The sequence below is a fragment of the Trichoderma breve genome, assembly GCF_028502605.1.
Source record: "Trichoderma breve strain T069 chromosome 7 map unlocalized scaffold00007, whole genome shotgun sequence".
Taxonomy (NCBI): Eukaryota; Fungi; Ascomycota; class Sordariomycetes; order Hypocreales; family Hypocreaceae; genus Trichoderma; species Trichoderma breve.
In genome coordinates, this window is record NW_026611593.1 from 1,144,407 (window position 1) to 2,209,113 (window position 1,064,707).

At 50.1% G+C, this 1,064,707-nt stretch overlaps 323 protein-coding genes across 323 annotated transcripts; 160 read left to right on the forward strand and 163 right to left on the reverse strand.

Annotated features, from left to right (window-relative positions):
* Positions 1 to 362: 362 nt before the first annotated feature.
* Positions 363 to 5,108, reverse strand: T069G_10553 (trafficking protein particle complex subunit 10, TRAPPC10 domain-containing protein; the record flags this gene model as incomplete). Its single annotated transcript, XM_056177763.1, has 6 exons — positions 363 to 465; positions 520 to 2,105; positions 2,172 to 3,553; positions 3,623 to 4,270; positions 4,319 to 4,999; positions 5,075 to 5,108. The coding sequence occupies 6 exons, from the start codon at positions 5,106 to 5,108 to the stop codon at positions 363 to 365; spliced, it is 4,434 nt and encodes a 1,477-aa protein (XP_056024053.1).
* A 563-nt stretch (positions 5,109 to 5,671) lies between these two features.
* Positions 5,672 to 6,832, forward strand: T069G_10554 (initiation factor 2 subunit family domain-containing protein; the record flags this gene model as incomplete). The annotated part of the gene is made up of 1 exon (XM_056177764.1): positions 5,672 to 6,832. One exon carries the CDS (start codon positions 5,672 to 5,674, stop codon positions 6,830 to 6,832), a length of 1,161 nt encoding a protein of 386 aa, XP_056024054.1.
* Positions 6,833 to 6,993: 161 nt separating this feature from the next.
* Positions 6,994 to 8,324, reverse strand: T069G_10555 (peptidase dimerization domain-containing protein; the record flags this gene model as incomplete). The annotated part of the gene is made up of 2 exons (XM_056177765.1): positions 6,994 to 7,181; positions 7,256 to 8,324. 2 exons carry the CDS (start codon positions 8,322 to 8,324, stop codon positions 6,994 to 6,996), a joined length of 1,257 nt encoding a protein of 418 aa, XP_056024055.1.
* A 594-nt stretch (positions 8,325 to 8,918) lies between these two features.
* Positions 8,919 to 10,659, reverse strand: T069G_10556 (uncharacterized protein; the record flags this gene model as incomplete). Its single annotated transcript, XM_056177766.1, has 3 exons — positions 8,919 to 9,711; positions 9,764 to 9,945; positions 10,015 to 10,659. 3 exons carry the CDS (start codon positions 10,657 to 10,659, stop codon positions 8,919 to 8,921), a joined length of 1,620 nt encoding a protein of 539 aa, XP_056024056.1.
* A 1,286-nt stretch (positions 10,660 to 11,945) lies between these two features.
* Positions 11,946 to 14,031, reverse strand: T069G_10557 (uncharacterized protein; the record flags this gene model as incomplete). The annotated part of the gene is made up of 6 exons (XM_056177767.1): positions 11,946 to 12,505; positions 12,578 to 13,165; positions 13,233 to 13,436; positions 13,499 to 13,554; positions 13,647 to 13,845; positions 13,935 to 14,031. The coding sequence occupies 6 exons, from the start codon at positions 14,029 to 14,031 to the stop codon at positions 11,946 to 11,948; spliced, it is 1,704 nt and encodes a 567-aa protein (XP_056024057.1).
* A 1,062-nt stretch (positions 14,032 to 15,093) lies between these two features.
* On the reverse strand, positions 15,094 to 16,195 carry T069G_10558 (NADH-ubiquinone oxidoreductase ASHI subunit (CI-ASHI or NDUFB8) domain-containing protein; the record flags this gene model as incomplete). The annotated part of the gene is made up of 5 exons (XM_056177768.1): positions 15,094 to 15,123; positions 15,190 to 15,501; positions 15,562 to 15,738; positions 15,823 to 15,899; positions 16,114 to 16,195. The coding sequence occupies 5 exons, from the start codon at positions 16,193 to 16,195 to the stop codon at positions 15,094 to 15,096; spliced, it is 678 nt and encodes a 225-aa protein (XP_056024058.1).
* Positions 16,196 to 16,414: 219 nt separating this feature from the next.
* Positions 16,415 to 21,700, forward strand: T069G_10559 (type III restriction enzyme, res subunit domain-containing protein; the record flags this gene model as incomplete). Its single annotated transcript, XM_056177769.1, has 3 exons — positions 16,415 to 20,614; positions 20,693 to 21,482; positions 21,528 to 21,700. 3 exons carry the CDS (start codon positions 16,415 to 16,417, stop codon positions 21,698 to 21,700), a joined length of 5,163 nt encoding a protein of 1,720 aa, XP_056024059.1.
* Positions 21,701 to 23,511: 1,811 nt separating this feature from the next.
* Positions 23,512 to 26,482, forward strand: T069G_10560 (protein kinase domain-containing protein; the record flags this gene model as incomplete). Its single annotated transcript, XM_056177770.1, has 7 exons — positions 23,512 to 23,559; positions 23,636 to 23,664; positions 23,743 to 23,860; positions 23,928 to 24,075; positions 24,141 to 24,787; positions 24,953 to 25,657; positions 25,739 to 26,482. The coding sequence occupies 7 exons, from the start codon at positions 23,512 to 23,514 to the stop codon at positions 26,480 to 26,482; spliced, it is 2,439 nt and encodes an 812-aa protein (XP_056024060.1).
* A 607-nt stretch (positions 26,483 to 27,089) lies between these two features.
* On the reverse strand, positions 27,090 to 27,791 carry T069G_10561 (increased loss of mitochondrial DNA protein 1 domain-containing protein; the record flags this gene model as incomplete). Its single annotated transcript, XM_056177771.1, has 4 exons — positions 27,090 to 27,276; positions 27,322 to 27,382; positions 27,458 to 27,596; positions 27,654 to 27,791. 4 exons carry the CDS (start codon positions 27,789 to 27,791, stop codon positions 27,090 to 27,092), a joined length of 525 nt encoding a protein of 174 aa, XP_056024061.1.
* A 700-nt stretch (positions 27,792 to 28,491) lies between these two features.
* T069G_10562 (prenyltransferase and squalene oxidase repeat domain-containing protein) lies at positions 28,492 to 29,970 on the forward strand (the record flags this gene model as incomplete). The annotated part of the gene is made up of 4 exons (XM_056177772.1): positions 28,492 to 29,094; positions 29,152 to 29,197; positions 29,250 to 29,566; positions 29,638 to 29,970. The coding sequence occupies 4 exons, from the start codon at positions 28,492 to 28,494 to the stop codon at positions 29,968 to 29,970; spliced, it is 1,299 nt and encodes a 432-aa protein (XP_056024062.1).
* A 623-nt stretch (positions 29,971 to 30,593) lies between these two features.
* Positions 30,594 to 31,263, reverse strand: T069G_10563 (uncharacterized protein; the record flags this gene model as incomplete). The annotated part of the gene is made up of 2 exons (XM_056177773.1): positions 30,594 to 30,963; positions 31,022 to 31,263. The coding sequence occupies 2 exons, from the start codon at positions 31,261 to 31,263 to the stop codon at positions 30,594 to 30,596; spliced, it is 612 nt and encodes a 203-aa protein (XP_056024063.1).
* An 870-nt stretch (positions 31,264 to 32,133) lies between these two features.
* Positions 32,134 to 32,975, reverse strand: T069G_10564 (uncharacterized protein; the record flags this gene model as incomplete). The annotated part of the gene is made up of 2 exons (XM_056177774.1): positions 32,134 to 32,415; positions 32,499 to 32,975. 2 exons carry the CDS (start codon positions 32,973 to 32,975, stop codon positions 32,134 to 32,136), a joined length of 759 nt encoding a protein of 252 aa, XP_056024064.1.
* Positions 32,976 to 34,761: 1,786 nt separating this feature from the next.
* On the forward strand, positions 34,762 to 36,153 carry T069G_10565 (fungal specific transcription factor domain-containing protein; the record flags this gene model as incomplete). The annotated part of the gene is made up of 2 exons (XM_056177775.1): positions 34,762 to 35,965; positions 36,026 to 36,153. The coding sequence occupies 2 exons, from the start codon at positions 34,762 to 34,764 to the stop codon at positions 36,151 to 36,153; spliced, it is 1,332 nt and encodes a 443-aa protein (XP_056024065.1).
* Positions 36,154 to 37,619: 1,466 nt separating this feature from the next.
* T069G_10566 (uncharacterized protein) lies at positions 37,620 to 38,690 on the forward strand (the record flags this gene model as incomplete). The annotated part of the gene is made up of 2 exons (XM_056177776.1): positions 37,620 to 37,686; positions 37,861 to 38,690. 2 exons carry the CDS (start codon positions 37,620 to 37,622, stop codon positions 38,688 to 38,690), a joined length of 897 nt encoding a protein of 298 aa, XP_056024066.1.
* A 2,706-nt stretch (positions 38,691 to 41,396) lies between these two features.
* T069G_10567 (uncharacterized protein) lies at positions 41,397 to 42,038 on the forward strand (the record flags this gene model as incomplete). Its single annotated transcript, XM_056177777.1, has 1 exon — positions 41,397 to 42,038. The coding sequence occupies one exon, from the start codon at positions 41,397 to 41,399 to the stop codon at positions 42,036 to 42,038; it is 642 nt and encodes a 213-aa protein (XP_056024067.1).
* A 488-nt stretch (positions 42,039 to 42,526) lies between these two features.
* T069G_10568 (NACHT domain-containing protein) lies at positions 42,527 to 44,029 on the forward strand (the record flags this gene model as incomplete). The annotated part of the gene is made up of 3 exons (XM_056177778.1): positions 42,527 to 42,713; positions 42,768 to 43,247; positions 43,293 to 44,029. The coding sequence occupies 3 exons, from the start codon at positions 42,527 to 42,529 to the stop codon at positions 44,027 to 44,029; spliced, it is 1,404 nt and encodes a 467-aa protein (XP_056024068.1).
* A 3,412-nt stretch (positions 44,030 to 47,441) lies between these two features.
* On the reverse strand, positions 47,442 to 48,746 carry T069G_10569 (indoleamine 2,3-dioxygenase domain-containing protein; the record flags this gene model as incomplete). The annotated part of the gene is made up of 1 exon (XM_056177779.1): positions 47,442 to 48,746. One exon carries the CDS (start codon positions 48,744 to 48,746, stop codon positions 47,442 to 47,444), a length of 1,305 nt encoding a protein of 434 aa, XP_056024069.1.
* A 1,779-nt stretch (positions 48,747 to 50,525) lies between these two features.
* On the forward strand, positions 50,526 to 51,663 carry T069G_10570 (inosine-uridine preferring nucleoside hydrolase domain-containing protein; the record flags this gene model as incomplete). Its single annotated transcript, XM_056177780.1, has 3 exons — positions 50,526 to 50,604; positions 50,666 to 51,496; positions 51,539 to 51,663. 3 exons carry the CDS (start codon positions 50,526 to 50,528, stop codon positions 51,661 to 51,663), a joined length of 1,035 nt encoding a protein of 344 aa, XP_056024070.1.
* Positions 51,664 to 52,009: 346 nt separating this feature from the next.
* Positions 52,010 to 54,159, reverse strand: T069G_10571 (major facilitator superfamily domain-containing protein; the record flags this gene model as incomplete). Its single annotated transcript, XM_056177781.1, has 7 exons — positions 52,010 to 52,511; positions 52,567 to 52,676; positions 52,733 to 53,241; positions 53,300 to 53,426; positions 53,504 to 53,791; positions 53,872 to 54,058; positions 54,143 to 54,159. The coding sequence occupies 7 exons, from the start codon at positions 54,157 to 54,159 to the stop codon at positions 52,010 to 52,012; spliced, it is 1,740 nt and encodes a 579-aa protein (XP_056024071.1).
* A 2,189-nt stretch (positions 54,160 to 56,348) lies between these two features.
* T069G_10572 (methyltransferase domain-containing protein) lies at positions 56,349 to 57,426 on the forward strand (the record flags this gene model as incomplete). Its single annotated transcript, XM_056177782.1, has 4 exons — positions 56,349 to 56,723; positions 56,805 to 56,908; positions 56,989 to 57,166; positions 57,244 to 57,426. 4 exons carry the CDS (start codon positions 56,349 to 56,351, stop codon positions 57,424 to 57,426), a joined length of 840 nt encoding a protein of 279 aa, XP_056024072.1.
* Positions 57,427 to 59,987: 2,561 nt separating this feature from the next.
* On the forward strand, positions 59,988 to 61,154 carry T069G_10573 (uncharacterized protein; the record flags this gene model as incomplete). The annotated part of the gene is made up of 1 exon (XM_056177783.1): positions 59,988 to 61,154. The coding sequence occupies one exon, from the start codon at positions 59,988 to 59,990 to the stop codon at positions 61,152 to 61,154; it is 1,167 nt and encodes a 388-aa protein (XP_056024073.1).
* Positions 61,155 to 61,368: 214 nt separating this feature from the next.
* Positions 61,369 to 63,105, reverse strand: T069G_10574 (tRNA synthetase class II core domain (G, h, p, S and t) domain-containing protein; the record flags this gene model as incomplete). Its single annotated transcript, XM_056177784.1, has 2 exons — positions 61,369 to 62,611; positions 62,672 to 63,105. The coding sequence occupies 2 exons, from the start codon at positions 63,103 to 63,105 to the stop codon at positions 61,369 to 61,371; spliced, it is 1,677 nt and encodes a 558-aa protein (XP_056024074.1).
* Positions 63,106 to 63,749: 644 nt separating this feature from the next.
* Positions 63,750 to 65,622, forward strand: T069G_10575 (TCP-1/cpn60 chaperonin family domain-containing protein; the record flags this gene model as incomplete). Its single annotated transcript, XM_056177785.1, has 3 exons — positions 63,750 to 63,837; positions 63,891 to 63,976; positions 64,096 to 65,622. The coding sequence occupies 3 exons, from the start codon at positions 63,750 to 63,752 to the stop codon at positions 65,620 to 65,622; spliced, it is 1,701 nt and encodes a 566-aa protein (XP_056024075.1).
* A 519-nt stretch (positions 65,623 to 66,141) lies between these two features.
* Positions 66,142 to 67,078, reverse strand: T069G_10576 (rieske [2Fe-2S] domain-containing protein; the record flags this gene model as incomplete). Its single annotated transcript, XM_056177786.1, has 3 exons — positions 66,142 to 66,474; positions 66,542 to 66,630; positions 66,799 to 67,078. The coding sequence occupies 3 exons, from the start codon at positions 67,076 to 67,078 to the stop codon at positions 66,142 to 66,144; spliced, it is 702 nt and encodes a 233-aa protein (XP_056024076.1).
* A 569-nt stretch (positions 67,079 to 67,647) lies between these two features.
* T069G_10577 (mono-functional DNA-alkylating methyl methanesulfonate n-term domain-containing protein) lies at positions 67,648 to 71,254 on the reverse strand (the record flags this gene model as incomplete). Its single annotated transcript, XM_056177787.1, has 4 exons — positions 67,648 to 67,947; positions 68,009 to 68,616; positions 68,668 to 71,096; positions 71,160 to 71,254. The coding sequence occupies 4 exons, from the start codon at positions 71,252 to 71,254 to the stop codon at positions 67,648 to 67,650; spliced, it is 3,432 nt and encodes a 1,143-aa protein (XP_056024077.1).
* Positions 71,255 to 71,964: 710 nt separating this feature from the next.
* T069G_10578 (uncharacterized protein) lies at positions 71,965 to 74,699 on the forward strand (the record flags this gene model as incomplete). The annotated part of the gene is made up of 3 exons (XM_056177788.1): positions 71,965 to 72,606; positions 72,663 to 73,245; positions 73,330 to 74,699. The coding sequence occupies 3 exons, from the start codon at positions 71,965 to 71,967 to the stop codon at positions 74,697 to 74,699; spliced, it is 2,595 nt and encodes an 864-aa protein (XP_056024078.1).
* A 261-nt stretch (positions 74,700 to 74,960) lies between these two features.
* On the reverse strand, positions 74,961 to 76,238 carry T069G_10579 (uncharacterized protein; the record flags this gene model as incomplete). The annotated part of the gene is made up of 3 exons (XM_056177789.1): positions 74,961 to 75,129; positions 75,196 to 75,772; positions 75,854 to 76,238. The coding sequence occupies 3 exons, from the start codon at positions 76,236 to 76,238 to the stop codon at positions 74,961 to 74,963; spliced, it is 1,131 nt and encodes a 376-aa protein (XP_056024079.1).
* Positions 76,239 to 77,075: 837 nt separating this feature from the next.
* T069G_10580 (uncharacterized protein) lies at positions 77,076 to 77,408 on the reverse strand (the record flags this gene model as incomplete). The annotated part of the gene is made up of 1 exon (XM_056177790.1): positions 77,076 to 77,408. One exon carries the CDS (start codon positions 77,406 to 77,408, stop codon positions 77,076 to 77,078), a length of 333 nt encoding a protein of 110 aa, XP_056024080.1.
* Positions 77,409 to 78,352: 944 nt separating this feature from the next.
* On the forward strand, positions 78,353 to 79,446 carry T069G_10581 (GINS complex protein domain-containing protein; the record flags this gene model as incomplete). The annotated part of the gene is made up of 3 exons (XM_056177791.1): positions 78,353 to 78,362; positions 78,572 to 78,738; positions 78,808 to 79,446. The coding sequence occupies 3 exons, from the start codon at positions 78,353 to 78,355 to the stop codon at positions 79,444 to 79,446; spliced, it is 816 nt and encodes a 271-aa protein (XP_056024081.1).
* Positions 79,447 to 80,032: 586 nt separating this feature from the next.
* On the reverse strand, positions 80,033 to 80,407 carry T069G_10582 (uncharacterized protein; the record flags this gene model as incomplete). Its single annotated transcript, XM_056177792.1, has 1 exon — positions 80,033 to 80,407. One exon carries the CDS (start codon positions 80,405 to 80,407, stop codon positions 80,033 to 80,035), a length of 375 nt encoding a protein of 124 aa, XP_056024082.1.
* Positions 80,408 to 81,314: 907 nt separating this feature from the next.
* T069G_10583 (peptidase family m28 domain-containing protein) lies at positions 81,315 to 82,642 on the reverse strand (the record flags this gene model as incomplete). Its single annotated transcript, XM_056177793.1, has 3 exons — positions 81,315 to 81,581; positions 81,645 to 82,391; positions 82,460 to 82,642. The coding sequence occupies 3 exons, from the start codon at positions 82,640 to 82,642 to the stop codon at positions 81,315 to 81,317; spliced, it is 1,197 nt and encodes a 398-aa protein (XP_056024083.1).
* A 664-nt stretch (positions 82,643 to 83,306) lies between these two features.
* Positions 83,307 to 84,965, reverse strand: T069G_10584 (gar1/Naf1 RNA binding region domain-containing protein; the record flags this gene model as incomplete). Its single annotated transcript, XM_056177794.1, has 3 exons — positions 83,307 to 83,392; positions 83,441 to 83,632; positions 83,684 to 84,965. 3 exons carry the CDS (start codon positions 84,963 to 84,965, stop codon positions 83,307 to 83,309), a joined length of 1,560 nt encoding a protein of 519 aa, XP_056024084.1.
* Positions 84,966 to 85,550: 585 nt separating this feature from the next.
* T069G_10585 (alg9-like mannosyltransferase family domain-containing protein) lies at positions 85,551 to 87,647 on the forward strand (the record flags this gene model as incomplete). The annotated part of the gene is made up of 5 exons (XM_056177795.1): positions 85,551 to 85,699; positions 85,759 to 86,017; positions 86,072 to 86,491; positions 86,547 to 86,705; positions 86,754 to 87,647. The coding sequence occupies 5 exons, from the start codon at positions 85,551 to 85,553 to the stop codon at positions 87,645 to 87,647; spliced, it is 1,881 nt and encodes a 626-aa protein (XP_056024085.1).
* Positions 87,648 to 88,311: 664 nt separating this feature from the next.
* T069G_10586 (yos1-like domain-containing protein) lies at positions 88,312 to 88,687 on the reverse strand (the record flags this gene model as incomplete). Its single annotated transcript, XM_056177796.1, has 2 exons — positions 88,312 to 88,367; positions 88,489 to 88,687. 2 exons carry the CDS (start codon positions 88,685 to 88,687, stop codon positions 88,312 to 88,314), a joined length of 255 nt encoding a protein of 84 aa, XP_056024086.1.
* A 1,228-nt stretch (positions 88,688 to 89,915) lies between these two features.
* T069G_10587 (uncharacterized protein) lies at positions 89,916 to 91,725 on the reverse strand (the record flags this gene model as incomplete). Its single annotated transcript, XM_056177797.1, has 2 exons — positions 89,916 to 91,003; positions 91,068 to 91,725. The coding sequence occupies 2 exons, from the start codon at positions 91,723 to 91,725 to the stop codon at positions 89,916 to 89,918; spliced, it is 1,746 nt and encodes a 581-aa protein (XP_056024087.1).
* A 1,001-nt stretch (positions 91,726 to 92,726) lies between these two features.
* T069G_10588 (uncharacterized protein) lies at positions 92,727 to 93,619 on the forward strand (the record flags this gene model as incomplete). Its single annotated transcript, XM_056177798.1, has 3 exons — positions 92,727 to 92,934; positions 92,991 to 93,451; positions 93,521 to 93,619. 3 exons carry the CDS (start codon positions 92,727 to 92,729, stop codon positions 93,617 to 93,619), a joined length of 768 nt encoding a protein of 255 aa, XP_056024088.1.
* Positions 93,620 to 93,922: 303 nt separating this feature from the next.
* On the forward strand, positions 93,923 to 94,441 carry T069G_10589 (snoaL-like domain-containing protein; the record flags this gene model as incomplete). The annotated part of the gene is made up of 2 exons (XM_056177799.1): positions 93,923 to 94,017; positions 94,069 to 94,441. 2 exons carry the CDS (start codon positions 93,923 to 93,925, stop codon positions 94,439 to 94,441), a joined length of 468 nt encoding a protein of 155 aa, XP_056024089.1.
* Positions 94,442 to 95,353: 912 nt separating this feature from the next.
* T069G_10590 (nmrA-like family domain-containing protein) lies at positions 95,354 to 96,462 on the forward strand (the record flags this gene model as incomplete). Its single annotated transcript, XM_056177800.1, has 2 exons — positions 95,354 to 95,600; positions 95,654 to 96,462. The coding sequence occupies 2 exons, from the start codon at positions 95,354 to 95,356 to the stop codon at positions 96,460 to 96,462; spliced, it is 1,056 nt and encodes a 351-aa protein (XP_056024090.1).
* Positions 96,463 to 97,728: 1,266 nt separating this feature from the next.
* On the forward strand, positions 97,729 to 99,067 carry T069G_10591 (phosphotransferase enzyme family domain-containing protein; the record flags this gene model as incomplete). The annotated part of the gene is made up of 2 exons (XM_056177801.1): positions 97,729 to 98,235; positions 98,288 to 99,067. The coding sequence occupies 2 exons, from the start codon at positions 97,729 to 97,731 to the stop codon at positions 99,065 to 99,067; spliced, it is 1,287 nt and encodes a 428-aa protein (XP_056024091.1).
* Positions 99,068 to 99,179: 112 nt separating this feature from the next.
* Positions 99,180 to 100,900, reverse strand: T069G_10592 (fungal zn(2)-Cys(6) binuclear cluster domain-containing protein; the record flags this gene model as incomplete). Its single annotated transcript, XM_056177802.1, has 5 exons — positions 99,180 to 99,492; positions 99,543 to 99,796; positions 99,865 to 99,961; positions 100,015 to 100,752; positions 100,815 to 100,900. 5 exons carry the CDS (start codon positions 100,898 to 100,900, stop codon positions 99,180 to 99,182), a joined length of 1,488 nt encoding a protein of 495 aa, XP_056024092.1.
* Positions 100,901 to 101,566: 666 nt separating this feature from the next.
* On the reverse strand, positions 101,567 to 102,323 carry T069G_10593 (carbonic anhydrase domain-containing protein; the record flags this gene model as incomplete). The annotated part of the gene is made up of 4 exons (XM_056177803.1): positions 101,567 to 101,714; positions 101,772 to 101,883; positions 101,951 to 102,210; positions 102,283 to 102,323. The coding sequence occupies 4 exons, from the start codon at positions 102,321 to 102,323 to the stop codon at positions 101,567 to 101,569; spliced, it is 561 nt and encodes a 186-aa protein (XP_056024093.1).
* A 1,885-nt stretch (positions 102,324 to 104,208) lies between these two features.
* T069G_10594 (f-box-like domain-containing protein) lies at positions 104,209 to 105,293 on the forward strand (the record flags this gene model as incomplete). Its single annotated transcript, XM_056177804.1, has 4 exons — positions 104,209 to 104,250; positions 104,319 to 104,874; positions 104,944 to 105,114; positions 105,193 to 105,293. The coding sequence occupies 4 exons, from the start codon at positions 104,209 to 104,211 to the stop codon at positions 105,291 to 105,293; spliced, it is 870 nt and encodes a 289-aa protein (XP_056024094.1).
* A 3,784-nt stretch (positions 105,294 to 109,077) lies between these two features.
* On the forward strand, positions 109,078 to 111,056 carry T069G_10595 (major facilitator superfamily domain-containing protein; the record flags this gene model as incomplete). The annotated part of the gene is made up of 3 exons (XM_056177805.1): positions 109,078 to 109,401; positions 109,469 to 109,852; positions 109,917 to 111,056. The coding sequence occupies 3 exons, from the start codon at positions 109,078 to 109,080 to the stop codon at positions 111,054 to 111,056; spliced, it is 1,848 nt and encodes a 615-aa protein (XP_056024095.1).
* Positions 111,057 to 112,078: 1,022 nt separating this feature from the next.
* On the reverse strand, positions 112,079 to 113,668 carry T069G_10596 (7 transmembrane receptor (Secretin family) domain-containing protein; the record flags this gene model as incomplete). The annotated part of the gene is made up of 4 exons (XM_056177806.1): positions 112,079 to 112,783; positions 112,843 to 113,031; positions 113,093 to 113,291; positions 113,370 to 113,668. 4 exons carry the CDS (start codon positions 113,666 to 113,668, stop codon positions 112,079 to 112,081), a joined length of 1,392 nt encoding a protein of 463 aa, XP_056024096.1.
* Positions 113,669 to 117,216: 3,548 nt separating this feature from the next.
* Positions 117,217 to 118,998, reverse strand: T069G_10597 (major facilitator superfamily domain-containing protein; the record flags this gene model as incomplete). The annotated part of the gene is made up of 4 exons (XM_056177807.1): positions 117,217 to 118,348; positions 118,423 to 118,628; positions 118,738 to 118,782; positions 118,870 to 118,998. The coding sequence occupies 4 exons, from the start codon at positions 118,996 to 118,998 to the stop codon at positions 117,217 to 117,219; spliced, it is 1,512 nt and encodes a 503-aa protein (XP_056024097.1).
* A 7,982-nt stretch (positions 118,999 to 126,980) lies between these two features.
* T069G_10598 (common central domain of tyrosinase domain-containing protein) lies at positions 126,981 to 129,138 on the reverse strand (the record flags this gene model as incomplete). Its single annotated transcript, XM_056177808.1, has 8 exons — positions 126,981 to 127,166; positions 127,223 to 127,808; positions 127,866 to 128,020; positions 128,085 to 128,450; positions 128,524 to 128,571; positions 128,635 to 128,717; positions 128,789 to 128,865; positions 128,981 to 129,138. The coding sequence occupies 8 exons, from the start codon at positions 129,136 to 129,138 to the stop codon at positions 126,981 to 126,983; spliced, it is 1,659 nt and encodes a 552-aa protein (XP_056024098.1).
* A 5,269-nt stretch (positions 129,139 to 134,407) lies between these two features.
* T069G_10599 (primase zinc finger domain-containing protein) lies at positions 134,408 to 136,876 on the reverse strand (the record flags this gene model as incomplete). Its single annotated transcript, XM_056177809.1, has 3 exons — positions 134,408 to 134,868; positions 134,923 to 136,815; positions 136,867 to 136,876. The coding sequence occupies 3 exons, from the start codon at positions 136,874 to 136,876 to the stop codon at positions 134,408 to 134,410; spliced, it is 2,364 nt and encodes a 787-aa protein (XP_056024099.1).
* Positions 136,877 to 137,707: 831 nt separating this feature from the next.
* Positions 137,708 to 138,982, forward strand: T069G_10600 (RNase h2 complex component domain-containing protein; the record flags this gene model as incomplete). Its single annotated transcript, XM_056177810.1, has 1 exon — positions 137,708 to 138,982. One exon carries the CDS (start codon positions 137,708 to 137,710, stop codon positions 138,980 to 138,982), a length of 1,275 nt encoding a protein of 424 aa, XP_056024100.1.
* Positions 138,983 to 139,082: 100 nt separating this feature from the next.
* On the reverse strand, positions 139,083 to 139,907 carry T069G_10601 (DASH complex subunit duo1 domain-containing protein; the record flags this gene model as incomplete). Its single annotated transcript, XM_056177811.1, has 2 exons — positions 139,083 to 139,568; positions 139,647 to 139,907. The coding sequence occupies 2 exons, from the start codon at positions 139,905 to 139,907 to the stop codon at positions 139,083 to 139,085; spliced, it is 747 nt and encodes a 248-aa protein (XP_056024101.1).
* A 914-nt stretch (positions 139,908 to 140,821) lies between these two features.
* Positions 140,822 to 142,153, forward strand: T069G_10602 (uncharacterized protein; the record flags this gene model as incomplete). Its single annotated transcript, XM_056177812.1, has 2 exons — positions 140,822 to 141,591; positions 141,646 to 142,153. The coding sequence occupies 2 exons, from the start codon at positions 140,822 to 140,824 to the stop codon at positions 142,151 to 142,153; spliced, it is 1,278 nt and encodes a 425-aa protein (XP_056024102.1).
* Positions 142,154 to 143,132: 979 nt separating this feature from the next.
* T069G_10603 (survival protein surE domain-containing protein) lies at positions 143,133 to 145,684 on the forward strand (the record flags this gene model as incomplete). The annotated part of the gene is made up of 4 exons (XM_056177813.1): positions 143,133 to 144,031; positions 144,107 to 144,135; positions 144,354 to 145,468; positions 145,526 to 145,684. The coding sequence occupies 4 exons, from the start codon at positions 143,133 to 143,135 to the stop codon at positions 145,682 to 145,684; spliced, it is 2,202 nt and encodes a 733-aa protein (XP_056024103.1).
* Positions 145,685 to 152,406: 6,722 nt separating this feature from the next.
* On the forward strand, positions 152,407 to 156,722 carry T069G_10604 (e1-E2 ATPase domain-containing protein; the record flags this gene model as incomplete). Its single annotated transcript, XM_056177814.1, has 4 exons — positions 152,407 to 152,474; positions 152,555 to 155,896; positions 155,951 to 156,349; positions 156,392 to 156,722. The coding sequence occupies 4 exons, from the start codon at positions 152,407 to 152,409 to the stop codon at positions 156,720 to 156,722; spliced, it is 4,140 nt and encodes a 1,379-aa protein (XP_056024104.1).
* A 3,239-nt stretch (positions 156,723 to 159,961) lies between these two features.
* On the forward strand, positions 159,962 to 161,968 carry T069G_10605 (sir2 family domain-containing protein; the record flags this gene model as incomplete). The annotated part of the gene is made up of 3 exons (XM_056177815.1): positions 159,962 to 160,205; positions 160,572 to 161,698; positions 161,786 to 161,968. The coding sequence occupies 3 exons, from the start codon at positions 159,962 to 159,964 to the stop codon at positions 161,966 to 161,968; spliced, it is 1,554 nt and encodes a 517-aa protein (XP_056024105.1).
* A 1,196-nt stretch (positions 161,969 to 163,164) lies between these two features.
* T069G_10606 (protein kinase domain-containing protein) lies at positions 163,165 to 166,214 on the reverse strand (the record flags this gene model as incomplete). The annotated part of the gene is made up of 6 exons (XM_056177816.1): positions 163,165 to 163,361; positions 163,428 to 163,483; positions 163,547 to 164,339; positions 164,400 to 164,648; positions 164,713 to 165,550; positions 165,615 to 166,214. The coding sequence occupies 6 exons, from the start codon at positions 166,212 to 166,214 to the stop codon at positions 163,165 to 163,167; spliced, it is 2,733 nt and encodes a 910-aa protein (XP_056024106.1).
* Positions 166,215 to 167,395: 1,181 nt separating this feature from the next.
* T069G_10607 (amino-transferase class IV domain-containing protein) lies at positions 167,396 to 168,688 on the forward strand (the record flags this gene model as incomplete). Its single annotated transcript, XM_056177817.1, has 2 exons — positions 167,396 to 167,618; positions 167,679 to 168,688. 2 exons carry the CDS (start codon positions 167,396 to 167,398, stop codon positions 168,686 to 168,688), a joined length of 1,233 nt encoding a protein of 410 aa, XP_056024107.1.
* Positions 168,689 to 169,030: 342 nt separating this feature from the next.
* T069G_10608 (ESSS subunit of NADH:ubiquinone oxidoreductase (complex i) domain-containing protein) lies at positions 169,031 to 169,578 on the reverse strand (the record flags this gene model as incomplete). Its single annotated transcript, XM_056177818.1, has 2 exons — positions 169,031 to 169,121; positions 169,319 to 169,578. The coding sequence occupies 2 exons, from the start codon at positions 169,576 to 169,578 to the stop codon at positions 169,031 to 169,033; spliced, it is 351 nt and encodes a 116-aa protein (XP_056024108.1).
* Positions 169,579 to 170,646: 1,068 nt separating this feature from the next.
* On the reverse strand, positions 170,647 to 172,383 carry T069G_10609 (ankyrin repeats (many copies) domain-containing protein; the record flags this gene model as incomplete). The annotated part of the gene is made up of 1 exon (XM_056177819.1): positions 170,647 to 172,383. One exon carries the CDS (start codon positions 172,381 to 172,383, stop codon positions 170,647 to 170,649), a length of 1,737 nt encoding a protein of 578 aa, XP_056024109.1.
* Positions 172,384 to 174,626: 2,243 nt separating this feature from the next.
* T069G_10610 (uncharacterized protein) lies at positions 174,627 to 176,269 on the reverse strand (the record flags this gene model as incomplete). Its single annotated transcript, XM_056177820.1, has 3 exons — positions 174,627 to 175,431; positions 175,492 to 175,853; positions 175,949 to 176,269. The coding sequence occupies 3 exons, from the start codon at positions 176,267 to 176,269 to the stop codon at positions 174,627 to 174,629; spliced, it is 1,488 nt and encodes a 495-aa protein (XP_056024110.1).
* An 896-nt stretch (positions 176,270 to 177,165) lies between these two features.
* On the reverse strand, positions 177,166 to 177,783 carry T069G_10611 (uncharacterized protein; the record flags this gene model as incomplete). Its single annotated transcript, XM_056177821.1, has 1 exon — positions 177,166 to 177,783. The coding sequence occupies one exon, from the start codon at positions 177,781 to 177,783 to the stop codon at positions 177,166 to 177,168; it is 618 nt and encodes a 205-aa protein (XP_056024111.1).
* Positions 177,784 to 178,756: 973 nt separating this feature from the next.
* Positions 178,757 to 179,319, reverse strand: T069G_10612 (snoaL-like polyketide cyclase domain-containing protein; the record flags this gene model as incomplete). Its single annotated transcript, XM_056177822.1, has 2 exons — positions 178,757 to 179,077; positions 179,137 to 179,319. The coding sequence occupies 2 exons, from the start codon at positions 179,317 to 179,319 to the stop codon at positions 178,757 to 178,759; spliced, it is 504 nt and encodes a 167-aa protein (XP_056024112.1).
* Positions 179,320 to 180,934: 1,615 nt separating this feature from the next.
* Positions 180,935 to 181,957, forward strand: T069G_10613 (snoaL-like domain-containing protein; the record flags this gene model as incomplete). Its single annotated transcript, XM_056177823.1, has 1 exon — positions 180,935 to 181,957. One exon carries the CDS (start codon positions 180,935 to 180,937, stop codon positions 181,955 to 181,957), a length of 1,023 nt encoding a protein of 340 aa, XP_056024113.1.
* Positions 181,958 to 182,309: 352 nt separating this feature from the next.
* Positions 182,310 to 182,919, forward strand: T069G_10614 (mitosis protein DIM1 domain-containing protein; the record flags this gene model as incomplete). Its single annotated transcript, XM_056177824.1, has 4 exons — positions 182,310 to 182,373; positions 182,444 to 182,490; positions 182,550 to 182,636; positions 182,680 to 182,919. 4 exons carry the CDS (start codon positions 182,310 to 182,312, stop codon positions 182,917 to 182,919), a joined length of 438 nt encoding a protein of 145 aa, XP_056024114.1.
* Positions 182,920 to 184,546: 1,627 nt separating this feature from the next.
* On the forward strand, positions 184,547 to 186,202 carry T069G_10615 (alpha galactosidase A domain-containing protein; the record flags this gene model as incomplete). The annotated part of the gene is made up of 6 exons (XM_056177825.1): positions 184,547 to 184,651; positions 184,720 to 184,852; positions 184,905 to 185,039; positions 185,108 to 185,197; positions 185,264 to 185,273; positions 185,341 to 186,202. The coding sequence occupies 6 exons, from the start codon at positions 184,547 to 184,549 to the stop codon at positions 186,200 to 186,202; spliced, it is 1,335 nt and encodes a 444-aa protein (XP_056024115.1).
* Positions 186,203 to 186,963: 761 nt separating this feature from the next.
* Positions 186,964 to 190,709, forward strand: T069G_10616 (fusaric acid resistance protein-like domain-containing protein; the record flags this gene model as incomplete). Its single annotated transcript, XM_056177826.1, has 8 exons — positions 186,964 to 187,965; positions 188,034 to 188,241; positions 188,335 to 189,356; positions 189,410 to 189,638; positions 189,697 to 189,818; positions 189,922 to 190,179; positions 190,286 to 190,503; positions 190,571 to 190,709. 8 exons carry the CDS (start codon positions 186,964 to 186,966, stop codon positions 190,707 to 190,709), a joined length of 3,198 nt encoding a protein of 1,065 aa, XP_056024116.1.
* A 185-nt stretch (positions 190,710 to 190,894) lies between these two features.
* T069G_10617 (DNA replication factor dna2 domain-containing protein) lies at positions 190,895 to 195,887 on the reverse strand (the record flags this gene model as incomplete). The annotated part of the gene is made up of 5 exons (XM_056177827.1): positions 190,895 to 193,651; positions 193,707 to 194,201; positions 194,255 to 194,350; positions 194,399 to 195,790; positions 195,843 to 195,887. 5 exons carry the CDS (start codon positions 195,885 to 195,887, stop codon positions 190,895 to 190,897), a joined length of 4,785 nt encoding a protein of 1,594 aa, XP_056024117.1.
* A 376-nt stretch (positions 195,888 to 196,263) lies between these two features.
* On the forward strand, positions 196,264 to 197,466 carry T069G_10618 (uncharacterized protein; the record flags this gene model as incomplete). Its single annotated transcript, XM_056177828.1, has 1 exon — positions 196,264 to 197,466. One exon carries the CDS (start codon positions 196,264 to 196,266, stop codon positions 197,464 to 197,466), a length of 1,203 nt encoding a protein of 400 aa, XP_056024118.1.
* A 314-nt stretch (positions 197,467 to 197,780) lies between these two features.
* Positions 197,781 to 200,685, reverse strand: T069G_10619 (altered inheritance of mitochondria protein 21 domain-containing protein; the record flags this gene model as incomplete). Its single annotated transcript, XM_056177829.1, has 2 exons — positions 197,781 to 199,717; positions 199,779 to 200,685. 2 exons carry the CDS (start codon positions 200,683 to 200,685, stop codon positions 197,781 to 197,783), a joined length of 2,844 nt encoding a protein of 947 aa, XP_056024119.1.
* A 2,606-nt stretch (positions 200,686 to 203,291) lies between these two features.
* Positions 203,292 to 203,995, reverse strand: T069G_10620 (uncharacterized protein; the record flags this gene model as incomplete). The annotated part of the gene is made up of 4 exons (XM_056177830.1): positions 203,292 to 203,592; positions 203,647 to 203,751; positions 203,873 to 203,888; positions 203,959 to 203,995. The coding sequence occupies 4 exons, from the start codon at positions 203,993 to 203,995 to the stop codon at positions 203,292 to 203,294; spliced, it is 459 nt and encodes a 152-aa protein (XP_056024120.1).
* A 1,630-nt stretch (positions 203,996 to 205,625) lies between these two features.
* T069G_10621 (ornithine cyclodeaminase/mu-crystallin family domain-containing protein) lies at positions 205,626 to 207,148 on the forward strand (the record flags this gene model as incomplete). Its single annotated transcript, XM_056177831.1, has 4 exons — positions 205,626 to 205,866; positions 205,932 to 206,281; positions 206,339 to 206,673; positions 206,752 to 207,148. The coding sequence occupies 4 exons, from the start codon at positions 205,626 to 205,628 to the stop codon at positions 207,146 to 207,148; spliced, it is 1,323 nt and encodes a 440-aa protein (XP_056024121.1).
* A 295-nt stretch (positions 207,149 to 207,443) lies between these two features.
* T069G_10622 (uncharacterized protein) lies at positions 207,444 to 208,941 on the reverse strand (the record flags this gene model as incomplete). Its single annotated transcript, XM_056177832.1, has 4 exons — positions 207,444 to 208,242; positions 208,297 to 208,658; positions 208,755 to 208,846; positions 208,935 to 208,941. 4 exons carry the CDS (start codon positions 208,939 to 208,941, stop codon positions 207,444 to 207,446), a joined length of 1,260 nt encoding a protein of 419 aa, XP_056024122.1.
* A 948-nt stretch (positions 208,942 to 209,889) lies between these two features.
* Positions 209,890 to 210,391, reverse strand: T069G_10623 (selR domain-containing protein; the record flags this gene model as incomplete). Its single annotated transcript, XM_056177833.1, has 2 exons — positions 209,890 to 210,275; positions 210,337 to 210,391. The coding sequence occupies 2 exons, from the start codon at positions 210,389 to 210,391 to the stop codon at positions 209,890 to 209,892; spliced, it is 441 nt and encodes a 146-aa protein (XP_056024123.1).
* Positions 210,392 to 211,467: 1,076 nt separating this feature from the next.
* On the forward strand, positions 211,468 to 213,211 carry T069G_10624 (putative GTPase activating protein for arf domain-containing protein; the record flags this gene model as incomplete). Its single annotated transcript, XM_056177834.1, has 2 exons — positions 211,468 to 211,585; positions 211,665 to 213,211. 2 exons carry the CDS (start codon positions 211,468 to 211,470, stop codon positions 213,209 to 213,211), a joined length of 1,665 nt encoding a protein of 554 aa, XP_056024124.1.
* Positions 213,212 to 213,686: 475 nt separating this feature from the next.
* T069G_10625 (uncharacterized protein) lies at positions 213,687 to 214,057 on the reverse strand (the record flags this gene model as incomplete). The annotated part of the gene is made up of 2 exons (XM_056177835.1): positions 213,687 to 213,845; positions 213,923 to 214,057. The coding sequence occupies 2 exons, from the start codon at positions 214,055 to 214,057 to the stop codon at positions 213,687 to 213,689; spliced, it is 294 nt and encodes a 97-aa protein (XP_056024125.1).
* Positions 214,058 to 215,255: 1,198 nt separating this feature from the next.
* T069G_10626 (las17-binding protein actin regulator domain-containing protein) lies at positions 215,256 to 216,625 on the forward strand (the record flags this gene model as incomplete). The annotated part of the gene is made up of 3 exons (XM_056177836.1): positions 215,256 to 215,292; positions 215,449 to 216,502; positions 216,562 to 216,625. The coding sequence occupies 3 exons, from the start codon at positions 215,256 to 215,258 to the stop codon at positions 216,623 to 216,625; spliced, it is 1,155 nt and encodes a 384-aa protein (XP_056024126.1).
* Positions 216,626 to 218,013: 1,388 nt separating this feature from the next.
* T069G_10627 (uncharacterized protein) lies at positions 218,014 to 218,526 on the reverse strand (the record flags this gene model as incomplete). Its single annotated transcript, XM_056177837.1, has 1 exon — positions 218,014 to 218,526. One exon carries the CDS (start codon positions 218,524 to 218,526, stop codon positions 218,014 to 218,016), a length of 513 nt encoding a protein of 170 aa, XP_056024127.1.
* Positions 218,527 to 219,209: 683 nt separating this feature from the next.
* T069G_10628 (uncharacterized protein) lies at positions 219,210 to 219,740 on the reverse strand (the record flags this gene model as incomplete). Its single annotated transcript, XM_056177838.1, has 1 exon — positions 219,210 to 219,740. The coding sequence occupies one exon, from the start codon at positions 219,738 to 219,740 to the stop codon at positions 219,210 to 219,212; it is 531 nt and encodes a 176-aa protein (XP_056024128.1).
* A 742-nt stretch (positions 219,741 to 220,482) lies between these two features.
* On the reverse strand, positions 220,483 to 220,968 carry T069G_10629 (uncharacterized protein; the record flags this gene model as incomplete). Its single annotated transcript, XM_056177839.1, has 1 exon — positions 220,483 to 220,968. The coding sequence occupies one exon, from the start codon at positions 220,966 to 220,968 to the stop codon at positions 220,483 to 220,485; it is 486 nt and encodes a 161-aa protein (XP_056024129.1).
* A 1,021-nt stretch (positions 220,969 to 221,989) lies between these two features.
* Positions 221,990 to 222,490, reverse strand: T069G_10630 (uncharacterized protein; the record flags this gene model as incomplete). Its single annotated transcript, XM_056177840.1, has 1 exon — positions 221,990 to 222,490. The coding sequence occupies one exon, from the start codon at positions 222,488 to 222,490 to the stop codon at positions 221,990 to 221,992; it is 501 nt and encodes a 166-aa protein (XP_056024130.1).
* Positions 222,491 to 223,279: 789 nt separating this feature from the next.
* Positions 223,280 to 223,756, reverse strand: T069G_10631 (uncharacterized protein; the record flags this gene model as incomplete). The annotated part of the gene is made up of 1 exon (XM_056177841.1): positions 223,280 to 223,756. One exon carries the CDS (start codon positions 223,754 to 223,756, stop codon positions 223,280 to 223,282), a length of 477 nt encoding a protein of 158 aa, XP_056024131.1.
* Positions 223,757 to 226,430: 2,674 nt separating this feature from the next.
* T069G_10632 (uncharacterized protein) lies at positions 226,431 to 226,856 on the reverse strand (the record flags this gene model as incomplete). The annotated part of the gene is made up of 1 exon (XM_056177842.1): positions 226,431 to 226,856. The coding sequence occupies one exon, from the start codon at positions 226,854 to 226,856 to the stop codon at positions 226,431 to 226,433; it is 426 nt and encodes a 141-aa protein (XP_056024132.1).
* A 2,668-nt stretch (positions 226,857 to 229,524) lies between these two features.
* T069G_10633 (ARID/BRIGHT DNA binding domain-containing protein) lies at positions 229,525 to 232,472 on the forward strand (the record flags this gene model as incomplete). Its single annotated transcript, XM_056177843.1, has 3 exons — positions 229,525 to 230,449; positions 230,514 to 232,351; positions 232,413 to 232,472. 3 exons carry the CDS (start codon positions 229,525 to 229,527, stop codon positions 232,470 to 232,472), a joined length of 2,823 nt encoding a protein of 940 aa, XP_056024133.1.
* A 6,650-nt stretch (positions 232,473 to 239,122) lies between these two features.
* On the forward strand, positions 239,123 to 240,217 carry T069G_10634 (enoyl-(Acyl carrier protein) reductase domain-containing protein; the record flags this gene model as incomplete). The annotated part of the gene is made up of 1 exon (XM_056177844.1): positions 239,123 to 240,217. The coding sequence occupies one exon, from the start codon at positions 239,123 to 239,125 to the stop codon at positions 240,215 to 240,217; it is 1,095 nt and encodes a 364-aa protein (XP_056024134.1).
* Positions 240,218 to 241,476: 1,259 nt separating this feature from the next.
* On the reverse strand, positions 241,477 to 244,354 carry T069G_10635 (protein kinase domain-containing protein; the record flags this gene model as incomplete). Its single annotated transcript, XM_056177845.1, has 5 exons — positions 241,477 to 241,578; positions 241,668 to 242,002; positions 242,103 to 243,167; positions 243,266 to 243,494; positions 243,662 to 244,354. The coding sequence occupies 5 exons, from the start codon at positions 244,352 to 244,354 to the stop codon at positions 241,477 to 241,479; spliced, it is 2,424 nt and encodes an 807-aa protein (XP_056024135.1).
* Positions 244,355 to 249,132: 4,778 nt separating this feature from the next.
* Positions 249,133 to 253,073, forward strand: T069G_10636 (KH domain-containing protein; the record flags this gene model as incomplete). The annotated part of the gene is made up of 4 exons (XM_056177846.1): positions 249,133 to 249,738; positions 249,795 to 250,049; positions 250,140 to 252,045; positions 252,112 to 253,073. 4 exons carry the CDS (start codon positions 249,133 to 249,135, stop codon positions 253,071 to 253,073), a joined length of 3,729 nt encoding a protein of 1,242 aa, XP_056024136.1.
* Positions 253,074 to 254,052: 979 nt separating this feature from the next.
* On the forward strand, positions 254,053 to 255,689 carry T069G_10637 (uncharacterized protein; the record flags this gene model as incomplete). Its single annotated transcript, XM_056177847.1, has 3 exons — positions 254,053 to 254,153; positions 254,272 to 254,797; positions 254,871 to 255,689. 3 exons carry the CDS (start codon positions 254,053 to 254,055, stop codon positions 255,687 to 255,689), a joined length of 1,446 nt encoding a protein of 481 aa, XP_056024137.1.
* Positions 255,690 to 256,168: 479 nt separating this feature from the next.
* T069G_10638 (major facilitator superfamily domain-containing protein) lies at positions 256,169 to 257,848 on the reverse strand (the record flags this gene model as incomplete). Its single annotated transcript, XM_056177848.1, has 3 exons — positions 256,169 to 256,909; positions 256,970 to 257,431; positions 257,534 to 257,848. 3 exons carry the CDS (start codon positions 257,846 to 257,848, stop codon positions 256,169 to 256,171), a joined length of 1,518 nt encoding a protein of 505 aa, XP_056024138.1.
* Positions 257,849 to 260,850: 3,002 nt separating this feature from the next.
* On the forward strand, positions 260,851 to 262,612 carry T069G_10639 (amino acid permease domain-containing protein; the record flags this gene model as incomplete). Its single annotated transcript, XM_056177849.1, has 5 exons — positions 260,851 to 261,241; positions 261,320 to 261,448; positions 261,513 to 261,840; positions 261,920 to 262,431; positions 262,506 to 262,612. 5 exons carry the CDS (start codon positions 260,851 to 260,853, stop codon positions 262,610 to 262,612), a joined length of 1,467 nt encoding a protein of 488 aa, XP_056024139.1.
* Positions 262,613 to 262,732: 120 nt separating this feature from the next.
* Positions 262,733 to 264,702, reverse strand: T069G_10640 (uncharacterized protein; the record flags this gene model as incomplete). The annotated part of the gene is made up of 3 exons (XM_056177850.1): positions 262,733 to 263,092; positions 263,155 to 264,349; positions 264,410 to 264,702. The coding sequence occupies 3 exons, from the start codon at positions 264,700 to 264,702 to the stop codon at positions 262,733 to 262,735; spliced, it is 1,848 nt and encodes a 615-aa protein (XP_056024140.1).
* Positions 264,703 to 268,087: 3,385 nt separating this feature from the next.
* Positions 268,088 to 269,203, reverse strand: T069G_10641 (alpha/beta hydrolase family domain-containing protein; the record flags this gene model as incomplete). Its single annotated transcript, XM_056177851.1, has 1 exon — positions 268,088 to 269,203. The coding sequence occupies one exon, from the start codon at positions 269,201 to 269,203 to the stop codon at positions 268,088 to 268,090; it is 1,116 nt and encodes a 371-aa protein (XP_056024141.1).
* Positions 269,204 to 269,954: 751 nt separating this feature from the next.
* On the reverse strand, positions 269,955 to 271,749 carry T069G_10642 (major facilitator superfamily domain-containing protein; the record flags this gene model as incomplete). The annotated part of the gene is made up of 6 exons (XM_056177852.1): positions 269,955 to 270,511; positions 270,574 to 270,738; positions 270,792 to 271,043; positions 271,110 to 271,352; positions 271,407 to 271,500; positions 271,567 to 271,749. 6 exons carry the CDS (start codon positions 271,747 to 271,749, stop codon positions 269,955 to 269,957), a joined length of 1,494 nt encoding a protein of 497 aa, XP_056024142.1.
* Positions 271,750 to 272,915: 1,166 nt separating this feature from the next.
* T069G_10643 (uncharacterized protein) lies at positions 272,916 to 274,280 on the reverse strand (the record flags this gene model as incomplete). Its single annotated transcript, XM_056177853.1, has 1 exon — positions 272,916 to 274,280. The coding sequence occupies one exon, from the start codon at positions 274,278 to 274,280 to the stop codon at positions 272,916 to 272,918; it is 1,365 nt and encodes a 454-aa protein (XP_056024143.1).
* A 1,243-nt stretch (positions 274,281 to 275,523) lies between these two features.
* Positions 275,524 to 276,373, forward strand: T069G_10644 (uncharacterized protein; the record flags this gene model as incomplete). The annotated part of the gene is made up of 2 exons (XM_056177854.1): positions 275,524 to 275,605; positions 275,715 to 276,373. The coding sequence occupies 2 exons, from the start codon at positions 275,524 to 275,526 to the stop codon at positions 276,371 to 276,373; spliced, it is 741 nt and encodes a 246-aa protein (XP_056024144.1).
* A 477-nt stretch (positions 276,374 to 276,850) lies between these two features.
* On the forward strand, positions 276,851 to 281,562 carry T069G_10645 (NACHT domain-containing protein; the record flags this gene model as incomplete). The annotated part of the gene is made up of 7 exons (XM_056177855.1): positions 276,851 to 277,049; positions 277,227 to 277,501; positions 277,556 to 277,772; positions 277,827 to 277,916; positions 277,968 to 279,362; positions 279,408 to 279,529; positions 279,682 to 281,562. The coding sequence occupies 7 exons, from the start codon at positions 276,851 to 276,853 to the stop codon at positions 281,560 to 281,562; spliced, it is 4,179 nt and encodes a 1,392-aa protein (XP_056024145.1).
* Positions 281,563 to 285,737: 4,175 nt separating this feature from the next.
* On the forward strand, positions 285,738 to 286,575 carry T069G_10646 (uncharacterized protein; the record flags this gene model as incomplete). The annotated part of the gene is made up of 3 exons (XM_056177856.1): positions 285,738 to 286,140; positions 286,193 to 286,246; positions 286,319 to 286,575. 3 exons carry the CDS (start codon positions 285,738 to 285,740, stop codon positions 286,573 to 286,575), a joined length of 714 nt encoding a protein of 237 aa, XP_056024146.1.
* Positions 286,576 to 288,590: 2,015 nt separating this feature from the next.
* On the reverse strand, positions 288,591 to 290,558 carry T069G_10647 (prion-inhibition and propagation domain-containing protein; the record flags this gene model as incomplete). Its single annotated transcript, XM_056177857.1, has 1 exon — positions 288,591 to 290,558. One exon carries the CDS (start codon positions 290,556 to 290,558, stop codon positions 288,591 to 288,593), a length of 1,968 nt encoding a protein of 655 aa, XP_056024147.1.
* A 630-nt stretch (positions 290,559 to 291,188) lies between these two features.
* T069G_10648 (uncharacterized protein) lies at positions 291,189 to 292,658 on the forward strand (the record flags this gene model as incomplete). Its single annotated transcript, XM_056177858.1, has 2 exons — positions 291,189 to 292,029; positions 292,099 to 292,658. The coding sequence occupies 2 exons, from the start codon at positions 291,189 to 291,191 to the stop codon at positions 292,656 to 292,658; spliced, it is 1,401 nt and encodes a 466-aa protein (XP_056024148.1).
* Positions 292,659 to 293,424: 766 nt separating this feature from the next.
* Positions 293,425 to 294,958, reverse strand: T069G_10649 (mitochondrial carrier protein domain-containing protein; the record flags this gene model as incomplete). Its single annotated transcript, XM_056177859.1, has 8 exons — positions 293,425 to 293,449; positions 293,507 to 293,639; positions 293,709 to 293,880; positions 293,943 to 294,129; positions 294,201 to 294,318; positions 294,388 to 294,514; positions 294,594 to 294,680; positions 294,743 to 294,958. The coding sequence occupies 8 exons, from the start codon at positions 294,956 to 294,958 to the stop codon at positions 293,425 to 293,427; spliced, it is 1,065 nt and encodes a 354-aa protein (XP_056024149.1).
* Positions 294,959 to 297,586: 2,628 nt separating this feature from the next.
* Positions 297,587 to 302,425, forward strand: T069G_10650 (ABC transporter domain-containing protein; the record flags this gene model as incomplete). The annotated part of the gene is made up of 4 exons (XM_056177860.1): positions 297,587 to 297,922; positions 297,972 to 301,605; positions 301,710 to 301,955; positions 302,004 to 302,425. The coding sequence occupies 4 exons, from the start codon at positions 297,587 to 297,589 to the stop codon at positions 302,423 to 302,425; spliced, it is 4,638 nt and encodes a 1,545-aa protein (XP_056024150.1).
* Positions 302,426 to 303,160: 735 nt separating this feature from the next.
* T069G_10651 (uncharacterized protein) lies at positions 303,161 to 303,680 on the reverse strand (the record flags this gene model as incomplete). The annotated part of the gene is made up of 3 exons (XM_056177861.1): positions 303,161 to 303,268; positions 303,322 to 303,357; positions 303,414 to 303,680. The coding sequence occupies 3 exons, from the start codon at positions 303,678 to 303,680 to the stop codon at positions 303,161 to 303,163; spliced, it is 411 nt and encodes a 136-aa protein (XP_056024151.1).
* A 1,962-nt stretch (positions 303,681 to 305,642) lies between these two features.
* T069G_10652 (uncharacterized protein) lies at positions 305,643 to 306,185 on the reverse strand (the record flags this gene model as incomplete). The annotated part of the gene is made up of 1 exon (XM_056177862.1): positions 305,643 to 306,185. The coding sequence occupies one exon, from the start codon at positions 306,183 to 306,185 to the stop codon at positions 305,643 to 305,645; it is 543 nt and encodes a 180-aa protein (XP_056024152.1).
* Positions 306,186 to 307,633: 1,448 nt separating this feature from the next.
* On the forward strand, positions 307,634 to 308,931 carry T069G_10653 (SET domain-containing protein; the record flags this gene model as incomplete). Its single annotated transcript, XM_056177863.1, has 2 exons — positions 307,634 to 308,329; positions 308,389 to 308,931. The coding sequence occupies 2 exons, from the start codon at positions 307,634 to 307,636 to the stop codon at positions 308,929 to 308,931; spliced, it is 1,239 nt and encodes a 412-aa protein (XP_056024153.1).
* Positions 308,932 to 309,048: 117 nt separating this feature from the next.
* Positions 309,049 to 313,602, reverse strand: T069G_10654 (ankyrin repeats (3 copies) domain-containing protein; the record flags this gene model as incomplete). Its single annotated transcript, XM_056177864.1, has 10 exons — positions 309,049 to 309,227; positions 309,317 to 309,410; positions 309,554 to 309,706; positions 309,848 to 310,699; positions 310,790 to 310,974; positions 311,017 to 311,464; positions 311,526 to 311,566; positions 311,640 to 311,805; positions 311,867 to 311,881; positions 311,956 to 313,602. 10 exons carry the CDS (start codon positions 313,600 to 313,602, stop codon positions 309,049 to 309,051), a joined length of 3,780 nt encoding a protein of 1,259 aa, XP_056024154.1.
* A 3,226-nt stretch (positions 313,603 to 316,828) lies between these two features.
* On the forward strand, positions 316,829 to 318,846 carry T069G_10655 (uncharacterized protein; the record flags this gene model as incomplete). The annotated part of the gene is made up of 4 exons (XM_056177865.1): positions 316,829 to 317,905; positions 317,979 to 318,428; positions 318,490 to 318,700; positions 318,755 to 318,846. The coding sequence occupies 4 exons, from the start codon at positions 316,829 to 316,831 to the stop codon at positions 318,844 to 318,846; spliced, it is 1,830 nt and encodes a 609-aa protein (XP_056024155.1).
* A 533-nt stretch (positions 318,847 to 319,379) lies between these two features.
* T069G_10656 (uncharacterized protein) lies at positions 319,380 to 320,111 on the reverse strand (the record flags this gene model as incomplete). Its single annotated transcript, XM_056177866.1, has 1 exon — positions 319,380 to 320,111. One exon carries the CDS (start codon positions 320,109 to 320,111, stop codon positions 319,380 to 319,382), a length of 732 nt encoding a protein of 243 aa, XP_056024156.1.
* Positions 320,112 to 321,180: 1,069 nt separating this feature from the next.
* On the reverse strand, positions 321,181 to 322,373 carry T069G_10657 (uncharacterized protein; the record flags this gene model as incomplete). The annotated part of the gene is made up of 2 exons (XM_056177867.1): positions 321,181 to 321,495; positions 321,573 to 322,373. 2 exons carry the CDS (start codon positions 322,371 to 322,373, stop codon positions 321,181 to 321,183), a joined length of 1,116 nt encoding a protein of 371 aa, XP_056024157.1.
* Positions 322,374 to 322,909: 536 nt separating this feature from the next.
* On the forward strand, positions 322,910 to 324,055 carry T069G_10658 (uncharacterized protein; the record flags this gene model as incomplete). Its single annotated transcript, XM_056177868.1, has 2 exons — positions 322,910 to 323,573; positions 323,658 to 324,055. 2 exons carry the CDS (start codon positions 322,910 to 322,912, stop codon positions 324,053 to 324,055), a joined length of 1,062 nt encoding a protein of 353 aa, XP_056024158.1.
* Positions 324,056 to 326,145: 2,090 nt separating this feature from the next.
* Positions 326,146 to 328,155, forward strand: T069G_10659 (fungal potassium channel domain-containing protein; the record flags this gene model as incomplete). The annotated part of the gene is made up of 6 exons (XM_056177869.1): positions 326,146 to 326,635; positions 326,699 to 327,312; positions 327,400 to 327,713; positions 327,777 to 327,861; positions 327,916 to 327,935; positions 327,999 to 328,155. The coding sequence occupies 6 exons, from the start codon at positions 326,146 to 326,148 to the stop codon at positions 328,153 to 328,155; spliced, it is 1,680 nt and encodes a 559-aa protein (XP_056024159.1).
* Positions 328,156 to 328,919: 764 nt separating this feature from the next.
* T069G_10660 (uncharacterized protein) lies at positions 328,920 to 330,823 on the forward strand (the record flags this gene model as incomplete). Its single annotated transcript, XM_056177870.1, has 2 exons — positions 328,920 to 329,649; positions 329,712 to 330,823. The coding sequence occupies 2 exons, from the start codon at positions 328,920 to 328,922 to the stop codon at positions 330,821 to 330,823; spliced, it is 1,842 nt and encodes a 613-aa protein (XP_056024160.1).
* A 1,856-nt stretch (positions 330,824 to 332,679) lies between these two features.
* T069G_10661 (methyltransferase domain-containing protein) lies at positions 332,680 to 333,973 on the forward strand (the record flags this gene model as incomplete). The annotated part of the gene is made up of 3 exons (XM_056177871.1): positions 332,680 to 332,927; positions 333,000 to 333,321; positions 333,386 to 333,973. 3 exons carry the CDS (start codon positions 332,680 to 332,682, stop codon positions 333,971 to 333,973), a joined length of 1,158 nt encoding a protein of 385 aa, XP_056024161.1.
* Positions 333,974 to 334,561: 588 nt separating this feature from the next.
* Positions 334,562 to 336,544, forward strand: T069G_10662 (ankyrin repeats (3 copies) domain-containing protein; the record flags this gene model as incomplete). Its single annotated transcript, XM_056177872.1, has 1 exon — positions 334,562 to 336,544. The coding sequence occupies one exon, from the start codon at positions 334,562 to 334,564 to the stop codon at positions 336,542 to 336,544; it is 1,983 nt and encodes a 660-aa protein (XP_056024162.1).
* Positions 336,545 to 336,580: 36 nt separating this feature from the next.
* T069G_10663 (fungal specific transcription factor domain-containing protein) lies at positions 336,581 to 338,335 on the reverse strand (the record flags this gene model as incomplete). Its single annotated transcript, XM_056177873.1, has 7 exons — positions 336,581 to 337,159; positions 337,218 to 337,460; positions 337,526 to 337,800; positions 337,852 to 337,944; positions 337,995 to 338,041; positions 338,174 to 338,246; positions 338,305 to 338,335. 7 exons carry the CDS (start codon positions 338,333 to 338,335, stop codon positions 336,581 to 336,583), a joined length of 1,341 nt encoding a protein of 446 aa, XP_056024163.1.
* A 2,361-nt stretch (positions 338,336 to 340,696) lies between these two features.
* T069G_10664 (glyoxalase/Bleomycin resistance protein/Dioxygenase superfamily domain-containing protein) lies at positions 340,697 to 344,109 on the forward strand (the record flags this gene model as incomplete). Its single annotated transcript, XM_056177874.1, has 7 exons — positions 340,697 to 340,743; positions 340,807 to 340,835; positions 340,916 to 341,352; positions 341,408 to 341,681; positions 341,742 to 341,904; positions 342,190 to 343,056; positions 343,128 to 344,109. 7 exons carry the CDS (start codon positions 340,697 to 340,699, stop codon positions 344,107 to 344,109), a joined length of 2,799 nt encoding a protein of 932 aa, XP_056024164.1.
* A 62-nt stretch (positions 344,110 to 344,171) lies between these two features.
* On the reverse strand, positions 344,172 to 344,837 carry T069G_10665 (uncharacterized protein; the record flags this gene model as incomplete). Its single annotated transcript, XM_056177875.1, has 1 exon — positions 344,172 to 344,837. One exon carries the CDS (start codon positions 344,835 to 344,837, stop codon positions 344,172 to 344,174), a length of 666 nt encoding a protein of 221 aa, XP_056024165.1.
* Positions 344,838 to 345,801: 964 nt separating this feature from the next.
* On the forward strand, positions 345,802 to 348,766 carry T069G_10666 (vacuolar sorting protein 9 (VPS9) domain-containing protein; the record flags this gene model as incomplete). Its single annotated transcript, XM_056177876.1, has 6 exons — positions 345,802 to 345,879; positions 345,943 to 347,590; positions 347,665 to 347,742; positions 347,793 to 347,965; positions 348,027 to 348,649; positions 348,724 to 348,766. The coding sequence occupies 6 exons, from the start codon at positions 345,802 to 345,804 to the stop codon at positions 348,764 to 348,766; spliced, it is 2,643 nt and encodes an 880-aa protein (XP_056024166.1).
* A 705-nt stretch (positions 348,767 to 349,471) lies between these two features.
* Positions 349,472 to 351,705, reverse strand: T069G_10667 (transient receptor potential (TRP) ion channel domain-containing protein; the record flags this gene model as incomplete). Its single annotated transcript, XM_056177877.1, has 2 exons — positions 349,472 to 349,860; positions 349,941 to 351,705. The coding sequence occupies 2 exons, from the start codon at positions 351,703 to 351,705 to the stop codon at positions 349,472 to 349,474; spliced, it is 2,154 nt and encodes a 717-aa protein (XP_056024167.1).
* Positions 351,706 to 354,820: 3,115 nt separating this feature from the next.
* On the reverse strand, positions 354,821 to 358,396 carry T069G_10668 (uncharacterized protein; the record flags this gene model as incomplete). The annotated part of the gene is made up of 2 exons (XM_056177878.1): positions 354,821 to 356,601; positions 356,662 to 358,396. 2 exons carry the CDS (start codon positions 358,394 to 358,396, stop codon positions 354,821 to 354,823), a joined length of 3,516 nt encoding a protein of 1,171 aa, XP_056024168.1.
* A 4,200-nt stretch (positions 358,397 to 362,596) lies between these two features.
* On the forward strand, positions 362,597 to 363,126 carry T069G_10669 (uncharacterized protein; the record flags this gene model as incomplete). The annotated part of the gene is made up of 2 exons (XM_056177879.1): positions 362,597 to 362,646; positions 362,790 to 363,126. The coding sequence occupies 2 exons, from the start codon at positions 362,597 to 362,599 to the stop codon at positions 363,124 to 363,126; spliced, it is 387 nt and encodes a 128-aa protein (XP_056024169.1).
* Positions 363,127 to 366,107: 2,981 nt separating this feature from the next.
* On the reverse strand, positions 366,108 to 367,380 carry T069G_10670 (fungal zn(2)-Cys(6) binuclear cluster domain-containing protein; the record flags this gene model as incomplete). The annotated part of the gene is made up of 3 exons (XM_056177880.1): positions 366,108 to 366,721; positions 366,800 to 367,126; positions 367,209 to 367,380. 3 exons carry the CDS (start codon positions 367,378 to 367,380, stop codon positions 366,108 to 366,110), a joined length of 1,113 nt encoding a protein of 370 aa, XP_056024170.1.
* Positions 367,381 to 376,462: 9,082 nt separating this feature from the next.
* On the forward strand, positions 376,463 to 377,799 carry T069G_10671 (alpha/beta hydrolase family domain-containing protein; the record flags this gene model as incomplete). Its single annotated transcript, XM_056177881.1, has 4 exons — positions 376,463 to 376,665; positions 376,733 to 377,454; positions 377,524 to 377,553; positions 377,633 to 377,799. The coding sequence occupies 4 exons, from the start codon at positions 376,463 to 376,465 to the stop codon at positions 377,797 to 377,799; spliced, it is 1,122 nt and encodes a 373-aa protein (XP_056024171.1).
* A 1,495-nt stretch (positions 377,800 to 379,294) lies between these two features.
* On the forward strand, positions 379,295 to 380,072 carry T069G_10672 (CFEM domain-containing protein; the record flags this gene model as incomplete). Its single annotated transcript, XM_056177882.1, has 2 exons — positions 379,295 to 379,369; positions 379,548 to 380,072. The coding sequence occupies 2 exons, from the start codon at positions 379,295 to 379,297 to the stop codon at positions 380,070 to 380,072; spliced, it is 600 nt and encodes a 199-aa protein (XP_056024172.1).
* A 1,125-nt stretch (positions 380,073 to 381,197) lies between these two features.
* T069G_10673 (aminotransferase class-V domain-containing protein) lies at positions 381,198 to 382,615 on the reverse strand (the record flags this gene model as incomplete). The annotated part of the gene is made up of 3 exons (XM_056177883.1): positions 381,198 to 381,256; positions 381,313 to 382,483; positions 382,559 to 382,615. 3 exons carry the CDS (start codon positions 382,613 to 382,615, stop codon positions 381,198 to 381,200), a joined length of 1,287 nt encoding a protein of 428 aa, XP_056024173.1.
* An 881-nt stretch (positions 382,616 to 383,496) lies between these two features.
* On the forward strand, positions 383,497 to 385,506 carry T069G_10674 (oxoglutarate and iron-dependent oxygenase degradation c-term domain-containing protein; the record flags this gene model as incomplete). The annotated part of the gene is made up of 2 exons (XM_056177884.1): positions 383,497 to 383,560; positions 383,633 to 385,506. 2 exons carry the CDS (start codon positions 383,497 to 383,499, stop codon positions 385,504 to 385,506), a joined length of 1,938 nt encoding a protein of 645 aa, XP_056024174.1.
* Positions 385,507 to 385,729: 223 nt separating this feature from the next.
* T069G_10675 (uncharacterized protein) lies at positions 385,730 to 386,938 on the reverse strand (the record flags this gene model as incomplete). Its single annotated transcript, XM_056177885.1, has 1 exon — positions 385,730 to 386,938. The coding sequence occupies one exon, from the start codon at positions 386,936 to 386,938 to the stop codon at positions 385,730 to 385,732; it is 1,209 nt and encodes a 402-aa protein (XP_056024175.1).
* Positions 386,939 to 388,752: 1,814 nt separating this feature from the next.
* On the forward strand, positions 388,753 to 391,865 carry T069G_10676 (uncharacterized protein; the record flags this gene model as incomplete). The annotated part of the gene is made up of 5 exons (XM_056177886.1): positions 388,753 to 389,056; positions 389,248 to 389,897; positions 389,973 to 390,387; positions 390,601 to 391,261; positions 391,313 to 391,865. 5 exons carry the CDS (start codon positions 388,753 to 388,755, stop codon positions 391,863 to 391,865), a joined length of 2,583 nt encoding a protein of 860 aa, XP_056024176.1.
* Positions 391,866 to 393,939: 2,074 nt separating this feature from the next.
* T069G_10677 (major facilitator superfamily domain-containing protein) lies at positions 393,940 to 396,085 on the forward strand (the record flags this gene model as incomplete). The annotated part of the gene is made up of 4 exons (XM_056177887.1): positions 393,940 to 394,242; positions 394,346 to 394,609; positions 394,673 to 394,763; positions 394,839 to 396,085. 4 exons carry the CDS (start codon positions 393,940 to 393,942, stop codon positions 396,083 to 396,085), a joined length of 1,905 nt encoding a protein of 634 aa, XP_056024177.1.
* Positions 396,086 to 396,524: 439 nt separating this feature from the next.
* On the reverse strand, positions 396,525 to 400,919 carry T069G_10678 (cation transport ATPase (P-type) domain-containing protein; the record flags this gene model as incomplete). The annotated part of the gene is made up of 5 exons (XM_056177888.1): positions 396,525 to 397,002; positions 397,074 to 398,290; positions 398,663 to 399,376; positions 399,431 to 400,474; positions 400,533 to 400,919. The coding sequence occupies 5 exons, from the start codon at positions 400,917 to 400,919 to the stop codon at positions 396,525 to 396,527; spliced, it is 3,840 nt and encodes a 1,279-aa protein (XP_056024178.1).
* A 2,018-nt stretch (positions 400,920 to 402,937) lies between these two features.
* On the reverse strand, positions 402,938 to 404,008 carry T069G_10679 (transcription factor TFIIB repeat domain-containing protein; the record flags this gene model as incomplete). Its single annotated transcript, XM_056177889.1, has 1 exon — positions 402,938 to 404,008. The coding sequence occupies one exon, from the start codon at positions 404,006 to 404,008 to the stop codon at positions 402,938 to 402,940; it is 1,071 nt and encodes a 356-aa protein (XP_056024179.1).
* Positions 404,009 to 405,151: 1,143 nt separating this feature from the next.
* On the forward strand, positions 405,152 to 406,186 carry T069G_10680 (ribulose-phosphate 3 epimerase family domain-containing protein; the record flags this gene model as incomplete). Its single annotated transcript, XM_056177890.1, has 4 exons — positions 405,152 to 405,267; positions 405,355 to 405,481; positions 405,588 to 405,833; positions 405,920 to 406,186. The coding sequence occupies 4 exons, from the start codon at positions 405,152 to 405,154 to the stop codon at positions 406,184 to 406,186; spliced, it is 756 nt and encodes a 251-aa protein (XP_056024180.1).
* A 500-nt stretch (positions 406,187 to 406,686) lies between these two features.
* On the forward strand, positions 406,687 to 408,025 carry T069G_10681 (glycosyl transferase family, a/b domain-containing protein; the record flags this gene model as incomplete). The annotated part of the gene is made up of 2 exons (XM_056177891.1): positions 406,687 to 407,013; positions 407,117 to 408,025. 2 exons carry the CDS (start codon positions 406,687 to 406,689, stop codon positions 408,023 to 408,025), a joined length of 1,236 nt encoding a protein of 411 aa, XP_056024181.1.
* A 121-nt stretch (positions 408,026 to 408,146) lies between these two features.
* T069G_10682 (uncharacterized protein) lies at positions 408,147 to 409,037 on the reverse strand (the record flags this gene model as incomplete). Its single annotated transcript, XM_056177892.1, has 1 exon — positions 408,147 to 409,037. One exon carries the CDS (start codon positions 409,035 to 409,037, stop codon positions 408,147 to 408,149), a length of 891 nt encoding a protein of 296 aa, XP_056024182.1.
* A 1,928-nt stretch (positions 409,038 to 410,965) lies between these two features.
* On the forward strand, positions 410,966 to 412,648 carry T069G_10683 (coA-transferase family III domain-containing protein; the record flags this gene model as incomplete). Its single annotated transcript, XM_056177893.1, has 5 exons — positions 410,966 to 411,151; positions 411,257 to 411,288; positions 411,369 to 411,495; positions 411,582 to 412,086; positions 412,143 to 412,648. 5 exons carry the CDS (start codon positions 410,966 to 410,968, stop codon positions 412,646 to 412,648), a joined length of 1,356 nt encoding a protein of 451 aa, XP_056024183.1.
* A 1,227-nt stretch (positions 412,649 to 413,875) lies between these two features.
* On the forward strand, positions 413,876 to 414,615 carry T069G_10684 (uncharacterized protein; the record flags this gene model as incomplete). Its single annotated transcript, XM_056177894.1, has 2 exons — positions 413,876 to 414,037; positions 414,106 to 414,615. 2 exons carry the CDS (start codon positions 413,876 to 413,878, stop codon positions 414,613 to 414,615), a joined length of 672 nt encoding a protein of 223 aa, XP_056024184.1.
* Positions 414,616 to 415,062: 447 nt separating this feature from the next.
* On the reverse strand, positions 415,063 to 415,983 carry T069G_10685 (uncharacterized protein; the record flags this gene model as incomplete). The annotated part of the gene is made up of 1 exon (XM_056177895.1): positions 415,063 to 415,983. One exon carries the CDS (start codon positions 415,981 to 415,983, stop codon positions 415,063 to 415,065), a length of 921 nt encoding a protein of 306 aa, XP_056024185.1.
* A 2,788-nt stretch (positions 415,984 to 418,771) lies between these two features.
* T069G_10686 (asparagine synthase domain-containing protein) lies at positions 418,772 to 420,619 on the reverse strand (the record flags this gene model as incomplete). The annotated part of the gene is made up of 4 exons (XM_056177896.1): positions 418,772 to 418,843; positions 418,909 to 419,448; positions 419,504 to 419,917; positions 419,999 to 420,619. The coding sequence occupies 4 exons, from the start codon at positions 420,617 to 420,619 to the stop codon at positions 418,772 to 418,774; spliced, it is 1,647 nt and encodes a 548-aa protein (XP_056024186.1).
* A 466-nt stretch (positions 420,620 to 421,085) lies between these two features.
* On the reverse strand, positions 421,086 to 422,429 carry T069G_10687 (FAD binding domain-containing protein; the record flags this gene model as incomplete). Its single annotated transcript, XM_056177897.1, has 2 exons — positions 421,086 to 421,133; positions 421,209 to 422,429. The coding sequence occupies 2 exons, from the start codon at positions 422,427 to 422,429 to the stop codon at positions 421,086 to 421,088; spliced, it is 1,269 nt and encodes a 422-aa protein (XP_056024187.1).
* A 1,363-nt stretch (positions 422,430 to 423,792) lies between these two features.
* T069G_10688 (uncharacterized protein) lies at positions 423,793 to 424,276 on the forward strand (the record flags this gene model as incomplete). Its single annotated transcript, XM_056177898.1, has 2 exons — positions 423,793 to 424,124; positions 424,195 to 424,276. The coding sequence occupies 2 exons, from the start codon at positions 423,793 to 423,795 to the stop codon at positions 424,274 to 424,276; spliced, it is 414 nt and encodes a 137-aa protein (XP_056024188.1).
* Positions 424,277 to 425,217: 941 nt separating this feature from the next.
* On the forward strand, positions 425,218 to 426,018 carry T069G_10689 (uncharacterized protein; the record flags this gene model as incomplete). The annotated part of the gene is made up of 1 exon (XM_056177899.1): positions 425,218 to 426,018. The coding sequence occupies one exon, from the start codon at positions 425,218 to 425,220 to the stop codon at positions 426,016 to 426,018; it is 801 nt and encodes a 266-aa protein (XP_056024189.1).
* Positions 426,019 to 427,139: 1,121 nt separating this feature from the next.
* On the forward strand, positions 427,140 to 428,929 carry T069G_10690 (AAA domain (dynein-related subfamily) domain-containing protein; the record flags this gene model as incomplete). The annotated part of the gene is made up of 4 exons (XM_056177900.1): positions 427,140 to 427,647; positions 427,696 to 428,202; positions 428,254 to 428,456; positions 428,525 to 428,929. 4 exons carry the CDS (start codon positions 427,140 to 427,142, stop codon positions 428,927 to 428,929), a joined length of 1,623 nt encoding a protein of 540 aa, XP_056024190.1.
* A 2,779-nt stretch (positions 428,930 to 431,708) lies between these two features.
* On the forward strand, positions 431,709 to 433,604 carry T069G_10691 (uncharacterized protein; the record flags this gene model as incomplete). The annotated part of the gene is made up of 1 exon (XM_056177901.1): positions 431,709 to 433,604. The coding sequence occupies one exon, from the start codon at positions 431,709 to 431,711 to the stop codon at positions 433,602 to 433,604; it is 1,896 nt and encodes a 631-aa protein (XP_056024191.1).
* Positions 433,605 to 433,951: 347 nt separating this feature from the next.
* On the reverse strand, positions 433,952 to 437,505 carry T069G_10692 (ATPase family associated with various cellular activities (AAA) domain-containing protein; the record flags this gene model as incomplete). The annotated part of the gene is made up of 3 exons (XM_056177902.1): positions 433,952 to 436,171; positions 436,230 to 436,384; positions 436,461 to 437,505. The coding sequence occupies 3 exons, from the start codon at positions 437,503 to 437,505 to the stop codon at positions 433,952 to 433,954; spliced, it is 3,420 nt and encodes a 1,139-aa protein (XP_056024192.1).
* Positions 437,506 to 440,447: 2,942 nt separating this feature from the next.
* T069G_10693 (uncharacterized protein) lies at positions 440,448 to 440,972 on the forward strand (the record flags this gene model as incomplete). The annotated part of the gene is made up of 3 exons (XM_056177903.1): positions 440,448 to 440,711; positions 440,770 to 440,805; positions 440,868 to 440,972. 3 exons carry the CDS (start codon positions 440,448 to 440,450, stop codon positions 440,970 to 440,972), a joined length of 405 nt encoding a protein of 134 aa, XP_056024193.1.
* Positions 440,973 to 442,721: 1,749 nt separating this feature from the next.
* Positions 442,722 to 445,043, reverse strand: T069G_10694 (uncharacterized protein; the record flags this gene model as incomplete). Its single annotated transcript, XM_056177904.1, has 3 exons — positions 442,722 to 443,949; positions 444,010 to 444,236; positions 444,300 to 445,043. 3 exons carry the CDS (start codon positions 445,041 to 445,043, stop codon positions 442,722 to 442,724), a joined length of 2,199 nt encoding a protein of 732 aa, XP_056024194.1.
* Positions 445,044 to 449,922: 4,879 nt separating this feature from the next.
* Positions 449,923 to 450,975, forward strand: T069G_10695 (uncharacterized protein; the record flags this gene model as incomplete). Its single annotated transcript, XM_056177905.1, has 1 exon — positions 449,923 to 450,975. The coding sequence occupies one exon, from the start codon at positions 449,923 to 449,925 to the stop codon at positions 450,973 to 450,975; it is 1,053 nt and encodes a 350-aa protein (XP_056024195.1).
* A 185-nt stretch (positions 450,976 to 451,160) lies between these two features.
* Positions 451,161 to 452,425, reverse strand: T069G_10696 (cryptococcal mannosyltransferase 1 domain-containing protein; the record flags this gene model as incomplete). Its single annotated transcript, XM_056177906.1, has 3 exons — positions 451,161 to 451,576; positions 451,626 to 451,854; positions 451,907 to 452,425. The coding sequence occupies 3 exons, from the start codon at positions 452,423 to 452,425 to the stop codon at positions 451,161 to 451,163; spliced, it is 1,164 nt and encodes a 387-aa protein (XP_056024196.1).
* Positions 452,426 to 453,112: 687 nt separating this feature from the next.
* T069G_10697 (dolichyl-phosphate-mannose-protein mannosyltransferase domain-containing protein) lies at positions 453,113 to 455,556 on the reverse strand (the record flags this gene model as incomplete). Its single annotated transcript, XM_056177907.1, has 3 exons — positions 453,113 to 453,525; positions 453,594 to 455,229; positions 455,290 to 455,556. The coding sequence occupies 3 exons, from the start codon at positions 455,554 to 455,556 to the stop codon at positions 453,113 to 453,115; spliced, it is 2,316 nt and encodes a 771-aa protein (XP_056024197.1).
* Positions 455,557 to 457,298: 1,742 nt separating this feature from the next.
* T069G_10698 (endoribonuclease l-PSP domain-containing protein) lies at positions 457,299 to 457,864 on the forward strand (the record flags this gene model as incomplete). Its single annotated transcript, XM_056177908.1, has 4 exons — positions 457,299 to 457,341; positions 457,405 to 457,418; positions 457,479 to 457,682; positions 457,748 to 457,864. 4 exons carry the CDS (start codon positions 457,299 to 457,301, stop codon positions 457,862 to 457,864), a joined length of 378 nt encoding a protein of 125 aa, XP_056024198.1.
* Positions 457,865 to 458,069: 205 nt separating this feature from the next.
* On the reverse strand, positions 458,070 to 459,295 carry T069G_10699 (uncharacterized protein; the record flags this gene model as incomplete). The annotated part of the gene is made up of 3 exons (XM_056177909.1): positions 458,070 to 458,110; positions 458,182 to 459,009; positions 459,073 to 459,295. The coding sequence occupies 3 exons, from the start codon at positions 459,293 to 459,295 to the stop codon at positions 458,070 to 458,072; spliced, it is 1,092 nt and encodes a 363-aa protein (XP_056024199.1).
* Positions 459,296 to 459,732: 437 nt separating this feature from the next.
* On the forward strand, positions 459,733 to 460,438 carry T069G_10700 (RNA recognition motif domain-containing protein; the record flags this gene model as incomplete). Its single annotated transcript, XM_056177910.1, has 3 exons — positions 459,733 to 459,815; positions 459,872 to 460,088; positions 460,148 to 460,438. 3 exons carry the CDS (start codon positions 459,733 to 459,735, stop codon positions 460,436 to 460,438), a joined length of 591 nt encoding a protein of 196 aa, XP_056024200.1.
* Positions 460,439 to 460,504: 66 nt separating this feature from the next.
* On the reverse strand, positions 460,505 to 461,278 carry T069G_10701 (autophagocytosis associated protein, active-site domain-containing protein; the record flags this gene model as incomplete). Its single annotated transcript, XM_056177911.1, has 3 exons — positions 460,505 to 460,669; positions 460,758 to 460,979; positions 461,054 to 461,278. 3 exons carry the CDS (start codon positions 461,276 to 461,278, stop codon positions 460,505 to 460,507), a joined length of 612 nt encoding a protein of 203 aa, XP_056024201.1.
* Positions 461,279 to 462,032: 754 nt separating this feature from the next.
* T069G_10702 (glycosyl hydrolase family 47 domain-containing protein) lies at positions 462,033 to 464,269 on the forward strand (the record flags this gene model as incomplete). The annotated part of the gene is made up of 3 exons (XM_056177912.1): positions 462,033 to 462,564; positions 462,645 to 463,984; positions 464,075 to 464,269. 3 exons carry the CDS (start codon positions 462,033 to 462,035, stop codon positions 464,267 to 464,269), a joined length of 2,067 nt encoding a protein of 688 aa, XP_056024202.1.
* Positions 464,270 to 466,300: 2,031 nt separating this feature from the next.
* Positions 466,301 to 468,338, forward strand: T069G_10703 (amino acid permease domain-containing protein; the record flags this gene model as incomplete). Its single annotated transcript, XM_056177913.1, has 4 exons — positions 466,301 to 466,649; positions 466,727 to 466,934; positions 467,000 to 467,209; positions 467,273 to 468,338. 4 exons carry the CDS (start codon positions 466,301 to 466,303, stop codon positions 468,336 to 468,338), a joined length of 1,833 nt encoding a protein of 610 aa, XP_056024203.1.
* Positions 468,339 to 469,073: 735 nt separating this feature from the next.
* Positions 469,074 to 470,918, reverse strand: T069G_10704 (uncharacterized protein; the record flags this gene model as incomplete). The annotated part of the gene is made up of 2 exons (XM_056177914.1): positions 469,074 to 470,498; positions 470,616 to 470,918. The coding sequence occupies 2 exons, from the start codon at positions 470,916 to 470,918 to the stop codon at positions 469,074 to 469,076; spliced, it is 1,728 nt and encodes a 575-aa protein (XP_056024204.1).
* Positions 470,919 to 473,978: 3,060 nt separating this feature from the next.
* Positions 473,979 to 478,567, forward strand: T069G_10705 (sortilin, neurotensin receptor 3, domain-containing protein; the record flags this gene model as incomplete). The annotated part of the gene is made up of 4 exons (XM_056177915.1): positions 473,979 to 476,165; positions 476,223 to 477,880; positions 477,934 to 478,378; positions 478,430 to 478,567. The coding sequence occupies 4 exons, from the start codon at positions 473,979 to 473,981 to the stop codon at positions 478,565 to 478,567; spliced, it is 4,428 nt and encodes a 1,475-aa protein (XP_056024205.1).
* Positions 478,568 to 480,104: 1,537 nt separating this feature from the next.
* Positions 480,105 to 483,546, reverse strand: T069G_10706 (uncharacterized protein; the record flags this gene model as incomplete). The annotated part of the gene is made up of 2 exons (XM_056177916.1): positions 480,105 to 481,502; positions 483,067 to 483,546. The coding sequence occupies 2 exons, from the start codon at positions 483,544 to 483,546 to the stop codon at positions 480,105 to 480,107; spliced, it is 1,878 nt and encodes a 625-aa protein (XP_056024206.1).
* Positions 483,547 to 486,871: 3,325 nt separating this feature from the next.
* T069G_10707 (FAD binding domain-containing protein) lies at positions 486,872 to 488,626 on the reverse strand (the record flags this gene model as incomplete). Its single annotated transcript, XM_056177917.1, has 7 exons — positions 486,872 to 486,908; positions 486,965 to 487,038; positions 487,093 to 487,122; positions 487,182 to 487,363; positions 487,426 to 487,655; positions 487,724 to 488,550; positions 488,618 to 488,626. The coding sequence occupies 7 exons, from the start codon at positions 488,624 to 488,626 to the stop codon at positions 486,872 to 486,874; spliced, it is 1,389 nt and encodes a 462-aa protein (XP_056024207.1).
* A 1,046-nt stretch (positions 488,627 to 489,672) lies between these two features.
* T069G_10708 (mediator complex subunit 16 domain-containing protein) lies at positions 489,673 to 492,766 on the forward strand (the record flags this gene model as incomplete). Its single annotated transcript, XM_056177918.1, has 5 exons — positions 489,673 to 489,824; positions 489,890 to 490,244; positions 490,300 to 490,555; positions 490,616 to 491,788; positions 491,856 to 492,766. The coding sequence occupies 5 exons, from the start codon at positions 489,673 to 489,675 to the stop codon at positions 492,764 to 492,766; spliced, it is 2,847 nt and encodes a 948-aa protein (XP_056024208.1).
* Positions 492,767 to 496,074: 3,308 nt separating this feature from the next.
* Positions 496,075 to 499,830, forward strand: T069G_10709 (uncharacterized protein; the record flags this gene model as incomplete). Its single annotated transcript, XM_056177919.1, has 4 exons — positions 496,075 to 496,772; positions 496,971 to 498,224; positions 498,288 to 498,380; positions 498,429 to 499,830. 4 exons carry the CDS (start codon positions 496,075 to 496,077, stop codon positions 499,828 to 499,830), a joined length of 3,447 nt encoding a protein of 1,148 aa, XP_056024209.1.
* Positions 499,831 to 502,341: 2,511 nt separating this feature from the next.
* On the forward strand, positions 502,342 to 504,909 carry T069G_10710 (DNA polymerase beta palm domain-containing protein; the record flags this gene model as incomplete). Its single annotated transcript, XM_056177920.1, has 2 exons — positions 502,342 to 503,563; positions 503,633 to 504,909. 2 exons carry the CDS (start codon positions 502,342 to 502,344, stop codon positions 504,907 to 504,909), a joined length of 2,499 nt encoding a protein of 832 aa, XP_056024210.1.
* Positions 504,910 to 505,705: 796 nt separating this feature from the next.
* T069G_10711 (tim17/Tim22/Tim23/Pmp24 family domain-containing protein) lies at positions 505,706 to 506,773 on the forward strand (the record flags this gene model as incomplete). Its single annotated transcript, XM_056177921.1, has 5 exons — positions 505,706 to 505,738; positions 505,849 to 505,964; positions 506,031 to 506,057; positions 506,167 to 506,297; positions 506,397 to 506,773. The coding sequence occupies 5 exons, from the start codon at positions 505,706 to 505,708 to the stop codon at positions 506,771 to 506,773; spliced, it is 684 nt and encodes a 227-aa protein (XP_056024211.1).
* A 912-nt stretch (positions 506,774 to 507,685) lies between these two features.
* On the forward strand, positions 507,686 to 509,007 carry T069G_10712 (PCI domain-containing protein; the record flags this gene model as incomplete). Its single annotated transcript, XM_056177922.1, has 2 exons — positions 507,686 to 508,912; positions 508,978 to 509,007. 2 exons carry the CDS (start codon positions 507,686 to 507,688, stop codon positions 509,005 to 509,007), a joined length of 1,257 nt encoding a protein of 418 aa, XP_056024212.1.
* Positions 509,008 to 509,582: 575 nt separating this feature from the next.
* On the reverse strand, positions 509,583 to 511,481 carry T069G_10713 (rad17 cell cycle checkpoint protein domain-containing protein; the record flags this gene model as incomplete). The annotated part of the gene is made up of 1 exon (XM_056177923.1): positions 509,583 to 511,481. One exon carries the CDS (start codon positions 511,479 to 511,481, stop codon positions 509,583 to 509,585), a length of 1,899 nt encoding a protein of 632 aa, XP_056024213.1.
* A 1,160-nt stretch (positions 511,482 to 512,641) lies between these two features.
* Positions 512,642 to 513,989, reverse strand: T069G_10714 (uncharacterized protein; the record flags this gene model as incomplete). Its single annotated transcript, XM_056177924.1, has 3 exons — positions 512,642 to 512,748; positions 512,811 to 513,446; positions 513,506 to 513,989. 3 exons carry the CDS (start codon positions 513,987 to 513,989, stop codon positions 512,642 to 512,644), a joined length of 1,227 nt encoding a protein of 408 aa, XP_056024214.1.
* Positions 513,990 to 514,353: 364 nt separating this feature from the next.
* On the forward strand, positions 514,354 to 515,532 carry T069G_10715 (HECT-like ubiquitin-conjugating enzyme (E2)-binding domain-containing protein; the record flags this gene model as incomplete). The annotated part of the gene is made up of 3 exons (XM_056177925.1): positions 514,354 to 514,956; positions 515,307 to 515,465; positions 515,524 to 515,532. The coding sequence occupies 3 exons, from the start codon at positions 514,354 to 514,356 to the stop codon at positions 515,530 to 515,532; spliced, it is 771 nt and encodes a 256-aa protein (XP_056024215.1).
* A 765-nt stretch (positions 515,533 to 516,297) lies between these two features.
* On the forward strand, positions 516,298 to 519,836 carry T069G_10716 (uncharacterized protein; the record flags this gene model as incomplete). The annotated part of the gene is made up of 5 exons (XM_056177926.1): positions 516,298 to 517,820; positions 517,872 to 518,835; positions 518,911 to 519,048; positions 519,100 to 519,191; positions 519,245 to 519,836. The coding sequence occupies 5 exons, from the start codon at positions 516,298 to 516,300 to the stop codon at positions 519,834 to 519,836; spliced, it is 3,309 nt and encodes a 1,102-aa protein (XP_056024216.1).
* Positions 519,837 to 521,708: 1,872 nt separating this feature from the next.
* On the forward strand, positions 521,709 to 524,060 carry T069G_10717 (uncharacterized protein; the record flags this gene model as incomplete). Its single annotated transcript, XM_056177927.1, has 2 exons — positions 521,709 to 522,388; positions 522,464 to 524,060. 2 exons carry the CDS (start codon positions 521,709 to 521,711, stop codon positions 524,058 to 524,060), a joined length of 2,277 nt encoding a protein of 758 aa, XP_056024217.1.
* A 910-nt stretch (positions 524,061 to 524,970) lies between these two features.
* T069G_10718 (uncharacterized protein) lies at positions 524,971 to 528,663 on the reverse strand (the record flags this gene model as incomplete). The annotated part of the gene is made up of 5 exons (XM_056177928.1): positions 524,971 to 525,523; positions 525,584 to 526,269; positions 526,315 to 526,823; positions 526,863 to 527,166; positions 527,233 to 528,663. The coding sequence occupies 5 exons, from the start codon at positions 528,661 to 528,663 to the stop codon at positions 524,971 to 524,973; spliced, it is 3,483 nt and encodes a 1,160-aa protein (XP_056024218.1).
* A 6,011-nt stretch (positions 528,664 to 534,674) lies between these two features.
* On the forward strand, positions 534,675 to 536,852 carry T069G_10719 (uncharacterized protein; the record flags this gene model as incomplete). The annotated part of the gene is made up of 6 exons (XM_056177929.1): positions 534,675 to 535,340; positions 535,410 to 535,524; positions 535,610 to 535,941; positions 536,010 to 536,352; positions 536,435 to 536,641; positions 536,695 to 536,852. 6 exons carry the CDS (start codon positions 534,675 to 534,677, stop codon positions 536,850 to 536,852), a joined length of 1,821 nt encoding a protein of 606 aa, XP_056024219.1.
* Positions 536,853 to 537,072: 220 nt separating this feature from the next.
* T069G_10720 (ppx/GppA phosphatase family domain-containing protein) lies at positions 537,073 to 538,947 on the reverse strand (the record flags this gene model as incomplete). Its single annotated transcript, XM_056177930.1, has 3 exons — positions 537,073 to 537,256; positions 537,319 to 538,788; positions 538,844 to 538,947. The coding sequence occupies 3 exons, from the start codon at positions 538,945 to 538,947 to the stop codon at positions 537,073 to 537,075; spliced, it is 1,758 nt and encodes a 585-aa protein (XP_056024220.1).
* A 5,129-nt stretch (positions 538,948 to 544,076) lies between these two features.
* T069G_10721 (uncharacterized protein) lies at positions 544,077 to 546,128 on the forward strand (the record flags this gene model as incomplete). The annotated part of the gene is made up of 1 exon (XM_056177931.1): positions 544,077 to 546,128. The coding sequence occupies one exon, from the start codon at positions 544,077 to 544,079 to the stop codon at positions 546,126 to 546,128; it is 2,052 nt and encodes a 683-aa protein (XP_056024221.1).
* A 1,625-nt stretch (positions 546,129 to 547,753) lies between these two features.
* On the reverse strand, positions 547,754 to 548,809 carry T069G_10722 (uncharacterized protein; the record flags this gene model as incomplete). Its single annotated transcript, XM_056177932.1, has 1 exon — positions 547,754 to 548,809. One exon carries the CDS (start codon positions 548,807 to 548,809, stop codon positions 547,754 to 547,756), a length of 1,056 nt encoding a protein of 351 aa, XP_056024222.1.
* A 2,656-nt stretch (positions 548,810 to 551,465) lies between these two features.
* On the reverse strand, positions 551,466 to 553,898 carry T069G_10723 (uncharacterized protein; the record flags this gene model as incomplete). The annotated part of the gene is made up of 3 exons (XM_056177933.1): positions 551,466 to 552,392; positions 552,453 to 553,100; positions 553,329 to 553,898. The coding sequence occupies 3 exons, from the start codon at positions 553,896 to 553,898 to the stop codon at positions 551,466 to 551,468; spliced, it is 2,145 nt and encodes a 714-aa protein (XP_056024223.1).
* Positions 553,899 to 555,401: 1,503 nt separating this feature from the next.
* T069G_10724 (uncharacterized protein) lies at positions 555,402 to 556,217 on the reverse strand (the record flags this gene model as incomplete). The annotated part of the gene is made up of 1 exon (XM_056177934.1): positions 555,402 to 556,217. The coding sequence occupies one exon, from the start codon at positions 556,215 to 556,217 to the stop codon at positions 555,402 to 555,404; it is 816 nt and encodes a 271-aa protein (XP_056024224.1).
* Positions 556,218 to 557,070: 853 nt separating this feature from the next.
* On the reverse strand, positions 557,071 to 558,640 carry T069G_10725 (annexin domain-containing protein; the record flags this gene model as incomplete). The annotated part of the gene is made up of 4 exons (XM_056177935.1): positions 557,071 to 557,352; positions 557,406 to 558,097; positions 558,176 to 558,460; positions 558,607 to 558,640. 4 exons carry the CDS (start codon positions 558,638 to 558,640, stop codon positions 557,071 to 557,073), a joined length of 1,293 nt encoding a protein of 430 aa, XP_056024225.1.
* Positions 558,641 to 560,401: 1,761 nt separating this feature from the next.
* T069G_10726 (uncharacterized protein) lies at positions 560,402 to 561,442 on the forward strand (the record flags this gene model as incomplete). Its single annotated transcript, XM_056177936.1, has 1 exon — positions 560,402 to 561,442. One exon carries the CDS (start codon positions 560,402 to 560,404, stop codon positions 561,440 to 561,442), a length of 1,041 nt encoding a protein of 346 aa, XP_056024226.1.
* Positions 561,443 to 563,288: 1,846 nt separating this feature from the next.
* Positions 563,289 to 564,335, forward strand: T069G_10727 (uncharacterized protein; the record flags this gene model as incomplete). Its single annotated transcript, XM_056177937.1, has 1 exon — positions 563,289 to 564,335. The coding sequence occupies one exon, from the start codon at positions 563,289 to 563,291 to the stop codon at positions 564,333 to 564,335; it is 1,047 nt and encodes a 348-aa protein (XP_056024227.1).
* Positions 564,336 to 565,058: 723 nt separating this feature from the next.
* T069G_10728 (short chain dehydrogenase domain-containing protein) lies at positions 565,059 to 566,297 on the forward strand (the record flags this gene model as incomplete). The annotated part of the gene is made up of 4 exons (XM_056177938.1): positions 565,059 to 565,385; positions 565,446 to 565,579; positions 565,645 to 565,821; positions 565,895 to 566,297. 4 exons carry the CDS (start codon positions 565,059 to 565,061, stop codon positions 566,295 to 566,297), a joined length of 1,041 nt encoding a protein of 346 aa, XP_056024228.1.
* Positions 566,298 to 568,102: 1,805 nt separating this feature from the next.
* T069G_10729 (uncharacterized protein) lies at positions 568,103 to 570,796 on the forward strand (the record flags this gene model as incomplete). Its single annotated transcript, XM_056177939.1, has 3 exons — positions 568,103 to 568,389; positions 568,793 to 569,107; positions 569,251 to 570,796. 3 exons carry the CDS (start codon positions 568,103 to 568,105, stop codon positions 570,794 to 570,796), a joined length of 2,148 nt encoding a protein of 715 aa, XP_056024229.1.
* Positions 570,797 to 571,001: 205 nt separating this feature from the next.
* On the reverse strand, positions 571,002 to 571,898 carry T069G_10730 (uncharacterized protein; the record flags this gene model as incomplete). The annotated part of the gene is made up of 1 exon (XM_056177940.1): positions 571,002 to 571,898. The coding sequence occupies one exon, from the start codon at positions 571,896 to 571,898 to the stop codon at positions 571,002 to 571,004; it is 897 nt and encodes a 298-aa protein (XP_056024230.1).
* A 767-nt stretch (positions 571,899 to 572,665) lies between these two features.
* On the reverse strand, positions 572,666 to 573,691 carry T069G_10731 (alpha/beta hydrolase fold domain-containing protein; the record flags this gene model as incomplete). Its single annotated transcript, XM_056177941.1, has 1 exon — positions 572,666 to 573,691. One exon carries the CDS (start codon positions 573,689 to 573,691, stop codon positions 572,666 to 572,668), a length of 1,026 nt encoding a protein of 341 aa, XP_056024231.1.
* A 5,959-nt stretch (positions 573,692 to 579,650) lies between these two features.
* On the forward strand, positions 579,651 to 581,011 carry T069G_10732 (uncharacterized protein; the record flags this gene model as incomplete). The annotated part of the gene is made up of 5 exons (XM_056177942.1): positions 579,651 to 579,821; positions 579,888 to 579,992; positions 580,056 to 580,429; positions 580,484 to 580,551; positions 580,617 to 581,011. 5 exons carry the CDS (start codon positions 579,651 to 579,653, stop codon positions 581,009 to 581,011), a joined length of 1,113 nt encoding a protein of 370 aa, XP_056024232.1.
* A 3,958-nt stretch (positions 581,012 to 584,969) lies between these two features.
* Positions 584,970 to 586,223, reverse strand: T069G_10733 (uncharacterized protein; the record flags this gene model as incomplete). The annotated part of the gene is made up of 1 exon (XM_056177943.1): positions 584,970 to 586,223. One exon carries the CDS (start codon positions 586,221 to 586,223, stop codon positions 584,970 to 584,972), a length of 1,254 nt encoding a protein of 417 aa, XP_056024233.1.
* Positions 586,224 to 587,083: 860 nt separating this feature from the next.
* Positions 587,084 to 588,865, forward strand: T069G_10734 (WH2 motif domain-containing protein; the record flags this gene model as incomplete). Its single annotated transcript, XM_056177944.1, has 3 exons — positions 587,084 to 587,212; positions 587,274 to 588,539; positions 588,782 to 588,865. 3 exons carry the CDS (start codon positions 587,084 to 587,086, stop codon positions 588,863 to 588,865), a joined length of 1,479 nt encoding a protein of 492 aa, XP_056024234.1.
* Positions 588,866 to 588,994: 129 nt separating this feature from the next.
* Positions 588,995 to 589,648, reverse strand: T069G_10735 (mitochondrial ribosomal protein l37 domain-containing protein; the record flags this gene model as incomplete). Its single annotated transcript, XM_056177945.1, has 2 exons — positions 588,995 to 589,251; positions 589,327 to 589,648. The coding sequence occupies 2 exons, from the start codon at positions 589,646 to 589,648 to the stop codon at positions 588,995 to 588,997; spliced, it is 579 nt and encodes a 192-aa protein (XP_056024235.1).
* A 434-nt stretch (positions 589,649 to 590,082) lies between these two features.
* T069G_10736 (uncharacterized protein) lies at positions 590,083 to 590,547 on the reverse strand (the record flags this gene model as incomplete). The annotated part of the gene is made up of 2 exons (XM_056177946.1): positions 590,083 to 590,237; positions 590,322 to 590,547. The coding sequence occupies 2 exons, from the start codon at positions 590,545 to 590,547 to the stop codon at positions 590,083 to 590,085; spliced, it is 381 nt and encodes a 126-aa protein (XP_056024236.1).
* Positions 590,548 to 591,046: 499 nt separating this feature from the next.
* T069G_10737 (RNA recognition motif domain-containing protein) lies at positions 591,047 to 592,530 on the forward strand (the record flags this gene model as incomplete). Its single annotated transcript, XM_056177947.1, has 3 exons — positions 591,047 to 591,505; positions 591,567 to 592,141; positions 592,215 to 592,530. 3 exons carry the CDS (start codon positions 591,047 to 591,049, stop codon positions 592,528 to 592,530), a joined length of 1,350 nt encoding a protein of 449 aa, XP_056024237.1.
* A 2,414-nt stretch (positions 592,531 to 594,944) lies between these two features.
* Positions 594,945 to 596,255, forward strand: T069G_10738 (uncharacterized protein; the record flags this gene model as incomplete). The annotated part of the gene is made up of 3 exons (XM_056177948.1): positions 594,945 to 595,053; positions 595,111 to 595,804; positions 595,889 to 596,255. The coding sequence occupies 3 exons, from the start codon at positions 594,945 to 594,947 to the stop codon at positions 596,253 to 596,255; spliced, it is 1,170 nt and encodes a 389-aa protein (XP_056024238.1).
* A 1,447-nt stretch (positions 596,256 to 597,702) lies between these two features.
* On the forward strand, positions 597,703 to 599,419 carry T069G_10739 (cytochrome p450 domain-containing protein; the record flags this gene model as incomplete). Its single annotated transcript, XM_056177949.1, has 3 exons — positions 597,703 to 597,951; positions 598,017 to 598,214; positions 598,286 to 599,419. 3 exons carry the CDS (start codon positions 597,703 to 597,705, stop codon positions 599,417 to 599,419), a joined length of 1,581 nt encoding a protein of 526 aa, XP_056024239.1.
* An 838-nt stretch (positions 599,420 to 600,257) lies between these two features.
* Positions 600,258 to 601,190, forward strand: T069G_10740 (uncharacterized protein; the record flags this gene model as incomplete). The annotated part of the gene is made up of 1 exon (XM_056177950.1): positions 600,258 to 601,190. The coding sequence occupies one exon, from the start codon at positions 600,258 to 600,260 to the stop codon at positions 601,188 to 601,190; it is 933 nt and encodes a 310-aa protein (XP_056024240.1).
* A 433-nt stretch (positions 601,191 to 601,623) lies between these two features.
* On the forward strand, positions 601,624 to 602,683 carry T069G_10741 (uncharacterized protein; the record flags this gene model as incomplete). The annotated part of the gene is made up of 2 exons (XM_056177951.1): positions 601,624 to 602,248; positions 602,331 to 602,683. 2 exons carry the CDS (start codon positions 601,624 to 601,626, stop codon positions 602,681 to 602,683), a joined length of 978 nt encoding a protein of 325 aa, XP_056024241.1.
* A 542-nt stretch (positions 602,684 to 603,225) lies between these two features.
* T069G_10742 (TAFII55 protein conserved region domain-containing protein) lies at positions 603,226 to 604,920 on the reverse strand (the record flags this gene model as incomplete). Its single annotated transcript, XM_056177952.1, has 2 exons — positions 603,226 to 604,338; positions 604,411 to 604,920. The coding sequence occupies 2 exons, from the start codon at positions 604,918 to 604,920 to the stop codon at positions 603,226 to 603,228; spliced, it is 1,623 nt and encodes a 540-aa protein (XP_056024242.1).
* Positions 604,921 to 605,692: 772 nt separating this feature from the next.
* T069G_10743 (uncharacterized protein) lies at positions 605,693 to 607,507 on the reverse strand (the record flags this gene model as incomplete). Its single annotated transcript, XM_056177953.1, has 1 exon — positions 605,693 to 607,507. The coding sequence occupies one exon, from the start codon at positions 607,505 to 607,507 to the stop codon at positions 605,693 to 605,695; it is 1,815 nt and encodes a 604-aa protein (XP_056024243.1).
* A 3,452-nt stretch (positions 607,508 to 610,959) lies between these two features.
* T069G_10744 (kinesin motor domain-containing protein) lies at positions 610,960 to 613,769 on the reverse strand (the record flags this gene model as incomplete). Its single annotated transcript, XM_056177954.1, has 3 exons — positions 610,960 to 611,367; positions 611,425 to 613,028; positions 613,088 to 613,769. The coding sequence occupies 3 exons, from the start codon at positions 613,767 to 613,769 to the stop codon at positions 610,960 to 610,962; spliced, it is 2,694 nt and encodes an 897-aa protein (XP_056024244.1).
* Positions 613,770 to 618,085: 4,316 nt separating this feature from the next.
* On the reverse strand, positions 618,086 to 619,210 carry T069G_10745 (serine-threonine protein kinase 19 domain-containing protein; the record flags this gene model as incomplete). The annotated part of the gene is made up of 2 exons (XM_056177955.1): positions 618,086 to 619,099; positions 619,169 to 619,210. The coding sequence occupies 2 exons, from the start codon at positions 619,208 to 619,210 to the stop codon at positions 618,086 to 618,088; spliced, it is 1,056 nt and encodes a 351-aa protein (XP_056024245.1).
* Positions 619,211 to 619,752: 542 nt separating this feature from the next.
* Positions 619,753 to 623,264, reverse strand: T069G_10746 (sulfate permease family domain-containing protein; the record flags this gene model as incomplete). Its single annotated transcript, XM_056177956.1, has 7 exons — positions 619,753 to 619,919; positions 619,962 to 621,380; positions 621,436 to 621,982; positions 622,042 to 622,184; positions 622,234 to 622,588; positions 622,652 to 622,983; positions 623,033 to 623,264. The coding sequence occupies 7 exons, from the start codon at positions 623,262 to 623,264 to the stop codon at positions 619,753 to 619,755; spliced, it is 3,195 nt and encodes a 1,064-aa protein (XP_056024246.1).
* A 1,249-nt stretch (positions 623,265 to 624,513) lies between these two features.
* Positions 624,514 to 625,270, reverse strand: T069G_10747 (GINS complex protein domain-containing protein; the record flags this gene model as incomplete). Its single annotated transcript, XM_056177957.1, has 4 exons — positions 624,514 to 624,607; positions 624,661 to 624,815; positions 624,891 to 625,190; positions 625,244 to 625,270. The coding sequence occupies 4 exons, from the start codon at positions 625,268 to 625,270 to the stop codon at positions 624,514 to 624,516; spliced, it is 576 nt and encodes a 191-aa protein (XP_056024247.1).
* Positions 625,271 to 626,638: 1,368 nt separating this feature from the next.
* Positions 626,639 to 628,160, forward strand: T069G_10748 (proteasome complex subunit rpn13 ubiquitin receptor domain-containing protein; the record flags this gene model as incomplete). Its single annotated transcript, XM_056177958.1, has 4 exons — positions 626,639 to 626,689; positions 626,758 to 626,827; positions 626,881 to 627,379; positions 627,614 to 628,160. 4 exons carry the CDS (start codon positions 626,639 to 626,641, stop codon positions 628,158 to 628,160), a joined length of 1,167 nt encoding a protein of 388 aa, XP_056024248.1.
* A 429-nt stretch (positions 628,161 to 628,589) lies between these two features.
* On the forward strand, positions 628,590 to 629,810 carry T069G_10749 (RNA recognition motif domain-containing protein; the record flags this gene model as incomplete). Its single annotated transcript, XM_056177959.1, has 2 exons — positions 628,590 to 628,850; positions 628,959 to 629,810. The coding sequence occupies 2 exons, from the start codon at positions 628,590 to 628,592 to the stop codon at positions 629,808 to 629,810; spliced, it is 1,113 nt and encodes a 370-aa protein (XP_056024249.1).
* A 323-nt stretch (positions 629,811 to 630,133) lies between these two features.
* Positions 630,134 to 631,113, reverse strand: T069G_10750 (uncharacterized protein; the record flags this gene model as incomplete). Its single annotated transcript, XM_056177960.1, has 2 exons — positions 630,134 to 630,222; positions 630,291 to 631,113. The coding sequence occupies 2 exons, from the start codon at positions 631,111 to 631,113 to the stop codon at positions 630,134 to 630,136; spliced, it is 912 nt and encodes a 303-aa protein (XP_056024250.1).
* Positions 631,114 to 633,217: 2,104 nt separating this feature from the next.
* Positions 633,218 to 635,782, forward strand: T069G_10751 (uncharacterized protein; the record flags this gene model as incomplete). The annotated part of the gene is made up of 4 exons (XM_056177961.1): positions 633,218 to 634,046; positions 634,110 to 634,170; positions 634,222 to 635,386; positions 635,429 to 635,782. The coding sequence occupies 4 exons, from the start codon at positions 633,218 to 633,220 to the stop codon at positions 635,780 to 635,782; spliced, it is 2,409 nt and encodes an 802-aa protein (XP_056024251.1).
* A 598-nt stretch (positions 635,783 to 636,380) lies between these two features.
* Positions 636,381 to 637,208, reverse strand: T069G_10752 (emp24/gp25L/p24 family/GOLD domain-containing protein; the record flags this gene model as incomplete). Its single annotated transcript, XM_056177962.1, has 3 exons — positions 636,381 to 636,586; positions 636,672 to 636,879; positions 637,008 to 637,208. The coding sequence occupies 3 exons, from the start codon at positions 637,206 to 637,208 to the stop codon at positions 636,381 to 636,383; spliced, it is 615 nt and encodes a 204-aa protein (XP_056024252.1).
* A 1,282-nt stretch (positions 637,209 to 638,490) lies between these two features.
* Positions 638,491 to 639,274, forward strand: T069G_10753 (ADP-ribosylation factor family domain-containing protein; the record flags this gene model as incomplete). Its single annotated transcript, XM_056177963.1, has 4 exons — positions 638,491 to 638,638; positions 638,713 to 638,957; positions 639,055 to 639,120; positions 639,182 to 639,274. 4 exons carry the CDS (start codon positions 638,491 to 638,493, stop codon positions 639,272 to 639,274), a joined length of 552 nt encoding a protein of 183 aa, XP_056024253.1.
* Positions 639,275 to 641,090: 1,816 nt separating this feature from the next.
* T069G_10754 (AICARFT/IMPCHase bienzyme domain-containing protein) lies at positions 641,091 to 643,120 on the reverse strand (the record flags this gene model as incomplete). The annotated part of the gene is made up of 3 exons (XM_056177964.1): positions 641,091 to 641,246; positions 641,340 to 642,822; positions 642,975 to 643,120. The coding sequence occupies 3 exons, from the start codon at positions 643,118 to 643,120 to the stop codon at positions 641,091 to 641,093; spliced, it is 1,785 nt and encodes a 594-aa protein (XP_056024254.1).
* A 1,231-nt stretch (positions 643,121 to 644,351) lies between these two features.
* On the reverse strand, positions 644,352 to 645,165 carry T069G_10755 (ribosomal l29 protein domain-containing protein; the record flags this gene model as incomplete). The annotated part of the gene is made up of 4 exons (XM_056177965.1): positions 644,352 to 644,357; positions 644,466 to 644,691; positions 644,775 to 644,914; positions 645,163 to 645,165. 4 exons carry the CDS (start codon positions 645,163 to 645,165, stop codon positions 644,352 to 644,354), a joined length of 375 nt encoding a protein of 124 aa, XP_056024255.1.
* A 397-nt stretch (positions 645,166 to 645,562) lies between these two features.
* Positions 645,563 to 646,384, forward strand: T069G_10756 (uncharacterized protein; the record flags this gene model as incomplete). The annotated part of the gene is made up of 3 exons (XM_056177966.1): positions 645,563 to 645,628; positions 645,701 to 645,814; positions 645,881 to 646,384. The coding sequence occupies 3 exons, from the start codon at positions 645,563 to 645,565 to the stop codon at positions 646,382 to 646,384; spliced, it is 684 nt and encodes a 227-aa protein (XP_056024256.1).
* A 169-nt stretch (positions 646,385 to 646,553) lies between these two features.
* T069G_10757 (ATP10 protein domain-containing protein) lies at positions 646,554 to 647,682 on the reverse strand (the record flags this gene model as incomplete). The annotated part of the gene is made up of 2 exons (XM_056177967.1): positions 646,554 to 647,235; positions 647,306 to 647,682. The coding sequence occupies 2 exons, from the start codon at positions 647,680 to 647,682 to the stop codon at positions 646,554 to 646,556; spliced, it is 1,059 nt and encodes a 352-aa protein (XP_056024257.1).
* A 491-nt stretch (positions 647,683 to 648,173) lies between these two features.
* On the forward strand, positions 648,174 to 649,720 carry T069G_10758 (2-oxoacid dehydrogenases acyltransferase (catalytic domain) domain-containing protein; the record flags this gene model as incomplete). The annotated part of the gene is made up of 2 exons (XM_056177968.1): positions 648,174 to 648,339; positions 648,399 to 649,720. 2 exons carry the CDS (start codon positions 648,174 to 648,176, stop codon positions 649,718 to 649,720), a joined length of 1,488 nt encoding a protein of 495 aa, XP_056024258.1.
* Positions 649,721 to 651,339: 1,619 nt separating this feature from the next.
* T069G_10759 (shikimate kinase domain-containing protein) lies at positions 651,340 to 652,111 on the reverse strand (the record flags this gene model as incomplete). The annotated part of the gene is made up of 2 exons (XM_056177969.1): positions 651,340 to 651,783; positions 651,863 to 652,111. The coding sequence occupies 2 exons, from the start codon at positions 652,109 to 652,111 to the stop codon at positions 651,340 to 651,342; spliced, it is 693 nt and encodes a 230-aa protein (XP_056024259.1).
* Positions 652,112 to 657,712: 5,601 nt separating this feature from the next.
* Positions 657,713 to 660,281, forward strand: T069G_10760 (peptidase family m49 domain-containing protein; the record flags this gene model as incomplete). The annotated part of the gene is made up of 8 exons (XM_056177970.1): positions 657,713 to 657,837; positions 657,929 to 658,797; positions 658,857 to 658,865; positions 658,926 to 659,063; positions 659,134 to 659,161; positions 659,222 to 659,400; positions 659,456 to 659,959; positions 660,013 to 660,281. 8 exons carry the CDS (start codon positions 657,713 to 657,715, stop codon positions 660,279 to 660,281), a joined length of 2,121 nt encoding a protein of 706 aa, XP_056024260.1.
* Positions 660,282 to 660,940: 659 nt separating this feature from the next.
* On the reverse strand, positions 660,941 to 661,996 carry T069G_10761 (ribosomal protein l6e domain-containing protein; the record flags this gene model as incomplete). Its single annotated transcript, XM_056177971.1, has 3 exons — positions 660,941 to 661,093; positions 661,181 to 661,516; positions 661,883 to 661,996. 3 exons carry the CDS (start codon positions 661,994 to 661,996, stop codon positions 660,941 to 660,943), a joined length of 603 nt encoding a protein of 200 aa, XP_056024261.1.
* A 749-nt stretch (positions 661,997 to 662,745) lies between these two features.
* T069G_10762 (AAA domain (Cdc48 subfamily) domain-containing protein) lies at positions 662,746 to 664,820 on the forward strand (the record flags this gene model as incomplete). The annotated part of the gene is made up of 2 exons (XM_056177972.1): positions 662,746 to 662,760; positions 662,832 to 664,820. The coding sequence occupies 2 exons, from the start codon at positions 662,746 to 662,748 to the stop codon at positions 664,818 to 664,820; spliced, it is 2,004 nt and encodes a 667-aa protein (XP_056024262.1).
* A 746-nt stretch (positions 664,821 to 665,566) lies between these two features.
* T069G_10763 (zinc-finger double domain-containing protein) lies at positions 665,567 to 666,340 on the reverse strand (the record flags this gene model as incomplete). Its single annotated transcript, XM_056177973.1, has 4 exons — positions 665,567 to 665,594; positions 665,714 to 665,753; positions 665,809 to 665,955; positions 666,022 to 666,340. The coding sequence occupies 4 exons, from the start codon at positions 666,338 to 666,340 to the stop codon at positions 665,567 to 665,569; spliced, it is 534 nt and encodes a 177-aa protein (XP_056024263.1).
* A 3,022-nt stretch (positions 666,341 to 669,362) lies between these two features.
* Positions 669,363 to 669,841, forward strand: T069G_10764 (uncharacterized protein; the record flags this gene model as incomplete). The annotated part of the gene is made up of 2 exons (XM_056177974.1): positions 669,363 to 669,566; positions 669,686 to 669,841. The coding sequence occupies 2 exons, from the start codon at positions 669,363 to 669,365 to the stop codon at positions 669,839 to 669,841; spliced, it is 360 nt and encodes a 119-aa protein (XP_056024264.1).
* A 564-nt stretch (positions 669,842 to 670,405) lies between these two features.
* T069G_10765 (DEAD/DEAH box helicase domain-containing protein) lies at positions 670,406 to 674,263 on the reverse strand (the record flags this gene model as incomplete). The annotated part of the gene is made up of 6 exons (XM_056177975.1): positions 670,406 to 673,140; positions 673,204 to 673,603; positions 673,655 to 673,796; positions 673,857 to 673,908; positions 673,954 to 674,017; positions 674,111 to 674,263. 6 exons carry the CDS (start codon positions 674,261 to 674,263, stop codon positions 670,406 to 670,408), a joined length of 3,546 nt encoding a protein of 1,181 aa, XP_056024265.1.
* A 541-nt stretch (positions 674,264 to 674,804) lies between these two features.
* Positions 674,805 to 675,730, forward strand: T069G_10766 (HCNGP-like protein domain-containing protein; the record flags this gene model as incomplete). The annotated part of the gene is made up of 3 exons (XM_056177976.1): positions 674,805 to 674,885; positions 674,944 to 675,004; positions 675,069 to 675,730. 3 exons carry the CDS (start codon positions 674,805 to 674,807, stop codon positions 675,728 to 675,730), a joined length of 804 nt encoding a protein of 267 aa, XP_056024266.1.
* Positions 675,731 to 676,167: 437 nt separating this feature from the next.
* T069G_10767 (uncharacterized protein) lies at positions 676,168 to 677,407 on the reverse strand (the record flags this gene model as incomplete). Its single annotated transcript, XM_056177977.1, has 3 exons — positions 676,168 to 676,500; positions 676,580 to 677,132; positions 677,235 to 677,407. 3 exons carry the CDS (start codon positions 677,405 to 677,407, stop codon positions 676,168 to 676,170), a joined length of 1,059 nt encoding a protein of 352 aa, XP_056024267.1.
* A 4,466-nt stretch (positions 677,408 to 681,873) lies between these two features.
* T069G_10768 (FMN-dependent dehydrogenase domain-containing protein) lies at positions 681,874 to 683,782 on the reverse strand (the record flags this gene model as incomplete). The annotated part of the gene is made up of 4 exons (XM_056177978.1): positions 681,874 to 681,960; positions 682,084 to 682,157; positions 682,419 to 683,693; positions 683,755 to 683,782. The coding sequence occupies 4 exons, from the start codon at positions 683,780 to 683,782 to the stop codon at positions 681,874 to 681,876; spliced, it is 1,464 nt and encodes a 487-aa protein (XP_056024268.1).
* Positions 683,783 to 684,894: 1,112 nt separating this feature from the next.
* On the forward strand, positions 684,895 to 685,746 carry T069G_10769 (dnaJ domain-containing protein; the record flags this gene model as incomplete). The annotated part of the gene is made up of 1 exon (XM_056177979.1): positions 684,895 to 685,746. One exon carries the CDS (start codon positions 684,895 to 684,897, stop codon positions 685,744 to 685,746), a length of 852 nt encoding a protein of 283 aa, XP_056024269.1.
* Positions 685,747 to 686,350: 604 nt separating this feature from the next.
* On the reverse strand, positions 686,351 to 689,183 carry T069G_10770 (uncharacterized protein; the record flags this gene model as incomplete). Its single annotated transcript, XM_056177980.1, has 4 exons — positions 686,351 to 686,399; positions 686,445 to 687,799; positions 687,851 to 688,288; positions 688,401 to 689,183. The coding sequence occupies 4 exons, from the start codon at positions 689,181 to 689,183 to the stop codon at positions 686,351 to 686,353; spliced, it is 2,625 nt and encodes an 874-aa protein (XP_056024270.1).
* A 2,349-nt stretch (positions 689,184 to 691,532) lies between these two features.
* Positions 691,533 to 693,454, reverse strand: T069G_10771 (AAA domain-containing protein; the record flags this gene model as incomplete). The annotated part of the gene is made up of 4 exons (XM_056177981.1): positions 691,533 to 692,053; positions 692,114 to 693,066; positions 693,133 to 693,310; positions 693,397 to 693,454. The coding sequence occupies 4 exons, from the start codon at positions 693,452 to 693,454 to the stop codon at positions 691,533 to 691,535; spliced, it is 1,710 nt and encodes a 569-aa protein (XP_056024271.1).
* A 1,148-nt stretch (positions 693,455 to 694,602) lies between these two features.
* T069G_10772 (tspO/MBR family domain-containing protein) lies at positions 694,603 to 695,353 on the forward strand (the record flags this gene model as incomplete). Its single annotated transcript, XM_056177982.1, has 3 exons — positions 694,603 to 694,714; positions 694,792 to 694,885; positions 694,984 to 695,353. 3 exons carry the CDS (start codon positions 694,603 to 694,605, stop codon positions 695,351 to 695,353), a joined length of 576 nt encoding a protein of 191 aa, XP_056024272.1.
* A 353-nt stretch (positions 695,354 to 695,706) lies between these two features.
* T069G_10773 (mitochondrial carrier protein domain-containing protein) lies at positions 695,707 to 696,780 on the reverse strand (the record flags this gene model as incomplete). Its single annotated transcript, XM_056177983.1, has 4 exons — positions 695,707 to 696,071; positions 696,123 to 696,374; positions 696,420 to 696,597; positions 696,664 to 696,780. 4 exons carry the CDS (start codon positions 696,778 to 696,780, stop codon positions 695,707 to 695,709), a joined length of 912 nt encoding a protein of 303 aa, XP_056024273.1.
* Positions 696,781 to 699,281: 2,501 nt separating this feature from the next.
* On the reverse strand, positions 699,282 to 700,013 carry T069G_10774 (ER membrane protein SH3 domain-containing protein; the record flags this gene model as incomplete). Its single annotated transcript, XM_056177984.1, has 2 exons — positions 699,282 to 699,826; positions 699,926 to 700,013. The coding sequence occupies 2 exons, from the start codon at positions 700,011 to 700,013 to the stop codon at positions 699,282 to 699,284; spliced, it is 633 nt and encodes a 210-aa protein (XP_056024274.1).
* A 671-nt stretch (positions 700,014 to 700,684) lies between these two features.
* Positions 700,685 to 701,249, forward strand: T069G_10775 (WSC domain-containing protein; the record flags this gene model as incomplete). Its single annotated transcript, XM_056177985.1, has 2 exons — positions 700,685 to 700,959; positions 701,042 to 701,249. The coding sequence occupies 2 exons, from the start codon at positions 700,685 to 700,687 to the stop codon at positions 701,247 to 701,249; spliced, it is 483 nt and encodes a 160-aa protein (XP_056024275.1).
* Positions 701,250 to 701,481: 232 nt separating this feature from the next.
* On the reverse strand, positions 701,482 to 704,852 carry T069G_10776 (impB/mucB/samB family domain-containing protein; the record flags this gene model as incomplete). The annotated part of the gene is made up of 4 exons (XM_056177986.1): positions 701,482 to 702,014; positions 702,090 to 704,005; positions 704,090 to 704,548; positions 704,608 to 704,852. The coding sequence occupies 4 exons, from the start codon at positions 704,850 to 704,852 to the stop codon at positions 701,482 to 701,484; spliced, it is 3,153 nt and encodes a 1,050-aa protein (XP_056024276.1).
* A 480-nt stretch (positions 704,853 to 705,332) lies between these two features.
* Positions 705,333 to 706,974, forward strand: T069G_10777 (uncharacterized protein; the record flags this gene model as incomplete). Its single annotated transcript, XM_056177987.1, has 2 exons — positions 705,333 to 705,475; positions 705,528 to 706,974. 2 exons carry the CDS (start codon positions 705,333 to 705,335, stop codon positions 706,972 to 706,974), a joined length of 1,590 nt encoding a protein of 529 aa, XP_056024277.1.
* Positions 706,975 to 707,748: 774 nt separating this feature from the next.
* T069G_10778 (inosine-uridine preferring nucleoside hydrolase domain-containing protein) lies at positions 707,749 to 709,164 on the forward strand (the record flags this gene model as incomplete). The annotated part of the gene is made up of 4 exons (XM_056177988.1): positions 707,749 to 707,799; positions 707,923 to 708,008; positions 708,110 to 708,760; positions 708,822 to 709,164. The coding sequence occupies 4 exons, from the start codon at positions 707,749 to 707,751 to the stop codon at positions 709,162 to 709,164; spliced, it is 1,131 nt and encodes a 376-aa protein (XP_056024278.1).
* A 175-nt stretch (positions 709,165 to 709,339) lies between these two features.
* On the reverse strand, positions 709,340 to 710,518 carry T069G_10779 (mitochondrial carrier protein domain-containing protein; the record flags this gene model as incomplete). Its single annotated transcript, XM_056177989.1, has 3 exons — positions 709,340 to 710,216; positions 710,350 to 710,402; positions 710,486 to 710,518. The coding sequence occupies 3 exons, from the start codon at positions 710,516 to 710,518 to the stop codon at positions 709,340 to 709,342; spliced, it is 963 nt and encodes a 320-aa protein (XP_056024279.1).
* Positions 710,519 to 712,905: 2,387 nt separating this feature from the next.
* T069G_10780 (uncharacterized protein) lies at positions 712,906 to 714,141 on the forward strand (the record flags this gene model as incomplete). Its single annotated transcript, XM_056177990.1, has 1 exon — positions 712,906 to 714,141. The coding sequence occupies one exon, from the start codon at positions 712,906 to 712,908 to the stop codon at positions 714,139 to 714,141; it is 1,236 nt and encodes a 411-aa protein (XP_056024280.1).
* Positions 714,142 to 715,087: 946 nt separating this feature from the next.
* T069G_10781 (fungal zn(2)-Cys(6) binuclear cluster domain-containing protein) lies at positions 715,088 to 716,890 on the reverse strand (the record flags this gene model as incomplete). The annotated part of the gene is made up of 2 exons (XM_056177991.1): positions 715,088 to 716,721; positions 716,824 to 716,890. The coding sequence occupies 2 exons, from the start codon at positions 716,888 to 716,890 to the stop codon at positions 715,088 to 715,090; spliced, it is 1,701 nt and encodes a 566-aa protein (XP_056024281.1).
* Positions 716,891 to 719,961: 3,071 nt separating this feature from the next.
* T069G_10782 (membrane bound o-acyl transferase family domain-containing protein) lies at positions 719,962 to 721,717 on the forward strand (the record flags this gene model as incomplete). The annotated part of the gene is made up of 2 exons (XM_056177992.1): positions 719,962 to 720,652; positions 720,720 to 721,717. The coding sequence occupies 2 exons, from the start codon at positions 719,962 to 719,964 to the stop codon at positions 721,715 to 721,717; spliced, it is 1,689 nt and encodes a 562-aa protein (XP_056024282.1).
* Positions 721,718 to 721,885: 168 nt separating this feature from the next.
* T069G_10783 (telomerase ribonucleoprotein complex - RNA binding domain-containing protein) lies at positions 721,886 to 725,842 on the reverse strand (the record flags this gene model as incomplete). Its single annotated transcript, XM_056177993.1, has 11 exons — positions 721,886 to 721,994; positions 722,045 to 722,153; positions 722,214 to 722,381; positions 722,454 to 722,522; positions 722,598 to 723,456; positions 723,541 to 723,996; positions 724,054 to 724,340; positions 724,398 to 724,793; positions 724,849 to 725,007; positions 725,066 to 725,369; positions 725,438 to 725,842. 11 exons carry the CDS (start codon positions 725,840 to 725,842, stop codon positions 721,886 to 721,888), a joined length of 3,321 nt encoding a protein of 1,106 aa, XP_056024283.1.
* A 2,214-nt stretch (positions 725,843 to 728,056) lies between these two features.
* On the forward strand, positions 728,057 to 734,023 carry T069G_10784 (rhoGEF domain-containing protein; the record flags this gene model as incomplete). Its single annotated transcript, XM_056177994.1, has 8 exons — positions 728,057 to 728,774; positions 728,934 to 729,150; positions 729,211 to 729,496; positions 729,569 to 731,133; positions 731,212 to 732,676; positions 732,741 to 733,602; positions 733,684 to 733,850; positions 733,907 to 734,023. 8 exons carry the CDS (start codon positions 728,057 to 728,059, stop codon positions 734,021 to 734,023), a joined length of 5,397 nt encoding a protein of 1,798 aa, XP_056024284.1.
* A 1,279-nt stretch (positions 734,024 to 735,302) lies between these two features.
* T069G_10785 (MFS/sugar transport protein domain-containing protein) lies at positions 735,303 to 737,369 on the forward strand (the record flags this gene model as incomplete). Its single annotated transcript, XM_056177995.1, has 6 exons — positions 735,303 to 735,394; positions 735,518 to 735,543; positions 735,648 to 735,968; positions 736,045 to 736,116; positions 736,185 to 736,884; positions 736,967 to 737,369. The coding sequence occupies 6 exons, from the start codon at positions 735,303 to 735,305 to the stop codon at positions 737,367 to 737,369; spliced, it is 1,614 nt and encodes a 537-aa protein (XP_056024285.1).
* Positions 737,370 to 737,925: 556 nt separating this feature from the next.
* Positions 737,926 to 738,417, reverse strand: T069G_10786 (ER protein pkr1 domain-containing protein; the record flags this gene model as incomplete). The annotated part of the gene is made up of 1 exon (XM_056177996.1): positions 737,926 to 738,417. One exon carries the CDS (start codon positions 738,415 to 738,417, stop codon positions 737,926 to 737,928), a length of 492 nt encoding a protein of 163 aa, XP_056024286.1.
* Positions 738,418 to 750,438: 12,021 nt separating this feature from the next.
* Positions 750,439 to 751,596, forward strand: T069G_10787 (uncharacterized protein; the record flags this gene model as incomplete). The annotated part of the gene is made up of 5 exons (XM_056177997.1): positions 750,439 to 750,443; positions 750,499 to 750,563; positions 750,626 to 751,052; positions 751,127 to 751,189; positions 751,254 to 751,596. 5 exons carry the CDS (start codon positions 750,439 to 750,441, stop codon positions 751,594 to 751,596), a joined length of 903 nt encoding a protein of 300 aa, XP_056024287.1.
* A 6,216-nt stretch (positions 751,597 to 757,812) lies between these two features.
* T069G_10788 (cullin family domain-containing protein) lies at positions 757,813 to 760,524 on the forward strand (the record flags this gene model as incomplete). The annotated part of the gene is made up of 1 exon (XM_056177998.1): positions 757,813 to 760,524. One exon carries the CDS (start codon positions 757,813 to 757,815, stop codon positions 760,522 to 760,524), a length of 2,712 nt encoding a protein of 903 aa, XP_056024288.1.
* Positions 760,525 to 763,591: 3,067 nt separating this feature from the next.
* Positions 763,592 to 763,981, reverse strand: T069G_10789 (uncharacterized protein; the record flags this gene model as incomplete). Its single annotated transcript, XM_056177999.1, has 1 exon — positions 763,592 to 763,981. One exon carries the CDS (start codon positions 763,979 to 763,981, stop codon positions 763,592 to 763,594), a length of 390 nt encoding a protein of 129 aa, XP_056024289.1.
* Positions 763,982 to 766,534: 2,553 nt separating this feature from the next.
* Positions 766,535 to 767,774, forward strand: T069G_10790 (ring finger domain-containing protein; the record flags this gene model as incomplete). Its single annotated transcript, XM_056178000.1, has 5 exons — positions 766,535 to 766,751; positions 766,808 to 767,048; positions 767,188 to 767,321; positions 767,411 to 767,504; positions 767,573 to 767,774. The coding sequence occupies 5 exons, from the start codon at positions 766,535 to 766,537 to the stop codon at positions 767,772 to 767,774; spliced, it is 888 nt and encodes a 295-aa protein (XP_056024290.1).
* Positions 767,775 to 769,483: 1,709 nt separating this feature from the next.
* On the forward strand, positions 769,484 to 771,196 carry T069G_10791 (cytochrome p450 domain-containing protein; the record flags this gene model as incomplete). The annotated part of the gene is made up of 2 exons (XM_056178001.1): positions 769,484 to 769,758; positions 769,822 to 771,196. 2 exons carry the CDS (start codon positions 769,484 to 769,486, stop codon positions 771,194 to 771,196), a joined length of 1,650 nt encoding a protein of 549 aa, XP_056024291.1.
* A 2,566-nt stretch (positions 771,197 to 773,762) lies between these two features.
* On the forward strand, positions 773,763 to 789,443 carry T069G_10792 (uncharacterized protein; the record flags this gene model as incomplete). Its single annotated transcript, XM_056178002.1, has 4 exons — positions 773,763 to 784,176; positions 784,222 to 784,924; positions 785,003 to 787,574; positions 787,998 to 789,443. 4 exons carry the CDS (start codon positions 773,763 to 773,765, stop codon positions 789,441 to 789,443), a joined length of 15,135 nt encoding a protein of 5,044 aa, XP_056024292.1.
* Positions 789,444 to 790,417: 974 nt separating this feature from the next.
* T069G_10793 (uncharacterized protein) lies at positions 790,418 to 792,457 on the reverse strand (the record flags this gene model as incomplete). Its single annotated transcript, XM_056178003.1, has 1 exon — positions 790,418 to 792,457. The coding sequence occupies one exon, from the start codon at positions 792,455 to 792,457 to the stop codon at positions 790,418 to 790,420; it is 2,040 nt and encodes a 679-aa protein (XP_056024293.1).
* A 1,298-nt stretch (positions 792,458 to 793,755) lies between these two features.
* T069G_10794 (mysoin-binding motif of peroxisomes domain-containing protein) lies at positions 793,756 to 795,947 on the forward strand (the record flags this gene model as incomplete). The annotated part of the gene is made up of 5 exons (XM_056178004.1): positions 793,756 to 793,804; positions 793,875 to 794,107; positions 794,198 to 794,676; positions 794,761 to 795,212; positions 795,289 to 795,947. 5 exons carry the CDS (start codon positions 793,756 to 793,758, stop codon positions 795,945 to 795,947), a joined length of 1,872 nt encoding a protein of 623 aa, XP_056024294.1.
* A 1,192-nt stretch (positions 795,948 to 797,139) lies between these two features.
* T069G_10795 (rad9 domain-containing protein) lies at positions 797,140 to 798,168 on the forward strand (the record flags this gene model as incomplete). The annotated part of the gene is made up of 4 exons (XM_056178005.1): positions 797,140 to 797,181; positions 797,270 to 797,699; positions 797,799 to 798,088; positions 798,151 to 798,168. 4 exons carry the CDS (start codon positions 797,140 to 797,142, stop codon positions 798,166 to 798,168), a joined length of 780 nt encoding a protein of 259 aa, XP_056024295.1.
* A 910-nt stretch (positions 798,169 to 799,078) lies between these two features.
* On the forward strand, positions 799,079 to 800,440 carry T069G_10796 (phosphomethylpyrimidine kinase domain-containing protein; the record flags this gene model as incomplete). Its single annotated transcript, XM_056178006.1, has 5 exons — positions 799,079 to 799,129; positions 799,210 to 799,220; positions 799,302 to 799,381; positions 799,459 to 799,789; positions 799,861 to 800,440. 5 exons carry the CDS (start codon positions 799,079 to 799,081, stop codon positions 800,438 to 800,440), a joined length of 1,053 nt encoding a protein of 350 aa, XP_056024296.1.
* Positions 800,441 to 800,691: 251 nt separating this feature from the next.
* On the reverse strand, positions 800,692 to 801,344 carry T069G_10797 (dUTPase domain-containing protein; the record flags this gene model as incomplete). The annotated part of the gene is made up of 2 exons (XM_056178007.1): positions 800,692 to 800,951; positions 801,026 to 801,344. 2 exons carry the CDS (start codon positions 801,342 to 801,344, stop codon positions 800,692 to 800,694), a joined length of 579 nt encoding a protein of 192 aa, XP_056024297.1.
* A 759-nt stretch (positions 801,345 to 802,103) lies between these two features.
* Positions 802,104 to 803,152, reverse strand: T069G_10798 (uncharacterized protein; the record flags this gene model as incomplete). Its single annotated transcript, XM_056178008.1, has 2 exons — positions 802,104 to 802,979; positions 803,039 to 803,152. 2 exons carry the CDS (start codon positions 803,150 to 803,152, stop codon positions 802,104 to 802,106), a joined length of 990 nt encoding a protein of 329 aa, XP_056024298.1.
* A 1,434-nt stretch (positions 803,153 to 804,586) lies between these two features.
* Positions 804,587 to 806,153, forward strand: T069G_10799 (KH domain-containing protein; the record flags this gene model as incomplete). Its single annotated transcript, XM_056178009.1, has 3 exons — positions 804,587 to 805,108; positions 805,200 to 806,073; positions 806,131 to 806,153. 3 exons carry the CDS (start codon positions 804,587 to 804,589, stop codon positions 806,151 to 806,153), a joined length of 1,419 nt encoding a protein of 472 aa, XP_056024299.1.
* Positions 806,154 to 807,473: 1,320 nt separating this feature from the next.
* T069G_10800 (uncharacterized protein) lies at positions 807,474 to 808,103 on the forward strand (the record flags this gene model as incomplete). The annotated part of the gene is made up of 1 exon (XM_056178010.1): positions 807,474 to 808,103. The coding sequence occupies one exon, from the start codon at positions 807,474 to 807,476 to the stop codon at positions 808,101 to 808,103; it is 630 nt and encodes a 209-aa protein (XP_056024300.1).
* An 813-nt stretch (positions 808,104 to 808,916) lies between these two features.
* Positions 808,917 to 809,882, reverse strand: T069G_10801 (uncharacterized protein; the record flags this gene model as incomplete). The annotated part of the gene is made up of 1 exon (XM_056178011.1): positions 808,917 to 809,882. One exon carries the CDS (start codon positions 809,880 to 809,882, stop codon positions 808,917 to 808,919), a length of 966 nt encoding a protein of 321 aa, XP_056024301.1.
* A 1,603-nt stretch (positions 809,883 to 811,485) lies between these two features.
* T069G_10802 (antibiotic biosynthesis monooxygenase domain-containing protein) lies at positions 811,486 to 812,253 on the forward strand (the record flags this gene model as incomplete). Its single annotated transcript, XM_056178012.1, has 3 exons — positions 811,486 to 812,032; positions 812,115 to 812,167; positions 812,227 to 812,253. 3 exons carry the CDS (start codon positions 811,486 to 811,488, stop codon positions 812,251 to 812,253), a joined length of 627 nt encoding a protein of 208 aa, XP_056024302.1.
* Positions 812,254 to 813,571: 1,318 nt separating this feature from the next.
* T069G_10803 (uncharacterized protein) lies at positions 813,572 to 813,848 on the forward strand (the record flags this gene model as incomplete). Its single annotated transcript, XM_056178013.1, has 2 exons — positions 813,572 to 813,652; positions 813,717 to 813,848. The coding sequence occupies 2 exons, from the start codon at positions 813,572 to 813,574 to the stop codon at positions 813,846 to 813,848; spliced, it is 213 nt and encodes a 70-aa protein (XP_056024303.1).
* Positions 813,849 to 814,794: 946 nt separating this feature from the next.
* On the forward strand, positions 814,795 to 816,477 carry T069G_10804 (endonuclease/Exonuclease/phosphatase family domain-containing protein; the record flags this gene model as incomplete). The annotated part of the gene is made up of 2 exons (XM_056178014.1): positions 814,795 to 815,244; positions 815,461 to 816,477. 2 exons carry the CDS (start codon positions 814,795 to 814,797, stop codon positions 816,475 to 816,477), a joined length of 1,467 nt encoding a protein of 488 aa, XP_056024304.1.
* Positions 816,478 to 816,875: 398 nt separating this feature from the next.
* Positions 816,876 to 819,637, reverse strand: T069G_10805 (protein kinase domain-containing protein; the record flags this gene model as incomplete). Its single annotated transcript, XM_056178015.1, has 6 exons — positions 816,876 to 817,424; positions 817,464 to 817,553; positions 817,602 to 817,636; positions 817,709 to 818,295; positions 818,374 to 819,364; positions 819,421 to 819,637. The coding sequence occupies 6 exons, from the start codon at positions 819,635 to 819,637 to the stop codon at positions 816,876 to 816,878; spliced, it is 2,469 nt and encodes an 822-aa protein (XP_056024305.1).
* Positions 819,638 to 820,516: 879 nt separating this feature from the next.
* On the reverse strand, positions 820,517 to 822,285 carry T069G_10806 (FKBP-type peptidyl-prolyl cis-trans isomerase domain-containing protein; the record flags this gene model as incomplete). The annotated part of the gene is made up of 4 exons (XM_056178016.1): positions 820,517 to 820,722; positions 820,780 to 821,446; positions 821,544 to 822,038; positions 822,199 to 822,285. The coding sequence occupies 4 exons, from the start codon at positions 822,283 to 822,285 to the stop codon at positions 820,517 to 820,519; spliced, it is 1,455 nt and encodes a 484-aa protein (XP_056024306.1).
* A 1,690-nt stretch (positions 822,286 to 823,975) lies between these two features.
* Positions 823,976 to 826,163, reverse strand: T069G_10807 (glycosyl transferase family group 2 domain-containing protein; the record flags this gene model as incomplete). The annotated part of the gene is made up of 3 exons (XM_056178017.1): positions 823,976 to 825,123; positions 825,234 to 825,459; positions 825,579 to 826,163. 3 exons carry the CDS (start codon positions 826,161 to 826,163, stop codon positions 823,976 to 823,978), a joined length of 1,959 nt encoding a protein of 652 aa, XP_056024307.1.
* Positions 826,164 to 829,980: 3,817 nt separating this feature from the next.
* On the reverse strand, positions 829,981 to 830,554 carry T069G_10808 (snoaL-like domain-containing protein; the record flags this gene model as incomplete). Its single annotated transcript, XM_056178018.1, has 2 exons — positions 829,981 to 830,016; positions 830,078 to 830,554. The coding sequence occupies 2 exons, from the start codon at positions 830,552 to 830,554 to the stop codon at positions 829,981 to 829,983; spliced, it is 513 nt and encodes a 170-aa protein (XP_056024308.1).
* A 1,601-nt stretch (positions 830,555 to 832,155) lies between these two features.
* T069G_10809 (g-patch domain-containing protein) lies at positions 832,156 to 833,378 on the forward strand (the record flags this gene model as incomplete). The annotated part of the gene is made up of 3 exons (XM_056178019.1): positions 832,156 to 832,181; positions 832,237 to 833,305; positions 833,358 to 833,378. The coding sequence occupies 3 exons, from the start codon at positions 832,156 to 832,158 to the stop codon at positions 833,376 to 833,378; spliced, it is 1,116 nt and encodes a 371-aa protein (XP_056024309.1).
* Positions 833,379 to 834,081: 703 nt separating this feature from the next.
* Positions 834,082 to 835,299, forward strand: T069G_10810 (RNA 3'-terminal phosphate cyclase (RTC), insert domain-containing protein; the record flags this gene model as incomplete). The annotated part of the gene is made up of 1 exon (XM_056178020.1): positions 834,082 to 835,299. The coding sequence occupies one exon, from the start codon at positions 834,082 to 834,084 to the stop codon at positions 835,297 to 835,299; it is 1,218 nt and encodes a 405-aa protein (XP_056024310.1).
* A 158-nt stretch (positions 835,300 to 835,457) lies between these two features.
* On the reverse strand, positions 835,458 to 836,624 carry T069G_10811 (uncharacterized protein; the record flags this gene model as incomplete). The annotated part of the gene is made up of 2 exons (XM_056178021.1): positions 835,458 to 836,241; positions 836,326 to 836,624. The coding sequence occupies 2 exons, from the start codon at positions 836,622 to 836,624 to the stop codon at positions 835,458 to 835,460; spliced, it is 1,083 nt and encodes a 360-aa protein (XP_056024311.1).
* Positions 836,625 to 839,190: 2,566 nt separating this feature from the next.
* Positions 839,191 to 841,045, forward strand: T069G_10812 (uncharacterized protein; the record flags this gene model as incomplete). The annotated part of the gene is made up of 3 exons (XM_056178022.1): positions 839,191 to 839,198; positions 839,277 to 840,921; positions 841,007 to 841,045. 3 exons carry the CDS (start codon positions 839,191 to 839,193, stop codon positions 841,043 to 841,045), a joined length of 1,692 nt encoding a protein of 563 aa, XP_056024312.1.
* A 1,718-nt stretch (positions 841,046 to 842,763) lies between these two features.
* Positions 842,764 to 843,577, reverse strand: T069G_10813 (bromodomain associated domain-containing protein; the record flags this gene model as incomplete). Its single annotated transcript, XM_056178023.1, has 2 exons — positions 842,764 to 843,053; positions 843,181 to 843,577. The coding sequence occupies 2 exons, from the start codon at positions 843,575 to 843,577 to the stop codon at positions 842,764 to 842,766; spliced, it is 687 nt and encodes a 228-aa protein (XP_056024313.1).
* Positions 843,578 to 844,849: 1,272 nt separating this feature from the next.
* T069G_10814 (prolyl oligopeptidase family domain-containing protein) lies at positions 844,850 to 847,360 on the reverse strand (the record flags this gene model as incomplete). Its single annotated transcript, XM_056178024.1, has 6 exons — positions 844,850 to 844,939; positions 845,001 to 845,117; positions 845,181 to 845,383; positions 845,445 to 846,802; positions 846,875 to 847,077; positions 847,256 to 847,360. The coding sequence occupies 6 exons, from the start codon at positions 847,358 to 847,360 to the stop codon at positions 844,850 to 844,852; spliced, it is 2,076 nt and encodes a 691-aa protein (XP_056024314.1).
* A 1,059-nt stretch (positions 847,361 to 848,419) lies between these two features.
* On the reverse strand, positions 848,420 to 849,075 carry T069G_10815 (histone acetyltransferase subunit nuA4 domain-containing protein; the record flags this gene model as incomplete). Its single annotated transcript, XM_056178025.1, has 3 exons — positions 848,420 to 848,626; positions 848,728 to 848,922; positions 849,001 to 849,075. The coding sequence occupies 3 exons, from the start codon at positions 849,073 to 849,075 to the stop codon at positions 848,420 to 848,422; spliced, it is 477 nt and encodes a 158-aa protein (XP_056024315.1).
* Positions 849,076 to 849,966: 891 nt separating this feature from the next.
* T069G_10816 (PWI domain-containing protein) lies at positions 849,967 to 851,478 on the reverse strand (the record flags this gene model as incomplete). Its single annotated transcript, XM_056178026.1, has 7 exons — positions 849,967 to 850,085; positions 850,164 to 850,543; positions 850,592 to 850,658; positions 850,746 to 850,923; positions 850,985 to 851,149; positions 851,214 to 851,304; positions 851,375 to 851,478. 7 exons carry the CDS (start codon positions 851,476 to 851,478, stop codon positions 849,967 to 849,969), a joined length of 1,104 nt encoding a protein of 367 aa, XP_056024316.1.
* A 503-nt stretch (positions 851,479 to 851,981) lies between these two features.
* On the forward strand, positions 851,982 to 852,843 carry T069G_10817 (GRASP55/65 PDZ-like domain-containing protein; the record flags this gene model as incomplete). The annotated part of the gene is made up of 4 exons (XM_056178027.1): positions 851,982 to 852,137; positions 852,200 to 852,272; positions 852,329 to 852,660; positions 852,715 to 852,843. The coding sequence occupies 4 exons, from the start codon at positions 851,982 to 851,984 to the stop codon at positions 852,841 to 852,843; spliced, it is 690 nt and encodes a 229-aa protein (XP_056024317.1).
* A 1,429-nt stretch (positions 852,844 to 854,272) lies between these two features.
* On the forward strand, positions 854,273 to 855,286 carry T069G_10818 (ras family domain-containing protein; the record flags this gene model as incomplete). The annotated part of the gene is made up of 5 exons (XM_056178028.1): positions 854,273 to 854,335; positions 854,500 to 854,592; positions 854,652 to 854,805; positions 854,879 to 855,084; positions 855,152 to 855,286. The coding sequence occupies 5 exons, from the start codon at positions 854,273 to 854,275 to the stop codon at positions 855,284 to 855,286; spliced, it is 651 nt and encodes a 216-aa protein (XP_056024318.1).
* A 4,400-nt stretch (positions 855,287 to 859,686) lies between these two features.
* On the forward strand, positions 859,687 to 861,779 carry T069G_10819 (homeobox domain-containing protein; the record flags this gene model as incomplete). The annotated part of the gene is made up of 5 exons (XM_056178029.1): positions 859,687 to 859,883; positions 860,025 to 860,136; positions 860,295 to 860,758; positions 860,822 to 861,680; positions 861,723 to 861,779. 5 exons carry the CDS (start codon positions 859,687 to 859,689, stop codon positions 861,777 to 861,779), a joined length of 1,689 nt encoding a protein of 562 aa, XP_056024319.1.
* Positions 861,780 to 863,757: 1,978 nt separating this feature from the next.
* T069G_10820 (uncharacterized protein) lies at positions 863,758 to 864,935 on the forward strand (the record flags this gene model as incomplete). The annotated part of the gene is made up of 4 exons (XM_056178030.1): positions 863,758 to 863,834; positions 863,959 to 864,151; positions 864,538 to 864,608; positions 864,677 to 864,935. The coding sequence occupies 4 exons, from the start codon at positions 863,758 to 863,760 to the stop codon at positions 864,933 to 864,935; spliced, it is 600 nt and encodes a 199-aa protein (XP_056024320.1).
* A 2,088-nt stretch (positions 864,936 to 867,023) lies between these two features.
* T069G_10821 (ATP-NAD kinase domain-containing protein) lies at positions 867,024 to 868,913 on the reverse strand (the record flags this gene model as incomplete). Its single annotated transcript, XM_056178031.1, has 1 exon — positions 867,024 to 868,913. The coding sequence occupies one exon, from the start codon at positions 868,911 to 868,913 to the stop codon at positions 867,024 to 867,026; it is 1,890 nt and encodes a 629-aa protein (XP_056024321.1).
* A 2,868-nt stretch (positions 868,914 to 871,781) lies between these two features.
* On the reverse strand, positions 871,782 to 872,671 carry T069G_10822 (3' exoribonuclease family, domain 1 domain-containing protein; the record flags this gene model as incomplete). The annotated part of the gene is made up of 3 exons (XM_056178032.1): positions 871,782 to 872,186; positions 872,268 to 872,425; positions 872,491 to 872,671. The coding sequence occupies 3 exons, from the start codon at positions 872,669 to 872,671 to the stop codon at positions 871,782 to 871,784; spliced, it is 744 nt and encodes a 247-aa protein (XP_056024322.1).
* Positions 872,672 to 873,036: 365 nt separating this feature from the next.
* T069G_10823 (phosphotyrosyl phosphate activator (PTPA) protein domain-containing protein) lies at positions 873,037 to 874,314 on the forward strand (the record flags this gene model as incomplete). The annotated part of the gene is made up of 1 exon (XM_056178033.1): positions 873,037 to 874,314. One exon carries the CDS (start codon positions 873,037 to 873,039, stop codon positions 874,312 to 874,314), a length of 1,278 nt encoding a protein of 425 aa, XP_056024323.1.
* A 5,040-nt stretch (positions 874,315 to 879,354) lies between these two features.
* T069G_10824 (uncharacterized protein) lies at positions 879,355 to 880,926 on the forward strand (the record flags this gene model as incomplete). Its single annotated transcript, XM_056178034.1, has 1 exon — positions 879,355 to 880,926. The coding sequence occupies one exon, from the start codon at positions 879,355 to 879,357 to the stop codon at positions 880,924 to 880,926; it is 1,572 nt and encodes a 523-aa protein (XP_056024324.1).
* Positions 880,927 to 882,150: 1,224 nt separating this feature from the next.
* On the reverse strand, positions 882,151 to 883,612 carry T069G_10825 (nucleotidyltransferase domain-containing protein; the record flags this gene model as incomplete). The annotated part of the gene is made up of 3 exons (XM_056178035.1): positions 882,151 to 882,784; positions 882,853 to 882,865; positions 883,435 to 883,612. 3 exons carry the CDS (start codon positions 883,610 to 883,612, stop codon positions 882,151 to 882,153), a joined length of 825 nt encoding a protein of 274 aa, XP_056024325.1.
* Positions 883,613 to 884,120: 508 nt separating this feature from the next.
* T069G_10826 (carbohydrate kinase domain-containing protein) lies at positions 884,121 to 885,468 on the reverse strand (the record flags this gene model as incomplete). The annotated part of the gene is made up of 4 exons (XM_056178036.1): positions 884,121 to 884,252; positions 884,323 to 885,024; positions 885,157 to 885,254; positions 885,366 to 885,468. 4 exons carry the CDS (start codon positions 885,466 to 885,468, stop codon positions 884,121 to 884,123), a joined length of 1,035 nt encoding a protein of 344 aa, XP_056024326.1.
* A 2,266-nt stretch (positions 885,469 to 887,734) lies between these two features.
* Positions 887,735 to 890,071, reverse strand: T069G_10827 (ATP synthase alpha/beta family, nucleotide-binding domain-containing protein; the record flags this gene model as incomplete). The annotated part of the gene is made up of 7 exons (XM_056178037.1): positions 887,735 to 887,998; positions 888,083 to 888,601; positions 888,666 to 889,133; positions 889,185 to 889,305; positions 889,361 to 889,417; positions 889,590 to 889,747; positions 890,003 to 890,071. The coding sequence occupies 7 exons, from the start codon at positions 890,069 to 890,071 to the stop codon at positions 887,735 to 887,737; spliced, it is 1,656 nt and encodes a 551-aa protein (XP_056024327.1).
* Positions 890,072 to 891,231: 1,160 nt separating this feature from the next.
* Positions 891,232 to 891,885, reverse strand: T069G_10828 (ribosomal protein l5 domain-containing protein; the record flags this gene model as incomplete). The annotated part of the gene is made up of 3 exons (XM_056178038.1): positions 891,232 to 891,525; positions 891,592 to 891,674; positions 891,741 to 891,885. The coding sequence occupies 3 exons, from the start codon at positions 891,883 to 891,885 to the stop codon at positions 891,232 to 891,234; spliced, it is 522 nt and encodes a 173-aa protein (XP_056024328.1).
* A 756-nt stretch (positions 891,886 to 892,641) lies between these two features.
* Positions 892,642 to 893,538, reverse strand: T069G_10829 (dnaJ domain-containing protein; the record flags this gene model as incomplete). Its single annotated transcript, XM_056178039.1, has 4 exons — positions 892,642 to 892,689; positions 892,737 to 893,256; positions 893,325 to 893,385; positions 893,511 to 893,538. 4 exons carry the CDS (start codon positions 893,536 to 893,538, stop codon positions 892,642 to 892,644), a joined length of 657 nt encoding a protein of 218 aa, XP_056024329.1.
* Positions 893,539 to 894,145: 607 nt separating this feature from the next.
* Positions 894,146 to 895,839, reverse strand: T069G_10830 (clr5 domain-containing protein; the record flags this gene model as incomplete). Its single annotated transcript, XM_056178040.1, has 2 exons — positions 894,146 to 895,463; positions 895,631 to 895,839. 2 exons carry the CDS (start codon positions 895,837 to 895,839, stop codon positions 894,146 to 894,148), a joined length of 1,527 nt encoding a protein of 508 aa, XP_056024330.1.
* A 1,961-nt stretch (positions 895,840 to 897,800) lies between these two features.
* T069G_10831 (FAD binding domain-containing protein) lies at positions 897,801 to 899,794 on the forward strand (the record flags this gene model as incomplete). Its single annotated transcript, XM_056178041.1, has 6 exons — positions 897,801 to 898,040; positions 898,185 to 898,290; positions 898,366 to 898,484; positions 898,549 to 898,809; positions 898,865 to 899,380; positions 899,447 to 899,794. The coding sequence occupies 6 exons, from the start codon at positions 897,801 to 897,803 to the stop codon at positions 899,792 to 899,794; spliced, it is 1,590 nt and encodes a 529-aa protein (XP_056024331.1).
* Positions 899,795 to 901,288: 1,494 nt separating this feature from the next.
* Positions 901,289 to 904,192, forward strand: T069G_10832 (uncharacterized protein; the record flags this gene model as incomplete). The annotated part of the gene is made up of 3 exons (XM_056178042.1): positions 901,289 to 901,402; positions 901,476 to 901,803; positions 901,866 to 904,192. 3 exons carry the CDS (start codon positions 901,289 to 901,291, stop codon positions 904,190 to 904,192), a joined length of 2,769 nt encoding a protein of 922 aa, XP_056024332.1.
* A 1,004-nt stretch (positions 904,193 to 905,196) lies between these two features.
* T069G_10833 (PX-associated domain-containing protein) lies at positions 905,197 to 907,563 on the forward strand (the record flags this gene model as incomplete). The annotated part of the gene is made up of 2 exons (XM_056178043.1): positions 905,197 to 906,032; positions 906,111 to 907,563. The coding sequence occupies 2 exons, from the start codon at positions 905,197 to 905,199 to the stop codon at positions 907,561 to 907,563; spliced, it is 2,289 nt and encodes a 762-aa protein (XP_056024333.1).
* A 284-nt stretch (positions 907,564 to 907,847) lies between these two features.
* T069G_10834 (uncharacterized protein) lies at positions 907,848 to 909,365 on the reverse strand (the record flags this gene model as incomplete). Its single annotated transcript, XM_056178044.1, has 1 exon — positions 907,848 to 909,365. One exon carries the CDS (start codon positions 909,363 to 909,365, stop codon positions 907,848 to 907,850), a length of 1,518 nt encoding a protein of 505 aa, XP_056024334.1.
* Positions 909,366 to 910,381: 1,016 nt separating this feature from the next.
* Positions 910,382 to 911,256, reverse strand: T069G_10835 (ribosomal protein s19e domain-containing protein; the record flags this gene model as incomplete). The annotated part of the gene is made up of 3 exons (XM_056178045.1): positions 910,382 to 910,734; positions 910,802 to 910,865; positions 911,224 to 911,256. 3 exons carry the CDS (start codon positions 911,254 to 911,256, stop codon positions 910,382 to 910,384), a joined length of 450 nt encoding a protein of 149 aa, XP_056024335.1.
* A 550-nt stretch (positions 911,257 to 911,806) lies between these two features.
* Positions 911,807 to 912,901, reverse strand: T069G_10836 (ZIP zinc transporter domain-containing protein; the record flags this gene model as incomplete). The annotated part of the gene is made up of 2 exons (XM_056178046.1): positions 911,807 to 912,466; positions 912,518 to 912,901. The coding sequence occupies 2 exons, from the start codon at positions 912,899 to 912,901 to the stop codon at positions 911,807 to 911,809; spliced, it is 1,044 nt and encodes a 347-aa protein (XP_056024336.1).
* Positions 912,902 to 915,206: 2,305 nt separating this feature from the next.
* On the forward strand, positions 915,207 to 916,202 carry T069G_10837 (short chain dehydrogenase domain-containing protein; the record flags this gene model as incomplete). Its single annotated transcript, XM_056178047.1, has 1 exon — positions 915,207 to 916,202. One exon carries the CDS (start codon positions 915,207 to 915,209, stop codon positions 916,200 to 916,202), a length of 996 nt encoding a protein of 331 aa, XP_056024337.1.
* Positions 916,203 to 916,299: 97 nt separating this feature from the next.
* Positions 916,300 to 917,667, reverse strand: T069G_10838 (uncharacterized protein; the record flags this gene model as incomplete). The annotated part of the gene is made up of 5 exons (XM_056178048.1): positions 916,300 to 916,458; positions 916,513 to 916,596; positions 916,648 to 917,170; positions 917,222 to 917,296; positions 917,396 to 917,667. The coding sequence occupies 5 exons, from the start codon at positions 917,665 to 917,667 to the stop codon at positions 916,300 to 916,302; spliced, it is 1,113 nt and encodes a 370-aa protein (XP_056024338.1).
* A 1,635-nt stretch (positions 917,668 to 919,302) lies between these two features.
* T069G_10839 (JAB1/Mov34/MPN/PAD-1 ubiquitin protease domain-containing protein) lies at positions 919,303 to 920,424 on the reverse strand (the record flags this gene model as incomplete). The annotated part of the gene is made up of 2 exons (XM_056178049.1): positions 919,303 to 920,324; positions 920,397 to 920,424. The coding sequence occupies 2 exons, from the start codon at positions 920,422 to 920,424 to the stop codon at positions 919,303 to 919,305; spliced, it is 1,050 nt and encodes a 349-aa protein (XP_056024339.1).
* A 750-nt stretch (positions 920,425 to 921,174) lies between these two features.
* Positions 921,175 to 921,483, reverse strand: T069G_10840 (CVNH domain-containing protein; the record flags this gene model as incomplete). Its single annotated transcript, XM_056178050.1, has 1 exon — positions 921,175 to 921,483. One exon carries the CDS (start codon positions 921,481 to 921,483, stop codon positions 921,175 to 921,177), a length of 309 nt encoding a protein of 102 aa, XP_056024340.1.
* Positions 921,484 to 923,109: 1,626 nt separating this feature from the next.
* Positions 923,110 to 924,200, reverse strand: T069G_10841 (uncharacterized protein; the record flags this gene model as incomplete). Its single annotated transcript, XM_056178051.1, has 3 exons — positions 923,110 to 923,420; positions 923,484 to 924,114; positions 924,189 to 924,200. 3 exons carry the CDS (start codon positions 924,198 to 924,200, stop codon positions 923,110 to 923,112), a joined length of 954 nt encoding a protein of 317 aa, XP_056024341.1.
* A 5,782-nt stretch (positions 924,201 to 929,982) lies between these two features.
* T069G_10842 (dynamin family domain-containing protein) lies at positions 929,983 to 932,271 on the forward strand (the record flags this gene model as incomplete). The annotated part of the gene is made up of 5 exons (XM_056178052.1): positions 929,983 to 930,087; positions 930,145 to 930,288; positions 930,388 to 930,408; positions 930,463 to 930,801; positions 930,847 to 932,271. 5 exons carry the CDS (start codon positions 929,983 to 929,985, stop codon positions 932,269 to 932,271), a joined length of 2,034 nt encoding a protein of 677 aa, XP_056024342.1.
* Positions 932,272 to 937,213: 4,942 nt separating this feature from the next.
* On the forward strand, positions 937,214 to 938,911 carry T069G_10843 (uncharacterized protein; the record flags this gene model as incomplete). The annotated part of the gene is made up of 1 exon (XM_056178053.1): positions 937,214 to 938,911. The coding sequence occupies one exon, from the start codon at positions 937,214 to 937,216 to the stop codon at positions 938,909 to 938,911; it is 1,698 nt and encodes a 565-aa protein (XP_056024343.1).
* Positions 938,912 to 941,055: 2,144 nt separating this feature from the next.
* On the reverse strand, positions 941,056 to 942,374 carry T069G_10844 (methyltransferase domain-containing protein; the record flags this gene model as incomplete). The annotated part of the gene is made up of 3 exons (XM_056178054.1): positions 941,056 to 941,256; positions 941,319 to 942,011; positions 942,078 to 942,374. The coding sequence occupies 3 exons, from the start codon at positions 942,372 to 942,374 to the stop codon at positions 941,056 to 941,058; spliced, it is 1,191 nt and encodes a 396-aa protein (XP_056024344.1).
* A 1,167-nt stretch (positions 942,375 to 943,541) lies between these two features.
* Positions 943,542 to 945,179, reverse strand: T069G_10845 (uncharacterized protein; the record flags this gene model as incomplete). The annotated part of the gene is made up of 5 exons (XM_056178055.1): positions 943,542 to 943,610; positions 943,692 to 944,264; positions 944,343 to 944,841; positions 944,938 to 945,007; positions 945,059 to 945,179. The coding sequence occupies 5 exons, from the start codon at positions 945,177 to 945,179 to the stop codon at positions 943,542 to 943,544; spliced, it is 1,332 nt and encodes a 443-aa protein (XP_056024345.1).
* Positions 945,180 to 946,139: 960 nt separating this feature from the next.
* T069G_10846 (cupin domain-containing protein) lies at positions 946,140 to 946,872 on the reverse strand (the record flags this gene model as incomplete). The annotated part of the gene is made up of 4 exons (XM_056178056.1): positions 946,140 to 946,295; positions 946,366 to 946,529; positions 946,593 to 946,650; positions 946,720 to 946,872. 4 exons carry the CDS (start codon positions 946,870 to 946,872, stop codon positions 946,140 to 946,142), a joined length of 531 nt encoding a protein of 176 aa, XP_056024346.1.
* Positions 946,873 to 947,979: 1,107 nt separating this feature from the next.
* T069G_10847 (uncharacterized protein) lies at positions 947,980 to 949,990 on the reverse strand (the record flags this gene model as incomplete). The annotated part of the gene is made up of 4 exons (XM_056178057.1): positions 947,980 to 948,584; positions 948,837 to 948,946; positions 948,999 to 949,659; positions 949,708 to 949,990. The coding sequence occupies 4 exons, from the start codon at positions 949,988 to 949,990 to the stop codon at positions 947,980 to 947,982; spliced, it is 1,659 nt and encodes a 552-aa protein (XP_056024347.1).
* A 422-nt stretch (positions 949,991 to 950,412) lies between these two features.
* Positions 950,413 to 951,099, forward strand: T069G_10848 (uncharacterized protein; the record flags this gene model as incomplete). Its single annotated transcript, XM_056178058.1, has 3 exons — positions 950,413 to 950,718; positions 950,781 to 950,883; positions 951,020 to 951,099. The coding sequence occupies 3 exons, from the start codon at positions 950,413 to 950,415 to the stop codon at positions 951,097 to 951,099; spliced, it is 489 nt and encodes a 162-aa protein (XP_056024348.1).
* Positions 951,100 to 953,081: 1,982 nt separating this feature from the next.
* On the forward strand, positions 953,082 to 955,399 carry T069G_10849 (dynamin family domain-containing protein; the record flags this gene model as incomplete). The annotated part of the gene is made up of 4 exons (XM_056178059.1): positions 953,082 to 954,348; positions 954,403 to 954,941; positions 955,000 to 955,240; positions 955,293 to 955,399. The coding sequence occupies 4 exons, from the start codon at positions 953,082 to 953,084 to the stop codon at positions 955,397 to 955,399; spliced, it is 2,154 nt and encodes a 717-aa protein (XP_056024349.1).
* Positions 955,400 to 956,218: 819 nt separating this feature from the next.
* Positions 956,219 to 958,922, reverse strand: T069G_10850 (d-xylulose 5-phosphate/D-fructose 6-phosphate phosphoketolase domain-containing protein; the record flags this gene model as incomplete). The annotated part of the gene is made up of 6 exons (XM_056178060.1): positions 956,219 to 956,265; positions 956,318 to 958,071; positions 958,124 to 958,276; positions 958,329 to 958,566; positions 958,620 to 958,694; positions 958,760 to 958,922. 6 exons carry the CDS (start codon positions 958,920 to 958,922, stop codon positions 956,219 to 956,221), a joined length of 2,430 nt encoding a protein of 809 aa, XP_056024350.1.
* Positions 958,923 to 959,735: 813 nt separating this feature from the next.
* T069G_10851 (uncharacterized protein) lies at positions 959,736 to 960,011 on the reverse strand (the record flags this gene model as incomplete). Its single annotated transcript, XM_056178061.1, has 1 exon — positions 959,736 to 960,011. One exon carries the CDS (start codon positions 960,009 to 960,011, stop codon positions 959,736 to 959,738), a length of 276 nt encoding a protein of 91 aa, XP_056024351.1.
* Positions 960,012 to 962,625: 2,614 nt separating this feature from the next.
* On the forward strand, positions 962,626 to 963,300 carry T069G_10852 (AAA domain-containing protein; the record flags this gene model as incomplete). Its single annotated transcript, XM_056178062.1, has 2 exons — positions 962,626 to 962,799; positions 962,860 to 963,300. 2 exons carry the CDS (start codon positions 962,626 to 962,628, stop codon positions 963,298 to 963,300), a joined length of 615 nt encoding a protein of 204 aa, XP_056024352.1.
* A 1,018-nt stretch (positions 963,301 to 964,318) lies between these two features.
* Positions 964,319 to 965,210, reverse strand: T069G_10853 (uncharacterized protein; the record flags this gene model as incomplete). The annotated part of the gene is made up of 4 exons (XM_056178063.1): positions 964,319 to 964,389; positions 964,455 to 964,892; positions 964,962 to 965,067; positions 965,124 to 965,210. The coding sequence occupies 4 exons, from the start codon at positions 965,208 to 965,210 to the stop codon at positions 964,319 to 964,321; spliced, it is 702 nt and encodes a 233-aa protein (XP_056024353.1).
* Positions 965,211 to 966,208: 998 nt separating this feature from the next.
* Positions 966,209 to 975,187, reverse strand: T069G_10854 (mitochondrial protein from FMP27 domain-containing protein; the record flags this gene model as incomplete). Its single annotated transcript, XM_056178064.1, has 8 exons — positions 966,209 to 967,395; positions 967,558 to 967,626; positions 967,681 to 968,419; positions 968,477 to 968,982; positions 969,067 to 969,201; positions 969,271 to 970,720; positions 970,799 to 974,805; positions 974,875 to 975,187. 8 exons carry the CDS (start codon positions 975,185 to 975,187, stop codon positions 966,209 to 966,211), a joined length of 8,406 nt encoding a protein of 2,801 aa, XP_056024354.1.
* Positions 975,188 to 977,437: 2,250 nt separating this feature from the next.
* Positions 977,438 to 978,256, reverse strand: T069G_10855 (uncharacterized protein; the record flags this gene model as incomplete). Its single annotated transcript, XM_056178065.1, has 4 exons — positions 977,438 to 977,724; positions 977,778 to 977,894; positions 977,957 to 978,070; positions 978,133 to 978,256. The coding sequence occupies 4 exons, from the start codon at positions 978,254 to 978,256 to the stop codon at positions 977,438 to 977,440; spliced, it is 642 nt and encodes a 213-aa protein (XP_056024355.1).
* A 772-nt stretch (positions 978,257 to 979,028) lies between these two features.
* On the forward strand, positions 979,029 to 981,270 carry T069G_10856 (RNA recognition motif domain-containing protein; the record flags this gene model as incomplete). Its single annotated transcript, XM_056178066.1, has 8 exons — positions 979,029 to 979,032; positions 979,103 to 979,159; positions 979,290 to 979,334; positions 979,394 to 979,399; positions 979,570 to 979,638; positions 979,699 to 979,980; positions 980,045 to 980,299; positions 980,351 to 981,270. The coding sequence occupies 8 exons, from the start codon at positions 979,029 to 979,031 to the stop codon at positions 981,268 to 981,270; spliced, it is 1,638 nt and encodes a 545-aa protein (XP_056024356.1).
* Positions 981,271 to 982,646: 1,376 nt separating this feature from the next.
* Positions 982,647 to 983,390, forward strand: T069G_10857 (NUDIX domain-containing protein; the record flags this gene model as incomplete). The annotated part of the gene is made up of 1 exon (XM_056178067.1): positions 982,647 to 983,390. The coding sequence occupies one exon, from the start codon at positions 982,647 to 982,649 to the stop codon at positions 983,388 to 983,390; it is 744 nt and encodes a 247-aa protein (XP_056024357.1).
* Positions 983,391 to 983,698: 308 nt separating this feature from the next.
* Positions 983,699 to 985,393, reverse strand: T069G_10858 (abscisic acid g-protein coupled receptor domain-containing protein; the record flags this gene model as incomplete). Its single annotated transcript, XM_056178068.1, has 2 exons — positions 983,699 to 984,710; positions 984,792 to 985,393. 2 exons carry the CDS (start codon positions 985,391 to 985,393, stop codon positions 983,699 to 983,701), a joined length of 1,614 nt encoding a protein of 537 aa, XP_056024358.1.
* Positions 985,394 to 986,882: 1,489 nt separating this feature from the next.
* T069G_10859 (uncharacterized protein) lies at positions 986,883 to 988,016 on the reverse strand (the record flags this gene model as incomplete). The annotated part of the gene is made up of 1 exon (XM_056178069.1): positions 986,883 to 988,016. The coding sequence occupies one exon, from the start codon at positions 988,014 to 988,016 to the stop codon at positions 986,883 to 986,885; it is 1,134 nt and encodes a 377-aa protein (XP_056024359.1).
* A 900-nt stretch (positions 988,017 to 988,916) lies between these two features.
* On the reverse strand, positions 988,917 to 990,080 carry T069G_10860 (universal stress protein family domain-containing protein; the record flags this gene model as incomplete). Its single annotated transcript, XM_056178070.1, has 2 exons — positions 988,917 to 989,609; positions 989,673 to 990,080. The coding sequence occupies 2 exons, from the start codon at positions 990,078 to 990,080 to the stop codon at positions 988,917 to 988,919; spliced, it is 1,101 nt and encodes a 366-aa protein (XP_056024360.1).
* Positions 990,081 to 995,973: 5,893 nt separating this feature from the next.
* On the reverse strand, positions 995,974 to 997,559 carry T069G_10861 (RNA polymerase i-associated factor PAF67 domain-containing protein; the record flags this gene model as incomplete). The annotated part of the gene is made up of 3 exons (XM_056178071.1): positions 995,974 to 996,057; positions 996,119 to 997,156; positions 997,251 to 997,559. The coding sequence occupies 3 exons, from the start codon at positions 997,557 to 997,559 to the stop codon at positions 995,974 to 995,976; spliced, it is 1,431 nt and encodes a 476-aa protein (XP_056024361.1).
* Positions 997,560 to 998,371: 812 nt separating this feature from the next.
* Positions 998,372 to 1,001,617, forward strand: T069G_10862 (elongation factor tu GTP binding domain-containing protein; the record flags this gene model as incomplete). The annotated part of the gene is made up of 2 exons (XM_056178072.1): positions 998,372 to 998,434; positions 998,492 to 1,001,617. The coding sequence occupies 2 exons, from the start codon at positions 998,372 to 998,374 to the stop codon at positions 1,001,615 to 1,001,617; spliced, it is 3,189 nt and encodes a 1,062-aa protein (XP_056024362.1).
* A 2,201-nt stretch (positions 1,001,618 to 1,003,818) lies between these two features.
* T069G_10863 (uncharacterized protein) lies at positions 1,003,819 to 1,005,224 on the forward strand (the record flags this gene model as incomplete). Its single annotated transcript, XM_056178073.1, has 4 exons — positions 1,003,819 to 1,003,965; positions 1,004,028 to 1,004,149; positions 1,004,201 to 1,004,648; positions 1,004,709 to 1,005,224. The coding sequence occupies 4 exons, from the start codon at positions 1,003,819 to 1,003,821 to the stop codon at positions 1,005,222 to 1,005,224; spliced, it is 1,233 nt and encodes a 410-aa protein (XP_056024363.1).
* Positions 1,005,225 to 1,005,609: 385 nt separating this feature from the next.
* Positions 1,005,610 to 1,011,665, forward strand: T069G_10864 (ankyrin repeats (3 copies) domain-containing protein; the record flags this gene model as incomplete). The annotated part of the gene is made up of 8 exons (XM_056178074.1): positions 1,005,610 to 1,006,584; positions 1,007,441 to 1,008,473; positions 1,008,531 to 1,009,356; positions 1,009,410 to 1,010,260; positions 1,010,360 to 1,010,995; positions 1,011,092 to 1,011,112; positions 1,011,305 to 1,011,511; positions 1,011,589 to 1,011,665. The coding sequence occupies 8 exons, from the start codon at positions 1,005,610 to 1,005,612 to the stop codon at positions 1,011,663 to 1,011,665; spliced, it is 4,626 nt and encodes a 1,541-aa protein (XP_056024364.1).
* Positions 1,011,666 to 1,013,057: 1,392 nt separating this feature from the next.
* Positions 1,013,058 to 1,014,707, forward strand: T069G_10865 (histone methylation protein DOT1 domain-containing protein; the record flags this gene model as incomplete). The annotated part of the gene is made up of 2 exons (XM_056178075.1): positions 1,013,058 to 1,013,656; positions 1,013,780 to 1,014,707. 2 exons carry the CDS (start codon positions 1,013,058 to 1,013,060, stop codon positions 1,014,705 to 1,014,707), a joined length of 1,527 nt encoding a protein of 508 aa, XP_056024365.1.
* Positions 1,014,708 to 1,015,066: 359 nt separating this feature from the next.
* On the reverse strand, positions 1,015,067 to 1,015,806 carry T069G_10866 (autophagy protein 16 (ATG16) domain-containing protein; the record flags this gene model as incomplete). Its single annotated transcript, XM_056178076.1, has 3 exons — positions 1,015,067 to 1,015,240; positions 1,015,310 to 1,015,662; positions 1,015,722 to 1,015,806. 3 exons carry the CDS (start codon positions 1,015,804 to 1,015,806, stop codon positions 1,015,067 to 1,015,069), a joined length of 612 nt encoding a protein of 203 aa, XP_056024366.1.
* A 402-nt stretch (positions 1,015,807 to 1,016,208) lies between these two features.
* On the forward strand, positions 1,016,209 to 1,019,058 carry T069G_10867 (uncharacterized protein; the record flags this gene model as incomplete). The annotated part of the gene is made up of 5 exons (XM_056178077.1): positions 1,016,209 to 1,016,618; positions 1,016,682 to 1,017,178; positions 1,017,229 to 1,018,471; positions 1,018,569 to 1,018,650; positions 1,018,807 to 1,019,058. The coding sequence occupies 5 exons, from the start codon at positions 1,016,209 to 1,016,211 to the stop codon at positions 1,019,056 to 1,019,058; spliced, it is 2,484 nt and encodes an 827-aa protein (XP_056024367.1).
* A 7,474-nt stretch (positions 1,019,059 to 1,026,532) lies between these two features.
* T069G_10868 (FHA domain-containing protein) lies at positions 1,026,533 to 1,028,382 on the forward strand (the record flags this gene model as incomplete). Its single annotated transcript, XM_056178078.1, has 3 exons — positions 1,026,533 to 1,027,488; positions 1,027,614 to 1,027,719; positions 1,027,774 to 1,028,382. The coding sequence occupies 3 exons, from the start codon at positions 1,026,533 to 1,026,535 to the stop codon at positions 1,028,380 to 1,028,382; spliced, it is 1,671 nt and encodes a 556-aa protein (XP_056024368.1).
* Positions 1,028,383 to 1,029,682: 1,300 nt separating this feature from the next.
* T069G_10869 (peptidase m16 inactive domain-containing protein) lies at positions 1,029,683 to 1,031,476 on the forward strand (the record flags this gene model as incomplete). Its single annotated transcript, XM_056178079.1, has 2 exons — positions 1,029,683 to 1,029,829; positions 1,029,899 to 1,031,476. The coding sequence occupies 2 exons, from the start codon at positions 1,029,683 to 1,029,685 to the stop codon at positions 1,031,474 to 1,031,476; spliced, it is 1,725 nt and encodes a 574-aa protein (XP_056024369.1).
* Positions 1,031,477 to 1,034,718: 3,242 nt separating this feature from the next.
* On the forward strand, positions 1,034,719 to 1,039,208 carry T069G_10870 (uncharacterized protein; the record flags this gene model as incomplete). Its single annotated transcript, XM_056178080.1, has 3 exons — positions 1,034,719 to 1,034,731; positions 1,034,835 to 1,035,927; positions 1,035,983 to 1,039,208. The coding sequence occupies 3 exons, from the start codon at positions 1,034,719 to 1,034,721 to the stop codon at positions 1,039,206 to 1,039,208; spliced, it is 4,332 nt and encodes a 1,443-aa protein (XP_056024370.1).
* Positions 1,039,209 to 1,040,601: 1,393 nt separating this feature from the next.
* Positions 1,040,602 to 1,045,358, forward strand: T069G_10871 (uncharacterized protein; the record flags this gene model as incomplete). The annotated part of the gene is made up of 4 exons (XM_056178081.1): positions 1,040,602 to 1,040,614; positions 1,040,669 to 1,041,144; positions 1,041,268 to 1,041,923; positions 1,041,974 to 1,045,358. The coding sequence occupies 4 exons, from the start codon at positions 1,040,602 to 1,040,604 to the stop codon at positions 1,045,356 to 1,045,358; spliced, it is 4,530 nt and encodes a 1,509-aa protein (XP_056024371.1).
* A 1,812-nt stretch (positions 1,045,359 to 1,047,170) lies between these two features.
* Positions 1,047,171 to 1,050,644, forward strand: T069G_10872 (uncharacterized protein; the record flags this gene model as incomplete). The annotated part of the gene is made up of 3 exons (XM_056178082.1): positions 1,047,171 to 1,047,192; positions 1,047,251 to 1,048,694; positions 1,048,751 to 1,050,644. The coding sequence occupies 3 exons, from the start codon at positions 1,047,171 to 1,047,173 to the stop codon at positions 1,050,642 to 1,050,644; spliced, it is 3,360 nt and encodes a 1,119-aa protein (XP_056024372.1).
* Positions 1,050,645 to 1,050,866: 222 nt separating this feature from the next.
* Positions 1,050,867 to 1,051,526, forward strand: T069G_10873 (uncharacterized protein; the record flags this gene model as incomplete). Its single annotated transcript, XM_056178083.1, has 1 exon — positions 1,050,867 to 1,051,526. One exon carries the CDS (start codon positions 1,050,867 to 1,050,869, stop codon positions 1,051,524 to 1,051,526), a length of 660 nt encoding a protein of 219 aa, XP_056024373.1.
* Positions 1,051,527 to 1,053,972: 2,446 nt separating this feature from the next.
* Positions 1,053,973 to 1,056,953, reverse strand: T069G_10874 (uncharacterized protein; the record flags this gene model as incomplete). Its single annotated transcript, XM_056178084.1, has 5 exons — positions 1,053,973 to 1,054,470; positions 1,054,527 to 1,055,410; positions 1,055,468 to 1,056,379; positions 1,056,425 to 1,056,683; positions 1,056,753 to 1,056,953. 5 exons carry the CDS (start codon positions 1,056,951 to 1,056,953, stop codon positions 1,053,973 to 1,053,975), a joined length of 2,754 nt encoding a protein of 917 aa, XP_056024374.1.
* Positions 1,056,954 to 1,057,473: 520 nt separating this feature from the next.
* On the forward strand, positions 1,057,474 to 1,062,973 carry T069G_10875 (s1 RNA binding domain-containing protein; the record flags this gene model as incomplete). Its single annotated transcript, XM_056178085.1, has 4 exons — positions 1,057,474 to 1,057,890; positions 1,057,947 to 1,061,883; positions 1,061,926 to 1,062,356; positions 1,062,416 to 1,062,973. 4 exons carry the CDS (start codon positions 1,057,474 to 1,057,476, stop codon positions 1,062,971 to 1,062,973), a joined length of 5,343 nt encoding a protein of 1,780 aa, XP_056024375.1.
* Between the last annotated feature and the right edge of the window lie 1,734 nt (positions 1,062,974 to 1,064,707).

Below are 1,064,707 nucleotides of genomic sequence, written 5' to 3' on the forward strand. Positions count from 1 at the left end.
TTGGTTTCCGTTGGCTTTAGCTTTTCTTCTCCATCTGCTAGTCGTTGGAAACTTTCTCGCTGCAGCCAGCATCCTTGTTCGTGTTGTTGCGTAAGGTTTCGAGTTGCGGTAGTGAAGAACCTTGCTGTGAAGATCATTAACGGAAACGAATACCGGACTGGGTCCCGTTGGGATGGCGATGTGCAGGACAAAATCGTAAGGTAAACAAAAAGCAATGGCACGGAAACGTGAAAATTACCGCCGTACAGTGTTTCTATGATATGCGTTACATACGTAAGTCGTGCCCATCCAGTGGCCCAAAAGACATGCCAATCCTCCTTCCCCCATGCAAGATCACCAAACACCCCCCCCCAATGATGCCATCACTCGATGATTTTGCCCTTGAACCCGGCCAACCTCTCGCTCTCAAACACCAATGGGCCTCCCCCTGGGCCGCTCGCATCAAGGCTCACCGTCATGCCGCTCCTGTCTCCCACGACGCGCACCGTCTCCCCCAGATTCCTCAAGTCAACCTCGCACCCCTGCGCCGTGGCCTGACCACCACCATCCCCATCCGCATTGACGACCTCTCTGATCTCGACCAGCGGATACGGCAGCCAGCCTTCCCGCAGGGGAATCAGGATGAGCGGAATCTCAGCCTCGGTCTCTGGCGTCGACGTCATGGTCTGCGCCGGCGACGAAGCCGACGGCCCCGGGATGACAAAGTGACCTTTTCGACGCCCGCCCAGCAGCCAGGTATCTGCAGGTGCCGTGACCTCATAGCTAAACTCTTGGTCGCTGCGAACAGAAGAATCCGTGTCCCAGATCCGCGTCCACTTGAGGTGCAGCGTCGCCGGGAGCATCTGGTTCGTGCAGACGGTTGGGAGCCCCCCGCCTGCGCTGCCCACCACGGGACTTGGGATGAGGCTCTGCAGGCGGATGTCTGCCGTGTGTAGGACTGGTAGCGCGGGTATTTCCACCGGGATGAGAATCGACGACGGGTCGATGACGCCGTCTCTTGGTATGGAGAGACGGCTGTTGGCTTTTTGCCAAGTTCGCACAAACGCCGACAGCCCTTCAGCCGCATTCTCGCCGACTCCAGGTGCTCCTCCAATTCCTCCAAAGTGCTTCTCCCATGTGATACCCTTCAAATTAGTGATTGCCAGCTCTCCCAGCAGGGTTGCTTGCTCAAGGTCTCGCGGCTGTAATTTGGTCTTTAACTCTTGCCAAACCGTTGCCACAACATGCTTGGAGTATTGTTTCAGGGGCGTCGTTTCCAAGGCTTCTATTAGAGACCGCTTAACCAGCTCCTCCATCTCAACTTCCAGTAAAGTGTAGTCAAGCTTCAGGTACAAGGTTCTGCCTCCCTTTGGCATCGGCTTTACCCCCGGTATCCTCTTCACCTTGAACAGCAAGCTCGCTGGCTGCTTTGGGAATATGAAGACGGGATTTCCCGGCGGCACGCCAAACACGGAATCGAAGAGATCTGAGCTTAGGAGCTCGCTCTTATAGAGCCGTAGTGGGCTAGATGATGCTGTTGACACATTGAACCGAGAGAATAGTGCTTGGTGCTTGAAGACGTCTTGCACATTAACGCCGAGTGCCAAAGCCACATGGACTGCCAGAGATTTGGCCAGGTGATATGTCTCATCAGCTTCTGTAACGTAGGTAGCTTCAATCTTGGCAAAGATGTCTCCCACGTCCTGCTCCACAGAGTATGGGAATCGTATCGTAACCACCGTGTCAGCGGCGATGGCATCAAAGTGAAACACACCAGCTTCCGGAGGTTTCGCAAACTCCATTGAAGAATCTACAAATGCTGCCTCCGTAGTAAGGAAACGCAGGCCTCCTGTAGCTGGTTTCACCCGGACCTCGCATTTCTTGATAGAATTCCATCCGGTGTGTATTACTAGGCCAAGAGAGTTATTCTTGTCCAAGGATGTCTGCTTTGTAGCAGACATGACAACATCGAATGTGCTAGTACGCTGGAAAAGCATGACATCGGCATGCTTGAATATGTCGGTTGTGCTGGATGTGGAGGCGCTGATATCCCGTTCAAAGTGTAGCACAAGATTCTCTGCTGAAAGAACAAGTCGATCTATTCTGTAGTGTCCTGAAGCCACAGACTGGAAAAACTCTGTTAGTCGTTTTTCGAAAGTACAAGTTATAAGTGATTTGAATGCATTACTTACTTTACAGCTCACTCGCATCTTATTCTTACCAGGCACCAAGGTGATGGGCGAACCAGCTGCAGCCTCAAACAATCGCTCTCTACTTTGTCCCTCGCCGACAGATGTAATTCGTACTTTTGCGGCATCGAACGAGATATCTTCGGGCAGCAGGCTCCTGATGCTTATATTCAGAGAACAGCCGTCTTGGTTGTCTTCGTACACCGGAAACCCATCCAGTTCCACATCTGTGAAGAAGTTTTCCATGGGTATCTTTACCTCTTTTGACAATGATTTGGCCAGCCGTGTAAGCTTTTCGACTATGCCAGTGACTGGCCATGCATCCGGATACGTCTTTCCTTGTGAGAAACTACTGAACCCTGGTTTCTTTTGCAGACGCTCCTTTTCAGCGGCACAGTATTTTGTCAACAACTTTAACGCAACCCCAACATGCTCGCCCTTTGGATTCATCTCATCCAAACATTGGCAATACATGATGAGCATTGACAGCTCGAGTAGGCTCCAGCCGCTTTCTCCGAAAAAGGGCGTGGTGAGTGAAAAGTATGATGAAGCAGCCTTGTAGTCCTTCAAATGAACCTTCAACACGGCCAAATCCGCCATGCTGGAGTGAACCGCATGATCATGGTTGGCCACCGTGTAATGGCGCATGGCCTTGTCCGTAAGAATTTCAAATAGGCGATAGAAGTCTTCCTTGTTGTCGATTGCAGTCCGTAGCACGGGATTGACGATACCCGCCATCAACGGAGCGTATGCCTCTTCCGGCGAGGAAGGAGTGTCAGACCCATTGCCTTTGTTATTATCATCGTTCAAATCCACGTCTTCCATTTCATCCATGCCAATTCCCCGCACCAAAGGGGCTTCGTCCCAGCCGTCGCTCCAGCTGCGCTTCTTACCAAGGCTTGAGAGGATGCTTCTAGAAAGCATGTAAAGTTCAGCTCGGCGAGCTGCCAAGTCTTCTAAGCCATTTTTAAGAAAGCTGTTCGTACCATCACCGATGGCTGGGAACTGTCTGCCGGGTCCAGGAAAGAAACCCGGACTGAGTGGAGGCGGAGGAATTCCTCCAGATCTTGGAAGTAGCGAGGAGTTGCGAGCTGGGTGGATCATGGTTTTGGGCTCAGGGATAGAAGACTTTGGCTCAAGCCCATCTCCATATGACAGCGAAGACGGCGGAATTGGCAGCGCCTTCGTTGAGGTTTGAGCAAGAATTTGCTGGGCCACAGAAAAGGCAAATGAGGACACCATATTGTCAACCGTCTCTTCTGCCAGGAGGCTCAGTTTGGGGGGCTTGCGGCTTGGTGTTTTACTTGCTGTTAGCCCCAAGATGACGTCTCGTCGCAAAATCTGCGAAACAGAAGGGATAAACTGCAGCGTCCGCTGACATATCTCTGCGAATGTGATGAGATTTTCCGGCTCGTCTTTGTTATTCGGCGGCGGTAATGCCATAGGAGCCTCGCCGTAGAGGATAGACTCCTGTTGACTTTTGAGCATTGCAATGAGCTCTTCCTTGGAAGAAAGCGCGTTGCCAAGCCTGAGCAGCAGGGCAATTTGGCGGGAGAAGATGTAACATCTAAAGTCGAACACCGACACCTTGTTCGCCAAGATCATGTCGCGGTATGCCTTTGTTGTCGAGCTGATGGCTATCTCGTCGAAATTTGGGCCGCTAATCTCCGCTGCTACATTCGTGTTGGTGTCGCTGCCATCATCACTGCTGTCGCCGGCAGCAATATCCAGTGCTTTCTCGGCAATGTCTCTGAGCTCTTCGGTAAATGCCAGCATTTCACCTCCGTGTCTCTCCGGTGAACCTGACTCCAGCTGCTCATGTAGGACTGTATCCAATCCGACGCTGAGCTCATCATACCCAACTAACGCATCTTCTACAAGACCGACGCTCTCAAATCCCCTCGCCAACCCCTCTTTGAGAATAAAGAAAGTGCAAAAGTTCCAGCCAGGTAGGGTTCGTTGTGCGTCCTTTTCCCGAATATCCTCTTCATACTGAGTTACTCGCATGTCAAACGAGGCTAGTATCAGGCTCTTGATTTTCGCTATCAAATCATTCCAGGCGTTTTCGGCATCTGTTTCTGTCTCTTTGTAACCTGATGGCACTGCTGGTACAACCCTAGGTAAAAGATCGTATGGTACGTCGTTGATACCGATCCTAATCTGCGAAACATGGTCCTGAGATCCCTTGGTCGTTTCGTTGAAGTCTGATCGAAGCTTCTCTAGTAAAGGGGTCGTCCCTGGACGCCATCGCGACGCCGCACTCTTCTCCGCTGAGGCCGAGTTTCCGCTGCTTCTCGGCTGAGTTGAAGCTGCGGTGTTGGGGAGTACGACGTGAACAATGAGCCATTCAAACGCATCGTGGTTCTCTTGGCCAGTGCCCTTCTTCGAGGTGCTCACGGGAGAGGTATGGTTCTTGACCCACTCGCGAACCTCGGCTCGCACCGAGTTCTTGTATGAGTCGTTGTCATCGCATCGTACCAGCAGCAGCTTGAGATAAGGGGTTCGACGAAGTCCCGGGATCTGGTGTCGCCGTAGATTCCCACTAGCTTTCGAACGAAGCGACGGCGGAGCTTTTCCCGAGTCCGTAGAGACGCTCACGCTGCGTGATCGCAAACCGTCGCCCGCCCGCGAGACACTGCCCGAACGCCGCGATGTCGGTGACAAGGTCAACTCGGGGATTTCAAGACTCCCCCGAATCAGCTCAACATGGAGCGTGTCGATTGATCGTAGCGGTCCGGAGTGAGACTGCCAGTTGAGGTTGTGCAGAGGAAGCCGGGGGACTAGCCCTGGGGCCAGGAGCTTGTAAACATCGTGGGGATCGAAATACTCGACTGCGCAGGTCGCAATGCCGTTTGAATTAGTTGGCCGGATTCAAAGCCTCAGAACAGTAATTTAGGTGCTCTTACCTGTTACCGTTGACGTCGACGTCTGCTGTTCCATGGCAACCAGGTCGTCTCGGTCTGTTGCATTGTCGACCGCCTGAGACGTGCGGGATGTCGATGCGACAGAAGAGCTGGCCGCAATAGTCGAGGTGCATCGCCGACAAGGGTGACCCCTGACTCGAGGTCTGAATGCTGCCAATAGCAGTTGGGGAGCTTCATCAGGCCGGGATTTACGTTACTCCGGGCTTTGGGCGGTGAGACACCTGTGCTGCAGCGCAATGATGCAATTCCAGCCACTATAAAGAGTGAATATCTGGTGTTTCTCTTTATTCATGTCAGATGTTGTATTGTAGAGAATGTGTAGATTATTTTTGTAAATATTAAATGCCCATATTTGTCTGTTACAATGCAGATAAAGACGTTTGATCAGAGAAAGTCAATCATGTAAGCCGCATTCCAGGTACCATCGTGGCGGCTCCAAAGCATGTTACTGGCGGAGGAGGGGTGGCAGAATTCTGAAGGAGGGGCATGACGCATCTGCACCAAGACTTTCATGTGAAAAAAAAGTTGCAAGACAAACCATTCTCCCTCACGAATCATATCATCAAACTTGATATCACAATGTCGCTCCTACAAGCTGTCAAGTACCAACGAGGCAAGCTGGAGGTTCTTGACCAGCTCCTCTTACCCCACGAATTCCACTATGACACCGTCTCAACCCGCCAAGAGGCGTTCGACAGCATCGCTACGATGCGAGTGCGAGGCGCCCCAGCCATTGCTATCGTAGCCAGCTTGGGACTCGCTGTTGAACTACACAACAATTCCGTTTCGGGCACCTCAGATGGACAAGTCATTTCTCAGATTGACGAGGCATTGGATTACCTCAAGGAGAGCAGGCCAACAGCCGTCGATCTGACCAACGCCATCACCCAGCTCAAGGCGACAATTCGAACGGCTGACGGAAAGGGCAAAGAGGCGATTGTGCAAGCATTCATCGAGGAGGCGGAAAGAATTTTCGAAAAGGACCTACAGAGCAACCTTTCGATCGGAGACTTTGGTGCGCAATGGCTTCAGGCTCAGGCTGGTGCTTCGCCTGATCAGAAGATTTCCGTGCTGACACACTGCAACACCGGCGCGCTCGCCACCTCCGGCCATGGAACCGCACTTGGCATTATCCGCACGCTCCAGTCCAAGGGATACCTCAAACACGCCTTCTGCACCGAAACTCGACCTTACAACCAAGGCAGCCGACTGACAGCATTCGAGCTGGTCCACGAGGGCATCCCCAGCACCCTCATTACCGATTCTATGGCGGCTGCTCTCTTCCGAACTAAGAAGGCGGAGAATAACATTGCAGCCGTCATTGTTGGCGCTGACCGTGTCGTTCGCAACGGTGACACTGCAAACAAGATTGGCACTTACCAATTGTCCGTTCTAGCCAAGCACCACGGCATCAAGTTTATCGTTGCTGCCCCAACCACGAGCATTGACCTGGAGACCAAGACTGGCGACGGTATCAAGATTGAAGAGCGTAAGAGGGAGGAGCTGACACAAATCTCCGGTGCCGTTGTCGGGCCAGATGGTCGTGTGGATGGTAACAACAAGGTTCGCGTCGCAACGGCTGACCAGCGGATTGATGTGTGGAATCCTGCCTTTGATGTCACTCCCGCAGAATTCATTGATGTCGTCGTGACGGAGAAGGGTGCTGTGGAGAAGGGACCCGATGGCACCTTTGACTTTAGCAAGATTTTGCCTGAACGGTGGGCAAAGGTGGTTGGTTAATATAGAACAAAAGGAGAAAGAAACAAGAGCGGGCATTCCACATGCCCTCGGAAGAGATAGCACAGGGTTAAAAAAGAAGACCAGCGTTAGTGCACAGCGTCATTAGATTATCTTTTAACATACATCATCTAATATCCAAATCAATTATTCTGATACCCTCCTCATTGGTTCAGTGCGTGGAGAATCAGCTTCTGGTAGTCTTCAACCGCCTGCTCTAGGTCGCCAACAGTGATGTATTCGTGATCACCGTGAGCAACGAGGATACTGCCTGGCCCATACAAGTATCGGACGTAGTCACCATCGAGATTAGGAATGTCCGTGCCGTAATTGACAACAATTTGGTCAAAATCTGAGTTGCAGGTTAGATCAAAGAACCGTGTTCAAAAAACCGTATCCAATAAGATGTAGCTGTTATAGACTTACCTTCCACATCACAGTTACTTTCATAAGGTCCATATCCATGAGTACACTCAAAAGTGAACGCCTCATCATCGACTTCAGTCAAGATATCCAAAATTTTTTTCTGCACTTCCTTGTGGCCCTCTTTCTCGGAGCCACTGGCAACGCGGGCAGCCAAGTCCACAAAAGCCCTGGCAGGAATCACGTTGGAAGCAACGCCGCCATCAAATCGGCCAGCATTGAACGTCGTGTTACCAAAGAGAGGGCTGGCGCCGAGATCCGTATCGTATATCTTGTTCATGGCTCGAATCATCAGCTCGTTGGCCGACTTGCCCATTTCTGGATAGCCGCTGTGAGCGTCCTTCCCCTTGGCCACGACAGTGCAGAAGAGGGCGCCCTTGTGGCCACACGCCAGCTTGTTCTCCGTAGGCTCGCCAAAAATAGCAGAGTCAAAACTTAGAGGCGGGTTCATATGCTCGAGCGAAGCGCTAAAGGTCTTCATTCCATCGCCGGTTGTTTCCTCTCCAACAACAAAGAGCAGGATGATGTCTTCCGGGTTGACATTCTTGTTTGTGGAGAGCAATTCGTTCACCGCCAAGATCTGAGTCGCAACACTGCCTTTGGCGTCCGTGGTGCCGCGGCCCTTGATGATTGTGTGCTTTGAGATTTCGCCGCCCTCAATGTCCCAGGGAATATGAGGAGGAACCGTGTCAATGTGGCTCGTCACCAATGCCTTGTAGTTGGGCTTTCTCTCTCCGCGCCAGGCCAAGACGTTGAATCTGTCGGGCACATCTGGTTTGTCCTTGGGCGGGGCGACGAATTGGATGGCCACATGGTATTGTTCTTGTTCTAGATAGTCGACGAGGAATTGGCCAACCTCATTTTCTTTGCCACTGACGGACGGGATAGAAACCAACGACTCGAGCAGCTGCAGCAGCTTGTCCCGGTAAGACGGAGCGTCTGATGCGCTGGTATGCTGCGAAGTTGCTGATGAGCCTGAGTGGCCGACCTCGGAAATCGGCTGCTGTTGCTGGCCTGCACAGAGCGCCAATAGCGCCGGAAACACGACTGCGGAAGCTGAAGCCCAATGCATCTTGTTGATGTTCGATGCTTGGATCTGCTCTCAGTTGCGCAAGGGCGGTGATGTAAACAAAGCCAAATGACTGGGTAGCTCAAGCGCCTTGCGACGGCTTATGGGCTATCAATTGACAGGCTTCAGCTCCACGTGACCGAGTGTTGGGATCTTCGTATTTGAGATGCTTGATGCTTTTAGCGATATCTTAGATGCATTAATGGCCAAACTTATTTTTTTTCTTCTCTTTATCCGGGATTATTGGCGTTGTCCTGTCGCAGCCCGTTTCGAAGAAGCTATTGAGAGCTATAGGAGCTAAAGCTAATGGCGACCTAGGTACAGAGGTAAGGTAAGCTCTGGATGAGTGAGTCCAAATGACGTACGCGGGAGATCTACGATGACACCCTACTAAGATGCATGCCGTAAGCCTCCATATGGACTTCAATTATCACGTCAGCGGCATAGATGCTGGTACTTAGTAAGTCTAGACAGCTATATTCATCAGGTTTGGGTAAAGTAGCAAGATGATAGTGAATTGTAAAGATACTGTAGGAAACAAAAGAATATGACGCACTATGGATAGGTAGGCACTTTTAAACACACCACATCGCTGGCTTATTCAACTCTCTTAAACACAACATTCACCTCTTCACCACCAACCTCCACCTGGACACTCAAGTCTCCCCCCTCCTTCACAACATCCTGTTTCACCAGCTCCTCATTGACATAAACAGCCCAAGTTCCCGCAGGCAAGTTGCTCGCCACCGGAGCTGCACCAACCCTTCGGTCATCCCACGTCTTCATAGTCAACACCAAAGCACTCTCTTCACTATCCCAAACTCCACGAAGACAATCAATGCCCTGGCCAAGATCAATGCCGTCAATCCACGGCTGTGTTGCCGCATGGCCCCGCCGTCGAGGCTTCTCCCACATCTGCTTCTGTCCATCAGGCACATTCAGTCTCGCATATCCAACCGACGCATTCCCCGAAAACGGATCCATATGTGTCCATTCTCCAGCTTCATTCGTCTTGGTGTCGTTCCTATGATAAAACAGTCCGCCATTCTCCCACGTTGGTTGTAGATGCTCGTCTGCGTACTTGAGTAGACCGTCCAACTCTTCTTTCTTGCCCAGCTCCGACAACCATTGGACAACATAACCAAATGTTGGTCTAGAGAAGAGAAACTTTGACGGTGGGAGGGCGGCAGCATTTTCTCGGGCTCGAGCAAGAATTGCAGCGTCGTTTTTGTCCGCATTTTCGGTTTCCACGAGCTTTCGGTATTCTTCCGCAATGTGATCCTCGTGAAGCTGGACCTCGCCGTCGATATTCGTGATGAACCCGTATACTTGTTGATCGTACAGTGACTTTACGGTATCAGAGTTCCACGTATTCATATAGGCATTTGCCCTGTGTAAATGTCAGTAAAGAACATTGTTTTGCGTCAGTTAGTACAACTCACCATGCAGTCCAACCAACGGATTTCGGCGGCAACGTCTTGTCCTGTCGAACAAAGTACCAGTCAACATATAGCCCGCTAGGAGAGACCATGCCTTTCTTATCCCAAGCCGCCTTGTACTTGTCCAAAACTTCGCCAGAAACGTCGGTCCCATCTCTAGCGTCGTTGTATTTCATCGCAATCAACTATTTTAAAGATGCCGATTAGTTCTCACTGACTCTCATGTAAGGCACTCTGGTGAAGAAGAGACATACGGGAAATTGATTGCAGACGACAAACACCAGATTGGGCTCACAGCAAACGCCCACCCACCCATTCCTCTCCATCTCACGAATAATAGCATCTTGCAAGCTCCGATTATCATAATGAAAAGTCTCGGACCCAAACCCAAAGAATAGAGGATCCCAAACGAACGTCAACGACTCCGACTTCTCAAACTCATCGTCGTCAAAGAGCATGCCGTATAGGCTCGTCATTAGCAAGAGATGGCCGCTGTACATGATATTCTCCCTGACGACCGGATCCGCCCAAGGCTTCCTCAACTCCGTTCGATCAGGGTCAGTTCGGTTTCCCGAGAGACTAGTGTTGAACCAGTAAGCCCACACCTCTCTCCGCAACATCTTGTGGATCAGACGACGCATGAGGGACTTGAGTGGGCTTCTCAGGGCCGGTAGACGGTGATAATGCGCTGCTCCGGTGCCGTATGCCATGGTGGCGAGCTGATAGCGGTAGGCATCGAGGAATTCTTGCATCGGCTCCTGAGTTCCCATGTGATGCCATTCACCATCCATTTGGCTGGCGAGATTATGGAAGTGACGCAAGTGTCCTGCTTGGGCGGCATTGAGCTTATCATACTTGGATAGGTCAACAGAGGAACCCGGTTTTGTGTGAGAACTCATTTCGACGATAACTGGGCTGGAAAGACTATGTTGTGTGGTTCAAGCTGAACACCCGCCGATCTCGATTTGATAACCCAGAAACGACGAGTTCTTCACTGTATATCTCTTCGAAGCTAGCAGTTGAAGTAAGATCAGATTTCTGGTGGTTCAGTAATCTTCTTAGACCCGACACCATGTCTTCTTTATATATACTTTCCATCGAAGCCCCTAAAAAGCCGTACACATACTATCTCTCAGCTCCAGACAAACCATCTCAGCTCCGCCTATCCCTTGAATCCCCCATTGCGCCACCAAACCCAGCCATCTCCGCCAACTTAGCAACACCTCGTCCACCCTCAAAACACCACAAAAAATGCCGTCCCGACATGCCGCCAGCATCAAAAATCGCACCTCGGTGTTTTACCCGCCCCGAGTTCTAGTCAAGTCCGCAAAGCCTGAGGGGGGCAGAGCATACAAATGCAACCTTTCATCCCGCTGACTAAACTTATATAAACACATTTTGACGACGGAGATCTATCCGCCACGGACTGAGCTGTCTCGGACCGCTCATCGGGTCGTGTACACGGCAAACCTGGTCTGTTTGCTAGGGTTCAGAAGGGATGCCAGCCAGATCTAGTATCTGGTGTAAATAGCCGATGGCGTCCGGATAGCCTTACTAAGGAGGGTTCACCAATCCGGACGGCTTACTTCCGCCCCGTATTCAACTAGCACCATGTACAACAACTCAAATCATGCTGGATTTTGTAAAAGCAACCTAGGGGGGATCCATTCTTAACCTCGGAAGCGGCGTTGCTACTAATCCTTAGTGATCATTGTCAATGTCCAGACGCTTGCCGACTGGGAGTACACGCGACGGCATACAGTTAGATCGTATTCTAGACTGTCTTCGTATCCATCCTGATTTGAGTAAAGGCACATAGGCTATGTGATCTAAGATGCTATATGTGGCTATGCTCTCTCATAGGATCTGCATTCATGGGCTATTCGTCTTCAGTCAATGTAATATAGCAAAATGTAGGTATTGCTAATTCAAAACTAATAAGCATCAGTGGCAAATACAACGGTCTTCATAAGATATTTGCATTCCTCTTCTGATAATCATTACGCATCTGTAGGGCACAGGGCGAAAAGAGGCATCTTTTAGCTTGTACCGTTCGACGCCTAGAAATTACTCAACTCTCTCCAACAAAACCCCTGTTGATATATATGCTTGATGTTACATTTCGGGGCTGCTCCACCGGACAGTCGTGGGAACAAGGATAAGACAGCCAAACGTCCAAAACCGCTTATTGGCCGTTGAGAGCCGGGCTATGCGAGAGCAAAGCTGTAAGGTGAGCTCTAGGATTTGGTCGCTTTTGGTCATCGTCACTCTTGACGGCACTTGCGGGAGCAGAAGCAGAATCACGAGGCCTCTTTGTTCCCTTTTCAATCGAGTGCGCTGCTGCGTTTTCCACTACCACCGAACCGCTCTCCAAAGCAGACAAATAGTCCTCGACAGAAGATATTTGCTGGCTAATATCTGGGCGAGCTGATCTATATTCTCGGGAGCGATTTGACTCGGCTTGTAAGCTGATACTGCGTGCGTTGTACGGCCGGCGAGCGCCTTTACGCACTTCGCCGCGATCTTCATGGGAGTTCGATGCTGAAGATATGCTTGAAGGGGATTGGCCTGGGGCTTGAAGGTAATCTTCTCTGTGTGGCCCCAATGCAGAATTAGAGGTGGTAGCATGAAAATTGCTTGCCAGGAGATGGGCCGGTGTTGGTTGATTAAGCAACGAGTGGGCGAATGAATTCGAGACATCAATTGAGAACACATTATCTTCTGCAAATCGAGGCAAGAATAGACCTATGTATCAATCAATGGTCAGATTCATAACTACGTGGGGGGATGAGCGGACTGCCTTATCTCGGTCCATACCTTGTGAATTCTTGTAATGGCCAGTTTCAATATCTGAATCCTCAGCGGGCGGGTTCAAATACCCAAATTGATCACGGTCAACTCCATGTCGAAAGTTCTGCAGCTCAAACGTTTGATCTAAGTAAGGTCCCATGCCGTTGCTGATTGGTATGTAAGGCTGCATATCAACATTGGCAGGCTCTCTTCCTTTTTGGCCCGTAGGTGGGAATAACTGCTCTTCGCCAAATCGATACATATCGTTCGCTCCCGTTCCCATTCCATTAAGCCACTCAAAATATGCATTTGAATCGTTGATACTTTCCAGAGTGCCGGTGCTGGTACTTCCGGAGGTAGAGCGACTACTACCACTCTGGTAGCCAGATTTCCTATGCCTGAGCCGTATAGATCGATTGGCCATGGCACTATGGAAGCTTTCAGTCGATGAAGATGGCAGAGTTGCAGTAATGCGGCTGTACTTTCTTCTGGGCGAATGGGCGTGGGAGTCAGTATCGTCAGAAGGATACGCCTGGACAGCCCTTGATGTAACAATTGGAACTCGTCGCCACATGGAAGGATTTGGCCAGGCGATGCAGGAAGCTTCAAGTATTTCTAGAAAAGGTTCAGCGTGTCAGTTTTGTAGCAACACAGAGCCATGGAGAGTGTCAAATCAATATACCTAGAGGCGCATGTTGAAAAGAGAATGCTACGACATTCTTGACCCGTTCAATGGGCATCGAAAGGGAATCCCGTGGGAAGCCTTCACTGATGACAATTTTGATGCGACCGAAGTCATCGGCAGGATTCCAGTGATTTTGTCGAAGAAGCTCCTCGCGGAAGCTTGGAAACCTCAGAGGCTCAAGATCTCCGTTCTTTGAAACCCCTATAGCGGCCGCCAATTAGCACATGCAATACGTTGGCATCTGCTACGGATGTGGTTCCTACCAAAGCTGTGTATGACAACGTGCGGCCAGTCGCCCTCTCTATCTAGAGTTGCAGACCTATAAAGAAAATAAATATCAGCCAGTCAAATCGGTATCCAATATCGAGGTGCCTGTGAAGGAATGGCATCGGAAGCGAAATCAAGACATACGCAGCCAACTGTCCGTCAATGAATACGCGAGCCTCAAAGTTGGCGTTGTCGCCATATTTGCTGTAGCATCTGGTAAACTGGCTGACAATCGGAGAAGACCAAGAATGGATCGAAACTTGGAACGGGGTTCCGGAGGGTAAACTCGGTATGAAGCAGCAAACCGTGGGCAGTCCAAAAGAGCCATGAGGGCTGGTGAACTCTACGACCATTAACCACGCAACTCAAATAATTTGGGTTCGTCGATTGACCAAGCCCAGGTGAACAAACTGCCGAAAGAAGGACCCATACCTGTATCATGAATAACATGACAAGCCACCTTGAACTCTTTGATGGGGACTTTGCAATCCCGGGGGAAGAGCAGAATATCCCAATCTTCGAACCGCATTGTGATTACGGTTTTGGAAATACACAGCCGACAGATCAAAAGAAGTATAGAAAAAAACCCCAATCGAATGCAAAGAAGATGCCCCAAAGAGCCGTCTCGAAGAGTCCAAATATGGCCTTTGCTATTCCAAGGTTAAGTTGGGTGAGAGGGGAATCAGGTTCGCAAACAAAATCATGCCTAGATAGGCGAGTATCGAGTGGCACGGCAACGCTATCGGTCCATTCGCAGGTCTTTTTTCCGCCACAGCAAAGCAAGTGACTTCAAAAATGGGCAACTGCGCACGCCAAATGATGAATTGCTAGCCTTTGGGCTCGCTTATGCTCCCGAGAACTCGCCTCTTCGCTGTTTCCTGCGGTGTTCTGGTTGCCAAGGGAGCTGGAAGAAGGCAGATATTGGCCAAAAAGATTAAAGTTTAGAGTGAAAGAAAAATGTAAGCAGCAAAAAGCAGGGGATTCGAGGGAGACCCCGTGATAAGGAGACCGCCTCCCCAATATGGCGTGTCAGTAAAAGAACCGGCAGAGCATGCACCTGTCGCCGGTGGCAACGGCATCCGCAGGAAGACGATTCAGCTCTTGGGAGATGAGCTGATGGTGCTCTCGGGAGTAAATGACCTTGCTTTGACGTAGATGTAATAAATTGTCTCATAATCAGGTTGACGAGTCTTCTATGGGTTCATCGGATGGATATCAGCCTAAACATAGGGTACCTAACGTCAAGTACTACAATGAGGCACTCGACGCATAATCTTGATCGGCATCGACTACAAGAGTAAAAACAAGGCATCATGCAGAGAATCCTTTCCGTCTCTTGGTTCATAGTTCGGTGCGACCAGAGATAACACCGGTAATGACTGGATATTCACGCCCAAGAGCCTGGTGTCATAGATCGCCCCTAGCGCAAACCCAAGAGCAATATTGCATAATTCTGAAAAGAGTCAGTTTAAGGATTCAATTATAGATTGGCGATCCAAATAATCAGGTTGTCCCAACATTTGTCCCGAGAAAGACGCATCAGGTAAGAAAAGGTTTTTATTCTTGATTATGTACAAACTAACAGTTTACCTTACGGGTCCTCATCGCCAGCCATTCGTGCCTATAATTCCATCTATCAGCATAATTCCCACTTGAAATCTAGTCGTTATATCGACAAGTTACTTACTCTTACGGCTCCCGGGCCACCCAATTCCCGCTCCAGGCCATTCTCAAATTCCCTGGGGAAGGCAACCCTATCAGGGTAGTTGAGGTAGACAACCCCTGAAACTCCGAGGAAAACGGCAATGAATGTTCCAACCATGATAAGACCAGGCCCCGTAGTAGTCCACGTATACTCCCAAGGGGAGAAGATACCCATCATGTCGTTATCCTCGTGAACCGGCTCGCCAAAGTTTCGTCGCTCCTGAGGGTCCCACCAGGTGGCATATGGGTCGCGGAACTGTCGCTTGATTCTAGGCGGGTTGATGTAGCCTCCGTTCTACAGCCAGCAGTTAGATTCTCGAGCGTTTTATCCCACCAACACTGGGTCGTTACGAACCATTCCGGGATCCTGAGCTTCGCTGAGTCGCGGGAAATCGGGGTACTTTTCGTCAATCACTTTCTTGTCGGAAAATTGAGATGGCAAAAAGCCTCGTCGCTGAATCGTGGGGAGCCTTCGGCTGGCAGCCATGGCATTGCGCAGAGCCGAAGCTCGCACAACTCGTTGTGGGAGCATCTGCAGAGAGCGAAGAGGTCAGTCGGTCGGGTGGTTCGCTTTAACTCAATCGTCTTGCGATTGTAGGATCGACTCAGCGCTCACCTTGGGCGGATTGACTGTTGCTTCAGCGCCCAATTGCTGCGTAACGGGATTGCTCTCCGTATAATGACCTCGACAGTCTACCGAATTGGTTAGATTTGAGGTTGTAACGACAATCGACCTGCGCAGCTGGTGCCTCAGGCATCGAGCCCAAGATTCTCTGCAGCTGGAGGGAATTACGACACGGGATTTGTATCGGACCGCCTAACAGAACTGCGGTACTTGAAGGTACAAGAGCTAGTGGCCCCACCATTGCAAAAACGCGCAGTCAGCGCACCAAACTAGCTGCCGCACCATGGGTACCGCGAGTATCCGGTATGTACTGCAGCCCCTCCAGTGCCCTTTGCTCCCATTTCCGCACCACCTTAGGTACCATGGCGCCGTCGAGATTCTTCCTGCTCAAAAGTTTTTGCTGAAGAGACTGGAATTGCTCGCAAAATCCGCTGCAGCGCTCCGCCCAGGCCTCTGATCATGTGCAAACTTTGTCCGAATGTTCGGTAAATCGCCACGAATCCGTAGATGTCAATTTCTCCCCGCCAAATGATAGCCTCACAGAGATTACGCCTGCGACGTCCCCTAGCTCCACGTTGCTATTATGCCCGAGACCGCGTCGCCAGACCATGTTATCCTCGACGCGGACTCTCTGGCTGCCTCATCAGCAGACGCACCCCTAAACACTCACGCCAGTGACGCGCCGCCCGTCGAGCCCGAGGATCGGGAAGCTGCCGTCGAATCTCAGGCGAATGGCCATGCCCAGCACGACGCGACGCCGGCTCAGGCAAATGGCCACGTGCTGCAGCAAGCGGAAGCCATGGACGACGCTCGTCTCGACGACAGCGAACGGCCTGCGAAGAGACAGAGGACCCGGAATGCGACGCCGCCGCCGCCGGCTATTCGCAAGCTGAAGCCCATCTCGCCACCGTGGAAGAAGATCGAGGCTGACGGCCCAACATCGTACACTGAGAACGGGCGGCGCAAATCCGGTCGTATCAATAATTCGTTGCCCATCCCGGCCGAGCCGTCCAACCTGAATCCGAAGCGCAATACTAGACATTCTATGAATGGATCGACAGGAAGCACGCCCAAGGAGAGCTCGATGACTAATGGCAAAACAAGCAAGATGGCAGGAGGCAACGCATCCAAGCAGAAGCCCTCGGGCAAGGCCACGCCAGCCAGCACCACGGCGTCCGAATCGAACTCGAGATACGCTTCCAGACGAGGCGCTGCTCCAGAGCCCAGGTCATCTTCACGACTCACACGCCGACGAACTCCCTCACCTCCGCCACAATCCCTCAGACACTCCACGCGCACACGAAGAACACGGCTCAGTGATGTGTCTGCTGCGGCTGAACAAGATGCTGGCGGCAACATCACTAAGCATAATACCTTTGAAAGCTCCGGCAAGTCACCTCGAGTTAAGCTGAGGGTCTCATCTCGGCTCGGTGTGATTCCGCTGGTTCATCCGGACCAGGTTCGCAAACGACCACGCATTGGGACTGACTTTGACGATTTCTGGACTCGAGCGGGAGATATTCCGGTAGAAGATGGCGGCCTCATGGCCTCTGAGGATGGGCCACCGTATACAGACGAAATGGCACAGAATGATGCACGCATAGTTCTCCGCATTGAGAGGGAGGTCGAGCCGGGTGGGCTTCTTTCGATGCAACGCTGCTCCCTATTCGTGCCTGAAGGAGAAGAGGAGCCACCAAGGCAATGGGCTCGACAAGACCATATGACAAAAGCTGCTGCCAACTTTCGAAAGCTCATGGTAGTAGAACAACAGCGCCATCGATCAACAGCCAAAAAGCTTGCCGAAGCCTGTCGTGAAGAATGGCTAAGGCGCCAACCCAAATCTGCCGAAGAGATAGAATCGGAAGCAAGGGCCTTGTGGCTAACACGGTATCGGGTTGTTCTCAAATCTCTCACTGGTACTTGGGATAATGTACGTGCAGAGGTTAACAGACGGCGATTGGCACAATGGGAGGCGGAAGAGCAAAAAAGAGTCAAAGCCGCGCTTAACCAGGCCGTCAGTCTATCGGAGCAGAAATTGCAGGCTCGCCGCGCCGGAGGCATGGATTCTGAATCTCTTTTCGACGAGGATGATGGCTTTGATGATCTGAGCGACAGCGCTAGCGACGATGACGGAGACGAAGACGGATCTCGTCTGTCTTCCACAGAGACTGATGGAGGCAGCGGCGACGGCGATGATAGCGATATGATGTCTTCTTCCGAAGACGAAGACGAAGAAGATCAGAAAGACGTGGCAGACGAGGGCCTCACACAGGAACAGCTACGAGCGAAATACGCCAATATACCTGACCTGAAAATACCTAAGAAAGCAGAATCAATTGCCGAGAACACGAGCCAAAGCCCTGGCAACGCAGGAGAGTCAGACGCTGAGACCAGTGATGAATCAGTGGATATGGATGACGATTTAGGATCTAGTGATTTTGATGGTAGTGGCGAGTCTGGGGATGAGGGGTCAACAGATGAGTCGGGATCTGAAGAAGAGGCCAGTGGTCTGCTGGGACTCTTTTTTGGAAAATCAGAGCTGAAAGAAATGAAGAAAATCGAGACCAAGGCTGAAAGTCCCGAAAACGGCGAGACGAGCGGTCAAACTGATGCACCCGAGCCGGAAATCGCACAGCCAGATGTTGAGATGGAGGATGAGGAGGATGAGGATGAAATGTCGCTTGTCCGCCACCCCGATTCTATCAATGGTGATGGCGCAGATGATAACGGAAATGGTGCTAATAATACGGTGGAAACCAAGCCGAATGGCGTGGAAAGCGGAACGGAACATGATGATGAAAGCAAAGAGCCTAGAATTCCTTCAGACCATGTCGACGTTGATACAGAAAACGTTGATACAGAAAACGTTGATCAGGACATAGCGATGACAGATGCTCCAGAGACTACAGCCAGCGATGTGCCAAAGTCGGAAGAGCCTACAAGCACAGCAACTTCAGAGAAATACGCCCATCCAGAAACAGGGGCTACGGATGTCCATTCTGATACCTCACCGAGTACATCACTCACAACAACCATGGACACCAAGTTAGAATCGAAGCAATCCGATAGCGAAGTATCGCCGCTGAAAGAGACTGTACCGGTAGAGTCACCCACCACCGTGGCCCGAGTCTCAACACCTCAATCCGCAGCCCAAGTTCCAACACCTCAATCCACGGCCCATAAAATAGAAGTTCCGTTCCTCCTGCGGGGGACACTACGCGAGTACCAAAGACAAGGCCTCGACTGGCTGGCTGGCCTGTATGCAAACAATACCAATGGCATCCTGGCAGACGAGATGGGTCTGGGCAAAACGATCCAGACCATTGCGCTATTAGCGCATCTTGCCTGTCGTCACGAAGTCTGGGGTCCTCACCTGGTCATTGTGCCCACCAGTGTAATGCTCAACTGGGAAATGGAATTCAAGAAATGGTGTCCTGGCTTCAAGATACTTGCCTACTACGGCTCTCAAGAGGAGCGGAAGAGGAAACGCCAAGGCTGGAACAACGACGATGTTTGGAACGTCTGCGTTACTTCATATCAGTTGGTGCTTCAAGACCAACAGGTGTTTAGGCGACGCCGATGGCACTATATGATTCTTGACGAAGCACACAATATCAAGAACTTTAAGTCACAGCGATGGCAGACGCTGCTAGGGTTTAACACACATTCACGCCTGCTCCTCACAGGAACTCCGCTTCAAAATAATTTAACCGAGCTGTGGTCGCTGTTGTTTTTCCTTATGCCTGCGGAGAACGGCGTCGGGGGATTTGCAGATTTGCAAGAGTTTCATGACTGGTTTCGCAAACCTGAATCACAGATCTTGGAGAACGGGAGAGACCAAATGGATGACGAAGCCAAGGCCATCATTGCAAAGCTGCACAAGGTTCTGCGACCGTATCTTCTCAGACGTCTCAAAGCGGACGTGGAGAAGCAAATGCCCGCCAAATACGAACATGTCGAATTCTGCCGACTTTCAAAGCGCCAACGTGAACTGTACGATGGCTTCCTAGCACGCAGCGAGACGAGAGATACGCTGGCATCCGGCAATTACCTCTCCATTATCAACTGTTTGATGCAGCTGCGCAAAGTCTGCAACCATCCTGACCTGTTTGTAGACCGTCCCATCATGACATCCTTCCGCATGCGCAAATCTATAGTCGCGGACTATCAGGATACGGTGAGAGTTGTGCAGCGGTCTTTGGTTGCAGACAGCCCCATGAGCACTGTCAACTTGGGTTTTCTCAACCTAGTGCCCACTCAGCATGAGCATCTATCTACCACGAAGGCGGATAGTGTAGCCCAACTGAGCTCCCACCGCGTCCTCATGGATCTTAGAGAGGCTCAGAAATGCCGAGCTCAAAATGCCTACACAACCCTCGACCCGGCTACGGTAGAGTCGAATATTGCCTATGTTGAGAGTGCTGCCCGGTGGGGCCGCTTCGAGGAACTGCAACACTGCGTCTACCTCAACGCCCTTCGTCGGCAACAAAGGCCGATATATGGCAGCAACGTCATAAGCTTGCTGAACATCAACGCCCATGACCGTCTACGCAAGCCCCGGCCTAGAGTTCCCCGAAAAATTATGGAGTGGTTCGATTCCGACTCGGCCTTTGTACAGGCACTAACTCCATCCCTCGAACAAAGAGCTGATAGCTTCAAGACTGCCATCGAAAAATTCTCCTGCGTCACGCCCGCGGTGGTGACTCGGGACTTTAACCAGCTTATTCTGGGTCGAAAGGGTGTGGAGGCATTTACCGATGAAGACCTCAAGCTATCAGCACCGGTGCGATGGGCGCCTTTTATGCCCAAGCAACCCCCTGCAGACCCTTGGCACGAGGCTCGAATGCGTCTCACCATCCAGTTTCCCGATAAGCGTCTTCTTCAGTACGACTGCGGCAAACTGCAGGCACTAGACAAGTTGCTGCGCAAGCTGCAGGCTGGCGGCCACCGCGCCCTCATCTTTACCCAAATGACAAAAGTCCTCGACATCCTAGAGCAATTCTTAAATATTCACGGGCACAAGTACCTCCGACTAGATGGTGCTACCAAAGTCGAGCAGCGCCAAATCTTGACAGATCGGTTCAACCATGATTCACGCATTCTCTGCTTCATCCTGTCCACTCGATCAGGAGGTCTGGGCATCAATCTTACGGGCGCAGACACAGTCATCTTTTACGACCAGGATTGGAATCCGGCCATGGACAAACAGTGTCAGGACCGATGTCATCGTATCGGCCAAACGCGTGACGTGCACATCTACCGTCTCGTAAGCGAGCACACTATCGAGGCGAATATTCTTCGTAAAGCATCACAAAAGCAGATGCTTGACGATGTAGTTATTCAGGAGGGCGAGTTTAACACGGATTCGTTCAACCGCCCCTCAGTCAGAGATGTCCTTGGCGAGAAGGTGGATTTTATGAGCGAAGGCGTTGCTGCGGCAGATGCCGCTCTTGATCTAGTCCTTGGCGGATCGGAAAGCAGCAATGATCAGCGCCGTGTTGGTCGCGTTTTTGAGCAAGCGGAAGACAAAGAAGATGTCGCCGCCGCACGCGTGGCAGAGAAGGAGATATTGGCCGACGATGCTGACTTTACGGAAAAGGCTGGTGGAGCTACCTCTGGCACCTCGACAGCACGCCAAGGGACGCCAGCAGGCAAGTCTATCTTTGAAGGGGGCATTGGAATACTAGATGGGCCAGTCGAGCCCGGTATCGACGTAATTGAGGAGTATAACGCTTGGGGCGGACGAATGGGCAACGTTGATGACTATATGCTTTCTATCATGACCGAGGAGTTGAAACACACGAAACTGGAGCTGCCAAAGGATAAGAAGAAGGGCAAGAAGAAGGGCAAAGACACGAGGAAACGATAATAGCGGACGCACCTCAGCTGTTGTCAAACGAGTATTGTGGTTGGATTCACTACCATCCAATGTAATCTCAGCATTGTGTATAAGTACGGTACCATGGTTTTGTTGTGTTGTAAGTTACAATAGTGTTCGAGGGAGACATCATTGCGCGTGTTTTAAAAAAAAAAATGGTGGGGGACATTATCATGACGAGGGAGTTTGGGGTTTTCAAAAGGCGATAGCAGGTTGATTACTAGGTTTAGATTTGGTGGGCACAGGCACTGCCATTGGAAATGCGCATAAATCGAATAATCTCCCATGACTTTGATCTCGTCCCTTCTTGTATTTGTTTGTTTGTCTGAAGCACTGCTACCCTATATTAAAGGATAGAATAATAATAGTTGGCTTTCCCTTTTCAAGATCTATATGATTATATGAGTATTACACAATGCTGTTGGTAAACTTGTCTCTTCTGGGATTGGTTCAGCTGACATGGTTGTAAATTGTCGTCCGGACTGTCTTGGTTGTTGACTCGTTAGTCGTGATCAGCAGGAGGCTGCTATCAAAATCCTGTACCTTGGTCTATTTGAAACAGCCAGTATATTAATCCCAGACAGAAATGTACCAAGGAATGGAAGTCATCAAGTTGACTCTGATTGGATCATCGGTGTCGACAATGGCAATGATAGTAGTACTGTAAATAATTCTCGTCCAAGCCACTGATCGAATGTTCGTATATGCACGATATCATCACCGAGGCTCATTCTCTATCCCTGGCGCTTTTTAGTGCAAAAGCTAGACCAGTACAATGACACGCGCACATGTTGCGGCTGCAGAAGATGTCACAGCGCATCTGGGGCCCCACTTGGGACTAACTTGGCCAGCACAATGAGCTCTGCCTTGGAGTGGACGGAGAGGCTGAAGTACCGGTACCTGGTTGAGTCGGAGCATTTACAGACTCGGAGTTACAGGCTGTTGCATAGAACACGGCAAGACGGGTTGATTGTATGCACAACATCAAGTCCATTTTTTTTTTTTTTAACGTTCGTACCTGTCCTTACCATGCTTCTTACCTAGTATTTGTGCGGGATTAGCAGTGGAATACGAGTTTGGTAGTACCAGGTACATTGGAGATGCTGAGAATGGCGGGAACTGGGGAATGCACTGCAAGGTACGAGCATGGAGCACCTCTACGTGTGCCTGGCACTCAGAGTCCAAGTACCGCTACCTCTGTGGCGTTGTGGCACCACGCGTAAGGCAGTCCGAGTGCTCGTACGGGCGGCTTACGGGGGGCCATTACGGAGTTACAGGCACTCTGGCTTAGGGCCAGCCAGACACGCTCTGCCTCTCTGCGCTGTGCTCCAGGGCTGCCAAATGCTGCAGAACGGAACGGCCATCAGTATCAGTCAGCCCCCCCCCAGCAGGTCCAGCTCAGGTCCAAAGTCACCGTCACGGACCCCCCATGTCGAAATTTCCCAATCCATCCTCGCCTTTGCAGACAATTTCGCTTCATCTTAATGCGACCGATGCCCAGCGGGGAAGCGTCTCGTCCTCCATCTCGCCATTCGACGCGCCAATTCGGCCTCTTGCCACCGCGATCTCGCCCTCGGAGCCATCGTCGAATGCATTGACGCCGCCAGAGGCTGAGCCGGAGCCTGACCCCGAGCCCGACGCCGCAGACACGGACAACGACACGCAAAGGGGGCGAGACGGAGACGTTGACGTCGTCCCCTGTGGTTGACGGACACGGACACCGACGCCGGATTCTAAGGGCCTTGTGCATCTCCATTCCTGGCGTCAAGAGAGCTCGCGCTGCTGGCGCACGACGACGAGGCATGCAGACGGCAAAGGGGAAGGCCGAGGCGCAGGGACGGAAGGCCAAGGTGGGTTTATTCAAGATCTGAGAGGCGGACGAAATGGAAAACATGGGGAGGTAGCTAACAGAAGCTGGTGTTTTAGCTTGCGACTTCCTACCAGGAGCTCTTGGAGTGAGTTTTCCCCCCATCTCCATCCAGACTTGCGTCTCTCTGGGATCTCTCCCCTGACTGACATGCCACTTTCTGCAGCGAATTCTCGAGCACCGACCTCAAGTCCGTCGGCAACTATACTCTTGGCCGCCTGATTGGCAAAGGCTCCTTTGGCAAAGTCTATTTGGCCTCCCACAAACTCACAAATGGCTCCAAGGTCAGTGCTTCTTTATCGTTGGCGGTCCTATTGAGTTGTCCTCCGACTAACGGCGCTGTTTGCTTAGGTCGTCTTGAAGTCGGCGAATCGAACCGACTCGAACCTGGCCCGCGAGATCCACCATCACAGACAATTCGTCCACCCCCATATCGCAAGATTGTATGAGGTGATTGTGACGGAGAACTTGGTGTGGATGGTCCTGGAGTACTGTGCAGGTAAAGTTTCGATGGATCGCTTGGTACTCTCTTGGATGTGAACTAACAGGCTTGCGCTTTTGTAGGGGATGAATTGTACAACTACCTCCTCGACCATGGCCCGCTTCCTATGCCAAAGGTGCAAAAGATTTTTGCCCAACTAGTCGGCGCCGTCAGCTATGTTCACATGCAGTCTTGTGTTCATCGCGATCTCAAGCTCGAAAATATCCTCTTCGATACGCACGAAAACGTCAAGCTTGTCGACTTTGGCTTTACCAGAGAATATGAAGGCCGAACAAATCATTTGCAGACCTTTTGCGGAACAATATGCTACTCTGCGCCTGAAATGTTGAAGGGGGAAAAGTATGCTGGTGAAAAGGTGGACGTCTGGAGCTTGGGTATCATTCTATACGCCTTGCTCTGTGGAGAGCTACCTTTTGACGACGACGACGACAACATAACCCGAACTAAGATTCTCACCGAAGAACCAACCTATCCCGAACACTTTCCTACAGAGGCAATTCCTCTTATCAAATCCCTCCTGTCGAAGCGGCCTCTTCTCCGACCATCACTTCCAGAAATTCTAGCTCATCCTTTTCTCGCAGAGCACGCACCGGCGCAGCAAGCTATTCTCGAAACAAAGGCCTTGCCCCCATTCTCTACTCTGCTGGAGAAAGACTGCCTACACCGCATGCGTAGTGCTGGTGTGGACACCGACTCGGTTATTGAAAGTGTACTTGCACAAAAGTGTGATGCCCTGGCTGGATGGTGGACGTTGCTGCTCGAAAAAGAGGAACGAAAGATGCGCCGGAGGGAAAGAAAGAGGAAAGAAAGAGAGAACGACAAGAGCCTGCATAGGATATCAGTGGCTTCAAGTCGTTTTGAGCGAATGCTGCAGGATGTCGATGAAGACGGCGGTCTGACGAAGCAGTTTATCAAATTAGGAGACCCAGCAATGCCCAGAGCTCGAGGAAGACCAGATCGGAGAAGCGCTCACTACTATGACCTGGCTATCGCCGACATGTCTTACTTTACTGCCGAAGGCAGTCGTTCAAATGGCCCGCAGACTCCAGACGAAAATGGCCGCCATCGTTCTATTGACAGCCACTCGATTCGCTCAGTCTCGACGACGCGCAACTACCGGCCAATTCCACCGCCCAAGGAAGGCATTTTACGCAGCGCCAGGTCTCGGGGATCGACACTGCATCTCGTCACCACGACCGAGTCGCTTGGCCTGGGTGACCACAGCGCTCCACCAAGCTCTCAACAGCAGGATGACAATAGCTTACAGAAGGCCAAGAAGAGGCCTAGCCAGGCCATCATTGCTCACTGGAAAAACTGGACTCATTGGTTTATCGAGAACACGACTAGAAGGCGGCGTGGGCATGAAAGGCGCACGAGTCGAAGTGTGCCCGACTTGCATAAGAAAGAAGGCAGCACCAAAAGCAGCAATGATGCCAGTCCCAGGCCACAAACCAGCAAATACCCAAACACGAATTCCCTAGGACCAAACGCTACCGCTCCCCTCCCCAAGGGGGTCGTGGCAAACGGACACCTGGCCAAGGCTAACGGATCATCTAGCTACGGCTCTCTTCGAGGAAGTGTAAGCGGGCCGGTAGCGACACCAACATCTCAGCAACCGTTGAGACCTCGGATCGCCACTTCACAAGCTTATAAACGCCAGTCACTATCGCCATCTCCGCTAACACCCCGAGGTACTGCTGCCCGGCGTTCGTCGGCAGGCTTGCGGGGGAGAAAATCGACATCATCTTCCGTGTCCTCTGTTCGATCAATGCACCACCATCATCACACGCACTCCAAGGCATCTTCCACCAGTTCTACCGGCTCCGTGTCAACGTCTAAAACGCCGTTAGGCCGTGGACACTCGCCTCATCACTCAGTCAAAGTTCTGCCTGCGACGCCCACGGGCACAGCATTCCCTTCCAACATTCGCCTCGTCCGCATGCCACCTGCTCCGCCGGTGAACTCGTACAATGAAGGTATGCCGACGCAAGCTCCTGGATCACCTAACCCCTTTGCCTCAGGCGTCATGTTTGCGAAGCGAAAGAAGAACCTCTTCAAAGGCCCGGCCCTCAGTTTCGGAGCCTCCCATGGAGCAGTACGGAATGCGTCCGCTGGCCCCCATTCTCACTCTCGCAGTGGCAGCGCCTCAGGATTGGGACGCCGTTCTGGAGAGATTACTATTCAGGAGGAAGATGAAGACCACATGGGTGGCCTTGATGAAGAGGAAGAGGAAATCGAGGAGGTGGATGCGTTTGGCCCCGTGATTGGTGGCCCGGGGGAGATTATTGAGGAGCAGATCCTTGAAGACGAAGCGACAACTCCGACGGCAGAGAGGCACCCGACGGCAGAGATACACAGCCCTTCTTCGACAATCTCTCCCAGAAACACTACTATACTCGCATAATGTCGCTTGTTGAACGAAAAAGAGACGAACGAGCTCAATTTTCAACTTCGAATCGAAACGGACTGCTTGAAATAAAGATGGCAGATGCGTAATACAGCATTAAACGTGGAACATATCCAAAGGCAGATGTGTTCCCGATGAGATCCAACGAGATCCCTCACCTAACCCCTATTTTATCTCTATTTTAATTTTTCTTCTTCTATTATTGTTTTAGTGAGCCCACGTTGGCGAGGAATGGACTAGGTCGCTACTGTATATTTGCAAAAAAAATCTTCTTGTCTTTGCTACTACGGGTCGATTGTTCAGTTTGTAACAAAACAACATGCTCCCTTTTTATATGTACTATACCCACCGTGGTCATGGATATCTACGTTGTATTCCCTTACGACTTAGACTTTGAGCAAAGCTAGAATTTCGAAAGTCGATAGAAACAAATTTCCTTGGTTGTTTTCTTTTACAAGATGTATTACTTTTTTTTTGTGTGTTTTCATTTAATTATATGATGATTGCTCCAAAAGAGGTCGCTCTAATAGTGATGCTTGTACTCCAAATAGTGGGCGGTAGGAAGAAAAAAAGATTATTTTGAAACTTCTTTTACTGGGTAAACTTATAAGGTTTGCCTTTCTCGTTCCTCCTGCTTTCTCATCTTTTCGACGAGGACGGAGCGCTCTTCTCGCAGGGTAATCCATGTCCAGAACCAGGCCATCATTTCGACAAACATGAATGCGAAGAGAAGTCTGTTGTGTAAATGGTCGGTACCCGATCCAGATGCTTTGTAAGAGGTGTTTGGGCGTCTTGTCGATGAAGAAGAAGAAGAGGAGGAGGAGAATAATATTGACGAGGGGCCGAAAGCGTAGGAGTAGGCGACGAGGAGCATGGAGAGGAAGAAGCGGAGTGGAGCTGTAGCGATTGATGCTGTCAGTAAAATAGTTCTTGGGATAAGGAGAGAGAGAGGGAGATGGAGAGAGGGCGAACCTTGAGTGCCCCAGTAGTAGAAGGCGCTGAATTCCTCGGGCATGGACAGTGAGACGAGGTCGCTGATGCCGGAGAAGGCGAGGATGACGGACAGGAGGGCTAGCGCTGGGCTTGGGACGTCGAAGCCGCGAACTTCGGGCTGGTACAAGTTGCAACGTTAGATGGGTGAACGGATGGGGGGATTGAGAGGATTTACCATGTTCATGCTTTCTCCTAGAACAAAGACGATTGCCTGGTCTGCTACCGTCTTGGGCTTGAAGAGGAAGAAGTAGGCTAGGGTGAGGTGGAAGAGGGAGATGGAGGTGATGATTGTGGTGGACGATATGAGAGCCATTGTGGGCGAGTTTTGCGACCTATGGGGTCTGCTGCGGAGGAGATTATTTTGGTGTTTGTTTGTTATCGGATTGTGTAGTTGAGCATGCGAGACGTCGAGATTTTGGGGGGTTGTTTCCGAGACTCCGTACTCCGTATACGTGGCACGAGTTTTGTCTTTTTCAGCAGTCGTTTTATTTTCGCGGCGTGTTTCGAGTGAATGCTAGGGAAAAAGCATATTCCTCTTCTCTATGGAGAGTAGGTAGAAGTTTCGGAGCGGGGAAGTAGAAGAGACGGGCCTTTTTTGTTGAAGTCGAAACAAAGAGACCATGTGGTTTGGATTTGGCATCACATGCTCGAGTGCCTATAAAGGGTGAAAGAAGGTATGGGAAGCTTTGTTGAGCTTATCGATTGGAGCTTGGACTTGGATGGATGTGGCGCTGCGGGTGTGGCGCATTGGATGATGATGTGGGGTTTTAGGTTGAATAGAGAGGAAGACGGAAGTGAATACGGAGCGAGCTATTATGGAAATGGATTGAGCTGTATGAGCTGAAGTATGGAGCCGTGCTGATTCTGATTCTCCTTGATTTGGGATTTCATTGATTGCTTATCTTAACTTTACCAGTGTTGAGCTGTAGACTATCAGCTGCCTGAATCACACCCGACTCTATTCCTCATCTGTCTCAACCAACTCAACAGACATCAGCCTCACCATCGCCATCATGAGCAGTCCAGACGCTGAAGAGCCCAAACTGGACAAGGCTCGCCACGTCAAATACTGGCAGCGATGCCACAACACCTTCCTCCCAAGTGCCTACACCTCCAATGACTCCACCAGACTCACCTTTGCCTTCTTCATCATCTCCGCCCTCGATCTCTTGTCCGTGCCCCTCACAGCTCAAGACCGAGCTGCGGCGCGAGCTTGGGTCCTGAGCCTCCAACATCCAGACGGTGGCTTCTGTGGTAGTCCAACCCACTCCATCACCGGTGACAACGCGTCCAAAGGATCAGCAAACATAGCGGCGACTTTCTTTGCCCTAATTATCTTGGGCTTGGTAGCGGAGTCGGAAGAAGAGCAGCGCTCGGCCTTTGCGGGGGTGGATCGCAAGGCATTGTTGCTTTGGCTGAAGAAACTGCAGAGAAACGATGGAAGTTTTGGACAGGTTCTGTGGGAGGGGGAGCCCACGGGTGGGAGAGACATGCGACATAGTTATTTGGCGAGCATCATTCGATTCATGCTGCGAGGTTCGGTTCAGGAGGGGGATGAGAACTGGGTCGAGGATATTGATACTGAGGGGATGATTGAGTACATAAGGAGTGTTCAGGTAATTTTGCTATCTCTCTTAGGGATGTGATGACGGTATTGACTGTGAGATGAACAGACTTACGACGGTGGTATCGCTGAGTCCTCAACGGAGGAATCTCACGGTGAGTGCTTCTCTCACCTGAATGACTTGACCGACTTACTAACATTGTTTAGGTGGATATGCGTACTGCGCAATTGCTGCTCTGAATTTACTTGATCGGCATTCCGAAACATTTACACCAGGTGAAACCAAGCGGGCGCTGGACCGTGGCATTGCAAATCGCCAAAGCCTGCTCAGGTTCTTCGCAAGCAGGCATTTTCCGTACTTGGCAAAAGAAGAGGAGACCAGAGACGAGACAGCAGTCAATCACCTTCAAGCTAAACTAGGAGAGCTGAGCCTTGATGGAAGACTTCCCTACGTTGGATTTAATGGCAGGTGGAACAAGAAAGCTGATACCTGCTATACGTGGTGGGCTTGCGGTGCTTTGAGGGTGAGTCTGATGGCCTTTTGACGTCCTTGTTGAGCGTTACTGACGAGAAGGGATTGATGTCCCGATTCTAGCTCCTCGATTGCGACAGCTTTTACGACGCCGAGCCATCTTGCAATTACCTACTGGACATTACCCAGCACAGAATCGGCGGGTTTGGCAAATCTGTTGGCGACCCTCCTGATATCTACCATTCTTACCTCGGATTGACCACGGTGGCTTTGTTGGGCGGATCTGAGCTGAAGGAGGCCGACGCAGGGTTTTGCTGTAGTAAAGAAGGGGCTCGCAAGATTGAGGTGGCTAGAGATGGGTTGTTAGAGACTTTGAAGAGGCAGAGTGAGCAGCGTGGGGGATGGGGGGCGGATGAGTTTTGGGGAAAGGCTGCGGAAGTGATTAAAGTGAAGTAGTAGATAGCTATGGTGATATTAACATATGGGGGCCATTTATAACGAATACAGTTGTACCAGAGCCTTTTATATTTGGTAAACCATCTGGTATCAAATGAGAGCTACCTAATTCCTTTTCCATAGAGTAGCAATGACAGAGAAAATAGAGAAACCACATACAGCCGGCGCAAGCATTACGACTCTCAACAAAGAGACATCCTATTCCCTACACTACGGCTTGATGAATATAATCTTTGTATTTTCATCAATTTGAAAGAGAGCTAAAACGGAGGAGATCTTCCATGCTCCTTTGTGATCCCTAAAATTTGATAGAATGCTCTGGCGAAAGAAAAGGAAAACTTTTGTTCACTAACTCTGAATAACAACTCTGAAAATGCTCATGTCTCCACAACACTCAATCATATGACTTGTTGAAAAGAAGATGCTATGGTAAATTCGAATACAACAGGAATCTTGAAACAGAAAATTAGCAAAAAGAACCCTCATTCTTTTGACTGCTCCATGAACCTGGACGGTATAGCTTACTTGGATGAGACCAACATCGATCCTCGCCAGACCTCTCTTCGCCCCCCTTCGCCGTTTTTCGTCAAAACATATCCTCACAAACGTTTGTTCTAGATAATTCACTCCGAATCTAGACGACGCTTACGACCTCGCGATAAAGGTGGTTCGGGATCAATGCCCACTGCGTATCCCCTCGTCTCAAGATGGTCACGCATCAATGGCTCCATTTCTCCAACGCGAAGCGCATTGACGACTTTGGCCAGTTTCTCAGCTCCTCTAGGAAGCCAACTAGATGGTACTTTGCGTAATTGCAGAAATTTGGCCAACCTCATGACGTCGGAAACGCTGCTTCCCAGCTCGTCGTCGAGGATCTCGAGGGCTGCGTCCCTATCTGGATTCGTGGGATCTACTCCCGCAAGCTTGAGTATAGAGTGATGAGGGATTGACAAGTGTATTTTCATCAGAGATTCTGAACTTGTGAAAGCATTTCTAAAAAGTTTGAGGCTTTGAAAGTCTTTTCTCTCATGGTTTATCGCCTCCCACACACGGCTGGCCACGATTCGTTCTGAAATCGGTCTGCCTAATGTCGCCGATGTTTCGAACTCCTGGTGTAGTCTTTTCCAGACTAAATGTGTCATGCGAGGCATCGATTTCATCTCCATAAGGACCATATTGAAAAGGGAAGATGCCATGGCCTCCCCCTCTGGACTCGCTCCTTTCCCGAGGCAGGTTGGCGCCAAAGCATACGTTCCGTGTGAATGTCGTCATCGAAAGCTGTGGTCTCAGCATTTTCGCCTGCAAAAATATGGGGGCTTGGTCGCTCCAATTCTTCAAGGCCGTGAGAACGCAAACCCATCCTCGTCGGCAATCCATTCTCATCTATCCACATGACCGATTCGGAACCAAGCCGTAGAGTTCCATCCTCAAGGAGCTGAACAAGGCGATGCCCCAGCTGATTTGAGAATGAAGCTTTGAAGTTGTCGAGAGGAGCCCAGATGTTTGTTTGTTTCGGGGTGTTGACAGTCGACTCAGCTCCAAATGAAGAGCCCGCAGATTGTCGTTGTGCAGGTGGTCGATGGAACGGGGGCCTCTCACACTGACCGAAAGATGGAGTCTCCGAAGAGTCTCGGGAGTCTTGTTGCGCAAAGACATTATTCGAGGCCATCATCAAGTGATGTGGTCCTCTCGAGAATGAATGCTAGAAAACAATTGCAAAGAGATATGAAGGGGTAGAAATGGAGGGTGACTGGAGTTGCAAAATTGCAAGATGAGAGAGTGAAAGATAGAGGGCAGAGAAGAGGGGAAAAAAAAACTGCTTCCTGTTTAAAGTCTGAAAGAAATGTGAATTCACTGCAGTCGTTATTTCACACGAGAGTTCATTAAGAGCTTCGCATTCTGAAAGTTACATCTAATAATATGCACATACCACCACCACTGAAGTACCTACCAAATTTCTCCCTCCTGAGGTTCTCTAGACCTCTGCGTTTGGGTACAATGCAAGAGCGCTGCCATAAACCGCCATGAGTTTAGAATAAAGGTATGTACACTGTTAAAACCTAGTGTTCCTCTAAACAAAAGTTCCATCATTAATTAGTAGCTATGGGTCTGAACTACATGGTAAATTTCTCTTTTCTAAGACTCTGCTTTAGCCTCTCTATACTAACGACTGAATTCCGCAGTGGTGATGGGAAACACCTTCAACTCGGCTTTCTCAAATAGCTCCTCCCCTTCATCATCCAGGAAGGCGTACTGAACTGCATTGCGTCCGGCTGCAAAACCATCTTCTCGGTAATCTCTGTATGACATTCCATGTTGACATAGGCCAGACTTGGTCTCGCTGAGACGTTTCCAATGATCAACGACGCTTCCTTGAACTTTTTCAGGTCCGGTGGAAGTCTTTTCATTTGCCTCGAGAAACAGACGAGTCTTTTCCACTCTTCGCTGGGCCAATATAGCCGCTGGATTTCGTTCTTTGAAAGACTTTCGATTATCGACTTTTTGAAGGTAGCGTGGACTATGACTACCGAGCTTCCATCGCTACGGCGTTTGGTAAAGGCAGCATATTCGATCGCCAAGTCCCGGTCAACAGCAAAGCAAAAAGCAGAAACCCTGCCATCGAAGTCTGTGGGCGGGCGTGACGACAATGCTCGGCCGTCATCCAAGTGGCCGTTGCTATCGTACAGTCTGGTTAAGCGACTCCTATCCATTCCTTTGTATAGCGTAATGGACCCCGGTGCATTGGTGGCACCCAAGGCGGCCTCTGACATTGCGGTATCTTGAGAGACCCATGGAGTCATTCGAATAGTTTTGGAGTCGGAACGGGCACTGGTATCTCCTCTTGAGGTACCGTGAGAGGTAGAACCCTCCGGGCTAGCTTGTTCCCCTTCTCGAGACGCTTCTTGTATTGATGATTTGAGGGCCTCATATCTTAATTCGATAGTGTTGCGGATCCAAAAGATGCACGTTTCAGTCAGGCGAGTGCGCCTAAAAACCGGATCCATGATTGCTCTCGAGTATCTTTATTAATCCCACAGCGATCCATGCACTTATGTCATTTCGCATCGTCGTCATCATGAGCGTTGAGATCGGAGTCGTAGCGATGACCGTAGGAGTAGCCGACGGTATAATCCATAAATGTCAGTTCAAACTGATGAAAGGGAATGAATTCCGGAACAGGGTCGACCCCAGGCGCTTGGGCAACCCATTTATTCCAGATTTGAGAGGCTGTCTCGTCGTCGTATCCTAGATACTTGATGGTGGCCAATGAAACCAACTGATCGGGGAGGGTAGAATTCACGGCTACTACAGTAGAGGTAATGTTGAAATTAGGCGAGTTGGGATGTCAGTGACGGTTGGCAGAAGTGAATGAGAGAGAGTGTGAAGGATATTTAAGGAGTTACTTTCCTACCTTATACTTTTACGTGACGACATTTGCACTACAATAGATTTGAGTCATAAACTCAATTCAAGCCATGCTCAAGGAGTATACGTTCCCGGACCTGGCAGTGAACTTTCTGCTACTATTGCCACTTTCTTCTAGCACCCGATACTGTCGCTATATTTCTCTAGTATCCGATACTGTCGCCATATTTCCCCAGTATCTGATACTGTCGCTATATTTTTTTAGTATTTGATACTATCGTTATATTTCTCTAGCATCTGATACTATCACCATATTCTTCTAGTATCTGATACTATCCCTCTGTTCTTCTAGTATCTTATACTATCGCTAACTTCAAATTTGAGAAGCGGAATGTTTGGTACTAGCTAACTCAGAGTGATGAACAGCCCATCTCTTTAAGCTGCTGTCTGGTATGTTCAACTACCTGCTATTAACAAAAACAGATCAAAGCTCGAACTAGAAGAAGTGAGTTTGCTATGTATATTATAGCATTTACGTACTAGTAAAATCAGATTTACCCATATGGCCTTCAAAGTATGCTAAGACGTTGCTAGTGATCTGGATCTACTTGTGTAAATTACAGTATGATCTATTGGTTCCCGTGGCAATCCTCTTCATCTATCATATACATTTGGGGAAATTAATCAAGTGAAGCCTTAAGAAGTTCGTTTATGACGGCAGCTTCTGTCAAAACTGATGTCATTGCCGTTTCTCTAAGCCTGTCTAACTTCATTCTCAAGCACTGTCCACATACAGGGCGAGCACTACCAGAGAATATAGCAAATCAATTAAATTAATTCGATTCACTACCTACAAGAATGATACTTGATCGTTTGAATGCAGTGAGATGCAGCCGATTCGTACATTGCTCATGTTGCTGTGAAAGCCACCTTAGCGAAAACTTATAAAAAGTCCAGATCCCAAGTGGTTACTACTAAGCTGGCGGACTCTACGGAGAAGGGACTCACGCACACCAAATCGCGTTGACTTCTGTGGAAATTGAACGGAATACATTTTGCTTCATGATTGAAGCGTCTAGACTTTTAGACAAACCTTTTGCTACTGCACCTCGATTGATCGAATACATGTAGTTAAATCTTTTGTTGCTTGTTAAGAGCGGGCGATCGCATGGCGCCAAAAGTTTCGGTCTAAGACCACAAACGGAGGCTATTTTGTCACCATAACAACCGATCATCACACCGACATATTCATTGCAACAGCGGACAACGAGCGCCTCGCCAGCTGCATGGATCTGGGCCATGAAGCATTTCGAAACGCCAATGTAACTCGGCGAGTCACACCTGATCTCTGCGTTTCTGCGTCGCCATCGGTCTATTAGCGATTATCCTGCGGCAAATCTAGCTACGAGACTCATTATCTAGGCCATGGCCGACACCAGATCCCATGCTGTACGCGATAACAACTTGTCGCCCCAGGCACTGTCAAGCTTCGATGGAACAGAGGCTGATCCTCGACTATTCGCGCTTCAAGAAGAGTTGCGAAACGCTCTCTTCGTTGGTGTAGCTAACCCACCAGCCAGCCTGCACCCATCATCTCCTGCGGCTGGCCTTGGAGAGTCAGCTTCGAGGCAGGGAGGATTCGACTTCACCCAGACAACAGTCCCAAAAACGCGTATCATCAAGCATCTGAAAAACTGGATATCTGAGTGTGCTCCTCCCCTTGATAAGTTTGACGAGGCCCGTCACTTCGGCATCCACATTCCAAACATCGCTCGGACCTCACCAGCCCTGTTTTATGCTATGCTGGCCTTTTCCGCTACGCAATCAGAGAAGAAAAAGCATCTAAGTGGAACCCTTGATAGCTTGGAATTCTATCAAGCGTCTATTGAGTTCTTGAAGACAGACTTACGCGAGGGAAACGCGACAAGCCTGATAACCGCTTGCATTCTAGCCTTGTTAGAACTAATGTCCGGTAATTCCAAGAATTGGAGGCGTCATGTGGAAGGTTGTGCTGCTCTGTTTGAGGCTTCCGGAGTTAATGGCTTCTCCGGTGGTCTTCTCCAGCCCGTCTTTTGGTGCTTCGCGCGTATGGATCTGTGTGGTGCCATCATTGCAGACGGCACGAAGAGCAGCGTACTCGACATGGACAAATGGATTCCCAAATCAGTGGCCAACTCGACTAATCTGATACGAGACAAGTTTTATCATGCAAGCCGGGACAATCCCGATATGCACGCAAACTGGGCCGTCTATCTGTGTGCTAAAGCTTGCGATCTGGCTTGCCGGAGAAACAGATTCTTAGAGCAGGACCAGCAAGAGGAAACCGACAGTCAGCCATTTAATGAGCAATGGAACCAGTTATGGAATGATTTGGAATACTGGGCTGAGACTCGCGGTCCTGCAATGTTGCCAGTCAAAACTAAGGCGGCTACTGGCCAAGGATTTCCTGAGATACTCTATGCTCATTACGCGGCCATATCTGCAAACCAACTACGCCATGCCGCCTCAATTATAATGCTAGATATACAGCCTCAAGAAAGATCAGGCCTCTATTCGGAACCACAGTGGTCCGCTTTATGGCATGCTCGACATATATGTGGCATCTCTTTGACAAATTCACACGCAGGAAGTCTGGTCAATGCAATCCAACCCCTCTTTCTGGCGGGAAGACTTTTTACTCATCCCAAAGAGCATTTGACCATTGGTAAACTGCTCAAGTTTACTGAAGATACAACCGGATGGGACACGCTATGGAGGCTGGCAGATTTGGAACAAGTCTGGGGCTACAGGCGCGGAGATATATTGTCGTGCATTTAAAATGAGTCTCTAGTTACTGACGCTGTAAGAACGATGAGGGAGACTGTAGTTTACTGTTGATTCTATGCCAAATCATGGTGCCTCACTTCAGTTGCTTGTGCTAGGTTTGTGGTATAGTCTGTAGGTTATAAGAGCCGCAATATCCACCAGTATCACCTAGGTTGCCACAACAAGTGGATTTTTTCTTATCTTCCCTCAGAGGCTTTGAGCATCATATTACCGCTGAACGCCAACGAAGACACACCCGTCTTTGTTAATTTGTCTCTTTTTTGTTGTCACGAAGTTTCGGAGTAATCGGAGTAACTTTGAACTTCAAACTTCGGGACCTTGCCGAAGCACCTACACGCTCCCGAATGACCGGCAACTTAACAGCTTCGCCTAGTTCTCATCTCTAAATACAGTACGGAGCTACCTCCGTAGATGAGGCTATACGCTCGCTAAGCCTAGGCAGTCGTCCTAATTCATGCGTCATCTCACTAAAATTGAGCTACATCCGCTTCGGTCAAATGCCTTGATCCCCATACAGGTAGCATAATTGCTCTAAGCTCTGACACTAGTCTATATCAGGTTGCCGTCGCCGAGAACTTGCATGACGGCTGCCACTGATCCGTGCCGTCGGCTATCGCTCATCCGCGCGGATATTTAAGTGACACCTGTTGGCAGAGTTGATGTTCCTCAAGGCAACAAGTTAGGGACCAATAATCTCTTTTTAGCAACTTTTCGCGAGAAACCAACTTGAAAAAGACTCTTAGTTGGCTATCATAAGTGGAACTAACCGCTACAGGGTTGAGGGGATGTTACGTTCCTTCGCCACAGTCGCTTAGAAACCGACAACTTGCAATTTATCATGGTATATTCTTCATTATGTTTGTTCAAATATGAAGTACGCGGATAACATGTGATCTAGTAGTTTCTCTCAACAATTACGAACGGCGAAACCAAGCGTGTCTAGTCATGGAAAAAAAGAAGAAAAAAACAGAAAAAAAAAAGAACAACAATTTGAGGTATAAGTCGTTCTTCTCATGGACAGCCAAGAGATGCGTCAGCCTATCTCTGATCCCATTCCAGGCCGACGTGATCCTATATCCGGTGGGAGCCGCCCCAAAGACGGACAAGGAAACACAACCGCCACGGAACGTCGGTGTCTAAGATGACGTGTAGTATAGGGCCCCGTTAGAGTCATACTAAATCATGAAAAAACAAGCGATAGTAGTAGTTGCTTTTACTGAGGCGGGGATAATTTGCCATTTTGGGCCGAAGCCGAGCCCCTGTCAGGTGCCTTCTTGACATCACGTTGTGAAATCCTCTGCTATGCTGCCTAATAGATCCGTAACTGGTGTCAAAAAACGCGCCCGGACTGGTTGTTTGAGTTGTCGTAGACGGAGGCGTAAGTGTAAGTCACGTTCATTTCACGTTCATTCCACAATCAGCCGCGACATATTGGGGGAGCGATGAACTCGCTGACAATGGACAACTCGACAAAGGTGATGAACAGAAACCTCGATGCAACAGTTGCGATTCCAGGGGAATTTCGTGCGAATATCCGGACGGTCTAATCTTCATACCTGCCCCGACATCTCGATACCAGGGTTTGAGAGACCCAGATATCAACCAAGTGGCACAGACTTACGATACTATCGAGGTAGACTTGAGCACCCTGCTCTTCACCCACGATCAACATTGACGATATTTGAAATTAGTTTGTAGAAAATGCAACGTTCCAGATTGCGGATGCTCATACCGCAGGTATACTGCCTGAACCAGCATCCGTCACGGCCGAGACTCCTCGACCCCCATTCGCCCCCGAAACAGTCACTCCACAGCGTATAGATATCCAAGAAGAAGATCGTGAAGCTATAGAGGACTCTGTAGCTTTGGAAGATTCAGATGAAGAGCCAAGATCCGAGTTATTTCCATCTTCTAACCTCAATAACGCGTCTACAGTGACTGTTGCAGCAGACAACAGTCTGGCCGTGATAACTGAGGCTCGTGTGAATCCAACGTCTTCACGAAAGTCATGTTTGGAGAAAGCCTCAGCCTATGACTTCCCAACAAACTTCGGCTTACCTCCTGGAGATCAAGAAATTGCGTTACTGCGGCACTTTCGTGATAATTTGTGTCCGTGGCTGGATATTGGGGGATCAAAGTCAGCGGCTGGGCTCGATATTATGGTCCTGGCCAAATCCAGCAGATCACTCATGTCCTCAATTCTCTGGCTAGCCTCCGAACATTATGCCTCAGTATCTTTGCAGTCTGAAATTGATTTTATTCCAGATGCTGTCACGTACCGTCAACATGCTACAGAGGGCCTCGAGCTTGAACCGGATGACATTACTGTCAAACATATAGGACACGGGTTGTTAACATTGAAGGAGCTACTTGGATCAAAGCCTCGGCAATGGACCGGTATCTTGGCACGGAGTACCATTTACGATACCACTATAACATTCGTACCCCCTGAGGAGACCATTGATTCCTTGTTTTGGGCCTTACTCAAGTTTGGTACGGTTGATCCTGGACATCATGTTTTAGAATGAGACTGATACTTGTTTTCATTACCATAGACCTTGCGGCATCTATAATTGGCAAACGCTCCCCGAAAATCTCGATATGTACCCTTCGAGATACCGGTAGCCGACTTGTCTTTCGTCCAGGTGCCAGATATGATTGCCAAGCATCGTTATTGCGCCTGGGGGAATGTTTACATATCGTGTATGGGACTGAATACTCGTTGAGTCCGATACCCGATAGATCTAATCGGCAAGACTCAACAACCTCCGATGAACTTGCGAAAAATTTCTGGTCTCGGTGGGCCTCTCTCTGGAGAGAATGCCAAGATTGGCATAAACATCGTTCAATGGAAGTGCAGCCTCTCTTGGTTGTGGACAGCATAGAAGTGAGCAGCATCAGCGCCCCAGACGACCCATCCTTCCCAATGCTGCTGTTCACCGAGCCTCTCGCTCTTGTCGCCAACGTAACGTATTATATAACATCCTTTCTGTTGCTCAGCCGGCGGCCCCGTTTATCAAAGCTCTGGGCTCATTCCAGCCTTGTAACCTCCATGGCCTGGCATGCTCAGTCCATTGCAGGGGCAGTAATCAGTAATCATCATCCGGAAAGCTGGGACCCAGTAGTATTCGCAGGGGTCCTGATGGCTGGCAAAGAAATGACCCATGAATCACAGCAGACATCCCTGTTGAAGCAGCTTCACAAAATGATTAATGCAGTCGGCTTGGATCTAAAAAGCGAGGTTGAAGAACTCCAATCGTCATGGATCATTTCACATCACGATAGTCATTAGGTTGTATGATGAAATTGTCCTATCGGCTCTGCCTCTCTAGACTTATTCTTGACATCGGCTAGATCGTGACATCGTTTGGTTGTTGTGCAATATGATTCAGATGGTCTTCCTTTAACTCGCTCGACTCTGTCCCGAACACCGAACACGGTTGGTTTCGGTATCTCTCCTTGCAAAATGATCACCTCACCATCCAGTTGGGAGCCGTGAATTGTTGAGATGATCTCGTTTAAATCCTCCATTCCTAAGTGATTTGCTCCTGGGACGACTGGAATGCGGTTTTAGGCTTTAGTTCCTTCCTCGAAGATAAATGTTACAGAGCCAGTCTGGCTGTTCTCCAGTTCTTTGATACACGTCGTGCTCACACCAGAGCTTTCAAGGGCCGGTTTGAGCAGATCCATAGAGTCGTGAACGTAACAATGTCGACATTCAAAGAGCCGATAACATCGATGTGTGGTATTACAAGTATCTCTTAATGCATATGACATCCAACAGTTAAAATTGTCGCTTCTTGGTTTACAAATTGAGACAGAATGAGCGACAATACATGTATTACTCTTTGATGATCGAACGTCAGCTCAAGTTCCATATTTCCAAATACGGAAATCGTAGCCTGCCCTGCCGCTTATGGTCGTTTTGGTTAGTCTATTGATCCAGGTTCAAAGCTTCAAGACAGGCCCATTGTTTTTTCTCAAATGATCCCATACGGCAATTGAGTCGGCAGAACTAATACGTTGAAACACCGACTCGAAAACCCGAAGAGTGATGCGTCCCAAGACGTGATTGGCTTGGTACAAATGAGCCTCAACGTTGCCGCTTTACCCTACTCAGTGGCCAAACTTCTTGTTACCACCCGCCCATGTACAACTTAGAAAACCTAAAAGCTTTAACTATCTACTCACTTCAACGGGGCTGCATGCGCTTCTGCAAGAACCACAGGGAATGGCGCGCTACAGTCGATGGTCTAAAGGATGCGGAACCTGCCGTCAAAGGAAGATACGGGTCGGCTGAGTCAATTCCCCTGGTCTTGTTCGCATTTACTTACTGATCGCATGTTAGTGTGATCTCGGCTTTCCCGAGTGCCAGCGCTGTTTCTGTACGGGTAGGAGATGTTTGGGCTATGAACGCAATTACAAGTTCAAATTGGTTACCAGCTATACATCTCCTAACCATAAACCTCAACACTTAGCGAATCATGACCCTTCTTCTAGATTGATCACAGACCCGTCAAATACACACGGGGGGTATCAGCTGGCGATAAGGTCTTTACCTCGACCGGAAAGCGGCATTGGGCGGACAGCTGTGGACTGTGACGCCCTCGTCGGACCATTCCTCAAATTACTCTTCCCCCCTGACGCGGACCCGTGCAGCTGGAGAACGTTCCCTGGAGGATGGATATGCTCTCTTCCAACGCTATTCCACAATCGAGGCGAACTAGTCAACCAAGGACTGTTGGCACTGTATATGGGCTTCATTGGCAGAAAAGACGGGGATGCTACACTTACACAGATCTCGGCCGAACTATACGTTAATGCACTGCACAATCTACGGAACAGTGATGTATGGTTAAAGCAAAATCCGCGTCCAGATGAAATCGATACAGTATTAGCAAGTGTCTTGGTATTTTCTTGCATTGAGCTTCTGACAAGTGAGGGCGGACCTAGCGGCTATATATCACATATCAGAGGTGGTCTACAGCTCGTGAAACGGTTTGGTGGGAAGTTATCAAACAGTGTCTTCACGTCAACCATCTTTAAGGCACTTCGATTCCTTGGTGTACGTCCAAATAACCTGAAAGTAGTACTATAATTTGGGAATTATGTGCTGACTGATCCGCAAGTTTTACGATGCTGTAACACATCAACAGCCCTACTTCATGTCCCAGCCGCCGTACAACACTCTTTATCTTGCCCGGCAAGAAGATCCAGATTATTTAATGCAGAAGATGATTGAAGCAGCTGTCGCGTTACCAAACTTGGAATACGATGCGAACAGGCTGTACGCTTCGAAGCACACTACTGAAATTCAGATCCGTCAAGCTTGGCTGGCTGCCGAACTTTTGCTCGGTGAGGCTGCCATTGTGGATCGACAGTTGAACCAGTGTCTGCAGCAGATGACTTCCGTTACACCACATCCGACACTAGTTGTGACTTTGACTGCTGAGAGCGATACATGTTACCTCCCCGGGAAGCAACTGCAGTTTACAGACTGTTCGTCTAAATGCAACTGGCTCTTCTACTGGTCTGTTATTGTGCGGTTAAACAGACTGATAAAGCATCTGTATGATATATCTTCGGAGCTATCTTCAAAGCTTCCGGACAAACCGCAACTCTCAACGGCTTTGACGAACCTTGTGAAGGATGACGATGTTTTGGATCAGTATGCGGATAATATTGGAATTTCCCTTGGCGCGGGAATGACTGCCAGTACATTTCACGCTCAAGAGGCATTAATCTTTGTGTTTAACCTCTATACTTATTGGGAGGACAGAGGGAATGTCGAGAAGACGAACTGGTGTATTCAGACCCTTCAGGCTCTTCAGAATCATGACCGCAGCCTGGATATTGAGGTCAACCCATCCCGCTAAGTGTTCAATTTCGACAGCAGCTTTTCTTGCAGAATATTAATTAATTGGAAGGCTGAGATTTGGAGTTAGTGAAGTTATGGTACTTTTTTGTATTTGGATTCATATAAAGATTGCTATTGGCTATCTTGATACATGTAACATTAGGTAGATACAATACACCCTTCTGCATTACCCTAGCTGCCTAATGATCTTGGGCTCTTTGGCGCTTAAAAATTCAGCCGCATTAATACCCAGGCAAGGCAATCTTGAATCCCAAAATGTCTTTCCTTCGACCAGAAAGCTCTCTTGGATTTTGATCCGAGTTTCTCACGTTAGGCTTATTATTATGCAATATTATTTTTATATCTAGCTAAGTGTATTAACCCCAATTGCCAGAACAGACCATGTAAGCGACATAACTTTTTGTCTAGGTATATAGCTAACATAAAAGAAAGAAAGAAAATATCGGTTCCCAAACTTCCCTTTCGCTTTACATACCTGGGCCTATTATGGCAGCTACTAGTACGACAACCCGCAAAGCATTGCGCCCGACAAGTCGCGATGACTTCGAAATTGCAATCGTTTGTGCTAAAGACCTCGAATACGATGCTGTCTGTCTCTTAGTAGACGGTTTCTGGAATGAGGATGGTGATTCCTTCGGTCGAGCTATAGGAGATCCCAATACATATACGACAGGTTATATGGGAGGGTTTAATATTGTCGTTGTGCTTCTATGCAATTCGGGCAAAGTGGCTGCCGCAAGCACAGCAGCTAGCCTTCGATCGAGCTATCCTTGCATTAAGCTTCTATTGTTAATTGGAACTTGCGACGGTGTCCCAAATGCTATGGGCAAAGAATTACTGCTTGGAGATGTGGTTATTAGCGACACTGTTGTCCAATATGACCTAGGCCGCCGTTATCCGAATGGTTTCCGTGAACGGGATACCCTTGAGGATCGCCTTGGCCGGCCGGATAAGAATGTTCGGAATCTAGTCGCTATGTTCAAAACAGAAATGGGGTTGCAGCGCCTAGAGAAGAAAGTATCATCCTATCTAAGAAAGATTCAGGATATGGAAACTAAGGAACAGCGCCGGAAGAGACGCAGGGCCACTTACCAATATCCGGGTTCCACAAACGACATTCTTTTTAGATCGACTTATTATCACAAACACTACCGCTCGCCACAATGCATATGTGACGATCATAATGAGGCCGGAGATCCTGTATGTGGTAGGTCGAGAAGGACATGCTGCGAGCAAACTGGTTGCGATAAAGATCATCTGCTCCCTCGATTGCGCCTAGAGTACAAGAAGAAATTAGAAGATGACGGCGATGAGAAGGCCGCCCAACAGCCGTCTATTTTTGTCGGAAGATTTGGATCTGGAGACACAGACTTCAATTCGGCGATCGATCGCGACCACATTGCGCAGAAGCATAATATTATAGCTTTTGAGACAGAAGGTGCCGGAGTCTGGGACGAACTCTCCTGTATTATTATTAAAGGTGTGTCTACATACGGAGATGGTCATATTATGAGCGACCTGGAGGCGTGGGAGAATTTTGCCGCCGCAACAGCTGCATCCGCTGCAAGAGGCCTAATCGACTTTTACCCTCAAACGGATAGGTACCCATCCGTGGAGTCCAAGAATCAGACGGACATAGCCTTTAAGAGTCAGGCAGATATAATTTGTCTCAGGGACTTGTATATTACAAGCCCTCCGAATGATAGGATCCGTATCGAACAGACCAAGGGCGGTTTACTGATGGATGCCTTTGTCTGGATACTGCGGAATGAGGCATACAAACAGTGGTGTGAGGATCCTCAAACGTGTTTATTATGGATAAGAGGCGATCCTGGCAAAGGCAAGACTATGCTGCTATGCGGGATTATCGATCACTTACAAGATTTGACGCCTTCCACCAATTTGTACTACTTTTTCTATCAGGCAACGGATTCTCGTCTTAATAATGCCATCAGCCATACGCGGACTATTACACATGCTTATTTCTAAGCAGCCGCATTTAATATCATACGTCAGACACGAGTATGATAAATCTGGAAAATCTATATTTGAGGACTCAAATTCATGGATCGTCCTGTCGCGCATATTTTTTGCAATACTCAAAGACCCCTCTATAAGAGATTTGACATTTATAATTGATGCTCTCGATGAGTGTCTGACAGACTTAGCCGAGTTTCTTGAGTTGATACGACAAAGCTCCTCATCTTCTGGGATTAAATGGCTTGTCTCAAGCCGCAACGTGACAAACGTTCAAGATGTCCTATTAAAAACTGAGAATAAGTCAGTCATAAGCCTTGAAACCAACTCACAATTGGTATCGGCTGCTATAAGAACATATATCTACTATCAGGTACAACTTCTATCGAAAGAAAAACGATATCAGCAGGATAAGACAGATTCGATACAGGAATACCTCATCAACAATGCACATGGTACCTTTCTCTGGGTAGCTTTGGTCTGTGAGATGCTTAAAAAAGCTCCCTCATTCGATCGTCGCCCGAAACTAGCTGCATACCCTCCCGGGCTTGATAATATATACCAACGCATGATAGAGAAAGTTCTCGGTAGTGAATTCCACTGGGGTAGTCGAATTCTGGCCATCATCACCGTTGCTCGCCGACCACTAAGCATACAAGAGCTTGAAACCTTGACCTTTTCCCCTTCAAATGGTGATGATACGATGGAGTCTTTGGAGAATCGCTGGGAAGAAGCATTAGGATATTGCGGCAATTTCCTAACTAAAAGGAGAGGGATCGTCTATTTTATTCACCAATCCGCCAAAGACTTCATTATCAACAAGGCCTCTGCTAAATTATTTTCTGACGGTGTGCAGTGCATTAACAGGCACATATTCAAAGTCTCCATCTCAACAATGATGAACACGTTGAGGAGAGATATTTACGGTCTCACCAAACCTGGATTTCTCATGTATGATCTCACTGATCAGGATGTTCCAAGTCCTGATCCACTTGCCCCAGTCGGATACTGCTGTGTATATTGGATCGATCACTTTGCGGAATCAATTTCACATTCTAACGATGACATATGCCAAGAGCTCATATACAAATTCATTAAAGAGAAGTATATATATTGGCTGGAGTCTTTGAGTCTTCTTCGTAGCATGTATCACGGGCAAATGGGAATGCAGAAGCTGAATAGGCTTTTGGTGAGCTCATATATTTACTACTGAAAGAATGCCTGTACTGATCAGATTACTAGGCTGACACACAATGGCATGGACTAAAAGACCAAGTATGGGATGCTCGTCGATTCATCCAAATGTTTGGTAAAGCTATAGAGGATGCTCCTTTACAAGTTTACATATCTGCATTGCTCTTTAGTCCAACTGGGAGCATCACTCGTAAACAATTCAACGCGGAAGCCCCACCTTGGGCTCGAATCTGGCCGAATGTCACAAATTGGACCTCTTGTGTACAGAGACTAGACGGAGGTCGTCAAGCATGTTATGAAGTCTTGAGCGTGTCTGCCTGCTGTACCTGGTTGGCAGCTCTTGAGACCAAGAACCAAATGATCTGGACATGGGATATTGAGACAGGCAGAACATTATGCGGCATCGAACATCCATACAAAAAGCTTTTCTACGGATGGTTTAACTTTTCTCTACGGAACAACAATGAGTTGATCGTCTACAACGCTTGCCGGAACTTGCTGACGATCTGGGATATTATTTCAAGTAAAATTGTACGACAAATCGGACTTCCGCGTGGGAGAATAAATGCTATCTCATTGCTACCTTCTGCGCCTGATTTTCTTGGTATGATTTTTTATGCTGATAACGGAAAGATGATTTTTGGTCTTTGGAACACTCAGAAAGATGAAGACATGAAGACTACAATTTTATCTCTTGAAGGAGGCGTTAGGGATATTGCATTCTCGCCTATTAGCAACGATATACTTGCCATGAATGTCAATACACCGAATGGGCGACAACTTATTATCTACAGCATTGATACAGATAGTATCGTTCGCACATTCAACTTTGGTTGGATCAGCCGCGTCGCATTTTCCCCTAATGGTAAACATGTGGCCAGCTTTATTTTCTATGGGGGGAGTTTGCCTACGTGCACTTTACTTGATATTATGACGGGAGAAACCATATTAAAAATCGAACTACAAGGGATCCCAAGTGGAAACCCAGCATTTTCAAATGATGGGCGGCTGCTAGCAGTCGGATCTGAGAACTCGATCCAAATTTGGGATGTAGCGTCGCGTCAATGCTTGCAGAGGACCAAAGCGGCGTCTTATTGTCCAGTCTTTTCACCAAATGGAACAAACCAACTTTTTGGCGGCTCCAAGGGATCAATTGCGGTCGTAGAAATTGTTCAGCACGAAATGGTCTCGCTAGATTCGGATCCGTCCCATTCGAAGGAGAAGCGAATTTCGATTTCCCCCGATGGGAGAATGGTTGCGACATGGGATGCTGAAGTATTAAAAATCTGGAATACCGACTCTGCAGCGCACGTATTTGATATTCCTACTGGAGATAGTCATTGGCACTATGGGGCTTTATTTTCTCCTGATTCAGCAATGATAGCTCTTACATCGATGAATTCCGCTGCTGTTTGGGATATCTCTTCGAAAGACGCGAAGCGAATCTACTATCAAAACAAGCTGTTTGGAGCAAACCGCAATCCTAGAGTAACAGCCTTTTTTTTCAAAGGTCAATCAAGCTTGAGGGCCGAGGGGAAAGATAATATTTTGCGAGCTCAAGACAAGTACAATTATGCTATATATCCTTGCGGCTCATGGATTACCCTTGATTCAGAAAGACTTGTATGGCTTCCCCCTGAATATCGACCTGTGGGGAGAAAGTGGAATTGTAGTGTGCAGCGTAGCTGTGTTGCAATATCAAACGACTCAACGCCTCTTTTTATCTTGAAATTCTGTTGCGGTATGTGTCCCCGGCGAATGACACCCGATCGTGGGGCCATAACGGAATGCACATCAACTGCTCCGGAAAGGCACAAAAGTACCTTTACGTGGAACCCAAATGATGATTTTGACGTTCAGTTTTTGGATTGGTTTATTGGATAATGATATGATGGAGGCTAGGATTTATGAAGTTTTAGATGTCATGATAGTAAAAGATCATAGAAGGGGTGGTCTTTGTCAAAGATCTTTGGCCGCAATCCCAGAAGCATGAATGTAGTAAGAGAAAAGGGTTACGTGTATATTATAAATACCCTTGGGGGAAGAGGCTTGCATATATGAGCGCAAATAATGAGTCACTATTATTCCAAGTCAGAGGCAAGATCCTCATCGATGTCTTTATAAATATACCTGCTTCCTTCAAACTCTAGTTCTAACATTACCATCTCATCTGCCGAAATATTTAAGCTCAAGGTATCTAACTTATGCCTGAGTACTATAGTCGCTGCTTCTATTGAGATACACGCTCATCCAGTTTCTTGGCGTTGAATGTCTCGTCTCTAGTCTCTTTCAGAAAAGAAATTAACCGCGTACCTCCTGTTCCAATCATCGCATCATTCGCTGCATTCTCCATCCCATAGGACACTGGGCTGGCTAAATTTCGCCTAGATTCGCCCTTCAGCGGCTTTTTGGAAGGTAAAATAATGTATCTTGTCACAATCTGAATATGTATGGATCGAAACTCACAAAGTTGATCAGCGGCAGCCAGGTACGAGGACCGTAGCCTTTGGTGCTCCGCCGATGCAACTTCACCTTCCGGCAACATTGCCAGCTCGCGGATATTGCATGCTTCGGCAATATGCAAGAGAAATCGGCGATGTGGTCCCGGCATATAATCTCTAGCCTCATGGTGAAAGCTCTTCTGGTCGGTGGCGCAGTTGGAGTTGTGTTCGATGCCGAGAACGACGTCCAAGAGCTGTATGAGGCAGCTCTGCCCATTGCTGCCGCCCTGCAATTGCCGCCATTGGCCTTTACCCTCACCCTCGTCGTAAAAAACACCTCGAGGCAAGCCAGCGGCTCCCATATTCTTGCTGCCAGCCAAGAACGGCCTGACGCGATGATAGAAGATCATCGGGTCACACTTTTCGTACATTCTTTCTAATAGCATGCCTGCGGACTTAATAAATGATTTAATATCCTGGAGCTTGTCACTGATGACATTGTAGTTTCGTGTCTTGATGGCCTCCGTAGCACCGACAATAGTCTGTATGATACCACTGGCCTTGGCTTCCATGGCTACACTGATCAGTAGAAACCACGACTCAGATTCTGTCTCAGTGAACGTGAAGAGTGTGCTGAGATCTTCTGGCTCGGAAAAGTCTTCCCCCGAGCAACTGAAGTTCCAAAGACTAGCTGCTGTGTAAGTAAGAACCGGGGGGAGTTCCACATGTGCGGACACCGCTTGAAACGGTATTGTAATTTGAGGCGGTAAAACTTCCTCTGGGTTATCGCCAGCCCATATGTATGCATGCGTCATGTACGCCAGCATTACATATGCTCGGCGCCACTCAGGTTCTGTGCTCAGGCCATCTGTTGACAAAATAGAGAGTCGATTTATGGCGTCTCGCATCTCTCTATTTTCTATCAAAGTCCGTAGTTGTGCAGCAATGGTTTCCCAAGGCTCGTAGTATTTATCCGAGAGTTGCTTGCAAGGTTTTTCTTGAGGAAGGAAAGTATTCCGAGCGAGACTAAAGTCTCTCGTTTCCGCAAGTTGATTGCACTCTGAAGAGTCAAATACGATGGTGGGAGGTGACATGCTGGAAAACACTGTTGTTCTTTTCCACGCTGCGAGCAGATATGTTGAAAGAAAGATCATAGCATCTAGTAGAGTTATGGGTAATATGCATGAACAAGTAAAGCCATCCTCGAGCGAGATTGAAATCACCTCTTCATTTACTCCACACCAATCTCGGGGTACGAGCAATACGCCGAGTGCCTATGAATACCCAAAGTGTATGAGTGATTAATTGATCTTTATTATAGAAAAGTCAAATGATTGCTTATTTTATGTAATTCTTACTTGGTCTATGGTCGCTTCACTGGCGGACGAAAAGAAGTACTAGAACCCTTCACCCCAGCCAAAGCCTGTACATGTACCCTGAAATTACTCCAATCTAGCCAAATAAACGTCTACTACACCATGTATTTGCTGCTTATGTATTATCATTTCATCAATGAAGGAAGTGGCTAGCCAGCAGTCCAGGGCCATGTGAAGTTTGAGTCTTGAAACCAGTTGTGAAGGAAGGCCATTTATTCATTCCTATAGGTATTTATTTAAATAGCAAACACCTAGCTCTTTAAATATAGGCTACTTTCTACTATGATAGCCATTATTCTTAAGTATTTAGTATTATATCTACATTTCTCTACTATTTACTATTACATCTACATCTCTCTAGTATCAGCTACCGTAGGCTACCGTAGGTATACATAAAAATATTTACCGCTATAAATATATTTTGTCTAGTATTCGGTATCATTTGCAACACAGGGGGCTGGATAGCAAAATTAATTTGATCAATAGGCCTTCCTAAATAAGCAACAGAAATTGATTGCAAGGGTTCGCCATTGAGGTACGAGCCATGCGACACACCACTAAATGACTTTAGTACTTCATACGACAAGAAAAGGAATATAATATAAGTTACATGATATCATGTCGCTGAAGCTTTCTCTCTGAGATTCTCAGGGTCCAATGGGGCAAGTCTGCCGCCGCTGCATGATCTCATGGAGGGTGCCCACACTGGAGCATAACTGGATTTATGTGGCACTAAGTAGCTGAGCTACTGTAGTCTAGTTTTCAGAATCAAGCAGATGTGGAGCTTTGAGATAGAGCACTCTTAGATTGGATAACCCTGGATAAGTGCCTGTTTTCATCTCATTGTTAGTTGGAATATGTAGACACCCGGTGTCGCCTTTGGCGCTTTGCTTGCCATATTGGTCTAAACTCCACCGATGATTTGGTACTCCACCAGATGCAAGGGCTCAACTTGAAAGGGTGTATCTCGAATTGACTCCTCTACCGGCTTATATAGTTCAGTTGCTTGTCTCTAAGAAAAGTCAATTTTCTTATCATTGAATTGCTACCTGCCTTTGTTCAAGTTGGTTGCTTATAGTGTTGATTTACCATTGCCATCAAGATATCTACAGTACTCTTTCTCATACTTTTTTCTGACTCATTGAACAAAATGACTCCGAAGACCAGACTCATAATCGACACTGACCCCGGTAAACAGTTCGAGATGAATGACACACGGTTGAGAAGCGCTTAATTAACTATTTACAGGCGTTGACGATGTTATTGCCATGCTTTTGGCTTTCAACACCAATCCCGAGCTGCTCGAGGTCATGTTGATATCTGTTATACATGGAAATGTAGCTGTACGAAGGTGCGAGTGTTCAATCCCCCTACTTCCATTACCTACATCGCTGACTACTCAATAGATGACTCCGTAACGCGCTCGCTCTCTTCCATGTAATTGAAAAGGAGATAGAATGGCGCAAGTCAACAGAACGATCTGAAGGTTTCGAAGTCATGAAATCTCATAAGCCAATCGTGGCTCTAGGAGCGGATCGCCCACTACAAGACGAGATTGTCACCGCTGAGCATATCCGTGAGTGACAACTGTCCTACTCATAGTTACCAGATCAGACGGACTAATATAGGCTCTACAGATGGTGCGGACGGGTTGCACAATGTTCACAATACATACCCTCATCTGGCGCCTTCGGATGCCTGGAATGACCTTTTCGATGGCGACGCAGATGATTCGGCCAAACATGCAACCTACTCGCCTTTCTTTACGGCATCCAAGGCGCCTGCTCACAAGGAGATGCTCCGTATTCTGAAAGATAACCCTCTCGACACTATCAGTATCCTGGCCATGGGTCGACTAACCAATGTAGCCCTTGCAGCTGCCGAAGATCCTGAGACCTTTCTCAAGGTGAAAGAAGTCGTCATTATGGGCGGTGCTGTAAATGTTCCAGGAAACGTAACACCAGTCGCAGAGTTCAACACGTACGCTGATAGAGTTGCGGCGGCTCGACTCTATGCACTTACCTTGTTATTGCCTGTTTCCACCATGCCACCAGCATCCGAGAACTTTGCCAATCTGCCAGCTTATCCAGCTAAACTTAGTCGGCGCTTGAAGTTGACGCTCCTCCCATTGGATATCACCACTAGACACACCATCTCGAAGAATGTTCTCAACCAGCGTATCAAGCCTTTTATCGACGCCGGCAGTCCGCTTGCATTGTGGATCGCTCATTGTCTTAATGGAGCCATAGGCGGTGTCGCGGATATGGTTGGCTATGGCGTGGACGCAGGTTTCTCATTACATGATGTGTGTACGTTCTGGTACGCCATGACGCCAAATGATCCAGCATGGAAAATACCTGATACACCAGAGGATATTCGCATAAAAACAACCGGTCAATGGACTAAAGGCATATATATCATCGACAGTCGAAACAGGTCTCGCCAAGGCCAAGCAGTTTTAGCTGGCAGTGGGTCTAAACTTGTAGATGAAGGCGGTTTTATCACAGTAGAAGAAGGAGCAGGAGACCCAATGGGATGGTTGAGCCATACGAGAGGCAACAGGCTTAATCGAATTACTTCTTCGCCAGTTGAAGGTGTCTTTGACATCTGGATGGAAAAGGTTTTTGAGAACTAAGCGGGTGCCTCAGGTTATTGGATACGTATAAAGACAATTATGCAAGTTGGGATGTCAGTGAAGATTGGATTTGTCGGATGGATGGAAGCGATGTAAACAGTGTGGCAACAAGAATAGACACTCTGACGCGGGAAACCGTGGCTATGGCAATACAAAACGATATATCTAGTGAGACGACTGTATAGAAGCACTAGGCGTTTGTTGAAAAAGTGTACAAGTCTTAGAAAGAAAGTAGGCACCTGGTAGGTATGGATTAAAATCCGACTCATTTACTTCCATGTCCATCCTGTTATTTCTTTGTCAGGAAGAAAACTCCTGCTCGACGAAACCTTAAGAGGGCAACAGCTCATTTACTACAGCCCTTATTAGAAGATACTTCTTTGACGTTTTCTGCTGTCTTTGCATCGGTTGCATCTGCCTTGGCTGCTGGCTTTCCTCTCTTCACTGGGCTTACCCACTCCATAAATGCGTCCGGAATGGCGTTGAGGCATGCAAATATGACCGACAGAAGAAGAACATGACGAATAGCATTGTTGTAAGCTGTCAAAACGGCAGTTAAATACTGGGGAAACTTGGCTTCGATAAATGGTCGAAGGCTCGAGGCGCCAGTCTCAATGATGTCGCGTGAGTCGATTTCGGGGACCATCTTATGTAGTTGAGAGATGAGCTGATTCTGAAAGATATTTTCAGCTACAGAGAGGAAAATTGTACCTGCAAGAGTCTGAGTGAAAATAAGAGCAGAGGTAGAGAGAGCAATATCGGGGCCTTTGAAGACGGTTTGGGCGACCATGAGAGGCTGCTGAGCGCCGATACCAATACCAACGCCCATAATGATGAGAGATGGAACCCTGTGATGAAAGTTAGGATAAAGTGAGGATCAGATGGCGGCTCGAGATGACTGACCAAAGTCCAGTACTTGTATGGGGATCAAATGAGTAGATGAGGCCAGCCCCCACGGAAGATAGTATAGTTGACATGATCATGTTGGGAACAAAATAGCCGATACGAGTTGTCTGGTTCCCTGTTGTTAGCCTGTCGCTCCTTGAAAGACAACTTCCGTCCCACTTACTAGGAACCCTGAGGCTATAACAGCCAAAGATAGACCAGCGCTCATTGTTAGAAAGTAGATGCCCGACTTGTATGCCGAAACGCCCTTGACGGACTGAAACCAGATGGGAACGTAATAGTTGATGACAAAAAAAGCTGAGAATAGACAGAACATGTATATCATCCCAGAAGCCATGGACCTCTGCTTGACAATACGCAGTGGAAGCGTGGCCTTATCACCCTGCTTATATTGAATGAAAACCCACAGGATGAAGAGAACTGCGAAGAGGATAAGAAGAAGGATAATTCTCCAAGAATTCCAAAAATATTGGTTTCCACCCCATTGCAAGGCCAAGAGAAGGCAGATGACCCAAGGGATAAGTACCAAGGTACCGATGAGGTCGAATCGATCGAGAAACCCCTTAATTGTACCTTTCGTCTTGCGGATGGGGTCAGTGGGGATCTTTACAAGGAAAAGCACCGTCAGTAGGGTCACGGCGCCCAGTGGAAGGTTGATCCAGAAGCACCACCCTAAGTCATGAGAAGTCAGCTTGAAGTCCAAAGGATACGGTTTCATGTTTTTGCTTACTCCAAGTAACTTTGTCAGTGAAGACGCCTCCGAGTGTGGGCGAAGTGATTTGAGCGATGCCCACAGAGCCACCCATGGCGCCGGTGTATTTCGGACGTTTGTGCAATGGTAGACATCTCGAGAGAATCTAGTTTTATTGTTATATATCAACAAATTATTGAATCGAAAAGCAACGACGTGTCTTGAATAATATTTGGGACTTACAATAAGAGTTCCAGAAACGATCCCTGCACCTCCTATTCCCGCCACTGCTCTTCCTACAATCAGAGCGACCGAGCTCGGCGCCGTAGCGCATACAATGGATCCAACTTCAAATATGAGCAGCGCAGTGAGAAATACCCATTTTACTGGAAACTCTGCATAAAGCTTGCCGAAGAAGAGTTGGAAGCAGCAATTGGTCAGGAGGTATGCGGAGCCGTACCAGCCCACATCGTCGAGGGAGTTGAAGTCGCTGGTTATTTTAGGAATAGCAGTAGCAACAACGGTACGATCCTGAAGACATGGTGTAAGTAAGCTATGCCATTTAGGAGAAGAACAGAGGCAATTCGGAGGATTGAAACGGGGAGACGCACGAGGCCGACGCAAAGGGCAGCAAGAAAGAGGCCCACAAAGAGAATGATCAAGTTAATACCACTGGGATAGTCAGTTGCAGGAGGTGTCGGAGTAGCATCAGATGCTTTTTCGACATCTTGGGCAGAGTTCTCTTTGGGCTTGCTGTCGGCTTGAGGGTTTGTCTGGGGAGAGCTAACGTTGGGATCTCTGTGGTTTGTGTGATTAGTCGGAATAGTGAACATTAGCATAGCTATACATGCTAATACTAGGTAATTATAGATTAGTTCTTACTCTTGAGATTTCTCCATTGTTTTTTCAGTTGATGCTCAATGCTTCGTGCCTTGTATGCAAACGAGATTGGAGGTATAAACTCTCTCTCGAAACGTTCTGCAGAGAAAACCCGTTTGAATGAAGAACGAATCTTGATCTAACCATGATGGAAATCCGAAATATTGTCATTTTATGTTGATTAAGCTATGATGCCAAGCTTTACGGCTCCGGACGTGTTGAGGGAGAGCATCCGGAGCACGGGAATTAAAATGCGGACCGGCACCGGGCAGCGCGACATGTTGTTTACTACGGACGCAGCGACACATGAATGAGTATTGATGTCAAATAACATCTTTATTTCCGTATGGTGCATTTTTTATGAGACAATTCTCTTTTATACATAAGATGAAGCTTGTATTTACATCTATTCTGCTACACTTATGGATGAAGGGATGGCATCCTTCCGCCCCACTTGGCCCATTGACCCAAGCTTCAATTACATGAGGTATGAATACAACAAGCAGAAGGGGAGGAAAAAATTTGTGTTTTACAATTGAAAATTAAATGAGCATCTTGTTCGCATATTCTGAGATTTCCAGGCGCGGACCATCAATACTCGGTGCTACTACTTCATTGTCATCTCTAGTCAACCTACCTGTAGGTACATAGCAGTACAGCCTCGACTATGGGGCAGTTTCAGATCGAGATTTACACCGCGGAAAGCATCCTTGGTCCTTTTTCGCTTTTACTCCTCCTTGTGTATTTCAATCTGAATCAATTTCCTTCCAAAATTTATCACCCATCTCCAAGAAAATATGGTATATGCATCCTGAATCTCACCAAAGGCTGGTCAACGCATCGCATTAGAGCATGGCGCATTATGTAACGCAGCCTTAAGTGCACGGCCCCTTAATTTCATCGTTGCAAACGCAAGGGATCTAACGAATCTACTCTGTATACCTCTCTGCTACCTACTTACTACCTTATACATCAATTATCTTCGGAAGTGCACGGGAAAAAAAGAAGGCCAATATGGCTGACCATTATTGCCATATCTGTTACGTGGAGTTTAATCTCTAAACCCAACTCCATTTACATTTGGAGATGAAACACAACTGGTGCACTCTCTGTGGCAAACGACAATTCAATAACCAAAACGAACTTACAATTCACCAACTTAGCCAACATCCTTTCTGTGAGATCTGTCGAAAGTACTTCTTAAGTCAGTCTAATTTTAAAAATGTATGTTAGTTCCTTATACCCTATACTCCATAGCCTAGATCTCGACCATTTCTGGCAGCTTCTCTACCAGCACAATCTCATTCATTACACTAAAGATGTTGAATGCCCTGGATGCCCTCGAAACTTCGCCACGGACTCTGCCATGGTGCTACATATGGAGGTCGGTAATTGTCCATCGGGAATTAATACCGAAAAGATGGAAATGATCGCAGGCCATTGTCATTTATGGCCAAGATTCCTCGACAGGAAAAAAGAATTCCCGTACGGATGCCCAACTTGTGGCGAACGTTTTAGATTCATGAGTGGTCTTTTGCAGCATGCTGAGAGCGCGCGGTGCGATGAGAATCTGGATGATGGCCCATTGGCAACATTTCTTCGTTTCCTTAGAGCACGCTTTAGCTAAGAGGCCATAATTCAATGAATATCTTTGCGATCTGGTGGAGGCGGCGCGGTAAATAAATACGCGGTTGGTTGCCCTTCGCGCTGTACAAGCTATATTCACGCGATTTATGAACCTTTATGTTGGCCTCCGACAGGAACTCATATTAAAGTCGTCATCGGTAGACGCATTTCTACCCTCCAGCTTCAATATTAGTGCACTCCGTGTTATCTATCCATTGTGTTGGCCAGAAGCAAAGATTCGGTGTTATTCCAATCCGTGCAGGTACCCAGTGTTGGTACTAGCGCTGCAACTCAATCCCAATGCAGGCGTCAGGTTTATTTTCATTGGTGTACGCATGCGAAGCCTAAAACGCTGCATCGCCGATTGACTCATCCGGTGAAGTGAAAATTCAGTGAGAGAGCTGCAAGTACAATGCTTCAGGTTGTAATATGAGATACTGTGCCCACGATGCAACGAAGCGACCTTCTTTTCTTTCTTTTCCTTCCCCCTTTCATCAATTCATTTAGATTTATTGTTGACTTCGAATTCTTGGAAAATTGGCAAAATTAAATAGGGAAAGAAAAAAAGAAGGTTCTGCGCACAATGTCGGCTCCCCATCTCAGTAAAGAAGCTCTCTCCACATGGGAAGTCAATGCCGAATTCTGGAACTCTGGCGTCGGCGAGCACGGCAATAAATACTGGAAACAGCTTCAAGAACCGTCTCTCCAGCGCCTCCTTGCCCCCAGCTTCAGCAAGCAGGGCTGCACGGCTTTGGAGTTGGCTACTGGCAATGGTCTTTGTGCTCGCTGGCTCGCGGACAACGGCGCTGCTAGCATCATCGCCACAGATGGCACTTTCGGCATGCTAGAGCAGGCTAAGAAGTACGAGAATGCGGATCGAGATGGCAAAATATCTTTTAGCAAGCTGGACGTGACCGATGCGAACGACTTTGAGCCCCTCGTGGAAAAAGCTGCCGAGGTGATACTCTAAAGTCATTTGTTTTGTTTCTCGTTCTGGCAATATTTATGCATTGGCTAACCGCCATAATTATGTCTAAAGATTGGCGGTTTCGATATTGTCCTCATGAACATGGCGATCATGGACGTCGCCACTCTTGATCCTCTCGCAGACGCGCTTCCGAAACTACTCAGGAAGGACGGCGTGTAAGTCACCGCCATGCCCATCTAGTTCTTCCTATTCTGAAAAGAGCAAACTCGGTCCTAACATTTACTCTACAATTCAGTTTCGTAGCCACCATCCTCCACCCAGTCTTCTTCACATCCACCTATTCCCGCAACATCGAAATCACATTCGACCCCTTGACCGGCGAGCAACACATCATCCGTAGCAAAGTTATCAAGGAATACCTCCACGTCAAGCCATCTAAAGGCGTTTTCATTGTGGGACAGCCTACAAAACAGGTGAGCTGGAGCTTGTGGCAAATAACCACCTACTGTCGACTTAAGTGAGAGTGTAAGTGGCTGACAGAAAGTAATAGTATTACTTCCACCGCCCTCTCCATGAACTATTCGCCGTCTTCTTCAAGAGAGGCCTGGCATTGGATGCACTTGAAGAGCCTAGTTTTACCGAAGAAGATGCTGTCCCGGAGAGAGTGGAGGCTTCATGCAACTTTCCACAACTGCCGGCTATCCTGTCATTCCGATTTAAAAGATCAGCTTAGGTTCATGTGGCGGGCTCAGAACCTTCACATCTTATCAAGACTGTGGGTAAGTAGAATAGATCTGAAGAAGTGAATCAAGCTGTAAGACTTAATGCACGCATGTACAGCAGAAAATGATTGATATGGAGAAATATCTATTAAAAGAAGAAGATTTTGTCTGCAAAATAGTCCGACCCAAAAATGATAAGCGCATTGTCAGTCATAATAAAATCGCCTACTTATAATAATCTCTCAATCCTTTCCGTTCTTTGATCTGGATATGCCCCAGGAACTATGTTCGGTACCCTATCCGGGTTTGTTGCTGTCCGAATAAACGCTTCCAAATAACCTGCCCTCTCAAAATTAAGATTCGGTGTATCGCTCTGCAACATCAGAAACTGGAGCGCGCAAGGTAATTCTCGTCGTAAAGTCCCTTCTCCATCCATGTCTATACTTCTAGGTCGTGATTCCAGGCGCTGAAGCTCCAACACCATCTTTTCTCCGTTCCACAAATGCGACTCTGCGGCGTCTGTATTCCCGTTCATGATTTCAAAGATGACAAAGAATAAGGAGCATAGAATGGCTGGTCGTAGGCTCTCTTGAGAAGTGCTTGTCTCTCTTATGAACTGAAGAGCACGGCCGTAATGCCACAAGGCTTTCTCATAATGATTGCATCCCACACCAACTGCTGACTGGGCATATATGAGGGTGAGGACAGCGAGATTAGCGGATTGAACGGCGACGTCGTTTTGTATTAGCATTGGGACGTTTTCTTGCCAAAACCGGGCATCGAAAACCGTGTTGCCTTGGAGATGCTGGTCTGAGTTGAGTGAGTTGAGATTTGCGTGCGGTTCTCTGTCTCTCGCTGGGCTTCTGGCATCAGAAAAGAGTAGTCCCAGCCCTTGATTCGCCGGACAATGAGGATTGTTTGTATTCATGGTCGGATGAGAAGAGGAACTGCTTTCCATCTTATCCGATATTGTCACTGTATCCAATGGCTTCCTGATACAATAGGTGCAGCGGCAGATGTCTCCAGAGGAAGAAGAAATTGAGGATTTGTCAGACAAAGGTTTGTACTGTATCTTTGCTCAATCTTTCGTCATGTTTGCTTCGGTAATCGGCGTTGGGGAGAAAAAAAATAGAAGGAGAAGGAGAAATAGACGAAGCCAGCTGAACTCAGATAGACGGTAATTGAGATGCACGTGGAATGTCTCACATACTTCGCGTTCCGGAAATTACTCCTCAAGGGAGAGTTGATGCCAAGACGTCAGGCTTAAAGGTACTACCAAGATCTGTTGAGATGCGTCAAGGGACCTGTGAGATGTAGTAATGTCCTGGGTATTACAAACTGATGGATACTCAGCATATCATCCAATTGGGCGCATGTCCTACATTACAAATTGAATCTAAAGTAAAGTATAGACAATAGTTCTATTTTGCTTTATTTATTACCTTACGAATTATGAATCGTGGACGGCGTTTGTGTCTATTACTATTGCATGTGTCAAAGCCTGCTGCTACTAATAAATATTCTGGGGTAATACCGCCGTGGTTGTACATGCATGAGGTAAGAGGTATACGTTCCAAGCAGCCTCTCATGTAATCGGCACTGTAGAATCTCAAACATGATATGGGGCCATTTGTTGAATTTGCGTATTACTACCTGTACCCCGAGTTGGAGTACTGAGCTGCTACGAACAAATCACGTAGACCGACATGGGTAACTTTTTGCGATTCTTAGTACCTGTAACTCAGAATTCTTTCTACATCTCAATGCCAGCATCTTCCGCAAGAACATAAAGGGGGAAATAAGAGGAAACAAACAGGTAAATATAATAAAAACTAACGGCAAACCAATGTCAAGTAATATGGAATACGTGAATGGGCGAGCTTGCATGTGATGATCAAATTCATCAGAGCGAAAGCCGCCGTTTGCCGCCTGAGACTTACATCACACAACTCGCCACAATTTGCGAAAAGCAAAAGAGAAAAGTCAAAGTGAAAGAAGAATAAGAAATAGAAAGAGAAAAACAGGATAAAGTCATGTATCCTGTCATATTTTCCCCCCAAGTTTCTCATAAGGCACAGAATTACAACAACTGAGTTTCCTGTACCTTGACTAACAAAGCCTCTCCCGCGCCGTTGCCGATTCTGGCTCGCCGGTTCGGACCCTGAAAAGGCGGGGTATCTGCAGCAGTTTTCATACCTAAGGTAGTTGGACGTTGGATCTCAAGTCTACGTAAATTGAGGCGCCATCAGTTGACATGAGACTCTTCTGTTTATAGAATATAGACTTTTACTACTTTTTTCATTATTTGTCATGTTTTTTTGTAGTACAAGCACTTAGTTAGTGGTGATATGAGGCATTGCCTTGCTTACATGACCCAGGTCAAGATGGGGACAAAAGAGACTAAGAGAGTTAGCATGGTCGTTCGCCGATGACTCTAAACACCTTGCTACATACGGCAACGAAACTATCCTCTGTCGATATTACCTGCGATCTTACAGCCTTGGAGTATTGCAGTATTACACAAGCAAAAAGACAAACCTTAGTAGTGTTCCAGAAACTCCAGCCGCCCATCATGTCATCCTCAGCCTCGGCCTCATCCCTCCCATCCTCTTCCTCCCCCACCATCATCCTCACCAATCCCACCCCTCAAGAACGCACCCGAACCTGGCTCTACAACCAGACCGAATGGGGCAACAGCCTCACCGTCCCGGACTATCTCGAGCGCGAAGAGTATCTTCTCTCCATCCCTCTCGCCCGCAACGGCGGCATCACCAACTGGATCCTCACAGACGACGCCGCCGCCCCGGTCAACGGTGAGCGTCCCGTCCTGGCCGCCTGCGAAACCCTGCGCAAGCGAGCCCTCGTGAGAAACCGCGATGGCAGCGTCCAAGATGTATTCGCCTACGGCATCGCCAGCGTCTTCACTCACAAGGAGTTCCGTGGCCGGGGGTATGCCGGCAAGATGATTGAGCTGCTGCGCGGATACATGGCGGCTCAGCAGCGGGAAATTGGCGAGCCGGCGTTTTCAGTCCTGTTTTCTGACATTGGGAGAGTATTCTATGCGAAGCACGGGTGGCTGCCCCTGGAAAACACCCAGATCGAGTTCCGCGTCAGACAAACTGCTGCAGAGCTTGATACGTCGTCTGTTACCCTTATTCAAGAAGAGCATCTGACTGAATTGGCTGAGCGAGACGAAGCTCTCATCCGCAAGGAAATAGCCAAGCCCAACGCCGTCGATGCCTCCAAGTTCCGTGTTGCCGTCATCCCAGACATCGATGCCCTTCAATGGCATTTTTACCGCGAGGCATTCATCTGCAACGCCGCCTTTGGCCGCAAGCCCACCGTCCACGGCGCCCTCTACACCTCTCCCTCAACCGGCTCCCGAGTATGGGGTCTTTTCGAGCGGAATCACTACGGCGGTCCAGATCAACCAGAGAAGAACCTCTTGAGCTTCCTCAGATTCGTCATTGAGGACGAGAGCATCTCAGACGAGGAGCTATCCACAGCTGTTGTAGGAATCTTCCGCGCTGCAGAGAAGGAAGCCAAGGATTGGGCCTGCTCAAAGGTTGAGATCTGGAATCCCCTCGAAAGAGTAAGGAAGGCTGCTGAGGCTGCCACCGAATTCCAGACTACGTTTGTCGTTAGACAAGACAAGAACCTAGCCAGTTTGAATTGGTTCGGCGAGGGCGCTACCGAAGACATAGACTGGGTTGTCAATGAGAGATTCGAGTGGTGCTAGTAGGATAAAACTGAACATAGATGTACAAGATACATAGAGTCACTGGAAAAAAACAAGCGAACAAGAAAATCAAGATCATTAACGTCATTTAATAAATTTATCCCTCTGTAGTCCCCTTGTGAATATCAAACCGTTTAGCAAATCACAAGTGGGAGACATAAAACCACTTTTTACACAAATAACTCCTTCTATGCACCATTTCTTTACCAAAGATTTAGTAGCTTCTACCAAACATGGTCCAGAACTGAGCCTTGCGCTGGCACTCAGGGCTAAGACAATCCGTCTCGCCGGCAACAACACCCTCAGGCTGCTCGAAAGGAATACACAAACTCTTCATGCCCATGGAGGGGAGCTTCTGGCTCTCGGGGACGTCAGGCTGGGTGTCCTCACGAGTGGTCAGCTCCTTGATGCGGTCCTCGCACTTGCCATCGCCACAGAAGGGAATCAGGACAACGTTCTTGTCATCCAGAGCGGGAAGGACATCCTCCCACTTGGTAATCTGCAGGCGGTGCTCACGGAACGACTTTTCGGCCTTGGCATACATATCCGACTGAATAGTCTCCAGGAGCTCAGGAACCTTGGTAGCGACATCGGCAATGGGGATGGTACCCTTCTCGCCGGTATCACGTCGGGCCCAGCTGACAACCTCCTTGGCAGCATCCTTGGGGCCAAACTCAATTCGCAGAGGAACACCCTTGAGCTCCCAGTCGTTGAACTTCCAGGCAGGAGTGTAACCCTCTCTCCAATCAGACTCAGCACGGACACCAGCCTTCTTCAGGGTATCCCGGATGCCATCCAGCTGCTCTTCGTGCTTCTTCCTGTCCTCGGGGGTAGTGCTCTTGTTGATACCAACGGGGATCAGGATGGTCTGAGTCTTGGCAATTCGGGGAGGAAGGACAAGACCCTTGTCGTCACCGTGCACCATGATCATGACACCAATGACACGGGTGGACAGACCCCAAGAGTTCTGCCAGACGTGGATGTGAGAGCCCTTGTTGGCAGGGTCTTCAACAGTGATGTCGAACATTTTGCTGAAGTTCTGGCCCAAGCAGTGGGACGTGGCACCCTGGATACCACGGCCATTGGAAGGAATGTAGCCCTCGACGGTGGTTGTGTAGTAACCACCGGCGAACTTCTCGTTCTCAGTCTTGCGACCTCGAACAACGGGAACAGCCAGAAGCTGCTCATAGACACCAGCGTACAGCTCCAGAATCTCCAAAACCTCCTTTCCGGCAAGCTCCTCGGTCAGGTGGGCAGTGTGGCCCTCCTGCCAGAGGAATTCTCTTGTTCGGAGGAAAGGGGTGGTCTGCTTAGCCTCCCATCGAACAACCGAGTTCCACTGGTTCAGTCGAAGGGGAAGGTCTCGGTGGCTGCGAATCCACTTGGCGTAGTAAGGGTACATGACAGCCTCAGACGTGGGACGAATCGCGACGGGAACTTCGAGATCCTTGTCACCGCTGTATAGGGGTTAGTCAATGATTGTGTCAGGAACGAATATCCAGGTAATGAATACGTACGCCTTGGTCACCCAAGCCAATTCAGGAGCAAAGCCCTCGACGTGGTCCTTCTCCTTCTCCAGGGACTTGGAGGAGAGGAACATGGGGAAGCTGGTCTCCTCGACGCCCATCAGCTCAATGCGGTCCTGGAACCACTTTCGGATGACGTTCCAGATGTGCATTGACAGAGGGCGCAGGACGAAGAAACCAGAGATTTCCTGGTAGTATTCGACCATCTCGCCCTTGAGAACGACCTCCTGGTACCATGCTGGGAAGTTCTCTGCCTTGGTGACGGTGATTCCAATGATGTCGTCGGTCTTCTTTCCGCCCACGACGGGGAGAGCAGCCTGCTTAGCGGCCTTTGCAGCCTTGTCGGCAGCCATCTTGGCCTGCTTCTCGGCCTTCTTGAGGGCGCTCTTGGAGGGCTCCTTGGGGGGTTCGGCGGCGTTCTCCATGGTGTAACTGTTGTTTCTGATAAATGTCAGAAGAGGCTCGAGATGAGAGGGATCGCTGTAACTGTAGAGTCTGTTGAATATCGATATTGAAAGTGTCAATACATACCTTTTATCGCACTACAAAGAGCTTGCCTTCAATACAACAAACGACACGTCGGAATCCTGAGTCACTGTGCAGTGCAAGATGCGCAACGAGAGGGAGTCAGTCGGCCGAAAAAAGAGAGTCACGAGAGGCTCAATTCCAGGCCTTTGCTCTGCCCCGCTATCAGTTTGTCCCTCCTCAGAAAGGAGGGGCAGCACAGGACAAATTTCACGTCCACGGTCCCCTGAGCGCCACCCAATCAGGGCTTGCAGCGCTAGGAATTTGGGGCTTGGAGGGGCTACCAGCGCTGTTGGAGCACTATTGGAGTCTGTTTGGCAGCCCCGGAGCTGGAACAATCTGTGCTTCCGACAAAAAAGTCGAGGGGCAGCGGGACAAGTGCCGCCATTACTGAGCTTCGCAGCTTTGGCTAGGTAAGCCAGGGTAGACAGTCAAGGCAGAAACTTGTCGAATCCTCGAGCCTCCACTCCTTTCCCTTATTCTCGATATCCCATTCACAGCGACTGTTAGGCGGCTTGTATCATATCACAGCACTGCTTCAGCCATGGCAGCACTCTTCGAGCAGCCCCGGAACGGGACCCTTTTCCTCGGTGGCCAGAAGATTTCAGGATCCGATATTCGAGACCAAAATGGTGCGTTGGGCTGCTGTCGATGACTTGGACGAGTCGGTTACTGACGGGCGCAGTTCTGGCAACACAAGCCATCGCCAACGTGGTGAAGAGCTCTTTTGGCCCCAGTGGTCTTGACAAGATGATGGTGGACGACATTGGCGTGAGTACATACACCGACTGCCCCTCGATTGAGACGACTGGAGCCCTTTGCCCCTATTCCCGATGCGAAGCGATTAGGACATGAACCACGACAGCTTGCTTACTATCTATTGCAAACAGGACGTTACGGTAACAAACGACGGTGCTACAATCCTTACCCTCCTCGACGTCGAAGATCCCGCCGGAAAGATCTTGGTGGACCTGGCCCAGCAGCAGGATAAGGAGGTTGGCGATGGCACAACATCAGTTGTCCTGATCGCCGCCGAGCTGCTCCGAAGGGGCAACGAGCTGATGAAGAACCGCATCCACCCCACCACCATCATCACCGGCTACAGACTGGCCCTACGAGAGGCGATCAAGTACCTGAACGAGAACGTCAGCATCAAGGTCGACAACCTCGGCCGGGAATCACTCCTCAACATTGCCAAGACCTCCATGTCCAGCAAGATCATTGGTGCTGATTCCGACTTCTTTGCCGATCTGGTTGTCGATGCCATTCAGGCGGTCAAGACAACCAACAACAAGAACGAGTCCAAATATCCCGTCAAGGCCGTCAACCTGCTCAAGGCTCACGGCAAGAGCGCTCTCGAGTCAGTCCTGGTCAAGGGCTATGCCTTGAACTGCACAGTTGCTTCTCAGGCCATGCCTACCCGTATTCAGGATGCCAAGATTGCCATCCTGGACATGAACCTGCAAAAGGAGAGAATGAAGCTCGGCGTCCAGATCACGGTCGATGACCCTCAGCAGCTGGAGGCTATCCGTGCTAGAGAATCTGGCATGATCATTGAGAGGGTAGAAATGATCCTCAAGGCTGGCGCCAACGTCATCCTTACTACCAAGGGTATCGACGACATGGTCCTGAAGATGATGGTTGAGAAGGGCGCCATGGGTGTCAGAAGATGCAAGAAGGACGACCTGAGACGAATTGCTAAGGCCACCGGCGGTACTCTCCTGAGCACACTCTCTGACCTGAACGGCGACGAGAAGTTTGACCCTTCATACCTGGGACACGCCGAGGAAGTCTTCCAGGAGCGCATCTCGGACGACGAGTGCATTCTGATCAAGGGCACCAAGGCCCATTCCTCCGCCTCCGTCATCCTGCGAGGACCCAACGAATACTCCCTCGACGAGATTGAGCGATCAGTTCACGACTCTCTCTGCGCCGTCAAGAGGACGCTAGAAAGCGGCAGCATCGTCCCCGGCGGCGGCGCCGTCGAGACCGCCCTGCACATCTACCTCGAGGAGTTCGCCGGCACCGTCGGATCCCGCGAGCAGCTGGCCATTGGCGAGTTCGCCCAGTCCCTGCTCGTCATCCCCAAGACGCTCGCCGTCAACGCCGCCAAGGACGCCGCAGAGCTCGTCGCCCAGCTGCGCTCCAGGCACGCCCTGTCACAGCGCGTCCAGGAGGGCGACGCCAACGAGGACGAGAAGTCGATTGCCAAGAAGAAGAGCTACAAGAACTACGGCCTGGACCTCACCAAGGGCAAGGTCGTGGACGAGATTAAGCTCGGCGTGCTGGAGCCCACGATTAGCAAGGTTCGGCAGCTGAAGAGTGCGGTCGAGGCTTGTATCAGCATTATGCGTATCGACACGCTGATCAAACTGGATCCGGAGCAGAGCGCGGAGGATGATGGCCATGGACACTAATCTTCGGGTGGGAGAGAAAATGGGTATGAAGAATAGACAAAAGAAATTTAAAATACTCAGTCTATAATATCTTTTTGGCTACAAGCCAAATTTTGTTCTTTTTGCTTCACTCTTTTAGTTTTGCTCCCTGTCTCATTCTGTGATGAAATCCTCGGTACGCCCCCACTAATATGTTTTGAAGAGCACTTCTTCTTTTGTAAAACGTTTTTATTTATACAATGCTGCACGTCTAAGAAACAAGGAGTTTGTGTGTCCCATTCCCAGCATCATGAGACACCATTCTTCCATTTCCTCATTCCACCTCCCATCCCGCCGATAGACTTGACCGCCCAGAGAGAATCTATGTTTTTTTGTAATTCCGAGACGAATTATGTATTTTTGTCCGGGAGCTGTCTCATCTTTCACCCATTTTAGTTCCCAAGACTCCTCCCCCCTGATACTGTTACATCGTTTGTGACAGGACAGTTTCCCCCCCTCTCTTTTGTTTCCCCCGATTCTTTATACATGGATTCGCGATTCTTAACCAATGACAAGCTTGTCATCCTCGGGGAAGTCGTACTCGGGAATCTCCAGGTTGAGAGGCGCAGGGCCCTTTCGTATCCGGCCAGAGATGTCGTAGTGGGAGCCGTGGCAGGGGCAGAACCAGCCACCAAAGTCACCGGCCTCGCCAATGGGGACACAACCCAAGTGGGTGCAGACGCCCAGCATGACCAGCCACTCGGGGCGCTTGACACGGTCCTCGTCGGACTGGGGGTCTCGGAGGGAGGCGACGTTGACTTTGTTGGCCTGGTCGATCTCGTCCTGGGTTCGGTGACGGACGAAGACGGGCTTGCCTCGCCACTTGATGATGACCTGGGGGGCAGGGGGTTAGTCAAATGCGGCTCTTTCTTTGCGAATAGAGTTCGTCGAGTATGCTCACGTTCTTGCCCTCGGGGATGGTGTTGAGGTCAACCTCGACCTTGGCCATGGCCAAAACGTCGGCAGAGGCAGACATGTTCAGGAGGAATTCTGCAGCACCCCACGTGTTAGCCTCGTGCATGAAAACGACCCAATTGCTCAATTCCAAGTCCCTCGAGCTCCAATGGCCTCGCATCAGCCAATTCCAGCTCATCCACAGCACCAATTCCCATCTTCAATCCGTTTCCCCCCCTCCCCCACACAAACAAGCAAACCCACCTTGAACAGTGCTCTTGGCTCCAGCAGCAGTAATAGCACCCATCGTGCCAACCGCAAAGTACGAGAAGAGCTTGTTGGAGGTCTCGCTGCCCTTGGACATGTATTTGCTAAAGTCGGGGATCTTGCTGCCCTTGGACTCGCCCTTGAAGGGGCTGGTGTAGGAAGCCGCTCCGGGAGCATCAGCCTGGCGCACGGCCGACGAGCTCAGCGCGCGCACGGCAGGCTTGGCCACGGCCGACGAGCGCAGGCACAGGCGGGAAGCGGTAGCGAGAGGCGCCATGGTTGAAGGTTCGAGGGCGAAGGTCGAGGTGGTGAGAGTTGAGGTCTTTTCGCCTTGCTTGGCTCTCTCGGGCTAACAGGTGTGATGGATTGCCGAAAGTTTTGGGATCCGGTTTTTCTGGTCGTGGCCTGAGTTCTGAGGCTGCCATGGTCAGCTGCGGTGGAAATTGCGGCGCGCTGATTCGCCGGGAGCTTCGGCGTCCCGGTCTGTTCCGCCTTTGGTAAGCAATCGACTGATGTCAACAGGGACTGGAGCTATTCTAGAAGAGTATTTCGTAGTCTATAAAATTGATATCAGTAGAGATTAAAAATGCAGATTAAACAAGATATCTTCTCTGAATTTTTGTTTATTTGACATTTCATCCTACATGTACCTACATCAATAACTCAAGCAACTAGAAAGCTAATATCGGAACGTGGTTCATTCGTGAACCGACTCCACCCCCGGCAGTCCACTGTCTATGAAACTCAATGCCGGGCATCAATACCTGGCAACACATTGATCATCGCCATCTTCCATCATGTATAACACGTAAATCCTTTCGATCCAGAAAATGCCATGCATCAGCTTTAGTGCATCCTTCTGAGCTCTTCTATCATGTTCCGCATGTCTTCCACGCTTGGTCCCAGGCCTTCGCACACCAGCCCTTGCTGGTTCTCGTCCAAGTCCAAGAACCTCTCTATCATCTCACCGTCCACGAATCGGAAAGGGGCTGTACCATCTCTAGCCTGGTTTCTAAACGCCCGCCAAGTGTCAAACGACAGGTTTCCAGGTGTCTGGATATACTCTTGTAGCCTTGATTGGAACGTCATCAGCAAATCCTGGTACTTGGGGGCAATATCGCCGTAGAGGTAAAGAGTTCCCTCAATCTATTTGTCCAGTTAGTCAGTTTCAGCCCGCTATCCCTTGAGAGATAGGTATAAGACTTACCGAGCCCAAAAATGCTTTTGGTACCACAATGGCATTTTCAGCAGGCGCAACCTGGATCTTCCGAATTCGGTTGATCTGTTCCCCAATGTTGAGTTCGCTTATAATCTCCAGCTGGCTACGGTCTTGCTCTGTAGGCGCTTCTAGATTTTGCCTGAGCACAATGATATTGCCCTGAGCATCCGCTTCCAGCCACCTAGAATCGTCCAGTGCGCTGATCGATGTAGTCCAAGCTTGTTGATAGTGTCTAGCCTTCTCTTCCAACGTTGCCTTCTTACCATCTTGACCCGGTGTAAATTCAACAAGAGTAAGGGATTGCATAAGATCACCAATACCGATGATGTTCCCAGAGATGTCCAGATCGACTGGGAATGATGCGGGGCGGAACGATGCGAGCTTCTTTAAACTGGCGGCCGTCGACGTCTCTTGGGTGAAAGAATAAACAACCACCGTTTTAGTCAGTCCAGCGACAATGTAGTCATCCATGATGGCTAGGCAACGGCACACTCCTTTCAAGTTATGGGAGGCGATTTGGTACAACTGCCGCGACTCGTCGACACCAAGGACCAGTATTCTGCCTCTCGTCTCTCCTGCTTCCTCTGTGCCAGGGTCTGCGACAAAACTCGTGCCGACCAAGAATCTCTCGGCCAAGACGCCATTACTGTCAGGTAATTCGGCCCGAATTATGCACTCGACCAGCTCCAATGACGAGGAGGCATTGAGCTCAAATGGCTTCCCTAGCTCCTGGAAGATGATCTCATCGACTAGTTTGATGGTGCTCGTAATGACCTCCTCGTTGTCAGCCAGCTCCTTTCTAATACAACCCAGTCCAAAAGCCTTCAAGCCCGGTGAATAAGCTACACGACGGACGGTCTCGCTCATAGGGAGTGCTTTGACGTGGGTAAGCCTTTCGTTATCAACCTGACAGATCCTGATATGATCTTCTGTTGATAACACGATAGAGTCTGGGAAGGCTTCCGAGTCGAACGGGGCCACGAATGTCGCGTCATCAGCCGTAGTCGCTGAGTAGACAACACGCCCTTCTGAACTGTAGATTAAGCTAGCATGCTCTGTAGTCGCAAACACGTTGCAGATCCCGTCCGCTCGGGGTAGAACGTGTAGCCGTGCCGGACCGCTTCCCAGTGTGACTGTCTTCCTACCAGATACTGAGAAGCCTTTAACCGAGACATTGAAGCTGATGAGATTTCCGTCTTCCAATGCCACCAACATGGTTGGGCCCGAGATGTCAGGCGGATGTAGCTGGACGAGCGCCACATCCCGTGGAACTGAAGAACTGTCGTCTGTCTGCCTCAGTGGCTCACCGTGGAGTGGTGTTAAAGTCGCCAGATCTACAACTGAAATCGTTCCCGAAGTCCACCAACCTACCACACCAAAGTCTTGAGGTTCGCGCGCCGCATGTAAGCAGGATATTTGATCGGGTTGTCCGGATACCGAATCTTGTGTAGCGTTTTGGATAACCGCCTTTAAGCCGTCAAGAAGGTTTAAGGATACCAATATTGATCCATCTATGGACAGCAAAGCCCACTTGGTATTGGCAGACGCCGCCGTGATCACTTTGCCTTCGGGTGACTGCCATGAGCCCAAAGAAGCCCCGCTGTCAGGGTCCAAGAGATTGACAACTCGAGGTGTTATTTGCAGCAGCTGGCCGTTTGGCAGGTTTGCAGCCAAGAGCGTTTCCGATTCGAGATCCATTCCCTGAAAGGAAAAGAGCTCCTCAATGTTATCGGGCTCAAATCGGAGAACTCGAGTTCCAGTTAGCGTGGATATGACAACGGTATCGGCCTTTTCCGAGTCCACTGATCGCAAGGTGAATAGCCCCCTAGTGCCCTGGATTTCATCCAAGAGACCACGGTCTTCAAGGCCAACACCGCTGCGAATGCTCCGTAGGCTTCCATCCTGGTAAGCACCACAGCCGGCCACAATCCTCGCCTGCCCTGATGAAAACGTGTTGCCAGACTGTGCGTCTCCCTCTCTGTTTCCCAGATCCATGATGGTAAAGTCCATGATGGGCGCGTTGTTGGATAAAACTTTGACAAGAGTCATTTGCTGGGTTTCAATATCGATGTGTAATAGCTGAGAGTCGCCATGATGTGAACCAATAAACAAGAGATTATTTCCCATGTAAACCAAGCTAGATGCTCTTGATGTATATCGGCTCGAATCTGGAAAAGATATCGGATGGACTTCCATGCCAGTGACCACCACACCAGTTGATTCATTAGTAGTCTTAATTTCAAGTAGATCAAGACGGCCGTAGTCGTCGGCCAAGAAGTAATGCGTCCCGTCATACTCAGCCCAAGCAACATATATCTTAGGGTCCTCAATGGTGGAGCTCACGCTCGAATATGTGAGGCTGTCGAAATATGTGAGAAGCGTCTCTCCAACCACAAGAAGGCCGCCTAGATGTGCCCTGGCTCCCTCGTTATTGCGCACATGGTATCGCTTCTCCTCAACAACTGGAACGGGTATGAGCATGGACGCATAAGGATCACGAATGACCTCGTCCAGTTCTCTGTCTTTTGGGTCGAACTTGGACGAAGCGGCGCCCTTATCGTCATCCGTCAGTCGATAAATAGCAACCCGAGCTTCTTCGCGGTCGAGCTGGTTCTTGTAGAGAAACGCGATTCTCGGATGGCCGGTGCGACTGTGTAGGAATACGCTCGACTTCATCCATAACTCAGTCAACCGGACCTGGTCCAGCACTTCAAGCTTCGTGGTCGACCCCTTGCGTATCCGCAGGCGAAAGACGTTCAGCACCCCCTCCCAAAGGTGCATGGCCATAAACTTGCCAGTGGGGTCCACAAGGCATCTATTTTGGCTTTGCGATTGCCGCATATAGGGTTCTGCTGAATCGTGTATTGTCTGCTCGACAGCATCTAGCTGGTTTGTTTCAGAGTTCCAAGCTATATTGAAGTACTGCAGCCTATCTGTGCCAATGAACAGAAGGTCTGTAGCGGAATCCTTGGGCTGCAGCCGCTCGAGCATGTCTATGGTACCATGGATAACTTTTGTGTGGAGGCACGTCATGCCCTCCTCGGTGACTCGCCATATCTCCAGTCGATTTGCTTTTCTGTGCGTTGGTACGAGTGAGCAAATGATATGTAGGCAATCGGAAGCCGTAGGAAACACTCACGCAACGACCAAATCCTCGATATCTGGAGACAGGAACCGGATGCGCAGGGCATGCCTGATGCTGGTAGGCTTGTGGACTGGCGCGACATACGCCATGGTGGAGGGACGAAGTGGAAGAACGAATCGACTGCGAAAGAGAGAAATGCTGCAGGCTTTATTGCACAGGCTACATGGAAGGGCCCTGATGCTCCGAACGGCCCAAGGATGAAGCTTGAGAGCTGTTGCGTCAAGCTGGGGATCGCAACTGGGCGGGATGTTTATCACTTATCGGAGATAGGCAGCCCGCCATATGTAAGCGGCTTCTAGCACCTTGTATTGGCGTTGATTTGGCGGGGCAGGAAGCCACTTTTAGTGGGGTGGTCCCCTGTAACCCGTCACTGGCGCTGCTTATAGCTAAAGTCCATACGGCAAGCCTCATTTGCGTTTGCTACTCTGCAGGGTATGTTGGTCGATGTCGACTGCAGGTTGATGCCTGCTGAACATCTTCCATAACAGAGCCCTGAAGGCGTAAGAGAATTCTGTAAATATCTGTGTCAAGAGCTCTCTATAAGGTAGCTTGGATTCTCTGTGATAGATTAAAGCTGGTGTCATATCATGGGTCACGGGAGGGATGTTATCGATATCTGTCGCTTTCCCTATCAATCAATCATCTCTCCTTCCAAATCTTTTGTTGTAAACTGATTGCTCACAATCAAGAATAATCATTCACCCTCATCCAATATCGTACTCATCATAGGTACTAACCGATTCTTCTTTATATGTCGCAGCCATAGGAACCCAGGAATAAACGAATATTGGTATTCGGCATGGCATCAGCCCCAGGCAAACCCATCGAGAGAACAGAAACGGCTGACGAATATGGCCGTCGCGAGAAGTGCTTCAGAAACCATAGGCGACACCCATTTACGTTCCAATCCCATGTGACAGACATACAGAGCACAAGAGAGACTACCGAAGCAGATGGGTTTGTATCCCAGCCGGGATTGAAGATGGTTCCTCTTCCAAACCCACAACTAACAGGAGAAGTATTCGACCAGCATCAACATCACCGGGAGAATCTCGAGAAGCTTCTCCACGATTCTCCATCAAAGATTTCCCTATCAGCTACCAATAATTTTACAAAAGAACTTTTTCTTCCTGTCGGCGAGCTGGACTTGGGGTCTTGTCATGAGAGTGATGTCCGAGAGTACCTACGCCAGGTTCATACCAAGAGGTACAGTGATCCTTTAAAGCAATGGATCCCATTCACTTGCACAAGGCCAGATAGAGATGAAAGCCTCAAGTTTCCACCTGGTCTTACCCTGTTATGGAAGCTTCTGCATCGTGAACTTGACACAGATAAACCTACCTTATCAAAGGACGCTGTGAATCTTGTGAGAGAACAAAGCAAATCGCTGACAGTTTCCGAACATGAGATTTTGCCCCTAGAGCAAACAAAAATCAAGCCTGTGAGTCAACTTCACTACTTGGATCGCCATTGCCCACCGCAATTGACAGCCTATAGTATCAATACAGCTGCCTGGATCCTATCTCGCCCCCCTTGTCTCCAGTTTCAGACGACACTGTACCGTTCATTCCTGATGGTGGTGCGGCGGTCGTTGATCTTGTGTCAGAACCAAGTAGCCCTGACCGCACCGCGCTCGAGGCCGTTCAGCGTGACCTGGATTCAGACCCTATTATTTCGTCCACTTTCATGACATCACCAGCCGCAAGAGAATTACCACAACTCTTCCAAACATGTCACACCCTGTTTCAAGAGGCCAAAGTCGAGGCTCCTGTCGTCTTTACTAGCTCTGATACCCCAAGTGAAGCCAACGCGTTCACTGATATCCACCTGCCTCTAATTGGTGATGACGGCGAGAATGTCTCCAAGTCACTCCATGAAACAGGGCATTTTGAAGATGCTTTCATGACACTGCTTGAGGACCGACATTATTATGCTAACCAATTGGTGAACCAAGAGGGTTTTCATCCAGCTGACTCCCTATGTCGTGCTCCCGTCCCTCTACTTGATTTCGACATCCCACCTCCTGAATGGTCCCTTAGGCACTTTACCGCGAAGACTCATTTTGCATTCTTGAGAAAAAGTATGCCTCACTGTTTTAATATCTTGCCAGTTCCGCGGGATCCATCTTCAGAATCTTCTCTCAGATGGGCAGTTTTCCCTTTAGAGAAAATGCGGCCAATCATGGTGGATGAAATCGCGGCGTCAGATGATATCATTGCAAAACATCTTTCTCTTGATTCTACCCCTCTTATAAGCAGTCTTGATTTCGTTTCGATAAAGCCAAATTTGGATGTCCTATGTATTCAACACGACGAAGAAATCGAATCGGTATTCTTATTGAACGACGAAGCGGACGAAGCACCCGTTGCTAGCACCCAGCATCACCAGGGCCCAAATTGGATAAACTCGGAGCAAGAAAACGAAACAAGCATCTCGGAAACTAGGGATTCTCATGAAGTCAATCGCCCAACTAGTAGGAAACTCGACGACGATGGCACAAGAATATTACCAAAGTCTTACGATACGAGTGCCACGAGCATCCTCCTCCACAACTTTATGGAACTTAGGGGCATGAAAAGACCGCGCCTCAATACAGAGCCCGCTGGGATGAGTCAATGTACAGGTACTTTGCCGTCTATCCCTGGCAACGAAGCATCTGCAACCAACGATCGCGAAATAGTACCTCTCCAGATGACTGAAGAGATGCCTCCCGCGCCGATTCCCAACATTGAGATACCATCCGAGAAGTCGTCTTTTATCATCTCTGTTGATCTTGCTAGGCCAATATTGAGACGATTAGAGAGTATGTGGGCTCCTGAGAAGTTAATCGACGTTGACTTTTCGCGCCACAACACTACCGCCAGATTACCAGGCGTTACTCAGCCCAAAGAGACTGTCTCGCCTTTGAGTTTTGAAGCTGATATATCCCTTTCGCCTGGAACAGGAATCATCATCACGAATCTTCTCAAGGTCAGGCAACGTTCCCTTCCAGGCTCCCAATCTCAAACTCCACTACGGGAGCGTGTGCAGAAAGTGAGCCAGAGATATGAAACTCTGATTGTTCTAGTATCAGAATCGCAGCCCAAGGGAGAGCTTATGGGAACAGTGGCTCCGTCGGATACAGCCGCTTATGCTGAGTTTTTGAACTTTGCAGTTGCACTTGATGGGGACGTCGATGTACATTTTATTCCAGGGGCAACAGAGACAATGGCCTCGTGGGTTTTGGCTTATATGTGTCAATATTCCTCAAGATCCGAAGGGCTATCAAGGTTTTTGTCTTCTGAAGAAACTCCGTGGGAATTATTCCTCAGGAGAGCGGGCATGAATGTAACCGCTGCCAAGGTGCTTTCCAAAACGCTTTTCGAACAGGGTGGAGCGTCGGGACTTGCCGTGTTTCTCAACATGTCAGTGCCAGAACGAGTTGCCAGATTTGGACCATTGCTTGGTGGAGAAAAAGGGTTGCTCCTGACAGCAAAAGCAATAGATCGAAGATGGGGAGACCAGCCTCCTCAGCATATTCCTTTCGGACGGTAAACCTTGGTGGACAACAGTGGCGATGTGAGGATATCTGGCGAAAGAATATATGGATTCTACATTGAAACCAAATGTACGTTTGTCATCTCCCAGTACCACCTCTATTCGTCTAGATGTATTAAATGAACGGAACATATATGTCTAGTAAAACAATATACTCAAGAAGATGCCTGTATATGGTGAGGGCATGAGGTCCTGTATAACCCAAGTCTCCACATTCTTTACTCTGTAAAGATTATACTCGTTCATCTTTGGCTACACTCAGCAGATCTCCCACAAAGGTCGTGGCAGATGGTCAATGAGAGGAACAGCTTTCTTCAGCTGCGGAACTTGCTTCAAACCGATGTATACTACCCTCTGGGCGTTGGCCAAGGTGACTGACCTTGATGTTAGGCCGTAATAATCCGAGATGGCATGTGTAAGCCACCGCCTGGAGATGGATGTCAAGTTAGCTTTCTAACATTCACAGTGTGTCACGAGAAAAGGGGGAACTCACTTGAAAGCAGCGCTCTCATCATCGCCAAAGGAATCAAACACCAACCCGGAGTCAACCGTCTCCTGTGACACTTGTCGGTGGGCAGTTCTGTATCTTGCAGCAGCAGCAGCCGCAGCAGCCCTCTTCTCCTGCAAGTCTCTCATTTTGCCGTTACGACCCACAAAGACGATCTCTTCATCATCAGAGTCCATCTCCTCCGCCGCGCTGTCTACGTCGTCATCATTGCCATTGTCGGCTTGATCCTCAGCCTTTGGCCTCCGACGCTCGTCAACCATGTACTGTCGCACAGGTTCCTCAAGTGCCTTGACCCAGGTGCGGATTACTGGGCTGCGCTTGGTCGCTTCTCGAAGGTCGCGCGGCACTTCACCTATACCGAGGCCTGTTGCACTGCCGGTCTTGAGCTGCTGCTTCTTGCGCGCAGCCTGGAGCTTCGCTGTTTTGTCCTGAATGCGCTGGCGCACGCCGTGGTCCCAGAACTGGGCGAGCTGATAAGGGACTCGGTGGATGGGATGTGTCGGGTGGACTTCCCAGTCGACGGGCTCGGGCGGCTGGACGTTGGGGACGTGCATGAGACGATCTGTAAAGGGGTGATTCCCTTATCATCAGCGACCTGTGTCTAAGGTCCTTGAAACTTGTCTGATAAGGCAGTATTCAATACCATTCTCCCATCGCCGACGCTGCCGGCTACCTTCCTTGCCCTTCAGGACGGCCTCTCTGCGCTTCATACTGTCCCGAGCAGATGGCGGTCTGCGAGGAGCGACAACAGTAACCTGGACTTCCTCAGTAGCGGCTGTGATCGTGACCTGCTGCCGGCTAGCAGAGCGCTTGGAGGGCGTTGGGAGCGCATCGAGAGGGATCGATAGAGGACTCCCGGTGCCGCGGGCAATGGGTGAAACGCTGAGCGATTGAAGCGCCGAGATGGTCCAGGCCTCGATGTCGATGGGAGCGCCAGATGACGGAGCAGCTGGGAAGATGATGCTTGCCGTAAGCTGGCTGGGAGGAGGGGCCTCCTCAGGAGGCGGGACAGCGCTGTACATGGCCATGGTGACGATGACTTTGTTACAGAGGACGTTATCGAGAAGTGAAATCGAAGAGGTGTCGAGCTGTTTTGATCGAATGGGCCTTTGCGACGGGATTCTAAGTCCTATATCGGATGACAGGCTTGATCAGGGGAAAGATCAGATGCGACGAGCGAGGCAGCAGCAAGGATTGCCTATCTTAGCTGACGTTGCTCCCTATATCTGCATCGCCAAGCCCACACTTCGATGTCTCCATCGCGTCCCTCCTGACACAGTGTGATTCATCAGCTATCTCCAGCCAATCACGGCTCGGGCGCAAGCCATGAGGAGAGATTTACTGGCCTGGGCGGAGGGTTTTGCGCGCACAATTCGCGCGCAAAGTGGCTGTCTTGTGATAGAGGCGTTAAGTTTTGGCACTGTGTGAGGCTCAAGCATGTTTCTTTATATATATACTAATTGCTCGTAGGATCTCACATGCTTCATTCTGCTGGACTCGTTACTTGTTTTTGCGTGTCTATTCTCATATGAAGCTGTCCATCACATGGCCTCTCACTGTTCTTTACCATGAGTCCAACATCGACATTTCTACATCTTAATCGCACTGTTTACACCTGCCCAATGGACGTATCCAACTCCACCAGCGAATTCCCGTGTCTCCATATCTAGAATAGCCTCTTGTGACTCACGTTGAAGGACTCATTTCCAAGAGGGGAGAGAAAACGAAAAGACAAATTCAAATGCAGTCAGACCGGATAATCTCGGCTATTGCAGCAGAGACTGTAACATTAAATCATTGCTTCATTTGGTGGGTGTGAGCTTGAGATGTGATACTTTTGGTTCGCTTCCCACAAGCATTTGATCTTAAGACAAGACCAAAGCCGCTGCAGTTAAAATCGCACCCGCACCCTCCCAGATCGACGCAGCCTTCCAATCCTGCGCCCAGAATACCGTAGCTGTAAGCAGCCTCATCGGAACAGTAGCCGCGAAGAACGCAGTGTTGTTTTGGTATGCGGCCAGTGTGTAGTAAATGCCCATGGCAATGGCTGCGAGAGCGTTGCCTTTTACGGCTGGTATGGCGCCTGTAGGTAGGTTGAGGGACTCAATCATAAGATTTGGTGAGATGAGGGAAGCCCATCCTGATATACACGAGGTTATGCCAAAGGCTAGGATTGTGGCGCGAGGGATGGACGGCATGGCAATGGGTCTTGATAGGGATGCGATGTTATTATTGAATTCAGGAATAAGAGATGGAGCAGTGGTTATCTGTCTTGAATCTCAAAGTCGAGATCAGCTCCGTTAAAATACCTGCTTCATACGTGGTAGCATCGAGTTCTTATTATCCAGGAATAGGTAAGCTTATTTGATCAGCTAGACAAGCTAGTGAGACTAGAGTAAGACGGAAGACGGATATGAAACTAATTATAGTAGAGCTTTTATTTCATCGGATGTGGAGGTTTCAATTAAGCCGCGAGATCTGGTTCAGAAGACACAATGCAGGGCGCGGATGCTTCCTCAAAAGATCGGCAACCATAACTCTTATCACTTCATAACAGCTCTTTTGCGGTTCCTAACTGTCAATATGCGCCTATTAATAATTTATTCAATTAAGTGTTCAACAACATTATATACTTATGGGAAGCTGAAATACAAAATGGTTTTTCATTGTTGGCAAGATCTAAGAATAAAGTCGGTTGTAGACTCCACCTCGATTAAGACAGTAACATGCTCCATGTTTCTTACCAAGGGAGCACAAAAATACTTTAACATGCTGTTGTGCTTTCAGTCTGTTGGAGCTCTAGCATATTTCCATTACCCACGTATTGTCTTCGCCATGAACAATGGCAAAAAGAGCAAAAAGAATGCCGTAGCGAGGAATCGAACCTCGGCCGTCAGTGCTTCGCTTGGTCCACAAACTGATATACTACCACTATATTACTATGGCTAGTGCTCTTGAGAGTGGCTCCGAGCTTGTTATTTCTGTTCATAAAGTGCAATCTGTCGTGGGCCGGAATCCTCATCAAAGTCTGAAGATACAACAGGGTGCTAACCGGCCCTCTAAGCGCTGACAATCATCCCTGCTTATGTCTTGCGTTCAGGTTTAAAGATGCTCTTACGTTATAAATAATTGCAAGATCACGATGGTAATTGGTAAGGTATTGATATAAATAAAACAAGCATCACACGTGGTGATGGAATAAAATAGACGCCGCGTGCAGTTATAAAAGTCGATTCGGTTAGATGGCGAGATCTGCTTCTCAGATCTAGCAATCTAGGTACCAGATGTGGCGGGTGGGTCGTACGCATTCCTCTATGGAGGGGCACGACATTTTCAACACGACTGACACGCAGCTTACTAGCACTGCACGACATCACGCCTCAAGCTGTCACCAGCATCACCACCGCCCAAACGATGGCTTTGCCTCTCCCCCTGGGCCTGGTGCCTTCAGAGGCCGCCTTTCTGTGCGAAATGGAGCTCGTCACGGTCGTTCCCCGCCAGCGCCTCGAGAGCATTGAGCTTCTCTCGGTCAGCCATTCTAATTCTACACAGCGAGAGCTTCCCTTCGTCTTCGTCTACTGACCATATGAACAATAGGGCTCGACTCCCAAGCTTCGTCCGCCACACCGCGCCGACCTGCCTCTCTGGCTAGCAATTCTCCTCAAGAAGCAACGACGCGCCAATATTGTGCCTCCGGCATGGCTCCATCCCGATTCCCTTCGCGAAATCGTCACCTACGAAACCGCCATCGATGTCAAGGATTGGGCACCTCCCCCTCCGCCGCCCGTTAGAGCCGACAGCAGAGGCAATTCGAGGAGACTCAACTCTACAGATACCGATATCATATTGTCGCCTCCGTTTCTGCCGTCCTGCACGACTGCAGCTCCAGCAGGTGCCCTACCGTACCATTGGTTCGAGTTCGCCGAGATGCTTCTCGCACACGCGAGCGATGATGTTCCGTCCGCCTCAGAAGTTCGCTCTCTTTTAAGAGATCTGCAGGAAGCTCGATCCGCCAAGATGAGATCTAAAATCACACAGCCTGAAAGTCACGGCGAAGGCGTCACGAGTCTTCGTGGCGTTGGGGCCATGGAGCTTGCTGAGAGCAGAGGGTTTGTTGCTAGTGTAGCTGAAGGCGTTCGCAAAATCGGTGCAAGTGCCGAAACCACGCGGCGTGAAGAAGAGGAGGAACATGGCCAAGATATGGACGATGATAGCGACGATGACATGGGTCTTTGAGAAGATTGACCGACTTGATAACAGCAATCACCAACCGACAATCACAAAGAAGCCATCATGGGCGAGACTACACATCTTCTCTCACGCCACAACTGCGGACAATCGGGTGCCCAGCATGACTTGAAGTCAAAAAAATGTCTGAATTTCTATCGGGCTTTCATACGCGGCTGATCCTCTATCCTAAACGCCAAAACCGAAAACCTAAACCAAACTGATAAGTCCACCGAGCCCTGGATCGACGCCAAGGTTCCATACTATGCAAGCCGTATCCCGATCAATATCTCCCATTGGGGCGTCTTCAAAAACCTCCCAGTTGCGGAGCATCAGTGGTTGACTTTTTAATGCTGTTGCATACGACATTGTTGTACTGCATGAGGCCTTCTCCCATGGGTGTGACGGCAGTGATCGTTGGCAGTGGTGGTCCAACGCACACAAAACTGAAATAAGAAGCCTCCGGCTATCCTCCGAGATGAAAAGGCAATACTGGACTCGTTTCTATTGAAAATACCGTCTCCGCCTTTCTTCTTGTGGCCGTTCAAATATTCAACTTGACGAAAATTATCATGCAGATGCAGCTCTCCTGGCCTCAAGAGTCTTGAAGAGGGTTCCTCTCTGCTCCAGGGCTATCATCATAGCTCGCACTCATGCTTTGACGCCCGTGGAACTCCTTACAGTCCCAGTTCGGCGGCTCACTTCCCTCTCGCCACCTTGTGCGACCTCGTTGCGGCTGCTCCGAAGAATCGAAGGTTTCCCGGTGCTCTGAGGCCGTGAGAGCGAGCTGAGTAGTACCAAAGCGCACGTTACTGCCACAACGTCCAGCCACACGCACGTCGTGGTGTGCGTACCGGCGCTTCTTGGAGTCGTCGTTATCGAGCACCTCATCCTCCGGCCGAAGAGCTCTCTTCTTGCCGATATTTGGCGTGACGGCCTCGGTGGTGGTGAGAATATTCTGTTGATGCATATTTGCTAAGCTGCAGGCTTTTCGATATCAAAATCAGTCTTGGAGAAATAAAACGTGCTTCGTGTTCAGAGTAAATACTCAGACGAAGAGGGGAAAAGAAATATTTATTTTAAAAAATACCTTTGGGTCTCGCTCTCTCAACCCGAGTCGGCCTTTGTCTGACGGAGACTGGCTCTTGCGTTGTGGAAATCTTAGTTTCCTCGGAAACTTCCAAGTGCGAACTTGAGATTTCTGCTTTATGCTTTTTTTGCCTTTCAAACAGGCACGTACAATGGAGGGCTTGTTTGCAGGGGCCACTGCCAAACGGGCCGCCCAGCTGCAGCGTTTGCGATGTACAATTCGCCCAAAGGCATCAATGAATCTAAACATTATTAACTGCCTTGCCTACCTATGTCATCTAATTTTATTCACGTGCTGTACCGGACGGAATGCATATTTCTTTCTTCTCACGGTTCTTTTATGCACATCATTTAGATCTCCGTCTTTGTTCCATCTCTGTGTCTTTCAGTTACATACTCATTGGAGATTTGGATGCTTTCGTACATAGCCGTTGCACAATGAGAAGAGCGTACGTGTTGTTGGTGGCTTAAAAGCTGTATTTTCCAAGAATACAACGGCTTTATACCTGGCTTGAAAGGTGGCTTAAATGACTGGGATCGCCTTTACGAGACACACAAAGCCATGCAACGTTAGATCGCAGGAAGTAGCCTAAGACAACTGGATATTTAGACGGTTTACGAGCTAGCCAAGATGACATAGAAAGAAGACTCGACGTTCAGCGTGACTCTACAGCACGGGGCGGATTATTTTCATAAGGTCTTGTATAATAATTATATTCTTATCAATGCTCAGACGGGATAATTTCCTCCATTCAAGCATGCACAAGTTGGCAGTGGTATTACATTATTTACAATTCTGATGGCTCCTCAACCTCCTTTGAAGAAAAGTCGTGGTATGCGAGCTCGTAGACCAAGCCCAAAGTCATCTTGGCGTGCTCAAGCATGTGGTCAAAAGACAAATACTTGATGAGATCGTCGGTGCCGTGGATGTGCTGGTCCGAGTTCTCGAATGCAGACTCGATAACAAAGGCCGAAGGGTAACCGGCCTTTGACGCAGAGGCGTGGTCAGAGCAAGCATAGCCGCACTTGGTCTCCACCCAGGGAATGCTGCAGTACTGTAGGAAAATGTTAACAATACAAATGTACAGATTTTCTAAGAATAGATAAAATCAACTTACCTCCTCGATGACCTTCTTGATGAAAGCAGTGAGGCCAGGGTGGACAAAGTCGGTGATAACGCCAACGCTCTCTGGCTTGCCTGCGTCCTCAGTTCCCTGGACAAAGCCAGTCATGTCCTGCTGAAGCATAGCCTTGACATCGCGGCCCTCTTTCTCGTATGACTGGAAGATGGCTTGGCTGCCCAGGAGACCACCCTCCTCAGCGCTGTACCAGTGGAATTCGACAGTGTTGGGTGCAGACCCGCCGACAACGTCTTTAGCCTTAAGCAGCGTGTGGAATACTTCCATGATGGTAACCGTGCCACTTCCATCGTCGTCGGCGCCAGGAGCACCCAGAATTGAGGGGAGCCACAGGTTGATGGAATCCTGGTGAGCACCAATGATGACAGTGGTGTTGGTCTTGCCAGGGATTCTCGCAATGACCGAGCTCTGCGGCCATGAGTGGCCGAAGTGCTCCGCAGTAACGGTGTCTTCAGCGCCAGCATCCTTGATGATACCGTTGATCCTCTCCAAGACCCATTCTGATGACTGCCGGCCGTAGTCGGACTTGTAGTATCGGGTGTGGAAGCTCGTCAGCTTCTCGAGATTCCTGCGCATGCCGTCCTTGGTCAGGTGGCCGGCCAGCTCACCAACCTCCTTCTGCTTGACGCACTTGTCGGGAAACGCGACGGAAGCTTGGCTCTGGGTCCGAGCGCGGAGAGTGCCCAACTCTTGTGTGTCGGTGATGTCCATGAAGTTTTGGCCGTTCTACACCAAATGAAGATGTTAGTCGGGGATTTTGACGCTACAGACAGGCTTTGGAGAGATGGACATACACGTCTAAGATCCCACTTGTCCTCCTCAGTAACCCATTGTGTCTCGCCAGGGCTCAGCTCGATGAGGTACTTGGCCGGCTCGTCGAGCTGAACATTGTCGCCCTCGTTCTCGATGACGAAGCGACCGCTGACGAGGGCAGCAGGCAGGGCGGCCGCGATAAGAGAGGTTTGTAGGAACTTCATTGTGGTTTGATGTGATGGAAGAGTAGGATTCTAGTGATGATGATAATGATGCTGAGTAGAAGAATCTCTCGAGGTGAAGGAAGAGGGAGAGATGGAGATAAGCAGGCCAGAGAAGGAGAGCAAGGTGATGCGACGACCAAAGGTTCCAACCTAGGCTGCCGGATAGGTCACAGATCCCCACTGTTCTACAGGGGGCTGGGCCTTCGTCTTCAGGGACGGTTGGGGTAGGGGGCCCGCCTTGCCGTAACTGGTAATGCGGCATGATGCCGCGGGACCGAGTCTCGACAAAGTACCCAATGGACAGTATAATATGCGAGCAAACAATAGCACTTATCCCATTTACCTAGTACTTGGTTCAGATGATTAACCACGGGATAATTTACATGTATGTTTACATGTGTCCGCATATTGTTAATTGCGGTACTCCTTATATATACGACTGCATGTAAAAGTCTGATCGGGCTAGCGCATCTTCAAGTACAAGTTCTGTCCGATACGACCATGACATACGTGAGTCTAAACATCAATACCATCGAAGATGACCAACAAAGTCCACACATCGTGAAGCCGTACCCAAACGCCTGAATACTACATAATAGCTAAAACCAAACTCTACCTCGACCCAAAACTCCCAATTTTGTATGCAATTTGCAGCCCACATTGTTTACTGCTGAGGTGGCGGAGGAGGCGGTGGGACCTGGCCGTTCCACCCACTCTGCCCGGTTTGTGCCTGAATCTGGCTCATCAAAGCTGCAAAGAATGCGGGATTGACGAAAGCTCCGCCATTGGGCGCCTGACCCTGCCCTTGGGCAGATCCAGGCCAGCCTGGCGGCGGGGGCGGTACTGCAGAAGGTGCTGGCTGGCCCTGTGCTGGCCACCCAGGAAGGGGGAAGCCAAACTGAGGAAGAGATGGCACGGAGTTGGTGGGTGGAACAGGGTTGAAGTTCCATGAGCTGGTCGCAGGCACTCCTGCTTGAGGGTTCTGGTTGCCTTGAGGAGGGAGAGAATACCCATCCCTGGGTTGGCCAAAGCCTCCCCTACCACCACGGCCAGAGCCTCTCCCACGACTGCCTCTACCCCGAGAGTCTCCTCTCCGACCTCCTCTTGAGAATCCTGGTCTAGGAGAAGGCTCATGAGTCTCAGTCGATGAGGGGCCTGCTCCAAAGCCAACAGGTCGAGCCAGTGGCTTATACGGGCCATCATCCTCCTCATCATAGTTCAGGCTACCATCTGCCGACAGCTCCTGGCGCAGCGGGTGAGGCTGTTTACCCTCCTTTCCACCAGAGCTCTTCCATTTGTCCTTCTTCTTCTGCTTCAATGACCGTTTGTATTCTGCTTCCTTCTCGTCATCTGAAAATTCGACTTCTTCATCGGCAATTTCCTCGTCGTGCAGGTTGCTAGCGTCGGAGCCCTTGAGATTCTTCAGAGGCTCAGTGAAGACGTACGATGCGTGATCGACAGGATAGTATATCTTCGTTCCGACTTCCAACCCAAGCTCTTTCACCTCCTCTGCAGTGTTGAACATTACCGTGTACATCGGTTGCAACACTTTGCCTATCGTCTCTGCGATGACTCCGATGACAACCTTCTCTGCGTTGCACAAGACAGATCCGCTGTCCAAGACTTGATATTCTCCGGGAGTGAATGCCTTGATGAGCATGATATTTTCGACAATATGCTCTATGGCACCGAGCTCCTCGATTGCCATCTCGGGGGTGATTGTCACGTCCGGCTTGGGGATGATTTCGTCGGGAAGCTCATTCTTTGTCCGCACATATCCAGACCCAGAAGCCTTACCTCTGTCTCCCTCATCATCAGAGCCACCCTCTGTCTCCATCAGAAGCCGTGCTGTTTCTTCGATGCCCAGAGGTTCATAGCCTTCATTGTCAGAGTCGTCATCATCGGATGATGAGTCAGAACTGCTAGAGTCTGACGATTCGTATGGAGATGAGTCGATTTCCCATTCGGGGTGTTCGCTTTGGTCGGGTTGTAAGGGAACTTGCTCTGCTTCGGGTGCGGGAGCCTGTTGGTTCGCATCAGGATTGTCTAGGCCACCAAGGGCTGCTTCTAGGGCGTGTGTCAAAGAAGGCGGGCTCTCGGGCTTGTCGATTGTCATAGCATCTGGGTCGGAGGTGCTGTCCTTGACGGGTTCGCTGGGTTGCTCTGTGGCAGACGATGCTGTTTCGAGCGTGGATGGGTTTGCGCCAGCCATCTCGCTGTCTTCTGCGGCGCTCGCAGCGGCAATTGCGAGATCAGCTGGAAGCGGCGGCAGCACCTCATTCGCCTTTGCTTGGCCCAATCCGGGGATCTGGAAGCCGGACATGGTGGCGACGAGAATGTGTGATTTAGAGAAGAAGTTTTTGCGCCGAAGAACGACAACAGCCTTGGATATCCTGGAGATCCTGAAGGACGGGAAAACGAAGGGAGAGAATCGCCGCCTACAACACGATGGATATGAGAATAGAATAACACTATTCAAAGGCTGCAATATATCGGTCAGTCCCAGAGAGTCCAGTTCCGAATTTGACGTGGGTTGATGGTTGATTGAAGGCCTGCAGCAATGCAAAGGCAAAAGAAATCAATGCTCTGGGCTGCTGTTATCAGTCGGATAAGAAAAAAAAAAAAAAGAATAGCACAGGCAGAATGGCGTCTCAGAGCGGTATGTGGGGCGGACCAACCAGTGTAGGAATGGCTCGCTGCAATTCAGCCCGCCAGCCTCCAGCGCGAACTTGCAGAATCATCCAGGTGAAGAGAAGAGAACAAGTGGGCTGGTCACCGGCTCACCGAACGCCACCGCGGCTCAACAAGCCTCACCGCCATCCTCTTTCGCCAGTGGATCTTGACCCCAACATAAACAAAACATCGTGATTGATTTCTCCAAAGCCATCAAACTGTTGCATCCGCGACTATGGCGCCCAAAACTACTACCAAGGACAAGGAGAAATCCGAGAAGGTGTCGTCGTCAAAGTCTAGCTCCAGAAGGGAGAGGGAGAGAGACAGAGACAGGGCCACTCCCGCGGCCTACGAGCATCCCGATGCCAGCCATGCAAAGAAAAAGTATGTTTCACTCAACCGCCTGTGAGCGCAGCTGCTGATTCGCGTCATTGAATCACCAGGCGGCCAAGTGCATATAGCATTAAGCCCATATCGGCCTTTTACCTCTTTTTCAGCGCCAGCATGATTGCGGCCCTGTTTGCGCCAATTCAGGATTGTGACGAGACGTTCAATTACTGGGAGCCGGCACATTATCTCTCACATGGCTATGGCCTGCAGACCTGGGAGTACTCACCAGACTATGCCATCCGAAGCTGGCTTTACATAGCACTTCATGCCGTTGTGGGCAATGTCCGCAGAATACTACCCCAGTCTACCAAGGTGAGTCTTTTTCACGTCTGTGCACAATGAGCTGCTGGCTTAACTCCTCCTCAGGTTTCCGAATTTTACTTCATTCGCTATGGTCTGGCCCTCCTTTGTGCTATTTGCCAGACCATCCTCTACCAAGGCATCAGCCTAGCTCTCAATGCTAGAATTGGCGTCGTCTTCCTTGTCGCCACCATCCTGAGTCCAGGAAACTTCCATGCGAGCGCAGCTTTCTTGCCTTCCAGCTTTGCCATGTACATGGGAATGCTAGGCGCTGCATCATTCATGAACTGGCGGGGTGGTCTAAAGACATGGCAAGGCATAACTTGGTTCGCCGTGGCTGGCGTTCTTGGCTGGCCCTTTGCTGCCGCCCTCTCTGCGCCGTATCTCCTTGAAGAGCTCATTCTGGTCCTGTTCAGCGACAGAACCTCTTTTATCGAAGCTCTTATCCGACTCATCCGTGGTGTCATCGCTGGTCTTCTGGTTTTGGTAAGTCGTCTCATATTTGTTGCCATATGTTGCACATTATACTTATTGCCATTAGTTTTCCGACTTTCTCATCAACCTGTTCTTTTACAAGAAGTCGGTGGTTGTCTCGTGGAACATTGTCAAATACAACATCTTCTCCAAAACTGGTGGCCCTGATCTTTACGGAACTGAGCCCTGGACCTTTTATTTCAAGAATCTGGCGTTGAACTTCAACGTTTGGTTCATCCTCGCCCTTTTGGCATTGCCACTCTTCATCCTGCAGAAGACCTTCTCCAGGACCTCACAGAACCTATCCAGCGGGCTACGTACTGTTGTTTTCGTCGCGCCCTTTTACATGTGGCTAGGAATCTTCACCGCGCAGCCACACAAGGAAGAGAGATTCATGTATCCGGCCTACCCCTTCCTCGCCCTCAACGCCGCGATATCGGTGCACATTATCCTGTATACTCTTGGATCTTCAAATACCACGACGTTGATTGGAAAGATCTCAGGCCGTCTCAAGCTTCTCGTTGTCGGCCTTGTTCTCCTCCTCTCCGTCAACGTCAGCGTTGCACGCATCTACGGCATATACTCTGCGTATTCGGCCCCTCTGAAGATCTATACTCCGCTTTGGGGAGATGGATCGGGGAATACGTTTGGAGCAGAAGAAGACAATATCTGCTTCGGAAAAGAATGGTATCGCTTCCCAACATCCTACTTCCTCCCGCGTAATATGCATGCCAAATTCCTGCGTTCCGAGTTCCGTGGCCTGTTGCCTGGCGAGTTTTCTGAAGCTGGTACTGGCTTCGGCTTCTGGAGCGGCACTTGGCTGCCAACAAAGGGTCTGAATGACCGTAACGAAGAAGATGCGGGCAAGTACGTCGAGCCTCGCATGTGCTCTTTCCTCGTGGATACCCAATATCCCCTCAGGGGAAAGAAATCGGTGTCCCGCAGAGAGCCAGATTACATTGCAGACAAGAACCACTGGGAGGTCGTCAAGTGTGTCGAGTTTCTCGACGCCGCCAACACGCATCTCTTGGCACGGACGCTGTGGATTCCCGAAATCGACGCCGTCCCCGAAAAGTACAGACGAAAGTGGGGAAGACACTGTCTTCTCCAGCGCAAGAAGAGGTCCGCTAGCATGTGGATGTCTCCTGGCCAGATGATGATGGGCTAATGAAATCTCATAGCCAGATGATGATGGGTTAATGAAGCTTATGTTTCCAAAAGTAACATGATTTCTTGGGCAGGTCAAGACTGGCTTAAAATTTTAATAGAAGAAACTATGATTGAAATAGATGATGCTTATCCATTTTTTCACTGCTATGTCAAGCATGCCAAGAGCAAATTTGATACACAAATCAGCACTGATTGTGGTATGAGGAGTATAATTAGAGTAACGAATACATGAGATGAGTTATACAGAAAAATTGCAAAGTGCTCAAGCCCAGTATCAAGCATCACCTCGTGAATCTCCAGACAAGAACCAGCACCGGCAGTCGCTCATTTCATATAGCAGCCACCACAGCGCTACGTGTCCACGAAGTCTTCCTTTTCATGGATACCTAGCAAGTATCTCTAAAGACATAATGCTGGACTCTCTTAGATACTGAAAGGTACCACCTTCGGCAACCAACCCACGCAAAATCTATTAAATGCAAGAGTTCGCCCGCGCAATAACCATCACATCTTATATGCATGCTGCGCCGTTGCGTTATCCCGCGCAAACGCCATAATGTGCTCTCGGGATTCGATGAATGTCGCTATTAACATGAAACCGCCCACTGAAAGCGCATGCGGTGCTCGGAATCGAAAATATCTTGAGGCTTTCAGCCTGTCGTCTAGCCCAGTACCAGTTCGTAAAGGATGATCAATGTATTAACTATAATCAATGGCGCTATTCATCGTGTCAGTCTCATGGCTCAGTTATCCTCTCAATAGCCCCCGGATTATGGATATGCGCATAATGGCGGGGGACTCCAAAGTCGAAGGGTAGGGAGAAGGGGGGCAGGACGTACGTCGCATAACCATGCGAACACTGGCGATCAGGGCGACAAGTTTGGCCTTGACGCTATTCGCATCTGCGCCAGCGCCAAAGGCAGGATCATATGTAGATGTAGAGAGGCCGATACGTGCAAGGAAGCGGTCGTCGGAGAGGATGGCGAGGGCGTTTGTGAGGAGGCAGAGGACGTAGACGAGATTGCCTAGGAAGAGCATTTTGAATGGTGTTTATTCTCTCTTCTCCCCCTTGTTGTGGTGTTATGCGACTCTTCTCCCTTTTGTTGTATTTGATCCGGAGAGGAAGAATAGGGGAGTAGATGTGGAATTGAGTGTATGGATTTGGTTGAAGCTCAACTTGTCTCGCGACTGACGGAGAGACCAATTGGCGTCATGTCCAAGCTGGCCTCTTTTCGCGGGAGCTAGCGCGATAAGGGGAGCTTATCGGAGCTGCGACAGGGGTCAGGTGACTGCACTGTGATGTAAATCACCTGTAACTCGTTCACTAAAATCCGACCTTTAAGATTGTCCTGGTCCAGTGACATCGTGTACAAAACCACAGTGAGAAAAAATGGCGACGCCGTCAGAAGGTCCCAAAGAAGGTCCCTGGACCGATGAGACGAAGCAAAAGTTCGAAAGGTAACTCGACCGCATGTTGCACGCCTCCCCATCCTTGCTCAATGCTAACCAACCATTTCATAGCAAATCGAAAAGCGAATTCTACGACCCTTGTCAGGAAGCGGCGCAGCGCAGTTATAAATGCTTGTATCGGAATAACGGTGACAAGTCGATGTGCGGAGAGTATTTCCAGTATGTTCTACACGCCTGAGCTGCGGCAATGGCAGCTTGATACGGCATTGGAGATGGGAAACTGACGGCGTGGGTTAGGGCGTATCGCGATTGCAAACAGGCTTGGGTATGTCAAATCTAATTATAGGCTTGCGCATACGATGAGCTAACGATTTGAATAGACAGAAAAGAGGAGAAAGGAAAGGGGTACGCTCTGGTGAACTGTTTTACCTAAATGTTCAACCACTATTAGACGAATTCGACCGGCTCCCCCGAGCGAGGACATCGGCCGATGGCTTGTACAAATAAATACGCAACCTGTGTCGGATAAACAGGGTTTGTAAGATAGAAAAGATAAATGTGTAAGTTGAGCGTATTCGGCCTGGAATGGTAAATAACTCTATTGAGGTGCTAATTGGCGTGGAGCAGATTATAGGTTATCCATTGATGCTGTCAACAACAGCGACTGACTCCTCTCTTTTCCTTCCTCAGTCTCAACTTGATGTATATAAGACGATAAAACAAGAGTACATAACTACATGGCATTTAGGCAAAGGGCAATAATTCTTTTGTCAACAGGCTAAACGATACGCCATTCGATCAATGCTACAGTGCTTAATCGTTCTTTGACAGAAAATATGTAACAACTATTGGTTCTTTAGTATCCGAAATCTTCCCAAACCACTTGCTCACCGGACAGCCATCCTTTCACTCTCTGCAAGAGCATTGGCCCGGTACATAGAAAGAATTTACGCTCCGCCCCCTTCAAAGTTTTGAGATCGTCTTCAATTAATCGTCGGGATACAACCTCAGACCCTAAAGTCTGGACCTCCTTCACCAGCTTACTGTCAAAATGATCACCCGTGATAAAAAGCTTCGTTCTAGCCGCCAGCCCGTCAACTCTTTTGAATGAATCCACCGCCAATTTTAGATCTTCCCCACGAAGACTCCAGAATACGTCGAAATCAGATTCTGCGCTGATGAGTGCTGGAGCTTGCGCAAGCAGTGGCGTTATACCCACGCCAGCCGCAATGAAGACGGAGGTTCGCGATTCTGCAGAGGCCTTTTGAACGGGCATACGAAATGACTCTTGTCCACCAAACCCCAATACAGACAGTTTCAGGGGTGTGTCGGCTTTATGCCTCCAAAGAAAATTTGTGGCAGGTCCGTTCTTCTTGACGGTGATTTGAAGCTCAGCCTCTTGTGGAGTATTGGAAACAGTAAAAGTTCGAATAAAGTCGTCGTTCAAGCTCTGTGGATCATGGTCTCTCATATGAGACCATCCTCGGTTCAATTGCGGCGCAAAGTCCAATGTTATATACTGCCCAGCATGCCATGTCGGGATCTGCTTCTGTGACGAGAGCTTGAATGTGAAGCGGCTGATAGTTGGTGTGAGGATCTCCCGGGACAGAAACTTTGCAGAAAGATCGGTGCTGTCCTGTGATGCTTTCGCGGTGCTTTCGGTTTGTTCGGCGACAAGATATCTTGGAGGAGGATTGTACGGTGAGTACTCTATCGGGATTCCGCGGAATGGGAGACCAGATCGAACGAATCTGGCATCTGTGACGTTGATTTTGACGGCCAGTTGTGTTCTGACGAGCAAATCGGAGGCGTCTTTGCCTACCAGGATTGTTGCAGAGCCTGTGAGGTATAGGACATCGGAAGTGACAAAGTCGGGAACAACGATGCCAATCAGTGGGTTTACTTTGAGATTTCCTAAGCTCTGATATAATCTATTGCCGGAGACTGCAATCGTTAGGCATGGTTAGTATATCTTCTAATCGAAAGCGAAGAATGGATAAACACTCACACTCTGGATATATCAGAACCACTCCGTCTTCATTATTCTGGATAATCCTCACAAAGCCAGGTGGGCCACCTCTGTTATTCGTATCCATCGATTTTCCGTTAGTGCTCGACAGGAATAACGTGTCTGCTTTGCCAATCAAGTCCACGGCTTCTTGCGGCAATGGTAGCTTCTGTGATATCAGTACAGGACGGGCATCATTCGGTACAATCTCCTTTCGATTGAGATACTTGGGACAGTTTCCAAGACTCTCTTCTATATCCATGGCAATCCTGACTCTCCCGTCTTTGCCTTCCATGGCTGCAAGCATCTTGCCCATAAGCTTGACACGATCTTGTCCTTCTAGGTCTATAGTCAATGCAGCCATCATTTTTCTCTTCTTGTCGTTTTGAAGCACTGCATGACCAGCTTTGCCTTTATCACTTCCGAGCAAGGCATTAAAGACAGGATCATGTTGTGTGTCAACTTTGCTATCGAATCTCAGCACGTCTTCTGCAACGGGCCTTGCGCAGCCGATATCACCGCCCCAGACGGTCGTCCACGGCCGGCCTTTGTTGTCAAGTGTCCCCACTGCCACGAGAGGCGATTGCATCGCGCGAACAGCATGATTCATTGGGAGGCCGGAGCTCGTGGGGTCGCCGCTGATGGGGAGTTTGAGCATTTTGTATACGGCCACCTCGCCCTCATGGCGACCATGCGGATATGACCTCTTAAAAGGCATTTTATTGAAGAAGCGTTTGATGGTGTAAGTTTTCTGGTGAGTATTGAGATACACCTGAGCGACTTTATGAACAATTTGTATTTGGGTTTTAGAGGTCAAGTAGCAGTGATGGTGAATTTCATGACGTTTTATTTCTACGAGGTCAATCATCTTTCTAGAGTAGCTGACAGCATTCTCTCTCTATTAATAGGATCGAGTAGCAGAACCAATACGTCTCTTTCTACCAGGAAGTCATCTAATCAATATTCCACAGCCTTTTGTATCTCAAAGAAATTCGCCTCTTAGTCCTTCACTTCGCACTCATCTCGGGGTTAGGGAACCAGTGACTGGCAGCAAGATTTGCTCTATTGACGTAACAAACGTAAACTTCGAATGGTTGATAATCCATCTGTCGGCCACATCCGTCCGGATGAGATCACTAATCACGATTGCTGATTCCATTTCGAGCTTACTCGGAGTCGCCAGATGTGGAACCGCACTCAACTCGGAGTTATGTGGCGCTCCTGATTGGCTAAAGGCACACTTGAAGGCATTCCTCGCAAGACTGGCTCGTGAGTGTTGCCCTGTTCCATAGCTCACCATATCATGAATCAGCGCGAAGGTTGCAAAATGGGAGTACGAGTATGCCGATAGCCTGGAATAATCGGGATAGACTTTCTGCGTTGGATGATCCCCAAAGGCAAATAGAGAATGACACCATATGTAATGGCATCGCCCGAGTTGCTGCCTCAACTTAGAAAGCTCCTAATGGGAGAAAAAGTCGTTATTTCTTATTATAGACATGGAATCATCGAAAGGACCGGTATGACATCAATTTACTTATTTAAGCGGCGCGAAACATTATGTGCTTGATCAAGTAAATTGCATCTCAGTTCTTACCTCAGTCAACTAGAATGTCAAAGTCAGTCACAAGCATCTCACGATTAGCAAAAAAGACAATCATGCAAAAAGCAATCCCAAAATACCACCCCGTCGCAACATCTACGGCAGCTGAGACGGTTAAAAGACATGAAAAGCCAGCTAATACCGTACTTTGGGCAGGATGGTTTTGTCCATTCACACAACGTTCTTGGGTTGTACTTGAAGAGCTTGGTATCACTTATCAGTATAAGGAAGTCAATCCATACCTGAAAGAGGCTTCGTTTCTAGGTACGCTATTTTGACTGCTGTTGCCGGTTTTTAAGTAGTGCTAACCACGTGGGCAGAAATCTCACCAAAGGGATTAACACCGGGACTTCAGATAATTGGCAAGCCGCTTCACGACTCTACTATCATCAATGAGTTCTTGAATGAAGAATACGGGTCCAGTATATTGATGCCGGAGGAGCCCTACCAAAGAGCTATTGCTAGGTTGTGGATTGATTACATTAATAGAGATGTTGTTCCGGCATTCTTCCGACTATTACAAGCGCAGCCAAGCGAGCCTGAGAAGCAGGCGTCTGCTCTGACGGACTTCAAAAAAATACTCACGACGATCTCCAAAGAATTTAAAGGACCGTATTTCTTTGGAGAGCAGTTCAGTCTCGTAGACGCAGCTATCGTTCCCTGGGCTGTGAGGGACTTTATCATTCGAGAGTTCCGAGGATTCGTTCGTGACGACGTTGAAGGATGGAGTGCTTGGGCGTCTGCGTTGGAGGCACGAGAAAGTGTTGTGCGAACTACGAGTGTGAGTACAGATTTTATACATCCTCTCAAGTTTCAGAAGTCAGACGCTAATATTTCTCTCACATGTCAGAGTAAGAGCGAAATAATTGAATTCAACGGCACGTTTCTCCGAAACGAACTGCATAGTCTGGCGGGTCGAGCGGCAGCGGAGGGACAGGCAATACCTTAGGTCTTTGAAGAAACACGTCACAATGAAATGGAACCATGGGGATTTCTCTCTTCCATTGGCACGTTAATTGCATGGGAATAATTGAGTTGAGAGGGCCTAAAGTAAATAGATAGCTTTAGGTCTTACTCCTCTCCGGGTAGTGGGGGCTGCAGGCGGACGTCGGGCGTATAGATGAGGGGTTATCAAAGATTCGTATATGTTTGGTGAATGTGTATATAAGATGTCATGTTCACTCTCTAGGCCGTCTTGTTCAATTGCCAGTTTTATATCACTTTTGTAATAACACGAAGCCACTAGATAACCATGTCGTCTCAAGAAGGAAGACCACCCTACCCACCGTTCACAGCTGAAACAGCGCAGAAGAAGGTCAAAGCAGCCCAAGATGCATGGAATACCAGGTAAATGAGCAATTTTTGTGAATAAGTCGTACTCCAGCTTACAAGCGCTAGAAATCCCGATGGTGTAAAAATGGCTTACACGCCGGACTCAATCTGGCGCAACCGTGACCAGTTTCTGCAGGGTAGAGACGCCATCAAGGAATTTTTGACCAAGAAGTGGGAGAGAGAAAACGGCTACCGACTACGCAAGGAACTTTTCGCTTTTACGGATAACAAGATTGCTGTGCAATTCTGGTATGAGTGGTATGATGAGGCGGGCCAGTGGTGGCGAACGTACGGTCTTGAAGACTGGACATTTGCGGAGAATGGATTGATGAGAAAGCGACAGATGAGCGGCAATGATGTTAAGATTTCTGATGATGAGCGGTGGTTTAAAGACGGCGTTGATGTAAATGAGGTGGATATCTCTGAGAAACATTGGTAGTTTGTGTTCTATATATGGACGTACAGATCTGTAAACAAATCCTTTACAATAACACATAGAAGTGTGGTTGTAAAAGACATAAAGTAAATATTATGCACTCCGCATACATGGAGCTATTTCTAAAATCTGCGCTTCAAAAGGGGGAGAAATGAATTTTCATTGAATATTCCCATTGACTCGTGAAGATAAAAGAGTTTAGTAATCGCCATTAGTTATGCCACGTTGACAATGTTCGTTGACTTGGGCTTCAAAGAAGAGATTACTTATTCATTTCTTCACAACTGCTTTATTAACGATGGCAATTTGTCTAGACTCCTCTTCAGCGTTGCGTTCAATATGTCATGTCATGTCCATCCATGTCCACTCCGTAGACGAATCATTCACTGTTTAGGAATGCTTCTCATGGGGACATGACGGTGCACATGCGGGCTAGTTCTTTGTATAGCTTCAACCCGCACACTACTCCGCACGCTAGAGCGACATCAACCCAGATCGAGCTACTTGGACACTACGCCGTAGCAAATCGAAGGTTATCTCGGGTTCCTAGACCGAAACACCTTCCCAAGGCTTGGCTGTTGATGTCAGAATCTTCTTAATAGCGATGCCCAAGACCATCTAATTGCTTCTTTCTTTGTAATTACACATCTCACGTACATATTTGTCTGTCGAGATGATTTCCAATCTGTTCAGCAATTACAAACCAAACATGTCGGTTTGCGCGTGGATGCAACATATAAATCACAGAAACTCGGCCCTCAAGTAATGCTGGATCACTCAAATCAGAACAAAGCATATTTCAAGCACACAAACACTCTACAGTTCCCTATAAAATTTCACATCTCTACAAACTCAGTCTTTTGACCATTGATTCTTACTCTCAAGTCTAAACTTTTAACTTTCTTCAAGTTCAAGATGGCTCAGAAGCGAATTCTCGTTATTGGTGGAACCGGCGCCCAGGGTTTTGCAGTCGTCAAGGCTCTTGTCGAGGCAAAGGATCCCTTCATCGTTCGCGTGCTGTCACGCAATCCAGATTCTGAGGGCGTTAGAGAGACTTTCAAGAACTACCCCCAGGTTGAGCTCGTCAAGGGTTCATTCATGGATTTTGATTCCGTCGAGAGAGCTCTTCAAGACTGCTACGGCGTCTTTGTCAACACTGATGGTGAATAAATTCCCATCTTCATCCAAACTATTTGACTTGCTAACCCAATCCAGGCTTCACTGTCAACGAGCCGGACGAGCTTTGGGCTGGCGTCCGCATCTTTGAGATTGCAAACACCATCCCAACTCTTCGCCATTTCGTTTATAGCAGCATCGACTACTACCTCCGTCTGACCAACTTTGACCACAAGTTCGCAGCGCACCACACCAATGGCAAAGGTCGTGTTCATACTTATCTGGACGGTATGACTTCGCCCGCGCACCCTGACTCCAAGCTTGTGTGGTCAGTCCTCATCACCGGTCCTTACAATGAGGATCTCATCGGCGGACCTTATGTGCCACACATTGCCGCCGACGGCACTCGTGTCTTCCGCTTCCCCTTGGGCGACGGATACATTCCCTTCATGACACTTCAAGACTGCGGTGCCTTTGCGCTTCACATGTTCCAGAACCGCGAAGAGTGGTCCGGCAAGACTCTCCTCGCGACCAGCCACTTTTCCACTGGCAAAGAAATCGCCGAGACTCTGTCCCGTGTTGCCGGCGTCAAGGCCCGCTACGAAAACATCACTGTCCAGGAATGGGTTGATACTTTGCCCTATGCCGATGCCCCCGTGTCGAGCATGTATCCCGACGGAATCACGGTGGGACAAAACTTTAGCATGTGGTGGCCCGGCTTCGCAAACAGCATTTTGAAGAACGAGGGCACGCGAGACTTGGCTGAGATGAAGCGGATCAACCCCAATCTCCAAAGTCTCGAGGATTGGATTCGTGAGTCTAAGTGGGATGGAACTGCGCGTCAAGTGTTGAAGGGCTTCAAGGATGGAGGCATCACGGCGGAAATGCAGCAGCCCAAGGCAGAGTGAAGGAGTCCATAGATGTACTATGATATTTGGTACAGCATCTGAATTTTAAATACATGACATTCTTTACCTCATCGCAGATAGACAACAGAACCTCCTTACACTCTTTTATTGTTCCTGATTGTATCATCAATAAACAGAAATCTTGACACGTATTCGCCGACTTCATGGGTTTGACTCCGTTGCACGCATTATTAACCTCATCCGAAGCTTTGAGCTGGGGGCCGGGCGGGGCCGAGCTCTCGTGGGGCCGAGCCCGTACTTTTCGCTCGTCCGGCCGTCGTCACAGCATTTTTAACCTCACTCAAAGCCTTGAGAGCGTGGGAGCCGTTGCCCCAAGTGGAGATCTTCACAGCATTTTTAGCCTCGACGAGAGGCCAGTGGATGATGTATGGGTGTAAGAAGACATCCGTGTTTAAAATTTCACCGCACCTGTAGTATGCACTGCGAAGCTGAGTCACGTCCCTTGCCTTATACAAGAATCGCGAATTAATACGCAATGCTCTGGCTAAATTTTGCTATTGGCAGAGAAAAAAAAATAACTATTTTCTAGGCTATAAAATGAAATAGGTCAAGTGACATGTATGCATACAAGAACCCTTACTGCTTTAATAATGAAAAGCTGCTGGAAATGTAGAAGACCATTGAGCGTTCTGTGCCAGATGCTGGATCCTAACAGGGCTCTTGGCATATGCACTCTGGCCAACTGCATGTAGGGAAGGCATCAATGAAAATATCACCGCAGGTCAGTGAAGGTAATACCTTTATCTCTGTCCCTGTAGAATAGACCACGCTTATAATAAAAGCGACGCTTTCAGAATGCAAGCCCAGTCAATAAGATTTGCCTCGCGCGCAGCCGCTGAACCTGGCGGTTAAAGACATGCAAATGGATGAAAGTATAATAATAGAAACTTAAAGCATGAAGAGAAGCCACTGAGTTGAGTTTTTGTCCGTAGTAAAACATATATTATGAGTCACCGGCCTTGACTATTGTAGGGGTATTAGGCACTGACCATTTTTACCATTCCAATGTCTGTGTTGGTTGAGAAGAACGGAAGTCCCGACAGAAATCCGTTCATATAATCGCTCCTCTTCCAAAAGACCTGTGAAGGGCTATATATGCGAGGCTCTTATCTCACAGTTAACAACATACAGATACTTTTTCCTTCCAATTTCTTCCTAAAATTTAAACGAGTGATATAAAGATTCCTTCTTGGCCTTTGTTCACAGAGTTTTTTAACTCACTTTCTACATGCCACCATCTCCTAAATGTCTGAGGGCCTCCTTACTAAAGACGAGGGCGTGAAAGCCCTCATGGCCTACGTCAACTCCGGTTCCGCAATCGGGCCTGTGGGAAAGGGAAAGGGGGTCGGTTACTCTCTCATGAAGTCGTCACCAACCTCTTTCTCCTGGTCGACAGCAATCGAGGACTTTGAGGGATCCGACACTCCTGTTGATCGTTATCTGATAAAGATTGATAGACGAACCAAGGAATTTAGCACCCTAGAGCCCATTGTGCTCTCCGAAAGGGAACTTGCGGATGCAGTGCTTGCGGCGACAGGCCAGCATCTGTCTTCTTGGACCAGATTCGCCGATGGCTCGATGAGTATCTCTTACAAGGTCACTGTCAAAGAAGATCCTGACGTGGCATACGTGGTGCAGATACGCCATTATGCTTCCGTTGCTTCTATGGACGCGTTCATGACGTTAATTTCGAGAACCATCAGTCCCAGCGTCTTGCCTATACCGCCAGTATACCCGATACCAGGAGAATTGGTTCATCAAAGTATCACTGGTATGGGTAGACAGATAGCTCGGTATATGCCAGGCCAAGTGGTTTTTACCGATTTACGCCGGATTGTCGCATGAAGAAAGACTCATTTTTGTACAAAATCTGGCACTCGCCTTCTCGGCTTGTTGGGAAATCCAACTACCAGAACCTCGATTGATTGGCGAGCTAATTGCATCTAATGTCGACGGTCATATCACTCTGCGAGTCAGACCTGATCGACAGAATGGACTTGGCGGTCCATTCCATTCAGTGCGTGACTATCTCCGCGCGTATATCAAATGCTGCCTTGTCCTTCTCGAAAATCAACAAGGCATTGAAGAGTACAAAGAGAAATATCTTCATCGCATAAGAGACTTCGTCAATACCCGTTTGCATGAGATACCAGCCGTCGTCGAGACAGTCCCCATTGTCGGCATGCATGCAGATATGGGTCCTCACAACATCATTGTGTCGAACCAGACACCCACAGAGATCCAAGCGATTATCGATTGGGAATTTTTAGAGAGCGCTCCATATGCTTCACTCTGCCGGGAAATGGAGATGTTTTTCCGTGAGCTTGCTCCCAATGGATTCGGTCCAGAGTATGAACGTGCCGATGAATTACGCGAGGCCTTTTGGAGCAGTATACCCAACTGGAAGCGATGGAATGAGAGCGAGGCTACGCAAACATTCTTAGAGTGGTTTAGATTCGGCCTGTTCATGAAACCGGAATACAGACCAAAAGAGCTAATCGATGAGGAGAGGGACAAATTTTGGGTGGAGAATATTCGAGTTGTTGAAAGCATGCTCGAATTGAATGAGGCAAGCAACGCCTAATGTACCATACTTAGTCTATGCTATATAGCAGTGGTGGCGAGTCTTCGTTTAACTTGAGCAAATATTTGCCTTTAAACTATTAGTATTTGCTTTGCTAGTGTATACGTGACTGTTACTCACTTGCAAGCATCCATCGTTTACCGAAATTCCTCAAGACTTGCTTCAGAAACTCAATATTGTCTTCGTATTTGGCTGTTGGATCGCGCTGGAGTAATTGCATCTGGATGACAGCAGACTGATAGAGCGCGTACGGGACAAACGGAGACAGGCAGCTGTAGTTGATGGTTTCTTCATCTCCAAATAGCTTACGACAATAACGGGTGGTTTCGAGGGCTGTATGTTGCGCTAGAGTAGCAGGACAATTCTTGATCCTTACGCCATATCTCTCCTGATCAGCTGAACAGCCATAAAGAGTAAATATAGCGCTGCCTACAGTTAGCTTATAAGTCACATATGTAGAAGACTACTACAATACCTGCTGCAAATTGCAAAGGAGATGCAATATTTTCCAAAGTCTTCTGTGTCATTCTGGAGCAATGGGATAAACGTTGACATAGTCGCCTCGAGCTGGGCTGCTTCTTTGGCCTGGAAAGCTTCGTCTGAAATAGGCTCATACACGTTTCTTAGCACTCGTCCGACCAAGTGAGAAATCTGGCATTCGCGGGCAAATGAGCCAATGCTAACATCGGCTGGTGTGTTTAGGTTGTGCGTAACTAAGCTCGGAGCGATCTTTTTGGTCATAAGTAGTCAGAAAGTCATTCGTAACTTGAGTTATAAACAAGGGATACAAAACTCACATTTTTAGCCCATAAATCCTCTTCAATAGGAAGAGGATCGGTTTCTTGGGCGAATGGCGTGGTAAAGATGCTTTCTCCCATGGAGAGATTCAAGTAGCTAGGATTTCACATGTTAGATATTATCAAACTCATGGTTTCAGTCAACTGTACCGGTCTAGATTATGCAGTGCCCATAGTGTTCGCTTCTTTTCTTCCACTACAATCTCTCTTTCTTCATCATAGGTCGAGAGAATAGAATGTCGGTGAAAACCCGCAAAGCGTGCTATCTTAGCGCAACCTCCTATAGATGCAGCCGCCGCGGGATAGATGCCGTGACCAATTTCATAGAAGGCTATGAGAATACGGCATTGTATCACTTCGAGGGAGTGAAAAGAAGTGGCCTCCAGCAGACTGATGATGCCCTTTACCGTCACGTAAAGCGACGACTGCATACTGCTATCATGCGGCTGCGGCAGTTGCAGTACGAGATGCACACATAGACAGAGGGTAGCAAAATCGGCAGCGCAACTGGGAGACTCAATCTTGGGTAGCCTTGCGTAGAATCTCTGTGCCGATATAATCGATATCCGTCTGGCAATGGTGGCAAAGTACGTGTCTGCTATCCGGTGCATATCGCTGCGGGACTTGACAATCTTGAGGAGTTGCTTCTGAACAATAACATCGACTGTAGGTCGCCTAAGATAGTCGTGGAGGAAGGGCTCAACGCCAGACGTGACATCGGTAAAGCTGGGACTGTTCCAAACATCTGTCGCTGACCGTAATGATTGTGGCGAATAAGACCTCGATGAATTGGCGTCTGTCTTTGTTGGAGCGTCCGGTACTTTGAGGCCGGCTTCACTCTCTACTGGCCGCAAGGTATCTTTATCATATACACATGGCCGACTGAGTCTGCAAATATACGTTGTCAAGACGCGTTCTTGATATTCTAGTCAGAGAACGAGCAAACTCACCGTGTGCATGTAGAGCAGCTCGGCCAACCACGGTCACAACGCCGTTTGCCCCGTCCGCATGGACCGCAAGAGTTGACGGCCTGCATATCTTCTCAACTTGAATACCATGAGAAGAGACACACGTGGCAAGATAATACGAGTAGAAAAGGTGTAAGATATAGATAACCTTTAATATAATATGTAATTAGTCATTCGTGGGCGCTCTCTTTAAGCTCATGCGTTAGCCCTCTTCAACATGCCGGGCGGGGGCAATGGATCTCCGGTTTTTAAGTAAGCTCGCCGCTCCGCATGAATCTCCAAATCTACGCAAGCGGAGGTCAGAAAAACCGAGACCTCAAAGTAAATAAGTACATATATTCAGTAATATGAGCACCTCATCAAATGATTGAGTAGTACTTTTATAGGAGGACGCCTACTACCTATATTAATCTAGCACACGGATTCTATTATATAAATATAGCAGCAGTTACTAGAGAAATATAGATATAGTAGCAGTTACTAAAGAAATATAGATATAATGGTATTTACTAGGGAAATATAGATATAGTAGCAGTTGTTAGGGATATGCAGATATAGCAGCTACTCTCCTTGTAGGCGTATGATTCAACTCGTAGGTGTTCAAATTCTTCTTGGCCTCGGTTTTTCTGTCGTCCACTTGCTACGGAATGGAACACTCGGGAAGTCGCAAAAAATGATTATCTATCTATTCTATTACCAATTCTATAAATACGATGTCATAACTTAGATCTGAGTCAGTGCTGTTCAGCAGTCTTGACTTCAGTAACCTTCTCAATGGCGCCAGTAAAAATATCCAGCTTCAGTCCCACAATCGAGGTTCCTGGAAGGATGAAGGGCGAGGAGCTTAGAAGATCCACGTCTTCTTTCAGACTATCCTCAATTCTGTAATTGTGTTGTCAGCCGCATATTCACTTTCAGAGTGAGGTTCTTTAAGCTTACGGTCCCGCGATTTCGCCGTATTTGGAAGCATTGATGGTGTCTTTCTCCTGAGGTGCGATCTCGATCAGGGCCTCCTTGATTCTTGAGTCATGGTAATGCGTCATGCCGCAGTCTACATCACATGTTAATTGCAATGTTTCATACAATATCTCTCGGATCCCTTGCGTCTATTCGCTCACCTGTGTGGTGCACGACAACAACAGTCTTTGCGTTGCCAATGGTTTGGAGGATAGAGATTGATCTAACAGCGTCCATGGCACGGCCTCCAGCATTGCGGACCATAGTGACGCCTTTGATCGTTGCATCGATGCCAAATACCGAGTAGGGGTTCAAACGCGGGTCAGAGCAGCTGAGGATGATTGTTCCTGCACCGCTTTGGCGAGTTGCCTGGACCATTGGGACCAGAGAAGGCGGCGCCTTGTAAGTTTCGACAAGTTTGCTTTAGATTGGTGAGTGACGAATCTTTACGACATATTGAAGTACCTATTGTACTTATAGATGGAATACATACGCATTGCGGTTGAGAAGCTCATCGAGGACCTTTGAAACCATGGTGCTGTAGTTTGCTGATCTCTGTTGGAAAGAAATGAGGTTGCTTGATTTTAAGCGGAGCATGTATTTGTGAGTGGTTGAATTGAATTGTTGATGTAAACGAGATTGAAACAAGACAAGTCAACAGCTCTTTAAATACAAACTGTGGCCGAGGCGTGGCGCGAATAGCGTCGCGTAGGATTTCATGATTACTGAACCTGCGGACTCGAATCTCCAAGCTTAATAATTGCGGAGAATTATCAACAGCTTGAGTCCTATGGTGATTCTAGGTTTGTGACATCACTGCCTGGAAGCGAGACTAATCCGCTGTATCTAGTTACAAATAAGGACTTGAAATGCTCTGTTTCCTGAAAGTGGTGGATGTACATGCGGACTAGCTTGAGGGCGGAACGGACCAAATCGGACTAGAAGCCACCAAGATTGAGGCCGCAGGATGCCGCAGGATGATCTAAGGATAACCTTTGCATGTTGGCTTATTTCATTAATGACTACTGGGATTGAAGAAGAGGGCGATCGCCCGGGTTGATAGGAGTGGCACATAGCCAGGCGCCTCTTGCTTTGACGTCTCGTTTGTACATGTATGGAAAGTTGCTACAGAGATCCTGGATATATCGCTTACACATCCGATTCTAGACTATATACGGAGAAACCAGCAGGAGTTTTATATCACTAATCACATTGTTTGGCCGCATTGGGGTTGATACGGAAAAGAGGGCAACAAGTCAACAAACACTAAGCAGTCGTGAACGTTTCCAGTGTTGCCCTATCACCCAGGCGTCGACGGGGTGATGGACGCTCCTAAAGCTACCGGTACTTAAGTGGTATTTACTCAAGCCTCTACATTAGCGAGCTGTGGCCTGATAATACTCAAATGGCACGCAACAGGTTCGAGGTTCAACCAACTAGGTCAAAGTTGAGTTGAGTTACATGTTATTTACAAAAGTTCCTGGAGAGAGAGAGGAAATGCCTCATGGTTCAAGTCAGCATAAACGTTGCAACATCAAACAAGATGCAAGTTAATAAGGTTATCTGAGTAACTTGACATCAAGTGCCGAATACATGTATTCGGATTGTTACGTCAGAAACCCGACAACCCGACTAACAGGGTTCGCTAGTGACTCAGCTGCATATCTGTTTAGTGATCAGGTCTTTTGTCAGATTCAATGTTGGCATATACAGCCCATTTACAAGATTTTATATTTTCCAAGCTCATCTACACTCTGCCCTATTTCAGAAGCGACTTGCCTATTGCGATTGGCATGGTTAACCCGCATAAGCATCAATACGGAGAGCTCATTTGCGGCGGGGGATGGCAGAGCCGGGATGGCTTCATGCTTCTTGACAGCTTCCCCGCACGTTAAATGGATCGTATTCAGGCTCATATATACGTTATTTGTCTCAATGTTACTTTGATTGACAACTTCAATTGATATCTCCAATCTTACTTTTCTGTTATATTTACAAGATGCTTCATGACCATCAATAGGTGACCGCCGTCTCGAGACGGCGTTGCACTTGATTGGTTAGCTGCTATCTCTGAAGCCGGCGAATGAGGTCCGCCTGGCTAAAAGCGCCATCCTGGGGAAGCGGGTCGATTACATACTATGGAGCGTCCATATCTCACTAATGATGCGATCAGATAGCTAGAGCGATATCGCCATCGATATGTCGGTCTATCCGGACCTCGAGCTGCTGATAACACCAAACTATCATTGTGCCAGCATCGTATCTTGCCTGCGACGAAATCTACGCTGGCTCGAGATTATCGGCATTTCTTGGTCCTCCGTCACCGAACAAGCATCAGTTAGAAGCCGTGATACTGGATTTAACTTGGCTCTATTACATCACCTAGCCAAGTGCTCTTATCATCGACCCAACAGCCAACATGACGACCACAGATTCCCCCATCAAGAATCTCCCCAATGAAGTAAATAAATAACGAATTGTTTTGCATCATTCTTTTTGTAATAGCTGACAATTGTATCAATTCTACAGCTTCTCTCCAACGTGCTAGCTGAACTCAGTACAAAGGAGCTCCTCCCAGTCGTCTCCGTCAGTCACCGCTTCTGCTCTCTAGCAACCCGTATCCTACATCGCCGCCTCGCTATTACGGCCACACTTCCAGGCAACGAAGTGATTCTCGAATGCTACCATCCAAGCGCCAAGATATCCACGCCATACCTGGCCTGTCGATATCTCGGCACGGCGTCATGCGACGGGCCCTCGATCAATGAGCAGAACCCGAGCTTCGTACATCTGCGCAAGATGTATTCATGCTTCCGACCAGTCATAATGGAAGAGAACAGACGCAGAAGGTTCCGTTATGGGTGGTCTGTACAAACCTTGGCCGGAAGCACTCAGCTCCAGATTGCTGCCGAGGATATCCTTGATGAGACTGCACATCAGGAAGTGTACCTCGATGAAGGGGAGCGCTTCTCTCAGCTCTGCACCGTGACGAATGTCGTTACGCATGGTTCACGACCGGGCCTTTTCACACGACATGTCAATATCAGCGAGGGTGTCATTCGTGTTTTCAGGCACTGGCTGTCCAGCATGATGTCCAGGCAATCAACTCTTCAGTCCGGAGCTTCCTCATCATCATCTTCTTCTTCTTCTACAGATGGGGCCACAATTGCGAGCTCGGGTACATTTTCATCAAACGACAGCCGCATCTTGTGGGTAGACAGAACAAAGGACATTGGCCTGCGTTTCAAGGTAACGCCCGGGCCAGAGACACGGGGGACAATCTTTGAAGACGAGCCGCCCGTGTTTTACAATCTAATTTACGAAGGTCGGTGTTGCCTTGTCAACGTCTTCTGATTCTCGGATATGGCTACAATGCACTCTGCTAACTTGTGGGGCGAAATAGAACTGATTATACGCACCAGCACACTGCTTTTGGCCGTTGAAGAAGCAGCTGTAAAATATGTGGCGCATTCAGGAAAAGACATCATTATCGCGTCCATCTGACTGTGTCTTCTGAAACTCTGAGTGTCCTTTAGGGTAGGAGTGGCTGTACTCGTACGATGCAGCGTCATTGTCGTGTTCGTTGGGGATTGTCTGGACACGTGTGGCTGGATCAGATGCTATTCACGATGGCCTTCGCGTACCTGTTTTCCAAAAGGCTGCTGACGAGACAAAACAACACGATCAGAGAGAAAAAAAGGGTGCATAGTGACCAAAGTAAACAAACCTCAAACAGCAGTACGGAGTAGTATCAGGGTGTTTCTTATTAAACGTCTCAGATGCGTACAGCTGAGTGTCTAAGGGAGATTTGCAGTCTCAGACACCAGACATTTTCGCGCTACTCTAGCCGTTATACAATCATTACAATGATGATGTGCATTTCCCATGCTACCTTGATCATTTTTAAGAGACATTCATCTTTGAGATGTTACTAGAGCCGATATCAGATTACTATCCAGCAAATCCCACATAAGTTTATGGATTCAATTACAGACTGCTTTTACAGTTAATCACAGGATGCGACCAAGATAAGCAGGGAGCACCACAAATCCTAGATTGCTGAAGAATACGCCTCTAAGCTAAGACAATAACAAAAGAAAAACTGGAAATAACATGCGATTATTTGACTAGCAGCAGGGAAGGCAGAAACCAGACATGGAGCGGGAAGGGGGATTGCTGTCTCTGCTCTCTGCAAGGCACTCTGCACAGAGTGAGACGAAATACGTATCTCGTACCCTGCAAAGATACCTAGCCAAGAAAGAAAGATAGAAAGCCACAATATAGAGAGGAAAATATTGATGATCAGCAGGTAGATAGTAGACGGACAGTTGCATACGAGAAGGATCCTGGGAACGGGAATCCGTTCTGGCGGTGACAGAGCTGAGCCTCTACTAACAAATGAGAAGCATTGAGAGCGTAATAGAGTGGAGCATATAATAATGGCTATCGTTGACTGGCTGTAAAATATATGAGAAATTTTCTTTGCTTCTTCTCGTTTTTGGAATTGCTCCGCCGTAGGGTGACACGGCATGTTGACCGAGATGTGATATTGGACATGGCCTGGTGATAGTGTAAGCCGAGGTGCATTAGCACGGGACAAGGAGGCGCAGACAAATGGCATGTACTCTTTGGCTCCTTTTGCTTCCATTTTTTATCTATTCCGTGTCTTAAAATTACATGTACGTAGGCTCGTATTTTCTCTGCAGGTTAGAGGCGTTGGGCTCTATCTGTTGGGAGTAATTCTTGAAGTAAGCTGTGATTAGAATGGTCCACGCAAGCTTGTATCTGCATTCGCGATATCATAGGCTGCAGAACTTCTTCGTGCGACATTGATAGGCGCCGGAGAATTCCAAATTCTCCATTGTGTAGTGCATACCGGAATGGTGCGCCGTGATATCACATCGTACAAGCAGGTGCATGCATCATCGTCACCGCTTGACAGGGCTGAAAGCTACTGTTAAGATAAGGCCATAGGGTAGCCTCACTAAGAGCATCACGGGTTATATCTGAAGCTATTCATGAGACAACGCATCCTGCAGGTACAGAGTGCAATGATGGATAAAGATGCATATAGCCTATGCAAACTAGTAGTATCATCTGCCGGCAGAAGAATACTATGCATGCTTGAAACTTAAGAAGAAGGTTCTCGCTATCAAATCAACCTAGACCCTGCCTCGTGGCAAAACTTATCGACTTGCAGCAATAACGTTAAAACATGATTGGTGTGTGAACAGGGTCTGTCAGCTAGACCAGGGCCATATGCAAGCCACAGCACCAGAGCAAACGCAACCATATAATCGGTGAGAGAGAAAAAAAAAAAAAGAAAGGATTTGCTAAACCGGGTCTTCGGCAGTGTTTCTTAGTTCATGTCCTCGAACGTGCCTGTATGCATCATGACGATAGTAAGAGGAACAGATGCAGGGGCAAAACACGAGGTGAGGCTCCGAAGGCCGCCGACGTTGAGGCAGGGCTTACACGGTATGTTTGCTTCTTTGTACAAAGGATTAATAATGGTTTAAAATAGATTAGTATTGCATGTTAAGGCTTACTCTAGCTTCTGATGGATATTGGCTGGTTGCTTCGTTCAGCTCTCTTGATGCTTTTGCAGTTGTAGCTGAAGGATCGGAAGCAAAAGACGCAGCTGTCCCGTCCATCAATCCTCTACCTGCATTTACCCGCAATTGTGCCTGTATCTAACATGTATCTGTAAGCACTCTGCAAGGTACGACCACATAGATTGTGGTAACACGATCCGGTGACTTGGCCGTACAACTACAACCACAACAGCATATGTTCTCTACAACTGCATCACCAATCACCGCTACTGTGCTCCCATCAATCATCTATTCAACCAACCCCTCAGGCTCTAAACGCAACAACTGTTCCCCCTACAACGACAAGAAGCCCCCTAAAGGATCCTCCCGGAAGACTTCTGCCGGCACTCGAGACTCCACTGTTCAGCCCGCGTCCGAGCCCCCAGCCAGAGCAGGTAGCTAGTACGCATTGGCCGTAGTGTCAGGCACTAGCAGCCTTGGTAGCGGTACCTGGATTGCCCTAGCCAGGGGGACACGAAGTGGACTCGACAGGGACCCAAACCCAAAGCTTGAGCTCCATTCTGGCCATCTTTCAGCCTCTCTCTCATCCCTTCAGCATGTATCCAGATCTCTCTATCCCTCCGTCTGTGGAAGAGCCTGTACGAGTACCTACGAAGTGGGAGCGTTGGCCATTTTGACAACCAACCAACTGACTGTCCCTTTTGTTATAGTCTGATGGAGACGAGAAAAACAGGCTTGTCTTGTCCTCATCTCGCCATCCCGGCACTGAGACACGAGGGGAAGACGGGCAGAAACACGGCATCTCTTGACTCAATCTTGTCCCGCCCTCCGTGATAGATTCTTCCGCTGCAGTCCAACTCCAACCGTCATATTTCTGTCAGATCGGCGTCGCGATACTTGTACACGCACGACCTGGATCATCGCCATCGCAGCCAAAGCTCGCACAATGAGATCCGCGTCTGTCTGTGCCCTCACAATGGCCAAGCCATAGGTCCACGGGCCTCTCCTGCAGCCAGCATGACCAGGGCCTTCCTTGGCCGGGCCCCGTCGCTGTGCATATTCAGCTCTTATAGATGTCGCTATACGAGTCTATGACGGTGTTGGGTTTTCTTCTGGTTGTAAGATGGCTGTGTGGCTTCTGGCTTCTCATCTCTGCTTTGCGTCCCAACATCTCAAGGGTCTGGCCCTCTCCCTTGTCTTGGCCTCTTTCCCCCCACCTTCAACCGTCTGTCTCGTCTCTCCTTGTGTATCTCCTCTTGTCTTATACCGCCCTCTCAACTCCACGCCCACGCCCACGCCCGTTTATGTGTGTAAGCCCAGATCCACAAGACCATCAAACTCTACCCATGCAAGGCAGCCTCACCGGGTGGCTTGTACCATCCTCTCTCCCCTGCCTAAGCTCCCGACTGGCCAAACCCGCGTCATGCTTGGTTCTTGGCTCAAGCGTATTATCTAGTATAACTCCGGAGCCGTACTCTCGGAGCTGTCAAAAGGCCCACCGTCGCGTCAAGCCCCTTCGTCGTACACGGCACAAATAGATATGCGCTCGCTCTTGACCCAATGGGATCAATCCCACTTACGCTCACATCAATTGGTCATTGAATGACTGAGCTGGCCTCTCGTTCAATAACCCACGCTCACTTACAAATAACGTAACCAACAACAAGCAAATATATCAACCTACAACCAAGTACAAAGCAACACTGCCAAGCAAGCAAAGGAAATCGTTCGCCATGGATCCCACGAGTATCAGAATCGTGAGCAGCTCAACACGCCCACCATCCGTCCACTCGCTCAGGTCCGCTCTCAAAACGCTCGACTTGCCATCCATGCCTCCTACTGTGCCTTTACCGCCTCTCCCGACGTCCCCTTCGTCATGCAAATCACGGACAGCAACGTTTACCATTGGATCTCCCAGACCGACCACTGGATCGACTAAAAAGAACTCATTTACCTCACTAACATTCCGTCCGCACAAGCCGATCAAATACGGAACCGGAAAATTTTCTCATGTTGAATTGGTACCACAACCAAGTGATGATCCACAAGATCCTCTGGTAAGTTACCATACATTGGTTTACCTTTACCAAGAGTCAAAGGCTAAACGTATGCGTCCATTACTAGAATTGGCCTCAATGGAAGAAGGAATTGAATTTGGCATCCCTACTCTTCATGGCCAGCCTGATAGGCGCAATGAAGACAGCCCTCGTTGCTGTCAATGATGTTGTCGCTACTCGATATCAGGTCTCCTACACCTGGGTTGCCGCTTTGACGGCTGCGCCCTTGATGGTTTCGGCCATAGCCGGCTTTGTTAGCTCAATGGCAGCGAAGCTGGTAGGAAAGCGACCAGTCTATCTCGTCTCATCAGCCTTTGTCTTTGCCGGCTGCATCTGGAATATGACAGCAGACTCTAGCTACGGCTCATGTATGGGCGCTCGAGTCATGCAAGGACTCGGCTGGGGTGCTTTTGACACTCTGCTCATGGAGACTATACAGGATACCTTTTATGTTAGCCACATCAAATCTTGCCCCTTGTGCTGTAAAGAAGCATACTGACCCTAGCGTGGGATAGGAACATGAAAGAAACATTCGCGTGTCTCTGTATACGATCCTCACCGTCACAATGACTTGGGCATCGCCACTCCTGGGCGGCGTCATCTCCTATCGCGTTGGATCTTTCGTTACCCAGTACCGCATACTCAGCGCACTTTTCGCTGTTGCTATTCCCATGCTGGCTCTGATGGCCCCCGAGACTGCCTTTAACCGCTCCAAAGCTGCTATTGCAACGACTCCAGTACTCAGCTTCACATTTCCGTGGGAACCCCAGCAAACTCATATCGAGCTCAGCAGAGACTCTGCTATCGACTACGTCAAAGAGATGAAGCCGTGGTCATTTACAGGAGAAAATATTCTGCTGAACTCGATTCAATCCCCACGAGCTCTTGCTGCTCCTACTACCTCACTCGTCTTCCTTGTCACAGCACTGCCTCATTGTATGCTATGGGGCTTCGTTGCTTCCTTGTCTCTTTTACTCTCGCCATCACCGTTTAATCTTCATCCGAGCATCATCGGAACTCTCTTGACAGGTCCCTGGCTACTCGCAATCGTAATTATTGCTGGCATCTGCTATTATCGCTCAGCAAACCAGAGCTTCACGCGATGCGTTAGCAGCCTCACAATTGCCGGCGGTGCGCTCCTGGCTCTTATTGGTCTCATTTCCTTTGGTTTAAATACCGGAAGTTTCATTTCACCATCCTCATCATCCAACGAGACGCCCACAACCTTTCTCACTCCCGAAGCAGCACATGAACTCAATCTCCCCCTCCTATCCCTACAACTCGGACTGCTTGCAGCCGGCGCTTCCACTTTAGAAGCTACCGCACGCCCCCTTCTCGCTCGATCAGCATCCTTCACCGCGTCAAGCATGGCCACAGCACAGCGAAGCGTAGGCGATATGCACTCATGGGTGATCATCCTACGAAACCTTTTAGCCGGTGCCTTCGTCCTCACCGTGCCCCATGTCATACCCAAAGCAGGCGGTCTCAAGGCTCTCGTAATAGGCCTGGGAACGGTACAAGTTGGCATCACAATCTTCGTCCTCATGCTATGGCACTTTTACGAAAAGAGTGTGTGGAGGATGGATGGCAAAGTCATGGGGCTTGTCAATTTGCGAATGCCGCATCCAGAGGAGAGCTTCTTTGATACCGATTGAAGAGATATATATCCAGCCCGCCTGCTGAACACACATGAATAAAAGGCAAAAAAATATACAAGAAAACAAGTAAGAAAAGAACATGTACAACAGACTCTGGCAGCTTCTGCCTACCAAAACGGTGAACGAGACAGAAAACGCGCAACAGACAAATACAAAAATTGAACTTGTACTTTGTCTTCAAAAGACAAAGCTCAAAAGAAAAAGAAAAAGAAAAAGAAAAAGAAAAAGAAAAAGAAAAAAGAAATTCAACAATTTTTCACTTCCATTTATATACATATCACGGGCAGAACGAAGTATACAAGCTACGATTCTTATTATTCTTGGGTCATTTTATATGATCCTCTTCTTCATTTTTCTTTTGTTTATGGGTCATTACGATATCCGAAGATGTGACATGATATACGATATGGGATACTTGGCTGGGAACGGGGAATGGGGAATGAAATGGGAATGGGGTATGAAGAAATGAATCACGGCCGACTTCACCAACGGAGTTATAAATGTCTTCATAATCTTCTTATTATATACTATAGACGGCTGTCGTCAAATACAAAATATTGTCTTAACCATCTCGATGCTTCGTGAACCATATGTTATGTAACGTAGCATCACTGCATCAGGTATTGAAGAAGTTTGAACAGTATCATGATCATTTAGTTAATCGTCAGTCAATCCGCCGACGTGGCGTTCTAGCTACATAACAATGTCCTCCGTAGATATATATACGTATAGACCTTTGCAGTTTCATGTGGCTGCTGTTCTGCACGAGACAGTCGCCGCCCTCGATTTCGAGTATATAACCCACATATCCACACCATTAAACCTGTATTTCCGGATCAGATGGCAAGCATGGGAATAAAAAGAAAAGTCAATAATAACTCGCAATTGCCGGCTTATTATCGCTCAATCATGTTCGTACATTTCCGTAAAAAGCAAAACAAGAAGAAGTTGGGACGAAAGGACAAAAGGGTCCAAGACTCTGTCAACTCCAGCGTCTTTCAGCATCCCCAAATCGCCTCTTATAAAGAGTGGGAGGTCTTGGCCCCTAAGTTGGCCACGCGTCTCAGTTCCACATCGCTTCCGATGGTCGCGGAATCTCCGTCATCTATAAAAGATTCGCATCGACCTAGCGGAGCAGTCATTCGCTCGTTCATGGCAAGGTCGTCTGTATTGCGACGCTCAACTTTCGCGGCGCCGCCTTTGAGCTTCTCGCGCGCCCACGCCTTTATGGGGTGCCAGCTAGTGACGAAGAAGATAATTCCATTCCACAATCCTTGCAGGGGCAAGACCGCCGCTGTTGCGAGGTGGAACGGGTAGGGCGATCCTCCGTCAAGCCAGCCGTGGATGCGATTCAAGCTGCTGGGGATCCAGGTGGCCAGCACGCTTAGCGCGAACAAGAAGCTCGTCCTCAAATATGCTCTCTTGACAGGATCGCTGATGTGGAACTTGCCAGTGACGGCTCTGATAGCAGTCACAGAACGATGTAGCAGGGAAGGCTTAGGAGGAGCCTCTTGAGGCGGCGAGGTCGTAACAGAGGAGTAGTACTGATTTTCGCCAGTGGGCTGGATTTCGGTTGTTGAGTTGTCGAACGAAACCTGCCGGTTGTTTTGTTGGATAAAGGCGGGCTGAGGCTCCGGGGGTAAAGTGTTGGCGGGAGTATGCGTGACTTGAACTTCGGTTGTGACGGTACCGTAACAGCCACTCTGTGCTGTGTCTGCTTGGCCCTGCGAGTCATAATCAGCGTCAGCTTGACATAATAATAGAGAAGTGATTAACAACGTACCGGCTCCACGTCTTTGTCCTTTTCCCTGTTCTTTGACGTGGAAAAGCTTCGAAGTCGGTTTCTCATGCGAAAGACGTGCCATCCAACCAAGAAGTAACAGAGGAGAGAGCCAACGATGCATATCCAGATTAGCATGTAGTACGTGTAGATTCGAATAAAGTCCCACTCCTTGTCGACCCAACACCAGATCTACGCAATGACGATGATTAGTCAAAAGGGGCATCAAACAAAAGGAAGCGAGGTTGCTCACTGTAGCTCCGCCGTAGACACGGCCACGCGGGCTTCGAAGGAGGAGGAGAGTCAGGGCAATGACGAAAGGCCCTCCATAGCAGATCAAGCAGTAAATCCACCAGCGCTTGCGAAACGAGTCGGGGTTTGTGTGGAAGTAGAAGACGAGAAAGACGTTGATGGCCATGGCTAAGGACCACCAAGGGTCAGACTGCATGAACCTGTCCAGAAAGCCCACGGTTAGTTATTCTGATCCTGCTTGCTTCCCTCTCGAACATTCTTCAACAAGAGTTACTCACATTTCGAACATGAAGCTCTGGGCTTGGCACAAGGCACTCTTTTGACCAGCATTTACGCCGGCAAAGGCAATGATGCTTGCAATACTGGCTCCAACATTCGATATGCTGGCAAAGACGATGAAGGTGTTTTGCACGTTGCGGACTCGGCGCACCAGCCAGTAGGCGAGGAAAATGAGCATAACAGAGACCAAGCTGAGGCAGCCGCCGATTCGCTCGACAATGACGAGCGTGTGGATTTGGTGGAGAGTCAACTGCTCATCATCGACCGCGATGGCATCTATGGTTAAATTGGCAGCCATGGTGGCTCGACTCGATATGCCAAGGAAGCTGTGAGAGGCGATGGCATATGCAGGAGAAGTGGGCAGAAGATGAAGAGGAAGAGAAAGATGATAGAGAAGAAGAAGAGGAGGAGGAGGAGGAAGAAGAAGATTTGCTGCACCACCAGATTCGAAATCGAGGGATGTCGCCGAGGAAGGAGAGATGAGGAGATGAGAGGAGAGAAATAAGAAGGTAGAGATAGGGAAGAGGGTGTTGGATGCAACAATGAAAGGATAAAAAGAAGAGACGAAAACAGAAGTGAAGTCCCCCAGGAAAGAGAGAAAAAAACGGCCGTGCAAAGGAAGAATCAAAGGATGCTGCCAGCTGGTGGTGGCTGCCAGACCGAACGGCCAGAGGCTATGCGGTAGGACAGACACAAAGAAGAAGAAAACGAGGCGAACGGACTCTCTGTTTTCGGGGGAGGGGATTTCGTTACATGCTGCCCTTGAAATTAATTAAAGGATTTGAGCGATGAAGAATATTGTACGAGAGTAGAGGAGTGGCCGACACCGAAGCCCTCGCCTCTTTGCAGGGCCAGAGGCTGGGCCCGAGACCGAGCCTGAGACCGAAAAGCTACAAGCAGGGATGAATTCGAGTATCAGAAAAACGAGTTCGAAGAGAGAGCAACAGACAACAGCCCCAAAAGCAACCGCACGAAAAAAAAATATTGCGTGTGTCACAGCAGCTGCATGCGGCCGCGGCGGTTGGAGAAGCCCGGCGGTTCTTCAGTCCGAGGTTGCTGGTGTCAATCGATCGGATCGTGACGGCTTCTGCCCAAGGCGATGCGAGTCGACAGCGGCATCACAACACAGCTTGGGGACTTGATTCTGATTGATTCCAAAAGGTTTACCACAACACCCGAGGTAAATGATGGAAACAGAGAAATAAAATGACACACAGTGTCTTCCAGCCGTCCGGATACAAGACAGAAACTTAAATGGCAGACGATGGTTGTCAGCCGCAGGACTAGACGGTTAGTTTCAACACCAGATAGCCGGTCAGCGCTGGATTGGATGGCGGGCGTGAGTGAGATGGGATCGCCTGCAGTCGCTCGCTGCCCCTCACCTCAATCGCCAGAAGCGGCTGCGTCATCGCACAGATGCAGGACAAAGAAAGAGAGGCAACGCAAACACACAGTGGGCCAACGCTTCTTGTCTTTTCCCATTTGCTGGCGATGGCGGTGATACAGTACTTTGTTGTCCCTCTATTGCACTTACACACAGGACAGGACAGACGCAGGTACCACCACGACACTACAGATTACAACACAACACAGCACAGACAACAAACCACATATTAATTGATGCCCAAACTCCTAGACCTCCTCGAGTAGAGAGAGAATCCAATAGTTCTGGTTCTAGGTAATTCTAGCTCTACACCAGTTCTCCCAGGCCATCCAAACAAAGTCGCCACTCAACAGCCGGGCGACATGTCCCAACCCGGAAATCGGCCCCATCTCGAGAATACTCGTAGCAGCACCGACGGGCGTTTGTGCCCAGCCTTAGCGCCACGCCAAATCTGCCTCAACCCGCCAACGTGCATCTCGTTCATTCTGGTTCTGCTTCTCCGAATTCCAGAGGGTGCCTGTGCCCGTTCTCGTCAGGGGTCAATTTTTGTTTTACTGTATTTATATTACCTATACGATGTGCAGAGCCATTCGTCTTACATGGAAGCATGATATTGCTGCAGTGATTGTCGTGCCTATGCAGATACCAGCCAACACTTATATCATCAATATTACCACCAAATGCAGCCAAAGACATACATACCGATGGAACAAAGAGCTGGAACGAACAATGACATTCATGCACCGAAAAACACAACACAACACAGCCTCAATTATAAACGCCTAATTCTACAACTCAACGGCCAGAGCGAGAGACACGGGCCAAGCATCAAAGGCAGCGTGCATCCCGAGACAAGACACTTTCCCTCATCAAAAAAACGGCTTCAGCGTCACACCTTGTCCCTCCAATCGCAAACCGCAAAGGGGCTTGATCCAAATGGAGCACTTTTTTCCATCTTCAGCGAACCCTACCTGTATTTAGCAAATGCTCTAGAAAAGCCAAGACAAAGCGATTTGATACTAAAAGCCAAGACAAAGCCACTGATACTTTGTCAGCAATACCCAAACTCCCGGATTCCAAACAATGACTTTTTACTCCAAGGATCCAATCCAAAGGATGCGGCAAGTGTGGAGAAATCCAACCGTTACAATAAAGCTGGATTAGAAAATCGAAACCCGCTCTTTTTTAAGCCACGTCCGTCAGTGGCAGTGGGGTCGAATGGAGTCTCGAATCTATGATGTTGGGTCTTTTAGTTCTAAACACTAAGATTCCAGCCTCCAACGTTGTCTCCTCGTGGCAGCCTCGTTTTTTTCTCGGAGATGTTTTAAGAACCAACCAATTGCCGGAGATGTTACTCGTATTCCACCCCTACACATTTTGTAAATCGGGGAAGAAGAAACGTGGTTTAGATGCCTAGCCCCGTTGCTAGGAATGCGCACTGCTTCTGCATTATGCGGGTATCCTTGCTCATCTTTCTCGAACCAACGGCCTTTGTTCTCCGGCCTCGAATCCGGCGTCGAATTTGTTAGCCAAACACAGCGCCATACCACTTGGCCCAAGTCACGTGACTCCCTCTCACTCCAAGGTACCTACCTATTCATGGTCCAACATTTTGTCCGTCCAGAAAAGAATAATATCCCAAAAATAACAAGATGAGATAGTAAGAAAATCTAATTGTAGGCCCTTGATTCCCCTCCCATCTTAAGTTACCCAGGTTTCACAAGTTGGTCAACGGTTACCGACTTTCCTTGATGAAATGCTGACGCTACCCTCGCACGGCAATATAACTTCTCTTGCCGGTATAACCAACAGTAAATCTTAAATAAATTAAACAACATGCATCCCCCCATTCCATCCTCATCATCTACCTACCTCGAATTCTACCCCTCTTCACAAAACCTCACGCATATCCAATAATAGCACGAGCATCTCTTGGCAACAAATCCTCCAGGCACCGACATTCCTTCCAAAAGCACGGATACCCCCAAAAGCATCCACGATTGCTCTCGTGATCAAAACATCGCGTGGGTTGGGGAGCCCTCGCATACAAAGTCAGTCACAGGGGTATTACATAGACAGCGATATCAACATGCAAGATTCACTCTCGTAGAAACGCTTGTCCCATTGCCGCCGCCAACCATGTAGAAAGCTTTTTCGACGCATGATGCCTCCATCCGTACACGTATTATGTACACATCGTATCATCGTCAAAAAAGACAAAACAGGCTCTAGGGTTCTATTCCGTACATTCAAAATCCGATAGCATGTCCAAATAATGTAGTGGTATCCAAAGACGTGATTTCCCAAGTCCCAAAACCCCCTATTCAACCAATGTTCATGTCAACTCTTCCACACGGCCTCCTCGGCGAACTGGCTGTTCACACGCGCGTTCCAAAAGACATGGTCGTGAAAAGGCCTCTCAAAAAATGGAGACTGATAAACAAAAAAAAAAAAGCACCTTCTCAGAGGGTGTACATGAAATCAGGGCGCATATCGCCCAGTGCCTCAATCTCCTTTTGCGTCTTGCCCTCGATCCAGTGGTTTCGCTCACCGTTCAATCGCCTCTTGTTCTCTCGGCTGAGCAGCGTAGCCATCAAGATGCTACCGCAAAACACGCCGATGAACATGTAGCCGACGATGGTAGCGTGGCCCTCCAGGTAGCGCGGAGCGTGGAAGTAGATGTTGCTGCTCACAACACCATTAATGTTGCCCCATCCAATGACGAAGCCCAGCACGATGCCGCGCTTGTAGACACCCTCGACGTTGTTGGCGACCCAGGCAATGGTGATGGGGATACATGGGTAGATGCCCAGTGCTCCCAGGAATGTGCCAGCATACTGCACGCCAGGGTTGGTCGACGCCATCAGCATGATGAAGCCGGCAATACCCACGAGTGAGATGCAAATATTGAAAATGGCTCTCTTCTTGATCTTATCGGACCACAGACCTGCCGCAACAGTGGCAACGGCAGCCACGGCATAGGGCGGCACGCTGAGCAGCTGGTTCTTGATGACTGCAGTCTTGGTGGTGAAGCTCATGTTCTGGATGATGGAAGGTAAAAACAGACTGAAAGAGTACAGGGGCATAAGAGGTCCCATGTAGATGAGCATGCCGGCGTACGTCTTCCAGTCCTTGATGGCAGCCCAGAAGTACTCCATCTTGAAGGATTCGTGTTCAGCAGAGCTCTGCTTGTCCTGCTTAAGACGCCACAGCACACGCATGCGATCCTCCGGAGACAAAAACTTGGCCTCATCGGGGAAGTCGTGCACGAAGAAGAAGGAGAGGACGCCGACGAGAATGGTCAATGCACCCTCGATGATGAAGATCCAGGCCCATCCAGCGATACCTCGCTTGCCGTCCAGCTTCTCAATGGCAGCCGCAAGGAGACCACCAAAGGATCCGGCCAACGCGGCGGCGGAGAAGAAGATGGCAGCGCGGACACCGAATTCGTTTCGCTTATACCAGCATGAGAGGTAGTAGTTGACACCGGGGAACAAGCCGGCCTCGGCGGCACCGAGGAACCATCGCGCGGCCATGAGGCCAGACCAGTTCTTGACAAAGCCCATTCCAAGCATGCAGGCGCCCCAAACGATGCTATTTTTTTGGTAGTTAGATTGCTGAACTTATCCGAGGAACACGGTACTTGGCGGGTGTATATGGCCACTTACATGATGACGGGAATAAAGATGGAGGGGCGAGATCTCTTGAGCAAGAAATTGGCCAGAGCCTCAAAAATGGCATAGGAGATGAAGAAGATTGTGAGAGACGCATTGTACTGAGACGTCGACATGGGAATGTCCTTGGTGAGGTTGGCCACCTTGGCGTTGCCGATGTTTGTGCGATCGAGGAAGCACATGAGATACAGAAGAGTGAGCTGGGGGAACCAATTGTTAGCAGCTTGGCCCTTGTATCAAGCGCCCGTGATTGCTAGCGACTCGGGATATCCGGTTGCGTTTCAGGGCACAGCGGGAAAAAGAACGTACCCATGGTATGAGAACCAAGTCTAGCTTTCGTAGCAATCGCCGTTCCTGTGAAGCCATACCCGTCAGTAAATGTCCATCCACACAATGCCTTCAATGAAGCCCCAACAGCGAACAAGGGAAGAAAAAACTCACATTTGCCGCCCTCGCCTCATCAGACAAGCCCGCATCCGGGTCTATGATCTGATCATGCTCGATGGCAATCTGCTCGACCTCGGAATTCGAGATGTTGTCTGCGACCGGCACCTTTTCCGTGTCGCTCATGATGGGCAGAATCGTTTTTTGAACAAAACAGAAAGCCTCCACAATAAGAAAAAAAGGAAATAAAAAAAGAAAAATAAACTATGATTTACAGGAAAAGACAAACAATGAGGAGCCGCAACCTCTCACAGGCCTTAAGCGAGAAAAAAGAAAGAAGAAGACAGGAATTGGAGAGGGGTGGTGTGGCCTTGGACGAAGGGAAAACACCTTTTGGGGTCCCTGTGCTGCTGATCCAAAAGTCTTAGACAAGACGGGCGGCAACCACCGGGTCTCTGGACTTGTTAAGCGATTTATACAAAATGGGAGGCAGACAGGAACTGGAGCGCCCTTTCGGATACCGTAAACCGATCCCGGGGAAGAAGAGAGGGAGGGACAAGGAGAATTTCGGAGGATAGGGCGGGAGTTAATGTATGTTAGCAACGGCCCATATATACTCGTGGCATTAACATGCGCGTAGAGTAGTATCAATGTTGGGTGTACAGTACACGACGAGGGGGATCCGCAATTTCAGGAGCCAAAGCCCGAATCAAGGGTCGAGAATGAATGTGGTATGCAGTATGTAAGCCAATTGAGGCAAGGCTGTATGATCAAAGAGGTGCGAGGAAAGGCTGGGGGTGGGTGTGACGACGACGACGATGGTATCCAAAAACGAAGAGCTAGGCAGGGATCATGATGCGGGGAGAGAGGCCCAGAAGTTTAGCTCAAGGATGCACGAGTAAGGAAGAATGCCAGGATGATAGGCCATGCGGAGAAGTTGGGTCCGGCATGGCCATGATAAGGGGAGCTTGGCTGGTCACGGAAGGCCGTCGCTATCATGTCTTTCCGGGGCGGCGGACCGACACAAAGTATGGATAGAGAATACAGAGCAGAGAGAGTTCTCGGTGTTTTGGCTCCCACCCAACCGGCGCGGGTTCTTGAAGATATCTCGTGCATATTTCGCACATACCCGGCGTTGTATCGACTGTGTCTGCTGCCTAGCGGTAAGCAGCGATCACCGCACAGTTACAGCATCTTGGTTGGGTGCTTCCAGACTCGATTGATATTGTAATTACACACTTCGGTTTGTCACCGAAGGTCGGTCTGGGATCTTGGTGTTGGTGCCATCCAAGTGGACAAAGCTCGAGCCGCGGTAGGATAGCGGCGGTTAAAACGCCACCAGTTGTAGCGACACTCTGTGATCCGAGTAATGACTGGAGCTGGAGTCTTTCCCAATCCGTCTCCCTCTGCGTGCCTTATGCTGCTGACAAGTTCCATGACATGACGGGGCTGGTTCTTCGACCGAATCAAACGAGGATTGGAGTACGGGCGCCCCCCTCACCACAGACAGGGCCCTCCGTCATAAGTGGCTGTTGATGCCGGCTGTTCTCCATCAGCTCCGCCTTGACCCCAAACTGATGTGCATCCTTGTTTTTGGACTAAGGCGTTAGTGACCATGGAGAAGTTTGTCTGTGGGGCTTATAACCGATGCCAACTTGAACTCTCCACTCTCTTCCCCCAGACGATTACCGATGGCGACGGACGAGAGGAAGACGAGGGGATTTGCCTGCCTCGAGTCGGGGTTGAGATTGTATTTGTACGTTACTTGTACACATGTGAAGAGACAGTGTTATTTGGTTGGCAGAGAGCTACCTCGTTCATCTCTTGTCACGTCTGGTGTGAGGCCCAAGCTCCAGGCCTTGTCGACTTGGAATGCTCATGGGCCGAAGCAGAGGCCGCGATGTAACCCGGGTGTTTTCACCGTACTCGCACTATTGCTGATATTACAGCACACCGCACACAACATATCTTCCAGCAGCACGTTTTTCCTAGCGCCAGGCAGAGCAGCAGGCCACGAGAATCAGGCAGGGGCAGTTCGCCATTTGACCCAATGCGCCATAGCTCAGAAGCCGTAGAATCTTCGTTCCATCAAGCCCTGGCCCCCAAGGAGCCTAGACCAGAGTCACTTGGATCGCTCTCGGCCCAATCAGCGCATCGAGAATGCAGAAAAGCGTTTGTTGGGCTGCTGCAAGACTCTTTGGCACGATTCATGCTGCTGCTGTCTCCAGTCCATGTCCAGTCACTGCTCATCCTTTGCTCCTTTCAGCAGGCCGTTTCCGAAGCACCCGAATGGCGATCGGGAACGGGAATCTGGCTGATGTCACAGTTGCACCAAGATGAGCAAGAGCCGCGCAAGATGCATGTCCATGTCCATGCTTGTCCTCAACTGTCTGCATGACATGAATCAAGAGACTTCGAAAAAGACAAAGCTGGAGCTGAAGCTATTGATCCATTTACCCCACGCCCGCCGCCGTCGCCACTAAGATAAGCGATGGCTTTAAGCGCAACGTGCTAATTTGCGCTTGCGAGTAAGTCGGTGCAGTTGAAGAAGAGAAGAGCCCAGATTCTGTGTACCTAGACAGACAACTCGATGCCTGTTCAAAGCTGGCGTCAAAGTTAATTGGCTATACGGGACCCGTGGTTTGTGTGCAACCCCCTTCCATGCCACGTTGTGGCCGCGCTCCCGCCTGTCTGTTGGATGGCTGCAGCCAAATCTCATGCTTTATCGGACGGAAGTCGGGAGCACAGGGACGAAATATGTCCGAGGGCCGCCTCGGGGCCTGCACATTGGAAGTGAAGTGAGCAAGTTGTCACTGTATGATGATGTGGACGAGCGAGCACGAGCATGACTGTGATCTGATCGGAGCAGAATTTTTTCTTTTTTTTTTTTTCTCCTTCTGCCAAGTTACCAATAACGTTGAGCAGCACAACAGAAATGAAACGAACAAGAAGAAAAAAAGATGGAAACGGCCCAGGCAGAACATCTGCCGATACTTGTTGCTTCCATTACTAATGTCCGAAAAGGAAGAAAGATTAACTAACGGCGATAGTTGCCTTGGTCCGACAAGATCCAACAAAACTACCTTAGCGTTCGCGTGGTGGCTGACTTCAAGCTTGTTTTCCCACTGCCTCTCTTTTTTTCGCGACTGTTTCCATGAGTTCTTCCGCTAAGCCAGCCAAGAAAGCGGGGACGAGATCTTCATCTGCCGGCGCCAAAATTCACTCGGCCATTGCTCGCCCGAGTGCTCCAATTGAAGTCTTGAGTCCGCTGCAATAATCAGCCCGCATCTCCGATTCACTTTATGCCAAGCAGCCCAGCAGCCCAGCATTACGCGGAGAAAATCTGGGATCCGTCTCTCTTTGTGGTTCTTACATCAAAAATTACAAAAGTACAAAATAGTATGAGTAAATGAAAAATGATGGTAGATTCAATTCTTCGCCACTATATCAACAGCAACGACGCGCCATCTGGATAAAACAGACGGCGTCGGTCTTAGTGCTGCAGCCACGTACGGGAGTGCACATGGACATGTAAGCAAAAAGGGCGCCCGCCAAAATAGAACCATTCAACCAACACGCAACAAAAGAGCGCCAATCTTTGTCTCCCCTGCCCATCTCGGCGATGCCGCATATCGACGGCTGTTCGTTTAAATTCGGCCAAATTCGCAAATACTGTACTTGTTGTACTAAACACGTTCACTAATACAGAATGGCGTTTTGGACAAACAACACACTATCCCTGTTCTGTTTGCCGAGATGGCGGATCTGGCAGGTTTGCTCAAAAGCTTCTTTTCTAGCATTGGAATAGAATGTCGCTTAAATCCAATACAACCACGTGGAACCGGTTGACTATCGACTCCTCTTGGTGGCTCTGTAACTCATATCACAAGAGAGATTATCGGTGCGGCGTCAACGTTGACGATCCAGACCAAATCTTTGATCTACTAGTAGACCATGGGGCTTGGAGATGCTGAAAACCGCCTCACCCAAAATCCTTTGTTCGGCTCCCAGCAAGAAGCCAGTGACCTCGTTAACAGAATCTACTTCATACTCGTTCCACAAGCTGGATACTAGCTGTGCCAAGACAACATGATATATGATACTAATTTAGTGGTGCCCAGATTACCTGTGTAGGCCGCCAGAGCCGTGGCCGTCGCACCGTCTTATTCATGGCCCGCTTCTCCGGTTACACCAATCTGTTTTGCTATCAACTGTTGAGGAATCACTTCCTCCGCGGACTCGAGATGAACAATCAAACCATCATTTCGTTCAGCCCTCATTCAGCTTTCATCCAGCTGTCTCTAGGATAGCCGAGGGGCCTGTGTTGTCGAGGCTTGAAGGAGTCTGCCTTCTGCCCCTTTTCACTATGCGTAGCACAACAGCCTGCATATTCAAGCATGACCTAGCCAATCCACCAATATTTTTAGAACCAATAGCAATATATGGCATCCCTGAAAGCTGAAAGCCACTCAATACTTTGTCGTAGCTCAATATGCAGGTCATTCTAAGTTGAGCTTCGGTCGGTCTCCTCTAGGCGCTTACGCGTGATTAAATGAAAAGGAGAACAGAGCACGAATCTAGCATCTTAATAACACTTATTTGTAACGGTGCCTCAATCTATGCATCCAGCATGTAAGCGTGTCATATCACACAGCATTAAACACGTAGTTGCTCCGTCAGCGGAGCTTTCTGTCGTGGCCAATGCTGTGATATTTCTTGGTAACGGCGAGCCACCGACAACCCAAGGCGATTTCCCATGAGAGATTCGGAGGATTTTATACATGGATTCTGCCATGTGAGCTCATCGTCATTGCATAACTGTTGTTGGATGATGCCAAGTGCGACCATTGGATTCGAGTGACAGACAAGTGTCTATCTTGAGGACGCAAGGCAAACTGAAAATTTTCAACATACTCTCGCACCAGGTACCCGCTGACGCTTAGACAACTCTGCATGATGCAAGTAACATTGCCAATCAACTAGCTGAGTGCTTTAGAGTGTATCAAGATACCTTGAAGGGCGCGCCTTGTTGGCAGTGGTCCGTGTCCAGGAGGATTGAGCATCATCACGGCAGGCCACATCCGTAGTGCATGACGAGTTATGTAACTCCCATTCAACATGTTACTAAATACAAGTACTATCTCAGAGCATCCTTGTATTGTCGGGTTTATTCAGGGCGGAAGCGTATGTCGGTACGCAAGGCAACAACTTCGGCAATTCGCAGTGATGAGGACGGGGGATATCGGAACCAGGTCATGGTTTCTTGACAGATATCCGCGAGGTAATTCATCGAGATGACAGAGTGGATGTGGCAATAATGTGGAATGACCATATTGTATGCTGATTTTCCTACTCGTCCTAGTATTTGGAAGCGGTCGGCGTATTGGGGTCCGTACTTTGGAAGGATTGCCAGTGGTATGACAATCCCTGGTTTAGATCTAGATATACTCCTTACCTAGCTACCTACTCAAAGAATCTTGTAGTTTGCTTTGGTCGTAGTGGCTTTACATCATCCTTACTGCGATTGCCATAGAATCGTGTATGGCAAGTCCAGCTTTAGCCAAGTCAAACATTTCCGCTAGTGTTCCTTCCCAATAACCAGGACTCTGGCTCATCTAGGCTGTTATGGCATAAGTCAAATTTCCTGAAGATATGTTATGAAATATCGCTCAAGCTATTCCGGTGTCACATCTTCCTAGATGGTGAAAGTATGGCCAACTGGCGAGTTGAGGCAGCCATCTGGAACCGACAGCGCGCTACATGACATTTTGTCTTTTCAGTCGCACCTATTCAATTTCATCTGGGTTGAATTCCAATTTCTTAATCTCTTCCACCGAACATAATACATCTTGAACCAGGATATATTAGAATTGCTCCCAAAAGGAGAGAGTCTGAAAGAGATCCATGGTAAATCACAGGGTCAGTCCCATTGAAATGGTTTACAAATAACTGATCCAGAAATAGAGTAGGTGTACGATTGTGTCTAGAAGCTTGCGAATATGAAAACCTCTTCATGAAATTGATTTAGGACTCTGGAACTCTCAACTCTGCACGGAAAATGACATCAAGTGTGAGCTGGCACGGAAGCAGGCTTCAGGCTAGAATTAGCTGGCAATGCAGATGGCCACCTTTTGTTGAGTTGCTTAAGCAAGCAACCTCAAGTCGAGTTAGTAGACATATGCCAAGGTCAATTTGCAATTTGGCCTGGATGGACCGACGACCACGGGAGGCATGGACTCTGGCTGCTCAGACGTGGTAGTTGACGGAAGCTGGTTGCGCGAACACTCAGTTAACGCGACATACTACACGGCTGACAGACCAAATGCTGTTATACAAAGCGTTGATGGTTTAATAAAACTCACTAAGAAAGCCAGATTTGACTTCGATATGTCGGGCACTAAGGGAGATACACCGGTGATGCCGCATTTTCAGGCGGATGCATAGTTTAAAAAAAGAGTCTCAAGCCGAACATACTGCTGGGGACTGACTTTATGCATCGATATGGCATTAACCTAATGGTAGCTGATTTGTTAGTGCGCCAACAGTTCTTATGGCCTTTGCCTCTGCGTTCTTCGCTGCCGTCTCGTCCCTTTCCCGGTTGATGAGGTGCAGTTGGTAAATGCCTGTGCGCAGTTTTGCTCTCGTGGCCGGTTCGATCTTATTATCTGTATTCAGCAACATGTTTTATCTCAAGCAGTACCGTCTTCGGTGGTCCCTCAGCTTGCCACTGCGATCGTCCGTGTTGCTCTTCAGTCTCCCTCCATTCTTCTCCCTCCTTATCCTCCGTTAAGTGGAACTATAAACTCCAATCAGGTAGCCAGAGGGTTTTTGGTTTTTAAAACCATCTTGCACCTAATATCTTTCCAAGTCCCAGGTGATAACAAGGCGAGCTGAATTGTATCATCCCGAAGGCTGTATATTTCCCCAGTCAGCGTACAGAAGCAATATCCAACTTTAGCACTCTCATTTTATGAAGCAACAATACAACACATGTTATGCATTCAAGTAATCAAACACACCAACAACCGAATTCTCAACCCCCACATCAAAAACGCATCTCATTTCCCACATCTCACCATCCCAATACCAACACCTCGAACCCAAAAACCCATGTCTCACCAACCAATATTGGCATTCATACAGCACAATCCAACAATCCAACAATAACACAAACCCAACACTCTAAGACAATAACCCCAAAAAGAAACTCCATATTCCAATTCCAAATCTAATTCCAATCTCACCCCTCAACACATCCTAAAAGCCAACTCTGCAAACTTCATCTAAATCATCTCTCCATTTTTACCAAACTCAGTGTATTAGAAGCGCCGCGTATAAGCAGTAAAAAGAACCGACAAATCAACTTGCGACCTTAGCTCAGCTGGGAGAGCGTCAGACTGAAGTCTTCCAACTCCAGTCATCTTAATTGACATCTGAAGGTCGTGTGTTCGATCCACACAGGTCGCATGTTTTTTTGTCCTTTTTTTCAAACTCCAGTCCTCATCATCATCTTCTTTTTTGTTTCCCCTCTCACAAAGAAAACTGCTTCAAATAAGTCATCCTTTATTAAAATACCAGGATATTCACACGTGCATCTATGTATCCAAGTCTATTTCCACGACGGCGAACCATTCAAGGCGCCACGCATGCTTATTAAGTTCACCTCGTGGTGGCGTCCATCACATCCCAATCTTAATCTTAACTCGACATCACTCAAACTCACCCTCCCCGTACATATACATATAAGGTAGAAGAAATTATCAATACTCAATTATCGTTATCCTAATCCTTATTCAAAGCCGCCCCTAAATCCCTCCACAGGACCAGAAGCATGCCAGACAGAACCAAGGCGCGCGCAAGCGCGAAAACTGTAATGAGAGAGACCTACACAGAGGGAATGAAGCATTATATACAGAAAGACCCCATATCGTCAAGCCAGAAAAAATTAACAACCCTCTCCGGGATAGAGCTTATAAAACCAGTGTTGCCACATCCACAAGGTGCGAAAATAATAAAAGTGAATAGTTCTCGGGGGCAAAAAAAAGTCGTATGTATATATTCAAGCTTCATTTTGTTCTTTAATTTCCTTCACACACAACACGCCAAAAAATCACTTTAAATAGCCAAAAATTATCGTTGCAGCAAATCGAGGGAGCGTAGCAACCCGTTTACTGGCCGGGGAGGCCGGTGGGAATAGGGAAGCGGCGTCCGCGCTGGGCGGCCTTCGCACGGTGCCTTGAGCGCTGGCCGTACTTGGGGAGCTGGTCGAGGGCGCTGGGCAGGGTGACGTTGGCGGTCTCGAGATCGATGGCAAGGCTGGGAACGCTCTCGAGGGGAATGCTCTGTCCGTCTTTCTACACAGTGTGTCAGTAAACTCTATACCTAAAACTGGGGTCGAATTGCAACTTACGGTGAGAATCTCAACTTCGATATCGCTGGAAAAGGCCTGGACGGCGTTGCGGCCGCCACCGTGCAGGAGGCCCTCGATGGGGTTGTCGACGGTGAAACCACCGTTGACCAAGCCCTCAGCAGGGAGCTTCATGACGATCAAGCTGCCAGCCTTCTGGCCAGCGACATAGACGTTGATTTCGCAAGGACGAGTCTCAATCTCGGTGACGTTGACGGAGATCTTGGCAAAGTAACGGGTCTTGATGAGGTCGGAGGCGCGGACCTCACGCTTGCCGGAGGAGTTGGGTCCGTACAGCTGGTTGATGATGGTGGTGACGCCGGACTTGATCTGGGCCTGGGTCTTGGACCAGTACTCGATGCCCTTGTAAGAGTAACCCATACCCTGGATGCTCTTGACGGTGTTGGAGGTGTGGAACTGGCCGTTGGCCTGGTAGAAAGGCTGCAGGGGAGAGTTGGGGGTGATGGTGGCTCCGGTCTTGCTGTTGAATCGGGACTGACCCTTGTAGGAGGCAGTGAAGATGGGCGAGTTGGGCATGATGGCCTCCCAGAAAGCCCACATGCGGTCGACGTTGGAGTGGTGCATGAAGCTGTATTCCATTGTTAGTTATTTGACGTAATCCACCTTATATGATTTCCCAACTTACAACAGAGGGTCGAATCCAGAGTAGTCGGGAGCAAGGAACTGGTTACCGCAAGCACCGTCCCAGTGGATGGCATTGTGGATCTGCTCAACATTGATACCAGGTCCGCTGGTGGAAGCGAAATCGGCAAAGTTTTGAGAGTTGGTCAGAACGTCGTACTACGCTTCGTGTTAGTAAGAGCGCGTAGAGAGAAGGAGAAAAAAAAAATCCAGCGACACGTACAATCCAGGACTTGTAAGGGCGAGCAGCCAGGTTGGCGTTGGCGGTGTTGGGGTAGTTCTGCTGAGGCGAAGGGCAGCGAATGGTGTGGTCTTGGCCTCCGCCGTTGAAGTCGCCGTAGGAACCGGACATGGCGATGTGAGGGTAGTAGAAAGTTCGAAGAGGGTTGGTGTAATCAACAGACTTGGTGCCGCTGCCGTTGGGAACGTTGATCTTGAGCGTGTTGGGGACGGTGCACGCAGGGACGGTGCTGTCGGCAGCCCAGTCCCAGTAGGGGGCTCGCAGGCTGGCCGCAGCCGCCTGGTACGTGGCGCGAACTGAGGCGGGATATCCATTGGCGATGCCCTTGGCGATGGAGACCAGAGCTTGCTATAAGGGAAGAAGAGGTCAGCCTTTTTGCCCCCCTTTGCGAGCACAGATGCAAGACACAGGGTCAACATACCTCGAAGAGCAAAACATAAGGGCGGTGCCAGCTGATGAAGATGTCCTCCTAAACAACGTGTTAGAAGAGAGCTGACGGCAATTGTTTAGTTCAATGGATAAAGAAACATACACCGTGAGGGCAGTATCCAACCCAGCCGTCTCCGGTCTTGGCTCCGGCCTTGTTGTACTCAATGTACGGTGCGCCGTGGATGCCTAACTGGTGTTACTAAAAGCTCCGAGAGTCATGTCACCTCGCGGGGAGGAAGAAAAAAAAGAAAGCTTACCAGCAATCTGGAAGAAGCTGTAAGGATCGTGGGAATCCAGCTTGGACATGTTATACATGGCCTGAACGTAGAGATCCCTATTACATGCAATGTGAGCCCCCGAACCAATTCGTCATATTTTCCCACGTCTCCATGCGGCTGGAACATCCAATGGCTCGTTTGTATTGGGCAGAGGGGCTCTCTCTCTCTTACCATTGCGGTCCCGATTTGACCAGGTCATTAATATTTTGTCTCAGCGGCACAGCAGCACCAGAAGCGACGGGAACACCAACGACGGGGATGTGTGTCGTGCCCTGTGCGAGTGAAACGGCGGCAAAAGCCAGCGCCGAGACGGAAGCTTGCAATAACATGATTGCGGTTTTGGGGGATTTTTTCTAAAACAAAAAAACGAGTGTGAGGGTTTTAGGGAGGGTTAAAAATAAAGAGTGAACGAGGAGAATCGCGAAGGGCAAGAGGGTGGATAGAATCCGAAGCGAGAGACAAGAAAAAAGAAGAGGCGCGCCCCTTGTAGGAAGTAATGGAATGAAAGCGAGTTCCCTTCCCTAAAGCAAGGTCGGTTCTTCCTGGGTACGGGAGGTGTGTGCAAACGACCGGAGGTTGGTATATATAACTACCAACAGAAGCGTATTATTATAATACCATGTACGGTACGAGTAGGTCAGGTAGCAATAGGGATAGAGCGGGAGGGATTCGCCAGGACGGTCAGGGGTGGGCAAAAGCAGCAGGCTTGACGTTTTGTATTATTTTATTTGCTTTGGGCTTCTTGGGATTAGTTGCCGGATCGTCCACCCCACTCACACGAGCACACAGGGTCGAATCCTACAGAGATACATGACTGGTACGAGTACAGCATGGCTACTCGTGCAAGGCGCCGGGAACTCGGTAGCAGGCAGGCTGATGGTGGGAAGAGAAGAGAGAGTCGATGATGGCTCGTCCTCGTGCTCCACGCCGTTCGTTGGCCTGCCTTGCCCTCCCTGTTCAGCATGGCCGGCCTCCATCATCCCAGACTGCTGTATTCTTTTTTCGTCTTCTTCTTCTCTCATCGTTTCAGCGTCCCACGCGGCAAAGAGAGCCAGTACAAGCCCAGTACTCGTGCCTTGTCAAGGGAGGGAAAGCGAAAGGGATGTGGCCTCCTTCGTGGAGACACTTTTGGAGCAGCGCCACGCCGGGCATTGGGGGCTCCATTCAATCCAATCCCATCCCATCCAATGCAAACAAAGTACTGTCCCGGTACAGTAGCATCAGGCCAGGGCTGGACATCGATACGAGGCCCATGATCCAATCCCACAGCTTCCCAGCCGGTTCCAGCCTGGATTGGGGCTTAGTGCCAGGGCCCGGAACAGGCGCCGTCGAAACGTCCCAGGCCAGAAGTGGGAATTGCCAGGCGTCCGAGGAGATTTCAGGGCAGCGGTGGTGTGCGGGGAGGCTCCATTGTTTTCTTCAGGGCCCAGAGAAACAGAAACAGAAACTTGGTCCTCTTCTCGCGCGCCAAAGATCGGACGGACGTGACGGGCTTGGGTTGGGGGCGATGATGAGCGATGCGCTGGCCTGAGACACGGTCGCCGGCGAAGCGCCGACCCAGCTTACAGCGTACTTTTGGTATGTACAAATAGACGGTCCTCGTACCCGTGCCCTCTGTAGGCGCCTGGAAAGGAACGTACGATGTTGATGCTGATCTTTCTTCAGCTCTCTCTGTTGTACGGAAATAAGGCTCATATCTCAATGCTTGAAGCGTTGAAGGGGTTTTGCTGCTCCCTTGGGCATAGTGCCGAGAGCCGACAAGTCCAATGATGGCAGGCCAGGGACACTGTAAGCCGAGAGCCATTCAGGGAGAGACAATTGCATTGTTAAGTTTTTTTTTTAGTTTATTCCCGAGCCAAAGCTTGGAGTTATGCTTGACCGTGCCAAGCCGTAAGCATTAGCAGTAGTGGTGGTAATAGCAAGAGAGCATATGCAGTCTTCAGCTCTTGTGGACTCTCTTCCATAGCTGGCAGCAACACCAAAACAACCGGATGGCATTCCTCGGATACACATGAATGGATCTCTCTGCGCATGTAACTCTGCGGTACTCGTACTCGATGCGCGCCATCCAGCTAGCAGCGCAGCCACCGCATGTCGGACAGCATGGATGGAACCTTGAACCTTGGCCACGGCAATGCAAGCGATGGCAAAGGGCGGGCATGGATGGTCACAGCGTTCAGTCTCCATCTCCGCCTCACCGTCTGTCGATCCCATTGCTGTGTTTGTTTTGTGTCGCTATGCTTTTTTGTTCGTCATGTTATGCAAGCATGTGATGGAACTTGGTAGGGCGTAGTCTGTCTGTCTAGGGAGAAGCTCAGCTCATCTCCAGCTCCAGCTCATCGACCAGATTAGACCGTAGACGGTACACTGAACATGCTCCGATAGTTGCAAATTAGCGCGATTGCGGCATGCAGTGCTACTCTGCCGCATCGCGAATGATTCGATTCCACTGCATATCGGCCGTGCGCGTGATAATTTTAGAAGCACAGAGTTCAAATTGTAAAATTACCTACTCGTATGTACCTACGCAAACGCAGCGTGGTGGCGCTATTCTGGGCTTTTTGGTGCCTGGCTGCATGTGGTCTCGGAACCGGCACCGTCGGAGGGACCGATTTTTTTGGCACAGACTATCAAGCAATAGTTTACGGAATCGAAGCTCCAGTGGAAGATGAAGACACTGGATGGCGTTTTTTTAATTTATTAAACCTCGAATGGCCAACGGCAATACGAAAGAAAAGGATTGCCATCTGCAAGCATCGTCTCTGTTCTGTCTGCTTGTTGGCCGTAAAGGGCTATCCGTATTCTGCCATTTTCATTGTTCGATTCCAATGCATCCAAGGTAGCACTACCAAACACTAGACTCGAGGGCCAACTGAATCATGCTACTACCTTGCAGTCAAGAGTTCGCACCAACTGAGATCCGTCACCGTCACGCTAGTTAAAAACCAAGATGAACCTTTTTTTTCTTTTTGCTTTTTCTCTCTTGTCTTCGTTCTTGTTATAACACCGTCGCGTGTACTCGCACTCCGCAGTTTTCCCCCTACCGCGCTTGTCTAAGACACAAACCCACGCCAACCGAACACTAACGGGCCAAAGTGGCTGAACAATCTGAACCCAGGCTGTCATCTGGGAAAAGCCCTGTCGTGTTTTTTCCCGCCAGTGCACTCGTAGCGAAGTTCATTCATTCATTTAGTCATTTACAGTCAGGTGGACGAAAGCCTCGCATCAGCGCCCCTCGAGGGATTCGCCGGCTTGCCAAGATTTGGACAAATCATGACCATTGATTGGGATACTCGTCTCTCAGTGAGCAAACACAAACATGTAAGATGCAGTAAATCTCAGGGGAAGCAGCGCGGCTATGCAGCGCCATTGGCTGCCTCTACTTACGGGGTACATAACCAAAAATCCCCGGGTTTGCCTGAACGGACTGAGCCGCTGCCAATTGGCTGCAATCTCGCCCACGGGCTTGAAACGGGAATCCGGCCATTGTCAAAACCGATCCCAGCAGGGCCACGCACATGTAAGAAACAGGTACGAGTAGATACGGAGTAGCACTCGCAATATTCCGAATTGGGGGGCCCTGTCAGCTACCCATGAAAGACCCCAGGGGCCGTCAATCGCAATCAATCATCTAGAAGCCCGCTGGAAAAAAATCTCCTGGCTTCTTCGCTTACAGTTGGCCATCACCGCTGATTAGTATTACCCCATACCATGGAGTGCCATGTTAGTAGTATATTTCAGTGATCTCGACGATGCATTCCATATTGCAGCCATCGAGAAGCAGAGCTCTCACCCTATAATTGAATACATACATCCGATCTCCTATTACTCCGTACAGTACTAAGCAATCATCCGAGCCTATCCATGTACAGCAGGTCCCATTGCATAAAGGGAAAGCCTCCTGCTCCCTCAATGCCTTTCTCCCCACCCGCTTGGACAACAAATACGAACTGACGAAATTGCGTGTAACAGAATTCAACCCCCCAAACTAGGTACCTCCAATGCATGCAAACCGAGATCCCAGCTTCGACATGAAACTTATTATTACCAATCGCACATCCTCTTTTCCAGTCATCTCGCTGCTTTATTTTTGTTCTTCTTCGTATTTGGCGGTTCCGAATATGGTATCAATCATCGCATCATCTCCTCCCTCGAGAAAGAAACCCCACAGGCTGCCCTACTTCGCATGTACAAGCTGAACTCTATCACGAACAACATGATCACTTTCAGCTGGACAACGTGCATCCAACCTATCCCGCATGTAGCTTCGTCAACTCCAATCGCATCCCGATCTTATGCACAACTACATCAACAAGACCCAGAAAAATATAATGGAAATTACAGCTGCCGCTACCCCTCACGGTGGCAAAGCCTTCCCGCACCTTTGTGTTGTTGTTTTTTTCCTATTCTCAAGCCATACTCAATCCCTTTAAGCTTACATCGTATTACCTCCATCCCCTCCGCTTCGTGGCGCCTGTAGTTCGCCCAGCTTTCTCTTTTTAACCCTCTGTTGCCTCTGCCTCACCGTTTCTTGTGGCGTTATCAAGCAGACAGTTTACCTTATTCACCGTGTACTAACGCACGCCACCTCCATAAAAGCCCATTCATTGTCCAAGCTGTGGCATCCTCCACGGGAATGATTCAAGCCACCAAACAACATGCTTTTTCCCCATCCCCAGCCTTGCTAGTTTCCAAAGTTGACGTCAAAGACTCCAGCGAAACTTGGATTCATCGGGATGTGATCGTCTTGTCATACGAAAAAAAGCTCGAGCGCTAAAAAAAAGAAAATCCCACAGCAGGGAGAGAGAAAGAGACTCAGCTATTTTCGTCTCGCCCTCGGGCGGCTTGCCGGATGGATGACTCGTATAAAGGAGCGGTAAGGGTGTGGTAGGACGGCAAAAACACTTGCACGTGGTGATGTCAAGAACACGCTTTCTAGCCATGATACACTACCTTAGCTGGGGGCCACGGCACAGCACAAAGTTGGACCAAAAGAGCCGCTGCCCAATTGCTGTCCTTCCTGTCCACTTGGCTTGTCGGAGAGAAACACGCACGTAGTGCCAGAAGGATTGCCAAGTCCATCTCCCCTCTTAACCTTAATCAACTCTTCTCATCGTCACACAGCAACACGAGCGAAGCGCCAAGTACGCCCGTGATACCATCGTGACCACTTAGACCACCTAAGAGACAAAAACACAGCGTCGAATATGCACAACATATCGTATTCTGGAAAATACATGACCATCCTAAAGCCTAAAAAAAAAAACAGTCCTATCCTTACTCCTCTTATCTCGTACAGCAAAACTGTGTGAGGTTCAGCTCACCCAGATCTTGGTCCCAAGACCCCTCTCTGCCATATTCCGCCAGTCCATTCAAAGAAACAAAGGAAAAAAATAAAATCAAAGGAAAATACCTCGGGGCAGCTGTAGTACCCGTAGAAAAAATGTGCCTAAAACTACACAATGCTATTGATGCCACAAAACCCCAAATTTCCCTGTCCATGCCTTGTATTGTATATGGTAGTCATAACGTCGTTGATGCCGCCCCAATGCGCCCAATGGTGACTGTTTCTGTGACCTGATTCGAGTTCGAATAAGCCTACCTCACAATGACCAACTCATCTTCGTCGTCGTCGTCTTGAAGAAGAACTTGTCGATCGGCCAGGTTCTTCTCGGCCAGGTTGCCAAAGCTCTCTCGACCAGCCTCCCGGATGCCCTTTTCCGTCACAAACCGCGTCTTCTTCCTGAGTGGTGGCTGCTCTGGCTTGAGTTTCTCTCCATCTTTCATGCTCGATAGCTTGTCCTTTAACGCGCCGCCCCATCCAAGGCCAGATGGCCTGCTGTAAGTCGTGCTACTGCTATTGACACTGTTACTCCGGGTAAGGGATCCGGGCTGAGAGCTGCCGGTCCGTTTCCTCTTGACTGGGCTAAGGTGAATGTCTCGGGCCCTGTCTAGGAGGCCGAGAGTGACTGCATCTGGTTTTGCAGGTTCGGCAAAGGGGTCGTCCGTGTTGAATAACTGTTGGCTCGAGCTCATGCTACTGGGCGGTGTTGGGCCGCCTGCGTCAATTCGAGATCCTGAACGTTGCATGTACTCTTTTCCGGCAGCATTACCGACTTGGCCGAGCTTCTTCATCATCTCGCGTTCCTTTTCTTTGGCTTCCATGTTTCGTCGTAGAAATTCTGCCTTGTCCTTTCGATCTGAAGGATCTCGGTCCTTGCCGTCAATAAGATCCGCGGCCGTGTGTCCTTTTGCTACATACCAATGCGTTTTTGTTTCCCAGTCGTAGTTGTTGGGCTTCTTTTTGTCCGGTATAAACATCTCTGCCGGGTTTTTACCCTTGAAACGAATGCCACCACCACCACCACCAAACCCGCTCGAGTTCACTTCCATGCGTGTTGATCGTTGTTTTCTGATGGCTTCGTTGGAGTGAAACTCGCAGTATTGGGTGCGTTTCTTGTTCACCCAAGACCTGCACATGTCTCCATCCTTCTTGATTGACTGGCAGAAGCCCAAATCGCGGGCTGATCCGATTTCAAGAATCGTATCTTCGTCAGAGTTGATGACCAGGCTGAAGCGCCCCGTGTCCTGTCTTCCGGGAGGTGGCGGCATCACATTGGGGTTGAGGATAGCGACAACGGTGCCTTCAGTAAGCTTCCAGTATCTAGTGAACCCAGAGTTGAATAGAAATAGATCGAGTTCGTACTCCAGGTCAACCAGAGTCAGCACCATGTATTTGCCACGGTCTTCCGCCTTCTGCCCGTTCTTGCCCGCGGCAGGCTTGTGTGCTCGAGGCTCTGATTTCTTGGCCACAATTGCAAAGACGACAATGTCTTCTTCGACCTCTGGCAGGGCAAAGTCCGGAGCCTTGACCTCACGCAAAAGATCCTTAACATTAAAGACCTTCTTGCCGGACACATGCCTTGCAACAACTCGATGAGGTAGTATGCGTTTCGAGAGATGCATGCTGGAGTAAGGCTCAAACGCGCCCTGCTCCTCTGTGGAAGCGTCGCTGGTGGCCACACTGTTGGCCACGCTGTTCTGCCGTTCTCGACGCAATGGTGCAATTGGAGGATTGAGGTCCCTCTCTGCGGCGGTACGCAGATCAGATACTGTGCTGGTCCGCTGTAACGCTGGGGCGACTGATTTCTGCTTGCCCAAGACCTCGTCTCTGCTAAAAGACGGGGCTTGCAAAGGCACGTCGGGAATATCAACGGCATTTTTCTTATACTCTTCCATTTCCTCCTTGCCAATTTCAAACGCACTGGTTCTCAACTTTGATATCCTCTCTTGCCTCTCGGCGCGAGACACCTCTTCCGACCTCGCCGACGCCAGTCGCTCATTGAAACTGAGCGGCCGGTACTCTTCTTCAGGCGATCTTGTTCCTGACGGGCTGGTGGCCTTGGACCTCTGAAGATAGCCTCGCTGAGCGGCTGAATCGCCGCTTGTTGTTTTCCGAAAGCTTGGGGCGCGTTTCAGTGATATGTCCTTTGCCCGCAAGCCCTTGTCGATCCCCAGCAGAACCCTACTCGGTGATTTTGGGTCCGACATTGGCTGTACTTTTCTGACGGGAGACGCAGGCACCACCTTGCTCTGTGATGAAGGCCTGGGATTGTCGGACACTGGTGTCGTTCCACGGATGGCGCGTTGAGGTTGCATGACTGCTGCAGCCGAGTTTGAGCGGGAATGCCTCACAGCGGCCCTGCCCTGAGCGGCAGACTCCTTGGCCTTTTGCAGCCTCTTCAGCTTGAGGCGAGCCTGAATCTCTTGCAGCTTCAGCTGAAGCGTCTCCTCATCGTCGTCTTCGTCATCGTCATCCATCTGTTCCTGGAGCGCCCCGGACCGCGCCATGACCGAGGCCATAGCCCTGCTGCTGCTGCGGGATGGAGAAGGCGAGGGGGAGGTCTGATTCATCATTTCTCGGTAGCGCTCGCGACCTTTAGGGGTGCTCATGAGGGCTTCGTGGGGCGATCGAGGCGGCCAAGAGGCTTCTGGCTCTTGCGGTCCTGGCAGGCGGTCAGTCGCGATTGGCAGCCGTCGAGGCGAGGGCCACTTACCGTGGGCCATGTTGAAGGTGGATTGTTTGCAGCAAAGTGCTCCGTCCACTGGCTATGCTGTGCTGTGCCTCTGCCCAACCCCCGTGGATTCTCTCAGGTACGACAAGGCAGGGCACCGGCAGCTGGCCCTGGCTATGATCCGTCAGCGCCTGGGGCCATACGGAGGCGGCGGGCTGATGCGGCCGCAGGTGAGGTTTGCTGTGTTCAGGCCTGCGACACGGCAAATGGGCGGGGAGACGAGCAGCAGGCGGACGAGGCGAGACAGGGGATTGGTTCGAACGAGAAGCCCAAGATGCGATGCTGGACAGAGAAGCGATGGAAGATACAAGTGCAAGTCAGCACGAGTCAGCACAAGTAAAGGTACTGGCCGTCGTCTCGCTGTCTCGTCACAAGTCTAACTTGAGGCTTAGAGTTATGGATCCTAGAAAATGATGCGCTGGTTGGGCAGCCGATAAGGCTTGGTTTGGCTTGGGACACGCACAAATCGGTGGAGATCCGGTAGTGGCTGCTTGGCTGGCTGAGGTGGAGCCGCTGCTACATTAGTAAAACGCGGGACTGGCGCAAAAAACGCGTGAAGGCGCGTCGCTTTTGACTTTGGCAGGGGTTTAGAGGGTGTGTGGTCTCGTGCGAAATAATGCGACAGCAGAGCGGCCGTTTTCCAGGATACAGAAGCTTGATATTGCTTTGTTTTGCTCTATTTGCCTCTTCTGGGAATCGCGCAAACTTTGGCTTCAGTTGGTATCAACAAGAGCATCAATTGGGGTCCATCAACGACATCAATTGGTCCTTTCTCTCCAGCATACCAGTATACACAACTCTAGTTCGATATCAGACTCCCGCCATGGCTCGGACACGATCAACGAAGCCCTCAGCGGCAGCGGCGGCGACAGAAGATTCCCAATCCTCAAAATCAACATCCTCAATAACCCTCGTCCCCCACACCGGCGAACCCCCCAAGGTCTTCATTCTCCCCTCCAAAGCGACCCCCGAAGCTCGCATTGTCACGCTCCCCAACCCCCGAAACTCTCAGCCCTCGCGATATCTCGTGTGTCCCGAAACCGGCATCTACGAATTCACAAAAGTAGCGGCGCCAAAGAATGTACCACGAAGCTGGCTTATCGAAGCAGCCCCAGCATCCAATGACGCCCAGGTGACCATGGGATCAGACCTCTTCGTGGCAACCGCCATTGATCCCCTCTTCTTGGTTTTGCCCGCGTTGGCCGACGCAAAAGCATCAAAAGGATCAGATGAACCGAAGCGACTATTCTTGTCTAGTGACGATCACTTGGACAAGCTGCCGCAAGAGAGCTCGCACTTATCCGAGATTCTGCGCTGGGACACAACACGGCAATTGATAGAAAATCGGATGGGCGCAGTTTGCGATACGGTCGAGGCTGGGGATGAGCGCATGTTTAGGTTGAATGAGAAGAAGCTCCTGGATGTCGTTCTGCAAAAGGCCAAGAGAATGAGTGAGAGTGGTCTGCCGCCGAGTATGGAAGAAAAGTTTGTAAAAAAGGTTCTTGAAGCGCCGCTTATGCACAGAGTGGTGCGGACTACGGACGGCCAAGTCAACAGCAGCAATGATTCTGGAACCTCTACCCCACAGCCCGATTCAGCAACATCTCAGTCTACAATATCAACTGCAGAGACTGATGCTTCGTCCGTGTCTCAAGCAAGCACCGCTGCGACATCTGTTGCTGGAGAGCAAGCAGAGGAGAGCATCGTCAGCGCTCTAGAAGCCTCGCCAGAAATCGTCAAGCAGCAAAGGTTAAAAACAGCCTTTGGGTTTATCTGCGCAAGCTATGTGATTCCAGCACTGGCGGATAATCTCCAGCGAAGCTTGACGGGGACAGACGGGCCGGTGGATTTCTCTCTCTTGAATGACCATCTCGCGAGCCTCGAAAAGCTGCGATCAGAAACCATGGCAGTGAGGGCACAGGATTATTCTCGCAAACGAAACCTGGATGAGGAAGAGGACGAGGCTCGAATGGAGAAGAAGAGGAAGCTTGAAGAGGAGAAGAAGAAAAAGGCAAGTGAGAGTCGTGCAGTCCGAGAGCTGAAAAAGGTGAACACCAGTGGGATGAAGAAACTCAGTCACTTTTTCCAGAAAAAATAGTCAACAAACAACATTAAAACTTTTGGGGTATCTATGGAGAAATATCAAGCATCGAATATCATGACACGAAGAGGAGACGTGCGGGTTCCAGCCCACGCGCCTATTTCGCTCTGTTATAGCGACTCCTAGTCGTTCCAAGTCCTCTCCCTATGCCAGAGGTGCCACGGCTACTTGAGGCTGATATGGTGCTGCTTCCCGCATAGCCTGAGCTGGTGGCTATCCTTGACGATGACCTTGACCGCATCCTTGAAGATGCTGTAGCTACCCTGGTTCGGCCGCGAGCTCCACGAAGGCCGGCAGTAGAGCCGCGTGTTCCCCGGGTAGAAGCCGAGGCAGGCAACTTTCTTCTTAATTCCTCCTCCTCCCGCCGCCGTCGAAGCTCTTCTTTGCGCTCCTCTTCCTCTGCAGCTTTGCGAGCCTCTTCCTGTTGTTTCCGCAACGCCTCGGCCTCAATCTCAGCCAGATCGTTTGTTGCGCCTTTCCATGTCGGGTCGAGAATCAGGCGTTGGTTGTGTTCTGTCTGGGACAAGATGCGAGTCCAGGTATTGAGCAGTGAGGAAGCATTCGAGACGGTTCTGGAGACGGACTGGAAGGGCACAGATGTTAGTACTGCAACCACCACAGCTGAATTGTTTGCGGATGGATAATTGAGCTGGAGACGTACATCCATATTGTTGCCTGTCCGCTGCAGAGTGCCAATAACACCCTCGATGACTCGGTTAATAGTTCGCACCCCCTCCAGCTCTTTTTTCAGCATTGCTTCTCGATCGAGCGGCTCGGACTGGCGGTCATTGTGCGGTGGTGTCTTTGGGGTCCGAGGTGTTCTGGGAGATTTTGGAGTTTTCGGACGCTCTGACGGGGGATTTTTCACTGGCGATGTCCAGAGGTCTGCATCATCATCATCGACGTCCATGTGGTCGGCCATTTTGGAGCTTGTTCTGATTCTTGAATGCAACAAGACACACGACTGTAATTAGATCAACCGAGAAACCCCAAAATACACAGAATCAAGTGCTGCGCGTGCTTCCAAGTGACGTTGTCTGTAAGGTAGATAGTGGGGGAGCATCTGCAAATCGTCAATTGTCCAATTCGTTGGATAACATAAGCTGCACACTGATGCAATGAAGTTCGAGTTGTGCACTGCACTGCTCTGCACTGCTGCCGTGGTGATGCCCCTCTGCCGGGATAGGGCCCTGCAGTGGACCTGGCCCCCTAGAGCACCAATCGCAGCCGCTAAAGCCCCCTCAAGCTCCAGCGCACTGGCGACCGCTGATTGGTGCCAGGTGTCGCGAAACCGACGCGTTGCCCGGCGAGCCAACCCTGGAGCGGAGCCCTCAACGCGTCTCTACTAGGCTGGCCCAAGGGAGGCTGGCCCACCCCGTAGAAGCATTCCAGCAGCCGCCCCAGCCTCTCATATTCCAGTCTAGCTCGCCGAATCCTGCTCTCCTCCTCTGCCATCCCATCACCAAACATCGTCAGCCGAACTGCCGTATTATTTTTGCCCAACCATCGCCGTTGCTTCGGCCTTGCTGATCCGTCGTCGCTGTCGCTGTCGCTTCACACAATTGCAGATGGCCCTCTCACCCTAGGATTTTAATTAATTCCCTCACCGCTGCTCGCCGTCGAAACTCGCTGCGTTTTTATTTACTTTTGGGGGATTTTAGTCATTGCTGGCATCTGCCGAGTTAAAATTTCCGCTGCCACGACAACGTCCGGAGAAAGACTGGGGACGCATCACCGCTGTACCGGGTCTGCTGCAACCTAGCTTTTACTGAGTCGATTGAGGTTCAAATATCTGTATCTTTGTTTTTCCGGGTTTTCGTTTTTTGGTTTTTCAAAATGGCCGTCGTCGACGCTATGCCCTCGACGCCTTCTCCTCCCTCTTCCATCCGAACACCACCCGCTCCACGCCTGGGATACCACGACAGCTGGGAACCCTATTCACCACGCAAATCAGCAAGAATATCTGCACAGCGCACATCTGCTAGAACGCCTTCGCCGCCGCCTGCTACACGTCCAGCACTCGCCTCGCCGCGCACCGCAGCCAAATCCAGCGCACAAAGCACAGCAGCCATGGCCTCACCAGTTGCCTCTCCGCGCAAGAAGCGCCAATCTGCTGCCGACTCGGTCCGTCGCGTAACGGCCTCTCTCGCAGCCGAAGCATCTGCTGCCTCTGGATCCAAGGACAAGTCCGTTGCCGGCCGATCTGCAGCTGCTTCTTCTCTCATGCTTCCTACGCCATCCAAGACGCCCCAGAAGCCCCCGAATGCAAAGGCCACCGCCCACATCCAGACCTTTGCCCGCAATCTATTTCCAGTTGCCGAGGAGACTGAGTTGTCAAGCCCGCGTAAGAGGCGATCTAAGAAGTATTCAGGTATGACGCTCGAAAGTTTCCGGGCTGAAGTTGCCGAGGAGGACATTGAGATTTTCACCGACTCGCAAGATCGCATCCCCAAGAAGGATGAAAGCAAGTCAAACCCCTTTGTGGGCAATGCCCCCGCTGCAGAACCCTCCAAACGCCGCACTAAGCGCAAGGTCCATGTTCCTGGCGAAGGCTCCCAGTCGGTTGACGAAGCATCTCGCCGCGAAGACGGCATGATTTACGTATTGTGAGTTTCTGTGAAATGTTTATAAGGTGACTGGGGTCCTAATTCATATTATAGCCGTGGCAAGAAGTTCTTCCGCAAGTTTTCAGAATTTGATGACGATGAGGAACTTGAGGAACTGGATTCAGATGTCGAGGCTCAATTCTCGAAACCGCTCACACGATCTTCCATCAAGCCCAGACTTCTTTTCCCCGCCAAGGCCCCTGCTCCAAAGACCAAGGATATGCTCGAAGAAGAGGAAGCCGCCACTGATGTCGAGGAAGCCGTCGAAGCAGAGAAGCCCGAGGCCAAGGTTGAAACAGTTGAGACGCCAGCCAAAGCCAAGGAAGAGAGGGCACAGACGCCAGATGCCCCCAAATATGCACCTGCATCTCCACCAGAAACCAGGCGGACCACTCGATCCACCAACAAGCTATCTGCAGACACAGCTCCGATCAAGCGCACCGGCAAGAAGAGCCCATTCGACTCGTGGATTCGGACCAAGGAGCACGCAAACAGATCGGGCACAAAGCGAGCTGCTGCAGAGCCGCTACCCGCAGCCCCCGCCAAGAGAACTCGATCCTAGATGTCACAAGACGACGTTTTGTGTTTCAGTCTCTTGTCCTTTTTTCCGACTATACCATAATAGCTTCTTTCTTTTTCGTTTCCTTTTGTTCTTTTTTTCCTTTGGCGGACGCAGAAGAGGAGCAAACCAGTGCGGCTTTGCGCAATCTTGGTTGTGAATTAATTTTGCACTTGGCAATGTTGAATATTCTTATCCATGATCATCGGGACATGGATATGGATGGAATCGGTCAGTCAGTTTGGCGTTTAGCAGGCAATGTGGATATGTGTCATCCGAATAGCAGATGCACGACTTGAAAAGAGATATCAGGTTCTGTCACGATGGTCTGCTCTTCAATAAATCATGGTCATGGCTGTACGGGTTCTCTTTTTTTCTGTTTTCTTTTTTCAGCTTCATGTTGTGTATTGAATGTGTAACTAGTGATTGCGGAATTGATTTGATGTAAATAAAGACGGCCATGTTTGCCTTTCTTTACCTTTCCAATTCAGTCTCAGCTGTACCTTGATTCAGGTACACTCTATGCCCAAGAGCCCCCCTCAAATTCATTTGATACCTACTAGGTGATTTAATGTCACTGTAGCTATTGTACTCTTCACTGATTGTGTATTTCGCTCATCTGATGATGTTGAGCCGAGAGATCATTCCATCCATGACGTTGAATTTTAGCACTAGCTACGGGTAGCAATCAGCGAATGGCCTTCTGTAATCTAGTGCTGCCCCACGTCTGCTGCCCCTCACCTCCAAACGTCTTTTCCACTACCAACATCGTCTTTTGATCAATATTGAAGCTATTGCGTGCTCGTCTCAATACAGACTCATCACCAGCCACAGGCTTTCAATGGTCTGAGCACATCATCGTCTGCTCTGGTCCGTCGTCTCCGGAGCTCATCAGCTGCTCTATCTCCCCCGAACTCTCCCATTGCCAATATCCCACCAGCTCCCGGGTATTCGCAAAGATTTCACGGCTCCAACAATAACAATGCATATCCTCGTGTCCAACGACGACGGGCCGCCCTCGCCTCACTCCTCTCCCTATGTCCACTCCTTTGTACGACACCTGCAGCGAGCAGGACACACCGTCTCCGTCTGCGTGCCTCACACCCAGCGCTCATGGATTGGCAAGGCCCATCTGATCGGCCAGACGCTGAAGCCCGTCTATTACCGACCCTCGGCCAACAGCCATGGCGAAGACTCTGAAGGGACAACACATACGAGGCCGTCTCCCTCGGGCGATGTGGAAGAATGGGTCCTTATTGACGGCACGCCGGCTTCTTGCGTCCAGATTGGACTGAATCATTTCTTCCAAGACAAGGGGCCCATTGATTTGGTTGTGAGCGGACCCAACTTTGGGAGGAACAGCACGGCTATATTCGCCCTGAGCTCTGGGACTCTGGGAGCAGCATTGGAGGCCGCTGCTTCTAAATATAAGGCCATTGCCCTCAGTTTTGCCTTTTTCTCACGAAATCACGACCCAGTCATCATCGACGCCGCATGCCGGCACAGCGTCAAGGTCATCGAGTACTTGTACAAGCAGTGGCCAGCGGATGGCAGCGCGGATCTGTACAGCGTCAACGTTCCTCTCGTTGAAGGCGTGGAGACGCATTCGACTGTTTGGACGGACATTCTGCAGAACTACTGGACCAAAGGGGGCTGCTTTGATGCTGTCGATGGCTCGGCTGATGATGAAGATCTCGAGGAAGAGAGAATACGGGAGGGGCCCGGTGGTGAGGTCGATGACGAGAGCAAGGCGGCTACGGCGCCAAAGGGGCATACACACAAACATTTCAAGTGGGCACCCAAATTTGCAGACGTATATAAGTCTGTAGAAGACGCTGGACCTGGATCAGATGGATGGGCTGTTAAAGAAGGGCAGACGAGGTGAGTACTACCATCCTTTGGGAAACCTCTATTGCAGAGAGAAGCGAGTTACTAACACAGTTATTCCCGTCTCAGTGTCACCCCTCTCAAGGCAAACTTTGCCAGTTGCGCGGGAGGCATGGCTACGAAGGAGATTAAGCTGTGAGTAACCCCATTGTGTTTATGGCGTTGGCGTTTTGGATTCTTTGTTTGAAAGACAAGATGGAAGATGCGATACGATTGATGATGATGATGTGAATTGTTTGTAAAATTATGCATTATGGAAAGACTACAATAGAAGATATTCTTACATACAGTTTTCTTTTCAGTCCTGATTCTACAGCATCAACTACTTCCACATCAGAAGTGGTCATACGAGAGAAACCCAAAGAGGAGGCGAAGAGCAAGATCCAGGCCATCGTATCATACGACGACCCCTATGTGCAGCCGCTTATTGTATCTGCACTCAACACCGTGCTGCCCAAGGATTCATTTAACCTCATCACCGCCATATCAGCAGAGGGCTTCAACCTATCGAGCACGCTACCTTCATCAGACAGCAGTGTCCTGCAGATCATCCCCTATGAAGCCATTGACTTCGAGTTCGCCTCGTCACACACCAAGACATCCCTGATCAACAGCTACATGATTAGAAAAGCGCTCATCAGGAAACATTACCTATCTGCAACCCTCGATCACTGGGCAGCCAAGAATCCCGATTCGATTCTCAAGAAGCATCTGAGACGCAGCGAGGCCTTTGAAGTAGACTATGCCGAGTTTCTTGACGATGCCCTCGTCGAGGCGTTTGATCTCCGTGAGAGCATGGACCGCAACGAAGAAAAGGAGTCAAGTGAACGGGAATGGTGGATTCTCAAACCCGGAATGAGTGATCGCGGCCAGGGCATCAGACTTTTCAGTACCATGGAGGAACTACAAGACATCTTCGACGGATGGGAGGAGGACCGGCCGGACAGCGATGACGAGGAAGACGGTGAAGACCACGAAGCCGGAGCGGTGGATGGAGATGCCGACGGCGACTACATCACGGCCTCTCATCTTCGTCACTTTGTGGCTCAGCCGTATATCCACCCTCCTCTGCTCCTCTCCCCCGGCGGCCACAAGTTCCACATCCGAACCTACGTGCTCTGCACGGGCAGCCTCGACGTCTACGTGTACAAGCACATGCTCGCCCTCTTCGCCGGAAAACCCTACACAGCCCCGTGGGAAGCCCCCTCCGACATCGAGGCCTTCCTAACAAACACTTGCCTGCAAGACTCGCCCAACGAGAACACTGTGCAGCGGTTCTGGAGTCTACCCCTAGAAGGGGCGGTGCTGGAGCGGGTGTTTGGGCAGATTTGCGAGACGACGGGCGAGGTGTTTGAGGCTGCGGCGAGGGCGATGCCGATACACTTCCAGACGCTGCCGAATGCGTTTGAGGTGTTTGGGCTGGATTTCTTGGTGGATGAACAGGGGGAGGCGTGGTTGTTGGAGATTAACGCGTTTCCGGACTTTAAGCAGACGGGAGGGGATTTGAGGGAGATTGTGGAGGGATTCTGGCGAGGCGTGGTGAGGGTTGCTGTTGGGCCGTTTTTCGGGGTTGAGGGGGTGGTGAAGGGGGAGAAGGAGGAGGGAGATATGGTGGCTGTGAGGAAGATTGACTTGGGGAGGAGGTGATTTGGTCAATTTGGCCAATTTGGCTCATGGGGATCAATGTGTACCGGTTTCTTTGGTCTGTATAGAAGAAAAATGAAGTCTATAGAAAAGGTTTGGCTTATAGATAGATATATATTGATGAGATGTGCTTCTCATCTTTTGCTCAATCGTTTGCCTACCCTGTAACATGGGGATGTCCAAAAATTTGGGATTGTATCTCTGTAGGTAGTATCTCTAAATAGTAGTCTTTCTATTGTTTTTAATTATAAGAGACCCGATTTCATAGAATGTCTCCATCATTTCTGATTTATTTGTCGTAGTTAGGTTTCCGTAGCAGCCACTTCAGTCGAGCAGGCTGGAGCATATTACTGCGTATTGGGATACGCTTCAAGGTTACAACACGTCCAATGAAATCCTGCCAAATACGCGTATGAACGAATAAACTCTTCCATGTTTCATAAATAGTTGCCCCAGTTTATGTAAGTTAAGTGGCTGTGCTCTCCCTGACGATCTAGTACTTCTCAAGACTCTTGGCTGGGTCCCAAGTTCACTTCGTATACCTCTACTCGTATACTTCTACTCGTATACAACACATCCTTGGAATGTATGCTCTGGCATCTTGAAGCTCAAAAGCGGTGAAAAAAGACTAAACCCTGTAGCTTATTCTGCTACCTTCCCAAAAGTGAAGCTATACATACTTTTTTGCCGCCGTACTGCAAGAATGCAGTAGAGCCCTTACCCGCACCACTGGCGAGAAGACAAGACATCGCGCATACAGTTTATCCGCTGCGTCCGACAGCGGTAGATGATACTTTATACGTGCCATTCAAAACACGGTGTATACAAGGGCACAGCCTCAATGATATGTGGGTTCGACATCTGACAAGTGGTTGACTTGCCCGCACTTACATACGACCCGGGACATGTGGCAGTGGTTATCCTGGACAAACTAGGATGACCAACGGCGGGCGTCTAGGTAGGCAGAGTCCGAGGCTTTCTATCCCGGAGTTTGGAATGTTTTTTTTCTCCCCCAACGTCGATATGTATCTTGGGAGAGTCATGTAGCGTGGAGTGGCGTTATAAAAAGTGTAAAGGTGTACGTCGTCATGGTGGCTTAGAGGATTATCTTGAGATTTGGCGTATCGCTTGCTTTGTTGTAAAGAGATGAGGCGTGATGGGGTGCGTGCTGAAGTGAGATGTGGATTTTGATCTGATGTATTGATTTTGACTGCTTTGTGATAGCATCACGTAGATATTCTTTCGTACTGATGCTCTTGAGGAGATGACAGATCTTGTTACTTATTGTAAATTAACTACTTTTGTGAAGCAATACTGCATAACAGAATCGTAGTTTAGGTAGCGGACTAATGACATGATAAACTTTCTCCGGTAAGACGGATGTCTTTATAGATCTTACGCCCTGTTCTGCAGCTGTATAGCAATAGCTGCCATTCTGCTGCAATGGCTTATGTGTCACCTCTTTCACCTGCATCTTCATTTATACATTATCTTGTCATTGGATGATTGCAAATTTATGTAAAGCCCAAGTGGTTTATGATCACAATTACAAAGGCCTATTACAAAGAGACCGTCAGTCCTCTAGGGTCACTCGCTCCGACAGTTCAACTCCAGCAGGAATTGAGTGTGACCCTCCAGTTCCCCGGGAGAACGGACAGGCCGAATTGTAAATTATGATGAATCAAAGTCTTTGGGAAACTTATTGCGTAGTTGTCTCACTCGAGGTCGGATTGTACTCCCATACTTGGTTGTGCAGAGCGGGAAGGATGCCAAACATGATCCTCAGACAAACAAGGCAGGATATAATTAGCTACGAAATAAAGACGTGAGGAATGTGAATGTACGATGCCTCCTACTACAGCGGGTTTTGTGCTTCTCCTGAACTCTACAGTGCTTCTTGCCAATTACTAGACCCCTATATCATCGTTGGGTACAAGGATCCCTTCTGGAGTCAAGGTCTATGGAGGTCACTTTTAAAGTAATACGCAGAGCGTGGCCTTCAGTCGAGTATGAGACTACCCGTGGCTGTAAAAGCTGAGATATGTAAAGGCCAGCGCAGCCTCCCTAGAAAAACACATCGACATGACAATTTTACAGCCATGGATTGAATTGAGGCACATTATCCTCTCACTGGGATGGACACCAGATATGAACATCACACTGCATTACAAGCGTCATCCTTGTTTGACCCAAAGCCGGTTTCCCTGGAATATTAGATGTCGATGCCCTTTGAACTTGACTTACAAGACTTTTACCCCAATAGGCATGCTGCACGCAACCTTTTCGCCATTCCATCGATATAGCCACAAGTGTGAAACTTCCACCCGGTGTTCCGTAGTCCTGAAACTAACGAGAAACCAAGGATTGCCCGTGCAAGGCAGCATCCAGGGCTCAGTTGTCCAAGATGCCACAGGACGTCTTTGACCGCCTGGGATGGCTTCGGCATCCCATGCATGCAGTTAGCCGCGCATATGCGTGTAACCAACTACAATTGGCTTGGCAGCCAGATGATCACAAAATGTGCCCAGGCATTCTGCTAGGTACCATTTCGATGCCTGTTTCTATGCGCTTGACGTTATTCAAGGCTTCATCGGCCGGTGAATGCCATCAGCATGAGCGTATTTCTGATCCGTCGACAGACTAGAATCATCGGCAAATCACTCAATATCACAAGTCGTGCACAGAGTTGATAACGCCATGCGCCTAGGCTCGCGTAGGCATATCATCGACGGCGACAGATGGTACTTATTCCAACAATGAGGCTGTGCAGAATATTGAACAAGGTTGATAGCCTTCTCCTCTCGCATCCATCAAGCCAAAAATCATTTTTTCCTCAACTCAAAAATTCGCCGAGGAGAAAAAAAATTGCTCAATTTACCCCATGAAGGGACTTTTTCGCCCTTGGCGGAGGTTGCCAGGAACAAGGATCACCAGAGCGCCATCAAGTTCCCAGAGGCCGCTGGCAGAGTTTGACTGCATGACACCATAGTCGAGATATCTCAGAAGCGGTAGTGACCACCTGGTCCGGGAGCATGGCACGTTTTAGTGGCCCAATAGAAGCGGGCAGGAAAATTATTCGCTCTTGGTGATATCTGGGAGCTGCTCAGCCTCACTGCTCGCGGGTTCTCAACGACTTTTGCCGAGATAGGGAACTCCATATTGACCAACCAGCAGCACACCTAACCAATCTTGTGCAACTGGATGGGCAACAGCCTGTTTTGTAATTCGCCCTAGAGTGGGTGAGTTAGGTAGATCTTGTTATTTCCCCTCCATTTGTTGCGTAGATCCCCTGTAGCTGTGGGCGGCAAATCTCTTGGAGACGAATCATTCGATGCTGGAATGATTAGATAAACGTACAGAACAGAAAAAACAAGGTTGGGCATCACGGAAACTTGTGGGAGCTAGCCATATCCATACCCACCAACAAAAATCACTCCAAGATCGTGAGAGTGCTCTGAGGTACAGTAATGGGTAAACCAACCAGGGCCCCTTGACTCCGACCCCGTACAGTGCGCAAGAGGGCCACCGGAATATGATTTTGAGCCAGACAACGTGTCTCCAGATGTGGAGGTGGTCAGGACGCTATGCCCTTTAGCATCATGGAAACACACCTTAACAGATATAAGGTGTGCCGGGGGTTGGCGACTAGCCGATTGTAGCCCACTAAGGAGCTGCGAGAGTGAAGCTTGGCGTCTTTCTCAGACAAGAGTTTGATGATGTTTTGTCATGAATCCCGGACGGCATCATCGTGTTGGTGAGCTTGGCAATGAGCTTGGCAGGACATTTTGCTCTTTTCGAAATTGGCATCCTATTGTCCCTGTAATTGCGAGTTCCCGCACCCCCCTAACGGGCTCTCCACATGGAACTACCAAAGGTCTGACTATCTGACATGGCTTGACCTGTAGTAGAAAGTCAAGTCTGAGCAGGTACATTGTAGTATTCTGCTGTAAAAGATTTCTGGCGGGAGCAATGTTGACGAGGCCAACTCATGCTCCTTGTTGGTCACAAGCAGCGTTGGTCAAGCAGCTCAACATCTAGGCTCACCCTTGGGATCAAAATATCCTCGTAGCAGCCCAAATGCGCGGATATAATGGTCGACATGTGCTGATCGTCGAGTAATGTCAGATGGGACTAGCGGGTCTATGGGGTATGGAAAAGCATCGCCATCGTCGTTGTGTATTAGCGCCAGAGTCAGAAATTAACCAGCAGAGTAGCGAGAGACAGGTGCATTGCATTTCCTGGTGTCTCAAATCCATGGCCCGTCTTGGAAAGTGCCAGCACGGCGATATCACGACTTGCGGTGACGGGGCCGGCGAAAAGATGAGCGAGATTGTCTGGGCATCATCGGCATTATTTCACACTCCTTGGTCAAGTGCAACGGCCTCCATGTCCCTCTCCCTGGGACACCTGAACGGGACGCGTATTCAGCAAGGCTGTGCTTCAATGGACAAAGAAAGACAAAGCCGAGGCTCAACCAAAGCTTGTTTGTTGATGATGATGATATGAAAGGGGAGCGCTGATGCCTTGGCGAGCGGAAGTGAGCTTCTTGGCTCTGATCTTCTGTGACGTGGCTGTCGCGCCAGCAAGCCGCAGCGTTGGCGGCCTCACGTGGCGGTTTTGGAAGATGCGGACGGAGGCAATTAGCATGGCAATGGTGAGTTCTGGGCGATGAGCTTAATTGTGACGGCGTGATGGTGATTTCATGGTGGTTTGGAATTTGCCCGTGCCGAGCATTGGGAATCTTGCCGCCCGCACTCGATCGGGTTATAGAGTGGAGGAACAGAGCGTGCAGCCAAGCAGCGCAGAAAAGCTTGCTGGCACAGCCCCTGGAACTAGGCGTTGCCACTGACGGCCGCCCATCACATGATGATCTGATAAGGCATCACGGCGTACAGAGTTGGAGAGGCACATTTGCAAGAGGCTCTGTTGTGATGCGGCAAATCGTGACTGAGGCAAGGCTGCGGCCGTCTCATGATGGTAACGATTCGTTGCCAGTGTCTGCAGCCTGCTGGTACCTGCTGGTGTGTCCTCGCACAAGTATCGGTGATTACGTGGACACCGGAGGGGTACTTCTAGGTGAGGATCTATGTCCGATGAGTACTTTATTGCTCTAGCAAATAGAGAGACGCCGCAGGTATCTGAGCTAAGAGCTCACCTTGCACAAAGGTCCCGCTCGGCGTTTCCAAAAGAGCTGTACTTTGGATCAATGGATGGATCGCAAACAGATGCCGCCACTCCGTGCTACCGTTTTGCTGCTACACCAACACTGCCAATGTCTTTTTTTTCGCCGTCGACGTCCAATCGATTGTTTCTGCCCTCGTGAGGTATGGCATGTCGGTTAACAACGAATAGCCATCGACTCGCCCAGTGAGGTCACCGGTCTGCTCGAATTTGTCCATTGATCGTTGGGCTTGCCAGTTGGCGCCTGAAGACCCCAAGCATTGTGGGCTCATACGCATACGATACGTCCGCTGGCCACAGACACGAGGTGTTCAAGCATAAAGTACTGGATACTTTGCGAGACGGCCAGACATCGCACAGAAACGAAGTTCCCAGTACCTGGCATTGGGACCGATGAAATTGCATGGCTGCAGTCGTCCGCACTCATGATCCATGCACGGCCAAGCGGTTTGCGTCCGCTTCTGAAATGCCGCTCCCATCTCCATCTCAAACAGGGAGGCCGTCTTCTGATCAACCGTCGGGATGTTCTGCAACTTCCAGAATCTCGACTCTGGAACTGCACAGTGCTTGTATGTACTTGAGTAATTGCCGCCATTACTCGCAAGCACATGTACGAGTACCTTATGCTTAAAGTTCCAAGCCGTGCCCCAAGCGTGCTCCGGAGGTTTCTTCCAGTAGTACGGAGTACCTAAGGCACAGAGCACCGCTACTTTGGATGCTTGGGCGGCTGGGGGAAGGGGGGCATTGGCCGAGCGACGGTCCAGCGGGTTTCCACCTCAAGTTTCCAGCGCCCGGGCGTTCTTGGCCACTGGCGTCTAGTGCTACAGAGAGACTGCCCGCCCCCTGTCGTGCCTTGGAAGACCATGGCGAGCCGAGGTAGCGAGTACCTCTGTGCTGGCAGAACTAGGTTAGGGGCGCCTGTACCGTATACCCGCGTAGGCCAACAAAGAAGGTCAAACAGGTACTAGCACCACCGCCTAGCACTGTAGCCTTTTAGCGACTCCACTAGAAATGGTTGCTTGCAGTGGATCTGATTGGCGTCCAGCTGCCAATCAAACACCCCTTCATTTTGCACTGCCTCACGCCATGCAGTCAGTACAGCGAAGTACTTTGGTACAAGCAGCATCGCAGGCGGCAAGCAGCATCTGAGTTTCTTTGTCTCTTTTGTTCTTCCGTCCTGTTCATTCCTTAGCATAGCCATTCCGCCGGGCACGAGACGTGTCGATACTGCTGTTCAATACTCAGCCAGAGCTTTCTTCACCTGGGCCATGTGCTGGTTTTGAGCCGTCTCAACACGCCGTAGCGGCGTCTCTCCATCAACCTCGCGCCACCCCTGTCCAAACTTCCTTATGCTAGACCAGCAAATCTTGATATTAACCCGTCTCCCTCCCTCAATCACGCCCCCTGGCCCGGCTGCTTGAGTTTGCACGAGCTCGCCATTCCCTTTGCCTCTCCGCCATAGCCTCGTCCGCTCGACACCTCTACCGCAACGGAGCCCTCTCTCAGCTTGCCTGCTGCCTCCACGAGGCGGCTGTGTGCTGACCATGGCCGACTCCAACAAGACTGGGCACTCGGGGCCTCCAACTCCTACGCCAACTGGCCGGCAGAGAGCGTAAGTGCTGCAATCAGCCCTGCGAGGCTGGTTCCATCTACATCTGTTAAAAACTGTTGGCTGACCGGCTGCATGTGCAGGCCCACGATCACACTTGACACGACTGCTGTCAATAACAACTCGAGCAGCAACATTGTAGAGATTACCCAGAGTTACGACGGTCAGCATCAACAGCAGCCTACCTATACCCTCTCCCCCGTCTCTCCTCCAGACGACGCGGTCAGCCCCTCTACCATGGTAGAGCCGCCCTACGGCTTCTCTCAAGGAGGACGTCCGGAACCGCGAACCGACGCATCATTTGATTCCATCAGAGACAGCAGCCGGCCGACTAGTCCTCACAATGTCTCGACTCCCATTGCTGCGTTGGGGGACGGATTCTTGAACGTGCCAACAAACAATCTAAGATCACGGCAAAACTCAGTAGATTCGGAGGATGCTAGCCGCTCGTTCGTCTCGGGAGGCGATACGACTGTCGTCGCCTCCAGCTCGACACAAACCGACAAGTACAAGACGACGCCAACAAACGACAGCATCATGCATGACGACGCCGCATTGGACCCAGACCCCGACACCGAAAAAGATTTCTTGGTGGAAAACAACCCCTTTGCGTTCTCGCCGGGCCAGCTGAACAAGATGTTCAACCCCAAGAGCCTTGCGGCTTTCTACAAACTTGGTGGCTTGCGCGGCTTGGAACGCGGTCTGCGGTCAGATCGCAAGGCTGGTCTGAGCACAGAGGAGAACCTGCTAGAAGGCAGCGTTACGTTCGGCGAAGTTACTTCTAAGAAGAACGATAAACCCAATGGCGACGCTCTGGCACCTCCAGCACAGGCTGTCCGCGTAACATCCCAAACGAGCCGGGAACAGCAAGGGTTTCAGGATCGATATCGAATTTTTAGAGATAACCGGATACCAGAGAAGAAGGGCAAGAGCTTGCTGCAGCTCATGTGGATCACTTTCAATGACAAAGTGCTGATCCTTTTGTCGATCGCCGCCGCCATCAGTCTCGCTGTCGGTCTCTACCAAACCTTTGGCCAGAAACACGATGCAAACGAGCCAAAGGTCGAGTGGGTCGAGGGTGTTGCCATTATCGTCGCCATTGCCATTGTCGTCATTGTCGGATCGCTGAACGATTATCAAAAGGAGCTCCAATTTGCAAAACTCAACAGGAAGAAACAAGACCGAAATATCAAGGTTGTCCGCTCTGGAGCAACGATGGAATTGTCTGTATACGACGTCATGGTTGGCGACGTGATCCACCTTGAGCCTGGAGACATGATTCCTGCCGACGGAGTTTTGATCGAGGGCTTCGACGTCAAATGTGATGAATCTCAGGCAACGGGCGAATCGGACATCATTCGTAAACGCGCCGCCGATGAAGTCTATGAGGCTATCGAGAACCACGAAAGCCTTAAAAAGATGGACCCCTTTATTCAGTCCGGTGCCCGTGTCATGGAGGGTGTCGGTACCTATATGGCTACGTCGACCGGTATCTACTCTACTTACGGCAAGACTCTCATGTCTCTCAACGAGGACCCCGACGCGACCCCCCTTCAGAACAAGCTCAACGTCATCGCCACGTACATTGCCAAGCTCGGTGGTGCTGCTGGTCTATTGTTGTTCATCGTCTTGTTCATCGAGTTCCTCGTCCGATTGCCCCATGATAACGGCACTCCGGCTCAAAAGGGACAAGATTTCCTCAACATTTTCATCGTGGTTGTCACAATCGTCGTTGTTGCCGTTCCCGAAGGCCTTCCACTCGCCGTCACGCTGGCTCTTGCTTTTGCTACCACTCGCATGTTGAAAGACGCCAACCTGGTTCGACACTTGAAAGCTTGTGAAGTCATGGGCAACGCGACAACAATCTGCTCTGACAAGACTGGAACACTAACTCAGAACAAAATGCAAGTTGTGGCCGGAACAGTGGGAGTCGACCACGAGTTTAGCAGCTCTCGCGTCCAAGACTCCGAAGATGGCAATAGTAAGACACCTGTCTCGGAATTTGTCAAGAAGCTTAGCGCTCCTGTAAAGGAACTACTTTTGGACTCTATTGCCCTGAATTCGACAGCATTTGAAGGCGAAATTGAGGGAGAAAAGACATTCATCGGCTCCAAGACCGAGACGGCCCTTCTTCTCTTTGCCAGAGACCATTTGGGCATGGGGCCTGTCAGCGAACTGCGCGAAAACTCGACCACTGTACAGATAATCCCCTTTGATTCGGAACGCAAATGCATGGGAATCGTCATTCGGCTTTCTAGCGGAACACACAGACTATTTATCAAGGGTGCCTCGGAGATCTTGCTCGCGCAGTGCTCGCAGACTCTACGAGATCCATCATTGGACGCCTCTGTAACCCCCTTGACACAGGAAGCTGGAGATTCCATTAGTCAGCTTATCGTTTCTTACGCAAAACGCTCCTTACGAACCATTGGTCTTTGCTACAGAGACTTCGAGTCTTGGCCTCCACCTGGCCTTCGTAGCGGCGAGGGCAAGGGTGAAGTCCTGTTTAACGATTTGTTCCAGCAGATGACGTTTGCCGGCATGGTGGGTATCCAGGATCCTCTCCGAGAAGGTGTCCCCGAGGCTGTTCGGCTGTGCCAGTCGGCCGGCGTTGTCGTTCGCATGGTTACCGGTGACAACAAGATTACCGCCGAGGCTATTGCCAGAGAGTGCGGAATCCTACAGGAGGATAGTCTGGTTATGGAAGGCCCCGAATTCCGCAAGTTGAGCGATCTCAAGCAGATGGAGATCATCCCCAGACTTCACGTGCTTGCGAGATCCAGCCCCCAGGACAAGCGTATCTTGGTCCAGCAACTCAAGGCCATGGGAGAAACCGTGGCCGTGACTGGTGATGGTACCAACGACGCTCCTGCTCTCAGAAAGGCCGATGTCGGATTTTCCATGGGTATCGCGGGTACTGAAGTTGCCAAGGAGGCTTCGGCAATCATCCTGATGGATGACAACTTTGCTAGTATTGTCAAGGCTCTGAAATGGGGCCGTGCTGTCAACGACGCTGTCAAGCGATTCCTGCAGTTCCAGCTCACTGTCAACATCACCGCCGTCATTCTTACCTTTGTCACCGCCGTGTCTAGCGAGTCTGAGAAGTCCGTCCTCACCGCCGTTCAGCTGCTTTGGGTGAACTTGATCATGGACACGCTGGCCGCTCTCGCTCTCGCAACGGACCCCCCACAGGACAGCGTCTTGGACAGGAAGCCCGAGCCAAAGGGTTCTTCCATCATCTCCCCAACCATGTGGAAAATGATTATTGGACAAGCTCTGTACCAGCTCGCAATCACGTTCCTGCTGTATTATGGAGGCACCCATGTGGTTCAACCCATTGTTGGAGGCGACGAGCTTGTTCACGAGGACATTGAAACCCTGGTCTTTAACACCTTCGTGTGGATGCAAATCTTTAACCAATGGAAGTAAGTATTTTCGAATAGTTTCCCCCATGTGGGTGCATGCTAACAGAGCCATAGCAACCGACGGTTGGATAACAAGTTCAACATCTTTGAAGGCTTAACACGCAACTGGTTCTTCATTGCAATTAGCACACTCATGATGGGCGGCCAGATCCTGATTGTCTTCGTGGGTGGCGCTGCTTTCTCGATTGCGAAGAAGGATCAGTCTGGCGGAATGTGGGGCATTGCCCTTGTGCTCGGATTCCTGTCCATCCCCATTGGCATGCTCATCCGCCTCATCCCCGACAGCTTTGTCGTTAAGTTGGTGCCTGAGTTTTTCAAGCGGCGCTCAAAGGAGGTGCCTGGCCTGACCATCTCCGACGAGGCAATGAACCTGTACCCAGAGCCGTTGGTTGAGGTACGTGACGAACTTGCCTTCCTGAGGCGCATGAAGGGAGGGCGCTTGAACAACCTCAAGTATACGGTACGACACCCCAGGGAGATGATTGCACGGTCTAGAAGCCAGTCTCACTCCCGGTCCAACTCCATCAATACGTCGATGGATACACAGGGCCGCGAAGACAGCTTCCCCTCGCGCGTCGCCACACCGGTATCGCGACAACGTTCCCGGTCGGCCCGGTCGCGTTCCAACTCTGCGCTTGCACCGACGACCGTCATGGCCGGAATTATGGCGGCCGGAGTGGGGATGACGTGGTCGCCAAACGGTCGAAAACCGGAAGAAGATGAAGTGTTTCCACTCTACGAACAGCAACAAGCAGGAACAGAAGGAAGCCCAGAGCAGGGACAAAAGCCCGCACCAGGGCACAGCAGCAGCGAGGCGCAGAATTAGGCGTAAAGGGAGTTGAAGGCTTTGCATAATACGATTCCCCCAGGGTATGATGATTTGTTTATATCTTTTATTTTTCCCCCTCTTGTCACTTTTTCTCTCCCACCCTTTGCTCTTTTTTCTTTTTCTTTTCTGGGTAAAACATTGCATAGAGGGTGCGCTTTCTATTGATAGACGGAAATTCACTTGGTAATGCGACGAGAATTAAAATTGAAAGTAATGGCTTTTTTTGATACAACTCTTTTATTACTACAACTATTATTATGCTGTATGAACAGAATTCTTTTTTATTCTTTTATATGTCAACTTGAGTAATGTGAAACTGTTGTATTGTGTATGCGTGTGTGTGTGTGGCGGTTCGGACTTTGTTGGCTGTGACGGAGGAGGATAACCGATTCCGATTTCATGGGGTGAAGGAAGTTGAGTGATTCGGAGTCGCCGAGCGGTTATTGGAGAATTTGGCGTGCTGGAGCTAATTTGACGAATGGCGATTTGCGGCATTATCCCGACTCATGAGTGTGTCTTGAGTGAGTGATACTCAACTCAATTAACGGCGAAATGGTAAAATAGAAACGATCAAGATTTGGGATCCGGATGCATAACATTAGGTAGCTAAGCTAATATATATACCATACATATTTTATTACACACTAGAGAGGGTTGTATATTACACCCAGTTTTGTTGAGTTTTTTCGAGAGTTGACATGTGTCAGACAGCACGGGAAGATGGACTGCAGCTAATGGCGCAAGGGAGGATTGGGATTGGGATGGAGGGGTTGGGTTGGGAGGGATTAGGCTGTGGTGGGAGGAGATAGTGTGTGTGTGATTGACTGAGTATGCGAGTGGTGATGCTGTTGTATTTGTTTTACCTGAGAGAGGATGACTTATTCCATAGATGGATGGATGACTGCTGAATGGACCGAGACGTATATCACTTTAAGGTAAGGTATATAGAGCTACGTCTTGATAGGACAAGGAATCAACTGGTTTGAATCAAGAAGGAATAAAAGTGTGAGATTATTTTGTCTTCTAAGGTCATTTTTACCCTCCTGGAGTTCTCTGGGCGGATTACGGAAGTGGTACGGGGGAGAAAGAAAGTGGAGGTCGAAATACGGGCAGTAAAGTAAGAAATGGGGCAGCTAAGCAGCAAGTTGGAATTATTGCTGGATACGGCAATGATGATAAAATAAAGGCCACTTTTTTGGGGGGCGCGAGCATGGGTCGGAACCTGGTCGGGTATTAGCAGATAGGGAGCAACATCTCTCGGGTCGAAACACGTGTGCCGTCATTTTCTGTTTTGTGTGTGTGTTCTTGTGGGTTACTGGGCTTGATTGTGAGTGCATTCCTATTGTGTTAGGTGTGGCGGCGTTTCGTGTCGGGGGGGATGATCGGTTTACTTAAGTACTCCTTGTCATGGTTGGAGGCACAAAGAAAGAGAGAGAGAGTCTAGGATTTGGAGAGAGATTCATTATTTGTTATTCACTGGTGACCTTTTTAACTCTCTTCTTCCTCTTATTGTGTTGTGCTTGTTTAATCATTGTTTGTTTGCGGTTATTTTTTTCATGGCTGGCTGGGTTTTTAGTTAGGGGGGAACAAAAGACTTGGGAATTAAAATGAGTTTATGTGGCTTGCCGGCTGAGTGAGTTTTCTGAGTAAAGGCAAAACGCAAACGCAAGCATGATGAGATGACAGATCAGGTTTGGCAAAAAAGAGACAGATGAGGGGGGCGGCCCTTGTATATCTTGACATATATTGATGCTTGGAGTTTTTTTTCCTCGTCTTGAGGCTGTTTAGATGAGATGCACATGGCTGGCATTTCCAATGAATGGACACGAGAGTTTATAGGGCATTGGCGAAAATGACGACGATGAATAAGACAGTAACAATGATCGATCTAACAAGGACTCGGATGAGCATTATTTGGACAGTGCGTGCCGTGCCATGGATGCACCTCGCCGGGTGGGCTCTTTGCGGTGCGTCTTAGTCGATATGTATGTCTCGAAATGTATCACACTAGTTGGCTCAAGGAGATTTGGTCTGATGGACGGAACGGACTAGACAAACTAGAGCCCAGCCAGGCGAGATACGTGGACGGCTGTGAGAAGCCAGAAGGCAAGGCAAGGGGAACAAAGCAACAGAAATTGATAGAATTCAGGTTGATGATGTGATACCTTGCCTGTGATTGATTCACACGTTGGCCAAGAAAAGGCAAGGCACCAAGGCAGCAAGATTGAACAAAATAGGTACATGGTGAGATAATGGAAATAAAATAGATAAAACCCACGCTGGCCACCCAATGATCACCTCAGATGGAGATTCTTGGTCGGTCCTTCTCTCGAGCTCTGATCTGTCTATTACCTTAACTTAATTCCCTGACCTACCTGACCCAGTACATCCTTATATGTACCTCCTCCCTCCACCCCCCTTGGCCTTTTCCCTTTTCCCTTTAGCACGGACAGGCCAAACCTCAGCCTTTTCTAATTCCTTTTTTTAAGACTCAATCTAGACCATTTCGCATCTTTTTGTTGCAGCCAACCGTCTTTTCCTTCTCCGTCCTTCTACCTTGTTCTTCTTCCCTTTCTTCTTCCCTTGACCTTGACCTTGACCTTAATCTTGGGCTTCTTGACCTTGTTTCCTCGTTTCAGTTGCCCTGGTCTCCCATTCAGCCCCTTGTTCTGTTTTTAGACGCGGTGCGTAAGACTGTCTGCCCGTCTGCTTGTCTGTCATTGTCTCGTCAGCTTTCCGAACTCGATACGGTCATCCCAGACCACCAGGAAATAGCAGCAACAAAGAAAATCAAAGCAAAGCATCCCTGCCCGCCCTCCGACATCAACTTCATCATCGCCGTTTCAACGCGTGGCAACTCTCTGCCTCTTGGCGAATTGTCGCGGCAACTTTTCGGATCGGTTCCACAACTCGCTCTGATTCACACCTCGCCATCTTTTTTGGACTTCTTTGTCTGCCTGCTTCACAAACACAGCCTGTCACCTTTTTTCGCAGACTATTTTTTTTTTCTTACTTTTTGTCTTTTCTTCTTTTCTTTTACATAATCGTTTCTTCTTTACTTTATTTCTCTTTGACCCAACTGGAGCTCATCTGATTCCTTTGTTTGTTTCCTTTTTTTACGTTTACTTCTACGTGTGCCGTCTTGTGGACCGAATCTCAAGAGATTCGACAGGCAATCACACCACCACGCACGCGCAAGATACCAGCCAAAACAGGATCAACTTCTCGTCTTCCAAATGAAACGAGCGCCTGCAGGCAAAAAGGGCGTGACCCTTCCGAAGCGAACTCAGGCGCAGTTGAATGCCCTTGATCGGCTTCCCGAGAACCCAACGCTCGAGGAGATCAAGGAGGCCACAGTCCACGTCTCGCTGGCCGAACTCGAGGAGAGAGTTGCAGACGTGCGCGACTCGTGGGAGACGGATTCGCTGTTTGAAGATGCGCTCGAGGATCTGACGGATGAGAGTGGAGTGTTCTCTGGTAGTAAGTTGCCACCCCATACCTTTATTTTACTCAGCATCATGTTCTGCACCTGTTACCGTATTCTGCGTTGTTTGTTGTTGTTCTCATCGGAAATGACGGTCATGATTTGACTCATAATGCCTCATTTCGGCTTTGGGGTGTTGGGGAGACTCAGTGTGCCCTTTTCATTCTATTCTATTTTTTAATTTTTTTGTTATTGTGGTGGCTTCAATCTCTACACTACGCAATACCCGAAGCCAATAATGGGCGCGACTAGTTTGGGGGATAGCCGGAAATTGCCTCCTTTGGTTGCTGCCACTGATTCGAAACTACACATGACCTGATCTGTCGTGATGGAATCCCCAGTGCTGACTTTCCAACTCGCAGGACCAGACACTTGCACTCCAGAAGAGGCATGTAGATTGCGTCGCGAACTGCGTGAACAGGGGCCTGCTGTCTTTTGTCAGCGCACTGTTGATGCTGGTCGATACAGCGCAAAGAAGCTCCTCAGCGCCTTTGGCATCCGGCCGCCTGGCTTTCTCGAGGGCGAGCCGGATGAGGCCTATTTCAGCCTTTTGTCGCTGGCCATCACGCGAGAGTTGTCCAAGCGGGCCAAGTTGCATCGCTACAACACGCTCGACGATGCTGTGCAGCTCATCGAAAAGTGCCAAAACATCATTGTCATCACGGGCGCCGGCATCTCCACCTCGCTGGGCATCCCGGACTTCCGATCCCAGGGCACTGGTCTGTATTCCAAGCTGGAGCATTTAGGCCTCAACGACCCACAAGAGGTATTTGACATTGAGGTGTTCAAGCAAGACCCGACCATCTTCTACTCTGTCGCCAAGGACATCATTCCGGCCACTGAGCGCTACACGCCCACCCACAAGTTCCTGGCCATGCTCCATGAGCGCGGCAAGCTGCTCACCAACTATTCGCAAAACATTGATAATCTCGAGGTCAAGGCGGGTTTGCCCAAGGAGAAGCTCATTCAGTGTCACGGCTCGTTTGGCACGGCAAGCTGCGTCCAGTGCCACTACCAGATCCAGGGCGAAAAGATCTTCCCAGACATTCGGGCCGGCAAGATCCCCAAGTGCACCCGATGCCTCTCGTCACTCAAGGCCTCTGGTGCTCCGAAGCGAAAGCGATCTGCAGGTGCAGAGAAGAAGAGGCGGCGATGGGCTGACAATGATAGCTCCGAGGACAATTCCGAGTACGACATCCCTAGTGCTGGTGTTATGAAGCCCGACATTACCTTCTTTGGCGAAGCTCTTCCCGATGAGTTCTCACGGCGCCTGACGGAAAACGACCGTGACAAGGTCGACCTGGTGATTGTCATTGGCACGTCGCTCAAGGTCACGCCCGTGTCCGAGATTGTCAGCTTTCTCCCGCCGCATATCCCGCAAATCTACGTTTCGCGCCAGGCCGTTTCCCACATCAACTTTGATATTGACTTGCTGGGCGATTGCGATGTCGTGGTTGCTGAGCTGTGCAAGCGGCTCAACTGGCCATTGGTTCACGAGATGGTGCCGGTCGATCAGAAAATTGATGTGCGCACAGAGGAAGGATATGCAAGCCGCCATGTCTTTACAACGAACCAGCCTGGCGTCGAAGTTGCCAAGGAGATGGAGAACGGCAAGGACGCCAAAGATGTTCATGGCAAGGCTTCTCCAAACGGCAATGTCAAGAGTCGCAAGGCCTCTCCCAATGGCGATGTTAAGAATGCTAAGCCTGTTCAAAATGGCAAAGAGGGCAAGCAAGCCAAGGGAACCAAGACCGCCTAAACGGATTCAGCTATGGAATCGGTGGATGCTTCAGTGACCAAGACGGTGGTCTTCTTGTCCTATTTCTTTCTTTCTCTCTTTCTTTTCGCCCCCCTCCCAGCCGGTTTCTTTTCCACCCGATACATTTCCAGCCTTGTCCGCTTAAAAGACATTTGGCGTTCCGGATCTCTTATGTTATTCCGTTTGCGTTTCTGCAATACGTTGAGCTCTTGTTCTTGTTTCTGTGTCTGCGTTTGTTTTCTATCAACTTCTCTTCTACCCCCTTGAGCCTACAATTGTTTAATTCGTGAGCATGTCAAGCGAGCTTTGGCATCAATTTTTCTGCCCAAAAGAATATTCTGTCGTTTTCACTAGGGATGCATATACACAAGAATGGGAGTGGGGGCTTAGATGGGTGGCCACGCTAATACGGGAGGGCATGACGAGAAAAGACCTCTCTAGAGTTGTCATGTACTTCCCACATAGAGATTTTGAGACTATGATGAGAATACAATGATGTGACTGGTTCTAATCGAATCCTTTATCTTTCCCCTCCCGTGTCAATTTTTTGCCTTTTTTGTTGAGGTATGCTAGTGGGCTCTGGCGAACTTTGTTGTTAGCAGCCTTACTGGAATAAGATGGTGCGCTGCTGGAGGGGGCGTAAGCCGGAGGTGAAAGGAATTGACTTGGCGTTTGATGATTAGTCTTTTGATTCGGAGCGATGAGTAATTTCATTCTGAATTGTTTCTTCCTTTTACCTTATTTTCGTATTGAGAGCGAGATAGGGAAACCTTGTCTGGAAACTCTATGTAGCCTGACAAGTTCAGTGTGTCGATCTGCAAATACTAATCACTCGCTGATTCATATGTAAATCACAGGTCTTTACTTCTTGAGAGCATTTTCTAGAGCAAATTTTCATTATTCGGTGGTATCTATTTGTTTTGCAACTATTTATTTTGCAACTTCCCCGGTTTTCATACATAATAGGTAGATATCAACGTCTCTGTAGATCGCAGCAGAATGCTGCACGGCCTTGTTTAACCCCCTTTTTGCGACACTTTCGACCTTGTCCGTGCAGATGGTTAATTACCTGACGAATAAGGCGACTTCATGGCCCTCTCATCCTTTTTGTACAAATTACACCCCTTCTCTTCGTTCCAAGCACGGATTCCCAATTGCGAATTATTAGGTAGTAAGAAGAAACATATGAGCACACGCTAAATCAGACTTTCATACTTGTCTAGACCGGACTTTTGCTGCTGCTGCTGCTGCTGCTGCTGAGGTTGTTGAGGTACGCTACTTGAAAACGAATTTCCGCTTCCCATGGCTCCCATTGAGCTGTTGTTCATTCCACCAAAGCCCATTGGTTTCTGCTGTTGAGACGGACTGCTCGAAGCCCATACATTTTGCGATCCTGTTGGCGGTGGCGCAAGACTGAACCCTGATAGTCCTGAAGAAGAGGGAGTTGTCATCGAATTACCAGCTGGCGGTGGTGCGAGGGAAAACGATGAGCCGCGGGAGTCGCTTAGCGCGGGCCTTTGGGCGTTGAGCGAGTTGAGAGACATGTTGGACATGGAACTGGTCATGCCTTGGCCGAACGCGGAACTGGAGCTGGAGTTTGACATTGTAGAAGAATAGTTTGATGCCAAGGGCGGCGGTGTGAAGCTCTTGGTCGTGGTTGAAGCAGTGGATGACCAACCGAAACTTGGTGCAGACTGCTGCGCCGGCGTTTGCTGGAAGCCAGATTGCGTCGGCTGCAAGGGCTGGCTGAATTGTGTCGAGCTGGGCGTCATGACTTCGAAGCGGTTGAGATCAGGCGTGACGGTGCGGAAAGAAGGCTGCTGGCTTTGGAGCGTGCTTGGCTGCTTCACTGGAGGGCTCATGGGGGGCTGAGTTGACCAGGAAAAGGACGGAGTCTGGGGAGTTGCCGTTGACGATCGACTGACGCTGGCGGCGGCCACATGCGGTGAGTCTTCCCAGCTTGGCGTCCTTGCGGCACTGGAGCTGCCTCCTGTTCTTCCCTTAACCAGCGCTTCAAAGTCGTCCTCGTTGCCGTTGGTAGCATCGAACGCGGTTCCAGTCACTCCGCCAAACGCCATAAAGTCTTCGTTGATGGCTGTAGATCCGTTGATGGAGCCGGAGAGCTCCTGCAACTTCCTCGTCTGTTCGTCCTCGACTTTACGTGACAATGTCTTGATGAGGTCCATGAAAGACTTGAATTGCTTGAGGTTGAGAAGCGGCCCTAAACTCATGCTCCATAGGATTGGTAGGATATCCATGGCCACGAAATCGGCGTCGGCTGTCTGCCCGACCACATACATCAGGTCCCGCGCGGCCATCATGACGGCGGGCTCCTTTGTCTTGATACCTTTGACTAAAGGTACAATCTTTTCTTGCATGGTGTATTTATCCAGAGCGCTGGACGATGACGTTTTCTTAGTTCCCTCCAAGCCACTGAGGCCTGCATCGTCTGCACTGGAATCGTTGGAGCCGCCGCAGAGGACGACGAAAGCCTGAAGACCGCGGACTTTGATGGCCAGACTGTTTGTTCGACTAAATACCGCGGCAACAACGGGGAACAGCTCGTTCTTGATTGTGCTAAAGTCTAGGACGGGTAGCACAACGGCAAAGCTTCTCAGAGCTACATCAACAATTGCAGGAGTGGGACACTCGATGGCTGCTATAATAACGGGCAGTACATCTAGGGTATTCGTGTCAGTCATAGGTAGGATCGAATCAAATTTGGGGTAAATGAGAACGCTTACCATCTTTAAACTCCCCGCCGTTGCTGTTGTCTGCTATTACTGATATGTTCTCTAAGAAGACCATCAGGCCAGCGTCCCGGGCAGGATCCTTCTCTTGGCTCTGTTTTGCGTTTTCCACAAAGACGGCCTTCAAAGCGGGCCGAACCCTCTCACTGAATGCTCTCCGCGCTGCCGGCAGCAGGGTGAGTATCTTGAAGACGTTCTGGAGGATCGGAGAAAGAAGATCCTTATCCTTCATCTCATCTAACAGCGCCGGCAAAAGCTTCTTTTCTAGAACCGACTTGGGGAAAGAGGGCAAGACTTTGTTGAGGCCTCGCAAGAATTGAGACTTTTCATTAGGAGTTTTAGCAGGGAACGTGTCGAGAAACCGGATTGTAGAGACAAGGACGTTGTCAAAATACTCGCTCTGCTGAAATTCTCTGGCTGTCATTCTCTGTGCAGGTCTCCTTGTGATGAGCTTTGGGAGCACATGATTTGACAAGTCCCTAGGCAGTGGTCTGGACGAGAGATAGTTGTTGGTCGTCGTGGGGACGGTGGAAGGCGAAGAAAACGTCCGTTTATATGAAGAAAGACTTCCATGGCACTCTATCGGCGACTGGTGAGGTGAATTATACAGAGCCACACACAACAGACCGAGTGAGAACATGTCGGCAGAAGGGGTCAGGTTGTTATCCATGACGAAATCTGGAGAAGTGTAGTCCAGGTTTAGCTGGACAAACTTGGGTAATCTGGGATCCAAGTTGAGGACTTCATGCAGACTAATGCCATGGATCGAGGTAGGCTTGGTCGAGTTGTCCGCGGGACTACAAAAAGACAGACCACTAATCTTCCAGTCAGACTATTACATGGTTAGTTGTCGAAGCCTGTGCACGATAACGCTCATATAGAAGAGTTGGACATGCCTTGGCATTGATGAGGACTGCATCGGGAGTCAGGTTGCCGTGAACAAGTCCTGCATTGTCATGTAGAAACTCCAATGCTTTGCTGATTTGTAATAAGCCCTTTTGGATTTCCAGTTCGTCAATTTCAATCTCCCTCCTTCTGCGTACGCCGTCGGCATCCTCTGTAACGTATCGGCTGGACCGTCCTCCGGGACCAGAGCGTTCTTGATCGTCTTTTTCTTGTAGTAAGCCTGACAGCGACGCAGTGACGGCTTCTGTGACGAATTGTAAACCACCGCCTCTTGTTTCCTCCACTGGCTCGACAAGTTCGAGGACGCTCGGGTGCCGCAGCTTGGCCAAACTGGACGCTTCCTTTTTCAAGCGCTCAACCACCTCTTCGACGCTTCGTTTATAGGATGCGGCATTGCCCTTGCCCACAGAACTGCCGTGTGCGTCTAGGGCCTTTTTGTCAAAGACGAAGGCGCTGTACGTCTTGCCAGTAGACTTCTTCTTCGCATCGTAAATCTTCCATGGCCCGGCCGTTGATGTGGGATTCGGAGATATCGTATAGTTGGAGGAGATGTTGGTGCTGCCAAAGGACTTGAGCGCAGAGGAGAACATGATGGGTCGCGTGGAAGAGAATCTTAGTAAATTAAGAGATCATTTCATTGCGAGCAAACAAACAGAATAAAGAGACACGATCTTGAATGCGCCAAAACGGCCTGATGGCACGGATTAAATGCGCCAGCGCACTTGGAGTGGTACAGCAGGATTCCGAGGCTGAGGGCTCTTGCAGCGGGAGGGTTTGCGTATGTACTGCCGCTTGGCCAAATCAGAGGGCGAGGCTGAGCGATGACACGCGTTTTGGAGATTGTCCGAATTGCATGGAGCCAGGTTTGATGCTATTCGAAGCTGTCTGCTATTGGCCACGCCACTGATAACATGATGCTATCAAGCAGCTTGGCGGCACTGCGCCACGACTTTACGCCACAGATGCTCTTAGTAGGCGTCTGACTAAGAAGATTGATGTTAGTAACTCGTGCATACAGCGAGACAAACCTGCCAAGTAACTGAACTGAGGTGCTAACTCAGTCCCTGAAGTACATAGTTTTAGGGTACTTTACCCAGAAAGAGGGAGTTGGCATCTGTGAAATATGATTCACCCAAATCCAATTAGCCAAACTCATACATCACCAACAACACATATGAGTGCAATCAAACCATTACAGTCCACACTTCTCCTATATCGGTGACTCCTCGACATTGTCATTGTCCGCCCTGACCAGACCAGCAAGTGACAATGCACCGAGTACACTAACATCAGCGGCCTGCTACGGCTTGCGCGGGTACCCTCGGGCTGTTGAACCATCTACGGGCAATTTCTAATTGCAGTAATTCATGTACTAGAAGCACCAAGAACTCGGTGTTCAGCAGCATGCCCGGCGCTAACTTAGAGGTACCGCAAGCGAGGGCGTATAAGTGCGTATGATGCTGGTACCCACGATGTACTCCGTCAGGCACGACTAAGCCCGAAGTCCGGTACCGCTCCGGGCTGTTAGTTTACTCTTCGCCTTATCCTTATCCACCCTCTCCGTCTTCGCGATCTTGCTCTTCCTTCTGACAATTTCATATATATATTTGTTCAGAAACCCAATTGGCGAGGCTGCCTGGGTAAAAAAGAGTTCAGCCGTGTTTGTTCGAGCGAGGAACTGGCAGTCTTCTACTTTTTCAATATCTGACGCTGTATATAACCGGAACCCCGCTGGGCTTCAAAAAGAAAAACCACAACAGCCTTACTCACAATGCGTTCAGCCTTCCCCAGAACGGCGCTCTTGAGCGCAACGCGGGCTTCGCGATTCCTTCCTGCGTATCGCCCTGCCGCCCGTTTCTACAGCATCAAGGCTGAGGCCGCTTCTCACTCAAAACAGCGCCCTCTGGATGCTTCAAGACTTGCCGTGGAGGAGACCAAGACGCCCAAGGAGTTGCTCAAGCCCGAGGACCTCGTCTTTGGCAAGGAGTTTACTGGTGAGTTTTCTGTGTTGTATGTGTATGGGAAAGTATAGCGTGGTTGACAACTCATTGCAGACCACATGCTTGCCATTGAATGGACAAAGGACGATGGGTGGCTTGAGCCTCGCATCACTCCCTACCAGAACCTGTCTCTGGATCCGGCCACCTGTGTTTTCCACTATGCCTTTGAGTGCTTCGAGGGCATGAAGGCTTACAAGGACAAGAATGGCGACATTCGGCTCTTCCGCCCTGACAAGAACATGGCTCGTCTTAACAAATCGGCGGCTCGAATTGCGCTGCCCACCTTTGAGCCCACCGCCCTCGTTGAGCTCATCTCCAAGCTCGCCAAGCTCGACTCTCGCTTCATCCCTGCCCAGCGAGGCTACTCCCTCTACCTGCGACCTACCTTGATTGGTACCCAGAGCACTCTCGGCGTTGGCGCCCCCGGCTCTGCCTTGCTCTACGTGATTGCCTCTCCTGTTGGCCCTTACTACCCCACCGGCTTCAAGGCCGTCTCTCTCGAGGCCACCAACTACGCCGTCCGCGCTTGGCCCGGTGGTGTTGGTGACAAGAAGCTGGGTGCCAACTATGCTCCTTGCATTGTCCCCCAGCAGGAGGCTGCCAGCCGTGGCTTCCAGCAGAATCTGTGGCTCTTCGGCGAGGAGGAGTACGTCACTGAGGTCGGCACCATGAACATGTTCGCTGCCATCAAGGACAAGGTTACCGGCCAGAAGGAGCTCGTCACTGCTCCTCTTGACGGCACCATTCTGGAGGGTGTTACTCGAGACTCTGTTCTTGCGCTGGCTCGTGAGCGCCTTGCTCCCGAGGGCTGGAAGATTAGCGAGCGCAAGTACACCATGGCAGAGTTGGCCGAGGCTTCCAAGGAGGGCCGTTTGCTGGAGGCCTTTGGTGCCGGAACTGCCGCCATTGTCAGCCCTATCAGGAAGATCTCATGGAAGGGCGAGCTCGTCGACTGTGGCCTGAAAGAGACTGAAGAATCTGGTGAGATTGCGCTCAAGATCAAGGAGTGGATGGAGGCCATCCAATACGGCGACATTGAGCACGAGTGGAGCGTCAAGGTGTAAGGGGTAGAAGAAGAAAGAAAAAAAGAGAATAGACACCGGGAAACCATTTGGTTAGCGTATTATAAGTTTGCCGTCACATATTGAGCATTGGCAGTGCAATCATGAATCATTTTGTCCAACAACCCAGTCTAATATTCGTGCCGTTTGAGGGACCATGTCTTTGTAACGATAGAAAACCAGGAAAATAAAATGCCGTAAACATGTACATGTTGGCAACTTCCAACGATGCTCCCACCCCACTCCCTTTCCCGAGTCTGATATACCATTTCCCCCCTCCTCTCCTCTATGTGAACATGAACCCGACTCGTCAACCCCCCCACGTCGTCAAACCAGCCACACTCCTTAGTTCTTCTTCTCCGAATTTGAGGGGTCTGGCAGAACACCCTCGGCTTCTAATCTCCTTCGTGCCTCCTCAAGAGCCCAGGTAGAGACGCTATGAATCGTAAAGTCAGTGCATGTTCCACAATCAAAATAGCGCAGCAACGAAGCCAACAATATCTTCCACTTCCACGTTCCCAATTTCCCATCCTAGAGGACCCCCACGGAAAGAAAGACAAAACAAGTCCAATGGAAGCAAAGATATCGTCGACTCGTCCCTGAACGCAGCGAAAACAACGGCTGCAAACTCACGAAGTATCGGGCTTGAAAGCCAGAGCAACACCCGCAACCAACAGGCTGGCGCCAAACAGGTACATGGGCCACTCCCAGCCCTCGGGCTCAGGCTTCTCGCCGGGCTTGATGCCCCAGAGCCATCCCGAGGGGGGCTCGAACTGTGACTCGTTGCCGTGGCCGCCTTGTCGTCGGGACGTCATGGAGAGGCTTCGCGTGGTGGGAACGAGCGGCTTGCGGGCGCATCGCACCGCGCGCACGGTGTGTCGGAGGAGGGCCATTTGGGGTGAAATCTGGAGAGGGAGAGGCGCCCCTTTGTGTGTTTTGCGGGTTGCTGTGATGTGGTTTGAGTCCGCAATGGCTGGGAGTTGTGTTTGGAGGATATGCCCGGTTGTTCAAAGTGCGGCGGCGATTCACTAGTTGGGACTCCGGAGAGCGGATTGCAGAAGTCACATGACGTGAAACGTGACCGGCAGATGGGCGATCCCCACATCTAGACGGCGATCCCTTCGTCCATGGACATGTCTTCCCTTCGCCCTCATAATGGCATGATAGGGGGAAAGGAACAAAAGAGAAAAAAGATGGCGATAAAATAACGGTTAATTTATCACTACTTTTATTTTATTTTTTTGGCCATTGGAGTTCAAGCCATGTTGTATGAAGGCCTTACCAGCCGCGATGTGTTTTGGGCGGTCTATGACACTTACACTGTATCTCGGCAATTCCGTTATGTCATAACACGACGATTAGATCAGTTCGAGAAAGGCTCGGCTATAATTACAAGCCTACCATCGATAGTCCAGCTGGCTTTTACAAACGGCATTGAGTGATATGATTCTGCTTGGCTCAGTCCATTTACATGCCTAAAACAGCGACATCTCAGCTCACCACATGGCTTACCGTAACGCAGGCTCTTACATACCAGCAAGGTCTTTGCATAGGTTTGGATCAAGTTTACGCTCTGAAATGCATTAGTCAAGCTCTGTCATTGCGTGCTTTTGTCCTTTTTATTTTGCTTATCGAGCCAACTTGAAGCTCATTACTTATATCCGTATGCCAGCGGATATCGACAACTGTCCCACAAAGCGAGCAACCAGTGACTTATCATCGCAATACATACCTGTGACCCTACTATATATTACCTTCTCTAAAGCATCGTTTACAGAAAGAAACACTATTTCAGTTAATTGAAATGGAGCTACACTACGTTCACATGGCCCGGGATGATTCAATGCCCACGCATTCATCTTACCTTGTTTGCTTGTCTAACTTACCTAACATGTACTTTACCTTCTCCTGTCCCACAGCCAGGCAGGATATCATACAGATAGAAACCTTACACAAATACCTTAGAATCCAGCGCCAGCAGCCAGCAATAGTCCAATAATGGTTTCAACAAGCTCGGGCTGCCGTTCCAAAAACTTTGAGTTGGCTGCCATTCTGGTGGCAGAGATACCTTGGTCGTCCATTGATGAAACATCAACGCCATGAGCCAATAGTACTTTGATGACACCGACAGCGCCACGCTGGGCTGCCCAGTACAACGGTGCCAGCGCGGGCTGTATGACCATGTTGTGAGTTGACGGATCTGTCATGACGCCCCTTATACGGTGGCCCCAGGGGAGGCCAAGACAGGGCGCGATAGTCTTGCTGTCTGGGATCAACAGACGAGCGCGAGCTTCCGGGTTGACACCGCGGGATATCAACTTCCTAGTTAAATCTGCCATCTTACCGTTGACGTCTTTATCGCGATGCAGGGAGAGGACGTGTAGCGGGGTCAGGCCCTCTTCTGTCACGGTACCAGTATCGGCGTCGTGAGAGAGTAGAAACTGAGCCGCTTTTATTGCTTCGATAGGTGACTTGTACCGATAATATCGACGGTCGATGGGAATTAGGGCGCACATCAAGGGTGTCCAGCCGTTGGAATTGATTGCGTTTACATCCAAACCTTGAGCAATCAGAACCTCCATCACCTCAATATGACATCCGGCAGCAGCGTAATGCAGCATCGTCTCCCCGTGATGATTTGTTAACTGAAGCAGAGACTCTCGGCTTTGCTCTGGACAGGATGCCAGGTATAGGCGGAAGAGACGCAAGTCTAGTCCATAAGCAGCCCGGTGCAAGGGACACTCACCTGCATTGTCTGGCTGAGATACGGAACCTTTGTGTTGCAACACGAGGCGAATCGCAGTCTCATTCATCGTTACAGGCATCGGTCGGCCAAATATACCGATCGGACCGGCTAATGCAACCGGCTCAGCAAGAACATGCAGAGCAGACTTACCAGACCCGTCGGTTTTGTTGGGGTCTGCGCCTTTCTCAAGAAGAGACTTGAGCACACCGGTGAGGTTTGCGTCAGAAGCGACATCGTATATAAGCGGCGGTGTGTTGTTTGGACACTCATTCGGATCTGCCCCGGCATCAATCAGCAACTCAACCATGAGTTGCTGGTTCAAGTAGTCAATGGCCTCGCGATGTCCTTTGTCATCGTCAGTCACCAAGGCTCTGCGATATGTAGCCAGCCGCAGTGCTTCTTGGAGAGTGGACTGCTCAAATGATGTTCTGCGTAAGAGCAAAGTAGCTACCGCAAGGCGCCATCGCACTGCAGCGCCAACAAGTGCATGATACTTCAACTCGTGTGGCCAACCATCCCACCAGTCTAGCAAATCTTCCACAATAGCAGCATGTCCCTGATTTGCCGCCATAATGAAGCACGACGTATACTGTCTGCCTCTACGCACATGAACTTCCGGTGGGCAAAACCCCCAGAGGCGCTTGACGATGTCTCGGTGACCCCGTGCAGCAGCGTATGCGATGGCTCTGAGCCTATCCTGGCCTTCGCTCACAAGTAGAGGATCTGCGCCAGCCGCTAGAAGCATTTCGACGGCCTCCAAATTGCCACACCATGAAGCAAAATGAACTGGCGGACCGAATCCATAAGAATCATATTGGATGTCCGGAGCGGGCGAAGCACCCAGTAGCTGCTGAAGTCGTTGAAGATTGCCGTCACGGATGCATGCATGCAGCGCCTCATCTTCTGTATCAAAGTGGTTACGAAGCCAGTGGAAGTTGAGTGGTGTCGACATGTTGCTCACCTTGAGGATCGGAAGAGTGGATGGAGAAGAAGTTGATCGCGAAGAGAATGAAGAGGTGAATTTAAGGACGGGAAGCTGCCTACATCACGTGCACGGTTTATGCCAAGGAACAAGGTCTTGTCAACATTGCATGGACCAACAACATTGAGTTTCTCTGCGTATCTTTGTTTGTAACATAAATTCTCTTTGAAGTCTGAAAGTGCTACCGTGTTGTAGTCGAGTGCGTTGGCACAGATTCGAACCCATTGAAGTGACAAGCAGTTTATTCCGCCGAAATGAGCCCACCCCCCCCCCCCCCCCCAACACTTTGCTGCTACATGAATTGGTGATGAATTTAACACTACATCAACAGTTAGCCATGGCCATAAAAACTCGACAATAGAGCGTATAAAATATCTTCAACTCACATGTCCGTCAGGCCCAGCGCTCCAGAGGACACACTGCGGGGGGTCCAGATCATAGTTAATCCCAGTGCAGGGGCAACCTCCAACTTCCAAGCATTCACAGTTGCATGGAAAAGGCACAGTTTGCTCATAACAAGTCTGGCAATTTGTGGTTTTCAGACAGCAGCCTTGGGGTTGGGACGGGCACTGTCTCTTGTAAAGAGGCGACTTGGGCACGGCAACGGCCAGCCCGACCATCGTTGCGAGAACCACGACGAAACGCATTGTCGGTAACTACGAAAGGATTGGAATAAGTTAAACAAATCGTTAGTTTCAATGATAATGTTTCTTGTAAGTTACTTGAAAGCTCTTATAATATGCTAAAATCGGGGGGTTGGGCCATTCATATTTAGAGAAATCATGTCCAACTGTCATGCTGGCCCGTCGGGCTCGTCGGGGGGCGCGAGATCCGACCAAACAATTGCCATTTTCATATTATCCTTCTTTATTAAACTTATGATGTGTAACGTTGCAACAGGCCGCATATGCGGAATACTGCCGACGACAATCCGTGTAAAGCCAGCGGTTGCCTATTCCGTTTGCGAGATGTAAGAATCGAATGGTAATAGGGTCGCACTGACAATGGCCCGTTGGCATCGGCATAACAAGCTACTAGGCATGGCTTGGTGGGTTCTGCAAGTTCTCGCAAATATATACTATACTAGTGCAAGATCTTTGAAACACCAGAGCTTGGCAAGCATGACAGATCGCCGAACAGGCGGCGTAGAGGAGGTTGAATGATGAATGCCGTGCCTAGTCGGCATTTACAAGAGCTACTCGGCTAGAGGTTTGTTTTCATATTAATCAAGCACTTGTTAATGCTAAAATTGGAGGTGCAGATGAATGTGTAGGGCTCTACGGTGTAGAAATGCTTGAACCAAGAATCATGTTTAAGCTCAAAACAAAGCTTGACGCGGCACTTGTTCAGCTTCTTGACCACATGATTTCGAGTGACATGTGATCGTATGCCTATTTTTCTTTTACCGATTATTTGAAGAAGTAATATCATCAATAGTTGAAGAAATTTGCTTAGCCATACACACAGCATGATCACTGGTGAGAGGAGAATGGACGCGGTTAATCGTTTTCGGAGTTTTCATTTTGCCGCTTAATTAGAATAATTGAGAACTTATGGCGTCAAATATGAAATAGAACCCAAAAAGGAGACACTTTTCACGGTTGGGCGAGACAACCAGCTGCAGAAGAGGAATCTTGCCGCGGGTTGAGCGGGCGGTGACCGCACACATGTCCGACGAGGTCGGCATTCATCCGATCGTTGTTTAGCCTGTCATCCAATGACTAGACTGCATATAATTTACGGGTATAAACCATTTTAGCATCCGATTCTAGCCAATTCGTCAGATAAGCGAATGGGGGATGAGTTGGAGCTGTGATCCATGGCCTAATATGAACTAACCTACTTTGCCGTACCATGGAGAGGATAGTGTTTAGCACCAATTTTGAATCCCAAACTGTCGATTCACAGGAGATGAAAGTTGTATTTTGTGAAAGAAATTATTGTATGGAAAGAAGGGGACAGTCACGAATACTTCATGAATGCTATGGAAGAATACTAACGGCGATTCGGTGATTCGGTGATACAGTCTTTAGCACCTGCTACAAGGGGAACAAACACCTCCTGTCAAACCATTGACTTTGCAGAGAGAAACTCAATCAAAAAAATGCCGGCTTACTCGCAGCCGACCTTTAGCTATGGTCTATACTGTACTATGCGCATGAAATGACAGGGGAAGAAAAGCAACGGCACATACTCCGGGGTATCATTCCTATCTACAAGTTCTTTACATCCGATTTTATATGCTTGAGCCCAGATCTCTTAAAAAGTGTATCATAGTCTTCCGGCTCCACACGCGGCGTGTCTGAAACCTTGTAGCCGTAGAACCAGACGTTTTTACCAACCCACGTCATTAGATAGACTCGGCCAGCGAATTCCACACAGTCATCGGTCCGGAAATCCAGGTGGCCAGCGTCAGGCTCATAAGTGACTTGGCCCTTGTCAGTTCTGTGGCCATGAGCTCGAAGGTATACACGGTGTTGTAAGAATTCAGGGACGGGCTCCGCGGCGCGTCTCATTGCCTTGGCCTGCCGTTTGGCCTCCAGTTCAGCTTCATCCCTCCGCTTGCGCTTTCTTCCGCTGACCCATTCTTGAAAACGACGCATTTCCTCTTCCAAACTAATTTCTTCCTCTTCTTCGTCACTGAAACGGGCTTCGAGGTCTTGGTCGGATTCGTAGGGATCGTCTTTGAGCAGGTCCTCAGTCATGCCGAGGATCATAGTTCCCTCTATTAAGCCAAAGTCAAAGGCCGCGACCAGAATATTTTCATCTCGGCTCCATATATCCATGGTGAAAGTTCGTCCCTTTAGAAAACTCAACCATTCGTCTGCAATCTCCGCGCAGCGGACAACGTAAGAACCCTTGCATCGATCAAGACTGAACCCTTCGGGTTGTTTGTTTGGCCCTCTGCTCGGCTCTCCGAGCTGTGCTTGAGCGATATATTCCCGGTGTCTTTCCAGCTGCTGTTCCCACAATGCCCTTAGCCGGGCTTTGTTTGCCTTTTCATCATCTTTTGTTGTTCTGTATGCCAAATCTAGAACCTTGTCCCTATCCCATCCGATATAGACATTGCGATCTGACCGACTGTGCCAGATGAACAGGCTGGGGGCTCTTTTCTTTACCATATCCTCAAATTTCCGTGCGTTCTGCACCTTGCGCAGAACCAGTGGTTTTCTAACTTTGGCCATATCCTGCTTTCCATTCGTCAAGAAGTATGTGGCAATGAATCGTTCGGGATCCAGGGCCACCCTTTCACTGGCTGACCTGGCAAGCTTAAAGGCCTCATCTTCCCTTCGCCTAGCAAGCCTAAAGGCCTCTTCGTTCCTTCGCCTCTTCTCTTTACGCCATGCTATGTAATTGGCCTCCCACTCCTCCTGCAGAGGCTCATGATCTGCTCGCATTATAGTCTCCAGTTCCAGTATCGATAGGGGAAGACGGTTACACTATATTTATCCGCGAATTAGGAATGGTGACATTATGAGAAATGAGATGTCTAGTGGTCAAATTGTGTGGTGTGTATAGAATTGGAGGATGTTACTTTGCCCTGACGAACTGCATCTTGAAGCAGAAGGTGCAGTTGCGGCTTGCTGGATGACTTCTTGAAAGGGATTTCATAGAATTGCAACTGAGCAGCGAAAAATCGCTTTTTGAACAGCTTCAGGGTGTCTGTTTCCGTATATCTTTGATCCTGCGGTTGACTGAGAGTCGAGGGATTGAATAGCTTCTGTAAACGCGGGCCATCATAACGCTCGACGCCGTCAACACTGAACACTCTGTTGCGCAACTGGAAACCATTACGCTCGAGAATTGGCGGTAGAGGTTCTTGTAGAGGTTCTTGTAGTGTAGGTGTTTCCGACATGATTGACGACAGCTGAATGGAGGAAGTATTAGACCTATGTTATTGTGGAATTAAAGCATTTTACGGATATGAAGTCTACAGGAATTAATTCGAGAACGCGACAGGAAAATATTAAAGTCGCTTCAACCCCCCTGCTAACGCGGTCAAGGTGCATTAGTGAGACCCATCAGCGGACGATGTCATCACGTTCAGGGTCCAGCTTGGCCAAGTTGGGAAATTGAACTGAATTGACCTAGGTGTTGAGCAAGATTGGTAAGTCAATCAATTCGACTATGTTTTCAATACATTTATTTACTTTCTCCGGCTGAGAATTAGCACATCAATGGACCCATTGTTTGGCCTGTTCCAAGTACCCCAGATATGTACATCGCGACTCTATTCAAGCACAAATGAACCCTAGCTCCGACTCGATAAAACTATATGTACTTGTCATTCGGTCTGTCGCCCAGCTTGTAGTGATGGGGATTTATACCGAGCAAGAGTTTAGAAGCTGCCAGGTCCGTTGAGACAGCCAGCAACTCAGCAGACGAGTTTCCCATGACACTGACCATGTCATGTAATTGGGGTTTGCTACAAACACCTTTGATGAGGTTGATGTCTAATTTACAGTTGATAGATTTTCAAATTTTGCCAATTATGGATTCCACATGCTTGCCGAAGAGGTGTGTCAATTCAGACTTCGTGAGGCGTGAGGGCATGAGCCTTATGACGCTCAATGTCCCCCAGAAACTCCCTTCTGTTATGCAATCCTCCAGACTCCGTCTTCTTTGAGTGCGTCTTCCAGGTTTTTTTTTTTTTTTTTTTAAAGCTTGCCGCTGTCCATGGATGAAATGCGCCGAAGGAGATGATTCCGGTTGGACTCCCGCTGTGATTGCCAACTAAGAGTCTGCATCGTCTTAAATGGCCTTGTCTGACCGAATACCGCCGAACGGCCATTGCATCCCACCCTGAATATTCCGAAATCCTAAGAACATTTGCTTAAACTTCTTCGTCGAGTCGTCAAATTGCGTCGAAAATCGTGCTGAAAACCATTCCGTTTCCTTGTCACCCCACTCTACCTGATACTCCGAATTTTTCCTCCCATCGAAAGCGACCTTCTCGTGCACCGTTACCGTAGGCTTGAATGCTTTTTTTGAACTGTTCTCCATCCAAGAGATACAGTAGTCCTCCACGACAAGCTGCGTAATCTCTCTGATTGAAGGCCAGGGTGGAGAGGTGATAAAATAGACACCTGCAAAGAAACCCAAATCGATCATGGGTTTGCTTTCAATAGTCTTATCGACGGGGGCGATTAGATCCTGTGGAGGATTCATTAAAAGTTCCACCAACTTCTCTATCGAAAGAAGCTCATAGTTGTGCTTCTTGAGGACCCGTTTGAACTCGGCGTCTCTCTGTTCATCGTGAAAGGACATCATGGCCTTCGTGCAGTCAATGCGAAGAGGTGAATCCTTTTTCTGCAACTCTCTCACGAATCTGCGAACCTCCAGGTCTTCGATGGAGACTGTCTCAGACATTATGGGCAACTCTGAGCAAGATGTTACGGGTAATGTATGCGATAGTATTAAGCGCAAACGAGTTATCAGTAATCTGATGTATGATTTCGGAGATTATAACATTGGAAGATCTGTGAACAAGGCAGTATCTAATGTTTTTATAATAGAACGGCATTCCGGATCTTCTGAAGGAGAATTCTCTCCGCTAAAGTATAACATGAGCGGCCTCCGCGTGGCCTAGAACGCTTTCCAATAGCTGAGAATATGCAGCACTGCAATAGACTGCCAATAGCCTCAAATTCACTTCTCCACAGCTGTATATCCTCCAGTGTCCAGCTCTTTTCAGCTGGGGACCCCTGCCTGGCTGAACGCACTTGAAAGCGGGAGGATTTTGCTAGCTCGCTCTACTTTTGTCAATTCGCAAGCTCGTTGGCTATTGATCAACTACACCAACAGCCCTATCTTCAACTTTTAGAAATCGTCGCAGAAGTCATGCTATTATACGGGGTCGGCGGCTAGACCGTTTCAGGGGTCCGTAGCGGCAGGAAGAAAAGCTACATGTAAGAAATGATAATGGTAAACATCGAGAAGGAAACGGAACGATCCGCGATCCACTACTTAGTATAGCGTCTCCATGTGTGTAATAAATACGTTATATCGTTCAATAAAACCGTGAGAGTAAAAGATGGCTGTATTTTCCAGTTGACCACAATAGCGTCTTCTTAATTGTGCAGAGCTACAAGAATAAGTCTCCAGGGCCTTTCAGTCCACGAAATTTGAACCTCTCTGAGCAGCACAACATAGAATATAGGTTAAAACAGATGCTCACTCTATACTCAGCTTTGGTGCAAGCTCTGGGCGTTTTCTCTTAGAAGGGATTCACATATCCGGGAGTATCTGTGGACGGAAGTGCTTGTAGATACATCATTTTAAATTAACGAATGAACCTGTCTATATAGTATAACCCTTCCATAGCAAGGATTGCATCAATCCATTAGTAAACCTGGTTGCCATCCTTGTCATAAACAATCTCCTTGCCAGGCTTAGGCGGGGTCACGATTCCGAGCTGCTGCAAAACAGTGATTCCGCCCTCCTCAGCAATCTCCTTAACAATCTTTCCATTCTTGAGAGTGAAGATGGTCATGCCAGAGAAGTGAATCTTCTTGCCAGTGTTGGGCGTCTTGAGCTCGCCCACGGTAAAGTCATCAAAGGCACGGCCGGTGTGAGTACCGCCGCCAACCCATTGGGCTGCTACGTAGTCGCCCTCCGCAATCAATGGGGTCTGGTAAGCTCGAAAGGTCAGGTCGGGAAAAGCCTTGTTATAACTGTTAGTATCTTCTCATTCATCGCTTGTTGAAGGTGATTATTAATTACCTCCATAAACTCCCTCAGCATTGTCTTTGCTCCCTCCTTGCCGTGACGAGGTCCATGGTTAGGGTAGCTCTGGAGAAAGTCGTCGGAGCAGACCTCGTCGACCACGTTCACATTGCCCTTGACCCAGTATTCCTCGAAATACTTGTTAACGATAGCCTTGTTGCGTTCCTCGAGAGCACCCATTTTGTAGTGTAGTGTGGAGTTGATTTTTGGGAAATGAAGAGTATCAATTGATGAGGTGTTGGTTGATTGTGTTGTTTCGGTGATTGCGTTGTATGATGATGATGTTGATGAGATTCTGATGATGATTTTTCTGAATTGAACGTCGGTGGAATGCCATCTTATATAGCTGTGGCATTGTAACTCTACGTGAACAGTTCGAGAGCAATGAAGCTGTCACAACGGAGCTATTCGGCATCTCCAATGGGGCACCGCGTCATTGGCGACATGAGCGTTGCCATAGAAGTTTAACATGCGTAACGACCTAAGAAATGTTAAAGTAAGTTTATTTCGTCCGACCTAGCGGGGGCCATGCCTTCAAAAATATCCAATCATCAGATTTATAATAGTCAACGATATCCAAAGCATTGGGCGATGCGGCGCCAGGTTCGCATACATTCAAAGCAACACCCGCATATTCGGCATAGTCGCAAAAGTTGAACGCCCGGTTGTGGCGTATCCAGCCCAGCGTTTCCCAGAAAGGGTATCTAAACCTACCGAGTTGAGGACTGTCTACTATTATTCATCGTGGCATGCTTAGTAAATGTAGCGGAAGTCAATTTGGGCGTGGTTGTGTATAGCTGAATCCAGCTTCCGAGTAGCGGGAATCTTTCTGAAAGAATAAGAGAGTTAATAATCGCCAATGATCTTGCCACATATACGCTATTCTCTTGATGGTAGTTGATAATAGCAGCAATCTGCCTGTAATTTTATCAAGATGCTGCTAGAGGTTGGCCCATGATATGGCGAAACGAACGTTGAATTCTTGGTGCAGCCATAGTTCACACATGATCAACCTTCATGGAGCCAGCAAAGGCTCGTCTGGGAAATAATATAGAAAAATTTTTAATATTTAGAGTAATTAAGCTTATTAGCTATTCATCGAGATAGCAAGACTATAAACTCAGTGATGCATACAGCCTTGAAGATGCCGCTGCCCTAGCTAGGAGTTTATCCTATTGGATGCCAAGTGAAACAGGGGGATGCAGCGGTAATCTATGAAATATTCGGGTACTAAGACGGCCAGAGTCGATGAATAAGATATTACCAATGTATTAGCATCGGCTGTTCAGCCTTATTGTCTGCAATCTCCTGTATCAGCTGTATTAGCGCGCCCCAATCCTAGCTGCAGCGGGCTGAAGCTTACACCTTGATCACCACATCAACCGCCCACATCAAACAATTCCAACCTATAGCAGCCAATCGCTGGGGATTTTCGTCGGAAATAGTTTCTCCAGACTTTGTTTCCAGATGCACGGCCTCACGAAACTCCATACCAGGAGAGGCTTGGCACGCCAGGTGGTCTTAGTGATTATTTTTGGTAGCGATGATTCCACATCAAATTATAAAAAGTGACGATCGCGTTGGAATACTCCGTCGGATCGCCTCCTTTCAAACGAATAGGGCTATTTTGCTTGAAACCATTAATGCCAAGTTGGTTGTGTTTATTCAAGGCTTGCGTGTACTTATTGCTTTTGTTTTTCCTCTTCCTAGCAACCTGATTGATAGAACCAGTGAATATACAACTGTGCATTACACATTTCTCTTACCACAAGAGGAATCCTGAATCATTATCAAAATGCGTTCCGTTCTTGCCTATGTGCTGGCCATGTTGGGCACCGGCACTACCCTCGAGAAACCAGTCGGCGTGCCAGGCCTCATCTTCACAGAAGAATACATCGACAAGGTTGCCAACCACTCCGCTTCATTCCATCCGAACTTTAGCAAGAACACCGTTGCGGGAGTACAAGCCAATGGCCGCCTGGCTACAGCCGATGTCGACCTTTATTTCAGCGGATCTACAAATCTTGGAAGAGCTGCTTTTGAGCAGGCATTGGCGTTTGATCCTACTGGAGGACTCCGAGCTCAGTTCCTTGACAGACTCATCATTGTTGAAGGCAACATCGCCGCAACCCTTAGTGCTACCAGAATCACTACAAACAGCACAGATGCTCGCTTTGAGACAACACTAGCAGAGACTATGATTTTCGACAAAGATGCACTTCTCAGCCGCATCGTCAGCATCAGTGAAGGTGGACTTCAAGCAGCGCAATTTGCTGGCGAGATAGCACCGCCGCCCCTCGAGCCGATTGTACGAAACCCTATTGCCAACACCTCGTCCGGCTTCACATTCAAAATCAAGGAGAAGGCGGCGCAATTCAACATCAATTTCAACAACAAGAACGCTTCAGCCAACGGGCTCCTTGCTACAGAGAACGTCACGGTTGTTTCCGATGGCCGAAACTCAACGGGTCGTGCCTCGCTGGTGAACTTGTTTACTCGCTACAATACTTCGGTGCCGGATTTGCTGCAGCACGACGAGTTTGTCGTTGGCCAAGGCAACTGGGTTGCCACCGAATATATATTCCAGGGGACGCGAAATGGCACTTTCACCATGGTCAATGGAACGGAGGTTGCTCCTAATGGGGCTCAGTATCGTTCCAGAGGAATGCGGTTTATGAGATTCAATAAGGATGGCTTGATTGATTTGTTCTGGCAAGCAGCTGATAACGATATTTTCGTTAATCCTCTCAGCTTGTTGAATCCGCTTGCTGTTTTGAACAGTGTGGCACCCGAGTGTATTGCTCAGATTCCGGCGTAGAGTTGCCTTGACCTGGAGGTGGTGTAATGTAATTAATTTTGTATTATTTATTTATTTATAGAGATTTTATTCAAGCCTGGATATTCTGGCTTAATATATCGTTGATGTTTCTTTGTTATTTCTTTACACAGCTTTTTGACTCTAGGTTAGGCAGCAGGACATGTATATTCCACAGCTACACTGTCTGCTGTAAATGCGCCACACAAAAGACAAGCCACACGGCACGGCAATACCTGAAACCCGATGCCGCTCAGCGCCCAAAATCTCAACAAAGCAATTCAAGGCTCAAGACTCAACCGCCGCAGACAATCATCTCCACCATAGAACTAATAAGCATCATCTCATCTTCAAAATGGGATCCGTCGTTCTCCCGCATCTGAACTCCGGCTGGCATGTCGACCAGGCCATCTTATCCGGTTCGTCATTCTCTTTAGTGTTGCTCATCATGATTTTCACATGTGATTTCAGTGCTGACCTGTTCCATAGAAGAAGATCGTCTCGTCGTCATCCGGTTTGGACGTGATCACGATCGGGTAAGAGAATCCATCTCCCGCTTTTCTTCTCTCATGAGCAAGCAGCTGACTGTCATTAGGACTGCATGCTGCAAGATGAAGTGCTCTACAAGATAGCCGACCGCGTCAAGAACTTTGCCGTCATTTACTTATGTGACATTGACGAGGTACGTTTCATCTTGCCCATGAGTGAGTGCTGCTTTTAACTAGAAACAGGTTCCTGATTTCAACGCCATGTACGAGTTGTACGATCCTTGCTCTATTCTGTTCTTCTTCCGCAACAAGCACATGATGTGCGATTTCGGTACGGGTAACAACAACAAGCTCAACTGGGTGCTGGAGGATAAGCAAGAGCTCATTGACATTATTGAAACGATATACCGGGGAGCAAAGAAGGGTAGAGGTTTGGTGGTCAGCCCCAAGGACTACAGCACGAGGCACAGATATTGAGTTGGGAGCTGTCCCGTGAGCACGAGAGAGTGCTCTATTTATACCCCAGTGATTTTACTGTTATGAGAAAGGAATACGAAGGAAAATTCGACGTCGATCTACTGATCACACCGGACCCTAGCGGCATCACGGTTGTGCTTCTGCGCTTGCGCCGTGGAAGATTATGATGCCCGTTAACGGTGACGCGCGATCAATCCCACGATAATGCTCGGATTAAGGCAGCCGAGAGGAGTTTATCTCACACCAAATGTACCGGCAGCGATGAATCCTTTACAGAGATTTGCTATAGTGAGACCGATTAGATTCTTGACGCGTTGTGCATATATCGACTAGGAAAACAACGAATAGTCGTATGCAGGATATAACGGTAGTCATAAGCATATCGAGAATCGAAGAAAATATCCCGTCGGATACATTGATGACGGAATTCGGAGCCGGCGCCTAAATTCTCCCTGCAATGCTTGATGTGATTCGGAGAATTTTCCGTTGCCCAGCCGTAGACGTCGGCAGTGGTTCTTGGGCCCCTCTCAGCTGTTTGTTGTACTCGTATATACGTGCATGCTTGACAATATGTATTTACATGTGAATAGCGCATATGTGAAAACGAGCCTTTGATGTGCTCTGAAAAACTTCACTATCGTTCGAATTGACCTCATTCTGGCATTATTTGGAAGCGACACAAGTACGTTGCAGAACGTTAGATCTAGCTGCTGGATACTTTGCATGATGATGCATTTAATTTGTCTAAGAATAATACTATCTCTCAAAATCTCCAGCTGAGTACCATCGCAATTAGAAATCCAGAATCTGGAGATCCAAGATGCTCCGAATTTTAATCCGGATCGAACGAAATACTCATTCCCATTACCCAACCCCGAGAAAGCCTTGTTCTAACCCACGAATAGGAAATCTGGGAATAACCTGATCTTCCATCACCCGGCATATGGATCGCCAGATGCCTCCCGCATTAGACATAGTCGCGGAGCCATGTGCCGTCCATCCTGGGTTCAAATTGCGGGGGTGGAGCGTCATTCTCCAATAACGAACACGACGGAACATCGCCGGGTTGCGTATGCATGCATAGTGTGTTGTGTTGAGTTGAGAAAGCAAAGCCCATGTTACGCTGCAATGGCGATGGGCAATGATGCTGCTGTGCGCGTTCCGGTTGGTGCGCTTCCTCGATAGGGAACTCTCCAGGTTCCTCCTGTTGTATTCCGAAAATAGATGGCTCTTATAAACGGTACTATGTAAAGAGGCACTTTTGTTTTGGACTATAAGTGGCCCTTGGCGTTGAAGTTGTCTCGTATCATAGTGTGCATGTACGTGCGTGCATTTGAGGGAGATTGAGTTGTAACACGGCTCCCTCTCCGCACTTCCGTAGGGTTAATTCTCCCAAAAGTCATTGAGCCGAGCATTGTGGGACAATTATAAATGCGATTCAACTCCCCTCAGTGTCTTGTCTCTTTAATCCGTGGTGATTCAAGTCAGAGGAGTAAGCTATTCATTGCTAAATCTCCGAACCGCAAGAGAAGTGGCGATACACCTCTTCCATTATAAGAGGAAGACGACCGGCTTCATCAAAATATATTGTTCTTTAAGCCAAGCCTCTTGAAGAAAGTTTTAGAAAATGGGACCTCGCTCAATCAACAGCGGCGGAAAGCCTTCCGTCTGGGCTGGCCTTGCGCTCCTTGTCTCTGGTGCACGCGCAATTGCGATGCCCGATGGACACACTGTAAGATTGTGTCCCTCCCTCACCTATAAAGGTGTCTCTGTATTCTGAGATGCTGAAAAAATATCTAGGGAAAAGTTCCAAGTTTGGGATGGAATTCGTGGAATGCGTATCACTGCGACATTGACGAAAGCAAATTCCTGTCAGCCGCCGAACTGATTGTGAGCTCTGGCCTTCTTGACGCAGGATACGAATATGTCAACAGTAAGCCAATCCCTTCGGATTACTAGTCAGCAGCTGCTGATTCAATTCCTAGTCGATGATTGTTGGTCGATGAAGGATGGGCGGGTTGACGGCCATATTGCTCCTAATACCACTCGTTTCCCTGATGGTATCGATGGATTGGCCCAAAAAGTCCACGCTCTGGGCTTGAAATTGGGTATTTACAGTAGTAAGTTGCCTTTGCTCGACCCTTGACCAATATATCGAGAAATCATCCTGACGCTAACTATGTACCAGCTGCTGGAACTGACACTTGCGCTGGCTACCCAGCAAGTCTCGGATACGAGGATGTCGATGCTGCCGACTTTGCCAACTGGGGAGTTGATTGTAAGTGCATTATACATGTATCCCACAACAGGGAGTATTGAAAGCTAACCATTCATATTCAAATAGATCTGAAATAGTGAGTCTAAAGTTCTGGTTCCTGCTTATGAGCATGAAAAGACCAACGTTGACTAACAATGTTCAAGTGATAACTGCAACGTTCCCTCAGACTGGCAAGATGAATACGTTGCCTGCATCCCAGACGCTTCCACGTCTGGTCCCAATGGCACCTGCACCACCGCCAACACGCCGAACCTCGCTCCTCCAGGATACGACTGGAGTACGTCCAAATCAGCCCAGCGCTTCGGAGCCATGCGGGACGCCCTGGCTAAGCAGAGCCACGAGATTGTGCTGAGCCTGTGTATCTGGGGCACAGCCGACGTCTTCTCCTGGGGCAACTCGACGGGCATCAACTGGCGCATGAGCGGCGACATTTCTCCCGACTGGGGCTCTGTCACGCACATCCTCAACTTGAACTCGTTCAAGATGAACTCCATCGGCTTCTGGGGCCACAACGACGCAGACATGCTCGAGGTTGGCAACGGCGACTTGACCGTCGCCGAGACACGCACGCACTTTGCCTTGTGGGCAGCCATGAAGTCACCGCTTCTCATCGGAACGGATCTCTCTCAGCTGTCGCAGGATAACATCAACTTGTTGAAGAACAAGCACTTGCTGGCGTTCAACCAGGATAAGGTCTACGGTCGCCCGGCTACTCCGTACAAATGGGGAATCAACCCTGACTGGACGTACAACTCTACGTATCCTGCCGAGTTTTGGGCTGGTCCATCGACCAAGGGGCATCTGGTGCTGATGGTGAATACTTTGGATAAGACAGTTACAAAGGAGGCCAAGTGGCATGAGATTCCGGGCTTGTCCGCCGGACACTACGAAGTGCGAGATGTGTGGAGTGACAAGAACCTTGGCTGTCTTAGTTCATACAAGGCGGCTGTTGCTGCCCACGACACTGCTGTTATATTGGTTGGGAAGAAGTGCAGGAAATGGTAGATGTAGGCTATAATTTAAAACAGCCTTGTTCAATTGAAGTATTGATGCAGGTAGTGGCCAATACAATATTAAACAATTCTCAACGTCTTTAGTATGTGCAGTAGCAATCTGTGCTCTCTACAAGGCATTATCAGCATCCAGGATGGGAATTATGATCAGTATATATATAAGAGAGACAATATTTCAATATTATATAAATAGTCACATGTATATGTTAATCCTAAAATGCTGATCATCAAAAATTGTCCCCGTGGTTGAAAAGACGCTGAATCTTGTTTTCCAACCGTTGCCCCAAAACGGAAAAGTCTTCAGCGCCTTTCATCCACCAACACTTTCAGAGCAACTCCCAGTTGCGTCAGTCATTCCGCCCTGCGACGCCCATTGAACAACTAAATCTTCTATTGTTCAATCGCCGGATTGCTGGGTGAGCAATTCTAGCACCAATTGATGGGCTCATGGCTCGTGCTCAATCGTCTGCTCTGAGTCCGGGAATCGCAGCATTTTCTCCCTCTGACGTAGATGCCGAACGCCGACGATGATATTCCAAGGCCTGCCGAACATGCGATGCCGACTTTGATGTTCTTATCTCATTTCACTTGATCGGACTTTCGATTCTTTTAATATTAATTCTACGTTACATACAAAGCAGCTCCCGCCATGAGAACACCAACTGAGTGAAATCTCAGCCATTGGATCTAAAGAACCTTGAAGTCTTGAAGATCCTCGGATCTCAAGACTCATAAATAGATCTCAACGTCAACATGGCCGCCAATAGCTCACCAGACCCCGAAAGCTTCACTCCACCGGCTCATATCCAGAGCAATAGCGATGTCGAAAATGATCCTCAGTCGCTATCCAGTCCTACATCCACCAGGCTACGCTTCCTTGCCCAAACTCCACCGCTCAAGACAACAACCACCTCAGCAGCACAGTCCGAATACGGCAGCAGACGCAGCTCTTACATCATCCCGATAGACCAGATTCTCCCCGAAGATCATATCGATCCGGACACGTTTGGCGTGGCCGAGGAGCGAGATGGCTTCTTTGACGCATTATTCCTTAAGCACACGCCGTTGATGCCGCAAGGCTTTGTAGAACGATCTAGGGCATCGTTGCCCGCTGCTTTCGACGAAGAGTCGCCATTGGCGGCTAATCGGTTTATTCCAAGACAGATTCAAGGGGTTAAATCGGTGCTCCGACGTGTCGCCACAACTCGAACCGGCATTCGTCTCCTCAGATCCTTTACCGCCTATTTCGCAGCGTACATTCTGTGCTTGATACCGGCTGTCCGAAGATGGCTTGGTCCAATTCACTATATGATTGCCGTCTCAGTCATCTTGAACCACCCAGCAAGGACTTTGGGTGCGCAGGTTGAAGGCACCATCTTTACCACTATTGGGACAGCAGCCGGGATTGGATGGGGAGTTACCGGCCTCTTACTATCGACATCGACCTCTGCCGCCAGCAATGGCTATGGGGGTATTCTGGCCTTATTCTTGGCTCTATTCATGGCAGTCATAGCATGGATACGGTCATTTTATGCGAGATTCTACCAGATGGTCGTGTGTGCAGGCGTAGCAATCATCTTCACTGTCTTATCTCAGACTCAAGGACACATTATTGTGTGGGAGAAGCTGAGAAATTATGCTGTTCCTTGGCTCTTTGGTCAGGCCATCGCACTGCTGGTAAACAGTACCATCTTCCCTGACGCTGGTGCAAGACCGCTTGCTCTTATTTTCCACAATTCCTTTTCCCTCATGCTGGTTCGTACATCCTCATCGTCTCTCATACCTTGGTCGTCGTATCTCATCTGACTCTTTCCATTGTCTAGGAGGCAATTGTGATTCCACGTCCGCGAGACACCAGATTCAGGCGCAGTCTTGTTCGCGCGTTTGTAGACCTGTCTGCTGCCAACCGTGAGATGCGGTCCAGCCTCACCATTACCCGATTCAAGCCAGACGATGTCAGAGACTTGCGAAACATCATGCAAGCCGTTATCCGCGCGCTGCTGGCCATGGAAACTGAGAGCGCCCTCTTCAGTGAGACCGACGATGGCAATGTTCCGATTGTAGTCGAGGCCACCCAGATGTCTTCTTCATCTTCCAGCAGCAATGATCTCAACAATATGACAGCGGAAAAGACTCCTGGTGTATTGAAAGAGGCAGATGTAACGCGTACAGTGATTCGGAAACTGGCAAAGCCTACCAAAGAGATTCTGGCTTGCATGAACCTAGGGCTGCAGGCAAGCCAAGCTGCGTTGATGGACCTCTCTGGCTACCGACAATATCTCGGCCCTCCAATGGCCGTTTCATCTGACATTGCCCCCGTCCAAATTCGAATGAGGACTGCCAAAGCCATCTTCGATGCCGTCGAGTCAGAACTCCTTGAATCGGGCCAGCTACCCTCATCATCAATGAACGATTCGGCCATCGTCCAACTATTCATCTTTGCCAGACATCTTCGCGAAACCGCAACCACAATCGAAAGCCTCATGGGCAAAGTATACAACATGCAACAATGCTCCAACTGGCCACGGCCTCACCTACCGTCATATCCACTCCACAAAGCCGTCCACTGCGTCAACCCTCAAGTTACCCATGACAGAGGCGGAGCCACAGCCGGATCATACCATGTCACGTTCCTTCAAATTGCTCATGCTCTAGAATCAATCAAGTGTCGAGAATACAAACCTTTGGAGAAATACGAAGACGACATCTCTGAGACAGAATTACACGCCGAACTGACGCATCTCACGGATCCTGGTGCGCCGCCCGATCTAGGGACCAAGAAAAACAGCGTGAGCTACAAAATCTGGCAGGTATTGCACCTTTTACAAGGCTATGAGAGCCGATACGCCTTCAAAACCGTCTTGGTCACGTCTCTTCTTGCAATTCCCTCTTATCTCAGCTGGGACAAGGTTTGGTGGGATGAATACGAAGCTTGGTGGGCCGTTACCATGAGCTGGCTGCTTATTCACGCCCGTGTAGGCGGCAATGTACAGGACCTGATTGCTAGAGCTGTCCTGGCTATATTAGGTGCCGTATGGGCAGGGATTTCACATGCCGCGGGAGATGGAAATCCCTACGTGGTTGCAGTATTTGCAGCTATTTTCATGATACCCATGCTCTATCGATTTACGCTGAGCTCCCATCCGGTAGGATCTCTATCCTTTATGACTGTTTGGATGAGACTAATGAATGATGATAGAGATCTGGACTCGTTGGTTGCTTGTCTTTCACAGTCATTTCACTCCAGCTCCAGGCCGGCAATCTCCCTTCCTCAGCAGCTCTAACCACCGTCTACCGAGGCGTCGTGTTCCTCGTTGGCACAACTGCACCCATCGTGGTCAACTGGTGTCTATGGCCATTTATCGCAAGACACGAGCTCAGGAAATCACTCTCTTCAATGCTCTTCTTCCTGAGCATCATTTACCGAAGTACTCCTACAATCATATATCATAACCTTCATAGGTAACCTTATTAACCACTTCACAGACGTCGTTGCAAAATACATTTACTTCGAAGAAGGCAAAGAGCCCACCCCAGAAGACATCGTCAACTCCGAAATCCTCGAAGGCCGCATCAGAGAAGGCTTTGTACGAATCAGACAGCTCCTCGTAAGCCAACCTCCCTAACTATTCCCCTGCCACTAACCACCAAACCATATATATATATATATACATATACATGAATCCATCAAAACTAACACTGGCTGAATAGGTCATGACCCGTCACGAAGTCCGCCTCCGCAGCCCCTTCAACCCCCTCCCATACTCCGGCCTAGCAGACTCCTGCGAACGCTTCTTCGACTACCTCATCGCCGTGCGCCAATCCGCCGTCTTCTACAACCCAGACTACATCCGCGACGACCCCGTCGCCGCACAGCGCCTCCTCGGCTTCAGGAGAGATGCCGTAGCCTCCATCTTAGCTAACCTGTACATTTTCGCCGGAGCTCTCAGGGCGGACCGAAAAGTCCCAGTATGCACACTCCCAATAACTCTTCCAACCTCCTGAATCATCATTCTACCATCTAAACTCCAATATCATCATTCTCTGTCTAAACTCCAATACTAACAACCTCTAGCGCTACCTCCCCAGCGCCGCCGCAGCAAGAAGAAAACTCCTCCTAGAAACCGCCGCCGTGGAAGACGAAATGGCGCAGCACAGCCACGAGAGCGACGTCCGATGGCACAAGAAGTGGAGCGACATATACAGCTACTCGTACAACGAGAGTCTCACAGGCTGCGTGGCCCAACTGGAAGAACTAGAGAGGTTCACCAAGTTCATCGTCGGCGAGCAAGGGTAATTATATCTTTCCCCCCAGCTAATTAGCTAATTCTATCTGAAGTTGTGCTCTAATGCTTGATAGGTTTGATGAGGAGTGTAAGTTAGGACAGCATTACGAGGATGACACCGAAGAGGAGGAAGTAGAAGAGGAAGAACAAGAAGACCACGAACACGACCAAGATGAAGACAATGATGATCAACACTCAAGACGGACGGAATAAGCAAACGTAATATTTCGTAAATCTGAATTCTTGCCAGAATAATACCCTGAATGCAATGCCTTGTTATCCTTTGCTTTACAAATATCCTATGACCCCATAATCACACGCGTCCAACAGCTATAAAACTCATAATCAATCCTACCACCCGGCAGAGAAATATGCAACAAAAAGCCTCCGTCTCAAATTCAATATGCGCCATTCGTCATTTCATTCAGTATATCCTTCGTAATCAGCTTGTCCTTGAGTAGCATCCCCTCGCCCATCCTTGCTCTTCTCGGTGACGGCCTCTTATTCTCCTTGTCCTTATACGAAGTAGGACTCACCCTGGTTGGCCTCTTTGGTGACCTCCGGGGCGTCCGCTGCGTTGTGAGCTGTGTGCTCAAATCTTCAAAACAGTGATTCTGAAGCGCGTTATCCGGCAAGTGATATATCCAATTACGATCGTCCATCAGCGAGATGAATTTGCTCAGCATATTCTCATCTCCGCTTCCCTTGAGGGTGCCCATGCTGCCCACAACGAGCAGCTTCGTCTTTGCACGGGTAAACGCCACGTTGATACGCCGCCAGTCTTTGAGCAGATCTCCGATGTTGCACGCCTCGTTGCTTCGTACCAGGCTCAGTACAATGACCTCCTTGTCTCGCCCCTGAAAGCGATCCGTTGTGTGCATTTCCACACCAGGAAAGTGCTTGAGCTTATCCTTTAGGAGGTGTAGCTGCGCACGGTAATGTGTCATGACACCAATCTCGGTGGCTGGCACGCCTACAGTAAGCAAGCTTTCGACAAGTTGTGAAACGACTTGTCCTTCGGCCGAGTTAATGATACGCTTGCCTTGAGCCTCTTCTCGAACTTGTGGACGAATTGTATCGGTGTCAACAAACCGAACGCGAGCTTCAGCATCCAGGAGATCGTAAAGCCAGCATCGTGAAGGGACGGGCCCGGTACAAAACGAGCCAGTTGTTCCAGAGCGATGTATCGTTGTTGAGTCGTGGTGGCGCTGTCTGAGAGACTCCATGCTGGGAATGTGAAGCTTCTTCTTGCGCAAAGCTTCCGTGCCACAGCGAAGTCTGCCATTGTAGATGAGGGTGTTGCTGAGAGTCATAATATCTTCGCACATACGGTACTGGTGCTCCAGGTTGACGACAGACTGCGGGTGCGTATCTGATAGTAGTTTGAAGAGACTCACATCCAAGCCGCCTAGCCTGGCCTCTTCATTCTTCACCACAGGGGGAAGCTGGTTGTGGTCTCCTACTAGAACAAACGTCCTTGCCAGTCGAATTGGGCCGGCGCAGATGGGCAACGTAATCTGTGATGCCTCATCTACGATGCAGTAGTCAAAGGAGCGCTCCAAGAAGACTTGGTGATTAATTCCCAGACAAGTCGTGGCGACAATTGGTGTTCCGTGCCACGCTTCCTTAATCTCCTCAAACGTCTTCTTCGGCTGACCCGCGAGATGTGCAAAATCTTGAACCTCGGGGTGAACCTTTGCAGGAGCGCCAAGTCGGAGGATGGGGATTTTATCCGACTTGAGCTTGAGGAGGATGTTGTCAACAGCAGTGTGCGTATGAGATGTCAGCAACACTGTCTTGTTTTGCGAAACGAGAGCCTTGATGATATGAGCAATGGTAGTCGTCTTGCCGGTGCCAGGCATTCCTAGTACAAGCGCATAATCCTGCGCGCTCATGACCTTTTCGATTGCTCGCTTCTGATCGACATTCAAGTTCTCCCCGTCTGTGACGGTGTATTGCGTTGCCACTGTTTTAAATCTAGGAGGAACCAAATCCACAATCAAGTTGCGAATCTGCACCGCGGCCGGCACATCATTCGCCATCATCTGGATCAAGTTGTTTCTCACAGTGGCCATGCCATTGCTGAACTCGTCCTGATCAAGGCGGTATCTGATTGGCGCCTCCTTGATTTTCCCTTGGCTCTGATCAATAGATGCGCCCTCTGGCGCAACTTCCATAATACTAGCGAAGACTTGATTGCTGACTTCGTCAAATCCAGGCTGTCGAATTCTCGCATTGTGTAATCGCCGGTCGACCGCAACGCTTATCCTTTGCTTTCGAACAGAAGTGATGTAGCCAATCGCCAGAGCATAATGCCCTTCTTCGTCTGAAACGACAACTGGCTCGCCAACCGTCAATTCTGATCCGATAAACGTAAAATTAGGCGGAGGCTCGCGTTTGATAAAGGTGTAGTGGTATCGATTAATCCGTGGGTTATCCTCATCGACCAACGCAGACCCTTCTTCAATGATGACATCGGAAAAGCACCGAGATTTTTTCTCACGCTCAGCACTCGTCATCGTCCAAAGTTCCCTCTTAGTCTTTTGCCCTTCCTTTTCTTCCTTTGTAAGCAAGTTTTCCCACTTGATGAAAAAATCTTGATGTTTTGGCGTTAAATGCTTGATGACTTCGTCAAACTTCTCATTCATGCCGCTAGATTCCCCATTACCATCATCAGCTAGCCGGTGATAGATGAAACAGGAAGTCTTTGCATAGCACTTTCCACACATGTGCTTGCTCTTTAGCATGGGAGGTAGTTGGACGCTTCGCTCTCGGATATAACATGCTAGTTGGTTTCGCTGCATAACCATGTGTCGAAGTTCATGTCTAATGGCGGGAATTCGCATCGTTTTAGATGTCTCCATGTAGTATAAAATACCATAGGCAATATCAATGTCATAACGGTCCGATAGTAGGAGAGTGTAGAGAGCCGTCTGCGCCATGTGGTTGCTGTTGGCATGTTTGCCAGTCTTGACTTCGAATGGTACTGTCAACACTTGGCTCTGCTTGCCGTCCAACATTGCGACTTCGACTGTTGCATCAATGTTTCCCTTCAGTCCATACATAGGCGACCAGACATGCTCTTCTACGTCAAGCAACTTTCTAACGGCGATAGTAGCCCTATCACCATTTCTTCCCTCGACAATGGCATCGGTCTTGACAGGTGTTAGCATCCAGTATATGCGAAATAGCAGATTACCATCATCTTACCTGCGGTTGAGACGCAACAAAACTCCGAGCCCAATAGCTGAGCTCAGTCATTTTTGATTGAAGGTGTTCTTTCGCAGCCGCAATGCCAACTTTAATTGTATACAAATCCTCAATGTGTTTCTCAATGTTCTTATCAATCAACTGAGATAGAAAAGGGAGATCAAAGTTGTTGGCGAGTAATGCTGCCTGGAAGATTTCGTGCAGCATCGTTCCGTAGACCAGTGGAGGGGAAGCCTCGCTGGTTGCCTTGACTCGATCTTGGAGAACAGCTCGCCGCATGCAGCCAAAAGAATCAGCAACAACAGTTGCGGACACCAGCTGATCGGGGTGCAGAATGAGCAGATTTTGGGCATCGTCCACAATGCACTGCCCTTTTAGTGAAAACTCTCCAATGACATGGACGTAGGAATCAGGGTGCGCCGGCGTATCGAACCAAGAACCTCGCAGCTGTACAGTCCGTGAAGACTTGGAGCCATCCGCTTGAATCAATAAGATCTAATTTGAGTCAGCTGGTGTTACAAGTCCGAGTAATCGTTGGCCCAGCTCACCTTTTCCGGACAGGTGCGGTTGTATTGATCGACGTATTCACCGTCTAAGACACTAGTTACTAAATATCGCTGAATAGTCTTGATTTTCTTCTTGTTCTGGCCTACATTTAGCATGGTTCCTTTCGGGATAGCTTCCTCACATACAGCTGTTGAGGCAGAGTTTCGCTGCTGGACCGCTTGAGTCGCAGCGTATTCAACCGCTTCAAAGTCGACATCGCCGTCAAATACATCATCAAATTCGTCATCCAGATCAACTTGCTTCTTCGGGGGTTTTTTTTGGGGGGACGTTTTCATTGCCCTTTGCGTCCTTCTCGCTGGCACTGGAGTCTGGGTCTCCAAACCTCCCAGCAAATCATCCGCGCCGTCGAATATGTCGTCATCAAAATCGTCAAATTCATCCAAAGCCGGTTTCTTCTCCAATCCCCGCCTGTCTTGTTTCTCTGCTCTCTCTGTGCTTCCATCACCCTTTGTAGTAGACTCTGCCACTTGAGACGCCCGAATTGTTTGGGATGCCTGGGATGCCAGCAAGGTTTCTTCAAGCATTAACAGCTCATCATCTAGATCATCATCGTCGCCATAGTCCGAAACGGTAGGGCTTGGTAATCGACGCCTTGCATTCCTCGACGGCGAGTTGTTCTTTTGGGGTGCAGTTTGCCTCTTCTTAAGAGACGGTGAGTCCATGGCTCCAATATCGGCGTCTTCGTCCGGGGTCTGGTCGTGAATACTACTCGTGACTGAATCCAGTAACGCTGTGACAAGAGACGACTTGGACGCAGCCTCCAGCTCTCGCTGACCAGTGCTACTCTGACTGCCAGACTTGGACTTCTCAACCCTCCTCCTCTTGGTCCAATTGAATCCACAGCTAGCAGCCCGGCGCAAGTCCCCCTGTTCCACTTGTGCAGCCTGGTTTTTAGAAGGTCGCGGAGATGACGATACCATCAACTGGGCAAGGATGGGATTCGTCACCCCAGTGATGGCAGACTGTCCCTCGGGCCCATTCAGCGAGTAACGATCCCACAGCTCCAGAGTCGGGTCGGGATGAGGCCCCTTTAACGCTTTGGCGAGTTTCTTGACATTAACCGTCGGCGTGGCAATTCGTTCGGTGGGAGGCGAAGAGATCGGCGAAGAGCTCCTGGCTCTCTTTCTGCCTTTACGGGGCATCATCGGCGAAATAGTGGCGAATGCATTGGGATCCTGTTTGTTATTCCACAGCAGCTTTTCGCTGGGAGAAGTGCTGGTATCCTCCTCGGCCTGGCTGCATGGCTCGAGGAGGTCGCTCCAGTTCAGCCGAGTCACCGGAGTGGCACTGTTTCCAATCATCTTCAGGTTGGAGGGCGTTTCCGAGTTGGAGGCTGAGGTTGTCCCGCGGCCCCTCGCTTCTACGCCTTGTTTTGCTGCGGACCCATCTTTGGAGTCTTGGTAGAGGAACTTGTTGAGCTTTTTCTTTGTCACGTCGGAGATGGGAATCAGATTCTTCGAGTTTGGGGCCTGCAAGTTATTTGGGTGGCTGTGAGACCGCTGCCACGGTGAGCGTTGCTGCAGCGCTTGTAAGTGACCAGTCACAACAAAACAACAAAAGTAAACATACTCTTGGGAGCCCAATCCGCTCAGAATACGACTTCTGGAGCGGCATGATGGGCGAGGTTGTGACGAGAGCCTTACATTGAAAGGCCTCTCTAACCGTGCATTGTCCGGTTTTCACAAAATTGGACGCTTAGGAGTGACAATCTGCTGTTCAATTAGGAAGGGCAGAATGTCTAAACGCGCCCTCGAAGCGCGTCGCGCATACAAACATGAAGCTTAATGACACGGTCACGTGGGGGTTGCTTATCGATAAAGCTGCAGGTCCCTTGCAACGTCTTGCGTCACAGTGCTTCAACCGGCTTCATATGTGGCTCGATAGCTTACATTCGCGGGGTTGCAGCTACGAGACATTGAATTCCATTTTCATTACTTATTGACTGCATTATTCATTAAATAAAAAGAAACCAAGATAGAAGGGGGGAAACATGGACGATTCAGGCGGCAGCAACAATGGCGGCGGCGGCGGCGACGGCAATCGGAATCCCGACTTCAAGAACATGAGCCGATCTGAATACATCCGAACGGCCAGAGCAGCCATGGAAGAGCGTCGCCAGCGAGCCATAACGAACCGCCAGCAATTCGAGCCGCAGATTCACGAGCAAATTCAACGCCTCTTCCAGAATTACGAAGCTCCCTTCTATGCGCGATTCCGTGGCTTCGGAAAGGCCCAGACGCTGGCCCTGGCGGAGTCAACGGTGGTCTCATTAGCCGCAGTGAACAACAGGCCCTTTGAGGACTCGGAAACCCAGGCTCTCACCGAGCATTTCCTATCAAGCGTGCACAACTTGCTGGCTTGGAAATGGGCCATGACTGGGTTTGCAGCGTACATGACCTACCGAGGCCGCAGGATATGGCGGTTCCCCTTCTTCACGCCCGAGTTCAAGCGCTTCAGCCCCATCGGCGGCAGCCCGGGCCTCAAGTTCATGTGGCACAGCGCCCGCTTCGCCGCATACTACGGAACTCTGTGGGTTCTCGGAGAACCAGTCTTCCAAGGAGCAAACTTTATGCGACAGCGTTCGGAGATGGAGCGCGATTCAAGGCTGCGGGCGCTCTTACATGACGGAAAGTCGCAAGGCGCAACTTTGCTAGGAGGTAACCCGGACCACCGCGAGCAGATCAACGATGCATGGGAATCAGCAGCGCAGCAAGAGAGCGCGAGCCAATACAGAGAGCCAGAACAACAGAGCCAGACCACTTCAACATCATCCTCTTGGGCCTCATATGGCACCCCTACGTCATCACCACAGGCCCCACAGCGATCCGATTCATGGGACTCTCAGATAACCGATGACTTTGACGACGCTTCACCCGTCGCTCCCTCGTCGAGAAATAGCTCAGATGCTTCAGGAAACAGCAGCGGATCAGCATGGGACCGCATCCGTCAGCAAGCGCAATACCAGCCATCCACCCAGCCAGACAGAAAGACGTGGGAGAAGCCCCAGTCTGGAGGCGGCTGGGGCTCGGAAGCCGACTCTAGCGCGCAAGTCTCCCGAGACGGCTATTCTTTTTCAAAGGCCGACGAGGAAAAGAACCGGGATAGGGTTCAGGCGCAGCGGGAGTTTGACCGTCTGCTGGAGAGGGAGCGTGGTGGCACTGACCAGGAGAGGAGTTCGTGGAGCAGGAAGTAGAGAGTTGTCTATTGGGCATGCTCACATTTCAACACTCGTGTATCATATATATGTTTTATTAGGAGTATAAATCTCAGATAATGTACTATTTATGCAATGATTTACACTATTGGGAGAGATAGGAATGATTGTCGCATTAAAGCCAACTGAAGGGAAACACAGCTTGACCTCAAAAATGCCAATGTGTATGATGTATACATCATAAATACCGATGAAAGAAAGTCCAAATGTACCAGGTAGATCAATGAAACAAGCCTTCAACGATACAATCGTGCACAAGACACCCAGTGTCAGCCGCACTCACAACAGCCGCTCTAAGACTTTACCTCATCGTTCACCTCGACCGGCTCTACCTTGTCGTCCTTCTGCTCAACCTTGGCCTCCAAGATACTCTCGCCAGCCATGTTCGTCGCAAGTGTTTCTTCCTTCACAGGCTCATCTGACTTCGCGATTTCCTCAGGCTTCGTCTTCTCGGGTTCTACAGTCTCAGGCTCCTTAACCTCCTCGGGCTCTTCAACCTCTTCAGGCTCTTTTGCGCTTTCGAGGACCTTGGGTTCTTCGGGTTCAGCCACAGGTTCGGGCGCCGGCACCGTCTCGGATGCTACAGGTTCTGCAGGAGCGGAGGGCTCAACTGATTCCTTGGGGGCTTCGGTTTCTACCGGCGGCACAATTGGCTCTGGCTGCTTCTCCTCTTCCGCTTTAGGCACTTCTGGTTCAGCAGGTTTCTCGCTCTCCGTTGGCGGTGCCGGTAGCTTTTCTGATTCTACCCCGGTTTCAGAAGTTTCCTTTAGAGGGGCCTCAAGAGAATCAGAGGCAACATGAACATGGCCATGTTCCGGATCAATGTTCCAAATTGTCTGTGGCTGGGAAACGGAGAGGGAGACAGGCGTGGCTTCTTTCGTCGCAGCCGGGGCGGGAGCTGGAGCCGCGCTCCGGGCTGGAGCACGGCGCTGCGGTCCTCTAGCCCGACCCTTTCTAGCATCGGATAGCGGAACTTTCTCCTTTTCCTCCTCAGGTTGGCTCTTCTCCACCTCTTCCTTCTTTGAGGGCTGAGGTCCAAGCTGCAGACGCTTATTCAGGTCGCTCATGAAACCAGCTTGAAGCGCGGCGATCTTGCCACCAGCAGGACGAGATGGAACAGGAGGCTTCGGCTTAGGGGCGGCCGCATCCTTTGAATCGCCCGAAAGCTTCTTCACAGGCCGAACAGGTATTGTCGGCTTGGCCGCGTCTTCGCTAGCAGCCTCAGCTTGTGGTTTTGACTTTGGCCGCTCAGGTACAGAAGGCTTGTGTGACAACAATTCGGCCAATTTCTTGGATGGTCGAGCGGGAACTTCAGGCTTCTTCTCGTCCTTTGGTTTTTCTTCAACTTCGGCCTCATACAGAAGACTCTCTGGAGTGTCTTCCCACACATCTTTGCTTGGGAACCGGTTCGGTTTTCCAGTCTTCAGATGGGGTTGGTGATCCACCCAGGATGGCTTGTGTTCCAGAATGGGCAAGAAGTTGTGCTTCTTCCCGTTTGCCTCTTTCTCAGCGAGCTGTTCTTGTTGCATGGCAAACATCTGTGCCGGAGTCATAGGGCGATTTTCGTTGTGCGCCGACGACTTCCTTCGATGCGGGTCTTCCTGCTCTTCCTCCTCCTCCTTCACATTGTCAGGGGTTGATACCTCGGCAGTGTAATGAACGCTGGTAGGCGCATCCTCCCAAACATCCTTGCTGGGGAAGTAATGGCGTGCTTTGGATCCGTCCTTGCTCTCACGCTTTTGCTCTTCCTCTTTCTTTGCAGCCTCATCATCGAACAGAGGCTCGTACTCGCGTACATCTTCCAGTGGAGTGGAGTCAAATTCATGGCCGGATAGAGCGTTGTAGATACTCGTCGGGCGGCTGCTTGGGCGACTGGTCGGGCGGCTTGTGCCATCATACGAGCTGCTATTGCGGTCAAGGTGCGGGCGAATAGCCGGAGCCTGTGCGGGTTGCCGAACATCCTTTTCGATCTCGTCCGCAGCCAGGATTGGTGCCTCAAATTCGTGGCCGTGAGTCTCAACGGGGCTTTCGGCACCATAGGAGTATTGCTCCGGATGCTTGGGGTCGTCTACATGGATAGGTTTGTCTTCAGACGCTTCAGGGTCCTCTAGCGGAACACTTCCATCCAACACAATGGAGACGGGGCGTGGAGTGGCCATTCGGCTGGCATACTCCTCGTGAGCTTGAAAAGCAACCTCCTCATTAGGGGTTCCTCTATATTCATCAAAATCTGCACAAATTCGTTAGCCAGGATTCATCACAGTCGCCAACCAAAGCAAGTCTAGACCAACCTATGCCAGATCTACGCTTAGCTGTCTCTCGGACCAGCTTGTTGAGGTCATTGCTGCTCATGGCAAAGTCATTCTGGCGATCGTGTAAGGGAGTGTGGTGCTCTCTCTGCAACAGTTCAGGATGCTTCTTGTAGTAGGCTTTATCAAGTTCGTCTTGCGAGTCGACACCATGGCCGTGCATTCCGTAACTTCCAGGGGGGAGACCACGGGAGCTGTGCCTGCGACTGTGATTCTTGCCATTCCCGTCTGAGCCCGGGGCAGGTGACGGCGCTTGGACGTCTCCCAGATGCGGGTTCATGGGGACTCTCTGGCCGATTTCGGGGATGCCATGCTCGTCATCAAGCTGATGATCTTGCTCGCTGGTGGTGGAGAAGCTTGTGCTAGACTTCTTCTTCAAGCCATTTCGGGAGGCCGATCGTCCCTCAAGATATCCAGGCTTTCCAATGCCAAACGAGGCAGCCTTGTCCGAATCGGTACGGGTGACGGTCTGCAGCCGTTCTTTGGCACTTGAGGCAGGCAGGGACGGCTTGGGTGCGTGCAGCTTGAGATCTTGGGCGACGGAACGAGTCTGTTCGGGGTCCTCAGTGCCCTCACCCTTGAGCTCGGCGGTAATGACGCTGTATTCCAAGCCTTCTTCGCCAACGGAAGGCATCGGCACGCTGTCGGGGTGGTCATCCTCGCCGCTACGGTCACTCGGGCTGAACTGAGCCGCAAGAGGGCTTATGAGGCCATCGGTAAAGGGAGATTGGGCGAATCGATCGGGGTTGGGAGACTTTGAGCGGTCAATGCGCTTGTTGGTCGGACGCGGCGGGACCAGAGGAGTTGAAGTGGCGGCCAAGAGGTCCTTGGCCGGGCTTTTGGACGGACGAGGAGGGATGACTGGTTGCTGCATCGTCGGTGCCGTCATAGTGTGCGAATCATTTAAAGATGTAGATGCAGATGCAGATGCGAAGCGAATTGTTCAATTGGTGTAATTTTTTTATGCGATGTCGATGTAAATAAGTAAATGCGGTTTCGATCTGGAGAAGAGAAGCCACAAAACGTCAGCTGGTGTCTTTGACTTGACCCTTTTTACATGACAAGGCAGAAGTGGGATGTCACAGGACTAAGGCTGCAACACAAAGGGGGTCTGAAACGAAACCCAACGAGCCCATTGATGGCAGTCTTTGGGCCGCGGCGACTAGCAACCTCTCACACAATGCCAATTAATTGCATGCAGGCAATTGATAGCCAACGAGAGCGTGGTCGAGCCAGTCATGCCCTACAGACTGTGTCGTCTGTATACATGCTTGACATGCAGCCACAAAGGTGTCCCGCCCTCGGAGTCACTTGTCAGGGGCCAACGTACCAATTGAGTTTGTTTCGGATGATCGCTGTAGAATGTCTTAAAAGGCTACAGCTATAGCAATGTATCGAATTCAAGCAGTAACACAAAAGACAGATGTCAATGAGATTGGGAGTGATCAGAGTCTGCGATGCTGCCCTGGGCAAGGTGCCTCGAACAGCTTATCTATGCCAGTGCTGCCATTGGGGAGGCCTGTGCGCTAATTCTGGCAACCGATAGCGTGGCTCACACATGTGCCGTATGCGCACTGTATTCCTAGCGCCTGGCCGGTGAGGAATCACAGTGCAATGTGATCGTCAGCCGCACCGTAATCCCACCAACCCCTCTACGCCACACCACGCTTTGGGGCCAAGGTTAAAAGCAAGAAAACGAGACAGGGCGCTGGTTGACGGATGTGACTCGTTCAACGCAATCGTTTTGTTTACCACCAGACGCTGCGCGATTTTATCTAGACAGTGTAGCGTCATGCAGGTACTCTATTCTATCTATTACATATTAAATGATTTGATAGGAATATCTCAATGTAAATTGCACAGTATGCGGGCTCTTTACTTCCTCAGCTTCACCCAGAACTCATTGTTGCAATCGTCTCTCACATCCCTTGATTGCGTCACTAGTAGCTCAGCAACCCCACCACCTGAGATCACTCGCTCAAAGCTGGATCCCCTGCAACTGGCAGAAATCGAATCGGCTGACCTGTAAAACTAATACGCTACGGCCGACTAAAGCTGGCTGGATCAGCTCGAGCAAGCATCAAATCACCAGCTCACCGCCAGTAAAGCCGCCAAGTGCTTCATTGACACTTCTGTTGGGCTGCTTTTCCATTGGCTGGAGCATGTGCTGTGTGTGTGTTACTCTGCATATATGCACCTCTTAGACGTTTAGAACATCAATGCTACAGATCCTACCGTCCATCTGAAAGGATTGAGCCGAGAGTCCATTAGCTGAGCCTGGAGCTGCAGGTGATTCAGCCTGCAGCACTCCGATGATGCCCTGACATCTGCGAGAGGAGCTGTAAGTGGCCGAGCAGCAGCCGTATGAAGTCACAACCCCTGTGAAGAATATGCGACGTGGCGCCGTCACACCATACCCGTACCTATATATTACATGTTTCTGTTTGTAAAAATGCCGAGTAATACAGGTACCGGCAGTATTGATTCTGCATTTCAAAACAGGTGGTTTGTTTCCTCGGTACTTGATCAGTGGGCTCGTACGAGTACCACAGTCAGACGCCACAGTCGCTACAGAGCCACAATTCGCATGGCCGATGATCTTGGGATACGTCAAACTTCAGTGGAGCATGCAAAATTCTCTGAAAAGCCATAATCGGCTGTCTAATCATAGACAGGCACCTGGTGGAATAGTAAGTTTTGCTGTCAAGATGCCATATTAACCTAAAAGCGCCGCAAACTGGTCGATTCACGCGTTGAAGTTCCTTCAAGTGGCTTGACAGTAAACTCATATTGGTGTATAGGTAGGTACTATCCCAGAAAAGAATGACATTCGTCATTAATATTTTATAAAATACTTCTGTGTGAAATAAACAGACAAGAAATCCTCTTCTCTTTAATTACGGTTATTCAACGTCAATTCAAGGCCCCGGCTCATACTACTAATTCCAAACACTTCATTCCGATCTCTGACACGGGCCAGAATAAATACATGTTAGTCGACATATGTCAACCAAGAGAAGATGTCGCTTTGAGATACAAAATCTTTCTTAAAATCCCGGCATCGTTTCCAATAGAAAGTAGTCCTCACCTACAGCACCTAGAGTCCATGAGTCGCACACTAGCCACAAACAAACATCGTAATAGCATTTAGAAACTCTATTCCACTAAGCACAACCATGTAAGAAATGCGCAATGGCAACATGTCGAAATCAAACCATAGGCCATGGTGGCTCATTCCCGACGCCGAAATTCCTTTGGTTACAAAGGTCCACTAACCCCATGCAAGCGGTCAGAAGTAATACAGGCAAAAAAAAAAAGACAATCATCTCCTTTACCCGCTTGCCAAAAAATTTTGTCCAAGTTCCAAGCCTCGTCACTCCGCCCAGTTCATTCTGAATCATGCGTCGTTTGATGAGATAAAACATGTCGTTAATGTATCCCCCTTCCTCTCACCCCTTTTTGCTTCCCCACTGCAGATATCGCGCAGCAAGGATCTTAGACAATCATTTGGGCAATACCCGCGCCGCCAAGAGTCTTGCTGCCAATAAAAGCCTGGCCCTTGAGTCCAGCAAGGCCATAGCAGATGGCCGTCAGCAGCAAGAAAACTGCCGCAGCAATTAAACTCGAGCTCACGATAATGGTACTCAGAAATTGAACAATGGCCATGGTGAGGTAGGTGCCTGCTCGAATGTAGTTGGAGCTGACCTTGCGGATGAGTTCGTCGAACTTGGCGGACGTCGGGCAGATTCTAAGGAGCAGCGGGACCTCGATAAACAAGATGATGAGGGATGAGGCCCTAAATATCGGTTAGCTGTTTGTATTGGCTCAACAAGCCTTGGAGATGACTTACAGAGCGAGAGCGCAAAAGATAATCAGGAGTGCATATTTAGAGAAGAGCGTAAAGATGTTGGACAGCCCGGTCGCGAAACAAAGAATCATGGACAGGATTCCGAGCCTATGAAATCGAATTCTGGTTAGAAAAGTATTTCCCCAACGAACTGGCATCTGGTATGCCACATCGGATATAGAAGCTCGTTCAAGCAATCGTCTCGCAGATGGCGCATTTCGAGGCTTACCATTGTCCGTAGATACCTGTCACTATGGTTAGCACTGATGCGATTCCAGCCTCGACTTGTCTAAGTGATGCGCAAAGGCAACGTACTGAAATTCCGGGTCTGGAACTCTTCCTTGAGCGTCATTTTGGCGGATTATCGACGAAGCTGACCAGCAGCCAAGAAAACGGTGTATATAGCGGCGGTTTGTTCGCGATGCGCGCAATGGCCCTGCAAGTCAGGCGGCGGTTCAGAGACGGCGATCAGAGGACGAGAGCTTGCGCGATATGGCCTGAGTCGAGATTTCGGGTGATCTGCTGATTGCGGTTGTCGATGGCAAGGAGGACAAAAGGTGGAATGTCGACGTTGTCCAAGGGACGAGGGCGACGAGACTCTTTTGGCCAGGTTGATTTAGTACCCGTTGCGGTATAGCGGCCGAAGGAATGGAGAGGAACGAGTGAGTCGGTACGGGCGGCACGAGGTAGATGGTACGAGTGGCCCTGCAGGTGAGACGCAGGGCTCGGCGGGAAAGGAGACGGCGAGGACTGTGTGTTTTGTATTCGCGACTTGGGGCAATGTACTCCGTAGCAAGGAACCTTTGAACTTTATGTACTCCGTGCCAGCGACGGGCTGCCGATTGGACCCAGACGGCTGGGGCGCAGCTGCTGGAACAATTGCGGCTACAGGGGTTTTTCGCACAAGCTTTTAGCGACCCTGAGTCTATTCCAGTCTATTTGCCCCGAGATGTCAGCGAAACATCCAGTGTCGACCCTTCATTTGAGGTCCAGTGTCTTTATATCAATCAATGCCTTGATAATGAATGCTTTATTTCAATATTAGTCATCACATCTCTGATACATAGTCCTCTCCAGGCAGCAGAATCTCCATCTTCCAATCTTTTTGTCTATGCCCTCTCTTAGGCAGCTCCAATACAATGGATGCATCACGGGCAACCTTTGTGACGTAGGCCAGTACGTGGCAAGAGGCTGCGGCGAAGCCGTTTGTCCGCTCTACTGCAATACGAAGGAAATGTCACTCGGCGCTTGACACGAAACGTCTAGCACGTTGATGGACAAAGGTTAAACCTTTTGGCTATATGCACTCTATCTGTAAAGTGAGTTGACTGGGTGCCAACGTTCATTTAACGATTGCGCCGTAACAACCACTTTCTCGTATGTGCACAATCCAATGGCCTGCGCGAACACGGCCCGTTGATCCGGTGCCTGAGCGTTCCATGCTTGTCCAGTGCAGGATCGTCAACTAGCACATTCATGTAGCTGCCCGTCGTATGTTGCACTACCCGTACCCTAGAGCATAAAACTCAATAAACGTGCCACTTCGCCTGCACATTGAAGTTACAAGTCATTCATTGCGAATGTTTGCCTCTCACAAGCAAAAAGCCGAATACGATGGGCTGCTTCTTACACGTGTGGAGAAACAGTCACTCCGTCCAGACTCCACCGAAACCTCCTCAACGCCGGACCGGTGCCAAGGGCGCTGCGGTTACATCATGTCATCAGCTCTGCCGATTGAGTGACCAGTATCAGAACTGCTGCAACTTGCTGTCATAGCAGAGGTACAAGCAGATCTGGACAGTAATCTTTTCATCCAAGTCTGGCATCCACAGCATCGTACTTTTCTGCTTTTGTCTCATCTTGAGCCATTGGCTTTTAGCGGCTCCGTGTCAATCGGTACTTTATTCCTTATCAGCGCCCTTCACTTGAACTAAACAGTTCCCCTCCAACCAACCGGCTTCAAGAATAGCCTCACTGCCAACATGACCTTGACGGTTCTCTCAGATGACCAGGTCAGGGATATCCTAGAAACCCTGAGTCTGGATGAGCTGGAGGATTTTAGAAAGACCTTGGCCGACGCACTTCATGCCTTTTCAACGGACCTGGGTACCGACGGCTTAGGCATATTCCAGCAGCCGCATCGTGTCTCGACGTTGCATCCTGATACTCAGGCCACGACTCTGTATATGCCATCATGCGGCCCCTCTGGCATGGGCTGTAAAGGTACGTGGTACACGAACTTTAAAAAGTCATTGTATCTTAATCACGAATATTGACGGTGTATAAAGTGGTGTCTCTCACTGCTGCCGAGGCAACCAAGGACCCCAATGTCCAGAAAATCAGTCCAACAGGAGTCGTCAACCTGTTCTCACCAGATGGCAAGCCCATTGGCCTTGTTCACGCCAGTACGCTCACTGCTTTCCGCACAGCATTGGCCTCGCTATGTCTCGTCTATCGCCGCAACCACGTCAAGACAATCACCGTCTTTGGCAGCGGCATGCAGGCATACTGGCATGTCCGCCTGGCCCTGATGATGAGGGGGAGCACAGTCAAGCACGTCAACATCATCAATCACCGCTTCTCGGACAGCGCTGGCCGCATTCTGAAAAAGTTTACGATTATTCCGCACGAGGTCAAGGTGCGCGAGGGCTGGGACACGGCAAAGTTCAGCATCCTGACGCCCACTTTCCATGAGTTCAACCGCCTACAGAAGGAGTATATCCGCGCTGCCGACATCATTTACTGCTGCACTCCATCTCAGGAGGATCTTTTCGAAGCCTCCATCCTCACAAACCATGAAGGCAGAAAAAAGGGCAGGCTCATTGTCGCAGTAGGAAGCTATACGCCCGAGATGAGAGAGTTGCCCGAGGGTCTTCTCCAGCTCGTCACGAAGCCCCGTGAAAAGGGCCATAGGCATTTTCACAAGCATGCCGACGAAGGCGGCGTCATCGTGGTAGACACATTAGATGGAGCGTTAACGGAAGCCGGAGAGATTATCCATGCAAAGATCCCACCCACCCAACTCGTTGAGTAAGTAACCCCTCATTTCCCTCATGATAACCCCCCCCTATCAGTTTGCGCGTGCCAAGCTAACGGCGATGATTAAAGGCTTGGCGAGCTTGTAATGCTTCACCGAATGGCCGTTGACGAGTCAGAGTCCGAAGCCTCCGATGTCATGTCACAGACTTCCTCTTTCTCAGAGCTGGACCTCTCAGACAGGACTCAATCTATGAGCACAGTTTACAGTGATCTGCCACCTAGCCCTTCAAGCACAACGTCTTCGGGGCACAAATCGCCTTTTTCGAAGCACTTCCGGAAAACCTCGAGCAATCTGTCCGACAAGGACAAGGAGAAGCAAAAGGACGATGCTCTGTCGCGCTGGCTGCGGGACGGCACTGTTGTTTACAAGAGCGTGGGAGTAGGCTTGATGGATCTGGTGGTTGGGACAAAGCTGATTGAAGTTGCCCAGCAGAAGAACATTGGCACGCAGATTGAGGGCTTTTGAATAAAATGGTACGAAGCGGTGTAGATGTGTTGGCATTTAGTAGCATTCAAGATTTCCAAACTCGAGCAATAAAAGCATGTACTGTTAGAACTCAGGTTTCTATAAGATGTAGGCTGCAAAAGTCACATTCTCTCCACACAGAATTACTTTTCTAAATTTTTTAATTAACATCAGGTATTCAATATTTCTATGCTAGATTGTTCTCCGCGTTTTACGAGAACATAAACAAGAGACTCGTTTTCTATTCGTACACATTCATCCCATATATACCCGCACCTAATAATGATCATCCACTTTACTCGGCAACCCAGACGGCGCTCATGCCCATACCAGTGCCAATGCACATGGATGTGTTGCCAACCTTCTTACCCGTCCTCTTGAGCTCATACAGCAGCGTCGAAACCTGGCGAGCACCAGTGCAGCCCAGGGGGTGGCCAAAGGCAATGGCACCGCCCTTGGGGTTAATCTTCTCGTGGGGAATGCCCAGCTGGTTGGCGCACCACAGGCACTGGCTGGCAAACGCCTCGTTGATCTCGAAGATGTCGACGTCGTCCTTGGAAATGCCGGCCTTTTGCAGGGCCTTGGGGATGGCCTTCCAGGGACCCTGACCCATGAGCAGGGGAGCAACACCGACGACAGCGCCGGCGACGTACTTGCCGAGGATGGTCTGGCCGAGCTTCTCGGCGATGGAGCGGCGCATGAGCAGCACGGCGGCGGCGCCGTCGGAGACCTGGCTGGCGTTTCCGGCGTGGATGGAGCCGTTCTTGGCAAAGGCAGGGCGGATCTTGCTCAGGGACTCGGCGGTGATGCCGTCGCGGACGCCGTCGTCGCGGTCGACGACAACCTCCTTCCACTCCTCTGTCTTGGGGTCCTGGACGCGGACCTTGAGGGGGACGATCTCCTCCTTGAAGAGACCCTCCTTCTGGGCCTTGATGGCTTTTTGGTATGAGGCGGCGGCGAAAGCATCCTGGGTCTCACGGGTGATGCCGAGATCCACGGCCATGGCCTCGGAGAGAACGCCCATGGGGACCTTGCAGTTGGCAGCCTCCTTGACCTTCTGGAAGTCTTCCGAGAGTTCAGACACGGCGTTTGGGCTGTTCAATGTCAGTCTCTGTTACCATGGCACCAGCAGTATCTTCTCTACTCACCCATAGTTCAAGGTCATGCTCTCCACACCAGCACCAATACCGATATCAATCATACCAGCCTGGATCTGGTTCGCGACATCGACGCAGGCCTGCAGGCCAGACGAGCACTGTCTGTTGACCGCACGCACGGCAGTCTCCTCTGTGAAGCCAGCGACAAAGGCGGCGGCGCGAAACTCGGTGGCACCGGCACCCGGCGCAAGCACGTTACCGACGGCGACGTCCTCAACGAGCGCGGGGTTGATCTTGGAGCGGTCGATGATGGCCTTTAGGACACCGGCGAGAAGGTCGCCAGCGGGGGTGTCCTTGAAGCCACCCTTGCCGCCCTTGGTGAAGGCGGTACGGCAAGCGGCAGTGACGACAACCTAGTTTGGAGATGCGAATGAGTATGTGTTGTTTTGTATATATCACCTCGACAGAGAAGGGAGAGAAAAGGGAGGATTGTAAAGGTTGGAGCGTACATCGTCAGGGCGCTTCTCGAGGATCTTGTCGCGACCACCGGCGGTAGGGTTGCCGGAGATCTGGCCTCCAATCTGGGAAATTCTGTCGGCGGCTGTTGCAGAAGAGAAAGAGCGTTAGGAACCAAAACTTGAGCTGGATCAAGGGTGTTGATTTGATCGTCCTGTGACAGGATCACTTACCGCCCATTTTGTGTAGATGTGTGAAAAGATGGGAGAAAAAGGATGGGTGGATGGATGAATATGATAAGAAGAAAGATGGAGGAGAGAGAGTAATAGATGATGCGAAAGATCTAAAAGAAGAAGAAGTAAAAGATAAGAAATGACAGTGACGATGTGGACGGAGGATTATTATAATCAATCCGGCTGACCTCGGATGTATTGACCCTTCCAAATCCCCAAACAGGTGGCACAAACGCTGACCAGCTCCAAGTCGGCCGAGGCATCTCCAATCGCCCAAAATTGCTAGTGCCCACCCGCATTCGCCTTAGCGCCTTTCACATGCCGATGGGGTCCTTTTGGGGTTCCCCAGCTTTTCGCTTTTACTTGCTCCAAAACTTGTTGCCGCCTCTTGTCATGGTCATGGTCATGGGGTATGTGGTGTTTGAGTAATCAATCAATCAGATGGGCATTTATTCGCCCTCGCCTTCACTGAGTCGAGTATTATGGAGCCGGAGTACATGTGCATGTACAGTAATGAAGCCGCATTTCTCTGGCTGGTTTCGGCATCTTCCATTGCACATGACGGACAAAAGCTGACAGTACATGATGTTGGCTGAGTTGGCTTGTGAAAAAGCTGAAAATGGCTTTTTCCTAGTGGCAGCTAAATTTACCATCCATCTCGTACCGTCTTACTGGGCCACTATTGTGCCGCATTGACGTTATCTGGAGGGCTCATCTCATCTGACAATCTCACAGCTTCTCACGCTACCGAGGCTAGATTCAATCTCAGATCCAAATCTCCAAACACGTTCATGCATGCATATTCTTGCCCATACGTGCAGTTGCTTTTTAAGTGATTTTCATATTTCAATTCCACAAGGGTTACTAGTATTAACTTTGCCTTACACCGCCCATAACATCTCCAAACGCCCATTATATATACAACGCCAGCCTACCCCATCACATCACTCCGCCATTATGCCTGGGTATCCTCCTTGCTCTTCTCAACCACCTTATCTTCCGGTGAAAACTTCAAGCTGATGCTGTTCACGCAATGGCGCTCATCCGTCGGCGTCGAGAATCCCTCTCCCTTGAAAACATGGCCCAAGTGACCGCCGCAGTTGGAGCAGACGATTTCCGTCCTGATAGAACCAAAGCTTCGGTCCTCGTGTCGAGTCACTGCGCCAGGCACGCTGTCGAAATAGGCTGGCCAGCCGCAGCCCGAGTTGAATTTGTGAGTGGCCTTGTAGAGCGGCGCATCGCATGCAGCGCAGGTGTAGACACCCTCCTTGGGGTAGTGCTTGTCAAACTCTCCAGTACCAGGGGCTTCAGTTCCCTTTTCTCTGAGAATTCGGAATTGTGCTGCGAGAGTGTGTTAGTGACATGAAACTTAAAATCGCAAAGCTGGGTGAAAGAAACGCACTTGGGTTGAGAATGGCGCGCCATTCGTCCTCGGTTCGCTGGTCGGGATAAGTCATGTTGGATGAGGGCTTAGATGATGAACCAAACAGGGCGCTCAAGAATGGAATGCTAGACATAGATTGCAGGCGAATAGGTTGCAGTGCGTGTCGTCGGATTTGATGCGGGGATTTAACGCGGGCGAAAGTAGACAGGGAGAAGATGAATCGTGAGAATGCAGGCACAAAGCGCATGAAGGCGATGTTGATTGTGTTGATATAAATGGGAAGAGGCGACAACTTGATTGCCTTTATATGTATTGATGAGAGATGTTGTAAGAGTATGATTGGTTAATTGGATTTGGAAGACGTGTTACAGCCGCAACGAGGTTTTTGACAAATCTGTGTATAGCCGCAATTGATTCCATTGCATCATCCAAATCGAGGCCCCAAAGGCCCCCACACACTGTATTATGCCATATTGAGCACTGGGAAAATCAGCGCTAAGGCTTCGCATTTTGCGTCTGGAAGGCTTGCAAGGCTACGTGACCCAATTAATTGGAATCGTCATTGATACCTGTTGTGGAATACAGTGCCAGCTCAAACTCTACCAGTTAGGCATATTCCATAAGTACGGAGTAGGTACCTGGTGATGGAGTTGTCTGAGAGTTGTCTCAGCTCAAATATTCCACTGCTACTCTTCAGACAACTATTGGGGACCATGACGTTGCAGCACACCAGATTCAATCAGCCTTCTAATCTGCATCATGTGAATTAATTATTCCAACTATATGACTTCATTATCCCTCTCTAGCAACAAACCTCATCATAACAAGCAGAAAGTGACGGCAACATTGTGAAATCCGCCCAGCTACCATCTTTCTGGCTACAGGGTAGGCTGCACCCAATACCACTGCTTTCCGAAGTGCTGCCGACAAATGGGGCCTGTAGCGCTATTGCTGTCTGATACAGGAGGCGGCTTTCGTGGGGTGCGGTCAACCTGCAACTTGGAAATATCCGAAGAGGCCACACACGACACTTTGCTCTAGGCTGCCGCATTTCTTTCTTCTCTGCACAGCATAAGTACAAGGCAACCGCCTTTCTAGCAATCCCGACCATACACTATTCGATTATCCTTTTGCGAAATCTGATCCGCCATGTCGAGACGAGCCCCAAATCCCGGCGCCGAGCGGGCGGCGCAGAACCAGGCGACCATCAAGAGTCTCCTGAAGCTCGAACCCAACAAAGTCTGTGCTGATTGCAAGCGGAACAAGCGTATGTCCACCTGTCATGAACTAATCTTTCACTATCAATCAATTCCGCCAAAAATACTAACGATAGTCTCGTTCGCTAGACCCCCGATGGGCCAGCTGGAACCTGGGCGTCTTTGTCTGCATTCGATGCTCCGGCATTCACCGCGGCATGGGCACCCACATCAGCAGAGTCAAGTCGGTCGACCTCGATTCATGGACGGATGAGCAGCTCCAGAGCGTGCTGAACTGGGGCAACGCGCGCGCCAACAAATACTGGGAAGCCAAGCTGGCGCCCGGCCACACGCCATCCGAATCCAAGATCGAGAACTTTATCCGCACCAAGTACGAGCTGAAGCGATGGACAATGGACGGACCGATCCCAGACCCCTCTACCCTCGATGCCGCAGCCGATGACGACGTTCCCCTAAGCCTGGTCAAGGAGAAGCAGGTCGTTGAGAGAAACGAGTCTATCAGGAAGGCCTCGATTGGACAATCCCAGGCACCGCGAAGAGCTCCTATCCCGGCCCCTGCCGTAGGAGATCTCATCGGTGGCGATGACCCTGTGCCAGCGCGGGCGACTAGCGGACCTCCTGTTGGCAGAGTCACCCCCAAGGCCGAACCCGCCCCTCCTAAGACGACTGGTACCAAGGACTCATTGCTCGGACTCGATTTCCTGGGTGAAGCCAGCGCACCGCCGCGGCCAGCGAGCACACCAGGGGTCAGCAGCTCTGGAGGCCAGTCAAGACCTGACCTGAAACAGTCCATCTTGTCACTATATGCCTCTGTCCCTAAGCCGCAACCCCCTCAACAGCAGTATCAGCAACAGCATGGATTTGGAGGCCCCGTCTCTCCAACCATGAGCCACCACTCACCCCAGGGCTCAATGGGCGGCTTCAACGATGCCTTTGGCAATTTGAACCTGGCAGCCGCCAAGCCGGCACCAGTCGATCCCTTTGCGAGCTTTGGTACGAGAGCGGGAGCGTCCCAATCAAACAACAGCAATGCATTTGGCGGCCTGAGTGGAGGCAGCTTCTTCGACTCGAAGCCTGCGCAATCTCACCAATCCAAGCCCTCCAACTCCAGCTCTGGATTTGGCGGATTCGGTGCCTTCTCATCGCCTGTGGCCGCTGCCCCGGCCGCCCCCAAGGCGTCATCTGCCATGGATGATCTCTTCGACTTCTCCGCGCCCGCCACCCAGCCGGTGTCTCCGCCAATTGCCCAACCGAGCGTCCCGGTGTCCAGCTCCGTCTTCAACCTCTCATCTCCCCAGAACAAACCCGCTGCTCCCGTGCCTGCGCCTGCGCCTGCACCAAGCTCGGCCGCAGCCGTGATTGGTGGGGCCAACCTGTCGGGAGCTGATGTCTGGGGTGGGAATGAGTGGAGCAGCTCAACGACGGCCGCTCCGGTCGCCCAGAAGAGCCCTTCGCTGCCAAAGCCGGCTTCGACCAGCCTTGGATGGGAGGGAGCTTCTTTTGCCAACACGCCGATTGTTCCCGGATCCAACGGTGGCTTCAACCCGGCCCCCAAGGTTGCCGCCGATGAAGAATTTGGCGGCTGGACGAGCAGCACTGGACCAACTACCTCTGGCACAGCGGCTAAGGGAGGCTTTGGGGGCGACGAGGATTTGTTCTCTAACGTTTGGCAGTAATATTGCTTCTCTCTATATATTTTATAATGACGAGCTGTGTGCAGGACCGGGAGGGGAAGGAAAGAGTTTTAATTAACCGGGCTGCACCATTGGGTAGGGCGGGCATGTTACTGGGCGTTTGTTATGCATGTTAGGAGTCTTGTAGATTGCAAAAAAGGAGGCATAGAGCTGCGTGGTCATGGCATTCCTCGTGCCTGTGGTGATGAATCTATCTGACCTGTTTACGTCTTGAAGTATGATGTAATTGATAATATCTGTCCCCATAATGTATTTATTGATTTAAGAGAGAAAAAAATTGAAAAGAAGCCAATGCTCATAAAAACTCCCCGTAGCACGCCAAGGGTATTGTCTTTGAAGTCCGATTGCACTTTGTATATCCTAAACGACAATTACCAAGAGGAAAAAAACACCCCTTTCCACAAGCCCGGAACCTGTCCCAACAGGTAAATCCGTTCTATGCTATGTCCCCCCATCCTTAAAAGATCCACTTGATGCCGTAGTAGAGTATTAAGAACGCCCCGATGATGATGGCTGAGAGCTTTATTATCGCAACGTTGTTTCCTGAGGCGGCCATTCGCGTTAACCTGGATGCGGAGCCTTTGACCTGGGAGGCCATGGATGTGAATGTGTCGGTCTGGAGGAGAGAATCATGTCAGCCTTGGTTCGAGGATTTTGAGTGTGAATACAGGGGGAGGATTCTTTTGCACGTACGGTGTTGTCGATGACGTCTTGGGCGCGGGCGTTATCGTAGATGTCGACTGTGACGCCGCGCAGGGCGGTGACTTTGGAGGAGAGCTCTTCCAGACGAGCGTTGTTCTGGCGCTCGCGCTCGTATGCCTCGGACATGGTGGGCGGTTGTGGAGAGGACGGAGGAGGTTCGACGAGGATGTGAGCGTCTGCTCTCTACTGGATTCGCTTCGTCTGCTTGGAGCGCTGTGATATCGCGAAAGAACGTCTCGTCGGTAAGAAGGGCAGATAGTCTCGTCAGGGAAAACCGGGAGGTGAGGCTGAATGCGCTTGTCAAAGGGAAGCTGTCCAACGGCGTGTGATGCTTGGTGTTCTCTCGAAGCCGCTATTGGCTGCTTGTCGGCGCGGGCGCGAAAACGGAAAGGATTGTAGTGAGTCGGGAAAACAAAATAAGGTCAGTTGGAAAATGGATGACGATGGTACCGAGGCTTAGATTTGATGAAGGTGATTGATGGTTGAATGATGGCGGATGGGATGGATGGACCAGAGCGCTGGGGACTAGCGCTGGTTTCAAGTGGCGTAACCCCCCTGTGATGGTCCTGCGTTTCAGCGCACCTTGGCCTTAGTGGGATTTCCTGGATTTTGTCGCACGGGTTCATTGATGTTCACGCACCGCCACGCGCCGCGCGGTCGGGGCAATATTCAAGTTGTGGGCCCCGGGGTTCCGGTCTGGAGATGCGCTGTGCAGGTTGACTGATGCTTTAATGCTTACCGATTCGGGGGTTGTGTGATTTGTGGTTGTAAGGGATTCGTAATGGTCCGGTTGGTTTACGTATAATAGGAAGAGAGTCCAGCAGATGGGTTGTTTGCTTGTTTGTGCTCCCTTTTCTCCTCTTTTGTTTTCCTTCTCTGATTCTATATCTCGAGGTGCTTGGCTGGATTGACAGCACGAGTTGAACAGCTCCAGAACTCGCTGTAACAAGCCCGTACAGGCTCAATCCTTCAGGCCTCCTAGCGCCTATACGGCATCAATCAGGCGCCGCAACTGCCTGCAAGCGCTATCGGATCTTCCAGTACCCCATACCTCCGCCTCGTGCCGAATCGACGCACCCCAACAGGTACCTCCGACTTGCGCCCCCCTCCACCCCGCCTGGCTGCCTGCTAGCAGTGCTAGGTATATTTCCAAGGTGACGGACGACTGGACCTTGCTGACGCACCACCTTCTTTCTAGGATCCGATCTTTGCCTCTGTGTGGTTGTGCTTGATTTTTTTTTAATTTCCTCTCTTTTATTCTCCGGCTTCCACCTTCAACTGCAGCCTCTGGGAGAACGGCCTCGCCTAGGCACACTCGGTCAAGATGGGCATCAACAATCCTCTCCCGGCCTCCATGGCATGTAAGTTAATTCGCGCGCAGACTCTACGTCATTAACATCTTGCTGTCTGGCTTGTGGCGGCTCGCCCTTGTCGCCACGTTCCTGGTCAACAAGATGAAGATGGAAATTCTGGCCAAGCTTGGTAACTGACTCTGCTCTTCTTCTCTCTCATAACAGCCGAATGTAAGAAATGCGGAAAGATCCTCTCGTCGTTCATCAATCCGCGGCAGGCCTTTGGCCCCGAAAAGGTGATTCCGCCCTCGATCCTGTCCAACGCAAAGGGCCTCGCCATCATCACCGTCTTCAAGGCCGGATTCCTCGGATCTGGTCGCTTCGGCAGTGGGCTCGTGGTCGCTCGACTCCCTGACGGAACCTGGAGCGCTCCCAGCGCTATTGGAACCCTTGGCGGCGGATTTGGCGGACAAATCGGCTTCGAGCTGACGGACTTTGTCTTCATCCTTAACGACACCTCGGCCGTCAAGACTTTTGCGCAGGCTGGCTCCATCACACTGGGAGGCAACGTGTCATTGGCTGCGGGCCCTGTCGGCCGCAATGCCGAGGCCGCCGGCGCAGCTTCGCTCAAGAGCGTGTCGGGCATTTTCAGCTACTCCAAGACCAAGGGTCTGTTCGCCGGTGTCTCGCTCGAGGGCTCGGCCATCATTGAGCGCCGTGATGCCAACGAGAAGCTGTATGGCACGCGCTACACAGCGCAGCAGCTGCTTACCGGGACTGTACCACCTCCGCCGCAGGCCGCGCCCCTCATGAACATTCTCAATTCGAGAGTTTTTAGTGGCATGAGGCTCGGCTCTTCCGACGACACCATGTACAACGATATGCCCGTATACGACGACAACCATGACGATGTCGTGTGGGAGGGCCGACAGGGACAGGCGTATGGTGAAGGCCAGCAGAACCCCCGCTCGAGATCAAACACCTGGCAGGACGATGTTTATGATAGGCCGAATTACAATGCTCCATCACGCTCAAACACGTTTGCGAGCAGGGGATTCGACGACGATTACAGGTTCCAAGACAGGCCTCCCGAGAAAAAGGTTGGACCTGGCCGTCCCACTGCGCCCAAGCCTGTTTTCGGAGCCAAGCAGGCTACATTGAAGTCGAACGAGGCCGTGGCATTGTTCAACTTTGACGCAGATCAGCCCGGTGATCTAGGCTTCAAGAAGGGAGACGTCATTACGATATTAAAGAAGACAGATAGCGATAACGACTGGTGGTAAGTTTCCACATGCTTCTGACTGTATATAACACACAATTCTAACGCTAGGGTACCAGGACCGGCCAAATCGGAACAAGGCACGGCATTTTCCCCAGTAACTACGTTAAGATGAAGGAGTGATGAGTTGGACCCGATACCTGTGATACCACAAAGACTGCTGCTTTTTCTTGTTCTTCTTTTCTTCTCCGTTATACTTTTTTTTTTATTTTCTTGGAAAAAGGGCTCCAATTGGAAGGATACCAACTTGTTTTAACACGTTCTATCTCCTTGGGTTGAATTGATCGTTTTCTTTCCATCTTTCTCTTCGCGCTGCTCCTTTGGGATTTATGAAGAGCTTCTTTTTCTCTTTTTGTCCTTTTCTGATGGATAGCCGTGTTTTTTTGGTGTTGATTAGCAAGGGGAAGAGTTTTATGGTGATCGACAGGCGTAGGGGTTAAGAGAAAGATTTTCTGAGAAAGAATGCTATTTACCAACTTGATAAATCTGCAACACACTATTGCCTAAAAAATAATTTATGTGCATGTCTTATGGCTGTGAGAAATTGCTTTTTCCCGTGTGATTTTACTGTTGACACAATGACCCACCAACTCACTTTACATCTGATGTGGCACTCATCGAACAACAAATATTTGTGTTTCTTCCCTTGTGTAGCTCTATAACACCACCCTGGGTCACTCAGATTGGACTTTTAATATGAGGTTGTCCACGCCATGCCGTCAGTCATGAACGATGCGAACCACCGTCAGTTCAGCCCCATTGGTCAACTTAATAGTTGGCTGTAACAACCGCAACACGCCTCGAGGTAACTTCTTAACCTCACACACCCTAGCAAGGCCTCTTTTAATTCATCAAACGTCTTGGTTGAGACGTTATTCCATATTTGTCTCCATCTATCGAGTTCCCATTCCAAACTGTAGCGATCGGGTGTCGCCGTTTTGAATTTCTCAACCTCTTCATCGCTGAAGCAGCCAGATTTGCAGCTGAAACTCCAAATCACATGTTCATTTTTAGTGTAGACTACTCTGTAGACAATGATCCTATCCTCTTCGAGAAGAGAATATTTTCCCATATAGATAGGGAGGTCCAAGGCACACTTTTCCTCGTAGTCCTCAACCTCTTTGATCAACTCGTGGAAGTACTTGTCTGGGATCCCAGAATGGCGGCGATTTATAGCATCTGGGGAAAAGAAGAAGTAAGACATTGTTATGTGCTTTAGAATGAATGAGTCTTTGTTATGAATGCAAATGGTGCTGAATAGAGGTGGTGAAAGAGAAAGATTCGGTCTGTTTAGGGGAACAGATGCGGTTTATATAGAAACCAGAGATGAAACGTTTCTTTATGAGTAGGTGAACGCCTTTGAACATTTTTGAACGCTTTTGCACTTCTTTCAACATCTTAAATTAGGTAGAGATGAAAAACAATTTGTTAATTAGCAGAACAAAGGACTCCTACAAGTGCCAAGTAATTTGAATCGGAATTCTGAAATAAGGTTACCCACGCCATGCCATTTATTCAAAAATGATATGCATCACCTTCATTACAACCCCATTAGATAACTCGGTAACTGGCATCGCTACTAGCTCGGAGGGATAGACTCTGGATCCTTCCTCATCATTAAAAGTCCTAAAACATTCATTCCATACTTCAAGAAAGTCCTTAGTTGAGATGCCCTCCCATGTTCCCCCCCATTTTCTCTTGAGTTCCGTAGTTTCGGGAGTCTTTTGTACCTCGCTGAGTGCCTTAGCCTGTGCATCGGTGACATCGGTCTTTTTGCAGAGGAAGCTCCAAATGATTTGATACTGCTTAGTGTAGGCCACTTCATAGACAACTATTTTGTTGTCTGGGGCTGGGAAATAACCTGCCATGAGCAAGTCGGGGACCGATTCGATCTTTGGAAGCTTGCCTGAGTCCGGCTCTTCCATCTTTTTGTCACAGTCGATCTGGCTAGCCCAGTCTTCGAAGATGAAGGAGTCGATCCGGCCAAATATGGGAGACGAGCCGAGAATGAGGGAGTTGGCCATGGTTGTGTGTATGAGAATAAATAAACTTTTTTGCTTGTGCTGATAGCCCCGAGTATCGGTGATGGAGGAAAGATACTGGGTTTATTTGGCAGAGCAGAGGCGGTTTATATAGATATTCAGAGAACAGGTGTCTATCTATGGGCAAACAAGTTTTTGAACGTCTTTGAACGTCTGTGATCGTCTGCGTTTTATAATTAGACATAGATAGAAAACGATTCGCGGATTAGCAGAACAAAGGATTCTTGAATGGCAACGGTGGCCAATCATTTACTTGTTTATATGCTTTACGCGCTGTAAGAAATTGTCCCTTTTCCATAGTGATTTACTGTTGACACATTTAAAAAGCAAGCCAGCTTACACTTGATGCAGCACTCATAATGGCAACAATGGTATATTTCTCTCTAGCTAATCCCCACTACATCCATATCCTGCTACGTTGGTATGGAGAAATAGCAGTCTATTTCTATCATCAAGGGGAGCTATTCAGAAAAGAGCAAAAGGAAGAAGAAAGAAAACAACAGAATACATAAAAGAAAGAAAACAGCAGAAGACATAGGAAAGAAAACAGCAGAAGACATAGTCTTCTATAGCAAACGGACGACGGGGCAGTTGCGGCTTGCAACGTGGGGGGGATCACATGGATCCGTGATTCTCAATAGCTGGAATCGAACCTCTCAAGGGAACTAACCTACCCGGCGCCAGGTCTCCCATTGGGCTCCTCGATTCGACATGGCCGCTTGATCATACCATTTGAGACGTGCCATGGTCATCTTGACCTCGCCCAAAGCCGCCAAAACGCCCTCGGATGTCACCGATGCGTTTTTCGCAGCAATCTCGACATGGACAGGAAGTCGGAGTTTGTCCAGTTCAGTGGCCCAGTCTTCTTGCTCGAATGATGCAATCATCGTCCATATCTCATTCCATTGCTTGAGAGCATCAATGTATTTGGGGGCAAATCCATTCAAGCGACCGAACATGTCGCGGGTATTCGTATTTAATTGCAACCGGTCATTATGGGACCACTTCCAGATGACCATTTCGGTTTCATCGTAATAGGCGATTTCGAGGACGCAGAACCTACCGTTGAGCGCCTCGTAGATTTGTCGAAACTTCTGTTTGGTCTTAGATTCTTGATGCTTATCGGGAGCAATGCCGGATATCGCTCCGTAGAGGAGAAAAGAGGTCTGGCCATGGTCACCGATCTTGAGACTCATTTTGCGCTGGTTGGCTGTCGTCGTTCTTGGTGTGTTTGAGTGTTTGAGTCTTTGCTGTGTGTGTCGATGGTGTTGATTGGGATTGACGGAAGAGAATTATTGAGTTTACTTAGCAGAGAAGATGCGGTCTATATAGATAATCAGAGAACAATTACTCCTCCATGAGAAGATGAACGTCTTGAGACTTCATTGACTACAGAGGATGAACGTCTTGAGACCTTATTGAGCACATAGGGATGAATGTCTTGAGACTCCATTGAGCGTATGGGGGTGAACATCTATCTGCGGATCAGGAAAACAAAGGATATCTTGAACGCTGTGCCGCCACAAAAGACTTGGAATAGAATCTTGAGTTCACCTATGCCGCATCGTCAACTGGTATACACTGGTTTAGCCGCCGCCTAAGGGGGGAGGGTGTGTGTGTGATTGATACATCTTCCTTTTATTCAATTACACTCCGTGTGTCCTGTGTCTGCCATCGTGTCTTGAACGGCAACACTCTGGAACTAGCTACAATGACTGTCCCCTCGGATGACCTTTCCGGTTCCTTGTTTGCTCCATTCACTTCGCCACCTGTGAAAGATATTTTGGGTCTCTAGATGATGGTATTTGACATTTGATACGTATATGAGAAGAAAAAGTAAGCTGGTTGACACTTGACAGAGCGCTCATATTAGCAACGACAATGTATTTCTCTCCGCAATAGCTTACAACATCCTTCACGTTCAAAGGCTACTGGCACCTAGTTGGAATAAACGTGCCCTAAAAGCCTAGGATCTGTGATATCCTCGAGATATACCACACGCAACTTGACGCCTCTCTTTTCATTCTCTTTTGTGGTTATCTCTTCGGCCCTAAGCCCCATGTGTGTAATCTTACTTATCGCAGTTCCAACTTCCCCCTCTTGAGCGTTTGCAATCTCAACCCATGTGTCCTCCCATTTCCGGTAGAGTCGTTGAGATTCCACTGTTTCGTTTACCTCTTTCAATTTCCCGAGTTCATTGTCCCGGAACCCATCCACGTCACGGGACCAGATCCAGAGAATCTGTTTCTTTAGACTGTGGAACACTTCGATAACATGGACGTCCTGCTTCTTCTTGATGCCCGGCTTCTTCTTGATACCCGGCTTATCCACTAGATTGTCGCCCCTGTAGAAGGTTCCAGCTCCCATTTCGTACTTGGTAGGGTAATCTTCGATCCCCATCTCCTTGAAAAATCTGGTAACCATGAGGGAATCGGACTCGCCAAAGCTATAAGTATTGTGTTGATGGATCGATCTATTCGACAACAACATTTTGTTTGTTTGCACGAGTACGTGAACTTTATTATATTTGCAAATGATGCTAAGAGTAATCGATGACGAGCTTCATTATCCTAGAAATCTAGGGGGTAACTGAAGTTTATATAGGTAGATAAATAGCAGGCAACTATATGCCAATGAATCAATAATCGTGTTTGAACAAAGAGTCTTTGAACAAAGCAAGATGAACAGCAGTATCTGCTTTATGAAAACAAAGGATGTCTTGAAGGCGTACAGGCGCTTAACACTTGGCCAATAATCTTAGGTTTGCCGGTGTCGCATTATTATCTCATCTACGCCGCTTTGGCCTCCCAAGGACGCGTAATCTTGATATTTCACTTTGTTAAGAAAGGAAAACCTGCTTCCGACGTCTAGAAGGACCTATCCTATAATGTATTCGAAGTATCCTTGATATCAGCCTCAATAGCCAAATTTTCTAACCCCATGCCCCATTCCACATTCCTCCACCTCTAGCCCTCCAAGTGTCCTCCATAGAGGGCACAATTTCTATGAACATCTCAGAAGATATTGTTACAGACAAAATTGTCGTATTGGGGGAAACAAAGATTACTTGGAGGCCTTGCGGGCGCTTAAGAGCTAGCTAGTGTTTATAGTCTAGCAGTTGAGACTCTTTTCATCCCAAGTCGGCTTTGCAGTAACCAAACATACATCGTGAGCAGGTACAAGTCCCTAAGGCAAAGATTTCTTCTTCTACTATACAGAAACTTCTAAAAGAAACAGAAACACGTGCTATAACCGCGTGACCTGGTGAGTGGGTAGAATGAGGAGAAAACAGAGCTTTCTTTCATACAAATAAGCAACAACAATATATTTCTCTCCATGATAGCCTATAGCATCCGCAACATCACAATTGTGCTAACTAGAATGGTAATTCCACATGTTCCCATCACTACTCAGTGTGTCTACCTGTCTGATGGGCCTAACGTTTTTATTTTGTGACAGATACGATAGCCAAATAGATGCCGGTCGCAATATCCTGCCTTGTGTCCAAGACTTCAACGTGCCCCAGCTCCGGTATCTCGTTCAGTTTGGCCTGGAATCCCTCCTTTGTCCCGAAATTTGGTTCCAAAACTTCACCTTCAGGCGTTGCCTTGGATTCCAATCCCGCGAATGCAATCTTCTTCCATCTCGCTTCCCAATGCACAAGCAATGCCGTAGATTCATCGTCTTTCGTGATCTTGTTAATGTCCACCAATTCACTCTCTTGGAATTTATCCACGTGACGAAACCAGACCCAGAGAATCTGTTTCTGTGTAGTGTCGAACACCTCGAAGACATGGACCATACTTTTCTTGAAGTTGTTGCCTCTGTAGAGGACTCCGAGTCCCTGGTCGCCTACGGGATCGTTTTCTTGAAGTTCGACGAGGAGATCGTCAATCATGAGACCGTTTGAGGCGCCAAAGTGATAAGAATCGTTTAAATCCGCCATCTTGTATGTGTCTACGGATGCTCGAATTTTCTCGTATGTGTAGATGGTGTTTAGCGTAGTTGATGATGAGCTTCATTATACTTACAAACCACAGCGTAGATGAAGTTTATATAGATGAGCAGCAAGTAGCTGCATGTTTGTGAATCTGAGAACAATTTTGAACGCATTATGAACGACAAAGGTCACCAGGTTGAGAAAAAGGTCTCGAACAGTGTGTGAACGCCGAAGAATTGATCAATGTTCATGAAAGTGGCAAGTAGGGGGTTCTTGTCATCCCAAGTCCTCCTTTTAGTAACAATAGTGTATCGAGTGAACAGGTAAAAGCACCCCGGACAAAGAAAGACTGTGTACTACATCGTTTTTGAAGAGAGAGAGACGCATGTGCTACGATTGTGCGGCCTGATGAGTGAATAGAATGAAGAGACAAAGCTTTTGTTTTATTTTTAGAGCAGTGAATAACTTCTGAATCGTAGCAACTGTGATACAGGCTGGTAACATGACAAATAAACAAAAGCCTCTTTCATATAAGTGTTGTATACAAAAAAAGATCCCAGAATAAGACAATGATTGCTTTGGTGTAAGTCTGGTTAACGCCTCGCCTGGTAGATAATATGCATTATTTCGACAGCGTCACTTGTATCACTGCGTTAGCAGAGCACATTTTTGTGTAAATAGAATTTATTGATAACCAATGTCACGACTATCTCTTAATCCTCGGGACCAATCATCCGCAGAACCTCCATAACCATAAGATAAACCTCACTGGGTCCAAGGGTCCGTCCACGAAGGCTAGAGTGAATCGGCGTCCTCTGTGAGATTCACCCGTCTCCCAACAAGATAGTCGAATCGTGGATGCATGAAGACATGCCACGCCTTCATCTGCGGGGTATCTTCCAGAAACTCGACACGAGATCCTCCGTGATAAAACTGCTCATCTGTGTGTGCCTTGTGCATTTGGACTAGCTCAGATATGTGACATCGAGTGCAGTTAAATTTGGCGTTTCCTGCAACGAATTCTCCAGAGAGAGCAACGCGGCCATTTGGCGAAATCTTGAATTCCGTCTTCGGTAGGCTGAGACTCCAGACAAGGAAGTGATAGCGCTCGCTGCCGGCAATTTCCAAGATTTTGAGGTCCGGGCTGTCCTTCTCCTCTTGAATATACCTGAAAAAGGTCGAATTGGTCATGTCAAAGTCTTTCATGTACTTTGGAGGGGGGTCAAGAGCCAAAAGGCTGTCGACTCTGGCGGAAAAACGCAAGGGGAGCATTGTTGCTGATTGCAGGTGACTGCTGTATGATGTTGTAAGAGTAAGTTAGACGTAGCGCGGATTTGTTTGTTGTGGTCGAGGGCAGAATATATAATGTTTCTGATGAGGAAAGTGCCAGATTAAATAGGAAGCCAGCACCAACCATGTTCATATACTGGGCAGCAACTTTCAGGCTGAGATGACGGACTGTTCCTTTTTTTCCTTCAGGAATTTTGCTTTCAAAGGGTATGTGTAGTTCAACCAGTTGTGGGAGCAGTTCAACGAATAATCTCAGATTTGCATCTTGAACAAACGTTGCACTTAGCCCACATCTTAAACATCGAAAATTGAACCTGAGTTTGGCAGTATCAAGACATGATTACTCGTTTAACTGTGTCGGCAAGGCAAAGTCAAATACGCAACGCATATTCATTATCATGACCCATACATGCCCCTAATCCGAGGTGCTGAGCAATCCATCCAAGCCTGTCCCACAGAGCTACCATCAGCGATCGCCTTTCATCCTCCCGATATCTTTCATCCTCCCGATACCTTTCATCTTCCCGATACCATGCCTTCCCGTTCAGGAATTTGCTCTCCAAAGCAGTGATCAGAACGCCGTTTTCTCCACGCTCATCAAACTCATACATATGTAGCTCTCTCAGAAATACGAAGAGCAGTTCAAATTTAGATGCTAAAACTTCATCGAGCTTGACTGGAATATGTAATCCAGATAAATCGACGCGGTCTTCGTCAGAAGTTGAAAAATCTGTTTTTGGTCGATCGTAACACCATATAAACTGGTCATGCTGACGGCAAGCAATTTCGACGATACTAATGATTGAGTCATCCGTTTTGACGTACATTATAAACCGGAGAAAAGTTGCATTGGGTATGTCATAGCCACGAAGAACCAAAAGGTTGTCAACTTCGGCTTCTGGATACAAGGAAGAGAGCGATGGTGTCATTTGGACATTGCAATAATATCACAAATGTGCTTTTCTTAAGGATGTGTATGAAGTTCATTGAATGAGAACAAGCCGTCAGGAGCTGCCGATGCGGTGGTCGGATTATATATACGATGAAGTAAGGCCAGCAATATTCTTGCATCAGGAGACAACTTCAGATTGGGATAACAAAGGCTGCAATGCAGACTGCACGGGCGCCTAAGAGTTGGCCAATGCTCTCAAGTACCGGTTGGTAGGCTCTCCTCGTCCCAAATTAATCTTTCATCAACCATTAAAGCGTCAGGTGAGCAGATTCAGGAATCGCCTCGTAGAACCTTATCGAAGCCCTAAGAAGCAAACAGATGAGCTGGTGGTTGGAGTGTGGATGGAATGCCAATCTCTAGTCTTCTAACGTACAGAATTACATACAATCTTAGGGAAACGTTGAGCAATTACTATGAAAAAATCGCATATATTACCCTTGAAGCATAAGAATTGTATTTTAATATCGCAGCGACTTAAGTATAAAGTTAGATTCATGTGTAGCGGTAACAACAGTGGTAAGTATTTCCCATTCCTAATAATTGAACGATGTTTTTGTCACAATCTCTTCTTGTAGCTCTTGACATATCTCCCAAAGCTGCCACGGCTCGCAATTAAACCCATTCTAAAGCACTCTGGAATAGTGTAATTCTGATGCTGACTTCTTACGCCAAAACCTAGTACCTTCCGGGGCTTTAAGCTCAGTATAACTATTGGATGTCTGATAATGTTTTTCAATGCGATTGGATATTTCTTTAGCATTAGGCGTATAAAGACAGGTACCAGTGAGGTTGAGGGGGCCGTCAGGCGATGTTTGAAGGAGAAACTTAGGCAAAGTATAGACCCAGATGAAGACGTCGTCTTCGTCTGTGCCACAAGTGGCCCGTTCCAAGAAATGGACGTCCGGGGAGTCTTTATCTGATAACATGAAAATTCGAACAAACTTGGCGTTATATAACTCGGTCGGTAAATAGTGAGTAAGGTTGTCCTCATGATTCCAGATTTGGTAATTATCGACGGATTCCCCGAAAAGATCAAAAAATGACATTTTGGATACTTTGTGATGAGTCGATGTGGCGGTGGTGGTCAATGAGTATTTGGTATATTCCAGTATACTTAGAGTTGCGAATGAAGAAAGTCTCGAGGATAATTTGAATGAAACTCCATGGCTTTTATAGATGGCCAGGAGACTTAGCAATGGCAGCCCAAATAAATCTATCATAGGATAGTTCCGGATTAAGATAACAAAGAGCTACTTCATACATCAAGAAACGGAGTCACGAGGGTCAAGCAAACATGTCATAGACTATGATGGGGGAAGATCGCTCAGAGTAACGCTCGGGTCGTTTTGCACAGACTTCTCAAGATGAACAGACAGACATTAGACAAAGAGGAGACCTTGGGCTTCACATCACCAGCCATTGCTACAAATCATGTGCTATTATTTCTTTTAATCAGTTCGTTTCAAGTGAGTGGAATAGGAGCAAAGAAAAAGTCTTATTTCTCTACTAATCCCAAAGGTGAAGGATAGTCTAACTATACCCAGAGCCACACTGGACAAAGAGTCTGAAGATCTTCTGCTGGTTTGACCCCAGCCGTCATGTTTCACTCTCAGTCTTCACCTTGGCCTCTGCCTTGATTCCAAACTACATACGATCGTCAAACTCTGTGGTGATGTCGACCTCCGTCTTGATGTTGGCCTTCGCCTAGATATTCACCCATATCATATCCGGCAACTTCTTCACGCACCATGCCAATCTGTCGTGAGTCTCCCCAAACTCTTCAAGAACGACGCAACGCTCATCCTCAAGGCCTCGACCGGCGTTTCGGTGCTCCTCCAACTCGTTAACAAGGATCCATAATACCTGATCCATTTCTGTCTCAGAGAGATAAGACGACCCATGACGAGCCCTGGGCCACCTCACTCGCTCCGTCTTCAGGACTTGCTTCTTCCACGCAAAAAAGCAGTCTGCGAAACAAGCTACTTCAGTATGGAAGTCGAATTCGCCCCAACTAGGGTAGCTGTCCATCCTGAAGAACCGCGCTTTAGATAGGTCGAAGTTCCTGAGGTAGTAGGGAACTCCATCTCTGAGTGCGACTAGAGAGTCGACCGGGACAATTAATAGAGGCATTACTGCTCTTATAGGAAGGTGAGTAATGATTTCAGTTTGTTTATATGTGGACTCGGAAGTTTTGGATGAAGAAGCGACTGCAGCACGGTTAAGCTCCTTGGAAGCCGTGGGCGAGAGGCTGTTATATAGAAATCGGAGCCGGTCATGAGTCAATATGTGTGAACAAGGTACATATGTAGAAAGCAGTGTTTAACGAATGAGCTTTCATGAAAATTGAACAAAGACGAAGGACATGGTGTGACTGTGTCCTCGTTTGAATGCACAATTTGTTCAGAAATGGATTACACGACATGGAGGCAAATTCGTCACCCAAGTAGACAAAGCGAAAAGGAGCCTTGTTAGTCCAAGTTCAACAGCATTGCGCACTCTCATATGACACCTGTAGCCATCAATCAACATTTATTCAATGCTTCGTTTGTGTGATTACATGTAACTGGCTTGCTTCAATTCACTCAACCAAAAATCTCTCCGTGCTGCATCAATCTGCTCCAAGTAAAATCGGGCGCACGCGGCGCCGTCACAACCTCGACCAATATCTGCAGTGCACTGATCCAAGAGCTTCGATGTTATTTTATTCAGCCTCTCTAGTGAACCGTTATCAGCCACGAATATAGAGGACAATTCCACTATTTCACAAGAGGAGTGACGTATTGCTGGTATCTCAGTTTGAGTATCTGTTGGGTGAGCTGGTGTCGGTTGCACATTGGTTTGTGATGCACTTGGTCCATCCATTTCTGAATCGGATTGCAAAATATCCTCTCTTAGTATATTCGAATCGCTCTTACATCGGCCCTGCTCCATGTTTGCTCGTTTCTGCGCGGACTGTGATCTAGGCGTCGTGCTTTTTCTGTCCCTGACAAAAGGCAAATTGCGAGTTCGAGGCATCAATGCGCGAAAATCTTGTGTAGATTGCAACTTGTACGAGACATCGGCTTCATCCGGAGTTTGAGAATCCTCCGCTGTGGAAGCAATAGTGTCTTGACTTGCTTGTGGGGTCTCTTGAGAACATGCTGAGTCGTAGTCATTCATGTCCAAGCATATCAGCTGCCGCCAGGCTTGCGACGATGTATTCGGATCGGATTCAGATCGATTACTCAGCAAAGAACATATATCTTGAGCATTCGAAAAGACGCTAGATTGACTACTCGGTAGGGAAGACATGGGGGATGTATCTTGGCTATTAATGTCGATGGTGTTTCGCAGCGGAGAGCTCACTCGGGGTTGATACATGTTGCTGTGGTGGCCGAGATACGATCGATAAGGATTTTGATAAGGAGCGTAAGTGTTTCCTGGCATCATCTGGTACACTGACTGCTGTGACAGGTCTTGTGGCGGAGATTGAAGAGGTTGATATTGTGCATCTGTTGACTGCAGCTGAATTAGCGGTACGTCTGAGTTTAACATTGAAAGGAATGAAAATTGCGATTGTGTTGGCGAGCTTTCATGTCTATCTAATGGAGTGATGGAGCTCAATCGCGGTGCAAAATCGCGGTGCGAAGGTGTTGGATAGGATTGACAACGAGCTAGATTTGTAGCGGCAGCGTGAGGCAGGCCAGATATGCCGTCTTTGACCTGGAACCCGAATTTCTTTAGAGCGTATATGACGACATTAAGATCTCGAGTTTCTTTAAAGGTAAATAAAACGGTTTGCTTCTTTTGATGTATTTGAATGCACATTTGGTGAGAGGGCCTGTCGATGGTGATAGTCTCTAGAATATTGTTGGGTGATGTGATTAGTTCGGTAAGCTGGATAGATAGCTAATGTTGCTGTTAGATTCGCGCCAAACCAGTGGGTAGGAAATCAGAGATCAAGTAAAATTATACCACACGTCGCAGTCCCAAATGCGATTGAAGCATCATATCGTTTGCGTCTCCGGCTATGGTCCTTCGTGCTTCCAGGGTAGCAGTCAAGCAGCTCTCTAGCTGGGCAGCATCGTAAACAGTGGAAGTGGATCCATCGTGGATCTCTAATCGCCGCAGAGGGCAGCCAGACAGCGGAGTTGGTGCGAGGGGCATAGCTGGAGATGCTCTTTATTATGAGAGATTGGGGTTTTGGAGGGGCGCTTCAAAAGAAGAAGAAGACAAAAACAGAACAGAAAGAAGAAAGAAAAGAAACAATCATCAGTCATCAATCATCACTTCAACGTGGAAAAAAGCAAATGCTCACACTCGGTGATGCAGCAAGGCCGTTAGTTGCTTGATCTAAGATGCAGGCACCGCGGGAAGGGAGCTACCATGGCAAAACTCCGATTGGCCACGGGCGGTGGGTGCATTTCACGTGCAGATAAGATTGCCCGTGCGCCAGTCGATTTTCGTCGCGCCGCGCCAAACCACGATAGTCCGAGCCTTGTTCGTTGTTTGACCACGCGAGGCGACACTTGCCGACGACGATTTCTCTCCTCCTGTCGCCAGAGCTGCGAAAGACAATCTGGAGGATCTGGAGAGACGGATCCGAGATTCGACCGAGGCACCGCCTTTGACTCAGCAGACACGATAACGGCGCATATCCGACGAAAGCCCGCCGACATTGACAAACGCGCAAGGCAAAGCTGCTACATTGCTTGGCCAGCAGCTCTGGGCCGGCATCACTCAATTCGACACACAGTTTCGGTATCGGTTTTTTTAGACTCAGAACATCTTAAGAGGGCTTTAGCCACCATCCGCCAGGATGACTTCTTCCCCTCAGGAGGTGCCGTTGCACGCCATCGAGAGGACGCCCGAATATGAAGACTTCATGACCAAGCTGCGAGACTACCATGCAAAGCGAGGCACGACGCTGGATCCAGAACCCAAGGTTGGCATGATCCACCTGGATCTGTACAAGGTCTTCAACCACATTGTCGCCAGCGGTGGATATGATAAAGTTTCGGAGGAGAAATTGGCGTGGCGGCGCATGGCAGCTGAGCTTGGCCTTCATTCAAATAACGAGGCATCGACGGCCTTTGCTCTCAAGGAAAAGTTCTACAAGAACCTCGCCGCATACGAAATCAGCACAGTCCACGGAAAGGAGCCGCCGCCCAAAGACATTTTGGAAGACGTCACAGCCAAAGGCGCAAGTCTGTTGACACGCACGAGAGAAAACTTTCGCGGCAAGCGGGAAAGCAATGTCGGAGCTACGGACAGCGCTGCGTCTGGCGATGACGGCACTCCGACCCAAGAACGGCCAGCGCCAGACCCTGCTGCAAGTGCTCGAGCTTCCCGCGGTCTTCGCGAGGCTCCTCCTCAGCGGGTCATCTTCCAGCCCGATACAGGCCCGGCCCGATCTACAAGACAGGCCTCCAACCAGCAGGCAGGCAACTCGGCTTCGCCAGCGGTAAACCATGTACATCAAAGCGCTCCTCATCATCAATCTGCCCATCCGATGCCACTAATGGCAATCCATAACAACTCACGGGGGCCTTCGATCCTACACCACCCTCCAAACTCCGAAAACACATCACATTTGGTTACATCCTACCAACCGAAGCCGATGAAGCCGCTTCAGCTGCGTCCTGTGGCAACCCCGAGCAACACGCCGAGCGAGTTTTTTAAAGCCAAGCTACCGCATCGATTTGCGCTCGATCCTGCCAACAGACAGCCCATGCAACCCGGCAGTAAGTTTCAAACAAGCCATGTTTTCTTCTGAGAGATGTTGTGCTAACGCGTTTGGATTTGAAGCTGGTTTTGATGGCCCCAACATTTATACCCGATGCTTAAATGCTCTCCGTTCTTGTGTCCCCGCGGAGCAGGCTTTTGCGCTCAATCACCTGGTGAAGATATCGTTTGAACGAGGTGATAAGTATAAATTCGACTCTTTCCCGGGATTGGCGGAAGGCCTTGTGGAGAAGGCGCTGCAGATTGGCAACCTCTTCTACCATGTCAATTGGACGGTTTCTTGGGATTCTTTCGCCGAGTCAAACGATATTGGCTGCCTGGATGGCAATTACGGCACACAAGACATACTAGAACGAATCTCAAACTTGGTCGAGCGAGACATACCAGATGTCATCCAAACTGAAAAGTTTGCCGATGAAATGGTATTGACAACCGAGGCCATTCTCACTATTCGAAACATGGTGACGCTGCCTGAAAATGCGCAAAACATGTCCGACTTCTACCCCGTAAAGGACCTGATATGCATCCTTTTACATCTACCGGCAAGAGACTCGCTTATCGAGGTCAAGCATCTTGCTCTTGACATTGCAGAGCAGCTGACACCTTTCATGGCTCTGGAATCTGACGACCCCTTGTACAAGACACTCTTGGCCCAGTTGTCATCAGAAGACAGAGGAACCATCCTGACAGCACTTCGCGCCCTTGGTCGCATTTCTGTGAATCTGGAGGCGACAAACAAATTGGGCGAAGTGCCAAGCACAACGCTTCAGCGGATCGTGAACTGGCTTCTGCTAAACGACGACGAGCTCATTGACGCCTGCCTCGACTTTCTATACCAGTACACGGCTGTTGTGCCTAATCTCGACAACTTGGTGCGATCTATCGTTCCCGACAACCTTGTTCAGCAGCTTGTTCGCCTATTAGCACACGGAGCTCGCAAATATACCAGAGAGTATACAGTTATCCCAGAGCAGAGGTTACCGGCAAAGGATGAAATTGCGCCAATGCCCAATGACTTGCTTCAGGAAATGCTGAAGCTGGAGGAGCCGGACCGTGTCCACCAATGGGTCAAGTGCTTCTTCGAGGAAGACAATCGATCCTTTATTACCCAGCTTGCCGCATGGCAGGCTTACCAGTCGGCATTTGCCACCCCTCTGAAGGCTATCAATCAGCCCATGATCACTCCGGCAGATTTCATTAGAAGCAGTACGTCTGTCTATAAGGATTCCAACGCCCAGGTGCTACGGGAACCTGGTGACCCCCAGCAAAAGTTCATCATCCATGGTATTCGCGCTCGACCACGGCCCCTCGCTTTCGACGGCACTGAATATGGCCGCTGCTTATGGGCCATGAATCCCGAAAAGAAGAACGAGAAGTGCGGCCACTTTTATCTTAAGCAGGAGGAAATGTGGAATCACATTCTCACGGCACATCTGAATGAGCAGAGGGGTGAAAATGGACAATTCTCCAATATCGAAAAGGAGTATCAATGTACCTGGGCCGAGTGCACAAAATACGAGAAGCCGACAAAGATGCACCTGCAGACTCTCGCCCAGCACATCTCGACGCACATTTCAACCATGATCCCGAGCCCCGGTTCGTTTAACAGGCGCCCGCGACACCCGTGGGTCATTCCGGCAAAGACGATGAGTATCGTGCTGGAAGAGACACCGACGTTCCGCGATGAGCGGATGCCCGAGGCGCCTCCCCAGGCTGGCGGCATCCCGCTCAGTGCCGTGTTGGTGCTCCGCAACATTGCTCGTAACGTGGTCAAGACGGAGGCCGAGGAGGAGCTTCTCAAGGAGCAGTCCAGGACTTTTGAGAAGGGAGGATGGAATGAGAAGCTCTTCCGGCCTCACTTGACTCAGTTGCATGGCATCTTAGCGGAGAATCTTGCCATGGTAGGTTACTTCATGCTCCCCCTTTTTATAGAAATTATTGTAGCTAATGAGTTTGTTGCAGAGTCCATATATCGCTTCGTTATTGGAGCTGATCATTCCGGTGCCGGATGACCGCGATTAACTGATCAATTGATCTGCGTTTTAGCTACTCAGACGGAATCATCAACAGGACGAATAGCCCAGATGGTTTGATTATGTGTACCATGCATCATCAAGACGAGCAGAGCTATGAGCGCAAGAGCAGACTACGTGGCAGCGTGTTTAGGTGTTTTTTTTTATTACTTTTTGTTTTGTTAATGAGTTGGTGATGATTCGACTTGTAAACGGTACGATATGATACGAGGTTTAGCCCGTGTGGTTTTCATACCCCGGCGTTTTAGGTAATGAAGGATGGAAGGAGGGTGAAGAAAATTTAGTATCTTTTCCTTTGGAGAGAGGGGGTTAGTTAGAGTTGGCTGTGCTTGCTTCTGGTTTGCTCCGTATGGGCCTTGGAGGATTGGTTTATAGCGAGCTCCTTTTTTCAAGCCACTTTTTTGAAGGAATCATAATAAAAGCAGTACAAGCAAGCTACATTGCAGCTCATCCAATTATGTGACTGCCGCAGCTCTTTGCAAAAGGAATTGGCAGTCCGTGTAGAAGGATCAAGTGCCGTTGGGATGAAGCTATTGGGAATCCAGAAGCGGCACGTAATCGAGTGGACTGATTACCTTGATAGCCCAACAATGCACGAGCACGGAGTACATGATGCTACTGCATTACATCTGCATACATCAGGCAAGGTGGCCCAATGCACCAGGACCTGACCAGGCGATAACATGCCGCACCAATCCAAGACACAGCAAACAGCTCTCTTGGGCGCTTAAGCATGTGAAGAGAGAGCTTCCAAGACCTGACCTGTCAAGACGCGCGCCATTTGAGTTTTTCTCTAGGCAACTCGGAGGATGCGCTCCGAACGGGGCCGCACGATCTGCATGAAGCTTTTCTCGCCCTCCCGCATCGCGACGAGGGTTGGAGGGGAAGGCCAAGCGCGAGGTTGGTTGGGTCTCGATAGGTTTCAATGCCGGAAAACCTAAATCCAGGATTATACGCGCCATGAAGCGATATCATTCAACGGGCTCAAAAGGTGACTGGTCATGCCACGCCGACGCGCTGCAGACCAAAGCAAGTGGTCGAGAATTGTCGAGGCGTTAGTCTAGACAACCTGATGATGGACTGACCGGCACATAAAGGTGGTGTAAGGGGGCCACGCCACCGTTTCCGCTTGAGTGGTGCTTCTCGCTCTCCGAAGCAGATAGCGAAAGGGCTGCTTCCTCCAAGAAGCTAATTTTGCTTCGTATCGCTCTGAAGCTTGAGCTCTTCGGAAGCGTGGGGTAGCAGAGCGGCCGCGATGCAACTGCATTACATATCGCCCGATGTGGGGGACGACCGTTACTCGCCCAAAAGCCCCCGTATCTGAGGAAACAAAAAAAATGAAAACCGACAATGCAACGCCGTCGTGGGAGCTCCCCTGAGTGGTGGTGTGCTCATGTGGATACATGCTGTCTGCAGAGGTGCCCATTCAATAGATCGCGCCTCGACTGCCGGCCGTGCAGCCATGGCCACACCATCTTGGTGTCGCTGAGGAGAAGAGGGTCTAGGCAGCTAAATAAAAATTTTCCTGTCATTCGCACCCAACCTTGCAATCTGCTTGCTGCTAGCTAGCATTTGTGTTGGTGGTCTGAGCCTCACTATTGTCCCTGCTAGACCAACTCTTAGCTGAATGCTGGACGAAAACTCTTTGGGGGAAACAAGAAGAAGACTTTTGCCGAAAGCCGGAGATGAAAGTGTCTTTAGCCAAGGTCAGGAGGACGAATTTCACCCAAAGCTGAAGGCAGCGTTGGGTAGTGGCTCAGGGGCTATGGCCAGCCACCAGCCGGCAACCTTGTTCGGTTCAGTCGCCAACCATTGGGAAACGTGGGGAGCCTGCGTTGCCGGCCGCGGTGTCGTGCCTCCGGCCCCCGGAACCTTACCCAGGTTCAATCTCGCAGTGGTCATGCGGACAGCTTGGTTTTTTTCCGCATCGGTTCGTGAAATCCGGGGGTGTCGACTGCGTAGGAGCTTTGACCAGTTGTTGGAGAGGGATGCCACGAAGCGACTCCTGTCGGATAGTTTCTTTTCTTTGCCGGCGCAAGGAATATTCAAGCCGAATTCAGCACGAGGGCCGAGCAAGACGGTCCGGTCCCGATGTACGAGAGCCGAGCGTGCGTAGGCTGTCTGTTTCTCGATCTCGAATCAACGCTGAGCTGAGACAGCAGGACAGCACTCTATCACACTGTTTGCGTCTGGGTGTACTTGCACCCGATATACGAGTACTCCGAGTACACATACGGTAACATTCTCAGCACTTAGAAAAGGGGGCAGGCCAAGGGTGTGTGCATCCGTTCCGCGCTCCTGGGAGACCCCAGAGAAACGCTAACAAGGGGGTAGCTACCCTGGTGAGTCTGGCAAGACATCCCTCGCCAGGGAGGCGGCAAACAACCTTATTGATGAGGAAGCACTCTTGCCTGAGTCCCATTGCGGGAAAACGGTAGAGACACAGGGTGCACTAAAGCCAAACTGTAGAATGGCCATTTCCATAGCGCGAGGCGTGACAATTTGACCATCCCCTAGCATCCGGAGAAGCTGGCATGCATTGTACAGTACGAGGTACCTACATGCTTGTAGAGGGCAAGCAGGGTCAGGGAATATGTCTCCTGGCCGTGCTTGCTTACGACTTCGATCTCGTGACCTCGAGGTGCGACGTTGATGCTGGTTTGATGCTGGTGCAGTTACGAGCATGTCCATTCCTGTGAATATGAGGTGGTGGGGTGACGACGCAATGGCTCAGGGGTGATCATCCTACTCATGGGGAAACCTGAAAGAGCTTCATGCGCTGAGCTGCCACCTTGGCCGAATCAAATGACTAGAGACGGAGACGCTTGGCCGAAATCGCTGTTTTGGAAGCAACTTGGGCATGCATACCAAGTCTAGGTACTTGTTGGCCGCAAGCAGGTCGAAACGTTCGGCACACCGCATTTCGCGTGTCCCCCCATCCGTCCATCCTCACAGCTCTCTTGTGTTGCTTTCTTTCTCTGCCGTGGAGTCCAAAGCATGCCGTGCCCCAGAGGGCTTACATCAAGCCTTCTCCAGAGCCCCATTTGATCTCTAGGCAGACACATTTCGAAGCTCCATACAAGCTCCACGAGGCTGGAGCCCAGAGAAGCGCAGTTTCTAAGCGCGGGTACCTTTTTTTTTTGCCCTTGAACCCTTCTTCACTGCGAAGTTACGGGCTCCGCTTCTGGCAGCGTCCGGGACCCGTCGCCTGATCGGCAACCATGTTTGTCTGTCACCTCTTCCCCCCTTCCCAGTTGTTTAGTGGACCGTTGGCCCCTCTCCAATCCCCACAGCGCATTGTTAGCCTCTGCTAGGGGCGTCTTGATGTTGGTGTGCCGTGCTTCCAGAAGCCGATGCAGAAGCTCCAGCGATACCAGTGTGGCGTGCAGAACAGGAACTGGCGCGTGGGGGGAGGCTGGATACCGACCATGACAAGGGCAGCCACTTTTGTAATTGAATTCTGTGAAGCAAAAGCGACAAGGTGTGGCTTCGAGGGATCTGATTTTCACCTCGTGGCCTGGGACACCTTCAGAAGACGCCCGGCGCCTACGGGGTCCTACAGGGTCCTCTCAGGGCCCGCTGACGCAACAGAGCCGTGCTGGCCGTGAAGAAGACGAGGGACTTTGCCTTGTAAACCTGCGTCATTGAGGCTTTTGCCTGACTCGTTGAGATGCGTCTTCACAAGGACATGGAGCTCGATACGGAGCTGTTTAGACCTCAAAAAGTGGCCGAGAGGAGCACCTGTTGCTGACAAGATGGATTCAAAGTGATTCAAAGCCATAAGCAGGTAGTCATAGCCGAGGCAAAGCTGTCTCATGGATCAGAGTAGGTATTGCGAGATACGTAAGCCATAGATCCTGAGGATTCGAAAGGAGCTGCCTGTAAAGTCTTTGGGGTTACAGCACGCTTGATGGGGAAGCTTCCGGGTGCGTGTGAGCAATCCTTTGGATCGGAGAGGCTCAGCTAGCATACAAAACCTCGATGGGAGCCTCAAACGGTCTGGTTGTCTTGGCTGTAGACTGTAGACGCGTCTGAGGTTGCTGCACTGGTGTTGAGCATCATGCACCTGCACGGTATGACAGCTCCTTGCATAGTAACGCCCTACGTTCGCATCACACAAGCACGACCACCTCCTATCCCGCATTTTCGATTCACCTCAAAATAGCCACGATGCTTCAGCGGGACCAGAAAATTGCGCCAAGACGCTTCCGGGCAGCGCCACATCTATTGTTGCACCCAGGAACGACGATGTCCTTTTTAGGTGGGAACCCCCACGGGACAGAATGTCGATGCCTGGGGAGTCCATCGAGGTCTAGACAGGTGAAGAGGACAGATTCGACGCTGAAGAGGACCGGATTCAAAAACACTGACACAGAGATTGTGCTTCTGGTATTTTGTTGGGTTAGGTCAGTTGAGATGAGGGTCGAAAGAGACAAATGCAGCCAAGCAACAGTCCCCATTGGATGTCTCAGTTCAGTTGGACAGTGTAGCATGATCCCCGCCATGGCGGCGACATCGGATAAGATGAAGCGAACTCAGCTTGTTCCTTTGTTGTCGAACCGCAGCATGCAGAATACTCGTAAAACACGTGTACTACTTTGCAAAACACTTTGAAACGCCGATCAAGTTTGAGGATATTCTCAACAACAAGATTCACTTGATGCGCCCGTGGCCATAGATTACCGAGGCCGTGGAATGATTGAAGCCGGATTATCGGGAGCTGGGTGTGCAGTGCGAGATAGCTTTCACACACCCTCTTTTTTTTGCAAGCGGCATGCTTATTTGGCTTCTCCGGATCCAAGACAACTTGATCTTGTCTCACAGTGTCTCTTCTGCGCTCAGGATGAGACAACACTGTGCCAAACATTTCTTCCTTTGGAGAGAGCTTCGACCAGCCTTGGAGGTTGGTGGTCTGCTTGCAGATTTGCAACTTCACGGCGGCAAAGTGCGACCCCAGCTTTTGCCTCTCTGCATCGCTCGGATCCGATACGGCTATGGCAGTGGTGCAGATCGACTACTACTGTAGGTGAACCCCGATCGAGGCCCGGCCAAGTGTCTGTTTTCGCCACAACACCACAACTGTGCCGCGCCACGTTGTCTGTACATGGAAAAAATCTTCCTATCCAATCGCCCGCCCAATTGGACGCTGCAGAGCGCTAGAGACGGGGTCGGCGAAAGAGGTGAGAGGCTGGAGGGCAGCCGAGAACGCAGTTTTCTGTCTGCATCCCGCGGCCTGCATTTGAAATCAGACGCAGATAATGGCCTCGACTGTGTCGCTCATCCTGGGATCGACACAATTGCGGCCTTGTGGAACATACCCGTACACGATTGACCTGTTTTCCCTACACTGCAACATTGCCACATAAAACTGAACTATCTCGGCACAGGGCCGGCTTTGCCCAATCTCAGTTGATCGGCGGCTCGGGCAAGATTATGGTCCCTTGGTCCCCTAACAGCTGTCAGCGACGAGTAGTATCTGCAAATCCCGAGATGCCGTTCTACTGTACAGTATCATGGCCTGAGCTGAGGAAGAATCGGCAGCCCTCTGCGTCACATGCCCACTGAAAGCCCACTGTAAAGTGTACATCCTTTGGGCCCGCCGCCAGGAAAATCTCGTCAAGAAGATTCGAGATACTAGTCGCCAAGTAGCTCTTGATAGCAGACAGTGAAGATCTTGGACCTGTTGCCCATAATAGATGGAGACCGTGGACGAAGATTCGCAGCTCAGGAGGACTCGCGACGCACGGACTGGCTGATCTTTTGCCAGGTTCTTGCTTAGTCACGCGGTACTGCTTGCATTTTTTGCCCCTCGGAACCCCTCCAGGTTGTCGCGGTACACGGCTTGTACCTTGGCCAGGATACTTCCCTAGCAGCTGCGAATACGGAGGGCTGAGTACAAGCCTCCAAGCGATTATACCAGCACTACCACAACCTCAGCACTACACAAAAACTCGTAAGATGCAAACTTGTACCGTCTCCGTAGTGGTGTGGCTCTTCTCACCTCGGGCAAGCCATTGGGCAGCCATCAATTGGATTAATTTTAGCAGCCAATTCAGAATTTTCCCCTCGTCTGACGCTCTGGCATCGGTACATGCGGGTGACCTCGATACATGGCCTCTCTTTTCCTCTTTTTTCGCTGCCGGACCTCCCGCCACGCTAAGCTTTTAGTTGAATGCGGCGGCCACACCCACTAAAACCCACTCGCCATCGCTGAGACCCAGATGCACACCCACTGCAGCCCCCCTGGCCGCATCCACTAAGCCCACTGCGCTACAGCCCCTCGACTTTGCCATTTCTTTTTTTTCCGCCATGCCCCATGTTCGGCGCCCCCACTCCTCCAGCTGGTACTTGGGCCAAATCCTATATCAAGACACTCCTCGACGGCTGTTCGAAAGCAGACATTCTCTCTTCTCTCTGCATACCAAACCACCTCCTCTCCCCGCAAGCAAACACAGTCTTTTCAGCTCTCTCTGGGCTTTTATATACGCATAGACTCTTCCATCGTTTTTTGTCAAATTCATCCTCCTCTTCAACCACACAAAGCCTTCGTTACACCGCTCTACGAAGCCCCTTCTTCTCTCCTCCTCCTCTCCTCCATTCTTCTACCTTTTCCACACAACAAACATACACACAGTCACAATGGCCTTCTCTACTCGAAGCGTACTGCGCGCCTCTCGCGCTGCCAACTTCTCAGCTGCCTCCCGTGTTGCTGCTCCCAGCAACGCCGTCCGCTTCTTCTCGGCCACCCGTGCCGTCCGCGTGTCTGACACCGCCAACAAGAAGAGCGTTGTTCGCGAGAAGGAGGTTCCCGTCACCGTCTACGGCGCTGGCCAAGGTGACAAGCAGACTCTGCAGGTTCCTGATGGCGCCTCCAAGGTCCCCTACGACAGCCCCGTCCCCGCTGAGCGCGAGGAGGTTGAGCCTCTTAACAAGAAGGTCTACGACCAGCTCCCTCACACCGTCAAGAGCATGACCGTTCAGGACAAGGTCATCATCATCACTGGTGGTGCTCGTGGTCTGGGCAACCACATGGCCCGAGCCTGTGCTGAGGCTGGTGCCAAGGCCATCATCATCTTCGATGCCAACCAGGAGCTGGGCGACGCTTCCGCCGCTGAGCTGCACCAGAAGTCTGGTCTCCCTGTCTCTTTCTTCAAGGTCGATGTCCGTGACGGTGCTGCTATCAACGCTGCTGTTGACTCCGTTGTCGAGCTCTACGGTGCTCCCGACGTCCTGGTCAACGCTGCCGGTATTGCCGACTCCAACATCAAGGCTGAGACCTACGACCCCGCCATGTTCCGTCGTCTGATCGACATCAACCTTACTGGTTCCTTCCTCATGGCCCAGGCTGTTGGCCGCTCCATGATGGCTGCTGGCAAGCCCGGCAGCTTGATCCTGGTTGCCTCCATGTCTGGCTCCATTGTCAACTACCCCCAGGAGCAGTCCTGCTACAACGCTTCCAAGGCTGGTGTCATCCAGTTCGCCAAGTCCATCGCTGCTGAGTGGGCCAAGTACAAGATCCGTGTCAACTGCATCTCTCCCGGTTACATGGACACTGCCCTCAACCGTGTCCCCGCCCTTGAGGCCCAGAAGAAGATCTGGAAGTCCCTGACTCCTCAGGACCGCCTGGGTGCTGTTGACGAGCTCAACGGTCTCTGCGTCTTCCTCGCTTCCGACTCCTCCAGCTTCATGACTGGTTCCAACGTCATCATTGACGGTGGTTACTCTTGCTACTAAAGGACGAGCTATCTCCTCCTGCATAGCACATCATCAGCATTTCACAACACATTAATATCTATCACGGAAGCGATACCGCTCGCAGCCTTGAAGGCTCGGGCATGGGAGTTTTGGGAGATATCGATGCATGAAATCTGCATTCGATTTTGAGGCAGCCATAAAAATTGGGGACATGATTGGCTTCGGCCACTGTCGTTTTGTTTTTCTATGCGACCATGGTGCTTTATTGCGAAAAAAATGCATTCGCCTTTTTCTGCTTTTTTTAGTTTGGAGTTCATTCGGGTTTGCTGTCTGCCGGTCGGGGTACACGGAGCCAGACATGCATAGAGGGAATAGACGTCGAGTTCAATGATGCGAAGATTAGAGAGACTTTAGATGAAAACCACATTTTAGCCAAGACAAGTTGGCAGATGAAATTAATGAAGTGGCCTTGAGGCTTTTTTAAAGTTAAACAACTTGTTCGCTTGCTCTAATTGTTTCGTCGTGACATGATATATCACTTTATAAATGCTTCACTTGTTATCTATCCATTGCAACGTGTAATTGTTAAATTCTAGATAGTAAATGCATATATATACTATCTTAATACCCACCGCTCTGCCATCCAAATATGCTAGGTATGCCTGTCTAATCCAAGTCTTGCGTGAATAATACCCTCTCCTGAGCCCTAGAAGTGTATGAAATCTCATCTGCTCTACCGAAAACCGCGTCAGAGTATTGATGGTTGCCCAGCCTGGAGAACAAAGCACTGGCCAATCAAACACTTCCCAACCCCGCAACGTAAACATGTTAGGAGGAGAAAAAAGAAGCATTTTATTATTTCACCTGGGTATTAACTTAGCTAACTCTTGTTTTTTCTTTTTTGTAAGAAAACAAAAAAACGACAAGAAGAAGAATAAGAAAAAATAAAAAAATTGGAATAGATGGCGAAAAAAAAAGCACAGCACTAGATTCATAAAAAGTGCTCCATCGAAGAAGTAAGATGCCAAAAAAAGGTAATAAACGATAGCACATGACAAGAGGAGCCGCAGCTCTAGATACACAGCCCCCCTATTTGTTAAAAGTAACCCGTAACCGAAGAAAAGAAGAAGAAAATGGATGAAGGCCAAAAGAACAATGGTATGCCTCTAATATTCAAGGTTTTCTTTTCGAAAATGGAGAAAAAAGGAGGGGGTGGCGAGCAACCTCTGCAGTTGTTTTCTTTTAGGGGAGATGGGGGGGAGAGGACGTGATATTGGTAACCTAGGGATTTGATGTGCTTAGGCACCTTTTCGAGCCTTTTCTTGTGCTCGCTGTTCTCGTGCGGCTCGGACTAGGGGGGACAACTGTGATAGATCGACACATTGTTTCATGAATTCATGCTACAGTGGCAAATAGGTTAGCAAGTGGAACGATTCCAAAGGGAAGTAGCCAGCAACAAGAACGGGGAAATATGAAAGAAGACACTCACTCTTAGTAAATCATGGGCGCTGGCTCTCTTCTCGGGGTCCACCTTCAATGCAAAATACAAGAAATCTCTAAACACCGCTGACAGGTCACCCTCGTTCTTGATCTGTGGCGTACCGTTGGTAGCAATCAGCCACAGAGCGCGAAGAGGCGATTCTGTCAGGTACGGCGGTTCGCCCTCAATCATCTCAATAGCCATGATGCCAAGAGACCAGATGTCGACTTTGCGGCCGTACTCCTTGCGCGTGACGACTTCAGGGGCCATCCAGTACGGCGTACCAACCATAGTGGTGCGCTTGTTCTGGGCCTCGTTGATGGTCGCGCAGAATCCAAAGTCAGCTATATCAGATGATTAGCATGTGTATTAGAAAGATAAAATATTTCTTTCCTGATTTTGGAATTCTTCAAAAGGAGAGAGCAAAGAATGGGAATTACTCACTGAGCTTAATGTTGCCTTCGCTGGACAAGAGAATGTTGTCAGACTTGATATCACGGTGAATGACGCCCTTAGAGTGCAAGTGTTGTAGTCCTCTCAACGTCTCTCTGCAGACTGAAGCAATCTGTCCCTCCGTCATGATGTTAAAAGTCACAACGTCTGTTAGACTGCCGCCCTCCATGTACTCCATGACGACCCAAAGCTCGCCGTCACAGAGGTAGCTGTCAATAAAGTTGACAATGTTGGGGTGAGAGCTGTCCTTCATGACGAGGATTTCGTTGATGATGAGGTCCTTCTTCGGTTGCTGCTCCAGGTTCATCTGCTTAATAGCCACCAACCGGTTAGTTCCCCTCTCATGACCCGTGTACACTCCACCAGAAGCACCCTGTCCAATCTTGGTGAAGCCTCTGTAAATGTTGCGCGGGTCGCCTTCGCTGCATATCCGCCTGAGGGAAGCCACGACGTCCATGCCATTGCTCTGGCGGACTCGTTGTCTCGGGCGCGCACTGGCGGCAGCCGCTGGTGCGCCGGGGCTGGGTTGCTGTCGCTGCGCAGCGTGATGGCCATTGGCTTCCGGAGTGCGAGCGTATCCGGTAGCGGCCGTGGGAGCTGCCATGTGCGGGGACGGCTGTCTCTTGCTGGGGGCCCGGGCAAGCTGTCCAGTCATGGCTGCTTGGGCCTGAGCCATGGCCTGCTCCTGCTGCTGCTGCATCAACTGTTGCTGGTATACATTGGCCTGGGTGGCGGGACTGAGAGAAGGGGTCTGCGGAGTGTAAGGTGACAAGCCGTTGGTGCGAGAGTTGGATCGTGATCTGTGCTCCTCTGGAAGCATTGGAGTGCTTTCTTGAGAATGGCCATAACTGCTGGAGGAGGCATCGTCCAAAGGCTGCGCCATGCCGATACCAGAGTCCTTTGCCGCATATGCGCCAGGTGGGAGTGGCCTGTTGTTCATGCTGATTGGAGGCTTCGGCGCCGGTCGGCTCGGCATGATCTCCTTGATGGGGCCGGCGCCATGAGTTCTACTACCGGCAGGGACGGGAGGTGGTGCCCGGGGATTCTCAAAGCTTCCTGTGATGACAAACCCTTGGTCAGCCTGATTGCGGCACAAACTTGACAAACGTGGACAATCTGAACAAAGGAAACCATAGGGGTAAAAAAGGCCATACCAAAGTAATTGCTGGGATATGTGTTTGGTGATGTCGGAGAGACGCCATACTGGCGAGAATCTGTGGCTGCTGCATTGTGAAACTTTTCGAGAGACTGATCTTCGGGTGGCCGCTCGGTGGTTTCTTTGTAGAATTGCAGGATATCAACCATGGTCTGAGGGTTCTCTCTCCTCTCCTTCTCGGAGATGCCACTTTCGTTAATGAGTCGCTGCCATTCTTTGGGAAGTCCCTGATCAAGTATTAGCATTGGCAGCAACATTGATTAGCATCCTCATCCTCATCCTCATCCTCGTCATCGTGGGGATCAGGACTGGCTGCATGGTCATGCGGGGTTCACGCAGTAGCTGAAGAGCATTGAAGATGAAGACGATGATGCCGCCACGGGTTTGGACTAACGGTAAACTGGCCGGTCGTGCTGTCGTAGCCCACATGCGTCACATGAACAGGGTTCTCGGGCGCAGATATTATAGGCTTCTTTTGAGAGCCGACCAGGCTGTTAACAAAGCCGGAGAAGCCCGACTTCTTGCGCGGATTTCTGCCCTCCTTGGCCTCGTCGGAGAAGCGCTTGGGGCTCATGAGGCCGTCAGGAACGCGCCCGGTCGGGGCCTTTTCCAGCGCTTGGTCCATGGCAGCGTAGCTTGGCGATGTCGTGGGCGACGGTCTGGTGAAGCGGGGGTCGGTCGCAGCCTTGACGAGCGACGGCTGCTGGACTGTGGTGAACTTGGTGGCCTCGATGTGGTTGAGGATCGAAGTGCCGTCAAATGGCGCGCCGATCAGATCCTCGTTGGCGCGGCTCTGGTTGGGGTCGCTCAGGCGGAATCGGGCGCTGAGGTCTGGCGATGCATTCGTTCGCTGCTGGAAGCTCGAGGGGTGCGGCCGCGGGGAGCCGCTGGACGCGTTTGAGGCCGTCGACCGCACAGGCGGAGCGCTGGGGGCTCGTCGAAGGTTGCGCGAGCTGGAGCTTTTGCCGTCGAGCGACTCCGTGTCGTAGCCGGAGGAGGAGCGGCCGTAGGGCTGGTGCGAGGGGGGCCGCTTGATGAGTTTGCGACGCTGAGAATTGCCGTTCAACGGCGGGCTCTGGCGCTCCATGAGGTTGGTTTGTTCCAGCGCACCCTTACCTAAGAAAGACTGTCTCAGCCCACACAAGAGGGTCCCCGTCTGTGGCCCGTCCGTTCGACCTTTTGGGGGTGTGCGAGAAAAAAGGAACCTTGACTGAAAGAGGCGGCGCGGCCAGCCGTTGCGGACAATACTATGGCCAATTGCCAGAGAGACGGCGAATGGGGAAAAAAAATGGACAATAGGATTAACCGGGGGGGGGGGGGGATGTTGTATGGAGTAGGTCGGGTCAGTCAGGCCAGGCCAGGCAAGCAAAAGTGAGGTTAGTATGGAGGCGATGGGCAGGCCGGAGCAGGATAGGTAGCCAGGCACCTCAGTTACCAGGTGCAGTTCTCAGTAATTCTTGTAACAGAGAGAAAAAAGGACAAGAGGAAAAAAGAAGAAAATCTAGACAGAACTGACGGCGTTCCAGGATTCTCTAGATCCCGTCCACCTTCAATTTTGCTGCGCTGCTATTCCCTGCCTGCACTCGTCCTGGGCCCCATAAGAGTGGCAGATTGTTCACAAGATAATAGGCCCAAGAGGGGCGCGAGCGGGTGCGAGCTCCAGGCTGAGATGCACTGTGCTGCTCTGCGGGTCGACGTTTAACATACCGTGCAATGCGCTCGTACGAGTACGTGTACACTCTAATCTATCTACAGAGAAGAAAGCAGCTGCGGTGGTTTTCAAGTCCAGCCTGGTACCGCAGCATGCGAATCAAGGGAGCTGGAAATACTGGGCCATTGGTGTGAATCTGTGTTGGAGACAATCTGTGTTGGAGACAGGTGCATACAAGTATGGAAGGTATTCATCCAACAGTCAAGGAACAATCCAATGCGGCCAAGAGCGCAAGTGTGAATAAGACGCCGCCTAAAATAGCAGAGCCAGCCACAATGCGCGAAAAGTTGACGAGTTCCGCTGTCAACTGCAAACTACAACCTGCATGATCCTTTTGCCGTCCACGCTATTATTGGTGATTGGAACTGCAGCCCCAACAGAAGCCCGTGTTTGTCTTATGCATCCGTGTTGTGGCAAAGGATCAGCTCTGCACTGCCTTTCATGCGTTATCATCGATGGAATCAAACATGGAATTCAATGCCCACTGACCTGAAGCTGCTTGGCCAGACACTGTAGACCTACAGTGCGCACCTGGCGCGGGCACATGGTGGATATGTAAGGGTCGGCCACTTTGGTGAGCGCTGTGCTTTCTATGAAGGAGGGGGAGGGGCCCCGTTGCACAAGAAGAGAGCAGCAAGTCTTGGGCTCTCACATCAACGCTGAGCCGGGATAAGCCTGTAATCTTTACTGGAGCTTGGCAGATAGACGCCCGCGATAAAAGGCCAACTCAGTTGAACAGTTTCTTGAACATTGTTGAATGCAGACACAATGGAGTACGGATAGATGATGATGATACTCTCTTTGTCTCTGTACCTCATCCGCGGCTTGTTTGCATCCCTTGTCATTCGTATCTGCTGGGATTGTCCCTCGGCCTGCCCCTGTCAGTACTGGGGAAGCTCGTGCTGCGATTCTGCTGAAATCGTCACTGGCGCAGATCGGTGCCAAGTACGGCGGGCCAGGGCCTTGCGCCTTCATTGTATTGGCTGCCTGTGTCCCATCAGGCGCTATTCCTTACGATTCTGAGCCAAAATCATGTTATTGGCCAGCCGCAGACAGTACGACTATGAAATCGATACAGAGACTGAACAAGATGGAAACAAGAAGAAAATTGGGTAGAACAAAGGAAAACGCAGCTGGGATGACAAAGAAGAAAAAGCAAAGAAAACGAAGAACAAAAAAAGTCTCATACAAGCAAAAGTACCACCTTTGGCTTGGTTCCAACTTGCTGTTTCCTGTTCAAGTACTATTTTTGCTAGCGTCCTCGTTGGTGGCTTCGAGGATTTGGATCTTGAAGATGGGGACAATGCTAAAAAAGCCAATTGATGCCGAATCTTGGTTTGAGTGGAGCAAATCACTTGACGGCGCTGTACTTCGGAGGGAAAAGAGGATATCAAGAAAAAGAAAAATGGGAATTCAAAAAATTAAAAAATAATAATAATTCATGCTGACGCCTAAGCGTGGGGTGGTTGCTGTTGAGCCTAACGCATTGATAACCTAAGATACTCGTATTTACAGTACCTGTTGTATGAAGCTGCTCCGTGCTCAAGCAAGGCTTCGGTTGGCCATCAGAAATCAGTCCACAACATAGACTATGGACCACAGTACGGGGCAGTTAGTTATTGAGATCTACCATTGGACAGCCTTGAAGTTGCATACCAGCACACGATTGAGTTGGTCTAATGCCTTTTGGGCGTGGTTCGTTGAAGACACGAGGCTGGAGACAGAGGCGTGCCGGTTCTGGGTCTTTGACGATCCCTACATTAATACCGATCGCTCAAGGTTGCAGGGAGAGATATCACTTGTCACGAAATGCAAGGAAAGGGGGACCCCGTCCATACGACAACAAACAGTTGAATCTCAGCTCAATTAATTTGCTGCAAAACGGTGGGCAGCCGTACTGTTTCATGATGCTGGGGCCGTTTTACGACACCCCGCCCTCATTCCATGCAATTTCCATTACCAGCGGCTTTGTCAGTAACAGTCAGAATATCGTATGCTTCAGTGAATGTTGAGTCCATCTTTGGTTCTTTTTACCCTAACCTTCTAAATAAAGGCTGTTTATACGAAATGCTAAATAAGCGCCCCGAAGCAGCAAACTCCAATGAGCTGCATCTACCCATCTGACCAGGGTTGGCTGGAGTCGCTCTCAGACAAGTGAGAGGGATCGTGAAGCCTAGCGCCCTCAACGGAGACTATTTTCAGCGGCAACTGGCGGGCCGTACGCACGAAGACGGCTCTCTGACAAACAACTCTTTTCCGCAACTGCTAGCTCGGGTTTTGGTCTCAGGTCGACACATGGCCAGACGTGATGGAGCGCCTGGCCTGTCTCCCGCTGAGACGCGCTCTGATTACGGTCTGGGTATTTTACCCCTCCACCAACTCTGATTCATAGAATCTCACGGGACAGGGCAATTGTCCAAGGGTGTTTACTCTGGTTTGTTTATTTCACGCTTGCTTAATTCTTCTCTGCCTCAATCGCTTCATTATACAGGCGGTCCTTCGTATAATGGTCCTGTTTTTTACGAGAAATACGATAAGTAGGACACGAGGTGGCATATCAAGTCCAATGTCTCACGGCACGTAGAATTTGAGACCGATAATTGCTACTTACAAGATGTACCACCTTGGCAATATTATACCTAGGCTGTGAGAGCTGTTTGCCTTCCTGATGTATATCCAAGTCACATCATTTGCATCAAGGAGATTCTCGCGGCAGCAGCATAACAACAGTAACCAACCACTGAGCGGGACACAGCTGAAAAGAGCAGCCTGTCACAATTCCACATTACCCAGTTCTGTGACTCGATTGAAAGAAATGGACCTTTTATCTTTTACTTCCTCTCAACTTTCAATTTCAAGAGTGTCAAAAACAAAGGTGGCATGCTAGTTGGCACTATCAACTGAAAATGTAGACGGCTCTGGTTCTCCAAGGGCATGAGAGAGCAATTCTCAGCTATAGAGGTATAAATGACATTGGGTCTTAACTACACATCAGAGCCAAATTGAATGTAAGCTTGTAAATAGAAGCTTTCATAGACCTGGAGCTGCATATTCGCCACAGATTCGCCAAGTGGCTGTCAATATGTCTGCCTTGGCTTCATTCAATCTTCCGAAGCCATGCAGGCGCTCACATCCACGTTGTGACGCTCTAGCTGCAGGGACGGGATTGTGCACGGCGCTACAGAATACATGCTCGTGCCTGGCTGGTGCTACATGTAAAAGTCGATGGGATTTTGCGGACAAGAATATGAGCACACACGTTGACTTCGTACTGCTAAGACAGCTCGTCAATGTCATTTACTTGCAGTTCGCCTCATTTGCTTCCCTGCTTCTCTCGATAAGGACGATAAGATGCAGATGAATAAGGTAGGTACATAGGTACATGTCAGTGTCTCTCCCAACAGAAGGGTCTAGAAGCGAATCACATGACCGCTCTCGTGATTTTTCTACACACAATTGGAGTACCTGTACCTGGTAGCCACGCTTTTTGGCGGGCGGGCAAGCCACCGGCGAGGTACCCCTGGAGAACCGGTACCTCAGTGCCTTGACTCCCGCACAAAGAGGTACGGTACGGAGCTCTAGGTACCGGCCGTGGCTCGGCGGTGGTGCGATTGGTGCCAATTGGCAAGCCGCCACTGCAGTGGCTCCGCCCGAGCCCTGTTGTATCGTGGCATTCCCAGAAGCTCCTCGAACTTCCCACCTCACCCTCAACAACTTCCAAAAGCTTCGTCGTGCTATACCTTTGTGCTTCGGCTCAGCTCTGCCGCCCCGTCTCCTGGTTTTCCCCTCTGGTCTCTGGTATTCGTCGTCTGCGGTTGTCTTTACCATGTTCTAGACACCACAGACTTTTAAGCATCAGCATCAAGCAAGTCGTCACGTAACTGTCTTGTGCTGCTACCCGCAAAGCCTAACGGCCTGTCTGTACTTGTTTGCCTATCCTGCAGTTGGTGAGTTTGCACAAAATACCTGTACAGCAGCCATTGAGCCGAATTCTGCCGTCAATTCCCGGCATCCCGATGTGCAATGGCTGTCTGCTTGATTCCTGTGCTCCCGTGCAATTTGCTGACGGTCTGCTGCTTCCCAAGTTAGTTTCGGTACACTCCCTGTCTATCTAGCATCCTTCCATCTGTGATCCTTCCGAGCCGAATTCTACAATGTCTACCGAAGAAGCTGTCCCTGCTGGCATTGCCAATGCTGGCGAGGAGTCTGTCGCCCAGCGTCTTCAACAGCACCATGTGACTGTTGAGGACGTGCCGGATGACGAATTGCCCGCCAAGTCGGCCGATGACGCATCTGCTTCTGGATCTGCTCCCGCCGCCAAGGCTGCGAAGCCCAAGCAGGCTGCTCTCGATACCCAGTCACACGAGCTGTTCCCCGAGCTTGGAGCTCCCAAAGGCAAGGCCCCCAACGTTGCTCCCATCTGGGGCGCTAAGAGCAATGCCAATGGCGGTTCCAACGGTGTTTCTCGCTCGTCGACTCCGGCATCTGGCGCTGAGACTCCCGTTTCCCAAGCGCCTACCCCGGCCATGGTCATTCCTGGACGCAGAGTCGAAACAATTACTCTCGCTCCTCAATTCCTCCGCCCCCGTTCCGAACTTCGACGCCCAATTCCGGATATCCTCAAGGACATCAACCGCAAGTCTCGTGCCAACATCACCATGACTCAGTCTCCCAATGGACACCTCAAGTTCATGGCTTCTGGCCCTCAGGAAGTCGCCCAACAGGCACTCAAGGATCTAGTTGCCCAGATCGGAACAAAGGTATGTGTGCAATTCTGCGTAGTTCGTTGTTGCCTTTGGCTAATGTTGCTTTCAAGGTCAATGTCAAGGTCCCCATTCCCCAGGCTACCCGCGCATTTATCATTGGCAAGGGTGGTGCCACTATTAAGGCTCTCCAGGAGAAGACGGGTGCTAGGATCCAGATGCCCAAGGCCGAAGAGAACCAGGCGGTTGATGACGATGACGAGGCTCTCATCGATGTCATCGTAGAGGGCAATGCTATTTCTGCCGCCTCTGCCCGGGACGAGATTCTCAAGATTGTGGGCGAGCGGGTTGCCAACGTTCAAACCAAGGTGCGGGGGATCCCTACCGCTTTCTACCCCTTCATTGCCGGTCCTGGAAATGCCCTGGCGCAAGCGATGGAGGAGGCCAATGGAGTTCAGGTCCGCGTCCCCACTCATCAGCTGTACTCATCCGCACCGCTTCCCGTTGCACCGGCCCCCGGTCAGCGACCCGTGTTTGCTGCGGCCGGCGCGGATGACGAGCATATTCTGCTTGCCGGTGACCGTGCCGCCGTTCAAAAGGCCCGAGCTGAAATTGAGCGTCGTGCCGCTGAGCTGCAGAAGCAGCTGGAAGCCGAGCAGCTTTCCATCCAACGTGGCCGACATCAGTTCATTATCGGACAGCGAGGTATCCCCCTGGAAGATTTCTTCAAGGAGACTGGCTGTGCCATCCTGTTCCCCTCAGAGGAAGATGATGATATGATCACCGTCGTTGGACCTCCCTCCCAGGTGCAGGCCGGTCTTGAAAGAGCCATGGATCTCGCCATGGGTATGCAAATGTCCAACATTGATATTTCAAGATCTCACCGCAACGCTCCTGGCGGAGCCTTGGCTCATGCTGCCAACATCACTCGATACCTTCGTCAACGTAAGGAGATTGAGCGCCTTGAGAAGCTTTACAGCACTCACATCAACACTCCATTCTCTCAAGACGGCGCCCTGCCCTGGGAGCTGTACTCTCGTGAGGGTAAGAATGCTATTCGTGCCCAGTCGGAGATTACTGCAATTCTCAATGGACACCCGCCGTCTCGTATGCAGACCGTCTCTATCGACCCCTTCTTCCATCAGCACTTGCGCAACAATGTTACACCAAAGATCAAGGAGGATTTTGGTGTTCACCTAGTCGTTCCGGAAGCATCAGAAGCCAATGTCCCCGTGCTTCTCGTGTTTGAGGGCCCTGACCCTGCTGAGGGTGCCTACCAACCCCCCCGCGTCAAGCCTACAGAGGCTGAAGCTCGCGCCTTTAAGCAAGCGCTAGATGCTGCCCAAAAGCACATCCTTGACCTCATCAACAACCAGGAGGAGCTTAGCGAGGTGGCTCTTGACGTCCCCGTCAAATTCCACGAGAAGCTGCGCCGATTCATCAAGAAGGAGCAGGAGAGTCGCGATGAGTCCCAGATCCCCATCCGAGTGGGAAAACTTGGCACCACTGTTACTCTGCGAGGACCCAAGTCTGCCGTTGAGTCGATTGCCAGCAAGGCAACCGCTTTTATCGAGCAAGAAAAGATTGATGAGAAGGAACGCGGACATGTCTTGACTTTTGACTTCCCCCAGAAGTTTGCCAACCACCTCATCGGCAAGGGTGGTAGCAACATCAAAGAGCTCCGTGATCGATTCGACGTCGAGATCCAAGTCCAAGACGGCAAGGTGGAGCTCAAGGGACCTCAAGCCAAGGCTGAGAAGGCCCGAACATATATTCAGAATCTCAGCCGTACGCTGGCGGATGAGACAACCCACACTCTCAAGATCGATCCCAAGTTCCACAGGGAGCTAATTGGTGCTGGAGGCAGCCAAATCAACCGCCTGCAGACCAGATACAAGGTTCTCATCTTCTTCCCTCGATCAGCCAAGGCCGGCGATGACCAACCAGGCGCCGATGCGGCAAGCGACGCTGGCAAACCCCGTCGCCAGCAGGCTCCGGACGAGGTCATTATCCGCGGTCCCAAGAAGGGTGCCGATGAAGCCCGCGATGAGATTTACTCGCTGCACAAGTACTTGGAGGAGCACTCTCACACTGCCACCATTGGAGTGCAACAGAAGCAAGTTGGCTCCCTGATAGGCCAGGGAGGTGCTGCTCTGGATGAGCTCAGGCAGCAGACTGGTGCTCGCATCGATGTCCCAGCTGACCGCGACACCCCCATTGTCGAGATTCTCATCAGGGGAACCGCAACCCAAGTTAAGAAGGCACAGCAGATCCTCGAGGAGAAGCGAGCGGCATTTGATGACACGATCGTGCAAACAATTGATGTGGACAAGAAGCATCACAAGGCTCTGATTGGAGCTAGCGGTAAGTAATCAATTTCAACGGTGATGATAAAATGGAGAAATTTTGAATCTAATACAAATGCTTTAGGTGCCAACCTCCGCGACATTGTTGTCGGAGCCGGCGGTTCAGATGATCGCCGCGCTCTTGCCCGAACCATTCAGTTCCCCAAGCAGGAGGCTGATGGCAACACCATCAAGGTGGAGGGCCGCACTCAAGTAGTCCACAACATCATCAAGCGAATTCAGGAGATTGTTGCCGAGCGTGATAACCAGGTGACTGAGGTTGTGGACGTGCCAATCGACCAGCACCGATCACTTATCGGACGAGGAGGTGATGCCAAGCGCCAGCTTGAGTCGCAGTTTAGCGTCTCCATCGATATCCCCCGCCAGGGCGACGGCAAGACTGGCGTCAAGATCACTGGCCGACCCGAGAATGTTGCCTCGGCCAAGGAGCACATCTCCGGCCTGATCAAGCAGCAGCAGGGCGAGACGCTCCAGATCCCCCGTAACGTGCACCACGTCGTGTCCAACAACGGCCAGATCTTCCGCCAGCTTCGTAACAACTTCCAGGTGACAGTGGACCACGCCGGCCAGAGCATTCCTGCCAAGCCCACGCCATCTGCTAGGGCTGTTGAGGGTGCTCTGCCCCTGATTACGGATGATGCAGATGCAGCAACTGATGTTCACTCTTGGAAGGTCGTCAGTGCCGAAGCAGGCGAAGAGGGCGAGATCCCATGGATTCTTCGCGGAACTGCCGAAAACGTTGCCAAGGCCAAGGAGGTGATCCTCAAGAACCTGGAGCAGGCCAAGGCCAATGACTCTACGGGATACCTTATCCTCCCCGATCCTCGAACCTACCGTTTCGTCATTGGACCCAACGGCAGCAAGGTCAAGTCAATCCGAAACCAGAGCAACTGCCAGATCCAGGTGCCGCGAGACCAGGCAAAGGACGAGGCCATTGAGATTCTGGGCACTCGTGAGGGCGTAGAGAAGGCCAAAGATCTCATCCTGGCCGCTGTTCGGGAGGGCGAGGCCAAGTCAAGGGAGTAAATGGTGATGGCATGAATTTTTTTAGCGTATAAAGCGGATAAACTGGGAACGCCATGGACTCATCAGTTGATATAGTTCAACGGGGGGTGGTAACATGTGTTTTTTTGGGGGCCATCAACTTGAGCGATGAGGGGAAAAGGCAATGTTGATGGAATATTGAAGGGGAAATGTATGACAGTGATTGGCAAAAATATGCCACGATGAATGTGTCTAAATTGAATCTCCATTTACAGGCAGATGGTAGCAAGATTTTTTTTTCCTCCCCTGAAATGTCAATAATTACAATGTAGATATACTGTGATACGATGTGAAATTATTAGCTTTGCAGTTGATTGTTGGCAATGACGTTGGCGTGGAAAATGGAAGACATCATAGACAGTGATATGTTAGTAGAGTAAGGTAGTATACGGACGCGCACATGTGAATGAGAGTGTAGTTGAGCATGTTAGCTTCTGCCACCTCACGGGGAGCACTGCATCAATGATTGCAATGGCTGCGTTAGAACATTACAGCTGGCTCTCGGAATTAGAGCCATCCGATTAATAATTGGCCGCGTCGAGATGCATTTTGTTTTACCCCGAACCACACGTTTTTCTTTTTAAATTCATCCGTCCCGCACCTGATGATGGTGGGGTGAGACAGAAATAGGGGACACACGGCTGGGAGGGGAAAAAAAAGCCACCCGGCTGCAAGGGACAAATACGATCCATCCATCCATTGATTCCTATGGCGAGCAGCCTTTTTTTTTAACGGCACTAATAAAAAGCCAACATACGCAGCTCCTAGCGCTCAGCCCCCCAAAACTCCAGCGTTGAACAGCTCCCATAAGAACTTAAAAATCGGGCCACTGCAACTTCTCAGCTTTCTTTTAGTGAGGCAACTTCTTTTCTTTTGGCGAGGCAGCACGCTGGTGCTTCGGACTGGAAGCAACACGCAAAGATTGGGGATCTTAGATTGAAACCAGAACCGGGACTCGAAGATGGTGATGGAGGCATCAGCAGCAGGAGGAGCGGCAGTGGCGCCGTGGGAGCTGGTTGGGCCAGAAGAGCAGCTGTTTGTGCTGATTACGGGTGCCAACAGGTAGGTTAATAGTGCTTATTATTATTCCCTTTTCCCATCCTCCAATCCTGCAATTTGCAATATTGTATTCCTCTGATGGAATGGGCATCATTTGCTGACTTGTCTGCGCGACATGCAGCGGCATCGGTCTCGGCACGGGACAGCGCCTGATCGACGAGTTCCTGGCGACGCGGTCGCTCAAGGCTCACCTGATCCTCATCCCCACGACGCGATCGCCCTCCAAATCCCTGGCAGCCATCCAGGCCCTCCGCGCACACGCCGAGCTGGCGGCGAAGACCTCGACGGCGTTACGGTCCAGGGCGGGCGAAGGGTATAACTGGCAGGACGCGACGCGGCGCATCCACGTGCTGAGTCTGTCGCTGGACCTGTGCGACTTGCCTGGCGTGTATGCCTTTGCGGCGCGGCTGGTGGGCGAGACGGTGAGCAACCCGGAGGGCCTGGAGGGGGAGTATCTGAGGAATGTGAGGATTCCGCGGCTGGACACGGTGATTTTCAATGCGGCGTATGGAGGGTGGTCGGGATGTAATTACCCTTTGGCCTGTTGGAAGATTTTGTCGCAGGGACTGGTGCAGGCCGTGACGTATCCGACCTTCAAGAATTCTTTGGCGACGTGTATACTGAATGAGCAGCAGAGCTACGGATACGTAAGTTTGATACTTGGCTGCTGAAGTCTTTTGTTTTGGTTTTACAAACCCCTGCTAACGTTTGTTGATATAGCCCGAGAAGCCTCTCCTCGGCGAAGTCTTTTGCGCCTGCGTCTTCGGCCATTACATTCTCGCCCACCAGCTGCTACCACTTCTCTCTCGCCGCTCTACCAGCGAATCTCGCGGCCGCATCGTCTGGTCCTCCAGCATCGAGGCCATTCGCGAAGTCTATAACCCCGACGACATGCAGTGCTTCCTCAAGCCTGCCGCGTACGAATCCGCCAAGCGTCTCACCGATATCATTGCCTTGACGTATAGCCTTCCTTCTGTTAGACCGTTCTCGGGACCTTTTTTGACTATGGATGAGGAGTCGGGTGGGGATGCTGCTGAGAAGCCCGTTCCGCCGAAGATGTATGTCACGCACCCTGGTGTTGTGGCTAGTACGTTGTTCCCTGTGCCGTGGTTCCTGTTTTGGGCGTATGAACTTGCTCTTGTTATTGCGCGTTGGATCGGATCGCCGTGGCATCCTGTTGATGGATACAGGGGAGCTGCTTCGGCGGCTTGGCTTACGCTGCAGGACCAGGCGGCTCTTGACGAAGTGCAGGCAGATCGCGTTAAATGGGGGAGCAGCTGTAACAGGCATCTAGAGTCAACCGTGAAGAAAACAGAGGTCGAAGGCTGGGGGTGGGAAGGCAAGCCAGAGACAGACGAGACGATTGCGGCCGACACGGCCAAGGGGCTGTTGCACAAGTCGGTGGGAAGACGGCTAGGGACGAAGAACGTCACGAAGGAAGCGCTGATTGAGTTTGAGGTGGAGGGGGCCAGGGCGTGGCAGGAGATGGAGAGGTTGAGGCATCAGTGGGCTAAGATTATAAAACTGGATAAAAACTAGACATGACTTTGATACCTTATTTATGTTGCTTGCTTCAAGCAGTTATTTGCTGGAAACGTTCTTTTAATGATGGGATTTAATACACACAGGGATATACCTGGGACAGATAGCGATTGAGAAAGAAAAGGGTATAAATTTTCAGACGTGTCTGGTATCAAAGATGCGAGCGTAATTCAACTAATACTACTGCCACCATAAACATTAAACCAAGGACCAACTCTTCAGTCCTTGGCCCTCACTCTGCCGGCCTTTGAAAGATTTAGAGATATCGGAAGATGACATATATACCCTCCCCCCTTTTTTTTCGTAGTGGTCACTCATACACACATTCAGGATATCAAGACGGGAAAAACGAGGTCTGGTGGATGGAAAAGATTCGGCATGAGGTTGTAGTGTTCGTGATATGTTTTGTTGGTTTTTGTTTTTCTTTTCGTAGGTGTGAAGAGGTTTTAGGAAGTACAAGATGAGGTGATGACGTCTCATGATTCCCCCTGACTGGGATGCAGTCTCCGTAAAACCACCTTGTCTTTCCGCCCAAACCAGCCCAAGACGAGAACCAGGGGCGCCGCAGCCACGGCGAGGACAGCCTGGAAGATGAGAAACTTCTTCATGTTCTTGGGAGGATTGCCATCGGCTCCAGCCACGAGAGGGTCGCTGACAATGACGAAAATGGCACCGAAGAACTGACCACCGGCCCAAGCAGCGGTGGACGTGACTTCCGGGCTGATTGGATGACTCAGATCGGCAAGGAACTCGACGGCGATGGGCACAAGGGCAAAGCACCCTGCTCCGATGATGGCGAGGATGACGTATGGGCCGGCAAGACCGCGAGTCTCGGGCATCCAGATGAAGACGATGAAGCACGCGGCCACGATTGGAATGATAATCTTGATCGAGAGTAGGAAGTGCTTCGTGCGGTCGAGGATGGGAGACGTGATGGCTGCTGTAACGAGGCCTACGACGATGAGGACTGCGCCGCCAATGCCTGCTTGGTCATCGGTGAAGCCGTATGGGACGAGGATCTGGTTGAGGAGACTGGACACGGCGTTGAAGAGGCCGACGTAGACCGAAAAGGTGCCAAAGACGAGCCACAATTCAAGGGAGCGGATGGCAGTTCGGATGGCTGGGAAGAGAGGCATCTTGGGCGTTTCTGAGGAGGCTCCTACGGGGGTGGGTGGTTTGGCGGGGATGAAGAACGCGGTAACTGAGCAGGCAGTGGACTAAAGGGTGTCAGTTCAAACTTGTTTTATAAATTGGACGGTACGGGAGACGGAGCTTACAATGATAGCGACGTAGAGCACCATCTGAGAGACGTCGCGAGACGAGTTCACCCACAGAGGGTTAATCAGCTGCCCAAGGGCTGCACCCAACGGGTTTGCCAAACTGGCCAGAGCAGTCGCAGCCACACGCCCACGGTGGGTGAACCAAAGATCGGAGTACTTGGCGGGTGTGGCCAGGACAAACGGTTGGGCGAAGCCAATCAAGATCTCACCAACCATTGCGCAGGCGTAGATGCCACCCGATTTCTTGGTCGAGCCGGCGTAACGGATCCAGTTACCGACGATGAGCAACACGGCAGCGGACATGAAGCCGTACTTGAATCCGCGGTTGACGATCCAGATGGACAGGGGAAAGATGGCGACAAAGGAGAGGAAGAAGGCGGTGCTGAGCCAGTTGATTGCTGAGGAGCTGACGTTGTAGTAGGCGGCAGAGTTGTCGACGACGGGAGCGTAGGTGAGCCACTGGAGACGGTGTTAGCTGCTGTGCTTGGAACTCGGACGAAAGATAGGCCATGATCATGAACATGAAGTTGTCCCATGTTTAGTCATGATTGCTCAACTTACTCCCCAAGACACCATAATGTTCATAAGCGTGAGCTGGATGAGGCCAAACCATCGCCGCTTATACGTGCGGTACTCGGTCGACGTGCCATTCTCGACATCAGGATTCCGCTCGTCGCTGCTGAGGGTATCGCGTTCCTGGAGGCTGAATTCCTGCGACGAGTCTTTCTTGGAGCGCCAGAAGCGCAGGGCATCAGTGCTGCCGGCCGAGTTGGACAACTTGTGGAAGACGCCACTGCGAGGGGTTTCGACGGTGTCGGCCATTGTGGCATCTGTGGTTGTGATGCCCTCGCCTAGTTCCTTTGAGGCGCTTGCCATTGTGCTTTTGTAAAATTGAAAACTTCCGGAGGCGACCTTTTTCTCCTTTATCTGAAACAAACGCCTTCAGAGGGCTGTCGATCTGGCGGACTGGCGCAAGTGTCAGGCAGCTGGTTTCACGCTTCAGATGCTTCGAAGCAGTCGCCAGCCAACCCCGGGAGGAGAGTTAAGACATCCACCGCCTCGATTATTCGTTTCTTATTGCCCTCATCAACTTGACTGTTATTCTCAGTCCAGTTTTGTCTTCGTCTTTTCTTGCTGAGCCCCGAATGTCGGATCCTGTTGGCGGCCTGAGTTGCTCGTGTGCGGGACCTGCCAGCGATTCCGTCGACCACGCAGTTTACGCAATGCGAACTGCAAGCCTATTTACCAAGACATTGGCGATCGGCCGAGGCAAAAACCAAGCAGCACATGAGCCGACCAAAGGGCGTAGGAATTGAGTGGACGGAGAGCTGCAGCCACCAAGCAGAGCTATTTGAGGTGTGGTATGTAAACATGCGAGGACAGAGTTACGGGCGAGGGAAATAAAGCTCGGGCTATGGAATGGACCAACATGGATGGAAGCCAAAGAGCTGCTCTTTACAGGCTGCTGCAGTCGCTAGGATTGAAATACGCGAATCACCTTTAGGCGGTTTGGTGGCTGCTGGAGGACATGCCCGGAGGAGTTTAGCGGCCAGCGGCATGGCTTGCATAGCGCTGGGGAACTTTTTTGGTTTGGGTCTGGTGTCTTTCAAGCTGTCTCAGTCTCAACCAAACCAACACCCATCGTTGTCCTTCGGCCTCTTTGCCCTCCATGATTCTCGCCGGGGGACGCCACAGGGTGCTAAGCAGTCACGGGGAATGCAGCACGAGTGTTAGCTGCTGCTTCACGATCGGCTCGAGTCTATTTTGGCATCAATCGAATTACTCCTCACTTCACATGCCACTTCTGCTTGATGTCCTGCAAGAGTGTCCTGCGAGGCAGCCGAACCGAACCCTGCACGCGACCAAGCGAATGTTGGGGAACCACGGAATCGGAAAGCTGGCGAGCAGCCGAACTCCGGGTCTGTCGATTGCTGTTGATTCTATCCTGTTGCAGCAATGCCGCTGTGCTGCCCTGAAGCAATCCACGATTGAGCGAACATTATTCGTACGAGTACTTACAACGTTTGCCATCCTAATGCTTCAAAAGGTCAAAGCAAGACAGTCGTGGAGCTCTCCTAGCCCGTGTCTTCCGCCCATCCGTCAAGATCTGTGACATCGACAAGCTAACTGCCTGTAGCATCCATAGTTGGGCACGGACCGTCCAGCTCTGGCCTCGAGCCACCAATGCCGCTAGTTGTGACGATACGATGCGGAACCTCGGAACAGGGGACATGTAACGGCTAATTTCCATCTTCACAGTGACATCTAGCTATCTGGCGCAGGATTCGCCAGTCCTCGTGCCAATCACAATCGCCACAGCCCGTTTGCCAAGGAGATAATCTCCTGGCGGCTCCCAACCGTGTACTGTAGGATCCTGTCGCAGGAGACCTTTACTCAGATGAAACTGCGTGTCCTTCTAGCCACAAAGCTGGAACATGTTGGTGCCGTATCTAGCGTCCTGGTGCGTGTGGAGAAGCGGCGGGGATGGCACCAGAGTCGGGTCAGGCGCCGGTGGGAGGGTTGCAGTTTACAGCACCGAGATTCGCTGCGCTGCATGGCGTCCAACTGCATCGCAGATGAGGCGTGATTGATTGCTGGTGCTTATCATCGAGGCCGGGGGCCGAAGCGACCGCAACCCGACGTGCCACAGACTGGTCGAGCAAGATCGAATCATTGGCTAGCCGCTGATTACGAGGGATGAATCTAAGATGTCTGGATGCAAGGGGCGACAAAGGATTCGCCTGCAAACTGCGCCTCGAATGATGATTGCTGCGATGGTCTTTTCTCGGAAAAGAGAATAGGAATCTCTTTTTCCTGTTTTCCAGAGAGTCGCCGTTATGGGCATGGAGACGTCACGTTCGACGACGAGAGAATTTTTCCATTTACCCTCCTTCTCTCCTCGTTTGAGACATGTGGTATATTGCTATCGTATCATTGCTACCATGCCTGCAGATGACCTACGAAATCGGAGTTCCAATACGAAAGTGAAACTGTCATCTTCATAGCGCAATGTATGGCAGCAGCATGATATCGTGGTTGATGATGATGCTATCCCCCTTGGTTCATTCAAGCACTTTGAAGCCCGATACATCAGACTGATAGCCATCAGCCGTGAGCAGCATGTCATGTTAACTCCCTTTCCGCTGGAAACTCTCGCAAATGATGGTATTTGCACCGAATGAACTGATATCATGAGACAGGCAATCAAGCACAGGGTAATACAAACTGATAAGCCGACTTGGTTTGAATAAGCCATCTGTCTCAGCCAGGTACAATTCCAACTTTGAAAAGCGGCCGTGTCACACATACGGCGGAAATTGCTTTGTACTCATTCACTAGCCGTGCTTCTCCCATTACATCGATTCCATGTATCACAACATGATGTTGGCGGGGTTATTGACAGTAAGCCAGACATTTTCCCGTCTGTATGATTAGCCCAATATCCACAGATATCTTGATATGTGGCTATCGTCCAAAGATCTCCAGTTGTACAGACACTTTTCATGGTCAATATTCCAATCCGTACATCCTGTCAGCCAGCCCAATCTGCAAATCTCCCAGCCATACGGAATACTTGGTGGCGATGCACGCTCATCATATCAGGATCCAGACTTTGCCCTCCGTGTCTTGCCAACATCAACTGAGACATGGCACAGGGAACCATGTCTATAATCTGGCAAACGATCCAGATAGTCGGACTATTCTTGCCGGTGATAAAAGATGGACTGAGACTCCCCCTTTTGCATCCTGTGGACAATGTTTTTCTTTGCCTGATTCCCATCTCAGAGTGAATAGTTGATATACCATTGCCCAATCTCCCCGCAAGATATCTCCCATCACATAAATCTTGAATACATCGAGCTTCATATTGTGCGAAAATGGATCAGACAGAGGACAAATTGCCTGATAAAGTGGAGCATGAAAATGCGCTGGAACAAGCAACTACCGAAAGCACCGGCCAGACTGTCGAGTTGATCCAGCTCAACCCTCAAGCTGTGCCGCGTGATATTGGACCTTTTCAAATCATAGCTCTCGGCTTCAACATTCCCAACAGCTGGGCAGGCGTCGCTACCGCGTTTTCGGCTGCTCTAACAGCTGGAGGTCCCGTCTCGCTGATCTATGGCAACTTTGTCATCACGGCCATGTATGTGTCTGCAGCCGTCACACTCGCTGAGCTTGCGAGTGTTTATCCGACAGCAGGTGGACAGTATCACTTCACGAGCATCATGGCGCCCAAGAGGTTCAATCGATCCATGTCCTATATCTGCGGTATGATAGCGACGGTTTCGTGGATCATATGTTCCACAAGCGTGGCTAGTATTACGAGTTTGTGCATTGCTTCGATAGCCGAGTTTTACAGCGGATACAAGGCGAATTCCTGGCAGCTGTTTCTTATATCTCAGGGGCTCAATGTCTTTGCCCTAGGCTACAATTTGTTCGTGCTGAAACGGACTCGATGGATTCATGACGCGGCGTGTAAGTCATTTTTTGTTTGGCACTCAACAAATGCATAATGGATTTGTTCATAACCGATAAATAGTCTTCTTGACTTTGTCAACCTTCATTACTATATCGATTGTTTGCCTTGCCCGAGGCGATAAGCAGTCGTCGACATGGGTATGGACCAACTTTGAGCCGTCGTCAGGATGGCCTCCCGTGGTATCCTTCTTCACGGGTCTCACCACCCATGCATACATGTATGGAGGACTAGACTCTGCCCTACATCTCGCGGAAGAGACGCTTGATGCTTCTAGGACAGTGCCAAAGGCGCTCATGTCTACAATTGGAATTGGCTTCTTCTCTGGCTTTGTCTTTTCTGTGGCCATGACATATTGTATCCCCAGCTTGGACCTTTTTGCCAATGACCCGTCAGTCTCCCGCTGTCTATATTCTTTCTATTCGTGGTAAACGTACAGATCACTGACCAAGAGCATGCAAATTTGACAGGGTGCCGATATATAAACTCTGGCGCATAGCTAGCAGATCCGATACCGCCGCCACAGTCTTTCTTATTGTTGGCATCGTAATCTTCACATTCATCCTCGTCGCCACGCAGCAGACAACATCTCGTCTCATTTGGGCCCTAGCCCGTGACCGCGGTCTTGTATTTTCCTCTCAATTTGAGAAGTTGTCCCCGACGCTTGGCGATATCCCTGTGGCTGCCCTTATTCTCGATGCAGGGCTGATATTTGTGTGCGGATGCGTCAGCTTGGGCTCCTCGGCAGCGTTTAATTCACTCGTCGGGGTGTTCTCCTTGATGCAGATGCTTTCGTTCGCAATCCCGGCTGTGCTGCTAATATATCGCGGGAGAAGTGAAAAAGTGCTTCCTCGCAAGAGAGCATTCAAGGTGCCCGAGATACTGGGTTGGGCTTGTAACATTGGAACGGTTATTGCAGCGGTTATCGAAACCGTCTTCTTCACGTTTCCGAGCGTTTTGCCAGTTACTGGCAGCAATATGAGTAAGTTGGCAACTTACCAAAGATTATTTGATCCGCATTCTAGAAGAGCGAGATATGCTGACGTTTCATTTTAGACTACGCCGTTGTAGTTCTGGCGGTGATTGCCATTGTCGTGGTTGTGAACTGGATTGTGTTTGCTAGGAAGCATTACCAAGGTCCTAGAATAGGAGGTTTCATGTAATGAACCGAAAATCCTTCATCAATGGTTGAATGGATACCGTAACTCATCTTAGCAATATTTGCCTTTATATAACAACGAATTTGTAATCTATAGTACATCCTTTTACCTTTTCTCTCAAGTCTAGTTACTCTGCTTCGTCTTCTTAGACGAACAACCACAGAGATTGAGTCTTGCGACACTAGGGTCGTGGTCGCTGACCTGGTCATCGTTATTCTGCCAGGTATTCAAATGCAAATGCTCATACTTGGCGTCCCGGTGCAATCCCTCGCTTACATACATGTGATCCAGCTCCTCGGTGTTCATGTCGAAAAGATACGTATATCTCTCTACTGGATCAATTCCAACCACTTCATCGAGATCAGTGAGGCCAGATATGGAAGAGAATGTGGTGAGAGGGTCGACTTGGGAGTACTCGTTGAAGTCACCCGCAACGAGGATATTGGCCGTAGGATCCTGGCTGAGAATCTCGGCGACAAATTCCTATCATACTCATGTCAGTACTCTAGTAGACTCCAGGTTAAAAAGAAAAATCAGGAACATACCGCGACGATGCTGGTCTGTAAAGTTCGCTTCTCGACTCCTTGGTTTACAGGTGGACGAAGGTCACCTGATAGAGAAGTTGAGCCGCCCTTGCTGACCAGATGGACGTTAATAGTGAAGAAGACCTTTTTGGTGCCCTTTACGGTCTTCCACGCGGCTGCCAGTGGCTTGCGGCTGCTATCCCAGGCGGCGTTGAGGGGATCGATTCGACCGGGGTTGTACTTCAGCTCTGGGCCGTCGAGAACCTCATTGACATCAAGACTTCCGCCGAGATTGGGCTTGTACAGCTGAAGGACGTCAGAGCGATAGAAGTAAGCCTGGCGAATGTTGCCGCCGGGCTCTCCGCCGTCTTTGTTGTTGATGGGGCTAATTTCTGCAAAATCGTAGACGATGCCTGAAGCCTCTTCGATCTTGGATGCGAGAGTGGTTAGGGTGACGTTGGCGTCAACAATGCCGTCATTTTTGTTACCAGAATTGTCCTGTACTTCTTGGAGGAAGATGAGATCAGGAGTGCGCAGTTTGTTCACGATGTGGTCGACAACGAGAGGCAGGTGAGGGGAGTCGGGCATCAAATTTTCGGTGTTATAATCGCCAACAGTAATACCGAGACAATCACCAGTGCTGTTGAAAGAGACGGCGGGAAAGTCGGTGGTTGCATTCTTGAGGGGAGACAGGTGAGTAAGAGGAAGCAGACGGTAGGATCCAAAATCGTTATAGACAACACCAGAAATGTCGCCCAGGTAGTCGCCCATTCGAGTATCAAGCGGGTTTTTGGATCCGTCGAGGGGAGTGCCAATGGTGATGACTTCGGGATTGGCATCACCCTCCAGCATAGTCAGACCGCCGTGGGCATTGAGGCCTGTGACAGGCCAGTTGCCACGGATGTAGACGTCACCAAAGTTGTTGGGGCGGCTGATTTGGTAGGCATCTTTGATGGTGACGTACTCCCCTAAAAGGCTCTCCCAGAAATCAAGGCCGTACAAGTCAGGCTGGAGTTGGGGATTCGTGCTGGAGATGTTGGCCACAGCATTAGGAACCCCAAAGATTCCACCTTGATCTAAACTAGAGAAATCTTTGGTTGGAGGAAACGAAGTGTCGACGCCGATGACGAGTGGCTTCACTTCGTTTCCGGATGAGACGACTTTGATGTTTGTGGGCTTGTTGATTTCAGTCAGGTAGATGTAATTAGCGTTTGATCTAAGTTGTTCGATTATTGTCAGTTTCGCGACTGAAGCGGTAGGATACGATTAAACACACCGATACTCTACGACTAGGCCGTCTAGAGTGATAATGTCGCCGACTTTCACCGTCTTCGCAGCAGCGCTGTTGAACACGAAGAGGCCCTCAGAGGTGGCGGGATTCTCATCAGGCTCCGTGGATCTAAGAAAGATGCCATTGCTATTGGTCGCCGTCACAAGACCCTTGATGTCGGTGACGGTCTTGTCTTTGAAAGGCGAAATGTAGCGGTCGCCATTGATCTCGGCAATTGAGATGGCAGCAGCCGGGCCCAAGACGGCTGCGAGAGCGACAAACGACTTGACTGCCATCATGCTGCCGAGTGATGTTTCTGTTTCCTCAACGGTGAGAATCAATCAAGGTGGCCACAGACGCCTTTTTGTTCTAATACCGCCAAGATATTTATTTGCATCATGCGCATTTCTATTTGTCTAACAAAGTACTATTCATTACATTCCACGGCGGACTAGACCTTTCAGGCCTGGAACATGGCATTCTTGGCAGCTTTGCGTAGCGCCTATCGACCTGCCCGTTCAGAAATATCGATGCCACCAGATCCATTCATTTACAACACGTTTTGCCCGAATATCGATCGGCCACCGACGTTCGGGACCAAGCTCCGGGAGCCATGCCCGATTCTGCAGGTACCAAGACAAAGAGCGTGACTGACAGGACATGGATTTTGGGGGAGAAAGCCAATAGACCGAGGCAGTGAGCTTCGGAGCTGAGACTGTGTTAGCAGGGACTCGATTGGCTTGGCAGCTTTTCAGGTGGCGGCTTACCGGGACTTTTGATGGCCTTTTGCTTGACCGACTGACAGAATGGGGAAGACGGCTGAGGGAGTGGGGATTATTGGAGTCGACAGGATAAGCTTAACAATGATGCTTGAGCTAAATTATTTTGTTGGCTAATCAATTCGTGGAGAGGAAAACGAGGGTAGTGGTAAATCTTTGCATCTCTTCTCAAATTTCTAAATACCAAGGTGAGGAGGATGATGCTCTGGATTGTTTAGTCCAATTCTATCATAGAGACTTGAACTCGAGATCCTGACCTCTTTCATTCAACCTCCATAATTATTCTCACCTCCGGTATTGTTCTCACATCCCGTATTATTCTCACACGATTGTACCGGCACATTCGGCAGCCTAGAATACGACAATCACGGCATTCGTAGACGCAGTCCGGCGGCTGTTGATGACACTCATCGCATCGAACGAGGTCCAGGCGAGGTCTCCAGTGCCGATGCACGCACTGATGGTTTTGAATCAAGTTGTCTCTTGCCTGTTCCACGAGAACAGCCCGCTGCTCTCTCTCCAGTTGACGTCCAGCTGCATCCCGATCAACGACAACATTTGCTCGATTGACCAGCCGATTTTCATCCCACTGATCACATGCACACGTTTTCCACTCCTTTCCACATACATAACAAAACTGGGCGCCGCAGCGGCATGCTGTCGAGCTGTTAGTCGGATGTGATTACATGTAAAAGGATGTCGCGATGTACTTATATGGTTGCATCCTGTGCTCAAGTCAACTAGCGTACGGCATGAGTAACATCTCTGCCAGCCATTCTCCGACGCAATACGGAGAAGATCCAAGGTTGCCGCATCTTCAGGACAGTGATCCTTCTTATGAGATTTGCCCTTGCAATGAGTGCAAGTCTTTTTTCGACATTTTGTACAGACTGCTATGTCTCCCTGAATAGACTGTTGAGGAATAAATGCCGAACAAGAGGGCCGATGGCAGTACGTCCTATTTGGCGTACTGTACTCTAACTCCTTTTCTTGATACTCCCTAACCAGCTCTGTCGGAAGGACGATCCGATTTATTCCAAGAGGAATTGATTGGCCACAGCATCGAGGAGGAAAGAGAGATTCATCGCTCATTGCCGCTTTGAACAACTTTGCTATGCATGCGCGACAGTATTCGTGTGAGCATGGACATTGAACCGTCTCAGAGAACGGAACGTCCTCCATACAGGCGAGACATCGTCCCTTCATAGTGGCTGAGGATGAGTTACCTGCCCGCGTCGTCTGCCTGGACGAAGGCTCGCCGATAGTCGAATACGGGTCATCGACAACGCCATTGTATAGGGCCGCAAGCTTCTTAATCATTCCATCTTCGATAACTGTGTCTGGTGTGGCTATGCTCGGTACTGGCGTTGAAGGGTGCCCATTAATCGCATATTCTCGGTCACGCACCGCTTGCTGCTCTTCCTCAAGATGATTCCTGATGAAATCTCCATCGTTTAAAGCGGCATGAGCCATGCTACGGGCTATGGCCTGGTCGGAAGATGTCGCAGCCAGGGACTCGAGCTCGGAATAATACACTTGTAATGCGAGCTCGGCATCGGACTGTTCTACTTGATGATGCCTGGCATCTTGCAGCTGAAGTTCCATGATTAAGTTAAAAGTTGCTTGGTCAATCTCGTCAGACATAGCTGTAGCTGCTTCTGGGCTTGCCGTTCGTTTATCAATCGTTTCTCAGGCGAGCGGTAGGATGAGGAGAAGAGGAAGAAGCGGGGGCGAATCTCTTGATACTACATGCAGCATATATATTAATTGATACGAGTTGGTGTGACTTGAATCTGCCTTGCAAGCGAGACGCCTTCATTCATTGTGGAAGAAATCTGTTGGACGAATTGATCGTGGAACGAGTGAACGTTGTCACCAATCATTCATGATTAAAATATATACCCATGTCAGCGATCATAGTCTTCTTTTGAACTGGTTGTTCGTCATTACTCCATAAGACTAGAATTAAAGGACGCAAGCCGTTTCTCGTGATACTGATGGAGATTATGAGACTGGCATTATGCTTCGGCATACAACAGAAGAAATATAGTGTCTCACATATGCGAACAGTCATATCTTAAAACCGCCTGTCTTCTATTACACGTACGCCCCTCCGCCGGTTGGCGGTAAAGCCGCTCATGAGCGGTTGTGAGAGGAATGCTTACGGAGCAACCCGCTCTGTCCCGTTTTGCCTATATGGAAGAAGAGTCAGATCCTTCTTAAGCGAAATCCCATCTTCAATGACAAGGACAATGACTTTTACGCAAGCTGGGAGAATGAGCATGGTCAGCAAGCCTTGCCTTGGGCACTAGCTACGGGGGTTACATATTACGCCCAGGTAGGTTTCAGGATTCCTATATTCTATGTTATACTACAAGCACATAGCAAAAGCATTTATCCCGTGATTCTATTTCAAATATGCCATGAGAGTCACGAGATTGGAGCTGACACTGTTCCTAAAGATACACTACATTCAGTCCAATGATCCTAATATTTCTACTGACGAGTGGGATGGGGCCATTGAATACAAAGTTGACCCAAGTGCATCAACTGTGGCTAACAACCCGTCGCGCGAGGCTGCAAGTGCTGCCTATTACAAAGAACAAATCTTGGTGGATGAACAGCGACTCTTCATTGGTGACGCCTCCTCTCATTCCAAGCACGTTCCAGAGGGAACTGTTAGTGGAACGAAGGTAGTTATGATTGAGAATGGTAGGGTAACGCGACCGATGGATGAACGATGGGTAAAGCTTTGGGAGGAATATCTAGATAAATATGCGCCAACTCAGTGATGAGTATAGTACAAGAATGAGGACTCGAGTTTTTGAACTTGACGTTGTATAAAATGCTTCAATTGATGGCAAGTGTTAACATAGATGAGAGGGAGAGAACTTCTCCGGTTCAACTATGACAAAGTACGAGGAACTTGCTTCCTCAGCCACTTGTTAATGTATTGTTGTACTTGTTTGTTATTCTTCTCGATTGCCATCATATGTCCATTGCCACGTATTCCCTGCTCTGCCAGATAGACGTGTTCAATAGGAACCCCTGCGTCACGGAGAAATTCAGCCGTGAGATGGTCGTATCCTGCATGATACGACGCCTCCGCAGTCACCAACACAACTGGAATGTGGCAAAGATTCTTGAGCCGTCGCATAGGATGCTCTTGTCGGGGCCCCTTAATTAAGCCAGCGTATATTCCCGTCTGCTCTATCATGTCTTCGCCTCGCGTCGGCAACATTCCGTAAGGCAACATGTTAGCATCTTCTGGTAATGGTGGATCATAGCGTAGCGGTGTGCTGGTAATTCCGAATGGATGTATCAACTTGCCGACAATCTCAGGTCGGAAGTTGAAGGGCGGACAGTCTGGATACTGGAACGGTGGGCCATGAGGTTCCAATGCCACGATGCCACAGACCAACTCTGGGCAGGCATCGGCAGCGTGCCATCCGAGTGGCCCTGACTGAGAGTGAGTGATGAGAAATGCCGGGCCGATCTTGTTTAGCAGTGCCTCAATCGCCGGCCTGAAAAGGGACTCGACCTTTGCGTAACTGCCGACATGTCCGACTTGACTGGCGTAGAAGGCGTCGAATACGGGATCTCCTCGCTTCCCGGAGCCAGGCCATTGCGTATGGAGATGTGCCCATGGCGAATTCTCAGGTTGAGGCGCAGTAAAGGCGGCCTCTAGCTCCTCCACCGTGTAATGAGTAAGATCTCCAATGTCCGCTGCATGATAACGAGATCGTCCTACTCCTGGCTGATCAACCACGTAGCATTCCCAGTTGTCTGCGGCTTGAAGCATGGCTAAGCCAGGCCGGTTATCCGGTGTTGCCTCCCAATGTGTCCCCGTTTGGGCTGCACCGTGTATGAAGACAATGGCAGGCTGGCCAGGAACTTTCTTTCCATAGCGTCGTACGCACATGGATCCGGTCATATGTGTTCCTCGATCATCTTGAATGTATTCACCGCCGACGTAAAATACAGTCGCTTCTGGCTGTTCTTGAGCATTACTTGACGGCATCGTATAATTGTGATCTGAGGTGTGTCGATGGTGAAGAAAGTCGATTTAAACGCAGCTAATTAAACTGTATATAATCTTCATTTGAGAAAGTGGTTTTTAACGGATATTTAAACTTGTCTGATACTGTTCCGTCAAGTTGTCTGCATAATGTTGATATAGATGTTGTCTTGAATTATCGTGTTCTCATTATATAATACGTGGCGGAGAGGCTGAGATGAAGGCTGTTCACCTTAACGCAGGGCTTATTACCAAAATAGTAAAAGTTCCCCGTAGCGGCGGACTTTATACTCGTGGTCCCAGGAATTCGACTATGAACTATGGGTCACCTTGGCATCGGCATCGAGAACCGGCCGTAAGCCATCTGGAGTATTTTCCCCGACACATGCATATCAACTACATATCGACAAAAACATCTACATTATGGATTTGTGTAGTTCAACTAACAAATACCTTAGTTTCATTTTTTGTGGTTCAACACGGAATGAAATATTTGTACATTGTAATTTTCATGAGGCCTTTGGGAGGATTCAGGTCATCTTCCTGCTATGGTGGAAATGGAGTTACAAATCAATACATAATTAAATTAAATAATGAATCATAATATACTGGTTCTTGTTAATTTCGTATCAAGTATACTCTTTACTGCTTATCTACCGATTGAAAGACCATAGCCTTATCAATCGTGTTGAACGTTGAATTCAATCTGCATCCAATACTAATCGACACAAAAAACAGTGCCAGAAAGTTTTCCTTATAAGATGTATCGGAAGTCAGGGTGATAGTCATAAGCCTCTTCAAGTGACTGGTGGCTCATTGGGTGAACGGTACCAGCTGCTTGGTGGCGAGCGGCCTCTTCTTCCTTCTTGCCATTCAGATGGCGCATATGGAGCCACATGAGAAAGGCAGAAATAAATCCCATGGCCTGAAATGCCAAGCAGATGGAATGGCCCTTCAAGTAACGCGGAGGATCAGTGTAGATGTGAGAAGCCATAATGGCAAAACACTGACCAACAACTTCCGCGACTCCCCATGTCATTGCACGCTTCGTGAATCCACCCACGTTAATGCTTGCCCAAGCTCCCAAAAGAGTGACGCACGGGAAAACACCCATCGTGATAAGGCAAGTTCCAAAGATCTTCACTTTGACGCTGTTTACCACCATGAGAATGATATACCCAACAATCGAAAAAGCGAAGCAGAGCATCAAAAGTGGCCCCTTGATGCCTGTGCGATCGGATGTATAATTGACAATGAGAAGAGTGACGAATGCACACGCATACGGAATAATCGAAAAGAGCTGGGTTCGGGCTTTGCAATTCAAGATTGTCAGATCGAGACTAAATAGAGTAAGGCGAGAGGGAGTCACTCACTGGGAGAGAAGCCGAACTGCTGGACAAAGCTTGGCAGAAAAGCACTGATGGAGGCAAGTCCAAGAGCAATACCAGCATTCATGATTGAACAGAAGTAAACTTTCGGGTCCTTGAATGCAATTAGCATTTGACGCTTATCAAAACCTGCGCCGGCTTTGTTGTAGGCTATAACTTTTCGTTAGCAGTCAACCTTGATGTGTAATACACAAAGAACGTACTCTTGAGACGCTTAATGGCCACTTCAAGCTCTGCTTTAGAAAAGATCCAATGCTTCAGGTCCTTGATCTGATCGGGAGGAGGCGGCATCAATAGCCAGGCACTGATTCCGACAAAGATGCCGGCACACCCTTGAATAATGAACAGCCATTGCCATGCGGAGTGGCCCATGGCACCATCCAAGTTCTTTTGAATGGCATACGCAATGAGTCCACTAAAAGCACCAGCAATTGTTGCCGCAGAATAAAAAGCAGCTGTGAACTCGGATTAGTATGAGTTGGCAACGCATAACATTTGATGTTCGATGGAGAGAAACATACAAGTTCGAGTTGCCAGCTCGTCTCGCTTATACCACAAGCTCGTATATAGAGTCAAAGCTTGAAGAAAAGTAGATGCAAAGCCAAACAGAATCCGAAGGGCCAGAACAGTAGCAGCGTTCTTCGCTGCAGCCATACAGCATGATAGTGTCGCAAAAGCAATGACACATCCGCCAACCTGTCGATGAGCCTTGAAGAAACGGATGGACAAGTTGGCTGGAATAATACATATGACATAGCCCACGTCTTGATGAAGATGTTAGTATATGTCTTCTCGTGATGCCATCGATATCGGCTTACAGTATAGAGAGACAGCGTTGTAAAATTGATCGTTACTGATGTTGAGATCTTTCTGAAGTCCCATTACACGGGCGTTTCCGATATTTCCTCGATCCTGTATGAGAATACTTAGAATTCGTTTCTTTTCTCCATTATAGAAGGGAGCGTCATTGGAACTTACCCATTGATTGACGAGAAAGACGAGAGATGTCATTCCCACAATCAAGATATCAGCCTTGAGAACTAAACTTCTCTCTAGCCTTTTCTCTTCTGCGGTCAGTTCTGGCTCTGTAGCCAAGAACTCCTTCTCTTGGTACTCGACCATGTCCACATCGTTCACCGGCTCTACCTTTTCAGTATCCATCATGTCAAAAGAATATCGGCAGTAGGGATGGATTCAGAAGTGAGGTATATGGGTGACAAGAGGGTAGCAAAAAGAGAAAAATCCGGGGTAAGATATAGTAAATGCAATATGTCGACTCCAATATCGGCGCTCCTATAAAAGTATCGCGTCGTTTGCAGCTGGGGTAGTCTGGGGAAGTGTCTAAACTAGCTCCGAAGATTTGGATCTAGCGGATATCTTGGCGATGCGGCACCATCAAGTACACTTATTCGTCAGTTCCTTTTCTAGAGTCCAGAGCATGCACAGATACGCCGTAAAGGGATGTTCTCGACCAGAGGATGTACAACTCCGCAGGGTTGGGACGCTTGGCGGCGATGTCACCAGGTGGCGTGGTTTGCTAGCGTCCCTCAGCTGGAGAACATTATGCCCTGTTGCATACGCCCTGGATTGATTCCATGTACGGCTGTGCAGTATTCGTAGGCTCTGGGGCTGGTGTTTGGATCGTTGTCAAGGGGAAAGTAAAGGATACATGGTCTCCTAAACTCCGCAGAGTTTCTACTCATGAATTCTGTCGCTTGGATAGGCGTCTTACCAAGAGAGGAAATTATCGCGACATCCGCAGTAGCGGACCGGCGACCCGTAGATATTGCCCGAAACGGCAATCGGCCTGTTTGAACGGTTCGGCCGGATGTGTATTCCAACCGCAACTCAAATATTGTGTCTTTCAACTTCATGTTTCTCAAGAGGGAAAGTTTCCCGATGAACCTCATGATGCATATAATTCGTTGTGTTTTTATTTCATTCCGATTCTTCATCGTTTTCACTACATGAGAATTAGTTTAGTCCGCCGGGTATTCCCAATAACGGATCTATTGATTGCTAAAATACGAACTCGGTCTCGCCACCTCCAGCTTTTACAAGCTATCGTAGCAAATTGCAAACCGAGACGTAAGTTTGTTTGTCACGTAAACACTGATAGAATGTCATTGCGGCAAGTTCACTGATATGATCGGTACGATTACTCTTTGGAGAATTGATGTGGCGATCATTACATCTCGGTCGAGTGCAACTCGTCTCGGAGACTTTGAAGAGGCCGCCATACGCGTCGGTGAAGAGACAGGATGAGAAACTGATTTTGATTATTTCCAAGAAACTAACATGCCTCCAAGGTACAGTATTGCATTAGACTAGTATGGAACGTGAGCAGCTACAGCCTTTTGCTCCTCAAGTGCAACTTGATAGCTCAGAATTATTCCTCTATCATATGCCTGAATGGATGCTTCTCTCACCCTATTCACGTATTCCCCATGCGTATGATACAACTCTGTCAATTTTGCCTCGTCATATGGAATGGTAGCTCCATTCAAACCTGTACCAACAAGACCGACATACTTCGCAATGGGAACAGTAATCTCTGGGAGCCGGACTCCTCCAATGACATTACCATCAGAGGCACGATTCAGTATCGGTGTGGTGCCGTTGAGATATCCTTCGATCAATGGCATCGGTGAGGGTGGATTACGATGTTTAACCCAAGCTGGAAGCAAACGGAATGCGGCATCCACAACTGGAAGCCAATTTACTCGACTCCAATTTTGAGAGAGCTGCTGCGGAGGTTCAACGCCATCACGATTAAGCGTCAATAAGAGATTTTCGTATAATGGCACGTTGACATGTGAAGCTCCAGCTACCTCCCAATAACGAAACTTTGGCGTATCGGGTTGGCGTGTACCAAATAGGATGGTGTAGGAAGCTTCTAATTCGCTGTTGATCATAAAGACTGCAATCTGCAAGTCTGTTCGTATCATTGCCGAAACTGTCGGAGCCTGTTCTCCAGCCGATGTATGATCAGTAGAAAAGGTAGCCGCCTGGCTGGCAGATAGCAATGGCATAGTAGCGTCGAATACATTTGTAAGGGGTTGTATACCATTGGTGTATGCGAGGACGCGGGAACCAGATTGTGAACCACCAACTCCGACGACAATATCCGGAGAAAACCCGCCCAGTATCTTTACCTGTCCTTGAGGTGATTTGATAAGTCTAGCAACCTGGGTATAAATATCATAGCTGACAGTATCATTGGGAATGGTTAAAGATCCGTAGCGATCTGAGTCCCACTGATGAAGGCCCTGGGGATTCGGAATATTGAGCCCGGATATTCCAACACGCTGCGCAGATACAATGACATAGATAGATCCATCTTCGTAGAGTCCAGGAGCATCTCCACCAAAAGTGACTTCGTAGCCAAATGATACGTTGATCCATTCCAAAAGGGCAACACCGCTGAATCGGGAACGATGTTTTGGTCTGCGTACGAGAATTCGGGTCTTGTAATAACTACTCTTTGTAGGCTTCAAATTCCATTTGCCGTCCAAACTGAGATTTCCAACTGGTTCATACTCCGTCGCGTTCCCTGTCAAGAAGAATTCTTCTTCGATGTAGCCGATTTCGTCAATGTTTCCATAATAGCTCGCAAATGGGTATCCCCTTTGGCCACCACTAATAGGACCGTCAACTTTGGGTAGCTTGCAGGTGTTCTTTCCGTCATTCATGTTGGTAAAAGCCAGAGGAAAAATCCCAAACAAAAGTAGAAGTGGTCTCATGGTTAAAGTAGTAACGAAATCTTGCTAATGTAACGACGATATTTGATGTGCGTATATTAGGTGGCTATGATTGACATCATTATATAACTTTTTATTTATTTCTCCTATTAGTTTTCAACAATATTAGGTGCACCTCATTGCCAGATTATAAAAGGGACTTCCTAATAAAGAAATATTCACGAATTAGCTCCTCCGCTGCTATTGTGTAGAGATCCTAGGCTTCTTCTTCTATGGCCATCGTTCTGAACCGGAAAGGGCACTAGTATTCAATGGTTTGGCATAGCCTATGTTACTACTGGAGATGCTAATATTACCCCTCATTTCTTAATTAAGTATAAATCTATAGTTCTCATCCTCGGTAACACATATCTGTATAGATACGGGCTGTTGAAAATTGCTGCTCCTCAAAGTTGTAATATCCTTTCTAGCAATAGAAGAGAAATGCCAAACGCCCTTGGTTGAATTACATAGGTAAGTAAATTGTTCAGATGGAGTAACAATTCACGCAGGGTATGGAAACACGCATGGAAGATTGCTTTTGCCAGGTAATTTAGTTTGAACGACAGCCTTGTTCAACGAAACATTTATAGAACTCTTCCACTGATATCATTCATCGCAGTCAGTAGGTTTGTAGGTTGAATCTAGCAACTGCAGCCTAAGAGAGTACTCTTCCGACTTTTATTAGAGAGTTTAAAGTACAGGTAGTGTGACTGCAGCGTGGAATGGATTTGCGCAATGCATGCCCGACTCAATCTTGGTGAGTGATTGTAATATAGTAGTAACTCTACACCAAATCTGCTAACCATAGGAAATTAAAGGCGAATGTCTTCAAACCTATTTACAGAAAGCTGTTTACAGAGTATGAGAAACATATCGGTAGATAATTAAGCCTTAGATTTGACTAGATGTGGGGGAACCGCTAACAATCCCCCACATCTAGTCAAATCTAAGGCCTGACGTTGCATCTGGTATTTCCATATGTAATAGCCTATTACAATTTACTACTAATAGGCGAAAATAGTGAAGAAACGGTGCTGGAGATCTGCTCTCTAATAGGGATTAGTCTCCAGCTGACAAATATATTTCGCCCTTGGTCTCGATAAAAGCCCTGTTGATGGACAAAGTCTTACAATTGAGCGCAAAAATATTACTTCCCTTTACTGTTGGCAATTCGAATGAAAAGTGATTCACAATGTCGGAGGAATTGGTTTTGTTTGATATCCCTAGTAAGAAGGAAGCCGGCAACCGGGGTTGGTCTGGCAACACTTGGAAAAGTAAGTCAAACCACAAGAGTCAGGACTCAGGAAGAGGTTCTCGACATGAATAATTGTACGAAAAGGTATATTGTAATATCTAGCTGCTGACATATTTTCATTTTGACAGCCCGCATCGTTCTCAACTATAAAAACATACCTTACAAAACCCAGTGGATAGAGTATCCAGACATTGCAGCAACTTTTGCCTCATATGGCATTCCTCCAAACCCCGCTTCATCATCGGACGCTACTTACACCGTCCCCGTGGTGAAATTTCCCAACGGCGACTACCTAATGCAGTCGTATGCTATTGCGCAAAAGCTGGAGGAGTTATTCCCTGAGCCTTCTTTGCATCTCGAGAGCGAATCCTACAACAAAGTCGTGGCTGCTTGGTCCAAGATTGACCCTGCCCTAGCCCCGGAAACGAGGCCCAGGGTGCCGAAAAATATCCTCAACCCCGCAAGTGTCGAGTATTTCGAGCGTACGCGGGCCGCTCGACTTGGCATGACTTTGGAAGAACTTTCCAAATCTGATAAAGCAGGGGAGGCTGCCTGGGCTGCCGCCGAGCCTGGTTTGCAGGCGCTGAAGGCGATTTTGACGGAAAATAGCTCCGGGCCATACATTGATGGTGATTCTGTCAGCTATGGGGACTTGGCACTTGCTGGCAACTACGCATTTTTCGGGACGATTCACGAGGATCTGCTTAAGAGGCTCCTGAGTTATGATGAGAGCCTCCAGAGACACTATGATGCGTGTAAGAAATGGTTGGAACGGAGCACTTACTAGCACTTAGGCATGCTGAGAGGAATCCATCGTGTCCTCTAGCCGATGCAAGTTTACTCGATATCTGTATGCATAGTCATATTATTCACAGTGATGCTATCCCATTCTCTGTATTTCATTGACGCAATATGCGGTAAAATACCTCCATAAATTAAGGCCGTATTAGAATTACCTCTATGATTCCTACTTTGGTCGCCTTCCAAAGGTAGCACGGCAATCCTGCAGATGCAGTCAACCATTCGCGTCTTATTAGCATTTAGTAAAGGTGGTGCAACGCGCCGTGAGTTTCATGGCGAACACGCATCTTATTGGACACTGAAAGCTGCATACCCATGTTGCATTAGGCATACGTTTATACCCACCCACTTAACGAAGATCAAGAGCACAGCTGAATCCCGCAACTTGACATCTCCATGATATGCGAAAATCAAATTTCATCATTACTAGCCTTGCAACCATTCTAAGCGAAGGGCAAAAATAATGCCTCGAAAGTCCATTTCTACATTCTTCAAAGGCCTTCGATCGAAGAGTCATGGAAGAAATGACCCAGCGGGAAGCTCCTTAAACGTGCTTGATCATGGAGAGACAGAGAGGGGTCAATCTTTGCAGCTGATTAGACACTCCATCCTTCCACAACCAGGTCGCTCCACAAGTACGACACCACAGCCATCTACGCTTGGTAATGAGATTGTGGCAATAGATATTTTGCCCGCAGATACACCAGCCCATTCGATAGATGCCGCACATATGAATACAGATGATAAGAAAAAGAATGCAACGTCACCAGAAGAAATTTGGGATGAAGCATACGATGGCCTGAAAGCAGAACAACCCCAATTGATGCATATTTATGAAGTCATTTTATCTAATAAGCTTCATGATTCCAATTCCGACCACCCACAGTCGGGAAACGAGACCAATACGATTGCGACCGCTGGTGATGAGCGACGTGCCCAAATGTTGGCGATCATGCAATACGGTCAAAACAGAGTCAAGAGGGAAGTCAAGATCAAGGAAAGTGTAAGAGAAGCTATGGAGATCGTGAATTCGATGAAATCAATAATAAGTACAGGCATTCAAGCCGCACCACAGGCCGCTCTTCCGTGGTCTATTGTGTCTATGGCCTTAGACGTAAGCTTGCACATATTTACCTCATTTTGGATAACAGACTAAACGATGGATAAGATTGTTCAAAATCCTGTCAAAGCACAGAAAGATAATATCGAGGGGATTGCATACACGACAAAAAGAATGAAGTGGTATTGGAGCTTGTCGAGTGATCTATTTCATGGAGATGGGTGTCTCAGAAATAATAACGGCGCCACCGATACTCAAAACGGCATACTTTTGCGACTTGTAGGGCTCTACAAAGAGATCATTCTATTTCAAGTCAAATCAATTTGCTCGTTTTATCGCAATCGTTGGCTTCAGCTATTTCGCGATTTTGTCATAAAAGACAATTGGAACGATAGTCTGAAAGAAATTCGAACACTGGAATTAGAGTTCCAAAATGACTATGCGACATACATGACTCTAGAGGAAAAGAGTATGAGCCACCAAATCAAAAATTGCCTTGAAAAGCTGGTCGCACTGCAAGTCAACAACTTAGAGCAACAAGATCGAGATTGTTTGAGAGACTTATACATTACCAATCCCCGAAATGATAAAGAACGCCTTCTGGATACCAAAGGTGGCCTTTTGCCGGATTCATACACCTGGGCAGTCAAGAGTGCCATGTTCCGACAATGGCATACAGAGAAGGAGACAAATCTACTTTGGATTAAAGGCAACCCGGGCAAAGGAAAAACAATGATGATTTGCGGGCTCATTGAAGAGTTAGAGCACATGGAACCTCACCAAGACCTCCTATCATACTTCTTTTGCCAAGGCACAGACCCAAACTTCAACAATGCCACAGCGGTCTTACGCGGCATTATTTATTCGCTCGCAACCCAAAAGCCATCGCTCATTGAGCACGTGCAACAAGCATACAAAAATGTCGGCAGTAGAAGCCTTTTCGACGGAATCAACGCTTGGATAACGCTGTCAGGTGTATTTGTTAAAATGCTACAAGATCCTGCACTAGAAAATGCTTGTCTGATAGTCGACGCACTGGATGAGTGCGAATCGGATCGCAAGAAACTCTTGGATCTCATTGTTGGAAGCACTTTGGCTACCCCTCAGGTAAAATGGATCCTTTCAAGTCGGAATTACCCCGATATTGAGGCTAAGATACGTTCATGTCGAACAATTGCGGTAATTGATCTCGAAAGTAGTGCCACTCTTGTTTCGGAGAGCGTTGATGCATACATTCGTTGTAGAACACGACAATTGAGCCTAATTGAGGATAATGAAGTGCTTCAGGAGCAATTACAGCGTGCTATTTTGCAGAAGTCAAGCGGAACGTTTCTGTGGGCTGCACTCGTGTTCCAAGAGATCGAAGAGCGCCGCACATACGATGATGACGCCGAACTGCTGCAACTCTTAGACGCAATGCCTAGCGGATTAAGCGGCCTATACGAGAGAATGATGAATCAGATTAATCTACTAGTGCGCAGCGATCAAGAACGTTGTCGCAACATCTTGGCAACCATGGTGGCCGCATATCAACCATTAAATTTAGAGACACTACCAATAATGGCTGGACTAAAGGGCCGATTAACACAAGCTGAACCTCTGAAACTCTTGGTCCGAATGTGTGGATCATTTTTAACTATTAGAGGAGATGTCGTTTATTTCGTTCATCAATCAGCAAAAGACTACCTGATCGGAGAAGGTCGCAATCGCATTCTCCCCTCGGGAAGTGAAACTATCCACCGAGACATGTTCAACCGCTCACTGGAGGCCATGTCAAAGCCTGGAAAACTGCGACCAAACATATACTCTCTGCCATATCCTGGTGTCAAAATACACGAGATATCCCTACCGCAGCCAGATCCTCTTGCAAGCATTATGTATTGTTGCATGCACTGGCTTCAACATTTTTGTGACGGCATTTTTGGTGTTTATTCCGCGTCGAAAAATGACATATATGAAGGCGTCAACAAAATTTTCGATTTCCTCAAGCTACATTTCCTTCACTGGATTGAGGCGTTGAGCTTGTCACAGAATTTGGAGGCCGGAGTCGTCTCTTTGCAAAATTTGATTAACTTGTTGACGGTTAGTTATATTCTCGCCTCCCAAATTACAGCACAATTTATAATTGACAAAACTAGCACGACTTAGATGAAACTGAGGCTATTCAGTTTTTCCAAGATGCTCTTCGCTTCATTCTCTACAACAGATTCATATTAGAAACAGCCCCTCTTCAGGTGTATATTTCTGCCATTATTTTCGCCCCTATGAAGAGCTATATACGACTTCACTTCAAAGACGCAATCTCATGGATCAAGACTTTGCCCCAGGTCGAAAATAATTGGAGCCCCTGTCAATACACTTTGTATTGTGGTCAAATGACAGACGCGGTTTTCTCAAACGACACATCTCAATTAATTACACTATCTCCGGATGGGAAAGTGAAGATATGGGAGAGTACGACGGGGAAATTAATACCTGATCTTGGTTCAGAGTTTGAGGGGCCACCTCATTATATGCACCCTAATTGGTTCACATTATCGAACGATGCCAAACTTCTTGCCATCTTAGATCTTCCGACAATCACAGTATGGGATGTAGAGTCTGGGAAACAGGTTCAAGAATTTAAAGCCCCAAGGTACACGTACCACTTCAAGGCCTTTACAGCGTTCTCACTCGACTGCATGTTTCTGGCTGTTACACATGATACATTTTTCCAAATTTGGGAATTAGCTACACGCAAAATGGTTCATGAGACTTTACACCAAGAGCACCTCTCACAGGTGATACTATCGCAAGACTTCAAGTTAGCGGCTTGGGAAACTACTGACAGCATCTTAATATCCAATGTAGCTACAGGAGAGAAGATTTATGAGCTCTCAAGCAAGTTTCAGCCAATACGCTTCTCCAATAATTCATCATATCTTGTCGCAACGGACTGTAGGTCCCCATATCGAGAGACGTCACTCCAAGTTTGGCCCATCTCGTCAGGCGAAGAAATCATAAGACATACATCTAGAGGGCCTCTAGAAGTATTCAGATCTATTGCTTTTTCGGACGACAGCAAATTCCTGGCGTTTGGACAAAGTGGTGGAAATATTAATATTTGGAACCTCGAAGAGAAAGCCATGATACAATCGTATATTGGCCATATAGATGCTGTTTCATCAATCGCATTTTCAAGAGACGCCAGACTTTTGGTGTCTGGATCTATGGATCGAACTGTGAAAGTCTGGAAGACAGATTTTGACAGCATCGACCGCCAACCACAGAGTGAATTGGACAAGACCTATAGTAAGATCAACGCTGTGACCTTGTCGACGGATGGGGAACTTACCGCGACATTATCTGGAGAGAAAATCAGATTTTGGAGCACACAGCAATCTCCACATATTCAAACAATCTGGCAATCTAAAAATCTTATCACCGAGTCTTTCAATTACCTCAGGGCAACTACGCTTGCAATATCCAAAGACTCCAGGCTTGTTGTTAGTGTGCATATATTCCGTGAAGATACTGATGATCCGCTATCCATTGGCATGAGTATCTGGAGCATCGATTTAGATTCGCCGGCTACCGACACCTTCCAGGTAGAAGATGATTCAGAAATTGTTGCAGTGGCGTTCTCACCTAATGCGGAATTCTTGGCTGCAGCATACCATGCAGTATACTATGGTGAGAAAAGGTGTACTGTCATTATCTGGAAAGTCGAGTCACGGGAAAGGGTGTACCAGCGCGCTGTGTCTACTACTGTTCCCGCTGCAACCCGATTTTTTGTTGATGATGCGTATTTATACGTCGTCACGGATATCGAATGCTATAGATTGAAGGAGCCGACGGGAAACCTTCCCGAACATGGCGATCGATATCTCATACCTGCTGATAAGGTTGACATCGGTTACTCTATTAATTCATCAAAAGACTGGATTGCATGGAACGGGAAGGACATGATATGGCTACCGGGAGATTTTCGTCCATCAAGCACAGGTGCGTTTTCTGCACGGATCGCGGAAGTCGCGCTGGCAACTGCATTGGGAAGCCTTATTACAATGAATTTCGAGGAGCCTCCATCTGAAGATGAGGATTGGACTCCCTGGAAGTCATCCGGATTTCTCTAGTGTCTAACTAGAGGGGTATAATACAAAGGGCTAGATATGTACATATTGGGATAGCTCTTGACGGGCCTCAGAGTCTCAAAACCCCCCCGAATGGTTTTCAAACAGCCTCTAAGATGCGGACTGAGTCAAGATTACTGGGTCGTTTTTTAGATTTGACTCATTCTGCTGAGTGGGCTTCTAAGAAATTTGATCAAAAATCTCGCCTCAGATGTGACAGGTGGCAATATGTTTGGCGTTAGTGCGCCCAAGGTTCTGGAACTCTGTCATATCCCCCTTTTCATTTTGTCTACAAGCTACACGTAATACTGAAACTGATTGAATCTTGCTACTGAGCAAGGGAAAGATGGCCAAAGTCAAAACTAAGGGCGCCTCCTCTCTACCTTAACGTCGGGGCCTATATCTTATATACTGGTACAGCCTTGACTGTTGAATAGGTGAATCATCCCGTATTGTCATTCTCAGCCTGTTACTAGACTTGGTACAATAGAACTAACAGACTATGAGGTAATTGGTGTTGTCACTAGGTAAACGCATGCTGGCGGAGAGTTGTTTTCTCTAGGCATTCCAGCTTTCTCCCGACAGAGCTAGCACTATTAACTGGATATGTCTACTAGTACTAACACTTCATTGAACTCAAATCCAGTTGTGTAGGCGAGTACACCCTCAGCTATTCGTGGTGAGAATGTTTGGGGTCCGCCATAAAGACGGAAGTCTATGTCATTTAGATAGCGTATCAATTGGAGAGCATCTAACTATCTTGACTATCATCCTAATGGGCTGGTTACATTTTCCAATTCCTCCTCGCCACTGCTTACTTGAAACATTATTCTTCTCCTAAATGATGATGATGTATGAGATGGTCTTCTACCTGAATTACGACGATGGCGGCTAGTCCATTTCACATGTCTCTACTCTGAATATAGTTTAAACGATCAATAGCGTCGGAATATTATTTTTGTGTACTCACAATTTTCCCGTAAAATGATTACTAGTAGCCGATGTGCATGAGTGTTTGACTTTTACGTATCTAATAAGTCTACTTGACAACGAATGAGGTTACCGAGCTCGTATAACCATCCAATGAAAGAGCGTATACGTACTCGATATGCCCCTGTAAGATTGCTAGAACCGCATTGCTTACTTTACGAGTGCCAATACAGCAGTACCACTGCTTCGGGATTGGTATCGGTATCTATTAGATTCATCATGGCCAATCGAGACTAACCGGGTGGCAGAAGCGAGTATGATTTTGGTGCTCCATAGCAGAAGAAGAAACCTTGCTTCCATGGAAGAGGGCGCTCGGTGGGGGGTTACGAGGGGGTGACAGATGCATTAATTCCGCCTGTTTACCCCTGTTCAATAAGGCGTTTTCACATGGCTGCCTAGCAGCATGCATGGCTACTATTCGCGATGCAACTCGAAGACTCCATGTAACACCCTCATTATTCTCTCAAGACAATAGAGCACCTCCTTTAAGTTTCGTACCGTCGCACCGTTATGTCCGGGCTTCTCCGACTTCGTGCATTAGTACGTAGATCATTTTATTCACTCATGTCCTTTTGAGATCACAGCGTGCAGGGACACCTTTGTGGGGTTACAATCTGGCTGGGTCTTCAACGGCGTCTTAACGAGAGACGAATAGATGCCGGTTTCTCTCAAGTCCCGCTCTCTCTCAAGTCCAGCATTCATACCTATTACGCTGAGCCTCTTAATTTGTGGTATTAGTTTTAGATGAACAATATTCGTTCATGCTCGACTAGATACCTTTGACTCAGACTCTCTTCGACCCTCTCAATAGTTGAAAAGAATTATGGAAAGAAACACAAACATCACAATGTATCACATGTCATACTATGGCGATGATAAATAAAGATCCTTGCGGCCAGGAATATGCCCCAATCAAGTTTGCGTCGTCGGCTAACGGCTGTTCAAACCCAAAGAAATCCTTGTCCATTTCCATGTGAGCCTGTGGAGTCTACCGAAGCAGTGGAAGAAGACCTTCCGCCGGCAGCAGCCGCTTGCGACATGGCAAGGTTATTCGAGCCTCAAGTCAGTGGGGCAGCATTGCAGGCAAGCGTATGTATCTGCGTCAGATTACCCGCCGAATCTTCTTTGGGCCGTAGTTGTGGCTTGCAGCATACAATGAGCGGTGGGTTGGGTTGAACAAAGGGGCTCGTAAGATGAAGTCAGGCATTGAGGTGGCAAAGCCCTGGACACAATCTAATAACGAGTTCAAGACGACGATTACGGTTCCTACGTGGCGGCTTAGGACTCCGTGGTCTTCGATGTAAAATGACCGATGATATCATATGAGCGATCTGACTATACAGTGCATGGACTTCCTAAGGCCCTGTAGGTGCCTCTAGGGCCCTTAACATTGTGTTCTGTGGTCCATACAAGTGAACTGTACAGCGGAAGTCGATAAGCTACCCTTTGTTAGAATACCGAAGTAAAGCCTAGTTGCATCTCAATTAAATCAACGCTGTAAACGAGGTTTCTTACCTTCTTCTTTGACTTTGTAAACAAAAGGCTCCGGAACAATACTCGGGTAGAAACTTGGAGAAATACTCGGACCCAAGTGAACAGGCGAAAGTGATTTTGGCCGCTGTATTTACATCAGTATCCACATAAGCACGCACCGACATCCAGGATCGCCAAAGGTGCCAAACCCTTGTCCAAAGTCTCCTGATCCGTGTAGCCGCATGTGATCTGCCTTGTGTAGTGCCGGACAAGGGGGGTTTGGTACCGGCAGTTTTGGAGGCAACTCCTTCTGCTGAGACTATTCGCCCAAGTAGACATTAGGGTTTCTCCTTTTGAAGTAAACGGTACAGATAGAAATGGCTTAGCATGACACTTGTATGAGCCCTTAGAGCCGGTCTGTTCTTTATTCCCTCGTTAGCGTCGGAATTACACGCCAGGCCCCGAAAGGCAGTACAGCATCAATCTTCCTCGAAGTCACCGCTACGTATGTAATACCGCTTCTGTTGGACCGAATTCGTGCGAATTGGTAATAACTCTACATTTCATATTATTTGTTGAACATTGACTCTATAGGAATAGATCTGTCATGTTGAAGTAGTAGGACAACTGAGAGTTCCTGTTTCCGCAAGTCGCTATAATTCGCTGAACTTCTTTCTCTCTACCATGACTCTATTCTATTCGACGGAATTTCTCTTCCCCATGGAGCTTCTCCAAATTACAAACAGGGATAAAGATGCACTCGCTTCGTTGGACTAGATGAAACCCCCTTACTAGCGTAGGAAGAAGGTGACTTGGCCTTACTCTTTCCTCTAGCTTACCAACTGCAGTCCGAATCAGGGCATTGAAGTTTGCATCTCCGGAATGAATAGTATAGTTACAACTGTTCATTATTCGAAAACATACGCTCAAAATTTATACACGTTGCGGATTTAAACAGAACTTAATAATTGGACAACTTACAAAGAGGAATCGAAAACTTCGATGGTTAACAAGTAAAGAGTATTCTTTCATTGCTCTGATGGTTTGAGCAAAATCATGACAGGCTATGTTGTACAAGGCAGTTTCAAAGCTTATTATATCCTACTTGAGCTATACTATAGGAGACTGCTATCCTTTCCAGGGTTTCTCATGATTGGATTCCCTGTACACGTTTTCGATACGAGATATGCACTGTTAGGCAACAAAATTAATTAATACATGTATAGCTGCTCTTCGCTCACGTAAGTTCGTTAGTCACTTGAGTTAAAATAGTGTGACTGGGAGTTTCTGTAGAGATTGATGCTCGTCATAGAAATGCCACCGAAATGTAAATTAGTTGAGTTAAAGCAGTTTGAGAATCAGATTCAGTTAATGTGACCTCCGTAAGAAAAGCCAAGCAACCGTGGACTAGTTTCGCCTGACTATCCTTGACCAGGCACACAAGATCGGTTTAGTGTGATATGCAGGGAGGCCAAAGTCATGTTGGAAGGGCGCACTATTGCTTGCCATCGTGTAACTGGTCTGGGATCCTTGTCCAGATCAGGCTCAAATCTCCAGACAGTGGGAATGCCAAACTTTATAACTCGTCGTATAACAGTCTTGGAAATCCAGACTCATCACATGCTTAAGACACAACACCTCCAGCACCTCCATTGCGTCAATCAAGTGCATTCTTCCTCCTCAAAATCCCTCAGAACCCGATTTTCTTTTTCATCATGATTCAGAATTTATTGGTTGACGGTCGTGCTCGGGTCTTGGAGACGCTCCAAAGGGGTTACGCGCCCAGCCATTTCTCTCACAACCTGGAGCTGATCTTTGTCAAAGACAGCAGAAGCTCGGCTTCGGCCTCAATGAAGACCAAGATTGCCAGCACTCGCGAAAGATCTGCTCGTATACGAACATTGGATCCACGCACACTCATTTGGTGGGCTACGGCATTTCCGATGAGGCATTGGTCAGGAGGGAGGAAAATTAGCAGCTCCACCTTCGACGGCTTGATCAGATATGCCCCTAGATGTGCCGCTCAGGCAGCATCGTTGCTTCCAGCGGTGGCTGCTGATTTGGATCGGTTACGGCAAAAGCATGCCAAGTGTACCATGCTTCAAAACTTCCTGGGTGGTAAGCAAAGCCATTTTAGACCGTTATTGACCGGAACGCTAACCCCTTCCAGAGTTCTCAGAGGAGCTTGATACACAATGGAAACCATTTCCTATGGATGTAGAAGGTAAGCCCCAGTCTTGGGTTGAATACCTTACTTGTGAGGAGAAAGATACATGTAGCTAACTCCCATTCACAGCACTCTCAGAGGAAGGGCGATATGTCAACTTTAGCGGAGCTCGATATGAGTCTCTCCAGAGACTTCCTGATCTTCTTCTCTGTGGTATGGAAAGCTCACGGAAGTACCAAGAAGAAAAACAGAAGACAGCGCCGCTATCCACTGCACTCAAGATCTTTGTACCCACAAATCCTAACCAAGACGATGCGTATTTGTTACTCCCTGTCGGAGTTGGCCAAGTATGGTCTATTTTGCACGAACTTGGTGTGGTAGAGTAGACCGAAGTAATATTCTTTTCTTTTTAGAATAATGATATGTATATAATTTCGATAGATGGAGTGGGTTATTCTGATTAATGCATTAACATAATACTCTTGTCATGACTATCCAACGCAATTTATATAGATCTACCAGTTGCTTTGTATCAGATTATCAGGGGCTACATTTATTCAGATATAACTTACATACCGGACTGATGCTGCTCAGCAACAAACCTGTTTTAGCCTAGAACTCTGCAGGTTTCCAGCAGCTCTTTTGAGAGGAGCTCCTTATCCTGTAGCTGGAAGACCTTGACGTGTAGGGACGGCAAACCTTGATCATTTCCTTTTCACTGTCGCTTCCAAAGACCCAGAGGGAGGAGAGATCGCCGCCGGGACAAGTGTCTGATTTCATGATCAGGTCATTCGACGACGTGGCAACTCGACAAACAGGTTTTTTCTATCTACCCATCTAGGTATAGATGGAAAGGATATCATGGTGTGGTATGGGTGGCACTGAGAGGCCGCCCCCTAGCTCCAGAGAGGTGGGATGATCCTGTAATTTGAGACATGACATCGTCAAAGAACTTTTGGTAGTTTCAAAGTTTGTTATAATTATAGGCAGCCAATAACGGCATTTATGAGTAGAGAATCAACTAGTACGCCTCTTTGAGCTACTGTTAGCCCTAGTCAATGGAGTGCCAATGTACCACTCGGCTGCTCATGCAACGATTGCTTACTGCAACGTCAAAGGAAGCAGTGCCAAGTAAAGACCCGTCATAGAAAAAGCACTTCCATGTAGATTGCACATATTTAGTTTAGGTGGGTTTCAGTGAGTTGCATTAGCCACCTCAAATCCGGGGGCGTTAAAGCCTGGAAGGAGGAGAAACACCATTTCACAACACCTGCTGTAAAATTTGGCTACTTGTCAAGAGCGTCTTGTGTGGGAAACAGCACACAAGCTCTCCTCCGTAGAATATGCTGAATATTTTCATGCGACTTCTAGCTGATAATAGTTCCACTGCCATTAACAGTGATTCAACGGTACACCTGTACGGATGCAGAGGGGCAAGCGTTTGTACATGGGAACCGCACTTTAGACGCTTTAGACCAGACCATAGCAGTGCTGCCCGATACTGGAAATCGTACGGAGTACATTCGTGCTGTCCGGCAGGGGCAATACGTTATCCAGCGGTACGTGTGATGATCATGCAGTCTTGAACACAGGCTGATGGAGAGCCTTCTGTCCGCAGACAACAAACAACGCGAGTTCAGCAGAAGCCAAAGCGCGACAACATGATCAAGGCCATGGAATTTAGGTCAAAGGTCTCGATACACGATATATTCGTCTAAAGGCATCAATTACACAAGTCACAAAGCAAGAGGCAAAGGCGAAGATATGTCCGGCCCTCCATCCATGAATCCCGCGTTAAAGCCATGGGAACCAGAACGAATAGAAGGCCGGCGTGCAATTAAAATTTCTCTGGGGCATAACTGACGCTTCAATTTATCCACTGATGAAGGATTTGAGCAACACGGGTAATATTTTCAGGTTATGCCAGCCGCACGAAGAAAAGAAAAAGAAAAAGAAGAGCGAAGCTCTAAGCGCGACGGCGAAGAACTTTATACGCTCTGGCGCGTGGGTCTTGAAATTTTTTGTTTCGCTTAGTCATGCAGCTCCTCTGTCCAATCAAAGCAAGGCACGCAGTGGAGAGGAAATGTTCAATGCAAAAACTTCATGTTTTGCAGCGAAGGGAATAATACGATCGAATAGCTGTTCAAAAACAACGCTGCGATGTGTAGCCAGATTGTTATTTTAGATGCGAACAACTGCTTTTGCATCACGGGCCATTCATAGAAAGTTTTACAGGACATCCTTGGCTCCCATTTAGAGGCTTTTGTTAGTTAATATGGTTTCAGTAAAATGCTTTACCACCATATACGCCTAAAATTCTTCTAAATCGTGTTACTGAAATGCCTTGTGCTATTAAGATCTCTTGAACTTTGTATCTTCATCTTGGCTTTCTCTTCAAAGACTACTGATCTGAATCTTCTGCCTCTGAACTTGCTGTTTCCCAACCCTGACTCTCCAAATCGGCGCCCTGTTCTTCAAGTTCCCAGCTGGCATTTGTATCCTCTGAATCAATCGCCGTGCGGCTGTTGTACTTCAGGTTCTTCACCATTAACGATCTTCGCAGTGGCATAAGACTGCCGGAAGGCTTCTGAGGCAAGCGACTTATGACAATTTGGTTCCCGGTCGACTCTCCAGCGAATGTATTATATGATAAGCCCAGGCGGTATGACAACGTGCACAAGGCATGTTGACGCCCCAGACTTAAATTAGGAGGAAAAACCAGCACTTCACGTTCTAAATCCTGGCGGAAGAGAACCAATTCCTCATAGTATTTTAACATTACAAGGCTGTTCATGTCAACCTGCCTAGAGAGGCGTTTGACCCTGTAGCGCCTTCCGGGCTTTTCGCGCAATTGGGTATTAATACGCACTGATGCTGTCTCCTCCGAGAGGAAAATGGTTTCATTGTTGGTCGACTCAGCCAAAAGGCTAGCAATATCCCAAGTATGGCCTTCTGGAGTTGTCGCTTGAGGAACACCATCCTCACCGAATATAGCATACCCCGGCGGCAAAAATATGTTGAATCTTCGTAAAAGATCATGGCGGTCATGAAAGAGAAGCATGACTTGTCTCATAGCATCCGCAGCATTGATATCTTGATGTTGAAAGCGTCTTAATATGTCAGAGAACTTATTGTAGCGCTTATAACCTGTAGTTTCTCGAAGATAGTCCATGTAAATTAGGGCATTGAGCCCAATTGATGCTTCAGTGCTGTCGTCTTGATCTCGAAGAGGCTTGGTCTCGTTTCTCACCCAGTCAATAGGCAAAAATTGGTTGAAGCCCTCCATAAGGTCCGGCTCCAATTCGAAAAGTTTAGTTAAAGAGTCATGAACCTCTCTAATAGGAAGCATATCCCGCTGATAAGTCTGCAAGATGTCGAGAAAGTATTTATACATGATAGGCCGCGAATGAAAATGGACTTTGACCTTACCCACATACGCCAAGGCCTCATTGAAATCGACGGGACTTTGGTGTGAGGGTCGATCTGGGTCTAGAGGTTGATCGTTTCTGGAGGGTTCTTGTGTCCTAGAAATTTTGAGCAACCCCAAGTATTGTTCTCGGAATGCTCTTAAATCCCAAGACTCCATTTCTTCCGTGACTTCCATCTGACTGTCTGCCGCGACAGTCTCATCGATCGCATCTATCCAGCCAATAATCTTGCCCTGTTGAGTACTAACCATCGATATGGTGTCGGCGCGAATCGATGTAGCATCTGAGATGGCAGGGTAATCCAGTTCGCAAGCTTCACTAAGCATATTGAGGGTTCGGATGTCATTTATCGTGTTGATTCGAGAAATGACTAAATCTTGCTGTTGCTCGCGGCCAACAAGATCTTTGGTAATCTTTTCAACGCCATCTACCAATTCTCGCAGTTCAACGATCAGATCCTCGTATTTCTTTCGATCGTGTAGGACCCAGAACGATTTGCGCTTCACCTTGGTTGCCTGCTCGTGGGCACTATCGGTGATTGTGAGCCGCTTGAAAGCAGCCTTGAGCTTTGACACGCTCCTAGACTTGGCAACTAGCTGGACGCCTTCCTCGACCGCGACTTGTTTGGCTCCATATCGGCTACTCAAGCGCTCCGAGTCTGTGAGTAATTCTACTATGAGCTCTAGAGCTCGCTGTACCACAGCACAAAATTCGAAATCTTCAAGGAGACTGCGTCGCTTCTCCCCAGTCTCACGGATCAGTCCCATGCTCTTGCCCCAGCTCTTCAGGCGACATTGCTCTAGTGCAAGCTTCAGATCGAGCTTCTCCAGATCCTTCGCTTGGTTCCTCGCAGCACGAATAAGATCACAAGCATCAATGCACCCCTCGAGAAGGCCAACCAAGGTCAATACACTCGCTATGGTGCCTATTATCTCAGCCATAAGGATGCGGTGTGAATGAGGTGGATGTCCTGAAAAGAGAGACAGGCGATTAATAGTTCCTGTTAGAAAAGTTGTACAGGAGAGATCGGTAGGTTGAATCAGATTGCGACAGGAGATGAGTACAGTATCTTGAAGCACGGCCGTCATCAAAGAGGAAGAGGAAGCATTTAACCCCTCACATCTCAACTAATACGAATAGACTCAAGACAGGCAAGACTTCGTGGTGGGGCACGTTTTATGTCATACTGGAAGTCATACTGCAAGTCTTTTCATCGAGTCAGACACCAACGATGATGTATCAAAAGTCCTCACCAACATAGCGGAGAGCCTTTTAGTTTATGGAAGCGAAAAAGACAAACATGAGAATAATGATGAGACTAATGTACCCATTAAGTTGGAATATGAAACGATGATTGGCTGTAGAACATTCTAGCCTGCATCTACCTTGTGCGCACGCACCTCATTGACATCCGACATCCTCTTTCTACTGGGAAGCGCGGGCCCATCAAAGCTTTGTCTAGAAGCCTAATAACTTTTAAAATCTCTTCCATGTTTCCCCTTGCACCGTTTTCTTACACAAACACCCCGTCTCACGCCTATTCTGTGGGCAGCTCCTCTATGTGATTTAGGATGGAGGTTGTTACTCCTGTGGATGGCTCTCCGTCATGCAGTAACATCGAAAGTCTTCCTTGGTTGATCTGCTATAATGTGATGGTGAGGCTCGATTTGTCTGATCTCAATGCATTAGCACGCGCGTCGCCAATTCTCTACCGGCAGGTTAAACAAGATCGCCCTCGCATTCTCTATGGAGAGCTGAAGACTATGCTTGGGAATACACTTGTGGACGCTTACGCAGTGTATCAGACATCGCGGCCGCCATTTACGACTGTTATCAGGAATACTGAAGTTGTTCAGCCATTCCTTGAACCCTATGCAAACAAGCTCCAAACAGAGAAGGCGGGGCCGTCTCTAGGAGACCTTAGCGAAGAGGCAATCATTGCCATGTGGACGTTTCAAACAACAATTGTCGCCCCTATTGTTGAAGTGTTTGCTCGGTGGACTCTTGGTAACATTTCGAATCTTATTGAAACTCAAGATTATGAGGTATCTTGGCCGCCGGACGGAGATGGCCCAAATGTGAGCCACCTAGAAATCGAACTGAGTGCAACTGAACGCATGCGCATCTTGAGAGGAATGTTCCGTTTCCAGCTGTACTGTCATCTTTTTGGAGCCCGGTGCCGAGGCAAACCAAGGTTTGGCTATCCATACATAGAGTTAATCGATGTGATCGGACTTGTCCATGACTTATTCGAACCGTGGGAATTTGAAGAGTTTGTGTGTATCCAATGGTACGCTCGGATGAAATGGGAGCATATTTGCACAACATTTGGCGACGAGATAAATGAGACAAGCCCTCTTTTTGAAGAGGTGAGTCCTCCACCTCCGTGGGGAAAACGGCTAAGTGCGAGTGGTAGGTTAACAGTTCAATCTCTATTCCCCATTTTGCGTACATGTATGCATCTAATAATCACTGGTTCAGGCGTGGTAGAACATGTCATCAGTGGTACTGCCTCTCGAGGCCTGCGACCCTTACATGCGATTTTATTTGTTGGAGGTGATCACGCACATCGCATCAAACTTATGCACGAAGTATTGGCATGGCCAACAGAAGAATATATCGACTTTAGCCGTGTGTCGCCGTATTGGCAATTCAGCCATCGAAAAGCCAACCGCTCGGAGCGCGATTGGAAGGAATTTAGGCGCGAACCTCTTCCATTTAACGGAGATGGTGAATCGGACCAATCCAACCTTCGGCCACCTGCAGCCTGGGTGATGCTTTGGGAGGGAAAGTACTCAAACTTACGCTTTTTTGACAACGACTTATTGGTTTGGGGGTACGTGATGTGGGACAGGGATCGAATAGATTCTACTGGAGCCGAAAAAATCACCTTTAGTGAACGCCTCGAGTCCCTGCCATTGGGAAATTTGGATTACAGCAGCTCCGAAGAGGAAGAGGAAGAAGACGACTATATAGAACCGTATTATTACTCTGACGAGTTAGAAGATGGCGAAAGTGCGAGCTTGGAGACGGAAAGTTAGGAGGAAGAGGTTCGCCGGACTAGAGAGATACCGGTAGCATTGGGCCTGGAAAGAGATATATGCATGTAGCTGGCTGTGTTTGTTAAGACGGGAGGATATTTCTGGTCACCTTGATCAGCCTCGTTAGCATTACGAGGTGAGCACGATCGGTGTGCAGCTTCACTCACACACATAGTACTGAGTAGTATTGACTCGCATTCCACAACCCATCAATAATGCATTGTGCCATGACCGTCTTATGCGGAACGGGTCGGTGAGCCCGCGCCCTTTTAAAGTTGTTTGCCATCTCTCGCTTTCAGCCTCAGTGGCGAGAATGGACATGTCGATGAAACAATCCAATACGAGGATGATCCGTGTTGTTTTACTTAGGCGCAGATAGCTAGGGACGCTGGCATTTTGAGAAACGATACATTCCCTCCTTGTTCAACGAGTACCTCTACGAGCCCCTGCCGAGCGTATCGCAGCGAGCACGCGGGTAAAGTGAGACTGGTCGGCGGTATCGTTTTTATTAAAATGTAATTGGAGGTCTGGATGTAGGCTTTGTAACTGTTTACTCACACTACTTGAGCACCCATTTGTTGGCGTCGTGTGTAATACGACTAATCACTGTGTTATGGGTCTAGTCTTTGACGAGATCGCCTGACCTTTCTTCTTATCTGTCATGCATTGTGTCCCTTACCATATACATTCATTAATCCAGGCTGAGTAATGTGCCTATGCATGCTTGTTCAGTTGAAGAATCCCAAAAATCACATCTTAATTTCCTCTAGGACTTTGTCCTTTGTTCCCAGCTATAAGTATCTTGGTCAGTAGATTATTGACGATTTGAAGTGTCCAAATAAGCTCACATATCTAGAAATAGCTTCCATAGAATGGAAAATAGTAGCCCCTGAAGACCATTGCTCAAGATGCGCGTCGTCAGTCCGCGCCCAAGCAGCCCCGATACTCCGTCATCTCGAATCACCAATCGCACAGCCTCTCCTGTAAAAACGGATTCAGTAAAACGATACGGCATAGAAAACTGCAAGTGAAAATCTGGAGATATTTTACCGTAAGACACTTTGGTATCATTGACCTGTCGGTAGGTCTTTATCACTCTCAAGGAGTTGGACACAGAATCGGATATAACAGATGCGACGAATCCTATAAAGGCCAGACGCAGTAGCCAAAGAAATAGGTCGCTCTTTGGTGGTTCTTGGATGACTTCTGTCAACAAATTGTACTGCAGTAGAGTGAGCAATTGAGTTATCAACGTGGAAGAGAGATTGAAGGGCTGAATCATACCGTCGCAAACCAGGGATAATGGCCGACGAATGTTGCTCCTGCAGTAGCAAACGCTCCCCACCACAGAGTTCCAACTCCATGTTGCTTGATGCGTTGTCGAAGCAGGGCAGTTCCGCTAGGGCCTTGTGCCTGGAGGGTAGTCTTGAGGGTGTCAACAGGTGTAAGAATCATGCGAAACCCGGCAGCGCTTAGTATTATGTATTCTCAGTAATTTGCATCTTGTGAAACGTTAGATGAACTTTTTGAATGGAAGCATACCAAAGGGAAGCAAAAACCGTCTTTCCAAGCGAAGGCAGGTCTTTCAGGTATGAGTTGGACTGCAGCAAGGCCAGAATTCCAGCATTGGCTGCTGTGTCGCCAAACCTCGCCACAGGTCCTATATTTTCACGCATGCAAAATTAGTAACCCTGGTTAAATAACTGCAAGAAATCATAAGGAGTCTTACCTTGTATGAGTGCGGCTCCGAGTCCCGAATAGTATCGGCCGAATCCTCCATCAGCGTAGAGGATATGTGTGGCACTAGTGAAGGAGGTTCCGAAGCGGTACTGATAGTTCATAATAGTCCGAAGAGGCTACATAAAGAATCAAGAAATTTAGTCGCAGCTCGGCTTCGAGTATGACAAAGGAATGAGTGGGCGAATGAGGTTGTACCATTAGAAGCAGGACCTGCAGAACCATGGCAGCTGCGCCGCTCAAGCCGCCTCCAAGCGCCTTCTTGAGCGCTTTCTCCAAGTCAAACTAAGAAGCTATAGTCAGATACAAGGCGATATTACCACCAAATACGCGTCCGTGATACTAACGTTGACATCTCCGTCGGCATCGATCCAGCCCTTGATAAACACGGCAAGGACAAGGGCGGCAAGAATAGCCCAGAAGACCCTCCATAGGTACCAGCTAGTCGGCTTCTTGTCGTTTTCTTGCGGTTCCAGTCGGGGCTGTTCCGATTGCTCTCCTACTAGGAGCGGCGTGTTTTCATCATGCCTTGATTGTGTTTCGACATCATCTTCACGCGCCATGGTGCTGGCTTGCGTACCGTTGTACGAGGTAATAAAACTACGACGAACTAATGCCGGATTTGAAGGTTTCACAGATAGCTGCGGCTCTCAAAACGATCAGAATATCACCAAAGGCTTGGCTATCTCATACGGCAGATACATGGAAGATTGGTGTCAGCAAGGGAAGAGCCAATATGTAGCGAATAATAATGCACCGCTGGATTGGTCATCATGGGTGATGCAAGGGCGGATGGGAATTGCGAAATCATGGTCAGCGCCTACATGAGATACGTGCACGGCCAAGTCAGCTCCGGGAATAATTGGGTATTTGCTCTCCAAACCCGGTGTGTCGTTGCGGCTCTGGTTTGGCACACGTGGGCAATATTTTGGGTTCAAATCGTCCTCTTGTTATGGTTGGCTGTGCCTTTTGGGTAGGATATCAAGCTTTGCCCTGGCTATGTGAAGAGTGCGAAGGATTGCTGCAAAGGAGGTGTCCCCCGTGCATGTGACGCTGCGTACGGCCATGCTTGTGTGCGTAGCGATGTTGAAATGAACTCAACCACGACTTCAAAACAATAAATTCTATTCTTCTTACAATCCATCTTTCTCATTTCTCACACATCAGACAAGCGTACCACTTCACAAATTATATAGTATCATGAACCCTCCACCGTTGGAGGTGGAACGCAAGAGGGGAAGCCGCATCTGCCCCGTTGTCGCCTGCATTAAGCAAGTCCCAGAATTAGCATTGAGCTAGCAATAGGTACATAGTTTACTGTATGCTTCATTCATGCTTCCCATTTTTAGAGTCGTATTGCGGAGAAATTTTTAAGTTCACACGATGATCGAGGCTCGGGGCATTACTCGATTAAGACTGCATGAAACCCTTGTCAGGTACCCCAGGGCAAATGTGTGTCAATAGAGTACGGCCTTGGGCGGATCGATGAGACAGATGCTCCATCCAAACGTAATGAAGGAATATCAGATGTCTTGGAATTTGAGGGTCATCAGATACATATATTAGCCAAGATGACTGAATTCGACAATGTGAGAAGATTGGTCTTGGGCTTTGGAACGTCTACACAACTCAGGCGACGATGTTCCATACTTGGTCTGCAACCAACCATGGCGATATGATATTTAAAATTGAACTGTTTTCACATGAATTGGTAACAAAAGAGGGCCACCTAGATTATATATACCAAAAGAGCAGATTGATTGGCGGTGGGAATACGCATCAGGCCTTGTCACAGTTACTTCACCTCATGCAAATGGGCTTGGCGCGGTGAGAGTTAGTAAATGCAATACTAAGGGCCTAAAGCATGAAGATGAGTCAAAATCGGAAGCTCCGCGAAGTAACATTGAGTCATCTCTCTTCTTATTGGCATTCTGATAGTTCTTCAACTTCAACCACAGTTCAGAACTCTAGCTTCGGCACACACAGCTTTCATCAAGTCTCGCGGTCGCGGCCTTTACGAAGCACAAAAAATGTTTCCTTCCAATTACAGTATGCTCGCTTCCATGTATGTATGAGGATGGATGTGTTGCATTATTGCATGACATAACTCGCGTAGTTCTCGTTCGACGGAAAGAGAAATTCACATTATCTAGCCTGTTGTCTATTTAATAGATCGCCTCTACGGGAAGACTATACTTTGACGCCATAAGTATGACTGACCGGAGTTATAATTGCAGATACGATAAGAGAGGGAGTCATCCGTAGTGAGTCCAAAGATTCAGGGTTGCTAGCATCCTGTGAAGCGATGGAATGCGCTACACGCGGATAATATCATGGAACACAGCTTTGCTTACCCAAGAATTCAGTGTGATTGGGGAAAATTACTCCGAGTTTACAACCAAGGGTGGAGTCGAACGGGTAGAACGGCTGCAGTAGCATGTCAAGGGGGTGGAGAGGAGAATACGCCGAAGCGTATCCTACAGATTTTGGCGCTTTTAGTACGAGTATGGAGATGAGATGAGTTCCGTGTTTTCATCCCACCGCAAGGGATGTGGACGGCTTCTCCACAGACATTGATCTTTAGCAGCCGGAGCTAATACTTATTATCGCTATCCGGACATATTAAAATCACTAGCTCGTGCCGCTTCTTTACTTCGTATACATGTTAGGATTCATTAGCGCGGTAGGATGTTGATAAGGCAGTACAATTGTTGCCTACAGGTTGCATACGGGCAAGGCTCTGTCTGTTCGGATGGTGATCAGTAATTTCTTGTATATACCTGTACGCGTTGCACATCCTTAAATTTAGGAAGCGCTTATTGAGGGCGCTCGTTGAAATATAAACAGTGCACAACACGCCCTAAAAGCATTCATACGGTATAATTGACCGGATTCACAGTCCTGGAGAAAGCGTGAATTATAAAAGAACCACCAGAAAGTCTTGTACTAAGGCTGGCCAGGCTGACGAATAGGGAGGCAAAGCAAACAAAAGTACCTCCCACATCGAGTCTAGATCAGACCCGTTGACTCACGCGGTGACGAGAATCCTCCTCGGAATCAGAATCCCGAAATTGATATCGGTGTAATTTTTATTTAAATATCTTTCAGCGAATTTTCCGCCTTAATGTTCTGGTTTTGATTGCCACTGTAAGTCGTGAGATGGTGATGTAGACAACAGCTAGACTCACAGTATGAGGCTAGATTACGATCCGGAATATGCGGTTGCAGGCCTGGCATTTCTTGTCGCGCTGTGCTCTTTTCCGTATCTTCGAAGACTTCGTGTAATCACCCGTGCCAAGAATCCACAGCAGGATGGGCTCACATACGAGGATGAAGATGGAGCTGCAAATGAAGATTCAATAGCTCGATTCTCCAACAAAGCCCAATTCATTGCCATATTTGTTATCGCACTGTTGGCAATTGCACTCTCGTGCGCAGCTGCTATTTTCACCGCCGTCAATCATAAGTTTGAACCTGGGTATTCTGGGATACCTCTGTTGGGATCATGGTGGCTGTTTTTCGCCTGGGTAAGCTTCCATAGCAGGAAATCTAGTTTTTTGAAGCTGACGGGTCTAGATACTTTTGTTTTTGCAATTTTTGGTCGCGTCGCGAGAAGTTGAACCAGTAACAAGATTTAACAGCGTAACATCGAGCGGCAGAACATGTTTCTTGATCATTGGTATCGCTTCAATCACTCTTAACGGAATACGCGGCCTCTATTATGTGGAGCGAGACAGGCATTTTATCACTTCAATCTTGATATGGATTCAAATTGGTGCGGCTGTCGCTTTGATCGGAACAATCGCTTCCATCAAACGTCGCCCAGATGTGTTTGGCCCAGATGGAAGAGTCGTCGACTCACAGAGGACACTCAGTCTTTGGTCTAGATATAGCTTCGACTGGCCTATGAATGTGCTTCGGGCAGCAGCCTCGGAAAAGTTTGAGAATTCTAATCTACCCGCAATGGACTACACGGTTAGATCAGAAAATGCTACTGCAAGCTTCAAGGACATCATCTTCAAGGGTGATCGCCTTCCGCTATGGGCGCACATTATGTGGAAGTTTCGGTGGCGGTTCATTTGGATGTGGGGAGCTCTTCTTTTCACAAACTTCTTTGACGTCGCTCCCGCCTTTGCGAACTTGCAACTACTTCGTCACCTCGAGACTCGCGAACATTTCGACATTATTGATCCCGTCGCGTGGAAATGGGTTGCTGCAATTGTTGGTGCTACGATAAGCTCGCGCTTGGTCGACTCCAGAGTCATGTGGTCTGAGACGGCCGACATTGTTGTCCCGATGAGATCAACTTTAACCGGAATGATGTACGAAAAATTGATGAAAATGGAGGATTCGCTTCATATCCCCAAGGAAGAGTCTTCGGATCCAGACGCGAAGAAGGCCGATGATGGAAATGAGCAAGAGCAGCAACCAAACATGAGATCACAGCAGGACATCGTCAACATGTTCTCAGTCGACTGCGACGCGATCGCAAGATTTGGATCTCAGAGTGGGCAATATGTAAACTGCGGAGGACAATTCACCATAATTACCATCTTCTTGCTGTACCTTGTCGGTTGGCAAAGCCTGTGCGCTGGAATGTTGGGAATTTTGGTCCTCTTTCCGATCAACAGAGCTCTTGCTTCACGATACGGCGGCAACCAAAAGATTCTCATGAAGCTTCGTGACAAAAGGTCTACGATAATTACAGAGGCTCTTCAGGGAATCCGACAGATCAAGTTCTCCGCAATCGAAACTCAGTGGACGGAGAAGATTGAGAATATTCGTGAAGAGGAGCTTTCGATGCTCTGGAGGACGAGAATCAACAACATTTACATGGCGATTGCTTCAGAATTTACTCCCATTGTCTTGACGTCGCTTTCTTTGGCCACCTATTCATACATCAACGGGACACTGCTGCCATCAGTCGCTTTTACCGCCATTACTCTATTCATGTTCCTCGAAGGAATCGTGGGTCATATTCCGCTGTTGTTGGTTACGGCCATTAATGCCAAGGTGAGCTGTGACAGAATCGATAAGTTCTTTCGCGCCCCGAACAAAACGGAGAATGTCCATCCGGGCCCTGCAGTATCATTCCACGATGCGACCGTCACGTTTCCATTTGGTTCTGAAGATCCCACCGACGACCGCTTTGCTCTGCGCAAGATCAACCTTGACTTTCCCAATGGCTGCCTAAGCGTTATTTCCGGACCGACTGGATCTGGAAAATCACTCCTCCTTTCAGCCATTTTAGGCGAGGCAGAGGTCTTGAGTGGTTATATTCAAGCCCCAAAAGCCCCTGCTCCAGAGCAACGATTTGATAGCAAGGCGACGGCTGCTAATTGGATCCTTCCTACGGCTGTTTGCTTTATTTCTCAGACTCCATGGATTGAAAACGCTACCATCAAGAACAACGTCCTCTTTGGCCTCCCATTTGACCCTATTCGATACGAGAAAGTCCTTGACGCTTGTGCTCTATCCCGAGATCTCAGCCTGTTTGAAGACGGTGATGAAACTGAGGTTGGAGCTCAAGGAGTGACTCTGAGTGGTGGACAGAAGTGGCGACTGACTCTAGCACGAGCACTTTACTCAAGGGCCGGTATTATGATTATCGACGATGTCTTTAGCGCTCTTGACGCGCATGTTGGAAAGCATGTCTTTGCAAACGCACTTCTCGGTGAGCTTGCGAAGGGTAGAACTCGAATTCTGGTCACTCACCATTCGTCACTATGCCTTCCGCGTGCTGACTACGCTGTGCATCTCGTCAATGGAGTTGTCGAACACTCTGGCTCAGTAGAGGAACTGCGACGCACTGGTATCCTGGAGCACATAATTGAAGCAGATGAGGCTGAAGAAGCTCACAGAGATGTTAATGCAAAATCGACAGGACAGCTTGCCACAACCCCGGCGCTGGATTCGACACCCAAGGCTAAGGCGGCTCCAAAGAGACTTGTTGAAGACGAGAAGCGAGAGGTTGGTAGAGTCAAAACAGCCGTCTATGCTGGATACCTCAAAGCCTTCAGCGGAATCCCTTTCTGGTCTTTTCTTATACTTCTATTCGCTATCGCACAGAGTCTCACCCTTGGCCGTACGTATTGGATCAAAATATGGGCCAGTTCATATGAGCAAGTCGACAACACTATGCATGTCATGGTCTATCAATATAAGAAGACGCTGCAGACACAATTCTTCAGCCAGCCCATGGACTATGCGAACACGACAAATGCGGCTACGAGCTTTCAAGGCGAGACTCAGGCTAGAAGCCTCTGGTTCTATCTTGGAGTATACTGCTTAATATCGACAATCTCCGTGTTGATATCCGTCAGTCGTCTCTACTGTGTCTATACCGGCTCACTCCGTGCATCGCGGAAGATTTTCCAGGGCATTTTGCGCAGCGTGCTTCGAGCACCCCTCCGATGGCTAGATACTGTGCCGACTGGAAGAATTCTGAATAGGTTCACTGGCGATTTCACTAGCATGGACTCTTCATTGGCTACAAACTTCTATTACTTTGCCACTGTGACCTGGGAAATGCTTGGCATCTTGGTGGCAGCTCTTTTCGTTTCGCCATTCATGATCATCATTGCCATCGTTCTTCTCGTCGCCTGTGCTTACTTCGCTCAACAATACATGGCTGCAGCACGAACTCTCAAGAGACTCGAATCCACCAACAAATCTCCTGTCATCTCTCACTTCGCGTCTTCGCTCAGCGGTCTATCAACCCTCAGAGCTTTCTCAAAGGCACCCGAATTTACCCAGCGGATATTCGCTCTTATTGATGACTGGGCAGCTTGCAGTTGGTACATCACCGCCTTTCGCATGTGGCTCATGATTCGCATCGGCATTACGGCCTCCATGTTTGCTGCCGTAATTGGCGTTTTCGTTGTTACTACGCCCAATATCGATGCCAGTTTAGCCGGCTTTGTCCTTTCTTTTGCATTGAACTTTGGACATGCTATCAACTGGGGCATTTCTGTGTCTACGCAGACAGAACTTGATATGAACGCCACGGAGCGCATCTTTGAGTACCAAAATCTCGAAATCGAAAACCAGGGTGGAGAGGAAGTGCGCGCAAGCTGGCCTGAGGAAGGTAGAATCGAGGTTGAGAAGCTAGAAGTGGGCTATGCGGAGGGCTTGCCTTCTATTCTGAAGGGCTTGAGCTTTACTGCCGAACGCAATCAGCGCATTGGAATCGTGGGTAGAACCGGTGGAGGTAAGTTTGAGTCAACTAAATTCCTATACAGAGCTGATCCCGAGCCCGCTATTCACTCGTGTTTCTCTTTCTATCTGTAAATATGATGTTCTGACTTGAACCAGGAAAATCAACCTTATCACTGGCCCTCTTCCGCTTCCTTCAAACCAGGTCCGGCAGCATTACGATTGACGGCGTCGATATTTCCAAGATCAAACTCTCAGATCTGCGCACCCGTCTGGCCATTATTCCACAGGACCCTTTCCTATTTTCAGGCACTATTCGAACGAACCTCGATCCCTTCGGCCAGTTTAGCGACTACGAGCTTCAAAAGGCGTTGATGCGGGTTCATCTCATTTCCTCAAATCCAGGCACACCGGCTCCTGAGGCCATTCTCGATGAACACTCAGTTTCTTCAGCTCCCACCGCCACCGAGAATGATTCGGACGTAAACTCTGCTCTCTCGCTTTCGTCCCCGGTCGCATCCGGTGGTTCTAACCTTTCACAAGGCCAGAAGCAATTGCTCTGCCTTGCACGTGCGATTTTGTCACGTCCAAAAGTTCTGCTCTTGGATGAGGCGACATCAGCCGTCGATATGGAGACTGATAGACTGATTCAGGACTCCATTCGTCAGGAGTTTTCTGACTCGACGCTGCTTGTTATCGCCCATCGATTAAGCACTGTAGTTGACTTTGATCGGATATTGGTGATCAAGGATGGTGTGACCGCGGAGTTTGGTACGCCAAAGGAGTTGCTGGAGATTGAGGACGGTATATTCAAGGAGATGATTTCTCACAGTGGTGAGAAAGACGAATTGGTGAGATTGATTTCAGCAAAATAGACACTTCAAAACGCCGAGGTTAATATTCAGAACTTTGGGACTTATAATTAGTAATGCATATGGTAGAAAAAGGTGCTTGGGTAGGAGTAGGGCATTTGCAAGTTTAGGAATACTACCGAGCACAGAAAATATAATGGAATACGAAAAAGATCCTCCAGAAGTGTTAAAGCATACAATCGTACAGATCCAGAGTGAGCTATTCTGTATAATTGTTAAACTTATCCGCCAAATAAGTATGTTAAAGCGATCATTGCTCAAGCGATATGGTCAAAGATAAAAGCCATTCATCGCTCATCCAAGAATAAACTTATGAATCAGCTTTAAAGTCAGCAGTATGAAAAAAACTGAATGGAAAATACCACTCAAGTCCTGAACTTGAGGGTGAATCGGGTAGTTGAAGGTTTCCGTTATTAGTATAGTGGTAAATGTCGTAGCATTGCATTCAGATAGAAATGCCTAATTGGAGAAAGTACCCCTAGCCATTAGTGAACTCTTGGCAAAATGCCTATTAGGTAGGTATTTACAATACAACCGTACGTTTGGACTTGTTACTTGTCTGCATACAACATCCTGTCACGCAAAATTGTATGAAATATTGCAATAGCACCCTCTCCAGCTCATTCATTGTATTTACAGATTAAAAATATCCAAGACGTAGCTATTTGAAGGCTATGCTATGCCTATAGACTCAAATTCAGACTATAAGCTTCATCCTTATTTCTCTGTCTCTATATCTTAGTCGAGAGCAACAATCGTGAACCACTCCTCCTGGGCGCTGTCAAGGTCGATGAACGCTCCACCACTGGGGCAAACATCAGCAGTGAGTGTTTGTGCGGCATAAGACTAGGTTGAGTAGTGTTAGCGTCTCATAATAGTATGGAAAATGTAGAACTTACAACGCAGGATTGTTCATCCGGAACGGCTACAGTGACCTGAGATCCGTTAGTATTACGTTGTAATTAATATCGTGAGATATCTAAATATTTACCAGGTTAAGACCGTAGGTCTTTCCATCTTCTGGTGCGTCGACACCGTCAGCAATGTCTGTGGTAACAGACTGGGCGTCAACAGTTGAGAAGTTGATCTGCGAGCAGAGCTTGGTAGCCCAGTCGACCTTCACTTGATCATCGAGGTCAGTGATGGACTGAGGAACGTTGTTCTTCTGTCCAGGAGCAGGAAAGCAAAGCTTCTCGTTGGCTGCCAAGGCAGTGACAGCGAGGCCAAGAAGGGCAAATGTAGCAGTTGAGAATTGCATGATGAAGGCGCGTAGGGGATTGCAGTGCTCGGTCTGACGAAAGTAAGAAGATGGGTGAACATGATTTTCACGATTCAGTTGGTTTGAAGGCTATATATACCTGGAATTCTCAACAATTTACTGATAATATTGATCTTCGGGAGATGAATTGGTCCGATTCATAAAATGGTCATTCTATGTATTCATCATTGAGGACAAGCAAAGTCATCAAATGCAACCATATGTAATCGAATACTACCTACTGAATTAGAAAAGACATCCATGTCTAATGAAGAACAGTAGGCATGTAAGAAGGGCGGACGGACTACCATTCTTTTTACCCGCTGCCGCTTACATCCTGCCCCAACTACGGAAGACATCATCACGACCGAGCCATACGAGCTTCATTAGCAGCCAGGTATTAGCCTCTTTGCTATACTTAACGGTAAACCTCTTAAATGTTCCAACCTCGAACATGTAATGTTAGTCTGCTAGATAATGTTGTTTCTTGTCATTCTCGCACTAGGATCGGGGCCAATGTAGTGCTAGAAAAACTCCGAGCCGGTCCTCGGCCCTCACAGCGAGATCCGCCAAGAAGGCAAGAGTTTCCGAAAACAGTGAGATTTGCCTAATATACTAACTATATCTTATGCTTAAAAAGGCGGATGTTCGCTTTCTACGGGGTGCATCCGTCCTTTACGGGGTACAGGGTTCAATGGGGCTTGCCATGGTACATGACACCCGCGGTGAGTTTATTTTATCAGCAATTTCAGAGTTTTGATGTTCATAGAAATATCATGTAAGTGTAGTCATAGATTACGTTGATATAACATGCTATTTTTACGTTTAACATTGTGATAAATGAAAGGCAATGCAGCTTGACCAGTTGATATAGCATCATAAACAATGCATGTCCGGCTAATGTGTCCAGAATATATCGTATAACTATGCATTCTGTTGTGACACTCGAGTCCCGTAAACAAATCGGGCCGATGCTTGTATGTAGGAATTGCAACCATGCGGTAGATATTAATTTGTCGTTTCCGCGGATGTTAGACATGGTGTCTCAATTATACCCATCGTACTATGGGGTAACGCTCATCTTTCCTTGTTATGTAAGAAGATAATTATGTAAACGAATTGGATTTCACGAAAATTAGCTACTATATTGGTAAGAAGAGTGCCTACTCGCGGTCTGGCCTTCAGTACCCTCAGTAATGGACCCATGGGAAGAGATAGTTGAGCGCCGGAAGTGGATCCAACGGGGTAAGAATTGGATGTTAATAATTTACCAGTATCTGCCATTATCTCATAAGCTATTCGATTGTTATATACTAATAGTTTTATGACATCTTTGTCATGGCTTTTGGCAATATATGTTTATATGTCTATAGATATTGAGAGTGTTTTTTTTTTGTCCTAATTACACATCCACTTAGTAGTTGCGAGTCTTATGTCTATTGATCTCATCTCTTATGTCATCCTCTATATTATACACGTGGTATGGACAACATACAGTTTCATGTAAGTTCTCCAACCAATAAAATGTTAGTAGGTCGCAGACTTCTGCTCGTTTCGACTGCTATAGAAGCAGACTTTGATACCACTCAGTGGTTTAATAACCTACGAGAGCCAGTTCCATTGACACTTTTCCCAAACGTTTCTTCAAGCAACTTTCAATACACTGCCTAAAATACAAGTAACACAAAAGCCATTTGCCAACTTGCAATAAATACAACTTATAAAGGATCAATTACACATATATTTGAAGGCCAGTGTGAACATTTGCTAATGAATAATCATTACTAGGTATAGTGCTATACTAACTTCAGCAATAATATTTTATCACAGTCTTAATAAATCATTATTTCTGTTTTGGTATAAGCAGGTCAAGGTTTTGTTACTCCTGGGAAATTCCATTGTATAATAGCACCTAGGCACTAAGGCAATAAGAGCACTGGCAAGCTGTATACTGTATATACATTAAGCCCAATACCCTTTACCTTTACCTTTTCCTTTACCATCGTCCTTACCCTTCCCTTTCCCCTTTCCTTTACCGTCGTCCTTTCCTTTTCCTTTTCCTTTGCCATCATCCTTCCCCTTCCCCTTTCCTTTGCCATCATCTTTCCCTTTGCCTTTGCCTTTACCGTCGTCCTTCCCCTTTCCTTTTCCTTTGCCATCATCCTTTCCCTTTCCTTTACCGTCATCCTTACCCTTGCCCTTTCCTTTGCCGTCATCTTTCCCCTTTCCTTTCCCTTTGCCATCGTCCTTTCCCTTCCCCTTTCCTTTGCCGTCATCCTTGCCCTTGCCCTTGCCCTTTCCATCATCTTTACCGTTTCCAAGTCCTCCATCCGTAATAAAAATTTCATCGTCATATGGATAAGCTTCCACGGGATGAACTGCGGCGCGTTCAGAGCCTCCAGTAACCACGTTACGGGCGTCTACTTCAGGATTGATATCACCCAGCGATTTTGCCAGAGCGCCGCTGGCACAGGTGGCCACAAGGAGAGCGAGCGATGCCTTCATGTTTGTTTATATGCAGAGTTGTATGTCCTCTATCCTTTGCTGTCACGTAGAAAGATGTGTTGAAGTAAATATGACCAAGCAGATAATACGCTGGCTGTTCAGTTTATATATCAATAGAACAGCGACCACAAAAGGGGAATTGAGCACGTGCTCGCACCCATGCTAAGTTGGATCGAGTTACTCAACGTGGTCTTTTTTCGTTAGTGGTGACGAAGCATTCCCACCTGTAGCTTATTTCCCGCGCACAGATCACCTGTAGGTGAGCATTGAGTTAAAGCATGTTGGGTATAGCATCACTCTTTACGAAGTATATGGATACATTGCAAACTTCAAGGGAACGGGGAGGACCGGCCATTACCTAAACAAGGTATAAGATGCAAATAAACGATGCAAGCAGTCATCCATCCTATTACAAAATTCTGTCAATTCGGGCAGCGAAGGGTACCTACGTGGGGCTGAGAAGCATCATTCTGCTTAACATGCATGTATTCCGTGTTACTTGCAGAAACTGACTCATAGCTCCTAACAAACTGCGAAAAATTGCCTAGTGCATAAAGGTCATCTCGATATGGAGTAGAGTGATCGCCAGGAAGAGCCATGATCGGATTTTGTACCCGAGGTATTGCTTGTGGCACTGGGGCGGTGACGCGCGTATTCGATCAGCTGAGATTTCCAAGGTTCTCTATTGATAGCGTGTTCATGTGGGTGACAAGAAGAGCCGCTTTCTATTGGGTTAGGTGTTTGCAATTCTATGTAAGCCATGCCAATTCCAGGAATTGCAAGGTTCAATGTAAGGTTATTTTGAGACACGAATCTAACAGATGTCCGAGACTCTTACAGCGGTTGCCATACATGCGCGACCCTCCAGCCCACTTTACTAGCTACATGAGTTCTCTGCGCCTCATTATTACGACTAAAATCGCTGAAACGCCCGAAATATCTGGCCACAAGAAAGGTAACTGCCGGTAGTTCTGGACACATCAACAGACTCGTACATCAATTTTAGGCATCAGCAACAGTTTGATAATCGAAACCTTAATCCAGATCATTCTTATTAATGTTCTTATCGGAATGACACATGTACGAAACGCAGAGAGAGCTGTGGCCCGCATCTAGTAGGCTGGAAGCCTGGAACAGGAGTGTTTCCAACACAGCACAGCAACGTTGCCTTTGTCATAAGTTAGGTTAGTACCCAACACGCCTGAAGATCCTACGGTGGTCACATTGGCTTTTTTTTTTTTTTTGGTTGCGGCTGTGGTTTAAGTTTTAAACCTCAAATATACGCCAACTACCTATTAACAACTGCACAGTCACGTTGCCGAGAGCTCTATTTATCCTACAAAAGAGCCATTCATACTATACTACTTATTATCCACGACGTTATTCTTGAAGTTAAAGAAGCATTTTTTGACATATACATTCCATTCCTAGATAACTAGGAGAGCAAGATGAAGTTGATCATCATTCCCAATATAATCCCCTACACAGCGGTGTCTTTGGCCTTCCAGCAGCAAATTATTTCTGGTGATGTTTGCTCTTCGGCTTTAGTTCAGGTCCCGCATTCTCAACAAGACCAGTTAGAAGGATGCAGATACTTTGGTCAGGATCACTTGAATGCTGTCTCCCTCACAAATTCATCATCGCCGTGGACATCGCAAGACCATTGCCACAACAGCACCGAAACATTTTGCGTCTTTTCATCCAAGGCCTTTGCAAGTGGTAGAGGCATATCCATTATAACAACATCCGATCGCGCAGAGAATTTTCAACAACTACCAGCATTTGTTGACGAAGATGCGTTATCAGGAGTCAATGAGCAACCGTCACCACCGTTCGAAGAAAAAGAGCTTCCTGGAAGAGGGCGTGGTCTCATTGCGAATAAGATGCTGCATCGTGGGGACAGGATATTCGCACATACCCCCATCTTGATGTTAGACAGCGAGATTTTTGGAGAGCTAGAAACGGAAAAATGGTTGGGGCTGGAACATGCAGCCGTCAACAATCTTCCTCCAAAAACGAAACAGATGTTTTCGGCACTCTATGGCAGCCCTGTAACAGATCCAGTGAGTGATCGGATTGACACCAATGCTTTTGTGCTTGACCTGCATGGGGCCACATACTACGCCGTATTCCCTGAGACAGCTGTAAGTAGATGCTCTATAATCGCCGAAACAAACGAACCATCAGATCTAACAACAAGCAGCGTCTCAACCATGATTGTCGCCCCAATGCGGCCTACTTTTTTGACAAAGAGACCCTTACACACTACGTGCACGCTATGACGGACATTACTCCTGGTACCGAAATCACCATCACATATATCGATCCTCATATGTCACGCGAGAATCGTCTCAAAAAGCTGTCTTCTCTCTGGGGATTTCAATGCTCTTGCAGTTTATGTAGCCTTCATCCAGACCTGGCTCATGAGTCTGACGAGCGCCTCGACCAGATTAACACCATACGTGAGCGTCTGGAGGACTGGGAAACAGCTCCCCCACAAATGGCGCTGGCGCTTCTTAGTCTTTATGAACAAGAGCGTCTGCACGCTCCCTCGAGTTTAGCATACTGGTATGCGGCTTTGACGAGTTGTGCGGAGGGCCTGTATTGGGACACGATACGATATGCGCGACTGGCGATTGAGTTGGGCATGTTGGATTACGGATTTAAAGATGAGGATTTTCAGCTTATGAGGAGCCTAGCAAAGGAGCCCGAGAAAGAAACTTGTTGGCTAACTAGATTAAAATAGAATCGTCGGATATTAAACATCTAATTTAGGTGAAGATGCTACTCAAATTTGCAATAGCCTTGTCTGACCCGTATTCTTTTCACAGACGTAACTGAGAATACATTGGATGGCCACACATTAGGATTGTCGCCAGTATGGAAGGTTTTGCCCATCATCATTTTGGCTAGAATCGCCGTCGGGTTTGCCACTTCTGCGGAACTTGGCGAGAAGTCGATGGGTGACCTTGTCCAATCGCCAGTAGGACGCGGAAAATCCAATGACGACGATCAAAATTGATATACCGGCAGATGCTGGGACTATAGGGTGCATCAATCTATCAGTAAAGCTGGCAATGCATTGCAAATGAGATCTTTTGCTGACGTTTATATAAAGTATTATAACTCACACGTAATTTTTGATACGAAGCCTAATGATAAGTTGTTGTTGTCGAAGTCTTTAGTAGGAATTGCGAAAAAGGCAGCGATGAAAGATAAAGGTAGCTGTGGGCCATTTGTTGTCAGCATCAATTTCTAACGTGTACTCAAATTGTAATTTCTTCTCCCCTTTCTCTATTTTATGCGGGTGTGCTATAGAAAAGTAGGAGAATGGAGTGTTGGGGATGGCCTGATTGGTAATTACTCACGAAGATGATGGTAACAATCGTAAACACCATGAGTGTTTTGCTCTGTTTCCCAGCCTCAAGCGTCATTAAATGTGATTGCTCGGCCTGAATACGGGCAGTCCGCGTATCAATAATGTTGTTTTGCTTCTGTTTCAAATCGACGAGGCTGCTCAGCTATATTTTTCATCGTATTAGCGTGGCATCTACTTTATCATTCTGCTATGGTGGATATGTCACCCATAATGCCTCAAGATTTGCCAATTATAGGTGGAGTGAAGGGGGAATAGACATCAAAAGAAGAGAAAAGTGACGAACCGCGTCATTGGTGGTTTTAGCGCGCTTAAGCATTTTTTTGATCTGGTTAGAATGCCGACTAACGGTACGAAGTGGAAGGTTATGTTCCTGATGGCCCAAGCCCCAGACAGCATTCTGGTAAGAGTAAGTACGCTTCCGGAAATCCGATTCAGAAGCCGGTATACGTGCTACCATAGGCAAAGTATCGATGCTGGTGGAGTAGTCGTAGTCGCTAAATTTGTCTTGAATCTCTTCGGGGTCGTATTCTTTCATCTTCCAGCTTCTAGAACCCCCTCGATAGCGCAACTTGGCGTCAAAGTTTGCGGGCTGTATATTGTCGTTTGAGTTGGAATCGCGTTGCTCCATGGTGCGAATGATCCGATCCATCGCTTTGAGAACTTCATTCTGTTCTGTGAATACCTTTTGCATCATCTCCAGCTCGTCTTGAATGTCCTTGATCTGACTGAGAAGGGTAATCTCTCTAGTTATATCAAGAACATAAAACCGCCCAAACTTCTCAAGCAGTTTTATCAGGTGATCCTTCTTTTCTTCAATAGATATATTCTTCCCTTCTTCAATAGACATATTCTTCCCTAAACTCTCAATTTCGTCTACACTTGGAATTTCAGTCTCCAAAGTAGATTTGCGATACTTTTTGCAATGATCGACAGAGATCTCAGGAAGTTTCCTCTGTTCTTGAAGCCATTTTTGGTCTTCCACGATGATTTTTGCCAAATCTTGGTAAGAGTTAGCTTGTTTAGGCTGACTTGAGCTTTTCGACCTGCTTGACTCTTCTTTGAGCCCGTTCATCATCTGAGTGCGGGTCTTCATCAGCCTGTTGAATCTATTGAAGAGTACCGTCTCCTCGTTCATCTGTCCGGAAAATAGAAGAATGATTGTTAGTACTAGTTTGCAAAGCGCCGCTTGAAATGTAGAGATGATGATACTAAGCTCATAACGTACAATGTAGCTGATGGAATTTTCATAGACTTCAGCAAAGTTAAGCATGTCTGTTGAGTGATCTAAAAGAGCTCTTGAGCATCTGCTGGCAATGACACCTGCAAGATCATAAGGTGTGTTTATGGCATTGGGTCTGTGCTGGATGTAAGCCTTTGTAGTCTGGAAGACATCAGTGGTACGCCTTGGATCTGGTATCCGGTTCGCGGAATTCTGTCCATCAGTCGTTATGCCGATATCAGACCAATCTCTGGATGGAAAACAGGTGACAATTGCCTCGGCTTTTCCCGACGGGCCAACTAGAATCCACATCCAAAGTTGATCCACCATAATAACCGTCAATGGTTGCCGTTTCTCAATCTTCTTCTTTTTGTTCAACTCCCTCTGGTATCGATGAACCGTTTGATCGGCATCCCTAAAAATGGTGTCTTTTAAATTGTGATATAAAGACTGATCCAGGGTCCTTCGAATATGAAGGACGTGGCGAGATTTCGAATTGCTATTATCATCCGATAGCAAATATTCATTTATAAGCATCTCCTCTCTTTTAGATTTCAGTTCCGTTTTGGGCATATTCTCCCACACCCTACCGTTTGAGAGTGTCGTACCAGGAGATCTTTCCGCTAGGTATTCTGTTCTTGCTTTCATTGCATCCTCCTCATCCCAGTGAAGATAGGGCATCTGTTTACATCTTTGTCTCAGTTTCATCTCAATATAGTGCTAAATTGATCAAAACACTCACAAATAGAACCACATGTTTGTCTTTTTGTTCGTTTCCAAACTCTAATTGTTCAGATCAGCTGGTTATCTATCGCAAAAGAGATGTCAAAAAAAGCAAAGGGTGGCATATACTCACTCGTCTTGTCTATGAAGGCTTCCGAAAAGTCGTGACATGCTGGCAGCATGAATCGTGCATGTGGAGAGTCGCTCTCTCCCTTATGCTGCCTTTTGACCCATCGTTTTGGCTCCAGAACTTTATAAACTAATGAGGGATCGTAATGGTATATCTTGCCAATCAAAGCCTTTGGTTTTAATAATTAGCAACATATTTCTTTTCTCTGCTGTTAGATGTAGATGACAAACCTCGACCCATTTCATCTATACTCAAGTTGTTAGCAATTTTCACTATTGAATCCGAAGTCATCCATAAAACAGAAGATGGCATTACGTACATTGTTTGCCGGCAAATGAATCCACTTAAACTTGGACTTTTCGCCTACTGAAAAAAAGGAGGTCGACCTTCCCATCAAATCGGCTACAGTAAGCTCCTTGAAGTCCGGATCTTTATCTTCCGTAAAGTCAACCACTGTTGCTGTAAAGTGTCGATCGACATTTTTATCCAATTGAACAGAGGTTGCTAGCTTCCCAGTACCTTTTTCTACCTTCAGTAACATAAGAGTTGTCGAGTCCTTCTTTTCGACTGCCTTAGCACGCAAATCCGTTTTCAATTTTCCTTTCACTCGCACCCCAGCTTGTAACAATGCTCGAATCGTCGTATGTTGTTTTCTCTCAACAGCAGCTCGTAGTGCATCTTCGTTACCAGCACCGTGACTGATAAGGAACTCCGCAACTGCTATTCGATCATGCGCTATTGCAATCATAAGTGGTGTGGTCCTCTCTTCATTCCCACGGTCCTTGTCTGCATAAGCCTCGGCGTCGACTTCCGCCCCGCAGGATTTCAAAACTTGAACAAGACAGAGGCCTCCCTTCTTTGCTGCCTGCACCATTTGGTCGGCCAGCCAATTCTCTCTATTATTTTGAAGATCAAGGGGCATTTCGACTAAATTTCGGACAGTCGCTGTCTGCTCATCAACTACAGCCAAATTGAGCTCCTTTTGGATGTCGCTAACGTCGAGGCTATGCATGTCTTCAAGCTGAGGAATCTTGGCAGGTGGAGTCGCACTACCTAATTCCTCGAAATATTTGAGCAATTTAAGAAACGATTCGAATATGCTTGCATCTTTTCGGCTCGCAGCAGCTTCGAGAGGCGAATGTCCCCGACCAGTCTTTTTTCTAGCTCTGTCGCAGCCACCTTGTTGCAGAGCCAGTTGGATCACTAAAATCTTTCCAGCAAATGCCGCACATGATAAGGGTGTCATCCCAAACTCATCTTCCATATCAAGCATGGAAGGCCCTTGGTCAAGATATGCCCCAAACAACTTCTCATAACCAAGAGCCGCAGTCCAACATAAAAGCCTTTGAAGCCTTTCTTCATTCGGAAATGGAGCCACACGAGGATCGGTAGAGCTAGTGAAGGTGCGGCTGTGTCGGATATGACCTTCTACAGTAGATGAAATATACGTAGATAAAGATGCAGACACTTCCATGTTGGACGGATACGCGTCCAAGAGGGCTACAATTCTGATACTGCAAGAACCATCGCTTCCAGAACCATTTGACTGATGGATTTCGATATCGGCTTCACCCTTGTTACCGGCTTCACCCTTGTTACCGGCTTCACCTTTGTTACCGGCTTCGCCCTTGTTATCGGCATCACCCTTGTTAAAAGCTCCTGATATTTTCAGCAGAGGAAGCTTCACACCCTGTACCAGTTTCTTGATATCGTTGTCAGTTCTAAAGTAACCGACTTCCGCATGTTGGATCGCAATGGGCTTGTGAAATCCGCCCTGAATTTGTGTTGTGAAACACAAGCTGAATTTGGCAACAAGATCCTTGCGACCGAAAAAAAAGTCTGCAGGGCAATCTAAGTCGATAGAGACCAGTGCTCCACGCATATGGTTTTCAGGGTGGCCAAATGAGGCGGCTCTATCGACAATGTCGATATTGCTAGTCAGATGCTGTGGACTGCGAATTTGCATAGTGGACGTAGCGTTTTTGAGAGCTCAATTTTGCCTGTGCGGGGTGTACAGAAAATTAATCTTGTACAAATTCAATATTCTCACATACGAGATGAATTATAAAGGAAAGATTAAATCGTATCGCAATGTAGAGTGTCGAAGAATTTGATCAGCGAGCGTCACTACCTACACATATATATACACATTCACAACAACGGTTGCATTCTAGCCGCGGCTGTATACTTGTAAGGGTTGGCTCACTTGCTACATATATTGGTATCACAACATGCACAATGCCAGAAAGGCACCAGATAATAGACCTACGGGAAGGCTTGCCTGAGATATTTGGGCAGAGTTGGTACTGCCAAGTCACCTGCATATGCAAGAGAGAACAAGATTCGAATTAGAGTCGAGCTTTAACCCCTGGAAAGATAAGCAGGCATCCAATTGAATGTTTATCCAACCCACCATATTCTTATAATGTACGTGTACTCGTATAAGGACAATGTAGAGCTGACTTCAAGCCTCGCACTGTATACACAGGATGGCTGTATTGCCCAAGTGCGCATGTATGTGTCTATTCCACCCACTCATCCCTGAGATTGAAGGTCACAACAGCTAGAAAGTAGAGGTACGAACATCTCTCGTCCTCCATATACACACTGACACCGAAAAGGCCAGCTGCATCCGAAATAAATTGCAGAAGGATTTGGAGTCCTTTTTCGGTTACGCTGGGTTGCACCACATGATCAGCTATTCCCAATCCTTCGACCTCTCGTATATAATACAATGACCCAACCAGCCATTGTGATGATGACCGGACGTATCCCTGAAGAGGCTCCCATCAGGCGACCAATCAGACTAAGGGAGAGATTCGAGAGCCTCAGCCGCAAGGTTACTTCGGCGCAAGCATAACCAGTATTTCTTGATTGACAATTTACACTGCATATGGCTTAGAAATACGGAGACATACTTCCAACAGCTCTCTTGTTATCGTGAAAAGTGTAGAGTGTAACACTGGGACTCGAACGTTGCGGGAGACTTGGCTTCGTGTGTTCCGAACATTCAAATCAGAGAGACTTATCATACTTCAGTAGACTCTTTATTTATGCAAAGTAGAGTTATTTGTCGCATACTGTAAAGCTGCGGTCGTTGTTTTCGTCTGCGGTTGCCTTTCCGCGAGCTGAGACAAAGAACGGACGCCTTACCATCACCCTAACCTCTTTCCCTGAACTATCATATTGAGTTAGGTGACAGAAAATATTAGTATACGCCAAAGTGTTACACTGTGCGCAGAACTCTTGAAGAGGCTGAGATTCCTTGATAAAGAGGGTACGGCTGCGGCTGTTCAGCTGGCGAGGGGGTACTGCAAATAGCCATGGGTTGAGTTCATGCCATTGGTCACCGTAGACGATTCCATGTATGATGCAATGCAGAGCCCAGCCTCGTAATTTCGGTCATTGTGTTTGTGTGCAATGCCACGATCGGAAGAATGACTATGGTAAACCAGCATCCGAACGTTGTTGAGAACGCTGCAACCGAGGGTTTTCACGAGGCGCCGACCTTAGTGCAAGATGAGGAATAAGTCGCCGAAGAAGAATCGAGACAGTGTTTGTCATCAAGCTTACACGAAGCAGGTTGATGAAAAGTATAGTATGGATTCATCTATTAGAATGCAATATATTGAAATGATTAATGATCTGAGCGCGATGTCCAGTGGCAATGACACGGACAGCTATGGAGCTATGGCCAGCTATTCCCGGATAGCACGCAACGTACATCGATACATATATGGATGCCCGAATCCTTCACATCAATAGCGGGGAAGCTGCCAGCTATTGCAGGTACCTCTGAAATACGGAAGATCTCCGATAGTAGGGAGTACAAACTATTGTATATGGTCTTGTGACTCTCTTCCGAAAAAAAAGAAAAGAAAACAAGATCCAGTTGAGTAGATTTGGCCGAGAAGAGATGGTGGGGGGGGGGGGGGGGGGGGGGCCTCAAGATTTGGCTCTACCCTGCATCTACCTACCCACCTCAGAGTGTATCTCATATCTATACGGCTGTATTAGATCGGCTCTAACCGCTTGGACCTAACTTGAGGTAGTCCTTTCTTCATTCAATCTATAGGTTAGACATGGTACGTTAGTTTAACCATTTCTCTTGACTTATGCATATAGAGCATTGTTAGAAATTACGCATCCTTACCTTAGTGGCTTGTAATAATACAACTAGATTGTCTTGGTGACAAGGCTACATCGCCAAAGAGAATGAGCTAGAGAATTCTAAAGATCGTACAAAGAGTGAGCGTCATCTAGTCAGTTAGAGTCATTAAGTTGAGCAGCTCTTAGTAGTTAGACGGGTCGATCACTCCATCTCAGCCTTTATCTTGGCCGGCCAGTTGATCAGGTACAATGGATGCATGGATGCTAATCGTCTGCCCCTCTTTTGGCACAGAGTCACAGTACATGCATGTGAGCATTCAGTTTCCTTGCTCCCTTATCTTATCGCCGTTGGGCAAGATCAATCAGTCCATATACATGTCATTCTTCGCATCTTCACGTTCTTCTACCTTTGCGCTTCTTCTAACAGTTCATCACCGTCTTGCTCTCTCAATTAGTTCAAGCCTCACGTCATCAAGCTGCTTTTAATAACCCGCCACTAAACCTTAAGCATGCTAGCTACCCTAGATCCGTGCGGCGGGGCATTTTTTAGACGCGGCAGTGGGCCCCTCCATTTGGAAGCTGCCGTCGGTCCGTCCAATTCGCGCCCAGTCTCGACATCCTCAGCTCATGACGCTTGACTTTGTCGCTGCATCTCGCGATCAGAAGCATTTCGCCATCCAATATCCGCCTGCTATTGCTATTACTGACCCCCGTTCCCTGTATGCGCTGTGAATTCAGGCGCCAGAAGCCTACTATTCCTCTCTTCTTTCACTGTATTGGCTATCGCGCATCACTCAGTGGCTACTCTATTTCTTTTTGCTCGTCTTCGCGTCACCTGGCTTCCAATGCTGTAACCCGCGCACACCACCCGTCGCTGTTCTCGCAACGGTACCTGGATAAACCGCAATTCTCCGCAGGTGCTGGAACGGATTGCGAACACAAAGCAAATCTGTTGATGAAGGATTCTACCTTGCGGGACCGGCGACAAAGACGTCATTTGTTCCCGGCCAAAGTGAAACATCCAATCTGATCAACATAACCACGAGCGCACCCCCCATAGCGTCTACCCCAAGACAAGCATCATGGAGAGACCGCGGGGCCTGAGTGGCATGACCTTTGGCGAAGCCGTGATTATGGACAGCGAAGACAGCAATGGGCGGCAGCAAAACGCCGAAGCTGCGCCCACTGCTGCCCAATTCCGATCGCCAATGACATCTAGGACCCGCTCGCTGTCCGACAGCACTGGCACGCCGTCGAAGCTTTCGCCCAGCCCGAGAATCGTCGAGACGTCGAGACGGACCTCCAAGGACGACAGCAGCATCACCCACCTGCCGCCGCCCGAGACACCGCGACGCTCGGAGCTGAGAGGCCTGTCGATCCAGATGCCGCCGCGGCAATCCACTCCACCACCGGGCACCCCATCCGGTGCCTACATACGGCCAGCTCCGTTGTCGCCCAAGCTGGATCACTCGCATACCTACGCCTCTCCCACCAATCTCTTACCCCGCCGCTCCCGTGGCCTCGACTTCTCGCGCGCTGCGACTAGCCTCCATCATTCGATGCTGGCTGAGCAGCCATCAGATGACTTGTCGCCAATGATTACAGACCGAGCGATGAATATTCCTCCTCGACGAGGGCCATATGGAGGGACAGAACAGACGTCGACGTCTTTGTGGTCTATGATGGGCAACCAGGAACGGCTTAATATCAGCACTTCACTTGGAAGCAACCATGCCCATGCCCCACCGTCCGACTCCTCTAGCTCTTCCTCTGAAGATGACGACATGGACGAGGACATGGACGAAGCCTATGTAACGACTCCCCAAGTGTCCAAGATGGGTATGCCTCCGGCGCCGGGTTCGCCCTCAATAGGCAGTCTTGCAAGCTTCCAGCACCGGCAACGACACCACCGCAAACACCCTAAAATGAAGCCACGCGGTCCTCTAGGCCTTGGATTCAACCTCGCTTCTGCTGTCCTCTCCAAGTCACCACCAAGCAACTCAGCTGCGGCACGAGCTAGACGGGAGAGCATAAGTTGGCAGGCAAATCAACTTCATATCTCGTCGGGAGATATGGATGAAGGCGGTGCCGCAGAGGGGAGTAGCAGCGACCAAAGGAATGTGATACGGCGAGTTGTAACTCGGCGGGGGAATCTTTTGGTAAGAATTTGATTTGACTGGAGAATTACTGCCTACCATTTGTCTATACGCGACCTAGCTAACTTGTTTCCAGCCCAAGGCGAAAGCATTTGCGCGCATCCGGGCAGCGCTTGCTGAGGAGGGGGCGCCAGCAGAAGCCGAATTCATAAGGGAGGCAGAAATCGTAAAGCAAGTTCGAGAAAGCGATGTCGACCTCGAGCCTCGTCATCAACCCACAGGAGGGGATACAAATGCCATGACGACGGCTCACTCATCGCCTAATCTGGTCGGGAATCAGGAGACGCTGGAAGATATCCCGGCAGATGACTCAATGGGCGAGTTGGGCGCGAGTTTGTCGAGTAGCTTCAAACAGCATGCCATGAAGAATTCCAAAGGCAAACAATTCTGGGATACCTTTTCTGAATCCAGCGGAGCAAGAACACCCCCTCCCTCGGCATCTGCCTTTTTACCTCGCGGTTCATCATCGGGGATGAGTGAGGATACTAACATGGACTCGCCCTCTCTAAGCTCTGCTGCTTTCCACGTAAGCATTTCACCTCCTTTCACGTCGTTTTGAAGCCATATCTAACACATAGGGTGATTAGAACGGCCAATTACCCAGCGCAGCAGAAATTACACGGCGAATTAACAACAAACGCCGTCGAGACGACGACTTTGACCCGACAAGTTTCAAACGCCGTGCCGTCAGCCCCAGCATCAGCGCGCACAACTCGCCCGTTGTACAAAGTCCAATGCAGCGCGACGTGATGCCGTGGGGCTCACGGCCAGGCAGTACCGGTGGCGACAGAGGAAGCAGTGGGCAGAGCGAATCGGGGAGCTTGGGCGGAACGCCAGCAAATCCCCCCATAGGCTCAACGGGCCAAGTCAGCAGGAAAGGGAGAGTTGGATTGCAGGGGATGGTGGATACGAACGACGGCATCATGCGCATGAGCATTGAGTGAATAATGGCTGGCGTATCCGACTGGCGGGTTACTTGCTTCGCCATGTATTTAGGATCTCGGCATGGGTATACGGTCGGAGATGGGAGAGGCTTTATTGCATTGTACGGCGTTGGCGATCCTGCCGGAATGGACTGGCAAATGGGATCTATGGAAATACGGGATAAGGTGTATTAACTCATGTATCAAAGGGGCGGCTTAATCATGTATCATTATTTCAAGCGTTTGCAACATCATATAGGAAGCCGAATATGTACATTTTGATACACTACTTTGGTCGTGGAGGCGTCAAAGAAGATGAGTGAATGAGAGAATCTACTGCCTTCGTTGCTATTCGTTCTGGTATCTAATCCTGAATGCGTCGAGTATTACAAGAAATATAAATTATAACTGGGTGTTTTTTCCGTTTTGCTTCTTCACCAAAATGCATAAAATGCCGCATAATCCAACGCCAGCTGGTTTCCTACCAGCATATGATGCAATCTCTCTTCATCTCTCTCAAACAGAATCTTCCCATCTTTCACACAATCTCCATCTTAAAACTCGACAACACCGATGCCCTCTTCGGGGACTCTGAGCGTTCCGAGCTTCTCATCCAACCACCGCGCCAATTCGGCAGCCTGTCTCCTCATAGCAACCACAGGCGGAGCGCTCGCACTCTCCAAGCTCGACGTTGTCATGCCACCCGCACTTATCAAGCTTTCCACCTCGCTGGGGCTTCCGACGCCGTCCCCGTTTTCATGGTGAGCGTGTGACGACGTGTGGTGCAGATCCTGAAGACTATACGCAGCGGGACCAACGCAGACGAAGAGAAGGCCGCATTTGAGGCGCCGGATAATGACAGTGCCTTCGCTAAGCTGGACAGTAATGGTGACGGGCCTGATGGTGCGCCTTGGTCGCTGCTTGGATCGCGCTGACTCGGTCGCGTGCGGGCCGTCGGCATCCTCATCCTCGTCGTGGCTGAGATGGTGGTGGTCGTCGCTTCCATGAGGACTGCCGGGCGAACTGCTCATAGGGTCGGGCGTGCGCGATCCAGGCAGAGCGGTCGGGATGGCGGCCGAGGAGGATGTGTGGATGGCGAGGAGGGAGGCGGCGACGGTGGCGTGGGTGCGCAGGACGGAGACGGGCTGTGAGGAGGCGTGCGCGAGGAGTTTGCCTTGGGAGGTGGTGAGGAGGAGAGTAGGCAGATGGGCGGTCTGGTGGGAGTGGAGGAAGGTGTTGAGCCTCTTGGTGAGGAGGAGAGGCGGCGTGGCGGTTGGGACGGACATGGCGACTGTCGGGGATTTTTCGATGGCCGTGGTTTTTATGATGTTTGTGGATTTTCTTGGTTCCCGGCGCTTTTTGGAGATGTTTCGGGTAGTAAACGCAAGGAGAGCCGAGCCCGCAGCGGGAGGGAGAAAGAAGAAGCTGAAGATGAAGAAGAGGGAGAAGACGAGGAACGAAGCGAGGAAGCCGGCCGGACGGGATGCGCGTCACGAGCCGTTTGCTCGCTCGCTCGCTTGCTTGCTCTGGCCTTCCAGCGACTGGACCAGTCGGAGCGCAGCGTCTGAGCGCCTCTTTTTCTTTTGTCTCTCACGCGAGAGTTTTGTGAAACCCTCGTGAAATTTGAATTGCGAGACACACCCGCTCTAAAAAAGTGTCGACCCGAGGTTGGGAGGAAGAGGAGCTGGGGGAGAGCTGAGGTGAGCCGGTCGGATCGCAGGGCCCTATGGGGAGAGGAGCTTTAGCGGGTTTCTGGTTTGGTTCTAGCGCTGCGCGGAGAGAAGTCGCCAAGTCCCGCAGTTCAATCACGAGCTAATGCTTGGATTGGGTTCGGCTTAGGTTTTGGACTCTCTGTGAATGTCTTACCTGTGATGAGAAGATGGGAGATGGGAGATTGTTGTATTATAATAGAATAGGTGCTAGATGTGATCCCCTGAGTGTTCTGGTTGGGTCTGTTGGATGGCAAACTTGATGATTGCATCGGATTGTTGTTCTGGATGTTGGTAGCAGGACTAACACTTGAATGGAATTTGATGGCAGAGGACACGAATCACTGTTAAAGTTTGGCCAGCCTGAAACTTTACATCAAATATCCTAAATGGAATACGAATGCATCAAACAGTAAACCTCATCTACACCCTCGGTAAATGCTATTCAAATCCAACATCGGGCTGTCCTCCAACCTCTTCGGCGTACAATATAAACAACAAGATCCTCTCTGCAGATCCCCCTGTGAGGATGCGCGATATTCCACCAGCTCCCACTGCTTTAGCCGCATGCAAGCTAAAAATCCCCCGTTTCATTAGCTCAGCTCCTCGGCCCAATTTAATCCCCATTCGTTTTCTCTTTTCTCCATCATATCTCCATCTCCATCTCCGCCTCATATCTCGGAAGCATGTCGTCCTCAATATCCTTATAATTCTTCCCTTCATCTGTGCCGTTCTTCCACTCTCGATAGTATCCCATCACCATCTTGGTTCGAGGCAGAATCTTTGTGATTTTTCTCCTGCTGTCTGGTTTCAACAGATCCATCACCACTCGTTGCAATGCCGCCGAGTACCGCGTCATGGGCAATTTATCGTAGGCGGGAGACTCTTCACCTGTCATCATCGTGGAGATGACCTTGCCGACGGAAAAGAGTTCATCGGCGATGGTATAGGGGCAGTTGTCCTATTCTGCCATCAATATCTCCTGATTTTGTTGGAACGAGGTAAAGGGGAGGATGCATCATTTGACTCCATACATACCTCTGTATCTGGTGTGACACTTGTGTGCAACTTGTGGCGCAACGTATCCAACGACTCAAACCCTCGCCGCGCAGCTACTGCTATGCTGATCTCTGCATCTCTATCCACAGCATCTGGCCCATCATCGGGGGGAATGACATGATTCGTGACGACTGCATCTTCAAAGTTGCCCAGTTTACACAGTCCATACGTTTCGCTACCCCGTGAATGCTGAAAGAAAATGTTCCTCGGTTCAATGGCACGGTGCAAAATCGGATGCCAATCTTGATCTACTGGCAGCCATTGCCGTTTCTCTCCAGCCGGTGCCTTTGTATCTAGAATGAGGCGCTTCCCATCGTGGAGATACGTAATGGCGTTGAGGAGCGATGTCAAGACATGCCAGCAGAGTGACTCGGGGAGATAGAAATTAGGAGGTTTGTTGCGTGGCATACACAGGAAGAGACCACTGAGGTTTCCTGCGTCGCAATAGTCCCACACGATGTAATTCCTTGGACGGCTAAGCTGAGGTTCGCCAGCTGCTGAAGTGGCACTAGCGAAGGGATGGGTTCTTATGTGGCCGGCGATGGAGATGATGTTTTCGTGATTGAAGATTTGAGCAATGGAATCACCCAGGTCGTGAAATGTCTTTTGCTTCCAGGCCTCATCCGTGTCCTCTTGGCTAGATCCATCGAGAAACCCGAGTGGCTGAGCAATGTATTTCGGGAAGCCATATTCGTTCCTCTTGGTGGCAAACCAGACACCCTGTTCAGTTTCGTAGAGGAGTTTAATTTCGGAAGTGTTGGAGTCGTTTATGAATGACATTCTCAGTGTTCAAACGGAGTAATGTATACATGTAATTGACAATCACAGAATATTGAAGAGTGAGATGCCGAGAGGGAAAATCGAGGTGAATTGAGGACGATTTGTGCGAAAACTTGAATCCATTTCGTTTGTTCATGCTCAATATATACCTAGTAGGTATGAATCATTAATACAATGGCAGGGCATTGTTTACAAAATTGCTTTGTCAACGACCTTTTACTAACAACTTCCATCTTTGTCCGTCCCCGCAACATCCGTGCTTCTATGTTCTTTGATTCAACACTACTCATTGTTCTGATTGCATTGCGGTATGTCACCACAGAAATCATTCCGTGTTCTTGAGACTGTCAATCATTCAAGCAAGCACAAGTTCATGTTCATTCTGTCGATATCCGGCTCTGAACATTGCCACTTTACAGCCAAGTGAATGCTGCCCAGCGCCCTCGTAGTGACATAAAAAGCCATGGACTTGCTGCTTCTTGATCCGCCCTTGATCCTGCTCAACACCAATTCTAATCTACCATCTTGTTGTCATCATGGAGCCGATTACTTACACCATCGCCGAAGATGGGGATACAATCCTCGTACTCGAAAACGTCAACCGAGCCATCGGAGCACAACGAGATGACCCAGTATGGGAGAACGCGCTCCCGGATGTGTTGGTCGACGAACCGCGACTTGACGAATTCAAGGTGAGAGGAGGTCATGCATCAGAGGACGCTAACAGTCAACGAGAAATCTGGATGCTACTTTCGTCAAAGAAGCTGATACCTGTATCGCCGATCTGCAGGCAGATGGAGGCAAACAACCAGCCAAATATTCGGCCATTCAAATTTACGTACAAGTATCTCTTCGTCGCCCGACACTGGGATGAGAAGGCATTAGAAATGGTGATGAACATAATTCACGGCAAAACAGTCCACATCCCCGAAAAGATTAGCCTGGAGACACTTGCTAACATCTCCGTTATTGTTGATCACTTTCAATGCCACCAGACAGTGAAACCCTTTGCGGACAAGTGGATTGCTCGTCTAGAGGAGCCTTATCCTACCTGTTACGGGGGGAATCTTGTGCTCAGACTCTACATATCTTGGGTGTTTCTTGACAGCTTCGACTTTGCCGCCTTTACGAAGATAGTTATACGAGAAAGCAGGGGCCCCATGCATACGCTGGGTTTGCCGATACCAAAGAGCGTCATCAGTAAGTTCCATTCCTGGTTACATGGACCTCAGGTGCATGTAATTCACATCAAACAGTCAGACAACTAACTATTTCATTTTATAGTCGGAATCGATAAGACGAGACAAGGCCTCATTGATAAACTATTTCTCGACCTCTACGCCATGAAGAAGAAACTGTCAGAGCCGTCGCGCCTTTGCTCATCCAACTATCCGTCTCACACCACTGTTGGCTGCGCTACGCTTCTGCCTGATGCTCTCGTGGAGGGTATGAAAGACGTTGGCCTTACATCGCCCCCACAGCGACCATTTAACGGATATAGCATCGTGGCTCTTGAAAAAGCCCTTCGTGGGTTCCAACAACCCGGCCTGGCGACCTTGATGTGGTCATGCGAGCTCCATGGGGCCAAGATCTTTCTCCCCACAGAAGTCTGTGCGGTGCTCAGCAAGCAGCAGTTTGACAAGATAGAAGGTCTGGAAGTGTACAAGTTCCATCGCTACTGAGGAATGATGACATGGGTTGCGACCTTTTGTTGGCCGAGATTTACTTTGTGTTTTCAGCTCAAGTCATTGATGTTTGCAGTTGTGTTCAGTTCTATCTGCTAGTTGCTTAGTACGTGCGGCGTAGAGATGGCTCATCCCAAGGGTGATGCCAAATATATAGCCTAAAATGTATGCCTTCATTCCATCCATTCTAATTAAATCCACCGGCACGGAGCTGATGTCATAGCGTGTTTCAAAGGGACAGCGCTGAGAGCCAGACTGACGGTACAATCACCTTTGTACCATGCATGCCTCTCAAGCTTATCGCGGGAGGTTCTTTGTGTGATGAAGGGAATGAGTTGGGTGAGTTAGCGTGGCCTGTGACATTCAGATAAATTACCCGCCCATCTTTGCGTTATTATCTCGGCCACATGCAATATTACTCGTACCTGTACCCCACGTTTGAAGACAAGGGATCTATTCCATCTTTTCCAATTCAATCCAATTCTGTTTTTATCAATTCGATGACACTTGACGGAAAACGACCCAAGCACGAGGCCAAGCGCTGCTGATTTGTTTATTGTTTCCGTTTCCAACCCTTGGCATCCAAACTGACAGACGGCGCCCAACCGAATCAAGTGCACGGCACGCACCTCGTCCGGTTTGACAAAGCTCTGGCGCTTGAGCACGCAAAATGCGAAACAACTGGACACAACCGAGCAGCTGCAGGGGTGTTCGCAAGGCCAATCACGGGCTAGAGGTGCCTGAGCGTCCGCTGATATGCTGAAGCGATCGGCCAGTGAGCGGCGTCTGCAGGGGGGTTTCAAGATGCCTCTTTGGGGGAAGCGGGCTTGCCGCTAGAGACCCTTGTTATTGATGTTACATGAGATGGGATTGATGGAGATGAAGCCTTTATGAGATGAAGATGGAGGTTTCACGGGAATAGGCCCTGCTGTGTATGGTCCCTACCCGCGGATAGGGCATTGATCCATGCAAGAGTGTGCTGTAGTCTAGGCCTAAGTGCTGGGGGATGGTTATCAGCGCTGCAGATCAATGTGAGTGAGGCCCTCAACTCTCAGCTACGGTACAACTCCACGTTTCCCTTTGATGGCTCCCTCTCATCTACTATACTATAACAGCATGAGCATGAGTGTGATTGAGACAAGGTACAGCTGCACTAGTAGTAGTGACTAAAGTATTCAATCACCCATTTCATCTCATTTCATCTCAGTTGATTCATTTAGTAGAGATAGTATTGAATAGCAATAGCACCCTGGCAGAATAAGAACAATGTCCACTGCCCAGAGTACATCAATACAATCTCTATGATATCCCCAAGCATTGCATCTGCATTCTCCTCCTTCATCCCAAAACAAGCATCTCTCGTCCAAACAATCGACACACTCCTTTGCCGCTGTCATTTTCTCTCCCGATCCGGAAACGAAGCCATTGCCCACCCCCAGCCATCTTGACACACGCTCAAGGGGTGAATCTGAGACGGCCAAGGCCCGCCTGCAAACCGCTCCCTCCCGCCTTGCCTCACCTTTGGGGGCCTCTCTTTTAGCTCTGGCCGTTCCCTTCCTTCTGGCCCATCCCGCTCTGCTTTGCTGCACGCTTCGCTGGCCGATCGCAATTCGCCTCTTTTTTTTCTTCTATTCGACGGGGACCTGCAGGTGTGCGGCGCGTGCGCGGGTGTATTCTAGCGCCTATTCGTGAGGTGAGCCGCTTGTCAAGCGCTCTTCTGTTGTGTGCCCACACATGCCGGCCCTTTTGTCGCTTTTCTTTTTCTTCTTGAAGACGCCAGTCGTTTTCATTTCAGACTTCCGGTGACACCCATCGCTGGTTTCGTCGTTCTTTTTTTTTTCCTAAGGGAGCGCCGTCGAAACTTCGCAGGCGAGGGACGACGAGTGCTATCGGCAGGACCGTACAAACCAACACTCTCTACGCTTCGACTTCTTTGACTTCTTGTTTTCTTTGTTTGTTTTCTATCTTTAGTACTACTTTGCGTTCTCTTTCGCTTCATTTTTGGCCATTTCGAGTTCGATCCGTCGCATAACCTCTCTTTGACCCGATTCGAATACCCCGCCGTTTGTTCATCCCGCATCGCCAAAATGGGTTGCCTAAGTCATCGCAGCAAGGAGACACGGCAATATACCGACCAGAAATGGGATTACATTAACCTCTCCGACTTCAAGGCCAAGGGCTGCGGTGCCGTCTTCGCATACATCACCCTCTGGATGGGCCTCATCATCTCCCTCACTGTCTACGGAGTCGATACTTTTACTGCCGTCCAATTGCTTGTCTTCAACCGATGGTCATCCGAGATCGAGCCCGCCATTCCCTTTTCCGTTTCGAAATGGATCTTTTCTGTTTGCATCATCTTGTCCTTTGTCAACCTCGGATTTGAATGGATTCGTGCAGCTCGAAAGATTAAACGAGGAAATGTTGCCGAGGTCTATCTCGACAGTCTGGCTGTCCGCTGGGAGTCAATCCGTCTGGGGTCTGGCCAAGGTTTCAAGCGATTCCTTGTCTTTACCGAGCTCACCAAGAGTAAAAAGGGCGCCGAATATATTGCCCTGTTTACTTACTTTAGCTTTCAATGTATGTGGCAGCATTCGGACGAAGTTCCCTCCTAATTAGACCCATCTTTGCTAACTTATACAGCCTGGATCCGAGTTCTGTTCTGTACCAGTCCGCGACAGGTAGTCAATGCCTTGACTCTCAGATCTGTCTATCTTGCCAAGCTCGCTGTCAGCTCAAACTCGGTCGGGGGCTCTATTTCAGAATTCTTTGACAAGATCAAGACACTTGCGCAACAGGACTTTCGCCAGGCTGCCATTCTCGGAGGCATGTGCTTCACACTGGTTGTCTGGGTCTTTTCAGCTTTGTACTTGCTTTCCGCCGTCCTCTTCTACATCTGCTTCCTCTTTCACTGGATTCCCCGCGCCGACGGCGGCCTGACAGGATACTGTGAGCGAAAAGTCAACAGCGCTCTGCTCAAGATTGTGACCAAGACGGTCAACAAGGCGCTCGCCAAGGGGCAGGCAGACAGGATGAAAAGAGCCATGACCGAGAAAGGCGAGGCTCACCCAGACACGTCGCTTCCTACTCTACCAAATGTCGGCATCTTCGCGCCACAGCAGCAAACTGGCGTCACTGCACCTTTGCCCGCGTACACGTCGAATCCAGGGACCCCGGTCGGAGACTTTAAGCGGCAGATGCCCCCACGGAGCATGACGGGAGCCTCAACCATGAGCTATTCTTCTCGGGCTCCACTGGTCAGTTCCGCTGCCGATATGGGATACTCGAATAACACCAGATCGGCCTCCCCTGAAGACATGCTCCCAGCCATGCCGTATCTGCAGAGGACTGGGACGGGAGACTCTATGAGAAGCACAGACATGAACCATATGCGTTCAGGCTCGAATTCCTCGTATGGCCAGCCGCGTTCTCAAAGCCCCCCAAGCAATGGTCCTCGGTTGGATATGAGCCACATGCGGACTGGCTCAAACTCATATCGACAGCCATTCTCTGAAAGCCCCGCGAGCATGGGTCCGGCGGCTACATCGTCAGTGTACGCGCCGTCGACAAGGTCCGTTCCGTCGCGTATCACCGACCAATATGGCAATCGTCAGCATATGCAAGACGATGCTCAATCTTTCCGAGGTCCGCCACCCAGGTCATATACTTTCAACAATGAAACGCAAGACGATGCCCAATCTTTCCGAGGTCCACCACCCAGGTCGTATACCTTCAACAATGAAGGTCGATCCAGCCCAGCACCATCCGCGGCAGGATCATCTTACTCAAGAGCCCCTCAGCAACCCGTGAGAAGCGCGACAAGCCAAGTGCCCCTGCGTGGGATGCGGTTCACTCCTCAGAGGCAGATGACTGAGCCAATGTCTAGTCGTGCACCGGGAGACAATTTCTACAGCGGAAATGGATCACGGATGCCGCCACCTAGGCAGCCGCTTCGTCAAAATTCTCAGGATTTTTACAATCCGCAATCTCAAGCTCAGACTCAAGCTCAATCTGGATCAACATATGGGTCAGCATATGGATCAGCATACGGATCAGCATATGCATACGATGTTGAGGCGCAGAACAATCGTAGATATTAGAGATAGACTGCCTCTTAATCTGTCCGACGGGTTCGGAACTAAAACTATTTTCTTTTCAACCGCGATTTGCATCATGAACTACGATACATACACGTAAAGGCGCAAGGATGAGCTGATAGGGACAGCCGTGGGATCTGATCTGTACTACTAAGGAAATATACCCAAATATCATGACTCGGTTCGAGGGATAGGTATTAGGATAATTGAAGATGAAAGATGAACCAAGTTTGATGCATTGTGTTTATCGTGAAAGGGTTTAATAAGACAACAAAACACGTCTTCACTCATCGGTTACAACGCAATGCGATCTCAATACTTGCACAACAACATTAAAGCCAATATACTAATCCATTCAATAAATGCGGGGGTCACATCTCTTGATTTTAACCTTTGCATGAATTGTCAGCGCTAACATCCAGCAGACGAATGAGGGAAATGCGGCGCTTTTGCCGCACAATGATTTGTCACCGTTGCAGACTCCGATTCCGTTGAGCCAATCTTGGTGCGTATGGAATCTGCAATGTGAGGAGGTCAAGTGAGGCGATTGTCTAGTCGGGCGTCTGCCTTTCTAGAAATCTCGAGTCGTTGCTCTCAAAGTTTCAACCCCTCAAACTCACTCTTCTTCTTTCTCATGATCTTAGCTGCCATGACAAGGCATGCTACTCAGCCAGATCATCTCGTATAACCTCTCACAGCTGCTCTTCTTGCCAAACGCCCCTCTCAGCGTATTCACCACCAACGCATCCATCGTAGTCGACGCCACAATGCCGTCTCTCGTGTCCACGTGGCACCCGGGCGAGGTCGCCATGCATCGTGAGCTGCGGACGCCTCGCTTCGAGAACCCTACGTCGGCTGGATGCCCGATGCCGTATGCTGTAAGAGTGATGCACTCACAGCTCGTTGCGCTTGGTACCCTGGACGATGAGGGCAGACCGTGGACGACCATCTGGGGTGGAGAGAGAGGCTTTGCTAGGCCGGTAGCCGAGGGTGTTCTTGGTGTCAAGAGCGCTGTGGACAAGCAGTACGACCCTGTGTATAACGCTTTCTGGAAGTCTTCTGATGGAAAGAATGGCGGTGCCGATGAAGAAGGCATAGTGAGGCCTGAAGGAGGCAAGATGATGTCCGGTCTGTCCATTGACCTCGAGACTCGCGATCGCGTCAAGCTCGCAGGTCGACTCATTGCCGGCGCGGATATCAGCGGTGCGGAAAGCGAAGTACAGCTTGCATTTCATGTGCAGGAAAGCCTTGGCAACTGCCCCAAGTATATCAATAAGAAGGCTCTTGAGAAGACGGTGCCTCAGCCTGAATTAGTACTCGGAGGACCCGGAGGGATATTACCTCCCGAAGCAATTGCTTTGATTGAAAAGGCAGACATGTTCTTTCTATCGAGCACCAATGGAGAGAGCATGGACACTAATCACAGAGGTGGACCGAGGGGGTTTATCAGAGTATTGAAGAATGACGAGGATGGGGTTGAGCTAGTATATCCAGAGTGTAAGTCTTTTACCCTTCACGTTCAATATGAATGAGAACTAACAAGAGTGTGACAACAACAGACTCAGGAAACAGGTTATACCAATCACTAGGAAATCTCAAAGTGAATCCCCTCATTGGCGTCGTCATCCCCGACTACGACACATCCGACGCCCTCTATCTCACCGGCCAATCCGCCATCCTCCTCGGCAAGCAAGCCTCCGACCTCATCTCCCGCTCCAACGTAGCCGTCAAAATTACAATCTCCGCTTCCCACCTCGTCAAATCCAGCCTCCCCTTCCGCGGAACCCCCAATGAACCATCTCCATACAACCCTCCCGTACGATATCTCCTCTCCGAGAAAGCACCGGCTCTGGCTCCCACAGACCGCCCCGACGTCAACGCCACTCTCGTCTCAAGGGACATTCTCACACCTACAATCGCCGTCTTCACATTCAAGCTCGAAACGAGAGACGTACAGGGCCTTCCCCAATGGCAGCCGGGCCACCACGTCACCATCAACTTCGAAATGGAAGTCAGCGGCGGCTACGCCCACATGAACGACCAAGACCCTCAAAGTCTCAACGACGACTACGTCCGCACATTCACCGTCTCCAGCCCTCCCAATTCTCTCCCCCAAAAGGATAATTTCCAAATCACCGCGCGTCTCCATGGTCCAGTGACGAATTTCCTCTGGAAGCATAATCTCCGCGTCCCCCTCGATCCCTCTGTCATGGGCTTCGGCGGCAAGGAATCCTTTGCGCTACCCGTTTCCACAACCACCGCCACGCCATTCAAGGAACCAATCTATATTGCCGGAGGCGTAGGCATCACACCTATTCTCGCACAAGCACAGGCCGTCCTCGACGCTTCTGTGCCATTGAAGTTGCTATGGACACTGCGCGGCGAAGATCTTCCTCTTGCGATCCATACTTTCGATAAAATCCCTGGTTTGGCAGAGAAGACTACTCTATTCGCTACGGGGTCGCTTTCTGAGGAAGATACGGAGAAGATGCTTGAGAAGATTCGTGAACGGGGGGCGACGGTGCACGATCGACGGATCAAAGCTGATGATGTGGGGGAGATGAAGAATGGAGGGAAGAAGTTCTATCTTTGTACGGGACCGGGCCTTTTGACGTCGTTGAGGGGTTGGTTGGAGGGCGAAGACGTGGTTTGGGAGGATTTTGGATATTAAATAGATTGGGATGTAGGGAAAAGCTTAGTGCTGTTCTTCAGAATACCTTTTTTTTTTTCCTTTTTTTTTTTTTTTTTTTTTTCACAACATTATTGAACAATTACAACTCTCACTGCCGTTACTGGATGGAGCGTAGATGCTAATCAAGCTCTAACTCGTCTGTATAGTTGTAGAATCATCTTGCCCGTCATAAGAAAGTGCCTAATGCCCTTTTTATTATTGATTCGCTCGTTGTAGCTCTCTGTAAGGGGGTGGAAGATATATCTCGATCGCTTCGTCGTAGTAGCGGACGGTATGCAATTAAATGATCGTCTAGTATCAGGGGAATGTCAGCATGTATCTGCAAAGGCCGAGTAATTTGCTTCAATAGATGTAAATAGGGAGGGATCACTGTTGAAATTGGCCCATGGAAAGCCTCTGCGTAGATGGCTGGAAGAATAAACGAGGAATTGTGGTAATAAGATAGCTGTGGGAATGAGAAGGAATAGAGAGTTCTCCTGTTGGACAGATATTGTTAAGGTACCGAGAGTTCCGGGCCACCATATCACGGCAGGCCGCTCCAACAAATGAGAGAGGACGATGTGATCAACATTCCACGTTATCAAATTTCTCGATAGTTTTATAATGCTTGTGGGCGAGCCCAACAGCTCCCGTCAGGGTAAATTAAGAGTGACTTCGATGACCGGGTTGTGATTTCACCTTGTGGTTATGAAGACAAACGGCAATGGTAGTAGGATAAATAAGGCTAAAATGATGATAAATCGTAAGAAGGAATAGAAAGGGTCTAGACTGGGCTAAGAGAAAAAGGCGAATGAATCTAATCTATCTACCGAGGAAGCTAAACGATTAAGATGATTGTTGGCTTGCATAGGAGAACCTGACTTAGCATGGGGAAGACCCTCTTGATGCTGACCACTGTGGAGAAGCCTCATGAATCCTTCTACATGATTACGGCTGTAGGAGTAGCATCGCGATGAGGGAAATATGTATCTCTGTGGTGTGTTTACAAACATAGGCTCGAGTAATTGTGGTATTAATTATTAAACATGACTCACTGAAGATACTGCTTTACTTTCTCAAAAACAGCAGTCCCAACCCACAGCGAGTGTATGTCAGAAAGGGAAATAAAGTCTTTGCCACCTAGCACAGAACACATTTGGAGCTTGTCGTAGATACATCTACTAATGCCGAGGAATGGATAGCTGCTCACCGTCTCACTGGCGGAAGTGGTACAATAAAATTACGCCTTCTTAGGACCATCAAATACGCTCATGCAGGGAGATTTAAAATGACTTGAAACAGGTCATTAGAGGGGCCGTTGATACCGATTGTCTCTTTGTGGCATCTTCCCCGTATGGCTTGTTTTCAACAACGAGGCTTTATCAGCTTTGACCGCCGTAGCGACCCGAAGAAGCATCATCTTGACTGCATATACGCGTATTTCTTGGTGCAGTCGCTAACCAATACGAGCCGCACTTACTAGAGTCTTGGAATCTTTCGTCGATTTTTAAAATAATGAAGCAATTGATTGGACGACACCTGGTTCGGCATTGAAGGAGCTGATGTGGGTGTTGGTGAATACGCGTATATGCGGGTGCCGCATTCGTATTCGGAAGGGCGCCTGTGCTTGACTTGACACAACGGCTGGGTAACGTTATCCGGCTATGTGTAGATCTAGATGGTTGATAATGTAAGCAGGTAGATATCTAGAGGATGGAAGCGAATGTCTACAAGTATAAGAGACTGCACTTCTGTTTGTTCTGATTCCATCATACTCAGGCCTTCTATTCAATACCATTCTCTCTTTAGAACCTTCCATCCTTCTTCATTTACCAATTCCAAAAACACCCGCCAAAATGGTCAACTCAACAAGTCAGGCTCTTCTTCCGGCCGACCAGGCCAGAAACATGGCCTTTGACAAGATTTTGCACAAAAACTCGTCAAATTCTCAGGGCGGTCTTCGAGCCATGATCAACAAAGACAACGAAGCACACAAAGCAGCCGTCGTTGAATACTTTCAACACTGGGATGACAAAAAGGCCGAAGACGAGACTGAAGCTGTTCGACAATCTCGAGTCATTGATTATGCAAGCTTGACAAGACAGTATGGAGGCATCTTTCTTTACATCTTCTCCTACTATAGATAGCAGGTTACTAACTTGGGGCACACTGACAGATACTACAACTTGGCGACCGACCTTTACGAATATGGCTGGGGCGAGGCATTCCACTTTTGTAGATTTGCCTATGGAGAGGCCTTCAAGTCAGCCGTGAACCGACATGAACATCATCTGGCAAGCAGCATTGGCATCAAGCCTGGAATGCGGGTGTTGGATGTCGGATGTGGTGTTGGCGGACCGGCACGAGAAATCGTCAAGTTTACCGGATGCCACGTCACCGGCTTAAACATCAACAACTACCAAATCAGCCGAGCCAAGCAGTACGCTGTAAAGGAAGGGCTTACACACAAGCTGGATTTTGTTCAGGGAGATTTCATGGTTAGTATTTTAATTTCTACATTAATCAGATGGAGTCAACTTGAACTAACGCAAACCACGACAGAACTTGCCGTTCCCCGACGACTCGTTCGACGCCGTATACGTAATCGAAGCTACAGTCCACGCGCCGTCGCTGGAGAGTGCCTACAGAGAAATCTTCCGTGTCCTCAAGCCAGGAGGCGTCTTTGGCGTCTATGAATGGTTCATGACGGACGCCTACAACAACGATGATTTGACTCACCGTCAAATCCGTCTCGACATTGAGCAAGGCGACGGCATTGCCCAGATGCTCAAAGTCGAGGACGGCCTCGCCGCCATTCAAGCTGCAGGCTTCACACTTGAAACCCACTACGACCTCGCTGAGGACGACAGCAATGATACAAGTGTTGCTCCGTGGTATTGGCCTCTGGGAACAGATCTTCGTTATGCCCAGTCACTTTCGGACGTGCTGACTGTCTTGAGAATGAACCGGTTTGGCAGAGTGGTATCTCATGCTTTCATCTCTGTTCTGGAGTTGCTTCAGATTGCTCCTGCAGGTACCGGAAAGACGGCTGAGAGTCTTGCAAAGGCAGCTGATGCGTTGGTTGAGGGAGGAAAGAAAAAGTTGTTTACGCCGATGTATCTCATGGTTGGCCGCAAGCCTGAATTTTAATTTATTTGCTAAAAGGTTGGATAGTATCGTTATGTTTGCTCAAAATATGTTTATTAATTGACAATTTTATTTTCGCAACTGTACGTTCATAACTGTCGAGTGCCGTCGATTGAGACTTTATAGTACTGCGACCCCCAAAGCAACGTAACTCATGAGAGTGTGATAATCGTTAACCATTGGAACGTGGTGTAAATGAACATTAATCGCAAAATTTGTATAGCAGAGCTGTGTAACTTTCTTCAGCTCCGTGCTACCAAGGATCGCCAATCGTATCAACTTACAAGCGCACATGACTTGGCATCTCGTTTTAGATTAACCCCTTGCCTATTTTTCCTAGCGCGGACGCGTGCCTAATTGCGCGTTCTATTTCAGACCAAACTTCAATTTTTGCGGTCACTTCACATCTCATAACTGTTGCTACCAGATTGCTGTATGGCAGATTGGTAGCAAAAAACATTGGAACCCCACGTATAAGCCAAGAGTCCCCACGATACATGTGCCTACCGTGGCTCTTTTCGCATAGCTACATGAGCGCAACACCATTATTTTCTAACAATCAGTCTCCATCAGCCAGCATTACCCGACACCATGCGTTTGTTAAAGACTGATACGCTTGAGTTTCGATATTTCGACTATGGCAACATTCCGCAGTACGCCATCTTGTCACATCGATGGGGCAGCGAAGAGCTTACTCTCCAGGAGATGGAAGCCGGCGTGACTAATAAGCAAGGTTACAAAAAAGTGCAGCAGTTCTGCTCAAGGGCCAAAGCCGACGGGTTCGATTATGGCTGGGTTGACACGTGTTGTATAAATAAGACGAGCAGCGCAGAGCTATCAGAGGCCATCAATTCCATGTACCTCTGGTACTATCAAGCTGAGAGGTGCTATGCCTATCTTGTGGATGTCCCATCAAAGTCCAAAATTGAAGATAGTGAGTGGTTTGCCAGAGGATGGACTCTGCAAGAGCTTGTTGCGCCCTCAGAGGTTTACTTTGTTGATGAGCATTGGAATGATCTGGGAACCAAAAGGGACCTGCAACAAGTCGTGTCGAAATGCACTGGTATACCCATAAACATCCTCTCGGGCGATGACGATTTGGAAACAGCCAGCATAGCACAGAGAATGTCATGGGCTGCTAACAGAAAGACACAGAGGCTCGAAGATCGGGCTTACAGTTTGATGGGGATCTTTGGCATCAACATGCCCTTGCTTTATGGAGAAGGTGAGCGAGCCTTCATTAGGCTCCAAGAGGAGATTATGAAAGTCTCGGATGATCATAGCATTTTTGCATGGGAGTCCTCCGACAGTCGTGGCGGAATATTGGCAACTTCTCCCGAGGCGTTCAAAGGCTCCAAGAACATCATTCCGTTCAATCACTTCAATGATTCCAACGATTCTTCGACCGTAAGTAGTCGAGGAGTCCATTTAAGTGCTCGATTTATGGGTAGGGGGCCTCGTGGATTGGGTGTCGCGATTCTTCATTGCAAACAGCAAGGCGTAGAAGATAGGCCGATTGCCATCTATGTCAGAGACTTATTTGGCACAATGCAGACATTTGAAAGAGTCAGAAGCGAAAAGCTGGAACAGCTTGATCTAAGAAAATTCAGATCCTTACAGTATCCAATAAGAAAGCTATGCGTCCAAACGGGGAGAATGACGCCTACTCGGAGATCCAAGAACATTGGGAAAGATGGGAGTACTACCCAGTACGACGTTTACGACAATGACACCTTGGAGCACCTAATAAGTCTCTCGGATCCAAAAGCTTTGTTACGCGCAGCCGAATCCGGATTTGAAGACCGTGTATGGCTGTTACTGACACGAGATGACATTATGATCGATTGGATGGATGAACATAAGGAGTATGCCTTATTACGCGCAATAGATGGAGGTCATGAGAATATCGTCAAGATACTACTTGCTCGTGGCGCCAATTCTGGGTATATTGCCGGCACGTTTAGGACACCTTTATTATTTGCAGTCCAAAGGGGACACAAGTCCATGGTCAAGTTACTACTTGATAATGGGGCCAAAGTCGACTTCAAAGATGAAAAGCTTGTGGAGACACCGTTGCTAACAGCGGCCGAAAAGGGGCTTGAGGATATTGTTGAACTTTTGCTGGATAAAGGCGCCGACGTCAACTCTTTTGATCGGCCCAATGATACGCCGTTAGGGGTAGCTTCTAGGGCAGGACATTATGGTACGGTCAAGCTGTTGCTTGATAACGGCGCCAGAGTTGACTTGACACATTACCGCTACAAACACACGCCGCTACAAGAAGCTGCCGCCTGGGGACACGAGAGCGTTGTCGAGCTGCTGCTGGATCGGGGCGCCGATATTAATGCACGAGACCCCAGGGGCCGATCGCCACTCCACTTGGCCTCTTCAAGTGGACATGAAAATATTGTTAGGCTACTCTTTGAAAGGGGAGCCGAGGTCGATGACAAAGTTCGGATACCGCCCTCGGGAGACAAGACTGTTAATGAGGTATTGCAAGTTAGAGGTGCTGAGGCTGAGCCCAAAGAAAAGAAATCAGGAAACTTTTCCATTAACCTCTTCAAGAAGACTTGAAAGAGTGTTGCTAAGTTATAGCTTGCTAGATATTGCCTAGCTAAATGGCGGAACATATGGAGCAGATTGGATAGCAAGACGCAATTTCAGGTGATACTCAATCGGATCCTCATCGTGCAAGTCATCTTGATTCCAACACGCCTCCACAAGCTCCCGTAGCAACCTCATGTTGAAATTCCGTGGCTCCTCTCCAGCTCTGTTCAATATTTCCAAAGCCGTCATCCGCTGAGCATCATCCCTAGCCTCGCAAGATATCATAAAGACTGGCCATGGAGGGATATAAGTCAACTCGCCGCATAGCATATTGAGCCCTCTGTTCACGAGATTTTTGTGGCGAAACTCCTCGCCAGAATAGCCCAGTGCCGCTCGGTTAAGGTAGATCAAGGCGGCAATTCGATACAGTTCCGTGGTCTTGTCGCGGTTTCGAGTGAGTGCAGTCGATGGAGCATCGTATGGAGGGGACTCCATAAGACCAGCTCGTAATTTCGCTTCCAATACGTAGAGCTCCTGCATTTGTGGAGGGGAAAGATCGGTGTGGTCGACAATTTTCTGCATGAGAGCGGAGAATATAGCCGATGTGTATTCAAGGACCTTGCTATCGCACCCGAAATCGTTCTACCGTGAGTTAGCATCTGACACAAGTAAGTTATGTGTTTGGGTCTGGCAAATATACCCGCGGAACATAAATCCGTGCAGCCACAGGATCCATTGCACACAATCTCATTCCTCGCATGGCCGCTTCCGGTTTCCAGTACACTATGCCAAACCTAGCAAAGATCTCATGGTAAGCAACCCAGTCAAAGAGGAGCGAAATATCGCCTCGGACTTCTTGGGCCAATACGCCCGAAACAATGATTTGCTTAGCACCACATAGGTATTCAGCCCAATCTTTAGTAGTGCTAGAGATTTGAAACGTCTATTCACAGCACCGTAAATCAGTAAACAACCTAATTTTCATTTGGGTAAAGATGCTTTTCTTACCTCGCAAAGATACAAGAGCATACTAGCCATGAGATGTTGGGCAGTCCGATGGCCAAAGTTCCCTAGGCGCAATGACTGTTGGAGATATGACAGTGCTTTTATTTTCAATACCATAGCTGCACCAGTTCGGCCTATATTTAAAGACGACAATGCCAAAATGCTGTATAATATCGCATTCGAGGCCGGCGTAGCGTCGTAGAAAGCGAGTCGTAGAATGTAATCGGTCAATTGGCCCAGGTTATCCAATATCAGAAGACGAGAACCCGTGTCCATAACTAGACCAATTATTAATAAATGTGCACAATCAGACCTTCTCATCTACCTACAGTACTGCAATAATCCGGATTCACTCTCGTGTATCCTCATAGAATGGATAGAAGGAAGGGCCGGCGGAATGCTCATTTTGGCAAAAGTGAGTTCTTTTGATAGGAGTTAGCGAACAACTGCTAAAGGGGCGAAAGATTCTTACGGTTCGATTTGGCCTCCGATAGCTCATAAAACTTTTCCACATCCCAACTAGTCATATTGAGAAAAAGACTGTGCTGATACAGCGCGGCGAGTATATGCTTTTTTTGCTTTGCGGTCGATTTAAGCTCAACAGCTCGCCGTTTATCTCCGCTCCGGGGCCATGAGAGCCTCATGCCGTACCCCTGACACTGCACATCCTTATACCGGCAATTGGCGCATGTCGGGAGTGCTCGATCACATTTAATTTTGCGATCTACCGATTTCTTAGCCTGTGATGAATCTTGAAGGTAAGGAGCCGATTGGCTATCTACCTCGACAAGTCCAGCATCCTTTAAGAGCCATGTCGACACTTGTGGGGTTCGTTCAGAGTAGCTTGCGTATGATAGGATAGATGTATGTTTCCCACGTTGCAATCCTCGTGTGCGTATGTGAATCCTACGACTTTAGGATTAAGAAGCTCGTCGCGAATAGTTGCCTTGAAGGATAGGATATGGGGGGCGAAAGTTGCCGTTGCTCTCTAACAGGCGAATGAAGCACCATATAAGTTATCCAGCGGAGCAAACGGCTCAACTTTGTGATCCGTAAGCGGTGTACCAAGGGGTTCTGGAATCGAGTGGCTCAATTACCGTATGATTAACATGAACCTAACAAGAAGATGAGTTGTGATAGAGAAGTAAAAGTTAACGTTTGCTAAGGTACGAGGTATTCAGCTTTGTCTCAGAGCATTTGACTATATTTAGACTTTGACTATTTGGTATTAGTTGCGGAAATTCTTGCCTTGCGATATTAACTACCAATCATGATCGATTATTAACGTTCGGTGCACATTCCACCCCAGCAGACATACACCTAATACGAATGTGGCTTACGTTAGTAAGCGATTAATTGGGTATATTGCCTCGACGACAGGCTGTTTTTCTATCATTATTACACAGACTTCTCTGTCTTTTCCGTACAAGGAAGTTACAGGGTTCAATTTGAAAGTGGGATGCTTCAAATTAAGCTGCAAAAGGTTGTCGAATGATGAGCGTTACCAAACTCTCTTTCATCTTCATCGTTGAAAGTAGATATGAATATGTCGCGAAATGAGGCACTTGTGCTTCGCATCCGAACCGATGAAGTAAATCAGCTATGAAAGAGCTTTTACTCCTACGTATCTTTGGGTAATAGGGACTCGCACAGAAGAAACGCTGACTCCAGAAGTAATCGGGACAAATACTATCCGAGAGATATAGCTAGCTGGTAGGCTTGCGTCATGGAGTATGTATTCCACTTATTCGGCTAGCCTTTGTTATGCTTGCCAAACAGCACTGCATATGAAATTTTCCACCAAAGAGCGTGACTGAAACTACAGTATATAAATGAAGGATGAGAAAAACGACAAAGAGTGCCTGTAATTGTCTCGATTCAACTCAAGGAATATACATTTCTCCTCTTGGCTAGTGCTATTCAGTGATTGCCCATAAGAGCTGTATACCATGACTGCGATTTCTTTTGCGGTTTTTAGAACAGTAAACACGGCCAAAACTACAACGCTTTGACAATAACTTGATGAAAAGTACGTCGATTAGTCTGAGTCTATTGCTATGAGTTACAGGGTGTAGACCCCCTACTTTGCCCGGCGGTTGGGCTGACCCTTGTTCAATCAAGTAGCGATACCTAAGTCGGTGCCCCTATTTTCAACATAACTAACTAATTTCCAATCTCGTATTCAGACTATATATAGCTTCGCTACCCACGCCATTGACTCTGGAGTCCACATATCTCTAACGTTCAAAGAATTCTCTACAAATTTGAGAACCACAAACTTTAGTATAGTTAACTACCAGAACCATTATATTACGTTGATATCGTATTAGTATCTGTTGAGTGTATAATGGTGTGCCTATGGAACTCTTTCTCAAGTGGACTCAACTAAGCCAACACAACACCCAATTCATGCGCTGTAGAATTAAGCCCTGTAATGCATATATCCCATCGTTACATATACTGTTTATGCAACTCTTCATCTTCATGCCACCTTTAAAGCTTATAATATTTTGCATTATGAATTACGAAGAATGCATGCGTGGTAGACGCCTGTGCCAGTAGTACACGCATATGTCAATAGTCACATCAGCAACGCATCATCAACCAGACTTCAGCGTTCTAATTCGTCTCATCACTGTTGTTGTAGTGTTAACATTACTCTCTTAATTTATTTGTTTAACAATGTTTTGTTCTATTTCCTATATCCGACCCTCGCGTCGCGAAGTGAATGCACAACCTCGGATATGATTCCGTTTTGCCGAATATTCCTGAGGTAATATCCGTAGTATTTCCTCGAATGTCGAAAACAGTATTAGCCGTTGTTGAAGATTGATGACTAATGCGGGGCTGATGAGGGGCAGCCAATATTGGAGTTGTGACGTTGAATAAGCTGAGCTGCTTCATAAAATCTCACAACTCACAAACATCAGGTTCGCACCTTTTTTTTTTTCTTAGTTATTTCCTATTTCCATGAGATTCTGTGAAGCAAGTTGCTGATTTAGTTCCATATAAAACTACAGAATCTCCTTTGTGATTAAGGAGATCTTCGTTGCCTTCATCATTCTGCTCAAATCTTTTCATTGTTTACCCCGCCATCTCTTTCTTGGGGCATCGCGAGGGGCAATAAGCGTGCACACTTCTTTTCGTGTAAGACAGCAGCAAAATTTCGCAACAATGGCGGCCACCACGGATCTGAACACCTACAAGTTCAACCACTCGATGTATGTCGCCTCAGATTATTTTGCATTTGCCGTGTCAATTTTGATTACTGATGAACCGTCTAGGATTCGAGTCAAGGACCCCAAGGAGTCTGGTAAGTGAACCTACCATACTGTGTCACGATATTACCTATGACGTGTTAAAGCCTCATGCTTACCCTGGTGTTCAATCAAGTGAAATTCTACGAGTTTCTTGGAATGAGTGTCATCCGCAAGGCCGAGTTCCCTGAAGCCAAGTTTGACCTTTACTTCATGGGATACAACAGTAAGGGCGCGACTTCATTCGGAAACTCTTCGCTTGACCGCGAGGGAGTCATTGAGCTCACCCACAACTACGGCACTGAGAGCGACCCCAACTACACCATCAACAACGGAAACAAGGACCCTCACCGCGGATTTGGCCACACCTGTATTTCCGTCGACAACTTGCAGGCTGCTTGCCAGCGCATTGAGGATGCCGGCTACAAATTCCAGAAGAAGCTGACTGAGGGACGAATGAACCACATTGCCTTTGCTCTGGACCCCGATGGATACTGGGTTGAGATTATTGGTCAGAAGCCCCTTGAGGAGACTGCCAGCATCAAGGAGACTGACGTCGCTACCTACCGCATGGTAAGAATCACCCACACCTGCAGTTCAGTAAAATTGAGTTACTGACTCTTATCAGAACCACACTATGATCCGTGTCAAGGATCCTCAAAAGTCCCTCAAGTTTTACCAGGAGGTTTTGGGCATGTCCCTCTTCAGAACTAGCGAGTCTCCCAACGCAGGATTCAACCTCTACTTCCTTGGCTATCCCGGAACCCAGGGCGTCCCCCAGGAGGGCAAGACCAGCGATCGTGAAGGCCTCCTTGAATTGACCTGGAACTACGGCACCGAAAAGGACGAAGCCTTTTCCTACCACAACGGCAACAGCGAACCTCAAGGCTTCGGCCACATCTGTAAGCAATTTTCCCCGACTCACTACTAAAAGTGTCATCAGCTAACCTTTATCTTTTTAGGCGTCTCTGTGGATGATCTGGACGCTGCTTGCCAGCGATTTGAGGACCTCAAGTGCAACTGGAAGAAGAGACTGACGGACGGCCGCATGCACAACGTTGCTTTCTTGCTGGACCCTGATGGATACTGGGTTGAGGTTGTCCAGAACGACAGATACAGCAACAAGTATGCTGTTTAAAGTTGGAATTCCAATTAGCTAGCCTTTGATGAATTGAGATTCGACAAGTTAAGCGTAACATAGCTGCCATGATGAGTAGACGATGCAACGTAATTGAGCCATATTTCACCCCAAATGGGCAATTGCACGTAATATCGACTTGCATATGCATGACCCACTAAGGCTGAACATAGGAGCTAAATGCGCATTAAATGCATACATAGGCAGACGCTTGATGCCTCCAGGCGAAGTTCTCTATTAAATCAATCTTTATTATACTCGTTTCTGTTCAGCAATTACCAAATGAGGCTGTTAAACACAAAGTCGCTTGACCTCGAGATATTTCCTACCAATGAGGACATACGTTATGCCATATTGTCCCATACTTGGCGGGAGGGCGAAGTGACCTTTGCCGACCTCCACCAACACGAGAAGCGAACAGAAGCACGAGGATGGGAAAAGATCCGTCGAAGCTGTGAAATAGCTTCTCAGCTGGGGTTCGACTATATATGGGTTGACACGTGCTGCATTGACAAGACAAGCAGCGCGGAGCTGTCGGAAGCCATCAACTCGATGTTCCACTGGTACGAGAAGGCTGAAGTGTGCATCGCCTATCTAGATGACCTCACCCTTGCAGCAGGTTCAGCAGTGGTGGACTCCGATTTCGAGCAATGTCGCTGGTTTTTCAGAGGCTGGACGCTCCAGGAACTTATTGCTCCCCCAGAGTTGCGCTTCTACTCCAAGGAATGGAACTTTGTCGGCACAAGGACATCTCTCAAAGCCATCATTGCGAAAACCTCGCGTGTTCCCGACATGATGCTTGAGGCGCACGTAAATGGCCAAAGGCAAAGGCTCGACAACTTTTCCGTGGCGGAAAAGATGAGCTGGGCAGCCAACCGTAGGACTACTCGGCCGGAGGACATGTCCTACTGTTTGCTTGGAATCTTCGATATTAACATGCCTTTACTTTATGGAGAGGGTCAAGGGAAAGCCTTTAGGAGACTGCAGGAAGAGATTATCAAATCTACAAACGATGATTCTATCTATGCGTGGAGCTATTCTGAAGAGCAGTCTAAGAAACAGCATTTCTGGGGCCTCTTGGCTGACACCCCATCTGCTTTTGGACAGCACAGGGAGGGCTTCGTGGTAAAGCGATCAAGGTATGTATTTATATGTAGTCTCTAACATAACGAAATATTCCCCAGGCTGACCTCTTGTCTCAACTATCTAGATATCTCGCACGACGCTCAAATCATGTAGCCACAGTCTCCAACCGCGGCCTCAACGTGGAGTTTGCGCTGGCACCTCTTCTAAACGATAAATCGGACACCATCTTCATCGCCATGCTGGACTGCGACATGCAGAAAGAAAACTCATCGCACTCGCTGACGCCGGCCATAATCCTCCAGAAGATGTCGTGGCACAGCGACTCTGAGTTTGTCCGCATACGACCAGACTTCCTGCTCGTGCAGTTAATGAATCGCATAATCTTGCCCACAGCCGACGACCTCGCTCAGATGCGTGATGGCCTCCGTCTCCCAGAAGCCGTGCCGCGACAGATATTTGTCCCGCATAGCTTGTCCGCCCTACGTGCTCCGCGAGGCCTATTGTTTCACCCTGCAGTCAAGGGACAATCTCAATCTCTGAAGCCACAAGATTCGCTTATAGTCGATGTACTCACGCAACCGTCCGAATGGCTTTATTTTGACGAAAGATCGCACGACGGAAGCATAGCAAGCCCCGGCCAAGCGAACCACGACTTCTTTGACATACTATCATCATTGCAAAGAGTGCAGTCATATGTATTGAATTTCAAGCCCTTCTCCGATCTAGGGGTTACAGAGCCCACGCAGGCAACGATCCTCGGGTCGTTAGAACTCGAGATTAAGCAGCAAAGTGGATGGAACAGCTGGCATGTGTGCTTGGTAACAGGACTAGAACCGCTCCCGCCAAACCCCTTTGGCACGCCATCCCTGTATACTGTGCCGTGGTACGCATTTGAGACTAAAGCTAAGGTCATGGCGGGAGAGCTTGATGAGGTGTTGGACAAGAAGACGAGACGGGGGTGGCATAGGCTGATGGATGATATGGTTCTGAGAGTCGATTTCGATCTCGAGAGTCGGCACTCGAGGTTGTATTACAATGCGGTGTTGAAGGTGATTACACCGTCAGAGAGATATGGTACGACACAAAACGCCAGGCCAAGTACATGAACTGTGATGATCCACAGAGAAGTATTATACAATTCAATAGAATATGCTCATAAATATCACCATCATAGCTCTTCGAGCACACCCAAGACCGTCATCTCTAGTCTTTCCAAAATCTCATCTGGGACGTCTAATGGCTTCTCCTCTGGCACTAGGCCTTTGCTCACTAGCTCATCCAAGCCAATATCAGGCTGCTCCTCGACCGCTTTCTTCAGCGCTCTCGCCCTCTCCGTAACATCCTCAATAGAAACAATCTGTTCATTCGCCCATTTGGTACTCAGAGTTCCCGGGATGCCAATCTGGATGCTCCGATAATGCAACTGCTCGAGTTTCGCGTTCCTTTCCGGATCCCACTGGATCCTCACGTCAGAAGGCCTCTCATGCGCTGTCTTGTTAGTGCTCTCCTTGTCCACTCGTGCGTGTTCTGCTGGATGTGTTGATAAGACGCCTTGCTTCAGTAGACCCAGGAAATCTTCCTTTTTCATCTTAAGGGCGAGGATGCGACTTTGGCCCTCGTCCTTGTAAGAGTATCCGGAGCGGTACATCATCCAGCACCAGCTTGGCTTAATCCAAGTCATGCGGCCGGGACTGAAATCCGGCGATGCGTTGAGTTTTTGGGCTCTGACGGCGGCATCGGCGATGGATGCCTTGTAGGCCTGGTAGACGATGATGTGGTTGTTGTCGTACGAGGCGCGGATTTGGCGGTAGGGGATTTGCGAAGGATAAGACATGGTTGATGATGTTTTATTTTTGTTGCTTATTTACATGTATGCGTTTCTCATTCGCAGAGAGTGGGATTTGATTGACTGGCTAATTATAATTCTAGTAGGCATTTTGTAGATGTCAGGGCGATGAGAAGCTTTTGTTTTATAAGTAGTTGGAGCTATACAGTGCTGGATGCGGAGTTGAGGCTGGATGATGACTCTGGCATGACGACGGACGGCCTGATGAGTCTTTTGCCGATGCCTTTTTTGGTCGTTTTGTTTGATTGAGTCTAGACCAAGATACATCCAGCGTTTGTCTTTTGTATTGTATGTTACATAATATCATGAGTTGCTACGAGATTGAATAGAAGCATAACAATGAAGAGCTAATATACATGAAGCCATAAAGGCTCCTTCTTGTAATCCCATGGATCCATCTCAATGCCGTTATAAAATGCAATGCAACAAATCTCCGCTTTGGGCCATCCCATTGTTTTAGGCAGACTCCCCCTTCTAAGGCCCACTCATAGTATCACTAAAAACCTGAGACAGGCGTGACGCAACGGGCCTGTGCAGCTCCATCGAACAAAGAATGCCGAACCGAGCCTTTTGGCCGCCATTTTTACTTTTGACTTTTGCAACATTTCTTAAAATCTACTGACACTTTTTGTACTGCTGCATTTGTATAGTTTAACAAAGAACGTTATCTTCTTTTTTCTTTTTTTCCTCTCTTATACTTTCACCCAGCCTCTTTTGTTTTTTTCTGTACCTCATAAATCCATGCATCCACCTACGTAGCCCCCCCCAACGTTTCCGACTCAGGTACCCGATTCAAACCTCTGCAGCGCCCACAGCAGCAACCGCCAAGCGCCTGTATCTTCTATTACTACAGAGCTTCTCTCCTCTTCTTTCTCCCTCCTCCTCCTCCTATCTTCTCTCCTTCAACCACCTGACCTCTCTCTCCCCGCCTCTTCCTCCTGGATCCACGTGCATGTCGCCACCGGAAGCACCCGCAAGCCCAGCGCTTCCCGGCCCTGGATCTGAGCCTAGAGGTGCGGATGCCTCCGAGGTGACATGCATCCAAGACCCCTCGGTGGGGTTGCAGCCTGTTGCTGAGCCCGACAAAATCAAGGACGAGAACACAAGCGAGAACAAGAACAACTCGACAGCTCAAGCTCAAGCTCCAGCACATGCCGCTGTTGAGTCTGACTCTGGCGCGGTCGATGCGAATCCAAGCGCCAGTGCGAACGAGGATCACAGCGACGACGACAAGCAAGGCGCCGAGACTCGAGCCATGACGACAGAACCAGAACCAGACACAACGACACCTCCCGCCAACCCTCCCTTCGGCGATTCCCCCAAAGAAGCAGCCGCTGATATCCATCTCCATACAAGCACCCCTAGCGCACCCGGCGCAGACAACAACAAGCCTCCTCAGCACTCTCCAGACTCACCGCTGGACATGGCCAGCGACGGGGCCGGCAGCAGACCGACAAATGCGGAGCTCGAGCAGGGCTCTGGCTCTGTCTCCGACGCTGGCTCGGCATCAGGCACTGCTGAAGCCAAAGACAGCTCCAGCTCCAGAGCCAAAGAGAAAGCTCCTGCACACGGGATTCACGACACACACGAGACCATGGCCGAGCCTACAGACAACATCTCTTCCTCCGTCCTGACCATCAAGGCCACCGTTGCGAGCCCGTCTTCGCCGTCTTCGCCCATGCAGCCCGACTACCCAACCACGCAGCTTCTCGTGCCCGAGCATCCCAACTATGTCGACCCAACGCCGCCCACGCCCATGGCCTCCCGACCTCCCTCTCGCGCCCTCTCCACAGCCCGAAGCGACGACGCATCTCCCACCAGATCCGGTCCCGAGTCGGACGATAAGAGCGAGGATGACCAGGAAGGCTCACGGTCCGAGATTCAGAGCATCATGGAGCAGTTTAGCGAGTACGGAGGCGGTCCTGATGCCGACGAAGTCATGAGTCCGCGCCTGGAGATTGCTTCGCCCATGCTGGGATCTTCTCTGCAGCATCCGCCTCGAAAATCCAGCCTCGAGCCTCTGTCGCCCTCGCTTGCCAGCCAGCTTCAGGGACTCAACGCCCTACACATCTCGACGCCTGGTGACGACGACCATGGGCCTCCTGTGCCCCCTAAAGACGGATCCATGGGTACGCCTCCAAGACCCAAAGACGCACGACCTCTGCCCAACAACGTCGCATCCCCAGCATCTCCTACCATGTCCATGCACAGGCCGCCGCCTCCAGAGCCCGAGCCCGAACCTTCTCTACCCTTCGACTTCCACAGATTTCTAGAACAGTTGCGGAACAAAAAGGCGGATCCTGTAGCGAGATATCTCAAGTCATTCCTCTTCGAGTTTGGGAAACGCCAGTGGATGGTTCACGAGCAGGTCAAGATCATTAGCGATTTCCTAGCCTTCATCGCCAACAAGATGTCGCTGTGTGAGGTATGGCGGGACGTGTCGGATGCAGAGTTTGATAACGCTCGGGAAGGCATGGAAAAGCTCGTCATGAATAGGCTCTACACACAAACCTTTTCACCAGCCATTCCGCCGCCCAAGCCGATACCCGGAGCAAAGCCTAGGAGGAGAGGAGGCGATCCGCCACTGGGCCCTGGTCGGAGAGGCCAGCACCAGGAGGACGTCGAGCGAGACGACATTGTGACGCAGAAAATCAACATTTACGGCTGGGTTAAAGAAGACCATTTAGATATCCCACAAGTCGGGGAGAGCGGCAGGCGTTTTCTGAAACTGGCGCAACAAGGTGAGTGTCTTTGCATACACATATGCACACTCATTCATATGCTAGATCTCATTGCTGACTATATTATCAACCAGAACTCTTAAAGATCAAGTCATATAGAGCCCCCAGAGACAAGATCATTTGCGTCTTGAACTGCTGCAAAGTCATATTTGGTGAGTCTGTTCTTTCCTGTTCAGTCAAGTCTCTTAACTAACATCTCAAGGCCTCCTAAAACACAACAAGTCCGACTCGTCAGCCGACTCCTTTATGCCACTGCTCATCTACGTAGTGCTCCAGTCGAATCCGGAGCATCTGGTTTCCAATGTGCAGTATATTCTGCGATTCAGAAATCAGGAGAAGCTCGGTGGCGAGGCCGGCTACTACCTCTCCTCTCTTGTAAGTAGACTCTTAGCTTGAAGTCTCCCTCATCACCATGCAGATTCTTACCCCGTGGCAGATGGGTGCAGTCCAGTTCATCGAAAACATGGATCGAACCTCTCTCACCATCACCGATGACGAGTTTGAGAAAAACGTCGAGGCAGCCGTCTCCGCCATTGCAGAGAAGCACCAAGCAATGTCTCCAACGGGATCACGCCCACCCCAGCAGATATTCAACGAGAAATCTTCATATGCTGAGGCCCGTTCCTCTCTCGACGGCGCAAGCTCATCTGCCCCACGTCGCTCAACAGACCAGAATGAAGTCGACCTCACCGCGCCCATCACCGGCCTCCTGCGGACTATTCAGAATCCCCTCACCACCATCGGCCGCATGTTCTCAGACGATGGCGGATCATCAGCACCTCGGCCGCCCCCGCCGCCACCCATCGGCCGTCCCTTGGGGTTTCCTGATTCAGTTCCCCTGAGGACCAGCACAGACGACCAAAGAGACAGCGGTCGGCGCGATTCAAGATACGCTCTCCCCGCAGAGGAAGCAGCGGCCCGACAAGCAAGCGCCGAGGTGGCCGAAGCACAACGCTTACACCGCGCTGAGCATGCCAACGTTGTAGAGACGCTGGCCGGCATGTTCCCGGATCTGGATAAGGACATAATTAGCGATGTGGTCTACCAGAAGGAGGGAAGGTATGTTTTTTCACTCCCCCTTTGCTCTCCCTTTCCATCTTTTGTAGGCTAACCTGGAATGCTCCTTTGTATAGAGTTGGTTTGGCAGTCGATGCGTGCCTTGCTTTATCCTCGTAGCATATATATATCCCGAGAAAGGCGAATGACCTTTACACCTTTAATTAGATAGGTATGGGGCTTGGTTTTTGCACCATTGTACAACGGTATACATCGATTATGTGACATACTTTTATTTCTACCCTGTAATCTACCTTACCTTACCTTTACCTTCACCTCTATTTGCCAGATATGCATCGTACAGAGAGAAATTGGAGAAGAAATGCTTGCCGTAATGTCAATTCTCGTCTCGAAATTACAATCATCCCCTCCATCTGTCCATAACTCGAGCCATTTGACTTATTAAGAATGAAAAACACAACCTCTTAATCCAACGCAATTCAAGAAAGACCAACAGTATTTAATAATAATCTTGATAAAGAAAAGCAAATCTATTCATCTCATTTAGTCCTCATGCATACAATGCCCCTCCCATCCCTCTATTCCTAAAGATCCATTTTTCTATCTCACTATTCGCTGCCTAACACAGCCTTCTATACACAACATGGGGCTGTGCATACACGGTAGCCCACACTTTCCGGGGAGGTGACACAAACGAAGGAGTAAAGCGAATGAATTATAAATACATAAAAGATGCTGCGGCTGATGTGACTCAAAATAACACAAAAAAAAAGTACGACCACCGTAACCCTCCCCATCCCCATGACCCTCACCTCCGTCTCACAAGATAGTGGTAGGTATCCTGCATAGGATGGTGAAAGCAGTCTAGTATCCAGAGTATTTCTGGTGGCCTACAAAGTCATAGGGGGACACTCCATCTCGTCCATCAGAGCTGTTGCCCCTGTAGTGCGCATGGCCATCATCAGAAGCGAAGCCTTGCGAGTAGTTGGGAGAGGCGTCTCCGGGCTGTCGGGAGCCAGTCAGGTCGCGAGACATGGCGTTTGGCGAAGGTCCCGAAGACAGAGCCGGGTGGTATGTCCCCTCTGGTATGCTAGGGGCGTAATAACGATCTCCCGCCTTTGAGTAAGGGGGAAGGTTCTCCTCGTGATCATGTTCGGAGGGGTAGGATGCCTCAAGATCTGCCTTTGATTTGATCATCATCGTGTTGCGAGCATCAAGGGGCGTCAGATCATCCTGGTCTCCACGGAGTTTCTCTGCAAGCAGCTTGTTAGTCTGACAAAAAGGTACCACTCAAAAGAGGAGAAAATGAAAAGAGACAGAAGAGAAAACTTACCCAGCTCCTTTCTACGCTTGCGGTGAGGGTTCATCTTGATGGCCGCGTTGATAGCGTTCCATCCGACAAGGAGTGCAAGCGCAACTGTCAACGTGGACTGTATAGCAATCATGACGACGCCCATAACAGTCTGGGTCGTCTGCTGAACATTGAACTCCTCGACAAACACAAAAACGCAAATGACGGACAGCACACGAACAATGGCAATGAAAATGTTGATGATGTTGCTGGAGCGGCGCTCAAAAGGACGGGTGAAAACCAAGAGTGCCAGCATAGCCAGCTCGACAACAAAGCTGACAGCGGTCTGAGCCATACCATTGCCATCGCCTGCCGCCACAACGCAGCCTTTGACAAATGTATAGAGAATGACGGGAATAAACAGCCACCAATAGGACTTTTTGTAGGCTTCGTAGAACATGGAGTACTTGAGCCAATTCTGCTTATCCTCATACAATTTGGCGGCGTCACCATGCTGGGACTTGAGCCTGTGCGCTGTCATCCAGATTTTGAAACCAAAGTACATGAGAACACCAGTGAAGATGCCAAGGGAGAGACCAGCAAGCAGTTTGGCCGCCCACGAGTCACCAAGCGTGAATTGGAACACGCAGTACAACACCCAGATTCCGTAAAGGAGCAGGATGAGAGTCGTGATTGTTCGGGCAATGGATCTCCAGTAGTGCTTGCGGAAGCCAGTAAGAGACTCCGGGAACTTTCCATATAGAGACCAGACTTCGAGAATAACCTTGACAAGCAAAATGCCTGTAACAACAGAGGCAATGACAATGGCAACAATGAGAAGCGCCGTCATGAAGACATCCGACTTGGGAACGCTCACTGATTCGGCAAAGTTTTTGATGCCCGAGATTGTCTGGGTGAGTTGGCCCGAAATACCCTCTGTGCCATCGTCTCGACGAACGAGCCTTGAAAGGCTGAGCTCAGTCGAGTTGCCCGTGTCATCTTGTTCGAGTTGCCTGGTAAGATTCCGTAGGTAGGCAACGCTGTCTTCAGTCAGATTGCCACCAGTCTTGGCTCGAAAGTCGTCAATGGAGTTCAACAGGCCATTCCATGGGATAAGGCCAACGGAGAATGCAAAGTTCTTTGCGAAGCTGCGGTAGATGGGTGGGTAGTTGACCGAGAGCATACCGCTCATGGCCATGCCTTGGAACCAGCCAGCCACATCCGTAAAGCTGGGGCCAGCGACTGCAACTCCGGCAGCACTGCTTCCAGACATGGCACCACCGACTGCAGACATGCCAGTGGCGACTAAGGAGACGCCAGCAATGCCCACGGCTACATATGAGACAGCAGGCACGCTCATAGTCTTGCCGTTGGTAACCTGAGCCTGAATACAAGCCACCATGCTGTTATCATCGAGGCTGTTGAGCTTCATAACTGCCTCTGCAGAAATGTCTGGAACACTGAAAGCGATTCCCGGGATCATTGACGCATATTGAGCTGGAACCTGTTGAGTTCCACGAGCGACGAATTTGCCATTGGGCAAAGGGCACAGCTGTTCCACCAAGGTCTTTGGGTCACAGGGGTTGAATGTGTTTGTAAATGCGCTGATGCCATAGGCTGTGACATCGAGAGTTGCCGTAACATTCTGGCTGTTCGTGCTAGTGCCCTCAATGTCGAATGTGATGGTTTGGGCGTTGTTGTCGTAGGTCATGCTCAGTTCGCTAATCGTGATGGAAGGCAAGCTTCCACAGTCGACATAACCAGTCGTCGTTAGGATCTGGTCGCCCATGACTCCCGTCATCAACATTGCGCCCACGCATAACGCCTTCCGCGCCGTCGATTTTGATGCTGTCCGAGCCATGTTTCGTAATCTTTGTCCAATGGAATCAATAATGCGAGCAGCTCCAGGTCAACTTTGAAATTCCACCACTATGATTCGCTTTATGAAATGCAGCCCTGTCGATGTAGTAATGTACCCAAATCCAGTATCAAGAGTTTCCGGCTAAATTCGTTTCGCCAATCGTCTCCGTGTATCGGTGTTCAATCTATATGGTAAAATCGGTTGTAGAAGTAAATTATAAGAGAAAAACTCCAAGGAATGGTCGAGTATTCCGGTATATGAGTAAAGGAAAGTTGCTGAAAGGAATGCCAGCTAATTGAATAAAATGAGTTGGTCGAGAGCAAAAGTCACGGCAACCTCACGAATTTGCAGAAAAGAAAAAGCGCCCACAGGGCGAGATATCCAAAATGGTCAGGATCAACCCGACAAGAATCGAAGAAACAAGACAAGAAAACGAGCGGCCAATGCTGTTCACAGCTCTATAACTCAGGGCGTTTTCCAACAGTCACCAAACGTCTTCTTCACGGCGGGATATTCATCAAGGAATGGAGGCGATGTCTATAAAATCGCAATCGTAGAGTCGGGAATTCGGTTTTCGCTCAGCAACGGCTTCGATATCAGATGAGATGGGGTTGGCGCTGTGTGAAACGGGTCTGCCCCAGGAGCATCACCGGAGGCGGTTTGAAGGAGGGAAAGACACGAAATAATGAATGACAAAATTCAAAAATCGAGCAGAGGCTGTTAAAGAAAGAGATCAAGCAAGAACACAAACAAAAGTGAATTGACAAGACTGGAATTATGGAAGAAGAGAGAGAAAGAAGAGAGAAGGGGAAAACGAGGTCCAAGCTGCGATGTTGAAACATGCCGAAAGGGGACAGCACCTGCACCTGCACCTTCCTCGCGGCCAGGGTTCAATTTCCCCCCACTGCCTGCCTGACACTGCTGGGTCTGCACTTAAGCGGTGCAACCAGGGAGTATCCGCTACCGAGCGATACCTGCGGCCAAGCCCTGTCGCAGCATCGCCACAAGGTCACGGCCAAGTCACTGTTCCTGGAAGCTTGCAAGGCCATTGGCAAGGACCCTGTCCATCCATTGTCTTAGGGGCAGATCCAGTGGAAGGGGGTCGAAGTTGGTACCTGCGCAGCGCCCTGATTGGCGCGCCATGGGCCGAGGCTGCTGAGGCTTTGCTGCAAGATGCGCTGAAACTGGGCGCTCAAACAGCCTGACACAACCATTGAAGTACGAAACGGCGATCTTGTAACAACAATCGCATCTCGACAACCTATTGATATCAATTGGAATTGATTCCTACCAATTCACACAACATGTGTAAAGAGAAGCCCCAAATCTCAAATCACTCAATAAATTACCTCTCGTTATCAACTCATCAAATCTCATTGCAAGGACACATCAGACCAAAAAGACTCGCTTTGCACGGGGCACCCAGACTAGCCCATTTACAAGATTTCAGGGATCAACCAGCGAAATTAACTCTTCCCAAGCAACGAGATTGAGCATCATTCGGCTCGCCCACTCTCTCGCACGCACCACTGAAATAAATAAAAACGAAGCACATTTTAAAAATAAATAACAAATAAATAAAAATAAAATGGAGAGTGAAATAGAGGAGAGGCAGCCTATCGTGAGTTTTACTCCATTCTGCTTGCCCATCTTTCTTGATTTGCGGAGTGCCGAGGCCAGCTGCCCTCGCTGATGGTGTCTGGTCCGGTCTGGTCCCTTTGAGATAATCTTCAAGGGATGATGATCTTAAGGACCTTTTTTTTTGTCTCATTATCACCTTTCACCCAAGATCGACAACGAGTCATGCTAATCTGCTGAATGCAAAACTTAGCTACCTACCTAATAGGTATCTAACCCAACCGAAGCTCTACATAATCCACAACAACTTCCTCACCCAGGCTCAGCTCTGCCATCGTACAATAAAAGGCACCCGACTGACTAACAATATGGGATTGGATGCCTCCATACCTCAGGTGCACTAACTAACAAGCCTCCATCCCGTACTTACTCGCTGCAAGCCTCGCGCCATGATCGACATCGCACAGGCCCTCTCCTCGCCTCACTCACACAGCCCCAAAGAGAAAGAAAACAAAACATACCAGATCTATTCATAGACACAAAACGAAAAGAGAAAAAAAAAAAAAAAAAAAGAACAGCCAATGAAGCCACTCCGAATACGCCCTTTCCATGATTCTATTTTGATGGACTCCAATAACAATTAATCCATTCCTCGTACAGCCAGTCTTGTCTCCTCCCCTGATAAGGGCACTAATACGAGCTCTCATCAACCCCAGACTTCTACTTTTACAGCCCAGTCTCCACCATCGTTGCACCCTTCCTCAGGTACCGGAACGGACTGTACGGAAGTACATGTGCGTATACTCGTATATCGTACATAATCGCCAATGCATGTCTCATCTAGCATATTATCCGCCGGCTGCGCGGCTAGATTGTGCTGAGCCAGATGCATTCGGCTTAGGCATTTTCCTCACTTAGTAGCATCAAAGACAGAGAGTATCAGGCGCGAGTATGTATTTGTAGTATTTCAATTCAGCTGATGCCGTTATCAAAAAGTCTATGCGACATAACTCGTACGGTTATTCCCCCTTAGCCGCGACATGCGCCCGCAACTCTCATCCCACAGTCATTGCCATGCATACATGGTAGGCATTTCAGGAAATGGAAATAAAGAGAAGAAAGAAACATAAAGAGATGCTCCGTTTTATACATTGGTCTCTAATATAGCCCAACTTGCATCCCGAAATGATATAAATGAAGAACAACAAAACCAAGAAAGGCTCAAATAGCAACTAAACGCAGGGGAATCATGTTCATATACTACTGTCCGTTACTGGACCTTCCGAAATAACAAATTGTCGCCAGAATCCATCCCCGGATGATGTCCAACTCTAAAAAAAAGGCCCCCCAAAAATTCAGTATCCAAGAGAATTGAAAGGAAAAAAGATTTCAGAAAGCGAAAAAGAGAGAAAAAGAAAAAGAAAAAGAAAGGAAGGAAAGAAGAAGAAGAAGAAACCCCCGTGGCAATGCGCAGTTCAACGCTTCAATAATATCCAGACGCTTGTCTATCATCCCAGCTCTTGGTATCTAGATGAATTGCGCCCTGGTGAGGAGAATGTGAATAAGTCGATAATGTTTCATGCCCGCTAAACGGGCTGCCGTGCACGCTTGAAGGGTCCATCATGTTGTCGTACGCCATCTGCGCGCCCATAGGGGGCACAGCGGCTACCGGAACGGGCACGTTTTGCAGACCCAGCGCATTCAGGGGTGGGAATGGCTCCACCTCATTTGCCATTGTCATGGCGGTATACGGGTTCGACCCCTGCACATACGGAGCCGAAGTGACGGGCAGGTCCTGAACCCGCCGGCCGGGGTCGTAGGCGAGCGGGCTAGGGGCCATTGACTGGGTCGAGTGCAGGCTTTGGCCTATGCTTTCGAATTGAGGAGGAGAATAGAAGGGCTGATACGGTTGTCCCGGAGGCATCAAGGGATAAAACTGGTTTGGAGCTTGCGCATACTGCATTGCCTGTTGAGGAGCCATTGGTGGCGCCGGCGAAAGCTGATGTTGCTGCTGGCCATTTTCTGGATACCGAATGGCTGCAGGTGATTTTTGCTCTGGCATGAGTGGAATGTCATGCCGTGGAGGGGGGTCCTGGACTGGGCTGATGATGGTATCCGCCGCCAGTTCCTTTGCCTTGGCCGCCACCAAGCGCAGCACAGGAAGCGAGATTTGCTCCATATGCTTGGCCAGGTGGACAGTCAACTTCTTCCACGTTGGGAAGACCTTGCCGCAGAACCTGCACGCTTCTTCGTGCGGTTGCTTGCTCGTTTCCACATGACACTGCTCAACTTTGTGCCATGTCGGATCAATTGCGCCGGCCTTCTTCATGGCCGCCTTGGTCTTCACCTTGGGCTCCTGGAACTTGTGCTCGCGGACAAGGTGCTGCAGGAAATTGTCGCGGCGATAGCATGTGTGCCGGCAGTCCTCGACATCGCACGTCCACCACTCCAAGTGACGATGGCCCTCGTTTTCATGACGGACCCAGTCGGCCTTGCGCTTGAAGATCTTGGGATCCCGGCACTTGTCCCACGTGCACGTAAAGGGCTGCACGTCTTCATGCACGTGCTTGGTCCAGTCGGACGGCTTGAGGAACTTCTTCTTCTGATAGCACAACTGACATTCGAACTCGGCCGGTAGGTGCTGCGTAGGCGGCATGGGGATGTCAGTGGGGAAGCTTTCCTGGTTGATGGCACCTTCGGTCGGTGTGACATCGTCGTCATCGTCGTAATGAGCTGACAAGGTGTCCAGTCCCTTGGTGCCATTGCTGTCTCCCTTTCCGGTCAGTACATTGGCTGAGCCGCCAAGTGCTAAGCAGAGAGAGCCGCAAGGGCAGTTGGCACCGAGGCCGAGATGCTTGACCTTGTTGTTGAGCAGCTGCTTGTATCTAATAATTTGCTGGTGAGCAATGCGATCTACGAGGTAGCTATGCGCTGGTGGTAGTCCCGGGTTCAAAGTCTGGATGTGCTGTTGGAAGCCAGCAAAGTTGGGCGCAATGTCGTCAATGATGTTAGGGTTCATCTTCATGTCGTTATCTTCGTAGAAATCGTCGTCGTCGTCATCATCCTCGTCTGGATCGACGGGAGCCTGTCTGAGAACCGCCACAGGTGGTCCGCCCGACTTCCTCCACATGTCGGCGAGGCTAGAGTGCGCACCACCGGCGTTGTCATTGTTGTTGGCAGAGGAGGATGGCGATGGCTTGGGCAAGTCTGATTTGCTTCGCGGCCGCCTCAAGGAATTCCTGACACTGAGGCCGGACAGAGGACCTTTGGAGGAGGGCGCGGTCGGAATCGTGCTGATGGACCCAGCGCGCGAGTGCGTGGTACCAATGGAGGCAAAGTTCTGGCCCATTGAGACTAAGGCGGTGTTAATACTGGGAGTCTGGTGCTTCTTGCCCCAGCTGGACGTGCGTGTCATGGGAGATAGATGCGGCATGCTATCGCGCTTATTCTGGGTTGGCGAAGGCTCAGGCTGCTCCTCCACAGCCTCGCCTTGTCCACCGCGAGAGCGCTTTCGCATGTGAGAGCCGCTAGGGCGTCGGACAAGGCCGCGAAGGTCTTTTAAGAGACTGCCGGATCTGTTGCTCTTATCGCCACCTCGACTAAGGGAGAGCTTCTTCAAGAAGTTACCACTAGTGATGCCCTCAATATCGAGGTCGACGACGCTGGGCAAGCTGCGTCGGCGTGTGCCCCAGGTTGCGGCTCGGGAGATGATGGAATCATTGTCACGGCACATTCTCTCAAAGCGGTCAATGGCAGCTTGTGAGCTCTGGGGTTGATGGCGGCTCTGGCCACCGCTTCTGATGGAGTGTAGAATGGGAGCATCAGCCCATCCGCGATTGGCATAGATGATATCATAGTCTTCGTCCGACATCTGTCCAGCTCCATTGGGAGAATAATAGGTTTGTCCGGGAATGTATTTGTTCTCAGTCTGGTCACCAAGAGGTATGCCATCGTTGCTGTTACGGTTCTCCTCTTCTGTGGCGCTGATATCTCCGGACTTGTCTGGGAGGCTAGTCTCATCGAGGTTGCCAGTAAGCCATTTGCCGACTTCCTGGTTTTTCTCTTCAATCTCACGGCGATTGATAATCTCATTGATGCTCGCAATCTCCTCTCCAGGCCGCCTCTTTGGGTCCAAGCCAGCGAGGCCGGTGGCAGGGTCACGCCGCCATTGGCCCATGGAATCTCTAGTAGCAGTGGCAGCCATAGCAGCTTGGCTTTGCCCTTGGTTTACAGATGATGTGATCAAGTCTCCTGCGGACTCGAGACCGCCACGCACCGTGGAGGGGCTATCTTCAAAAGAACGCTCAACGGTGTGGACAGGTCCGTTGTTGTCCTTGTCCCAGACTGAGATGGTGACACGAGGACTCTGACACCGCATATCGACAGGAGCGGGGGCCAGGCCGTCCTCGCTGGATCGTCCACTATCTGTCTGGCTTGGGGTCAACTGAGGCGGCGGGATGACGAGGGGGTTGGGTTTGAAGGCTTTCTGGAGCTCCTGCGGTGAGATGGAGCTCGGTAGCTGATGCTGATCGGGTCGCGTGAGTGTCGTTCTCTCTTCACTTCGCGGCGACAGTGTGTGAACAGAGGCAGTTTGGTCCGGGGTTAGAGGATAAGAGTCGTCGTTGGCATTGTGTTCCTGCTGAGGCTCAACTGGTGGGGTATTGTTGAGTGAGAGGTCCCATACGCTCTGGTCGTCGAGGAAGGATGGCGTGCCGACGTCGGGATTGGTAAAGTTGGCACCGAAAAAAGGGTCGTCGTCAAAGTCACTGAAGTCGCTGGACTGGTAGATGCTCAAGGTTGAGGTGGACCCGGCAGGCGTTTCTGAAGGGTTCGCGGGAGAGAGAGAGTCGCTATTGACGCGGGAGAGGAAAGGCGACAGCAGGTTGGAGTCGATGGATGAGCGCTGCTGTTGTTGATGCTGCTGCTGGTACTGTCGCTGCTGGCCGGCAGCGGAATTGCGGGGTTCAGGGTCGAAGGAGAAGTCGTTGTCGAGGGCCAGAGGGTTGTCGGTGTCGAGAGGCACGGAGAAGCCTTGGGCGGTGGCCGATGCGGAAGACATGATTGTTCCCAGCTGGGGCCAGGCGAAAGGGGATGCCCGAGGATAAGTAGTCGGTATATGAGATGTACGGGGAGATGAGAGGGACAGGAGGATAGGAGCGGTGGCTTCCGGGAAGAGGTCCCAAGCAGTCGTCAGGACAGGCAGCCGGGGCCCAAAACTGAACTGGTGCGCTCTGGAGATGCGCAGCGTCACGTCACTGGCCAGGGATCATGACCATGTTCCTGAGCGGACGGGAGAGCAACGGGGCGGCGTGGGTTGAGGTGAAAGCTTAGGCAGGACTCGAGCTCGGGAGGCGCAGTCGGCGAGAGAGAGGCTTGCGGCGTCTTGCTAGGAACTGGGCTACAAAGTTAGGATGACAAAAACGGTGGTGTCGGACGAGAGAAAAAAGGGCAGCGGGCGGCCAGAGAGCTGATGATGGGATGGGACGTGGGACATGGGCGGCCAGTTTGTGTGGGTGCGGCTGGCGGATCTAAAGCGCTTACCACCTTGATTAGGCTGGACGGCACCCCCTGCTAAGCGACCCTGCCCGTTTCTGGTGCTCTGATGCCACTGCTTTTGTGTCCGCGATACGTGTATTTCCTGTCGAGTACGACGTGCCAAGGTCCAGCTGCTTAGGCCGGGAGCGTCATGGAGGTGCTGCCAGGTGCTACCTGGTGCTGGGCTCTTGGGCTTCAAGCTGGTGTCCAGGGCCCCAATCAGAGAGGCCGGCGGTCGAGATATGGGGGGGTGGATTTGGTGATGGTGATGGATAGTTTTGGTGGTGGTGTGGTGGGGGGGCGAATTGCGGGAGGAGGCGTGCTAAGTTTGGCACAAGGGCTTTGGTGGCGGCGAGATCTGAATCAATTGTTGTTGGACTGTTTGTTTTTATTTCGTATGTAGATAGTATGTGGGAAAAGAGAGAAAGAAGCAAGAGGATGCCGATGCCGATGCCGATGCTGATTGTATTGGTGAAGATTCGATGTGAAGGATATAGAGAGTAACAGAGAATCAAGACTACCAATACTTGCTTGGGTTTTGGTGGGCAGAAAAGTGAGGGAGGGGGTTCGGAGCTGAACATTGATCAATGCTCTGGTGCCACTGCTACAGTACCATTTAGTGAGCGGTAGGTGGCATTAGGTCCAAGTTGGTACGCAGTGACGGCATCACAGCAGCCCTAATCCCAATCCCAGGTAGCTTCAAACTGAGTCCAACCAAAGCATAGAGATCTCAGTCCATTGTACCAGCTGTGTGGTTTTGTTTGCTTTATTTGCAGAGTTCACATCATGTATTGCAAACAATACTGACTGTACAATATCGGCATTCTACCAGGCCGAGTACTTGAACGTACCCGGGGCTCAAAGAGGCGCGCGGTTGCAAGAGACTCTAGCGATAACCAACCTCTCCAGGTTAGACCCTATCCAGCCTAGAGCTCAGGACATACTAGTAGCTCTACTCCTCACCTCCACAACAAACAACCTCGGAGACTCAACAACAACAACCACAACCCGAGAAAAAAATGACACAACCCGAGAAGGGAAAAAAAAAGAAGAAAAAAACTACAGGTACAGAGCTAGGCAAGTGGCTACCGCGCTAATGCCCTCGTCTCTCATCAACGGTCTGGCTGCTGTCAAACTCACCATCTCGTCTCCATAGCCTCCACCACGCGAAAAAGCCTAACTGGACAGCATCAACACTAGCGGCCAGCGTTTCACACACAAGGAGCATGTTGAGGTGGGGCTGCCCTGCGAGAATATGCCCAGCTCTGGGGTCGAAAAGCCTTGCGGACGGACAGCTAAGCATGGTAGCGCGGTACCGGCCGTCTGCCCGTCGACGTCACCCTGGGCCAGGTACCCGGGCATCAAGAGCCGCCTGACCCCTGGCAGCAAACGGTGGGCACGAGGCTTGCGGCCTCTAATTCCGTGGGCTCCCCAAACGGGCCATGGCGCGCTCTGGGGCCCTGTGAGGCTATCTAGCACAAGGGCCAAAGTCAGGTGGTGCCAGCCCCCGAGGCGTTCTCGTAGCAGCAACACCGCCTCATGAGCTCAGGGCTGGTCACCACTCTATCTCGTTTGCTTCTGGCTTCTGCTCGATCCAAGGTGACGCTGGAAGGGCAGGGCAACAAGGCAGCAGCAGGCAGGATGCGAACCGCAGCACGTCACGATAGACTGAGACATCCAGATGACATCAGGGAATCTGTCCAACGGTCCCCCTAGGGAGTGGCACAGCAGTCCACAACATGGTCTAGGATGATGCAAGAAATGTACAAAGTGCTCCGTTACTCCATACCTTACACGGAAAGGGGCGTATGTGTAGATATCTACGACCATGCCTCACACCTTAGATTCGGCCGGCAGGATCAGAACCCATGGCCCTTTTTGGCCACGGCACCCGGGCTCGATCGTCCAAACAAAAGGTATTGGTAAGACGAAGCTTGTTCCATAAGCGTCTCAAGCCATGTAGACCTTCGGCCTTCTGGACGAATGCAACCCCTTGTGCATACAGCAGGATCAAGCAGCAACAGACATATTATCGAGCTTGGTTGCTTACAAGGCGCTAGCCACGGAGTAGATACTGGATATATTCCCATTATTCTCACTAGGTGGCAGTCTCTGTGCCTGTCTGAGGCGGCAAACGGTCAATTTCCCGGCTGGCTCGGCTCTCGTCAGCACCCTATTGCCGTTGTTGCTGTTGCTGTTGCTACTACTGGTCATCTTGCTCGGTGCAGGTAGCACGAATACCTCGGGCTTATACTCGTACGAGACCACGATACAGGTCCTCGTCCGTGCCCTTGGCGGAGATTGAGCAGAATCTCGGGCCTCGGATTTTGCAGACGGAGTCTTGGCACGGGCTTTTCCCTTTTCTATCAAGGCACGGATGGCTGGTTTGATGTTCAACGGCATTCCGATAATCTGCAATATATCCCCAATTACGAGGAAACCAATAGGTCTACAATCTAATCGCAAGGGGGGGCGGCAACACTGCCACATGTCCCACCGTGTGCGGCTGAAGCATCCGGCACCTGTCTCACAAGAATCGATTAGCCTCAACAATGCTAAAGATCTGTCTGCTCCGCCTCACTCTAGCATCGATAAACTTCTAGCGAGGGCATCGTCTGGGCGCGTCCTGGAACATTCTAAAGAAGCTTCACACTTCAACATGCCCGTGCGCTCCCGAGGCCTGCATGCTCGTTGAATCCTGCATGTTACCTGCATGAGAAGGCTTAGTGCACCATTCTATTGAGAGAGTCTGCCCTACTTTGGCAATAGACCAAAACCTTTCGCGGTCGACAAGACCCTATAAGGCAGACTCGACATATAGACTAGGCGTCTTGCAGTTTGAGCGTTGTAGGGCTTGAAGCTTGAAATGCAACACATAGGCAGGGTAGGGTAGGATCCCACGGGGGGCCTCCCGCCTCACCCAAAGCTTCGCCCCGATTTCAACAGCCTTTACCAGCGCCACTGATTCGGTCAACTCGATTTGGACACCGCGAGTGCCGGCAAAGCAACCATCGAGTCTTGCCCAGCACAGGCAAAATGAGCAGGGAGATAAGCGCGCTGCCGCATCGATAACCGCCATTTCGCGGCTGTCTGTACGGAGTTGGAGTAAGGTTTGCTGGTCTCTGGTGTCGCTACTGTACTTGCGATGCGATAATCATCCAGTCAAATCTCTCGACATTGATGATCTTCAGAGGCTCAATCTATAAATTACGTTACAAAGAATGATGCATGAATTTCTTTACCAGATGGGATGATATATCAATTGCATAATGGCAGCCTAAACATCAATCATCTTTGCACTCCTTCTTTTGCACAGACAATTGCAGAGAGACAAAAAAAACAACCCCACATCATGGCATCCCACCAAAGCTGGGGCGCCGCCACGTGATGCCTCAGACGACCAACTTCAGCCACCAACTCAAGTCTCAAGTGACGACGATGGAATTTATCGCATCTGTATCTTCTCTTTTGCTTGACTCGACTCAACTCTGTTCAGCTAAACCATCAACTAAGCCCGGCGCCTTCCACTCAGATCTCAGGAAGAAGGGGCGACAAGAACTCGCTTCTCCGTACAGGCATCTTGATCCTTTTGCCCGTCTGCTCGCCCATCATGTTCCGTGTTTGTCAACGCCTTGCCCCATCGTTCTCGCCTCACTTTTCACGTCGATAGCTCCGGCTAACGTTAGATCCCTTTCCCTGCAAATAGCCGCATCCAGAGGAGAGCATGCACCTCCGGCTCCATAGGGCTCGGTCCGTGGTGCTGACAAGTGAAGAGTGAGTGCCGCCTCGAGCCAACCTCAGTCTCCAGCCTCATAGACAAACGGCAACCGCCGATATGTCATCTGCATGGATTTTAAGTCCCTAGTTGCTCCATCTATCTATTAGAAACAAAGCACTCATCTCCTCTGTCTCTACAGACTCGTTGAAATCCGCGCCGCCCAGCGTACCTTTGAAGGCGCTTACATGCGCACCGCCTTGGGTCTCTTCTCTTTCTCCCTCGTCATCCTCAAAGTCTTCACCGAAGAGTTCTACCCCATCGGCGCCCTCTTCGCCGCCTTTGGCACCGCCATTCTCCTCGTCTCCATGTACCGCCGCTATCAGGGCCACCGCCAGTTCTTTGTCGCCGAGTCGCCGGATGGTGTCCTGCGCCGGAAATTCCGGACCAGCGGCGATACGGTTCTCCTCTTGACGGCGCTGAGTCTCTGTGCGTATTCTACGTTGTTGGCGTTGACGTGGCGCCTCAAGGATGTTTGAAAAGTATTATTGGGCATCTGATACATCTTTGGTTATTGAGGTCTCATCGGATGACTGATTTGCTCACGACAAATGCAGCGACGCTTTCTTACAGTTTACCGGCTGAAGTATCTTGGCCGGTTTTTTCTTTTTTTTAAAATGTCTCGTCGAATTCTTCTCACGGTTGGTCGCCATTCTCTGTTGCCTTTTGCTCTCACCGTTTCAGCATTTGTTTGATCCGAAGAAGACCCCCTATTTATATGAGGGGTTGCCTACGGTGATTTTCACCTCGCTGCATTATATTTGGCGTTGGATGGAAATCTTTTCTTTTGTATTGAGGGTTCATAGTTGACCTTGGTTTCTTGCTCACATCGATGGCTCTAATGAGCCGATATTTATAGACTTGACTATTAATATTGAATACCCATTTGATCTTTTATGGAAGACTAGTATAACATTGCTCTTACAGTGCTTGCATACCTTTGACTTTGCAGCGTGTTCAGGGGTCTCTGGTGAACAAGGCAAGACAAAGGTGTTATTCGCTTCCCCACAGGCGCAAGGGAGCAAAGCGATAGTCAAGTCGATATGTAGATGTGCAATAGTGCAACTCGAAAACCCCCTCAGAATAATGAATATTTGGATTACTGATCTCTAATGCGTAAACATTGTACTCAAATAAGATGCGATCGGTAACTTCACTATTGATCGTTGCGGCCTAGAGAACCATACCATATATTTCAAAAATCTATATTTGGGACAATTAACAGTAGTCACAGTTGCCGAATTGAAAGGCCATACTCGAGCCAAATAACCAAATAGACTCTCATCATTGATAAGTACCGTCATTCACACCAGAGTCTTGATTGCGTATCCATCTCCTATATCACTAGGCCTCAACTATCCATCTATATTTAATGAGCCAGAAACATCACCTTGCTCTTTGAACAAATTACATATATCTCGTAAAAAGATTCATCCGAAATGATCACTAACTCTTATTCTACGACTATAGAATTATATAATACGACTTATAGAGAATAGTAGCAGAAAGGGGGCGGAATCAATGACATCCGATGACACGCCAGCACACACACCAAGACAAACAAACTAGAAACTAGTTAAATGTCAGACTTTAATTATAATACACACAACTCAATAAGGCATGGATTCTCAACAACCAAGTCGCTCATCATTGCATCATCAACAACAATTAATGACCACATGTTCTGAAGGCAGGAAAATAGTACCACTACCTAGAAACACCAAGGAACCCCTCCAGAACCAAAATAGTTCGCCCGTTGTTGTGAAACAATTCATCCCATAGTTCTAATCAACATCAACCAAGCTGGCTTCCTTTGTTACTATTTCGACCTACAACTCCCTTTTTTACTATTCTTCCAAAACTCGTGCTTCCAAAGCAGAATTATCAACTTCACACCAGCTGTGAAACAAAGCAACAACTATATCCTTTACGTGTCTCACTTCCACTCCCTTATCACAATCCCAACTTACACCTACTATCCGTCTCGCGAACAACTCAACAACACATCCAACCACAAACCAACCAAACACCCAAAAAAAATCTACCTAAACACTCCCAGATACGTTCAAATCACCTTAAAAAGGGGGGCCGTGAAAACGAGAGAAATCCTCTAAGAAGAAAAAGAAGAAAAAGACGGCCTTAAACAAAGACCTCAACCATATTTCCCTAAACAAAAACTCAAATATGCTTCATTGAATGCCTTGCAATTTGTAACACACACACACAAAAACACACACAAAACACAAAAAAACACCAAAGAAAATCCTCCCATGCCCAAAACTTGATTAAAGCAGCCAAAAAGGTCCGCCTCAAGCCCTTCCGTCCACCAACCGCCGCCCCGAAACTTTTTACCCAGCTTCGCACCCCTGAACCAACAGAAATAAAGCCCGAATAGAAAAATGTCAAAAAAGGGAGAAATTGGAAAATCTAAATCCGCTAATTCCGCTGTGTGAGTCGAGAAGCTCACCGTTTAATGATTCCCCCTCCAGTTCTAAAAGTTTGTTTCGGCCGTTCAAAACATCCGTTTGACCCCTCCCCACAGTATATACAAGTCGTCGTCGAGAAACCCGTCCCCATCCCATCCCAATCCCGTGGTATTATCGCCGTCGTACTCGTCCGATGTTGAATGTTGAAATGATAAGAAATATGCAAAGCCCCGTTACGAATCCGAACGATACGTGGTTGAAATCCAAGTTCGAATAGAGATATAATACTAAGCTGAGTCTTCACGAGAGCCCCACAGTTGTTAGCCCTCCTCAGCATTAGAACGAATGGTCGGCTAGTTCCGAATACTGCCAAGGTACAGGTTGTAGGTTCGTAGCAAATTGGCATAGGCGGCCGCTTTTCTTGCCAAGTGGTCGAGTTTCGGTTAATCAGTAGTGTCCAAATCTCTCGTTCCAGAATCACGAAGCCTTTCAGCCAAGATTCTCCCTCAGGTTATCTCCACTTAGTCAAAGGCCCATCTCTTACTCCAATCCAAAGCCCAGTGAAATCAGTATCCAGTCATTCTCCATACTCCCGCTCCTTGTAGTTCCTATTGGCCGTAGGGATTTTCGAATGTCGTGCTCTATTTCCTGGTATTCAATCCAGTGGGAAAACTCGGTCAAGTGGCTGCTTTCATATCAAATTGTTGGAAGCTTTCCTGGATGATGGCGGGATGGGTATTTCCATATACATGACCCAGAGAATTCCCTCCAGTCGGAACAAAGGTTTCCCGTCCAGATCTATAGTTCCAAGACTAATATAGACTTAGCCCAAGGCCCCAATGCCATCAAAGCTAATTAAAGCCCTTTTCTTTCCAGATTGGCTACTTTGGTATGCTTCAGGCACTTTGATTTTTAGTGAGAAGAAACGACTTGCCGGTAGTCCCAAGGCATTTACCACTTCTTACCGTGACATGTTTCCACCAGTTTCAGCCAGGACGGGATGAAGGGAACCGGTTACACCATCGACCACTTCCCTACATGTGTTGTGATCTATCGCCTTCACCGTACTCTCCCCATGTACGATAAACACCCGCTTGAGTATCTGTTATTTGGTGCTGTTGATGCTGTGGTATGAGCTGTTGCGGCTGTTGCTGTGCTTGTTGTTGCCAAGCCATTGGTGCTGCTGAGGGGACAGCACTTCCCATTATTGCAGGGTCAATGGCCTGCTCTATACCTTCATCCGCCTCACCCACAGGCACTCCTCCGCTGTACATGGGAGGAAAATGTTGAGAATGCCTTTCGTAGATTTGATTTTGCTGGGGCACAGGATAGTACTGCGGTGTGTGATGGCTTCCCAGCATCTCTCCACTGAAGGACATGGAGCGAGGAGGCGGTGGCATGCTACTATTCCATCCCATTTCGTTGGCAGACGCGTAGTTCGAGCCCGCCCAAGCGGTCGAGGAAGCTGATGGATCAGCATATGGGGAAAGTTGCCCGCCCATGTTTGCTTGAAACGACGGTCGCCAAATCGCGTTCGGGTCGCGAGGTTTCGCCATTGCGTCGCTATCTGTATCCGTGGCCATCCATCCTGGTGAAGATGAATCTCCTATAGCATATGATGGTCCAGACGATATGGTATTAGACGAAGCTTTTTCAGGCTAGCAGTTAGCATGGACAACGACAGAGAAAAGAAAAAAACCTCCTACGAAGTCTTTCAACTACCCACCTTCCATGTCTTGCGGAAAGAATTCGCTTTGAGGTGTCTGGATTGTTGGAGTGCCCATGCTGGGCAACGGCGCGACAGGTATGGAAGAATAATGTTGTCGCTGCGGTCCCTGATCGACAGAGCTGCCACGAGATATAGCGGGCGATGAAGATGCCGTCACAGTATTGGAACCCCCAGGTGTCTGGGGTGGCTGCTGCTTTTGATCGTATGGCTGCTGCTGGTCCACAGGGTGAAAGCTGCACTCTTTCTTGAGCCGTATGCAATTGACACACCGATTCTGGTCCTCCGTGGAAATAATGCAGCGTATCTTACGTCGACGGCAATGACCTGGCATTCGTTAGAATCTCAGCAGGGCCGGGAGAACCGGGCCTTGAACTCTCAGGCGGAGTAAGAGAAAGACGAGACTCACCGCAGGCGATTGATGTTCGATGATAACCAAGCTTATTCCTCTTCTTTTCACCCATCGGTGGCGCCAAGGATTGTGATTCCAAGTACGATGATGGGGTTGCACCACCCACCGAAGGCGTCGAAAAGGATCGTTTCAAGAAATGAGTGGGATTGCCGCGAATATTGGACGCCATTGCAGAATCCTGTATCCCCCTTAGACTGCCGGCAGGTGATTTTGGAGGTGGCATCGCAGATTGGCCGTGGTGCATCTACTCCTGTTGTGACGGGGTATAGCATAGGACATTTGATGAGGCAGTGGCGGCGTCGATAGCTAGTGAAACGGGGGTACGAGGGTCTTAGATGAGCGCAAGATCGCGAAGGCCTGGGTTTCGATTGAGCAGGGAGGGAACGACAGGGCGGTCACAGCCATGAACAGCAGATGGTAGAGCTGTGCAGAGCTGTGCTGGTGGTGTTGGATTTGCCAATACTCGTGATGCCAATGAGCCAAAACCAAAACCAGAGCACGCTCAACCTCTCTGGTGGCAAAAGTATAGCTGACCTAAGACAGCTGATGGTGAATGCGAGCTAAAGGGGATTCCATTACCAGCTCTTGGCCAGACCCGATCTGGTAATCTATGAAATCTCTTTTGACTCCTTGGTACCGGACGGGCAGATCGAGATGGGTGGCTTTGACGAGGGCCGGACGATGGGAAGGTTGATGGGAAAGAACACAGAGCGGGAAGACGCTCAGTGAGAACCAGGTAGGTTACTCTAGCAGCCAGCCTTTGTGACACCCTGTGTAATGCACTCTGCCCCAGTAACCATGTTCCGGGGTCCTCCATAGGGCTATTATGCCTGCCGATGGGCTATGAAGCCTGTCACTGGCTGGAGCAACAGCAAGGGTGATGCGCACTCTCGACCACCCAGCCCTTTTGGTGTGGGGAGGGCGATATTGAGTTGTTAAAACAAGAGGAGCCGTACGTACATGACACCCCTACGTCGACACCACTTTTGGTACATCTACGGCAACCACCAGGCGTACAACTAAGTACTTATAAGTATGGGTCCACTTGATGAGAATCAAAACGGCGCATTTCCCGCTGGACCTCGCCCACAAAGGGTTGTGTGGCATGTGCCAAGCGGCGCAGCCGTCGACCGTCAGAGGTGAAAGGCGGATGCTTGGCTGACAGGTCAGCAGCGACGCGGCTTCACATGAAATGCAAAGAAACGGAGCCGGGCTGTGAGAAGCAAGAAAATAGAAGAAAAAAATATACTAGCTTGTAGTTGTTTGGTTGTTTAAACCGTCGTCATCTTACTACAACCGATGTGGAGACGTGCTCCCACATGAAGTATCATTGTCGGCCACTGAGCATCTGGGTCAGGATTTGTCACTTGTGAGCGGAATCGGCATGATGATGACAAAATGTATGGAGGCGATGTTTTTGGCAGTAGCTGTTGCATTCTAGCCAGGCAGCAATTTGCAGGTCCGAATATGCGTATCCTTTTTTTTTCCTGTGTGATTATGAGACAAAGGGGAAAGCTGCCGAGCGGGCTTGCCGGAGAGGGTGGCACACGGTGTTGTTCTGGGCGTGTATATAAAAGAAGAGTACCGGCGGCCTCGGCTCGAAGATTTAGAGAGAGGGGCCTCTTAACGAGGACTCCATCAGAGCAAAGTACAAGCATGTATGAGCATGTACTTGTTGATATTGTCTGCTTACCACCTGCCCGTGGCAAGCTCATCGCGATGCTCCACGGAAACTGGTGCAAATCCCCATCCTGGGACACATAGGGTTTGCCGCTAAAGGCCTGTCTGTCATTTTTAACAAACCTTGGGGAAGTTTGATTTGCGGTAAGATTCATGTCGCACAACCAATAGCGTTGCCGTAAACGGGCGGAATGGAAAAAGCAAAAAGAAGGCTTCGAGAACCGGGAGGCAGGGCCGGGTGAGACTTGATCCAGCTGATGGCTCACCCTCTCGTACGCCTGTGTGGCGGCATCGTAGGGCATCGTACGAAGGAGGATAATACAAGCTACCTAGTTAGAAGTGTAGTACATGTCTTGCTAGGTCATAGCATGAGAAACCTTGGCAAGGGTGAGACTAGTGAACCAATGATTAGCTGCACTAAAACCAGGAAAAGTAGCGAGAGGGGCCGAGATGGAGAAGGAAAAGAAGAAAAAAGGAAAAGAAAAGAGAAAAAGGTACAAACCTAGTCCGACGCAAGGGAGACGAGGGCAAAAAGGGCTGGCAGTGACCATCCCAAAAGCAGGATCCCCTGTCCAGCCATCTGCCGGTCTCCAACTCTTTCAGCTCAAGCCGTATGCTGGAGACCCGGTCGTACAGGTAAGTGGCCATCTGCAGGGCTGGAAAAGAGGATAAGAAAAAAAAAATGGCGATGCGGGCACCTCCGTACCTATTCCGTTTTGATGGAATGCGCCGGCATATGCAAGTAGTACGTGATACACGTACTATAACGCTACTACCTACCTTGAGTGGCAATGGTCGTGTCTTTCAGCTCTTCCAGGGCACGGACTTAAGCGGTATGGCGGTGCAAAGTCAGCTCGAGTTGCCCAAGTCGCACACGAGTTGTTCACTTTGTGAGCAGGACGACACGTATCTTGCAGCTGGGAAATTGTCCGAAAGAGTGTCATTTAGTCCCAGGCCCTCGATCCCACTTTGCTGGTGTTACCCGCAGGCGAGCCCTTTCGGAGAGACGCATCGAACTTTGCAATCCCCACGTTTCCGCCTTAGGGAGGCGATTAAAGCAAAAAGGGCCAAAGGCAATCAATTAGCTCCATGAGATCAATCTTGTGGCCGCCGGCCAACCGATCCCGAGAAAGCAAGACTAAGCGACCACGGTAAGCATTTGAGACCTTGACGCCTCCCAGAAGAAGTCAGCAGGCATACTGTACAAGTGAGCCATGCATACAACAGGTTGCACTCTGACGGATCCTTCTGGTCAGGTATAAGATGCTCCAATTGAAGCACCCCCCCTAATCAGCAAACTTTTGAGATTATTTTTTCTTCCCTTCCTTGTTTTTTTCTCAGCCTTGACGGCCAACATTCTGTCGGCTAAAGCCGCTTGAACGGTCAAATCCACAGAGGCGGAGTATAGGACCGAGCACTAGTATCAATTCTCCGCATACCAGTATGCACAAGCATAGTCGGCCATATCGTGGGTTCCTCGTAAATCGTCGGTTCTGTGCCTGATCCACGCTTGTGGGAGAGACCAATGACCCAGCTTATTCAGACCGACAACGTTTCATCCGGGCAGCTCTCCACCCCATATCCACCACACGCAATTCTGCTCGCAATCTAAAGTTAGCGGGTGGGTTGATACTCGTACAGCTCGCAACCAGAGCAGTTTGCGGCGGCGGCTGCCACCGGCGGCCAATGTATGCGTCATAAGCGATCCCCGGCTGGTCAAAATGTCCCCAAAGGCATTACGGAGCATGCTAGCGCTGGGTGAAATTGTCTCGGCTGAGATTTGAATCGAGGCCGTTGTTAGCGCTGTGTCAATCAACGGCGAAGCAAGGGAGACAAATACGCGACAGGAGCGAATTCGCTGCTAGTCCGAGTGACGGCGACTTCGCTTTCGCTTTACATGTGCCAACAACGCCTCCGGACTAATCCAAACGACGACGTGCGAAGTACACACGGCGCAGACCCGAAGGATTCGGGTTGTGGTTCTTGAGTGGGGACGTTCGCACGCTTCCGCCCTTCCTGGTAGCATAATTCGCGTGATAAGGCTTAGACTTGTGGTGTACCCCCAAAACGTCCGGATGAGAATGTCGCTGATGAATAACTGCTATTAGTTGGTAAATCCATCTCCGAGGTCAGATTCCTCTCCATTGGATTGCATCGTATATCGTACTGTTCCCTGTTGGTGTTCTTGTACAAATACCTGTACTCGTACTGTAGGAGATTGATCCACATCCTGATGGATTGTTACTGGGTACTTTACCCACCCCCTCCTCTTCCATCTTGGTGCAATCGAGGATGGGTTGACAGCAGATCTCACCACGAAGGCCACATATGCCGGCTCTCTGTGCTAAATACTTGCCTTGGCAATTTCAGGTGCTGCGCACTCCGTAACGTGCATACGAGCATACCCATTCGTACACAGGCCATGGTAGTGCGGATACAGCAGCTCGAGTATGTACCTGTGAGGTGTGTGCTGTTACACAAGTGGACCTTGCGAGGCGGGAGTCCTAGCATGGCGCGCCGTACTCCGTAATAGCCCCTCGGCAGGTCCCATTCAAGGCCAGTCCCTGTCAAGGCGCTGCGCTTGTTCTGACGCCGCTCTGCCCGTCTAGTGGGCGTGGCAGTGGTGGCATAAGTTCGATTCCTCACAGAAAACAGGTCCATACGATTTGCCACGGCCAGCTCCGTCTGCACCTAACAGCATGTTAGATAAACCTACTCCCACGAGCAACCCGAGCGTGAACAGCGGCGGCGAGGGTGATTGATGAGAAGGCAAGCCGGACACCGCAAAGACGGCACAGCGAACCCCAGCTAGGCGGGATTTCGGGTACAACCGAAGTTGCTACGGCCACGAGATATTTGATTATTGGGGTTGATAGGGGGGCTATTATACCGGCAAAAGAAATGGACAACGTGGCGAATAGACAAGCAGTCTCTTGATCCTAGCGGCCTGGCAATAGTCATTCGAGGTACGATGCGTTCCGTGAGGCACATACAGGCCACGCAACAGAGCCGATCGCGATCGCCTTGACGTATGGCTGGCCGTGCGGTTTGCGGCGAGGAGATGGCCTTTTCCCCTGCTGTAACGAAAGACCCTCACAAGGCTGATGGGCAAACAAAGATTCCCCATTAGCGCGGCGGCCGAAGTAACTTTGCCAAACGTCTTCTATCCCTAACGGCGTTAATCTCCTGAGGGGTGGGCCAGAGTTGAAGGTTTTTAGTCTTGGCGAGCACGGATCAGAAGCCGACTCCCCCGTCAAGCGACGCTGGGATGATATTTGATATTTGGCAGCGCTCGATAGGTACAGAAGACCGGGTGATTCGTGGCTGGGCCAAGATGCGACGCAAGATGCGCGCCACGCGTTTGTGCGGATCTCAGCCGCTCCAGGTTCTGGCGCCTCGTGCGAAATCGGTGAGGGCTCCTTGCATGCAAGGGACGACAGGAAGAAGTCGTTGTTGCTCGAGCTCGGACAGCGGCCAATCCGCACCGGCGCCAGACATTTTGAGGGCTAGCTGCGTCGATTCGAAAACTCGGCTCAGCTGCTGGGCACTTTGCCGTCCAATGGCTGGATGCTGGAATGAAGCAAAAAGAGGACGAGTTTGATGAGTCTTTGCAACTGGAGACAGGAAGCTGAAGACCGGGCAGGACGCTGTGGGTACCTTTGGGGGAGCGGCAAGGTACCTCGCCGAACATGCGCCAAGCCCCAAGACGACAGGTACAGCGCGCGTACCTCGAGGCGATTCTGGACGACTATCGGAGGCACAGGCCGGTAGCACAATCGTCTTCTCCATTTCTCCCTGCTAGTACTTTAGCCCTTAGGTCGAAAATCGCTCGAGCGACGGCATGTGGCAGCGGTTCCCGAGCGAGGCTCCGCAGTGTTGGTTCGGCTCAAATGCAGAGAAAACTGCTAAAAGCCTTGAATGGGAATTTAGGCGCTACGAAACGCACTAGGCCAGCGCCTATCACCATCTCAGGCACAAAGCAGCAACTGCCTCTACGAGTAGTACGAGTGACCTACTTCGTGGTTGGCCGTGATGGAGTACATGGAGTACTAACCTGTACCTTGGAGGTACCGGCTCTTTGCATCTGCCTTAGTAGCATCATCAAGGATGGCAGGGACTCCGCAGCAGCTCATGTGCAACTGCTTCCCCGGTTATTGCGCTGTTTGCGCTGGTGCGGCTTAGATGCCTCAATCTATGAGAAACTGATTGGCTCGTATCCACGCAAATCCCTAATACCTGCCTGAGCTACTGTATGTGTCGTGCCTGCTAGCAGCTCGCTTGCAGCTGCCATTATTAAGACATACAGGAAGAAAGTGCTACCTTGGCTAAGGTGGGAAAGGTAGGTAGGACCCAGGTACAGTATTTCCGGCGAAAATGGATTCGCCTCAGGACAAGTTTCAGTTAGGTAGGTGCATGTACGTACATACCTTAGGTTGGCTGCTGCTACCTTGAAGCAGGCACTGCCTCATATGGAACTTTTTTCTCAATTTCGTGACATGTGCTTATACAGCAATGGCCCTCTCTCTCCTGTCCCTTTCCATCTCCATCTTCTCCTCCATCCACGCCCTACCTTGCCTTGGCCTCTTAACTGCTGTTGGTTAGTATTCACGCCAGCGCCATGCATGTTAGTCGAGATAATTAGACACAATTAGCTGTTGATCAGATCAAAAGCCCCTTCCTTTGGCGTCCAAGCCTCAAAGAGGCATCAGCATCACATGCGGCGTGCCAGAATCAATTTGTAATGATGATCTCGCTCGTATCATCAATCATGCCACCACCCATTGGAGCGGCTCTCTCTCACTTTCAGACTTGTTCAGCTGGAGCATTTCAGGCCTGCTTTGCGAGAGAGTTGGAATCAATCATCTCAGACGCCCAGTCCCAGAGGATCCCACCGGTTTCCTTGGCCTTCTAGGCCTCTCCAGGGGGGTTCTTACTGGTAGGCGGAGAGCGGAGCTACCTCCGATGGACGTCGGATGTATGCACATGCACCCATGGCCCTGTTTTGAGACTCATGCCCCTACATACACTGTGTCATCCCATGTCACCCAAAGGTGCAGATGGCCATACACCAAGATGCAGCTAAGAAATAGGATGATTTGATATTTGACAAGTTTCAGAGTACATGGCTGATACTTGCCACCGCATCTCGAAGCTACTTGGCAAGATTCGATTGTCCATGTCTAACGGACCCCGTAGACGGCGATTTCCCGTTCGGCTCGGCCCTGGCCGTGTAAGCACCTAGACTTTGGTTAAGTCCGAATCGTGATACCATCGACCTCGTGGACAATGGATAGTGCTAACTTTATACTCTGGATAGCATCCATTCTCGCAGCTCATTATCGACTAGTCGCCTGCCTTTGCATGCATCCGGGGTACCAGATAGGCAGAGGCCGTGTTGCACGTATCGATGACCTGCAGGGAGAGCGGCCACAATGCCTCAAAGAGTCTTACTGCGCTGCACTAAGACTGCGTGTCTTGGGGGATCAGTTGGCTGGCTGTGACCAGCAGTTATTATTGGGAATAGATGAAACAGCTGCTCCGAGGGTTCTCATTTGGAGAGCATTGTCTCAAATTCTACCCCAACGACCGTTGCCTGCCGGATGAAAGCCTCCGAAGCCCTCTCGCCTACTCGGATATCCCATTGCAAGCTATTGGCTCATGGCGGATGCAATCTCTTTCCTCCAAAGACTACAAAGACCACATCCGAAAGGGGCGATCAGTATCCCAATAGAGGTCTGAGACACGGCTGCTGTGTTTGCCACACATGTGAGGACCCCTCCACCCCCTGCTATTCAGGCAAGAGTTGCACATCGAGAGAAATTGATACTGGCATTAGCCGGCACTACGATATGAGATCTTGGTTCCGTGCCGCTGGGTCCATATCCATGTTTTGGGAACATGCGGTGTGATCCCCGGAAATATTGTCTTAGACACTGGTGGATTTTATACGTCAGCGCCGTGTCTCTAACAAAATGACCTTGTCCAGTCGTTTGACGTGGCGGCTATTGCATATCAAGAGACGCCTTTGAGCCATTGGACGAGCGGTGGCAGAGCGGATGAATGTCAGCAGAAGAATGATTGAATGAACGAACGAACGAACGAATTCAGGGGCCGTGCAGAACTGACGACACAAACAAAAGCTGAAAAGAAATTACAACATGGAAATCGGCGATCTCAGCGACTATCAATGCAGGAGGCTCGACTCAATACTGCACGCATCTTGTGTAACCTTGCTGCCCAACAGAGCTGGCTACAAGCGCCTCCCTGCATGCTGACTTGGAATATTTACTGCTAATGCCGAAATTGCATATCCCTTGATGGAATTATTTGCCTCCTACGGGTTACCGAGTGGACGTATGAGCGTCTGAATGGATCGCTTAGGTTGAACCACGACGCAAGGGACTGTTTTTCATGTCATGCACTGCAGCCAAGCGATCTACCAAGCGTTTATTCCCAAGTTTGATTCAGGCACTGCCCTGGCGAGCTAGTAGACGCCTGATATGTGAGGGACCAACATATTGCTATGAATATTGAACTAAAATATTACGCACCATTTGACGATGATCGAGGTGTGACAGAGACATCGGATGAGACTGTGTAAGCGCGTCCAGGAAGGTTTCCCTTGCTTAAGAGGTATGCGAGATGAGATTGATAGTAGACCAAGCTAAGAGATTACAGCCGGCTTAGGGGTAAGGTGGGCTTGTGTAACGCTTAATTGGCCACTTCCGTACCGTATGGATCTGTTTCCCTCCACCAATACGAGAAGAATCGTGATATTGTGTTGAAGGTGTTTTCTGACTTTTGTCCCTTTATCGAAGTCGAGAAGAGTCGAACAGAACAACACTTGCACGGGCACGCCCCAAAGAGAATTTCTCCCATTAGAACAGATTGGAAGAGGTTGGAAAGCTAGAAATTCTGGCGAAAGAGAGTGCTTTCTGTGGCTGCTCACATCATCATTCCTTAGCTTTTGGCCGTTGTCGTCAAGCTCGAGGATGGCCAAATGATGAGTAAACAATACGTGAGTCCTCCAAGAGCGCACCGAATAGATACAAATTTAGGAGAAGCAAAACATAAAGGTTTGTGACATTAGTTTGAATTTCTGTTGAAATAAAATAGAAATCTTTTCTCCCTTATTTGATGTCTTTTTAAATACACTAGCCAAAATCTTCCTATTATCTGCTACTTGAAGTGAGTGCAAGGCTTCAACATTCGCACTGTGTATCTGGTCAACTTCTTTATACATTTCACAGTGTGTACCAAGGCTGGCCCCACTCCGGCCAGCCTATTGACCGACTTCCTTTGTGTGGTTTCGTAACAATGAGGTACATACATGGCCTATACATGGTTTTTGGTCGAAGACCCAACCATAGAAGACTGCGATAATCCCACACCATCTCAAGGCTATCCAAGAGAGATTGCGACCGCTTGACGCTCACCAGCGATATTCGAACTGAGCAGCGGCTGTAGTCGTCAATTGAGTCCCCACGGATCATCCAAACCCCCGCATCTGCGAATGGCTGGACCTTGATCAACTCACATCACCTGCTGTGCTCCAGCAACACGGCGCCATCATGAGCGACCTCCAGCGAGCTTGGGCAAAATCCAAGCTTGGGCTTGCTCCCGAGCCCTTTGAGGAGCTGGACGAGGCTGAGGAAGACCAGGTGCCGGAGCTGCCAGAGGGACTGGACGACGACTCGTCCTCGGCCTCTTCGGTCTCCTCCACGGGAACGATTATCCCGACGCCGAGCCAGAAGCTCTTTGCTCGCCCCCAAGGGTAACTACACCTGTGCTGGACATGGCCAAGCACTTGATTTATGGGCTATCGGGCTGACGGTACGCAGCGTAGCGAGGGGCCGGACGCTGGAGCAGATTCCCTGGACAACCTACTTTGAACGAGAGCTGTTTCTCAAGTCGGATACAAACCCGGAGGTGACTTACCATGTATACCTCAACTCGCCAGTGGATAAGGGGCCATTGTACGTGATGCATCATGGTGCTGGATCTTCGGGGTTGTCTTTTGCTCTGGTAGGCTCTGAGATACGGAAACGACTGCCGAATGCTGGCATACTGGCAGTCGACTGCAGAGGCCACGGCTCTACTACTGCGCCTGATGGTGCGGCTCTGGATTTGAGACTTGATACGCTATCATCGGATCTGTTGGCCATGGTGGAGGCAACAAAAACACAAATGAGCTGGCCAGAGCTGCCCCCAATCGTCCTCGTGGGCCACTCATTGGGCGGCGCTGTTGTCACCGACCTGGCCATGTCTGGGAAACTAGGCACCTCCCTCCTAGCATATGCGGTCCTAGATGTCGTCGAGGGCTCTGCAATGGATGCACTCCAGAGCATGCAGACGTACCTGTCCACGCGACCAGGGGGGTTTGCAACTGTCGAGTCGGGCATTGACTGGCACATCAGGACTCGGACTATTAGAAACTCAGTTTCTGCTAGAGCCTCGGTGCCAGCCCTACTGGTCTGGGATGAGAGCAAAGATGTATCTCGCCCCTGGAGATGGAGGACAAATCTTGCGGCTACGCAGCCGTTTTGGGAAGATTGGTTCGTAGGTTTGAGCAAGAAGTTTTTGGGGGCTCGTGGTGGAAAGCTGTTGCTGCTTGCCGGCACGGATCGACTAGACACTGAGTTGACAATTGGGCAGATGCAAGGTATGTTTATATATGTTTTGGACTTATATACGAATACGGGAGTGAAGCTTCCTGCGGCTAATGCCTTGATACGAAATAGGAAAATATGCTCTCCAAGTATTCCCCGATGCTGGGCATTTCATTCACGAAGATAAACCAGAGCAGACAGCCATCTCTCTGGTCGACTTCTATCGGCGAAATGACAGGAGTGCGTTGGTCCTGCCACCAAAGGTCTCTGAGCTCCTGAGACAGGGCAAGAAAGTATAAGTCATCGACGAGACAGGTCAAGAGGAGAGGACTGTACGCTTGACGGTGGAGAAATTGCTTCTAGGCGTTTGAAAAGAATCAGCAACTGCATATACTTTGGTGCTCACGCCCCATTTAACGCCCCCATATAGAATGTTGACGATATCAAGGGAGCAACTGAACAGTCAGTGCCATGCTGCAATTACTCAATGTGGATTTAGAATAAGGTGGCTATGAATAATGGATGCTATTGTCATTATGCATTTCACGGAAGAATGAGCTGTTGAGCCATCATCATCATCACAATGCAGAGCATAACTGGATCTCAGTCTATTAGGCATGGCACTTTGATACTGCCGGGCATCACAATAGCTTCACCCTCAAGGCCCTGTCTCTGCTACGTCATCAAGTGAGCCGTGATGAATGGCAAAGAGGTCCAAGCGGAAGCAGAGTAACGTTGGATCCCTGCAGCCTCGCTGTTCCATTTACCCGTTTTTCGCCATGGGTATGGGCAATGGGTATCATCAGTCTCCCCACAGATCGGATACTCAGTCTTACAATGGATACTTTGCTGCACGGACGGAAATGGGTGGAGGCCAGATGCAATCATACATGGCATCCTTTCCACGTTGATCTACCGAATGTCGATATTCCTTGTCTCTTCTCGTATGATGGCCAATCTATTCCTTGTCTTTGGAGCTGTCTTTGCTGGCAGCTGCCTACGAGTACATGCACATACACGGTCCGAGAGGTACGGAATACAGGGTACTCCGTACCGAGTATCGAAAGCAACATACGGGACGATGACTGCATCTTTCCGGCCTGGCCTGTCTTACTATCCGAGGTCTGTCAGACTAGAGCTGAGGAATTGATGCCATGTACATGCAAACTAGCCAATTACTCCTAGTCTATCCTCGTATCAATTGCAAACTGTCAAAGTGCGAGTACGAGTAAGAACGCGCTGCTGGTGTGACGGACGAATAAAAAACAACATCACAGAAAACAGCCAGCACAGCCTTTCGGGTTAGCAGAAAAGTCCATGTCCGTCACACCAGAATGACCGATTGGCCGCATTGGCCGCAAGACCCCTGGCTTGTCTTTGTCGGGGGCCGCATTTTTCCCACGCGGTGCAAAAGTAATGGCTGGAAAGCCCCAATCAGTGGCTTCAGGGCACGTTCCGCCGTGGCTTTGGCACCATCGACTGCTAGCCAAGAGGCGGAAGCTCCCAAGCTTCAGGTGATTCGCGCGCTAAGAGGCCGCTAAAGGCTCCCTTCCCCAGATACGGAACATCGCTAGCACCCAAATGGGCTGCTAATGGTGTGTTGGGTGCAGCTCGAGGCCATTGGGGAATCCTCCTCCTCCCTTTTGCTTCTCCAACCCTTGAATCCTCTTCTTCTTTTTTTTTCTCTTGGCCCTTTCCCCTCATCCAAATTCACACCGGATTGTTGCTGCTTATCCCGAAAAGAACTTCACCCAACTCTCTTTTCACGTGTCAATCACCTGTCAATCGTTCAAGATGAAGGCTTCCGTCCTCTCGCTCGTCTTCTTGTCCGGCCTTGCCGCCGCCCAATCCGGGATCCCTACCTGCGCTGTAAGTAACAACAAAAATAACAATCATAAGAACAACTCCTTGCATCCATACATGAACATGTTCCATCGCCAGAGACTATCAAGGAAGAGGCTACTCTCAGCTTGATGGAGTCTGCACTTCCACCTCGTCCGTAACAACAACCACTGTAAGAAGAAACTGTACACTGACACCATCATAGACGGGCTGCGTGACCCAATTCACCACCGGCACTTCGATTGCTGGCTGCGGACAGCTCGACATTGCCTGTATCTGCAAGAACGCCGATTTCCTCAACGGCATCGCATGCTGCCTGGCCTCATCTTGCGACCAGGCCGCTCAGACCCAAGCCGTCAATTACGCCAAGCAGATCTGCTCTTCTGCCGGAGTCTCGACTCCCGATTCGGTTGTCTGCAACGAGAAGTCGTCCAGCAGCTCGACTGAGGCCTCCCACGAGTCTACCACTGCCAGCGAGTCCTCCTCCTCGACTGCCACGACTGGGTCCTCTGACTCGTCTACAACCGACTCTTCCGAGTCATCCACCACCGCCGAGTCTTCTACTTCTGGCCCCGCCACCACCAACTCCGCTTCCCGAACCACTGCCACTTCCGCAGCACAGCAGACAACTTCTGCGGCTTCCACTACAAGCTCTAACGTTGCTGCCCCTCTGGCATCGGCCGGCAGCTTCGTTGGTGCGGCCATTGCCGTGTTGGCCGCTGCCTTGTAAGCTGTCAATTGAGCCACTAAATCGAGCGGCGAGACTCTGGACGCCGTCTCGGATAATATCTTTGCTTTTAGTGGAGGATTACAGATGTAACAATACACGCTGAATGTGATGGGCTGTCTGATTAGGCGAGAATGCGTTGTCTAGCGAGCTGCCAATGCCGAGATACGATACGATAATACCTGGTACTACCTACCACTAATTGACTGACGTAATAAATTTGACCTAATGAAGAGCCCTTTCTTCCTCAGATGCTAATATCAATGTGATGTTTGTATGTAATATCTAATTTATAGACTATATAAACGGATGTTCTTTAGAATATCATTTACCTAGGTAGGTAAGCATGATGACGTTGGAGGCTTGGAGATGCATAAGTGAAGTCACATCGATAACACGCGAAAAAGCAGGTATAGAGATCTCATCTGAATTAATTAGTTTGATTAAAAGGAAGACTTGGCAAAATAGAAATAGAAAGTTGTAAGTCTAGAAAGCCTTCTAGCTATCCCAGTTCTATGTTTAGGTCTGCCACGCCAAAGTCTAAAAAGATCTTGGTCAGGGGGCGCGGATGTCATAACTTTAAAAAATCGCACATCAGCATCGAAAAGAGAGATTTACGCCAAGGAGCTAAGGGAAAGCAAATCGAATTGGTGGGGTTGTAGATGAGATCACTCGGCTTGTGCCGTTGGGTTGGCTTTTGGACCCTGAAAATGCATGTGAAGACTGGAGGAGACGGGAACGCCATGCAGTGGCTGCGATGCCAGATTGGGCGGGCCGCGGCTTTAGTTGGAATACAAGTCTGTCAAATTTGCGACCCTGTCCTGGTAATATCGATTCGATCGATTCGGATATGCTTTGATGGGTGGCTTGGACATCTCGCGGAATATCGTGTTCGTCTTCATTATTGGTGGTGCAGAAAAAGTGTATGATTCAAATCGTGGCTCAAGATATGGATGTTGCTGTAGAGCTTTGGGACATCATTGAAGTGCCACTCTAGAGTATAATTTACATTGTTTACTATGTGATAAACCTGCCGTCTGTTCATAGATCTTACTCTCATTTCGTCTAATGGATTTTATCCTCGAAATCGCAATCCTTTTCTTGGCCTCCTCATTATAGTTCAGCTCTCTAGCTCGAATTCCCAACAACCTCATCAAGTGCACGGACAAGCCCTTTCACCTCGTCGACTGCAATGACATGTTAGCCCGTCTTCTCCTTAACTCGCAACCGCATAGAGACTTACCTGTATTGTAATGCACCATGCTTACTCTCACAACGCCATCTTTGCCCAAACCCAGAGTCTCTCGAACAAGTCGGTCCGAGTAAAACGTCCCCCAACGGAAAGCATAAGTTGACTTGCTTTCCACTGCTTCCACAAGGTCTTTGGAATTCCACCCCTTGACAGAGAAACTAATAGTTGCTACTCTTTCCGAGACGTGCTCATTCGGGACGCCATAAATCGTAACGTTTGGTTTGTCGATGAGATAGCTTAGGAGCTCATACTGAAGGCTGGCCTCTTGAGCGATGATTTTGTCCCACTTGGAGTCTAGATACTCGACAACTTTTGGAATAGACTGGAGCAACTCATATGAGCCGGCAGCGAGACCGAGTTTGTCTTCTAGTGTGGCAGAGGGGTTGAAGAAATGGCCCAAGGACCTGAGATGAGTCTGCGCGCTCCAACTACCGTAAAGCATGGAGATGTGAGGCCCATAGACCTTGTACCAAGAAAAGCAGTAGAAGTCAACGCCAAAGGCCTTGACATCGATGGGCCGATGAGGAGCATATGCTACAGCATCAACACACAGAAGGGCACCGACGCTATGGGCCGCATCCGCCACGTCTCGCACATTAGTGATTGTGCCTAAGATATTGCTTGCATGTGTGCAAGTGACGAGTCTTGTCTTTGACGACAAAAGCCTAACCAAGTCTTTAACAAGAAGTTGAGGGTTCGGGCCGGGAGCTGGCTTCCACCACTTGAGCACGAGGTTCTGTCGCTCCGCTAGATCCACCCATGAGGCAATGTTGGCCTCATGGTCTATACGGGAGACGACAATCTCATCACCCGGGTTAAACTTGAGGGCATATGAAAGATTGCGGAGAAGTTGAGTGGTCGAAGCGCCAAAGACAATCTCATCGGGGTTGGCGTTGATGTACTTGGCAGCGGCCTCGTATCCAGCGCTATAAGCAGACGTTGATTTCTTGCCCACAGCGTAAGAGGCGCCGAGTTGCACGTTCGTAGAGCTTAGATAGTCTCTAATAGAATCAATCACAGTATCAAGAGTCTGACTGCCTCCGGCGTTGTCGAAGAAGACCTGCTCTTGCTGGAGGGCGGGGAAACGATCCCGGACTTCCTTCTGATGACTCTCAAAGGCCATGGCTTCGAGTTCGACAGGATGCTTATTTGGATAGAAAGTCTAAGGGAAGAGAATATGAAATATGAATTGATATACTAGAAATTATAAATAATTGCGTCAGAGGGTAAAATATACCAAGGAAAAGACCTTTTGTAGTTTTGTGCTGATGAGGGGCATAAGGAATTCGGTCATGATGAAACCGAGCGCCGATTCCCCAATCTGGCAAGTCCCCGCCAAAAGTTTCCAAATTGCTAGCCAAGGCCGTTTTATTAGTCAGGTCCTTTCCGAAGGCCGAAGCAAGGCGTTGCTCAACAATTGGCGGCATATGAGGGGTAATATGAGGATAAATGGAAGGGAAATGGCGAAATGGAACTCATTGATCAAAGACTGGGGATTGTTTGAAGAGGTGATGGTTAATTGCCCGATGTTTTGATTGTTTTGCAGCAAACTCGTGCCCTGTAGGGTATGTCATCCAAATAAGGGAAGCAACATTAATAGCAGCGAGCCCGGATTTTGAAAGAGGATATCATATGAACTAATACTGACGGCCCTGGAACTGTTCTATACAAGAATATAATCCTTTGAAAAGCAAAATGGGAAGAATTGTTGCTGTCTCATTGAAGATGTTAGTATGAGAGGAGGTTGTGCGAATGGCATTATAGTAAACTGCATGATGCACTGTCATCGTAACTACATGCATTAGCCAAATCATTTAGAGCAACTCATACAATTTTAAAAGATGAAACGATTTGACTATTCTTGATTCATTCTTGACCAATAATTACAACAAGGAATAGTCGTACCAATGCATTTTAATGCATCTCAACAATGATTGTACATAGCTGGTTTTCCACATTAGGAAATCAGCAACTTTAGCTTGGTGGGGAAACGCAAGTGGTGCCAGAACATGACGGCGGCAGAAAAAAAAAAGTTGGAGATGCGCAATCGGCTGATCTCGCAACTCGCCTCATGCCATTTCCCACCTCTTTGCGAAAATCTTTTCACCCAAATCTTTTCGCCATTGACACTGCCGCAGCCAATTGCGCAGAGTCAGCAAGACACAGCTCGCAACCATGAAGAGAAAGGCCGAAAGCCATGCTTCTGGCAAAAAAGCCGGCAGCAAGAAGCCCAAGACCAGTGAGCTCTCTTCTCTCTCTAGCTTCCCTCTCCTCGTCGTTCTTCTGCTGAATGTTAACCTGTGAGATGTAGCCATAAGCCCACAAGATGCAAAGAAGCGCTTTCGCAAGGGTCTTTTCGACGACTCCGTTCTAGAATCATACACGACTGAATACGCAGAGTCCTCGCCGTACAAACACGCCGTCATCCACGAGCTGGTCGATGACAAGCTGCTCCGGTCGGTTCGAAGCGAAATCCGCGACAATGTACAATTCACCCCCAAAGAGACGGATATCTACAAGATCCACCAGTCCGGCGATCTCGCCAACCTGGATGGCTTAGACGACGAGTCTCTGGCCAAGCTCCCCTCGCTGCTTTCTCTTCGCGATGCCATTTACTCCGAGACGTTCCGCAACTACGTCTCTGGCATCACGGGCTGCGGGCCTCTGAGCGGCAAGAAGACGGACATGGCCATCAACATCTACACTCCCGGTTGCTACCTGCTCTGCCATGACGATGTAATTGGCAGTAGGCGGGTCAGCTACATTCTCTACCTGACTGATCCCGACACTCCTTGGAAGCCCGAATGGGGCGGCGCATTGCGTCTGTTCCCGATCCAGGAGATCAAGAACAAAGATGGCGAGATTGCCAAGACGCCGCTCCCTGACGTGGTCAAGGTCATTCCTCCCGCCTGGAACCAGCTGAGCTTCTTCGCCGTCCAGCCTGGCGAGAGTTTCCACGACGTCGAAGAGGTGTACCACGCCGAGACAAAGGAGCAGCTGGAGAAGGAGGGTGGTCGCGTGCGCATGGCTATTAGCGGTTGGTTCCATATCCCTCAGATTGGAGAGGACGGATATATCGAGGGCGAGGAGGAGAGAAACGCAAAGAACAGCGGCCTCATGCAGCTCCAGGGCAATCCTGCTCAGTACGATGCGCCTCAGGCACAGCCTGTCAAGGTCGAGGATGCAAAGGGCAGCGAGGCCGAGTTTGAGGAAGCAGACCTGGAGTTTTTGCTGCAGTACATTGCGCCGACGTATCTGACGCCTGATACGCTGGAACAAGTCTCGGAGCACTTTGAGGAGAACTCGAGCATCACACTTGGAGACGTCTTGTCCAAGAAATTCTCCAAACGCTTGCAGGATTACATCCAAGCACAAGAAAGGGCCACTCTTCCCGAGGAAAGCTCAGCTATTGAAAAGTCCACTTCATGGAAAGTGTCAAAACCGCCCCACAAGCACAGATATCTCTACCAACAGCCCTCTGCGTCAAGCAAATCTCGCAAATCGGCGGAGGAATCCCCAATTTCAGAGCTGCTGGATAAACTCTTCCCAAGTCGTCAGTTCCGCAACTGGCTGCAAGTCGCAACAGGCTGCACCATTGAGAGCCACGACGTCATGGCCAGGCGATTCCGCCGTGGAATGGACTACACTCTTGCCACCGGCCACGAGGGCAAGCCTCGTCTGGAGCTCAACCTGGGCCTCACCCCAACTACCGGCTGGGGAGACGTCGCCGACGACGAAGAAGACGAAGAAGCCCAAGCTGAAGAGGAAGCCAAGACTAACGGAAAGAACAAGAAGAAGGGCAAGGGCAAGGCTAAGGCCGTGGAGGAGCCTGAAAAGGAGGTCGTCGAGGTTGGTGGTCATGAAGTGTACATGGCTGGTGACGACGACTCCAACGAGGATGCGGCAGTGTACAAGTCTAGCGGGGACGACGACAATATTCTGTTCTTCCAGGCTGCGGCATGGAACAAGATGACGCTCGTTCTGCGGGATAGTGGTGCGCTCAAGTTTGTAAAGTATGTGAGCAAGAAGGCCAATGGCGACAGGTGGGATATCTCGGGTGTATTTGAAGTAGAAGAGCGAGAGGACGACGACGAGGATGAAGATGATGAGGAAGAGGAAGAGGATGAAGAAGATGACGAGGACGAGGATGAAGACGAAGAGGTGTTTGAAGGGTTCTCGGATTAGAAAGCGCGTGCAAAATTTTGACAAGTTAAGGATTTATGAAGCATCTATGCATACTATAGAATTTGTATTTTACATTTGGTTGGTTTTCATAAGCCTCTGTATCAAGGCTGGGTATCTAAATATCTCATGTCGTTGTTCTCCGTAAATTGCGCCTTATCCATGACCGTGATAGTAATAATACAAGAAACTCTCTCTCTTTCCAAATAGGCCCTTCCTTTCAATCTCAAGTCGGCGTCAAAGTCTCTGCAAATATATCTGATAATTCTGACCGCAAGATTTCTGTGATGCCTTGAGCTTCCTCGCTTCTCCCAGATTGCTTCAGATGATTCACCGTATCATGGCCCAGAAACGCGATCCACGGTATTGTGCCCATGCCTGTAAACTTGGCAAGGTTCAATTTCTCAGGACCCAGCGCCTGCACCAACTTTCGCAATCTCTTCTTGTCATTGAAGAACTGCAGGGCGGGAACGTGGTCGGGATGTGTTGGGTGATACAAATGCAGATGCGCTGTTTCTACCGGGAACGCTCGCGGGAGCCGTTCGGCTGTGGCCATGTGTGCTTCGAAAAGTTTCTCTGTTGGCATTGCTCTGCTGTATGCCTCTACAGTAGATAGCCAAGACACGGATCTCCATGGCTGAACAAGTAGTTTGGGGAGTGAAGGATTATGCTCAAAGAGCCGCTCTGCCTCAAGGATTGCCTGAATGGCCGCATCGAGGTTTCCGTAGTGGGACTGGCTCTTGATGCGGACAATCTGCGATAACAAAGAAGACGCACGAGCAATACGCTGCTCTTCGGTGACGTCTGCGGACTCGTTCATGGTGCGTATGATCCATTCCCAGGCCACTCCCTCCATGTTCTCAGCGACCAAGAATGGAACCAGTGCTCGAATAAAGGCCGGCTTGTCCAAGAACTGGAGGTCGCCTTCCGCCCCGGATGATCGAAGCCACCGAACAACTCGGAGAGCCGTGTCCGAGGATGATGCGGTAGGGGAGTTTGCCTCCGCAGCAGCCTCCATCTGATGCCCCTTGGCCACCAAGCAGCCCGTGGCCGCCTTGAGCGTCATCATGCCCCTTGACACGGCATGGTCAAACACATCCATAGGGTCGCGATCCGACACCCACATCGCCTTCGGCAAGTGGGCGGCGTTTTGTTTGTTGCTGCTGTTGTCGTAGCTGAACAAAGGATTGGAGAGAATGGACTTTAGATGCAGAGTTGCGGCAGACCGGCGAGTCTGGAGTTCGGCATCACCGGCCTTGGCGGGCGCCGCGGCGCTGTCCGAGGACGAGCGGCCGTATTCGCGGTCTAGTTGACTTCGAAAGGACGCCTTGAGGCCATCGAGCAGCTTCTGCGACTGCTGCTTGGAGATGGGCAGGGGTTCGTGATAGCCGGCGAAAAGCTTCCGGAGAGACTGCGCAGACTTGGTGGAGAACATGATGGGATTTTGATCAGGGCGATTATTCCTTGGAAAATTAATTCAAATCGACCAAGTAGATTCGTACAAGTAGTATCCGTAAGCACTGCCCAGAAGGCAGGCTGAGCAAGGGAGACAAGCTGTGCGGTGCAGCTGCAGGGAGGCTTCACTTGTCTCGAATTCGAGGCTGTTCCAATGAATCAAGCGATATGGATATCAAAAGGCAAGGCAAGGCTACATTAGCCTCACCATGACATACGGCCGAGTCATGTGATACATGGGCTGAGACTGGCCCCCAATCGAGAGCTGCGGTGGAGCGTTTGTTCGCTAACTTGCAGTCTAAGGGCTGCTGGAAGGTACTTGTACCCGTACAGCGACTTGCCACGTCTTGATGCTGGGGCCGTGGCTCGGTGCAAAGAGATCCAATGCGCTGGCGAGCATGTACCGGTACAGACACGGTGGCTCTTTGTCAGGCTGGACATGCGTAAAGTCGAGTTCCAAGTTCCATTCAATAGGTGACCGAAATATGCAGATGATTGGAAGCATTGACGGCTACCTGAGTAGAGGCAGTACCTGTACTCGTACACAAGATACTGCAGACCCAGACTCTCTTACAGTAGCACCTGTTAGTACAGGTAAGGGTATCTCCTAGTGCAACTAACCGGTCCCTTAGTAATACTGGGTCATGGCGAGGCTGGATGAAAAGGGAAAGACAAGGCGTGCGAAGCATATGGCTGTCTCTTGCGGCTGGGCCAATTGCAGAGCCTCAGACTCATTGCCGGCAGGCCATGCAAACATTGTCTAGGTCTCACCTGTGCCCTGCCTCGCTATTCCAAGACACAATGGGCTCGCAACGGCCCAACTCGATCGAAGCTTGGGAGTGGAGGGCTGCCGAGCACAGTGTCGCCCGCACGGCTTGACAGGACTAGCCGCAAAGTTTAAGTGTGCGGGCGTCAGCTGCATCTTACGAGTCCCTGTGGGAAGCAGCACTGTGCAGATTCACTCGGCACAAGGTGCCTGTGCCAGTCCGGGTGCCCTTGCGCACGATCTGCGATTTCCAGCTCCAAGTACACAGTGCTGTCAGACAGTGCGAGAGGGAGAGACAGACGGCAAGCCTCCATTGCCCCAGACTATTGGAAGTGTCTTTGTCAGTTTGAGTTGACGTGACCATCAGCGTCAATTCATGCGATAGAGGCCGAAAAATAGGTGCACATCAAATTATTCATATCATTAGGTGATCAATCACGTCAGTCAATTTGTATCTGTACATGTTACTGCATCCCGCCAAGATGATTCGACTAAGCCGTGCACGCAGCCTCGTGCTGGCCGGTGGGCGGCGGGCGACGGATCAGGCAGCGGCCAGAGCCTGCTCCTAGCCCTATCCGAGCGCTGAACAGCTCGCCTACCGCCCAACCTGCCCCTCCTTTGGGGCTCCTTTGGGGGGCGCCTTGGGCGGCTTTGACGCTGGATCTGGCACTGTGTAGCACCGAAACAGGTACCTGCTGCTGGGCTTTCAACGCGGTCAAGGGGGGCGTCACCAGGCGCTCAAGCCAAAAAACCTTCGTGACCAGCCTTTCGTCTGCTTCCGGGCAAAACCTCGTGCCCTCCACCTTTTGACCTCCCTTTGCCACAACACCACGCACCCTCAGCATCTACGGCTCTCTCCTGAGTACGCTCGGCTCTGTTCTCTTCGTTGTTGTTTTTTTCTCCTTCTCTCCATCTTTTCTTCTCTCATCTCTCTGCTCGTTGCACCGCTCTGCAGAGGCCATCTGACGGGCCACTGCACAATTGCCACTTCCTTCCCATCTCCACATACCACACCTAATCAGCTTCCCATGTCTGAGGTCATCTCACGGCCATCTGCCTCACGCGGCAGAGGCTCCGGTCGAGGCGGCAGAGGGGGTTTCGCCGGTCGAGGCGGCCGCAGGGCCAATGGCGATAAGTTGGATCACAAGACCGCCGACGACAACTTGGGCACCTTTGAGGATGAGGGGGAGTTTGCCGAGCTTCGACAGCAGTATGGCGGCAAGACCTCTGTGATCCGCGAAATGTTCCCCGACTGGTCTGAGGCCGATATCCTCTATGCTCTCAAGGAGACAAACGGCGATGAGACTGAGGCTGTGACACGAATGGCTGATGGTACGTTTTGGGAGTCAAATTTTGCTGCTTGCTTCCCCCCCAAAGATGTTTCCTTTTCCCTTTGCTGCCTGCAAAACAGAAAGCTCGCATACGGCAGCTCAATCCCAGAGCAGCAGCCGATTTCACACGCTCGTAGCGGCTCAATTCCATGTTCAATTGCTAATGCCGATTTTTTCTTCTTCTCTTTATAGGCACCATCTCCCAGTGGGGCGAAGTCTCCAAGACGAAGAAGACCGCTCGCACCAAGGCCAAGGACACATCCTCCGCACCCGTCAACACTGACTTGTCAGCCGGCGCTCGAACTGCTCGTGGTGGACGTAATGCTTCCGACGCAACTCGTGGCCGAGGCAGAGCTACCGACAGGGGTGGCCGTGGCGGACGTGCTCGATCGACTCATCCCACCAACGGATCTCGAACCAAGGAAAACCAGCAGCTGTCTGTGCCTACCGAAGAATCCCCCGCATACAAAGACGACGCGGCCAACGGCCTCGAAGAGAAGCCCGTATCTGTTGAAAAGGCCATCCCCGCCGAGCCCGTGAAGCCCGTTGCTCCCCAAGTCAAGACCTGGGCTAGCATGCTCCGGCAGTCGACAGCTCCCAAGGTTGTGCCGGCACTTCCAAAGGAAATCCCTGCCCCCAAGCCCGCCGAACCCGTAGAACCCGAACCCGTCCCCGAAACCGCCCCTGTTGAACCTGAACCTGCCAAGCCCGAGCCCGAAGCGGAACTCGAGGCCACTCCCGTTGTTGAGCAGGCCACTCCTGTTGTCCCCGTCGCCGTCGCCGAACCCGTTGCCGAGATACAGCCCTCTCAAGATGAGCTCACCGAAACCAATCTCGAACAGGTTGTTGATGTCTCTCAGCCACCCGCGACAGACACTGCTGCAAGCACTGCTGCTGACTCTTGGGACCCCCGACAGAGCCCTCCTAGCGCCAATGCCACTCCTCTTTCAGCCGCTCAGCAACAACACCAAGCTCAGAGAACCGCCACCAGCGGTTATGCTGCTACTGCCTTGAAGGCTACTACTGAGAAGGCTGCCCCCCGTACTCCCAGCTTCCAGCGACGAGTTCTCGACCAAGAAGAGGCTGTCCGCATGCCGGGCAACCGTGAAGTGGATCGCGCTGCCGTGCAGTTCGGTGCCTTTAACCTCGAAGACGACGAAGATATCGATGGCGAGCGTGAGGAGGCAGAGACTCGAGCTCAACCCCCCGCCGACTCGCCCGTTGCCGTTCCTAGAACCTCTCTTCCTCCGGCTTCTTCTCAGCCTGTTGCTGTACCGGAAACCTATGCTCCTAAACCCACGACTGCTCCCCCCCCTGGAATGACACCTAATGGTATGCAAATCTCTCCCCCCTTTCTGTTTGAGTTGAACTTTTCTTTTCCCTCTCTTGTTCTGTTTCCTTTATATGAACCTTGTGTCCTTTGATCCTAATCATCCACGTAGCCGCTGTCGCTACCTCAGTTCAAGCACCTATCCCCTCCCAGCGTATGTTTCAATTGAAGTTCAAAGGTGGTTGCGAGTATTTACTAACAGTTTTCTCTTTCAGCTGCTCAACAGCCTATCCCTAACGCTCAACAATTTGGTCGATACGGTCAGGCCGGTCCTCAGGACATCTCGGCAGCTCAGCAGAAGCCGCTGGATCCTTTCAACCAGGGCGCCCCCGCATCTCAACCGCCGTTCGATAACTTCGCGGCTCAAACTTCTCAGCCTCCCGCACAGCAGCCCGGTGCAGCCTTCTCCTCGGCACCTAGCGACTACTCAGCCTACTACACCGCAAACCCTCAGGACCGAAACCCATACGCCTTTTACGGCCAGCACTTTGGCCAGCAGGGAGCACACGCTCAACCGGAGGGTGTTTCCTCGCAACAGCGGCCCTTTGGAGGCTACAACGCCTCTCAAACTGATAACCTGAGCCAGTACCCGCAGAGCGCTACTGGCCACAACCAGCCAAGATTTGGCGGCAGCAACGAGAACCAGAACAGCGGCCACTCCACTCCCAACCCCGTCACGCAGGCTCAGCAGCAGCAGCCACAGCAACAGGGAGGCCCTGGTTCTCAGCCTCAGGCTCACGGGCAATACCCCGGATATAGCCACCCATACTACAGCAACCCCTACTACCACCAATATTACTCTGCTGGATACGGCCAAGGAGGATTCGGTCCGTATGGCAAGGGTGGCATGTATGGACAGCCTTATGCCAATGCTCCGTATGACCATACCTCTTCCCCCGGAACATTTGGCCCCTCGTCCCTCCACAGAGAGAGCCCTCTTGGCTCCGGCCTTGGCGATTACGGCCGCGCTGGCTCTGGCCAGGCAGCCAGCCAGCCTGGCCTGGGAGGAAGCAGCTTCGGCAGCACCCACGACAGCTTCTCTCGCGGCGCCTCATCCTTCCAGTCCCAAGGACAGTCCTTCAGCAGCCAGACACAGCCAAGCAGCGGATCTTCGGCCGATGAGCTGAAGCCGTTTGGCGAGGCCAAGACTTCCTCTGGCCCCTCGCCCTCTCTTCCTCGGCCTGGCTCTGCCACGAACACGGCACCCGGTGGACAAAGCGGCAGCCTCCCGCCTCCCCAGACATCCCAGATGGGCGGTGCCTATGGTGGCTACCCGAGCCACCTCCAAGGCCACGGCCTTCATGGTAGCGGCGCATACGGCATGGGCGCCGGTGCCGGTGGCAACCAGCACAGCACCCCCTATGGCTCTTACGGCCAGGGCGGATTCGGCAGCGGAGGCTACTACAGCACCGGACAGCAGCAACAGCAGCAAGGCCAACAGCAGCAGCAACGCGGCGGCTGGGGCGGAAACTACCATTAGTGGGGTAGATGCCGTGAAGGGAAACGACGAGGGCGATATCGCCGCGAGCGGGATGGGATCGCGCTCGTCATGAATCCAAGATTCGCAAAGGGGATGTGAATTTCCCCCACCCCCATCATTTTTCTTATTTTTTACTCTTTTTTTTTTTTTACTTACCCTTGTTCTTTATTACAAATGGACTTGTGTATGTGCGCGTGCCACTACACTAAACGCCTTATGAGAGGTTGATTTCGAGGTACGGGAGAGGGAACAGGGCAGCACCTACATGTGTGCCCCTCATGCAACTAAGGATCGGGAATGGAGGCGGAGAGAAAGAAAGGAAGTCTTGCTCAAGTCTCTTACTCGTTGATGCAAACGTGTACGATTGTTTCTTTTAATTTCATTTTTTCGAGAATCACCTAGAAGAAAGCAGGGTGGGCGGCTTGGGCAAAATGGAAAGAAAGGGCTACGAGGATGGATGGGGAGCACGGATTTGTTTGATTGTCGTTCCCGCTCATTTGTTCCCCCTTGGGGGCACTCTCGAGGGCAACCGAAAAAAATTGACTGGTTTTGTTGTGATTTGACGCATGGGTCTCATTCACTTTTTTTTTGGGAGGGCCTTTTTTCTTTTTTTTCCCGCCTGGGTATATTAAGTCGGCGGTGGTTTTACGGATAGGGCAGGTCATTGAAGAAGCAAATCACCATGGGAGGGGATTGAGATGCTTAAGTGGACACGGCGAATAGGCAGTCAACAAAAAAATGCAAACGTTTGATGAGTGCACGAACAAGACTGGTTTTTGATGTTTGATGCGTTCCAATGGCAATCAGCCATGTGTTTTTTGTGATGTTTTTGTTTTGTCTTGATTTTGCCGTAGACCGCTGTCATTGTGCAGACTTGCTGGACGAGATATGGCGGTAGATGAGAGCGACAATCCGCGATTTTGGTATGGAGACGGGCAGGAGAATACGGCCGAGGTGGATGGATTGATGCAGTGCCCAGTTGGTTGCGCGCGTATTGAAGGCCCGATGACTCTTGGGGATCAAGACAAAATAAGGACAGCTTAAACATTGAGTTGCATTGCTAGCTTGCTAGCTTCATCTTGAGAGAGAGCCGACGGCTAGATGTATGTATGTCGATGCAGGGAAGTGTAAGTTATTGAAGCTGATGAGCGTAACTACTAAGACGCCGGCAGAGGCTTACTACTAACTTGGGAATAATGCCGATCCAGTAAGAGACTGACCATCCATCTGCCGATTCTAGCAGTTAACCTTACGAGTGTAAGATGGGGCAGCAAGGTATCCTTTTAGTGCACCCTTGTATGAATTCTTTTTATCTTACCAGCATGAAAAGTCGGGGAAGCTGGAGCCCGTGTGTATCTGTATAAAGTCCTATTTATTTGCCGTCCACGGGTGTTTTCCCAAGGTTTTGGATGGCCGGGAGCCGGGTGTGTGTGCCTTGCGGGCCTTGGGCTTGGCTTGTGGAGAGGAGATGATAGATGGGGGTTTACAGCAAGCAATACTCCGTACGGCATATCACAACGCTTGGCCCGGTCCGAGATTGTGGAATATTACTAGGATTTTTTATTCACGTATGCAGAAAGGTTGTAGTGACAAGGTTATCTTTTTTTGTCTTGGTCCTGGGGAGTTGATGTCATATGATGTAGGAATGATATATGAACGGTGTCCTTTCTCCTTTTTTTGTTCCCCGTTTGAACCTTGGATTGGCGTTTGCATTTTTGGTGCAGCACGCAATACGCTTGGGATACTTCTTATGGGGCAGTTTGCACTTGATCCTGCCAAGAATTTTTTCCCTCCTCTGTTGGGCTTATCATGAGGCAAGAGAGAAGAAGATAAGCTGGATTGTCTTTCGTGATTGAGATTCAATCTTTTATTTTTCTCTTATCTACGTCTTGGTTCTTCCTGTTTTGTTCAATTGACAGCCGCCCACCGGGGGTAACACCCAAATCGGCACCGGTTCTTTAAATCTTTTTTATCTTGTTTTTTTAGGGGCTCCGGTTCCGCTCCGCTCCCGCGCCGACGGCAGGAACGACGCAGTTCTCGGTGACACATGGCGGCTCTTGCCAAAGAATTGGGAATGAAGGCGGGGGTGGAAAAGGACGAAGATGCAGAAGTGAAATCTTCGTCTTCAATTACAATTCGATCAATCGGTGATGGCGATGATGGCGGGGATATTGAGGACGACAAACAGGCGGCAGTTGCGACGAGTCGGCGAGTATCTTCGAGTTTGAGCAGAGAAGGAGAAGATGGACGAGATGGACGAGATGAAGATGGAGATGGAGATGAGCCGAAGAATGATGCTGATCATCATGTTTTGACGCTATCGCGGGCACGATGCATTGCGCTGGTGGCCACCGTCACGGGCGCTGCGTTTCTCAATGTAAGTGAAATGGATGAAGCCTGCGCTGATGAGAAACTCTATACTCCGCCAACTCTTCCATCACAACTCTATCAACTATCAATGACTGACCAAATCATCATAGACCCTCTCCCTTCAGAGCGTCGTCATTATCCTCCCCACCATCGGTCGCCATCTTTCCATCCCCGAGAGTCGACAGCAATGGATTGTCTCCTCCTACTCACTCACCTTTGGCTGCTTCTTGTTGTTCTGGGGCCGCGTCGCCGACTTGTATGGCAAACGCCTCATCTTTGTGCTGGGTTCCATCTGGGTGACGGCCGTCATGGCTGCGAATCCGTTTGTACCTAATGAGATTGGGTTCAACTTATTCCGAGGGCTTCATGGCTTGGTAAGGTTTCCCCGTATTTCTTATTGTACTTTGATCATAGCTAATCATCTCCTGTGACTCAAGGGGGCTGCTGCGAATGTGCCCACCGCGATTGGCATCTTGGGCGTCACGTTTCCCCCTGGCAAGGCAAAAAACTATGCTTTTGTTGCATACGGTATGACTACCTTATCACTATTTCTTTGTAGTATGCTTGTATGAACTGAACTGACCTTCTTCATCCATCTCTCAGGTGCCGGTGCCCCTCTCGGAAGTGTCTTTGGAAACATACTTTCCGGCTTCATCGCCGAGTACTCTGACTGGAAATGGGTCTTCGGCGCTCTCGCCATCATGGGCGCCGTCGTTTCCATCTGTGGCATCCTTTTCGTACCTGCTCCTCCACCGTCAGCATCCAATTCGAACAGAAAAGGCCCGGCTTCAATTGACTGGATCGGTGCTACGCTCGTTACTGTTGGCCTCCTTGCTCTCATGTTTGCTCTTACCGAGGGCAACGTTGTAGGGTGGAATACTCCCTGGGTCCCCGTCCTCATCGTCGTTTCTGTACTCATCATCGCTGCCTTTGCCGTCTGGCAGTGGTATTTGGAACGCAGATTAACGTCCGCTGTTCAAGCCGAATTGGATGCTAGTATTGTCGAACAAGGAGATACCGTCTCGTCACCATCGGATTCCCGCCGCCCTTTGCCACCAGCCTCGTCCCTCACTCCGCCGCTCATCAAAATCTCCATATTCCGCAACCTCCAATTCAGCGCTGTAATGGTCATCATGTGCGTCTTTTTCGCCTCCTTCAACAACTATCTCATCTACGCCACCTACTACTTTCAAGAATTCCAGGGTCTGTCGCCCCTACAGACTATGCTGCGGTTTATCCCAACAGGCGTGGGCGGTGCTACCGTTGCCATCATCGTTTCTCAGATCCTCGACCGCGTGCCCACGGTCTTCATCCTCATAACCGGCAACCTCTCGGTCTCAATTGCATGTCTCCTGTATGCTGTGCCTATCCCCCCAACGACTTCGTACTTCGCTTGGGGCCTTCCTGCTATGGTCCTCTCCGTCGTTGGTGCAGACACTACGTGGCCATGTCTCACTCTCTTCACCTCGCGCGCTCTCCCGAGAGAACATCAAGCCGTTGGTGGTGCGCTCATCAACGCCGTTGGTCAATTCGGTCGATCCATCGGCCTCGCCCTCAGCACGGCAACTCAAACTGCCGTCATGGCCAACGCCCGTGGCGTTCCCGTAAAGGATGTCGGAAGCATAAAGGCGTGGGAACCGGAATCGCTCAAAGGTTTGCGTGCGGCTTCGTGGATGAATTTCGCCTTGGGAGTCGCGTCTCTGGTCGTCGTCTTGATAGCCTTTCCAACGCTGGAGATTGTGGGCAAGGCAGAGTCCACACCAACCAAGAAGCAGAGCGAAGGAGTTATTCGCAATACGAGGAGCGAAAAGCAGGAGGAAGCAGGAGACTCTGAACGTAACAGAGCATGAGTCCCTTTTGATTACAGATTCCTTTATTTTCTCTCTCTAACTATTTTTTCTCATTTTGCATATTAGAATGACGAGTTAGAGCATTTAGAGCATCACGATGAGACATGAGATATTTCCTCATTGGAGTAAACAGAAGCAGTTACGATTAACATGACTTTGTATATATGAAAAAAAATAAGAAATTCTTTAATATGCGTCTATGCAGTAGTATCTATTATGATGCCTTATTTGCTGGTATCGTCCCCCTCGTTTCCAACTCTACTCCTCTGGGTATCATGCTGTATCATAAAGGAGCGTAAAAAAAAAAATCAATGGAGAATGAGCGACCAGGACAAATGAAATCTTTCTCCCCCCAAACCCAATGAATTTGCTCAAACCGGTGAAAAAAACGCCCAAATCACTGCAAAGAAATCTTTCATCTCCCTTTACTCCCTCCTCTTCACTGCCTCCTGGAGATGTCAATCTCGATTTGGTCGAAAATGTCGTCTTCCTCCTCCTCCTCCTCCCCGTCAAGATCCAGCTCATCGTGATCCCTCGCCATCTTCGCAAGCTTCTTCTTCACAACAGGATCCTGCTCCATCTCCTGCCACAGCTCAAGGTCCCACTCCTCAACATTATCACCAAGCCGCTTCTTCTGCCAGGGAGGCCAGTGCCACAGACCGGCGACGAGCATGGCGCGCTTGGCCGCCTTGAAGAGCAGCTCAATCATGCCCATGAAGGAGAGGACGATGAAGACGGTGGACCACCACACGGCGTCGGCGCCCCAAAGCTTGGTGAAGGTGTGGCGGATATCGTAGACGCCGGATGGGGTGGCTCCGTAGACGCCGTCGAGGAAGGCTAGCCATGCGAACCAGCCGGCGGTGGTGACGAAGAAGCAGGCCATGACTACGGCGGACTTGTAGTGAGTTTCAAAGATGCTGCTCGATTGTTAGCTTTGTTTTCTTGTTTTGGTGATATATGTAGGTAGAGAAGAAAAGACAACACTTACAATAGCTTCCAGTTGATCCACAAGACACCGACCGTAAACACGAGGGATCCAATGGCATACAGATTTTCATCTTTGGGAGCGGGTGACACCCATCCATAGCCAGCCCAGATGCCGTTCCAAGTAATCACGCCTTCAATGGCAGCAAGCACCATCCATCGCATGTACTTCCAAAAGTTGAGCCCCATGTTGCGCTGGCCGTAGATGTAGAGCTCAGGTATAGCCAGCAGTGTTTCCGCGGAGAGGTCCTGTTCCCAAATGCCCATGCAAATCGTGCACAAGCTGGTAAACAGCGTATTGAACACGGTCAAACTGGCTGATTGGTAGAGCGAAGTGCCGGTGTAGCCATTGTATCGCTGGTACTGAGCCGCGGGGAGGTAAAAGAACATTTCTTTCCAAAACGTGCAGATGATAAACTTGGCAGTGCGGATATAGTTCCATCTTCCGTGGACGAGGAGCAGCCGCTGCAAGAAGCGAAACTGCGCAATGGCGTAATCTGCTACTCGGGCGGCCTGAAGTCCCTCCTTTCCTGATATACCAATACCGACGTGACTGGCCTGGATCATGGCGAGATCGTTGGCACCGTCTCCAATTGCAAGTGTAAGACCTCGGCGATTCTTGCCCCTGTACTTCTTAAGCTTACCCCGGACAGTTTGAACTAGAAGAGCTTTTTGGGCTGGCGATGCGCGGCAGCAAATGACTGAATCTACCTTGAGCATGATAGCAAAGAACTGCACCGAAAGGGCTTCCGACTTTTCGACAACAGCCAAGGTTTGACCATCTATGACGACTACGCTGTGGATTGAGCCGGCGTGCAAATCTTCAGCCATGGCCGAGAGCTGCGTCTCGAGAGATCCCTTTGTGACGTCCAGGATGTACAGGTCGGAGCCGGGGCGGCAGATACGGGCGGAATGAGCAATGTTGATGGCTGTTTCTCGCTTGTCTCCCGTCAACATCCAGATCTTGATGTTGGCCCGTCTCAGCCTGTCGATAGTTTCTGGAACGCCCTTCTGCAGCTTGTCCTCGATCGCGCTACCACCAACGAGCTCAAAGGCTTGTTCAATCATCTCGCCCGCGGCTTCGATTTTCTCCTGTCGATCGGTAAGACTGGTTGTGGCATCGTCGTAAAGCTTCTTCCAGGACCTGTACTCTTGCTCGGAAACAAATTTCTGGGCAAAGAGAAGAGTTCGGAGACCCTCCGTTGCGAAATCATCTAGATGCTTGAAACACTTTGTAAATACTTCCGATTCGTCAAAAATCCCAGAATCTTCCAAAAAGGAGAGGCGAGGATCCAGCGGCTGCGGCGCGTGAGGCGACATGGGACCGAGAAGATGGCGATTTGAAATATCAAATGAAGCTCCGCGTGAATTCACATTGAAGGATGGGCGTGGTCGTTCCTCGGACCGACGAGTAAGCTTGTTCAGTTCAAAAGACTTGCTTCGGTTCATTGACGGCCGGTGTACACTTCGTTCCCTAGTAATGGTAGGATTACGACGAACACTGAAACTGGGCCGTCCACCAAAGCTGTTTCGGGGCTCGAGCTGCTCGCTGCGACGGAATCTTTCGTGCTCAAGATCAGCGCTCTGGCGAACCTCGGTTGCTTTTTGCATGGCAAGCGAGGACAGCCTCAGACGAGGCAGGATGGCTGAGTCGGCGCCCTTGCAAATGACTGAGATGCGACCATCGGGATATCGGACGACAATGGACATCCTCTTGCGGGCACTGCTAAATTCGATAATGTCCAGGATATCATACTTTAACCGCTCAACACTCCCATCGGTCTGGGTCACTTGAACCGTGATTTGTTTCGAATTTCGTTGAACAACCGAATATCCCATTTCTTGAGCGGCCCTTACCAAAGCTAGTTCATCCGGAGAGGCGGCTTGAAAGTCCATTTTCCCGTCCTTATTTTCCGGCAAGCATGAGTGGCATAGTGCCATGGCAAGCAGATACTCTTTTGTTTTCCTGGTAAAAGCTGAATGCGGCCGCGATTTCATGTACTCAAGCAAGTCTGTGGTGTTGACATCAGGCTGAACATGGTCTGGTCGACCGGTTGATCGCCATTGAGACGAAGATCGCCTTCCTCCCATTGACGGCCTTGGAGACATTGGTGTGTCCATAGCCTCAGGGCCATCCTCGTGAATTACAACAGAGAGGCGGTCCCTCCGATACACCGAAGGGGACCGGCTTGGGAATTCAGGCTCCTTAACAATCGACGAAGCACTATCAGACCCATCCACCTGTGGCTGAGGTTCCAAATCCATCTCATGAAGCCAGACAGTACCAGCAACGCTGATTTTGCGGAACTTCATGACATTGTCCGTGAGTGTGCCCGTTTTGTCTGAAAAGATGTAACCGACCTGGCCGAGGTTCTCGAGGATAGTGTTTGTGTTGCATCGTGCTGGTGTATCCGATTCTTCGTCATACATGTCGATATCCGAATTCAAAAGAAGCAACTGTCCAATCTTGACGATTTCCAGACTTACATATAACGATAGAGGAATAACATTGTTGAACATGATGATAAAGGCGATGATAATCTCATGGAAGGGAACACTAGCATCGTTCAAGTACCAGGAATGTCGCTCGGTGCTCTTTTGCCAGCGAATATAGCCCATTGACACCCCAACGGAAAGGATGACGACGTAGAAAGCCAGTGTGATGACAATTCGGTTCACCACCCTCTCCAAAGCCGGCTTCTTTGCCTTTGGGTGCCTGTTTGAGTTCATGCGTAGCTTACATTCCTCTCCGGTGTTGAGAACGATTCCAATAGCACATGTTGTGTTACGAAGTACGCTGCCACGATACACTATTTCGTTAAGTGTCAAGGGCATCGCTTTTTCGTTGACCGTTACTTTTCCATTGAAGTTGAACAGATCCGGATTTGGGTCCTCGGCAACAAATTCGGCAGCACACTTGGCAATGCCTTCGATAGTGTCACATCCCTCGAGCGCATGGCACACTTGCTTGCTCTTGAGGTTCGTCTCGCCATCAAGCGCCATAGTATCGACATAAGCCAAGTTGTTTTCTCCGTCGCTGTAGAGAAGCGCAATATCGGCAGGTACAGGCTCGTCGCGCGCAAGTCGGATGACATCTCCAACTTTGATATCGGCCCATCTCGTCGGCACCCATCGAACGCCTTGGAACTCTTCGTCGGGAACAGGCAGCGGCTCGCTAGTCGTTTTCGTATGGAAAGGGTTATATCGATCCAGAAAGTGTGCTGGCCTAGACTTGCCAGTGTACTTGTCCTCCTTGCCGAGTATCGTCGCAAAGTTTGCGTTTTCAACCTTGTCCAGCCGGTGTCTTCGATAGTCGTCGTAGCCCTCCTTAAACATGGTCAAGCAAACGAAGAACAGGAGGGGAAGAATCGTCGTGTAGGAACCGGTCGTTGAGAGGCCAGGAATCTGCGGCCAGCTAATTAGGTACGGAAGCAGAAGAAGCAGAGTGACAGGCAGAACATACCATCTGAGGAATTCCAACGCAGAGGAAATAAAAGTTACCAACACGGGTAAATTGGAAGAAGAGCTGCTTGGGAATAAAATTCCACAGAGTATAGCGAGAAGTGCGAATGCTATTGGAGATGTACGCCTGCCCGCGCCGAGTATCGATCAAGGGCTCGTCATTGTCGAGTCGCAAGGGTATCTTCCTGCCATCCTTTGAGGCGGCCAGCTGGCCTCGCTGTAAAATGGGCTCGACGACGGCCTTCTGATACACTGAATTGGCGACATGGCGAACGCGCTGGACGACAGAGGTCTTGGTAGGCGGAATTGCAGCCTCGGCGCAGCTTCGAGGGTATTCGGCGACGCTGCTGGCCTCGTTGGACGGGGATTGTTTTAGCCCATCGGCCATGATGGCGCGATGTGATTAAAGAGATCGTGGTCAATCCCCAGGAAACCTCCTTTTCCACCCCAGATAAATCGATAAGCGAGAGGAAGGTTTGCGACGCTAGAACCCGACTCAGTCGACACAAGTAACAGGTGATGTTCTCATGCCGAGAAAATGCCCGGCTTGCGACTTGCGGATCGGGTCACGCAACGGCGTGGTCTGAGCGACGGCTAAAAAAGAAAGTGGACGCAAAATTCAACACAAGCAACAGCAGCAACAGCAAGGGCGTGCTGTGTGCTGGGTGTAATATTAAAACGAGGTGAACCTGAACGGCACGCTGTAAATATTCCTTAAACGACAGACAAACGGCGCAAATGCTAATGGCAAAGCAAAAGGCCAAATTAGGAGCGATCAAGCGTTTGACGCGGTTAACGAGTGAGGTGGATTTTTTCCGATACGGCCAGCGTCGTCGCAATACGAAGAATGACAACAATGAATGCACCACGACACCATCTCTTGGTGATGGGCTCGTCTTGGTGGCAACTTGGAAAAGGCTAGCGGTCGGGCTACTGTACTCGTACAAGGGGGCTGACCAAGTTACTGGACGCAAGCAGAGACGGCCAACAGGTTACTGGACGACGTGCCGCTAGCACTGCTAGACTAGCAAGCCACAGGTACTAGCATCCACTGTAAAGGCCCGGCTGGTGGTTGCAGTAGCGTCACAGGCCCTTCTGAAGGAATTTCCACCACGTGGGGCGCTGGGGGATTTATTGGACGGCCCTTTTGTGACGGCGTCATGCACGTTGAGATTTCTGGGGGGCTATGCAAGAATTGACTCGGAGGGAGACTATTTAGAGGCATAGACAGGCAGTAGTTTTCCCGCGATAGGTGTATGCTAGTCCTGCAGCATAGTTGTGAGTGTTCTATCTATGTATTATGACCCAAACTATACATCATCGATTTGGACACGAATAGACTCGACGAGAGTTATCTGTAAGGTTTGCACCATGGGAAACTCCGTGCCGCCTCTTATTTCGTATCGGCCCTCGGGTTCTCGCTGACGCGTAACCTTCTCCATTAGCCATAATCAGAAGTTGTCCGTGTCTCCATAGCCAACGTCAAACCATGTCTCGCCCCCACAAGTCTTATGTGTCAGAAACAACCGCCACGCAAAATACCAGAGGAGATCCGGGAATAAACACATGGCGATGAAATAATGAGCATTACGGAGTATCTTATCCAGTATACTCCGTACGGGGTAATTGATCTACACACTTCCAAGTACCTGGCGATCCAACGTCTATATACTGTGCAACCTCACTCCGTCGTCGTGGCAAGTATTACTCACTACACTGTCTCAGCTTCACCGTGTGATCCAGATTTTGTCTGAGCATACCATAGAATGTTCTACCATTATCATTAATTATCCATTACCCATTACGTGTACCAACAAAAGACATCAAATTGGAACAGGTAGGCCACCGTTTTCAGAAAAATCACTGCCGTGACGTCACCCGTTAGACAGTATCAAAACGGAATGGCGAGGAATTGGCCTGCATGCCGCTTTCGGTGTTCATCAAGGTTCTCTTCCGCCTGGGCTACGATGAACGCAAACAGACATTCACTAGATATATAAACCTTCATCCGCATATTGTTCCAATCATGGTGGATACTATTATGATCTATACAACCTAGAATATCTGTTGCTATAACGAAAGAAACCCACTGCCGGATCGATCAAGACGAAAGAATCTGCCCATTCCGAAATTCAAAACCCACTATTGTTTCCCTTACTACCATCTAGTAAGAGAGATAATTCGTTTGCCGTTCTCAAATCTCTAAATAAAAGCATCAGACAGCGCAAAAGCCAGATAGCCAGTTCAGCTAGCTCTGCCCCGAGGCGGTTTTTCTTGCCCCAGCAACAGTATAAAAATTTTCATTGTACAACGGCCGTAAAAAAAGCAAGGCAAAAACAAACAGATCGGCGGTGTGTCCCCAAGCACATATGATATTGTTTGCCCCAAGACGCGAAGATTCTGCTCTCACACTTGGACTTGCGGGATGTTCTCCATCTTGCCACCCTCCTCGAGCCATTCCTTCTTTATTAAAGTATCGCGGTAGGCGAAGAGGAACTTGTAAGCCGTCTTGACTGTTCCATCGCTCACGCCAGTTTGCTTAGCAATAGGAGCAGAGGGACGTGGCTCTCCCATGAGATGGCAGGCCATGTAGATACAGGCAGCAGCAACGGACAGCGGTGATCGGCCGGCCAAAGCAGAGATGTCGGTAGCCTGCTCTGCGAGATCTCGAGAGATCTTGGATATCTTTTGCTGGTTCTTGAAGCCCAACTGAGACACATAACGGCCACAGAGGTCCTCGGCGCCAACAGACGTGTTTTCGTAGTTGGTGACGGTGTTCAATCCAGTAGCGCCCTCGCCTTCGGTGTCTTGGATCTTTTGCAGGAAATTCTGTAATTGCTTAAAGACTCTGCCAACCTCCTTCTTACTAACGCTAGTAAGGTTGAAGATTTCCCTAAACGTTCGGGGCACGTTGTTTTGTCGACATGCGATGAAGATGCACCCGGCAATGACAGCCTCCTGGGGTTTGCCCTTCATGAACTTGTGCTTGTCGACGAGCTTGAAGATGTGCTTAGCAGCATTGGAGACATTTGCTCCCATATTGATAGTCTCGCAAAGCGCAACAATCTCCTTGTATGCCTGCATCAGACCCTTCTGAGCCTTGTCTGCGTTGGCGTTGTTTTGGGTACGAGACAGGGCCTTGTGAGCCTTGGATTCGGAAAAGGCGACAGTCGTGGCCAGGTGCTGGCCCTCGACGAATTCATCCTGAGGTCCACCGACACGGCTTGGATCATCACCTCCTTGGTCATCATTGGCAAATGTACGCCATTCAGACCGGGTATCGATGATGCGAGTGCCAACGACGACACCGCAGCTCTGGCAGACCATATCTCCGCTCGAAAACTCCTCGATCAGGTTCGGGGGGTATTCTTTGCAATCGGGACAGCAAAGCACATTGTTCAGGTCTTCTTGGAAACCGGCTCCATTTGCAGCGCCAGCTCCATTGGCATTTGCGCTCGGCAGCGGCGGCGGAAACATTTTGGACTTGTAGGCCCTCGGCTGGTAGATGTTGGTGATCTCGTCAAAGACTTTGCGTGCTCTCTTCGCTTCCTTTCTTCGACGCCGTAGCTGCTGCCTCTTCTTCTCTACTGTGATTCTTACGGGGGAGTTTGTTTTGAAAGAGGATCCTCTAATCCAAAGTTGATCGTTGAGGACTTGGACAAAGAGCGGTGAATGCAGTTTGACGGTCGCGAGCCTCGTTGGCTTGAGAGTGAGAGAGAAATTGACGGTAGCCTCCGACTTGACAGCAGAAGCTTTTGTCGCCGGTGGCTAGAGAGAATATATTCTTCTCTTCGTCCTTATTTGGGGATTTTTTCTTCTTATTTTTATTATTTTTTTTCTTCGTTCGAGGCGCTAGACGCGGCGAACACCGTCCCTTTCCTGACGACCTGCCGATGGCAAGGAAGCAACAAAAAGCGCGACGGTTTTTTCTTCTTTTCTTTTTTTAACTATGTAAAGGGGACCTTTTCTTCGGCCCAAAAACACCCTATAGCGCTCGTGCCGTCGGGTGATGGAGCGAAAAAGGACGTAAAATTTTGGATGCGTAAACAAATGGACTCTGCCGGCCGACCTTTCGGAACCAGTGAAGGCGTCTGAGGTTGTATCGACCGAAAAAACTCAGAGCATCGATTAGTCGGCAGAAGAAGCGGCTGAATTTGCTCCTATCAACGGGCTTTGTAGGGCAGTGAGCGTGGTGAGGGAGCGTGGTCCAGCTTCTGGCGGCGAGAGAGTGCGAGAAAAAGAGGTTGTTTGGGAGAAAGATTTGAATGAGCGGCTGGGTGACGAAGGCGTTGTATTGTAGGTCAGGCTGGGAGCAAACTTTCGGCCTGGTTGATCAGGTAGCCAGGGAACCTTCTGGAGGGTGACTCAGCGAAATTATTATATAATACCGTGTAAAGTTAAAGAATTTTGTAGTTCATACGGAGCGACTCTGCCTTGCCATATAAACGGGAAAATATTATTCCATGCGTGGGGGAACGTCTGACCCCCCAATGACCGCATAGAACAGTACCTTAGTTGGGGCAATTGGCTGAGCCCGGCAGTAGAGCTACCGCGGGGCCTTGATATAGCGAGAGCTTCTTCAACATTGTCCTTCCATATTGATTCCGCAAAACGACAAATATGGCTCCCAAAACGCTCATTGCGCCGTCAATCCTGTCAGCTGACTTTGCACAGCTCGGTGCAGAATGCGCCCGCACCATAGAGCAGGGTGCCGATTGGCTGCACGTTGATATCATGTTAGTCGTAATGCAGATACCCGATGTCGAATCACAGCAACATTATCTGTTGTTTCGCCAAGATCCAGGCTGACAACAAGTATACAGGGACGGCCATTTCGTACCAAACATCACGTTTGGAGCTCCCGTTGTGGCAAAGGTCCGACCGCACGTCGAGAAGCCGGCGCAACCCGCCGGTCGAGGGACATTCGACTGCCACATGATGATTGCAGAGGTATATCAGATCCCGTTTCCGCATTGACGTATACACAAACTATTCTCCCTGGAAAGAATAAGAGTTTCATTGGCTTTCAAACTGACACCTTACGTCAAACCAATAGCCTAAGAAATGGGTCAAGGAATTCAAGAACGCCGGCTGTGACCTGTACTGCTTCCATTACGAGGCTGCCTTTTCCTCTGCCGCAGAGTCTCCCGAACAAACGACCGATAAGAAGACCAACCCCAAGGAGCTGATCCGATATATCCACGAGCAGGGACTGCTTGCAGGCATTGCCATTAAGCCTGACACATCCGTCGATGTGCTTTGGGACATTCTCGAGACCTCGGATCCCAAGGAAAGACCTGATGTAAGCTCTATGGCGCACAACTCTGTTATACGGCCTGCTATAGGCTAAAATGTAGCGACTGAAAGCTAACGTATTTGGCAATGAAGATGGTTCTAGTCATGACGGTTTACCCCGGCTTTGGAGGACAGAAATTCATGGCCTCGGAGCTGCCCAAGGTGCAGGAGCTGCGAAAGCGATACCCCGAGCTGAACATTGAGGTTGACGGAGGACTCGGCCCCAGCACCATTGACCAGGCCGCCGACGCGGGAGCCAATGTCATTGTTGCAGGCAGCGCCGTCTTTGGAGCCAAGGACCCGGCCGAGGTTATTTCGCTGCTGCGGAGGTCCGTCGACACCAAGGGAGGCAAGTTGTAAGCGGGGAGAGAGTTGGATATAGAAGATCAAATAGCTGCATGAAATAGAAATAGCGATTGCTTCCCCATGTTTAAGCTGTCAATAACATCTCAGTCATGCATGTCTCGGCTACTTTAACGCCTAAACTCAGGCGTATCGAAACAATGTCTCGAATTTACTAATGGATAGAACTGCCTACCTACGTCAAGAAGTAAAGACGATGCATCCTGTGGATCCCGAGATCGGCCAATGGCCAGCCACACTCCAATCCGCAGTTCTGGTGCTGAGTCATAGGCAAAATGGCAACGTCCTTCTCCATTGAGTCTCTCGCTGTGACGCAGATGCGGAATAGTGTGGGTGGTTCAACATTTATCCCATGTGTCAACGGACATAAAGAATTGACTCTGCATCACTCTTCATTCCTTTCATTCCATTTCACTGCATCAGTGCCTGCGCTTAGACTCGTCTTGTTTTCATCTTTTATCAAATCTTCACACCCCCGCCAATCAAAATCCTTCGCAATGGCCTCAAGCGCAGGCACAGGCCAAGAAGGCCTTCCACCAGTCAACCTCAAGCCCTTGTTGACCAAGCTCTGGCCGACTGACAATGAAGTCACTCCCGATGAGATCGCAGAGGCAATCTCCCATTTCTTCACAAACCAGGTGACCGAGGCTCAGACGGCGTCTCTCCTCATGGCGCTTCACTTCACCAAGCTCGACTTCAAGGCCGATGTCCTGGAGCGCTGCGCCTATGTCATGCGAAAGGCTGCGGCACCGATTCCGGTCAAGGAGCTCCAGAGTGTCATCCAGGCGCGGGGAAGAAAAGAGGGCACGTATCAAGGCGGCTTGGTAAGTTTTTTACAATTCCGATTAAATATTATTAGTTGGGAGACATTGAGTCCTATATACTTGAGAAAAAAAAAATTATGTTCTAACTATTTTCAAAACGCAGTGCGATATTGTCGGCACTGGAGGTGATTCACACGACACCTTCAATGTCAGCACAACTTCATCCATTCTTGCCTCGTCACTACTTCTGGTTTCCAAGCACGGCAACAAGGCCAGCACGTCAAAATCGGGCAGTGCTGACATGGTCAACTGCATGAAGCCTCGGCCGCCCATTATCAGCGCCGTCAAGCCTGACACCCTAGTCAAGGTCTACTCCAACACAAATTACAGCTTCCTCTTTGCGCCAGTTTTCCACACCGGCATGCGCTATGTGGCGCCTATCCGAAAGCAGCTCCCCTGGAGGACAATTTTCAACAACCTGGGTCCATTGGCTAATCCAGTTGAAGATGTGCTGGAGGCTCGGGTCATCGGTGTCGGAAGACGGGATCTTGGTCCGGCATTTGCAGAAGCCTTGAGGGTTGCCGGGTGCAAGAAGGCACTGATTGTCTGCGGAGAGGAGGAGTTGGATGAAATTAGCTGTGCAGGCAACTCGCTATGCTGGATGTTGAAAGAGAAATTCCCTGGAGGCGAGTCCGAAGTCGAACATTTCAAAGTCCACCCCAACGACTTTGGCATCACCCCCCACGCCCTAAAAGACGTGTCTTCTGGAAAGGAGCCAGAGGAGAATGCCGAGATTCTGGCTCGCATCTTGCAAAACCAACTTCCCCTGGATGATCCGGTGGTCGAATTCGTGTTAATCAATACTGCGGCCCTTCTTGTGGCATCTGGCATCTGTGAGGCGGATACCAGTGACATGGGCCATGGCGATGATGGGAATGTCATTAAAGAACGAGGCCCTGGCGGCCAACGTTGGAAGGAAGGTGTACGAAGAGCCAAGTGGGCCATCACAAGTGGTGAGGCCTGGAGACAGTGGCAAGCATTTGTCGAGGTTACCAACGAGATTGGTGCCTGAGTGCTCTGCAGCGCAGGGTGAGAAAAGCTTTTTTTTTTCCATAGAATCTCATTGGCTTGGATATAAGTGTAAAACCAAGAGAAGATATCCGTTCATGTCCTATGACTCGATGGCGATCGTTTTAAGAGGCCGTCCATGAATGTTGTAGTTGATGAGGAGAGCGTGTGTCTCGTTGAGGAGAGCGTGTGTCTCGTCTAACATCATACTTCATGGGCAGCGATCTATTAGATTTGACAGAAACAACTGAATTTGGCCGACTCATGGGTGGCTCTGAGCGCCGGTCGAGCTCAGACGTGATAAGGCTGAGGTGGGCTCGAGTGGGCCGACCATTAGCCAGACGATATTCTCCGTGGGAGCCGTTGGAGCCGGTAGAATCCTTTCGCTCGGGAGCTATAGCTGGATGAAGGTCGAGCGAGAGGGATTGGTTCTCGTGTAGTCTCGCTTCCCACTCCTTCCAGTCAGCCTTGAGGCCGATCAACGATTCTTCATCCCGCGATTCCTCATCTCGCGACGGAGGAGGGTGAGGTTCCTGAGTTTCCGTGGCGGTTTCTGTAACAGCTGCTGCAGTGGTTTCTGTAGGTGTTTCTGTGGCGGCTTCTGTGATGGCTTCCTCCAACGGATGAGAGACTGGACGGTATAAGAAGTGAGATGCGGTGCGATCCAGCGGATGAGGCGCGGTATACACCGAGCTTGAGTCCATCATCATAGTATTTAACGTCATCATAGAGCTTCGCGTCGCCAGCGATTTCCGAATCATGGCCTGCCTCTGGGCATCGTCCACCTCGGAAACGGTCGACATGATGCTTTTCCTGTAAGACTCTCGGTTGTTGTTCGTGGTGGCAGTCGTGCTCCTCTTCCTCAGTTGGCTGTACTTTTGACCTTTGCGATGTCTGATTACCAGAAACACAATGACCCCGACGGTGCAAGTTACGCCGACGACAACGCCGACGATGATGTATATCAAGGTTGTCTTTGGCAGCTCGCGCCGCGATAGCATCGTAGGCTTGTCCATGGCGACGGCCATCTGTGAGACCCGGATGATCAAGTTTTAGACGCTGCGTACCTGGATTGGATGAAAGAGAGCACAGGGAGAGGCAAATTTCCACAAAGTTCCGGAGCGCCGTATATATGAGTTACGCTCGCACCAACAGAGAGTTTATCAAAAAACGGGTCGCAATTCGTATCGTGGTGGTACCAGTTACTGTAGCGCATTTCGCAAACGAGCCACATTCAAATTTACAGACCCCGTAACGCCATGGTCATGGTGTAACGCATGTCATTCCCAGCCTGCCGGCGGCTCTTCGATCGACGGATCGCCTTTGGGGGCCTGGCCTTGGGTGGGCGCCTGCTGCACAGCCCTCGAAAAGAAACGGGTTTATTATGTCAAAGAGTTGCGTCTCGCGGGCGAGGCTGGCGGGAACACCTCCAGTTTTGAAGTAACAGAACGGGCAAGCATCTGCGAGCATTTGCGTCACTGACGGTGAGACTAAACCGCATTGTGCACTGGTGATATTGGCATAGCAACAGCGCGCGACAGTATTAATAGAAACGGGACTGCCAGGCCAGGGGGGAGGGCAAAGGGAAAAAAGACGCCAGGCCAGGCCACTACGGGGACAATTGCAGGTCCGGGCCAGAAGGGGGCGGATGCGACGTTTGACGGGCTTTTGCGCATCTTGATCATCCCACAGCCAAGTGGGGACCGCCCTGAGTTGCTGAGCAGCAGGATGGATCCCTGTTGGTTCTTTTCTCTGTAGGCTGCTCTGTGCTGCTGCTGCTGAGAACTGAGAGAACTACGACGATATCAGTAAGCACTGCGGCCGGGGATGGTGGTTGCGAGAAGCCTGTTTGGGAATCGCCTCGACTGAAAGAGCGAATAGCCGGCAGCCTGCGAGGCGTCCGTGTCACCAGAAGCGTCGAGCTTAGCCTCTGGACAGGCCAAGCGTCACATCAGCAACGGCGGATGCAACACACTGTGTGGCCGTGCTCGCAGAGAGGCTTGATTTGGAATGCCCCGGGCTAAAAGGCTCGCATATCATTGTGTTGGCTGACAGATATTGTTAATTTGGGGGTCGAGATACCGTCGATAATGCAACTTGAAGTTAAAGAAAGAAGATGCCAAGGGGGCATTGAGGCTGGAAATCAATAGCTCAGGCTTTGTTTACTTCGGCCAGCGACAATACATTGTACGAAGTACCTCGTATCACCAGAACGGGCTCCATCAAGGTCAATATTTCCTCTCTTGGCAATTGCGTTATCAACAAGAGTATTTGCTAGCCCACAAGCAGCTACAAATAAACCGCTATAAAGTGTGGATGTATACATGTAATCTTCAACAGATAAATGCTGTCAATTATCCCGTCTTATTGATCTTCACGCCGTTATACCAAGACGGCAGCTACTGTAGCTCTTAGGTCAGCCGTCAACTTTGGCATGGAAAGAAACAGGGTTGTGTCGATAGTTTGTCCGGCGCTTCGTATCGACACTAGCACCGGTACATGATCATTACCACAGTTACCAGCTACGCTAGTCCGTTGATGCATTGATGGATTCTGCAGTGGTATTTCGCGTCTGTCATCCTATTTATTATCTCGGATGACTAACGTGAAACTCAATGCCTCTAATGGGCTTCAATGGCTCTCGGTTGTCCTCAGCTAGCAAAATCCTACTAAACTGAATTCGCCCACTAATATGAGCCGAATCCAGCCGACCCCATGGGGGGGTTCGCTCAAAACAGCAGTAAACGGGCAATTGCCAGGCGAATAACTCCACCATTAGCCACTCACAGCCAGGTGTTCACGATCCATCCCAGGCGATACCGGCCGGTAAATGCAATCGACAACGCCCGATCGGTAGTTGACCTGCTTCTTCTCTTCTCTCTTCATTCTCTACCACTCTAATGATACGAGCTCTCCCCAAGACGCACCCACTATAACCATCACAATGTCCCAGATCCGGGGCAAGGCTGTTTCAGGCCTCGCCAGACTCTCTCGCTCCGGCTCTTCTCCAGCCCAATGGCTTAATGCAGCAGCACATGGCATCCGCCATTACTCTGCGGCCGCCGCCAGCGGTGCTCCTTTGCCTCTCGAAGGTTACCGCGTGCTAGACATGACCCGAGTGCTAGCTGGTGTAAGTTGGCGTCTCACTCGTGTGTGCACTGCATGCATCTACCTGGATGCATATAAATAGATGCACCCACCAACGCCTAGGTAACCCCTGGCTAACCTGCCTCAGCCGTACTGCACTCAAATTCTCGGAGATCTTGGGTAAGCTTGTCCAACGTCACAGTCTGCCTCGTGCGGCTAAGCGATTGGCATGCATTGATGTTAATTTGTCGAATTTCCAGCGCTGAAGTCATCAAAATCGAGCATCCAACGCGGGGAGACGACACCCGAGCATGGGGTCCTCCATATGCAAAGTACAAGCCGGAATCTGGAAGAGAAGGCCCCGGTGAATCTGCTTACTTTCTAGGGGTATGAGCCAACTTTGACGATTTTAGACTGACAAGTGCCGTGGCCAATGGAAGCTAACCTTGTAAACTCTTCATCTCTTTTTTTAGGCAAATCGTAATAAGAAATCTCTGGGATTATCATTTCAGCACCAGGGCGGAGTTGACATCTTGCATAAGCTAGCAGCAAAATGCGACATCCTAGTTGAGAACTACCTTCCAGGCACGCTGAAGAAGTACTCAATGGACTATGAGAGTCTACGAAAGATCAACCCTGGGCTCATCTACGCCTCCATTACAGGCTACGGCCAGACAGGCCCTTATTCTAACCGTGCTGGCTACGACGTCATGGTCGAGGCTGAGTTTGGCCTCATGCACATCACAGGCTCGCGAGATGGCCCGCCAGTCAAGGTGGGCGTGGCTGTTACTGATCTGACCACGGGGCTCTACACTAGCAACAGCATCATGGCCGCACTCTTGTCAAGGGCCAGGACTGGCAAGGGCCAACACATTGACGTAGCGCTGAGTGATTGTCAGACGGCCACCTTGGCCAACATTGCAAGCAGCGCCCTGATAAGCGGCAAAAAGGACAGCGGCAGATGGGGCACTGCTCATCGTAAGTCAAGTACATATTGGCAGATATTGGATTCAAATGTGCTAAAAGCATTGCAGCTTCTATCGTCCCATACAGAGCATTCAAGACAAAGGACGGGGACATTCTCATCGGCGGTGGCAACGACCGACTCTTTGGTGTCCTCTGTGACGGCATAGGGAAGCCGCACTGGAAGGACGACGCCAAGTTCAAAACAAATGCTGATAGAGTTGCGCATCGAAACGAACTAGAGGCCGAAATCGAAGCCATCACCCAACAAAGAACAACACAGGAGTGGCTCGAGGTATTTGAGGGCTCAGGAATGCCCTATGCCGCCATCAATGACGTTCAAGGGACGCTCAATCACAGCCACACCAAGGCCCGTGACATGGTCATTGAGATTGACCATGAATATTGCGGGCCAATCAAAATGGTCAACACACCTGTCAAGTATTCAGAAACCCAGCCCATTGTCAGAACACCTCCTCCGGTGCTGGGCCAGCATACAGATGAGATTCTCAGCGAGCATCTTGGGTTGAGTGAGTCGGATATTGCTGCACTCAAGGATCAGGGAGTGGTGCGATGAGATGCATGAGATTTTATGAGAACCATGAGAGTCATATAGGATTGCATTAGACACCTCTTAGATTATGAGTAATGAGTAAGACTCATTTCTATAGAGAATCTTATGTTACTTCCTTTGTTTGTTTGTTTGTTTAATGTTAACGAGCAAACAGTCGTGAGCATGGACGATAGTATGAGTGAGACACTGTGTACAAGATCGGCTTCTTTAGGCGATGCGCATCATGTGATCCATCACATGACTCCTCCTTCTGTCTTTTCCAGCCTGTCGCGCTTTCCGAAAATGGTCCCCCTTCTTGATATCGTAAGATGTTAATAAACCATCGCAAACATGGTTTGAATTCATTGGGGGGTTTTTTTTTCCTTTTTCTTTCCTCCATCTCATTGCTCAAATTTTCATGGGTCGTTATACATGCGGGTACGCGGTTTCTCACGTCATCTTGTAAGTGCAATGTCATGAGAACGGCGATTCCCGCTTCACACGCAATAAGCCTGTCGCATCACACGGGCAATCCCTAAACCGGAACGCGAAATGGAGACGCTATTGCCGATTAATTTGCCAATTGGGCCAAACGATGAGGATGTCACAATGCGGGACTCACCAGCGGCCGCTGTTGTAGATCCCGAACCTATTGTCAATGCCGATACAGAGAAGGAATGTCCTCCAAGCTCAACACCACGGTCTTCGTATACACCACAGTTTTCATCTGCATCGTGGATCCTTGATCTTATTAAAAATGATCAAGAGCCATCACGTTCAAGTTTATCGAATGAGTCAGAGGCGGTTCCACAAACAAACGATGAAGGCAAGGATGTCTCAAGTGGACACGATGGCTCAAGCATACACGACACGATGACAATGCCCATATCGCCAACTCATCAACCGTTGGATAGTGCGGCGAACATCATTGCGGCATCTCAGCTTGCTGGAATGAAGAGGAAGCGAGAGCAGGATGAAGAAGCCGATGATTTCACTCAAAACACAATGTCGCTTCCCCTCCCTGCTCCAACACCAGTGTTAACGCCATCAGCAACACAAATACTGAGTTTTGTGCCATTAGGCACTGATATAAGGTGCTCTGAATGCGATGGAAATTCATCGGGCTCAGATAATCCGTTCATTCCTTGCAGCAGTTGTTCAAGGCTATGGCACCAAGGATGTGTGTCGTTAACAATAGAAGAGGGGGATACACAGTGGGCTTCAAGATTCATGTGCCCTTCATGTTTGAGCATGAGTGGCAGCGATGTGATAAATCGTCGCGCGGGATTTTCTCAACAGCAGAATGAAATAGAGAGACGGCGAGCAAAGAACTTGGCGGCTCTCCCAGATGATGTCGTTCCAGCCAAGGAAGAACTCGTTGGCTTTTGGCCGGGCCATGCATCAGATGCGGCAGTAAGTTTATGCTCAAAACACTTTAACCAAAAGTAATAAATTAGAGGAAGCTAACTCGTTTTCTGCAGTTGACAGAGTACTTTTATGGAAAGACCAAAACAGATGTATTAAATATTCTCTCATTTTGCGACCAGCTCAAGCCGCAGTTGTTGGTCGACATCATGGTTTCTGTCGCAAAGAAACACCCCGATCTGCCCATCTTTGACTCTCCAAGTTGGAATGCCAAAGCTATGAGCGCCATTTCGGGCAGAGCAAAGCATTCACATCAGAGCTCTCGGTCTACCACGAAGCTACGACACGGACACACGGTGCTGGAATCCAGGGTGAAACACAAACACAAGACTTCTAAAAAGACTATCAAGATAGCACAAATCCCCTTGGAAGAAGAATCACCGTTGATGGATTATGGAGATTCTCTTCCGCCCATGTGGCCTAAGGCTGGCGAGGGCTTATATGCAAAACTTTCTCCAGAGGATGAAGATCGGAAGTTCTTGTTGGATGAGAATGACGAGGAGGCGTTTAGTCATTTCGGAGTGGATAAATTTGGCAAGCAGATTGCGATTCCTATAAGTGCTTGAACGAATGGAGTTTATGACGGGTTCTTGGGTGTTTCCATGGGTAATTCAGCAGATTGTAATACCACCATCTTACAACAATGTAACAATACAGCAGCTTATTAAAGAGTCGTTGCTCAGCATAATTATTATCGAAAGGCGGAATATTAAGTATCAACAAGCAAAGAGAGAAGGGTGAAATCTACTAGATCGATTCTATTATTCCAAACTAACTATACATTATATTACCAGTTGCCTCTAAACTCTAGAATAGGATTGCTTCACTCGTTAGCACCATCTTGACATTGATCCAATTCGTCTTTTCCCCCGTCTACCAACACCGCGCTCTTTTATGCAAAATACCCATATTCCCTCCCGCTCCAAAAGCAGGACTCTATCTACAAACACGCTTCTTCTGAAAGGAACTCGACAGTCAAACTCCTCCACTCACCACAACTTGCAGCTGCTAATTTAGCAAGTGAACTTGTACTCGGAAACGAGAGGAGTGTTGAGCTTGGTGCTGGTGCACAGCATGTCCTGGACGTGGAGGGTGCTGACAACCTTGGTGGAGCTGACAGAGAGGATGGTGTCGGAGAGGATGGTGACACCGACGAGGCCAGAGATGCGGCCACCGAGAGCACCGACAACGTCGATGTAGTTGTGGCAGCCCTTGGTGCTGAAGGAGACGCAGTCGAACTGGCAGGTTCCGAGGCCGAGCAGGCAGGCGGTGGCCTTGAGCTGGGCGAAGAGGCCGGTGGTCAGAGAAGCCTCGACGTCGGCGGCGACAGCAACGAGACCGAAAGCGTTGGTGTTGAAGATGACGACAGCCTCAGCGAGGGTCTCGACGAAGAAACCGGCGAGGGCGGCAGAGGTGGCACGGAGGGTGGCGCTGATCTTGGAGGTCAGGGAGATGTCGAGCTCGACGTCCAGGTTGATGCCCAGACCCAAGGCAGAGATCTCAGCCTCGATCTCAGCCTCGGCGCAGAAGGTGAAGGTCTCGACGGTGGCCTGGCACCAGGCGTGCGTGGCATCGTACTTTGTGAACTTGACGGGTGAGATGGCGCAGAAGGCGCTGAGGGCGACGGTCGAGCCCGAGGCGGAGCACTTGGGCATGGGCCAGGCGCCGACGAGGGCGGTGCCGGAGCAGGTCTTGCCGTCGAAGCTCTGGCCGGGGAGGCACGAGCAGGCCTTTGTCCAGGGGCTGTAGGCCATGGGGGCCGGGCACTTGAAGCCGGCGGCGAGGCTGAGGGCGGCGTCGATGTCGGTGGCGGCCTCGGCGACGATCTTGTTGGCCAGCTGGACGTTGGAGGTGGTTGCCGAGCAGGCTGGGCCTGTGGCGGAGGCGGCCATGGCGATGGAGGCCAGAGAGGCGACGGTGGCGAGGAAATGCATTGTGAATGATATTATGTTGTATGTGCTGTATTAAGCGGAAAGGACTGACTTGGGTATGATTGGGGGGAGTCAAAAGGAATGACTGAAGCTGAAGAAGCTTTGGAGGGATCTAAGAGAGAGTGGTGGATGGGGATGAGAAAAAGAACGGGAATGGAAGATGATCAACAGTCTTTATATACGCAAGAGAATGTCATGACGATGCTCCTTTTCTTTCTTATTCACTGTATAGCTTCACGCCGTCCATCTTGGTGCTGGTCCCCCTTGTTGCCTTCACCCCTAATGAGGCGAAGGCAGAATTAGGCAATGTCATCCCAGCGAAGAGAGGAGGTTTGCTTCTTTCGCTTGTGCGATCGCTTGGTAGTGGCTCTGGATAGAGTTGCTGCTAGGACGGTAGTTGGAGGGCTTGGGGCCGGAGTGCCGGTGACAGGGGGAGCATGTTAGACCGCCATGAGCTGGGAATATGCCGAGTCCGAGTGGCAAGTACGGATACAGGTTCCATGATCATTAACCGATGGTGCGGAGGTGGCATGTAGTTGGTTTGTGCTTTGGGGGGAGTATTCGAATAGAATCGTCTGGGTGAACTGTTGATTATCTGTTGTCTTGATATACCTCTTGTATTGAATTGATGTTTTATACGGCATCAGATTTTCTGTTGTTGAGTAATCACCATTCATAAGGACGTTGAATTACGAACAATATGTACGTGGTCTGTTACTATACTTGTCTTCCTGGCCAAGGTATGATGATGATAATCAGGGTATATGCCGATGGCAATTTGACGATTCTCTTACGAAAAGACAGTGACAGCTTGAGTCAACGGGCGAAATTGCTTGACACGCGGCTTTGCGTATAAGCCCCCTCTTCTCTCCTGCCGGGCGTATCCACCGGCTTCTTTCTCCCTTCGAGCAGCAATCTCGCTCAATACTGAGATGTGACAGGCTTGTATACTCGTCCGCTTGGCATCTGTGATAATAGTCCATGTGCTATTATGAAGCTACGTGAGAAGGACGAGTTAGGCTGAATGCTAGTGTCTTTAGTCTACTAGATTGTCTCGGTTGTCGGTTCAGACACTGCATTCATATAAATGTTGGGTGCTACCTAGAAGTTGATGCACTATCATGTCTCAGTTGGGCATTTAAGAATGGCCAGACTACCAGAGACATGCATCGCCGGACTCGTGGCTAGGCCAGAGTAATTACAAAATCGTCCTACACCTCATCTGACACAGTTTCCAGCGTTGACTTACATCAAAATGGGCCAACCCAAGAGGCTCAACACTATCCCAGCGAGAAAAAGAAAAAGAAAAGAACAAAACCAAGAATAAGACGATAAAAAAAGAACAAAGCTCTTTTCTCTCCCTTGTCCACTAACCAGGTGCCAGGGTTCTGCCGTGTCCCCCTCGCTTGAATTTTTGGAGCCATGCACAAGGGGTCGGAAAAATAGAAGTGTCAAAATAAAGCCCCGGACTTCTACTCCGGGATTCAAGCACAGAGTTGCGTCTACGGAGTCCCGTCCCAGTCCTTACGGCCCCGAAATAGCGTATTCTTATCAAATAGTATTCCATCAAATACGATGCACAACGAGACGCGCGTTTTTCTCTCTGTTTTGCTAATTTCCCTTATACGCGAGTAATGGCGGTATCTTTCCTGAGCCAGAAATGACAGCTCATGAATATCCCACACCAAGACGGCAATGTTCACGAGTGTGATGATCAGTTGACTTTTTCTCTCGCACAGACTTCCCCTCCCCTCGCGATATCATGACCGACAAAAGATGAAACTTCCAGCCCCGATGAGCCGAAGCGCAGATCACTTCTACATTACCAGAAACTTTTGATCAATGACGTGCACAATGCCGGCATTATCCATACATTTGGTCCAGCTCCACTCATGTATGTATGATTACCGCATGCGATCAGCGTCTCAATGCTTCAGAGTTTTGTTTGTTTTGTCTATCAATATACCGTATGAGCAGTAATGCCAATGACAAAGGATTACTCCGTAGACATCCTAGAATCAGATGCTCTACTATTCCATTCCATCGCTAACCAAGATTTTGATCGACGCTCCCCCCTTCGCTTCGTATTCCGCTTCTCCGGTACGATCCTGGGTCGTTTTTAAACATCCTTGTTCAACGTGCTATCACCGAGTTCGCTCTCCCGCACATCCGATTAGGGGGGATTGACCCATGTCGAGTCACGTCAAGTTGAGGACTTGGGTTTAGTGCGGGGATTCAAGAGAAGGATTAGGAGAGACTTGGGGTTCGCAGAAGGAAGAGAGTGTATATTTAGATGGAAAATGTGCTAAGCATCATGAATCGGGACATAAGATGCATGAGATAAAGCATATCAGATGAAACTTTATCACTAAGATTTAAACATAGCTATCAGAACTAGAAGAGAGAATCATATACGCATTCACAGCTACGTTTTTAATAAATGCTTCTTTCAATCCAAATTTCTATATTGACTCCAAGCTGAGTAAAATCTAGGGTAAGAATTGGACAGAAAAGGGTGACACATCTCGGCTCAGACTTGCCTTTAACGACGTCACTGCTACCGGCTCTTTAGAATAGACAGGCATCCAGACAAAGGGGTTAGCTGCAAGCAGCAAACGCACAATTGTTCCGTTGACTCCGCCTGTGGCCGTTGTAGCTCGGAAGTATCTGTTTTCATCATCACCGCCGAGAAATTCCCTTCCTGTCTCATATGCTGTGCATATACCTATGCATATGCATCTCCTTGTGTTGGTACAGGGACTTCGTATGTGTAAACGCAATCTCATATACCTCAAGGAAGAAGCAGAGTAGTACCCTTGACCTTGCCGCTTTCCATCTTGGCAGTTCGTGCTCCAAATTGTATCTATAAAAATAGATGATTAGTCACATTCTGCAAAGCCTCAGTACTTGATGGAACCCGCTACTTACCGCTCGTTTCTTCTCTGCTGCCACAGAACGCATGCCCAGGCTGTCAGCAAGGAGACGCAGGACCCTTTTCTCGGGTTCCAAATCACACCCGGTCCCCGGGTTATCAAAGTCACATTTCTCCCACGCAGGCAGCTCAATGGCCCATTTGACGAGGCTCTCGTCCAGGTAAGGAAACCTCACCTCTCTGCTCCAATGAGCCAGAACCCTGTCGTCTCGCCCCAAGTTTCTCTTGCCTAGCCGGCCAACGTCCAGTTTCAGTTCGTCTATTAGACCTGGATATCCGCTTCGTGTAAAAGCGGTGGCGTGCCGGACATATCCGCCAAATAACTCGTCCGCACCAAGCCCCGACAGCAATACCCGGGCTGTCGTACTATATGGCTCAGCCGCCTCTAACTCCGAGCTCAGCTGTCCCATCCCCTGTCCTCTTGAAGCAAAGTACAATGCACAAGCAATCGAGAGATCCATTTCAGTGTTATGGGGGTATATGAGGTCTATCAGCTCTGCTCGATGAGCGCTTGTTTCTTCATATGGAACATTTACCTAGATACGTGTTAATATGTGATATTTACCGTTGATTTCACAAAGTTGTCCTTACAGTAACGAATCGCCACTGTCTGTCTGGACAGACAGCTAGCAGCTCCGCAAATGACTTTCTCCCAGTCATCCTGTCTGGACAGAGCTCGTACAACTCAGCGGTGGACAGGTTTTTGTTTTGCGAAGCAATCCTAGGATTCTCAAATGCCACGTTGATCAGATCGATAGCTTGTCCTGGCGGAATTATGTCACTGGAAATTCGGGCTAGGACGGTGCAATCTAGCCCTCCTGAGAATAACACGCCAACTCGGGCGTCTGACGTTTCCGCTATTGGAGGTCTTGGGACGTTCAGAACTCTAAGTTGGAGTGACTCCATCAGATGGTCTCGCAGCTGCTTTACTGAGAGAGACTGGCTGGTTAAGGGAGTCGTCGGGGTAGTAGGAATAGAGGCGTTGAAAATGCCAATACTTGATACCTGAAGACATGAGTAGCACGAATTGCGGTTGGCATGATTTTACTCCTAGTGGCCTGCGAAAGCGCTTCTAAGCAAACTTACCAAGTCTTTGTTCTGGTCCCAATCATGGCGAGTAGGCATAAGCTCCGTTGGAGAGTTTTCTCCATCCAGCTGAATAGTATAACAGCCATCTGCTTCAACTTCGGCCCATCCCACGGCAGGGGCTTCCGCTATGCTGGAGAGCAGAAACTCGTCTCCCCTTTTCAGCAGCAGTGAACGGCGTCCAAGGCGGTCACGCCCGTAGTACAGTTTCTTTGCTCTCTTATCCAGAAAGATGAAGGCAAATGGTCCCTCGATAGATCGCAGGGCGTCGAGGACACTATCCTCGCGGCCGGGGTTACGACTGGCGGCCGTCAGCAAGGCCAAGACGGCCTCGCCATCGTTGCCCTCAACAGGCTTTCCGCCCAGTTTCCAGGCTTCGCCGTTCCAGCAAAGTACAGATCCGGATTCCGCGTCCTCTAGGGGCTGCTTTGCAAGATGGTCTCCGCGCAGCGACAGAACCGTTGAGGTCAAAGTCAAGTGAAGCGAGCTCTCGCTTGAACAGAGCTGCACTTCTACGGCTCCGAGATGGTCAGGCCCGCGGTTCCGAAGCCTTCGCTCGAGGCCTGGGGCCAACTGGTGACGACCTGCATCCGCTGATATGGCGGCATGGATGCCGCACATTGTAAGGCGCGTGAGGTCTTGATAGTGACAAGGATCAAGTCAAGTCGCGATAAAACTCGGGCTAACAGACGCAAAAGGACTGGCTGGTGCGTGCGCCACACACGGCCGTTGACGCTAAGACGGCAGCGCCACACATCCCTGATCCTTCGTCCAAACCCTTACTTTGATTCTCTTTGACATAAAGTATTTGATCTTAGCTGTATACAGCTTTTGGATACTGAATCAATGGTAGTGATTAGATTTAGTTTGGGTTGGATGAGTAAGAGGTTACATGCCAACGCCTTTTGCACTGGCTCTCTGTTGATGAGCATAGCCCTGGTACACGAGGGGGTTCGACATCGGCTACAGGCTTTAGTGTAACCAACTTCATGTTAATCATCGGATCAATATATCATTTGACAACCCTTGCAAGGCCAAAAAGGAGAATAACATGCTTCGTATTACATCTATGAACTCTTTCTGACATCTACAACTTAGACAGCGTGCTGCCTGTCTTTGCAAGATATTTCTTTGCCTGAATTTACAACATATTAGCTTCACATTTGATCGAGTATAGGTATGCAAACAATGAACAGACAGATGGACTCACCTCGCCAATGGCATCATAATCCGCATTCCATTTCCAAAACTCCAGACTGCTGAAGTCAGCGTTCTTATCCGGCACAACCTTCTCCAGCACACTATCCGCGTGGGAAACGCCAATGGCATGCTCCGTCTTTCCCGACAGATGCTTCGTGTTCCATTGCGAAAACGCCTTTACTCGCTCCGCCCTAGGCTTGCAAATAGCCTGCCAGGCATTCACAATCTGCGGCACAGAGGCCGTAGAGCCGGCGGACAAGAGCAACTGCAGCACGCCAATGTCTTCGATAATGGTCGAATACCCCTGCGCGGCGTTGGGGTGCATCGCGTGAGCAGCGTCGCCCAACAGCACAATCCTGCCGGCCTTGCTCGACCAGCGTGGCAGGTCGGGCACTTCGGCAACTCGCCAGCGGTCGCAAGACTTTGCAATTCCCAGGGCCTTGACCATGTCGCTGCACGCGTCCTTGAAAAACCGGCGCACGAACTCGATGTCGCCCTTTTCGTCCCAAAGGCCCTTCTGGTCCGTCTCTCCTTGGATGGCAAAGAGAAGGCCGATCCTGCCGAACTTGGAGCTGTATCGGGTCACAACGAAGCCGCCCTCGCCCTTCCAGGTGGTGATGTTTGAGTTTTCCGTCAGCTTCATCGATCTCGGGTCGACGGTCAGTTCGGAGACGGCCATGTCGAAGCTGTAAAAGGTGGTAATGTCGACAATTGGATCCCATTTCTCAGGAGGCCCAAGGTCCGATAGCACGGCCCGGCGAGTGTGTGACTTGATGCCGTCTGCCGCAATGAGAATATCACACACAAGCTCCTCCCCGCCTTCCAGCGTCACAGTAGCCTTTGTCTCATCATCAGAAACTTTGACCACGTTTGCGCCGAATCGAATCTGTGCTCCGGCCTGAGCTGCTTGGTATTGGAGCAGCTTGACAAAGGCCCTTCTCGTAGAACCCCAGTCGGCATGTTCGGGAGCATCAACGACAGTAGTCCGGATCTCTCCGGTGTTTAGCTCGCGGTATGTGACGGATGGTGATCTGTCGCAGATTTGCTCTAGGACCGACTGGAATCCCCAGCTCTGAATGACCTTGCTTGCGCTTGGCCTGATGCTGATGCCTCCTCCTGTGGGGTTTAGCTTGGGGCTCCGCTCAAGGACTTGGACTTCATGGCCACTCTTTGCAAAGGCGGAAGCAGCAGTGAGGCCGCCCAGACCAGCACCAATGATGATGACTTTCATGATGATGAAACTTCGGTGAGAGGATGTGTTGAGTCTATGATGGTGTCTGGAAGAGCTACACCGAGAATTGGGGGTTCAGAACACTTGACCTTAGTGTCAGTGATATCCGTATTAGGAAGGCCGCCCGAACGCGTATAAATTCGAAACCCCTCGGTATTGGAGAAAGTGATCTACAAGAGTTGTTTGCAGTGTCGTTTGTCGCATTCTGCTTGATACTTATATTGAAGTCTCATTGCTGGGGTCAGACCATTGCCAACGTTGTTACTTCCTCGGCTCTCCGCTGCTACGTCGTAGTTTGCATTATCTCCGTTCATCGCTGACATCCGAGGTTTCGATATTTCAATAGTTGCGAAAGCACAGCTTGGAGCTTACATATGGGTCGAGTTTGAGTTTTACACAAGTTCTAAAGCTAAAGGGTTTCTACCAAGCCGTAGCTTTATAGAAGAAAATAATCCATCCAATAATTACGCTCCGTAAGCGAGAATTACCCCAGATAAAGGTTCAATCCTTCAGCTAGTTCCCTGTACCCTTCATGTGACAGATGCGGCTTCAGGCCGAGGCTACAGGCTATCCACGCCGACGGAGAATACATGGGAAGTACTTGGGTACCCGAGATTACTCATCCCAGCAACACTTTGCTTTCGAGTTGCAACTTCACGCTCAATGTTAAGTTAGTAAGCTATGCTGAGTCAAGTTGACAAGCATTGACAGTTCATCTCAGAGCAGATGGAACAATTACATAACCTGCCGAGTAGGGTTGAAGCACCAGTCATGAACCTGTCTGCACTCCTTTATATAGGGATACTCGTACACTAAACCAGACAAAATAACCAACCAACAGCGTCCAAGATCTCACGTCAGCGTCTTGCAGCAGTCTAGCAGCTCTAGCAGCTCCAGCAAAACGTGCTTCACTGGTCGATTTCGTCGTTGGTCGAATCTAGCTGCGGTGGCTAGAAATAGTTTGTGGTGACTAAGTGGATTTATGGCTGTGCTCAATGCCAGCACCGTAACGGCTAGCCTGGCTCGAAAAAACGTGCGGCGTCGCTGCATCCCGTCCTATTTTTGGTGGTTTTTAAGCTTGATAAACCACGCCTAATTATAGCTGGGCGCACTTTGGGCATAACGACCAAACAACAAGTCAGATTATAGTTGACAAATGGCCGTTGGGCGTTCCCCCAAAGCTTTGGGTAGAATATAAAGTACTTGGTTCCTGTTCCTGCTTTGTGAAGATCTTGATCCCTTTGAGTTTATCAGCGCTAGCCATACCCTCACGTCCCCTCCATTTCTTCCAACACGCCTCTCTCTGAAGCATAGTATCCAGTTTCTTGTATTTCCAGAAAGCCAAGAAAATCTACAATTCAAGATGCGATCTTCAGTCTACGCTGCTCTCTTCTCCCTCGTCGCCGTCGGCTTGGCTGTCGAGTGCCACCCCAAGGTTGATCCCATCCCAACCTTTTCCCTCTCAGACGGACGAAACCTGCAAAACGACATCCACGGCAACCAGTTCAACCCTCCTCTGAACTTCCCGCTCACCATCGACCCTGCACACACCGCTTCCTTCTCCGTTGGCAGTGCCATTGCCTGCATCGAGAACGCCTATTCGTTTGAGAGCACAAAAATTGGCCAGACTGACCTGGCCAACGCCATCCAAGCCATCATGGACGAGTGCGACCACGGTAATGGCGTTACCAAGGGGTAAGTCTAGACAACTAGGCGCGCATTTCATTGATAAGTCATCATGAGGCTAATTGATTTGTTTCTACAGTGGCAAGGTCGACATTATTGGCGACAACGGACTTCCTCTAGAGGTCCTGATTCAGGACCGCGCACTCGGCTGCGAGAACTAAAGCCGAGTGACGAAAATTTGTATCACGATATTATACCCTTTTCTTTTCTTTTCTTTATGGGATTATTCGGCGGTTCTCCTAGCATGGGCGCAGGTGGTTATAGAGCGGGAGCCATATATTTCTACAAAACTTGATTCTCATAACAGTAGACCAATGAAGATACAAACTTGCTACTGCGACTTCTTGACTCATTTTGTGATTTGATGTGGTATTATACAGAATAGGAAGTATAGACTTAGAATTCTCATTGTCATACCTTATCTTCAATGTTGTGTTGCAACCACATTCGTCGGGTATTTATGGTATCCAGGTACTCAGAACTTACCCTACACCTGAACGACGCAATTAAATGAATACAGGAACATACCTCCGCTGAGACTACTATGGCTGGGAAGACTCGAGTTATTATTTTTTCCTCTTGTTTACTTGAATTACTGCACATAGAATCGAGTCATAGCTATCTTTATTTGCCCACGAAAGAGTTGCGATTTGCCCAACTAATTTGTTGATTATCCCGTCTAGTCTTCATGTATGTTTCCTATACCAGAATGATTCTATACCTAGCGGTGGGTAATTCATATACATCCAATACAACTGCACTTGAAAATGATTCGCTAAAGTAAAATAGTGTCAATATCATGCAGGAAGCCTTCCATCATATTCGTAGAAACGAAAGGTTGAGTGGAGCCAATGCCATCTACATGTGCTGTCGCAATGTCTCGAGACACATAAATTGAACCCCCTCGGCTGCTCAATGTTACTCTTCTTTTCCTCTCTTATTCTTCCTCTCATTTGCGCCTAATTTCTATGAGCAATCAAATCTATGTATGAACCACCATTGTGTTGGCTACTCTATACCGTATTGCAACTCTCGCTACCGACTAGAATTCCCTTCGCAAACTCTCATGGCGGCTAAACCCAGAAACCCCCCAGTTGTAGCCATGAAGGTAGCACCGCGATACGGGAAATGGATTCCTCCTCATCTTCGAACTTCCGATACGATGAGAGCACAGACTGCCGCAGATGCTCTCGATAATGTCGAGGCTAATTTGGAGCAAACCAACTCTCAAGCTTTGGCAATGGAGGTAGCACTACAATCCGTATATCGCAATAGATGGATTCCTCCTCATCTTCGACAATCCAATACTATGGAAGTACAGACTACCACGGACGCTCTCGATAATGCCGAGATCAGTTCAGAGCAAACCAACACTCGTCTCCCACAAGGAATGGACTCGGAGACAAAAAATGATGTTGTCTATAGAATGGACATGCTGGTGCGGGACCTGCTGGCCTCCCGCAAGAGTCTGGAAGACGAAAAGCGGAAATCAGCAGACAAGGATGCCGATATCGCTCAACTGAAGAAGGAAGTGGCTGACCTCCGGGACAAAGCCCGTGCGGGAGGCCAAAAGCATGAGGCCGCCGGGGAAGAGGGGTGGGCTTTCTGGGGATTCGATAAAGCGAGCGTGTTGAGCTCAGCAAACTGCGAGGAGGTGAATGAACTGCGGCGGCTGTTGGCGTTTCACAAGACAAACGGGGAGCAAGTATCAAAGAAGCTCAGAGACTTGCAAGCTACCAACAAGGACCTTGAGGCCCAGCTGCAAGTGGCCGACACGGCACTTCAGGAGCAGATGTCGCTTTTGTCGGGATTGGGTATATGTGCGCAAGCAGGGGATAGCAACGACTTACACCAGCAGGAGCAAGCAATACCAGGTGGCTTGGAGGATGCAGCCCTTGACTGAATAGCCAGTAGCAATATGATTTGTTATTACTCGCAGTAATACAGCTGCAGAGAAAATAAAACAATTCGATGATTTTTCTCATATGTAGGGCACTTGTAACTGAGACGGTGTTGGTTAAGCACATTGGCGGAGATGATGCATGTCAAGAAGTAGAGCGCGGTGATTGGCTCAAGAAATCAGGCTGCGTTGAAGGCCTCCCGCAGTATGTCTTAGGGTTATCAAATTTTAGACAAATGGGGGTGAGATAGATGTAACCGATATGCATGAGAAAATATGTGACCAACACCATGATTGCTGTTCTACGCAAGACCCCTGTCACTGAAGCGGGTGTTGGTTGGATGCATGTGATTGCAAATATTCAATGCCATACGACATGTCAAGTAACATTGACAGATCGTTATCAGGCTGCGTTGAAGGCCTCCCGCAGCATGTCTCGAGGCTGCCGGAAGCCTGGACAGCTCATGGCCCAATTCCAGCCCGACGCTTCTTCTGCATGCAAGGGAAAAAGCAGGAATCCTCCTGCACGCCATATGTGTTGAGGTTTAGCTAGTTGCCAGCATCGAGTCACTCTGGGAGGCCCGCCAACAGCCTAGAATCATTGAGCGCTTAGATACATGTAATGTGCATGTAACACACATGTAGTATCGCTTTTCTGTAGCCCTCTAGGGCAGTCCCCAAACACATCGTTTATCTTTATTTTCTAGTCCTTATTTTAGGAAAATCACCAAAGCAATACTCAATGTCTGATACCCCGTCTGATACACAATCGGTCTTCTGGATGGACGTCAAGCCGAATATGCCAGATAATACTGCCATTCAGGTTCTGATGGAGAGGTGCGGTTGCTCTAGAGAGCGAGCAGTCACTTTACTAGGGGCAAGTAAACAGGTTTCGAGATTATTTGCAGTGCCTCCTTTTCCTAATGGTGTTATAGATTTGGAATAATGATGTCGACGAGGCCGAGAAACATCATCGTATGATGGAATCGTACACTCAAGACTTGCATGACGAATCTCCATCCTCAACGCCGGAATTTTTGGAACTTGCACAAAGCGATCCATCATCCAAGGGCTTTTTTCGTTCACGATCTAATTCTATCAAGTCTCATAGTACATCCTCGGATATGGGATACCAGAGTGACGCCCAAAAGTCCGTACATGATACAAATGAAGACAGCTTTCCCAAAGAATGGGATTTCACTTTACCTCGTCTTCCTTGGTTGGAAATCTCCACGGAGGATGACTTTAGCCCCGATAGCCTTGCCGCAGCCATTCAGCATGGTGTCACGGCCTATCGTCTCCGAAGCTATCTGAACACTTACGATCCAAGGCTTCTTGGGCAAGATATCAATGCCAACGTCATGGGGTTTCCTCTCATATTCTATGCCGTTGAGTCAAACGACGAGAACATGGTACGGCTCTTGACCGAGTTTGGAGCGAGTGCAAGTGCTGTACATGACGCTTTCCAAGTCCCTTTATTAGCATTCGCCATCATGTGCGGAGAGACGCTGCAGCTTGACACAACAAACATGGTCTGTGTTCTTCTCAGCAAAGGTGCTTCCGCCAACTCCATTCCGATGGATTTATTTGCACCATATCTACGGGATGAAGCCACAAGTTCCGGGCAGAAAGGCAAGAATGTGATTAGTTCTGCTGCAGAGACTGCGTGGTGCTCCCTAGCCACAAAGACCAGGCTCGCAAGGAACATCAATCTCACCCAGAGGTACTTTCTGGAAAAGTCCACGAAGATGAAGCCACCCTCTGCGAAAAAACGGCAGATCGCTGGGATCAAAAACTGTCAGGGGCTGCTGGGTATTCCGTATTTCCTTGTTGGCCAAACCGTTGCCACCGATCTTCTCATCCAGAGGTTGCTCACTCATCTCATGATGCCCACTAAACAGCCATTGGTGTTATGCTTCGCTGGCCCTAGTGGCCATGGAAAGACTGAACTGGCGCGGCAGCTCGGTCATCTTCTATCACTGGACTTGGAAGTTGTTGACTGCACCACATTCACTCATGAGATGGAGCTGTTTGGTCCCAGGGCGCCTTACCACGGTTACCAAAAAGGATCATCAGTCAACAACTTTCTCGTGGAGCATTCTGGAAGACAGTGTATTGTTTTCTTAGATGAATTCGAAAAGACGACGAAGGAAATTCATCAAAGTTTGCTACTTCCATTTGATAATGGTATGACACCTGATTGACGATGACTGTTACAGGGGCTAATCTGTGAGATAGGTGAATACAGAGACAGACGAACGGGCGATAGAATTAATTGCTCTAATACAATCTGGATAATGGCCACAAACGCCCTTGATGACACCATTCTTGACTTTTATGACCACAACGACGCCATTGCTGGCGATGATGCGGGGGAGAGAGCTCGGCTGCTCAGGAAGCTTTGCCAGCAGTTACAAGAAGGGTTTCTTCAAAAATTCGGTGTAAGTCCCTCCTGTTTACGCTTGAATAAACCTTCCAGCCGTTTCTGATGACTAACTTGGATACTCAGGCACCCGTGACAGGGCGCATCTCAGACTTTATTCCCCTGCTCCCCTTCTCTGCTGGCGAACAAGCCGTCATCACCCACAAATGCTTATTAGAATTGGCAGAGGATTTACGTTTGCCTATAAGCTTAACCAAGGGGCCAGCAGAGCGGCTTATTGGTGATATCAGGTTACTGATTCGAAGGGATGGCACAGTGTGTTCGACTCTTGCAAAGGCGCACTATCATAACAAGTTGGGAGCACGTAGTCTAAAAGCAGGAGCAGAAAAGGTCAAGCGGATTGTTCTGGACGCGTACCTTGACGACGATGAGGAGATTGAGGAGCAGAATACCCTACGGGATGTTGTCGTTGACGTGGATGGTGATGAGATTGTTGGCAAGATTCTGCCGGTTACGAAGGCAACTGCTTAAGCATGATGGTGGATATTTGCATTTAGGTGTCACCACCTTTTTCTTTTTTTTTTTTTTTTTTTTTTCAATTTACAGTAAGACTAGCTTGAGAGATGATTTTGTTCACTGTTCTTACATCTAAGGTCTTTCAATGCCACTCCGCAGAGGAAACAACAAGGCTTGGGCATTGCGTCAAAATGTTACACATATTATGAGATACGCAGTCAAGCGAGGCACATCGGAAGCGTGCTGGTGCGGCGGTCAGAAATCTCAACATGGGTAAACAAGTGAATAGTGTTCACTTAGACATATCTGCATACATATTTGTTGGGGGTATGGAAACATTTCGAAGGGTTAATGCATATATCATGGCATGTAACCGTCATGGCGACTGCAGGGGGCCTACCTTAAGTACATGTGATGTTGAGGGATAGAAGATACATATGCACCTCCACGTAACAAGAGAAAGATAGCTCTCGAATTTGATAAATTGTGAGTGGTTAGGCAACAGAGTTTTCAGGCCGCTCTGCAGACCTAGTACATGCATTCAACACGCTGTTGGCCGGCAATTGATTGTAGACCTATCCAATCACTTATGCAGGCATGCGATCAATGGGAGGCGGGAGGCCCGCAAGTAGCATTCACGTACGATCTAGTCATGCCTACGAGGGGTTTGCGGTCTTCGGTTATAGTGGTCTCTTGATGAAAGTTCCCTGCATGCCACTCATGTCTTATTCGGCGTTGAAGTGACTATACAGGTGTTGTCACGTTGTCACAAGTATATATAGAGACATATTTCACACCTTTCGAGGAGTTGGATGGAGAGCCAGCATTCTTGAGGTTGTTAAATACAAATCACCGAACCATGGAAGATCAAGTGGTTCCAGCTCTCAGACGGGTTGCAGAAATCGGAACCCTGTATGATGCAAAAACAGACATGTTTCTGAACGCTTCTGTTCTATCTCGAGGTCTGTCGGACAATTATGTGTCGACAAAGCAGACTCCTCAAACGGAAATTACCATCTCCAGATGCGCTTCGTATGAAGATGTATTCCGAGATCTCCATATCGATGACGCCACCGCGGTCAATATTCTCACCGGAATTCTTGAGCTCCAAGGTGCTGCAGTCTTCCTTCGTGACTTTGTACCAAGCGGTGGAGCAGGCCGTGCAGCTGTTATTCATCAAGTCTCGACTGTGGCTCAAATGCTGGTCAATTTGCCCGAAGCTTTCCACTTGAGCGGCGATTCAACACCTTTGCAGACCAATGACTGCACTCATGTCGTCATTGGAATCAAGTGGGGATTGCGGACAATTATCGCAGCCGGCTGTCCCACGTCTGGTAAATCAGGACTATCTGAAGGTGAAGAGGCGACTTTCAATAGAGATCTGGAGGTTTTGACGTCGTCCGTTGAGTCCGGCTATATCACGCCGCAATCACCATCGACAATGGGCCGTGAAATGGAACTCTGCAATGATCTCCTACTCTACAGCGATGTTTTCGACAAAGAGGGTCTGATCATGCAGGGTGTGTCTGAAGTATGCGAATTCATTCGCATTGTACCGGCCCATATCCGACAAGAAAGCAGCGGGAAGGGGTGGCCAATCGCATACACCATGATTCCTATCAAGACGCTTTCGTATTTTCTACCTCTGCCAGAGGTGTTTCAGCACAGTTTGAAACCAGTCAGAATGGATTATCTTACCAACTTCGTATATCTATTCGACGACTTGGAAATTGCCATTGGTAAGCTTCGAAACTATCATACCTACCTGGCGAGTCAGTTCATGCACGTATCCAAAGACCATATCCACGAGGTCTCACAATCCATCAAAATCTTGGATGAAGCTAAGAAGTTGGCATCTAATGAGCTTTCCCACCTCTTGTTAGATGTCTGGCAAGGGAAGAAAGACCATTCATTGCTATTGGAATTGTATCATTACATTGCCTCAATGGATCCTTCACCAAAGCAACTCTCTGCTATCGCCGGGCGAGAAACTGACAAGCTCGAATTCATCGCGAGTGCTGTTGCTCAGGGCTCAAACTACATTGGTCACAATGGGCTTTCCCATGAAATGGTCAAAAACGCCCATAAAGACACTTGCTATTATATCTTTCACTTTGATTCTGTTGCAATGAACCAAAAACAGGAATGGAATGACAATTTTACCCTACTTCTGGAGTTACTTGGTCAACGTGATGATCGGATGCCTGTCTACATCATGGACCACGATGCAACAGGTTCTAACACGTGCCAAGGGATGTCACGTATTGCTCAGTACAAGGGCGAAACAGAGAGTATCTTTGATGTGCTCATACAGCGCCAAATTATCGCTTCAATGTGCTTCGCTCAATGCTCCAGCGAAAATCTGGATAGGAGCAATTGCCAACGGCCAGTCAAAAGGCGCTTTGTGAAGATATCTTGCCCGAGTGTGGGATGCAATTCGAACCATTTGGAATGGACCTGCCCACAGTGCTTCACAGCAATCGAATATGGATTCAGTGACGACTATTTCTACTGCGATTGCGGCCGTGGTCTCTTCAGCGCGTATGAGTTTAAGTGTAATAACCCCAAGCACGATGGTGGTTACAAGACATACGACGCGGATAAGCTTCGCAAGCTTTTGGGTAAATTGAGCGAGGACAACTACATCAATATTCTCATTCTGGGAGAGACTGGAGTGGGAAAGTCGACGTTTATCAATGCCTTTGTCAACTACATTTCTTATCCCACGTTGGATGCAGCAAAGGAGGCCGAAAAGCTCGCGTCTGTCATTCCTTGCTCGTTCTCCCTCCAAACCATGGATAGAGAAAATTCAGGAACAGAAATTCAGGAACACCACGTCAAAGTTGGTGGGCGCGATGATGAAGTAGATGGATCGACTGGCAACTCGGCAACGCAAAAGTCAGCTGTCTATCCAGTCACGATCGGAGCAAAAACGTATCGATTGATCGATACCCCTGGCATTGGAGATACCAGAGGCCTGTCCTATGATAAAGAGAATATGGCCGATATTCTGAAAACGATTAGCTCCTACGACAAGCTGCATGGTATCTTGGTGCTGGTCAAGTCCAACAATGCCCGTCTTACTATCACTTTTAGATTCTGCGTCAAGGAACTCCTCACACATCTTCATCGGAGTGCGACCAAGAACATGGCTTTTGGATTCACTAACACTCGCATCTCCAACTATGCGCCGGGCGATACGTTCAAGCCACTCAAAGCCTTGCTTGATGGACATTCCGACATACCAATCACGCTCTCCACGTCAACGACTTATTGTTTCGACTCGGAAAGCTTCCGCTACCTTGCAGCTTATAAACAGAGTATTCCAATGACCAACGAGGAAGAATTTCGTCGTAGTTGGGACCACTCGAGCAAAGAGGCGCATAGACTCCTCAAGTATTTTGCATCAACTCCGCCTCACCCCGTCACCAGTACATTGAGCCTGAATGGCGCTCGCAAGCTGATATTGGAGCTGACAAAACCCATGGCCAGCATCTCGGAAAACATTCAGAAGAATATTCAACTATGCGAAACCAAAAAGGTTGAGGTTAGAAGCACAAAGCTGACGGCGAGCAATCTTCGCAGGAAGTTGCGCTTAGAAAGGATTCAGTTTAAAGCCATTAAGCTAGACAGACCTCGCACGGTTTGCAAGAATCCCGCCTGCTGTGACTTTAAAGACAGTGGACTTAATGATGGAGTGGTTGTCACCATCTACAAAACGCACTGCCATCTTGAGTGCTATCTTGACAATGTCACGGAAGATGTCGTTGCCGATCCTGGTCTCATCCACTGCTGGGCTTTTAATGGCAGCAGTATTTGTCAAGTATGCCAACACCGTTGGCAAGAGCATTTGCATGTCCTCTATGAATTATCCGAGGTCAAAGTTCAAGTCACAGATACCGAAATAGAGAGACAACTCAAGGCCAATGGAGACGACTTGGCGCTGCGTGAAACATTCATCGCCCGGCTAGACCAGGATATCGAGGAGTACAAACAGGAACTCGATGAGATTCGACGAGCTGCTGCTCGATTCTGTCTGTTCTTGAGAGAGAATGCCATCACGATAATCAATGATGCTACATTGGATTATCTTGACATGCTTATCCAGAGCGAGAGAGGAGTCATTGATACCGGCCGACAGCGAGGCGATTCTATGGACGCAAACCAGAAGCGTCTCCAGGCACTGAAAGATGACAGACAAATCCACCTGGAGCTGGTTGAAACTTTCAAGCAGAATATGATTGAACCCACGTGCGCTGAGGACATGCTGCTGGACGAGCAAGGAGTCGACGCACTGGTGAAGAAGCTGTATCAGCTGAAGCATTTCGGCGCCGACTTGGAGCACATCAAGTATGTAATAGAGTCTTCGCTTGAAGAAACGTACCGCGAGCGGCCATATCGCGTACCAGCGATGAGCTCGCACAAACAAGGCATGGGTAGAACAAAACGCGAAATGAGTCATCGTCAGGAGCTACGGGGATGGGGAGAAAGTGATGCTTATCAGACACCTCACCGGTCTAACGGTGATAGCAGTCTTAGAACGGGGAGAGGTGCTACTGACTTAAGACCCCCGTCTGGCCCCGTGTATGCATCGCCTCAACTTACTTGGGCTCAAGCGGTCAGATCGGGTTATTCTCATCAACACTCATCGAAGTCGTTGTTTGGTCGCTTTCTGTCGTGGAAAAGGTAGGGGGAATAGATGCATTACTGCTATTGTGAGGATAATATCTAGCTAGATTGATAGAGATAGTGTGAATGCAACGAGATATTATGATAAGCATCATACATGTAAATCGTATCTGTGTCTAGTGTACCTGTCTGGTAATTTCAGGAAGTGCGGTTAGCCTTCCAATGTTCTCAGTTAATCATATCACCAAATAGTTGGTTACCCCTTATCACTGTTGGCGTTAGATGTCGCGTCCGACCAAATGCAGTGGAAAAATTCATCCTGGGAAAAAAAAATGCGTGAGCCTTCCTTTGTTTGTGTTTTTTTCTTCTCTTTCTTTAAAGCAAGCTACATACGTATATGTAGGTAGTTTAGTCTACTTCTTTTAATACTACTTCGTTCATCCCCCCTTTCATTCGTTGCTGAAGCATATCCCTCATCAATCTGATCAAATCCTTCCTTGTGATGCATAACCCTCTGCCTTGCCACTGATCAAAACCATCTATATTTCCATACACGTACTCCGTCACTACACCGGCAAGTGTCTGCATATCTCGTCCGTTTGACCAACCTTTTGTCTTTGCCAGCATCTCAAACAGGCTCATCATGATTCCAGTTTCTTGGACATTCGAGCCATCCTCGGCTTCCAAAAGCTGGATATCCTGCTTGGCTATCAAATTGCACAGATGCTTCAAAGCAGACTCGGAGCCCATGGGAGTGAACATAATCTCCGTGGCAAACCGTCCCCGGAGTCCGGCATTAACTTTCATGAGACGGTCCATATCGTGAGTATACCCGGCCATGACAATAACCATTTTTCGGTAATAGCGCGGCTTGGTCATGCAATCGACAATTTCTCCAACTGCTTCATTCGTAAAATTACCCTCGCCGCCAAATCCTAGGCGGTATGCCTCGTCGATGAACAAGACTTTTCCCAACGACCGCTCAAACAGCTCAACCACCTTGGGCCCGGTATGGCCGACATACTTTCCAATGAGATGTGTCGCAGAGCACTCAATCACCTCATTAGTAGAGAGGAATCCCATATCATAAAAGATTTGGCCGATGATACGAGCAGTGTGCGTTTTTCCGGTGCCCGGGGGGCCCTTGAAGATGTATGTGAACGGGATGATGCCCCGAGGATCCTTATCGTTGCGTCTCAGATTCTCAGCTATACGCTGGTAAGTCTGGAATCGCTGGATAGTGTCTTCAAATCCAATAAGTCCATTGAAGAGCGCTCGGCATCTATCAGCAGCGGTAGCGCCTCTGTTGTATTCAGGATCAAAGTCTTCGGGCTCAAGCACAATATCCATTGCATCGACATCCGTGATCTTCGACATCCTCTCCCTGTGCCTGACTTTGGCCTGGTTCAAAAAGTTGACGACATCACCGCCGTTGCCAAAGTTTGGCCTATCTCTTGCCCGACACAGTAATTCTGCTGCGACCTTCATTGCTTCTGGCGAGGCTCTAATTCCGTCTTCCTCCATCTTGATGTCGAGAATCTCTTGGAGCCGGTTGTCATCATAGTCATGGAATCGAAAGGCTTCTTCGAGTGGGAATCGCCGTCGTAAACCTGGGTTACACTTTTGGAGCATCTCTTCCATCCTGTCTGGGTATCCGACGAGGATCACACAACGGTCTTCACCAGGCTTGTTGTGGATCTTGGAGACGAGGATGTCAATGCAACCCAGTCGAAACTCGTCTGTTTCGTTGGATCCAAGTTCACTACCATGGTAAAACATGTGCGCATCGTCTATGATCAAGATCTTGCCTTTGGTCGCATCAAGAATTGCGCTGGTCTTAGTTTCCGATTCGCCAATATACTGGCCGATGAAGTCGCCTGGGGTCTTGTAGATGACTTTTCGGCTGGAGACCAAACCAATGTCAGCCAGAATTTGGCCATAGAGCTTGGCCACGGTGGTCTTTCCTGTACCAGGAGGTCCAATGAAAATCCGGTTAAGAGACGTCTTGAGCAGCTTCATGCCGTTAATCTCCCTTTGATAGTTGACCTTTGACCGGGTGAGGAGCTGATTGACGGCTGACTTGATTTCTTCTAGCCCGGCCATCTTCTGAAGTTCTTTCCATGCCTTGCTCTTTGTTCGGACGTCCTCTGGCTCAGGCCCGATGATGTCTTGTCCCGTTAACAAGTGTTCATCCGGCAACGTCTCAGTCCACGAGTCCTCGATTTCCGACACCCTCTGTCGAATGCGGGTCGAGTGTCGCTCCAGTATCTTTCCATATGCCAGACGAAGCTCGTGTACGTTTCCGAATCCATGTTCATCGCGGCTACGACCGACACGTTGAGCCAGTATGCGCGGAAATGGCCCCAGTGGTCCTTGCTCTATCTTGAACGAGTTTTGTCCGACCATTTGAACAAATATTCTTCGAAGCTCATCATCACTGTAGTCTTCAAAGTGTAGTTGGCGTGGGAACAGCCATCTAGCCGCTGGAGAACTCCCTAGAACTTCTGGGATGCGGTTGAAAGAACCGGAAAGGACAACGACAACCTTTTCAGAGATGTCCTTCAGAATCTCCATTAGGAATGCGCGACAGTCGCTGTCTGCATACTCTACATCGCTGATATAGAGTACCTATTACAAATTCAGTAAACCGTTGAGACGCCTAGCAAACACACAGCCGCTGACTTACTCCTTTTGAGATAGCATCTTTGAGTTCCCTCATGTGTTGTCTCTGGCAGAGCGTATGACCTGATTTTTCTACAAAAACGTGAGAGGTCGAATTTCGGCCCCAGACATGGCAATCACGAAGAAATTCGTAATAAAGCTTCGCCAATGTTCGCTTTCCTAAAACATTGTCAGCAGGTGGCTCTTCTCTGTCTGCCGCCATGATGAAAAGGAGAGGGCGAATTGGTCGCCTTACCGGTTCCTGGGTTTCCCACCAGAACGAGGTTAAGATCTTGTCGTCTCAACTTCCCCTGTCGACTGCGCGACGCATCGATCATGGCTTTGACCTCTAAGAAAGATATCTTAGATGACTCAAGTCCCACCATTTCCATCACCTTATCGAGTGCTTCGTTCTTCTCGCCCAGCTTCTCTTTCTGACGCAACCAGTCCCTCTTTGCAAATGACTCCACAGGAGGCTCGTCATCTGCTGGAGCATCATCTAGAGGAGGAATGTTGTCAATGGATCCACGACGCGAAGGTACATTATTATCAAAGGGGTTGAAATACGGCGATTCGGGCAAGGATATGGTGGCCGGATCAACCTCTTGTTCGGTTTTAGGACTAGAATCAGATTGGTCTTCATCTTTGTTCTCCTTTTGAGACTCGTTTTGATCTTCTTCTTCAAGGGGTGGGAAATTGTCGGCCTCCTCATTGACGGGCTTAGTCTCATCTTCATCGTTGCTCGGCTTGGTCTCATCTCCATCGTTGCTAGGTTTGGTCTCATCTTCGTTATTGCTGGGCTTGGTCTGGTCTTCATCTTCTCCGTCAATGGCATCTTGTGATTTGCTCTCTGTTGATTTGACGTCTTTGGCTTCATCTTTATCAACGGTTGTAGGAGTTGTTGACTCTGATTCGGCTTTAGTAACAGGTGTCTGATTGGGATCCTGACTTGTTTCGTCACTGTGAGCGCTCTCTGCGGCTGGTGCTTGTGAAGAAGGTTTATCATCCGCTACCGGAGAGATATCAGCTACTTCTTGGTCATCCTGTTCAGGGCAAGCAATAGATTCTAGGTCGGTCTTTCTTTCATCTGCGTCTTCTGATGATGTAGTCACAGGTGTCGCACATGGAAGTTCGTTGTCTGATACGCTTGCTGTGTTGTCTATGTCATCGGTTTCGTCTGAAGCATTAGGAGAGAGAGCTTCATCATTTGGAATACCCTCTCTAGTAATATTGGAGTCTTTGTCGCCATGGGATTCCGGGTGTGGCTGTTGGTCAAGGACCTCTTCCACGTTGCCGTCCATAATAGCAAGACCACTATGATAGGATTTGGAACGATACAGCCGAGATTCAACGTCAAAATTTACAAACAAGCACACAGAGCATCTATAAATGAGCAGGGAAAAAAAATAAAAAGCACCTAGATTTATACTTCTTCCCCGGATCGATTATTAAATCGGTGACTACATCCAGCCGAAGGAGCTTGTTAACCAAATGAGCATCCAAGTTCAGGCATACCAGGAGTATGCCTAGCTTTAATGAGACTAAGGGAGCTGCTGCCTAGTTACATGTATTTCTATTCACGGCACTTGATGCAAAATGGATAGTAAAGAAGTTATAAGCAAGAGGTGGCTGGGGTAACAAGGATATCAAGACAGGGCCCAATCAGCTGTGATCATTAGTCTGTAGGGAGGAGTGATACGTGCAATTGTGCGACAAATGCGCTGCACAGCCCGCCAACGCATGCCAGGCCAATTGGCTCTTCTAAGTTGCCAATGCTATGCTATGCAGTTCGCCTAGGAAGGATTGATATGAGGGTGCTGATGCTGCCTAAATGCTTGGAGTGGGCGACCAATCGTCGCTTACTATTCTCCACACGAAGAGAGAATAGATGCAGTAGTAATGCGGAATAAGACAGGGAACAACAAACTCTGGCACTTTCGGCACTGATATGAGAATGCTTTTGATTGGACTCTTGTAATCTGCTATGTAGCTGAAAAAAGAGGGCGCTGTGTCTTAACATGAACGAATTAAAGCAAGTCGAGGCCGGATGACTCTTCGGAAATGATTCGAGCGTAAGGGAGGGGGCGCAGAATGCCAGTGATGATTGTGTCTTGTAATCCCGGATGCAACTGCGCCGAGGTCACTTACACGATTTCTCCCCCTCATTGATCAATGACTCCCATAAGTACTACAAGGATCATCTATGGAAGCATCACGAACCAGCATGGGCTCATTATAACATGCTATCTTCCGTGTACGGATTTTTTCACTATGTCAATAACGCAAGATTCGGTACTCAAAGATGAGCGTCAGAAACAGCACAAACATTGCCAGCAGATCAAAACAAGCCCAGTTCGGCATCATCCAGGCGGCAACCTTTTTCAGGAAAGAATTCACATACTCTTATAAACTTGGCCTAAAATGCGATTCGAACATGTAGACTCGACCTATATGATGATCAATATAGCTCATTGCACACGAGATAAAATCGGTCTCACCTTAAAGTAGATAGGGTATGGAACTGCACTTGAATTTGTACTTGTAGAGTAAATTTGGGGATTGCGTTACGTAGAGATTCTTTTCCCTAGGAATTTGTTGCGGTGTTGTATACATGTATTTTGTACACTTCATGTCGATCGCTGAGCTACCATGGTGAAGAGGAAAGGGCTATCAAAAAGTCTGCTTCGTTGAGCTCTGCGCATCGCTTTTCTAGACGAGTTCAGGTTACAAATATACATTCCTAGAGCTTAAAGTCACAAAAACTGACAATTACCCATAATTACTCTTGATAACAACCAAGAATTGGATGCTAATACAAGGCACAGCCCGTCATACAGTCTCTGATCTCCTGCATTTGGTGTCGCAGCAATGACCGTATAAGCGAGTAGACAAGATCGCAGGGGCTCATACGAAGAGCTATTCCTAATAGCCATGCCATCTCACTATATGGATAATAGATATGTATAGACATTTGAGTTTCCTCGATTAATAAACACTTCAATATAGCTCACCATAGATGCTATATACAACGTCCCAAACAGGTTATATATGTGAATATCTATGCCAAATGAGTATAGATAAATAATTATACTCCGTGACTTCAATAAGTTCAGCTTGCCCATGAGCAGGGTCTCGAATGTTCAACCAAACAAGCTTGTGATCATATTCCGCTGAAACTTTCCTGCCTCACCTAATAACCAATCGTCACAAATTGCCTCGTCACATTACATTCCCCTCAAAAGAACTGCATTTGTAAAAGTACACGACGACTTTTAGCCAAAACGGAAAGATACCTATTACAGCAACCCCGATTTATCACGGCTTTTTACCCAGATTGCGGATGCACCTGTAACTTTCGCTCTTGTATAAACATGCATTTAGGCAATTATTGAGCAGATCTAGATCCCACCATGTTGCCTGTACTAGGTTAGGTCGTGAATCGTATTTAGGGTCTGTAAGGCTTGGCTTTACTTATTCATACAACGTGCAGCTTACATGCAGCATACTCACCAGATGCAGCACGTCGTCAAATTCCCAGCCAGTTACCGTCTTTACAAGAATTAATTACATCGTACCACTCGTCACAAGTCATTAAAGCTCGTACGTATCTAAAAATATCACTGATTGGTAATACATCTGAAATCCCCGTTGTGAGTTCAGAATCGCCTTATGATATTGTCTGCGGATACATATCCGTGCAACTATCTGTGTTTTTGAATCAGCTGATGAGCATATATGATGCGGTTTAAATAGTTTCTAGGCTCAATTTTGAACATATTCTCTCGTATCATGTCAAGGGGCGAGCGAATATCTACATGTAGCGAATAGTTAAAGATTCACTTGCCAGAGTACCGCTACTATTACAATGCATAAGGCCTCCTCCAAGAATAGGATCCCCCAGATATGATCTGTAATGCATGCTTGTACATCGAGTGCTCGCTAAGATGCAGAGCTGGACCTTAAACAACATAAGCTTAATGTAACCTTCCTGATATAGATGATATACACTGGGCAGCAAATATCGAAACTTTTCCACCTATCAGCCCGGGATATTTCACTATTTGGGAACATCAGTAATTGCTATTATATGCACTTGGAGTCAGCTAAGGCTTCCAGCGTTGACCGAGCGTCTATATATAGATAGATAGCTTCCACCAATTTGTCTCAGTCAACCAAACCACCACTCCCGCCCTTTCATTACCTTCTATTCGATCTCAAAGAACAACCAGACCCCATCTCCACCATGCAGTTGATAACAGCCATCTTCACCACTCTCTCCCTGGTTCTCCCCGCGACAGCCGATGTGCGATTTTGCTACCCCATACCAGGAACAGAAAGCACCCCCATCCCTCAGTCCATCCTCGATCTCGATTACCAAGTCAAGGTAGACTGGGGAAATAAACTCTGCACCCAATCCACTTTTCCGTCTGAGGCACTGCAGATCTCGCAGACCGCTCTCGAAGACGGAATTTTGGCAGAAGATGGCAAAGTCTACGGCGTCGAGCTTGTACGCAACTTGCGCATTAACCCATTACTTATCTAAATACTAATTCTATGAGCAACAGGCCCTTCGCTTCATTACGTCCGAAGTTATCTGTCTTGTACGTCCCAGTCTATCTTTTTGAGAGTTTTGGTCAATACTAACACGATATTACAACTATAGAATAACGTTAATGCCCTCCTTGGCGTCGGAGCTTGTGAACAAGGCGGTTTCATGACCCTCGCCGGCCCTTTTGAGCAATGGACGTACATTATCCCTCTCAACTAGGGCAATGGCTGCTCACGATGTAACTAAACGTGCACTCCATATCATATTTCTGCGCTGTTATTGATAGCCATGGTACACGGTCATTTCTCTATCGCTAGTAGAATGGAATACAGTCGAGCAACGGGCTTGACCGCACAAGGGGGGATGCTCAAGCTTTGAAGCCATGTGCCTATGCTTTCACTTAATGTATAAGCTCTGCTTGTTGAAGTGGGCAACCTAGTATGCAGTGATTTTCTCTGTATTGATCAATATTACGAATAAATTTCCCACTCCATCCTTACTGAGTGTTCCTCCATTGATCAGTATAGAAACATATAAATCGCCAAAAGTATTTGCGAAAAAGAGGGAATCGACAATTATTAGCACAGAAACAGACAATCTGCACCCACCGAACGCATTAAGCTCATTGAGAATAGTCCTCTTACTATCTCTATATATGCACATAATTATCGCGGCTCGGGAGCGTGCATGAACGCTGAATCGAGCACGTTTCACAGCAATTTTAACTCCCCCCAGAACCTGGGAGAGGAGAGTGAGGCATGTCAGCCTGATGCTTCTCAAGGCAACCACGCCAAAGATAATAGGGCTCAATATAGGGATAAACCGTAGCCACGAACAATAATACGAATATCAAGAAGATTGACGGTATCAGTGTTAAACTGTGAATATATTTGTGCAAAGGCGGCGCAATGAAGTCCAATGCGAAGTCCTATTCGGCATCCAAACCGATCTATACACAAATACCCCAGCCACTTGCATCAAACACATCCGATATGGTGTAGTGGCTAACATCGCTCGCTCTCATCCAAGAACCGAGCAGCCCTGGGTTCGATTCCCAGTATCGGAGTCCAAACTCTCTTTTTGCTCTTTTTGCCCTCCATCACCCAGTCTATCAAATCTAATCCCCATCCTGCACTCAACTACTTCTTATTTTTCGCCACCCCGATCCATTCTTAGCGTATCACGCGATTCATTCTCTTTTTTTTCCCTAATAGTCTACTAACTGACTCGAACTAGAGTCCGTTATCATTTACTTCACGTTCCTCGCCGTCCAACGAGTCAAGCGACAAACCATCTGCTTGATCTTGAAATCCGATATGGTGTAGTGGCTAACATCGCTCGCTCTCAACCTTCAGTTGAAGATCCGAGCAGCCCTGGGTTCGATTCCCAGTATCGGAGAATAATCTTTTTGGTATTCAAGAGCAATACAATTACTTGAACTTATAATGCCTTGCTTGATCCTTTTTTTTTCTACGAACCAGGCAAGGCAGCATGGAGGCAACATACTCATATCACTATACAAGATCAAGTCACAGTGGCACATGGGCACAAGAGAGATGGGATAAATCTTCTATCATTCTTATAGAGTTGAAAAAAGTCAAACTTTACCCCTGCAAGCCAAATTTCAGCGTCTTAATAGATCGCAATATTTGTCCATACCCATATCCAAACCAGCTGTTTTTCCTCCTTCACGACCCTACGGTCAAACATGCAGCTATGTTTCAGCGCTTCCTTTCCATGAAGCACCCACCCAAGTGGAATGAGAATGAGAATGAGAAAATAGAAAAAACAAAATCTTTAATACACAAGGCAATCCTTTTATCATTAAAACTGCCGAACCCTTCTCATAAGTCGTTAAAAAAACAAAAGTGTAGTGGTGAATGAGTAAAGTATTGGTAACGTCTTGTACAATGGCAAAGATATCACCGGGAAGTTTCTGTCAATCTTTCATCTTGAAACTTTTTTTGTTTAGATGTCAAGGTTGCTCCAATCTATTTGTTGGAAGATGTCTGGCTGCGTGGTTTGAGAGAAGCCAAGGTTTGCGCTTGGCATCTCGGTAAACAGGGACTGGAAAACATCTGTTGTCTTGTCCACTGTTGCCGGAAAAAGCTGAAAGTCGGCGCCTTCTGAGGCATACGACTCGTCAAAGCCTTCATCGACCTCGCGCAGTGAGGTCGGTGTGTATAGTACTGCATTCTGCTGCGCATTGGGAGAGAACTGCGGCTGACCCATGATGGGAACAGTGGCGCAGGGTTGAGGCTGGGCGTGATAGACCGGCATCTGCTGAGGCATCATTTTGCTGTAAACCTGCTCAGGAGTAGGGAGCTGAGAAGGAATCTGTACGTGGGCAGCGTAGATATCCTCATCGTTGATGATAAAGGTAGAGCCGTTCTGGTAGGGAGGGTACTGCTCGTAGGAGGATGTGGCAGAGACGGGAGAGGGATTCTCAAGAATCAGGTCCATGGCATCAATGGCCTCGGGCTGGGCGCCGTAAGTGGCGAACCAGTCGGCGTTGGTGGGGTAGAGTGGGAAATCGCTGGTCATGCTCTGGTCCTGCGGAGGTGTGGGCACGCTGTAGCTGGGCGTAGTTGAAGGAGTAGAGACAGTGCCAAGAGGAGGAGTCTGCTGAGCGACGGAACCGTTCTGGCTGGGTGCCTTCTTGCCGTTGGTCTTGGTGCGGACATAGGTCCAGCCGTGAGCCTTCTCCATGTGCTGTTTGCAGTTGGACTCACGCTTCGACTTGTACGGGCAAGGCTTGAACAGACACTCAAACATGGCCGGGGCATCCGAGTGCTTGTCGTTGATGTGGCGGTCCATTTCCTTCTCGGTGGGCCAACCGTAGTCGTGGTACTTGCAAGTAGGGATGGGGCACTTCCAAGGACGAGAGTGAGTCTTCTCGTGCTTGGTGAGGTCGCAGGGGCGCTTGAACTCCTTGGTGCAGCCAGGCTCGCGGCACTTCTTGGGAGCCAGCTCCTCAGGGCTGGCGTTCTTCTTCCGGCGGGCCATGGATCGCATAATCTCTTCCTCGTCCTCACGCTGCTCGCTCAGGGAGCGCTTGAGGGGTGTGGGCGATTCGCCCATGTCAATCACCTTACCAGTGGCCATTGAGATGGCAGTGCCGTCCTTCTTGATGCGGACAAGCTCGGCAGGACGGCCATTCTCAGCGATACCGCCATAGAGACGGACCTCGTCAGATCTTGACGGGGCATTAGCAGGGCTCTCCAGGTCTACGAGAGGTATAAAGCGCGGTACGTACTGGTCAATATCCATGTCGTCGGCAAGGCTGCCCTTTTCCTTGATGGCAGCGAGTTGCTTGCCGTACTGGTAAATCTGCTCCTTAAGGTCGATAAAGTATCCGTTAGTGTAAGGTCGGTCGCCGGGGCGAATTTGTTCGCGGTCGGTGAGATATTCGACTGTGGCCTGAATGCAGCGGACGGACGTGAGGCAGAAATCAAGGTATAAGGCGGCGGACTTGGCCTTTTCCTTTTGACGTAACATCCGATAAGCATCACCCCAAACTCCATCATCGGTGAGAAGTCGACTTACCGGTGCCATGAAGATCAAGGTCTTCTCAAGATCTCGCAGGCAAATAATTTCCTTGGATCGGATGCGTCGGGGCACATCCAGAACAATGGGCTCAAAATCCTTGAGTGTGGGCTTCTCCAGGAGGGGGCGGAGAGTGTGTTCGCGGATGCGGTTGACAGCGCGGTGGCTGAGGCTGGGAAGCATCGCGGTGGTGCTCGAGGCGGCCGACCTTGTCAGAGCGGAGGCCTGGGGCTTCTTTGTTGAGTCGGCGGCAGACTTGTCGTTTACAGAAACGACTGAGCTGCCAATGCCACTGTCGGAGGCATGGTTTCTTGTGCGTCGAACGGAGCGAGGGCGGAGAACCCGTCGCTCAGACTCGACCTTGTTCATGGCGGGGTCGACGACGGGAGGGGCGAGGAAACCGCGAGGGACGGGCAAGCTTGTGTCCCGGAGTGTCTTGGTCCTGGGGCTCTTGTCGGACAGCGAGAGGTCTTGAGCTTTGGAGAGTGCCTCGTCGATATCGTTCAGAGTCATAGCAATACGACGGCGGCCAGCGTCGACGACATCATCAAAGTCAGACTGGGACCTCGTAAGCCGAGGAGGGACGAAGTCGTCGTCTGAGGATGTAGCGTTGGGAGATGTAGGAGAGTGAAAGGTGGCACCCTTTCGGAGGACCATGGCCGTCTTAAGAGACAAGCTGTGTTCGCAGTCGGTTCCGGGACGAGTCACCGGAGTCCTTCTGCGGGGGTTCGTTGAGAAGGACATGGCGGGCTTAGATCTGGATTGTTTTTTTTTTCCTTCCCTAGGTGGGGAAGATGTATGAGATATGCCACAAGAGTCCTAACAACGTAGCAACAAGCGGTTAGCTTCCTTGTCGATACAGCAGATGTTGCAGTGAGGCTCTTTAGGAGGGTCGATAGAGGTGTGAGTCACAGGGCCGAGATAGACGAGGGCTATGCAAACACCGAAAAGGAAACGGCGAGTTTTGAGGCGTCAAGGCCAGCAGGGAAGGGGACAGGACAGATATATGAATAAAGAGAAGAAGTAACCCGTACCAATTAGTAGGCTCGATGTGAATGGGCGGTCGGAACCCACAATGCTGGACGGGCAAGCGAACCAGTGGCGGCTGTCGATGGAAAGCAGACGGTGGTCCAGACGATCAATCTCGAGTAGGAACAGGTCCAATTGTGTTTCGTTGATTGGAGGCGATGTTCGCTGAGAGTAGGCTGTGCTCGTAAGGATGCCGGGAGCAGGAGCAATAAACGTCTCGAGATGAGATCTGATGAGAAAGGAGAGATGTGAAGCAGGCGGAGAGTTGCGAAAAAAGCCTCGACGGAAGACGGGGCGTAAATTGGATATATGAACGCAAGGACTCCGGCACAAACGGGGGGAGGGTAGCCAAGAGAGGACCCGAGACACTCGAGGGAGTGGAATGGAAAGCGGAGAGCCGGGGGGCGTGTGCGAGAGAGGAGTGCAGGGCACGAGCAGCGGTACGAAGAGCAGCGAGTACAAACAAAAGTGACGAGGGAAACGAGACGACAGGCTCTCTATCTGTATGTGTACACCGCGAGAGGCCGCTGGAATATGCTGAGAGACGAGGTCGAGGGATGAGAAGACAAGAAATGCAGCCAGAATGCGGCGGATTAGAAACCAGGCGGACTCAGCCCACCGCAGGCTGCTGCCTAACACGCCGGCCCGTTTGGGCATAGCGCGCGTGTGGGCTGAGGCGTAAGCGCTGCGGAGGAGGCGTATCCCTGTCGCTGAGGTTGTCTGCGATAGAGAGAGCCGCAACAGTACCTGAAGCACTAACAGAACTCCGCCGGCGCAGCGCCGTCTCAGCACCATCGATCAGTAGCACGCCTCTAGCGGCGTCGCTGCAGGCGGCTGTCAGTGGTTGCGGGTGGCCATTTGGGGGCCGGCACCTGCACTGGCGCAAGGGAGCCGGCAGAGGACGCAGCTACCCGTGATAGTGGTCCAGGTTTCGCAGCTATCGCGAGCAACAAGACGCCATCTTTGCTCCCGTGTATTCCGGGTCGGAAATCAGCAGTGCGACCTTGGCCGTCCGGACTGGTTCCCCGGCTCTCGAGGGCCAGAAAAGAAAGCCAGACTCGTCCGCCCAATGTATGAGGTCAGTCATCAGAGCGAACTTGCTAGCAGCTCGTGCTAGTTACTGCGCTGGCAAAAAAGGAGACAATGGACGTGCGATTACTACTCGCTTCCGACACTACAGTATGCATTGCTGTTACTGCTATTAATAATTGAGAGCCAAGTAGTAACTGCATCCTCTTGGCGGTGGAAGGATTCGGTTCTTATCGTAACCAGTTTCACGAGAAGACGAGCTGCGAAAACACCAAGCAAAGAAGCAGCAAAATGCCACCCACAGCGCGCGATGACGGTGCAAAACGCAAAACGAAAAAACAAGGGACCTCGACCTCGCACTCGTGTGACCGTTGGTGACGTGCCGACAGTGCGAGCTCGAGCAGCGCCTTGAGCCTATCGTGGAGCCTCGCGCAGGCGCAGGGATCACTTTCATCTATGTTGGACCTTGCTGGAGTGTGGCTTGCTGCTTCGACCCGCAGCAAAAGGCCAACAATGCCCTCTTGGCTCGTCCTATTGCTTCACACTCAGATCCCCCCCTGCTTCCATGTTGTTTGCTGCTTCTTTTTCTTTTTCTCTTACTCGTACTTGTCTCGTCTGGGCCTCCCTTGCATCTGCGCCACTAGGATTAGTTCCAATGCTCCCCTGCCACAAGCGACTGAGCCACCGCTCGAATGATCAAAGTGCATGAAGTATTAGAATGAGAGGGCGCCACCCGGGGACTTTTTTGCTCTCCAAAAGTGGCTCCGAGCAGAGTACAAGCAGCGGAGAGCGACAGCCAGCAAAGCAGTGCCGCTGCATTAGTACTGGAGTGTGTACATGCAGCAACGAGTAAGATTGAATGGACTCGTTTGTATGGAGAAGAGCAGCTTGGAGTGACTTGGGTGAGTGATGCAAATGAGTCCATCTGGCTTTTGGCTCATGCGCTATGCCGCTTTGGGCAATCACCGAAAATGCCCAAGCACAGACGCCCAGCCCATGGCTCGACGGCCCGCCTATCACAACGGCCGCCCAAGTTGCGTGCTGTTGGCATGTTTCCGCGACCTGCTGTTTTGTGTGTTTCGATTTTCTATTTTTTATTTTTTTCATATATATTTGTCTTTTATTTTGATTGATGACAGCACGTCTCTTTCGGTGGCCGCATTTGGGGTGGCTAGTGCCAGCTTGTTGAAGCGTCTCAACCACTGTCCGTACCCATGTAACATGTGTCCAGTGATGGATTCTTGGTCTCTATTCGTTGATTGTCGTCGTCGTCAGGACCATCCGGGTGCGAGCCGTATGTCTTGGACGCTATCTGGAGCATACGATCCACTCATCTCCAAGTCTTTGTGTTTGTACGACCATGGCTGGCTCTGGCTGCTTCATCTGCCACAGCCGAGTCCCCTGACGCCTAGACTAATGTAGTATTACCTCTTACTGCTGGACGTCTTGTGTATCCTGTACATGTAGCCCGTCGGACATGTTAGTTGAGAGACTCTCCGGATCAACAGATGGGCAGTAATGCATACCTCCATCATGCATGGGCTCGCACTTTTTCGCCCTTCCTGTCCATGGGTTCACTCATTCACGCTGTCAGGCTCGCGTAGATGCGGCTCTGTCTTAGCAGCCTGTGCTATACATAGTGTACAGTGCTGTAGCAGCAGCATCTTAGAGACATGGAGTTGCAAATCTCAAGCCCCCTCCTCCCCCCTGTGCATCATGTAGGACCGTGACAATGTGCTGTGCTGTGCTGTCTTGATGCATGTCAAATCCGGCCAATGCCACTTGTTCCTCTCGATCCACACATAGGGCTGGACAACCAAGACGAGGTTGGGAGATGCATCTTTACGGGCTTGACTCATCCCCTGCCGCCAACCAAACGCAGATCGAATCGCCTCCGGCCAATGACTACGCCCGGCAACAGCATCACGGTATCAGGACGTCTGCTTCAGGTATTGGCCGCTGCCCGTCACAAGCGCTGCCGGTGCTCTGCTGTCCCATGTCCATGTCGGCATAATACATTGGACGTACATGTACATGTAATGCATACAGGCCCAAGAGTATGCGAGAAACAGGCCATCATTTGCTCCCCCTCTCGTTCTTCTTCGGTCTGTCCGTTCCGCTTAGCATGCCCAAGCCACACATGATCCAAAAATCTGCCGGGAATGGTCGTAATAGCGCATGTAGTCCGTATCCGTTGACTTTTCTTCTTTTGCTCTTCCGGCCAATCACGCAGCTTCATATCGAGCAGCCTGCCAAGGCACCCAAATTCTAAGCACCATCCCCCCCGTACTTGCTCTCACGGGCAGTATGACATACAGCAAGATTGGGTCGTTTGGAAAGCGGGGGATGGAGACTTGGGTCAAAATCCGGCTGCCTTGACAAGCTTTTGCAGGGGAGCGCGGCCCCTTTGGCTCGAGTTTGCGGCTCTGCGCAGTCGATTTTGGGTCTTTTGCAGCTCCCGCTTGTCCGTTCTAACGCCAACTTGTGGGCTTGCGTTGGCTGGTGATGCAATCCTTGGTGTTTTTTTCTTTTCTTGCTATTTACTAGCACTTTACTCCATACTCTATTTGCTGCTCCGTAGTACTTTTCCGTGTTTAGCCTACCTAGCCGAGGAGCGGCAACGTCAACATTGACGAAATCTGGCGCGCAAGGGGTTGCGCGTACTATCCCAGTCCGTGCGACTCCATTCCTCAGGCAGTCGAATTAAATTCTGGAAATAGCATCAGTTCTGGTAACCATATTCACACGCCCCCTTTCTACGCAAGGCACCGAAATTATTTCCAGGCAGCTTCAAAACTCCCTGAACATTTGCGATACGAGAAATGAAACTATTCAAAGCTGAAACTAAAGTTTTTTTTTTGTTTCGTGTTCATAGCGGAGCTGAAGCGTCATGTTGTGATGCGCCCTGGTCGCTGACGATCTGGCTAACCTACACGTACCCTTGGCTATCTAGATCGATGGTTATACCTCATGACCAACCTCTATTTTCGGCCGTAAAGGGTTTAACTGAACAAGGATAAGCCTTGTAGATATTCTTGTGCACCGACTGTTATCAATTTTGAAATGCTCAAGTAAAATGGCCTCAAGAATTTGGCTGTTTGACGAACAGATTCTGTGCGGCTTACAAAGGTTCAAAACACCATGTATGCATTTTGTACTGTTCAGCTATTGTTCTTACACCCAAATAATGATGGCTGCACTCATCGCCCTGTTCACACCAACAAACAGTTGAGTCTTCTACGTTGTAGTTGGAATTCAAATTCACCTTCAGCTTCTCAAGATGTTCATTCCACCCTAGTCGCATCACCATGCTGTTCAACTTGAACATACCTATCTGAACATACCTATCTGAACATGCTTCCTTTACAGACAATTGTAGATATAAGACCACCTTTCATTCTGATATTCTGTAACCATGTGATCACCCGGTAACGACTCAACATATCCAAAAGTCTCTTTGGAACTGTCAGAGCCACATATGCCTCTATTCAATCGATCTCGGTCTTCTAGTGAACCCCTGGTCCGACGTATCTCAACCAGCCTCCGCCGCAGACTATCCACCACCATGACTGGCCAACGATCTTCATCTACACCGGCTGAAACTCCGGGTAACGATACATCTTCTACATCAGCAACTCACTCCCAAGAAGAGCTAAGTTCAGACGCCACGCCCCTGGAAGCATCTCCCATCTTCAACTCCAATGACGCTTACACTGAGATCATTGAATGGGCATCATATCCACGTGCCATAGAGCTTCATGACAATCCCATCGATGATGATATCTTGCTCCCACCAGAATGTCGCTCTCCATCCCCGCCATCTCCATCTCAGCCCTCACCAGCATTCACCTTCTCGGTCCTCGACTCCCCTCCTACCCCTTCTTCCCCGATAACTAGTGCCCCTCAACTCATCTACCCAGTATTCACCTACATGCCCATCGAAGAGAGACTTCAAAGACGCCAGGAGTGCGAATTCCACCTCCAACGTTTCAAACATGGCCTCGCCGAAGACCCCTTTGGTGAATGGGCCGACCTTGCTAACAACTTATACGGCGGCAATATCCCTCCTGAATTTTACCTCACCTCCGCCCCCTTCGACCTCCACTCCCTGCGCGGCCGCGTCCGCCTGCGCTACATCCGCACAGCTTTCTGCATGCCCATCGACTCCACAAGCTACCAAATTGAATCTTTCCTCAGCCGCAACCCGTCTCTAGTCCGATATCTCCTTTGCAACACCGTGCCTGATCCGGATCATGCTTACCTGTACCAGAAACATGTGAATAACTCTGCAAGTCGGCAACACAATAGGACTGTGTTGCGCGCTATCAAGCAGCTGAACTGGATAAATGAGACGGTCGACTGGATGGCAGAAGCGGCCAGGTCAGAAGATGAGGGGGCTTTATCTGAATTGCACAAGGTGAGAGAAACCGAGATACTGCCTACGGTGTGGAAGAAGATGCAGGAGATGGAGGAGAGGAAGGAGAAGTGGAAGGAGATGCCAATGGAGAAGTTACACGTGCGGGCTGTCCAAAAGATGCGAAAGAATCGTCCAAATAGCCTGCTTAGAAACGTCGTGACGTCCCAAGAGGTCGTGAAGAGTCGCTGTAGGTTTATGTAGGGACCAAGGGGATAAGTGCTACATCTAGAACATTGACAAACAAACAATTTCAGATTAAGACACATAATATGCGTTCAATTATAGATAGTATATGATTTGTTATTCGCTAAAAACAATAATAAAAAAGGACTAGTTGCCCATACTGATATTCTATTTCTCCTTGAAACCCGTCAGCCCAACAACCCTCAAACATGAGCCCACCCATTCTCAACCAAGACCTGCATCTCGTTAATCAAACAAAACTCCCCAGGCTCCCGATTCCCACTCTTCTCCTTCTCCCACCGCCCCACCCTCGAGCTCACCACCCACCTGTCAAAGCTCCATAGCGTCCATCTCCTGATCCTATTCACCCACAGGCCGGTGAAAATATCCCAGCTAGACACCCAAGACTTGGCCGGGGGGTGAGTCGCAACGTAGGCAGGGTAGTTATAGCCGACCCTGACCCGCGGGTTGAGATACACGCCTTTGGTCTTGGACAGCGGGTTGTCGGCGTGGATGAGGCAGCATTCCGAGCCTTCGAGGTGGTGAGCGGCGAGGGAGTCGGGGACAGCGCGGAAGCGAAGCTTCGTTGACGACACAAAGGGCTCGGCAGGCATAACAACTAGTAGATGATTAGTTTCCCGAGACATCTAATAAAAAATCACACCAACCTATGCCATTCCAGCAGCTGGTGACGGGAACTGCGTCCATATGGTTCACCAGAGCGTTTCTCGAGTCCCTAGCCTCAAAGTACGGCCAAGTCTGCATGTTGTGCGCCCTTCCCTCAATGTCGCGCAGAGCAAAAGTATCGTAATACAACGGCGGCTTCGAAAAGTCCAGAGAGCAGGCTGCAGCGTAGTTTCCGTGATTGGTATCCAGCAACGTCAACACGTCCTCGACCTATCCACAAGTTTAGCCCATGTCATCTTCGCCTCCACCCTCATATAATTACCGTAAACACCACGTCGTTTAGAAACAACACCTTGTCGAAGGTGATTCCCTTCTTGCTCAGCTCAACCAGGTCCTGTATCGTCTTATTCCTCAGCTTCGCCAGATAGGGAATCCTTCTCAGTTCCCTCTTCCCCCGCGCTGTGTCAATCCACCCTTCCCCTCTATCCTTCTCCGCCTTGGATATCTCATCGTAGTGCGTCGTATCCGATACCTCGACCCGCCTCGGCACGTTTCTCTTTTCGAGCTCGCTGTCCAATTCTCGGAGCGCCTCCTTGCTATCGTCCCAGCTGCCGCTCTCGAAAACACTCACAAACACATTGTCCGCGCCGAAAGTCTCCGTAAGCTGAATCACCGCATCGTTCCAATATTCTTTCAGCACCTTTGCGTTGTTCCAGTGCATGCTCGCAATGTATATCCTCTCGCGTGGTCGCGCAGCCCCGCGGCCGCTGCGCAGGAGGTGTTCTCGGTCACCATGGACGATTTTGTTGTGGATTCGGAGTATATCGAGGAAATTGATCATGAGTAGGAGAAACAGCACTATTCTTGTCGTTCGCCAGCGAATCAATCGACGGAGATACAGCCTGTTGGCTTCTGAGAGCAGCATCGTTGCCTGCAGACGTGCTGATCAAAGGCGAAAGAACGACACGCACATGCACGAGTTCAGATGCTCGCTAATACAATGAAACAATGGCAATTGTGCCAGCCCATCGCGCCAATTCAGAGGCGCGACGCGGCGATTGGTTTGTCTCGACTTGCAGCTTGACAAGCTTCCCTTGATAAGGATGATATGCAGCTGTGATGGTTGCGAGCTCCAGTAAGCGGGATACTTGCGGTAGCTTACGTAACAAAAGGGTGAACAGAACATCTACAGAGTTCTATACAACGACGGATATCTATTACTCGAGCTGATGTAAACGGAAATGGATTTGTCTAAAAAAAAGTACTTGGATTATTCTTATTTAATAAGACGCGAAATACTGCGTCTTGTTTTCTTCTTTACCAACTCCATGCTCCTCCCTAACCTCCCCCATTTATTGTACACAGTCAAGCATATCGCATCATATAACAAACCCCCTTTCACATGACTTTTACTACAACAGTCCACAACATCTCACAGGGATCATTCTCCGTTTGACATCAATTTGTCTCAACCTAAAATAACCCTCCTTCTTCATCACCATGGCTAGCCCTTTAGAGCTGTACCCTTTTATTTGGCAAAGTGAAGGTCATATCCAAGCCACTTTCTCCGGTTAACTTCGTCGACAGTCAGGCCGGGGTAACCATATGTCAAAGGCAGGAAGAAGAACCAGCTGGCAGCCGCGACGGCGAGAATCACAAAACAAGCAATCCAGGCGCCGGCCATGCTCTTGCCAGCAAATCGCTCACGAGCTGTAATATGTCTCTTAGGGCCGGAAGCTTTGCCTTTAGAGGGCTCCTCATCTGCTGGATCTGTGTTAAAGATGAATTCGACAAGGGATCCCGTGACCAGGCAAGACGCCAAATGAGCGGGAAGGTAGTGATGGAGGAAGAGCTGACGTCCCATAAGGTAGAATGGGAAGTAATGAGTAGCCCAAGCCAGCCAGAAGAAGCCGGTGGAGTTGTACAACCTGGAACGGGTGCCTTTGATCAAGAGTTAGCGCAACGACTCGTGGCTATTGATAACGAGAGAGAAGAGTATAAACACTTACGGTGGTCCAGGGCATCGATGCCTCGACGCAGAGAGACTTGGTCTGCTCCAATAATACCGGCAAACACAGCCAAAAGACCGCTGGCAAGCCACCAGCCAATGGGGTTGCCAACAAAGTAGATTTGCTGACGCGTATCATTCTGTGTCCAGAAGCTCACACCTCGGAGAAGGAACGGCCAGTGGTAAGGCTGACTGGCGTACGGGTGACTGCTGGTGAGCTTGCTGTTGTGGTAAAACATGGACCTCTGCAGCTCAAACCACTTGCGGAGGAACGGCAGCGACTTAACCTTGCGCTGCTCCTTCTGGCGACGGGAGTGGTCTTCGGGCAGCGACGGGATGTCTTCAGCAATCCACACGTTGGAGCTGGGAGTGATTTGCTTGTTGCCGTTGACTTCCTGCTGTCTGTAGGCCCACTCGGGAAGAGGGTTGGTGTGAGTCCACATAGCAACCTTGCTGGGGAAGTGAATGAGCTTAAAGTGGCTGGCAACAGTCTTGAAGTCCTGGTTGGGCTTGCCTCCCTCAATTCGAATCTCAAAAAGAGTGTCGTTTTGGCGATCACCATATGCTTCTTCAGCGGACACAGCGGTGAATTCCTGGTTGGTGGGGTAGTACGGAGAAGCAACATCGTGGGAGAGCAGAATCTTGTCCGTGACGATGTGTCGAAGTCGAACCAACTCTTGGTTCCTTACAATGCGGCCGAGCTTCTGATCGTTGCTGGCAGGGATGATTTGCCAGTAGTTGTTTGTGTCGTTGTGGGGATAGCCAGTGACTTGTTGGCCTTGGCTGGAAATACGACCATCATCATATCGCAGAGGGTAGGTATCGGGGTGGCTGTGAAGGTACGCCTTGGTCTCCTTGTGTCTGATGGTAATGGTATCATAGTACTGGATATCAACAGCGCTTGCCAGCATGACATTGTCGCTCAAAGTCTCTTGGAACTCTGGAGACATGAAATCGTCGCCGGGACCAGATCGAGTCAAGACAGCAAAATGCACCTGGAACCAGAAAAGGTAGAACAGGAAGGGCAAGATAATCAGGCCGATGGCGCGGGCTGCAAAGTGCTTTCCAAACAGCTGAAGGCTGATGGGTCCATTGGGCCGCTTGATATCCAAAAGCTCCCACAGATCAATGATGACAGCAGAGCCAATGGTGACGAAGGCGAAGAGACCAACGTACTTGGTCGAGATATCGCAAGACAGCGCGAAACCAGTCAGGATGAGCCACTTCCACCACTTCCTGCTGAACGCCTCGTGTCGCAGCTTGTAAAACTTGATGTAGAACAAGAGACTGCAGGCCATGGCGAGCACCAGCGTAGCGTCAAGGAGAATGAGACGAGTCTGGCCAATGTGCGCATTGTCCAAAAGGATCAGTCCGGCAGCGACGAGGCAAGCAGGTACACTATAGCCCGATTCCCACATGATCAAATACGTGACAGACACAGTCAATGCGCCAAGGAAGGCGGGCAAGGCTCGGAACGCGACATAGGGCACCTTGTTGGCAATGTAGGAGTCGCCGATGTTTTCGAAGTGGAAGTGGCCGTCATATCCAACCGCCCAGCCAACAAAGGCAAAGAGCAGCTTGGCAAAAGGGGGGTGGACATCGAAAAAGTAGGTTCGCTCAAGGTAGTAGGAGGCAAACTATGAGAGCAGTCAGCTGTGTGCCGTTGAGATGAACTATATCAACACGACATCCCCTACCTTTCCAAAGTGGACTTCGTCAAAGACAACCTCGTCGGGGTGGCTGATTCCCCAGAATCGAGTGACGAAGCCGAGAATGGTCACCAGAGTCAGAGCAAGCTTGTGCTCAGTTTCACCCCTCTGAATGTTCTGGCGCGAGGAAGCTGCCGCCTTGGACAGCTTGTCGAGCTCGACCTCGGGGGCAAAGGTAGATTCGGAAACGGGCTGCTTGGACGCAACGTTCCGCTGCCGCAAGCTAGGCGGCTGCGGCGTTGGAGATCGAGCCATGGCTCTAGGAGGCTTCACAGAGAGCAATTAGCAATTCTGCATCATGGCCAGAAGTTGGAAACATTCAAGTCTCCATGCTGGGGAGCTAGGGCCTGTGCAACTGGGATGCATGTCTCGGCAACACAGCGGATGGGAACTGGAACTTACAACAATGCAAAGGTGGCCTCACGCCGGATTGAAGAGAATTGAAGGGTTGAAAAATGAGTCAAAGAGAGAAGAGAATGGAAGAGGAAAAAAAGAGACTCGCGATGCGTCGTGCAGCGGAGTCCCGAGTACGATGATTGAGCCTCCCGTAAGTTGGATTGGCCCAAGAGCTGAGGCGAACGTGTCTTTGTTCCCTCGACTCGAGGCTGGAGCCACTAAGCTGCAGGGGTCAGCCACGCCACTAAATCTTTAGCAGTGCCTCGTTTTTTTTGAGCCACCTGGCAGTATTGATTTTTAGCAGATTAAAGTATCTGGATGGAGAGATGCGTGTTGGCTACATTGAGATGCATGCACTCGGTATTTATTTATTCATTGCATTTTTGCTGTAACGGTTAATAGTAAATAGCCGCCAAAATGCATCTTATCTTTGAATATGGTGCACATCCATTTGCATCTTTCTCAGCCCTTTGTCTTTCTCTCCATCACATGCCGGGTCTACGGGAGCTATTAATACACTGCACTGTCCTTTATTACCCACTCCGGATTTGGTATTGCGACGCCGCAAAGGGGGAGCTCCAGCCGTTGGCCCTATGAATGATGGATCAAGATGACGCGCCAGCTCGACACCCCTGAGACACTTCCGCTATTGGCAGTTAGGAGCCGGTAGCGTGAATTGCAATTTGCATTGGGATTCATCAAAGTGAAACCAACTCAATCATGGCTCTCTCTGCCTCTCTGTCTGTTATTGACCAGGCTGTGCCCCTGGCTTGCTTATACTTTGCTTTGGGCGAGTTGATGAAGCTGATTCTTCTTGCCTGCCTACTAGGTAGGTACCTATGTACAGTATGAGCCTGTCATGAGTGGAGTGAACGTCGAAACCAAGATGCATACCTGTAAGCCAACATGTAAGAAAACACAATTACGTATCTTGGAATCCGAGGTTATATACCTAGGTTGGTATTTCTACAATCCTCAATGATTGATAGATAAAGAGTTCTTCGTGTGTTGGACCCTTAAAGTGAGAACAGAATGTCACTGCTAGGCAATTGATGAACATCTGCCCATTGTGAAGAGAGACTACATACCAGCATGTACTCAAACACGACTTGATGTAATGCCCAAAACGTCCAATATGCGCCCTACAAGCCCATAGCGCGCGCCCTACAGCAACAATTTCATGCCATCCATAGTAAACCATTGGTAAGATGCCCACCGCGCCTCTTCTTTTTACCTCGCTGGGCCGGTAAAAACCGCCACAGCAAGCCAGAGGCGGGGGAGCGAAAGCTTCCGGCCTTCGGAGGGGCGGCCCCGGCCCAAGCTCAGCAAGCTTTCCTACTAAATAACACTCATAAAAACAACGAAACAAAACTTGAACCAATTCTTCTTGTAACATCACTCTTCCCCCAACAATCCAGCCGGAAATTCAAAACTTCTCTCCTAACAGAAGCCTGTAGGTTGCCCAAATGTCGCTGTCAATCTCTCGCAGCCTTGCCCGGCCCTTTGCTAGAAGCCTAGCTGCGGCTCCTCCTCCAGCCTTGTTCGCTGCTGCAAGACCCAAGTTTACACTCGTCACAGCTTTTGCCAGATCAAAGTCCACAATGGCCGGCCAGACCATCGTCTACACCAAGGATGCTCCCTTCCGTGAGTTCAAATCCACCGTCAGCATGATTCAATTGCTTTGAACTAACCATTGACACAATGCAGCCCTGGGCCCTTACGTAAGTTCTCATATACAGATATAAAATGAACAACCTCATCTCATGAGTAATGAAACCTAGTCCCAAGCCATCAAGACCCCCACGGCCATCTACTGCTCAGGCCAGATCCCTCTCACCGCCGAGGGCACCCTGATTGAGGGCACTATTGCTGAAAAGACCAAGAAGTGCTGCGAAAACCTCGATGCTGTCCTCAAGGAGGCCGGCTCTTCCATCTCCAAGGTCGTCAAGACTACCATCTTCATCTCCGACATGGCTCACTTTGCCGTAAGTCGCTGCTATCGATACCTATTAAAGTTGAAACGCCCCATCTCATTGCTCATTGTCTATAGGAAATGAACGGAGAATACGAAAAGTTCTTCTCTCATAAGCCCGCACGAAGCTGCGTTGCTGTCAAGACGCTTCCCAAGAACGTCGACGTTGAGATCGAGGCCATTGCCCTGCCATAGAGGTCTGTAGAGGGAATAGTGTAAAAGTTTGATATATAAATATTCTTACACGCTATTACAATACAATGAGTTAAATACACCTGCGCCAGTTCTTTATATCTTGTCATGGAGCTCTAGTAGGCAGTAACCGCTACAACCACCCATTGGTACTAGACAGCTATTGTACAAAGAAGACGTATCATGTAACCCCTAGCCATCATTGACTCTAAGCGTTCCAAACCACCACTCGTCCATCAACACCGCTCGCTAAAAGTGATTGTTAGCAATCCAGTTGCTATTGGGTATCGAGAGAGAAGGAGAAAGTTAGTGTTACTTACAGCTAAACTTGGTAACTCTGCCGCCAGACACCTCATAGGGTCTAATGGTGGAAACTGTGTTCTGGTGAATCGTCTTCAGTTGCGTGTCATCCTTGACTTTTCCCTTGAGATCCATCTGCCTGAACATGTTCAAGGCAGACTCCTCGCGCTGCTCACCGTGGCCGGCACTGCCCTTGGACTCGACAGTTCCAACAAGCTGCCAGCCCCCCTCGCCTCCTTGGAAGCGGAACGCCTCGCAATCGTATCCGGCGGCGATGATCTCATCTTCAGCCTTCCAGATCAAGCTCTTGAAGGGAAGAAGCTGGGTGGGAACGCTCAAAACGGCTCTAGGGGGCTGCTCTGGACCACTGGGGTAGACAACCGTGATGCTGCTATCGTGGGCAGCAAACGCAAGGGCGTTTCCGCTAGGAGAAAAGGACACGGAGTGGACCCAACCGGCAGAGTTGTTCAGATATTCTCCGCAGACGGTGTTGAAAGGCAATCGCTCGCCCCAGACACCAGGCTCGGGACGCTCGTCGACACCCTTGACAAAGGCAGAGAACACTCGGGCATGAGCATCGGTAGAGCCAGCAGCCAGGAGTACGGAGTTGGGGTGCCAGGCAACGCTGGTGATGGTGCTGCGAATCGGCTTCTTCAGGTGCTTCGAAACCCACCAGTCGTTTTCTTCCTCAAAGTAGCAGACGGCAATCACGCGGTCGCCGGAGCCTACGGCAAACTTGGTCTCGGAAGGCGACCATCGAACAAACGTAGCAGCGCGGCTGATTCGAAGAAGGACAAGGGTGGGCTTGTATCCGGTAGGAGAGGGCTCCCAGACCAGCGCATTTCGATCTGCGAAGTATCAGTCAGGAGGAGCTCAAAGGAGGCCGGAAAGGAGACACAACGAGGACGAACCCTGAGAGCAAGACACAATGCGGCCACTGTTTGGGGCAATGTCGACACTGGTGACGGTCTTGTCGTGGCCCTTAAGCACATCCTTCAGCTTAAAGGCATTTCCAGCTTTGCCGTACAGCTCGACGGTTGAGTCGCGAGCAACGGCAAGAGTTGCGTGGTCGGCCGAGAAGGAATGGTCGGCAATGGGGTTGTGGAACAGGTGGTGAACTTCGGGAGCAGCCATTGTGTCGATAGGAGTAGCTCTCTACTATCGCAGACGAAGAGGTAGAAACTGGTGTTGATTGGGGGAAGAGGATTTGCTTGTATGAGTTGGAGAGGTCGAGGTTGTAGTAACAGCGACGAGATGGCGGGGTGACGTTGCTGCTGCGAGTACGTACATGGAGCCCCTAGCTGTAAGCAAGTGGCAGCTAAAGTCGAGGTACCTGGTACTTGCACTTGTAGCGACGGGGAAGCTTGGGCCACTCGTCGCTCGCAAGACCAGCGGCCTAGGAACCAAAAAAACTCCACGCTCAAATCAATCAGTTCAATCACCAATACATACGACGACACGGCATATTTCCGACACGACAACGAGTCACGAGGACGCTGTTCTACATCTCGAGACGAAGAGCCTCTGTATTACCCTCTTTAAGAAGCACTTGGATCCTCCTGAACTGCACAATGGCGTCAGCTGCTGCTTCTCGCGGTCTCGCGCCAAACGCCTCTCTACCCGCCAAAGTGCAACCGATCCCTCCAAATCAGACGTGAGTTGCTCTCGGACAATCCGAGTGTATCATGTTATTAATTACAAGTCGTCTAGTCTATATGTCACGAACCTCCCATCAGCCAAGATACAAAAACCTGACCTGCGAACGGCACTCTACATGCTCTTCTCGACCTTTGGCCCGGTTCTCGACATCGTCGCCCTCAAGACAATGGAAATGCGTGGCCAGGCACACATTGTGTTTCGCGATATCCAGGCAGCAACTCAGGCAATGAGATCATTGGATGGACAGACCTTCTTGGGTCGCCCAATGGTGCGTATTTCCCCGGTTTTACATGACCTGTTGATGACTTGGCGATTAACCCTCTTTAGAAAATCCAATACGCCAAGTCCAAATCGCATTTCGTGGCCAAACTCGACGGCACGTTCAAGATCCCCACGACGACATCCGGCGCCGCCACTGTGGAACAGACCGAACTACAACAGAGCATCTTCAACGCACCGCTACCCGGAACGGCCACCGAGAAACCCACAGCCCCAGCTGCCAGCCAAGCTGCGAAGAATGCGGAAGATGAAAATCGCGGACAGAAGAGGACGCGCGACGAGGAGGAAGAGGAGAGCGAGGAGGATGTGGCCATGGAGGAGGACAGCGATGACGAATGATTTACGCCCGCTCACGACGAGGCCGTCCCCATCAAGGACGAGGGTTCCTCCGTCCCAACAGTGCCGTTATTGGGTGGCCATTTCCTTGGGCACCCACAAGCCGACGCACCCCCCTACCAAGCCGAACCAGATCATGAGATAATTCTCCCTTGAACATTGGAAGCTGGATATAGCGTCTCCTAATAGGCACGGATGGAGAAAGAAAGAGGGGACCCCGGTGATGGGGTGATGCTATAGGCAAGCTGTTAGTGCGGCCGGACCGACACTAGAGTCTTTTGGATACCATAATTAACTTGTGCAAATAGAAATGGAAACTCACGTCTGCTGAGATGCCTCCGATGCCTCCCACTCCTCGACGGAGACCATCTTTATAGCTGTCGGGAACCAGGCGGCGGAAGACGGTGTCGATATTGAAAGCAGGCTCGTCTGAGGGGAGATCGTGAAGGCTAAACCAGAGACAAGGAACTCTGTATGTGGGGTGTAGGTGAATCTCGTATGCTACATAGCCGAATCCCGGCCTCGCCTTCTGTTGTATGAGACCCTGATAGAAAAACGTGTGAGCACGCTCGAGATGTAACAGCAGCAGCAGCAGCGGTATCAAACTAGCATACATACCGCATCAGACTCTTCAGCATCAATCATGTCATCATCCCCTTGAAGAAACCTGTCGTCTGTATTGCGATCTGAGATTGAAAAACCGCCCAAATCGAGTGATATGTCTTCAGGGTCCACCGTCTCTTCTAAAGGGCGGATTATCTGAAGGTATGTTGTGTAACCACTTGAAGCTGAATATGTGAGATCCAGAGACGTGCACAGCCTGAGCTTCCATTTCTTCCGCATGGGCCCTAAGGTTGCTCTGCAATACCGGCTATCAAAATGATGGCATGCTTCGGAGAATTCTTCCGGGCTTAAGAAGGGGAATTCTTTGATGTCCATGTTTCTACACCTGATTCGCTGAGTAGATAACTGTAGTCAGAGTACTCGTTACGGGATGTACCGTTGATATCAAAGTTTACTATCTCCTTTGAGCTATTCGACAACTGTCGAATGTAGATGCAGGGGGGCGAGGCTGAAATGTGTGAGATATGCGACTAATTATGGGTCGAATCCCGTACTTGCTTGAAGTAAAACATATGCTAGGGTGCAGTGCCAGTGAAAGTACAACAAGAATTAATTATCGAGAGAGACATCTGAACTCCTTGTATGCCGAAATGTGTCGCTGAGGAAAACTGTAGAAGATTTGAGGCTTGATTTCAAGTTTGTAGCGCGGGATGTTCCCCATGGGCGCAAGTCCACATTTTTGGCTGGGATCAAACCTCGGACTAACAAACCGGCGATACAACCTTATCGATTGGAGGTGACATGTCCTTTTACTGGCATCCCCAGGAGTCCGCTCTTATAACAGCCAGGACCCCTAGACGGGCTCGTGTGCGTGACGGGCCATTGCTTCTTTTCCCAGTTTCTTCTTTTGTTGGAGCAGCAGTTTGAATTGCGAGTTGTTTCTTCCTTTCTTTTTCAGTGTGTTGGCCGCTCCAATCGCTCCCCTCTGGCCAAAATACATCGCGCTCCTCCTCGACATGACCCCGTCGACCCAATGATCCGCGACCCGTTCGGCATACACAGCAAAAACGTATTCAAAGATACAGCGTTGCGAGCGGCGCAGAACATCCGAGAGGTAGCCACGCAGGCGAGCGCAAATGCACTAGAAATGTCTTTTTCCATGCCCAAACACGTGCCCGACTTTGGGGATCCTAGTCGAGCACTCGAAGACCGCGCCTGGGCCGCTCTGTCGCGGAGAGGCGGGCCGGGAGTTCTCAAGAGCAGTTTGTTCGAGTCGGATACGCTACCAATGTACAAAGACAAGCCGTATGCCTATGCGCCGTCAATGCGACTGCGGCCTTGGTGGCGGCGCAAGAAGGTGCTGGGGACGTTGACGGCGGCGGTGGTGTTTCTGCTATATATCATGGGCTTCTTCTCGGGACATCCAGAGGCCAAGTCTTCCGGGTCGGCGTTCTCTTGGCTGCGTATGTCTCAGGACAGAGACCATGTCGACTGGGACGAGCGGCGGCAGAGCGTGGTCGAAGCCTTCGAGGTGAGCTGGGATGCCTACGAACGCTATGCATGGGGTATGTGATGATATTGGTGGCTCGACATCTGTCATGTAAGGGCCTTTTTTTTCGCTAATTACTTTGTGTGATGATACCAGGCAAGGATGAATTTCACCCGGTTTCGAAGAGTGGCAGGAATATGGCTAAGAAGGGTCTTGGATGGATCATCATAGACGCTCTGGACACGATGATACTGATGAACTCGACATCACGCCTGCAACATGCACGAGAATGGCTTTCTACATCGCTGACCTGGGACCAAGACCAAGACGTCAATACTTTTGAGACCACCATCCGTATGCTGGGTGGGCTGCTCTCCGCCCATTATCTATCTACCGAATATCCTACCCTTGCGCCCCTGGCCGAAGATGACGAAGGGGCCCCTGGAGAAGATTTATATCTGGAGAAAGCTAGAGATCTGGCTGACAGGCTGCTTTCTGCCTTTGACTCTGACTCTGGTGTCCCATATGCTAGCGTCAATCTGGCAGAGTACAAGGGCCTCCCGTCTCATTCCGACAACGGAGCTTCTTCCACGGCTGAGGCCACGACTCTTCAGCTAGAGTTCAAGTATCTGGCCAAGCTCACTGGCGAAAAGAATTTCTGGGACAAGGTTGAAAAGGTGATGGAGGTTGTCGATGATAACCACCCGGAAGACGGTCTCGTCCCCATCTACATTTACGCGGATTCGGGCGAATTCCGAGGCTCGAATATTCGACTGGGAAGCAGGGGTGACTCTTATTATGAGTACCTCATTAAGCAATATCTCCAGACGAACAAGCAAGAGCCCATCTATGAAGAGATGTGGAATGAAGCTCTTGCGGGCGTGCGAAAGCACCTGGTGACCTATACGGAACCTTCCGGCTTCACCATCATCGCTGAGCGTCCAGACGGCTTGGACTATCCAATGTCGCCAAAGATGGATCACTTGGTTTGCTTCATGCCAGGAACCATTGCATTGGCCGCCACCGGTGGCCTCACCGAGGCTGAGGCGCGGAAACTGCCCACCTGGACCAAGAAGCAGGACGACGACATGCAGTTGGCAAGGGAGCTCATGCAAACCTGCTGGGGCATGTACAAGTACATGAAGACGGGTCTGGCCGCTGAAATCACCTACTTTAACATTCCCAACCCGCCGCTGGAGGAATCGGCGCCTCACCAAGCGCCGGCCGAGTTCGACGAGGATCCGCATGCCCAGTGGCGCAAGGACTTTGTGGTGCACTCTAACGACGTGCACAACCTGCAGCGCCCAGAGACTGTCGAGAGCCTGTTCTATATGTGGAGGATAACCGGCGATGTCAAGTATCGCGAATGGGGCTGGGACATGTTTAGATCATTCGCCAACTACACCGCGGTGGAAGACCAAGGGGGCTTCACCAGCTTGCTTGATGCCAACACCATTCCGCCAACGGTCAAGGATAACATGGAAAGTTTCTGGCTGGTAAGTCGCGTAATTTCTCATCTTTGTGTTGTGCCTCTTTTTCCTCATCATGAGCTTATAGTTGCTAATATGTGCATGCTCTTTGTTTAGGCTGAGACACTCAAGTACATGTATCTCCTCTTTTCGCCAAACGACTTGTTGCCACTGGACAAGATTGTGCTGAACACGGAGGCTCATCCGTTCCCCAGGTTTGACATGGGGCCTCTGTTCTCCACTGGATGGAAGCGAAAGCCTCCGGGTTCGATCGCCAGGGCGCCCAAGACGACTGACCAAAGAGTTGGATGAATTTTGATGAAGATGAAGTGGGAGTGGGCATCAATGATATTGAGCATGACTACTAGGTACTGTAGTGTTTGGCGTTGCAGCATCGGTTTATGTTGGCGTTGAATATGTATAGACGCTTAGCTCTATAACCTACCTAAGATATCTAGGTTTATAAAGTACGACATGTATGACCTTGATTATCCTGTGCTTACCATCTATTATGCATTACTCTCTCCAAATTGATGACTGCTGCAACATAGGTCATCGGCCAGGATGACTACAGGATTGGTAGTTAGTGCTTCCTGTAGTCTTTATGCTATGGAAGGCGGAATATCGAGGCCTGGTCCCTGAATGTTCTCATTAAAATGAGGCGGGTAAGAGCGTTCCTTGCCACGTGGAGGAATGCTGACAGCAGGCGGTTTAGGGGCCACGGATCAAGGCCTGTAAGCCCGGACCGCTGGTGTGGCTTTCACCCGTTGATTGGGATCAGGCGTTATCGCGTGCTGGATTTAGCGAACGAGGCGTTTGGATTATGAGGCGAATTTCTTGGGGCGAGTCAGTGGGGGCCGCTGCACTGCAGTTGCTGATCGCACGCTGTGATTATGGTACTGTATATGTTAAGTAGTTGCTACAAACGAGATGATTGAACGGGCTCTGTCAGATGGATGAATGAAGCTCGACGATACTTGCGACACTCTGCACGTTTTACTAACTTCAGTGTCTCTGGTACCTTGTTGCCGGCTAATTTGAAGCCATTGGTGGTCCCCTTATCGGCGTCTCCACCCCACCTGATTCCAGCGCTCGCCCCAGTTTCGACCCTGGCAGGTGCAACGCCATGCTTCCCCGTTTTGCTCTGGAGTCACATCGCATGGCATCGCGCACGAGCATCAGCTGTTGGCGCTACCACAAGTCTCTTTTCTTTATTTTACCGTGCATGGATAGGCATTGGATTGGGTGCATGATAGGCCGTGGAGATGATAGCAGAAGTCTCTGTCATTTGGGCTACAGTATTGGCAGCAGATAACAGCCGCTCGACAAGCGACATCCGTGGGAATCGCATTGCTGCAGTAGCGCTGCATCCTGGCACTCTCGACTGGCACGGTAACCGAGGCAGCCCAACGTCGCATCCCGCTGGGTTGGGAAGCCGATTAGCATCAGATCTATCTGCCTGTTATGTACTTGTTACTCGTACTCACGCATGCATCCGTCGAGTAGAGGCCGATGCCGTGCAGCACCTTTTCAGCCCTCCCATCTCTTTGTCGCACTTCCAACGCCATGTGTCAAGTAGCTGTACATCTGACGTGTTAGTAGAGCCATGGCAGGATCAACAGCGCCACGGCCAGCCCTGATGTGAGCGCCATCTCTCACCATGTACGAAGTACAGTATTCCAGGCCTTGTCTCGTCTGCGCCACCCCTTGTCCGACAAGATAAAAAAGGCACCACCATTAATTCCTCTAGCCATTTCCATAGGCCGTTATCCACCTCTTCTCTGATTCTTACTATTCCCTTCCCATTGCTAGGCCGTTTTATTAATTTGAAAGTTCCCCCCAAGTGTCAAACTCTCTCTTTTCTTCTTGTCACTGCTACTGTACTGCTACACTTAGTACCGGGACAACCTTGCCGCTCCCATTGGTGACGACCATCCATGCGTGTGACGCTGCCCATGCAGACTCACGCACTCAACTCTTGAGCTTCTGCATCTGCATGTGCATGGCAGGGAAACTCAACACCCTGGCTCTGCGAGTCGGTATCTCGAGCCGAGGCGACGACACCCCGAATTAACTCTAGACACACGCCGGTTTTCTTCCCCTTCTCTCCTCGACTCGACCCCGTAACATACATAGCAAACGACGACGACTACGGTATTACCAGTTGGAGGTCACTGCTTATATTACCACATACCTTACCTATACCTTAATTACAAATACACACAAAGACAAACGCCTCTCACCCCCCCGGAAACGCTTTGATCGCATCGTCATCCTCGCCGCCGGTCTTATCGATTGCCGGCGACCCGCTCCCTTTTACCCTCGCGCGCAAAAAGGGCAGCGATGGCGCCGCCGCGAGACATTGAGCTCAACCCGTTTGGCAACTACAAGATCAAGGAGGAGTCGCTGACTCACGGAAGCTCCTACAGCATGCGGGAGCCAAACTACGACGATGTCAAGGAGCCGCGGATGGACCGCTTCATCAACAGCTTCAGACGCGATCCGAATTCAAAGTTCTTCCCCAGCAGAGACCTCGACGACATTGGCCCGCTCGAGAGCGTCAGGAGACACAACAATGGCTCGCCGTTTTACGACTTGCGCAGGGCTGCGCTGGCGACGGCGCATTCTAATGGACTGTCGAGGAAGCTCAAGGGCCGCCATTTGCAGATGATTGCTATAGGGGGCTCTATAGGTGCGCAATCATTTCAATCCCTTCGTGGTGCCGTTACGTTCACCACCTACAAAATATACTTGCTAATCCGTGTCTAGGTACTGGTTTATTCGTGGCATCCGGCAAAGCGCTGGCCGCGGGTGGTCCGGCGTCTCTATTGCTGGCCTTTTCCATCGTCGGCGGAATGCTGTACTGCACATGTCAGGCGCTGGGTGAACTCGCAGTCATCTATCCTCTTGCTGGTTCATTCTCTTCATGGGCTACCCGTTTCCTTGACCCCTCTTGGGGATTTGCTTTGGGCTGGAAGTAGGTCATCCTCCTATGTTCTTAATGGTGATGTCCAACAGCTGCTAACTATTGCCTCTTTCCAGCTACGCCATGCAGTGGCTGACGATCCTGCCCTTGGAGATCATTGCAGCATCTCTAACCATTGGCTTCTGGGATAGCCATCTCACTAGGGCCATTTTCGTCACCGTATTCATCGTCTGCATCATCACCATTAACATGTTTGGCGTAAAAGGCTATGGTGAAGCCGAGTTTACGTTTTCCCTCATCAAGATTGTTGCCGTCATTGGCTTCATGTAAGTTGAGCAAAGCATGACAGCACATCATGTCGTTCTATTCGCTAATCAACAACGCCTTAGCCTCCTCGGTATCGTTTTAAACCTCGGCGGGACTCCGACAAGCGGATACATCGGCGGCAAGTATTGGGACAATCCCGGCGCTTTCCACAACGGCTTCAAGGGTCTCTGCAGTGTCTTCGTCACGGCGGCGTTTGCTTTTACCGGGACCGAGCTCATCGGATTGGCGGCGGCCGAAACGGCAAACCCGAGAAAGTCGCTCCCGACAGCCATCAAGCAGGTGTTTTGGCGCATCAGCCTCTTTTACATTGTCGCCCTGACGCTGGTTGGCCTGCTCGTGCCGTACAATGACCCAGACCTGATGGGCTCCAGCAACGCGGACGCCCACGCCTCGCCCTTCGTCATTGCCATCGAGTCGGCCGGCATCGACGTTCTCCCATCGGTGATGAACGCCGTCATCCTCGTCGCCGTCTTGTCCGTCGGCAACTCGGCCGTCTTCGGTTCCTCGCGAACCCTCGCCGCCCTCGCCAATCTTGGCCAGGCCCCTGAAATCCTCGGCTACGTCGACCAGCGGGGACGACCCCTTGTTGCCATCATGGTGGCTGGCGCTTTCGGCCTGCTGGCCTACCTCGCCGATCTGAAGCAGCAAAACTCGGTCCTCGACTGGCTCCTGGCCATCTCGGGCCTTTCATCCATCTTCACCTGGGGCTCCATCTGCCTCTGCCACATCCGCTTCCGACGCACCTGGCATGCCCGCGGCCACGTCCCCAGCGACCTCCCTTTCCAGTCCCAGGTCGGCGTCATAGGCTCCTACGTCGGCCTCGCCCTCAACATCAGCGTCCTGGCAGCCCAGTTCTGGGTCGGCGCCTTTCCCATCCCCTCGCATGGCAAGACGGGCACTCCCGCGTCGCAGGCCGAAAACTTCTTTTTGAAATGGATGGGCGCTCCCATCGTCCTCATCTTCTTCCTGGGCCATAAGATCTACTACCGCACGAGCTACGTGAAGATCAAAGACATGGACATTGACACCGGTAGAAGAGACTTTAACGTCCCCATCCTCGTGCAGCAGGAGAAGGAAGAGTGGGAGACTTGGCCCAAGTGGAAGAGGTTCTACAAATGGCTGTGTTAAATCTTTGCTGTTTATTTCTCCTTTTCTTGCAACAGTCACCTACCTATCTATTATTACTGATAAATGGATACGGAGGACTTGTTTATTCTTGTTCGAGGGTTTTACATTTTTTTTCTATCTAGCAAGGCGTTTTGGAATTTCGTCAAAGACCGAAAATGTGTGTGTTCAATTTTGAGTATATCTACTTATATCAAATATAATCCGTCAATATTACGATGCAAATCATGCTTCCACCCCCCTAAAACTCGTAGTATGATCAAACCGCGTTAAATATATATTGAGGATAATTCTGCTAAGAACAATCTTGTGTTTTCTGACCTTGTATTTTCTGGTCTTGTATTTTTTGATCTGGCAATGCAGACGAACTCTGAAGTAAAATAAATGGCTGGGGCCGTTTTCAAGGGGCACCAAGACGAGCAACATGTACGGAAAGAAACAGATCAATGAAAGACCAACAATCCCTGGTGATAGCAGGGAAAAGACAAGAACATGGAGAGAAACAAGTTAAAGACATAAAGCAATATATATAATATGTAAAAAAAGACTCATGAATCATAAGCTGCGTCCTGCAGGGCATTAAATCATACATACTAGCGCCCAGGGTATCGCAAACTCTTTTGTTTCTCTTTCTTCCATCACGCACACACACTCTCCGCTCTAGCAACTTTAAAAAGGAAAACAAGGGGGGAACAGTAACAATCTTTGTCGCAGAATCAAGAAAAATAAATGTATGATTTACTGGTTCCAGAAGTTGCTCCTCTGTGCGCCCTGGGGGGCTCCTCCTTTTCGAGAAATTTTGGGCGGCTCGGGCTCGTCGTCACCTCCAAACAAAAAGTCCCTGCGGGTGCCCTGCCTGCCTCCCATGCCATCGCCGGCAATGTGAATCTTGGAGCTGGTTGGGTCCTCGCCTCCATACAAAAAGTCTCGCTGGGCACCCTTCTTGCCTCCCATGCCGTCGCCGGCAATGTGGATCTTGGTATCGGGCTGCGGCGACTTGCCGACTGGCTTGTTTTCCTTCTGCACGGCGGGTGATTCGTCCGTAAGGGACCAGTTCGCGTTCATCGTCTTGACGGCCTTCTGGCGGTGTTCGGGAACGGGCTGGCGCTCCGCAGCGGGAGCGGGAGCATCGTCCGTCATGGTGAAGTGAGGATCGAAATCCTTGCCCCGGTCCTTGCTGACATTGGTGATGTTGCCAAGGGGACGGTTGGAAGGATCTTCCGCTTCCCGTTCAAAGACATTGTTCTTAGTGTTCTCGTTGCGAACCGCGCCCCTGGTTCTAATGGCGATGCGTCGCTCTTCGGGAGGAAGTTCACCGTCATCCTGCAACTCGAAATGGGTCTCAGCATCGCGTCGGGCCTTTCCAACCGGGGCCTTGACTGGCTCAGAAGTCTCCCCTGCATCCCAGTTGCGCGCATCGGGGTTAGTTCCTTGTCCACGGCCGGGCTTCGATTTGACAGGGGTGGTGAAGTCGTCAAAGGACCAAGTGCTGTCATGCTTAGACTTGGGTCTCGGGGCCTTAGCGGCGGGCTTTGCTGCACTGACTTGGCTCGCTTGAGTACCTTCACTCTCTTCAGAACCATCGGCCAAAGCGAAGTGCTGGTATTTCGCCGGATGGGCGCGAATGTATCTCTCAGGCTTTTCGTCATCCTCAGAGTCATCCTCGGGGTGCTGTTGTCCTTCGAAAATGCGAATGGGCTGCACATTCTTGCCGGCATTCATCTTGTGGGGCGACATCGAGCGTCTTTGGTGGTCATCCCAGTGCTGGGGTTCGTCGGTCAAAATGTCGGTAAAGGCACGCTGCTTGGGCTTCGCGCCAGCATAGGGAGAGACAACACCCGCAGGCTCGGCATTCTCAGCCTCTTCTCTAGAACCAAAGAGATGCAGAGAAGCATGAGGGTCGCGCATAATGTTGGTCGAGCTGTTGCGGTTCTTGTTATGGCCGTTGCTGCTTTGAGCCGGAGCTTGAGCTTGAGCAGGGGCAGCAAAACCGGACGACTTGACACAAGATTCAATCAGTCTGACCTGCTCCTTGCCATCCCTGATAGGCCAGTTGCGTCCGCTTTTCCCGATGATCTCCATCTGCTTGAGAAGCGAACCTTGGTCCCACTGCTGGCGGATTTGGACAATCTTGCCATCGTCATCGAACGACACGATATGCATCTGTTGATTGCGCCAAGAGCAATGGAATTAGCCATGAAACGCACATCTTGGCGTCGATACCGGGAGAGAGTAGCTAGGTCAAGTGCGACGGTGGATATGCTGGATTTGGAGACTCACAATGGGCAGAAAAGCCTCGCGATCGGAGAGGAAGTTGTCGTCGAGACCTGGCAGGTAGGCCCCGCCGCTGGTGACGAACTCGATACAAGTATCGACCTCGACAGCAATGACATTTTGGCCGTCAATCAGGCTGAGGACGTCCTCCTTCTTCTTCTTGACCTGCTTCTGCAGGGTGTTGAGGTGCTTGATGATCTCAGTGGCGCCGACGAAAGACGTGAGCGTGGTCACATAGTGAAGAGAGGCATTGTCGGCCAGCAGCGACGAGCTGGGCGAGGCCAGGAACTGCTTGTAAGTGGAAGCCATTGGGGCGCGAGCAACGTGAGAAGAGCGGGAGGGCAGGTAAGAAGAGAAGAAGAAGAAGAAGAAGAAGAAGAAGAGAAAAGATGCGGTGTCGAGATGTGATACGATGCGCTTGAGGCAACAAAGGACTGCGCTGTCTATGGTGGTGTTGTGTCCAGATCACTCGCGGCAAGGACGCTGAAGGCGCGAGAGATGCAAACGAGCGAAGCAGTCAGTCGAGACGAGCCGTCAAGGAAAAGAAAGAAAGAAACGAAACGAAGCTCTCTCCAGACCAGACGGGACAGGTAAGGGTACAAGTACGATTTGAATCTGCAGGCCGGAGGGAGCAGAGCAGATCAAAACAAGCTACCGCTAAGTCGGCGGGGGTTCATGTGGCTTGTCTCGATTGAGGAGGACACAATGCGCTTTGGTTTGGTTTGGGGATGAATCAGTGAAGCGCGCCCCAGTCTGCAGTGCTGTTGCTTCTAGCCGTCTAGGGTGAAGGCCCCTGTAGAAACGGCTGTAGCAAGTAAATGAAATGAAAGGACGGATGGCGACCGCGAACTTGCGGCAACAAGGGGAGGGGCCTCCCAGCCAGAGCCTTTTTCTCCAGGCCTGGGTTGGGGCTGTTACTTTCATGGATTAGTACTCTTGCGTGGATGCGAGGACTTGTCAATTGATTGCAGCGATACCCATACCATACCCGCGGATATTGAATTACACGAATGCCTATGAATGTCTCTGTACGAGAGTCTTACAGTGCTGACCAGGTGAGGCAAGGCAAGGTACACATCATGGAGATGCTGCTTGTCCATCTCACTTGTATGCGACTAGTCCTTCCGGGTACTTTTTACTCTAGGTACGAGTACCTACAGTGCTTTATGTTGTTCTTCGGATCCCGTCTCAACTACAGATTGATCCAACGGCGACACGCATAAAGCATGGACGGTCACTCGGACAAACAACTCCAGCGTAAGCATACTCGAAAGGAGGGCTCACGCAGGTACGCACGTCTACTTGACTCTGCCCGCCGTCTCATTGGTGAATCTGCCGGCGAACCGTGGTCACGGCGCGGTTGACGCGCAGCAAAGCGAGGGGCAAAGCGCGGGTTGAATGGAGGGGCAGGTCCATGCAGGTACCTCGCGATACTTGGGCGGTACCAGCACGTGTGACGGGGCATTGATTCATTCAAATCTCACCAACTCCCCCAGACAAGACCCTTCAATGTAGGCTCTCACCACCTCACCTTGGCTCTGAATACTGCAATCTGCAATATCAAACAACGGTTGAAATGAATCTTGCCTTTGGCGACATCACAGGATCAGCAAGCGGCTTTTCGCTTCGATACCCCAAACCAATTCTCCATTCGTATTTGTCCCCAGCCGCGCATCCGTTACTGGGAACAAGTGCAATAGACGAGGTTGGCACGGAGCTCCAAGAGGGCCTGAGCTTTAACAAGCTACGGGTTTGGCATCTAAAGCTGTTCTCGCGGCCGACCTTGATCATCATGTTTTGTTTGCTACCTCTAGTATATGAAGAGCCAACTACAGAATACAGGCACTAGGCCATGCATGATAGCCACCACCTCGGATTGGAGTGCCTGACCATATATACCCATGCTTACTCCTCGTCTGCTATATCCAAACACCCATCGCGACTATTTTATACTCTATAACATGAATTACTACTAGGTAGGTGTTAAATGGAGGACGAAGTAAGTACACCAACGCGACAATCGCGGCCAAGGCCGGTTCACGATAGTTGCCAAATGCCCCATGCTCAAGCACCAAGTAATACGGAATATGCGGACCCCTGGCGATGGATCTTCGCTCCACCCGTGTTTCACCTTATCTGCAGCGCCCAAAGAAACGCGTCTTGTTGTGGTAGACTCTAAGCACTACAGGTCAGAACGCATGAATGGATGGGACAGAAAACAGCTTAGACTGCCTCAATTGGCTGCATCGTCGACATCTGGTGTGTTGTGAGTGCGGCCGCGATACAAAGGACAGGTACATCCACTGTACAGAGCACCAGAACATCGCTTCATGTACATGTAGGCACCTCAGCCTACGACATACGGCCTGCTAATTTGAGTGCCGAACACTTCGGAGTTTCGCACCCTGCCTTCGGTGTACTCGTAGTGTACAGACCGGACCAAGTACAAAGCAATCAAACACTTGTCCCCATGCTGCAAACGGCGATTGAGACAAGGCAGCAAACCCCAGCAGACAAGTATTTTGTACCCGTACGAGTTACGTATGAGAATCAAGACCGCAGTCCCTGTAACTTGGCACTTGGCGCTTGCATCTGTCGAGTCGTGCTCCCGAGCCTCTCGCATCCATGTACAAATAAGTACAGGCTCCATATCGATAGGGCAGCGCCGAGACACCGATGCAGCTGTTTAGATCCTCGATTTAGCGCGGGCTGGTTCAACTGCCCATGGAGTGGCAAGTAAAGTACGGAGTAATACTTCCTTGCATTGAATTTGCATTGTCATACTTAAGCATGTACCTAGGCCTACGGAGGGATGAAATTACCCAAGGCAGTAAATAAATAAATAACTTTTCGACATCAACAGATATGCTTTCTCCCGCCCTGTAGTCAGACACAATGCACAGGGCGATATTTGCTTTGTATGACAGGTGTGGCTGAAGCTTGTACAAGCTCCAGGCAAGCCACAGCTCGAGCTTGTATTGATTGACGTGGCCGGCCGGAAGAGGCACCGCGGCATCAGATGTGGCGACTCAGCCCCAGCCAAAAATGCGCGGCGCCACAGCTGGAGCCTACATGTAACCGTTCATCCACAAGCTGACGAATGGCCCAAACGACGATTCGCAACCAGCCCGAAACACGCAACTCTTGGATCCAGGAGCTTCAAGGAGACCGCGAGCCTGTTGCATAGCGATTGCTGCTTCATTTCCTTGGCCGTTCCCATCTCCAGCCTTGCCAGCGCACTCTTGCGAGGCCTTATCTTATCACAGCCATTCGGCCAGCTGTTTACACTCCGATTGACAAGGCCCCTCGTACAAACCCCTCGACAAAGACGTCCAGCTTCATGACATCTCCAAGCAACGCGCCGACAATATGATGAGGCTCACAGCCAAGGCTGCGGCGCCGTCATGGCACTTGCTGCTGATGTCCCTTCTATGGGTGTTGGCGCTCGCAAAGGACGGCCCGAAGCTCTCAGTCACAAAGTTCGACCACCCTCCATTGGGCCTTGCCTACTTCGAAGACAGCGACATAGTTGTCTTCCACGACGTCGATGCAGGCATCATTTATCGATCAAGCGATGCCGGTGCCAATTGGTCCAAGGTCAAGGCAATTCCCGAAGGCGATGCCTTTTTGCTCGCTACGCATCCTTACGATTCCAAACTCGCCTATGCCCTGACGCTGGGTAAGACGCACTATAAGACAGAGGACCAAGGCGAGACCTGGTCCAAGTTCGAGACCCCGGCTGTCCCCAGCCGATTTCAGCCCGAGATCTTGGTATTCCACGCAGAAGATCCGAAGCGAGTCATCTTCAACGGCATGGAGTGCGATGGCATCTTTTGCGACGAGCAAGCCTCTTATACCACAGACAACTTCAAGTCGGTCGAACTGCTCCGTGCCTTCACAGCTGGCTGTTGGTGGGCGAAGCTATCTCCCGAGTTCACCACTGGCGATAAAGATCTAGATAAGAAGAGAGTGCTCTGTATCATCAAGGATCCCTTCTCCCTCTTCGTGGAAGATCAGAGACTCGTCATCTCCGACGATTTCTTCGCCGTAGTGAACAAAGAGGTTCAGGAATTCGAGCCCAACATGGACACCAACAAGGGAGTGGGCGGCGTGGCCAACATTGCTGTCGTCAAGAGCTACCTCCTTGTTGCTACCTCGTCCTTCCAGAGCGACGAGATGGCCTTGTACGTCACCGACGACACTCTCAAATGGCACCGCGCCATGTTCCCGACCAGCGACAACCACGACCACTCGCACCAGATCAACCAAGAGGCATACACTGTTCTAGAAAGCACAAACTACAGTATCCAGATTGACGTCTTGACCTCCTCACCCTCAAATCCCATGGGTGTTCTTTTCACAAGTAACTCCAATGGCACATACTTTACTGAGAACGTCCCTTACACCAATCGTAACGGCAAAGGACATGTCGACTTTGAGAAAGTCCATGGCATCCAGGGAGTATTCATCGTCAATGTGGTAGAGAATGGTCCTGATGTCGACAAGAAGGGTGCCGAGAAACAGGTTGTTACCCAGATCTCCTTTGACGATGGCAGGACCTTTGAGTCCCTCAAAGCCGATGGCGACAAGATCCACCTCCACTCAGTCACCGAAATGGATAACACTGGGAGGGTCTTCACGAGCCCAGCCCCCGGCCTTGTCATGGGCAACGGAAATACAGGCAAGGCTCTCGGCAAGTTTGCAGATGCCAATCTGTATGTCTCAGATGATGCCGGTATCACGTGGAAGGAGGCCTTGAAAGGACCTCACAAGTACGAATTCGGCGACCAGGGATCGATTCTTCTTGCCGTCAAGGATTCCAGAAAGGATGATATTTCTGAAATATCGTATTCCCTGGACCATGGCGAGCACTGGGAATCAGTCGCTCTGCCAGACAAGCTCGCTGTCAAACCAGCGATCCTTACAACGACGCAAGACTCAACCAGTCTCAAGTTTCTCCTCATTGGTGAAAAGGACAGAGCCTACCATATGATCGCTATTGACTTTGGAGCTATGGACAAGCGGACTTGCGAGGATAAAGATCTCGAGGACTGGCATGCCCGCGCGGACGATGATGGGAAGCCAACTTGTATCATGGGACACAAGCAGACGTACCGCCGCAGAAAGAAGACGGCTGATTGCTTCATCAAGAGCAACTTCAAGGATCCCGTTCCCATCACTGAGGACTGCGAGTGCTCTGATGCGGACTTTGAGTGTGATTACAACTTTAGGAGGGACCCGGAGGATAACAAAGTATGCAAGAAAGTCGGTCCACTGCCGGCTCCAGATGGTGCCTGCAAGGACAAGTCCGCAACCTTCAAGGGCTCTTCTGGCTGGAGGCTCATCCCGGGTAACACTTGCAAACGGACCAAGGGCGAACAGAAGGACGATCCGGTCGAGCGCAAGTGCGAGGATGCCACCGTTCCGTCGGTTCCAGGAACCCCGGCAAATGGGGGAGAAGTGACTCACAAACAATTCATTTTCGACACCAAGCTTCAGGATTTCCAGAAGATCTACCTCGACAGGAGTGATTCCAGTCAGTCCGATGACGAAACCGTGATTGTCAGACCAGCTGAGGACGAAGGAAACGGCCGATTGAAAATTGAGCAAAAGCTGTGGCTATCTAGTGATCATGGCAAGAGCTTCAAACGCATCCTGGAGGGCGAGAAGATCCAGGGCATTTATCCCCACCTATTCCTCAAAGATCTGGTTTACTTCACTACCGGCAGCGACAAGGTCATTTATACTCTTGACCGTGGCAAGAGCTTCCACAGCTTCAAAGCACCAACGGACCCCGGTGATAGATTCCCGCTGAGCTTCCATCCAGACAAGAGAGACTGGCTCATCTGGGTTGGCCAGACCTGCGACAAAGTTGGAGGCAAAGAAACCTGCTTTCCCGAGGCGTCCATCTCGATTGATCGCGGCGATAACTGGAAGACAATGCTCCGTTTTGCGGAGAGATGTGAGTTCACTGGCCACTCGGCATACAAATTCCGGTCGCAGAAGCAAGTCATCTGTCTTGCTAGAGAAGAAGAGAACAGCGATGCGCCGTTGACCATCATGACCAGTGATGACTTCTTCCAAGAGGACAAGGCCATCTTCAAGGATTCCGTTACCAATTTCGCAACCATGAGCGAATTCATTGTTGTGGCCGGTAGAGATCCAGAAACCGAAGATATGCACGCTCTCGCCAGTCTGGACGGCAAGCACTTTGAGAGGGCTCACTTCCCCTACAATTTCCACGAAGGCCACGAGAACGAGTATACGCTTCTTGACAGCTCAACCCATGCCATTAACCTGTTTGTCCGCACCGAAGGCGGTGCTGACCGGGAGTATGGCTCAATCATCAAGAGCAATTCCAACGGCACGTCCTATGTTCTCAGCGCCGCCAACGTCAACTGTAACGAGGAGACATATGTCGACTTTGAAAAGGTCGCAGGCCTCGAGGGTGTCGCCTTGATTAACATTGTAACAAATGCCAACAAGGGAGAGAAGACAAAGGACCTCCAGACCAAGATCTCTCACAATGACGGCTCCGAATGGGGTTTCTTGGCCCCGCCCGCCAAGGATGTGGATGGAAAGGCCTATCCTTGCAGTAGCTCCAAGGGAGATGAGTCTTGTGCCTTGCATCTCCATCACTATACCGAGAGAGATGACAAGAGAAAGACTTTTGCCGCGGCTACTGCCGTTGGTCTCATCTTTGGCATTGGCAACGTCGGGTCCAAGCTTGGCGAGATTAAAAACGCAGACACATTCATGTCCACTGATGGTGGTGTTTCTTGGAAGAACGTCAAGAAGGGAAGCTGGTCATGGCAGTATGGAGACCAGGGCTCGATCATCGTGCTGGCACAAAGGTACACGCGTAATAACCCGGTCAAGTCCCGGTCTATCTCGTACTCAACAGACGAAGGCAACACATGGAAGAATTTGGAGTTTGCCGACTCGGATGTGGCACTCCTCGACATCACTACCCTACGGTCCGGCACATCGCGCAACTTTTTGCTTTGGTGTAGATCCGGCCGAGGCAAGCTCTTCTCCGTCAACCTCGACTTTAGTGGCTTGGCCGACAAGCCCTGCGAGCACACCAAAGCCAGCGACTCCGATTATTACTTGTGGTCTCCCAAGCATCCCTTGCAGGATGACGACTGTCTCTTTGGGCACGTCTCCAAGTACCTACGTAAGAAGACTGATCGCAAGTGCTACAATAAGCAGAATCTCCAGCGACTTTACGACCATGAGGATTGCGCTTGTAGCCGACGAGACTATGAATGGTAAGAGCAGCCCTCTACTTATTACGTTTATCTCATGACTGACCAAAAATTAGTGATTTCAACTTTGAACTAGATAACCATGGCCAGTGCCAGCTGGTCAATGGCTTCACCCCCCTCACTGGAGACGATTGGTGTGAAAAGTACCCCAACGAGACATCATACTTTGAACCCACGGGTTACCGTAGAGTTCCCTTGTCCACCTGTCGTGGCGGCAACGAGCTCGATAAGACGTCAACAGAGCATCCATGCAAGGGCCACGAAGAAGACTTCAAGAGGAAGCATGGCACATCCGGCGTCGTTATCTTCTTTGCCGTTGTCATACCGTTTACTCTGGCCGGCATCATCGGCTGGTACGTTTACCGCAACTGGAATGGCAAGTTTGGACAGATCCGCCTGGGAGAGAACTCGTCGACTTTCGACAGCGACCAGCCCTGGATCAAGTACCCCATCATCGCCGTGTCCGCCGTCGCAGCAGTGGTAGTCTCCCTGCCTGTCATGGTATCCAGTCTGGCTCGCCTGGTGAGCAGCTCCTTTGGGCGGTTCGGCCAGAGGAGCGATGGCAGCTGGTTCTCAAGAGGCGCCAGGAGGTTCACGACACGCGACAGCTTTGCGCGTGGACGCGGCGACTATTCGATTGTAGATGACGAAGGCGAGCTCCTTGGTGAGGAGAGCGATGAGGAGGTGTAAAGGCAAGAAAGAGAGAACCAAGCGAGACACAACAGGGTATACGGGAAGTGTATGAAATAGGCGGCTTCTGTTGCGGGAACTTATCAAAAAGATTTACTGGTGCAGAGAGAAATGTGTGTTGGGATTATAGCAGCTTGCTGTGATCTCTTTTAATTAGCGAGGTTCCATTGCTATTTTTAGGATATTGTACATGTTATATAGGAGAGATGCTTCAATACTTCCTATTTTATGCAAAATGAGCGGCGAATGAAGCCATCCATTTGTCCTTTTGTGCGGAGTTTACACAACATGTACACAAAGTATGTTTATCCAACCAAAGAATGAATTATTCATCCATTCATCCATCTATCCTTTAAATCCATCTTTCCAAATCAAACGCATCTCAAGCGGTCAAATACCATTCACCCCTTATCAAGACACATATAACACAACCACACACACATCTATCCACACCCACAGATATACACAACTCTCACCCTCACAATTCAATAAAAATAGAAACAAAAAGCAAGGCGTAAATACAAACGGAAAGACCCCGAAATTCCAAATCCCCCCCCCCCCCCCCTGTTTCTCCCTTCAAACCTCCCCTTACATCCCCTTCCCGCTCGTCCCATCTTCTTACATACGTAGGACTCAAAGCTAGGACTCCAAATCGGCGATCGACCGAGAAAGTAAAAAGGAGCATGGGCGTTATTAGCGTATCGCGCAACGTGTATGTAATAGTAGATAAGAGAGCGTCAAAAATAAGGCGCACATGGGCTTCAACGCGTGTGTTGCTCGTGTCGTCTTCTCCCTTGCATTGGGCTAAAAGTCCTAGTCCATGTAAATCTTAGCAACGAAACAAGACAGAACGTCATGTGGACGGACTAAAAACACTCAACTGAACCAGCGTATATGGAAATAATGGAAATAAGTCCACCAGGGAGGAAAAGTCACTTATAGAGCAAGGGGAAAGTGGACAAAGACAATTGGTGAATGTTCGACAACAGCATCAATAATAAGGACACTATATTATATCAGCCCTCGCCAAGGGCTTCTCATGAGTTTTACAATTCCATCCCATCGCTCGTCAATAACAAAGATCCTCGCTCTCGGCAAATTGCTTTCCGTCCAAGTAATTCAAATCAATCCAGTAGTCCTAATCCCAAAACGCCAGCCAGAAATAGAGCGCTTCTTGTTATGCCAGATAAAGTAAAATGAGTGTGTGGTCGTGACTTGCTTTTCCTTCTGCAGATTACAGCCAAACAAAATTTGGCTCCCCCCCAGTATATGTTCTCATACTAAACGACAAAGAGAATGACAAAATTTGTAAGAGAACATGTTGTAAATGAACGACAAAAAGGATAGTGGGTATATGTGATGCATGCTGTATGCTATAATGAGAGGTGTAATTTTGGAGATAGTGGCATGTTGTAATGAGTGAGCGAAAAGGCGAGTCACAGTCTTCTTGTTGGTGAAATACTTCCTTCGCCCGTACTTTGAGAACTGAATTGGTAGAGTGAATCCAACCCAGTCAACATAACATTAATAAGAGCCCTCATGAACGGCGGACTCGGTTCCAGAAGCGTTTAACCATGTTGTCATCGCTGCTGGCAGCTTCTTGGTCCATGATGGCAAATTGCCTTTCAATATTGTCTCTGGGGTTGGAAGCTCGAGAGTATGATCTTGGCTGAGCAGATCCGTCATGTGCTTGCCCCTTGGATGACAATGGTTTTTGCCAGCCATACATCTGCTCTTCGTCGGCTCGAAGATCAGGCCGTGTCAGGGTCATCCGCAGTGTCATCTCGCGGGATGATGCTGGCGCTTGGGCATAGTCCACCTTGGATGGCCAGGCTCCTTCATGGGGCAGTCGCGGCGAATGCTCAACGGGCGGATGATCCAAGCTCTCTGGCGTTCTCGGAGAGACTGTTTCGACGGGTGAAGTGGGATCACTAATGAGGGACTCCGCGTCATCGCCAGTTGAGCTATGCATCTTGTCATAAGACTCTTGGCGTGACCACGATCGAACCTGAGAGGTTTCCCTCCCCTGTGTGTCGTAGAGAGATGGAAATCCAAATTCGACAGCCTCATCAAATTTGTGCGGAGACGCAAGGTACACACGGAGCTTCATGCGAGCTTCGGGATCTTGGTAGTGAGATGGAGCTGAGTCAGTGGCGCCAGAGTCATCAGGCATTTGACCCTTGTTTGGTGACATTAGAGACAGAGCTCTGGATCTCCGACGGAAGTGGCCAGAGGGGCTTGGTAGAGAAGGCACTACAAATTGCTCGCTCAATGCGGGAGACGCCATGGTTCCCTTGGTCGGTGGACGGCTCAGTTGAGAAGATGGGCGTCCAAAAGACAGCTTTGATATAGATAGATGGCGAGGGAAAGGCATTCGCTTCTTCTTTCCTTGTTTGGGACTCGACTGATAGTCATCCAGACGAAGATCCAAATCATCACTCTCATCAAGCCATCGGAAACTCTCCATGATTGAATCCGGTGTGGCCTCAGCGGCCATAGCCTGTGTAAATTCGTTGTTGGGCGAGCTACTCATGATGGGATGGAGCTCGTGATAAAAGGGTTCGTTCAAATGGCTGCTTAGTTTGGGGAGTTGTGATTGTCGTTTATTTATCTTGACAAACGCCTCGTCGGTAGCATCCAGTATGATGCTCTTATGGTGTGAATTGGCTGTATTCGATTGTCTCTCTCCGTTGTCCGCTGGTCGTCCGTGAAGCGTATCTGCGTGGTTTGGGTATAGGCGAGCGGAGCTCGATCGAACGCGCGGCTGTTGATGTGATCCAGAGATGGAGTGATCGGAAACAAGTTCGAACTTGGATCCCGGCTGACAGATATCTTCTTCGCTTGCGAAAGTCGAGGTCGAGTGGCCGCAGGGCTGATCGGAATGTCCAGCACAACAGGTCTGGGCAAAGCGCAGCCGCTCCAAGGTCGAAAAATACTGGAGCAAAAAAAGAGAAATGTCAAAATGCTATCGCCCAGAAATAGAATCAAATAAAATAAAAGACATCGGCCAAAGAGACAATAAAAGGGGCAGCCCAAGCAAGCATGTATATAAGAGAAATGCTATGGGTGTTATTGAGAAGCTAGTGAGGCGACTACCTGAAAGGCGTATCCGTAGTCGGATGAACTCAGAGCTGTTCTAGCTCGAACGAGGATGGCATGTCTCAACTTTGGAACGAAGAACCATGGCGAGGTGGGGAGGCTTCAAGTCCAATACGGACAAAGCAGTGATGCTAGCAGCAATGCTAGTTGGCTTGGGTGCACTCGCACATTGATCAGGGGGTTCCGGTATGAGTACAGTAAAGCGGCCTTCGCCCTGCAGACAAACTCATGCCAGGTACGGAGCCAGGTACGGAGCACATACACACACAATGTTGACTCAAAACACACTGCAGTGTCTATGCTGTCGCCAGTTTCTTGACACGACAAGACTCCTTCTTCCGGCCCATGCTGGCTGGTTTCATCGTGGACTGGAACGTTGGTTGGCTGGTGACGATGCCAATATCACAATGGAGCCACGTTTGATGGATTTCAGAGGAGCTCACTCGAGCTAAACTGGCAAACCACCACCACGGATCAATCAAGCAAGCAGCTAGACATCGCTGGAAGCATTCAATTGGACGCACCGCAGACGGCCTACAAGCGCCATGGCACCCAAACGAGGTCGCTCGCGGGGCGACGCGACACTAGTGTGCTGGGATGCCAGGGACGGATTCAGCCGTTCCCGCGCCATTGGCTTGTCACCGGAATTAGTGAGTGCAAGACGAAGGTGCATTGCATTGCATTGCATGATGCATCGCATCCCGCGGTCCAGGCTAAATCCCACAGTTGTGAAGGGAACAAGACGGTGACAGAGAGCGAGGCATTGGGATGGAGGATGAGACGAAGATTGAGAAGATCGCCTGCTGTTTGGTCCCAACCAACATGTTTCTGCCAACCCATGCTCTGCTTTCGTCGGTGATCCCTTGAGATGCGAGACAGAGCTATTCCGACACTTGTCAGGCTTTCCGTCGACCAGGGAACCGTATGTGCGATACAGCCGATTGGCTAGCATTGCAATGGCCAATTCGATCATCCAAGTCAGACAACGCATGAAACCAGCCAGCTTTAAAACAGACTGAATCTGCTTTTGTTAGGCAATGCATTCTGACGTCCAGATCCAATCAACACCTTGTGCTGTTGGCCCTGTTTCTCCGTCTCATTTCGCCTTTCTTTCTCTTGCCTCTTTTTATGCATTCATCTGCGACACAAGCTGGCGGGTCCTGTCGCTTGCCCAACACCCCAAGAGCCTTCTGAAAGCACATGGGCAAAATGTATTCTTGGGATGAATGCAGGGACATGCCATCTCTCTAAAAAAAAAAAAAAAAAAAAAAAAAAAGGAAAGGAAAGGAAAGAAACGAAAGTCGGTGTACGAGGACATCGCTGAGACAACTTTTCACCACCCGATAGATGGATCAAAAGCAACGATAACAGCATGAACGTGAGAGAAAATAGCCACTTACTTTTCTTCGAACTGTAGGCGGCAGGGCTTCGAATTCTTCGCTCGTCAAGCTCGTGGACGACGGGAGACTGCTGTAGTATTCGGGCTGAGGCTGCTGCAACAAACTTTCGGGCGGTGGCAGCTTGTTAGAAGACGAAGGGCTTCGGCTCCGTTCTCTCTGGTGATTCCAGTCTCGCATATGGCTACGGGAAGACGCAGGCCGTTGCGAGTCTGGCAGGTGCAGCATGGGCTGTCGCGGATCAACGTAGTGACTCTGGCGGTCTCGATGTCTATATGTCTGAAAACTGGGATGGCAAGAGGTTATCGTGTCCTCGTCTTCATCTCCGTCCCGTTGCCCTTGCATAGGCTGCAAGAACTGAGGTGGAAGCTGCTGCTGGTTTCGTGGCCGACGCTGAGTAGAAGCTCGCCTTAGGCTCATTCCCCTTTTCAAAGATTTTCCAGTACTTGAAAGAGTTGTAGATTGAGCGCCAGCGGGCGCCATTGCTGATATGGGGGCCATGACTTGAGATTTTGGAGCCAGGAGCTTAACTAAGTTCCGGCGTGAGAGGCAAAACGAAAGGCAGGTGACAAGCAGAGCTTCCGCGCTGAGTAATAATGAAAGCACGAGTATTGAGCCAGTGCTCTTCTGTCTTCAAAATTCGAAAGTGAGGATGGAAAATGGGAATTGTCGGAAACCGCGTGAGGGAGGAGGAAAGAAAGATGGTCGGTTTCGTCGCCAGTTGGAGTGGCATGGCATCGCGGGTACTCGTAGTATTAGCATATTAGCATCACCGCACACAGAAGCGCCAGCCAGTGCCAGCCAGTTTCGAACCGTCCAGCCATGTCCATAGCCATAGCCATAGCCATATTAGGCCCATAGCCATAAGCGACTCCGCGGCCCACGTTGTGTTCCTGGCTTCGGTTGCAATCCCCCTGTCGCTCGGCCGTTTCTAGCTCTGTCAGTTGCTGCCCCAGATGTGACGGCTGCTCGTAACCCTCTGGAGCCAGCGGCTTTTCCAACGACGAATCCTGGCGCTGGTTCTGGCTCGAGCTACCAGCTGGCCAAAGCTCTCTATCTTGGCGACCAGGGGCGAATGATTTGCAGTGGAGAGGCCGCGAGATTGTGCAGGCTGGGGTTGCGCAGTTGTGTGAGTGAAGTCGGTACGGGATTGGTGGCGGATGGCGGGGGCAGTCAGTGCTAGCAGCAGCGCCTATGTAGAGTGGCCTCTTGTATCACGCACCATTGCTGGACTGTGACTGTGTCCGTCTGAATGAAAAACTCTGGCTAATACCATTGTGATGGCGCTCATGATCATGCGCGCCCGCATGAGTAATGCAGGAATCACTTGTCACATTCTCTGGCCTAGCTTAGAAGAGGGTGAATTTGGGAGTTTCATGCACTGTTGACGAAGGTTTGAAGCTCCAACCCCCAGGAGAAGGGATTAACAGTGGAGGAACAGGCAGAATAACAGGCACACCATATCACAACCACCACCAGTGTCGCCATACCTATCATCAGACAAGCATCTGGTCCTTATTCGAGGCGCTATATGACGACAAATCGGGCAATCAGAATGCTGCAACAGCGCCAGGGCTCGTGGGCGGCGCCGTATCCGCTTCAGACCTAGTCCTCCGCACCATCCATGATATCTCGAGGCTACGGCAAGCTAGAAGCGTGCTTATTTTGGTGGCTCAGGGACCTGGCGGGGGTGCAAGCATGGGAACATGGGAACGTACGAGCAAGCGAAAGTCGTTTGTCGCCAGCCCCTGCATCCTCTTTCTCTCTTTTCATCGGTATCCAGGAACCATCGCTTCTCTTGACGAAACCCGCTCGGCCTAGACGAGGCTACAACCGCCGCTAGCACACAGCCCACAGCCCAGAACACACACGATATCAAGACGGAAATTGACGAGAGATTTAGACAGTGACCGATATGGGCCCCTTGCCCCTGGCGCAATGAGGTTGTCAAACGGTCACGACTAATGGAGGGAATGCTGTGCGACAACCTTGATATGATATGATATGCATCCCTTGCGCGCCACGGCGTTGCGCATGATGAAATTATGCCTCTGGTACTGCTCCTTTCTGCTGCAGATTGCAGGTATCTCGCATCATTGATGATGAAGTGTCACTGTCATTACCTGTACGCGCGCAAAGTGCAAAGTGTAAAGTACGAATCCAACTTGCCAACCAAGTACAAGCCATGTGCTTCGCAACACCTCCTCTTAAATACGCTTCACCAGGAGGCCTTGCATTTCCCACCTCGTCCAGATGCTGCCGATCAGTGCCTCTTCTCATCAACCCCATGCACGGTTCACCGCACACACCGGCCGCTTCTGTTACCTGAAAGCTCAGCCCATCAGACGGCCCTGGTCCGACGTCTTAATGTGGGGGATTAAGCAGTGTAAGTCAGGCACTCTACTGTGTACGAGTACGGTTGAGCATTGCACAACATGGGAAGATACATGTAGGTATTTTGTATCGTGTGGCAATGATTGCGACGCGTTGAGTTTGAGATAGCTCTTCGTCCGGCTTTATTCTCTTACTTGGCCATCAACATTCAATGCGAATGCCCACCATCCGCGTGTCTCTTCTCTTCGTCCCCTCCATCGATGCTTACAGTCATAATCACAACGCAGCTTTCTCTTTGCTCCCACGAGGCCAAAAAGAGCATTGACCAGACACATCAAAAAGGTACAGCGAGTCGAGTACCGGGGCTCTCATTTGCCTTGCTGCTATCTTTGTGCCACCAGTACTAGCATGGACCCTTTCCATCGGTTGCGCCAAATCCGTGCTATGACGAAGCAACGGCGTTAAAAAGGCGATCACAATTACAGAGTACGGACTACGGAAGACATCGGTAACACGTCAGTTAGTCCAGAGTCGTCGATTCATACGGGAATTAGTATGTAGCATGGAGCACTTCCGGCCTTCCAGAAGTTTATCACAAGGTCCCTGATTGTCAGATCAGCAGTCGATCAACGGCAATGCTCCTCCTCTTCCGCGTTGATGACATCTCTTACGTACTCGTATGAGACACCATCACGATTACTCGTACATGATACCCTCTTGACATGTGCATTAGACCCTTTTTTTTCTCCCGCTCCCTTTCCCTTTATATCGCTCCGACATGCTAGGGCGGTCCTACTCGGTTATAATGGCTTCTCGGCAAGTCTATGGAGTCCTCGTGCAGGGAGTCTAATGAGGTGCCGCAACTCGACTCGCTGGTTACGGATTCCAAGCCGGCGGCATTTGTTGTCGTCTATTTAGCGTCCACGGTCCACTTGGTGTGATACGTGCATGTATGGATCGACTGACGGGGCATTCGGGCGATATGTCTCGGGCATCGTGAACACGTGCGTCATGTAGTGTTGCGCATATTCATTTCCCATGATGCTCCTCAAATAGATAGAGTACGAGTACCTTTGTTGAGGCAGCCCATATTTTCCGCCTCTCTATAGCAAAAAAAGGCATGCAGGTTCAGGATTCTCGCTAAGCTCGCCTTTCGCACCTCTTGCTACTAAAATAACTCTTGCAGTTATCTATATCGCCTCAGTTACAGAAGTATAGGAGCTGATCAGAAAGGGGGTTACTGGCGGCCAAATTGAGGCATTGCGGTGATCTTCTAGAACATAGCATATGTAGACATCACAATCCAGAATAACACCAAGGGCATAAGATATGCACTCAGACCGCAATACGAGAAGATTGGACGTTATAAAGAGCTTTTACACAATCTAAATGTAATTGAACGACCTACTTCCCCTAAAATCTTTCGAAATATCAGGAAGTCCAGGTACTCTCCACACTTTCAATATCATCTTCATTATTCATCAAATACTTTTCCTGGATTTAACAACCAACTGGGTAATGTCATGTCAGCAGGATTGAAACAAAAAATTGGAACAAAAAAACGTACTGCGGATCAAGTGCATCCTTCAAAGCCTTCATGACCCCGATTGTTGACGGGCCCAGCTCCTTGAGAAGACAGTCCTAATCACTTATTAGATTTGTGTAGAGAAAAGTCAGATGAACATGCTACATTACCTTCTTCCCAATGCCAATACCATGCTCGCCCTACCATGAACTGTCAATAATGCAACAGGAGGACGGAAGAGACGATACAGTCGACTTACTGATACGGTTCCTTCCATCTCAATCGCTCTCTTCACCATGGTATCGACGCAGTCTGCTACTTTGTTCTTGCCAATAGCATCGTTGGGGAGATAGAACATTGCTTGATGAAAATTTCCGTCTCCCACATGTCCTAGCACGCTATTCCAGAGATCAAGGCCCGTCGCTTTGGCCCTAGACTCTTCTGTTCATACGTAAAGAGAAACTGTAAGCGAGTTGTAATACAAGTTGGGTTGTTGAACTTACCGATCAAGTCAGCCATACGGGATATAGGCACGGCAACATCTGTGCCCCAAACCATGGCACCCTTTGGCTGCTCCGCGATCGCCGCGAAAAGCGCGCGTTTTCTAGCTGACCAAAGGGAATCTATTTCTTTTTCTCCATATACACCGTCAAAGGTTCTGGCGCCGTGTGTACGACATATGGCTTGTGCCGCCTTGACACTGTCCTTCGTAGAGTTTTCAGTACCTGAAAATCTGATCCCACATGTCAGACATACCGATGATTCCATCAACTGAAAAGGGGATATTGGCATAACACATACTTTAAGAACAGGGTTGGGTTCTCTTCCCACATCCTACCAGCGGTTCCTCCGCTCTTGTTTATGCTCCGCATCTGTTGATCGTCCATCAGCTCCAAAGCGGCCAAGGGGAGGCCTGAGCGGATCATCGTGGACGCGGCTGCCACAGCCTGATGAACCGATCCGAAGGCTGCGGCGGCGGCACTGAGATTTGTCGGCAGCACTGCTAACTTGAGCGTGGCTTGAGTGATGATGCCGAGAGTCCCTTCTGACCCAGTGAACAAGGAGTTGAGATTATATCCGGCTGACGTCTTCCTTGGTCGGTGTCTTGTTTTGATAATGGTGCCATCGGCCAAGACAACTGTTAAATTGACGACATAATCCTTCATCGCACCGTATCTCATCGCATTGGTTCCACTACAGTTAGTAGCTACCATTCCCCCGATGAGGGCGGTTGGGCCTGGATCAGGCGGCAAGAAGAGGCCAGTGTCTTTAATCTCTTCATTTAATACCGTCCAATTGACCCCAGCCTGCACAACAATGTCCATATCTTGCGGGTGAAATTCGACAATCTTATCCATCTCGCACATGTCGATGCATATGCCCGAAAAGGGTGAGCTATAGTTCCCCTCCATGCTAGATTTGGCTCCAAAAGGTACCATTGGAACTTTGTATTTGGTACATATCTTTGCGATTGCAGACACTTGCTCTGTTGATTGTGGTCGCACAACGGCAATTGGCCTTTCATCCGTGTTTGACGTTGAAATCTCAGAATAGCCGTGATATTCCAGATCATCTGGATCGGTGCTCACTGCTTCTTCTCCAAGCTCACGACGAAGCTCGTCAACAGCCTGCCGATATTTTGTTAGTATCTTGATTTATGTATATAGATGAGATGTATCTATCCACTCAACGTACTTTCAGCATTGTCTTCTTATCAGCATACTTGGATCGTAAGCTAGACGGCTTGGTTGATTCACCCCATCTTGGTGCCGTATTTGGGCCAGATACCGACGAGAGCCTTAGTGTAGACGCTGAAGCCCCTCCAAGCAATAGCCCGACTAGCAGATAAGTTAAGTGTCTGTTCCGGTATCCTTGTGACTGTGTAAAAGATGATACAGCCCGAGAGCCTTGACGTAAAGGCCTCAGTCGTCGCAGAAACAATGTACTTGCGGAGATGGGTCTCATGATGAAGATTCGTTTGCCAATGAGATGTACACAAAAGAAGCCTATATGCTAAACATAGGGATAGAGCAACCGCATTTATAGTAGAGGAACTTGAGATGAACAACGAATAAAGATACTATACCTCGGGCCTTGGAATCTCTACGAGGCACCGAAGGACGGTAAAGCGGCAGCAATTCAAAGCTTAATATTACATGTATCCAATGGTTCAATGCTATCCGTGTGGCACTATAGTCTCTGCTTACTTTACGCATTACGTCAACCAACCCCAAAGAGGAGTTACAAGAGAAGAGTCGGCCTCACGGAACGGCAAGGAACATCGGCAATGATAGCATTATAATACATCGCCGAGGTAGTATAAAGTTGATGCCTCATTAGAGGGCATATCAAGAAAATCCAACTGTTAGATCCAATTTTGATCCTGTTTTCTCCAGGGTAGGCACATTGTATGTGCCCAAGGCGGGCAGGGACAATCAATTATACCGATATTCATCCGACGCAGCGCCAGAATCGCCTTCATCACTGAAACTTGGACCTTCATGTGAGCCTCATCCTGCTTATATGCATTTTCATATTGGCCGATTTCTTCTGCACCCGGGCTTTTGCCTGTTAGAAACACTTTTCCATGCCACGCACGTATAATAAACCGTCTCGTGTCCGTGAATCATTGCTACGCCTTCTCAACGCGCCTCCCTGCCCACCGTAGGCAATTTGACCGCCCTAAGTTGTAGGCTCTTCGCTAGCCTTCACTTGCGCATACACGCATCATTTCAATGACGGAGGAAAAAATGCCCCTTATGCTGGATAACGCCGTCCCGGTCGACCTAAACGACGTGGATGATCTTTTTGGCGATGGCGTCGGCCTGTCGCTTCCCGATAGATCGCATGACAGGCCGCTTTCACTTAAGGTTGATGATGTGAGAAGCCGTGGCTGTTGCCAGTGCGTATCCGTATATCCCTTCTCCCATCACCATGTCTATGGCTATGGCTAACCGAGGGCTTCAGGACTATTGCCTGGTCGAAATCCGGAACGGTTGCAACTATCACGCCAGATGGCCAGTTCTTGCAGCTCCGCTTCTTGCGATGCGACCCGGCTGACGGAACGTGGGACCTCAGCAAGCCGACGACATGTGAGCTTATCAAGGGATCTTCTGGCATTCCCCTAGTTCACTTGGAGTGGGGGTCAACCAACATCCCAGAGCTCGCAATCATTGATGCGGTGGGAAGAGTTGTTATAGTTAGCTTCTCAATATCTCTCAACCACCCTTTCATCACGAGGAAGTACGACACGGACTCCATCGACGATGCAAACGCTGTGGTGGGGGCACATTGGCTGGCAGTAGCGCCGCAGAACCAGCAGGTGAGTATGCCAGGTCTTGGTATTAAGACAACCCGAGACACTAACTCTATGAAAGAAATCATACAACATCATGTATGGACCAGCAACTCGAAATGGCAATGCCTATCAGTATGAGAGCTCATTCGTTCACGCCGGCGGGCCAAGCCACCCCCATTCATCAAAGAGTGCTTTGTTTTGCGTCACAATCAGCGGCATGTTGAAAATGTTTTGGTCACAAAACAACAATCGAATGGAAGAGACTACGATGGAGCTCGAGAGTGTAAACTCACTGGACGAGCTGGTCACGCATGCGGCTCTTGCTTCCGACAAAAGTAAGGCTTGAGACCAACATCCTTTATATTTATGGATGATTAGTGCTAACATCTTGATAGGATATCTGCTGGTTGCTGTTGCGACCTCATCAAAACAGCTCAGGCTGCTCAAAATAGAGATTCAATGGGGCGGTCCAGGTTCGCAACCCGATAAAAACCCTCTGCCGCAGAACGCTCGACTTAGCCCTTCGCTGGTCGAAAAGCATCTCGCTGCTACGACGTGGCTGCAAACGGGGCCCGGGGATGCCAGCAATGACGCTTCCATGGCAGAGCTATCTCACTTGCACGTTCTCCCTTCCATCATTGATAATACTGGCAAAAGCACCGTCTCGCCCATGATTATCGCCATCAGGACGCGCACGCCCACCTCTGGATCCTATCAAACCGCTCAGACCATCATTGACCGCTGGGAAGCGGTGAGCGAACAGCGACACAACCTTCATCCAGCCTTTGAGCAGCTGGGAAATCGAAGAAACAGCGAAGTCACAGAGCAGACGGCTTACACGCGGCTGCGAAAACTGGAGCCAATTACGATTAACAAGGTGTTAATCAGCTTTCAGCCCGCCCAGTTCGGAAAACTCTTGGTTTTGACCATGTCTGACGGTACCGTTGAATACCGAGATCGTTTCACCTTTGAAGAAGTCTATGCGACAGAAGATACCAACAAAGTAATGAACTTGCGTCAAGTTGGCTGGAATTTTGGCGAGGAAGGATCATGCCAACAGGTCGCCTTTTCCCCAACTCACTGCTCCATGGTCCAAATGTCCGATGAAGGGAAAATCAAATGGTGCAAGCTGCAATATCCGCTTGGCGACATTGGAAATTCCTTCCAAGAGGTCCGTTACGGGGCCACAATAGCCGGCCTGACGGTGGCGGCTGCGTCTGCCCTGTGGCATCAGGCTAATTATGACGACTTGCTCGCCATTGTAGCGCCGTATACATCCAAGAGACGGTTTATTCACGACTGGATCACTGAAATTATCAAGGTCCTCAAGATTCAAGTCGATTACTCTGAAGAACTTCACCATGACTTGCTTATGAGGAATACGCCGCTTCAGAGCTGCCTGAGTTTTATGAATAGCTTGGGGTTTAAAGGGGAGACCCATCCCAGAACATTTCAGGGCAAGTTTGCCATGATTGATCTCAATGTGCGCAACGTCGTCGTTCTCATCACCCTCGCAATCAATACACCTGTAACAGTGCGAGAGAAGATGAGTCCCCTGGATGAACATGGTAAGTTTTCATATCTTCGTGCCCCGAGGAAAATTATTATTACCGGCATACTGACATGCTACAACAGAGGTTGTAGAAGCATTAGCCGGCTGCGCCAAATGGTCTCTAGATCTGCTGTCATGGCTCACCGACAGCCTATTTTCGCTGATGAATGACAGTGAGTTCATAGCGAGGCTTGAGCCCAAGCGTTTTGGAGAGGTGACGCCGTATCTTCAAAAACGAAACGACGTATCGCTGCACCTCCTGCTCTCATCATCAAGCAGGAGCTTTCTTATATGCGTCTGCCGTAGGATTGCCCATCTAGAATCTCTGAGCGAACGAGCGATAGAATTTTACCGAGGGCAGTCGGCGAATATGGACCAGACGGGTGGCCCCAAGATGTCAAATCCTAAGCTCCAGCAAGCGTACCAAAAAATGCAGCACATTACGACATCTAGCCTTGTCAAAGTCGCCGATTTTGAGAAGCTGCTCAACGTCCTCGGCGGAGACGTTCGGCAGGCATACCAGGCGTTTCTTCCAAACATGATTAAAAGCTCAAGTCAAAACCCCCAGGGGAAGCAAATCGACCTGGCTGTCAAGGCAGCGCAAGTTCAAGTGGAGCTGAGCATGCTCTTGGCTGCAGGACCGCCGGCACCCTTCTTGCCTGTCATTAAGAAGTTCTTCAGCAAAGAACTCCCTGCGTTCAGGGCCCTTTGCGACCCTTCAAAGCTCTTCTTTGCAAACTACGATCTTCTCGGCGTCCAAGACGACGAATCCAGCTTGGCGCGTAACGGCTCGAGATTCGTCTACGTCGACCTGTTCAAAAGGGTGGAGATGAAGCTCGGGGCTCAGCAATGGAGAAGATGCACCCGGTGTGCCTGTGTGATGGAGGACGTATTCGGGAGTCGCCCCGGGTACACTTTCGTCTTGGGACAGCAGCGCAAATGTGCTTGCGGTGGGTTATGGGCATTACTACCAAAGGGAAAGCTGATATTGTAAGACATGCTTGAACTATGCGAACTAACCAAGGGCATCGGTGTCTTGATGGGAACTGTTTTACAGCTGGGGGAAGGAAATAAAAAACACTCTGCTTATCGGACGAGCGGAGACCTAATCATTGGGGTTTGGAGTTTTAAAGATGGAGTTTTGCCTGTTTGTCTATATGGGGCTTCAGGCGAGAGGTAGATTGTTATTGATAGAAGGGATACATATACGTTTAATTATTGGCTTCGTCGGAATTGTCAAGATCATATTCTCAACATGGTTAACCAAACCAGTTCCTGGCCTATCTCTTCTTGATGTACAAGTAGCACCTTGGTTTAACGGCAGTTCCAGCCTCTATGCAAGGGGCTACTATCATCGGATGATACGGCTTCTATGCTATAAACTGGAGTGTATATGATAAATGCCTCTGTACGACTCGCGCACAAGGAAAAAATGTCCCGCAACTGCCGAGAGGCGCAAGAGGTCATTTCAAGAGACCCGATGTCTAACGGCGATCTGTGTAATCTACTGCGCATAAAGGCTGGACAAGAACAGGTGTAGCACCATAACCTGGTGTCACATCGGTGCTGTTGGGCTAGTCCATGGCTGATTTACAGAGCTAGACGCAAACTAGACGTGATCATCAGGACAGATGAGATGAGAGAGCCAGCTGGAAGAGGAAGGGAGCAGCGGGCGTGCCGTCAGTGTGTGCCCGTTTTGAGTTGGTGATGTGACGGGTTGGATGCCCCTTTTGGGGGTGATGAGATTAAATTGGTTGCCTGGGGATAGATACAGTGGAATCTGGGGGTTTTAATCTCGCAGGGTCCTTTTTTGGGTGTTCGATAGGCTTGTTTGGAGATGCTGTTAGTTCTGCTGGGGGACGGGATTTCAATGGTTCATGTTGGCTCCAGAGGTAATCTTACTTTGGGGGACTATTTTGCCCAACTGGAACCAAAATGCTACCACCTACAATACTAACCTTGCCCAACTAGACAACTAACAATCCCCGACTAAAGTCTTGTCATGACCAACGGGAGCTGGAGCTTGCGCCGTGGGAGAGTTTGGACGGACAACGCCGCTGCAGGTTGACTTGACGGAGTGCTTAGTTGGGCAACTGGCGGGCTGAGAATAAGTGAGAATCCGGCCCTTGTCACGCCCAAAGAATTTACAAGTGGTCTATATGCACCCTTTTCTTTCAGGGAGAAGGGAGCGTGTGTCAGGGGATCAGTACGAAATGCGTATCCAAGAGTAGATACCTAGTAGTTAATTACAAGCCTTTGCGTAAAGCTTTGGCTTCACGGAATATTATGTCGTCTTGAAATTGCGCACTGGCAAAATACTAAGCAATCATTGCCAACGCCCATCTACTGAGCTAAGGGGATGCGATCGCGCTGAGGCCACCAGGCGCGCAGTGAGGCGCCTCGAACATGGAAGATGGCTTGATTTGCCCTGGTTGTTTTTTAAGTGGATGTGGATGCCCTTGTGAAGATGATCAAATCAATTCCTGAGGTTCAGGTTGGAAAACATTGGCCGGGGCGGCAAAGGCTGGAGTTTGTCCCAGCCAGTCGATTGTTTGGCCCGCCACGAAGGTGAGAAGCGAAGGTAGCGTTTACCGCGGGCAGCCAATTGAATCAACTGAATCCTTTCCGCGCGCCAATACACCGATGCAGCCAGGTACTAGTACTCGCCCTTATATTGCCTGAAGATTGATGCTTGTTGCATACGCGCCGCCGATTTGCTGACGGTTTCCCGCATTAACGCCGGGGAGGTTTGTAGGCGAGATAAGGCTCCCCGTGGTATTTCGCAAGTTGCAACATTGAACCATCAAATGTGCATCCAATTGCAATTGACGGCTCAAGAGTCGGTGCCCCATTCAGCATTTTGTCCGACTTGGTACCTGCATGCATTGCAGCTAGTGGCTCATGCAAGACAGGGCGCTAAAACACCAGTCCAAACTCTGTGTTCCATTGGCACTTTACCTGGACGAGTATGTGCTTGTACTGTACTGGGAACCAGAGAAACTCGAGGAGGTGGATCAGATTGCTTGCATGCCAGCTGCGTCCAATGTCGCTCCTTTATTGTGTTCGTTCGCACGCGCATTCGGCGCAAGGGGCGGCTGAAATTGATCCGGCTCGCCTAGGAACTTGCTGTGCTGCACATGCTTTACAGGACAGACAGGGCCCGCCGAATCTCCAGCTGTACCTGTACCTGAATCTGCATCTGTGAAGCTTCAGCCGTTATGTACCTGGACCTGATTGCTTCAATGTTTCGCGTCAGTCAGGGCCTCTGGACAGCCAACGTTGAACTAGCGGCCGCTGTGTTCCCCTGGCCAAGGAGCGCTAGCGCAGGTACCGGGGCGAAATCATGGTGTGGCCCTGGCTCAAGGAGCTCGCCAACGTGCGCAATTCGACTGGACCTCCTTATTTCCAGGTTGCTTCTTTGGTGCTCAACCTAGCGCAGAGAGACTGTGCTTGGAACATGCGAAAAGTGGCATCAGGCTGTGCACTCACTCGGCCAATTGGGCGTTTATTTTTGGCAAAATGCTTGATTGCGCGCTTCTGGTAGCCGAAATGCCCGTCAGCTCCGGGCGATTGAGTGCTGGGCGCATACCTGCATATGCTATCTGATCAGCTGGCATCGTGAGATGATGGGTCGTTGATTGCTCGCCAATCAGGACGGAGGAGTGATGAGATAGAACGTCAAGAGGCGCTAACAACGCTCATCCATCCCATATCATATACTAGACCATACCTATTACAAAAGAAACCAAAAAGACCAGACGGAATGCAGTAAAGTAACTGGTAGAAAAGCAACGGTCCTCGTCAGAACCAGAACCAGGGGGGTAGATTACCCAGGCACTACTCATACTAAAGCAATCAATTGAAATGCAACCTCCACAAACCCTCGCCTGCCCCACAGCCTTGGATGCCTTTTTCGAGCCTCGCTTCTCCCCTTTCCCAGCAGCTTTTGGCTCACCGTCGCCGACTAAGACGGGCCTAACTCCAAATCCCCCCTCTTGCTCCGGGGCCCTACCACGAGTAGAGTTAGTGGCTCTGCTCTTTTCTTGGACCTGCGTCGTTGCCTCTCTTCGCCAACCGTCCCTTTCAGTCGATCCGATTCATGGGCAATTTTAACCTGCCACCGGCGTTAAGACTCGTGTCGTGAGCGTTGCTTTCTGGTGGCCGGCCCTCTTGCTCTTCGTACCTCGCTTGCTGCTGCTGCCCATTTCTTCGTATACGAGTGCTGTACCAGTATAGGATTCTTGTCCGATCCGACAGCTAGCGCTCGTACTCTCGTACCCCCCACGACGGCTGTTCAATATCATGGACGTCGCATCGCAACCTGCCAGCGGGCCCGGAGCCATGGCGTCGATCCTGCCAGACTCTGATACACAATCTGCTTCATCTCGGGCCTCTCCACATCCATCGCCGTTGCGGCATAGCACCATTCGCGAGGAATCAGACGACGAGGAAGACGACGAGTACTACAGGGACTACCAGGACGACTACCACCAGGACTACCAAAACGAGTACCAGCAAGAGTACCACCAGGAGTACCAGCAACAAGGCTACCACCAGGACGGCCACCATCACCAAGACCACCACCATCTCCATCTCCAGACCAACCTCGACCCCGGAACAACCACTGCAACCACTGCAACCACCACCATTGCCGCGCCTGTTCCTCCGGCTGCCATACGCACTAGCATCTCTGCCAGTCACAGCCGTTCCCAGACGCTCGACTACGTAGATACATCTGCTCCCACCGTCATCTCTCCGGTCGTCGCCTCCTCTCTTCCCTTTCGCTTCTCCGGTCCCATCAAGCGGAAGCCCGTGTCCAGCACCGCGGCGTCGTCCTCGCTTGTCACGCAGTATCTTGCCCAGGGCTCGCCTCGGGTTAACACCACCACCATCGAGCTGCCCAAGCCCGATCACAGATTCGCGCGGTCACCATCCGTCGACAGTCCCACCTTCTACGAGTACCCTGCCTCTGTCAAGGCCCCGGTGCAAGCTCCTCAACAGTGAGTATCTCTCTCCTCTGCCTCTCTCTATTACACACACAGACAGACACACACACCTACACACACCTCACCTCACCTCCCTCTTCTCTTCTCTCTCTCTTGTTTTCTATTACACACACCCCTGTCTAGAATAAAAGCAGACACATCCGTGCCATTGTCCAAGTAAAGACTGCAAAATCTAACTCGAATCCCCTTCAGAGAGTCCCAATCCAGAACAGCGCCGGCGCCAAGCGACGACGAAACAGTCACTGCTTCGGGAAACAATTCCACCCACGGTGGACCTTCTTTCGCTGAAACAGCTGACTCGGAGCTCTCTGATGTCCTGTCAGTGTACGACGATTTGCTCCCAGATCTGACACCCGACGGCACTCCCGACGGTGCTTCTGTCAAAGCTCACAACCACAACCACATCACGGACGCCACCTCCGACGTCGAGTCCATTTACGACGACGACAACTCAAATCCTCCTTCATCTCCCCCCATGTTAGCACCAATCAAGCACGCACCTCCGCATCTACGGCTAGAAAAAGTCGACCCCTCCGCCCGGACAGGTGAAGGGCCGGATACATACATAGACGACTCACCACAGTCAGCAGCAATAGACGGGTCGCCCAAGCTGAACAAACCGTTGCCGCGGTCACCAGGCGCAACCTCTCCACTGGCGTCTATTTTTGGTTGGGGAAATCCTTCACCTTCGGTCACGGATTTCTCGTCCCTCCCCTCCCCGTCTCCTTTGTCACCGACCGCTAAAGGCTCGGCCAATGACAACCGACGTTCAACGAACAGCTTATCATCCAGGCACACAAAGCCCAATGCAACATCAACTCTCGCCCAACAACGTGAATCGTTCTTCTCCACGCACTCACCACACATTTCCCAAAATACAGCCTTGGTCGACGAGATGGAGGAAGAGCTGAAAGCCATCAGCTCCGAGCTGGCTGCATCTATCCGCCGCGAGATCGACCTAGAAGATCTGGCTGACAGGCTCCAGGAGCAAATCAACAGCGGTCCCCAGCCAACCGGCAGCAAGAGAACAAGCGACTACTTTTCCGACTCTGGCCATAGCACAGCCAAGCTCAGCGAGTTTGAATTGGGCCGAGACGAAATCGAAAAGGTTCAAAGGAGGTCGGAGCAGGAGAAAGCTTCACTTCGCCTTGAACTGACATCCAAACTACAAGAAGAGAGAGAAAAGCGGAAGGATCTCGACCAGAAGATTAGGCAGCTTCAAGAGAGAGCTTCTGAAGTGGATGTGGTCGAGATCAACAACATAGACGCCAGCGAGCGCATCAAGGAACTGGAGAACACATGCGAGGAGCTGAGGCGGAAACTGTCAGAAGAGCGCCAGTCCAAGGCCAATTTTGAAGACATTCTATCTGCCCTCAAGAGCCAGCTGCAGGAAGCCTCCGATGAGCGAGATAATCTCCGTGATGAGGTTGTTCCGGAGCTGAAAGCGCGAGTTGAAGGCCTGGAGACAGAGGCTGCCGAGTACGCTAATTTGACTTATGAGTCCTCCAGGATGCAGCAGGAGCTTCACACCCTGAAGCGCGAGAACAGCTCACTGCGCAACTCCATGGCTGGCGGCTTGGAAGACTTGCCCACCAAGCGAATGTCAGTGATAGGCCTGTCGGGCCTTTCTGGCCTGGGGGGCTTGTCTAGGTCGAACTCAGTGGGACTTGGGCGCTCAAACTCGGTTGCAAACCCTCGAAACCGGGCACCTCCCGGAGTTGGCGGCCTTAAGAGATCCGATAGTTTCAAGGCGGCTACGCAGGGAGAGTCTAGAGATACTTTGCTCGAGCGATTGAAAGACGTGGAAGAGCAGCGTGATGCTCTTCACGGCGCTCTTAAGAGTCTCTTGGAACGACACGAGTTCCAAAACCGGGAGTACCAGAAGAAGATTCGCATGCTGGAGAATGAGCGCCAGCGACTCACGAATGTCTCGCCAAGAAAAGCTGGCTTCGAAAAGGATATGTCCAAGCTGCGGACGGAAATCAATCTCCTTCGACGACGCGCCGAAGATGCTCTCGAGCAGAAATGGCAGGTTGAAAAGGGCCTTGGCGGCCTGAAGATTGATCTTGACCGAGCTGAGGAAGAGATTCAGTCTCTCCGTGGTCTCCTCGAGGAGAACGATATTCTAATTCCTCCCTCCCTTGCTCGCCAGAGCAGCTCTAGCGACTCTGCACGTGAGCCCGTTACCTCCGAGTCTCTCCGAAATGCGTACACAGAGCTACAGGCTTCATACGCCGAGTCTTTGGAGCGCATCCGCCAGCTAGAAGCGGACTCTAACTCTGACGAGGAAACTAAGGAGGCCATGGAACGCCTGGAGCGCTCACTCTCCGCCGCAGTTTTGGAGCGTGACGCAGCCAGGAGGGAGATTGACCAGCAAAAGATTCAGATCAATATCCTCGCGGCAAGTGATGCCGAATCGGTTGCGGCTGACAACACTCTGGCGGAGCAGCTCAAAGAGTCTGCCGAGCTTATCGAGCAGCTCACCGCTCAGGTTCGACAGCAGCTAGATACCAACTCCGAGCTTCGGGAGCGTCTGGAAGCTGCCGTCGCCAGGGGAGAGGCTGATCGCAAGACCAACTCGCAGCGCATTTCGGAGCTCCAGGAGCGTCTTCGTGTTCTGGAGGACCAGGTCGTCGCCGCCCAGACTGCATCAGAGGACCGCGTCGTCCGCCACGAAGAGGAAATTACCAGACTGCGTGAGGCGCACAATGAGCAGCTACGCCGCCTTCAGGCCGACCCCTCTGATCCCTCTGCGCACAAGTCAGGCCCTAAGCCGCTGCTGAGCACCAAACCCATCCCTGCCAAGAGCCTCGAGGAAGAGGCTGATATGAAGACGCTTCGGGCGCGTGTCCTTGAGCTTGAAAAGGCCCTCGCCGAAGCAGAGGACGAGATGCAAGAGGTCGTGGCTAAGATGAACATGGCTCAAGTAGAAGTCCTTAACCTCCAGGAGGACCGCGAGGCCGCAGTTCGGGAGACTAGGCGACTTGAACAGCTGCTGAAGAAGGAGCAGTCCAAGGCTGGCTTTGGCGGATTCTTTTCTGCTCGAAGCTGAGGGGCGTGATTTAACAAAGGAGCCATGTTAAAGTCGCCCAGCGCTATTCCCATAATACTAATTAAAGAGGTGGAATGTATGGAATAAGTCAAACAGCATTCAGCGATTGGAGTTTGCTTTGCTTTGCTTTGCATCTGCATGATGACGGCATTATTCTGACGCCTAATAGAGTCGGCGGTTGTGTGAATTTGGGTTTTCTTTCTTTTCTTATCTTTTGAACAAGACGCATTCAAAATTACTGGCGCTTCAAGAAGCTATATAGGAGTTTGGAGTATATTTTTTTTCTCTATTTTGCATGGGACAGTTGGGGACAGCCCCAAAAGAGAGACCAGCTTTACACATGTTTTATATACAACGCAACAATTCTGGGTTTTGGCCATTACAGATCGGAAAAAGCTTGAAACAGTCTTGCATTACAACATTGAACACACGCCGTTGGAGAAACTGCATGGAGGGGATCTTATCTTGCATACTACTATCTAGAAATGCTTCTTCCTAATATTTGTTTTACTACTGCTTTGGCGGGCATGCAGAAGGGAGGGGAGACGGATTGAATTGTGTACTTGTATATAGAAGTTAGTTTTGCAGTAATAGCAGATTGCAATGTGATTATTCAAAAAGAAAGTGCATTTGATGCTACAGAATCTCAAGATTCGTGTTGCCTCCTGCCGTCACGGGGTGACTTACATGTGGCATTCAACCTGGTGAACTCTCTCTCTCTCTCTCTTTACTATCCTCTTCTTTTCGTCAGTTCATTCAACAACTATCACTTATTCTCCAAACTATCACTTACTATCCAAACTATCGCTTATTATCCAAACTATCGCTTATTATCCAAACTATCGCTTATTCAAACTGCAGTCTATCTTTTTCTGAATATTCTATCGGCCATCACCCCCTTGAAAAAGGGTGTTAATCATGTTATCAGCACAAGCTCACTTTGTCTTTTGGGCACTCTCTTTCATCTCTCTCCTAGCGCAACCGCTCCGCCCTTCTCTCAAAGAGCATTTCGATACCAACGGCGAGGTACAGGGCGTCTTGGAGTGCGCAGTTTTCTGCTACTTTGTTTGGCTATGCCTCTTCATCATCGAATTCAGGACGCGGCCCTCTCCTTACAAGCTGCCGCGCCAGCCGAAGCGCAAGCGGGAACCCCAGGCGAAGGGTTAGAGACGGATTCCTCAGATGGTTGGCAGCGCGACCTTGTGGAAGAGGGATTGGTTTTTTGAAGTTGGGACGGGGCTCATGTGTTTGATTGTGGGCGATGCAGCGTTATGGGCGAGCGGTGTTGCGGATGAAGGGGTCAGGGGAAAGATTGTGAGGGTGCTGGGGACGTATTTGTATCTTGGGACGGTTGATCCTATTTGGCGCTACGTGAGTTTCTTTTCTTTTCCTCCTATGACGTTGTTAGACATCTTGATTCTAAACAATTTTGGAACAACAGCAGCTGAGGCACGATATGATGCTCTTTTCGAAGGCGACGCCGGAGCTGATGGTTCGTAACGTGCTTGTTTCAACTGCATCCATCGGGGCGTTGTCTTTTATAGTGGAAGCGGCAGCGTTTGTCTATACGGGGGAGCCACTGGACGTTCTCGAGTTTTGGTTTGAAGGCACGACGAGGATGCACCAGGTCTTGGTCTTGATGTTGCTTCTGGCGCCTTTTGCAGACCTGGCAGACACGGTACGAAGCAAAAGTTGATTTTCTTTGTTTGGGACAAGGCTGACTGACTCCGGTGTGTGTGTAGCTCGTTTATTTGTATCTCAAGAGATATAACTACAAGCAGTACTTGGCGCAGATTGCGGAGTTGACTCAACTGAGGTCTCGGACCATGATTATAGAAAGATTGTGGGTGATGCTCTGGCTGTGGTGGATGTTCTCCGTGCTCAGGGTTTACGATTATATGTGATGAGCCGGGTGTAGTAGATGGCTGGAGATGCTATTTTGGGAGATTTTTTGAGCTGGATTGGTATTTGTTAGGGTTTAATAGCGAGGGTGATGATGTCTTCTATTTTTGTATTGGTTAGATAGCGAGCATGACAGCGAATAGTAGCGAACATTATGGATTGATTCCATGACACTTTAAGTTGAAGAGATCTAACAAAGCACATGTGTTGTTACAGATGGATGGCTGAGGCGCTAATAGGCTCCAGGTCGTCAAGTGTTTTAGGCGCTGTTGCCTAGGTAGGTAGTCCGCTGTAAGTGGCACAGTCAGCAGCTCTACAAAAGGACTCAGCTCCAAACTTGATTCCGTGCACGATCAACATTACTGAAACCTCAACACCATGTGAACGAATCAACTGTGCAAGCAACAGCCAAGAAATCGCTGCCAAACATTTGAACCTCGATGCTTTTGGTCCGGGTCTCTAATAATAACCGCTATCTTCTGCAGAATTCATGGTCCAAGGCGCATGCGACTCAAAGACGTTCATTCCCCTTCACGCTCTTTGTTGGCGTGTAAACGCAACAGCGCAAGCACAAGTGCAAGACTATCTACCCGTTAATTCACTTCCAAAATGGACGACATGGAATCCAAGACGGCTTATTTCAATCAACTCTCAAGCTTTTCCTTCATAAATGATGGGATGCGCGATGACGACGCTTTCGATGCGCGCGAGGAGAGACAGAGAGAGCTTCATAGGGGCTTCTTTCAGCCCGCGCCCAGCTTACATGCCCCTGATCAAGAAGACCAAACGCAAAGACATGAACAAAGAACACAGCAGGACCAACAAGCTCGAAAGCAACAAGACAAATCTCTGCCTGTCAAGTCAAGGCGGCTGCAGCATCTTACGCCCCGAAAAGTTATCGCCGCGCCTCGACCCGAGTCTGGAAAAGTCATTAAGGGGACTGGACCGGGGAAGCCGAGGCCAAAGGGGCGGCTTGGCGCGCTGTTGGATGGCGTGACAGATGTTGTTCAAGAGACACCTTCTGTGAACTTAGAAAAGAGAGGCAAAGAGGTGATTGTGATTGAAGATGGTCCCGAACTGCCTCGGACGTCAGCATCGTTGAAGAGATCGTTGGAAAGTGCCTCTGAAGAGTCATCATCACCGTCTGTTAACGTCAAGGCTGGGATGACGACAAAGGCAGCACGTGGTAATAAGAGAGGGCGTATTTCAGGACCGAATGCGCGCCCCGAGGCTGAGCAGATATTCAAGGGCTTGTCGTTCTTTTACATCCCGGACAATGACATTGCGCCGGCAAGGCGGTTGCGAATCAACAGAGCAAAGGAGTTTGGAGCGACATGGACGAGAGACCTGATGATGGCTACCCATGTCGTGGTGGAGAAGAAGCTTGAGTACAGGGATGTTGAGAAGCTGTGGCCAAAGGATGGATTTGGGGATCGAGCGCCGCCAAAGGTGGTTACGGAGGACTACCCTCTTGATTGCATCCAGTTTCGTGCCATTGTGGATGCTAGCCAGCGCAAGTATCTTGTGAATGGCCAACCAGAGGTGGATGAACGGGGAAAAGAGCCCGAGATTCCTGTTCCTACTACTAATTCCGGAGCCCAGGAGAAACCGAAGTCGAAATTGACAGTTAGCTCGCTACCGCTGAAACCGCAGCATCATAACAAAGCGAAATGGGACTATGTTCCACCAAAAGGGACGCCTTCACAGAGCGAGGAATCGTCACTAGGCAGTCGTGTGACAAGGAGCAGGACTGGAGCGGTGGCCGTAGACTCTCAACCTGTTGTGCTTGATTTGGAAGATGCTGGCGAGCCCAAGAAGGACATATCGAACGGTAATACGGGGATAGAAGACCCTAGTTTGACGAAGCATGGTGGCAAAGGCAATACTCCATTATTGCAAGACGAGTTGTCAGAATACATCTTAATGCTGCAAGAGTTTAAGGATTTACCACTAGATATTGACGAGGAGGAGGATGTTCAGTCTACGAGTAACGAAGCGGAAGCTCCATTGGATCGCGATCATCGTTATGAATCGGAGACCGAATCACAGCGGACGAGGAGATCGTCCAGGAGGACTCGACCAACCAGCAAAGCAATAGCATTCGAAGACCGATTCGCTTGCAATAGAGCCGGGAGGAAAGATGCTAACCAAAACAATCCAAACGCACGCACTATTGAGATATTACAAAAGATGAACAGCTACTACGAAAGGGTCAACGACCATTGGCGGACAATTGCGTACCGAAAGGCCATCAGCATCTTGAAACAGCAGAGCGTCAAGATTACCACCGAAGAAGAAGCATATCGACTCCCCACCATCGGTCGCCGACTGGCGCAAAAGATTGAGGAGATTGTTACGACAGATAAGCTGAAGAGACTTGAGTGTGCAGAGGAGGATCCTACAGACCACGCTTTGCAAACATTTTTGAAGATTTACGGCGTGGGAAACAAAATAGCAGAGCAGTGGATTGCGCAGGGCTGGAGAACACTCGAGGATGTAAAGCAGAATGTGAAGTTGACGCCTAGTCAGCTGATTGGCATGGAGCATTACGATGACTTGAACACTAGGATACCGCGCAAGGAGGTGACTGCGCTGGGCGAGGTTGTCAAGAAGGCGGCGGCTCGGATCGATTCGGCAGCACAGCTCATTATTGGGGGCAGCTACCGCCGAGGCGCGGAGAGCTCTCACGACATCGACTTTATTGTAACGAAGCCAGGGACTGAGTCTGTGGCGGACCTCAAGTCCCTTCTAAACAGCCTGTTAGACCAACTGGAGAGAGACAAGTTCCTAGTAGCTCGTCTAGCATCATCTCGATCAGGTGGCGACGGGAGCAAATGGCACGGCTGCTGCGTGCTACCCAAAATCAAGGGCCTCAACGACACGGACGGCGAATACCGGCCGATCTGGCGAAGAATCGATTTCCTGCTGGTCCCCGAGGTAGAGCTGGGCGCGGCGCTGATTTATTTCACCGGCAACGACATCTTCAACCGCAGCATGCGGCTCTTGGCCTCTAAGAAGGGCATGCGGCTGAACCAGCGGGGACTGTATAGAGATGTGCTGAGGGGGCCGAATCGAGCAAAGATTACGGCGGGGGAGCTGGTGGAGAGTAGGGATGAGAAGAGGATATTTGAGATTTTGGGGGTGAAGTGGCGGGAGCCGTGGGAGAGGTGGTGTTGAAGTTGGATATTAATGGTTTGTTTGGTGCTTGATACGTTTGGAGCTTAGAAGTGCTTGACTTGCATATAGATGGCTGGGTTGTTGGTTCTACGATGGACCGTCTAGAGAGGAGTACTCTGGATTCAATTCGTCTTCTGATGTACATGATCTAATGTATAATGTCGTTTAGCTTTACGTACAAGTGATACCATATTACATACACGTGGTTGGATGATATGCAGTAAGTAGCACGAGGAGAGAGAATCACATGTGAAAAGGCAGAAGCGTGGGGTAAAGACCTGGAGGTGGCGTCCCGTCCAAACATCGAATCAGTCTTCCAAAATGATCCGGCATCTGAGTCTACTAAGAGCTAAGCTTGCTCAGCTATAGGCGGAGATTTCCCATCTTACAGCAGTCTCTAGCGGGCAGCTCCAGGGGACTTCTTCCGCTCCACCCTCCCCCAAAAAGTGACGTATTTGACGCTTCTGCTCCGTCCGGGGTTCATAATCGGTTTCCCCATATTTATCTTATCGCGCCAAATCCCGACCGAGGCTCAAGTCATCAGCAGCCGACCGATCTGAGCTAAACCGAAACCCTTTTTCCTTTCTACATACGAAACGTTCAAACTCTCTCTCCTCCCGAACTCTCGATCTTACTTTGCACAAACGCTCGAGGAAATTGACAATCTTCTTCTTTATCGTTTATTTTTTGGCTCTTCCTTTCTTCCTCTTTTGTGCGCGGCTTGCGGAGATCCTCGCGCTCCCTTTCTAGTGTTCGTGTTTGGTACATTGACACGGGCGTCGATAGCCGAGGCACCATGGCTGCCTCGTGGATGTTGGAAGAGTGGAAGGTATGGATAGCCTTGCGATTCACTCCCCTTGGGGTTTTTACCCTCCGATTGAGACGAAAGGAAATGGAGAAACAAAATGTCAATACAGCTGGCTCACTCTTTTGCAATAGGCGTTTTTGGAGGGCATCGTAGTAGACCCGGTATACCATGACGTCTTGTCGCTGCTCAAGACGGCGCGCAACGGCGCAGTCTACGGGACGAAAGTGCGCTTTCCGCACGCGCTGGTGTAAGTTGCGAATGGTGCGCGGGATGGATTCGGGATGGGATTGTGCTAATGTGTGTGATGCGACAGGATGATTTTCCTCTTCCGGTCCGGAACGTACGTATTCCCTCGTTGACGATCCCGACTCTGAATGCGATGGCGATGGCGAATTTATACAGACACACGCACACATGGATATCAGGTATTGACTTGAGTTGGATGATAGGTTCCGAGAAAAGGCGTCATTAGTTTTTCGAGCAACGAAGAAGCATGCCACGAACCTGGCCAAGTTTGCTTCTATATACAAGATTACGATGTTGGCGCTGAAACGCTATGGCGCTACACCTGGCAAGGAGGGTATGATATCTTTCTCTCCCACACGTCCTCTTCTTATCACTCTCTCCATATGAGTATCGAATTTTAACAATCCCCCTACTCACACATTGCTGCGAACAGGCCCCTTCGACTCCTTCTTCGCCGGTCTCCTCGGCGGCTACATCGTCTTCGGACAGCGCTCCAAGCGCTACGGCAAGATCTCGTCCGTCAACCAGCAGATTGTCATCTACATCTTCGCCCGCGTCGCCCTGGCCCTGGCGCGCATCGCCGTCAAGCCCGGCCACGGCCTGCCCGTCGTGTCGAGCGAGCCGCTGCACTCGCAAATCACCCACTACGCCTGGCCCGCGTTTGCGTCGCTGTCGTGGGGCATGGTCATGCTGCTGTTCAAGCACCACCCGGAGGATCTCCAGTCGAGTCTCAGGAGCAGCATGACTTATATCTACAAGGACTGCGACAGCTGGGACTCGCTGAGGACCTTGGTGTGGCATAACAAATAGAGCATGTGAAAGTGGTCTTGTTTAGAGCGAGCTCTTTTTCTTGGATTTAACAGGTATACTGTCGGCGTTGATGTGTACTGCCATTTGCTTCATTGTGTTTTATTGGAGGGCGTTTTTGCTATCTGGATGTCTCGAGTGTTATAGCGGCAACAAATACATGGCATGAGATGGGACGGAGAGAGAGAGCATTGGACAGGTGTTGGTCTTGGATGGTCTCGGGATTCTTTGCATTATATATACAATTGAATGAATCCCAATCAACCATTTGTGAAAAGTTCCTTTCTACTTTTCGTTCTGTAAGCTGGCATAGTTTCAATAATTCAAGTTGATCGGTTGGCTCAAGCGGAGGACAGAAAAACCGAGACCGAGAAGATTACGAACACCCACGGGTTAAATTATACATCTGTTCTTCAAGTACCTATCTACTATCATATTTATATTTCATTCTTAACTGCTACTATATCTACGTTTCTCTAGTAACTACTCCTATATATATTTTTTTATAGTAATTGCTACTATATCTATATTTTTATAGTATTTGCTATTATATTTATTTTTTATAGTAACTGCTACTATAAAAATATAGTCAAATTCGGGTACTGGATGAATACCTAGGCGTTCCCTTATAAAAGCGCTACTTGATAAGCTAAGTGAGTGCTTATATTGCTGAATGTACGCATGTATTCGTTTTGCGGCGTCGCTTCTTCTGACCTCCGCTTGGCACTGCAGTGTAATGCGATCAACTGCTGCATCTTCTATTTTGGTGTTTTAGCGGTCTTCCGGGAGCTACCCCGCTATAGCTCGGCGCTGCCCCGCCAAAACCAGCTCCAATTCATCTTTAGGCAACACACGCATCGACTCTCTTTCAACCTCCCATCTTCACACATCTTCAACCGACATCTCCATCCCGCCATGGCTCCCAATCCAAAGCTCGCCGCAGCCCTTTCCGCCGCAGAAGCAGAGTCTGGCGAGAAAGGCGCCATCTACGAAACCATCCTCGCCGACATCCAGACTCTTGCCTCGCCAACCACCGCAGCCGATCTCGATGCCATCTTCGACTCCTTCTTCGGCCAGAGCCTCGGCCTCGTGGCCTCGCGGTCCTTTCTAAACACTTTCATCGCCACTCTCAAGAGCATCGAAAAGGAGAGCCTGTGGATCGAGGTCGGCAACCGCACACTGAACAGACTGGCCGCCCAGCCATCATCCTTCTTCGATGCAGCTGCCACCATCTACGAGCTCGTGGCCACGGCCCACGAGAACAACGAAGATTTCCTCGATGCTGCAAAGGCCCTCGCTGAGATTCCGCTGGATAGCTCCCAGCGGAAAGTCTCAGACGCGGACAAGGCGCGTGTGTGGGTTCGCATCGTTCGGAATTACCTCGAGGTGGGCGATGACACCGCCGCCGACATGTACATCAACAAGCTCAAGAACATCATGCACACCGTCTCGGACCCGGACCTCAACCTGCACTTCCGCCTCTCACAGGCCCGCATCCAGGACGCGAAGCGGGACTTCCTCTTCGCCGCCCAGCGGTACCACGAGATCAGCTTCTTCCCCACCGTGGCCGAGGAGGAGCGCCTTCACACGCTGAGCATGGCAGTCAAATGCGCCATCTTGGCCCCCGCTGGACCCATGAGGAGCCGCATCTTGGGCAGACTGTACAAAGACGAGAGGTCGGCACAGCTCGCCGAATTTGGCATCCTGGAGAAGATGTTCCTGGACCGCCTGCTGTCGCCTGCCGAGGTGGACAAGTTTGCAGAGGGCCTGCAGCCGCACCAGTTGGCCACCACCGCCGACGGATCGACCGTTCTCGCAAAGGCCGTCGTGGAGCACAACCTGCTCGGTGTGTCGAGGTTATACAATAACATCCAGTTCGGTGCCTTGGGAGCACTTCTTGGCCTGGACGCAGACAAGGCCGAGGAGACGACCGCACGTATGATTGAGCAGGGCCGGCTGGTCGGCCGCATGGACCAGCTCGAGGGCATAGTCCGGTTCGAGGGCGGCGAGGCCTCTGGCGAGAAGGGCAGCGGCCGCGCCGAGGTTGTCGCAAACAAGGAGATGCGCAGGTGGGACGCCAACGTCGAGAGTCTGGCTGAAGAGGTGGAAAATGTCATCAATTCCCTGCAAAAGGAGTTTCCCGTAACGTCTCCCCCCCATTCCCCCGTTTTACGCTCTTTTGTCTAACTTTTCAAATATTTATATAGTCCTTTGTCGCAGCGAATCTTGTGGCCTAGGATCCATCCAAGAGAGATATCGATGGGAGCGATGCAAAAATGGCACCGGCGTTCACGGAGGAGACATTCAAAGGCGTTTGGGATGATTTTAATGTGGCAATGATACGATACAACGATAAAACATCTGCAAGGAGTTCTAAATCTCTCCTTTTCTTTTTGGTTTTTGCTACCTCTTCTTTTTATTTTTATTTTTCTTAGCCTTTTCTCGCAGGCAAGCATTTAGACTACACTGTGTAAAAGAGCAAGATGTTTTGTTATAAATGTGCTAGCTGCATAGCTAGCATTCCAGTCTCTGACGTGATGCCCCTTGTATATAATCTCGAGATGCTTCCTTCGTTGTGAGATGTATGCCATAGTCAACTGACAGGTTGCCCTTTATTATAAGCCTCATCTACTCGGCAGCTCATCAACCCACATCTTCCATATGCACGTCGCTTATTGTACACATATGCTCCGATTTGACAAGCAGATTGAAAAAGAACGCAAATCCCATGATCCATTGTCCGTCCACTCATATGTATTGTTTCCATTGTTCATCCCAGCAATCATCAAAACGCCTTCCCGCCGTTTCATCTTTAATCCTCAATATCATCATCACTCAGAACCAGTTTCTGCTTCAGCAGGCCTGTAACTGTGCCAGTTTTTATGCCCATCCTCTTCTTCCGCGGAGTAGCCTCTTCGGACGGCTTGTCTGTCGCCCACGTCTCCCCCATAGCGACCTCTTCATCAGCATCCGATTCATCGTCAGGTGCCACGTTCACACCCGAGAACGAAACAATCTTTTCGAGGTCTCGCTGCCGTCCCCCCGTCTTGCGGCCACGGGCAATCTGCGCCATGTACGGAAGCCGGTCAAGAAGTAATTCACGACGAGCCGTGCTACCGAGTGTAGGTATCGGAGGGCTGTCACGCTCTTCTTCCTCTTGGTTGGCGTCTTTAGACACGGACGCTGTGCCCGCTTGCTTCTGGTTCGAGGTTCCAGAGGTCTGATTACGGCGAAATATGCTCGCTCCGTCCATGATATTTCGCGACGGAAGATTAGCCTCGCCCCTCAAGACTTTCCCAGACCAAACATCGATAAGGCCTTCAATCTCCTCTTTTGTTCGCCAAAGCTTGAGACTGGTGGGATAAAACATCTTGAACGCATCACTACCCTTTTGCATAGTCCACGTCTTTCTTTTAACGGGATTAGGTAGGGAGAATAACATGCCGCGCACTGCAACCTGAAACGTTATCTCGTCTTGGCGAAGGACATGGCTTGCTGAATCTCCAAAGTTTCCACTGAACCCGCCACGTCCACCGAAAAAGACATCTCGAGACGGGCTAAGCAAGTCGGCCAATGAAAGATACTCGATACATTCGTTGACATAATCCATGGGAGTCGAAAGATCCATCGGATCTGTGCCTTCGCAAGACAGCACGTAGTTCTCGTGAAGAGCCGAGATGAATGTATGTGTATCGGTGCCCGTCTCATCAATTAGTGAATCGACAGACACCAGTGATGCCTTTGGACGTGAATACTGCGAAAGATAGCTCGGAAGCTGTTCAGCAGGGTCGTTGGATGGTATATCGTCCCGCTTATTATAGACCACCTTGCCGACAGCATGGAAGATGCCCAAACTAGCTTCTCGCTGGGATATTTGTTCGAGACTCTCCTCTTCACCACGTGTGAGGGCGATGCCATCTTTTGCCCCTTTCTTCTGTTTTGTAAACGTCACTTTAGATCCCCAGTCAGCATCTTGGTCTCCCTTTAAGCAGAGAAACTCGAGCGATGATATAGCGCTACGAATGTCTCCAATTTCGCCGAGCCGCTTAAGAACGAGTGGTCCTGGAGTTCTTCTGCGCCCCGACTTTCGTGACTCTTTCTGTACAACAAGTTCTAGGGCCTTTGCTAGTAACGAAGGAGCTATCGCGTTGAACTCGATCAGGCCAACCCCAGGGTGGCGCAGAATCTCGGGTCCGAGCAGGCGATGGGCAGTCAAGCTATCCGCTGAAGCTGACGTTGTCGTCAGTAGAGTCTCTGAAATGATGATAATAATAGGCGTAATTGACTCCACTCGTCTCTGCTGTCCAAAGGCATGTAGGGACGGCGTTTGTGTTGCCAGATACTGGAGGATGGTGCGCCGAAAGGAAGAAAGCGCAGTCGAGCTCCGAGAAAATGTGTTGGGGAATTCTTCAATAAGGATCATCTTCTTGCCGTTGTTATTGGGGGGTTGTGAGGCATTGTTTGAGCTCGCCGGCGTGGACGATGGCTCGGGTTCTTCCAAGTCTAAAGCCCCAAACTTGCCTCCTCGACCGAGAAAATCTTCAAACTGCGCGGATGCCGACACAAAACCAGTTGTCGAGTTTCCGGCAGGATTCTTCCACTCCAAAATCTCAGATCCCATGTCGTTTGCCAAGAGACGAACTGTCGTGGTCTTCCCAGTGCCGGCAGCGCCTTTCAATATCAGCAACCGCTGTCTCATTCGTCCTGCCATGACATCTTCAATCCACTTCCTAACGTCAGACACCTTTTTCTTGTGTACAGCAAGTTCATCTAGATTCCGCGGGCCGAATCGTTCCGACCAAGGCCGTAAATCATCGTTCAATGCGTCTGTAGATGCAGGTCGACTGGGCTTTAGGAATCTTTGGCTCATGCTCAGCGAGCTACTGGGCACAGAATGGGCAGCGCCGCTGGCGCCTTTCAATCTTTTCCTCACATGCTGCCCAACCACGCTGGAGGAGCTAGCCTTGAGCTCTGATATTTCGTCGTCGTCGGAAATAGGATCGGTAATCAGATCGTCTATCGGTTCCGTCGTTATGTCGGTTCCCAAGCCTGGCCTTGCCACTTTCTGTGCCTGCTTGGAGAAGAGTGTCTTCAAGTCTGCCGTCTTTCCCTTGTCGTCAACCTTGCTTGCAGCCCTGGTCTTCTTAGGGCTGCTGAAACTCGTGCCATTCTTTAGCGATCGCGACGGCCGAAGAGGGCTGCCGTTGCTAGAGGATTGGCCATTGGCCGTCCTTTTCTTCACGGGACTTGGAGACGAAGTGGGCGCTCGTAGCTTTGCCGGTGAGTTTGGTGAAGATAGAAGGAAATTAGTCAAGGTATTGGCCTTTGGCTGCTCGTCTTCATCCTCGGACGCCTCAACGGTATTCCGCCGGCGACGCTTCGCAGGCGGTGCCATTAACGCGACTGAATCATCCGGGCTGTGAAGATTCCATGCAAGTCGGGAGTGTGAGGAAAGATACAAGTTAGGAAGCAACCCAGCGGCAGCGATAGGAGGGGCTGATAAGGTATTAAGAGTGCAGCATGGGCATGATATCTGAAGAGAAGAGAAACAATCTTGGGATGCCTAGCTAAACAAGTTGTTCACGTACAGTGCAAGAGATTAGCGCTGATAAATTAGCACTGTTTGGCATTAGGCAGTCGCTACCGTGATAGCTGAAGCTGAAGGAGCTCGACACAGGCATCAATGCTACACATCACCAGAGCATAATTATATGTGAGTATGAAAAAGAAGAGAGTCAATTTTTCCCCATTATCCAAAATTTCATGCCTTAGCCCATTTGCGTTATATCACGGCTCGCTCATTACGCCGTACCTCATTTTCCAATTTAGATCATATCCAATCACCCAACCAGCCATCGTCCCAAGCCCATATTAGTGAACCCAACCGTAGAAATTGTCCACAAAAGTCACTGCAGCTCGAAGATAGCGCTCGTGAACATCACCCCATGTCCGAGCAGCCTCTCTTATAGCTCGTATCGCTGTAAGCATCATGTTAGTACTCAATTACAGCTCTCTCTAGCATCAAGGATCGTAGCCATACCTTTGACAAAGTGTGCATCCTTCGACCATGGCGAATTCAATGCTTTGTCTTCCACATATTTCCAATTCTTTGCTTTCAAATCACTCTCAACACTATCAGGATCTGGCAATGGCCGGCCCTTGATGATGAAAACGGCCAACACGAATAACCACCATTCTCTAACCAGCGTAACGTGGTGTTTGGGTGGCAGAAACGGGAGAAGAATCCGGACAGCGTGGCTAGTGGTTAGCAAGTGAACAAAGTAGAAGTCATATGCGTGGGTTCCTGGCTGGACAGTAGCCACGAGCAACGCGACAGCTGCCTCTTGGGACAGCTCAAATTGCTTCTTGGGGTCCTCGTCAAGATCCCATCCGTTCCAGTACTCCAGGAGGAGCGACTCATTCTTGTCGAGAAGTGCTTCCAAGTCATTAAGCGGAAGATCTTCCGGTACTTTGTCAAATCTACTATCCTTGGACATCTGGACCAGGAGATCCAATGGGGCCCGCGACTTCAACGGGGATGGTTTCGTATATGAGCCATTGTCGAGATACTTGTGGAAAAAGTTGTACTGGACGGAGGTGAGAGCAAGCGCCTCCATGGCGACCTCTCTGCTATCCACCTCATATGCATAGCCCAGGTGAATGAGTGGATGACCAACTATCAAGTATTAGCATGTGGACGATAGAACGAGTAAAGTGCTGAAGAGGAATTCCTACGGCCGCCTATCAAGCCATGGAACAGCGGTTCTTCGCCACTAAACAGAAAATGCTGCAATTCCTGTTTCCAGTCGTAGGCAAACTCCATGGCAAGCTTATCTTCATAATAATCCACGAATGCCCTTTGGTACTCTTTATCTCCCAGAAAGTCCCTCCAGTCCTCATCAATCAGCTCGGACGGCGACGGCTCCCAAGGCACTAGGTCTTTGATCTCATCGTTGTAAATGTCATGCAGCTGCTTTTCATTTGCTCCGAGAAGATACGCTGAGCTGAGAATGTGAACATTGTGATTGTCAAACCGGAGATCGTTCCAAAGTATGGCGTAGTTCGCATGATTCGCCTTCAGTAAGTGCTTAAGACACCGAGCCCGCCTATCGGCATGTGTTTCAATGTGATGGATTTCCACGGATGGCAAATCAATGGCCTTCTTGGGTCGGCCCACGAGCAGGCTCGCACCCGGAATATACGAGAGAATACCTGACATTGTTCGGTCGTGCTTGATGAAGAGGGAGAAGAATCATTTCACCGTGCTATTTGGCAAAGTGATGAACTCATCAATTGTTGTGTTGGGGCGAAGAATACAACAAAGTACATGGATCCCGTGGAATCGTTCCGCGCAGCTAAGATTTGTGGGGATGGCATCATGGTGGAGCTTGTACTTCTACAGCTGCTGAGCCGTTGGTCAGTGACGCAACAAGTCACGCGTCGCGTCTTTCAAGCCACAGGCGTGAAAATGCTTAGCCTCAGCTTCAGCAGCGTCAAGCCTCAGCCTTGAACCACGGCCAGTCATTCTGCCAACTCACAACGCAAGCAAGAAATCCAGCTCGCAGGAGGATGCTGGACTAGCCATGGCGCAACCAGATACCGCTGTTTGTTCTATATATGCCGAGCTGCTCTCGAATATTAGACAAGTGTCAGTTAGAGCTACGCTGTTGTCGCCATCGGATGCGACGACCAAGGCCGAGATTCTCGATGACGGCCGTCGCATTCAGATTCAGCACCAGGGCGAAGTAAGATCACTAGGCCTTCCAGCAACTGTCCTGGTGCGATCTACGATCCCTATCCCAGAGAATTCCTCACAGGACTTGACCTGGAGGCTACCAGTGCCGGCCACCGAGACGCAACTGACAAGGTTCTCTGCCGAGAACCAGTCAGTGCCTTGGAGCTCTACGGATCTAGAAGTCGGCTCCTCTATTTGCTGCCGACACTGCAATTACAATATTGTCCAGCGAGGCCGTATAAAGTCATGGAAAGATTTACCCAGCGAGAACTGGGCAGAAATGATGGAGTTTTGGCATTGCCATAAGCCTCATGACCATGAGCCTCATGATGGCGAAAATCTCTCCAAGCGCGGATACGGAGCTAATAGTGCAATTACCGCCCAACCTGAAGTCGGGTTTGTGGACCTCACTTCCTTCATGTTCTCCGAGTCGGACTGTGATGGACTGTCAGTAAGTTCTCACCAGCTCCCCCCAAAGCTCTCTGTATTCAAGAGGTGGGGAAAGAGAAGGTGGCCTAGTCGAGTGTATAAACACCTCTCAGTGACCCGGCCACCGATACAATTCCCCAAGAAGAATGCATTGCTTTTCCCAGACGATTCTGGGCAATTCTGACGTCCGTACCCTTCTCTAGCGAGAACGGGTTAAGCGTCCGAGTTGTTAAAGCAGTCTCTTACTTTTCATCCAGTTTCCAGAGATGTGGGATTCGGGAGATTAATGGAGATAAATTTATAAACTTCGTAGACGTGATTGTGTTGCATTGGCTTCCCAGGACGTAGGACGGTTCAGCTTACTAGCAGCAGTTTTCTCGCCCTGATTCGGACGCCTCCTTCGACGCCAGCAAAGAAGCTATTGATGCCACCGATCCAGTGAGACCTTTACGTATCTCCTGCAAGACTTGCCGTGCAGAAATAGGAATCTATAATGCCCTGGCAGCATCTATTACCCTGTTCAAGTGGCAAGTAAGTTGCGAAACTGGCTCACCCAGCCAAGCCCCAAATAGCTCAGAGTGCCTTGCAGCCACTCTAATAGCAACTATATCACGATCGGGCTCATCCAAATCCATCGTGGCGTCACATACTCTTGATGCTACCCCAGAAGGGCCGCAATCGGAATTATCTCAGTCTCTCCACCTCTGGGTGCTCAATGCCAATGTCGTGTACTCCTCCACGATGCGCGAAGGAAGACGGACGGCGATAAAAGTTCTCTATCAAGATATTGATATAGAAGAAGGAAATAAACTTGTCGATTCTATGACTTCGGGGGTCCAAGAAATCAGTTTCCCAGCAGCTGCTATCAGCGCAGCTCGTCAACTGCTCCGGGAAAGTAACAGCTTATTGCCCAGCTCTGAGCGGCTATTTCAGCAATGGCATGTCGGTTTACTAGAACGTTGGAAATAGATGAGCGATTTATAAAAAAAAGCATTCAGAATTTATGATAAATTGATTGGTATTCATACTTTAATCTCATTTGGCATTGCCGTGAAGAGTAAGTGGCTACTCAAGCTACTATATATCGCGCACTGTATATACTCACGCAGGTGTGCACTTTTCTGACAGTGTAATTTAATATTAACACTGTCAGCAGGCAGCACCTGAGGAAGGATTATTAACCTTAACCCCGAACCTCCTCCTTTCCTTCCTGTTTATCTCCCAACATTTTCGCTCAGCACCAGACAACCCTTTCGAAATGTGATGATTGAGACTTCAGGGGAGGATTTTACAACGTTAGACTCTTAGGACCGTCATATGGCTTCGGTTTCTACTTGATATGACGATTAATACTGACATCACCATGCATTCTCAACGAGTTCCTTATATTCCTGCCGGATGTGTTGGAATTTCACAACAGGATTGCCATATCAGTGAAGAAGATTGGCTATCCGAAGAAAATCGAACATGGAGAAGCTTCATGCGGTACCATGATACTTTGAACAATGGCGGGCATGCCATCCCATCCGATACGCCATACATCAATCCCAATCTGCAAGAGTCGCTCTTCCAGTCTTCAAAACTTTCACCATTGGGCAAGTTGTTTCAGGCTCGTTGGTGCAAACTCGAATTTTGCGTTAGCACCCTAGGCCAACAGCTAGGAATCGTCAGGGTATACTTGCTTCCAGATGATGTTCTGCGTCGGTCGGTTGATCGCTCTGATTCAAGCTTGGAAAAAGCAAGGTTGTTTGTACTCCGCTCTCTCGATTATTCGCCATGCGCTTGGAAAGCTATCAAAGAACCGGATCACTCAGGTCGCCCAGTGCTTGAAGATCCCAGCTCCATCGATAATGAGAAGGATGTCTCGCTCCTGGAACTCTTCAATACCATTCCCTCGCCTTGCCCAGACTTGAATGCTGTCGATGAGCCGTACACACAAGATGCAATGTACAATCTCATGGAAAGTCAGGTACCAGGACTCAAAACTACTTTGTATTCGCACCAAAGAAGATCCGCGGCTTTGATGCTACAGAAGGAGACACAGCCCGGTCAGATTCTTGACCCTCGACTGCTGCATCTCAGAGACACAAATGGCTCTCATTGGTATATGGATCCCGTAACCGGTGTTGTTCTTTTGGAGCCACGATATTACGACGGAGTTTCTGGAGGGATTTTAGCAGAACAAATGGGGGCAGGCAAGACAGCCATCTGCCTTGCGCTGATGCTTGCGACAAAGCATTTACCGACAAGCCCGCCTGACTTTTACAAAGCTGGTGAACCACCCGTCAGACGAAGAATCGCATCCCTCGCCGATATGGCAGCTTCTTGCGCCACACGCCATGCCGTTCCCTGGAAATCTCATTTCGAGGCGTGGAAAGAACAGCATGGATATGAATTTAGCCACTGTAACGATGCCCTTTCGAGAAACCGCGGTTATTATTTTCTCCCCGCCCCAGAACCTCGTCGTGGTGGACGAAGCAACAGAATTCCATGTCATGTGCCGTCCAAGAAGATCTATCTGAGTTCGGCATCTGTAGTTATCGTTCCTAACAACTTGGTCGCACAATGGAAACAGGAGATCAACAAACACACCGAAGGGCTCAAAGTTTTGATTCTTGGAAAGAATGATGAAACTCCATCGCTTGAAGATATCCTGACGTATGACGTCCTCCTCTTTTCTCAAACAAGATTTGAGATGATTCACAAACAATTTGCTGGTGTCGAAGGCTCCGTCTTCACCTCCATCCATTTCAAACGATGCATCGTAGATGAAGGACACAAACTTGGTAACTCGAAAATGAGCAACCGAAGCAATCTTTTGATTGGTTTGGATTCAATGCATTTCTCCTCCCGCTGGATTGTCACCGGAACTCCCTCTCACGGCTTGTACGGGGTGGAAAACCCCCAAGCTGCTGCAACACACCCCCATACTCCGAGTACTCAATCTCCGACCCCGGATAATAAAACGAATCAAACCAAAAAGTCTTCGACCGATGAAAAAAGCGACCTCGAGAGAATTGGATCTATTGCCGCTCTGTATTTAAAAGCTCGGCCTTGGGCAAACACCGTGATTGAAAGTGGCGATACGTTGGCTGACTGGACCACCTATCTAATGCTCCCAAAGCATAGCTCCAAAAGTCAGGGTCGATGGAATTGTTTGGAATCTACTCTCAACTCCCTCATTATCCGCCATCGTATATCGGAGATTGGCGCCCTTCTTCCGTCTGTGAACGAGAAAATTATCGTCCTTGACGGTTCATATCAGGACCAGCTGTCTCTCAACTTGTTTTCTATGATGATAGTATTCAACTCTGTCCAGTCGCAGCGCGAAGACATGGATTACTTTTTCCATCAAAAGCAAAGAAAGGCTCTGCTACAAATTGTACAGAATTTAAAACAGGCAAGCTTTTTTGGAGGATCTTTCTTTACTGTTGATGAAATCGCCAAATCTGTGGAAACCGCTGAAAAATTCTTAGTGGAGCGGAAAGTTCCCATCAGTTCCGAAGATGAATCATTACTCCAGGGGGCCATCCAGTTCGGCAACTTGGCAATCTCAAATAAGCTGAGAAATCTAACGAACCAATTCCACGAAATGGCCGTGTCGGTGACCGGCTTTCCTGGTAATGCTGGTGAATCCTGGTCCCTTGATGGTGCATCTGCGGAGAACGGCATATGTACCTCCACAAGCATGCTGCTATCCCTTCAGAAACTAATTTACAATGCGGCTGGAAGCGAAGAGAAGCTAAACTCCCTTTTGAATGGCGAACTCATTTCAGAAGGTGCACTCGAACGAATCAAACTCCTAAATGCGGCAGCACCCGAGAAAGATTCCAAGTCAAAAGATAAATCCTCCGAGACACTCGCCGGTAATACTAAACTGGGCGATGATAGCCCAAAGAAGGCACGCTCTCACGGCGTTAATGGTATTGAACCGAGGACCCTCGCTGCCGAAAGTTTTGTCGGACCTCTTGAACAGACAAAAATTACGGCGACGGTATCCGCAAAACTCTCTTACTTGATTGACAATTTAGTCAAATACCAAGAGGAGGAGAAAATAATCGTTTTCTACGAAAATGAAAACGTAGCATGGTATCTAGCCAGCATGCTTGACGTGGTTCGTACTTGATCAACGACTCGAGTTTGTAAACGTACTAACTCTCACCAGCTTCAAATTCAACATTTAATTTACGCCAAATCTTTGAAGGCGGAAAGGAGAGCACAATATGTCAACACCTTCAATCACAATGAAAAGTTCAGGTGAGTGACTCTCAATGCCCAATTTGCAAGCTTTGCCGCCTAATCAGACATAGAGTCCTCCTTATGGATATCTCCCAAGCAGCGTTTGGTCTCGACATGCGAGAGGCATCTCGAATCTACTTCATCAATCCCGTGTTGAATCCTCAGGTCGAAGCACAGGCAATAGGTCGTGCCCGACGAATCAGTCAGAAGAAACCAGTGTGGGTTGAAACGCTTGTGCTGAAGAATAGCTTGGATGAAGTGATTCTCGAACGCAAAGGACAAATGACTCAGGCAGAGCATCGCCACGTCAAATCCATTCTAGATGTGCGGCCGATCTTCAATTGGATCAAGAATACTAAGGTTAGCCCAATGGGCTCAAGCAGTGACAGCTACACTTCACAAATGGCTACGCTACATACTGCACAAGCCGTGTTTGGTAGAGGTTTCGGAGTCACAAGCCACCCAGATGAGGATATTATTTTAGATGAGAACCGCACGCCGGACAAGAGATTGCCGGTGCAGAGATTACCGGTACTTCAGAAGAAAAGGGCCTACGAAGTCGGTCCAGGGAGTGAAGGAATGAAGACGGACGAAAACGCGGCGATATCCAAGCGAGAAGCGATATCTCAGCCAGCTAGGCGAGTTCGTTTTGCAGCTGACTAGAAGAAAGCTTTTATACAGCAATGTCTTGGACCATTTACAGGTAGGATTGTGATACCAGTCGATGTCTATCTTTCGATTATGTCGGCATGAACTTAGGTTAAGGTTTATAAAGATAGCTATGCTATCATAATGGATTCCTGGCAACCGTCGATAGTACGGCGATTGCAGAAATTTACACTTCAGGTGATTCACTCGTGGGCATATATGTTCCACTGCGCGAGTTCTCTCCGCTTGGATTTCAACTATGTGCCTCCCTTCTTCTTCTCTTTTTGCTTCTTCTTCTTATTCTTTGTTTCTCTCACCCTTTCATCGGGAGATACCTTTGCAGAAGGGAGTGCAAGTATGCTTAAATCGTTGTTTCAACCCTCGCATTCCTGCTTCACTATGCAAGGATGACGGGCGCTCTGGTCAGCAAATGAATCCTTGCGTGGGCTAGGAGACAGCAGACGACAGTGAGACATGAGTATTCATCTAAAAACGCCTTACTCCAAGCTGAAAGCGATTTCGCCATGCAGCTAGAACATGGTCCTGCTTGTTACTCATGTCAGCCATGGCACACTGTCCAGACTAAGACAAAACCACTGCATTGGAATGCGCCTCGCGTCGAATAAGAATCTCGAAGAACAGCGCCGTGTGCCATAGCCCACGTGTTTAGCGCGCCTCCCGGCTGGGAACCAGTGACAGCCGCACATAGACGCCATGCGGCTGAATCTGCATCGACGGATTGCTCTCAAGCTGATCCAGGGCACGGGCCTCTGTTGGCCAGCTATTCAGAATCCAAACACGGCGGCGGCTGAGAATGGCGAGTCTAGACCTTCAGCCCCGAGCCTAACAGAGAAGGGTCTGCCTAGGAGTGAAGAGAGAGAGAGAGAGAGAGATTTTGTGTGATTGGGCTCCACCGGATTTGCAAATGAAGACACGAACAGCTAGTATTGGCGAGACATTCGGGTGGGATGATTTGCCCGTACTCACCACTGTCGACTCGACACAACCGCTGGAATTGGCATCAAATGAATCTCGCGTCCCATCGGTTTCTTGTCTTGGAAGCGAAGGCCGGTCGAATCATCCCAAAAACTGCCCTGTCAAGGATTTGCTCGCTAGTGCCAGTATTGGACATTTCCCGATCCGGGCAAACACGAATTATCGGCCGCTCCACCCCATGTCTCGGGTGAAAAGGGCAAATTATAAATACGAATAGCGGGCCAAGAAGCAGCTCAGCATTGGGATGGGGTGGCTTTTTGATTAAATCCCACAAATTTACCCCTGGATCGGTGCCTGTACCTGGCTCGGCAGTCGACCCTCAGTCTGCAGCGCGAGCACATGTACCTGCATCAAAAGTCTCTAAACTAGGGATGGCAAGGGCACTTAGGGCAGTGATTCGTGGAGCTGGGACGCCTGGCTTCCTGGCCGTCAGGGTAGTCGAAAGTAAAAAGAGAGAGAGAAAAAGGAAGCTTGCCTCTTCGTGGTAACAGGTGAAAGTGAGAGAGAGCCCGGCCTGGGCATCCGTCATGGGTGACCACCCCGGGAGAATCAATCAAAAAGATGTGCTTCTCCGCCCCTTTTGCCCCAGGCTTCGCTACTAGCCTGCTGCTCCTCCAAAACCCTTGAAGGGGACGCTGATCGTTCAGCTGATCGTCCTTACATTTGGCAGTTCGACAAGCCCAGAGTGAGAGAGAGGAAGAGTGAGAAACAGAGAGAGGTTGAAAGAGGCAAAGAACCCCAGAACCAACATTCAGGCTGAATATCACGGGGTTCTTTAATTACTTTCTCCACGTGTTGCTGCTGCTACCCTTCTGTACGCATTTTTTTTTTCTTGCATGATGAACTGCATGCTAGATCTTTATGTGCTAAACTACAGCGAGACCCGGCATCATGACTTCGACGGCCACCATTAAGGCCTTCCCTCTCCCACCGGCCTTCACCGCGGCGGATCTTTATTCTATTGATGAGGCTTCGGACGGCAGCGCAGATGCAAAGAGCAATGAGCACGTGTCACGCATTGGTCGAACGACAAGGGCGGCGAGTCAATCGTCGGTGCAGCATCCAGCATATCCAGGTCCTCAAAACGCATCATCAAGGTTCCAGGATCGATCTCTGGAAAACTTCCACACGACATTGAAGAGACCCAAGAAGCTGGCAGGCACATCTGGAAACCCCAGTAGTGGCGGCGGTGGTGTCGGCGGCAGCGGCGGTAACAGCAACTACACGCCGCCGACATCTCCCACAGCTATTGCTCATGAAGGAATCGCGGGTCCGAGGAGACGGGCAGCGTCAACAGGGAACAGGATGAACTTGAACACGTTGGAGACAAGCAGCTGGGTGCGCGAAAGCGTCTACCTGTCGTCCCCAATTCGAACGGCGTTCAGGCCTGACAGACAGCCTGGTGAGGTCTTCAGTCTCTTGCCTGGCGAGGTCCTCGACTTGGTCCTCCAGGCATTGAGGGGCCTACACTTGGATAAGAACAGTGACAGCTGTGCGACATGCATGATGCGAGATCTATGCAGTGCCGCGCTTTGCAGCAAGAGATGGTATAAGCACGCCCGCGCGGCCTTGTAAGGGACCCCCTCCCATATTGCAATTCCTTCTATCCCTACCTTGCTACACGTCTAACCGTCGACGACATACAGATACGGAGACATCCAATTAGTAGGCTCAGACTCAGCTGCGCACAAGAAGAAGTTTAAGCAAAACCAAGGCAATCGTATGGCCATGCTACGACGCACCCTACGCTCCAACCCAGACATCGCTGCGTTGGTACGCTCGTTAAAAGTCCCACATCCAGAACCGCCGTTGAATTGGTCCGTCTCGAAGGGCATGCAGTGGCTGGAGCAATATGAAGACCGAGTAGCCACGTTGATCATGGCTTGTCCGAAGCTGGAGAGGCTGTCGGGTCCAACACCAAATTACGACCACTCGTTCAAGAAGATATTCCACGCGCTGTCGACAAGGAGGACGCTGAAGGACATGACTTGGATTTTAGAACCTGCCCCCGCGCCACAGGGGCAGCGTACGGACTCTCCATCTAAACAACGGGTGCAAAGCGGACCTTCTATGCTGGAACCATATCAAGGAGACGCGTTCCTGGGCAGTCATCGAAACTGGTCTTCTTTAACCAAGCTATCGATACTCTGCCAACCGGGCGCCACGCTGGCTCCTCATAGACTCCTATCGAGAACACTGACGTTCCTCCCTAAGCTCCAACACCTCCATCTCTGCAATCTCCCTCCCAACGCCTTCAACGATAATAACCTTCTCTCCCTACCGCCACTCAAGTCCCTAATTCTATCCCGCATCGTCGGCATCACATCCAACGGCCTTACCGCTTTCGCCACCCGTAGCAACACGTCGCATCTGCAGCATCTCGAGCTCCGAAACACGCCTCTCACGTCCCTCCCGGCCCTCGCCCGTATCTTCTCCTACCTCCCGGCGCTCAAATCCTTTTCTCTCGCACAATCTTTCCCCCCAGTGATGCCCGAGACCGACTCCTTTGCGCTCTGGATGATGCCCTATCTCGCCTCATCCACCATCGTCAAGCTCCACTGGGACATCACGAGCCATCCCGCCACCACAAACACCGCAGACGACATCCTCGCCCGCAGCATCGAGGCCGGGGGTTTCCCATCCCTCACCACGCTCCGAACGCCCAACGACCCCGAGGGCCGCTTCCAAGCCCTCTGCCGCCCCGTCGAGCAAATCTGCCTCCCCAACGACCGCTTCTTCCGCCAGCACGGCATCGGCGGCATCCCGGCCTCCGGATCCTTCAGCGCTCCCTCGTCGCCAATCTCCCCCATCCACAAGTCCGCAACGACAATGTCTCTCCCGTCAACAATCTACTCGCCCGCCTCGCCAGGGACCGACCTCCAAAAGGCTCGTCTAGCAGCCCAGGCCCGCCTCGAGGCCGCACACGATACCCCGCGCTTCACCTTTAACATCACCGACGACGACGGACTGGTCAACCAGACCATCGGAGTCGTTGGTTTCGTCGGCACCCTGGGCAGCAAGATATCATACCATCTGCTGCCTGACGATGGAGCCACAGACGAGCAGGGCGGCCTCGTCGACGTGATTGATCTCGTGGGCGATGGCGGGGAGGCGCTCTCCGGCGGCAGAGAAGGATGCACAGGGCGCTGGAATCAGAAAGAAGGTGAAGTAGCTGACAAGAAGGAGAAGGAGAAGTGGTGGCACACCGAGAGAGGGAGATGGCGGCGAATCGAAGCAGCGTGATTTGATTATTTATTTTTGTTACTATTATCTTCTTCTTGGAACAAGAAGCTTCTTTTGATTAATGGCAGGAGGGTCAATTGGGTTAAACTACGAGAAAGACGAAAGGAAGGGAAGGGGAGCGAGAGACAAGTCACGATATCACGACAACAAATAGGATTTAATAGTTTTACGCTCCTCAGATTGAAACATGTAAATCACAATGGAGACATTTCTCGTCAAGGATATTATTCAACGTGTGTTATATATATACCACCATGTGTATGATGTAAATGCAGTACACAACAAAAAGCCGATATTTTATATTATGCGGTAATAGACAGCAGTAGTCTAATTTAAAACAATTACTATGCAATTATGTCTAGAAAACTTTGTCATGATTCATGCCTGCTTGTCGCTCGCTTGCTATTTTCTGCATGCTTGATGCTTGCTTGCTTTGCGTGCCTTGCCTTGCGCTGTTCCCCCTTCTAACCAAATGGTTCTGTTCAGGACCTCTAAGTCACCCTTTTCGTTTTCGGTCACTTATCCTGACTGCTTCGTGGCGTCGTGCCAACGGGCGACGTGCCAAATTAAAAAAGAAAAATCCAGCTCTAGATGTGTATGTGGATCCGTTTAAAAAAGAAAAAGAAAAAGAAAAGAAGAAACCACCAGAAGCGCCGAAATTCCTAGTCTCAACAAATGAATAAACTTTTTAATATGCAAAAGTGTGTGATGAAAGTAAAGAAAATAAAGAAAATAAAGCAAACAAGATTTGTTGCAGAAGATGCCTCAGTCGTTTGTTAAAAAGAGGAAGGAAGAGAACGGAAGAGAAAAGGATGTAATAAAGAAGAAAGGAGAGAAAGGAGAAAAGCAAAGAAGGGGGAAAGGAGTGAATGAGGAGGAGAAAGGAGAGAAAGGAGAGGAACTCGTGAAACTAGAAGAATCTACCCTTCTTCTTGGTAGCAGGCTTTTTCTTTTGTGATTCTCCCAAGATATCATCAAAAGTGGTTCCAGCTGTTGCGGCAACTCGAGTGGGAGAGGGCGGTCTCGAAACTCGAGGGGTGTTCAGACCCACAAGATTGCCAACAGACGAGCTCCGGTTAGAAATGCGGCTGCTGGGAGGCCGTGGGCCAAGAGAGCTGCTTCGCTGGTGAGCACCGAAGACATTGGGCGGCTCCAGAGGCACTGGTTCCAAGCCCATGATGATGCTAGAGCGGTATGCGTTGTTAGTGCGGCGACCGCCCGGCGAGAGATTTCGCGGTCGAGGGCGTAGCTGGGGCGATCCAGGAGGCGGCGATGGGGTGCTCTGGCCAGAGAGGGGGCCAGTTCCGTTGCCGAGGGCACCTTCGCTCTCCTGGAAGATCGGGCGAGGAGGCTCGAGAGGTTCCAATGCTGGCTCCTCCAACGGTGGGGTGGCCGAGTTACCCATTTCCTCCCAAATCTTTGCAGCCAGCCAACAGTGACTTCGGTGATATATCGCTTCCACACTGAACATGACGGCATCCGCAGATAGTTCGACATAGCCACCTCCTCCCGCAACCTCATACCACATTTTTCGGACCTGCTTGTCGTCAACCCAAGGGGGGTTGCCGATAGGCGGCTGGCACAGGAAATACTCTACTCCTTCGGCATACTTGAGGTCGGGAGCATCCACGACCAACGTGGGAAGCGACTGAAGAACAACATAGAGGAAGAGGAAATAGCCAATGCGCTGATCGGCGAGATCTTGAGCCGTCTTTCCCTTGGACTCCCGAGCCTCGAATTCCTTGAAGGCGTCAAGGAATGGAAGTCGTAAGCTAGCAGTGTCGTAGTTGTAGGCGTTGTTCAACACCAGAAGCATTTCAGGCTCCTTCACTTTCTTGTCGAACTTTGCTTGCTCTTTGGGAGAAAGAGTGTTGTAGGTCTCAAGAATCGCCACCATTGATGGAATCAGAGGGAGATCAAAAGGAATAGGAGGCAGCACTGGAGGCCTGGAACGATCGAATTCAGATTCAATGTTGCGAAGAGCCGATGTCATCATCTCGTCGGCTTCATTGGAGACTGTCGGCACCTCATCAATCACTCTTGACGTCAGGCTGTTCCGATCCACCAGCAAGTCATAGAGGGCACAATGGTCCGAATACAAAGTTTTCAGCACTATTCGGTTCAGGCCGCTCTCTGCAAACGGATTCTTCTTGCTGCTGGCTTTAGGAGGCCAGCTACCAAATGCAGTCTTGTAGTAATTCAAGACAAACTGTCTCATCCGACTAAACGAGTTCCGCCAAATCTTAAAGCGAACCTGCTTAAGTTCAGGTATAGATGACGAATTTGCGATGCCTGCAAAGAGAGATGGAAATTCAAACTGCTCAAGTTGTTCATTCACGTTGTGTTGGCGGTTCACAAGATCCAAATGAGCTCTTTCGAGCCGTTGGCGGGTGATGGGGGAAACTTGTTGAAACAAAGGCAGGCGGAGGTCCATGATGGCTGAATATTTTCCTGCTGCATGGGCAAATGCCTCGTTATACAGCTCAACAGACCGCATTCGTTCACCCAGAATAAGGGCCTCAATTGTCTGCTCTCGGCTGTGACGACAGTCTCCGAGACCTAGTGACTCCGAGTAGAAGCCGAAACTCAAGTCGACGGCATTGCCAAAAGTATAGCCATCAGCGCCTGAGAAAGCAAACTCCTGCAAGAGATCCGAAATCTGGAGGAAGGCATGAAAGGTCCTTGGCCGTTCCGGAGTTCCCACAAGGGGTTGGCCTGTGAGGAAGGCAAAGAGGTTTCGAATTGCAATCAAGCGTTCCAATTCTGTCTTTGAATTATCCGCAGCGGGCACTGTCAACGAACTTGATGAGGCGTTTGATGGTGGAGGGGGCAGATAGAGGTGCAGGTAATCCGAGTAGCTATCCATCGGAATGGTTGGAGATGAGTTTCGCGAAGCATCATCAGTGCTAAGACTGTCTCTTCCTATGGAGTTTCTGGCTCGGGCTCGGGCGGCTGTGGGAGACTCCAGCTCTGTTCGAATGAGTTCATTGAAAACAAAGGAAGAGCTCACAGTAAACTCTGGAACTTTGAAGGACGGTCCACGCCCAGTAGACTTTGGGTACAAATAAACAAGAACTTCACCGTTCTCATTCCAGAGCTCAGGAACCTGTTCATTGCCGCGTTAGCGTTCGTCAGTCGTTGTCAGGCGGGCAGGTGGAATTGTGATTTATACCTTTTCTCCAGTTTTCAGGAAAGTTGGGTTGTATTCCGTCTTGTTATCTTCAGATATGACCCAGGCAGCCAAATTATGGCCATGGTTGGCGTCCATGGAGTTGGAGCGGGATCTACCAGGCATCCAACTTCGCCGCAGCTTTCTCCTTGTCGGGCTCTGGCTAATGCCAGACACGGGCCGTAAGTTTGTGGACGTAGAAAGCCTTGACCCATCTATGAGTGTCGAGTTGACCCGCGCAGAGACGCTTCGTCCCCTGGGCTCAGGCAGAGGTGCCGTCTGTCGAGTCCTCAGACCTTGCATAGGAGGGAGAGAGTCTTTCCGCTCTGAAAAGGAGATGCTCCGTTGCCTGCTCACATTGATTTCAACATTTCCATTCCCATTCGGCGGCAAGTCCTGTCTAAAGGAGTCCTCGCTGTTCTCAGCCGAATTGCGACTTAATCCAACATTTTCATCAATGACTCCAAAAGACGACCTCTCTGGCCTGGGCGACGGTGGAGTAGGGTCCATAATGACGGGGTTGACGCGGAGCTGAGTGTCAATTTCAGAGTCGAAATCAATAACAGGGAGTGCTGGGACTGGTATATCGCGGTCAACAACGGGGGTATTTGTGTTTGTCGCGGAATAAACAGAGGGAGAAGGTGGCGTGGGGTCCATGATCCGCGGAGTGACGTCGGCTTCATCCAACGGGCTAATAACGTCAGACTGCGGCATTACGAGAAGCGAAATCTGAGATGCAACGGCCGGTGTTTCTGAGGCAGGATAATAGACCTCAGTCTTTGGAGGTGTCGGAGGACTGCGCTGCGGGTATGGAAAAGACGATGTATCCGAGTGTTGGTGGTCTGATTCAAAAAGAGTTGGACTATCGCCGGTCAAACTAGAGGAGCTTGTTGACTCGGCCACCGAGTACAATGGCGGCTGCGGAGGAGGAGGTGGAGGCCCCGAGGGGGGTGGAGGAGGAGGATCGAAAGGCGCAGGAGGAGCGTCGAAAGAATCAGCAGGAGAATAATGGATGGATTCAGCAGGAGGATCGAGCGAAGCAACAGGGGGCGCTGCTGGTGGTGGCGGCGGCGGTGGTTGTGATGGAGGCGCCATGCCGGTGATGGGCTTCCTCTGAATAGACATGGGACGGGGGTCTGTGGTTTGGATTGTAAGCGACGGAATCAAGGATGAGATTCGAGTGCTCCAAGGTTTAGTCTTCGATTTGGCCCGTGGTCTGGTTGAAGGCGGTTCCAGATCGGAGCTCCCCTCAACGATGGGCTCCAAGATCTTTTGCGGCCCGTCGGCCGGGGGCTGATGGCCATTGTCGCGTAGGGCCTTTCGAGCAGACGAGTCGGATTCGGGTTTCGATTTCAATTCGGGGCCATTTTGCGAATGGGATCGGAAGGAAAGAGAGGGTAGAAGAGTGGCTCGAAGGGACTTACTGGAAGTCATATTGGGCTGATATGACCTGTCCGTCCGCAGCAAGCAGCCTGCTACGTACGTACCAGAATCAGCAGAGGGAGGGCTCTTGTATATATCGAGCGAACAACGTCAAGTGGATCGGTCAAGTGGATTTCGATTTGTCGAGCAGAGCTGAGCGTGGCAGAATGCTGAGCTGCGGCAGGGCAGTCCACAACAGCACAGTACGTACAAGAGGAGGGTTGGATCTCGGAAAGCTCACGCCCCCTGTGTGGATAGGATCAGTCCCGAACGGCCAAAGAGGAGGTCCCTAGTGAGATTCTCTCGGTAAAGACGGCGGAAAGAAAGTCGACTGCTCCCGGGGGCGCAGAGCAAACAAAGTCCGGAGAGGCGTGCGGAACGGCGTTTTCTGTCGACGACGATTACTGACTCTCGTGGTGTCTGGATCGAGGTGAGCGACGGGGCTTGAGGCTACTTGGTGGAGACCCGATGACGTTTTTTTTTTCTCTCGGCAAAGGGGAGACCTTTTTTTGGGTGCCTCAGCAGGGACAGGGAGCAGTTCCTGTGGAATCGTGTCTCATCGCTTACTAGTGACTGGCCCTTGTCTTCGTATTGACGTGCGTGCTTGGGGGGGAGGACGACGACGACAGCCCAGCCGGTGTCGTTGGTACGAGTAGATATATATACCGGGCCGAGTAGAGAACAGAGAGCACAACGGACGCCGTGTTGATTTGGCACGATGGGGCCTCCGCTGAGACGACGACGATTCGGGGTATATCATGAGCGGCTGTTTGCCCGTCATCAGCACCTGCAGCTGATGGGCTCAGTTAGTACTGGAGTCAGTAGGGCCAGAGGGCTGCAGCACCTGAATTTGCCCCATTGTCAGGAACCCCAGCGCGCACATCTCGGAGACGGCCCACTCCCTGCGTCGCTATTTTTGATCCATGGATGTCAAATAGGGTCCGCCTGGTGGGACACACGGTCCTGTTCAGGGGTGCGTTAATGGGCCATGATGCTCACATTTGTGCGCCATGATTCGGAGAGAAAAAAAAAAGTCGTGGTTGCACTAGGTGACTAGGCGTGGACTAGGCAGCTGAGCAGCAAATGAGCAGCAGCCCGTGGCCTTTGCCGCGTTCCTGCCGTACTGTAAGTCTGTGACTGCAGCACAGTACATGACTGTATCTACTCCCGCTACATCAATCCATCTCTATGATGCATGTTGTCGGTGTACCAGAGCGGTAGGAGGTACAAGGCGAAGCTTTGAAGGGCGAGGTGGTGGCTTGTTGGATGCACAAAAATAAGCATTTGACGGATTCACACGCCCGCAGTGCAAATGACGCCATGACGATTAGAACAGGTACAGTATTTTCTATGTTGCTAAAATATCCAAGTACATACATGTAGCTGTTGGTACGCTGGACTGGTTACCTCCTGAGTCCTTACAGTACTTGAGGTTGGATGGAGGTATATTCCTCCGTCCAGCACTACGAAATTGCTGAGCTGACATTGAATGGATGGATGACTTGGTTGGTAATAATATCTGCCCCAGATCAATGCATGCTGGGCTCGCGCTCGGCATCCGTATTCCGTATGTCGTACCTAACTTACCAGACAGTTCATCCGCTCGTACAGGTCCGGTAGGTGCAAGGCAATACGGACGTGCATTGTTCGCAATCCCAAGGTAAAACCGTCCCAGGGGCCCGGCAGCATGTACATGTAACCTCAGGTCTCCCCGTGCAGGGCCTCGTCCAGCCAGTACCTGCTTCCAGAGCTGTGCCACGTTCCTTCTGGCAGCTCCTCAGGCAATCCATCAGGGTCCAGCTGAAGCAGCCCCGTACCTGTTGGAACATGGCATGTACATGTACCCATGACCAGCCGTGTACTTACGCCAAAAATGCACCCCGCCTGGTCAGGAGATTCCCTGGTCGGGCCTTAAAATCAGGATCTCCCTCATTCTCCGCCTGCTGCACCTCCCAACGTCAGCCCCCGGCCCTCACACAACATGGTGCGCAGATTTGCATCTTGAACATACGAGGCCCTAATGAAATACGTGCCAGACCCTGCCGGGGCTTGTACGCGCACTGATGCTCAGATCAAAGGGGGCTGATGCTGGCATTTAGTCCGTGGCAGTTCTAGAAAGAAAAGGAGATTAATACCCACGGCCTGCGCCAATCTGGCTGGTTAATTTTCATCTGCCCTGCGAACTCTTTTGTTCTGATTGAGTTGAGATCCAAGCGTGCAACTACTAACCGAAGGTAGTATTGCTCGGTACTCACTACCACCAACGTCCCTCGGCAGGATCCATGCCCTTCGAGAAGACGAAGCGCCGGGGTCGCTGTTGGAAGCTCACCACTCGAGCGCAAAAGCATCGTATCACAGCCTCAACACGTGGGCTGTCCCCCTCCCAGCACTGCCATTGCCAATATTATTTATAAAAGGTATATATTCCATACACGGAGTACAAGTATGCACAAGCACCACATACAGTAGTGCTTTCGCGCCGGCACAACGACAAGACGGCTAGTCGGAGCTGGAGGCTTTGGAAACCCCAGAGAGTGCGCGGCCTGTGCCGTATATCCTTCTTGGTATCCTTCTTGGACTCCCTTCAAAAGGGACAGTTGACAGAACATCGTCGTACTCGTATGTCGTGACGATCATGTTCGTATTTCTCAAGCCCTTTTGACGTCGACGCGTGGCTCAGTCACTTGATTTACATGTCTTCTCGCCACTACGACCGGTAGCACGGTGCCGATTGCAGGAAACCTTCAGGGTCGCATCGCCGGCCTCCGTATTCAACAAGCTCCGACAGTCAATATTCCTCCTACCTGAGCGCCAAGTACCGGGGGGTTAGACCAGGAGCCACTGTTACGAGTATTTCCAAAGGACTCTCAAACTGAGCAATTTTTCCCTCCCTCCATTTCATAAAAATAAAGGGGTGTGTCTTTTTCTCCTCGCTGTTTTTTCCTTAAACTGCCTCCCCTTCAACATACGGAGCAAAGTAAGGCAAACGTCAGGTCTGCGCCACAAAACGTGATGGGGTTCTGCGCCCAAGCCATCAAACCTTGCCCTGATTACTAAGAAAGTGCGGAGCCTCTGATTCGCGGATCGCGCGCCCTTTGTTGAAGCTGTGTGTTGCTGACAGCCAGGCGTCAATCTTATCCTGAGCACACCCCGCCTAGTACACACTGTACTTGATGCTATTTATACCGTTGCTCTCTATGCCAGATGAGGTGAGATGGATGTAAACAACAAAAGAAGGTGGTTGGCTTAAAATACACATTTAGAGCCGCAATGGAAGAGGAAAGAAAAACAACAAATCGTTCTCCAGCTGTCGCGATTGGGCTATATTGCGCGCTTCCTAAGTGGAAACCTCCCGCCCCGAAAACAAATAACTGGGAAACATGAAACTATGCTACCCGGCAACTGGAGACTAAACCTGAACTCAATCCGCGCGCACTGGTCCATGGACGCGGTTCCAGATAATCCGATTAGCTGGCGCGGAGAACAAATTGCCTCAGACTAGAGCGACGAAATCTCTGGCAATGTTTTCATTTGCACAAGCAAAGAGCTAATCTAATAGGGCGGTGCCTGCGCGCTACTCTAGTCGTAAGTCCGGCTTTTGCTAACAAGTTTTCCGCCGCCTTTTTCTTGGTGCTGGGGGCTCCAGCAATTTCAGGCGCAGCGAAAAACCATAGGATCAGAGAAGAGAGGCAAAAAAAGCTGCAACGCCCGTGGAGGAGACGCGTACGACTAGTAGTTGACACCAATGGGAGGCATAGTCACCATTCATCCTTATCCACCGAATAAGCTACAGCAAAGAGCTGTCCTCAAAAACAGAGAGCAGCGCCAAAGCATTTCCCCCTTCTCCACCCTTAAAAAACACATCCATCCCACATCCCTCTACTGTTAATTACTGTACATACATACATGCTGCATCTGCCTCCACGGCCCAGGATACTGGGAATCACAAGCCAGACCCACATCTCGAAAATTGCCTAATTCGGTGGAACCGCCTTTCGGCGTCCAATCGACGGTGCAGCGCGTAAACGAGAAAAAACCCAACGGGATTTAATCCTCGCTCGCCAAAAAAGAGAGATATGAGGAGTCGCATGGCGAATCTGGCGTGCCCTTAAACTTCAACCTGCAACCTCGTCTTTAGCGCCTTAAAAAAAAAAAAAAAAAAAAAAAAGTCCTTTAAGCACGAGATACTCCAGGTGTTTATCCATCTCTCACTCCGCATTTTTCTCTACCGCCTCGTTCTCTCTTGGCACCTCTGAGCTGGTGGAGAACTTACAAAGAAGAGAATCCCGGCTAAAACAGAAACGCGCTTTATCATTGCTGGCTTTTCATCCTATCACAAGATCAAAGCAGCTGCAAAAAAGTAGCGTCCCCCTGGCCCCCAAACCTAAACATACCGTGCTAGCATGGACACCTCTTAGCCACCCGCAATAAGCGATTCGAAACGCCCTTTCAACAAAAACACGTAGCTCAAAGTGCCAGTCCTCTTTTCTCTTTCTCTTTATTTTTCCGCAAGCTGTACACGAACTACTGCAGCCCCGCAACGTCACGAGTGCAGATAGTATATGAAAATGAGAAAACAAATGTCCTGATCCACACAAGCTTGCCTGCCTAGCTGCCTTACCTATTCTCGCCTTACCTGTAAACGCTCCCCTCTCTCTTCCCCCCCACCCCGTATCAAACAGAGGAGGGCAGGCAGATCGTAGATCGACAAATCTGACGCCGGAACAACGCAAATCAGGATTCACTTTATCCCCAAGGCCCCAAAAAAACAAAAACTCACCCCGACCAATCCGGTTTCCAAAACAGTATAGCGGCACTCTCTAAGACTCGGAGCTAGAGAAAGTAGCACCACATACTCTTACACCTTAGCTCTTTGGCAGGGAGACAAAGTAGCAAAATAGCAGTAGTGTAGTAGCAAGCCAGCAAGGACCGTATTAAGTCGTAAACGTTGCCCAAGTCCGTAGTAGTCACCGGCTTTTACTTTTTTTTTTTTTTAAAGCCTTCTGCCCAACACCCTCTTTCTTAAGTAGATCGTTCGCCCCCCCGGTTCTCGGCCGTATTTCTTGGTTGGAAAAAACGTTTTCCTCGTAACAGAGTTTTCTCTCTCTCTCACCCTCTCTCCGGCCGTCACTGTTTCGTTTCGTTTCGTTTTTGTTTTTTATCGATTCATCATCATGTTGGACGTGTCACTCATCAGCGCCCGGAAGCGTTTCATGTCAACTCTATTCAACGTGGCCACCGATTGAGCGGGCTCTCCCACCCCACGGACAGCCTGCTGGACCTCTGCCCATCGCGCTCGAAACAGAGTTTATCAGGGGAGAAAAAGAGCTTGGAAACTCCCCAATTGGTGCCCGCAGTCATAAATCAGACAGCTGAGTAGCTGGAATTCCCATAGGACAAGATTCCGGCGGTTTTTCATCACCATCAGGTTCGCCCTACTGTCGTCTCCCCCGCGATCCAAAGTCGAGGAGGACCATCCGGTCACGCCTCGCTAATCCGCCCATTCAACCCGCCCCTGCGCTCCCACAGGCCATCCGAGCATTCTGCTGGACACAACAGGCCACATCCGGGCCAAAATGAGTTTATTCGGCTTTGCCCTCTCCATGGATTCGCACAATCGTCCCATTGGAGACGTCCGGAGAGTCTCGCGGGGAGTCACCTGACATTCGCGCTAATGGCCCAAGTCCTGGTCGGTGGTCAAAATCGGTGAAAGACAAGGCTATTATTGGTCAGAAGAGAGGGGGTCCACAGGCGGATTGACCAATCAAGTCCCCAGCTTCCACCGAGAATGCACATCCGATGGTGGTGTAAGTCGCAGGACGAACCCAGAGTCCCCTTGGATGCCAAATCTATAATTCTCTTGTGTCAGGCAGAGTTCCTGAAGCAGACAAATCTTACACAAAAGACCTGGGACATTGGGCATCTTCACCTTATCGTCCATCTGACAGGAAGCCACCTGCTTCAATTCGTCCTGGTAGCTAGGCAAGGTCCCACTGCATCCCGTGACTTACACGGATATCAACATGGATTTCCCTCGGGACATGACCCGGATGGAACTTGAAAACCCCCGTCTCTCCCCTTCCCCGGAGCTAGAGGAGCTCTTCCACCAGGTCTTCGACTGGCAAGCGTACTCCGGGGACGCTAAGACATCTGATCCTTCTTCCCATCACCATCTCCGCAAGCAATCCCTTAGCAGGATCATCACCGACATCCCATCCTTCATTAGAGACCTTACTCTTGAGTCCGATAGGGATTTCTTCGACATGCCTTCGTACTCGTCTGACGATGGACTCACGTCTGACTACTCGGCCGGTCAGACCCCTCCGGACCTGGTCCAGGGCGGTGGCAGCACCTCGCCCTCTGACCACTCGGGGTCATCTCCCTTCCTAGAGCCACTAGACGATGGCCACTACCACCCGGAGGCTTCCCTCAGGGAGGTTCAGGCTCAGGACGATGAGTGGACCTACCCTCAGACCGACCCTTCCAAGGGCATGGTCCAAGGTTACCCCCATCACCTGCAAGGCCTAGAAGATCGCCTCAGAAGGGCCGTCGACCAGTCCTCAAAGCTGAAGCGTCGACGATCTGGCAATGACCTAGAGAAGAGGCAACGGCAGTTGGTTGACCCCGGCCAGACGGCAGACGTCCGCAAGAGTGGAGCCTGCCTGCCATGCCGCGTGTCTAAGACCCGAGTAAGAAGTCACTGTACCTCCCAGGTCCCCCAATTGAATGACAGGAAAGCTGAGATTATCCTCTTCCAGTGCCATGATAGTGGAGTCTGCCCAACATGCAGGAAGGCGTTCCCAGACCATTCTCACCTGGCCTGCACTCGCGCCACACCATCCACGTTTTGGCCCGTAATGGGCAAGATCCCCGGTATGTGGCGCACGGCACAATGCAAATTGTGCATCATTTGAGCAAGCCGTTGGTTCAGGGTATTGACAGTGCATTTTTTGTGTAGATGTTTGGTCCACCAATCCCAAGGATGAGGAGCAACTTTGCTCCGGCCCGCGGTTTTACACCGGAAAGCCCCGAGAGATCTCGGTCTTCTTTACCCCAGACACCAGCCTGCCGGCTCTGCGCGCCACGGTCCAGGCCTACCGGTCGCAAGGGGGCTCCGAGGAGACGGGCAGCCTGACAAAGGCCGACTTCCCTCGAGACTGCGTTCCGAGCCACCAGCTTCTGCAGAGATGGGTTGAGAACCAGATCCAGACAGAGCAAAAGTCCGACTTTCAGCAAGCAGTCCAGAGCTTCGTGTTTGCATACTCGGAAGAGGGCTGGGGACTTCCCAAGGTATGACCCAATGAAAAAAAAGAAGACCCTTTGTGACCTGTCATCACCGAGCTAACCGTATCTCGCAGCATGACCTCGTCAACAAAGTCCACAGAATGAACTGCTTCTTCCGCATTTGGAAAGCAAGATCGTTCTGGTGCTTGGATCCAACCAACAAGCTCACCACTCTCCCACTGTCTGTCCAGGCTCAGCTGAGGAACATTGCCCGACGAGCCATTTACTCACTGGAGCATGACATTCTCAAGGAGATGGACGAGTGCATTGCTCAGCAACTCCCAACAAAGACGCAGGATAGAATCGCCATCTGGGCGAGTATGTGGCTGCTCATCCTCATGTACCGAGAGCTCCTGCAGGGTTTCAAGACCCATATCGGCCGCCTGGCGAGCAGCAAGAGCGAATCAGCCCAGAATAGTAAGTAGCCCCAAAGAAGGATGAAGAAGAGAGATGAAGCAAATGAAATGAGCCTGAGCACGAGTACTAACAAACTTGCTAGTTGCCATTCAAGGACAGATCTATAAGCGTCTCGCAGACAGCTTCTTCCCGCTCTTGGTGGTGTTTTACCACTACCAATTCCGAACAAAGAAAAGCCTGGAGCTGTCACTGGACTGGCTCAAGTCTCCCACTTACCCAGCTGCGGCATGCCATAGCAGAGCAATCCGCGAGGCTGCCCAGCAACTTCTCGACGCTCGCAAAGACCACTGTAAGCTTCTGCTCGATGCCATGTCATTGAAACCACGCTAACAACTGTATCAGATCAGAAACTGCAGTCTTCAAAGAGCGAGATTGATCAACTGCTGTGCGTCTTCGTGGTGAACCACGAGCTCAAGAAGATGAACGCCAGGAAGCGTCCTTCCAAGGCTAAGTCCTCCAAGCATGCAGTTGAGGACGACTGTGATGATGATGCCGAGTAAATGTTTTACTTTTTCTAAAAGACATGCTTCATGAGTTACGACTTGATGACAAACAAGAATGCAAATGGAACGAATGACTAGGAAATGAAAAAAAATTGGCGTCACTGTTTTGGTGTTTGGGGAAAGGGTTTACGGGTTTCATGTCTTTTTCTTTTGTTGTTTCGTATGTCTTGTTTTTGCTCACCTGGAGAAAAAATGAAAATTAGACAGTATGAATGAATCATGATTGAATGACTATTTGTGTTGAGATCGTCTTGGTGGCCTTTGCATTGACTTTAGCCGCAGAGTTGACATGGTCGATGAGATCCTCCTTGTTGATACGTCTGGCAACTTCGCTAGCTAAGCCAATCTTCAACAAAACTTTGTCCTTCTTGCCCTCTCTGTGCTCGACGTGTGACTCGAAGCTGTGTACGGTTAGACTTTTGGTCATGAAAAAGTCAATGCAGGTTTGGGTTTGAAACTTTACCTGATAGTGTCGATTACTTGGCCCGCTTGCTTCGGCATGACGGGGAATATGGTGGCTATGACACTTGCGACGGCACCAAGGTACTGGGCCCAGAAAGACGAATCGACACCCCTGTCATCAAGTATACCCTGTAGGCCTTTGTGTAGTTGGGCATCAAGTGGCCCGAGGTTGCCTCCCCATCTCGCGGCGACGCCAAGACCAAGGAGCGCGCGGACAAGATGAGTCAGGCCCGGGCAGTCAGTGTCACGAGAGACGGCATCGTGGACGGCAAAAGCAGTATTGGAGTCTGCGTCATGGCCGTGGCGGTTCCAGATCTCTCTAATGAAGAGCATGCCCGCACCGGTATTGAAGATGGTGGGGAGGCGGGCGTGGGCGAAGTCTGACGGAAGAGATTCTGATAGTTTTCCTAGAATGGCTTCAAAAACTTCTTTTTCACCATCCCGTACATTGGCCAGGACATCAAGAGGGTTACTCTCTCTAATTTCCTGGGGAAGCTTCATCATCAAAGCGCCTTGTCGATTGGACCCTCCACAGAAGGTGACCCAGCCAAGGTATGGAACAGCTTCGATGAAAGCCTCGACGACGGTGACGATGGCAGGGAACTGCTGTCTGCGCCTCTTGGACAAGCCAAAGATCTTACCATCGTAGTTTTGGTTCATGTGCAGCATTCTGGTTGTCTCCTTGAACCGCGAGCCACGAACAGCATAGGTGTTGGAGGACGAGATGGGGTAGGGACTGATAGGGTCGTCATGCATCAGCATGCTGCCGTAGCCGCGGAACCCGCCACCGCACATGTAAACATCGACGAGAACCTCTTCTCCCGTCTCGTTTGCAGCTTTGATGGCTTGTAGAGCGGAAAACTTGGAGCATAGTTCGGCGTATAATTTCCGGAAGCCATCCCTTAGGTTGGCCGTCTCGGCAGCGCGCACATGCTCGGGATTCTCTTGTAGCACACGCATTAGCTTCGCGGCACCATAAGGCAGGCTCCCTCCGGCACGAGCTGCCTCTATTTCGTAGCCTTGATTGCTAGTGTCCACCCAAGTCATCTGCACGCTTCCGCCCCCAAGGTCAAGGAACAGAGCACCGCCAGGAACACCCCCAAGGCCACTCCTCGATCCCATGACGGCGCCAAGTAGTGTCTCGACGGGGGGATCAAGGATGGAAACACTCAGTCCTCCAGTGGCCTTTGCGATAGCATCTAGCATCTCAGGGGCGTTGACGGCCCGCCGCATGGCCTCAGTAGCCAGCATCATGATATGTTGGGGAGGGACATCATGAGAGACGGCAAGATGGTGAAAGCGTGCTATGGCAGAAGACACCGATTCTATGATTGCGGTAGGGAAAACAGGCCCGGAGGGGGACGGTGTCAGGGCATCAAACAGCGAAATGGCCTCTCTTGCAGAGTAGACCGGGGTGAGAAGACGAGCACGGGGAGGTGCCAGGGAAGTGATGCTGAAGCGAATGCCATTGCTAGTGCCATTGTCAATGCCAGCAGTTCAACCAGAAGAGCTTCCAGGCAACTAACCTGCCCATGTCAACGACGGCGTACAGGTGGTTCTGCTCGTCTGGCCGCCATTGGGGGAGCTTCTGGGACAGATTGTCCAGCGTCACGGTGTTGGCGGCTGGCATGATGTAATGGCGTCCGCCTTGTTTTCGTAGTCCGAGTCTGATGGCGTCCTCCCCGTCAGCCAGTCGGTCAGGAGAAAAAAAGATATAAAAAAAAAATCAAATCACATCGAATCACAATACGTACAGGTGGCAATACGAGCGCTAGCCTCGAGATACCTGTCACAAACCGACAGCGATGCACGATCTGGGTCGATCGGTCTGAGGCCCGAATGCGACGGGATTTTGGGTTGGCAAATGTTGGTTGGAAAAAAATCCATGCTGGCGTGGGGTTTCAGTGGATAGTAGCGGACGGATCCGAATCTCCGACGCCTGGAACGGGTACCTAGCGGAAGGGCACGCGAGACGGGCCTAGGGAGATCTCGAATCTGGAGCTTCGAAACGCTAAGTCGACGGCTAGAGTTCTTGGGTTTGCAAGAGGATGAGAAACGAAGTTTTCTGGCAAGCTCTTTTTTTGCAAAGTCGGGGGAGAGGCATAGATGCCCAACAAGACCCCCACCATATATGTATTCGCAGCAAAGCTCATGCACTTCATCTGACATCTGGCGAATAACCCACAGCCCTCGCAGCCTCGACCAATCGATGCCGCCATTCACCTTGTACACAGAGGCATACGTGGAACAGCGTCGTCCTGTCCATGCTGCCGCCCTACATATACCTTACATATACTCGCAGTACCTAGTACGAGTCGAGTATCTCGTAATTCGTGATGCTGCTTCTGCCCGTTGCTCCATCCTCCCATTCCTACCTCCTGTGCATGCGCACATACTCGTACATACATACATAATCCCCATCCGTACATCCGCTTGCTTGTTTGCTTGCTTGCTGGTTTGTTTGCCTCTGACTCTGGCTCTGATCGTGGCCCTTCTCCAGCGTAAAAGCGTGGCCTTGACTCACGCATGTCTGTCTGCCGCAATATGACGAATAACTGTGGAGCGGCATCTGCGAGGTTGTCACCGGGCGGACGCGGCTGACCTCGTTCCGACGAGATTGATTGGTACGAGGCCACCACCAAAAGACGAGGATGGGGAGGACGAGCAGCCCCCTTTGAGCTTGACAGACAGGTCCGATGTGAGTTGGATGCACATGTCGGTCGATGGCATCATCTAGGATTAGTGTGCTCAATTCCCCCAGCAGCGTGCATAATCGCAGTGCATCGTGTCTGAGGCTGGCTCGTACAATTCATCTCCCATATTATGAACGTGTAATCGGTAAGTGTACGTGTACGTGCATGCTGTCTTAGTAGGGAGAGCTTGTCAGCGACTGCAATACCATGACTCTCAGGCACAAAGCACGAGTAGTATAATAGAGGGCTTGAGACACGTACCACGCATGCCTACATGTCGGCCAAGCACATGTATGGGGCTTCTCAGCACCTGTAGGAACTTGTTGTAAACCACCTCGCCTGCACCTGTAGCAGCAGCAGCAAGTTGCTATTCGCCCGGCTCCCTGGCCCTAGATGCCGCCTGCGCTGAGGTTACATGAGACAATGCACTCGGGAGTTGTTATTCGAAAGTGGGAATGAGCAAGCACTCTTCCCCATCTGTGGAAATGGGTCGATTCGAAAAGAGCGTTTTCAGCCCTGGAGAAACAGGCCGTGTGTAGTCTCGAGTCCTGCCAATGACACGGATCCTATTCCCCCACATTGCCGGAAAGCAAAGTCGCCTCGCAAAGGTGGTGTCGCTTGGAGTCTGCTGTACAAGTCCTCGGAAGGCATGCACAAGTTGGGTATGTGCGTTGTTCGCGCCCACATGTCCATACCTACATATGCGTGCTGATGACCCCTCAACGGCAGCATCAGCGCGCACGCTGCAACCAAACCGGTGAGGAGGAGCAGAATATGCGAAGGAGTAGGGTAGGCCAAGGTTCAGGTTGATTATCTTGATAAAGGATGGATCATCTTCGGTTGGATATGGTAATACCTGGCAGTACTAGTGGTATATAAGAAAAGAATAGATAGATAGGCAGCTCATTAGGCGGCTTATGAAAGAATTGGCATGGTTGTTGACTTTCCGCTTTGAGAAGAGGGTGATGGGCAATATGGCGCGCTGTTTTCTCGCCCAACCCGGCCGTACTCGGGAGGTGACTCTTGTTGACTGCTGCCCAAGGACCAAAGGTACCAAGATGGCGTGTGTCTGTCTACTCGTACATCTACTGGCAAAAATATGAACAGAACTGGGAACCAGCAATGCTCAAATAATAAAAGGATAGTTCCTGGGATAATAACCTAGTGCTCCTGGTTCATCACATCACAGTAGTTGGATCATTTGCTGTGACTCCGACGCGGCTTGTTCTCTTCAAGCTTTTTTCCGGTTTGTCACAGGCACTTTGTTTCCGTATTCCCGTACCATGGAGGCAAGGCCCCTCATTAGCCTATCCGAAGCCACTCTTTTCAACGTATCAGGGAGGGCTCCTTGTCACTGCCCAATGGCTCGCCACATGTCTGGCACGGCCTCATTGGAGCATCGGGAGCTCGACGTGCGTGCTTGTGACTGGCAGCGATATGCTCCAATCATGGGTGGGCCGGCCGTACCCGCAGTGTCTCTCACTCACTTCCATTGTACTGTATCGTACATGGTCGATATTCGCCGAAGCTCTTGCATGGCGGCTGCGACTCTAATGTGAGGATCCCGAGCTCCCGTCTTAAAGTAAACGTTAATTTCCAGTGTCAATGTCAATGTCAGTGTCAGTAGTGATAGTCAATGTCAATGACAACGGCAGTTCTTATCAGTCAATCATATCCTTGGCCGCATCATCAATCGACGACATCAGTCGACTTGATCCCGTCCAATCAGCATTTGTGTTGTGCTCCCATTGGCTATCGGCCGAATGCCATCCCCTCGCTTGCTCGCTTAACTGATAGCAAAGCCCCGCTTTTATGATGCACATGTTTTCCCCTCAGACGCGTTTAGACGCGTTCTTTTCGCGAAATTGCACTTTAGCGCGCTGAGCCCAGAATTTTTCAAGCTCATGTCCTCGCACAGAGCACAGCCCATGGGCCATTCTGCAACGACAAGTGATCAATCGCAAAGCTGTCGTGGCTGCCATGTCATGGGTGAGAAAAAAGACCGTCATATTTCTCAATTTGCCCCCTTCTTTTCATAGATACGGGCGCAGTACTTGTACATCTGCGCTGGCAATGTGAAGCAAGGCTGCATACCTACTTGTGTGGTCTTACAAGCGCCTCCTGTCTCAACAGCCGCGTGCTCTCGTACATGGAATTAGTATTGCCAAGGTGTGCACACGTGGGATGAGTGCTGAGATAAAAAACATTAGTCCAAATTGCAAGTAAATCAGCAGACCAGATATAGTTGTAGAATTCCTTCACAGTGCGGCCGTGTCCGGACTCTGTGCTTCAATATCCACTTCCAGGACCCTCGAGACGAAAGTTCTAGCCCCCGTACGGAGCAATCCGCGCACTTTATCTTCTCCTGCTTTTCCCCTGATGCCGGTAAGGCTTCCGAGCCGTGCCATTGCTAGACTTCTGCGGTCCTACTAGCAATCTTCTCCCGACCTGCTAGAGCGAGGGAAGGGAGGGGCTGCAGAAACAGACGCAAGAGGCTTCGGAAGGGAAAATCTTGGTCCTTTTCCAGCTGGTCAAGCTTTTTGGTGGCATCCAGCTTTTTGGCAGTCAAGCTCCACCCGCTCGACTTTCATAGACTCTCGCCGCACTGTCTGCAATGTGTGTGACCAACCAAGATCAGCTCCATGCGGGCGTGTGTGCGAGTGCTCGCCAGGACGGTGATAGTGACAGCGGACGAGCCCTAGTAGAAGCAAGCCGTCAAATGTCCCACCCCTGGCAGAACACACATGACACGAATGAGGAGGCACAATTGATCCTTCAATTTCAGGGTCAATCAGGGTCTCTTCGCCTCCTAATCCTCCTCGAGGCCCTGACTGCTCTCCTTACCAGTGCCCGGCGCAAGAGACTGGAGCCGACGGTGGCATCGCATCCGTTGGGCCCAGAAATCGCCGGTACGACTTTCGGGGGGCGTGCGTCTGAATCGCCATATAAGTACATGTACCCTGGTGGACGAAGTCGAGGGTTCGAGTTTTTAGCTCAGTTGAGATGTATCGCACGCAGCAGCGCCAGTACCTGTACACACTGTACCGGAGGCCGAAGTTGCGGGCTGCAAGTACCGGTACCACAGACGACGCTTAGAAGACGCTCAGAGGGCCCGCGCCACCCGCAGCTTGGCTCCAGCAGGGCCCGCCTCCGCTGGACGGAGGGCTCGCAGTGGCTGTTTTTGGCTCTGGGCTGCCCTGTCCGTGGCCCGTCTAGCGGCCCCGTTAGTGGCCTGCGCTGGCCGATGCGCTCTGCTTGCGCCTGCACTCCCCACTGCCCTACATACAAACCCAGCACCACCCTGTCGCCCGCTTCTCTCCCCCGTTTCTTCTCCATTCCAGTCACTTTGCGCCGTTGCCTCTGAGCCCGCGATCCCACCCGTGGGGAGAGGCTGAGTCTGTGATTGCGAACAGCTGCATCGCTCTCGCCAGCTGCTGGACCGCCAGCCTTTGCGCCTCAGATCGCCCGTGGACGACTTGAAAGATTCCTTGGATCCGGAACCCCCTTGCCTCGCTTCACCGCACCCGCCAGAGACCAGGACAGAACCATTACCCACACCGCGGCGACCAGGGAAAAAGGGACCCAAAGCCCAATCTCGCGCGCCTCCTCAGTCGCGACGACGTTCGCATCAGTTACATGAGTGTTTAAGACTGCTCGACGAAGCTCTTCCTGCCGGACCCGCGCCGCTCTCTCGGGCGCATCCGCAATCAAGGCGCATCCGCTCGTGGACGCTTCAGACAAAACAACAATTGCTGCGCTTTTTCGCCCAACGTATATTTTCGACGCTGTCTGGTCGCGCGGCGCCCGTTGCGCAGGACAATCAAAGGAGGAACAAGAGAAGCAGCGGGACAGAAATAGAAAGAAAACATTGGACAAAACAAAACAAACCATAACATAACAAACCAAAGCGGGACTTGCCAGAGGCGCCATTCCGACCTTTTCAAGACATCACAATCACGCTTCGCACCATTATTGACTCAGTTGGCGCGGCATCGTACATTTAGCGCTGCCTCTCCTCCCTTTCCAACACTCTCCGTGCTCGCATACCTCGACGCCAACTGCCGCAATGCCTCCCTTGCAATCTCTCATGGCGCCTAGGACACGGGGGTCTCGCAAAGCTGCTCGAGGTCCTAAAACCCCAGAGCCCTTCGCGACGACTGACATTCGACCCCCTTCTCCTCCGCGACCGCGATTTCGACTTAGGCGACGTGCTCCCTCGTCCAACCTCAAGGCTCCCACCCAGCAATTCCTCGCGTCCGTCGCGACAGCAGACGTACCCATTCCAAGCATCGAAGAGCCTCGTCTCCTCGACGAAGACATGGTGGATACGCTCAGCACCAGCTTCCCTCAATTCAACCCTTATCACTTATTCCCCGACGATGGCGACTTGCATCGCGGAAGAACCTCTTCACCCCCCAAGACTCCCGCTCCTCACTCCGTCCCCTCGCTATCGCCAAAGCGATTTCCCAATTGGTCGCTCGACCAGGCCTACAGCAGCCTTGAGTCGAGCCCAGAATGCGACAGTCGGCCGTCAACGGCGCAGTCGACGCAGACAAGCAGCTCGCTCTTTAGCCGCTATTCGCTGAATTCAGACAACCTGAGTCAGTACAGCATTGATGCCGACGACGACGTCGACCTGCTCGGTCCCTCGTCAATTGAAGACGGTAGCAAAACCATCAAGCCCGTTCGCGCTCCCGCCGCGTCCAGCAGGCGCTCGCGCAAAGCTCCGTGGACCAGGTCAATGAGCCAACACCTCTGGTCCGTGTACATGACCTATCTACAAGATCCCCACGTCACTCCGTTTCACGTTGCCAAGAGCGGTATTCCTCCTCAGGGAGTATGTATGCGCGTCGCCAGGGAAGCAAAGCGGAGTTGGAAGGGTCCCAAGTCGAAGTCTAAGCAGACCGATCACAGCGGAAGCGCGACGCCTACCGTTGAAGCTGCGCCGACGTCTTACGTGCAGTGGCCGCACAGCTGCGCAGCAACTCGCGCTCACCTGCGGGAGCTGTGTAAAGCCAGCGCGACCGGTGCTGCACGCAATCAACACTACATGGGCCGCAATCCTACGCCTTTCGGCAGGACAGCCAATCGCGTCTGGAACCGCCGAATGGCACCAAGCCGTTCCCAGTCCGCCTTCTCTGGAAATGACATGGCCCTGTCCCTGGCGGTCAGCACATGCGAATCGATGCAGCCTCATGGACCGCTAGCCCAGCTTACCGGATCTCAAGATCAGCCCTCCATGGAGCTCTTCGCACCGCCGCCATTGATAGAAGCCGCTGCCCCTGTGTCAGGCTCGGGAGCTGCCGGTGCGGACATTACCCGGCTGGGCTCCCCTTTCGTCGCTAGAAGCTACGGCCCCAGCGCTTCCAATTCGCTTGCAGACAGCTTCGGTATGAGCCTGGAGCCACAGGGACCAATGAGCAGCTCTGTGGGGACTCGAAGGCGTAGCCTGGGCTCGCCGGCTCGACTCAGCAACAACAGCCGGGGCAGCAATCAGAAGCGCAGATCCAAGCAGTCTGCTGCCGTCGAACCCAGGAGGAAGCGTCCTAGTCTCGGCTCGGACTTTTGGGTTGATCCATCCAACAATGGGGCTTCGACTCAAGCCACACCCTCGGCCGAGTTCAGCTCCACCGCCTCGACCCAACGGGATGCGCTTTTCATTCCCCGGACCAACTTGCAGGAGCTCTTTGAGGCATCTCAACCTCGTGCTGCCTCCCCGCCCCCGTCATCTTCCCCTTCTGGAGAGACTGAGAAACCCGCCGCGGCCACAATTGCACCTCAAGGAGCTTCAGGTCTAAGTTCAAGCCTAGGTCCAAGCCTAGGTCCGAGCCTGGGCCCGAGCCTCGCTCCTCCTCTCGCCGATGCACCCCTCAGACTCGGTTCTCCATTCTCTGCTGCCAAGGCAAGCTTCTCCTTTCCGGGCCGGCGATCAAACAGCATCTCCGCCATCGACTTTAGCATCATTCGCAGACCATTTGCCACTGTTCAGCAGCCCATCGAGTCTGAAAGCACGTCCCCAAAGTCATCTCTACGAAGCCGTCTCGCATACATTGACGAGCGACTCAAGGATTTCCGCCGCCGTGACCACCCTCGCCGGCGGTCACAGTCGCCTGTCTAGTTACGCTGCTTCGCTTCCCGGTTTATCCTCCTCTCACGTAGGGGTTTTAGTACCTTTACTGCCCTCCAATTTTACGATACTCCCGATGATACATCCACGATCAATATACGAATTGCATCTTAGGCCTTTTTGCTTAAGACGACACCGCATGTCCATCTAGACGGCAACGAATTTGCTTCTTATTTTTTCTTCTCTCGGAACAGCATACGCCTCCGTCTCTCATTTTGCAAGTATTTTTTTGGATTAAGTCTTTTGGTTTTCCTTATGATACCCGATATATATATCAACCACTATATATCAGAGTACCGATATCTCGACACAAATCTGTTCACATCTCAATCGACAAAAACCCCCCTTATTCAACAAGGGACGACATCTACAACGAAATATATACCACACACGCTCACTTTAACGAATTCACTCTTTGACGAAATCAATGCTTTCTTTTATTCGATACGAAGCACCCCCATTGGAAGATGCATTTTCGGACCACAGCGCTGTTTTTGTTTTGTTTTCTATTTATGTTTGCCGAAATTGCTTCCATGGAAATATGACGTTATGATTGAACGTACGGGATACTGAAACCCGATGTGAAACAGTACCGGAGCAGTTTCTCCCAACCCACCCCACAAAAGTGTTGGCTATTTTTGTTTGCTTCTTTTATATTGCGTCATTTGCAAAGCGACTGGATGGGACACATGTCCACCTCTTCATCTTCTTTTCTTTTCTTTTTCGACCCTTTACTCATTTTCCGGTGTTTTAATGTCGATTTCTGATTTTGCTTGAAATCTTGATGGAAAAAACGGACTAGGAGGACATTGATGTACATGGCAGAGTTAATCCCTTCAAAGGGAAATGCTAGCTGGTGTTTACTCTTTTTTTTCTACTTTACTACTTTACTGTTTTGAGAGGGAGGCTTATACAGCTTTTGAGCTGAGTCTGGTGATTTATTTTCTCTTCTGTTAGCTTTCAAGCTTGATGATATATGATATAGCACGTTCAAAAAAATGGGAAAAAATACTTCTTTTTCAACAAATAATCGTTCACACTAGAGTAAACAAAAACCATCGCAACAAATTGCTATCAATAGTACTAAAGAAGAGTACCAACTTGCTCTGGTCATTAAAACCTCTCTAAACCGCCCGTCTGTCTATAGGATATAATATTTCAACATGAAAGCGTAAAAAACCCAAAACCCATCGTTTTTCATAAATCCACCCATTGATACTCCGGGATATAATTTCCCCATGTGCCCATAATTCCAAAACCGAAGAACAAAAATAGAACAAAAAAAAAACAAAACAAAGAAACCATTTGAATCAGCTTCTCAGCCTCGAGCTGGCCCGCATCAAAGTCTCCGATTCGCTAGGCGCATAAAACAAAAATAAACCTCAGCTGAGCCTTGCCTCAATATGACCTGTTCAATGGCACCATACCACTGCCGGTCCACCCAATCATCTGAAACCTGAAGTGCCGAATTGTTTCAGAGTCAACTCCCCATTCAGCCGAATGCCCTTGTAGGCGAATGGTACGTTGCACCCCATTGCGGAAGGAGGGGAAAAAACCACAAAAAAGTCGATGTGAAAAAAGCCATGCTCAATGTGACCAAATCGTGTGCACGCGGATTAGGAAAACTTTGACATGATCGAGCTCGCTATCGAGTGTGGGATGCTTGGCGGTTTCTCCTCGTCGTCTCTATGGCTGTTTCGCGAGAATAGGGATCTTGGCGGATTGTTGCTGCTGTCTTGTCGCCTATGCCTCCATCTCGGCCTGGGGAGATCCGGTGCGCTCATCGCTCTACTTGGTGCCCTGACAACAGCATGAGGACAAAGGCCTTCGCCAACAGCTGACCGGTGAGAATGAAAGGAGCACTCACGAAACCCAAACAGCCGTTTGTTGTTGCACAGTTTGTTGGCTGAGATGCGGAGCTGCGGGTTCTTGAGCTGAACGTCGTGGCCGGACTTCTCCATGTTTTCCATATGTTGGGTGTAATCGGCGGAGAATTCGGGCAGCGACTGGAAAAGCGCCTGAAACTGCATGGGATAAGACGTTGCCAAATCTTGGTCCGAAAACTTGGGCTGCCCGCCTACAGCCAGGCAAAAGGCAACCATGGCAACAGCCCAGCGGCGGAGGCGTATAGACGGTCCTGTTTCACATTCGGTGTAAAGATATGCCACCAACTTGGGTGGGACATCCCAGTCGTATTTGAGATATAGGTCTTGGATGGCGTCAATGGAAGCATCCTGTAGATAGCCGAGAGAGAGCTGCGAGGCGAAGAGGTGGAGATGAATGATTGCCCAGTGGATATCGAGAGACTCCTTCTCGCCCTTCTTCTGTGCTGAAGTGATGACGTCGTCGAGGTATACGCTGAAGGTGTCTGGAGAATGTACCCACTCGACGAACAGACCAAACATGGCGGGCGATTCGCTGGGAAGCCATAATGAGACTGTTTGTGAATGAAAGGGATCTTCGATACGCTCTTGGAAAAACGGGGAGACATCGCAGAGTAGCTGGCAGTTGACTTTGAAACGGCGCTTCTTGGGGCCAATGAGGATAGTCGTCAATCCAGAATTATCCTGTTCGGGCTCGGGTGTCGGTGGTAATTCCTTGTCGAGGGTCATTCGGCTTATAGTCGAGATCCGCCGACTGGTTCTCGTGTCTGGTCTCAAGGTACCACTCATGATGTTGATTCGGGTTGCCTTGATGTAACGGGGTTAAGTCGATTAATACAAGACTGAATGGTGTTGTAGATGGCAGCTCAGATGCCTCAATGTAAAAGCGAAAAGAAAAAAAAGAATGTAGGATTAGAGATGCCGAAAGGGGGGGTGTCCAATCCAATAAGCATCAGTAAGCTCGTTCCGAGCTCGCACTGGTGTGGGTGGGAACGTTTTATTAAAGATATCGAGTCGAAGCGAAAGGAAGCGATGCAATGCAATGCAATGCTCCGGCTTGGTGAAGGCTGCTACTATAAACAGATCGGGTGCGAACCAGTCGTCAAACACAAGCATCGACACATGTCTCATGAAAACACGCATCGGATGACAGGCGGATTGTATGAAACACTATATATCCCCAGCTTTCGAAAACAAAAAAAGACAAATCTCGGTGATGGCCGTCAATGCCCTACAACTCCCCAAGTATACCAAACGGCAGGGCCATCGTGTAACGGTGACAATGCTGAGAAGATGATGACCCCCCTCCAGGGGTGGCCAGCGTATGTGCGTATGTGCGTGCGTGCGCGCGTGTGCGTCCGTGACCAAAGTCGACACAGGCTGGCCTTTGCCCCCCCGGTTTGGGAATCTCCAGCTTAGGTGGGTGTCAGGCTGACCATTAGTCCAAGGTGTTTTGTTAGCGAGGCTCAAACGGCTCTGCTAATTAGCACTTCGCGGCACGATTTCTTGCAATATTGGTCACACAGGGCGAGGGTGGTCGATTTGGGGCGGCAGGGCCATGGTGAGATCCGCCGGGATCCTCCACCTGTCCCAGGAGCTGAGCATCGTCCTTACGGACTCCATCTGTTTCAACACCTCAAACGCAGAGGGCCGCTGCCGCTAGAGAGAGCCAGAGGCACCAGCTGGCGTGTGCTCAAGTCGCATCCACGTCACCCTGTGTCTGAAATCGTTCTTCACACTCATCAGCCCGTCTGAGCAGGCTCGAGCTTGACCGCGGCATTTGTCAAAGGTCGACCTTGGCGCCGCGCACCGCAATTCTGTTTGTTCGGTTCGTCTCTCTCTGGCCTGGCTTCGTATTACCCACCCCCCTGCTCCTCGTTTTGCATCAGGGCAGCCCGTTTCGGGTCCCCTCTGGAGAGCTAGGAAGAATAGACTTTCACAAGGCATAAGGCAAAGTCAGGTGCGTGCAACGATGCAATCTTAAACCTGGGCAGTAATTGGTTAGCAAACGTCAAGAGACCGTTGGATGGGGGCCAGCCTTGCCGTAGCTCCGTTACCCCCCCTCGAATCTATTTCCTGTCTCTGGCCACCATCTCATTTCATTTTTTTTTCGCTTGCCTCCGGAGTTATGGAGCGTCGGGCAATCCAAGGCGGCCGATCATGCGGGCGCGTCCAACGTAGAGCGTGCAGGCAGGCCTGACGTAACACAGTATGACTGAAAATAAAATGAAGCACGGAAAAATAGAAACGAGGACACGGGAAGAGAAGGACAAGGTGAGAGCAGGTGATCTGCACTGATCATCGAAACGGCAAGGCCTGTACTTTAGGTACTGTGCCCCGTACCGGGTACATGTACATCATCATACCGGCCGCATAAGGCTCTGGAGCCCACTGACGATGGGGCAGCCACCCGCTGAAGAGCTCCGACTTAGCGCCCTTCTGCCCCGAAAAGGACCCATGGATCAGCCCCCAGGACCTTCTAGAGCTCCTCTAGAGCTTCCCCTGGCCGCAACTGAAACCCCCGCAGGCGTCGGCTGTACAACCCCACCACGGCAACCCCGTAGTAGCTTCCATCGAGCTCAATGTTCACGCATGTGCTCAACTGTGCTATTAATGGAATGACGGGTTTTGCATATGGACGCCAAAATGCTAAACAGGATCAGCAGTCAAGGTCGAAATCTTGACTTATGACACTTGAACCAACCCCCCCGAAACATCAATGTCAAATTAAGCCATTTGCTCACCTTTCTGTAGAGAAGGGTATGACAAAGGCAAACGGGTGGCATGCATCATGCACCAAGCCGCTAATATTATGCTTAACACCATCATAGCTTTACTTGTCAGCCACATCCGCAACTTTCGAGCTTTGATCCAAGTCAAGTGATATCAAGGTTGAACTTTTGCTTTCATTCAAAATCATAAGCTAGTTAACTATAGCGCTGGTATTGTGAAAAATGAGATAGTCTACCTCGCCCTCTAATCCCCAATGGGGTTTTCGTCCCAAGATTGCTCGCTCTCCAAACCACAAAAAGCATCTTGTGCAGATACGTGTCGTGCTCCCACCATGAATCTCGTTGCTTGAACTTCTAAAACGCCGTGCCGCCCCTTGGTTGTTGAAACGGCCTCCCGAAACTAATATGCTTCAGCAGCAAAGTAACGCAAACCAATGCAAAAGAACCCAAACGCCGCTGCAGATGCCTTGTTAAGATCCCAAACTCCCCATATCCGGATGGAGGAATATACGTAAAAAAAAAAAAAAAAGTAGCAGGTGACGTTGAAAATGCTTCCAAATAGTGGCAAAGTGCCAATGCTCTGCCCCTTCTCGCAAAACTGGGGTGAGGCAATAGCACACCTCCGTAACAAACCAACAAACCAAAGCGGCGTCTTCACATTGCCCATATGATCATTGCCCCTGAATGGTGCACCCCCCCTTGTCTCAAGCTGTCTAGATCCTAGCCGGGATGTCCACGTTGTCAGAATCCGTGCCCGTGCTCGTATCGTCATCGATCTGCATGGGGTCGTCAGGTGTCCCTTGATATGTCCCAAGTGGAACTCCGTGAACAACTGCCGCTGGTTGGCCATATGCTGGAGGTGGTGGCCGAGAATTCGTAGATGCTGTAGGATCAACCAGCTCCGCAGTAGCCGAGGAGGCAGATAGTCCTCCCATCTCGGCGAGGGGGACTCTCCTACGTGGCGATTCCATAACTTGATTACCAGTTGGTCTCGCTTGCCCATCACCAACACGGGCCTTCTTTGCGGAGTGTGCTTGATCAGCATTCCAGGAGCGTTCCATATCTGCGTTGGTACGCCTCTCACGAAGGCGGATTCCATACTTCTTCCTGGTATTACTCTGCTTGGTATTGTATCGATTCTTGATCTTGGCCAGCTCTTCTTCACGCTCGCCAGGCGGAAGGGCCTCTGCGTCTCTCCTCAAGCGACCATAACGTTCTTCAACATCTTTCATTTCCGCATTGAATTTCTCTCGGTTCTCTGGGGTAAGCTTTGCGTAGGGGTCGTTGGTTGAAGGACTTGCGGTCGGCGCAGAGCCAACCGATCTGCGACTTGGGGTTATGTTTGATTTGATGATAGCAGGTGCAAAGGTGGCTGGCTGATGCGGTATATGATAACTCGGAGGTGGAGGTCCAAGGTTATTGGATGGCTGATGCGGTGTCATCTTTTGTAATAGCTCTCTCTGTCTTAGCAATTCCAAGATATGCGATCTGGTCTCTTCGTTGTGTTGTCCGCAAACGAAGCTCTTCGTGTGATAGGAGAGGCCACCTGGGCTTTCGAACTGACAGCCGCAATGAAGGCACTCATCTACATCAATGGTTCCTACTGGCCTGGAGGTGTGGCACTTGGCCTTTTTCGCATGCTGGTTGACTGTGAATAACGCACTTCTTGGCATATGGGTTGAGAAAAGGAGCATACTTACATAGCTAAGAGCATCTGAACTGCTGCAAGGACGATGGCATGTTGCACAATACATTATCCCGGGTGTTTGGTTCGGATTTGGATGTGGCAGACTGGCGACATTTCCGACTGGAATGGTAGCCGTTGGAGACTGGGAAGGAGTGGAGGGCGGCTGAAAAGTAATGTTCCCGTTCCGCATAATAGGGATAGGGTGTTGGCTTTGAGGCGCTCGAGGTGGTTGCTGAGGCTGTTGTGGGGGTCCTGGGCCCATGTGTGGTGGCATCGGAGGCGGGGGGACTCCTCCATGGACTTGGTGTGGTTCTACTGGCGGAAGCGAAGTAAGCAGCGCAGATATAGATGGGATAACAGTTTCGCCCCCCTGGCCGGGCTTCTTCTTGACAACGTCATTGATGTGGTAGCCAAGGCGCTCAGCTCTAGCCAAAGCATTGATGAGGTCCTGGGCCCCGATGGTTTCCAACCGTGTGGCCATGACCCTATCCTGGAACCGTTCACCAAGCTTGGGACCAATGAGGTCTGCGATTTCATCAAGGTCTTCACCGCGAAAATGCTTGGCGATCTCACGTTTTGAATGCCTGAGCACCTTGTCACCATTCTCTGACATGGTGCGACTTAGGACTGCAGGATTGGAGTAGTTGATTGCGGCATTCGCCTGGAGATGTAATTAGACCGTGGTTCATCCATTGTGGTGTGAGAGCAAGAGAAGGACAAAGAAATATGTAACGAAAGGGATGTCGTGTGCAAGCATAAAACTGCAGTAGAACAAAGGCTAGAAGGAGAGAGAGAGAGAGATTATATCCTCCAGCAGATACCGGGTAGCATTTGGAAGAAGAAAGATGACAAGACAACTGATGAGTTCAAAAGAGAGCACGCGACTTACGATAAAGCCACAGTGATAGTCTGACCCAACCAGACACTTATGCCAGTTTTCCCGAACTACCTGCCGCACCACCGAGGCATCTGTGTTCTGTACCATGTCCATGAGTCTCTCGTACTCCCTGGTCTTTTCCGCGCTTGGAGCTGTCTTTGGGGCAATGGGTCCAAACTGCTTCTGACCGGGTTGGCCTGCTGCTGCCGGCCCAGACAGCGGCGGCGAAACAAGAGGCTGGTGGTTGCGATTCGGGACAGCAGCCGGGTAGCCGTTGGTGGCATTAGTAGTTGCGCTCGTCGAACTGGGCGCAAGGTTCGATGGCACAACTCTCTGCGACGATGCTGTAGGCGCTCCTCCTAGGACAGGAACTGGCGGGGTGCTGCCCGTCACGGCGTTCGCCATGGCCGGCGGCTGGCTCACGGGCCCCATGGCTCCCGCTGGCTGGTCTGCGATCTGGGCTCTAATGGTGGAAATGACGGACGCGATGCCCTCACGCGTCTCGTTCTCGTTGATGCGCGGCGAAGGTGAGGCTTCTGGATTGAGTATATCCGAAGTCACAAGGGGAGGAGAAGCCGCCATGTTCGGAGACGCGCATGGGGGGATAGATAAATGGGATTGGATGGGGGAAGACAAAGAACAGCGAAAGCGAGCTAAAGAGCTGGAAGGGCAGGGAAGACGGCAGAAAAGAGGAACTTTCTTGTTATGCAGGCCCTTTTGCTTGGGAAAAATCGCCAACCAACGCACAAAAAAAACTAGTTGCCTGATAACTGGTTGTTAAAATAACGAAATCCAGCTCGGGAACCTAAAGATAGCTAACTCACCCTATGCATGTGGCTCAAAGCAGCTAAAGCTAACCTTCTGTCAAACTTCACGTTTAGTTCGCAGCAGGGATAGCTGAGGAAGGAGCCAGGCTTAGGCGTAGAGCGAGATCGCGGATTCGCTGCCTCTTACATGTAATCAAATAAAAAGGAAACAAAGAGGCTAGAGGGGTGGGCCTTATAAGCTATTAGTGCCTGAGAAACGAGGCCGCAACGCGCATCGGCTCTATCTATCACTTTTTTAATTAACTCGGGTCCACTTAGAGCTATGCACTAAAGCACCCCTATTGCCATTGCAGACTGGTTTATAACAAACGAAACTTATACGAAAATAATAGGCCGGTTTGCAAGTCGTTGTCACCAACAGCAAGTCGTATTGCCACCGGCTGCTAATTTCCATGGCGCCCGTTGCCAAGCAGAGAGCGCTTAATGCGCATGTTTGAACAGAGGAGAGAGAGAATGAACAAGTCGGGTATCCTCCAAGTTGAATGATCCTACCGTTGCAAAAGCAAAAAAGAGACATGTGATTCAGAATGTATGAGGACATGTATGTACGAGTAATAATCTAGAGAGCGGAACAAAAAGTCAAACAACCCCTGTCATGTTACAGCACAGCTCGCAGGACCCGTACTAGTTGGCACTTAGTCTGCTTAATATATACACATAGCCCGCTCCGCTGGGTCGAAATGCGACATCGTAATATAATATTACTAAAATATCCACTGCAAACACTCGCAGATAGTATCCTGTCACGGCCTTCTGCAGGGGACTTGCTGATAAATTAATTCTCCACGAGCTTTTTAGCAGTGCAACCCAATACTTTATTACTTGAGTCAAGTGAGTATTGTAACAATCCATGCTCACCGTCTTACATAAGAATAGAAAGCTTAATTGTAACTGTTCATGCATGCACTATTCATTATTCATTGGCATCCCTTCCCACAGCGTTTCACGACTCATCGTCGCATGACTTTACATGACCAGGCAGGGCACTAATGCAACAGAGCGCACTCCGTACTCCGTTCAGGATTCTGTATACTTCTACGACATGTCATCTTCAATCATTCTTCACCGCATTACTGCATACCTAGAAATCTTGAACTTCCATTTCATATTGCTTAGGTGCTAACTCCCTATGAATACTCGTGTGCGTGCTGTCTTCAACTCCTCACTCTTGCATAGCTGCAAATCCATGTCGTCAGTCATAATCATAAACCCTTTTCAGCAAAGTCCAGCAAAGTTTAGCAATTGTCCAGCAAAGCCATCAACCACGGGCAAAACACAACGCTCCGGAAACCAGGTTCGCAGCCAGTCCAACAGCATCCTCAAGCGACTCAATCTTCTCCTTCCGAGTGCCCACCCCAGCTTGATCCTCCTCTCTCATTGTGCCCTCCCATTCCGGTGCCTGTTTCTTGACGCTGGAGGTGAATTCGTCCGCCCAAAAGGTGGCCTTTAACGCCGCTGCGTCCATTCCCCATCTCAGAGATGCTCTCTCCAAAAGAAAGTCCACTGACCTCCACCAGTCGCATCGCAGCTTGAGAGGTCGAGTGTACCGTCCCTTGCCGCGTTTGTTGAGCATCGCCCGGTGAGGCGCAGGGTATGAGCCAAAGAAATCCTCTCGGGCATATCGAGGCAATGCTGGTAGGCGGGAGAGTCGCTCCATGATGATATGCTGGCGGTGATAGACGAGATAAAAGTACCGCTGCTCCCACACGTCGTCGTTCCATGCGCGCTCGCCATCTCGAGTTCTTCTCTGGAGGTACGGATACGTGGGGATCTCCGCTAGTCCAGCTTCCATGGCTTCCTTGTGATGTTCTCGCCAGGCGTGGAAACCAGCATCGCTGTGACAGATCAGCATCTCGAAGAGAACGATGGCGTCGTCCAGGTCTCGCAGTAGCCGGCCCTCATTGAGGTGGTTGTGGCAAGGCAGGTTATCCCATGGCCCAAATAGCTTCGCACAGAGGGCATCTTGCTCATCCCATTTGGGATTGACAGAAGGAAGGGTTTCCGTTGGAGCAAGATCCGCAGGTGGAATGCTCTCCAGGGGCATCACAGTGCCTTCAGCCTCTTCCACTTTCATCTTGACGCAGAAATGATAATGAAAGCAGGTCGGATAGAGGTGCAGATATAACGCTGTAGGGATCAAGATAGAAATGGTGTTGGTGGGTGAAAATGGATACCTGCATCAACACACACCGGATAGCAGTGCTTCATTAAACGGAGGAAAAGATCTCACGAGCAACGAAAAGATGCTTTATATCTACTTCCTACAGAAGGGGGGAGGGCGGGAACGAAGGGGAGCATCTGGCAATCGAGCAGGTTCTATTCACTAACCTGACTTCTGGGCAGCTTTGGCCGCCAACGGGCTGCTGTGCCACCAAGACAATCCATGCCGAGACGATATAGAAGATTAGACAAGAGCCAAGCTGTTTCTTGCCCTTTCCTTGTCAATAGAACGATAGAGAAAGAGCAAATACCGGGCGCAACTCTTGGGCAGGCGAGCTCTGATTCACTGCCGGGAAAATGAACAGATCAAATGCGACCCCCCCCCCCCCCCCCCCCCCCCCCCCCTAGCATTGGGGTATATTTAATGATACCTATCGTGTGACCACGGCTTAATACATTTACGAATGAGTGTCACATTCATCTGAGGCTATTCTCTGGCCTCATACGTCATTCACTTGGGAGCCATCAAGAGGCATCAAAGTCAGATTCAAATTTCTTATTTAAGAATTGATTACCTTACCCCTCCCCTCCAACTTGATGTCCTGGTAGTACCTCGCCAAAATTTTGTTAATACAATGTAAAAAAAGGGTTTCCAAACGCCTCATGATCTCCAGCCATCATTAAAGAATCTAGGTGTAAGTTTCCATTAGGGTGTAATCGTGTTGGGATTCCACCAATGCAGCTGCCGGCCCAAGAATTTATATGCTTCACTCTCCAACACAGGCAACCATCAGCTTCTGGTAATCGCCAGATGTCTCTCCTCTGATACGAGTGGCCAATGGCTTCTTGTACCGATGCTGATAGGCCCCCTTGACGTTTGCAAGCTCGTTCCGATCCCAGTGGAAACGGATGGTTCGAGAAATGAGGAGATGGTCCTTGGTGCCCAAGCCGGCCATGGAATCCTCCAAAAGCTGCGCAGCGTGCATATATTTATCAACAGCATGACGAAGCTGAAATAGTAGAGCATCTCTCATGTGGCCAGAGAATTCCTGCACGATATTAGCCTATGCGCAAAGCAGCCAAAAGGCAAGGAGGTACTTACGCTCTGAATTACGGTATCCAAGTCGCGGTTGAACTTTTGCTTGTAGGTATGGGCGACGGCTCGGATCTGGTTGTCGTTTCTGTTGCTTAGAATGCTGCAAACCAGAATCTCGTCGGTGCCAACCTTGCCCTCGGTCGCCCTGTAGATGTTCATGACGTCCTCCTCCACCTGCTGTGGATTTACTGGCGCTGAGTCCTCCGCCCGATTAGCAGCCAGCACTATCAAGAAGTGCCTCTCCGTCTTGAAGCTCAGTTCACCCTTGACATCGTTCTCCAAGCTTCGTCGGAATGTTTGCTGATACGCGCTCTTGATAGCCCTCAGGTCGGCGTTGGATCTTGACAGCAGAATATCATTCATGACAATCTCCTTCGTTCCCGGGCCGGCCATGGCATCGAACAAGTTATGAATGTCAGCCAGCAGTGGACCACGGGCAAGCTGCACCAGACCAAATTCGAACCAACTCCTTGTCTCGCTCTTTATATCCTCTACCAGCCTGCGCTTGAAGGTGCGCTCGTAAGTGGATCGGATCACCTCAATCTGTAGCGGGTCTTTTCGCGAGAGAACATTAATCAGTGTCTTCTCGTCCGTTCCAAAGCCTTTCATGGCCCCGCGCAAAGCCTGGGCATCTGGGGTGCCGTCCCATTGAATGATCTGGGGTGCGCCATAGCCAATAGACGGCGGCGTAGGCTGCACTGGGGGAGCTCCATAAGGCGCCGGGGGAGGGGCACCGTAATGCCCTCCATGCTGAGGAGGAGGCGCTCCATATTGACCTGGAGGAGGCGCTCCGTAGGGTTGCTGGTGTTGAGGAGGAGGAGCCCCGTATTGCTGAGGCGGCGGCTGTCCGTAGGGCGCTTGTGGTGGGGGATATTGGCCGGGAGGGGGCGGGGGAGACTGGTAATAGCCTCCCTGCTGAGGGGGAGGATGCTGGCCGTATTGCCCTTGCTGGGCTGGAGGATATTGCCCATGAGGAGGAGGGTACTGGCCCTGCTGTTGAGGAGGATATTGGCCCTGTTGAGGAGGGGGATACTGGCCATAGCCCTGGGGAGGCGGCGGTTCTGCGATGTGTTAGATTGCGATCATGGGGTTAAGCTACTAGAGGATTGCGCGTCGCCGTCATCGCACAAGACTGCGCGACCAAGGACAGCTGGTTTGCGAAAAGAAAAGAAAAAGAGAGAGAAAATCCATTGGGGAGGCTACTTACGGCCGTAGGGCTGGCCATATCCTTGATAAGACATATTGCAGTGGTTGATTCCGCGGCGAGTTTCTGCGATGGAAGCGCAACGGTGGTGACGTCGTAGGTGCTATTGGAGATGAAGTTTCCAGGTGGACGAAGGAACTGGGTGAAATCGGCTTATGTACCTTTGTGCCACCTGCCTACCAGAACCATCTGTGCAAGTTCCGCGCAGCTAGCCGCAAAGTTAGCAGCAAAACGTAACGACTGGAGCTTGTTCACGCACGATCTGCCTTGCGTGAGAATAAGCAAATAAGGTAGAGCCCACAGTTCATCCCTGGCGAGGCATTAGCCCTTATTGGCGCAAAGAGAGGGTCGTGGCTGTGTTTTCGACTCTTCGGTTCGTTGGACGTCATGCAGCTTGTGAGCCTTGCAAATCACCTGCTCGCCGCCACAAAAGAAAAGATGGAATTGCGCGTTTGATGTCATTACCGCCGCGCAAGACATCGAGTGTTTTGACATTAGTTGAAATCATCCCAACTATTTGACATAGCCGCCTGCTTTATTCTGCTTTATTCCACACGGCATCCATCGAGACGGGCTCAGTAGCAAGTATACTACTAGGTAAGGCTATAATCTCCGTAGCCGGCTTGAATCATGATTCCACAATCAGCACCACTGCAAGAATTTGTCCGACTTGATAGGTGGACCGTCATCAGCTTACTGATCAGTGCTGTTCGGCACTTCAAATCGCTACTGTAATTTATCACTTGAACTCCTTTTTTTGGCAGACAACACTTGATGCAAGGGGATTTTGATTATAAGCTTCTTTGGCCGTGGTGGGTCTCTTTGCTGTGGGATTTTGCAGGTCCTGGCCCATGCAGTCATCAATCAATGCAAGGGACAATGAGCCTCCATGTTCTGTTAAGCGCTGTGGCGGGCTTTGTTCGACATCCGGGACACCGCCACACGCATTGCGCAAGCGACATGGCTTGAAGATGTAAACGCCACAGCCGTGGCTTGGAAATGATCTCAAACGTCGTGTCTTTGATGGGAAATGATGTTCAAGCTGGGATAAAGCATGGATGCGTCGACTGTTGCTTTGATAATTCCTTGTAGGTGCCAGCAAGGACAGAAATAGCACAGCCCAGAACCATCAAAGGAACTTGGTGTCGTACTGTCACGTGCGCATTTATTGCTTCCCAGCTCCCGTCAACATGTTCACCTCTTGTATCGAGTACTGGATGTACCTGCATTTAAAGCTTCATGTACCTACAGTGGAGATGCAGACCAAAGCAGTCCAATGCTGAGTAGCCAAGCAACACCTATCGGTATTTACAAAGCAGCCCAGGCATTGACTCGTACGAGCATCGTTTCCATGTTATCAATCAGTTTATAGAAGGCAGCTCACTACAAGGTCCCCTGTAATAGCCCGCTGCCACAGCCATCATACAGGGACAACTTAGTGCTCCAGTGTTTCCCCGACTCTCCATTGCCCCACTGCACCGCTTACCTTTTGGACCCCTTGCGCTGTCGATTTGGCGGCCCGATCCCGAGACCAGCCTCCGGAATTCCCAGCCACCAGCCATCGCATTTCCAACCGCCTTATCCATACAATTCGGCCACAGTAGCAGCCGCCCAACATGCTGCTCTTCTCCGCTCCCCTCCTATCACATTCCTCCATCCAGGCAAACCGCTAAGCGATCAAATACGAGTACTTCGTTTTGCTCTGCATTCCTCGTTCTCTTAGCCGCTTTCAGTCTCCCTGCATGCCTGCCTTATAACGCCGTTAGAAGAGCGAAGAGAGTAGAGAAGCTTCTTCAAGATGCGTGGCGATCTCTCTCTGATCCTTGCTCTCTCTACATGCCTCTCCATAACAGCTGCTCTCCCCCAGCCGGCGCTAGTTCTCCGAGGATCCCCGGTAAACGACCACAAGAAGCCTAAATACTCTGTTGTGCCGCTCGAGCCAGGAGAAGGAGATCCGCCGGGCGGTGGTGGTGGAGGAAATAATGGCGGTGGTGGAGGAGGAGGAGGCGGAGGAGGTGGTGGTGGTACCGTCACGGTGATTGAGACTGTCGTCGAGACCAAGACTCCTGCTAAGACGGTCACCGAGACTGTAAAGGCGTCCACTGTCACCCGCACAGTCCCGACGACGGTGTCGATTGTCGACATAACGGCACCTGCAGACGTGACAAAGACTATTCAAGTTACCGTCACCCCCTCTCACACCTCTCACAAACATAGCACAACCGCTGCATCGACGACAGATACCACTCGACCAACCAAGACGAGCAAGACCTCGAAGATAACTTCTACCTCGAAAGCTATCACTTCCAAGGCCGTTAGTACATCATCACATAGCTCCTCGAAAACAGCGTCGTCGACTTCGGTGCCACTGAGCAGCTCTCACCGAGCCACTTCTTCGGCGTCTCAAACGACGAGCACGTCTAGTACAACTGCACCGGGTGTAACCACCACGTCAATAATATACCCAATCCCACCTCCTTCATGGCCGACCAACTCTACGATATCGCAGTCCAGCTCCACGACATTTCAATCTAGCTCTACGGCATCGCAATCTAGCTCTACGATATCTCAGTCCAGCTCCTCAACATGGCAATCTAGCTCCACGACGTGGCAAATTAGCTCTGCGACATCACAGCCTAGCTCTACAACATCACAATCTAGCTCTACGGCGTCGTCTTCAACATCGTCTTCCTCTCGGTGGACCACGCCAGTCCTGTTGAGCACAACTTCTACCTTTACCACCGTCTATACTCCTTCATCTACTAGCACAAACGATAACGGCCAGTGGCACACCACGTACCCTGCCTGGAACGGGACGGCTCTACGTCGTTTCAGATGAGGATGAAAGACATGGTGAACCAGCGAGACAAGACTTGTCTCTAACATACAATCGTACATATTGAAACTTCGAGGGACATATCCAGCTTCTACCAAGGAGCACAAGAAGATACAGCAAAATATTCAGGGGCATAGACTGCACCGCATCTAAGTTTCTAGATATTTTTGCCTTTTTTTTTTTCTGCATTTGCTATTTTTTGTTTACTGAATAATGATAATGCTATCAAAGACGAATGAATTCGGATGTTTGCATGGAGAGCCTCACTGCCGCGGGAAAGCAAACTTTTCGTGAGAGATTGGCAGGGGTTCTCTCCCGGCTGTTGCAACGCAAACCAAGAGCTGGGTCGTGTTGCCGCCTATCGTGTAACTCATGAGATGGTTGGATACAGAATGGGGACGAGGATGGATCAAGGGTTTAGTTAGCAACGAGTGAAAGATGGTTATGTAGCGATGGTCTTTATGCTTTGGATTGCCAATATTATGATATTTTTTATGATGAGCCTCAAGTTACGAGCAAGTAATCCGCATTGTGTAACCGCCATAGCGCTACTGAAGTTTGTTCCATCTTCTAGATCACGGACAGCCGCATACAGCATTCCATTCCCATGCACCCGTCCGAGCGAGACAATATTAAGCGCCTCAGCTGATACAAGCCAACAATCTGAAGCTGCGAGGCGGACAATGGCAATCCTCCTGGGTCATCCGATAATTCCAATCAAACATTTTCCCTCGAAGCTTTAAGTACCTAGGTAAGTCAACAGATTTCTTTCCTCTTCCTTCTTTCCCTTTATCTTGCATCTACTTCACTCATTTCTATCTTGTTGGTGTGATATCACGGAATCTTTGCGCTGAGCGTTCCAATCACAAATAATCTGTACGTCTCATGAGCATCTCGACCCTCATTTGTGTCCGTCTAACATCCTAAACCAGAAACCTTCTCTTTTCTCTGCAACCTTACACTGCCTAAGACAGAGCTATCAAGCTGCGACAATCAAGCTTCGACACTCGCTATACGCATTTCATCCTCGACTACCCTCTAGCAACAACCCTTCCCTCTGAAACATGGCTTCTCTTCCCCCAAGCACGAACGATGTCAACACAGAGACTATAGTGGTAGCATCTTGTCTAGGCGGAGGCTTGCTTCTCGCTACAGCTCTCATCGCCACAATCATGATTGTCAAGAGGAGGGCGCGACTGAGGAAGCTCCAGGAGAAGGATCTCAAGATGGAGGCCACGAAGGCCTGGGCAAGAGAAGTATAAGGATGGAACAAAAGGTATAACATGGATGTCTTTGTTACGAGGGGGAAGGGAATAGACTGAAGTTTTTCGATCATCTCATGATGAGACTGCCTTGCAGCTTGATGATAGAATGGCTATTTGGCAGCTTAAACTAGGTAATTAGGCCATGATTCACCTCCTGGAGAGTGTGCATCACAATCACAATCGATATTTTGCTGGCACATCATGGCGCTACCGTCTCACCCATTCATAGGTAAAACTGTGAAGCTATTCAGCGACTTGTAAAACGCTCCAATAGAATACATCCACGTCTGAAGCGGACCCCACAAGGCACCGATTCGATCGAGATGCCTCAGTTCAGACTTTTCATGTAGAAAAAGTAAAACTTGCTTTATCCCTCTATTCCTCGCTCCCAGGGGCGGTGGCAAGCTTTCTATAGCCTTGATAGGCGGAATCACTTTCAAAGTGGTGGAAGATTAAGACAAGCTCTCCAGAGAAAACTGGGCATACCGAACGCTGGAACTTGCAATCGCTCACTTACTTGCTCTCAACAAAACCTTGCAAAGATTTACACGTCGAACTCGAGCAATTAGAGCCTTCCTGCCAGAATGAAAGACCCCGGACTGTTGGTTCCCGGCTGGGCACTCTTGGCCCGCGTGGCTGCTCCCCCGATGCTCACACGCGACGAGCCCACGCTGGAGACGTTATCTCGCACCGGCTCGCACAACAGCTCAGATGCTCATTCAGACCACCAATCAGAGCCTCATCCAGATCTTCTTTTAGATGTTCATCCTGATGTTCACCCTGATATTCGTCCAGATGTTCGTTCAAGGTCTCGCTCGGGGTCTCATTCAGATTCTCTTTCAGATCTCCATTCAGACCCTCGATCAGATCCTATTTCAGATATCCGCTCAGACCCTCTTCTGGATGTTCATCCTGATGTTCACCCTGATATTCGTCCAGATGTTCGTTCAGAGTCTCGCTCGGAGCCTCGTTCGGATTCTCTTTCAGATCTCCATTCGGATCTTCATTCAGAACCTCTTTCAGAACTTCATACAAATCCTATTTTAGATGTTCATCCCGATGTTCGTCTAGATATTCGTTCGGAGTCTCGTTCGGAGTCTCATTCAGATCCTCTTTTAGATCTCTATTCAGACTCCCGTTCAGGCCCCCATTCAGATCTCCATTCAGACCTCCGTTCAGACCCTCGCTCAGACCCTCGCTCAGATTTCCGTTCAGATCCTCTTTTGGATCTTCGTCCAGATTCTTTTTCAGATGTCCATCCAGACCCACCGGGATATTATGATCTAGATCCTCGCTCAAATCCTCAGCTAGCACGGCCCATGGGCGAGATGTGTTCTCCAGAGGGCCAATGGAATTGCATGACAACCTCATGGCAGCGCTGCGCAAGCGGCATGTGGAGCGCCGTGATTCCATGTGCGGCGGGGACAATCTGCCAGCCTTTTGGGCTTACGGATTTCATTACCATTGAGCATGATTCGAGTGCCATCACGGGTTATGGGGATAATGGCCATGCGAGTGATGGTGGTCGTGATAAGAGCGGGAAGAAGAGCGTTGGCATCAGAAACTCACCCGGCCTGGTCTTGCTCGCTGGGGCGGTTGTGACTGGAGTTTCTTGGAGTTTTCTTGTGTGATTGGCAAGCTTTATGAGGAATGCATCAAAATAGCCACGTAAAAAGAACACATCATGAGAGCGAACTTAGCTAGCTTCGGTGGAGGGGATAATGCAGGCGGGAAAATATCCGCCGCCACGGCGTGATTCCTGCAGGGCACATGTGCTCGATGGATGTGTCGATGGGAAGGGGGTAATTTCGCATCGCAAATTGAGATGTTATTGGTATCACGATAGATGGAAGACCGCAGCGCCATATCAGAAAAGAGCAAATTGATTTATGAAGGCAAGAGAGTACTGATGTATATTTACGGAGTTGGCGCACGTTTGAAGCTCAAACTCCACTCCCCAAACTTCGTGATTATTTCCTCTTCCAGTAGCCTCGCCCGCCGATACAAGGCGTGCCCGAGACCTACTGACAGCACGTCCTCGTATCGTACATGCGCTTAGATGAGGTGGGCTTATCTGGCTGTGGTTGACATGCTATGCTATATTTGGCATATCCTCTCGGTGTGCATAGACGTGCATCCATGTTGCAATAGTTGCGCCGGCGGAAACGGATCCGCAAGAATCTCTTTGGTGCCCGCTGCTGCGCTCCTCTTTTTAGTTGGTAATCCGGATTCTGGAATCATTTCTTTTCTCCTCCTACTTCAATCAATAAGGCCGAGGAAGAAACATCTCTCTCTGGCAGAAGGACGGTCTTTGTAAGTTCAGCTTCAAAAAAGCTGCGAAGAAGAACGAAAACATGGGGTCAAAGGGGACCATCATCGTCACAGGGGCCAACGGCGGACTTGGCTCCGCCATCGTGCAGAATATCCTCAGCACTCCAGACCTGGCCTCGAACTACACCGGTGTGTATGCTGTGCGAAAGGCCGCGACTGCGACGAAGCTCAACGCGGCCCTGGCTCGGGCTCCGGCAAATCACAAGCATGAGACGGTTGATGTCGACCTGGGTTCAATAGCAGATGTCAGAAAGGTGGCCACGGACATCAATGACAAGGTGGCCAAGGGTGATTTGCCTAGGATCCGGGCCCTGATTTTGAATGCCGGATATCAAGACCACGCGGGCATTGTAAGTTCACCTATGCTGCCGACCCTGCGATAGTCGGTTTATTGACATGGGGTGTTCCAGGCCATGAGCAAGGATGGTTTCGAAATGTCATGGCAAGTTAACTATTTGTCCAATCTGCTCCTGTCGCTGCTCCTCCTCCAGAGCATGGATACGGAAGAGGGCCGTATTCTCCTTGTTGGCAGCTGGGCCCATAAGTAAGTATAAAACATATTATCAAAAGAGCATAGCGAAGGAGTCCCGAAGCTGAATCCCCTCGCAGCATAGAAGACAAGCGCAATGATGTGACGAGCGCATACAAGGATCCCAGATACCCAACTCTGTATCCAGGCGTAGATGCCCTGGCCAAAGGTGAATGGAGCAGACCAGAAGAAGACCCGACGACCAACTCAGGCTTCCGCCGGTACGGCGCCAGTAAGCTGTGCGCCATAATGTTGTGGTGAGAAGCATCCTTTCTTCTTTTTATTTTATTCCGGTTTTCAAAGAGTCCGCCACTGACAATACTCTTACAGCGAGGAATTAGCAAGTCGCATAGCCAAGGACCCCAAACTGAGCAACATCTCCGTCATCGACTTGGACCCGGGCGGCATGCCCACCGGCATCGCCCGCAGAGCAGGCTTCCTCATCAGCTTCGTCGTCATGAAGCTCGTGCTGCCCGTCGTCACCGAGATTAGCGTGCGAGTGAAGCCCAATGGTGTCATCAGGACTCCGTGGAAGAGCGCTGCGGACGCCATTAGGGCTTGCTTCGAGATTGAGGCTCACCGCGGCGAGGTGTTGCATTTGGACGGCACGTCAACGGACCTGCTGGTTGCAAAAGAGGCGAAAGATGAGGCGAAGAGAAAGGAAGTGTGGGAATACGGCTTGAAGGCAGCGCACATTGAAGAAGGGGACACGGTTTTGGTGGATTGGAAATAGTCATCAAGAGCTGAACGGGAGATGCACCTAATCACAGACAGGTTTGAAATACCTTTAGTTTTGTACGAGCCAAGATTGATACACACACGGTATATGTAATTACATGTATATAAAGCCACTTGGCCACTTTGCTGCCAGTATTAGTGCCATGTCAAAATCTCATGTCATCCTTAACGGAAGATAGTATGAGACTGTTTGTCCGTCGTCACAACAGAATATATCGAAAAATGGACAACCGGCCATCAGATCTCTCTCATTGGTGAAAGTTAGTCCTGATTCGATCGTTATCCTTCTTATTAGTTATTAGCATCTACCAATAGGATCATCTATTGTTCGACCGGATCTGTCTCTCCTTCTGGAAACTCGAGGCCGAATGTTCAAAATCGATGGGTGATTTCGACTGGGACCCCCCTTGCGTCTGATGTAAGGCACTAGGGCATGAAACAGACGCCGTCATTTTCAAAAGACAAGATGGGAAATGGCACTAAGAATAGAGGCGAGTAAGATTTCTTCCGGGGCACCGATCTGTGCTCCAGGCCCCATACAGTGGGGAGATGACGCCGTGATACTCTGACTCGGTGTTTGGATTAGATGATGTCAAGAAGCATTTCAATAGTGACGATGTAAGTCATAGACGATCAATACTACATGTATCTTACCTCTATTAACACGCTCTGATCTACTCCGTACTCTTCATCTGCTCAAGTACGTAGAGCAACAAGGTCTTCAATTCAGACCAGCCGTCGTAAGACCAGAGCAGATAATGGCCTGTTCTGTTGGCCCCCTGAGATAGTCTATCGGACAGATGTTTCATGTTTCTTAAGCAGCCCGCTTGCGATATCTGATTGGAGGTGCAATAACTTCAAGGATTCGAGAAAATAGGGAGCCCCCACATCGAGCCGTCCAGTCCAGTGTCGCCGTTTCAACCGCATCTACACCAACACTCGCGCTCGCAATTCTTTACTTTGTGCGCCGTTCATGGTTACATTCGATGCAGTGTCCCTTTGGCTAAATGTCACTTTGGTGCCAGCAGCCACTCAATTGGCGCCGAAACGCATCTGTGACAATGTCGAGCGTGGGGCCTCCTTAGTCCTCGAGCTGCCATCAGCGCGTCAATTGGTTGGTGGACGAACGCTGCCGCTAGAGATGCCACTCTCGTGCATCATATTTGGGTCTGTTTCTACCCACAAGCTGCAGATCACGGCGTCTGTCTGTCCGTCTGGTGATGAATGATGACGGCGGCAGTTTAGTCGGACATATAAACTGAGGTGTCCAGACTAAAAGGTCTCCCTGGCTGTTAGAAGAATGGAAGAGGACTGCCGATCTGGTGAGAGAAGAGGAAGGTCAGCTGTACCGCCTTAGCAGCCTCTTTCTGTGTCAAGTAAAGAGCAGCCTCATTTCAACTGCATCGCGTCTGACACGCACCTTGCCTGCCATCGAACTTTAATTTCCTCCATCTCAACTGTCATCCCGTCCGCACAGTCTTTTTTTTTTCTCTGTCCACTCCGAGCGAGATTCTTTTCAGCCCGATCTCCGGATTCTCGGTGCTCACGAGACGTGCCAGTCACACATTCCTGCACGTTGAGAACGGATGCACGGCTAAACAGGAGCTGAGACCTGTCTGACACAAAACGCTGCGAACGAGCACCAGCTGCCTGCAACCAGTGCGCCTGTGGCAGCTCCCACGGGCACTAAAGCACCGCGGTCCCCCCCCGCTAAAGGTCCTGCGGCGCATTTGATCCCCTGGAAAAGCCGTGCACCCAAAAATACAGCGCCCAGTCAATCAGCCATCAATCAGCCATACCATGTGGGACCGCCCCCGAACCTCTGCCACAGCGGGTCTCGACAGGCTGCACCGGCCCTCCATCCGGCACCAGCTTAAAGACGGCCCCAGCACAGACAAGCCAGAGATTTATCTGTACGAGTACAGCTACAGCCCTGCCAATGCTCTGGGCATCGCCGTCTCCAGCTTCAACTCCAGGCTTTACAATCACCAGAAACCGCAGAGACCACCGAGGCCGGAGATAGTGCACGATAAGCAGATACTACCATTATTCGCCGCTGCATCAACATCAACTGAGGGAATTGGAATGTACGTACATCTCCCGAGTTACGACTGGAATTGGCTTGTCTGGCCGTGGCTGCGTCATGCAGATTGTTATCCTATCCTACCTTGTGTGCTGCGTCGCCACTTTGTTTTGATGCTGTCATTCGCCCGAGAGCACATGCCGGTTCGTTGGTGAAGGGCACAGCCTTGGGCGAATGCGCGTCAAACAAGGAAACAAAGGGGAAAAAACAAGCTGGAGGCCAATCGTGCATCGGACTATTTCCCCATCACCGTTGGTTGGTCGCATGATGCTGCTACTACAACCCGCCGGCTCACGCTATCTGCACTGCCCACTGCCTATTGCCTATTGCCTATTGCTCTGTTCATTTGTTTGAAATAGCCAACAAACGGCTTGCGGCTGACGTGAACATCTTTTCCCCAGTTCCAGATTTCCGACAGACGATCACGATCCTGCTGATTTTGCAGACGCATCGTCGCGCATCGCCTTTGAGCCGCCACCGAGGAACCCTAGACGATTATTGCGAGTGCGACAAGACTCGAAGGATTGCACACCAGCATATCCATATCCCGAACTTCAGATCGTGACCGATTCGGAATCTACCTCTACTAGCGACGGAGACGGATACTCTTCGTCCCCGGCCTCCAATTTCAAGCTGGCTTCGACATATTCGAGGCGGCGCCTTCCAGCGCTCGACCAAATTTCGCCTCCCAGCTCGCCGGAACTTGGCGCTTTCAAGAATAAGTAAGTGCTTTGTATCAATGTTGGCGCTTGGAATTACGCATCCGTTCAACTATTTCCATTGAACAAAGAACTCGGGCCTTTCTGGGTTTCAACCGTGTTTCAATATTGTTCAATACTGGTACTAACAAAGGATTGCCGCGTAGCGCACCTGTCTCTCCCCTGGACGACGATGACGCCGACTTCCCTCGAGAGTATCCTTTTAGAGGGCAGCAACCCACACAATCTTTTACGACACAGCAGCGCCAAATGAGCCAAGTTCCCGTTCCCGTACATCAATACACTGCCTACCAGCCCGCTCCGGCCTTGTACGATACATCTTTTGAGAATCCAAGAAGCCTCGAGGACGTGCCAGCCCCATTGCAACAAGGCGCATTACCGCGGAGTACCAAGATGCGCATAAGGGTTCCCACTGACACTTCAGCTGTTGCCCAGCGATTTCGCTTTCTCACCAAGGGCAAGTCGGAGCCAACAGAGAATCTGGCCGATCGACCAAGGCAAGGTGAGGCGCCGCCCATTCACATCCCACGGAGAAGCAGCAAGCGTGCAAGCCGCACCCCAAATGGCCTTCGAAACATATCAGCTCCCCTGCCACCTATTCAGTCTGGCACTGCATTGGAAACACCTCCGCGCCAGCAAGCAGCCACCGACCGCGAGCTTCTTCCGTCCTCGTTGGCTCCAAAGCCACTAAACATAACACCAGCAGCAAACAAGGTTGCGTCGCGCAATACCAATGCTAATACCGATGATAATGCGCTTCCTACGCCGCCTAATCATGACTACCCGACTCCGCTATCCATACCATCAGCTCGATCACAGTCACCTGCCGTCCAAGATTTGACTCCTACCGGGCCTAGGATCATCAAGAGGAAGCCGCCGCAAACTCACCAAGCCCAACCTTCGGCGCCGTCCAACCTGTCAAGTTCAAGCCCGGCCTACATCAATCCACCTCCTCGAAGAGCCTCGGCCGCAGCCGTCACTGGGTTCCACGAAGCTCCCCCAAAACGCTCTAATACTGATGAGGCGTGGATGCAACCTCCATCACGCTTCAGTGTCACCACTTACGCTACATCGAACGCAGGGACTCCTCCGCAGGCTGCTGTGGAGCAGATGCCCGCAAACGCACCGGTTGCTACTTCGATGATGAGCCGTCCAGGTCCATTTGCGAAGCGGGACAATGCCCATACTCCTATAACGATCCCTAAGCAGAGGGCATACATGTCCAGCCCATATGGAACCGATAACCAGATGGCAGTGTCGAGCGAGGTATCTCTAAATGAACCGCGCCGCACCCGAGCCGGCAGCAATACGGAGTCCACTAGCCGAAGCTCCATTCTGTCTACTGCCAAGCCGCTTCCACCCGCACCTCCGGAGTTGGCATCAGCACCCGATGATAGGATTGCGCAACTAAATGCCTCTCTCTCGGCACTGGCTCATCGTAGAGTCAACATCAACAAAAGTATCCAACAAATGACAGAGCTGATGCCGCGAGATAACCTGATGGCCAGCGCAGAAGTGCTCCGAAAGAGGGAGGTCGAGAAGCAAAAAGTAGAGGGGCTGAAACAAGAGCTGGCCGAGATTCAACACGAAGAGTATGACCTGGGCCTGAAGCTGCATAGGGCTTACAAGCGCCAGGAGAAGGATGCGGAATTCGAGGTTACTGGCCTGTGGGTGAGAAGAATTACAAGTTGATTGGTGACATGACTTGCTGAGCCTGGCGCTGGGAATTGTTAGTGGATTTTTCTTATTCTTTGCTGGTCAAGAAACTTGGGACATGTACGAATATGGATTGAAAAGGGCATAATCCGGCGTAACATAAGGATACAGGATCACATTATGAGAATTGATTTAACTATTTCTATCTATCTATGTATTTTCTAGCCTGTTTCTAGTGTTCTTAACTCAACCAAGAGAGCATCCAAAATATGCATAGTAAGCACACAAACAGAACATACAGCTCGCCAAAGGACAGCAATATTGACCAAAGGATGAAGTGCAGGGCGAAGATGGCGATGGCGGGGGTGCATAAATTGCTGACGGCTATGAAGTTGGAGAACATCCGGCAGAATGGCTCAAGACTACGCTTGATGAGGAGGATAAGGCGGATACGTGTGATGAATAAAGTCAACCCTACTTGGTCATAGAGTGATATAACGACGTCGACGTATGGTAAGCACATGCTGTAGAAGTGTAGTATGTATAGTACGGAAAGTTGCAGAAACTCATGTAGACGGAGATATGTTGCCTGAATGAAAACGAAAACAGAAGATGTCCAACTTTGTCGAGGTTGTATTATTTCCTCGGGCGGAGTATTAGCAGTTGCGTCGTCAACTGGGTCAGACAAGGTATCTAAAGACTTGTAAGGCTTAGGCTTGGAGTCGATCTCGAGCTCATCAGCGAACTGGTTTTTATTCTCATCCTTGTCTGAGACCTTGGTCCGGGAGAGTTCATCGAAGTGAATTCCATGAATATGAGCAGCTATATTCCGTACACTCAACTGAACACTCTCCGCAACCTCTGCATAAGCCGGCAAAAGCTTCTCTTTCGCATAACATGCGAACTTGGCGAGGTAGTGCAGGAAATATATCGCCGCGAGAAGGAAATGCGCGAGGATAAGCAAGACGAGGTTCTGTATGAGAGGCCAGGGCGAGGTGCGGTGCGCGAGAAGATTGCAGATGAGCGTGTAGAGGATGAAGAGCCTGGAAGTTGTTGGCGATGGCGGGAAGTGCGCTGGGCAGAGGCGGTAGAGGAGGATGAGGATGAGGAGCGGGGTGAGATGGATGAGGAGGGACATGGTGAGATCGCCCGGCGGTTTGGATTGGATTCATGGTGAGTTTGATTTATGAGTGTGTTTAGTATATTTATATTTCTATATTTCTATACTTATATTCTTTGATAGTTTGTACGTTTAGTTGGTAGAAGTTGTGAACAAAGACGTTGAACGGTGTTGAAAGAGTTGGTTGCAGGGTAGATGGGTGCTTTGAGTTGTGCGGCTGTTCAGTGTTGGACTACAAAGAGCTTGGTTCACGAGCAACACTTGGATAAGGGAACGCCTGTTCAAAATCCCGAATTTGCTATCCAGCATCCCGTGTCGCAAATAATACCGAATACTGGACGAATATAATTATAGTAGTAAATACTAGATAAAAATAGCTATAGTAGGAGATACTAGAAAGAATGAAGCTGTAGTAGGACGTACTAGACTAATATAGCTATAGTAGCAGAAAGTGAATAATGAGCACATGGCTAAGAACATAACAAGCCTCAAACATTCACGTGCAATTCCAAAATTAGGTAGCTTCAAAGAAATTATATGCATTCATATCGCCCATGTGGGCCTCGCCTCTTTATCTCGTCAATCGCCTGGATATACACAGCTCGATACTAAAAGGGTGTGTAATATGCAAAAAACAAACAAACACTAAAACAGTAAACCATCAGGCAATGATATATATACAAGACAAAAACAATGCTTTCGTTCCATGACAGACACCCTCTCCGTTTCCCTCTATTCAGCCCCCTCTCTTCGTTGTATTCTAGCTAAACCAGGGAGGTCCCAATTTACTCCTTCAACCAGTCAAGGACAACCTTGGTAAAGTTGGAGGGAGCAGAGATCTGAGGAGCGTGGCCCAGGGTGGGGAACTGGTACAGAGTGCAGTCGGGGATCTCGGCGCAGACCTGAGGACCCAGGACGTTGAAGTGGCCGAGCTTGGCGGCAACCTCCGGGGGAGACCAGTTGCCGCCGATGGCGACCTTGTCCTGGTCACCGACGATGAGCAGAGTCTTGGAGACAATGTCGCCAAAGTAGTGGGCTTGGGACGAGGTCAGCACCATGTCGACGATCTGGCCCTGGTTCTTGAGGAACTGGGTGCGCTTGGAGCCGAAGTAGACGTTGTTGAGCATGGTGACCCAGATGGTGTACGAGTCGTCCCACTGGCCGACGTAGTAGATCTGCTGCTCGTAGGCCTTGAGGGCGTCAAAGGTCTGGGCGGCCTCGGCGGCGATGTCGTCGTCGACGGAGACGTAGGGAACGCCCTTCTCGACGTAGTCCTCCAGGCCGACGGGGTCGACCAGGACCAGGCGGTCGATGGTGCTCGGGTACTGCAGGGCGAAGCGGGTGCTGAGCATGCCGCCGACAGAGTGGCCGATCAGGGTGATGTTGCCGATTCCCAGCGTGTTGAGGAGGCCGCGGGTGTTCCAGGCCAGCTGGTTGAGGCTGAACTGGTAGTTGTCGGGCTTGGAGCTCTTGCACCAGCCGACCTGGTCCGGCGCAATGACGCGGTATCCGGCGCCGGCGAGGGCGATGATGGTGGAGTTCCAGGTAGGGCCGCAGAAGTTCTTGCCGTGGAGCAGCACCGCCGTCTCGCCGTTGGGGGCGCACGTGGGCTTGATGTCCATGTAGGCCATCTGCAGCTTCTGCTGCTGGCTGGTGAAGGTGAAGACGTTGACGGGCCAGGGGTATGTGAAATTGGAGCCGTTGAGGTCGAAGGGGAACGGGCCCTTGGAGATGGTGCCGGTGGCAGCCTCCTGGGCAAAAGCCAGGCCGGCGGCCGAGAGCAGGCCAGAGGCGAGAGTAGAGAACTTCATGATGGCTTGGGGGAGGAGGGAGGAGAGGGCAGAAAGAGAGAGAGTCTGGTTGGTTCTTGACCTGGGAGAGAAGTTATTCTCGACGCAGACTCAATGCAGAAAAGGAAACAAAACGGGAGGGGGACAAGAGGCCTTTAAAACAAGCCATTGCCAGCTCCAAAGCCAGGGGAGGGCTGGCGATTGCGCGTGGCAAGCGGAGAACATTGGAAAGGTTCGTGGAATCGGACAGGGCTTCGACGAGGCTTGATGAGGCTTGACGAATTCAATCCATCTTGGGAGCACCCACAGGTACCGCAATTGTAGCGAGCACCGCCGGGACGAGGTACTCACCAAGTACCCTTCAGCGAGCAACAGCTGCTCGTCTTTGTAATGCTGCGCGCAGCACGGCGGCCAACAAAGGCAAACGGGCGACAGACCGGTCTGCCCAGCAATCTCCATTATTTCTTACCAACAGCAAAACGGGCTGCGAATATGGAGAAGCAGCAATTAATGCCCCCCATTAGCGGCATGTACTTGGCTCAGGTTGTCTGCATTTAATTACCTCGACATGGCTAGCATCCCCCCTTCTCCGCGGCAGCGCCAGCCGAAGTGCAGCCACCGCAATCTTAGTGCGCGGTACCATCGAGGTACGGGGGACAATACCTGGGGCGGTACCTGCAGCACCCCGACACGATACCTGCGGTTAATTTTCCTATTGCGTGCCCCTCCGCTCGGCACGAGACGCTGTTGGTCCTTGATTCGCTGCTTGAGGGCTTGGCTAAACCAGGCGGAGGGAACAGTTTGCGTGCAGACGGCACCTCGATGCAACTTGAATAATATACCGGCAACACAGATCCTTTCGCCGGCTGCAACCGCAAGGGGGCAGACAACCTCCATAACGTAAAACCAGCTGCAGACGATGAGCCAACAGCAGCAGCAATGATACGAGAGCTCTGCTCCCATGCTGGAGCGCATGAACCCTGGAAGCCCTGCGGCATCTCCTAGTCTGTGACATGCGACGAGCGAGCTCTGCAGCCGGAATGTCGTTGCCATGCCCTTTACTCGCTAACTCTTCTCCGTATATGTCGACGGGCAACTCAGTTCGCAGCCAGGCATTAGACCTTATCCACCTCTATATCCGGAAATATTGATTCCATCTCGTGCCGTATTACCATGACCACGTTTTTCAACCGCTACTGTCCGCCTTGCCCGTTGCGGCTCGTTCAGCGAAGCAACGGATCCGTGCTAGCCATAGGCCCTGCTGCTTCTAGTACGAATACTGATCCATTGATATCATAGTATCAAAACCAGCCTATATACGAAGCCCCATTCCCGCGTGCCACGTTTTTTCTCGGTTAGTTTTCTCTCAATACTCCGTCTGGACGGATGAGGTCTTGTCAGCACCCCAGAATATGGTGGTTTGGTCAGCCATGTAGACCGGCCTTGTCCAATCAACTCGTGTCCTACGCCGTCTCCCGGCCGAGTTTACCGTCCTCACCGCAGGAGCTGAGAAGGCTGGCCCTCCGGGTCCCATCCAGCAGACTGCTCTTCTATGCCTTCTAGCGTCTTGGCGTCAGTTCAGTGACCTTCTCGCCTCCTCCCGTAGGCTATGCCGTCCAATGGATCAAGAGCTGACGGGGGGCTTTCTGGGGCTTTGACAGCGCCGGACCCGTCACTTCTCTTGAAAGCTTCAATCTGCGGCCATGAAAGAGGAAATCATCCTACCAGCTGTGGGTGAAAGCTGAGGAATGATGAGATGAAAGAGACAAACTATTGCTTTCTAGCTCCTCGTTACGCAATCTCTCCTGACTAGCTATTAATGCAAGCCGCGGAACGCAACTCGCGGTGAGGAGAGAAGACAGGAGAGAGAGCAGAGAGGAAAGAGAAAAGAGAGGAGAATGAATGGGTGTTTTCTCTTTCCTCTCGGTCAAAGGCGACGACCATGGTGCTCGAGATGAACATTTTGTGTGCGCATGACTGCTATCAAAGACATGTTAAATGGTAGCATGACGTACGTCTCACCCAGATGAAACCTCTCCATGCTGGTTTAGGGTTTCCTTCTATTCTTCTTTTCTTCACAAGGTTAAGATTTAATATTTATGCCTGTTTATGCGCCACCACTTGGCAGCGCGCTTATCCAGGCATCGCAAAAAAATAAAAAGAACATGCGACGGAAGTGGATTGAGGATTTAACCGACCCATTACTTACCCACTGCCAATTCATTAACAGCATGGCCAGGTTCATTCCCCACGGCAGAGCCGGCAAACCCGTCAGGGCCAGCATTCTGGGACAAGACGGCTCTCACGGCACCTTTGGACTTTGCACCGCGGACGCAGCGCCACGGGGGGCATTTAATGGGCTGGAGGCCCTTGATAAGAGTTTGGCGTCTGTAGCTCTGACTCCTTTTCCTCGCCTTTGGAACTAGCATATAGAGGCCGACACTCGGAGTTCAAAAGGACGCGGGAGCCGAGAATGGAGAGCCTCGCGGTTGAGCGGGAGTGGCGGTTGAGGGCTTCTGTGGAATTGGGGCTATTGTGTGGGCGCACAGCTAGACGAATATTAAAAGAGCGTCGAGGTGGCAGAGCAGCAGATGGAAGCGTTTGACCGGCTCGAGGGCGTCCATGCGAACTTATATCCATCTCGTCTTCTCCGTGAAGCGCCGATCGAATATGTATTTGGTCTGTCCCGTTCCGCAGAGGGATCAGCGTTGGATCCATGCATGACACGCATCTGTGAAATCTTGCACCATCAGATAACCTGAACTGCTGAGCGAGCGAGCAGGTCGACTGAGAGAGAGGCTTCCCTCTTCTCCCCTCGGGCATCTACCGGCCTGCCCCTCACGCTGTCCCTTCTCCAAGCGTTGTTAGTACTGGCCACAGTGAGGCCAAAAGCAGGCGACGGCTTGCTCTGGTGCTTACAAGTACGGCCAACTTGCCCAATCTAGACACCGGCAAAAAGCTGGGCGCAGGCACTAAGAGACGTCGTCGAAGCAGGGTTTCGATTGACGACATGTCGTTCGCCTCTTTTGCGCTTGCGTTGAAAGAGTGAGGGGCCAAGCCATCCGGGATACCCTGGACCGCCTGAGCCTTAGTAAGGCGCCACACCCTGAGGCGCTGTCGTATCGTAGAAGCACTAAGGACGCCTAGTGGCACCCAGAGGTACATGGAGGTACCTGAGTTGTTGGCCGGTGCTTACCTGTATTACCGTGCACCCAGGCAGGTACAGAACCTTGCACGCAGGCATTTAGCAGAGAGGAATCCTTCAGCAGAGCTGAGGCCTGGAATTGCCAAGGCAGCATCAGAAGCGTTATTCCGCCCATCCACGGCGAAAACTTCAGCGAGTGTCGTGATTCACGTTTTTTTTGTGCATCGTTCAATTACAGTTTGCTTCTTTTTAAGCTTTCTCAATCAACTGACTCGAGAATGTCACGATCCGATTGATCTGCGGGAGATCGTAGCGGCCCTCCCGCCCGCAAGCTTTTATCGAAGGGACTGACGCCGCCGGCGGAGAACTAAGGCGATGGCTCGACAATAATTCGCAGCCACAGGAGCCAAGAGGGCCACTTCTTGCGGGCAACGCTTCTACCACATATATTTTACCACGATGATCTGGCAAATTGATTTCGAGGTTGTGTATCGATATTTCGTAGGTGCACATACGCGTAAGATCTTTGTCGTATATCAATTGTCCATCTCGCGCAGATCTTGGCCGTTTTCAATTGCTGATCGGCAGAGCTACTAAGGTACCGATGGCTTTGACGGGGACGGGAGCAGGTGTTGGCTCCAGCTGAATAGAACGTGTCGTCGAGATAAAGTACTGCAAGAGATGTTGTACCAACCAACAACCACACCCTTTTCTACCGAATCTGCAATGTATAATAGACGAACGGCAATAAAACCAACAACAGACGCCGCTATCTCCGCTGGGAGATACAGGTACTAGCATAAGGTAGGTACGTCCAACATCGTATTTCCCAGCGCACTGGTAAACTTTCCCCAGAAACATTTGATCGGTAAACTGGCTGCTTACATGTACTTTGTATCTGCGCATCTTCTCGTCAACGTCGCATCGACATCGTGAGGGATCTGGCCAATCGAAGCACAGCCGGCCCGATGACAATCTGCATACAGCAATTGCACACCACCACATCCGTTGACAGCTGCCGTAAGCGTCCCAAATGGTGACGATCGCAGAGATTAGCTTGCGCTGGCTCTCAGTCTGACCGAAGGGGCTCCCTGTCCCGGATAAATCACAGCCATGCCATGCACAGCCTCCCCCATGTCTTTGGAGCCCTTCCTCCTTTCCAGGTTGCTGTTCATTTATTCATTCGTACGAGAGCGGACTTTTATTGTTGCCTCTTATCTCGTTCGACAGGGCTTGTGTTTGCCATCTGGTGCCCGTTTCTGTAGGTGTGGCTTCGTTCTAGTAGGGTACCTGCATACAGTTAGAGTGCGATACCACCCAATATACCTCGCAGTACCTGTGGTTTCATAGAAGCTGAAAGAGAAGCCCCGCCCGGCGAATCCTTCCGGGTACCGCAGCTTGCACATGCAATGCAATGCAGCTGGACGCAGCTCTCTTGGAAATGCTCGTACAGCGTTGTGTCAGACCTGTAACTGCTAGCAATCTGCTAAGCTGTCTCATCCTGAGAAATACCTTACATTAGCACTGAACGCCAGACAAGGTACCTTTTGGCAGGTCATGACGCAGGGCCCACCCTCAAACTGGGGCGCTTTCCCGATTGTCCATCCAGGTCCGCTGGCGGCGCGGCGCTAGTCCGCTCCAGGCCTGGCGGGTTCATGCCCTCTTTCGGTCCTCTCCCATGAGCGGCAATCCATGTAAATAGGTACCTACATGTACGAGCATGATGAGGCCATGCGAAAGTGAATCCACCATCAGACAATCTCGTGCGAGCCGCGCCGGGAAGAGGACCCCGAGAGGAGCCTGAGAGGAGCCCGCGAAGAACCCGCGAGGAGTCTCTCTGCCCCTAACGATGGGCCACTGCTCGTATTTTCTCGTGGGCGGGAGGGGGATCGCCAAGATAGAGCACATGGTCAGAACCATACTTTACCTCTACAACACTCCACTCTGTCTTATCACTACTCAATTGAAGCTGAACAACGGATTGGTATCTACAGTGTTTCAGTAGGCATGGCTCCGAGATGGACAGAGATAAATACAACATAGGAAAAAAAAAAGACACATGTCAACGACAGCTTGGCAAAAGATCCCTCCCAAGCCGCTTGAAACCTGAAAGGCTTCGGCGCTAAGCAAGCCATTCTACCACCAGTACCCACGCACACAGCAACGACAGATGGTGTTTACATGCAAGTACTTGTGCTCGTAAGTGTTGACTAGGCCTCGGACGCAGCATGGTGTATGAGCGGATTCTCCCGCCTTGTCCCGGTCAAAGACTGCGTCTCGCCTCTCCATCGTCCCATCCCACTTTTGTCCAGACCAGACCCCCGAAACCAACCATGCCCAACGTCTTGCCCTGGCAAGCGAAGAGCAAAATGTCTGCCTTCTCTTTCTTTCCCTCGCGGGGGTGTATCGTGGCTTGACAGGGCTTGACAGGGTCTGTCTCTGTGGTGGCATCGCGAGCTCGGGAGCCACTCAATGTCCCTCGGCGCCGCTGATGAAACGCCTAGCCTCTAGCATCCAAGTGCAGCTTTTCATTCCGGTGCAATCTCTTTCTCGGACATGCAGCAGTTAGACGTAAGAGCCAAACTCTGTTAGCGGTAGCTTCTTTATAAGGCTAAACTGTCCTGCCGTGCGAGTTACCTTCGCGGCCCCGTTCGCCGGTGCTTGAGTCCTATTGCATTCCTTCACTCGCGGGTAATCGTGGGGAAAAGATATAGTGACGGCTATTCCCCTCCGAACCCTCCCCTTTGTATATCTTTTTTTTCTCTCTCTCATCTCGTCGGCTCTTGTGTTGTTGTTGCTCTCCAACTGCCGGGCCCTTCCGTATACGACTGAGCAATGGCGTTCCTCACTCCAGATGAGGCCGCCCAGAGTCATGCCAACCTGGTCCGGATTCCGAGCATCGTATTCTTTGTCGTCACGCCCATCTTCGTCTTTATCAGATTCTGGAATCGTATTTCGAGGAGATCGGGGCTGGGTTGGGACGATGGCACCATTGCTGTGTCCTTTGTACGGATCTCCACTCTCGTGTTGGGTTCTCTTGGAATGGAAAACTAACGCACTTCTTTTTATTAGGTATGCACTCTTTTGGTGCAGATATTTATGATGATTTCGTGTAATTACGGATTCGGCAAACACATTGCGTCCTTGTCACCTCACGATAAACTGGAAGCCCTTAAGGTACGGCTCCACTATATGGCTTCGTCTCATGATTTATGCTCACACATCTACCCGTTGGAACAGTGGTTTTACGTCGCACAAATCTTCTACAAGCTGACCATTAACTTGACGAAAATGTCGATTGTTCTCTTATATCTGCGAATATTCGTCCAAAGGTGGTTCCGCATCGCGTGCTACATCCTCCTGGGTATCGTCACGGCCTACTGCATTGCGAGCACGTTGACTTCGATCTTCCAATGCCATCCTATTTCAGGAGCTTGGGACAAATCCAGCAAACCAACGTGCATTAGTTTGACAGAAAACTGGTATAGTAACGCCGGTTACTCCATTGCTACCGATGTTTTGATCCTGTTGTTGCCGATGCAGCCCATCTGGGCGAGCAAGCTGCCAGTCAACCAGAAGAGAGCTTTGATGTTTGTCTTTGCTCTTGGTAGTTTGTGAGTGTTTTTCTCTCTAAATTATTAATCAGAATGAATTACTAACAATTACAGTGTTACTGTTACATCCATTCTGCGTGCCACGACTCTCAACTTCTCGACAACCAGCCCTGATACGACTTGTGAGCCCCCTACCCTGCCCCTTTTTTGCTCTTGACAAAACACTCTTGCTAACAAATTCGTCTAGTCGACATTACCTCTACACTATGGACCATTATCGAAGAAAACGTCGCCATCATCTGTGCCTGCTTGCCCATGTGCCGTATTGTCCTGGCCTTCCTCTTCCCCTCGGTCTTCGGAGGCAACACCAGCAAGGGATCTACTGGAGCCTCAGGCGGCCTGGGATCAGGGAATCCTAACAAATACGGATATGCTCGTTCTCAGTCCCCTTCGCGTCGCCAAAGCTGGAAACCTTATTCCGGACCGGGCGGTGATGGCGTCAGCCGCAGCACGGCTGCCCATCAGAGCGACGACACGAGCGAAGAATTCATCCTCACAACAGTACAAAGACATGGATCAACGGATGGAGACGACGGCGCTATTAGAAAGACTACGAAGTATGAAGTCTCATACGAAAACTGAGGCATATAAAATTAGAAATCTGTTACGATATCTTGGCGACTACGGAGTACCTACTCAAGTGTTATAAAAATGGGGGAATATTTGGATGCCGGGCTTTACACTTGGTTCCCCTTTGAGGGACAGCTTCTGCATTGCAACGTTGGAGACTGGCTCTCTCCTTTTCTCAGACTTGCCTTTTGTATTGCAATATTTTCTTTGTTGGCCTCTTTGATTTCTTCTTCTCAAAATTTTCTTTTGCTTTGTACATAACAATAGTACCTATTTGCCTCGTATAGGACTTTTGAGGCGATTTACGATGACACGCAACTTGGGACAAGGCTTTTTCACTTTTATTTTGCACACTGTATATATTGTTTTCTTTCCCCTTTGTCTATAACAGTTACAAGAGATACCAGTTACATGATTGAGCGTTTTATCCGTTACCAATCCGAGTCTAGTCATATTTTGCATGATACTGAGCAACTTATACCAACACGTTTCCCCCTCTGACAGCACAGAAATTGTTCTTCTATCCAGATCCAGCGTCATGCATGCCCAGACATGGTACATGTCTGTACCTGTTCCGCCATGCAACCTTGATACCAGGGGTGCGGCCCCGGCCCATGCAATGTACCTTTGGTATTTCGGGGCCTGCAGGCCTCCCCTGCTCTGGGAGAGGACCCCAGCTCGCTCTCCGATTTAGCCACATGGTGCAGTTTTTTTTCCCTCACACGACTCTCGGATGCTTGTTCCTGGTAGTTACGGTAGTGTGATTAGTAGTAGAGACTCTTAGTAGGGTCTTAGGCTCAAACCAGAAAAGACCCGGATATGTATCCGTGACAAAAGAGGCGGCACTCATGGGTGTACTGCTAAATCCCCGGTTTCAAAAGATAATACTGTAAGATAGAAGAAAGAGAACGAAGACAGTGAAAAGAAACGCTGATCCGGCGTGCGCCGACCCATGTCAGGCCTGCACCCCTTGGAGTTGTTTCCAAGGTCCCCTTTTTGCTTTCTGTTTTCGCCTCATGCTGTGCCATGATTCGGTGGGTGGGCTCTAAGGGGAACGGGAGGTTCGGTGCAATACTATATCGGCGGCCTAGCTTTGACACGATGGTGTGCAGCTGGGGATCGGGGGCGGGCTCGTTCCACCTTAAACCGAGGAAGAGAAAGGGACATGTGGGACTGTTTTTTTCTTTTCTTTTCTTTTTTTACTTGATGCTGGTGGCGGTTAAGCGAAGCGAGCAGCGTGGTTGACTGGGGGGAAACCTTTCGGATGGATACTACGGGGGGTGGAGATGAACTGGAAGAGAGACTTGTATGGATAGGGACGTGATGCTTGGGAGAGATTGATAGTACTGTATCCGTAGTGACATACTCCTAGTTAATGAGAGGAGGGTGGGCTTTGCAAGGCGAGGGAATGTATCATAAACGCTAGCTGGGTATGTCAGAAGCCACCGCATATGCAGGCTGTTTGTTTGCTTGCTTGCATACTCAAATCTCTTACAAGTGGCACAATAAAGGAAGAGAAAAAGGGGGAGACAACAAAGCTTACCTTGCTTGTACTCGCAAAAAAGAGAATAAACTAAGAAAATTGAGGACAAGTGGTAGTACTATGACTGAGATACTGCTTGGTCTCCCGTATAAGATAATTAGTGTCAAGTAGCCTTCAAGCTGGATCCAACGTACCGTAGCACTGTAACCGAGATGCTAAGATCTCAAAAGCGAGCCTCTCAGAGGAGAGAAGTTCCCTTTGTTGAGCGAGCGCTGCTTCGGCAATTACCCATGAACGGCCCCCAAGACGCTACCAATTGTGAAGTAGTTCGAGCTTGGACGGAATTGACTGCTAGAGGCATGCGGAGAAGGGCTTGTCAACCTATTCTTAGACGAGGTTAAGTAAATATTTGCGTCGTTAGTTGCTATGTAAGCACCGTATAATGGTGTTACGCAAATGCGGGAGACGAGACGAAGGAAGAGTTGAAACAGTCGGGGTTTCTTATCTACACGAGTACGATTGTCTTTCCTTCTGTCTTCTTTTCTTGTTTCTTTTATGAGCATCTTATCTAGCGCCATACGCCGTCTCCTCCGGAAAAGAAGAGTGGTCTGATGGAGACAGATAAAAGCTCGTAGGGAAAAAAGGGTCTTTTTTTTTTTTCTCTTGGGCGTGTTAGTATGTCGGCAAGGGGTTCTTGCAGCCGGGTAACCATTACCGCTCCGAGGGCGCATGTCTGGGCTCGCTGGATGAATTGGCAATTGGTATTTGCATATACCCCGTATTCTCCGTGTTTAGATGGCTTGGTATTTCGTATCTCACTGTCACGTGTGTAACGCCCATGTACGACTCTTCATCCCAAGCAGATGCCCCCCCGACGCCGTTATATGAACGAGACGGAGCGTCATCAATGCACTACTGGGTAACAGGCAACTGCTTGGCCAAAGCTTGTCTTGCCGACCTCTGCTCTGGGTCCCATGGCATCACGGGCCCATGACAGTGGGTAAGCATCCAGATTGGGTATGCAGCCGTTGACGTTCTCGAACCTGCGTGACCAATTCGACATGCAGGCTGATGAATCTGGAAAGGCGGCGTGAGCCCTATCGCTAAAAAGGGGGTTCAAGGAATTCTGGCAGAGATGACAGTTCGCCGCTGCGGTACTTGGTAGAGATAGGGTACCTTATGACTGGCAAGTGCTGGTAAATACGCGCGAGAGGATTGATGGACCGGCGATGAACAAGATCAGACAGACGATCCAGGCGGTATGATACAGTTACCGAGAACAAGAGCAGAACGCCATTCGTCAGGCTGAAGCAAAGGCCTTGAAGACGGTCACGCAAATGTCGACCGCTATGACTACCGTGGCCTATTGATGGGCCGTATAATGCGTTGAACCAGGCATGGGCAGTGACTTTCGCGACCATTTGCAAGTTGTCGTGAGCAATGCGTCCAGTGGGTGTGTACAGTCTGGCAGTCTCCAAAACGGCCCTGGGGATTCATCTGGCAATCCGACGATAAAGTCCATTGCCACCGTGTGATATGGCTGCGCCTCCGTCTGGTAGTATTCTCCAGATAGACCTGTTGGGAGGTTGCTATTTGTTCTACTATTTGCAAAGACATATCCCGTGTGATACGCATATGCCAAAGATGAATCCAAGCAAGCGGAGGATAAAAAAATCGAGACCGAGAAGATTTCAAACACCCTCAAGTTAAGTTATACGCCTACAACGGGGGTAGTTGCTATATCTACATTTCCCTAACTAATGACCGCTACTGTATTTATATTTCTCTAATAGCTGCTACTATATCTACATATCTTTAATAGTTGTTACTATATCTACATTTCTTTAATAGCTGCTACTATCTCTACATTTCTCTAATAGCTGATACTAGGTCTATATTTCTTTCGTAACTGCTACTATGTATATGATAAAATTCGGGTGCTGGCTGAATAGGCCCCTAGATAGCCCTAAACAGTACTATCGAGCTGCTGCTCGAAGATAGCTTGGTCCTCGTCTTCTTCCTCTTGGGGATCTCGTACTTCCAACTTGACCTCATCACCATCATCTTTTTTTCCCTTGAACTGGGGCCGGAACCCCACTCCTCTCGGCGTCCCCAAGCTGCTGCTGCTGCTGAGGAGGAAGAGAAGGGGTCACACTCACCCACAGGCAGAGCCAGAATGAAGACCACATGGGGGGGGGGCCTGTTGTTGCTGTTGCTGCTCGGTGGCAGCCAGGCCAACTTCAGGCCGGCATCTTGTCTTGCTCGACGCAGGATTTTTCTTCATCGCCGGGAAAGAGTCCCTCCCACCGGGCACAGCTCGCACATCGTTATCTACATGTAGTTATATTTAGGGCTATTTAGGGGCCTACAGGCAATTTTAGCATCGCGCTGTGTATATCCAGGCGACTGATGAGATAAATAACTATTCATTTCCCGAGTCTTCAAATATCAATAAGCGGAACCCAACCATAACCCCTCATAGTTCGCTCAACTCATACCCTCCATGAACTCGACTCGGTCAAGCAGCATTTGCCGGTATCCCATATATTCCTTGAGCCCTTCCCACTCTGGGCCCATTTCCTCTCCGTGTCTCCAGGGCTCCTTGAAGCCCCATGCGCATGCTACCTTGTCCAGAGCCGCTCTCTCCTCCTCCCTCAGCCATCTATACCGTAGCGGAGTTCCGGGAGTCCAGGTCACTCGCTTCATCTGGTCCTTGTGGCTCAGCTTGGCAATCATGCCCAAAGATCCAATCACAAGAAAGTATCCCGAGATGCCCGCAACACCAATTCCCGTAGCAGTGCTTATGTCCATGGTGTTTTGCCAATACGAAGCGTAGGCTGTTGATAGACCGAAGATGCCAAATGGGAGGGTGGCGAGACCGATGGCGGGGGCGGTGCCGTGCTTGATCAGCTTCTGACGCTTGAAAGCTGGGAGAGAATATGAAGCCTCGATGATTCCGAGGGCCGAATCCAGATTCTTGGCATCAATTGCAGCCTGCAAAGCCATATCGGCAACGGCGGGCTCTATAGCTCGAGAAGCCGCATTGGGGTTTTGCTTTAGATACGCAATCTGACCGTTTTTGACGACGGGCTTGGGCTTCGTTGCGTAGAGTTCAAAGACGGCAGGCAGTGACTCTGGCTGGCCGAGCTGTGATTGGATGGCGACGTAGAGCTCTAGGAATTCCGGCGTCATCTCAACATTGGGGTTTGAGATGATGGTATATGCCGCGTGAGAGATCCGACTGGTTGCGTCCACCAACTTGGCATCTATTGGAACCCTTGCACCCGTCCGCTCGGCTCCCAGAGATACCAACTTCGAGGCCGAAGCCTTGAATTGCGCCTCTGCCCGCTTCAATTGGGGATGGAGCGCAGACGCGGCCCGTAGACACGACTGCAGTGCAGCAGCAGTCAGCTGCTTCGCGGGGATGCCGTCGACTGAGAGGAACTTGTTACAGCTATCCTCCGCTACGTTGGCCAATTGGGATGCATCTGTCAGTGGCCGCGGCGTTGAAGCTGGCACGGCTTTTTCATTTGCTTCTGCATCCGCTTCAGCATCTGCTCTTGAGGCCGAGACAGAGGTGGCCCATCTAGCCGGTGTTGATCTCCAGACTGAGCTTTGAGCAATCTGGCGAGGGGCTGAGGATAGTATTCGGCTAGGGAAGGGCTGTCTTGATGCCTGCGCCGGCAATGACGCACAAGAATGGCATATAAAGCCAACCTGCCGAGGGTTCGCTCGCCGCATATTGGGCGAGGGAATGCGATATAATTGGTAGACAAAAAAGATGAAGTTGGTCAATTGCCAATGCAGGCCGGCGCAAGTGACTTCTGTGTCGTTGTACTGCAAACTCGGCTTTACGGCTTGGCCAGACCAGAGTCGCTACCAAGAAAGCGAGGGCAATGGGCGGCAAGACGGAAAAGTCGAGGCGAGGTTTTGGAGGTTGGAGTTTTGGCACAAAATCATCGCATGCAAGGCTGTGATTGGCTCCACACTTTGGCTGGCGCAGTATTACAGTGAGGGACAGTACAATGAGTGAACAAGGAGCCGAGATGAAGCACTGAATGACGAGTTTGTGCGACTGCAATCACATGAAACAAAACAAACAAAGAGAAACGAAAAACGAAGAAAGATTCTGATGGTGATATCTTCCACCTACTATCCCATCTCATCTCAAGCCTGTATTTTCTTCTTCTTCAACCTCTTCACTCTCAAATAGAACATTCTGGTGCTAAATCCATCCAAGTTCATCCCAGTCGTGAGGCTTTGCCAAAAGTGGGGCCCTGATTGGTTCTCCTCGACCTCCGTCTGCTGCACCTTCGTAAGCCTGATGACGAAACGTCCAGGCTGCCAGAGACGAGCCTTCGCCTTTGCCTCTGCTTTTGCCTCTGCCACAACACCATCATCCGACCTGTGCAATTCGCCTGCGATTCCTCTTGGATACCCGCATTCCGGGGCCTTGATCCAGCTGCACGATCATCCACCCGAGTCTTGCGCCCTGCACGAGACCCTGAGCCGCCTCTCCCAGCCTCTCAGCGCAGCGACAACCCGAGACTCCAACTGAACGAAACTGTCGATATCACAACTCTTGCTCCTCACACGCTGCCATGCCGCCTCCTCCTCCTCCGCCGCCGCCTCCGTTGCCTGGGGCTGGAGGCCCTCCTCCGCCTCCTCCCCCTCCAGGAGGAGCCCCAGGCGGTTTACCAAGTCGTCCACCGCCAAGTTCAGGAGGCCGAGTGCGTTATTCCCACGACGGACATGTGGAGTGAAATCGCTGTAGCTGACTCTAATTCTCAGAATGCTCTGCTTGCCGACATCAACAAAGGCAGATCTCTTAAGAAGACCGTTACCAACGACCGTTCAGCCCCAGTTGTTGGCAAGACATCCTCCTCATCGGGTCCTGCGATAGGCGGCGCCCCTCCCATCCCCGGCCTTGGTTCGGCGCCTCCCATCCCTGGCCTTGGTTCAGCGCCTTCTATCCCTCAGAATTCTCTGCTTGCCGACATCAGCAAAGGAAAAGCTCTCAAAAAGACCGCAACCAACGATCGCTCGGCCCCGGTTGTTGGTGCAGGCGGCGCCCCTCCCATCCCTGGCCTGGCGCCGCCTGTCCCAGGAAATCGAGCGCGAAGCAACAGCGAGCAAAACTCTGGCCCAGCAGACTCGGCACCGCAGCTGGCCGGTCTGTTTGCCGGCGGTATACCGAAGTTGAAGAAGCGAGGAGGAAACATTGATACGGGAGCCGGCGCGGATGCCTCGTATGCCTCGGACTCGGAGAAAGCGCCATCACATTCGGCGCCCCATGTCCCGACCTTTGCCGCCCCGAAACCCCCAGCACCGCCAGCCGCTGCTGCGCCAGCTATTCCTGGAATTCCTGGACGAGGACCTCCCATACCTCCTCCTGGCGTCCCAGCCTTGAAGAAGACCAAGGGACCACCGCCGCCGATTGGAAAGAAGCCGCCGCCGCTCCCAACATCTCGCAAGCCTTCATCCAGGGCCACGCCGCCTCCGGCTCCCCCTCCGCCGGCTCCAGCTTCGGCTGCCCCAGTTCCCGCAGCTGCACCTCCTCCTCCTCCTCCGCCGCCAGCATCCGCAGCACCGGCTCCATTTGCGCTCCCTCCTCCTCCGCCTCCTCCTCCAGCAACTTCGGCACCTGTACTGCCCGGAGCACCACCGCCTCCTCCACCCTCATTCGCACCTCCGCTACCCTCACCATCGTCAACTCCTCGAGCTCAACCACCGCCACCACCTCCAGCTCCTCCTGGAGCAGCTCCTTCTCCTCCTCCGGCACCGCCAGCTCCACCAGTTTCGGCTCCGGCTCCGCCCTCTTCCAATGGCCCCTCTGCACCTCGAGCCAGAGGATCATCTCTCCGCCATACCATGCTCGATCCCAGCACATTTACCTTGACTGCGAATGGTGGCGGCTCGTCAGTGAGCCTGCCGTCCAAGACGTCCAATCACTCGCCATCACCGAGCCAAGGCGGTACGCGGATCATGATCAACGATACGAGATGGCACTTCAAGGATGAGAGCGTGTTCCCGAAGCCTCGGGATTTTGTTGGTGGTGTAAGGAGATATAGGGCAGGCAGAGGGAGCAGTGTTCCGCTTGATTTGAGCGTGTTGAATTAGGCCAATAGATGATGATATCAGTTTGATTTTCCGGAGATTTATCTTGTGACTAGTGAAGAATGATATGGAATGCCAGTGCGAAAGTACCCCTGATCTATATATACACACAGCTTTATATATATATATTTCGATAAAAAACTTGTCCCATTTATTTGTGAAATATCCATTCTTGATCATAGCCCATGGAAGGAAACTACTATATTCCTGCGACGGAGAGCCTGGGCAGACCAGGCCGAGCCTTTCATGAACGAGACTACGCCTAACACTTTCCCAGCGTTCAAGCTCTCGTCTTTGAAATTCTTCGTTTGATGTGTATTGTACAAAGTGTCTATATAACCAACCCTCGCTCTTCCTGTTAATACAATTTTCTCTCCTTTTTTCTTCTTCTTCTTTTACATCGACTTCAAGTAGTTGGACTCCTTGATCGTGGCCCTCCTCTCCTTGCGCATCGCCTTGCGCAGCTCCTCCCGCTTGTCCGCCGCGGCAATGTTGTCGAGGACGCTGCCGTTCTTGTCGCCGGGCAAGTTGATGGACTGCTGCTGCAGCGGCACCTTTGGCGCGAGGGCCTCGAGGTTGCCCTCGGCGAGGAGCTTGGCCTCGAGGGCCTTTTGGCGCTTGGCGGCGAGTTTTCGTTGTTTCTTGGATTTTGCTACAAAATCACATTCATATTAGCCACAGGTTCCTTCTTCGTCTTTTGTGTTTGGGGGAGGTGGTAACGACGTACAGAACTCGTCGCCGAGGTTGTCGTCTTCGGCGTCGGCCTTCTTCATGACGTCCAGGCATGACCACAGCCACTCCGGGTAGTCCTCGTCCTTCAGTGCGACGGGGTCTTGCCCGCCCTTTGTGTAGTTGAGCCCATTGAGCACAGTTCCCTCTGGGCAGATGGATCTTGAAGTGGGCGTCGGCTTGGCCGCTTCGCCGGCGTCGACGACGGGCGTTGAGAGCTGCGGTTCGGCTGAGTAGAAGCGCAGCGACGATGAAAATTGTCGCGAAAAGGGCAATTGGCGGCGCACGACGGTGGCGCGCAGGCACCGGGTGCAGAACATTGTGAGGGCGGGTGGTTTTTATATGAGTGAGGTTGTCTGTCGCTGGGTGAGGCGAGGCTCTATTGGTGCTTGGAGAAATTTTGGGTATGCGGTCGGTTTTGGTGGGGGTGGCCAATGGGATTGATTGACCGCAGAAGCTCTGGACTGCTCTCAGCCTCATCCTTTTAAACTGAGCAACTTTGATGAGCTGATGGTTATTTGGAGTTAATTAAGCATTGGTATGTTTCTATAGTTTCTTTTTTTTATTCAAATTTAATTCCGTTGCTTCCTGATATATACACTGGCAGAGCATTCAGCCTCTGCGCTCAATATCATGGCTGTGGTTCTAAACCATGGCTCTACTCCATCCCAGACAAGCCCTCCGCCGGTTGATTCGGCCGCCCAATAATTCAAAAATACTATGACACATGTTTAAACACTTGGATTGATCAAATTCATGAGAATCGTCCCTGGTTCAGCTTGGCAATCTTGTCGCTTGTGTGCACCTTGCGCTCCAAATCAAAGTCCTGGTCCTTCTTCTCCAAGTAGTTCTGCTGGATAAACTTGGTTCCCTTGACCTTGTTCGCGCCCAGCAATTGCAGGTACTTTTCTGTAATTCAAAGCAATGAGACTTTTGTGCTTTCTCCCAGGGATACGGATATTGGAATCCGCCTGTGCGCTTCCTCAAACTCACCTCTTAAATGGCCGCAGTTCTCCAAGTGGTTGACTCCCTCCCGGACGTAGCACTTGCCCAATTCCTCGCCGACGATGCGAGTCATCATGGCGCCAACCCATTGTTCCCGAATGATGGCATCCTCGGCAGCCTTGAACGCCTTGGTATCGTCAAAGTCGACGCCGTTGAATGTGGGGGCCACCGTGGGCTTCTGGCTCTTGAAGAGCTCGGATTCGGGTGTCGGCATGTTGCAGAGGCGGCTGGGCTTTGAAGGTTCGAAAGGGATTGCGGCTGGGGCGAGGCCGAATGGGTCGCAGGTTGAGGCAACGGAAGCTTGAATATCTCCTGATGCTTGAGCACCTTTGGAATGCCTGCCTCACTCAGATCCGCTATGCGATTAGCCTTTCGCTCCTGGCCTCAGGCAACAACTTTCTAGCCACACGAGGCTGCAGGTGCGCGTGTGGGGAAAGGCCAATGACGAGCTATGCCGTTCCAACCCACCGCCTTTGAGCAGCCCACTATTCTGCCGGACAAGAAGAAAAAAATTCTGAAAAAAGTTGGGTGCGGCGCGCAAAGGCCCCAACCACCCAAAGGTTTAAAAGCTTGCGACGCTGCTGCTACTGGACTTTCTTTCTCTCCTACATCCACCTTTGAGACAAGAAAATTTTCATTCTTGTGCCTTCATCTCTTCCTTACATCCCTTTTACCAATTCTTTTCATTTTAATTAGTCTAATCCTCTTTCACAATGGCCAAGTCCACCAAGGTCAAGGAGTCCAAGAAGGCTGTCGCCGCTGAGCCTGTCAAGGCCGTCGCTGCCAAGGCTGCCACTTCCAAGAAGGTTGCCAAGGAGGAGCCCTCTAAGAAGTCCAAGAAGAAGGAGCCTGAGTCCTCTGACGAGTCTTCTGAGGAGGAGGAGGACTCTGACTCCGACTCTGCCAGCGAGAGCGAGTCTGAGTCTGAGTCTGAATCCGAGTCTGAGGAGGAGACCACCAAGAAGCCTGCCAAGAAGGAGGCCAAGAAGCCTGCTGCTAAGGAGGAGTCTGAGTCTGAATCCGAGTCCGAGTCCGAGTCTGACTCTGAGTCCGATGAGGAGGAGACCAAGAAGCCTGCCGTGAACGGTAAGGCCAAGGCTGAAGAGTCTGAGGACTCTGACTCCGAGTCCGACTCCGATGAGGAGAGCGACGATGAGAAGCCTGCTGCCAAGGTTAGTTACTATGAACTCGCTCAACTGGCCCGAACTTTGACTGACTTTTTCCCTCTCTTAGGCTTCCAAGTCTGACAGCGATGACTCTGAGGAGGACTCCGACGACTCTTCTTCCGACGAGGAGGAGAAGAAGGCTGAGCCTTCCAAGAAGCGCAAGGCCGATGAGGAGATCGATACCTCTGCCAAGAAGACCAAGGTTGACAGCAACGCTGCCCCTACCCTCTTCGCCGGCAGCTTGGCCTGGAGCGTTGATGATGATGCCCTCTACCAGGCATTCCAGTCTTTCGATGGCCTTGTTGGTGCTCGTGTCGTTACCGAGAAGGGCACTGGCCGCAGCCGTGGCTTTGGCTATGTCGACTTCAAGGATGCTGAGTCTGCTCAGGTTGCCTACGAGGCTATGCAGGGCCAGGATGTTGGCGGCCGTGCCATCAACCTCGACTACGCCAACGCCCGCCCTGAAGGTTCTGACCCCCAGAACCGCGCTGCCGACCGTGCCAAGAAGCACGGTGATACCCTCAGCGCTGAGAGCGACACCCTGTTCGTCGGCAACCTGCCCTTCGACATTGATCAGGATTCCGTTACCCAGTTCTTCAACGAAGTCAGCTCTGTCACCAGTGTTCGACTGCCCACTGACCCGTAAGTTATCCTGTGGCTTGAAAGAGTCTATCTCGCTTGTTCCCTTAACGATGCTGACATGTCCTTTCTATAGTGAGAGTGGTAACCTGAAGGGCTTTGGCTACGTCTCCTTCGGCTCCGTTGAGGAAGCCAAGGCTGCCCTCGAGGCCAAGAACGGTGCCACCATTGGCCACGGCAGATTCGCCCGCAGCGTGCGACTTGACTTCTCTAGCCCTCGTCCTCAGGGCGGTGCTGGCGGTCGTGGCGGCTTCGGTGGTGGCCGTGGTGGTCCCCGTGGAGGCGGTCGTGGTGGCCGTGGTGGCCGCGGTGGTTTCGGCGGTGGTCGTGGCGGCAACTTCAGCGCTGTCAACCGCACCAAGCCTGCTGGCACCAAGATCTCCTTCGACTAAGAGGGCTTTGTCCGAGAGGGGTTTAATATATTTGTCGGGTTGTGGGTATTTGCGGTTTCGGTTATAATCTACGTTTGGCTTTTTGAGATTTAGTGGGCTTTGGGCAACGCTCTTTGGTAATAGAGCGCAGATGAACGCTGGGGGCTTTGGCACTTGGTAATCTGTGGGCTCATCGCTTTGCTTCTCACGAGAAGCATGGTGAAGATGGCATAGTTGGGCTTTTTGACGTCGGCGGCAATGATGGTTCCACCATCGGCGCCTTGTACACAAACCAGTGGGCTTCTGAGGGATTTGAGGGCTTAATCTTGGTTCATTTCGTTGACGGCCACGATGGGGCATAGACGAAAGAACCAACTTTGATGGCTGCGAATACTTCTGAGGGACCTGGGGGCTTTTTTGCAAATGCAAATACTTGCTACGTGGGCTGCACTTGAGGATTCATACATTCAGTACGAGTCCAACCTTTGCTTAACTCGTTTACAAGGTAAAACCCCCGGATGTACACCGATATAATTCTTGCTCCAAGAGACTGGTAAGTCTCCGCCCACGACGTTTGCATTGCATTGTAAAAATAGGCGTTTGCTACGGAAAAGTTTTTTCAAAATTTCTATTACCCTTTTACTAGACATGATGTAACTCTGTAGAGCCCGAGTATAAAAATACAAATGTCTTTCCGATTAATTCAATACGAGATGCGCTCTTTTTATTTCGCCTGTGAGATGCAGACATGCTGAATGATGCCCAGCATCCAGTTGCGATTGGCTCATGTCTAGGATAACAGATGACCTATCACACTTGATGCGACAAGGCTGAGCAAATCCGGTGGCGCGCCGTCACCGTGTGACAAACGCCATTGCTCTCCCTGGACTTGACACATGCCACACCTAGTCGTTTGCTATCAGGGAGAGGCGAGCCGATCCGATGCAGGTGATTGGACAGTCTGCGCACAGTGGCTGGCTGTTTGCAGACAGAACAGGCAAGCAAGCAAAGCAGTAGTAACGAGCTGTCTCGTCTGACTGTACCGTGGCGGATCAGCGTTCCTATCTCGAGGCAGAAGAACAAAGTACAGTATGCACAGAGCGAGAACCTAGATGTCCTAGCAGGCGATATCAGATCAGACATGCACCATCGCATTCGTATCTGTATGATATGCCATTTTCTGTTTCAAAAGTGATACGACAAGTCGGGAGACCAAGCCAGTGAACCCCAAGTTGGCAAGGGAGGACATCCATTACGTCTTTGGATGCTCATGCGGGCTCTGGCTGGTTTAGGCAAAGCCCCCGCCCTGTGCTCATGACCTGGGCTGGCTGGGCTTACAGTTCAAGTTAGTACAACTAAAGGCTGCTGAGCAGGACAGAGAGAGAGAGAGAGCCTTGTAAGTTTTGGGGGAATGTCTCCGCGTGAGGGAGGTAGTGGTACTTGTCAGGGTCATGCACACCGCCCGGTTGGGGAAATGCTGAGGCTTTGACGTACTGTGCGCGCGACACTGTTTCTGGGGTGTACTTGTATGTCTCATGGCAGAAGCATCATTGCCGGAGCCATGCCATTGATCATCTGGTTTTGTTCTCTTGATTGGTGATTTGAATGTTGCTGCAAGGGATATTCGGAGTTTATTACCTGTTGATTGGGCGGGTTTACATGTAAACTGCAAGTACGAGTTATCTTTGCCGCAAGTAGGAAACTTGTTGGGTAATTCCGCTTCATCATCTCGAGTAGTGCCAACTTCCGTATTTTGCCTGTTCTCCCCCCTGGCATTTCTATACTTTAGCAATAACGGTATTCCGAGCAAAAAGGTAATTCCGCTTAGGAATCAACCTCTCATTGTAATTCATCTTATTACCTACCTGGTCAACCTGTTCTCAGCCGTCTTCGTCTTCTCGCCAGATTACATAACGCCGCTCTCATCCATGTTCCCCCAGATCTCGTCATTTGCGGTACCTGGGTAGTGACGCAATTGGCCAGCGCGTGATGCTCCCACGCACTGTCCCCTGCAGTTCTGGCCAAAGTACCAGTACTGCTGACTGCCCGTCGTTTATCGTCATGCAGCAGCCTCTAGTCCAGACAGGCCATCATCTAGCGAGACATCTCGGCCCAACCTCTCAACAGAACGCTCTCTATCTCCGGCACTTGCCATCTTTCCTCATTTCCATCGCCCATTTTTGACGAGACTCACGATTTCTTCTTCCACCTGTGAAACCATCACCGATCGTCGATATTTGTAGCAGCGTCGTGGCGAAGAGAGCTTGTGCGTGCGATCTGCTGGCCGAGTTGCGATCGGGTGGGTCGCGGTCACCGATAAGGAGTGCAGGACTACAGGGAATAGGACCTATCGCCAGCGTGTCGAGGCCAAACAACATCGTCAGCCTCGCGATTTTTGATTGTTGATACTCCGTACTTTTACAAAAACCGAAGCGATGGCTCATCAACCGCCATTTGATGAGCAGGCGGGCCCCAGCGGGCAGCGATCCGTCAGTATGCCAAACGTGATTCCCAGTGCCAGTCTTCACCAACGACGCTATGATGGTTCGTCATCGCCAGTGACATCCTTCCACGACCATGGTCCATATCCGCTAACTACAGCAGAAAATACCGATTCTTGGGTCGAAGTTGCGTCGCAGCCATCGTCCTCGTCGCTCTCCAGCATCGGCGATGAAATAGTGACAACTGGCTTGCGAGTTGGAAACTCTTACAGCCGTCGCCGGCGAGTGCAGGCATCAGCGAGATCCGTACCACGTATACAGACTACCATCCCTATCACAGGGACAAGCAGCCAAGATGAATATGATGAAAGCGACAGCGAGGAAGATCACGTCCTCTCTAGCTCGACCGAGAACATGCAGCCGTCACCAGAGGAGGATATGGAGGATTCCGACGGGGAGTCTGACGGAGATGAAGGTACGGCTCTAGGGGGAGCGCAAAACCAAACCGGCTTTCGACCACAACCAAATGCATTCTCTCATCCTCCATCACATCAGAGAAGTTACTCGTCAAATGCCGCCATGTCCCCACATCCCCACGGCGACTTTACACGGCCCTCTTTCTCCCAGCGCTCGCATACGAGAGTTCAACGTGGGCCTAGCTTCATGTCACCCTCCGTTCGCGAAGATAACGATGCCGCTCTCCGCGCTTCCCTGACCACTCTCCTGTCATGCGCAGCTGCAGCTAGAGGCCTGCCTAAGAGTAAGGAGGAAACTGAGGCGCAGCGAGCTGCACAATCTGGAGTCGGTCCCAGCAGCCAGCCCATGGAGCTCCGCTTCGTTCCCGAAAAGGATCTGTCGGAGGGATCTGAGAAACCTGAACTGGCCCCGGCAGCAGATGCAACGGCTCCAGCCAAACGTGGACAAGTCTCTCCGGCTAGATCATCCTCGCGGACTGGTGCACCCTCGGAGAAGACGAAACGGGTTGTATCAACGGCCCGAAACCCTCGAGCGATAAAGAAGAAGAAGACGGCAACTACAGCCGTTGTTGCGGAGGAGACTCTCATTTCTCCGACTCTCCTGACCTGGGTTGTCAGTGCTGGAGTCGTCGTGCTCGTATCCGTAGTTGGCTTTGGAGCTGGCTATGTTATTGGGCGTGAAGTCGGCCGCCAGGAAGGCTTAGCAGCGAGCGTCAGCAGTGTCAACGAAACTGCTTCTTCCAGCCGCGACGTGATTCGCTCGTCCGGCAGCGGCCTAAGACGATTTAAATGGGGTGCCGTGGGAAGAAGCATTGTCGCCCAAGCGTAAATGCGTCGACGGCTATTGTTACATTTAACTCATCTTTCGGTGATTCTTGAGTGATGCAGAGATACCTTGAAGTTTGAACCGATACGGCAGCATACACAGATACCACATACATGATGTTCTTTATTTAGCAGCTGGCTTTGATTCCCCCCTTTAGGCAAAGGACGGCTGGTAGGGTATTGGCGTTTGACAAAGGACCTGATTTGGATACGAACTGGTTCACAGATTGCGGACGGAAGACACTAGGGCAGCGTTTGCTTTGCTTTGGCTTTGGCTTTGCGTGGATTTCCTTTCTTCATTTTGCGTGTGTTGTTTCTCTCAGCCTCTTCTTTTCGTTGTTATCATGCACGCAGATATGCGTTTACACATGTATCTATCTGCATCTAACGGATGATGACTTAGATTTAGGCTGCGATCGGGGTCTACATTTCGAGTGCTCGTTGTTACGGCGGTGCAGCTCGGCAGATACTCACTTCTCTTCTCGATAACATGTCATTCAATACTATTTTTACGGTTTACTTCCAGTCATGAACTGGTGCATTTTGCAACAGGCATGTAGTAGTGCATCCCTCCATCCAGTCCTTGCCGTTGGCTATTGATAGATCTGGGAGATTGTTCGATACTGTGGAGGTTGTGAGGTGGCATCAGACCACCTTTGTCATTTCTTCTTCTCAAGCAGCAGCCGTATTTTCTTACCAGGAAATAGATAGGAGCCAATTGGATTTGTTTGATTACACGGAAATTGCGTGCCTATACGTGTATTTACGGTGCTTCTTACTTGGTGTTGTCAGTGGGCTTTGAGATAAAACACAAACGTATTCGCATTCGCCCGCAATCCGCCACATCGAGTAGGCTTAGTATGGAACGCAAGCAGCTGCAAGAAGTTACACGTATAAAAATGAAAATACAACGCGATCGCGCGCAGATCCGAATACGAGCCCCCACTGATTTCCCGTTTTCCTAGGCGGTCTGCGCTTTCCGTGCATTTATAACCTGCCATCACGCGCGCCCTGATTGGCTGGCCTCCCACACTTGCCTCGTGGGGCAGGCACCTTAAGTGGGACTCGTCTCTTTCCCCCCTGGATCTGGCCTCTTTGGCAGCGAAAAAAAGGCAAAAAATATGCGAGTTTGGCTGCCAAAGCCAATTTGAACCAGTCTTGATAGAGCCAAAGGGCCACAGATTAAGGCTCATTTTGGGCTGACTTATCGAACCACTGGTGGTGCCGTAGCTGCATTTCCTGTCTCTGTTTGTCTCTCTCTCCTTTTCTTTTTCTCAGATCGAGTCTTTTGCTTCCTGTTGATAAAAAGGACGCGGGGCCGGCAGTCTCTCTCTCTATCTTCCCTTCTTTCGCTCCAGAGCGGCAGACAAGTTTTTCTTTTTCTTCTCTTTGGGCTCCCTCCATCTCGACAAGACTCCCAATTTCACCTGTCTGCCACCCTATCCGCAACGATGGGCATCCTCCAAGATGCCCTCAGCCATCCGACGGCGCAGCTCTACTTTGAGCAGAGTGTTGGCGCGCAAGTCGCCATTGGCGTTGCTGGCTTCCTCGCCGTCGTCGTCTTCCTCAATGTCGTCCAGCAATTGCTCTTCAAGAACCCTTCCGACCCGCCTATGGTTTTCCACTGGTTCCCCATTATTGGCAGCACCGTGATCTACGGCATGGACCCTCCCAAGTTCTTCAAGGACAATCGTGCAAAGGTGGGCAAAAGACGTATCCCGTTTACACTCAGCCTGGTGGACAATGGCTAACACTCAATTAACAGTATGGCGACGTGTTTACCTTTATCCTGCTCGGCAAGAAGACGACCGTGGCTGTGGGCCCTGCTGGAAACGACTTTATTCTCAACGGCAAGCTCAAGGATGTCAACGCCGAGGAGATTTACAGTGTCTTGACCACGCCCGTCTTCGGACGAGATGTCGTCTATGACTGCCCCAACGCCAAGCTGATGGAGCAGAAGAAGGTGAGTTTGAGCTTGCGCATAGCTGTATAGAGAAATCAAGCCTTGAATTGGGCACTAACACGATACCCAAGTTTATGAAAATTGCTCTTACGACCGAAGCGTTCAAAAGCTACGTTCCCATCATCTCCCACGAGGTTACTTCATACTTCAAGCGCGACCCTGCCTTCAAGGGCAAGTCTGGAATTGTCGACATCCCCAAGAAGATGGCCGAGATCACAATCTTCACTGCCTCCCACGCTCTTCAGGGCAGCCTCATCCGCAGCAAGTTTGACGAGTCACTGGCCGATTTGTACCACGACCTTGACATGGGCTTCACCTCCATCAACTTTGTGCTCCACTGGGCTCCTCTCCCCTGGAACCGCAAGCGTGATCACGCTCAGCGCACCGTTGCCAAGATCTACATGGATACCATTAAGGAACGACGAGCCCTCGGTGACGATGACAAGGAACTGGATATGCTGAAGCACCTCATGAAGTCAGTCTACAAGAACGGCACCCCTGTCCCTGACCACGAGATTGCCCACATGATGATTGCCCTTCTCATGGCTGGCCAGCATTCTTCGTCCTCCACCAGCTCTTGGATCATGCTCCATCTCGCTCAGTACCCTCAGGTTGTCGAAGACCTCTACCAGGAGCAGGTCAAGGCCCTGGGCGCCGATCTGCCTCCCCTCCAGTACGAGGATTTCGCCAAGCTGCCCCTGAACCAAGCTATTGTCAAGGAGACTCTCCGCCTGAACGCCCCTATCCACTCCATCATGCGCAAGGTCAAGCAGCCGATGCCCGTCCCCGGTACCAAATATGTCGTTCCCCCTTCTCACGTCCTTCTCGCTGCTCCTGGCGTCAGTGGCTCTGACCCTACCTACTTCCCCAACCCTGATAAGTGGGATCCTTACCGCTGGCTGCCTGGCTCTCCCAACGCTCCCCTGATGGCCCGAAATGACGAAGAGGAAGAAAAGATCGACTACGGCTACGGTATTGTCAGCAAGGGTGCGGCTTCTCCTTACCTTCCCTTTGGTGCCGGCCGTCACCGATGTATCGGCGAGCACTTTGCCAATCTGCAGCTCCAGACCATCATTGCCGAGACGGTGCGCCTGTTCAAGCTGAGCAACGTGGACGGCAGCAACAACATTATCGGCACAGACTACGCTTCCCTATTCTCTCGACCTCTTGAGCCTGCCAAGATTCGATGGGAGCGGAGAGACTAAGATGTCAACGTCTTGAAGGGAGTGTGGATGAGTTGAAAAAGGCAAGCAAAAATACACCCCAAGTTTTTTTTGAGTTGGGTTGGATGCGTACTGTATATGATATCTTACGTCGGAGTTTTTGGGATGCATGGAAGGAAACAATAAAGCACATGATGGTAATGGCTGCATCATGAACTGTAATACCTAGTACTATCACTATTACTACCTAATAACGCCAGTAGAGCTTTGAATAGAGCTAGACGAAAAAGGAAAGACGAATAGAAGCTTTCTTACTTTCTTACAAAAAGCAAAAAAAGCTCCTTTTTATAACACCACATGCACTCTTTCGTACAACCAAAGTTGCCCCGAATCGGAAAGACTGTTCTGACGCCCCGATCTCCATCCAAATCGGTCTTGGGGCCGAAGGTGAGACGTAAACCCGCACGGCAAAGCCGCCATATCCGGTCCAGACCACGGGGGCTCGGCATTCAGATCTCGGCAAGGCAGATTGATTGACAGAAATAGACGCTCGCTAATGAGAAAGCCCCTAGGTAGGTTCGCATGGGCTCACCTCACCTCGACGCTTTTTTAAGTTCTCTTCAATCACACCACGGCCGGATCCTTTATTATGGAGAGAAGGCAGCCCCTGGGAGCTAGCTTGCCGTCCGTTCGGGTCACCCTTTAAGCCAGCCTTTCCCAGCACGTAAACTGCGTTCCTTTCTGTTCAGTCTCCTCATCATAGAACCATAATCTCCGCTCATCGTGGCGTCATAACACTATTCTCTTCTTTCTGGTGCTTTTATAGAAACTTACATTCATTTTTTCTCTTGAGTTGCTGTTTGTTCACAAGGTTTGCGACATGGCTCATCAGTACGGCCCCTATGTTCGACTCTGGGGCATCCGCCCATCACAGCTACCCTCAGAGAACGCGTCAGCTCAGGATCTCACTCCTTTACTCCAACAAATATTGAACGAAGCAGTTGCTTTTGTCGACACCGTACCACCGCAGCCATCATCCTCATCATCATCGGCCTCGTCGGGCAGATCCAACCAGGGAACTGGAGATGGACCATGGAAGGCCAAGGGATGCAGGGCGTTTCACCACTCAGCCGCGCCAGTGCACATGTTTGAGCGGGTTGTCTCAGCTGAAGAGCTAAAAGCGATAGCCAAGGACCAGAATCTCCCCCAGGCGACCAACGGCTCAAAATTCAAGCCAGAAACCTGGAGTCTGAGACGAAGTGTTCACGAAGGAGCGAAGAAGGCCGGCACCGCAGACTGGGAGGAATGGGTACGGTGTTTCAAGGAGGGCCATGCGGACGCGGAGATGAAGTTTACTCCCACGGTGATGAGCCACATGCTGAAGAAGCAGTGGGATTGCACGGGCGCAGAGGTCACGCTGGGAGGCGACGTGTACGAGAATCTCACGCTGAAGCTGGAGGAGTCGGTGCACAAGATGCCTGCGCCGCTCAACAACCGCGCATTTCCCGTGCTGCAGGTGACGGCGGCGGTGCGAGGACGACGCGAGTTCATCGTTGTTCAGATTGCGGCGGTGCCAGAAACTCTCAGCAGCGAGGAGTCAAGGTCCGACGGCGCCCTGAGAGGCACGTACACGAGCGTGGAGCGCTTCCGGGAGGTGGACGAGCAAGGCAACGTCGAGTGGTTGATGGGGACGGTGTCGGATGCGAGAGGCGTGCTGCCGGCGTGGATCCAGAAGATGGCGGTTCCGGGGCAGATTGCCAAGGACGTGGACATGTTTCTGGAGTGGATTGCGAAACAGCGAGATGGAAAATAGACGGCATGTTCTTTTTTTCTTTTGACGACGGAGACGACTGATTATGTTGGTTGCTGGGACGTTGATGTGTTTGATGTTATATGGAGAGGATCAAGCGATGAAGTGAAGAGCGCAGTTGTTATATACCTATACCTACTCGGTATTTCTCTTTCAATGTCTTATCTAATAGCGAATTGGATTTTTATCGTAATAGATTGCACCATTGCCGTTTTGGGATTTGTCCAGCGGTGTGGTTGGACGGAAGGAGGATACGAGGGCTTTCCCCAGTATTCATCTTCACAATGGGAAGGAAGCATCTGGCCCTCATTACCATTCACAATCATCATCGTTTTTTCTACTCATTTTTTTCTTTCTCATCATAATCTTTTCACTATACGGATCACCTACATCGTACCTCGCAGATCCTCCTCAGATAGCTCAGTCCGAAGCCAACATGACAAGAGGCCGCTCCGTCCCAGCAACAGTACTATCGACTGGATCCAGCTCCAGCTTAAACGACACCACCAAGGCCATAACCACAGCCATAATACCCTCGTCCTCATCCATCTCGCCCATTCCCACAAATGGCTCCCTCACCACCAGAAACGGCTCCAAGCTCCTCGCCCAAGCAGACGCCCTCGCACGCATGACCATCGAGTTCAACGTCCGCGCCGTGAGCGCCCAAACGGAGCGTCTGGAGAAGGGCCTCAACAAGCTCATGATGTCCACTAAAGAAGACAAGGCATTCCGAGAAAGCCACGACGCGAGGCTGCAGAGCCTGTGTAAGGAGATTCTCGTGGTGAAGCAGCGCATGGAAGAGATTCAGGGGCCGGAGTGGAATGGCAGCGGCAAGGATGGGCTGGAAGGAGTTAAGAAGGAGGTTGATACGTCTATTGAGTTATTGAAGAAGGAAATGGAGGAGCTCAAGGGTCTGGTTGGGGGTATTTCGAGTACGTTGGATAAACTCCCGACAGCGGCTGAAGCAGAGGCTTTGATAAGGCGTACTCAAGCTTCGGTATCAACAGGTGGTAGAGAGATCCAAACTAGGTCAAAGGCTGCAAAAACACTCGCAGACTCTAGTAAGTATATTCACCATTTCTCTATTCATCTGCATATGTCTCCTTCTCAAGGTATACTCGATGCTCACAACTTGAGTCAAAGAAACAGCAAGGAGCCAAGTCTCCATCAAGCAGCGTATTGACGATGCCATCGGCTCAACCCGTCGCTGGAACCGAGACCACAAAACAACCAAGCTCGGCGATGCCACCTTCATAGCCAACTACCTTCGACAGCAATCCAAGCGCGACCCACCAATGGCAGTCTACATACAGAGATCGATCAAGCGTCATGTCAGCCGCAGCGGTCGCCAAAAGGCAAAGGACCGTCCCAAGAACCTCGAGCAGTTTTGCCAGGATTTGGTGTGGAAGGACGTCATCGAGACGGCGGAGGAGGTGCTGGTGAGGAATGTGGCGCGGACAGCAAAAGCTTTGGAGGAGCGGATGGGCTTGTCATGATTGAATGGGGTTGCATATACGGCTGAGATGTAATGAGAAATGTACACGACCTGAGGTTTTTCCAAGATGAGTAAGAAGAAAGACTTTTGACATCAAACAGTTGTTGCAATTCAATTTCAGAGCTTCCAGTTTCATGATACATACACGAGGTCATTTATCTTGTGTGTTCATATCATAGTTTGATACTAGCATGTCTATTGCAATCGCTGATTGGCATCTAGCCTCCAGAGATATCAATGAAAAAAGGGCTATACCAAATCCCAATCGCTTCCTCCATATCGAGATAATCATCAAACGAAGAAAACGGGTAAGAGATATCAAAACGCCATTCCAGCCGCCGTTTCTTGCACGTTATATCATTCTCGCCCTTTTACCGGTCCGTAAACTCCATACCAGGGCAAATGGCAGAAAAAAAGCATACCAAAATAAAATGCTCAGTAAAAGATTCCTCCTTTTCACTGGACGACGACGGATTAATATGTAATTATAGTAAAAGATAGAAGCTCCCCCATAATGGAAACTCAGCCAAGTGACCAAGGCTCTTAATCATCGGCCTCGATGCCAATGGAAGACTGCTTGAGTTCAATCTCCGACTTGAGCTGCTTGATCTGGTTCTCAAGACGAGTCCTGAGAATCTTGTTCTGCGTCCTTTCAAAATCAGCCACGCGAGCGGCGAGCTGCTTCTTAAGATCGTTGATAATGTCCTTGACGCCCTGCTCCTCATCGCGTTGAGCACGCGCATCTTCATCAAGGTCATCATCATCGTCGTCGTCGTCGTCATCGTCATCATCGTCGTCTTCAGATTCGCTTGCCTCGATGCTATGTTGTAGCATCGAGGCCGAAGGCGTTGCGGCGAGTGCAGCCGTAGGAGTTTGGGTGTCCATGGCAGTAGCGGGAGTTTCGGCCATGAGTTCATCGGCAAAGGCTGCTTCCAGATCGGCCTCGAGATCGAAATCGTTTTCTTCCTCGACGCCCATGGTGACGTGCTGTTGGCCGAAATAGCCCATGCTGTCGTCCATTTCGCCTTCAGCGTCCTCCTCTCCGTCTTCGTCCAAGCCGTTTTCACGTTCATCGACCCATTCCCATTTCGTGGAGGCGCACTTAGCGTCCTCAGTGAGCAGTCGTTCGACTTCAGCTTCCTTATCCTCGATTTCCTTGCGGCTGATGGTCTTGGCAAACCGTCGATTCACGCAGTCGTGCATAGGCGGTGTCAGGCCATGCGGCCACTTGAAGTTTGAGTCAATTATGCTGGGCAGAGGCGCGTGCCTCGCTTCCTCTTCGCTTTTAACAGCCTGGAATACGTAGAACATCTGGCAGATGTCTGCCGACTTCATCAATGACTTGCGGTCCCACGTCTTCATCGACTCCGTGATGGTGGGCAAATCGACCATGACAGCCGCAAAGCACTGGCCCTTGACAGTCACAACTCCGCGTCTGGAGTCCTCTTCGAAAAATCTCATGTAAATATCAGCCCCCCCTGCCGCCTTGGGCAGCCCAATCTTGCCATTCTCCATACACGTGCGCACGTAGTCTGCGTGCTCGCCGGGCAACATGCGTAGGATAAACTGCTCTTCGATCGCCGGGTCGACTTCATTGTCGCTGGCTTCGGAGTCGTAGCCATCGCCGGGAGGATGCACAGGCGGACGACCACGAGGCTTGAGCACCAATTGAGTAAGCCCAGCCTTGGATCCCACCTTGACCTTTGTTCCGCCACCTCCTCCACCTACCTTGGCGATGGGCCTGATCTTGATTTTTTGTTTTGTCGCGGGCGGGGGGCCATTGCCCACGGTGCCAGCCGTGCTTCCACGCAGCGGCGCCTCGTCTTCGTCGTCGCTAAGCGAGCGCTTCTTGCTTTCGATGAGCTTCTGACTCGGTTTCGCTTGTCGGCCCGCTTTCGTCGTCACCACTGGTGGTAACCCTTTATCCTTGTCTTTTTCTTTCTCTTTCTTGGTCTCTTGTTCTTTGCCCACGTCCTTCATCAACACATCCTTGTTCGCTGAGACTCCCGCCGGCGTCGGCGGCTGTGACGAGCTGATCTTTAGCTTCACCTTGCGCGGGCCCTCGCCAGGCGTCGTTAGAGGCGCATGTGCGGACGAAGAAGCCCCTCCAGGTGTCACTGCAGCATCTCCGACAAAAGACGATGAGCGGCTCACGTTGAGCTTGAGCCGCGGCTTCGGTGGTGGTGCAGGAGCTGCAGGAGCCGCGTTGGCATCGCCTCCGGGACTAGGCGCCGACATGGTCGTGATCTGGAGGTGAATGGTTTGACGGCGATGGTCTGATGAGTTGTTTGTATGTGTGATAGGGTAAAAAAGAAAGAAAAGCGGGAGAGATTGTAGAGGTTTGCTGTGACTGATTTCTGTGGAAAGAAATGGAATTGGAGGGAGTAGCGAGCTGCGAATTGAAGTTCACAGAAGCTTTGTCGCGGAAGCCACGCTCGGGCAGTAGCCTCGCAGGGAATTGTGGGGCTTCCAACGCGCTATTCAATTGTGGCAACTTGCACCATTGAGCAGAGAATCAGAATACATTGTCCTTCTCATTATTTGGTCCATATAATACCAAAAGTGAGAGAAATCTCAACTGTGCTTCTACATTGATTTTCTTGTTTCTTGGAGAGAAGTGCTCTCATGGAAATACTTGTAACGCAGCCAAAACAACATCCGTCTGGGACTTAGACCGCATATATGTACTAGGTGTACCAAGATGCAGAGGCAAAAGTGATGCATTTTTGTATGAAGAGTCATCCGTTGATTCACAGCTAAACTACGTAATTTTTTAGTAAATGAATGCTGTCTCAAATCCAGCAACACAAATATGAAACATGAAGAATAGTAGGAAAAGAAAAGACAGTCATGCTCGCTCCATCAAAATCATATCCCCCAAACGCCGTGCAATGCCCATCCACCACAATCCAATAGCAGCCTACAACCAATGCCTGTATAGGCAAACTCCCAAAAAGCTATTTTTACATGCGAGAATAGAATCATTTCCCCAAGAAAGGAAGACAATGATTTAATTCATCCAACCCCATGGGTAGTTGCCATCAATGTTGACCCAACCTCCCTTTTCAATGCCATCCTCCCATCCCATCATCACTGCCAACATCTTGCAGCCCATCGAACTGACAGTGCATACAATCTTGTCACTTGCCCCCGCCAAAACTGCCAGGTCAAGCATATACGCCCTGCCCATGTAGCTGCGCAACTGAATCGTCTGCTCAGAGGGCGGTTCTATCCGCCCCGCCGACGCTCCATTCGCATGGCCGTTGTGCTTCCTGTCAAACCCGAGATTCCAAAACATGGGCGCAAAGAACCCACCTTCCCATTGCAAGGTTTCATCCTTGAAATGATGAAGCACATTCTTGTCGACCTCTTCCCGTGGAGCGGCTTCTTTAGAGGCCAAGCGGATGCGCTCCTGCGCAAACAAGGCGTCGGAAAAGTCAGGCTGCTTGTAGACAGCAGGGTCGTCGGAGGCGATTATGGTGATGGACTGGTTTGTGGGCATTTCATGGCTTTCAGATGAGCTGTAGTGGGCGCCCACCAGCTCTTGGACCTTGCTGAGGAAAACCTCGGATGGGATATAAGTGTTGCGATATTGGTACTCGAGAGGGTGCGAATCACCGCGCCGAACATGCAGCCCAATGATGGGGACATGCGAAACGGCCGAATCGGCTTCCATTGCCTGTTTCCTCAGTTGTTGCACCCGATTATGGGCATACTCTTGGTCATCGGCATTGATCTTGAAGAGTGCCTCGTATCCCGATCTTGCAAGTCCCATCAGATCTCGTAGGTTGTTGCTGGTTCCAGCGGCGCGATGGTATTTGGCCATTAAAGCCGGGAAAACATCCTTAAGCGTCGTGCCAGTGACAACCAGGTGCTTTGCCTGTGCCGGGCAAGGGAGCATCCGGTGTCGCGGAGGTGGCCGGCAATCGGGAACCGGCGGTGCCTGGAAGATGTCGGTATACTTGCCATAGGCCCAGCGAGAGTCGTCGATGAAAAAGGCCCTGCCATCTTGTTTGGCGAGGCCATAGAGCATCCACATGCCCATGACGGCAGTGCCGAGCCCAGCATCTGAGCTCTCCAGCACATACGTGACGGAAGACTGGCAGATAGGCAGTCCGGCCATGGACTCCCAGTTCAAGCCAACAAAGTGTCCAGATTTTGGGGTAGTATCTCCATGTGCAACAGGAGGTAACAGTCCATACAGCTCAGCCTCATACACATCGACAAAATACTCGTCCACGGCGTCGTAGTTGAGCTTGTCTTCTTCAGACAACGGGGCTTTACCACGGAGCTCCCTCGTATGAGCTGAGACCTCACGGCATTTGCTTCCCATGCCATCGTATTCCTCCACAGTCAGAGGGAAATCATAGTGGTGCGGTATAGACATGGTCCACTTGGACTTGGAATGGCTATGGCTGACAACTATGGGCGTTGGAAAATCTGGAATCGCGTCTTGCCCGACCATTTCGAACTCTTCTGTTGTGAAATGGGGCCATACTGCTATGATAGACTCTTTGTTTCGGAACGCAAGGCGAGCAAAGTATAGTGTTGTAAACAGCGTGATGGAGTAAAGCATATAACGCAGCACTCGGCTTGGTCGAGCAATCAAGGCTTTTGCAGGCGACTTCTTTGGCCGCGGCACCAGTGCGGGAAGACTGGGTGAAGGGGGAGGAGAAAAGAGAAGATGGTTGAAGTTGAATCGAGCCGAAGTCGATGAGAGCGGCGCTTTCTCATAGTTGTTGTATGAAGCATTTCGACGGAGGTTGAGCCGTGGAGGTGCAATCATGACCTTGGTGTGAGTCGAGAGATCCAGTGGAGGAACCATGGTGACGGTGATGCCTGTTGAGCGAAATCCACCATATAACAAATGACTAATACATGAATATGAAATGATAGTAATAATGAAAATATGTGAGAGAATGGGAGAAAGGATGAAGGGTGCGCCGGTATTTCCAATAAGATGCCAACACCAAGGGAGAGTGTACCCAGCCTCAGTCAGAGACGACTCGAGATGCCAAAAGTCGAGAACAGGCCACACGAGGGAGGGAAGTAAAAGTAATAAGAAAAAAGAGAGCGGCAGAGACGGGCCAGCCAAGATCAGGCTCTCAACCACTCACACCCTTTATAATAACAAGGAGGGCGAGGCGTGCAGGTATTCCAATAAAGTTTTCCCCCACACAGCGTTAAGCAAAAAGATGAGGACCCTAGCAGACACCGCCGATCATCATGGGAGCCAAGGGCTTTTTGATAAAAAGGCACTTCCGAGGCTTGTCTCTGAAGATGCCGAGCAGCTGATTGCGTGTGCGACTTGTTCCTATCACGGCTCAAGGGCCACGTCGATCCCGCCAGTGCCACCCGAAGCGGAATGAGAAGCGAGGAAGAGAGAAACACAAGGGCAACAGAAAGGGGGTGAAAGAAAGGGAGAAAGAATGAAAGACGGGAAGTGGAAAAGATTGACGTCAACGTCAATGCGATGGCTTTTTGGCCAGCAGGATGATGCTGAAGGAGAGTTGAGGGAGAATCTGGAGAATGGAAATAGTAGGCATCGATGGGGATCGTGAGAAGGGTATAAGCCTGGCTGATGCATGTACTCGTATGTACTCCCCACCTAAGGAACCAAGGCAAGGGATAACAGCCAAACAGAAATCAGATCAAATCAAATCAAATAAAGAAAACAAATACTAGCACAATAGAGACGGGCCAGCTTCCGGCCCTGTCCTGTGGGCGGCTGGTCAAACCACCTGCAGCTGCTCTCGGGAGCGCGGTCTCTTTGACTGGCCCTTTTGCAGTCCCCTAGCATCGACAGGGTCCCTGGGTGTCTTTGTTCAACTGTGGGGAGGGAGTGAGGCTTGATGTCATGTCTCTGATGACCCTGGTCGATTGAGAGACATACATACGCAAGAGAGAAATACAATAGGTACGGAGTATTAGAGAGCTTCCCAAGGCGGCAGGCTGGAATAATGCTAGGGGATGCCGCGAGCCACCCCAAAAGTGTTTCCGAATCATGAAAATCGTCCGACGCTCAGCTTGAATGAAACAACGCTGGCGGGACAGCAGAAATGCAAAACCGGCATCAGAAAAAAAGACGGAAAAAAAGAGGCCTAATGCATTGAGGCCAGTACTCGTACAGTCGAGAAAGATGGGAGGAATAAAAAGCCAAGGCAACCACTGCTCCGGGAGCGCATTGTATCACCCTCTCACCATTTGATTGTTTCCACCAACAACCTCTCAAATGGCTGGATTCATACGTCACACGCCAACCAAAGGGGCGTTCCAGCCAGAGACACACAGTCCACAATGCGGCCCCAGCCCGGACATCCGTTCCCTAGTTGTTTTTTTCTTTCCTTCTTTCAATTCTAGCGGGCGCTTAGAAGACAGCTGAAAGACAAGGTACGAGTAAAAAAAAAACGAAGAAGAAAAAGAAAGGAAATAGTGATAGTCGTTGCCAGTGAGTGACCAGGGGGGTTTACAGTACATACCCTGGCTGGCGTCATACCTCACTGGGGATCCTGTAAGAAACGGACTTGAAACCGATGATTCGGTTGGTCTGGAGAGACTTTTGGCGCCTGCGGGTTGGGCGTATTTAGGCGGCATCGCGTGTTTCAGATTGGCAGCCTGATCCACTTCTATGCTGCACGACGACAGAGGCAAAGAGGATGCGATCCAATGGAAATGTCGAGCTGCTTGTTTTCTTATGCTTATCCTCTCACGGGATAAGAATGAATAAGAAAATGCTGCAGTGAGGCAAAATCTGACAATTAGATACCTATTTTAAGCAAAAGCTGCCTACAGGAGGCAAAACATAGTACAGATGGGTTTGATGCCATCTCCTCGTAAACATCTTTCCCTCCAAACCTTCAACCCATCCCAACCATCTAAGAAAAAACACCACCTATTCAAAACTTTCCCTCCCTCCATCAAAAGAAGTCCATTAAAAACACATGCAGCCACAAAAGATCTTTTTTCTCTTCCCACACTTAGTTAAAATAGGCACCTCGGTTCGTCCCTACGCCGGCCCACAACATTACACTCGCTCAATATATATTCTCTTCCCACTTTTTAATCTATCTGACGCTCGCCATTCGGCCCATCCCAATCTCCATGCTTATTAGATGCCGCCTTTTAGATACCTAATATCACCCCAATATACGATACGAACATCGAATCTTATACCTCGTACCATGTGAATACTGTACTAATTAGTAGTATTCGTATCTGTAGCATCCGCTTTTCTCGCGTGCTCGTTCGGTCGTCTCCGAACGTTGTAGTCCACTGTTTCTTTCCATATTTCCTTCTATCCTTCTATCCTTGTTCTTCGTTTCTTCCTCTTTTGTTATACCGGATCCTAAAGAATGGGACAGAGTTAGATACCACGTAATAGCCCGATATATATACCTTAGTAATAGCAAGCAGCTCGGCGGATATACAGTTTTAGACACCTAGCAGACATATCCAGTTCATTCTATCCAATACCATCTTGGCACTATATCATAGACTACTTTCAATTTTATACACTTATAATATCTCCATATCTTCATTTCATCTATTATCTGTACATCCAAAACATCTTCACGCTTGCTAAAAAGTTTAGAGTAGAAAATCATCATACAACGATGTTGTTCTTTTTGAATCATAGCTTGCGCTTCGCATAAACTAGAATCTTCGCTAGAGCAAGCAAACAAAAAAAAAGAGGGAGAGAGAGAAACGTTCGAAGATGACGGAGAAAGAAAAACCACAATGCCTGTCCACCCGAGGCTCCTTTTGCCCATTTTGAAGTCATATAATATAGCCCAAATGCAAAACCCTAATCAGGCAAGAGAACGGGACGGAGCAGGATTTCGAATCCCATACTCCTCCTTCTCTGCCATACTCTGCAGCTTCTTCTGCCGCCACGAAACATCATCAAGACGCAAATCGCGCACAAGGGGGTATTCTTACACCAGCAACGAACCATCTCGTCCAATCCACACACCAAAACCTCTAAGCGACTCGGAATGCTGCATCATGAATCAAAACAAGGACCCCACTCGTGCTGCCCCCTTCTTGCAGAGCAAACAAGAAACAAACTCAAAAGCTCGGGTATAACATGAAAAAAAACAAACAAACACAATAGGGGAAGAAAACAAATTTGGCTCCCATGCCTGAACTCCTTGTCCCACCAAAAATTGCCGCAAATAGCTCTCATCACATTGCAGTCTGGGATTGCAACTAAAAGACTCCGGCCCTTGGCCATGCTCTTTCCCCTCTTCCTCCTTTCACCCGTGTACTCTCGGGGCTTCACGATGCAGCTTCAACAGGGGCGCTGCGCTCTCCAATGGGTGTCGGTACGCGCCGCAACGGTGGGAGCTCGCTGGGTGGCTCGCCTAATGATCCCAACCGGTGGCTAGGCGCCAGTCGTACACTCCCCCGAGCACCTCTAATGATCTGGCCGTTGTCGACTCGGTCTTGAATCATTTCTTCCAGCATATTGTTCATCTCATCAATACTCTTCGTCCTCCTCTTGGATTCTTTTATCGTGGGACTCCATGGGTGAGCACTCCGCATTCCATCCTGTGATTGGGGTGACCGAGGCTCTGTCATCGCATCAGCATTGTCCCGTGAGCGAGCTGCGCTTCTCAAGGCAGCCAGCATGCGATCCTTGTCGTCCAGCCTGGCTCGTAAATCGGCAATCTCGGCATCCTTCTCCTTCAGCAAGGCAGCTACACTGTGATCCTCGCCCACCATGATGCCCTTGGTGGGTACCGAGAAGCCAGACGATGTCCTAGAAGAACTGGCTCGGCGTGCTTGGAGCAGTCGTTTTTCAAGCGTCGAGATGTATCGATTCTTGTCCGCCAAATCGGCCTGTAATGCTCGGTTCTGCGCAGTCAGGGAGGCCATCCCATCTCCGTTCTCCCCGACGCTATCCTCCTCTGCGTCAATGATTTCAGCGGCTTCACCCGACGACATTCGTTTGGCCCCATAGCTGGACCTCCGTCCAATGGTAGAATTTGACGCTACTGACGCCGTCCGCTCCAAGGGTGACCGTATTGAGATGGCAACTGACGATCGAGCTGATCCAGGCACCAACGAAATCTGTGAATATCGTGCAAGCGCGCTCATGGTGCCATTCGAGTTGACACCAGCTGACTTGGAGCTGAGAATCAATCGGTTAAGGTGATCAATTCGTTCTTTCAGCGCCGTCCTTGCAAGTTGCATTTCCAATACCTGCTCCTCGTGCCGTTCAGCCATCTGCGCTGTTTGAGCACGGTCGTGCTCAATAAGCTCCTTGATCTCTTCATCATTCTTCTTGGTGGCCTGAGTCTCCAGCTCCTTTTTCAATTCCTGAATCTCCATCCGATATCGTTCCAAGAGCACCCGTGCAGCGCCATCTCCTCCGGCGCCTAGTGCTTCTTCGGCCCTCTTGGCATGACTGACGATACTGTTCTTTGCGCGAGACGCGAACTTGAGGGTATTCAGAGTTTCGATGGTGTGGTTGGCAGAAGTTGCCGCAGTTCCAGTCACTCCAAGCGCGGCCGTGCAAAGAATACTGACGAGTGAGTTACCAGAGAGGGCCCCCTGAAGCAGACGCGTCAGTTTGCTGTCTCTGTAAGGCAGATGCTTGCCATCTTTATCGCCGCCTTTATCCTTCCATTCGGAGAGCTTTGCAATGACCGTTCCGAGAGTGAGAAGACTCTTGTTGATGTGCGCACCCTCTTGTCTTCGCTCCTTGGACTCTGCAGCCTTTTCTGAACCAGCAAGATCGATCAAGCTCAAAGTAGAGACTCGAACACCTCCGGGCACGATGGCTGATCGCTTGTCGCCGGCGCCTGCGCCAGGATTGGCTGGCATTCGCTCTCGGCTTTCAACAATGATTTGGACGACGGCGTGACTTCGAGAACTTCGGGCGTTGAATTGTGTGCTGGCTGTTCGGCGGGCTTGGTCGCCTCGAGCTATGACTCGAAGCAGCTGCGTGGGACTCTGGACAATTTCCTCCTTCAGCGGAGTGGCATAGACGCCACGCTTGCTGTCTTCTCGCAGCTTGATTTCCTCTTGAGGAGCCGCAGCGCCACCGGCAGAGGCCATGCTCAACAGGTCGTGAATTTTTTCGTTATAAATTTCAAGGTAGCTCACTCTCAGCAAAAACTCGCGAGAAGGTGTTTCGCGAATGTAAGAAAAGATGTCTGTAATCGCCAAAGGGATGACACCAGGTGAAGATGCCGTTCCTTGCATGGAGAAGGTCTTGCCAGTTCCCGTCTGGCCATAGGCAAACACTGTACCATGGTATCCTTCCATTACTCTGCGGACTAGGCGCTTGGCCATGTGGTCGTAGACGCGGGCGTTGTTATCGTGAGTCGTAAAGACATTGTCTAAAGGAATTTAGTCAACACATCTCTCATATTGAAAGTGGCGGGCTTGGGACGCATACCATAGTAATAATCGCCCCCTTCTTTTCCTTTGTATCCGATCAGAGACCTTCGGCCGTCGACCATCCATTCTCCGTCGGCGTGGTTGTCGTTTGTTGCATCTGGTCGCACTCGGACGCTGACAATAACATTGCCCTTTATTTCGCCAGTCGAGGCTCGTTTTTCAGAGGCGCTGCCGGACGCGTCGGCGGAGTCTTCGTATGTCGTTGCTGAAGTGGAATAGGAGCCCTGAGCAGAGGAACTTCGACTATGAGGGGGGGACGATACACTGATGACACCATCAGACATGCGGACGCTGCTTATGAATTTACCTTCGGCACTGCCATTTAACAGACTCGGCGTGGGCGTTGGAGTGTTGCTACTGGCTACGGAGTCTCTGGCGGACTTTGGTTTTCGCGTAGAGCGAGCTTTGTCGCCTCCTGCCAGAGGGCTGGACGGCATGCTGCCGAATCGATTGTCGCCCTTGGGAGGTTTCGGAAATGAATTGATGCTAACAGCTTTTCGGAGTTGGCCAGCCTTTGGCATCGGAGGAACTGCACCGTTGGAGGAAACGGTAGATGCTGAGGAGGGTGCTCGTAAACCGCTTCGGGGCGCATTTGGTGTCTTAGGACTCGGGATGGAGGCTATGCTTTTCCGACTCTTGGGGACGGAAAGAGTGGGAAGAGAAGTGTCTGAGGGCCCCATCGAGGGGCGAGGGCGCGGAAGAGCGGTCGCCATACTGCCTTCGGGTTGTGGTATAAGAAGCGCAGTGGGTATAAGAATTATGCTGACTGGCTGTGCGTGATGGCTTGTGCGTAGTGCTTTGTGCCCTCAGAGGCTTCAGCCGTCCATGAACGGCAGATGCGTTGGGCCAGATGTCGAATGGCAGAGGTAATGCAGCGCTATCGGGTGCAGACAGGCCGCAAGAATGGAGACAAAGTAGCCCGACCGACGGGGGGGAGTAAATTACTCAATAACACAGGCGAAACAGCGGTACCTGGTAAAATATGATCATGTTAGCATTGCAGCCTGCAGCGAGTGGCCTGCCTATCCTTTGTCGATATGCAGCCCACAAGGCGATTTGGGTATGTCGCTGAGGATAGGGGGCTGAGAAGCATCCACGATGGAGGGGGGGTCATACCGCTCTCTCCCACAGAATGTCCGGAGAAGTCTTTGCGTGGTGTGTAGCGAACAAAGGCGAAGCGGAGCAACTGGGTCTCAAATCCCAGCCAGAGATATCCCGACCTGCGATGAACGAGATCCGCTTGAAGAAAAAAAAAACAGAGAGCAAAAACAACGAAAAAAAAAGAAAAAACAGGGTGACTCGGGGCGAGGGTTTCTTGTCGTCGGTGGCCAACAGAAGAGCGGTGGATTTTCCTTTTTTTCCCTTTGGGGAAAACTAATAAGATTTGATGACTGATGGACCTGCCGATAAAGTACCGCCGGGGGTGGCCAACGGACAAGTCGAGAACCGCAAGGCAACACTCGAAGCTACAACAAACTCGACGATGAAAAACTTGCCAGATGGGTTCTGGCTTCGGAAGAAAGAAAGAAGATGTAAGCAGCTATGGCTTATGGAGGTGCGATCGTGTGCACCAGCGTCTAGTTGAAGGGCGATTTGCGCAAAAGAGACTGGATGCAAAAGTCACGGGAATGGGCGCGCGGACAAGGGCGATTGCAGGGAAGGCCTTCGGGGGGACGCAGCGAGAGATCGATGTACATAGACAAGGGCCAGCGGTCTAGCGGTGCTGACGTCGCATATTCGTACAAGTATCCGACAAAAGAGATGGGAATAAAGACGAAATGAATGGAATGCGGTTCCAGAGCGGGAGAAGGAGAGTGAAGGTTTTGCAGTGGAAGACTTTGCGAGAGACAGAATGTCTTGCCTCGCCCAGGGCACATGGGCGAAACTATCGATAGGCAATGTACAAGTAGGTGAGATTTGACTGAAGTGGCTGCGTCCAGTCCGAAGCACACGCTGCGGTACATATGCATGTACATGTATGGACCGCATCACATCCAAAGAACTGCATAGATTGGTTAGTACTCATACGTACATACATGCAGATTGGAAATTGGCCTCGGGTGTGATTCAAGGGCCCTCACAAGGTGATTGCCGTAATTTAGCATCCAGCCCAATCCTGGAGGTTTTGCTGCTCGCACCGGCAACAACAAAAAGCTGCACTAAACTGGTTGGTCGAGCAATGGCAACTCGCAAGTGGTACGAAAAGGAACATCCACATCAACTAAACTAAGCGGACAGCTGCCTCTTCAGCCGGCAGCTTGGATTAGGCTGGGCAAGTCCGGGCTAGCGCGGCGATTGGTCCCTGGGCGCCGCCCTGGCTGTGGCGCCACCTCGCGCTAGGGCTTTGGCGCTCTAGCGCTGCAGCAGGTGCAAGGGCCCCCCTGTGTCGCCAGCCACTGCAGTCATTGTGTGGTGCTGCGAGCCCGGGAACCTGCGAACACGGCTGCAGAAGGACACCGGGCACATCCAACTGATGCGTGAGGTGCTGCAGGGAGACACGCAGCTTTGAGTGGAAATACAGCACGCGCTACCCCGCTGCAGCTGCATTTGCAGCACTAAGTGAGCCTCCAATTAGCGACCTCACGACCTGACGCGCATTGTAGCCCAGCACCACAAAACTCAATTCTCTTGGTTGAAGCAAAGTACAGCGCGTCCAAGCTGCATGTACCTCCATGCTGGGGAACATCCAACGCCGTCACCCGTCGCGTCGGTCCTCCACACGAGGCTATCCGTTAATATGCACACGGGCCACTCCTTACTCACAGCACCATCTCTCTAACACGACGTTGTCTTCGCTTCCCTTCAATTATTTGCCCGATATCAATGTCCATCATGCAGATAAAGAAGCAATAATAATGCATCAACATTCCACCACTCACCTCCTTGGCCTTAATATAGCATAACGAGGGGAGAAGGAAACCAAGAAGAAGACGAAAAAGAAGAACCTCATCCACCACCTATCTCCCTCACCCGATCCCTCAACCAATGTCTTCCCTCCGTCTAAGCCGCGAGGGCCAATTTCAGAGCCTGTCCTCGCCATGCCCGATTCCCCGAGAATGGCACCAAGAATCAGGGGAGCATCCCGGGACTATGCTGAAGAGGTCCAAGTTCCCTTTTTAGCTCCCCTAGACATTTTCTTTAGCGTCAAAGGGTGCCCTCGTAACAATTGAGTCTATATTAGTATCGCAAGTATCGGCGAGTTGACAGATGCAACATGAAGAAAAAAAAATTGGTTGGATCTGCTCTTCAGCCACCCCCAATGGCGTCTTTTCCGCATGGCCGACCACGCTGGATCCAAGCTGAGGCAAGGGACTATCGAGTCTTTCGTCTCCATCGTCATAGGCCACTGTGTCCATGTTCCAGTGAAACATGCAGCTCGTGTCTGTGATGTGATGTGATTCCGACGAGAGAGATTCGAGTCATGCAGGCACCGTCTGCAAGGCCTCCGGCAATTGACCGCATTAGCACCTGCGTCCGTTGCTTGCTTGGCCTGTACGACATCTGGATGCAGTAAAACGCTTTCCAAGGGTGTCGACATAATTTCTGATATGGATGGCATGCTAGTACCACCTAGGTATGGATCTACAAAGGTGATGTGAGCCTCTCCATGCTTTTAGCATCGCGAACAGAGCAAATGCCTCCATAAAATGTGACTCCGACTCCAGATTGCGGACACGGCTCCATCTAGTTCATTTTCTTTATCAGCAACAACAGAACTCACACGACTTCAAGTTCCCAATTCAGGACTCCCAATGGCCATTGTGGCGCCAAGATCCCGACTTCAGCTCCCTCGCTAAAGACCGATGACGGGCGTTTTGCCTTGCTTTGGCTCAAATCTCTTTTCTTCTTCTTTGGCCCCCCTGTTCGTCGCGGGTTCTCAAGCCAACAAAGCGACGCGTTCTGCAAGGCACGAGGTCCAGAACTCCAAAATGCGAGAATGTGATCAGTCACACCAGCTCTAGGCCGGGGGCTCCAGCATTCTCATCCTTCAAACGTAGACTCGGCGACACCTTTCAGCGAGCCATGCTCCAAATCTCAATTTACACGTGCGAATAACGTGCAGCTTCTCGCGGTGCTTCTATAAATGCACCTTTACACCACAGCAACGTGAAACACCCTAGAATAACTGTAATTCCCGTTTTGGGTAGCACAGACCGTTCTCCGGAATTATATTCATGCTCCCCCCAAGATTAGAGTGCGTATTAATACGGCTCCAGATGATGGACGATTACGATTGCGCTTTTGCATAGGGAAATCAAGATGAGAACCCCTGGTCTATGCTCTGGTCGCTGAGGCAATCATCACCAGAACGTGCCACGGTCGCAATTCGTATCAGTTCTGCTGGCTAGTCAATGTCAGACGGAAGCACACCACCGTGATGAATTGTGACATTTCCGTGGCTCCGCCGTCTATCATGCACGGGACAGGGGCCGATTGGAATGGCACATGTCACCCAGAGGCTGATCGTGGAGCTACGTGAGAGCCATCGTTTGATCATCGCTTTAGCATAAAGCACGGTCTACAACTTGGACAAGAGCACGCGTGTTAGTGTCTATCCGGTTAGTGAGTAGTAATGGGGGTTTTGCTCGTATCCGAGATAGCTGTACATGAACTCTCATCACAAGTCACAAACGACACTTCTTGTTAAGAGCCATGCTGTATCATATGAGTTCTCCCAATCTTCAATCCTATTGTCCATCACAACCAACTTCCATCTACAAGGTATAGCGGAAAATAAAACATGAAGATAATATGCAAATCATTCATCCATCCAATCGTATCCCATGAACCTCATGCCTCAACGTCAGGGTTCACATATCAAATTTCCATTCAACCACATGAAAGCAAGACATTGATATCTCGGCAAATATCCTCCTCACCAGCCCTACCAGGCTCAGGCTCATCACTCGCCATCTCGGCTATCATTATTGGCATAAACGATTTCTCACTTATACACCCCAGGGACCCCCCTTCAACGCCACATGTGTCGAAATAATCACCCTCCCAACGCCCTCACTCCCCTTCCAACACTCCCCGTCTCAAAAACCTCAACGATGCCCAGCCCAACCGCCTGCCCCAGAACCCACTCCCACTCGACACCCCAAAAGTCCTTCCACCGCGTCCCGTAAAGACCTCCTCCTTCAAACCGCTCTCGAAACCAGGCCTCCGGCGCCTCGCCCCATCTCGTCTTGTCCAGCAACTCGCGAAGCCAGTCCACCGCCCCCTCCGCGAGCTTGAGATACCGCCCGTGTCCCGGCACCGCGATGCGGAAGTCGGACGCCTCTGATGAAGCCAGCGATGAACCCGTCAAGGTCGGCGCGCCGCCGCTACCGCCCGCAAGATGAAGCGCATTCTGGCCTCCCACCGCCGAGACGCTCCCAGAGGCAAAGCGGGACACGTGATGGATAGAAGTCAAGGTCGTGCGATCTTCAGGACGGACATGAAGCGTCGTCCCCGGCGCGGCCTTTAGCGAGCTCGTCAGGAATCCCGCTCTCACCAGCTCGTCCGTCTGTGCATGCGTCACGGCGCCCCTGGGAAGCGTCTGAGCCGTAGGATTCTTCTTCAGAAACTCGAGGAACTGCTCTTTGGCCCCTTCAGACATGCCCGTCTTGCGCACCATGGCCTCCAGATCCGATGTCTCAATCAGGGCCTCGCCCATGCCGCCTCGCCGCTCGACCCTCACTTTGCGCAGCACGCCGCTTCGAGAGAGCTCGACCACTTCGCGCTCCACCTTTGACGGCGAAGTCAGAATCGCATTCAGGTGGCCCAGCGTGACGATGGGCGGCACCGTCAGCCTGTAGTTGAGAATCTCAGCCGACCGCGTAGACTTGAACCCCGTAGGCGGAACGGGCGTGAACATGCCGTTTCGAACATATCGCATCGCCTGGACCACGTCTCTCAGCGTCAGCTCCTCCTGGAGCAGCTTGACGACTCCCACGTCCGAGAGCTTGTCCTGAAACTCTGCATCCAGGTCATTTTTCGCCGCCGGCCTCTTGGCCTTCCGGGGAGACTGGGATGAAGCCTTTGCGGTGCTTGTAGAGCTCTGTCTGGCCGGGCTTGGCCTGCTCGGCTTCCTCACCCGGTTGGATTTGCCCAGGATAGAGCGTAGGTTTTGTGGCATTTTTTTCCCTTTCTTTTTCTGTGAATTGACGTGCCGAATTCCTTCTTTCGACTTATTCAGACCGACGCGACGAATATGAAACTCCAGTCTCCGGTGAGTGACTCCTGTTGCCTAGTGTATTATCATCCTGTCATGTCAGGCACACATCGAGAGCAACGTGGCGAATTCGCAGACGAGTGAGAAATCATCTGAAAAAGTTTCATCCAAAATGCCCAGAATGTAGAGAGCAAGCCATGAATAGGTATGAAGAGAGTTAGTTAGTACTCAGTCGCCGTATGAGTAATGGGCAAAATTTAGATTCTGTGGCAAATCATGAACCACTGCTCTGAAAATCATTCCATCGGCTTACTAAACTTAGATCAAGAGCAGCCTCACTACGCGTATTAGTCGCAAATAGGCAATTTGAAGCCAACCATTATCTTCACTTAGATTTCGCTATAAATTTCAGTTCCGCTAAATCAACAGTTCCGCAATGCAATTTGACCAACCACTTATGCCCATGCTCTCCCTCCATTAATGCAAATTCGACAGCACTCCAACAATTAGCCAGCTGTAGTCAAAATATACGACGTAATTGCGCTCATCCGCTCACTCGTCAGCTTCAGCGAAATCTTCAAAAACTCCCTTGCAATCTCTGGATCCTTTTGCTGAAGCCTCTTCCAAGACTCCTGCCCCATCATCCAAACAGTGCAGTCCCTCTCGACTTGCGCTGTCGCTGTCCGGCTCATTTCGGAGAAAAAGGGCAGCTCACCCAAAGTAGTTCCCGCGACGATGCTTTCGCAAAACCAGCCTTGTGGCAAGTCATATTCCGCTCGGATGATGCCACGCTCAAGGAGGTAGAAACCGTCTGCCGGCTCGCCACGTTTGAAAAGGACTGTGCCAGCGGCATATTCCTTACGCTCAAAGTACGGAGTTGCCTGGAACCAGAAGTCCTCATTCTTGTCGCTCAGTCCCTGGAAAATCTGCAACATGAGCCGCAGAGGTTCATTAAAGCTCTGCCATCTGGACCGGCGTTGAATCTCCACACTGTTGAGTGCGTCCTGGGCCGCTTCAGCAAGATGATTGCGACGTGGAGAGTTGAACGGAGCATCAAAGGAAGCCAGCGTCGCCGAAGTTGTTGGAACATCTAGGTTGGCGGTAGTATGCTTCGTCGAATTCAGCTCTTCTTGTCGGGCGTAGAGAGTTTTCAATAACTCGTTCTCGCAACTTTCTAGAGCCGAGTTCAAGTCTGGCAGCAACATAACTTCGATATTCCCGCTGCCTAGACCTACGGCCCTGATGCTTCGACCAAGTTCGCTGTCGGCATCTATGCCACTCAAAATAAGGCTGACGCCCTTGTTGTTCAATAACCGACTGATTGTGTTAAAGGCTTCACCAGCAGAGTAGTCAAGCCCACTGACGTGCCACATATCGAGAATAAGGAACTTGATCGGCTTCTTGGCAAACGCGTGATCGTCTAGGAGCGCTCGTATCTTGGCTTCCACGCTGACGACGGTGCCAAAGAACAGATATCCAGTGAGCTTCATGATGTAAATTTGCCGGCCGACTTGTTGCAAATAGTTGTCCTGTGACGGATTGCGTCTGACGGTAGATGTCACGACTTCACCATCATAGGATGCTCGAATGGCCGATACTCTTGACGTCTGGATAACGAGTGATATAAACGCCAGTAATATTCCAACGCCAATGCCAACCACAAAGTCATAGATGCCCATAACTAGGACGATGATGATGACGGTGGCATACTCTGCAGGCCTAAGTTTCTTCCGTGGAAGCCATACCGCCTCAAGAAGCAGCTCAAATCCTAGGTCAAAAATGAGCGTTCCGACCATCATGACGGGGATCCATCCGATGATGCTAGGGCCAATGACCATGACTCCGAATGTTAGAATCGCAAGCATATAGCCAGCAAGCCGCTTGTTGCCTCCGGATCGCAAGAAGAAGACAGTATTGGCGTAGACTAGATAGTTTTGAATGCTACCTATGCACCCTGAAACGAAGTTGGAGTATCCATGAAGCTTTAGCTCCTTGTCTAAGTCGGCATTGTCTTCTCCACAGTTGAGCGCCAACGCGGGGACATTGATAGGAACGTGAAGAATGCCAAAGAAAGTTAGGGCAAACATGGCCGGGATTACCTGAATGATTGCACCCCAGTTCACCAATTGAAGTTCTGTTAAAATCGTTAATATTGATATTGGTGAGAATGAGGCGAAGAGAATACTCACGATACAAGGTGTAAAAGTACCACCAAGGTTCATCCGGAGGAGGTCCAACGAAAATCCAACCGTGATCTCGGAGCGCGCTCGGATCCAAGGTATCAAGAGAGAAGACAAATAGGTAAAAGACTAGTGGAATGGCCAAGATGAAGAGGGGAAGGAAGTACTTGGATGCACCCTTCATCTGGCCATAGAATAGAATAATGGCCAAAACAAGAGGACAGACCCAAAGAGGAATTGTCTTGGTATCCATGAGCTTTTGCAGTGTATCGAGGTTATACTCAAGGCTGCCTTCCAGCCGGGCGGAAACCTCGAAGCCGGTAGCTATCAAGAACCAACCAACGCCACCAATACATCCTATTAGGATATGCCTGGGGATAAATCCGACCATAAAGCCAAACTTGAATCGGCCCATAAGGTAAAACACCAGGCCAGTTAGCATAGAGCTCAAGGCATAGGCGACGATCGTTGTGGCGATGACCGCGTCAGGATTGTCTTCGCCAACAATATCCAAAATCTTGGCTGCCATATTGTGGAAGAAAGGAACGACCTCAATCTGGACCAGGGTTAGATAAAACGGCTAGATGCAGTTGGTATAGGACAATTTATACGTACAAGTTCAGATCCTACAGCTCCTCTGAATATGCTGCCTGTGGAAAAGACCAGCTGTGCCACAATTGTGCTGACATAGTATATAGAAATACCAGCAGATCCCAAATGAGAGAATAGAGGAGTTCCCAGTGGAAACAAGATCATGCCTAGTCCGGTCAGCCAAGTTCGTTCGGTGATAGTACAGGAAGTGCTTACCATATGACAGGGCGTCCAAGATGTTTAGAAGTAAACCAACGGCAACGGCTGGAAGACAGGAAACTGGCTCCACCACGATAGTCTCCCAAATGGCTCTTCGATTCCAACTACGTGGACTAGATGCTACCTTTGCGATTTGGCCGAGATGATGCTCCATTTTCTGACGTTGCTCGGCAAGTCCACGCAGCCACCTTCGTCGAGCTTGAGTCTTTTGGCCTTCGATATCGAGATCGACACTGCTACTGGCTCCTGATCCAGACTCCTGCCTGCCGAGAAGAGGAGTATACTCTGATGCCTCTGATACTTCGGGTTCGCCCGTCTGTGACTGTTGTTGTGTCTCATCCACGTGTGACGACTGGGATTGTCCAGCATCGACATTGTCGAGCCGAGCTTGCGGGATACTTGTCTGCTCTGTCACCGACGATGGAGGAGATGATTTCTTGAGTAGATTGGCAAGCGCAGAAGGCCCTTCTTCTCTCACTGCGTTCTCTCCATCCTCTCTATCTTCCGGTGACGGCGGCTCAGATACTTCAGGTATTGTCCCTGACGAAGGGCGTATGCTCATGCCTCCCTCAATGGAATCGGCATCTCCAAACTCTGGGCCGAATACATCTTGAATTGACGGTCTGTTTCTCTGGAGGAAGCTCGGGCGACGCTGTGTTGAGCCATCGGACAGCAAATAGCTTGCCAGCTCGGCGGTATCTTCGCGAACACTCCTCGCATTCTGCGCGCTGTCCACCGGAACTACTCCTACAGTTAGCGGAACATGGCGTCTGATCAGTATGGCACGAAACCTTACCCAATTGATCTCGCATTGAAGCATGGATGAAGGAGCGAATGGGTTCTTTATATCCTTGCTGAGATCCAACAGAGGAAGAGAGCTGCTGGTGTTGCAAGGTCCCAGCTTCCAGCGTCGAGCTCCCAGCGTGACTCGCCGCGTCTGTGCGATCATTGTGTGACTGATCCATCTGTGAAACCGAGCTGGAAGCTCTCTTCCGCCACGGCGAGAATCCTAAGACAGAGGACGACATGTTTGAGCATCCAATGGTGGAGCTCTGCCGACGAGCTGATCGGCAATGCTTCAATCACGAGCCGACATGAGCATATGGGATCGGGTTCAGAAAGACTTGACGCGGGATAGGCGGCGATTGAGGATGACCAGAGGCCCAGGCTATGTGCGGAGCAGGCAAACGAACTGGAGGAGAAAGAGAAGAAAGGGTGGCGCAAGCAAGGAGAAAAGACATGCAGAAGAGAGTTGAGCATCATCAAGAGATAACGGCTATCAGGGATTGAAACTTTGCTAAATCAAGAAATTTCCGGGGCGGTGGCGCCGAGGCCGGGCCGTGCAAATGAAGCTGGACCTTATCGCAACGAGATTATGAGATTGTCCGGTGCCATATCTTTACATAACGATTCATAATTGCAATTGCTTACTCGCACATGCAGCCAGCTCTGCGGCGGTGGTGCTAGCAGACTTGCTTGCTCTGATAGCTTCAATTGCTTCGCGGCACCTGGATGTACGTGACCAGTGACCTGCAATGCGATCGATGTGCGCTCGGCTTGTAAATGGGCATACCTCATCCTTCAGGCCTAGCCTCGTCCACCACCCAATGAACCGTGAGATAAATGCCCACTCTCTGCACGTCTTCTGCAGCTTTAGACTGCATTAGTGGGCGGAATCGAGAACAATCGACGTTGCACCATGTGCGTTTCACTGATCTAACGCAATTTCTCCCCCAAAAGTCACGAGTGCGCGATATCCTCTGCCGGTAACAACATATCACTCTCACCAGACAAGGGCATTTTGGCTATATACTGCTCATGCTTTCGAGCTTCAGCAATGGAGAGGCCTCCAGCTATCAATAATGTCGCATTGGTTCTTCAGTCAACCTGGATTGTGCTGCCTTGGATGAAAAGTGGAAAGTGAAAAATGAAAAGTGAAAGTTGAAACTACTATAGCCGTGATGTAATGTAACCGAAAAGTCAAGTCCCCCGAAACACCCCCTCCGGCTCATCCACCGCTTTTTAGACGAGCCAAACGTAAAGTCATTATCCTTGTAACACGCCAGTCAATGTCATGATGTGATAATTGCGCTGCTTCAGTGTGTCCAAGCCCCGAAAGAAGCCTTCACCTTCCTCAGTAATTGATTGACATCTCTTCGTGTCTCAACCTCAACTTAAATCGAAACAGCGCTCCTACCATAATTGTCTTTCTTACTGTATCATACGTTGGTCCTTTTTTGTAGAGGAGGGGCCTCATGATACGTGTGTACAACTGTCTCAGCTGAGCTTCTGCAGATATCCTTGTGCAATTAACCGCTCTACGTCTCCCTGTCGAACGTAGAATTGGCTGTTCTTTGTCAAAGTAATTGCCCTGTAATCTCCTGGTAAGCTTCATCTTCAAGTCAAATATGGAGCTCTACTTACCCGTATTCTGTCTGAATCTCACCCGCATCTTTGAGAACACGAACGTCGATGAACAGGTCCCTTGGTGGCTCTAGGCTACCAGTGAGATCAATATCGGTCCACTGTCCCTTGTAAGCTGCCAGTAAATCGCCGTATTGTCGCACATAGTCTTCCTCCTGTGGGCTGAGACTGCTCGTGGATCCATCGCCGCTCGCCACTCCTTTGCTGCCGGATGCACCACCGTCTCGTACCTGCTGGCCAGACAAGTCAATGACATCCGCGCCATTCCAGACAAGCTCTTCCAGTTTGTCGGTGCGAGTTCTGTGATATGCCAGCAAGCACCGCTTGTTTCTGCGCATTGAGATGTGATTCACAAGAAGTGTGTATGCTACCGCCTGATCCTCTGCTGGGTCGAACGAGCCCTGGAAGGGCTCAAGCAGATCATCAACATCTTTGTTGAGATCTCTGACTTCTCTGGTCACTGCACGAACAAGCTCAGCTTGGTATGGAGGCAGATGTGCCAAATTCTGAGTTCTCTTGGCGTGTTGGACCTGCGGAAACTGTGAGACGCGTGGTGGGAAGCCATATCCAGGACGAAACGTACCAGTTTGATGCCCAAGTCTCCATACATCTTACAAAAGACTCGGATTTATTATTTTGCTTGTGAAATTGGCGTTACTGCTATTATGTTGAGCACTCTGAATCCAGATAAAGAGCCTATTATGCGTTGCCAGCACGTTGCGAGAAACAGTGTTCAATGTCTTATCCTTGGGTGGAAATCCAGCTTTGGTTTGGCGGCTGCTAGAAATCGAGATCACGCTGAGGCCCCACCATCCTCAACCGCCCTACAGGTACAGAGTACTCGTGCCCAATCGCGAGAGCTGGCTTATGAACGCTGATATTACAGGAAACAGTGTTTCGATACACTCTTTAAAAAATAGCTATTATAGCAGATACTAGAAGGATGCAGTCATAGCAATATGTGGTGCTGAAAAGCTACTCCCATCCAATTCATTCTTGATTGTAGATTTCTGCGTCACGACGCTAGCTGTGCAGTTCAAACACTCATTTGCCATGATGTTATTGGAGCAGTACTCTTCAACGGTAATATTTATGAAAAGCTCTAGACTATAAATTCATGTATAGTACTACTACTATAAATTGGCATTAAACTAAGCATCACCTTACCTTTCACCGGGACAATCCGCCGCAGGGTTGCAATTTTATTCAACAGCTGCTGTTCCAGCTAGATTGCCGATGTGTCATGTCCAGCTTGAACATTGTCCTGAATTTCATCTTTGGAAGCTAAAGCAGCACACTAGTTAGCAATGCTGCTGAATACGCATGGTAATGAATTTCGAGAAAGAAAAAGTGTCATGGCGTAGAGTTCAGTGTTGCACAATGTGCTTGTTGTGTCGTCTTGCGGCGGGTCTTGAGGCCGCCTCCGAAACACGGACCAATGTTTTTCATCATAATGTCTCCGGGGATTGCATACTATGAAGTGAAAAGAGAAATTGAATTCATACCTGTCGTTTGATGCTGAAAGTTTCCGTCTGAATATTAGTACTGATGCCATGAGCATCTCGATCCAGCTGGCGTAAGATATATCGCCTGAGAGAAATGTCGCATCTCTCGTAGAATAGCTGTGCAGAGACTAGCTATTCAATAGATTTAGCACAAAAAGTGCTTGATCGAAGAAGTCTTCGTTTGAGATAGAAGAATAGAAGGAGAAAAAAATTGGCTGCAGAGGGAAGCTTATTTATTTGATCGACAAAAAATTGCTGCTCTATCGATATGGGATAAATATCGGCCCGAAGCCCCACTCTTGCTCCAAGCTCGACGTAAGAGCTCCTGTAGCCTACAGTAACGCCCGCCACCAAGCTGGCATGGACGGCATATGGAGTTCAGCATCAAGCAAGCCTAACCTCAATTCTGTACGGACCTCTCTTTCACAACATCAACGAAACGGTCCTAGGCACAGCTCACCGGGTGTTTCACAATGCCGATTGCACCTATAATCACATTCAAGGCCGGCCAGTGTGACGTCGACGTAAGTTACTCGCAAAACGAACGCCCGTTTCATCCCACCTGGCCACTGACATTACTCTTCCTACCTAGACATCGTCGAAGCCATACAAGGTCACGCCACAGCCTGAGCCTGGCTACATCTATCTATATTCCGAAGATGGTCAGTAACACTTGAAGCTGGCTAATACTTGAGCAACCATTAACACCGAATAGATCTGGTGCATTTCTGCTGGCGACGACGGGACCAGCCTTTGGATGACCCCGAACTCGACCTCGTCATGGTTCCCACAGACGGTAGCTTTCTCCCATACGAATACAAGACCACCCCTCAGCCCACAGCAAAGACCAACGGCCGCATATTTGCCCTGAAATTTGCCTCTTCCTCCCAGCGCCATCTTTTCTGGATGCAGTCTAAGCCCCAGGGACGAAGTGGCGAGGCGAGCTACTTCAGCCCCCGGGATCGCAAGATCGGCGACATTGTTCACAGACTCTTGCAAGGCGAAGAGGTTAACGTGACGCGGGAGCTGGCCGCTGTTCGAAACAATAACGATCACCAAGACGACGAAGATGAAGCGATGGAGGACATCGAGGGCCACGGCCACCAGGATCACCACGCGGGAGGCAGCGGCGGTGCTGGCCCCGATGCGACGGGAGGCGATATAAGAGAGGAGGGCGAGGGCTCGAGAGAAGGCGGAGCTGATGGAGCAAGAGCGTAGGTAACCCCCCCTATTCTTCAAGGCTGGTCACGACACGGCCCGTGCAAAGGTTGTCTGGTTCCAATCACTGGTCTCCGAGGGTCAAGAACATGTTTTTGGCATCAAAATGAAGGCCAATTAATGTACTAAGAAACTTCCTTGTACCTTTGAACAGAGCTACGCCAAATGATATCATGATTCTACCACGTGACTGAAGCAACTCGGAGACGACGAAGCTAATTTTCTTCCAGAGCTTCGTCTTCAACCCCTGATGCGGCGGCTGCAGTAAGAAACTTTCTCGATTCCCTGAGAGGCCAATCCGGTCTTTCTGGAGGACAGCAACAGCAACAGCAAGCAGATATTGCTTATCCTTACCTGAGCCACCTTCTACCAACATCCATCACAGTCCCCATCGTCGATACCCTCTCAGCTGAGCAAGTAGACTCACTTCTCAGCTTCCTACCACCAGCTGTCATTGTGCTCGCCAGTGGCACAGTCGAGCTCGACGGTAGATCAGATCCAACGGCTGATCAGATCAAGGCTGCCAACGAATCATTGTCATTGGTGCAAAAGCAGGCCTTGTTGAAGAAGGTCCTTCGAAGCCCCCAATTCCACCAGGCCTTGGGGACGTTGACAATGGCTCTTCGAGATGGAGGTTTGCCCAGCGTTGCCGACGCACTCAACGTAAAGGTTGAGAATGACGGATATTTGCAACCTGGAATTCCCATGGGTGGTGGCTATGCGGTCAAGGCATTCATTGATGGCCTCAAAAAGACTGTCAAGGACAGTAGACAGTAACTGCTGACTGATACCTGTTATGTCTCACGATATCAAGTAGAGGGCATTGATGCTCATTGGTATATTTACGGTTCTCTAGCAAGAGAGTGAAATAATTCGTACCGATTTAATTCGTCTTCTACTTTTGCCTTTCACATGTTCTTGATGACAGATATTTGTTTGTAAAAATGGCTGTACTCGAAAGTTTGTTCCATGAGAGTTCCTGGATGCAGGTACAGCCTGGTGAAGACTGCTAGCAGTGGGGCTATTGGTGGGTTGCAGCGCGCTAGGCTATTGATAGATGCGGTGGGCACCCAATTTACAGCGGCATCTTCAATTCATTGTTGCCTCTCCACTGTTGGATTCCTCACATGTATCCATTCCAGAAATCATGACCCGGTAAAAACATCTCCTCCTTCTCCCATCTCACTACTCTTCAACATACACGCGATGGACCTGCCTTTCCCGACCGACGTACAGGAATTCGACAGCGATGAACGAATCTCGTTCTCTAAGCTAGACAACAAGTTCATCGCGGTCCATGATGATGGAACCGAATTCGAATTCGATGCCGACCTGAAGAAATGGGTTCCTACGGAAGATGAGCCATTGGAGGACGATTTAGACGATCTTAGAGAATACAGCGGAACACCTGCAGATGAGGATACGTCAAATAAGAAAAGGAAGCAAGGAGTAGAAAACGGGGATGCGGTAAGTTTGATTCGATTCCGTCCTGTCATGTGCTTGCCCGCAGCATCATGGCGCAACTCCAGCGAGTGGCTGCTCTCGCAGAATACTGACGACTTATGCCTCAAATAGAACGCCGATGCCCCCAAACCTGCGCGCCCAAACAAGAAGCAAAAGCCTCCGCCTCAACCTAAACAAAACACAGCCGTCTACGTGACTGGCCTCCCCGCCGATGCCACGGTCGACGAAGTCCACGACCTGTTCTCTCGCAAGGCTGGCGTCATTGCTGAGGAGATTGACAGCGGAGCGCCGCGAATCAAGATGTATAATGACGACAAAGGCAACTTCAAAGGCGATGCACTCATCGTATTTTTCAAGCCCCAGAGCGTCGATATGGCCATCATGCTGCTAGACGACACCAATTTTAGATTTCTGCCCAGCGGCACGACGGAAGGAAGGATTCGAGTCCAAGCCGCTGATTCAAGCTACAAAAAGACCCAATACGACCAGGAGGGGGGTGCTCGCGAGGCAAGCAATGGCAATGGCCAGAAGAGACAAAGGAATGAAAGGGATCGACAGAAAATCATCAAGAAGACACAGAAGCTTGACGCTAAGCTTGCTGACTGGGATGACGATGATCCATACGCGTCATTGGTGCCATCTAACACGAAGCGGGACAAGACTGTGATCCTACGGCACATGTTCACTCTCCAAGAGCTGGAGGAGGATCCTGCTGCGTTGTTGGAAATCAAGGAAGACATCAGAGACGAGTGTTCCAAACTTGGCGCCGTCACCAGTGTGGTTCTGTACGATTTGGAGCCTGATGGCGTGGTTTCTGTCAAATTCAAGACGACGGAATCTGCAGCTGCGTGCATCAAGCTCATGAATGGACGAAGCTTTGGCGGCAGCACTGTCGAAGCATCGCTCTCGGTGGGCGAGAAATTTAAGAAGTCGCAGAACGAAGCCAACGAGGACTCAGATTAAAGGGGGAAACAATGGGAAGAGGTACAATGGCTATTTTCTCTTTCCCAGATTTTATCATTTTGTAAATTGCATTGATAGCTACTTATAAAGTAGTATTGACTGATACCCCTATAAACTTACAATTTTCACCCATGATTGTCTGCCCGTCCAAGCCACATACTTGCTACCCATGATTCAATACTCATATCGTTGCTAAAGATTTCATGCTATATGCCATAACAAAAATAAATCAAAGAGATAAACGCCATCCGCTGCAAAGACCCTAAAAAGAATAAAATCCGTTTCAAAAGAGGTTAGATCCTAGGAGAGAGGTAGTACAGGGTTCATTTGGCGTTGATATCGACATCTTCGGCAAGGGTGTACCAAATGGCAGCGTTGATGATCTTGCCCACGATTTCAAGTTCCATGTCATCTGTAGATACTGTTAGCATGATTCCATACGAAAGATTGGAGCCTTAAAAGATGATACAAAATTCTTACCTCTCGGTGCATAAACCATGACAAAGTCCTGAGACACGGGCATCTGGATGAATCTGTTCTTCCACGCCAACGGATGCCTCTGTCCCCAGCCCTTTTGCAGGATCTCCTTGATGTCATTCGGGTGGAGACACATGTGCATGGAGTGATCGGAATCGTGGACGTGGGCAATTTCGCCCTGGCAGTTGGTCTGCAGCGGATGTCTCGCAAAGAGGGCCAGGCCGTGCTTCTCCAGACATGAACGCTCAGTGCCAAACTTGTGTGGGTTCTTCGCACTCAGCCTCTCCATGGCCCTGCGGAGGGCGATGTAGCACTGCCGGGAGCCGTGTTGGTCGAGCTGTCGCTGGGGTGCGATGCCAGCTACAACAGGTCGAGGGCCAGCACGGTAAGGGAGATGCTTCCCAGCCAGCACGCCCGTCTTGGGGTCGCGGCTTGGATCGGGCAATGGGGCTGTGAAGGGGTCGCGTAAGGTGAGCATACGCAGGTAGGTTATCCGGATATATCCCTGGATAGTCGACGGCGTGCCTCCGGGCCCGAGGTTGAGGAAGTTGTGGTAGTCATTGTGGACGAGCAAGGCGACGGGGATGAGGCACACGACTGCCTCGGCCAGATATGAGTCCAGGAAGTGGATGGCGAGCACAACGCCCAAGGAGACGATGAATACAGCGGTGCCGTCTAGTGTGATGGAGATGGGCTTTTGTTGGACAACGCAGGAAGCTTTCAACAAGTCCACCTCATCAACGGAGTGAACTGAGGATCGTTCGTCGACATCAGGAATCAGAGACAGAGACGTTATTGTCTCGGTTGGAGCAATTGACATGGACATGACGGGCAACGTAGGGGGAGGGCAAGTATTGGTATAGAATTGATACGGCCACAGACAGTTTTAAGCCACTAGCATAAGCCAGCTACTCGTACGATATGCAACTGGTCTAAGTAGGCGGTTGACACATGTGAGGGAGTCGCGGACAAGTTATATGGCCCGTAACGAGGTGTGAAGAGGCAGGGTCTAGGTCAGGGGGACGTCCGGCGGTCGGCGGCAAAGGATCAGTGGCGGCTGGATTGCCTGGGATGTTTTTCCTTCAAGTATTGATTAATTGCATTCAATTGGATCTTGTGCAGGTGGTGAGGAGATTGCCGGACCCAAAAGAGGAGAGAGCCAATGGCTTGAACCGGTTAAGTTGTCGAGGGCCTGGTGATGGTGGCTGAGGGTTTGAGTGAGGGTTTCTGCATCATATCACGTTCCACGAGGTAAGGGACTGGAGCCGTCTTCGCTGATCCTTGATCCAGCAGATCACGAGGAGGATGACTGTATTTAGCCTTATGACGTTGGGCTGATGTCGGTTGGAGAAACGATGCGTTCAAGCTTTCACCCATTGCTCCAAACTAGAGACGCTAGGCGGTTTACATGGTGGCGGGCAGCTTCTTAGCGACGAGCCGATATTCGAGGTTTAACTGGAGCTTATGAGGATTCGTGTTGCTCACTAACATCAGTATTAACACGGATAAAAGAAGTATCACTTCTCTAAAGAGGGCGTGAAACAGGTGGCCACCCCCCTTTTCCGTGTTGCGTTCCGTCTGTGACACAAGGTCTAGCCTCGCCCGACTCGAAGGTGGGCAAAAGACAGCAAACACAGTTCCAAAATAGCTTGTTAAGATCTCACGCCGAGAGCCCCGACGAGCTTGTGGCGCAATACTCCGCATTGGCAGCACGCCCGGAAGACCGACCCGACGGCTGGGGGCCTGCTTTTCCCATGTCGTGTTGGCAAGTTCCGGGGTCATGCGTACTTGGAAACGAAGCACTTGTTGTAAACGCTGGACTGCCTATTGGCCCAAGTAGACTTTGACTGCCTGGCTAGTACGGTAGGTAGGGATAATGTATGTAGGGGGCCGTTGCTCACCGATAGATGGACCGGAGTATTACTCGTACTTTCTTTTGTGCGATGCCTCCTCCATGGACTCGCTTCAGAGGTTCCGCTGAGCCGGTCTCCAGCTCCAGGCCTCAACTTGAGAGCCGCATAAGAGCCACCCAGTTGGCCCCCTTGGGCGAGTTATTGGTTTGGGGCCGATTTAGGAAATCGTTACGGATAATGGGTAACCGGAACCTTGATGAGCTCCGTACTTGTACATGAGCGGCATGCACTGGCATCTCCGCACTGAGACCTCACGAAGATGCAGGGTAGCACTGCATCGTCCCTAGGCTGAAAGCTAGCAATGCTTAAAAAGTGCGAGTAATACCCCGTGGTTCGGTTGAAATCCGACAAGTCTGCTCTTTGGGGCTCTGGATAGATCTATTTTAGTAGCAGAGCATAGCACACGGATAACACTATCTAATGTGATTGATGATTTGAGCAGCTGCTGTCAGTGATATACCTAATCCCAGCGCTTCTTGTCTTTAGGCTGGATCAATATGAAAGATGTTGCTGGTTTGAGGGCTCTCTGCCCAACCAATTGACAGGCTTAGGCGCTATCGGGGCGTTGCCCAGCAACCCACCGCAGCCAATCCCACCACTATCGTTCATCCCTGTTGCTGCCAAGCTCAGCTCAGCGTGACATGGGCCGCGACGACTTTGTTGCCATTTTCCACCCGAAAACTTCGTTGTGCGGGCTGTTATCTCTCATGCATTCCATCATTTCCTCTTGATTTCGCGAATTGGTGATCGCGCAAGAGTAGTCGGCTGCTGTTCTTTTGGCGTCTTATTTGGCTGAAGACAGGGCGTTTGGACCGCTTGTTTACAGGACTGACGCAGACCGCATCGCTACTTAACACTGCACAAGCCGCCCTGCAGTGCAAATTCGCCTAAAGTGGAAATAAGAGAGAAGAAGGAAGAGAAAAACATCGATTGGTGGTATGAAACACCATTAGGAATTCTTCATTCCAGCTTCACGCCGCTAATTTCGTCTCTCCGCCTCATAGACAGCGATCTTCCATGCGTCTCTCAAATCCGTTGCGGCGGTCCCGCGAAACGCGGTTGCCCATGTACCAGAACCCCAATTCGCCTGCAAAAGAGCGCTCCTCCAACGATGGCTACTATTCCTCCTCAGACGGCGACTCAGAATCATCATTTTCAGGTCCATCCTCAGACGGGTCAAGAAACGTATCCGAGTCATATCCTGTGCGACCGCTGCTAGTTCAGAAGAGGAACCAGAGACCTACCTCTCAGCGACCGGGTGGTTTCTACCCTTACAGATTGCCACCGCGAGTTATCCGCTATGTCTTTCTTGCGATAACTGGGCTGATAATCCTCATGATTATCAGCCTGGTACGGGCAAGTCAGCTCGAGAACTGGAAAGTTGCCAACGGCCAGGTAAACAGTCGGCCGGCGCCTCCCCCTCTGTGGGAGAAATTTCCGTTTCTGGAGAGGTATTATGGCGGCATACGCACTTTGGTTCCTTTTGAGGAGAACAAGCCCGAGTATCCCAAGTCCAACGAGCACACACCATCGAGTCCGGCATCGCCCGCCCAAACCGCTTCAACTGGCGAGGTGGAGAGTCGCGAGGCTGGATTCCCTACCAGTCACTCGTGGGAAGACTACGCTGGACGAAGTAACGAGACTGGTATCAAGGAGTGCTTCCTGGATGCTGCTGGCAAGATTCGCCCACCACCGCTTCGTTATTACAACGGTCGACCCAGTGGCTTCCCGTTGCATGTCACCGGCTCTTATGAAGTCCTTAAACTACCCGAAGAAGTTTGCTTTGAGCGCTATGGAAAATTTGGCCCTTATGGGTTTGGATATTCGACGCGCACTGGTGGCTTAGGTACTGGAGAGAACAGCGAAAATGAAGGCGCAGATTCGGTTTGGGGATCCGGTTCTCGTGTAGACTATCGCGAGGTTAACTGGGCGGAAATTCAACAGCGCTGCTTCCAGGCTAATGCTGGTCGGTACAAGGAGTTGCCGGCAAAGACACCCTCCCCCCAAGGCTTTTATATTAGCAACTCCAAAGGAGCAAAGGTCAAATCTCGCGACTCTGAGCCGAAAGACGACGGCAAGACGAAGACTGCTGCTGAAAATGCTAAGGATGAATCCGACAAGAAGGGCGCTTCTACAACCGAGGTGGCCAAGCAATCACGAACCGCCATTGTTGTCAGGTGCTGGGACGAGTATCTATTCCGAGAAGATGATTATGCCAACCTTCGATCGATGATTTCTGAGCTTTCATTAGCTTCCGGAGGCCGGTACGACGTTCATCTACTAGTTCAGGTGAAGAACGATGCCAAGCATCCTGTTTGGGCTGACCACGAGATCTACGAGCAAAGAATTCGAGACTCCATTCCAAAGGAATTCCAGGGTCTGGTCACTCTTTGGACTGAAACGCAGATGCTCTCCCTGTATCAGGGTATCTATGATTCGTTCAGCCGAGGCCCCGAACTCCCAGTTCACGGAGCGTACCGCGGACTCACTATGGCCATGCAGCATTTTGCATACTTGCACCCTGAGTACGACTATTTCTGGCAGTGGGAGATGGATATCCGCTATACGGGACACTATTATGACCTGCTATCTAAGCTCGAAAACTGGTCCAAGGCTCAGCCGCGGAAGGGACTGTGGGAACGAAACTCGCGATATTATTTCCCCAACGCTCACGGTACCTGGGAAGACTTTTCACAGATGTCCCGCGTACAGAGCGAAATGGGAACCCCTGGAGCCGATAATGTTTGGAAGAACGTGCCCGGCGTTGACGGCCAGCCCCCAGAGACTTCCACGAGGAAGAAGATTAAGACTGTTTGGGGCCCTATCCGTCCTTCAGATGAAAACGACTGGTTTGAGCATGAAAAGGATCCCGTCCCGCCGTCTTCGTATGATACCGACCACTACCAATGGGGAGTAGGCGAGGAGGCGGACTTGATTACTCTGAATCCCATCTTCGACCCAGAGGGCACCACATGGGGCCTGAAGGATGACATTACGGGCTACAACCGCTCAATTCCTTTCCCTCCTCGGCGCGCCAGCATCATCACAACGTCTCGAATGTCAAGGCGCCTTCTCATGACAATGCACAGGATGACGGCACACAAGAAGCAATTCGCCTTCCCCGAGATGTGGCCCGCGACAGTTGCTCTTCAGCACGGTTACAAGGCTGTTTACGCACCACACCCCGTATATATCGACCGCAGCTGGCCTCTTGATTACATGGTCCAGACATTCAATGGTGGCCGTGATGGAGCCACTGGCGGATCAAGGACCAGTCTCTTCGGCGACCGAGAACACAACCTCAGGGGATTGACTTGGTTCTATAACTCTGGTTTCGGGCCCAACTTGTACAAACGCTGGTTGGGCTTGAAGGTAAACAACGACGGTGGAGAAGAGTTTGAGAAGACAGAGGATAAGAGCCGAGCTGGTTCGGGAGTCGGCGCCATGACTGGCGGCGAGGGTCGCATGTGCCTCCCCCCTATGCTTCTCCATCCCGTTAAGGAGGTGGACATACCTATTGAGGCTCCTCCGCAAGAGGAAGATGCGGCGAATGAAGTGCCCGAATCAGACCCAGAGGCCTGATCGTCCCGAGCTCAGCTGATTTTGCTAATGCAGTTTTCTTTTTTGGGGGGCGACTTATTGAGCATTAGGCGTCGCTGTTTGTTGGATACTCTTTTTCCTTTCTTTTTCTTTAGACCTTTGGGTATATGACATGCAAGTCGTGATGATAGAGATACCCATGTAATACGATGGGATGTATAATCCGTACGATACTATATACTCTTCCATTAGAGCTGGGAGATGATGAATTGAATGCTGTACATATTGATTGTTTTCTGTCTAACAACTCGTGGATCCTCCCGCCACTCCTCTCTTTGCGCAATGTGGTGGTATATTGTCAGGAAAAATGACTAGGCTTAACGACAAGAGCTTCTCTTTGTATTGTAATTTCTCATGCGAACATAAAACCATTATTTTTATGCCCTTGAACTTCCACTTTTTGTTTCGATGCGATATCGTCCCCTGTTGCCTAGAACAAGGTGTTCCTCTCCCCCCAATACTCAGAATCCCCCCCTTTTATGCCAATTGAATGTGCAATTGCCCGCCAGATGTTTTCTTCCTAGCGCAGACGAAGCATACAAAGACTATTCTCCCAAAAGCCGTCTTGCGGAGGCGAAACTCAGACCACTCGCTTGACCTCGAAGAAGCGACGCAGCCACCAGACCTGGAAGAGGGATTCACCAATGACGATGCCGATGACGAAGAGGTTCCACCACTTGACTCGGGAGTTTGTGCTCTCGGCGGTGTTGCGGTGGGTGCGCTCGCGGACGACGATGTACTGCTGCTCGTCCTTGATCTGGGCAAGGAGATCGGATAGACGTCGGACTGAAGTTGTAAAAGAAGAGAAGGATATAACGTTAGTGACACTTTCAAGCAGCTATTTGGCATTGTAGGGAGAGCTGGTATGTACCTTCAGACTCGAGAGGATCGCTGGGGCTGTCTGCTTCGTTGACATATACAATGCCGTGGACGTTGAAGGAGACCTCCTTGGTGTTGGCGACCCAGTGCTGGTTGCCGAAGCAGTAGGTGTATTTGCCGTCGTGGATGGCCGTGAAGGAGTGATCGCCGTTGGAAACTGTCCTCTCGTTGATCTGGTACTCGCCTATGGGGTTCATGATCTGTCCAAATGACATGTATTAGCTGACATGAAGCTTATCTTCCCCTTCTGCCTACAAGGCATCCATCCATTTTTTTGCAAACCCGGGTGAGATTGAGCCGAAACAAAACACGGGGAGCTGAGTCATACCCAGAAATCAATGTCGAGGTTGCCTGCACTGCCAAACTCGCGGTCGCCGACCTGGAAGGTGACGGTCATCTTGTCGTCCTTGTGGAGGCTCTCGTGGAAGCACTCGATGCCACGGGCCGGCAGCACGATGTTGTGCGCCACCACAGCCTGGAAGGCCATGGCGGCGGCGAGGAACGTCCTCGCAGCTGAAAGGAGATGCATGTTCGAGGCTAGCAGGAGGCTTTTTGTTTGGGCTGGAGAGAGAGAATTGGCTGGTGGGAGGCTGGAGATCTGGTAGCTCTGCTCTGCTCTCTGCTATCACCAGTTTGGGGTCGCGAATCGAATTGACCACCTTGGCCTACTAACAATTCCAACCCACTCTGCCGCCCTTGAACAAAACACGTCCCGCAGTCCTGGCTACAGGGCTCGCAGACCCGCGGTTTTACCGACAAGGCCTCAGGGGCACGAGAGGATCGAGATACAGCCACGATACTTTGGCAAGAGATGACGAATAGTGGGCCGGGCGGGTGGAGGCTAGGCGTTCTGGGGCCGGGATGGATGTACCTTGCGAGTACCGTTTGGGCGCGATAAGGCTCGAGGCGGCGCGGGCTGGTAGAGGCGAATCTGGGCAGCAACGTGCGGGCGGTACCCTGTACATGCCTGTCTCGTCGCAGAGCCAGCACACTCTCCAGCGGTACAGTAACGAGTACAGGTGGCCTCGTACAGTGAGCCGCCTATCGCACTGCAGTGCCCAGTCAACAACGCCTGGCGCCCCTTGCCCCTCTCCCTACTAAAAGCCTTAGTCGCTTGCGCCCCCCCAAAAGACCAGCCAGGCAAATCCGGTTCCCTTTCTCCCACTCCGATCTTCCAGCAGTCTCACCGACACAAAACCTTACGAAGACACGACCCTTTCGCTTCGTCCTCTCGTGTGCCCAACGCGAACGCCCCCAGGTGAGTCCCGAGCGTGTTCTCGAGTCCTCTGTTCTTCTTCTGTCTCTCTCAGCCTTGTGGCCTGCGCTGCCTGGATGCATTCGCTCTTTTCCTTCGCTCTCCTCCTCCAGGGGGGACGCTAGCCGGAGAAGACAGCTCAGCGAAAAGCAAAAATGCGGCAGCCTGCTCTGGCACCATCCCATGCCCATCGCGGGCTTCATCCATGCCCATGCCCCGGATACTGTGTCCTCAAGCATCTCGCGAGCAACGCATCTCTGGCTCTCGACGAGATAAATAGCCTCCTTCTGGGGCCCTTGTGGTCGCTGGAGAGTTGGCCAGTCAATTGCGTGGCCTGCTCTGCACTACCCCAAATCCTGTTCACGCCATCGTCGCTCCATTTACATCTTTTGCACACCACCTGAGAAAAATAATAAAATTCGCCTCACACTGCTTTTTTTTTTCTCCGTTTCGACTTGGCTTTGCCTGCTTACGCGTAGCATCAAACAGGACCCTTTTTTTCTCTTCTATTCACATATTCGACGTTTGTTAGGCCGCGTCGCCGCCAGTCGCAATCATGGGTCTCGCCTTTTCTAAGATTTTCGACAAGCTGTGGGGGAAGAAGGAGATGAGAATTCTCATGGTCGGTCTCGATGCCGCCGGTAAAACCACCATTCTGTACAAGCTGAAGCTTGGTGAAATCGTCACCACCATCCCCACTATTGGTACGGAAACTCCTCCATCCCGCACTCCGGTCGCCGCTCCTAGTGTCCTCTAACCTAACACCCCGCTTGATTAGGCTTCAACGTCGAGACTGTTGAGTACAAGAACATCCAGTTCACCGTGTGGGATGTCGGTGGTCAGGACAAGATCCGTCCTCTGTGGAGACACTACTTCCAGAACACCCAGGGCATCATCTTCGTCGTGGACAGCAACGATCGGGATCGTATCGTCGAGGCCCGAGAGGAACTTCAGCGTATGCTGAACGAGGATGAGCTGCGAGATGCCATCCTGCTCGTCTTCGCCAACAAGCAGGATCTGCCCGTATGTCATCCCTTTACTTCTTGATCTGGCTTGAATAGCCATGCTCCATCACTACTATGCTATGGCAACGGAAATACTGACTTTGAATCTTTGATAGAACGCCATGAACGCTGCCGAGATCACCGACAAGCTCGGCCTTCACAGCCTGAGACAACGCGCCTGGGTAAGTAGATTATCTCTAGAGAGGGCAATCGTCCAACCCGCTAACTTACCTCCCCCTACAGTACATCCAGTCGACTTGTGCCACATCCGGAGATGGTCTGTACGAGGGTCTCGAATGGCTCGCCACCACTCTCCGAAAGGCTGGTCACCAGTAAACAGACTACCCCAGGACCCTCTACCGGTAGAGCCTCCCGCTCTCCATCCCGCTTCCCTACCGCAAACTCTCGCAAAGTTCTTGCCAAGCTCGAGAATTCGGTTGTAATTTGCAAAGTTATATCGATCATACCAATCAAAATTAATCCATAAATTGTGCAACTCATTTTTTTTCTTTTTTCACAGTGCATTGCACCCATGCGCTCTCACATGCCGCCTGTCGTGAGCCTGTTGATATACATACCCTAACCATGTGTCTGAATTGGAGGGGGAGGATCTAGCTCTTGGAAAAGAAGGTTGTGTGGGCGTGTCTAGAAGAACTTCGTTTGGAATTCGTTTCAAAGGGGAAAACTAGAGCTGTGGATGACTGGGCTGATCATTGCCACTTACGCATCGCAGCCACTCTCGAGCGCTCAAATAACTTGGAACGGAAAAAAGGAATACTTACAAAAAAGAAGAAAAGAAAGAAGAAAAAGGAAGTGGCAAGATTGACAAAACCCGGAGAGGAAAGTTTGGGGAAGATACGAGGGGGGCTCCTTGTTGTAATGACTGGTGCCTTGGGCTCATGCTTTGATGATGGTTGTGTCTGTTTTTTCATTGTCTCTCATGTCGTCGTCTCATTGCGCTAGATTGGCGGAGTTGGGTTGTTCGTTGAAAGGCCTCCCGGCTGGGAATGATCGTAGCGGATTGAACGGATGGGTGTGAGGGAACAGGATTATCCGTGTTTCTACGCTTTTATTTTTATTTTATTTACTCTTCTCTTTATCTTGTTTTGTTGAAGATGTGAAATGGGTGAATGATTGAATGTGTGGCATTGCCGCATCTTTGTCAAGGAAGGGAAATGAGGCTCTGTCATGAAGCAGATTGAATATATGACTGATAGCTGGAGGGATGAATGCGCAATCGTATGCAGTTGGGAAAATGATGATTCGATATTACACACGTATTTCCATAAATGAATTTGACTACTGTTTTCTCAGTCTTCTCATTGTATTCAATGATTTGTTTCTGCATCTATTATCACATCCTGCTGACGAGTCATTCTCAGCCGAGGCAAGTTCATCGAGCACGTGTGCGAATTCAGCCTCGACCCAAATGCACAGCACAGTAATCTCTGCCTTACTGCATGCAACAAGAATAGAAAAAAAAAGGGTAAGAGTTTGCTGAATAAGATGGTACTATAAAAAGCTGAGCAGGCATTGACAAGGCGTAATCACTAAAAAGAAAAAGAAATTCGTATTCCAAAAAAGAAAAAGACATTTGGCGTAATCTCCTGGAAGAAAAAAGAATTTTGGGCAAAAAATAGGTTCCAGAGGGAGTCGAACCCTCGCTGGCGGAATCAGAATCCGCAGTCATAACCGTTAGACCATGGAACCGTTTTGAAGCGGTTAGCCGCTTCCCATGGTTGGTTGTTTAGTGCGTTGGCTAATTACTCTTATAGACTATCGCTGTCTGACTTTACATATACAAAACGTCTTGACATATTTTCTTGGACATCGCGAATCTGAGGGTTTGATCATTTTATAGTACACTATATTACTGAGAGTCCGGTGGAGTACCCTTAAAATATTGGCTGAGCATAAAGGAGACGTCGAAAGGAGACGTCCACATGGTCTTGAGAGGTTGGTGATGGACTTTGGCATAAAGGCGACGTATAAAGCAAGAAACGCCGCTATTAAAAAAAAAGTTTGAACTACATCTAGGTAATTTGTAACAAGTTTTGATCGCTCCTAAATTTCTTTCCTTTTGATTGATATATATCTTTTTCCTTCCCTCTTTTACAATTCTTTACATCACTCAATTTTCTCCCCAATCCGTTTAGTGGTGGAACAGACGAGTGTTCTGCTGGACAAAGGTTACGCCCAGCTTCTCAGCGGTCTCAAAGACAGCGCCGTCGTTTTGGCTGCCGCTGGGGGCGGCGATGTACTTGACGCCTGAGCGAGCAGCCCGGAAGACGTTGTCGATGAAGGGGAACTATAGCATGGTGTTAATTAACCTCGTGACCGTGAAGAAGAATATGATGATGAAGGGAGTTTCTGTAACATGGAAAAGGGGGGTAAGACTTACAAAGGCGTCACTGGAGACACAGACGTTGCTGAGCTGCTTCATCCAAGCCTCGCGCTCCTCAGGGGTAAAGGGAGGAGGAATCTGCTCGAAAACAGCCTCGAAAGCCTCTCGCTCAGCGCCGTCCTTGGGGAGCTGGCCGCTGACGAGAAGGTCGATGGCGTTGCTCTTGTCGGGTCGCTTGGTGCCCTTCTTCCACTTGATGCCGAGGACGCGCTCGTGGAAGCGCATCCACCAGTTGTCGGCCTTGTCACCCGCCAGACGGGTGCAGTGGATGCGGGACTGCTGGCCGGCGCCGAGGCCGATGACCTGGCCGTTAACGGCATAGCAGACGGAGTTGCTCTGAGTGTATTTGAGGGTGATGGTGGCAACGGTGAGGTCGCGGGCGGCGCTCTCGGGGAGGGCGCCGGCATCCTTGGGGGTGATGATGGTAGTGAAGGACTTGGGAGAGATCTCGGCGTCGTTGCGGTGCTGCTGGAGGGTGACGCCGTAGACGGTGCGGGTCTCGATGGGACCGGGAGTGTAGTCGGGATCGATCTGGAGGACAAGGTACTTGCCTCCCTTCTTCTTCTTGAGGATCTCCAGAGCGGCATCCTCGTAGCCGGGGGCAATGACACCGTCAGAGACCTCCTTGGAGATGATGCTGGCGGTGGGAACGTCGACAATGTCGCTCAAAGCGATGACGTCGCCGAAGCTGCTCATGCGGTCGGCACCACGGGCACGAGCATAAGCCTGGGCAAGGGGCGAGCTGTCGATGCCCTCAATGTCGTTGACAAAGTAGACCTTCTTCTCCTCGGGAGTGAGGGGCAGTCCGATAGCGGCGCCAGCAGGAGAAACGTGCTTGAAGCTGGCAGCAGCGGGCTTGCCCAGTGCCTCCTTGAGCTCCTTGACGAGGGGCCAGGCGTTGAGGGAGTCGAGGAGGTTGATGTATCCAGGAGAGCCGCTCAGGACCTTGAAGGGAAGCTGCTGGTTGGCGGTATAAGCCGAAGCGGGCTTCTGGTGGGGGTTGGCACCGTATCGGAGGGCCATGTGCTGGTCTCCCGAGCCGGCGTACTCCTTGCGGAAGAACTCTGAGATGGCGGCATCATAGTCGGCAGTGTGCTCAAAGGCCTTGAGAGCATAGCGGTTGCGGCTAGAATCACTGATCTCGCCCTTCTCCAGCTCGCTCAAGAAGCCAGCGTAGTCGTTGGGGTCGCTGAGGATGGTGACCCTCTTGTGGTTCTTGGCAGCAGCGCGGATGAGCGTCACGCCGCCAATATCAATCTCCTCGACGGCCTCGGGGATGCTGACGTTGACCTTGGCAACAGTATCCTTGAAGGGGTACAGGTTGCAGATGACGTAGTCAACCTTATTGATGTTCTGGTCTGCAAGGTCCTTCTCGTCGGATTCGAGGTTACGAGCGAGAATACCAGCGTGGACAGCAGGGTGCAGAGTCTTGACACGGCCAGCAAGCATCTCTGGCGCCTTGGTGATGGCGCTGACGTCCCTACACGCCGTGGCGCATTAGTTTTCTTGTCTCTTGTCTGGTCCTCGACAGCTTCCTTCCGGTCGCGTGTCCATGTTCTCAACCACAATTGACAGCTCTTTCTTTTCTTTTTCCATTTCCATACCCAGCATGAGAATTAGGATGATTCATACTCAACGGGGAATCCAGACTCGCGGATCATGCGAGCTGTGCCGCCAGATGCCAGAATCCGGACATTCTGCTGGGCGAGACCCTTAGCTAGGTCCAGCAGGCCGGTCTTGTCGTAGACGGAGACGATGGCAATCTTCTGGCTAGACATGATGGCGGGCGACTATGCTTCTGCACAATTGAATGAAATGTGAGAAGATTGGAGAGATGAGTCAAAGCAAAAGAGAAAGAGAAAGTATTCAATTTTCTCCCCTTTAGTCTCTTATACGAAAAATTCCAAGAGCCGATGTCGTCGGTTGCGGAAGGGAAAGAAAAAAAATGTTGGCGGGGTAGCAGCGCAGGTCCTGTAGTGGGGTGTTGAGGGGAATGATTTGCGCTTTGGCGTTGTAATAGTGACGACGTAGCGGCTTGATTGGACGCTGCCGGGAGCTGTGAGGCACTTAATTAGAGCACGAGCAGCAGATAGTGGATTGGGAGAGAGGAAGAAAAAAATTGAAAGAAAAAAATTGCCAGGGGCCAACGGAAAGACGGCTACCGCATGTGATAGGAGAAGAATAGGTGGGATGTTTGTGCATTTGTTGAGTCTTATGAAACGTTTTTATCTTTTCTTTTTGCTTGAAGCGATGTATAATCTATGATCTACTAATGTTGTGTTGCTTTCTACTTTAATTCATAAAGTTTAGTCGTATCTTTCAACCTGAATCATGAGATGTTGATAACAATGTTGGGAAAGCTTTTCATCTTACCTAGCCGCTTTGATAATTGCGTGGTTTGTTTCTCAGCGCTAAGAGCTCCCCTTTGGTGCGGGAACCGAGCGTATGTGATCCTTTGGAAGCTATTTTGGGATGTGTTAATATGAGGACACTGATATGACAAGTCTATAAAAGTAATAGCTGGTGTGCTTCTGGCTCGTTCATTGATATCAACATCTTGTCCAATTCAAAATCGAGAGCCTCTGATCACAACGGACACCAAGGAAACAACACTAGGCACTCCAATTTGAACCGAGTAATTTCTGTTTAGTGTCACGACTTTTAAGCTGAGAGAGTATCACGCTTTGGCACGGCATCACCGGGACCGAAGGATATATATTCTTCGAAATCAGTCGAATTAGAGCCTGAACACCGCTTGTGCCTCAAGTATTTTTGATCGTGACCTCATTTTTTTTGTTGGTATAGACTGCCGACCTAGCAAGCCCATCCGGGACGCCTCCCGTCCCAGACCGAGGCCCAAACCGGGAAATAAGTACAAGTCAGACCGGATTTCCCCTGAGCCATGCGATGCAATTGTAACCCTTTTGTTCAAGTGGAAAAAGCATGCTGCGCCTCAATGCCCCATTCTACCCTGACGTCCCTTCGCAATCCAAAGCAAAATTAAAACATTTAGGCCTGTGACGGTGTAAGTTAGCAAATGTTTCTCGATAATCCTCCCATGGTTCCCCTGTCCGTAGAGGAGACATATCCATGTGCTCCAGACAACTCTCAAGACTGTCGTACCTTGATGGCGAACTTGCGCTGGGGGAAGTGAGTGTTGCGCTTCTTGGTCTTCTCCAGAACACGGGCCTTGTCCTCAGGTGATAATCGGCGGCGGATGGCACGGGTCTGCTTGGGGCGGAGGTCAAGAGGCAGGTACTTGGACTTCTTGTAGAAGAGGCGGAGCTGGTTGCGCTGAGTGGCGTTGGTGACGGTCAAGACACGAGCGATGGACTTTCGCAGATCGTGGCTGTAATTGGGAGCGTTAGTCGCAACAATTCGTTCGTGGCCCGCTGTTGGGTTATCGAATGGAAAGGGTCCGTCAATCCTTACATCTTGTTCAGCTTGGAGCCGGAGGAGGCAACCTTCTGGATGCGGAGCTGGCCGAGTTCAGCCTTGAGCTCAGAGAGCTGCTTGGCCAACTCCTCCTTGTTCTTGCCCCAGAGCTGGGCAGTCTTGACTTTTCCCGACGACTAACACACAGATAATCAGCAACCCCATTTCCCTGACGCATTGTAGAAATTGCAAGAGCGAAGAGTTGATGGCGAAATGACGAGTGATTGGGGATATTTTTCGACGGCTTCGTTGGTGTAATATCTCGGACGACAGCGCAGTAAAATTCGACATCGAGGGGGGTAAGAGGCTGGCATAAAGGGAGACGTGATCTGAGGGCCTAAAGAGGACATGTTCATCACTGGGAGCGGCGACCGTATCTACTCACCATCTTGAGAGTCTGATGTGATTTGCGAGAGTTGCGTTAGTAAAAGTCTTCCTCGACCGTGACCCGTCCGTTTGTCGCGATGGCTCGTAACTCTCAAAAGAATTTAGTCGAGGGTTTGCCGAGTCGGTGAAAAATTGCCCTAGGGTTTGGCTGAGAGTGCACCAGAATGAAAGACACTGTAATTTTTCATTGGTCAATGAATTATGGGGCGCCAGTGGGTAGCGAAAGCTCATCACGTGCATGGTCTCGTGCCCGGTGTTGTCGCACTAGCGTGGGCGGTGGGAGATTCTGCCGCCTCCTTCAGACGGAGACGGCGTCAGACAATGCCGTGGCTCGGGCGTTGTCCCATATCGTCATCAGAAGCACCCTGAATTCGAACTTGTCGCCCAGATTGGAAGCCATGGCCACATCAGGAAGCGGAGGCTGGGCTCAGCTACGCCAGCAGGCCCGATCATTGGAGAACCAGGTAAGAGAATTAGTTTTACGTATTTATTCTTGACTTGCGAGCTGGCCTACTGACGATGCCGCGGCTTGCTAGACGGAGAGTCTGTTTCATACCTTTTCCCAGTTCTCGACTGGATCCAACATCCCACCTCAGCCATCAGCGGAGGAGCGTGACATAGAAGCAAGATTGGAGGATGTATTAGACAAGGTATGTTCGCCGACTCGTGTAATGGCAGAGCAGTGCGAGCTCTGGTAGCTAAACAAGCAATTGCAGCGCGACAATGTCATCGCCCAGCTCGCCCGACTCCTGGATTCTGAAGCATCCCTCAACACATCCGCGCTCAAGCAAAACAACCTATCCCTGCTCCGAGAGAAGCTTGCATCTCATCGTCGCGACCTGACCCGTCTCAAGTCTACACTGCAGCAAGCTCGCAATCGCGCCAACCTCCTCAGCAACGTGCAGTCCGATATTGACGAGTACCGCGCGAACAACCCGGAAGCTGCCGAGGCCGATTACATGTTGGACGAGCGTAATCGCATCGACAGAAGTAACGATGCGACAGATAGCGTCCTCAGCCAGGCATATGCCATCAACGAAAGCTTTATTATCCAGAGGGAGACCTTGGCGAGCATCAACCGGAGAATAACCATGGCTGCCAGCAAAGTGCCAGGCATCAACTCAATAATTGGACGTATAAGTACCAGAAAGAGGAGAGATGGAATCATTATGGGAACTTTCATCGCATTGTGCTTTATCGTCTTCTTCTGGTTCAGGTAAACGGGCCATCATACATTCACCGGTGCTGCACATGTCGTTTGGCGTTTAGGGGGGGTATATCAGCGGTTCTTGTCTACTTGTACAATATGGCAGGATCCATAAAACATATCTAATCTCTTTGTGGTTTTTAATAATACAGGCGCAGGATTTTTGGAGAGATGTCAAACCTCTAGTCCGAACCCTTTGTTTTTTCCAGGTGAGGCTTGCCAGGCAGCTTCTCTCGCGCGGTTGCGGGCAGTAAAGCCTCCTTTTTAATATCATCAACAAGCTTTCCAAGCCCCTTGGCCAGACTCTCCAACTCATCCGGGTGACCTGACCCACTTCCAGCCCATCGTATCCTGCAGTGGTGATCAACCAGATATGTATAGCCGACCTTGCTGTTGAGTAGGCCTATTGATTCTCGGATCTCGTCGGTAATGCCCCTCTGCACGAGAAAGTACTTGTCCCAATTCTTCTCTCCAAACCTCTTGCGCAGCCCTCCCATGAAAAGCTTCACTAGTAGAGCTTTCCCATTGTTATCCTCGTAATTGATTCTGACGAGCTGTGCTTCATCGCCACTGGACTCCAGCACCTGGTGGAGTAGCGGATTGGCTTCCTTTGATATAAAGCTTTCGACCTGTCGCTCGGCCCACTGACTGCTGAAGATGGACACGACGGATGCTCTACCGGAGAGAAGAGGGGTGGTATCGCGAGGAGATTTATCGTTCTTGACGAGTGTTTGGCCGTAGAGGTTGGGGAAGAAGAGGGAGAGCTCGGCTTTGAAGAGGCGGGGCGGCGCAATGAAAGACTTGCCCTCGTGGTATTGCAGGTTACCCCAATCGCGAAAGTACGGTCTTGATATCTTGGCAGTCCTAAATTGATCACAATATGTTAGCAAACCTTGAGAACTGCACAGCTTTGGTCGGTGCTGGGCTCTCATACAGCTCCTTGCGCCTCTGCAGATGCTTATCATAGTTGACAAAGTCCTCCTTGCGCTGCTGCATAGAGCGGCTGTCAATGCCCGTGTTCTCGCCCGGCAGAGGAGGCAGCGCCATGCCAATTGGTCGGGGCAGCGGCTTTGGTGTGAAGCCGCCCTCGACTCGTTTCCCGTAGCTTCGCGGCGCCTCAATCGGCGTTCCGGCGACGGTCGCCTTGGGGTCCATCGAGGCGCCCGCGGCCGGCTTCTCTGCCCTTGCGGCCAGCGCTGCGGAGGCGGTAAATGCGCGCCATTGGCAGCGACTGCATGAGGCGGCAGCAGATCTCGTACTTGAAAGGAGGAGGCCGCTGAGGGCCAGCTCCAGCGTCCGTGGCGATGGCATGGCCGCCTAGAAAAGAGAGTGACAGCCTTGGGGGTCCCTTGTCGCGAATGACGCCCGAAAAAATTTGGCCTCAAAGCTGCAGAGAGCTCCATCCACTTTACCGGCCCCGGAGGCACTGGCTTACGGCTCCGGGGGGTTGCAATTCGGCAGCGCTAGAACTTTGGCGCATCCATTGGATGATTACAGTGGCTCCAGCACTGCTAGGCGCAAAAGCAGCTTAGCGCCCACGCCTTTTCGCTTTACCCAGCAAAACTCCCCCAGCTGTTGCTAATCCAGACGTCTGGAGCCATCAACAGTCAGCACCCCAGATTCGGCTATCCGCGGGGGCTTTCAACAGCGTCAACCGCAATGCCGACTGAAGCCACGGCTGGCCTGGAGTATCCCGGTTTAGAGTCGGCGAAAGGAAGCGATTCTCCCCTTGTTTAAAACTCAACATCCTCTCCTCTCGGTCTTGCAACCACCGTGCCGCTCAATTGGACCACCCAGACATCATGTTTCTGCAGCGAGGATCAAGAGTGCTGAGACGGCAGTGGGGGGCTTCCAAGGCCATGGGCAAGATGGCCCTGGGAAACACAGCGCCTACAGCTCCCCGGTGGTTCTCGGAGTCGAGGAGATTATATGCCGTCAAGCCGGTGTTGCTGGCTGATATCGGCGAAGGTGAGTCCTGAATCCGACCATGGCTGGCAAGGGAGGTGATGCTGACGTTGACGGGCAAGGCATTGTCGAGTGTGAGGTTATCCAGTGGTTCGTCGAGCCCGGCGCGCACGTCGAGGAATTCTCCCCTCTATGCGAGGTCCAGAGCGACAAGGCGTCTGTAGAAATCACAAGCCGCTTCTCCGGCGTCGTCAAGAAGCTTTACTACGAGACGGGCGAGATGGCCAAGGTGGGCAAGCCGTTTGTCGACATTGACATCCAAGGCGGGGCCGAAGCCGACGACGCCGGCGCGCCCAAGGCGGCCGAACCCAGCAAAGACGGAGCCTCATCTTCAACACCAGCACCCGAGCCAAAGTCGCAGCAGACTGAAGCCAGTGCGTCGGTAGAGGGACAGAGCAGCCAAGCCCCCAAGCCTAAGGGCAAGGCCGCGGCACTGGCGACACCAGCGGTGCGACATCTGTCCAAGGAGCTCAAGATTGATATCCTCGACATCGACGGCACGGGCAAGGATGGCAGGGTCCTGAAAGAGGACATTTACAAGTTTGTGCAGCAGAGGGATGCCAGCGCCAGCGCATCGGCTGCTTCACAGTCCGCATCTACACTACCGCAGCAGCAGCTACCACAGACTCCTAGCTACCAGCCCGGCGTGCAGACAGAGACTAGAGTCCAGCTCACCAACACACAGCAGCAAATGTTCAAGACCATGACGCGGTCACTCAACATCCCCCACTTCCTCTACTCGGACGAGGTCGACTTCACAGACCTCGTCCACCTCCGTTCTCGCCTTAACAAGGTCCTCTCCCAGACGCCGGCCGCCCCTGGCCAGGTCACCAAGCTCTCCTACCTCCCCTTCATCATCAAGGCCGTCTCCATGGCGCTGTACCAGTTCCCCATCCTCAACTCACGGGTCGACATTGACCCCGCCACCAACAAGCCCTCCCTCATCATGCGCTCACAGCACAACATTGGCGTAGCTATGGACACCCCCTCAGGCCTGCTCGTGCCCGTCATCAAGGACGTCGGCTCCCTCAACATCCTGTCCATCGCCGCCGAGCTCTCGCGCCTGCAAGGGCTCGCGGTCCAGGGCAAGCTCACGCCCGCCGACTTCTCAGGCGGCACCATCACCGTCTCCAACATTGGCAACATTGGCGGCACGTACCTCAGTCCCGTCATCGTCGAGCGCGAGGTGGCCATCCTGGGCATCGGCCGCATGCGCACCGTCCCGGCCTTTGACGAGAACGACAACGTAGTCAAGAAGCACGTGTGCAACTTCTCTTGGAGCGCCGATCACCGTGTCGTTGATGGAGCGACCATGGCTCGGGCCGCTGAAGTGATTCGCCGCGTGGCGGAGGAGCCAGACGTCATGGTCATGCATCTGAGGTAACAATATTATATTAGAGGAAACATGAATAGAGAGAGAGAGACGTGTAAAGACCTTAGATTACGGTTGATGTGTCATGCTGAGACTGGTTCGCCTTTTTTTTGAAAAACTTGTCCGGTATAAGTATATAGTATAGTATCTATTTTCCTTGTTTGGCATACAAAAAGAGAATGTCACTTACACCACCACCACAGCCTACTGCTGCATATGTAGTTGCAGATCCCGCTTCCCATCTACACCACCCCCAAAAGAGCATAAACATGTACAGTAACAATGCAATACAAGGCAGTACACGATGCATCCCAAAGAATCCAAGCCACAAAAGACATAAGCTGCTGCACCTTAAAAGCCCGGTCCTCGCGTTCGCAGCGAACGAAACAACATGGCCCCAAGAGATGCAACATGACGCCATATGGCTGAACCCGCTTCCCGCTTCCGAACATCTGCATTCCCTCCCCTGGGGACGCATCCCGGCCTGAAACATGCACAAGATCAAATTAAGAGGGAAAGGGAAAAAAAAGACACGAAACAAACAAGGAGGCTCTCAGCTGATGCGCTCCCCCGGCCCCGTGACCGGTTTCCCTGCAGGGCCCGGCGCTGTCTGTCTCGTCACCCAGCGAGCGGATGACGGGTGATGGTGACGGGAGCTGCATTTACAGTATTACGTCCCGCTCTGGCTGGGCGCCCAACGACACCAACGACCTGGGGCCGCTTCACGCTGCATTAGCGGCGCTGATTGAGGATTTCTCTATTCGGAAGAAGCCTCACGCAAGACGTCCAAAGATCGTGCGAGAATCCTTTCTCTTTTCTAGCATTCTTAGTCCGTACTGAGACTTTGCTATGTATCCCCTACCCGGGCTTCGTTTGTGGGGTTGAAGCAGTGGCCAAGCCTTGGAGAAACATAAGGGTTGAAGTTAAAAGCAAAAAGCAGTAATACGAATCACAATGAGTAAAATCACGAATCCAGTAGCACGCACCACGTCCTCGCTTATGTGTAGCACAATTCTCATCAAAATTCATTTGTTCGCCTATTATACCGCTCTGTCCACTAGGGAATGATGCTATCCAGCCCATCCCCTCCTCCTTTGCCCGCAAAAGGAAAATGAAAGAGAAAAAAAAAAAAACACGCACACCTGTATAATATTCCTCCTTGTGCGACCCAGTCGCTGCTGATTGTCAGATAATTTCATGCCCAACTTTGTCCAACAGCTTTCTCCCCCCCGTTGCCGGCTGACCGAGCTTGTTAGTCTCGGCTCTGTTGAGTCCCAACTCCACATCCGATGAACCAGTAATCCCTGCGCCAACATGAAAATGCCCAAAAGCCAAAAAAGAAATTATGCAAAAATTTGGTGCCATTGCTGGCCCGTCCTCCAGAGTCCGCAGCTGATGTACTAAAGCAAATCTAAATCGAGAAAAAAAAAAAAAAGAAATAGGAAAAAAAACAAGAAATCATATTGCTCCGATGTCGCATATCCGCATAACCGCCAGAGGTCATGATATTTTTCAGGAACAAAGATAGGAAAAAAATCCGATATGACGGGCAGAGAGGCCCGGATGCTGAGGTTATTCGACGGCGGGCCTCCGGGTCCGTAACAAGCCCATGATTGTTAAACGAGGACACTCTATTGGCTGTCGTGGTCACTCTCCATGGTCTTAATGGCCCTAGCAAGAGCATCCTGCTGCACCTCGGCCAGGGTTCGGCTTACATCGATGGTGATGACATCTGTTTCGTTTTGAGAAGGTCGCTCCAGGATATCGAACTGGCTGTGCACCATGTTGGCGCCCATGTAGTGGTTCTGGCGCTTGGTGACTCGCTGCAGCAGCAGCTCCTCAGAGGCATCAAGGTAGATGAAGTGGATGAGCAGGCGGTGGTCGTAGTACGCAGCAACGCGGATAACGTCTCGGTACTTTCGCTTCAGGGCAGAGCAGGTCATGACGACGCCCATCTGGCCCTCACTGATTAGGCGCATGGATTCATCGCGAAGGGCTGTCAGCCAGTCCCAGCGGTCCGCATCGGTGAGAGGAATGCCGTTCCTCATCTTTTCGACATTGGCTGGGGTGTGAAACTGCCAGCATTGTTAGCACGCTTGTCAGCGTCGTACAGGAATTGTCAGCATCACGATGCCAAGAGGGCAAAATGCGTACCGAATCGCCTTCAATGTAAGGCATGTTGAGGGCGTTTGCCATATACTCAGCGACGCTGCTCTTGCCACATCCTGCAGGGCCAGTAACAAGCCAGATGTGCGTGTGTTCGCCGGCCTGTCCGGCAACGTTGACCGGAGTCTCCGTTTTGAGAGATGTGCTGGTGGCAGTAGCCTGGATGGATGGCAGAGCAGCTGCGGATGGTGATTTTTGTCCCTGAGGAACTGTATATGTGGTATCGAAGGACATCATCGTGGCGAGTAGAAATTGGAGATCTGCCTTTAAGAGGATGAAAGAAAAGAATAAACTAGCAATTCCGGTCTAAAAGGCAAAAGGGTTGTGTGTGCGAGCCGACTGAGATCAGAAGAGATGGCCGAGATAGTGTATAGATAGAGTTTGGCGAAGGAGACAAACAACACGGCGAGCTGGATGTTGGATGTTTGCGGAAGCCCAAGTTGGTGCAGCGTTGAGTCTTAAAGGGGCTAAAGGCAGATGAATGATGATCGTAGTGTGAGGTGGGAAAGAGCGAGTACTTGTAGGTACTAAAGCAATAACCGACGTATGGAAGCTTTTCAAACTTTTTATGGATAAAAGAACCTTGACGAGAGAGCTTCGTTCAAGGCTGGCCCCGAGGAGGCGAGCAGCTAGCTATTAATACTACTAGGGGCTACTCGTCTAGAAGCAGTGCTTGGATGTACGTACTCCCGGATGGATCCAGGTCTGGTAATCTCATACAACAAGGAAGCCCCTTGGTTCTCAGACAACAAGTCAAGGCAATGGTGAGTCGGTATTATGGGGTACACCGGACCGGCAGGACAAAGTACAGGTGCGGGTACGGGTACAGGTACAGGTACAACGACACGAGGGAAAGGGAGGGCAAGGAACATGGAAATGGCCGGGAGGGGAGGCAGAGGCAGAGCCCAAACCGCAGCGCCGGTTTTCTGGTGGGCATCAGGAAAAGTCTCTTCCCAACGGTGACACAATACTGGGGTCATTACGAGCGCCGGCCTCGAGACTCTGGGGAGTGGGAGTGGGCTCCCCTAGATGTCCTAAATTACCGGCTGGGCCAGTCGGGCTGGAACCAGGGCCCTTATAGCTGTTTAGCCCAGAGTGCCGGCGACTCGGCTCGGCGCTCGAACACGTCGGGGGCTCCCCGTGCCATGCCAGCGTTAACCCCCCCCCCCCCCCCCCCCCCCCCCCCCTGCCCCCTTTGCTTTTTGCTTCCATTTGTTCTTCCTTTTTTCTAGACGCTACCATGGGCTCCCCCTGCCGGCCAGTCATGCGAGCAGGTGAGATCAAGGGGGGGTGTATGCCGATGGTCGGGGGAAGCAAAGCAGAGCGCGGGATGACGTCGATGTATTCAGTAAGCAATCTATGAGATTAGGTGATTAACACGAGCTAATTGTATGTTGTCGAGGGAGAGCAAGAGAAAATAAAGAAGACCCGACGGCAAATGGGTGGAAGGGGAAGGGAATTGGTAGCGCATCCTCAATGCGGCATTCGAGGGCGAGTCGTGCCCCGTTGGCATCCCGCAAGTCAAGGCTGGCTGAAAACTTGCTGCAAGGAGCCATCAGCTCCACTGGGCTGGGCCCCAAAAGGATGGAGTGGGAAAAAGGAAAAGGAAAAAAAATAAAAGAAAATTTTTAGAGCGTCGGCTATTGCACTGACGTCTGTGGAACTTGTCATTTGCCGACGATTTGGGTGGTACAAAGTACGGGCCCGCCTGCGTCAGATCACGCTTCTGCCTTGGGTGGCAGTCTACATCCCAAAGTAGCATATACTTGCCCGGGAGGGAGCCGGAGGGCATACCCGCGCGGTGTGTACTACGATGATGATGAAACTTGAAATCTCTCATCTCATCTTTTTCTATATCTACTACGTTACTAGAGATGCTCAGCTACATATAACCACGATTGTAAACCTCCAGCAATATACGAGTATAAGGTAGGATTATATAGAGGTACTATAGTCTCGGCAAATGACCTCGACGCATGTTGTAAGAAGTTTAATCTCCCAGTGCCAGCTAAACATCTGCCCGGGTAAAGCATCAACGGATCCATTGATCCATTGAATCAATGCATCTGGCTGTTGGCACACGCTGAAGGGCCACCCGTCAAGATTTAGTGACCACCAAGGCGCTAACTTAGCAGCCCAGTGAGCACTACAGTACCAGCGCAGTCCGGGGAAGCACCCATTGGATTTGGCTCCAGCCCAACGTGCAAAACGTTGAGGTGAGGTCGGAATGAGAGCCCATTCTTTCCTACTGGCACTAGCAGATAGCTCTACACCATGGTTTCAAGTTTGTCAATACTTCGTTGGTTCTCATCTTGCTATCCATATACCTCCACGATATGAAGGCATTCGCAAGCAGTTCTACCGGCCAAGACAGGAATATTTGCGAGTTGCATCCATCCATACCTGGAGACAAAGTGCCTGCTCCTACTCGTATATCCGAGTACACCACGCATGTACGGAGTACCCGTACAAGCCCGTGTGTTTTGTTTCGTACATGCTACACACACACACCTCTTGTCGGGCCAGGCTGTCGATCCATTTGGGCCGCGTGCCGACGGGGATGATGTCTTTTGCTACCAATCTCGTCTCTTAGACAGAACCATGCTGGGTGATGCGCAACACCTAGCTGCGGCTTGCATGCTGCAGCACTCCCAGTCCGCGGCTCCAGTTGCCCATCGACACTATCCGTGTCACACCGACTCAGACCTACTCCCTTGCAGGACGGTGCTGTGTAACTCAACACTTTCGCTTGAGTCGACGCCGGTGATGCCACCCACACGATGATTGTCAGGCTATCGGATACGGCAAGCTGCATCACGGAATAAAGGCATGTACCTGTACTCTATGTACTCGTACGAGGACTACCTAAAACGTCGTTGGAGGTTAATGCAAGCAAGGACAAGCACCGCTCCCATGCATGCACTTATTCTGGCCGGCTTTTGCCCAAGGTTGCACTACTCTCGGTATTGACGGAGTCCCAGAGTATCGGGTCGAGCCGCCCTAAGATTTACATGGACAGCTGTTTGCGCAGTATCGTGCTCCGTCCTGTACTCCGAAAAGCCACGGGACGGGAATGGCCTTGCACACTTTGGTGGACCGTCAAGCTCGCCAAGGCGGGGAGTGAAAATGCGTGTTCCTCATACCTAGGCGTCGAGTAATGATCCCGGCCAACAATGCTACCTCGCAGGTAGGGATGGGCTGTGACAATCACATCTGCGATAAGTGATGTGATAGGCAGCACACAAGGGGGAAGAAAAAGGAAATAAGAAAAATAAGACAAAAATCACAATATTGGCCATGTGACTCGGACCAGCTTGCTTGGACCTCTGCAACTATAACCGGAGTGAGAGTGGTGCGTCTGGGCGCTCTCAGACTCACAAAAGCGTTGGGTCCGTCTATTGCCGCGGAAGCCAGACGGTGCTCCCGCCGAGGCCGCTGTTTCTGCTCTGATGAAGTGCTCGGGGAGACCTCAAGTTGCATCCGGGCAAGACAAGCGGCGGCCTAGCCTAGAGCCTAGGTAGGTCTCAAAGTGTTTCGATCCATCTCAGCCCCATCATCGGGAGTGGAGAGGGAATCGGCCGAATATTGCCCGTCTGTTTTTCTCTTTTTTTTCTCTCTCTCTCTTAGCCTTTCTCTTTTGGTGTCTGCGGGTGGAAGACGTGGGGGTCATAAACCTCGCGGCTGACTCGAAGAAACCCCAGAGGGAATTGCATATCCTAATACGATGAAGAAGTTAAAGCTGAAAGAAGATCAGATGGTTTCGGTTACCTAACTGAGTAACTCTAGGTGTAAGCGATCCTTTCAATAGCCGCAGGGGGTGTCGGCATGGATATGGATACGAAAAAGAACCATGCAACGATGGATGTGCAGAACGGAGTATTAGACGCATGTGTATGCAATGCAAAGCAGCCGTACATCAGCCGTTGGGTAGCTGTGCTTCTATGGCGCATTAGAAAATTTTTCCTGCTTGCGTTGCGTCAGTGTGAGGAACAAGAAAAAAGGCATTGGATCATCTTTGAGCTGATTCCAGCGTCGTTTGATTCCCGAATATTGATCAAATATTCTTCTGGAAAATTGGGCTCCACCAATTGAGTTACACTACGGAGTAGGCCTCAGGGGGCGACGAGCTACCTCTCAGACTCATACTTGAACGGGACATGTGCGTTTGCCCGGGCAGCTTTCTGACACCACGAATTGAAGCTGTTTGGAAAACTAACTACCGGCATCCTCTTCCGCAGGTAGCTGCGGACGAAAGCCCTCCTAGTGCCAACAATCTAGGCGTTTAGGCGTGGTATTTCCCAACTTTCAGGGACAGCTGTGAAATAAGGCTGTCAATTGAACGACGGCATAAAGTATATGATATTGCCATGTTATTAATTGCTTGGTGATGATGCCACTGGCAGTTTCACCTACAGAAAAGAAGGAGATGAAGCCGTGTTGAAGAGCCACGCCGCTGCAATTGACACTCGTCAGCAGCTATTGGTGAAGTTTCAGATAGAGTTGACAAGAGCAACTGTATGCGGAGCGGGTTGGTTGATTGGTAGCCATGGGGAAATGAAGGCCGTTTATCCACACTACCACACTTTACACCTTTTGGCCAGGCTTTTCTGCCTATTGGCTCCTCACATCACGCGGCTTACGTCGATATTTTGCCACTTTTTTGTTCTCCTTTTCTGGCCCCTGAATCGTGAAGAGGACTATCATTTAGAGCAATGGTTCGTTACATGAAACATTGTGGGAGGTTTACTTTCTGGATATGATGTTGAATGGTAAGAATGGTCGTGTGATCTGTTAAAATTTTGGCAGAGCGTCAATCAGTTTACCTCAATGTACGAGTATACTTAAGATGTCTACTACGTGCTAATCAATTCGCACTTATTCCTCGAAAACATATTAAGACACTGCAGCAATGGTGTAATAATACTCCTAGGTGAAACATCATTTTTGCATACAACATCCAGCTGTTGAATCAAACGCAAATGCATCAATTGAATTTATGGCTACAAACTTTGCCAAGCTGGAAAAACGTAAAAGTTTCCCCAATTGCCATGCCAACTGTCAAAAAGGTCCTTGATCCTTTTGCTCTGCTGCACGTTACCCCTCAACCCCGCCATGCCACCTCGGGCCACTGGTCCGCTCAGGTACCCCGCCTGTGGCGCAGGCACAACTCTACTGCTACCTCAACTGTAATCTGTCAATGTTTAAGCACTGAGGTATGCCAAAGTTGAGATTTGTTGCATTCCATTGATATTGATGTTCCTTGCAACGGGTGGCATTAGACTGTGAGTTCCTGACCAAGCTAATTATATCTCTCGCTATTTACATATACATCAGGATATCATGATAGATAATAATATTCAACAATCTTTTTAGAGAATCTCTTGGTTACTATGAGGTCCATAGCACTATAACATTCAAGGTTCTCTGAGCAAAAGTCCTTGTAGGCAGACAGCCTTGCGTACCTAAAAGCTGCACGCCCAAGCCACAGTGTGCCCTATGAGCCTATGAGTGCACGTCCTGTCCACTGGATGATGTACCCGCTCTAGCTGCTTTAGGCATCTTGTGTGGCTTCACCCAAGAACTTTTGGCAGATTCTGCGTGCCGCCAGAAACCGCCAGCCGCTCAGAGGTTCCTTATAGAGACTCGGCTGCTTAAGCTCCAGCCACGCGGCGTGCTGGCCTGATGTCTTCCCTCTTACTGCCCCTCATCTCGCGCAGGTCGCCAGCAATAAGATTCTCAGTTGCTTCACTGAAGCATCGTCCAATTCTCAGACACAATCTCGCTCCTCGCCTTGCAACTGTCGCCCTGTCCAGGTTGTTTGCCTCAACAACACCCAACATGAAGCCTGAGGACCTTAAGCACTACCTGGCGGATCAGCCACCCTCCGTCGTCCGCCTCGAGATTGAGAAGCACTTTGGTCTCTTGACTGACCAACAGAAGCGATATGCTCACTTTATCAGCAAGTAGGTTATGTCTTTACACTTTCACCCTGCTTACCGTAGCAATGATCGTGCCACGGATATGACCGGATGCCTGTTATTTACACTTCTTTAGGGCTGCGTTTGCCGGTTCCAGGATTGTCCTGCGCCAGCTCTCTCCAGAGTCAGAGCCCATCTACGACTTGATCATCGCCCTTCACAAGTCGGCCAATGGCGACTGGAATGCACTGGCTCAAAAGGCCGGTGTTGAAGAGTCCGAACTGACCCTTTTCCTCGAATATGTGGCCATGTTTCTTGGCAACATGGGCAACTATAAGAGCTTTGGCGATGCCAAGTTTATCCCCAGATGCAGCGAAAAGACTGTTTCCGCTCTGGCTGCCACATCCCCTGAAGCACAAAAGTTCTACGATGCCACCAAAGGCGCCATCTTCAGCCATGAGGACCCAGGTTCGATGCATCTTGGATTCCTCGACGCTGGCCACATGACCACCTACTACCCCGATTCTAAGGGCATCACCAAGAGCGAGATTGAGGCTGTCTCGGCCTGGATGGAAGAGAAGAGACTGTTGCCCGAGAACACCAGGCTGCGAAAGACCGCGGATGGTTTTGATATTCTCATTGCTTCAGCCGTTACCAGCGTCCCCGCTGACGGAGGCGACATTGGAAAGGAAACTCGATTCACCGTTGAAAATGGACCCCTCAAGGGCAAGACCATCAGCCTTGTCTATGGTGACTATGCTGAGGAGATGAAGAACATTACTGCCTATATCAAGCAGGCTGCTGCCAACGCGGACAATGAAAATCAGAAGAACATGCACCTGGCATATGCCAAGTCGTTCGAGACTGGATCCTTGGAGGCATTCAAGGACAGCCAGCGTTTCTGGATCAAGGATAAGGGTCCTAGTGTCGAGTGCAACATCGGCTTCATTGAAACTTATCGTGACCCTGCTGGTGTTCGTGGTGAATGGGAGGGTTTCGCATCCAGTCAGTATCCCCACATACCAACCTTGTCCTTGTACATCGTTACTAATGCCATTTTACAGTGGTTAACCGTATGTCACTCGTCACATCTGCAGAGTGATATTAGGCATTTTCAGCTAACATAACTGCAGAGGAGCGTACTCGCGCTTTCGGGGAGCTGGTCGAGGCTTCACCTTCTCTCATCCCTCTGCTACCCTGGGGCAAGGAATTTGAGAAGGACAAGTTCCTTTCTCCAGACTTTACTTCTCTGGAAGTGATGACATTCGCAAGTCAGTAATATCGTAACCTCTCTGCATTTACATCACACATTACCCTTTCATTTGAGCTAACAATTGCTAGACTCTGGGATTCCCGCCGGTATCAACATGTGAGCATCAAATTCCTTTTTGTGTTCAAAACGTCTCTCCTATGTACTGACATGGCCCAGTCCCAACTACGACGACATCCGACAGACTGAGGGATTCAAGAATGTGTCCCTTGGAAACGTGCTGAGCGCCAAGGCTCCTAATGAAAAGATCCCCTTCATCCGCGAGGAAGATTTGGCCGTGTACCAGGCAAACCGTGATGCCGCCTTTGAGGTTCAAGTTGGCCTTCACGAGCTGACTGGTAAGAGCCTTTTCCCCTTCATTCACTCTTGCAGCCTTGTTAATCATCTACTCAGGCCACGGATGCGGCAAGCTCTTGCAAGAGACCGCTGATGGAGTATACAACTTCGACAAGGAGAATCCTCCTGTCAGCCCTGTTACCCAAAAGCCCATCGCCACCTGGTACAAGCCTGGCCAGACCTGGAGCTCGGTCTTTGGACCCATCGCCGCCTCATATGAGGAATGCCGTGCAGAATTGGTTGCTATGCACCTGAGCTGCGAATTCCCCGTCCTGAAGATCTTTGGATTTGGAGACGGATCAGAAGACATCAACGGCCCCGCTGGAGATGTCCTCTACGCATCTTACCTCTCCATGGCTCGTGCTGGTCTCGCTTCTCTGGAGATGTGGGATCCCAAGAGCCAGAAATGGGGACAGGCACACAGCCAGGCTCGATTCTCAATTCTCAAGTCATTCCTCGAAGCCGGCGACGATTTCTGCAAGTTGGATTATACCAAGGATGATCTCTCTGATTTGACCATCAAGCTGGACAGGTCCAAGATTCTCACAGCTGGTCGTGACGGTAAGTTGAAGTAATTACCCACCAAACTGACTATGACTAAACAACATTTTTAGCTGTTGCCAAATATCTTCAGAAACTTCACGTTTATAAGTCAACTGCGGATGTGAAGACTGGTACCGACTTTTACACCCAGATGAGCACCGTTGGCTTGGACTTCTGGGGCACCAAGGTCCGCCAGGTTGTTCTTGATAACAAGCAGCCTCGCAAGGTCTTCATCCAGGCCAACACTACCTTGGATGAGGCCACTGGCACTGTGTCGATCAAGCACTACGATGCTACGCTCTTGGGAATGATTCAGAGCTGGGCCGACAGAGACTTGTAAGAAAACGAAACGCATTGATATGAGTATCGAAAATAGCGATATGTCTGCGAAATACATTGTAAAAGAGCCACAAGAATAAACAGATACCCTCTCAAAAAAGATAGAGAGCTATGTTACCACTCGATTTATTCTCGTGAATTACCAACTATGATGTTATGTCTCTTTACGCCTCGAAACGTAGGGCTCACTTATATAAAGTCGTCACCAAAAATGCTTATCCAACATTTGCAAAGTATGAAAATGGTATTAACACGTTGGCATTTGTATGTAGTTTTTTATACCGTTAAGGCTCTCTTTCACCGTTTCCTGGGCAGAGTGATGCTCCATTAAAATTTAGCCTTTCCTCGCCTTCATTTTTTGCATTGGAAGTGGACATGGATATGGCAAGTTGGAAGGTTGTGTCGTTCACAGACGTGTTTTGTTTTTACCAGAAGCCTGGTGGAAGAAAATCATTTATGCTCGTTTTGTTTTTTTTGACTGTAAAAACCTGATTACAGACGCCAAGATGTGACCGATGCCGTCGACTTCCAAATGCAATTGGCCAAACCAGCCCATTTCGGAGACCCTTTCCGTTCTACAACCCGCATCTTGACCAACACCCCAGTAAACTCCACCCCGCGCTTTCGACCTGCCAGAGAGATTTTGTGTTTGAATCAAATTTACCACGCCATCTCGTGGGGCTTGTCACCCTTCCGCAGGCTGAAGGTGCTGGCGAGGTAGCTGGCCAACAGATCCACCTTCTTGATGCTAGCAAGCAGAGCCTTGTCGACAGCCTTCTGGTCGGCAGCACGGCTGCTGTTGATCTCCTTCTTCTGTAATTCAAGCCCTGTTAGCAAATCCACGCTCTCTTGCTCATCTCCTCATCTCCCGCTTTTTTTCTTCCAGATTTTTGCACATACCTGGGGCTTCTCTCCCTGCTTGAAGAAAGCCTCAGCGGAAGCCTTCTCCTTGGCCTTCTCGGCGGTGAAGTACTTGGGCTGAGAGATCTCCTCGATCTTGGCGGCGTCAAGGCCGGAGATGTCGACCTTGTAGGAGGTGGCGATGACGTATCGGGCGTTAACTCTTCGCAGGGGAACGCCGTTGATCTTGAAGGGACCAGTGACGAGGAGAACACCCTGGTCAAGAGTCTTGAGGAGGACGACACGCTTGCCGCGGAAGCGGCCAGCGAGGAGGATCAGGACGGTACCAGGCTGGAGGGTCTTTCGGGGGGCCCAAGTTCGGACGGCCTTGCGAACCTATTTGTTTCCAAAGCGTGTCAGCGCGACCTGAATTCTTTTTCCCATGGATGACGATCGGTGCGTCGCAAAGTAAGGGGGATTGGAAAAGGGACCACCAGGTGCCGGAGTCTGTTCGCAATTTGGGGAGGCGTCGTGTTGTCGGTTTTGGATACATGTTTGGTCATTCCCAAAGGAAAATTGAAGAAAAGAAAATTGACCAAGCGCCAAATCTCGAAAGCGCTGCCAACCCGCATCCCGGCGTTCCCAAACAACCCAAAATTGTTCCCTTCAATTCCAATCGCCGTGTCGTTCCCAAATTGCGAATGCAGACATCTGTACCAGGGGCTTTCTCTTAATTGCGACGCATGACCAGACACAACTCACCTTCTTCGGTTCGCTCTCGTCGTCGGCAGGGTACCACTTCTTCGCCTGGTCCGCGGAGGCGGGAACCTCCCGGGTCGACTTCCCGAACTGCTTGGTCGTGGGCTTGGCCGACATATTGACTCTCTCGGGTGTCTGATATGTGGGTGTGGAGAGGATGAGGAAGACACGTTCGTGATGTTCACCCGAACGGAAATGTTGGATTTCTTTGTGAGCGCCGCTAGCGAGTTTGTGGGAAGCAAAATGTGAACCCTCAGGCACTAAACCGCTTACGGCGCCAATCCGTAGCAGCCATTCCCGCTTGCTGGTGGGACATGGGGCTCAACGCACGTGATGATAAGATAGGCGCTAGTGCTGGGCCGATGGCGGCCGAAGATGCTCGAAAGTGCTGTCGAGATCGTGAAGCTACGATAAGAGCTTCGGCCTGTGGGATAAAGAGGGAGGCAACGCCACTGGCGATGTCCTTTTGCTTGTTTCTTCTTGCAAATATCTCCCTCGATTCTATTTTGATTCTGAGTACATATTCTTATTTATATCACCATTCTTACTCACTTTAGCCGCCACAATGCAAGCCAGGCGACAGTTGTTGTCCTCGGCCCAGCGCATTGCTGGTGCCTCTAACAGGCTCACAAGACCAGTCATTGCACGATCAGCCATTAGGCCTCTGCTCTTAGGGGCCTCATCATCACGACTTGCTCCGGCCTTATTAGTAAGAACATATGCCAATGGACGTCCACATCCACCAGGAGGAACCCATCGAATGAACATGGGAGGTGGTGAACCCGAGAAGCCCGCACTGGAACAATTCGGCATTGATTTGACAGCCAAAGCTCGGGATGGTAAGCTGGATCCTGTAATTGGAAGAGATGCAGAGATTCAGCGTACAATTCAAATTCTATCCCGGCGGACTAAAAACAACCCGGTTCTCATCGGAAATGCCGGAACTGGCAAGACGGCCATCCTGGAGGGATTAGCATTGCGCATCGTCCGGGGTGATGTTCCGGAGAGTGTCAAAAACAAAAGAGTCATCTCCCTGGATCTAGGATCACTGATTGCCGGAGCCAAGTTTCGAGGCGACTTTGAAGAGCGCCTAAAGAAGGTGCTAGATGAAGTTCAAAAGGCGGAAGGCCAGGTGATTCTCTTCATTGACGAGTTACACACTCTCCTAGGACTGGGAAAAGCCGAAGGCTCCATTGATGCTTCAAATCTGCTCAAGCCGGCCTTGGCTCGTGGTGAACTGCAATGCTGCGGCGCCACTACCCTTGCCGAATATCGTGTTATTGAAAAGGACGTGGCGCTCGCCAGACGTTTCCAGCCCATCATTGTTAGTGAGCCAACCGTAGAAGACACCATCAGCATCTTGCGAGGTATCAAGGACAAATACGAAGTCCACCATGGTGTTCGAATCACTGACGGTGCTTTGGTGGCCGCTGCTGCCTTGTCCAACCGATACATCACGGATCGATTCCTCCCGGATAAGGCCATCGATTTGATGGACGAGGCGGCAAGCCACTTGAAACTGCAACACGAAAGCAAACCCGAGGACATCATGAGGCTGGACCATAAAATCATGACGATTCAGATCGAACTGGAGAGTTTGCGTAAAGAAACAGACGTTGCAAGCAAGGAGCGCAGAGAGAAATTGGAGCAAGACTTAAAGAAGTATTACGACGAAATCTCGGAGCTCAATGCCAGGTGGGATAAGGAAAAGTCCGAAATCGAATCAGTCAAGAAAATCCAGGAGGACCTCGACAAGGCCCGATTCGAGCTCGAGCAGGCGCAGAGAGATGGAAACTTTGCTCGAGCCTCCGAGCTCCGGTTCGGCGTCATTCCCAACCTCGAGCAAAAGTTGCCCTCTGATAAGGAAATCCAACAAGACACTGCCGACGGAACTCTCATCCACGACTCAGTGACAGCCGATGACATTGGCAATGTCGTATCCCGCATCACTGGCATCCCCGTCTCGAAGCTCACATCGGGACACATTGAGAAGTTGGTTCACATGGAGGATATTCTACGGGAATCCGTCAAGGGACAAGAAGATGCCATCAAGGCTGTTTCCAACGCCGTGCGGCTCCAGAGAGCGGGCCTAAGCGGCGATAATCGCCCCCTGGCCTCATTCTTCTTCCTCGGACCGACTGGTGTCGGCAAGACTGAGCTTTGCAAGAAGCTCGCCAACTTCCTCTTCTCGACCGAGTCTGCCGTCGTCCGGTTTGACATGTCCGAGTTCCAGGAGAAACACACCATCTCTCGACTCATCGGTGCCCCATCTGGCTACGTTGGATACGAAGACGCGGGACAGCTTACTGAAGCTGTCCGTCGCAAACCTTATGCCGTTCTCTTATTTGACGAATTCGAAAAGGCACACCGCGACATCTCCGCCCTACTCCTCCAGGTCCTTGATGAAGGTTATCTCACCGATGCTCAAGGTCACAAAGTCGATTTCAAGAACACCATCATCGTCCTTACGTCCAACCTAGGAGCAGACATCCTTGTCGGCCAGAACCACCTACACCCATACAAAGAGGACGCCAACGGCGACATTGATCCATCAGTTCGCCAGGCAGTCATGGACGTAGTCTCATCCGCCTACCCGCCAGAATTCCTCAACCGCATCGACTCATTCATCATCTTCAAGCGGCTAGCCCTGAGCGCCATCCGCGAAATCGTCGACATCCGCCTCAGGGAGCTTCAGCAGCGTCTGGACGACCGGCGCATCACCCTCTCCATATCAGACGACATCAAGGACTGGCTAGCCGAGCGAGGCTACGACCCCAAATTCGGAGCCCGTCCTTTGAACAGGCTGATTACAAACGAGATTAGCAACGGGCTTGCTGATAAGATCATCAGAGGCGAACTCAAGATGGGAGAAACGGCCGAAGTCAGATTAAGAGATGACAAGGACGGACTGGAAATCGTGAATATTTCCGAGACTGCTTAAATGGACAGTGGAGAAAAAGAAAAAGAAAAAAAGAAGCATTATTGGCGCATTTCTTCTGCATTTACTGGTAATGTACTATTTTAGCTGGCATTGGAGGAGTTGGCCATGAGTAAAAGAATGTACCATTTGTATACTAGGTCTACAGACTCCTCTCGGAAATTGTAAATTAGTTGATACCCCCCTTTGGATTTAAAAAAAAAAAAATTGATTCCAAAGTACTTTTAAGAAGCAACCTCGACGTGAAATCAATGGTAGCTGAAACTAATACCTATGGATAGTTGTTGGTGTTCCTATTCCTATATGCATCATTGAGTCTGTGCTCAACCAGTAGCGCCTAGGATTTGGCATCCAGTCATTTCATCCAAGGCTCTGGTGTGACCTCCTATTAAATCAGCCCAAGCAGCTCGAGCAGATCCTCTATAACGTAAAATCTCTATCTTCATAAAACAGTCCATTAACCCATGCCGTGTTTCATATGGCAATGGGTCCATGAAAGCCACCGTACATTACTATTTTCAAAGAGATGGCTTCTTCAATTTTCAACCTCTCATACATCATTTTCGTAGATTCCAGTATTGAGGATTGCAACGGGAACAGCTGTTTCCGTTTGGTGGGTATATTGCTGACGTTCAATTGTCGGGCTGGATCTTCACACTCGAACAATACTTTTTTGTCTCGCCCCCTTGACTGACTGAAGCCTCACTGACTTGGCTATTGAGTCGGCCTCCTCCGGCTTACATTTGTGATTACTGTGTAAATGGCGTCTTAACTGATCTAGACGATTGAAATCTTTATTGCACAAGGGGCAGGAGTGGCCACCCCTCTCGTTGTGAGTTCGGCGGTGCTTGGAAAGATTTGAAGATTCTCCAAACGACTTTCCACATATGTCACACGTCAAAGGTTTATGCCCAGTATGTGTGCGCTCGTGCATGGCTAACAGGAGAGTCAGAAGAGCCGTGCATGGTTGGATAAGAGTTGAATTGCTTACTAAGTGCGGATTGTTGCTTGAAAGCATGCAAACACCCCGGGAAACTGCATTTCCAAGGCTTTTCGCCCGTGTGCACTCTCATGTGTTGGTCAAGCGACTGCTTCGCTGAGAGCTGCAGGCCGCATATGGAGCATTTCACAGGTTTATCTGAAAGTCGGCGTCAGTATACAGTATTTCTCCATTGTTGCAATTGCCAGAGGCGATTTCACTTACATCCTGTGTGAGTTTGAATGTGGCGTTCTAATTTGCTCTTTTGGCCAAACACACTCGTCCTTGTACAACCTTCCCAATGACATCGAAATCCCGGGGGTTGCCGTGACATTCCCTTCAGATGATCATTCTTTGTGTGGTTATGCAGTTCATCGGCATCTTTGAATTGCATAAGGCAGACTTTGCCGTCCGGTGATCTCCATTGACAGGTATAATCGACGACGGTCTCTACGTCCACCGGTGAAATTGGGGTGAGCTCGGTTAATATTGACTCCACGGATGACTCAATCGGTGACTCCTTGGCCTGTGTAGGAGGAGTCATTGCATGTGGTGTGGGAAAGGGTGAAAGTGACGAAACCACGGATGGGTTCTGCAGAGGCGAGTCTGATGGAGAAAAGTGTGTGTCATGCGATGAGGTTGCGCTTAAAGAGTAAGACGGCGGGATACTCGTACGGACAGGAAATAAAGAAAAATGGTCTTCAGCTTGCGAGGGCTGCGACAAACTGCCAAGGTCGGGGATTGGCATGTTTAGAGGCCAATGATCTTCGAATATGTGGTTGGCAAATTGGTCAAGTGTGTTGACCTCAAAGCCACATGTGAAATCTCCAAGATTGCTTCCTAGCCCATGGCTTAAGGCATCTCCGCTGACAGTTTTGGGCAGAGTGCATTTCGGAATGGCTAGATTGGGACCATCGGCAATACATGGGCGAACATGTTCCACGCTATGTCGAGGATCATGGTATTGAAGAAGGTGAGTTGCGAGCGGGTTTTCTTGAGTCAGGTATTCCCAAAAATTGCCGAACGTGCCATTATCGGCAGACAAGAACCCTTGTGGAAAAGAGTGGTTGCATGTCGACCCAGGAAAACAAGAGTGAGGTCCAAATTGTGAATCCGAATGAAACTGCTGAAAGCTGTTTGGTAAAAACTCCAAGGAGGTATCTCCGATAGACGCAAGGGCTGCTGCAGCTTGCTTGTCGCCGTCTGAGAAGCCAGGCCCGAGGGGAAGTTGCTCAAGTCTGGCAAGGCCCGAGCAATGGGCATCCGTGCAGGGGGTAGCGGCATCCTCGCACATTTCGTCAAGGCACAGCTCTTTATCGTCGCATGTATCATCATCGCAACACATTCCTTGGCCCGTATCACCACATTGGCTTGGGCAACTTATACCGCAGGCGGATGTGCATGACACCATTGATCTACAATCATCGTCACAATTTGTCTCGGTCTGGCGCAGGGCATCTTTGCCGAGACGAAGAGAGCGAGAAGCATCAGGGAATGTGTCATTCAAATAGGCATCCCAAGAGAAAGAGAAGGTCGGCTCGGTATCTGAGGGAGGGATGACTGCGCCAGAACTGCCGTGCCGGTCTCGTAACTGCGGCTGAATGCCGTGATCCATAAAGGAAGCCATGGTAGGATGACTTGAGGACGATAAATCTAAAGAGTTTTGGGGTGATTTTGAGGGCTTGAAAGGATCGGTAGAGTACGCCGACGATTCAGCGTCTAGACGAGAATCGTCGTGAGAGAAATGATCCGCAGTCGTTCCGGAGCCGTGAGAGATCCGATTGCTCGCATCCATCAGTTCAGAGAATCCAGAGGATGTGTCTATTGTAAAGTCATGAGAAGGTGGGCGAATGAATTCCATTGATTTGACGGAAAAAAGACGACGGGTGTCAATGCTCTATTAAAACGCGGGTTCTATGAGCTGCCTAGACATAGCATCAGCGACTCTGAGGTGATGCAAGACTGGCGAGAGAATACACAAATCAAGTCTTACCCGTGAGAAGTCTCAGTTTGTGAGTGGCTCATCCTAGAGAGAAGAGTCTGAGGGACTGGACGAGCTAATAACGAGCCAAAAGCGACAGGGAAGAACTGGCAAAAAGTTGCTGTCAAAGCCCTGAAGCGCAGCGCCGAAGCCTTTCGCAAACGGCGAGAGTGGAGAGCTGCAGGAAGGCTGAAAGGGACGAAGAAAAAGAAATTCCTCTTGGCCAGCCTCGAGTCTGTACAGGAAAGAAAGAAATTAGAAGGGATTAAGAAGCACGAGCACAAGCACAAGCACAAGCGCAGCAGGCGCAGGCGCAGGCGCGAACGTGGAAGGAACGCCCGCCTGCGGTCTGGGTCTGGCTGACAAAGGCGAGAACCTTGATGGGTTGTGGTCCCTCAGCGGTTGCAACTTCCTCCCGCCATATTTATGTTTTTTTGCGCCTGCCCCACTGAAATCTTTGGGCGGGGCGCCGAACAGTAGGTACGTACATTGCGGCTAAACTCCACAACTTTGCAGCTGACAAGTACTCGTACGGCGAGGTACTTGGGCGGAAGCAGCCATAGCACCGACAACCACGCGTTTGCTGGGTGCTGTTGAGGTACTGCTGCTGTATTTGTGGTATTTGCGCACAACGGCTCGGGTGCTCGTGCTTCGCTTATTGCGGATTGGTGGGTTCACAAGCAGACGCACGCCATTGACAGCAAACTCCCACGGATCATGACATAAGCGGCTACTTTGCTTGTGGTAGGGGATCCAACGCTTTGATGCTGCACAAGATATTGGATGATTCCGACTGTGTTTAATTTTAGTGCTGTTAAGTCACTCTTTATATCGCTAGTGTTTTGGTGATATGGTAGCCGTTGACATTTTTGATACAGCTCCTTTGATATACCATTCCCAAAAACCCTACTTAGACTAGGTTTATGAGAAGACAAACTTTTTTACAAGTTTATCTACTTTGTATCAAGCACAGCAATGATAATAATGCACCGCCTTATACTTTAAACATCAGACCCCAGTGACCTTCTGCTCATAAAGTTGACCGCCGCCCAGAAATCCATCCCAACTCACCTTCTACTCCCCAAATCACCATCCCATCCCGGCTCCTCCAGGGTAATAAATCCCCTTCTCAAACCGCCCAAAATAATAAGCAGCCAAGATCTTAAAAATCACAAGCTTGGCCCGCGCTATCAAGAAAACCCCGCTTAGCATCCTCCCCCCCTGCCCGACAAACGCCTTTCTCAAAAAGCACACCGCGCAAACCAAGTTCCATCCTCTTCCTTTCTGGCGCTGCATCATGCAGGCTTGCGCGCATCGCTAGCTGCTAGACAAACAACCTTATCCCTGTTATCGCACTTACTGGTTTCGCATGCGACATTAACAAGACATAATTATGAGCAATAGATTTGCTTGAGCTTCTCCTCGTTGCTGTTTGCGACAACTTCCGCTCTTCACCTCAGTCAACTTTCTTTCGCTCTCCGGCTTCCGCGTTCGGTGCTGGCCTCTCTCTCCAACCAACCAACCTCGACCACCCCATTGATCCCAAGCAGCGCATCTCCAACGATCCCGACGTAACTCACAAATCATGGGCAACATCTGCGGCAAGACCGAGCCAGAGCCGGACGCTCAAGCCGGACGCCGCCTCGGCTCAGCTCCACCCCCGGGCCCGAAAACCGCACGCGTCCCCCAGAAAGTCGGAGGTCCTCCGCGAACCCTCGGCGGCGCAGTTGATGAGTCTGGCGGCGGTGACCCGGCTGATGCGCGGAGAAGAGCTGCCGAGGCCGCCGAGGTGAGTCCCCTCCCTCCCCTTTCCCCTTGCATCTATCTTTCCCCTTACATCTATCTATATGTGTCGTGCTATGCGCCGCCGTGCTTGATTTCCGATATACTGACTGCTTTTCTTCGTAGGCGCGCGCAAAAGCTTCCTCCAAAGGCGGAAAACTCCAGTCCCAGCTCAATGCGCAAAAGAAGAAGAACCTGTCGAGTACCCTCGCCGAAGCAAGCAACCAGGAACTACGCGCCAGAGAAGCGGACGAGGCCGCCCAGGCGCGAAACTGGGATTAGCAACCGATCGAGAGCCCTTTTCCTTACCACGAATCCTACCTATCTACCCATCATACTTACCTATAAAGAGGCTGGCAATACTATATTGCAAGTAGCAGGACTGCGGAATGCGAGTAGTCCTTTATTCGGAGTTTCTTTTCTTTTCTTTTTAGCCGGGGGGTTCAGTTCTTCTTGTCCTCCAGATACCCTTCGTTGCTCTGGAGCATCCAGCTTGGATTAGATACATGTCTCAATGCACTTCCAGACAAGCATGCGACATTACCGTTGATACAACATATTCCTGTATATATACACTATAAGCACTAAATTTGATTACCAAACTCGATATATATTGCCTACACTAACCCTGACGCCATCTCGTCTTCATGGATAACTTCAATTAATAGATAACCCTTCCTCCTTGCGCCTTTTCACCGCCTGACAGACAAAATATTCATGCTCCATTGATTGAGCGTGGTAGAACAAGCAAACTTGACCAACTTAGCAAGTGTATTCCTCCATATACCATACCCTTGGCTCTCTCTCCCCTCTACTGTGTATATACCAATCCTTCCCAGCCACAACTTAAGTAACAGTATATCTTCCACTCGCGGGAGCCCTGCTGTCTGCATCCGCCGCAGCAATGGTACCCTCTCTCAGAAGCCTCGTCATTTCGTTCAAAGCAGCGGATACCACAAGCTCGGTATCACCTTCAATAAGGATATATAGCTTGGGTTCTGCTCCAGCCGGTACTTCCTTTCCGGGAGGATAGAAGCTACCTTTGGTGGTGATGGACGTTCCGGTCGCCTCCAGAATCTTGGCCACGTTGGTGCGGTTGGTGACGGCCCATCTAGCCTTCTGTGGGAAGTCGTTGATTTCCAGTGTAGCGTGGAAAGCACCGGCGTCGGGGCCTTTGTTGTCGATGGGTTGGCCAGAGCGAAGCTGGCCAGCCTTGCCCAGACGGCTGTTGATGGCACTGACAGCAGAGCTGACTTTGTCCAAAGGATCCTTGCCCTTGTCACCTGTAGCAACAACAGGCTGAGCTCCCTTGCCGCTCTCTCCTCCCTCAGCCCGTGCTATTTCACGAGCCTGGACAGTGGAGGCCGCCGCTTTGATAGCGCTAAGCGTTTTCTCAATCTTCTTGTCTTCTTCCTCCTTCTTACCCTCTTCCTTGACCTCTTCTTCCTCACCCTCAGCTCTATGCGTCTTGCGCTCGCGGAGGCGGGCGGCCTCACGTTCTGCATCCAGACGATCCAGACCCTTTCCGCCGAATCCAGACGAGTCCTTCGCCTTGCCCGACTTGACCTTTTCTCGATGAGATTTCCGCATCTCATTGAGGCGTTCTGGGACGGGCTGGTCACTCTGTTCCAAGGCTTTGGCGATACCAGGAGCGCAATTCTCTTGTTCAGGCGTGACAAAAGTAACGGCGGTTCCTGTGTTTCCTGCACGGCCTGTTCGCCCAGCACGGTGAACATAGTCTTCCAGGTGGTTGGGTGCGTCGTAGTTGATGACAAGCTTGAGCTGCTTGACATCCAAGCCACGCGCAGCAACCGATGTAGCAATCAGGATGGGCACTACGCCCTTTTTGAAATCAGAAATGGTAGAATCGCGATCCACTTGATCTTTGCCTCCATGGATGGACATGCAAGGATAGCCCTTCTGCATTAGCTCTTTAAGAAGATCATCCGCTTTCTCTTGTCGCTCGACAAAGATCAACGACCGGGCATCTTCGTCCTTATCGTAGAGCTCGCCTAGCAACTCTAGAACACGGAGAAACTTTGAACTCTCCTCTCTAATCTCCACGATTTGCTCAATCTCTTTGGCAACAACGCTGCGGCCGCCGACAGTAATCTCAATAGGGCTCTTGAGCACCTTTTTCGTGAGTGAATCAATGAGGCGTGGCATAGTAGCCGAGAAGAGAATTGTTTGTCGGTCAGGTCGCATGTTGGCAAAAATCTTCATCACCTGTGGCTCGAAGCCCATGTCAAACATTCGGTCGGCTTCGTCGAGAACCACATAGGTAACCCTCCGGAGATTGGTGACTCGCCCTTGGTTGGCGGCCAGTAGATCAATCATGCGGCCAGGTGTGCAAACAATGATTTCAGCACCGCGCTTGAGTTCGGCAATCTGATCTCTAATGGGAGCTCCGCCGTACGCGCAAACAGCACGTAGGTTCATCATTTTCAGGAAAGGTTTGCAATCTCTGTGAATCTGGGTGGCTAGCTCACGGGTTGGCGTCATAATTAGCCCAACGGGGCCATCTGTGTCCTTGAGCGGCTCTTGGTCCTTGATATGTCGAAACATGGGAAGCAAGAAAGCCATAGTCTTGCCGGATCCCGTCTTGGCCACACCAACGACATCCCGACCTGACATTAGCGCGGGCAAGGCCTGCATCTGAATCGGCGTAGGCTTTTCAAACCCGAGTGAACCAATGACATCGAGGGTCTGGCGGGTGAGACCACACTGAGCCCATTTCTGAACAGGCTTGGGTACATCCTTGCCGTTGACCTTGATTCCATCTAGCTCCAGTCGTAAATCTGTGACATCTGCTTCGGAAAGCGAGCTCAACTCTGCGGGCTCGACCCAGAAATTCTTGCGGATAGGTTGCAGATCTATCTTTGAATAGTCAACGCTTGGAATATCCTTCTTCTTGCGCTTGTTAGCGATTGCAAGCAATGCGGCGTCTGCCTCCTGATCGCCTTCGTTGTCGAAGGCATAATCATCATCAGAGAAATAAGCCTCAGGTTCTTGCTGCTTCTTGACAGCGGCCTTCTTCAAGGGATTCTTGACAGTCTCCGTTTGTTGAAGGTCATCCATGAATGCATCTAGAGGATCGACTTCATCTTCCTCTTCATCAACATCCATTTGTTCCGCAGGGAAGGCCTTGTCAGCTGTTTCCTCTCCGTTGGTAACATGAGTAACATGATCGCCGTTGGGTTCCTGCGCCGCTTGGGGCTCGTCGTCTTTCATCATCTCATCAGCCTGCTTTTCAGCCTGCTTTTCGACTTGGGTTTCGGCTCCGTTCTCGACTTGGTTTTCAGCTTGAAGACGTCTTTCGTGAGCGGCACGCGCAGCGGCGGCAGCCTCTTCCTCATTTTCGGCAAAGTTGTCACCATCCGATTCGTCATCCTCATCTTGGTCAGCATAAGGCGTGTCGTCGGCCTCTATTGGGAGGCTGGGGAGTTTAGTAAGCTGTCGTTTCGTTACGACCTCCTCGTCCATATCAAGCTTTCGCTTGTTGGTAAGCTTGTCCCCTTCAGCATGAGATTTACCGAATCCAAAACTGCTGGCTTTGGCACGATTTGTAGGCAAAGCAGACGCTTTATGATGATTGACGTCAGTAAGGGTAAAGCTTTCTTGTCTCATGGGAGACAGAGACTCACCAGCAATTGTCTTCTTCACAGGCATAGCAATGGTAGGCGGTTGAACATCTATAGATCCCAGAGCCCCTTTAGTAGTATCGTGTGATCTTTGAACAGCGGACTTCTTTGCAATCGTTTTTGGATCAAACTTGCCAGTGTAAGGCTTTGCAGGAGATACGCTTCCCGAGTCAACAGGAGCAGGAGAAGCAGCGGACGACACAACAGGGGATGAGACAGCCGTGGATCCCTCCTTGGCCCTCTTGTCCATCTCAGCCAACAGATTTCTGGTTTGACTGGCATTCACCTCTTTTTGTTTCTGGCCTTCGAGTTCCTTCTTCTTCTTCCATGCTTCAAGCTTGGCAAGCCGCTCTGCCTTCTTATCAACCTCGGATTGTGCAGCGTTCGGCTTGGCCTTTTGGGCCTGTGATATGTCATGAGCTCTAGTTCTCTCATCCGGGATCAGAACACATACCTCATCAGCTCCATTCCTGCCACTATCAGCTACCGGGGTCTTGCGAGATCGGCTGTCAGCGCGGCTGCTGCGAGGATGAGAGTCAGCCGTGCCTTCACGTCGGCTTCTGTTCCTAGAATCGTCTCGTCTTCTAAAGTCGTCTCTGCTACGGTCACGTCGGCGGTCAGGCGAGCGAGCCCTGGGTGCGAGTCTCTCTCTCGACCTCGCTCCTCGGCGATCACGTGGGCCGCGGTAGAAGTCATCGTCTCGGCGGTCTAAGGAGCGGTCTCGTCGGCGAAAGTTGTCGCGATCGCGGTCACGGTCGCGGTCACGGCCACCACGATCCCTGTTGTCTCTGCCTCGGTCACGGTCGCGGTACCGGTACTGTTGTTTGTTCAAAATTTTGTCAGACTCAAGTTCCGGTATATAGGAGTCGCCGCCAAAGCTGGAGCTGGAGCGGCGGCGGTCAAATCTCACATCCGGGCTGCGCGACCTTGAGCGTCGGCGAGTATCCCTTCCATCGTCTCGGCGGTCTCTGGCATCCCGCCGGTCGTCATCTTTGCGGTGGCGGCGCGAGTTGAAATGGCTGCCTGCAGGACTTGGTGAGCGCGAGTCTCTTGGCCGAGCCATTGTTGTGGTCTCGCAGGCTCAGTAAGACACTACGGTTTGTGAGTACTACTTTCTGGGTGGTCTCGAGTCGATGCAAGACTTTTTCTCTCTCTTCGTGCCGATGATTTTGAGAAACGCGAATCGAAATCGAGGCTGATCCAAACGATGGAATAATTTGGTTAAAATCGGTCGCACGCCACTCCCCGAGCTGGTCAATTCCCCTATTCCAAGCCTGTCGCACAAAACCAGGAGCACAATCAAGATGACTAAGGATCGAAAATGTCGATGCAAGCGTCGGGCGATAGTGAATGAAATGATGCTTGGGAATAGTGACGGAGGGGCGTTTTGCCGTCACAACTGCTGCTGGTGTTGATAAAAGCGACCCGCTGAAAAGTTGTCTGGAGGCATCAACTAGCCGGGCTTCAGCCGATAGAGCTGCCGCGATGGTTTTCTCGCGCTAATCCCTATCTGGCCTCAGCAGCTCGTCGCGCTCATCCACCTCTCACTCACTTTAACTTGTATCTGTTTTATCAACAGCGTGAGGTTCAATCTTTGAGTCGCAATGGCTGGGCTTGTTGGGTATGCAAGCTCTGATGAAGAAGGAGAAGATGAGCAGCCTCAATTGCAACAGGAACCCACTCAGGTATTTAAACATTCCGCGCTTGCGTCTGCGCAATGGCATCTCACTAACACGCCGATAGGTCGCCACACAGGCAGCAGCGCTTGTTGCAGATGAGGCTGAGAAAGACGAACCTCAAATTCGTGAGCTCCTCCGGCGAAAGCCTCTATATCAAAGCAAACTGACAGCGTGCTAATGTTGAAATAGAAAACACAGTAGAATCTTCATCATCACAGAAGAAAGATTCTGAAAACCAGCCGCAGCCAGCCACCATCGGCCCCGTGCCGCAAAATGCTGTTCCTTTAGGCCCATCCCTTCCACCCGCCGATGCCTCTATCGTCAACGCCCTTCCAGAGCCCGATGGGCCACAAGAGTCACCCTCATCCCCTTATTCCTCCAACCGCGGCTTGATTCACGATCTCACCCTTCCCTCTGTACCCAATCTCGACATCCCGCCTTCGCCGCCGGGATCCCCTCCCCCTGGATCCAACAAAAAAGTCGAACAATTTTTAGAACTCAAAAAGAAAGGGGTCCACTTCAACTCCAAACTTGAACAGTCCACTGCGCTTAGGAACCCATCTTTAATGGACAAGCTGCTAGACTTTGTCGGTATCGATGAAATGGGCCAGTATGAGACGACCCTTCCGAAGGAACTGTGGGATCCAAGAGGGTTTCCAGACTGGGCATTTAGAGACAAGCTCAGCAAAAGCAGAGAGAAGATTGCGAAGGAGAAGGAAGCGGACAGAGCTGCTGGTGGTCGAACAGCTATCGACTTTGTTCCATCGAATGCTTCATCAAGCGGAGGAGCGCCTAGCTTACCAGGAGGCATAAGCGCAAGGGGCGAGAAGCGTAAGGGTGGGTGGAAATAATGATTACGAACAATACATAACGAATTTGGATATGAATCGGTCGGCAGAGTAGATTTGGCTCAACATTAATGGATGAATTGCGCGCCCATGGGCCGCCCCTACACTACCTTGGAAAAAAAAAAATACAAACATCTACATGGAGGTATCATGAATCAGAATGCACCGTGACTGAGGCTTCATAACACATCTTCTTGTTCGTTCCCATCCCTTAAATGAAAAGATCACTCAATGAGTGAAATGGTATAAGTACCCCTGCACCAGGACACGCAACAGCAAGCATCTTCCACAGGAAAGAAGAAATATTTTTGCACCGCCCGACAGAAACTGAAAATCAAAGATCCCTCCTTCCCCTAGTACCATCTACGGACGCAATTATAAGATAGAATAAAAAGGTTGTCATAAATAAAATGTAGTTGAGCAGGTTTTGATTTGTGATTTTAGCTTGAGCTAGACTTGCAGCCGAGGGTGGTGCCGAGAGAGCTCTTGATAATGGAACCGATATCCATGGGAACAGTTTGGTTGTGAGCAGCCAGACCGTCAAGGAAATACTGGAGGGTCGCGTCATCGTTGCGAACGGCAGCGCCCTGGAGCTTGACGGGGATGATTCCAGTCTTGCAGTACTTGGGACTTTGAACGGCGTTGATGACCGCAAGCTGGTCGAGGTTGGCGCTAATAGGGACCTTGTTGCTGCCAGGCACAAGGAGGAGATTAGGAATGGTGAGATTGCCAATGGTGGTGTCGTCGATGAAGTTGGTAAAGGTAGCGTTGCCCTGGAATAAAGTGTCAGCAAAATCATGCGGCTACTATACCAAAGGATATTTGAGCCGAGTGCTCATGGAAACGACCTACAATATCAAGAGTGAAGTACGAGGCGTTGGGGATATCGGCAGTTGCGCTGAAGTTTGGCTGGCCCTTCTTGGCAGTGATGGCGATCTTGCCGTTGGTGACGGTAGTGCCATTGAACAAGTTCAGGCCGTTCATGGTAATAGTCTTCTTAAAGGTAACGCCCCATTTCCTGGACAGGCCAGAAGGCTTGACCTTGGTGCGGCCCTCGACGGTGACACGGAGAGTCTGGTTGGCGGCAAACCAGATGTTGAAGGTGTTGAAGGCGTCGGGGTTCTGGATCTGAACCTCCTGGCTAATGTTGACCAGCTGGTGCTTGTTGCCGTTGGTGGCGGGGAAGGAGACGTTGAGGAAAGGCGTGTGTTCAGGAAGATCCTCGAGATACATGACTCCCTCAAAAGGATCAATGTTTGCCTTGATGGAGCCATCGGTGGTGATGGTGGAGTTGATCTCTAGCAAAATGCTGTCGGGCTTGGCGTTGAGGACATTGACGCCCTGGATCTCCAGCTTGGCATCGTTGATCTTGCTCTGGGCAATACGGGGAACACCAACGAAGATGCTAGATTACGTGTTAGTGGGACAGAACATTTAATTTCCATTCCTCCTTTTCGTCACGTCGACGCATTGTCGCGTCAATGGTTCTCCCAATGGAGACACTTACACTAAGCAGATAACTAGGACAGCTCCGCAGATGAAGAGGAGCAAATATGCCCACCAGAAGCGCTTCAGGTGACGAACAAAACCTCCCTTCTTCGTGGGAGCAGGCGCGGGCGGATAGACTCTGCTCTCGGTCTGAGTGACCTCGGCGTTATCGCTCTCTTGCTTGTCGGACATTTTGCTTTGCGTTTTCCCTCGCGTTTGAGCTCTTAACAGGCGGTTGGCTTATGTCGTGTAAAGAAAAGAAAAAAAGGGGAGGAGCGAGAACCACTAGGGAATAGGTACCCCGAGTCTGTTCCGTCCTATATTGAAAAGATATAAGTGCCTTGCGCAGCGAGACCCTTCGTTCCAGTCGACGAAAAAAAGAGGCAAAAGTTGGACAATCACAAACTCTCTAGAGCCCTCATTAAACCTATCGAGGGCTTGGAGTCGGTGATGGCGGTGGTGGCGGCCGGTAGATGGATCGGGGGCGCTCACAAAACCTCCACGGCAAGAATGGAGGACAAGAGCAGGGCCGGGGTGCGACTACGAGCTCGAATTTGGCGATGGCGATGTTTAAGTAGCGACACAGAACACAGACATGGGAGCAGCGGAAGGGCAGAGACGAGCAGGGGCAAGATTGGCGCAGGGAGGGTCATGGGCCTGGTGGCTAGCTCACGGCTGTTGGCAGTTCTGGCGATGGCCTCCCCCAGACTTGGACAGCCGGCTGCTGCTGCTGTCTTTCTTTGAGTTACTGCTGCTAGTCTACTCGTACGTCTTGTGATGTTCACACCCCCTCCCTCTTCCCCTCCCGCTCTATGCCGGTTGCGAGACACACTCGCACAGCGCCATTACGCATCATGAAGCAAAAGGCGTCCCGGAGAGAAAAGGTTCTCCCAGCGTCTTCCACGTTTGGTGCTAGTATGCCGGTCCCAAGCCCTCCAGCGACCTCCACCAGCAACCCCCCAGGCGTCGGTTGCCCACCCATGGCACAAGATCCGTTTTTTCTCTTCTTCTTCCCTGTTCATCTGCATCTAGCTCGAAGCCACTCACGGCCGCCAATCTCCACCATCCCCTGCAACAGTGCAGCGATTTGCAGCCAACTAGACTCGGTACACGAGACGCAGCGGGGAGGCAGCGCGCTATTCCCTACTGGGCACTCCCCCGAGACTGTTTTTTTTTCCGCCCTAGTCGCAAGCCTCCCCGCAAAGGCACCCGATACATGCATGTACCGCTGCTGCAGTCAGAATTCAGCTGCTGATCGCTGTACCAGACCGGGTACCTTTGTGCCCAGGCGCTGCAATCCGGGGCTCGGATAATCGCTGTAGCGCTCCTACAAGCTACCAAGTACCTACTGGATGTGGCACTACCGCTACTGTACCACTGCGCCACCACTCTCTCTTCCCCCAGGAGCTGCCTCTACGGCCATCATTGTTTGATCGATGCCTGTGTGGCCCCCAAAATAACAGGAATGCCTACCAGCTGTGTGTGAGTACATGGATGTTCGTTTACCTGCCGGCCACTAACTTGAAGATCCCTCGGCTGCTTGTGAATCTTGGTAACACGTGAAAGTCGACGTCGACGCAGGAACCGGGCGATGGGAGGACGCACGAGAGAAGCCGTGATCGAATTTTCAGACGAACTGCGATCAACATGCTGGAGCACCAGCTACACAAGGAAATAGGCCGTATTACGCTGGGTTTGCAAAGCAAAGCAATTCCTTATCAGAGATCGTCCAATGATTGCATGGCAATTAGATGGGATGGGCTCGTTGTGATAAATTCTTCTTGCACGCGACCCTGCTCGCCCCGTCGAAGTCTAGCAACCTAGCAGTGGATGACTCCGCTTGACTCGGCTGCCAGTCTTGTTTGTCCTCGTACTGCCTTTTACGCTCGTCACGTACAAAGGAACAAGCAAGCATCATGCCATCTTTGAGTGAGACTATGACACTTGGGCCAGTATGGATCACTGCCAAGGTGCCGCTCCAGCTGCTACAGCACGGTCCACGACGCACAGCATGATGCCAAACATCCCTGCCAGACAATTGGCCATCCACTGGCATTCTCACCTATTGTACTGTTTAAGCGGGTTCAGAACGGCATCTCTTGCTGGACAATCAATTTCAGTCAACTCTGGCACACGCCCAGTGGCAACCGCGAAAAGGGGCCTCTGACCGAACCAAGCTAGGTGAAAGGGCCGAGTAGGAGAAACATGGCCAATCTACGCCATAAGAAGAGGACCGGCCTTAAGTTGCTCTCCATGCGACCATGGCAAAGCGTCTCCACAGCTTCCCACACAACCTTAGCAAAGCCTGCAGGAGATGCTTCCTGACTGGGAACCGTTCCGGCGTGCCACCGGGCCGCACTTAAAGACGCCACCGCATCTCATCATCTCTCAAAATGCACTACGGACTAATTCTGTCAGAAGATCTCCATATCAACATGCGAGAAAGGAATAAAATACGAATACAATTAAACCGAATAATATTTGTCCGGCATGTCTGGGTTTGGAATCTCGAGCCAACACGCCTAGGCTCACTAGCAGAATCTTGCAGCCAGTGACTCAGACAAACAATTAAACAGAGCCTTGAGATAATAAGCACAATGCGGAAGTGAAGAGAAAAAATTTGCAGACTGCTATACCTGCACTTGCAGGTAGTATTATCCGTGGTAACGTCTGATTTTAGCGTCTCGTCTCATCAAGACAGTTACACCGAACACACGATGATTACTACAGGGCTCTTTGTCTGCCGGCCATTAGTACCTTATCTCGACCTGGTCCCGGCTGATGCGATTCATGCAATGACAGGGCGGACGTCTTGAGAAAATAGCAGCTCGCTAACACGATTGGCAGGACGGAAATAAAACACCCCCACCCTTCCATTTATGAGACACTTGTCATAACAGAAAGAAGGGGCCACAACTCCAATCATAGCCTCGACAAGTGAGGCAACTGGACAGCCCGTTTGATGAATCTTCCGTATCTCGGCACGATGCGACGAGTTTCAGCTTGAGAAGGCTTGTTTTGTCATCGGTACGGGAGGGAAATGGAGGCCCATCGCATTTAGGATCTTATGACACACAGCCATCCACCTTGGAGCTCATCCAACAGCTATTTCGTTCTGGTACGGCTCCACACCATCAAATTTTGTCGGTAGACCCGGCGGCGTGGGCTTGGATGGCGCCGTCCAGCCAATCGCACACGGCCGATGGTTTCCAGATGCGTTTCCCATGACTGGTCGCGGGTTGGTTCAAGTCTCGAGATTTCGCCACAGCAAACCTAGTTGTTTGATGCCGGCAAGTGCACGATAGGTTGTCTTGTGGTGTGGCGTAGGCTGTTTACAGGTTACCCGTCTGTTCTCGCGTGGCACCATGTGCATCATCGGAAGTCCGGATATACAGGCATTTGTCGTCCGAAGAACAGACGTTTTCTTACATACATGCACTTGCACGAGTTCTAGACGCGTCTACGAGGATGTGGCAGCAGCTATTTCTTGGCGTCTAGGAGCGCAAACAAGTTTCGACAGCATGGCGGCTGCAGCAGATACGAAGCGCCATGGCCATGTCTAGTACAGAGACGCGGCCAACACTTAGACAGACAAGCACAGGCGCACACACGAAAAGAGACATGGGGGGAAGCTCAAGAGAATCGGCGCACCCGGTGAACCGAAGAGACATTACGTTATTGACAGCTTCCGAACCAATCCTATTCTTTGAGCTGAAAGACCCTAGACACTTGCTCACGCATCCTATTGAGGTTTGTGTGTTGCAGTACGGAGACTATCGTGTGATCCTTGCCAGATTCAGCTGCAGCACATGCTCATTTTGGTTTCTTGCCATACACACTGAGGCATACTTGTACCACACCATGGCCGTTTACATTGACGCATTACTACAGTAGCCCAACCATTTCCTAGGGCGCCCTCTTTTAGAAACCTCGTCTTCTCGTTACAACGCAGCTAGCCATCCGTGCCCAAGGGGGTCTTTGCACGAGTGCGGTGTCAGAAGCGGTTTAGTATAGGATTATGGGATTCCTTCTATTTCTGCGCCCCAACCTTGGCGTTCAAAGATGCTGAGGTTTTTTATTAGAACACGGGACAAGTGGATTTCAGGTCATCAATTCATATCTGTACTCCCTGTAGGTAAGTACATTAACAGTAGCTGCATATGCTAACGCAGGATTATCAGGCAGGGGCATCGTGTGTAAACTAACAAGACAAGTGAGCCCTTCTCGTCATTGCTGTTGATCCTGATCACCGCAACAAATGACGGTGAACGCATTAGCATTATGAGCTAAGCTAGCACACACATGTTGGTATTCTCTCTTGTTCTCTCAAGCACATCTGTAACACCGTGGACGATCATTTCATGAATATATTTGCAAACCAATCATTCTACCAGGCTAGAGCGTTCCGCCTGTATGCATATGTCACTCGCTTGCTGTCCATCTTTTTCTAGCCAAGGCCAAGCAAACTTGGCAACGCTACATGTACCTACCCCAGACCCCAGACTGTCTTTGAGATGACCATCTTGCAATCTTCCCCCAGCTTTGATCGTTCACAGCTGCAGAACGCTAGTGGTTGTGCTACCCACTCCCCACCAACCCCGCCGTCGGCTCGTGCGTGCCATCATCACGAGCTGCCGAGGATGCATATGAAGATTTCCTCACAACTTGGGCTTCGCCCACAGCCCCTGCCGGTCCAGCTCCGCATCTCCGTCGAAAATATCTCTCTCCACACGGCGAGTGTTGATCTGGGGCCCCAAACGTTAGCTACTGCTACCAAAGATCGCCAGATTCAAATCCTGGGGGCGGCATTTTCGTCTTGTCTAGCCTCCGGACTCGCAATCCGGGGGAGAGCGGGGATGGGCACTTACAAATCTTGGGCCGAGCTCTTGTATGTTTTTCGCTCCGAGGAGTCTCATGCATGTGGAAGTCTCCGCCTCGAGAACTATTCAGGGCCGAAATCGCCCGAGTCGTTAGAAAATCTCTTCTTGATATTTTCTCAAGCATGACGTGAAGAGAGGGGAAAGATGCACAAAGATAAGCATGCATGGCCGTGATGACATGGTTCGTCCCGGAGCAGTATTGCCGCGGGATATCAAATCACATCGTCATCGTCACTGATACGGCAAACGCGGTAGGTGTTTCATGGTGGCAAGAACATTGAAATCACAGCTACACTGGGTCGGGAATTTGGGGATCAACTCACTTTCAAGCGTTCGCTCCACGCCAGCTGCACCTCCAGCACCGAGTCCAAACAAGGCAGCACGGCCAATGCCCACCGCTTTGGCACCTAGACAGAGGGCCTTGACAACATCTGTGCCTCTCTTAATGCCGCCGTCGACCCAGACTTCGATCTTGTCAAACACTTCGGGGCAATATTTTCTGATTTCAAGCAAAACGTGAACCGGGGGCGAGGCCGTATCCAGCGCTCGTCCACCGTGGTTCGAGAGGATGATGGCCTTGACCTGCGGCGCGTACTTGGCAGCAAGGTAAGCGTCCTCGTATGTGTGAATACCCTTTAGCACGATTGGCAGATCGGTGTGCTTTGCCAGCCACGGCAGCGTTGTCTGCCATGTCAAGTCGCTGGCCGTGCCGAAGAATAGCTGCTGGCCGACACCACCGCCGCCAGGAAGCTTCTCCTGACCTCCCTTAACACCGGGCTCGACTACAAAGCCTTTGTCGAGGTTGGACTTTTCATCAATCTCGCGCTTGCCGGGTACAGGGGCGTCTAGTGTCAGAACGACACACTTGTATCGATCTTTCATCTTATTAATGCGTTTCAGCATCTCTTCGCTTCGGTCACGACGGTTCTGCACATATAGCTGCCATCCAAACACCTGGCCTGGCTTTGCCTCGGAGGCAATCTCCTCTGGCGTCATTGAGGAGTTGTTGGAGATGAGCTGCATGGCTCCGAACTTTCCTGCCGCCCTGGCGATACCAAGCTCGCCGTCCGGATGAGCTAACCTGGCCATGGCAGCCGGGCTGACATATATGGGGAGGCCAACCTTGTGGCCGAGGAGAGTTGTCGACATGTCGCATTGTGTGCAGTCGACGAAGACGCGCGGCCGTAGAAGAATGTCTCGATATACTGTAGTGTTGAATGTTTTGGTGACCATGTCGTCACCGGCAGAGTAGTAGTACGCCCATGCCTTTTTCGAGATTCGCTTGGTGGCCTCTGCTTCGATCTCGTCGAGATTCAGAAGCGTTTCGAGGGGCGCTGGCGCATCATCGTTCTTCTTGACTGGAACTGGCTTCGCCTCAATCAATGTCTTGGGATCGACCGTTCCCAGCTTGGCCTCGGGCTTGAGCTCGTCCAGCGTGCCTGACGGGTGGATGGGATCAAAGTCCTCGGTGGCATCCTTGCCGGCCAATTGAAGTATCACCTTTGCGCCGCCCGGGTGTGAGGAGAGGAAGTCGGTCACGTCGTACACCTGGCCGTAGAGGATGACCCAACAGCTATCGGCGGTGTTGTGCTTCGCGACTACAGCAGCCAATTAGTACCCAAGGACGGCACCAAGCAGCGGCCAACGACGGGAACATACCTTCAGCAGCATCGAATACCTTGGCCATGGTGTATGTAGTCTTTTGCTGTTGGTTCTTCTCTCGTCTATGGAGGAATTGAAGTTGGCATGGACCTTTTTTTTTTTTTCGCGAGCTCGACGGTAGTTCTATCGCCCTCTATTAAATGATGGGCGTTCGCCCGCCGAGTTCGCCCAGCGGATCCTGCTGTATGGCTATCGAGGACTGCGGGTGGAGTTTGGCTTCGTGTGGGGGAGGGAGCTATTCGCGCCCCTGGATGAATCTTCCCACCAATGACGGTTGCGCTTTCGGTAATACTAAGTACACTTGGTTGGCTATAGTCGGATGCGATTTCCTGGTTTCGTACAGCTCATGCTACCCTGTACAGGAGCATTTTGATCTACGATTCGACTATTTGCTGCTTTATTCAGTCAAACAATGTAAATAACAATTGGTCTTTGTTTCGACACGTCTTTACAGTACAATTGACAGCAGTATATGGCCAAGCAAGAGATAACGACTTGCATATCACATCGTCAAATAATTGAGAGTTGGCTTATGGCGTAACTCCTCGATTACTCCCGTCCACTTCCAATTGGAGTAATTTCAACGATTAGCTTTTGTCCGGCATTTATCCGTCCCTGACCCGATCCGGAAATCATCGGGCCCCGGTTTCGGGGCTCCTTCAAAAAGAAAGCAAAGCAGAAGAGCGGAATTTCGCTAAGCCGACGGGGCAAAGATGGCCGAATCAGAGAAACGCATTGCGGCGACTGCGGCCAACTTTCCCCCACGTTTCTTTGATTCCGGGCTTATCGGTTTAGCCCGCATTTAGCCGAATGTTTCCTATCGCGGGCTACGTTCTTTCTTTGCTTTGCTCTTTTGGTGACCTCATAGCTCGCCTCTGCCGGAATATCTCCGTGCCAAAGCAAAATACCGACCGAACGAAGCAAAATCCCGAGCTACACTGGTTTCGAAATAAAAAAAAAAGTAAACCCGCCTACGACAAGCTTGCAGCGATAACACATACACGTTTCTTAAAGCTGTAGTGCCACGTTACTACAGTCCAACGAAGAGAGAACTAGACTGGGTACCTTTTATTCTTTTCGGCTGTCTTCATCTCTTATCATTGTTACAAGCTTCATACATAAGCAACGACGGAATTCATGCGCTCGACAGTTTCCGCGGCAAAGGCCCTCAGAGCCGTGGCTCGGCCATGCGCACGATGCCGTCTCCAAGCGTCACGATCCATGTCCACGGCGACGAAGCCCAACCCCGCGCCGCATAGCATCGCATCATTACAACAAGTCGGCAGTTCGAGAGCAAGAGCATTGCCGCAGCAGCAGCAGCGATATTCCAGCGTCGCATTCTTCTCAACCAGCGCCGCCGCATCCGAGCCCTCGGCATCAGCATCAGCATCAGCGTCAGCCTCATCTTCCTCGGAACAAGAACAAGAACAACAACAACAAGCCTCAGCGCCGTTGACGCACTACGACATCTTCCCCGAGACGCTGCCCCTCGGCCCCCCTCCCTCGGGCCACTTCCCCATCGACACGCGCGCCCTCCGCCGCGAGTTCCTGCGCCTCCAGGCCCGCCACCACCCGGACATGCACCCTCCCGGCCCGCTCAAGACCCGCGCGGAGGCCACCTCGGCGCTCATCAACGACGCCTACAAGACCCTCGCCAACCCGCTCCTGCGCGCGCAGTACCTCCTGTCCCTGCGCGGCGTCGACGTCGCCACCGACGAGACCATGCAGGTGGACGACCCAAGCTTGTTGGCGGTCGTGCTGGAGGCGCACGAAGAGATCTCGGACGCGGATAAGGAGGAGGATCTCGCTGAGTTGAGGGCGGTGAATGATAAGCGGATTGGGGAGAGCGAGGGGGTTTTGGAAGAGGCGTTTCGGGAGGACGATGTAGCCGCGGCGAAGAGGGAGGCTGTCAAGTTACGGTATTGGGTGAATATTAAGCAGAGCTTGGATAATTGGGAAGAAGGCCGGCCGGTGGTGCTGCAGCATTGATCGATTTGATATCTGGATGGGGTGTGCTTTTTTTGCGTATATATTTCCAATTTTTGTTCAAACGTTTCATAGGTACTCTCACAATGTGAGAAAAGAGAGGAAGGGCATTTATCTAAAGGAGGACAATTTAGACAGGGAGAACGATAGACCATGTAACAACAACATACTCAACTCATGTTGATACCACCGAAGCAAACTCATTTATTAAACACCAGGTATAGTAGAACAACGGAGAAAAAAAAGAGCAAGTTACACACATTTGTCAAATTTACTCGTCTATTCATGTGTTATATATACGCACACAGATTCCTCACCCCTATTCCTCACCCCTACTTGATAAATGATATACAAAAAAGGGGTCGGCAAATATACATGTGTATATATAAATATATATATAAGAAGCAGTCATTCCTAAGTAAAAAAGAGTGACGCCGCGGTAAATGGCACACCCTGTATATATTCCCTCCATCCCTATCTGCACCCAACGCCAGTCATGCATGCTCTGTAACGCGGACATATATATAATAAGAAAAAAAGACATGAAAAAAAGTTAAAAAAGACATATGCGTCTTTGATTGCACACACATATTCTGCATGCCCAACATTACCGCCGATACGCGGGTAACTGCTCTCCATCATCGTTGTCATGTCTCCTGTGTGCACTTGTGCTCCCGGATGATGTTGCGTTGGCATTATACCCCGGATAATCGTCTTCATCTTCAACCATCGTGGGCGCAGTTGGTTCAGCATCAGCCGTCAAGTCGTCTTCCCTAGGGGCTCGACCGGGCCCGCCGCCTCGATCCATGTCCTCGGGGAATTCAGGGGGAGCGCTGGCTTCTTCCATCAGCCGCCTCCGCTCACGCTCCTGTTTATCCTCGCCGGCGTCCATCGGACCGTTGACGGCGGCTGTGAGCTCTTCCTCTGTCGGAGCCGAGGGGCCAATGTTGTCTTCTTCCCCTGAATTGCCTGCATAGGGCGGTCGTGGTGTGGCTTGGGCGTCGTAAATGTCGTCTTCGTCAGGCGAAGATGGTCCGGCTTGCGGACGGCTGGGCAGCAGTCTTTGCTCTGCCTGTCGTATGCGATCCTTCTCCGTTAAGCCTCTTGGATCAGGCAACTGAGGAGGGGGCGGTGTATACGATGGTGCGAGGTCGTGATTGCTTGTTGGCGGGTAGCTCGGATGAGAAGGGTGAGGAGAGCGAGTAGGGGAGTAGGATGGACGTTGATGATTCGTGGGAGGAGGAAAGTATTCTTGTGGTGGTGGCCCATGGGGTTGCGGATTGTTGCGGTCGATTTCTTCGTATCGAGTCGGGGTTGGGACAAAGCCCATCTCGTCGTCGCTCTCCGCATTGTCGAGCGTTTTTGACGACGAAGACACCTTGACGAGCCTCCGCTGCCCTGACGAGTCCACCGTTCCGACAATGGACTCGATTGTCACGCAAACAACGCCCTTTTGTCTTCTAAGCGGAGCCGTGTCGATGATCTCTATCTGAGCCCCCCTCCTCTGTGAAAACATGCTTATGGTCTGGTCTGTGGCGCTGCTGCTAAACGCGCCAAATCTTGAAGTCTTTCGGGATGGAAAGTGGCCAGATAGCCTCCCGCCTAGGTCGACAATGACTTCTACCTGGTACTTGAAGGAAATCATATCTCCAGGTACTCCCTTGATGGTCGGGAACGAGTCATCAGGGAGTTTGACTGGCACCGTGACGGACGCCTGCATGGTTTCCGGGTCGATGATGAGCGGTGCCGTTGTTTGGTCGAGGTCTTTGCGGAATACGCTGATGGAGCCGGCGGACGATAGTGAAAGGCCGCCTAATCCCGTTCGTGACCTGGGGTATATATCTTCTCTCTGTATTCGACGAGCGTCCTCCTTGGTCATCATGTCCTTGAACAGCTGCGACGGAGGCGAGGTATCGATTTTGCCCTGGCGGAAAAGCGTTACAATGACACCAGTCATGCTCTTTACTTGCTTGATATGCTGCACCGTAACTCGCACCGACACCGCGTCACCCGGCAAGCATCCGCCCCTGAGAAGCTCAATGCTGGCGGTAATGGTCTTGTCGTTAACAGCTTGTTGCTGCGCTGACATAAAGGCACTGGTGCCAACCTGTGATAGCTGAGTCATGTCGCTCCGACTCATGGCGGTGCTGATGCTGCGGCCGCTCTCGCCGCTGACCTCGCTTTGGACATCGCTCAAGGCGGCCGCTCCTCGGCGCTCACTTTGCTGGTCGCCAAGGGGATTCTCACGCGCGGCGGTATCCTCGGAAGGGGTCGAGATTGGTTCTCCTGCGTCGGGCTCAGGTACTACATCGACTGGCTCAGGGGTAGCAAGAGAGCTCTTGTCCAGTGCCATTGATGACTTCTTCTTTCTCGTCTTCTTAGATATAGGTTCAAGAAAGATTGTCCTCGGTTGTGGCGGTGGCAGGAGGCCTACGTCTATCCTCTCAGCCAGCATGACTTTTCTTTCGCATGTCATTGTCGCCGCCATGGATAGGGGGCGTGTTAGAGTTGCCGTGGCCATATAGGATACGGTTCCGCGCTCAAACTAGATTAGGATACAAGTGACGTTAGCAACCACTCTTGATAGTTGATGCCCCTTATATGTATACATGTATACGCCAAGGCTTCAGGCGCGAACTATGTGATCCGAAACTCACGTCAATGCTACTTGGCAGTCCCTTGTCGGGGAACACCAAGTCGAAACCGAATTCGTATCTACCGGGATCAAGCCTGCCCTCGCCGCTCAGCACCTGCTCGTCCTGAAAGAGGCTTGCGAAGCCGTTGCCATGATACTGCGGGCGCGAGGAGCTTCCTCCCTGCGGCAGCGTAGTGATGTTGCGGACCTTGGCAGCGCCGGCGGGATCCCTCAGCACGCGCACGAAGCCGTGCAGCGTAACGACCAGGTGGGTGATGCGCACTGGTTTGACAACGACCAGGACGACGGAGCCGTGGACGTGCTCGCCGGCGGCATATTTCCGATGAGGCTCGTCGCAGCGTACATGGAAGTCGGTCACGCTGCGGTTGCGGTTGCGCAGGGGGAGAGGCAGAGGCAGATTGAGGGAGCTGCCTAGGCGCGCTAGTAAGCCGGGGCGCGATCCGGATGTGGAGGAAGACGTAGACGAAGGAGCAGTCGTAGGGACGGGAGTATGCGTGAGGGCAGGCGTTGACGTTGAGGCAGACGTGGAGGGCGTATTCGATGTTCTTGCGGATGGGGATGCTGCTGCAGGGATCGACGACCGAGGCGGCTGGCTGTCGGCAGCAGCGGCAGGGGGCGAGGAGGGCGATGCTGGTGTCGGCGATGGTGAGGAGGGCGAAGACGGCGTGCTCTCTCTGTCTCTGGTGTCTCTTGCTGCGGTCGAGGCGCCAGGGAGCGCTGGCAACGACACGGACGCCGAGGCCGACGATGTCGACACGCCGCCGCTGCCCCGAGATGCTGGCATGGGCGTGGCAAGGCGGGCTCGAGCGGTCGCCGGTCGCTGCAACGGCCGTAGGGACGCTGTAGCTGGATCGTGTGTTGTCGTCGCTATCGCCGTGGGAGCCGCAGATTGGTAGGTGAGTTTCGTAGATCGTGGCTCGTAGGTCGTGGCTCGTGGTCTGGCGCTTCGGAATCCCCAAATCGACAGCGTTTCCCGAATCGGACCAAAAAATGAAAGAGCAGGGAGAGACAATAAAAAAAGACAATGAACAAGAAAAGGGAAAAAGTAAAAGGAAAAAAAAAGAAGAGAGAGAAACCCCCAAAAGCTAGACCCGGCGCCGGTGGGATTTATTATCTCCCTACTTCTCCCTCTCGCTCTCTCTCGTTCGTTCTGCAGATAAAACAGAAAATACACACCCCAATAATTCCTACCTAGTAATATTAAACTGCACAGCAGCCTTGCTCCAGCGAGCGGCAGACCGGCACGGTGGAGGGGGGCCAGAGGTGTTGAAAGAGGCAAAGTTCGGCAAGCCGCGCTGGTTGCGTCGCTGCGAGGCTAGCAGCACAGCACCAAACATTCCTAACTGGAGGATGACGAAGCTTTATTTAAAAAAAGGAATGGCAGGAATAAGCAAAAGAAAGAAATGGACAGAGCAGACACGCAAGCAAGAAAGAGAAGGAGAGAACGATATTAAATTGCACAACACAGACACAGACACAGACACAGACACAGACACAGACGCAAAGGAGATCGAAAAACGGCACGCTCGCAGCAAGCCAGAGAGGCCAGCAGCCGATTATCCTGCCTGTTTCGGTTGGCGCATCTCAGTTGGGGATTTGCCAAATGCACATGCACCCGCTTTGGCCAAGTTGCAGCAAGGCGGTGGTGCTTGTACCAATTGGGCCGTCCAAGTGCTGCCACAACGCAGCCGAAAAAGAAGCCACCGAGTCGCCTATCCTGATCCTGATCCTGATCCTTGCCATCGAATAGGACAATCGTATTGATGGAGTCTTTTGCACTATGTACTGTGTGCTGTACGGATAAGCTGGAAGCATACGATACTTGTCCCTCGATTGAGGTCATCTTACTGTACCATTGATTACTCGCGCCGGCATCTATAAGCTGGAACTTCCAAGCCTTCAATCCAAGATTCCACACCTGTACCTACTGGGCATCTAGCATGTCCCCCTCAAAACCAGCTAAAATCGAGTACCCCTGGACCCTTCTGCGTGCCCCCCCTCCAGGCACACCAGATACTAAGGCACTACTACTAGCTCCAATGGAGCTCATCTATCCCAGGCCGACCTGTTGTTTCGTTTCGTCAATCCAACCCTCAAAAAACCTCTTCTAATCAGCCCATCCTCCAAAGCTTGGGCCATAACGAAAAAAGAAAAAAAAAAAAAAAAAACAAGCTCCCCTCCCCTCCCCTCCCACCCCTTCCCCGTGTTTCTCCCCCGGGTGCATCGGAGGGATTTTTCTAGACACCCGGCACTTGAGAGAGCCAAGAAAAAAGCTTGGTTGCGCTGTAAGCTGCCGTTTCAGCCATCAAATCCCATACTGTACATACACACACTTACAGTGATATACTCGTAATACTACATTGGATGCCTCTTTTAACACGCTTTGGTCCCGTCCCCTTCTGCTTGGTGCCGCCGGTCCGGTCAATCCGGGCTGTTGATGGCACGAAAGCTGCGGGGGCCCCTTTGCAACATGTCGGAACCTCTATTTCCGTTGCTCTACAAGCAAGTACCTGCGCCCGCACCTCTGCTACCGCAATATACATCGAGTGGAATGGATGCTTTGGCGATGCACCTGGCACGGGGAGTCTAGGCCTTTCCAGCCCGTCACCGATCCCTGTCCTCTGTCATCAGCGCTTGGTAGAACCCCAAGTAGCACGCCGTGAAAGCACCGACCAAATGCAGGTAATATTGAATACTGGGGCAACATAATGGCAGCCTGCTTGTATTACTGTACGACCACAAACAGCTGATTCCAGTTGGTCCTGTCCAAACCATGCCATGACTTCTATACAGGTACAGTAGATTCTAACAAGAACTCGACTTCACAGGGCTATGGGAGAACACTGGGTCTAGTTGAGTTCCTTGTGTTTAACTGTGCCATTGTCTATCTGCTCTTTTTGATGTACCAAGTAATGCACTCTCGAATCGTCCATGCTCATCATGCTATGTATGCTCGCCCTTATGAAATACTATTACAACAACTTGCTAGTTGTGCCCAATGCTCAAACAGAATAAACGCCAATCAATGCCGGCAATCGCCATACAGTAATTCCAAACCAAGCCCCCTGTGCGCCAAAACCAATGCCTCACAAACAGAATATATACTTTGTACACCGACTCTTCTCGTTTGGATTTAATCCAACGCCTCGCCTGACAGGATGCTTCTCAAGATGTCGGCACCAACTCCCTCGGCTATCGTCTCAATCTCCTTGTCTCCGATGCAACTGGCAATTCGCCTTTCATCTCCACTGGCAGCCGCCACTTTTCGACCTCGTTTGCTGGGTGTCTGTGGCGTCACGAAGCTGCCCGTCTTTCCTTCCACTGCATTGACAAGCCCGAGGGTCTCAAGGCTGCCCACCACTTCACGGAACTCGGAGCTCGACAAGGGATGAAGCACCGAATCACGAAGACACAGCTTGCAGTACTTGTCAAAAAGCACCTTGATCGTGGGCGCCAGCGTCTGCGTCTTGCTGGGGGTAAGAGGCGCACTAGGCGCCTTGACCATCGTTCGAATATGGTTCTCATAGGCCACTAATGAACACAAGGCGGCCTTTTGCTGTAGGTTGAGGGCCTTGAGGCGCTGGGCAGTTCCATTGCTGAAGGCTGCAGCAGTGACCTTGTTCAAATGGCCAATTGAAGCTCGTGGAGCAGTCTCTGCAGTCAATGCCTTGAGAGAAGCCGTCGTAATCGAGTACACGCTGCGGCTAGTCCCACCTGTCGAGTTACCGTTGCTGATGTTCTCTCCAAGAGGCTTCTTGGTAGGTGTCAATTGCAGAAACTTTTCCCGTGCTGCCTCCTCATGCTTTGATCTGGTCTCGGCTTCGACTAGGTCCAGGGCTCGACGACATATCTCAAACGCTTTGCGTAAATCTCCAGTCTGGCTTGAAACCTTGCGAGAACAGAGCTCGATGGCGGCGGGGTGAATGAACGGGACATAGGCTTCCTTTCCCTCAGGCATCAGTGATTTCAATCGGGTGATGATGATGTTCTTGACCTGGGCCGCGGTGTATGGTAGGAAGGGAAGTAGCTCCGGCTTGAGATTCTTCGATTTGAGTCGTGGCAAAAACCGGTCTGTAAGATCCAGAGCGTTGGCAATACCAAGGAGCATAAGCCTGGAAGACTTTGCCAGAGACCATTCAAATACCCGGTACAAGCTTTCCAGATCCAATGTAAGAATGTGATCAATCTCATCAAGGGTGACGAGATAGGTGGTCGATGACTTGGTCTTGGAAGAGAACATTTTCTGCAGAGTTGAGATGGCCTCTGCTTCTGTGAGATCGCTGCTGTCTTCATCAAGAGCAGCGAGTAGTGTGTGATAAAGATCCTTTGACGACTTGATGCTCATGCAGTTGACGTATGCACTGCGAACTCCATCCTTTTCGGAATACGTCTTTGTCATGTTGGTGATCATGGCACTCTTTCCGGTACCAGGAGGCCCGCTGATGTAGATGCAACCTCCGGGAGATGATGTCGAAAGACGATCCAGGAATGCCGTCAACTGCTCTCGCTCAGCCTCCCTCCCTACCAGCTGGCCAGGCTCAGCTCCTCTGGCGAATAGCTGTCGAGCTTGATGATACACGGTCTGGATGGTGGTGGGCGTGAGCGGCGTCTGGGGTGTCATTCGCTTGAACAGCTTGCCAGCCGACATGACGGCATGTCGAGGAGTGCTGGGATAAGAGCCAAATGCATCTCGGTGCCGAGGAGTGGAGGGGGTCACGGGGTTGGGTTTTGACGGGGTCTGGGACAGGTTACGCCGATGCCTTGGTGTTGGCAGCTCCTTGAGCTCGCCTTGAGCCTCGTCGTTTTCATCGTTTCCAGTGACATCGAAATCGGGGTCTTGGTTCTCATCGTTGAATGAGGTGTCCACCAGCCGGCATCGACGAAGTCTTTTGCTGGGGGTCTCTTGTAGGACTGAAGAAAGATGCAGGTTAGCATCCGGAAAGACAAGCTCGAAGGATAAGGATAAGTGGAAGTTGCATGGTGGCAGTGGGACCTACCAGAGTCCAAGTCCAAAGCACTGCGCGTCCTCTTTCTCAGCTGGGAAGAAGGAGCCATTGCAGCCTGCTGATAGAAGACTAAAGAGGTATAAAAACCAAAGTGCTCCTTCCAAACAATGTCGTGATAGCAACAGTTATTGCAAGTACAGAGTCAAGAGAAGGAGGAGCCCAGATAGTTGCAGTTGCGGTTGTGACTGCAGATGCAGATGCAGTTGCAGGTTAGGAAGAAATTGCAGGTGCGAGTGTAATTGAGAGAAAAGCTGGAGCCGTGCCTGCCCCATGTCTGGAAAAAGGGCGGATTTTGGCGTTGAACCAGGGGGGTGTTTTACAGCCGCGAGGGAAGGCGCGTGGGTGCGCGTTAGACCGCGTTTAGCACCAGGACGCGAGAGTGTCCCGTTAATAGGGCGGGCCGTGCAGCGGGTTTCAGCCACTAACAGGCACTACAAGGCGCAAACAAGCTCTGCAGCACGCGTTTTAGTGGACAGTCTCATGTTTGCGTTTGCGCAGTGAATGCATGCATGTAATTCGATGCGTGTTATTATCCTAGCGCTTACAAGCTGAGCGACTTCCTAGGAAGTCGGCCGTTGACAGTCGACAAAAATCTGAGTAGAGCGACTTCCTAGGAAGTCGGCCATTGACAAGAATTCGCGGACATATAAAATGAAATGGCTGCACCCTTACTCATGGACACAGTTAAGACATCAATTTATTTTGATTCAGGTTGTTTCTATATTGGATAAATTGTTTTACTAATAAAGGCCTGTAGCAATTATCGAACTGAATAATTAAAGTTGCAAATTAGGCCTTGTAAATCTCATTCCAGGTACAACCGTTCTCTTCATTCTGTACGAGCAAGCATCTACAAAGGACTACACTGGGCCATATCTGCAACACCTCCCATCTCAATTAATCCCGGTTGTGCTGTCTTTGAAGAATCGCACATGTGCTATTATGCAGCAATTGGACGGGCAGGCAAAATTAGCTCAGCTTCAGCCCAAATCTCCAAATGCTCCATGCCTCCCAGATCCCCGATCCTCCCTCCCGGACCCAGCCCAGCCAATCGGCACATTGCGTCATACATCGCCAGGGCGATCCCTCTTCATATGAATGCCACAACGCCCTTTCATCCATCACATCCCTCTCCCTAGAAATCTCATCCAACCTCCAATTCGCAAACATTTTCTACTACTACTACAAAGGGAAAAAATGACTACGTATATCCCCTCCCTCACATTGCCTTCGGCCGTGTTCGAGAATCCCGCCTCCTCGATTCTCCTCCCCATTGCACTGGGCACCGCCGTTGGCTTCGGCACCCGCCGTAAGAAGAAGCCCTCCTCGATAAATATTCACCAATGTAAAAGCTTGAGCCAAACTCTGACCTAAAAATTGAAACAGCTTCCAAGACGCAAAAGACATATCTTGCCTTGAAGCAACCTCCTCTAAATCCCCCACCATGGGTGTTCGGACCCGTCTGGACAGTCCTTTACGGGTATTTCTCCTCCCCCAAAACCATCATGAAACGTGCCCTCCAAAATCTTGAACCTCACATCTCATGACTTTGCTTAACTGACTTGCTGTACTTACAAGACTCATGGGATATGCCGCCTACCGCGCCACTAACATCGGCCTCGCCCCATTGTCCACGCCACAGACCATCCAGACAACAAAGCATAGCATGACCATTTACACCGTCCAACTTGGCCTCAACCTCGCCTGGATGCCGCTCTTCTTCGTCGCAAAGCGCCCGGTTGAAGCTACCGTTGATATCGTTGCCCTGTTGGGACTCAATGGCTACCTGGCCTACCTGTGGGGATCCGTGGATTCTGTTACGGGCTGGTGCCAGGCTCCTTACTTGGCATGGCTGAGCTTTGCAACGTACTTGAGTTATGGAGCGGGATACCTGAACGACTGGAATCTGGAAGACGCAGAGACTGCTAGAGAGGACGAGAAGCAGTAAAGCCAACTTTAGTGGCATCAAGACAGTTACATGTCACGGTACTATATGGAATCACGGTAGATAGGTGTAAGTGCAAATAGCAGCGATATTCACATTATCTATCGCTAGATCAACTGCCAGTAATATCTATCACGACTCCTTGTCCTTATATGACCCAAAATCCCCCCTTTTAGTGCGCGACACCGAACCTTTGAAAGCAGAAGAAACAAAAAGAAACGCTGTTGCGATGCCCTTTTAAACTTGACGAACCGACCTTATAAAAATGTTCTCGCCATGCCAATGACCAGAAACAATGAAGAATATTAGAAGAAGAAAAGAATAGAAAAGCCTGGAAGCCGAATGCCCAGACAAGCTTATTGCATGGGGAGATGGCGCTTCAGCCCGTCATATACAATGAAAATGAATGCAGAGCTGGGCGCTGCCCTGGCGCAGGTGACGCCGCAGCCACGATACAGACCTCGCAGTCCGTGGTGCCTCCATATGGCCCTGCCTTCGCTCCAAAAGTCGCGGCGTTGTTGGACGCCACCCACGGGCGATGTTTGCATGCGCGACTTGATGGTGTCGGCAGGGAAGAACAGAAAGTTGTAGGAAACGCCGCCCGATGCGCCGGCAATAGCTTGTTGCCAAAGAGGAAGCGGTTTCGAACGAATCGCCTCCCTCTCTGCCTCAGAGGTGGCAGATCGCACCCGCAATTTGTAGAATGCCTTTGTGACCGTCTCTTTGGCCCCGAACCAGGCTGAGCAGCCACCAGCTTCCCGGATCAGAGTACCAAGCTGGCCGTGCCAAAAGCCTCTGATACCCTCGTGCCGATAGACCTCACGGATCACAGCTGTGGGCCGTAGATGGACAACTGGCGCTCCCTCAGACAGGGCTGGCGCCTGAATCCTACATTTAACAAGTTCAATCGGCGTCAGGACAAAGGACGTGAACACTCCAGATATGGCGCCGGTAAGCCACAACAAGGGCAGTGTCATTTCCTTGTCGCGAGAAGCCACACTGCTCTTGTACAGAAGCTCTCGCCCTACGCTTTCGAAAAGAAAGAGGCTGCTCGTTTCTGCGGCCGCACCAAACAGAGGGGCGCTGATTCCCCTGTACAGCCCGCGAAGGCCATCGGCCTTGATAGATTGTCGGAAGCAGTCCACGGGGCCGGTGTACCTCAGCGGTAGGTGGTCGGGCTGGCTCTGGAGTCGGACCTTGACGGTGTCGAAGGGATATTCGATGTATTTGCCCGCAATACCGGCAACCTGCAACCCAGCCCGTCAGCTTCTCCTTCGCATCTCAACATCACCAAGTCTTTGGGTGTAACTTACCGATCCATAGATGATGTCTTCGACAGCCTCCATAGTCGCAGTTCGGCTTTTGCGTTGGAATGCCAACTCAGGCTGGGCAGCAACTGAGGTGGTCATATCGAGGGTGGCCTGGGCCATTCCGGAGATGGTTCGGGGGTTGGAGAGGGAAAGAGCAAAACAGCAAAGGCTTTTCTTTTCTCTCCTCTCAGCGCACTTCTTTCAAAGTCCCTAGCTTTGCCCCCTCTCCTGTGGGAGCGGGGGTTGAAAGCAGGTTTTGAAAGAATACGGCGAGCAGGCAGAAGCTGGGCAAAACTGCAAAAAGGGCGAGTCCTCCTGAGGCGAGGCGGAAAGCGACGAGGTTCGGAGGCGCAAAAAAGAAAGGATGCCCAAAAAGACTTTAAATTTAAGGCGACTGGATTCCGTGTGGGGGACCTTTGAGCTCGCAATGCTAATGCTAGCAACCAAGAGCCCACACCGACTTCGCCCTACTGTACGTTTGGTATGCAGAAGCAAACAAGGGTTGCGCAGCCAGAGTGACACAAAGGAGACGTGGGCGGAGTTTGTCCCAGTCTAGAGCGAGTCGCGGGATTTTATCTTCTTTGTCGTGCTTGCAGCAGAGAGATCAGACTTGCGAGAAGGTGAAAGAAACAAGACAAGGATTCGGCCCTACATTGTACTTGTAGAGGCGTGGCCCAGCTATATGGAGAAATGGAACAAATTCCCGTCGAGGCTATCCCACTTTGTTGTGACTCCCAAGAGGCGTGACTGTAAAAAATTCAATCTTATCGACGCTTATCGATAGGATGCGAGGGGTCGGCAATTGGCTGGCATTGGCTGCTCTGATTCGTGTGCCTGCCGAGATCGGTTACGAGCATTCACACCCCGGCACTTGCATGTGCCTGCGTGTGCTTTTTTTTCTTCTCATTTTTCACTTTTTCATTTTTTTCGGGGTACGGTATGGAGTACCTGTGTCATGGATGTACTAACTTCTGGAGTCTGTCAGGGGGCTTGTTTGCTTAGCTCTCTGCAAATCTATAGCTGTCATAAGGCTTGCGCCGTAGCTGTCAGAAGTGTAGAGTGAGTCTAAGAGACTTTTAGGTGAATTTTTACAAAAACAGCCTATTCTACATACACCATGCTTCGATCCAACAGCACAAAGGAGAGGCTCTGAAGCATCCTCATCTGTACCCTTCGTGTACTCAAGACAACCTCCGGGGACCAAGTTTGCCTGCCGCGCGAGTTAGTACCCAGCCTGTTTATGATGCCTGCACACCTCTGGATCCACGCTCCGTTGCACATCACAGCCCAGCAAATTGCCTGAATAGGCGCCGGGCTAGGAACGGAAAACCGCTCAGCTGCATGGCGCAAGGAGGCAGCCAGGTACCACATCCGGGCGTATTTCTCCTATGAGACAAAGTGATGTCTACTAGGTATGTTTGACAGACGTACCGGTGGCCGTCTCCTGTCAGAGCTCCCCGCATTGGAAGCAAACTTGAAAGGCCAGGACAAACAACGGTGTAAGCCGCCATCGGCAAGGGACTGCCATTGTTTTATGAGCCCGAGAATTCCTCTGAGACATGTATAAGATACTAGCCCCGATGGCGTGAACATTAGAATATCCAAAGCATTGGATTGTATAATCCTGCATACAGCATGCTGCATATTACATTCCTCATGAATGTCGTCTTACAGCGAGTCTTTCATCACTGGGAGCTACCTTGTGCATTAGCGTTTGACGGTACGCTGGACCGTTTCTTTTATGGAAACCTCTTGGCTCAGAGTTTTCAAGCGTACCCACCGACCGACTCCATTGACTTTCCATCCCCATCTGTAGATATTCCTTTTGAAGCTTGCTTTAGACAGGTTTGCTGTTTCCGGACCAATCACTATGAGAGTCCACGCCACTTACAGCCCTATTGTATCAATTTACGTAAACTCTCATTCCATGTCAATTTCTAGATGGAATCGGTCATAGCTGCCTCACGTCGATGAGATGAAATTCAGTCACAAATCGATAGCTCAAACAAAACCCAAGACTATATGCAAGCTCATACCCCGGGCCTGACTAGCGTCTTGTCCTGCCCCGCCGGTTACGATATCCAAAGTCGCATCTAATTTCTTATCAGATGATCTGATAATTTTTCTTGGCCAAACATGTAATAATATCCACATAGGACGTCGTATTCTTATCCGAATCAGTCGTGCTAGCTATCCATATCCCGTTTGATCCTACACTGCGGACCTCACAATTGGGTCCATGGAGTCGAGTTTCCCTTCGTTTCCTTCGTGGAGTATGTTGAAAAGTTTCAAGAGAGAGGGGCCGAGCAGAATCATGATCCTGTTGGTGGATGTTTTTACTCAATATATAGAGACGATCACCACACCTCGGCACAATACATAGTAGCCTTGTTCTTTGCCAAGGAGTTAAATCTGCTGGGGCAGTCTATAGTGTATTATTATAAATGGCCCTGCCGTCAAGGCATCAATCGGCCATACGAGGGATTGTACTATCCAACCTCGCGGAGTTCCGGTAAACCCGATGCTACAAATACACCACCTTGTCGTGATACAATGCCATTATCATCTCACCGTTAGTATGGCCGCATATCCTTCTGCATAACCACCGGCTCTCCATCGCATCACTGCTTCTTCTTGCCCTCCTTCTTTGCCACTTCCTTCTCGTCGTCCAAGTCCCTCTTCTCGGCGTACCACTGTCCTGCTTGCAGCACAAGGATGCCCACCAACACCAGAGCTAGAATAGTGTTGCTGGCCGCTAGAACCTTGAGGCTGTCCTCGCGGCCAAGGATAATCTCGCCGTCAAAACGGCCCTGAGAAGCGGCAAACTCCTCCGTGTGCCAGAAGCCGGAGCTGACGGTGCGCAGACCCTTGACAATGTTGGAGATGTAGACGGCGACGCCGATGAGGTACAGGATCAGCGAGGCGCCGTCAAAGAGGAAGTTGGCCTCGCTGGGGCGGAAGAGCTTGATGAAGAGGCCGAGGAACCCCACGCTCATTATGATGTTGAGGAGGCGCCCGATGAGCGGGGGCGATTGGTGAACGAACTTGAGATGCGTCTCAAGCATGTCGTAGTAATCGGCGGCGACCGGCTCCTTGGTCCACAGGAGGGGGAAGTCGTACGGAAACGACGCGAAGAGGATGCCCAGGAAGAAGCATGTCGCTGAAGCTGACGTTAGCACAAAACATCACAATCACCGGTGTCGTCGGCCATCATGCTCGTTTGCGACTGAGCGAGATGTAGGTAAGTCACAGAGAGGCAACGTACGGCCGATGATGAGAAAAGTCGCAAAGGACGTGGATCCTCGGTAGTCCTTGGACTTGGTAGTCTTGGACCAATCAATGTAGGAGCTCATGGCGGGCGGCGAGAGAAGAGGCACTGCTGTTAATGTGCAGGTACGGTACGTATTAATTAGAGACAGAGAATGTCGTTGGAAAGGCCACAGAAGCTGCGCGCAAGTTTCGTCGTGACCATATGATGGCTGGATGGGAAAAAAGAGGTGATCGTGTCCGTCAATCGAATCGCTGTGCGTGGGGGAGCTGAGTTTGTGGAGGGGGGACCAGACTTAGTGCGATACTTTGTCCAGTTAGTCCTTCGCAAAGCTACACTAACAAAATAACCGTAAATGATTCCTCATCGCTAACAGCATCGAGTCTCGGCACTCATGGCAACATTGACCCCGAAATTTAAGATCTTGGCGCAGAGCTGACACTGCATCGTACTAGATAAGCTGCACGGCTTGTTATCGCAGCTTACACGCTGCTGCAGGCCTGCTTTTCAGCTGCATAATCTTCACTCCTTCAATGCGGGTTAAATTCTTCATCTTTTTGCTTCATTTTCTTGCTCAAGCGTAGCTTCAGTTTCTGATTTCCGTCGTGCAGTTCGGTCAATTCGTTAGCAATCACCTCCCACGCAGCTCTTTTTCAGCGCCAGCCTCCGTGTAATTGAAGCCTCAACTCTGCCATACCGCGCTCCTTTCCCTGCGAATACCGACAAATAATATAATCATATCCCATCGCAATCATCATGAATCAACCCATGACCTTTCTGCTGCACATGCTGCTCTTCATCCCGCTTGTCTACGCCGCCAATGCCACAGTCTCCGTCTGGGATGATTCCGACAAGTACAAATACTTTGGGTGCTACAACGAGACAACTCAGGTTCCCGGCTCGGCCGACACGCGCGCTTTAGGCGGCGGCATCCAGGAAAGTCTTCCGGGTGCGATGACGGTGCCGACATGTCTCGCCTTTTGCGGTAATGGCGCCACGGAGTATCGGTATGCGGGACTGGAGTGGTCGAGGTATGTTTCAGTCGTCAATTAGACTTGTGACCACGAGACACGAGGGCGGACGTTGTGGTGGCTGACTCTTCAACACTAATAGAGAATGCTGGTGTGCCCAGACACTGTCCGGCATAGCTGAGAAGCTCGACGATACAGCCTGCAACTATCCCTGCGAGGGCGACAATACGACCGCCTGTGGTGGCTCTTTGAAGCTGACCATCTATCGTGTTTCTTTGGCGAGTGGGCTGTCTACCCCCGGCCTATTTAGCCTCGCCACCACGGGCTTGGTCATGATGATGCTATGGTAATGCGTTACGCGATAATGATAATGACTGCTTGTTAAAATGTACTGCGTGAATGTGAATGGGTAGTATTGGATGTAGCGCGTTGAATTCATACTTAGAGATATTTATATAGACCCAAGGAAAGTGAGATGTAATCCCCCTGAGTATAAAGTGCTGCTCAAGTGATTTAGAAACAGACAACCTCATCATCAATATACAAAATTGTATTATGTTCCTGTTGATATATTCAGTCATGTCATATTTGCAGTGGTGCCAGTCCTCTCTCCTCAACAGCGGCTTGCATTGCCGCTTTGATGCCGCTCACTGCCAGCTTCCAAGCTCGGCGGCCTCTACTATCTACACCGTCCTGATCAACTACAACGCCCAGCCATTTTATCAACGCAACAGCCTTGGTCAGATCCATTTCCTCTTTGATTACCTTGACCAAATATCTTTCCAAAACGTCGACATCTCGTTTGTGGGGCCCTGCCTTCCTAGTTTGGGCATGCCACGCATCTACCATGTCCTTGATCTCTGATGTAGAAGTGATAGATCCAGAAAACGAAATTACCGGCGGCAGCATAGGAAACTGTATCATTTTTTGACCCCCGGGAAGCAGGTTGGCGCTCTGATTGTTCCTCAGGACTGGCATCTCCAATCCTGACTGCAGCGCCAACAGCCGCCGTCGATGATCAGCAATTACTTCCCTTCTGACGTCTTCTGGAAGTTCCGCAAGGAATTCAGGATCTAATTCTTCGATCTGCTCAGGTTGAGCCTCCTCTACGGGTACTGGTCTCCGGAAGTTGGTTTGAATCACACCCTCTTGAGCATCATGCCGACGTGATATTTGGCCCGATGTATTACGGGATCCGCTGGGTTTTGTTGGAGTTGCTGGTTTCCTACTTCGAGCTGCTTCGGGCTTGTCAGGTGAGCCCTGTGGCAGGGGCTCAGTTGGCTTTCGCCCGTAAAGTGCCAATACCTCGGCTTTCATATCATCTGGAAGTGCGTTAAACACCTCCAAATCGACTTGAGAGGACAGTAAATCTGCTAGCACTGGGCTTTGGGGTCTTGGCTTGGGAGCTTCCATTTGGATTTCCGTAACAGCGGCTTTTGGGCGCTGGGCCATGAGCTTTGTACGAATATCGCTGGGTAACTCGGCCAAGACCGCGGGATCAGGACTGCTAGGCAACACGAATTGTGTGCTTGAAACGTTGATATGAGCAGTGGTCTTTTTATCGTCTTGGCCGACTCTGGATTTCTGAGGCGTGGTGGGATTGACCGGTAAGCCATTCGGCTCTTCGATCACGTCATTAAGCTCTGTTCTTGATTGCTGTCTTGAAGGAACAGGCTCAACGAATGGAGCAAATGCAATCTTTCTCTGGCTTCCCTCAACGGCCAGTGGGTTCAGCTTGATAGGCTCCAATTTCGTCATCTGGACGCCAATTCCACGAAGATCCCCTGGACTGAATCTGAACGAGCGCAGTATTGAAACTGCTTCCTTGCCAATAATCTCGTAGTTGTGTGTTGCAACACCAAAAGTTGCACTTTTGTTGAAAGAGTCGCATTTCCCATGTCCTAAATGCTTTACTGGGTCGAGAGGCGCATCAAGAGCCCGCCTCATGATCTTGACAGTCAGATGCTTTCCCTTGACCTGCTCGTTCACCAAACGCTTTTCCAGTTCCTTGCAGAGGTTGTAGACAAATTCTTCAGCTTCTGTCTGGTTGATGAAGCGGATTCCCCAATTGACCTCTGCTGATACGGATTTCCTCGGAGGCTGCTCTCCGACCTCCGTCCGATCGATGCCACGGGCGTAGTCATGAAGCTTGTCACTGGTCTTGGGGCCCAGAATCGTTACAAGACGATCCTTCGGGATGTCCCTGAGATCTTTGACAAGCTTGACGCCTAGTTCTTCTAGCTTCCCGCCGATACTATATGCTACTCCGGGTAGCTCCTCAACCTTCAGGTCGCCGATGACTTCCATGACCTGCTCTGGTCTTAGTTGAAACTGTCCATCGGGTTTTGCTTTCCTCAAGGCAATCTTGGCTTGCAAAATGTTTGCGCCGATACCAACAGAAACGGCACAGTCGGTGTTTTCTTTGATCTTGGTGCGCAGTGCCAGTGCTATCTCGTCGATCTTTTGCTGTTCTCTCCAAATACTGCCCTCTTCAATTCCAATGCCATGGGATTCGGCGGCCGCAAGAACGACGTCGGTGGCATCTACCAAGGCCTCGTCGACGCTAACACTCTGGACAATACCACCAACTCCCAAGATCGCGTCGTAGAATTGTCGGCTCACCTCCTCGTATGCGGGAAAATCGTAAGGCAGAACCTTTAGATCAGGGCACAGCTCGAGAGCTCGTTTCATCCACATGCCATTCTTAACGCCATATTTCCGAGCAACGTAATTGCAACTTGCAATTTCCGAACCTGCACCCGTACTGTGAGCGACAACAGATGGCTTGTCGAGATATTCAGGATGGCTCTTCAATGACACTGTGCAGAAGAAACTGTCAAAGTCCACATGCATAATGTACTTCCTCGAGCCAGGCCGGCTCTTCACCTTCCGACTTGACAGCCCTTTTTCAGCTGCCAACCGTTGCATAGATGACTTCAGATTTGCTTTCCAAGTCGATAAATGATGCAATCGACTCTCTGAGTAGAATTGTTTCAGAAAGTCGGGGTTCGCAGTAGATGATTTTCTGATTTTCGGATCCGACAGAAGCCAAGCGTTATGCTCTTCCGAAGTCATACCCTTAGGTATTTTTGATGAATCTGTCGGGCTGGTAGAAACGGGCAAAGGCTGGTCCTCAAATTCCATAGATTCGTCTTTGAGTTCTTCATCGCCTGCATTGCCCGCTGAATACCTTTCATTGGACACAGAAGCCAGAGTCTCTTCTGTGTTCTGTAACAGCTCGCCAGACTTGTCGTTTTGCCACCGACTAGATAGGGGCGATTTCGCTGGGAGCTGGGAGGCTGCATTGCGTTGCATCTCAGCTTTTATCTGGCTTGTATAAAAGCTATTCTCTGTCTGCTCCTTGTATCCGCGCCTGGCTGTCGGACTGGATTGTGTAAGTCCTCTGTCGCTATCGAATTTCAAGACCTTTTGGCTGGGGCTTTCACCCAATACCCGATAGTCCGACCACGGCAAGAGTTTTCCGGCTTTTATTGAATCGACGACCCATGTAGGCTTCACAATCCTGTATCGACTAAACTCGATAGCCTTCTTTGGCGTTAGAGTCGCAGTGATGATATGCGTTGCCATAGTTTTTGAGTCTAGATACTGGAGAAAGCCACCTCCATGCTGCACAATGTCGCGATGAAGCCTATCGGAGGCTAGATTAGTACATTTATGAGTTATCGTCGTTCACCAAGTGCCACTTACACTTGAAGTGGTGGCTGAGTGTACCCGTTCACATGAGCAACAACCCCTTTGAATATGGGAGGCTTGTCAGATGCTGCGCGCATGTCGGCATCCAAGTTCTGCAGCTTGATCTTTTTCCGACGAAAATAGTCGCCAAAGCCATTGAATTCACTGCCTTCATACTCCTCCCCCTCTTCATCATCAAAGACATGGCCCTCAATGCGCTTCCTCACCGCGGAGGAGTTCTTTTCCAGAGCGTTATTCATCTTATCCAACGACACTATACGAAAATTACTCTTGAAGCCTTTAAAAGCCGATCAGCTCGAGTTATCGAAGAGTGCACGGCCACACATATCAAGAGCAACGCATGCTCGTGAAGCCCCACAGACTCAATCAATAAAACGGACAAAAGGGGGTCTTTTGACACATTGGAGACGGCATTTTTTAGGTGCTCAGCGCCATGCGACTCGGGTTATAAGATTCCTAAGCAAATGGCAGCATTTCATTGGCGATGCTGGAATATTTGCAGGGGAGAAAATGGGCGTGCCGGATGTGACGTGATGAGTAGAAGTTGCCGCGTTAAGTGGAGCTTATCCTGCGCGCCTCTTGCACGTCGTCCCGTGACTTCAAAGTCGAGTCTCCTACGCCACACCTCCAGCCTTGCCTTCCAAGGCTGCGCTCTCGTCCTTTTTTTTGTCTGTCGTTGTTGGAGAAGCTGTTTATCGCATTTGGGCATATCAGCAACCATGAATAACGACCAATTCCGAAAGTTGATGCTGGCCAAGTCGGGCAAGGCGTCAAAGGATGGCACTTCAACTAAAGGCGCGAGCTCCGGCGTGAACACGGGCTCCTTGGGATCTCGGCAGCGAAGCAGCATACCTATGACCCCGTAAGTCATAGCAGTTGGGGCTTGAAGTGAATATACTGACGCGCGATTCAAGGCGATCTTTAGGAGGTGCTCAGGCCGATTTCGCGAGACAGCTGGCTGAGCGCAACCAAGCTCTAAACCCTCCAAAGAAGTTTAAGACATCTGTACCAAAGGGTGTGAAACTGGGGGAAGGATACGTCGATAGATCGCAAGTTCGAGAGAGCGAAGAGGACGACCGAGAAGAGAGACTAAAGGCGTTGGAAAAAGCTTTCAAAGACGAAGAGATTGACCAGGCAACATACGAAAAGCTACGGTTTCAGATTGCAGGCGGAGATCTGGCAAGCACCCATCTAGTCAAGGGGCTTGATTTTAAACTGCTCGAAAGGATACGAAAAGGAGAGGATGTCTACGGAAATAAGGGGGCAGAAAAGGATAGCGCCGAAGAAGCACCCATAGAGGACGACGTGGATGACGAATTCGATCGACTCGAAGAACAAGACGTACAAGCCATTACGAAAGAAAAAGCGGAAAAGAAGAAGGGAACTCTTTCAACAGTGTCTCTGGCACCTGGGAAAAAGAGAACACGCGATCAAATTTTAGCAGAACTCAAGGCAGCCCGATTAGCAGCCCAGCAACAGCAAGAATCAGCCCTCGGAGACCGATTTAAAAAGATTGGAGCAAAACAGAAACCAGGAACCCGGATTGAGAGAGATAGTAAGGGCAGGGAAGTTTTAATCATTGTGGACGAAGATGGGCATGAGAAAAGGAAAGTCCGCAAGGTACAACCTGAAGAGGAGGATGCGCGGAACGGTCTTCTCATGCCAGATAAGAACGCCAAGCCATTGGGGATGGAGGTTCCTGAGCAATATCGGAAGAAAGAGGAACCAGAAGAAGATGATGGCGATGTCGATATTTTTGAGGATGCTGGCGATGATTACGATCCACTGGCCGGAATGGGGGAATCGGACTCTGAATCGGACGAAGAGGAGAAGAGCAGCAGCAACAACCAGGAGGCAATCAAAGAGGCAGACACCAACAAAGCTATGCCGCCTCCACCAAAGCCATCCGTTTCGCAACCAGAACGACGCAATTACTTCAAAGACTCAAGAACGGCGCTCATCTCCGAGGAAGCAAGCAGAGGGCCCTCCATGTCTGATCCGGCTATATTGGCAGCCATCAAGAAAGCAGCATCTCTTAGGCCCATTGAGCAAGATGCCGAAGATGATAAAGCAAAGGAGGAAGCCAAGGCACTGGAAGAACGGCGAAAGAAGCTTCTCCAGATGCAGAGCCGGGATGATGACGATATCGATATGGGCTTCGGCACCAGCAGGTTTGAAGATGAAGAAGACTTTGAAGATAAGAAAGTGAAGCTTTCGAGGTGGGGCGAAGACGCCGGGGAGGAAGGGTCTAGTAGGGGCGACAAGTCAAAGCGGAAGAGAGGGCCAAAGAAACGAAAGGGTGATGTCAACAGCGCAGCTGATGTGATGCGGGTCGTCGAGCAGCGCAAGAAGTCAGAGTAAAGTCCGCCTCGGGAGGCCGACAAGCCCAACTTTGTTTGCGCAATCGGCGGGCACAATATGCATTTCGATTCCCCAGAGTATCCATAACGGCTGGATAAACAAGCAATATACGTACTAGATACCCCCAGTTATTCTTCAGCTCCGGACAATTCGACTATCCATCGCGGAGCTCCGCGCTGCTGTCAAGACTCTAGCCAGACTGTGATGAGGCACTGGTCATCACGTGTAGCTCCGGACGCCGACGATTTCCAGACACCTTGAAGTTCCCTCAGTATGGATACCGGCGCCCCAGTTTAACCTCTTTCATTATTAAATTCCAGACGCCAATGACACAGACTTTCGGTTCCTGGCGATGCTAGTCTTGTTAGTAGTATCAAGCGTGAATGAGGGGTCAGCCAAAGGGAGCCTCGTTGCATGGATTCCCCCACTCTAGGGCCCTGCGACTGCGGAGAAAAGAGAAAAAAAAGAAGCGGGTTCCCTGGAGCAGCGAATTGGTAGCAGCTTGTTTGGCCTGTTCAAGGCTCGCCGTCAACCGAAAGCGCGGTGGCTGATTTCTCGAATTCATCATCTGGGGCTGTGGATGTCCTCGATTACGGAATGTGAACGCCTGCCTCAGTTCCAAGTCTTTCTGTGCGCCCTTCCACTACCTTGAAATTACGTATAAAGAGAGGCTTTAAGATACCGTAAACTTTCTCCTTCTCATTGAGAACGTATCTCGTCTCCCGTTTGGTGCCATCTACTGTCTATTCTAAGCCCCTCTCCCTTGCACTAAGCATGTCGTCCGATCAAGTGCCTGTTTGGCTGGATTGCGATCCGGGCCACGATGTGAGTTTCCCGGCATGTATTGAGCCCAGACGCAAGTCTTATGCAGAGTCGCATTGCATGAGGCGCTTCGGTGGCCGAACTTTGTCGGAGACGTACGAGCTAACTGGATATTCTCCGCATAAGGACGCATTTGCCATTTTGCTGGCAGCTCACCACCCCAGAATCAACCTGCTGGGCATCTCGACAGTCTTTGGAAATGCTTCCCTCGAGTATGTGCTATGGGCGAAGAGCGAGAGCCTTCTGGCTTGATGCTTGCTACTGCTACCCCAATAAGCCGAGGCACTCGCAACTGACATTGAAATTCTACCAGACACACGACACACAACGCCGCTTCCATTCTGACGGCCTTTGGCAAGCACAATGATATTCCCCTATACGTCGGCCTCAACAAAGCCCTCGAGCGACCTGCTCTCCACGCGCCAACCGACATTCACGGCGAAAGTGGTCTTGACGGCACCGAGTTGCTCCCCGTTCCGAAATGCTCGCCGAAGCCCGAGCCGGCCATCGACGCCATGGCCGCCGCTCTCAAGGCCCAGCCGGCCGGCACAGCCTGGATCGTAGCCACCGGCACAGTGACCAACGTCGGCGCTCTATTCCGCAAGTATCCGGAGCTCGTCGCACACATCAAGGGCCTGAGCATCATGGGCGGCTCCATCGGAGGGGGCTTCTCCGACGCACCGCTGGGCAAGGTTGACGGCAAGGAGCGCATCGGCAACACGACCCCCTATGCCGAGTTCAACATCTTTGTCGACCCGGAGGCCGCGGCCGAGATGTTCCACAACAAGGAGATTGCCAAGAAGATGTTCATGGTGCCGTTGGATCTGAGCCACCAGGTCTTGGCGACGGAGAAGGTCAGGGATCTGCTGCTGTACGGCAAGGATGGCGAGAAGACTGGTACTGGCAAGACGACGCTGCGGACAATGCTCGTCGAGCTGCTCTACTTCTTCGCCAAGACATATGCGTAAGTTTTTGTTTCCCTTCCTTCCCGTAGACGATTGGTTGTTGTTGACAAATTACGACAGCGACGTCTTTGGCATCACCGCCGGCCCGCCCCTCCACGATCCTCTCGCCATGCTCGCCGTTCTGCTTGGCACTCCCGACGAGATCGCCATTTACGACTGGGATGAGAAGAAGAGCCAGGGGCCTAAACACAACGAGCGCTTTGATGTTACCGTCATCACCGAGGGTACGATCGAGGAGGCCAAGCGCGGAGAGAAGCAGACAGGCAGGACGGTCGCCAAGGAGGCGCCTGTAGGAGAGGGCGGCGTGATTATACCCAGAGGAGTGGACGTGGACCGGTTCTGGCAGGTGATTGAGGAGTGCATTGAGAGGGCGGACGAGACGAACCGTAACCTGAGCAACTAAAGAATTGCATGGGTTGCTTTGTATTTTCTTATATCAGGCATCTTATTCTGTTTTTTTGCATTGGGATATAAAAGGATAGATAAATCTTTTTTTCATGGTTGTGGCCATTACATTAGTTAGATAGTCTAGACACATTCTATTCATACAGACAAAGAATTAATGGTACACGGCTAAATCAAATCGACGCTTCCTTTTCATCTTTATCAAAGCTCATTAGAAGCTTCAAGCTTCGTTCATACGTCCATAGCGTTATTGCGCTCGAGGGAGCAGCTTTCACCAAGCTGATTGGGAGACCCTTGTACAGGCCTCGCAGGCCCTCTGTTCGGTATATTGACCGGATACCTCGTACCGCGGAGGTGTAGATGGGAATGTCGTTGTACACATACTTGCTCCGGGTGGGACCCTGAACCTGGATGCGCTTGCGGACGAGATCGAGCGGGAAGACGGCCGTTTTAGCAACGACACTGGCGACGATGCCGGCCGTGGCATCGCCGCTGCCCCAGGGGAGATGGAGGTGGCCAAGCTGAAGCCGCAAGCCTTCGTAGGAGGCGAAGAAGATGCCCATAAAGGGGATGATCTGGCCCAGGGCGGGCCCCAGGCCGCGGAAGAAGCCCTTGGGTCCCTCGTCACGATAAATGTCCCACAGCGCACCGCGCAGAGACGAGTAGACGCGATGTCTCCCCTGAGCAGCGAACCGCGTCCTCAGCAGGTCCAGAGGGTACGTAGCCCCCGTGGCCGCAGCCCCGGAGACGGCGCCGGCGACAAACGTCTCTGCCGAGTCGGGCATGCGTGTGGGCAGCGCGGTCTGCAGGAAGACGGTGGTGGAGCGGTACGTGGTGAACTGGACGGCCGAGTAGCACACGTACATCAGCTCGGCGGGCACGTTGCCCTTCCACAGGCCCGTGAGCCCTTCATGCCTGAGGATGTGCTTGATGGTGCGGACGGTGCCGCGGTAGGCGGGTGCTTCGCGCAAGGGGGCCAAGGGGTCGGAGAGCGAGTACGGCTGGAGCTGGAGGCGGATCTTGACGACGTCAAGGGGGGCGACGATGAATCTAGCAGTGGAGCAAAACAAATTTGAATTAGCCACACCCGGGACAGATTATGCAGGACAGGCGTGTGTGTGTGATACTATCTGTTTTCGGAGAGCGAAGTTGTGTTTATTTCGGAGAGCGGACTTTGGCTTACCGAGAGACGAGGCCAGCTATGGCGCCGGCTGACACGACTTGGAGTTTGGAACCCTGTTTGGAAGAGAAAAGAAGAAGGATTAGTATTTGGATTGGCTACTTTTGTGTTTGCGCTATAAAGGAGAAGTATGACGAACCTCATCTTTGAGGTGGCCGCCTCGGGGCGACATGCAGGAGTTTGCGCTTCAGGTTGGGTTGTCGTTGCGCAGGATTCACTCCGGAGATTTGCCTTATCGAAACTGTAGGGAGATACGAGGATAGAAGATAGAAATGACTAGATAGGTTCGATGCTGGTTGGGAGCTCTGTCTTTGCGGCGATGACGGCTCAATGTTATTTTTTGCGATGCGATTGTGTTGGTGCGGTTATGCGATAACCACGCCTAGGTAGGCGATAAGTTTTCGAGCTTGGCCCTTGGAATGATAAGGGAGATCGGAGCCGACGGAATGCGCGTTTGAGCGGGATGCAGGCAATGGCAGCCGTTCGGAGCGAGATGGAGCAGTTTTTGGAAAGGGGGATGTTGCTGGAGATTTGATCAATTTCCTGAGTTTGTTGTCGTTGTTTCAAGATTATGGTGATGACAGCATTACTATTATTCCCCAGGTAATTTTTTTTTTCATAAGGTTTTTTGGCTGGCCATTGTTTGTGACGCCATTGGCGTGGTGCTGGATTGAGAGCGTGCCGATGACATCAATTACAGGTACGGGGATCAGGTACAAAGTACTTTGCGCCTAATGCCGTAGACGGCACCAAACAAGTGGCTCCCATTTCAAGATGGTGAGCTGAAGAAGCTGATGATGCCAAATAAGGAGAAAGAGCTGATATTGCTATTATTTCTACGACCTAATATGTAGTCAAATTCGAATTGAGTTGATCCAAGCTTGGTCATTGTGCATGCAGAGCAGTAAGCTTGCATTTCACTCGACAAGGGTATAGACCAAGATAAACCCAAAAGGATCTGTGCACTTCAAAGGCTCCGATGCGGAACCCCCGTATTACTGTTAACGACGATAGGGAATATTAGTGTTCGTAAAAGGCATTGGACGGTGTTACAGTACGAGCATGTATGTAATAATATAGTCCAAGTCTTACTCTTGCGATGCCGGAGCGCCGAAGTATACCGGTTCGGCGCTTTTTCCCCATGCATCTTCGGCGGACAGAAGGAAGCGCATCCATACAAGTCAGATATATTTCCCAGGGTGGGACCTCCAATGGAATCTATCTAGCATGTGAAGAAATAAAGACCAGACGGCACAGATGAAAGAGTTCCAGTGAGGCTCGAGCAGGGGGTCGCTGATCCTTGCACCGAACGTGCTTTTCCCGGCAGGTGGATATGAGGGAACTGAGCGTAGAGGCTTCGGATGCTACTCCGTACAGTCTCGTACCTGTCGACATGAAGCATCGACATGGTGCAAGGGCACAGTCAGCAGCAGCACCAGCCCCTTGCAATATAATCGGTGCTGCTGCATGCTTGGCTTCAGTATCAGGACAGAATAGGAAAAGAGAGAGACATACAGACAGAAAAGAGCAGTGAGAAAAGACGGTGTACTTGCGGTATGACAGCTGCCCAAGCAATTTGCCGTGATCCCCTCGCTGCCGCAGTTACACACCAGACTCATTACACGATGGAGTACTCCATACTATCCACCTCGCAACGACTCCGTCACAAGTCCCGCCAATCCCACATTCACATTACCAACGCTGCCTCTCCCAAGCTCCGGCAATAAAACGTTACCCCAAACCTCCCCCACTGACCACTAACGCCCAGCCCAGCCCAGCGCTGGCAATTCCCTTGTGACACTGGAACTGAATAATCGCTCTCCTCTTCCTTTCCCCCGGAGAGCCACAGTCGCTGCGAACTGCTCCACCTATTGGTCGGCTGCACGCTATAACGCTATGTCTGCAGTCGGTACCTGGACTGGGGGGTGCCGCGTACCGGCTACTGCGCCGCTGCGCGAATTTTACGGGTTACCCGAAGGTATTTGGAACCTGAGTGCAACGCTGCCTCCGTCCGGGGAGCTACCCTCCAGGTACTTGCGACCGCCCGAATAAGTCTGGACTGGGTCTGTTCGGGGTGCCCTGGCCAAGCCTCCACGATGCCTGGGAAGGCACTTCCATGGAACCAAGTTGCATCTGGTTTTCATGTGTACTCAATATTAACGTCACTCACCCGCACACACTCTTTTTCTCTCCTCTTTTCTCTTTTCTCTGTCCCGTCCTCTATCCTCTGTGCTCTATCTTGAACATCATCATCTCCGTCTTTCCCCTCTCCGAGACACGGTGCTTTTACCCTTTTGCACAACCTGAATCATATCCACTACGTAGCTGGACGCCTGAGCCGTGCATGTGACGCTTGCCACACAAAATTCCAGACCTCAGGAACCAAACCACCACAACCTCTTAGGGCCGAACTCTACCTATCTTTTGCCCAAGCATTCCTCTCGCCTCTTCGGCAAATACAATAACCAAGTCAAAAGAAGTTCTGAGACACTCATCAGAACCAAGACTTGCCCTCTTGGAATTGATCTCTTCCATCAGTATTAAGGTCGCCTGCCTGCCATGAGCGGAACCGTTACTTCTCCAGATCTCGCCAACTTGCTGGCCCCAATCCTTCCAGCACTCCCTGCGGCTGCTATATCGACCGAGCCAGCTGTGGGCATCCTGCCGCTACTCTCGCCCATCCTGAGGCAGCGAGTGAACCTATTCTCCTCTTCAAGCACAGAGCCATGGATTAAGCTGCTGTGCTACGACACAACCAAGGCTGCAAAGCTGGCCGAGCTGGTACAGAATGGAAGCCTGGAACCTCATCCCGTCTCGGGAGAGGTCGAAGTTGACTGGAGCTACGATGCACAGTCAAGGTTCCGGAGGCTAGACCAAGAGACACTGCAGGCGTTGATCGTCTTGACCGAGATTGGCCTTGCATTTCAGCTGGTATACTGCGTCAACGATGCCGCAGGTGGCGGCGATGGATGGAGAGTTGGCGAGATTACTCTGGCAGACAAGGCCTCGCCCTTTTCGCAGTTTGGCGGCGTCCCAACCGTTGCAGAGGCAGAGGCCAAGTTTCAAGAAGCCAAAATCACCAGCCCCACCGTGACCTATAACAACGGGTCAACCACCAGCAGCGAAGACCTGATGGACGACGAGGACGACGATGGATACTGGGACCGGTACGATGCCACTCCCGCACGCACTCCCGCCAACAATCGCTCCCCGGTCCCTCGTACCGGTGCCAGTGCTGCTACTACCTCCGCCTCCGCAGCTCATCTGGGCACCTACAATGCCTCTGCTGTCATGGAGGATGACGACGACGACTATTATGCGCAGTACGACGACGTTCAGCCGGCCATGGACAACCACGATCCCGATGAAGAGGCTCAGCTGCGCGCTTTCGTCCAGCCCCCCCTTGGCCTCGGCCGCGCCAACAACGCTGCCGACTCCTTTATTGTCACAGACCCCAACGAAACCCGACGATCCTGGTCTTTTGACGATGCAGACAAAGCCAGCAACTCTGGCAGCATCAACAACCAAGCAAAGTCCGACCTCCCGTCCGCTCAAGAGCTTGCTCTCCTACACCCGCGCCCCGAATCAAGTGCCAGTTCTAACGGCTCGCATACCGTCGCCCGGCTCGAAGCCTCTGCTGGCAAGCAGGAGCAGAACGAGTTTGGCGTCAAGCAGCACGTTTCTCGCAGCATTCGCAGCTTGTTTCTGCTCGCTCGGTCGTCGGGCATTGAGCGAGAGGAGTTTGAGCGGCTGGTGCGGGAGGAGATGGACGTTTTGTCTTTTGTCCATGATTGAGGACTCGGACTGATCTATTACTTATATACCCCAAAAGCAATTGTGAAGTCGCGAATATTTGAACTTGGATTCGAAATGCATATGGTGGAGCAAATTGGATTATATGGAAGGTATATGAATGGACATTTGCGGGAGGCGAGAAGAGATGGAGCATGCATATGGGTGGGAACGCCAAAAAGCAGAATGTTTACATTTCTTTCTTGTTTAATGTTTTTTCTTGGATTCTTTTACCATTTTATGCTTGATTTTGGCATCACAGCGTATTGGCCGGAAGGGGGTTAGGGGGCCGGAAGCTGGGGACGGCGTTTATTTGGGATGGAATTTGAACACAAAGCAATTGGATTGGATTGCTACTGCATGAAAGTCGGAGTTGTCGAGCATACTGGATGCTTATCTGTTTTTACTTTCGGTCATATTTCTTATGGAAACAAACTTTGTCCCACATGTATCACATGTCAAGCCTTATCAAGGAGTATCACAAAAAGATATATTGTAATGAAGAAATCAATTTGCCAATAAGCTGATATATCCCCTTTTCCGTAGGGGGAAAAAACAAGTCTGCTGAAAGTTTTCCTTCTAAAGTGATTCGGAACCTGATCACCCGGATACCGCCGGCCACGGTCCATATCTTGCAATCTTTCCGCGGTATAATGTGTATGTAAAAACCGTCCCATGCTCATGCCCGTTTTTATTCCCAATGGGCCCCAAGAACGCCCAGCATCTTCGCCCTTGACAATAGCCCCAGATATCAAAAAGCAAAAACAAAAATGATTGGGGGAATTGTGTTCATTTTCAAGAAAGAAAAAGGAAAAAAAGGAAAAAGGAAAAAGAAAAGCTGAGGGAAAGAAAAAAGAGTGGCGTGTAATAATGTATACGGATATCCAACAAAACGCCCTTTTCCCTCGCACTAGCCATGTCGAAAACTCGTCTTTTTTTTATAACTTGGCTATGTTATAACCAAGTTACTCAGCGCCATCCTCGCCATGTCAAGCATACGCATGCAGTGCCTGTCTTCGCGCGGGCAGGGCTTCGGCGGGCCCGACATGAGGAAATAAGGAGACGACGAAATAATATGATGTTGGTTGGACTGCATAAGAGCATCCGCAATGTCGTGCCTCCTTTGATTCTTCTCGTCAAGAAGCGTGACTACGTCCCTGAGTCCGCGGTGCACATTGACGTATGAGCATGAACTGCTGCAATCTAGCGAACTCGCCGCAGACGCCGTTCGGTTATTGAACCCGTAAACCTCAACCTTCAAGATTGCTCGCATAGTGGTCCGCCAAGTATCTGGCTCCAGAAATCTGTTGTTGTAACTCCTGAGCAATTCGCAGTCGGGAGAGTTGCCGGCACTGTCTTCGGCGGCTACTCTTGTCCATATTCCACCAACATCTTTGTAGCTAAAGTAGAGCATCTGATTCTCCTGCTTGGCACGCTCCGTGTCTCTGTCCACCATTTCCAAAATCGAGGCATAGGCGTTGCAGGCGGAGGGAACAAGAGCTCCAAGGCACATCATACTTTGGAAACGCGAGATGGGCGGTGGTTTGGAGAGATCGAACATATCCTGGTAACATTGAGCACAGTTGAGGGTATCGTGCGCAATTTTGGTAGCCTCGCGGGCGACACGCATGGCAGACAAGACATCGGACGGAAGGCGATTCAGGGAGCCCAGCGCCATGGAGAGCGAGGTGAGGCAGTCGCAGGAGCTGGTAGGATGTGGCCTCGCTTGTCCCAGTTCCGGCGACGTCGTGTCTGTGCCAGTCGAGCCCAACGGTTCAAAGCAATTGGAGGAGTGTGTGCTGGGACTAGGCTCGCTGGGTGTCGGAGGCTGTAGATATTGAGAAACCATGTATCTCTGTAGAGACTCGTTGAGGTCTTTGGACATGGTGTCTGTCTCGTCAAAGCTGATACCCTCGAGCGGATCAGCCTGGCCCATGTTCATAACAGGCATCCCCATACCATCAAACAGCCCTTGACTGTCTCGAGAGAAGTAGGAATATGCTGCATTGTCGTCCATCCCAAACAGATAAGAATTGCTTGAGTCATAGTCAGGCAGCAGATCAAGGTAAGAGGTGTCCGATGGCAGAGACTGGCTCAGGAGGTCCAGAGCATGGTCTGTCAGCTCGGTCGACGGCAGAGGCTGTTGGTGGTGATTATGATGGTGAGCAGTGGCATTGTGTAGGTGGTGTTGATGATGATGATGATGATTATGTTGATGGTGTTGATGGTGGTGGTGATGGCCTGCATCGCCATACGAAGCAGTTGCCACGACATCACCCTCAGCCAGGAGAGAAGACGAATGAGAAACCGTGGTTGGAACTGAGGCCGGAGGGAGGGGAACAGCAGCAGGTGGAGCGACAGAAGCAATGGAAGAAGCAGGAGCAGAGCCCAACAAGGACGCCGACTGAGCAGCGGTCACAGGCACGGATGTAGAAACAGTAGATGAAGCCGTGTTCTCTGGGGGATGTCGTCGCTTTCGGGGACGACCCATGGGCTTCTGGGGTGAGTAGACGCAGTTGATGCCCTCTTTCTGGCAGCGCAGGCAGCCACCGGGCTCCTTGGAGCAAGCGATCTTGCGGAAACCTAGACAACAGACTACAATCAGAATCAAAGTCTCCGGAACCCTTGGCCCGCTTCCCAAGCCCGCGGACTCGGGAGCGTGCACATTTTCTCACGGGGACTCACGGCACTCGTCGCAGGCCCGATGCTTCTGTGGGCCAGCCGGCGCGGCCAGGGCATTTCCGGGAGCCATGGCCGGGACGTCGACAGCGGGAATGCGAGTCGAGTACAAGGCGCGTACGAAGTACAAGGACGCAGTACGACTCCGGCTCAGTGGGAGATTCTGCGACTGGGAGCTGATAGGCAGGGCTTAGGCAGAGGGGGGGAGAGAATCGCAGGCCGTTGACTTGTCGGGGTTCCAAAAGTCTCCGAGAAGGCTACGCAAAATTGCCGGTTGGGGCGCACGAAACAAAAGGCAGCATCAGGAATAAGCAGCAGAGGCAAGGAATAGGAGCTGCGCGCACGGCGTGGCAGCACACATTGGCTCAGCAGCAGCGCATTTCGCACAGAGGATTTTCGATGCAGGTGGGAGAAACAAGTGAGGCTGCGAGGAGGCCAGACCACATGGAAGAGTCAAGGCTGGGACCAACGGCAGAACTGGGAATCCCACCCAGGCCTTACCTTATCAATTATCAACATGACCCAGATCCTCGTCTTATCCACAAGGTACCCGCGCAGCTGGGGTGACATCCAGGCGACAGGACCTGCAAGTAGCTGGAATGCCGCGGACCAACGAGCATCTGTGCTGTGCTGGGCTGGGCTGCTGCTGCCTCGCTCGGGGAACCTGGATGGCCCAGAATGCGCACCAAGCGCCAAGGTACCGAGCAAGTATTCCTTGCCTGGCAATACCCAACCAACTGACTGGCCAGCCTTGGTTTGTCAGCGGAATATCGAATCACAGGAAGAGCGACGAAACTTGCTTGGGCTCCGGCCAGCCAGAAGAGGCCAGAGGTTTTGCGGGCGGAATTACGGAGACGTCGGAGACGGTGCAGCGGTCAAGGCCGAGAAGTTCTGAGCATCAAAATTACATAACCTAGGGCAAGAAGCTGGTCGCTAAACAGTAGGCATTTATAAGCGCTATAGTGTACACCTACTCCGTACAGTAATTATTGGAAGTGTCAGAAACCATGATTACCTGACAGGGCTGCTGGAGGATGGGAGGGTAGCACGCTTGGGACGGTTCAGGAAAAAGGTAGGGCCATGGGGGCGTGTTGGTTCCGCATTCAATGGTTAATTCAGACCCATAAATGCGGCGGATGAGCGACCCGGGGATGGTACAGTGTTGGCGTTGTGTTTGGTAGGGCAGAGCTACTGCTAGATGAGGTCTAACGGCTACCTAGTCTGGGTTGGAGGTGGGGAGACGAGATGGTGGTTGATGATGTCGGGGGTTTCCACAGAGGCGATATACACATTGCATCCCGCCGGAGCTTTGTGGGATAGTGCTGTGGGTTGAGAGTAGCAGGATAGAATATATGCATATCATTCATTAAGAAAGACTTGATGCCAAAACGATGTACGATGCTGGGCATTCAGTCACTTTCCAGACTTCGGAGGTTTGCGCGCGTTACGTTGGGGCTGCCTTCAGCCTTGAGATGTCATCCATCGTCAACCTTGTCCTGCTCCACAGCATCTGTCGACCCGGCTGTTGGTTATATTCGGCAATACTGATAGCTCAACGGCATGTACTTTATGTCATCAAACTGTTGCTATCCGAAGTAGTCAACAGAACTGAGATATATACCAAAACGCAGTTGTCATCATTGGCAAACAACACCTTGTTTCTATATGGGATATATGGGTCATGTGCCATCTCTGAGTCTCTGCGACATGCCTTGACAATGAACAATTAATCCAATCCAGTTTTTCAACACATAAGCATACGAGGATGCTAACTAGAAAGAATCTTAGTTGAAATCGGCACTCTGCATGACACTCTGCTGCCATCCGATACTAAATCTCCCATCTCCCCAACATTCGCCTATCAGCAGCATCGCTAACATCGCACAGACAACACCCACCCGTGCCACCTGTCAGCTCCAGCTGCTTATACCTACTGTACTCCGTCAGAGGCCTTTATAAGCTACAATACAAACAATCTCTTGCAACTCGGACGTGGGGTAGTAGTGAACCTGCTCCCCTCCCAAGGGAGAGAGTGAGTGCCGCAGCTGTCAACTGCTCAGAAATGCTTGCTAACAATGTCAACAGCCCGGGTGCAAATCCCGGCGTTCGAAATGCGAATGCGCCTTCTTTTTTGGTGTTTTTTTATATCCTTTTCTTTTTTGCTTGGTATTTGAGCCACCAGGCACTTGAGAGAGTGGTTGATGAATCATGGATGACAACTCTATGATCTCTAGCATGCCTCCACTAGCCTGAATTGGTATCAGATACTGCTAGCAGATTATAGCATATATGGAATGGCTGATCTAGTGGTATTCTAGCGTATGTATTTCTTTTGCCTCTTTGTTGTCAGCATTACCGTAGTTGTTGCTCCAGAAGCTGTATCGTGGAGACAGATCGACGTTGACGTTGTCCACCAATACAGTACAACTCAACCAACTCGTTGCTACATTGATAATTGCCAAGGAATAAACTGATATCAAGCTTAATTCAGAAAAAGAAATGCTCTACAATACCGATACACGGCTTTCGAGTATATCCCAGAGGGCTTTCAAACAAAAGTGAAAAAGTGAAAAATCAAGGGTCGCTGCAGGGTAGCATCTCAGAGGGGGAGATTTAGCTCGTACAGGGATCATGCTTCTCCAACTCCAGACAAACAATCACTTCTCACCAAGATCGATGATTAGCGTCGCCACCCTTGTAGCTCCATTGCCGAATGCCTGCTTTAATTTCCAAATGCTGCAGACCTTTCTCCCGATAGGTCGATATCCTCCGTGTTGTCCAGCAGCTTCATATACGATTGCCAGGTGCACTCTTCCTTAGCGACGCCACGAGAATTCGGAGAAAACAAGGCGACTGAACCTGTCACCAGACCGCCTGTCTCTGCTTAACCAGCCACTAAGACCCAGAAGTCGCATGGCTTGAGCAAACATAACAACGTGGTCGGGTCTAAAGTCTCACATGCGGCTGGGCTGAAGCAACTCGTGTTTTTGCGCATCATGATCAAGGCCAGGCGGACGCCCATCGGCTGACCAGAGACGAACTGCTCATTGGTGTCATTTGCGCTGCATTCACTACACGACACATTCGGAAGAGAAAAGAAAAAGGATATAGATAAAGGAAGCAACTGGGAACCAAAAACACGCCATGGAGCCGCCAAATATCGACGACATCGTGGCCAAAATGCCCATCCAAGGCCTAAGCTACGGTGTCCGGACCGCGTACGGCGACACCTTCAGGCTCGCCGTCGCCAACGGCACCGCGAAGCCCCTGCTTTTACCCTGGTGTTTGCTTGGCCCGTTCATTGTACCAGCACTGTGGTTGGCTGTTCCGCATAAGCGCCGGATGTGGTTCTATCATACGCGATGGCTGGCAATGGCGTTTATCGTATGGTTCAATGTCTATCATTTGCGGTATGCTTCAAGCACGAATATGGCGTGCGCGTATGCGGCTGGGCTGGCAGCGACTTGGGGGACCGTCTTGAGCTTGAACCTGCTTATCTGGACGAGGCCGCAGTTTGACGCGGCTAGAGTGCTGAGGATTAAGAAAGATCCTGACTTGGTAAAGGTTGCAAGCGGTGAGGCGGACGACTGTCTTGGACAGGAGGCGGTGGACGCTGAAGTCACAGGCCATGACGGCCAGGGAGAGAGCATAAAAGCAAACGGAGATGGAAATGGAAATGAGCTTCGAACGCGAAAGAAGCTGCCGAAGAGCTTGAAATCACAGGCCAAGCAACAACAGGAGGAATTTGAGTACATCTGGGAGCCTTACCCAGAGGGAGGCTTTTTTGAGCGGCTGGCATGGTCCACGGATCTCATACTTAGCTTCCGATGCGCTGGTGAGTAGCATTCTTGACAGTTGATATTTGTTATGACAATGACTGACTAATTGGTCCATTTTGAAAGGTTGGAATTGGTCCGTCGCATCCCTCCCGCGGCCTACAATCCCCTCTCAAATCTCCCACGGTGACAAAGTCGACATGGACTCGATACCAACGGTCAGCAGAAGCGGATATAAGTGTTATCTAATACAGGCCGAGTTTGTTCGCGACCGTCTCATCAAAGTCGTCGTTCTCTACTTCGTTCTAGACTTCCTCTCCGTATACATGGTGAAAGACCCTTACTTCATCCTCGGGCCCGACCACCAAAATTACGTGCTTCCGCCTCACCTCCAAGGAATACCCCCGTGGCTTCTCCTCGCTTATAGGGAAGTCTTTTGTCTTGCTGGCGTGTACGCTGCTATTGAGGCCGTTTTTGCTGTGTCCGACCTGGCGCAGTACTGGATGGCCAACCGCTTCTATCCTTCTCGGGCAGTTTTGTTCCAGTTTGCTTCGACTTTTGGCTCTTTTGGACAGGTCCTCGACCGTGGTCTCGCCGGATGGTGGGGCAGCATGTGGCATCAGACGTTCCGCATGCAGTTTGCCGCTCCAGTAACATATCTCTTTCGAGAGGGATATTTGAGAAGAGGCACGCAGCTCGCTTCCCTGCTGGCTATTCTCATATCCTTTTTGCAGTCTGGGATCCTACATGCCTCGGGCAGCCTTACGTCCGTGCCAAAGACGAAGCCTTGGAGGGCACCAGTCTTCTTTCTTCTTCAGGCGACGGGCATTGTGCTCCAGCAATGCGTGGTGTGGCTCTTCGGGGCGTACTTGCCACGACCGCCGCGGGTTGTGTCTCGGACTGTAAATCTTCTCTTTGCGCTTGTGTGGCTGTACTTTACGGCGCCCCTTTTCATTGACGACCTTTCTTCGACGGGGCTGTGGCTGGTTGAGCCGGTTCCCGTATCGCTGTTTCGGTTTCTGGGATTTGGACATGAGGGAGATCACTGGTGGCGTTGGGATTGGGATCATTTGCCTAAGTTATACATTGGAGAGACGTGGTGGCAGACTGGAATAGCATTGTAGATGGCATGTATCATACTTTTTGGGTTCAATCTCCTCGTGGGAAGGCTTACATGGAACGGATAGATAAGATACTTGGATAGATGAACGTTGAATTTATGATTTGTATAATAGTGTATATAGCTCTTAATTAATCGCCTTTCTACATTTTACTAAAAGAAGTTTCGTAATTCATTTCGTCGTAGCAAGACGAGCAGTTTCCTCTTTCAACCATGCAATCACCTCGCCATACCCAGCCTGTCGTCGACTCAACACTTGCAGAAACGCAGAATACCCGGTGCTTGAAGCTGTTAGCCCACATATCACCGGCTATAGAACTTTCAAACTTACGCAATAACCTGCGCCTTGCGAATCTCGCAGGCATATTTCTCGAACCGCTTCTTCCTCCACTTACTCGTCAAGATTAGGAATGCGATGTCCACCACTTTTTTAATAGTCCCTGCGGTAAGAGAATAGTCAGCACCTAATAATCCTCCACTTAATGATTCGAAATACTCACCGATGATTAAATTCACTGAGAGTCGCGTAGACACAGACAAACATCGCAGATAAGCCCACATCTTGAGCGCAGTCTCGGAGAATGCGCCGCGCAAAGAACCAAGAACAGTATCGACCGAGTTGTGTTCCGTATCGAAAAACATGAGATGAGACTGGTATTTGAACGAGTCTATACACAGTTTCATTATGTCAGCGTGCTTAGAGAGTATATGTATGAGATGGGGAAGAGGGTAGTACTGACTGAGCACTTTACGCTGAAAATTCTGGCCTGGAGATCGTCCGAAATCAACGGTAATGGACGTTGATATATCTGTAATGGATGCGTATCGTCAGCTAGAACTCAAGATGCACCAGACCCGGCAGGTTTGCAAATGCTACCACGTACCAATATTCTTGTTCGGACGATGATCTTTTGTAATCTCCAAGGTTTTACAGTCGATAAAGGTGCCACAATAGGGAAACTTGTCATAACTGCCAAGTTTTCGCACGCTCTCGCCTTCAACATGCATGTCAAAGTTGACGAGCGTTTTGTCGTGGCCCACTTCTACGCCATACTCAGGAAGGCCCTGGTGCATAGTCTCGACGAACCGAATAGCCTTCTCTTTGTCTAACGTAATGAGCAAGAAATCATCAGTGAGCCTCAGCAGAAGGCAGTCTGGCCCGTCCAGAAAGTCCAGGTGCTGAGCTTCTAGGTCGGCGTAGAAGTAGTTGCACAAAAATGTTGACAAAATGGAACCTTGAGGGATGCCCTTTTTTTGTCGGTAGTATTTTTTTCCAATTTTGACAATGTTACGCCCGACATGTTCGGATAACAGAGCCAACAGGCTGCGTGTTTCGTGACTCTGGAAAGCCGCACTGTCGACGAAGACGGTATTCTTCTTCTTGCTTCCCATCCCGTTTTCCAGCCGGCTGAGAAACGAGGTCGGTTCACTCTGGGGTACGGCCGTGGAGTGCCATCGGCGAACGGGTTTGGATGGCCCGGCCCCTTCTGTGAGACCCAATCGCTCGCCTGGTTTCACCTCTGCATGCTTTGTTATGATGTACCGAGCTTGGCTGGGAACTGAGCGCATCAAGTTAAGAACCGACGACTGAGGTATTGTGTCAAAGGCAGCTTTAACGTCCAATTTAGCGAAATAGAAGTTGCGCTGGCTATTTGGCATCAAAGATTCCTTGAACGATTTAAGGCGCTCGTAAATGTCCCCAACAGCGAAAAGAGTTGATCCCAGCTTAGATGGATTCGTCAACTGCGTTTGGTCAGCCTCAGTTAAACCTACACGCACCATGTGCTTTCAAAAGGGGAAGAGAAAGAGCCTGCTCATAATACGTACCGTCTCAAACTTCAATGCAGCGTGGATGGGCTTGAGAACGGAGTTGATGCTGGGGCCAAGCCATCTGGAACCCTTCATTTGCCTGCGTCTGAGATTCATAATGGGACGTAGCTTGGTGCCCTTGGGCAATAACCTTAACTGACTGAAGCCTAGCCGCCTAGAATCTAGAATCCGCGTCGCTTCATTCAGCTTGACTTCTTCAAACATTCCTTCCCTGAGGCTCAACATCGATGGCTCTGCTACTAGCCTCCAAACGTCATGGCGAAAATAAAAAACTTGGGACCGATGTGTGTTAGAATCCGTAACGTAGAAATTGCTTCGAATCAGGGGTATCAAAAGCGAATCAAAAACATAATAAAGAAATTCGTGAAATATTTCATATCGTCTTTTTATATCCGTCGGGCTAGTTTTTTGCCCTTCGCAGGCGGGAGGAACCAGCCAAGCAAGCTCCGTGACCTAAATCTCTCATGAGCAAATATCACAAATTACGCCTTTCTTCAGGACTCTACCAACCTTGAAATCTTGTGCAATCTCATGTAGTGAAATCATTTCAAACCGCCGAAGCTTGATAAAATGGTCTACTTTGCGGAGAAACACAATTCTGTTATGGCAGTTCTTTTCACTACCCCAGAAGTTGTCTGGGATAATCTTTGAAAGTGCAGCTTGGCAGAAAGCCGATACGCAGGCGACGGGGCATGCCAGCTCCACGACGGATTTATACTCGGGGAGCACCGAAGTATCCGCATGATAGCGGCGTGCGTGCCGTTTGGCTTGAGATTCAGTGGCTTGGGTCGCTCGATCTGGAAGTGGAACTGGGTTGGTTGATGAGTCTAAAGTTTCAGTCTGCTTTTTCCTACCATGAGATCCATCGAGGAATGTTGGACAGTAGTGTCTGAGAAGCTCAAAGTAAGAACACCGGGCATGGAGAATCTGTAAACGCTGCACGAGGTCTCTGGTAGAGCCCCTTAGTCGTTTGGGCAACTTTGGTAACGATTTCTCAGGAAAGCCTTTACTGGCTCTCATTTTCTTGGCGATTTCATCTTCACGAAGGGTGTAATCGTGAAACTTTTGAGCTGTCTGATTCGCATCAATAGCAGAGGTGAAGACGTTGTGTAAGCCGAACTGGCGGGGGAAAATGTACATCATGAGTTTGATCGTATGTGCCTCGTTTTGCTGTCGAATATTGATCGACTTCTGGCTATCTGCATCAGCGCCAGAGACCTCTCTAGAATAGGGATGGCGATTTAACGCATCTACCCATGCTTAGCAATCATCTCCAAGGTTATATCAGTAAACAGTTTGACAAACGGATATGCTTGAACCCTGCTTGAACCAGGCCCTTTGTAGTTGTAGCCGGCTTTGCGTAGAAGATCCTACTGCGAACAATGGTAATGTCTGAGGGTTTGCGTATCTGAGGCTTCGACTTATGGCCCAGCGATATGGCATCCAGCTCGGATAGGGGGATACCTTACGGGCAATGGTCAGCAAAGAGTATACAAAGATCCTATAAGCATCTTCTACCTACCAGTAAGCTGAAGGTAGTTGTCGAGGCCTGCATCAACTTTGAGAAATACAGAGCACTCTGATAGCAGGTTGATCATTACTCTTTCACCGGCCTGGCCTAGGAGGGCCAAGAGCTGGGGCCATGGAGCCTCTCTAAGGGCCATGACATGGAAGTTGGGATAGAGGCTGAATAGTCCTGTTCCGGGGATAGTTGATCTAACGGGTTGATCGTCTCTGACATTTCTACGAAAGCCATCGCATAGGATGTGCTTGGGCCAAGGTCCTCTCTCTCTTGTAAACAGCCGCCAGATGACAAAATCAATAATCTACATTGGGATACTTAGCCTCGTTCGTGCTATTACTCGTAGTTGCAGTCGGGGAGACAGTGACAGACCTCAGATTGTTTGGCAATCGATGCAGCTATTCCGTTAGATATAGTCACATTTGATTCATCTGCTTTCTGGGAGAAGGACAGCCACTGCTGCCATGTAGCTTCCTCTGAGTCGGATTTTGTACTTGTCGAAGCACTGGTGCCAACCAAGGTTGAGTCAAGGACATGGACAAGCTGTTTCTCTATGGCACTGGCATCTACGCCGGATCCTAAGGCTGCAATCTTCTTCCGCCTAATCTTTGAGGTATCAGGAAGGCTGGACAGCACATGCTCCCTTAGTGTGCTTACGACGGGATAGTGCTGCAGCAGTAAATCTTTCTTCACGGGGGTTTGATGCTTGGATGAGGCAAGATTCTGGTTGCCTGGCGCGTCGTTTGTGCCGCGCTTCCTTTTCTTGCCTCGAGGCATCTCTTTCAGAATGACGTTGAGCTACAGTCGCGTCGCCGCGTCTGGCTGCATGTAGATAAATAGTAGCAGCATCAATGCACTAACATCATAGTCGTGGCTGAGGCTGTGGCTGGATGAAGTCGAACAAAGAGCAAGTGGGAGGTTAAGGTTCAATGTTGCTATCTTCAATCGGGCCTTACTAAGAGCTGAGAAATAGTTTCAACACTGCGCAGCGCTATCCGTCATTCACTATCAGGCACCGCACTAGCAGCGTGTCCAAAGTACCTGTACCGCTGTCAGGTTTAGGCATTTCCGTGCTAAAGGCTGTCCAACGGATTTGCCCTGGCAAGGGTCAACAAGGTTCTGCCGCGTCCGCGTCCGAGGATCGCGATCGCGATCGGAGAGGCAGAACGTGGACACCTGGTCGCTGTTACTAGCTGCCGACATTGAAATGAAGCAAGTTGAACTCGATGGATGCGAATCACGGCGAGAGGCGGGTGAAACGATGTGAGCCGTTGGCAGCGTCGGCAGCCTACAGGCATTTGATGTTGCTCTGGCAGATGGCAAACAAACAAACTACGATGCATCCGTGGAGAGTCACCACACGGGAATGCTTATGCGTCGATAAATGCCGACGTGGACCGGACTGGATGCAACATTGAATGAAGCCAGTGCTTGTTACGTACAATCCAAGGTGCCTGGATCCAAGGTTATCTGTCCGGCAAGGCTAGGTTAGTACCAAGGTGATGGAGAGAAGGGCCACTAGTCCAAAGTCAAGCATGTGCTCGTATGCATGTAAAATTTCAGTGGGAGCCAACGGGTCTCAGGACACGCAGCAGATCGTGGGAGCTGCCAATACCGAATGGATGCTGGCTGGGCATCACATCAGCCGAGTTGCATTCGGCGTAATTCTCCTCGGATGGGAGACGGTTTGCCAATTTCCCTCGCCGAGGTGGCGGCACCTGTGCAATCCTGCTCGTACGAGTCCATACCGACTTGCACATGCAACATGCACATGCGTGTGCCGCCAAGGGCCATGTATGGTAATGGATGTGAGAGAGATCAACGGATAGGACTCGGGGGAGGTGATGATACCTGCATCAGGTACGGAGTCTGGCCGTTGGTTGCCAACCCTCCATCAGCAGCCCGATATGCAACCCCCTTGATTCTCAGACAAGGTGCAAAACTGTCGCCAGGGAGATGCGGAACAAGCCGTGCAGATGTAGTCACATAATCTCACTGCGACTACCAATTATCTCCCACCGGCACACGGGAAAGGAGCCGGGAGAGAGAACGATTGATAAGAAAAATTCTCCCATCCATTCTCTGGTACTGCATCTCTCTTCTCTGTCGTGTTTCTTTCTTCTTTTTCCTTCTTTGCTTTTTGCTTCCTTTCCTAAAGCGAGCAAGTGGCATCACATAAGCGGAAAGAAAAAGAAAAGAAGAAACAATCCATAAAGGTGAAACATGGCCGTTCTCTTGACTAGAGTCCTTGGTAGTACTACTAAGATAATAGAACATGAGAAAAAAGTTGGAACATGGAAGAGAAAAAAACCCTCCGGATTCTAATAGCGGAGACTATAAGCCACCCCCCGTCCATCTCTAACACGTTTCCGCCCCCCATGAATGATGATTTGACGTTAGTCGGCCAAGTCGCTGGACATCACGGAGCAGTCGGTATGTACATGCACCGCTAGCTCCCCAGTTAGCAGCACCTGAAGCCCGCAGAAGTGGGAGCAGCGCAGTGACATGCCCCGGTGGGCTGAAAGAGCCCTGAGAGGACCCAAGAGGCCCCAAGAGGCCCATTGAGGGGACCGCTACAGGGGACCCAGGGCAGGGCTGCCAGCAGGCCGTTAATGAGCAGGCCTGGTTGGATCACCCACCTCCCTGGGCGTCGTATCCGGGCTGCAGGCTGCAGCACCTCGATTCCATCTCCCCGTCGCCTTCCAATCACCACCCCCCATCCCCTCTCTCCCACGTCTCACAGAACAGCCAGGGCCAAGCAGCTTCGAAAGCCCGTCTTCCAGGGGAAGCAAACGAAGTTGCCGCCACAGGAGACGGAGAGACACCAAGAGCGAGACAACCAGCAGCTTCGATGCCCGGGCCTTCTCCTCTCGCCTCGACGTGCGCTGACCAGTCGTTGCCGATCAGTCGCTGTTGACCAGTCGCTGTCCATCAAATCAGCATCAAATCAGCTTCGACCGCGCGGGTGATGCTCTGGCATTGACGTCGAACATGGACCCGGACCCGGACCTAGACTTGGACTTGGATAGCGTGCTTGTCGCCCATGATGCTGATGCTCATCCGCCGGCTCGCCATCTCCCCCATCTTCTTGACCACTCGAGCTCCAACCCAGCTGCCTTTTACTCTAACCCTGCCAACGACATCGTCCTGCCCGCCTCAACCACCAATGCTCAGGTCCTCGCCCACCATGCTGCTGCCACCTTAGATCCTGACGACTTTTACAAGAGCTACCAGACAGCACCCGGCGAGCCGCAGCCTTTCCCAATGGCCTCGCCAGTCCCGCCTCCCGACACCGATGGGGCTGCTGCAAGACACCTGCAGCCGCCTGCAAATCGCAGTGCTGGCCGTCAGGGTACCGGTACTGCCATGCGCTCCGCCTCGAACCCCCTCGACCGCAAGTCAGCCGCGACGTCGAGATCCCCTTCGGCCAGCGCCCCCAGCGTTAAGGATCTGAAGAAGCGCTTCGACCAGACCGGCGGGCCAAACTCCATCCCCAGACCTCCTCCGCGCCAGGTTGCTCCAGTCGCTCGGGTCAGGCAAGATACTATTACGAGTAAACCCAAACCGAAGCCGAAGCCCAGCTCGTCAGGCTCTTCATCCACGCACGCAAATACTCGTTCTGGCATCCCCGCTTCGAACTCGTCCAAGCAGTCTTCGTCATCGGGTTCGACCTCGGGTTCGACCTCGGGCTCGACCTCGACGTCAAGTCGTTTGCAAAAGACGAGGCATGCTGAGCGTGAGCAAATGTCGGGTAGCTCACGGTCGTTTGCAAACCGCATTGGAAACCATCCACCCGAGACATCCACTAACGGGAACTCAATTGCCTCCAGCTCTATAACACCTCGCCCACACAATTCCCCACATTCAGCCTCCCAACCGTCGCCGCCATCTCCAAAGTCTAACCCTCAGTTTCCGGGCCTACTATTCGGAGAAATCCCCCCGGGCCAGCACGACGTCGTGGCCGCCGGCTTTGGCATCGACAACCTTCGCCCTCGAAGAACGTCCGAATCCAACGTGCACGGCCTCGTGGGTCGTCAACGCAGCTTCTCCGACCTCGAAGCCGAGCCTGCATCCCCATCTAGCTGGTACAGGGACCTCCACATGTCCCGAGGGAGCGCACCCAAAACCCACACGCGATCTCGCAGCGATCACTCGGCGTCGAAACATCTCCTGCCCTTGATCCATAAATCGCCTCCGCCCGCAGCCACATCAACAGGAACAACAACAACAGCGGCACTTGCAGCGGCCACGGTAACGGCAACGGCTGTTGCAGCAGCAGAGGCCACTGCCCACTCCGCCACACACGCGTCAGCAGGTGCAAGCTCCAAACTACCTGTTTCCATCAGCAGGAGACTAGCGAGCCCAACCAACTCCAACTCCAGTCCCGCTTCCTCGCGATCGAATTCACCATCTACATTTAGGAGACCACCGGTCAATGGTCGTAGTAGTAGCAGACAAGCCAGGCCGAACCCCTCTACGACTCGAGCGAAAACACCCACGCAGACAGGTCGAAAACAGCCTCCCTCGGGCCTGGTTACACCAAGTAATAGCAACAACAGGCTTCAGGCGTACGTGTCCACCGCGCCGCCCAAGCTTTCACCGCCCTTGAGGAGCTCTCGTCCACGCCAGCCAGTCTCCGTAGCGACAACAGCAAGCTCCCGAATGAAAGAGGCGGCCAAAACGAAGCCCCCTGCACGTCCAAATGCGAGGGATAACCCTTCTTCGTCAAAGACGTACGACCCAGCGAAGCGTAAGATAATAGCTGTTGGACCTATAGACTTTGAACAGCGTCGAGAACACATTCGACTGGCGTACACCAAGACCATTCGAGAAAGCCAGGCCTACGAGGTGCGCCAAAGGGCGGTGGAGAGGAGGCGGAAGCAGATGGAGGAGGCCAAGGCCAAAGCAGAAACCGCCACAACTGCAGCTGCCGCTCCAGATACAGATACAACTACGACTACAACTACGGCTTCACCTACCACGGTGACCGCCGGGGAGGAAGAGGCTTCAAGTAACGAGCCAGCAGAAGACCGCGTAAATCCAGAGGTAGAGGCAGCGGAGACAGGGCCGGCTGAAAGCTTCTCGGCGAGGGAGCCGGCCGTGGAGCTCCCAGCTGATCATGACCCTCGTGCTGTTGTGGGGAACAACCGCGCAAGCCTTCTAGAAATCCCGACAGATGCAGCCTCGCACCCAGCTCCTGGCAAGGATGATGATTCGCCGACGCTGGGTATCCCCGGGAGCTTCCCTGAACCTTCACCGTCCGCTAACGTAGCAAGAAAGCAACGGCCTCTGTCAACCATTTCAGCAACCTCTGCTGTTACCGAGTTTGATATTGAGCCCCAGGCAGAGCTTTCCGAACTGACTATGTCCGATCGGCCGCTCAGCCCCCAAATCATAGTGCCGAAACGAGAACGCTCTCAGTACCGAAGCCCCTTTGAGGACGACGACTTTCCATCATCGCCGCCGCGGCCGCGCCCTGCGACTCATCACATTAGCCAAGATAGCCATACCGACCAGCAGTTTATCCCTGACGCTTATTACGACAATGAGCATCAGGAGAACTCCTTTGAGACCCATGTGCACCAAGATTACCAAACCATTGTGACGATACTGCCGCAGCCTTCGCACGAGCCCCCTGCTGCCGAGGAGACTGCGCGGGCGGCGTCTTTTCCCCGACTGGATATTCAAGATGAATCAGACTGCCACTCAGACTTAGAAAGCGTTCCGGCAATGGCTCGCCGCATGCGCGCTGATATCGATGATGCCGCCACAGATGCCTGTACCGAAGAGACGGACGACCGAGATGGGATGGAGGATGAGCGGTCCCCATACCGCTTCGGCGCCGCCCATTCGCCGAACAGGGCTTCTACATGTGCATCATCGGACATAGAAACCTTTGATGACCTTCTCTATCCTTCGCATGACGAGCAGGTCGATGCGGGTCCACCAAACAAACTTTTGGCGCCGCCCTCGATATCCCGGGCCGACAGATCAAGCCATCAAACCGCATGGACTAACGTCTCTGTGGAGAGTATGGGACACTCAGAGGCCTCAGAGTCGCCTGTTATGCGAGCGACTTCATGGAAGTTGTCTGGTGGTTCATCTGGAAGGGATGATTCCTCCATTAGAAGCTTCTCTTATCACAGCGCCGGTGTTCGCCCTTCTGTTGACTCGACACGGTCGTCGATCCAACTCGGCCAACAGCTCCCGGAACTAGACACGGGCGAAGGCTTCTCGATCCCTTACTTATCTGCAGAGGCGGCTTCTGACTTTTCGTATCTATCGTCGCCGAAACACGAACCGCCAGCCCTTCCCCGCTCTGGACGGAACTCAGCCATCGAATCGCAAACGTCCAGTGTATTTTATGAACAGTCCCAGTATGGTAGCACCTTGGTCAACTCTGAACGGGGGAGTGGGGAGTACATCTCTCATCATTCGGAAACTCCTCTGTCGATGATGGACATGACCTCGATGGAGACTATGGACCAGTACTTTGAGGGCCAGGCCCCCCAAGACAGCGATGCCAAATCATTCATTCAAGAAACTGAGGACCTAAGCAGCGAAGAGCGGCATCGCCTGATTCAAAGACGAAACGTCATCAAGGAGCTTGTCGACACCGAGGCCATCTTCGTAAGAGACATGAACATTGTAGAAGAGATTTATAAAGGCACCGCGGAGGCTTGCCCCAAGCTGGATGCGAAGATAAGCAAGCTCATTTTCCGGAACAGCGACGAGATTGTCGAATTCCACACCTCATTCCTTGTCCTCCTCAAGGAGGCGGTGGCCAGCATATATGTGCCGAAAAGTGGCCGTTCCCTTGTCGCTAGAGAGGACTCACTTTACTCGGAACAAAGCCAGACCTCCATTGTTGACCTTAGTGACGCCAAGGACCGCGAGACGTCACTTGGTCCGGCGTTCCAAGCCAGCATGGAGAAGATGAAACTTGCTCACGAGGGGTTCCTGAGAAACAGCGACCAGGCGGCCAAAAAGCTCATCCAGATCCAACAGGACCCGACGGTTCAAATCTGGCTGAACGAATGCAATGAGGTGGCCAAGGACCTGACCGCTGCCTGGGACTTGGATTCTCTGCTCATTAAACCGATGCAGCGAATTACAAAGTACCCGAATCTGATCATGACGCTCCTGCAACACACTCCCCAGGATCATCCCGATCGAGAGCCGCTTGTGGTGGCCAAAGAGGCGCTTGAAGAGGCCATTATCGAGATCAACAAGACGAAGAAGAACTTTGAGCTAGTCGGACAAATCGTCGGTAGAAAACGTAAGGAGTCCGACGTGAAGGCGGGACTTGCTCGAGCCTTTGGCAAGAAGGTGGACAAGCTGCAAGGCGGTGCTCGACCGCCCGAGGATCCTGAGTATGTCAAGCTGGAGGAAAGGTTCAGTGATGATTATCTGCGGTTACAAGTCGTTTTGCGCGATGTCGAGTTCTACACTAGGCAAGTGTCATCGTACGTGCACGAGTTTCTGCAATACTTGTCGGCGATTGAGTTGGTCATGCGACTCCAGCCAGGCAGCTTCCCTGAGCTGGAGAGCAAGTGGGTGCAGTTTAACATTTCGATCCGCGACATTGAGAAAGTAGCGCTGGAGCAGCACGTAAGTCATTTTCTCTGTCCCGTATAATAACTTGACAGGACGATTGTACTAATTTACATTCTAGTTGGCACAAATACGAAAGCATGTCATCGAGCCATTTGAACATGTCATCAAGTCTTACGGGAACCCCTCGTTGGCTATGAAGAAGAGGCAAAAGCGCCGAGTTGTATGGGAACGTGCAGAGCAGCTAAAGAAGGCAGGCAAAAGCGTGGAACCCAAACTCAAGGAGCTGGTTGAGCAATATGAGGCTCTCAACGACACGCTGATCAAGGAGCTTCCGAAGCTGTCGGCGTTGACGGAAAAGGTGGGGAACATTTGCTTGGGCAATCTCATCAACATCCAGGCCAATTGGTACCTGATATGGAGGGAGAAGATGAGGGCTGTCCTGGCGGACGCGCCTGAGATGCCAGAAATAGAGGAAATTGTGGCAACTTTCGAGCGAGAGTTTCCCTACGCAAACGAGATGATGGCCAACATCGGCATTATCAACCCGGCCTACCATGGACGAACGTCCATCTCGACGACGAATGGAGACGACAACCTCCCCAGAACTAGGGGGCGAACTTCGGAAGCAGAGAACAGAGCATGGGGCCAGCCTGTGAATGGCGAACCAGTGCCTTCCCTGCCTGCGCCTGATTTTGGCAAACGACATAGCGGCTCGTTTACTCTATCTCCAATTGCTGCCGGGCCTTCCAGCGGCTTCGGGGCGACGGCGCCCAGTCCTCACCAGTACTATTATAGAGACTTTTATGCCGGCCTGTCAAGCAGTCAGGGAGGAATGGCATCACCGAGATCGGCCGAAGTGCCAGCAACCTCTCGATCACTTGGCGGTACGAGACCGAGTACGGGCAAGAGCTTCGATTCGTCGGCGATGGCAATGCCGCGACAGAGCACAGAGTCGGCACCTCACACCCGACGAGATTCGGGTAACACATATTATTCTAGCTATCATCAGCATGACAGCCGTAGATTCTCCAACCTATTTCACTCCGCTCTGCCTCTCCCAGACGGCCCCGAAGAAAGCCAGCGGTCGTCTAGGGCGTCATCACGAGAGCGAGCGCATGCTTCTGACGGATACAATATCCTGTGGTTGGCAGCATCGCTCTTTGAGTTTAACATTTCCACAACAAAACACGAGGCCGGGTATCCTTACCTGACATATCAGGCTGGCGAGGTATGTCTCTAATGGCCCCAAGTGTGCACAACATATGCTGACATTGCAATACACAGATTTTTGACGTGATTGCCGAAAAGGGCGAGCTCTGGCTTGCAAAGAACCAAGACGACCCGACGGACCAGGTGGGCTGGATTTGGTCCAAGCATTTTGCCAAGCTGGCCGACTCATAGAGAAGCGCATAATTGAAATTTTGACCATGGCGTTGGCGCGAGGCAGACAAAACAAACAAAAGACGAAGCGACGGATTTGCTTTTTTACTACTATTATGGAAACCGGGATCAGCATCGAACAAGATGCACGTGTACACAATAACTAAGGCATTGAGGAAGGATAGGCAAGCAACCAGGCGTTTTCTTTTTTTTTCCTTTTTCTGACTTTTTTTCCGTTTGTCTCATGAAGCCTTCTGTTTCTCTCCTTCTCTCTTCCTTTCTCTCTTCATTGCATGGTTTCACTTTGCATTGAAGAAGCATAGCAGCTGCGCAGTGGAATTTTTCTTCAGCCTGTTACTGCTTTCCTGCCTTGTCATCTTTCTTGCTAATGTCGAGTTTCTTTTTTATTCTTCCTCAATGATGGAGCTAGAGCCAATTGGCACCTTAGTTGGAAGAAGGGGATTCTGATTGTGTCATCTTGAGATGACGAGAGCTTTTGTTGTTTCTTCTTCTTCTTTTGGCACTCGATTTGTCTTGTCGGGTTTTAAAGGCGTTGGGCAATACGGCCCGGTGTAAGGCGTGTGAAAGCAAGCGGCTTAATGGAAGAGAGATGGCGGGATGTAGGGTTTTACATGTCCTACCATATCACAGCACGAAAGTAGACAGATCTGAGCCGAAAGATACCATGTCATGACACGAATTTATTTCTGTACGAAATGGCTCGAGCTTGCTGAGCGCTTGATAGCAATCGACTGTACAACACATGCTGCAACCTGTTGAGAATGGTTAGTGAGAAGTAAATCAGTGTTGTTAGGCCAAGATAAGGCCAAGACCAAGACAAGACACCAACACCAGTAAAATATGAAACAGCCTCCAAAATGGGTCTCTGTTACGAGGTTTGTCCTGCAGTGATGCTGGCGATACGAGGCCCCCCCATGGCTGTTTCGAGTCTAGAACGGAGAGCGAGAGACTGCTGGGTCTCACAGGGGGCTATTAATAGCCGGTGTGCTGGGGGTGGAGGACAAAGGACGCGACATTTGAGCCCCCTTTCCCTTGGGGGGTTTTACCAGGCCAATCTACCTATCTATCTTCACGACAAAGAGAAAAAAAAGAGAAGACAACAGGAATTTTTGAAGATGTTTAGGGATGGTACATAGCAATGCAATTAACGAGGCCGATTGTTAACTGATTTAGCGGGCGCACGCGACACTGGAACGTTCTTTTTATTAGGGGGCTTGGTTTTTGGTGAGATTGCGGTAGATACCCAAACAAAACACACAAAGCGTTGCGGAAGGCCACGATGGCGTCTTCGCTGGTTGGGAGGGCGTCGATTCGGGGTGGTTCGGAGACGGTGCAGATGGTGTTGTTGACGTTTTGCACGATTGGGATTACGTGAGTTTTTCTTATTTTATTTTTCTTATATGGATTGGAAGGGTGGTGAGGGTGAAGGTGAAGGTGAGGTGGAGCTTGGTGAGAGAGTCTTTTGCTGACGCGTTTCTGGGGGGCTACGTATAGGTTTACATGGGGCATTGAAATGACTTGTAAGTCTTGATTCAATTCTCACTCAACGGGAATCAATCTCATTCATTCTGAAAGAATCATCATTTTCAATGAAATATAAGCTAACATGAGCTCTTTCATCCAGACTGCACGCCCTACCTCCTCAACCTGGGCCTCACCAAGAGCAACACGTCGCTCGTCTGGATCGCAGGCCCTCTATCCGGCCTCATTGTGCAGCCCATCGTCGGGGTCGTGGCCGATGAGAGCACCTCGCGCTGGGGCCGGCGCAGGCCGCTGATGATGGTCGGGGCGGTGATTGTGTCGGCGTGCCTGCTGGTGCTGGGCTTCACGAGGGAGATTGTGGGCGGCTTCATGGGGGCTGAGGCCGGGAGTGATGCGGCGAGGAGGGTGACGGTTGTTCTGGCGGTGGCGGCGATTTACGCGGTGGACTTTGCCATCAATATGAGTATGTGTGAAGATGAGAAGAATCCCCCCTTTTTGGCTTGTGGTTTGAGGGCTAATGATTTGCTGCTGTGTTCTAGTCATGTCGTGTGCGAGGAGTCTCATTGTCGATACGCTTCCCATTGAGAAGCAGCAGGCTGGAGCTGCCTGGGGTCAGTCTAACCATTGATTTTCACTCTCCCTCCTCTTGTTCAAACTTACTGAACATCATCAAACACAGGCAGCCGGATGAACGCCATCGGCCACATGATCGGCTACGGCGCCGGCTCCATCGACCTCGTCCGCCTGCTCGGCCCCGGCTTCGGCGACTCGCAGTTCAAGCAGCTAACCGTCATCGCCGCCATGGCCATCCTCGGCACCACCTCCGTCACCTGCTGGGCCGTCACCGAGCGCGTCCTCGTCGCCAGCAAGGACCACGACGACAAGAAGCAGCACCTCGACGACCCCCTGAGCGTCTTCCGCCAGATCCGCTCCACGCTGCTCACCTTGCCGCCGCGCGTACAAGCCATCTGCTGGGCCCAGTTCTGGTCCTGGATCGGCTGGTTCCCGTTTCTCTTCTACAGCACCACCTGGGTCGGCGAGACGTACTTTCGCTACGATATGCCGCCTGGTGCGAAGAAGTCGGCTGACACGCTGGGAGATATTGGACGTATTGGGAGTGCGGCTTTGATGATTTACTCGACTGTCAGTTTTGTCGGGGCTTTCTTCTTGCCCATGGTTGTGCGCTCTCCGGATGATGATAGCTACACGCACCGGCCGCCGCGAGCAATGGCTGGGTTCCTTGAGAAGCTCAACAGCATGAAGCCGGACTTGTTGACGGCTTGGATTTGCGGCCACTTGATGTTTTCGGCGGCCATGTTTATGGCCCCCTTGGCGAGGAGCTTTATATCTGCCACGTTTCTCATGTGTCTATGTGGAATGTAAGTCATTCATCTATCCTTGGCCCCGGTGACAGTTTCTACCAGAGCCAATATGCTGATTTCTCCTTTTCTAAATCTCCAGACCATGGGCCATTGCAATGTGGGCTCCAACAGCCTTCCTCGGCATCGAAGTCAACAAACTCAGCGGCGCCCACGATCCCTCCTCCATTCTCCCTTCATCACGCGCCTCTTCCCGCTCCTCCTCCTCTTCTTCTTCATCTTCCACATCGGGCGAGTTGTCCGGTATCTACTTTGGTATCCTCAACATTTACACCACCCTCCCCCAGTTTATCGGCACCTTCATCTCCACCATCGTCTTTGCCATCCTCGAGCCCGGTAAGAGCCCCGAGCTGCACGAAGCCGCTGAGGAAACAGCCAGCAAGGATGCTGGCGAAGGCACGAATGCCATTGCGGTTTGTCTGTTTATCGGTGCTATGAGTACCCTGATTGCGGCTCGGATGACGCAGAAGCTACGAAAGTTGTGAAAAGACAAGGTTTTTAGTTCTGGCTTTATGGGTTGCCTATTGTGATTCTTTCGAGAAGGGAGATGATGACGATGATGAGAAGAAGGTGTCTTTTATTTGTTTGAAGCGTGGAGAAAGGAGTGATGCAAACTTTCATTTCTTGTTACATGTTGTTCTTCGTTCGGCTTACCGTTCTTTCATTTCTTCTCTTTTGTTCATTATAAAATACTTAGTTTGTGTCGTACATAGAGTTAGAGCTTAGAGCTTAGATAGAGATCAAATTCTCATGGTATTGAAGGAACTTTAGTTGTCAAAAGCAGTAGCAAAACCACGAGGCAACAGTACCGCATATCAAGACCACCATCGGACAGAGACGTATGCAGTCCGTCAGTTTGACGTTGCTTGTTAGATTCAGATTCATCTCACAACAAGTAATCAGTTATATGTACACACGACGGAGCTCCCCTTTAGTACACAGAGGGAGACACACCGTCCAGAGAGATCCAAAGAGGGAGAGCCTTCTTCAACAAAACAGCCCAGCGATATAATATACCGCCGCGAAGTAGCCTCCCCATCATCACTTCCTCTCTCTCTCATTCTCAGACACCCTCTCCCACTCATCCTCCGTACTCACACTCGACACTGACTCCGTCAACGGCCGCTGCTTCACCTCCCCCTTCTTCTCCACAGGCTCGACATCCCCGGCCGCAGCAGCGCTACTACTCTTCTTATTCCTCGCGCTCCGCCTCGTCACTCTACCCTCGACCTCAGTATCGCTCGACCCCGACGCCTCGCCGCTCTTCTTCCTCTCGTCGAGCTGCTTATTCTTGTTCTTCATCTCCTCGGCCGCCTGCGCGATCCGCAGCTCGCGCGCGAACCAGTTGATGGACCACCACAGCCCGCCGCACAGCACAGACAGCACGACAAAGTGCACGCTGTACGTCGCGAACAGGAGGGACAGCAGGACGACCTGCAGGGCGGCGAAGGTGATGTTTGTGGCTTTGAGGATGGTGGGCGTGGGGCCGGGCGTGAAGATGCCCTCCCAGAGCTCGACGAAGAAGGACGACATGATGCGCGGTTTGTGTGTATGTATAGTAAATATATGTATTATATGTATCGCGAGAGAGAGAGGGAGACAAAGGAAACGCAAACGCGCGCGCCTGGATGTCTGTATGTATGTATGTAGTTCTCTCGAGCGAGCTTTCTCGGTCTTCGGTCTCGATCGATACGCAGGGCGCAAGGTTCGTCGTTCGTTCGCCAGCTATCACAGAGCTTGAAAACGACAATAACAAAATGCCCAAATAGAGAAAGCTCAAGTGTTTTCTCTTCTTCGTCGCAAAATTCCCGTCGTTCTGGAGCTATTCTCGGGGCGAAGGCAAAAAAGATGTAAGAGCAAAAGCCGCAAAACAGCCGAAAAGGGTTTAACCGGTTGTTTAACGACGTCAAGTAAGAAAGCAAAAAAACAAATTCCCATTCACAAATACAAAAACAACAATATGTATTTATATAAACAACAAATGAAAAATTACTACACAAAAAAAACAAAAAGATGCCAGCTTTCGCTCAAACAACCATCATCTGGCCACGTTTTCCGTTTTGTTATTAATGTTGTTAGCTCTAAAACAGCTGTCAAAAAGCTTGATAATCGCGATTGACGGCACCCAAATCTGTCACCCTCAAAAGTTCAAGCAACAGCCTGAGGGGCAATTTGCGGGACTCTTTTTAGCCTCTTTACCTCTCTCCTTTCCACCCCGCCTTTTCTTCCTCGTAACATAGAAAGACTCATGATCACTCATCAGGTGGCTTACATAAATAACCCCCAGCAAAAAAACATGGATAAATCGGAACCTGAAGAAGCTGCTCAGAGAGAGAGTACAGAGTACGTAAACAGTACAGTTACAGTTACTAGGTAGTTAGAGGCTATTCTGTTCTGCTGCGGACCCGGCCAAGGGTGAATGACGTAGACCGGACACGCGAGGAAATACGATAGTCTAGGCCGCAGCAATGACCAACTGCAGGTTGAGTCATGAGGACACTTTGTTTGCTTGCTTAGGCCGTGGATCATCACGAGCAAAGCAAGCAGCTGAAAAAAAAAAGATGCGTGTACTCGTAGGACCGAAAGTGAGCATCATCCGATAGGCACAGCCCGAGTGTCTCATCTCAATCTCGTACTGTAATGGCATCCTTGCCGATCTACAAGTTACATACAGTACAGGGCACGCCTTGTTGTTGTCATTGCCCCCCTTGTTGAACACGGATTCGCATAGACTAGTAGTTACAACAGAACAATACTGGGTAATAAGTAATACACACGATGAAATGATGAATAAAAAGAGCACAAAGGACAAAAAGAATAAGAGACTAGAGTGCAAAAAAAAAGAAATTGCCCACTATCAGAGTCGAACTGATCACCTTGTCATGTCAAGTTATAATACTAGTGACACGCTATACCGCTTAGCCAAGCGGGCATTTGGACTTGTCTCATGCATCGTCGCCTCACAAACGCAGTAATTGAGCACTTCGCCAGTACTTCTCATTCAATCATTCAATCATCTCAAAGTTCTTACTTTAGTACCACTTACCCTAAGCATCCATCCCATCCAAGCAAGGCGACAACTTTCAAGGCAGCAACAAAACAACCCCCAAGGCAGAAGCCGTAAATTAAATTAAAAAATGGCTGCGGTATCCAAAGACACACCCACCTCGCATCGCATCGCATCGCCTCATCTGGACTCGCATCGCATCGCCTCTCCCAGCCACAAGCCAAATGGGGCCTAAGGCAACTCTCTCCCCTCCCTCTGTCACAAATCACCGGCACCATACTCTCACCTTGACTTGCTTGATCGTACAGTAGTAACCTCTGACTATCCGTATATCAATGTGTTAATGCATGCTTATGTCGCATCGAGCTCAATTTCGAGGAGAGAGGACACTATCCGCGGTGGCAACCAGACCAAAAAGCCCAGTTGCCTTCCTTTCCTTTCTCTCCTTTCGGCTCACCGACGTAACGTAATGTCTTCTCAGCTTTCGGTCTCAGCCAATTGTTGCACCATTCTTAATTTCTTACAATCGGCTTCGGCAAGAGAATGTAAGGGAGGGGAGCGAAAACTGAAAAATAAGGAAAAGGAAAAGAAGGGCAGCAAATAAAACCCATCCGGCCAATGGCGGAGGAGAAGACGAATGATACACAAACGATCAAACAAGCGTGCTCCGTCAGGTAGACAGAAACACACCTATGGGAAACCTTCCCCCAGTCCAGCCCCCCCGCCGACGTATCCGCTCAATTGCACGGTTCTGTCTTATCTATCGACCGCTCTTGTGACTCGTAAGGCAGGCCTTCTTCATACAGAAATGTCGGGGTCCTCTATCCCCAAGGCTGCGACAAGTGAGACACAAGCCGATGGGTCGAATCCGAACGCCTCACTTTGGAAAAAGAGACACCCCCTGGTCGACCTAGCTGCGCTGCGTTGCGTTGCGCTGTGCTGTGCTGTAGAAGCAACAAAAAAGAAGAAGCGAAACCAGGCCTGCAATCGGCCCTTTGCCGACAAATGGACATCTGAGTCACAACGTTGTGAATTCCAGAGTTCTTTTGTCTTTTCTTCTTTTCGTCTTCGCTTTCGCGTTCCCTATTCCCCCTAAAGCAAACCGGTCCCTGCGTAGCCTCGCACGCACGCACATACGTGTGAAAGTACGTCGTCGTTTCGTAATCACTTGCTCCCCTCTTGCTTTAAACTCCAGGCTCCCAAGTTATGAGTCTTCTAAACTCGGCCATTTCCTCTTTGGGACGTGCACGAAAACGAAGCAGCAGAAGCTTCGTGCCACCCGAGAGCCATCCGCATAGTTGCATATAGCCTTAAACACCCCGACGTCTGTGGCGTCCAAACCAATCTAGATATTCATCTAGGCCGTACTCGTCCTTCTTCACCTCACTCCGCCGTGGGATTTGACGCCTGATATTCGCACCCCCTGCCTGCTGAATCCCCGAAGTCCCTGTCTCCCCTGTCTCAGACTTTCTTCTTCAGCATCCCCACACTAACACTCGTATACAGGTACCACTTGTAAGCTGCAGCGGTGCTCTTTTTTTTTTCTTCACAGACTGGCCTTCGTTCTGCGCTGGTCAGCAGCTCCTTGAGGCTCGAGCTGTTGGGCGTTGCTATTTGTTGAGTCGTTCAATGCACCCATTTTTGGTTCTATTATGTCGTTTTGATAAATCACAAAAAATTAAACGCCTGTCACTTACGGCGGTAGTCTCTGACAGTTGCTTGTTTCAAAAACCCCGTGGCACCTGGACAAGGCTACGCGGCCAAATGTGGCTTTCTGCCGTTCCCCAAGCCTCGTTGGATTCAACCCTTTTATTGTGATTGTGGGGGGGAAATGCCAATCTCGCTGGAAGGGTATTCAGCGACAGCAATTCCGATCAAACGGAGTACTTACTGTAGCACTGCGCCCGCAACCCCACGTGGCAGCAATGACAAAACACAAAGCAAAAAAAAGGTTATAACAACGCCAGTCGTACGGCTAGAGAGGCCGAAATTCTTCGGCATGGACATAGAGTTAGCTCCGCAGATGGCATCATAGCGCTTCGATGAGAAGAAACACAATTCAAACTTAGATACCTTAAGTGAATGTGCTTTGGTTCTAAGGGGATTTCTCGCCCCCCTCTGAGCCGCTATGCAGAATAGTTTCTAAACTTGAATTCGTTCGATCATGGTCGATAAGGGTATGACGTTGGGAGAGCCAAGTTGGTGGTGGTCATATGCTGTCATGTTTATCCCCTAAGCGCATTTGGCATTTGAGGTGAGGTCCGATCCAGACTGGTAGAAGCAGTCTTCCGCTAGCCTATGATCATCGCGAGAGGCGCGTGTAAGCGCCATCTCGTCCTTAGGCAAAGCACAAGTAGGCGAAGCAATGCGGTAATGCGTGACTGCAACAAGCAGTAGTGCCAAGGGCAAAGGAGAACTCTCTTTGAGAGACTTGGGCGTCTAGCAGCCATCAAGCCACAGCCTAGTGGCGTTGCTTCGCAAAGATCTGGCGCCATCAAGCATCAAGCTTGTCAATAACAAGGCAGAATCTTGCTCGCCGGGTCTAGGGGTTTAGCTTCCTCTTCCTGCTTCCCTGACAAGTGCATCGCATCGGAGCGGCAGCTCCTTTGCCAGACGCCGGGAAAGATGCGATACCCGCCCAAGACAGGACGAAGAGGGGGGCTGCTGGCGTTTACCCATCCACTCATCAAGCCTGAAGTCGGCGATGGCTGCGGCACCTCGTCGTGATCTGTGTCATGATACTGGCACGCGAGCCCAACTAACACGCACCAGTGTTGCCCCTAAGCCATCTAGTCCCCGGCCCGAAAGGAGGGCCTAGACTGGTTGAATCTGTCCATCCCGAAGCTCCCATTGGCCCCTTTTGCCCCAAAAAGCCATGGTAGTGAGTCCTACGGCGGCCACTTTTTGCTTTGTGAGCAAGAGACAGCGCCAGGCGTTTGTCCCCAGAAACCCGGTTGTCGTGTCCCCCCGCTCCTCCGGATCCCGCAGTCTAACCGGGCATCTCATGCGATGCTATCAGTTGCTCGGTGGGGGGCGCATTCCGAAGTCCGGGTGGCTTCGATGGCTTTCGGCCCGTGTATGTTTCCTCCTCTTCCGTGTCCTCTGATTTCATGTAAGAGCAGACAGAGACGGGCCAATCTGCCGCCGGATGACATATGCTGCGCTTTGTGCCCTGACAAATAGCACAAACGTTCAAGTTTTAGAGTTGTCCCGACTCAAGTGCCCTAGAGACAGGACAAGTCTGTCCCTGCTTGTCTGTCCTCGTTAGTCTGAAAAGCAATTACGAATAGGCCGTCTTTCGGGGAAATGCCAAAAAGGAAAAACGGATGGACAGCTTCCAGACAAGGCATGCCGCAGTGCAGTAGAGCCATGGGTCTGCTAGAATGATGCTCCTAGCCGCGGATAGTATTTTGGCCCCCCATGTCAACTCTTCACCTTCATAGCCACCCCAACCAGAAATATGCAGACGATAAACACAAACAGTCCTTCATCCAATGCTGAAAAAAGAAAGAAAACAAAACTGTGCAGGGAGTTCGCCCCGACAAAGAGCTACCAGGTCAGGCCCTCTATGAAGAGGTATGCATGATCGTCAGCCATTGGCCCAAACTCCGGGGAATATTACTGTACTCCTAGCACTTGTAGCAGCAGAAAACAAAATCTCCGCCAACAGCAACTCCGCCAACAGCAAAGGGGTCAGTCAGCCAACCAACAACTTTGCGACGGAGAATTGCGTATATCTCCGCGCTGATGTTTTGCGCAGACCATGCCCTATGACTGCTTTGCCCTATGCTTATTACAAATGGCCTTCCTCTCTCCGCTCTTTTCGTAAACCTTGTCCTCGCCGACCGAGATTTGCAAAAATTAAGTGACAAAGAATGCCGGCGCCTGTATGGCTGGAGTTACGAACGAATCCCGAACAGCCAGGAGTTGGCCTGTCAACCCTTACCTTGCTCCAGTCTGGCTTCTTACCAGTGTCTAACCTTGTTTCGTATGGAAAGATGCCCTTTCCGGCGGCGTGCAGCAAGCAGTCATGGTGTGACAGCGACAGCCGGCCTATCCCCCCTTCCCTCCGCGGCCAGGATGTCAACTGGACCAGGGCCTGGCGAGTCCACGAGATGATGTTGCATGTGGCACGTTCTCAAAAGCACGCGAGGGCGTGGTAGAACAAGTCCAGGGGGGGTGTATTGAGACGTCGCCCGGTTGGGGTCCCCCTAGTCGTCGATCAAAGTGGATAATTGCATTTTGCTTCACCTTCTCACACGCCCCTCGACCCCGAACTTCTCATGGCAGATACCACGTACGAAGTACCGCCTGACCTAATGGAAATGTACGCTTTGCTGCAAGCCAAATTAGCTGTGGATCTGTTGTCGAAATCGCTTTCTGCAGCTCGGGCTGGTTGGTTAGACACTGCAGTGTCTGAACCAACTTGTTGAGAATTGCCTTCTTTTCATTTGGATCTAGTCATGATGCTGCAGTCATTGGCTGCTAAGAAAAATGTCGCAAATGTCTCGCCTGTTACTCGCAGGCACTAAGACCTTTGGGCCAGCCTGTAACCTGCATCTCCCCCTCTGGCCCCCAATTCTCAATGGAACATCGTTTCGCGTGGCCATTGACATGAATGGCTAGAAATCATGATTGGAATCAGGCCCTGAAACCCCGGCTTTGGAAATTCAGCGTCATGTCCGTGTCGGAGACCCGCGGGTACTTGTTACCCTGCTCTCGGGACCGAAGATAGAAAAAAAAAAAACGTGGGTTTCGATAAACCCCACAATGTATAATCCAGGATGAAACACAGTGCCGAAAGTTCTTATTCTGACGTCCAGGTCAGACTTTGTACGCATTGGCCAACCTCAAGTCCAAAGACAAGAGATAGGAAGAAGGGGGGGCAAACATACTTTGAGACGAATGCAACCTAAAGGTACAAGTATGTATGATTCGACAACTTGATCAGCGTCCTGAGTATAGTTCAATGGAGCAAATGAGATTCTTAGCATGCCCCGTAGCAAAGCGGAGCTAGCACAGCGACACAAGGGACCAGAATAGGGTTAGAAACGCATCCAGTTGATTGACGCTACGGACCTCTCCGCAAGGAACCATGACATGGAGGAGGCTGAGTCCGATATAATGGGCTGTTGTTTATGCTCTTGAGTCTAAGCTGTCAGCCCCCTCTAGAACGGTTAAAGGATGCCATTGCAGTTCCAAAAGGTCTCAAATATGGAGACCAACAAAGCCAACATGACTACAGCGCGAGATCCACGACATGCCTGGCAGTGCTTGCAAGCGAGGCATGGAAGCCCTGTTGTTTAGGTTGTAATAGGAGTCATAGCTTCAAGCATTGTGCTTATTGTAAAAGAGTGTCAGTAAATGCAGGAATCCTTCGTCCTGTAAGGTGATATTCATGGCTCGTGCTGGCTCACGGCTCTGCCATGGGCCAGGATGCGCTCGTACCAACCCAAGACTGGCAATAGTAACACAAATGCACAAAGTGACTTTATGATTTGAGCTCGAGGGGAGAGTACTATACGGATCAGCCGTGGGGTAAGTTGCCACCACTCGTCTGATTCCAAGATTGATGCTGTCCTGCCAAGCCGGATGTGACGCCGCATGTGAGTATGAATAGAGCATTTCCTGTTACTAGTTTGCCACATTTGCAACTTGTTGAAGCAAGTAGAAGTCCGAAACACTGCTTGAGCATGTCTTGGGGGTGTAAAAGATAAGCACCGGCGTCTACCTTCTGCATTGACCAAGTTTTGGCTCGATAAGGCGTTCTTGTGCCGATGCAAGTCACGTTTTCGTTCCACGCCACTTGAAGGAGCCCTGGCAGATCAGGCCCTGACTATAGAAGCAATGGCCATTGTCAATTGACGAATCCATCTCGATCTTGCTTACTCCTGTCGTCATCTAGCGCCGGCACCTTGTTGGGCCCTAAGGACACGAACTGCTCGGGAGAGACATAGGCGATGGGGGATTTGAGCCCAGGTACAGCCGGGATGTTTACTAGTACAAGTGCTAGCACGCGGCAAGCACCAAGCACACCAAGCATTGAGGGGGCCATCGGAGGCGAAGGGGGACTGGCTGGCACTCTGATAGTGGGATACGATGGAGTTGGGAAGAGGCGGACTGTGTGTCAAGAAGGGGGTCATCCGATGTGACGATGTCATCTTCCGATTGGGGGCCATGCGCAAAAGCCAGTCACCAGTCGACAGCCGTTGATCAGAGGGCTGTGGCTTGCACCGCTATGCCAATGATCTTTTGTCGTGGCCTGGAACTAGCCTGAGGCGGGGAGCAGCCCAGCATGCAGTGTCCTCGACTCGATTGGGTTGAATAGACGCCGACCTCGTCTGGCGACGCAGGGCTGAGGGTGGCCGTGGCAGTGAATGTGCTGCCAGAATCCATCCCGATCTTGGCCTGTGATTGGCGTTGGACCTGCACCCGTATGCAAAGCTGAACTCGCCTCAAGGGGGTTGTGCTTCGAATCGGCGGCTGTGGTCGCCGATAGGCCGCTGTGTTCGGGCCAAGACAGCAGATGGGAATTTTTAGAAGGGCAGAAATGTCAGGGGATTCGCGCCAGTGTGCTGGCACTGGGCCGTTTCGAGTCGAAGGACGAGATACATGGTCGTAAAAATAACCAGCATTAGCAGCAAAAATGACGATTTGATGGTGTTGAGGTGACAGTGACAGTGACAGTGCAGTTGACAGTGCACCTCTCTCGCACTGACTCACCAGATGCAGGCAAGGGCGATCGACCAGAATGGCAAGTACAAGATACTTGCCATCGCGCTTCATATTTCCCAAAAGGGAAAGAAGACGTACCGAGTACCTTTGGCCGCTAGATCTCTCTCTGTTTGGCAGTGTAAAGTCCCCTTTGGGCAGTGTCCGAGGCACAGCTCCGGCACTCGTCCCGTTTCTTTGGCGCGTTGGCCGGCCAGGATGTCGCTACATACATGCCCGCGGATGCTTTGGTCCTGCGCAGTCAACAAGCTGCACCGCGCCTGTTTGGCGAGTTTGAGCGCTTGTGGTCGGCACGCTGTAATTGGCCTAGTATACGAAGGACCTGAACTGGGTGGCAGCATCTCGCGACTGTACTGCCGAGAGAGCGCTGTATCGGGCAAGGTAGAGTACCTTGGTTCTTTTCGAGGCCGAGTAGGTACTTCAAGTATCCCCTCTGGGTGCGAACCCGACGGCTGAGCCAACTGCCCACATATGTACAGCAGGTAGCATTGCCCCAATGAACCGTGGGGAAAAGGCAATTGGCAGCGCTCTCTGTGTCTAACTAAACGCCTAGGTGGGCTTTGAGAGTGCCAATTATGTCTGAGTTGTTGACTTGCAGGATTCAGCCCATCGACAGTGGCTGTTTCTAGAAGCGGTGCGTCCCGAAGCCTTGACTTCCATTTCCAAGTGGGCGCAGCAGCATTGAGACACACGGCGCGGTACCTTACAGTGTGTCTGCCGTCCTCTGCTAAACGGCACACTCGTATATCCGTAGATGCACGGCTACATGGGTACTTGCCCATCTGCCGGCGCAGGCTTGCTGCCTCAGGTACCCTCGGCCCTCGCTCAAATCTCGTAGCATCGTGTGCTCGGCTAGCTTTCTTTCCCCCACCCCTGCTTCTGATTTGTCTCACAAACACCAGCTGCGTCCAGTACGAGTACTGTGCAATCTATCCAATATACGACTTACGAGCTACTCGAATGAGTACAGTACTGCTGGGTATGTATCCTCTTCTCTCCACGCTGGCCCCCTGCCCTTGTTTCTACCCCGTCTGACCCTTACGGCACGAGTGCTGTGCTGTACCTTCGTCCAGATGGGGGCAGTTGGACAAATACTATCTGTGAACACCTGCGGCATGTACAGAATTGGGTACCTTGAACCTATCGTGAAGCAGACAGCGGGTACCGGGATTGGGTTGCATTCACGGACTTCCGCCTCCAATCTCGCGCAATCATGGGATTGCTTACTGACCCAGCACAGATCGCGACCAGGGAATGCAACCAGAGCACTCCGTGCCTCCGTAGCCTAGCATGCTGGATTTGGACTTTGGCTTGGCGATACGGGGTACGTACCGATAGATCCTCGACGCTGCAGAAACCACCACCACTTGGTGAGCGCCTGGTACAGGTACGAAAGACAATATTCATCCGGGCTTACTTGCACGAGAGATGTGGCCCAAAGCCATTTAGAGTGCCCTTCGAATGATCTGCCGATCCCCAACTCGGGCAGATATGCTCCGTAACATGCTCCATGCTGCCTACATGGACCTGGGAGATACATGCCTACCTGTACCCATGGGGTCGCCAGTTCGCGATGAACAGATCCGTGTCTGGGCCTGAGTCGACCAGTCTATCGTCTGGTCTGGATTGCCAGCTGAATGGACGTAGGTACGACGCTTCTGCCCGGTAACGCCCGTGCGTACCTACATCATACATCGCACATGGAGGCCGAATCTACATGCGACGCGCTCTCCCGAGGCTTCTCGCCCTGCCTGGGCCGCTGCCTGTGCCTGTGCTTGTGCTTGTGCTTGTGCTTCCATAGAGCCTTGTGCGAACTGTCTTCATGTACGAAGCATTGCTGCGACTAGCATTGCATTAGCATCGCACAGCGGCTATTGCCAGCCATGGCTGCCATCTGGTCTGCTGCTACTGCTCGGGCTCCACGAGTGCGTTCGGCTCCGCCCTGGGCGAGTTGGCCTATCGCTCATGCAGCAAACAAGACGACTGGACCAGGATCTTTTGGCTTGCACATGTACTCGTACGGAGTCCAGCGTCGTACCCCGAAGTCAGAACTCCGTGCTTTTGGGTGGCAGCTGGTACAAGTGCTGGCCCATGCCCTCCCCCAACTCCAACCTCAATTCCGTACCCTTGGCTCAGCCCTTGGCTCTCAGTGTGTGCATCTTGCCTCCATGCCTGTTGATGTTTCCTCCTCCTGGTTCTCTTTTCTTCCTCAGATGCTGCCGGGGTGCCTGTCGGCTGGGCGGACAAGCCAAGTGCCGATGCCTTCACGTTCTTCGCTTACTCACCAACTTCCCGTGCGATGCCCAACTGCATCTGGCTGTAATTCTCGTCCGAGGCCCTTTTGCCCACAAAGTCCAGTCCAGTCCAGCACCAAGTAGCGCCGTGCGACGCGCTTATTATCGCACAGGTCCCAAGAGCTGGTTCCAATCAGGTACCACAGAGACATCTGGTAGGGCAGGCCTTGTTAGCCTAGCTCTGAAGATGCCACAACGGCGCCGCCAAGCCGTCAGCAACCACACACCCAATTTTCTTCATCATCAACACCCACAAATGCAGATGAGCTTGACCCCACGCCAGTTCCAAAGGGCTCAAGGCTCGCCTATTGCCACACCCCCGACGCCTCGCCTCCCGAAGACTGACGCTTGAGCTCAACCTTGCATGGCAATCTACTCCAGACCAAGCGGGATGCACTTATGCAATATATGCAGTACACCGCCCACATGCCAGCATCCCGCTAACAGCATAGCAACATCCCGCCTTGCCCTGCGACCCCTGTTACCGCATATACGCTTCCACCCAGTCCACGTCCGAACAACTTCAAGCCCTGCAAGGCATGGCGCCGGGATGTCCACAGCCTCCGCACACACCCCTGCCAGGGCTCTGCCTTCACTCTTTGCTCCCCTCACCCCCCCTTCGTCAACTCACTCTGTACTGGCACGTCGTACCTTGCGTGGTTCTATGTCGACATCCTGGCACCAGCACGCCTTGGAGCTAGTTCAAGCTCAGCCATAGCCATGGGGGAGTACCTCAATCTCATCCGTCTAGACGGATGGGCTGCCAGGCCCCCCCTTCGTCATGCACCTGGGCCAACGGGGAACTCGACATCATCTCCACCTCTCGTGCTTTGCCATGGCGCTTCGTTCATATAAGTCGTCGTCTGGTCCTTGCTAGAACAATCGTCCGAGCCTCAGATCGTTCATCCAAAGATAGACTTCTTATTCTAGCCTCTAATTCTCACCACCGCAATCTGTGTGCAAACGCGACGCCCGACGCAAAACTACAAGCCAAACACTTCTCGCTTTCTTCTGCTTGACCATCTCTGCGACCAGAACCGTCACTGCTTTTGCCTCGACTTCTTGGTTTCTTGCCGGTCTATGCTACCGGACGTTCTTGTATGATAAACCTTTCCTATTAATGGCATTCGTCGCTCCTAAGCGGCTCCTTTTTTTTGTGATCGGAGCACTTACACCAGGTTTAGCTGCTGAACAAAGCGTCTGCTGCCTTCAGAGCCTTTCCCCCCATTAATAGTGGGAGTCACCACACACTCTCGTGCTGCCCACCCCCGAATCTGCGTGTCACAGCCCACGCCACCGCAGCCTGCTGCTTATGTGAAGGCACAGAAGCTGCTTCAGCCTTACTCTGTCTTACTTGAACCCTGGATTTATAAAACCAGGCCGACCCTCAGCTCGACTTCTCTTTTTTTCCCCTCCTCTCCCCCTCCATACACCTATCAACACTTTTGCATAGTTAGACTAGAAGGTTACCTTCAGAGTCTTCTTAGCCGCAAGGTTTAAATAGTCCCCTTATCTGCCAGTATGAGGTAAGAAAACTTCATTACTTCGTGTCATTGAGTAGAGCCTAATCAAGTCTCCCAGCGCCGTTGCCATCCAGTTCGACCCGACCTTTAGCGTGGGCTCTCGGCCAACATTTTCGTGGCCAGGTAAGTCGACTCTCCCGCATGGCCTGACCACAAAGCCTATACTAACTCTCCTTTCCTTCTAGGAATGTTTGAATCTAGCAACACCACATCCACCATGATTGCGCAAGACTTCTCGTCAATTCTTCACCCAGTGTCTGAATCCAGTGTCTCTCCTCAAAGTGTGCCAAAGACGCTTCCCGCAAGCCCTTCTAGGGGCATCCTCACTCCCGAGCAGCGAGAATTGAAGAAGCAACGAGACAGAGCCCGCCGAGATTCCAGAGCTTCCACACGAATCCAGCGAGGTAGCAGCAGCAGTTCATACATGAGCTCACCACCGATGTCAGTGTCCGATGTCACAAGCACCATGGCCCTCCCCATCTATACGACAGCTCCGCCGGCCATGTCTCTCCTGAGCGAGCCAGCTCCAGCATTGAGCGACCCATCATACATCCCCCCTTACAGCCCACACATGCAGGAGCAGGCGTTTACTTCTCCATACCAACAACCTCTGTGAGTAGCAGACAATGTTAACATGAGCCATGTTCAATGTCTATGTCAATGGCTGCTGACAACTATATTTCCAGGCAATCAAACTATTCCCTGTCGGTGGAATACCCTCCCACCTATGCCACTTCAAATGCATACAGGTAAGTTCTTCGCAACGTTGATAACATCCATCACGTGTCAGCCAGAACTCTAACATGATTGCAGTATCTCTCACTCTTCCATCCAGTCCACCGGACAAGACAGCGGCATGGTGTACCGCATGCCCGCCATGCAGTCTGGCAGCGGAGCTTCTACTGGCAGCTCCAGCAGCCAAGATAGCGCTGGCCACGTCCGTGTGGTGCAGAACAGACCAAAGCCGCGTTGCTGGGAGCATGGCTGCAACGGACGACAGTTTTCGACTTTTAGCAACCTCCTACGACACCAACGAGAGAAATCCGGCCAAGCAGCCAAAGCCACTTGCCCCAACTGCGGCGCTGAATTCACCAGAACCACTGCGCGAAACGGCCACCTTCTACACGACAAGTGCAAACAACGACGAAGCTCTTGAACCAAGATGACTTTTCAATCAAGTTTCGCATCGAATCCGTGATTCATTCGCTTTAACCTACGAGGAGGGAGGTAATGCCTCCCGTATTGCGGTCTCTCACGGAGCTTAGATAAGCTCATCAGTGGAGTTCCTTGTGTCACAGCGATGACGATTCGCGGACATATCGTTGGTGATGGAGGTTTCGGCTGCGATCTTCGATTCACTGCGCCTTACCGGCTTATGCTTTCTCCTTCTTTTTTTACATTTTCGGACTGCGGCTTTGTATAATACTGTTTTATTTCTTTTATTCCTCTTTTGCCGGTATACTCAAGGTGTTTTGACGGGATGGATTATGAATTACGGGTCAACGTGTTGGGCAAACAGCGAGACCTTGGGAAACAATGATACCAGGGTATAAGAGAAACGGGATCAATTTTTAGAGCACACACAACTAGAGGTACATAGACAGGATGGAACTGTCCGCACCGTTGCGAAGGAAACTACTACCTATTTTGGGCTGTATTTGTTTTGTTTTTCCTTTTTGTCAACTTTGTTTCCCCCCTTTCTTTTTTATTTGTTTAGGCTTTAGGCTTACATCCCCCCTTTTTTGAGCCACATCCCTCCTAAAGGGTGGCGTATTATTATGACGATACGATTTGGCACAGTTGAAGTCCACAATCACTTTGTTCACATGTTTATAAATGTTAATGAAATCGGCACTCGTCTAAAAACAACTTTAGTGATTGATCATCTTGAATTACAAATACCGACATGACTCGCTCGTTAATCTCCATTAATTCCGGGCTAGAACTTACGATGCGGCAGCTACCCACGCCCATTGCCCATTTTTTTTCAGCCATGATTTTTTAGCTGCCTTTAACTTAAAGTTCAAGCATCCGTAGCAAAGACATGGGCACTAACTAGGCTCTCGGGTACGGCAGACGTCCGATGCTGTCATTACGCGTGCCATAGGCAGATTTGAGACTGTCTCAGCTATAAACAGGACTGTAAATGGGGCCAAGACACGGCTAGGGTCTACGAGTGCGCGGGTAATTGGAATTACTTTGCGAATCCGCGGGAGAGAGATAACCTGGAAAGAAAGAAAAAGGCGGAAAGAGAGTGAAAACAGAGCCGCCCACGTGATGCAACATGCTTGCCCATTGCTCTCATTTGTTATGATGATGCTTTTATGCTGGCATGGATTGGTCGTTTAGTTAGGCTGCTTAGTGGTTTTAGCAGGTCCGAAACTCATCGGACGGTACGGCTGGGTACCCCGTCTGACGCTGCAGATGCCTCAGTCAGCGAGGTACCGTGAACATAGAGTCCGTGCATCGCGGTACCTTTGTACCTGAGGCTAACGCCAGTTTGCTACTCACAAGCACGTACCCGCCTAGCAAGATGACAAGGGGCCGGACGGGAACGGGCTTGGAGAGGCGTGGGCAATCTCACTGGTCAAAATCCTCGGAGGCGGTCGAGTGGCACGGTTATACGATAGGGCCAGTGATCGACAGCCGTCCGGCAGGCTAGAGCCCACAGGGCAGACTCGAGTTTAGCTTTGCTAGAGAGATGTGGCACAGCCGCGTTGTAAATAGATGGTAGCTCTGAAAGTTGCTGGCTTCGTTTTGGCAGCTTTCCTGGCGCTGTGTTTCTAAATAAAAATACTTCGCATTGATGGCTTCGACCCCGTGCATCACAGTCTAGGATGAATTGCTAGGCACTGACGAATAATAAATGCCAGCAACGTCGCGTGGGGCACGGCATTTGAGCGAGCACTGCGTTGTCGTACCTACTAGGTGCCTCGTGGTTGGCAGGCAAGGCTCCCGTAATCTGTATGGAATGCTGGGATACCTCAGCCGTTGCTTGGCCTTCCAAAAAAGAACATTGGAAATAAGAAGCAGTGACAGTGCACTGCATATTCTGTACGCGGACGTAATATGAAACGTCCTAGCTGGCCGGCAGAGACGTTTCGGTGCATTGCGTGCACCCATCACAGTCACAAGATGAGATAGCGAACCCTGGCATGACTGAGCTGTAAGTCCCGTCGAGAGCAGCGAGTCGGGGGCTGAATGCGCGAAGAGGCAAGTGGAAGAACCTTGGTATTTCTCCTCGGGGTGATTGGATGATTGGACGTCGAGGCGGCATCCCATCTACCTTGGTATGTCTGTGTGTTCTGTGATTTGCTTCGAGAGGGGGGGACTTGTTAATAAGGGGCCGGGGCCTAGCCATGCCGAAAGATGACGATTTCCTCGAAAAAGGAAAACTCATTCTTGAGACGAGTCAATAGATGATGCACGGGACAGCACAAAGTCGCAGCGAACCTGCCTAGAGGGTAATAAAAAGTTCGGTAGGGGTGTCAGTCAGGTTGGCGATGGAAATAAGAACGTAAAAAAAGGGCCCTTGAGAAACAAAAGAATTGATGTGGGAGGGGGGTGTCGAGCGGCAGGTGCCCGAGAAGTGCAGAAAAGACATCCTTGTAGTGGGGCAGGGCATGTGCTCTTGATGAAGAGCCACGCCCCTCGAGGTGCATATGCGCTTGCATATCGCTGTACCCACCTGAATCCCGCATAAGTGAATGAACGATGCTACTCCGCACCACAGCCCTGTAGGGCTCCACAGTCCACACCCAGGCCAGAATACAGAATACGCTTCCCTTGCTCGCTTCTTCGCGACCGAGCGTAAAGGTACTGCGCTTGTACAATGTTGGCAAGTTATCGCGCAGGACAAGGGTCGATCGCCCATGAGCTCCCGTGCCGCTCTACCAGACCAGTACCTTTGCCTGTGCGAGCTTTCAGGATTTCCTCACCTTCGAGTACGGACTCAGCAGACGGCAGGGTGGACCGATGGACGGGACAGGCTGATCCGCATTCCAAATCGCTGGTCTTCTCCAACCCTCCAACCCTTCTAACCAGAGCAAGGTGCATGGTTGCTTGCTTGATGAGCAGGCCCTGCGTCAGATGTGCCGAGAACAGTGAAAGGGAAAAAGCAACGACGCCGGCTGCGAGCGATGCCGGATGAGAGAAGCTCCAGTGATATTAGGGAGTGGCCATGTCGCATCCCATGTCCCTATCAGGTATGAAAACCACTTAGTCCTTGGAGGTGAGATGCCAGAGGAATATTGACACTGACCTAGAGTGCCAGGTAGCGACAGTAGCGACAGTAGCGATACTAGAAGAATTACAGAGTCCTAGGAACCTTGGTAGCCAGACTAGAGGCGTCTGGTTTTCTTTGGCACTTCATTATACGATCCATACGAGCAATTCGTACTGTGCTGTATGTTAAAAGCAGTTGCTGGGGTGTTGGACAGCCACTCCCCTTCCCGCCAGCCCTTGGCACCATGGCTGCTCGAATGCAGTAATTTCGACGGTTTGCCCCCTTCTTTCTTTTCCAATATTCCCCCACCCTTACACCCCTCCTCTTCCCTTTGTTTGAACAAAAGCATACTGCAAAGCTAACCGCATATTATTTGGGCATCATGTACGCTCTAGCTGCCAGGCAATCATTCATGCCTGTTGAACGGCGACTACCTCGCCCAGCTTGCCCCTCCCTTTGCCCGTGAAGACAGGACCGGCCTCGATGAGCCCTTTTCTAGGCATTTGGGGGCCGTTGATTCGTGGGCGGGGCCAGACGTTGCAGGTGAACGTGTGGCTTACTTGCACGTTACTTGTGCTTGTTTTGTACTTGTACGCTAACACAAATCAAAGGCAACCTGAGCAATGCCAACCCCAGCAAGTATTTGAGAAACTTGGCAAGATCGAGCTCCACAGGGGCCAGGGGACACATACAGAAATACAGAGCCCCGAGTACTCCGTACCGAATGAAAAGCAAAAAACAGCTATTCCATTCGAAGCAGCATAGAATGGCACTAGGTCTACTTAGAGCTCGCCGGAGACAAAAAGACGCGAGGAGCGAATGCCAGATGAGAGTGCTTACGGAAAACCGCCACTGGTCCCGCAATCAAGGCCAGCAAACAGGCATCCGAGCGCAACATTAAAATTTACCTAGCGCCTCCAGGGTTCGAGCTCTTCTCCTAGGATACATGGATACTGCAACTTTGGGTCAAGCTGTTTGATGGTGGGCTGGGCCCCCCTACCACTCGAGTCGACCCTGCCGGGGATGCAGAATCAGGCACTACGGCTGTCGCTGGCCTGTCGCGCGACTGGGGCAGCTGTTGGTGGCTTCACACTTGGAGCGCGAACCACGAACCACGAGCCGCGAGCCGTGAGATAGGGATGTGCTAGCACCAAGTACTTTGCACACTCACGCGGGATAGATGATCCCTGCTTGCCACTGCTACACAACAGCCGTCATGGGTTTCGGAGGCACTTTTGGGCCAGTTCAGTGCTACCGCTGTTCCGCTTGCACAGGGTAATCAACTCCCAAGTCCCTAGTCACTGAGGCTTGGAACGGGGGTATCCACTGGCCACCAGGAAGCTCGCTATGGACCACTCCCGGCCCCGAGTTAGCTCTCGTCTCCGGCCGAAAGTGTCCCGAGACTGTCCCGAAAAGCGGATGTGGTAAGGGTCGGCGTCCCGACATGTGCAAAGTATCCTGTGTGTATGTTGCTGCTAGCGTGAGGAGAAAGAGGCGAGCTCTCTCTCGCATATCTCGCATTGGTACACAGCATAATTGCTGTAAATAGTATCACACAATAGTGCCTCGAGGCTCTTTCCTTTTCTTTTTCCTCATTGCCTTGTTTCTTGTTTGCAGCAGTAAACCTGCAGCGACCCCCCCTCCTTTCAATTGCTTTCTGACGCTTAGAAGACTACCTAGGTATGCAAAGTACTCATACGTGGTATTTGGGAGATGCATATTTCCACCCGTCGCTTCTCCCATAACGGGCCTATCTCTCTCCTATTCATCAGCTTACAGGAATGAGAATTGCCGTGTCTGCTGCGCGTTGGGCGGCCAATCTCCAGTTGCCAGCCCAGCCATCTCTTCCCCTCGAAGGGGATACTGCGCACTAGTAAGGAGACATGTGCGATGCGTCTTCATGGGTAAGCCTGTGGCCAAGCATCGTGACCCAGATAGAGCCAGGTGGGTAAATCGGCGAAGGGGCAAGGATTTGCGATAATGCATACCTGTAACTCAATCGGCGTAGATTTTGTAAAGACTGCATCCGTTGGCTTGGCAGCAGCTTATTTTTTTTTTCTCTTACTCCCTTTCTACCTGGTTTTATTTATTTTCATGTATTTTTTTTTTTTTTTTTTTTTTTTTTTTTTTATATATTTCATTTTTAATTTTTTCGTTTGCTCCCTTGTCCCTTGTCCCTTGTCCTTTTTCTCTCTTCTTCCTTTGTTTTTCCTCCTCCTCTTCCCAATCCTCGGCATTGTCTGTAGTTACAGCTACCTAGTACTCTCTCCCCTTTTCAACTCTCTGCCCTTCTTTGCCCTCCTCTTCTCCCGAATTGTCTCCGTTTCCTCGTCTCTCTCCGCTGCCCAAAAGTACACGAGCAAGCTCGGCATGCCCAAGACGTACAAACGCACCGCCAAGTAGGTGGCTGACCTAAGTCCCCTCTCGTTCTCGCTTTTTGGGGGGTGGGCAGGGAAGACGCACCGCTAATCTATTGCGTCTAGGGGCGCGTCGCTTAGCGCACTTAAGCGCTGTATGTCGCTTACTGCAGCGGGACTGGGCCTGAGCCGCTGCCTGAGGCTCCGTCAAGCTCCGTCAAGCTCCGTCAAGCCCCCCGAACAAAAAGCTAGGTCAGGTCCCTTGCCAAAAATGGCCTGATTTTAGCCGAGCCTCTCTCTTTGTTGTCATATTTTGGGCAAGGTTCAATTTCTGCTGCTCGTATCTGAGCCGTTCTGCCCGGTACATCTGCGTTACATTGTTGTCCGAACTCCGGACTTGTCCCTCCGCACGTCCAGACGGGGAAAAGGTACCTCTTTTGTCCTGTACCTTTTAGTACCGGGTCCAGCCAACCACGGGGCTTGAGTCACCACCCCCCGCAACGGCACCCGATTCTTTCTAGCCCTGATTGCTTCTTCTTTCTTTGCTTCTTCCACCCCACTCGCCTATTTACGACCGCGACGAGCAGCCTCGCCTCTCGGCCAAGCACGGCCTATCACAGCCTGCTTTTGTGCCAGCATACCAGAGTTCTTTGCTTGACCCAGGCAATGGCTCGCAAGGTTTTGGTGGCACATCTGAGCCTCGTCTGCTAATTCCGCCCGCAAGTTCCAGGCCGCGAAAACAGCACAGTAAACAAGCCGGAGACGGTACCTGGCCCTCATGGTGTCAACAATGGCCACCACCGCCGCCAGAGTACGCACCCGCAAACAACATGTGTTTCGCTCCGTCTTCCCGCCCGATGCCTTGCAGCCGGTTTCTCTAGCTGCTGCCATCGGTGAGGCCGGTGAGCCAATCCGGAGCCAGGATGCACCATTGCCAGTACCATCGTCCTCGTCATCATCATCATCGCGTCCCAAGAGACACGCTGCCAGCCACAGCGGAAGCAGTGTCCACGGTTCTGCGGCTGTGACTGGCCGACGGACGCGTGGCAACCATTCTACTTCTACCCAGCAATCGTCGACCACTGTTGTCAGCGATCAGCTGCGGTGGGATCGTGCCTGGCATGTAGTCACCTCACGCATTCAACTCCCTACCTCTGTGGCCGTCGAAGATTCCTTTGGTGCTCTGGTGCCTGAATCCCAGGATCTCGATGTGACCTTTTACGATTCTCTAACCCTTGTCTTGGATCCTGCTGCTACCGTCCCGCAAGCTGCTCACACTGAGGACATCTTGCTGTGGCACTCTCAACAAGTCCGTCAGCACTTCCTCCACCATGTGCTCCCTTTGCTTGCCGCATGTACCTCCAGCCATCAGCAGAGCCACTCTCAGGTTCTTCGCAGCATCATACGCACCCTGGAGGCTGCCCACAGACAGTACCTGTACGGGCTGATGCTCGTTGTTCGAGGCTTCCGCGATGACGCACCCGCAGAAGCAGCTATGACCAAGTTCAGGAGAGACATGCACGCTATTGTTGGTAATTCGTGGGCTCCGGAGTTAATATCTGTTCTCCGTAGTGTTTTGCATCATAGTCTACGGATAATACTAGGTTCTAGTAGTCGAGACAATGGCCTTGGACCGGGATGGAGCCGAGAAGCCGAAGTCCCCAAGGCGCGCGGTGAACTTCTCAGCCTCCTCGAATCCCTGCACCAGGTTGGGTTGGGAGGCGACAAGTTTCAAGTCTTGTTTGCTGAGATGATGGATGCCTGCATGCAAGACTTTATCAAAGATTCCTATACCAGAGTGTGGAAGGTATCCAGTGGTCGACGCAATACTCGAGTGCCAACAGGGCCTGTCTGCTTGAATCACTTGTGCGACTGGGTTGAGAAGCGCTATGCTCGGTTGGCAGTGGAAGTCCTCCACCGCCTCGGTGGCCAAGTGGCCTGGAACGACGTAGAACGGTGGAGAGACGTAGCCACTGGGCGGCTTGCGACACTGCGGATGCACGAGCTCTTTGATATTGTCCTACACTGGCCAGACAGCAAAGGAGGCCTCGATGACTTGGCATCTTCCGTGACTACGCCCCAGCGTCGCCTTCAGCTCACAGATGCCTTCTCGGCCACCCTCCAGGCCAGGCTGTTACATCCCGGCCGCTCCACACTTGACATTCTGCAGACTTACATTTCCATGATACGAACATTCCACGCACTGGACCACTCCAAAGTCTTGCTCGACAGAGTTGTGCCGGCGCTGAAATTATGCTTGTGGAACAGAGATGATGCCATTCGCATCGTCGTCACTGGCCTGTTGGCCAACCCGAACACTGCACATACCGAGGAGAACCAGGGGAAGCTGGTGGAGCTTGCAGTTATTTTGAACGAAACGTCACAGCAGCATCAAGGGCGCGCTGACGATGAGGATCTTGGCTGGAATGACATGAGCTGGGTTCCAGACCCTGTGGACGCGGGTGTCAACTACAAGCGGCCTAAGAATGAGGACATCATAGGCACACTGATAAGTGCTCTTGGCTTACAAGACGTCTTCATCAAGGAGTTCCAAGTCATTGTTGCAGAACGACTGCTTTCCAAGCAAACCAGCTTCAAGCAGGAGATTAAGGTTCTCGGTCTGTTGAAGAAGCGATTTGGAGAAGCAGCTTTACAGAACTGCGATGTCATGATACGAGACATTGTAGACTCCAAACGCGTGGATTCAGTTCTTCGTCGGAACTTGAGAAGCGATGGCGCACTGGAACCACACTCGCTCTCATATCATTCCAAGATTCTGTCGCGTCTGTTCTGGCCGAGTCTGCCTAAAGATCCATTTACTGTGCCTTTACCGGTAGCACAAGTTCAAAAGAAGTACGAAGCTGGTTTCGAGCAGCTCAAGTCTTCACGGAAACTCAATTGGCTGGATCATTTGGGATCGGCAACAGTCAGGCTGGACCTCGATGATCGCTCTATTGAATTGGACTGCAAAACGTATGAGGCGGCAGTGATTTACGAATTTCACCGTGACGATGACGGATCAGGGTCATCTGGTCCGGCTCAGAGAACCTTTAACGAGATATGGGAGAAGCTCATGATTGACGAGGACCTTTTAGAGAGCGCCCTTAAATTCTGGGTATCTCAGCGAGTTTTGAGCGACATCGGCAACAAGACGTACGTGGTGCTAGAGACGCTTGATAGCGAAACGGGGGACAAGGACATGGCGGAGGACGAAATTGGAGCGGGCGGCGATATGGAAAACGATCAACCCTCACCAAAGAAGGCAAAGAGCATGAGTGCAAAGGAAAAGGAACAGAGGACCGTGTACTGGCAATTCATCGTTGGCATGCTGACCAATTCAAGCCCGGCGATGCCCCTTGGGCAGATTGCCATGATGATGAAGATGCTCCTCTCCGACGGGTGCCCCTGGAGTAATGAGGAACTACAGGAATTCCTCGGCGAAAAAATTACAGAGGGCGATCTGGAGCTTGTGGGGGGGAAGTATCGACTACCGAAGAAATGATCGTCCTCAGCTTCGCTTCGGCTCGATGAAAAAAGGACCTAATGACACCCTACTTTGACGATGAATGCTGCCGCACGTTCATTGAGAGTGAAGACCTTTTCGGACTCTGAAAAGCTCAGGCGCCGTCATGACCAACAACAGTCTCAGAAATCCGGATCTTCTCGAAAAACGAGAACACATGAAACACGTGTCCAGTGTACATGCTTGCCTAGGTATTTTTGGGTGGACGCAGATTGGCCGACAATCGATTCCTGCAAATCGAGCCAAGGGAGCCCAGACGTCTGTTGAAGGGAGGGACTGAGACTAGCTGCAGTCATGCTGCAACATGAGAGGTGGCGGCGGGATTCGGTTAAGTCTTGGGTCGGCGCTTCGGTCAGACGCAGCCGGACGATGGGCGATCAAGGTCGTCTGCGTCAGAAGATGTCACTGTTTTCCGCGACAAACTTTGGACACCTGTCAAGGGTTTAATAAGAAAAAGCAAAACTAAAGGAGTCCGCCCTGCCATATAATTAGTTGCCCTGTCGACCCGTGGGTGTTGATTAATACGAGGCAACGGCGTGGAGTGGATTGTGAGTTTCGGAGAGTGACCTGATTCAGAATAGAGTTAAATAGAGTACAGAGTATTACGTCGCAGAGCCGGATCCATTGGGATATGACGAGGGTGTGCAGCACTGGCAATCCCAAATTCAAACCCAACGTGTACATTCTTTGTTTTTGAGGCATGTTGGGCTGGCTTTTCAGTAAAATACATGTTAGCGCCAGCATTTAGTAGATCGAACCGGCCTCACAAGAGCAACAAACGGCGTGAGCCTTTTTCGCTAAAGAGGCTTTTCAATAGCCCACAGATATTGGAGAAGTGTTGGCTAGGCCATCTAGCTGAGATCTGCTTGTCCTCTTTTGAATACGACTCTGGGCCGGTAGCTCCTACTAGATAAAGTATATGGCGGTGCCGGATAAACCTGCGCAGTTATGAGCTCAACGAGACGAAGTTTCAGAAAGTTAACCCGGAGGGAATGGATGACGACTGTTGTGTTATCTATGTGTGGAAAATCTCGCTGCAAGGATTGATTCGGAGAGGGATAAAAAAAAACAGATATTACCGCAGCAGCCGCTTGGCCAAAGAACAGTGCGGCCGGCGGCGGGGATCTTGTGATTCAAGTTTCCAGTTTCGGGGTTGGACAAAGACAGGGCCCGGATAGAAACGCAGCCGAGAGAGAAAAGGGAAGTCGATCAACAGGACGGCCAGAGGGCCTTTTTTTTTTCTGTCCTATCCCTCCCATGTACGGAGCAAGTCAGGTTTGGCTGGCAGTGAGTGGTACAAGTAGCAGTGGTGGAAGTAGCATTTGCTCCGCAGGACACTCAAAAAAGTTGAGACACGCCGGCACGGAACCAAGAAGAGCAGAGCCAAGCGAGGTACTTTGCACATGCACCAGATAGAGTAGGCGACAGGTCAGACGGCTGGCCGCATAAGAAGCAAATATGAAGGTCGAATGGGCCATTGATGGACACGACGGAGTGGGATAATTAGCACGCCACTGCTGTGCTTTAGTCTCGGCCTGTTGGGCTGCTGTTGTTCCATGCGGCTGATGATGCGAAAAGAGACGACGGTACTAAAAGCCCGAGAGGAATGTTTTTCGGACTTTAGAGTTGTATGCGTAGCATGGACCAAAGTTGCAAGGCCCGAAAGGCGCCGTTTTCGGTGGTTTGTTTGCGCATACGCCAGGTCGAGTAATGATCGAGGGAAAAAAAGAAAGATTCCAGTGCATTAGGCGAGAGAAAGCTCCTCACTCCTTGGCCGTACTAGCCAGCGAGGGGGCTGGATTTTGAATGCTTAAGACTGCCTCGCCACAAAACCATAGCGTCGCCCCTCCTTATTTCATCACAAAGCATCCCTACAGCATCTTACCCCTCACAGCCATGATGGAGACCCCCCAGCGGCTGCATGGACAGTAGTGCGGATGCTTGGGAGAGAACAGGCAGATAAACCAAAGGCCTACAGGAGGCTGCGTGAGAAGCGAAGACGCAGCAAAGGGAGCGTCAAATATTCCGTATGTACTGCGGTTTTTACATGGAGACCTTTGAAGGAGAAGATATAAATGCTGCAACATGGCCGGATCGGGAAGGTCTCCGGAGGCACGGACAAGTCCTCCGGCACTGGCCCGATGCGTGGGCTCCGACGGACAGCACGGCCTACATGCGCATATGTAATACGTAAGGGCCGTGTGAAGTGACTGTGTAAAAGGCGCCGGTGTGGTTGAATAAGGCGGTGCTGCTGATTCTCCAAAGCGGCCAGAGCAAGGTAGAGGAGAGGGAAGAATTGATCCGTCACAGCGGCGTCGCTGCTAATCTAGTTCGTCTCACAGCAAAAGCGACGACCTGGCCTGAGCTTGAACCCGACTGGCTGCCACACGGAAGCAAGAGGCGTGAGCACGGTGCGACACGCAATATTGGAATCCCAATCACGAGGCCCATAGCTGACGGGGTCTTTGATTGTTTGGAGCTGATTGACGTCTGGCTGGCGCCATTTCATTTCCCGCAGGCCGCTCGGGCAGAGACGACTCATGTGATGGCCACGCCCTGGCTGCTGCCGGTTTCTTGGTTTTCTTGGTTTTCTTGTGCTCGCTCGCTCGGTAAATGCAGGGAAGCCTGCTTGGGTCGTTTTTTTTCTGGAGTTTGCTGCCAGAAGATTGGAGGCTGGCTCCACGGCTTGGGCGTCAGGCAATAAAATGCAGCTTATCAGGTGAGAAGCCCAAGTTCCATTGCCATTTGGCTCTTGCATCGGGCTAGGTGGTTTCAAATCAAAGCTGGCTGGTCTTTTGGTTTTGCCTCTTCCCCATGGCCGGCTGGCATGACTGAGGTCCACAGGCTGTGCATTTCTGCGCCCCGCGCCAAAGGTTGCTGCATGCAAATGGCCGTATTTGTCGTCCAAGGCTTTTTGCAAACACCGGCTCGCACTGCGTATTTGCAACCCAACTGATCCATGGCGGAGGTGAGGAGTGAGGTCGGGTGTCTCCTAGCGCCACAGTGCGGGTCGGTGCGACGACACGGTATCTGGGTAGCTCGAATTTTAATTCTTGTCAGGTCGGTCGGTCAACAATGACAGAAGGCCATCCGGGTCAGAGCTGAGCAGGGCAGCAGAGCCAGAGCCAGAGCCAGAGCCAAAACAAGAGCAGCGGTCGGTGGTTAAAACGGCTATGGCGGGCGATTCGACTGGCTTTGCGGGCTGCCGAAGCCGTGACTCGCCCAGCAGAAGCGGCTCATCCGACGCCTTTTGCCGCTGATTTGATTTGGCCGCTGCACTGCGTCTGCGCTGCTTTTGCCTGACTGGAGCCGGACTGGCGCCCTGAGGCAGATGCAGGGCCAACAGGGACGGCCTGACTGGACTGGGTAGCTCCAAGGTGGTGATGACCTTGACGCAAGTGCCCATGCCATGCCATGCCATGCCATGCCATACCATGCCTTACCATACCTTACCATACCTTACCATACCTTACCATGCCATACCAATGCGATTCATGACTGGGCGCCTTTTAGACTTCCCATCTTTTCCTTGTCATCACGCGTGCTGCCCAGCTCCATTTCCAGCTCCAGTTGCAGCTCCATCTTCCATCTGTGTCTCCTCTTCTCTTCCTTTTCCTCCCTTCTCTTTTTCCTTTCTTCTTTTTCTTTCCTCACCTCTCCGGCTCAGCTCGGCTCGGCTCAGCTCAGCTCACCTTTCCTGCTCTTGCTCTTGCCATTGCTTTCATTCTTGCTCTTGCTCCCGCTCTTGTTCTTGCTGCTGCTTCCAGCTCCCGCTCTTGCTCATTCTCAGGCCTGCATCTGGCCTGTCCTCTTTCTTGCCTGTGCTCTTGCCCTAGCTTATACGCTCCTGCTCTTTCTCCAGCTCCAGCTCCAGCTCTTACTTCCGGCTTCTGGCTCTCCTCCTTCCTCCGTCTGCTCCTGCTCTTCCGCGGGCGCTCCTCCCTCCGCTTTGCCTCCGCTTCGCCTCCAGCTCCCTTGCACCTTCTCTCGCCGACGCCCTCGCCCTTGACCTCAACGCTCGGCACATTCAAGGGCGCTTTCGTGTTCGTTTTCGCAGGTGCCCAACATTCGTCATACTCTTCCATCAGCATAGCCATCCATACTTGCCGCGTCTGGCGTTTCATCCAGAAGCTAGAAAAAGCCAGGCCGCGAGTTCCTGGTTGACAGAACATCCCGTCGTCTTCCGCCCACGCTCTGTGGAGGTGCAAAGCCCAACCGGATCCACTCGTGGCCCGCCGAAACAAGCGCATTCTCAATAAGCCATACTTGAGAACCTTCCGCCCAGGTACTTATACATTGGACCCGGAACTGCGGAAGTCAACATACCTCACAAACCCAAAGGAAATTATCATGAGGCCGAAGTAAAAACCTTTTCTAATACGCCTCTATCTCAAGTTTCCAGAGCTCCGTGAGAAAATTTTTACTAAATATGCTTTGTTCAAGGACTCTGATTTCTTGAATACGCATATTCGCGAGAAGATTTCCATATTCCCTAGGCATATATATATCCTGGAATCTTCCTCTTCAAGGACACTTATAACGTCTTCATCGATTTTCTGCGTTATCAATTTTCTGCGTTCTGTCCTCCTTCTCCAAAAAGAAAAAAAAAAGCGCTAAAAAAAACCTTGCTTTGTCTCGTATCAAGAATTCCCAAGTGTCTATCCGGGAGATCCTGCCTGAGTTTGGATGGGTCTTTACCTCCGTCTTCTTCAAGAAATATTCATGAGATTCTCAATCCGCCGTTCTAAACACAGACCCTGGATCCGTCCCTCTGGCTGAGAGACCACCACGGTAAAGATCCTGGACATACTTTTCACACTTACAAACTTATATACGAACGAATTCTCTTCGTATACGCCATATATCTAACCTTACTTTGGACAAGTCCACTTGCAGCGAAGTTATACCTTGGATATACCTTTACCGTTACTGGATCCACTTCTTCAAACAACCTCCGTCTCTACCGTCAGTGTTATTGCTTATTCTGGATATCAGAAACTTGAATCGTCTTGACCAATATCTATACTCCACCTCCAACAGAGAGCTCAGGGTCTCTGAGAGTCGATAGCTGGATGAGCTTGACCTACCCACCCCCTGCTGATCCTGAAAGCTACAGGTTGGCCCCAAGCTGGATACAGCTTGTGGTTGAACCAATGGAACCTCATACCTTTGCGCCGACACCTCATCCTGATCAATATCTTTATGGGACAGCACCTGAATGGAGACGCGAACTTGGTCATCATCATCCGCCAGTACATCCACCATGGACACCAAACCAAGCTCCGGTCCCCCATATGTACGGGATGCACAGACCGTTCGCCGTGGGCTTCGACTCACAACTTCAAATGGGCCCGCCTGGCGGGCTTCCGGTGCCCGGTACAGCGCCTCGATCCTATCAGTCGTACTCTCATCCTATGTCGATACCACATCCTCGACCATGGTCTGAGGGTTTCTCGCCGATGCCGATTCCGCCTCCTGTTCCACCAAACCCTCTTGCTATGCAATATGCCCAACCCAGCTTGTATCCCAGGCAGACGTTGGAAAATGAGCTGGGTCAGGGGCAGAGTGGCGTAGCCCTGGAATCAGATGTACAGCCACATATGGTCTATACACCACATCATCCAGTCCCTCCCATGAACCAATTTCCTGGATCCTTATCCACGCCTATGCAGACCAGTCCCACTCCTCTACCACCGGCCCGCCGGTCCAACTTTCACTCTGTGTCTGGAATCCCTCCACGAGTCTCGCGCGCTCCCCCCTCCCTCCGTAAGTGGCTCGCATTCTAAGTTTCTTCCATTTTTCCTTTTCTCTGAAAAGTTCTCAACAAATATATGACATATTTGCCTTTCTTTACTAGTATATTAACCAACGTACAGATGGCCCTCCGCCCTATTATATCGATCCTTCTGGGCCCCCACCACACGCGCATCGCAGATCGGGCCATTCCAGGGCACGCCGGTCTGTAAATAGCCGTTCGACAGCTGCAGATATGAATAGGGATATAGAGGAGAATGGGACACATGATGCCAGTGGCTCTAGATTGGACCGAGACCGAGTAATAAACCAGTTGCAGGGCGCTGCGGGAACTGCCAACGGGGCCACGACTGAGCAGAGAGCTCATACCTTGGCGGAAAAGATGACAGTGAAATCTTCGCGTTCTCTTTTGCAGAAAGTCGAGATTCAAGAATTGCCAGAGAATGAGAGAAGTATGCACTGCAGACTCCTGTGATCTCAGCAGATGGAGAGCTAACCTGGCGTATAGCTTGTGTTATTTGCTACAATGACTACGGCGCAAAAACTCCCGAGGGAATTAACGAGGAACCTCTGCGGCTGCCAAAATGCAAACACGTCTTTGGGAACCACTGCCTCGCAAGGTGGTTTGAGGATTCCGATAGCTGTCCATACTGTCGTGACAAGCTAGAGCTGCCGCCCAAGCATTCGGAGCGCGTCGTCAATCAGTTTTTTACGGCTATGATGACTGCTCGTCATCAGCTTCCTCCTGGGTTAGCCGTCCATTTGTCCTTCCAGTCCCCTCTGCCCGCCCCCGCCCCCACCCCCCTTTTTTTTCTCATTGAGCTCGCACACACACACACTCTCTCTCTCTCTTATATGAACAGAACGTCGGCTAATCGTATACTGTAGAGCAACGGAAGAGATGTATCTGAGGCTCATGTCCAACCTTGTATCTGCTGAGGGGCTTGGTGGAAGTCAAGAGCTTGCTATGGAAAGGCGTCCGTTTCATGCCACTGGGGACTCAGATTCATCTTCTTATGACGGCGAAACTGCGTCATCGGCCTCGTCGAGGGCAACGACTGCAACCTCTCCGATTCGGAATGCCCAAAGAGATAACGCAAGAAATTCTCAGTGGCTGCCTCGAGCGCCCCAACTACGAGGCGCACATCCTCCTATGAGCCAGGAGAGGGAAGTTCCTCGGCATCGGAGGTATCGACCATCACGTGGTAATGCTTGGGCGGTGACAGCCAATGCAGACAGTGATCTATTGGAGCCAACTCTTTCACCTTTACAGGCCCAACAACCAGATGACTCGGCCTCATCAAGTTCGACGATGCCCACTGACAATGGTGAAAGCACGGCAGATACCCAAACTCAGCCAACAAATATTTCGGTGGCGCCCGCAGTACAGAACAGGATCCGACCATGGTGAGGAGATGGATGAGGAGTCGGCACGATTGAGAGCGCAATTGTGGAAGCGGCTGGTTGGCTCCTAACTTGATGAGATAACCTTGTGTCCATTGGTCACAGCGTTCTCCTTCTTTATTTCCCCCGGATTTCTCGTTTCTTATCGCTCGCTCTTGTCCCTGGGGCTTTGACTTTGTTTCGATACCGATGTTAAGCGTTTACTGCATACGAGTGTGAGCTGTGTCTATTGTACATAGAGGAGGATATATCTTTTGTATATGGAGTTTAGGCGTGTAGGTTAGTGAGGAGTAAGTGAGCATAGCGAGTGAATTCTAGCGAATGAGAAGCCATAGTCATTATACCTTACTGGAGCAAACGTGAGAATCACCATGCTCATTCACAGGACCGACAGAAAAGATGGCGCTGGTATGGAGTATGAGGGCGCAATTTAACATTCAGTGTTACCTATTTGGGGGTATTGCCTATTTGGGCATCTTCTGCTTTATTAGCGTAGACCAGTCTGGCATTCTGATTCGAGCTGAGCTGAGCTGAGCTCAACTAAAGTTTCTACAGTACAGCACAGAGGGGGAAGCGGAGCCGGAGGACGACCAACTCTTGCTGAATGCCGGTCGATGGGACAACTGCGACCGACGGCAGGATGGTTAAGACTTGGGGACGCCACGGTGGCATTGCATATGGAGCTTAGGATAGAGGTCTTTATTGCAAATCGAAGCCCGTTATCGGCTCATCAAGACTCGACGTCAGCCTTTCATCATTTTCTTCCTTTTTTTTTTGGAGTATTATCTAGCTAGCAGGATAAGTGAGAGTTCGTGTTATCTGCGATAACAAGCCACAGTTAGCAGGGAGTTTATTGCCGGAGAAGCTTCGGTGGTGTGTGGAGAGCTCTCACCCCTTGTAGTATTACTAGCTATGTATGTCGGTCTTGTACGGAGAAACGAACCGAGACTACGAGCTTCTTGGTCAAACAAGTGTTTACCCATCAGCATTACTTTAGCTTACTCCTGATACGACAATACACTCCTCGCTTGTGTCGCATAAATGTAGTAAGTCTTCCGGACAAGAAACTCGGACGCGCGGAAGTCCTAGAATCCCGGTCGTGAAAAAGCGGTTCCCGGCTAAGTCGCTATTAGTTGGGGGAAAGGATGAGTTTCAACATTTTGGGTTGCGAACTCCGTTGGGGCTGGGGAACGGCATTCGTGGCAATCGTTTTCCTGCCTGGGCTAATAGAGAGCGAGTGAGAGGAGGGGTCATTAATGGAATCAATGTAAATAGTAGTCGTTATTTTTGGATTCCCCTTTTCTTTGCTTTGAGTTTATTTCATTTGACGTTTATTCCTTATCCTTCCCACATTCAAACTCTAAGACTCTATCTTCATTTTAAAGATAGAAAAAAGGGTCCCAAAGCCATTTTATGTATCGGAAACACAGGGTAAATTGAGCAAGCCTCTATCAATCGCGGACTTTTCGGTGGACGGGTCTGAATACGGTAATCTGATCTACTGAATTGTGGTCTGAACTATAAGACGATTCTGGAACGCATCTCTCTCGTATCCCTCTCGTTGTTATTTCCGTCAAACTTTATATTTGCCTCTTTTTCTAGAGTCTTCCCCGCGTTTGCGGTTGCGACTCTGTGTTGGTTTCTATAAAGCCTTGGTACGGTGACGACACACCATTTTCCTTTTAGGTGCCGTGGCACCAACTTCCAACGATCGGCTGGCGTCCCAACAGACAACACACACACACACACATAAACAGGGCGTGACCGAGCCTCTGCAGCCATGGCGCTCAAGGTGATGCTGGCCACGGCCCTCCTCGGCGGCGCGGGATGGACGTATTTGGGCCAGGATGCGTGGTCTCGGGCGTCGTTTGTCCAGGCGGCGGCGGTTCTGCTGCTGGCGCAGGTGTTTGTGTATCACGGCATCTGGTCGCTGTTTGTGTATCCCTTCTGGTTCTCGCCGCTGCGGCATCTTCCCACAGCGTCCGGCGGCCACTGGCTGTTAGGCCACGGAAAGAAGATCTTGGCCGCTAAGCCTGCGGTGTTGTTTAGAGAGTGGTAGGTTTCATATGTGATCCATATACTGCTTAGCAATTGATAGCGACTGACTGGCTAACACAGGGCTTTGAATATCCCCAACGATGGGCTCATCCGCTACTACTGGCTCCTCAACCGCGAGCGTCTACTCATCACCTCTCCGAAGGCCTTGGCCGAGGTACTCGTAACAAACAATTACGCTTTCCAGAAACCCGAGAATGTCAGGTCCATGCTCGGCCGCGTTCTGGGCTATGGCGTGCTGTTGGCCGAGGGAGACGAGCACAAGCGCCAGCGTCGCAACTTGATGCCGGCCTTTGCGTTCCGACACATTAAGGATCTGTATCCTGTCTTCTGGGGCAAGGCGCGCGAGGTGGTCCAGGCCATGACGACTGAATGCGGCAAGCTCGGCGAGGCAGAGTTCGAGGCCGGCGAGTGGGCGTCCAGAGTCACCCTCGACATCATTGGCGTCGCCGGCCTCGGCAGAGACTTTCACGCGATCCAGGATGACAACAGCGACATTGTCCAGACGTACAAGTTTCTGTTCAAGCCCAGGCCGCCGGCGAAGTTCCTGGTGTTCCTGGCAACTCTGGTGCCCACATGGCTGCTTCAACGCCTACCTCTGGAGCGAAACAGGGCTATTGATGGGGCAGCCCAAAAGATCAAGTCCGTGTGCCGGGATCTCATCCGAGAGAAGAGAGAAAAGATGATGGCCCACAAGGGCCGCACAGATGTGGACATTCTCTCCGTGGCGATTGAGAGCGGGCAATTCACCGACGAAAACCTGGTCGACCAGCTCATGACGTTCCTGGCCGCCGGTCATGAGACGACGTCGACGGCGCTGACATGGGCCATTTATGAGCTCGCCCGCTCGCCCGAGATGCAGACGCGGCTGCGCAACGAGATTCGCGAGAAGCTGCCTTCTACGGACGATGCCGACGCCAAGATTACGAGCCTGGACATTGATCACATGCCGTACCTCAACGCGGTGTGCAATGAGTCGTTACGATTCTTCAGCCCTGTTCCCATGACCATTCGCGAGGCTACTCACGATACTACCATTCAGGGCGTGCCCGTCAAGAAGGGCACTCGCTTGACCATCTCGCCCTTTGCGGTCAACGTCGATCCGAAGCTCTGGGGAGGGGATGCTTCTCAGTTCAACCCGGACCGGTGGATTTCCGCTGAGGGAGTTTCTGACGAGAGCAACAAGAGAGCGGCGAGCGGTGGTGCTGAGAGTAACTATGCGTTCCTGTCGTTCCTTCACGGACCGCGTAGTTGTATTGGCATGGGGTTCGCCAAGGGGGAGTTTGCGTGTTTGTTGGCGGCTTGGATTGGTAGATTTGAATTTGAGCTGGTGAATAAAGAGGAGATGGATTTGGATAAGATTGATATTAGGGGCGGAGTGACGGCGAAGCCGGCGAATGGGTTGTATGTGAAGGCTAAGGTGGTGCCTGGATACTGAGCAACTTGAAGAATGGAGGCAAGTAAGAGGAGGGTTATATATAAGAATCGGGACTAATGAGCGTTTGGGATTGACATTGGAACATGGTCCTTGCAAGAGGAGGAACCGACACTAAGCTGTGAAGTGGAAGAAGACTCATTCTTGGTAATGAGGGCGTAAGACTGAAGTTAGGGGGAGCAGCAGCCCTTTATATAGGTGTTTGGTAGACGGATTAAGACACTCCTCACTCTGTTGGGTAGTTAGGTTTTCAGTAGGTGGATTTCATACTTTTATACCTTGAAATAATCTGCCCGAGCTATTCAAATGATTCGTTAACGGTACAACTGAGTCGTCATCTCAACGCCACTTTAAGTAATCATGAAACATGAGCAACAACTCAAGAGGAGTCGTGAGCATAGAGTTTTGGACCCTGAATTAATGATTTGATGGCCAGCCACAGTCCACAAATACAAAAACCATATAGTAGCCACATCAAGGTACGGAGCACATGTAGCTAATAGCTTCACAAAGCCTCCCGTGGAGCATAAGGCGCCCAGCGAAACACTATCTGTCTAATAATTAATCTTATCTCATCTGATTAGATAGTTATGTGGATTTATATTGCTGAGACTCAAATAGTCATTTTATCAGGCCCTCCACTCGGATTTACCAGCCAGATTACCCCATACTGTGAGAATGATAAGAAAGATATGTACTCTGTATGTACCCTTTCGAGGATCGACATCCTTACCTTAGGTACGTTAGGTTAGGTAGATCTTGATGGCGTGCATGTTGCAAGACACGCGAGTGTCCGTCATACTGAATTTGGCCTCGATGCTCAGGCATGCATACATGAAGAAAAGGCGTCATCTTTTTCCTAACTGCAGGCCCTTATTTGCTGGCATGTGTGTGTGTGTTTCTGGGCTCTTGCGTGTAAGCGAATGAGTTGTGAGAGTGTGAGTGGGTTCTGCTGTAAGTGCTTGTCCTCGCACCTCGGTAGCACGTTTGCTCGTTTTGGCCTGAGACAAGGCCTCGAGATGATGGGCGATGGGTGAGACGGAGCCCAGCTCGACAAAAATGGCATGATACCTATCTATCCATGTTATGCGACTGCCATCAAAACGTCGATTATTATCGCTTATTTGGGCGACGATGACATGGCCATGCCCTGCAGGGTAAGTCCGTCAACGCGCGCGTGTGCGTGCACCCTCCCGATGCTTGTCGCCCTTTTTTTGTCACCCTGTTTTGGGATCTGTGAAAGATGCAGAGCGAGGTGGTACTGCGGTGGTTAGTGCCAACTGGCAGAAAAGCGGGGGTTTTCGGCGAGCAAAGTCGGGTAGCGGTCAAGTATCAGATAAACGATTCTGATGTGGTCAGACAGAGTGAGACAAAATGTCGCCCAACTGTGTGTGTCTCTCTTTGCAGCGTCGGAGGGGGGGTCGAAACGGGCGGCTGGAGGGCGTTTGATTGGTTGAGAGGTGAATGGACAGGACTGGACAAGACAAGTACCCGCTAAGGCAGCAGAATGTATCCGCCGATGCATGTGGGAGGGACTGATTCGATGTGAGGGTGAGTGAATGGGTGTTTAGGCATGTCTCACTTGGGAGCTGTTGGGAGAGGGGGAGGGAACATCGTGTTGCCATCGGTTCAGCACTAACAAACAAGGCCGTTGATAGAGAGCAATATGTACCTAGTAGCTATCACAAGCTGGAGCTAAAGCAACTCGAGAGCATGAGCATTGACACGCTTGTTATGAGCGGCCCCACAAGACGTAATGTTAGGGAAATCCCGTTATGATGAAAGTCAATTGTACGGAATACCGGCTATAGAATTACAGAATGCACATGGACATTATCGACTACCTAGGTAGGTACATGTTAATGCTATCAATGTATACTCGAAATTTTCACTCGGTGTGCACCCGTTTGCTGCCTTTACCTGGCTGCCAAGGTTATACGAAGAAATTCATGGACATCAATCGCGTTCCACAAGCACCCTTGCACAACATGAAGCAATCAGTTTCGTTTCCCTCTCCCTTGGTACAGTAGAAATCGACAAAGACAGTGCATATAGATACAACAGTTGGACAAGAACTCGCCGTACACGCTCGCCTGAAACAGCACCGGAAACTACCCCAGCTCGTTTGCATCTTGTGTCTTGCCGCCAGATCTCGATAGTATCGTATCGCCAACGCTGAACGCTGCCCCCTTTTTTATGTCTGGTCCAGCTCTTGTGATCGTTCGCTGGCCAGCTGAACTCGCCGCTAAGGCCCATGGCGCCGCAGCCTGATTGGCCCTCCCGCAGCCACAGCGACCGGGCTGGCCACCATCTTCAGGCCCCGGGACGCCTGAATTGTCAAATTGTTCGTCGCCCCAGCCACCGCCTGTCCACGGAGCGGGTCGGGTCGACTGGGGGTTGGAGCGAGGGTTTGGCGTCGTGCTAGTTCTAGTTGCATCAGCTCTGCTCTTCCTGGAAACCAAAACAAAAAAACAATCCATCCTTCACAAGCAGCACGATCCAAAGGAAATTCCCATCGTGTTACTGGCAGAGTGAGTGGCCAGCCGCCAAGCTAGGTCAGGTCCCCACGATGCCTCATCCCCGCCGCCGGAGCCCGGAGAGCTCCAGGAGGCGGAGGCGCGAGAAGCGACTGTCGCGCGAGGAGAAGGATAGCCTGTACTCGTCCCCTAACAGCATCACGCCTCAGCAGATGCCGGGCAGCTACAGCGCCGACAGCCCACAGCAGCAGCAGCAGCCGTATCAACCTCCTCCGCCTCAATCCCAATTTCAACCTCAATTTCAACAACCACAACATCAACAGCCTCCGCTGCCGCTGCAGCAACAGGCTTTCCCCTCACCGCCGCAGCAGCAGTATCCCTATCCGCAGCACTACCAACAGATGTCGCTGCCAATGCCGCAGCACCACACGCCGTCGCAGGATGCGGCCCAGCCTCGGTCCCGGGCCTCGTCGGGCTCGCTGTCCTCGTCGCCATCCTCCTCATCCTCCTCATATACGGAAATCTCTCGAGTATATCCCGCCTCTCGCTTTGGAAACTTCATCAGCACATTTGTCAAGGCCCCGTCAGAAGTGCGCCGGAAGCATCGCCGCAGGGGCAGCGGCACCAAGAAGCGCCGCGGCGTTTTCTTTGGCGGCGGCAGCAACTCGTCTCACTCGTCAATCAATTCCGACATGGCATACGGCACCGGTTTCGTCAAGAAGGAAAAGGATCGGTCCACGCGCTACAGCAGCTCCGTTGCGGGCTCCGCCGTATCGGGCTCTCGACAACAGCAGCAACAGCAATATCCCCCAGCCGCCGCCACCAGGCCATCCCCTAAACTACTTAATGAGGGGAAGCGTAATAAGACGGATGAAGAGATTCTTGCCATTGGACGTCAGCTGTCAGATCTGGCCCGGAGGTCCAACGAGGAGGACTTACGCGCCGTGGGAAAGACCCGGCCGTCCGGACTAGCATCCACTGCCGCCGCCATCAGTGCACTGCGAAAGAGCAGAAAGGAAGCCAAAAAACGAGGCCTTGCTGGCTCCAAGAAACACCGCGCATCATCTTCTGATGAATCGGACTGGGAGTCGGCCTCCGACGATGACGGCGATTCTTCCGAGAGCTCCTCAAGCGATGACAGCACGTCTGCTCTGGCCTACGGCGGTGATTCCTCCCGCTCCAATGTCGCACTGTCCGGGTTGATGGGGGCCGCCGCCGGAGCCGCCACCGGAGCCGTAGCCTCTTCCGTTGCCAGCTCCAAACCTACGTATCATAGCAGGAAGAGTTCTGTTGTGGATCCACGCCTCTTCGGTCCGGTCAACTCATTGCGTGGGCTGGTTCACACCCCCTGCGGGTTTGGAGATGAACAGCCGCCTCCGGCTTCGATGAGCTCAAATCGTTACGACAATGACAGACCGGCCACTGGTGAATCGCAGGCCGATTCCACCCACCGCCCAGGACCCATCCCCCTCCAGCAGCCAATCCCCATGGTGCCCGTCTCGAACAAGGTCTTTGAGGCCGGCAGGCGAGACTCTCGAAACAGCTACCGCCGTCAGCTCTCTAATAGTGGGAGCCTTGACCCTACCCTGAGCGGAGGTGTTGCGGCTGCAGCAGCCGCAGCAGCAGCTGCCATGGCGGATCAAAGAGGGCCTTGGACGGAAGACCGTATTTATCGTGATAATGTAAAACTCACTCGTCCGGATCCAGAGGAAGATTATTTTCAGCGGGACCAGGCACCCTTTGAAGAACTGGAGCGCCGGAGGGCCAATCCGGAGGTATACTATAACCGCCGAAACGATAATGACTCCCCTCGACTAGAATCCGACCGCCAAATGCCCGACTATGGCAAGGACTCGTCTAACTTGCCTAGAGATAGCAGGTCCTGGATGGAACTTCATCCAGAAGAGCGCAAGGAGACCCTGAAATACCAGACTACCTACGATGCTCATATGAGAGATACGGAGAGGCAGCTACGCGAGGATAAACTCCGCGATGCCCAGAGGCAACAGCAGCAACAGCAGCAACAGCAGCAACCCCCGCAACCCGCTCGTGCGATAAAGGCAGGTGACCGGAATATTGAGACGACTGCCCAGCCCGTTCCAAAGCCCCTTGTTGACCCTTTTCAATACCAGGTTGCCAATGATGCCTTCAACACTCCCCAGTTCAACACACCCCGCCGGGAACGAACACCCGAAATCGTCACCGTCAATCGTGTTCCCAATTTTGCCGACCCTTCGCCTGCTCCTGCCTCTGCACCCCCTCCACCTCAAATGCCATTGCGACCGCAGAGCAATGCGGACATCAGGCTCAGTCGAAAGGACTCGTATGAGATTGAGAGAGCAGCTGAAGAGAGGAGAAGGGGAGGTGAGAGTGAGTCTCGGAGCAGAGACCCTCGGGGTGGGTACGAATACGAACAGGAGGAAAAGGACGCTCGGTCTATCCTGGATGAGGCCAAGCATTCGACGATCCCGGTCGCTGCCGTTGCCATCGCCTCCGCTATTGCTGTCGAGGAAGAGCGGTCGCGAGAGCGTAAACGCCGCGAATACTCGGATGATGGTTCTCGAGATCGAAGCAGGCCAGAAAAGGACTCTGTCCAGGAGGATGCAGACAGATATTATCGTGAGTCTGTGATTGCGCGAAAGATTGCGTCCGATGAGATTCGGTCTCGCAGCCACTCCCCTGATGAATCCGTGGTGGACAAATGGGAGAAGCCGTCGGCCGAAGAATCATTTTCCATCGTCGCACCTCCCAGCATGGAAGATAGGGAGCATGACGATGACGAGAACCCTTACGCGCCTCCCAATGCCGATGTCAGGATTGACAATGAGATTTTCCCACACGAAACTGACCGGTTCCGAGCCACCAATGGGGCTGATGCCTCGAGATTCAAGTCTCGGGACGCTTCGTGCGAGCGTGAACGCCCCTTGCTGAACATTGTTCGTCCCACTCCGGTGCCTAGCCCTGATTCCACATCTGTAGGGCTGAAGCAACCAGCGGAGGTGCCTGCATCTCGAGAGATTGAAAAAGAAGAAGAATCAATTGCGTCATCTGAGGATGAAGAATCCGATGCAAAGGGCGAGGCAACGCACTCGTCACCAAGCGGCAAGTCTGTCACTTGGGGCGAAAACTCGACAAAGCGATTCGTAGTCGAATCTCCCGAATCTCGTAGCCGTGCAGAGTCCCCAAACGAGTTGGCTGAGGCGGAAGACAAACCCAGGCCCCGTCTCAGCAAGATTAGCCAATGGGGCAAGATCGCCGCTATGATGGCCGCTGGCACCGCCGAACCGACCACTGAGCTTGATCGGCACACTGCGTCGCGGAGCCGTGATCTGCCTGCCGATGACGATGTCAACGGCGCACCACCTGTTCCTGGCCCCAAGCCGGCTAGCCCTGAGCCTGAACAGATGCCTGGGACCTTCTCCGATGATCTCGAGTTTACAGCTACCGTGGCAGCCGGCCTAGAGAAGAGCGGGTTCGATCCTAATATTGTAATTGACGATCCGGATTTTCGCCGCCGAGGCTCTCGCCCAGCCGATGCCGAGAGATCAGTTGAAGAGCCTGTACCAGCCCCAGAAGATGATCTGGCAAAAGACAGGGAAGTGGTAGCAGACGAAGAAGAGCTCTCGTTGGCTGATACAGAGGAGTCGGAGGATGAAAAAACTCAGAAGCAACGGAAGCTCAACGCACTGGAAAAATATCTTCAGATGCGACAGTCTGGTGAGATCAAACCGCCGTCTCAGCCGGCCGAGCCAGTCGAGACGCCGGCCGTAGTGGAACGCCCAATCACGCCTCCTCAGAATAATGAGCGACGAAATATGCTAGAGAAATTCCTCCAGCGTCGACAATCAGGCGAGATTCAGCCTCCACGCGAAGTACTAGAGTCGCGTAACTTGGAGCCGGTTCCTGAGGCTCAAGACGATGACGAGGACAAAAAGGCCAAGAGAGAGAGGCTGGAGAAGTTCCTCCAGATGAGACAATCCAACCAAACCGAGGAGCCCGAGACCACAGAGGCTGTACCAAGGCACGAACCTGAGGCTGAACAGCCCCCGACAAGGACACCACTCCACCCGGAAGCTCTGGCTCAATTGGACGACAGTGCCTCCGATTTTGCTCCCAGCAAGTCAAAGAAGAAAAAGAAGAAGAAGCGACGAGATCGCCTAGATGACGAACGATCCGGGCTGTCTATTCCGGGCGACGAAGGTACTGAAATCTCAAGGATTTCGGTGCCCGGTGACGAGGCTACCGTCTTTAGTGTCGAAGACTGGGAAGACTGGGACAGTTCACCAAGATCCACGCGAAGGTCTATAGTGGCTTCAGAACTGTCCACCTCTAGCAGGAGGAGCACCCGGCCGAAGCGCCGGAGCGGCACAGAGAAGGACCTTCGTGAGATTGACGGCAACGAGCCGCCGCCATATTCGAGAGATGGTCCCACTGATCATGATGACGAAAGAAGGGCGAGAAGCCGGGAGAGCAAATCTTCACAGTATAATGATAATAGCGAGAAACCCATTTCATCGCGTAAACGCAAAGACTCTTCCGGAAAAAAGTCTGGCTTTCTCTCAGGCATCTTCAATAAGTCCGGCGGCAAGGAAACCATTAATGAAAAGGGGGACTCTTTTTTTGAGCAAGCCGGCATCCTTGGCGCGGGTGCCGGCCTAGCGAGCCTTGCTGCATCTGCAGCAACGGCCTTAACTCGCTCAAATGCCGCCGATGTCTCCTCGGACCCGGAGAACATCTCGCGAGATCTCCCTGGCTCGAGCCGGGAGGATGAAGATGTCTACCCCGTGATTGCTCCCCGAGCAATTGCTATTGATCCCCAGTATGGAGATCTGCTCCCTCTACCACCAAGCGAACCGGGTACTCCCCTAGATGCCAGTCTTGACAAGCTGCCGGGCCTGCCCGACAGTCGCCCTGGGACACCGGATGAAGATCGGGCCCGGAGATTTGAAAAGACCCATCGCCGGCAACGAAGCAATCAAGAAAGCTCCCGCAACAGGTCACACAGCAACACTGCTGTCCCTCTAGCACTGCTCAGGGGTATCGGGTCTAGCCCTTCCAGCCCAGTTATGGCCTTCAAGCCTCCCCGTACGCCACCACGGCCAACCTCTTGGGATAGCACCAAAGAGTTTATGCCTTTGATGCTTCTCGAGCATGCCAGGCGCGGATCAGCTGACCTGAAAGGCGAAGAGCTACCGCCTCTACCGCCCAGTGAAGTCTCGAGCGAAGCCGAGGGCGGAGCAATGTCTGACCGGGAAGAGGACCGACTATCATCTGCACTACGACTACGTCCTGAAGACTTCCGAAGCCCCATGCCTCCAAACGACGGGTTCAGCTCTACTGATCATCAACTCCGACTCCAGACCGACATTCCGACAATGGGCAGATCTGTATCCGACGAGGGATCCGAAGGTTCCACGCCAAAGGCAGACTTGACGTATGAGCTGCCGGTTCCGCCTACTAACAACACTCTAGGCGATTACGACGCACCTGCTCCCGTTGAGTCGACCCCTTCGTCAGGCCAATCAGCCAGGACAGTGGATGCTCAAGCCATACCGAGCCCTACAACTCCTACACGGCGCTTCCTCTCTCCCAACAAGGATGTTCGCCATCATGCCGAAGAATTGACCTCAGCAGACGCCTCCGACGACTTCGAGACCGCACGCACCTCGCCTGCTGATATAAACGACGACGATGAATTATTTGAACCGCCGCCCATTGAGCCATCGATGCTTGGCGCTATTCCTGAATTTTCAAGACCCGCAAAATTCTGGGAGGACAAGGTACCGGAACATTCAGAACCGACATCTGTGGATAAGGTGATTGAGACTTTGCCTAGCATTGAGAATGTCCCAAAGGACCAGGCCCAGGCCCGCCAGGGGAGCCCCAGCTATCTAGACACCTTACTAGAATCCGCCGAGGAATCGTCAACAAAGGGTAAGAACAAGTCCCTCTTACCTGATGCGGATACCGACTTCGACTTATCTGCTCAACCTACGGCCGACGAGACATTAGCTGCATTTGTTGAGGCTCCGGAATCAGTTCTTGCCAAGGAGCCTGCTCTAGATGCCGATAGGGGATTCTCAGATGAATATACTTCGATTAAGGAACGCAAAGCACTGCCAGTGATGGTTGAAGATGAGTCGGAGCCGGAGCCTGAACGTCATACTTCTGGACCTGAACTTGAGTTGGACAAAGAGCCAGTGGCGGTTTTTGAGCCTCTTGATGAGGTTGTTGAAGCGCCATACACTGAGACTGTCGACATTGTACCTGTGTCTGAAGAGCTCCCGTATGACACCATTGCCGAATCAACTCAACACTCCGACTCCGAAGAGGTTGAGGAAATCGTCATTGGTACCATGCCGGTTGCAAAATCTCGCACCATCACTGAAGATGCTACCGAAGTAAAAGCTGAGCCTGTCTTGGAGGAGCCTGAGCCTGTCCAAAGAGATGCCGGGCAAGAATACCCAAGGAAGCCTGAGGCATCTCCAGTTATTGAAGACTCAGAGGAGTCAGAAGAAGAGGAGGAAACAGATGAGGAGGATGACTCTGAAGATTCTGAAGAGTCGGAAGAAGACTCCGAGGAAGAGGAAGAACACGCTGTTGCAGATGTTGGAAAGCACGTCGGTGAAGAGGGACACGCGGTTCGCGATATGACGGCGTCTGTCGAAACTCTGGGGGCTGTTTCTGTTGTGTCATCGAGCTCTAAGAAGAGCAAGAAGAAGAAAAAGAAGAAGAAGAAGAAGAGAAAGAGGAAGAAGAAGACCAAGGCGGCGGCGGCAGCAGCTGCAGCCGCAGCCGCACTCGCAGCAACAGAAGCCTCCCATGACACCCCCATTCAACATGCCAAGGAATCCACTGAGTCTATCATTATGCCAGTCGTGGAACCTATCACCGAGACACCCTCAGATGCCACAAGAGCCCTTCCTACGGAGTTTGATCGAAATGACTCCGAACCCATTACACAGCCTGGCCCTGTTGATGCAGTAGAAGCAGTGGAAGCAGCACCCCTTGATCTTGCCAAAGAATCTCCTATTCAGGAACCAGTATCCGAGGCCCCAGAGCAGTTCACGCGAGAGATTGCAGAGGAACCTATAATTGAAAAAGCACAAGAAGTCGTTGCATCTCCCGAGTTCACTCCCCGCGAGGGCTTGGAGCCTGTATCTGAACCTACACCTCTCGCTGAGACCGAAGAGCCACAGACTATACCATCGACTGCTGTCGAGAGTACAAATAACGACGCAGACGGCTTGGAGGATGAGCTTTTGAAGTGGGCCAATACCGATAGTGAACCGATTCCACATTCAGACCACGCCAGGATTGATGAGACAGAAACACTCTCACCAGAGCTGAGCGAGAAACAAGATGGTGAAAAGAGGAGCATCCAGGTCGAAGATGAGACCACTGCTGTTGAAGAAAAGCCTGAAACTCTTGCCCCCGTACAGGAAGAGTTTCCCTTACAGGAAGAGGTCTCTGCTCCCGTCAGCGCTGAATTCGACCCAGTTTCCACTGGTGAGGTTCCTGCCGATTTACCTGCCAAAGGAGAAGACGATGACTCTGCTGATAAAGATCGAGAGGTAATGGTGACTGACGAAGTGGAGCCTGCGGTAGAGGAGACGCCTATTGAATCTCCTGCTGTAGTTGAAGAGCTTGTCGATGCAGATGCCACAGACCCACTAGCTTCAGATGCTGATGAACTAGCATCTGTTCCACGAGAAGAATCGCCTTCAGCTGACCGCGAATGGGAGGCCGCTCCTGAATATGAAGACACAATGCTGCCCACAATCATGGAAGAGCCTGGCTTTGAAGAGGGTATTGAGGGTGAAGACGAGTTTGATCGCGATGCACCCTTCAGCGACCAACTGTCCCCTATCCTGGAGGAGTCATTGGAAGACTTAATGGAAGATTCGGCTCCTGAAAAGACGTCTGATCAAGAATCCATCGAAGCAGCACTAGAGACTATACCAGAGGAATCAGCCTGGAGCATTGGTCGATCTGAGGACCAACCCGAGCAGCAGATCACCGAGGAGACAAGATATCTGGAGCCCGTTGGAGAGGAATCTGATGCTACAGCCGTAGTAGAAGACATCTCTCTCGAACCACAAATGGATGAAAACGTACCGCGATCCATTGGTGAAATAGCCGAGACACCAGACAGCAAACCTCTCGACTGGGCTCCTCCTCAGCTACCATCTTTCGCCTCTGATATTTCTGAGCCATTGTTCACTCAGGGTGATGCTCCTTCTGAGTACCCTACTCAGCAATTCCCTGCTAGCTATGAGCCAACGCAGATGGACGAGAGTTTTGCAGTCCCCGAGGAGCCTTCTCGATCACCACCCCCAGTACCTGATGCTGCGGATGAAGGAGACTCTAAAGCAATCGAACCTGAATACTCTGAAGTCCCGGTAGTCCCTGAGGAACCTTCTCGCACGCCACCCCCGGTACCCGATGCTGCAGATGAAGGCGATTCCAAGGCAGACGAATTTGAATCACCGGAAGCTGTCGTAATACCAGAGGAGCCTTCTCGACCGCCGCCCTCTATACCTAGTGCTACAGAGGAAGCTGAATCTTTGGATGCCGTTGAATCCCCCGAGGAGCCTTCTCGACCACCACCCCCGGTACCTAATGCCGCAGATGAAGGTGACTCCAAGGCAAATGAAGCAGAACTCTCAGAAGGTCTTGTAGAACCTGAAGTTGATGTTCCAGCATTGGAACATCAGGACAAACTCGATGAAAACGTGGCAGACTTCACTGATGCTGCTGATATCGCCCCCTCTGTTGAAGAGCGCGAACTGGTTGACGAGCAACTGTCTACCGCAGCCCCCGATGCTACTGTCCAGGAGCCTGAGCTCAAAGAAGTCAATCCACCAGTAGAGGGAGACAACGAAGAAAGGCAAGAAAGTTCTGTCTCCCTCGATCTTGAGCCGACAAAGCAAGAGCAGGAACCTGAGATGACTCCGGACGAACAATTGGAGCCGCCCGCTCTTGAAGCTCCAATTGAGGTCCTACCAGAGACAAGAGAATTCCCTTCAGCAGATGAGAGCCAAAGTATAGAAGAGCAGCAGCCTCTACAGGAGGAACACAAGGCACAAGATGACACGGCAATCGAGCAACCCTCTGGTCAGGATTTGAACCCAGATGTGACCCCTCAAGAAGACCAAAGCACGCTAGATTCAACGCTCCCCGAGCCACACGATGAAGACCATGAGGCCAAGGATGTGGAATCTGTATCTCAGCAGGAACCTGAGACAATGCCACTCCAGGAGGCCGAGCGAGAACTGGATCTAGAACCAAAAGCAGAACAGGAAGCTGCCGATGATGGATTGCAGCCGCCGATGAACAACACTGATCTGGAAAACGAGGGTTCTGGAGAAATTTCTAGGGAGGTTGACTTCGATACTACTAAGTCGGATACGCATTTAGAAACTGGAACTTCAGAGGACGCTCGACCAATTCACGAAGAGCAGCATAGGCCGGAGATGGAGAACAACGACACGGAGAATCTCGACGCGGAAAAGGGAGAAGAGAAATCGGAAAATCCTGAACCATCTGTAGAACTTGATTCGACTGGTACTTTAGACCCCTCAGTGGAAAACAGCTTTCCTCAAGAACCTAATATGACATCTGAACTGGAACAACCCACTCTGGAAACTGAAATAGTTGCACCGTCAACTACGCCACCAAACGCAGAGGAGAAAGTGGAATCGGAGTATCCACTTCAAACCGAAGATTCTGAACAAATGAATCTCGCTCAGGATGATGCTATCGCTCCTGTAAGCACGGAGCATCAAGATCCTAGCGCAGAGATTGAACCTGCCACAGAGGCCGAGCTACAGACCGAAGACCCCCTGGCACCGCAAGAGGCTCAGCCACCAACTGAAAAGGAGATTAACGAGCCTGAAAATGAACGCCAAGGATCAGCTGTGGCTGAAGGCCTAGACCAATTCGAGGCCCCGGCAGAGATTATTAAGGAAGACTCGATCGACACTACGTTACCGGGTTCGGATACGGTGAAAGATGCCAATGATGCTTCACGCTTGGACAAAGAGACTGCTGTGGTTGATGAAGCACGCTCTGATCCTACGGATGTTGTTGACTCTGGTATTCCCGAGACGGCTCGGGATATCACGCCGGCCGTCGAAGACAAGGAAGCGGCTGGTGACTTTGACGATTTACAGCCAGAGGTCCCCAGTGCAACGACAGATGCTCCTGCTGAGGATGAGCACAAGCTTGAGGAAGCTCAGCTAGAATTGAAACCCGAAGAGCTTCCGTTGGAGCAAGCCTCTGACGAACACCAGCAAGAACCAAAGTCTGATGAACCTGAACCAGAGTCAGTAGTCGAGGAGTCTCACAGAGAATTGGACCCTACCTCTGAAGAGATTCAGCAAGAGCCAACTATGGAAGAAATCCAGCAAGTGCCAGTTGTTGAAGAAGTCCAGCAGGAGCCAGTATCGGAAATCCAGGAACCCAGACTGGAAGAGCCCCACCACGACTCATCTGACGATGAAAGTGAGCACGAATCACAGTCCAAGGAGCTCGAGCCGTCTACGACAGACTCTCCACTGCAAGACGTAGACGAGGCAACGGCCAAGAAGATTGCCAAGAAGGAGAGGAAGAAGGCTCGAAGACGTGCTCGTGCAGCAGCCGCCGCTGTTGAAGAAGCTGTCGTGGACCCAGTCGCGTGGAAAGATGACGCTCAATATCAATCTGCTACTGAAGAGATATACAACTCTCACCCTCTCGATTCAGCTGGTACAGCTGAGCAAGATGGTCTTGTACCCGATATCCTAGAAAAGGAGGCCGGTGTTGTTCTGAAGCCTACGGATCTAGCTCAGCCTGATGCTCAAGCTCCTGAGCTCGACACAATTTCGGAATCTCACGCCTTGGAGTCGACTCATGACAAATCGATTGAGCCTCCTGTCATTGCAGAAAGCGATGTACCTGTTGACAATGTTGCCGCGGATTCGGAACAATTGCCACCTGCTGAGGCAATTAGCCTGCCGACTGAAGAACCGTTGTCTACTGAGCCGGTTGATCAGCCTGAACCTGAGGCTGCTTTGCCGGCTGAACCTCAAGAGGAAACTTCTAAGCCTACAGAGGAACCCCAAGAGAAACCATTTGTTCCTGATTCCCCTGAAGTCCGACAGTCAAGAACCTGGGAAACGGACAAGTCTCGCAAAAACTCATCCATGTTCTTATCCATTCCCGGAGCAGCAGACTCCTCTGGAAGTGAAGAAGACAGCGACGATGACGCTTCGTATGTATCCGATATGTCATACCAGCACAGTGAAGTTGGATCTTTTAGATTCGGTGGACCAAATGACTCTACGTCAAGACTTACCGGCTTCGAGGTGACTGCTACTCCGCGTGGAGAGCAACATGCCCACAGAGATCGACACAGAAAGAAGAAAAAGAAGAAAGGAGGCAAGAAACACAAGCGCAAGAAGTCTCGCAGTGGCGGAAGTGAACGCGGAAGTGACCCATCATCCTCGCTGCCGAGTCTCCCAACGACTTCTAATCCCAACCTCACCGGCAGTGTGCCTAATGTCAGTGACGGCCAACCTTCTATTTCCGATGAACATGTCGACAACGAACAGAAACCATCTTCCAACGTCGGAGAGAGTGCCACCGCCGAGCCTCCAGCGCCAGTGGCCGGTGGGTCAAGGAACATTGACGAACTTTTGTCCGAATTTGCAGATGATCCTGAGTTGATGGACCCTCCGCAGAGCCAGCGCGTTGGAAGCATCACTGCACCGCTAGATACTATCCCTGAAGATGCTAGCGGAGAAGATGTAGGATCTCCACGGCTGAAAGAACCCATGAGCTTGCCCGACAACAAGGATCCCGAGATGTCACGTCCTTCTGAAGAACATATCGACCCCGCACCTCAAGAAGAAGAGCCAGAAAACGCATGGGATATGTTTACGGGCAACTGGGGCAAGTCTTCCGGGAAAAGGTCCGAATCTGACCTTACGAGAAGTTTAGAGCTCGCCCCGGACGAGAGACCACCCCAAGATCTCTTAGACCGTAAGCAGCCTCATATGATCCAAGATGCACCCCTGGTTGACGAACCCGCGGAGATTTCTACACCGCAGCGAAGGAATAGCCAAACAGACAACACGGCAAGTGATGAGCCTGCAGGATCTGAACTGCAGACTGAGAAGCGAGCCTCATCCTTTTCTGGAACCCAATCGCCAAAGGGAAAGGACCCGAAAAGCATGAGGCCGGGCTCAGCATCTAGCCAAGGATCTAACCAGTGGCTCGGATTCCTCTCTGAACGGTTCGGCCCTAAAAAAAAGAAGGATAGGGACAGAGACAAAGACCCAATAGGGGAAGATGACAAAAAAGACCCCAATGAGGAGTCTTTTTTAGGGAATCCAGCTCTTCGGAAAAGCGGTGACGAGAGGAGCTGGGAGACAAAAATCGAAACACTCGATGACTTCTTGCAAAGGAGTGGCAGCCCTACCACGCCAAAGAAGCGCAAGAGACGTCAAGGACAATCTGACACACCAACTACACCAAAGCGGACTGAAAGTATTACGGAGGCTAGAGATGATGGGGATGTTGTTGAAAGGAGATTTAAGCGTGGAGAAGTTTTTGGAGGACAGTTGGTGGACAGCCCAATTCTTGAGGCAATGGAAGTCTTGGGACCTTTTGAGCTGCTGAAGAGGAATGCCCAAGTGGAGGATCCGATCGGTGGGCTTCTTCGGGAGGCATCGGAAATATCGGTGCTTCCCCCAATGGACATGATGTCTGAAATATCTGACTACGATTTATCTGATTATAGGTTGTCGCCACGCGGGTTGCCGTCAGTTGAGGAGCTGCCGGAGGCGGAGGCCGAAGCGACAGCCTCGGAAGTTGGCTATTACAGAGACAGTAGCTTTTCTGGAAGCCCCCCAAGCCGATCAAGGAGACACAGCACAAGCACGATTCCCGTCGAAGACAATGAGGAGAAACTGCGCGACAGCGGGATCGATGCAGACTGGCTAGAAGCTGCCATGAAACAGCTCAAGACTCCTGAGCCGATGAACAGGACGCCAGAGCGCCAGCCCCAGAGACGCCTACGACGATCTACGCTGGGCGGCCAGAAACTACGAGAACCTACGTCGCTACGAGAGGCGGCAAAAGACCCTGAGAAAAAGACAATACCGGGAACCAGGGAACGAGTGTTGACGGGAACAGGAACACGACCGGAGACTCCCACGGGGAGGTCCAGTCCCACCAGGAAAGGCTACGGGGCCATCACCGGGATGGGCTTTGGACGGCTTGCGAACGGAAGGGTGTCGCCAATGCCCGCGTCTTCGGCTTCGGAACGATCCGACACTCCTCCAGCGCTGAAACGGTCGGTCACATCACCAGTTACTTCAGCGCCTCTACGAAGCCTGCGACGAGCCGTCAGCGCGCAAATTGGGCCGGGACTCCAGCGACCGGAGTCGCCGTCGGTACCGCTGATGCCAGCGGCGACTGAGCAGCCTCGAAGCGTCTCAGACAGCAAGATCCCGTCAGCCACAAGACGCCAGACGGGAGATGAGGCGCGGGCCGACCCCGGTCGAGGTCGCGGCACGCCCAATAGCGGGCTGGTGCGACAGCGGACCCCTGAACGGCTGAAATTCTCGCAGCAAGACGGCAGCACAGTGCGGTCATCGTCGAATCCAACGCCGCCGCTGCTGAGACGGGCGGAGAGGCGCTTTTCGCTGCGCCAGCCAAACAGCAGCACCAGCTCCATCGCCCCGAACCCGATCCCCAGCCCGATGCCCGCTAGCACCAACCCGAGCCCAATCCCAACGCCAACACCATTTTCAACGTCAACTTCAAAGCCAGAGCTGGCGACAGCGCCAAAGCTAACATCGGAGGCACCCGTTGCCAATGAAGGCCGCGTGCGCGCAAAGGACAAGCCGGACGTATACGTGAGTGAAAAGACTCTCTTTTGATCTTTGCAGCTCTCGTCACATGATTTGTGCCCGCAAATGACCCGATCCACCGGCGTGCATGAGCACGGTCCGGGCTGAGTGTGCCCTGTTTATTTTTTTTCCCAGCGCCCAGCCACCCCAGAACTGGCAGCGCCCTCACCGCCCAGCCTCGTGATTTTTTCCCACCCCCAGCAGCTCCGCCCAACTGCTGCCAAAGGTCTGCACCCTCAGCTTCTGGCTTTTCTGATTGCCTGCTGCCGAAGTGCTTGCATGTCGTGTTTGGTCATTTGCGGGCATTTCCGATTGTGTTTTTTATTTACTGAATTATAGCTGTTAATTTTATTTTATTTTTCTCATTGCATTTTTCTTTTACTGGCCTCGTCGGCGTCGCTTCGTTCTAACATATTGGGCTTTCTATAGGATGGTTTCGGCGAGGGCCGCATCGGCTCGCCCTTATCACCAACAAGGCCTCACAGTATGCGTCGGCGTCAGAGCATGCAAGTCCTCGAGCTCGAGGCCCGAGTCGAGCAGCTCATAGCCGAGAACCGCTTGCTCTCCGATGCTCGCCATAGCACCGACCAGCATCTGAGCCATCGTGTCGTCACCGCTCTTTCCGACCGGGACACCCAGATCGAGAGTCTCAAGCAGACGCTCAAGTTCCTACGAGGCGAGGTCTCTCGCCTGACCGAGGTCAATGATGGCCTCTCAAGCGCCAACGCCGAGCTGGCCAACAAGGACAACAGCCGCTACGCAGACCTGCAGGTCCACGCCGACCGGGGCGAGAACCAGGATGCCCTCATGCAGGCTCTGCGCGACAAGGACGCTCAGATTGCAAGCTTGACGGCCAAGCTAGACGCCGCCAAGGAAAAGATCCGTGAGCTGCAGCGCCAAATTCTCGAGTCCAAGGCTGCCGACGTGCAGTTCCTCAACATCAAGGATGAGGACTACTTTGACCACCGTTGTCAACAGCTCTGCTCCCATGTCCAGCAGTGGGTTCTGCGCTTTTCCAAATTCTCCGACATGCGGGCCTGCCGCCTGACAAGCGAGATCAACGATGAGAAGATCATCGACCGCCTTGACAACGCCGTCCTGGATGGCTCTGACGTCGACAGATACCTCAACGACAGAGTCAGGCGGCGGGACATTTTCATGTCCATGACCATGAACATGATTTGGGAGTTCGTCTTCACTCGCTACCTCTTTGGAATGGACCGCGAGCAGCGACAGAAGCTCAAATCGCTGGAAAAGCTGCTGACAGAAGTCGGCCCACCACAAGCCGTACGCCAATGGCGTGCCGTTACCCTTACGTTGCTCTCCAAGCGTGACTCATTCAAGAGGCAACGAGACCTGGACACGGAAGCCGTGGTCCAGGCCATTTACCAGACCCTATGCAAGGTCCTCCCGCCGCCTTCTAATCTGGAGGCTCAGATCCAAGCCCAGCTACGCAGGGTCATGCACGAGGCCGTCCATCTCTCCATTGAGATGCGCACGCAAAAGGCCGAGTACATGATGCTGCCGCCTCTGCAACCAGAGTATGACGCAGACGGCGAGCTTGTACAGACTGTCCAATTCAATGCGTCCATGATGAATGAGCGGAGTCCGTCCTCGCTGAAGCTGACCAACGAAGAGCTCGAGGCTCGAGGCGCCATTGTGCGCGTTGTCCTCTTCCCTCTCGTCGTCAAGAAGGGAGACGACGATGGCTCCAACGACGAGGAGATTGTTGTCCATCCCGCCCAGGTGCTCATTGCTCGCAGCAAACTCACGCGCCAACCCACGCCATCTGACGGGGGGAGGGTTTCTGTGGGCACTGGTCGTCTGAGCGGCGGTACCAATTCTCCCAGTACCAGAACGTCGGATGTCATCTAAGGAAGATGGCGAGACGGGGAGAGAGATGATGATGATGCTTATGATGACCTTTTCTTCTTCTTCTTCTTTTCTTTCTTCTATTCATACGTGCGGCATGATAAAAAAAGGTTGAGCGATGGTGTGTTTTCCCTTTTCCGTACATATATCTGTTATACTTTTCATGGGTTATTTTCAGTACAGCTATGTTTTTTTCTTTTCATCTTCTTTTCAATTTTTTTCTCTACTGGACGGACTGCGGGAAAGCAAAGCAACATGTTTCAACATGGTTTGATGATACGATATCCCATTGAAAAAATATTTCCTTGTTTCCTGTGAAACGACCTTGTTATATCTTCTCCTTTGGTTGATGGATATGATGAAACTTTCCGTCGGACTCTGGAGCGACCTCTGTACTTAATTATCGACAGCATTCGTGTGTGTGTTTTATGCTATGAATTCTTTTTATTTTATGCGTGTCTTAATTTTTTTTTCTCTTATTTCTTGCTTTTGGTTATTACTTTTTTGGCCCTGGGTCTTAGATTACGATTTGATGAAATGAAAAACTAGAAAGTTCTTCACCAAAGACACATAATTTTGACATTGACATTGGCATTCAAAGTTCCCTCGTCTGTGGTCCAATCAATGGTGAAAACTGGTTAGATGCTACTACTATCTACTACTCGTAGTCATCTAATAGTATCCTGCAGGTCTGAGCGAATTGGCCCAGAATGGTCTCAAGATGACGGAGAACCTGCATGCGTTTGGGCATTCGTCTCTCCACCTTTGGGCATTTATCCGCCCAATCCAGCGCCTCTTTTGGAAATTCCCCCTCTTCTGTGTTGCGTGACTTTGTAGGGACGATGGAGATTGATTTGTTGAGGTGTTTTGGCTTAATCTCATGTATTCATCTATCGTATTCATTTATTCTTCAAGGGCAAATCGATCTTGCCGCACATAGCTAGTCCAAACGAGATGGGATCATCATGCTCCCCCTCTCAAGGCCCCTTGTGACGGTCAACCATCCACCTCCACCCATCGAGCGTCCTCGAAACCTCGCTGGCGTGCTTGTCGCCGTGCGTCTGCTTAACCATGCCCAGAAGCCACTGCAACCACGTCGTGCGGCCCCATTCGCCCCTTTGCAGGTCCCGTGTCACCAGTTCGGCCACGCGCGCCAGCACCTGCGGCGACACGGCCCTGGTCAGCGCTCGCTGGACGCTTGCGCACCGCTGCAGGCGCCGCAGCTTCTGCCGGTCATTGAGGTGCGCCGCCTCCATGTACCACTGGCCCATCCTGTCGACGAGGGCCATCTTGGCCTGGATCTCGCGGGCGATTTCCTCCGGAGCCGCGGTGGGCGCCGATGCGAGCCGCGTGAGGTCCATGGCTTCCCAGTGTACCGGCCGTGTGATTTCTGCATCTTTGATGATGCGTTCGACGTATGGAGCCCATGCTTCCCAGCCCCATGTTGTAATGTGTGATTCATGGCCGAGTCGTAGTCGAAGAGCTTCGTAGAGCTGCAGAGCAAGTCTGTGATCGTCACATGCCGTAGCTATTGTCCGCGCCGAGTCGATGGCTATTCGAGAAAGTGGAAGTGAGGATAAAGCGTGAATGAGGGCGTCTGTTTGGTTGATGCCCTTGAAGAAGCTGTAAAGCTCTGTCAAGATGTTGCTGGCACTGGGAAGGCCATGGATTGTGGAGAACAAAACTACCCATCGCTGTGATAAGGAGCTGTACTGTGTTTGTGTAAGCTCAGAATGGGCATTGTCACTGATGATACCCGTTGATCTTAATCGGCCGATTATAATTTGCCAAAGTTGGATATGTCGTGGAATAATCTCATGAGACATGATCAAATCTCGGTAAGATTGTGTAAACTCTTCATTTGTTGTTGTTGGATTGTATGCTTTGGCTATTAGCCATGAAAATCGTAATTTCCGACTAGTCTCCAGGTCCTGCTCTTGCTGTGCAAAAACGGTGGTCATGTCGGCATCCAGAGTCTGTAATTGTGTGGGACTTAGCATTGAAAGGGCTTCTCCAAATTGAGCTGCGGTGGCTGTCCAACGTTTGGGAATATTGCTGCTGCTCGCTTGAGCCATAACAAAGTATTGCGCCAAGGTTGATATCTGATCCATGGGAATCTGAGATCGGACCCAGGCCGGCATCAGACTCATCATTCGATTGAAAAGCCTGATATTCTGGTAGCCACCTCCTGTCGTGCAAACAATATTGGCAAACGTCATCCAGAGATCCAGCACAGCGATATTGTCGGGATTTCTCTTTTGCGCAACACCAAGGCCGGTCAAGAGGCTGCGACGAATTCTAGCGACGAATTCATTTGCCATTTTCGGATCTGATATCTTGTCCCTCAAAGTCTGGTCGAGAGGCTCCATGGAAAGACGCAATTCTTCGAGAGAAAGTGACGCGGTTTCCATCCTGAGGCAGTAGTCGCGCCGAAACAGCTTTCTCAACCTCTCCAACGCCCCATCATCCACGGTCTCAAGAAGAAGAATCCTGTCTCGTAATGTTGCTAACTCCTGGGGTAACTTTGTCGGCGCAGAGATTTCATCATAAGCATAATCGGTTGCGGTAGCTTCTCCGCTTGATATGCTAGAAAAGGTAATGTCTGCTGACGGCGGCTGAATAAATGGTTTATCGGCATCCGACTTTTCGAGCCACGATATCAGGCCGTCAAAGAGCACCGAGGGGCTAATAGCCTGCTTCTTTCTCTTCCTTTCCTCCACAGTAGATGGCGGCTCCCATTTCCATTCGCTGGGAACCCAGGCAACGTCAAAGTGCCATAGCGGGGGAAATGTTGACGACGAGGGCATAATTTCCGTCATGTTGCGCTTGCCTAGCTGGCGACGGCGGCTCTCGAGGGGCCCAGAGTGCGAGCTGAGTCGTCGACATGATGCAGCAGCGGAGAATTGGCGGTGATAGTGCTCAATGGCCTGCCGAAGCATCGAGTCTGTGATCCAGATGGCGGACGAGTGAGAAACACGTCCCACGGGGCGGCATTGCGCCGCGGACCGCACTGGCATTGCAGCGCCGCGGACGAGGGAATTTGACGGGAAGGCGGTGGGAATTATCTTCAAGCCATTGCAGTGGCATTCGGGGTTAGGGAAATATGACAGCGCTTCGGCGTCTTGGTGAGCTGTTGCTTGCTTGGATATTGGAAGCTTCCATCAAGAATTCGATACATGGGTTTGGATGGCCCGCGGGCTGTCGGGAAAAACTGTAGTTCCGGTGGGGGCGGGTGGAGGTAAAAGGACAGGTACAGAGGGTACGGATGTACTCCACGGATGTACTCCGGATGGTACCAGATGAGGTACATTTGGCACGGGTAATTGCTGACAGCATCCCAACTCTGCTAGCCTCTAGGGGTCCAGCGCCCCAGCGATTGCCCGAGTTCAAGTATATCCGCTACTATCGATATTTTAATCTAGCATCTGCTACTATTGCTATATTTCTCTATTCGTAGTTTCTGATATTATTTAATATCTATCCATCACTGATGTACCAGTTAAAAATAAAATGACATGGGATGCTGGATAGCAGAGTTGGGGTGATGGCAGCCAGCATTTCCCATGGCACGGAGCACCGGGTACCTTGCCTGCAATTTGCACGGGCCATGTACACAAGGGTCCTCGTTTCCCCCCGTACCGTCTCCTTACTGTAGAACGTACTGCCTGATACAGGTCGCATGTCATGCACCAATCGGGACGCATGCGACATGCAATATGGAGAAAGTATCGAGCGCACCTCCGCCAAGGTGTCAGTGACATTAACATTAACACATCGCACCGCCTCACTCAGCACACGCAGCCCCCGTCTTCCAATCTCGGAGCTCCAAATGAGCTGACGGGGCAGATCCATGCATGGCCGATCCATCCTTGCACATGATCCCGAGCGACCGCAAGCGACTGTGAAGCTGCTGGTTATTTGCATTCGCTAGTCCGCAGGGCACGCGAACCGCCAGCCCGCTTTCGCTTCCCTCCCCTGAACATCAAAAAGAGACTCTCTTCTGTTTCACTGACTTCTCCCTGAAACCAAACAACGAGGCAAGCGAAAGACAAAAACAAAGCTCGAAACAAAACAATAAACAAAGGCGCAGCAGGACCACCGAGCTTGTCCGGAGCTTGCGCTATACGTACTTGTATCAGCTCATCGCATCTTGTCGCATTACATCGCATTACATCGCATCCGCATTCTAGGACCATAGCTTCACCCATATCCACCATCGCATTCCTCGACTGCCTAGCTCGCTGCGGGCTCCATGGCTCTGCGTGTCCCTTCGTTGTTGCTGTCCAACCTCGAAAGTCGCTTATGAAAATCGCTGATGGAGCCCGTGGTTTATGAAGAGACGCCTCTAGCCGACTACCTCAGAGGTATGTTGAAGCTTCCACATGGTCGCCCCTGAATCCTGCGCATGCTGACTGGTCGATGTGATTTGTGAAGATGGAGGTAACTTGTCGGAGGCGGAATGGGCTCCCATGGACGGCACTCCCGATCACCAGATGTCGATAGCATCCGATTCCTCGCCTCCTGCGAGCCCGACACCCTTTGCGCCGTCCGGCCGTCCCTTGGTCAAGGCTCGATTTCGCAATGCTCCCAGCAAGCTGGATCTTGCCGAGCAGCAGCCACAGGCCCAACAGCCCTTGACGCTGCAATCACTCAAGAAGAGCTGCTCTGTATGTTGAACACCTCCTCATGCGGAAGCTTCACCGCTCCTGCTCCACACACACCTCATGAGCTAACCTGGGTTGAACCATACCATGTAGGCCCTCTTGGCTGCGAGCCTCGATCGTGCAGACAACGCCCGGTTCCTCGAACAATTCAGATATACAATCATTGCCTCGCAGCTGCTCAACGGCCATTCCCTACTAGGAGGACACCGTCCACCGGCTCTGAGAACGCCGTCCTCGACCACAGACAGCAATGACCAATCTCTGCTCTCGACCGAAGGTATTATAGTGTCCGTCGTCGGAGCGCTAGCTCTCGCAGTTTTCCTAAGCTGGGCACTGAGTAGTGCGCCATGGCATGTGACGAAACGACGCCTAATATTGGTGCTTATTATTGCTGCAGCGGCGGTGTTGGTAGGACAAGTCTTTGTGCGACGACAATGGCTTCGCTACCGGAGAGAACAGTCCTTGTCTGAGATATCCACATTCATTTCGAACTCGCAAAATTTTGATAGCGCAACCGAAGCTACACTTTCCCTTGTCCAAGAAGTTGAGCTGGTCTCGCGTGGATACCGAATGTCAGTTTTCTCTTTCCCCTACTAGTCATAACCTCTCCGGTCATGGCTATATTTCAAATACATCACAAGCTGACAGCCCTACAGTAGTGTCCCCCTTCCACCGGTCAGTCGGCTCGAGGATCGTACCCAAAGCAGAAAATGTGTTCGGCTACGAAGGGCGCTCAAAAACTCGCTTGCAGAGGTTCTGCAGACGTACAACCAGGTGTCCGATGTTGTCAGGGGCTTCGCTGAGCAGATGGAGCTGGAGAAATACTACGACATGTACGACGTTAGCGACTTTGACATTTCGGACTCCCGTCTGGGTTTCAATGCGGCCGAGTTTGACGACCTGGAGTCGCTGAGAACGTTGAAAATTCTTGCTGCGCGATTTCATACCACCCGAAAGATGCTCCTCTGCGCCCTGTTGGCTCTAGATGCCAATGGGGAGGCCAGAGACCTGCTGCGTTGGACAGCTGCGGTGGAGTCGCTGAAAAGCGTCAACATCACGACCAAGTCTGTGTTTGAGAAGCTGCAAGGGATACTAAGCGAGGAAGAATGTAAGTGGCTTATTATACCCCCTCTCCTTTCTTCAGCATCCCTCGTTGTGTAGGCGAAGTTTCTAACGAATTATAGCGTTTCCCGCACCACCAACTCCACAGATGCCCCTTACACCGGGCAAAGAGCGATGGCGCTCCCAGCTGCGCAAGCTCAGTTCCATGTCAACCGGAATCCGAGGCTTACAAGCCAAACTTCACCTGCTACGAGAAGAATCGGACAGGGCACTAGACGACTCCAACGACATCTCCGAACTGGGACCCAATCTCATGTCGCAGTATGACTCCATTGGAGTGGACCTGAGAATGCTTATGGCGGCATGGGAAGAAGGCAGAGCCGCTTTGGCTCAGGGCATTGACAGAAACGAGAAGCGGCTTTCATCAATAAGCACGTTGCTATCGCCCGCCAGCTCCCTGAGCGGACTCACTACAATAGGCGAGGGAGGTGCCGCAGAGGCCTTCAAGGCTCTGACTGGCGAGTCCCCGCCGGCGTCAGATATCAACGACGCCGAAGAGGACCAGGAAATCTTTGAAGCCGTCGCAAAGCCACGACCTCGGAGCTTGCTGACGCGAGAGGAGAGGATTGCAAAGGTCAAAGAAGAGAGGGAGCAGAGGGCGTTGGCACGACAGCAGTTGGAGGCCACCAAGGGCATGCTGAGAGAGCTGGAAACAGTCATCAGCCTACGGCCCCAGAAACGAAGCAGTGCTCCTGCTGGAACCCGCAAGGTCTCGATGTGAGCTCGACTCACACACAAGTCTCGACGACAAACCGTTACTTTCCTACATTTCACGTTACATGTACAGGCGCATGGCAGCATCACATCTCTCGTTATCGTTTTACATTTCTTATTTTGTTGATCTGTCTTTGGTTACTTTTTCCTTTCTCTACTTCATACAATGGGGCAAGACACGGTGCAACGGCTAGGGGTTCGGGGTGCTTGCTTTTGTATTATTTGTTGTGATTATTACTCTAGAGCCCGGTCAGTTTGGTGGCGGCGGCAGATGTCTTTTTTATTTTTTGTGTTGACTGATACGGACTCGTTTAGACAAGGCGTATGATGGGATCGAAACGCACCACAATCTTTGTATATAGCCATGTATGTACTAAACATTTGGCAGATTATCTCGGCATGCGCATATATGGGATGATGGATGGGGCCACCAAATTGACTGCCGCGGATGCAATATTTTAGACCAAGGAACTAGAGTAGGAGGCTGTATATACTTGTATGCTCTTAACATTCATTACTTATGTATTTCATCTCTTTATGCTATGGATATTGTCTTGTACATGGATCTCTCCCCTTACTGCTGTCCCTGCGTCTGCCAACGCGAGGAGTTCCATGTTTGTCACGCTTGATTATACCCAAAATTGTATAGTGTCTCTGGCGTCCCCTGTAGGCTGTAGGCATAGGTGGTGCTCCCCTGTGCAGATGCCTACAGCACAAGGTAGAGCTTTGTAGCTTCCAGCAACAGTAGTGATGGATGGTACCTCGCGTGTAGGCTGCCAATCCACGGCACGCAAGGTACCTCGCATTCAGCTGGGCACTAAAATGTGCCCCGCGTAAGGTTGGCGTCTCCCGCCAGCCAGACGCGTCTCGACTTGCCCACAGCTCTCGTGTTAAGTGCTTTTTCTGCCTGCTACCTCGAGCTTCGCCTCCACCAAGACGTGCATTTTACTTCTTCACCATCCAACACCTGTGACTCCGGCACTGCAGTAACGCTCCGATTGTCTCTGCCTCTCCTTCAGATTCGACCTAATTCTTCTCTCTTTTACAACTCTATCCTTTACTTAATTCACACATCCATCCAGTACGTGCTAAGCCCTGCAGCTAATTGCGTGCATCCCCTCTTTCTTTTTTTCCCACGCCCAAACTGCCCAATTCAAGCCTCGGAGCAACGGCAAAAGTATATCTAACACGCGGCAGAAATGTTGGAGGCACGGTTGGAACAGGCTAGCATCCTGAAGAAGGTAAATTGACCCAATCCCACGTCTTTCCAAAAGTTTTCCTCGTCCTTGGCCAATGACCCGTTGCTGACCACGAAATTGATACTCGCAGGTGGTTGATGCCATCAAGGACCTCGTCCAAGACTGCAACTTTGACTGCAATGACTCCGGCATCGCGCTGCAGGCCATGGACAACTCGCACGTCGCCCTTGTGTCGATGATGCTCAAGGCCGAGGGCTTCTCGCCATACCGATGCGACCGCAATATTGCTCTTGGTGTCAACCTGACGTCTCTCACAAAGGTGCTACGAGCCGCCCAGGGCGATGATATCTTGACGATCAAGGCGGAGGACGCTCCCGATGTCATGAACCTGCTGTTTGAGAGCAGCGGAGAGGACCGCATCAGCGAGTACGACCTCAAGCTCATGGACATTGACCAGGAGCACTTGGGCATTCCCGAGACCGAGTATGCGGCCACCATTACTATGCCTTCGGCCGAGTTCCGAAGAATCTGCACAGATCTGGCAGCCATGTCAGAGTCAGGTATGGAACAAGAATAACGCTCCTGCGCCAATCACTTTGAGAGAGATTGTGTGCGTATTTATGAAATAATACTGAAGCTAACGTCAAATCTGCTGGCAGTTGGCATTGAGGCTTCCAAGGATGGTGTCAAATTCTCCTGCAACGGTGACATTGGTAATGGCTCCGTCACTCTGAGAAGCCACACCTCCATTGAAAAGCCCGAGAACAATGTCGACATTGAGTTGACAGAGCCCGTGTCTCTGACCTTTTCCCTCAAGTACCTGGTCAACTTCTGCAAGGCTGCTGCCCTGTCTACCCAGGTTAAGATCTGCCTCTCCAGCGAGGTGCCGCTCTTGGTCGAGTACAACCTCTCCGGCAGCAGCTACCTGCGCTTCTACCTTGCACCAAAGGTTTGTCTTTTCCCTTGCTCTCCGATACTGAACTTGTATGTAGCATGCTAACGTGGAGTCAGATTGGTGACGACGAGTAAATAATTACACCTACACTCCCGATTCAGACGACCCAACACACAACCTCCGCATAAACCAGACCGGGCCATAGGCAGGAAACGATACAGCCCTTCAATCGCGGCTGGTCAACTCCCCGACGATGACAGAGAGAGGAGAAATGGATATCGAGAATATTGTCAAAGGCCTTTTTCCTTTTATTTTCTAATCATGATCTGTAGCAAAAGAAAAAATGAAACGAGCACGTGTTTAGCCTTTAGTCTTGCCTGCCGATAATTACCTCCAACAATCTTGTCGAGTCCCTTATGGACTGATTCTTACACCGTGCCCTTTTCCCTCTGCTCTCTTCTCTTCTTGACGCCTAACCTGCTCCTTGGTGCTTATCTGGAGCAGACGCTCATACAAGCGGCTTAGACCGGATCGTAGCTTCGGCCATCGGCGGGGCGTTTTTCCTAACCCCCCGTGATATGACTCTGTCTCTGGCGCCCTTTTTGCTAGCTCTCAGACATACGCCCTGCTTTTTTTGAGTTTTTCTATGCGGCTGTCGCCTCAGCAAAAGAAACGGGCGTCTGCTGTCTTGACGGATACTAGTGGTGAGCCGCCTGCTGTTTTTTTCCCACCTCCGCGGTTCTGTGGCATTAAGCTCGCTCCGCTGACGGCGGGACCCTTTCGCATGGGGGGATCCCGGCAACGTCAGTTTATTATTCATCCAACTCTGATCCTCGCCAGTCTGACCCAGCCTTGAGTGAGATCAAAGACGCCTGGACCAGATTTTGCCCCCTTTATGTCATTGCACACTATTTCTATTTCTCCCTTATGCTTCTTTTTTGTCTTTTCCTCTAACATATAGTTTCAAGGCAACATTGCGAACCTCCGGATCTCGGCGCACGGCAGAAGTGCTTTTTCTTAGTCTCATACACAAAACAGAACATAATGTCTTCTGTCTCACTACTTCCGCCACGAGTGTTGGCAGTTGCAAGCCATGTAAGTTGATTTCATGATTTATTGAAGCCTTTAAAGATTTCATTGTGGTTTTCAGCCGGCTGACTGTGTCGTTTCCGTAGGTTGTCTCAGGGTATGACTTGGAAATAGAAAGCAAGCGTGAAAATGCTAGTCCATGAGATGCTGTGAGCAGTTGAGTTAACGTGGCTTTCAGCAACGTGGGAAACAAGGTCGCCGTCTTCGTGCTCCAGTCGTTGGGATTTGACGTCGCTGCCCTGAATACGGTGCAGTTCAGTGAGTTGGTCCGGAATGTGCGAGGGGATTACGGCCACGAGGCAATGCTGACTCACTTTTGCGTGTCTCTCCTCCAGGTAATCACACGGGCTACAGACAATGGACGGGAACGAGGGCCACGGCACAGGAGATTACCGATCTCTACAGCGGTCTAAAGCAGTCGTACCTGGATGACTTTGACATGATGCTCACTGGCTACATCCCGGGCGCAGAGGGAGTCACGGCGGTGGGTACGATTGCAAAGGGACTCAAGGAGAAGTTTCAGAACTCTCCGGGCAAGTTCTTTTGGGTGTTGGATCCTGTCATGGGAGACAACGGAAAGCTATATGTGGCGCCGGAGGTTGTGCCTGCGTATAAAGCTCTTCTCCCGTATGCAGATCTGATACTGCCGAATCAGTTTGAAGCTGAGTAAGTATCATATGAAGTTATCAACTTTGACGTACACACATCCATTGCTAACCCAACTCTTCCGCTTATAGACAACTCTCAGACGTCAAGATTGTAGACATGGACAGCCTCACCCAAGCCATCCAGGTGCTTCACGACAAGTTCAACATCCCTCACATCATCATCACCTCCGTCAGCTTCACAACCCCAGGCCACCCGCCCTCGCACCTCACCGTCATCGGCTCCACCATGACCTCAGACCGCAAGGCCCGCCCCTTCAAGATCGTCTTCCCGTCCATAGACTGCTACTTCTGCGGCACTGGCGACATGTTCGGCGCCCTCATCACAAGCCGCATTCGAGAGGCCGCCAACGCCGTCCCTGGCTTGAGCGGCCGCGCCAGCTGGCTCAGCGACGACGACGTTGCGGCGACGGATCTGCCGCTGGCGAGGGCGGCGGAAAAAGTGTTGGCTAGCATGCATCAGGTTTTGGCTAACACGCGGGATGCGATGCCGGAGGTGATGGAGAGGACGTGGGCTTTGCTGCGGCCGGAAGATAGGAATGACGAGACGAAGGCGCATTATGTCAAGTCCAAGGCGGCGGAGCTGCAGTTGGTTACCAACTTGGATAGCCTACGAACCCCGAGCATATCATTTTCGGCAACGAAAATTTAGACTGGGGGGTGATACAAAAACGTCAAGGAAAAAGCGAATTGGACATAGATGGAAGGGGGAGGCGGCGTAGAATCAAGTCTTTTTTTTTTGTTTCTAGTATTCATTGTTATAGACCTAAACCAGGACGGCCGTCTTGTCTTTTCCAGCACTATATTCTGCACCCGACACCGAGTCGGCACAGCTTTCTTTTTCCCTTGTTCTGTATCGTATCGTAATATCGTTTTATATTAATCCCATTATATTGTTGTCCCTTAGTTCTTGCCAGTGCTTCCAAAGCCGCCCGCTCCCCTGACGCTCTCCTCCAACTCCTCCACCTCAACGACGTCGGGCGTCACGATTCTCTCCAGCACGAGCTGGGCAATTCGATCGCCCTCCTTGATCTCGTAGTCGGTTTCCGCATGGTTGAACAGAAGAACCTTGACGGGTCCGCGGTAGTCTGCGTCGATGACACCTGCACCAGTGTCGATGAAGTGCTTGGACGCAAGGCCAGAGCGGGGAGCAATACGGCCGTCTTTTATAGTGATTAGCTTTTGTTCTCTTCCCCCTTCTTGTCTTATAGATAGCATGTGTTGGTGCTTGACTTACATGTTCCCGCAGGCGTGGCAATGCTAATATCCGTATCGACAAGGCCCTTTCCTCTGGCCGGCAAAACAGTGTCTTTCGCAGCGTACAAGTCGTACCCGGCGGAAAAGGCGCTGCCGCGCGTGGGAAGTCTGGCCTGCGGCGAGAGCTTCTTGACTTGCAGGGGGACGGGGGCCTCCATTGCGGTTGCTGTTGCCAGTGTTACTGCTGCTGCTACGGCTTCTTCGACGGCGGCGGGTTCGGGGAGTGTTTCTGTGTGGTCGATTGTCTTGATGCGCTTGGCGGGAGGGGAGGTTGTGCCGTTTTCGGGGACTGCAGACATGACTGGGGATTAGATTTATGGAATTGGAGGTTTTGTTGCTGTAAGAATGCTTGTGAGAGGGAGAGGTAACGAGTGTAGGTAACAAGATGTTGGAAGGGAATGGGCTTTATTTAGAAGAAGAAAGAGAGAGGAAATCAAAGGGCAAAATAGCTATGTTTGCTTTTTTCGGCTTACTTACTATTTTCGTTGGTAGTGCAAGGCTGGAAAAAGGAAGTCGGTGAGAGAAAAGCGATCTGTCTGGCGGGATTGGGGATTGGAGGGGCGAAGACACGCGACGCGTTGAGAGTTTGTTGGTTGGTGGGGGAAGAGAGAAATTGGGCCAATTGAGGCGGGGGGGTTTCGGTGGTTGCGTCTCGTCTCACAGGGCGGCTTTGGCTTTGGGCTTATGGGCTTGTCTCCCTTGCATTTGGGTTGGGAATGAGGAGATGGATGTGATTGGATCAGGTTACGGAGGACTTTGTTGCATTTGTTGAATTGGGTATCAAGGCGGTATAGAGCAATATTAATCAAGTGTGTTATGCAAGGGAGAGCTATTCAGCACCCCGGAGTTGGCTGCCAAGCATCCCGTGTCGTGGATAAGTTAGGCTTCACAGTACTGGAAGTGATATTGTCAAAAACGAGGAATATAGCTGAAGCAGCAGACACTAGAAGAATATAGCCATAGCAGTAGCAACTGCCTAGTAGTGAGATGTGTTATTCAATAGTTGATTTGTCTGTCATTGTCTTTAGTATCATATCCAAGGTGCATCAAAAGATAGTCTAATCGTCCAGCTCCCGCCCAAAATCAACTAGCCGTATCTTGGTAGCATCCCTGGGATGGAACTGCGCAACCTTGGACCTAATGAGAAACCTCGCCGCCGCCGTCTCATGCGGCAGCTTCACGTAGGCATCCGAACTGCTGCCCTTTGCCTCGACAAGCCTGTTGAGCAGCTCCTCCGTAAGCTGTCGCATCTCTGTCCCAGCCGCCGAAGCTGCGTCCCTCGGCTTTGTCTTTTTGCCACTACCAGCTCCGTCGCCATCGCTCGGGCCCCAAATCTCGTCTATCCGCCGTTGGCTCTTGTCTTTGTTGATTTCGCCCTTTGGCTTCTTCAGTTTCCCCTGCGCGTTGAACCCCGCGGCGAGATCTTGGGCGTCAATGTCCATCAAGTCTCCCACCACAGGCCCGCCCATAGCCTCTGCTGCGAGCATTACCGCCAGGTGGTCATCGATGAAGCGGTTGAGAGCTTTCATCAGCTTGCTTGTCTCTTTATTGTAGCCTTGTTTCTTTCGCCGTAGTTCCTCGATCCGTTTGCGCGCTTCTTCTTCTGGTTGCGTGTTGGTTCCCGATTCGACTTCAGTGCGTAACGATTCGATCCTCTGCTTAAGAGCTTCATTAAGAAGCTGGTGATCTTTCAACGCAGCTTCATCTTGCTTCAATTGCCTTTGTTCTCTCTCGGTTGACTCGGTTTGCGAGGCTAAGAATGCCTTTGACTCTTGAATCGTCTGGTGTGTCTTGCGCAGGGCTAGCAGCGCCGGGAGCACTGATCCTGGGAACGGGAGGAAAGGTTCAGAGTTGGTGACATCGTCAAAGGCCGCTTTGAGGAGCTGGGCTTGGCCGGCGGCAGTGCTGGGCGTCTCAAGCTCTGCGGAGCGCAACTGTGATTGCTGTGTTAGACGCCGTCTCGCGTGCGTTCTAGTGGTGCGCTTATAGCTACCTCGTTCAGCTGAGCCTCATATTCACGGACTTTCCGCTGGAGCTCCTTCAGTGTATGGTCGATATTGGTGGCATGGGCCTGGGCTTCCGAGCTGTTGCGCAATCTGTCGTCCATGGCCTGTATTTACTGGTAGATTCGCGTGCCTCTGACTTCATCTTTTAGCCTATGGTGGGTGCGCATATGCTCCGAGAAGCTGCTCGGCCTAGATCGAGGTACGGGTTGCACAGTCTTCAAACTGTGTGGGCTTCCCCCTGCAGCAACTCGATTTCAGCGCTGACAATGCGTCCGGGTCCTGTGGGGGCGCGACTCTCCCCACCGAAAAAGCTCCTTGTCCGCTGTAGCCTCCTCCAATCGCCTGGAGATGCGGCGACGTGGCGCACTCCGCACTGTACAGCCCGAGCCGCACCTTGTTCTTGGCGGCCTAGTGTCGCGCATACAGTCGCCCAATCGGGGGCATCACGTGATAACGCCGCGGGCGACCTCTCGCAAGGGAGGCATGGGCCTTTTTGTTCTACCCCGACGTCTCATCAAAGTTTCTTCCTTCATCCGCCGCATCTTCTCCTCACCATTCTCTTGCGACGCGCCCAACCCGACGCCATCGATCCGATCGCACCAGTGTCCTTGTGGCATTGTCCCAGCGCCCTGCGAGATTCCGTTCCGCCGCTGATTCTAGGTCACCTCCACGTGTGCTTGTCCGCGTGTTCTAGCTACCTGTAGCCTTGCCTGGGGTTGCTGGCCGGAAAAGCAGCTTTGGTCTCTTTTCTTTCCGCTTTGTTAGCCTGTCCCTTTCATCGGAAGCCGTCACGTTAGCGAACCACGTGCAATCCATTGCAATCGTCGAGGCGACTCCTCCACAATCGAGAGACGGGCCGTCGATCGATCACTAACTTTAAACGCGCGAGGTGCTGGTTGGTTCTTGCGTTGAGCGCCAGTTACGGGAACTCACAAGGTCTTGCCAAGAAGGAAATCAAGGTTTGAGCTGAGCGCATTGTCTCTTCATTCTCTGCTTTCGAGACACCTGTCCCAGTAACGATACATCGCTGCACCATCCTCTCCATCACCACCACTTTGTCATCAGCCACTCAGTTTTCATCATCGCCCTTTCTTCCCGTTCACCATTTGGACGTTCACCGAAGATCCCTAGCAGTCCGACACCTTTTTTTGCCAAAGTTCTGGATCATCTAGACGCGGAAGAAGAGAGTTGCACCCTTTGAGAACACAACTCCTCCCACTATCTATTCCGCTACACACAGCCTGGGCAGCGCCCTTTTGCGACACCACCAAAGTCACATCACGAATCCTACACACACGAGAAAGCCGATCCTTATCATCACCGATTCCAGCCACTACACCAGCACGTTTTCCTTCGAAAACCCCCTGAGTGTAGATATAAACAATCGAAACAAGGAAAAAAATAAAAAAAGAGCGACGAGAAGACACAAGATCTTTGGTCATCGCCAATTAGACGATACTTAATTCGTTCCAATTTTTGTGAACCACACTGTTCCTTTTGCAAACGACATAAAACTCAACCCAACGCAAATCACAATGTCTGCCTCACCCCCACAACCTACTCAATCGGCCAAGCGCCCTCTCGAAGAGGCCTCCTCGCCCTCCCGAGCCACCGACCAGCCTGAGGCCAAGCGACCCGCCCTGGACAAGACATCCAAGAATGACGAAGAGACGGAAAAGCTGGATCTCGCACCTGAGCTACCCGTCGAGACTGCAGAGGAGAATGGCGAAGAAAGCGCCAACGGCGTCGCCGCAACTGAGGACTCGGCCCCTGCAACCGATGCCGGCACCACTGCCAAGGCCACTCCTACTGTAGCGATATCAACGGAGGCTTCATCTGCTGTGGCTGCTTCGGCTGCCGCTCATGACGAGAGCTCGTGGATCCATATTCGAGCAGTCATCTCTAGTCCGGAGGCTGCCACCATCATTGGCAAGGGTGGTGAGAACGTATCTAACATTCGGAAAATGTCCAACGCCAAGTGCACCGTCAGCGACTATCAAAAGGGAGCTGTCGAGCGCATCTTGACCGTCAGTGGCATCGTCGATGCAGTTGCCAAGGTAGGAATAGATCCCCTTTCCCCCTCGTGAACTTTCCTGTAAGCTGTTGGACTAACATTCCGTTCTCTTTCTTCTCTTTCTCCTTTAACAGGCTTTTGGTTTGATTATACGAACATTGAACAATGAGCCGCTCAACGAGGCATCTACTGCCTCTTCCAAGACATATCCCCTCCGTCTTCTGATTCCCCATATCCTGATCGGTTCTATTATTGGCAAGGGCGGTTCTCGTATCCGGGAAATCCAGGAAGCGTCGGGCGCCCGGCTGAATGCCTCAGACTCGTGCCTCCCCATGTCGAGCGAGCGCTCCCTCGTTGTGATGGGCGTTGCCGACGCAGTACACATTGCCACTTACTATGTCGGCAGCACTCTGCTTGAGCAGCTCAATGAGCGATTCGGTGGACCGGCCGCGTCTGCATATGCGACCAGAAGCGGCGCTCCCGTGGGATCCATCCCCGGCGGTATGCAAGTTGTCCCCTACAGCCCACAGCCTGCATCAGGGCACTACGGACGAGCAGAGAACTACGGCCGGCATCAAGAGCGCCGGCCTCATCACATGCCACCCGCGCCCTACCCCCAACCGTACCCTCACGGTGCTCCTCACGGCACCCCGGCGATTCCCATGCAGTACGGAGCGGGCCAGCCTGCCGCCTATGGAGCGGCCGCGCCTCACGTACAGCCTCACATGGCACCCCATACCGGCCCCCAGGCGCACGGAGCCCCCCAGGGCCAGCCCATGCACGCCGGCATGCCTGGAGGACCGATTACCCAGCAAATCTACATTCCCAACGACATGGTCGGCGCCATCATCGGCAAGGGAGGCCAGAAGATCAATGAGATACGACAGATGAGCGGCAGCGTGATTAAGATTAACGAGCCCCAGGACAACAGCAACGAGCGGCTAGTAACGATTACGGGAACGGAGGAGTGCAACCGCATGGCCCTCTACATGCTGTACTCTCGACTTGGTGAGACGCAAAACCGATCCACGGGAGCCTAAGCTTCTAACCAGTAGCGAGCGACAGAATCGGAAAAACACCGAATTTAACCACTTGCAGCGGGCGACGAGGACGACGAGGTTGCTGCGCCTTGTAATACAGGCGAGCAATGGGAAGGCCAACGTAGTGATGAAGCTGACGACGATGAGGCAAGGGATCTGGGCCGGGCTGGATGCACTTTGTAACGTGTTGATAAGGAATCAATGAGAGGCTATATGATCATGGCAGCTACAGATACTCGGTTTTCTTTTTTTCCTTTTCCTTTTTTTTTTTTTTGATTTTTCTAGTTTTCAACCATTTCTTTAGCAGTCTAGAAACGGGATGTTTACTGTGACTGGGACTGATCTGGGGGTGGAAGAAGTCGGGGGCAGATAGTGATGAAGACTAGAATGGAGCTCAATGGGATAGTTGACGGTTCGAGGGCAGGTTTGACGTTATTTGATTTTTATCAGAAATGGGAGTCTGCGAAACTGGCTTTTTATAAGGAGATGGGCCATCATTTGACATGATGCCACGGGATTGCAAAAAAAGTACAGATGTTCTATAATATGCAATGATTTCTCTCTGCTTCTCTTGTATTTTCCGTTTGCTTTCCTTGGCTTTTCTGTTCCTCTTTTCTTTGGAGTCAAATAACACACTAGTACCATGAATTTGTTTTCTTATGTCCTGGCGACGAGAGGTTAGATATCGTAACGAGATGCAGAGGAAATGTTTATGTACGTTGTGCTATGTGGCTTGGGATATCTATGGTGGGAAGTTGGATAGCCACCTTCTACGTGTATATGTTCAAGCAGCGACTAGCAAGTATCCATTTGATGGGAAGCCTCTCATTCTGGATGGCTTTGCAAGGGAATGTCTATCCAGTAAATAAACAGTTTTCTTTCACATCCGGTTTCTGCAGTCAAGTTTGGGCTCTATGACGAGTAGAGTCTCTGCACCGTCGTGTTGAGGCAGAGAAGCAAGACCGGTCATCGCGAGGTCAGCCTTCGAGGGAGTCAACACATCTCTTCCCTAAAGCCTTTGAGGTGAGCTGAGGTCACCCGCATTGACACTTTGACACTGTAAACCCTGAGTATCTCATCAATCTCTCAACAGTTGGTTGCCAACTGCCGGCTGCCAGCCGCCAGCTGGATGCCTGACCGCCGCGCCTATTTAAGCCCTCTTCTCTTCTCTTCTCCCGTGCTCCTCTTTCTCTCTTCTTCTTCTCTTTCCTCTCCATCCCACTTCACCTCATTTTTATTCAGCCACTGGCTTGTACCACGCCAACTTGCTTCTACCTTGTCTCCTCCTCTCCTCATCAAAGCAGCCTCCGCTACGAGTCAGCATTTGAAATCGATATCACCACCTCGCGAGCGTGGCAGAGATTTACCATGGCGGACGAAATGAAAGAAGACGCAATGGAGCCAGACTACGAGAAGTTCGAAGAGCTCATGGCCTTCTGGAAGACCATGGCACACGAAATGCATGTGTCGTGGCACGAAACTCTAGAAGCCGCAAGCGCTCTACCTGAAGGAAAACGCTCGCTCTCTGAGATACAGCGCCTTGTCACCAAAGCCCTCGATAGTGAAAGTTTCGACCTCCGATTTTTGGACCAGAAGCTCCCAGAAGAAGTGTCGAAATGGCCCACCCTCATCAAAAAAGAGGACGTAGAGCAGAACATGCCCATGGCTTTTGGGCGTCTCCTGGGCATGAAAGAGCCAGAAACTCCGATGAGGAACGTCTGGGACAATTATTACACTCCTCTAGCCTCCACGCGAGAAATGGGCTCAATTTGGGAGACGGTTACCTCTATTTTGCGGATGCTGTTTATGGGAGAACGTTCCTGGGGATATGAATTTCTCGAGGACGCAGTGAAGATTCAGTTTAGGAAGTTCAAGGCCTACCTGAAGCAAAAGTATCAACCATGGAACCAAGAATGGGCGATTCAATTCCCTGAATTATTGGAAGCGTATCCTACCAATGAACGACGCGCTGCATTGGACCAGGAGTTTTATGATTGAATGGAGGAGCAGGACAATTGACTGTGGAGCTAGGAGGTACAATGCATCTGGGCTCAGTAGGAGACATTTTTCTATTTTTTCTGCAGTTATGATATATGGGAGGGCTGAAGGAAAGGGGATGGTTATTTCTAGACTTCGCTTGGGGGCCATATTGTTTGGACCGCGACTTACTAGCTACAGTTGATGCTTGGGGTAACCTTCTGCTAGAAGAATATTAGTTTCTTTGGTGCTCGACAACTTCTCAAGCACAAATTGATTCTTATCATTTTCTTCATTTCCTCGTATCTTGAGCGTATTCCTTCAACATACTTCTCTTCAGCACCCCAAGGTGCCTGCTGGTAGTGCTATCTGCTGAGGTAGATGCCAGTTCTCTGAGTGTCTGCTGCTATTGCTAGTATCACGTAGCTAGACAACAACAGGCTGGGCCTGTAGTCTTTGTCCATTGAGAAGATTGAGAAAAGAGGGCACCAACAAAGAGTTCATTAGAAGCAGGGTCGGCAAGCAGATGATAAGTTGATTGATCGGTCCTCCCCCCAAACAATATGACTATATACCACGGCTCATGCCTGGTCCAGCAGAGACGAAGAAAGCAATCCTGCAATAGGCTCATATCTGGCCCAGAAAATAAGAAACCGATGCTGCCATATCACTCATGCCTCCCCCCAAGCCGTATTCCAAGCAGTGACATTCAGATTTATACCAGCCTTCCCCGAGACTCCCCAAGTAGGCCCAGCACCCATAGATATCCCAGAGAGATCCCAGCATCCTATCCTTCAATATGACGCCCCCTCCACTAACCAATATAGGGTCTCGTTAAGCCATGTTCATTACGTCCTCCCAGCCCGCATCGGATGGCTCCATTCCCCCAAGCGGCTCCTCCGGTACCATGTCAGGGGGGGCATGAAGGGCAAAAACCTCTTGTCCAGCCTCCTCTCGGTTAGCTGCCTCGCCCTCTCCTTTATATACGGACATTCTAGCTCTCCATGCCTCCTTCCTGGCCTTAACCTCAGCCTTAACCTTTGACGCTCTGAGTGCATCTTCTTCCTCGAATCCATCTGCCACCTCCGGGAACTCCTCCTTCCACGCCTTCATCCAGTCGGCGTAATGATCCGTATTCAATGACTCCTCCATCTTCTGATACCAGACCTTAGCCCTCAGGTGCATATCCGCGATAGAATTAAAGTCCTCCAGGTCCACATCCCAGAAGTTGGTGATGAGTTTGCTGGCGTATATCAGGCTCATAGAGGCGGGCCATTGTTGACGGATCTTGGGGGCAAAGTAGCCTTCCCAAAGTTCGCCTTGTTCGGGGTGCAATTCCGAAAACTCGTCGTCCTGAGGGGGTCCCATGCCCATCAGTTGAGCCAAGACCCGTGGAACTGTCACGCACATGTCATACTTCAGGACGGAGTCCGTTAGAGAAGCTATAGAGAACCACTTTATCAAGAGTAGATCTTGCTCGGTGGCCCTCGTGGCTTTCTCCACCAGCTGCTTCAACTCCTTTGTCGGCTTCGGGCCCAGCGTAAACCTCTGCTTTGCCTCTGCCAGTCCCTCTTTCCAATAGAGATGGACCTGGGGCGGCGGGTTGGCATGCAAAAAGTTTTCCCAGTGCTGTATCATCTTCTCATACTTTGGGTAGTCTGTTTGCTGTACGGTGGATGCTTGCTCCAAGGGATCTTTGGGGTTCAGGGTCATGCTCCGTTCCCAGTGCGGGATGATATCATTCAACGTGCTGTTGCCAGCTAGAGCTACTCTTGCAGCATGCTCCGATTCGGGATCCATGTCAGGCTTGTCTTGCTCAGTTGCTGGCCGCGTGGTGGTCGCTTTAGAAGCGGTAAGAGATTTGTGGTCCGGGAGGGATAAGCAGAGAAAATGAATGCCAACGTGGATGATCTCGAGATGGCGAGATGAGGAGGTGGAAGAAGGAAGAAGAATGAAGCTCTCCCGAGCGGGGAGAGAAGCGAGAATTTATGCTCAGCCTCGGGGCTGTTGGCAGGTGGGCGAGCAGAGAAGCACGAAAGAAGGGATATTGTAAATTGCCTGGTGTAGCCACATAAATCTGAAGTGCTGATTTTTCTCAACTCCGTTTGTTCTCGCCAGCTGGCGGCTCACAACCTCTCTCCAGGCCTGGCAGCTGGCATACCCTGTCCTGAGGCTCTCTTCAAAATGTGGCTCCATCTGAGTCGGAATAAGTCTCTGCCTCTGAGAGCTGCCCATTTGCAAGAGGCTCTTCATGAGAGGGGCCTCGGATGAGCCGTACGGGACTTGGATATCCTCAGAGTATCTTCGTGTAAGGTCAGTCCAGATGTTCCACATACTCTCGAGTGACCCAGGTTTGTTTGATTGTAGGAGCTCCTTCTTTCTAGTTGTGAGACCCTGAAAGGTCCCTTCATCGGGGCATCAGCTTGGGAGGCTTGCCCTCCTGCGATACCATGGCCGGGTCCCAACCTCATATTCTTTGTGGTCTCTCTATGAATGACGATCCTTCACAGCGTTGCCCTCGGCAGTGCAACACTTCTTCGTGTATAAAACTCGTTCTCGTCAGCCGTTGATGTGGCGATATAGTTAATGGTCCGGGGCAGTTCTTTGCCACGACTGTACAGTAACAAAGACAATACAGGAAAATCAACCACACCTCATCAGCAACACAGCTCTCAAATGACCCTCTTGTCTTGTTCACTCGAAAGAACATTAAATGGAGGCCACACAATGCCCGTCAGAAGAACATCCGCCCGCAAGCATGTGCCAATCCATTGGTCCACTAAGCTCGCAATCCCTTGTTAGCGGTGCTCTTACACGACATGACTGCATTTCTAATACAATGACTTACAAACAACTTGTCGAAACTACGCCCTTGTTCTTCAACTAACACTGACATCCTGCTATCTCCTATTCATTTTGCTTCGGGCCAGCAATTGTGCCCCGTAACGTCCCTCGGTCGGCTGATAGCGGTGATTTGCTTAGAAATGAGATTTCCCAAATGGGCAAGTTTTTCGGGAAATAGCCTGAAGAATAGGTGCGCTTGCGGTCATTTCGGGCTTTGCGGGCGTTCAGATCGTATAGCACATCTCACGTAGAACAACGTGCCTATAGATGAATATAGTAAAATATGTTGTATTAACAATCAACTCGAAATGACAACTTCAAGTTGCTGCGGGATGCAGCAATTGTCGGACGGTCGGTGTCGGATGGTCGGTTTCGGACGGTCGGTGTTGTTGCTTATCAACAGAAGATGATGTGATTCTCAACTAACTTTCGACTATATATAGACAAGTGGTGGTTCTACATTAACCTCAGCAACTAACATCACATCTCTTACAACTCAACTCCCATCATTTAACATTTACATAAACAACTCTTCGCATTTCATATCATTATCACAACCATGTCTGAGCTCCTCGAATTCTCAACAATCACCCTCAAAGAAGGCTCTTCGCCCCCGCAATCCCTGCTCAACGACCTCAAAACTCTCGCTTCAACCCCCGGCGTCATCGCCTTCTATTTCGGGCCTCAACTCGAGAATCCCACCAAATACACGTGGGTCGCCCGCTGGACCTCTCAGGCTGCTCTCGACGACTTCCACTCCAGCCCCGGATTCGCTGACTGGGCTGCCTCTTACGTCGCCCCGCTGGCAACCTTTACGGTGTTAACCTGCGCTGCTGTCCACGGCGACGCTGCCATCCCTCTCGAGGCCCCATGCACCGAGTTCCTCTTTAGCTATGGCGCTGACGATGACTATCTTGATGCCCGACTCGATCCTTTCCTCAAGTCTATTTCTGACGCAAAGCTGCCCGGCATGGGTGGCGGCATCAGTGGAGAGCTCACGCCCGTGAATTATGTCGGCGTTGAGCAGCCGGAACCTAAGATTGCCATTTTGTTGCTGGGCTGGGCCTCACTAGCTGATCACCAGGCTCAGAGAGGCGAGGGCAAAGGTATGCTTCATCATCGTCAATCCTCTTATTATCTCCGTTTGAGATGGATGGCGAATGGACTGTACTGACGCAAGAATGACAGTGATTGACAAGCACATCCACTACATCAGATCAGGCCGCAAATCTGTTGAACTGGTAGAGACTAGCTTTTCTTTTAATCAGGCGTCAAGGCCGCGCTGACTTTGCATTTGCAGTTCCACGTAAACCTTCAGAAGCTATGAAACCACCCATGACGAGATATTCCCATTCGGCTAGATACCTGGTAGCTGTACTCCGTGGCCTGAACGGATAAATACACAATGACCTCTAGTTTTGCGGGCATTCACCGCCTCTACGAAGCGAATGAAAAATTGCCAATGTCCTCGTGCGGTACTTAGATTAGTATATAATATGTCATATTGCTGGGCCGCATCTTTGGACACACTTTTCAAACCGAAAGACTGTTCTTGTAGGCGTTTTGAGAGACATTGTACTGTTCCAGGTCGTGTTAACACCGCTAATACAGTACATCAGAGAAAATGTAGCTACATACATGTATTAACAGGTAGAAATATAGCCGTTTAGTAGTTCACTCAAAGCGGTTATAGATTGGTAAGACAAGAAATATTATGTAGAGACAAGCCACGACATGACTGTCATCTTCATCCGCACGGGGCGTCAGAGCGAGAATTTTTCCTCCAGTTGACGTGTGAAGATGTGTTTTGTCTGATACTTGTATTGTATAGAGGTGACTGTTGTCAACAGCCTGAACCCTGCAAGTGGGGGTGGTTTACGGTTGATCGGCAAGTCTTCCCTGTTAAACTACCCAACTCTAAAGAAGCCGGGCTCTAAAAGACTAAGTTTATTAAGAAGTCTAGTATAATAGGTGTAATAAAGAAACCCCGACTTGACAAGTGGTTTGCATGGTATTATTAAAGACTGGAGAACTGCCAAGGCAGCTACTAGATTTAGCATAAGGCTGACGAGAGACTGTTACGATCCGATCCATCGCAATACTACATTCCCTTATAAGCAGTTGAGTCTGACACAGTCATTGCTACAAATGCGATGATTGGCTTAACCTTTTGCCCTGTTGGCGCTACGGTATAACAGAACATAACATGGACGTAAAAGCGGCTTAATTTCAACCTCGAATGGCAACGCAGTCATAAAAGTCAAGCTGTACATTATACATCTCGTGTTTTTTTAGCATCAAGGTTAAGTCGTGTACATTGTACGTCAACAGGTTACATCGGTCACCTACCTATGTATAGTTTGTCTTACTGCTTCACTGCATCGTATTGCTTATTGTATCCTCCGGAAATAGGCCGATGTTCCGAACTCGAAATAGGATTCCGAAGTAACGAGTAGCGGTGTAGTATGTTTGTCCGGTCGTCCAGTAATGCTATTATATTTACAATAGTTATGATAATATACTAAATTGACAAACTTATAAATACTCTTCTTGATCCCCTTGAACATTACAATTAAAAGACATCACCATCAACTATCAAAACAAACACTCTTCTCTTCAACTCCTACTACCGACGAACCGACAACATGAAGGTCTTTGCCTCTGTCCTTACTCTCACTGCCATCATGGCCACCACTGTTCTTGGACAACAGTGCCGCGACTGCAATGTATGAGTCTTGACTATTTTACTCAATTCTGCTTATTATAACTGTATAATTAACCATTGTATAGGACTGCCCTGGTGATGAAGTCTGCTTCTTTGCTGCCAGCCCCGGAACTGGTGGTATTGGCGCATGTGTTGAGCCCAGCGACCCCGCTTGCTTCGCTGGAGAGGGATTCTGCGATACCGCTACCTGCGATTAAACGGCATTATGGAATGAAGTTGGGATAATTTGCTTCCATTATTAATGATTGCGTATGGAAACGTGACCTCTGGGCAAGCTGCAACTGGTCTCTGCTCTCTGTGTAAGGCAAAACAAAAACATGAATTTAGGTTTCTTATATAGTAGTATACAAGTACTAGTATAATTTCATGAAGCCTTAAATCTGAAACGTACAACACTGTAAAACCAAAGGTGTTATTTTACATAAGAACCCTCTTAAGATATATTGATTCATGTATATCTTCTTCTTAGTATAAGTTAGCTCTACTGCTATTACTATTATATCCCACTCTATATTTAGTTTCCTTTTAATAATACTGTTGTAAAAGTGTCAGGAGCTAAACTCCTATTTAGACTCTAGAGAGAGCTTAGCCCGAGAGCTTCAAGTGGGGAAACATGTTGGCCGTACGTGCATTGCAGACAATACGCCTGGCTTGATCTTGACCTTTAATATTATTCAGTGATCTTGGCGCAGCTCCATGATATTCTTATGTAGATGAATTACAGCAACACATAAATCAACGGCTTTCCCTTACATCCAGTTTCGATACCCTGATTCCACGCAATTGCTGAGGCGCTGGACAGCTACCCAGTAGGTACATGTACTCCCTAGTTCAGCGCAGCCCACTATTACAGGGTAGTCTCAGCTACCTAATGTACCTAGGTACGTCAACATCCAACGGCGGCCCGATAAACATACCATCTTCACCACACTCATCATCTTCATCCTACTGTGCCGGCTCATCAAACATCATGAACTCACTCAGCTGACACACGAAAATCCTTGCCAATCCATTTCCAATCAACATCCCACTTCACCGAGTTTAACAACACCACAATTCCAGCTCAATTGGGCCCCCATTCTCTCTCCCCACACAGAAACACACTCCATCAGCCTTGTGACGACGCAACGCAATACTAAGGACATGGACGAACCTTCTTCAGCCTCGCAGGCCACCAGCCAGCCTGTCACGCAAATCCGGCTCCTCACCCTCAACTGCTGGGGCCTGCTCTTCATCTCTGATCTGCGCACTCCGCGCCTCGCTGAAATCGGCCGCCAGTTGGCCCTCCTCGACCCCCCGCCGGACATTGTCTGTCTTCAGGAATGCTGGACCCGGGACGACTATCTCGCCATCTGCCGGGCTACCGCTGACATTCTCCCTTATGGCAAGTTTTACAACAGCGGTGCCTTTGGGGGTGGCCTTGCGCTTTTGAGTCGATGGCCGGTTGAGTCGAGCTCCATGTTTCGGTATCCGCTGAATGGACGGCCCACGGCGTTTTGGAGAGGCGATTGGTATGTCGGCAAGGGCGTGGCGTGTGCGAGTGTGAGGTTTGGGCCGGGGAAGAATGATGTAGTTGAGGTCTTCAACACTCATGTGAGTTCATTTCATTTCCATCTCCCCTCTTCATTCCTCACTCTTCACCAAAACTCATACGTCTATATGAGCTGTGTGTTGTGTGTAAACGAACTGTTTCAAGCAAGGGAAGAAGGAAAGAAGGGCTCTGCAATCCATGTATATCCTGCTCATCTCACTCACTTCTTCACACGAAATTCACCCTCAGCATCTTATTCTCCTACTAACCCGCCACAGACTCACGCTCCTTACGAGAGCCCACCAAATGACACCTACCTCTGCCACCGCACAGCCCAAGCATGGGAAATCTCCAAGCTCCTCCGCGCCGCCTCCCTCTCAGGCCGCCTCGTCGTCGCTCTCGGCGACTTCAACATGACGCCAAGATCGCTTTGCCATCGCATCATCACCGCCCGCAGTCCCCTCCGCGATACCTGGCGTGTTCTTCACCCCGACAGCTCTCTCGGCACCGCTGACGATCCCGTAGAGAAGGCTAGGGGACTTCCTGTACCCACTGCCGGCTTCAATCTCAAATTCAACGGGTCGACAAGCGACGGCCTCTACAACACCTGGCGCTGGTCCAAGAGCGCCCAGAAGAAATTAAAGACTGACCCTTGCCCCGTCGACCCAGACAGTCCAGATCCTCGCGGCAAACGCCTCGACTACGTCTTCGCCTCCACCGGCCCCTTCCAACCAGACGTTGCCAATCCCCAACAACCTCGAGGCTGGGTCGTCCATTCTGCATCAGTCGAAATGACCCAGCGTCACCCCGAACTCAACGTCTCCCTATCCGACCATTTCGCAGCCCTAGCCACCCTCAAACTCCACGAAATCTCGCCTTCTTCCCCCATCCCCGAGTTAGACGCCCAGCTCCTCCCCCCAGCAGAATCCAACGACCCAGAAAGCGCCAGCCTAACCCTCTCCGACTACGATGAAATCCTCGCCATGACCCAAGAATACATGGCCCGCGAAGTCCGCCAGCGCTACTGGCGCGGCATCCACTTCTACGCCTCCGTCCTCGTCTGGATAGGCTGCCTCGTCGCCGTGTGGTTCAGCCCCCGCAACTTCGTCGCCTTCATCCTCATGCTCGTCGCGAGCTTGGGCCTCGCCACGGGAGTCGTGGACGGCCTTCTTGCCCTGCTATTCTTTTGGTCGGAGATTAGGGCCCTTAGGGAGTTTGAGTGGGAGATTCGTACGGCTAGGTCGCTTGCTTCGTCAGACGATACGGCTCAAACGCCAGCAGCAAAGGCTGGCTAACGGTGATTTCTGCTACACATCGGTATATTTCATGAACCATTTCCATGAATTAAATCGATAGCAGATAGTTGAAAAACTGGGCATCTATTACTCAAATAAATGATTGTAGTAGAAAATAAACGGCATTACTTACATCCAGTTTTGGTCCTCAAACTCTATGCAGTTGCTGGGGCGTTGGATAGCCACCTTCGTGCTGAATATTGGCTTCCTTTATACAGCCTTCTCGAATGATAAAATAGCAAGCAAAATCATATAATCAATACCAGTTAATCATGCTGAATCCATTAATTCTGCTATGCAATTGTCCTATGTTTGTTTTATTCGCTGATCAAAACATCCCCTATCCACCCCGCCAAGTTCCGTTAGAGGATAGGAGCTTTAACTCATCAATCTGTCCTTCAATATGCCTTCTTCCTCACGCTATGCCATTCGTAACCCATAAAGGCGCTCTGCTTTCTTACCTCCATGGCAGTACCCTTCATGTTATCGTCTCGTAGAATAATGTCTCGTGGTCGCTTGGGTACTCTCCGCCCGTACTCCCTCATGAACCTTTTCAAAAGCTCCTTCTCTTCGTCCAGAAACGTACTCACCGAGTCAATCTCCAAGTCCCTGCTGCGGAGAGCCCCTGAATCATATGGGGCGTGAATCATCCGAATCGCCACGTTCTGTATGCTCGGTCTAAACTCTCGCAAAATAAACCGAACTTCTTCATCTGTTAGCCCAGGCTTTTCAGCCACCGACTCGATTCGATCATCAAGAGGTTCTGATTCATCAAAATAGTGAGTGTCTTCAAGGCTGTCAATATGAGGGACGAAGGGTGGCGCTGTGTTTTGAAGGGTATCCCACGGCACGCTTTTGAAGAACCGATGCGCCTTGATATCCTCGGCATCGTCGGGGAAAATGTATCTACCATACATGCCGGTTGTTGCCGCTACTCCTGGTTGATGCTGATCAAGCATCTGGTATCGTTTGGAGCAGAGTCGTACTTCTTTGTCCTGAATCAGGCGGTAGATTAAGTCTTTGCATCTATCGCTGACGAGGGGTCTCATGGGAAAGCGAAATTTTTCTCTATGAGCCTTTGATAGCATTAGCACCTATATGAAAATAGTCATAGACACACTTACCAAGATATTTTGCTTTGTAGGCTTTCTGCCTTCGTCTGAAAGAAAAGGCGTGTGGCCATAGAGACACTCGTACAGAATGATGCCGATGCTCTACTAGTCACATCTACCGTCGTAGTAGGTCTGGAAGTTTTGTGCTTGAATCACCTCGGGGGCCATGTATTGACTTGTGCCCACGACAGAGTTGGCTCTCGTACGATTGCTCCGCGTGTTCCTCCACCCCAGGATAGCAGCGAGATCGGGATCACTTCCTAGGTTCCGCTCGTCATGCCGCCCGAATTCAGCGGCCAGGGCTTGAGCTTTCTCGACCTGCGACTGAACGCTTTTGCAACCTTCCTGGTCTTTTTCATCGCCTTGAGCATCAAGGTTGAGTTTCCGAAGCAGTGCGTATCGATGGTAATTGTAATATGACGCGTCATGAGGCCACTTTCCATCAAACGCAAGCCCAAAATCGGAGATTTTAAGATGCCCCGAGCTAGAGATGAGAAAGTTGTCAGGCTTGATATCACGATGGATAAACCCAAGGCGATGGGTCTCTTCAACGGCCAGAATCATTTCAGCAATGTAGAAACATGCTACAGCCTCGTGCAGTATGTTCTCTCGAATCAGCAGCCCCAGAAAGTCGCCACCTGGCATGTACTCCATCACAAGATATAGATTTGACATGTCTTCGAAACTTGCAATCAGCGGGACCACCCTGTGTGAAAAGATGACATGTTAGCTGGACAACACGTGTATAATGAGAGAAGTAGAAGGAAATAAAGAGTGTCATTACCAGGTGGATCCTTCGCAAGAAACGAGAAAATCTCTCTCGGCGCGCAGATGACCTTCTTGGCTGCTTCGAAGCATATCGGACTTTCGTATGACTTTCATCGCATAGATTTGATTTGAGAAATTATACGGTGAGGCTGATTTCTCACGTACTAGCCTGACAACTCCAAAGCTGCCTTTGCCCAATACCTTGAGCGGCTCATACTTGGACACAAAGGGGCTTACGTTTTGTTGTTTAGCTTGGAGCGTGCATTTGGATTTCAACGCCCGTATGTCTCTCAGTCGACAGCTTTCCGAGTAAAAGAAGGTGCTGTAGTCAACGGCACTATTTCCAGAGGCGAGATTGGAGCCATAAAGAAGACCTTCTTTGAATTGCCGCTCTGCAAATTCCTGGCATCTGATCAAGCGGCGCTGTGATTCACCGCAGAGCTCATTAAAGTGAGTCTCGAGATATATCTTGGCAGCAGCAGCTTTTTCCACTGTCAGAATGGTTGGCTTCGGTTTGTCCGTCGCCGTTTCTTCGATGGTTCCCAGCCCTGCGCCTTCTGGGCTGGATCTGGTCCAGCGACTGCGACGACTCAATTTCCTCCTTGGGCTTCCTTTTGCTGAGGGTGAGCCAGAGATACGAGAGTCGATTGATGTCTTCCCTGTCAGATTATCATCTGGGCTTGCCAGTCTACTGCTGTGAGTGGATGACCATATATCATCCTGCTCGCTCGAGTCATCTGATTCGGTAACACTGGTGAGATCTTGGAACGATTGATGCTGCTGCAGAGAGGTGTCGGAAACCACAACAGTAGAGCTTGGTGAGATCTTGGCATCGTTTGATCGTATCTTTCTCATGAACCCCTTTGTCGCTGGTGGCTTTCTCGCTTTCCGTAGCACCGTAGCACCATTGCTCGAAACACCGACGGCGGGATTTTTCCCCTTGTTCAAGTTCAAGGATCTTAGTCCTTCGCTTAGAGACCAGTCAAGAAAAGCAGAACCTTGCGAGCCTGCCAATTATCAGCACTGTCCAATCTCTCAAGCTATAAATGCAGGATTGAACTACTATGGTCATTTCTCCCCTTGACTCCGATGGCCTTGCGAAATTTATCAGTCCACTGCTTCGAGTGTTTTCGATGAAGTCTCAAAAGGTCAGATCCTGCGAGACCTTCTCCTCCGCTAAATGGAGGCCGAAAAGAGGGAATATGAGATTCATTGGCTCCGTTGGGGGGAGGATCCAGTGCAGGATGATTCCGTCTTGCATCGTGATGCTGCGGCAGCATTCTGTGCCAGGAATATGGACGAAAACGGGCGACAGCCACAGGATCCGGCAGCTGAACGGAAAGAAAGGGACAGGGTATGACGATAGAGATGATGATTTTTTTTAGTATTTTTCTTCGATAGTTGATAGTTATGAATGAATGAATGACCACGTCAAAAGTATGGAATCGACCTGGTGAACAAGTGGAGAGGGAGAGAAACAGAGCAGATGACGATATTGGGGAGAAGAAGAGAGGGTAAATAGGCATGACGTCGTTCATCGAGCACTGCTTCCAGTTTTGGACACACCGCCCGATCACTCTTTTCCAAGCAGAGCGGCATTGAGGGAGTAGCTATCCAAACACCTTCAGGTGTGTTATCCAACACTTTAACATTGATCCATGCCACATATGTCCAGTGCTGAGTTTAGTAGATATAGTGGGTGCTACTTCATCAACTTCTACAGCACACGCAGTGTTTATATGAGAACAATATTTTCATTTCGTTTTATAGACGTCTAAAATCGCCCATTTCAAATCCCTAAGCACCCAAATTTTTATCAACAGCGGCGACATTGTACATAGGAGAGACCAAAGGAGTGCTCGGCTTGTAACGCTGAAGCTCAAACAATTCCGGCTCCTCGCCTTTGAGAATCCCAAACCCCGATTTGTATGCCGCACCCGAATGCCGCATGGCACTATATGCCATGGCAGAGCTGCAGGTCTTTGCATACAGCAGGACCTCAGACTCCTCGTCAGAGGTCAACATGTCAAAAGGAAACAAGAAAAACAGAATGAACCATGCCCAGATTCCACGTCGTCCAGAGGGTAGGGGTAAAGAATTAGTACACGCAACCACGGAAGTCATCCAACGCCAGTCCCAAGTTTACATTGACTTTTGATTTATTTGATCTCGAGCAGCTTGACGTCAAAGGTCAGCTGGCTGTTGGCGGGAATGCCGGGGAGGCTCTTGGAGCCGTAGGCGAGGTGAGCAGGAATCGTCAGTCGGCGTTCACCGCCGATGGCCATGCCGACAATACCAACGTCCCAGCCCTTGATGACCTGGCCCTTGCCGATCTTGAAAGAAAAGGGCTTGCCCTTCTTGTTGGCTATAGTTCATCCAAAGTTAGTCACTGCGTAAACAAAGAGTCATGAGTTAAACTTACCATCGAATTGCTGTCCATTCTGGAGCTTGCCAATGTATCGGACGCCAACAGTGTCGCCATTCTTGACAGTGCGGCCCTTGCCAATGGTGCGGTCATCAACGGTGACGCCCTGGACATTCTTGACACCAAGAGACGCCTTGCCGGTCTGCTTAGCCTTCTCAGCGGTGGAGCCGGTAGGGCCTTGCTCCAGGTTCTTGGCGAACTGGACCTTCTTTGCGTCCTTCTTCTCCTCCTTCTCCTCAGCGGCCACAGCCTCACCCTTGTTGTTCTTGAGCTTCTTCTGCTGCTTCTTGGAGAGCTTGGAATCGGCAGCCTTGGAGATGAGCTCGTCAAGGCCCTCAACCTCAGCAGCAGCGCGCTTGTTCTTGCCCTTCTTGCTGTCTGTGGGAACCAGCTTGGGGACCTCCTCCTCATCGGAGTCGACCTCGGTAATGCGAGGATCCTCGAGATCGTCAAGATCATCGCTCTCCTCTTCGCTGTCCTCCTCACCCATGGCATATTCCAGCTCATCGGGGGACAGGTCGTAGTCATCCTCGCCATCCTGGTCCTCGTCATCCTCATCATCCATGATGTAGTTACCGGTCAGGTAAACGGTGTGTGTTCCGGAGACAACGAAGAAGACCTTCTCGCCTTGGTTGACAGTGATGTCAAGGGGCTGCTGGTAGTTCTAAATCGAGGTGTTAGTATATCGCATAGGTTTTGGACATGTGAGTCTTGCTCTGAAAGAAACTTTCAGAAAACTCTGATGGTGTAGTGAGGCTTACTCGCTCAGTGTCGAGGGTGCAGAGAACGAAGTTCTCGAGGTCACCTCCCTCGCTGTCGTCGTCCTCATCATCCTCTTCCTCCTCGTCATCTTCCTCTTCCTCCTCGATAGCCTTGCCCTTGCCCTTAGCATTGGCGTTGCTCTTCTTGCCCTTCTTAGACTTGGCACCGTTGATCTCGGCATCCTCCATCTCCTCATCCTCAGAGTCCTCACCGTTGGTGGCCTCGAGAAGCTTCTTGATGGCGGCAGCCTGCTTCTGCTTCTTAGCCTTGGCAGGGTCGCTGGGGCCACCATTGGCCTCCTCATCCTCGTCGTCAGAGTTGCCGAGAAGGGCGCTCATGTACTCCTCGTCGAGCTCATCATCCTCATCCTCGTCAAGGCCGGGGAAAGCGCGCTTGATCAAGCGCAGAGTAGAGCGAGGGACAGAAGGAGCGTTCTTGGAATCATCGAGCTCAGGCTCCTGAGTAGGATCCAAAGCGGCCATGGTGATGCGGAACTGCGACAAGGAGCGCGGATGGTTAGCATCAACCGCGCAAAAACCAATAGCTTCATCCATCGGCAACCGTTGGAATCTAGGCCGAAAAGAAGGCAAAGTATGCTCGATCCGACTAGTCTCTAGATGAATGCCAACAGCAGTTGAGAGAGAAACAACTTACAGAAGCAGGAAACTCCAAGTTGGCCGGGATCAGCACCTCTCCAGGCGGGACCTCGAGGCCATAGACGGGACCGGGAACAGCAGCCATTGCGACAGGAGTATTAAATCTAAGTATTGGTGGTTATGATGCAAATCCAAAAGAATTGGTACAGAGTAGAAGAGAAAGAGTTCCGGAGAGAATGTGGTTCTGCGAGTCCCAAGGCTTGGAGATGACGACGTGAGAGGAAAAAAAGGCGAGGCAGGCGACAAGCTCAGAAAATTTCTGGTTGCTCTTTTTTTTTTTTTTTTCTTTCTCCGTCAAGCCATTCAACGATGTCTCCACTGGCAAATTTAGGCCAATAGGGTCAAGCGATAAGGCGGTTATCGTTGATGGATGTCGCTGGCTCAGCAACCGACCCCGCCGAAGCGGAGCCAATGATGCACGAGGGTGGGTCTCACGCCATTGACCGTCTCTGACCGCCTGCAGATTACGAGCAAGCTATCAAAGTTGATGGACAGCAGTCAAGATCTGAGGCCATCATTAAACATACAACAATTGAAATCGGGGCACTACGGTGTACAATGAGGTCTTCACATCCATATTATCAATATGCCTATTCTGTACAGTGTTTATGTCACATATATGATAGTCCTTCATCTGGGCATAGCAGATTGGGAATTAGTCAACGCTCTGCTTTGTATCAATTCTTGTAAGAGTTGGCTCACAACAGCAACATCACGTTAGATAGGCCAACACTCTGGGTTGCTCTACGAAACTCTGAGAAATTACAGTTTCATGTATCTGTCACCAAAGTGAATAAGTCATATAGGCCGCTATCTTGTCAACATGATTTAGAAGTCCAAACTGAAAGTGTGCCTTTCAGCTTACATATATTTAATCAGTAATACAGTACAGTACCTTGACTCATCCCTCTTACATATATGTGCTTCTAGATGCATGAAAACTCTATGTGATAATTGTACTAGTAAGATAGGCGATATGTTCAATTCAGCGGGCATACTCTACACAACTCAGCCAGTTCTCCGTCACAAAGGTGAAAAAGCCACCACTTACCTACCCGATAACAGTACACCTCGACAATTTTCCATCGTCTCTTCACGACACCATCAAAACCGCAACTCAGCCACCAATTAAATAAAGCAGTAGAGGATATGCATAACGATAATATACTTTCTCGCTCATTTCAGGCACCGTCGTGTATTGATTGGCTGAGGCTTCCACTTTCGCATCCGACTCGCCGCCCTGCTCGGAAGCCCCACTAATCTCCGCTCCGCCTCCGTAATCCAAGACTTGTTCCGCGCACTTGGGATTTTACGGAACTCTGCATTAGTCGCAGCCTCTAAATTAGAGCCCATTTTTGGGGGAAGCAATTTGGCAGTTACAGTACACTGTAGTTGGAAAATTGAAAGCATCATGATGGATTTGTTTATTATAGCTATATCCTATTACTAAATCCTGAATCCCGCGCAGAGTATATGTAGAGTGCCTGATTAGATATATTACCATTATGTATCTTCAGTGTATTCATCAGTGCGCTGGTAGATGTGCTCCCAACTCCATGCTTCTTCGCTTTGGGGTGTTCCATACCCGTAAACTCCAATTAGATCCTTCGCAATAGCTCCCATGAATCGAGCTGAAAATTTCCGTATCCTTTCCATTATATGTAACTTACTTACTCCTGCCCGCAAAAGGTCCATGGGACACAACGATTATGCTTCAAAAACTTGCTCATAAGTGACCAACATGAATATTCAAAAGCAAATGACGTAAAACTCTCTCAGGCAATATCTTCCACGGTCACAGACTTTGCCCGCTGCCGAAGAGCCTTCTTGCTAACGGTATATTGCAAATCGGCAGTCCAAAAGTGCGCAATTTCGGCTTGAGCGCAAGGAATAGCACCATACAAAGGAGCTACCAGAGGAACAAGGAGATAGTCGACAAAGTTCTTCTTCAATGAGCGATGGGAGAAGCACATGCCGTCAGCCAATCCAGCCTGGATCATGTCCTTCTCACGCGTGCGCACGCAAACTCGGTGGTAGCTTTCGTAGAGAAAGATGTAGACGGCCATCTCCATGAAACCCATAGTGCGAAGAATGTTGCAAGTCGAAAAGATCCATGATAAGTTGTTGGGGTCGTCGCTGCCCTCAGTGACAAATGTATACAGAGCAGACGCGACTACCAGAATTAGCATCTGGAGGGGAAGAAAGTGTGCTTCAAACAGACGGTGGCCCATGTAGAAGATGTGCTCCCAGTGAGGCTCCTTGAGTGTGTCTCTCGTGATGTCGGAGAATACACCATTATCGACTGGCACTTCCGATGTCTCCTCAACCTGGGACTCGGGGAAATAGGCGTCCAAATTGTCGCCACTTGTAGATCGGTGCAGAGGACGGAAGGCTCTGGAAGTGTACTTTCTATCCTTCCACATCGCGGCCGCCTTGCGCAATGCGAATCCACTGTCCAGAGCACCCCACATGTGTCGGAGTGCCTGGCTATATCGTGCCTTGATGTCCAGGTAAGCACCGCGCAAGCCTCCCTTTCCACCTCCAGTCACATTGGTTTGGCTCACTGGGCTGAGAACAGTGCGACATGTGAGATGACCGTTCAGAGCGAAGAAGCATTTGATAAACATGTGCAAATCCTCGCCAATGGCATCGGAATCACAGTCCCAGCCGCCGACACGGTCAACGAGGATCAGCGGTAGGGAGTACACAGATGTAGGAGGAGCAATGACAGAGCCCTTGTATAGACCAGACATACCGGCAGCGCACCAGAGAACATCAGCGACGCGGACAAGAGCAGTAACGTTGTGAGCATTGCGGTCAAAGATGATGGGAGCTGCATATAGAGTGGTCGAAGCTGTATCCGGATGGATCATGTGCATATTGGAAATTTGGGCAAAATATCGTGACGAGAGGTGGCTGTCAGCTACAGGCAGAGGCATAGTTAGCACAATGATGACTTCCGCAATGGCGATCAAGACAACAGAGAACATTGAAAATTGTAAACATGTCTCATGAAAGAACCGTCAAACTTACCATCAATACCCGTGACAATGACATTCTTGCGCACCGACATGGGATACTTGGAGCTGAGCTTGCGAGCCGCCCAGGCCATGTTACTGCCTTTACCGGCTGCCTCACCGGGAATGTCTCCTGGATGCAGCGTATAATCGATGGACCGAAATCTTTTGAGAAACTGCTGGATAAGGCTCAGAGCCTTTGATTCGCCGCCAGTCTCGCGGAGCTCCATACCAAGGTAAACCTGAATTCGACCGCATGACCAATTAGCATCCAGCCCACGCTAATCATGTCGCGCAACCACTCCACGTGGGGAGCGACAGGGGGGATATCAAGCCGTTTTTACGGCGTATCTCGACTTACATCGTAGCAGCTTTGGGCCTGGGGGTGAGAGGCCAAGACGTCCAGAGTCTCGCGGAGGGTGTCAATCTCTTCCTTGTAATTGGGGATGACGATGGCGTGGATGATGGGACTTTCAGGCACATCCTTTCCATCAACATAGTATTCGGATTGAGAATCGCTCAGCTCGCTGTCAGTCGAAGATATGCCATTCATGTTGCTTGAGGCCAATGTCTCGGAGCTGGCCACTGAGGATGAAGAGCTGTTGCGGCGATGGCCTCCGTCCTTGTACTGTTCCATGGCTCTGCTCTGCACGCCTCGCTTCAGAGACTGCGTAATACTCCAGATGGACCAGCACGCTCGAATGGGAAACATGGCAACCATGAAGTGAATCAACAGGCAGTAGTATGCGAAGATGAGAGTCCAGATACCAGCTCCAATGCTGGTCGTCTTTGATGAGTATGTCTCGCCTTCGGTGCTTGTCCCTTCGAACTTGAAGCCGTGCTGCTCAACCATCGATTCTCGGGATATGACCCAGTAGCAGAGGCCGATCAGGACCAGCATGCTCAAGCCAGTGGCACATCGCGAGCACCACGTGAGGAAACCCATTTTGTCTGCAAATGATGATCAGCCTGGGAAAAGGGGGTGAAGGCCGATATGCAGGAGGAAGCCGGGAGAGTCGTCACGAGAATGGAAGCTTCCAGGCAGAACACTCAACAGGTGCAGGTCTTAACGAAGAAAGAAGAAAAGAAGATAAGAGAGAGGTAAAGAAAAAAAGAAAACAAGAAAAGAAAAGGAACAGTGGCATCGAAGAGCCAAGAGCAGGGCCCAGTTTAACCCACGGCCAAAGGCAGAAACAGAAACCTGGATCTACAAAGTAGCTACCCGCACCGGGTATGGTACCATACGCATATCAAAACTCCTTATTATAAGCTACATGGCGAATGGATCCTTAACACCGGCAGTAAGAGCGGAGAGCAGGATACGGCAAGTCTCTTCACACGTATGATGGCTAGTCCGGGGAGGAGATGCCATGTCCCATGCACATGATTCTTCCCACAATAAGTCGTTAGCGGGTTCTCAAGGTAGCATGGAAAGGAGATTGCCTGCGATCTGAGACTGCGTGTTTTTGAGCGAGTAATTGGATTCGTTGAAACGTTGATAACCCCAGACCCTCTTGGCAGAGCTCATGGTCCCAGTATGCCCTTTTAGTACTAACTTGGCCATGCACTTCACCATGTGCCAGATGATGTGACTGGCAACAAGGCTGCGAGACCCATTTTAATAAAGATGTCCCATGATTCAAGTGACTTGGTAGTTTTTCTACTTGATTTATTTTGTCGTGGAAGTAGGGAGTGGCTCTCTAGTATCCACTGTTCCAAGTTTGAAGCTATGAGGTGATAACACCAGGTGCCAGTAGAAAGTAGCGGTAGTAGCAGATATGCAGGGCACTGTATAGTAAACGAAAGGCTACCTTAAGCTGTTAGTGTAAAGGGGGGACGAATGTGTCTGTCGTCAGCTCAGGCAGGCATCAAGACAAGAACTCGGCGAGAAGATGAAGATACACAGCCTCCTGCAAGGAAGAAGCTATCCACGTTTGCCCATGCGAATAAAAAGGTATCTCTCAAGAAATGGACGTTGAAACATGTGCAAATTACTCATTGCTTTTGCAGGGCTTAATCAGTAGACATGGAGCACTTGAACTAAAGACTGCATATACTAAGACGCCGCGCTACTCTGTAGTATCACGACGACATGCGTTCTAACGTGAGGCTAGGACTAGGTAGGCTTTCTGTGCATGAACTATGCTTGCCTAAGATGGGCTTTATTGTCTCAAAATGTCTGAGTAGTCTCGGGAGATACTCATTGTTGCAGCCGGATCTAATGTGTGACGCAGAAATACAATGAATATCGGTGTGTTAGCGGCTTACACCAGACACCACACCACACCACACATACATATTCTGACAGCTGAACAACACCGTTTACATCATTCTGCAGTCTATCAGCTGGAGATCACAAACTAAACATGAGAAATTTGGCCACTGCCTGCCTCTACTTTTTCTCGGCGGTCAAACAAATGACATGCAGACTATGGTTGGAGTACCCGAGATGTCGCGTCACTGGCATCGATCATGAATCATGGCCCTTAAGACGTTACCTGACACAAACCGTCACCTCCAGGCCACCCAGCAAGTCTCTCACTATCTACAGTAAATGGTAAAGCCCCATCTCATCGTCTTGGAGATCTCCAAGGCCTACAGAAGGCTCCGCATTTCATACCGGCATGGGAGGGATCCAGTTCTCAGCCCACTAACTGTGGCACTCCTCAACGTTCTCGCTTGGCTGCCCAAAAACTACGAGTCGCAAAAGCGTCTGGGCCAACCCAAATGCCACACGCCGCGGCATGTGAATCCCAGTGGACGACCGCTCGGCTCTTGAGGCGGGTCTCTTAAAAAATCAAGGCGGCTGTTTTTTTCTTCTCCTTGCCTTGTTAGATCAGGCGCGTGAACAGATCCATGAGCTTCATGTCGTCCGCGGCTGGCCGCTAAGGGGATCGGCGTTTACAAAATGCTCCTATGAGGGCGCTGCTTTGGCGCATGCATGTCCAACCCCGGAAATAAAGAAAAAGGGATGGTGGAGTGACCAGGGACCCCTAGATAAGCAGCTTGGCAGCAAAGAATAGACGGAATCAACATACAGAAACAGACAATCCGCACGTATACGCACCGCACTATCATACGCCTTTAGAATCGTACTCGTAATCTCCTCTGGTATGCATATATTTACGGCCCTTGATTATTTATTCTTGAAATGAGCCGCGGGGCAGCATCGTAAGCGCATGGCGAGCGTCTTTCTCTGCTTTCTGTTTTCTCATGTCCCATAGCTTAAAACGACCGCCCACTTAGACTGGAATTCCAATACCACATTTCCAAGGTTGCGATACCTTGCATGCTGCTAGTTGCAGAGTGCATGCTGCTAGTACGCTCTGAGCATCGTCTTGTGCGGGAGCAACGCACTGCCGAGATACGCGTACGTTGAATGTACGCCTGTGCTCCATACACGTGTGAAGCATCACCTCCTGCTTTTGTAGCATCACAATCTTCTAGGGCGGGTTTAGGGTACTTCCAGGTTGTGTTTTATTTTATCCATTTCAGCCGCCCGACCGAATTAGGTCCATATGTCTCGACTGTGTGGCTATAAGTATGCTATTTAACAAGGAATAGTTTTGCTGTGCGGTATTTTCATCGGCAATCAGTAGTATATCTATTGTGAGCGATGACTCAAAAGGCTTGGGCTTTGTCAACTAGCGAGATGGACAACAGTCTATGAAGACGCGTTTCTGCGGAGATGACAGCCCATGCTATCGACAGGACGAACGAAGAGTTGTCAGCAATTCAAAGCTCTAGACAGCCTCGAAAATTGTCCTCTCTACAAAGCATCTACGATTCACTTCACATAGTGTGCCCGCGGACACACCTCCCTCTACACCTGAACGCATTGATGAATAACGGCTCTATCTGTGTATCCTTGCCGAACAAATCTGATCCAGAGACGTAGGTGCTAGTAATTGAAAGTCTGGCCGACAAGCTGCAGGAGAAATGGGTGCGACCATGGCGCTTTATGTGATTGGAAGCGCATCAAAATTAATCGTAATAAACCGTAGAGTTATCCACTCTCCCATACCGATTCGCCTGGGCAGGCAGTTCCGTCAAGCCATCATGTAAACTTGGACCAGGCAGTTCTTGCGCGACATGGCAGCGTGAACAGTAACCCACCTAGTGGACATGACGAGCATCAAGATGTGTATCGTTGTGTTCTTGCTAGTATATACGACCTCTGCTGCGCTCTTAACGGGTCAAGCATGCTCAGCCATGATACATTGGATGGGAAAGCTGCTAATGCCCATCTCCGGCGCGCCTTTGTCGACCATCTTACGAGGTGGATCTAGCTGCAAGGCCAGCTGGTGCAGGAATTCCTGGTCTGCCGAGGCGAGGCCGCCGGAGCGGTCCGCAGCTCGCATTTCCCATCACTTGATTGGTTAACTCGCATTTCCCATCTCCTAATTGGTCGCGTCGCCGTCCGTCAGCCACGAATCTTGCGATAAGGCAACGGATGGTAAGCTGCAGCAGTCACTCATCTGCCCGTATGCCGCTTTTGGATAGATTTACGACGGTCAACGATTCGTAGCCGGTAGGGGACCTGTGATGGGTAGAGATCCAGTACATCACTATGGAAAATATATTTGCCATCTTGCCCAGTTTGGTCGTCTTCCTCCGATCCGTCTCTCTGGCATTTTCACCACCAGAAGCACTACACCTGGGAGCAGACTAAAGGGATCTACGAAAATAATTGGTGATATCAGATATATATTAGTCATGCTAATAGTCTAGATATATAGGTAAATATTATCAACGATTCCATTTTAGCCAAAAATAACATCAGGATTACCCGCTTGACCCTATTTAGTATATGATTGATTAATAACTTTTCACTCTTACTTTTAGAGACAGGCGACTTACAAAAACTTGCAACTTCCGCTGGTATATCTTCCATTGCTTGCCATCAAAAACAAGGTCATCCAAAAACATTTGGTATGACGTAAATATCTGACCTTCGCGAGCGCCGTGGCCGAAGAAGGTAGCAATCACGTACGTGTCCACTGAAGCGTTGACTGTCGTGGAGATATTTACGCTTTGACTCCCAAAATGATGCATAGTGGTGTAGTTCTGTGCTGTTCGAGACTCCGAAAGGCTTTCGACGAAAGCTGGGATCCCGCGCGTTGGCTGGGCGCCAGAAGCACTATAGTCGACGAAAACATCATCTGTGAAGATAATATCAAAGAGAGAATAATCCGGCGTATCGACTCCGAAGGGGTATAAGTCCACGACTGACCGAACCTGAATGGAAAGGTCTGTTTCGTTGCCCACTATGATGCCACACGCACCATAGGTTGGCATAAGGGAAAGTAAAGTCAGGCTAAGTTGTGTCAGTTTCATATTGATTGACTATTTGTATACTATATCGACTGTTAAGGCAATAGAGGCGAATTCCTAGATTGAGGGTGCTGGCACGTTATTGATATAGTTTTGCCAAGCCGCTTGCGCTACGTTTACAAAATCCACTATACGGGTGCCTCGGAGGTTGATCGCAAGAGTACATTCCCTTTTAAGCAGTTAGTTCTGGCACAGTAATAGTTACAAATGCGATTATTGGCCTGATCTTTTACTCTGTTTACCGCTACAGTATGACAGGACGTAACACCAAGGTGGCTCCTTGGTCGGAGCATTAAGAAAACACCGAGACCGATGGCGAATGAACGCATGCCTTTGATGTGAAATAGATTATCTCGGACCTGACTTGCGCTAACTATTTGTTACGACCCCAGTCCGGGTGTGACTATTACTCCTATGGGCATGCTTGATAATCTGTCCCTATTTTTATCGGCAATCGTTAATATATCTATTGCAAGCATTGACTCGAATAACTTGGGCTTAGCTGAAACTTGTCATACGACCTCTGCGGTTGCGTCATCAATAAGCTCTACTTGGCACTGATCTTTGTCTTTAGGAGTCTCGTCTATTGGCTTCTCAGGGTCATTGGTAGCCTTTTCCTATCCACATGGATGGATAGAATTGTCTGTAGTAAATTACAATTAGCAGTGGAGTAGTAAGTACATGCATAAATACCATCACTTCTATTCAAGGTATGGAGTATAAATGTAGGTAGGCCTCTATTCAAATCACCTCACGCAACCTACTTTGACAGTGAATGCAGAGCTCTATTACGCCTTCTATAGACGGGACTGTTTGTTCATCTGTTTTAGTTTCCATTTCTTACTAGAGGGACTGTCACTTTTGTCTACTTAAGCGACATACTTCCCCATCGGTGTTTCACCTCCATGTCTATCAAAGGCGCATCAACAGGAACATCGAATGCTAGCCCAGTGTTCTCTGATTACTTTCGATATATTTCACATTGCCAAAATGTCGAGCCATCTAAGGACTCAAAGTTGCTAGAAGAAGCTAATGATAGTAGTAAGTCTAATAGGACATACAATAAAAATTATTCATTCAAGTCCACACTTCAGCTACTTGGTGAATATAACTCAATTGATTAATGTGATCTCTGCCTTTCTGAGTATGGCTACTCCAGCCATGTTTCTCTAGCGGATACTACTATACTATGTCTATACTTCTCTAGTGTCTGCTACTACGTCTACATTTCTTTAGTATCTGCTGCTGTGTCTATGTTTCTTCGGTATCTGGTAATTTTGAATGAATTTAAATTTGAGAATGGGTTCCTCAATAGCCATCTTGGGATGCTAAACAGCCACTCCGTGTGTGAAAGAGTTGGTGTATCTTCTATCCACTGAGCATTTGGTGAAGATTTACAGGGGTCAAGAGAACTTTTAGGCCAATTTCGGTCAAGCCTACCAACTAAGTACTGGCCAATCAACATACGCGATAAGATGCGACAGCCCCACATTTTATTTTTTCTGCCCGCCCAATACTTCGCAATCAGTTTCAAGGCCGCCAAAAGTTCAGAATCATACAAACACAGAATCACGAGAGCGACCGGCTCTTCAAAAGTCAACAAGATGGGGTTGCTTGCTGAGTCAAAGTCGTGAGTCTTGTGAAGAGCAATTCACCACTCAGGCAAAGCACTAACCTCAATGCAGGCGCAAGAGAATCCAGAACGATCCCAACAACACAAGATGGACTCGCGACACCACCACCTTTGGCCAGAAGATGCTGCGATCGCAAGGTTGGGAACCTGGCCAGTTCCTAGGAGCCAAAAATGCGGCGCACTCTGAGTACCACACCGCTGCGAATGCGTCGTATATCCGAGTATCGCTCAAAGACGACATGAAGGGTCTCGGATACAGCAAGTCGAAGGAGGACGAAGTGACCGGTCTCGACGTCTTCTCAGACCTGTTGAGCCGCCTCAACGGAAAATCCGAGGCTGAAGTGGAAGAAAAGGTGCAAGCCAGATTGCAGGTGAAGATGCACCAATACGTGGAGCAGAAATGGGGACCTATGAGATTCGTGCGAGGAGGCTTGTTGGTTGGCGACAACATGCAAGAGGAGGATGACAGCTCAGACGAATCAGAAAGCTCTACAGCGGCAGATGATAAGATACCCGCGGCTACCAAGGAGTCGAAGAAGGAGAAATCTAAGAAGAGAAAGGCTGCGTCACTAAACGATGACGACGAGTTGTCTGCGGACGACGAAGATGACGAGAAGAAGAAGAAGAAACAGCGAAAGGAAGAGCGAAGGGCTAAAAAGCTGGCTAAATCTGAATCAAACGAGTCCAGCGATTCAGAAAAGGCCAAGAAGAAGAAGGAGAAAAAGGAGAAGAAAGAAAAGAAGAAGTCAAAGAAGGACAAAGCTCTGACTGAAGAGGAGGGCGACGAAGATGCCATGGAATTGGATGATGCGTTAAATAACGCATCATCAGCTTCAAACAGCGGCCCCGAAAAGTCAAAGAGCTCTAAGGAGGACAAGAAGGAAAAGAAGGAAAAGAAAGAGAAGAAGGATAAGAAGGATAAGGACAAGAAGAAACGAAAGAAGAGCGACACATCTGATACGGAGATGCCCGATGCCTCATCTGCCGTAGCATCGCGTTCAGGAACCGCTACTCCAATCACCACGGGCACATCAACACCCAGAGGCGGCTTTGTCACTCCTCGGTCCCGGTTTATTGCCCAAAAGAGGGCTGCATTCATGGACGCTCAGGCATTGAATCAGGTATTTACATCTGCAAGGCTTATCAAAAGCAGCTCACTAATTTATATGATAGATTTTCATGGTGAAAGCGTAATACACAAAAGTTCAAGCGCGGCGTTGATTTTATAATGGGTCTTGCTACTTATTCTCGTCTGCTCAAGGAGGCTCAAATCGGAATTCTATACAGGGTTTAGACTATAGAAGCTTCTGATCATTTTTGCGAAAAGAGCATTATTGGCGTTGTACAAGCAGACAATAGGCCATTGGTTTGAGATATTGTAGTACCTTTTGATGTTATTTGCTGAAATAAAACAAGCATGAGATTTCAACAGCATGTGAGATGCAAGTTTGAGTGGCATCGGTCTCTGTGACATGGCTATTTGAGATGACCAAGGTATGCCGTTAGATGGTTCCTGTGATTACAGTTTCAATCAATGCTTAAGGAACTGCAATTGGACTTTATCAATCTCTTTTCCACCCTATTTTCCGCCTGTACCTTATGAAATTATGCCTTAAAACAGTGTATCAACTACCGCTGCTTTAAGAGAAAGAAGCAAAGGTGGGCTAAATCTGCGCTAAGCCGAATTAGCCCACCGCCTACCCTTCCAAGCCGCAGAAAACCAATGAACCGGCAGAAAACAATAATTTTCCTCGCCCATCCAAACCACCAAAATTCTTGCGACGACAATCCAAATATACCCCAAGATCCTCCTCTCATTGAGCATACCACCGCCAAAAATATACACCAATTTCTACAATTACAAGTAGGATCTCGAAGAAGAATACACAGAGCCACAATGTCGGGCTCTTCGCCTGAATACCTCCGGTTCACCGGCCACCGGTCCTTCACCCGCCGCCTCACCATCGCAACCCTCACCGGCCGTCCCATCCACATCTCCAAGATCCGAAGCTCCTCACCCACGAACCCGGGACTCGCCCCCCACGAGGTCTCCTTCCTGCGCCTCCTCGAGGCCGTCACCAACGGCTCCTCCATGCAGATCTCGTACTCCGGAACAACCATCACATACCACCCGGGCCTCATCACAGGCACCATTGCCGGCCTGGGCGCCGCCGACGGAGACGTAATCGAGCACAGCATCCCCGTCACCTGCACCAGGGGCATCTCCTACTTCTTGCTGCCGCTCTGCCTCCTCGCGCCCTTCTCCAAGGCGCACATGAACGTGCGCTTCTCCGGCCCCGGCGTAATCACCTCCTCCACCGAAACGGGCGACGTCTCCGTCGACACTTTCCGTACCGCCATCCTCCCCCTCTTCGGCCTCTTTGGCATCCCGCCGGCTCGCATCGAACTGCGCGTCCTGCAGCGCTCCTGCGCGGGCCCTGGAGGCAAAGGTGGTGGCGGCATCGTCGAGCTTCGCTTCGCCAGCCAAGTCCGTCTGCCCAAGACGCTGCATCTGCATCGCAGCCCCGGCCGAGTCAAGAGAATACGAGGTGTGGCGTACTGCACGGGTGTTTCAGCTTCCAACAATGCACGCATGATACACTCTGCGCGCGAGATTCTGAACCCTTTCGTCACGGATATCCACATCGCAGCACAATACGACCAGGCGCCGCTGGTACCTACGGGAGACAAGGCAGGCAGCAAGAGAAGACTGGGTATAGGCTACGGTCTGAGTCTCGTAGCGGAGTCAAACTCCGTTGGTGTGCTGTACTCGGCAGATGTCGTCGTGCTGCCTTCGGGTGGAGAGGTCCCTGAAGATATTGGAAAGAGATGCGCCTATCAGCTGCTGGAAACCATTGCAAAGGGAGGCTGCGTAACTCCTGTTTCAGCAGGTTCTGTTCTGACTCTGATGGCCATGGGCTCCGAAGATGTTGGCCGATTGAGGATTGGCAGAGATATCCTAGCCTCGGAGGAAATAATTGAGCTCGCACGAGACTTGAAGACATTTGGCGCAAGTAGCTGGGGCCTACGAGACGTCGATGATGACGACAGCGGCGATATAATCATCTCCGTCAAGGGTACTGGCGTCGGTAATATTGGAAGAAAAGTTGCCTAGAGGAGATTAACTAATTTCACGGGGGAGGGTCCCCTTGTGCCCCTTTGGCGAAATCACAGCGGTATATAAAAAATGGTCTGCGAGGCTTGCTTTTTGGGATTAATTGGTTTGTCGTTTCTCCATGTATGGATACTAGTGTATATCAATACATATATATTCTAGCCGGTCGGACGAGCCAACGAAGTCTGTAGGGTCGCACCTCGGCGCCGACCCTGCATACTCGCCACGGTTGCTCGATAGCCAATCGACTGCAGAGACAACGCAGTTGAACCTCCAGTGTTCATTGCAGCGTTCCTCAGTGTGTGAATGATGTGATATTCGTTAAGAACAGCGTTACCGGAACTCATAATGTCGGATAAATGCGTCCTTGGTGGCTCGTCAGAGCCATCTCCACCTGCACCTCCAGGTTGCTCGCTCCGGTCTTCAGATCCCTCGCCATCCCCCGGTCTGTCCAGCTGCTGCAGCTCGATCTCGTCCGCCTCATTGATCATCATTCCCGGCACGTGTCGAGAAACCCCGCGCTCCTCCGCGTCCAAGTCTTCTGCAGAACGACCAGCGACAGGCTCCAGAAAGATCTCAGAGAGAAGCGGGCGGAATGTCTTGAGAGCAACACGCAGGCTCTCCCGATGATTGTGTATTGTAAGCATCAGACACTGAAGGAAAAGGATAATCAGGTCCGCCATTAAATAATACAGTCTATGAGTGGCCGGCATTTGGCCGATAAAATCGATAACCATCCCCCCATGCTGGTATCCTCGGTGGTAATCGGGGCCGGTGGGAAGCGAACCAAAAAGATGCAATGCCATGCACAGCAGGTTGGGCACCAGTATCAAGAGGACATGGAGTTGGGTAGCTGGCATCAAAAGTGCAAATGATTCGTCTTTTGGGGAGAGATACATGTATTGGGGCGCGGCTCGTAAGAAAAATCGAAACATGGAACATCTGGATGAGGAAGCATGTTAGCTTATCGTTGCTTAAATGATCCTGACATGGGAGGAGAAAGGGGATGTCTCCGCGTAAACGCACTCCATATAGTACAAAGAGCTCAGCTCAGCAAATAAGACGAGGTCGAGAGTCTTGAGCAAGTGGGTAAGAAAGGCCAGCTTCTTGGCCAGCCCCGGATTCTGCTTTCTCCTGCTTCTCCTGCTCCCCCTCCTCCTGCGCTGTCGCCCGCTGCTGGACCTCGAGCGCTGCCGCGACTGGGGGCGATCACGAGCGTCCGCATCTGCCTCTGCGTCATCGGCATCGGCATTTGCACCGACGCCAGGTGGTGAGAGCCGATCGGGAATCCGCGCGGAGGAGCTAGACGCGGCATCATGGTTCATAGTCGCCTGTCACCGTCCGGCTCGGCAGAGGGGTATGCTCTGCATTGAAGCAGGCCCAGGACGACTCGAGCTCGGGAGAATCTGCACTGGGTGGGTATTGTTTCGCGGATGGATACTCGGGGGAATAGCTTGGAGGATATCAAGATCAAGATCAAGCCATTGAGCAGCTCGATGGTGGAGTCTCGGTCTGGCATTCGTTACCTCTGCTTGGTTCCTGGTGGCTTAGCTGACCACTGTCAGGATCAACACTAAATCCGACCGACAGCTTCTCGCGGGCCTCTCGGTACGTACTCCGTTGCCGACGTGGGTCCTTCCCCCGCAATACAGGGTCTTGCAGTGCCCCACGCAGCTCCACACCAAGCCGGTACATGAATCAACGCCAACGAAAGCATACATGGGCCTTGTACATGGACGTTGCCCGGTATCTTTGACATACGTCACGGAACGATGGATGACGCTATGGCATCAAACGCCACTGGAAGGGAACGGTCGACAGGGCAGGGAAAGTGAGATGGTTGAGGCGAGGTCGAATCGATGGGCATCGCGGCGATTGATGCAGGTGCCTTGAACCATCACACCCTCGACGCCATCGTACAGATGAGACACCAATCTGACCAGGGAAGATTGCCAGCAACTAAAGGAACATAGCTGTGGTAGCAGATAATAGGGAGATGTTGCGATAGTAACAGATACTGGAGAAGTACAGCCATAATAGCAGATACTAGAAGAAAGCAGTGATAGTATAGCCCCATCTTGAAGGATGCAGCGTTCTCAAACGTAGGAGTATGTAGCATCCCAAACTGTCCGCTTACACATTGTACATGCATATTCACTATTACAGTTCGAGCATAATGCACCAAAGCTACAGAACAGGCGAGGTCTCGTGCGCATTTGTAAACAATATCGAACCATTTGCCATGGCTTATCCAATCCAAGCCGCCTGGTTTAGGTATCGATCACCCCTCTTCTTGTCTCTCCCACTCCGGCCGCCTGGCAATTTAATTCCGGATACAAGTTGGTTGGCTGCTGATACCACGTTAGCGCCGATCGAGCCTCTAGCCGCAAGCCAGCCAAACGGCATGTCAATCGAGACCTTGACGGTGTGCGAATGGTGTGGCGAGCCGATATGGTCATTGGCCGGCGTCATTGGCTATCCGGTTGATGGTCAGAAAGCTTGTCCTGGCTCGCTCTCTTCTCTCACGGAAGCTACATAAGGGAGCTTCCCCTCCTTCCTCCCCTCTCTTCTGTTCCAAGTTGCTACCTAAATCCATTGCATCTATCTAATCTTCATCTTATTCAAAACTACAGAATCCTTCAATCTTGACAATTGAAATCCTCATCCTCAGCCAATATGAACAATCCCGAGCAGAACCCAACCCCACCGGCAAACCAGGGCACCCGCCGTCGAGTGCGTCTCATACTCTTTACCCGAACCCCCACCGAACCCGCGTACTGATGATTATTGTCCAGAGCTCCGGCTTCATGCCTGCATTTGAGGGCCTCTCTCAACACCACCAAAATGCCAGCAATACTGCCCGGCGTCAGAGTATGACCGACCAACAATCCAAACCGGGCATCTTTGGCCAATTTTTCCACAAGTTAGTTCATCCATACCGTTGAGCTCAGTCTATATGCCTTATCTGACCATTTATTACTATAGTACATTCGGAAGAAACGCCAAATAATTTGTAACACCTAAGTATATATATGATGGCGTCCTCGAACACGAGAGCTGTTATTGCAGCTTGTCTTGTATCTACCTCTCTGTCCTAAGGGTACCGTGCGCATCGGATAAAGAAAGCCGGTGGAGTTGGAATGGGAAACAGATTGAGCTCAGTGTAAACATAATACATGATTAGTACCGTACAAGCGACCCTGCGCAATGCTGTCAGCTTGTGACTCCCTCCAATGCTTGAGAATTGTCGGACCACATAAAAGATATTCAGACGCTGCAGAGAACTAAATAAAGAGACAACTATTCAGCACCCCGAGTTAGCTATCCAGCAACCCAGCGATCACGTAAAGGTTAAGTGATGGTAAAGGATGTGAAGGAAAGCCTTTCAATTATACACATACTTAGCAGCACACTTGGGGTAATACTGAATAGCGACTCCCCGAAATCACTCCTGTAAAAACTCTGTAAACGTTTAACATCCAAAAGAGGACTCTAACGGGTAATTGTTTTGTAAAAAGCAGCGAGAGTTGCGTACCTTATTAACGGTAGGTAGTTGTTCCAAGAGATCAATTGAGGGCGGCTCTCTGTAAGTTGTTCATAGATTGTTTTACAACATATTGATCTAGATGAGATGATAATGAACTTGTAGCCGCCGGTCCATAAATGGACTTTGCTAGAAGTAAAATGATGACAATACAAGCAAAATAATCATTGAATCCATAAAACATACATGATTGCAGGCTCCAAGGCGCCGATGATTTGAGTGTAAGTACTTGGGTACTTCTGAAGCACCAAGCGGGCGCTTATCGATAACGCCATGGTGGGGAGCAAATCCGCTATTACTGGTACGGCAATCGCAACAATCTTGATCATCGAAAAAAAAAGTTCCAGATGCTCAAGTGAGCGAGTGCTGGAAGCACTACGCTTTATTTGTTTCACAAAAAAATGTCATGCAGGCCGATATTGCGCGACCTCAGGTGTCGAAACGACATCGTCTGCCGCTCATGTTTGGCTGGTCGCGCAAAGCAGCCTCCACAGGCATGGCGGCCGGCTTCATACAGCACCCAAGCCTCTCAAACCGCGAGCAAAGCAAGGCTACGAACTCGATCACGGCCCAATGAAGACATCACACGCCAGCCTACGAGAGAGGAGATGGCTCGCTACTTGGAGGGCCTCAAAAACCTGCGGACTCCTGACAAGGCAAAGTCCAATGCGGAAGACTTTTCCGTCCGATTCTTCGAGCAGGGCGACCAGAATCGAAAAGAGCTGTCCAACGAACAAGCCTTTGAGGAGTCTTTAAGTGGCATCGGCGCCTCTGAATTGCGAGACGATCTTGTCAACCTCAGGGCAAAATTCGGTAATCAAGACGATGGAGATGCCTTTAGGGACGTTCTGAAGGCGATGGGCGAGGACTGGGGCAAGATCAACTCCGCAGAAGATGTCGAGAAGGTTATAGCAAAGATGGAAGACTACGCACGGTCGATCGATGCCGAAATAGAACAAGCAAGCACTGATCTACCGAGGGGAGTGCTAGAACAGCTCATCGGGGACGTACCTGAATTGTCGCTGGAAGAAGTCGAGACTCGAGACTCGATACCACAAGTCCGCATAAACCTCGATGAGACAAAACCAAACCGAAGGCGAAAACTCAACACATTCAACTCCGTTGTATCACGCTTCATTCTAGCGGAAAGGGAATCAGGGTTGAAGCAAAAGGCCGTGCAATCCCTATACAAGTCGTATCATGCGACGAGACCGGCGTTAGCCCAGAATTGGAACGATGTTCCACCCGCTTTGTGGGAGGTCCTCTGGAGAGCATTCTCGAGTGAAAAAGACAGCCCCAGCAGCATATCACGGATAGCCCGGCTTGCTAGAGACATGAGCGATGCCAAGGCTACCCTTCGTCCTGCTCAACAGGTCCTAGCCATCGAAGCCATCTTTGTTGACGGATGGGAGTCCAAGGCCATTGAAAATTGGAAACGATGTATTAGCACACTAGGGGCCGAAAACTCAGAGACATTCCAAGACTTTTGGGAGCTCGGCGCCAGGATGTACTGCCGTGTAGGCGATCTGGCGCAAGCCGAACGAGCGATAAATAAGCTTCTTGGGCGCAACATGAGCCCGCGTATCTTGATTCCTCTTATCCGAACATGCTGTGAACAGGGAACAGAAGAAGGTCGACAGAAGGCGTGGGCTACCTATCGCCAAATGAGGGAGCTCCTAGGGAAAGAAATGACACTTACAGACTACGACCAGGTCATTTCATATTTCCTGACTGCCCATCAGGTTGAGAATGCCCTGTACGCTTTTGTGGACATGATGAGCGACGGCCGGATTGATATGACGCGGCAAAGACACCTACCTTCCGTCATTGCAAACAAATTCTTCCTGGGCAAGTGGCTGAAGCGACTCATCGGCGCTGGAGAATTGGATGGAGCTTTCAGCGTAATGGAGTTTATGCGAGCCAGGGGAGTTGAGGCTTCGCCGATTCAATTGAACGGTCTCATTGGGGCATGGCAACGGTCTGGTGGTGCTGAGGATCTTGAAAAGGCTGATAAACTTGGCTGGGGCATGATTGAGTCCAGACTGAAGTTTGTCGCCGACAGAAAGTCAGGCAGTCGTGTCTCCGGCAGCTACAACATGCCATTACCAAAGGATACCCCAGCGGAGTTACCGCGGGCTACTATCGAAACATTCTCTCTTCTAGCCGAGAATTACCGCCAACGAAATCTTCATGGACGCTTAGAGGGTTTGTGGGATGCCTTCCGCACAGCAGAGATAAGCCCCGACGCCTTTATGATGAACCAACTTGTCGAATCACTCATCCATGAGGGCCAGACTCAAGAAGCACTGGCTTTGTATCACTCTCTCATAGAGAGCAGCAAGGTAGTGCCTGACCCATACACATTCAGCGCACTCTGGAAGACATTGGGTGCGAATCGATATCACATCAGGGATCCTGAAACCCGAGCCAAGGAGATCGAGGCCACACGAGCCATGTTTAAAGAAACCGTCAAGCATCGAGATGTATTCCAACCAGACGGGATCGACGGGCAACTCGCTCGCAAAATCCTCCACACATTCCGCCGCCTCCAGGACAACGCAGGCTTCCTCGTCGCCATCACCGCATTCAAAGAGACGTTCAAGTTCCTCCCGCCCGAGACGCTCGTCATGGAAATGGTCCTCGGCACCACAAAACTCACCTGGGACACGCCCTCCCAGCGCAGCAAGCTCATGGTGGCCAAGCGAGAGATTGACCGGGAGCTGCTCGCGTGGGCGGAATTTAACACGGCGAACCTCGAGGGTGATAAGAAGCGCGGCGCAGCGCTGTATGCGTACCTGCAGAAGAAGTTTTGGCCGGCGGAGGGTAAGGAGGAGGATAAGAGGAAGATATTTGTCGAGGTGGCGAGGCAGATGGGGGTGTATGAGCTGTTGGGCCCGAAGAAGGGTGCTGGTGGGAGGTGAAAATGTATAGACTGTATCACTGTATATTAGAGATATGAGGAACGAAACTTGGATGGATCATCTCCAATGACGAGGGTTTTCTTGGGATAGATGGGACTTACGCAGATAAACTGTATCATACTAGGACATAGCATCTCTTACGCATTGTAAAATTAAGTAAAGTACACTCTAGACTTTTGCTTCTTATTTATTATGGGAAATGTTATCCAGCATCCCAAATTCGTTATCTAACCCCCTAGCGACTGCGTGGAATTCAAGTATTAGAATAGGATATAAAAAGAATATATCTAAAGAAGCCGATACGTCCTTTACAGGGACTGTTGGGCCCCTCTCCGGAAGTGATGACTGACGTCGACTTTAAGCTTGAGCCAGCAGGCGTTAGTGCTGGGCAGAGATACCTACTCTATTATTTATTGTTAAGGCCCGCCAACTTTGAAGCAGTGAAGCGTCACGTCTTGGGTAAAAACACGACAACGACCTCCTCGGACAGGAGGAAGGCATTCGATGATGCTACTGAAAGAGCCCTTAGAAATAGAAGCTAATTTTCTGCTACTATCACTACTTTCTGCTACTATTACTACTTTCTGCTACTATTACTACTTTCTGCTTTTATCGTTACTTTCTTTTAGTGTCTATTATTATAAATATATTCTTCTGGTATTTGCTGCTATTGTAGTTTTTCTTTAGAAGCTGAAATTATTCTTTAGTCCGTACAGCTCTTATGTAAAATATGGGATGCTGGATAACAAACTTGGGTGGCTGGATGACCGCTCCCTTTATTATTTCCATAAAAAAGTCTCTCTTAGCCTTCCAAAACTCCAACGCTATGCAGTTATTAAGAAAAAGAAAATGATAAAGCAAAGCCCAGCGTCCACCAAGACGACAAAAACACCCATCCAAGTCCTCCTATCACTACGATGCCCCCATCTTCCTCTGCTTCCTCGACCTCGTAGAGTGAGCTGGCGGCGCATCAGCCTCGAAAATACCATGTCCCGCCTTCTAACTAAGATCCATGCCCTCGATACCCTCACCGTCCAGCCTATCCCCCACGGAGCTGAGGCCCGAACTAGGGGACCTTCTCATCTCCGCGGCCTCGAGCTTGTTGTCTCCGTTCTGCTCCGTCGTTTCGTGGGGCGCGTCTGATTCTGGCGCTCTCTTGGATATCCATTCGCTGATGCTGGTTATGGGCCCGCCTTCGACGAGGATCTCGTTGCCGTCGTTGAATTTGCCGAAGATGGTGCCTTGCCATTTTGCGTCGTCGCCTGTCTTGCTGTGTTTCTTTTTGAGAGCTAAACAAATGATGGTGTTAGCCAGATGTTTCCAAGTTAAAGAAAAAGAGGAAAGAGAGAAAGAATGAGGTAGAGAAACTGGGGGAGAATGCAGTTGTCTCTGTTTCTCCTCGTTTGGCCATCTTACCTGCCAGGTAGTCTGTAGCGTCAGATTCAGTATCTCCGCTGCCCATCTCCATCATCTCCTTCATGCGCGTCCCGGCAAACCATTCGATAAACTCCTCCACTCCTCTCATATCCTCCTCTCCCTTCCACAGTTGCTCCGTCTCAGCTCTCTCCGGCAGCAGAGCTCCAACCTCCTGCAGCGCCATCCTAACGTCCACTATATCGTAATCGCCCGCATCGCCGTGGTTGTTGGTCGCATTGTTCGCCGTCTTCTCGCATAGAAGCGTTAGGTATCGCGCTGCAATGTCCGTCAGAGTATCGAGCACTGCAGGGCGCGTGCTATGGTAGCCCGTTGCGCGAAGGATTTGTAGGATGGAAGGCCGCAGAAAAGCGTGAAACATTGATGGCGGACGAGCCATGGCGAAGAGGTTGCGTGTTCTTGAGGGTTGTTGTGAGAGAGAAAGAAAGGTGAAGCGGTCCAGGTGGCTAGAAGAATCGTTGCGATGGACTCTGTCGCACAGAATAGCTCGCACAGCGCATGTTCGCCTGTGATGTTGCTGGTGCGCGACACTGCTTGGCGGATTGTGCAAGGGGCGAAGCTCTTGGTTGCGGTGGATGAGCTGCCAGATTATTATAGCAGGAGGGCTGATTAAAGTGAAGCTCGGTGCATCAGTGAATTGAGATTCCCATTCAGATCAGCTCCAGGTCTGATAAGGACCCCCACAGTGTTGATTGAAGATTAGTACAATCCACACTGTATGCTACGAGTCTCTAGCCATAGTTGAGAAATACAAGGTCTTCTTCCCCGTTTTGTCTCATTATTAGAAAAAAAAAATGAAAATGAAAAAGAGTCTTCCTATTTGCACCGTAATATATTCCTATTTGGACCGCAATGGCCCGTGCTAGTACCAAAGTTAATGCGTATACACTATCGTTTCTACGAAGCTACACCTAATTATAGTACAGCGCCTTGATATATTACGTATTTTATAATACTACATAAGACTACAATATTGTGATTTCTTTATTATAGTTAAGGAGGGGCTCCTAATTATATATAAATTTACAGGCTATGAATACTATAAGAGGATAACCCCGAAGATCTGTAATAACCTCTTCTACGGTGAGGCTAGCTTCGCTGACTGCTATATTGGGGAAGTTATTGAAGTTATCTTAGCTACCTAATTAGACGCTGACGAGTTAAATAAACTAGCTGGCCTATGAGAAGTGTTTATATAGGTATATTGAATTTGGTTGGAAATGCGATTTTTGAAGAAATTGGTACTGATTAATGGGGGACTTATGTGTATGATATTTTTTCCCAGCGTGTTGCACTGTATTCTTGTGTATGGGTGTGGTAATTGTGATTTGGGGGTAAACTTATCTCGTGATGTGGAGTATTACGGTTTAAATAGGAATATGTTACGGTGTAAATAGGAAGACTCATGAAAAATCGACTGCTTGCTTTTTTGTTACTTTAATTGATAAATATGTGCTACCATCAGAGCCCAACAATATGCCATAGCCATCAATGCAATTTGCCAAGTTCAAGTTACTACCGTTGAAAAGAGCCTCCTAAAGTTCCACATGTTTCACGAACTTATAATACATGCGCAAACTCAACATGCAAACAAACATCCGAAAAGCAAAGGGAAAAAGGGAAATAAAAGAGAAGTTTGGTATAAAGTATGTTATTTCTCCTCCGAGATTCCACTGTACTTGTTGATAAAGTTCAGCACCTCCCTGTGCCAGACCAACGAATTCTCTGGCTTGAGCACCCACTTGTCACACATTGTCAGTATCTATATCGTAAAATGGGATGAAGAGACTTCTTTGACTTACGTGATGCTCGTCAGGGAACATGACAAACTTGCTTGGCACGCCACGAGCCTGAAGGACGTTGAACATGGCCAGACCCTCTGAAATGGGCAGACGGTAATCGAGCTCGTTGTGGATAACCTGTGAAGCGGGCGAGTTAGTCGATGACAGTAGACACATGGCATAATCTCAAATCCAGCTTACCAGCTGCGGCGTGGCCCAGTTTCCAACATGCTTGGCGGGATCCCACTTCTCATAGCCCTCCCTGTTCTCCCAAAGAGTGCCACCAAAGTCATGCTCGGGGAAGAATAGCTCTTCCGTAGACCACTGGTTGAGAGTCGAAAAGACTCCATCGTGGCATACCAATGCCTTGAATTTTCGTCCAAGATCATGGCCTTGGATCCAGTCTGATAATAGTTAGATTCACGCTTCCAGAAACCATCTCTACTTTACTTGGGGACAACTCACTAATCATATAGCCTCCATAAGACGCGCCGAGAGCTACAGCTCTGGTTGTGTCTATGTAGCTCACTTCCTTCTCCAGATACTCAAAACATTTGACCAAATCCACATAAGGATCACCTCCCCAGTTGTTCTGGATAGCATCTGTATGGTCTTGACCATAGCCTGTGCTACCAGTTGGGTTGGGGCTCACGACGACGTAGCCCTGCTCAGCAAAGATGGCTGGGTTCCACCGAGTGCTCCAGTCGTCTCCCCAAGCACCTTGAGGACCGCCGTGGATGAAGAAAGCCAAAGGATACTTCTTGGAAGAGTCAAAGGTCGAAGGCAAGGTGACCAGGGCATGGATGGGATAGCCCTTTGAGCCATTGAACCAAATCTCCTGGCACTGTGATCTGTTGAGGGAGAAGGTTCGACCTTGTTTCGAGCTTGAAGAGATGGTGGTGGACGACTTGGATTCAGGGTCCAGGATCGAATAGTTGGAGCTTTCGACTCGCGACCTCGTTGTTATCAACAACGATGAGCTGCTACCGAGAACTCTCGCCTCCGCCACGGAACCGTCCTCGTGGATTGGGGTAGGAAGAGATTTTGCTTCCAGCGGTGATGACGGGAGCTTCCACAGGACAACTCGAGCATGCTTCTCTGCCGCAACATACAATTCCTTGTTGTCGTGGCTCCAAACGATCCAATCGGGCTTAAAGTCCCAACCTCCCTTGTCATCCTCGGTCTCGTAAAATTCCTGCACGTTGCTCAGATCAGTTACGTCTGGAATCAGCAAGAGCCTCGTCTTGTCTGCCTCATATTGCTGGGATTTCATGCGCAGGAAAGCAACCTGTTTGCCATCGTTTGAAAAGACGGGAGAGCTTGAATATCCGAGCAATCTCCCCGTCTTTACAATCTGGGGGAAGCTAGGCTTATCCAAGAATGAAGCCAGAGGAACAAAGTAAAGGTCAGTCTTGGTGTTTCTGGCATGGTTCAATTCCGGATCCTTTGCAACAAAGACAATGCCAGTCGAGGATACATCGAAATCACCGGTACCTCCAAAGGGAGGCACAGGAGAGGCGAGGCCAGTGCCCGCAAGCAAGTTTGTAAGGGCCGAGTTTCCAAGAGTCCATTTTCCGTCAACCTTTTCCAGCTGACCGTACCAAAGCGAGTTTTTGTTTTCAGTGTTCCAGGAGTCCCAGTGTCGTACAAATAGGGATGTGTAGATCTTGGCTGATGTGTGAGACTTTGGTTCCGAAGCCGGGCTGTACATTTGTCCATCGGGAGTGGTCAGAGCGGCAGCGCAGAAAGCTACCTTGTCTGCGGACAAAGCCTTTGCCTTGAGACTGGAGATGCTTCCGCTGAAGCGCTGGATGGTGTTTGACCTTTATTTGACACGTGGGTGAGTTTCTCTGGAAGCCGGCATGGTGGATGGAGGAATTCATTCATTCACTTACTCATTTGGATCGAGAACATGCTGCGCCACCAGAGACGAGGCACCGTTGTCGAGGCTCTTGACGTAGGCAATCTCCTTTTCGCTGATCCAGATGGGGTCGCTGGCTGCGGAGTCTTCGGAGACCAGATGCGATGTTCCCTCTTTGATGTTGAGGACGCGGATCTGCGCCGTCTTGGAGTGGGTATCGAAGGAGTAAGTCGAGACCTAAGATGAGGGCCAGTGTGAGTCCAATTCGATATAATTCCATCCAAATCTCATCGCGACTCATCTGCACATGTGATGATGCGATACATCCAGGACATCGCGTGTCTCAATTGAAAGCCTCTTTCTCCTGCGCAGCTCCAACAAACAAGCCAACCAACCAACAAATCGCAAATCTTACCGTGTATAAGACGAGCTCGCCCGTGGCATTGGGCACGCCAGGCGAGCGCCGTGGCGCCGAGAGGAGCACCTCTGGCGTAAACTTTTCGGCCTGGATTGTCATCATAAAGGGCTGCTCAAGACCAATTGTCGACGCAAAGAAAACACAAAAAAAAGAAAGCCAGCGATACCAGGGCCCAATTGATGGTTATCTATTTATCACATCATACGAGAACCCCGATGGCTGCAAACCCCATCAGACCCCTCATCTGCAACCCCGCACTATCAAAAGACGTGCGTGCGTATGTGCTGCTAGGATCAAAATCCACTGCTCAGGGGACCTTTTTAGCCTGGGGGGGTCTTCGGGGTAATTAATAATGGGAACGCCAAAGGGACTTTTTGTATCACGGCTTTGGGATTGTGGAGGTTCGTCGTTGTGATAACTGACACCCGCTGAGTTGGTTATACTATATTACTGTTCGCGTACTGCTGGGTGCTGAGGTACTATGCGGAAGATGGATACCAAGACCAAACACCAAAATACCAAAAATACTCCAATCTACATCTTGGATATGCAGATACTCAGGTAGCAAAATAAGCAGCTGTTTGAACTACTGCATATTACCTAGTCATCTCGGACCGACAAGAGAAAAGAGCAAGTTCGCCGCAAAGGCCCGCTGTCTTCTTTGAATGAGCGGATGCTGACTTACAAATCTATTTGCTGCTACTGTGCCGGCTTGCCGGGTCCCAAATCTAGTTCGAATCTGTTCCAGTTGCGATTATCTCCACTCCCAAGACATTTTATTTAGTTTGTGACTTTGGTTATAAGCAAAAGCATATGGCATGAATGCTCCAGGTATTCTCTCTCAGCACTCTATTGGGAACAAATAGAACTGGTTGAGTCTACCGGATAGATATCACCACTAATAAGACATCAGTCTTTGAAGACCCTGTCCAGCCTTCACTTGCCTGCGCGCTCCATCTTTCAATAATCATGGTTTATAAATATTTTATAAATATCGCTCAATTTATCCTCTTGCCCAACGCCTTATTCATTATACCTCAATGTATCCCATCCTTATAAAACGCCGCTCTTGTGTCAAATCGTCATCCTTGGGAGCTATAGTGTTGCGGGGATGATACTAGCACCTGGATTCCAAAATCCAATTATCATAGCCTCTACCCTTCATTTTCTCGATGCCCCAAAGTTCGTTCGCTTCTTGTTCGTCGCCGCATCATTCTCGCTATCTTCCGTGTCTCTCTTCTTAGGCTTGCTCGCCTTGTTCCCGCCTGCCGATGTTGGCGTGGGATTGCCCGATGCGCTGTCTCGGAACGTGGTGGAAAGGGGTGTCGGCGCAGGCGTTGAGCCTACTGATCCAGGGGTCGAGGAATCCTATACAAGTCCATCCAGTTAGCGAAGAACGGGAATGCCAGTCAAGCCCGGCAGGGTAGAGACTCGTATGTTCAAGTCTCCCCTCCTCAAAGTAATCTTACCCCATTATTCGGTCGATATGAGATGGATGAGCGCGAAAAGACGCGGTTCTGCTCTGCAGGTCCTGTCTTTCGTCGCTGGGCCGCTGCACCGCTCGTGCCTTTCATATAGTTGTCGAAGCCGGTAATGATATTACCGCTAGGAGTGCTATCAAGGTAGGCCGATTCCTTCTGGATGATGCTCTCTTCCATCGCCGCCTATTTGAACGCCATCGTTTAGCCTGCGTCGCCTTACGCAAATACCGTGAATGCGCAAAAGAGCAGCCAAAAACTCACCAGACGGCGCTCCAGCTGCCTACGCCGATCGACCAAGTCTCGCACACGCGCCTGCGCCTTCTTATATTCTGCCATGGTGGGCTGCGCCTCGTTGGGTCGGGATGCAATTGTTTGCCTGTTGTCGGCCATGCGCCAGCGCTTCTATCTCGAGAGACTGTCGATGCGATAGCGATGCCAACGTCGAACTGGTGATGGAAATGACTTTGCGGTTGGCACTTTTGATGTTGTCATGGGAAAATGAACTTGCAAAAGGCAAAGCCGACTCTGGGTGACGCTAAGCTAGAACGTGCAGCATATGCCACTCTGGTTTCTAACTAGTCCAAATAGAGTAATGGTATGTAGAACCCAACTTGACTGCTCTTCAACACCACGAGTATAAGTCAAACAGGCTATCTCGGAGGTCTATGTCTCATGAATTGATGGTAAGTACATAGTCTCATATGCCTAGGTAATGTTTAATAAAAAGCAAGCGTTTCCCCTCTTTCATTCTCACTTTTTGTTGAAAGTGTCACAGTTTATAGTATATTATAGATGAATTGCCGCTTGTAATATTTTCTAAAATGATTGAAGAGCTGCCGCCTATTCAAACTGACCAAATTCCAGTGACAAACGTGCATCGCTTTTCTTTTACCAATATCTACTTTCGTAGTTCTATCCAGTTTCAATTCGACTTTTTCCTGGCTCTGTTACTTTGCGAGGCAGAGCTGCGTGCCATTCCTTTCATATTCTAGAGACGAGAGCTTTAGTAGCAGTTAGCCTCAATTGTTGATATGAGCGCTAGTATCAGAAGTTCTCATCTGCTTAGTATCGTTTCCAAAATCTCTCCAGCACGGGTGCCTTTAGAGTGACAAGCTTCATGCTGCGTCAAGAATCGTTCAAGCAAAGTTAGCGATGAACTAGAGTTGCTACTCTTTCCACCCTCCCATCAGGAGCTTACCCACCTCTTCGCTGTCGGCCGGTGCCTAGCTAGGAATTCGGAGCACGCGATTCATCTTCCAAAATATCAGCCGACTTGCCACGGTTTGACGGAGACGAGGGCGGAGAGGAGCTATTGCGTCTCTGCCTTTCAGATTCCTTGCCCCTGGCTGGGGCTCCATGATCTTTATGACGACGATCACCCCGCCGGTCACGTCCGTTATCATCCTCCAACTCTTTTGTCGTACCACCTCGTCGGCGATCTTGTCGGCGTTTCGCGTGTGAACTTGATCCAGCGCTGTCGACGGATCGATTACGACGGTGATTGGGGCTGCGGCTACGGGCCACCGAGGAACTCCGCGAAACGGAGGATGGTGTATCCGAGTGACGTCTTCTGCGCTCTCCAGAGAGACTTCTGGAGGTAGACTGCCGTCTTCGCTTCGGTGGAGGTGAGGCGCGCTCTGAAGATGGTGAGCGTCGATTTCTAGCATCACGGCGATCCCTTCCATTGCGCGACTGTCGCCTTGGTCGGTAAGCATCGCCACGAGGAGATCTAGATCTCTTTCTCGAGTCTCTAAATCGTGCGGGTGGTCCTTTGCGGCGCGGAGGGCTTCTAGAGCCTCGATCGCTACGAGACGCACTGCTACTTGGAGATCGAGATCGCTCTGATGCTGACCCGGATGGTGAGCGACTTCGTCGCCGCTGCCAGCCACGATCGCGATCGCGCCCTCGGCCACCCCGACCTCGAGGGACATAGCTGTCTCGCCGGTATGAATCTCCAGAAGCGCGGTGCCGAGGCTCGGGAGAACGTGATCTATTTGCACTCCAACCATGACCGCCTCTTCCACGGCCTTCAGGAGCCCGATCTCCACGGCGGCCAGATCGATCACCTCTATCATTTGCTCGGTCTCGACGGTCTCGATCCTTCAATTCTGCAATTTCTCGATCACGGCGGTCCGAGTCGTCGCGACGTTTTCTGGCATTTTCAGCAGCTCTGTCGGCTTCCATCTGGGTTGATTGTTAGAACCAGAAAAGTAAGCGTGAGAAGTCCTCACGACGGGACACCAACCTTTTCCTGCATAAGCTCAAGCTTCTTTGCTTCTAATAGCTCTTTGGGGACTCCCTGAGGGTTACTTTGAGCACTCAACAGCAATTTCCATAGCTCCTTGCAGAATGGTCCAGTATCCTTGTCTAGAAACCCGGTAAGCTGTATTTGAAGCGATTTGATATCGGGCTGGTGACCAAACAGTTAACATGGAAAGCCGCAACAAAGTCGAAGCGAGAAGGATCTAACATACATGTCTGGGTCCTTCGATAAGATTGAAGCATAGCTCGATTACGACATCGTCTTCGCTACCCAAGATTTCCGAAATCTTGTTGGCAATCCATCTGTGAGATTAGGCGTCAGGACTGCAAAGGCGGGATCCGCGATAAGACATATTGGGGCCCAGTGACAAACTTTTTTATAACCTGCAGATTGACCTTTTGCATGTCAACCTTTTGATTGAACTCTGTAGGGAATTTGGTCGACTTCATAAGCCGAGCATCTCCTGCGGAAGCCATTGTGGCCTGCGTCGCGACAACAAAAATGCTATGGCACGCGTCTGGGAAGTTGGCAGGATAAAGAAGGATTAGCAAGGTGACGTCTGTGCTGCTGTTAGTTGGAAAAAGAGCCGGAGGTTAGTGCTTCGTATAAGAAAACATGCACGGGCCAGCTAGGAGTGGATGGTGTAAAGCTGCCCGTCTGGTCGAGCTAGAGATACTTGGCGGAACTCGCTAACGGCAATTGTTTATAGCGATCTTCGAGTACCCGCTAAGTACCTTTCTCTAACCTGCTAAAAATTGAAGGCTTCAGTGAAGTGCGTAGGCCTCTACTGTTCCTGGACCCCGCAAAAACCGCCCCGGAATGTTCGCTGTTGGTAATGACAAGCTCTAAAACAGCTGTGCTGAGTTCGCAAACCATCTGCCTCTAAACCATCGAGATCAACCCTTCAATACCATCTCTCTTTTTCAGTTCAAGGTTCTCTTTCAACACTCCAGCTGGGACATAGGTATTGTCGCTTAGAATGGATACCCTTCACGCACCGACTGTGCCCTCTGGGCCGACATCAAATTTCAGCCAGAGAAATGGCGATGCAGGGAAGCAGAGCTTCGCAGAACTGCAGCGCAAGAAGGACGATATGGAGGCAGAACTCAAAGCTTTGGGAAGTGTCCTTGATTCGGTATGAGTCTACCCTTTATTCTTGATACAAACCACAGTCGACAATGATTAATATGATGCTAGCACGGCGTCGATATGCAAACGCCGCTGTTGACCAGAGATGGCTTTCCACGAGCAGATCTCGACGTTGCTCAGAGTATATGAGACCAAAGAAAGCTTGTTCACGAGTGTAGTCTAACATGTATGCCACAGTCCGCACAACAAGAGCGCGCATCATCCGCCTACGTAATGATTACAAGGAGCTCATGACGGCGATAGAAAAGTACCTTCACGAACATTTTGCGAACATCCAAGATGGGGATGAAGCTCCTAGTACAGCTGGGGATGAGCTTCGAATTTTACCGGATTCTCATTCCGAACAGTTGGATGAGCCGTTTGCAAAGGTCAATACCGTCGCGGCAAACAGTCCAGCGCAACAGGCTGGCTTACAACCCGGTGATGAGATTCGCAACTTTGGCTACGTGAATCGATCAAATCACGATGGTCTCAAAAAGGTGGCAGAGTGTGTTCAGGGTAATGAAGGAGTATGTCCAATATCGTCTGGTACCTCTTTGGTCAACGCTAACAATCGTCAACAGAGAAACATCTTTATCAAAGTATCTCGGCCTGATGGAGTTGCTCGCCGGCAGGAGCTGAGATTGACTTTGACCCCAAGGAAAGACTGGGGTGGAAGGGGAATGCTAGGCTGTCACATTTTGCCTCTGTAGCCTGTCATCGGGATGCAATATTCTCACGAATTGACCGAATCAGCAGCTCTGGCTTGATGGAAATATGGTCACGCCCGGGTCAGTGGCGCCATACCAGGACCAAACAGTCGTTGTCGATTCATTGCTGTATTGCCATCCATCACGCGCTTAGGCACCTGTCGGCGTGATCGTAGACAGGAGACTGGCCATGATACTCGTATAACGTTTTTGTTGAGAGAAGCTTGACGCGGCAATTGGACGGGTTAGTTAGGCACCAGGAAGATGCTGACAAAGCCGGTGCGGCAACAGGGGGGTAAAAGTTGCGTCATGATGCTGTGCAGAACTGCAGAAAGCCAAGATATCAAAGCTGGTCATGTGAAAACGGCTCGATGGGAATGGGTTGTAGAGAAAAATGGCGATTGATACTGCCAGCTTGCGGCATTGCTGGCTTACCCTGGTGCTACTAAGTACTGCTGTGTTAGAAGGCAGCAAGTATTGATGCAATTATGCCTCTTGTACCTACACAATTACAGACATGGAGTATAAGGCAGAATGGAGATTTAAGCACTTGCAAAGTACCTTTTTCAACCTGGCTCTTAAAGTAATAACAAGCATTAAAGTGAATCAAGGATGGAGCAAACAAACAACTCCCTTGCTTGCATCAAACAATCGGCGTTGCAGTAGCATCTCGTTCACCGCACATTCGTTGGGCCCTGAGACATTGCTCCTGGGCGCTTGCAGCTGCTCTGCATTGCAGTGGTTGTACATACAGCCTCCAGCCTCCAGCCTCCAGTACCTGCTCGGTACCGCCTGGGCAGCATCGCGGCTTGCGCTACGAAGGACGGAGAACAGACCAGAAGAGATGATGGATCCCAGCTGGGTCTGCAGGCCCCAAACAGGCAGGCGGTAGGCACGCGAGCTGCCCTGCAACAAGCTTTTACTGCCGGCGCTGCTCGCCGCTTGGCTGGCGCGGTACAAGGCAGGACCTCCGTCTCTGGGCAGAAAGAGGGAAAACGAGGCAGGGAGGGGCTGATTCCAGGTCCTCGCAGGTAGCGGGCGAGGGCGGTGATGTCACGTGCGGGCAGCCCACCCCTGGCGACTGAATTTTTCGCTTGATGATGGGAGGCAAGGTCTTGCTCCCTTGTCTCCAGTTCCCCGCCGCCTTCAAAAGAACTCAGGTCAAAGACCATCCGGTGCAACTTTTCGACGTCCACACCACCCTCGCGTCGTCCAAAAACCCACAAGGTATGTGTCCAACCTATTGGTTTTGCCTTAATTTTCCCTCTCTCGCGCACGTCTAGATGAGCTGCCGGCCGTTTTAGATTTATATGCACATCAACAAACCGTTGCTCGCGTTCAGGATTCGAAATCAATCAGACTAACGCCATCTCGCAGGACCCCGCCTGTTTACATCACCTCACGCTCGTCGCTAATCACTCGAGCCGTCAATATGGCTGAGCAACAGACTCCTACCTTCAAGCTTGTGCTTGTCGGCGATGGTGGTACCGGCAAGGTGTGTTATTTCTTGGTTCATGGATATCAATCGGCGCTGCACGCAAACGAGATCGAAAACGATGCTCCTGCCTGTCGTGGCGAACGATGATTTTTTTTTTCTTTCCCTGATGGCGATCTACGCATTGGCGTCCACCACTCGCTAACAAACCTTTGACGCAATAGACCACCTTTGTCAAGCGTCACTTGACTGGTGAATTTGAGAAGAAGTACATGGCCACCCTCGGTGTCGAGGTTCACCCCCTTGGCTTCACCACCGTGAGTTTCAACACACCGCCGCCGTCGATAGCGCGCCACATATACTGATATGCAACCAGAACTACGGTCAGATCCAGTTCGATGTGTGGGATACCGCCGGTCAGGAGAAGTTCGGTGGTCTCCGTGATGGTTACTACATCAACGGCCAGTGCGGTATCATCATGTTCGATGTGACATCCCGTATCACATACAAGAACGTCCCCAACTGGCATCGTACGTCACCCTCCTTGGATATCCATCCTGAACATAAACCGTGTTGGATAGTGGTACTGACTCATGGTTGCAGGTGATCTTGTCCGCGTTTGCGAGAACATCCCCATCGTCCTGTGCGGTAACAAGGTTGATGTGAAGGAGCGAAAGGTTAAGGCCAAGACCATCACCTTCCACCGAAAGAAGAACCTCCAGTACTACGACATCTCCGCCAAGTCCAACTACAACTTCGAGAAGCCCTTCCTGTGGCTGGCCCGCAAGCTCGTTGGCAACCCCGCCCTGGTTAGTATTCCCGTTGACGTGAAGTTCCAGTATGTCGTGACAATGCGCTGACTAACTGTCAATATAGGAGTTCGTTGCTGCCCCCGCCCTGGCTCCTCCCACCGCCCAGGTCGACGAGGCTCTCTTGGAGCAGTACAAGAAGGAGATGGACGAGGCCGCCGCCATGCCTCTTCCTGGTGAGCTGTCTGACGATGATCTGTAAACGAATCGCACGACGGCGAAAAGTGTTTTATTGATGATGCTGGGACATCCCGGATTACTTGAGGATTAAGCCATCGGCAGCTGGAATGACCGTTTATGATAAAGGAAGGGGATTTCCGGGTTTACATGAGCTCGACTGGAGAGGGCAAGGCTATAATACCCTTGGTACCTCGTTGGGGGGTAGATTATTGGGGCGTCGCCGCAGGGAGTGCGGCAAAAACCAACCTAGCTAGACTTTTTTCATATTAAAGACACCTATTTCGTACCACTATGCCCAATTTTACGTTTTGATTTTACCTGACTCGTCGAGATGGAAAGTGAGTGGTGAAATAAACATATTGCTATATGCGGAATAGCAACTTGATAACCAACTTGTGAGTTGTTACTGTCTGAGACAAACTATCTCTCCACTGTCGTCTGTCTATTACATATCCATGGATGCTAATCCGTGGAACAATGACAAGACCATGAGCTGGCAGGGCATCTAAATCGGCAGATGCTGGCTGACTGCTTTCTCAGCCTGGTTCTCACCGAACAAGATCGAACAAGGCAAGGAATGCATAGGTAGTTACGTTACTAGGTAGTAAGATTAGTGCAGACAAGGAGATGCGAGCATCCATCACCTGTGCAGAGATATCAGATCTGCAAGCAACAGCTGTTTCGGCCGGTCGGTGCTTTGTTGTATGAGTATGAGTAATTGTCTTGCACGCTGCAACACTGCATGTACGATAACGGGCCTATTTGGTCTCGCAAGTCTGGTAAGTTCCTAGGTAGTCAGCACCGCATATGATGGAAGCTGTATACATAATGCATCGTTGGTATAAGGAGGAATATTCTATACGTGTATGGAATTAATATCTCCGTGCACGGATGCATATAGGGAATAACTACATGTATTCAGCGTCCCAAATTGGCTACTTGTATTCAGCAGCCTAGCGACTGCGTGGACTTCAAGTATCGAAATGGATGTAAAAGAAAGCTATCTATTTACTACTGTAGACATTTAGTTGAAGAGTATATAAACAATTCTTTGGATATCTGCTATTATAACTAGTTTTTGTTATTATGGTTATGTTCCTCTAATATATGCCACTCTAGCTACATGTATATTCCTCTATTATCTGCTATTATAGCTACTAGGTACGTCTCTCGAGTGTTTCTTACTATAAATACATTCTTCCAGTATTTACTATTATATCATATTTCCCTTTACTATTTGCTACGCAGTAAATGTAGCCAAAATGCAAGTTGTTTATGAATTGATGTTCTTCTTCTGCGTCTCGCTACTGACGCCTTGCACACACAGCTAACCTTGACGACCTGTAACATTTTTGATAGCTGGAGAACTGACTAGCCACTCCCCTGTTCTTGACAGCACCAGACAGCGAGACATCTAGACTTGTGGAATGCATGTCGGACAACGCATTCATGTGCGAGGAGCTCCGTAGTTACTCCATACTGACTAACGAGGTCGGTCCAAGCAAAGATCCAATACGGGCCCCCTGTCTACGAAGAAGCAGCACCACGGCCTTGCCTAATTTTGGGTATGCTGCATGTAGAACCCAAAGGCAGCACGAGTAAGTATGTAACATGCCTTTTGCTAATGTAAGCAAGCATCAATATTTACATGATTCAAGTGCTTTATGTAGGTGGTAGGTACGCAATTGCAATAGTCTCTGCATTGCAGAAATTAGATTAGACCCAAGCCAAAACAGACTGAGTTGAAGAAAAGCAGTCAGAAAGGCAAAGAAGAGAAGAATTGGTTGGGCACTACGAGGAAACGGGGGTGTGGTGCCTTTGACAGGGTAGCATTTTTGGTCTCCCTGCTTGGTCAACTGCGGTGAGAGAGAGAGAGGCAAATGCTGTGGCTGGGCTGGGGGGGACGTGCGGGATGCAGGATGCATGTACATGTAGGAAGCAGGTGGCCGGGCCTGGACACGTACGACGTGGATGTGCTTGTACGGTACGGAGGAGGTATGCCATGTACTCGTAAGGCAATGTAGAGATACAGAGACGGCAGGGAAACGGAGCTGGCCATGTAAGTTGAGTTTGCAATGCATATGAGGAGAGAGGCCATTTGGAGGGCAAGGATTTGGTGTTTGATGCATTTACGGAGTACAGAGTAGCTACGGATGAATTGGATCAGTGAATTGGGGAATAATTGAGTTGTTGTTTGACAGGAAGAGATGAAATTGGAGATGCAATATGACGTGAGGTGATGTGTTGTGGTCTCTGGAGAGAGGTAGAGAGAGATATGGAGAGAGAGTGTGTGTGTGAGTGAAAGTCGAAGACGAACGAGGCAGAGGCAAAAGGCAAGAAGGCACGCAAGAGGCCAGATGGAGAGGGTGGTGTCAGGTGAGGCCCCAGAACAAGAGTCAAAAAGGCGGAAGGCATTCAATTAATCGTACATAGATTAGGCCTGGGCGAATCTGCCGAGGCCAGCGCATAGCATTGGGCACGGCTGCTTTGCCGTTGAAGAGGCCGGAGGAGCGGACGGCCGTGATAGGCCAATGCGGTTCGCACGTACGGAGCCAGATGCAGTATGATATCCTGGGCAAAGGACTGGACCAGGGGAGCCAAGGCGGTCAAGCTTTTGGAGTTGAAAAGCACACGAGAGGCTTTGGGTAGAAAGGATGGCGGCCTTGCCAGTTAAGGTTGGCCATCCGTCTGGATGCAGCAAGCAACTCCATAACATGGTACAACGCACAACGTGGCGGCTCCAAAACAGGGGGGGCTGGGCGCTAAGACGATCCACCGGGCGAGTGAGTCTTTTGGTGTTCGTAAAGCGGATGCAGCAGTGGCATGGGATGAGGGAGACACGTTGGAGTGCTTGCATGGCGGTGTCCCATTTTAAGCGTGGGTGGATGATGTGAAGTGACCTGATGAAGAAGTTTAGCTTGTCCTGCGCTGTACTGTGCTGTAGATGCCATGCCGCTGTTTGTTGCTATCGGACGAGGGCATCATCGATACCCTTGTAAGATGGATTGATGGATTGATGTGATGTGATGTACAGTAGAATTGGTGGTTGTCGGGTAGGTTGATTGTTTTTTTTTCTCCCCGACTTTCCATTGTTTATCGACGACGAACCCAATGCGGCCAAAAGTAAACAAACCTAAGCTCTCAATGCTGCTAGCAAAAAGCCGCTAGCTGTTCCGACTCAATAGTACGAGTAGCTTCTGGTGGTGGCAGCACTACAGTGAAAACAGCAAGACGCTGTGGGCGGGACCATGCAAGCACTCAGCAAGCAAGGTATCGTGTACGCCTCTCATGCGTTCGTTGGCCAAGCTATCCTGGTCTTTTTTTCTCTTGATGCATGGCTCGGCTCTTTTGTTTTACAGTAAATACTACAGGTATTATTTTGCTTCTTTTCTATGGAGCCGGACTACCTGGGTACTTGCTGAAAGAGAAATAGACAGATAGAGAGAGGGAGTAACAAAGAACATGAAGAAGGAAGAAAAAAAAAGGAGCAGTCGTCTGCATCTAGCGGACAGGGGTTGTGAATGGTCCGAGCCAAGCTACGGTGCAATTGGCAAAATAGAACAACAAAAGAAGTGATGAAGAATCGCAGCAAAATGGGCTTGGGCGATGCATCGTTTGGTTGACCCTTGTACGAGTACCTGCAACGCGTCTTGACATGTTTCCCTATTTGGACATGCCAGCGCCAGGCGCGCGACGTGATTTGGCCGTGAATGGAGCCAAAAGAAACGCGGATCGATTGTGCTCTTTTTTTTTTTTTTTGTTCTAAATTGCTAGCAGAGAGAAATTGAATTCGAGGCGCCCGGAGAGCTAGAGGGGTGACTTCTGGAGGTGACTTGGGAGCCTGGCGCCCGCCGTACCGATACCAGCGGTCGGAATGCGGTTCTATGGAGCCCATGGATCGCTGGCGAAAACCCCCCTGGAGCCAGCCCACGCCCCTCCCGGCTCCAGCGCCAGGGGACCGCCCGTTGGCGTGCTGTGCGTGCTGTAACCTGCTGTACTATGCGCTGTCCACGGCAAGCAGCAGCGCTAGCGCCCCCTGTACCCAAGGTACTCTACCTGATCGACCTGCCGATGCAACTGGAGCTTATGTACCCAATTCAATTCCCACCGCCTCCTGCACGTCCACAACACACACGCCACTGCCTTACCACGTCCTTGTCCTTTCGCTACACGTCGAGACAGGCCATCAGTGCTATTTTCTATTTTTTCCCTCTTCATCCCCGGCACCCAATTGTTGTTTATCTTGGTCTTTAATCCTCATCCTCTCCCCCTAATCCCATCCTCCTCAATCCGCTTCTCGACAATCCCGACAGCCCGACGCCCAAGAGAGTAATGCCTTTCGCTCTAGGCGCCTCTTAGATCAACAACCCGCGACACAAACAACAACAACAACCACAACAACAACAGCTCTCCACCACCACAATGTCCAACAGCCCTCTGACACCGCCTGCATCCATGGCCGACCTGGATCATCACCATCATCAGCATCTGCGGCATGTCAGCTCCCCGTCGCCTATCCGAACCTCTGAGTACATGCCCGGCATGGCCCAGAGCGCGCTCCCCACCGTCTCATCCCCCACTACAGATAAACATCCCAAGGGCAAGAGAAAGCGAACAGCGTATGTCCACCCGATGATTTGCTGCTTGACTGCTTGCTGGAGCCTGGGAACCATAAACACAGGTCACCTGGCTTCAGCTTCAGCTTCAATTGGCCCCGGATGCTTGGCAGACAGCTAACATGTTTATCTTTCCTCAATTAGCACCAAGGACAAGTTGATCCTCGAAGAAGCATACTCCATCAACCCCAAGCCCGATAAGCAAGCGCGTCTCGAGATCGTGAACCGCGTCTCACTTAACGAAAAGGAAGTTCAGGTATGTCATCTGCTTTAAAAATTTCGCACGTCCACTCCTTGCTGCCGAGCCGGGATCCGGGGTGGTCAACGCGTCTGCAAATTAGATCAATCAAAGATTTATGCAACCCTTTATGCTTCGAGAACAACACAAGCTGACAAGGCTGTTTGCCGAATTAGATCTGGTTCCAGAATCGTCGACAGAATGACAGGCGGAAATCACGCCCGCTGTCACCGCAGGAGCTGGCGGCTCTCCGCTTCAGCGGCATGCACAACATCGCATCAGACCCCATCACCTCTCGCAGCATCGTCGTCGAGCTGGATCCCGCCTCGTTTCCCTCCCCCGGCCATTCTCCAGATCTTGTCAACCATCCTCTTTCACCACCCTCTCACCATCCCAACAGCCCTCTGCATGTGCACCCTCACCACGCTGGTGTAGAGGCCATCCATGCCACGCCGGCACCCCGCTACGGCTGCCCGCCCTTCTCTGCCAACGGTCTGCCACATGTGACACCACAACGGCAATTGTACCCATCCTCACAGGATGAGGTCCATCATGCTTCTCACTCTGTCGGCTACCTGGCAAACCGATGGAACCTGGGCAATTCGTACGCCACGCCTCTCTCTCGTGACAACTCTGTGAAGTAAGTTATAGCATGTTTGATGGGATTGTATGTCGTCTTCATTTCGCTGACTTTGATTCCCAGATACGACCCCTTCTACCCTTCCTCTTGCTCATCTAATTCATCTAGAGCATATCAGTCTCAGATGCGTCTTTCCCTTTCCCTTGAGGGCAAGGCTGAGCTGGTGGCCAACAACGAGTCATCTCCAGTCCGTGAAACCCCATCGAGGCCTTCGTCTACTCTGCCATCTCTGCCCCAGTTTCGACAGCGTAGCCTTCAGCGTAGCCATAGTGCACTCCCTGCTGTCACTTTACCCCCCATCTCAACATTGACCAACTCACTTCCACCACGCCTGGTTCGTGGCCGATCTCGTGATGTTCATGCTTGGGAGCTGTGTGCCGACTCCGAGACTCGCGATGAGCTGACAGCTCAAGCTGAGCACGAGTCCAGCGGTTCTGCCATTGCTGCCATTAGCCTGCTCCGCTCCAGCAGCGGCATCCTGCAGCCTAGCAGCATTAAGCGCAATGCACCGCTGTCAAAGTACCAGCGCTCTCGCGGAACCAAGAAGCCCAGGCTCGGCCGTACCAGCTCTAGCGTTGCTCGGCTGGAAACATGCTGGGCAAACGATGAGAAGCCGCGCGAGTCCTTCCACGCAAAGATGAACGTCTCCATGCTCGTTTCCCCGTCCGACTCGGACAAGGAGAACTGGAGCCCGCGAGATGGCGCAACTTCTGCTGAGGGACGACGGCAAATGGCTCCTGGCAGCCCCATTAGATCGCAGAGTGCGAGACGCATCGGTCGAGTGCTGCAGGGCCGAAAGAGCCCAGCGGCGTTCCTGGTGCGGTCTGACACTGTGCCATCGGAGCCTGGTTCTCCCGTGAAAACGGGTGTCCATGGCTTCCGGGATCTAGAGGCCAAGGCAGAGTCCCCACGGGACGATGAAGTAAGCCGGTTCATGTGCGGCGAAGTCAGCCCCAGCAAAAAGGGCGACATGGACTGCGTTGCCGGCTTACTGTCTCTGAGCCAGGGCGCTTGGAGGTGAAGCAAGAGGCGAAGAACCGGGGAGAAAAAAAAGAAATATTAATTTTGTTTGGAAAAAAGAAAGACAAGAAAAGCACCACTGCACACACTCATTTGATCATTCCCTTTGTTTTTCATACGAAGGCATGAATTTCGAATTCTTGTACTCCCCTTGACGATTTTTGACATTTTTCTTTTGTCTTTAGAGGCCGAGGGGGATATCTGCATCAAAGGATATTTGAACTATTATTCTCTCCAACTTTGGGAGAGACAGGAATGTTTGCTGGTTTGGACATTGCGGATAAGGGAGTTTTTTTGTCCTAAGGATTGGCTTGCGGCTGGAACTGGCAACAGTTGGATTGATTCTCCCAGGCCAGCAACAGCATTTTAAAAACGGCGCAACGGAGCGGTGGGAATATTACTGGCGGGGGATAGAAAAGAAATTGTTACATCTACATTGTTTACTTAGCACCAATGCATGAGAATCAATGATATTAGAAAGCTACTGCATGATTTACTTGCCTCGAGAGGTCAACTTGCTTGAGTGACTCCAGACTCTTTCATCTTCATTCACTTGGGTGACTCTAGAGCCTTCGATCTTCATTCACTTGAGTGACTCTAGACTCTGTGATCTTTATTCACTTGAGCCGGCATTATGCATCGACACGTATCTATATAGGCGGTGAGTATGCAAATGGCCGCGCGCAAGTGAGTTGGCACGTAAGTGAATTGGCCTCAAAATGTCTATATAGTTAGGGCTCGCCGGCCAGAAGCTCAAGATCATCTCGTAGATTTCCACTCATCATCTGAGGTCAACTTGGAACAACACATCTTTGGCCATTGTCGCCATCTCTGCGATGACGGCCGGAGAGTCTATAACGATGTCTACACTGAGGAAGATACTCAAGTGATACATACAACTCTGAACAAACTTTACAGATACACACTGAAAAGGAGAACATTACTGAGTTCTCACTGCAGATTCTCTCTTAGATGGATCGACAATACCTGTTGTCCCAACTCATGATCACCACGAAGACTGTTTGCAATACTCCTCCCACCCTCTCAGCAAGAAGAGGTACGCTTTCAGAGACTCAAGCCCGTGGTCTCAACAGCACTTACTCAGATGGCGTTGCGTGTGTGCAAGCCTACTGGGCATACTCGGTGGAAGTCTTTTACTACGAAACACATTGCCTCATGGACAGGTTTATCCGGCAGCCCTTTGCGGTGTATGCATACAGAATCAACAACCTCACAAAGATACGACTTTGGAATGGCCCGAACTATTTGGCTCAACTTGATGGAACTGGTTCGCAATGGAAAGGTGGGTTTTTGATCGGAACAACAACCAAACAACACTGAGCTCATGTTGATACCTACCTAGCAACTTGAAAGCAGCAAAACAATAGCCGGTAAGGATCAAACAAGGGTCGTCTTCATCTCTCACTGATCCTGTCACACTGCGCCTGAAATACAAGAATATCGTGTCAACACTCGGCTGAATACTACAATCTTACGGAACGTTGGGTCTAGGGAGACGCCGAACAATTCTGAGATCTATGGACTTACCTGCTCTTTGCAGGACTTTGACAGCAGACATTCCGGACCTCATCGATGGATCTTAGAGTGTCTATGGTAAACAGGAAAGCTTGAGGCAATACACTTAGTAGGAGGGTTTCTCCTACCGACACGCCCGGCTGATGCCACGGCATTGAAGAAATTGGTGAATGTGGGTGCCCAGTGTTCCTTACCTCACCACTCCAAGATGTGGTCAGCCAATCAATATTGAGGCTACCAAGAGATACACAACCGGAGCCAACAATGGCTCTATCACCGAAGTCGAAAAGTTGGCCTCCAGGCCAGAGACTCGTGCTGTTTTAAAAACACTGAAGGACGGAGACGACCTTGATGTGCCATCACTAATAAAGTCACCAAAGAAGGACGAGAGTAACCCCGGACTGAGGAGAACAGAATAGAGAAAGATAGACGGCTTCCTATGCATGGAGTTGGCCCATAAATACGTCTACCTATACAATGAGCGCATTGTCATCTACTTGGACACACCGTGGATCCAGCAGTAAGTTGTTTTTGTTTATTTTACTCAAGGCAGAATGTTATTCTATATTCCAGCAGTTATACAATCATTCACCCTTTACATTTCCCCCATGAATTGGACCACTAAGTACTAACTAGGGTTATAGACTTATGTATGCCTCCATGAAGATAGCCGGATTTGTTACCTTGACTGTTCGTTCTACAGACAAGCAGGGTGCAAAGATTAAAGCGCTCCGCCTATTTACCGATCCTCACTCAAAGACGCAAATCCTGGTTGCAAACATCAACATCATGGCCACCGGGGTAAATCTGCACGACGCCTGTCGTGTTGGAGTGATCGTAAGTCAGCATTTCAATCCGAAAACGAGTCTCCAAATCCACGGGCATTTGAACCACCTGGTCCAGAAGCACGCAGTAATCTAGCATTGTCTTAAGGCCAAGGATTCCTTCCATGACCATCAAGAGAGGGTAATGCTCACCAAGTGGGCTCGCCAGCTCTTGGCGATATCAATAAGTGGCTGACCGGCGCCCTCCGAGAGAGAGTGCTTTTTGAAACTATGAAGACCTACACCAATCTCGTCGATCCAAAGATGCTCATGGTAAACACGAAAGGAATCGACTTTAAAGTTGAGACTACCCACTTGATAGCTGGGCCGACGATTCTCCCACACTACATACCTATTCAATGACAAGCCCAGCAAACTGAGTGGCCTCACCACCACCAGCCAGGGCATCTGCAAGCACCTCGCAATCTGCTGCGCTTCCAGCCGAGGGCCCTCGTCCGCCAGCATTACCTGTAAGTACTAGGTTACCAGTATCTGTCATTCCCCAGCTTCCTTTCCAATTGCTAACCTATCATAATAGTGCGGACAGACCAGGGTTACTCCATTCTTATATGGCGCTCATGTCGACCCAGCAGACGGCTCTGCCGGGATCGCTTCCAGAGAAGAAGAATGCCCAACTGTCGGCCATTGCCAGGGATCAAGAGACCGCCATGATGAAGGCTGAGCGCGAGAAGAATACCGGCCCCAAAGCTGACCAGGACATCAGCATGGAGAAACTCAGAGACATGCGTGGCCAGCTGAGACATCAAACTCTGGCAACAGTTTCAATCGCCAACTGATCTCAAGAGCCGCGTCTTACCAGGACAGCCCTGGGAGCCCATTTGCTGGGTCCCAAGAGTTGGCTCCAGAGGCCTTCTGGGAACCTACCAGAGCCAATTTGATCCGTTTACAAGATCATCCTCTCCCAGCAGACTCCGTCAAACCAACGCTGTGTGCTTGTGACAATTGGCCATGGATGATTTCTGGATCTCGCATACCAAACGTATACAGCCCCGTGGGCGCCGAGACTAAAGAAGTCAATACAAATCTTACTCGACCAACAAACGTCCTCTATTATAGCCTTAATGACTCTTGCGACAATGAATGATAATACAACAGCAACGCCAACAGATATTCATGGTATGGGAGAAGAAGTTTGCCACTGTTTTATGCCACACTGGGCCAGGGAGGATCTCATATCTAGGTGTGGGAGTTGCCTTGGAAAGGTGTCGTCGCAGCTGAATCCAGTACTCTTTGCTTCGGCTCTCGAAGGGCGTCCTCAACCCCCCTGATCACCAAAGATCGTTGAAGAGTGCCTCACCAAAGGCCACGGAGGAGTACCCCTTTCTGAAGGCGTTCCCATTGAAGCGCTGCTCTCGCAGGTTCCCGCAACGGAGAACGTCCAATTTTTCTTCCGGTTTCTTTAATCAACGCGGCTCTACAGCGCCGTCCGTTGCTACGTTTTCCCTTTTTGCATCAACGATGCCACTACTTTGCTCAACTGAAACCAGTACTCATGGGATAACCTACCACAAGAGTTACTACTTATTGGCCTCGTAATAAGGGCAGATGCAGTGAACGACAAGAATAAGAAGTTGGAGCTGTGTATGAAGGGCAAACCTGCGGGGACTATGCCATCAACTATACCACTACTTTGCTCAAGTATTCTTATATTTTCACGGCATTTCTTTTGTATCATGGGTTATGGAATTCGGGTAACGTGAAGCAAACCGCTACACCTTCGGGGGTGTGTTCGTTCTCATCGACACCCACGTCGACGAGCTGCTTGCTCAGCGCTCACTGGAGTTGCTTCTTGTTCCATGTCTTGAGGGCGTGCTCAACCCCCTCATCAACGAGCGCCTCGCTGCCGCTGGCATCGAGCCTTCCCACCTCCACGACCCCGACTTATCACAGTCATACTATACATCTCCCATATGATTAAGTGGATGGGGTTGATGGAATACCCCCACCCATTCCGATTCTGTCAGCGAGCTATGGAGACGGACATTGCCTGATGAAGTCGATGCCGAACCACCCTTCTGAGTGCGCTACCGTTGGGCATCGTTCTCTTTCGGCAACAACACAACTACTTTGCTCAACCACACTTTGCTTAACTACGCTTTTATTTTTCATAGGATTTCTTTCATAATGGGTTATGGAATTCGGGCAACGAGTGGTAAAGGGGTGTGTTGGAGGAAGATGAGACCGGATGAGGACCGATAAAAGGTCGCCCCCTTAGCAACATAGCCTAGAATTTAGCATCAACATCAATCAATCGGTCGCAACAACTTCTCTCATTTCTCTCAAATCTCAATATTATATACTGTAGTAGATACTAGAAGAATATAGCCATAGCAGCAGATACTCAAGGAGCCTGGTATCTATTATAGCCTAGATCAGTACCCGTGGTAGCACATAAAAGGCTGTCCTCCGCCTCCTATTCTGAGTTGACCTCGCAGTCGCTGGGATGCTGAATAGCTACTCTCTAAAAGGTTCTACGGCACTGAAACTGCAAGTCAGATAAATGATTCACCAAAAATTTACTCTAAACGTGTGTTGCAAACGAAATCTTCGTGTTCTTTGCATTTCAAGCGACCCAAGATCGTTGCTCAGGTCGTATCTAGCTACATGTATGTAGTATCATCTAGTCTAATAAGACTGTCATTTAAAGAGGGAGCCAAAAAATCTAACCAAAAGGGGGGACATTATCCAGAGGAGTCCCATCCGTATTCCAACGCCTAAAAACTCCAAACATATCCTATATCTATATGTTCAGTGAAAGTGTATAAGAATCAATGCCGGTGTAAGCAAAGCCTGCAATAAAAGTGCTGACATGACACGCTCATGTATAACTTGAGTAGTAAAAAAATTGCATGAGTTTATCGAAATCACATGCCCAGCATGCTCATTTGCCTCCTTACGGGGCTGGCGGCAGTGCTGCCCTCTTCGCTCGCATAGTATGCGCTATCAGTGTCGATATCCCAGCTGTCGTCATTGTCATCATCACCATCAGGTGAAATGCCGGATGCATCGAAAGGCTTCTGAGCAGCGGCTCGAACGTTCCATCGCAGAGTGCGGCTGACACTGTCAAACCATTCCGTGTCGGTTCGGGTGACAGTTGGGAAGGGATACTGAGATGCCGTGATAGTAACGTGATCACCCTGCTTAAGCTCCACGCGTCCCTTGCCATCGAAAGCACAGTACGCGGTAGCTCGAGAGTTGCGCGGGACGGCAACACGAAGCGCCATGGTGTCGGAGAGAACCATGGGGCGGAACGAGAGCGTGTGTGGGCAGATGGGAGTCAGGAGGATGGCAGGGATATCCGGGTGAACGAGGGAACCACCAGCCGAGAGGGAGTAGGCAGTCGAACCAGTAGGGGTGGAAAAGATGCATCCATCAGCTTGAACAACTGTCAGGAGCTCATCATCTCCGTATAGCTCCAGGTTCGAGACATATGGCGATGGGCCGCGGTCAATGACAAGCTCGTTGAGAACTTCAAACTGCTCGCCCTCGTCAGGACCGTTTGATCCATCTCTCCACACGGTGCAGGTGAAGCGCATGCGGAGATTGATCTTCATACCATCATCTCCCATCACGCGGTTAAGGTGCTTCTTGTAGTTCTCAAACTCGAATGTCGTCATGAAGCCAAGGCTGCCCAAGCTGAATGAGAGGACTGGGGGCACAATGCGCTGGAAGAGCCACGAGGTAAAGAGGACAGTGCCGTCACCTCCAAGGGTGAGGACCAGGTCGAATTTCTCGGGCTGGCTCCAGCACAGATCTGGAGTCCAGTACTTGAGCATGGTCTCGAATCGCGCGTCTTGAGCGACAATGCCGGCAGCGTTGAATCGCTTAGAGTTGCGCAGCTTGGCGTCCACGTAAACGTTGACGCCAACGTCGGACCCATATCGGGGGGTTTGCAAAAGCCACGTTGTCAACTCTCGCGTCAGGTAGACAAGCTGGTTATCCCGTGCCTTGGTGACAATCATGACATTGCGCACTGCGCGCTTGACAGGGCGGCGCTGAAGTTGCTTGGAGATTTCGCGGACACTTGTCGCGGTCTGGACCAAGCGAGAGTGCGACATGGACTCGTCGTTCTTGATCTCGTCTAGGACCTTTTCAAAGTCGACAGCATCGTCGAATCTCTGGTGGTAGAAGCATGGCGACAATAAATTGCTGATTGCTGTGGTCGGTGTATTTCTCTTCTTTGCTAGGTCCTGGAGCGCATCGGCGAGCTGCTGCTGAGGGCTCGCGGCGGCGGAAGAGCCGCCGTTGCTCTGAGGGAATAACATGTTGTTGTTGAAGGAAAGAGCCTCGGGCTTTCTGGGACGCGAAACAGAAGTGGTAGACGCGAGTGCCTTGAGAATGGTTTGGCGAGGAAGCAAGTCGTGGGCAGCAGTAGGTTGGTATTGGTCGCGCGGTTGTTGCTGGTTGGAATCCGCCGAAGGCGCAGTGAGGCTTGTTAAAATTGCGGTCTTGGGCGATGGCACAGTCGAAGGTTCGGCCGGGGAAATAATAACAGGCGTAACGGAAGGACCCGTGGCACCAGAGCCACCTAACGATGGAATAGCAGTGTATGGGGTGTTCGAGTCGACTTCATATCGGGATGCTTTGTTGACGTTGACGGACAGATTATGAATGCCGGACGATGACTTGGGGCGGCGGTCAAATATATCGGACTTAGCCAACAAAAGCGAAGCAGCAGGGCACTCCTGCGAGTCAACTCCGCTGCCCTTTTCGGGTGTAGGGTGGAGGTCGGTCCGAGGCGACACGGCGGCCATGATTACTCTAGCGAGTGTCGGTAGCGGCTACAGCGCGTTGCAAATGCGATTGCGAGAGCGATTATTAACCCCGGGCGGGCTTAGGCAGTGGGTGCTTGGAAACGCCGGGATTATGAGGCGCAGAGATGATAGCGGAATCCCGTGTTCCGTGGAAAGCTGTAGAACAGTGTAAGCCTAGATTGCGACCGTACAGCGGCGAGTCCACCACTGTGCAAAGGGCCAATAGCCAGGGACACGGCCTTACAAATCGGGAAAGGCAAAGTCAGCCGGCGCCTTGGGATTATGCGGAGGATTGGCTGCTACTTTTGGCGCACAGTTGTTCGTACGGTGATGCAGCTAGCGTCACAGCGATCCCCCTCATCCAATTTTGCAAAACGCGATGCGCTGCAAGTGCAAGCACAACACGCTAGGCTCCAGCGGAAGCGTCGGAGCGAAAGGTTCGTCTGCGTAACCTTGCAGTTTCCTGTTCGCGCTGTGGGATCGTTGCGACTGTTGCTTATTCAGTGGGAGTTTCTCCGCAGCTGGGCGGGTTCGAATATTACCTCTTTCGACAAATGCTGATGCAGCGAGAGCAAGTATTGCCGTGTTAGCGGTATCGAGGCCGAACAGTTGTTCCGCTGAGCAAAGTATGATGACGTTGAGCTGCAACAGACCAGCTGTAGCACAAGGCAATGGAATCGGCGTAGATGAGGAGAAATGAGGTGTAGAGTGAAGCTGAAGAATCTCCAAATCAGAGGGAGCAGAAAAGGGGCAAGTTTCTTGACACTAGGAATTTGGTGGAAGGAACGAGCCGACGCCAGGTCTGGTCTTGCCACAGCTGTCTTGTATCGATAGCAAAAGGAGCCGAAAGAGGCAATGAAGAGAGTGGCTGGAATTAAAATGATATAGAAAATGTCGTCAAGAAAAGATGTGTAAAAAATGAAGATGACGAAATAAAACAAATCGAAAAGACACGCTGTAAAAAGCACTTGCAGGAACTTCCAGAGTTCTGCTTCCGGCACTGCGACTCCAAGCCGTTGAGGTGATTAGGATTAATCTCGATGCGTGCGTCGACACCGAAACAAACAAAGAAAAACCAACAACAAAGAACCTGCTTGGCGCCAGGAGTCTTTTATAACCGACAACCAAAGAATCAAAACCGCATTCTCTGACCGCTAACGAATCCCATCATCTATCACAAGCCTTGTCAATAATTGATGCAGCCATCGTCACAGCTCCTAAGCTGTCACTAGCCCCCAGAAACATTTGGCGTTGGCGATGAGCGAAACAATAGCTATCATCCCCCTACCCGCCGCAGTACACGGAGCTAATAGTACGGAGTAGCGGGACGCACCGCAAAACGCATCCCCTGAAAATGAGGAGCGAAGGAATGAGACTGGGGGAGACGCATTGAATGAAGGCTCTGCATCTGAGACGCAGACGGGCATTATGCCCGGCAATTGAAAGTGGCAGGTACCTGATACGCGCTGCGTCTACTGCAGAACAGAGGTGCTTACAGGTATGAGCTACCGAGACAGGGACAGGTATGCACCCCCCATAATCCGACGGCCAAAACCAAACACAATGGAAGGCAAATCAGGCCGAAATGCTACTCTGCGGAGAAAAAAAATCCCATAAGTGCCCTGTCGCAGTGCACGTTTCTAGTGGCGAGTACGGAGGCGATTCCTCCATGCCAGATACCCGCTGGTTGATAGTGCGGCGTCTTGGCAGTCTCACCAGCCCCCAGCTTCTAAACATGGTGTTCTGCATCTGGATTCGAAAAGAGCATGGAGCAGACAACTTCCCCTTTGCTCCTTTATCTACGGAGTAATATTACAATGATACTCACTGACTCTCTCTCTCTGCTGCAACGGTCGCTACGGGCCCTGCCGCTGGTGGTCGAAACGCCGTTTCATCTCTCACACCAGGGGCTGTTACAAAAAAAAACACATAGGCATGCCCAAATATTACCTAGGAGGTTTGGTAGTCAACCCAAATTTAGATACGGCAAGATAGAAACCGGGGCAAGAAATGTCTCGATTTGCTATTCGGCACCCCAAGTTGGCCATCCAGAATCCCATGTAGGTGACCATTAATTCCTTTTGCTACCCAAGCAAGCGGAAGACAGAAAGACCGAGACTGGGAAGATTACGAGCACCAACGCTTTAAATTATACACCTATTCTTTAGTAACTGCTACTATATCTACATTTTTCTAGTGACTGCTACGATATCTACATTTTTATAGTAACTGCTACTATGTCTATATTTTTCTAGTAACTGCTATTATATTTATATGTTTCTAATAACTGCTACTATATTTATGTAATGCTGGCTGAATACGCGTTCTACGAGCGGGTTAGGTGCTTAGGTATATTTACTGAATGTATGTATGTATTCATTTTGCGGTCTCGCTTTTTCTGACCTCCGCTTGCCAAGTTAATAACAAGTCCCTTGTAATGTACCCCACGTGTATATTCCCCCAACTTTTTCTATTATCAAAAGAATTCAGCCTGTTTGGCGCACCCTCCTCGAGATGCAGCGACATATCCGGGAATTATTGATGCAGCTTAGCGAACTGCTATCTCGACCCAGCTGACCTGTTTGGATGGCATCTCGTAGGAATATCACAAATCCAATAGCGCTTTCCGTCTCATCCTTTCCGTCCAGTCTCGAGGTGTTCCCTGAGGTGATAGCGCCTCACTAAAGCCGGCTCCCACGTATCACCTGTGAATTCACCTGTGAATCGCCCGTCTAAACCAGGGCGCTCCGCACCATCGCAAAGATACGAGTACAATGGGCACAACCGTCTCTGCTGGCGCCCGTGATATCTATCGAAAGGGGGAGCCAATGGTAGGGAAGAAATGATGTATCAACAACGCCAAATGCTTCACCTCCAGTGGAGACCTTCGGCTGCTTTAGCTTCCAGGACTGAGCGCATAAACTGTTGCACATTTTCGGACTCTGCCCCGTAGCCTCCCATTTCCGCATCATCTTCGGCCTCCTGGCTGCGGCAGCACACTTTCTCCGCTGTCTGGAGAACCTTGTCCCACTCTTCTGCTGAGAAAGAGCCCTCGCTCTCGGCCAGGAGAAGGTCTCGGCTGGCCGTGAAGCCCAGCACGTGGACAGATCTCGCTTGGTCAATTTCCGCAGGTGTCGGGTCTACCTTGACGGTGCTCTCATCATCATTCGTAATTGCTAGGCAAGTTGCTGAAGCCACTGTTTTCAGGGGAATTGTTGCCGTTAGGAGACCCAGAATCGAGGCGTGGAGGAGTGCCGGAATGATTCCGAGATTCTACGTAGATGAGTATGAGATCAGCCGGCCAACAACCAGGCTCGTAAACGGGAAAACAAGAAACGAGACAATACCACTCACCAGTCGGGGCTGGAGCACTTTGGTGTTCACATAGGCGTTTTCAGGCACTTCCATGACCTGGAGCGTGACTTGAATCACGCATCTCGGAAAGTTTCTGACCGGGATGAGATGTCGCAGAGCAGGCTGCAGGATAGCTTCCAGCTGGCGCTCGGCCGTTCCTACAAGGCAGCGATAGATGTCAGCCGGATGAATGAAAATCTTCGTCACCGTGATATCAACTCACCTCCAACTCCTGCTGCCGGCCGCACATTCACATCTACCAGCGCCTCGAAGGGATTCTCATCTCGACGCTGAGCCTCTACCGGCCCGTTGACGGCCGCTGTGATTGTGTAGCCGCCGAATGCAAAATTTGCCGAGCCGTCGGCCTTGGGAAGATGTGACAGCTCAGCTGTAGGAGGAGCCATGGCTGCAAAAGATGAGGCGTTGTGGTGAAAGAAAGACGACAATGAGGTTACAAAGTGCCTGAGACTCAGATATGCACAAGATTGAAATTTTGCCCGTGATGAGGAGCCCGGCTTTGCTAGTCTCGATCTGCAAAGGTACATTCTCTGTTTAGGTACCTTGACAGCAGTGGGCGTGGCTGCTGCTCTCAGGTTCAGGTACTAGCAGATACCTTGTGGGGACCTCCCATCACCAGTGACGTGGGGTTGAGCTGCTGGCACATTCAGGTACCGATTTTCGCCATCCGGGTAGCTCCTCAGCTTCTTCATCCTGCATCTTACAAAGCACAGCTTCAGCATCGGTGAATGTGAATCCGAACACACGCGCCATGGCCTCCGAATCACCCGCCCAGCCAGCTCCTTCACCATCACTGGCCTCGGGCATCCCCAACCTGAAAGACAGAATCCCCAAGCTCGAGCCTCGCAGGAGGAGACCCGGCCCCTCCAACCCAACTCCTATTCCTCAGACTCCCGCTCTCCCTTCGCCCCCGGACTTGGCGGACTGGAGCTTCAAGCTCCCAAGCAGGCGCATTCTTTCAAAACAGGACCATGAGCTGTTTCTGGCCTCTCCAACCTACAGCCTCATTGCGGCTTGGGTCTTTGGCCTATCTGAGTCCGTAGTGGACACACCCAAGTCTGCCGTCAGGGATGAATCCCTGAGTGAGGGCGTCAAGACAATTTTAAGCATATTAGACCAAGCGGAAGCTTTTGTGTCTCAGTCGCCACCCAACGAGCAGGGCGGTTCTCGCTTCGGCAATAAGGCCTTTAGAGGCTTCCTGGATCTGGTGAACGAAAAGACCCCAGCATGGCATGAAAGTCTAGGCCTGCACAACACGGATGCCATCGCCGAGGCATCTGCCTATTTTGCCCAGTCATTCGGTAACCGGAATCGAATCGACTATGGATCAGGACACGAGCTCAACTTTATGATGTGGCTACTTTGTCTGTACCAGCTCGGCATCTTGCAGCGTTCCGACTTCCAGGCACTTGTTCTCCGAGTCTTTGTTCGCTACATCTCCCTGATGCGAGTGGTCCAGATGGCGTATTATCTGGAACCTGCGGGCTCCCACGGTGTTTGGGGATTGGACGATTACCAATTCTTGCCGTTCCTCTTTGGCGCCTCTCAACTTCTACACCATCCGTACATCACCCCTCGCGCCATTCACCAGGACCTTACAGTCGAGGAATTCGGTGATGATTATCTCTATCTCGGCCAAGTCAACTTTGTCAACAGTACAAAGACTGTCAAAGGCCTACGATGGCACAGTCCCATGCTGGACGACATCTCATCTTCCAAGTCGTGGACTAAAATCGACGGAGGCATGCGCCGTATGTTTGTCGCCGAGGTTCTTGGAAAGCTACCGGTGATGCAGCATTTCATGTTCGGGTCCCTCATCTCTGCTGCTCCTGGTATGAGTGAAGAAGACCCGTCAGCTGCTGGTGAAGACGATGGCGAAGATCACTCCAACCATAACCACACAGGTCAAGCACACGACGGCACGGGCTGGGGCGACTGTTGCGGTATCAAGGTGCCCAGTAGTCTTGCTGCTGCTCAGGAGATGAAGAAGGGCCATGTGGAAACATTACGTAGAATCCCCTTCGACTAGGGGCGAATCACTATGTGAGATAAATATACGTTACGTGACAATATATGACCTGGTTCAAGAGAGAGAATGAATTGCCGGATAATCTTGGATACTAATAAGAGGTTTCAAAAATTCTTTACAATCAATCAAACCAAGATATGACTACCACAAGATACACTATCCATAAGATACACTAGCCATTCCGCTTACAACCCTCTCTTTGAAGTCTGAAATGTTCATGTTTCTGAAAACTTTTGTTGGCAGTGGACAGCGTTCAGCATGTTATCGCAGGATGTAAAAGACTCGTCTCTGTCAATCGTGTAGTCAATTTGTTCTTTAAATATCTGCCAATCCCCCCTTATTACCCTCTCACTCCCGTCAAAATATCGTCGGGCATCGAACAGTACCTGGCCAGCGACAGTCTATGGGTTCATCGATAGATACACGAGATACCTCATCATCGTGGAGGTTCGTAGTGGTATATGGAATCCATAAGGTCGTTCAAAATATAACAGCGAGCGGAAGAGACATGACTAAGAACGTGCTGTAGTGAAGCGAGATTAAAAAGAAGCGTAGTAATCTTTTGTTTTGCTACCTAATGTCCAATTATTCGAATATCTGCTATTATCTCTACTTTATCTACTATTGCTATGTTCTCTACTATTGCTGCTATTCTAACTTGTACTGCTCTCTCCATACTCTTCAAGTAGAGTAAATCTGGCAGTGCAAACACACATATATATATCGTCGTTGGGATGTCCTTTGGGTTCCCGCTCAAGCTCACAGCCTTGACAATTGAGTGGTTGACGCGGTCGAAAGTGGCATCCATCAAATCATCCTCATAGACTAATCTCGCCTTCTCGAGGTTCTTATAAGCAACTACTTTCACCCTGACTCTGACGTAGAAGTCTTATTTCTTATAGTCAGGAGACATTTCGATTATCACATGTTTACGCATCTGTCTATACGCTAGGTACCTGCTATTACACAGCCCGGTACTTGGACCGGATATGACTTGGGATAACAAGCTGCTGGATACCAAGCTGCGCTATTTGTTGCCTTGACCCTGCACAAACATGTGGCTTCGTGAGAAAAATATCTACGCACGTGGTGCTTGAAACAGCTAAAAAGGGCGATGGATCACCATCGGACGAGTGAAGCCGACTTTTGATCTCATAATGCCCCAAGCTTTTCCCCTCAAACACATGTGTTATGGTCTGTGGCCTTCCGGAACCAACCGCTTTACCAGACCAACAGCGGCCGTTCGTAAACATGCCAAGACAAATACGATGCCGCTGGTGCGGTAACATTCTCATACTCCATCTTAGGCAACGATATTTCCAAGGCTATACTGTGGTTTCACACTTGAAACCAGTGGCTATATGGTATTCCATGTTGGCCGCTAGTTGGATAAATGTGATAGTAGAAAAGTCTGGAAGAGATAGCGCTGGTAGCAGCTATTAGAAAACTGTACTGAGAATAGCAGATACTGATGGGAAAGGGTAGACTAGGGAAGGAATGGCAACAGATACTGGAGGAAGATGGAGGATACACGGTTGTAGTCACTGAGATACGAGTATACGGCCTGCGTGTGAATGGCGATTGGGTAAAATGGCAACACGATGCAACGTACTCGGCGCATCTGTGCCACCATAAATTACCACACCAAGCAGTAGCTGGTCAAGGTTTCCCCGAGCCATCCTCGCGTCTTGTGTCGTCCGAGGCGGCTTGATGCGGATTGCTGTGCACTTCGGCCGTTGATCAGATTCCCGGACCAGAAGCCGGAGTCAATACCGTAATAGTCGTAGTGTTGACCGGGAAGTTGTGATGAGGAGATGGGCCTAACACGGGGTATAAACAGTGGTGGATTTATGGGTGTGACAAGTGGTTACATGCCTGTCAATAATCTTGGACAGGCCAATATGCAGGACAGCAGCTCGGTCTGGAGGCGGGAGCAATTCAAGCTGCATCATTGGACGCCATTCTGCCGTAAACTGCCAGTGTCAGCTCGTCCAGTCAAGACCAAAAGGCTAGCGGCCGGCGCCACGGTTACTAGCCGTAGTTGGGTGCATATACTCGCACAACAGGGCAGAGGCGAAATGACAACTCGCAAGGCATTGCTTTTTCCTAAGTTCCCTTTTCTTTTTTCTTTTCTTTTTTTTCGCGCTCCGCCTGCCCTTGTGATCCTTTGAGCAGGCAAGTATCACATATCGTAAATGGCTCAATAGGAACTGGCCTGAAAATTTTGACGATGGCGCTGAAGGAAGCATCCGTTTGGCCAGCGCCAGACTCTGCATGATGAATAGAGCATGCAGTAGCCGCTCATGACTCGGGCTGTGCCGTCTGCGAAAAGGAAAACCAAATCTGGTATGGGATTGTATGACGGCTATCTTGGGTGGCGGGTGGTGGGGACGAGAAGAGCGCAGCTGTGCAACTCCATCTCGAGGGAGACGAGCCAGGGACGGAACAAAAGCAAGAAATATGTATCACGTACTTGTATGACCTCCTATCCATGTGAAGCACTGGCTAGCGATTACAACGCTGCCTCCCGCTTCTGGATTTTGCGCCACGGCAAGGTAGACTGCTGTTTCTATTCGGGGCGATCTGATTCCAGTGGCATATGCGCCGGCGACATTTCCTCAACCAAGGACCAACGCTCCCGAATCCAAGAACTGGGGACCAGGTAGAGGTGTGGTCCTGTCAAATCTGCCGTACGTGATTGTTGTAGTGATCTGTGCCGCATGATAGGTCGCACATCAAGGCCAAGGCCGAGATCGAGTAGAGTACTAATACATCTCGTCAGCTCAGTGGCTCACAGACTATCAAGTACTAATATCACCCTGTTGAAGGGGCAAATGATATAAGGGCAGAATGTGAGATGTGAGCGATGATATAAATTAGATCGCCGACTGGCATGCTGGCCGCGGCTTGCATGAGGGTAGTAAGGCCGTCGCCCTTTGTAGTGGGGCCGTCGCCCTTGGTCTGCATATAATTCGTTCAAGTCTCCCTTGAGTCCGTACTTGGTAGTAGTAAAAACAAACCACCAACTCTGATCGGGATGGGTGGACAAGGGCAATAGATTAATGTTTCTTGGTGTATTTGGAGAGGAGGGGTAACGAACATGTCCTTTGATAAGATATAGCCATAGTAGCAGATGCTAGAAAGATTTAGCAATAGCAGCAGATACTAGAGTAAAATATTGATAGTAGCAGAAAGTAGGGAGAGTAGGTAGTAGATACTTGGAGTGATATAGCCATTCATCGGAGGCACTTGATGTCGGGGTGAATCTGGCATCGCTTGTCGATGCGGTTGTCACATACCCGAGCAAACCCCTCTATTTCCCGCTTAGACACAAGAGAAATGAAACGTCGTGTCCATATGGGAACAAGCCACGATGGAGCAGAGTCATGCGCTAAGGCTGGCTTTGAACATGCTAGAGGACACGGAAAATCAAAGGCTCGACGGGGTGGCCATTGGCCGGGCTGTTTCTTTTAGAGTTGTACTGTCTTGGATGGCACGGCTGTGTAATGCATACCTCGGGTCTGAGGTCCTGTTAGAATGTACAAGCAGAAGCGCTTGGTCGCTCAGCCTGGATGCTGCCCGCATGTCTCACCCGCCCGATGCACGCTCACACCAGCAGGGGAGAAGGGCTGGAGGCGAGCTGGAGGCGATGCCTCATCCCACATCCCCGAGCTGGCTAAAGCATCCTGCCAGGGCGGATCTCTCTCTACCATCAGTTGAGGGCCTCACGCCACCCTGGTCGACGTCCGTGAGCCGCGGCGCTAATCTGAGCATTTTGTCTCTGCCCTGCGTCCGAAGTGGCTCTTGGCTCCAGTCGCTCCAGTCTACCAGCTTTTTCTTCTCTTGGGCCTCGGGCTGCTAGTCGAGTGGCTTGCTGCATCCGAGCGCAGGCCGTGGGGACGGTGGAGGAGGACATCCGATTTGCTTGTTTCTTGGATGCTGGTTCCCAGGGTCTGGGTCTAGGGTCCGGGATGTCTTGGAGGGAGGAACAGGAACTGCGCGGTCTTGGTCCTGCCCTTGGAGACACGATAAAAGTCTCCCTCGACCCCTCTGGCTCAGAAGTATTGGCTTCTTGTGTCTTGTACTGTCTGTTCCTTGTTCCTTGTTCCTTGTTTATTCGGATTTCCCGCGTGCTTGAAGTTGAACAGGAAGAGATTCTGCTTCGAGTCGTCGCTCTTGTCAAATTCCCCTGTCTTGTAGCTGTTGCTCCTTCTGTTCTTCTGCAGAGCCGGCAGTCGGCATATTGGCAACAGCCCTTTGCGGTTCCTTCCATTCACTTACACGTCTTATCGCGGTATCGCATCGCCTCTCAGAAACCGCCTCCAAGTTCAAGCTCTTCTACCAGCTTGGAATCCAACATCACTCCCGTACGAAACTGCATCCAAAATATCTTCATCTAAAAACCAGCAACTCGCCAATTCATCATCAGAGAACAGCTCGCATTTCGTTGTCGCGACGTCTCATTCTAACACGGCCTATCACCGTCGGCCGCAGGAGATACAAGGCGCACCCACGCACAGCATCGCGAGGTGCATCACTTTGACACATTCCTACGGCACGCATATCTTGCACTACGCTCGCTTTGGCGCCGGTGTGAACAGATTAGGTACCACGAACAGATCTTGCGACAGATTGGGCCTTGCCGTAAGGGTACCGGCCAGGTGTTTTTGATTCATCACTTGGCAGCCGCCCTTGGGCGAGGTGTTGCGGAGTGGACTCGCCATCATTGTTTTGACTTTCTCACTTTTGATTCACTTCTGCTTCACTTTTCACCTTGTATGGGGATCTGCCTGCCACCCATTAATTTCGCACTCTACTTCGAAAAAATCACCCAGCTGTTCACTTTGTCTACCAACTTCTGCCAGTTCCTTCTCCCCAGCCATTCTCCATCAAAACAGAAGCGGCAAAGACATTTAACACACATCGTTCCCTGCCGCCCTCGACGCGGATTCCCATCTGCCATCTTCACTGTCTCTCTTTCTTTCGTTCAATTTTCTTCTTTCATTCTTTCTCCTTCTCCCTCAACATCTCTCCACTACGATGGCGACCGGATTTGATCGCCTCGAGAGGCTATTCAGCATCAAGCGCAAACCTTCATTTGCCTCTGTTTCGGTTGCTACTTCTATCAGCACCCCGACAGAACCCCAGTTCCCCTCTCCTTCTTTCATTCGCCCGACAGCCACTCGCATGGCAGCTCGAGAGGAAGTGCGATTGCGAATAGCGACAGGGCGATCCCCCTCAGCCCCAGATGTCACTCCTTCTCGACTAGGCTCACTGAGTTCCCATGCCTCCAGTCCAGGCTTCAGTCACTCGCCTACCCGATCGCCTTCCCTCCTTGGCCCTCACCCACAGGCAGACTCTCTAGTGGCGAAGCTTCGCGAATATCAATTTCCTAAGTCGCCGAGCCCAGAGGAGAAGGCGGCACCAATGTCCACGGCGTTAGAGATACGCGAGATCCCAAGTCCTCGTTCTCAGTCTCCGCTCCGTCTACGGGCTACACCACGTCTTGACACCCCTCCATCTCCTGACCTGGAAGACATCGACTCCTGCCGCCGCTCGTTTGAGAGCATCAGAGTCCCAACAACTTCCTATGATAGTCCGCCAACTCCTGAATATTCGCCCGAGATTCTACCCGTGCGCAACGCGCGCAACCTGCTTGCCGATTCCAAAATCTTCGACATTGCGATCGATAAGGCTCTCTTTGAGGAAATTGAAGATCAGTTTCTTCAGACTTTTGATTATCCATCTTTGAACGATTCATTCAGCGACTCGTCCCCCTCTGAAGCATCATCCAATAGCTCTACCTTGCGGGAGCCTGACTTCAACGAGTTTCTGAATCTGAGCGATGACGATATTGCTGAATTGGCGCCTGATAATCTAGACGTTGAATCTGATAGCGGCACGCAACTGCACTCTCCGCTCCCAATGGACACCTCTCCCCCTTCGCCTAAGCCTTCTCCCCTCCTGACACTAACGCCTCCTCCTATCAGCCGGCCTGCTACTGCCGCTGCTTTCGAGGCCGCTAGAATTGCAAAGAGATATGATTTCGACCTTGTCTATGTGGTAAATCTTTGGCCAGGCGGACCGCGTGGCCAAGTTTTCGACCTCGAGTCTGCGAGTTCTTGCAAGAGGCCCTTAGTTGGTCGACTGTTGGCAGCGCATGGCCTTGATCAAGTCCCATCGCCACTACAAATTTCCCCGGAGGCTCATGCTACCATGTTGCGGTCCAAGGGCTGGGTCGAATACAAAAACACAGAAGCGCAGTTGCACGAAATCGCGCGTGGCTACGCATGCTCCTTCTACTCGGGCAAATTTTCTCAAAGTTCTTCACGCGATCGAGACAGCCCAGTTTCAGGAGTTCGACTATCAGAGATGATTGATCGAGGCATCGTGTTTGCAGCATATAGAAAGCCTAGAATTGGCCCATGCAGACTGGGGCACAGCTTTACTGGGCAGGATCTCAGTTCTCTATACGGAGATGCAGAGACGTTGGTGGAGATGCTGATTGATATCCATACCCGCAACCGTCAATACCAGCCTGATTCCAACAGCCAGCTCTGCGATGAGACTGGCCCCCTGCCTACGCAAGAACTCGACCAGTCGTCTCTCTAAATCGAAATCGATCGACACAATTCTCCTATATTCGCCTACAACTCCATGGTCATCTGAGGCATCAATTTTGGCCTGTACACTTTTTTTTTTGTTGTTGCTTTCCGATATTTTGTCAACATAAATGATGAGTTTACGAATGCATTTCCTTTGTCATGTTATTTCTTTTGATGATACCTCTGGGGGCGGTTGTTTTTGTGAACTCGATACACGAGATGGTTTGCATGTTGCACTTGGCGTTTTGTGAGATTCTGAGGCTCTTCAGCTCTCTCTATCACATCAAGGTGGATTTTTACCGAGTTATTATCGGTGGAATTTTGTTGTATCCATAGTCTGGAAGGAATATCTCCAGGAATTAATGATGGGCATCTACGAGGGTTTGGCCGTCGGCATATCTCATTAAAAAAAGTAATTAGGTATATGCGCATTTGAGACTTGAACGAGTTTAAAGCATACGATAGCGCGATACAAAAGAAGCATTTTACTTCACCTACCTAGTTCTTTAATCAAGAGAAATACTAGCCAGCACCCCAGCAACTGTGAGGTTCAAGTGTTAGAATGTTAGAATCGGTACCTAGTTATCCAACAAGTAATAAATATCTGGCTCTTCAAATATCTACTACTATCACTACATTTAGCTACTGTCACTACATTTAGCTACTATCAGTATTTTGCTCTAGTATTTACTCCTAATAGCTATATTCTTATAGTTTCCGATATTATCACTACTGGGTATCTTTCCATCTACGGTATTTGGCAATTCGCGTCTTCGGGTTCTGGCAACTGATAGCCAGCCTGCATGATCGGTGCCACGCAACATGAAGCTTGGATGCAGGCAGCCACGGGACGCCACAGGCTTCATTTACACTGAGATCTAGGCACTGGCCCGCATCCTGGAGCGAACCTCGAGATCTCGTCATACCGTCTATTGGCTGCGAGCAGAGAATGGATGTCTTACAGCTTCGCTCTATGAAGCAATGGCCCACTGTGGTTCCTGTTGGCTTTACTTGTACTAAGGCGACGGAAGAAAAGCCACGAGTGAGGGCTCGAGCGTTAATGGCGTGATAGCCCGCATTCGTAAAGTGAAGGGGCTGTTTATATGTGGGAATAAGTTATTCATGAGTCTAGAATGTCGAGCTAGGTCTATCCTTATATCATTTCCTGCGCAAGGTGGACGTTGGGTCTTGTCTGAACAATGAAACAGAGAACGGTAGTGTAGGTGCTTATTTACGTAGATTCGTTCTCTGGCCAAGCCTCAACCTTGAGTCCGCTCCAGATTGCCTTCCACCGCTCTACCTTCTTTTCATAATTCTCCCTTTTCGCAAAGGCCGTGTTCGGCCGGACAACCATGTTAAAGAAATCAGACAGACCCCTCGGCGCATAAAAGATCCATTCCCCATGTTCATCCAGCCTCACACCAAGCATCGCGCTTGTCGATATCCACGAGTCAATGCCATCCTCGACACTCTTGTTTGCCGGACGCGCGAGCCCGAATTTCTTCTCATACCATAGATGGACGCGGGCCTGGTTACGAATCTCCACCTCGACGGGGATGTCGGCGAAGAGCTGCTTGCCGGCCTGGATGACGACGTCCTCGGCTTCATACGAGAGATCTGAGGCGTCGTAGTAGACGAGATCGTAGTCGTGGATTCCTGTCTCGGGAGGGAGGGATGAGACGTTGTTCCAGATGGTTTGTGAGAGGGCACCGGCGGCTAGGTACCAGTTGGGCAGGTTAAGTGATGCGGCACGTGTGAGCACAAGGACTAGTGTTGGGTTTAGAGATAGGACATTGCGGAGGTGAATGAGCTGCGATTGTATTGGGAGCTGTGCTGGGTTCATTTTTTCAAGGTCAAGGAGCCGTCTATGTAAGTTTGTGAACATAGAACATTAACAGAATACGCCCCGTCAATAGGTAGAAGCTCAGCTTACTCAAAGGACGGTCCTGCGCAGTTTAGCCTTGAGAGATTGGGTTGCACATATATTTGGAGTATATTCCTAATGGCTATAAGGAAAGCAAGTCGGAGTTTGTAAAAGCACAACAAGTTTTCCAAAATGTCAACTGGTGAGATTCCCCCACCTAAAGCTCGCCACGTGATTAAACCCAGGCCAGCTAAACGCCCTCATCAAGTCACGATCTAATCCTTCGTACATGTTACTGGGTGATATCTATTTTTTTCTCGTGCCATCCCGTGAGTGCTACCGTTGTTTCATCATTAGGCCGCGCACAGATGTTTCTATTCTATTTCAATAGTATGTGTTACGTGTATCAAAAGAGAGGCTTGTTGGGTCTTGGGTGGTCTCATGGGTGTGAGGATTGGAGATTTCAGCTTCGAGGGGCCCAAGACATGATTCATATGGCTTACATGTTTGGTGTTGCTATATTTCATGAGTATATCAAATGTATACAGTGGAAGGCAAGTGATATATAGGCACTTTACAGCACTTGCTAGTACATGTCCTCGGCCTCGTCGAGCCGGCTGCAGAGGATGCCTTGTTATCTATATTATTGACCTTGTGGAAGCTCCATATCCATGACGTCTTGTCCATCTTTCTTCCCTTGGTGGCTTGCCAGTGTTGGCGGGACGGCTTGCTTGTATTTCTGGACGACTTCTTCGAGGAACGCCTCGTAGAGATCCTGGCACCCTGGGCCGAGGGTGGGATGGACATCGAATCCATAGTCGACACCCATTTTGAAGTGTGGTGGAGCCGTGCGTGGCAATGAACTAGAGTGAGTACGCGGTATTCGATGGCCGTCTCAGCTTCTTCCTTTTCTCGAGGAAGAGGAAGGATGGAGAGGCAAATGGCCCTCAACCCCTTAAGACGAGGCAGGTAGGGAGTTATAGCCAGTTTTGCCTCGTGCTGCAGCTCGTATCCGGCAAGCCGCAGCAGCCACAGGTCAAACACCGCGATCCTTCAAAACGTAGGCGTCTGTTTGTTCATTACAACTGTCCAGTGTCCATCGTAGGTATAAGCTGAGATGGGTGTACAGCGTGAGCGGCCAGATAGGTGACCCATTAGACTATAAGTGTTAGGTATCTGGCTACAGCGCGACACCTATTTCGCCTTCTACTATACATGGTTGGCTCAGAAAACAGGTATAAGAAGTCTCTACGATTTGTTTCCTCTTCGAAACACGGCACAATCCAACGCCGTGTGACTGTGACTTGAAGAACATGACATCAACGGCACATCATAGGTTACAGCTTTGCCGCATCTGCTTCGCCATCATCCTCGCCGAATAGTCCCATAAATGCAGTGTGTACCTCGTCTGTGAGATCGCTTGCCTGCAGGCTTCGTCCCTTTTTGACAAACGCTAGCCGAGAGCACTCCTAAAAACAAATTCTTCGTTAGTATGGTTAAGAGAACCAAGCATGTTTTCACCGGCTAAGCACAACTTACCCTGGTCACTGCGCTTCCACCAAACGCAGCCAAGCCCATCATCTCATCAGCGTCAAGAGCAGGCTGTTCATGATCTTTCCACAGACCATCCAGATAAGCCTTTCGCCATCCCAGGAACGTGGCTACGGCACCGGTCAAAGTATCGCCCTGTCCGCCGCTTCGCTTCTTTCCGCCCTCGAGATCACTGACCAGAGTGACTTTGCCGTTGGAAATAAAGTCCTTGTAGCCTTTCTGGATGATTGTAACACCGCCTAGTTCTTTGGCTAGGGTTTCTACCTTGCCCGTCTCGCTGGATTGCTGGCCGACGTCGATCTTGAGGGCGTCGCATAAACGCTTGAACTCGACAACGTTGGGGGTCAGTACCGCGTATTTGTAGCCTCTGACTACATCTGGATCGTTTTGGACGACCTGTAGAGCATCGGCATCGAGGACCACGGGCATGTTGGACTCTCTGGCGGCCCTGATGACACGGGCTACAGTTGCTTGCATGAGCGGATCACGGCCTAGTCCAGGGCCTACGACCAGGACGTGAAGTCGGCCCAGCATATCGATGATCTTGCGTGCTACGTGGTCGGGGTTGGAGTCCTCGTCTTCTGATGTTTTGTTCTGCGGAGGTGATTGGCGCATAAGTGGGTGAACCATGAGGTTTGGTGAGTATGTCTTGATGACTGCCGCAGCTGCAGGAGTGCAGATGACGTGTGACTGTCAAGTTTCGTATCAGCATCACATCTTTGCTCAATCCAGTCCCAGTAGAATTCTCTGAGGTCTCCTTTTCCTCCATTGCCAAACCGTGGTATCTGATGATAGAAAAGAATATCGCCAGGCCTCACTCACCATGTCACATCCCAGCCTCGCACTAGCCATGGCTGAAAAGTACGGAGCTCCGGTATAGTCCTCGCTGCCTCCAATGACAGCAACTCGGCCCAGCTGACCTGTAACTTTGTGTCAGCTTCTTTGCCTCTCATTTATAATGCTTCAATATGGGAACGGTGCAAGCTGGACTGAGAAGCCAACCCATCTTGTCACATCGTTCATTCACATACCTTTATGAAACGTGTCCAGCATCGGCGGGACCATCCGCCTGACCTTGCCTAGAATGTTTTTCGTTGATGCGGACATTTCGGGGACGTCTCTGTAGACAGACATTATCGATCAGTTGAGCAGAGAAACAAAGGAGGGAGAGTTTGTGTTGTGTAAGGTGATGTGTATATGAGATCTAGATTTGTCAGTGGAAAACGGGAATTCCAGGGTAAGTGAGGGGTGGGTTACAGCGCTCCAAATCCCGTACCTCTGCTACAAAGTGAATCAGTCTAGTGATGAAGCATCTGATATTTTTTTTTTTGTCTATTAAGAGAAAAATGACAGAGTGAATAAATAATGAGGTGAGATGTCAATTGATTGCATTTTTGGTTGATGGAGGGAATGCGTGCCCTCTTTTTGATGTGCAACACTATGATGTCACCATCACTTCAAATTTAAGTGTTATCATACAATGCTCTAGATTGGCTATTTAGCATCCCCTGAGTCTGGTATTCGTCGTTCTGAGAAGAAAAGGGATAACAGAATAAGCAGGGCCTGAGAAGCAAACATAGCCTTAAATTGTTCTACTGTTTGAACAGAAAAGTATCTAGCTACAACCGAGGTAGTAATAAATATTAGAGAAATACTACTATAGTAGCGTATTATATAGCTATGTTTCTCTACTATCTACTACTATAGCTATATTTATTTACTATATACTACTATACCTATATTTATCTACTATCTACTACTCTAGCTGTATTTAGTATTTACCTAGTATTTACTATTTACTACCTCGCGGCCCCGCCCCTGACTTGGTGAATCCTTCCCGGAGCCTGTTAGACCAGCTGAGCGTTCCCTCAAAGGCCACCTACTTGCGACAAATATGGGCCAGCCTGGGACTCCTGTACGATCAGGGAGTTACTATCCCTGACGGTATAGGTACTAAGCTGATATTTTTTATTATTTATTACTATACTTATATTTACACGCGACTTGTTTAGAGATGGCTCTGCGGTGGAAAGGACTCGTGGGACGAAGGAGGCAAGTCGGAGCAGGCCTTGAGGTATTCCACCAGTTTGGAGCACCACTGGTTGCCACCCCCAACGTGAGCAAGTATCCTGCCCTGGAACAGTTTATCCTGCCCTGGAACAGTTTATTCTGCCCTGGAACAGTTCAAACTGGCAGCCCGCTGTCGGAATCTGATCAACCCGCTGTCGGAATCTGATCAACCCGCTGTCGAAATCTAATCAACCCGCTGTCGAAATCTAATCAACCCGCTGTCGAAATCTCATTAACCCTACTCCTGAGAAGTTGGAGGCCCGCTTCAAGCGCTTATCTGAGGACTGCGGATACGCATATGTGGGATTCAGTTCAGTGCTGGACGGACCTATCCTGATCCATGGAACGACTGACGACAAGGCGGTGCTGAGGTCTACCCTTGCAAGGGAGCAGTGGAGGACCGAGGAAAGAGCAATGAAATGGGCAATGCTCTTGTGGCTTCTCTAAGTGTTCAAAAGCACCCCGGGTATATTCGAGTCAAAACTTATGGCACGCTGCCAACACTTGAATCTGCCCCTCGCCGTCCAAGGCACAAAGCTCGGTGGACAAAAGCTCGAGGCGGAGGAGGGGCGTTGCCTACGTGGGATATTGGGTCTGCCATGCAGGGCGTCGTACTGCTTCATGGGAAAGACTGACGCCAAAGTAGAGCTGGCACGATGCTATAAATATGGAATACATGATGCTATAAATATAGAATACGAAACACAGAACGCGCAGAGTGCAAATCAGAGCCAAATGGCCAGGGTATAGGTAATGGATGAATCCTTCACTGATCCAGCTCCAGAATGTATATATTTCTCTAGTCTCATATACTATTAGCTATATTCCCCTAGTCTCAGCGACTATAGCTATATCACTCTACTACCTGATATTATCAGCAACTTGGGGTACGGAATCATAGCCACTCCTCTCTATGTCAAAGTAGCCGTACTGTCCAATGCGCAAAAAGATAAACCGAGTTCAACTGTATGACTAAAGTTTCTATTAAGTTATTTATTTTTTTATTCGTAGTCTACGCACATAGTGTAGGACACATGCACGACGATTTCAAGCACAGTCACCTCTCAGACGTCTTTGTCTAGATTTAACAGAACAAAAGGAATCAAGGACATCCATTGAGTAATGTGCTCGTATTTTACAAGTGGTAGAATGACTGGCGCGTCTCCCTTTATAAGCCATGGCCCTCTCATTTGGCGCAGCCATCACTTTTTAAACCCCCCCTTCCTCCATCTCTAGAGAACGACCAACAATAATTGGTATAGACAGTAGCACCCCTCCAACAGTGACCTTTTTCTATTTCGCTCGACGCGTGCTTCAACTTATTATTTGTTTAGCTGAGGAAGCTCTTGACGAAGTTGACGGTGACGTCCTTGAGTCTGGCCTCGAGGTCCTTGCTCAGGGCACCCTCCTTGTCAATAGTGGCGAGCAGGTCGGACTCGTTGGTCTTGAGGTGGGCAAGGAAGTCAGACTCCCACTTGAGGATCTGGTCGACGGGGATAGCGTCGAGGTGACCGTTGATACCAGCGTAGATGAGGGGAACCATCTCGTTAACGGCCATGGGGGAGTACTGCTTCTGCTTCAGGAGCTCGGTCAACTGTAATCACGGCTGGTCAGCTATCTCACGCGGCCCAAGAGTCATCGATGCGCATGTGCGCATATGCAAGGGGAAATAACTTACACGCTCACCACGGGACAGGGTCTGCTTGGTGGCAGCATCAAGATCGGAACCGAACTGGGCGAAAGCGGCAACCTCACGGTACTGGGCCAAGAAGAGCTTCAGGGAACCAGCGACCTGCTTCATGGCCTTGAGCTGAGCGGCGGAACCGACACGAGAGACGGACAGACCGACGTTGATGGCAGGTCGGATACCCTTGTAGAACAGCTCGGACTCCAGGAAGATCTGGCCATCGGTAATGGAAATGACGTTGGTGGGAATGTAGGCAGACACGTCACCACCCTGGGTCTCAATGACGGGCAGGGCAGTCATGGAACCACCACCGTGCTTGTCGTTGAGCTTGGCAGCACGCTCCAGCAGACGGGAGTGCAGGTAGAAAACGTCACCGGGGTAAGCCTCACGTCCGGGGGGACGACGCAGCAGCAGGGACATTTGACGGTAGGCAACGGCCTGCTTGGACAGATCGTCGTAGATGACCAGGGAGTGCTTTCCATTATCACGGAACCATTCACCAATAGACGCCTTGAGGGAATCATTGTTAGTAAACAGTAAGAGGAATGGCAAAGGGAATAGATCATGGACATACACCGGTGAAGGGGGCAATGTACTGCAGAGGGGCGGCCTCAGAGGCAGTAGCGGCGACGACGATGGAGTACTTCATGGCGTCGTTCTCCTCCAGGGTCTTGACGAGCTGAGCGACAGTGGATCGCTTCTGGCCGACGGCGACGTAGATGCAGTAAAGCTTCTTGGTCTCGTCGTTGGAGTTGTTCCATCGCTTCTGGTTAAGGATGGTGTCGAGAGCGACGGCAGTCTTACCAGTCTGACGGTCACCAATGATCAACTCACGCTGACCACGGCCAATGGGAACCATGGCGTCGACGGACTTGAGACCGGTCTGCACGGGCTGGTTGACGGACTTGCGGGGCAGGATACCGGGAGCCTTGAGTTGAGCACGGCGCTTCTCCTTGGTGTTGAGAGGGCCCTTGCCGTCAATGGGGTTACCCAGAGCATCGACGACACGGCCGAGCAGCTCAGGGCCGACAGGGACGTCGACCTTTACGGGCGGTTAGCATTGTTTCTGGCAGTGCAGTCGTATATAACTCACAATTTCACCGGTACGCTTGACAGTCTCGCCCTCCTTGACCAGACGATCGGAACCGAACAGCACGACACCGACCTGGCCGGCCTCGAGGTTCATGCACATGCCCTTGACGCCGGAAGCGAACCTGGATGTTGTTAGCTGCAGGTGTTCTTTAGTGACGAAGAGGAATTTCCACATACTCGACAAGCTCCTCAGCCTGGACGTTGGCCATACCGTGAACACGGGCGATACCATCACTATCCTCATAGTTAGAAAAAAATACCAAAAAAGTCAAAAAAAGCTCATCAGTCGATAAGAAGCATGTCTTTTGATAACCCTCCATCGCATGCATCCAATGTTGACAAGGATTGCATTCGGCGTTGCGGCTTCAAAGAGCAAATGCAGCTTTGATAGGTGGCCTCCACATACCCAACAGACAGGACACGGCCAGTCTCAGCAAGACCGGACTCCTCCTGGACACCACGGATTCGCTGCTCGAGGATAGAAGAGACCTCAGTGGGCGAGGCCTTTGCGTCGGAAGCGTAGGTGCGGACAGCGTTGATGGCGGCCGGTGCGGCATTTCGAGTCTACATTGGGTAAGAAAAAAACATGTTAGCCGAATGGCCAATAAAAGAGTATGGAGAACCCCGGCAGGCGTGGAAAAAGCTCAAAAAGCGTGCTCTGCGGCTCGAAAAAGTCGAAGAAGAGCTCAATTGAGGTCGGTAGGCCCAGTTGCAGGCGGATGCGCAAGGCTGTGATGCATCCTCCTCGCTGTCCACGGCCGGGATTCATTTTTTTCTGCCCCATCGTCGCCTCGGGCTTGCGGAAAAAAAGACACTCACCACGGAGACTCGGCCAGCAGCGACGGCGCCGACAGCGCGAGAGGACTGGCGGAGGGCGTTGCGGAACATCTTGAGGGAGGAATCTAGGGGCCTCAGAAGAGAGGGAAGCAATTGCAGCGGCGTGCAATTGGGGAGGGGATTGAGGGTTTGTTGATGTCTGCCTTTTGCAGGAAGAGCAAAATGGAGATTTTCGGGAGGAGAGGCGATGGAGAGAGCAGAGTCTGTGAGGACCAAGGTGGGGTTCTCGGGTTGCCTCGCTGGCCAATCACGGCCACTTGCGCGGTTTTGCTGGAGGAGCCGACGCCGCCTTAACAATTTTCCATGGGCAGCTTAGTGAGGGAACCGGAGCGGAGGCTAATACTGGAAGGGGAGCGCTTTTTTTTCCAGCCGTGGTATTTTGTTGGTGCCTTAGACTGCCTGATCGTGAAGGCACGCATTTGCTCATCGTGGAGAAGGTGTGGCCAAGGCAGGGGGTGAAACCGGGTTGCTGTAGGTACCTACGTACCAGAACATTCAGGTTGGGAGTGAAGATTGAAGCATCTCTGTTTTCATTGACAACGCAGGGATTCTTTATATGCCTTATGAGAAGAACAACATATTCTCTGATTATGTATAGTATTGAAATGAATTCGCAGAAGTGTAAGTATCGTAAAGATGAATACTAATAAATGCTGCATTGGTTGGTGAGAGATATATGCGGAAGAGCAACATTGTAGGCGCTCTTGCAGGCGAAGAGACTGATGATGCTGCATCACCTTGAAATGATGCGATACAGTCATGTACAATGCATCGTCTTCAAAGAACACAACTCGTTACTACCACAGTGAGAAATCTATGGAGAAAATTTTGACATGCCGTATCAATTCATGATACGAAGCCATCGTGATTCATCAAACACATACATCGCTACTGGGAAAATAGAGGTTTATACAAAACAAAGACAGAGGATAATCAGCACGAATATCCTCCACCAAGACAACAACAAACAGGCATTGCCAAAGATATAAATGGTGCCATCACATTGCAGGGGCAATTATATGTGAAGCCGGCATAGCGCCGGTCGGTCTCTCAGGCCGTTGCTCGACTCAAAAATTTTGGTACGAGCTGATGTAAAAATCAAGCGGAAGAATACATGACCATATGATCCTTTTTACCCCCAAATGTTCGCCATGCCCATTTCCTTCAAGACAAGAAAAAAAATATTTTATTCGGTTTGGATTTTAAACCGTTTATCGGACAATGCCATCGAAGCGGCCCTTGAACCACTTGACGGTCTCATCGCGCTTGATGCGGTGAGAAGCACCGATTCTGCTCTTCATGCGGCGGCGGCGGGTGACACGCTCACCGGGGCGGGTCATGCAGCAGTAGAAGTCCATGCCGTAGATACCGATGGAAGGGTCGTACTTGATACCAAGATCGATGTGCTCGCTGATACCGAAGCCGAAGTTGCCAGTCTCGGAGAAGTTGCGCTTGCGAAGCTCGTACTCCTTGACCTTGAGGCCACGCTCGAGAATCTCCTCAGCCTATCCAATACAGTTAGTCAGAACTATTCCAAGAAAAAATTCCTTGAATTTTCAGATTCAATTTACCTTGGGGCCGCGGACGGTGACGTGGACAGCAATCTTTTCGTTACGGCGGATACCGAAGGTACGGACGGTGTAACGGGCCTTGCCTGTAGTCAAATTGGTTAACATCTTGATATTTTTGCCTCCTCATGGGAAAATTGATTGCGACGCACTGTAGACGGGGGTTTGACCAGACAGCTGCTCAAGCACCTTGGCGGCACGAGTGAGTCTGTCACCAGATTCACCGACGGAGATGTTCAGAACGAGCTTCTGAATCTTAAGCTCCCGCATGGGGTTGCTGGTCTTCTCGGCGGCCATTTTTGCGGTTGTTGATCGACGTGGTCTGCTGCTGCGTCGGAAAGGGCAAAAAGTGAGGTTGAACAAGGTCGGCCGATTTTGTGAGGGCGGGAAAATTTCGAGGGTTTGTCTGCCCTCAAGCGAGAGCACAAAAAAGCGGGGTGTGAATCCCAACAAGGGCTAGCGTTCTCGCTGCATCGCCGCTAGTAATCTTCATGCTTCAATTTGCCCCAGTGAGCTATTGCTAGCAAAAGCTACTGGAAAATACTCTAGAATGCGCCTAAGAGCAGGCCATTAACGAGTATTGGAAAAGTAGATTTTGATAGCAACTCACAGCTCTTCTTCTCCAGCCGCCAAAGCAGTCACGCCTCGGAATTGATGAGGCATTGAATGCTCGACAGGCCATCTGCACCGTCAAGTACATGTTGTCTACCATGACACTTCCTGATTTTGCAAGCTTTTCCATTTCACATGTTTCCTACTTTGTAGAATATGCCTAGCGACTGAAAGGTAAATGTCGTTTCCATTGTCTCATAACTTATTTGTCGTTAAAGGAGGTCGTAAAGAACAAAAAAAGCAAGAATGAAAAGATACATTCAAGCAAAAAGAACCCGCCCAATACTCATCCACAGCACATAAAGTTGCCATTTGTTTTTAAAAGCTCACACCCATTGCATCTTCCCCGTCATTAAGGGCTAGCAACATGGCTGAATACCTTTGCAGCCAGTTGGCTCAACAATCTCGCCCTATCGGCTTGGGGAAGTTCCTATGTATACATTAGCGCTCAGAGATATCTGAATAAACCAAGTCAGTCTCAGAGTTGGTCTGAGATGCGTAGTAATTGTGGTTACGCAAGCCTGTCTGTGCCTTACCTGGAAGACTTCATAAACGCTCTTCCCCTTTGCGTCTCTGACCGCTCCGAGTCGGTTGCCGGCCACCGCTCCGGCGAGCAATCCAGGGACATTGCCGACGATGAATCCTAGAGCGCCGCCACTGACTGCACCGACCATACCCCACATGGTCGAGCCGGTGCCTTGTTGATTCGGAGTTCCATCCTCTGAGAACCCCTCGTCTCGCATCATCTCCTCAAAGGCATCGCTAAACTGTGCATTTTCCGTCTCTTGGCGGCCGCTCGGGGTGGTGCCGCCGTTCCTATTCTCAAAGTGCTCCCATGCCCACGAATAGCTCTGCCCCGTAGAGTCTTCTGCGTCTGAAAAGGGATCGGATGCCGGCGGCACGTGGTAGTATCCTCGCTGGTCGTCGTATTCTCGTCGTCTGGTAGGGTCGGAGAGGGTATAGTATGCGTCATTGACAAGCTGGAAGCGTCGAGTTCTCTGCTCACGGTCGGGCGAGTCGTTGGCGACCCGATCGGGGTGTGTCTTCAGAGCAGCCCTAGAAGAGAGACGGTCAGTTGGTCACCGCCACATAGACTATGGTATTGACATAGATGGATGACATACTTTTTATATGCATCTCGGATTTGCGAAGCAGAAGCCTTCTCTGAAACCTCGAGGATTGCATCTGTGTTGGCGTATACATGTATCAGCAAGTGCCTCGGCACAAAGTGTCTCCAATGGAGAGCATTGTCTTGCTTCTTGTCTTGGATCAATGGCGGGGAGAGCTTGTGCTTTGCTGCATCGACTCACAATAATCAGGTGGCGTATTTCTCGTCATTGTGTTAACGTCTTTGGAGGTTAGTAGAAAATAAAAATCGGCTACCTTCCCATCCCTATTATTTAATAGATGCCAATAAAATAGCCAAGGTAGTGAATTGATAGGTGCCTGATGCAGGTTCGGTGCTACAAGCATGCAGGCCCAGCACAATGATTTATCCAGTAACACGTCAACGTCATGTGGCGAGACGACTATGTGGCTGGTGCCACGTTTGCGCATCTGCAGCCCGACTCCACAAACAGGCTGGTTCGCATGATGGCAGGTACAGGCTTAGCTTGGCCGCATATGTTTCACGAGGAGAAGCTGTTATCAAGGTACACCAAACAAAGCGACACATGGCAAACGCTGCACAACTAAGACTTTTATTACTTGCATAGTAGCAATTTATAAAATAACATTACTTGTATACTGTTGAAGATACTCTGTCGAGTGTCCAGCTTCGCCTCTAATCCAATAGGCTATCCATCAAAGAAATCTCTATAAATAAAATGAGCAAAACAATAAACCGGCCTCCCTAGCGATACTTCCTAATGTGGCAATGTTATCATTCCCACTCTCTCTAAAACGCCGACTGACCTTGCGATCCGTAATCTCATCATGTAAAATTTCAGCCTGGGAGATCATGTAAATACTGCTGCGCCCTGGTGATGGCGTCTTGGGCCACTTGCAGAGCGTCGTCTATCTTGCCAACCTTTTGGTAGTAGGCGGCGAGCACCCACATGTCTCGGATGACACGTAAATTCGAGGTCGTACCGTGCGCTGCCTCTCGCATGTGAATGGCCTGCTTTAAATTCTCTTCAACTCGGTCCCAGTCCTGTTTGCTCTCACATATTCTGGCCAGCATCTTGCGGGCATATGCGTGGAATCTGGCGTTCGAAAGCGCCCCTGACCAGAACTGGGTGGTATCCAGCAGGTCCAACGCCATCTGCTCCGCCTTCTCCTTATCATCCAGGTCCATTTGCGTAAACTCCAACATGAGAGCATCGACTCTCAGCTTCTCCAAGTTGCCGTCGTTGCTGTCACTCACCAAGTGTTCTTCATGATGGCCCAGGCTCTCGAGGCCTTCGTACATAATCTCCCGTCTATTAGCAAGCCCATTGTTCCTACGCAATCTTGTCCGACCATCCCATATCAACTGCTCATATAGCCAAAACTCCTGAGGGGCTGATCTCTTAATGTGCTCCGAAAGAAGATCGACGTTCCGTAGCCATGCTTGCCGTAACAGATAACAGATGAATTGACGGCCATGCTCGGTTTGATAGTCGCACGACAAGAGCTGTTGGAGGATACGAATGAGAGGGTGGGTTTCGGGGAAGCGGCTCCGTGCCAGGACAAGCGCATGCCGTATGAACATGCTGAGGAGCTGTAAATGACCTCGGTCGATCATGTCATATATTGTGTCAAGCATGTGCCACAAAAGGTCAGGGTGGTCCTCGGTCAAGACATATTCCATGACGTAGAAGCCCTTCCTGGCAGCCATACCCGCCAGGTCACCTTTACCATAGGACCACAGGTCGAACACCAATTCGAACGTCCGGTACATGGTGCGGCTGTCTTGAATAGGCTTGTTGGGAGTGGCAAGATATCGGGACATGGGATCGGACGCTATGCGATACGACTCCAGCTTCTCTGAACTCCAAGTCATGACACCGTTCAAGACGAGTTCTAGATCCGCGAGGGGCTTGAATTGGGGATTCGGCACCAGGTCAAGGCCTGTTACTGCAGGGGTTTCTGGCGTCCTTGGTACTTCCTCGACATCGTCATCCTCTTGCTTTGAATCGGCCGAAGAAGAAGACGTGGAGGTGGATGTGGGAGTGGCAGCGGAAGCCGAGGAGGGAGTAGAGACTTTGGTCTCGACAGCTGATTTGCGATATGCTCGTTTTCTTATGTTCCACTTCTTAAATCTCTTTTTATACATTTGCTCGCTTTTGCATTGGGTTAGCACACTGGGTTAGTCACCCCTCGCCTCGCTTGGTATTTTGCCTATTCTTTGCATGCGAGCAGTACGAGTACTCGCATGTACCTGGACAGGCGTAGGCATGTGCAAGGAGGTAGCAAATAGCAAACAACAAACAGCAGGGCCAGGACTTACGTAGCGGCGAAGCCATACTTGGTCTCCATGATGGCCATGATTTCGTTCAACTTGCGATTGTCGCCTATGTATAGCGCCTCAATGAGGTCCTTCCGCGCGGCCCACTCCTTTTCCGTGTGCTCTTTGACGCTCGGCCTCTCGACGACCGGCGGCGAATTGCCTGGCAGGCGAGGGGCCAGAGCCGGCAGACGGGGCCTGGCGGGATACATGGCGGGATGCTGGCCAACTGGCGCGGTTACTGTTATGCTGCCCATGAATGATAGCTGCTCTGGAGTAGAGAGGACATGGCCAGCCGCATGGCCATGACGGGCCCTGAAGGAATCGGAAGAGAAGGTTTTTGGTGCAGAAGTTGAGCCACGATGCGAGTGGTCGTGAATCGGTACTAGGCTAGTACCTCGCTACTTCGTGCCTTACAGTGAAGCGTACAGGTACCTCGGCTGCTACCCGGGCCGCAGAAGCAGTCAAGTGATCTGCGCCTGATTGGTGTGAAAAGTTCCCTGCATGGAATTTAAGCTTTTTACAGCAGTTGGATTGGCTGCGCATCACGTGGGCCAGTTCGCTGTTTGTACTGGTACGGATCCCCCGAAACAGAGTTTGTCCGTCTATTTGTGGTCCAGGGCCAGAGGTACGAAGTGGCAACGAAATTGTACCGTCTCGACGAAGACAAACTGTGACGAGCATGTGGTGCAATGATTTATCAGCACTTGGGAACCCCTATGGCTGCAGAGAAAGCTTCGGTAAGTACCTAGTGTAAGTTGAGAATATTTTTGCCATGTCCACGGAGTACGCCGTAGAGTATCTATTGCTGTTATTTAGACAGCCTATTTCCGGACACGCCTTATGTCTAGCAATTATTTCCGCTCATACAGTAGTCGGCCTCACCAACGTACAATCATGGCCAACCTCGGTAGTATCTAGAGAACAACCCGTCCGCCTGCTATGTGCCATCACCCAGCCAATTGGAGCATTAGGCGTTCCACCACAAATCTGAATTTGATTATCTTGAATCCAAAGTACTTTGACTGTCCAACCAATGGCTTTTCTGTATGCTCAACCGATCGAGATAAGCTTCGGGACGATCCGGCCCCAGTTAGGAGGATTTAATCTCGGTACCTATATATAACAACCATGCTTATCGGGACGACTGTTTGCATAAGTGCTGTGGCTATTGGCTATCATCATCATCTTGTTTGAGCCTGGGAAATTGGCCGACAAGCTATTTGGTGTGTTGTATCTCCGAAAGCGTGGATAAGCTTGTAAAAGTCTCATATCGAAATCCGATAGGCCACTATGGTGGCTCAACTACCTGCCCCGAATTACATAACATACTTCCGTATTTGTTGGGATATTTCGCTCCAGTGTGTTGAATAGACCCTATTATTATGGGAAGTACGTTCTTTATAGTGAGATGAAGTCGTGGGCCCTGTTGCGTACATGTCCAAGTATACATGTAAGCAGGTTCTAGGGTACCTATTTGCATTTGTGCTCACACAATCTCACTGGATCAAACGCAATCGTATTGAAACAGCTCAACCTATTGTTTAACCGACAATTCAATATTGTTAACTCCGAAAAAAAAAAATAGTAATAGTTGCTTGGAAATATTGGTACTGCAGCATTACTAGCAAAACGAGGCAAGCTTGTAAGCGCGCATCGTGTCAGACTGTCCCGAACCAATCATACGCAGCTGAACCCAGCGTAGGTAACAAACAAGCCATAACTGAAGACATCGACACCAGCATTCTGATACCGGAGTTTTAGATACAATGTAACACTCAATCGTCAAATCAGAGCAACACGATCTCTTGGCTCTCATTCACTATATAGGGAACCCGGGCTTAGTGAGACAATTATATATAGGTATACTAATCTCATAATCACAACACGGCCGTATCTGTATTAGCAGCCCGTAATCATACATGAGAGTAAGCTTGTAATCAACTGCTCATCACTCAGCGCATGCATTGTCAACCTCTTGGAATTATACCAAGAATACGCTTCACTCATAATGTCTCAAGAAATATCGAATGATGAGGCTGAAGCTGACATGCTATAGAAATGAGTAGACCTTGCCAGCATAGATGTGTTTGTATATATATGAAGCTGGAATAACCATAGCTTAACGTTCCTCTCTCTCAACCACCCGCCATCAGGACCAACTCTAGAGAAGATGGGCAAAATAATCGACGCTCTTCAGCAAGCGCTTCCGCTCCTTGGGGTTGCCGCAAATGTCACGGCTGCTTCCACTTCAAATATCTTTGCGGTCCCAGATTCGGCCTGGAAGTCACTCAATGACAGTGTCTCTGGCCGGTTGCATCTTGCCTCGCCTGCGGGCTTACCGTGCTTCACCAGCTATGAGAATGCATGGGGGCTTGATGCAAATGCGCCTAACGCAGCGCAATGTCAGACAGTCGAATCTGGCCTTTCGACGTCCCTAGACATCATCTCGAGATTTGGAGGTTACCATAACCCAACTTTCAGCACTTGCATGAGGCGCGGCCAGAAATGCACCTTGACTGCCACTGGAGGCATTCGCAATGATACCTGTTTTCAGGGAACGGTGCCCGACTACTATGTGGATGCCCAGTCGGTTGAAGATATTCAGAAGAGTCTGCAGTTTGCTCAGCAGTACAAACTTCCCGTCACTGTCAAGAATACTGGTCATGATTACAGGGGCGGAAGCGCGGGTGTCAATACGTTTGCCATTTGGACACACAACTTCGCTCCTGACCCAGTGATTACTGAGAACTTCACTCCCGACGAGTGTCCCAGCCCCGTTGGCCCTGTTGTGACATATCACGCTGGCCAAGTCGGCACCCACCTGTACAACAGCCTTCAAGGAACCGGTTATATGGTAAACCTCTTGCCTCCATCTCCATACCATCAAAAGCAACTTCTGACTAAGACTGCTTTCATAGATTGTTGCTGGTTCATGTCCCTCTGTTGGACCTTCTGGAGGATGGATCGCTGGCGCTGGCCACGGCATCTTCACGCCGTCTTTTGGCCTCGGTGTGGATAATGTGCAACAGATGAAAGTCGTACTGCCTAACGGAACATATGTAACAGCCAACCGATGCCAGAATCAAGATATCTTTTTTGCTCTCCGTGGCGGTGGTGGAGGTACCTTTGGTGTAGTGACAGAAACTACCACTAAGCTTCACCCAGACCAAGAGTACTCGGTGAGTTCCTCATTGACCATATAGTTTCTTGGCTAACAGCAAGTCCTTTTTTCAGTATGCGTTCGTGCAATTACCTGTACCGGACGTTCGCACAGCCAACGAAGTTTTGGTTGCAAATGCTGAGAGGTGGTCAGAAGAGGGCTGGGGAGGCGTTTACGGAGTGCTGGACGTCGCGGGTAGCCCCAACCTTGTATGGCTCGGCTACAATGCGAATCTCAACCTCGACGAGGGCAAGGCGTCTCTGAAGCCAGTGACTGACTACCTCAAGTCCCTGCCAGGCAGCGAGAACCTGATTACCGACTTCAGGATCCTGCCGAATCAATTTACCGCACAGAACGACCCGGCATTGCTCTCCATCCTCTTGCCTGAAGCTGGAGTTTCCTTGACTCGATCATCCAGATTGGTGCCTAAGAAGAACTTCCAGACTGCCGATGGACAACAGGCGCTTGTTGACGCCCTCATGGCTAACAAGTTTGGCTGGGGAGCAGTCATTGCTTCTCCAACAAACTATACCTTGGCCGAGTCAGACCAGCCTGGCGGCCCGGGAGAGTCTTCAGTGTCACCAGCATGGGTAAGTCCAACTGGTACAATTTTATATGGTTGATAGAATCGATTTGGAGCTGACCCTTTGTTATAGAGAGATTCCGTGTGGCATTTGACCTACACAACGACTTGGGATCCAGCAGACCCGGTCGCCACGACCCCTGAAGCTCTCGCGAGCAGGTTCCAGGAGATTAGCGAGGCAATGGACCCTATACGTGCCATTACCCCTGGCGCTGGCGCGTATCAGAACGAGGCTGATGTTTATGAGCCGGATCCCATCGGATCGTTCTGGGGCGAAAAGAACCATGCCCGCCTTCTTGCCATCAAGAAACAGCTCGACCCGGATAACTTGCTATCGTGCTGGAACTGCATTGGGTGGAACGTGGATGATGAACGACACGAGTGCTATCTCAATGTGAGAGGCATCGGGCCATCAAACTGAGTTTTTTGTTGTTTACATGTGCCTTGTACCTGGATTTGCTTCCATGTGCAGGTACTAGATACAAACTAAAGAGCAATTGCCTCGTACTAGAAATAGGTACTAAATACTCTAATCTTTAGCTGAATGTAATAACCTGCTATTCGAGCTGCTGCGAGTCATTGTCAAATTGTTGTAAGCTGAATATTGCATGTGCTGCTGTACCATTAACTTGTAGCCTAGGCCGGAATGGGATAGGATAATGGCATTCAATAAATTGTAATCTGCAGTATTTTTTTGAGACATGTCGTGTCGCGTTGCAAAACATTCCCGATGGCGATTGCATCATGTTGTCATTGATGTCAATCCATCGATGACGCTTACACGCGTAGTCGCTCAGGTGCAGGGAGAATCCCTGGGCGTCGCCACAGCGGGTCAAGCGCTGAGCAACGTATTGATGCGGGGGGTCTCCAGCTTGCCAGGGGAGGGTCAAGTGCCGAGCCGGCTGTTGAACTTCACAGGCACATGCTATAGTATGTAGGATGAGAAATGATGAGGACAATGAAGAGCAGATAAGAATGTGAATACGATAAAGGGGATTGACTTTATTCACTGATGTGAATTCAATGAGCCAAATAGAAATCCTCAGATTGCCCTGTCAATTCCCATCTTATCAACCTGTAACTTTTTTGGCCTGGATTGTGCAATTTACAGGGCGCCGCCACAGCACACGCCCCCTGGCCCGAGGTACATGTACAACCTCATTTCAATCCGCCTACACCTCCCACCGAATCGGCACCAGGCCAGAATCAGCATCGACCAAGGAGAAAATTCAGGAAATCATTTGCGGTGGCTCATTTCAGTTTACAAAGCTTACACTTATCGCATGTACACCTACTGTACGCCCCTTTCTCCGCCGTGCTCTCATTCGTTCGTCTGGCTGCAATGACACGACGAATTGATACGGCGTCTATGACGTACTTGTTACCCGAGTCCAACGTCACTCACCTGTGCGATTGGCATCAACGGGCTGGAAAGCTTGTAACGGGCAGCTGAGAGCAGCAGTTTAGTCTAGACCACCGTGCCAGCTGCTGCTATTGGTAGTGGTCGATCAGTGATGGAAGCAGCGAGCAGCTCGCTGTGATTCCGTGGCAGCAGCTATAAACTTCGCGAGTGCCGCAACCAGCTCTTGGCTTGGCTTCTCTCTTCTTTCCTCCCTTCAAGAACATCAATTGACAACGTGCAATTCCATTAATCCGGCAGTGTTGCCATCAATCACTGCTCTTAATTCCTGTGATACCCCGAGAGCTATTGCTCTTCACGTCTACTGAAAAATACCCCTACCAAACCGACCCTTTTTACCCTTTTTGGTCTGTTTTCGCTTCTCCTTACGATACTCCCTGTTACGCGACAAGTCTAGGAGCACTTTTTGATTTTTACATCTCTTCTACTTTCTTCTCGATTTCTGCGCTTTAAACATACAAGAGAACCCTAAGAATAGCAAATTCTTTCGTCACCATGGCTGCGAATGTCAACAGACCAACCGACATCAAGCAGAAGGAGGATGACATCAATCGCAAGCTGCAGATCTACGGCATCTTTCATGCCTTCAAGAATGGGAAAATCCCGTCGGTATGTTCTGTTCCACCATTTGTGACAAGTGCTGGCGTGCTATAATGCGATCTTTTACTCACTCAATCCTTAGAACGATCAAATCGACGTGGCATTGAACAGCTTCCTGCAATCTAGACCTCTCGCTCGCCCCTCTGACAAGTTATCCGATGACGGAAAACTACTGGTTGAGGATGCAAGAGAGGTTGTGAAGCTTGCAAAACAGCTCCTGCTGTCCAAGAACCACGGCAACCTGCTCCAGGACTTCATCTGGCAGACTACCCATTACGACACACAGAGCGTCCAGGCCCCAGGAACTACCTTGACTAAAGACGCCGCAACACGAGACAAGGACGATGCTCTTGAAGGGTTAAGAACTCTGGGCACCTTGCTCATCACCAATGGCCAGTTCCGGAAACTTCGTAAGTCAAGCTCAAGCTGCTCTCTCTGTTCCAGTTCCATACGGCTAACTCTTCTGTTATAGTCAAGGATGCTAGTATCCTAGTCCGCGACATGGTTGGGGATGGCGCTACTAACGCTGCCAACTTTATTCGTCCCTCGGATGAACAACTTCGCCAAATGGACCAGGCCGCCCCAGACAACACGTGGCACGAGAAGCCCGACTTTTCCAAGGAGAATCTAAAGAATCAGGCTCGAAACGTCTACAAGGGCGATCCCAAAAAGGACGCCCAAGACGTCGTCTCGGCTGCTGCTACTGGCACTACTGGTTCAGTGCCTCAATCTGGGGGTACTGGTGCAGTGCCTCAGGCTGGAGTAGCGCCTCAAGGAGGAGATATTCCACAGATTAGAGTCGCCCCTGAAACCGGAGTCGCACCCGAGTATGGAGTGGCTCCTCAGGCTGGAGCTGTCCCCCAGGTTGGAGCAGTTCCTCAAGTTGGATCAATCCCTCCAGCTACGGCTCCTCAGGCTGGAGCTGTCCCTCAGGTCGGAGCGGTTCCTCAAGTTGGAGCAGTTCCTCCAGCTACGGCTCCTCAGGGCACAGTCACAAGCACATCTCGTACCAATGCAACCTCCGGTCTCGACGCAGCTCAGGCAGTTGTGGACCAGAAGCTGGACCGTAATTTGGACGATGAGACGCAAGAAAAGGTCACGAAGCGGAATGAAGAGTACCGCCGCAAGGCCAGAGAATACCTGAAAAAGAAGATGCCTCAAGAGCGCAAGGATCAGGTCATCTTTCGTCTCAAAAAGATTGTGCTTGAATGCCAACAGCACCCCGATTACTCCCAAGCCGTACAAACGCTCCTCCGGCTGGCTGAGGAATACGGCCGGCATGGGCGCAACCTTGGAAAGGGTTCCGCCGACTCTGCCAAGGATGTCCGCACTGGACTTTCCGCAGCCGAGGAAGATTTGCGTACTCTAATTGAGCGGTTCGCCAATGGCACCTCGACTGAGGATCTTTGGCAGGCCATCGGCCAAATATACAAAGATGCCGATAGGGACCAGGAACTTCGAGACTGGTTCAAGCAAGTTGACACCTACATCCGCAAGTGCCTGTTGGAGCAAGGCTACGTCCTTGAAGACGCCTCCACTGATGAATGGAACCGGCTCTACGACCAAGGTCGATACCTGCTGCGTGAGAAATATCGCGGCCACACCGACCGCGTTATTGACGAGGTCAGGTTTGTTGCGGATCAGTTTGACCACGATCCTCAGAACAAGGCATTTGGCGTTGCAGTCCAGAAGCTGTTCAAGGACTTGGGCAATGATGAGAATGGAAAGCCAACCTTTAAGCCTCACCTCGTCAAGGATCTAACCGAAGTCATTGTCCCCGCCATTTTTGAGAATATTGCATACGTGCCGATCCCACGCATTGAATATTCTGATCCTAAGGTTGATGCGGTCATTGAGAATCTGGTCCTCGAGAGCGACAATTTCATGCCCAATGTTCTTGAAGTCGCCAGCGACAATTACTTCCGGTGGGGACGCAAGAAGATTGCCAACAAGCACAAGAATACCGTGGACATAAAGGTTACCGGTATCCAAATGGATCTCCGAGACGTCAGCTATCACATCAAGAAGAAGTCTGGATTCCCCTCCATCACCGACACCGGAGTACTTGATCTTTTGCTGCCTGGCGACGGTTTCTCCTTTAGGTTGAAGGTGTCTACTCCTGAAAAGAAGGACGCTCAACACGTCTTCAAGGTAGAAAAGGTGGACGTCAACGTTAAGGGCCTGAAGCTCAAGATTAAGAAGTCCAAGCACAAGCTCTTGTTCGCGCTCTTCAAACCCCTTGCGCTCAGGGCTGTCCGTCCGGCGCTCCAAAAGGCCATTGAAATGGCCATCAAGGACGAGTGCGACAAGGCAGATGAGTTCCTCTTCCAGGTCAAGCAGGAGGCGGACCGTGCTCTTGAAGAAGCCAAGGAGGACCCCGAGAATGCACCCAACATCTACAACCGGTACTACAAAGCTACTCATAAGCGAATCCTCCAGGGCAAAGCGAAGGCAAAGGCCATCACGCAGGACAAGAAGGTCAACGTCGCTATGACTAAGCAGGAGAGCATCTTCCCCGATATCCACCTTCCCGGTGGCATCAGCTCCAAGGCCACAGAATACAAGGACCTTGCTGCCAAGGGCGACAGATGGGAGAGCCCCGTCTTTTCCATTGGCGACGCCCAAAAGAGCACGGATATCCCTCCCGTGCCGCGAATTGAGAGAAAGACCCATACTGTAACTGGCGGAAGGGCCAACGGAAACATTAACGGTTCAGCCAATGTAGGAGGAGGTGGCTTCACAGCCGGAGAAGGCACAAGTGGCCACCAACTTGGCGGACAAGGTCTCACTGCCTACTAGGGATGCGGTGGTCAGCTCAAGTCCAGAAGGTGGAAGAAGAGTGGTGAGCAGTCACTTGAAGGTGAAGGTGTGGAGGTTCTATACCCATTGGGACAGACGTAACGTTGTTCTATTCTATTCTTTTTTGTCTCCTTTGTCCTATTTTCCTTCCCTCCTTTGTTCTTGGCTTCATGTTTAATGCTCTACCAAGTTACGATTCGACAAGACGTTTCTATTATATCCACCTCGCTCCTTTACTGGCGATTGCCTACCTGATAACATGGTAGTAATAGTTTTGTAGCAATTAAAATTGACGAGTTTTATTTATTTTTGCCATATGTTTGACCAATCTCGGGACATTATTTTAATGACGTACACCTGTATCGCTGATGCTGATTCTGGCTCTCTTAACATGTGATACTGTAGAAACTTGATGATAGAACATGTACTGTAGTATGATCTCGGTGGCTTACGGCCACTGCCCAATTGAGTTTACGGCTATGGATTCAACGACGTATCAATGAGGTTGGACGTTATTTGTTAGTCTGTTGCTTTGTTTCTTGCTTTGTCTTAGCCTGTGACCTGGACGCTTAACGGGGTTGAGCTCATTGATGTTCGTATCGGCAGATGCGGCTTTGTTTAGCAGCAAAGTACCGTTCCAAAAGAAAACGGTTGGACGGGATTCTGCACTAGCCGATCGAACGGGGCATCGAAGATCGGATCCATGTATGCGGTAATGCTGTAGGCCAACGTGCCGCTGTCTGTTTGTATGCTTACTCAACGCCGTGCATTTTCCATTGACCGCTACCCAAATGCACACTTGAATGAGTGCCATGGACGGCTTTGTATCAACATAGTGTACTACTCATCGTTTCATATTTATTTTTTATTTTTCAAAGAGGCTTTTCATTTTCCTCTCATACTGGACCAATCTACTCAAGGAAGGATGCGATAAAATAGCTCTCTGCCTAGAGGCCCTCATCTAATAAGCCAACAAGGGCATATCCAACACAACACAAACAACCATGGAGGCGGAACAGGCGGTAGAGGCGCCTGCATCAGCATCTGAGCCTGCACATTCATCGACGACGACAACGACAAGGACGCTGACGGAGGAGCAGACGCGGGCGCTGTTTGACATCCTGACGCACCGGGAGACGTACGCCGAGATTGAAGGCTTCAAGGCCCCGGATGCGGTGACGGGCTACGGGCGTCCGTTTGCTCGGACGATGCTGAAGCAGACGGCGTCGGCGGTGGGGACGCCCAAGGCGGGGACGCCGAGATCGAGGACGCCCGTGTCGTTTTGGCGGGCGAGGAGGGGAGTTGATAATGATACGAAGAGCGAGGCAGATGCTGATGGTGGTGATGAGGCTGACAGCAGCGATAGCGACGACGAGGCTGGCGGGAAGGAATCCACGTCGCCGCTGCTGCAGTTTATGCTGACGAGGCTGGTGCTGCCGCTGCCGGGCGTGCGAGACTTGCCTGCCGGGTTCTGGAACGTGAGGGTGCAGGGCTTGCTGGCGAGGTTTGCGGAGGCGGAGCTTTCGGAGAGCTATGATAAGGGTGCGATGGGGACGAGGAAGACGCTGGCGACGGGGGCGAGTAGCGTGTTGGAGATGGTGGCAAGGGGGATCCTGGGCGGCGTGGTCAGGACGGCAGGAAGCGAGGAAGAGAAGAAGATGAAGCAGGGGGAGTATGACGAGACCAAGGCGGAGGACTTGCTGAGGGCGTTTGGGGATGTTTTGGAGGACTGGGCGTATGGCGATTTGATGGGGCGGGTGTCGGAGCATGTTACGGAGACGGAGGACGTGGAGAGCTTTTCGCCGGCTGTCAAGGCTGCGATGAATTATGCCATTATCAAGTGAGTCTTTGTCTTGATCTTGATGAGATGGATGAGTTTTGGATGGAGTACCGGGTCTGACTGACACTGATATTGTAGCGTTGCTACCTTTGCTCATCATACCTTTACCGTCTCCCCAGAGGGCCAGGACCTGCTCAAGCTGATTGAGAATCTCAACAGCTTGGTGCCCTACAAGATGATCAAGCAGACGCTGCGCATCGGCAACGCAGCTACCATGATTAGCGGCATGATGCGTCTCATGCTGGCAAAGATTAGCGTCACCAGCTTGACCAACTGGGTCGGGCTCACAGCCAACGCAGACGACGGGATGAATCTCCTGCAGAGAATCATTTCACTAGCTTTATCATGGGATGCCTCGGAATTCAAGAAGAGCGTCGATAAAATCGAAAAGAGCAAGGGAGATGCTGCGCCGACGGATGAGATGCTCGAGGCGATTCGTCTGCACGTTTCGTTGCCTCGGAGCGAACATCTTGCTGTGAGAGAAGCGAGTGTGCGGGATTCAGAGTCGATTATCGTGGCTATTCTGAAGGCTTCGGATCCGCAGATGGTGGAGGGTCTTACGGAGGCTCAGCATGCGCAGTGTTTGGAGTATTACGCTGCGCTGCTGTCGGTTCATGATCGCGAGGCGATTACTTCGGTGTTGTGTCGGCAGCCGCCGGATCTGTTTACGCAGGCTGTGAAGGATGTTGTTGGTGCGTACGAGCCGATGATTAGGGACGTGCACTCGCAGATCGACATTCGGTACTATCTCGAGGCGATACAGGGCTTCGTGTCGGAACTTATTCGCGTGAGCAGGCAGAAGAAGGTGAAGCGGAGCAGCAAGAAGAAGGACGATGACGGCAGTTCCAAGGAGGAAGAGGAGGAAGAGGCGGATGGGGCGAGCGTAGAGGATTACGTGGTGCTGTTGAGGAATCATAGGGGGTTGTTGTATAAATGGTTGCATGACTTTGCGAAGAACTGTCCCGATGTGTGGAAGGACTTTCCTGCGTGGGGGCAGGACATCGCTGTGAGGTTTCGAAAACCAGATCGCCATGGTGATGGGATGGGGGAGAAGAAAGGGATGGAGGAGCAGCTTGATGAGATGGTTGGGGGTCTTGATGGGGCTGTGCGGGAGGATGTGCTAAGGGCTGTTGATAAGCATGCGGAGTATCTTGCTGCTATCACTCGAGTGTCTCAACGGCGGTTACAAGCCGTCATTGATGCTGCTGGATCTTCCTCTTCTACGTCTGCTGCGTCTGGTTCTCGGACTACGGCGTCTGGACCTGGAATCTATCTCTCGCAATGGCAGTCCCTCCTCGACTCTACGATAATCACACCATCCTCGAAAGAAGGCCCTCTCCGTCACGGCGAAGACGTCAAATACGTCACTACAATGGGGAAACTCGGTCTGGGAGGGCGAAGATTGAAAGGAGGAAAAGGAGTGGGAGAGGAGGAACTCAAGGCACCGGATGTGAGCGTCGTGGAAGAGGCTTTGGGAGACGCGTTTAGAGATGTGATTCGGCAGAGAGCGGGAAGTGATGCAGAAGTTTAATCGTTGAGGACATGGTGTTCTTGGGATTGGTTTTTGTTTTTTTATAGGCATGTTTGGGAAATAGAGTAGGATTTGTTAAGAAAACTAAGCTAAGTAATGATATGGGACTGAGTTGTGTATATATGTTCCGTGAGCAGAATAAGGTATGCATCGTAAAAGCATAGTAATAATAAAGATGAAGATGAAGAAATTGCCTCTGGTAGTACAGACATGAAAACTGATAACAATGATTTCACATCACATTCAGATTCCCCTTTCCAGGTGTAATGTACTTTCGCCAGCACTCAAAAAGGCTCGGGAGACTCAGAGTACCGGCGAGATGGCAGCTCGATCCACATAGTCGACCCCCTCCTACCTTGAGGATGAGGAGCAGCCGTAAAGATTCTCAGTCCTCCACCATCTTTACCCGAGACGCGGTGAGTACTCGGAAGACGAGTCGGCGTTACCTGTTCCTTTCGTACAGGAGGTGCTTGTGAGCGAGCATCGCGAGTCCAAGTGTAGTTTCGGGAAATTCTTGGTCTGCTGCTATTGGCACGGGCGCGTTGTTGTCTGCCACCGCTAGGTGGTGGTGTAAGCATGGGATTCGTCGCGAGTGCAGCTTCTACCGTCTCCATAGCCACTGCGTCTTCTGATTCTGCAGAAGCAGCCGCAGCGTATCCAGGGGGCGCAATCTCAGGCGTAGCGGGAAGTGGCTTGTTGATGTTCTCGAGGTTTGTGGCCTTGCGCTGCTGCTGCTGTTGAGCGGCAAGAGCCAGGATGGCATCTCGGGCGCTTGCGGGGCACTCGTCGATTTGGCCGACACAATATGCCAGGCCTTCGATATATGTGTCCGTCGGGGCGCGTGTGTTGAATTCTGGTTCGGGCGTGGGCGAGTCGGAGATGGTGTTGCTGTCGACAGTGAGATTGACAACCTCGGAATTCATGGGGTGGTTGCTAGAGAGATCGATAGTCTCAATAACATGGACGTCATCTGTCATAACAGTGTCGGAGTCGGGTTGAATGGCATCTTGCGACTGCGGAGGATTTGCCCGACTGCTGTCCATTCTCCTGTTTTCATACACCTTTTTCACCAGCCGGTCTCTCCATATAAGTTTGAGGGTGATTCCCGTAGCATTCTGCAGCCTCCTGACAAACTTGCCGCAGAAAGAACAGTTTTTGCGCGAAAAGTATATTTCGAATGCAGGCTTCGAGCCGTCGTCCCAAGATGCCTGTCTTAGCGCCCTCAGGTGCTCAGGCGAAACGTTATCCAGGTCTTGTGTGATGCCAAAGCTACTCAGCAAGATGCAAATGGCATGTACCGCGAGCTTCACTTCGACGTGGCTGCCCTGAAATACGCCATCCATTCTTACACCCATAGTTCGAGTGACGATCCCATCGTAGGGCCGGTTCATGCGCAGAGAGAGAGCGCGGCCCATGTTGATGGCCCTCTTCGTCCATAAGTCGTTGGGAAGCACACTCGGATCGGGATCGAGCAGGTCGCCTAGACGGCTGATCCCATGCCCGCTCTGTGCCCAGGCCAAGACAACTCGCTTCTGGTTTCTGCCAGTCCGAAGGGCGAGGAACCCCGTGACTTTGGCCTCCAGACGCTTCGAGATGACGGAAGCGGCCAAACGTAGCTCCTTTGCGCGCTCGTGTCGGAAAGTGTAGGCGAGGTTTGGACCAAGCACTTCAACGCGGAGGGTAGCGTCATCGACATCGATGATGTGATGGAAATAACAGGAAGATGCCGCATCCCGAAAAGCAGCGTCAAACTCGGGGAGTTGCCTTGGTTGTGGCGACTCTTCTTCAGCGATCGCCTCCATTATGGCATCAAGGCGATGCTGTGAGTTGTAGAGGTTTGAAGGAGGTTTCACATTCGAAGAATCCGTAGGTTATAAAGCTGCTGTCATCGTATCAGCTCAAATCCCTTGACTCTTGAGCGAGAAATATGTGGTGATGATGGCATCACACTCACCCAAAGTATCTCACGAGCAAAGGGTGATGAGAGCTTCACGATAGTTGTGCCGCTCAAATCTTCTGGGAGGCTTGATATCGATGGGAAATCTTTTAACAGCGCAATGACCTGCGGTAACACTGCTCTGCATGCGGTCAAGCGAATATCCTGCCTCTCCACCTAGAAAGGGAGGTTGTGCTGTGTTTGAAATCGTTGCTCGAGGAGCACATGCGGTGATTTCTCTCAAATAGGTGCATGATGAATTGGTTGCTTGGGCAATAGGGATAGCTATTAAACAATGGTCTTCACTTTGCCGGGGCAACGAATGTGATTCCATGTGTAACAAAAGGGCTGTCAACGAACATGGCGCCGAAATGCCAAAGGCGAGTTTGGAAAATAGTAATATGATTTGCCATCGTGTGAAGATACGGAGCTTTCTTGAAGTGGATATTGAAGCAATTGATGTGTATGAGAGTTGTTATGATAACGAGTGCGAATACGTGATCAAGTAAGAGTATCGTGAAGTCTGTCGTGGGAAAGAGCTTGGTGTTTTGGGTCTGATATTGATTGCAGTTGGTTTGGCTTAGTCATCAATACAGCAGACTTATCCATCATGAACTGGGCAAGATGGCAACGCAATCATTACTGGGATTGCTCTACGTAGCTGTCTGCTTGTCAACAGCCAAACACATAGACATCACATCAAGTTGGAACTCAATATAGATCAAGAGACGGCTGTGGCACGTCCAGTTTGGTAACCGAAAGCCCAAAACCAGAGGGAATCTTGTTCATACATCTCAAACACTAAGACCGTACGCCCATTCCAATGCCGCCATCCATGACAGTTGTAAGAGAAAAGCAAAAAAAGACTTTTTTTATTTTGATTTACTCCTCATCCTCCTCCTCGGCCTCAGCGGTGGTCTGGGCAATTCGGTCCAAATCACGCTGGCCGGACTGGGTGATACGGCGGCCACCCTTGTCCTCGTCCTGCTCAACGACGCCAATCTTCTCGAGGGCCTGGAGGACCTTGCGGTCGACGGAGCCGGAGGCATCGACGTGGTGGCTGGGGCGGTTGCCACGGTTCTTGGCAGTGCCGTGAACCTTGCGGAGACGGCCAACACCGACGGTCTTGCGGAGGTAGACGTGGCGGGCGACGGAGGCGGCACGGACGTAGAACCAGTCAATGTCCTGGGGAGGCAGCTCCTTGGCGGGACCAGTCTTGACGGTGTCAACCCAACCTTTTAACAGTGTCAGTATATGCGCGCCTATATTTTATGCGATCAACTAAACAAGTGAAAAACTTACCAGGGATGGGCAGCTTGCCCTGACGCTTCAAGAAAGCAGCATAGGCAGTGATGAACTTTTGCGCCTGATTACAGAAAAGGACCCATTAGCAAATATTCCGTCGTCAGAAGTCTTGCGACTCCCTCGCGCCTGCTCCTAGATCCCTCAAAGAATTTTTTTCCACATATATGCCACGCTTATACACAGCTTTGTATGCAGCTGGTCCGAGGCTCAGGCAGCTGGTTCTTTCTCAATGCATTGTATTCAGATCAAACGCAGGCCGCTGCGGCTCGTCGGAGCCAGACCACAACATCGCCGCGTCGGAGGTTTCGAGGATAATTTTTTTGTTTCTTCGGGACCAAGTTGCGAGATCGTCGAGAGGTGATCGTGAAGGGGGGAAATCCTAGATTTTATGATTTCAATGTGTTTCAAGGAGGACCTACATCGACATCGCGAACGGTGATTCCGCCGGCCATTTTAACGGTGTTGGATGGGGTTGGTTGGGGAGATGGTGAAGCTGGTGGACAATTGACTGGGCGTGAGGTCAAAGAAAGTTCGTCTAGATTGAACACGCACGAGTTGCAGTGGACTTTGGTTGGTCTAGGGCTTTGACCCTAGCGCGAACGGGCTGAACTGTGGTTAGCCAAAAATGAAAAATGAAATGATGACTAAGGATTCAGCCACGTGCATCAGCCACTATAACTCTTCGCGCCAAGCTCTCATACTGGCTATCGGAATAATATCGGCTAGTTGCTACAACATTGAAGCCTTGAATGCTGATTCGATGCAAGTTGAACTACATAACGTTTATGATAGGAACATAAACAAGTTGGTGAAGTTATATATCATGTTGAAAAGCCTATAGACTATTATACAGATCTAAATCTATTTCTTTTACCAACTCCAAACCCAAGTGACCGATGCGCCCTCTAGGAACCAGACCATCCGAGATAACCCGTTATACTCCTACATATCCATACAATCATGACTGAAAACGAAAGACAAAATATCCAAAAACTTTTCACATTACGCCCATTTTGCCAACAAAGACATGATTGCAACTCCAACAGCCACACATCCAAAAGCAAAGAGCTGAATCTTCAATGGTGCTTTGCGCATGTGAGGGTTGAACATGAACTCATGTGCGAGGAGCTCAACCAGTCCGGTGTACATGAGGATGCCCGCGCTAATAGAGTCAAAGATGCCATTCACCAATTTCTGGGTATTGGCGTTGTTAGGTCTTGCCCCTATACCGGCCGCCGTGCCGATTGGAGTTGAAATGGCAAAGATGAAGCCAAGCAGATAGGGCATCCACTGCTTATTCTTAGGCCAGGGCGCTGTTGCTAGCCGAGACCCCAAACCGAGGCCCTCAAACATCTGATGGAAAACAAGTACAACAAGGAGAACAACCAGATCCTGCGTCGTACCGAGAGTGAGTCCAATGAACACACTGTGAAAGACAACACCAAACTCGAGGACAAAGATGGCGGTGAGCTGGCCTGCGAGGCCGCCGTGAGAGTCGCCGTCATCATGCTCGTGGCCGTGTGCGAGGTGATCTTCACCACCAGGTGGATAGCTCACATCATCGGGAAGGCCAGGAATATTCTTAGGATCCGGCCCCCGCAAGACACCCCTCTCGAGGTCGTGGGGACAGGCTACCGCGAGTGTGTCCTTCTCTTGTAATTTCTTCCCGGATAGTACGGTCAGTGACGGGTCAGAATCGCTGTCTGAGCCCACCGAGTGGCTGTGTCCATCTTCATCCTCCCCGATTCTTGCAGCAAGAAGCTCAACGAAAAACATGACCATGACCGTCATCAAACTGATGCATAGCGCCCACGGATAGTCGCCCAGTCGCGGCTCAAGGCAGGGGTCTGATAGATTATCCACGGCTGGGTCTAACAGGTGCATCCAGGCAGTAGCAATGATGACTCCAGTACCGACGTATTTGCAGATAAAGAATGTGAATTTGGGCACATGCATCTTCTGTTGTCTAGCGAGGAGGATGGGTGCAAATGCGCCAAAGGTTGCGGCCGCCATAACGATGAAGATGGAGCCGATACGCAGCCCGCGGTTGGTGAGATCAACAACATCTCCGTTACAAGCATTGTCGCTGTCCGCCATGGTTATTTGTGTGCTGCTATTGTTGCCACGAAAGTAGTGAATGTCCAGTCTTTTTTGATGTAGCAGATTCGCAAACCAGAGGCGACAGGTGAGCGCGGGATGCTCACTATTTATCGAGTCCTGTCAAAGCATAAATGGATCATAAGCCTCTTTGAAGATATTATTTGCGCTCCAGAAAGGTAACCGGTATATGTTATCTTCGAGGCTGAGGAGAAACGGCGCGTCCAAGGAAAGGAAGTATGCGTGCGCCAATCTTCTAGTGAAACTTGCTCTCGATAGGCAGTATAGAAAATGGAAATAAGAAAAGACTGTCGACAAGAAGATGCTCGCAAGATGTCAAGCCGCGCAAGATGTCGCACAGATGCGGAAAGTTCCGTCAGTCGTCACCCTGGCAGTGAGGCAAGAACGAAGATGCTCCAGTCGAGGAAGAAAACGGCGCTTCGACAATTAAATGAGAAGAAGAGAATCCCGGTGTCCAAGGTCTCTCCAGAGAGTTTCCCGACTGAATATCTACAGTAAAAGGGCTGAGAAGTGAGGTTGGCCAGTCGCAAAAGGTTTGAGTTCTGGCTTGGGGACTCGGAGTGTGCGATAAAGGAGAAGTAAGATGTGGACCAGGGGCAAAGGCAAATGCAGCACGCCTCAAGACGAAAACGGAAATCGTATAGAATGCTGAGAGAACGCGGCAATGGACATGGAACACTCAAAACGAGCGCCTCGGTGCGATTTTAGTGAGAAAATGAAGAGAAACAGGACTTGATACTCTGGGGAGGGAGAAAAAGGCGTCTTATTTTTAGCCCCGCAGACGTCAAAGGTGTGCTGAGAACCTTGATGGTCTCTGTCGGTAAATGCTCCACCAAATCTCCCGGGTGCAAGAGAAGACGGGCGGCTGCAATTTGTAATACCTGGAATCGGCGATAGTGAGGCTCTCACTGGATCACAGCATCACCACGGGGGCACTCGATCTCGAACGAAGGCATCGTTACTGAACAAATGGGAGGTTCTCTTTCCACCATGCGTCCATCTTGGCCTCACAACGAAAAGGGGTCCAAACACCCCCAAGACGACAAGAACGACGAGCAGTGGCGCATTTCTCTTCTTCTATTCGCGAATCACAAATCACCAAGCCCAGCTGTCCGAATCACCAGGCTGTCGAGTCTGCGGGGGATATCTGGTGAGCATCGTCGCTGCAGTCACGAGGCGCAATCGCAGTTCTCGGCGGCCGCACATGTGAGTGAGTCGTGATGACGGGTACCTTGGCTGGGAGCTTTATCGAATTGTTAAATTACGCCGGCGGTGATTCGTCACGGTAGCCCCACCACCAGCCTTTTTGCTGACGAACCAAGAATCAGCCTGGACCATCAAGGTTCTCATGAATGGAAGCGGCGGAACATGTATCAAATCATGCCGCTCAACTGTAGATAACGAAATGCCTAACAACGCAAAGATACATTCTGGAGAAAATCTTCATGCGGCTGTATTGTTACTAGCGTGCACTTTGACAAGCATCCACGCACAGATACCAACAATATGCAGTCAAGCGGAGGTCAGAAAAAGTGAGACCGCAAAATGAATAGGTACATACATTCAGCAATATGTGCACCTAATCAACTCATCGAGTACTGCTTTTGCAGGGGAACGCCTGTTCTGCCAGCACCCGGACTTTACGATATAACTTGGCATTTACTAGAAAAATATAGACATAGTAGCAGTTAATAGGGAAATATAGACATAGTAGCAGTTAATAGGGAAATATAGATATAGTAGCAGTTAATAGGGAAATGTAGATATACCTAGTAGTAATTCCTTTTGTAGGCGTATGATTTAACTTGCGGGTGCTCGAAATCTTCTCGGTCGCGGTTTTTCTGTCCTCCACTTGGCAGTGTACGAGTATGTGCATGAATGATTACACAACCTTGACAGCCTTCCAGACTCGGTAACTGTGGGGTCGATATTACAGATGTGCTCCAGATCAGCTACCCTAAACAACATGTAGATGATGCTGGGGAGTGTTTTTTATTCCTCTTCAGCTTCAAATACCACTGGAATACGCAGAAACAGAATATGCATCACTCAATGTTAGAACCCCAAACAATTAGACTACCCCTGATCACATGATACGATGCAGACAATGGCGTTGGCGGAAAACAATTGCAAGTCCGCGTGTCCGAATCCCGCCTGGCCTGCGGAGCGGAGGACGACTCCAGGCAGAGAGCATCCTTCGCGGTTCACGACAAGCTACAAAACTCATCAAAACGTCTAATCTTCATCAAGCGAATCTATCGGCAGAGATCACTCACCGTTCATAATGGTTTCCTACAAAGAAGTACAAGCCTCCAACGCACTCATCAACGACGCAACGGCACCCCGTGTCTCCGTTTTCGTCGGCGGCACATCAGGCATCGGAAAGTTTACAATCAAAGCCCTTGTGTCCACGGGTGCCAGCGTGAGAATCTACCTCGTCGGACGCAAGAGCTCTGAAGAGTCCGCGCGCGCTTTTATCCAAGAGCTAAACGCCATCAACCCCAAGGCGGAAATCGTTTGGACCGAGGGCGAGGCCTCGCTTCTCGCTGAAGTCAAGAGAATATGCGAGCTCATCAAAAAGACGGAATCACGCGTCGATTTGCTGTTTCTTACAGCGGGCTATGCGCCATTCGGTACGCGGAAGGAGACTAGTGAGGGGGTGGAAGTCGCACAGAGCTTGGAATATTATTCGCGGATGCTGTTCATCCATCATCTTCTTCCTGTCCTAGGTGCATCTGAGGCTCCCAGGGTCATCAGTGTCCTGGGCGGTGGGCTGGAGAAGTCAAGTGTCAATGTGGATGACCTGGACTTGAAGAATCCCGGAAATTTCAGCGGCATTAAAGCACAAATACAATACGTAACTATGAACACGGCCTATCTGGAGAAGCTGGCCATCCAAAATCCTAATGTGACGTTCATCCACTCCTGGCCCGGATGGGTCAGCACGGGAAACGTGAGGAGGGGCTGGGATGAAGGCTCGATTGTAGCTCGAATCTTTTGGTTTGTCCTCGAGCCAATCATCTATCTATTTGGGTTTAGCGACGAGGAGTCTGGGCAGAGGAACCTGTTTCAATGTACCAGTGCTGCATTTGGTGGTCGTGGTATACCATGGGGAGGGAAGAAGGGAGTCAACTCCCTCGAAAAGTCGGAAGATGGACTATTTCTCGTCAGCTACAACTGCGACTGCACTCCGAATGCTAAAGCATTGCCTGGACTTCGGGAATCGTCACAAGAAAAGATTTGGGATCACACGCAAAAAGTTCTTCAACCATATCTATAAGTCACTTGGGCTTATACTACAAAAGTTTAATGTTTACCACTATGATAGTTTAATCATTTGACAGACTGATATCCCCCCTCTTAGAATCTGAGACTCTTTATTTCTGATAGGCATCCCATGCTGCGGTGCCAGGCCTTATAAACTCTCGCGCGTCTGCCACAAGCTCGGTTGGGGAGTCCCAGGAAGCGAAATGACCGCCGGAAGAGTAGTGGTTGAAGAAGACAATGTTTCCCTGGCGGCGTGCCCAATCTTCCGGCTATTGAAATGTTAGAGACTTTGCGACTAGACGTATCAAATACACTTGACTGACCGTGATAAAACCTTGCTCGGCAAATTGAGTGATGCCCACTGGCTGGTGAATGTAGTCAAACTTGCCAGACCATGGATTTTGTCCCTATTTCCAATGAGTAACTACCCAGAGACCTCTCTCTAAGGGAGAACCTACCCGTAACGAAAGCTCCTTGTACATTCTGGCGCTGCCAAAGGGCCCCTGTATATATAATAGCATGGTCCATGAAATGATTTCATCCAACGTCCAGTCGTACGACGGGCTGCCACCTTTCAACTCGGTGAGTATCCATGCCGCACAGCCCACCGGGCTATCCGTTTGAGCGTATGCCCACTGCAGAGGCTCGTTCCCAAAGACTTGCCGTTGTCCTAGAAGCGTAATCCTAAACGTTGCTAGCACGTTGATGAGAAAAGCCTCCTCTGCCGTGGAATTTTTGGCGTTGAAATTGTCCATGTCTTGCTGGTTGGGGACTTGATACCACAAGTTGGTATGTAGTGCTCGAACGCTCTCCGGTTGATCGATGGCCATGTATCGTACGGTGTGGGAGCCAAGGTCACCGCCATGAACGATGTACTTGTTGTATCCTAGCTGCAGCATTAATTTGTGAAATGCTTGACCAGACTCTCGTAGTCCCAAGCCGGGATATTCGGGAGCCGGCGAGAAGCCGAACCCAGGTAGGCTAGGAGCCACCACATGAAATGCCGTTTCATTGCTGGGAGGATTTGTGTACCCGTCAATCACGCGTTCTACCTCTATGATAGACCCTGGGTAGCCGTGTACAAACAGCAGCGGGATGGCGTCTTTTCTGGAGGATTGTCGGTGAACAAAGTGAAGTGGGATTGGGTGCGAGTAGTTCCCAGCGCCATCGATTGTAGTTGTAAACTGTGGCAAATGATCATTCAACCTTTTCTGCGTCTCATTCCAGTTGTAGCTGTGAGTCCAATAATCTTTAATTGCGGTAATGTTCTCGGCAGGAGGGCCATCCTGCGGAACATGCTGAACGAGGTCTGTAGCAATTCGGGCTAGAGAGGCTTTGACTCTCGTTTCTTCGATAAAAGAAGGATCTACATCGATCAAAAAGGGGGCAGGACTGGTTCCAAACTTGGCTTTGAAGGGAAAGTTGGCGGAAACCGCCAGTGTGGCCAACAAGAGCTGTAAGAGAAAGCGATGAGACATTGTTGCGATTGAAAGAGCATACGATTTGCTTTTCCATTAGTAGCATGAGAAAAAACCATGGTAAAGAAATATCAGTGTTTATATGGTTCAGTGAAACCATGAAAGATCACTGGATGGGGAGCCTTCGGGGAGTAGTTATTGTCCGCTGCATATTTTACCAGGCGGGAAATTTACCGCAGCCCACTTACATGCGGACTCCGTCAGCAAACAATTACTTTTGCTTTTATAATGCCAACTCAGACTTCAGTTAAAGGGGCGGCCGTGATTGATAATCACGAGAAACGTGAGTATAACGAGTATATTTTCATCTTCAGGTTATTTCCCTCGATATATGCCTGTGGAAACCGAAAGGGGTGTACTCCTTGACCCGCAAAGTGCGTACTTGTTAGGTTGAATCTGCGGATAACTTCTCGCTATATAAAGGAAATTCCATACAAGTGCTCAAATGACTGCTAACAAATAACTTCGTCACATACATGATATTTTCAGAGATTTGAATAATCATAGTGTTATGTTCCTTGAATCAATTTGTCTTGACAGTTTATTTCTATCAAAGTTTACTGAATACTACATTACCCCAGTCTCCCCCGCTAATACAACTCCTCCTTCCTGATTTGAAACAATACGCCAGTATTTATCCAAGAGGACCGCTCTATTTTCAAGATATTAGCAAGAGCAAGGTATGAAAGGACGGCTGCTCAACAGCTCCCTCTTACCGGATCTTGGCAAGTGATACATCCCGCAGGACAGCATGTCAATTTCCCATCGGGTGATCCCTTTGTTTGGTTTTAGTACAAGAACAATATGAAGTTATGATGGTTCACATTCTGAAACTTACTCCTGCAATTTGCTGGTTGCGAGAAAATGTTAGCGTGCTACAAGCAGTTGCTCAGGATGGATTTAGAACATACATCATCGTAGACAGAAGGAAAGTTGTCCAGCTGGGCATTGCACAATGTAGCAGATAATGCCAATACGTAAAATGTGATCCAGTTGAAAGTCTTCATAATGAATAATTTGAGAGGGCAGAATCGCCTTGAAAGCTGTAATAGTTCTTGAGAAGAAAGAGAGTAGTTCCGGTGTTGGAAGGATTCAATTGACTGGCTCTGCTATATATACATGCATTCATCTGCCCTAATCATCTGCTTAAAGAATGACATCTGTTGTTATAAATATACCAGGACTGGGACTATAATTGAGCCGGCGGAAAAATGCCCGCCGCCTTACTTGGTGATGTTTTGTCTTTCAAGTTCCATATTAAGCATGTCGATTTACCCTTGCATATCTGTGACTACGTACTTACACACTTTCCTCTCGTTTCAGTCCGGCCTGATCGGAAAGGACGTCTGTAACATGGGGGAGATAGTAAGAGCGGTCAGTTGATTCATGGTCATGGGATGTTGCCTTCGGATGAGAGTTTGACCGGCATTGAGTTGGTTACCGCCCTGTATGCACCACAACGTTACAACCAGCTCCCTGGATTTAAGTCAGAGAGAGCGTCACTCAAGAAGATTGGAACAATCATGCATCCCATAGAGTTTAAAAGAAAAGAAAAGATCAAAATCCATTATATTCTGCTCGAAAACGCCTTCTAGTTGGTCCGTTAACACGTAAACATGATATGCAGGAATGCAGCTAGCTGCTGGCTGCTTCGCCTGTTGCCGTTGCCTTTGGTGCTGCTGATGGAGTGCCCAAGTCATTAAACACCTTTGCCTTGATCTCGGCTGCCATCAATCCAGACAACTCCTTCATGGCAACCAAGTTTGAGTCCTGAGCAAGCTTTTCCACCGCCTTGTCAGTGCCCTTTCCACCCACCATTGCAGCCTGAGATACCCTGGATCTCATTATATTGGAGGTTGCTTCCTTGAGTTTGGAGCTGAGGTCCAGCATTTGCTTACTACCAAAGTCGCGATTCGTCAGCAGAGGGCTCTGGCTCAGTGTCTGCACCCAGTATTTATGCCACAGGAGCTCCAGTAGATGAGAGTCCAATGTACTCTTGAAATGGGAAACATCGAGACTGTAGTATCGGCTAGAGTGAGCACCAAACTCGGCGGCCTTGTCCAAGGGGACTGCCTGGAATCCGTCTGATGAATATCCAGCGGCACCCTCCGGTTTGTAGTTAGCGGGATAAGTGCGGAACGCCCCAATCTCAACCTTTCCGGCGCTGATGGTGCGATCGGGATCAATGACCACAGCCAAGAAAGGATCCTGGAACTGCTGCTGCAGAGCCTCTGTCTCGACATCGATGCCACTCAACCAGCATCCGTATCCAGGATGGCTGTGATACCACCCAACGACATTCTCTTGTCTGCCCTGCGCGCGGCTGAGATCAAGATATTCGATCAAGTATTCGTTCGCTTCGTTCTGTGCGTTGACTCGAGTCTCGGTGCCTTCGACAGGCAGTCGAAAAGCATCCGTCACCACAAAGGTTTCTCCATCGATGTAGCCTTGCATCAGGCCCATGACTTCCAGCGAGCCTCCAGACCGCGCGTGCATCGTCATCTTGATCAGGGCGACGGCGCTGATCCTCACGTACTTGAAGTAGTTTGGATCCTTGATCCACGGGCGAGCGTCGGCTATGGCTCTTTGGACATCGGCATCGTAGTTGTAGAGTGCATCTCGTTTGGCGTCAACCAGCTGGACGTTGTTGTCCAGCTCTATCGCGCATCACATAAATGTCAGCTTCTGTACACGGAATATAAAAGTCTAAAAAGGAAGTCATCACTTACCCCATGATCGAAGAGCTGTGGCCTCCATCTTTGGCTGCCGCACTGGTGTTTGGCAGGTGAAGATGTAGCTTAGCAGGCAGTGCAGAGGGAAGCTTTAATGTCACGGATGGTGATACTAATGACTGTGCCCCGCCCGGAGACATCGCACATGCTTTATCGATAAGGGATAAGATTGGTGGGGAGTGCCATTCGATTTGTTTGTACCTGTGTACTCTCTATTTATCTCTAATGATCTGGCTTGATCAATGTGCCTACAAATTATCACGTTTGTCTATCTTTGTGGGGAACAGAAGAAAGATTGAGTTCTGAATGAAATTGGAAAAGAAATGACATCTTGTTTTGTTACTGTCCTGTCTGATCATAATGATGGCGAGTCACAAGCCTACTAGTAGGCAATCGCTATCACACTAACAGAAAGCTACCTCTTCTTAAACAGGTGTTATTGCACACGGCGGTATTCCTTTTCGACTGTTTTATTTTCAGAAGTTGAGTGAATTTGAACACACAGCAAAGAGACCTCCAAGTCAATGGATTTGTCTTGATAATGTCTATTCTGCGAGTGTCTAAGTACAGAGGGCGAATGTTGCTACTAGCAATGCGTTGAGCTACTAACAATAAGCTTTTATACATGTAATCTCTTCGTTGCGCCTTTAGGAGTAGCCTCCCAGCAGATAGATAATTTTTTTCCCGTGTTGTTGTATAGCCATATGACCATTTTAATAGCTGTTTACCATTTAGCATCCAGACACGAAAAAAACTCAAAGATTGCGGCAAAGACTTACTTGAAGACGAGAACGCCATTTTCATTAGAGACATAGCTATTCAAGTCGAGGAACTGCTCTTCTCCGAAGCTTCCATCTGACCGATACAGCAACGTGATGATGGTTGTACCGTCAAGTCTCCATGACACCTGATCAGCGGAATCAAAGACGCCATTTCCTCCGATTTCAAAAAATCCTTCATTGTTGCCAACGTGGTTGTTGAGGTCAAGTACACTCTCAGTCCAAGAGCCGTCCTCGCAGCAGACGTCAGCAATCAGGCAGGAGCCTTCAAGGCGTACATTCTGGGAAGACTCAAAGAAGGACATTTTGAAGTGGTTGTGGTGTTGACAAAGACTTGGTTGATGATTCAGAAGAGTTGCAAAAGGGCAGTGTTGAAGGGGTTAATCTTATTTATAATAACTAAGCTTGGCTCGTGCCAGAGGCCCAGGCGGGAGGGTCATCCTACCTTTGTGCAACTTCACGCCCTCACCGCTCCATGCATGAAGATTAGTATAGACAAAGGGGATATCTATTGCGGAGTTACGAGGCCTCTATCCTGTCGGGCATGGACAAGGCAGAATCGACAGCGCAAGCTCCACGTGTGGGCACAAAGCGCCAACAAAGCCAAGGAGTTGCCAAGAAGAGGAATGTGAAAAAGTTTATTCTCTTTACCAACCGACTTCACATGACAGTTGGCAATTCCACTGTAGAAGTGGAATACAACGACAAACCGAGCTTGGCCCGCACTACCTATTCGCTACCACAAATCCAATATCCCGCCGTGATAGCAGTATTGTACTCGTATTGATACTCTCTGCAGAATCTCCATTTCCCTGCAGCATTACCCCTCATTCGTTTGGCCATTGGCACCCTTGGCGACTCCATCCGCATGGGGCTGTGTTGATGGCAAACTGGATGGTAATTCACTCAAGTTGATCCGAGTGTCAGCTCGGCTCACCGGCAAGCATCGTTCCACCATGCGATACTTCAATGCTACCTGTCGGCACTCTGCAGCCGCAATGGAAAGTCCAGTTGAGTAGGATGAGAAACGCTCAATCTATATTAGCATATGTAGGACTTGGAAGCCAGCATTCGGGTGAACTTCTGCTTTCTGAAGAATTATATATATGTGTGTGTGTGGTTTTTTTTGGATAGCTCCCCACAAGCTTGAGATGTTGGATGCGCGTTCGCTTTGTATAGTTGGGACAATGGGCAACATGCGCGACACTTCGGGCCACGGCAGATAATTAATCATAACTAGTATCGAGATTCCCAAAGTTGGAACCTCTCTCGCACGCACATGAAGTGAAGTCTTCCCGCCATCACAATCTGATAAGATTCGTCAATATTTTGTCTTTGAGTCGTGGGTGTTATTTAGCGCCCGCTCCCGTTACCCCATACTTTCTTGATCGAGTCAATGCTCCGTTAGCCTCGTCCCATAGATCCCGATCGCACAAACGAATAGCTCTAATTTTTTATGATTTACCACTACTCCGTACCGCGTGTAGTATATTAATACCCTTGTTGTTGCTCGCTCGATGCTCAAATTTCGCGAATCTGATACTGCCGAGATGGAGACGACCCTCATGACATCTGGACTAACAAGTGGCTCTTTGTAGGTGGGTCAGAGTTTAAGAAGCAGTTTTCGAAGCTCGAATCATTAACATATTGTGACATAATCGGTCAGTGCTCACGTGAAATTGAAGAGCCTGAGAATTGTAAAAAACAAAAAGAATAGGTATGGTATAAAGTACATTGCAAATTACTTGGAGATCTCATTCAATCTTCACAAGTTGGGCCCCCAATTTGATAATCCAACGCCGTGCTCGTCACAAGAAGTTCCAAACATTCCCTACATTATTAACGTCTTCCACATTGATGTTTGTGAAATTCTCTTCATCCCCTAATCAATAAAAGAAACATTGTACCAGAGAACTGGTGTGTGATCATCTTTACGACGACTTGAGAAGAAGAGCCGCGTGGCACTCCGTCCCGATGTTGGGGTTTTTCAGGAGGGCAAATGACAGTGTGCCGGACTTGAGATAACAGTCTCCAGGAGCGCCGCCACTCTGGGCGTTCTTTGCGAAACTCCACGAGGGAATGAACGAGACGGCTACACAGGTGCCCTTGGTGGTAGTGTTGTACGAGTTCCACGCGGCGCAAGCATCCATACAGCCGTTGAAGTCCTTGGCGAAAACAGAGTAGATGGCAGGGTTGTTCGTATCCTTGTTGCAGTACATGGTGAAATGCGGCTTGCCAAAGACTGGAGATGAGTGGTTAGTTACTGAGTTTGTTACGCATCGTAAAAGGTATGACAATAGCTTACATGCAGAGGTGTAAACGGTTCCATTAACACCGTTCGGGTCATCAGTGCATCCGTTGTCGAGGGAGTTGAAGATTGCAGAGGTGCTAGAAGGGGTAGCAGCAGCTGCAGTGCCTGTACCAGTGGCACAGGCTGCGTCGGGCGGAGATGTAGCCTGGGCATCAGCCAGAGAGGAGCTTAGAGCTGCCAGTTTGGAGTTTGCATTGTTGTAGTTATTGGTTGCAACACCAGTACCAGCTGCCAGTCCGATAACCGCAGCCGCAAGAATACCGATGATGATGGAGAGGAGGAGGACCAGGGAAATTCCACCAACAGTCGTGGCCGTCTTCTTTTCCGGGTGAATGGACTCGGGAGAGGTGTATGCTCCGTCAGTTCCAGCATCGGTTGCTGCTGCTCCCGTCACGCCTCCTACAGCACCCGCCGCTGCGCTCTTTCCAGCCTCCGAGTACGTTCCAGTAGTGCTGTATGCGCCGGTGTTTGTGTAGCCCTCATTGTTTCCATAAGTTCCAGGGGGCTGAGAGACATAAGTCGGCGCGATAGACGGCTGAGGAGACCAGACTTGTTCCGGAGGTGGGTGGCTGACATAGGCCTCGGGCAAGTCGTGGCCCTCGGCGAGTTCAGGTGAATCGTCGTACTGGGCAGCAGTCATGTTAGTCGACACACTTCACAGTGGTGTTAAATGGATGACTTGGCATTTTACAAACGTACAGTAGGTGCCATCTTATATGAGTAAGGATATGCCCTAGACATTCAAGCAAGCCCCAAGAAAACAGGAGCTCTGCATGGGAACGGGGGTGAGCTGGGGGCCTAGCGAGCTTATGAACGATTTGGCGGCTGTTTACGGAGTAGACCTGGCATACCGTCTTGAAAAGCTGCAAGCAGTTCAATCAGGAGATGGAGGGCATGGATCTCAGAGCCTCCACCTCGAAATCCACCCTGCTCACACAAGGATTCCGGTTTGCCTCCCTCCAAACCACAGGTTGGGGTCCCTGCTCAGCCCTACATCTTCATGACGCCGCGTCCAAGTATAGCTCACAATGGTCTATTTTTCAAAGCAAGGCTGAGCCAGTATTCTAATCGGCTGCATATTCAATCCATCTTCTTGGACTTCAAACCATTCATCAAGTCAACATTTATGATAGCTTCTTTGATGAGAAAACATTAGAGCGGCAGAGATTTCACGCGACTCTACCAAACATCCAAGGTCTCTCGCTAGCGCTGACACTGACAACGTACGAGACCATGTAAGCTGCGCTTCTAACAAGGCGCCGCAGATTCTTTCCACCCCCGGGATTCATGTTAGTGCGGCACATAGCCTCTGGTTGGCACCGCTTGCCTGGACCGCTCCGCCGGTTATCCGCTTCTAGCACGACTATTCTGTGATTTATGGGGGGATTGTGCCTGTTTCTGGTAATTGATTAGTTGGACCCCCTGCCGGTATCACGTCGCCACCTAAGTATAGAAAAGCCGGGCCACTCCCAAGCCTCTTCCGAGTCGACCACTCACATGGCTGAGCAGACACAAGAACACCAAATCTGAAATGAACGTGTCACACTCCCCTCGTGGGAAAAAAAAAACTTGGTTAGCTGCATTGGTTGGATGTATTTCCGGAATACTGTTGCGCTAGAAGGTGGTGAGGGTCAGATGCTATGAGAAATTGGTCTGAGACGTGGGTATTGATCGGCAGCACACATTAGCCCGAATTGTACTGCTCAGAAACAAGTTGTCAAGCAAGATCATGAGCTGTTTGTTACTCTTCGTCTGATTGATAAACAACTCCAAGGTTCGCGGTCTAAAAAACGCCTCGCCAGCACCGTCGTATCTCACCAGAATGGCGCGAACGTGTACGAGTAATAATAAGGGGGTGGGTCAACAGCCCTGTAATCAATTAGCACAGGGGAAGGATAAGTGGACCTTTTCAGCCTCTTCTTCTTGTTCACCGTGAAGAGCAAATGCTATGCCGAAGAGCTACTATTGAGCGGGAAAATCCATGTCGGCCAGAACGTTTGTTTCTCGCAAGCTTTGAAACTAGCCGCGCTAACTGTCGCCGTTTAGGACATGGCAGCTTTGCCGGGGAAAGGAACGGTGCCCAATGATTAGTAGGATGTAAGTGGCATTAGATAATACCATGCATGGATTTTTATTTTTATAGAGTCGGCGACCAAGATGAGCCAACCACGATTGGGCTTACAAACAAACGCCGGGCTCGGAGTTTGGCCGTGAGTCCTTTTGCATTAGATATGAACAATGTTTTATACAAGCCCATTCGCTTCTGTTTGAGCAGTTTTGTTGTTGTCCAGCTCTTGGGACATATATGATCGCTTTCTGCTTTCATCGGCGACACCAGGTACCATCGTGTCATCTACTGGTAAGACGGAGCTGACGCGATGATACTCTGTGGCAAGTCCTTGCTTGCCACGCGGACCCTCCTCCATCATCGATTGACATATGGAGTAGTGTTAACCGCGGATATCGCCCCTTGAGAATGGCGCTTAAAGGGTGGTCCTAGGGGCTCACACCATCGATCCATCGCGTAAACAAGTCTCCATTATTGATAATGCCCTAGGGAACGAGAGCGATGACTCCGGATATGGAAGAACGTCAATCATTGGAGCAAGAGGACACCTCCCATCGATGCGTAATTTCACGTGCATATTTCCTTCATTTCTAGCTCGGTAGAGCAGCTCTGCCGAGATTCATTGAATCCTTCATTCAAAAGGTGGGTGGAGTCACATCTGGTCTATATCTGTGAATGCATAGCAGAGAAAACAATCTGCATTAGTGCAGGTTGATGCAGGTACTGCCCCTATCTGTAATCTCTAGTGGGAGCATTATTCAATGCCGCGATTGGGGATTAATTTCATTCTCGGATTTCAATGCTTTCAAGTGTAATACCGAGAACGCGGTTAACAAAGCTGGATGCGCCAGTAACAGTGAATGACTCAATGTGACGACCTCGTTTCCAATTTCTCGAATAAGGAACTCTGACGTACTTTAGACTGTCGAGTTTCATGCAAGATGTATTGAATTGAACTCATCTTCCGCCTGCAGGCTCAGGTGGTCGCATGGTCTTGAAACAGCTAGCTAGCTAGGATAGCACCGAGAGAATTATGGAATGAATTGAACCAAAAGTTCGCTTTCGAGAAACATGAAAGAAGTAGGTGGAAGGTGGCCCGTGGATAAATCCAAGAGACCGGACGAGGGTGCATGGGGTGGTGAGGCAGATTTTGTTGTGTATTTCCCGCCTGTATGTGATTCCATTACCACCTACCAGGGATTAAATGATGGAATGAGAAATGATACCCTTTTTGGACGTTGACAGCAGTCAGCCAAGTATGTCTCTACCACGGTATAAAGTATTGTAGTTCTCTCCTTTCGTTTTATCGTTCTAATCTGATTCGTAGCTTGCACAAATGTCTACTCTCGATAACTTCAATTAGTACATCACAATCAATATGGCCATGATTGTGATGATATAGAGTTTCCACACGCATCTGATAACGGAGTCGCTATTCCCTGCCTCGATTTCAAGTGTGGTTCTCAGTAATACCTCGGTCTTTCGTGGGCCGATCTGGGGTTCCGGACATTGACAGGTGGGGCGCTTGACTGGGCACAGTCCTTTAACCGCAGATTCCCGACAAGAAAGGGGGTTCATGGAGAAGAGAAATATCCAATAAACCTCTTGATTTGGCTTGTTCTTTCGTGTGGGTGCCGATCCTGACAGCGGCTTCACGGTTGCTTTGACCAGCCAATATGAGAAGCAACAGGGGATATATGCAGCAACACGTTCTGGTATAGAAAAGACCAAGGGTAATGTAACAACTTCATGCTAATCTTAAAGAGAGTTCCTTCAAGGTGATTCTCAATGACCTTCATAGAGCGCAGAAAGGTGCGATTGTCTCCCAATTTGGAAAGACTGTTCAAAGGACGTGCCAGGTGAGAAGGATCCGCAACCTATGCCCTTGCAGCACTTTTGAGTTCCTAGGAAGAGGCCTACCCTATGAAGGTCTGATAATTTGGCTCAGAATTAATACGTATGACCGTGGTGAAGTCGACCCGCGTATATGGGATGTAGTCAATAGGAGATACATATCGGCTCCAAACTGTTGCAAGATACATATGTTTTCTTCATGGAAATGGTAAGAAGCATCTCTAGCGGCTTGGTAATATTTATATGCTATGTACATATTACTTCACCCTTTTGTAATCAATAACCAAGACAGGCCCTTCACGAAATGTGTCTCATACAGTTCATGAGGTCGCCGTATTTATTGATCACATTAACCATTACAATTTTTGCACATATCGACACTTATAGTGAGATCAGTAGAAGCATAATGAAATGAAATAAAACAGACAGATTTCCTGGCTGTTGACACAAACTTCTCTTAGGACACAAGCCTGTTCTACTTCAGATTGCCTGTTAGAGCAAATTCTCTTTTATAACCGACGCACAACAACCTCAAGCATTTTCCTAGAAATCTCAGTGGGGATTTGGGAAGCAATTATAAGTTCTCTCCATGTCACCGATAATCTGGATTATTTCAGAAATAAGGGAGATACATGAACTATATGGTGCACCCCTTCAGAGAGCGGTAAGTGGATGGTCACAACGTGTATTCGCAAGAATACATCAAGCATAATAGATATACTGCAGCATTTATTCATATCTCAATATTTAGCCTTAAATGAAATACAGTCATAGCTCTTCGCAAATCCGGAAATTATCAGCTTCGGACTGGAGAATTTAAAGAATGCTATGCGCTATGATCTGCAATGCCGATCTTACCCCTGTATCGCAATGACAAGACATTGTAAACCCCTTCGATCCTGAGGAGCTTTATACCATTGCCTGCCAGCTAAAGAGACGCAGATGCGTGCATAATTAGAGACCAAAATGCTTGAGATCCACAGTTGGGTGTTTCGTCTTGCAATGTCGTATGAGATTATCTTTCCGATTGTATGCTTGATCATACTTCTTGCAGCTCTTTACAGTACACGCCCAATAGACCTGACCATGTTCATGTACGGTTTCGAAGTGACGCTTTAAGACGCTGTTGTTAACGAAGCTCTTCTTGCAAATATCACAACGGTGGCGAGACGTTTTATCATGGCGAGGGCCTGCCGCTGTTTCGGCTGAGGTTGGGTCGTTGGGCTGCTGCTGGCTTTCATCCCAAGGATGAGCAGGATCCAGTATAGGAGAGTGAGGGAGATTGTGGTCGTCAAGGCAGTTATAGCCTGGGAAGATGTCTTGTTGAGCACTATATAAAACTCCTGATCCCGAATGGACACTGTCGGCGCTCTCGTTCTCTGACAAAAACGAGGGGGTAGAGGGTGGTAGGGAACTTTCGCGCACGATACAAATCTCGCACGTGTCGTTGCATCCCCACCCACTACAGCAGAAACACTCGAAGTTCTCTGACGAGAGCGCTGAAGGATCGTAGTCGTCCGAGCGGTAATGGGAGGTGGGTTGACATATAGCTCTACAAGCACGCGGCTTGTTGCTTGACAGTGGTAGGCGGTTTGGGCCTCCTGCTCAACGGACAGGAGACCCGGCTCCTGTTTAAAAGAAGGAAGTTGAGAACTGTGCAGTCCTGGGCCCTTCACAATTTATACGAGCCCAGGACTGTTGATGGGAAATGAAGTATATCAATTGAGGCGGGGGAGCTTCTGTTGCCTAAAGAAACTCGAACCGCTTTCCTTAGCGAGATGACCTTTGGCTTTATACCTTTCGCCTAACGGTTCTTTTGTTAGGCTGACTTAACTCAAATCAACACAGAGGCAAACTGCTGGCCTCTTGCACGCTCAATGAGGCTGTGCCTAATGTGTATAATCCATCATCAGGTTATCACCTAGGCACTGTCGTATGGGGCTGAATGTGAAGGCAACCTCAAAACTGACCAATACGAGGAGAGAAATGCAGCCTTGCAGGCCTTATCGACCTAACTGCAGAACAAGAATATTGTTTGGCGACTCAATAAACATGTTGTGTGGGGCTTGATGCAGACGCAACCTCAAAATTGGCCAATTGAGGGAGAGTGCACATGTGTGGCTCACTTAACGGCCTCTCGCGTTTGATATCAGGATCAATAGAAATGCGCTCAGGCTATCGCGTGACGACAATCTGCCTTACTCATCTCTTTCTCGGTGAAGCCTCTCGCTCTTGTGACTGAAACTTTTGCATAACCATGCATATGGCAGCCTGGCGACGCTCTTCAAGATATACTAAACCTCGAAAAGAGCCAACTGAGAGCCGAGCCGTATATTAATGCGGAGGCACTGCCACGACACAGCTTCTGATTGCTCATTTGTTATAGCCTTAACTGAACGGACGATTCCTTCGCGTATAGCGAAGACGATACACTTTGAAAATATAGTCAATCTTGCCTTAATCTTCTTCTATTTAAACGCAGGTTCCCTGCGAAGATAATGCTTTTCCAATCCTCATCTTCATCAGGAAAACATCATTCTACTACCAATCACTCTGCTCGTAAATTCAAAAATGACGGCCAGTCAAGATATTATTACTTTATCAAACCCCGTGTTGCTTGAAAAAATCGACAAGCTCCGCGATGCGAATATTGGTCAACATGTGCCGCTCCCTCAGGTAAGTCCGGAAATTCGATGCGTAGTATGATTCTACATAAGCTCACAGGTGAAATAGCTTGTTGTGGTTGGAGACCAAAGCTCTGGCAAATCCTCTTTGTTAGAAAGCCTGAGTGGCATTCCGTTTCCTCAGGACCAAAGCCTCTGCACTCGTTATGCAACGCAAATCACTTCGCGACGTGATATCAGCAACTCTGTTGAAGTACGCATTATTCCTGGGCCACACGCATCGGAAGAGCATCGGAAGCATGTCGAGGGATTCCACAAACAGGTGCATTCAAGCTTGGAATTTCGGGAACAGTTTGCAGACATCTTGAAGAAGGTGAGTGAGACTCGAATGACTATGGCAAACTCCAGTAACTTAAGGAAATATCAGGCCAATGAAAGAATGGGTGTACGGGCTAATGTCTCAACGGGAAACGGCACCGTGTTCAGCGAGGACGTCCTTAAGATCGAGGTTTGCGGACCTAACGAGGACTATCTCACCATCATCGATGTTCCTGGAATTTTCCGCACCACTATGCAAGGAACCACCAAAGACGACATGGCCATGGTGAGAGACCTGGTCAAGAGGTACATCAAAGATGGCCGCACCATCATCTTGGCAGTGCTGCCTAGCAATGTCGACATTGCCACCCAAGAGATCTTGGAGCTTGCTGAAGAATACGACAAGAATGGCGAACGCACTCTCGGTGTTCTCACCAAGCCTGATTTAGTACTTGAATCCAGTGCGCAAGTTGCTGTCTGCGACCTTGTTCAGGGCAAGAAACGGCCACTCAATCTTGGCTACTTCCTTGTCCGAAATCGCGGACCGAACGGCGACCTAGAAGGGCCTTCGGAACTTGACAAGATTTTCCGAAAGCAACCATGGGCTGATCTTCCGCGAGATCGAGTAGGTATCGTAGCCCTTAAAGAGCAGCTCAGGTCACTCTTGGTTGAGATTACCCGACGAGAGTTTCCTACATTGATCCAAGACGTCAGCAACCAAATCAGAGAATGCAAAAGAGAACTAAACAGCCTTGGACCGCCTCGTCAGGATGAGCGCGAGCAACGAAGTTTTCTTAGTAGCATTGCTGAGGCTTTCCAGGATCGCACCAGGGCAGCATTGACGGCTGATTATAATGCCAACTCGGGTTTCAACGAGGGTGAGCTTCGCCTCATCACTCACGTGGTCAACATTACCGATGTCTTCAGCGCTGATTTTCACGAGAGTGCCCATTCACGACACTTTGAGAAGCTTGAACCGGCAGAACCGCCCGAAGAAGTTGAGACACCTGATGATAGTGATGATAAAGCCGGGTTGATGGTAAACGAACTGCGAGAGCTCCTCGAGAAGGCAAGAGTGGATGATGTTGCACCGGAGGAACTTGCTGAACTTGCCGACATCATTTCTCTGGAGAAGATATCCATGCCCGTGCCGTGTGACAACTTTGGCGAATGGATCAATAGCGTCTACCTGCAATCTAGGGGCCTGGACCTGGGTACCTTCAACGCAAACTTCCTTATCACAGCTTTTGCAGAGCAGTCGCGTAAGTGGGGAGACATAACGAAGATCTACATGAGAAGAATCATCATCGCTCTCCATCGCTTCATCGCCGCCGCACTCCGTTCCGTCTGCTCGGAAGAGCAAGTTCGCAGCAAGGTGTGGACCGCAATCCTAGAGAGCTTGAAGGAAGGCTACAAGAAGGCAGTGGACCAAGCGATACTGTTGGTCGAAGTCGAGCAACGCAAGCAACCCTATACTCTTAACAAGCAGTTTGCTCAAGCTTTGTCAAAGGCCAGGGGCTACCGAGTCGCGGAAACGCTGCGACCCAAGGCTAGAAAGGACACCAAGCAATTTGGAGGGACTCAGTTCGTGATTAATTTGGACGACATTGCCAAGGCTGTCGAAGTTAAAAGCAATGTCGAGCAATTGCAAGAAGAGATTCATGATATTCTTCATGCCTACTACAGCCTAGCCGCTGACCGGTTCATCGACAATGTCTTTCAGCTCGCTGTTGACTACTGCCTGTTGCGTTGCCCTTCCAGTCCCTTGAAGGTTTTTACCCAGGTTTGGGTTATCGACTTGGAAGCTGAGCAGCTTGAACAGATTGTTGGTGAGACCAGATCTGCTAAGAGGCGCCGTCAAGGATATGTGAAGAAGATTGCGGATTTGACTAATGCCTTGAAGATCCTCCGAACTTAGCTACGAATCGCTATTTTGGACATCACTGGGAAAGTAGGTCGGAAGGTAGTCTATCGTTTTATTCGAGAATGGGCTCAAGTTGGGGAATGTCATGGCAACTGGTACTGTTACGACCAAATCAACGCGATCATATATTGTGATGAGAGAAAGAGTAAAGGAGAAGAAATATCTTTGTTCCAAGGTGGAATTTCATTTGTAGTTTTGAACAGATAAATAATCCACAGCGTGAAGTTTTGAATACCTGCCCTTCTCTTCATTTTGCTCTGTATTCATGCTGGCTACAAATCCCTTGGGGTCCGTGCGCAAAGCGACCCTATTTACACTGAACGCTTGTCTCGACTTCTACCAGATGTCTTGCATTTGTTACTACCCACTAGAAGTAAGACATCATGAATGAAACTTTACAAGATCAAGTAGGGAGGAATGGCGGTCAACTACTTGAGGCCTAGAGGTATTAAATGCACAATGCCCCGTTCAATTCGGCACTCGGCTTCGATACACCTTCTCAATAACTTGACAGAGAGCTGTACTTTATGCCCTTACATAAAATGAAGTCTCCTCAAATTCTCTCCGCTTTGCCTCTATTTTTTTTAGGGCTGACTACCGTGGTTCATGGACAGAGCTGCCTGAGCGGCCACCTGTACTGTGGATATGCTTTGGAAAACATGGGTGAAGCTGCTCGAACAATATCTGTAATGTAGTGGGCTTTCTAACACGTACTGCAGGTTGGAGTAAAAACGACCTTATTGTCATCGTAACCAATGACCTTGATCCCAGCCAAGGCGCCATCGATCATCCAGGCCACGCTCTCTACCAGTGTCTTGATTCTGAAGAAGAAGTCTTTTATGTTGGTTATTGTAATCAGGGATGCGATGCCATGGATGATGGCCACGACGACATTTGCAATGGGGAGTAGAATAACATTCTTTAGTAACTGCGCTTACATTTACTGACTGACCATTATAGCACCGATAGTTTGATGGTCTATTGTGAAGCCGGAAGAGATGATGACTGTCGGCTTAGGGTTCAGGTTTCAGCAGTTCAGACAAGTTTCTGATATGCTGCGGGTTACGGCTGATAGTTGTGTTATGAAAGGGAAAATTTGCGACTTCTAGAGATATTTCGCAATAAATATTCATGGAATCATCTACCTCTACGGCAAAGCACGTAACAAATTGAACAAGACAGTCCATCTCTTATCTAGTAGTTAAGACAAAGTAATTGAAGAAGCAAATGACAGAGGGAGGAGCTGGAGACCAAGATACTACAGTTGGCATTTCCGTTCAATATTGTACATGGTGCTAGAAGAAAGACCTGATACTTGATGAAATGTAGAAAAGGAAATAGTGTCGGGATATTCACAAATGCGGAATCTTTACCTTTACAAGAAGTATATACAGCATGATAAACGTCTTTAGTACTTACGGTGATATAGATCGCGTCGCGGAAAGAGGGCTATATCACTTCAACTCATGCCCAACAGGAAGCAGCGTGCTCTACTGATAATGACGATTGCGTTGCCAGCGACCGTCCCAATCTATCTTGGTTGCTACTGCTGGCTCAAGTAAACAGGTTGGCAGGGCAGAGTTTGATGATGCCCTAAAGCGGTATCTATACCCGCTGGCTTCACGATACGCACTGCATAGCATCAGCATCGATCAGACAATACGCCAGTTGCATTCACTTCTGAGGGCTAGACGTCATTGGTGCGACTCCATTTGCTCGCGTAGCTATGTTGATCCGATTTTTCATCGTGGACATCGACGATGGGAGATCATAGTGTATCGCACTGTAATGCGATCCAGCCATCCAGTGATTGTCGGAGCTGGTACTAGTCGATCCCCAAGCACTTTAAAAACGATGTTCATTGACATGGCTGAAGTAAAATATGGCTGAATTCATTAACCGTTGCTAGAAGAGGTACTCGTTCGATTACCAAGCGCCCAGGACGGACTTCGGCGTTGTATTTGATGAGGTACCAGATTAAATTGCAAGCGGTGGTTGCGACGGAGAGACGATTACCCGACTGATAAACAGTGCTCCGTAGAGATGCGCATACTGCAGGAGGATTCGATTAATATACTGTGCCGTCTCAGAAAAGAAGGTTGTCGTCGAACGGGTACGACCGGAGCGGTGATGAGGGGGGCAAAATGAGAGAAATGAGACGAGGGTTCACAAAGTTCAGATACGACAAAACACGTGGATATATGAATGGCTACACGAAGAAGATAACGAGTCTTGAGAGAGTAGAATCACACGCTTGCTTTCCGGATATGATCTGAGAGATCGAAGCAAAAAGACGGGGCGTTAAGAGAAAAAAAATCCAGGTAAATGTCGACTGAACGGTCCACGGAAATGTCGCGATGCCAAAGACAAGCCCCGTAAAAGAAGCGGAGCAGTATGGAGAAGGATGGCATCCTCCCCGCATTCCATGGTACGTACCATCCGGCTCAGGCCTATCACGAACTGAGATCCAGCCGTTAAGAGCAGGCAAAGGGCCAAGAATGGGTACGACTTAGTACCACGATGACGGCATAATCGTGGTGGACGAGCTGAAGCTAAACCGCAGCGAATGGGGCACCGTTGATAAGACGACTTCAGAAGGTGAGACGACAACGAGGTACCTGGCTTTAGTAATAACGCTACAAAAAGACCCCTCGAGGTACGAGGCGCTCCATGGTCGAATCTGTAAGAAGCCGAGTCAATGATACAGGTACGGCCAAGAGCCAAGAGCCACTCAAACGCTTTTTTGTGTTGAGTTTCACGAGTACGGATGCATCCCGGGGGCTGGCGGGCGATGCTGTGCGCCCTAACGCAAACTTTTTCGACGGCCTGCATATGAATATGAGGAATGAAAAGTTTTTCAGCTTCTCCCCTCTATTTTGCATGATAAAGAGGGTGTGAAGCCGTTGCTGATGCTGCACAACGCATGGACGTCTCACAGTGGAGGGGATGTGTCGAAGGAACCCCCCGCAAGAAATTTGCGCATGAGACAAGTCAGCCAGCGAAGCATGGCTGAGAGCACGCGGACTTGCACGTGTATGGTTGGCTGACCCTCTCGCTGCGAGTGTGTTTGCCTGTTATTGGGCACCGGACATCTTGGGCATGGTCATGGTCATGTCCTTAGCCGTGTGATGCGCGCTCAACCGTGACTGCGCAAGTGGTTAACGGCCAGGCTGCCTTGGGATTCAGTCAGAAATATGACTCAGAATCGGAGCCTGAGTTTGATACCGTACATACGATACTGTCTGTACGAGGACAAATGGCAAGCAATGCAGGTCTGAAATGCTACGATATCGTTTATGCAGGGGTTAGAGTTTGGGGCCACTGGCGAGACGAAAAAGGCTCAATTTAAACTTACCTGGACATTTGCTTTCGACGTGGCCAGGTAGCTGTTGATAACGCCTGTAATGGAAATAACGAGACCGACGTGTCCGAGAGCGTGGTAGGCAGCAAAATGCCTGGACGGCTCATTCATTGGCTTATCCCGGCCAGCACACTTAGATCCAAGGCAAGCCATCCGTGTCAGCCATCCAATAGCTCTATGACGCCGCATCAACCATCATATGATAACAAGGTGCTTCGAATGCACAGTGGCATCTCATGAGCCGGCCAAGGACGCCCTGCATATCCCAGGCGCTGCTTAGCTGCCCGACCGAGATGCACCACCCACGACAACAAAAGATAGAAAGAAGTTGCGCTGCGCGAATCCGCTTATAATCCTAGGGCCATCCGGGGGCCAGCACATACTGGTACTAGCACGGCTCGAAAGAGGACATGCGTTCGATTGCTACATGCCACAATCGACGAGCAAACGGGGCCGGGAGGAGCATCGGGAATGGGGGGCCTTTTGGGGGTCCATGGAACTTTGTTGAGGTTGAAGCATCGATGCCTCAAACTGCGGCTTTAGTGTTTGCGTATGCATTGCACCCCTGCTGGGATTTCGTGCCTCGTAAACGTACAAAGCAGGGCCGTCGCCGTCTTCTTGGTCTGCCGGTCTTGTTCCCTTCAGCTGCATGTTGCTTCTTCTGTCCGGTAGACGCAGATCATCGTGCCTCGTGCGTATCCGGTGGCCATCTCGATCGCCCTGACCCTTATCATCTGGCCCTTTCTTGATTTCAGGCGGTTGCAAACAAAGGGTCCCTGTTCAGGCCTAAAGCACGCCGTCTCGCCGCTGCGTCATTACCCCGTACCCCGTATTTTTGTTGGTGGGAAGAAATTCTTTGTCGACACGATCGGTCAACTTTGTTGAAGAAGAGAACCACTTAAGATTTTTTTTTAACCTATTCGTTCCCATCGCCTCCATTCCTTTCTATTTCGCCTTCCTAAAGTCCTCCGTTCTCTCACCGAGCAGAACAGCGAATAACGCATCGTCGATAAGGCGAGTCAGCTAATCGCACACGACCGGCCGTTCCGTAGCTCGGAGTAGGTGCCACCGCAGAGGCACTGTGTTATCGACAACCAAGTCCTGGCTACCGCCCCCGCCGCCTGCTCCCTCACGATTACAGTGTATCATTTACACTGCAAGGCACCGCCGGCCGGTTGCGGCACCAATCGCCTGCCCACCTGAAGGACGCCTGACAGTTGCACTTACCTACCTAAATCCGCCCCAGCCGTTAGCCCTAATCGCACGCCTGCCATTGGCCAGCACGTCTCCCTGACTCTTCCCCTTCAGGCCTACTTTTCCGTCCACGCACGGGTCGGTACCACAACGGAGCACCCGCCCTGGTACAGGTACACGCTATCAGTGGCACCTTCGCATTGCATACGCGCGACCGAGTAGCGCGGCAAGTACGCTCGCTGTACAAGGCGCAAAGTCGTCCGTGTCCGTATTCCAGAAGGCCTCGCCTGGAACACAGCGCCCGACCCTTCTGGGAACTGGCATGTCTCCACTAGAGTCTCGGGCTGTCTCCATCGTCCCCCGGCTGCTCGTGCCTACACCATGATGCTATACACTCCTCGTCCGAGGCTCCCTCCAACTCCTACTCCTGCACTCTTCCCTACCACCACCGTCTCTACAGCCTCTCGCTCCTCTGCTCGCCCTCCAGCATCAACCGAGTCTCTCTCTTCCAAACCTACGATAGCGGAATCCAACATCTCCATCTCTACCGTCTCTGCCAAGTCTACCAAATCAGTCGTCACCATTCTTCCACCACACGCGAGCAGCCCGAAGCATGCAGAGGGCAGGAATAGACCATCGTCGATTACAATCACCGTCACACCCATCCGAGCTGAATCACCTTCGCCTTCCGACATCGATGCGGAGATGGGGAAACCCGGATTGTCTTCGCCAATGTCTGCTGCCTCAGACACCATGACGAGTCGGCCAACGACACCAACAAGCCCCGTCCAGATCCCAAAGCCAGGCAGCCGTAGCCGACACTTCGATGCTGTCCATCCCGTGCGACGCCATAACACCCCTCGTCGCAAGGCCCCAAACAATGTTCGCTCGCCGGAGTCTCTATCGCCGTCGGTGGCGGCCTTGTTGGCTGTCACTGACATCCCACGGCCCCGACGGGCGCAGCGGAAACCGCGTGGCCAGGACCGCTTGTTAACCGTCGATGCCATCATTGCTAATGAGAGCTCACTCTCAGAGAAGGAACTTAGCTGGTCGCTGAGTCGCGGCAGTCCGATGGACGTGCTGATGTCGCCTCCCGACAGCCTAGATGAGGACTTCTTGGGCAGCGACTGCGGAAGCGTCCATATGGCCAGAACGCTTTCTGTCGATTCCATGCCATCTCTTGGCAACTCTTTCGGCACCGATGTGATTTCCTCTGTCGAGTCCCCTCGAAGCTTAAGCCCTCAGTCTCTGCACCGGAGAAAGGTCAGCCCCATTCGTAGGTCGCTTGGGCCCATCCGCTCTCCTCCAGACAGCATCGCCGAGCACCCACTCTCTCCTGAGCCATCACGAGACGAAGATGAGCTGGACACGCTGAACCTTCCAAGTCCCGAGGACGACCAACCAACTTCATACCAGTTCATACAGTTCAAGCCGCTCCGGGCAGTCTTCAAGTCCAATCTTACAGCATCACTACGAGCGCTGCGATCAGCAGCCAAATCCTTCTCAAGCATCAACTTTCCATCTATTCCGCCCGATGATCTCATTACCCGCTCTATCCTCACCATGGACCCCAAGGTGCCCTACGCTGACGAGCGTCGACCACCCGTCACGGAGGAAATACCATCTGCCGAACTACGCCGGTACCTGAATCCAACCACCAGGCTGTCGCGTGAGACGCAGTCTCGACCTCTGCAACAGCCCGGCACTTTTGCCGCATCCATTCAAATGCAAACCTACAAAATTCAGCGCACACGACCCACAGATGCCGCGGCGCGCAATGCGTATCCATCCACCTCACCGCTATCTCCATCGACTCCCGCGAGCCAGCCTGCGCAAACGCCGGTCCAAGATTCAGTCCCTCCGCTTCCTGCTATGCGACAGCGAGAGATGCGAGAGAATCCCGACTTCATTCGCATTGCCGTTATGGAAATGATTATGCGCCGGCGAGGCAAGCTGGACAATAGCAAGCCTGGACGTGCGCGCTGGGCACTGCCACCCAGAAAGACATCGACTAAACCCTATGAGATTGGGGCCGATGGTGTTCCAGAGCGATGGATTCCTCTGCCAATTGCTGACTAGTGGGATTCGCCGGAATCTGGACTCGTGGACGAACACACACATTGCGCCCCGAGGCAAAGCTCATAAGGCCGAAGCGCGATTTGCCATGATTCTATTGGCTGCCGACCACGACCAACACATCGGCGAACGCTGGCTTGGTGATCCGAGACAGACCCTGATTTTCCCTCTCAGCTCTTCTGTTACCAAAGCCGACGATTTGGTCCGCCGCACAGAATTACTGTGGGCCCGTGTCAAAATCACCAGGGAATAGCATGATTTGACTTGCCAATGGCGAGCCGCTCACTGTTTGCTAGGGTGGCGATAAGACTCCAGTGACACATGGCAGATTCGGCACTGGGATGGAGTTGAACACCCTTGTCTCCACATGGAAGGGTTTTGGAAGGCTCCGAGCCCTGGAGAGCCACGGAACACGAGTCGGACAACACCCACCTGCGGCAACATGTCACGAACTATACCGAGAAGAAAACGTCAACATGCGTTTCGGGCCGCCGTTATTACTTAACAGGTACCTGCTGTGGGCATTGGCCGATAGGGCAGCAACCTGTCCGGACAGCTGGCATGCTTTGACTGGGTGAAACATATCACTGAAAATTTTTCAGCATTCGCGACACGGCCCAAAGCAATGCATGCGCGTTTGAAAATTTTTTCCTCCTCGGCAAACGACCTGGGAATAGCCTTGTTGCGGGACGCTGCAGATGGCTTCACTGGCATTTTGATTTCATAATATGTTGCGGATTTTTGGGCGACAAACAAAAGGTCAATCTTATGGGAGCAAACCATTACTCAATTCGGAAGGCCGAGAGATGACACAGCGGCCAAAAATCTCCGAAACGGCAGCCGATTGTTTTTGTTATCAACCTGCTTCTTCCGCTCTACTGCACAGGTTGTCAGGGACCTTTGCCAGATTGGTATCCATCGGCTAATGTGCTCTAATCTGGACACACCTTACTTGAAGTTCGGCGGATTTCGGGGCCAGAATGAGTGCAAGTCGCTGATGGTCAAATGGTTTGACGATTGGGCTCAAATGCGAGCCTTTGGGCTACGAGAGCCATTATGCGCCATTTCTTGACCCATTCACTTTCTCTACTTTTTTCTCTCTCTATGAAACCGCGCGTTCTATTCTTGGACTAGTCGCTTCATGTCGGTTACACGGAACTTTTTTCGTTTCTATTTTTTTTTTATTCACAGTTTGCCGCATCGCGATGGTGGAGTCTTGCATCAACTTTTTCTCTTTTATTTGGAGTATCTAGCATTGCGAACTGGCGGCGTAGGAATTGGGATACCCTTTGATTGGTGTATAAGGCTTATTTTTGGCATCTTATTTTTCCATATTTTCCCACGATTTGAGTTTTTGGTCTCATTTCTTATTTATTGCCTATCACCATTGAGATGGAGAAGATCCTCACGAGATTAGTTTTTTTTATTGGATTGTACGAAGAACATTCGTGGACAGGGGATTTACGTGAGAGGAACATATAAAGAGATGGATGGTTACGTCGCAAGGCGATCATAGCGGTTTTTAGCTGGCATTTATATGATAGATTTACAGCTTTTATAAGCAATATGGTTAAAAATTGAATACTCTACTTAATTCCTCGGCTCGAGAATTGTGCGGTCCTTGTGAAGTATAGACCTGTTGATAGAAGACTATCTAGGAGGTTTGGAGTTTGAAGCAATCTCATAAGAACTTTTGGATCTCTCTGACTGGGACAATGATTGAGCCAGCTTAACTGATCATGAAAATCCCGACTGAATCGAGGATTGACATTCCTATTTTAAAGCTCTTATACAAGAGCAGGAAGAGGATTATAAGGAGCCAAGAAGGAGATATGGAGGTACGTGTATGTTGAAGCCCTCAGATTATTGTTCTGCTATAAGAGGGTACGCATTATCCTTCAACATGATATATATAAGCCAAAAATAGTTCCAAGGAGAGCATTTCCTCTCCGAAAATTGATGTTCTCCTAACGCCCCCCGATGTGTAAACCCCGTTGAATGTACTTGTTACGCGAAATGCTGATATATGTCCACCCAGTCTTTGATGTAAATGTAACGACACAACGCTCGCTCGCTTGCTTTGTAGTAGAATGAGAACTGAATGACAAAAGTAGAAACGAAAAGAAACAGAAAAAGTGAAAACGGGATCACTTTTGAGCCCACCAAGATATAAAGTTGGCATAACAATGCACTCTTTTATCCCAGAGAGCTTTCCGTGCGGATGCGAGATAGACTTCCAGCTCGGTGTCGTCCCATCCTAGTGTTCTGAGAGGTTTCGCGGCGAGGGCGCCGACGAGCTCGTTGATGGCGTCGCGGAAGAGAATTCCTATTTCACGCTGGTGGGGATCCTATGAGAAACGTGTTAGTCTGCATGTTCAAGAAGCACGTCCTTGTCTGAGCGTTACGGTACCTTGGGCCAAGCGCCGAGGGGCGTCTTGATTACTCGGCATTGGATGTTCTTGAAACCCGCGGCTTTGTATTTGTCTTCCAGCTCGTTGATGACATAGGCATTCATGCCGTATCTCGATAGGGCCTGGTGCATCATCATGGCGACTTGCGCGGGTGGGTGGTTTTCGGGCATTGTGCCGTCATCGCATCGGAGGAAGCTGCAGTAGTCTGTGATTTCAAGCCAGCCACCTTCTTTTAGGTGGGAATAGCTGTTCCTTATCATCTTGTCCACGTCCTTCAAGTAGATGCATGAATGACGGAGATGAATCAAGTCGTAGTCGCCGCGATCCATCCACTCATCCTCCACGTCGTCGACTAGGAACCGCACATTCGGGGGGACCATAAGTGGTTGGATCGGGCTGAGGTCGAGGCCGACGATTTCGGCGCTTGGATACATCTTGGCAACTACCTCTGCCTTAGCAAATAATCGAGGACCTTGAAGGAAGAAACAGAGGGAGTCGCAAAGCTTACCCGCTACTGGCCAAAGCCCTGTGCCGGTGCAAAGGTCCAGTATTCGTTGTGGATTCGGCGCAATGGGAGAGTTGAACAGCTTGCCGCTGACGAGTTCCATGTGTATCACATGTTTCAAATACTCTCGCTCTTGCTCGATTTCGTCGTTTGGTAGGGGATAGCGGCCGTGGCGATAGTGATGATACTAGCAGATTTCTTTTACTCAGCGACATGCTCTTTAACAGACTCGGCAAAGGCATAGACTACATACCCTTCGTCCTCCCTCCCACTCGTGCTCCCATATGCTACTCCGTACAGTGACAGACTCCGCAGAGTTCGTATCACCGCCATCGAATTCGTCGTCCTCGTCGTCGCCTTCAGCGTCGTCGCTGTCCGTCGCATCAAGCGGTGGATCCTGTTCCTCGATGTTAGGAGGATCTCCTGACACCATCATGGAGGGCTTTCGAGGCTCTGCAACCTTAGCTTCTGGATCTGAGTCTGTTGCTGGCGCCTTACCAGCACTGGCACTGCGCCGCCGCCGCTCTTCTTCGCGTGTGGTATCTCCCATTGCGTGTATGTGTGTGTCAACCAGACGGCGTCGTGGTCGTAGTAGTCGTAGTCGTGGTCGTAGTCGATGACCTGATGTCTTGTCGTCAACGTTGTTTTTATGCTGCGCTATCGAGGAGAACGACTGATCTGATCGGTGATAATGACAAAGGGCCACCTCGATCCGTCCCGAGCCCGATCCGTGGAGATTGAATTATAGGCGACTGGGGGAGATGGAGCATGCTGGAATGGAATGCTGGCGGCAGCTGAACTCAGCCGTTCCCTTGGGGCTAAGCGATGGATGGCGATTTAAGGACCGGCGCGATTTTGGGCTTCCATTAAGCGACTTTCGTCTTGTGATGGATTCGAAGCTATGCAGCGGTGCTATTAGCGATAGTCGCCCGGCCAATCCGGTTGAGTTGCGAGAAGGCGGATGGATGGGCTTTGAATGCGACAAACATTTGACTGGACAATTGCTCTTGATTCTCCAGTCAGCTGATTGGAGAGACGGGGAGGGAGTCCGGGGCACTTTGGCTATGCGTTCCGGATACTCCACAGCGGCAGGGAATCAGCCAATGAAGAAAAGTATCCTGTACGATGCCCCGAGTATTTTGTACCAAACTTTGCGCTAAAAGTCGACGGACGAGGTTGGCAGGATTGGAATTAGAATCTAGAGATTGGCCTAGCGTGGGCATTAATCGATTAAGGAGATGAGATGGAAGAAAAGGAGAAGCATTTTGGAGCCGGTATATACCTAAGATACATGTTAAACAAGATGCCAGACGAAAATAGCACCAGGCCGACAAATCAAGATAGATGTCAGATATTAGTGAGCCGGGATACTATACTTCACTATCAATAATTGAACCAAATCATAATATTCTCCTATAATGTTTATTATCTGCAGCAATTAGCGAATGTTGATTAGACTCGAAATGGGCTCTTAATATTACTCGATTTGTCTAATCTTCGGAGTTCATTCCGTACCGCCTGCTGATACGTGTACATACAGTACAGTATGTGGCAGCCTAGTAGATACATAACTACATAAGCACAGGAACTTGCTAAGTGATGCGAGCTATTCCTCTGCTGGTTCATCTTGCATGTTGTTTTATCCTCCATCGAGTAACAAGCTGAACATGGATCAGAGTCATTCACATAGCCAATCCGCTTTCCCAGTCTCGTATGCTCAAACCGGCATACTCGACTCTTCATCGTGCCTCTTCTTCTCTTTCGTGTATCTCCTCCATATCATCACCTTTTTAAACCATGAAGATGTTTGTGTCACCTTGCCACTCTTGCCTCGCCTCCACCACAGCCAACCCAGTGACAAGAGGACCAACACGAGGGTCAACGGTACTGAAATGTACCATAACAGATAGAATAATGGTGTTGCGCTGACGTCCCATGAGCCTTCTTCGTCTAATTGTTCCGATAGCAGTAACCCCGATCCCGCGATAGTTGCAACGGTAATCGTGGGCAAGAATATTAAAATTGAAGCCGCGATGAGCTTCATCGAAACCGGACCCTGTATGGCTGCTGCGGACTGTTGTTGCGATACCAAGTTTGATGCCAGAGCAGAAGCGGCTTCGATTCGTTTCTGAAGGTGGGAGAGCCGTAGCTGGGTTGAGCGAAAGAGTGTGCGACGATATTCGAGGCACTCCTTTAGCTGTAAGTCGACAAGTGACCGCCGATTACTGCTCATGTTGTTTGAAGGAGATGGTGGGTTGTCCATAGAGGTTGTTGGAGGGATGCTGACGCTGGCGTTCATAAGAATACCCTCATTGATCATTAGTGCAGACTCAAGTACTCTTGATAGGTCTGTTGCATGTCTCGCAAACAAGTATAGTTCTTCATGCCGTGTTCTTGGATTTGAGATCATATCGTCAGAGCCTGCGAGCTGAATGATGGACTGTTTTGTGAGGTTAACATCACTCGTCTGCCATCGGAGTATGTAATAGATGTACAAAAGCTGGAAGCGAGTACACACCTTTTCTAACGGCTCAAATTCCTCCTCCATTTTCCGTGCCGTATCATCAACTTCTTCGTGCAGCCCTTCCAGGGCAACATCGAACAATATCTGGGGATTGGTAGCGACATCACTCCATCCCCGGCTCTTCATCACATCATACATCCTTCTTTTCACCCTCGGCCCTGCATCAAAACACACTAGTGTTACACTGGTGTTGGCTGAAGCCTGAAGAAAGAAGGAAGATTCCCTCTCTGAGTATTTATCAGGTATCGTAGAGTTCTCAGTCGAATCATCTTCCCCATCCGGCGACTCGTCATCAGCTCCGGCAGATGCAGCTGATATGTACGAAAATCGGAACCAGGAACTAAACCCGTTGTTTTCGTCACTTCTCCGACTGAAGCTATGGTTTATAGACCGCACCCTCTCCACGGTAAAGTCATGCGGTATACCGAATTTGTGAAAGAGTTCCACCATCAAGCCTTTTGTTTCTCGTCGTGGTACATCTGAGGGTATAAAACTTGGAAAATAGATCAGCACTGGCTTCTCGGCTTCTAATTAGATTGACAGAGCTATCTGCTACAGCGAGCGTGGCAGATCCACCTAGTAGACTTACACGATTCTGAGCTGCGGCCTGCCATTGAGACGGCGTACAGTGGTCTGGACATACTCGCGTAGTTGCCCATCTATAATATTGTTAGGCTCCTCTTTTACAGATAGGAAGGTCTTCATTTTACCTTCTGATATGTCCCAGACTTCCAGGCTCCAAGGCCTTTCAATTATGCTTTGAGATTCACTTGCAGCCTTCTCAGTGAAGTCTCTGTACAATATCTCTTGTGATCGTTTGGTCCAAGACATGGTTTATTCGGTCTATTTTGAGTAACAGGTTTGAGAATATGTGCTTTTACTCAAGTTTTCACCCCTACTAGCGCTGTTGGATGAGATTCAGAAGCTGAGCAAGAACAAGAGATATGAGCCTCAAGTCTATTAAATCGGGTGAACCGCATTCTTATTATGACCATCTCAATTACAACCAATACATCAATACCAACTTTCGGTGTGGTTGCACCCACATCTTGGCATAAAAAAAGCATCGTTTTACGGAGTAATGCTATCCCTATCAAAAGCATCGACCACTCTATCCTCGCCACATTGCTATACCAGCACATAATGAGGTCGTTTAGCGCAACCCCCTTGCAGCACAAGTACGGTCTCGATCACATTCGACCATTCACCACAACAGCTCTCCTAAAAGAAAAAGAAAGAAAAAGCACACAGTTCAGATACTACGAGCGAGTCGAACTCCTTACCAGCTGCATGGCCACGGTGTCATCCCTTGCCAAGCCCAGTTGGGGGTCAACGACTCTATTGCGAGCGCGTCGTTGCGCACGGCTCAGCGCAGCGGCTGAGTTGGGACGCTGTGAGTGGACCACGATGGAAAGATGCGAACTTGAAGCTTGTCGTGTTACCGGTAGCTCTTGGGGCTAATCCTTTGATCGCGTGCTTGGCGTGGTCAGATGAAGCTTTCAGCTGGAAGAATCCGCCCCCAACAGCGATCCAATTGCGGAGTAGTTGATCCAGTCAAGGGAGCGTTAAGCTGCAATGACGGCAGATGTCGGGTTGTCCAGAGCGAGCTAAATATAGAGTATTCAGCGCGATGGATATGGGTAGAGAATCGTTGACTTATTCGAAATCCACCAGACATGTTCATAACCGTTGTACCAAGAATGCTGGAGTACATGTGCATCAAGCAATGGCATATGCCGAAGACAGTCCATCATGAAGACGCTACCCCAGATGTCTTTCATATACATACAGCTATAGCTTGGCCTTCCGCTTCGCGTTCCACAAAGACACCAATGGTCCTTGCTTCCCATATACCGGGTCAGCTCGCGGCCTAGCAACTGCTCCAATAGTCTGGACGAAGGAAGCTGGCGGACGTTCACCCATCTCATTCGTCCACTTCGGGCATTCCTACGTAATGCTCGTCAGTGTACACTCACCGAAGAGGGGGAATCTGATAAGTGATATTCTAAATACTGACCTTCGGATATACCCCAATGTAGCGATAGTCGTCGGAACTCCGCAGAGAGGAGTGAGCGGTGCCGGCTGGAAGAACAATTACGTCGCCGGTATTTACGTCAACTTGAACACCGTTTCCGTCATTGATCTTCCCAAGCAGAAGAGTTGAGTGGCCTTGAAAGATGCCTTTTTACACAGAATGAGTCAATCCCTTGCCATGGAGATTTGTTGGAGCATAGATGAACGTACCATAGCATTCATGTGTGTTGGGATGGAAATGTGGCTCTCCGATATGGCCCCATGTTCCCTTATATCACAATTACCTGTGAGTTTGCGCATCAAGAAAGTGAGAAGACTTAAATAATAAGAAGCATACTCTCTTTTCCCAGCCAGTTCTTGTCAAAAACTGCGTCGTCGTCTCTTCTGTTTGTGGCTGAGGTAACACATTCCTGTAGTGAATTACCGGTAGCCGACTATTTGGCGCATCATTTGTCGGGCCAAGAAGATAGCATTCAACAGATAAAGACATTGCAATAATGCCGTATTTTTAAAGTTTTATCATTTATGTACGAGGTGATCCAATTGCTTTCCTGACTGTAAAGAAGGAAGTAAAATAGAGTACACGGCAATTCAAATGCCCGATGTTCGTAAGCACCACCAATCATAGGTTGACAATGTTTTTAGCGAGAATTTCCAAGAAGAGGGGTCCTGCAATACGGTCATTCTCCAAATAAGATTTGGCCAGCAACGGTGATTAAAAACAAAATTTGGCGAATACCAGATTTTATTGCGAGCATGAATATCATGATTCACGTCTCCTGTAGCTTCAATTGGAGTCATTCAAAGATCAAGGCTGAGTATGTAGTAACTACAAAAGTGATATAGCAACGAGGTTGGAAATTCGTCCGACTAGTAATAAACGATATGACTTAACCTTCCGGAGACCTCTGTGATTAATTTCCTTACAGGACTTTATTATACCTCTGCTAATCAAAAACTATTAGTTAGACCTCCAATCATATCTGATCCCCGGCTTGGCGTTGAAACTTAAGAGCCTGAGCCTTTGCTTCTGCCACTTTCTTGCCAAAGTTAGCGTCTGACAATCCCCTTTCAAATGTATTTTCTACCACTTTCTTCTGAGAGAAGTTTTCAGCATTACTTTTTCCCTCTCTTGCTGTCTCCAAATAAGATTGATGCAGATTCTCGTTTTGAACCAATCCTCTCTCTTCTCTTTCCTTTAGATCATAATCACCATTGTAGGCAGATTTAGTCTCTCCTTCAACTGCAATTTTTCCCACGTCCACTCCTGGGGTCGTATCAACGTCATGCTGCTTACTTCTAACATCTTTAATTTTCTCTTCAGCACCTTATGACTTGTTAACTTACTGCTCATGTACAAGCTTCTCAGAAGACGTAGTTTGTATCTCCGCGTGTTGCTTTCTGCTGCTGCTATCAACAGAATTATTATCCTTCTTGTTCTGCGCAGTGTTGACAGTCTCGAAGCCGGGATGGCCCACTTTCGGTATTCTATTTTGTGTCGGTAAATTAAACAGTCCCTCACCTCTTTTGTAAGAGGCACCTCTGTCCTTCACAAGCTCCTCGTTCGATGTTGTCGTAGCCATATCTTCTTCTTCATTTAGCCTCGCGTCTCGCCACGGCGATTCGTGGAGTTAAACATACTTGTCTCACTTTCTTCGTTAGATGCTTGTAGCTTTTCTCTCACCCAAGTAGTCATATGAGACACTTCATCACCATAAAAAGGATTCTGTTCCTGCCCTGTCCACTTAGCCTCAGGGATGGTGTCTTCCTCTTCTACATGCTCCAGAGGATGAATCCCTATAATTCCCGGCTGCGACAGACTTGGTAGGTCAGGGTTCTGTACAGCATCCGTCACACTCCGAAAGGGCGGCCTGAGATTACCGGCAGAGAGGTCAAACTCCGGTAGATATGATCCCGAAGATCCCATTGCATATTGCTCAGGTGATGAGGGATCGTCATCTCTTCCCTCATTAGCGTTTAATAAGTCTTCGTCATTTGTTGATCTCTCCTCCAACGATCCTTCTCCAGGGGTTGGTAGTGACTCCTGTATCTCAGATTCGGGTAAGCCAGTAATGTTAGAGCCTAAGCTGTCGGCTAGGCTTCGTTTGTCCTCCCCATCATCTTCTGTTGCACGCGGGATCGCAAAAATTGCGAGCTGCTCTAGATGTGCCGCCACATGTCTTTTAAATCGCTCGGTGCGAACTAATATAGTCTGATTTTTGATCTCTTGAGATTTCAATTTTTCTTTGGGCTGAAGGGCCACGGACCAATCGTTACAGAACGGGCAACTCTGGGCGTCGAAGCTTATCGGGGGTTTCCTTCCAGCGTCTTCCATGGTTTGCAATTGGCCTTCGGGAAATTGGCCATGTGACTTCAGAATGTGTAGCCTTAGATTCGCTTTCTTTCGGAAAAGTTCACTTTCACATAGTGGACACACATATTGCGACCTATGACAATCAAGCTCATGTTGAAACCACGAGTTTCGGTCTTGGAAAGTTAACGAATCACATTCCTCTCCTCCGACTGTGCAGGAGTAAGGTTTGAGGTCATGGAAAGCGTGCAAACTAAAGCACATTAGATCTTATCTCAGTATTGTATTTAAAGAATCACACGTACCGCCATGAACGCTCTCCCTTTATAGATCTCAGAGTGAAGCATATAGGGCATTCAAACGCCTCACCTTCTCTTGAGAGATCTTGGAGACGAGGAAGTGCCAGTGTCGAGAGCCCATCCGTTGTAGTGGATGTTGACAGGATGGAAACCACGTCATCTTCATAATCGTCGACGGCGAAGTTCGGCACGGCTTGTATTTCTTCGAGCTTCAAAGTGGTTGCTTTACTGGACTGTACCACGGTTGTAGCGTTTTCAGCTTCGATGTTCTCGTCATCTAAAGCGAGACGAGCCCTGTGATCTCTGCAATACTTGATAAATTGCCGGCGTCTAGCAATGGCCTTACCCAGACGCTCGGCGAGCCAAGATTGTTCTTCTGTCTTGAGTTTTGGATACTTCTCTCTAACGTAATCAACGTCAAAAGTATGAGGAAAAGTAAATTTTGAGGCATAAATGGCCCGCTCAAAACGGTTGTTGGTGTTCGTTTTCCTTATGAGCACTGCAATTCGAAAGAGCGCTTTCAGTGACTCAGATATCAGATCGATATTCATGCGAATCTCTTCAGATAATCCTTCTTCTGGATCATCAGGCTCATCAAAGTATTCCATATTCATGTCGTCATACATTATGTCGTGGTTTGTCTGTTTCTCCTGAACAAGGGCGGCCACTGATGGGATGTTAGATATATGGCTTGGAAGGGCTATATCAAACATACCATCATCAATAGCTTCTAAGAGATAGTCAAGCTGACGATGGATCTGAATTCGAATTTCTGGAGCTTCTGCGAGTCGGTACTCTAGTGATAACTTAGATGTAGGTCCTCTCAAAGCTCCGAGATTCCCAGCCCACAAAGCGAATCTCTCCAGAGCGTCTGTGATTTCACTAGAAGAAATGACGTTTGGTACGTCATTGTTCTCTAAATAATTGATGAGGTCCACGAAACATATCTGCACTGTGCGACTCTTTTGCGACAGAGTTTGCTTTTGTTCTATCATCATCACTCTCTGTCGGTAACCGCGTAGAGGGTTGAAGGCACGATGGCCGACCTAAAATTAAGATAAACGCTTCAGGGAGGTCCTTTCGAAAGCAAATATCGACGAATAAATGGTGAAGGTTACTTATCTGAACAAGATGCTACACTGTCACGATACCTTTGCTCACTTTGATTGGGCACGGGAGTGTATGCAGGACAATACCCCGCTTAAGGCAGCACCTGCAATTTCTCAGCCTCCTCATTTATGTGTATTCGTGATACCATTTCTCATAAGTTTTTAACGGCGGTCATTATCGTTTCCGTTGGTAATTTTCAGTAATGTCTGGGTTCCAAGCCATTGGCATCGCCCTTGGGGTGTTTCCTCTTGTTATAAGTGCCCTTGAGAATCATCAGAAGGCGGCTGCCCGACTTAGATTGTTTTCCAAAATGAAGCTTGAGTACAGAAAATGCAGCAACGAGTTGAAGCTTCAACAATTGACATTCGTGAGACATTTGAAGCAACTCTTACTGCCGTTAGTTGTCGACAATGAGAAAGTCCAGGAACTCATTGATAAGCCAGCAGGAGAAGCATGGAGGGATGCATCAATGGTGGAACTCCTTGAGAAACGACTCGGAGATTCTTACGAATTATACCAAGAATGCATCAGCGGTATGAACCATGTGATGGACAAATTATATCATGAACTCGCCTTGAACGACGAATTTGTGCAGTCAAAACTTTTGGAAACTCCTGTAAGTGTATTCAGTATCTTTTTTTTTTTATAAAAAGTCAAGTTAGAAGCTTACTCTGGAAGAAACGTCCGGCAACTCTGTCAAGAATTAAATCTGCTTTTGGCAGAGATGATTTATCATTCCAGTTGTTTAGAATTAAATTCAGTAATGGCGAGTCCGTTCGCAGTAAGCTTTTTGCCGAGCTGCAGGCCTATAACGACAAACTCGATAAGCTTCTCGATTCAAGTGACAGAGTATCCGCTCTAGAAGAACGGAAAGCTTCCAGACACCAAGAAAAAGCTACTGATAGTGCTATTTGTAGCTTCTGGATTCAAGCAACTAAGCTATTCAAAGCACTCACTGCAACGTGGAAATGTCATTGCACAGAACATCGCACCATAGTACCCCTTCAACACAGAGCGGCAAAGAGTGTAGAGTTTGAGCTCCTCTTTCTTAAGTCTCTGCCTTCATATTGGGAAGTAAGAACAGCCAAGATATCGAAAGTGGAAAATGCCGTCGGGGAACCAGGTTTTGCAACGGGTACTATAAAGGTCGTTGGAACATTGCCTCTGCGCCAGCCAAACCATCGTTCTAATCGCCCGACTAAATCGGCAATGAAAAGCAAAACTTCTACTACACAAACGGAATTATTGAAGTAAGTATGAACATTGAACCTCAACAAGCTCAGCTATTGATGAAATACAGACCACCACCATCCATTATCATTACCGATGTTGTTGTGAACCAGGGACCAGGTCCTTACCAGCTTATATCCAATTTGTGCAGCGATCTTAATCAGTCTGATGGATCATGTTGCGGCTATCTACCGACGGATGAACAAGACTGCCGATACTTCGTTTACACCGTTTCCTCTCAGCGCAGAAACTCCATCACATCCATTTCACTCGACCATATCCTTGGAGGGGATGTATCCCCTCCACCAACACGGCGGCAACGTTACGCAATATCACTCTCTTTGGCATCCTCATTCCTCCAACTTCTTGAAACGCCCTGGTTAACCTCCTCTTTCCGCAGGGAGGACATTACGTTCTTCAGCGATCCTACTAATACGAGTAGTTTTCTCCTTGATCAGCCCCATATCGCACGCGGGCTTGCTGCAAGCCCGTCTACAGATAGACTAACTACAAGCTTAGCACAAGCTCTAGATCAATTTGGAATTCTATTACTTGAATTATGCTTTGGAAAACTACTGGCTGATCAACCTTTAAGAAAAGCATGGCATACAGGGGAGACTGAGGAGGAACGAGCTAGATTTGATGCTATGGCTGCGAGAGATTGGCAGTGTGAGGTAATTGAGGAGGCTGGTCCAGATTATTCAGAAGCTGTTGCATGGTGCCTTGGTGGCAATCGAAGTGCACCACCCGAAAGATGGAGGCAGAATATGCTGAGAAATGTGGTGATGCCACTACAGCGTTGCCAGGAGTATTTTGTAAACAGTAGAATGGTATGAGTGTAGGAAGGGCTACAATCGATTATCCTATCTTTCTCTTCAACTTTCTTCAGCTCATAGAAGTATTTGTATCCTAAAGGGACGACCCAACTATTCCTAGAACTGTGCAGCCATTCAACAATTGGATATTGCTTATACGTTGAATTTTGGATTAGAGGCTCAAAGATATTGGGCTGCGAATGTGGCAGTGATAACTGTCTCTTATACTCCGCGTATCGACCAGACTTCGCAAAGCCATGTAGTTGGCGTAAGATAGTAATATAACTGCATGTAGTTAGCTGGATGTGGAAATAGAGCCTAGCTATACCAACCTACCTCACCTAGATACTGCATTGATCCAGATCAATTCGCTGCATTTATTGCCGATTCTCCAGTAAATTGATGGCTTCAGAGTCTTAAAACACCATGAGAAAGACTTATGAGACAAAATCTGTAAAGGAATCTCCCTGCTTGTTTCGAGAAATGTACCTATACACAATGGCATTTTGCTCTCCTGAAGAGGTAAACATACACTACCCAAGCCAAGCAAGGGGTGATCCAACAGAAACAATTAAATTAACTGTCTCATAACGAGTATATGGCAGCATGCATATGGTGGCTGCCACTAACCGCATGGCATACTCCATATTAGATAGTGAATATGATGTCTTCACTGGCTATAATCCGCCCTTGCGGGGCAATACTATATCACGTAGCCCAATTGGATTGCCGCGGCTGTGAATCGAGGGTGCCATGCGGGAGGCCCATTGGGAGGTCTACGGGGAGGCCTACAACATATCTGCGGATGGTTAGTAGATAACAATAACTTGTAACGGTTGCAGCAATGGATTTTGCGTATAAAGCTTTCGGACTCTGCAGATCTGATTCCAGATCGTGGTAGCCAACACTTCTTTCAGTGCCCAGCAAACTCATCATGGTCCTGACACAGCTTGCATCTACAAACCTGGAAGGGCTCTGCTCTAAAGAGCAGCTTGAGCTCCTCAATACGATCGATTCGTTGCGATCTCAAGGAGTCAGTCATTACATCTCCTTGCCCCAAATAATTGTATGTGGTGACCAGTCCTCTGGCAAAAGTTCCGTCCTCGAGGCCATCTCTGGTGTCTCGTTCCCAGTCAGCACTGGGCTCTGCACGCGCTTTCCAACAGAACTTATCCTTCGAACGGCATCACATACTTCAGTCAAGGTCTCTATCATCCCACACCTGCTACACAAACGAGACAAGAAAGACGCTTCGTCGGATTTCCATGAACAGCTAGATTCAGTTCAACAACTACCAGACTTGATCGAAAATGCCAAGGCATACATGGGAATAAAGACTCTTGGCAAGGCATTCTCCAATGATGTACTTCGCATCGAGATTAGCGGGCCAGATCGCCCACATCTCACCATTGTTGACCTGCCGGGATTGATTCATTCTGAGACCAAGAATCAATCGGCCTCAGATGTCCATCTCATTACGCAAATTGTCAAGAGCTTCATGTCAAAGCAGCGAAGCATTATCCTCGCTGTTATATCTGCAAAGAATGACTATGCCAACCAAATCGTCTTGAAGCTTGCCCGTGATACAGATCCAAGAGGGCTACGTACACTTGGTATCATCACCAAACCTGATACTCTTGCTGCTGATTCCACAAGCGAGAAAAGCTACATCTCTCTTGCCAAAAATTTGGATGTAGTATTTCGTCTTGGATGGCATGTACTGAGGAACAGAGATACAGACGCAGACAAATGGACTCTGGCGCAACGTGATGTGCAAGAGAAAGAATTCTTCTCCAAGAGCGCTTGGTCCGCCTTGCCCGAGTCATCTCTTGGTATTGTATCTCTGAGAAGTCGATTGAGTAAATTATTGTTACATCAAATTGCTTCTGAGCTACCAAGTTTGATGGATGAGATTTCTCAGGAGATTGAAGGTTGTGAGACGGAATTGGGGAAATTTGGCCAGCCTCGCATAACCGCACAAGAGCAACGAATCTATATGATTCAAATCAGCCAATCATTTCAGTCTCTCATGCAGGCCGCAGTTGATGGCACATATACCGATCCTTTTTTCAGCGACTCGGAAACGAAATCGGGCTATGATAAGCGTATTCGCGCGCTTATTCAAAACCTCAGTCGCGACTTTGCCAAAGAAATGGAAGATAAGGGTCGTTTTTATAAGACTGTGGACTCCCACAAGAAGGGTGAAAAGTCTAGTGGCCACACGATGTTGACAAGAACTGAGTTTGTCGATAAAGTCGTCGACATGATGGCCCACAGACGTGGCCGAGAGCTGCCTAATTCCTTCAGCCCAGCAGTTGTCACGGATTTGTTCCGCGAGCAGTCGAAACCATGGCAGGCAATTGTCAATCGCCATGTAAACAAAGTTTGGGAAGCAGCTCGAGTGTTTGTGGATCATTTGATCTCACACATCTCTGATTCAGAGACAAGTGACGCCATTATGGACGCCGTTGTGAGGCCCAAGATGAAAGCAATACTGGCCAATCTCCTTGATAAGACTACAATCTTACTCCAGTTATATCGAGATGATCATCCCATCACCTATAGTGATTTTGGCGAGGCTCTTCAGAAAATTCGTATGAAACGATACTCGTCACAGATGGATGAAGTTCTGCAAAGACACTTTTCGAGTGTTTCTCTTGATAGCACCAGTTCGCATGTGAGCGCATACATTAATTTTGTAAGTCTGAAGCAAGAATTGGCACAGTGCAATGAGCCCGATTTATATCGTTGGAGTGCTGCCGAAGCGCTTGATAGTGCCGAGGCATATTATGAAGTAAGTTTGCAAATCTTAGCAGATACATGGGTCGATCAACGAAATTAACATTTTTTAGATAGCTTTTAGACGCCTTATTGACGAGATCTCGATTCAAGTCATTGAAACAGGCTTAGTTGCTGAAATCCGTGAGATCTTGAGTCCTCTGGCTGTGGCATACATGGATGAGGACGAAATGGAGGCCATTGTCGGTGAGAAGGAAAGCATTCGTGAGGAACGCAGGAAGCTGGAAGCCAAGCTGAAGCTTCTTCATGCTGGCTCCGAGACATGCAAGAAGTTTTCTGGGTTTCGAGCCTTGGGTATGCACATCTCCTGGACGTCCTGATCTTGACTAATTGTGACCAACTATAGTATTTAATGATAGCAACGAGGATGCTAATACTTCTGCTACCATTGCGGCGAAGCCTTGGAAAGGTTTTTGGTCTGTGGAAACTACTCCAGAGGAATCGGAGGAGTGAGAACTCGGGTGTCTAGGCCATTTCAAAAGTAGAGGGATAGCAAAAGAGAGGATGAGTCTTGTTTAATTGATAATTGAGTAGCTTCGTTTCCAACAATGTACCAACGATTACTACTTTAAGTTTGCCAAGACAAGTTCTATGGCAGATGTCGCCTGGGCTGCTTTCATGTGATCTACATACTTTTCAATGAACTTAGTCGAAATGTTGCAGTGACTGTTTGATCTATAATCTGGTGACGCAATTGGTCATACACTAATTGCTCACTCCTTCTTCAGTATTGATACGCATGTAAAATCACTATGACAATAATCTTACATCATAAATATCTAACTCTCATTTAATGAATATAAATAGTACGTGTCCAATGTGTTGAATCAGCAATTAATTCTCCATCTTGAGTAAGAATTATTGCTTTGACCCTCAGAAGACTTAAAATGGCACCGAATGTACAAGACAAGGATGGGAAGCCAATTAAAGAAGGCGACGAAGTCTGGACTCCAATTCGAGGTGGAAGACGTCAGGGAGAAGTAGAAAATGTTCTATACACAGAAGAAGAAGCAAAATCTGTCGGCGCGAAGAATCCACCAAAGGTATCTAGCGAGAGCAGCTAACATAAATACTTTTAATACTTATGGCAAACGGACTGACCAGATGCAGGTGGTATTCACTGATCAACATGGACATAGAGTCGCACACAATCCAGAGGCACTAAAGCATGTAGATGAGTAAATTTACATAAATTTCGGAGATTGCTATTAAAAAATCGTCGCATAGATCTAGACATAGAAATATGCTTATGATGTTGTAATTGCGGCGCCTTTACGCCTCAGTCTTCGTAATATTCAGCTCGTAGATATCATCCGGATCTTATTATAATGGTTAGTCTCGTTCAGATCGCTCGAAGACATTTTAACTCACCTTTTCCATATTCTCCAATGTACTCTTGTACTTTTGTCATTTCTTCGTTGATGCTTGACAATAGCCCCGGTAATTTTTCATGAATGGCATCGTTATGTAGAGCCGAAGCATTCAATGCCCTTGAAGCCACATGAAATCGGCTTACGTTGTTCACAAGCATCATGTCAAAAGGCGTCGTAGTGCTGCCTTCCTCCTTGTAGCCCTCAACTGTCATACGATGCAACGCTGGGCGCCCAAAGAGAAGCCCCTGTAACTCCGTCGCGTAGCTATGATAGTTGAAACACACGGGTTTATCCAATGTGAATAGTTCTTCAAAGTCCTTTGGCTTGAGAGCATGTGGGTGGTGCGATTCGTGTGGTAAGACCAAAAGGTCGGTAACGTTAATGACTCTGACACGCAGCTCCGGTACAAGCTTGGCCAAAAGCTCTGCAGCTTTGATGACCTCAAACGTCACTTCGACACCAATTCCAACAAGAACTACGTCTGGGTCTTCGCCGTCGTACGTGCTTGCGAATTTCCATATTGAGATGCCTCGTTTGCAGTGCTCCATTGCGTCCTCGGTGGAAAGATAAACTGGAGTGGGCTGTTTGGATCCGATCATCAAGTTCACGTAGTTTTTAGACTTGAGACAGTGGTGCAAGGTGCTGAGGAAGCAGTTCGCATCAGGGGGTAAATAGACTCTTGCTGTTTCGGCCTTCAGATTCAAGACTGCGCCGATGAAGGACGGGTTTTGGTGTGAAAAGCCGTTATGTTCTTGTCGCGCCCATGTACTGGTTTCAATGTAGTTGATGGAGCTCAAGTCGCCTCGCCATGAGAGCTTGCGGCTTATCTTGGAGAACTTGGCATATTGAATCATCATGGTGTGAATGATTCCCAGGAATGACTCGTAACTGGGAAAAATGGCAGTTCTTCCCGTCAAGGTATACCCTTGAAGGAACCCTTGACAACAATGCTCTGACAATATCTCAATGACACGGCCGCCTTGTGCACGGGCATATTGGTCCCACTGGAAGTTTCGTCCCGAATGATCTAACACGGCGCTGAGTTTGTTACTTTCTAGCTCATCAGGCGAGAAGATGCGAAAGGTCTTCATATTTTTCCTTGCCACGTCGTCGAGAAACTTGCCCGATTGTTGCATGCTGCTAGCTTGGTCAAATTTCTTAGCGGCATGCGCCGTCCAATCCGGCAAATCGAGGCCGCGATAGCAATCGTATACAACTTTGAGCTGACCTAGTCTCTTATACTCTTCTGGTGGCAGAATGTCCAAGACATCATGCGAAGGTTTCCCTTTCGCCAGCAATTGCTGCACCTCATAGCTCTTCAGCCAGTCCTGCAAGATCTGAAGGTGTTCTTCACTCTTGTTGGCCTTAGCTACGGGGACCTGGTGGGCACGAAATGAGCCTTCAATAATCTCATTGTCAATCGTTCGAGGTCCTGTCCATCCTTTGGGAGTCCGGAGGATAATCATCGGCCAACGAGGTTTGGTAATAGGACTGCCCTGTCTTGCAGCGTTCTGGATATTCTTGATCTCGGACAAGGCCCAGAATAATGCTGTGTGTAATTCGACATCTATAAGATCCAGATCTTCCACAATGCACACCTGATAGCCGTAGCCTGAAAACAACAGGATCAGCTCTTTGTTGTCCATGCACCCAAATATGGTTCGTTCACTAATTTTAAATCCGTTAACGTGAAGAATAGGGATAACTGCTCCGGATTCTGCTGGGTCCAAGTATTTGATGGAATGCCATGCCCTAGTGCTTGTTAGTAAAGTGGAAGAGCATTTGTAACATGTCCTATGCATACGCTGCTGTAGGGCCAGTCTCGGCCTCACCATCACCAACAACACAGGTGACAATTAGGTCTGGATTATCCATCACAGCGCCAAATGATACCGATAGTGCATATCCTAGCTCACCACCCTCGTGGATACAACCTGGAGTTTCTGGGTTAATGTGACTTTAGGCATGTCAGTAGTCGATAACTTTGTATGCGTCGCCGGATCCCATACCTCGGAAACCCTCCAGGGGTAGAGAACTTTGTAACTAGATTATGCAGTCCTTCGTTATTGGTTGGGTATTTGTCTGGATAGAATCGTTGTAGCGAGCCTTCAAGCCACAAACAGGCCAATGCAGCAGGGGCTCCATGACCAGGTCCAATAACGAATAGCATATCCACGGAACTATCGCGAATGAGAAGGTTCAAATGCGACCAGATGAGCACGAGCCCGGGACACGTCCCCCAATGCCCTTGATATGACAAGTCAGCATTCGTACAGTTAGAAGAGCAGAATATTGTTTACCTAAGAGCCGTGGCTTCACATCTTCCAGCCGGAGATCACGTTCTAGAAGGACATTGTCTTTGAGGAATATCATAGCTGCCGGGCTGTTAGCAATACGCGTATGACGGCGTGCATTCTGAGCTGCTCTCCAAAGCACGTACCGCTAGCAATATAGCATGCAGCCCGTTGGAATTCTCTTAGTGAGCACAAGTCATGGCTGTTTAAAGGTGCCTTTGTCGGCTTTACGGCCAAATCTTCTGTTGAGGCCGGGAATTGGCTGGGCAAAGGCGGAGGGTTCGGTTGGTCGATAACTTCACCAGCCATGTTGGTTTACTTCACACAGTAATGTGCTTTTTTCGGTTGTTTAGAGAAGAGATTGGTGGTATTGCCAATCTGGCGACGATGTTGTTATTCATATCGCTGCTGGAATACCGGCACACTTTGTCCATTTCGGGCCTGCTGTGGAGATGCCTGCATAGTTGATTAAACGATTTAAATCCCCAAATGATGGCGACATGATTCTGTCACAATCTCTTGGGACTTCTTATCCATTAGCGATTTCATGACGTTAAGTGGACGTCATCCAACCCACTGCTCATCCAATACCGTCGCTATTGGTTCAAAAGTAGCAGGATTCTACGCATGTTCTGAGGAGCAAAGAGGAAGTAAGCACATATGAAGCCCAACATGTGGCCCTCAATTAAACAATTTGGCTATGCTATGTTTATAAAAGTTTTCATTTTATTTGGCTTTCTATTCATTCCCTACAATAGCTGAATTTATATGCTAAAGTAATGTATTTTGGTGCTCATGACGTGGGCCTTGAGATCATTGTTACTTGCTGATCTGCAGCACTAAATCTGCATACTATCACCACTGATTAGGTCCAAGAAGCGCCCCATGTATGAAGACAGCTGGATATCGCTAAGGACTGAAAGTTATCGATTTACAGATAATCCTTGAGTGTACTGATTATTTGATTCAGAATGGCGTGAATTCCGTATACAGAAGCCATTTGACGTGGTATGCGAGAATCACGAAGATAGCCAATGATAGGGTTAGAAAGCCGATGAAGCAAAAGGCGTTCATCCAGATGCCATTTATTGATACGTTACAGCTTTTTTTGCAACCGGCCAACTAGTGTTCTGAAGCATCGGCAGGGCCTCTCTTTGATGGAATTTCGGGGCCCATCTTGCTAATTCCTTTCGTGTCATGATATCCTTCGTGATCCTGCCGACTGGCAGTTCCTTTGCCTCCACCGCTCAAGATTGAAGTTGTATGCAATCTAAAGTGATCCGATTTACTCGAAGCTTCGCCACCGCCAACGCCGCCAGTTGGCAGCTGGACTTGGCCACTTTGAGCATCTCTTTCGGATCCTGAAGGTGCTGCAGCATTGCTTGGGCCGCCGGTCATTTTGTTGCCCCCAACACCTGCACTACCCAACCCGAGCTCGCGTGTTTCTTGAGCTTTATTGCTCCGTATTTGTGCATTGTTTGTTTTTGATTCGTTTTTCCGTGTGGCATAAAAAATGACACCAACCATGCTTACACCGGCGATGGTTGTCATTGTGAGCCTCTGTCTGGACATCTTGTAGTAGTGTGGAGGTGATTTTTGCTGGAAACTTTAAATAATCGGTAAAATGATAACAATGGGTTACTCAAATTGCATATTTGAGATTTTTCGAGCATATATAATATGCTGATCCATAGAAAAAGTTTGTTAGTCAGAATGTGGTGTAGATAACAGTCCTCGATGACGCATGGTCGAAAGTGAAAGTTTGACAGAAGGATGGAGTATGTTATAGTGATTAACCACTGACGTGGACGATGTCCAGCCTTATTCATCGAAGGGTAAAGCAGAGAGGCAGCATTATAGGTAGGTAGTTGTTTGATGTCTGCTTTACATTATTACAGGGGTGTTGGCTCTTCATCAAAAGTGCGCTATTTGCCACCTCATGAGCGTTCTTCCACTTTCATTGCTTTTAAGAATGCTCATCGAGCTTTGCAGTCGTTAATATATCGTCATTTGTATTTGTTGGTACCGTTACGAGCGAATGTTCTTGACCAATACCCATAAAATTCCACCCATTTCGAGAATACACAACCTAGGCAATCCCATCCTTGATTGCCTTTAGCTGCTGCCGCCCATACATCTTTTGCTGGTTTTCAAAAATTTCCAGATTCTTGACTATATGCTGTATCCGCCTTTGTTCTTTGTCGTCTGACTCCGGATGATCACTAAATGTGCTTCTCTTTCGCCTTTTGCTATTACGTTTTTCTATCTCCGGAGCTTGCTCGCCATCCTTTTCGCCATCTGCTCTTTGTTCCGCTATAGTAATATCTGGAGAAGCAGTCTGGGTGATAAACGTATCCGGTCGTGGTGTTGGTGTTGGTGACCATGGTGGATTGTCCGGCACGTCATTGTCACAGCTAGGTTGCCCCCAGTACGAGTTCTCTGCCCATTGTTCAGTTTATATCTTTTAATACAAATCAGCATCTAGCATATATACTGGTCCCTTACCAAATAAATAGGGATCGATAGGCTCAGATAGCTTGCACTCTGCAGGCTCGCATTGCTGGCCTAGATATGGGTCGACAGGATCTGCCATTCTTCTCTGTTCGCTGTATCGATCTCTCTCGTGAGTGTTGTGCTGAGCTGGCATATTTAAGCTGAAATCTGTATTCATCTGCGCAATGGCCAGCTGAGTAAAACTTCCTGCAGCCAGAGGCAGCTCCCAGTCTTCCATTCGTGTTGGGGGCAGGTTCGGCCAAAATGATCCAAAGAGCTGTGTATCGTATATTATTTGGCACAAGTTCATGCAAGAATATGATAACGCTCGAAAGCTTGAACGCTATCGCACGTTGCCCCTTCTTTAATATATCGACGCGTATTCGATCTCGTTGCAATTGGAAGGATTGCCAATGTAATAACGTGGCGCCTCTGATTCGCGGATCTTACATTCCATACGCCACGCACTCTTGATACATGGAGGCGATATTGATGTGTCAATGTCTTCTTGTGTGTGCATGTCCAAACATTCTCTTGTGTGAGGCTGCACTCTGCGAAGAATCTGACGCACTGGCTGTGGCTCTCATTCACAAATCTATCGCAATTTGTGATACTCAGATTTGCTAGCTATGAAGGATTCCATATGAGTTCATGGGTAAATAATTGATACATCATACCCCAGATAATTCACAGAATCCAGTAAACACATCAGGCAGAACATTCAATGTCTGGGAGATCATTCTTAAGATTGCCTCTGACAAGAGCGCAAGTGGCGACGGGTGGAGGCGTAGATTCCGTCATGATTAAACCATGCTAGAAGCTCTCTGAGCCAATCTGGTCCAGCCATCTGAAGCCATCATTTAACTTATGGCAAGATGTGAGAAATCGGTAGGAGTTGCACTCAAGGTTGGGTGTGGGTGGGTATAGCCTCTTTTCATTGGACTAGAAAGGCAGATCAGCTACTCTTTGGTTGTTATTGTTACCCTTGAGCCCGACAAGCTCGTGAAGGTGAAGCGGCAAATTCCACGCTTTCTGTATTCAAGAGAAAAACATGCACTTGCTGAAAGATAAAATGCGTTTGGAGAGAATATTTGGCGTCGGAATCTATAATATGGTTATTTGTTGAAGAGTGGAACAAAAGTGTCGAAATGTTCTAGCATCTCATACACGAACTACTTTCCTCTAGGAAGATCGAGTCTTGACGTCACGTTGAGCCGTGTGAATCTCGATATTTACGCAATAACTACGTATAGCGATGTAGAGCAAAGCATCATGGGGCTGAAAGAGCTCAGACGACGATTGGATATTCCCGCTCTTTTATTGCCATTAATTTCCTGAAATGTAACTTTGCGAGATGTAAGCTGGTCTACGATGAGATGACTGTCCAGTGTGAATCAGCATAACATTCTCTATACAATTTGTCTTTGAACAGCACGAAGCGGTGTTTCATTCATCCGATATTCCGCATAACCATTTTAAACATTTTATACTACTCAAGCGATTCACAGCTGCGTCCCCAATGCTTGCCAGCGCCAACACGTCGTCCATTAACAACCATGAAGATGGTCCTCGAAGCGCGGACAACGACGAGTCATGGATCTTATTCGTCGCGGGACCTACCGGATCAGGCAAGAGTTCTGTTGCGAAATTCCTCGCTTCAGAATTACAAGCTCGCTTCTTAGAAGGCGATGATGTGTGTCATTGGTGAATTGACTTTCGATGACTAGAAACATGAGGCTGACGCCATTAACAGCTCCATCCTAAAGCCAACATTGACAAAATGCATAGAGGAGAACCATTGACAGACTTAGATCGCCAGGGGTGGCTTGAGGCAATCAATGAGCAAGCGTCATCATACAACAAGCATCCATCCCAACACCACCACATGATAATTACATGCTCTGCTTTGAAGCGAGCTCATAGGGATATTCTGAGAGAAAGCTGCCAACGAGCCGGGTATTCTCTCGTGCATTTCTTCTTTCTAGACGCGCCAGAGTCTGAGCTGCACCGGAGAACAGAGGCCAGGAAAAACCATTTCGCAAAGGCGAATCTTGTCCACAGCCAATTCGATGTACTGGAGCGCCCGAGGATCGATGAATACGATGCTACAATTATCAGCGTAGTACCGTCGCTGGATGAAGTGCAGAGTGAAGCACTAGAGGCAGTAACTCGACTTATTAACAAAGATTCATAAGGGCATTGCGCTCTAGGACTTTGACTCTTCTTCATTCACTCCTCGCATTGAGTAAGCATTTTAGTTCAATATCATCTGATTTATAATGATAAGCTGCAAAGCTGCACAATGACTTTTTAAGCTGAATGTTTCTATGTGGTCCATAACTTTTGTCATAATCTCATTGTGCACTGAAGCGCACAGGATGTGCTGCTCTAGCTCTATCTCGACATGAGACGTCTATGTCTAATCTTTTGTAATTGTATGTCTATGTCTCGTCTTTTTCTGGATTGTCAGAATCTGCAATTAAAAGGGATATATTAACTTCCACATACCTAATACCACATCTGCATTCTATTATTGTCTTTTTTCACGGCATTTTCTCTAGCCGTAGCGTGTAGGAGATGTCGAGTTGTTTTCCTCAGTCGCAGCTGTCTATATCGCATCAATGTTGCCATGTCGTGAAGAAACCACTAGTTGTCGACTTCATGTTGTAGATTGATCAATAATCATGAAGGGGGGATAGCAATAGATTAAGAGCCCCCGGTTCCTGACATGTCGATCTGGGGTTGCATTGAGCCTTATATACATTTTGGGCGGTCAGAGTCGAAACGCCTTTCATCGAAAAAAGTACATGTCTTAGTGTGCCTAGCTAAATAAAATAGTAAGTGATTTCACTATTCTTTGGAAATGACGACGACATTCTCCGACAATGGTTCACTTATACGTGATTCCTCATCGCTAAATCACCAACTAAGTGGAATCAGGTCGGGTTAGAATTCTACCGGCCATACTCACCTTAATGACATCAACATAGATAAAACTTTATTCTTATTTAGTAGATCCCTTTAGTTAGATAAGTTAACGTACTAAGCAAGTATTCATCCATTATGTCATTCTTGTTTGTTTAAACTACAAACCAGAATCACGGACTCTACTTTAATTCCGTCGGACAGTTTAATATTGCAATGTCCGTGTTATCAGATACAACTAAAAATTCCAAATATTCGCCAATGTCGAATTTCCCATCTGCCCGCCATCACTTCTGGTTATAACTCGGAGGCGTCTTGTTTCCTCTTTCCCTCCAAGCATGCCAGCATGAATCAGCATCTACTCACAGTTAGCCACCTCAATCCCAGAAATCCCCTTCCCATCCAACAAAGAAAGAAACTCACCTCCATGAATCTTCGGAGAAGGAATATCCTTCCTAGCCTCCCTCTTCTCCCTATAATTCGTCCCAAACCTCTCATCCCGCTCCTCAACCTTACTAAAGTCCAAATGTCCATCACTCGTATAACTCATCATAAGCTGCGGCTCTCCCAGTGGAAGCTCATCACCTCTGTCCGTCTGCCACAGATGATACACCTTCCCATACAGCGAGATGATCTTTTCCATTTCCCTCTTCTCCGCCAATTCCCACGCTGCTTTGGGTACCATGCGGTTAGGCATCACGAGCATTCCCGATTTCACCTCGTAAACGTGAGAATGCCATAGGCGGCGCTCATCAGCTGGTAAAGATTCATAGCGGTTCGGTGTGATCATGTACTCTATGCCTATGATCCGTGCATTGGGTTCCGCAGAGTCGTATAACACACATTGCCGAACCTCGTCATCTATAATCAGTCAGTATGAGTACCTGTACCCTCAAATAATCAGCAAATAGCTCCAAGGCGACTACGCACCCAATTGGCTGCAGTAATGATTCGTTTCCACGGATCGCATAGGATCATTCGCATAAGCGTGAAACGCGTTAAGATGTGCGCATATATTCTTAACCGGCTTAAAGTCCTATTTCTCTCTAGTCAGAACATTACTCACACCAAGATAATTCAAGTGAAAGCTACCTGCGTAAAGGATGCCGCACTCGAAAGCACAGTGTCTTCTTTGGGCAAAAGATCACCCGGAGCTTTGTCGTGTGCTTCCGAACCCATTTTCGGTGTGTGTCTTGTCTCGAAGTCCAATAGAATGCCGAGTTGTGATCACATGGAATGTTAAAAGTGATTCAACCCAATTTGCTAGTGCAATTGGGAACTGATCTTGTCTATATATACAGATTACTGAAAAAGCTGGAGGAAGGGCGTTCATGACGTTGACGAACCATCATCAGTATTTATAGTCCGAGATTTAGCGTACGGTGATATCACACCACGTCTTGTCGTTCCACAGCTCTCGTTCCACATCTTACAAAATGTACGCACTGTATATTTTATCATTGCCTTTTACAGTTACCTCGCAAATTAAGCACTAAAGCGGCTCAATCTGGCGTATATCATAACCTAAGATGTGGCCGCCGATCTGATGAAGCAAAAATGGTGACCCGCAAGATCAGCATATCGAATGGGACGATCAACATCATGTACGATGTAACTCCAGATATTGCCATGGACAGAAATCGTCACAATTAAGACTAAACATTGTAATATCTCACACAACAATACAATCCTTCGGGTGTCCTTTAAGTCACCATCATCAGCAATCCCACATATATATATCGACCATGTATATCGAACATATATATATACAAACACAACGCTCCGCCAATCCAACCTCTCTCATACGCCATTAAACAAATAATCAACAAGTAAAAAGATAAAACAATCAATGAAACGCTAATCCCACCCATCGTCTTCCCTCCCCTCTTTTTTCTGTAACCCGTAGAATTTTCGCCCCGGCCTCCGGTTTGATATGCTCCAACACCAATTTTGTGTTTTGACAGAATAAAGCAGAAAAAGCAAACGCATAACAGAAGAGTCCTCCAAAGAATATGTAGACAGCAGGTGTGTTTCCCCCGTATATCGAGTATATGTACGTATACCCCAGAAGCATAGCGGCGTAGCCTTTGGTATTAAAATTACAACTGTAACATGCTTTGGGTAAAGCAAACGGGTAAAACAGCAGACAGGGGGTACATATGTGACCCTAAAGTCATTCAACCAGTCGTCTTGGATCGTGACTGAGACCAACTTAGCCTCTTATTTCTCAGTGCTTCATGATGCATGTGTTCTGCCATTGTTGGAGAAGCAGCAGCTTCTTCCTCGTTCATTTCCTCAGGCTCGTCAGTCTGCACTACAGCAGGTTGTTCTCGGTGGCTCATCCTCTGCGTGAGAGCAGTAAGCTTGTCCCTCAGACCAAACCCTCCGCTGCTGACACTGGTGGGACCAGGATTCTTTTTGTCGAGATGTCCAGCGCTGGTAGAGGGCCTTGATTCACTGCCGCCTGACAAGGTCCTCATAGCATGGCGGTGCGATCCTAATCCCTGGCTGGAAGACGGCCTGAGAAGCTCAATGGCTAGGCTGCTGTGGCCATCACCTCTGCTAGTAGCGTCTACTGGCGTTGGGGGCGTCATTGTCAGGTACGATGGGACCTGGGGGATATTTTGAGCAGAGCCGGTTGTCAAATGAGACCTGCTGCTAGTAATGCTACTGCTGCGACTTGCAGATCGCGGAGCCGGAATGCCACTGCGAATGCTGCTGCGAGTAGATCGTGGAGGCGAGCGTGAGTAGTCTATCGGGGACGTACCGTACATACTTGCCGAGTCATCGCTGTCGTGTATGCTGGGCGTGTAATTCTGAGACAGGCTAGAGGACATTGGTGAAATAAGAGCAGAGCTGCTCGCAAGTTCTCTTAGCCTATTACGCTGCTCCGCATTGGGCTTGTGCTTTGAGAACTTGTTTCCAATAATGGCACCTGTATGAGAAATGAGAGCTCTCACAACGGCCTTTTTCAGCGCCAAAGCGAGATCCAAGTTTGACCAAGTCTTGTTCTGCCACTCAATGAGAGGAAGGCGGAACACAAAGTTGTGAACGTCTTCAAAGTTGCGTTGGTCTTTGCCCTTGTAGCTGAGACACAGCACAACAGAGGGTATCTTGATATGCGCAAACGTTATGTAGTTGTTGGCTCGCTCAATCATCTTGGTGAGATCATCAGACATTTGCTTGTCCTCAGTGTTATGCCTGCTTCGTAAGCCGAAACGTGTCGACTTCTTTGAATCCGAATCCCGGCTGTCTCTGGACGAGAATCCAGTTGAAGACCGACCAATAACGCCAGGTCGTGGAGTCGCCGTCAACGGTCGCATAGACTCAATCGAAGACTTCTTGCCCAGTGTTCGTGAGGTGCCTGAACGGAAAAGTCTGAAATGGCCGCCACCCTCGCCGTTGTTAACGCCCAGGGTCTTCTTCGAGGTTCTTTCCTCTGCGACGCCGGATGATAGTGTCGGCTTAAGACGTAGCTCGAGCGAACCCGGGCGGGTTGAGAATGAAGTATCCAAGCTTGGCGTACCCGTCCTGCTGATTGTGCTCTTGGGAGACTCGTTTCCTTCTTCATCCGCCTCGTTTGAATCGCGCCGAACTACGATTGAAGGATTTGTCTTGGATTCTTCATCGGCCTGCTCCATATCCATACCAGGGAAGATGTATTCGAAAAGACGTTTGCCGACTTCACGTTCCAGCTGGATCTTGATAGGAAATAGCTCTATCTCGAACTGGTCCATAACGGGGATACCTGCTATGGCCTCTAACATGTACCAGTAGACCCGAATCATGTCAGAATCGCCGTCGCCATATCGAGTACCTGGCCTCTCGCCTTCGTGATATGGAGTTATTATCTCCGGGTATGTTGCGTCCGGCAAAAGGTTCAGGCCAAGCAACTTTCCAACACGAACCAGATTCATGTGGGAGCCATCCGAATGATCGGTGCGGTCGTACTCTAAATTCTTAAGTTGAAGCTCAACCAGCGGCTCGTTCGAATCCTGCATGAGGTGCCAGACAATATCTCTCACGGAGATGCTCCATTTCAACAGTGCGTCAGAGCGTGTATTGTTCTTTTCGAGTCTTCTCTGTGAACTCATGATGGCTTTCATCATGAAGAAAAGCTCATCCTCGGAGGCTGCCAGGTCACGCTCCAGGGCCAAGCGATCTTCCCATCCTTTCTTGTCCAAATGCAGGGAGTAAATCTGGAAATGCGACTTGATTTCTTCCATCTGCCTGATGCGGTCCTGCAGTTTCATCACCATTTCTGGAATACCACTCAGGTCACTAAAGTCAGACCCGAGGATAATCTTCTCCAAGCGCTCATTCCTCGTCTTTTCGAGGGGCTCGCTGTACATGAGCAGATCAAGCACGATGACATACACCGCGTAATACTGCGATGAGTTACAGAGAGCGCGAGCTTGCGGGAATTCCACCCAGAGGTTGTCCACACGTTTCTCCGTGGGTTCTTCGGTGGTTTCGTCTGTGTTTTCACTATTGACCTCGTCGTTATACTTGAGACGGAGATTGTTGTACTTGTCATACCGAAGCATGGCTGAAGTTTTCTGCACAACACGCTTGAAGCCGAATGGGTCGGTGCGGAAGTCAAACATGACCTCCATAGGTACCCATGGTGGCCACGAGGAACCCGTGGGCGTTCCATACTTGCTGCCCGCATACATGGATACCATGTTGGTGAGGAACCATTTCTGATGCGTGACGAAGAACTGAGTGCTGTCCATGTTGACCAAGAATCGGCGTTGAACAAGGCCGCTGACTTGGTCCGAAATTCGCGACTTGTCCATGACTTCCACCACTTTTAGTTCCATTCCTTTTGAGGTAACCAAAACAACGTGCTTCTTGTTCTTTTCACTCTGCAGCTGAATTTGCGGCGCGATAAGCCGCACATGATAACTGCATTGCGGGTTGAACTCATCTGATATACCGCTCTCCAAATCTTCAAGGGAGCCTTCCACAACGCCATCGGCATTGAGAGCAAAGCCTGTGCTCGTCGAAAATTTCCGTCCATCTGCCAAGATACCTTTGATTCGGTCTTCGAGATCTGTTGCAGCGTCCTTTTCGTGAGACGGAGTATCTGGAGACGTGGGAGTCCCGTTGGCAGCTGATGCCGGCTCTGAATTCATGGCTTTCCCCATCCTAGCCTTTGTCTGCTCGTCTACCATGTCCAGTATGAATTTCACTGCTGGTCTGGATAGGTAGTATATAAAGCCACGACGTTGGCTACTCTGGTGGACATATCGCAGCACAATGTTACGCAACAGGTTGTTCCACTTCAGCTGCATATTGTGAATCACGAAGCGGTTCTCAAATTCGCTTTCAAACTCAGCATTGGAGGGTATCGAGGGCATGTCCATGTGATCACTCGGGGAGTCCACGGATCCTTCGGATCGATGTGTGCTCGCCGCTCCGCTTGATGCATGGCCATTAGTCGATACTCCGTTATTCATTCGCTCCAGCATAGTTTCAAGGAATGCTCTCTTGTCCCGAAGTACATTAGAATGCTGGCGAAGGGTATCAAAGTCTTCCAGAATCTCGTGGTCTTTGGAATCGGTGCGTATCACTTTCAATTCGGCCTCACCCACATGTCGGATGTGTGCTCGGATCTGTTCATCGAGTTGAGCCAGACGCTCTTTGATTAGATGTGCCTGTACACTCTTTGGATCATTTTCTTCACTCATGGTACAAAAGTGTGTCGGCTCGTTTCCAAATGGGCTTGTTCTCGTTGGGTCTCCAGCAATAATACCTCCAATGTCGGTCTGACGGAAGTAAGTTAATCGAGGGATATAGGCAAGAGGCAAAATCTTGGTCTCCGGATGAGCTTCGGTGGGCAGAATCCAATCTAGCTCGACGAAATCGTCCATATCAATCCAGCTGTAGTCTCCGTCGGGAATCGTAAAGCGAGATACATCCGGCTTCTCGTCCTGATCGAGGGTGAGATGTGAAATTGATCCTTTCTTGATGGCTTCTGTCGTGGTACCATACAAACTGGCAGAGACGGCTCGAATATCTGCGCAGGCCAAATCCAAGTGTGCTGCATGGAGCTTGATTCCCGTGATTCGACTAGGCGAATTCTTGGTCTTGGCAATGGTATCGAACTCTTCTCGGCGCTGATGAAGATCAAGCATGAAGCTGTCGAACCGAACTTTCAGGCCAGTGGCAGAGACGGCGTTTTCAGAGTAGTCCTCGGCATCTTTGTGCTTGTAAATGTGACTCAGGAACAGCGGAGCAAACAGGAGATTATACTTGACAGTCGCCAAGTGCCTCCCGAATTTCTTGCTATTCTTTTCTCTCCCAGGGAATAGGCTACCCTGCCGAATAGGAAGCGACATGGGTCCGCTGAAGAGTCCCCACCAAGCGAAGAAGTGCGTGAAAAAGCGAGGAGTAAGATGGATCGTGTTGTAACTCCGCGAAGGCTCAAGGCTCTGTGACATCCATTCGCGATCAGCCGGTGCGCGTACCGCAATTGACAAGTGAATGTGACGACTCCTGAACCCGCGCATGGCATCATAAGGGCATCCGTTCTCATCAGGCTTAGCAAAGAGTGGGTTCTTGAGAACAACCTCATAATGAGGTTTGAAGTCAAAACTTCGTCTGCCATCCTCGATTGCGCGCTCAAATACGAGACCAGCGAGCCATTGTACTCTTCCGGACAGCTTCATGACGACTTTCTTAAACTGAGCCGGACCGCATCTTAAATGGTCATCCGCAAGTCGACTACTATCATCATCTCGAAGTCGGGCAGCTTCCCGCACCTGCATGCTGTAGTCTGGAATGGCAAGAATGTACTCGCCGCTATCCACCGTCATGAACTTTTTGGGGTTATCCTCTGCATTAATATTCCATTTAATGTCGTTTCGCCAGCACATGATGAAGCCTGCGCCATGTCCAGTTACCTGATATGGGTCGCGTGTGCCCTTCATGGCAAAATGCATATCGCCGTCTTCTTTCCAGGCAACATGGATGCGCGAATGGAAATTAAGTCGAAGCTTATCCCAGAACCCAACCCGTTCAGACGGATCAATCTGCGGCTTGGTAAATGATTCAACGACCATCATCATATCCTGAATTGCCGGTTGGTAGCAGGGACCCCATGTAATCCTTGTGGGAAGAGATGTGTTGATATCCATGTAGACATCCGAGAAAGATTTGACAGGGCCAATGGTCCGCCTCACTTCAATCGCAAAGCATCCCTCTTTAGATGCACCCGGATCCGAGCTCTTGGGAGGAATAATATTCACTGGAACTCGTCGTGAAGACTCCAGTCCTCTAAACTCTTCGGCCAAGACAAAGTTCGTTCTCAAAGAGACAGCTTGCAGCCTAGAAGACTGTCCAGCTTTCAGCCCCGGGATGTGTAGCAGCGGCAGGGGGTAGTCGCGTAGCGAGCAGCGTGCTTCACCCATATCGATGGAGATATGCATCGGCACCAAGAGGCTGTATTGCATATCTTTGGGCATACCTTTGCCGACCTTGTAAATGAAGTCAGGGAGATCCTCAAGGGGGAACGTTGGCTTGTCAACGGCAATGTGGAGGTTGGAAATGTAAGTGGCCATCAACGCCGGTCTGGGGGCGACCTCCAAGATGTTTTCCGTCTCTTCAACGTCGCTCGGCATCTCGTTCTGTCCCCAGAATAGACCGCGCAGCTCCTTGACACCATCTCGAGATACCTGATAAGCCCGATCAATCCTCTTTTTCCATGACTGAGCATTGAACATGTCCAAATGGAGGCGTGCCTCCTCCACTGAAACTTTTGCATTTCCGTTGATGCCCAGGGTCTCGTTTTCAGGGTTATATCTCGGCATGGCGCTGGGTCGACCCTCGCGACTGCGTTCGTCTTGCTTCGTTGCATCGGAGCTTCGGCTACGGAACCACGCAGATGAGGAATTTTCTGTCCTTCCACGTGGGAAAGCAGATCGAGAACGATTCTTGCCATTATTCCCCCGCTTCAGTTCTTCTTCCCGCACCCGATTTAGCTTGATGCGGAATGCCTCTTCTCTGGTAGCCCTCTGTATCTGTTCCATACGCCCTGCCCGGTAGATCATGCCCAATTTCCATTCGAATGCGCCATCCTCCATCTCGAAAAGGAAATTTCGCGATCGAATGGATATTTTCGGGACGGATTTGGGTCCTTCGGGCTTCTTCTCTAGGATGTACTCGTTTGTGCCCGTTTTGAAGCGATGCTGCAGCTGCTGCACCGCTTTAATCACGTTGATAATGTTATCGGTAATACGGTGAACAATGACCTCGTGCGGAATACCGATCCGAATCGCCTCAGTAGAGACGTCGATGAGCTTCTCTTCCTTAGTGTCTCCTTGGTTCGACTTGTGCTTGGACTCTCGCAAGTCAAGGCGTCCATTTTTTATGCTAACCATTCGCGACCATATATTGCGCATACGTGGAGATGCAACGTACAAGCGTATTAGCTTGGACGACAAATACGGCGTGGACCATCTCTGACGTCCAGCATCCACACTATAGATGTGAAGCATTATCATTGGGTCATGTGGCATCTCCGCCTTCACCTGAATCAGAGCAACTTTCACGTCAACGACTACGGAGTCTGTGATTGTGGAAGCCGAATCTGCAGGAGAAAATCCAGAGGTGGTAGGAGGGACTAGAAGATCCGACTTTGGTGTACCTTGCTGTGAAGCTCTTGGCGCGTCACCACTGGTTCTCATGAAGGCCTGTCTCACAGTCTTCATAGCAACACCCACGGCATAGTGTCGGTAGAGTGAATACTGAACCATGATGGAACGAATCGAGGATTGAATGTGAAACAACGGGCCATGATTATCGCTTGAAGCAGAGAGTGAAAATTCAAGACGCGGCACGTTGATGAAAGGCTCAAGCTCAAGCTGCTCAGCGGTTTCGATGATTTGAGCCTCAATACCTCTGGCATTGAACACCAGACGACGACCATCGCCGATATTCTGGGGCTTCTTTCTCGACCTTGTCGGACTTGTAGATGCGAAATCAGAGTCTGACTGAGTGAGGGATCGGCTGTGAGTTCGTCTCCTGAGCATCCGTCTCTGCAAGCCGTCCAGTCTTTGAGCACGATACTCCGCCGACATGCCGTCAAGGTGCAGAGATATGCCTTTACTATCATCGGAAATTTGTTCATCTACACCGGCAATCTCAATGTTGACATCATTCGCCGCGATTTGATAACGGAAAAGCCATTCGGGGACCGATCTCAGGAAGTTGGGATGCCTTCTTGACTTGGGCTTGGCTCGCTTTGTTGGCTCAACATCGGTGCGTAGCTGGCGTACAATCTGACGAACGCCATCTGTGATTTCCGGCCGCACCATGCTGACTGAGAACGATTGGATGTTGCTCGTGGCATCGACAGAAACTTCGGGGTTGGCTGCCAAGTGGACTTTCAGGTCGAAAGACTCGGTTGTTATCAAGTCGAACCTCTCGCCAGACACAGCTTGGTAGTATAGGTGGTGGGATTGCAGCCGCATTGCTCCATCCAGAGAATAGTGCAAGTCTTCAAGCGGTGAATGAGATGATTCAACGTCAAGAGCAACAGATGAGATTGATGAAATGATGAGACCGTAATCATCTGGGTCCTCTGTCTTGCCGAGAGGCTTGAGCTTGATGCGGAGAACAGGCTCGTGCATAGTAAACTTAATACTCGCCTTGGGAAGCAGTCGGGAAAAGAGATATTTCTGCTGCTGCCTTTGTTCCGTCTTTGGAGGCTTTGGTCTAGACCGCATCATTGCTATCAAGAGAGGCAGGTGTCTTGGATCAAGATCGATAGATGGGGAGGTGACCACAGAGTTGGCGAACAGAATATTCGCATTCTTGTCCTCAAAGTCATCCACCTGAGATAGCTGGATGGTCTTGGAAGGCAAGGTGGTTCTGACCGTCGTGGTAGCCATGGGAATGTACACAATTCGCTGCGGTTTACCGAGGCCATCGTCCATGCCGACAGAAATGGAGAGAGCGGCCACCAACGCTTCGTGGGCAATGTCTGTGGACGGGAAGTACATGCGATGTGCTGGTGACTTTGGATCTAGGCGATGCAGGTCGATGCCAACTTCCTTCATGGAAGCAGTGAGATGGACGGGTTTCGCACAAGGGTTGACAGACTCAACCTTTTTGACGAGGCCGACAAAGCTAACGGCAAACTGAATTTCTTTGATGCCTCGCAAGATGGAGCTGAAGAACTCCTTCGAGTCTGAAACAGTTTTCATCAAGTGCTCATTTGCACTGCTAGCGGTTCCATCTTGCACTTTACTAACAAAGATGTCGACGGGGTCATCCAAGTTGGCAACCTTTGGCTTCTTGCGAGACAGCTTGAACTTGGTTGCACAGTGGTGCAACTCGTCGTACGGAATCTGGACTCTGCCGAGCTTCAAGGCAACAGTCGCATCCCGGAGGCCCTCCTGTGTCGGATAGAGATATCCGTGCACATTTAGCAATGCATGGTCGAGAATCTGGAGGGATTCCTTGCCATCCACTGCGAAAAAGACACTCCGGACGGTCAATATCCATTCGGCCTCGGCGTGTTCCTTTGAAGAGTCGGATCGGTGGAAGAAGAATCGAGCTCGATCGGCCATTTTGTGTCTCGTATCCACGGCAAGCGTCAAGCTTCCAACCTGAAGGCTGCCCACATCGACCACGTTAATGACCGAGTTAGTCACAACGACATCCACCAAGCGCAGCCATTTCACGCTGTGGTGCAACTTTTTCACTTTCTCTTTGAGCTTTTGGAGGCGCGACCACGTCTCAGTCTCGGCTCTAGCTTTGGCTTGATCTGGAGGAGGCAGATCTAGTAGCGGGTCTATTTCTTCCTCCTCCGCATTATCTGTCTTTCGATCCACACTTTGTGGCGTCTCGTCCGTGGCAGGCTTCCGCTCTTCGAGCTTCTTAATATCGGCGGTAACGGTCAGGTCGCTGAGAACAATGCTCAGCCACGTGGGTTGCGCAAAAGTCGGACGATGAATGTTGAGCCCCAGGCCGCGAATCTCGATCCTGATTCCATCTCTAGGTGAGTACGCAAGGCGCCTGAGGGAGAAGTAGCCTATCCGCTGGATCGATATGCCGGTGACGATTCGAAGAACGGCGAAGAGGACGAAGGAGGAGAGATAGAGGAGGACAAAGACACCGAGGGCGAAGGTCGGACTGAGAAGCGCCATGTTCGCAGCGGCGCGCAATCAATTACCTAGCTGAACGGGGAAGTTAGACGGTGTGCCACGAGGCAAGCAAAGCTCCAATCAATGGCAGCGTACTTACAGGACGCCGGTAGCAGAGAGACCATTCTCTCGCAGAGCAAACAGGCAATCAGTGGGAACAAAGAGAAGAGAGACGCGACATGACAGTCCAGTGGGAGAAAAAGAAGGAAAATGGAAGCTGGGAGATTCGACGAGGGAGGGGCCCCGAACCGGGCCAGGTAGGGGGACCTGGACTATCGGGACGCCGGAACAGCTCCTGTGATGCGCCTGGGGTTGAGCAGCAGGGCTTCCCGGGCCGGCTAGGAAGATCGGAGCGAGGAGCGCCGCAAGAACTCCGGATGACGCCTGCGACCCGTGTCGCACGAACAGTTGAAGTACGGAGGTTTGCGAGACGTGGGAGCTGTAAGCTGGCTGGTGAGAGCTGGTATGAGTGCTGTACGGTGGAAGGTGAATGGAGGTAAGCAGAGGCAGCGGAGCCGATGCGGCAGATGGGCCAGCAGGTGGCAGTGGAGGTACCGAGTACTTGGCGGCCGAGTCTGGCGTGTCTGGCGTCACGGATTCCCAAGGTACCGGGTCCAGGCTGGAATGGTGGAAAAGGGGGGAATAGGGACAGTCGGGGTTGCAAAATTTCTCGCAGAGTCGAGGCCAGGAATCCAGAAGCCACCGTGTTCCATAAAAGGCCCTGCGCAGGCCCCGTATTCGAGATTACGGCTGCGCATCAGGTGTTCAATTGTGTGCCGACTTACTGGATGCAGTGCAGTCCCTATCGTACCTATCGTGCACATACACACACAGACAGACTTGGAGCCAAAAAGCGAGCGTGGGATTGATTGGTGCCGGGTACCTCTCACGCATGTGCCCTGTACCTATCTATACTTTCAGGCTAGCTGGGAACAGTTCCCGGCTGCCGTGGCCTTGTTATCGCGATGCCACGCCTCTTAAACCTAGCACGGCCGCTAACAACGGAGCTCTAGTATAGACACCCGACGAAGCGGATTTAGACGACGAAGCTCACCGTTCAAAAATAGCCTAAATATAAAGGAGCGGTTACGAGGTAGTCGAGGAATACATATCAGGTAAGTATTATTAATAGAAGGAGGTAGCTATGCAGTATCAACATCCAGCAGGACAGATAGATGTGCTATATTGAACAAGGAGAGGCTTTTCTCTTGGCAACAGAGAGATAAAAGACAGTAATCAGGTCGTCGTAAGTCACGATATTGAGATTATCCCTAGGTTCGGAGCAGCAGCGGAGTTAGCAATAAGGAGCACCCCCGTTTAGATCTGCATTTGAATACTCGTACATCATACGCACGCGATGTGCCCATGTACACACGAGCCATCGCTCTTATTAATGTTCTTAAAAGGAGACCACAACCACAATACGGAGTAGGTACATTACTAAAAGAAAGACGCGTCAAATCAACCGATGGTAATATTAGCAATTAAATCCACTCCCTCGGAAACTTACTATAATTCCCGCTTTCCTCGCCTCTTCTCGCCTCGACCTGTCAATCTCTCTTGGAAATATTCCAGCTGCTCCCACTCTGGACTAGGTCATCAAGATTCGGAGCGTAGCAGCCGTAATGGCTACGAGATTGCAGACGGTGCTAGCGGTGCTAACGGCCTCACGGACCACCTCCGCCAGGATTTACAAGGAAACCCCCAGATGCTTTTTGACTACGCCCACCAAGCTGAAGATATTATCTGTACAAATTTCAAAGCAGAATACGGCCACTCAGTATTAAACCAGGTCCATCTCCTTGATTGCGAATTTATTTTCTTGCTTTATTCATCTATCTTCCTTAGGGCTAGATCGGGTGAGACATTCTGCACGGACGGCATATCGGACGCGGATAGCAGCTGTTGATTGGACAATGGCAGCTCCTTGGTGACATAAGCACAGGAACACGATCAACTCCCCTGTTAACCTACAACTCTAATTGTGCTTCTATTATTGACCATCACATGCTGCAATTGGTGAGCGCAGTCTTGTAATACGAGATTCATGCTTTCTTCATTGCAGAGAAATAGCTATTTCGTAAAGAGAAAAAAGAAAAACTGTGTGCGTCGTTTAATCGCAGGCGTACGACATTATGCTCCGTGGACGCCGATCCAAATAAGTTGATGTAGCTCATGTATGTACAAGTTGCAAGGATATCAACCGTAACCATTACACAAAAGTGAAGAAAATTAGAACCCCCCCAATAAGTTTCATGTCTTATTTTCGTTTTTAGCTTTCTGATCAATAGACCTTAGCTCGGCGATCCTGTCGTCAATCAGGGCAATGTCTGCATCGACTCTGAGGATTTTCTCTTCCATCATGTCGATGTACTCCTGATCTGTGAGTTTCCTGAGCGGGCTCCAGTTCGACCGAAGCCAGCTATCATTCTCGTCCTTGACTTTCGGCTTCCTGTTGCTCATGCCATTGGCAACTATCTGCCCGCCTGCTCCCAGCACTCCCCACATGGCCATGGCAGGTAGAATCTTCCCTGGGCCCCCTTCTCAAAAGTTAGTTGACAAGCGCTGATATTAGCAGAAGCTTGTTACTCACGTATCAATCCGGCTACTGCACCGGCTGCTGATCCGCCTATGGTGCTCGCTATGGTTTTGTCGACTGGCCTCAACTGTTGGTCGCCTCCCATTGCCCTGACCGTCATAGATCTAGTAACTTGATGGAGTTAATAACGATACGCATGGGTAAGAGGCCGGCCAGAGGCAGGATAAACTTACACCAGAAGCTCCCTCCCAAGGCAAACCATTGAAATCCAGTTACAGCACCACTGGCTACAGGACTGGTGTCCCGTGCAATGGCGCCAGCAACACCGGCTAGCACTCCAGCAGCGCCTTGATTGTACATGTTAGAGCCAAAGGATATAATTTGCCATGAGTGATGGACGGAAACTTACCGGTGAAAGAGCCAACTTTGACGGGCGCCACGATGAGGTCTATAATCTCTGGTGGCAAGATACCTCGTCTCTTCTGCTGTTGCGGCTGCAGGGGGCCGGACGAAGGTTCCGGCTGGTTGCTCATGATGATAGTCTTGAGATTTTCCACCCCACGTTCCTTTTTTTGAGTGGTGAATGTATATGTCTGAGAGAAACAGCAGTAAGGGAGTAGATGATCAAGTGAAGGGAGAAATGATAATAATTGCTAACAAATAATTAATAGAAGATGAATATGTAGGAATAATATATTAATACAAACTAGTAGTAGTAGACTGGATGGTGTTGATGGAGATTGATATCATTAGCAGGTCAGCCTTGGGGAAATGGATTGGAGGTACCTGTGAACATTTAATTCCTCGCCTGGCATGGTGGGGCTCTCGCTGGGCGGTGGGGATGATATGCACAAAACGGGTCGGCGGCTACGGGCAGTGACTTTGAGATACCAGCGATGCGCAGGCACCGCAGCCACGGCGGCCACTGCAGACGCTTGGCTGGCTAGGCACAGCAGGTATCGGCAATGTCGCAGCGCCTAGCCCGACGCGGCCTAGCGCCTCCCACTCTTGGGCGGGCGAAAATTGGAAATGGAAAAGGCAGCCAGCCCTCTCACGACGCCGCATCTTTTTTTTTCCTTGACGAGCAAATTTCACCTCGCCAACCCCAGACCCGGCATCTGGGACTCGTACTCGCGCATCCGAAGCCAATCTGGTCCCTTCATTGGCTCCTCCTCCTCCTGTCGATTCTCTTCGGCCACCGCCTATTTCTCTCCCGCCGCAGCCTAGCAAACGGTCTGCCCTTTTGCGCATCGGCTGCTGATACTGTGATATCCTTGCGCGAGCTCGCCCTTCTCAACCGCAATCATGGGTATGTCACCGAATATGGCTCTGCGGTACTGTCGAGAATACCAGAACATCCTGCTGACGCTGCTCAATAGCTCCTAAGAAGAAGGAACAGCAGAAGATGTCCCTTGGGGACTTTCTGGCTGATTCAGGTTGGTGCTTCCGTCACCCCTCCCTTGATGCCCTCGTCGACCGCTACGGATTTGGGGGGGTCGCATCGACACCCCGCGCCGGCACTAGAATAAAAATTCCGGACCGACAACATGCTGACTCTTGGCGCAGGTTTTGGTGGAGGCTCCTGGGCTGATGAGGTTGAGGAAACCTATGGTATGTTGCTCCTGCTTGGCGAATTCTTGTCGCTTGGACCCTTGCTAACCTGTCCACAGTTTCTGGTAAGTGCATATAATAATCCAAAACCGATCTGCCCGAGAAGAAAAAAAAAGAATAAGAGGAAGGAAAAGGATAAGAGGAGGAAAATAAAAGAAAGAATGAAAGAAGAAAACATTGGCATACGCTCGGCTATATATGCACATGACAGCATGATATTGACTTGATGATACAGGTACTCAGGCTCTCCCTCCCGCTCGAGACAGCGGCCGTTCCATGACCACGTCTTCGTGGCAGGACCGAGGTATGAATCCTTCACGCCGTGGCCAGTGGCTGCTCATCACTCATCATTAACGGCTGCCAGGCTACTCTGTCCGCGAGTCCGTCCCCGCCAAGCTTCCCGAGAAGCCTCCGTTTACCGCCCACCTGGGCAACCTGTCATATGATGCCACCAACGAGTCTGTGACCGACTTCTTTGACGGCTGCGACGTTGTCAGCGTCCGAATTATCGAAGACCGCGAGCTGCAGCGCCCCAAGGGCTTTGGATATGTCGAGTTCGGTAACCTTGACGGCCTGAAGAAGGCCCTGACCCTTGATGGGCAGTCGTTTGAGGGCCGCATGATCAAAATTAAGGTGGCCGATCCTCGTATGTGTCTTCCCACCATGGTATTATATGACGAGTAAACTCCGTTTGCTAATTGATGATGTAGCTCGTGGTGGCGAAGGCCGAGAGGGCCGTGGTGAATCTGCCCGAGACCTGAGCGAATGGACCCGCAAGGGCCCTCTTCCCGATCTTCCTGGAGCGAGGGGTCCCCGGTCCGACTTTGGTGAACGCCGCCCCCCTCGCGATCCCGCCTCTGAGGGCCGTTCTACTGGGACGTGGGAGCGACGCGGACCTCTGTCTCCCCTGTCCCCCCAGGAACCCGGATCCCGTGAAAGCAGCCGCGCGCGCGGACCTCAAGAGGGTATGGGAGAGCGCAGCGAGTCGTACCGCGGAGACCGTCGGGGCCCCGCAGCTTGGGGAGAGGGCAGACAAGAGGGTGCCCGTCCTCCTCGGCAATACAACGAACGACCCGAGCGCCCTGAACGCCCGGAGCGCACTCCTACCGCCGCTGAGAAGGATTTCCAATGGCGCGATCGCATGCGTCCGGATGCTGCCAACGCACCCCCCGCTGAGACTCCGGCCTCTCCTGGAGCCGCGCCCCCGGCCCAAGCCCCCGGTGGTCGCCCCCGTTTGAACCTTCAGAAGCGAACCGTTTCGGAGGTTGCTGATAGCTCTTCTTCTGCCGCTGGAGACGCCAAGGCTAGCCCCTTTGGAGCTGCTCGTCCCATCGATACCGCAGCAAGGGAGAAGGAGATTGAAGAGAAGAGACTTCAGGCCATCCAGGAGAAGAAAGAAGCGGACGAGAAGGCCAAGGAAGAGCGACGCTTAGCCAAGGAAGCCGCCGCTGCCAAGGCTGAGGCCGACGCCGAAGCCGAGGCTGAAGCCAAGCAGGCTACTGAGGCCGCCGAGGCCAACGTTGAGGCGAAGACAGACGCCGCCGAGACAGAAACCAAGGCTGAGGAAGAGCCCAAGACTGAGCAGACAAAGGAAAATGGTGCGTCGGAGCAAAAGGTTCCTATCCGAACTCGAGACCAGCCCAAGGATTTCAGCCAGGGACAGAAATCAAGAGCTACCGAGTCTGGCAACTGGAGATCAGCCACCAACGAACAGCGACTCTCCCGTGGAAACTTCCGTGGTGGCCGTGGTGGCAGCCGTGGCGGCCGTGACGATGGCGCGCCCCGAGGACCTCGCAACGAAAACCGGGCACCTCGTTCCAATGGCCAGCAGGCTGCTGCTCCCGCGGCCGAGGGCGACGCTCCGGCTCCGGCTGCCGATGAGGACGGCTGGACTACCGTCTCCGTCGGTAAGAAGGGACGAACTGGACGGGCGTAAAAAGACCAAAAGCAAAGCAAGAAACCAAAAAAGAGCGATTGTAAAAAATTGATGTCCATTTCCTTTCGGTTTTCATGACTAGAGATGCCGTCGCAAGATTTTCTGCCAGCGGATCCCGGTCCTGACATCGTGTGCACTGTTCCGATTTCTAAATACGTTACCGATTTCCGGGCAAGGCGTTTCTGCAGTCTCCAATCTCGTCCATCTCCAGCCGCAAACCGCTTGGATATGGCTCATGACTTTTTCGGCAAGCCAAATGATGCCGTGTCGACGCTACAAGATGTTTTCTCTATTTCTTCTCTCTTTTTTTGCATCTTTGTCCACTCGAGCATCTGATGGCGTTGCTCGTTACAGCGCTACTTTGTCCTACCAAGCTCTGCTGACTTGGCTTCGAATGAAGCTTGTTTGCTTGCTGCTTGGTTGGACGGGATATAGTGAAAGTTGGTCGACAGTTGCTCGGCATATAGGCCGTAATAACGTTTTTCTTTTTTTATTCTTCATTTTTTCTTCAACAAATTGGGGCAGGAAGGGCTAGGAAACGGTCAAAATGATGCAATTTTGTTTTTCTATCTCATGACATGCATTTATGCGGGACAGAACAGATTGAAAAGGAGGGAGAGATGATTTGCACGATCAGCTTTCAATGACGATGATGATGACCAGCTCACGCTTTATGCAGTGTCGATGAGGAGGGCGGGTTCTATCTATTCATCTGCGGACTCTTTGGGGAACATAAAAAGGGGAATCTATCTGCGCAGTTTTGTTCTTTTTTTGTTCCTTGCTTTTCCCGCCTTTGCCTTTCTTCTTCTTCACCTTTTCCTCTTGTTACTTTGAAGATGTTGCTCGGACTGGAGCGAAGAGAGCGAGAGCAAGAAACAAAAGCTTGAACTGGACAGATTCTCACCGGCTGTTGAGAGAATTGGCGGGCATGGATGTGATGCGCCTTGGCTGGAAACTGAGGCACGAGAAAAAGCAAAAGAACAGACAATGGCATGGGGCCGAATGTAGCCGCTTTGAAGCGAGTCTATTTGATAGAGGGCGAGGCAAAATAAAAAGGGTTTCTATTTATTTGACGATGACGATGATGTGACTGTTTGTGTGAAATTGTGTTGCCTTGTGACTGTGACAAGGCAGCGGGATTTGGAAATGTTTGTGCCTGGATGGCGCCCTTTGAGATGCATGAGTGCTTGCTGCCTGCCGTGCCCAGGCCGGATATATTATATCGCGCACCCTGTCCGCTGAGTTGTGAGTCTTGTTTTTTTCATTCTTCATCCCATCTTGACTGTGATCTGATACCTTACAAACCACACCTCAATTTGAATATTATTTATTTTTCAGTTGCTAACAACAACTTTAATTACACCAAATCATTCACAATGACGGCATTCACTTACACCCACTCACCCTCCCTCGCCCCCCTAACAACTCAATCCCCCCAAACCCTCTCTGCAACCAGCAACCCCCCCATCGACCACCTCATGACCAGCGTCATGGTCCTCCGCCAATCTCACTCTCACTCTCACTCTCAAAACAAACTCCCGCCGCAAATTCTCCTCCTCCGTCGCCACCCAGCAGATTCCTACCCCCTCAAATGGGAACCCCCCGGCGGCTCCATCGACCCTTCCGACATCACGGTTCTCTCCGCCGCAGCCCGCGAACTCCACGAGGAAACGAACCTCTCAAACCCTCATTTCCACACATGGGTCGCCATGGCGCGGGAATTAAACACCGAGGAAGCTTCGCGGATGAAGAACTGGGGTGTTTTGCCGGAGGAGGAACTCGCGAGGGATGTGGATGTGAAGATTGATGGGGAAGGGAATGTAGTTAGGGTGACGACGTTTTTGGAGACAAAGGATGTTTGGGGGAAGATGAATTTCGTTGCTACGGTGGATGAGGGTGCGGAGGTTGAGATTGATCCTGAGGAGCATGTTGAGTGGGGGTGGTTTACGGAGGAGGAGGTGAGGAGGGGCCGGGCTGTTTTGCCTTTGGAGAATGGGAATGGGATTGTGAATGGAGAGAAGGAGGAGAAGGAGAGAATGTTGGAGTTTACGAGTCAGGCGGTTTGGGGGTCTGTTTTGGAGGCGTTTAGGGTGGGTAGGGAGTTGGGTGTGATTGTGTGAGTCAAAAAGACGAATGTTGATGACTTCGAGATGAATGATGAAGTTTGTTTTTCTTCGAAAAAGGACCTAGGTCGATAGAAGGATAGACAAAGAAGAATAGACGAAGCATGACATGATGCTTTACTGCAACCCATTGCGTCCCATCGGAAGTGCTAGTGCTTAAACCCATCAAAACAATATAAAATCCTCCCAAGAAGAGAAAAGAAATAGAAAAACATCAAGTAGTATCCTTGTGAAAAATCATTCTCAACGCCAGGCCAACATGACAACAAAAAAAAAAAAACATCAACAATCAAAGCTCATAAAAATCACGACCTCTTAGCCCCCATCTCCTCCATCCCATAATCATCCCAATCAGCCTCCCCAATCGCACTAATCTTCCCGCCCACAAAGATCCCCACGCCCGTCACCACGCTGCCCAAGAGGAACCAGCCCTCAAACCAGCCGTCCACAAACGCCGGCGTCAGTGCACCCCTCAGAACCCCTCCGACGGCAGATCTCGCCTCGCTGGGGAGCTGGCTGCGTAGAAGCAAACTCGCCGAGATGACATACGTCGCTGCTACTTGTCCCACTGCTAGGGCAAGATTCGCCTGGGCGTGCCGCAGTAGTCCGGGAGTCCATTTGGCGAAGAGATGGAATGTCTGGATGGCGCTGTTTGCGCTGGCCACAAGGATGACACCGCTGAGGGCGAAGCTGATGATGCGCGCCCACGCCATCTGATCGAGTTTCGGGTCCCAGTGTCTGGCTAGCAGTCCCAAGAAGCGGTTGATGGGGTCGCTGCTGGCGAAACTAGCCGACGGCGAAGAAGCTCTCCGGAGAGTCGTCAATGATGTCGCCAGGATGCGGTACACGCAATAGGCGCTGAAGATGTATGATGGCACGAGCAGGATGCGGCCCATAGTTGTGGAAGCGCGGGCCGAGGCGGCGCGCTGGTTCTTCATCAGCACCAAGTTGGAAGATAGGTTGGCTTCCATGGCCTCGAGCCCGACAATCTCCATCTTGAGCGTTTGTATCTCGGCCTCTTCGCCTGTTGCCCCACGGATCGACCCCATGACCATCCCGACCAGTCCAGTCTTGCCCCTTTTGCTCGCTTCTTGGCTAATCTTGCGTTCCAGATACTGCAGGCGATGTCGTTTCGTCGCCAACATCTCGCTAGTTGCGTCCAGCCCGGTCTGCTTGCGATTGACATCCGCCTCAGTCAACGGCCTCCGCCTAGTATCGCTGCGACCAAAAGTGTGCCAGGGCGCCGATACAGACGCAAAGCCCGACAGCAGTGCCATGAGTGAGATACCCACGACGCCAATACGCTCCAGACACGCCCTAGTCAGATCCTCGCCCATGATGCCCCTCGAGTTCCAGCTCGGGCTCGTCCTCCCATCGTGGTCCGCCGGCGGCGCTGACCGCAGCAATATCTCTGCCCGCGGCACGACGCTGCCCATGGACCAAAAGATGAACAGCCAGCCGCCAAACAGTACAGCCTGCAATCCCAATGCCACGCGCGGAAGCTTCCCCTTGGCCGTCCTCTGAAAGCTCCAGCCCGCGCTAGACACGAGACTACGACACTCGAGCCACGGAATCAACACCACCAGCATAAACAGCAGCGCCGGCACCGTCACTCTCAGCGCCAAGTTCCGCGCCGCCGGGTCAACCGCCTCAACAATCTCAGCCATGATGAGCGCGCCCAGCGTCGCCGCCAGCCCAACCGTCGTTCCAAAAGCCCACGCCGCGCCTCGTCTTCTCCAGCTCTTACTGCCGTGCTCAGCGTGGATCTGCCGCAGCGCCGCCGGGGCATGAGCAGGTAAGACGTCGTCGTCGCCGTCGCGAGCATCGTCTTGCGCGGCGCGGCTCAGTTTGGGGAAGATGAGGCGCACGGCGACGGCGTTGGCGGCGACGAAGACGGCGGCAAAGGGCAGCGCCGACAGCAGAGCGGCGGCTGTCACGGCGTGCGGGCTTGGAGGGACGCAGGCATCTTGGTCGCAGGACGAAGACGAAAAGGGCCACATTTGCGTTGTTTTCTTTGGGGTGGTTGTTGTCGTATTAGGTGTCGTTGATCTTGGCCTTTCGTTGGGGTTTCCGTATCCCCCTCCGCTCTCCCTCTCTCTTGCTTGTGTCGATCAGATTAAATGAATTCAAATCAACCTCAATCGCCCTCTCGTAGCTCGTGTCGAGAGTATCCCTCCCCTCTCCAATCCAATCCCGTCAGTCTCCTTATCGCAAGCTGTCGTCGCACTTGTGTTGTCCAAATCCAATCCCCCGCCAGAGACGCCAGCTGTAAGTTACTCGAAGGCCGCTTATTCCCACTTCTCAGTTACTACTAGAGGCAGGCCTGTAGTAGTAAAGATAGCAGGTTTCAATCAATGCAAAGTCAATCAACGAAGCCAAGCGAATGTCTGGTAAGCAGATAGAGAGGTAGGTATTTATCGCAGGCAATAAAACACCCCACGTCGACTTTAATAAGTGGTAAAAGCGCCGGCTCAATGGAAAGCTGGGTCGAGAAATACTTAGGCGGAACAAGGCAGATATAGTGCCTTGGTCGTTGCTGTCGTACCCCCTTGTAATTACTCCATACAATCAATGTAACCCCAGGAAAAAAAGAATAGCGAGCGAGAGAGAAAAATAAACCACAGAGGGAAGAGAAAAGAATGACGACGATCCTCTTACTGCAATCTGGGGCCAGTCCCACCCAAAGCGTGTACCTGTACTCTGTACTTCAGACCTTCAGCGACGCAATAGGCGGATAAAGCTGCATGTGGCCGCCAATTCTAACCAATAGCGTCCACAAAATTCGTGGGTGGGCTCGTACTCGGTACCCGCACCAACTTACAAGTGTCTCCCCACTATTCCCACCATCTATTTTCAGCAACATCCGAACCTACCTACACACACAAATCTGCAGCAGATGCCCGGCCGCTTTATTAGTCATTCTTCAAGGTTTCTTGTTTGTTTTACTTTACACTGCCCAGCCGTATCTGCCAGAATCATTCCACTTTGTGTTGCTTCGCCCGCGCTGATCCTCCAAAGGCCATGCAACTCTTTAACCGCCAAGCTTGCCCCAGACTATCCCGTGTTTCGTATCGTATCAGAATGCATCCAGCTTCTTTACTTAGCACTGACTGGCTTCAACATGCTTCCCCTCTTCTTGAGCCGCGTAACCCCCCGACAAACATGGATTATTCATCTCCCGTCATCGGCATCTTCACGGAATTCACGGCACGCTCAAAAGTCGTCATGCTTAATCGCTTTCTTCATCTGGCTGTCTCGGCGCAAAATCTAGATGCCATATTGCCATGCGCTAATCTTTCCCCCAAACCTACATGAACATAATCCACCGCTCTATTATTATTCCAATCCACCTCCATCAACCAATGAACCAATCAAAGCAACCAATCGCTAACCTGCCTGTGTCTGCTGAGCTTGCTGTCCCGTGAATGAACCTGTGCTCAGTATGCAATTCCGAATCCCCTTGCCAAATAGCTGCGAGGAACTCTCCCATCATTCTTGTTTTCTCTTATTCTGAGCGGCATTCTGAAACCATTTCTTCATCGTTGCAAGAGGTGATCTCTTTGTAGCTGCGTTTTCGGTATCGCCAGCTGCCTCTGCATCCGCATCAAGGCTGTCTTTTGCTGATTCCACAACATCGCCCTGGTTTTGAACCTGGTTAAAAGTTGAAATGCTGTTCCCTGAGCTGGTCTCTGGTACGAATGCCGACGTCTGTGAAGCAAGGGCTTCTTCAAGGCGGGCGGGCGGCCACAAGCCAGCTTCTTGTAGCATCCGTTTGAGGTGCTCTTGCTGATGAACGTTCATCGGCTCGCCCTCCTCTTCCTCGCTCTCCTCTTCACCCTGCTGCTGCTGTGGCGATGTGGTTGGCCGCTGTGGCGACGACGTTAGCCGCAGCGGATGGTTCGTTGGGGCATAATATTGCGACCTAGGTACATTCTGTTCGGGAGACCAATCAAGGGGTATTCCCCCTGAGACTGGCCGAACGGATTGTCCCTGAGGAGATCGCGGCACTGACACCCGCTGTGGGGACCGTTGTGCCGATGCTGGTTGAACGGACCGTCCCTGAGGAGAATTTTGAGCTGATATCGGCTGTGCAGGCCGTCCCTGAGGAGAGTTTTGTGTCGATGCTGGTTGAACGAGTCGTCCCTGAGGAGAGTTTTGTGCTGATATCGGCTGTGCAGGTCGCCCTTGAGGGGAACGTTGTGCTGATACCGGTTGAGCGGGCTGTCCCTGAGGAGAACGTTGTGCTGATACCGGCTGAGCGGGCTGTCCCTGAGAAGAGTATTGCGCTGATGCCCTGGGAGAATTGCGCGAAGAAGGGACTGGACGCGTCGAATTCGGTTGCTCTCGTTGCTTCGGCTTGCTTTGCTCCACGAGGTCATCAATCTTATGAGCCAGATTTAGCGTGTCCGAATCCTTTGGTCTAAGGGCGACTTGCTTCGATTTCCCCGTGCGCGAAGATATACTCGCAGCGTCAGATGCTCTTGAATGCTCCCCTGACAGATCATTCAATCTTTGAATCTCCCTTCTCACCTCCTGTCTGGCCTCGTCGTCGCCATCTAGTAACGTTTCATCCGCAGACTCAAGCAAAGCAGTCACCCGAGGATCCTTCTTTTTTCTGAACATAGTTGAGGGTGCTTCAATCGCATTTTTTGCACCAATCGCCAAGCTCCAGATCTTTGAATCCGAAGGCGAAGGTCGATCGTGTATAATTCTGGACCTGGAACTTGAGCCCCTTGGAGCGTGACCCTATCGGCTAAAGCGACTGACATCTCTTGAGGCAGTCTCTGACTCCCTTGGGGCATTTTTGGCAAATTGGACAAGGCCGGGTTGTCTCTCTTTTCTGGCACGTGGAGCTACGTCTCTGGCGGAGGGAGGTACATCCGTGGGGAAGTCGGAGGGTTCAGCAATTGGAGACAATGAAGTTGGCAGGTCATGTACAGATCGTCTTTTCCGTGATTTCCTCCTTGATGGACCAGGCATAGAAGGATCGGCCCCATAAGGGCTCGTCCCGTAATAATCGGATGTCGAGGGACCTGCTGTCGAAGGACCTGCTGTCGAAGGACCTGCTGTCGAAGGACCGGCTGTCGAAGGACCGGCTTCGCTAGGAATAGATATGGGAGAAGTTCTTGGAGCAGGGCCGGCTGCTGATGGGCTGTTCGTCAAAACCGACGCTCTCTAGCCATGCGGCTTTGAGCTCGGCTGCTGCGAGGTTGGCGCTCCTTGACCTTGTGACTGACTTGATGCCACTGCCTCAGAATTCGATGTCGCTGGTCGTGATGTTTCCAGAGTCGTTGATCCTGAAGAAGGCCCCTTAGATTTTGAAGACTGCGCCCGCTGGTCTGCAATTCTCTTGTGGAGATAGCGGCTACGAGGAGTGCTATTGTCTCCGCCTCCCCTCATCGTAACCTCGGGGTCTGCCTCGCCTGCGTCGCCGCCATCAGCCTTAGGAGCCACTACCAGCGTATCCCTGGAGCCTTCTGCATTCTGACCCTTGGGGGTACGCCCTGGGCCGCTGCGCATCTTCTACGATGCACTCCCAGAGTTCTGCCCCTGGGCCTCATCCTCTTCCTCATCCTCATCCTCGTTAATTCCCTGCCTGAGCGCGGCTGCCTCGCTGACTTCCATTTTGTGAAGCTGGTCCAATTTCTGCTGCTGGTTGAGAGCCTCTACTCCGGTCATGACCTCAAACTCTCCTTCCTCGTCATCTTCCTCGTCATCGCTGTTGGGAGCGCTATTGGGAGCGCTATTGGGAGCGCTGGGCGGTGACGGATCAGTGGAAACGCGGCGCGCAGCACTTGTCCGAGGGCCGGCCACGAGGTCGGGAGATTTTGACCTCATCAAGACCGTCTCGTGGATGGGTTTGATAGTTGGGTCAAACTTGGCTGGCAGACCCAGCACCTTTGCCACCTGATGCGCCTCCTCTTCGCGCGGAATTTGAACCTCTAGCTCGTAGGTGCTGCTGGCTTCGCTATCGGCCTCATGTTTGCCATGGGTAGCAGCTAGCATGCTGACATATGTTTGCCGCGAGTTGTCGTTTGTGCGCTTAGCTTTTTTTTTATTCCGTTTCTCGGTAGGTCTCACGACAACGACGGGTATGGGAGAATATTGTAGGCAGTACTTTGAAAACGAATTGCGGTTGTTGACAAGGCCTTGAAGTCCGCCAAGGGACCGTCCTCGTGTGCCCACGATGAGCATGGCTGGTTGGTACAGTTGAATCTGGTATTGAGAAAAAATAATTAGGTCAAGTCCCGCCAAGAGGGTGAAATTACGGCCACTTACCAGGGACTGAAAGGTAGCATGTAGCTTGCCCACTGCGTACTCGAGGACAAAGGCAACAGCACTGCCTCTCTTATTCTTCGCCATGATGCTATCCAATACCTGTTGCGCATCGCTACGATATGACTTCTCGCTAACTCGTACGTCCTTTTCAATAACACGAACGCAGATAATTTCGTCGCCGTCGTCGACAAGCTCGTCTAGAAGCCATTGAATGGCATAGTCTGAGTACGGGTGCTCGTCAATGCCGACCATGAAGGTGCGCGATCTCCGGCGTGGCTGATACCCATCGTGTTTGATGCTGAGTACGAGGGACGAGGTAACCTTCTTGGACGTCTCACCGCTGGTGACATTGTCAAAGCCGACATGGCGCTGAAATCTGTCGTGCGGTTGCGAGGTTAGTGTCGCCATTCCCGTCGCAAATGAAACAGGGGCTTTGGGTGGAAAGAGATAGAAGACGGGTGGTAAGAAGACGGAGACGATGGTTGAGAAATAAAGGAAAGCATCTAGTTGATCAAGAGTGCATGAGACATAATATATAGAGCCCAAGAGGAGATGGTGAGGGAAATATGCAAATGCCAAGGGTGAAGCATGTGAGAGGAAGATGACGGAGATTTTGTGACTGCGGCAAGTTGGACCAGCTCCGTCAAGTTCCACCGCAGAAAAAGGTGCGAGCTATCCCATCTCCTTACTGGCGGGGTAAGAAAGAAAATAGCCATAACGAGAAGCTCCCGGAGCGGTGGGGCCAATGAGCTGTTGGCTTTGGTCGCTTCGGCTGGATCTTGTTGGAGAATTGGATGGAGGAGAGAGTTGGAGAAGAGGCATCCAATCACCAAGCAACAGGGTATCGAAACCGGGCACCCGCAGATTCTCTGTGCTGCCAACCTCACACAGGCGGCTTGTGCTGCTCGCTTGAGATGCTGCACTCGAAGCCCCTCAGAGACACGACAGAATGGGATTTGGATCCCCAGGGTGCAAATAAGGAGTGCCGCTAGCGTGAGGATCGAAGGCTCCTCGGCCCACATGGACTTGACACTATCGCAACTCTACCGCTCTACCCGACGACATGCGCTCTCGGGAGAGAATCGTGTGTGGTAGAACAGCAACAGAGGCAAACTCGAGAGAAATGCATTGTCTATCCCTGGCCGGCAAATTCGTGCCGAGAGCACGCGTCAAAAAGGCCTGGAGAAGTACGAGAGTGTCTCTTGTGAATTGAACGCAGAAATCCCGCCGAGCACAATGTCTTGGAGCGCCCTTGAGTCTGCCAGTACACCACTTGACATTTGCCGCATTGCCGTTCTAGGACACGCAGCATCGAGAATGGGAACACAGGAGACATACACAGAGCTAAAGGGGATAAATCTGGGATGGATCGACAAGAGAGTGGGGATGGACAGAGAGAAGAGAGAGAGAAAAGAAGGAAAAAGAAACAAGGCGCTTACCTGCTGTGAGGGGGAGATGGAGCTCGTCCCTTGGCCCCGTCCGAAGGCCGTTTCTGGGTGCCAAGAGCCTTCCGCTTGCCTATAGACGAGGCTGATATAGTCTTACTCAACGGCGCTCCGCTGGGCTTTGCCAGCTCTGTAGCAAAGCTGATGCTCGAGTGCCGACGCGAAGAAGTGTCGCTAGCACTTGAGGCCAGAGGTACCGAGTTCTGGCTGCCACTAGCATCAGATGGAGGAAAGTACTCTTCTTGAGACTCCTTTGGCGGTGCCATTGACGATGGAGAAACGTCCGAGTCCGAAGCTTGGGGCGTCTTTAGCGACTGCATGGTGAATGATTTCCCGTAGTGCTGTCTGCACGAGTCGGCAAAACTTGGTCTGCTCACTCGCTGCTGACGTTGGTAATGAGTGAACCAGGCGAGAGTTGACCCGGGTTATGAATCCAGAGGTGTTGGTAAACGTGATATGGAGCCGAGGAAGTCGAACAGAACCAGGCAAAAAAAGACAAAACAGTGATCGAGGTGTATCTGGTCGCGGTCGACTAAAGGAGAATCCCCAACTCAAGATGGCTCAATAATAAAAGAACGAGATTGAAGATGAATAACGGAAAAAGAGGGAGAAAAGAATACAGCCCGAGGAAAAAATGCTGCGTCTTTATGGATATCGTATTTTTGCTGGTGAGGTTGAGAAACAAGTCCAAGACACACGATCCACGGCCCGGCACCAAGATGCCGAGCTGGCGCGACACGGCGGACGGGCCTTTCGGGAAGGTGCAGGCAAGTTCCGGGCTTCCGAGGCACAAAGAGTGCAAGAGGATGGAAAAAAAGACGCAGATGAAGGTTTCCCAAATGGAGAAGAAGAAAGGGAAATTGCAAGAGGCGGAAATGCGGGAGGGCGAGATGGAATGGGTGGAAGAAAGAGAGAGAGAGGGAGGATGCAGTTGCGAGACAAGTCGGGGGTTTCTGTTGGCCGGAGAAGAGAAGAGCTGCCGGAAAAAGAGTTGAGATGCCGTAATAGAATCAACAAATGACAACAAAAGTCTTCTTTCTCGATAACCGTTGAGAAATGCCCAAAGAATGAAAAAGAGAGCAAAATGTTGAAGGCGAAGTGATGAGGAGAGAGAAAAAGACAAAGGCGAGGTAAGAGAATAGTTTAGGTGCCTGGGTACCAAGGTAAACACGCAAACAGGCACGACTCGCAGTGTCAGATCACCTCTTGACGGCCGTACTCGCTACCTGGACTAGATTCTTCTCCTCAACTCTGCTCCACAGGCCAAAATGCACGGATCGTCGACGTGCGCAGCAGACAAGCATAAAAACAAGCAGCGCCTCTAGTTTCTGGTCGGGATCCTGCGTCTGGCCCTGTTTAGGGCTAGGGTGGTGTGCTTTTTTCTTCTATTCTCTTCTCTCCTTGTTCCTTTTTCCGTGTCTCCCCTATCTCACTCGGTCCTTGTAAAATCACACGCTGGCTCTGAGAAAAAAAAACACCCCGCAGCCGGGATGGGAGATCTGTGTGAAGCCACGAGGGGCCACAGGTCCAGTCGATTCGCTGGCGGCCGAGCTGAGCTGCCGGTGATGATGCAGGAATATGGTGATTATTGGTACCTCGTCCGTCGGTGATTTGTCGATAAGAAAAAGGAGCGTGAGGCTCGTGATGGCGCCGCCAGAATATTGAGTTGGCGGCTCAGAACCGAGGGTCTGGGAGCCGCACTGATCAAGAGCAAGGGCTGGTTCCTAGCCTCCGCTTTGCTGCCTTTTGCTCCACTGCGGGTTGGTGATTTGGAGATGCTTGAACCTCGACTGGCTTGGCACTTGGTCACCGTGGGCTTGAGAGTATGGGAGTGTTTGTTTGCAGTGAACCTTGGGGGGCAGATGGGCAGAGAGAGGCACACAGACAAGTCAGAGCTAGAGGCGGATCAGGCACAAAACTCAGGCGCAAAAAGCGAACACCCGCCGGTTGTGCTTCCGGGGAGCCGGTATGGATCAAGGCAGTGCAATGGCGGTGTGTAAGAAGCGTCGGATCGAAGCAGAAGGAGATGTGGCCGATGTGAATCTGGCAATGCTGCTACGACTTGACTGCCGTCTTACTGCGGAATGTCTCTGAGATGAGATCGATGCGTGCAGGCAGCAGTTTGGTTGGTGGTGTCACCGCTATGGCCGCCTGCAGTGCTCACGATGCGATGTCGCTGATTCAACAACAGCACCAATCACGGGAAGAAAAGAGCTGGATTGTAGTAAAATATGAGAGAAAATGAAACAAAATGACAAATCAGAGGAGAAGAAAAGCAGGAAACTGGTTAATGGTGGCTGATGAGAAATACAGCCGTTGTTGGGATGGGATTTGATGAGCGGAGCCCCGGTCTTGTCGATAACACATACAGCTGCAGCACCGTCTGCGGAGTTTGGAGTTTTATAACAGGTAACAAAAATCAACAACTCGGTCAACCGCCCGACTGACGAGGACGGTCAGATGCTGCGTTCGATAGGGCCATCTGCCGGCAGAGCTTGCTTACCTGCTACTACTCGTAACGTGCTTACTTGCTTAGTACCATGAAGATATGCAGCATCGTGGCCATGTAAGATATCCTCAGCTCTGCACGCCGCCAGCCAATCGCGCCGGCACCAGCCATCCAAGAGCAGCCATACAGACACAGCGGAAAGCGCCTCCTGACTGAAATTACTCCGCGCGAATCAAGGGCCAGCGCATTCCTCTGCCAAGAGGCTTGGCTGGCGCTCCTCATGGCGTCAATGAAGAGAGAAAGGGAAAAGAGCCCCATGGCGAAGCTAGGGGACCCCTACTATCTCGACAAGACGATGTATTACAGATATTCGAGAGGGAAGTGTGTGTACAATGGCAATCTGGCCGCATATTTGCACGGCTCCAAGCGCTTGCTAAGGTCACCACTGCAACCACACTTCGTGCGAATAAACTACGTACGAGGATTGATACAGACAAGGTCGGATCCCTGTCTTTTTGCAGTCTTGGCATCACGTCTGGCCGAGAGCTAAAAAGCCACAGTATAACAACAAGGTTGGCTGCGTGGCGTAACCGTAACCACACTACCAAGGGGTGGTGTCGAAAAGAGCAGCTAAACCTCTATGCATGCTCTATATGATATCGCACGGCACGGGAGAGACAATGTACTTGGTGCATGGTATCATAGGACAAGCTCTTCATTGGCAAGGTGAGTCTGTAATAATGATAGACAAGCTGATAGCAGAGTTGTATCGGAAGATTCCAAAGACAGCATAAGAGAGAAATGAAGAATGAAGCTGGCTCTCATTCATCCTAGTAACCTTCAGCTTCTTGTTGGCGTTGGTACCTCTCCTCTCCGGACTCTCTGTATGACGCATCTTCGCATGAAAAAATCGAGAGGCTGTGCGTTGCAGCGTCACACATTGCCCCTCCTGAAAACCCACTATCATCATCAACAAAAGAAAAAAAAGGAAAAAAAAAAATCTCCCAAACTCGAAAGAGAAAATCCGCCCGCCAAGAAAAGCGGCTGCTCATCTCTCTCGCTCTTCTCTCAATCTCTTCCCGTGTCTTAGTCTTCCGGCTCCGAACCGACAACACACAGAAAACCCCATCACATGCTCCTCGGATCCTAACCGCACCTCCGGAACAGCGATCTTTCTGCTAGTACTCGTATATCCTCATTTGCCCATTTCTATTCCTTTTACGTACTACAGACAATGAAGAGGCAGCCCGAGACACGCAGCAAGTCAGCATGTCGTGTCATTCGACAAGTCAACCAGGGGCTCTCGCTCTCCCAATGGGCTACTACAGGCAGGACATTTCGTTTACCCCCTTGCCGCAAGTTGCTCACCTGACCCCAGTCTCCTTTTTCGCAAGTTTTCTTGTTGCCACGCTTTTTTGACGTTGTTTTTTTGATCACATTTCAGCCCTGGCTAGCTAAAACCTTAATATTTGTATCCCCCATCGACTTAATACACATAAAATAAATTCCAGCTCCAAGCTATAGATGTTAGTTCTGCTGCTACCAAGAGCTATTACTATTGATTACTACTATCGCCGCTTTTGGTGCCTAATCGTGCTACGACCATCACTCACTCCCCCCTCATTCTTCCCGATCCGCATGGACAAAAAGCTATCCCTAAGCTCCCAAGTGCTCTTCGCCACCAACTTGATTAAGCATGTATGTACCCTAGCTCAAAAACAAAACCCCCCAGCTAGAGCCGAAATAATACCCAACATCCTTCCAGGCTGTGGTGTGTGGGCACTAGTGCTTCTCTGTTTTTTTGTGCTACCTTGTTTGATGCTTTTGTCGGGATTCCGCTCGTGTTCCAGTAGTCGGTTCTCAGGATATGTATGTACCCTGGCATAGCCTGCAGGCTGTGCTGATGTGATGGAGGCGATCGTCCATTCACAAAGTCGCAGTCATGATGGGTATCTTTTCCGCGGCCTTGGTTTTTTTTCTCTCTTCATCTCGGGCGTGAATCGGCATTCGTGCCTCGGCCATGGCATTTTCCCCTCCTTGAATTGTCTTGCTCTCTCACTTGTTGATCAGATGTCTCCTAAAAGCACGTTTCATTTCTAAATCCAAAATTTGAACAAATCCCTTTCTTTTTTATTCAGATCGTAATTTCACATCAACATTATGAACACTCTACAAAGATCCACTTCCTCAAGGTTTGTGTTTCCCCCCAGGGCCACTTTCGAGCAATCCTCGTGCCCTCATACGAGTGCCAACCAACTCCGTGACGCCATAGCCATGCAACCGGCCAGTTGATCCAGTATACCCGCCCCAGCTTTCCTCCGACTATTCCCGTTTGCCGCGCAATGGCCCTCGAAATTTTTGTGCCAGCGCCTATACCTGGATAGTTTTTGTCCGTCTACTTCTACTCCTAGTTGTAGGTGCGAGACAGGTTGCGGAGATACCAGTCTACGAGCTTTCGGCCGACCTTGGCCTCTGAGATGTGAATCAGGTCCTGTAAAAGAGATACATGTTAGCATAAAGGTTGCAGAGGGGGAAAGAAGAGAGAAACGTACTCCTTGCAGAGCATAGTCAAGGTCGCTGACGTTGACCAGCTCGCCGTCCAGGAGACCTTGGTCCTGCCATCGCAGCTGCTTGGTGCGCTGCTTGGTCACCAGGAGCCAAGATCGCAGCTCATCAGGCTTCACCTCGAGGAAGCCAGCCAGCTTGGTGAGGTCCATGGTGGTGTAGAGGCGGAGGTAGGACTTGATGGTGGGGCTGTACATGTTGGTCTTGACCTCGTCCATGAAGATGGACAGGTGGTGCTCCACGGGGTCAATGTTGGACTCGGGGTTGTCAAAGTCCGGAGGAATGGGGGAGATGAACTTGGGGCATGCGCTGCGGAACAGCTCCTCGAAGATGGGCAGCGACTCGGGGCCGCCGCGCTGCATCTTGAGCAGCTGGTCGCCGTACTTCTCCCGCAGGGCGCTGTGGATGGTGTCGTCCAGTCTGGTGGGGTGGAAGGCCACGCAGATGGCAATCAGAGCATACATCTGCTCGTTCTTCTTGGTGATGGAGTCGAACTGGGCGTTCTTCTGGAAGTTCTTGGTCCGCGAAACGTAGATCAAGATGTGGCTGAACATGCGGATGGCATCGGCATATCGGTGCATCATCATGTAGGAGAAGCCGACATAGTAGTATGTCGTAAAGTGAGCCGCCATAACGCGGGCAAACATGGCCTTCTTGTTGAGCTCAATGTCATCCAGAGTCTTGAGCGCCAGGCCAAAGTCACCCAGCAAGCAGTGCACTCGCAGGAGACCGATGATGGAGAAGTATCCCAGCATGCGGTACAGGTTCTTAGAGCCGTACTCGCCGGCAACGGCCATGGGGTCCTCGTTACGCTTCATAGCGCCCAGCTGCTCGGTGATCTGGGATCGCTGGATCAGCGAGTAGAGCACGTTGAGGACGCTGTAGCAGCCCCACGTGTTGGGGTTCTCGCGGAGGATCTGGATCTCCTCCTCATTGTTGGCCTGTCTCGCGATTCGGCTTCGGTATGAGCTAAATGAGTTGAACTGGTAGATGAACTCATCGATGACGTCCCAAGCCCAGTAGTACTGTTTCATTTAAAAGAAAAAAATTAGCCATGGCACAATTGACAATTGAGCAAGCGAGCAGCTCAAGCAGGGCTCCCCAAAAAGTCACACGCACAGAAGGGGGCTCGAGGTCGACGGGGCCGTCCGAGTTCAAAATGTAGTGGAACAAGCTGCAGTAAGAGTCGTAGCTCTGGAACTTGACTTCGAGAGGCGCGGAAAAGTCCAACGGCTGGGCAGCGGACAGGAGGCGGGACTGGATGTCGTCGGTCGACTGGGCCATGTTGAGCGACGTCGTCTGGCTGAGCTCGTCGCCATCTTCGTATTGCACATGCTCCTTGTACTCGGCCACCAAGGCTTCCTCCTCAACATCGCTGTCGTCAGCAATCGCGCGGGCCGGAGCCCCTCCGTTCGTGTACGTCGCCATGGTTGTGTCTGACCGCCCGTCGTGATCTTGTCGAGGCTGGGGGAGAGGGGCAGCGAAATTTTTCTACGCCTTGCGCGGGAGGGGCTTGACGCTCTCACGAATTTTCCCCTTCGTGACTTGTTAGGGCTTGGTGCATCGCTACGTGCATGGGGGGCTTAAGCGATGTTGCGGGGACGCTTTGTTGCATGGGCTATGCAGCTAACCGAGCGATGCTCTGATGGAAGCGTAAGAAATTTCGAGGCGGGGCACAGGCGAGGTACCGAGTACAGAGTACCCTGGCAGAGACGATGACACGGAGGGGTCGAAAAGACGAGGGGCAGCAGGAATTTACATGGGAAACTGTTGTATGGGAAACTTGATCAATACAAGAAAAGATTCACTGCCAAGTTTTGGAGACTATATTCATTACTTGCAATACTCACAAACTCTCTTTCGTCCACATCGACAAAGTTGAAATCGGATTCGAGCTTGTGCCTCAGTACCTGATTCGTCGCATTCTGTAGCTACCGCATTAATAAGCAACTGCAGAAGTTTGCGACTGAGAGGCTCGACCACCAAATTTGCCTATTCCTGTCAGCCCGAGAAGAGTCATAGGTGATGAGCAATCCTTGCTAAATATCGCCCCTGATATCTTCTGTGTCATACTTTATTTCTTTCGAACCAGGGGTGTCTAAAGAGGCGTTTTTGTCTGGAATTTAGCTTGTTTTATCGTATAAAGCGACAGGCAGCGGCGGAGCATCACCAACCAACCGACAGTCTTTTCATATCACCTCTCCTTTCTCCCATCCATCCCACATCACTACTTGCCCAGCATGCCGGTTGTGACACCAGAAAAGCTGGCCAGCTTGCAAAAGCAATCGCAAGATGTCCGAAATGTACGGAATGCCTAAAGTGTGTGAATTCAGATATAAACTCTTACTGATGACAAATAGATCTGCATTCTCGCCCACGTCGACCATGGCAAAACCTCATTAACAGATGCCTTGCTGGCCACTAATGGTATCATCTCGCCCAAGTTGGCTGGAAAGATTCGGTATCTGGACTCTAGACCGGATGAGCAGACTCGAGGAATCACCATGGAATCTTCCGCCATCTCACTCTACTTTTCCATGTTGAGACGATCAGCTCCAGAGGCCACCCCTGAGCCGAAGGAGTATTTGATCAACTTGATCGATTCTCCAGGACACATTGACTTTAGCAGCGAGGTATCCACCGCTTCTCGACTATGTGACGGCGCTGTCGTCCTAGTAGACGCAGTTGAAGGAGTTTGCAGTCAGACAGTGACCGTCCTCCGACAGAGCTGGATCGAAAAACTCAAGCCCCTCCTGGTCATCAACAAAATCGACAGACTTATTACCGAGCTCAAGATGACGCCCCAAGAGGCGTACGTCCACCTCAGCAAACTTCTAGAACAGGTTAATGCGGTCCTGGGAAGTTTCTTCCAGGGCGAGCGAATGGAGGAGGATCTCAACTGGCGAGAGAAGATGGAGGAGCGTGTCAGTGCCGCAGCCGCAACGAAGGCATCCGCAAGCGACACTGCCTCAGAAGTAGGAGACCTTCAGTTCGAAGAACTGGATGATGAGGATTTATATTTTGCACCCGAGAAGAACAATGTCATTTTCAGCAGTGCCATTGACGGCTGGGCTTTTACCTGCAGGCAATTCGCCAGCATTTACGAAAAGAAGCTCGGAATCAAGCGAGGCATCATGGAGAGATGCCTTTGGGGCAATTTCTATCTGGACCCCAAGACCAAAAAAGTCCTGGGACAGAAACATCTCAAAGGTCGCAATCTCAAACCCATGTTTGTCCAGTTGGTTCTCGAGCCCGTCTGGACCGTCTATCAGGCTACTATGGGCGTCGATGGAGGCAAGGGAGATCCAGCACTCCTTGAGAAAGTTACAAAGTCACTCAACATCAGCATTGCTCCTCACATTCTCCGAGCAAGAGATCCCCGACTGCTCTTAACCACAGTATTCGCTTCTTGGCTACCGCTTTCAACTGCTTTGCTGGTCTCTGTTATCGAATCGCTCCCTTCACCCCCCGTGGCACAAGCTGAGCGAATCCCTAGCGTCATCGACGACTCTCCAGACTCAGAATTCGTAGACAAGTCAGTCAGAGAGGCCATGGTCTCATTTAAGACGGACAAGTCAGACCCTGTTGTCGCATACGTCAGCAAGATGGTGTCCGTCCCTGAAAGCGAGCTTCCCGAAAACAAGCGCCGAACTGGTCAAATGACTGGAGAAGAAGCGAGAGAATTGGCTCGACAGAAGCGAGCTGCCGCCGCCGCCTTGGCTGCTGCCAACAGCCAAGATGATGTGGCTGGTTTGACCGACGCACTGGGGTCTGTCAATATTGATGATGTGACACCAGCCGCCGAAGAGGAAAAGGTTGATCCTGAGCATTTGATTGGCTTTGCGAGAATCTTCTCAGGAACTCTCTCCGTGGGAGACACATTATACGTCATTCCGCCTAAGTGGACACCAGCCAATCCTCAGGCAGCCGATCCTCAACAAATTACCGTCAAATCACTATACATGTTCATGGGAAGGAGTCTGGAGGCGCTAGATACTGTACCAGCTGGCGTTGTCTTTGGCATCGGAGGCTTAGATGGCAAAATCCTCAAATCGGGAACTCTCTGCAGCAAGCTTGAAGGCGCCGTGAACCTGGCTGGTATCAGCTTGGCCGGAAAGCCCATCGTCCGCGTTGCACTTGAGCCAGTAAACCCTGCAGATTTGGACAAGATGATTCAGGGCCTGCATCTGCTTGTTCAGAGTGACCCGTGTGCAGAGTACGAGCAGTTTGCAAGCGGAGAGCACGTCCTACTGACAGCTGGTGAACTTCATCTTGAGAGATGTCTACTAGACTTGAAGGAAAGATTTGCGCGATGTGACATCCAAGCCGGTGCACCCATCGTACCATACAGAGAGACGATTGTCAAGGCAGAGGAAATGCGCCCTCCCGTGAACAAGGATCTGGGTCGTGGAACTGTTGTTTCTTCTACGAGCTCGAAGCAGGTCAATCTGACCATTCGTGTACAGCCTTTGCCTACAAATGTTACCGAATTTTTGCTTAAAAATGGCGATGCCATCAAGCGATTGCACAATGTCCGCAAGTCGGCAGAGGAAGAAAGCGGAGAAGATAGCGAGGAAGCCATCGAGGTTGATACAGAGCTTACTGCTGGTGCAGCCATCTCTGCGGAAGAGCTCAAAGCGCAGTTGCAGAAAGAGTTGGAAACCGGAAAAGGTCGCGAAGGATGGAAGGGATTGATCGATCGAATCGCAGGATTTGGGCCTAGACGAACGGGTCCCAATCTCCTCATCGATGCCACCAAGGATGGCATTCTTCCCAAAATCTTTGCCTCAGCCAAGGCATCTGATGCGGCATCTGAGTCTCTTGAAAAACTTCACCCTAGCCATCTCTCCGATAAAATCACATATGCTTTCCAACTGGCAACGGCACAGGGACCATTGTGCAATGAACCCATGCAGGGAGTTGCCGTCTTCGTGGAGGACGTGTCTCTCAACCTCTCAGAGGATGACACATCCGCTCGCGATAAGCTGAGCAGACTTACAGGAGAAGTGATCAAGGCATTCCAATCATCACTGCGCGCAGGCTTCCTCGACTGGTCCCCTAGACTCATGCTCGCCATGTACACGCTCGAAATCCAGACCTCTACCGAAGTACTAGGCCGAGTATACGATGTACTTACCCGTCGCAGGGGCCGCGTGGTGGCCGAAGAAATGAAAGAGGGCACGCCTTTCTTCACCATTCAAGCTATGCTACCGGTAGCTGAGAGCTTTGGGTTCGCAGACGAGATGCGCAAGAGGACTAGCGGGGCGGCGCAGCCACAGCTGATTTTTGCCGGATTTGAGATCCTGGATGAAGATCCGTTCTGGGTGCCGTTTACCGAGGACGACTTGGAGGACCTCGGAGAATTGGCCGATAAGGAAAATGTAGCGAAGAGGTACATGGATGGCGTGCGAAGAAAGAAGGGCCTGTTGGTGGAGGGTAGGACTGTCGCCCGAGATGCGGAGAAGCAAAAGACTCTCAAGAGGTAGAGGAGTCAGAGTGGATAGGCCAGTGGATAGAACAGACAAACAGACAGACAGATAGGATAGCACCTGATAGAGTCAGCGGTCAACAAGCGTAAAAACAAACATGGACATGGCTTTCCCCATCCCCCTCTTGCTCCCCTCAAGTTTGCCTTGCATTGGCCTTGGAGATCTAGCCCTCTCCTCATCCTGGGGTTAGTTCTAGCACTACTCTAAAGCTCCACCGCCGCTAAAACGGGGAGGCAGGACGAGTGCCGAGAGCCTGTGTCGGAGCAAAAGTCATTGGATGCACAAGGCGATCTAGCATCCCAAGCCTTGGTAGCCGACTCCACCAGCCAGCGGATCTCGCCAGAGTGTCGCGGCGGATCTGCGAACACCAACCAGTTCGCTCCGGGTCTAGAGCAGTCCTTTTTGCTCGCAGTAAATAGTTTGCCACGCTTTAGGTCTGATCACACGAGGTTTTGACCATCGTGAGGAGGAGTTTGTGGCTCGGTGAACGGGAAAGATGTTCGTAGGTCTCGGTGCCGGCTATCGTTGAGAGAACCGGGGGGTCCTTGACCGCGGTGGGTTTTGCCTCTCAAAACCTGATCCTGGTGCGAGTTCTGGACCAATGCCTGTGTGCTATTTCGATTGCCAAGTCCCGTACGCCGTATTTTCTGCTCGCATTTGCATCGTATCGCTCTGGGGTCGAGGAGGTAATTCGCCGAGGCAGGCGGGTTGTAGCGTCTCCGCCCAATTTGGGCGTTGGTTGGAGCCTCGAATCAGGTCTTTGACGACGGCATGGTCTGAATCAGGGCCCGAGTTGGGGCCTGACATTTCTCATGCATGTCCCAGAAATAGATAGTCGAAATGCATGTGGAGGGCGGTTGATTGATCGGATGATGGGCGTGCATGTGCATGTGGTGAGACTAAACCCTACCGATGATAGGCACCTACGATTACAGTACCTAAGAGAGGGTTGCATGTGAATAATTGAATGATCCCAAAGTGATTGAAGTGACTGGAAAGGAAAGCGCAAATCTGTCTCTGCTCTTGCCTGCGGAAACAGAATTACAGTGAGACATAACAGGCAACCGCCCCCGACAGTCAACTGCGGCAAGAGCGGCCCGTGGTCCTAGTCCAGCCACTCTTATCAATCGCCAATTTCCTTTTGACTCTCTTTTCTTTTTTTACAACTCTCTCTCTCTTGTCCCTTGCGTTTCGTTTCATCACATGCATCGGCGGTTGGTTGATACGAGTTACTCGTAAATGACAAGATGCGCGAGTCAACGGTCGCATATCGCGGACCAATTATGGCATCGTCTGTTGGGACATCGATCTCAGGCGAAATCGGTCTCATCCTGGCCGTCAGACTCAGCGCTACGGAGTAGACACAGCGCTATCATGGTGAGTGGCAGCGAAATTTCCCCGCATATCACACAAGAGAGCAGGGCCAAGGCTGGGCCTCAAAGCTGGGTCCGAGCAGGGCCTCAGCAAGTCTTCCGAATGGAGCGACAGCAACGGAAAACGGAGCGCTGCTAGCCTCTACCCACTCTTCAGCCCTGGACAAGACCAAGCCTGGACCAACCGCTTTGCTTGGGCGCTTTAGTGGCGTGAGACAAACTACTAGCTGCTGTGCACTGACAGCTCCTTGCTTTCGCCCCTCTCGCGCGCCACCTCAGCTCAGTGCACAGCTCAACTCAATCCGTCATGCTGTGCTGTGACAGGAGCTTGGAAGAGCTATGATACGGAGGGCGTCGTGGCCCAAAGCAAGTGGACGAGTCATGCGATCTGCTGCGTCTCGACTTTCGGTCCGTTGGCGCGGGGGCGTCAAGGTGCCGGGCCCAGCGCTTTGGGAAGGTTGCCAGCTTTGCTGATGCCAACGTGCTCGTTCGTTTGCCGGGAATGCAGATGAGAGACATTTCGAGCTGGGGTCTGGGGTCAAAGAGCCGTTGCTCTCCCCTTTGGGTGGGTCGAGACAAGCTGGATAAAGCTGGGGAGAGGTGGGCAGTTTATCTTTTGTATTTGGATGGTTTGATCCCGGACATCACAACAGCTGAGGGCCCCTCCTTGTACCTCGTGCGGTGGCAAATTATATATATTACTTTCATGCCGCGTCCCAGTCTCCCTCTTTGTCTTTTGTCCCTCAACATTTCACCGTGATGATAATAGTCAAAGGCCAAATCTCTTCCAGGGACATTGAGACGATACCAATGAACCGAGACAACATGGAAAAAGCGGAAGCCCTAACAATACAAATCTTTCTTCTCCTTGGCGCTGCCCTGGTTTCCATAGGCGGGCGATTATACACCCGATGGCGGCAGGCCGGAATGAAGAACCTTGGTCTCGATGATGGCCTTGCAATTGCGGGAATGGTAAGTATTTCTGTGATGCATTTTACATTCATTATCTGCATCTGTTCTTACACTGGCTCCAGATTCTCTTTGTGCCCAACGTGGTCTTGGCGTACATGATGAACACGCGGACCCATTGGATGGGCAATCACTCTGTCAGCAGCAATACTGCAACACAGCCGAGTCATGACGAAGATCAGATGAGGTAATGCTTTCTGCCGTCTCATTAACGCAGCTATCATCTAACTTGTTTCAGGGAATTGGGATCGAAACTATATCTATACAGCTGGTTATCCTATTCCGCTGCGTTATGGACGTTCAAGGCAGCCTTTCTCGCAAATGTCCTCCGTCGAATTCCCGAATCCGGTAGACGACAAACTCACCAGTATCTCGGCTTTGGCTTCCTGGCTGTAACATGGGTAGCAACGACGATGGCTCTCTTCCAAAGCTGTCGACCGTTGCCTCACATGTGGCAGGTATATCCCAGCCCAGGACTGTACTGCCAGCCTGCTACTTCGCCGGTGTTGGTGTGGGTATACTTCAGCTTCGACATCGTTACGAACCTCTATCTAGCGTCTGCAGCTACTCCTGTCGCTACTAGAAAAGACAAACCCACATGGGAAAAGCTTCAGTGGGTCGCAACGCTTGTTTGCGGGCTTCTTGCCACGGCGGCCGCAGCTGCGCGAGCTATCATTCTGGTGTCGGTGAGTTGGCTTCTGGTTATTCCAATATGATGGCCATCCCAAACTAATATCGATTTCTAGGGTCAACATGCAAATGCAGAGCAGATTGCAGAGTCATGGGCGATCTGGCAGATCTTTATCTTTGTTGCTGCAGTTGATCTAACAGGGCTCTTTTATCAGCCAGCAACATCTTCCTCTTATCCACCTGAGAAAGATTTTGATGATGCCGCTTTCAACAATTTTATTTACTCGGAACGGTTTTCTACGAGACAACACAGTCTGGCCGAGTCGGACGCAACTATTGTTGTCACACCCGAGGTGACAAATTTGTACGAGAAATTCGCCGAGCCATCAATCCGGGAAATTGAGGTACAAGGGCGTCGAAACTCGGGTATTGAACGCAAAGTCGAAGTATCAGTGTTTCAAGAGAGCTTCATAATAGCTCCAGAGGGACCGTGCGATATCTGTGGAAATTACACAAGAAGCTGGGCAAATGACGAGGATGCAAACAAGCCCGAGCAGAGGAGCTCCTATTTCGGAAGCAACATCCATTTTCATGTTCCAAAGTACGGTGTTAAATCACAGGAAGTTTCATGAATCGGCGTTTTAGCTTGGCTATTTTAAGATGCTTTTAGCGTTGCATCGGAGTTTTGTCATCGGTTGGTTTGGTATGGATGGGTATTGGGATTGGATCACTATTTATGGCATTGGTATTAATGGGTGTCAAAGAGATGTAACATTGTTCTGTATCAATCAGGTTTATGTTGAATGAAGACAAAGGCTCGTCGTCATGATAGCCTTTTGTGACACTTTGTATTGTTAGTCAAATGCAAATGCAAACGAATTGCATGGGATATTGTCTCCTTTGTTCAGATATCTTTTTATTTTGCAAATCCCCAGCAGCTCCTCTTCTCTCTAGTGATGCCATCGATTTTCTGTCATGTTCTTTTCCTCGGTGTTTGCGATTATCACATTATCCGTCATGGTCACGACTCGTGCTCAGGCCAAGGCTGAAAGTGCAAATGGCGAGAACACAGATTCACGGCCCAGGTATTATGAGAGTGATGATGACGCTGGTTTCGAGTCGGAGGAAGAAGATGGCGACGATGCTGATGAAGATGAGATGATGCTTGTCCAAATGCCAGACTCGGCAGAAGTCTCTGACCAGAATGCTACATTACCAAGTCCATGGTTATCAGTTGACACTCGCCATTTTCTTTCTTCCTCTTCTTCTCCTTCTCCCTCTCTTTCTACCCCTTCTTCTTTTTCGGACCAATCAGTCGAGCAACCGGACGACGCCCATACAACAGCAATTCACGGAGTCATCACACGGCGATACCGGCCGCCTAACCAGCCAACCTTCTTTGAACAACAGCATGAGTTTGTACCGCCTTCCTACAGGGAACTTTTACAACTCGAGTTCTATCAGACGTTCCCTCACGATCCCGCGGCTACGCTTTGCAAGAAGCATTTCTTGCAGCTTGCCGAACGGTGGTTTCAGCGTCGGCAGGGACAAACAGAGCAGACGTTTCATAACATCAAGCAGAAATTTCCGTATGGTGGAGTGGAGAAGTTCTTCGATTATATGCGTGATCGAGATATTTTGAAGCAGGTCATATGGAATGAGAAATGGCGACAGACGCCACCTAAGGAATTCATGGAGACTTTGAGGCTTGGGTTGCGTTATGCTGAAATTGAACAAGCTCGGGAGCGTCGCAAGGCTATTGTTGGGACGGGGAAGCGTCCGAGATGTAGTTTGGAGAGTTGCGGCAAGTTGAGTTGTGGGTACTGTCTTGCAAGGAAGAATCGAGGGGGTGATTTGTATGAGTTGGTGAGAGAAGCGAGAGTAAAAGAGCCTCATGGGGAGTGGTGGGAAGAAGATCTCGCTGCGTTTGAGGAGCATAGGAGGAAGGGGTTGGAAGAGGAGGGTGAGAGGGCTGATGTACAGCCTGAGTATGTGAGTGTGGGAGAGTTACATTTCATTGTGGATGTGTGTAATGGGGAGACGATGATCCGATTCCAGTGAGTATTTGGCGTTAGTTTTACTTGTTTTGGCGGAGAATTGAGGTTTTGAAGATGTTGTTGAGCTGACCGCTTGGTGTTTTGTTTGTTGATGTAGGAGCACGCGAGCTGCATTTGTCGAGGGGCGGCAGAATTGGGAGAATGGGATAACTGATAAGTATTTCTATGATCGGGCTGGGATATTTGAGTTGGATGGATGTAGTTTGGGTAAAGAGAATTGTGCGTGTACGAATATCGGGGGGTGATGTGGATGGGTGTTGTTAAGAGGTATGATTCATGTAAGGGTGATTGATGTAGTGTACAAAATACATAACTAGTGGTCTTTATTATAGAATATCTTGATCCTCAATTAACTATTTAGCATCTAGATAGTGTGGCTATCTCTCTTGCCTCAGATCTACAACATACTGAATATGATGGAGGTCCTCATGAAAGCTCGCATCTATAAACTAAACTATGCACAAAGTATATCCTCGCATAAAATATGCCCGCCCCCTTTATTCCTCCTACAGCATTTATGAGGCTGATCGAATTTATCACTATAGAGTTCACTAACATCCAGTTTAGCCATTGATACGACTTCTAGGCGATGCCTGGTACCGGGTGGTCGACGCAAAACCCGAAAGGCCGAATCTGGGTACCCTGTCGGGCAATAATGGTAGTCATTGGTTGAATCCACAGGAGGTTGTAGCGAATTAAAAGGAAGTATTTAGGCAGCTTCAATAGCAATAATAAACCGCAGTTACCCCTCTTCGTGGCCTGGTTTGATCATTCCTAACAACTACACATAGACGGCTACTAGGATGACAGCTACCGAGACCAAAACTCACAATGAATACACGGTAGGCTGGGTTTGTGCCCTGCCAAAGGAACAAACCGCTGCGACGGCCATGCTGGATCAGCGACATGGCGACCTACCGAAACCAGCAAATGATAGCAATACGTATACTCTTGGGTCAATAGGCAAGCATAATGTTGTTATTGCGTGTCTCCCAAAGGGCCATATTGGCAATAATCCGGCGGCAACAGTCGCCGCTCAAATGGTCTCCACGTTTCCGTCTGTCCGGCTTGGTTTGATGGTTGGCATCGGCGGCGGTATCCCGCCCAAGGTCAGACTTGGCGATGTTGTCGTCAGCACTCCAGTCGGAAGCTTTCCCGGAGTGGTTCAGTGGGATCTTGGCAAGGCAAAGGATGGTGGCTTTGAACGGACGGGATCGCTGAACAATCCTCCGGTCTCCCTTCTCACTGCCCTGGCGAAATTGGAAACAGAGCATGAATTGGTTGGATCTCAGATCCCAGAATATCTGGATCAGATGAGACAGAAGTGGCCGAGATTGGCAGCAAAATATCTCAGATCCGACTCGTTGGAGGATATTTTATTCAAGGCAGACTACAGCCATGTTTGTCAGAGCGCCACAGAGGATCAAGTCTCTTCTGGCAGTAGTTATGAAAGCGAAGAAGAAGAGAGCTGTCAGCACTGCGATAAGACCAAGATTATAAAGAGGAAGCCTCGAGATATGCGTGTCCATTATGGCCTAATCGCCTCAGGTAACCAAGTCATCAAGAGCGCCACCTGCAGAGATCAGCTCAACAAAGACCTTGGTGGAAATCTTCTCTGTGTGGAAATGGAGGCAGCAGGGCTAATGAACAACTTCCCTTGTATTGTTGTCCGTGGAATCTGTGACTATGCAGATTCGCATAAGAATAAGGATTGGCAGGAATACGCTGCAGCTGTAGCGGCGGCATTTGCAAAAGAGCTTCTAGCCTACGTGAGCCCCAGCGACGTTGATGGAGAGCGCACTGTAAAAGACATGCTGAGTGATGGTTAGTTAACATGTGTTGCCTGTAATTTATCAAATTCGTTACTAATGGGGAAAACAGTTCTTGCTGAAGTATCCTCGACAAAAGTGATTGTTTCAAACCTCAAGTCCAACTTGGATAATGACATAGACCTTCGAATCTTGGAATGGGTCACTCCAATTGATTATGGCCCTCAACAGAGCGATTTCCTCAGGAGGCGGGAACCAGGAACTGGTCAATGGCTCATAGACTCAAGAGAGTATCAAGCTTGGCTAGGGGCTAGGAAGCAGACACTTTTCTGCCCTGGAATTCCAGGAGCTGGAAAGACTATTCTCACTTCAATCGTGGTCGACCATCTTGAAAGGACATATGGAGCCGATCCAACAATTCGTATTGCCTACATTTACTGCAACTACCGGCGCCAAGAAGAACAAAGTATCGAGAAATTACTCGGAAGCCTACTGAAACAATTGAGTCAAGGAGAGAATTGTATCTCAAACTGCCTAAGGGACTTTTATAAACATCATATAGAGAAGCGGACGCAATTATCGCTTCTTGAGATTCAGACGGCTCTTCAGTCAGCGGCGGAAAATTATTCGACTGTCTTCATCGTGATTGACGCACTTGACGAATGCCAGAATTCGGATGGCAGTCGGCAAAAGTTTTTAACAGAGCTCTTTAGCCTCCAGGAGAAGTCTGGATGCAATCTCTTTATGACGTCGAGGGTCATTCCAGAGATCGTCGACCGTTTTAATAAAACCAGCATATCGCTAGAGATTCGTGCAAGCACCGAAGATATAGAGAGATACTTGAAAGGCAATACTGGCCAACTACCAGCATTTGTGCAACAGAGTCAAGGGCTACAGCAGATTATTGCAGCGGAGATTTCGAAAGCCGTTGATGGAATGTATGTTTCTTACCAATGCAACGACTAATTTGTGTACTGACGGGTTATTATAGGTTTCTCTTAGCGCAAATCTATTTGAACTCACTCAACGACAAGATGACACCAAAAGCTATGAAGAATGCATTAAGCAGCTTCCACAAGCCAATTTCAGGATTGGACGAAGCTGAAAAGACCAGTGTCCTAGCCCATGCATACGAGCAAGCGATGTTGCGAATTAACGGGCAACAGTCAGGGTTCAAAGAACTTGCTCATAAAGTTCTGTTATGGATTGTTTGTGCAGAACGGCAACTCAAAACAACCGAGCTTCAGCATGCGCTTGCTGTTGAAATCGATGAGTTAGAGATTGACAAGGAGAATATCCCATCGATTCAGGACATGGTCTCTGTGTGCGCTGGGTTAGTCACTGTTGACCATGAAAGCAGCATCATCAGATTGGTTCATTACACAACACAGGAATACTTTAGCCAAACACGCAAACGCTGGTTTCCTGATTCAGATATGATTATGACAGATATCTGTGCCTCGTACCTCCTATTTAAAGCTTTCGAAAACGGGGTTTGCCTACCAAAACCCTTTTGGGAGCGGTTAAAACTATATCCGCTTTACAGATATGCCGCTGAAAATTGGGGGCACCATGCGCGGAAGGCCTCCAAGCCAAGTCACAGGGTCATGGAGTTTTTAGAATGCGAGACGAAAATGAATGCTTCAATCCAGGCGCTCCAGGCTAATGCTTCCCGCTTAGAAAATTGGTATTCAGGGAAACCAAATCCTGCATTTGGAATGACAAGCCTTCACTTGGGCGCCTACTTTGGTATTGAGGAAACAGTTAAAACCCTTCTTAAGAAACCAATTGACGTCAATAAGGAAGACGAAGACGGATCAACGCCACTATCATGGTCAGCAGGTAACGGGCATGAAAATGTTGTCAGGTTACTCCTAGCGATACCTGGTATCGAAGTTAACTCTAGAACTGAGAATGGAGATACGCCGCTATCATTGGCAGCACGAAATGGGCACGAAGCCGTCGTCAGGCTATTGCTTGTAATGCCTAGCATTGACATTGACTCGAGGGATGACCTGGATGATACACCATTACTCAGGGCAGCATCTAACGGGCATGACGCTGTGGTTGAATTATTACTCTCTGCCGGGGTGGATCCAAATCTCCGCAATGGGAACCAGACGCCGCTGTCTAAGGCGGCGGAAGGGGGGCACGAAGCCGTTGTTAAGCTACTGCTTGCAATGCCTAACATTGACATTAACTCGAGCAAAGTCTTATACGGAGCAGTAGATGGAGGACATGCCGCTGTTGTTAAGCTATTGCTCGCAGCCGGAGCAAATCCAGATCTCGGGAAGACACAGTACACGACACCACTGAGGTGTGCAGCAAAGAACGGGGATGTATCTATCACCGAAATGCTGCTTGCAGCTGGAGCAGACCCGAATCTCAACCGGGGTCAACCTGGCGTAACGCCGCTATTGAGTGCGGCAGATCGAGGGCATGACGCTGTTGTAAAGCTACTGCTCGCCGCTGGAGCAAACCCGAATCCTAACCCTGATGATGCATTTACGAGGTCAGCACTGCGTTCAGCAGCAATTGAGGGGCATGAGGCGGTTGTGGAATTATTGCTCGCAGCTGGTGCAGACCTAGATACCAGGGATAATACTGGCCAAACACCACTATGGCATGCCGTAGAGAGAGAACATGAGGTGGTTGCGAAACTATTGCTCGCAGCTGGAGCGGACCCAGATCTCGGCAATAAAGACGGCGAAACATTGTTACATATCGCAGCATCTAGAGGGCATGAGACTACTGTTAAGCATCTACTCGCGGCTGGAGCAAACCCCCAAGTGGAAAATAAACAGGCTGAAACGCCACTCTTGCATGCTACAATGAAAGAGCATAAGGCGGTTGTGGAATTATTGCTCAAAGCTGGTGCACGCCCAGATGCCAGGGATAAGCGTGGTCAAACACCGCTACATATAGCCGCACGCAAAGAGCTTGGCGAGGTTATGGAACTCTTACTCACAACTGGAGTGAACCCAGATCTCAGGGATAAATACGGCACAACACCACTATCTATAGCCGCATACAATGGGTATAAAGAGGTTGTGGGACTATTATTCGCAGCTGGTGCAGATCCGAATCTTAGGGGTAAGTATGGCTCAACACCGCTATCGACGGCACAAAGGCGAGGGCATGAAGAAGTTGTTGTTCTGCTATCCGACCAGCTGCCAAGGTCGACTTGGCGGATAAGGGTGTCATGACAAGGCTATCAGCAATTGTTGAATCTGAGCCAAAGCGGTGAAATGACGAGGTGGAGTAGAACATGCCTATATACTTTACTTATTCTCTTTATTAAACTATTGTCCGTACACCGGTTTGTTGAGCAGTCTTCCTACAATTCAACTTACATGAATGCCTTGGTTGGTGTTCGCTAATGCTCTTCGACGAATAACCATCCCTTTCTACACATCTTATATAGGTATACTTTAAAATATACAAAGATATAACATTTATATTGAATTTATCGAGATCCTATTGTCTTGTTTATGACGTCTCTTTCAATGACATACCGTTGAAAATCGCACTTCCTTCTAGGGTAACCAACCAATCAATCAATCCTCTGAGGTTCAACGATGACATCAAAAAGGCCCGGACCCTGGCCCCCACAAGTGGCACGTGCCCAGTCCGCGAATCGGAGCAGTCGCCAACAAAAGGCATTTGTGGGGCGCTATGAGAGATGCCAAAAAACCTGCTACTGTACCTAGAACTTGCTAGACTCTACACTACAGTACAGGACAGGCATTCAATGGACTGATTCTGGCCACCCAGATGCCTGGAAACTTGCCTGATTCCTCCCCCAGGCTGCAGCGTGTCCACCCGCTAAAATCGCCCGCTAAAGCACCAACGACAAGCAGCAGCCAGTAAGATCAATGGCTGGCCTGGAACCTGGATGTACTCGTACTGGTAAAATGCCAGAAACAAGGTTGACATAAGCTGGCAGCTTCCTTCTTTTTCCACCTTGGGCTTGGCTTGGTTGTCTTGCAATCCCGCTTGCCGCCTGGCTTCTCTCAATTGTTCGTGGCTGGACGCGACGGATTTTTTTTCCCTCTTTCGATCTCCCATCATCTTCTCTCTGGGTAGAACAAAACTTCTGGCGAAGCAGCATTAGTTTCTCATTCTTACTAATCTTGTATTTCTTTTTTACCCTCTCTCTCGACATTGTCACATTATTTTCTCACTTCATTTTCTTGTAATCCAACTTTTATTTCTCTATTTGTTCCAAACCAGAGTCTACTCCGTTCATCTTTTCCAGCCTTCTCAACGAAGCACCGCCACTCCTTTTGTTCTATTTGGAAACCTCATTCAAAACGGCTCTTTTTCGCCTCCCCCGCCACCCGCTGCCGTCATCGCCCTGTCGCGACCCTGTCCCGTTATTTTAAGTCCGGTGTCTTTCTTTGGCTGTCACTCTCTCAGCATCGTCGCGTGCCCGCCATCGGCCTCCCCCCCAAGGCAGTCCTTTCCCACGACAACCGGCTAGGCAGAAGAGAGGGACCCCTCGGCTGAAAAAGCGCAAAACACCCCTGAGCCGAGCACCGCCTGATCTGATCTCTCCACCAAACCCGGATTTCGCCGTCTTTCTGCTTTTTGCGCAAACTCGAGATCTTCGACTTCCCGCCTGTTTGATGCCGCCATCATGCCTCTCCTCAGTGGAAAGGGCAACAAGTTCAAGGTCGACCCGCCCAAGATCCGCATCGAAAAGGTCACCATAGAGCGTCCCGCGCCTCCGAAGCCCAAGCCCAAGCCCGCATCCCGACCCGCGCTCTCGTCGTCTGCGCGATCATCGCCCGTCCCCAGGCTCTCGCCCAAGGCTCCCTCGGCCTCTGCGGCGTCGTCAGCGTCGTCAAGAGCAAAGAGCAGCTCGCCGTACCCCTCTTCGGCCGACGAGAGGCGCCTCGACCTGCAGCGCAAGCGCAAGGCTGTCAGCGCGTCACAACGCCGTTCACCTGCTAGCGACCGCATCGAGTTCGACAAGGACAGCGACGCCGAGGACGATGGGTGGATGGACTTGGATTCGCACAAACGCCAGCGCAAGGCCACCAGCGAGAGCAAGTCGGTCGATTCGAATCGCAAGCTGAAGAACGCCAGGGCGTTTGAGCGGAAGGATGAAAGGCTGCAGTTCATCCATGCCGTCGACGTTGCCTCGCTCGAGCACAAGTGCGTTCCCATCATGGGAGCGTCTAAAGAGGATGTGGCCATTGAGCTTCAGTATCCCACTCTGCAGCGCCGAGAAAAGTCAGTCAATTTGCATCACATCTCCCCTTCGGTTGATTCCGCGCGGCCCCTCGCCCCACCTCTCCCGAACGCCTCGTCTTTCAGATTAATCGTCAGGTTATATTTTCTAACAAGAAAAAACAGGTTTGAGCTCGTTTGGGGCAAGGACAAGATCGATGCCGTGGAAGCGAGTATACGCATAGTACGCCTGGTTGCCGAAACCTATCTCACCGACGTCGAAGCCGAGCCCTTTACCAACCAGACCAACGGATTCATTCGACGACTTGAAAAAGCCTCGAATCGCAATATCCAGGACCTGGCGGGCTTCAAGGCCGCCTTACGCGAGTACAACGAGACGCTCCTCGCCTTGGTTGAGGATGGCGTCGTTGCCAAGAATCTCGAAAACCTGCACGAACTGCCTCCGCACCTCGCAGCCTTTATCCTTGACCAAATCTATGACCGTACAGTGGCTCCCAAGGTGGAACTTCTTTCCAAGTACGAGAATGGAACAGATTTTGTCTATGGCGAACTTCTCCACCCCTTCATCACCAAGCTCCTCGTTGAGCAGTGCAAGATGACATCCGATCAGGTCTTTGTCGACTTGGGCTCGGGCGTGGGCAACGTCGTTTTACAAGCAGCGCTCGAAGTCGGATGTGAGAGCTGGGGCTGTGAGATGATGGAGAATGCGAGCAACCTCGCAGAGGCTCAAGAGAAAGAGTTTCATGCGCGATGCCAGCTTTGGGGCTTGAAGACGGGCGAGGTGCACATCGAACGGGGTGACTTCCGTAAGAACGCCTCGATCCATGATGCACTGAAGCGGGCCGATGTCGTGCTCGTCAACAACAAGGCGTTCACTTCGCAGCTCAACGAGGACTTGATCCGCATGTTCCTCGACCTCAAGTCGGGATGCAAAATCATCTCGCTGAAATCCTTTGTGGCCGACTCCAAGAGCAGCCACAACATCAACGACGTGGGAAGCACCATCCTTGAAGTCGAGGAGTGCACGTATCCCGAAGGCTACGTCAGCTGGACCAACGCCGGCGGGCAGTACTATATCTCCACGCGGAAATAGACTAATTAGAGCTTCATCAGCACTGCATAAAGATAAGATGTTATGTTGAGTATTGTAGAATATAAACCATCGAGTACAAATCGGGTATATGGGTATTTTTTTGTTTTCTCTCTCTCTTCTTCTCTGGATTGAGAGCGTTTGGGTTAACGGCTTTTGGAGGATAATCTTTTTGTTTCAACGAATTGTAGCCATCGACAGCGAGACAAACGCGTTGGTAGATGATGGGATGAAAAAAACATACTTTAACAGTACAAACAATGAATATGAATGAAATAGGCCATCCTTACCGCCATGGAGGAGGAGACGCGGTGCATTTCCTCTCTACTGCCATGAGGAGGAGGAAACGGTGCATTTCCTCTCTACCGCCCCTTTCCCAGCGTGGGCTCGTTTGCCAGATTCATGGCGTCGGCCTCTTGACCCATTCTCTTCATCCACCTGTCGATGAGCTCGCTGTTTTCCTTCTTGAGCCGGTCCCTCTCCTTTTCCGCCATGGAGAGTTGTAGGTTCAGTGCAATCATCTCGTCTTGGACATTCTGTTCGCCGTATTAGTGACTACTTACTTAAAAAGGCGGGGGTTGTTGTATAAATAGTAGATGAAATACCTCGACTAGCTTCCGTTTTTCTCTGAGCTCGTATTCCCGATCGTTTACCTTGGTGGCAAGGGTTGTCCGCTCTCCAGTGAGATCTCTGATGGCTTTTGAATCCTGTTTTGTTTTTGAGCGCAGCTTTTCTAGTTCCTCTTCCGCGGTGCGTAGTCGCGTCTCTGCTACGCCTCTGGAACGCAAAGCCTCGGCCAAGTCAAGGCGAAGCTGAGCTACGCCGGGGTCGTTGGCTGCTGCCTCGCTTGGTTGGAGGGATGGTGACTTTGAACGGTTGTTCCCCAGACCGGCGATGTGAGCTTCCAAGGCGAGTTTCTCAGCTTCTAGGGATGAGATGCGATCTGCCATTTGTGAGCCTGAGGGGATGGTTAGTTGTGTGTCCTTTTGACAAGGTGAGTGAGTAAGGTGGGCGAACAGGCTTGGACGAGCTCCATATTGACGGGGCTGTTGAGCTCTGATTCCCTCAGGGAAGAGAGATATTCGTCTCTCCAGTTTGGCATTTTGTGAGAAAAGAAGTTGTGAAGAAGGGCTGTAAAAGAAACTGTATATTCGAAAGCGGCGTCTATGAGAGATTTCACGCAAACTCTATATTGAATGAGAAGATTATTATTCGATGATGAGACGGTCACTGGACATGAACCTGGTGGGGTTTGTATCTGTCGCTGTACTTTTGCGCTGGAGGGATGATGCAAGCAAAGTCCCAGGCTGCCTCCCCTTGTTTAGCCGACGAATAGCCTCGCCTCCCATTGGCCGAAGCTATGGCTAGCTCCGGGTCATCGAACCTCAACATCCACAGCTTGTCACTCACTAACTTGATCCATCTCATACCGCTACATGAGATCACTATAATATTGTCATTCTGCAGTCGTCATGAGAGTGAGATGAGGTAAACTGCAGCCAGCATGGACACGCTTCACGCAAGAGCCGACTGGGAGCGCGTGGGCGACAAGTGGTTCCGCAAGACGGAGCAGTATACCGCCGTCTTTGGCCAGGATCTGGATCTCGATGCCTTCGTTGTGACGGGTGCGCCTTATGCCGGTGCTCTGGCGCTGTGGCGGGACGACTCGAAGCTGCAGGCTCACAAGTTGGGACAGACGACCAAGCCGGGGATTGATATCTACAGCCTGGCGGGCAAGAAGCTGCGGACGATATCCTGGGACAGCGGCGCCATCAAGGGCCTGGGATGGTCCGAGGACGAGTCGCTGCTGGTTGTGGCGGCGGATGGCAATGTGAGGTGCTACGATATGCAGGGGGACTTTAGCCACTTCTCGCTGGGGAACGGGGCGGATAACTATGGAGTTGAGTCGTGCCGGTAAATGATAACAACTTGTGAGGCCAAGTGAGGCGAGGGGAGCGCTGAAACGGTGATATCTAGGTTCTACGATAACGGCATGGTGGCCCTGCTGGGGAACAACACACTGGTAACAGTTTCGTCTTATTCGGAGCCCCGACCAAAGCTGCTGGCCCCTGTGCCCGCGGGGGAGATTCATTCGTGGGCTATCGTCGCCCCGAACCATACGCTGTCTCGCTCTGTGGAAGTTTTGCTTAGTATTGGGCCGACTGTTTACGTGGTTGATGCGACGGACTGCGAGGACCGGTTTCTGGATGTTGGGCCGTTTTCACACATTAGTGTCTCGCCGGATGGTCGCTTTGTCAACTTGTATGGCAAGAATGGCAAGGCGCATGTCATATCGAGCGATTTCCAGGAGAGGCTGTTTGAGCACAACTCGAATTCAAACACACCTCCCAAGTATGTGGAGTGGTGTGGCAGCGATGCCATTATTGCTTGGGAAGACGAGGTTCATGTTATTGGACCCGGTGATGAGTCTTCGTCTTACATCTACGACAGTACCCGAGTGCACGTCATGTCTGGTAGGATATGAATGCTCGATGACATATGCTCTAAGCTAACAAACGAGTAGAACATGATGGCGCTAGACTAATAACGAATGATTTTTGCGAGTTTCTTGAGAGGGTGCCTGATGATACACTTCAGGCGTTTGGTGCTGCCTCAGAATCATCCCCCGCATCCATTTTGCTCGATGCTGTAAGACAGCTTGAGCTGCAGTCTCCCAAAGCAGACGATTACATCCAACTCATTCGGCCCAATCTGACGGAAGCTGTCGATACGTGCGTTAATGCCGCCGGTCGAGAGTTTGACCCTCAGTGGCAGAAGCGACTGCTCAAGGCTGCGTCTTTTGGCAAGTCGGTGCTCGACATCTACAACAGCGACGAGTTTGTCGACATGTGTGAGACACTACGGGTTCTCAATGCTGTACGAAGCTTTGAGATCGGAATTCCTCTGTCATTCCAGCAGTATCACAGGCTGACTCCTGAGCGGCTTATTCAACGACTGATCCAACGGCACGAGTATTTGCTGGCACTCAAGATTGCTGGCTACTTGAAGCTACCGACGGATCGCATCTATGTCAGCTGGGCATCTACAAAGGTCCGCGTGGGTGCTCAAGACGACGATACCATCTGCCGACTGGTCGTAGAGAGGCTCTCTGGCAAACCTGGGATCTCGTTTGAAGAGATTGCAAGAGCTGCATATCACGAAGGACGAGGCCGTTTGGCTACAGAGCTGTTGAATCATGAACCACGTGGAGGAAGACAAGTGCCCCTTCTGCTGGATATGGAGGAAGACGAACTGGCTCTGGACAAGGCCATCGAAAGTGGTGATACTGATCTCATTCTTTTTGTTCTCACAAAGCTCAAGAAGAAGCTACCTTTGGCGTCATTCTTCCGGGTGATAAATGTTCGACCAACGGCAACGGCACTGGTAGAGTCAGCGGCCTTGGCGGAAGGTGATAATACTCTTCTCAAGGACATGTACTACCAGGATGATAGACGAATCGACGGTGCCAATGTTTTCATCCGCGAGTCGCTTCGACAGCCTGATGCTCGTACTGCATCTGATAAGCTAGCTCTTGCAGCCAAGCTCCTATCTGAATCAAAAGATAACGCAGCAGAAGTCTACGTGCTCAAGGAAACAACGCAACTCCTTCGTGCACAAGAGGCACTAGACCGCGACCTGACGGATTCCTTCTCCGGACTCAGTGTCAACGAGACGATCTTCAAACTCATCCGGCTCGGCTATCACGGAAAGGCGAAGAAAATTCAGAGTGATTTCAAGGTACCAGAGAAGGTTGTATGGTGGATTAGGTAAGTCGCGATATCCGGTTGCTGATTTATACGTGATACACCAAAGGACATGGCGGCTGACTGGCGGCGGGCGTTTTGCCCCGTTCCCGTCCGATAGGCTTCGGGCACTTGTTGCAAAGCGCGAATGGGGTGAGATTGAGGATATCGCAAAGGCTAAGAAGAGCCCGATCGGATGGACGGTAAGTGCTTTTTTGAGTTTCTCACTTGTCATATCCTACCGATCCGAACCACATGGCGGGAGTGTAAGACTTTGTTGCTGCCGCCAGGGTGTATATGGTGTGGGAATAAGATATAAAAAAAAAGGGACCAGCTAACGAGAAAATCTTTTTTGGTAGCCTTTTTTCAACCTTACGTTGCAGGCGGGTAATCCGCGCTTGGCGGCGGTGTTTATACCCAAGTGTACTGGTTTGGAGCCCGGGGAGACGATTACCATGTATGAGAAGTGTGGGATGAGAGTTAAGGCGGCGGAGGAGGCTGTTAAGTTGAAAGCTGCGGCGGCGTATGAGAGGTTGTTGGAGGCGGCGGGGAGAGATACGACTGAGGGGAAGGAGATTGAGAGGATTGGTAGCGCGGTGTTTAAGAAGTAATGATGGGTTGTGGGTAGATGGCGTGTTTAGACTTGATGGGATTGTTCTTTTGGGGGTTAGAGGATTATTATGACTTGGAGTAATGAAGATATATATTTCACTTGTTTTCTTCGTGATGGACGGGCCTTTGTGGCTAATTAGACCAACTGCTAGCTTCTCAACGCAGATGGTATGTCTCTTCCTAGCTTATGGTGCGTGCTATGGCGGTTTCTGGTGACGATTCATTCCTTGGTGAGTGTGTCTCTGGATGTATCTACAAGTGTCTTTTCTCCCGTGAGCTCATGAGGCGAGGCGAGTATAAAAGACTTACTAGAAGGGTTATCAGAGAAAGAGCTTGTGTTGAAGTAACACTGATTACTAAGAAATTGCTCACTCGTATTGATAGGGACTGTGCCGAGCTTCTGAGCTCCATTACTGAACAAGATATTCTTTCCTGAGGTTCCGCGGTGGTAAGATAGTATACAAAGACCCTTTACATCACCCTATTTACTGCTTGTTAGTTGAGGACTTGAGGATCCGCACTGTTAGTATGTCTTGGTTCTAACCTTGAAGAACAATCTGAATAACGTGTTGAGGCTTACGTATACGCCAGTTTCGTCATTCGTTTTGAGCGGGAAACTAAGCTAGAAGTTGGTAGCCAAATGAGGACGCCCTCGAGTTGCGAGTCGGCGCCACCTGTGGTTGCACCAACACGTCACAATCGTCACGAAGACGCTTGTACAACGGTGTGTGCTACGTGGTTTCCTTCCGGCTTGAAGCTTTATGCTGACCTAGACTAGGCATGTACTTTAACATGAGCGCGAGTCGCCAGAGAACTCCATCATCTTCTCTTAGTAAGGTGTAAACTGAAAAGTCAACATCATGGCTTATAAAGGTCACGTCTACTGCTTGTACGTTTCAGTGAGATCGGCAACATATACTTGGAGATCCGGGCCCCTAGATACACAGAAGGAGTTCTCTCTTGAGGGTACCAGCGGCTTCATTACTATCCAGGCCATCCACTTTGAGAAGTACGGTGCACAGAAAATTAAGGATGGCAAGTCTCTTGTTTCAGGTAAGGTATTGAGAACCTCAGTATGATCACTTGGGTTGGGAGAAAAACTGAAGACGGGAGGAAATCCTACGGAATCCTGCGGAGTGTTTGTAAAATTAGCAGTCAATCCTTCTAGGGGATATGAAGGTCAAAGCTCTGGGAAATTTGGAAACGGATAATTGATGAGGACAAAGGATGAAGAGGATTCAATGAAACGTACTCGGTCAAGGACCTACGTCTCAACTCAACCAAGTACCTAACTTCCAGGTTGTACACGCATACATACACGTACCGGGATATATCACCTTAGCAGTACCACCTCCTCAGATGGAGCAGCTCCATCTACTCGATTTAGGCACGTCGGGCGAGATGGAGAGATTGGCGAAGTCTGTAGCCTCGGGACAAAGAGTGAGATGCGCCGAGCACACTACGCTACGGATATTCCTCCGTGCGAGGGTTGGGGGAACGGTGAGGATGAGGCCTGGCTGCTTACGGAAGCCTTATGCATTGGCACTGCTACGGTTGCTTGCTGCTTACTTCAATTTGCTGTTTTCCTGCTGGCGCTGCGACGTTGACCTGCTGGATCCATGCTAATCCTCCGCAGCTAGTAGTGGAGTGTTGTAGTCTACAGTAGTGTTTGACCCCGTCGAGAGATGGAGATGGCGTCCGAGGGGGAGCAAGCCACATACAGCCTTACCGCAACAATCGGCACTTTTCTTGTCTGGACATGGCATGATATGATGGCATTTGTTTGATCTGATATCGGAGCGGCATCTGAGTTGAGCATGGGGAAAAGAAAAAGAGACGGAATAAAGCAGATGATGGTGATGTGTTGTGTGCAAGGATGAATCGCCCGATCTGCTCAAATTTGTCACGTTGTTTTCCTGGTGCGATGCCTCATGTTTCTGTGTCTCATCATGGGTCTCAATGGCAATCTGGGCGACTGACTCGTGTCAAAGTTCCCTCCCCGCACGAAAGCAACAAGATGGCTACTAAGGTACGAAAGTAACATTTAGCATGCAAGGTTTTATGGCACCAGGCAAGTTATCGTGCGAGGATGGTGCGGGGGTGATTCAGACAAAGAATCTGCGATGCGGAACGAAAAGGGTAAACGAGGAAAGAAAAAAACAGGGCCATGGAGCGATGTACGAGTATCGGATGATGCGAAAGAATCACACCCCGGTCTGGTGATGCGGAGCTACGGGCGGGTTTTGGGGGACGCTATTGTTGGTGCTAGCTGTTGATGCTTGGCTGGGGTGTTTTTTTGATAGGAGAAAAGAATGAGGAGAAACAGATATCTGGGAGAGGGGAGAGAAGTGTGAGGGGGGGATGGGCCACGTGTTTCTAGGGGGGCGTGAAGGAGGCGATATTTTGAGATCGTTGGATATTCTGGACGATTTGAGGGGAGTTTTCAGCTGCTGGGGATGAGATGCTATGTCTGGTGGTTTTTTGTTTGTCTGTTTGTTTGTTGTTGATGTTGAGGATTTTGTGGGCTGTTTAGAAGACATACGAGTTGTCAATGCTACAGCGGGATGAAGAATGGATGATTTGACCCGTGTCTGCATGTACAGTATGTGTGTACCTTTTTGTTCTGGCCCAGTCTGGAGAGATGTCGATGTTCGATGTTCGATGCAAAATGCAAATATGCACGTATTACATGGGAACTTACATGGGAACCCCACACTTGAACTGGGAAAATTAGTCGTAGCGTCGCATCCATTTGCACGCAGACCAGCCATGTGATTGACCGAGATGGAACGGGCTGGGTGGATGATGTGGTGGCGATGTGGTTGGTTGGATGCCTCAACCAAGCAATTTTAGTGTCTTGTAGCTTTTTTGAGTTGGGCTGCGTGCGGGTCTGGGGGAGGGGAGAGGAGAAAGAAAGAGGAGAATATTCGTGTATGTCGTTAATAGAGAGTGAGGGGTGATGATGGTATGAATTACTAGTGAACAGAGTGTATCATAGTATGAGTGGAGAGATTTTGGTTTTGGTTTGTTGTGTGAATGGAGACGTTGCATGTGTTACGAGTCGAGAAAGGACAGGGGAGAGGATTTTGATGCATCACTTTGGGGGTTGGAAAAAGTCGGGACAGGGTTTAGTTTGATTTTGTTTGTTTTCTGTGATTGACTTTTATGTTGTCTTTTTTTTGACAGAATTAGCCGAGGCTGCTACAGTACAGTTGCGCTGTTCGAGTATGCAGTGCAGTTCGGGTAAACAATATCAATTAATAGCAGCAGTTGGATTGGACAGACAGATGGACGTTGTGAGTGTCGATGCAGACGACAGGTCTTTCTGTAGGCCTTGATCCTTGTTACATGCAGCACGGCACAGCTCCAGTTCAGTCCAGGTCAGTCAAAAGTGCATCCGTGTTTGCGGGCGGGGGTGGATTTCAAGCTTCAAGCAGACACGGAGTGCATTCGCTAGCTTCATTGTTGACTGTTTGCATGAATCGCCAACCCGCGTGAGAACGGGATCAATGTAGTTGGCAGTGAGATTGTGGATGATGCTCTACTGTACTCGTACAATGGATGGGTGCATGAGCATACTGTACTGTCCCCGTACGGGCAACGCATGCAGTCAGCAAAAAGGGAACGCGGAATTCTGTACTTTGCATACATATCAGCAGGGTCAAGACGGGAGAGAGTCCTGACTGACCAGGTACGGGTGCAGCTGAAAAGAGATGGAAAGCAAAAAAAGAGCAAGCAAGGGATGGAAGAGAGACCCTGGATCAGTCAATAGCTTGGCTGCATCTGCATCTGAACAACGCACAAGCCATCAATATTCCAATACGGCAGTTTTATTTGTGGCAGCTTTTGTCTCGGATAGCCATAGCTTTTCACGCAAAAAGTAGACACGGCTGGCATGTTTGCGGCTGGGACTCAACAGACCTGGTTGCATATCCAAATATAGAAACTCTCTTGTCCCGTTTCTTTCTGGTCAGAGACATTGCTAGGGCCGCAGCTTGACTACTACTAGCATAGATTGAGTTGGGCGTTCGTCCCTAGGAATAATTGAAAAAAAGGGAGAAATGAACCTGGAAGAAATAACAAAATAAGAAAAACGTGGCTACGATCTCCCGGAGGATGGATGCGTGCCAGTTAGCCTGGGCTACCTACCCGCTGCAGTCAGCGGCACTAACAGGTTTCACGGATGACGGAGTGGGATTGTAGGTTGTCCCATCTGGAATGCAATATGAGGATTTCGGGGTCCAAGGAGCCAAGCGTAAGAGACAAGAAAGCAAATGTCTCGCCGAAAGCCTTGTACCACAGTGACCGCATGCGTGGGGTTGAAAGAGAGAGAGACGCACAAGAAGGATGAGAGACACACGAGAGACATAAAAAAGGAGCAGGAGGGGTGTGTGTGTAGCCTGACGGTATTTGAAAAAAAAGAAAGAAACACTAGATGAGTATCAAGATGAAGAAGCCGTTGCAAAAAGCTGGGGTGAGCCAGCCACGAGGAGAGACAACGTGATGGGCGAGCTGACGAGAGCGGCGCTGTGTGTGTGTGAGTGTGTTGCATGCTGCCTATTGTTTTCTATTGTTATCATTTCTGTCGTATACGAGGGACTATTTACTCCGTATATCGTGGACATAGGCAGGATGCATGCATTCTTTTCAGCACCCGGCATTGCTGATTGATGCGGTATAAACGCTTGTACATGTGCATTGCATGTGAGCTCGTGATGCAGGTCACACAACGACTGCGATAGCCTGCATCCGCTAGTTATATCGCTGGCTTCTTGGGTTGCCAAGAAAAGGTGCTCAGATGCTCTCGAGATGACTACAAGTGAGAGGCGAGGCAATGAGTGAGTGATATAACAGCAAGATAGGATAAGACAAGACATGCGCATCTGTAGGCCAGCACGCGTACGAGTCTGGTGATGGGCCAAGGCTGTCTTTTTCATCGTCACTACGGCGTCACAGCTAGTCCATACGAGTACATGCAGGCATACGAGTACAGTAGTAGCTGGGTTGAGCTGCAAGGCAGGCAAATGAGATTGATGAATGATAGGACTATTAGCTGATAAGTGATTGGTGAGGTCTGGTGTTGTGTTGTGCTGTAGGGGGGACGGGTAATCACGGCGAAGCTAACAAATCGCATGACAATTTCAGGCTGTCAAAATGGTGGTTTAGTTTAGCACAAGTACATGTATCTACGAGGATGTGCGTGCAGTGATGAAACGAAACATGGCCATTTGGATGCCTCTTGTTTCAAGACATGGACGACAAGATTCGCACCGGGGGAAAACGCCACGGAGGCAAAAGGAGATGGCGGTGGATGAATCGATCTCGCATTGATTGGCCTCTTTTGCTACAGCACTGTACTCGTATGTGTCTTTGTCGACGGGCTGGACTGGACCCAATCCTCGGGCCGGGTGCAATTGTGCTGGGTTCGAGAATGGTCGAGGCCTGGACTGGATGGACCGTCGCGGTACCTGGGGCGAGGGTGCAGGCGGTCGCGCGGGTGCATGTAGCTGGCGGGTATTGGCCGTAGCGACGCTGTCCACTGTCCATTCAGCGGCATGGCGCTGGTGCTGGAGCTGATGACTGGTGGCGGCAAGTTTGTTGCAGGGCTGGGCCAAAAGCAAACACCTGAATCGGTCAAATACATTCAGCTGGCATGGCTTGACCACTGGCATGCCGGGTACCTTGCCTTTTGGAGGCCCATTTGTATGTACCATCTCATACCATCTCATGCCATGTGTCTTTTATGCTTTGTCTAGTGACGTCCTCCGTTCAGCCTTCAATTCCCCCCCCTCATTGTACTGTATCCATTTTCCCATCTGAGCAACCGGCAGCGCGCAAACCGATCAAATCAAGTCGAGTACCTGCATTCGATCCAACTCGACATCACGCACACGTCACGGCTGGAGCGAGCCGCTGACGGCTGTTCAATTCCTCTTCCTGGCCAGGCTGCTGATCACAGCACCCCTGCAGCCCAACCCGCTAATGGCAGCGCTACTGTCCACTACACTACGGTTGCCAGCTGCTCTATGTACCATCTGCTCTCAATATTGACGTCTACGGCAGCGACAGAATCATTCAATTTGATCCAATAGTGCTAGCAGTAGATTGAGTCCATACTACTGCCAGTAGCGAGTGCACGCTAAACCTGCTAGTCGGGTCCCAAGCCGGAACCAGGCAAAACCAGCACCAGGCCATAAACACACACACAGCCAGGGATCTCAGACATTGCCAGAGGCGTTACTCGCACCGTTACCTTACCTGTACATTACGCACACACCCCTAGCCGCATCAATCCTCTCGACAGCCGGAGGAGGCGAAAAAAAAGAGGGAAAACAGGCACAGGTTCAAACCACACAACCTCAGGCCTTTTTCCTTAGCCCTGCGCTCGTGCCGCGGTGGAACTTGCCGGCTGTACGCTGTACCCGCCGGTGCCCACGACTCGGGCTGCACCGACACTGACGTTTGCGACGTCTTGTGCGCAGCGTCTGGTATTTGGCCGGTATCTGGTACTTGCGCCGCTCTGCGACCTTTGCAGCTGTAAATATCCATATACCGCCAACCCCCCGGGCGCTCAGACTCACTCAGACTGAGAGTTGAGTATATCCTCACCATCTTCGCCTGTTGGGTTGACGAACTTGTTCTTCCTCTTCCCTTTTTTTTTATTTCTTCTCTTTTTTTTCTCTTTTCTGCTTCTGCAGCTCTCGACCAACCGGTGTCTTCTCTCCTCTCTCCCCCGCATCAGCCTGCCAATCCAATTCATCCGTTGGAGGTGCAAAGCAAAAGAACCGCTGCCACACTTATTCCCACGCTCACGCGCACTCTCCAACTTTTGGCTATCACCCAATCCGTTGCGTGATGCAAACGATTCGCTGCCAAGGCAAAGACATCAGGCAGTAAAATATCCCGCAGAGGAGCAGAGCAGCGATATAAGCCGTTTTCACCCACCATCCGGCTCAGCTTTTCAACTCTTCAGTTCTCTTTGTTCTCTTCTCCAAAAGAGCACGAGCACGGGCCCTTGGAATCGAACAGGATTAAAATCGCACAAGTCGCCGTTTGCCAGGGTCTCTCCGGAGCTGCACTTCTACATACGCTTTCCCACTCCACTATAATACCGGTAATCTACCTGCAGTCGCCTTGGCACCTTGCGACTCGTGCCATTATAATACCACCTTGACCACCCTGCCTGGACAACTGATTTCCCCTCTGCGGAGAGGAAATAAAGGAGGAGGCAATTCCTTTTTTTCTGCTCTGGCTCTGGCTTACACGCCTCTAAATTCTTTTTCCTGGTGCTTGGCCCCATTGCCCGTTTAGAGCTCCAACGGCCCCCCTCTCCCCCCCTGCTTACACCGGACCAGTGTGTCTCAATCCCTCAATTACAGCGCCCACCTCCACTGAAGGGTACCCCCGAGAGCAGATTATTGCCCTGAACCTAAGACCCCATACAATACCTGCGGCGGAACATTGGACTTGGAAATGTTTTCGCAGCCAGTATCACCGACGCCGCCTGGGCTGACTTCGACGGTTTCGCCCTCGCCTTCCAGAACCAGCCGCCTGCGTGGCCTGAGCATCCTGCGCAACTACACGCACAACCATCTCCTGTCGCGTGACAACAGCCATCACGCAAACGGCACCAATAGCAACAGCAACAGCAACAACAACAGCGGCGGCAGCTCGCCCTCAACCAGCCAGTCGGGCAACGGCCTCACGCGGTCCGTCAGCTACTCTCCCGTCACCTCAACCACGACCACAACCACAACCACTTCCAACGCCGCCACGAGCCCCAACAGACTGACGCTGGTGGCTACCTCTCCCGACTCCAGGACGCCCAATTCAAGGGCTTCGGCCACGAGCCCGGCCTCAAATACCCCGTTTGCCCAGGCCAGTGCCTCATCCTCGTCCTCTGCCCCCGAGTCGCCCTCAACCATCGAAGAACATCCAGCCATGGCCCGATCCAACGAAGGGTCGAGCTCGTCCGATAACCAGCCCTCCATCCGATTCTCTGCATACTACGACCCCCGATCCACGCGGCCGTCGCTGTCCTTCCCGCCCGTCTCCAGGACGCTGTCCAACGGCACCGAAATCATTCGCGTTGGCCGCTACTCTGAGCGCGACAGCCATGCCCTGTCCAACGGGCAAGGCGCGGCGGCTCCCGTGGGCTTTAAGAGCAAGGTGGTGAGCCGTCGTCACTGCGAGTTTTGGTACGAGAACGGCAAGTGGTACATCAAGGACGTCAAGAGCTCGTCCGGCACGTTCCTCAACCACATCCGTCTGAGCCCGCCGTCGCAGGAGAGCAAGGCGTTTGCCGTTAACGATGGCGACATTGTGCAGCTTGGCATCGACTTTAAGGGAGGCGAGGAAATGATTTTCCGCTGTGTCAAGATGAGGTTGGAGCTGAACCGCGGGTGGCAGAACAAGCCCAACACCTTCAAGTGAGTGAATCCTTATATCATAGATGATTTCAACTCGGGAGTGAAAACGAAAGAAGCCCCTTCTCTCTCCCAAATTCCCATGCTATTCTCATCGTTCTTGAACTACGGCTAACCTTTTTGCTCAGCATGGCCGCTCACAAGAGGCTTCGTAACATGGCAACCACGGGAGCAGCAGGCTCCGCATCCAGCACAAGTTCTCAGGACTGCTCCATTTGCCTCAACTCCATTGGCGTAAGCATCTCTCCTGACACTCGATTATGACTCTCAAGCTAACCTCTCCAACAGCCTTGCCAATCACTCTTCGTTGCCCCTTGCTCTCACACATGGCACTTCAAGTGCGTACGCGCTCTACTCACCTCTCCACAATATCCCATCTTCATCTGTCCCAACTGCCGTGCCGGAGCCGACCTAGAAGCCGACGTTGAGGACCCCGAGGAGTGGCAAAACCTCGATGATTTTGACGGCCCCGAAGAGCCGGCCGCCCCTACCACCATCGATGCGCCTGCTCCAGAAATCGAATTGCCTCTGCCTTCTCCTCCTGAAGAACCACACGAAGCAACAGTTCAGGAAACAGATACCATGGACGTGACTGTCAATTTTACTTCAACAGCCAGCCCAGCCGAGAGCCCGACGGCACCGCACGCAACCTCCGAGCCGTTGCCCATAAGAGGAGCTGGCCGTACCGCTCATTTGCGAGAAAACGGCACTCCCTCGCCACCTGGCAGCGGGGCTGAGGGCCTCATCACGCCTAGGAATAATGCAGGGCCATGGGTATTTGACGGCAGGGCAGGTCGACAACCACCGAGCGACACAGCCGATATGCCGAGCCTCGACTCTGCGGCAGACGCCGACATGACTACACATGAATCTAGCGACGACTCTGCCAGCCGGTAGCACCAAGTTGAGCAACTTGAGAGCATTCCAATTTTGGGGGTGTGTCTGGTGGTCGACTGTGCCGGCACTTGGGTGCTGCTAATCATAATGTATCATTTTTTATCTGCCATGGTTTACTCATTGTTCGTCGCCTCCTCTGCCTGCTGGGCATGGGCGCAGACGCCTGTTGCATCAAACTTGTTCGACGTTATTTGCGGCGGCGGATTTCTCGTTTTCTTCACAGCTTGATCTCACTGTCTTTTTTATTTTTATTTTCCTTTGTCGATTTCCTGCGTGTTTGGAGTGTGGCGTGATTCTCCATGAAACGAACCGCAAAACAGACTTTTGGGCGTATGGCGTCATGATCAAGCATGGCTCATTCTGGCCGCAACTGGGACGGGTGGAAAGCATCTTTAGCATGGGCACTAGCGCGGGATATGGTTAGAAAGCTACAATTCTGATTTCTCTATTTCTCTCTCCCCGAATCACTTCATTTTACTTCTGCATGGTTCATTTTTGCTCTTGGGGGTAGTGAAAACTGGGAAGAGGCTGTTACTGCTGTTACGACGTCTTCATTTCCGCACGGCCCGGTACGGTACGGAGTTGCCGCCTGACATCCATTTTTATCGGCATAAGGCAGGCTGGTTTTACGGCGCCAATTCAAGGGTACAGGCTAAAAGATTTGGGGAATTACTGCACTCATGGTGTAAGACAGGGGGAGAAGAAAAGTGATGTCGATTTCTATACAAGAAAAAGGGTTCCTCTGGGATTTCTCGGTCTTTTCGCAGCTGGTGATTAGACGGCCGGAGTTTGAGTGGGATATGATGTCAATGTGGCAGCCTTTTGACGGTGATTGGCTGGGCAACTCTGGGCTGGAGAACATTGCGGCAACAGCTCCGAGATGAGGTTATTTGGGGGGCTTGAAACCGCCCTGAATTCTCTATTTTTGGGCTGTTGCTGGACTCGGCGATACTATCGAGTACATATATAGCATCGTCCATTTCTACATAGTACATGGTAATCCGTACATGTCAATATAATGTTGGCTTCTGATCAGTTAAACTGCAAGAATGAGATGCTCCGCCTTGCCTGTCCGTCCGGTCGGAGCTCCGGCACCGGGATGATCCGACCTATCGCCGAGATAAAAGTGACGGCACCACAATTTTCCAGTGCCGCCTTCGATTATGGCCGGAAACTGTCAAGCTGCTCGCCTCTTTTTTGTTCTCCTCGAGTCGTGAATCCGCTTCTCTCTCTGTCTCTCTCTTTGATCTTCATCGTCTTTTCTGTTTAGGTAGAGAAAAGAAGAGGGCTTTTTTTGACAATGTTGCGACAATTTGCTTCTCGGGTGCAGCCTCGGGTGAGGGCCCAGGGCTCGAGGCTGCTGAGTGCGCAGAGCAAGTTTGGTGCGATCAAGGCGCAGATGCCGAGACGGACTATGGCGACGGTCAAGGTGGAGGGGATCCCAAAGGTTGGTTCATATGAGGCTTCTCTTTTGTCTTTACGTCTTGGAGGCTAATTCTGGGGATTCAATGTGCAGGAACCTACTGAATTGGACGAAATTACGACACTGCCGAATGGTTTGCGAGTCGCTTCCGAAGCCCTCCCCGGTTCCTTTTCCGGCGTGGGCATCTACGTCGAGGCAGGGTCTCGGTTCGAGAACGATTCGCTGCGAGGCGTTTCCCACATCATGGACCGACTGGCGTTCAAGTCGACCTCGAGACACTCCGCGGACGAAATGCTCGCAAGGGTCGAGACGCTCGGGGGGAACATCCAGTGCGCATCTTCGCGGGAGAGCATGATGTACCAGGCGGCCACGTTTAACAGCGCCGTGCCGGAGACGGTGGCGCTGCTGGCGGAGACGATTCGCGACCCGCAGATTACGGATGAGGAGGTTGCTGAGCAGATTGAGACGGCAAGATATGAGATTGCGGAGATTTGGAGCAAGCCTGAGCTGATATTGCCGGAGCTGGTGCATACGGCGGCGTTTAAGGACAATACCCTCGGAAACCCGCTGTTGTGTCCCGAGGAGCGATTGGGGAGCATTGATAGGAGCACGGTGAAGATGTATAGGGATCTGTTTTACCGGCCGGAGAGGATGGTTCTGGCTTTTGCGGGTGTGGAACACGGGACAGCGGTTAAGCTGGCTGAGGAGTTCTTTGGGGACATGAAGACGCTTCCGCGGACCGGCTCAGAAACCAGCGTGAGCTCTCTCGCCAGCGACGCATCTGCTTCCTCCTCAGCGTCATCATCATCTTCTTCTTCAAGCTCCTCCTCTTCACGATTAATGTCCAAAATCCCCCTCTTCAAGAACATCTCCACATCTACCACCCGCAATGCCACTGTCCTCTCATCTCCTTCTGAACTCGACATCACTCAGCCTTCTCGATATACTGGCGGATTCCTTTCTCTTCCTCCCCAGCCGCCGTCTCTTACTGGCACCAACTTTACACACATTCACCTTGCTTTTGAGGGACTGCCCGTTGCTTCAGACGACATTTATGCGCTGGCAACATTACAGACCCTTCTCGGTGGAGGAGGATCTTTCTCTGCTGGTGGACCTGGCAAGGGCATGTACTCTCGCCTGTACACCAATGTGCTCAACCAGCACGGTTGGGTCGAATCATGCGTTGCCTTTAACCACTCTTACACCGACTCTGGTCTCTTTGGTATCTCGGCGTCTTGCTTGCCGGGCCACACCTCTGCCATGCTGGACGTGATGTGCCAGGAACTCCGAGCGCTGACTCTTGAACGGGGCATCTCGAAGCTGCAAGAGGGCGAAGTGACACGAGCCAAGAACCAGCTGCGGTCATCGCTGCTGATGAACTTGGAGAGCCGCATGGTGGAGCTAGAGGATCTCGGACGGTCTGTGCAGGTTCACAAGCGCAAGATTCCCGTGCGTGAGATGTGTCGACGGATCGAGGCGCTGAGCGTGCGGGACTTGCAGAGGGTGGCGAGCATGGTGATGGGCGGAGCGGTGAAGAATGCTGGGGGAGGTAGTGGTGCGCCGACGGTGGTGGTGCAGGAGGCGCAGGCGTATGGGGTGACGAGCCATACGATGACGTGGGATCAGATTCAGGATCGGATCGATGGGTGGAAGTTGGGGAGGAGGGCGTAATGGGGTTTGGATGAATGTGTGGGTTTGAAAAGGGGGATGATGATGAAGGGATGAGGATATACAACTTGGCATATATATAAATTGGCGCGGGAAGGGTGGTATTTGGGATGATATACGTGTATACATATCGTGTATTTTGTACGATTATTAAGGGAATTATTGAGATACAATGCTCTTTTATGGTGGTTTATGTGTTTGTGTTGTGAGTGATGTTATACGAGACATCTCGCAACGATGAAATAGAGAATCGTATCCATCGAAGGCTGATACTCCAAAGCTACATGTACGGGAAGCGTATCTACGAGGCCAGTTCACCGAGGGCATTACTTGCTGGGCTAGAAGCCTGTATCAATGACCACGAGTCTCTATGTCGCGAAGCCAGCATATTATATCGAGATATTCCATCAAGAACCTCATAATCGATGAAGAAGAGGAAGATCCTTCATAGCGTGAGTTTCTCATAGACTTCGGTCTCGCTGTAAAAGGGAGGTGAATACTAGGTGCTTTGGGGGCGAAGAGGAAGACTGGGACGCGAGCGTTTATGGTCATTGGAGCCCTTCGTGGCGTTGAATGCTCTTTTATGCATGATGATTTGTATGATTGATGGTCGTTTTACGGTATGGCTCACGTTTTTTGTTCCAGTGGTAGATGCTGAGAGGTGTCGATGGATGTCGATAAACATCGTTCCTCGAGGCAATGTACAGCTCAGACTAGAAAGGTTTCATGTTTGAACACTATATTCAGTTCAATGAAATTTGATAGATAATAGAATAGAGGTATCACGTCTCTCTGTACTCCTACGTTCACCTCATACCAGAAGCTTGACCAGCATCGTTGAATGACCCCCAGGCCGTGAGGAGGCTCAATGTTCTCCCTGCTTCCCGGACGCCTTTTTCTCTCTCGCTCTAGTAGCCGACTAGTGTCTAAGGCGTCCACCAGATGCATAGATGCATGTTGAGCTGGCTCAGGTCGTACATCTTGCCCGAGATTTGCTTATCAATTCGCCGAAACAGTGCCAATCACCATCGCGAGAAGATTTGCTTGGCAATGCAGGGCGGCAGCAATCTCAAGCCTCTCACTCGTATTGAGCTGCGGCTGATATTGTTTTCTCTCTTTTCTTTTTGGCGAAAGCTGTGGCAAACTTTTTGGAATATATCATATATCCGGAAGCGGCACGGCTGAGACATGCGTGGGGGCCATCTCTTTGTTATTGGAGTTGATGCAGGACATGGTATCCTTGCTTAGTTTATGAATGATTCTCACGATCTATGATTGGCCTGGCTCTTTGACGCGACTTCGTATTTTGTTACTGTTGCTACTACCCCATGGGATCAATGTTACCGCTGTGGACTCTCCCGTGGAAACGGAACGTATAGTGCGATGAGATCTCATATTCGGATACTACGAACAGATTACATGTTATTGCCGGATATTGTAAGATATCATACCTATCTCACGAAGGCAAAAAGTAAGGATCAAAATCTGTCTCAAAGGTAATATCGACGACACCCCAAACGAAGTCTCTGCAGGAGGGCGCACAATGCAGCCTAATCTGGGTCTGGTGACCATATCCGTTTATTACCTTGCCCAATAAATCTCAAGAATACACGAGTTCGGTGACAAGGCAACTGTACGATGTTACTGCATGCTGGCTGCTTCTCATTCTGTAAAAGTTGATGCCCAGGCTGGGAACAAACCCTGTCACTTACATGAGGCTCACCGGAAAAAAGAAAGAAAGACAGGGTGTTTTGTAATTCAGCTCTCTTTTCCGTAATAATAAAGCAATGGCGTCACTTCTGACTGATCATGGAACTAGCCTCAGAGATCTTTAGAATTTGAGATATGACCCAGTAGCTTTGTAACAAGGATCCTAGTGTCGGGAAGTTAAGGAGATATGCGAAGAGCAAAATCGAGATCCGAACCGACAGAAGTGGATATGATTGTAGCCCAGTAACTAATACAAGTAAGCCTTTTCACAGCTCTACATGTATCCAATCCTTAACATTATACAGTATTAAGTAGATAAGTTCAAATTCACCCTTCTGAGGTATTAGCCACAGCCGTTCTACAGCATCTCAGTCATCTCTTTCGACCTCCCGCGTTTATGGACTCAGTGTGTACCAGAAAAAGAAGCGGAGAAAGTCCCGAAAAATTCCTTGTCATCTACATCTGCCTCTGGATAATTGCCACGTCGGAGTCGCCGCAGCTGAGAGCAAGATGTCTCAGCCTCGTCTTTCTTTTTACCCTGGTCCCCAACAAACAACGCAGCTCAAAGAAGCCACGCCAGCGCGGCAAGTCTAACCTGTATGAGACGGCTTTACAGCCTATTCTCATTCAATCTGCGCTGGGACAGTGCGGCGGTGGATATATGAATACTTATTCCGTAGTATTGAGATACGTCGGCCTGCCGGGGGTTTTTACAGGTATGTGTGGAGTACGGATTGAGCATAGATATGACGCCTGCATCTCGACCTGAAATTTTGTGGGACGTCCTTGGGAGATTAACAAGAGAAAAAAGGAAAGAGAAATTCGCCTGAGGATACATGCAGCTTGCTATACGAGCTACCCAATGACCAACGACTTATAGCCACTACATACTTCTTAAGGGATTTTTACACGAGTAATCTTAGTATATGCACGGCTGCTCTCAACATAATCAAGACTGAACGATTTATTATTTTGTATGTTGTGACAGGAGTGCCAAGATACTCGAGGTACCTAGGCAGGAGTTCTTGGAAAAGCAGGGATTACAACGGAGGGCGTTCAGCCCAGGCCATGCAGCGTATTACTTTTGGAAAAGCCACAACTGGAGTTCCTTTTGCAACAAGGGCTATTGCAGAACAATTGCCCAGTCGCCACAGCCACTTTGGTTCCTTAAAGGAGCCACAATTTCAAGGCTGGCCTAATCTGTCTCCAGGGGCATCAGCTGAGACGTGCGCATTTGTGGTGCTAATATTGACTTCTAAGTAAGCATATATTAACATCTCTCTTAATTTGATCTATTATAAAAAGGCTTGGATATCTGCACATCAAGACATGAAAAGCTCATTAACGTATACCCATTGAAGTCGGTACTCCCCACCACACCAACAACGCCTAGTCTTGCTATTCAAGTTCTGTACAAGTTCTGAGAATAAAAAACCAGTTGTTCAGGTGTATATTACCATCGTTGATGCTGAAGCTGTCTCTACGGCGAGTGATTCGACTTTTGTCTCTTTTTACTTCCAAAAGCGTCTGCCGCTATGGATGCGATTGGTACGTCACGTCACTCATTCTCCTGTCGTATTACCACTAACCGGGAGTTTTCTTGAAGAGTTGAAACCTGAATTAGCCATTCCATTTGATGCCCCCATAAAAGCTCGCAATCGAGAAACGTATGCCTCTTTTGGCGAAGACGGTCTCACAGCGACGGCAAATGCTCACGGACATCTGATCCAGATTACACGGTATTTTGGTAACGAACCATCGGGATTTATCTGCGTTGACCTCCCTGAAGCTCCTGCACCCTATTATGTCACGGATCGCATGAAGGAGCTTCAAAGGTTCTGTGAAGACTCTCACAAAGGAATGAAACTTCAATTGCCGGAACCGCTTAACAATGAGAGCCAAGAATTTGAGGATGATAATCAACCACTTGATGATGGGCTTAAATGGGGAATTGGGAAAGATATACCAAAGATTCAATTCTACCACGATCGCTGGCCTTCTTTTATTGCACAAAACCTATGGTTAGATTTTGAAGTCCAATACTTCATTTCTGCCAAGACAGTGTATCAGACATACACATTCAGCTCCGTTGAAGGGATGGAACAGATGTTTCCTAAAAAGTTTCCGCCATTGATAATTAGCGCCAACTTACTTCTCCGCCATCTCGATTTTGTGACAGAAGAGAATCCTGTGAACGCTTGGAATTCTCATTCTCTTAGTGATAAAAAAGCAGAAGATCGTTATATTCATGATACAACGCTCAATACAAAAGCCATTTTCATCAAGCACAAAGACTGCGAAACAGGGCCACAAGGCAAGAAAGATGCCATTCTGTTCATATCACCATATATAGACCACCGCTCTCAATCGGTTAGCCGCACTGATCAACACGTCAATTACGAAATAAAAATAGACGAACAAGCACAGAGGGATCTATTAAAGAATAAAAGAGTCAAAGTCACGTTAGCTTATACTCTTGAGTTGGCTTCTTCAACTGGTATAATCAGCAGCCCACTCTCCGAAGGTGCTCTGCCACACTTGCAACCCCAAGACTTTGCATATAAGCCGCCATTGTTCGCTGATGATAAGCATCTCAATTTTACGTTGAGGAGGAACCTAGAACATATTTTATCCGTTTGCAGCATCCCTATATCCATACACAAGGAACCAAAAGATGAGATTATACCAATTGCGTTAACATGTGGAGACATATCGGGCCACAGAATAACTAAGACAGCAAGCTTGTAAGTTTAACTATGTCATTTACTCTTGGTATTCTTCAAGACTGACATTCTAAAGCTATGCTTTTCAATACTTACTCAAAGCTTTTGAACATTTCAATAATGAATCTGATCCCAAAGATTCAAAGAGGCTACTCCTAGCCACCCATCCGTTGAGCCATGATGGTTGCGAAAATTACAATTGTCGGATGAGGTTTCGCATTTGGAAGACGTGTCAAGGGCATTTGGCTTGGATAAGCGACAATATGAAAACAGAGCGCATCACTCACAACACAACACGAGAGAGAACTACTGAAGAAGTTATAGAGCGTGGCTTTGTTGCGCCACACTACTGGGCCGACGGTCAAATAATAGGCAATTGGGAGGAACCGTCCGAGGCATTCCTCGCTCAAGATATCACTGATGCGCCCATACAAATTATCAAATTTGGAGAATATTGTCGAATCACTGGGGGTGAAGATATAGTCCAAAACATTCCCGCCGGCTTTAAGAGTATCGCGACGCACTGGGTTGAAAGCCTTCATAAACGAAATAAGGGCAACGCATATGCATTTCCACGCCTCAGGGAGGAAGAAACGGGGAAGTTTTACCTGGCTGATCATGCTCTCATTTGGTGGGCTTCAAAATCACTGGAAGAACTCGGGCTTGAGTCAGCGCTTAAAGTTCAACTCGACAATTCTTCTAATACATCTGGGCAGCGCACAATGGAATACTCCTCTGAAGAGATCAGAAATAACTTCATCAAGAGATTTACAATGAATAATCCTGCATCTAAAACACGGATGCTTGCAGTTTCACGCAGCTCCGCCGAGACCAGATTCACTCTTTCAGCAAGAGAAAGTGTCCTCTTTTATGCTATGGATCTCGGCTTATTTGATGTTGAGATACATCAGGCATGGAAGAAGTCGATAGACGCGGCTCGTAAAAGAAGAAGTGCTTCCACACAAAAGTACATGAAAAGCCTCATCTACTGGTTATCGAGCTTCATTTATTATCTTACTACCAATGGAATTAACGGATCCTTGACTGAGGAAAAGGAAACCTTGATTGACATTTGGGAAGATAAAATTAACGAGTGGACAAATACAGTGGATTACCAAACACAATTAGAAGATCAGCTCGATGTTCACTGGCATCATCCACTTCAGTTTGCTCTTTCGGTTGTCATATCTGCCAAGAATAAATCCACGAATTCAAGGCTCGCAGCCCAGATGTTTGAGTACTCACGCTCGATTCTTCTTGAAAGCTCTTCTCCCAATGGACTTTTCCCTGGACAATTGGATGTATACAAGAATCCTATTCTCTTTGACAGAGAAATTATGCGTGATGTCTATTGGCAGGCCACTTTCGAAGTGCCATTCATTCTTTGGAAATATCTCATACCTCCACCATTAGCCAAAGAATCGCCTATTCACATACCTGAGTTGATCTCTCCTTATATCAGAACATTGGAGAACAATATCAATCTTTTACCTGGCTCGAATGGCAATGGGATACCCAACGATGTAATTGACCAGGGCAAAGTCGTAAAACTTTCAGATGAATGGCTTTACAATGAGCTTGATTGCTTCAAGCATAACATCAAGGTGTCAGAAGACAATATTAAGAAACTTTCAGAGGATTACAGATCACAAACCAATATGATCGTTATGAAGGAAGCAGCTCAAGAGATTCACGAAGAAGACGTTCAGCATCCAACCTCTCAAGTCAATCAAAAGAAGATTTTGGGGTATATTATCGATATACCGCGAAAGTCGGATAAAGGGCGAGACGCGCCCAAACCAACGGAAATAAAGTCAATCAAGTCCCTCTGTCACAACATTTCTCGTGAACGCACGACAAAGAAAGCTAAAAAGAGACTTCTTCACTTTTGTCACGCAACTCATAAAACGGCTCTGATTTGCTATATATCTGCTCTTGAGCACCCAGACATCTCCACTTTCTTCGACAGGCACAAGGCCTATAACAAACACTTCCACGAAGAAACAAACGCAGTGCTTAACCTATGGGTTACCGAGCTTCATTTATCGTTTTATCAGATTATTTCACAGCAGAATTCTCATGATATTTCCTCTATCCCTGATTTTGAGTATTATGACTTCCCATATAGTAAAAATGAGGAAGCGGGTAATCCCAAGCAGATCAGCAGAGCCGTGATGAGTTTTAGATTTGACGGGGATTTTTTCGATCGTCATTGGACATGCCATTTCTTCGAGTTCAGTGGAAACCGAGTAAATGACAATAAAATATCTGACATAACGAAGGAAAATATTACAGGGTCTTTGAAGGCACACCCTTGGAAGCAGAGACGGGTTTTGGAACTCGTCTTTTTCGGTAAAATTTTACAAGATATGGTTGAATGCTCGCAACAGCTTTTGGATGAGATTAAAAGACGGATTCTCGAAAGCTTCAAGAAAGGACCAAGGAAATCAAGTTCCTCGACATTCCTTGATTCGATTGATTTATTTGACGAGATCACGAGCAACATGTTTATATCAGCCAATAAGTCATGGAACATATTCCAATACATACTTCAAGTGGTGGAAGAAGATCTGTACGACAATTTAACCAAAATTGAGCTATGGATGAAGCGTGAGGAGCGGCCAGAGCATAATAAGCCCCGATGGACACTCAACGACGAACGCAATTACCGAGGCGCCATATATAGGCTACAGAAGTCAAACGACCTTCTAGTCCAAGATCTCAGACTGTGTTATACCAGAGCCAAATCTTTTAATGCCTCACTAACAAAGAGATTGGAATCTACGCGCGGCGAGTGGGAGGTTGGGAGTAATGACGATATCCGCCTTTTCACATATGTTACGGTCGTCTTTCTTCCTATTAGCTTTGCTACCGGTATCTTTAGCACGAGTAGCGCACCTACAAAGGAGACGATAAGTGGCATGATTACAACCGCTGGTCTTGCACTTTTGGTAACTGTTATGACATTGCTTAACGCCAAACTTTTGGACAGTAAAATCGTCAAGCCTTTCCTTGCCAACTTTCGCCCAATATCTGAGGCAACATTGCGACTAGTTTTACGCAGTCCTCTCTATGTACTCGGACTGTTATTCCGGTTAGCCTATCTAATCCTGATATCTCTCCTCTCAATTCTACCAGGCAAATGGATTTCTGTGCTACGTCGCTATTTAATCTCGCCGGCAGAAGAATCATCGTCTGGGCTATACAACATCACGAACGCACCTAAAAATTTCTTGGATAAGGAAATTAAAGGGAAAAACAAGCAAATCAAACAGAAATTGGTGGACGTAGAGAAAGGATAAAAGTGTGAGGGGATGGATTCAGTCCCTTGACTCAAACTCGAAAGCTTGGAGGTTGGAATGATGTCGTGCAGCTTAAATGTTCCTCATTGGCGATTAATGAGTTTAATCTAATTTATTTCCTCTTTTTGAATAGCAAGATTATGACTTGAATGGTACCTAGTATGCAAAGAATTACCTGAGACAAACTACGTCGCGCAAATGATCCCTTTCCAATGTTCCAAAATCTCCATAAACACTACGGGTATCATTCTCACTTAGGAAAAATTGGATACTTTTGAGAACAATCATGAGTATAATCTCTCATTGATCAACTGTCACTTCTCATTGAACCCGATATTATGTTTCGAATAGAACATCTGTACCTCTCAGCACTACTCATTTGAAGTATGATTACAAATGAGAAGCCACGAAGCACATTCCCGCAGAAGTCGGCAATCATGTAGCTTATGGATACTTGCTATAGTCAAGGTAGTTATCTTCAATTCGTTCTTCGCATCTTGGTAAATAACACCAATTCCATACCTAGGTGCGTTTCAGAGCCGCTGATACCAGTTGACCAGCTAGGGCCAAGATACCCACATATAATTCAGCGTTGAAATTGCTTGGTATTTGTGCATAATGGGCTAAAAGTTGAGTGGTCATTGACAACTGTTAACCTCATCACGGCTAATTACAAGATCAACTAGACGAATTTCTCGGTAACCAAGCCGTCATGCTTCGGAAAGTTCTGACGTAGCGGACAAATAGAAAGCTGGGAATGTTTGAGGGTGTCATGAACCAGGCAACCAGGGTTGCAAATACGTGGCATGCGGGGTCCAATCGTAGAAAATACATTGGCCAAGTCGGAGCCGCAGAAAGCCTTTTGGTGGAATTACGACGGCTTGAGCAGCTATAGCCGGGATCACTTATCAAACGACAGGGGTTGTTGGTTGTCCAGCTGTCAGCCGCATGCTGCCCGATGCTCAACTGGGAACCGGGTCTTGCAGTTTGTAGCCTGGGTCCATGCAATGATGGTAAAAAGGTGTAGAAGTATGTCGCGGTTGATATCTGTCATATAACGGCTCCATGTCCATATTCTCATTACAAATTTTGGCAAGGCGAATAGTACAGCCATCTCCTCCCGCAGTATGAAGAGAAAAACCTATGTATGTCCGCATGAGTATCTAGACTCTCACGTTACGGAACAACATCAAATCAATACCGACAAACTTTCTGGTTCGCAACCACTTGAGTCCATGTTGACCGCTTTCCTCAGCGCCACAGTTGATCCATCACTCTCCCTGCCTCCAGCCTCCCTGCAGCTCTGAGAAGAAGAGGCAAAGCTCTCAGATACCATCGCCATTTAGGATCATCAACACTGTCCTTTTTTCTGCACTATAAGGAGCTGCCTCGCATGGCCATCACTGGTACGCCACTTGTTCTCCCATGATACCGCAACAAACTTACAAAGCTACATACAGAAGAGGAACTTCCGGCCGCTACGTCGATCCCCAACAAAGCTCGCAAGAATGCTCGTCTACGGACAACTTACAGCTCCTTTGGTCAAGATGGCATCACGGCAACCGCAAATGCTTATGGGCACTTGCTTCAAATTACTCAATATTTTGGCAATAAGCCATCTGGGTTTGTCGCTGTCAACCTTGACGACACAGAAGAGCCGCATTTTGTCAAATGGCGCGCACATGACCTGCAGCAGCAATCCATAGATCCAACCCAAGGAATGCGCCTGTTATTGCAGAGGCCTGCCGATGATACATCTGCCATCGATATATGGGATACGAATCCCAAGACGATGTCGGTGCCAGCGAATGTCTCACCCTCACCGCTAGTGATACCGCCACCACGAGCGAAAGCATCACCAAAGACGAGTCGATATGATGTGCCAGTGCCTCGGCCACAGTGGGTAAATCAGTCAGAGTCTGGGTTAGGATCAACTGTAAGATATGTGCATAACCGGTGGCCGTGTTTTTCTACAAGGACGCCTGTATTCGATATAGACATACAATATGTCATATCCAATAAGACTGTCTATCAAACGTACACATTCCAACTTTGCCAGGGGTCACAAATCTTCTCCTCTGAGATTCCGACAATCGTCATAGACACCAACTTATTGCTCCGAGATCTGGATTTTATGGCAAAAGAGGAGACGAAAGAATATGGTCTGGAACCCCATTACTCTAGTCGCATTACAAACGACGGCTACAGTGTAGCCAGGATGCATAGCGACTATCTCTATAATAGGCACAGTGACGGTCGAAACGCAAACAAGAATGATCGAAACACAATCGCACTGTTCATATCGCCCTTCATTAATGAGCGGCCTCAGCAGTTTTCACAACCAGCTCCTGAAGATTTCGACAATTACTTTGTGATTCCAGATGAGCAAGCTTGGAGCGATTTAATAGAAAACAAAACACTCGAAATTACACTAGCATATACATTGAAGTTGATCACTTCAAAGGAAGAAGACATTTCGACGTCTCCAGTGTCAGCAGCAGATCTCAGGAAAGCAAAGGAGCAGATCAACAAGCATTCTCCAGGCATGGTACCGATCACCATTGACAAACACCTTGATTTTGTTTTGAGCCGAAATTTGGAGCACATATTATCTGTCTGTAGCATCCCCGTCAGGAAAGTTTCAGAGGATATTTATGCAACTGCTATTACCTGTGGTGATATCTCTGGTCACCGGGTTTCTGGGAAAGCAAGTTTGTAAGTTGACAATGAGGTACCTTTACGTTCCTTGAAGCTAACCTGCGCAGTCATGCTTTTCAATTTCTGCTTTTAGCCTATCAATATTTCGATTCCAAGGTTCCCGAAAGCGGCTTATGCAAATTGGAAAAATGCACGTGTGAGAACTATTGTTGCAATATGCGCTCCCGCATCTTTCGAGTGTGTCAGGGGCATCTAGAGTGGCTCTTTGGTGAAGATCATGGTTTCAGTCCTCACAGGTGGGCAACCGGGAGGGCAATCGCCGAGTGGGAAAGCAATCTTACTCTATCCGAAAAGTCTGTGGTTGACGCCTCTCTTAACATTATTAAAGCCGCGGATTTCTACCGGATATCGAAAGCGACACAGGATACGATTGACGACTTCAGAGGCGACGTTAACGACTGGATTGAAGATCTTCATCGGAACAACCAGGACATAGAATATGTTTTCCCACATTCCTCGGAAGACCTGCCGCTGCAGTTCCAATTATCTGATCATGCTATAATATGGCGCGCTCTCAAGTCTTTGGAATTGATCGGGCTCAGTTCAGAGCTGAAAGCCAATACCATACCCGGGCGCCGCAAATCTAGTTACTCGTCTAGGAAGATCCAGGACAGCATATTTAAGAAGTTCACCACAGATTGCACGCAATTGAGCGAGCGTTTGATGGCGACTTCGCGCAGCTTATCTGAAACCAGTTTTCTCCTTCACATAGAGGACACTGCAACACTATCAGCGATGAAAATGGGTTTATTCGATCTTCCAAAAAGAGAAGAATTAGTCCGGAGAATGACTATTGAGTCAAACGATGAGCCAGATAACGTGGCTCCAGGAATGCCAGTTGGCGCATCAACTAGCAGATCAGATAACGACTTGACGGATCCCTGGAGAAATAAACACGAGGCCTGGATGGCTACAATAGACAGCCAAAAACTGCACGAAGATAACGACGACGATAATTGGGATCATCCCCTCCAGTATGCATTGGCCATGGTCTTATCTGCAAGAGGAATACATATGAATTCTCAAACGCCGGCACAAATGTACACATTTGCACGGTCGATACTGCTGCAAAGCTCCTCTCCAAATGGATTGTTCCCCGGACTGTTGGACGAGAATAAAGACCCGGCTCTGTTTGAGGACGACGATGCCTATTGGCATGCTTCGTTTGAAGTACCGTTTATTCTCTGGGAAACAAAAAAGTATTCGCCAAGAACTGAAGAAAATAACACCGATGAAACTTCCAGCTCATTTTTACTACGACGGAACTCAGCTGAAGCCTCTATTTCTGGCGCAGGCTTTGTAAAGAGATATGAACCGTTTACCGAAACCTCTGATCTAGGGCCCAATTACGAATGGCTTTACAAGGAGCCTGAATTCTTTGGCTTTCGTATTGATCTGTCATCAAAGGCCATTGAAAAGTTTTGCGAAGAGCACAGACGGAACGTCGATAAGAGTTCTGAGACCATCAACAGAGCAGTCGATGCGGTTCAATCTCCAAAGCAAGATACTCTACAGGATTATGGATATATCATCGACATATCAGGGCCTGAATATACCAAAATACTTGGCCAAAGAAACTTGCCTTTTAGAATTTTTTCACCTGACAAGATTCGATCTTTCATTGGAGGAGTTCGCGACACAACGAACGCGAAGAAGAGGTTTTTCCATTTTTACCGTGCCAACTTGGATGTCGCATTAAACTGTTATCTGGCGTCTTCAGAAGAAGAAGAAATCTCCTCTTTCTTCGACAAGCATTCGTCATATAGTAAATATTTCTTCGAAGATACGACTGCCATTTTCAACAAATGGGTAACAGAACTGCATTTGTCGTTTTATCAGGTCGTTCCAGATGATGCCGCTTTCCAGGCCATCCCCTGGACGGAGACGTTTAAATTTCCAGATTCTGCAGGAAGTGAAAGCGACAAGCGTGTTGGCCGTGCTGTTATGAGCTTCAGATTTGATGGAGATGTTTTTGACCATTATTGGACGTGTCACTTTTTTGATCATAATCCACAATGGTTGTCTAACACTCAAGCAGGCCGTCCACTGATTAGCTCGAGGCATGTTAGCGGTACTTTAGAAGCCGACCCCTGGCAGCAACGGAGAGTTTTGGAGCTTCTGTTATTTGACATCATTCTGAAAGAAATGATCAAAGGCACCAAAGGGATTCTTGAAGAGATCATGACGAGTGTTTTGACAAGTTCCCACTCCCACAAACATCGAGCTACGGATCAGCCGACAGTCGACTTTTCTGAAATCGATGCATCAACTCTCTTAAATGCTCTTGAAGTGCTGTCTAAAGTCGACAGCAACACTTTCGCTTCGAAAAATGAACTTTGGAACAAATTCCAACGTATTCTTCAAGTCATCGAAGACGACCTCAAAGAGAGTCTAACAATGATTGCACTCTGGACGGATCGAGAGGAAAAACGAAACATTATTAAAGCAGGGTGGACTCCTCGTAAGGAGCAAAAATATCAGGGAGCGATATCCAGATTGAAGCTGCTCAATAGCCATAAAATCCACGAGCTAAGAAGATGCGGTGCCAATGTAGCATCGTTCAACATGCTACTTACTAGGAGATTAGAGGTGATGCGAAACGACTTGGACACGAAAAGTAACGTTGACATTCGACTCTTCACATATGTAACGGTTGTCTTTCTTCCCGTCAGTTTTGCCACAGGAGTGTTCAGTATGAGCGGTGCGCCAACAAGGGAGCTGTTGGGTAGCATGGCTTCAACAGCATGTGTTGCTCTGTTGATAACTGTGGTAGCATTACTCAACGCAAAAGTCCTGGGAGCAGAACTCTTCGGACCCATCTTTAATGGCATTCGACCGCTGTCCGAGGCAGCGCTGCGTCCAATATTCCGCTTTTGCACTGGATTGATCTATCTGGTCTTACTCTCCATTATATCGATTTTGCCCAACAAATGGATTTATTTCCTTCAAAAAAGAATCGAAAAAGCAGCATCAGAACAGTCAAGTCTGCAGACCAGTGCAAATGAAGGCTTCGTCGACCGCAAAGTAAAGCAAATCCGAAACAAAGTAAAGGCAATTGAAAAGGAAATCGGGGAAGAAGAAAGAGAAAGGAGAAGGAAGCAGAAAGAAGAGAAAAAGAGAAGGAAACAAGAGGAAGAAGAAGAAAGGAAGAGGGAGGAGGAAGAGGAAGAGCAAGAAAGGAAAAGAGAGGGAATAAAAAGAGAGTTAAAGGAAAAAGAGGAGGGGGTGGAGGAGAGGCGAGAGGAGGTCGCGAGTTTACGTCAAGCCGACCAAGATCCGGCGGCAGCAAGAGGACGCACCGGAGATTCTAGCGACAAAACAGTCGCATTGTCTAACATGGATGTCGATGAAGGGACTCCAAGAAACATTTTCGAGCGAATACGGCATCGGTTTGGGGGTGGAAGGTCGAGAATTAATAGGTCGGATGTATAGCTCAAATGTTTTACACGGAGAAAACTTTCGGCGCAATCGTTGGTGTCTCACTGTCTTAGCATTGCGTTATCTGGGGGAAAATTGAAAAGTATTGCAATTCAATAATAACTTCATGTCTGTCACATCGATTGGTTTGAGCAATCTCAGATGTGAAGGAAACTCTTTGGACTCATGGCCAAGGGTGAGGCTGTTAAGACCATCACTCCGCGATACAGATACGTAGCCTCAACACATTTCATAAGAGTGTGTGACATGAAAAGTCAACGCCATTACAGACATTGTTGCCTAAATGGCCAGTTTACGGGTATACACATAAAACTTGCCACCCAACACATGCCGTGCATATAGGCTGATAATGGAGTCCTTGTTGGTTGTTGAAGGAAGGTATTAATGGCAGACTGCCGCTAATTCTGGCCCATATTATACAAGCTCTGTCCATTTTTTACTCACTATGCAGCCATCCGTCTTTCGTTGCGATACTGGGGTGATTCTGCAACAACCCGAAACATATCGGCCAACACAACGGCATATCATTACCGAAAGGGAGGTGACGATAGCACCTCTTGCTAGAAGTCGCCGAACTGTATCAGGGGTTGCATTCAATCACCCGCCCTATCCAATACAAGCCGAATCATCCCATAGGTTTATACGCCTAACATTGTATACACTATCCATAGCGATTGTTAAATACCTATAGGCAGTAATGGACCAATACACTTCTTCCGTCAACTGGTGAAGCATATAGCTCACGGCGTGTATCCAGGTGCAAACTTCAATGCGACTGAGCACTTCTGCTTTGTGGTGATGTAGATGGATAAATTGAAGGAAGTACTGATGCTCAAGAAAGACGTTTGCTGAAACTGAGATTAGCATCCTCCACAAGAAATCGTGTTTTCGGGGGAATAGTGCACGGTTTGGTGCCAGCACGGGCTATCCGGAACAAGCGTACAATTATCTGGAAACTTGCAGCATCCAAAAGAGTAGCTATAGAGTGATATGTCTGTGATTTAGCCCGTAAAATCTTCAAGAGGTGGCCTATCGTGATTGGTTCTGTCGGTATTTATCTGAATATTGTTGATTGGTGTATGAATGGATGGGTAACAACTCTGAACTTCGCTTCTGAATCTATTGGTCAGGAAGGGACTCCGTTTGTAACATGTATCAGGACAACAACGGGGCTGATCTGAAGAAATTCTTAAGAGGATAGGATAAACACGAGAGGTATGTATAGTTGCCTCGGGTTCAAGTGGCGGAGAAATTAATGTATCACCAACAGCCTCACCCAACATACTTTATTCTGGTTGTACCAAACCTTCTTCGCCAAATTCGGCCTATCATTACGTCAAGATATATATTACTGATTCTAAATGGGCGCGTATACACGCAAGGCGTCCAATTATATGCGACCAAGTGAATGAGCCGTTTCTCGTCATGTACCTTTGACGAAAAAGAAAACCGTTATCATCGGTTAGCTGCATATAACGACCCAACATGCCGACTGTGTGCTTATTTATTCCCTGTAAAATACTTCGCCATGTGATGAACATATTTGTGGTTACTATTTATAACACTTAATGGGCATAATTCATCTTTGTAGCAGCCCCTCCTGAAAAAAAGCGTTCACGTCAGTATTTAAGTATCACCACGGCTCCAGGACTTGTTCGTCAACGTACAAGTCTTTTGTGAGTCTATTTGAATCCACTTTCAAGACAGATATTGTACTTCCTTTTTTACCACCTGGCTTCCCAAAAATATCACAGAGCAAGCACAGCTAGAGGGTCCACTCCTCCAACGAGAAGAAGACGATCTACAATGTCGACGCCTATGAGTACCGGTATTTTCTACACATTGGCATTTTTTTCATATCATCAACTAATATACTATGTTTATAGACCGTGAATCCACGCTAGTCTCTGACGACGAAAAGGAGCAGATTAGTGGTTGTCCGACCTACGCCTCCTTTGGGGACAAAGGTGTCACCGCTACAACGAATTCTCAGGGCCACTTGCTGCAAATTACGCGCTATTTTGACCATGGACCATCCGGATTCTTTTGTGTCGACCTTACTGACATCCTACCATCAGATACAATTACTCATCGCCTGCAGAAGCTACAGGAGTACTGTACAGACCCTAACAGCGGAGTGGGTGTTCGAATTGAACATTCTATGGATGTTGATGCTCATACTGAGAAGCCAAACGAAGAGGTATTAAATGAAGAGGTGCCAAATGAAGAGGTGCCAAATGAAGAGGTGCCAAATCAAGAGGTGCCAAATCAAGAGGTGCCAAATCAAGAGGTGCCAAATCAAGAGGTGCCAAATCAAGAGAAGCCGAATGAAGAGAATCCAAATGAAGAGGTACCAAAACTAGATTTTGTGCATGATCGTTGGCCACACTTCGTTACGAAAACACCAAAATTCGATCTTGAAACTCAATACTTTGTCTCCGAGAAGACGGTGTATCAGATATACACCCTCAAGCTTCGCCAAGGAGAAGATCATCCCACAGAAATTCCACAACAAGATATAAATATCGAGTTGTTCCTTCGAAACCTTAGCGTCAAGGCAGACAGTGATGAGAATAGTTCCAACTCGAACAGTAACGATACTCAGGACCCTCACTACGAAGAGTATTCCAATCATCTATCACCTAACGAAGACTATGTCAAAAGAACCCGCAAAATTCGCAACACAGCGCATGGTAATCATGATGTTATTGCTCTATTTATAACACCATTTATTAACAAGCGCCCTCAAAAGTTTAATGTTGAGCTTAAATCTGGAGATTGCCACATCGTTCTAGAAGACAGCGTCTTGGACAGCACCTTGGAGGATTTGAAGGAAGGAAAAAAGCTGGAGGTCACCCTGGCCTATCGACTGGAATTGATATCTTCAGGAAAAACAGAGTTTAATGGTTCTGTTTCCTCCGAATCTCTTTCCAAATCTCTTTCCAAGTCTCTTTTCGAACCTACTCCTGAATCTCTTTCTGGCCCTCTTTCTGAATCTCTTTCTGAATCTCTTTCTGAATCTCTTTCTGAACCTCTTTCTGAATCTCTTTCTGAACCTCTTTCTGACCCTATTTCTGATCCTATTTCTGATCCTATTTCTGATCCTATTTCTGAATCTCTTTCGAAGGCTCAGGCTGTGCTGAACAAGACTTTCAAAGAGCCATCATTGACCCAGGATGATGACTTCAATGCTAATTTAAGACGAAATTTGGAGCATATCCTATCCGTTTGCAGTATTCCTGTCAGCTTTGATGCTAATGGAAATAACCCTTCCATTGCCCTAACATGTGGAGATATCTCGGGACATAGAATCTCAACAGAAGCAAGCTTGTAAGTGATATGCTCAAGCATTTTGATCTTGATTTTGATATGATTAACATGATTAGCTACGCTTTTCGATTCCTTCTTCTGACGCTTGAGAATATAAACAATCCATCCAGAGGTGTATACCAGTTGGAAAATGATTCAAAAGAAGACGATTATGTGGCCAAGATGACATCCCGTATTTTTGAAGTATGTCAAGGACATTTAAGATGGCTTATTCGCGGGAACGCGAAATCAGATTCCGAGGTCTTGAGTCTCAACGGCACAGGCGGCGACGCTACAATAGTCGATGATGATAGCAATCCCAACGTGCTCAAGCAATCACTCATCAGTACATCTTTTCAAATCATCAAAGCAGCAGAATTTTGTCGAACGGTTATGTCAAACGTTTCGGAAGAAACAAAACTCGAGATTGCGGAAGGGTTCCGCACCATCGTCAGCAAATGGACTGCAGCCCTTGATGAAAAAAACAAGGGACGTGACTTTTTGTTTCCAAATCTGAGAAAAGAGAGAGAGCAATGGGTATTCCATCTCTCTGATCACGCCATAATTTGGTGGGCTGCTAGATCAGCAGAAGAACTCGAACTTCGAATTAAGGAAAACCTTGCTGCTAAATTGGCAGAAGAACTTGAACTTCGAGTTGACAAAAGCCTTGCTGCTAAATCGGCAGAAGAACTCGAAGTTCGAGTTGACAAAGACCTTGCTGTTGAACCAGCAGAAGAACTCGAAGTTCGAGTTGACAAAAGCCTTGCTGCTAAATCAGCAGAAGAACTCAAACTTCGAGTTGACAAAAACCTTGGTACCTACATAAGCCGAGATGGGATGATCTACTCTAAGGAGATCCAGAAAAGTCTTTTGAAGAGATTCACAATCCGAAATTCATCATTTGAGAAGCATATGATTGCAATCTCCAGAAGCTCTAATGAGACGAGATTCCAATTTCGGGCCAGAGACACTGTTCTTTTTTATGCCATGGAGCGCAGGCTATTCGATCAAGGCGATCCAGCCGAGGGTGAATCCTCCACCTGGGAAAATAAAATCGAAGCTTGGAGATGTACGGTGGACTACCAGAAAGAATGTGAAGATGATCAAAATGCACATTTGAATTGGTACCAGCCACTCCATTATGCCTTGGCGTTAATGATGTCGTCGATTAACAAACAAATAACGTCGCAGGCAATTTCGCGAGTACAGAAAGACGCCAAAAATATACTACTTCAAAGATCTTCTTCTAATGAATTACTTTTGGGCCATCCTGATGAGAACAAAAGACCTCCTATGTTTGATGGCGATGGTACGAGTGGTCTCTTCTGGTCGGCAACATTTGAAGTGCCATATATCATATTGAAATATACAATGGCCCAGACGCAAAGCGAGATCCCAGGATCGAGTATCACTGCGATCACTCCGTCACCTCAGGGTTCTAGTGCCTCGTTGTCACTTCTGTTGACGGAATCAACAGCACCTGATCCCACTCGAGAATCGGTCAGAAATAAAACAACACCATTGTCAACTATTGAGATCCCGACTGGCTGGCAGAGTCCGCTAATGAAGCATGGAGTACTATTCAACAATGCCATTGACCTGGGGAAAATTGTTGAGATACCAGATGAGTGGCTGTATAACGAACCAACATTCTTTAACTTTCACCCTACTATATCTTTCAATACCGTTGATAAGTTTCGCAAAGAGCTGCGTAAAATTCATGCCAAAGAAACGTCGAAGAAGAGTCCATCAAAGTATCAGGAATCTTCTTCGATGGCCAACATCAAAGAGACTCATGAAAAGATCTCATCGGAGTCTAATACAGAGCTGGAGGCAACCCGCAGAAACCAGACTACCTTCTGTACTATGAAAGTAGTGCATGGGGCGGCGGCTATGGCGGACCTTCGCTTGCGCGAAGGCGAGCCAATGGGCTGTATCATTGATGTGCCCAGAGTTAGGCGTCATAAGTAGAAGAAAGAATATGTTTCCGTCTCAATATCATCAAGCGTCTCTTTGATCAACTATCTGGGCACCAGGCGCACACCAAGTGTCGCAAAGAAAAGAATTTTCCACTTTTCTCGTGCCAGTTGGAATATCGCGCTAGTATGCTACTTTGCGTCGTCAGAAAGAAAGGAAATCTCAGACTTCTTCGATAGGCACGCATTATCAAGCCCATATTTCTTTGAAGATACGATGGGGACACTTAATAAATGGGTAACCGAACTACATTTGCCCTTCTATCAGATTAGCTCCTCCAAGAAATCCCTTGGCCATATCAGGAGCGTCCCTGATGCCGACAAAAGGGACACCATTCCTGAACCAAAAATAATACAGCTTCCGTATTCAGATACAAAGGGAACCACGGGGAGAAAAGCTGTCGCCAAGACTCTGAGCCGAGCTGTTATCAGCTTTAGATTTGACGGAGATCTCCTTGACCGTTACTGGACATGCCACTTGATTGAATACACACCGCAACAGATGGATGGCCCAAACGAAATGTCTTTTGATATTCCTACACAGACCATTAGTGGAGCTCTGAAGTCTAATCCTTGGAGACAGCGCAGAGTCCTAGAACTTCTTTTGTTTGACAGGAGTTTACGGGAGATATTGAGGTGCACGGAGGAAATCCTCAATGAAGCAAAGAGCACCTTGAGAGCTGCTAAAGACACTGGAAACGATGGCTGCAGCTATGAAGATGAAGAATGCAAGATAGAGCTCTCATATACTCACGATCGAAAGGTGAAAGCGAGTAGGGACGTTTTCCGTTCTAACGACTCGCTATATAAAATGCAGGAAGTGCTCCAAGAGGTGGAGGACAGCTTGAGCGAGAACTTGGCAAAGATGCAGCTGTGAAAAAATCGACAAAATGGACGTGGCCCTGAGAAGCCAAGATGGACTTTGAAAGATGAATATCGCTACGGCGGCGCCATATCCAGACTTCAAGCATCAAATAACTTCTATATGGAAGAGCTCGTCCGGTGCCGGGCCAAGATCCTGGCTTTTAATTCACAACTTACAAGGGAAATTGACGCCTCCCGCAGTGATTGGGAGATGCGCACCACCAATAACGTGAGATTGTTCACGTATGTCACGGTTGTGTTTCTTCCAACCAGCTTTGCCACCGGCGTGTTTAGCATGAGTGGAGTTCCTTTAATACCCGTGCTACGTCTCGTTGTGATTACCGCAGTTGTCGCACTATTTCTGACCATTATTACTTTGGTTAACGCCAAAAATCTGGAAAGAATGCTGCGATATGTTCGAGACAGAATATACCAATTCCGACATGGGTTAAGACACTATTATTATGGATTGGAGCAATCCATCAGTGAGACAAGAAAGCTGATACGTCAAATAATCTTGGAGTCTGGGCTTGCCATCGTCAACTTTTTCCTCCGCTGGTTGCATAGGACATACAAATGGGCAAATGAGCATCATGCTTCTGCACAAGAAAGAAGACCAATATCTGTGCGATATATACTGAAATCTATTTTTCGAAGCGCGCTCTACTATATTATCTACTGTCTCGCATTCCATATATATATTCCTCTTAGAGCAAAGACAGAAAGAATATTGCCGGGCGCTAAAGTATATGATCCTATCGGCAACATGAGCCTCAACGATGACCACCCACTTCAACAGGCTCGTTTCAACTATAACAAAAAATTGGATACTGCTTCAGAGGTAAAAAGCGACTCCTCGGAGAAAGGTGTTGAAGAGTTGTTTGATGACTTAGGTCCAAGGGATACTGACCTATTCAAGAATTGGCAACGGAGATTGAAGCCAAAGGGAGATAACCCCAGTACAGGTACCACGAAAAACCGTCCCGACGTGAAATTGTCGTCAGTGCGAAATGCAAAAGATTTCTTGGAGTGGTTACTTTGCAAATTAGCCTAGTCAGGTTTTGTATAGATTTTGAGCTCTATATAAGCCTTACATAAATGCCATCTCAATAGCTTGTACCTTCTTCCTCCATAACAAACAACAGTAGGAGCATGTAACTCTCTCATTTATACAAACGCTCCCTCACATTTAAGCCGGAGTCTGTGTACATTCAGCAGTCACCGTCCTATAAATCGTCCCACAACCCCTCTGACAAGTCGGACATGGCGCCAGCACCGTCGGCCTGGCAGCCGGGCAATCACAAGGCTTCGTAACAATCTTGAGCAGCTCGCAATTTGGGTGAGGGCCACAGTGCTTAAGATCAATAAGAGGGCATGTTGCTGGGATAGTAGCGATCGGACAGCCTTCTGGGTAGTCTGTAGGTAAACCAAGGAGGCCCATGCAGCTTTGTAAAGAGGTTAAGAGGAGTCACGACAGAGAATTTGGATGCTTTGCTTACAGGCCTGCTTGTAGCAGTGCTACTACCGTAGTTTGCACAAATGTCTTCATGGTGGCCAAGGTCAAAGAGGTCGAAAGTGCAGAGTTGACTATGAACTGTATGTTGAAGAGAGAATTGATCGTAGGAAACGCCCTCCTCAAATAGACGTAGAGATAACCTTCTTATGGTCCAAACTATACATTTAAAGGGAGGCCACAAGCCATGCCGAATTATCCGTTTGCCCCTTTCGCTCGACTATATCAGCCGCAGCGTAGCAACCCGACGTGAGACTGTCTCAGTACTATTCTGGTATAAGAAACCGTGATTGGTTAGGTAGGGAACGGCACGCTGTGTGTCAAGTCTCATTGAGACCACAGCTGCTGGTCTCAGTTGATACCTCCAATAGTATCATCACTTGGTGAAGGCTCGAAGGATCGTTAACATCCTCGAGGATTTTTGTCTAGATCTCGCTATTTTAACTGGTTGTGTGGCATTGCTTTTGGTCACTCGATGCTCTCCCAGATATGCTGTGGCCCTCCACAAGTGCTATTCAAGAACGTTTATTTCTACTTCCGGAGCCCACTGCCGATGTATCTTATCTAAATGTAGTATATAGATGCAAGTTACCAATTTGTTTGAGGCCAAAGTAGGTACTGTATACCAACAGTCTTGGTGTCCTCAGCACGGACATACCTCCTTGTCCTCGTCATGTATAACTCAGCTAGCACTTCTCATTCTGCTTTCACCACATTGGACATCCAAAACCCCAAATAAATTCACTCTCTAGAACCTAGAACCCCAAACTAAATAAAATGCTTCGCTAATCTTCAGATCCATGATGCACTGCTTTTGCCGCTTGCGCGTACAGGCCGCTAATATAGTATTAAAGTCATGCTACAAAATAGCTCTTGAGAGCGTTGAAAAGAAGCGCCGTAAATGCGATGTTAAATGGCAAAATAATCATGAGGGTATTGTGTGCACTCATAGTTTGGAACGAACAACCTCGAGACGGTACTTTACGTCCTTGAGGGCTTTATTGGTTGGCTTCCAGTCGTCGAATTGTCGCAGTAGCTCCTCCGTTTCAGCGCTGAGCTGCGTCTTGACGAAATCCTCTTCTAAGAGACCTCGCATAATCCATGGTAGGACATATGGATTCGATGACGCCAAAGGCGTCGTCTCTCGCTTTGGGATCACACAGGGCGTTGGTTGTGTCGTGCTGGTCGTTTCCAGGGCGTGCATGATGGCAAGATCATATACAGCTGAATCGAAATAGAGGCGTGAGTGGCCTTCGCCCGAGTATAGCGATCCAGCAAGGGCCGCAGACAGCTCACGGATGAGGCCATGATCTGATATTCCTAAATTACGCAGTTTGAGTGCGAACCCGATAAGATGTGATATGAAATCCGGAGCATGCACCCGACCGTCAATGAACACGGCGCGGTAGATGTAAGGATGGTTCGCAGGCGAGTATACAGCAGACTATGCAATCGTTAGCTATTTCTGTACGACGGCTGGTAAGAACGATCTCATCCTACCTCCATGGGAACAAGCTGGTCATCAATACTGCCTACGAACGTAATACGAGCTCCAAAATCAACAACGCGCTTGAGGCAAGCCTCAAATCGTTGCGAGTTATTGCTCTGAGGATCTCCAAATTCCCACAACTCAGCTGCTGAGCCCATGAGTATACTTGACTTGTAGTCGGGAAAGGGGCCAAGTGCCACGCCGGCCATGGCACAGACACCGATTCTAGTGTCTGTCAGGACACCAAGATCAATCAACTTCTCCAGCAGCATGATGCTGACTGGCACTCCCTGAGAGTGACAAGCGATAATCACTAAATCGGCCTGGCGGATATGCTCAATCCAGTTAAGAAGGAGCTTCCACAGGTTTGCCACTCTATCGTTGATTCTGCCTTCTCCTTCGAGGGCAACCTTCTCAATCTCACAATCAGAACAGCCATGGCTTTCAGCCCATTTGCGAATGGCATCAGCACAAAGTCCTACAAATCGCAAAGATGTACCAGTCGGTTGGCCAATCATGGGGCGCAAATATGAGGCTGGGAAAAACCCATGAACTCCAATGGCGACGGCCTTGCGGATCTTCGGGGGGTCTTTGACTCGAAAAACGTGGTTTGGAGGCGGTTGCGAAGTCCGAAGCACCAAATTTGTAATTTGTCGAAGGATCGAGGGGTTTTCTTTCATCTGATAGGTGCTGGAAAACGAAGGAAGGAGAACATTTGGTGGTTCCTTTACAGCGACCTCGCTTTCAGTAGATGGCTTCTTCGTTACGGACACGGGTATCTTCTTCTTGGAATCTGTCCTAGCCAGTGACTTTGAGGGAGGCAGCTCTTGTTCACTGCCGACTTGTGAATGAGGAGTAGTAGAAAGTCGGTCGACGGGAGCTGACTTTGTGCTGTCTGCTGACGGTGGCCGCACAGACTCGAGGTCCATTGATATTGGTCTAATTCGCTTACTTCTGCGCCAAGACAAGATGCCTGCTGGCGGCTCTGGCGGTGTAGAGTCCTCTTTGGAATCCTTGGTCGCGGATTCAGAGATTCTTCTTTCTGCTATAGGCAGTGGCTGGACCTCTGATCCCTCTCCCATCACTGCAATTCGTCCCGATTCTGGTGGGGTAGTCTTCCCTTTGCTCTTCGGAGAGTCTCTTGACCAAAAGGCCCAAGTAGAACCTGCTTTAGGAGGAGGACTCTGAGCTGCCTCTGGCTCAGGTTCTGTGGTGTCTTTGGCTGGCACATCTCCAGCCTTGCCCTTTGAATCCTCGTTGAGGTCTATCTTGGACTTTTTGCTCGAAGCTCGTGAGACTGAAACGGTCGACCCTTTCTTGCGTTCATCATTAGGGACAGCCGTTTCGCCTGGTGGCCCCGTGGGTTTTGTATCCGCTCCTTGTTTTGGAGACATTTGTACTTTTGGAACTGGCTGCTCCTTGGTTGGTTCCGGCTGTGTTTTTGGAGCTGCTTTTGCTTTGGGTTGAGGAGTTGAATACCAATACCCAAACCAAGAGGTCGCTGGTGGAGCTTCCGCAACGTTCCCAGGTGACACAGGCTCAGAAGGAGGCGCTGGTTCCGAGGGCGGGGCTGCCTCGGCAGGCTCGATGGTTTCGGCAGGCTTCGCAGCTTCTTCCTTTATTTCCTCAGGGCCCGGAGTAGATTTTGCAGGGGGCTCAACCGGCGCGGGCTTAGCCCACCAGCCGCCGAACCACCCAGCCGAAGGGATCTGCTCCTGTGGAGCATCAGTCGCTGGACCATCTTTGTCGGCGGGAGCCTCTGGAGGTGGCTGCTGCTCTTGCGCCGTTGTAGGGTCTGAAGCTTTCGGCTGCTGCTCGGCAGGGGGTTTCGTATCTGGAGCTGAGGGCATCTCTGGTGCACGTCCTGTATCCGAAGATTTCTTATCTCCTAGACGTAGAGAGCCCACACTTTTATTCGCATCTGATTTCTTGTCTAAATTTGAGGTATTCGAGGCGTTGGTCGATATTGTAGGGGGTGGCAGAACCGGGTCGGCGTCGTCGGCTATGCTCGCGTCGTCTTCGCTTCGTTTTGCTTCGAATCGAGAAAAGTCGGGCGCATTCCTCGTCTTGACAGTGCCTCCGAGAATATTTTCCCGAGCAACCGATGTCGAGGCCGTCGCCTTCTGGGGCTTCGACCACGAAGCGTACCAGCTGTTGGTCTTCCGAATCTATCGCCCAGTAAGAACCGGTTCGTCCAGGGGGTTCACACATCGCTATATGAAAAGGGGGGGATTTACCTCTTTCACCCTTTGTGACGCATCAGAAGACTTGCGTTCGCTGTTGGAATCGGATTGTGGAGGCTTTTTCTGGTCGCTAGCTTGCTGCGCCGAGGCAGATGACGCTCGTGACAGTGACGTCTCAGGCGACAGAGCTGTGGTTGGCAAGCTCAGCGAGCTCAGTAGAGTGGGATTGGGGCGTTGCCTCTTTCGAGGAGGCATCATGAACGCTGCGAGCGTGGAGGGTAGGCCATAGAAGAGATGGAGATGACGCGTAGTTCTAGGCGGCGATGATGAAAGGTTGAAGTAGGTAGACGGATTGTTGGAGGCAGCTTGAGATTGTTGGTACCTCGGAGGCTACTTTATTCGGCGGATTCCGCAGGTACTCCCAACAGTTGATGACGATGCCTGGAGGCGCCACGACACGCGCCACCTACAGTGAATGGAATTGGCTGTAGCGGCTTAACAGCGACCCCAACAGTGGCTCCCCAGCACCTGTCAGCCGGGAACCTGCGCTAAACCTCGCAACCGGCTGAGCTGTGGCTTGAAAGGCGGGAGTGGATCCGGAACAATTCCCAGGCCCACACCGCCTGCCTTATCGCCACGCTACTCTTATCGGTGTCCCGCCAGGGAAAAAAAATTCGAGAATCAAAGTTGAAGCTCCAGATTTGTTTTTGAAGCCAAAGTCGTCCATGCTAAAGGCTGTGTTTCTGCCTTTGCATCTTGCGGCTGTACCACCACCATGAGCACCCTCAAGAGGAAGGATGCCCCTGGTGGCAATCCTCCGTCCAAATCGGCCAAAAACTTCAAGGAAGCTCGACCGTCGAAAAAAGAGGCACCGGCCAAAGATGCAAAGCCCGCGGCCAAGACGCATCGCAAGTCGGATGGTGCGACAGAGGAGCGCGCAAAGGCTCCAATTATCTCTGTCTTGAAGGATGACGAACCTATGTTCTCTCGTGGAGGCGGCAGCGTCCTCACACCTCTCGAGCAGAAGAAGATTCAGATGGAAGCCAAGGCCGACGCCATTCGAGAGGAAGAATTCGAGACCGGCGCCAAGTCACAGAAGAAGAAGGCGAAAAAGTCGACAGTAAAGGGCGACAAGAAGACAGATAAAAAAGCAGAGGAGGATACAATCAAGATTGAGAGTTTGAACTTCAAGGTACAGCTAATACGTGAGCAATTGGTCACGGGAACTTGGGCTAATGGGTGCTACAGAGACTGGTCAAGGGATCATTAGTGCTCGGACAGGTGACTCGAATCAGCAACCTCAGCCTTGAGGTGTCATTACCGAACAACCTCATTGGTCATGCCTCCATCGTTGCTATTTCAGCCCAATTGACAAACAGACTTCAAGGCGATGCTGAAAAGGAGGGCGAGAGCGATGAGGAGGAATCGTCCGACGAAAACGATGTCAACTTGAAAACCATGTTCAAGGTTGGACAGTATGTGAGAGCATACGTGGTCTCGACTATGGATGGTGCCGCTGGAGGAAAAGGAAAGAGAAAGATTGAGCTGTCTCTGCGACCCAGCGAAGCCAACACTGGTCTGGAAAAGGACGATGTTGTACCCAACAGCACCGTCATGGCCTCCGTTGTCAGTGTCGAGGAACGCGGTTGCGTCATGGATCTCGGAATCCCAAACCTAAATGGTTTCCTCCCCAATAGCGAGATTGATCCCCTCATCGACCAAGAGAGGCTCCAGCCTGGTGCAGTCTTCCTCTGTCAAGTCACTGGCAAGAACTCCAACAAGATCGCCCAGCTTTCCTTGAAGCAAGACAAGTTGGGAAGCACCAAGGCTTTCCCTGCCGATGCTACCACGATCAACACATATCTCCCCGGTACCATCGTTAGCGTTCTTGTTTCGGACAACGAAGGTAGAGGTTTAGCTGGAAAGATTATGGGAACTGTCGATGCTACTGCTGATCTGATCCACTCTGGCATTGGGCCAAACGATGTTGGCCTCAAAGCCAAGTATAAGATCGGATCCAAGGTTAAAGCGAGAATTATTTGCAACTTCCCAACGGCCAAGGACCCAAAGCTGGGCGTTTCCCTGCTACCTCACATTCTGTCTCTGACACAGAAACACCAAGATGGTGACGAGAAGCGACGACCAATGGAGGTGATGCCCATCTCGTCTTTTGTTGAAAAGTGCACAGTCCGCCACGTCGAGCCCGATATTGGTCTCTTTGTCGATACTGGCATTGCCGGTCTGGGTGGATTCGTCCACATTTCCCGAGTCAAAGATGGAAAAGTCGATGCCCTCTACGAATCAAGCGGACCCTTCAAGATCGGAACCGTTCACCGCGGCCGAGTTGTTGGCTACAATGAGATGGATGGCCTCTTCAGCATCTCATTTGCGAAAACCCTTCTTGAGCAGCAATACATCCGCCTTGAAGACATCCCCATCGGTTCTGTGATCAATGGCGAAATTGAGAAGTTGGTTATTAAGGAGCAAGGTGTTACAGGACTCATTATCAAGATTGCGGATGGCATCAGTGGATTTGTTACCGAGACCCACTTGTCCGATATCCGTCTTCAGCACCCCGAGAAGAAGTTCCGTGAAGGCATGAAGGTCAAGGCTCGTGTCCTCTCTGCCAACTTTGCCAAGAGGCAAATGCGTCTCACGCTCAAGAAGACGCTGGTCAATTCGGAGGCACCCACCATCAAGTCTTATGATGATGTCAAGATCGGAATGCAGACACTTGGAACGATTGTCAAGGTACAGCAGAATGGCGCTCATATTCAGTTCTACGGACGGCTAAAGGGATTCCTTCCGGTGTCGGAAATGAGTGAAGCATACATTCGTGATCCTATGGAGCACTTCCGAGCCGGACAGGTCGTTAGTGTGCATGCTCTTGAGGTTGATCCTGAAGCCAGAAGACTCATTGTGTCTTGCAAAGACCCCGGCGCATTCGGACTAGAGAAGCAAACCGCTCTCAAGAACCTGAAGCTGGGCGATATTGTATCGGCCAAGGTGACTCAAAAGACCGAGGATCAAATTTTCGTGGAGCTTGTCGACAGTCAACTGAAGGCTATTCTACCGGTCGGCCACCTTACCGACAAATCATCCTCAAAGAACCAGTATGCCTGGAAGCGAATCTCAGCCGGACAGACTCTGTCTAACCTCATGGTTCTCGAGAAGAACGAGAACCGACGAGCCATTACCCTCACCCAGAAACCCAGCTTGGTCAAGGCTTCACAGGATAACAATCTTCTCAAGAGCTTTCACGATGCGAAAGTGGGCGCTGTCGTCCAGGGCTTTGTACGAAACATTACGGTTACAGCTGTGTTTGTTCAATTCGCCGGAAGTCTCAACGCACTGCTGCCGAGAGGAAAACTGTCGGCCGAGGCTCAATCGCAGCCTGACTTTGGCCTGCGCAAGTTCGAGTCTATCGAAGTGCGAATCATCTCGACCATTCCCGATCTGAAGCGCATTTTGGTTGCACCCGCCGACTCACCTGTGCCCGAGGCTGCGACCAGCAAGCCCAAAACTTCTAACAAGGCCCCGGCCCCAGAAGACGGCCTTACGTTTGGCAGCACAGCCCAGGCCAGAGTTACATCCATCAAAGACACTCAGCTGAACGTCCAGTTGGTGGACAGCGAGATTCAGGGCCGTATTGACGTTTCTCAGATTTTCGACAAATGGGAAGACATTGTCGATCCCAAGGATCCTCTTGACAAGTTCAACAAGAAGCAGATTCTCCGTGTCAAGATTCTTGGAGTCCATGACGCCAAAGACCATCGCTTCTTGCCCTTTTCTCACAGATCTGCTCATTCAGTCATGGAACTCACCACCAAGCCCAGCGATCTGAGCAGCGAAGCCCCCAAGCCGATCTCTTTTGACGACCTGAAAGTTGGCGATACTCACATTGCTTTTGTCAACAATGTTACGTCTCAGTATCTTTGGGTCAATCTGTCTCCCAATGTTCGCGGTCGCATTTCCATCATGGAGGCCTCGGATGACCTGTCTCTGCTGAACGACCTGGAAGCCAACTTCCCAATCGGATCAGCTCTCAAAGCAAGAGTGACATCGGTTGACGCTAAAAACAACCGTCTCGATCTGTCTGCTCGATCACCCAATGCTTCCGAGGCCATTACCTGGGCTTCGCTGAAGCAGAATATGATCCTGCCCGGCAAGATTACCAAGGTCAACGAACGACAAGTTCTCGTGAAACTGAGTGAAACCGTCTCTGGCCCGGTCCATCTTCCCGACATGGTAGATGACTATGGCAGCGTCGACACACTCAAATACAAGAAGGGTGACATTGTCCGTGTTTCGATTGTTGATGTCGACCCCAGCAACAAGCGAATCCGCCTTTCTATGCGACCCTCGCGAATCATGAGCTCTACGTTACCTGTTGCAGACAAGGAAATTAGCAAAATTTCGCAGCTTGCCACGGGTGATATTGTCCGAGGATTCGTCAAGAATGTTGCCGACAAGGGTCTCTTTGTCTTGCTGGGAGGTCAAGTGACTGCTTTTGTCAAGATTTCCAACCTTTCTGACCGATTCTTGAAAGAATGGAAGGACAGCTTCCAGATTGATCAGCTGGTAAAGGGTCGAGTCATCTCTCTCGATGCCGCCACAGGCCAGCTCGAGCTCAGTCTGAAGTCTTCCGTTGTCGATGAGGATTACACCCCCCCTGTAGGCTATAATGACATCAAGGAGGGCCAGATCGTCACTGGTGTTGTCCGCAAGGTTGAGGAGTTTGGTGCTTTCATTCTTGTTGACAACTCGGCCAACGTGAGCGGTCTCTGCCACCGAAGCCAAATGGCCGACAATGCCGTAAAGGATGCCACCAAACTGTATAAGGAGGGCGACAAGGTGAAAGCCAGGGTTTTGGACGTTGACGTCACCAAGAGGAAAATTAGCTTTGGCCTGAAGCCATCTTTGTTCGAAGATGAGGATACTGATATGGATTCTGATTCCGAAGCCGGCGCGGCGCTCGATGGCGAGGATGAGGATGACGAGGAAGGCATGGATCTAGATGAGGAGGCCTTGTTGAAGATTCTCGGCACGGACAACCAGGGCGACTCTGACGAGGATGAGGACGAAGAGGATGAAGAAGATGAGGATGACGAGGAGGCAGGTGAGGATAGCGACGAGGAGATGGAGGACGCTGCCGCTACCAAGAAGACCGGTGGCCTGGGTGGAGGTAAAAAGTCAACATGGTCGACAAACCCATTTGACGAATCAGGTTCAGAATCAGAAAATGATTCTCAAGCTGAGCAGGCCGACAAGAAGAAGAAGCGGAAGAAGAAGGGCGAGGCTCAGGTCGACCGAACGGCCGAGCTTGATGCCCACGGCCCTCAGACATCCAGCGACTACGAGCGACTGCTGTTGGGTCAGCCAGACTCATCTGAGCTTTGGATTGCATACATGGCTTTCCAGATGCAGGTCAGCGAGCTGCCCAAGGCACGTGAGATCGCCGAGAGAGCCATCAAGAGCATCAACATTCGGGAGGAAACCGAGAAGCTCAACGTCTGGGTTGCCTATCTCAACTTGGAGGTTGCTTACGGCAGCAAGCAAACTGTTGAAGACGTGTTCAAGCGAGCTTGCCAGTACAATGACGAGCAGGAAGTGTATGAGCGACTGGCCAGTATCTACATCCAGTCGGAGAAGCTCAAGGTAAGAACTACTGTTTCCCGCTTTCATCATCAAAGAATATCTACTAATTTCTACCACAGGAAGCGGATGAACTGTTTGAGGCCATGCTGAAGAAGTTTGGTGCCAAGGCGCCCAGCGTCTGGACCAACTACGCACACTTCTTACACGTCACCAAGAACGAGCCGGCTCGTGCCCGAGCTCTCCTCCCGAGAGCCACCCAACAGCTGGACAGCCACAACGGCCAGAACATTGTCAGCCGATTCGCCGCCCTCGAGTTCCGCTCGCCCAACGGCGAGCCCGAGCGCGGCCGTACCATGTTCGAAGGCCTGCTCGCCGCCTTCCCCAAGAAGGGCGATCTCTGGAACCAGCTGCTCGACCTCGAAATCGGCATCGCCAGCTCCAGCGCCGACTACACCGCCGTGAGGGACGTGTTTGAGCGGAGAACGAGGGTCAAGGGCTTGAAGCCACAGCAGGCGGAGAAGTGGTTCCGCAGATGGGCCGCTTGGGAGGAGAAGCTGGATGCCAAGGGCAAGGACAAGGTCATGGCCAAGGCGCAGGAGTGGGCATCTGGATTCAAGTCTAGAAAGGAGGCCGAGGCTGCGGCTGCGGCGGCAGAGGATGAGGAGATGGAGGAGTAGATTAGAAAGGGGGGGAGGAATAATGTGAGGATATTTTAAAAAATGGGCGGCCCCTTGTCAGGCTGGGCGTTTGGTAAATATTTCGTTTAAAAAATGCATATACTTTTTCGTGTTTGGTTGAATCAGACGATTTTTCGGATGTCGGTGCGGATTCGATGGAGCGTCGGTGACTGCGTGGAACTTTTATCGGCTCGAGTACAAATCAATTCAACGACGTTACATTAAAATTGAGCATATTTTTTCTCTTCCTTATTCAATTCAACTTTTTGAGGATATTCTAAGCTTGTTCAGGTTTTGTGAGGAGCAAGTATCGAATTTCTTGATTCGCTGGTTGCTGCGGGAAGTAAAGATGGGAGAGCATTCAGTGGCGGGTTATCGGCCGATAGCACCGAAAGTTGCGGCGAGTTCGCCGAGGCTCCGGACGAGCTTGCGGGCTGTCGGCGTAACTTCTTTACACGAGTCGCATCCGAACCACTGGTATCGTCCCATTGATAACTCAGTGACAGATGATATTTGGTGAAAAGAGGTAAATGTAACCTGTTATATATCTCCGTAACTGAAATGAAGGCGTCGGTAGGTGGAGGCTGCTGATCCGGTCTTCCACTTAGAGTGGCTGCTTATCTTTCCCAATGAACTTTCGGGTGCCACTGAACTCCTAATAAGTTAAGCTTTCAAGTCGGAAGCACATGAGTTGCTTTGAAGAAGAGGTATGGATGGCATAGTATAATCGTAATATTGCTCGGGTCCGTGTTCCGCCGAGGAGTTCCGTTATGTCTTATCAGTATCGACGAAACATGCGGCAGACAACGCACTCAAAGGTCCGAGACACTGTCTAACGGTCTCCGTGAGACATTCTTAAGGATCCGAGACTAAAGCTCGGCAGTTAGTTTATGTATCCGACGAGGTGGTACAAGCGTCACGCTGCTAAGAGCTCATGGTTACCGATTAGGGTTCGTACATGGGAGGTCATTCGCCGGAGGGGGAGATGGTGTGCGATGCTTGGCGAAGATGCATGAGGATTACATCAGGAATGGAGATGGTAGCAATGTGGCTTGCAATCTGCTGGATGGATACTGGGTGTGATTATGATAACGATGAGGGGGGAAGCTAGAGTTGAGTCAGATCTGCACTGGCTTGTCTGGGAGTCTGTAGTTTATGTAAGTGTCACGGAGATCGGAATTGTCTTTGGTTGAGTGTGTACGAGTATATGATATATGGCACCCCATTACTGTACCAGAACTACGAACATCGCATCAATGGAAAGGGATTGGATAAAGTAAATCAGCCAGAATTCCGGTAGAAAAGCAACAAGTATTAAACGCAAGATAAGTATTTCGCCGCGAATGCCGCCAGTCAACCGGACGTCGGCATTGTCGCCATTCGAATTAACGGTGACGCGTTTTTGAAGGGTCAAGATCTGCTACAAAGGTACCTCCGAAAGGCCGCGCAGGCGGTACCTCCGCCGTCAAAAGTGGCCGAGACGCCAGCGAATTGCCAGCGGGAGCTCACCGAGGAGCCGCCCGAGGGTACACCGGCTGCTTGTACCTCGAGCTCCTCAACTCCTCCAGGGCACTCAGTGAAGGAAGCACCCCCCCGAAGTTGTCAGTCAGGCTTGGTATCACGCGAGTTCCCCCTTCTATTGCACAGTACATTGCTTTCCACTGTTGTCAGCCGCAAATGCACCAGTACCGCCCAAATGCAAGAATCACGACCGGAAAAGACGTAATTACTGGC